Source organism: Urocitellus parryii, chromosome 8 (assembly GCF_045843805.1).
Source record: "Urocitellus parryii isolate mUroPar1 chromosome 8, mUroPar1.hap1, whole genome shotgun sequence".
Lineage (NCBI taxonomy): Eukaryota > Metazoa > Chordata > Mammalia > Rodentia > Sciuridae > Urocitellus > Urocitellus parryii.
This window is the reverse complement of record NC_135538.1, coordinates 135917446-136976614: the sequence shown is the minus strand read 5'-3', so window position 1 is coordinate 136976614 and position 1059169 is coordinate 135917446. Positions and strand designations below refer to the sequence as shown.

The following is a 1059169-nucleotide window of genomic DNA, read 5'->3' as shown; positions in this document are numbered from 1 at the left end:
TAGCGCCATGTTGGCAAACCACTTCAGATTTTGGAGCATTTAAGATTTTGAGTTTTGGGGCTTAGAGATGTTTAACCCCAAATTTACAGCCATTTAGAATAAGGAAGGTCAATGAGGGCTTGAAACCAGGAGTTTCATGTAAGGACGACTCAGAAACTGCCCATGGGTGTGGGAAGGGACGCCAGTCACACTTTGCTGCAATGGATGTCAGTGACCCTAGAATTAGCCCTGAACCTAAAAACATGTGATTTCATGCTGTGATTTCAGAAGTAAGTTAAATAAATGATGCTTTGATTGTGTGTGGGTGTGATGGGGGCGGGGGGGGGGATGTCCTCAGCACCCACCAGTGGTGACAATGAGTCAGCCATTCTTCTACCCAACTTCTGTCTACTGGGGACACAGGGCCACTTCAGAGGCCCAACGTATTTGTGCAGGTCTCTTCCATTAGAGCACTGTCCCAGACCCACAGACAGCCCCTGTCTGGTGCTCCTCCCTCCTCCTGAGGTCCCTACAGAAGGCACTGGGAGTTAGTCTCTCTGGCCTGTCCTCCATGTTCTTTCCTGCGTTTCTGACCTGCCCTTCCACACCTCTGTCCTCAAAGGAGAGGGTCTTAAGTTAGATGGAGGCTAACCTTATGTTCTGAACCCCAGGTTTAATGTGGATTTGAATGTTGTCTGTATCACAATGACATCTTTATTCTCTTGCTTTTCCTGATCCTTTATCATTCACTTATCTTTGGCTGTTTCTGGTCTAGTCCCCTTTGGCTAGTATTTACCTGCATTTTACATGTGATAACTATATCTCCCAGGGACATTCAGATGGCAAGTGCACAACCCCACCAGGTATTCTCTACCCAAACCAAACCCACTGAGGCTGAAGTGTCAGAGTGGTGATTTGCTACCACCACACTTGCCTCTTGGTCCATGACTTTTATTGTAGACATGAAGCTGAGCTCATGAATGTTATTATTTTGTCTTGACTATAACCATGAAAACAAAACTTATGGCTCCAATAAAGGATTCTGCCTCTTTATGCTGATCATTACAAAGAAACACTGGGCATCTTCAGTAATACCCCAATTAGCTTTATTGAGTGCATAATGTTAAAAACCCATATAGATCAACAAAATGTTATGATGACATGAAATTAAATAATAGGTATAATACAATAAAACATCCCCTCTATGATGAAAAGCAATAGGCTTCAGTGATATCTTTGCTGGCAACGCTAGCCAGAAAATGAAGGTCATTATGCAGGAAATTTAAGCTTTAAAAAAATCCCATGCTCACTGAAATAACCTCAATTTGGAAACATAATATAAAACCATTAGAATTCAACCATATTTTTCTTTAATCTTGGAATCTAATTTAAGGACACCCTGGTATCCATGCATTCTAACTAGTGCTTAATGTTCCACTCAGTTAGTGCTCAACACGCATAAAATAATAACATTTAATGAAGTACTGACTATATCTTGCTTTTTGAAAATTAATACTTCAGATAACTAGATATCCAAACAATTACCTTATCTTTCTTATTATTAGTAGCATTATTACCCGTAAAGTATGCCACTAAATTACCCCTGGTTACTTGATCCTCTGCAGAACTGAGAAGTAACAAAGAATCCTGCTGAAATAGTGACAGAAAAGATTAGCCCTGGGCACTGCTGGTAAAGTGGAAATTGGCACAACCCTTTTGAAAAAACTCTTTGGCATTATCTATTAAATCTAAACATGCACAGTGAGCCAGTAATCACAATCCTAGCTATATTATTAAAAATATGCTATAACAGAACTAACAAATAAGCTGACACATTTGTACAATTAAATCATAGGTAGCAGTGATAATAAATATATAATAAATATCTCCAAAAAATGCAATATGATATAAAATATTAAAATACAAAAGAAAGAAGTGCCGCCTAAATATAGAGAAAAAGAAGCCAAACAACTAAAAAGTGTACACTGTAACATGATTCTATTCTTTTAAAGATCAAAAATAGGCAAAACTAATCTATAGGGTCAGAAGTCAGGATGGTGGTTACCCAGAGGAGGGATAATGACTAAACAGGGACACAAGGGCTCCTAGAATACTGGCATTATTCTGTTTCTTAATCAGGGTATTGTAAAACTTCATTGAAATATACATTTGTGGTCGTTTTCATTATTCATTGCTGTTTTCATTATTCATTGGTGAAAAATTACTCCCAAAACTTAGATGCTGAAAACAAGAACCAACCCTATCTCACAACTTTTGCTTTCAGAAATCCAGTGATGGCTGAGCTGAGTCCCGTGGCACAAGGTTTCTCACAAGACTGCCATCGGAGTGAGCCAGGGCTGTGGCCTCATCCGAAGACTGGACTGGGAGATGATCTGCTCTCAAGCTAATTCACGGGTTCCTCACCGACTGGTGGACCCAGGTCTTCAGTTCCTTGCTGGCTATTTCTTGGAGGCCTCTCTCAGTTCCTTGTCATGCAGGTGTCTCTATAGGTCGGCTCACAATTTGACAGCTGGCTTCCATCGTAGGGAGAGAGCGAGAGAGCAAGATAAGTCTAGCAAAACAGAAGCCAAACATCTTTTTGTGACCTAATCTCAAAAGTGATATTCCATTACTTTTGTCATGTTCAAACTCTTAAAAGTGAGTCACATGGTCTATCTCAAAGTCAAAGGGAGGGGATTATATAGGAGAAGGAGAATTAAAAGACAGGGATTATTGGGGAGTATCTTGGTTATACTTTAATTAAATACTCACCAGGCATGGTGGCACATGCCTATAATCCCAGCAGCACAGGAGATTGAGGCAGAAAGATCACCAGCTCAGTGGGGACTCACATCATTGTACATAAAAGCAAGTAAAGACACAGAAATTGTGGAGTGGACCCTGTGTTAACACACAGGAACAGAATGCCCTGTCTGCTTGAGGGTCATCATCTCTTCCATCTCCGTTGCGCCTTGGCTTCCCTGATTTCTACCAAATGTGGAAAGAACTTGTGGTTTCTGACTGACCCATCATAATGATTTCCTTTGCCAAAAATGACTAGCAGCCCCAGATGCTTGACTAAATAAAACCCATTTAGTCAAGCATCTACTTTCCAACATGTAAGAGAAGCACTGTGTTTGGAGTCCATATTGCTATGTACCTGGTGCATTTGATGAATTAATGAACTGTTCTCACACCCACCCAATGCAGTGGAAAAGAAATGTTATTCTCCCTGGTATTCCTTAATTCAAGCCGTCATCTTAGTTACTCTCATTCAATCACTTTCCATGTCACCCAAATACCAAGGTTCTTTGTCTCCAGACAGTTTTCTTTTGGCCATTCTACCTTCCAAAGTTGACTAAGCATCAAATCCCAAATACTATCAAAAGGAATCAGGATCAAGATAAGGTGAGAATAAGAACTTCACTGCTAACATAACCTGTTCAAACATATCCCATTTTCTATCTGCTCCCCATGGAGCAAATATCCTGAATCATTCTAACCTGAGTTATCCCAACCAAGTTTTCCCAACATCTTACCTATTTTCCCATGCATGAGACAATCATCAGAAAATCAGAAATGATACTTTTCTCTTGTAAGTGTTAAAGTAGCCTTAAACAACTCTACAGAAAATATGCAGTGACTCTGTGCTCCTTCCTGGCTTTTGGTATTGAGGTTCAGGTTAGATTATTTCAGGGAATTTAGAGATAAAGATATAAAGAAGGGAGAAGCTGGACTCTCACCTCAAAACCAGGCACCATGCACTAAACTTGCCATGAATGCAATTTCCAGCCTTAGACCAAGTTACCAAAGTAGTGAGTTTTCCAACTCTGGACATGCCAGAGCAGAGCCTGGGTACCCAGCCCGCCCATCTGTTGGGAATGGCTTCACGGGATTCCTAAACTAGGTGAAGGAATAGAAGATGTGATTTCTGAAGTCACTTCCAAATCTATGAACCTATTATTATAAATTTCTGTATTCAATATGACACCTAATACTTCCCCATCCACACTTTGAACTGAAACATCCTCTGTGCCGTTCAGTCTTTCCTATGACCAAGTTGACTATTATGGATTGTGTTTGCCGTGCCTGCCCATAAATAATAATTTTCCTACCTTACCCAGGTGAGAACTTCATTCATAACTTGAGCCTCATCCATGCAGCCTTTTAGATCCTACTGTTTTTTATCAGATAAAGACAATATGTCTTGGAGTGCCAACCCGTGAAGGATAGAAGGCATAGCAAAAAAGAGACAGAGTTCCCAATTTACTGGCTGGATTCTCAGACTTTTCCCATAGCACCTGGGGCCTAATTTTTAATGACAATCACTTTCCAATTAACCACCCACCACGGGATGTTGGGAAAATAAAGATCTGGAAGCAAAGAGATATTGAAGAGTAGACAACTAATAAGAATTCAGTCTCCAAAAATGACGGTTAATTATATCAGTTGGAAGACATTGAGTTTTCAAGAAACACTGCTGATGTTGAGAGGCATCAATCCATGGGCGGACATGTGACACTCTGCCAGAGACCCACCCCTGGCTCACTACCACCCAGAATGCAGACAAGCTTTGAGGTAGCTATGAAAGATGGCAGGGCTGAGGGGAACTGCTACCAGGGAAGACAGCTGACCAGCGTCCAAGGAGATGGACACTCCTCCTACACCAGAGCTGAGCGAAGATCTCCTTCTTCAAATAGGACATGATGAGAAGCCCTGGGTACAAAGGATGGGCCAGCATGGGACAGCAATGAAGTACCTAGGTCTAACCAGAGACGCTGTAAAGGGAGAGAGCATCTGAAGAAGGGAGGTACCCAATGGTCCTCTACAGCTCAACACCCACTTCCCATGACTCCACATTTTTCTCCCGTCCAGAAGAATTACTGAACCCTTGCACATGCACAGTGTTCTTGGTCTTTGTGGAACATGTTTCTCACACTTCATCCACCAGGGGGAGGTGGAGAGTCTTCTGTGGTGCAGAACCGAGCTGGTTCCGTACAGTCTACAACCCTATTGAAGGTCATAGAAAAATCGAGATTGTTGTCCTGTAAAGAGTAAGGCATGAAGGGCTGATGATATAATTACCACTGTCCGTGAGTGTCCTTCATCTTCACAGAGCCCAGGAAATACCAGCCCTGCACTGAATAAAGTGCAAGTTCAAATTTCATTCTTGCATCTGTCCCTTTGCTCCTCCTGAAGTAGCTTTCTGGGAAAGAGAAAGCCTTTAATTCCAGATAAACACATGCCTCGTTTCGAATGAAATATTGATGCCTATGATTTCCAAATTCAGGGGGCCATAAACTATGGTATCCGAGAAATCTGAATGAAAAGACACGATGCTCTCTGATAAAAAGAAAGTCTGTAGGTCCCAAAGGATGAGAACTGACATGGCATCTCTTGCTACTCAATGCACTGGCGCTGTGTGTTGAGGGCGGGAGAACAGCCTGGAACTGAAGAGATGGCCCTGACATGCCCTGCGGGTGCTGTTTCTTTTCCTAGAATCCATCTCCCTCCCCGGCCTTCGCCTGCTTGGAGGAGTGCTCAGCATCTTGCCTCCCCTGAACATCTCCTCTCTACTTGGCTTATTTGTATGTTCACTTCAAAAAAAAAAAAAAAACTGTTAGGTTTTGGAATTCAAGGAAAGCGCGATGAAAACACATGTGCATCTGGCTATGGCTGATCCTTAAATGGACCCAAATTAAAATCTGGGCAGTTCTCAGCACAAAAGCAATAGCAACTATGAAGGTCATCAAAAGAATCCTAGATTTGGCTACATTTTAATATTGAGTGTGTAACAACAAATCCCATCATTATGTACAACTATAAGGCACCCATAAAAATGTGGAGAAAAAGAATTCTAGATTTGGATGTGAAGAAAATCCAAGATGAAGACAAGAGTCTTTCCACTGAAGATGTAGTCATTTTTAGCAAGAGTTCACTTTACTGATTTTCATAATGATTCCCTTTTAATTATTTTTTTGTTTTGTTTTGTTTTGGTTGGTTGGTTGTTTTTGTTTTGTTTTGTTTCTTTGTTTGTTTTGGGGGGTGTTAGTGCTGGGGATTGAACCCAGGGGTACTTAACCACTGAGCCACACCCACAGCTCTTTCTTTCATTTTTTTTTTTTAATGTTGAGACAGGTTCTCACTAAATTGCTTAGGACCTTACTAAGTTGCTGAGGCTGGCTTCGAACTTGCCATCCTCCTGCCTCAGCCTCCTGAGCTGCTGTTGGGATTACAGGCGCATGCCACCGCACCTCCCTTTTAATTCTATTACATTTAATTCTGTTTATTTTATATAAAGAGAATTGAAAGAGAAAAGGTGAATGAAAAGCTATTTCTAAGTTCAATGAAAATAATATGCAAACTATATTCTGCTTTTTGATAATCCCTGATCTTTTGATGATCTCCATAGTCTATAACCCCACAATTATCTATTCATTCCCTTCCCCATTCTTGTTGTGTGTTAGCATCCACATATCAGAAAGAACATTCAACCTTAGTTCTGTGGGATAGGCCTTATTGAATTTAATATGATAGTCTCCAGATCCATCCATTTAGTGGCAAATGTCATAAAGTCATTTTTATGGCTGAGTAATATTCCATTGTGTATGTATGTGTGTGTGTGTATATATATATATATATATCACAGTGTCAAACCATACTCTATTGTCATGTAAATCTAAAAAGAACAAAATAAACAAACAAACAAATAAATAAATAAATAATTGGTCTGCAGTCTTAAAAATTGTTTCGAGTTATTGAAGTAATTTTTCTTACAGAAATTTTAATACTAAAAATTGAAAATATAAACTAAAAAATAAGAATTATGAGTTTATCACTTGTTAGTTGTGGAAATGCAGTATCATTTCATCTTAAATGCCAATTTACAATCTACTTTTTGGTTAGTATTCATCTCCAGAAGATAGACAGTCAGCAGATACTAAGGCTTACAAATTCAAAGTTATACTTCCCAATTGGTAAGATAATTATTTTTCTTCTTGAATAACCAAAATGAGGGCTCAGTTAACTATTTTGTAAGTGATCTGGGTAAGATCAGTGAATCCATGTGATCTAAAATCAGCATTTTTTTTCACATCACCTATATAATGCTTTCTATATAGTGAGTTCTCAATTAAAACTAGGTTGAATTGAGTGACACTTCATTTATGAGACAGACCCACAATCCAGAGGAAACGTCTGCTGGAACTCTTGCTCTTTACACTAAACTGAGAGCATGCCTTTTTAGTTCTATTTCTTTGCCCTCTGCCCAAAGGCCATCTTATGGTCCTCGAACTCTGCATTGTGCCCAGGGGATTTATTGACAATTAAAACTTATTTCAGGTCAGATCTCATGGGGCCACAAAGGGACAGAGCCAAGGAAACAGACGCTGCATGTCAAAGGCACTCAAAGGTCCCATGGTGTGGGCAGCCACAGAGACCCCGCTCAGACGCCTTCTGGGAAGGTGAACCCTGCAGCTGCCAAGTTCATGCTCCGGGACCCTCACTACACAGTCCCCCTGAAAACCCTGGGTGGGGGGCTGGCATTGTGGCACCTGGTCCTAAGGGCTCATAAAATTTTCAAAAAGAAGATATTTTCACCACAGTCAGTGATCAGTTCCCCTCCCCACTTGCCCGCCTGTAAGATGGCATTAGAAGCTCCACCGGCATTTTAGGGATGCACAAGGGACAGATGAATTGAAAATGGATTTGCTTTGCATTGAGAGGAGTCTATGGATGTGGTTCATTGTTCTTTGTGTGTATAAAGAAGCCGAGGAATGACTTCCAAGAAAACCACCATCTCTGCTTGCAAGGGTGCAGGGTCAAAGGTCTACCGCAGGATGACTGACCGAAGGAGCCCTGCACTGGAACCACACGGGAGAGCAAGTCTTAAACCAGAGAGCGAGCATGGGAAGCTGGCCAGTGTGAACCTGTAAACTAAGGACTCAGTTCTAACCAATACCAAGTCAAAATGAAAGAACTTTTTCTGTCAGATGCTTCCTAAGATACCACGTATACTATAAAACACATCATGAGGCTGTTTTAATGAGAATACTGTAAAACACAGTTATGAAAATTCTTGAGTCATCATTTCAGCATTTGAACTCACGTGTTTTATGCATCCATCCCAAAGCACTGGATGGCAGATTAGCAGTTTGATGCACCTCATCATAATAGAGTCTAGTGGTTCCAGATGAAATGTCATGAAAATTTCCATTGATGCAGTGAAATGGACTAAAACAACAAGTACATCAACAATAAATTCCTGTATGTATTTATCAGTAAGTACAATGTACCCAGGAATAGCCATTTGGTTGCACAATTATACAATTAAGTAATATAGTAGGAGCCCTGCACTGGAAGCACATGGGAGAGGCTGAGGCAGGAGGATCATGAGTTCAAAGCCAGCCTCAGCAACAGCAAGGCACTAAGCATCTCCGTGAGACCCTGACTCTAAATAAAATACAAAATAGGGCTGGGGGTGTGGCTCAGTGGGCCAGTGTCCCTGAGTTCCATCCCTGGTACCAAAACAAAACAAAAAAAGAGTTATACATGAATCTCAATTCAAAATGCATGTGAATTGCTCTTGACCCTGCCCCCCAATACAAGATAAAGCCTGCCATATTTTCAAAATTCTAGATCATACTAAAATTTAAATGTAACCAAAAGAAAGAATCTTAGTAGGAGCCAAAAATGGAATCTGAAAGACTGAATTACCAAAGTCTCAAAATGTAAAACCTGTAAGTACTTCATCCTGCCTTGCTATTTACCTTTTAATTCAAATTGTCTTTTCTTCCTGCACAATTCAGGGAAGATACTATTAAGAGGGGTAGAGAGGTGGAGGGAGTTGGGGACAGCTGCATGGGGCATTGAGCCCAGGAGGGATGAAGGGACGGAGGTAGCAGAATGGGGGCTGTCAGAGCCTGAACAGGATGATGGCGGGCTGGGATAATTGTAGCAGCTCTGGAAAAGAGTATCTGAGCCCAAGCAGGATGAAGAAGAGTCTTTCCATGGGGGCAGCAATGGCCCAGAACAGATGGTTGGAGTCAGAACAAGATGTCAGTGGAATGAAGACAGTGATATCAACAGGATGGGCACAGACCAGTGGAGCTCATGCCAGGAGAGAAGGGACATCATGTGGCTTTGAAAGCAGCCATAGGACAGGTAAAAAAGGGGTCCCCATGGCACAGTGGTGGTGAAAACCCAGGGCAAGGTACTAGAACCAAAGACAAATAAGAAAGGGACATTGGGAACCAGTGCTGGTGATGAGAGACAGGTGAAGAAATAGTAACTTAAAATAATAAAGGGGAACATGACTTCTGTGATATTGAATTGGAATTGGAAGTATTAGTGAGAACTCATAGCTTTGCATATGGAGATAAATGCAGAAGTAAACATAAATACATGCATCTATGTACTGTATACACACACCTATATCCACTCCCTGTGTCCACTGTTATGGAAACCCAGTAGCCATGAGCACAACCTACACTCACATTGTAGTTTCTAAACACCAAGAAAGAAACCAGGGTCCTTGGAGAAGAGGCTAATTCCAAGGCTGGGGCAGGTAAAATACAAGATGAGCCAAGATTGTTTTATGGCAGAAAGTGAGGAAGTGCTCAAAGAATGATAAGGATATGTCCAAAGGACCCAAAGTCTACTTGAAGGTATAACTCCCAACTAAACCTAGCAAGTTTCAGCATTTTTATCAAAATAAACAATGATAATATATCATAATCCATTGCTACATCTAATAAGCTCTAATTTGGTAAAGCCCTCATTTGAAACGTGGAGAATGAATTATGACAGGCTAGTCACATATCCAACAAAATAAAAATAAAAATGGATTAAACTCTCCAGTTACGAGGCATTCTCAGGATGAATTAAAAAAGAAGTCCCAATTACATGCCATTTACAAGAGATATACTTCAATATAAAGATAGATACAATTAAAGTAAAAAAATATATAAATATAATATAAATATAATTCAAAAATATAAATATAAATCAAAAATATAAATATAATTCAAAAATATAAATCACAGAAACCATACTCATCAGAAAGCTCAAGTAACTATTCGAATATAAGACAAAGCAAAAAGAAGACAAACAGTGTTATCAGAGATTAAAAGATCAATAAGTTAAAATGATAAAATAGTCAATCCTTCGAGGAAGCAATAATCTCGACTACGTGTACATTTAATTTCTTGATTGAAAAATATGAAGCAAAAGTGAAAAGAACTTGAAAGGAGAAATAGACAAATCCTCAATTATGTTTGGAGATTTTAATACAAATCCTACATAAGCTTTTTAGAAAATATAAGGGAAAGCTTGTCCACTTATTTTATGAGGCCAGCAATATGCTGCTACCCAAACCAGACAAAGACATTTTAGGGAAGTAAAATTGTAAATTAATCTCTCTCATAAATACAGATGCAAAACCTTTTAAGGAAATATTAGTAAATCAAATCCAGGAATATACAAAAAGAATGATGTATCATAATTAAGTGGGGATTATCCAAGGCATGAGAAGTTGGTTTAATATCTGAAAACCAATCAAAGTGGAAACCTAATACACAACCAAATTAAGAAAAAAAAAAACACTATAATCTCAATAGAGGCAGAAAAGGAAATTGAGAAAAGTAAACACCTATTAATGATTTAAAAAAAATAGAAGGAACTTCTTCAACCTTATAAAGCACACATTGAATGAAGCATCTATGGAGAATGATTGGAACTCTTTCCTATTAGAATTGGAACAGGGTGTGTGTTCTCTCACTGCTTCTATTCAATATTATAAACAGAGATTTTAATAAGTAATGATCATAATAAAGGCATATATGTTAGAAAAGAAGTAAAAATGTCTTCATTGAGAGATGACATGGCTTCTGCTTACAAAATCCCAAGGAATCTAAAAAAATAAATAAATAACTAGATCTAATGAGCAAATTTAATAAGATTATAGGCTACAAGATAATTATATGAAAATCAAACATATTTCTATATACTAACCAAATTTGAAAAATAAAATCTCTTAAAATCCTACTTACAATCATTTCTAAAGCATAAGCTAGTTGAAGATAAATGTAGTGGGGCATCGTGGTGCACACCTATAATCCTAGTGATTCCTGAGCCTGAGGCAGGAGGATTGCAAATTGGAGGCCAGCCTCAGCAACTTGGCAAAGCCCTAATCAACTTAGTGAAACCCTATCTCAAGACAAAAAACAGAACAGGCTGGGCATGTAGTTCAGTGGTAAGTTATCTCTAGATTATATTACTAGTATCAAAAAGTTTAACAAAATATTTTAAAAACCTCCATGCTGAAAACTATAAAACATTACTGAGTAAAAATAAATAAGCAAATAAATGATGGAGAGATATACAATGTTCATTGTTTAGAAGTCTCAGTATTGTTAAATATCACTTCTTCTCAAAATGATCCAGATGTGCCATCCAATTCCAATAAAAATTCCAGAAGGAATCATTGTAAAAGTTAAAAAGCTGACTCCAAAGTTTTGTGGCAGTAAAAAGAACTCAAAATAATGTTGAAAAGAATGAACAAAGTTGGAATATATGTCCATGTAACTTGATTTTAAGACTTACTACATAGATACAGTTGATAAGATATTGGTGTAAGGATAATCCTATAGATCCAAGGAATGCAATCACAGCCGAGATAGAGACCCACACTTACAGGGTTAAATTGAATTTCTGCAAAGATACCAAAGGAATTCAATGGAGAAAGCATTTTCAACAAATGGCGGTGGAACCATTAGACATCAAAGAGGAGACTAAGATAAGCTTGCCTAATAACTCAGATTTAAATGTAAAACGGAGCTGGGAATATGACTCAGTGGCAGAGTGTTTGTCTAGCAAAGGAAGACCTGTCTTCAATCTTCATCACTGCTTCCCCAAAACAGATTTAAATGTAAAGCCTAAAAGTGTAAAGCTTCTAGGGAAAACAAACAAATTAAAAAAAAACAGTATTTAGAAGTTTCTCTTCATATTTGGCATGCATATATCTTATGAACAAGTGATCTGACTTCTGGATATTTACACAAGAGAAATGAAAAATAAATGTACACTAAAAAGTTACACATGGCCAGGTGCAGTGATGCACACCTGTAATTCCAGCGGCTCAGGAGGCTGAGGCAAAGAGGATTGCAAGTTCAAAGCCAGCCTTAGCAACATCAAGGCACTAAGCAACTCAGTGAGACCCTGTCTCTAAATAAAATACAAAATAGGGCTGGGGGTGTGGCTCAGTGGGCCAGTGTCCTTGAGTTCAAACCCTGGTACCAAAACAAAACAAAAAAAGTTATACCTGAATCTCAATAGCAACTTTCCTCATAAGAGGAGAGAGAGAGAGAGAGAGAGAGAGAGAGAGAGAAAATGTTCCCAACAAGAAAAATGATAAACAAATTGTGGTTACATTTGTGTAAAGAATATTTCAGACTCTCAGGTCAAAAGGGTAACTGGACACCTCATGCCTCTCTCTAATGTACTTAAAGCTACTCTTTATTTCTGGCCAAACCCTATAATCCATTTACGATAGAGTTTCTGCCATTGGTGCAAATTCCCTAACTCAAGCACCAGTCCAGATAGGTATGTATTCTACGGATGATAAAAGCAAACAGGGTCTCAGGACCGCGTTACTAGATCCTTAAGGAGCAGTCACCATGCCAGTTGTAGGGAATTTCATGATGGCTTCTTGGCTGTAAAGACACCATCCTCTCTATAGGTATTTATTGCCTGCAATAAATGGACTTTTTCTCCTCGTTGTGTAGAATCATAGTGATGAAGCTAGGAGGGTGTCCTCTTGGACTCTAGTCTTCCTCCTTCAAGACCCAATCATGAAGGGACCCTCACAGTAACGATGCTGCGTCACATCTTTCAAGCATTTTTATGTCTTTCCATGCTTGTAGCTCATCTTTCAAGGTCAGCTTCTTGTGAGATCAAGTCATGGGGTCTCCATCTAACTTCTGCCTCCCTCGAGGACTGTCTCTCTCACCTTATAACTCACCTTTCCCAATTTCCTTTGGTCCTTCTTAGGAAATTCTTCTTTTACATCCATCTACCCATAGAAGGCCAGCAGGAATCCCACCAAGTCCCCCAAAACATTTCCTCACCTCAAACATCAAGGATGCCTGAAGACAGAGAAAGAATGGCTAAAGAAAATGATTCCTGATACGTTCTTTCTCTAAATTTTATCCTCAAGATTTTCTATGGCTTGTTTATCAAGAAGAGAGAGACATTTGTTTTGGTAGTCACATGGGTTGGATTGAGGTGGTTAGAGAGGAGAGAGGGAGGGAGACTCACTCACCCTTTCCTCCATGCCTCCCAGATACTATACGCACCTGCCATGTACTTTAAGGTCATCTCTAGATGATTTACAGTACCTAACATTATGCAAATACTAGGTCAATTGATATACTCTTTTGTGTAGAGAATAAGGTTCCTTGGTTGGTTTAATCCATGGATACGAAACCTGTGGGTACAAGGGCCAGATTGATAAGACTACATTTCAAGATCTCTATTATATAACAATGTGACTAAAGTTAATAATTAAAACATTGTAGTCTTGGAAAATGTAAAGAGAGTGGATATTATGTGCCCTCACCACATAAAAGAATAAATACTGGTGGATGAGATTGGCCAAGTTATATTGTTATATTGTATGCACATACAAATATGTATCAAGGAATCCCACTGCTCCATAGAACTGTAATGCACCAATAAAAATATGGAAAAAAATAATAAAAGAAACTGTAGGTAACACATTTGTCAATTAACCAGATTTAATCATTCCATAATGTATATAAACTTTAGAACATTGTGCTGTATGTGATTTAAAAAAAAAAACATGCATCATTTGTCAATTGAAAGATGAGGTAGACTCATTTTGAGTTGCTTTACTCTTTCCTTCCCCCTGACAACACCGTATCTTGCAAACTTCATTGCATTTAATGTGGACTTCACGCTCTCCCTCCCTCTGCCCCTTCTTCTTCAGTCTTTGTCAATAAAGCCATGTGACTCCTCTACTTAAAAGCTCTCCTGTGGCTTCCTGCTTCAGTGCAAAATCAAGACCTTGGCATGGCTCGAAGGACACCGTGTGGTCAGGTGTCCAGTTACCTTTCTGACCTCAGCTTCCAGACTTGTTACTCGACCTCAGTCACCTGGCTGGAGTGTGCTGGACCCTCACCTGCCTAGAGGCTTGCTCTTGCTGTTCCCTCAGTGTGGAAAGAGTTTACCTGGGAGATGCCCATGGTTCACGTACTGTCCCTCTTCAGGTCACCTCTTCATGGAAGCCTTCCTGGTCTTGTCCACCTCAACTGCAGAAACCACCTGTCCCACTCAGCTTTTTCACTGCTGTGACTGAAAGATCTGACCAGAACAATAAAGAAAAGTTGATTTGAAGGCTCACAGTTTCAGAGGGCTTAGTCTTTAGAAGGCCGTCTCTATTCCTCAGGGTTTGAGGTGAGGCTGGACATCAGGGTGGAAAATTGTGGCACTGGGAAGCAGCTCACATGATGGTCAGGGAGCAGAGAGAGAGAGAGAGAGGTCTCCACTTGCCAGGTACAAATATATACCCCAAAGCCACACACCCCTAATTTCCACCTCCTCCAGCCACAACTTACCACCTCCTACCAGTTAATCCCTATCAGGAGATTAATTCACTGATAGGGTTAAGACTCTCACAACCCCCAATGATTTCTCCTCTGAACCTTCTTACATAGTCTCACACGTGAGCTTTTGGGGGACACATCACATCTAAACCACACCACCACCCCACTATGGCCTCCCAACTCCATTCTCCTGCTTCTTTGGTAAACTTTCTCCTTAGCACTCAGCTCTAAGCATACGGAGTATTTTATTTAACTAAATTACAGTTAGTTTTCATGGGGGATTGGTTTCAGGATACCTCAGAGATATCAAAATTCACAAACGCTCAAGTTCGTATCATAAAATGAAAATAGTATTTGCATAGGACCTACATCAATCCTCCGATAGACTAAATCATCTCTAGATCACATATAATACCTAAGATAGTATAAATGCTTTGTTAATTGTTGTTACATTTTGTGGTTTAGGGAATAGAACAAGAAAAAATGGTGTATATATTCAGATGAAAAAAGTTTTCCTGTTTTTGTTTTGTTTTGTTTTTTGTTTGTTTGTTTTTTTGGTACCGGGGATTGAACTCAGGGGCACTCAACCACTGAGCCACATTCCCAACCCAATTTGTATTTTATTTAGAGACCCCTATCTCTAAACAAAAAAACTCTCCCTGAGTTGCTTAGTACCTCCTTGCTTTTGCTGAAGCTGACTTTGAACTTGAACTCCTCTCGCCTCAGCCTCCCGATCCCCTGGTTTTACAGGTGTGCACCACCATACCCAGCTTCCCCAGTATTTTTGATCCTTGGTTGGTTTAATCCCAGGATGCAGAACTCGTGTGTCTGAGGACCCACTGTGTTTATTACCCATCTCCCTCAATTAGAATATATGCTTCATGAGGGCAGAAATTTTGTGTGATTTGACTGCTGCCCTGTGCCCAGCACTCTGGCACATAGAAGGTGCTGATGCCACGTGCTGAGTGAGTGGGTGAATCACATCCGCCCACTGAAGGGGGCAAGTCAAGCCAAACATGGGGATACAGGAACTGCTCCCTCAACGGTGCTCTGCTTTGACATAGGCTCTGTGGCTATGACGATGATATTGGTGAAAGTTGACCTCGGTGGCTTGTGCATAAAACTTTTTGTCACTAAAGGGACCGAAAGTCCTGGATGGGCAATAAAATGGTACAGAGGAGAGAACGGCGACCAAAGCACCTTGAGAACTGTCACTAAGCAGGAGTACTGTGGAAGTAACTCCTTGGCTCATAGGAAATAAAAGTATAGGATCGTGAGCCTGAACACCCTGCGTTAAATTCTCCGTCATTGAGAAGTTGTCTTTCTGGGTGTATTTTAAATATCCCCACCTGGTACATAATTGATTCTGATTATAGATTCTTTTACCTGATTAGGGAGAAATACTGAATTAAGAGCAGACTTGTCTATTTTTAAAAAAAAAAAATTTATTTCTTTTACTTGTACACCTTTGTTTTTATGTATTTACTTTTACGTGGTGCTGAGGTTTGAACCCAGGGCCTCGCACGTGCTAGGTGAGCACTCTACCACTGAGCCACAACCCCAGGCCAGACTTGTCTATTCTTACAGAGCATCATTCTCTCCTTTCAGCAAGTATGGAATAAATAAACAGTATAATCCAAGAGGCTTGTTTGTTGGATTTTTTGATAGGGCAGCTCATGGAATGGTCAAATCAGCCATGCAAACTTGTCTTATTCTTAGGCCCTTGGCAGAGAACTGGCTTGTGCCTGCTGCCGGAGACAGAGCCACTTGGGTCTGCCTGACCCAGGTCCCTCCCAAGATATAGAACAATGTCCCTGAAAACTCTGCTGTCCCCTTTGAAGTCAACCCTTGCCCATATCTGCACCCACAGGAGGAATCACATTTCATTATTTATATCAGCACAGATTCATTTTGCCTATTCTCGAATTTAATTTAAATGGAACCCTACAGTGTTCCTGGCTTCTTTGTTTCAGCAAAATGATTGTGGGATTCTTCCATGTTACCGCTCACATGTGTGGAGTTTGTTCCTTTTCATTACAGGTATTTTTGTCTTGCTTCATCGTTTCACCCAGGATAATGGGGACTTCAGGGGGAAATGCTCAAACTGGAAGTAAACAGGTATTTCTTTTCCTGGACTCCATTCAACGGGAGGGGTGCAGCAGTCATTTTAAGTGCCCCCCTCAACAGTTCAACCTGGCAATGTTGAAGCCCCCTTCTGAGTATCTCCATCACAGTCCTTTGGTGCCATGAACATTACACGTTGTTGGGAATTGTTTTGCAGAGCCAAAGTCCTTTGACTCACAAAACATCTCCAAATGCTGCTCTGGGGCTCTCCAAATATTCCCAGCACTTCAAATCCAGAGTCATTAATATTAATTTTCAAAGTTAGATGCTTACTACAGTGATTGCAGGGCCTTTGCAACCCTTGAGGTCTGTTTCTTTGGAAGAACATTATTTCATGGCAAAGAAGAAAGACAGTTGCGTTTTGAGAGCTCTCCCTCTGTCTGTTAACTTCTCCCATTTCTCTTTAAAGTATTCATTGATGTGTTTGAGGGTAACGAATGGCCTGTACATTCTAACGTAGAAAAGACCGGCAGCTTCTATCTTTCATGGTCTCATCTGTTTTGCTCCTCAAGAACAGGCTAACTCCTCCTCTCCCCACCTGCACACTCACACACTATAGTGAATTCCTATGATTTTATGCTGCCCCAACATCCATTCTGAGTAGGGGGCTAACTTTCACACTAGGAACAGGGCTCACAGCCTGGACCTTCCCAGGTCTCCACCTCCTCCCAGTTCCTCGAGATGTTTGATTCAGATGGCTGCTGCCTTGATCAACCACCTCCTGGTGAATACCTCCTATGACACAACCTACTTGACTTACCCCACGTGGACTGCTCAGATACGCCACAGCGACCACCTCTCAGTCACAGTGTGACTTGGTGGACCTTGTGCCTATCTGCTCAATAATACCGTGGACTAGACCCCAATAAAGCCTTTGGCCATGGGTCTTTCTCCTTCTCTCTCTTTCTTCCTATCCCCACCTGCTGGTTAAGCAGACATGTTCTGGATGGCTCCCCTTTCCCCTCAGCCTCGCGAGGCACCTGCCCTCTTCTGTGGGATCTGTGAGTAATAAACTCCTTCTGGTATTTCCCATGTTCTGCTATGCTTCCTCCTTCGTGTCTGACCCCAGCAGCACACCTGCACCTGACTTTTTCCTTGGTTAGTACTTAGTACTAACTACTCCCTAGGCAGGGAGTAGCTATCTTGGTAGGAACAGACACAAGTCAAAAACAGCCACCAGGATATCTCCGAGCATAAACAGATTTCCTGTGACAAGGACACCTGGTCATGGCCGGAGAGTTAGGAATTAGGTTGTCTGTCAGCATAAACAAGCACTCCAACCCCCTTGATTAAACCCATCAGGACAAAGAAGAAAGACCTTAAGACCTTAAGACCATATACACCCCTCCTTACCTCTCTCTTTCCAAGAAAGGGTACCAAGGTGTTAAGTCTCTCTGATGGATGGCCATGGTCATCAACAATGATGGTCATAGTCGCACTGCTGTTGAAGGGACTCGGAGAATTGTACTCCATTAGTGAATAGATGTGCTACTCCATGATCACTTCTCTCAGAAACTGTAAAAATTGATTTGATTGAGCTATTTTCATAGTTTCTAAAACTTGCAAAGCTGTCACTCAACACAATCTCCGGCCATTGATTCAATGAACCGTCAGACATGAGATACAATTTCTCCCTTGATATCAGCAAGTGATAAGGGGCTGAGAATGTAAACTCTTTTCAGGTAGCCCAGAAATTTCATAAAGGCTGTTGTCTTGCCCACTTGGACAAGGGTCAGAAGAATGCACTAGAGGTAGTAATTCAAGTAACCATATGACCTAGAGTAGCCCTGACCAAGAGAAAGATAATTCAAGTTATATGGATGATTTGGAATGTCCTAGTAATCATATTATAAAAAAAGAAGTGAAAAGAAATCAGTAGAGATCATTTCACTAAATTATCTTATTTAACCTTTATCCAAATATTACTATTTTAATAGGTAAATCAACATTTAGGGGTTTTTTTTATGTCTGCTATAAGAAATTATCAAATTCTGGAGACTAGAAGATGGACTTATGGGGGGAGCATTATTCAGTCAATGTGAGTATTATCGATGAGATGTTCAATTTTTTTTTTCATACTGACTTCAACATTTTCAAAATTCATTGTGTGGTTTGCACTTAGAGCACATCTTAGTTCTGACTGGCCACCTTTCAACTGCTCAGTAACCCCATTGCAGCTAGTGGCTACCAAACTGGAAGAGAAGTCTAAAGCAAGGGTTTGCCACTTGGATGCACTTTGGAATCTTCTGGAGAGAATTTTCAAATCCTGATTTTTAGCCTACATGGCATTCTGAAGAACTCAGAGCCTAGGCATCGGGATTTCTTTAAAACTCCTCAGATGCTTCAAATGTGTAGTCTCAAGACGGAGAACTCTGATGTAGGGCAAGAATAAATCTTATTCCTCTATCCTATTGAAAAATTACCCCCTTAAGAACCAGAGCTATTTCCCTGATGTCAAAGATTTAGAATTAGTGGTTGTGCTAACTTAAGCATTTAAATACCAAGTGTGTATGTGTGTGTGTGTGTGTGTGCATACAAATGTGCAAGCACTTAGCTTTCAGCATCTGAAATCCTAGCACTCAATTTGACTTATGAAACCTCTGATTGGCTCTGAGACCATTCCCACGTGTTCATTTGTTCACCAGATATTCACTGAAAGCCACTGTGTACCAGGAAGTATGTCATTTCATCCAGGCACCTTCTACATAGAGTTGGTGAGAGAAGCTGCTATGAAAGAATTATAAGGTCAAATTTTTCAGTGGGGTGCCTCCTGACTCTTCTGGGAACCCAGACTGCACACACATGCACACACATACACACACACACACACACACAAACACACACACACGAGTTTGACAACACAGCAGAAGTATTCCTGGAGTTAGATCCAGGCAAATCCACTGTATTCCTGGAAAAACAACTCAGGATGGGCTCAAAGAGAAACTATGAAACCTTAACAGGGACTCTGCAGCTACATCCAAATGGCAAAATGGCCCCTGACCCCAAACATCACACTCCCTTGAAGCTGCCTGGAAACTTTCTCTTATCTCTGTTTGCTTTCTTTTCTGCCTCTCCTGTGCTCTCCTCTGTATTTCGGGGTCTCCCCTCTTTCTTAGGAGATGGTGTTCTATGGCCTGCAAGGCTGCCTTCTGCTCTCCGGCTTTCTTAGGTAACTATGACGATTGTTTCCCACGCTCTCTGACTCGCTGTCAATTGTCTTCTCTTCCCATTCAGTACAAATTTCAACAGATGCTACCAGGATGCTCTTTCCAGATAGAAAATTCCTCCCCCATTGATTACATGTTCCTGATGTCCCAGTTTGTACCTTCCTTTCCTATCTTCTTGCCTTCCCCAACCATGGCTATGTCCTGTCCTTTGGACAACGAGGCTACTATTTCCTGATGTGACTCTGTGCCCTGCTCAGCTTGAATTCCTCCCCTTCACACCAGAAGTAGATATTCTACCCACACTTCATGGTTTTTCTCAAAAGTGTTCCATAATCCTCCCTGTCTTCCCTGTGGACAGGATAGGTGTGGTGTCTTTGTCTGTGTGCTGATCTCAGTATTAGTCAGGTTTCTCAAAAAAAAAAAAAAAAGCAACCAATCACCTTGCTATTAGGGGACTTGCTTTAGGACCCCCTACAATTCCCCAAATCTGAGAATTCTCAAGTGTCTTATGTAAAACAGCATTGTATTTACATATAACCCTCATATGCACATACCCCTGATAAACTTTAAATCATCTCTGTATTACTTATCTAATACAAAGTAATAGCTATGTAAATAGTTCTTATACTGCATTGTTTAGGGGGAAATACCAAAGGGAAAAAGTCTCTTATGTTCATTACAAGTGCAATATTTTTCTAATATTTTCCATTGAAGGTTGGTTACATTTTTCCATGTAGGACTCACAGCTATGAAAGGCCAGTTGTCTATAGAAAGGGATTTATTTCAAGGAATTGGCTCACAGAATTACAGAGGTTGGCAAGTCAAAAAATCTACAGAATAGACAAGAAGCTGGAAACTCAGCAAAGAGCCACTGTTGGAGTTCAAGCCTGGAGTCTGTCTGCTGGCAGAATCTGCATTTCTTCCCGAGAAGCCAGTCTTTTGTCCTCTGGAGACCTTCAGCTGATTGGAGGAGATTTACAGCATGGAGGGCAATCGGCTTTGCTCAAAGTCTACTGATTCTAGAGTGAGTCTCATCCACGGGGTAGGGAGAGACGTCTTCACAGAACGTTCTTAACGTTTGAGCACACATCTGGGAACCAGGGCCCAGTCAGGATGACACATAATAAAGACTGTGACCCATCATCACTCCAGGCCCCTCCCGCGTCCTACACATGCGGTGCCATGATGGCTTGTCCAAGGAAGACCTCAGTGAATGGGGACTGAGTCCTGTCCAAACGAAGTATTCACAGAGGCCAGGACTGGCAAAGCCATAGAGCAATACTGTCCCAGGCTAGATTCCTGCTGCGGTGTCCTACAGAGCTTCTCTTGTCTTTGAGGTCTCCCCGGGTCCTCACTATGTTTCCCTATAAGTAGTATTAAAAAAAAAAAAGAAAAAACTTCAAATAAGGGCTGAGGTTGTGGCTCAGCGGTAGAGTGCTTGCCTAGCACATGCGAGGCCCTGGGTTTGATCCTCAGCACCACATAAAAATAAAGATATTGAGTCCAATTACAACTAAAAAAATAAATATTAAAAAACAAAACTTCAAATAAAAGTAATCATCTCTATTCCAGATGGGGGCAGTGGGGGCATGCCTGTAATACCAGTCGCTTAGGAGGCTGAGGCAGGAGGATTGAGAGTTCAAAGCCAGCCTCAGCAACTTAGGGAGAGCCTAAGCAACTCAGGGAGACCCTCTCTCTAAATAAAATAAATAAAAAGGGCTGGGGATGTGGCTCGGTGGTTAAGTGCCCCTGGGTTCAATCCCCAGTACCAATAATAATAATAATAATTATTATTATTATTATTATTATTATTATTATTATTATTATCTCTACTCCAAATCTTCTTAAAATTAGGGAAAATCTCAAATCACAACTTACAGGCATCAGAATGGGCAAATATGCTCTTGCTCATGCAAGACCATGAAGACTAACAGGGAACCACAAATCTGCAGCTGGTTTCCCACCCTGGGAACTTCTCTTGACTTCCCATGGAGCAGACCTAAGGCCAGGGCAGTACCTATGAGCAGACTCAAGGATGCAGGGCTCACGAGGAGAAGGGAACAAGGAGCGAAGGGAGCCCACCCCCACCATATTCCGATACTTCTGATCTGCTGGGCAGAGCTAAATAGGCAGTTGGCCTGCTGTCTAGAAAGCTCTAGGGGACTGTGTGAAGGACAGGCAGAACGGCAAGCCCTGCCAGACCTCCCCATGGCTGAATGCCTCCTTACTGGAACACGCAGGAGTTCAGAGAGGTCCATTTCCTCTTTTCTTTTCCACTAAGACCCGTATGGTTTCATAATGGCATTTTAAGCTAGCTGTTAATGTGGGTAATGTAGTTTGGGAAAAAGCAAAAAGGTCCAATTATAAGAATCAATATATTGTGTGAAGGGAGAAACAAAGCCTCTATTAAATATGAAGCAGGGCTTCCATTCCAACCCAGCAAGGCCAAACGAGGAAACCGAAATCATGGCGTGAGACGGATGCGGGTGGAAGAGAGGTGAGTGTTCTCTGAGTTCATTCATCCCTCCTTCCTGTTGAAACTGTTGCCTGGCCTCTGGGAAAATGATATTCGCTGAGCAATCCCAAGCCCAGCCGGCACAGAGCATAGGATGGGTCCTTAGTAATTATTTATTGAGTTATTGAATAAATGAATGATTTGTTGAGGCCGTTTTTTTGAACCAAGACTTTCAAAGTATAGCCCCTGACCAGCAGCATCAACAACACCTAGAAACTTCTTCATAGGGAAAATTTCCCCAAACCTCTCAGGGTAGGACCCAGAAATCTCTGTTCTGATTCTGACTTATGACAAATTTTGAGAACCTCTGCGTCAGGCCAGGCCTAGATTTTAGCAGGCAGCCTACCACCCAACTACAGAGATAAAAATGTGATATGACACATGCTCTGCTCTCAGCCTTTTGTGAACACATCTCTGAACTAGTGGCCCCTACAGGGTACAATCAGAAAACTTCATTCTACCCTACACAGTCCCTTTAATGATAGACCCAGCTGTGGGATAAGGTCTCCCTAGCTCCTGGATGAAATCCCCTCAAGACTCATCACTGACTCAGGCCCTCCATGGTAATGAAAATATTTTGATCTATTTCCGTTATAGGGACAGTTGCCATCCAGGAATTCAAAGAGCTAGCTGTGTATCAAAATGACTTACCACTGGCTCTGCCTTGCTTCAAACAAGTCAATGAGGAAGGGTGGGCATAATCCCCTTGTTCTTGGTCGCCAGCCAAGCTCCTCTGTTCCCCTCCATCTCATCCCCGCCATCTTGTTTATCCAAGGTAAGAAGGTGGGCAGGAAAGAGGGAGTGAGAAGGAAAGAGTATGAGAAGAGTTAGAGAGGTCTTACTTGACTAGGGTACATATGAGGGGCACCCCCATGGGATCCTCCAAGTTCAGCCTCTTTTGTATGGGTTATGCTTGACCATTCATTATGTTTTCCCCAGCACCTAGTAACTGTTATCACTTTGGGTCTTTTTTCCTTCCTTTTGGTCAATCACCCCTGAAGGTCATTCTCTTGACTCTACTCAAAGAATCACCCTTAGACTAGTACCATGCACTCTGAGTCCCTGGGGAAAGCATGCACTTTGGGCCACCATCACAAACTAGCCACCTTCCCTTATTCTAAAGCCTGGCAGGTGGCACTCAGCACAGTCTTTCACCATCTGGAAGTGGAAATATATACCAACCTCTGTCTGGGTCCCATGTACCTCAGGAGACAAACGTCAGCTCCCCTGTTTTCTTCAACAACTTTCTCTGAAGGAATCCTCTTGCTAGTTTCTAACCTCCTTCCCTAAATTCCTAGATTTCATCTGTTCAGCCTGGAAGGTGAGTGGTGGATGAATACTGACAAAACTTACTTTCAGAATCTGGGGTTGCTATAACGAAACACCATCACCAGGGTGGCTTAAACAACACAAATTTATTTCTCAGAGTCCGGAGATCAGAAAATCCAAGATCCAGGTGGTAGCATATTCAGAGTTTGAAGGACTCACTTCCTGGTTCAGATACAGTTGTCTTCTTGGTGCCTCCTCCCTTGGCTGAGATAAGAAGCAAGCTCTCTAAGGACTCTTATCAGGCCCCTAATCACACTCCTGAGGAATCCACCTTCATGACCTTATCTCATTCTAATCACTTCCTGTGATGGTTAATCTCAAGTGTCAACTTGAATAGATGGAGTTGTTTAGAAAATTGGTGAAGCATTTATTCTGGGTGTTATCTATCAGGGTTGTTTTCACAAAAGAGAAATGTGGCAAACTAAGTGGGCAGGCTCTGTCTAATCAGCTGGTGGCTGAATGGAACCAGAAAACAGAAGGGGAATGAATGCTGTCTCTTTTCTGTGGCTCTTCCTTCTTAAGCAGGTAAGAAGCTTCCCTTGGACTTTAGCCTCCAGATTCTGGACTCACATCAACAACCCACTTACAGATCTCAGACCTCTGACCTCAAGCTGGAGGCTACACCATTGACCTCTGGCTTCTTGGATGGAGCCACACTACTGACAATTCTGACTCTCCCGCTTGCAGAAAACCACCATAGACTGTCCAGCCTCTGTGGTCATGTTAGTCAGCTCTCTGTTACTATAACAAAATACTTGAGATACTCAACTTGAAAGGGGAAAAGGGTTATTTTGGCTTATAGTCTCAGAAATTTTAGTCCATGGTTGAGTGGTCCTGTGATAAGTAGGACTGTGGTAAAGTGATACATTATGGTGGAAATATAGAGTAATGCTGCTTACCTCGTGGAAGCCTGGAAGAGAGAGGAAGAGGGGGTGATCCCAAAATCCCCTTCAAGGGCACACCCCCAATGACCTAAATTCCTCCCACTAGGTCCCACCTCTTAAAGGCTCCACCACCTGCCAATAGCACCACAAGCTGGTGACCAAGTCTTTAACAGAGAATTTTGGAAGATACTTACTCAAATCATAGCAGTGATCATTGAAGCCAAATATACTCATTCATATATATTTTCTATTTATTTTGTTTCTCTGGAGAATCCTACTATATTTCCCAAAGTGTCTACCTTCCAGTGCCATCACATTAAGGAAATTCAACATGGGGATTTTGCGGGAATGCAAGCATTCATTCCACTACAGACATTCTCATGCCTCACTTTGAAATGTGCAGTTGGTTGGCATCCAGGCCTGTGGGATCTCAGAAATTGAGACCGTTCTATTTTAGCATCCTTGTATATTATACACATAAATAACTAATATTTATTTGGTGCTTCCCAGTTTAATAAAGTAGCCCCTGAAGTGATAAGATATGTAATGGCTTTAGAGGAAATCGATAAGATCCATAGGAAACAAAGAGAAATGTTTCAAGTTTAGAATTTTAAAGAGAGAAGGATCGCTTTCATCTGGGGGGATCGGGTTGCCACTAATAGCTATTTGTAGCACTACAGGATTTTATTCAAACTCACCAGGAAACACCCTCTCCCCAAAACTTCAACAAATGATCTTCCAGGACAGCTCAGCTACTCTGACCACTGCTCCTCCTCCTCCTCCTCCAGCCTCTCTCTCTCTCCCATATTCCTGCCTCCTCCTTCCATCTTGCCTTTAATAGGTCCCCAAATTTGGAACTTACCCAAGGTCCTATTTGAAACCCTCTTAAAACACCTGCTACCAAACCATAGCTTTGGGGAATCCATACTGAGTTAAATAGGGGTCTCTCTGTACTGTCTTGAGTTCCTGCTTCAGAAAATAGAGAGATACAGAAGCAATGAAGCCATATCACGGTCCCCAACTGGGAACTGACCACACATGGCCAGTGGGCACACCATTACCTCTGGCCTCCATGGCCCTGAACAAACCTCAGACCCAGTAAGGTCCAGACTCCAGCGGAACAGAAAATACTAGTGCTAAGGTTTGAATCCGTGTGTCTTCTCCAAACTTCATGTTGAAATGTAATGGCCAGTGTAACAGCATTAAGATGGGACCTTCAGGAAATAGTTAAGTCATGATGTGATGTCCTTGTGAATGGAATGAGATGCTCTTATTCAAGGCTTGATGAAGGGACTTTGTCCCTTTGCCCTTCCACCTTCCGCCATGTGAGGACACAGTGCTCAAGGCACTATCTTGAGACCAGAATAGACAACAAACTTCCTGGTGCCTTAATCTTGAACTTCCCATCTTCCAGAATTGTGAGAAATAAGGTCCAGTTCTTTATAAATTTCCCAGTCTGTGGTCTTTTGTTACAGCAGCACTAATAAACTAAGATACCTGGGGATGTAAAATCTGTTCCCAAGACCTCACCTCTTCTCTGTCCCATCCAGAGAGCACTGCTAATTGCTTCATTAATTACGTTCAGATAAAATTTACGACTCCGCCAGAATTCAGAAGACCCTGGTGATGTGGACCCTGAAGAAATTGATCTGCCCTTCTGCACTGCAGGTGTCTCGGTGGCAAACCCATCTCCAACGTGCCAGGATTCTGTGATCTACCATTCAGCATACCTCTGCAGAAACGAATGCCGAACTTCTGTACTTAACCAGAGATTTCAAATATTGATAAAGGTTGCCCCTTGCTGCCCAGACCCTGGCAAGAAAACATTAAGCATTCAGGAAAATGCATAAAGCTAATTGCTAAACAGCACTCCAGAGCTGGACTCTCCTTAAGGGGCCAGTAAATGGAGCATGTGAATAATTTTACAGCACAAATAAAATCGCCTCCAATTGTAGAGCATATATTCTCTGTCATGCTTATAAAGGGGTTGACGGTACCTCCTGCAGCTCCTCCTTCAACGCCCCCTCACTCCCTGCCTGTAACTCTTTGAATGTTCACCTTGACCTCTTAATGCCAAAGAGTTGGATGTTTTCCCAGGTTTCCAGGCTCCCCCGAATTCCTTGCCTCACTCCTCTTCATGGAAGCCCACTCTTCTCTTGACACCTTGTCTGATGCTCCTTCATTGAGTCCTTCAGCCACATGAGCATTGTTTTCCACAACTTTCCATTCTCAGCCCCTCTTCTCCCTCCCTAGCCCTCTCCTTAGGGAACATCCCTTTCCAGGACATCTCCCCACCCCCCACCCCTCGCCTGAGCTCCCATCCAACCCTGCTCAAACCCTGGTAGACACCTGGGTGCTCTTCTGGGTGCCTGGCATTGGACTCCTTTCCTATTGGGGGAGAATTCCAAGATCTAATGAGTCTTGGTGGGAGACAGAGTCAGCACACTAGTAAATGTCAGCTTAAAAAGCCGGATACAGCTGCCACCGCATCCTCCAGGAATATATTCCAACTCCCCAGGGGATGCCTGAAGCCACTGATAGTAATAAACCCTGTGGACACTGTTTTTTTCTATACATTCACTTCTATGATAAGGTTCATTTATTAATTCAGTACAATAAGAGATAAAGAGGCATAATAATAGAACAATTATAATGATTAAAACAAAATTCATTCCCTTTCTGTCACTTTATTATATACATTATATATATATTAAAGTGTTAGGCATATATATGTATATATACATATTTATACTTTATTATTAGAAAGTATTAACTGAGTATACCAATGGGGTTTATAATATTCCTACATGTGCATATAGCATTCATCAATCAAGTCCAAACACCCTTTTCCCATCATCCTCACCCCCTGAACCCTTGCCAATTCCTAGCAATCATTGTTCTACTTTGGGATTCCGGGTGGGCTGTGTCTTGTGTGTGTGTGTGTGTGTGTGTGTGTGTGTGTGTATTTAGCTTCCACATATGAGAAAACACTCCATACTGTCTTTCTGTGTCTGATATTTCACTTAACATAATGTCCTTGAGTTCCATTCATTTTGCTGCTAATGACAAGGATTTCATTCATTATGGCTGAATAATACTCCACTGGGTGTATACCCAGTTGTCTTTATCCATTCTTCTGTTGATGGGTGCTCAGGCTGATTCCATATCTTAGCTATTATGAATAGTGCTGCAGTAAACATAAAGTCCTTTGGATGTATACCCAGCAGTGGGATAACTGGATCCCAAGGTAGACCTATTTTTAGTTTGTTGAGGAATCTGCATCTGCTCTCCATAATTCACCTTTCATTTTAAGTGCACATGCCTTGAAATGCCATAGCACTATTTTTTGTTGTATTAACTCCTGCTCAAAAATCTTAACCAGGGCTCCTTAATTATACAGAGTAAATTCCAAGTACTTTAGGATCACCCAGAGGTCAACCAACCCTCTCTCCTGGATATTCCCTTCCTCAGGCTGTCTCTGTTTGCCCAGTATCAGTACACATAAAGAGCTTGATATCTCCTTGTTTTCCCCCAAAACACCAAACATTACCATGCGTTAAACAACTCAGACCTTGAGAACGCCGTGGGAGATGTGGACCAGGGGTTCACTTTGCACCTGTTGGAAGTCGATACCAGATGGCTGGCTCCTGAGTCCTTTTAGCCATGGATCCATCAACGTTTGGGTTTCTCCCCCTGCTACCTGTCCCTTTCCTCACCCAACCCTCAATCCACCAGGCCTGTGTCCCCTCCCTGATGCGTCATACTCTGTAGAAGCAGCGAGTAGTTATGAACGTGAACTCATGAGCCCACTAGAAAGGACTTAAATTCCAGTTCAGCCACTTGCTGTCCAGGTTTACTTATTGTTGCTTATTTATTTATTGTTGCTATTGCTACTTGGTTTATGTCTGTGTGTGTGTGATACCTCTCTGATCAGCAAGATGAGAATAACAAAATCCACTTCCGTCGGCTCATTGTGAGAAATCAATGGATAAATGGATGGACATGAAGAACTTGAGGTGCCTGGTGCTGTGAACACTGTTATTACCATGGTCTGCTCCTGTACCTTCCAGGCCCATCAATAAATTTGCTTAAGCAAATTGGAACTGGGCTCCTGTCTCCTTACCATAAAAGGCCTGAGCACTGAAAGCATGAAGTTGGTAAGAGACACAAAGACCAGACAAAACCATATGGAGTAGCTTTCATTTTCCTCCTTTGGAACAAGTGAGTGAAGCTTAGTAAGAGTCTTTAGTGATCAGTTACTTTTTTGGCCTTCGGTGTCATCTTTAGCATGGGAAGTTGAAAAATATCAATTTCATGATTCCCTAAAATATTTCATTGCTTAGATTTTTTTTCTGAAACTGCTCCCCCAAAATAATATGATGCCCCAAAGCATCTGGTTCACTGACTTTTTTAAAAAAATAATTTTTAACTATGAAATATTTTTAAATATAGAAAAGTACTGAAACATAAGCAGACAACCTGGGTTTATGTCTAAAATGCTTATAGTTTGTCATTTGGGACAGGTTTTTAACCCACTGGGAATTGTTTTTGTGGGTAATAAGAGGTTGGAATCTAAATGCACATTTTTCCATATACAATGCCAATTGTGCCTACATCATTTGTTAAATAATCCCGCTTTCCCTCAGTAATTTGCAATGCCTTCGTTGCTCTTAAATTCCCAGATATTTGGGGATTTCCCAGATATTTGGGCCAGTTTATAAATTCTTTATTCTCCCACATGATTTGCCTAAGTCTGTGTCATTTTTACCAGATGGCTCATTTTCATCATTAGAAGCATACATTCACCCATTGCTTAGTGATCACTGATATCTATTCTCAGAAATGTGTTGTTGGCCAGTTTTATCTTTGCATGAACACCTTAGAATGTACTGACACAAAGGTAGATGGTATGTTCTACTACACACTGAGGCCATGTGTATACGATATGACCTCAGTATATATATATGGATGTGGTCAGTCTATGGCTTCTAAGACCTCGGTGAACAAACAGCACAAGATTAAATCAAGCACAAGAGAAAAGGATTCCATCAAGAGACGCAGTAAACACAAGACCAAGTACAAAGTGTAAATGCTAAACTTTTAAATGGCAGGCAGCATAGTTGACACCCGCATCATCACAAATTATGAGTTATTTGTTGTATTCCTGGCAATAGATGTATGATCCGTTGCATCTCTATGATCTTAGCATAGGATGATGGGAATTTTCAGCTAACTCATAATTTTAGGGGACAACCATAGTATGCATGGTCTGTCACTGATCCAATCGCTGTCGTGAAGCATCTTCATCTCTCAAACTTCCCTTCTTCAGTTTCTGCTGCTTCTGCTTTTGCTTTAACTGCTACACTACCATTTCCTTTTTTTAATTGTTTTTGGTCCTTTACTGTTTTCTATAAATTTTTTTATAAGTATATAGAGTTCCATGAAAATTTTTATTAGAATATTTTTGATGATAAGTATGATTCTTATTGGAATTATTGATTTTTATAAGTTGGAAGACAGTTGGGTATGGTGGCCCACAGCTGTAATCCCAGTGGCTGGGGATGCTGAGGCAGGAGGGTTGCCACTTCAAAGTCAGCCTCAGCAACTTAGCTAGACCCTAAGCAACTTGGCAAAACCCTGTCTCAAAGGAAACAGGGTTGGGGATGTGGCTCAGTGGTTAAGTGCCCCTGTGTTTGATCCTTGGTACAAAAAAAAAAAAAACAAACTATAAATTGGAGGAAAATTAGAATCATGGCAATCTCTTCTCATCTTGGGAATATGGTATGATTCAACATTTATTTGCATCATCCTTACAGGTCTTACAGTAAAGAGATTTGATTTTCTCTATAATGGTGTCACTTTTGTAGTTGTATTCCTGATATACTTACAGTTTGGGATAATATCAGTACATATTATCCTTTTTAGTATAATATAGTCAACCATTGTGGTATTACTATTTAAGAATATTCTCAATTTATGTATGTTGATCTGTATCCAACAATTGTTCAATATAATCAGTTCCAATGGATCACATATAGAACTTCTTGAATTTTCTACATGGACGTTCATATCATCTAAAAATAATAATAATAATTCTCTTCTCCCTTTCCATCACTTCTCTGCTGATATGCTGTGTCTGTCTCATTGCTTTGTCAAAGGCCTTCAGTATGATGTCCAGTAGAAGCAGTGACCACAGATACCTGCATTTTTTTTTTAATGGAGTCCAACAGCTGAATTTTAGTCAATGATTTTCCTACCCCTTTAAAGATGATCAGATCATTTCATCTCTAAGCTGGTCATAAGGTTGATTGCATTAGTAGATGTGTTATATTAGACCACTAATGTTAGCTCATTGGTCTATCCTTGATTTGGAGTGCTATTATTTTATGTAGAATTTTTCCCCTCTACATTGATCAGTAAGAACTGCATATAATTTTCCTTGTTCATAGTGCTCTTGACCAATTTTTGTGACAATATTATATCAGCCTCATAAAAGGAATTGGAGAGATTGCCTTCTATTTTATGCCCTGAAACACATTATATAAGACAAGAATTATTAGTTCTTTAGCATTTTATGGGAATATCTAATGAAATAATTTAGGTCAGAGTTTTTAAGGGATAATCTTTTTATTATCCATTCAACTTTTTTCATGTAATAGACTGATAAGATTTAAGATTTTCTATATCTCTTTGAGTAGGTTTGGAGATTTCTATTTTCTAGAAAACCATCTATTCCACCAAGTTTTCAAATTTATTGGATAGATTATCTTGTGATTTTTTTTTAAAATCTTTGTAGTTAGAGCTTTTTAGTTTTAGCCACTTTTGGTGACTGAACTAATTTTACAGCTGAACTTCTTATATTAAGATTTTTTTTCTTCAAATAAATAATTTTGGGGAGAGTTGGTCTTCTTTGGGGTTAATTTTCTGTTTCTTTAATTTCTGCTCTCTTTGTTATTTTATTCTTTGAACTTACACTGTTCTTATTTTTCTAACTCCTTGAATTGTATGTTTAACTTGTAGTGTTTTGGCCCTTTTTTTAACTATATGCGTTTTAGGATATGATTTTTCTCTACATATAATTTATAACCTCAAAGTTTTGATATATAGGGATTGTATTGTCATTAATTTCTAAACATTTTCTGGTTTCCATGGTGACTTCTATTGACTCGAATCATTTAAGGGTGTGTTTTTTATTGTCTATATGTAAATTTCTAGTTCTATTGCATTCAGATGACAGAATGTTGATATCAACAGAGAATCTGCACATCAATTTCTTAGAATTTTTGAAACTTGCTTTATGGCTTATTAAATACCCAGATTTATTGTAAATATTTTATGTAAATGCTTAAAAGAATGTGAATTTTCTAAATGTTGGATATATGATTCTGTGTATGTAATTCAAATCTTTCATGCATTTATCATTTATAAACATGACCTGACAGTTTCTAAAGAAAGGCATTGGAATTTTCCACAAATATGTGGATTTGTATAGATATTCCTATAACTATATCAATGTTTCCTTTATACATTTTAGTGGTATTTGTTAATTGCATACAAGTTCAGGATTAGCCTGTTCTCCGGTGAATTATTCCTTTTGGCTTTGAATAATGGTTTTGTCTTATATAATGCTTTTTTCTTTAAAATCCACTTTGTCTGAGATAATATTTCTGAACCAACTTTCTTTGAGTTAACATTTGTCTGAGATAGTTTCCACACTTTATTTTTCAATATTTCTCTCATATGGTTTTATGTACATGTATCTTATGAACAACACGTAATTGGATATAGTAGGATTTACTTAATCTATTCTAAGAGTATTTCATTGAAATAGATTTTATTTAGTTCTACATTTTTGTAGTTCTTACTTAATTTTACCTACTCCTATTATTTTATTTTGTGTTTTTCTACTTAACCATGTTTTTAAAATTTTTTGCTCATTATTCTCTTCTACTCTTCCTTTTCTTTATACCTTACCTATTTTCCCTCTGCTAAGTTAGAAGTTATGTCTTCTGTTTTATTATTTTAGTGTTTTCATATTAAATATGTAATTGTTTTAAAACAGGGGGCTGGAGTTACTATTTCCACCTTCTTCCTGAACAATCCAAGGAACCTAGAACATTTTAAATCTGGTTGTGGTTAAGCCCTCCTTTCCATCTTTCCTATTATTGTTTTCATTTTTAGTTTCATGTTCTTTTTATTCTCCTACATACTCATCTTACTATTATGACTACCTTTATTGCCAGTGTGGTGGAGATAGTCTTTATCTAACCTTACGCACTCCAATTTCTCAACTCACCATTGATTTTACATGCCACTCCTTACTATTGAATTCAGTTTTGTTCCTCTGAATCAGTTCATTTTGTGGAGATCCATGTTTGTAAATATCTCATTTTGAGTCTGAAAATGTCTTTTTTTTAATCCACACACTTCAGTGGTTGTTTTTCTTGTAGACAGAACTCTGAGTTGATCTTTATTTCCCTTTGGCCTTTATAACATACTATTCCATTAGCTTGAAACTTCTATTTTCCTGTTGAAAAGTCTGTTGAAAGTCTCCTATTTTTCTCTTGTAGTTAACTTTCTCTGGTGTTTTAAGATTTTTCTCCTTGATCTTAATACTACGACAAAATTTCACTACAGTGTTCCTATGATGGACTCATTTTTATTTAGCCTACATGTGATTCTGAATTTCTTCAATGTGAGGTTCATCATTCTTGAATTCTGATAAAATCTTCTACCTAATTACAATGTATGCCTTATTCTATTTATTCTTCTAGAATCCCAACCAGATACACTGTATCTTTTCTTTTATTCTTCATACTATTAATTTTGTCTTCATGTCTTCCAGCTTTTCATTTTTTTGCTTCATCCTGGGTAATTTTTAGCAATATCACCCATGTTATTATAACTATATCTTTTCAATCTTATGTCTTGAATAAGTACCTTTTCAAATATTTTTGTTCTTTTCTTAGGACATCAATTGCTTTTCAGGTCTTTTATTACTTAACACACATTTAATTTTTATTCTTTTCAGGTGATCTATTATCTTAAATTCTTGGGGAATCTAACCCTTCTCTCATTGTCTTCTGATTATGGCTTGTTACTTCCTCGTCAATTGTGTGTTTTTATGTGGGTAAATTTTAATTAAAGCTTCTATTGTTTGTTCATTTGTTTTCTGTGAGAATGTTCTGTGACCTGGGTTATGGCTGCACCTATCCAAAGTGAACATGGGTTTGGTCACATTACTCTAGGCATATCAGCATCCCAGGATGAATGTTATATTAATATTTCTTGATTTGTCTTGAGGTTCTGACTGCAGTTGTGATGAAATTGGAACCCCAAACTTCTGTGATGTTCAAGTTTGGGTTTTGGACACCTCAGAAGAGACCTGTCTTTTCTATTCAAAACCTAGAGATAAGGACCAACTTTATTTTCCCATTCTGATTCACTTTTTCACTGAGTTTTCAGCCCTTCAAAAGTTCTACCATTATCTCAGGGCTATGCAGTTGCAAACGTCTATTGCATACAGAATCCAGGCTTCAAGCTCTGTTCCTATATGGACAATAACACTCAAACTTCTAAATTAACAAAACCAACATAGGATCCCCCTCCCCAGGACATCACAGAACCTGTTCACATCCATATCACTCTGAGCTTTCAATATCTTCTCTATTCTGTCACTGAAGATTTCTTTATCCTTTTGGAGATATTCTCTCTAATTTATAAGGTCATTTATTTGTTACTTTTTCATCTACTTATCACCACTTGTATCAGAAAGGCTTCAGACTGCCTTGGCTCATCAGAGCACCAAATACAGATTTTGTTCAATGGTGCCTTCTTAGGCTTAACCATCTGTAAAAACTGTATCATGGTAAAATTAAGAATTACACAGAGATCCATGATTATCATGTATTTAAAAATAAGTTTTAAAAAAAGAATTACACAGAGAAACTTTTTCACTCATAGTTTCTTACCAATCATTGATTGTTTTCAATAAAACCACACAGACTTGTGGGGAAGCAACAGGTACATCTCTCATTTGACAATTGATTCCAAATTAGTATCCTTTAGGACTAATATCAGGAGTGATCATTTGAGTCAAACTTCTTATATAAAGTTCCTAAGGAGGTGGTAACATAATAAAAACATTTGGAGGAAAATGATGTCCTTGATATCAGATGTGAATTAGCAGTAAACATTTAGAAGTATGTTGTTATAATTTTGGTAATTGAAAGTTAGAAAAGAAAAAGTAGAAAAGTCACTATGACAGGGAGGTATAAGAGATGATGCCGAGGGATTTGGAAAGATGCATGTTTACATTTCCATGTTAAAATGTGGCAGATGGGACCACATCTTTCTTTGAAACTCCCTTACCATATTCAGTCATGCACTGCATAAGGATATTTGGGTCCACAATGAGCCACATACATTGTGGTGGTACCATATGTTTATAATGGAGCTGAAAATTTCTTATAGTCATCATTTTACAGTAAAAAAAAAAGTTTACTGTGTCATACTGACAGTTCATACATCTCCTGTTCATTGTATCTCCTATTTGCTTTAAGAGGTCATGTCAAGTAATTGCCCTAGACCACCTAGGTCTGTGTAATTATGTAATGTTCACATAACAACTAATTTATCTGTGTCACTTTTCACAGAACACTGTCCTATCAAGTAATTCACGACTGTACTAGGTATTAGGTACTGTACATAGTTGTCCTCCATGACAATCACATTCTTGTCTGCATACATTTTCAAACCTAATTAAAATAAATCCCAGGTACCATTAAAACAACAGCTTTAAACACCATATGTAGACACATATTTTTACAAGTATGTTTTTGTCCAATTTTTGGTTATTTGATTAGAAAAGACTCCTAGAAGTACAATTTTTGGATAAGGTACAAACATACAACTAACACATTTTATTTCATTGCCTAGTTGCCCTATGGAAATTTGTGTTACGTTAAACTTTCACAGTAATGACGCATGGTGTCATTCCTCCATGATCATGCCCTTTCACTGAGAGACAAGAACATATGCAACTGAGGTTCCATGAGAAAACAGAGTTTGATAGCCAGTACGCATTACTTATGTTTAAAAAATATGTTTTCCCTACATAAAAATCAATGCATTCAGAATGCATTGAAAATATTGAAAGATGAAATCATTTATAATTTAACAACCCAGGTATACCTGCTGTTAATGTTTGGGTTTCTGTCTTTCAGATGAATGTTTTATCCCTTGCTTATATTTATACAAAAATGCTGACATTCTATTAAAAAACACAAATGCACAAAATTATAAATAAGTAAATGTAAAGCCCAGGTATGGAGGACATTAAAAATTATGATAGAGCAAATGTATAATATCATGTTTAATACATTAAATTCACAACAAGATTGCCCCGTCTATGCAAAAATAAAAGCTTCCAAAGTCGCTCATGAGATTGCAGCTGGCATAGATTAATAAATTTAGGAAAATATGAGAAAAAGAAGTATCTCCCCCAAAGGACTCTGGGTTTAGAATGTTTTACAAGTAAGCTCCTCAAACCTTTAGGAAATAGAATTCCCAACCTATACAAATAGTCTCAGAAGCCAGCAAAGGAAGGAGGAGAAAAGACAAATGGTTTCAGAAGCAGAAGACTCAGAAGCAACAGAGTGAAGTTGGAATGTGGACTGTCCCACTATTACCCTCCTGTGTGATGTCACTATTATTCTGTATAGTAAAGATGCCATAGATTTGTTCTCTCAAAACTCTATTCTATTTAGTTAGGAGGTTTTTTTTTTTTTTAAAAAAAAAAAAAAAAAAAACCTTTTTAATAGCCTGACCCTCAGTCTTGAGGTGTGACTAGTAGTCGGATATAAACTTGCCCTAGGACTGAGCATGTGTAGCTTAGTGTAGTAGGTGCTTAGTGTTCAACTCTCTGCACCCGCCCAACAAAATATCTTTGTCTTTCAAACAATGATGTCATTGGTCCAACACACTGAGAAAGTATTGTTACCAATGTGGCTTTCATTGAAAGATAATTTGTTACAAATTTACATTTATGCCCCAAATTTTCTATGACCTCTCTCCCATGATTATAGAAATCCAGTGACTTTTTCTTTTCCTTCTTATTTTTGAGAAGTTCTGGATATCAAGTTAAAATAGTTTATTCTATTCAAGGATGATTAATCATGATTATGGAGATTTTTTATTACTCTTTTAAAAATCAAATTGTTTTATAAAATTTCTGCAGCATTATGTTGAGTTAAATGACAGTTGCTTGAGAACAGATTGTTTGTCTCCTCCTCTGATGTCATTTATCTAACTCAAATGTCATTTCCCCCCAGTAGGTGAAACATGGCTTCAGAGCTTCACTGTACTAATAACCTTAAAATGTCTATCATAAGTAATAACTCCAGTCTACTGCCTTAAAAGTCATGCACAATGCTAGGCAGCATTAAAGTCTTTTCTAAAAAGTACTTTTTCTCTGAGTTTTGGAAGAGAAAATATCACAATGGATAAAATTATCTGCCCCTCAAAAAGCCCTAAAAGACTAAATTGCTTTTACTTCAAAAGCTCTTTATGAAATTAATGTCTTACCTTGAAATTCTAAAATAATCTTATCTTTTATACATATAATAAATGCTTAGTCTATTAATGCTTCAGTGTTATGATAATATATGCTCTTTGAAATCTAGAGATGAAAGGCATTCAACAGAGTAAAATTTCATTATTATATCTTATTACTTTTTTGCATATAATGCTGCCATTACCACTTCTGCCAGAATGTTTTGAGACACCAAAAATAAAATTTAAAAATAAGAAGGTACACTGAAAAACGAAGAAGTCCTTTCTTCTTTGCTTCTTTCCACCGACCTATAAATCTTGGTGCTCACCCTAATGCCAGTACGTGTAGCTACACTCATTCTTTTTAATGACTGCTCAGCATTACTCCATAGCATGGAGTGGTAATTAATGAACAGTCTTAATTTTTCACTGTGACAAATAACTCTGCAGTGAACAAAAAGATACACATACATTTTTGCACATATGGAAGTACTGTTTACCAAAGAAGATTCTAGAAGTAGACTTGCCAATTCAAAGTGAATTTTTGTTTGGCTAGATACTGACAAATGATTTAGAATAAGACCACTTACAGGTAAATAATATGAAAATTCAGTAGCATACAAGAAACATCATATTAAATTCATTGCTAAGCCAGATCCCTCCAAATAAGGAATTTTCGGAGGGGAAGAAAAGTAAAAGTGAGAACTTTAAAACAACATCTGAACTGGTTTTTGCTCTAACAATGACCTCCCAGGCTCTTGTAACTTAACCCCTGTTTTTAAAGCTTCACAGATCATGGAAAACAGGCAGTAAAATCCAAAGTCACACCAAAGTAGGATTAAAATAGAAAATACCTACATAATGCTGGGACTTCAAAGGCCTTCGGGTTCCTGGAAATATGAACAAGAGCTAAAACCTTCAGCTGGAAACTTTCTCCCCATGATTCTTATACTTGATATAGAGTGGAGAAAATCACATTTCAGGCATGTATGATTATGTCAAAATGAACTCCTATATTAAGTATAATTGTGTTGCATTACATTAAGTATTTTTTTAAAAAAGAAAGCAAAATAAATTACCCTGAGAATTTATAACAACAAACTGGATTTCACATAGTTTTGGAGCCCAAGTTCACATTACCTCTGTAATAAAAAAAAAAATCTCAAATGCATAATCTAATTTATTATATTCTAGGTTAATGAGCATCCTCAGGGAACTAAAAGGAATAAATGCAAATCCTGTATAAAGGAATGTAACTTCAATGCAAGCCTCCAAACACTTCCAAATATAGAATTCCAAGGAAATAGCTTCAAAGTCACTCATCAAAAACATACATGGAGAATAAACACTATGAGTGAAAGCCAGTGAGGAAAATACTTGGAACCACAAATGGATCTTTATACAAAATTCTTAGGCTTGAGCGGGGCGTGGTGGCACATGCCTGTAATCCCAGCAGCTCAGAAGGCTGAGGCAGGAGCATCGCAAGTTCAAAGCCAGCCTCAGCAAAAGCAAGGTGCTAAGCAACTCAGTGAGATCCTGTCTCTAAATAAAATACAAAATAGGGCTGGGGATGTGGTTCAGTGACCCTTGAATTCAATCTCTGATAACAACAACAGCAAAAAATTCTTATGCTTAACACATGGTAATAAATGAAACTGATGCTTCAAAAAGAATGCAATAGAAACCATTATAAATATAAAACTCAAGGATGACTTAAACAGAAAAATTAAAATTGAATTATTGAATGGGCAATGGAATTAGACTATACTTTAGAGTAACTATGAGATGAAAAATATAATATAGAGATAAATAGATGTGGAGAATAAAAATAAGACCTATCTTACACTCAGTTGAAATTCCAGAAGAGATAACAAATTGATATTACTTAGAAAACCGGTTTCCACAGAGATTATGACAGAATTTCCCAGAATTGTTGAAAGACTGTCAGTCTCATTAACAGAAGGATGAAAGAATCTTAAGCAGGATAAATAAAAAGGAATGGACAGCTAAGTACATTATTGTGAAACTATAGAACATCAAAGACAAAAATAAGATCTTAGAAGCAACCAGAGAGAAAAGACATGTACCTAAAAAGAAAGTCAGGTTTAGAGTAATGGGTAACAGAATACAGTGAAATAATCTCTCTTCGGAGTCAACCTGAAATTCAGTATGAATCCTTAGATTTATATACCAGGTCAAACTCTCTTTTGAGAATAAGAGTTATATAAAGACATATTTCTAAAATAAAGTTGGGCATAGTGGCAGGTACCTGTATAGTCCTGGGTACCAGGGAGACAGAGGTAGGAGGATTACTTGAGACCAGTTTGAGACCAGCTTGAGCAACACAGTGAGACCCCATATAAAAAGAAAAAAAAATTGAAATAGTTTACCACCAACAAATCTTCACCAAGGGAAAGCCTATTATTTGTGAGGAAAACTCCATATTTTTAAAAATAACATCATATTGTCTTAAAAAAACTACATACAATAAATTATTTTAGGTCTAGCACGGATAATTTGAAAACCCTAAGATTTCAACCCCAAAACAAAAATATTTCAGAAATGTTTACTATACTTTGGCTTTTGGTTCTTTTGAAGCTATAAATTCAAATTTATAGTTGGATTATTCAAAACCTCATTAATTTAGAAGTATTTTCAATGTGTATGATTCCCATTAAGTTAGTGCATAACTTTCAATATTTCACAAATATTGTTTGTCCCATGTAGTAAAAATTCTAAGGTTTTTTAAAGATGCAATATGACTAAGATGGTTTTATTTGCTATCCCCAAAACTATGTTTTCGTTCTGATAGTTTCACCTCATAAACTTGTGCTACGATTTGGATTCGTATCCCTGAAAGGCCCAGGGGTTACAAGGTTGGTCCCAGCCCAGCCAGCCCATGGTGCTACTGGTAGATAGTGGAACCTTTAAAAGATGAGACCTATTGGTTGGTCTTAGGTCACACTGGGAATGTACCATCAAAGGGGGACAGTGGGACCCCAGTCTCTTCCTCTTTCTCTTTTGTCTCTCACTCCTAAAGTGAATGATTTGGGCTGCTGCTATGATGTGCTGTCCCACCACAAGTCCAGAGTCAACACAGCCAACCAATCATGGACTGAAACCTTCAAAACTGTGAGCCAAAATAAATCTTTTCCTTTTATAACCTGATTATCTCAGGTATCTCTTACAGTAATGGGAAGCTGACTAAGACAACTTGGTATTAAAACTTCTATCATCAAGGAAACTTGTGAAATCTAAATTCTTTGTAAGACTCTCTACAGCATTAGACACATGGACACAGACAATCAGATACATAAATATATCTTTCTTTTGTTATTTTCTTTCAATGCATTGTCTCCTCACCCAGACAAGGATCATCCTTGGTTGCCTTTCATATCCTCACTTAGTATTTAATGAATGTTTGTTGCAATGGGGATCATGAAGATAATGATAATTTTTAACTCTTCCTGTCCAAACCTGCTCAAAACCCAAAATAATTCCCTCCTCATTCACTGGTAATTTATAAAAATATTGCATATCCTTTTTTCCTTGATCCCTTCTGGACCAAACTCTGTCAAATCAAATCCACTCGTCTCACCAGTCCAATATATAAAGAGCCTGGATATCACTTCTACCCTCACAACAAGGGGAAAAAAAAACTGAACAAACTGAAGAATCAAGAACTCTTCTTAGATCCACCAGAGAATGGAGGTCCCAGAGCAAACTGCTGTCATGAAAACTGGAAAAAAAATCACAGCTTATGGATAAGGGAAAGAATTATATCAGACTTCTTTTCAGAAACCAAAAGCAAGAGTGGAGTGTTGAAAGAAAGACCAACAACGCATAGTTCTCTCTCTAGTGAAATTATCCTTCAAAAGTGAAAGAGAAATAAAGACTTTCTCAGACCAGCAAACCCAGTGGCCTCCCCAGCATCCCAGACTTGGCATCGCTGCTCCCTGGACTGCCCCATGGGAATCTGGGCCATGCTTCCAACACTGACATCCAGGTCTTCTAGGTGCTAGAACCGTGCAGCCTCCAGCTGAACAAGCCAGAAGACAGACTCTCCTGTGCTTAATTGAGCACAGAGTGGGAGAGAGAAACAGGGCATCCCACACTGGGTCTGAAAGTCCCTAAGAACCTAATGTAATGGATGGACCTTGTTCAAATCCTGACTACCTGTCCCCCAATTAAACTTTTAATTAAAAAAATGGACATAAATAATGCCAAGAAAATATAATTCTGTTAGGTGTGAATAACGGCATTGTGGACATAGAAATCTTTAAGAGATTCACATCAATGTTAAGGATCAGGTGGATGATACATGAGATGGAAGCAAAATATTTCAGCAAAGCAAATGAAGGAACGGAAGCAAATGTTGGAAAATTCTGATGTAAGTTAAGCCTGTATAACAGGTATACAAAGGCTTATTCTATTACTCTATTTTTGTGTGTATGAAACTTTTCATAGTAATTTTCTTTGCTTCCAGGCCCACTGATCCTTCAGGAAGTATTTCAGTTTCCATTTTATCACAGTCAAACAGGTGCTGGGATGGGATGTGGCTGGCTTACCTGGTCTAAGTTCCATTCATTTCTAACCTAGATCTAGCCCAGTCAACCCCATTACAAAAATAGGACTTTGATAAGCACACTGCTACCTAAACACTGTCTTGCTTTCTTACCATAAACGTTTACTGAAGACTAATTCCTGAGTTGTACAGATTGCTTTTCAGAAAGGTAAAACCAGGTCTATTCTAACCAGTGCAAGTTGTCCTTCCAGTACACGGGGCGGCCATTTGTTTAAAAACTTGTATAAGTACAAAGCAAGAAAGATAGAACATAACTTGATCAGGTCGTGGGAAAACCAGGTCGAAGGCAGTAGAAATAGCCTTACCAGAGGTGCAGAGGTGGGAAAAACAGCGAGTTTCTTTACTTCCATTATCAGAATTCTTCACTTAGCAAATATGTATTTGCCCAGCCTCTATCTTTAAATGGATGTCAATGGTGTTAATAGCTACGGATATTACTAGCAAATTTAGCCTTTCTTTCTTTCTTTTTTTTTTCTTATTGTTGGTAGTTCAAAACATTACATCTATTTTGATAAATTTCACAGTTTGATTCAAAAGGGTTATGAACTCCCATTTTTACCCAGTATACAGATAGCCTTTCTTTCTTATAAAGTAAGAAGAAACGAAGTGGAGCCACTTTAAAAAAAAATAAAAACAAAAAGGACTTTCAGTAGTGTGAAAATTATCCTTCTGTGAACCTTCCGGAATCTCTTAGAGGTCAGTCTTCATTTTTCCCTCCTCCTATAGACTTTCCCACTACACTCTGACCAATGAAATTTTAACGATATCAAGAGCAATGACCTCCAACATTTTCCTTTATCCCGTTACGCTTTCAGAAAGTGTCACCGTTTAAATCCCTCTTTTCCAGCAGTATCCTCTAATGGGACTTAATAAGCCCTTCCAGAAGAATTTTTTTTTTAAAGCAAGCTCCCCTTTAATAAAGACAGAGCAAGCCACATTCACTTGAAGGTGGGCTGAAATTCCAAAGATTTCAATGGTTACAATTCCATGCTCCTTAAGTCCCAGGGTTTACCAGGAGGGCGACGCCTGTTCCAGGTTAATTGGAGAGAGAGGCGGTTCCCCCTCCACACTCGCTGCAGCTCAATTACCCCTGCACTGCAAAGCCTCCTTGCTCCGCGTTAGGTAGAAGAGGTGCATTTATCAGCTCTAACGAACTGCTTTGCTGTGTTTAATATTAGGTTGTTCCACCTTGCTTGGTGCACTTGGACGTGAAGGATTGGAAAGGAGGTACATGGAGCAACAGTCTGCAAGACGCGAGCAAAGAGCGCGAGCAAAGGCAGGAAGGGTTCTTCCCTTTGCTTAGTCTTAGGAGGATGTTTTCCAGGGGGCCCCTTGAAATGAACGCCATGCGTGGGGAAGCTCTGCAGAACCTGGGCGAGCAGGGCAGGTTTTCAGCACTGAGCACCGGCAGGCGCCTGGGGAGGCGAACGCTCAGCTTGGAACACAGAGAACTTCCCGCCCAGGCGCCGCCTGCTCTCCTTCCCAGGCTACTCCAGCTGGGGGCTTTGAGGGCAGGCACAGCAGAAAAGCAGCCTAAAATCAGAATTCTTTTTTCTGGTGTTTGAGCTATCAAAGTCATTCCCAAGAAATTTTATACTCTCCCGGGGTGGGGGGGGGGGTGCATAAATGAAGTAATCCATATCCTTAAAAGCCAGAATTAGGAAAAAGAATGTTGCTTTTAAAAAACAAATTCCTCCGGTTCTTACTTGACACGTGTTTTTATATGGGTGGGCAAATATTCAACAGTGTGCCATTGTTTCACATGCAAATACTCTACCACGTGTGTTGCCTAGGCAAGCCATGTTTTCACACATCAACTTATCTCTCATCCTTTGGGAAGAAGAAAAGGTAAACTTTCAGAGGATTATTAAATATGCAAATCACTATATTTCCTTATAGTAATAGTGTTGTTATATAGGACATATTTAATAATATATAATATACTGATAAATATATGCATAAGGACAGAGATACAGTGCCCTCTACTGGATCAAATTGAATGTAATTAACCTCTTCCTTGAAATAGTTAATTTAACTTTCTTTCAAAGTGGCTAACAAGGCTAGAATACAAGCCTTAATGTCGGTGATTCTTCACATTGGGTGATTCTTCTCTGGCTTATACTAGCAGCAAGCAAAACATCCTTTCACACATAATTTGTCTTCATGCTGCCTGTTCACTGGACTTGTTTTCTGATCATTCATGTTCCAAGAGATTATTAAAATACAATTTCCTTTATTGTGTGCTGTTTGGACTAATCAGATGTAATTTTTAAAAACAGACAATATCCATGTTCAAAAAGTTGGACGATTCAACACATTATGAAAGTTGCAAAGCATTGGTTCAAAGGCAACAATATAGAGATGAAATCATCTCTATACACAATGCATAAGTCATCACCCTGAATAATTTGTTCTAAGTACTGCAACAACTCCATAGAAATACACATTTACTTCCAAATGAGCTAGCAATAAAAGTTCTTATGTAGGTTCTTACTATTTTGGAATAGAAATGAACTCAAATGTCCTGTGATATAGAAAATTATTTACAATGATCGAAAAGTCAAATTTTTACATAAGAATAGTTTCCCAGACTCCACACACTACAATATAATGTGTGTCTGACATTGAAGGAGAGCTGGACTCCTGGAAAATATTGGGTCTTCCATTACATGGTAAGCGCCTTTTCTGCAGTGGCCCTGGAAATGTCAGCATTTCCTGTACCTGAAGAGACTCTGTCTTTCCTTTGTCCTGACTTGCATTTCATCTTCAGGCCACTGAGTGCAAAGACCTGCTAAGTTAACCTTCCACAAATTTTCAAAAGCTGGGCAGAACTTGCTATGGAAGTTCACAGCGCAGCCAAAATAAAGCCAACGAGGAAATTGATGCTTGTCTCCTTGATGCTTTCATGCATCTTTGAATTTCATTTCAAAGAGAAAGTGTCGGGCTGATTGCAATCCCATCCCAACCTCTGCTGCAAAGAAACTCTAAAGAGATGAACTTATTAGAGTCTGTCAACCTTTCTTGTCGGTAACAAGAAGCCTCCCGGTCCATTCCTGACAGAAGAATCAAGGCTGGAAAGGAGGCTCACTTTCCTGCCCAGGTTTCCTCCAGAGGCTCAGGCCGCAGCCTGGGATATTTGGGCTTTACAAAGCTCACTCCTGTGCAAGGTAGAAGACAGTAGGGAAAGGTGAGGTGCTGCCTAACCAATCGCTCTCACACTGAGTGAAAACAGAAAACCCCTGTGGCTGTGCAGAATCCAGAGTTCAGTGGGTCTGGGGAAAGGCCCAAGAATCTGTTAAAAAAAAAAAAAAGCCAACCAGGTGACTTGGGTCCAGGTGGTCTCTGGACCATTCATCAGAAAAACTGCCTGAGTAAGTGAAGATCCATCTATTTAGCCAAATTCCCTGACATCTTAAAAACCTTCTCTTTAGGAGCATCCATGTTTTAATGAGATCCTCATGGAATAAAAACTCCTTTGTACTGATTTCTGTCCTCACGTAAATCGTATTATAATAAATGTAGCTATGTCTTTGAAATTCAACCAGATGGTGGGATGCAGGACTTCCTGCCAGGATAGACACTCCCAGGTCATCTTATGGTCCCAGGCAGGCCCCCTGCCATATTTTTTTAAAATTTTATTTATCAGCTCCAGGAACAGGATTTTCTGTTTCTTTCTTAAAATGGTCTTCACCTCTTCTTTCTGACCAGTCTTCTCCCTGCAGCACTGCAGAATAAACAATCTCATTACTCTTGCCCACCTCTTCTGTCTCCCAAAGTGCACAAGACATTTTAGGTTTTTCCTTGAGGCTTTATTGCAAGCAATGAAGAAAAGACAAGAGGAAAACAAATATGGACACAGAACTAAAAAGAAATCTCATCGTCTCATATAAAAGTTACTCCCCAAATCCAGTTTTCCTCTTAGTAGCTATTGACCCTGCCACAACAAGATCTATTTTATTTCTTCCCTCCTTATTTCTTTCCTCCCTTCTCTTCCCCCTTTCTTTTTTCTTCCTTCCTCTGTGACTCTAAATTGGTTTTGATTCTAGGTTATGGTCTCAGGCTTGACAGTGGAAGCCATACACACTCAAAAGTACCTCCATGAGCTATGAAGCACCAAAGAACAGAGGTTGTTACCTGGAACTTCACTCAGGGAGAAGAGCTGACTGGGCAGGTTATGGAGGAAATGAGTTTTCTTCCGTATGTCAGTGATGACATGAAGTTTCAGCTACTCAGGAGGCTGAGGTGGGAGGACCACTTGAGCCCAGGAGTTGGAGGCCAGCCTGAGTAACCCAGAAAGACCCATGTTATGGCTTAGATACATGATATCCTCCAGAAGCTCATGTGTGAGACAATGCAAGAAGGTTCAGAGGTGAAATGATCAGGTTGTGAGAGCCTTAACCTAACCAGTGTATTAACTCACTTGAATGGATGGATTAGCTTGGTGGTAACTGAGAGCAGGTAGGGTGTGGCTGGAGGAGGGGGGTCACAGTAGGTGTGCTTTGGAGTTCATCTTTTGCAGCTGGTGAGCAGAGCTTGCTCTCTGCTTCCTGATGGTCATGTCCCCAACTGTTTTCCTCGAGGGAGCCCTTCTGCCTTGAGATCTGCCTCACCTCATGCACAGAGCAATGGAGTCGCCATCTGTGGTCTGACACCTCTGAAACCATGAGATCCAGATAAACTTTTTCTCCTCTAAAATTGTTCTTGTCAGGTCTTTTGGTCACAGCAGTGAAAAAAACTGACTAGAACAAACTGTCTCAAAAATAAATATATTAACAGCCCCCATCCAAAGCCACAGAGAAGTCAAACAATATCTCATAATCTGGGAACCCTGTAGTTCAGTAGAGTTGGAACCCAGAAGACACTGGAGAATGTTGGAAATTAGATTGGAATGGTAGACAGGCTCAACTCATTAAGGGCCTCATGGACCACAGTAGTAGTGGCATACAATGATTTAAAATTTCTTCTATTTTTATTTTTGTTTTTATTTAATTTTTTATTTTTTAAAATTTTTTAAAGATTTATTCTGCTCTGTTATACATGACAGCAGAATGAATTTCAATTCATATTACACATATAGAGCACAATTTTTTATATCTCTGTATACAATGTAGAGTCACACCATTTGTATCTTCATACATGTACTTAGAATAATGATGTCCATCTCATTCCACTACCTTTCCTAGCCCCATGCCCCTTCCCTTCCCCACCCTCCCCTTTGCCCTTTCTAAAGTTCATCTATTCCTCCCATGCTCCCCCTCCCATCCCCATTATGAATCAGCCTCCTTCTATCAGAGAAAACATTCGGCATTTGGTTTGGGGATTGGCTAACTTCACTTAACATTATATTCTCTAACTCCATCCATTTACCTGCAAATGCCATAATTCTATTATCTTTTAATGCTGAGTAACATTCCATTGTGTATATATGCCACATTTTTTAATCCATTCATCTACGAAGGACATCTAAGTTGCGTCCAGTTTAGCTATTGTGAATTATGCTGCTATAAACATTGATGTGGCCGTGTCCCTGTAGTATGCTGTTTATAAGTCCTTTGGGTATAGACTGAGGAGAATAGCTGGGTCAAACGGTGGTTCCATTCCCAGTTTTCCAAGGAATCTCCTTGCTGCTTTCCATATTGGTTGCACCAATTTGCAGTCCCCCCAGCAGTGTGTGAATGTGCCTTTTCCCCCACATCCTCACCAACACTTATTGTTGTTTGTCTTCATAATAGCTGCCATTCTGACTGGATTGAGATTTTTTTTTTAATTTTTGCAGTACTGGAGATGGAACTCAGGGTCTCTCACATGCTAGGCGAGCACTGTACCACCGAGCCACACCCCAGCCCCTGTAATGGCATTTTATAAACTACAAAGTTGGCAGTTTTGTAAACTTAATAATTTAAGTGGGGAGAGGCAGTGAGAGAAAGAGCTAACAATAATTGTACCAGGATAGGAGCTGGCTGGAGCCACCCAATGACCACTCTACCGTAGGGTGTACAGACTGAGGTGACGAAGTCCCTGGCCCAAGTTGTCTTCCTCTTGATGAGATAGTCTTCATCTCCCCCCCCCACCTACTTTAATGACTCAACGCTGTTTATAGACATACTTCAGGACAAAACTCAGATACTGTACCGTCTTTAGGTTCTTTTCTCCCTCTCAAAGAAAAACTTGATACCGAGGAAGGACTCCCTGCCCAAGCATATAGAAATGAAAATGATGGCACCAACTTTTACAGAAGAAGAAAAAAGAGCTTTATTGTAGGTTTAACAAGTAGAAGACAGGAGGCACCTTCAAATCTGTGTTCCCTTCTGCTGGGTATCCAAGAATGTAGGCAGCCAGGGTAAGGAAAAATGGAGGGGTGGCAGTTATAACCAGGAGTCTTGTGCAATCGTGTGTACCGGACACTCCCATCTAGGTGGAACTTGTGGCTACTTTATTGGGGTGTTTCCAGACACTCATTCATTCTGGTCTGTCCTGCAGCTACTGATGGCATCTGTCTTCTCATCTAAATCTGCAAGTCCCTGTTCTAATTCCCCAGGTTCAACTGATTCATCAAAAACTTTTGTTTCCACCAGGCTCTCAAGGTCAATTTAGATCATGTACTAGGGTTCTGCACCTGAACCCTGAAAAACAACGAGACCATTTTTTAAGCACAGGAAAGTTGCTGTTTTATGGTTTGGTTTCAAGCTTTAAGCATTTCTTTGATTTAAAAAAAAAATAGTACTTTGTAAAAGGAAGGACAGCATCTTGCAAATATGCAATGATAACTGACCTCAAGGCCACTGATTTAATTCATCCTATTCTTTTTAATTCTTCAATGATAAACAATAAGGAGGATCGAGCTCCTTTCTGATCTTATAGACACAAGGTAGGTGGCTTCCTAATTACAAAGAATGTCTTGAATATTTTTGTACATTATCTACCAAAGCTTAGCAATATATATGATCTTGGATATCTGATTATTTTTAGGAGCCCGAGACAGGAATGGGTCAATCCCTAGATCTGTTTCCCTTGGCTGGTGAGGCTGAGGAGCTGAGTACATCATTTTGGGACTGGAAAGAGTGCATATGACCTTCCAGCTGCCACATGGGCTCAATTACTTTTCTGCTCATGAAAAAAAAAAAAAAGAAATCACAAATTAAACAAGTGTTCGGTATGGCTCCAGGGTTTAGAATAAAATATCTTTATCCAAGGACTAAAGAGCCTCAGTAGCACACATATTGTGATGTTGTTTCTCTTTGAAAGCTCTTAATCCTTTCTACCAGTGAGGCCAGATGTACACTAAATGAACATTAGCCGGATCCCACTCAGGGCCACGTCAAGGAAGAGTTCAGCTCCAGTGATGAGAAAATGCAGCCCTCCTCAGGATTTCTCTACAAAGGTCACTTTGTCCTGCTCTGACACATCATTTTTATACAGCCAATTATAAGAGGTAGTCTAGAACTGTAATTCACAAACGGGAGACCTTGTTCATTTGCATCTATCAGGTCTTGGGTGGGACCTGAAATTCTCTATTTCTGACACGTTTCCAGGTGATGCTAATGCTGCAAAATTACAGACCACATTTGGAGTCTCAAAGGTCTAGAATATATTCCAAAAGTAAAACATCTGTGTTTCTGAGATATTTCAATGTTACAGAGACCTCAAGCCAGAAAACTTAAGATGGTGAATCAGTTCGGAATATCTGAGACGTGTGGTTCTCGCTCTTTGTACTCAGTGTCTTTTAGGACCACATGAAGTTTACAAGACACCACAATTTCTCATAGGATCATTTAGGTGCACTTTATTTTGGCTCCTCACCAGGGCTACTCATAAGCCCCCTGGTAAAAAAGGTGGTTGGTCTCTAGTGATGTCCTTGCTCATAGTCTGTACATTTTCTCCAAAGCAGGGTGCTCTTCCTCCTTTCTCCCTGCCATCCCATCTACTCAACCCCATGTCCTATTTCCATCCAAATCAAGTGCTTCTTAGTTCCCCAATCTCCCTACACATAGACGCATCCTTTCAGAAGGATTTTTCTCTCCTGAATAGCCATGGCCCAGTGAAGTGTCAGCTTACACTAGTGGGATGACTGTCCCCAACACCAGCCAGGGCAAGAAAACAACATTTGGGAATTCGAAGATCTTTCCAGAAATGTTCTGGATATATCCCAGAGTGCTTGAGTCTACTTCTAGAGCCTCCTGTGGCCTTGGAAATCTCAGATCTACCCTAGAAGAAGCATCTATAGCCAGACTGGTCCTAGAACCTGATCTAAAGCCACCAGACCCCAAACAGGCCCCCAGCCAATACCTCAGACTTGGTCTTATGAAGACATCTGAAATCCTGTTGGGTGTTATAGTCCTGTTTTTTTAACTCAAATTATCTAAATTGGAATTTCTAATCTCAAATGTATTTATTTACATGTACATAGGTAAGGGTTGGTGCTAGAGAGATCCCCTAAGTGAAATCTTCTAACCAATCCAGAGCATCAGATTTTGCTATTGCCAAGGGCTGGAATAAACCCTGTTTATTCCTCATCTGTGGGTGCATTAATTCTGCCCAATATCAGTGAGTTGGCAGAAGCAGGAACAAATGGGACACCCCCGTCTCACCCTCCGCTCCCCTCTCTGTGTCCCTAAGAGTCTTTGTATGTCTTCAGTCAATGGAAAAATACAATGATTTTTGCATTTTGTGGACTAGATTTCTGGGGTTAAGCCACTGGGGCTGAGCCACAGGGTCCACACTAAAAAGCACTTGCATCCATAGGTGACGCAATCTGTCCATCATGTCATTTATGCTGTAAAGAAAATGTTGAATTAGGATACAAGAGGCCGAAGAATCCAGATGCCCAGCCGTTAGAAAGACTGGTAATGAGAAAACAGAGCTGACCTCTTCCAGCAAAGCTAGGAAATGGCAGGGGACCCTGTGAAGCAGCTGCTCACTTTTGGCAGCTGCCGTGAAGGCGGTGTTATGGAATGTCAAAAAAACGGCATATTTCTTCGCAGCTCCTCACTGGCCTTTAATGATTCAGGAGCAGGGCCATCTTCAGCGACACTTGGCGTGCTGTCTGGCTTAAAAGCAAATAAAATGTCCTTTCCAGACAAGGAGAATTTTTTTGAAAACTGGAAAGAAAAGATAATGGTCAAAATATGTCCTTTTTAGGCACCACTGGAGTATCCGCCTGTCACCTGGGAGTTCCACAAGCACACTGCTCTCTTCCATCTCTGCTTAGGAAATAATTTCCCACTTTGCTTTGAGAACATCTACCGAGATATTTTTAGCTATCTCATTCCTGCCGTGGTATCTAAATATGCAAAATAATATGGATCATAATTTGAGGCTATCACACTAAGTCCAAACTAAAAGAAAATTTCTATTCAAGAGCTTTTATCTGGGACCTTCCTAATTCAACAGTGGCCAAATTTGATTATCGTCAAGTGTGACAACATAAATGAGCTCTTCCTGGAAAGTGTCCTCAACAGAAAGGTCAAGGAATGAGGTGTGTGAAAATGTTTCCTTATAGCTCAGCTTCATGTGCATCGTACAAATGTAGAGAATATGATGATATGCTCAAAGTAAATCAACTAATTGCTGAAGTTATTGCTTTGTTAAATAAGCCAACGAACACATCCCAACTCGTAACTTTTACTTAATGTTCACTAGACCCAGTTCCAACAGAAGAATCTCAAAAAGTGTTTTAGTTGATAGCATTTCTGTCACCATGATGCACTTTAAAAAAATTTTTTTTAGTTGTAGATGGACACAGTATCTTTATTTATTTTTATTTATCTTTATTTATCTATATTTATTTTTTTATGTGATGTTGAGGATCAAACCCAGTGCCTCGTACTTGCAAGGCAAGCACGCTAACACTGAGCTACAGCCCCAGCCCACCATGATGCTTAATATAAAATATATAATGTGCAATATGAAATTATTGATTTTCAACCAAGGTGATGCAATTTCTGAGATACCTGGTTTGTCAATACCAATTCTGAGGGGCATCACCAACAATTTGTCACATCTAATTTTTAAAGTACTTGAGTTATAAATAATTTGTTTTTAACATACTGGTCACATAAATTGCCATGTATGGGGAGCAGGTTTGAGATGATTGAAGATTATCCTTAATATACCATTACTCTCACATTTTGAATTGCTTTCTTTTTTTTTTTGGTTTGAAAATTTTTTTATTGTTGGTTGTTCAAAACATTACATAGTTCTTGATATATCATATTTCACACTTTGATTCAAGTGGGTTATGAACTCCCGTTTTTACCCCATATACAGATTGCAGATTCACATCAGTTACACTTCCATTGATTTACATATTGACATACTCAAGTCTGTTGTATTCTGCTGCCTTTCCTATCCTCTACTATCCCCCCTCCCCTCCCCTCCCATCTTCTCTCTCTACCCCCTCTACTGTAATTCATTCCTCCCCCTTGTATTATTTTTCCCTTTCCCCTCACTTTCTCTTGTATGTAATTTTGTATAACCCTGTGGGTCTCCTTCCATTTCCATGCAATTTTCCTTCTCTCTCCCTTTCCCTCCCACCTCTCATCCTTGTTCAATGTTAGTCTTCTTCTCGTGCTCTTCTTCCCTAGTCTCTTCTTAGTTACTCTCCTTATATCAAAGAAGACATTTGGCATTTGTTTTTTAGGGCTTGGCTAGCTTCACTTAGCATAATCTGCTCTAATGCCATCCATTTCCCTCCAAATTCTATGATTTTGTCATTTTTTACTGCAGAGTAATACTCCATTGTGTATAAATGCCACATTTTTTTATCCATTCGTCTATTGAAGGGCATCTAGGTTGCTTCCACAGTCTTGCTATTGTGAATTGTGCTGCTATGAACATCGATGTAGCAGTGTCCCTGTAGCATGCTCTTTTTATGTCTTTAGGGAATAGACCGAGAAGGGGAATAGCTGGGTCAAATGGTGGTTCCATTCCCAGCTTTCCAAGAAATCTCCATACCGCTTTCCAAATTGGCTGCACCAATTTGCAGTCCCACCAACAATGTGCAAGTGTACCCTTTTCCCCGAATCCTCTCCAGCACTTGTTGTTTGACTTCATAATGGCTGCCAATCTTAATGGGGTGAGATGGTATCTTAGGGTGGTTTTGATTTGCATTTCTCTGACTGCTAGAGATGGTGAGCATTTTTCCATGTACTTGTTGATTGATTGTATGTCCTCCTCTGAGAAGTGTCTGTTCAGGTCCTTGGCCCATTGAATTGCTTTCTTGAGAGAGAAAGAGAGAAGTGAGAGGTGATAGTGGAGAAATAACTATTGAGTCAAACATAAGCAATGATTAATAATTATTGTAAATGCCTCAATAATTGTAATTCAATGAAATCTTTTGATTTCCCATTCCATTCCCCAGGGGGTCTCCACGGTGTTCCCAGCTGGTTTTCCTCTAAGGAAAGCCAGCTGCAGAGCTGTTCTTACAGCCCACTACATCTCAGAGAAGGACAGACCATGGCGTTGGGAACCTATGTCACAGCTGAGCAGATGGAAGGGTGAGAAGCCCACCAGGAAGCCAGACAGCAGTCCATGAAATTATTGTCAGACTATGCTGTCTTCCAAAAACCAAACAACCTACAATTTAATTTTATGAATATGAACACAAAATAAAATATCTGAGTAATCTAAATAATTGGCTTCCAGCAAAACTGAATTAAAACATAAAAGGACAGAGCTTCTAAAATATATTCCAGTTGGAATCCTCAATGAGGTTGGAGAATGAACAAGACCAGCAAAGGAACACTATGAGAACAGGAGAGAATGCTTGGGAATAAAAAATAAAATAAGAGACAGATGATATAATCTTTCCACTTAGAAAACTCCAAAAGGATTAGCTGAAATTTTTTTAAACATTTGGTAAGTTGCTATACAACTTTACACATTTTATACATTTTGGTAAATTGTTAAAAGAGACAATTTTTTAAATTTAAGAGTGTTTTTAATTTAAGAGTTTTTTAATCTTTATGAATTCTCCTGAAAAGATAGAAAGTGGAATCTATAAAAAAAAAAAAGATAACATCATCTACAACAAAATGAGATGAGATGATATGTCTAAGGTCATCAAACAGGAAAAGGTGAGTATAAATACAAACATCACAAGATCCATTGAATTAGGAACCTGCAGGTGGAAATAAAGGAAGAGAGTAGGGCCATAGTTGTTGGCCTTGAAACTAGAACAGCCCCATAATCACCAAGGTCTCCACCTTCAGCCAAACTGACCTGTAAACGTATCCTCTGCAGAGATGCCATCATCGACATGCAAGAACTCAGGGAATATGGCATAGGTCCTTCCTGGAAATCCACAGGAGCATGAACTACCGTCACCCAAGCTGACGAGAGAGGACTTGGAAAGATTGGAAGGCAAACAGGCAACAGAGGAATGTGTTAAATGACACCATGGGGCTTCAAGCAGGAAAAAAAAATCAGAAGGTAGGGAACAATAGAGTGAAAGAACTGAATTCTTCAACAACAACAAGTAAAAATCAGGGAAGGAAGGAATCTATAGAAGATATTTATAAGGCATCAAATAATTACCATGTATGGAATTTTTTTATATTGAGATTCAAAAGAACTTTTTTAAATGCTTTAAACTATGAACCCAGGATGTATTTAGTGTCATTAGAGATTGTTTTTACTGTTAGACATGATAATGGCATGGTAGTTACGCTTTTTTGAGAAAGAGTCCATTGGATCTTTTAGAAATGCATAACAAAATATGATATCTGGAAATGGTTTCAAAATAACACAGGGTTGGCAGAGAATATGCACAGGGTATGGAAGTGTGGGATTGGATATGAGGTGATGTCTGTTTGGCTGATCAAGAGAATAGAGAATTATATTTGTTTTAGTTCTGTTGACATTTGGAAATTTCTACAATAAAAGCTAAAGCAAACAAAAGCAGGTGAATTTATAAAAACTACTTATAATAAACTATTCCACAAATAACCAGAAAGAAAGATACATCATTAATGAAAACAAAAATGCATAAGATATAACTAGAAATTAACTTAATCAATGCAAAAGCCTATGGGAGGAAAATGAAATTACAAAATTTGACTGGAAGACATAGAAGAACTTAATCAACAAAGAGACAGTTTATGCTCCAAATGGAAAGCCAACATTAGACTAAGTCATCTCTCCTCAAGTTTAATCCACGAATTTAAGGCAACTCCCACATCTTCATGAAAGATTTCTGAACTTGACTAATGAATTATAAAGTTCACTCATAAAATAATAGATAATAGTGATGAAATTTTGAAAATAATAAAGAAGAAAGGGTATTTTTCTTACCCACTAGGAAAACACAACACTGGAGAAATTAAGCTATTACAGTGCTCTTCTGGCCAGACGAATCAATCAGTGAAATAGGATGGAGATTTTCTCTTTGAAATAGACACGGATGTTTATAAGAATTTATTATTGGGTAACATGGCATTTCAAATAAATGAGAAAAAGATGGATTATTCTATAAACACTGTTGGGACAACTGGCTCTCCACTTAAATATTTTTAAAAAGTTAGAGTCAAGTCTCAGGAAAATACTTCACAGACTGATTAAATTTATCAGCGTAAAACTTAAAACTATCAAAATATAAGAAATATGAGAAATAATTTTTGTGATTTTGAAAGGCGAAAAGCTTTCTTATCAAGACCTTCCAGAGCTCTAAGGAGAATACTAAAGCCCAACAAGCTCTGGTATAGAAAATCACCACAATATACCATTAAATAAAGAAGAAGGTGCGGAAATAGAGCATATATATATAATTTCCTATGTTTATGTATATAAAAGGGGGAAAGAAACATCATATTTGCTTGTATACACACAAATAAAATACACTAGGCACTAAAAAATTAGTTGTATCTGTCATGGCTGGTTGGGAGTTAGAGCAATTAAAATTTTTCACTCTACAACTTTGTTTCATCTTTTTGTTTTTTGATTATGTGACTGTATTGGGCATCTTTAAACTTAGAGAAATTTTATTTGACAATGAAAATATTTTTATTGTAACATATGCAAACAGATTGAACTGAACAGACAAATGAGAGTAGAAGGAAACTGCATGACTATAATGTACACAAAGCTCGAAACTAAAGAAAGGACAAAATAAATAACTGAGTAGAAAAATATATAAACAAACAATTCACAACCACTGCTCTAGTTTGAATGTGGGCCCCAGAGATCCATGTGTCGAAGGCTTAGTTCCCAGCTTGACACTCTTAGGAGAGGGTGAAACCTTTAAGTGGGAAATTGTTAAGTCATTGGGGATGTGCCCTTAAAGGGAACTGTGGGACTCCATCCTCTTTCTCTTCCTCTCTTTTTCCCATGAGGGGAGCAGCTTTGCTTCATCACATACACCTTGCCATGATTGACTGCCTCACCTCAGGCCCAAAAGCAATGAGGCCAGTTGACCATTGACTGAAATCTCCAAAACTGTGAGCTCAAATAAATCTTCCCACTTTATAAGTTGATATCTCAGGTATTTTGTTACAGGAATGGAAAACTGACTAATACAGCCCCCCGAAAAATACTCAAAGACTTAGATAAATTCAAATATTAGATCTTTGTGCCTTTTAAATCTGGGAGATCGACAGTACCTAATGTTGGTGAGTGAAACAGTACTTAACACTGTTGTTGGTCATGGTATAAATTGGTACAATCCACTCCAACTTACTTTGAACCTCACCTTTTGGACTAAGCTGCTCCTGCTAAAATTACTACATGACTAAATCCAGGACCATTTTTCAGTATGGGTCCTTGTCACAGCTTTCTCGCTTTGGCTTACTTGATTCCATAGTTCCATTCATTTAGTCATTAAAAATATTTATGTCTTCTAATCTGGGTATGGTGGCATGCCACTATAGTCACATAGTCATGTAGAGGCTGAGGCAGGGGGATTGCTTGAGCCCAGGAGTTGGAAGCCAGCCTGTGCAACATAGTGAGACCTGGTCTCAAAAACAGGTAAAAAAGGGAGGAAGGAAGAGTAGAAGGAAGAAAGGAGAGAAGGAAGGAGGGAGGAAAGTCACGTATTCCAAGAATCATGTTGAGTCTTAGAGATGAAACAGTGAAACAAACCTGGGCACTTGCAGCCTACAGACTCTGCCTCTCTGGCGTCTGCTCCAGCCTTGAAGTCCTGGGGTCCCTCCAGACTCAAGACTCCTCCTCTCTCGTGCAGTGTCTCTGCTAGAGGACATGGAATGCACCACTCATCTGTGCTCCAGGGAGCTGGTGATCACTTGGGTGTTCCACAGCTGCTGCAAATCCAGCTCAGTCAAGATGAACCATGATGTTACCACCTCCTTCAGTCTTCCCCACTGGGCAGCAGCCCCGCCCCCACCCTCAGCCAACCTTGATGCCAGAGACCCCTGACCAGTGAGCCACACCTTTCTTTTCCTCAAGCTTCCTGTGCGCACGACCCGTCAGCAGACAGGTCGTCTCTGCTCTGCCTTTGGACCACAGCCTGACGTCACCACTTCTCTCCCCCTGGACCACCACACCCTGGTCTGGGTCACCATCATGTCTGTGATGGCAATGACCACAGGCCCATGTTGTTCCCCCAATTTGTTCTCACCCTCTTCCCATCCATTCTTCACCCTGGAGCCACACAGGGGCCTTTTCCAATGACAATTTGACCATGTCACTCCTCTGGTGAAAGTCCTCCAGGGGCTTCCCAGTGGCTCTTAGGATGAAGTCCAGGCCCATTAGCAGGCCCCACACGAGTTGGCTCCTGCCTGCCCTGGTGGCCTCCTTACTGTCGCTGACAGTGCTGAAAGGGGGCGGTGACCCACGGCAGGTCTGCGTGTACTGACATGAGAGGGATCCACGCTGTATTCGCACGTTTTAAAGTAGGTTGCAGGATGTTCCCGTTTTCTAAACAGTAAATAAATAAAAAATAAATGTCCGCAACTGTGGTTTGATTTACATGTTTTTAAACTCTGTCGTGTTGTGAAAATGCTATGCATTGAGTAGAATTGTGTGCTTTTGTTCTTTTCCTGGGCTAGTGACATGGGGTTCCACCCTCCCAGAGACTGGACAAAGGCAGTGAGCTATGTCTCCCAGAGAGCCATCTGATTACCAGGGAAAACACAGATACTCTGGTGTGCTGTGCTGCCAAGCTAGGATGTGCAATAGATATGTGGATGAAATGCATTTTTGACTTACAATATTTTTAACTGATGATGGGTTTATTAGTACATAACTCCATTGCAAACTGAGGAGCATCTATTTAAATGTATACATATATAAAATTTTACATGTAAATATAAAATTTGTATACAAATTTTTATATGTTTCTATACATAGGTATGGAATAGATTTGGAATGAGCACCTCCAAAATGTTAATTATGTTTTATATGTAGGGTGTGATTCTGTAGGGGGAAACCAACTTTCTATATAGAATCCTTCTGCTTTAGATTATATGATATGTATGTACTATTTTTTATAATAAAAACAACAAAAACATTTAATTCCATTTAAAGTTTTTCTTTGAAAATTGTGTATGTTTGTTTCTGAGTTATGGTTTTATGGTTAATTCCATTTAATCTTTTGGTTCACCAATAAGTCAGTAAACATGGCTGATAGGTGCATTCATATCTTCAGGGATCACAAGAAGAGTACTACAAATGTACTGGTTGGTCACATCTCAACTTCCATTTCAAAATCAAAGCTAGATAAAATGATGTGCACATGAAATCAACAATATTACTCATATTAATGAGTATGTTGAAAATCAATAAATCTGCATATTATAATTTTGACAGGAAGTAATTCTTATTTGTGCTTATTCCTTAATGGCACATGCTTTAAAACATATTAATATGACTTATGGGGTGACAGTCTAGAAGCATCAAGTCTATTTTTATGCATTCAATCATTTTTCCAAAATTGGATAGGCCATATTTTCTTTGTTAAAGGACAAGTTTTGAGATCTCTAAAAAGCTGATTCATTATTCACATGCTTATAAAATATATGTATGAATGGCATAAAGATTGCAATGTTATTTGCTTTACTTCCCTGCAAGATTTTGTGGAGATTCATAAAAATTCAGAAATAGACCTGGTAATGCATAAATATTACCATGAGTATCAACCATCATGTGTACAGAAACAGAAGGGAGGGGAGGGGTGAAAACAGCTGGTGCTCTAACACAAAGAGGCCAGAGCCATAAGATTGACATCGAAACCTCAGTACCCATTCTATGGCTGAGATCTGTAACACTGAAATTCTCCAGGTCCTTTCTGTCCATCAGAATCTAATGTCAACATTGCAAGATCAAAGATGGTACTTCAAAGTCTTCAAACAGAAGATGACACAATTTGTCACTCCATAGATAGGAGGGTCTAGCTTTGGACCTAACTTAGTCAGGAATCTGGTGATGGAGAGCTCCCTACCTGTCTTCTGCAAAAGGCACCACAGATATTTCAAGGTCCAAATTAATACCAGCTGTCACCTGTCTGGATGCCTACAGTGATGTTGTGATCCGGGTTCATAATAACTACAAATAATCAGCAACGCAACTCCAGCGTTTAGGAGGAACACAGAGACATTTTTTTTAAATTGCTGGCTGCTAAAATTAAAAGTAAGTTTATAAGGTAAATGTGAAGTGTTGGGCGTTGTGTTTTCTCACAGCTCTGTCATTGTTCAGCCAATATTCCATTCCTTCTGGAAATATCATGGACAATCATTTTGTTACCAACACAATCTCTTTTCCATCTCCCCCAGCTGCTTATAACTCAGAGGAAATGGCATAGGGAGACCATATTTTTGTCTTGTTTTTATTTCTGTTTATGAATTTTTTTAAATGAGGCCATTTGAGTAGGGCATGGGTGCATGCCCCCCAGAGATCTAGAGGCTGAGGCAGGAGGGTCACTGATTCAAGGTCAGACTCAGCAACTCAGTGAGGCCCTAAGCAAGTTAGCAAAAACTTTTATCAAAAAATAAAAAGGGTTAGGGATGTGGCTCAATGGTAGAGCACCCAAGTTTAATACCCAGTACCACTAAAAAAAATGGGGGCCATTTCAAGTGATGACGGTGGGGGAATTGGGGGAATTTGAACACATCTATTTATAGGTTCCTTTGACCCCTTCTCTAGGATCCCTTTCCTCGCACAAGTTTTGCTGGTTCTGAACAGCTCACCTCTGTGGTTAGCTCAGCTCTACTGCTCTCTGGGCTTGGTCAGTAGAACCCTCACCACAAGTACAAACAGGAGACCTCCAGATTTAGGAGTCTGCCTACGCGCTGACCCCCTCCGAACTCATTCTCCTCGCCCTTACACCACTCTCCTGCCTGGCTCTGCCTACTCTCTTTTAATGGTCTCTAAACACTCCAAAATATCTTAGTCATAGATATGGATTGAGAGTAAACAGGCCCCAGGTGGCACTTAGTAGCCACAGAATGAGCCATGCTGCGTGCTCCAGCCTCCTGCGTGCTCTGGACCCACCCAGGTCATATGAATCCCAGCCAACTCCAGTCCCCATGTCCTACAGCCAGTCTGTCTGGGCATCCACCCAGAGTCACTTTAAGATATCCGTTCTTGTGGATGGACCCATCACAAGCCAGACTCTGAAGTGCTTTCATGAGCCCTTATGTCTAAAATACATCAGGCTCCAGGATTGGAAAGGAGAAAAATCTAACAGCAACACAGCACCCCCCCAACCACCACCTCACGGGTGTTGGTGGCAGATCCCGAAACGTGCACCACTTTCCAACTATGTTTAGTGTTGATCGGCCACATGGACTCCTCTCAGCACCAGGGTTGGTGTAGATGATCCTAGGATTTCTAGAACCAGCCCAAGGTATAGCAGATCAAGTCACCAGGTGCTTCCGGCTCCTCCCTGGGGCCATGACATTACAGAACAATTGCTCCCTTCAACTATGGAGAGCAGAGAACACGCATCCTTCCCACACCTCCCACCTGGGCTATGACACTGGCTTATTCCTGCCCTGACCAAAGCAGGAGGACCTGACAAGAGCCAGTGCAAGCCTCTCCATCTCAAGGCCACAGTGAAAGGAGCTATTACACATTTTTTCAAAATTATAGCTTGATTCACTCTCTCTCCCAGTCCTCAGTTTCCCCACCTGGGAATTCAAACAGAGGAAGTAGAGAAAATGGTCTCTATTTTCATTTCCATCACGGGCCACACAGATGGGACCTGGGTGATGGATCTGGGTGTGATGTTCTGGGCGGTGACAGGATCCACTTCTGGAAACCCACCAGCCGTTGTGCAAATTGACCTGCTCAACTGAATTCATGCACTAACTTCCACTGTCTTTGTTACAACTCTCTGTCACAAGTGAACAACCTCTAATATTAGAAAAATCTTTGCTACATAGCTCTCATGTTTACAGATGTTCGTTATTTCCTACTTAAAGCCCTGCAAAATGTCGATATGATGGGAGCAAAAAAACACATTCAGTTTAGTTTTGACAGACTTTAATGGAGTCTTTGGAAGATCGGTTATGTTATCTCTCTCTTCTTATATTCTAACCATTCTGAAGAACAGTTTACCACAAATAAGTTAACCTGGGCTCTGTCCTTGACACAATTAGAACATTCTGGCACTCTGGCCTTATGGTTTTTAAGACTACATTTTGTTAATATTCTTTTCCTCAGTTAAATGTCAAGAATTATCAAATATTCATAAGAAACTGATTTTGATCCTTTGCTATAAAGTGTTAAGTCTACATAAGTCCAATAACCTTCAAATCTGAAATACTAAAATATGACCTGTTCTTTCCAAATGTGAACAAAGTACAAAAAAGGGAGGGAAACTGCCAAATTTACAATGGGTTTGAAGACTCAGGTCAAATGAAGCCTTCATATGGCCGATAGAAAAGCCTCAATTTTGTGCCCTATGTGTATGGTGACTAGAGACTGAGCCACATAGTCCCATTGCTGACACCTCTTGATGAACCAGGTCCACAATACTATCAGTCCGATCTGCTTTTAGTGTTAGTATGGGCCCAGGATAGCTGGGCTTTCGTACTCTTGTATCAGTCAGCAATTGGCCGCCTGTCACTGGGGGGTTCCCTGGCAGAGAGGGTGGGTATAATCTCCCAACGCCTGTGGACAAGAGGCTCCTGTTAGCAGAGGGGACATTTCCAAAACTCAGCAGCAATGACCTTCTAGCTAATCAACACCCAGCAGGACGTACCACCCAGGAAAGGTGAAGTGGGCCAGGAGCCAACAGCCTCTCCTCCACAGCTATGGACCAACTCTGGTGCCAGGGTAGAGAGACAGCTGTCCCCAAATCCAAATCAAGCATTATTACTCAGGTCCACGGGAGACCCTGAACATTTCGTAATCTAGAATTTTTAGAGAGTACTTTTTGAGTGTAGGAAGAGAAAATAACTATAAATCATCACCCTTGGAAACTGCCAAATTTACCTATTGATTTATTGATTCAGAAAATAGGAATTGGGTGCCTCATCTTTGCTAAGTTCAGCTTTGGAGCTAAGGGAGATAAACCTTGACCCTGCCTTTAAGTTGCTCATCTAGAGATGAGGAAAGGCACTTGAACAGGTGAAGATGGCTGCACTGTGGGTTGTCTGATGGTAGAAATATGGAAATATCTACAAAGGAGAATTGCTGCCTTAATTTGAGTTACTCTACTCTGGGTGCCAGATAGATAAATAGATTGATAGACAGACAAGTAAATGTGGAGGATAAACAAAATCTCATTTTAGTGCCACAAAGACTTATTCGGGCAAGGTCTATTATCCCTACAAAGTATAGTAGGCAAATGAGGCCCAGAAAGACTAGGTAACTTGTCTGAGGTCACAGAGATGGTAAGGGACAGGTCCTATTTTCCTCCTCATGACTGACTCCCAAGCAGATGTTTTTGACTACCCCTGCTATTGCATAGTAAGCTGATTAGTGGAAAAAAGAATAGAAAAAGAACGTGTTAATTATTGAACCTGTAAATCCCAAGTGTGGGGTTAACTGGAAAAAGAAAATAGGATTGTTACGGGGATTCAGGGCAGCAAACATTACATTTTGTCTGTGTCTGTGTGTGTGTGCATGCACCCCAAACAACCAGCAGATTTGGTGAGTGGTCTTATGAACTGCTATACTGTAGTTTTTTAAAAAAGGAAGAAAAATAAGGTCATGTGCCAAACTGCTATGTGTTATCTGTTAATGCAAGGTAAAGCTCTTATATACAGATTTTTTTCTCTAAAATAAGGACTATATTTTATCAATGTGGGTATCAATGTGTCCGTGAGTGCAGAATGGTTCGTTATTTATACAGGAACATAAATGCACTTGGCAATTTACCCTGTGGAGCAAACAACTCCCCCAAAGATCTGAGAAGAACAGAATATAGAACAATATAATACAGGGGGGAAAAACATAATTTAGGCAAATAGAAGGTAGTTTGTGGTCTTTATGGCTGGAAAGTTTCATACTATAGATATCATTCTCTCTTTAAAGTATTCAAAGCTGAGACTTTATACACTGTATTCAAAAAATACAGACTTGTCTAATCTGATCTATCATTTTTATGTCTTCAGGAAACCAATGAAATGGTGTTTCAAAATTATCTCTTTGGAATCCAAGTTGAAGAAAGGGCAGCAGTTTAGAAAATGTACTGAGAAGTGTATAGAAAAGACAAAATGGGACACAGAAATGAATATAGATCTGGTCATGGTTTCAAAAGATTTTTGCATGAAAAGTTTTAATCTTTAGGGATTCTAATCTTAAAGAGCTGTTTACCTTAGAGAAATCTTAATAGTCAATACAGTGGACCTGAGATGGTCAACAAGATCTTTACTCTTAACAGTAGCCATAGATTCCATCTCCGTGGCCTACATAAGCAAGTCAGAAATGTTGCTTGTGGATCACAAGATGTGGCCCAACATGCAGCTTGAATGAAAGAAATTATCTCTGTTTGGGACAAGTTATGCAAATGTGCTTTTGTGATGATGGTCAAGTGGCTACCACTGGAGAGGTAAGTGCTTTGTTTTTTGTTTTAGTTTGGGTTTTTGTGGTGCTAGAGATCGAACCCAGGGCCTTGCACATTGGAATGAGCTACATTCCCATCCCTGAGAAGCTGTTTTTAGCTGGTATCACTTACATTACAGATATTCTTTAAACCTGTGTAAATGTATCATCAATACACCTCTGGGCTGACCAACAGTAGGGTAGCCATATAATCTGTCTATACAAGGACACTTTTAGTGGTAAAAGGAGGCACTACTATTAGTCATCCCAACACAATATGGGCCAACCATGACAGTTTCAGGCAACGATGGACATGTGGATACCCTAATTATTCATGTGTTGCAAACAAAATGAGGAAGTCAGCCAGGTTACGGGGAGAACAATGTGTGAAACCTGAATCCTCTTGATGCATCCTCAGCCTTCAAGGAAGTCAGTTACCCTCCAGGGAGTAGAATGAGTACAAGACTGCACTCCACAGAGGCTCCTGGCTAGCAGCCAGAATGAGGTTTCAAACCTCATGGAGAGGGTGAGTGTGTCTGGATTGCCTACTGCATTTCTTCACCAGTTTTACTAACTTCAAAGAAGCTTTGAAGAAAAAAGAAGGATCTTTAAGGTGTGTGAAAACCACAATGTAAAGGCAGATTCGGCAGAATTTCTGGCTTTTAGCTTAGGAAAACACTACGAGGTGAACATGAGTCGACATTTATCCATCCAGTGGCTCTTTTCACTCTCCCATAGAAGACGACAATGGACTTAAGAATAGACCAGCATTTCTTAACCTCGCCACTATCAATGGATGGGGCTGGCTAACCCTTTGCTGGGGGCGGGGGTGGGGCTGTCCTTGCAGTGTAGGACACTTAGCAGATCCTTGACTTCTACTCACCAGATGCTAACAGCACTTTCTCCCAAGTTGTAACAACCAAAAAATGTCCCCAGACATTGTCAAGTATTCCCTGAGGAGCAAAAATACCCTCAGTTGAGACTCTGGAATATACCATGATTCTCTTTTGACATTCCAATCACTACCCACTACCCAAACACATGGCCTGAAGTTTTCCAAGTCCTGCCGTCTTTCAATTAGAAGGTTATCTCAAAAAAATGAATTCTGTCTTCCATGTATTTATTAAAGCGTAATCTGTAACATCCCTAGCAGGTGATCATCCAGATTCTGCTGGGTTCTCCCAACACAAGGGAGCTCATTTTCATGAGATTCTCATATGAGAAGGTTTGTTAATGTTGAGCTGCAGTCAGCTTCCCTGTGATCCCCTCTCTCATCCTAACTTCCCAGGGGAGCTTTTAGTAGGTGTCTCCTCCCTCTCCGACCATACATCCCTTCTAACATTTGCAGTCTCCTTTCTTCCCAACAGAGCTTCTCTATGTCTTTCCATAATACTTTCCTTAAATAAGCTACCAGTTTATCTATTTGTCTCAGGACTTCCCCAAGATGAAAATGATACTGGTGATGGTGGATGGTGGTGATAGTGGTGCTGATGGTGGTGCTGATGATGGTGATGGTGATGGTGATGGTGATGGTGGAGGGTGGTGATGGTGGTGCTGATGATGCTGCTACTAATGGTGATGGTCATGGTGGAGGGTGGTGATGGTGGTGCTGGTGGTGCTGCTGATGATGGTGATGGTGATAGAGATGGTGATGGTGGAGGTGGTGATGGTGGTGCTGATGGTAGTGCTGCTGATGGTGATGGTGATGGTGATGGTGGAGGGTGGTGATGGTGGTGCAGATGGTGGTACTGCTGATGGTGATGGTAGAGGGTGGTAATGGTGGTGCTGATGATGGTGCTGATGATGGTGCTGATGATGGTGATGGTGGACGGTGATGATGGTGGTGCTAATAAAGGTGATGGTGGTGGTGATGGTGATGATGGTGCTGATGATGGTAATGGTGGAAGGTGGTGATGTGGTGCTGATGGTGATGATCATGGTGGTGCTGATGATGGGGATGGTGATAGTGGAGGGTGGTGATGGTGGTGCTGATGATGGTGATGGTGATGGTGGAGGATGGTGATGGTGGTGCTGATGATGGTGATGGTGATGGTGATGATGGAGGGTGGTGATTGTGGTGCTGATGATGGCGATGGTGATGGTGGAGGGTGGTGATGGTGGTAATGATGGTGATGACAATGGTGGTAGTGGTGGTGGTAGCAGAGGTGGTAGTGGCAGTGATGTTAGCCACCATTTATGGAGTTGTGATAGGTTCTCATCCATCACAAGGTTATTCAATGTATCAATTAACTGTCCCAAAGTTGGCCAATTAATCTATCTAAAAATACTCTTCTGCCACTTCATGAGGCTACCCTGAATCTCTACTAGACTCCCTCTTTTAGGCTTTCAGAGCCCTTCTGGAGTGGACTCCACTTTCAGAAGCCAACAAATGACCTCTACCCTTAGGCCACTATTAAGCAGAGAATATATTCTCCACATTTCCCCACAAAGAGTCTTCAGTTGCCATGTCCCTAGTCCCTTTCCATCCTCCACCCTCATCCCCCTTCTACTTGTAATGGTTTGGATTCATATCCAAACCATGGTGTCCCCCAAAAGTACATGTAAGACAATGCAAGAAAGTTTAGAGGTGAAATGATTGGGTTATGAGAGTCTTGACCTAATCTATGCATTAATTCCCTCATAGGGATACCTGTGTGGTAATGGTAGACAGGGAGGGTGTGGCTGGAGGACATGGGTCACTGGGGGCATGCCTTTGAGGTTTATACTTTGTCCCTGGTGAATGGTGCTCTTTCTGCTTCCTGATGGCCATGTCCAGCTGCTCTCCTCGACCATGCCCTCATGCCTTGATGTTCTGCCTCATCTTGGGGCCAGGGCTATGGAGTGGGCTCTCTCTGAAACCATGAGCCAAAATAAACTTTTCCTCCTCTAACTGTTCTTGTGAGGTCTTTTGGTCACAGCAAAGAAAAGCTGACTCAAACACCATCACAGACAAACAAGCCTTCAACTACACACACCTGATCCATCTTTCCCAGGAGTGCCCTCCGACCACCCCTACACATTCACATATTGCTCCTCCTTGAAAGCCAGGTCAAAGTCCTCCTTACTTCACTTCCATTCATTCACCTTTTCTAGTCTCTGCCAAGCACCATGCTGCACACTGAGATACAGACACTCAGCTGAGTCCCCAGGTGACAGAGAGTTCCCCAGCCACTTGGAACCATTTTATCTGGCCAATTAAGATGATTTTCTTCCCTCACCCTCTCGATCCAGGCTGGTTTGTAAAGCAGAGTTAAGAGAATGTCTAGAGGAAAGAGGAGTCACATAGACACAGAGGACTTAAGAGAAGCAAATGAGACAAAAGATGTGGGTTGGGTGTCAGGAAAGAGGGGTGTCATGTTTGAAAGTCTTTCCAACAGCCATAGTTCTCAGAGACACTTGGGGAAAAAAGAAGAATAGACTTCAGAAAAGCATCATTGTAGATTATACATTAGATCACCTTTAATGTTCTTGCTGAGCCTTGAAAATCACTCCTAATTACTTTTGGTCACTAGATTGCACTTATTTATGTGCAACAGCATAGGAAACCTGGGCTCTCTGGTCCTCAGTTTATGCTTGTTTTATATTTATCATCTATGCTGGGACACTTTTGAGAGTCAAGGGGGAAGCCATTCATAATGATCCTGGTATAACAATTTTAAACCAGACCTGTGATGCCAGACCAAGATGCCTGGTCACCTGAGTTATAATCACAATAAAATGCAGCAAGTAAAGAAATGAGCTGTGCCCAGAATATCACTACAGCCCAGAGAATAAGCAGGTGGAAAAAGAGAGAGGGGGAAAAAAATTTCTTTCCAACCACATGGGCCTACAGTGAACTTTCTCTTTTCCAGATTAAACAAAGTATATCCCCTGTTTTAAAAAAATAAATTACCGGGAGGCTGAGGTAGGAGGATTGCAAGTTCAAGGCCAGCCTGGGCAATGTAGTAAGACCCTGTTTCAGAATAAAAAATAAAAATAAAAAGTGTTGGGGATGTAGGTCAGTGGTTGAACACCATGGGTTCATTCCTTGTTATATCAAGATGTAACCTAGATCCTCTCCCATTTATTTGCTAATTTTTTTCAGAGTGTTGACAAAAATCAAAACAGTGGAAAATATCAATATTTTATATCATCAAAGGAAAAGAGCATCAGTCTTTTATAGTCTCTCAATACTGGACTGTGTGGGAGATACAAAAAAAAAGAAAAAGAAGAAAAAAAACACAATAGATACACATTGTTTGAGCAATCTGGTTCCCTAGACCAGGAGCACCTATTTTCCAATTATTTCATAATGGCCTTTGAGCCATGCTCAATAGTGGGGCAATGGTACGATGTGAATACTTTCGGGGAAGCAGGCAAAGCATTTCTATTTTTGATTAATGGAGAGGAAAATGAACTAGAGACTCATTTGCCAGGCTTTCCCAACATCCCCAAACATCAGTTAACAATCCAACACATTCACACACCTACGTTGCCAAGTGGAGGTAAATGCTATTTGTCTTCAGCTGTGAAAAAGAAAAATGCTCATTTCACTCTCCATCACTTTCCTCCCTCCTCCCCAATCCGCTGTTACCTAGTCGGCGTGAGTAAAGAATTTCCAACTCTATTCTCTAACCAGCGGGGAGGGTCCCAGAGAAAATCAATGATATTTCTTGTTCAGTTAAGTTCATGGTGATGCAGAATCCCAGACAGAAGGAAATCTATCCTTTTATCCAGGACTCAGCAGCTCACTTGGGCAGAGATGTTTTTGGTGGGGAGGAGAATTTTGCTGCAAATCAGTTCCTTGGGCCCTGGGGGGCGAGCACAGAGGAAGTGGTGCAAATTGGGAAATACCAACAAAAATGTGCTGAGAAAAAGTCTAAACTTCAGACAGGAATACCACCGGCAGGGAAGTGAACCTGCCATGATGATCCCAAGGGGGTCTCTTGATTTAGATGTCAGGTTGACCCTGGCTCCTTGCCGATGAAGATGTCCTTGCACCCTGACAAATCTGAGGTGCAACCTTCCCTGATTAGTTGCCCCATGATACAATCGATCCTGGAGCACTCAATGTTATGACAGATGAATGACTCCACACAAACTCCTGTTGACATTTTATCCCCATGGAGAAGTCTAGAGAAGTAGGATCGGATGGGAGCTTCCTGGGACATTTGGGTTATGAGGGCTCTGCCTTATGAATGGAGAGATCCACTCATGGATTAATGGATTATCTTGAGAGTGGGTTTGTTGCAAAAGCCAGTCTGGCTCTGTCTCCAGTATGCACCTCTTTAGCCAAGTGGTGTCCTGGGCTGCCTCAGGACTGTGCAGAGTCTCCACCAGCAATAATGTCCCTCCCCAGATGTGGCTCTTTGACCTTGGACTTCCCAGCCTCCAAAACCTTGAGCTAAATAAACCTTTATCCTGGATAAATCACCTAGTCTGTGGTGTTCAGTTATAGCCACAGAAAGCGGAATAAGACATTGTTCAAGACATATTTCTGGGTTGTAACCAGTTTTCCTGATGGCTGATATGTTTATTTATTTATGTATATATATTTACTTAGTATAATTAAGATTTTTTTTTTTTTGGTGGTGCTGGGGACTGAACCTAGGGCCTTGTACACGTGAGGCAAGCACTCTACCAACTGAGCTATATCCCCAGCCCATTATATTTACTTAGTATAAAAAGACTTGAGCATTACATTAAAGGAAGGAAGAAAGGAAAGCTGTTTCATTGTGACCAAGGTCAGGCTGAAAGACCGTTGGCAACAATTTATTGGATTCCACAGAATGACAGAAGCTTGGATAAACCAGCAGTCAAATCATATCATCTCCACATTCTCTCCAGCACCAAGAGTATTGAGTTCTACTTCAAAAGAAAAGTGAATCTTATATACAAATAAAGCTACCTTCCTGCTTTTCCATCCGAGTGCCATTGTCACCACCATAGAAGGGAACCATAAATGTCACCCCAACGTTGGGCTTAATTTGAGGACACAAATTACAACCAGGAACTACCTGCCACAAGTTTGTGGTACATTTTATCCTGTTTTGTGGCTTAACACCAAATGATTAGGTTCAAGGGTACAGGGAGTAAACCCAATGAGGTTCTGGGAGTCCAGAAGTAATCTGTCCTTTTATTTTGCTCCACTAAATATTTTATTTTTGTTTAGAAGATGCATAAGTGAAAATAGCAATTTCCTTCCTCTGACTAGCCTGAGTACTTTTCCAGGAGCAAAAACAGAGTTTTCTTTTAGCTGCAGGTCAGTAAATAAAAACTTGCTTAGATATGCAACAGTGTGGTTGTATAAAGCCAGGTTGGAGATTATTTCACTTTGTTATTTCACTTTGTCATTATCTAAAGAAATAAGGATTAGACTTCAGACAGTCTTTACCTAGGAGACTTTTATTCCCATAGCTGAGCAGATTTTTTGTTTTTGTTTTTGTTTTTTTTTTGTTTTGGGGTTAGTTTTTGGGAAGAGGTTGGTTTTGCAATTTGCGTTGTTCATGGTTTCCTAATTTAGGGATCAGTTCATAGAGAAAAGATCCAAATCAATTTTTAAGGCACTAACAATTACTGAAAGGCCTTTCCATAATACTAGGAAATACCTAGTTTTTTACAAAGATTCAAACGCCCTGAACACTGGAGTTTAATACAACTTTATTTGGGGGGAATGTCATCATGTTTTTGAGAATCCCCCAGAAATGCATTCTACATTTGCCTACTTTCTTAAACAGACTAGAGGTGCACATAATACTATCCTCAGTTATTAGAAAGGTGGCCTGTAGAAGTTTGAGGGGGAAGGACTGAAAAGAAGCAAGAGACGTATTGAATTCAATATTTGACCTCTTCCATGGGGATCACGTAGACTACCTTTGGGACATGCTGTTGTATTCCTTCCAATTCCAGTTTAGAAAGCCTCTGGAGAGAAAGACATTGGCTCTGAGTCTCAAATACTCAAGGATCCATCCACAGCCACAAGGGCTCACAAAGGAATGAGCAGAGGATCCACACAAAAGGAAACCAACTCAGGTCATCATAATAGGCAGAGGAGCAAACCCAAGGAGCCAAGATAAAATAAATCAGGTAAGCTCTTGAGTGCAGGGCAAGAGGGAGGGGTGCAGACTGCTACCAACAGGGGAGTGTGTTCTATATAGAAGGGAGGAAAGTGCCACTTGACTACCGCTAATTGGAGCCAAGCAAGATTGCAGTCCTTGCTATTGCCAGCTTCTCCAACTTTGTAAAAGTGGCTAGGAAACTTGGGGTTTTGTTGTTGTTGTTGTTGTTGTTGTTTATGTGACCTGTCCCTGTTATTAAAATACAGCACAGAATGAACTAAAGCTGTCTCCTTTGAGTCAAAGGTCAACTGAGGGCAATCTTTGGTCCATATCTAGTCAAAGACTTTGGACTCCAACACTGATATAGCTATTACTGATTCGTGTAGGTGAAACTATTCAGTGGACTCAAACCACATGTGAGCTCTAGAACTTCCATTTGGGCTTCTAGAACTGTATTAGAAATAAATCAGCTCAAAGCAGTCCTGTTGATTGAGTCTCCTAATATCTCAGAAATCATCCATTTCTCTCCATATCCGTGGCCACCAATATTATATATAGGTACCTGCCATCTCAATAGCTTCCTGCAGGGACATCCTGCTTCTCATCCCCAGTCCCATGACCCCACCCAGTCTTTGCTCCAAAGAGCTTTTAATTTCTCCATCTCTGCTCTCAGGTGACCCTGCCTTCTTTTTGAATCCCTCCAATGGTTTTTTCTTCCTCTTAGAATAAACTCCAAACTCTTTAGGTGGTGTGCAAGACCCTGCCCCAGCCCCACTCTCTCCCTTACTTCCCTCCACCTTCGCTGGCTGGGCTCTTTCAGAGCTCACACAAGCAGAGCTCCTTTCGACCATCATCTCTGCTACACATTTTATTTATTTCTGGAATCTTCTTCCCCTGGGTCTTCAGCCAGTTGTCCCTATTCTCCTAACAGATCTCAAACTAAATTTCACTTCCTCAAGGAAAACATTCCTGACCTCTCTAGTGGGTTGAGTTGTGTCTCCCAAAGGACATGTGAAAGTCCTAACCCCAGATACCTGGGAATGTCACTTTATTGGGAAATAGAGTTCAGGGGTCTTCTCAGGTTGAGAAGTCATGTTGGAACAGGGTATGGCCTAACCCCAGTGACTCATGTCCTTAAAGGAAAGGAAGATCTGGAGACCCATAGACACCTACAGACGACCACATAAAAACAGAGGTAGAAACTAGAGGGACACAGGATTGTCAGCAACCACCCACACCTAGGAGATAGACAAGGAAGGGTTATCCTCAAGACCTTCAGAGGGAGCAAGTTCCTGCCACCGCATTAATTTCAGGCTTCTGGACTCCAGAAATTGAGAAGTAATACATTTCCACTGTTCTGAGCCACACCGTTGTTGATAATTTGTTAGGGCAAGCCTTAGAATCAGACACAATCACCCAAGCAAAAGTAGGTTCCTCCTGCTGACTTGCTTTGATAGAGTGTGAGCACCTTCCACAGTGTGTAGTTATTCATTGGTGAGTTTACCAGGGTCGATATGTCTCTCCTACTAGACCATTAGAGACATTAGACCAGAAACCCTATCCATTCTCTTCACCTCCATATGCCTAGGAAGCACCTGTCTTACAGAGGATGCTCAGAAAAGGCGGGTTCCATTCTATGAATTGTGCCTTAATTTGGGATCTTGAGATGTGTTGAGTGGTGGATCCTAAAGCTAAATAGTCTCAGGTTGCTGGCCTGATACTTAACCAGTACTTTTGCCTTCCCAGAGTCATGGAATTACAGTGCTGGAGAGAATCTTAGAAATCTCCCAGTTCCCTACGACTAGCTCCCAGTGGCTTTTCAGATGAGAAAATTGTGCCTTCTCCATATGCTACCCGCTGTCACTTCTTACAGCTGTCAGTATTGCTTCCTTCTGAACAGCCCTGTGTCGGTATGGTTGCCTAGCCTGAGGGTCCAGAGTCGGCTTTCCTTCCCCTGCAGATGAAAGCGCATGACTTTGACAGTTATTCACGGCTCAGTGTCATTCTTATTAATTGTAGTGATAGAATTTTAACCCTGCAAATGTCCTCAGACATCATCTGAGCAATCCCATCTCTTCATTTAATTGAGTTAGAAGTCACGAGTCACATACAAGATGAATTGTTGGGAATCACCCAATTAACCACTTCCAAGGAATTCTTCAAATATATTTCCGAGCATGTCCCTAAGGTCCACCTCCAGAGATCCAGAATCTGACCCTAGACTCTTCTGTTCACAGTGTGTGTGTGTGTGTGTGTGTGTGTGCGCACGCACATGCAAAACATGCAATCCTGGGTAAATCTGAACCCTGTGGGTCTGGCTGAGCTTGTGATGGCCCTAGTACAGCCCTGCCCTTATGCCCCTTCTGGTGCCTTCTATTGACTTCTCATCTACTTCAACCCAGAGGAAGAGCATCATTCCTCACAATACAGCAGATGCAGAGATACAAACTTTTATTGAGACCTTCTTGAAGGTTCAGGAAGGGAGACACAGCACAGAAAAGAATACAGATGGTCTTCCACTTACAATGGTTCAACCTAGAATTTTTTAGCTTTTCCATGGTGCATAAGTAATATGCATTCAGCAGAAACAATACTTAGAATTTTAAATTTTGATCTTTTCCCAGACTAGCAATATATGGATTTTATACTCTCTCCCAAAGCTCAGGAGTAGGCTAATGCCAGTCTTCTGAGCACGTATAATACAGGCTAGGCTAAGCTGGGATGTTCAGGAGGTTAGGTGTGTTAAACACATTCTTGACTTAAGGATGTTTTCAACTTGAGATGAGTTTACTAGATGTAACCCCATCATAAGTCAAAGTGGGTCTCTAAATGACTATTGCCCTCACCCACAAAATACCCAAGGCTCTGCCTAGCCTTCCTGTGGTTGCAGAATTTTGCAGGGCAACACCCCAAGTAGGAGCACTTCAGGTTTCCCTGGGCCACAGAGAAGGCAGGAACCTTCTTATAGCTCAGTCTAAAGCTCACCTCACTTTCTGGTCCAAGACTAAAGTTCCCTAGGAATTCCATTCCTTTTAAGGAAGTCCCACACCCTCCGCCATCACTATCCTCTGTAATCATCTGTGAGGGCTGCCATAATAAAGTGACAAGAAACGTGTGGTTTAAAAAACAGAATTGTGTTGCCTCGTGTACAAGGCTAAAAGTACAAGACCGAGGTACTTACTTGTAAGGTCGGGTCTTTCTGAGAGCCGTGAGAGATAGCCAATGTCCTGGCCAATGTCCTAGATGTTGGTGGGTACCAGCAATCTTTGGTGTTCCTTGACTTGTGAATGCATTACACCAAATTTTACTCCATTGACACACAGATGTCTTTAATCATACTTATTTTGTACATGTCTGTCTCCATTTCCAAATTTCCTCTTCTTATAAGGAAACCAATGAGTCAGACTGTATCAGGGTCCACTGTGATGTCTTCATTTTAACTTGGCCACCTCTGTAAAAACACTATTTCTAAACAAGGTCACACTGTGAAGTCCTGGAGGTTAGGACTTCAACCTATCTTTTCAATGGAGATATGACTGAACACCTACTACCTCTAATCCCAGCAAAACAAAACAATCAGACCACAGTCTAGCATCAATCTATTTCTCAAAGTTTGAGTTATTCATTTTGAAATAGTGTCTCATCAATAACTGAATCCTAGCTCATTATTTCAAACTCATTCAAATTCCTCATTCAATTCTCCCTCAATAAGCCTTGGGGTTTGGATTCACCCAGGATTACATGTTTTACACACACACACACACACACACACACACACACACACACATATTATTTCAGCAGTATGTTTTATGTATTAGGAGCTTTGAGGTGCTCTCATACCTTTCATTATCCAAGGTCTGAACATCAGAGCATATGCTGAAGCATAAAACTGAATGGGAAACAAAGAAGAATTTCATTAATCAAGGAAAAACACTCTCACCTCACAGAAAACCACTTAATAAAGACCGGAGAGAGAGAAGGCATAAGCTTCAGGCCTAAGGGAGTGCTTTGTCCATTTTGAGTTGCTATAACCAAATACTTGAGGCTGAGTTCTTTACAAGAGAAGAGGTTTAAAAGTATGGGATCAGCACTGGTTTCTGGTGAGAACCTCGTGGCAGATGGCACCATGTGGCAACAGTGCATGCAAAGAGAAAGGTCACGTGGGAAGGCAAGAAGCAAGAGAGTAGGGAGGGGTCACTCTCCTGTGACAATCCATTCTTACATGAATCAATCTACTTCTATGAGATCAAACCCGATTGATGAGATGAGCATTAATCCATTCACGAAGGTGAAGCCCCCTACAGAAATCACCTCCCTTTCACCAGGCCCACCTCTTAAAGGTTCCAACCACGTCATCACTGCCACACTGGTGACCAAGCTTCCAGCAGGTGACCCTTTGGGAGCAAACCACATCAAAGCCATAGGAGTGGGTCTTTCACTTCTCATTCCAAATTTAAATCTTGGGGTTAACCTAGATACTCCCTATCTCTAGAAAGAGAGAGGGAAGCCAACTGTAGGGTAGACTCCACGTTCAGGTGCACAGCAAGCCATCCACAGACGGACACAGGCCCACCTCAGGAGCTTCCCAGAAACACAAAAGGACCATTTGCCATCATGAGAGTTGACTGACAGCACAGAGACCTGGCTCACTTGGGAGAAAGTACCAGGATCTCGGGAAGCAGCAGGGAGTCGAGTGGCAGAGAGACCACAGTGTTGCCCCGTGGCTCCCCTGAGGGAGGAGAAGTCATGGTGGTCGGAAAACAGACGCCTGAGCAGGCCAAGGGGGGTCCCTCTCTCCTGGGTTCCACCCCCTCCAGTGACCTCTTCTGATCCACTCTCACACCTCCCTTCTCCACAGCCCCCCATAGTGAGGAGACTGAAGCCCAGGGCCGTGAATGATGAGAGCCTGTGTTTCTGAAAACATGGAGGGAGGAAGCCAGAGCTCCATCCCACGTCGGTTGGCCTGACTCCAGGCTGTGACCTGTGAGGTGCTGCCTTCCATTTGGTATTGATCAATGATTCATGATGATCAGGAAGGTCCTGGTGGTGACGGGTGGGGTTCGATGGAGTGTCTCCGCAGGGTTAGACAGGTTGACTTCCAAAAGTTCATGACCAGGAGCTTCTTCCTACCCACAGACAGAGAGGGAGCTTGTCCAAAAATGTTTCCATCAGGGTTGTGCTGGAGCCCAGCCTCACATCGGGGACAGAGGAGGAAGCCAGCACGCCCCTGTGGTGGCTGCGTGGCTGCCAGCTGGGCTCTCTTCGCTCTTCTTCACAGAATAATCGTTGGCATTTGTGAACGTCCTTGTCTTGCTGTCTGAGCAGCACAGGTTCTAGAAGATAGAATCACATTTCTTAGAATTACAGTTCCTGGAAATAATCATATGATAAAAGCACACTTCAGACAAATGGATCTGTTGAATTTAATTTTAAAAAATCATGGAATTCTTGAAGAGCAGGAAAGACATCTGATGCCAAGCCGGCTCTGTTAGGAGCACTTGCTCTTTCCTTTGGGTGATCTGGATGAGCAGGTGATGCTTACAGTGCGTGGTGACAAACAGCCACACGACCCGTGACATTCTTCAACCTTCCTCTAGTTGGATTTCATCTTTCCAGGAACTACGACTTTGCTACTTTTAATAAATTCCCTGGAAACAGCTAATAAGGTCATTCAGCAGGTAAAATAACAAAGAAAGAGGAACGTTGAGACCTCCGGGCTCTCATCTCTACAAATGAGAGGGCCTCCTGCAAGCTGTGGGCTCAGCCACCTGCAACGAGACTGTGGGAAACCATTGAGCTGAGTGAGCCACAGTGATCCAAATCTGAGAATGAAAACAGTCTCACAATACACCTGTGCTGGGTGAGGTCTTTGGAGGGATTCCAAAATTTTTGAAGGTTTTTTCCTCCCTGCATGGAGATGCTTCAGTAGGCCTGGAGAGTTCCGTCCTCTCAAGCAAATATTATCCGGCTCATCCACCCCAGTGTCTCCATCCCGACATGAGAAAATTACTCTTTCCTTAACAAAGCCCTAACCTGAAACTGAGCAAGCCAATAAATTCATTCTGTTAGCTCTGTTACCTTAAAATTAAATCCCGGTTCTCATTTTCATCATAGTATAAAATAAGACTCCTGAACATAAGGGTCTCTTTAAGTCTTTAAAACTAACTGTCCCAATAAGGTGGCCCCCAGCCAATGTGTCTGTCTAAGGAGAACTTGAATTGTGGCTATCCTGAGCTGAGCTTTGTTAGAAGTGTGCAATACAAACTGATTTTGAAAACTGATTACAAATAAAGTAACTAGCTTACTAATCAGTTTTTATACATTAAGTATATTAAATAATACTTTTCTATATTGGGTTAAATAAAATATATTATTGACACTAATTTCACCTGTATCTTTTTTTACATTTTAATCTACATTTTAATTTGTATAGAACATAAAAAATTACATACATGCTTTGCAGTATTTTTGCATGAAACAACACCGTTTTTATTGCTTGCATAAAGGATTTCTGGTTTTCACCGTGGGCCTCAAGTTGAGAGTTGTCTGAGGTGGTTGTTCTCTTTTCTCAAGGATTCTGAAGCTGTACAGAAGTCAGTCAATTCCAGTCTGTGTTTTTCTAAATGCACGGATTCTACAACACAAAGAATGAACTTTAATGTGTACAAAAATTGTTTTAAATCATTACGGAGGTCAAGGAAACCCAGGGTGGAAAGAAGAATAGGTCAGAAGAGCTTAATTATATGACTGATGTATGAAACAATATCATCAAAAGGGGTGACGGTAAAAGAGGCTGTCCCAAGTAACTTTGACCTGAGTGGAATCTCTAAGATGAACAGCAAGAAGAACTGTACATAAGCACTATCCTCTGGTCGAAAGTTGTTTCTCAGGGAGGTTCAAGTCAACCATTCTCAAACCACTCCATATGCTCACTAGAACTGGACAATTAGGTAAATGGGTGACAGGCAGTTGGGGTCAAATGTCTCACTGTTGGAATAGGAGGTGATAGAAATGCAAGGGGAGGAGGCTAGAAAAATCTATATGGTGGTAGTTTAGAGTTGGAGACAGCATGCAAACTCATGTTTAACTTAACATAGATATACATGGTCACCCAGCAAAATATATATGAACAGGTATAGACACACATTTTAAAATACATTTCTCAGTCATCTGAGAGTGCTAGAGGCAATGACACACCTCAGTAGCAACATGCACACCTACTGCCAAGAGTTTGGTTTCTAATAACATTGTCTAGTAACAGGAACCATAGATCCTTGGAGAAATTGCTGGTTCTAGAACTTGGGTGGAGGTACTGTGAATCTCATTTACCTTTGTGCATCTGGTTTCTATTTATCACTGCAAAGTGACAGTTGGCAAGCTGTGGAGGAATCAGAAGACTGTAAAGTTTTATTAAAGTTTCAAAATATGAGGAAAAAAAAGATGAACCTGGAAAAATTCATAGGCATTGAGGCAAGGAAATATTCCAATAAAAAGAAAATAAAGGTCCACAATTATGGAGTATGTCCGTGGGAGGGACAGTCAGATGAAAACTCTCCCAGTGGTCAAAGCTGGAGCAATTTGAGCAATAAAGTAGAGTAGTGTTGGGTTATAACCCAAACCATAAAGTAAATGCCAGTAAGTCCATATTGATGTAAATAAATGACTGAATAAATAAATAAATGAGGGAGAAGAGACAAACATCCTGCATAAAAGAAATTCTCCCCAAGTTACTTTCAAGGATGGGAAGCCTAACCCCCCACTCCATGTGTGGGCCATGCATAGCATCTTCTCTCCAAAGAATACAGGATGGAAGGAGAGACCAAAATATGTAACTGTGCAGTGCAGAAATGGAATGAACACTTACCTGTCCAGGCAATCAAAGTTAACACAAGCAGTGATAACTCATTTCTTAGCTCAGGCTGCAATAACAAAACACCACATAGACTGGGTGGTTGGAACAATATTCTCACAGTCTTCCAGGTGGTAAGCTCAAGATCAAGGTGCCTGCAGGGTAGGATTCATTCTGGGGCTTCTCCTCTTGTCTTACTGGCCCCTTCCTTTCCCCTTTCTTTGTGTGTGCACAGGAAGAGAGAGCAGGAGAACTCACAGAAGTCCATCAATTCCAATCTGCGTTTGTCTAAATGCATGGATGCTATAGCACAAAGAATGAACTTTAATGTTTACAAATTAGGGAGGGACCTCCTTCATGACCACATCTAATTTGAATGGTTAGATGAGTGTCAAGTGCCAGGTCACAAAGGCACCATCTCCAAATATGACCACGTTGGGGTTTAGGCTCAAAATATGAATTTCAGGAGGTCACAAATATTTGGTACATTATGGTCACTATTGATAGTATTCCCTTGGTGTGATGTGATGAGAATAGCCCTTTGCCTCCACAATCTACTTCCCCAAACTCAGAGCATCAGTCTAGTCATGAGAATAACATATGATGAATCTCAACTGAAAGGCCCCAACGGAGAGAGCTGAGCAGTGCTCCTCAAAACTCCAAGATGATGATAAACAATGAAAACCTGAGACTTATCCAGAGCCAAGAGGACCTAAGGGGACATGACTACAAAATGTTATGTGCTATCCTGGATGATCCTACACAGAAAAAGGACATGAGGTCAAAGCAAAGGAAATCCAGATAAAGAACGAACTTTAGTAATTATAACAAATACACCATATGAATATGATGTATTAACTAAAGGATAAACTGAGTGAGGAGTATCTGTTGATTCTTTGCACTCAATTCACAAATTTCCTATAAACTTTTCCAAAACTGAAACTGTTCTAAAATAAAAGGTTTATTTTTTTTTTAAGAGATAAACAGAAATTCTTACAAAATTATCATCCAGAATAATGGGTGAAATAAAAACTTAGTAGATTCATTGAACAACAATGAAGGCACAGATAAAGAGAATTTATAAAATGGAAAACTGATCAAAAATACACAGAATAAGACATAGTAAAACAGAAGGATGGGAAATATGAAAGTGGGGGGATATATAGAATATACACTGAGCAGGAATCACAAAATGCCCAGAATAGCCAAAGCAAACTTGAACAAGAAGAGAAGAACTGGACCTATCACATGATCTGATTAAAAAACATACCACAAACAGAGCAATACTGCATAAAAAGATACATAACCAAACACTGCCCAAAATAAGTCCGTGGATTTACTGTCAACTGATCTTTGACCAAGGTGCCATGAAGGAGGAAAAAATTAGTCTCTTTTATAAACAATATTAGGAAAATTGCATATACACATGCAGAAGAATAAAATTAGAACTTTATTTCACACCATCCATAAAAATCATCATAAAATGAACTAAAGATGTAAATATAAAACCTGAAACTGGAAATCTAGCAAAATAAATAAAGAAAAAGCTTTTAGGTTGGTTGTTTTGTTTCGTTTTGTTTTGTTTTGTTTTGTTTTTGTACCAGGGTTTAAACTCGGAGGCACTTAATCATTGAACAAAGCCCTTTTTTTGTATTTTATTTAGAGAGAGGGTCTCACTGAGTTGCTTAGGGCCTCACTAAGTTGCTGAAACTGCCTTTGAGCTTGTAATCCTCCTGTTTCAGCCTCCTAAGATGCTGGAATGACAGGCATGCACCTGGTCAGACATAGCTTTTTGATATTTTAGATATGACCTTAAAAACACACAAAAAAATAAAAGCAAAAATGAGACAAAGAGTGTTGCGTAAAGTTAACAAGCTGAGTATTGAAATGGCCTACAGAATGGGAGAAAAATATGTACAAGCCATACATCTGATAAGGGGTTAATATAAAAAATAAGTAACACAAAAACTCAACAGCAAGAAAAGAAACAATCCAATTAAAAAATGGTCACAGTTCTGTTGGGCTTGGGGGCGCACACCTGTAATCCCAGAGGCTCAGGAGGCTGAGGCAGGACTATCACAAGTTCAAAGCCAGAATCAGTAATTGAAAAAGATGAGATGCTGTCTCAAAATTTAAAAAATAAAATAAAATAAACTAGGCTGGGTAAGTGGCTCAGTGGAAAAGTGCCCCTGGGTTCAACAGTACCAAAAACAAAACATGAAACCCTAAGTAGATATGTATCAAAAGAAGATATATGACTGCCATAAGTATATGCAAAATATGTTCAATATCAGTAGCCACCAGGAAAATGCAATCAAAACCATAACGAGGAGCCTCACACCTCACACATAAGAATTAATAATATAGTCTCATTCAAAGTAAAAGATGACAAAAATAATAGGAAAAGATAGAGAAAACCAAAAAACAAAGTCATCATAATATATTAACAACAAATCTCTCAGTAACTGGTCAAATTAACATACAAAATGTTACAGTTTAAAGAGGGAATATTTGATCAACACAATCAGAAAAATTTACCTTGTAGATGGATATTCATAAAACACTAAAAACAGAAATTATAAAATACACATTCTTTTAAAGCACACACAGAAAATTTTGCAAAAAAAAAAAAAGTCGAAAGCTTGCAACATATGGTCTCTAAATATATTTCAGTTCTGCTGTAAATAAATACCAAAAAGACAACCAAAATATGCTGATCCCAAATAAGCAAAGCTTCTGGCTCCCAAACCCAAGGCCAACCCTGAAGAAATTAGAGAGAAAACTATGCAAATTCTTGAGATTAGAAGAGTTGTTTAGATGTGTGACAATTGGGTGGTGTTTTGGGCCAGTGAACAAGAAACCCTGAAAAGTCTGGTACAATGAAACCGAAAAGTTTTGCTCTTGCTTCTCTCTTGCCCTTTCCTTGTACAAACATAGCTTCCCCCTCACCTGCTGTGATTCGGAATTCTGGTTCAAGTGTCCACTGGAGTAAAATAAGGGCATCACTGAAAATGATGCTAGTCAGGAACTGAGAAAAACAGGTGGGGACTAATTTGCCTAGGATATTCATTTTCCCATCCCCTGCCTACAAATCTCCAAAGGTGGTCAACTAAAACTCTAAAAATAATCTCCTCCACGTCCAGTTAATAGGAGTTCTAAACGAAAGAGCTATTTTAATGGAGAGAAGAAAATGGAGATAAATTTCCCAGAAATAAAAGTCCCCAAAATAAAGACTCGGATTGAAAATTCCAAGGATTCCAACAAGAAACATTAAAACAGTCGCCAACTAAACTCATTTTAGTGAAATTTAAGAAAGATAAAGAAAAGTATTTCAAGAATGCATGCAGATTACAGAAGGCTATCTACAAAGGAACAGAAGGTGGATGGACACCAGATTTTCCAACAGTAACACTAAACACAAGAAGACAATGGGCTCACATTTTCCAAGTGTGGAAGGAAAGGCCAAGCTATCATTTTAATACAATAAAAAATACACTGAGAAAGCGTCACAAGCTTTTGACATTAAAACACATAATGGAAATAGTCTTAGATGAATAATTTGGAGGAAGTATCATCGTGATTCTGGTTCTTGATACAGAGCACTGAGACCCTTGGACTCTCCAGAAAGATGAGACTGTCTCTTGCATGCCAATGAGCTGACCGGTGGCTGGAAGACTCTAGATGGCTTCAGGACAGAGGTCAGCCACCCAAAAGATCCAGGAATAATGAAAGGCTTGACACTTTCGATTGCTCAACCCATGGAGGTGACTGGAGGGTGGCAGATAGAAAGCACAGAAGCTTCTCATCCCTTCCCATACAACAAGCTCTATGCATCTCTTTCCTATATCATTTATAACAGATAAACACAAGTAAGTGTTCCCCCGAGTTCTATGAGCCATTCTTGCAAATTAACAAATCCCAGAAGGTGTCTCATTAATTTATAGCAAGTTGGTCGGGCATATAGGTGACAGCATACCTCTTACTACTCATATTTGAAGTGGGGGCAGTCTTGTGGAACTGAGCCCTTAACTTATGGATTTGATATTATCTCTGGCAGATAGTGTCAGAACCGAATTAAATTATAGGACATTGAGTTGGGGTCCAGGGGAGAATTGCTTGATGGGTTGGGGTGAGGGGAGACCTTATATATCTGCTCCCAGAAGTGTTACACTGAGTAACTCTGTCAGAGACTAGGAACAACAATTTGGTTTTTCTTATCTCTAATAATCATTCAAGAAATGCTGAAAACATAGAAAAATTAAAGGTAATTAAATACCTTACTGAAGTGTTTTATTTTAAAATAGATTAATAAAAATAGAGCTAAGATCAAAGTAAGAGAACAATAACATCCATGATAGCCAAAATTAAAATTCTAAATCTTAAAAGGTTATGTAATATGTGAATGGAGTACTATAAAATTTTTAGAAGAGAATGTAGGAGAAATTCTTTGTGTCCCAGGATGAGGTGAAGACTTCTTAGACATAATATCAAAAGCATGAGACATAAAAGGAGAAAACAGACAAATTGCCTCTCATGAAAATTAAAACTTTTGTTCTACAAAAGACTCTATGCAGAGAAAAAAAAAAGAAAAAAAGAAGTCACCAATTAAAAGAAAATATTTGCCAATCATATATTCAACAAGGAATTCACAGCTGAAATCTACAAACAACTTTCTAAACTCAGTAGTAAGAAAACAATTAAATCAGAAAGTGTTATGGGACAGGCTACATGGAGTCCATCTTGCCCTGAGACTCCACATCATGTAAGAAATGCTTCTCCCAGGGAAAGCCTGGCCTCTGTACCCATCTACAATTACTTAGCAGAGCATGCCTGGCAACACAAAATGGCAATTCTTATACAATGTAAAAGTGTTCTCTCTTTGGTTCCCATTTTTCTTGGACAATGAACCCTGTCAGAGATTGATTGTCTAGATGTTGTAACCATTCTTTAACTTATACACAACAAGGGATGTTTTGGCCCACTCTCTTTTCTGCTTTTGATTTTAGATCTCATCACGTTTGTTTATGGTTTTGAACCATAGCAACAGCCATTTATGCTTTGTTATGGTTTGGGACTATAAAAGGTGAGCTCAAACCCTGGAGGGAGGTCAAAGGGTGTAGGCTTGCAGCCTGCCCCTTGGCCCGCCAGCTGGTGGATCCAGATGCCCAACTGGTGAATAAAGTTCCCTGCTTTAAGATCGACTCGGTGATTTATTGCAATCTCACCTTAACAAAAATAGGAAAAATTTTAAGCAGATATTTCACTAAAGAAGATAGAAGAATAGCCAATAAGTACACAAAAACATGTTCAACATTACTAGACATTAGGAAAAAGCAAATGGAAACCTGGTGAGATACCACTACATATCTGTTAGAACAACTAAAATGTAAAAGTGGTGATAATACCAAATGCAAAGGAACTGGCTCTCTTGTATATGGTATATAACCCAGCAATCATATACCTGGTATTTTTCTAGGTCTAGAGAAATGAAAATTGTGTTTACCTGAAAACCTATATAGACAGGGCTCATAACAGATTTATTTACAAAAGCCAAAACTGGGAACACCCCCCATCTCCTTCAATAAATACTTAAACTAATTTTGGTACATCCATACCACGAAATACTAGGCAACAGTAAAACAATGAACTATTGATGCTTTCAACAACGTGGATGGCAGAATGGAAAAGTCAATCTTAAAGGTGATACTCTGTGTGATTGCATCAACATAACATTCTCAAAATGAGAAAACTATATTTATTTATGGAAAATAAATGTGTGATTGCCAAAGGTTAGGTAAAGAGAGGTGGAGTGAGGCAGAGTGTGACTATAAAAGGGGAATACCTTCAGGGTGACAGAAAATTGTGTACCTGGATTGGATGTGGTTATTTAATTGATACATGTGATCAAATGTTATACAATTAAATGCACATATACATCCAAATTTCATGTGTGGAAAAAATTTTAAAAAAAGGCTGGTGAAATCTCAGTGAGTTCTGTCATCTAGTTAATTATATCACATTTTCTGATTTTGATAATGTGCTATGATTATGTAAGATATCACCACTAGGTACACGTGACTTCTTTGTATTAATTTTTGCCACTTCTTGTGAGCCTGAAATTACTTCAAAAATAAAACATTTTTAAAAACCTACATAAGATAAATATGGCAATATTGGCAGTAGAAACCCAGGGAGGGAAGAATGTACTAGATGTCGTGTTTCATTGGTGGAATATGTCTGTATCTATTCAAAATATTTTTAAATATTTGAAAATGTATAACTTAAAAGTATGATAAGCCAAAATATAAATAAGTCAGTAGAACCAAGTCTATCAATAATTACAACAAATGTAAATGGATTAAACACACCAATTGAAATACAAATCTTGTTAAATTGAGCTTTTAAAAATCTTTATATGTTACTTACAAGAGATGCATCTAAAGTATAAAGATAAGGCCAAGATTAAAACCATAAAGAAAAAAAAAGACATATTAGGTATATAAACATCAGGGAAAACCCCAAAATATCTGGCCTAATTAATTTAATATTACATAAAATATACTTTAGCAAAAGCATTATTAGATATGAAAAATATTGTTATCTAATGATTAAAAACATTCATTCCACTGAAAAGGACACAGAAATCAGCTTGAAGGGACTTCCCTCACTGAATAGAGGAACATGAGCATCCAAATAAAGATAAAAATGGATTACAGCACATTAATACAATAGGAAGACATGAGTCCAGGCAAATGAACGAAGGAATAAGAAAGGAAGCCTATTTCCTGTAGTAGAATGCCAAGTAATAAGTTTAGAAGAAATAATAAAAATAGAAAATCCCCTTTTATTAACCACTCCAGATGTGGTGATTTCAGACAGGAGCAGTGAATAGAGGTGAAAATGCTGTTGGGAGGAAGACAGAATCCTTCCCCACAAAGGACTCATCAGTTACAAAGGGGGAAACAGTGAATTTAAGAGAAACCTGGCAGACATCACGACAAGTTAACATCACCAGTGGGTGACATTATTCATCCCAATGAGATGGGCAGAGAACACAGCTTCCTCTCAGAGGTGATCCCACCACACATGAGTGGTCAATGCCTAAAACTTAAAACTTCAGACAGACCACAGGGAGGTCATCCTATATAAGTCCAGTCATTGTGAAAACCATCCAGGACCTGGGGTTGGGGTTGTGGCTCAGCAGTAGAGCGCTCTCCTAGCATATGTGAGGCTCGGGGTTCAATCCTCAGCACCACATAAAAATAAAAAAATAAAATAAAGGTATTGTGTCCAACTAAAACTAAAAAATAAATATTAAAAAAAAACATTCAGGACCTAAAGGACACAGAAATTAAGATTTTTTTTAATGTTAAAACATTTTAACTGCATCCCTAAATAAACCACATAGGCTTTCTCTTCTGAGAAATTTATTTGTGTGTGTGTGTGTGTGTATGTGAATGTGCGTATGTGTGTACACATGCTTTTTAAATATTGAATTACAAAGTGCTTAAGTTCTTATACCAATTTTTGTGACAGTTGGTAATTTTCTTTTTTATTTTCTTTAAGATGTAAATTGACGATTTTTTATTCAATATAATAAAGTTTATCAGTCTTTTTCAGTTCACAGTTTTATGCTTGTTTAAGGTTTAAAAATCTTTATATGTTTCACTTTGTATTTGAAAGCTTTGTTTTGATCAGTTAGGTCTTTGTATTAGACTGTTTTGCATTACTATAACAAAATGTCTGAGTATAACTTCATTAGTAAAGGGTTTCTTTTGGATCATGGTTCTTGATGTCCAATGTTGAGGGGCTACATGGGGGAGGGTGGCAGAATCCTGGTGTAGCAAAGGGCATCACACAGAAAGACACAAGGAGTATGTGTCTTCTGGTATAGCCACCAATATTCAGTCACAGAAGCTCCACCCTAATGACCTCATCTAATCCTATCACTTCCCAAGGGCCTCTCATCTGAACATCACAGTCAGAGGGAGCTACCACTTTCTCAATATCTCACAATGGGGATTCAGTTTAGATACATGAACCCATTGGGGGACTCAGCAAACCATATACAAACCATAGCAAAGTCTTAAATCCACCTGGAGTTGATTTGTTTTAAAACAATTAATTATGAAATGACTTGGAACTTAAAAAAATTCCAAAACAATACAAAGAATTCAAGTGCCCCTTCCCTTAGAGATTCCCCAGCTATTAACCTTTGACTGTTTGTTCCATTGTTGTCTATTTATTTATCACCAGTATAACTATTCCTTTTCTGAATCCTTTAAAGCAAGCAACAGATGTTTCATCATCCCTAAATACTCCAATATGTATCACTCCCAAACAAAGACACAGTCCTGTATAATTAGCATGCAGCCCTCCACTCGGATACAGATACTGGTACAAAACTACTGCCTAATTCACAGACCTCATCCAAGGTTTTCCAACTGTCACAACAATCTCTCTGCCCATTCTGCTCCTGGACCTGTGTGGGAATACAGGTCACATATAGTTGCTAAATTCTCTTCCGACTGTTTCAGTGTGAGTAGGGACTACAGAAATGTTCACTTTGTGATAAATCCACAGGCTGTACATCCTAACCTTGTACATTATTCTGTGTGTATGTTACATTAAAAAATGTTTATTTTTAAGAAGAAAGCTAATTCCTCACATACATTTGAAACACAGCATTTGCTTCAAGAATTCAAATTTCTATGTTAAAATCAGGTTTCTTCAATCAACCATAGATATCAAGCCTAGATGTTTCAACTAATTTTGGAGTCTCACAACTAAAGAGTGAAAAATATCACTTTATCAAGTAGCACATGCAAAGGTACACACAGGCCTTCCAAAGTGGATTTTTAATGTGATCCTTACCAACATATTTCCATAAAAATTTCACTCCCTTCTTAATTTAGATGATTGCTAAAATATAATATAGTTTTCTCAACTGGAAAGGCTATACACATTTACATTCATATTTTGATTAAAGATTTTAATTGAAAGTTTAAAAAAATGAGCAACTGAATTTTTGAGGGAGACATATTGCTAGACCCATCTATTCTAATATTGCAGAGGATTTTTTCTGACCCAGAAGACAGAGATGGAATTTCCTAGTGGCCCTGGCAATTGCTCTTGCAAATAAGTTCAGGGTGATATCTTTGAGATGGCAGTTTCTGGGAAGCCTGTTTGTAATGGATTGATGGACCAAGTTGAGGAATCAACCATATACTTACTTCTCAGCCAAAACTGGGGCTGGTAAAAACCCGAACTGGAGAAAGGAAATTTAGTGCCAACCAGGCTTACAATTAAGCATGGTCTCTTCCTAGTAGCTTTAAAGATAAAGAGTTTTGCATATGTATGCCTTAATTATGCAGACCTACTTTAGGGGGTTCCTTTCCCTCACTTCCACATGCAAGACCAAACAGCACCAAAGTTTGCTTTTTCTTTCTTCCTTCCTTTCTTCCTCTTTTTCTTTGTCGAACAATATATCCATCCACAGAGAAAAGCTCTGGTTCGCGAAATTTTGAAGTTGAAAACAGCCTATGAGATTGCATCAATAGTCCTGTCTTCGTTTTTTTTTTTTTTTTCAGATTAGGTTAACTGCAGCCCTGAGAAGTGTGGGAGACACCAAAGGTCAACTGAATCTTGACCACGGCCTGAGTTTCTCTGTCCTTCACTGGTCTCTGAAATGTGTCTCTCACCTCAAATGTGATATGGGATGAGTTTTTCAAATTGATAAGAGTCCATGTTCTCCATGGCCACCTTTAACTAGGGATATTACCCCAATGCTTCCGAATAGCCAGCCCGAGTTGGCAACCAGGGATGGCTTTAAGCTTTAAAGAAGTCGAAAGAACCAAGTCTGCATGGAGCCTCCACTGCTAACAAAAAAAAAAAAAAAAAAAAAAAAAACACCGTTAGCTTCTGCTTTCAACTATGCATCCCCCAAACCGTTGATGGACAGTACTAACTCTGCTGGTCTCTCACTCCTTCACTTTTACCAAGACCCATATCAGCAAGGGGAGGCTAGGATGCAGGGGAGGTAAGTCAGGAGGGAAAAGCCTGCTCAGGATCCAGCGGCGGCGCGGCGCCATGGCCCCAGCTGCACTACAGAGGACCCCCCCACACACACCCCGCCCTAGGTGTGCGGGGACTGTGCGCAAACGCGGGTCACCTCGGGCGGCAGTTCTCCAGCACCCTGCTTCTCTCAGCTTTACTTAGCTTTTCATTGCTGCTTCCTCCCACACCCCTAAAGACTCAAGTTCAGGGTAACAGAGATGGGCCAGGGAGAATCCCGGGGCATCCCTAGAAAACGTTTTGGAAGATCCCCGGTGGAAGACAAGGTCATTGAAGGCAAAAAAAAAAAAAAAAAAGAAGAAGAAGAAGAAGAAAGAAAAAAAAAAGAAATCTTAAGCCGCCCTAAGTCTCAGCTCCGTAAAGGTCTGAGTACGTTGGGGGAGACTCAGCTCCCAACCAGCGAGGGAAGAGCTGAGCGGGCCAGGAGCGCCAGACCCCGAGGGGAGGGGCAGAAGCAGAGGCCGGGCGGGGCTGCAAAACCCCTGGAGGCCCCACCCCCCGGGCCAACCTCCCGCTCTGCCATTGGAGGAAGTCTGGGGCGGGTCCCAGGGACGCCCCCCTCTCGCCACCAGTCCGCGGCCCGCCCCCTACACGCCCATTTTTTTTTTTTTTTCCCAGCTTTTCCCGGAGCCTTGGAGCAAGCAGGGAAAGGAAACACCGGTGCCACCACGGCGCCCCGGGACGCCGGAAAGGCGAGCCCCCCTGCCGCCCCGCCCGCCGGCCGGTGACATCAGCAGGGGCGGGGCAATGTATCTCCGCGGCTCCACCCCCAGGGCCTGGGCTGCTACCTAGGGGTCTGTGGTTTTCCCCGCACGCGGGAAGCCGCCAACCAGAGCAGGCGCTCGGCTGAACGAAGTGCTGCAATCAGAATCCCTGCGGCTCTCGCGTCAGCCCCTCACCCTTCACAGCCTGTCCCACCGCCCCCCTCTCCTTATTTTGCACCTTTCTCTCCCTTTCTCTGTCTGTGCATCTCCAAATGACTGTGTATGGGGAAGCCAAGATGGGCATGCAAGTGGCACACTGACTGGAGAGACAAATTTCATGCCATATCCCCTTAATCCGTTTGCATTTCTACCTTATTTCATAGCTTGACATTCTCATATGCAAAATGTGGGAGAATCGTTTTCTCCCCCCCCCCCCAGGCTTAAGGGAAAAGTTATTCGATGCCTTCTGTAGTATTTCATCAAAGAAATTAGAATTTTAAGCTTCGGTGAAGGAATTGGGAGTGGGAGACAGCGCAGAAAAAGAAGTAAAAAGAAACCCAAAGCTTAACAGCGTTTAGAAAGGAAATAACTATGTTTCATTCTCGACTGAGTGTGTCTTCTGCAGCATTTTGCACAAATGCAACTGCAGAACCATTTCGTTGCAGATTAAGTAGGCTGCGTCTGCACAGGGTCTGTGCGGGATCTTCAAAAGACAGTGCAGGTGTATATGGGTCCGGGTGTGCGTGTGCTTACGTGATGTACGTGTGTGCGTGTGTGTACGTGTGAGTGGGACCCAACCCCAAGAAACGCATCAAGATCAGAAACAGGAATGCACACTGGCGCTTGCCTTGGAAATTTCCTAAAGCGCTTAGAGTTTGTAAATCACTAGTATCCGAAAAATTGTCAGCAGAGGCTCTCTCTCGGTGCCCTGCCCCACTAAATATAGGTGTCCGCGGTGTCTTGTGAAGCAGCCTTTGGCCCAGGCGGGTCTTGTGAGTGGTGAAATCCACAGAGGGCACGCTGTGTATATTTTGGGGGTCCCACGTGTGTGGCCCAAACCCCTGGGGCCTGGGCGTGTGCGCGCGCTCGCGTGTAGTGTGTGGGGGCGTAGGTGTGTGAGTGTATGCTCGTGCCGGGGGGCCGAGCTGTGTGCTCACGCGCTCCAAGCTGCGCCCAGAGCTCAGCTGCAGGGTTGGAGAAAAAAGAGGGTAGGCAAGTGCTGGGGGGGGGGCGCGGGGGGCGGGAGGCCGATTGGGGGCTTTTGAATTGATGGAGTTGGCTTAGCCGCTTTTCCCTCTCCGGCTTGAGCTCCTTTAAACCTCGCTGCTGCTTCGTAGGAAGGGGGCTGGATTCACTGTAGCTGCTGCAGGAGGGGGAGCAGGTTGAAACAATCGAGTGGGCGCGCCAGGACTCCCCGGCTCCAGGCGGGGAGGGGAGAGGGAGCCCCCATTCTGCGCAGGGAGGGGGCGGGGTTGGAGGGGCCCAGCAAACCCGGAGGAGGCGGGGGCGGTCGCTAGGATGGGGGAAGCGGTCACCCCCAGGAGACAAGATTTCGTTCGGATCGCACATTAATTGGAGATATCTGATTAATTTGAGCTTCTGATGACTATAAATGGCGATTCTCTACCAAGGTGTCTATATTAAAAAAAAAAAATCGTTCCGTGTCATCCCCCACGTCAGGCCTGCTCGTGGGCGTGAGGCTGTACTTCCTCCGCCCCCTCCTAATGGAGTGAACCATTCCCAGCTCTTCCTCCCTCTCTCTCTCTCTCTCTCTCTCTCTCTCTCTCTCTCTCTCGCTCTCTCTCTCTCTCTCTCTCTCTTACTCTCTCTCTTTCTCTCTCCCTCTCTCTCTCTCCACCTCTCTCTCTTTCGGTCTCTTCCTCGCTCCCTCTCTTTCTCTCCTCCCTCTGCCTTCCCCGTGCATAAAGTCTCCGTCGGAACTTGTTGGCAATGCCTATTTTCCAGCTTTCCCCCGCGTTCTCTAAACTAACTATTTAAAGGTCTGCGGTCGCAAATGGTTTGACTAAACGTAGGATGGGACTTAAGTTGAACGGCAGATACATTTCACTGATCCTCGCGGTGCAAATAGGTAAGTGGCCGCCCGGACCCGGCTCTCTCGGCGGGCGGCCGGAGACAACCAGTCCCGGCCAGAGGGGCGGACGCGCGGACCGGCTGGGCCTGCAGCCACCCCGGGGTGCAGAGAAACCTGCAGAACCCCGAGGGGGTGGCGTTGGCTCCCGAGGACTTGGGCGTCCCGGGTTGAATTTTTCTAAAGAAAAAGAGACTCCAAACGTTCTCCAGGAAATTTGTGCGGCCGGCCGGCCGGTGGTTTTTCCAGAGGAGGTCCACCGTCCCCCTCGCCGTTTTCCTCCAAAGCGCCCATCCATTTTTGCTTGCCTATCTGGGGTTAGACCCGGTTCGGTGCGCTCTGGGGCAATGCATCGGTCCCCTGCAATACTGCAAGATACTATTTTTGAAGGGTCGAAAGGTGAATTCAGGAAAAAGATGGCTAGCCAGATAGGACTGGAAAGTTTTATGTGCAGAAAGCGAAGATATTCCTGGGCTCCGCTCAAACTGCTGCATTTAGAACTTTGTCATTCTCCCGCCCCCTCCCCCCATATCCTAGCTGCAGCATTTACACCGGGCACCGCAGACTCGGTTCAGAAGCAAATCGAGAACGACCAGGAACTCTAGATCACATATTTTATTATGCTTACCATTGAGGAGGGTAAACTGAGCAAAATATACGTGAATATACTTTTTGAGACACGTTTGCCTGTTACTTTATCCAACACTGTCTGCATTTTGTACATAGGAAATGGTTAAGAAGTGTTTGCAATATGTCATGTCGGGTGTTTGTTATTTTTGTTTGTTTGGGGTTGATTGTGGACAGATTTATTGAGTCACCATTTTATGTTAAGGAATGTTGAGTTGGTAGTTACACTGCCATGGGGCTTTTTAAAGTTTACATTTTTTTTTCCATCCAGAATGCAGAAAACATTATGGGAGCAGGCATTAGAAAAATTCCTTTTTTGATTCTGGTTCAGAACATTAATTAACATGGCCTAAAAGTGAAAGTGAAGCAGGTTATTAATAGAATGGACAAGAGAAAAAATAGAAACTCTTCAAACGGGTTTTTTTTTTTTTTTGAGATGGAGGGAATTGTTATCTCCTATGAATTCAGGCTGTAGCATTCTTCTTTGCAGACAAATCCTTGCAGTATTTTGGTGGGGGCTGCTTTAGGGAATTGGTTTGGGGCAAGAGAAAGAATACAAAACAATTTTTCTGTATGAGAAATGTGGAGGACACAGGATTTGGGGTTCTCTGGACATTAAAATTGATTCTTTGCAATGGGATTTTATGCACTTAACATGATTTTGAGGGATCTGGTTGTTTGTTTTGTTTTTATTCCCCAAGAACATTATAGGATGTTAGTGTATGTGTATGCAGGATGTTGCTGTTTTCCTTTAATTCTAAGGAATGACTTAATGCTTCCAGTCTGGTTGATTTGAATATTTGACATTAGTTCAAAGAGCTGCAATAAATAAAGAACATTTCTAAAGGCAGCAAATCCCTTAAATGTTGCAAATAATTTGCATGTGGCATTTTGCAATTAGCCGGAGAATTTTCAGGGAACAGGAGAGGTAATTGTTTTTGAGACTGGGGTTTTAATCCGAGAAGGTTTGTGCTGTTTTCTCAGTGGGAAATAACCTTACTTTGAGGATTAAAAAAAAAATTAAAAAGCAGTTGTGCATGAGGGATGTGTTTTGAACACATGACCCTCAGACTGAAAATGACCGCTTGTAGGCTATGGAGTTGAAATTGAACGTATTTTTTTTTCCCCTAATGTCTGCCCTTTCCTGCACCAGAGCCTCAGTCTTTATTAATTCATGCCTGGGAGCTGTCCCAAATCACTGACATTTGGCAAGAAAAGTGGGGGTTGGGGAGGGCGGAGAAGAGGAGAGAGTGGTGAACGAATGAAGATGCGGTGGGAGGAAGTTTGGAATGAATGAGAGGTCGAACGAATGAATGAACGAATGGAAACCGCACAAGACAGGGACGCAAAGGAGGACAGAGAAGGAGCCCGAGTTGCCTGCCCAAACTTGCAGAAACCGGGTTCAGAAAGGACTGCAAAAGGGACAGGGCTGCGACCTACTAGGGTCACCTGCACCTGCAAAATCTGTCCCGTGCACAGGCTCTGGCCTCCTGGTGCAGGCTAGAGCCCAAGGAGTCAAAGTTGCAAAACACAGAAAATTTCACGACTTCTTATTTTACACACGCACACACTCACACATGCGCTGTTTGCAGGGTCTTCTCCATAGCAGCGCCTAGAAAGATAACGTGACAGAACGCTTCCCGCCCCCAGCGAGCCCCAATTCCCGTTTTAAAAATTGTCAGTGCGTCTTAGGGGCCTCTTTTTCAACACCGAATTTTTAGGGGTGGAGGTAAGGGGTGAGGAGAGACCTGGGACAGAGCGGGAGAGTGGTCTGTATTTTGTTTCTTCTCTGCCACGCTGTGCGTAACGTAGAAGAGGATGATGCATAGGGTTGATTCCACTTTGAGTTTTATTATCACAAATATTCATTTGTTCATGAGATACTGTCAGTGTTCCATTTGCTATTATTGTAGTCGCAAGGAAGGGCATTTAATTTTTGTGGAGGTTTCTGAAGGTTTACGCATCTGCCCCAGCTGAGGTCGAAGTTAACCCTGGTCCCTTCCCCAGCGTTTCCCGTTCCGGATTATAAAACGCAAGACCCGCCTCTCTCTTCCTGCAGCAATTTGTACACCGTGAGCTCTCGGAGGTTGCTGTGGGTTCCATCACTTTCCCCCTGGTCTGCGTCTGGCCTAGCGCTCGGGGACAAGAGGATGCGTGGGGGAGTGTGTGCGCGCGGGGGGAGAGGTGCACGGTCCTCCCGGGACACATTCACACGCGAGCGAGCGGCAGCGGCCAGGACACTGCGGAGGAGGCTTGCGCACCGAATCCTGGGAGCTAGAGGCCGAGCCACCCTACATTCTCCCCGCCCCAACCGCGCAGATTTGGGCTTCTCTAGCGCTTTCCTGGAGCCCCAAGTGCTCCTGGCCGCTAGGTATCCAGTCTCAGGCTGGTTTCGTTGGCCTTAGGGTGGAAAGAAATGGCCACCGCAGCGCCCACAGGCCTGGAGCCTGTTTCTGGTCCGGAGCCTCGGGGTTGGGTGGACTTGAGTCCAGGAGCAAGGAACTCTGTGCCGCCCGGGTTTTCTCCTCCTTTTCTCCAGCCGCCCCATCTTGCATCCAGTCCCCCTACCCTCTGACGCAACTTGGAGCTAGAGGCCGCGAGTCCCCAGGAGGCCGCGAGCTGGGCATTCAGCAGCCTGTCTGGGACCTGGAGAGCAAAGGTCTAATTCCGCTGCTGTCCCAAGTGGTGTCGGGCCTTTCCCGGGATGTGAAGGGTGTGTGGGGAGGTGAGTGGCGGACAGAAGCGGTGGAAGGAAGCAGGGAACCCGAGATAGTGTAGGTGACCTGGGGCCACCCGCGCAGACACATCCGTTCCCCGGCCTGGCTTGTGGCCCTGACTGCCGGTACAAATCAATCCCATTGGGTCTTGAGAAATGTAAACTGCCTTTTTCTGTGGGGCAAAAGCGAGTGCATCCCAGGGTCTCTCGCGGAACAGATTCCACGGTAGGCATCGGTTTTATAATGAAACAATCCATTTCGGTGACCTCCAGTGGCTTCCAGAGACTTTATTCATCCATTCATTCTGAGCACCCACCGAGGACTGCGCGCCCAAGGGCTATTGGCGGGAGGTGGCCTCGGTTCGGATGCTTGCCCCCAAGTCCGTCAGCCTTCCTAGGCTAGCCTCGCCCCTGCACTCTGTTGTCCAGACCCCCTTCTCTGTCCTCAGAAATGGAGGATTACACTGCTAGAGACGTGACGGGGCTTGCTGGGGGAGTGTTGGGAGACGAAGGAGGGAGTGAGGAGACAGAGAAATAAAAGAGATGAGGGAGGTGAGAAAAGGGGGGCGATAGAAACAGAAAAAGATACAGAGCGCGATTCAGGAGGGAGCTGGAAGGAATGGACTTTCCTCTCTCCCACTCAACCCACATCCGTTCACCGCACAGACGGTGCGCACCAGAGTCGTGTTGGGTGGATATCGGCCATCCCCAGGCCAAGTCTTTCGGTCACCTTTGACATCGGTGCTTCCCGAGGCTGGGCCATGAGAGACACAGCTCCCTGGGGCAAGGCAGCAAGAAGTCGTCGGGGACGCCCGGGCGGGCCTTGGGGCATCAGGGCAGGGTCAAGGCGCTGCTGACCGGTGTACCCTCCTCCCCCGCAGCGTACCTGGTGCAGGCCGTGAGAGCAGCGGGCAAGTGCGATGCGGTCTTTAAGGGCTTTTCGGACTGTTTGCTCAAGCTGGGCGACAGTATGGCCAACTACCCGCAGGGCTTGGACGACAAGACGAACATCAAGACCGTGTGCACGTAAGTGTCCTCTCTGGTCCGCTGGGGTTCTCTTCTGGGGGCGCTGCTGAGGTCAGAGTGCCGCGCCTCCCCGCCTGAGCTCAGCGTACAGTGCCAGAATAAATCTGCGCACTCTCGCCTTCTGACTCTCACCCCCAGGCCCAGGCCTACGGACAAGCCCTCTGGTCCCTAGGCCCAGTCCTCTGGTTTAGGAAACTCCAGAGCCTGGGGTGGACTACAGAGAAAGAACCCCCACAGCGGCCTGATCCCAGCAGCTTCACGGGCTCACAATGAGGTGCATGCACTCAGTCCACCTGAGAGAAGGCCTGGGGCAAGGAACCCTGCTACCAGTTCCTCATTCCGCAGAATCTCTGCTTTGAGGCAAACTTTAATTATTACCTCTCTCAAGGATAAGTGACCTGCTGAATACCCTGAACAGTTGGTTTGGGTTTGAGGACCTTTGGGGGGTAATTCTAGATTTACCTAGAGGCTATAATCACTGGCCTATTATCTCCACTTTCAGTGATATATGGCCCTTTCAAAACACACCAAGAAAATGCAGCACAAGCAAGGAGGCCCTGGCTTCCAGTTTCTGGGAGAAGGGCTGAAATAATATTTTATTGTGTAGCAATGTCTGGTGACTGTGCTAAGTTTGTAGTCCTTTCCTAAGCTAGAGGTAGCCATCCTCCATGCTTTTCCAACCCCTTCCCCTATCTGCACTGTCTCCTCAGATTGCTGAAGGCGCGGGCCCAAAGGAAGGGGAGAGAGACTTCATGGCCAGGCCCAGCGGTGTTTTCTCAGAGATTAGCTAGAAAGTCTGCTCCCACTAGCAAATGAGGTAACCAGCACAGCTCTGTTGCAGCGGACCTGGGACATTAGAAATTTGCTGCAGACCTTAGAAATTTCCCCAACCTCTGCAACAGACACTGCCTTTATTTTTTTCAAAAACAGCTGCTTTCTGCCACCTCTATAATGACCCTTCTGATAAAGTCAAGGCAAGAGGTATCCCTTATTCCCAGACGTTGAAATGACCATTTTCCAGGCTTTTCTTTTTATACTGTGAAGAAGTCTTCTCTCCTTAACTGGGAAGAGTTTATTTCAATTACAACTGAATGAAGGTCAATCATGCTACATACTTCCCTGAATACCCTATTACCCACCTGGAGCCATAGCAGCTAAGTGGCTGGTACCTTCTTATCAGAGTAGGAACAAATACTTAATTCCAAATGTCTGGTTAAAAGTAAGAATGTACCTCCTAAGGCATGCCAAGGTTACATATAAAGGAATTACCAAAGCCTCTGCCATTTTCTGGAACTTTCAAGCTATTTAAATATTTTAGCAGGACTTTGGTCCTGGAAAACCTGGAGTGAGAAGGCCCCTCCCTGAGGTTGCAGGCCATAGTTGGGCCCAGGCCTCATTCACTTGGTGGTGCTAATTGTTCAACAGGATAAAGTGCACCTCTCCCAGCCCCCAAGTGAATATTTTTTTTTTTCTCTAGGAGTGTCCCTCTTCTAGGAAGGCCCTATCCCCATCTTGGGGTACATAAAGAAAGCAGTAATTTAGAAATCCTTTGGGAGGTGCAATTACACAGGAGCTCCGCAGGAGAGCTGTCCCTGGGCTTCTTGGTGTGCCAAAATCTTGCTATGTATTGCAATCCTGAAAGTCCTACACACTGCCCTCCTTAGTCCTCATAAACTAGAGACTCAACAGGGGTCATGAGAAGACAGTCTGAACCAAGGCAACCCAACAAACATTTATAACTTCCCTATTAGCCAGAAGATGGGGTGGGAGTGCAAATAAGGATAAATCAAACACTATGGTTGCCTTCAACATGCTTACCGTCCAGGCGGGCCACAGAAGAGGGAGAGAGGAGTACATATAACCCAACTGCCTGGAGGGCTGCTGCTGTTTTCTCTGACTCCCAGGGCCAGGGTGAAGTGGGAGCCAGCCTGGAGTTACCGAGACACACAGATCGACCCAGCTCCGAAAGGAGACAGCGCCCCAGGAATCGATCACAGCTTGGGATTATATTTAGTTTCGGGATCTATTTTGGGTTTTCAGAAGAAAGGGGGACAATAAAAAAAAGAAAAAAAAAAAAAGAAAAAAAAGACAGGTTGGATGAAGGTTGTGGGGGCGGGGCTAGGAGCCCAGCCCAGCCTGGGAGGAGGAAGTGCTGTTAAAAGCTCGGCTGCCAGAAATGACCGGAAGGGGAGGACGAAGAGCCGGGTCCTAGAAGGCTGGCAACGGTGGGCCTTACACTCCGAAGGCGGTGGGGGCGAGGACCTCTGGGGTCTCAGCCCACCTGAAAGACTGGAAGAGGAAGCATGCAGCGCGCAGGCCTGGGGCGCTGGGGGTTGCCAAAGCGGGAGAAGGCCCTGGAGCGGGCGCCAGGTGCCAGGCACTACCACTCACCGACCTGGGCAGGGCAGAGGCAGGCAGGAGTCTCTGGATGGAATCTGAGCCGCGGGACTGGGGAGGGCCAGGCGGGAGGGCCTCGGAGGACCGAAGCAAGTGGAGAGGCAGAGAAAGAGGAAGTAGGGGGACCGAAGAGAAGAAAAATGGAGGGAAGGGGAAACCGAAGAGAGGGAAAATGAGGAGAAACGGGAAACAAAAGGCGGAGATGGGGGTGGGAGTGGGAGAGATGGAGGGCGAAGGCGAGAGTACCGCAGCGAGGAGGAGGGAGACAGAAGGGGCGAGGGGGAGGAGAATGTGAGAAGCCAAGAGGGGAGGGCCGTACCCGAGCAAGTAACCCATCTTGCAAGCTAAGAGGCATTAATGGGCGGCAGCTTGCAAGGCTTAGCACTGTTTTCCCAGCCTTCCCCAAGGAGGGCGAGCAATCTGTTGGCGAAGGCCGAGGTGTGCCAGCGCAGTTGCAGCGGGTGCAACCCGGCTGCCGAATCCGCCACAGGCGAGCTAGAGGGGGAGCCACCTAGGTGAAGGGGCGCCCGAGCCGCTTTGACAGCGCTTCTGGCATGGGCCGAGGTCCGACGACGAGTCGCGACCTGGCGCAGCCCTAGAGCCAGGGCTGCTGCGGCGAGCAGGTAGGAAGGGGCGCGCACTGGCAGATGGGCGAGGAGGCCGTGAGAGGGGGAGTCTCCGGGGCGCGGGTCCAGGGTCCTCCCCGCACCCCCAAATGATCCTGCTTCTTCTGTTTTGTTCTGTTCCTCGCCAGATACTGGGAGGATTTCCACAGCTGCACGGTCACAGCCCTGACGGATTGCCAGGAAGGGGCGAAAGATATGTGGGATAAACTGAGAAAAGAATCCAAAAACCTCAACATCCAAGGCAGCTTATTCGAACTCTGCGGCAGCGGCAACGGGGCGGCGGGGCCCCTGCTCCCGACGCTCCCAGTTCTCCTGGTGTCTCTCTCGGCAGCTTTAGCGACCTGGCTCTCCTTCTAAGCCAGCTCCCCTCCGCGCCCACCCACACTCACTCCATGCTCCCGGAAATCGAGAGGAAGATCCATTCGTTCTTTGGGGACGTTGTGATTCTCTGTGATGCTGAAAAAAAAACACTCATAATAGGATTGTGGGAAATCCTGATTCTCTTTTTTTGTTTTTTCTAATTTCGTTTGATTTCTTGTGTTTTAATTTGCCAAATGTTACCAATCAGTGAGCGAGCAAGCACAGCCAAAATCGGACCTCAGCTTTAGTCCGTCTTCACACAAAAATATGAAAACGGCAACTCACCCCCATTTTATTTTTAATTTTTAATTTTTCTTTTTTTTGGCAAAAGAATCTCAGGAACGGCCCTGGGCCACCTACTATATTAATCATGTAAATCACATGAAAAATGATGGGCTCCTCCTAATAGGAAAGCGAGGAGAGGAGAAGGCCAGGGGAATGAATTCAAGAGAGATGTCCACGTGGGAAGCATATGGTGAATAATTCACGCTCACGTCTTTCTTCCACAGTATCTTGTTTTGATCATTTCCACTGCACATTTCTCCTCCAGAAAGCAAAATGACAGATTATTGGCTTTAGGTTTTTTATGGGTAGGAGGGAGAGAGGAAGGGGTTGTGGCAACTCTGGCATCATGGTAAAAGGTGTGAGAAGCAATGCTGCTAAGGTCACTGAGGGGTTAGCTTTACCTGCTGTTGTTGATGCATCTTTCAAATCCACTGCCTTTGTTTTCCCTCCTCTCTCGTTTTAGCTGTTACACATACAGTAATACCTGAATATCCAGTGGTATAGATCACAAGGGGGGGATGTTAAATGTTAATCTAAAATATAGTTAAAAAAAAGATTTTGACATAAAAGAGCCTTGATTTTAAAAAAAGAGAGAGATGTAATTTAAAAAGTTTATTATAAATTAAATTCAGCAAAAAAAGATTTGCTACAAAGTATAGAGAAGTATAAAATAAAAGTTATTGTTTGAAATGGGGGTGTCACTTTGTTTCCTCCACCAAGTTCTCTGGGTACCTCAAGGGACATACAAAGCCGGGGTGATCAATTAACTCACGTGTTCACAAAGTCACTGGATAACCTGAAGGCTTCAAGCAGATGCTCCTTAGCTAGGACTCCTTGCCACGACCCCCAAATTTCTCATTCTTGAAAGGGGGGGGGAGGGAAATTGTTTTAAAATGTATTCATTCAAAAGCAGAGGTCCCTTCTAGGTGCGGAGTGCAGAAACTGGGCTTGCGCGTCCGGGGGAAAGGCGCTGGCAATGCCAAGTGGCCAGCCAGCTGCCCCCACCTCAGGTGGGTCTGAGCCCTAACCACGATCCTTCCAGGCCGGTCCCTAACCACGATTCGCCTCTTCCTCTGCGGTGGCCAGAGGCAGCTTGCGAAGGAACCGCCATTAAGGGTTCCAGCCGAGGGGCAGAGACTGTTCCCTGGCAGGGATCAGGTGAATCCTTTCATAATTAATAAGGCAGCTCAGTTGAAATGGCGAGGAGACGGGCCCTATTGATCCGGCAGTCGAGATGCTTCCACTTTTTCCTATTTATAGGCCCCTCATGGCCTTACGAAGAAGTAAACATTCCAGAGTAAACAAGAACCGAGGAGACCCAGGTCTGGGGTCCGCGCGGGCAGAGCGTAGGTTGGGGGAGGGACAACTGCACGCAGGTCTCTGGGTTCATTGAAATCGGAATCTGATTTCTTGATGAAAGTAGAGGGGAGGGGGGGCTGCGTGGGGCGGGGGCGGGGGGCGTGCAGGGAGGATGAAGGGAGAGCTTGGCGGCTCAGCAGGTTCCCGCCCGGCGGAGCCCGCAGCCCGCCGCAGGGAGGGTGAGCCTGGGCTCTGAAATGCAATGTGTAAACAATCGCTAGTGTAACAGTTCATAAATCAACCCCAGTGGGTCGCAGCCCAATCTGCATCCCCCCCACGATTGAATTCCAGCAACACATGCGTCCCTGCGCCCCGAGCCATGCAAGCTGCACGGATTCTTAATGGCAGCATCTATTACGGCCTCCCGTTCACGCACGCGCTGCGCGGGGGCCACTCCCGGGAATAGTTTTACGCGCTACCTCTCTGCCAGCTCCCTCCTGGGTCGATCCCCTGTTCTTAGGCAAAACCAAAGGAGATCCTCTGCGCTGCCGCCTGCGTGGGGCAGTCACTCAACCCCAAAGGCTCCTTGTTTGGAAAACAGTTGGGTTTTGTTCGTTTCGTTTCAATGTATATAAACAGAATCATACTAACCTGAGTTCAACCCCTGGAATTCAAATTAAGTGGTTGGGAGCCTGTTTTAAATATAAATCTATTCAACGAAGGGGAGGGGAAAGGGGGAGAAAGAGGGGAAGTCTTCTCTGATCCTTTTTTTGCCATAATAGTTTTGTTTTCTATTTGCAAATCGTTATCTTTTCCTGGGCAACCTGTGCGCACCACTGAGCCCGTTGCTTGCTGAAATAAACGGTTTTGTGGGGAAGTGAGAGCCGGGTGACTCGAGGAGACGCCCATCCTCTCGCAGAAAGCTTCCCACCTAGAAATCAATTTCCTAGAAGAGCTGGAGAAAGCCAGACTAATGGAGGGACAGAAGGTACCACGGGGCGGGGAGGGGGGATGCGAGCTAGGGCGGCTCCTTTGCTCTCCCAACAGGGGTGTTCTCCAGGTTGGATGCCCTAGAAGAAGAGCGCTCCAATGCCCAGTTCTTCCACGCCCCCAGCCCACCCATCCCAGTCGTCTGAGGAACCTCGAAAGCTTAGTGCCTTGTTTGGGGGCTGCCTTGCTCTGTTCAAGGCCCAGGCTCACGTGAGCGCTTGGAGAGAGCTCCAGGAATGCAGGGAGAGTCTCAAAAGCACCAGCTTCTGTGTCTGGTTCATTAGAGAAAGTTCCTTCTCTGGGTGATTGTTGAGATTATTATCGTGCCGTCTTCGACTATAATTTGCTGTGTAATCATGATGACATCTCCATATGCTAGTTGACGTGATTGTTCTTAGGCAGCAACACGGTGAGCTTTGTTGCCAGTTCTGGGAGGTGATACTAACCAGATATGTCCCATCTTGGAGTTGGGCTGGGAAGTGGGCGTCCAGCCCAGAGGGCCTCCTCACACCAACCTCCGCCTGGCGCCAAGCGTGGGAGCACCCTCTCCAGCCATCTGCACCTCCCATCCTCCCATGGCTCTCCACCTGGCCCGCTCGCTGGCTCTGGCTTCGCGCTCTGGAGGAGCTGTTGGGACTGGGGAAGGACCGCTTTCATTGAAGTTAAGGACCGCTTTCATTGAAGTGTGTGATGATCTCAGTTGTGAAAATACAGAGAGGTCAGTTCCAAGTCCCAGCTTCATCGTAGGAACCCCAAAGACAGTAGGAGCGGGGAGGATGATTAAAGGGAAGGAGACAGCAAGTGAAAGCCAAGGCCAAGGGCACGGGAAACAGGAGACCACGGGAAAGACTGGGGAAACAGACCCCAGAAGTAGAGTTAGCAGAGGAGGGAGCCCAAGGCCATCAAGAGAAACACAGAGATGATACAGAAACTCAAAGTTGGAAAGAATAGAGCCCTGGAGGAGAAATAAGGGACTTATTTTCATTCAGGACTCTTCAGAGGAGCCAGTGACCTCAAGCTCAAGGGCACTTCCCCACGCCCCGCCCCATGCACCCCAACACACACACACACACACACACACACACACACACATTTCCTTTCTGCAGCTAGGAGCCCCCCCCCCCCCCCCCCCCCCCCCCGCAGGCCAAGGCCACATGACCCGTGGTGCCTTTGTCCTGGGTGAGCCAGCACCAGCACTAGCAGGAGCAACAGCAGGAAGCCTGCTGCTCTTGCCCAGAGCCTCAGGACATCCCGTGATCCAGGCAGAAATGGATCCAGGAATTTCCCTTTGGGAATTTTCTCTCAAATCCGAGTAGAGTCCTTTCTGTAAGGGTCTTCCCTGTTCTCTCAGCCCTCCTCCACCAGCTCCTGTCGCCCAGTTTGTCTTTGGTGACTCCCTACTGCCTTAGCCCATGGACCCCCAGGGAAAGACCACTGCCCCACTTTTCCTTCCTCCAGAGCACCTACCAAAGGAAATCCCAGGTGCTGATCTGCATCCCTCCACCTCTTGGCCCTGAAAACAAAGTGGTGGGGGTAGATGGAAGGAAGGGAGAAGTGAGTGGAGGCCAACTTGTAGGGGCTCAGAAGAGACCCTGCATTTACCCCTCTGTCCCCTCCCCCAGTCTCTGCAACTGCTGAGGCCGGGAAGCCCAGGAACTTGGGAATGCTGCAGCTTGTGTCTCACATACCTGCATACCTTCCCCAAAGAGAACAGCACCCAGAAGCCCCACAGGGGCCCTTTCCTAAGGTCAAGGGCTGGGGAGCTTCAGACCCAAATCCATGGCTCAGATGAGGAAATCCCGGCCCAGCTCTGCCCAGCCAGGTCAGACTCCCACACGCTGCACCACCCACCTAAGAGAGGGCTCTTTCTCCCCTCTTACTGCCAACCACCCCAGAGTGGGGGTGGGGAGAATGTAGCATTCAGTTCAGATTTGGACCATGGAAGGATGTCACCTTTAGTGTGGCCTCCCAAAGCCAAAAGGCAGGCTCTGTCCTGTTCTGTGACCTTCCCCCACAGTGCCTTAGACAAGGACTGCCCCCAGACCACTCCATCCCAATGGGCTCCTGGTCTGCAGTCCTCTCATTCACCTCCCCAACCCAAGTCCGTGGGTTCTCCCAGCACTGGATTCCTCCTGTAGTTCTGCTGTGGCTTCTCTCATACTCCTTTAGTACCACTGTTCATATTATATTCATCTTCCCCAGGTTACAAATAAAACATAAGGTTTTATAACCATTGAAGCAATTCAAAGATACATGGGGGGGGGTTGATCCTCCTCCACTAACAGATGTTAATAGGTGGATGTGTATTCTTCTACACCTCCCCCCAGGTGTGTGTAAACATATATTGACATATACCTATGGGAGGTGGCTCTACATATATTTTGTCATAAATATTCCTGTTCAAACACTATTCTGTACCACTCTGTACTCGTTTTTTTTTTTTTTTCTTCAATAGAATAGAGATTCTCAAAGTTGGATTCTTGGACAGAACCTATATGTATGTGTGCTTGAATTTAAAAAGATGTTGAATTACTTTCCCAAAGAATCTAGAGAGTCCATTTCCCTACACCCTCATCAACATTGATAACAATGTTGTTGTTGTTGTTGTTGTTGCTTTTAATCGACCCAGCAGGTAACTTTGTCACTTTCTGGAAGGCCAGCCATTCCTGAGACTCACATTGGATTCTGATGGCCACCAAGGTATCCTCCTGAACATGCAGGAAAGGTCTGGCTAGACTTTGAGTCCTCCTCCCCAGAGCAGTGGCCAGGGCCCCACAATTAGTGACTTTTTTAAAAAATACTTTTCTCTTTTTAGTTGTCAAAGAAACTTTATTTATTTACATGTGTCAAGTGCTCCACCACGGAGCCACAACCCCAGCCCAATCAGTGACTTTTATTCAAAGGCAGAAATAGTTCTCCTGGAACCATCACTAATCTGACATTGCTGACATGGATGTGGGAGCTTAGGGCTTGTGAGTGAAGGCTGGTGAGGTAGGGCTCAGTGAAGCTCGCCAGCATGCCAGCTCCATGGGTCCATGCTGAGGCTGCGATCCCCTGGCCTATCTGCAGAGGAGGGCAAGCGATGGAAGGAGGCATTACAGGAAAAGAAAACAGCAGCCTAGAGCAGTAACTGCTGGATCTTTCTTTTCCTTAATCAATAAGAATAAGAAGCTTCTACAGGCAAGATCCAAGCAAGGGTGAGCAGCCAGGATTGAACCATCTCTGGGGGATTCAGTGAACAGAGATCCAGATCACACTCCCTCTCCGCTCTCTTTCCACCCCAATTACTCTTCCTATCATCAACCACAAAATAATAACAATAAATTTGCTTCCAGTGAGCACTTACAACATGCTAGGTATTTGCTAAAACTCTGCAAATACTATCCCCTTGTGTTGGCAACCTCTATAAGGATTGTATTATTCCCCACTTTGCAGATGAGAAACTGAATTTTAGAGAAAGGATAGTAACTTGCCCAAGATCAGCAGGAGGCAAGAAAGAGAGTTGAAATTGGAGTGCAAATGTGTTTCAAGAATCTGTTCTGAGATGTCACTTCCCTTTGCTTGTTCTGTTACTATTTTGAGCCCAAACAGAGCTGACACAAGTAAAAAGACAACATCCATAAAGAAATTTAAATCCTGTGATAGGCAGAATAAAGACCTTACAAAGATATTTGTGTCCTATTTAATCCCTGGAAACTGTAAACATAAAAATAATTAATTTTTTTTAAATAATGCAGAAGGAATTAGGCTGCTTATCCACTGAGTATAAAATAGGGATATATTCTGGATTGTTCCTGGGGGAAAAGAAGCACAGTGGTTCTTAAAAGTGGAAAATGGAGACAGAGGAGGTCAGAGTCACGTGATGACCACCCAGCATTGTTGACTTTGAGGTTGGAGGAAAGTCGATACCAGTCAAGGAATTTGGGCAGCCTCCAGAGACTGGAAAAGGAGTCTTCAAAAAAGAATATGGCCCAGTGATTTTTTATCCCAGTGAAACCAATGGTTAGATTTCTGACCTACAGAATAGACAGTGAGATAGCCAAAGTATTGTGTAAACCACCATGTTTGTGATTATCTGTTCCGTCTGTGAATAGAAAACTAATACAAGTCCCAACCTGCATTGTAGCAGAGGGAGAGAATACATTATATCCAGAGAAGACATGACATTTAGGAGTGGACGTGCTGGGGGGGGGTTCTCTGTTTGTGTGTGTACTGGGGTAAGGTGGAGGCTTCATTTCAGCTGGGGGGGGGAATAGGGAGGGTGATATGTACAGAGAAAGAGGACATTATGGGATAAATTTCTAAGGAAAAAAAATTGTGTTGTTGTCTCCCAATGTCTTCACATAGGACCTTTTTCATTCCGTGGTCTCCAGTAATTTAATAGACATTCCGGTAAGTTCTTTGGTTCCGTAACAGTTACAGGCCTGCCCAGATATGAAAAGTTCATCACTTCAGTGATCGATGGCTTGATGATACATTCATGAAATCCATCAGCAGGTAGTTATTCTCTGGATAAATCACCGTGACTAATGTTAGCTACCCACCTTATCATCTGGACAAATCCTAGGCCGGATTGATTTCAACGGCAGTGGCATTTCCAACTTTGTACATGACAAAGAGCACAGAAGGAGGTGGGTCCTACCTCCATGGACTATCTGAAATGAATCACTTGCTGTGGCTGCCACAAGAAGGAAGAAGTGCAGCAAAGATCAAATCCAGATAGACCACAGGCGCTACTGCCTTCCACATCAAACTCCTTACAGTCATCCAAACCCAGTAAAGAGGGGAGGGGGTAAGGGCCTCTTTGTCCATCCTGGGTTAACCAGGCCACAGATGGTTGGGGGTACATTACTGTGTCACTGGGGAAGTCTCTCCGTGAACAGGTGCCGGGCCGGGGTGATTGATTCCAGCCAGTCACTGACCCAGACACCTGGGCCTGCTGCCGTCTTTCCCTTTCCTTGGAACCATCCGTAAACCTCGGCGAGTGACTGTGAAAAATGGCTGTGGGACCCTCGCAGTCCTCTGGTCACCCTGTCTGACTGTCGCCTGAAGTGCAGTGAATTGTGATCTCCCTTAAGCAGAGAGAGAGAAATCCCAAGCAAAGTGGTCCATTTAACTCCCGTCAAACACAAATTCTTCAAAATAGGCAACTTGGAAGGGGACCCAGAGCGTCAGAGCCCCTGAGAAGTCCATCTATCAACCCTAGGCTGGAGCTGTGCTGAGGGTGTCTGTGCACCAGCCCCAGCGCCCCGGATGTCAGAGCTGCTAAATGAAGTGTGCACAGCTTCTACCTTTACACAGAAGCCTTTGGGCAGTGTGTGTGTGTGTGTGTGTGTGTGTGTGTGTGTGTGTGTGGTGGTGGTGCTGGGGATTGAACCCCAGGGCCTGGTGCATGCCAGGCAAGCACTCTACCAACTGAGCTAGAGCCCCAGCCCAAGCAGTGTGTTTTCTTGAGAAACCATTCTTAGCCTTTGATTTTTGCACTATTTTCTGCTCTTTTGAACAGAATGGGGGTCAAATTGTATTTCTGCCATTGGTTTCTTTATAGCATTTGCTGATATTTTTTTTTTCCTATTTCTGAGTAGCCCTTGGACACTTTTACAGTTATCAGAGAAACACGGCTTGGTCTTCAAATCTTCTTTCAGGAGTCTCTATAAATTCAAGTCCAAAATGTACTTGTGGATCCCTTCTTACACAGATTTAGCTAACTCTATATTCTCTAACTCATGTACTTCCTAGTACATGTAGAGATGTACACAGAACTATGGGCACATACACATGCACACGTGTGCCCTTACAACTTTGAACTCGTGTCCTCCATTTGGTTTTTGGATCTTGCCTTTTGGATCTTGCTCAATTGTCTTTAGCATTTTTTGTTTTATACCCCACATGTTCCTCCCCTTCAGCTTATAAACATATTGAAATCTCTTCTCTTGCAGCCTGAAAGAAAACTCCCTTCCCTGTCTAGGTTGGCTTTCCAACACTGTGACAAAATACCTGAGACAAACAACCTAAAAAGGGAGAAGATTTATTTTGATTCACAATTTCAGAGGTTTCCGTCCATCGTCACTTAGCCCCATCACTTTGGGCCTGTGGCAGCACAGTATATTATGGCAGGAGCACATGACAGAGGAGGTCTAGTCACCTGACGGTGGCTGGAAAGTGAAAAAGAGATGGAGGGGCAGGTTCCCAATATCCTCTTCCAGGGCACAACCTCAGGAACCTAACTTCCTCCCACGAGGCCCGATCTACTGAAAGTTCCACTAGTTTCCAATAGCAACACAGGCTGACTACTAAGCCTTCGGCATAAGAGCCTTTGGGGACATTTAACATGCAAACCATAATGATGTCCACCCTATTCTGTGCTCATCCATTTTTCTGTCATGATCCCCAAAAGGGTGCCTCACCCAAGGCAGATGCTCTGTAAATATAGGAAGAATAGGAGCTGGGGGGCATACCTCAGTGGGAAGGCATGTGCTTAGCATGTGCAAGGCCCTGGGTTCAATCCACAGCCACAAAATAAAATGTGCATGTGTGTATGTGCATCTGCATTCTTCATTTATATGTGCGTCTATATTTAGATGTGAAGAATACATGAGTGAAAGTATGAGAAAGTGAAAGCACATAGGTAATAGAGATTTGAAATATTCCTTATTCAATAAACATCTTTTATAGAGACATGGTGCTAAGCATTGTGGGAGATCCCAAGACTCGTGAAAGATAGTCTCTGACTTCAATGACCTTATAGTGTGTGTGTGTATATTTCATATATTGAAGAATATATAGGAATATATGAAGAAAAATAGAGATATGAAGAATGCATGAATCCTTGCCTTCTCTCTTAGTTCATTTCTGTTGCTAATAACACAATATCATAGACTGGGTGAACTCTAGAGAAAAGAGGTTTATTGTGGCTCAAGGCTCTTGTCCAAGATTGAGGGGCTGCATCTTGAAATGGTTGTGATGACAGAGTACTAAGGGGGTTCAGATCATCACATAGAAAGAGACAGGGATAATGTGAGACCTAACCAAACCGGCCTTTCTAGAAGACTCACTCTTGAGATAGCCCATTAATATATGAGTCCATTAATCCCATGAATGAATGAATCCGTTCATGAGGGCAGGGCACTAGTCACCCCTTAAAAGTCCCACCTCTTGATGTCATGTCTCAATGTCAGTTTCCGAGGGGACAAACCATGTTCCAACTGTGGCTCTTCTTTACAGGCGTCCCCAGGTGTGCTCCAGGGCCAGGTCCTTCTCTGCCAGCTGCAGACACTCTGCCCTCATTGGCCTCCCCCTTCTTTCTCATTGGTATTTTACCCTTCAAAACTATCTTTGCAGTGTTGCCAAGGGTCCACAAATTAGAAACTGGAGGCAACCCAAGAGGGAAAATTAAAAGGCTCCCCGGGAGCTGGGGATGTGGCTCAAGCGGTAGTGCGCTCGCCTGGCATGCGCAGGGCGCTGGGTTCGATCCTCAGCACCACATACAAATAAAATCAAGATGTTGTGTCCACCGAAAACTGAAAAATAAATATTAAAAAATTCTCTCTCTCTTAAAAAAAAAATTAAAAGGCTCCCTGCCTGATCCTACCTGCCTTCTTCTCTTACCTCACCTGCCAGACCTTTCTCTGCCTTGGATGTCCCAAGATTATTCAGTCTCAATGCCTTTATGTTCTTGATTTCCTCTGCTTCTCCTCAAACATCTTTGCCTGGGAGATTCCTTCTTGTCATTTAGTTTCAACTTCAACATCACCTCTTCAGAGACACCTTCTCTGACCTTTCATTGTAGAGTGACAACTCCCCACCCCTTGAGTGCTCCCCAACGAACAGGTGTTATCACATTACCTGGTTTTGTTTCATTTCCAGCATGTAACATTTACACAATTGAAGAAAGAAAAAAATCACTGGTTAACATTGTTGTGTTCTCTAGGTTTTGGTGCCTTGGGCAAAGCTGTGGCCCAGGCCTTGTAAGAACAGGCACTTTTCATGTGGTTCTTTGGGTCCTGAAAACCCTCATCTCTCTCCGGACCTTTCCCCTGTCTCTTGCCTGAATTTTTACCTAAGCAATCCAGGTTTTCTCTCCACCACTCAGCTCATACCTTGGTCCCTCTTGGATTTAACAGTAAACAGTAATGGAAAATTTGTTCCTGGACCCCCCAGTGAATGTCTGGAACAACAGAAAGTATTCAACTCTATACATACTATATTCCTATACATATAATTCAATGATAAATTCAAGGACCTTTTCACTTAAAGGAGGCACTTTACTGTTTCTTTATTGTATTCAAATTTCCAGTATCATAATTATCGCACTTTGGGGCCATTTATAAGTAAAATCAATGTTACTTGAACACAAGTACCATGATACCATGGCAAGTGACCTAATCAACAAGATGGCTAGTAAGTAACTAATGGGAGGATAGCATATATAGTGTGGATACACTCGTCAGAGGGATGATTATGTCCCAGGAATAATGGAGCAGGATGGCAAGATATTTGATCATGCTACTCAGGATGGCATGCCATTTAAAACTCAAGAATTGCTTATTTCTGGAATTTTCCATTTAATATTTTTGAATTGGGGCATACCCACATGTAACTTAAACCATGGAAAGCAAAACTGAGGATGAGGGGAGACTACCTCCACTAAGTAGCAAATGCTGGGTCCCCTCCAGAGGACTCAGTATCCTACACAGGCAGCCTCTACAGGTGTGGTAATTCTGGGGGAAGCTGGTGGTAGGGCCAAAGGTACCTGTCTGATCACCACAAGGGTCTGCTGACTGCCCCAAGCCACTGTCAACCAGCCTCAGAAACTGATGTCCCATTACAGTAGAATAGTCCAGATAGCATTCAAATCAAATCCCCATGGGCTCAAAGCCCCTGCCTAGCTGTCATCTGTACAAAGACAGACAACTGTCAAGGATAAGGTGATATTTACTACACGTTAATATTCACACGTGGGAAACCCTACCATCTTAGAAAGTACTAAGATGGTTATTTTTAAACAAATTTCATTCCAATGAGTGATCTTATTTTTGCTGTAATATGGCATAATATAGGTATCAAACTGCTACTTTGCTAAGTAAAATCAAATCCTGACTCTTCAGGGTTGGAAATAGAGAATATCCATATGAAGGGGACCCCCATTCCTTTCCCCCCATGATCTGTTGCAGGAGATTCACCATATTTCAAAAGACTATCCTGGCGAGGCTCCTCTCTGGGAATTGTCTCTACCACTGCCAGGAGACCTGGAGGGGGGTGGTACTATCTCCCTGTGATTCCCTGGCCCCCTGGAGCCAACAACCCTGGCTGCACACTTCCCAATCTCTTGGGAGAATATTTTGTTTTTTGTTTTTCAAACACAGGTGAGCCTGGCCGGAGCTCTATTCAATCTACAGAATCCAAAGGTCAAGAGAAGGACTTGAGAAAATGTAGTTTGGAAAATTCCACAGATGATTCTGGGACAGAGACAGGGTTGATCCTCACTAAAATGTGGATGTACAGCCCACGAACGCATCCACTAATCCCTCATTAAACAGCACAGACAAGGCGAGAACATTTTTAGGAGATGTTACTAAAGACCTGGGGTGAGGAAACGGAATACAGAGAGTTAACACCCAAATAGATGAGCCAGATTACAACTTTCTTCACCAAGGTTCCTGACAGCACCAGTTGGAAAGGAACAGTAACCTAGAAAGAAACTCAGTTAATGTGAAAATACAAGAGAAGTTTCCATAGACTAGTAAGTGTGGGACATGCTACCTACTTGCTCCCAGGATTTAAAAAAAATTGTTTATTGGTTCATATTAGATATACATAACCTTATGATTCATTCTGAAATAACTGTAAATTCATAGAATATAATTTGCTCTAATTCAGTCCCCAGTCCCCAGTCCCCAGTACGTTCCTTCCCCCTTCCTCTACCTTCCCCCATTCCCCTTCTACTCTACTGATCTTTCTACTATTTATTTAGCTTTTTTTTTTTTTTAAAAAACTGTTGTCTTGTGGATATATATAATGGTGAGATTCAGTGTAGTGCAGTCATGTGTGCACAGAGGAAAGTTAGTTCAGATTCATTCCACTGTCTTTCCCTTATCCCGTCTCTCCTCCCTCCCCCTCAATTCCTTTCTTCTACTTCACTGATCTGTTTATTTAATGGAATTTCACCACCTCCCTGTTTCTCCTCCCCACCCTGCCTTATTTTGGATTTTGCTCCCAGTCTTGGAAGACACCATTACATTGCATTTTGAAAACTTCTACAGGAAAAACCTCATTGAGATCCGTTTAACCCATAGTTTTCTGCATATATATCACTGCAGAAAACCTATAATCAAAGACATCCTAAAGCAGGTCTAGATTTTTTCAAAGCCCCCTGTCTAGGCTGTGGCACTGGCTGGGATCTCTCTCCCTATCCACGTGATCCTGATAGCATTCCTGTTAGCTAAGGAGACCCCTCCTCTTTGGGCTGATTATTCTCCTCTGATCAAAGCTCACCCCTAGGCTGGGGGTGTAGCTCAGTGGTACAGTGCTAGCCTAGCACACATTAGACCCTGGTTCCATTTCCAGTCCTACAAAAAAGAAATGTACCCCTAAACACAGAGCTGCTTCCCAGGTAATGTATCAGAATCCAATGCATTTGGTCCTCTGTATCTGTAGGCTTTATGTCCTTAGATTCAACCAACCAAACATGAAAATATTCGGAAGAAAAAAGAATCACATCTCTACTGAACATATATAGACTTCTTTTTCTTATCGTTTTCCTCTGAACAATATAGTATAACAACTATAGAGATAGCATTTGTGCTGTCTTAGGTATTACATCATCAAGAGATGGTTTAAATTCTACAGGAAGAAGTACATAGGTTCTAAGCAAATGCGACATCATTTTATAGAAGCCATACAAGCATCCGAGGGTTTTGGTATCCACGGGGCGCTGAACCAATCCCTGAAGATATTGAAGGGCAACTGTTCAATAAAACTTAGGTCTCTTCAAGAGATGTACACAACCTAATAGAAAAGGGGTCCTTATCTTAAGACATGAAATCTTGCCGCTAATTGTCCATCCAGAAGAGGAGAAAGTAAGCTGATACAAATCCAAGCCACCTTCCTCATGGCCCGCAGCGGGGCTCACGAATTTGTGGTTGCCCCAGTAAATACAGCTGCAGGCTCTGTTTGGAACGTGGCTGGGCCTAGGCTGGAATTTTTAAAAATTGAAGTAAATGGCAAACTTTGTCTACAACAGTACCTCCAGATTCTCACATCTAAGGGATCTACTAGCCTTGGTAAGGATATAGCTCCCTTGAATTCTCTTCCTGCCCCCTCCTTCTAGAGAGCTGTGGAGAGTAGAAAGTAAAGTCCTGGATGCAGGGCTGAGATCAGAAAAGGACAAAGTAAAAACAGGGAGGAGAAAGAAGTTCTCCAAGACTAGTGGGTAAGGACGACGAAGAGAGAGGGGACGTGTGCTTCCTGGGCCCTGTTTGGATTTGGAGCATTTTTTCCCATAAACCAGTGTTTCTCAACCAGGGGTAATTTTTCCCCCAGGAGATATTTGCTGGTGTCTGGAGATGTTTTTGATTGCTACCCCTGGGAAAGAGACACTGCTAACATCCGCAGTGGCACCGGATGGCCCCAAACAATTATCTGTCCTAAAATGTCAGTAGTGACAAGGTTGAGAAACTTTGCCATAGACACAATGTGTTTGGTAATTAGCTTAACAACTCAGCTATGGTGACCGAAATAGATTCTGAAAGTTGACTTTAAAATCTTGCTATCTGTGTTCATGAGATCATATGTTATAAGCTTTATTTGATCAAATGTCAGCCATTCCATGATTCCCACATAGTAGGTCTGCACAACACCTAGCTCAGTTTCTTCATGGCACTAATCATAAGTGGAGCAGCCTTTTTAGCTTGTCTTTAGTTAATAACTGGGTGCCCCAATTAGGTTGTAAGCTCCTAGAACATGTAGAGCAGACTCTCAATAAATATGGGTGAGTGGATCCCCGTCATTGGCTTGTGTTTGTTGTTTTAATCAGCTTTTTCGTTGCTGTGACTAAAAGACCTGACCAAAAGAACATTTTCTGGGGAGGAAAAGTTTATTTAGGGGCTCAGGGTTTCAGAGGTCTCTGTCCAGAGACAGTCAGCTGGAGTTTGGGGGGAGGCTGAACATCATGGCAGAAGAGTGTGACCGAAGAAAGTAGCTTACAGGATGATTAGGTAGCAGAGAGGCTAAGCTCAGCTCACCAAATATATACCCCAAAGGCAAGTCCCCAGAGACCCACCTCCTCCAGCCACACACTACCGCCTTCATTCACCACCCACTTACTCCCATCAAGGAATTAATTCACGGATTGGGCTAAGGTTCTCATAACCCGATCATTTCTCTTCTAAACCTTGCAGTGTCTCACGTGTGAACTTTTGGGGGACAACTCACATCCACGCCACAACATTGTTCTTATACTCAGAGGCCGTCTCGGGCCTGGGTTTCCACATCTACAACACGGTGCCCAGATCTCTGCATATAGAGAAGACAGTCACTGACTGACTGATCACCAAACATATCCATCCACGAAAGCGAATGAACGAAGGGGCAAGCAATTAACTTTGTGTTCTGTTGTGAACAGGGAATAGACATGCTTTCTACCTGTGGAGGATATCTTAAAAGGAGGTGAAGGTGAAGGCTATTTTTTTTTCTCTGTACTTCAGGTTTTTCTCTCTAACACTTTGTCCCATGGAATGGGGAGAAGAGTACCCAGTCAGCCCTCCGTCCATCTCTGTGGGTTTGACATCTGCAGTTTAAATCGATCTCAGAAAATATTTTAAAAATCGAAAACTTTGCATCTGTATTGAACATGTACAGACTTTTCTTTCTGTCATTCTTCCCTTAATGGACACTAAATGCTCTGAACCCAAACCAAGGCAGTGACACCACATGTCCTCCCATGTCGCTTTCTAAGAATGCTTTGGCTCTCTGCCATCCAAGGAGGACTGCCTCAGGATGTCAGTTGGTAATATGGGGACTCTGATGATTCAAACGGCTTAGAGGAGGGGATAAGGGGGGCGTCTTTGCACAGATCTCTCTTTCCTATTCTTTTCTATGCATTATGTGTTGATTTTTAGGAGCTATTAGACTTTATAATCTTCCTTTCTAGAGTGATTTATCAGTGTCAACCATTACTATCATCCCAGATTCCTCTCCTGTGGGCAGTAATTTAGCCTTTTTTTTTTCTCTGTGATAAACCTTTGCATGATTAGCAAGTCTCTAATGAGGAATTAGAGTCACCTTGGAGGTCCCAGCAAAGAAGAAGCCAACAACTTCGGGTTAGGAGACTAAACACAAGAGAGAAACCACTTTTGCAAATCGTCCCCATCCATTCCTTTCCCCTGAGCCAGGATCCAATGTGGAATTCTGCATTGCACATGATTGTCACTTCTCCTTCCCCCTCCCCCCCCACCACTGAGCTATACCTCCAACCCCACTGCCATGCCCTTTAGTCCCCTTTAATCTCAAATAGTTGATAGGAGGATCTTTGAAGCAGTTATGAGTGAAGCAATACTTGCTGTCTCTAGGCACATTGATTTGGTTAATTGGAAAGCCTTTAAAAAATGTTTTAGTATATAAAATTAAGTTTCCATAAGAATCATTACTAATACATTATTTTACTTTACACATCAACTGACAGTAGAACTTCAATATGTAAAATACATAAGGAGATTTTTTCACTCTAAGTTACCTTTACAATGCTAACCTGTACTTGAAAGAGATTATTCAGATTTGACTACGTGACTAGATGCTGGCGTATCCGTATCATTTGTGCTGTTATGCTGATTACATGTGATAACATAGATACTCACATGATTATTGATCATACATAAGGACAGGGATGTTAGAAATGACCCCAACATAGGCATTTAATTACTTTATATCTTTTAAAGGCTGAGACTAAAACCAAACAGCCGATATTGGGTAAGACTGAGATTGTAACTCGTTTTTTCACTTCCATCATGTGTCAATCACATGTAGGTTTACTGTGAAACTCGGGAAATTTAAACTCAATGCTGGCTTGGAGGGACCCTGGAAATGTGTTTGTGTGGTGTGAACACACCTCCCATCCCCTGCTCCGTGGTTTAGCCCACCTTTGTTCAAGCAATGCTGCAATGGCCACCTTTATGCAGTTAGAATGAGCAGCCCCTGCCTCCATCCCACCAAAAAATAAAAATAAAAAATCTCTTTCTACTTCAGGGATTCCCTAAGAAATGAGTGATGCTTTAGAGGAACTGAGATCAGGGCTCACCCATGTACATCCTGGAAGTGCCAGAATCTTAACTCTACGACCAACAGAAGGTGACACAGTGACAGTAAATGCTCTCCTCTTCCCTGGGTGGACAATCCTGAGTCACATTCTATACACTTTTTTTTTTTCCCAAAAGGTCCAGAAATCATTGAGATGTCAGAAATAACACTGATCAGAAATTTATTTCTTTTAGTTTTGGAAACTGGAAATCCCAGATCAGGCTGCCCCAGCATGGTTGAGCTCTGGTGAGGGCCCCTTCCTGTTGTGGACAGCCATCTTCTCACTGTGTCCTCACATGGCAGAAGAAGGGGGAGGTACTGTTTTTTCCTCTAGTACCAGGGATTGAACCCAGGGGTGCTTAACCTCTTAGCCACATCCCAGCTCCCCCTTTTTAAAACTTCTTAACTAAGTTGCTTAAGGCCTCACTAAGTTGCTGAGGCTGACCTTAAACTTGCAATCCTCCTGCCTCAGTCTCCCAGAGCCCCCTTTTATAAGGGCACGAGTCCCACTCAGGAGGGCTCCACTTTCATGGCCTGATCACTTCCCAGAAGGTGCACACTGCCTAAGACCATCACCTTGGGAGCTAGTTCAACATATGAATCTTGAAACACAAGCATCCCGTCCATAAAAAAGACCAAATGAAGAGCTCACCCTTGCAAGGATCCAGAAAAGACGAGCAAATACCTAGTAAAATGAAAAATCTGATTGAAAAGTTAATAAACATAGAGACTTCATCAAGGAGCTCACATATTCATACTGTGGAAGCTCCAGAAGGAGAGAACACAGAGAAGAGGAGAAATAATGGAGGAAATGAAAGAAAAATTTCCCAGCGGAAGAAAAGCCCCAGTTGTCAGATTGAAAGAACCCTCCAATGACTTCTCTGGAGAAAATAATTCCACAATTTAAAAACATACATTTATTTATTTATTTATTTATTTAATTATTTATTTATTTATTTATTTATGGTGCTGAGGATGAACCTAGGGCCTCACCCATGCTAGGCAAGCACTCTAACACTAAGCGACAACAGTCTTTGAAAGGTGAAACTGCTTTCGTTAGAAGGTCACACAGAAAATCATTTGATATTTAGGCTCTATTATTTGTATTTTTCTAGCCTCAATTTTCCATCTAGGATCTGAAATATTATTGCCAAAAATTACACAGTGACTTGAACTATCTAAAAACCACACAAAGTTCTACTGTATTCTTCACCAACCAGGCCCCAGAATTAAATGTACACAGACATGCTTTGAAATGTGTTTTGTTGCTTTATTTTGTTTTTGTGATACTGGGATGGATCCCAGGGGTGTTTTACCACTGAGCAAAACCCCCAGCCCTTTTATTTTTTATTTTTTTATTTTGAAACAGGGTCTCCCTAAGTTGCTGAAGCTGGCCTAAAACTTGGATCCTTCCGAATGGCTGGGTTTAGAGGCATGGGCCACCACACCCAGCTTGAAATTGTGTGTGTGTGTGTGTGTGTGTGTTTATGTTGATTTATTTTTGATTATCTTAAAATAAATTATACTGCAATGTATAAAAAGAAAAAGAAAGGGAGAAAGGGAGAGAAAAAGAAAGAAACCAAGCCAGTTACCTACACGGAAGAGAAACTAATAGGCCTCACACTCTACATGGTAACACAGATGCTTCAAGACTATGCAGCACTGAAACAAGACCAGGTTTCAGTCATCAGTGTTGAAGCCCCTTGTATAGTACCCTCCCGGATAGGGCTGTCTTTCCCAAGATCCCTCCCTGATTGCCATGAGGGTCTGGTTCTCTCAAGCTCTGCTCTCCTATCCTCCCAGGCCCCTAACCAGGACGTCTCGCTAGGAAAAGAAGTTTTCTTGCGACAAGGTGTAGTTCTCAGATTTTAACCAGAATTCAACATGGGTGTGGGCTGAATGAACAGGGAGACCAGGGAGATAATCACAGGATTATTCTCTTATCCTAATGCAGTTTGTTACTAGTCACCAGGATGACGGCCCCATGTCCCCCCCCTTTCTCCTCCCATGGTCCCTCCCAGCTTGCTGCCCCTCTGGGTTGTCACTCCTGTTGAGGATGTCTGGGGCTGTAGTTTTCTGTTCTTGCCTATTATCAATCTCTTTTCTTTTCTTTTTTTAATCTTCTTTCTAGGAATGCTTCTACGTTTCTGGCCTTTTGATGATGGCTTTGTTTCATATTTTCCTTGGTTGTTTAAATTTATTTTTTTAAATATAGTTTTTCTATGTTAATAGATTCAGAATCAGAGGGAAGGTGGCAGATTGTGTTCAGTCTGACATCTCGATCCAGTATCATTCATATATGCAAACTATATAAGCATATATATGTATATACACGTTTTATATTTTACACTTGGCGTATACTATAAAAATGATATTGTGGGATATATATATATACACACACATACATAATTATATTGTATGGATTATTTTGTAGACTGCATTTCACTAGAAATTATACTCAAAAGACTTTTCTAAAGAAAGACTATTGAATTTTTAAAATGTAAAGTACATTTATATGGATAAATTGAGCACATGATCAGAAATAGGTTTGTTAATTGTCTAAATTAATACATTTATCATATTTTTTTAATGCCAGATCCTAAAACATGGATCTTACCCAACCAAAAAATGTATCAGATTATTGTTATGTTTGTTAATGAAGTCGTTTTGAAGTCCTGTGGCTTCAGTTTTTTGAGTGATCAAGTTGTTTCAACTGTGCAAGAATCCAGCAGTAGAAAGGCAAACATTTATTCTAGGTCAGTATTTTCTAAATTGATGGCTATACTTACAATACAACATAAAAGAAATTGCAAGGACTATATACAAACAGAATGAAATAGAAAGCAGGTGAAATGGAAGGCAGGTGTGGACAGCAGGCTGCGCCCTGCTCTGAGCCTCTCCCGGTTATAAAGCAGGAGTTTCCCATGAGCAGTGCCATTTTGAGGACAAGTGCTAAGGTGGAATGACTTAGTGACTTCTCTGGGCAAATAGATAACCATCAAATGTTGGACATACAGAACTTACTGAAAAAAAAAATAAATAAAAACCATCCAAAAGAACATTCAGGGCTGGGGGCAGTGGTGCATGCCTGTCATCCCAGAGGCTCCGGAGGCTGAGGTAGGAGGATCACAGATTCAAAACCAGCCTCAGCAACAGTAAGATGCTAAGCAACTTGGTGAGACCCTGTCCCTAAATAAAATACAAAATGGGGCTGGCGATGCAGCTCAGTGGTTGAGAGCCCCTGAGTTCAATCCCCAGTACCCGCCCTCACCCCTCAAAAAAAGAACTTTCAGATGCACAACAAAATCACTAGGCACATAATAAATGAACTGTGCTAATAAAAATGACCACCTTTAAACTCGTCAAATTAATCAGATGCACATGAACGTATGGGTATATTAAATCCATATCAGGGAAAGTAGGCCCGTGAGGTTATCAGACACATCAGACCACCAAAATGATGTCCCCCCATCAAACCTGAAACACACAAAGGTACCTGGGAGGGCGATACGGCACCACATGCTGACCTGTCATCTTCTCAGATCACCTGGTGCAGGACTCATGAGGTCCATGGGCAATGACAGGCACTGACTCCCCCCGCCACTTTGTCCCCAGAGTTTCAGCTCAACATGATCTCCCTGCTTGACTGGCCAAGTTGGAAACTGGCCAGGTCAGCAATCTAGACCCTTAAACAGCTCCATCCCTGAACAGTTCCAGGCCCCCAGCAAGCCCTGTGGTTGGTTAGCAAATCTAATCTGACCACCAGTGGTGACTCTTCAGCCTCTGGATCAACTCTCTGCTTTCAATTTGGCTTTTTTAAACCTCATGGTCATTGTTAACCCTTTCTTAGACATTCCATAACCTATAAATCATGGCCTAGAGTCATGTGTGTGACTTGACATGATGTGTGACTTGAGTGTTATGTATATTAATAATTAAGATTGGAATAATTTTTTTTTTTTTAAAAACGCCAACTTGTGTTGCCCTGTTCACAGCTTTCAAGTAATCTACAAGCACTTGGTCAATCAAAGTTGATGAAAGTGATGAAACTTGTGAATTTACTTTTGTTCAGTAAATTTGGACATTATGGACACACACAAGCATGTCCAGGGACAGTGAGGGTGAAAACTACACTGTAATTGACTCTAAGGACAAAAAGAAAGAGAGAGCGCAAAGAATACACCTTCAGATACCACTCAGTTATTGCCATCTATGGACTAATTCACTGAGCTGCATGAAGCTCAATGGGGAATGGTCATAATGTTCTCTGAGAGTTGACTAAAACCTACAGGAGTTCTCCGAGAAATGCCAGTCGCTGAAGCTCTGACATACCAGAAGTCGGCAGAGCCAGAGACTTATTTTATAGAGTGCATCTTTTTGGTTCACAGAGGAGCTTATTCAACATTCTAAAGAAAATCTTTTCAGCACTCACCCCACCTAAACCAAATAGAAATTTTTAGGGTAGGCAGATTAATGGCACCCCAAAGGTGCTATTTTAGTCAGCTTTTTCACTGCTGTGACTAACAGACCTGATCAGAACCAATTGTCGAGGAGGAAAAACTGATTTGGAGGCTCACGAAATTTCAGAGGTCTCAGTCCGTAGGCAGCTGGCTTCATTCCTCAGGGCTGGAGGGGAGGCAGAACATCATGGCGGAAGAGTGTGGCGGTGTAGGAAGGCACCTCACATGATGATCATGCAGCAGGGAGAGAGACTCCACTTGCCACAGGCATGTCCCCAATGACCCACCTCCTCCGGCCACACCTTCAGATACCACTCAGTTATTGCCATCAGTGGATTAATTCACTGATTGGGCTAAGGCTCTCCTAACCCAATCATTTCACCTCTGAATGCTCTTGCATTGTCTCACATATGAGTGTTTGGGGACAGCTAATATCTAAACCATAACAGGTGGCTACCTCTAACCAACCCCTGGACTATGATATCTTATATGACAAAAGGGACCTTGCTGATGGTTTAAGGACCTCGAGACAGGGAGATTATTCAGGCAGACCGATCTAATCACACCTGTCGGTGAATGGTAGAAAATCTTTCTCAGCTGCTGCTAGAAAGATGTGAGAGAAGACAGGAGGTTCAGAACTTGAGAGGGACTCCACCCACCATTGTAGGCTTTGGTGATGGAAAGGTCCACCAGCCACGGGATGAAATGGCCACTCAAAGCTGGGAAGGGCCCTCAGCTGACGAGTACCAGGCACGTGGATGCTGCCAGCAACCTGAATTATCAGTAAATGGAACTTCCCCTAGAGCCGCCAGGAGGGACCCACCAGCTGACACCTTGGTTTCCAGCCAGGGAGACCCGTGTTGTTGGTCTTCTGACTTACGGGGCCTTGGAGAATACACCGATGTTGCCAAAGCCACTGAGTTTTGTAATAATTTGTTATGACAGCAATAGAAAGCAAACACAACTTTTGCCAGCTATCCTCTACCAAGTAGACCCAGATAAAATTAAACATTTGAAACTTGGAGTTTCCACATACAAAGAGGAATGTTTCACAGTCAAATGCATTATTGAAAATAGCAACAACTGAACTGTGAGCCTGTTGGCGCCGTTGCCTCTTTGAACCTTTAAGAGGGTCAAGATTCGAAGGTGGGAGTGGAGGGTGATGGTTGGCCTGCTTCTGCCCCCACTGGGTCACAAACAAGGACATTCTTCTGTTTGTGGGTCCTTGCAGCAATCTCCTCTGAATGTTCCTCCACCAGATGTTCCTGCATCTCGCCTCCTGCCCACACAGAGATTATATTCTACTTCTTTTGGGTGGGGAGACTACATTTTTAAATTTTTAAATGGAAGCTCTCCCGAAAATAGAATCCCATTTGGTCTGCAGCGTGGACGTCACGGCTCTACCTGTGTACTCCCCAGCCGCCTCCTGATCAACGTGTGTAACCATTTCCTTTTGCGGGATGAAAGGAAAAACACAAATTCTGGAAAGCTCAGTTTTTGTCTTTCTTGACTGCTGATCTTTTCTTGCATTCTTGAGTGTTCCGCTTAGGATGGATTAAATTATCTAAATTCAGCAATCGGTAGCTGCATCTGTTAATATTTTGATTTGCACATTTGTTACACATTGGAGGATAGGATAGACTTAACTTCTAAATAGGATGTTACAGTTTCTCAAGCAAATCCATGCCTAAATCATTCCCATGCTGTGTGTGCACATCCCATTCTACAGCTGCTGGTCAGTCCTGCACTCCTACAACTTACATTTAGTATGATAATCAAGTGCCCAAGATTTGATGTAAGGAAATACTGCCGTGCCTCTCCTGACTCACCGCAGTAACTGGTTGAGATTATCAGCTCTTTCTTTCTTTCTTTCTTTCTTTCTTTCTTTCTTTCTTTCTTTCTTTCTTTCTTTCTTTCTTTCTTTCTTTCTTTCTTTCCTTCTTTCTTTCTTTCTTTTACTGGGGATTGAACTCAGGGGCGCTCAACCCCTGATCCACATCCCCAGCCCTGTTATGTATTTTATTTAGAGATAGAGTCTCACTGAGTTGCTTAGTGCCTCTCTTTTGCCGAGGTTGGCTTTGCATTCTCGATCCTCCTGCCTCAGCCTCCTGAGCCTCTGGGATCACAGCATGTGCCAGGGCGCCTGGCCCTCCAGCTGCTTTTCTTATTCCCTTTTTCTTTATTTATTTTAGAGATATTTATTCATCCCCACATGGTCATGTACTAGGTTAGTGCCAGCAATGCAATGAATTGGGCAGGTAGACCTGAGAGGTGGGAACATGAGGTTAAGGGGATAATTCTATAAACGGGGCCCCTGTGCTGACCACCACGTGCTTTCACTTTGTAAAAGCAATTTACCTGCAGTCCTGTGGGACTCTCTGGAAGCTTCCCTGGCACCCCCCCCCCATCCTAGTAAAACTGGAGGGCAGGAGTGTTCTCTCTAAAAGAACCCTTTTTCCCCTTTCCTATCCCTTCTAATAAACTCATGCCGATTCTTCTGAGCGACATGTCTGGAATCTTCCTGACACAATTGCAAAGATCACAAAGACCAAAGAAGATCGTTGGTCTTCTGACTTAAGGGACCAGGGAGAATAAATTGATGTTGATTGCAAAGATCAGAGTTTGAAGGGGAAGGTCTTTTCACTGCCTCAGTTTCCCAGAAAGCCCCAGCCCTATAACACAGTGGTCAGCAAAACATGTACGGCTCATGTCCGAAGGGGGCTTAGAAGCCAAAAAGTCAAGCAGGACATTAATAACAGCCCCAATGTGTCTAAGTACACCCAGACGTAAGTGTGTGTTAGGGCATACAGCAGGGGTGTGGAACACCTCTTCCTGGCCAAAAAACCTCCCTGAAGCTACTCTGTGAAGGAGGCAGGAACAGCTGGTGCACAGTCCTGAGGAGGCAGGGAGCACAGAATACCAGGAGCTCTCCGAGAGTCCTGGCGGGCAGGGAGTGAGAGAGGCGGCCGGTGTGAGGGTGGGGATGTGAGTCGCTAGGACCCAAGTCCACAGGCCTTACAGGCCCAATCAGGGATCTCGATCTCAATCCAAAAACCAAAGGGGAGACCTTGAAGACTTTTAAATCAAAAAGATAGGGTCAGATGTTGAAGTGTTTTTTTTTTGTTTTGTTTTATTTTTGTTTTTAAATCTTATGGATGCAGAAATTAGAACGGGGAGGCAATTCTGTGTTGAGTGAGGAACAGGGGCCTGTTGGGGTAGGAATGGAGATGAGGGAGTAGTGTGTGTGTGTCACACTCCCTCCTTGGTCTCAGAGCATGGGCCAGACGGTGGGACACTCACACTGGAGGACCCTGACTCAAAATTAAAAATAAAATAGGCTGGGAATGTGGCTCAGTGGTTAACCACCCCTGGGTTCAATCCCTGGTACCTCCCATGTATTTATAAACAATATGCCTAATTAGGATGATAACTTTAAGATGCTTATTAAATTTAGCAATCCGAAGGTCACTGGTGACCTTGATAGTTCAGTTCATGATGGGGAAGGAATCAGATTGGAGTGGGTCAGAGCATTTATTGGAAGTGAGAAAACAGATAGTTTTATTGTTGTTGTTGTTGTTTTATTGGAAAGAGCTCTTTTCATTGTTTCCCCATGATACCAAACATACAAAGTAACTTGAAAAATAAGTCTATAAAGGATATATATAATATTATCATTATAAATTACCCTATTCAATAATGAGATCAATCAGTTTAGTTTTAAAATATTCATTAAAACACCTACTATGTGCCACGTGTTCTTCTAAGTGCTTGGGATACATCACAATAAAACAATAAAAGACACAGATTTTCTGATCTCTCTGAATCTCCATTCTAGGACTATGAGAGCAACAGCCGAGGAAGACAATAAGCTGAATGAACTTTAGATGGAATAAAAGGTGGTGAACTCTGAGACAGGAAAGGAAAACTAGAGCCGAAATAAGAAAATTGGGAGAGCTGGGGTCAGGGGTTGGGATTTCTAATGGGATAATCAAAGTAGACCTCATGGCAAAGATGATATCTGAGCAAAGATTTGAAGGTGGTAAGGGAACTCGTTGCAAGGAATTTCAGGCAGGGGAAACAAGTGGATAAAGGGGAAGATGTGAGAGCACCCAGTGTGTTGGCAACAGGGCCAGAGCGACCACTGTGAGACAGTGAGGAGAGACCGAGTGGTCAGAGCTGCCAATCACAGCAGCCCTGTGGTCATTGGCAAGACTCTGGCTTCTACTGGTGGGAAACGGGAGGCTTGGGCAGTGTTTAGGAGTGATGTGATCTGACATGTGCTTTGAAAGGGTCAGAGTGCACAGCAGGAGAACCCACGTTAATACTATTGTATTGCACTGTACACTGGAAATCCGCTAGGAGAGTAGATTGATTTTAAGTGCACTTTCCATATGAAAGACCCTATGGAAGATGCCGTCATGTTCAATTGCTATGTGTAGTGACAATTCCACCATGGATCTGTATAGCAGAATATCATCCTGCTCACCTTGAACTTTTATGCATATATACAACGACCACTTTTTCTGCTATGTGAAGAGTAGGGCAGAAGTAGTAGACTCGAGTGCATTGAGCTGGTGGGAGGTGGTTTGGCCAGGTCTGGAGGGACACACCTCACCTGTTATTTCAATAACGATTCAAATTGGTGATTCTAACATGCCTCCTCCATGAATTATTGATTGTGATTTTTCTATAAAGAAGAACTTTTTCTCATCAGCTATTTTTAATCCTGAAAAAGTTAGTACAGGCAAAACAGAACAGTCTGTATTCTTTTCCTTTATTGGTTAATTCTCCAGAATAATACATTAATACCTAAGTAACTATCAAAGGTATTTAACCAATGAGTTATGTAGGGTTCGTTTTTTTGTATTATTTTGTTTTACTGGGGGGACATATTATTATAAACTAATGGATTTTTATATACTTGATATATTTCAATCAATTTTAGGCATTTTAAAAAAATTCAAGTTGTCTCATCTTTTTCCAGTGGGTGGATCCTTTTTAAGTTGATGTCTGTCTTTGTATTTTGTTTCTTGTTTTTTTGTTTTGGTACTGGGGATTGAACCCAGGGGGTGCTTAGACACTGAGTTCCATCCCCAGCCCATTTTTTCTTTTTATTTTGAGAGAGGGTCTCACTGAGTTACCCAGGGCCTTGCTAATTTGTTGAGGCTGGCTTTGAACTTGCAATCCTTCTCTCTCAGCCTCCCCAGCTGCTAGGATGACAATGGTGTGCCCCTGCACCCTGCGATGCCCATGTCGTTTGGACATAATCCCAGTAGTATGATCTTTGGTTGTTTCTTTTCTTTCTGCCTCCATTTGTATATGTCTTCCCACTTTTCTAAGGAGGCTTGCCAGGGGCAGTGGCACATGCCTGTAATCCCAGCGACTGGGGAGGCTGAGACAGGAGGATGGCAGCCTCAGCAATTTAGAGAGGTCCTAAACAACTTCGTGAGACCTTGTCTCAAAATAAGAAATAAAAGGAGCTGGGGGTGGAGCTCAGTGGTAAAGTGAGTTCAACCCCCAGTGTACGTATGTGTGTGTGTATATATAGATGATTTCTAAGGAGGTCTGATTCCTTTTGGTGGCAAAAGATGGAGACTACAATTCACAGATGGTGAGTATTGTGGTTAGAGATTGTGGAGCTTTCCAACTTGTTTTCTAGACTGCACCTGCCCCTCATGGATCATCCGAGGTAGCCTTGCCAGGTGAATCTTCCCAAAGTGCAGGTGGTAAGTGCTGGACCACGATTAAGAAACTTCCAGTGAACTTTTGCTGTCAGCAGGATACGAGCCTGTCCTGTCAGCCTGGAAGCGAAGGCATCCCATGCCTGGTCCTGTTCTCGGCTCTCTCTGCAGCTTCACGGAAACACTCGGACACAACCCCGCAGACCTGGCTCCAGGAGAAGTTCATGTCCACCCACCTCCGTGTCATTGTTGGGGTGGATCCAGGGGCTCAGGCCAGAGCGTGAGCAGTGGGTCACGCAGGCACCAGGGTTGGTCCCGTGTGTGCCCTTTGCTTGACGGATGACTCAAGCACCTCATGTCCCCAATGGCTGCAGGCTCCCAGGGTAGAAAAAGGAGATGATGACGCCAACCTCACGGGGTCCTTGGGAGAATTAAGGGAGAAGACCAGAACACTGAAAGACAGTAAATAATGCTTCCTGGCCCTTCCCCGGATCACTTACCCCCAGTTATATCATCAGATGGTTCAGAATCTAAAAATGCCAAGTTCTTCCTAAAGGACTGGGGCTATTTTTACCTGTCCTTTCACAAAAGGTTACAGCCCTGTCCTGTTGTTGGGGAGAGGGCAGCCCTGAGTCACATCCTCCCTCCCTGGGCTTGTCCTTCTGTGCTGAGCTGGACGGGGGCCAGGCTGCTCCCTGAGAGCTGTCCACGCCACTGGGGCTTGTGTTCATTGACATTCACGAGGGTTTTCGTGAAACCACCGGCTTTGCAGGAGACTGGGCTGACCTCCCACTTCCTGAATTGATCGTGCGTCTGACTTCCCTGACATCCATCCTCTTCCTGAAATTGATCATCGTCCCTCTGAAGCCAGCGACTATTAGCAGGTGGTTGATGTTAGAACTCGGGGCCGATGTCTTTGGGCTTCAAGTGAGAGTCTTTTCTTTTCCTTCTTGAAAAGACACGAAGGAGGAGGGTATGGCTGGGATCCAGAACCCTGAGTGTATCTCATCATGACCACAAGAGCTTCAAAATATGGGGGCCAGTGACAATACTGGTGGTCTGGGGTGGGGTTGGGGTGGGTTTTTATAAATCCCCTGGGTTGTTCCAATGTGCAATGAAAGGTGAGGACTGATCTGAGATAAAGGCTCGGGTAATTGTACTTCCTCTGTTCCCAAGCAGGGAAATAAAAGTAAAGCTGGCCATTCTTTGTCTTCTAGGACAAAGAATGGGTGTGGGTAAGCTGAGAGACGGGAGCACTTGCCAATCCCAGAAGGCACATGGGCCATGCCAAGGGGGTCCAGGCCTAGAGCTCGCTGTGTCTCCATGAATACACCACAGTGAAGCTCACCACTGGGTACATCCACGAGAAATTAATTTAAATAAATAAATAAAATAAACTATGGGCAAATGGCAGGAAGATCAATAGAGAGAAGGGAACAGGGAATGGGAAGGAGAGACACTGGGGTCTTAATTAGAATAAGATATCTTCCATGCTTCTATGATCATATCAAAATGGATTCAACTGTCATGCAGAACTGAAAAGAACCAGCAAAATTAAAATTAAAATTAAAAAAAGGAAAGGAAAACCTTATTGAAGGGTTTTTCAGCAAATTGGCAACTTGGTCAGGTTTGCATGGTAGGAAATACCTCCTGGGAGTGTGGGAACAGAGCAGGATGAGTGTGGAAGGCCAGCAAACTGTGGAGATCCCGGCGTGAATGATGAGACCTTGAAATCAGGCAGGAGTCACTGTGAATGGCTGGGACTTGGGGACCAAGAAAGTGGGAACCCTGGGTGCTGGTTCAGGACTCAGGGCCTGTCTGTGCCAAGCCCAGTCGATCCGAGGACCCTTGGTTTGTTGGAGCTTTCCTCTGCAGGCCTCACCATGTTACCTCTTAATCATAAAAATGATTTATATTTGTTACGCTCTTGCTGTGGGCCAGGCCTGTGGCTAAGAAAGTCACATTTTATCACCAAGAAAACTGAAACTCGGAGGAGTTGAGTGACTTGCCCAAGGCCACACAGCTAGCAGGTAGTGGAGCTGGAAACGTGTTCCGCTTCCTTCCCATTATGTTCCAGAGCCCCACCCCTGGCTAAGGCCATCTCCTCTCTGAGCCTCAGAACCTGCCGCACCCATGGGTTACCCCTGATTTCCATCCTGGCCAGTCCTGGCTAAGGCCATCTCCTCTCTGAGCCTCAGAACCCGCTGCACCCATGGGTTACCCCTGATTTCCATCCTGGCCAGTCCTGGACAACCTGACTTTGGAATCTCGGTGTCCATATACTAGGAGGGCCCAACTTTTGGTTACATTGGCTAGACTGACCAACCTGTTGAAAGAGTTCTGATTTCTATCCTCAGAACTAAAAACATCCTCTAGCCCCTTAAGTTTTCCACGTGCCAAAAATGTGAAGTTTCATTATTTCACCACCTTTTTTTTTTCCCCCAGAAAAATTTAGATAACAGCATTGGTAATGAGCCTAAACTTCACAGGAGTCAGCAGTCCGTACGTTAGACTCTGAGTTCAAGTTCCCAGTACACAGAGAAATCGAGAAGGCGGGGAGCTCACACTTCAAGAACTTCTGTGTCGACATTGTTGGAAATACTGCCTGGAATGAAGCCCACACTAATCAGAAGTAACTTCTTAAGTGGGATCTGTCAGTTTCCAACAGCCACCATTTATTTACTTCATGAACATTACATATTTTGTGGGCATGACTGACAGCGATTAGGCATTGGATGGCAAGCTATGTTGAGCGATTTACATAGATTACATTCACTCATGGTGAGATCCCCTTATCCAGAAGAGGAAACCGAGGCTCACAGAGGTTAGGAAATATGCCCAGCATCCCAAGTTGACATGCCATAGAAACTGAACTTGAAACTAGACCTGTCTCACCCCAAATTATCATGCTCATAATTATTATCTATATGGTTAGGACTTTGAGTAGAAAAAAAAATTATAGACCAATTTGTATATTGTGTGAGGCAATGCAAGAATTTTCAGAGGTGAAATAAATAGATTTGAGCCATATAACCTAATTGGTGGATTAATCCACTGATGTGGATTAACCGGGTGGAAACTGTAGGCAGGTAAGGTGTGGCCAGAGGAAGCAGGTAACTGTGGGCATGCTTTGGGGTTTATATTTTGTCCCTGGTGAGTGAAGCTCACTCTCTGCTTCCTAGTTGCCCAGTCCTGAGCTGCTTTCCTCCACCCCACCCTGCTGCCCTGATGTTCTGCCTCACCTGGTTCCAAGAACTGTGGAGTTGACCGACCGTGGACTGAACCTCAGAAACCACAAGCCAAAATAAACTTTTCCTCCTCTAAATTGTTCTTCACGGTGATAAAAAACTGACTACTGTATATATTAACGTTCACCGTTTTACACATCGCATTTCCTACAGAGAGTATTGTAGTAGTTGTATCTAATTCTATCCTTTCTAAAACGACAGTGCTGGAGTATTTCAAGTAGATTTGCAGTTGGCGATGGTTTCTAAGCAAAGGGGCCATGGTTAGAGGGTTGCTTCTTCTAAGATCTCGGAGCACTGGCCATGCCTCTAATTGCCGTGTGGTGCAAAGGGACACAACTCTCCAGGAACCTTGTGATCTACCAAGGGTTCACTCAGCCTTCCATCTGCGTGGGACCTGGGTAGATGTCCTCACCCAATCTTGGTTCCCTGCTCTGAAAAACGAGGGTGTCTTACAGCTCTGAGCTTCTGTGGTTCGCCCTGGCCAGTTGCTGGTGACGTTTTAGTGATTTTCTAAAGGACCTCTGGCTCCATGATTTTATAGATTTATTAGTGTATATATATTATCTTTTTTTTAAAATATGGAATCCCACCCATGCTTTCAAGAACTTATGTTTTCCGACCTAGGCCATTAATTAGCATCAAGCTCTTATTAATAAAAGTGAAGGAATTGTCAATTCCATCAGAAGTTTCTTAAAAAAAAATAGATGCGAGAATCAGAACTCAGGCATTTATGACCGACCTCTGGAGAGTAGGAAATCTGGACCCTGGGCTCGTCTGGTGACCTTGAAAAGCCAGATGACTTGCATTCCCATTCCCTACTGGACTGCCACCACCTGACTCCCATTCACCAGATGGCTCTTCCAGGGCCACCTGCTGCCAACTGTGGTCCCCTGATGTGGTTGACTATATCTTTAATTTGGGGAGTTCCAATGTCATTGACCGTTTGAAAGATTTTTTTTTTTGGTGATTCTTTTAGGAAAACGAAGAATTATTTGGTGATATGGATAAACTCCTCCACCCATCATGGGGAAGAGAATTCTCAAAAATTATTTGAATACAGCAGCTCCAAGATCTTGGTAAAGGAAATGGAATCGCCTCACTAGACTGAGTGCCCTTTGTGGAGTACCAGTCACTGGTACCTACAGCTCAGTGAATGAAAGAGTAAAGGAAGCAATGATTAAATTCCAGGATCCAAAAGGGCCTGAAAGCAAATTTCTTAGCTCTTACTTTATAAGAACCACTGAAGAGTCTTGGGTGCTCTCCATATGTCACGATCTCATTTATGTTACAAACATATTCTATACATTTTTCTCCTGCGGAAGAGGGTGGGATGAGAATCATTGCTTATGGCTATTGATGTTTTCCAGTAGGAGTTATGATCAGAGAATTTGGTTTTCTTTGGTGTGAAATGGTATGTAAACAAAGGCAGGAAACCGCAAAGGGGTAAAATAAGCCAAAACATTTTCCCTCTGTCATTTACATGAAAATAAAATAAGAGATTTTTTCCAGGTTTTAGCAGAAAGAACAGACTTGTAAAAACTTCAATGTGATATTCTGTTGGGTTTCACTGAAATAATAGTAGATATTTTTAAAATATATACTATTCAAGTAAAATAATCTCTTAATTATGAATACGACTCTTCATTTAGATCAATGAATAAATTCACGTGCCTCTTAGTTAATAAGGGCATGTTCTGAGAAATGACAACTTTCTTGTTGTATGAGCATCGTGAATGCACTGTCAAACATAGATGGTCTCGCTCAGTCCCCCAACATGGCCTCTTGATGCAATCAAGAGATACAGTAACCATCACGTGAATGAGTCTGCTGTCAGGATCACATGTGTACTGTTTTATAGTAAACATTCTTTGCAAGTAGAAGACATGTACTCTACCATAATGATTTAAATGTATAGTGCAGCAAGTATATAAACCAGTAACATAGTCATTTATTGTCATCATCAAGTATTATGGACGGCATGAAATAAGAGGCCCAGAATAGCCAAAGCAGCCTCAGCAAGAAAAGTCAAGCAGGAGGCATCACAATACCAGACCTTAAATCATACTACAGAGCTATAGTAACAAGGATGGTGTGGTACTGGCACCACAACAGACATGAAGACCAATGACACAGAGTAGAAGACACAGAGGCAAACCCACATAAATACAAAGGCTCCATAAAGATATATCGGAATAAAAAAAGCCTCTTCAACAAAGAGTGCTAGGAAAACTGGAAATCCACATGCAGCCAAATGAAGTTAAAGCCCTATCTCTCACCATGCACAAAACTCAACTCAAAAGGGATCAAGGGTCTAGGCATTAGACCAGAGACCTCGTGCTTACTGGAAGAAAAGGTAAGCCCAACTCTCTATCATGTCGGCTTAGGAATAGAATTCCTCAACCAGGCTCCTTAAATGCAAGAAGGAAAATTAAAATATCAATAAATGGGATGGCATCAAACCAAAGCTTCTTCACAGCAAAGGAAACAGAATATGAAAAGAGAGAGACGACAGAAAGGGAGGTTCTCTTTGCCACCTCCACCTCAGCTAGATCATTAATCTCCAGGATATATAAAAGAACTCAAAAAACTTGGACTCAATCAATAAATGGGCAAAAGAACTGAACAGAAGAAGAAATATGAGTGGTCAACAAATATACGAAAAAATGTTCAACATCTCTAGTGATTAAAACTACACCGAGATTCCTTCTCACTCTAGTTCAGAATGGCAATTATCAAGAATACAAGGAACAATAAATGTTGGCAAGGATGTGGGGGGAAAGGTACACTTATACATTGCTGGTGGGACTGCAAATTGGTGCAGCCAGTCTGGAAAGCAGTATGGAGATTCCTTAGAAAATGGAACCACCATTTGACCCAGTTATCCTATTCCTTGGTATATATTGGACCTACAATCAGCATTCCATAATGATGTGGCCACATCAATGTTCATAGCAGCTCAATTTACAGTAGCTAAGCTATGGAACCAACTTGGGTTCCCTTCAATAGCTGAATGATTCGTTTATAGCAGCATCAACACAAACACATTGCTATGTGTTTTGCTATGACCTTGTGAAGGACACAGTAGCTCTAGGGGATAGGGATTTTTCAGCTCCATTATAAGCTTATGAAAGCCGCCATTATATATCTGGTCCATCATTGATGGAGATGTCATTAGGTGTCCTGTGACTACATAAAAATGGATCTGGTAAATCTAAGCAAATTCTAGAGTTAACATAATTATCTGGATTTTTAAAAACAGTCATTCTCTGTCTTACAGTACTTCGTGTCTCTCTCTGGGGTGGACAGGATGAGTACATTTTCATGAGCATTGATGTCAGGCCGAGATGGTATGGTAATGGTGGTGGCTGGAAGTTTAAGTGTGAGAAGAAGGTGTGATGGATTCTCTGCACTGTGTCAACCCAGCATGCCTCCTGACCCCTTCTCCATTCTATTCTGCATTGCTGGGGAAAAGTCTCCAGTTTTTACCCACGTAGGAAGTGGCGTCAGGGTTTCCCCAGTGAAAGTCAGAAGAAAAGGACCCTGTCAAACAGCGGAGATAATGTGCCATGGCTTTCAGGGGTCCTCCCCCCACCAAAAAATACTGTGCATTGTGAGCAGCAACTGGGTTTGTTGGTAGCAGAGGCCCTTGGCCTTGCGATGCCCACCTGAGGGTCTCCTGCTTTGGTGCTCCAAGGCTGGGCTCTGGGTGGTGGTTTCTTTTTGATTCCTGATCTTCTAGATGTTATGAAAACAGACTTCCTGACCTTGATTTCACCAGTCCTGCTCAACCACTGTGTCCTTCCTTGGGTCAAATCTGTTTCTGCTGAGCATCCTCAGGGTCTCCTTTTCCCTCTCAGCGAAACTTGAGCGTTAGAGCCCCTTCACCCACCTCACTTCCACATCACCTGGGCCCCGGGGTGCTTGCCATCTTGGAATGGAGAGGTGGAGAGTAGTCCAGCTTCTGAGAGTAAACCCATCTCCCCCTGGGCAGCCCCAAACTATGGCACCCAAAGGAATGTGGAGGAGAGCCAAAATGGGGCTGTGGTGGAGCTAGCACAGCTCATCATGGTACGAGAAATGTACTTCCTTGGCCTTTGAATTGGAGGTCAGGTATGTAACCTGATTTGTCCAAAGGAATGTCAGCAAATGTTGATGCAAGAATAGGCTTAAAATGTGCTTCCATGGTTGGGATCCTTCTCTGTGTGTCTCTTATCACCCTGGGAAGAAAAGCCCATTTCTCTCCATTCTGGGCCTTAGAATGAGGCACATGGAACAGTGATCCATAGGCATCTGGTCACCATTTTCCACTGAGATTTGGGGGGTTGTTTGTTACACAGTGAATCATGACAATAACTACCTGATACAGTTGGCATATATCGTATAATAGATATGGTTCTTTGTGAAATAAAGACTTTTCAAGCGTAGCTTTAACCATGTTTTCTTCCCCTCAATCAATGCATGTATTTTAACCTCAGATTGATCTGTAGGATGAGATTGCGGCCTGCCTTCAACGACACTTTGTTCAGTCTTGTTTCATAAATAGAAGCTTGTACCAATTCATCAAAATTGGCTATCATCCTAGCTGATTTCTATATCATTTAGGGAATTAATGATAGGTCTAGAATTTATTTGGACCAAAAAAATCTACAGTTACAAGAAGAGCATAGAAATTCTTTCTTCTTCTTCTTCACAGCATCTGAAACCTGCAATTTTAGATAATTTCATAATTGTTTTCGTTTTCCATTTTGCATCCCAGCAAAATTTACACATCCGAGACATGTCCTCAAGAACGAACATACTGAAAATAAAGTCACGAGCAAACTGAGAAATACACACCCATCATTCATTTGGCACCATCTCCTAAGATTTCACACTTCAGCACTAAGCAAAATTAGTATAATTTGCTGCTTAAATTGCTTATGAACATGGTAAGACAGTACAAGAGAAAGGGAATCCTCGCTTCCTACAGGATAGCTTGTCATAACAAGGCAAGTCTCCTGAGGTTTGGCGGATGGGGTGGTACTGACAGGTGTCAAACCTACTGGCCTAGCACCATGGGGTCTTCGCAGGAAGGCTGACCTTTCTGACCCCTGCAACTCTTTTTGCCCACAAGTGCCCAGACTCTAGAAGGGGCAGTTATATATATACTTTTTTTTTTAGACAGGGGTACCAGGGATTGAATTCAGGGGCACTCGACCCCTGAGTCACATCCCCAGCCCTATTTTGTATTTCATTTAGAAACAGGGTCTCACTGAGTTGCTTAGCCCCTCACTGTTGCTGAGGCTGACTTTGAACTCAGGATGTTCCTGCCTCATTCAGCCTCCTGAGCCCCTGGGATTACAGGTGTGCACCACCTCACCCAGCGAGGGGCAGTAATAATTCAGTAATCAAATTTCTTCACTGGCTTTTTGCTATCAAGTTGAATGTCAATGGTCAGTTATCCCAGAAGTTGATTTTTTTTTTGAGATAAAACTCTCTTCTTTCCATGGGCATAGAAATTAGGGTAGATCATGGTTGCCATGGTTACATACTCCTTCCTTGATCTTAGATGGTGCCTCCTGGTGCTCCAAACCCATAAACTGAGTGAGTGGGTTGAATTTTCCCAGCCAATTTCTCAGTGACTGGGTCCAGGGAGGAACAAAAGTCACCTCTAACATGGCTCCCACACGTGGTGTTATGTCACCTGGCCTCACTTGGCCCACCTTGTCACTATCCCCCATTTTTTCTTCTGGTCTTACATGGGTGCAATATAAGATGGCAAAATACACAAGACAACCTGGGTCTGAGTTCCTGCCTCAACTTTTATTCCATCTTGGGTTACTCTAACAAAATGCCTGAGACTAAATACTTAATGGAAAAAAAAATTAAAGAGGTTTATTTAGCTCTCAGTTCTGCAAGTCCCCAAACATGGTTCTGGCATTGGCTTCTAGTGAAGGGCTCATGGCAGAAGCATCATGTAGCAGGAACCCTGGAAGAAGGGGTCATGTGGTGAGAAAGAAAACAAGAGGACAGGTCAAGACAGAAGAATTCAATTTGTAACCACCTGCTCCCCTGATAAACCATTCAGTCCCTGAAGAGTGAGCACTCACCTCCTGGGGGAAAAGCATTAATCCACTTAAAGGCTCATCTCCTAACCACAGCTACACTGGCAACCAAATTTCCAGCCCATGAACCTGTGGGAGACAAATCACATTCATACTGCAGCATGAACAGGTTACTTAACTAATTTAGGCTTAATGATCTCATATATAAAAATGGAGACAACAATAGCACCTGCTCTATAATGTTATTGTGAAAATTAAGTCAGAGCATCCAACAGGGGCCCTAGCACAGCTCCTGGTTCATGCTCTGTCCCCCAGCCTCTGCCAGCCACTATAACATAAATGGTAAGTGCTCTTGTGAAGGGAAGATACCATGGTCACTCTCGTCCTAGGTACGGGAGGCAGAGTGACCACAAAGCAGATCTACTTGCCCACGGTCTCACCCTTCTATCAACCCTCAGAAGCTCCAGAAGGGCAGCGGGTGTTGGAGTCCGCGGTGCCCAGCATCCCGACGGTCCTCCCCCGGGTTCTGGGTCCTTCCGTCAGGTCTGTCAGATCCCTCTGTGGGTGGACGGAGTGCAGTCGCATGACACCTGCTGGAAGGTGACTCTGGAGGAAGGGACGGTGAGGCAGCACGCCCAGCTCACAGGGGGGTGAGGGCTGCTGCTGACATCTTATCTCAGATCTGCTAAAGCTGCCCCGGGGTTCCCCCAGGCTGCTGTGTTTTGTAGCTTGACACACACATCTGTCATCGGGTACATGCCATTTGGGGCCACAGTGACAGGCAGGGCCGTGTCACTCACGAGTCAAGTAGTGACACTGCCTCTGGAAAGGCCCCACGTGGTGAAGCATGAGCATGCCAGGCCACTCATTTCTGTGGTGTGCCCTGTGCCCGCCCTGCTCCTGTCAGTGGGCTCTGGAGGAGGCACAGGTAATCTATCACTCTCCAGAGTGCACTGTTAGGAGAACCCACAGTTCCTTTGACTGTGCGCTGAAAGGACTCCAGGTGCTGGGGTGCACAGACTCCCTGACTCCGGGAGACTGGCTCCTGGCTTCCTCACCCTGATCTTCACTTTGTCAAACACCTGTCAGTAGTGTTCACTGATTCCTTCCTCCGGCACAGCAGGGCTAGGTATGGTCATCCCTTGGCATCTGCAAGGGATTGGTTCTGGGACCCCCACCCACAGGTGCCCAAATCCGAAGATGCTCAAGCCCCTCATACACGAAGGCATAGTATATGCACATGACCTACATGCATGCCCCCACGTACTTTGAACCACCTCTAGACGGCTTATGATACCTAACGCATTGTAATGCGATGCCCATAGTTGTGTTTTGAGGGAATAATGTCAAGGAAAAAATGTCTAATGCAGAATTTTTTTCCCCAGTATTTCCCACCTGTGGTTGGTCGACTTCAGTGATACAAAACCCACAGAAACAAAGGACTGGAGACATTGTGATGAAAGCAAAGGCTCACAGCCCTGCCCTGTAGGAGCCGAGAGATCTGTCCTGTCCTGGGAACCACCAGGGGGGACTGGCCACAGTGGTGGATGGGAAGCCTCATGGAGCCACAGTGGGGGGGAGCAAGGAAGCGCCCGACTGGGGTGGGGGTCAGGGAAGAGTGTCCAGGAACTGACGCAGGGGGCCGTCTGAGGGAAAATTCCCCAGGAAGAGAAAATAATGAGCAGGTAACAGAGGATGTTTCTCTCTTTTATTTTTTTAAACATTTATTTTTTAGTTGTAGTTGGACACAATACCTTTATTTTTATTTTTATGTTATGCTGAGGATTGAACCCAGAGCCTTGCATGGGCTAGTCGAGCGCTGTACCACTGAGCCACAACCCCAGCCCCTAGAAGGATGTTTCGACCTCAGAGAACAAAGAAAGGCAGGGTTGGGAGAAGCCAGAGAGAGTCCAGGACCCAGTAGATTCTCCAGCGAGCCTGGAATAGAGGGTGTGAAAAGGATATTGAAAAGGCTTCAAGGACCTGCACAGTGAAGGACTTTAGATTCTTGGAATCATGCATTTAGGGAAACTTGTGGAATTACTCCCTTATGTAGCATCCTGAAGGTGTACTTGTAAAATTAGTTGCCCCAACGTCACGTGGTATCAGGAGAAAAGGACAAGGAAAAAATGGGGGGGGGGAGGGAGGTATCCCTGCATTTAAGATCAACGTTTTTGATGCCTTAGAAGAAGGTCAAAGGTCAATTCGCCTAGAAATGGTCTTATTCTGATTAAAAGTTCAACTGCTTACTTTTGTGGAAGGAAAAATTGAAGTCAGAGAGGGAGGAAGCGTCTTGCCCAAGTTGACAGAGAAGCTCAGACCTGAACCCTAGTTAACTTCATTTTCAATGGAATCCAACGCGCTCATTTGTAAAATGTTAGATACAATCGTACACCAGTTCAGGGAGTCGGAATCTGAGATTCCTCAAGAAGTTAGGTGAGGGCATGAAGTTGTCAAGTGGCCAACGACAAGGTCACGACCTGAACTGAGAACCTCACACCTTTAGCCCAGGTCCCATCCCATCAATGACACAAGCTCTTACTCCCTATCACAGCAGCTCCCCTGCCCCTTGGGAGTGGTGGGTTGGTAGCACCATCTTGGTTTACCACGGAGCCCAGTTGTGCCAGAGGAGTGGGACAGGTTTCCAAGAAACCAAAGAAAGGGATGGGATGTGAGAGATGTGGTTGATTGAGAAGAGTCCACAGGGAAATTCCAGTAATGACCAGCTGGACAGGTGCCTCACCAGAAAGTCCAGCGGCCATGGTGGACAGGTGTACCTCTCATCTACACACGGCCTCCAGCGCTTTGCCATAACATGACACTCTCATTCCCCTAGGACTCTGTGGTGGCCGGCTGGACAAGCACTTCCCTCTCCACTGTCCTCTGTTCCATCCCAGTGATGGCAGGGAGGGAGGTTTATAGTTCTGTGACAGAAGCAGCATCAATTTAGCTCACTTGGTCCCAGGGTGTGACCAGCACCCCAGGGAACTTGGTGCACATACAAGAAAGCAGCTTTCTACACATAACACTAACTTGCTTTAATTCCCAGCATACGTGAAAGAAAGCCAGTGTCCGTGATAATATTCACCTAGACGCCCTCTCCTTGTCCCCTCAGCTTGGCTAGGTCCTTGAGAATAGAGAGGGACACTTCCGGAACCTGTGTTTTACTGCCCTCCTTTCTGCCAGGGTGACACACGTCATTATCTAGACATTTGGGAGCTTGTTTGGAGGTTCTAGCAGGGGAGCGCAGCTACTCGTATACCCTTGACCGAAGACCGGTCCTCCTCTATCGGGGAAGGTCGTCCTCTTCGACCGAGCGCGCAGCTTCGGGAGGGACGCACATGGAGCGGTGAGGGAGGAAGGGGACACCCGCCTAGCCAGCCAGATCAGCCGAATCAACCCTGGCGATCAATGGGGTGACAGATGTCGCAGCCAGATCGCCCTCACATCCTATCTAGACATTTGGGCCGGGAAGATGGTCCTTCCAGACTTGCTGTCTCAGGCTAAGAGGACACTTCCTGAAGCATTCGCTAGGGATATGGGCCTGAGAATTATGATTACAAAGGACTCTTCCCGGCCTTCTCCCCAGAGGTCAGTGCTTTCCCATTCACCAAGCATCTTCTGTGCTGGCCCATGGGCAGGGACCCCCTGGGAGCAGACCTCCTCCTCTAAATAGTCAGACTGACTTGGAGCCACCTTCTGCACCCCAAGCTCCCCACCTGGGGCCCGTGCTAAGACATCTTGTCCTGGGCGGGGTTGGCTGTCCGCTTGGGTCACTAGGCCTTCTCACCATGTGCCCTCAGTTACACACGGGAGCATCTGCTTTACGGTGTCCCTAAGTGTCGTGGGAAGACCTCGTGGCCAGTGCTGCAGGCGTCTCTCTTGGGCCATCTCCACAGACCAGTCAGGTGAAGGTCACCAGAAACCAGTGCTGACCAAACCCAAAGGCCAAGAAATCACAGGAAGAGAGGACAGGCAAGATGAAGGCAAGCAAGGGTGAGGGAGGTGAGAGAGGTGGGAGGGTGAGAGGGGTGAGAGAGGAGTGTGCCCAGGGCGCCAAGTAGCAGCCTCCACAGCAGGAGAAAAGGGTCAGCTCAGGGATCTCCCAGCCTGTCTTCGGCCGACACCTACCTGCAGTCTATCATGCCACAGCAGTGTGTCCCCCGACAGGCTAACTGACCTGGGAGTGCTGTCCCTGCCACAATCTCACAGACATAAGTCCTGTCATGGAGGGGAAAGAGGATCTCAAAAGCCAAACCTCCTAAATGGTAAACCTGAGTGAATCGGACGGGTGGTCCACACCCATCAACTGCTCCACGCAGTGAGTGTCCCGTGGGTCTTTCCTTTCCTATGGGTGCCTCTGGACGCCTTGCCCCCATCTCTACAAAATGTGTGACTTATCTCACTGGATCCCTCCAAAGGGGAAGCAACTTCCAGAATTGTTCATCATCATCATCTTCATCATCATCATCATTATTATTATTATTAATCATTATTATTTGGTACTGGGGATTGAACTCAGGGGCTCACTATCAGCCCTTTTTGAAAAATTTCATTTGGAGACAGGGTCTTACTGACTTGCTTAGGGGCTCGTGAAGTTGCTGAGGCTGACTTTGAACTCTCCATCCTCCTGTCTCAGCCTTCCAAACTCTGGGATTACAGGCATGTGCCACTGAGTCCGGCTATGTTCTTTAATATTAGCCTTAAATTTAGAAAACAATATTTTGCAACAGGGTCTAGTTATGTCTTCCAGGCTGGTCCTGCCCATTTTTTCCTGATGTTAACATCTTATTGCCATGGCACATTGATAACTGACTATTAACTAAACTCAAGCTCTATTGCAATCCTCTAGCTCTTTTTCTTAAACAGAAGTCTTTGTTTTCTGTTCCAGGGTCTTAACCAGGATCCAACATGGCATTAGGCAGAACGGGGCCCATGTGCTCATAGAGAAAACAACAGGAAGTAAACAAGGCCATTTCTAAGTGTTTAGAATTCAGAATAATAATTCCAAAGGACCAGACCACATCTCCCCTCTGTTTTGCATCTATATACATGGCTTAAATGATTAATTTAGCAAACAAAAATTTCTTAAAGAAGATTTGAAGTTTTTTTTTCAAAGAATTTGCAATATATATATTTTTTACTCCTGGTCCCCCTTCACCCAGAAATAGCAGTAATTAAACTAGAGGATGCAAAAAGGTTTGCCCTCAGGGCCGGAATTCCTAGTGTTTGGAGTTCCATAGAACCCCAGGGAAGATGAGAGCAGGCTTCATGAGCACATGGTGGAACATCCTGTCATTGAACCAATATGAGAAACGTGGGCTCCTTGAAACGGACACTGACATTGTGGGACTGAAGATAAACGATTTCTAGTTAAGAACTGAAATCTGTACTTCTGCAAAGTGTTGCCCAGTGGTTTTGTGACACCTCGTCTTTGTCTATTTTCTGTTGCTATAACAAAATATGTGAGGCTGTGTTCATTATAAAGAAAATAGGTTTATTCAGCTCACTGTTCTGGAGGTAGGAAATTCAAGATGGGCTAACTGCATCCAGCCTGGATCTCATGCTATGTCATACATGGTAAGGGGCTCACGTGGCAGGAGCACATGTGAGACAGGAGAACAGGCATGTGTGGGAGAGGCCAAAACACCAGGGACAGATTTGCTCTATAACAATCCACCTTCATGGTACCTCACTCCCAAGAGATTTATTCTAGTCTCTGGAGAAAGACATTAATCCATTCCATTCGGGGGCAGTGGAGGCCCCTGATACCCAACCTCTTATCAGGGTACCAGCACCTGTCAAACCATTATATAGCCAAAGCAGCCCACCTATTCAGGAAGAGGTTCTAGAAAGGCGTGGCCTTCGGGGAAGGTCCACAGTCCACAGTGTGACAGAGGGGCAGGGCACCTGCCTGACTACTGTCTTGCAGTTGGCAGAGTCGAGAACACACATTTCACTTCCATGAACTCTGCATAGCTGCTAACCCATCCCGGGTTTGCTGTGAAGATACTGGCTTCTTCATGCCTCCACAGAGGACAGGTTTTTAAGGGTGATGATAGTGACCGTTCTCATCCTGCTCCTCAAGTATCGAGCATTTGGACACATAGCTTAAAATATTAATAAGTGGCCAGGATGAATAAAAACTTAGAAGTGCATGAAATTTAAAATAACTACTTTGGGGAGCACTTTGTTTTGCTGGCTGTGAGAAGGGTAAGAGAGATTCAGGCAGACCAGAGAAGGGCTCCCACGGATGTCCTTAGACGCCCCCGATCTGGATTTGTCTCTGTGTGTTCCTTGGGGAGGCCCCTCTCTCTGTTTTGTTTCTGATTTCTGTTTCTGATTCACAGATTATTTTTCAGAGGAAAAAAGAAAAAATCAAGAAGACATCCTTAAGGAATTTTAACACCATTTGATCTTTTGGTTTTTCATAAGAAAATATGTGAAATGATTTCAAGCTAAAAAGTATCTTTGTAAAGAGAGAGCACGTTGTGATTTTTAGCTACCATCTTTAGAACATTGTCTTTCTTCACTTGATAAGTAAACTTCTCTCCTTCCCTCTTGAATTGAGTTGCACAATTATTTCGTAAATAAACTACAAAACGATGTGCATGATGTTTGTTTTTAGACTGAGAGTGTACTCACATACTGTGGAGTTTATGCATTAAGGGATTAAGGTAGGCAAAATGGGTTTATTTATATGATTTTATTGTTTGTTTCCAAATGAGAAGGAAAGAGAAAGGGTTTCAGATTATCACTTATAAGTTCTTACAAATAATTTGTTGCAGGACACAAAATAGACATCTCTATAGATAAAGATGGTGTTTACAGGCTTATCTGCTAATACATTGTACAAAAACAACTGGTTTTCACCAAGAATGGAGGGTATGATAGGGGAAATGTGACTTAAAACATTGGCTGCATGGCATAGACAAAATTCCATTTAGACACTTAAGAAGCAGTGACAGACACAGATATACTCCTTAAACAGGTCAAGTTCAAAGCAGTCATGGCCACCCATCAGAAGTGACATGGCATATGTATCAGGATGGACTGAACAGGAAAAATAGAAAAGCAGGGGTCTTATAGATAAACCACCAAATTAAAAATCAATAGGATAGATGCGCCCAGTTGGCAACGTTAATCTGCAGTGGGGCGCCTTCTCACCTGGGGGACTCAGGGACCCCCTTGGTAACCAGCAGCAGGGGTTTATTGATTTTATAATTAGCAATTCTCTCCTATTCAGCAGTTCTCCCCGTCAGAACCCAGGAAGTGAAAATCCACACTGGAAGAGAACATCCCTGCATGTTTCCTGCTTCCTACATGTGCTTCTCAATGTGTTCTGAAGGATTTTGATCAGGTTGAGTTCAGTGTTAGACCCTGTGTAGATTCTCCTGAAGCCACTCTGCGGATGGAAGATCATTTTTTGTTCTGCATCAGTTTGTTGTGTTTCTTCTTTACTTTCTTTTGTTGTTGTTGTTGTTTTCATTTTTATTGGTTGTTTTCAGATATACAGGACAGTACAGTGTGTTTGGACATATTATACATACATAACGTATAACTTATTCTAATTAGGATTTCATTCTTGTAGTTGTACATCATGTGGAGTTTCTCATGTTTTCTTTTTTTCTCATTTACTTACTAGTTCATTTTAATTATAGAGAATAATGGTTTTCATTGTGGAATATCCATATATGCAAATAATATATATTGATTTTTTTAGCTCCCACATAACCTCCTTTCTTATGCTTTCTGAATAATCAGTTGTATGAATCCCTGAAAAATATTTTATGAAGATTATAAACAAGTGAAATTGTACTACGATGAAAATTTAAGGGAAACTTGTGGATTATCCCAACTGTAAACTCAGAACTGGAGTCTCGCGTAGGCTCCTCTGGATCTTGATCCATCGGACAGGTTCACTTTAGGTGGATCCAAGTTCTTGAAGGGCTCTATCAACTATTTATTTATGGAATGAAGAACACATTTCACAAACTCAGACACTGAGACGCTGAAGGCAAACTACAGAAGGCCACGTGCTTAGCACACACAAGGCCCTGGTTCAATCACATCTCACATACACATACACACACACTCACACATTGTAAAAACTTTTCTTCTCACACTATTTCCCAGTTCCTTTCCCCACAGATAACTGTTACAATTGACTGGTGTTGTGCCAGAGAGAAATTAGTATATTATGAACATGTTAACATATATAATGTAAATTTTATTAATTATTTCATTTGATACATTTTGAAGAGTAAGACACATTAGTACAAAAAGAGATGCTTCATTTTCCTTGATGTCTAAAATTTAATTTGTTTGGATAGATGTACCTTTATTTATATAAGTTCTTCCTCTAGATAGACATTTAGGTTGTTTCCAATCTTTTATTATTACAAGCAATGATTTAATGATGAATGACTCTGTACATTGGTCATTTAATCACTTTTTCAAGTATATACATTAGATAAATTCCTGGTATTGACAATAAAAATTATATGATCATCTCAACAGATGCAGAAAAAGCATTTGACAAAATTCAACATCTTTTCATAATAAAAACAACAAACTACCTTAGAAGAAAACTATCTTAATATTTTAAAAGCCATATATAAAACCCTCACAGCATTTTTAATAACTAGATAAGTACATTTTAAATAACTAGATAAGTACCTACATAATATTCTCAATGTTATACTTTTTTTTTTTTTTTTTGGTGCTGCGGATTGAACCCAGGGCCTTATGCATGCAAGGCAAGCACTCTACCAACTGAGCTATATCTCCAGCCCTCACAATTTTTATTCAGAGTACTGAAAATACTGGAAGCCCTAGCCAGAACTAGGAGACAAGAAAAATAAATAAAGGCACTTAGGGCACTTGAATCAGAAAGTAAGAAGTGAAATGTTCTCAGTTTGTAGAAGACATTTCTTTCTTTCTCTCTCTCTCTCTCTCTCTCTCTCTCTCTCTCTCTCTCTCTCTCTCTCTCTCTCCCCTCCCTCCTTTCATTCAAACATTATAGTTGTACATAATAGTTGAGTTCATATTGACATAATCATACATACATGGGATTTAATTTACCCCTTTCCATCCCTAGTACCCCCCTTTTCCCTACACTCCTTCCTCCCCACAACATTATCTTATACATAGAAAATCCTAAGGACTCCATAAAACATTAAAACTAATAAATGAATTTGCACAGTTGTAGGATAGAAAATCAACATGCAAATATCAGTTGCACTTCTATATACTGACCCAAACTATCTGAAAATAAATTAAAAAGATGATCACTTTTACAATAAATAATAAATAAAATACTTAGGATTAAACTTAACCCAGGAGGTGACAGGTCTATACATTGAAAGTCATAAAACACAGATGAAATAAATTATAGAAAACACATATAAATGGAAAGACATCCTAAGTTCATGAACTAGAAACAGTAATGTTAAAATGATCATGCTACTCAAAATATTTTACAGATTTCAAACAATCCCTACAAAATCCCAAAGGCATTTTTCCTAGAGATAGGACAAAAATTCTAAAATTTTTTTTTGAAAACAAAAACCCTAATAGCCCAAGAAGTTTAGGAAAAGAACAGGGTTGAAGGCATCATACTCTTGATTTCAAACTATATTACAAAGCTTAGTAATCAAAATAGCATGGCATCTCATAAAAAACAGACACATAGACCAATGAAACAGAATAGAGAGACCAGAAATGGTCCCACGTGTCTGAGGTTAGCGAATATTTAACAAAGATGCTAAGAATATACAATGGAGGAAGCCAAGGCTCTTCAATAAATGGTATTGAGAAAGCTGGACATCCATACGTAAAGGAGTATATATAGTACCAATAGACACTTGTCTTGTACTATATAAAAAATATCCTGAGAAAAAGGCTAATAAGATCTGAGACCATGAAACTCCCAGAAAACAGAGGGAACACTTCAAGACTTTGGTGTGGACAATGTTTTCTGGGATATAATATCAAAAGTACAGGCAAAAATAAACAAATGGGATTCCATCAAGCTAAACAGATCATGCACAGTGAAGGAAACAACCAACAACATGAAAAGACAAACTCACGAACCATAATACCTGACAAGGGGCTGATATAAAAAAATATATATAGGGAAGTCACGCAACTGAATGGCAAAGCGCACGCACACACACACACACACACACACAAACAAACAAACGAAAACAACCTGATTAAGAAGGGACAAAGGACCTGAATAGGTCATTTCCCCAAGGAAGACATACGAGTGTCCACCAGGTGTATGAAAAGGTATTCAGCATTATTTATCAAAACCACAATGAGATGCCACCTCACATCTGTTATGTTGGCTGATATTAAAAAGACAAGAGGTAACCAACACTAATGAGGGTGTGGATAAAAGAAAGCCCGTGTTCACCATTGGTAAGAATGTACACGGTACCACCATGACAAAGAACAGTGTGGAAGTCCATCAGAAAATTGAAAGTGCAACTACTATGGCTCCAGCAATCCCAATTCTGTGGATACACCCAGAGGAAATGAAATCAGAATGTTGAAGAGATGACTTCTGTGTCCCTTTTCTCACTAAGGATTTCTTTGGCTATTCTGGGTCTCTTATTTTTCCAAATAAATTTCATAACTGCTTTTTCTATTCCTATGAAGATCATCATCAGAACCTTAACAGGAATTGCACTAAATCTGTATAATGCTTATGATAATATGGCCTTTTTGACAATATTAATTCTGCCTATCCAAGAGCATGGGAGACCTTTCCATCTTTTAGAGTCTCCTTCAATTTCTTTCTTTAGTCTTCTCTAGTTTTCATTGTAGAGGTCTTTCATCTCTTTTGGTAGATTGATTCCCAAGTTTTTGTGTTTTTTTTTTTTTTGAAGCTACTGTGAATGGGATAGTTTTCCTAATTTCTCTTTCAGCTGATTCATCATTGGTGTATAGAAATACATTGATTTATGGGTGTTAATTTTATATCCTGCTACTTTGCTGAGTTCATTTATGAGTTCTAGAAGATGTCTGGGGTAATTTTTTTGAGGCATCCCAATGCCAAACCTTAAGCTATACTACAGAGTTATAGTTAAAAAAACAGCACAGGCACGGTATTGGCACCAAAACAGAAATGAAGACCAATGGCACAGAGCAGAAGACACAGAGACAGACCCACACAAATACAGTTATCTCCTGCTAGACAAAGGTGACATCAGTACACACTGGAGAAAAGATAGCCTTCAACAAATGGTGCTAGGAAAACAGGAAATGAAATATGCAGAAAAATGAAATTAAACCCCTATCTCACACCCTGCACAAAGCTCAAAGTGGACCAAGGACTCAGGCACTAGAACAGAGACCCTGTGCCTACTAGAAGAAAATGTAGGCCCAAATCTCCATCAGGTGGTCTTAGGAACCGACTTCCTCAACAAGACCCCAAAAGTGCAAGAAGAAAAATCAAGAATCAATAAATGGGGGCTGGGGTTGAGGTTCGGTGTTGGAGTGCTTGCTTCACACAGATGAGGCCCTGGGTTCCATCCTCAGCACCACATAAAAATAAGTAAATAAAATAAAGCTATTGTGTCCATCTTAAAAAAAAATCAGCAAATGGAATGGTATCCAACTAAAAAGTTCTTCACAGCAAAGGAAACAATCAAGAATGTGACAGAGAGCTATAGAAAGGAAGAAAACCTTTGCCATCTTCACTTCAGAGAGAGCATTGATCTCCAGGATATATAAAGAACTCAAAAAACTTAGCACACACACAAAAACAAATAGCCCAATGAATAAATGGGCAAAGGAACTGAACAGACACTTCACAGAAGAAGAAATGGGAATGGTCAACAAATATATGAAAAAAATGTTCAGCATCACTAGAGATTAGAGAAATGCAAATTAAAACTACACTGAGATTCCATCTCACTCCAGTCAGAATGACAATTATCAAGAATACAAGTAATAATAAAAGTTGGCAAGGAGGTTGCCAATATTCTACATTCCTAATGGGACTGAAAAATGGTGCAACCACCCTGGAAAACAGCATGGAGATTCCTCAGAAAACTTGGAATATAACCACCATTTGACCCAGTTATCTCACTTTTCAGCATATACTCAAAGGACTTAAAAATCAGTGGGCTATAGAGATGGGGCCACATCCATGTTCATAGCAGGTTATTTCACAATAGCTAAGCTATGGAACCACCTAGGTGCCCTTCAATAGATGAATGGATAAAGAAAATGTGGTGTATATATATATACACAATGGAATATTACTCAGCCATAAAGAGAAATGAAATTACGGCATTTGCCAGTAAATGGATGGAACTGGAAAATGTCATGCTAAGTGAAATAAGGCAATCTCAAAAAAAAAAAAAAAAACCCAAAGGCCAAACATTTCTCTTTGATGTGAAGATGTTAATACAATAAGGTGGGGGTGCAGAGAATAGAAGTTCATTGGATTAGACAAAGGGGATGAAGGGAAGGGGAAGGGAATGGGACTAGGAAAGATGGTAGAATGAATCAGACATAACTTCCCTATGTTCATACCTGAATGCACAACCAGTGAAACTCCACATCCTGGACAACCACAAGATGGGATCCTAATTAGAATTAGTTATATTCCATGTATGTATCCTATGTCAAAATACACTCTATTGTCATGTATATCTAAAAAGGACAACAGTAAATTTGAGCTCCAAATTCACTGTAGCATTATTCCCAATAGCAAAGATAGGGAACAACTTAAGTGTCCATGGGCAGATGAATGGATAAACACACACACACACACACATTTATACGCATACAGTGGAATATTAATTACCATTCACCCACAAAAAAAGAAGAAGATTCTGCCATTAGTTGTGTATGTGTGTGTTTAAATTTTTTTAACTTCAAATTCTGCCATTTATACCTGGAATGGACCCAGAGGACATTGTGCTAAGTGAAATAAGCCAGAAACAAGAAGACCAAAGATTGCCTGAGCTCCCTTCTACCCGAGATCTTAAAAATAGAACTCACAAAAACAGAGGGTGGAGGGAATAGAAAGATAAAGGTCAAGTGGCACACATTTTAAGTTTTAAGATTAACAAGTTCTGGGGATCCAATGTAAGAACCTGGGTGGTAAAGGGAGTATTATTTGATGGTGGTAATCATTACCTAATACATACATAGATCAAATTATCTTATTATAGGTCTTGAATATATAACATCTATGTCAATTAAATGTTTTAAATTTTTCTTTGATTTTAAAAAGAGTTCAGGAAGAGCTGAAATCAAATTCCATGTGTATATGGATTTGTCACGATGAATCCAATTACTATGTATAGTAATAATGCCCCAATTAAAAAAAATTCATGCATTTGGCTTTGATAAACATTCCTAAATTGCCCTCATTGAGAGAATGTATAAATCTAGACTCCAACCCACAAGGCACGGTTCAATTTCAAAAGAAAGTTGTATTTAAATAATTTCATTTGTTTTATTCTCTAACAAAGAAAAGGAAACAGATGCCATCTCTCCTTTGGGTTTTTAAACCCCACTGAGAGGGCTCGGCTGACTGTGCAGCACAGGTCAGCCCAAGCCATCCCCAGGGCTGCCACTTACTAGAGGTGAGACCTTGGGCACACTGCTTAATCTTTCTGTGCCTCCGTTTCATCTGGGAATCAATGTTAGGAGGTTCTTGTTTTAGTCAGATTTTTTTTGTTGCTGCTGTGACTGAAAGGACCCAACCAGCACCATTGTAGAGGAGGAAAGGTTTATTTAGTGGCTCACAGTTTCAGAGGTCTCGATCCATAGACATCAGGCTCCATTCCTTCAGGATGGAGGAGAGGCAGGACATCCTGGCAGAGAGTGTGGCACAGGGAAGCAGCTCACATGATGATCAGGAAGCAGAGAGAGACTCCACTCTCCCAAAGCCACACCCTAATTCCCACCTCCTCCGGCCACACCCCACCACTTCAGTTACTAGTCAGTTAATCCCCATCAGGGAATTAATTCACTGATGGGGTTCAGACTCTCACAACCCAATCATTTCTCCTCTGAACCTTCCTGCATTGCCTCACACATGAGTTTTTTGGGGACATCTCACATCTCAACCGTAACAGTTCTCATTCCCCTTGGCTTCAGTAGACTTCAGTCCGTGGGAGCTTATGTGACACTCAGGTGTCAGACCTAGGCTGGCAGCCAGGAGCCAAGGTCACACAAGTAGGGGCCAAGCATGGAAGATGACCAAGTTCAGGGGAACCAAGAATAACAAATAACTGCAGTTAATATGCATGATGCATCCTCTGAGCCAGGCACAGTGATCCAAGTTCTTCTTATGGGTTAATTCATTTAATCCTCCCAACAACCATAAGTGGTGGTCACAATGATTCTTTACCCAGATGAGAAAACTGAGGCTTAAAAAGGATGCTCAAATGGTGAGTGGCAGATCTGACCACAGAGTCTGCCACTCTGAGAAAACCAAAGGGAACAAAAGATAAAGACCAAATGTTCTGTGTCTGGGAAACCTCTTGGGCATCTGTGTCTTGGAAACCCATCTCAGGCTGTCGGCAGCTAGAAGGTGGGTATCCTTGGAAGAACAAAGAAACAAGTGGGTTGGCAGATAGCTGGGTCTGGATCTACTGTACCTTCCAGGTGTGCACAAACCTGATCGTCAGCCTGCAGGTGAGGGCAGAACCCGGCTGCCTGGTCGGACAACCTGGTCGGACAGAATTCTAATCATGCATGGAACAAACCTCCAGAAAATCGCGGTATCTCATTTCACCCGCCAGTACTTGGCGACAGAGAGCCAGGCATTATTCTTTCTGCCTGGAATCTTGTTACTTAGGTGACAATTCTTTGTTGGGCTGCTTGGACACTCTGTCCAGTGCTCACCGGTGCCCTACAGACTAGAGAGACTGTTAGAACCAGGACCACTCTACTCCAGACCTTGGGAAAGAATGCTTGATAATGGACAAACAACCCCAAATTCTCATTCTTGGTAATTTAAACCAGGAAGGCCTTAAAAAATGTGGGCTGGAAAGAAATGAGTAACTAAATTATTCTAGAATTTTTTTCTAAGACAACCAGAATAAGTGTTTACTAATGACTGAATGGTTGTTATAATAGTCCAGTTTAGGCAGGAAACAAAATTTACCAGCAAACATCTTTTTAGCACAACTTACTCCTCTACCTCCCTCTTTAAAAAAATATATATATATGTAAATATCTATATAAATATAAGTGTACACACACACATATGTATATATGGTTTTATTTTAATCCACAGCTCCAGCAGAGTTTTTAAAATATTTGACTAAAATCATAGATGTCCCCAGCCGGGAGGGCAGCCCACTGTTGGAAAGACCCTGTCGTCTGCCCTCCTAGGGTTTGGATCTGAAATGCTCCTCCCAAAGGCCGACCTATAAAAGGATTGGTGCCCAGCCTATGGTGCTGTTTAAAGGTGGTCGAACATTTAAGAGGTGGAATAGGAGGAAGTTAGGTACCTGGGGATCCCTTGAAGGGGACATTGGGCCACAGCCATTTCTTTTCCACTGTCTTTGCTTCATGCTGCCATGAAGTAAACAGCTCCCACCATCATGCCCTCCCTGCTGTGATGTGCTGCTCATAACAGGCCCCACAGCGCAGGACCAACCAACTGTTGACAGAAAACTCCAAATCTGGGAACCAAAATGAACCTTTTCCTCTTGTTATGTTGATTATCTCAGGCTAATTTGTCATAATAATAGAAAGTGAATAACAAAGGTTCTCTGATGGGGGGAAGCCAGCGAAATCAAGGGAGCTATAAGGGAGACAGCCAGGGATGGACTCTACCAAGGAAATGCAAGGTCGATGTTTCCCCTACAGGAAACTCCCACAAATCCACACCGTATGCCACACGCACCCATCAGCACTGGATATGCTAAAGCATCTCTGTCGTTGAGAAAAGGGAACTAGAATGAGATTCCAGGTTGGAATTTAATGTGGATGAAGTTCTGGTAACAAAATTTGGTTAGGTAGTTGTGGAACGGACCCACTTCGCCCATATGGAGTAGGAAAGCAAAACGTAAGATGATCCCTTCTTGTTTTCACTTTTCCAGATTGAGACTGCTTCCTAAACCCATCATGGGTGTGAGAACCACAACCACAGAATGAGAAATGGGTGTGTCGTGAGAGTGGCGACCAACCTAGGAAACAGTGGGACGGCCTTGAGAAAGTGTGGCACTTTTGTAGGTCAGAAAGTAGCTCCCCAGGGGATGAAGCATAGAGGGCGTTGTTAGGGGAGAGGTGATGAGAGATGTGGTCAAGGCCAGCAGGGTCCTTAAGGGACCTTGCAAACCATGATGAGGAAGCTGGATATTACCCTAGAAAATGGGAATCATGGAAGTGCTTTAAAGCTGGGTCGCGGGAAAGCATGAGACTTGGAATTGGAAGGAGGCAGAATAGAAGCCATTGCACTAATCTAATCAAGAGCTGATAATGAACTGTCCCAGCATGACTCACAATGAAAGTGACGAGCAATAGAAAAATGTTGGACATACATAAGAAGTAGAAAGAATAGGATATGTAGTGAATGGTTGGTAGGCAGAGGTACAGATGAAGATAAAGAATTAAGGAAAGAAGGCTAGTCAGATTCTACTTTATCTCACCTTTTATTGATGTTGCAGGTAGACATTCAGTAGCCTAATTGAAAACAGACCAATTGTTTAATTTAGACCTGCTGAATATTATTTGTTTCTCCCAAGTCTTTAAAATATCTGCCCATAGCCCTGAGTGGAATACTCAAGTGGAATGCCCACCCAAGCAAACCAGTTGTAGGGTCCCATTCAAGGGCCAAAACCCTATTTCACAACGAGAAGAGTTGAATCAATGAGCTGTTACTAGAAAAAGCTTTCTGTATTAGTCAGCTTGGCATTACTATAATTAAATACTGGAGGCAGCTAACTTATAAATAGAAAAGATTTACTCACACTTTTGGAAGTTCGAAGCCCAAAGTCAGGTGACTCCATTGGTTTGGGCTCTGGTAAAGGCAGTGGATGGTGGCCCATCATGGCAGGAACACATGTAGGAACAAAATGCTCACATCTTGAACTGGAGCAAAATAACCGGGGGGGGGGGGGGGGGTGACGAGCAACTTGTGTAGATTGATACAGCAGGAGTGGGAGCCGTTTATTGTAGGACAGGAGGGGTGTATATACATTCCACACAGCTTATCTTAATTAACATAAGCTAGATACAGCAGTCAACCAATGAGGAATCTCCACACTAATGGCTCCCTGGCTCCACCTCACAAACCACTCCCTCTGGCAAAATGCCAGGCGCCATCCTGACTTGTTTATAGACTCTAACAATTAGAGCAGAGAGTGAGAGAAGCTGTGGCCTCATAATCCCCTTCAAGAGCATGTTTCCAATGACCTAAGGACCTCCCACTCAGTCTTATGTCTTAAAGGTCCAGAGTGCCTCCCACTACTGCCACTTTGGGGACAAGGCTTACACATGAACCTTAGGAGGAGTCAACACACAAATCATACCGCTCCCCAAACTCAGTTTCTTAAAAAAACATTCATTTATTCTCCATGACCTATGAGCTGTTGGGGAAGGTCATGAGTTGCTGGAATCCACCAGGCTTGGATTATGGATCTGCCTCGGTTTGGCTGGGTGGCTCTACCCCAGGTGTGTTCATTCAGGGCGGACGAGGTAGTAGTTACTTACAGTAAGTACACCTCATAGAAATGATAGAACCAGGGAACAAGCCCAGCCATACAAGGGATCCTCAAGCCTTTGATCACATTACATCATTACCATTATACTGGCTAAAGCAAATCCCAGGACCAAGCCTAAAGTCAAGGGGCAGGGGAGTGAATTCTGTCTGTGAAGGTGCATACGTGAATATCCATGGACAATTATCTTATCCATGATGACCAAGTGTTTTCTTCCCCCAGGTAATTCTACCAGGTATGTTACTATGGATTGTGGAGCTAGAGAGAGGGAATAAATGGAATTTCCAAAGCATGATTGCTGTGAAATGAAGCAATATTCAAACTCAATAGGGTGTGCAGAGAAATGCCCATCCCACTAAAATTCCCCATCGCTGTATGAGTTAAAGGTTGCAAGGCTTTCCCTAAAAGAGCTCATTATTTCCGTCTAGATGTTATATCCAAAGTTTCCATAGCTGTTACCAGGTGAGCAATGGTACCTGATTTATGATCATGTGAACCAATGGTTAAGCATGCAAATCACAGAAAGATCAGACATAAAACATATACTTCAGTCATTCATGAATTTTCTACCACAGTCTAACTTCTGATTCAGATAACAGCATAAATATTTAAATTCTTGCTATGTAGAAGTGATTCTGTATTCAGCTTCAACTGTTATTAATCACTGTTTAATGTAACTCTGGCTTTAACTTCCAGACTCGAGGTTGGAAACCTTCCAGGAAGTATTCATGAGTCTCAGTGTTTGGACCCAACACCAAGGCTCTCGATAAATTTTCTTACCAATGCCCTTGCCGGTGACTTGCATTTACAATTTGATTTTGTCTTCGGTACTAATGATACCATTCCCTTCTTCTATCACCTCTGCAAAAGCTTCTGCTTGAGTGCAGCGTGCCAATCTGAGAATCACCCTCAGGTCGTTCTTAAAAGATTTCAGATGTGTTGTCAACCTTTCAAAGGAGGTGAGATTTTAAATCAAAATCTGACTTTCTGGCTTTTCTTGAAATATCAGATCTTACTGTTCCAGATCTGCGTTTGTAGACTGGGACACCTGGTTGGAGCCCAGTAGTGCTGCCCCCTGCAGGCAGGGCACAGACTCGCCAGTGTAGGCCTGGGTCTTCATTTACTCAGCTGGCTTGGCTTGGGAGGCCCCGGAGCATTCCGTCTTGTACCACCTTTGCATGAGGGATGGCCTCTCTGTAACCCAGGTCGTTTTTTCTTTGCACGACAGCTTCCTCTCTGCAAAGAGAAGTGGAATTGATCTGTCTCTCCCCTCCACATCTCCTGAGGCTCATCCCATCTATCCTCACAGGTGGGAACACTGCTCTCTGTGTCAGCATAAAACTCCGTGCTGGCTGCTTATCAGCCGGGAAAAAAAATTAAAAAATGAAAAACCACCTCCCTGGTCATTATCCCACCATCTAGCCACTTACCCTTCTCTGTGGCTTCTAGATCTCAGTTCGTTTCAAGTTAGACACTCAAGTCTCTGAAGAATATTCTCTATCCTCACGTCCCCAATTTATATTAAACGATTTCTTCAAGTGGCCTGTTTTGTATAGGAGACATTTGAAAATCCACAATTTAAAAAAAAATTACGATTTTTTAAAATTACACAATTATCTTCATGCCCACTTCACAAGTCGTCCCCCCCCCCACCCCTCTGAAGAAATCTTAGGGTTCCAAAGGAAGTCCGATCCTCCTCTTGCGACCCTTTTGAGGTTTCTTCCATCTGTAACCACTTTTAAGTCTTTGGTTAATTAATTTCCTCAAATGTTCCAACTCTCTTCCTAAGGATTTCAAGGTGGATTCAAGAACAATGATAAATAGAGGAACAGCACAACCCAGCCGCTAACTAAGTTCTCTCTTCATCACACAAAGTGAAAGACCAAATCAATATGATTTTAAGAAAAAAATAAAACAGAGAGCAAAAAAAAGGTTAGTACTTTGTCTTGATTGGAGTGGAGGCAGTCATTTTTATTCTGTGAAAGAATGTCTGTGCGTCAGCGGCCTCCGCTTGTCCATCCCCACATCATGTAAGGCAGCGCCCTGAGCACACCGCAGGCAGCTCTGCCAACCCATGAATCACACTGCACGGAAGCCCCCAGACTCCTCCGAGGCAGGGGCACCCGTTCAGGGGAGTAGACTTCATCTAGCTGTTTAGACACATCCCGTGCTCCTCGAGAACCTATTTTTGGCTCTCGGCTTCATTATGAATGTCAGGACATGATACAGTTATGGTTAAAAAGGCACCTTCATTATAAGTCCCTCTTCCTAGACACTTGCAGTTTTTTTGAATAAATTACCCTTTGGGGATGAAATTTCTCTTCCGCATGAAATGAAGGTAAATTAATATGGAAAGCTTGACAAAATCCAGGTTGTCTTTTCTCTGGGCTGCAATGCCAACCGGAAGGCCCTGAGTGATGGCTGACGTCAGACTCTCAGAGGCTCTCATCGACCAAGTCGAGATGGGACCCCCGGGTCGGGTGGTCTCAGTCTTTGTCAGTGGGAAGGGCTCTGAAGGAGGAGAGAGTGTCTCTCTCTGCTGTTGTGGCATACAGAGTCCCTGTCCTCTGCTGATGACAGCCAGAGTCCTAAGGTGGTTGTCTACAGCGCCAGGGCAAGAGCGGGGAATGCTGTATTTTCACAGACAACAAGGGACACCCAGGGGTGTAGGGTTAGTGGAGTGATGGTACAGGGGGAGAAAATCTGGGTTCAAGCCCCAAGTCCTCCAGGAGGACAGAGAAACCTGTCAGAGTTGAATTCATAGAGAACGAAACCCAGACAGGTGAGGTACTGACCAGTGGGAGGGTCAGCTGGGGTGTCTTTGGGCCACTGCCTCAGCTTGTGCGTGGGTGTAAAGTTAGAGGAGCTTTCCAAAAGGATCCCCTGCAATGGGGACAGTGTAAAAACACGGGAGCAACGATTTCAGAGACCAGTTTCCTTTGTTAACTGGAAATGTGAATGCCTGGACATTAAGGTCATTGGCAGGACCGGTGCGTCTTGTTCTGTCTGTCCCAAGAGTCCAAACTCTCAGAGTGACCTTCTCTGTCATTGCCTAGTTGTGCAACTGCCCCTTCTTTTCTTGGTTGTGGATGGCAATTTCTGAATTCTCTACCGAACAGGATTCCAACAATTAGTAGCTGCTGCACATAAACCATGCTGAGTTCTGTGAATTAAGTAAGATTTTTTTTTTGGTGCAGACTTGAATGTCTGCAAATCCTGGGCTGTGTTGAGTCCTCCCCGCTGAGTGGGTGTAGAGAGAGTTTGCCGTGGCTTTCCCATCACGTCACCCCAGCAGCTCCTTACTGCCAAAAGAGAGAAATCCCTCCCTTCCCCTGGAGGCTCTTATCTCTTCTACATTCCGTCTCCTGCCTTCCTTGCGCTGTGTGGGTGAACAGTAAATGCCTTTGACACATTTGAACAGACCTGTGTTACGAAGGAATCTCCAAGGCTTTAAAATACTACCCAGTGAACAAGTTGAAGTTGTCTTTCTCACCCTAATAGAGATTTTCCAACTTTTTAATGAGGTATCAAGGTAGAAAATGGGGCATAGCTGGGGTCACTCCACTGGTAATAAACTTATTGCTGAGCCTGTACATGTCAGCATGCCGCAGTCCTGCTGCAGCAAAATAACGGGGGGTGGGGGGGGGTGACGAGCAACTTGTGTAGATTGATACAGCAGCAGTGGGAGCCGTTTATTGTAGGACAACAGAGGTATTTATACATTCCACACAGCTTATCTTAATTAACATAAACTAGATACAGCAGTCAACCAATAAGGAATCTCCACACTTAATGGCTCGCTGGCATTACTTCACAAACCACTCCCTCTGGCAAAATGCCAGGCGCCATCCAGACTTGTTTACAGACCTTACCATTTCCCCCTTTTGTTTAATTTAAATAAGACCATAGTGGTTTTTACACAAACACCATAAACAATCTCCTACAAGCAGAAGGGGAGGATACAAAATGACACAATACCAAGCCAATTGATGGCTCCATGCAAGAAGCCCTGAAGTCTTGTCCGGTTTTTAGCAACACTGGAAATTCTTCCACCCTCGTCCTCACCAGCACTGGGACAAAGGCAGGAACTCTGGCAATGATGCTAAAGAAAATCCTGTAGTATTCCAGCAGGCCTAAGAAAACAACCTTCTGAACAATTTAGTACATTATCTGAAGGTATTTTACATTTGAAATAGGCCTTAATAGTGCTTATTACTCATCAGCCTCCAGGTGTGGGAGAACCATTGTAGTTACTGGCCTTGGAAATGATCAAACTTCAGGGATGCGAGCAGTCTTCTGCCTGCAGCGTCCTGTCCCAGGCACCCCAGATGGCCCTGGGGAGAGTCCAGGGATTGTTCCGGACTCAAACTGCCACTGGGCACAGGGAGCCTGCAAGACTGTGCCTACGGGTCAGGTTTGGATTTGGCTCTCGAAGTGGTGTCATGCTTCTAGGCAGGGGGCGGGGAAGAGCAGGCTGCCACTGCTTGGAAAGTCCTTGCCGCGCCATGACTGGCTCGAGTACGTGGCAGCCGCCGCACCAATTCATGCACCCTCAGGTAATGAGAAGTGTTTAGTAATAGCCTTTTGCTGCAACTTTTTTCCTGATAATCCTTCCTCCTCTGAACTTTCTTTCTGACTAGAGTTCCTGGGCTTCCATCAGCACATGCCCTATCTATTCTTGGTTCCACTGGGGTGCCTTCTTCCCTTAGTAATTTACTTCTCACCCCTTCCATATTTTCATCCCAAAGACAATACAATACACTGAGACAAAACAAGACACAAACATACTGTATCAGTCTTCTCCATTTTCTTGAAAAGGCCATATTTCCTCTCATCCTATCTAGGGACGGGCAGCTTTTTTTTTTTCCGTTACGTACCCCCGAGTGTCCCGGAGCTCCCAGTATGGGCCACCATCTGCGCAGTCCGGCTGCAGCAAAATAACCGGGGGTGATGAGCAACTTGTGTACATTGATACAGCAGGAGTGGGAGCCGTTTATTGTAGGACAGGAGGGGTATATATACATTCCACACAGCTTATCTTAATTAACATAAACTAGATACAGCAGTCAACCAATAAGGAATCTCCACACTTAATGGCTCGCTGGCCTTACTTCACAAACCACTCCCTCTGGCAAAATGCCAGGCGCCATCCTGATTTGTTTACAGACCTTAACATCAGCATCCATCAGTCATTTCTATCAACCAATCCATGGTGGTGGGTAGGACATGGACAGGAAGAGGAAGGGTTCAAACAGGACTAGATCATGGTGTTGGCCTGGAGCTCACACTGGGCTTGAGAAAAGCACATAAACAGCTAAGTGCAACCAAAGCTGGATTATTATAATATTGCCATGGGTCATAGGACGGGGAGCAATCTACCCTAATTGGGAAGACTACCTGGAGGAGATGATATCTTAATTAGATGTTGAAAGATGAAGAAATTATCAGAAGAAGGAAGTGAAGGGAATCAGGGGAGTATAATGTAGGGTCAAGAAAGGGGAGAACATGGGCTGGGCTGGGGCTTAGCGATAGCGCACTTGCCTGGCATGTGTAAGGCACTGGGTTCGATTCTCAGCACCACATATAAATAAATAGACCACTAAAAAAAAGTTTTAAAAATTTTAAAAAGAAAGAGGAGGACATGTAGGCATTAACAAGAAGGCTGTTATGGTTTAGATATTAGGTATCCTCCAAAAGCTTATGGGTGGGACAAAGCAAGAAGGCTTAAAGGTGAAACAGTTGGGTTACACCAGCCTTAACCCTGTCAGTGAATTAATCCCCTACTAGGGATAACTGAAGGCAGGTGGGGTGTGGATGGAGGAGGTTGGTCATTGGGGGACATGCTTTTGGAGGTATACATTTGTCTTTAGCAAATACAGTCAGTCTGTCTCTCTGTCTCTCTGTCTCTGTCTCTGAATCTCTCTCCCTGTCCTGGGTGGCACTTCCCTCCACATACCATTCTGCATGATGTTCTGCCCCACCTCACACCCCAAGGAATGCAGCCGGCCATCTATGTACTGAGACTTCTGAAACCAAGAGTCCCCAGATAAACTTTTCCCGCTTCTCTAAATTCGTTCTCATCAGGTCTTTTGGTCACAGCAGTGAAAAAGCTGACTAAAACACTGTCCTTGTGTCTCAAATCTTGGGCTGATAAAGGAACAGAAGCCGTGAGAAACAGGCTGGGAAGAAAGACTGGAAGTGGAGACTCTCGGGGAGCACAGGGCCCTTTGGCCATGAACCAGCCTGCCTGTCCTCACACGAATGCCCTTGGCCTAGGAGCACTCAGCTCCCTGCGTTATCTGAGGCTTAAGTCCGGACCTTGGAACTGTCTGAGTTTCCACTTATCTTTCTGATCCATCCTTAATCTCCCTGTCACTGCATCTCCTGCCTTATCCCAAGAATACAGTCTTTCCCTACACCTCCAGCAACACTGTTAGACAGCTCTGTTTCAAAGCAATTAACAATAATTAAAAAATTGATTTATTCCATCTACAGCACTACTTCTTCATGTCGGCTCAAGTTTCTGTCTGGTCTCATATTCCTAAGAGCTTCCTTTCACATTTTCTATAGAGCAGGTCTTCTGGCAATGATTTCTCTTGGTTTGGGTCTGCTTGAGAAAACCTTTTTTTTTCCTCCTTGATTTTTAGAAGATATATTCACTGGGTATAGAATTTGGGGGTTATTCCACTGCCTCTGGTTGACCATATCACTAATCTAATATTTGTTATTCTATAGGAAATGCATCTTTTTTCCCCCTCTCTGCCCCCAAGACTTCTTCTCCTTATTTTGTTTTCGATGAGTTCAATCTGCATGAAGCTGCAATTTGTTGTTTCTTATCGATGCTGGGAAATTCCTGGTAATTATTCCCAATACCTTTAATGTTTGACATAAAGAGAAAAAAAATGAGACCCTCCTTTATTATATTGGACTATCTTTGGCTCCAGCTCAGCTAGGTAACTTGCAGCCTCATCCTTCCTCAGGACTTGGCAAATGAGGGCAGTGTTCAGTCTGCATTGACTCGAGCCTTCCAAAGAAAAGCAGATGTGTTTTATTTTGCTGGCAATATAGGAGCCAGGTAAGATTTTTGAATAGGGGAAAAACTTAGTCATAATGGTACTTGGAGAGGATAAAATTCCGAATGCAGAGAAGTAAATGAGCTAAAATTGGTAGATACGAAAGCTGGGACAATAATTAAGATAGTGGTTTTAACAGTCTAGGTAAAAGTGAAATCATAGAATAAATGGACAGTAGGTACATCTCGAAGACAACTTAGCAGAAGTACACTCCTAACAGAATTTTCCAAATTAGTTAGTAATGAACCAGTAATATGCAGAATACATAGAATGCTGAGAAATGTCATATGGTTAGAAAAATGTGGAAAACTCTGCCTTTGGAGAAGTTCCCAGAATCTTTAATGCGCTATTGTACTCTGAAAAACCTTTACAACAGGAATAACTCTATCTAGTGTTCCCCAAACTTATTTACCAAAGATTAATGTTCTTATAATGGGCCCCAATAACTTCTTCAATGTTTTGGGAAGCATCAATTCGAGAAATAGAAAACACAACTACAAACCCCTGAATACAGTATTAGAGAGATAAGAAGGGGTGGGGAGAAGAAAAGAAGGTGTTGACCACCTTCTGAGATTTTTATCCTGCATAATGAAGTGGATGGCAATGTCAAAACTGAGATAGGAACATAACACAAGGAGCAGGCTTGGGGGTATAAATGAGAAATTCACTTTCGGGCACAAAAATACAGACACTAAAAAGAATGGTTCTTTGATATTTCCTACAAGTGAAATTCATTTCTGCATAGGAAATTTCCTGCTTATTTAATAAAAAGTGAACCTTGCATCTTCCAAGACCATTAACTAGATTGAAAAATCCATCCACAAAGCAAAAGCTGGATTCCCAAGGTTTGGTCTCAATCGCCTAAAATCCCTTTGTTCTTGGTGTTCTCCATAATCATGATGTCACCACCGAGATGTCCTTGGAGCAGATTCTGTTCACCCTTGACTTACATCTCTGACCCAGATAGGAAGCAGGACCTTCCCAAGCTTCTCCAATAGTACGGCTGAGATAGAGCCGGAATTCCATGGAGACTTTGCCTTAACACAATGAAAGGAGTCACAAGAAAAGGATAATCTCCCCTGAAAATTATTGCTTCCTTTTCTTCCCTCTGGGGCCTCATCAGTTTTCCCTCCTTCTGTCTTTAGGAAGGACTTCATTTCCTCTTTTACTTAAGAGTAAGCTGGCAGACAAGTCTACATCCAAGTCGAAATTCAAGCACGTGCTGGTTAATGTATGACAGAGTAAATGCTCAACACTACTGATATTGTTGGATTCAACCCAATTTTGCTTAGAGAGAAGCAGAGCTCCTTTCCTACTACCCTGGGCTTGTCTCTTATTTTCATGTGACTCACAGTAGAAATGAATACTGCCCCCCGCTCAGAAGACAAGACTTACCTGATGAACCCTGGCAGGACAACCACATTAAGATACAAAACACAAGGCAAATTACAAAATATAAATTCTGCTCACCCTTGACTTACATCTCAACTTACCCTTGACTTCACCTCAGCCTTTGGTGGATACCCCCAGTGCTCCTGTGTAAGGAACCGGTGCTCCCCCAGGTCACGCCTAACTGCCATGAGAGAGTGAACTGAACTTCAGAAACAACGTGGTTTAAGCACCTGAAGTGTGAGGGAGAAGTTAGCAGCCTTCTCCAGCAATTGGTGCCAAGTGGGATGGAGCCTGGGAACATGGAGACTTGCCACTTTTCTTCTCCGTGGGTATGTCTGATCAGGTTTTGGTGCATATTCCTATCAGATGCAGGTGGCAAACGGCATCCTTGTTTAGACTGAGGGTCAGGGGAATGAGGCCTAAACAGTGTGTTCTACTCAGCTTGTCATCACTGTGATCAAAATACCCACCAAGAACCACCTGGGGGGGAAGTTTATTTGGGTTCAGGATCTCACTTGGCCAACTCCATTGCTCTGGGCCCCGGGTAAGAGCATGGCAGAGGGAAGAGCATTACCCTCTCATGGCATCCAGGAGCACCAAGAAAGAGGGAGAGCGGGGAGTGGCCAGAGGAGAACAGCCCTTCCAGAGCATTCCCCCAGTGACCCCCCCCCCAGCCGCACCCCACTGGCCTACAGTTACCACCCAGCCAGCCCTTCCAAACTAGGATGGACTGTTTGGTTACAGATCTCAGGATCTCCGAATATTTCTGCATTCAGAGCTTTTGGGGGATACCATCACACAATGGGTTCTCATACGACCATGTGCGACTCTGAAATTCTGGGTGAGAAAACTTTCTGAAGCAAGATCCTAATTTATCTGGGCCTCTTTTAAGTAGTTCAGTTAGAGGCTGCCAGCTGAATCTTGTCCTCCGAGAGCTCTTATCTGGTTGGAAGGGTGTTTTTGCTTTTACTTAAATTAGTGGCAAACTTTAATATGCCAAAGAACTCATAAAAATTTAGATTTCTAATGAAAACTCAGAAGGTATGGCAACATTGGACTTGCAGTTCATTACGGGGTTATCTAAGTGCTGGCTGCCCTTAATTGACAGGCTTGACCCTGAGTTCACCACAGCCCAACCTGGGCCCACAGTACTTGCATTCTCCTCAACCACTTCCTCCTCTTTCCTTTCATCTTCTTCCTTCTCTTTTTATTAATCCTTCTTCCTCCCTCTCTTCTCTCCCTCTCTCCTCCTCCCTCTCCTCCTCTCTCCTCTTCCTTCCTCTCTTCTCCTCCTTCTCCTCCTCCTCCTTCTCCTCTCTTCTCCTCCTCTCTCCTCCTCCTCCTTCTCCTCCTCTCTCCTCCTCCTCCTTCTCCTCCTCTCTCCTCCTTCTTCTTCTCCTCCTCCCTCTCCTCCTCTTCCTCCTCCCTCTCCTCTTCCTCCTTCTTCTTGTCCTCCTCTCTCCTCCTCCTCCCTCTCTTCTTCTTTCTCATCCCTCTCCTCCTCCTCCCTCTCCTCTTCCTCCTCCCTCTCCTCCTCCCTCCTCTTCCTTCCTCTCTTCTCCTCCTTCTCCTCCTCTTCCTTCTCCTCTCTTCTCCTCCTCTCTCCTCCTCCTCCTTCTCCTCCTCTCTCCTCCTTCTTCTTCTCCTCCTCCCTCTCCTCCTCTTCCTCCTCCCTCTCCTCCTCCTCTCTCCTCCTCCTCTCTCCTCCTCCTCCCTCTCTTCTTCTTTCTCATCCCTCTCCTCCTCCTCCCTCTCCTCCTCCCTCTCCTCCTCCCTCTCCTCCTCCTCTCTCTGCTCCTCCCTCTCCTCCTCCTACTCCCCTCTTTCCTCCTCCTCCCTCTCCTCCTCCTCTCTCCTCTTCCTCCTCCCTCTCTTCTTCTTTCTCCTCCCTCTCCTCCTCCTCTTCCCCACTTTCCTCCTCCTCCTCCTACTCCTCCCTCTCCTCCTCCTCCACCTCCCTCTACTCCTCCCTCTCCTCCTCCTTCCCTCTCTCCTCCTCCTCTCTCTGCTCCTTCCTCTCCTCCTCCTACTCCCCTCTTTCCTCCTCCCTCTCCTCCTCCTCCTCCTCCTCCCCACTTTCCTCCTCCCTCTCCTCCTCCTCCTCCTCCACCTCCTCCTCCTCCTAGGTACTAGGAATTGAACCCAGCAGCTCTCTACCATTGAGATATGCCCCCAATTCTTTTTATTTATTTACCTATTCTTTTTATTTATTTATCTATTTACCTATTCTGTTTTGAAATAGGATCTTGCCAAGTTGCCCAGGCTGATCCTGAACTTGCAATCCTCCTGCCTCAGCCTCCTGAGTGGCTAGGATTACAGGCATGCACCAGCACACCCCGCTCAACAAGATTCATTTACAGCAGAAGCTGTAAATGCATGGACAAAGAAAATATCGTACCTATACACAATGAAATGCCATTCAGTCATTCAAAGTATGAAATCCTGTCATTTGCAGGGACATGGAGGTCATAATGCTAAATGATACAGGCCAGGGAGAGAACCACAAGTTCTCACTCACATAGAATTCAACAAAAGCCAATCTAATAGAAGTAGAGAATAGAATCAGAGGCTGGGAGGGCAGGGGAGAGAGGGAGTCAGGAAAGTTTGGTTAAGCAGTTCAGAGACGGCTGGATAGGAGGAGTAAGTCCTGGTGTGCACAGAAGATGGTTATAGTCAACAATATTATGTAAATCAAAATAGCTTACATTTTAGTTAGCTTTTGGCTGCTATGACTAAAGGATCTGACCAGAACACTTTAAAGAAGCAAAAGTTTATTTGAGGGCTCACAGTGTCAGAGGTCTTAGTCCATGGAAGGCCAGCTCCATTCCCCGGGGCTGCAGGTATGCAGAACATCATTGTAGAAGAGTGTGGCAGAGGGAAGCAGCTCACATCATGGTGACCAGGAAGCAGAGACAGAGACGCCAACTCCAGATACAAAATATATACCCCAGAGCCATGACCCTAATTAACCACTTCCTCCATGACCCCAATTAACCACACTCCACCTGCCTGCAGTCACCATTCAGTTAATCCAATCAGGGAATAATCCACTCATTGTTGGGTTAAGACCCCCACAACACAATCATTTCTCCTCTGAACCTTCTTGCATTGTCTCACATGTGAGCTTTTGGGGGACACTTCACATCCAAACCATAGCAGCTTAGAAGAGAGAATTTTGGATGTTCTCAAAGAAAGGATGAATGTTTGAGAGGATGAATCACCTAAGTATACCTAGTTGGTTAATACACAATGCACATATGAAATATCAGACGGGCCCCCATAAACTTTTATAATTGTTATTTGGCAATAAAGTAATAATAGTAATAATAATAACAACAACAACAACAACAACAATAATAATAATATATTTTTTAAAGTTCCAAACCAGCCATCTCAGGATTGAACTTGGCCCAAAGATGCGTCTTAGTTGGCCTGCATAGTGTTTGTTTTACATTTCACTTAATAAAAAGATTGAGTAATTTTTAAAAATCTAAATTTCTAGTTTTTCATGGAAAAAAATAGAAGTTGTAACACCAAGCAGGCATCCCCACACCCACACCTTGTGCGGGGTCTCTGGCTTCAACAGCCTCACTATGTGTAGGGTGTAGGTGGATGTGCTCACACCTGGCCCTGAGGTCATTGGCACCACCTGCCTGCTCCAATATAATGCTGTTGGAGGGTACTGCGGCCTCTTGAGAGACTGGTGAGGGAGGGGGAAGGGCAAGTACTAAGGTGTTGGACCCCCTGGCTGTGTGAAGAGAGGCTCAGAGCCCAGCTCAGGTGTGGAGATCAAAGAGGGGTGAGCTTTTTTTCATATACATTTCTTTTTAAACTGGGAGAATTTGAATTTGCAGAACTGGTTGAGTATTTCAACAACAACAAAAAAGAGTGCCCAGCATTGAATTCTCAGTTGTTTGTGTGTAAGGAATAGGTTCTCTCCAGCTCCTGGTCAGTGTCCCAGCTCTCGTGGCCTGGGCCCTGTCATGAAGCATGGGACATTCAGACACAGAATGTTTCTGGATCTTCCAAAAGGTATGAGGACAGTCTTGATCATACTCATTTATTCACCCAAACAAATAGATCTCCCTTCTCTCCCCCAGGGCCTTGTACATGCCAGGCAAATGCTCTAACACTGAGCTACCTTCCCAGCCCAAATATCGCTTGAGTGATCTTTATAGTCGAGCCTCTGGGATAAGATGGAGAACATGAGAGATACAGTCCCTTTTCATATTGAACTTAAAATCTTGCAGACATTAAATGGCTAATTAGACAATTCATTATTTATTAGAGCCATTACTAGTGATATAAGCAGCTACTGAGATATCAGAGAGCCCATAAAACAATGGCCCGTCCTCATTTGGAGTGTCAGCAAAGGCTGCTCCTAGGAAGGACTAAGTTTCATTAAGCCTAAGATGTCACCAGTTGCAACACACACCGCTCTTGTGTGTACCATGATGTGCTTCCAATTAACGTGACACAAGACTTTCTCAGGACTCGGGGTTCTCAGTTCATTTTTAATTGGACGTAGACTTTTTATTAAATAGAATTTTGTGCCTAACAAAGAGAGAAAGTATAAACACAATAGATAGGTTCTTAAGGAATCCCGAGACTTTCTTTATATTGAGTCATCTGCTAATCGCTTTAAACACAGGCTGATGGTTATGCTTCTCGGCACAATAGCATCCTCCGTGCCATTAAGAGTGTGGGTGATATATTTCTTAACGGACTCCATAAAGGAACTGAAAGCTCTTGCTACTATGCTCTTAAGCCAAATGTGCAATTATGCAGAGCTAATCTCTTTTTGACTCCTGAGGGGGAATGTTGCTCAGAGATCTGCTCCCCCCACCTCCCGCACTCCCACACCGCAACTATTTGCCGCCTAGGGATTACAAGAGTGCATCTCGATGTTCCAGGACTAGCTGCCAAACCACGAACCCCATCTTCAAGTTTTGACACTGGTGTTGTCAATGTGTGTGCAGACACAGATGAACAGCTGGCGGCCAAGAGCCCGTGTCAACAGGTTCATCTCGACTTGAGGCACTCCAACCTCAGAGATGTTAAAATGAAGAAGGTGTGTTTGAAAACAATAGAACATTGACATTTCTGAGATGAGAACTTATGAAGAAGCAAGAACTAGATTTTTTTTTTAAAAAAAATGTGTTTTAAAGAGAAGGAAATCCTCCCAAAGATTCAGAGGAGGAGAGATGCATGTGGTCTCCCGGGAGATGAAAAATATTAGTACTAGAAGAGAGGATTTTGAATGTTTTCAACAAAAAGAAATGATAAACGTTTGGGTTGACCGCTGTGATAAATGCCTTGATTTGATCATTATGTGACATATGCATGTATGTAAACATCACACACAAGTATTATGCATCAATGAACAACCACAGCAACAGAATCAACAGATGTCAGTGTGTCTGTCACCGAGGAACAGAGGAGGAGCAACAGGGGATGAAGTTAGCTGATCAGGAGGGCTCAGCTCCTGCAAGTCCTTGTAAGTCATGTCATGAGTGTGGGATTTCATTCCGAAAGCAATGGGAAGCCTTTGAAAGTTTTCAGCAGGAAGTGACGAGAGGTGAAAGTTAAATGCATTTGATGAAAGAGTATGGAGAACGGACTGGACGTGGCTCAAGTGAGTGATGGAAGCTCAGGTGTAGGCCATGGCAGTCGGGTGAGTGAGCCTGGTGTCTCTGCAATGGGAATTTGTGGCTGGATTCATGATTGCTGGATGGAGGGTTGTGAGAGGGGAGTCAAGGACAAGTCCAAGGCAAGGTCTTGCATGCAAGCGCCAGGCACCGAGTCAGCAAACGTGGCAGAAACCAGGTTGGGAGGCTCATTTCAGCCAAGTTATATATAGGGTACTCCTGAGACGTCCAAAGGGAGATGTCATGTGAAAGGAAGGAAGCGTGAGTCTAGGGCTCAGAGCAGAAGCGAATTTAAAACCGTCTGAGCATCGCTGGTAACTAACGTGATGAGCCTAGACGCTGTTGCTCAGGGAGAGAATCCAGAGTGAGACTTGCAGAGGCCCCAAGGCTGCATCTTGAAAAACTGCAGCATTTGAAGCTGGAGGGAGGTCAGTAAGCTGACCAAGGAGCTGAAAGAAGAAAGCAGGGGCAGTAAGAAGAAAAACCAGGAGCCTGAGGAGGGTGAGTGGCTGAGAGACCTTGTTCCCCCAGAGGGTGGCTTCTTTCATATTTCCACGGTACCTTTTTCCTTCTCTTTCAGATATTTTGCTTCTAACATGATACATTTAATTTTCTTTTGCATAGTCCACACACCTACCCGTAACCTCTGGAGCATTGGCTCTAAAACATTTCTCATGTTTGTCTATACCATGAAATATGGTGCCAGGGGGGTTACCGTCCCCGGGTTCATAGACATTAAGTAATTTGGGCAAAGTCACACAGACAGTTTACCCTGCACACAGTAATGCCTCCAATTATATCTATCTACTTGGAAAATGCTGTCTCTTACAGGAAGCTCACATGGGCCTGTGAAATGCAAGCACATTATCAATGAGGCAAAGTGGCTCTACCAGGGGAAGATCCTGGGGTAACAAGAAGCAGTAACGGTTGACAACAGAAGTCTAAACATGACCCTGACTCATGACCCCCTCGAATAAATTTTTCCTTTTTCCTTCATTGTTTATACGGTTGGGCTGGACTTCAGTGGAAATATCTGTGATGGGATAGATGTGCTATTGGAAATTGCAAGTCAGAAGTCCCCTCTGATGGACGGGAGCTGGAACCCTTCATCTCTGCTGCCTGGAGCCTTGCTGGTTTGCACTGAAAAGTCTAGAAATTTAATGAATAGCAACTGTTTCTAAAAGTAGGGTGGCGATTCCAGTCTATCGGGCTCACTGGGCAGTATGGCGAAGAGTAGAGAGAGTGGCTGTGATCCGTGAGGCTGCTTCTAACATGGGGCAAGCCATGGCTGTGGCCACTTGTGCAGGGCAGAGGGGAATGGCAGGTGGTAGTTCCTTTTCCAGGTTGCTTTTGCATTAAGATAGTCATTGATTGAGAGAGTCACCTTGACTCTCAAAGATATAACATTGGTGGGGTGTGGAAGTTCCGTTCTGTAGGAACACAGTGGGCAAGCGTGCTGTCAACCTGTTAACATCCAGAACGTGGTTTTGGATGGTGGCACTTTGTCGCCACATAATGAAAGGGGGGTGTTCATCATCTTGTTGTCACTGTGACAACATACCCGAGAAAAGCCACTTAAAGGAGGAAAGGTTTATTTTCACTCATGGTCTCAGTTCATCGTTGGCTGGCTCCGTGGCTTTTAGGTCTGTGGCAAGGCTGAGCATCACGGTGGAGAGAACACGGGAGAGCAGAGCTGCTCACCTCCTGGCATCCAGGAAACAGAAAGGGTCTAGGACAAAATATACCCTTCAAAGGTCCCAGTGACTCTGGTTAGGCCTCATCTCCTGAAATTTTCCACCACCTCCCAAGAGTGCCACCAGCTGGGGGCCAAGTCTTCAACACATGAGCTTTGGGGGGCATTTCAAATCCAAACTCTAACGGAGTAACATGACAAACTGTGACATATTCAGAATTTTTTTGTTCATGTTCAATACAGGCCCCTTTGGGTGAAACTCTCCATGGAGGAGTGAGGGTGTAGAATAATCCCAAGTTAGGTATCCCCTGGAATGCATCTGATACCGGCCTGGGGGACTCCACGGGGACTCTCCTCTTCTTTTCTAAATAGTCTAGGAATTACTGAAAGTAGCCTACGGTGCCGATTCCAGTCTCTCTGGCTCACCCGGCAGTGTGGCAAGCAAGAGTGAGTAGAGAAAGTGGCTGTGGTCTATGAGGGTTTAGGAAGCACAACAAATAGGAGAAGCTGCTGTCCCAGTGGCCAGAGTTGCAGTCCAAAGATCATGATTGTGTTTCCTATTTGCCACTTTGCTCATCTAGGGAGGGTGCTAAATTGCGACTGAGTCGATGGTTACTAAACTGGTTTCTCTTCCTGAGTGCACAATGACATTACATGTCCCACCCGGCTAAGAGTTAGGTGGAATGATTTGATGTATTCTTACCAGTGGAAAGCAAGCAGATGTGTGTCTCTGCCAGTCTAAGACAGTTAGGAGTGGTGGTGCCAGCTCAGTCTCTCTTAGCCCCGACCTTGTCTGTTGTCCAGTCAAGGTCATGGTTTCTACAAGGCCAAGCTTTGGAAATGGCCATGTCTCCTTGTGGAGGAAGCTTGGGTCTCTGAATGACTATGTGGAACTGAGACCACTGACCACATCATACTGAGACAAAATCAAGTAAGTCACTTATATTATGCCATTTCTGTTTCTGCCGTCAGCATTAATTCCCCTAACCAATACGGATGCACAGACAACATCACGGTCTTTGCAGTTAGTCTCTTTTTTTTTTCTCATGCCCTAAAGTCTTTAATCACTCTATAAAGATCAGGGTTGGTATGTTGTTGTTGTTGTTCCTCTTCTTCTTTCATTTTTTATTTTTAATGAATTCATTGGGAACAAAGCACTTGTCAAAATATTTATTAATGATTGTGTTGGCTTTCTGTTGCTCTGACAGAATACCTGCAGAAAATCAACTTAAAAGAGTTGAGAGGTTCCAGTCCATGACTGGCTGACTCCACTGTTTTGGGCCTGTGGTGAGGAAGAATATTGTGGTGAGGAGCAAGAGATAGAGCAGAGCTGCTCACATCACGATGGCCCAGAAGCAGAGAAAGAAAGAGAGAGAGAGAGAGAGAGAGAGAGAGAGAGAGAGAGAGAGCCCCTCCCAGCCATCCATGGATGAATCCATAGAAGAGCTCTGAGCCCTTATAATCCAATCACCTCTTAAAAACCCCACCTCTGAACACTGTTGCTTTGGGGATTGGGCCTTCAATACATGAGCTTTGCGGGGACATTTCAGATCTAAACCATAACAATGGTCAATCATTTTTTTTTAAAAAAGCTAAACTTGGTAATTAATCATTCAAAATAAAAAATCAGAAATTCCAGACCTGATGTGCAATCCAGTAAAACCACAGAGATTTGTTTCAAAATACCATCTATAATTATAATTTTTAAAAAAGAAAAAGTAAGATGCAGAAAGAAAGAAAGAAAGAAAGAAAGAAAGAAAGAAAGAAAGAAAGAAAGAAAGAAAGAAAAAAGAAAAAACAGCATCTAACATTTTAGAATCATGAAAACTGTCCCTTGTTCTCTGGTGGTTCCTGTTTTCACTCTGGAGCTGCCCAACATTCTGTATCAACTCTTTGGAATGTGTGTCCTCGTGTGTCCCCACTTGTTTCTGATGAAATGTCACCAGCTGCCCTTGACATTCAGCGTTTCCCGAACTTGGCACCGTGGCCTTGCCTTTGCTCAGGGTAGCACGGGCATCCTCTTCATAAAGCCAGATTTCTGCTTCTTTTCCCCTGGGCCCAGAAAATACGTTCCCTCTTCACTTTCACCTTGGCTTTGAGTTTGTGAGCTTGAAAACCGTCTCGGGAACCAACAAAAGAACCAGAAATCAGAAGAGGTGAAAATACAGAAACGAGTCTCCAACCCATTCCTGCCTCCGTGCAGGTTATTTCGCTTTTCCTCCTGTTCCTGAAATATCCTCTTTCTTCTTCTCAACTTTCTAAAGCCTCCTCCTCCTCCAAGGATGGGTTCACTAATTTGCTCACAAGACTTTATCACATAGACCCTCCTTCAGTGGGTTCAAATTTCCAAGAACACAAGGAACACACTGGGTTTGTTCTCTCTGTTTTTCCCAGCCTCTAGCATAGTGTCTGACATTTTTCAGACACTTAAAAATAATTGCTGGGCTGGGTGTGGTGGAGCACACCTGTAATCCCAGCAACTGGGGAGGCTGAGGCAGGAGGACTGCCAGTTAGAGAGCAGCCTCAGTGATTTAGCAAGGCCCTAAGCAAATAATGAGACTCTGTCTCAAAATAAAAATAAACCAAGGGCTAGGGATGTGGCTCAGTGGTAAAAGCACCTCTGGGTTCGTTTTCTGGTACCAAAACCAAAATTATATATCTCTATCTATCTATATGGATTGATTACTGAAAGAATAGATGCCTTTTGGGTCCTTGGCCCATCTCGGGTAAATGTGAGTTGCTAAGGGCCATTGCCAAGTAGGAATGACGCATCGATATTTCCTTGCCAGTGTACCCCATGTTAAATGGACTTGCCTTGGAAATTTGCTGTGACCCTGCATGTGTATTTGAGAAAGGTGACCCTGCTCAATGACTAGGGTGGATCCAGGTTTTAGGAAGTATCCGGGTTTAAGATAATTTGGTTTTAAGGCGTTCCCGGTTTAAGACAATAGGGGTTTTAGGGAAGTTGGAGGTTGAAGATTATTGCTGCTGGGATTAGGGTGTTCCTGCTGCTTGTTCCCGTTGAGTTCTCGTGAGATTCAAATGGGATTTGGAAAAAAGCCTCGTGGAGTAGGTGAATTGTGCGGGCAGATTTGGGATTGCCCCTGTACCTGTGTGGAGGCTGGTGTGAGTTCAGGAATAAAGAATTGCTGTTTGAATCTACAAGGTGTGTGGTGGCTCGTGATTCTGTGCCAAGCCGAGACTTTGGCAGTGAGTCATCAGAAAGAGTAGAAAGGAAGAGAAATTCATTTGTTTTCTTCTCAAAACACACATCATCTATAACATGCAATGTATAATTTAGCAATTAATTACATTTGATGCTCATTTTGACAGTATAAAGAATCTGCTCCATTTATTTCTGTGTCACTGGGATAACATTTCTGACTCCACTGACTTATTTAGGGGGATCATAATTACAAATGACAGTGCCCAGGACAGTCACCCTTTTAAAAAAGAAAGTAGATAATCGGCTTCTGCATTAGTGAACATGGAGATGTGCTAAGGTTTGCATTTTCTTTCTCTTGTCTTATTTTTTAAAATAGCAAAATCCACTGGACCATAGGACATTTGTTCTACATGCTAGTCTGTGAAAAGTAACCATGCTAAGTATGATGGGTAGAATAATGTCCTCCCTGAGTCACCAAAGGTGTACCATGTCCTACTGCCCAGAACCTGTGAATAGGCTCTGTACATGGTCAAGGGGAATTAAGGTTGCAGATGGAGGGCTGGGGATGTGGCTCAAGTGGTAGCGCGCTCGCCTGGCATGCGTGCGGCCCGGGTTCGATCCTCAGCACCACATACAAACAAAGATGTTGTGTCCGCCGAAAACTAAAATAAATAAATAAATATTTATAAAAAAAAAAGGTTGCAGATGGAATTAATGCTGCTCATAAGCTGACCTCAGGTAAGGAGATGATCCTGGATGATCTGGGTGGCCCTGATGTCATCACAAGCGTCCTTAAGTCTGGAAGAGGAGGCAGCGTCCCATGATGTTCTATGAGACACTCCATGGCCTGCTGGCTTTGAGGGTAGAAGAAGGACCACAAGTCAAAAATGTGGGCAGCCTGTGGGGGCTGGAAAAGGTATGAAATAGATTCTTCCCTTGAATCTCCAGAGGAAATGCAGCCCTGCTGACACCTGGATTTGCACCCACTGAGACTCCCTTTGGACTTTTGACCTCTGAAACTTCAAGGTTATAAATCCATGCTTATAATCTACCTATACAGTCTTCAGTTGAACAATAAATACACCACTTATGGTAGCTTTGAAATACTATTGGAGGATTTATTATGTTTGCAGAATTGGGAACTTGGGACTTAATGGGTTAAGGCACTAAGTTTATGGTAATTTGTTATAGCAGCTCTAGGAAACCCATACACTAGGGATCTAAATAAAACAGAGAACAAGGGGGTGCAGATGCATTTTACAGCTTAGCCCCAAAATAGAGAATAAAAGCATTTATTGGTAATTGTCCAGTTGTCTTTTTCTGTTTTTCTTTTCTGTCCACAAGTCCTCCCTGGCAGAGATTGGGACTTAGGCTTTTTCAGTATTTAACACACAACCATACCACACAATAGCCAGTGGCCAGTAAATAATGATAGGTTAAAAATACATAATGGATGGCAACGAATATGCCCTATTACTCAAACGACACTAAATTGGTGCTTTTCCAGGAACTTCGTGGTGATAAATTGAAGGAAAAGCTCACAATTGGAAATAAAATGATCGTATAAACAATGCTCTCTTGTAGCCCAGTGATCTGGGGTTCTCTGTATCTCAAAGGCAGCATCCAGGCCTCCTTGGCAAGAGGGACAAGACAGGTACAGAAAATGTTCTCGACAAGACTTCCCATCCGTTCCCAGCCCTTCGCCCACCTGGTCCGCAGCAGAGCTGGTGATTGATGGGTGACCATGTCTGACAGATTTCAGTTTCTGCTCGTCTCCTCCTCTGTTTGCAAGGGGAACTGTCGGTGAACAGAGGAACACCAGAGGGTGAGCAGGAGAGGGGGCAGAGAGACAATGAACCTGAGCTATTTTAAACCACTGGTAATTGGTCCTGGAATGGTCAAGAGCAGGCACACAGTTAATAAAATACCCAAGTCTAAAAGAGATCATTTTTCCACAAGGAAAAAGAATGATTAGCAAATGCAAAGTGTCACAGATAACTCAAGAAAGAACCTGGTGAGACTGCAAATTGGTGCAGCCAATATAGAAAGCAGTATGGAGATTCCTTGGAAATCTGGGAATGGAACCACCATTTGACCCAGCTATCCCACTCCTCCGTCTATACCCAAAGGACTTAAAAACAGCATACTACAGGGACACAGCCACATCAATGTTTATAGCAGCACAATTCACAATAGCTAAACTGTGGAAAAAACCTAGATGCCCTTCAGTAGATGAATAGATGAAAAAAAAATGTGGCATTCATACACAATGGAATTTTACTCAGCAATAAAAGAGAATAAAATCATGGCATTTGCGGGTAAATGGATGGCGTTGGAGAAGATAACGCTAAGTGAAGTTAGCCAGTCCCAAAAAAACAAATGCAGAATGTTTTCTCTGATATAAGGAGGCTGATTCATAGTGGGGTAGGGAGGGGGAGAATGGGGGGAATAGAGGAACTCTAGATAGGGAAGAGGGGTGGGAGGGAAAGGGAGGGGGCAGGGGGTTAGCAAGGATGGTGGAATGTGATGGTCATCATTATCCAAAGTACATGTGTGAAGACACGAATTGGTGTCAACATACTTTATATACAGCCAGAGATATGAAAAAATTGTGCTGTATATGTGAATAAGAATTGTAATGCATTCCGCTGTCATTTATTTTTTTAAATCATTTTTTAAAAGGATAACAGAAAAAAACAATTATAATATAAAAAAAAAAAGAACCACTTGTCTTTTCCAAGCATAAGTCCACAAGCCCTGGCCCTTTTGGTGACAGGCTGTAGACACTTGTGAGTGAGCATTCATCTTTGGTGACTGTAACACTGGCAATCAAATAGGATCTTTGTAAGGGCTCAGTAAGGATTAACTGAACTAGAGTTTGTAAAGTGTCCAGACTGGTGCCAGGGCCAGAGAAAGCAGTGTGAAGGTGGCACCGCCATCATGGTGACTCCAAGTAAGCCATCTTCCTTGGAACTCTGACAACAGTTCTATCTTTCCATCTATGCAATGACGCACCAAAGCTCAAGGAAGGATTTGGTGGGTCCAAGGTGGGTTTCTGCCGTGTCCCCACTGAGAGGAGCTAAGTGTGCCTCCCACTGAAGCCACCGGTGATGTCACATCTGTGGGTGATCCTCTATGCATCTGTCAGCACATTTTATAAAGAGGATGGATCCAGTCCTAATAAATACCTGTTGACTGAATGAGTAAATTAGCTGGGCGAATCACACACACACACACACACACACACACACACACACACACACACACACCACTCCATTTCCCATTCTGTAAAATAAAAGGAATGAAACTTGATCATCTCTAGAGCTATCTCAGTGCCTTTTTGCTAATTTTTTAAAAGGCGCCTCAGGAAGTTTATTGGAAAACAGCAGGGGAATCTTTTTGTATAAAGCAAATAAAAATCTGCATTTATGAAGCAAACGACAACAAGGCCGTGGCCTCCCTTTCTCAGTGGCCTTTGCATTTAGACTTTCAGATTCAGGGGACCCCACATGACAGTAAGTGATGTAGTACAGAAAACAGTTACGACCGCTCTAGGTCAGTTTCCCTGGGAACAGATCCGATGCAGAGACTGGCCCGGAGGTGTCAGGGTGTGGATCGGTGTCAGGATGAACACGCGAAGGGAAGAGGAAAGCAGGGTTCGGAGAGGAGCAGCATCTGGGCTGCCTGCCAGTCACAAAAAGTCACAGCCATCCCACAGAGAGGTCTCCTGTGGCCTCCAGGGTTCCTGCAAGCAGGGCGTGCCTGCCCATCCCACCTGCCCACTGACCACCGCTGACCAGTCATTGACCAGTCATGGGCTCTGACTGCCCCTGATAATGAGGGAGGATGGCCTTAGGGGAGGTGGCTATATTTGTTTTTATTTTTGATTCTTCTTGAACATTAATAAATAAGTAAATGAATTTATTTATTTATTTTAATTAGGTATACACGACAGCAGAATGCATTTTGACTCATTGCACACAACTGTAGCACAACTTTACATTTCTATGGTTGTACACCATGTAGTGCTGCACCACATGTGCAGCAGTACATGTACCCAGGATAATGATGTCCCTCTCATTCTGCCATCTTTTCTGCCCCCATGCCCCCTCCCTCCCCTTTGCCCAAAGTTCCTCCATTTTTCCCATGTTTCCCCCTCCCGCCATTATGGATCAGCATTCACTTATCAAAGAGTACATTCACCCTTTGGTTTTTTGAGTTTGGCTTACCTCGCTTAGAATAATATTCTCCAACTCCATCCATTTATCTGAAAATGCCATAATTTTATTCTCTTTTAATGCTGAGTAATATTCTATTGTGTATATATACTGTAGTATATATACCACAGTTTCTTTATCCATTCGTCTATTGAAGGACATCTAGGTTTCTTCCACAGTTTAGCTATTATGAATTGAGCTGGTGTAGACATGGATGTGGCTGTGTTATTATAGTATACTTATTTTTAAGCTCTTTGGGTATAGATGGACCAGGGGATAGCTGGGTCAAATGGTGGTTTCATTCCAAGTTTTCCAAGGAATCTCCATACTGCTCTTCAGATTGGTTGCAACAATTTGCAGTCCCACCAGCAATGTATGAGTGTGACTCCCCCTCCCACATCCTTGCCAACATTTATTATTGTCTGCATTCTTTTTTTTTAAGTATTTATTTTTTAGTTTTTTCAGGTGGACACACAATATCTTTATTTTTATGTGGTGCTGAGGATCGAACCCAGTGCCTCACGCACGTCAGGCAAGCATGCTACCACTTGAGCCACATCCCCAACCATGTCTGCATTCTTGATAGCTGCCATCCTGACTGGTGTGAGATGAAATCTTATTTTTGGTTTGCATTTCTCTAATTACTAGAGATGTAGAACATTTTTTTTTCATATATTTGTTGGTCGAATGTATACCTTCTTCTGAGAAGTTTCTGTTCAGCTCCTTAGCCCATTTATTGATTGGGTTGTTTGCTTGTTTTGGTGTTAAGTTTTTTGAGTTCTTTATATAGCCTGGAGATTAGTGCTCTATCTTTTGGGTGTGGCAAAAAATTGGCTCCCCAAATCTAGGCTCTCTGTTCAGTGGATGAAGGACCTAGGAATTAGTCCAGAGACCCTGCACCTAATAGAGGTGGCTATATTTGATTGAAGAGAGGTTCCAAAGAGGGACCCAGTCACCTACACCACAGGAGTTGGGGAATGACAGTGATAGTCCTTGTGAGAGCTATCCCTTGCTGAGTGGCAAATTACCACAATTTTGGTAGCTTTACAAGACACACATTTATCATCTCCTGGAGTCTGGGTTAGCAGTCTAGACCTAGCCCATGTGGTTTCTCTGCTCAGTGTCCTGTGGGGCTGCCATTAAATGTCAGTGAATAGCGTGTAAACCAGGAGCTAACTGGTGAAGAATCCACTTCCAAACCATTCTGGTTGGTGGCCAGGACTCAGTCCCTTATGTCTGCATGATCAAAAGCCAGGATTCTTGCTGACTTTCACCTGGAGGCCATACTCAGTTCCAATGGGCTACCCAGGGTCCCCCGAGGACAGCCAAGGTTCCTTGTCACTTGGGCTTCTCAACACAGCCCTTTAATTCATAAGCCAGCAAGGAGAGCCTCTCATGTCAACAGGACTGGATGTCTTCCAAGGGAGGTTGCCTGATTAATTCAGTCTCACCCTTTTGATGGACCCCAAATCAAAGAATTTGGAGACTAAACAACATCTACAAAACCCCTTTACCTTTGCCATATTCTACTTGACTTGCTGGCATTTTCAAAGCCCGTAGAGGTAAAACCGGGGGCCTCCAAGGCAGTAGAGGCCAATACTATCTAAATCTGTGCTAGTAACAAGAAAGAACAACCAGGTGGGAGTTAGTACAGACACTGAAATATGGGAGTCATAAACACCTGCTGAATAAAATAGGTTGAGACCAAGAGCTGCATGGGAGACATTGGTGTCTCCAATCAGAATCTTCAGCTGAGTGTCAAACTACTCTTAGGCAACTGGACTGTCATGGCCAAGTTCAACTACCTGTTAAACTCAGCAGGAAAGCACTCCCATTCTCAAGTAAAAGTTGCAAGAGAATCCAGAATAAAAAAAAAATCTCTTCCCTAGACGATATTAATTCACTTTTATATTTAAAAAGTTTGCATTTGTTACAAGCTTTTATTTTTAAACAGAAATCGAGTAGAAGGAAATATCAAAATGGATCAGAAGATGCAGGACTGAACCCACAGGAACCCCGAACTTTTAGTGAGAGTTATTGTCCCTGGCATTTCAGTGTGGGGGCTGATCCCACGGGACTCACTGATAGACCAAAATAGAGAAAATTGTTTCCAGGCATGAAGGGAGCGATCGGCTTATTTCTTTACATATTTCATGGAAGTCAGTGAATGCTTCACTGTAGACCTGATACTTACACACCCATCTCCAGTTCATAAAAGAGGGTACAGTCTTTGCCTTCACAAGGCTCAGAGTCTAAAAACGGGAGACAGTCAAAGAGAAACTATGGCCATGTCACTGTTTAGGTCCCTCCTGTTTATCTGTATTTGAATTGAATGAGCTCAAAGGTCACCCTCTTTCACACAAGACAGCACTTTTCAGCTCAAAGGCTCTCAGGCTCTAGGACAAGCCTCCCAAGTAAGATGCTCCATGTCCCCTTCTGTTTCCTCTTCTATCCCACATGACTCTCATTCTCCTGTGCCCCATGATGGCCCAAACAGGGTGTCAGCTCAGAAGATTCTACTGTTGGGGAGCCTTCCCCTCAGCCTGGGCTAGATGCCCTCCTCCCTGCACCCACAGAACCTGCCCATTTTCCCTTGGAGCAACAGCGCATGGCACGGCCATAGCTTCTCTTTGACTGTCTCCCGTTTTTAGACTCTGCACCTTATGAAGGCAAAGACTGTACCCTCTTTTATGAAATGGAGATGGGTATGTAAGACTCAAAGTAGGTAACTTTTGTGATTGACATTTTTTTCCCCACCCAGCATAATTCTCTAGAGCTTCATGCAAGTTGTTGTGTGTACCAGTTGTTTTGCAGTAGTCCACGGAATGGATGCACCAACCACATTTTATTTAACTATGTATCTCTGTTTCCAGTTTGGGCTCTCTACAACAAAACTGCCAAAGCATTTGTGTAGAGGTTTCTATGTAGATATGTCTTCATTTTTGAACAATCAATACTCAGGAGTACAATTGCTGGGTGATGTAGCAGTGGCATGTTTAATTTTAAAGGTAATTTCCAAACTGCTTTCCAGAATAATCTCTACTTACTTATTACCAAAATCTATTGTCAAGCCTGGTGGGGTTTGCTCTGAAATCGTAAAGTATTTTGTGTGCTCTTGTGGGCTTATACTTATGCATCTTGGGATTTGGACCCCAATGCAACATACAATATTTAACCCCCCTAAGAACTATTTTGTGAATTTCATTCAATATTCAAAGTTGTAAGATCTTTAATATCTAATTTCTCTCATCCAACATACTATGTTCCTTGACTTCATTTTATCTGTATGGTTTGCAAACCTGTTAAGTAAAGCTTCCCTCATTCAAAGCCTGAGGAAAAAAATTTGAACAGGAAAAAAATCCAAAGCATATCATTTGGAGACAAGCTCAGCAGCTATAATAGCTGACATATATTTTCCTTCCTGTCCATAAGGATAGTGTCAGCAACATTTCCAAGAGATTTGTGAAATTCAGTTTCTCATTTACATAAAATTGCCATTCTTATCAATCGAAGCAGAGAAATTTAAGTCTTGAAGTCATTCTATTTCACTGTGAGCACACTTTAGTTCTTAATGATAGACATTTTGTTTTCTCAATTAATAGAGATTGAACACATTCCTAACTTCAACATGGTAACTTGTAACACTTAATTTATGACACCAAGATTTGGAAACATGGTGGTAGTGGTGGTGGTGGCTATAGTGATGGTCTTGATGGTGATGGTGATGATGGTAGTGAAGATGGTGGTGGTGGTAACAATGATGATGGTGATGATGGTGGTGGTGTTAATAGTGGCAATGATGGCATTGGTGGTATGATAATGGTGATGGTGATAATGGTGGGTGATGGTGATGGTGGTAATTACAGTTAACACTGGTAGCTTGCTTACTGTGTGTCAAATATTGCTATGAGATTCTGCTCCATTTTTATAACAGTATCTGTTTTTTTCCAATATTCACATCACTCAAAGGTATTGGTAATATGAGTCTTATTTTTAGACTCATTGAATAGCTATCAGAGACTTTAATTTCAATCTGTATTTGGCATAGTATCTGAACTCTTAGTAGGAAGGAAAATCCAGTACTACAAAATCAAAGCCAAATAAAATTTTGTTTAATCATGTAAATTCTATTAGGCTTCAGAAGTCTGATTATTTCTATCACTATGTATTATGTCCTTACATCACTTTCTGTCTTTTTTTTTTGTATTTTTTTAGCTTACAAAATATCACGATTTTAAACAATTATAATTAAAATCCAGAGCTAAATCAACATAATACATTTTATTTCATGGAGTTATTAGTTTTATTCTGATTCTCAAGAAAAATATGGGTTGGTGCCTTGTGTGGTATAAGAAATAAATATGCAATTTATTCTTTCTTTAAAAATTGTAGAATGCCAAGAAAAAAATAGGACATAATTTTATTTATAATTTTAAGAAGACAGGGAAAAACACGGGCTATATCATACTTCATAGTAATAATTGTCCTAATTGAATCGTTCTATTGGTAATCCCCCCAAAAAAGTAATAAAAGCTTTACAGATGTTGAAAATTAGCCTGACTTAATAGTCTTCTGGTACCAATTTGAGCATCCAGGGAAGGTAAAAGCCTGCACTGTATTAGAAGAAAGGCAATACAAAGCAAGGACACGTAACCTTAGTTCCAAGAAAGAGCTCATTCCGCCTCACACTATAATGATATTCCAAAAGCAGATCAAGGTGTCAGTCCCCAAATGGGATTTCTGAAACAGCAAATCAGATCTTGAAGAAAGTCTTGGCTGAAACATCCATGTACTTCATTCAATCCAAAGCCTCTTTGGTTGCAGCTCTAAAGTCTACACCCGGTGTTACCCGGAAGCACTGAGCTAGTTTTTGATACCTGACTTCAAAATGATTGAAGCCAGGAGGTCCGTCGGAGCATAAAACGGTGAGCTCCGGAGAAGTAAGGGGTACTAGTGGTGGAGAGTGTAAGGGCTGGTAAGAGGACAAGGCTCTCCTCGTTGATTTATTATCACCCTGAAGAGCAGTTATTGTCGTGTGACCTTGGATGAGTTTCACTTAGCCTCTTTGAGACTGAGTTACCTGGAAAAATTGCTGTAAAAAAAAGCTGCCGTGGAGGTGGTGAATAGATCTCCTATTCCAGTTCAGCAGGCAGAGCGCAAATGGTGGGGTGTTTTTTTTGCTTTTTTGTTTTTTTGGGTTTTTTTTTTTGGTCACTTATATCATTATCATTATAATGATGACTATTATTTTACTGAGCATTTACCATATGCTAAAGATAACTGTTATCTTATTATTCTATCAGTATTGGTCAGCTTTCTGTTGCTATGACAAAATACCCAAGAGAATAAAGGCAAGAGGAAGAAAGGCTATTTTGGCTGATGGTTCAGAGGTTTCAGTCCATGGTGACTGGCCTGTGGAGACAGGAAGAAAGGCATTTTCACCTCATGATGCCCAGGAAGCAAAGAGAGAGGAAGATGAGAGACCAGGGTCCCCTTAGCCCCTTCAGGGACACACCCCCCATCCATGACCTAACATTCTTCTCCCAGGTCCCACCTGCTAAAGGTTCCATCACCTCCCAACAGTGCCACCCAGAGGACCAAGCCTTTAGCACATGGGCCCTGGGGGAACATTCCAGAACCCAACTATAGCTCTGTCAAACCCTCACAATCTCACAGCCTTATGAGGATATACACTGTTCTCGTTTTTGCATTTTTCCAAAAAGAAAACTGAGGCACGGAGGTGAGTGGGGACTGGCCCCCAATTTGAAGTTGACAGTGAGAAGGTAGAAATCAAGGACTTGACCGTCACACCACGTTGTTAGTATAACCATCCTGAGTAGAAAACTAGGGCCTGCCTGACTCAGGCACCAGATTCTCCAGTTTCATTCTAAATGATCTTGGGCTCTCCTAAAGTCATATTCTTTTTCTTGGTTTGAGTAAGAAATATTTATTGATATCTATTTTATAAACCCATAGTAGATGTTTGAGGAAACATAATTAAAAGCATTTGATGTCGTGTCTGTTCTAAACACATCATTCCACCCAGCCCCACACTCTGCTGGGCACTGTTCCGAGCTCTGAGGAGACATCAGACAAAATCTCTGCTCTCGTGGAACTTCCTTTTAGAAAATAAAACAAGCTGGGCTTTTACAGAGGTGCACACCCATAATCCAAACTCAGGAGGCTGAGGCAGGAGGATCCCAAGTCAGAGGCTAGCCTGAGCAACTTAGAAAGACCTTGAATAGACACTTCTCAGAAGATTTCATCTCACTCCAGTCAGATGGCAGCTATTATGAAGACAAACAACAATAAGTGTTGGCAAGGATGTGGGGAAAAGGCACACTCATACACTGCTGGTGGGACTGCAAGTTGGTGCAGCCAATATGGAAAACCTGGAATGGAACCACCATTTGACCCAGCTGTCCCTCTCCTTGATTTATACCCAAAGGACTTAACAACAGCATACTACAGGGACACAGCCACATCAATGTTTATTGCTGCACAATTCACAATAGCTAAACTGTGGAACCAACCTAGATGCCCTTCAGTAGATGAATGGATAAAGAAACTGTGGCCTATATACACAATGGAATATTACTCAGCAATAAAAGAGAATAAAATCATGACATTTGCAGGTAAATGGATGGAGTTAGAGAAGATAATGCTAAGTGAAGTTAGCCAATCCCAAAAAACCAAATGCTGAATGTTTTCTCTGATAATAAGGAGGCTGATTCATAGTGGGGTAAGGAAGGAGAGCATGGGAGGATTAGACAAACTTTAGATAGGACAAGGGGAGGGAAGGGAATTGGTGGGGTAAAGGATATAAAAATTATGGTGGAATGAGATGGACATCATTTCCCTAAGTCCATGTATGAAGACACGAATGGTGTGAATATACTTTGTAAACCACCAGAGATATGAAAAAATATGCTCTATACATATAATATGAATTGTGATGAATTCTGCTGTCATATATAACAAATTAGAAGGAAAAATAAAATTAAAAAGGGGGGTCTACACCTGGGTGCAGTGGCACACACCTGTAATCCCAGAGGCTTGGGAGGCTGAGGCAAGAGGATCATGAGTTCAGAGCCAGCCTCAGCAACAGCGAGGCACTAAGCAACTCAGTGAGACCCTGTCTCTAAATAAAATACAAAATAGGGCTGGGGATGTGGCTCAGTGGTTTAGTGCCCCCGACAACCCCCCTCAAAAGGTGGGGGTGCCCTAGGGATTTAGTTCAGGGGTAGAGTTCCTGCCTAGCAAAGGCAAAGCCCTGGGTTCAATTACCATATTGAAAAAGAAAAGCAGAGAAGCAAAACAGAAACCCCAGCTTTGTCCAGATACAATCTACATATCCTAAACACATGTTTCAATACATTTAAATCATGTTGATGGGCCGGGGTTGAGGCTCAGTGGCAGATCGCTCACCTAGCACGTGCGAGGCCCTGGGTTCGATCCTCAGCACCACATAAAAATAAATAAATAAAGATTTATTCAAAAATAAATAAATATTTTTTTAAAAAAATAAATCATGTTGACATCACCATAACCTATGTTTAAAACATTCCCCTCTCCACACACAGTAACCTCGTATTCTTTAACAGCGACTCCTCATTTACTCCCCCCATCCCTGTACAACCACTGGTCTTTCTGCCTCTGTGCCTTTGCTACTATGAAAACTCCATAGAGTGGAATCATACAATAGGTGGTCTCTTGTGCCTGGCTCCTTTCCCAGGGCAGGAAGTTTTCCAGGCTCATCCATGTGGTCGCGTGTGTCAACAATTCGTCAGTCGATGGATATTCAGGTTCCGGCAATCTGGGGCTCTCATGTATACTGCAGGTGTACACTTATACACATGCCAAGGAAGAAAATAAAAATGGAGTAGCCTTGGCTCATGGCACTGAAAAGAGAGACACAGTGAAATCTGTCCACTGTGGAACTTTTAAGCACTTTTAACTTGAAGAACACCCAATCCCAGATGCAAGATGACCTTCATACTAGGCCAGACCACAGATTCCTGAAATACTCTTAACACAGACTGAGATCCCCCCAATCCTTTTCCTACAGGACACCTTAACTTTTTCCAACTGCAATCAGGCAATTGACTAACCAGTGACATCATCTCCAACGCCACTGGTGGTTTAAAGTGATAAATACAGTTGCCATTTTGCAAAGCCTCGGAGCACTTGTTCTGGATTCATGTCTCTTGGATAGCCATCCTCACATCATCTCAAATCATCCCTTTGTTCTCACGTTCGGTGTGTGGCTGACATGCATTTGTGTACAAGTCTCTTGTGGTCGCACGTCTTCCTATTTTTGGAATGGAATTTCTAAAAGTGGAATTACTGAGTCATATGGCAACTCTCTGTTTAACATTTTGAGGAGCTGCCAAAATGGTTTCCAAAGTGGCTGCTCCATTTTACAATTCCACTAGCAAATTTCTCTACATCCTCACCAATCCCTGTTATTGTCTGTCTTTTTAAAATTACAGCCACCCTAGTGATGAAACACAGTGTTCACCGTGGTTTTGATTTGCACATACCTGATGACTGTGGATGTTGGGCAACATTTTCATGCACCTATTTGCCATTGGTTTATCTTCTTTGGGGAAGTATCTACTCAAATCACATTTTCTGTCTTTTTTAACATTGGATCTTCTTCTTATTGAATTGTAAATACTCTTTATGTATTTTGGATTTGAGGCCTTTGTCAGATAAATGATTTACAAATGTTTTCTCTGGTTCTGGGGGTGGATATCTTTTTCATTTTCTTGAGTTTTTGATTTTTTTAAAAGCGTTTTACTCATTTATTTATTTACTTATAAACTATGGTAAAAACAATATGCAATATATTACTTTAACCATTTAAAATGTGTAGCTGAGTGACATTAGTACATTCACTTGGTTGGGCAACTATCCATCATCCCATCTCCAAAGCATTTTCACATTCCAAAAATGAAACTATGAATAAGCACTAAATAATAAACTCCCCCATCTCCCCTCGCCCCAGTCCTTGAATATCACCATTCTGCTTTCTGTTCCTATGGGTTTAATTTCTGTAAGTACTTAGTACGATCACAACTATACATAACTATGTCTTTTTGTGACTGGCTTACTTTTCTCCTTTTCACCAGGTGTGGCAGCACAGGTCTATAAATCCAGTGACTCAGGAGGCTGAGGCAGGAGGACTGCAAGTTTGAGGCCAGCCTCCACAACCGAGTGAGGCCCTAAGCAACTTAGGGAGACCTGAGTGAGGGTCTCAAAATACAAAAATAAAAAATAAAAATATCTGGAATGATAAAGTGTCCCTGGGTTCAATCCCTAATACCAAAAAGAAAAAAAAATAGACTTTTCTTCCTTTTTTAATACTGAGCAATGTTTCATCAAATGGATACACCAAGCTTTGTTTACCGGTTCAACCAGTAATGGAACAATGTTTAATTTTGAATAAAGACCAGTTTATCTTTTATTCTTATATCATCAATGCTTTCAGTATTATATTTAATAAATCATTGTCTAATTCAAAGTCATGAGGATTTATGCCAAACCTTTTCCCAAGAGTTTTATAATTAATTAATTAATTGGTGCTAGGGATTAATTCCAGGGCCTCTCAAACAGTTTTACAGTTTTAACTCTTATATTTAAGTCTAGGATCCATTTCAAATTAACATTTTATATATAGTGGCTCTCCTGTTATCCCTGCACCATTTGTTGAAAAGCATGGATCTTTCCCCCACTGAATCGTCTTGGCCTCTTTGTTGAAAATCAGTTAACCATGAATACAGGGTTTCATTTCTACGACTCTCAATTTTATTTCCTTATCTGCTTTTAAACAGAAGGCTGACTTTATTTTGTCTAACACAAAATACCTAAAATTCTATTATTTCAACATGTAATAAATATAAAAAACATTATTAATGAAATGATTTTCCATTCTGTTTTTTCTCTTATGCGGCCTTCAAAATCTGTGTATTTTAGATTTGAAGCAAATCTCAACTCGGATTCTATTTTTTAATTTTTGAAATTTTTGATTGACACGATCTGCGTACGTATTTACCAGGTACAATGGGGTCTTCCCGTTCATTCATCCATTCCTCACCTTAAATTTCTATCGCTTCTTGATGGTGAGTACATTCAAATTCCTATCTTCTAATTACTTTGAGATGCCTAATGTCTTATTGCTCATCAGATTCACCTGCCGTACCTTGAAAACACAGAACTTATTTTTAAATGAACAAATGGACCCAGATCACAGTCACTTCAATTTTCCTGATCAGAATCATGTTTGGTGCTTTTATAAAAAAAACACAGAATCCCAGTTATCTGTCCTGGTGATTCTGATCCGGTAGGTCTGGGGCCAGGCTGGAGTCTTCCTCCAATGCTCTCCAACCCTGTGGACAGACACACATTTCTCCCAGTTGCTCAGGCCCCATAGGAGGAGCAGCAGGGCCAGCTCAGAGTTCCCTCCCACCCCTAGTCCTCCCTCCACTCTGCTACGTTTGGGGTTGGGCCTCTGCCAACCATACTTCTCCTGTCCCGGCTGCTTGGCCTCAGGTTCTTCCCATAGAAGGAGTGAGAAAAAGGCTGAAAACCAGGGGAAGAAGGACCTCCCTCTTGTCCCTGGTCTCCTGTGCACTCCGGACTTGATGCCATAGGGCACCGGCTCGCTGTACTTCTTCACCCTGGCGCCAGAACTTCCTTACCGTTACCAGCATCCAAATCCAGTTTTCAGTTTTAAAAATATCATCAACCACAGGTTCATTAAATTCCCAAGGTAGACAGGCACCTCAACAGCCAGACCCTCTCCTCATCCACCCAGGTTCCAAACACCAGGGGACCCCTCCAAGGTCAGAGAGGTCAGCACCAAAACCCAGCTGGAGCCAAGTTCTTAGAAGTCCGAGTATGGGCTCCAGGGAGATCCTCCCTGAATTTTCTGAATTTTAATAATCCCAGTCTCTTCCCTTTGTTCTTTCAGCCCTTAGGATTGGTAGCTGCTTCCTGTAATTGCTTCTTTTATCATACTTAAGAATTTTATTTTTATCCTTCTGGTTTTATATATAATATTGCATATTAAATTCTCTTTTATTACATTCACTATGTGATAGAAGGGCTTGTTTGGGAATTGCTCATTGGACAAGAAGCAACCACAGGAATGTGCTTCCTGAATGAAGAAAACCAATGTGGAGGGCTCTATAATTGTCACAGATTTCAGTCTACAGGGGATTTCTACTCCATGGCACAGAGGACTCAAGAAGAATCCAGTGGTCTAGCTGAGTTCAGACTCTGAGATCCTAATGCAACTAGAATTGGCCAAGAACACAAAATAGGAGATAGCTGCATAGAGAAAGAATCTGTAAATACATAATAATCCCCTTTAGTCCATATTCTATTCCAAGCCTGCATACGTGAAATTCCTCATGAATCCAGGAATGAATCCAGGAAAAGGACATGTGATGGGAGGCTATAAAATAGACAGCTCTCAGGGGAGGCAGATGTTGAATTCTAATCAGTTTACAGAGATTGGAGAGAAATAATTGGGTACCTGGGGCATTTAGTAAAGACCCCAGAAGGGTCAAATTTTAATAGTAGGGTTAAACTATCCTTCGAATAAAGACTCCTCCAGATCCACCCTCACAAAGTTTGAAAACAAAACGTGGAAGACTCAGACTGGCCAGCGAGTAACTAACCTGCTTGCTTAAAAAACAGTTTAGTAATCTTAAAAGACTACACTATCAGGAGAAAATTAGTCAATAGAAACAACATGAATCCAGATTCTCCAAGAAGCTGACACCAAAATAAGATCAAGTGTGGAATGTTAAGCATGCAAGTGTTTTATTCGTACAAATACTTGAATGCAAGGAAATGGGGAAAGAGCTAAATAAGTCTGTGAGAGTGATCAGCCCACCATGTAAGCCCAATGTGGAGAAGACAGGAGAGGAGGAGAGGAGAGGGGAAGGGAGGGGAGATGGGGGGAGAGGGCGCCTCAGCTACCTGTGAAGCAGCATCAGTGGTCTAACACATGTATAATTGGACTCCCAGAAGGAGAAGTCCACAAGAAGAGCCAGAACAGGTATCTGAAGACTTAATGGTTAAATGTTCTCTAAATTTAATGCAAGTTGTTAACTTACAGATCCAAGAAGTTCAACTCCAGTCAGAACCATTAAAAAAAAAAAAAAACCTACATCCAAAACATGAGAACAGAGTGAAAAAGAGACAAGTTTAAAAGCAACCAAAGGGAAAGGGTGTAAGAAAACAAAGATAAGGATTCCAACAGGCTTTTTGTTAGAGACCACACAAACTGGAAGTCAAGGGGGGTGGCATGTTGAATTCTGAAAGAAGAATCTACCCCACTAGAACTCTGTATCTCATGAAAGTATTTTTCAAAAATAAAACAATAAAGGTTTTTTCCAGAAAAACAAAAAAATTTTAAAAAAAATATCCTGAGAGACTGTCCCCAGAAGACCTCTGCCATAGTCTGACAAGTGGACAGAAAATATTCAAGGATGTTTCACTCCAAGAAAAGGAAGCTTCCAAGGTGAAGAAAAACGATACCAGATAAGCACTTGGAGCTACACAAAGCAAAGAATGACCAAAATGAGGGTAAACTAGAAAAACTGTTTAACTTGTTCTTAAGTTTTTTTAAACCCTCTCTGTTGGACTAATTGGTTTCTGTCTCCTAAATGAAGTCGGACAAAGCACTCTTCTTTTTCTTCTGTCATTTACCCCATCAGCCCAGTGGGCCTTGGGAACCACATCATACCACTCCCTCGGGATGTATTCTTTTTAAACACTTTTTAAACCACATCATCCCACTCCCTGGATTCTTTTTAAACGCTACAGAACGAAAATAAACCACTTTTCACCAACGGTCTACTATAACCAAGGTACTGCTCTTCTCTGAGAATCATCCTTCAAATCCAGCCTCCTTACCTTCTCTGATCTGACCCCTGCAAGCTCCTCCGGCCTCAGCTACTAGTACTACTACTGTCTGGTACATCGTGTCATCCTTTTGGGTTCATCCAAGGCCTCCAGTCTGTTTCCACCTTGGGATCCTTTAACCCTCACCAGCCTTTTCAGGGTCTTCTCCCAGATATGGGTCTCGCTCACTTTTTTTTTTTTTTTTATAAATGGGACCTCTGCTTGGATATCACTCTTGGGAGAGATGCTCTCGACTTTCCTACTGAAATCAGCCGCCTCCTTGTTTCTCTTCCTCCCCACTCCTAACACCACCACTGTTCACCTTCGGTTCTGATGACCCACCCGCTTCCTTGTCTTCAGAGCGTCACCGTCGGACATTAGAATGTTCATCTGTTTTCCCGTTGGTCCTTTGGTTTTTTCTGGCAGGCGGAAGAGTGGTTCCTCCAAGATGTCCGCACCTTGATTCTTACCTCATGTGGCAAAAGGACTTTGCAGATTCAATTCAGGATCTTGATATGAAGCAAGGATCACGGATTATTTAAAGGGCCTGATGTGATCACCAGTTCCTTATGAGAGGGATCATGTGACCATGGAACAGAGGGACACAAACGAGGTGTCAAGCTGAAAGTGGGGGTTGGAGTGATGCACCTTGAAGACAAGGCAAGGTGCCATGAGCCAAGGAGTACAGGTGGCTTCTGGAAGCTGGGAATATCAGGGAAACGATGGTCTCCTGGAACCTTCAAAAGAAATCAGCATAGCTGTAACTTGGCTTTAGACAGTGACACTCGTTTGGGACTTCTGAACTCCAGCACTCTAAATACTACCAAACAGAACTATAAGATAGCAATGACGTGTTGTGTAAAACCTTTATGTTTGGGATAATTTGTCATAGCAGCAACACGAATGGGTTTCCTACCCTAGAGCATAAGCTTCATGGTGGGTGTCACATCGTCTTTCTTGATCTCATACAGTACATCTAATACCATCAAATCAATCACATCAGTGCTTCCTTTGTAATATATGCCAAATTCAACCACTTCTCAAGGCCTCTGGCGCTAAGAACAAAGTCCAAGTTACCATTTTGTTTTACTGGGAGTATTGCAAGTCTTCCTGATTCATCTCCTTGGATCTACTCTTGACTCCTAAAGTCTGTAGTCCACATAGCCACCAGAGGAATCATCTTCAAATGCAAGTCACATCATTGGAATTCCAGTGACTTTTCTTATCATTCCAAGGAGAATATGAAGTCTTTAGTGGACCCCAAGGCCATATGCCACCTGGTCCCAGGACACCTCTCTGACCTCCCTGTTCATTCAATCTCTTGCTCTCCTAGTAAGGATTTTCAGGAATGTTTGATGGATACCTGAGAGAATGGATTCAGAGGTGAGGGAGATCAATGACCAATGAGGATTGAAAGAAGCCGGGGAAGAATTCATGGAGGACGTGGGATCAGAAGAGTGTCATGAGCCTATGGAAAGAAAAAAGGAAAGAGATGTCTCCATACAGGCAGAGAGTGTACACTGATCAGATTCACCCTACCCCCACCACACACACTTCCCAATCTCTAGTAATCGCCATAATACTTTCATATTAACTTCAATATATGAGAGAACATGTGATATTTGTCTATGTCTGTTTTATATTAGTTACAAAATCTCCTCCAGTTCCATCCATGTGCCTGCAAATAACAGGATATTTTCTTCTTTATGGCTAAATAATACTACCTTATGCATAGATATATCACATTTTCTTTATCCATTCGTCAGTCGATGTCCATCTAGGCCAATTCCATATCTTAGCTGTTGGGAATAGGGCTGCAATAAACATGGACATGCAGGTATCTCTTTGGTATTCAAATAGTAAACCTTTATTAATAGTATATTTCATATGTTAATAAGTGTCAAATTTTTTCACTAAAACCAGGCTTAATTATTCTTTCTTGCCCAGTAATATTAAAGTTGGTTGCATAGATGTGCTTCCTCTTCTAGATGCCAAGATCACTGTACAATATTCATCTAGATATATTCACAATATAGCAGAATGTAATCTACAGAGCTGAACAATTTGGGGTTTAAAGAATGAATGCCCAGCTTTTGGGTTTTTTTGGAATCTCTCCATATTTTCAGTCATGTCATAAAAAACACAGAAGGCATAAAGTGTCACACTAAAGTTTGTGTTGTGACAAAGTATTAATAGGACAAAAAATATGGACTAGCTGTATCAGGAATCATGGCAGTTCTTTTAAAACAAAAGATCTGCAACAACAATATTGTAGTGCATGCTAAATGCTTTAGATATCTCTTACCATTTAATCCACAATAACTTTATCATAAGGATAGTATTGTTAATTTCATTCTATATATAAGAAAAGATTTGAACCTAGGATTATTGCGTTCTAACGTGACCTCTGCTGGTTCAGGTATGATCAGGCATCTAACCAGGTGCCTGTGAGGGTCTCTCTGACCCAGCATTCCACTGGGCTATAAGGATTCATGCTCATTAAAATGCAGACCACTGGGCCACTCACCCAGAGCCACTGATTCAACAGTGCTGACCAGGACCCAGGAATCTGCCTTGAAGATTCAGATACATATCATAGTCTGGGATCCATACATGGTGTAATGAATAAAGTGGGGATTTCTTCTTTTTTTAATTCAACTGCACAGGTAGAAGCAGCATGTTCTAAGTGGGCATGAATGAGCTTGATTTGGAAAAACCTAAGACCAGATAGATTAATTAGTACCTCCCTCTTCAGTCTTAGCTGAGTGGCTCTGTGGGTAGCTGGCTTCATTATTATAGGAAAAGTCCAATAGTCAGAGAAAAATATCATGATATCCTGCTTACTAGAAAGGCACTACAGGACTTCTTGGTTTTCCTAACCCCCTCAAAGTGGAGGCTGGGTCTGGGGCTAATGACAAACACACGAATCAGTTAAAGTCAGGATATGCAACAGGGATGATCAATGGGTGTGAACGATTTTCTTGGATGACCTCAGCCAATCTGCCAGGACAGGTGTCTTTTGGTGTCCATGGGGGATTGGTTCCAGGTCACCCCTCAAACACCAGAACTTATGGGTGCTCCGTTTCCTGACCTAAAATGGCATAATATTTGCAGATAACCTGCACACATCTCCCCAGACACTTTAAAACTCTACATGACTTACAATACCAAAAACAATGTCAACGCCACGTCAATCCTTGCACTGTATTGTTTAGGGAGAGCACATGCAGAGATGCATATTCAGTAGAGATGTGATTTCTTTAAATATTTTCCATCTTTGGTTGAACCCCTGGGTATTGAACCCACAGATGCAGAAAGCTGATGGTATGTGGGGGTCCATTGGCTGTGGAGTCTGACTCACCCTCTGGCTTCATGGTGGACCAGTGGTTATCCTCTCAGCCTCTGTTTCCCCATTTATAGGATGAGGATGCTAACAGGGCCTGATTGGGGCTGTGGTTAGGAGAAGTCAACCTGAGAATGTCTGCAAGCATTGGCTCCTAGTACGTAGGAAACACTCCACAGTCAGTTTGGGCACCATAGTTATCATCTTGATTTTCTTTTGGCCTTAATGACCTACTCTTCTTGTGTAAAGTCAGCATTAGAACTGTTTTTTTTTTTCCCCCGTTGGGGTTTCTCATAACCCACACAGGATTTTCCCCAGAGTACACACTGTGTTCCACTGTGTTGCATTCCTGAGAGGTAACGTCCAAACCTGAGCCAGGAAGCTGACATTTCAACCCTCCACACCCCTGAGTGCCTACCCAGCACCGAGGGCCATGGGCTGCTGGCATCACCAGAGACCCCCCCACTCCATTGTTTGTTACGCTGAGTGTGCAGAGCAGAGTATATGCTCAAGGAAACCTTGTTGAATGAATTCACAGGTAGAACCCTGAACTTCTGCAATGGTGTGATCCTGTGTGCCGGCTAGGATTCCAACAGAGGCCTGTCAGCCTCAGTAACTGAAGCTACATAAACAAGCAGGTTTCATGGGGACTTTACTGTCATCACTCTATAATGAGGACAGTAATTTTTTGGTATAAAATAGGAGTCAGTTTTGTCAATGCAAAGCCTGATAGAAATTAGGTCTTGGGTACAAATTTTTCAACAAATATTAAAAACATATTTCCTGAATGTTAGGTCGCTGACTCAGGCATCAATAGGAGAAATGAGAGGATGGTTTTGTTGGTCTGGCTCTTACACTGGTGCTGTACTATGCCTGGAGCTTAAGACTCTGGACAGTGAATTATTAGCTGCCAAGTGTCTCATAAAAATTGAAAACGAGGCTATGAAGAAACCCAAGATCTCATCAGCCTTTAAGCCAAAGCCATCGTTATAAGGGAGAACCCCACAAGATGTGACCTTCTGGGTAGTCCCAGTGTATGGGGGAAGGAGGGCAGAGAAAGGCTGGTTGGTGGGTACAGGGGTGCACTTGGATAGAAGGAATAACTTCTAACATTCTGTAGCACAGTAGAAAAACTGTGTTGGAAAATAATTAATTGAACATTGCAAAATAGCCAGTAGAGAGCATTTTTGGATGTTCTCAGCACAAGAAAATGATAGATTTCTGAGTCAATGGATATGGTGATTACCCTGATCTGGTCATTACACATTATACACATGTATTTAAATGCCACACCATACTTCATAAATATGTACAATTACTATGTATTAATAAAAATAAAAATATTAATAAAATGAAATAAAATAATCTAGGGCCAGACACAGTGGCACACACCTGTATTCCCAGTGGCTCTGGAGATGGAGACAGGAGGATTTCAGGTTCAAAGCCAGCCTCAGCAAAAGCGAGACGATAAGCAACTCAGTGAGACCCTATGTCTAAATAAAATACAAAATTGGGCTGGGGATGTGGCTCAGGGGTCAAAGTGCCCCTGAGTTCAGGCCCCAGTATCCCCCAGCAAATAAGTAAATAAAATAAAATAATCTAAATGAGGCCCAAGAAATCTCTATTTCCATGGGAGGACACAGCTATGGGCCACCTGTGAGCCAGGCTTTCACGGGACACCAAACTTGCCAGCCCTTGATCCTGAATTTTTCATCTCTAGAATTCTGAGAAATAAATTTCTGTTGTCTGTAAGTTAAAAAAAAAAAAAAGAGTATGGGCCCTGAAATCTAGCTCTGCTTTCCATCACCTGTGTGAATTCACAGCCATGGAATTCTCAAGTGTAGTCATGCACTTAATTTCTCAGCATCACAGTTTCCTCACCTGGAGAATTAGATCAATGAACACGACGTGCGTAAGTGCGACTCACTAATGTTTGCTGTTATTGCCAGCAGGGGTGATACCTGTCTACATCAGTCCCAGTCTAGTTCCAGGATCAGTTTGAGGAAATTACTGTTGATATTTTTAAGGGAAGGGAGTGGAATACACTCACTCCTCAGTCTCCATCAGGAATTGGTTCTAGAACCCCTCTTGATGTCCAAACCCAGGGATGTGCAAGTCCTTCGTGTAAATTACACAGGGTTTGCCATATAACCCACACACATCCTCCCATGTGCTTTAAGTCTCTCTAGATTACTTATATCATTTAATGTCATGCAAATAATATGCAAATCGTTACCCTGCTTAGGGAATCACGGCGAGAAAAGATGCTGTGCATGTTCAGTACAGATGAAAAGTTTTAAAAATTCATTTTTCATGGACTTGGTTGAATCCACATACACAGAACCAATGGAAGGAGAGCCAAAGGTACAGTCCTTAGTGCCTCTCCAGGAAACGGCGGCGTCTGGAATTGCTGAGTCCAAGAGCACACAGGCTGAGCTGAGAGGTAGAGATCAGGGAGCGCTGTCACCAACAGGAAGCTGGGGACTGGAACAATGCTGACATGCCCTTCACAGCCTCTAGAATGCCTCTTGACATCCACGGAGATAGGCCAGCCGTGCTGCATGCAGCCAACCCCTCCTATCCCAGCTTATTAGCCAAAGAGATGACCCCAAAGAGATGCCTCCTGGTACCCGCGGCACCAGCGATGGCCTGTGGGAGCAACAGAATACAAAACTCTGAGTCGCCTGGAAGACTGGGTTCTAGAAGACCCTATCACTTCTACCTCAGTCCTGCACTTTCCTCTCTCTCTGGGAGAAGGGAAATCTAAGGCAAAGAAGACCTTGCCTTGGGGACATTCAGGTGGCCCTGTGGAGAAGCCTCCATGGTGGGCTTCCTGTTGACAGGCCTCCTGCTAACAACACCCGAGTGAGGCTGACTGCTGAGTTCCTCCAACTAGCAGCTGGTGGCAGCCTCTAGAGAGACCCCGAGCCAGACCCACCAGCCAAGTGGACCCTCAGAACCGGGAGGGAGAATCAATGTTAGCTGGACTAAGCTGCCCGGTGTGGAGGGCTTTGTAACTCAGCAACAGAGAAACAATCCAGCATCTAACTGGAAGCTTCATTCGTCCTCCAGCCCCTAGCAGCAGGCACGGCCTTCAGTCCCCCAGGCTCTGCGGTGCAGAGGACGTGGGAGGAGCAGCTGGGTGTTGAGTGGCCCCCACAGAATGTTGAGTGGCACCGTTTACACCAGGAGGCCAAGGCCATGGTGCTTTTAAGGGACACAGGATCTGATAATTAACACATTCCAGAGAGCTCCATCTTTCCAGAATCTTGCTCACCTTCATTCACCATCACAAATCAAAACTTTTTATTGTGATCATCGTCATCCACCAATAGTGATTCTTTCTCCTTTGATAGAGAACAAAATTCTTCTGACATCCCATGGAGCTTTTACCAACAGTGGTTCAGGACTCTCCTCAAAGCAGAACCCATTCCCCTAGGGGCTCACAAAGAAGTACCATGGTGACGTAAATAACCCGTGGATAACACCAGGGGAGAAGCCCTGGGTGGAGAAGTGCAACAGTGTCTGAGCCCACCCACCTAGCCCGTTGCTCATGAGCAGATGGGCAGTGTGAGCCACCCTCTGCCAACACTGGCTGTCTTCTGCCTGGTGTGAGATGGAAGTTTGAGGAGATCCAGATTGTTTGCTTTGGTGGTTCTTAACAACGTGTGAAAGAGGAAATTTGATGCTTTCTAAAAGTTACTGTATTGTCCTTGAAGGGTTCTGCACTGAGAAGGCACGCAGGAGCTACTTGTAGCAAAAGAGACATTGGTGTCTTTGTTTTCCAGAAGCCATAGAGAAATGGCGCATAAGAACCAGATCTTTTGTTTGAAAGGCCAAAGAAGGATTCTGTACACATATATACCACATAGATGACTTATAACATAATACAATGAAAATGCTCTGTCAACACTTGTTATACTATATTGTTTTTAAAAAATGACCAGGAAAAAAATCTGTACATGTTCAGTACAAAGGCAAAATTTCCCCCAATATTTTTTTTAAAGTCTTTATATTTATATTTTATTTTTATGTGGTGTGAGGGTCCAACCCAGTGCCTCATGAATGCTAGGTGAGCGCACTACCACTTGAGCCACGTCTCTCTAATCATGGTTTGGTCAAATATGTGAATGTGGAGAGGAGAGAGAGAGAGAGAGAGAGAGAGAGAGAGAGAGAGAGAGAGAGAGAGAGAGAGGGAGAGAGAGAGCCACTGTAATAGCTTTCTTCTGAGATGTCTTAAAGAGGTTTGAACAGATGAGGAAGAGACTATGAAAATGTCCCCAAGTAGATGCTGATCACGAGTGAGACTCTTGAACAACAAATAATTTACTAAGCGGTCTTTGTAAGAGTCCAACAAGCACTTAATTTATAGTTAGGACTTGCATTTTTTTTTTAAACATGGAGTGTAGTGAGAGGAATTTATTATTATTTTTTTAATACAAAGAACTGTTGGTCAGCTTTGCCTTGCTGTGATCAAGATACCTGACAAGAACAACTTAGAGGAGAGAAAGGTTATTTGGGCTCACCATTTCAGAGAGTTCAGTCCATGGTCAGCTGATTCCATTGCTCTGGCCCCAAATTAGGCAGAATATCATGGCAGAAGGGTACAGAGAGGAACGGCTCTGCTCTTGGCAGTCAGAAAGTGCAGAGAGAGAGAAAGGGGCAGCAGGGATGTGAAGTCCTTCCAGGGCACACCCTAGTGACCAGCCTCCTCCAGCCACACCCCACCTGCCTACAGTTACCATCTGGATAGCCCATTCAAACTAGGATGGACTAATTAGGTCACAGCCCTCATAATTGAATCATTTCCCCTCTGAATGGTCCTGTGTTAACACAGGAGCTTTTAGGAGATACCCCCTATCCAAAACATAAATAGAACCACATATCTTTTGGAAAGCAAAAGTAAACTTTTATTAATAGAATTATTCTGCTAAGTTTCTGTGCCTCTTAGTTTTTTTATTACCTTACCAAAAACTCATGTTATGAGGAGCCGCTTCAGAAAACAGTCTTAAGTCCAAATTCAAATCAAAGAGAGCTTTTTTTACCTGGCCAGGGACTGTCACCCACCAGTAGGGACTGAAGCTCTGTGGGAGAATAGCAATTTCTGGGCGGGTGTCTTGGGAATTTAAGGATGAAAACCATAGCTCAGGGACTTTCCTTAGTGTCGTGCAAGCAAGCCAGTCACAGAAGCTAAGGCAGCAGTTAGCAGGGCAACTCAGCAATCGCATCTTGGGTTTGAGCAGGTGTTAGACAACTGTATCCCGAGTTCAAGCAGGTGGTCAGCAGGGGCAAGCATCTACTTCAAAGTCTTGGGTCACCTAGACTACCATATCCTGGGTTGAGTACATTTTGTGGGGTACAAAGTACAGAAAACAATATATTATAAGAAAACAGCTTTCATTTCTGTTTCTCAGAAACAGCTCTTGTAATAGTTGGGTTTTGTTTTTGTTTTTGTTTTTAAGAAGGCAGCAAAACGGAGTCTTGGGCCTGCCTAGGACAGTTCTTGCTTTATAATTGTCTTATCTCACTTACCAAAATCTTATATCTATGATCTATATTTTTTACTAATCTATAACCTATAACTTACACTCTTATTGATTGTATTTATCCGTTCACACCACAACACTAACTAAACACAGGCATCCATTTATCAAATAGCCATTGCTGTCTTCCCTAAGCGTGTGTTCTAATTTCATGTAGTACACACACACACACACACACACACACACACACAAATCAACATACTGACTAGATCATGGAACTCAGAGTTTTGAATTTTGTGCATCAGTTAACAAAAAAATTCATGGACCTTCTATGCTGTGCTCTCTCTGCTGTTTCCATTCAGATAGTCTTCCCAGCTTTGGGTAGTGGTGACCTTTATTGTGTTTGGACCCTATTATGTTCTAAACCTGGTGAATCACAGAAAAATTATAATAGTGAGCATCATAACCTTAATATATTTAAGGCAAAGGCAAAATTGTTGCATGACACAATATAGTAGTAGATCCTAATCTTCAATCAGATACTTACTGGACTTAAGTCTGATTAATTCAATTCTCTGCTCAATTGGAAGTCAAAGAATAGTTCTGGAAAATATTAAAAGACTGTGTGTACAAAGCAAGTGTGGCTGGAGAATTTGTAATATTTTGATTTCTGGGAAAGGAACATAATTTACAAAGTGTAGCATTGTTAGACTGTCAGAGAACAATAGGATTGTGCTGAATACAAATACCACAGACTGACATGCACTTGACTCCCCTAGGGCAGCTTGTTCATGACCATGGCACAAATCTCACTGCCCTGATCCTTTCCAGAGATGTGAAATTTCACTGAGATTAATAATAATAAGTTACAAGAATTCCCAATAGACCCCAGTCCCCCCACACCCCCATTACCTTTTAAAAATATGAAACTTCCATTTATTTAATAGCATTCATACTTGCAGATATAATGTCCAGGTATACATGGACATTTTCTTAGTCTGCTTTCTGTAGCTATAACAAAATACCTGAGGCTGGATACTTTATAAAGAAAGGTATTTATTTGGCCCATGATTTGAGCAGCTAGAGAGTCCAGGCAGCATGGTTCTGGCATCCTGGTGAGGGTCCCTGGCAGAATCACAACATGGCCAAGAAGCAGAAGTAGGACTGATTATGTGCAGAAGGGACAACGTATGTGGGACAGACTTGCTTTATAGCAAACCATTCTCACAGTACTAATCTAGTTCCATGAGAGCTAAACTTCCCTCAAGGCAACTTTAATCCATTCATGAGATGGGGTGCCTCCATGGCCAAGTTACTTCCCACCATCTCTTAAAGATCCACAACCATTCTGCATTGCCACACTGGAAACTAAACTTCCAGAACATGAACATTTTGGGGACAAACTGCATCCAAACCATAGCAAACATAGACATAGACACACAAACACACACACACACACACGCACACATGCACACACATGCACATGCACATGCATGTACACACATACACATATAGTAAAGTCTCTTCCATTCTAGGCAGGGAACTTGTTTAATTGTTAAAATTTTACAAATTGTTGAGAATAAGAAACTGAAGCTTCTGAATTTGGATAGGAAAATCATATATTGCAAGCCCAGTCCAGAACAATGCTTGTGTCTAAGATGGGATTCCTTCTTTTTGTTACTGTGACAAAATACCTGAGAAAATCAAGGAAAAATGAGGAAAGGCATTTATCTATTGGGTCTGTTGGCCCTATTGCTTTTGGGCTTGTGGTGGCATAAAATATCCAGGCAGGAGCTTGTGGCTGAAGAAGCAATTCACCTCATGGCTACAAGAAGACAAAGAGAGAAACAGGAAGGCGCTAGAATCCCAGTGTGCCTCTCAAGGGCACCCCCCACCCCCGTGACCTCACTTCCTTCCACTGGGCCCCACCTCCTAAACGTTCCACCACCTCCCAGTGGCACCAAAGGCTTAGGACAAAGCCTTCAGCACATGGACTTTGGGGAAACATTTAAGATCCCAACTTTAGTATTCATCCTGCTCCCAAAGCTGATGTCCATCTCACAGTGCAAAATTTAGTCTATCTCCAAGGGTCCTGCAAATCTTAACAGTTTCAGCATTTCCCAAAAGTCCAAGTCCAAAGTCTGCTCTGAGACTCAAAGCAATCTCTTAACTGAGAGCCTCTGTAAAAATCAACAGAACAAGTTACATGCTTCCAAGATGCCATGGCACAAGGAAAACACCTCCTTTCTTGGCCCAGTAGGGGTAGAATTGGCAAGTGTGAGATCTGTGAATTATATGGGGGAGAACTACAGAAAACAGATCTCTGGGAATTCAGGAGGCCTTAGAGACTTACATGGTCGGCCTTCTCCCAATCTCCTATTGGTTCTTGTATTAATGATAGAAGAAATTCAGTGTTTTTGCCCTTGATTGCAGAATTCTGTCCACTGCTAATCTTGATTAAAAGAAGGATGTTACACACACACACACACATGATCTAATGCACAAAGATGTTCCTCTTGGCCTCATTTACAATGGTCAACAATGATAACAGTAAATAAAATAAATCATCTTCAATAAATGATGTTTGTGACTCATTCATGTTCTTTTACATCCTTTAAGATCTGAGATAAGCTCAAGTTGGAGGGATACAAAAGCTATATTAAAATGTCTTTGGATAACATCAGTGAAGTGACAGTAGAAGAACAGGACCTGAGTTTTGAACAGTCCCCAAAATAACAGGTACTGTGTCCAAGGCAGTCCTGGGAAATTGGGGGATATGAGGTCAAGAATCTTCACTGTACTCTTTCGCCATTAACGAGTTTCCATGATTCCCCGCTGCTTCCATTCCATTGCCAACTTGCTGAGCAAGACCAATAACCTCATCTCCCAATGGAATCCCTTCTCTCTACCTAACACTTCAGCTTTTTCTCACAGTTTTAACCAATTTGTGTTAAGCACAGTTTTCATCTCCTTAGGACTTTCATTTACTGTGACCCATCACTTAAACTTTGACTTTCATGGGTAAATGACAGCGTTTAGGTTTCCAGTTAATATCCAAGAAAGGGAAATTGACCAGGCCAGCAAATAGTAGTCACGGCAGTTAGGGCTGACCCTCCGGGGGCCAGGCCTCCGTATCATAGGATGTGCTGAGCCTGGGCATTGCTTGCCCTTGTTGAGAATCCCCAGGGAAGGATGGGCTATTGTGTCACATAAACATAGCCACAAGTGTAGCCTCTTCAAGGTGAACTGCAAGTGAGCAGTTTCCCTTATAAGGGAATGTAGGCATGGACAGGCACCAGTGTTGACATCTCTAGTGCAAACTTGATACAGTCGCCTCTCAGTATCCATGGAGTATTGGTTCCAGGATCCCCACCTCAGATACCAAGATCTTTGGATGCTCAAGTCCCTTACATGAAGTGGTACAGTATTTGCATATTACCTACACACATCCTCCGTGTACCCTATGTGCCTTAGGATGCCTAATACAATGTGAATGCTATGTTAATTGCTGTTATACTCTATCGTTTGGGAAATAACAAGGAAAAACTTCATACGTGTTCATTACAGACACAATTCTGTGATATGTTTTCAATTCGAGACCAACGGAATCTGCAGATGTGGAACCCACAGATGAGGAGCATCAACTGTGTGGTACTAGGACAGTGTGTGACAATTGCCCACGTTGTGTCTGCCTGTATACCGTTCTGAATTCGTACAACTTATTAGAAGGGTTATTTAGCAACATGTATCAAATAACTTGAATGTCCATAGACTTTGCCCAATAACTCTATTTCTAAGAATGTATTCCCCCAAAAAACGACCATAGATGAACATACACACACACACACACACACACACAATGAAAGAAACTTCATCAGAGAATTATGTATATTAGAAAATATATGCAAAAAGGAGACTGAGGTATGATATATATGCAATAGAATATTATGTAGGTATTAAAATGATGGCATATAATATAAAATACATAATATCTCAAAGGGATAGTCAGGATGAGATGTGAGAAGATCAAACCAAAATCATAACATATAGAAAACGTCCTTGAATTTTTTTTTATTTCTTTTATTTTTTTATTTTTATTTATTTTTTATTTTTTTATTTTTCCCTTTCTATTTATTTATTTATTTTGCATTACAATTCTTAATATACCATTTAATTTATAAACACACACATGCATATAAACATAGAAACTGGAGGGCTAGGCAACAAAATTTTAGTTGTGGTTATTTCTAAACAAAGAGGTGATGGGTGATTTGTCTTACATAATCTCTTGTGTCTAGCTATTAATTTTATAATAAAAAACAAGCTACCTTTAAAATTAATGCTTACAAAGAGTTTTTGATAATGCTCATTTCACAATGTTAAGTAAAAATGAGAACACAACAAATGAATATTGTTCATGGTTACAATATTATTAAAATGCAACAAAAATACAGGAAAATTTCAGAGCAGAGATGCCTGTCTCTGGGTGGTGAGCCTGCAGGTGACTTTCTGATTTCCAGTTTACTGTAGGTTCCATAACTTGCTAAAATGGACATAAACCTTGTTTTCCTTGACTTATGAAAAATTGAAGACAAGGAAGATTAGGAGATTTGTCCAAGGTCACAATTTGTAGATGGACTGACATTGGAAGACAGGTAACCTGATCTGGGTATAGTGGGTACTGCAGGGTGTTGCCCAAAACCCATTCAGGAATGAAAGACTCAGTCCCCAAGACGCTAGAAGGGCTGCCAGGAACCAGCCTTCTAAGGTCAAAGTGCTTAGGTTGAAAAGAATCCCTTTGCCCAAGACCAGACACCATTTCCCAATGGCTCATTTATAATGATGGAAGATCACAAAGGACTGCAGTTGGGACTGCTCTAAAGGCCCTTCCCAGCCTTATTGCTCTCTAAGAGATCACCTAAGACCTTGGTTAAAGCTATATCGCAGCTTGAGCTTTTCCTTTTCCCAGCCTGGTTCCTTCCTCTCCTTTGCATGGGTGTCGTTTCCCAGAGCTGTCCCCCATCAACACCCTGCACAGTCATAGCCATCTCAGAGTCTGCTTCCCAAGGAACCCAACATGTGGCCGTTGGTGCCGGGCATGGTATAGGAAAGCAAGCACTAAGCTGTGACACTGGATCCAGATCCCCTGCCACCATACCGATGATAAGAACCCCACTGCTGGTGGGAAATGAGGTCCCTGCAACAAGGCAGGAGTACAATTGTTAGGACTTTCAGTGGTAGTAGGGTAAGATGACGTATCATCGGTAGAGGGTGCATTAGCTGGTGCGATGCATCAGGCATCTGAGAAGAGAAATCGTTACTACGAGGACAACAGAATTGAGTGACTACTGTAAACTTCTGAAGAAAAGAGAATGAAGAGCTAAATGTGATGAACCAGCAATTAAAATCTAGGCCCAAAAGCCAGGAAGCCTTCTTGGAAGTCAATAAGAGGCTCATAATCCTTCAATGGAAAGCCAGAATAGGCTGAAGACCCAGCATGGAACTTTACTTCTGCAGCTGCCAATTTTCAGAGATGGTTACACTTTTAGCCCATCAGACCTGCTGCACCAAAAGCAAGACCCCGCCTGGGGAAGTGTAGGACTGGGACACATGTAATGGCACCATCTGGGTGGACACTGCTAAAAATCTCAAGCCCAGAGTCTTCCGGCCTCTCTAAGCCTATGGAAGTGGACCCTTGCCTGATCCCTTCTTGAAGAGGTACAGAGGCCTCTCCTCCACAAAGCATGTGCCCACCTCCCCTTCTGACCCTAAGTCATATAACCAGGGTTAGTCACAACATACACCATCCTGGGACATGCTGGGACTGACCAGGAGGAAAAGGGCTGAATCCTAATGGGGATTATGGAATCCAACCAAGTGGAGCCTTAGATGGAAAGAGAATGCAGGGGACTGGACCCCATTGCTATATTGGAGAAAAGACTGTGATTATTTTTTAAATATTTTCAGTTGTAGATTGACATAATACCTTTATTTTGTTGTTTTATTTATTTATTTTTAATGTGGTGCTGGGGATCAAACCCAGTGCCTCATGCATGCTAAGCAAGCAGTCCACCACTGAGCCACAACCCCAGCCCAAGACTGTGAGATTTGATAAAGGAAATATTATCCATGTGGGTGCACTGTCCCTAGTCCAGGATGGAACACCCAGGTAAGGGCTCCAGGAGATGGAGACAAGCTATTGTCCTCAAATAACATGGGGAAACTGGTAGCTGCACTGAGTGGTGTACAGATGCCAGAATTTTATTGATGTCTGGTGGGATAAGGGATGGAAATTTTGGAGGGGTGTGCATGCTCAAGTAGGTATGCTCTAGGAGGCTGGAAACCCCAGCAGAGGAATGTGGTCCCCAGGAAGGTTCAAGTGTTAAAGAGTGTTTTGGTGAGAGGGCCTCCAACACCACTTAGGACTTCAGTGGCACCACTGCAGGGGATGCTCCCAAAGTGCTAGGCTTACCAGGACAAGAGGACCCCATAGTGACAGAGCTTCCAGAAATCCCCAGAAGCTTGGTGAAGGCAATTATCACACTGAGAATCAAGGTCAGTGGGGCAGCCAGGGAGCCTGAACCACAGGAATGCAGGAAAGAATTCATCAAACATGATGCCTGTGGGGGGAATAGACGGTCAGCCAATAAGGATATCATCCCGTCTGGGTCAGAAATCAAGTATGGGGGATCTGGATCCCAGTCAACAGAACTTAGCTTGGTTTCCAGAGCTGGTACATAGTTTGGAGGGAGGAGAAGTGAGAAAAGAGGGCAGGGGGTCCTACAGCACCAAGGCAGGTTTATAAAGTAATGACCCCCACCCCACCCCCGATCTTCCCCTAAGGGAGATTTCCTTGGATAACTAAACAGTGAGGGAAAACAAACAGCCTAACTTCTTGAGGACTATTGGACACAGGGTTCAATTTGATATTTGGAGCTACAAAGCAATGTCATGTTCCTGCCTTACAATAGGAACACACACGGGTGCCGGATACTGCGTTGGGTTTCTGCCTAGGCCCAGCTCACAGTGAATGCACTGACCCCCTGGTTATTTTCTTGGTCCTTAAATACAGACTTGGGATAGACATTCTTGGCAGCTGGTACACACTGGGTCCTTTCCCCATGAGATAGGGGTTATCACAGTGAAAAAGCCAAGAGGGAACCCCTAGAATCATCACCCCACTCCCAGCCACATGAGTACAAGAAGGCTGCCAAACGTCTTCTGAACAAGGCCAGAGAGCCTTTCTGCCAAGGAGCGATGTCCTCATCTCCTTGAGCAACCATTGCCCAGAAAAGCTAACCATATTTTTTTACACTTAAAAATGTAGAAGTCATTCTTAGTTCATAGGCTATGCAAAATCAGGCAGCCGTGTACAGACACAATCGTGTGGTCTCTGTCAAGTTCACTGTCTTTGGAGCTGGACTGAAATGCCCACGGGGACCGTGAGGAGCTCTCAGAGGCACTAGTGAAAATATCATTTTCCCTTGGTCCTTTGGCTCAGGCAGACCCCAGGACAGAGGATTGTTAAATCTTAGACACATCTGAAGTTTCATTACCATTTTTTTTCTCAAAACCAAGAAACTTGTTCCAAGCAGAATTAACATAGATCAAAGGTATTTAGGCTGGAAGTCTAGTTCACCAATTAAGTAGCATACCACATTCTGCATGTGTGCATGGTTTTCTATGGGAGGGCCCGTGTGTAGCTTTCTTTACTTGTTCAAAGACCTGTAAGAATCACCAGCATGGGGAGCCATGTCTGGACACAGCCCTGGCCCCAGGCCCTGCTGGATGGAGAATTAATGCTGCCTGGCTGCCCCAGTGAGCACTCACGATCAACAAAGGACCTTCTGGGCTGCCACCGGCTCCACAGGGGCTTCAAGCGTCCGAGAGATGGAGGGGGAAAAGCTGCCCCAATCGATAGACTGAATGGTTCAATAACTCATTCTGCTGCTGAGGCAGTGAAATAAATAAATAAGTACCTGGCTGGAAGTTGAAACTGTCCATGTTCAGTGCTTCTCGGAGGCCAAGTTGATGGGCTTTAATAGCTTCGGTCTGCACAGAACACAGGCTGACTGTCCCAGCAGTGTGCCCTCTGTTTCCTAGGTAACCAAACTTGAAACCCGATGATGGCTGGAACTAGGTACCAGATCTGTGTGTTGGAAGTACAAATGCAGGCAAGGCCAACTTCACATAAAACCACAGACCGCAGCACCCACCTTTGCTATCATTCTGGCTCATGTGTGTCTACTGCTCATTTACCTCCTACCCCCCCCACCCCGGGACCACCAGCCCCTTCTTCTTGACCCCAGAGCCCAAAAGAAATTCATGAGTTTCAATTGTGCTGTCAGGATCAATAGGAGGCTTCTTACCAGGCTGCCTGTCCCAGGAGGATCAGATGACAAGAACCTGAGGAAGATGTGCCTTGGCAAAGCTCTTTTGTGTGTTCCAAGTCTAAGCAACAAGGCTCTGCCTAAAGCAAAGATACAGGACCTGCTGTGGGAAGAGAATGTTCCAGGACTCTCTCCTTAGGGATGGAACTTCCCAATCACTCCAGCAGGTCAGTCAGGAATTCTCAGCTTGTACCTGGCTTCAAGGTCAGAGAATGACACTAGTTAGCACCTTGACTCCATCAAGGGTAGGGGAGGCATAGGAAAGAATTTTCCCTGGTATCTTGCACCACTCCAGTCCTAATCATTATCATGCTACAGTGGCCTGATCATTTTTCTGGGTTATCTGGCTTACGGACATAATGAACGGCTGCAACTCACCACATGAATGAATTTTCCTGGAGACAGTTGCAGGAAACCCCTTAGCGCCTGCAGAATGCTCCTTCAGAGCCTCCTCCCCACATTGAATCTTGACTTCCAAACTTACAAAGAACAGGAGCAGCTGCTTCATCCTGAACTCCAAAGGCCCCAAGGCAAAAAGGCATCCCTAAGTCTGACACATAACTGGCCCTCGGTCAATGCTTACCAATTAAGCGGCACTGATTACCATGCAAAATGACTTCTTGTTGTTTTAGAATCAGCTTCGGGTTTTCACCTTCTATATTGTCCAGTTAGGAATTCAAAACCCTTCCGCTGAGTGTACCAGTCAGGTTAGGCAGACACCGGCACAACTTCCCGCTACAGGGCCAAATGATAATGTTCTGCTTTCCAGGCTGTGTGGTGCCTGTCACACCATTTGTTGCTGTCCCTGAAGTGTGAAAGCAGCTGTAGACGATATGTCAGTGATTGGACATGGATGTGTTCCAGGAAAAACTTTATTCACAAAGACAAGTGGAGGGCCATATCTGGCTCATGGGCCAGCGCTGGCCACCCTATAAGTTAGATGAAGCAATAGTATAAAGTGTCAACCACCTCAGAGTCTCAACCCATCGGAAGGTCATGTCTCCCTTACTCTACATGCCCAACATGCATCAGTGGTGGGGAGGGTGTCTTTGCTCCAAAAAGTTACTTGACCTCATCTTATGACCGTACCATTTCTACATGAGGCTCTGGTGTGTCTATGGTGGGGGAGAAGAGGACCCACGAGTCCAGCCCTTAACCTTGAAGGGACACACCTCACTTCTACTCTCATGTCATGTCTGGAACTCAACAGCCGGCCACACCTAAATTCAAGGCTATGAAGAATTATAAGCTGAAATAGGAAGACAACTAATTATGGGTGAGTCATAGTGATCTCACCACAGTAAGCATTAGTCAAAGCCAAGAAGATGGTTAAAAGGAGGCCCCTTCCCCAATCTACTGGATGAGACAGATGCCCTCAGAAGAAGCTCGTGGAAAGCAACTGGGATAAGGGTTGAGGCTAGACATTCCTCTTGGCTCTAAACCAAGCATGATAATAAAGACAGGAACACAACACAAGACAGCGATGGTGGATGTGTTCATTCTGCACAGTGACAACATACCTTTAGGAAAATCAACTTAAAGGTGAAAAGATTTATTGAGCCTCACTGTTTCAGAAGTCTTAGTTTATGGCCATGGCTTTGGGCTCATGACAAGACTCACCATCATGGCAGAGAGTCCGCTATGGAGTAAAGCTGCTCACGTCACAATGGCTAGGAAGCAGAGAGAGAGAAAGAAAGGATCCAAGGAAAACCACATCCTCCAAAGGCAGACTCCCAATGACCTACTTCCTCCAACTAGGCCCCAATCTGGGAGACATCAGATCTAAACCATAATGGAGGTCAAGAAATTCTGTTCTTCCCACGGTCGATGAGCAGTGCCAATTCAGATGGCTCGTGCTGGGGCAAAGGATTCTCTGCACCCCATCTGCTTCTCCAGGCTTGTTCTAGTTAGATCAGTGTGGGGCCTCTTGTGGGAAGGATGGGCAGGAGCAGAGAGGAGAAAGCTAAGACCGAATTCCAGCGGGGAGAAGTAATCATGCAACAATTTTTAAAAATAATCAAATAATTCCCTGGAAAAGGTCAAGGTTATCCAGGACACACACACATTCAACTCAAGCAAATCCTATAGGACATCAGCAACAGAGTTCCTCATTTCGAATAGCCCCATGTAACTTTGAGAGGAAACGTCTAGAGAGATTCATTTGATGAGTCGGGCAAAACCTGGAATTTGAGAAGCCTGGAGTGAAGCCCACAAGAACAATTTTAAAAAGACAAACGTGCGAGGTATACTGAGCCCTCATCAAGCCGGGTGTGGCGGGAGGGACCGAGGCCAGCCCTGGGCCAAAAGAACCCCTGGGGCTGAAGCGGTCCCAGGCTTAGGGGAATGGTGACCTGATTAATGAGACAATCCATTTTGTCAGTTCCCAAGAACACTTACCTTCTCCCCATGGAGGTCTAAGAATTAATTAATACTAAATGCTGGTTAGGCCCTTTGCCAATGTTAAGGATTTGTTTATTCCGAAAGGCCCGAGTAAGCACAAATACAAACCTTTGACTTTAGTTTATAAATACCCCACTTGACAACAAGCGGAATGACCTGCCCTGTGGCGTGGAAATGACACGGAATGCAGGTTTCACCCTCGCACACACAGGTCCAGAGATGTCCTGTGTCTGTCATCGACGTTATGATATTGTGTGAACTATTAGGTGTTCAGTTGAAGATAAGAAATCTTCCTTCCTCCAAGAAACATCTTTCATATCTGCAGCAAACCATGACATCATGTAGCTATTTCTTGGGATGACCGTGGAATATGTGAAATGAAGAACTTCGCTGTCCAGGGGAGGCACAGAGGCAGAGGGGGCTCCAAATGGAGTTAGTCAATTTCAAGGTTGAGGAAACAGACCCAAGGCTTCCCTTGCTTCTGATACTACCTTCAGGTTGGGGGGGGTGTTTCCAAAACCACCTCCAGTTGTGGCAATTCACTGGAAAGACTCATAGAATTCACAGGGAGCTGCTATGCTCACAGCCATCATTTATTACTTGGAAGGGAACGAACACAGCCAAAGGAAGACAGACATCGGGCAGGCTTTAGGAAGACTCTGTGCATGAAGCTTCTGTTACCTTTAGGAGATATCACCCTCCCAGCATCCATGTTTGGCAGTACACACAGAATATTGTCAACCATGCAAGCTCAATAAAACTTCAGCGTCCAGAGTTTTTCCTGGGGCCTCATTATACGAACATGGATTAGCCAAGTGGATGAACTTCACCTCCAGCACTGACCCTCTCCTGGAGCCCACCAGGGGTGTCCCAATCAGCATAAACTGCCAAGTGTGGTCCAAGGCACTCATCCAAGTAAAGAAGACACAGCTAACACTCAGAAAATCCCAAAGAAATAGAAATTACCTCCAGGTGCAAGACAAAGATCACACCTCTCTTTGGATGAGGCCAAATTCCTAACTACATAGGTCCCAAAGAAGAAGAAAGAAACCCCAAAAGTTGTTCTTGGGAAGTAGGATCTGAGCCGTGGTCAAGAGGCTCCGAGCCGTGGTGCCTGAGCAGCCTGATGATGTCCCCAGAAGGCAAGTCGGTGGATTATCTCTTTACCACTCCTCATGCCTAAGTCCTTTGTGGACTGCACAGTTTCTCAGAATGATTCCAGACCTAGAATCCCTTCTCCCTTCTCCCTTTTTCTTTCTACTTATGAACTCACTTATCTATTGTCTAAGAACACTTTGAGCATCACATTCTTTGTGAAATACGGCAGTTTTTTAAAATAATACAAGCAAGCAGAGTTTTCTTTCAATGCTGGTGGGAAAGCAAAACAGTATGAACACTTTGGAAGAGAGTTTGGCAGCTTTTTTTTTTTAATTTAACACTCTCTTATCATACAATCCATCAATCATGTTCCTTATTATTTACCCAAAGGAGTTGAAAACTCATGTCTACACACAAAAAAGAAATCTACCCATGGATGCTTACATCAGTTTTATTGACAATTGCCAAAACTTTGAAATAAATGTAAGTTAGCAGTAAGTTAGTAGTTCAAAAAACTTTCAGTAAGTTAGCAGTTAAAAAACTCTTCCTTCTGAATAATGGGTTATTATATGGTACGAAGGAAAAATGGGCTTTTAAGTTTTGAAAAGATAGGAAGGAAACTTACATGCAGATTATTCAATAAAAGAAGCCAATATGAAAAAAGGCTGTGGGATAAACAAAATGATATTATGGAAAAGAAAAAAACGATGGAGACTGTGGTTCCAAGAGGCTCACAGAAGGGGGGTTGAATAGGTGCAGAATAGAGGCTTTAGGGCAGTGAAACCAGTCTGTATGATACTGTAATGGTGAATATGTGTCATTCCACATTTGTACAAACCCACAGAATGCACAACACCATGAGTGACCCCAAGTGCAAACCATGGAATTTGGGTGACAAAAATGTATCAGCGGCTGTGTGTCAGGTAGCAATGGACCACTGTGGTGTAGGAGTTGATAATGAGGGAGGCTGTGCATGTGTAGGGTCAGGGGGTACGTGGGAAATTTCTATTCCTTCTGTTTGATTTTGCTATGAACCTAAAACTGCTCTAAAAAATAAAGTCTGTTATGAAAAAAAAATGGCTGTGAATTCTTTGGCATTCTTACCATTAAGATGTGAGGCTGACTCTCTCCCCTCCTGAGAAATCTGGGTGAGCTCCAGACTGCACAACTTCCAGGGCTAGGTCAGGAAGGAGACCCTGCAGCTGCCTTCTTTGGTGGGAAGCTTGATGCTTGCCTCTGAAGACCAAAGCCACCAAGTTAAGAAATCCCCCTGGCTCTTATTGAGAGGGAGAGAAGATGATGGATTAGAAGAGGGGAGCTCGTCAAAGCAGTTTCTTAGCTCAAGATTCACAAAGCAGGAAGTCTGCTCCTCAGCAAGGTGGATAACTCAGGGAACTCACGGAAATTCAACACTGGACAGTAAAAGAAACCACAGAGACACAGAAAAAAAAATGGCGTGGGAGATCCTATGGAATAGAGAGAGAGGCGGATCTTCAAGGACCCAGAGATGGCGGGGGAAGAAGTTGTTGGTTGAAAAGCAACCGAAATCTCTGCAGAGAGTCCAGCAGGAACCGGGGTCACCAGCAGTAAAAACCATTTGTAAATGGCCATGAGCCGTGGCAGAAGACGAGGAACTCATAAAGGAAGTTGCCAACCTGGGCCAGCAGCCAGTCACCTGTCCTGGAGCCCAGAGTGTGCCTGGACCCATGTGGCTGAAACAGGTACAGGGAGAATTGTGCCCAGGGCCATCCAGGCTCAGATACTCAGGAGAGGGAGCCCCCTGTATTGCTGGCTTTCCATACAAGCTGCTGGGAAGACAGGAGCATCTGTACTCCCCATCTGATCCTGAAGAATTCACATCCACAGCCATGAATGTGAGCCCTATGGAGATTTAGACTCCTCCCCCTAAAAATACCATTTACAGAAGCCCCCCTCCCCCCCCGCCGGGGACCCAAACATCCAGCAAAGATCTGCACCTCCCCAGCAACAGGGAGTGTGGATCAAATCTCAGATATTCACTGACAGAGCTCCAAGCTCACTCAAGACCAAATTCCAATTATTGGAAATTACAATTTAGAATTCTGCACCAGCCTTTCATGGAAATACACCACGTGTCAGCCTCTCCTCCCCCAGGCTATCTCATCCTGTCCTGGGAGATAGGAAGCTGAGAGCTACTACCACCAGCTTAAGTTCCTGGCCACAATGTCTGGGCTGAGTGAGGAACACAAAGACATTGTACCACCTAACAACCCCCAGTCCTTGACCCAGGGTTAGAGAGCCTCCAAAACTAAAGAGTGGCACAACAGCATAAGCAGTGAGCATCTATTTTTGCCAAAAGTTTTGACCAAATCAAAGGAAAAAGACTTTTTTAAATAAAAATTCTCCCCTCATTTTTTTACATTTTTAATATTTGTTTTTATTTATTTTGTTTTTTCTTATTTTTTATTTGTGATTTAGAGGGGTTCTCACTGCACAGATAGGTTTAGAAATAGATACATACATATTTATATTTATATAATTTCATTTTAATTACTTTCTTTTTCACATGTTTATTATTTAGCTTTAGTTCAACATAGGTAGGGTAAAACAACTCACATGTGAGTTGTTTTGTTTGTTTGTTCATACCTTGGTATTTGTTTGACATTACCCTTTCTTCTCTTCTCCTCCCTCAGTAAAAGCCAAATTTTCCAGTTCCCTCTTCCTCTATTTTGTTATTTTCTTATGTATAGTTATTTCTCACTTCTCCTTCATGAGAGCCATCATCTACTACCTATCACCTTCTTCTCCTCTGTTCACTTGTTAAATATTTCAAGCTTTCTCTTGCCTTCCCAACCTATTTTATCTTCACTTAAGAAACTGTAAGCCCACTATCTGATAAAGTTATATAGTTTACGCCATTTCCACCCCATTCGTATTGTTATAATTATCAATACAGTAGACAACAAAGTAGACACCTGCTGTCCAATGCCGGATCTAGTTTATGGTGTCCTATCATTGGTGCTGATGTTAAAGGTTGACCCCACCATTTATATACAGGTAGTAAATTAGTGTTATACTTGTCAAAATGGACACCAGACATTTATTTTAAGACTGTACATATATTGGTAACAGTATTGCTATAGTTGCCTCCCTGCCTCCTCTAAGAGGAGCTAGAAAGTGATTGGGATACTTCAAGTTCACAGAAGGGAAATCCTGCTGCTGAGAAATACTCACAATTCAGCCAAGTAACAGCAAACCTCTCTGCAAACACAAACTAGCCCCACTCAAACCCCACAAATACTTCAACACATAGAACAGGGGAGAGAAAAACCCCAAACCAAAAAAAAAGAGGCCCCAAGTAGGAACAACTAGAGGGGGACCCCAGAACCCACTCCTGGACATTCATCAAAAATGGAGAAAAGTCCCAGAACAAAAAAGGCAACTACAAATAACAGGACATGTGTATAAAAGAGAAAGGAAACTTCATCATATCTGATGTACAAGTCCAAAACCTCTGAATACATGAGGAAGGACGCTAACAAATGTCCCCTCAAATTCATGATCATCCCACAAAGGAACCCACAGATATGGAAGTAGATGGAATTTCAGAGAAAGACTATTAAAAACTGTTTATTAAAATGTTAAATGAACTAAAAAAAGATCTAAGAAATGAATCAAGAGAACAAATACAGAAGATGAAAGACCATTTCAAAAAAGAGAGATATTGAAAAGAAACCAAGCAGAACTCCCGAAAATGAAAGACACAGTGAATCAAATTAAAAATTCACTTGAAGCATTACCAAGAGTTTTTGCTAAGAATAAAATATAACTTAAGGCCTTGAAGACAGAACTTCAGGTCTTGAAGACAGGTTATATGAATTTGAATACTCAGTATGCATTAAAAAATGAAAAATCATTATCAGAATATACAGGAACTGTGAGACAACATCAGAAGACCAACCTGAGAGTTAAGACAGAAGATAACATGGAGGAACAGGCTAAAGGCATTAAGAATATCTTCAGTGAGATAATGGCAGAAAAGTTTTCTCACCTTAGAAAATACATAGATTTCCAATTATAGGAGGCCTGTAACTCCACATAGACAAGGTCAAAAAAGAACCTCTTCAAAACACATCAGAATCAATGTTTAACTGATTAGAATCACTTAATTAATTAATTAAAAAACATATTCAAAATGCCTAACATGGAAAATAAAGAAAGAGTATTAAAAGCTGTAAGAGAAAAATATCATGTCACCTTTTAAGGCAAACCAATAAGGCTCACTTCTTACTTCTTAAATCAGACCCTAAAATCAAAGATATTCCAACCTCTAAAAGAAAATTGTCAGCCAAGACTGCTATATCCAGCAAAGCTATCTTTCAGAGTCAACTGGAAAATAAAAACTTTCCATGACAAGAATAAACTAAAGGAATTTATGACCAATAAGCCAGCTCTGTAAAGAATAATAAAAAATACACTGCACACAGAGGAACCCAGAAAACAAACCCAAAGTTCCCAAATAGATGATCACTAGAGGAGCAACTAACTAAATGAAAATCAAGACCAAAATGAGTATAGCAAACAAACAAAAATGGCAGGAAACTATAAACACATATTCATAATAACACTGGATATAAATGGTCTCAATACCCCCAATTAAAAGACATAAATTGGAAGAACAGGTTCAAAAAGAAGGTCCAATTTTATGCTGCTTGCAGAAGACTCATCTCATAGGCAAAGATACCCATAGTCTGAAATTAAAGGATTGGGGGGGGGGGAGTATTTCATGTAAATGGAGTCCTGAAACAAGCAGGAGTAGCTATTCTCATATCTGACAAAGCAAATTTCAAGCAAAACTTAATCAGAAGAGACAAAGAAAGCTACTACATATGGGTAAATGGAACAATACAACAAGAAGATGCAAAGATATAAATATACATCACCAAATGTCAGTGTACCTAGTTACCTAAAAAAAATACTTCTTGACATTAAATCCCAAATAAACCTCAATAAAATAATACTGGGTGATTTTAGCACACTGTAATCACTAATAGACAGGTCATCCAAACATAAAAGCAATGTATTTCTGATCTAAATAATTCCCTAAATCAAATGGACCTAACAGACATCTACAGAATATTTCAACTTAAAACAGTTGAGTTCACTTTCTTCTCAGAAGCTCATGGAACGTTTCTAAAATAGATCATATTCTAGGTCACAATGTAAATCTTAATAAATGAAAAATGATATAATCTCAGGTGTACTATCATATTAGAATGGAATGAAACTAGAAATCAATAGCAAGAAAAATATTAGAAATCACACTAAGCACATGGAGATTGAACAATACCCTCTTAACGAGAAATGGATCATAGAAGAAATGAAGAAATTCTTAGAAACAAATGAGAACAGAGATCCGACCTATTAAAAACTCTGGAACAGTATAAAGGCAATTATAAGAGGAAATTTTTTATCATTGAGTGCCTACAGAAAAAAACCAAAGATTCCAAATAAATATTTTAATGCTCCACCTGAAGATGTTACAAAAGGAAGAACAAACCAATTTCAAAATCAGTAGAAGACAGGAAATAATTAAATTCAGTGCCTAAGTTAATGAAATTGAGAATAAAAAATACAAAGAATCAGTCCAACAAAGAATTGATTCTTCAGAAAGATAAATAAGATTGATAAAACTTTAGCCAAACTAATCAAAATACAGAGAAGGCCAACATAAACAAAATTAGACATGAAAAAAAGGAGATATCATCAGAGATACTTCTGAAAAAAAAACGGGATCTTTATAAACTATTTTGAAAATTTATACTCCCATAAACTGGAAGATTTGGAAGACTGAAAAATCTCTAGACACATGACCTGCCCAAGCTGAATCAGGAAGATACAGAAACCCTAAATAGACCAATATCAAGCAATGAAATTGACACAGTAATTAAAAGCCTCCAATGAAGATAAACCCAGGACCAGGTGGATAATCAACTCAGGTCTACTGGTCCTTTAAAGAAGAACACTCACCAGTCTTTCTCAAATTGTTCCATGCAATTGAAAGGGAAGGAACACTCTCAAATACATTTTATAAAACCAGTATAATCCTGATACAAAACACAGACAAAGACATACAAGGAGAGAAAAGTATAGAGTGATATCCCTGAGAAACATTCATGCAAAAATTCGTAATAAATTATTAGCAAACCACATTCAAAAATACAACATGATACAGTGGGTTACATTCCAGGGATGCAAGGTTGGTTCAACATATGCAAATCAATAAATGTACTTCTTCACATAAATAGAATTAAGGACAAGAACTAGATGATCATTTCAATAGATTCAGAAAATGTGTTTGACAAAATTCAGCACCCACCTTCATGTTAAAAATGCTAGAGAGCCAGGCATGGTAGTTCATGCCTGTAATCCCAGTGACTTGGAGGCTAAGACAGGAGAATTGCAAGTTCAAGGCCAGCCTTAGCAACTTAGCAAAACCCTAAGCAACTTAGCAAGACTCTGTCTCAAAATAGAAAATAAAAAGGGCTGGGAATATAGCTCAATATAAAGTGCCTGGGCTTCAATCCCTGATACAAAAAAAAAATCTGGAAGTATTTCTCTAAGATCACAAACAAAACAATTCTCAACAGCCAAAGCAATTGGGCAAGATACGAAAATTAAAGAGATACAAATAGAAAAAGAAGAAACTGAAAAAAAACTCTACCAAGAAGTCTTCTAAAGCTGACAAATGAATTCAGCAAAGTGTCAGGATACATGATCAACATTCGTAAATCAATTGCTTTCCTATACTCCAACAGGGATTCTGCTGAGAAAAAAAAAAAAAACAAGATAATTATCCCATTCACAATAACCTCAAAAAATTAATTAACCAATTAATTAAAATACTTAGAAACTAATCTAACTAAGGAGGTAAGACAGCTCCACATAATTTTATAATGAAAATTATAAAACACACACACAAAAAAAAGAAAAAAAATTGAAGAAGGTCTTAGAAGATGGAAAGGTCCTACGTTCTTGAATAGGCAGAACTAATATTTCATGTCAATTTTACAAAAGCACTGTATAGATTCATTGCAATTCCCCAAAAATATCAATGACATTCTTCACAGAACTACAAAAAATGTTCTCAAATTCACTTGGAAGAATAAGAGACCCAGAAGAGCCAAAGCAATCCTGGGTGAGAAGAGCAATGAAGGAGGCATCTGAATAACCAATCTCAAATCATACTACAAAGTTACAGTAACAAAAACAGCATGCTATTGGCATGAAAATAGATATGAAGACCAGTAGAACAGAAGAGAAAAACTCACATGCTTTCAGTCATCTGATACATGACAAAGATGCCAAAAATATATGTTGGAAAAAAGAGAGTCTGTTCAACAAATGGTGGTAGGGAAAACTGGATATTCATATACCTAGCTCTCAACCTGCACAAAAGTTGGCTCCAAGTGTTGGATCAAGGACCTTAGAATTAGACCAGAAACTTTGCAACTGCAAAGAAAACATATTGGCACAGGCAACAACTTCCTTAACAAGACCCCTAAAGCTCAAGAAATAAAACCGAGAATCAATAAGAGGAAGCACATGAAATTTAAAAACTTTTGCACAGCAAAGTTAACAACTAAAAGTATGAAAAGAGAGTGTAGAGAATGGGAGAAAATCTCTAACCAGAGCAATTAGACAGAAGAAAGAAATTAAAGGGATAGAACTAGGAAAAGAAGAACTCAAATTATCCCTATTTGCTGATTACATTATTCTATATTCAGAAGATCCAAAAATTCCACCAGAAAACTTCTAGAACTCATAAACAAATTCATAAATTTGCAGGATATAAAATTAATAACCATAAATCAATTGCAGTCCTATACATCAGTGATGGATCAACTGAAAGAGAAATTGGGAAAACTATCCCATTCACAATAGTTTTCAAAGAGAATAAAATATTTGGTCGTCAACCTAACAAAAGAGGTGAAAGTCCTCTGCAATGAAGACTACAGAACATTAAAGAAAGAAATTAAAGATTTTAGAAGATGAAAGATCTCCCGATTTCTTGGATAGGAAGAATTAATATTGTCAAAATGGCTGTACTATCAAAAGCAAATTTAAATCAATGCTCCAATGATGTTCTTCATAGAAAAATCAGTATTTTACATTGGCTTAAAATAGGCATACTTTGATTCAAAAATTCATTCTAGAGAACAAGTATATAAAAGCAAATTTTTAACAATATTTGTGAAAAAATATAAGGGATTTTACATTATTATAAATAATGTGATATGAAAGCTGGAAGATTCAAGACAATCACTGGCTGATTAATGAATGTGTAGTTTTCAGATCATGAGATTGTTAGTAATTGTGCCATTACTGCTATTTGGATTACTTATATTTCAGTTACTAAATCCTTTATGTATGTAATCTGCTTTTCGCCTGATGATAATGATCATTCCTTTAATTCCCAGTTTTCTCTTCCCCTTTAGAAAACAAATAGTGCTTTTGTATGACTTTCTTGGTACTTGCCACTTTGTACCTTCAATGACAGTTTATTGAGTGGCAATATTATTCATCTTTGTAACTCATGATACTTGTTGAATAAATAAATGACTTATAAAAAAGAAATAGAAAAATTAGTCATGAAATTCATTTGGAATAATGAGAGGCCCAGAATAGCCAAAGCAATCCTCAGCAAGAAAAGTGAAGCAGGAGGCATCACAATATCAGAGCTTAAATTATACTACAGAGCTATAGTAACAAAAATGGCATGGTATTGGCACCAAAACAGACATGAAGACCAATGGTACAGAATAGAAGACACAGAGATAAACCCATATAAATGCAATTATCTCATACAAAGGTGCCAAAAACACATTGGAGGAAAAGATAGCCTCTTCAACAAATGGTGCTGGGAAAACTAGAAATCCATATGTAGCAAAATGAAATTAAACCCTTATCTCTCATCCTACACAAAACTCAGCTCAAAGTGGATCAAGGACTTAGGCACTAGAACAGACACCCTGCACCTAATAGAAGAAAAAGTAGGCCCAAGTCTCCAGCATGTCAGCTTGGAACCAACTTCCTTAACAAGACTCCTAAAGCTCAAGAAGTAAAATCAAGAATCAATAGATGTGATGGAATCAAACTAAAAAGGCTTCTTCACAGCAAAGGAAACTATCAAGAACATGAAGAGAGAGGCTGGGGTTGTGGCTCAGTGATAGAGCCCTTGGCTAGCATGTGCGAGGCCCTGGGTTCAATCCTCAGTATCACATAAAAAACAAACATAAAATAAAAGTTTGTGTCCAACTACAACTAAAAAACAAATATTAAAAAAAGAACATAAAGAGAGAGCCTACAGAATGGGAGAAGATCTTTATCACCTGCACCTCGGGTAGAGCATTAATCTCCAGGATATATAAAGAAATCAAAAATTTAACACCAAAAAAACAGTTAATCCAATCAAAAATGGGCAAAGGAACTGAACAGACACTTCACAGAAGAAGAAATATGAATAGTCAACAAATAAATGAAAAAATATTCAACATCACTAGCAATTAGAAAAATGCAAATCAAAACTACACTGAGATTCCATCTCACTCCAGTCAGAATGGCAATCATCAAGACAACAAATAAAAATAAATGTTGGTGAGGATGTGGGGAAAAAGGCACACTCATACTTTGCTGGTGGGACTGCAAATTTGTGCAACCACTCTGGAAAGTAGTATGGAGATTTCTCAGAAAACTTGGACAGGAGCCACCATTTAACCCAGTTATCCCACTCCGTGCCATATACCCAAAGAACTTAAAATCAGGATACTATAGTGGTGCAGCCACATCAATATTCATAACAGTTCAATTCACAATAGCTAAATTATCAACCTAGGTGCCCTTCGACAGATGAATGGATAAAGAAAATGTTTGTGTGTGTGTGTGTGTGTGTGTGTGTATACACACACACACACACCCACACACACACAATGGAATATTACTCAGCCATAAAGAAGAATTAAATGATGGCATTTGCTCGCAAATGAATGGAACTGGAGGCTATCCTGCTAAGTGAAATAAGCCAATCTCCAAAACATCAAAGACCAAATGTTCTAATATATGGATGCTAACACAGTGGTGGGGCAGGGGCGAGGGAGGAGTGGATGTTCGCAGGATTGAACAAGGGAAATGTGGGGAAGGGAGGGAGATGGGAATGGAAAAGATAGAATGAATGGGACATAACTTTCCTGTGTTCACATATTGATTATGATTACACGACCAGTGTAACTCCACATCACGTACAGCCACAACAATGGGAAGTTATACTCCATGTATGACATGTCAAAATATATTCTACTGTCATGTGTAACTAAAAAGAACAAATAAAAAAGAATGAGAGAAAACCATTGTTAGCTACTCCTCTGACATGGGATCGATAATCCAGAATTTATGAAGAACTCTAATTATTTAACACCAAAAAAGTAAATAAATAACCCAGTCAACAAATGGGCAAAAGAACTAAAGAGACACTTATCAAAAGAAGAAACACAAATACCAAAAAATCTATGATAAATGTTCCACATCTTTAGCAGTTATGGAAACACAATCAAAACTCCACTAGGATTTCATCTTACTCTAGTCAGAATGGCAATTATCAAGAATACCAAAAACAACACATGTTGGTGAGGGTATGGGGCAAAGCGTACACTCATACCTTGCGAGTGGGACTGCAAGTTAGTCCAACCACTCTGAAAAGCAGTATAGACACTCCTAAGAACACGAGGAATGGAACCATCATATGATCCAGCTCTCACACTCCTCCCTATTTATCCAAAAGAACTAAAATCAACATATTATAGTGATATAGTCACATCAATATTTATACAGAACAATTCACACTAGCCAAATTGTGAAACCAGCCCAGATGCACATTAATTGATGAATAAGTTAAGAAAATGTGGTATATATATGCACAATGGAGTTTTACTCAGCCATGAAGAATGAAATTATGGCATCTGCTAGTAAATGGATAGAAATGAAGAACATCATGCTAAGTGAAATAATCCAGACTCAGGAAGTCAAGGACCAGATTTTTTCTTTCATATGCAGAAACTAAAACAAAATAAGGGGGGAAAGGTGGGGGGTCAAATGTCATAAAGATATAGGGGAGATCCATGAAGTAGAAGAAGATTAAGAGAGAGGGAAGAGAGATGGGATAAGGGAAGAATTGCGAATGTATTTCACAAAATTATGCAATGTGAATGTATAAACATACTATGGTGAAGTCCACCTTTATGCATATCTAGAAAGCACCCATCAAAAATAAAGACATAAAAGGAAGACCAGTCATAGAGGAAGGAGACTAGGAGAGATGGAGGAGGGGAGGGAAGGGGAGGGTACCAGGGACTGAAATGGAGTCAATCAAATTCCATGTACAAATGATTTTGTCAAAATGAACCCAACTATTAGGTATAACTACAATGTACTAATAAAATAAACATTAAAAGAAAGAAATCTCCCTGCTCTGGGAGCACCAGGCTACTCAGAAGCCCAGGCCACACCGACAGGAGAAATGTGGTTATGGCAGCCTCAGCCCCAGCTGATGTCCCAGATGGCAGCCAGCACCACCCACTGGACATGGGACCAGAGATGCCTCCAGATAACCCCAGTCATCTCCAGTCAAACCGTGGTGCAGCAGAGGCAGACTGTCCCTGCCGTGTCCACTGCAAACTCCTGAGCCACAGAATTCACAGGCATGATATATAGCTGGCCACTCATTACACCATGAAGATACCTTACACATGAAGGTTACACAGAGGGGTAATTAATAGGATGTTCCAGAACCCATTTCCCAACCCCACCCCACTTATAACCTCTGTGACCTTGTGCAAGCTGCTTCATCTCCTTGTGCCTCATTTTGCATATTTGTAAAGTGTAGCTATCAACATCTTCCTCGTTAGAGCATCAAGGGGCTCAGAAAGCACATAGAGCACTCCCTGGTACCCAGTAAACCCCCTGTACAGGCTGGCTGTTTCCACTCTGAAGACTTCCCTGAACACATCAGTCTCTCCTCTGATTTGATCCCTCGTCCACCTTTACTTCTTTCTCCCTAGAGATGATTCCTGAGATGATTCCTAGAGATGATTCCTGAGTTGTTGAAGCATGACTTCTCACCTTGACTGGGTCTCTGGTGTCTTCAGGACAGAGTACAGCCTGCATCTAGGGTCCTAGTAGCACTGAACATAAAACCTTGCACTAAAGAGGCGACCTGATTGTCTATTGAATAAAAAAAAAAAAAAGACAAGTATTTGAATGACTCTTTGGCTCAGTTCCCAAGGATGAATGGGGAGGGATGGCCATGCTTTATCCTTAGTGGGGTCTGCCCAAGACCCATCCCTCTCCTTCATCTTCTCTTCTGATGCTCCTCATTTACTCTGTGCCATTTCAGTCTCCTTGGAAGAGTTGGGCTCCATGGGTTCCTTTCAGTGTCAAGAGTATTTAAATCTCTTATTGTATTTCCTGATGAACAGCTGTTCAGACAGGGTATCCACACATGCAGAAATTCTCGGTATTACTCAGAGTTGTCACAGGTGTGGGGAAATCTTCCAGGCTGCATACTGCTGCTGTGAGACTATCTAGAAATGAGAATTTGGGGAAAAAAACAAGAACTGTGTATTCAAAGCCTTAAAAACTGTATGCACTAACTTTCCTATGTTCACATATGTATACACCACCCGTGAAACTCCTCATCATGTACAACCACAAAAATGGCATGCTAATTAGGATAAATTATACCCCATGTATGTCTAATCTGTCAGAATGTACTCTATGTCATCTATATCTAAAGAGAACAAGTAAAAAAAAAAACTGTGTGCACTATCTTAAAATTACATTGTATGAGCAAAGGTAGAGATTAGATGGGAGTTACTACAGTATGATCTAGAATAGTAAAGTAAAAGTTAGATACAACTAGATGTCCTATAATAGAGGCTAGTTAAATATACCATAGTCTATGCAGATGAAGCATACTATTCATTCAGCCAATGTTCACCAAGGGCCAGCTCTGTGCACATCTGTGTGAAAGCTAAAAGCAATACATGGACCAGATAGAAATCCTACTCTTGTGGAAGCCCATCTTCGTGGAGGGTAACAACGCCAAATGCAACACATTTTTTTATAAAAGTACACTATTGGAGGATGATATTGGCCTGTGGAGAAAAATTAAGCAGAAAAGGAGGATGGAGAATGTGGGGGTGGGATTAGAAGAGGAGCAGAAAAAAATATTAAGTAGGGTAGTTGGAGAAGATCTCATAAAGAAGTGTCCAATCAAAATAAGTTTGTCCTAAACCTGTCTTTGAATGTGGGCGACAGTTTGTCACAAAGCAGCCCCCCTATACAGTACCTGTACCCTACCTTGATGGGTGAACAAATTGTAACCCAACCTAACCAGCAACAGAGTCTCAGCCAATCACAGTAGTCTAGCTTCAGCCAATTCACAGTTTGCCTGTTGATCAGACCTTATCCATATAAGGCCAACGTGGACTGCAGCCCATCCACTTGTTTCTCTAGGTTGCCTCCTTTGGCCTCCTTTTTGTCTCCCTAGCAATATCGCCTGAAGGAGGTGGGCCATTGTAAACCACCTTACCTCTGAAGTGCTGCCCAGTTCTAAAACCTTTTTCTTTCTCAAGTAAACTTTGTCCGATTTAACTGGTCTCAGTTTAATAGAAGGTGAAATTTTAAATAAAATCCTGAAGGAAGCTGGGAGCCGTGGCGCGTGCCTGCAATCCCCTCGGCTCAGGAGGCTGAGGCAGGAGGATCGCGAGTGCAAAGCCAGTCTCAGCAAAAGTGAGGTGCTAAGCAACTCGGTGAGATCCCGTCTCTAAATAAAATACAAAATAGGGCTGGGGATGTGGCTCAGTGGTCGAATGTCCCTGAGTTCAATCCCTGGTACCAAAAAAAAAAAAAAAAAACCTATCTTTGAATGTGGGCAACCAGACCCCAAGGGCCTTGTGGGCCACAGTGGAGACCCAGAGTGTATTTTGAGCGAGAAGAAACTGGTGCAGTCATGAGAGGCGAAGGATTGACATGATCTGCCTCAGGTCCCCAAAGCTCACTGGCTACCAGGCTGGGGACAGACTTAAAGGAACTAGGGCAGAAAAAAAGAAGTGCTCACAATAGCCTAAGCAGGTGAGCAGGGTGAACTGCCGGCTGCACTGTGAGAGCAGGTGGAACAGGACTTGCTGCCACATTGGGTACAAGGTGCGCTGAAAAGGGAAGTCCAGAAGGATCTGCCTGTGAGCGACCTGCAAGAGAAAAGGCAATTCCTGAGAACATGTTCCGAGTATGTCTCTAAGTGTGTGTGGGGGGCATTGTAAAACATTCTAATTTGGGAAAGGAAAATACATCATGTCAATATACAAAACACCCTGAAAGACAGCAATGAACTGTGAATAGTGGTCACTTCTGAAATAAACCTACTAGTGGTTTTTATTTTCTTCTTTTGCCTCTATAGTCATGCCCTGCAGAATGACGTTTTGGTTGACAACAGACCACATACATGACAGTGACCCCAGAAGATTATACTACCTAGTGATGTGGTAGCTCTCTTTGTGGAAGTATATTCTGTAGTATTTGCACAACAATGAAATTGCCTAACGAGGCACTTCTCAGAAGGTAGCCTTGTCTTTGGCAATGCTTGACTGTATTTAATTTCTGTTTTCCCAACACGTATGTGCATTGCTCTCCTTTGTGGGGAGAGGTGGGATCTCAACTATGCTGCCCAACTTCACCTTGAGCTTCTGGGCTCAAATGAACCTCCCACATTTCTAGGACTCCAGGAAGATGCCACTGTTCCCAGCTGCAGTGCGATTTTTCAAAATTAGCATAATTATACATAATAGATGGAATCATTATGCTGCACTTTGCTTTTTAACTAAGAAAAAATAATTTGTTTTTAAACATTTAAGCTTGATTCTCCTTCCCATCTTCCTGACCCTGGATCTGTTAATATGGGACCTTCTTCTAGGTTTTCCTTCTTCATGATTTTCTCTGTTTTCCTGATGTTAATTATAGCTACTTAACACCTTGTATCTCCAGAAGGAAGACAGTAAACATTTAGAAATCCTCATTTTATTTCCCAGAGGCAATTTGAGGTGAAGGGGGGTGGGCTGTGCCTTACAAACTCAAGGTGAGTTGCATGTGATAGTCTTGGTGGAAAAAAACAGTGTAGGGTCATACTCGAGTTTTTGATGCACGTAAATTATTAAACATAAAATGCAAGACGTAGCCTGGAATCCAGAATGGTTGTGGAGACTAACTGGAAGCACAACTCTATCTTGCTGCTGAGAACCTGTTTTTTGCCTTGTTCCAAGAGGCAAGACACTCCTATGTGGGAAAATGAGGATGTCTACAATCAGTCTAATAGGTGGGTGGAGAAAAATGGAAGAGTAGGTTGGAATAATTCAGGGACGGCCATCTGTATACTGTGACAGCTGACAATAACCCTAAAGAAAGAGAAAGAAGAGATGAGGATCCCCATAGGGAAATGAGGCCATTTCAGTTCTACATAATGACAACTTGTTCTCTGAAGAAATCCTCTTAGGAACATTCAAACTTTCTTTTTTTGTGTTAGGCTCCAGTAGTTCTGTTACATAGATGTTATTCACCCTGTTCTCTTTGTCCTTGGAAATTCTCCTGGTCTATCCAAAATGCAAGTTAGGATTAACTAATCCTTCTGCTTTTAAATGAAAAATTTAAAAATGAAACCTGGAAATGATGTGCATGTTGATATTCATGTGTTTAAGAAATGAATTTCTTTGGCGCAATAATTCTAGCATCGCCACTCTCACAGTTAATGACTAAATAAATGACTCCTACTTTTTGGTTTCGTAAACATTTCTCTCTCCGTTATCATTTATTTTCTTATGGGAGCCATATAGACTGCATCATAAACTCAACCCAGAGAATTGTTTTAAGTTTATTTTATGCAATATTTAGTAGAAACTTCCTATAACATCCATTAGGGGAGATAATGGATTTCTTTCTTTTTCTAGAAAGTCTGTACTCCTACAACAGACATAAAATGAACATTTTATACACTCTGGACCTAGGCCTACCCAAGTTCTCAAATTGTGCAGATTTAGAAATAAGCACAAGGACAATTTCCTGCTGTTCTGTAAATGTGCGGCCTGCCAGTAGGAGAAAAATATCTGCTATGAAGACTGTACACCTGGTACCTCTGCACATGCATGGATGCTCATGTTTGGAAGTCGGTCCCATAAACTGGATATGTGACCAGTGACCTGGCAGGTGTCAGACAGGCTCAGAGGGGCACTGAGTCCAGATGCTTCTTCCTCAGTGACAACAGCATCAACAGCAGTATTCACAATCCATGGAGTGCCAAGCAGTGCCTGCTGCATACAGGAGAAGCAGATTGAATTGCATGTTCCCTGAGGGTACAAAGTGACTTGGTCGCCAACGTTGAGATGCATAGGGTGGTAAGGTGGAGACCCCTCTCTCTCCTGCCACACACATACACTTTTTCCAGCCTCTTCCCTCTCCTGAATTTTCTCTAAAGCACATCCCACCCTCTGTATTGATCTGGGTTCTCCAGGGAAATAGAACCAATACAATATAGAGAGACATACAGAGGAAAGAGAGAAATTATTATGGGAATTGGTTCTCGCAATTATAGAGACCAAGAAGTTCCATGATGTGCCACCTGCAAGCCAGGGACACAGAAAACTTCATCTTGAGAGCTGAGCACCAGGCAAGTCAATGGGGTTAGTCCCCATCTGAGGCCAAAGGCCCAGCAGTGGGGAGGGACTCTGATATAGGTCCCAGGTTTGAAAACCTAAAAACCAGAAACTCCACTGTCCAAGGCTAGGAGAAGATGATCCCAATTCAAAAACAGGAAGAATTCACCATTCTCCAACTTCTTTTTCTACTCAGCTCTTCAGTGGATTGGGTGATATCCATCTGCCGCAGTCTGGCTGGGCACAATTCAGGAGCCACTTGTCAAAAGAAACTAACTTTATTTTTAGAACCACACAGGCCAAACAAAACAGCTCCTCAGGAAAAAAACCCTCAGAGCTCAACTGCCACCACAGGCTTCCCACAAGCCTCTCACCCCAACACCAGCCTCTCCACCTCCCACAATCCTCCTGCTCTTGAGGCCGATTGGCTGGGTCACGTGGGTGGAGCCAAAGAAGTCCCCCAATGAGCAGCTCCGTGGTCTGAAAGGGCAGGGAAACAGCCCAATGAGCATCACCGCAGAGGAGCCAATCAGCTAGATGTTGCTAGGGCCGCTGTGAGCCAATCATCAGCTGGAAGTCTGAAGGGGTGGGGAAACAGCCCAATGAACATCACCGAAGAGGAGCCAATCAGCTAGATGTTGCTGGGGCTGCTGTGAGCCAATCATCAGCCGGCAGCTGGAAGTTTGCTGGGGCCCCTTTGGCTGTGGCTCTCAACATCCATCCACAGACCTTCTTAACTCAGTTAACCAGTTGAGTACTTATGCTAATCCCTTCCTGAAACATCCCACGACACAAACAGAAATGATGTTTTATCACTGGGAGTTCCTTCACCCAGTCAGGTCGACACATAAAATCTCTCCACACCTCTTCATTTTCTTAATATTTACTTTTTTTAATCTTGCTTAATGTCTGTCTCCCTCCTCTAACATGCAAGTTCTGTAGGGGAAGGGGTTTTGGTTATTTTATGAAGTCCTCTCCATCACCAGCACTCTATCACTCAATAAATAGTTAAGAAGAAATGAAGTTTTCCCCAGGGCCTAAGACAGCACCTACAACACTGTGGAACTCAATAAGTCATCGCTGAATGAATTAGGGTGTGCACATTTATCTCATTTAATCCTTTCTAATCCTCATACCTAAAATAGGTATTATTGCCCCAAATTTATAGGCCAGGAAACAAAGACTCAAAGGGGTTCAGTAGCTTGTTCAGGGTCATGTGAACACATAACAGCAGAGAGAAGAGGCAAAGCTAGTTCTGTCTGATATCAAAGCTCTTGTAATTAGGCTAAATTGAACCAGAATGGTTTAACATGGAACTTGGAGAGAGATCCACTGGGAATGCATAGATTTATTGATATCTACATGTACATTTAATTACCATTTTTAAACACTAATGACCTGGAGAACAAAAGTCTGGTTCAGGTTCTCTTTTATAGTTACCTGCTTATCCTCGGATTGATTCTGCATCATGAAAATGTATTAAGTATTTATTGAGCATCTATTATGGGTCAAGCTCCATACATCAGGGAATCTGAGTTAACAAGAGCTATTCTCTCATGGAGTTTGCAATTTTGCACAGGAGAGAGATAACAAGCAATAAATATATCAAGCACATTGTATATTGTGTTAGAAATTGCCAACTACTATGGGAGTTGAGGGGAGCTGAGCAAGGTGAGGGGAATCCAGAGTGCCAGGAAGAGTAACTGTAGATTCCAGATCAAGGCTTGAAGGAGGAAGAAGAGTGAATTATACAGGATGAGAGTTCAAGGTGGAAGGAAAGCCCAGAGCAAAACGTCTAATGCAGAAGTGTCCCTAGCATGTTCAAGAATGGCAAGAGACCAGTATGGCTGCAATGGGGTGCCTGAGGGGGACAGAAGTACGAGACAGGATCTAATACTGGTTTGGGTAAGGGTCTTCCAAAAGCCCATGTAGTAAAGGCTTGATCTCCAGCCTGTGGTGTTGGGAGGTGGTAAACCTTTAAGAGGTTCACCCAGTTGGAAGGAGTCAGGTCACTAGACAATATCAAGGGGATATTGAGATTCCAGCCCTTTCCTCCTTCTCTTTCATTTCCCAGGTTCTGTAGGTTTGATCAGCCTCCTCTCCTGTGTGAACCTGCCATCACATACTGCCCAGCCACATGCCTAAAAGTAATGGAGACAACCAACCACAGACTGGAATCTCCAAAACCGTGAGCAAAAATAGACCTTTCCTCCTGGTAACGTTGATTTTCTCCTGCATCTTGTCACAGTGACACAAAGCTGACTAATATAATCAGGAAGTTAAGAGGGCCAATCCTGCAAGGCAGTTTTAACCGTGTAAGGACTTTGGCTTTTATCCTGGGACCAAAGGAAAGCCACTGGAGGGTGTGAAGCAGAGCGGTGTCATAATCAATCTTAAAAGTTGGAAATAGACTTCACAGAACAAAGATGGGAGCAGGGAGACCAGGTAGGAGGCTCTGCAGAAACCTAGACAAAAAAAAAAAAAAAAAAAAAAGATGGTGGTGACCCAAACTAGCAGGGTAACAATAAAGGTGGTAAAAAGACATCCAGGTTCTATTTTCTGACATACCCATTAATTCTACCCTCAATATTGCTGCCACTACAGCTACTTCTGTCCCTCTTGCTGTTTAACTTTCATTTAAAAGAACATACATCCTAAGGGCACAGCCTGAAGAATGTTCATAAAGTGAACACACTTAACCATCCAGGTAGGAACTTAGAAGGCTCATTTGTGCCTCCACCTAGTAGTCACCATCCCCATTGTCCCCAAAGGTAACTGGTCTCTAACATAGGTGATTTTTTTGAAACTAATGTAAAATGGGACTCTACATGCTCTTTTGTGTGTGGCTCTTTCCTTTTCACAATGACATCACAGCGTATAGCCCTGGTTTATTCATTTCTTCATATTTTATCCACCATTTATTTTCTTTATAGTCAATTTTTCTAAAAATCCGTATGGGACAAACTCCAATATCTATCGACTATGGGTCTTTTTCTATTGTCTGTTTTTCCTCTTTGAGTTGAATGCTAGCATTGTGTATGCAAATGCGTGAAGGCTCCGATAATGTTTCTTCCTCCTGAAAGGATTTATTTGTCCTCACTAGGGGACAGAATTGGACAGAGCACCCTAATCTGATCTGCACCTGGTTGCTTGGAGTGAATATGGTTTCAGCCTCAGAGAGCTGGTCTCTTAGCGTTTCCACCACTTCCTGGAAGCATCCAGCTGCAGACCAAGTCTTTAACGTATGGGCCTTTGGGTAATACTCCAGATCCAAACTCGGCCACTGTCCATGGTGGGGGACACTGTGGAAGAAAGTTATGACCTATGTGTAGCCACTGTGGACACCAAACACTCCAGTGGTGGTTAAGTATCTTCACTTCTGCTGAGTCTGAACCCTCAGATCTTGATCCCTCTGTGGCAACAGGAGCAGACCCTTCCTCAAAGCCGCCTTCCCTCACCTGGACACCACAGAAAGTCTGAGGGAGGCACTTACAAGACCCTTGTCCTTCACAAGATCCACCCACCCCTCCCCTCATTGTCTCCAGACCACTAACCAGGGTGAATTCCCAATGCAGTCCCAGGGAGGGAAACGCAATCCAATTGCAAATGAGGTTGGTTGGCAAAAGCATTCACCAAAACTGTTGAGGAAATTTATATGCATTTGAAGAAACACATAGGGAACTCTGTTGGACCAGCAAGTACCTCCTAAAAGCAAATAAGGGAATGTTTATTGATACCCACCAATAATTCGGTATCCTCAAAAGGATAATTGTGTCTGCCCTAATATGCTGGTCAGAGGGTCCTTGAAGCTTGGATACATCAATAGCACAGAGTAAAATGTGAGAAAGATATCAAATCTGCCTTGGCATGGTACTGAGGGCAGAGCCAGAAGGTCCAGAGAGAATTTATTATGCAGCACCAGAGACCCTGAGCTTGTTCCCTGGAGGCCTAGAGAACATGCCCTTTATACAGAAGAAACTCACTGGTGAGATACGTAACCACAAATCCCACTATTATGTATAGTTACAATGCACCAGTAAAATATTAAAATAAAGTAAAATACAAAAAAAAAATCCCTCACTGTTTGAGGGGTCCCTGGTGTTATGGGGAATTGCATGGTGTTCATGGTCCATGGTTCATCCTAGGAAATGCTGTCATGAAAGGGAGCTTCCTAATATTAGTGAAGATGAAAATATTTTGGAGTAACAAAGGCCAGACTGAGCATTCAGCCATCAGAAGTAAGGTGAGTAATATCACTCCCATGGGCAGCAAGGCCAGGGTCACCACAGGGAACCTGGCACAGGCAGTAATAAACCACAGTGTTCCTAGAGAGAAAATAGATGAGAAACTAATGAAGATACTTCTTTTACTTGTATAAGCAAAAATAAATAAATAAGAAGGGACAGTAAGCAGAAATCTGTTGTCAAGTGACCAAAAGAAAAATGCTCATTCCTGACCTTGTTCCCAGACTGGAGCCAGTTCTCAGACCCTAGGGTTCAATGATCAGAGGAGAAACTGCGTTCCCTTGAGAACAGACCCTACCATTCTGAGGTGAACCTTCCAAAGAAGGTATGTAACGTCACACTAGGAAAAGGGAAATGAGGAGAATCTTGAGGTTTGCAAGTCTAAACACCGATGCCAGTCAAATGTGAAATTGTGTGATGGCTGTGTTTAGGATGGGGGCTTAAGAGGTCAGGTAATAGATGGAGTCCTTGTCAAGGCAAGCTGGACAGTGGTTCTAAGGGTCACTTATGTGGGTAAAGATGCATAATTGGAGTGGATAGCCTCAGCAGGTGGTAGAACCTTCCCAATGTTTCATTGACATGTGGAGTAAGAACCTAGAGGGCAGGAAGGAGAAAATGGGTAATCCAGAGAGTTCCTCTCCCCAGCTAAGATAGCAAATCGAGGCCATGCTCCATTCCAGGTGGAGTGGCTGAGATTGGCTCTACTCCCAGGAACTTAACAAAAGCAGGGGGTGGATATCCATTGACCTATATGTCCTCTGCAAAAATAATAATAATACAATGGAGTTTCATAAGTAATGGTAGACTATCAAGACCTTATTGAAGCTGAAGTCCCAGTTGAATATGGCCCCTGAGTTGGATGTGGTAGCTTAGTGGGACAGATCAGCACAGCCTTTGGTACCTGGGTTGTGGCTATCCGTTTGGCAAACCAGTCATCTGCCCAGGAAAGATGATCAAAAGCAATTCTATTTAACAGAGGAGGCATATAAGTACATATCCACTGTCTTTCCCATGGACTGTATTCATTTATTCTCTTCCTGTCACTTTGGCTGTTCCCAGAACATCATGCTGGTCTACTATATTATTGACATTATGCTGCTCAGACATGGTAAATAAGAAGTGGCCAGTACTCTGTTGCCAAATTAGCACACGTATGCCAGAGGGTGGAACATAAACCCTGGAAAGTATCAAAGTCCTGCCACATCAAGACTTTGATTTTCAGAGTTCCATGATTCAGAATATGTTCTCTATGGTTAAAACAAAATACTCCTTCAAAAAAGTCCATTGTTGGGTGAAACACTCTGGATATTTGGGGGCAGCCTATACTGAACTTGAGATTGCTTCGCCAACCTATTTCATGGGTGATTCGCAGTATGTGACTTTTGATTGAGGCCCAGGGAATAAAGAGGGTACTACAGAAATTCTAGATTTCAGTACAGCCTACTCCACTACTGAGGTTATACAGTTCATCAGATCCAATATCATCAGGGGTATTCGTGTCAGAAAAGGAAGCTGTGGGGATTTTTTGACAAGACCCAATAGTAGATTTGCAGGCAGAATGCATAGGGTTCGGGAGCAAGGTCTTGTTCACTCCATTCAAGTATTTTTAAGTACAAGGGATGATTGTCCAATTGCTCACCACTCAGAAGTCCCTTTCTGATGTGATAATGGGTCAATAGAGACCAATAACCTGGAAATGGGACATTGACGGATGAGGGGAGCTAGCCACCATGAGCTAGACATGGTCAGCCCCACCACGTTGGTCAGGTGTGATTACGGCACATTTAGGATGAGGTCAGAGCAAGTCCAGAGACAGTAAGGTGTCCCAGGTCTCCATGCCACCTGCCTCTGTTGGCCTGACACCTCTCTCAGTTGATGTACGTAACCATGGGAGCCTCTGCGACTCACTGGTGAAGAAGGACCACAGCTCATTGTCAGTTCATGGTTGGATTGTTTTAAGTCATTGGTGCTGGACAGCAGTGGACGGTTGTCAACCACACAGCTCCACTCGAGGGTGTCACTCCCAGAAGGTGGGCCTGGGTGTGCTTGCTTGTCCACTCTGTATGGCAGGAGCAGGGGCGTGCCCTCCTGGCAGGGAGAACAGCGTGGCCGCAGGGCAGGGGCTTAAGGACAAGTCTGAAAGATGGGAGACAAAGGGTCCTGGGAAGAATGATGTGGAAGGACCCCTGGAAGTAGCCATAACACGTGCAGACTTGTGTGCCTCACAGCAGGGTCACCAGGGAAGATTCAGGACAGAGGGAGCACCTACTAAGCAGGTAGACAGGAGGAATTGACTGGCAGGTGTCCGTCATGCCTGGTCCTCAGCCACCTCAGAGCTTGTACAATAGCCCAGAATGGATGGCCATGGTGGCAGGGGTGGTGGCTCTGCGAGGGCTCATTACTGCAAACTCTTCACCAAGACAGACTTGTCTGCCTATTGCTGCTGCTGAATGTCCTACTGATTAGCAGCAAATTCTGGTGCAGAACACTCGATATGGTTTCATCCCTCAAGACCAATTAGTGGCTCGGAGATGAATTTATCCCATCAGGCCCCTTCCACCTAGAGGGGGCACAGATTCAACTTGACCAGAATGGAACTATTCTGAATGTCATTTGCCTTCCCTTTTGTGGTGGAGAGACTCTAAGAGCACCACTCTCCACGGAAGTACAGAGCACCCAAGGAACTGACGTGGGGACCTATGGGATGTCACCCATCAGCGGAACTGGAAGGAGGCAGAACAGCGAATGCAGAACCATGGGATCCTCTGACCTAGCACACTGCACACCACCTGGAAGAGGCTGCCTCACGGAGGCAAGGCTGATCTCCGCCAGGCTCAGCTGGGCTGAGACAACGCCCTGTGGGGTCAGGGTCCTGGCCTCTGCCATGCAGGATGCTGAGAGCCACAGCCGAGTCTGTATGGCCCCTGGCATTTTGCCAACAGTATTGATTGACAGGCAAGGCGTTAATATCCGCCTCTACTTTTGAGTTCTAGCGCTATTTTTGAGTTCTCGTGCTATTTTTAGTTCTCACGGGGATTCCCCGGGAGTTCCCATTGGTTGGCGAAGTGCAGGAGGAGGGATTTCCCGGGGAGATTTTCCGGCGGGGAGTTCCTGCAGGAGCCTCCTGGCTTTCGGGAGGATTCCCCAGGAGCGTGTGTGAGGTTTTTTTCTTGCAGTAAAAAAATAAAGTCTGTTCTTGCTTCAGTGGCTCGTGATTTATGCCCAGCCAGACTGCGGCATTTGGCGGCCCGTACAGGGAACGTCTGAAGCTTCGGGGTAAGTGAAATTGCTTACCCCTAAGGGAAGGCAAGAGAATGGGTGACCATTTTAAAAAACAATATGTTCTTGCTTTGATTTGTTTTGGTTTTGTTTCAAGCTGCCTATCCCTAGAATTTTCTCAGGCAGACTGGGAAAAATGGTTGGCTCAAGGTTTGAAGTTGTTTGCCCCTGAGGAAGAGATAGAAATAGACCACAAATGTACATGTCCAGAAAATAGGAAAATTGATACAACGATTTTTTGTTCCATTTTTGTTTCATTCTGTTTCGGTTTTGTTTTGTGTTATCTTTTTGGGTTGCGTTATCTTTGTAACAGATTAGAAATTAGTAAAAAACAAACTGAAAGAATGTTAAATAAATTGTTAGAGGTTCAAACCATGGATAAAGACAATTTAGATCAAGCAAAAGAGAAGGTCTCTCAAGCTAGTCAGACAGAGGAAGAAAATTTAAAGGAAGAAAGCTTAGAGGAGAAACAGTTATCAGGGGGGAAGCAACAACAGGAGGCTGCTACTAACACCGATCTATCACCAGAGGGTGTAATTCAGCCAACAGCTCCACCTATGGAGATAGCTGAGTGGCCCTCAACCCCCTCAACCCCCGTAGTTGATAGATGGGATCCTGAGACAGGACCTCAAAGATTAGCATGCCCTGTACTTGAGCAGGCAGGAGGGCAGCGAATTCACCGTGCGTTAGAGTTCAAAACAGTGAAGCAATTAAAGGAGGCTGTAACAACCTATGGTCCTCATGCACCCTTCACTGTAAGCATGGTCGAATCCATTACTAACTTGGACATGACTCCAGCAGATTGGGCTAGCATGTGTAGATCTGTGCTAAATGGAGGACAATATTTGTTATGGAAGGTTGCCAATGAGGAATTTTGCAGGGAGACAGCTAGGCGAAATGCAGCAGCTGGTTACCCTCAAAGAAATCTAGATATGTTGTTAGGAAAAGGAACTTATGAGGGTCAACAACAACAAATTGAACATGATCCTGGCGTATACGCACAAATTGCTGTAGATGCAGTTAGGGCATGGAAAACTTTACAGGGGCATGGAGATTTACAAGGTCAATTATCTAAGGTAATACAAGGAACTAATGAACCTTATGCTGAATTTGTAGATAGGCTTATTCAAGCAGCTTCCAGAATTTTTGGGGATACAGAACAAGCAATGCCATTTATAAAACAACTGGCTTATGACCAAGCAAATCGTTGCTGCAGAGAGGTCATTAGACCATGGAGACATGAAGATTTAAACACATAAATTATGTAGAGACATTAATGAACAAGGACAAGTCTTGGCAGCAGTACAACAGGCTTTAGATGCCAGGCCAAAAACATGCTACAATTGTGAACAAACAGGACATTTTAAAAGGAGTTGCCCCATAGGAGGAAGGTTTAACAAAGTTAGGTATCAAAGGAATAGAACACCGGATATTTGCCCACGATGCCGTAGAGGGAGACACTGGGCTAATGAATGCCGTTCTCAAACCACCATAGAGGGTACTCCATTATCAAAAAATGGACAAGGACCAGGTGGTTACCCACGATATCGTGGAGAAAGGCATCAGGCTCCATTGCCAAAAAACGGACAGGGGGGCTCAATGCTCCGGGGCCCACGACCACAAATGTACGGGGCACTGGAGGAACCCAGAAAAACCATGGAGGAACCCAGCAACCCCATCAGGGTAGTACCCAGGACACATTATCCATCAGATCTCTCATCAGACGAACCAGAGGGAGCGCAGGGTTGGACATCTGCGCCTCCGCCAGAGCAGTACTAACTCCAGAGATGGGAGTTCAAATCATTCCCACAGGAGTAAGAGGACCTCTTCCCCAAGGAACAGTAGGCTTATTGTTAGGACGCAGTTCTTCTACTCTAAAAGGACTTATGATAAGTCCTGGGGTAATTGATCCCGATTATGAAGGTGAAATAAAAATTATAGCTAGTTCTCCAAAGGGTATATCAGTAATTTCACCAGGAGATAGAATAGCACAGTTATTAATAATATCCAGCCTACATGATAAATTTTCCAGTAGTACTATGGAAAGAGGTTCCAGGGGTTTAGGCTCCACAGGTGTAGATTGGGCTATGCTGTCTTTGAATTTAGATTCTCGCCCAATGCTAAAACTAAATATTCAAGGACATGAATTTAATGGGCTACTGGATACAGGTGCAGACCTTAGCATCATATCTCATCAAGAATGGCCAAAACATTGGCCATTACAACAAGCCACTCAAACGCTTCGAGGCCTAGGCGTGGCAACTAATCCCCATAGAAGTGCAATGGTCTTAGATTGGAAGGATCCTGAAGGATGTGAAGGAACTATACAGCCATATGTATTGGATCATCTTCCCGTAAATTTATGGGGACGAGATGTCTTAGATCAATTAGGTTTGACATTAACAAATAATATCAATCAAAATGCACCCACTATTATGGCTAGACAAGGTTTTAGGAAGGGAAAAAGATTAGAAAAACAAGAACAAGGTATAGCAGCACCAATACAAATAGATCAAAGAATAAATAGACATGGACTGGGTTTCCAGAAGGGGTCACTGAGGCAATAAAAATCACTTGGAAATCAGATAGACCGGTATGGGTTTCTCAGTGGCCCCTGACTAAAGAAAAGATACAAGCAGCCCATGACCTGGTCAAACAACAATTAGCGGAGGGACATATACAACCTTCTGTATCTCCCTATAATACTCCCATTTTTGTCATTAAAAAGAAATCTGGTAAATGGAGATTATTACAAGATTTAAGAGCCATTAATAATGAGATGGTTATTATGGGACCTGCTCAATCAGGGATTCCCCAATTGTCTGCTTTACCAAAAACCTGGTATGTTTTAGCTATAGATATTAAAGATTGTTTCTTTTCAATTCCAATTCATCCTGAGGATAGTCCACATTTTGCATTTACTATCCCTGCACTGAATCATGAAGGTCCTGATCAGAGATATGAATGGAAAGTGCTCCCTCAAGGGATGGCTAACAGCCCAACTATGTGTCAAATTTATGTTAATAAAGCAATCCAGCCACTTAGAAATCAAAATCCTGAACTACAAATATTTCACTATATGGATGATGTATTGTTAGCACACAAAGATAAAAACACATTGCTGGAATGTTATGCCACACTTACAAATTTGTTAAAAAATTATAATCTAGAGATAGCAATAGATAAGGTACAATTAAATTTTCCAATTAATTATTTAGGAGTTCTATTATCCTCAACCATGGTCCGTCCACCAAAAATTCAAATACGAGTAGATCAACTCAGATCACTTAACGACTTTCAAAAGTTATTAGGAGACATAAATTGGATAAGGCCTTATCTAGGCATACCAACAGGAGAGTTGGGACCTTTATTTGATATCCTAAAAGGTCCATCAGATCCAAATTCACCCCGCATATTAACTCCTGAAGCAAGAAAGGCATTAAAAATTATTGAAACATATATGGAAAATATGCATTTGGATAGAATTGATATAAGTTTGCCTTTATTATTTATTGTAATACCAACAAAAAATATTCCTACAGGAGTATTTTGGCAAGATGGTCCGTTATTGTGGATACATTTATCTTATTCTCCTAACACTATTCTTACTAGGTATCCTGAGGCTGTAGGACAATTAATACTCAAAGGAATAAAAGCAGCAAAGGGAGTGTTTGGAATTTCTCCCAATAAAATTATTACTCCATATACTATGGATCAAATTGATGAGTTAGCTAATGAGTTAAATACTTGGGCAATAATCATGTGTAAATCTAATGTTTCATTTGATAATCACTTACCATCTAATCCTTTGTTGTCTTTTTGGTCTAAGCATCCTGTAGTTTTTCCAAAAATGACAAGAAAAACCCCTATCGTGAATGCTCCAAATATATTCACTGATGGGTCAAATAATGGTACAGCAGCAGTAGTTACCCCTGATCAAACTTTTACATTTTTAGTACCCAAACAATCAGCTCAAAAGGTAGAGCTTAATGCAGTTTTACAAGCTTTTGTGATGTTTAAAGATTCTGTATTTAATTTATTTTCTGATAGTCAGTATATAGTTAATGCTATAATATCCCTTGAAGATGCTGGTAGGATTTCCCCTTCCTCTACTGTTTTCTCTTTGTTTTCCACTATACAAAGTCTAATCTGGGATAGAAAAGATCCATTCTTTATAGGACATATCAGGGCACATACAGGATTGCCTGGAGCCCTTAGTTTGGGCAATGATTTAGCAGATAAAACTACACATGATATACATATTTTTTCTACTGTAGAAGAAGCTACAAATTTTCATAAAAGGTTTCATGTTAATGCTAATACTTTACAAAAGCGTTTTAAAATAACTAAGGAACAAGCCAGGCATATAATAAAACAATGTCAAAATTGTGTGACCTTTTTACCACAAGTTAATCTTGGAGTCAATCCTAGAGGACTGATACCTAACCATATTTGGCAGATGGATGTCACACACTTGCCAGAATTTGGAAAATTAAAATATTTACATGTTACAGTTGATACTTCTTCCGGATTCTTGATGGGCTCTCTTCATGCCGGAGAAAAAACTAAAGATGTTATAGCTCATTGCTTACAAAATTTTGCCACTGTGGGTGTTCCTAAACAGTTAAAAACTGATAATGGTCCTGGTTACACTTCTAACTCTTTTAAACAATTTTGCTCATCTTTTGGTATTACTCATATAACAGGAATCCCATACAATCCACAGGGACAAGGCATAGTTGAAAGAGCTCATCAAACTATTAAAACGTACTTATTAAAGCAAAAAGAGGGAATTGGAAAGGGGTATATATCCCCCAAAGATAAACTTAAAATAACCCTTTTTACTCTAAACTTTCTAAATTTGGATTCATCAGGACTTAGTGCTGCGGAAAGACATATGTATCTGAAAAATGTACATAAGCCTAAGGTACTTTGGAAAGATATTCTAACAGGACAATGGAAAGGTCCCGACCCAGTTATTGTCTGGAGTCGGGGTTCCGTTTGTGTGTTCCCACAGGGAGAACAGCAGCCGATTTGGATTCCAGAGAGGTTAACCAAAACAATTTCTACAGAAAAAGAAGATGATTTGACTGAAATCCATAACAGCTGATATCCAGAGCTCCAGCTTGGCTATTCTTACATCTGCGACAGTGATTAACCACGGTGCCTTTTTTCAATATCTATTTTATTATTGCATTTTTCCCACTTCATAAAGTTCTGTTTTATTTTTTGAGCTCTTACAAACCTAGGTTAATGTTTTTCTGATCAGTTTTATTTTTTGACTGTTGAGTTTTTAAACATTGCAATGGAGATTTCACCTAGGTAAAGCTACAAGGCCTTTACTATTGTCTTATATGTTGTATGTTATGTGCGCACACTTCTGTTTTGTGTTGTATGTCTGTATGTGTGTATGTCCATATATCTTATATGAGGAGCGCTCATGAATAAATGGATCCGAATTTTTTTTTTATTCACGTGATTTTAATGGTTTAATTTAGATTGGGTAAACAGCTGTTGAAAATTGTTTTAATATGTAAACAAATAAGGAGATTAACAGATCTGTTTGTTTGCTTTCACCTTTCCTTCTCATTATATTTAATAATTCTGTTCAGGATAATGTAAATTGTTCAAAAAATTGTTTTCTTAATGCCTGTTGGAATGTTACATAATTTTTTTCCTAGCATCATTGCCAGAATTCCTATCTTCATCCCAGTGCCGGTGAAGACAAAGATAAAACCAAACTACAGCTTCTTCGGTAGCTATCACAACAAACTGTATAAACTGATGCATCAGTGAATAATAACTCAACAAGTAATGCTCAATCAAGGAATAGATTTACTTTGGGAGGAAATGGACATATTGACAGATTCCTCTACTTTGAACTGCTTGCAGAACTTGCCTGGACTATGTATCACTTGTATGCATTATGAACTATCTGTTGGTGCAGCGAATTGTGGTAATGCTGGCATCTTTGCTGATGGTGTCACCGGTGGTACAATTTTTCAAAGGAGCCCTCAATTGGCTTGGTGTCATGGCATTTTTCATCCTCCTCCCTTCTACTAGTGATGGCCTAAAATTTGGGGGCCAACAGAGGTGAGGCAAAGAACCTCACCCCCCCACTGGCACCAAGGACAAATTTGGGGGCCAACAGAGGTGAGGCAAAGAACCTCACCCCCCCACTGGTGCAAAGGCCTATCCACAAGTATGGCTGTATGCTGGGCCGGTAGTCAGTGACAGGTATGATCCGATTGCAGTGGTACCAACCTAAGACAGGAGGCTGACGCCTAGAGGTCAGTTCATCCGATGACGGGTAAGGACCATATGTTGAATTGGACTACCTAACAGGCACGGTCCCTAAGCCACATTACTTGTTGTTTAATTAAACAGAAGGGGGGAGATGCTGAGAGCCACAGCCGAGTCTGTATGGCCCCTGGCATTTTGCCAACAGTATTGATTGACAGGCAAGGCGTTAATACCCGCCTCTGCCGCTACTTTTGAGTTCTAGCGCTATTTTTGAGTTCTCGCGCTATTTTTAGTTCTCACGGGGATTCCCTGGGAATTCCCATCGGTTGGCGAAGTGCAGGAGGAGGGATTTCCCGGGGAGATATTTCCGGCGGGGAGTTCCTGCAGGAGCCTCGTGGCTTTCGGGAGGATTCACCAGGAGCGTGTGTGAGGTTTTTTTTCTTGCAGTAAAAAAATAAAGTCTGTTCTTGCTTCAGTGGCTGATGATTTATGCCCAGCCAGACTGCGGCAGCAGGATATGTGTTGAGCTGCTGATCATGGCTTGAAACCCTGTCCTCAGTGATACAGTGAACCAAGGGGCACAACCCAAGGGCCGAAGTAGGATTAACTGCTGTCAACAGGAGTTACCCACTTTGGGAATTGGAACTTCTCTTCCTTGCAGCTTCTGACTCCACGAGATTAGAAGTCTCCCCATGAGGACAAGGTCAGAGCAGCACTCTCACTAGCGAACAGTCCAGGTTTAGAACAGATTTAGGTCTCACTAAACCTAAAGCTACAACTGCCACCAGGTCACTCTGGACTCACTTTCACAGACCAGCAGGCAAAGGAGGGAATTATGACACCGGCAAGGATCATCACCCTTGATGGACATGAGGAGTCAGAGCTGCTGCCACATCATGGGGGGAGGGGGCGTGTGTGGGAACACAGGGCATCCACAGGAGCCTCTCTTGATCTCTTGAGGCCCATAATCATGGTAAAAATGCACCATGATGGACCAAAAATGGCATCACATCAAAGGATGCAAACCTGCATCACTTTAGGTGCCACTAAGAATAGGGAAAATCTAGAGTGGGTAATGGAGAGAGGAGCTGTGGGAGAGTAATTACCACCTCAGAACCAGTGGCATCCAATGGTACTTCAGTGTAGGACATGTGCTCAGAGGTGTCTAACCTGGCTTGACCTTGAAGACTTGCTGACAGAGTGGGCTTAATGTAGGGCCTAGCCATATCTGAGCAGCTCAGGATGCAGAAGATGCCCCAGATCACATCTGCTACCCATCGTGGACCTCAGCCATAACTGCCATGGGTGGTTCCAAGCAAACTCCCATCCAAGCTGACCCTGCTTTCTGGTTCAGGGGCTTTGCAGTGATCTATGAATCCATTTGGCCCATGCCCCACACAGCCCAGAGGTTCCGGGTCATCCCCACACCAGAGGCAACAGGAGATAAGAGACTGTGGATAAATGTTCCCACTTCCCATCCCTCAGATGAACAGAACCAGGAAGCACCCTTTATACTTCTCAGAGGTCCCAGCAGGACCAGACCGCTCTGCTCACAAGAGCAATCTCGGTAACGGAGCATTCCATCAGCACCTCTCCTGTCTCTCTCACTCATGCCCTCTGCATTTAACTCCCAAATAAGGCAAGGGTGCCCAAGCCCGCATCTCAGGCTCTGCTTCCGGGGTTCCAAAACTAAGGCAATTGCTCTACCTGCAGAAGGGACTGTTTGTTAATACTTGAAATCTTCCAGAGAAGCAAGATTCCATCCAAAGTCAGAGAATAATTAGAAGAATAAGGTGAGATGGGTTTATGTATAAGACAGAGGGCTATTTCATAAGTTCAACCCTACCAGGTGGAGATCACTTAATAAATTAGTAATATAGGCTTTTAGAGCTGAAATAATGTGATCCATATTATATAAAAGCTTAGAGAGGCAGAGGAAAGCATGTAACCCATGACTCCCTTTTGCTTTGAAAACCTGTACTTGCATTGCCTGGGCATAAACACACACACACACACACACATACACACACACACACACACACATATTGAAAACATTCTCAGGGCATCACTAGTGGGTGATATATTGTTTACAAGTCAAAGACTCAAGAGGAGAAAGCCTCCTGGTGAATAAATAGCCTGATACACCTACATGTAAGCGGTAACTGCAGAAATAAACAGAATTAGTCCTGCTTCGTTTTTAGAGGAAGGTAATTTACACATTAATCATGTTTTCCACTAGCTACGCTTTCAAGAACCACATATTGTAGTTCCCCTTGCTCTGCAGTTTCAATTTCTACAGCTTTTGTTAACCCATGGTCAACTGTGGTCAAAAATATGAAATGAAAAGTTCCAGAAATAAACAACTCAAAAGTTTTAAATTACATGTTGGTCTGAGTAGCATGACGAATCTGGTGCTAGAGAGATGACTCATTCATTCCTTGGTCCAGTGTATCCAAGTTGTATATGCTACCTGCCTGTGAGTTACTTAGTACTTGTCTTGTTATTAGACTGACATGGTGTTGCAGCACTTGTGTTCAAGAACCGTTATGTAACAAGTCTAATGTTCTGTCACAATGCCTTCATCCTTCATCTCACTTCATCTCATCATATGGACATTTTGTCATCTGACTTCATCACAAGAAGAAGGGCAAATACAAGATGGTATGATACTTTGAAAGAGAGAAACTATATTCATATAACTTTGATTACAGTATTTTGTTATAACTATTCTATGTTATCTTTAGCTATTATTGTTAATCTCTTTTTGTGCCTAATTAAGTTTTATCATAGGTATGTATGCATTGGGAAAAAACATAGTGCACATAGGGTTCAGTACTGTTCTTGGTTTCAAGCATTCATGGGGAGTCATGGAACATAACCACCATGACAAAGGGGTGCCACTATACAGACTTCAAGGGTTCTTTGGACCACAGTTCAAATACCTGAAGCAACCCATATATTTTCTTCTGGAAATTTCTGCACCCAGTGGTCTATAGCATTCAGGACTCCTCTACTTTGCTAAATGAACCTATAGACAACAGAACAGCAGATCCTGTTAGGATATTGCAATGTTGTTCCACGTTGACCCAAATAAGTACAGCCTTCACACTTCTCAAATACAGCTCAACCTGCATCCTTCTTTTCCTAATTTCATTGGAAACAGGAAGAAGTTGCCATCGTTTTGCGTCATCCTTTGACTTAGCTGAAGGTAGTTAGTAGTTTTTATATTGGGCCAGGTCCATGATTTCTAGGAATGGAAGGAAGCTGAGAATATATAAAGATTTGCAGGGAATTGTGTGATAACTAGTGTTTGCCTCCTGAGTAATTGTGCCGTGAAGATTTTTCCTTAGCATTAGGGGCTGAACTCTGTCTATCCTTCCTTCCTGCAAAAAGACATGGAAGTCTTAACCCCTGGTAACTCATAATTTAACTCATTTTTTGAAATAGAATTGATGCAAATGTCTAGTTACATTAAGAAGAGGTCCTGCCGGAGCAGGGTGGGCCCGAATCCAATATGACAGCTGTCCTTAGAAGAAGACAACTGTGTGAAGACAGAGACACACATAGGGATGACATTAAGTGACCACAAAGGTGGAGGTTGGCAGCAGAAGTTGGGAGACTCAAGGAAGGAGCCCTGCAGCTTTCAGAGGATGCATGACCCTGCCGATGCCTTGTTCTTGGACTTTCAGCCTCCAGAGCTATGAGACAATGGATTTCTCACAGTACCTAGCTTGTGGTACACTTGTTACAGCAGCCTAAGAAACTAATACATTTACATAAATGGTTTACCTTTGACCAAGTGCCTAAGATATATTGACAAGGGGGAAAGTGTGTTCCATTTTGCACCCATTTCTTCTTGTTTAAAAGGACTTCAGAAGTTTCTGAAGTAAGAGGTTATTTGCAGGAATAATAATGCAAATTTCCATTTTGGATGCATTTAGTTGTAATTTTGGATGTATTTAATTGTAATGTATAACCGAGAAGCACTTCTTACAAAATGATCCATACCAAATCCACCTGGGATTTGAAGCAGTACCGAACTCAACTCACTACCTCTGCAGGCCTTAAGAGATACACAAGTCTAAGAATAGCAGAGTATTATTCTAAAATTAAAATAATCACTACAGCACTGTGACAAAATGCCTTTATGTGGGGCCTCCACAGGCCTGGCTGTGCCCGATTTAATTAAGGAGTTTTATCTGCATCAATAAATTATTATCCAAGGCAAAATAAAAGTTATTCGATTTGTTCACACTCAATTTCATTTAGGTGTACAATTAGGGGTTTAAGTCTACCGCAAAAATAATTCAGCCAAGAAATCAATTTTAGCACCTACAAAAAAAAAGCCCAACCAGGCTATAATTATAATCTTCCAAATGCTAATTGCATACAGTTTTGGATGGGAGATGTATGTATGTATACATATGCAATCTCAGTGTTTACCACCAAAAAAGATTCTACTTGTGTAAAACGCAGGGAAGTTATTTATATTATTTATGACTCTCAGCAAATCAGGATGCTCCTTTCAGAATCCCTTTTGAATTAGCCTGTGTTCGTCATTAATTGTCTTTCTTGCCTCTATTCGTATCTTTCGTTTTTCTTGTGCAGTCAGAAGATAATAGGTTGAAGCCGAGAACTCCATCATAGAAGGGAGCAGAGACAGGAGATCAAACGAGGCTCAGAGCTGAGTTTCAGGGGACGTCTGCTGTCTTTAGTGTGAGCTTTCTCGTCTGAGCAGACATTTCTCAGTGTTCTCACACAGGGGACGCGAGGGTGGAACTATGGATTGTCTCCCTCAGAACTGAATTTGGAGGCTGAGGATGCAGTCCAGTGGTGCAGTGCTTGCCTAGCGTGCATCTGGCCCTAGGTTCAATACCCAGTAGGAACTGCACAGAAAGAAAGAATCGAAGGAAGGAAGGAAGGAAGGAAAACATAACAAAACTCATGTTGAAATTTGATTGCTATTGCCCAGGTATTGGGGAGACTTTTAAGAAATGATTAGGATAAGAGGAAGTATTGTGGGTTTGTGTGTGTGTGTGTGTGTGTGTGTGTGTGAAACTGGGTTAAATCAATAGCAAGTGAATTCTCTCTTATATAGTACTGATCTGGTTATCACAGAGTAGTTGCTATAAAGTGAGGCAGCCCTCTATCATTGCCTTTTCCACCTGCACCCACTTGCCCTTCTACTTTTCTGCAATGTTGTGATGCATTTTGAGGCTCTCACCAGAAGCCAGGCAGATGTGGCAGTCAGTATTTGGACTTACAGCCTCTGGAACCGTGAATTAAATAAAACTTCCTTCTTTATAAACGACCCAGTCTCTGGTATTCTGTTATAGCAACAGAAGACAAACTAAGATGGGGGTTGAGTGAGTAATGGAGTAATTTGTAAAAACAATGTTTGTTTCCAAAGAGGTAATGACATATATGCTTCAGTCAGACCATAGTGTGACTATATCTGATGAAGAAGAGTGAGAAGTCAGATCACATTCAACAGGTTGTTCTGAGAGTCTATGGTTTCTAGAGCACTCTGGTCTAAAAATTCCAGGTCAATCATTTGGAGCAATTTCAGAATCCAAATTAAGTACACATTGATTTGGATTTTGTTATTTTGACCGTGTTTGTTTGCTCTGCTAAAACCACATTCACTGTGACAATGATGCCCTGCGTGGGTATAAGAGGTCACAGTTTACAACAGTCTAATATGCTTATTTCTTCCTAGGAGACAGATTTGCAAGTGATTGTATCTGTCTTGCCCTTTTCAGCACTGAAGAGGACACTGGGTGAATTGAGGAAAAAACTAAGAGTTGGAGAAGTTAAGTAATTCACCCAAGTTCCCACATTATGACCTTATGCATATTTGAATTTGCATTTCACAAGCAACAGTGAATGTTGCCACAAATAGAAAGGAGTTATTTTGACTGTAAAGAGTTACTTTGTATTCTGTGTCTTCTTTCCTGGACTATGGTGAGAACCTCTTAATGTCTGAGCTCCAAGTAGAACTGCCATCCCTAGCATAGATTGGGGTGGTTGCCTATCCTCACAGCCCTTTATCCTGCTAGGGAAACAGATGTGCATCTTCCAGCCTACCTTTTCTATAATGACAGCTACGTGTCTCTCCAAGGGGCCCAGGTTTTAAAAATTATTTTATTTTATTTATTCTAATTAGTTATATATGAAAGCAGAATGCATCACAATTCATATTACACAAATAGAGCACAATTTTTCATGTCTCTGGTTGAACACAAAGTAGAGTCACACCCTTCGTGTTTTCATACCTGTACTTTGGGTAACGATGTCCATCTCATTGCACTGTCTTTCCTACTCCCATTCCCCCTTCCCCTCCTTCCCATTTGCCCTATCTAAAGTTCGTCTATTCCTCCCATTCTCCTCCCCCATCCTCATTATGAATCAGCCTCCATATATCAGAGAAGAAATTCAGCATTTGGTTTTTGGGGACTGGCTAACTTCACTTAGCATTATATTCTCCAATCCATTTACCTGCAAATGCCATAATTTTATTCTCTTTTAATGCTGAGTAATATTCCATTGTATGTATGAATATATATATATATATATATATATATATATATATATATATATATATATTTCTTTATCCATTCATCTACTAAAGGGCATCTAGGTTGGATGTAGTAGCTGATTTTAAGTCCTTTAGGTATAATCCAAGGAGTAGAATAGCTGGGACAAATGGTGGTTCCATTCCCAGTTTTCCAAGGAATCTCCATACTGCTTTCCATATTGGTTGCACCAATTTGCAGTCCCACTAGCAGTGTATGAGTGTGCCTTTTCTCCCGCATCCTCACCACTTATTGTTGTTTGTATTCATAATAGCTGCCATTCTGACTGGAGTAAGATGAAATCTTAGAGTAGTTTTGATTTACATTTCTCTAATTGCTAGAGATGATGAACATTTTTTCATATATTTGTTGATTGATGTATATCATCTTCTGAGAAGTGTCTGTTCAGGTCCTTGCCCATTTATTGATTGGATCATTTGTTTATTTGGTGTTAAGATTTTTGAGTTCTTCATTTATCCTAGAGATAAGTGCTCTATCTGATGTGCATGTGGTAACAATGTGTTCCCATCCCATAGGCTCTCTATTCACCTCACTGATTGTTGCTTTTGCTGAGAAAAAAGCTTCTCAGTTTGAATCCATCCCATTTATTGATTCTTGATTTTAATTCTTGTGCCACAGGAGTCTTATTAAGGAAGTCGGGGCCTAATCCAACATGCTGGAGATTAGAGCCTACTTTTTCTTCTATTAGGTGCAGGGTCTCTGGTTTAATTCCTAGGTCCTTGATCCACTTTGAGTTGGAGTTTTGTGCCTGATGAGAGACAGGGGTCTAATTTCATTTTGTTGCATATGGATTTCCAGTTTTCCCAGCACCATTTGTTGAAGAGGCTATCTTTTCTCCAGTGCATGTTTCTTTTTTTTGGGGGGGGGTGCCCAGGTTTTAAAAGAGGAAAATGAGTAGAGCTTCCAACAATATTGGGAAAAGTTAGGGAGACTGGGAGACAGTGAGGACAGGCAGATGCCGGCTTCCCTGGACACTGACCACTGACGGATTCACTCATGGAAATCCCATGACTCCAGCACTAACTTGGGAAGGGAAGGAGATGAGTGCAGTGTGCCCAGAAGAAAGATAGTGAGCAATTGAGAAAGAATTCCCAGGAAGGGCCGTTGAAGGAACTGGGGATGCTCAGTCTGGATGGGAGCCGTCTCAGGAGGACGCATCCTTGCATCCTCTAACGTGGACAGCAGCTCTACCGAGGCAGGAGACGTTCTCCAGTGAGTGCACAGGGCATCGTGAGATCACAGGGGAAAGACCCTTAGGGGGAAAATTCACCTCCATTTCAGAAAAAGCATTCTAATGATCAGAGCAAAGAGAGGCCCAGGTGCTCTGGGAACTTTCCATTCTTGGTGGAAGTAGGTAATCGACAGCTGTATGTCTGTCCAAAGGTCGCCATCTAAGTTTCAACTCAATGGGCTGATCTCTTGTGGTGGATTCTAAATTCTGCTTGGCTCCCTGGATTCATTAGTCCTTGGTATTTTCTAGAGACCTCCATGTAGGACGGTGATCCTTTCCACCTCCCGTGATCTCGGGGTCATTTGACGGTTTCATGGCTTTGGCTGGTTCCTTCTGCGCTGGCTTCTTCCTCTGAAGACACCCAACCCTGCAGGAATCATGAAATGCTGTTGGGAAATCTCAGTTATCGGCTGAGGTTTTACTTATATCAGTAGACCTTTGTGTTCTCTGAGCACCTGGCAGTGTGCAGGCATTTAATGAAGTTCTGATGAGTGAATGGGTAAGTGACTGTAGGCATGAATGTGAATATCAGCTTAAGCGTTAATCACGAAAACAACATTCCAGGCTTCAGAGAGGGGAAAAAGAAGAAAAATAATCCAGAATTTTTTTGTGATTCTTCAAGGTAGATGTTAAGGTAGAAATTAATTAGCAAAGAATTGTTCATGATTCTTAAACAAATATTCATAGCATGATAAAAATAAAAAATTTCTTATACTTATTTTTAAATATATAAAATCTATAGCATAAATCATTAAATGATGACACTAAAAACTATTCCTTCAAAATAAAATTAAAAAAAGATATTTGCCACCACTTCCAGTAACATTTTACTGAAGTTTGAACATTACGCAATAAGACAATAAAAGAAATCAAAGGCTGAAGGACTATACATTTTAAAAAGCTGGCACTATTTCCAGATAATACACTTGTCTGCCCCTAGAAAATCCAAATGAGTCTTATTTTAATAAGATTCCTAGATTTTTAAAAAGTCAATATGCAAAATTAGATTGTCCATCCATACACTGGAAATTAAAAATGCATAATCCAAAATTATAATATTTAAAAACAATGCAAATGTAAAGTACTGAAAAATAAATATGACAGAAGATTAAAAGACATTCAGGTAAACATTTTTAAACTTTCTAAGTAACTTCTGGGGGTTGTGTAAATTGTTTTAAAAAAACACTAAGGGAACATAATATTTACTTAATAAGATTAAACATATGCTCAATGTGTAGCCTAGCAGTTCCATTCTCAGGAATATGGTATATTCCTGAGAATAGTGTGTACACCAAATTCTGGGACTGACGAGAGGCATATATATAACACACACATAACATTCAGATTGGCATTGGAATGTCAAAACTTAAAATCAATCTTCATCAACAACAAATGTTCACCAATATAAAATGCCCATCTATAAAAAAATGGACAAGTATATTGTGACATATGATAATAGTAGTAATAATAAAACAGGAGGTTAAAGGGAAACTTTGGGACATGGTGGCTTTGATGGTGGGGATGGTTTCAGAGCTATACACTTATCCTCAAATCATCAAGGTGTGTACATGAAATGTGTACAACTTTTTAATGTGTTAATCATATCTTAACAAAGTGGTTAAAATAGATATACCTTGGTCACATTTATTTCATGAAATACTCTATAGCCATGAAAATATATGAGACACAGTCACACATACTAGAATGGATTCATCTTAAAAGTAAACCATGAAATAAAAGAGACTAAAGAATATATACAATGTGCAATGAAAGCAAAGCTACAAAATTTGCTATTCGAAGAGACATATGTATGTGATAAAAACTATAATTAAAAGCATAAAATGCTTGTAATAAGCTTTGAGATCCTGAGAATTTTTGTGAGGAGAGAACACAGGGAAGGAACACCTAGGGAGCTGGGTTTGAAAACTAGACACGATTGATGGAAGCTCCTCTCAGCCGTCAGCCAGCTTGGATTTGTCCTCTGTGGCCACTTCTGTCACTGCAGCAGTAAACCCTGAGCCACACCCCTGACTGCCAAGTCCTCATCCTGGTGTCCAGATACCAGGTCTTTGGTTCAAGCATCCAGTGACCACATTTAGGTCACGTAGCTGCTAGGATTCAGGACAGGCAAATACCCCATGTATCTGACTTCTGGATTCCATAAATGTTGGAACAGAATTCAAGGAATAGACACTGCAGATGGGTGGGTAGATGGATACCGGCATGGATGATGGACAGGTGGGTGGGCAAAGGAATGGATAAAAAATTATATATATCTGTAATGATCATGAAGAATTCTGGCTTCTGTACCTTCAAACTTACTCCAAAGCTGTAGAAATGTAGCCTGGGGTTGTCATTAAAACAGACACAGAGACCATAGAGCAGAACCAAAAGCCTGGAAGCCAACCCACGTGTCCAGAGACAACTGATCTTTAACAAAGTTGCTGAGAGCCTCCATTGGAAGGAGGAATACCTGTGCAATAAACAGAGCTGGGGAAACTGGGTACCATCTACAGAATAAGCAAACTCGACCCCGTCTCTCATCAGTCCCAGAATTAGCTCAAGTGGATCAGAGATTGAAATGCAGTACCTGGAACTATGAACCCACTAGAAGACAACCCCAGGGAAATACGCCAGGACACGGAAATCGACCAGGACTCGTTGGACAAGGCCCCAAAAGTATAGAAAAGAAAAGAAAAACTGTTCAAATTGGATTTCATCAAACTAAAACTCTTCTTCACAGCATGGCAGACAACAACATGAAAGACAACCTACAGAGGAGGAAAATATTTGTAAACTATACACTGGACACGGGGCTCGTAGTTAGAGCATATAAGGAACTCAAACAACTCAGTAGTAAAATGTCCATAAATAATACAATTTTAACATGCTCCTGTTTTAGTTGGTCAAAACTTGTTAATAGATCTAAACAGACGTTCTTCCAAGGAAGAAAAACAATGACCAAAAAGCAAAAAGGAAAATGTCCAACCCCATTAATCATCAAGGAAACGCAAATCAGACGAAATGAGATATCATCTCAAGTAGCAAGAATGACTAGGATCAAAAAGACAAACAAAAAGCTCTGACAAGGATATGGGAGAAGAAGGAACCATGCACGGTCTGGGGAAAAGTATAGAGCTTCTTCAAAAAGAAAGACCTACTACATGATCCACCTATACCAGTCCTGGGAAAAAATCCTAAAGAAGTGGAGTCAGCATGTCCAAGAGCATATGCACTCACATATTCATTCCCACACGGCTAACGATAGTCATGGAAACAACTGAAGTTTCCATCAACTAATGAACAGATAAAGAAAATGTGGTGCATATACACAGTGGAATACTATGCAACCATAAAAAGGAAAAAAATCTTGTATCTGAAGTGAAATAAACCAGGTACACAGAGACAAATACCACATGTTTTCACTCATATATAGAATCTTTCTTAAAAAGATGAATCTCATGGAAGGTGAGAGTAGAATGGTGGTTATCAGAGTCTAGGAAGACGAGAAGGGAGGAAGAAATATGTAAAGGTTGGCTGAGGGGTGATAGGTAAGAAGTTCTGTCATTCTATTGTGTAGCGGGGTGACCACAGACTGCATATGTTCTTAAAGGCTAGAAGATAGAATTCTGAATGTTTTTATCATAAAGAAATGATAAATGTTTGAGGAGGTAGGTAAATGTATCCTGATTTGAACGTCATCATGTATACATGTATAAAACATTCTATGGTACCTTACAAATAGGTATAATTTTTATGCATCAGTTAAAAGTTAAAAAAAAATGTCTGGCTTCTGAACTCCTCTTGACTCCTGAATCTAAATCTCTGAAGTTTGTGGGGAGGGGAAGAAGAAGAGAAATCTTTCATTTATTTAACTTGTACCCGTGATGGTTTGAAACTGGGAATTAGCCAGGAAGGGTGGTACAGGTCAGTAATCCCAGGGACTTGGGAGGCTGAGGCAGGAGGATCACAAGTTCAAGGCTAGCCTCAGCAACTTAGTGAGGTCCTATACAACTTAGCAAGACTCTGGTCTCTAAACAAACAAAAAAAATTAAAAAGGGCTAGGGATGTGGCTCAGTGGTTAAATGCCCCCCTGGGTTCAATCCCTGGTATCAAAATAAAATTGGGAATTTCTGGTATAAATAATGAAGATCCCCAAATCAGAAAGTGTCATTCTTTCTGTGACCCTCAGTGAAAAATTGTTTACCTTTGCTATTTGAATGTTTGGGAAACATCCCCAAAGATTCCAAATTTTCTTCTAAATGGACATTTTGTTTGTTTGGTTGGTTGTTGTTTTACTGTTGTGGGTTAATTTGTCTCTGTCTTTTTCTTTTTTCTTTCTAAATTGTCTTATTGTGGTTCTTTTTTTTTTATTGGTCGTTCATAACATTACATAGTTCTTAATACATCATATTACACGGTTTGATTCAAGTGGATTATGAACTCCCGCTTTTACCCCGTATACAAATTGCTGTATCCCATCAGTTACCCTTCCATTGATTGACATATTGCCTTTCTAGTGTCTGATGTATTCTGCTGTCTGTCCTATTCTCTACTATCCCCCCTCCCCTCCCCTCCCCTCCCCTCCCCTCCCCTCCCCTTTTCTCTCTCTACCCCTTCTACTGTAAATCATTTCTTCCATTTGTATTCTCTTGTCTTACCCCTCCTTTCCTCTTATATGACATTTTGTATAACCCTGAGGATCGCCTTCCATTTCCATGCAATTTCCCTTCTCACTCCCTTTCCCTCCCACCTCTCATCCCTGTTTACTGTAAATATTCTTCTCAAGCTCTTTGTCCCTACCCTGTCCTTGTTTACACCCCTTATATCAAAGGAGTCATTTGGTATCTTAACACATATGACTGGTACAAATTAATGGGACTCACTGGGATACTCTCACTCCTATATTATGCGTGGGTCACGTCCACCCACCCCTTCCTTCTCTCTCCTCTGCTTACCGCCCTCTCTCCAGTCCCCTGTGCTGTTCCTAAGAGTCTCTCTTCTATTTTCAGGTCATCTTTTGCTTCTTTTTTTAGTTTTAGTTTCCACATAGGAAAAAAAGAATCATGTCTCTGCTTGTCTCTCTGCTTTCCCACGGTGTATCCTCCAGTGCCACCCATTTGTCTGCAAGTGACAGGATTCCGTTCTTCTTTATGGCTGAAGAATATTCCATTCTGTGCACCTGCCATATTCTCCTTATCCCTGCACCTGGTGCAGGCACCTAGGCTGATTCCACACCTCAGCTCTTGTGGACAGTGCTCTAAGAAACACGGGTGCAGGGGTGTCTTCTGTATGCTGACTTCATTTCCTCTGGATATATATCCAAGAGTGGGGCAGTTGGATCATGGGTGGTTCCATTTTTAAAACACCCTTGTTTTGTACCTGATCTTAGAGGAAATGCTTTCAGTTTTTCCTCATTCAGCATGAGGTCGACTGGGGGTCTGCCATATCGAGCCTTTATCATGTTGAGGTATGATCCTTCTATACCTAATTTATTCAGGGTTTCCATCATGAAGGAATGTTGGATCTCACCAAATGCTTTCTCTGGATTCATAGAGATGATGACGTGATTTTTATCCTGGATTCTACGTTATGGGCAGATTTTCTTAAAGTTACCTAGCAGCCATTTCAATTTAAAAATGAACAAGTTCAGGATCTGTATACTTAGAGGCCCCCCCAAAAAATATTACCTGAGGATTTAAACTCAACCTCAGTTGTTACTTAACTAGCAATGCTTTCTGCAAGTCTCCTCTGATTTAACCCTTCCAACCAACCCACAAAACCTCCACATGGTAGAGGATGAAACTACGGCATCGAGATGTTCAGTGAATGCCCGAGCTGGTGAACGGAGGAGTGGGGATCTGAATGTCGGTATCCTGGTCCAGAATCCCAGGTACTATTTAATACTGCCTCAGTCAGGATCGATTTGATCACACAAAACATAAATTTAAAAATTCACTTAACGGATCATAAATAAGTCAAGCAATACACACACATCAAAATAAACAAGATTTATAACCACTAAAGTGATCTTGTCTTTAATTCAGCCCTCATAAATCTACTTTGTCCCCGCTCTCAGGGGCTAAAAAAAAACACTTAACAAAAGTTTGCTACCAAGTTCCTGTGAACTCGCCAAGTCCACCTGTCCGATTGCTCCTTTTTCCTTTTTAAAAACAGCTTCATGGGGGAACGGTGGTTATGCCATACACTGCATGTTTGGTGTGTACGTCTGATGAGTTTGGAATACGCACACACCCACAAGACATCACCACCGAAAGACAACAGAGGTATCCATCACGTGCAAAAGTGTCCTGTGCCCCTGATTCGCTTTGTTTTTGTTTTCTTTGGTTGTGTTTGTGGCAAGAACATCTAGAATGAGATTTATTTTCTTAAAATTTTAAGTGCATCAATACAACTAGCTGTTCACTGCAGGCTCCGGCAGGTCCCTAAAACTCGTCCTTACATTTCTCAAACTTCAGACCAGTTGAACAGCATCTCCCCATCTTCACCTGTCACCAGCCCCCAGCAGCCAGGTTCTGGTCTCTGCTTCTCTGACTTTGCCTGTCTGTTCTAGGCAAAGTGGAACCACACAGGATTTGCTTTTCTGTGTCCGGCTTATCTCACACAGCACAGTGAAATAAGCCGGATTCTTCCAACATGTCTCAAGAGCAAAATCTCCTTCTTTTTTAAGGCTGAATAATACTCCATTTTATTGATGGAGTATCCGTGGAAAAAGTGTTGCGTTTCCTTCGTCCACTCCCCTGGTGGACACTCATGTTGTTTCCAGGTCTGGGCTGTCATGACCAGTGCTGCAGTGAGCAGGACAGGGCAGATGTCTCTTCAGTACCGTCATTTCTGTTCTTTGGGATATATCCCCAGGAGTGGTCTTCTGGATCCTCTGGAATTTTCTAATTTTCTGAGGAACCTGTATAACTATTCTCCAGACTGGCTGCACCACTCCACAGCCCACCACTGGTGTCGAACGATTTCAGTTCTTCCACACCCGGACCCCCTGATCTTTTTCTTATTTCTCAGCACAGCCTGCTTCCCTTCAGCACCAGTCCATCCTCAGTGAGCAAGTTCACTTTCTGAAGCTGCATCTCATCACCCATCTGCACAGCACCCCTCCCTTTTGAGGGAGCCTAAGGGGAACCTTTTCTACCCACCCCTCCCTACCTTGCATAATTTTCTATAATCCAACTATTAAGGGTACAACCTGGGTTGAACATAATTGATTCACTTAAAACAGGAATGTAAATAATTTAAATCAAATCCACTTCCCCACATACTCTACATGTTAGATAAGTGTGCACAACAACATGGTATAGGGTCGGAGCAGGGATAAGTAAGAAGGCAGGTGTGTTGATTGAGTGGTGTGGCTGACAGAAGTCACCCAGAAGTTCAGGGAGATCCTCCCACGCTTTCAACCTAAAGGTCAACTACAGAAAACCAGGGTGGCCTCTGCCCACAGTGTACCTCACACCAAGGCAGCAACCAAGACCAGTGATTGCAACAGAGCCATATGTTAAGGGAATATTCCCACAAACAGATGGAAAAAAAATGTGAGCTGGGTGCTGGGTGATTCCCCCGTAACTGGCTGAACTGACATACCCAGCATGGCCTATTAGGGAACAAATGTAACGTACATTGAGACCTCTATTGGCTCTAACCTCGCTGTGGTCCTCAGTATTTTGATAAATTATTTAGATAAGAATAGGGGCAGTAAATTGATGAAATCTGGGATATCATGAAACTGGGAATGATAGTACATCGTTGAATAATGGGATCTGAATCCTAGAAGCCTGCAGTGTGGGCCCTGTTGGCCAGGGTGGTCCGTGGAATGGAGAAAGGGAGGAGATAAGATCGACTTGCCCAGTGCTGTGCTTACCACACCTGTGGTGAGGGAATCTTGTTCAACCTAGCCCAGGGAAGGTAGTCTCTGCACTCGTGATAGTCACTTCCATACATTTAAAGGAGAGATATTCAATGGGACTTCAGTTTATCTCATGCCACTCCACAAGGCTGAGCTAAGACAAGGCACAGATCTTTGACTGGATAGTATAAGTCATCCAAAGGGAAATGAAAGGAATACTGAATGCCAGAAGCTGGGCTTAGCATTTCATGTCATCCTCCCAAATGTCAAATGAGATATGAAGCAGTATTCCACTTTACCTACTGTTTCATTTGTCTGTTGCTGAATAACATATTCCTACAAAACTTAGTAGCTTAAAACAACTTATTATTCGTATATCTCATCATTTTGTGGGCTGGCCATATGAACCAGGCAGAGGAGAAAACAGCTTGTTCTGATGTACAGCTAGAATGTCTCAAATGTCTGGAAGATTTTCAGACAACTCTCGTTTTCCCCATCCTCCACTCACACAAGTGGGCTTCCTCACAATATGGCGGCTTCAGGAGAAAACTTCTTAGGCAGTGATTCACAGCTCCAAGAGAGGGAGGTAGAAGCTGCCATTCCTCTTAGCTTAAGGCCTGGAACCAGCAGAGCATCACTTCCTCTGAACTCCTTTGCTTGAGGTGTTCACAGGACGGGCGCACATTCAGGCTGAATGAATGGGAAGATCTCACAGGACCATCTTCCATCCATTACCCAGGTGAGGAAGTTCAGGAAGGTAGGAAGTGTCAGGACTCAGACTTGATCAAAATCATCATTCCCTTCCATCTTTCATTATTCTCAGGGTAACATCTAAGATGACATTTAACTCTGTGTTTTTAGCCCCAGCTTTGCTTGTAAGATCTAGAACTCTATTTCCAAATGTGGATTGCACATCTCCATTCCACAGGGTGATCTCCCTCAGAGCCTGCAGGGCTGCCCGAGGATCTGGTCTGCCTGCCTCTCCAGCCCTCCTCAGCCACCTGCTCACCTGCCCCAGCCACACTTCCTCAGCTCCTCCTCCAAAGTCTCCGCACAGATCTCACCTTCTCAGACACCATCCTATCAATTACTGTGTGATATTTTGCCATATCTGTCTATTTGCTTATTAACTTTTGTCGACATCTCCCACTAGAACAGTGCTATTCAATAGAAACAAAATTGGAGCCATGTTAAGTAATTTTACATTTTATAGTAGCCACATTTGAAAAGGCCAAAAGAAACAGGTCAAATCAATTTCAAGAACTTATTTTATTTAGCCCAAAGTACCCCAAATACTATCATTTTAATATGCATCAATATTAAAAAAAATCATTCATGAAATGCTCTATATTTTTTATGTTATTATCAGTACATTATGGTTATACATGATACTGGAGTTCATTTTGGATGTAGTCATACAAGCACAGAATATAATTTGCTGCACTTCGGACCCCATTACTTTACAATTTTGCTCTCAGTTCTGAAACCAGTTGTGCCTTTTGCATTTAAGGCACTTCTCAGCCAGACATGGGCTGGCACCTACCATCTAGGACAGTGTGACTCTAAAGCACAAGTTCATGGGGGCATGGACGTTGTCTTCCTATTCACCTTTCTCTAAATGGTGCCCTGAACAAAGCCGAGCTCTTGAAAGACACCTGCTGATGGCGTGCACACACCCACACAATGAGGTAAGGCAGCCCTGGCTTTAGCTTCTCCCCCACCCGCACCTGCCCCATTCTGCACACCTCACATACAGCAGGAGCCTCCTACCTGTCAAGTGTCTACAGGTGTGGCAAGGAGCCACCCCTCTATGCCTGGGACTCTCTTCGCTCGTCACCAGTTCCTGCTGCAGCAGGACGAGGCTCCGAGGGAGCAGCGCTGGGTACTTCCCCTGCCCACTCTCCTGGGTCTGCAGGGTGAGGCTGCAGGAGGGTTAGAGGAGGCCTCTCCGGAGGCCCCATCCAGTGGGCACCTGCTCTTCCCTCCTCAGCAAGAGTGTCTGTGACTCTGGTCTCCCCCGCTTCCCCCCTCCCTGCTCCCCAACCTTAACCCTGAGGTCCAGGGTGGAGTCTCCTACAGCTCAGTCTTTGGTGTGACTTGGGTGGGGGGACGCTGATCCCTGACCTCATGCTTTGTGAATGAGGAATGAGGATCAACGTCCTGCCTGGCTTGAACCTGTGCCTGGCCGACTGTGAGGCTGGCTCTGGGGTCTGTCCTCTCTACGGCGGCCTGGTGCCAGCCGGCTTCCCTGGCCCCTGATCCTCTCCTCCCTGGATGTCACATTTTGGGGTAACACAAAGAAGTCTGTTGGCTTGAAGCATCTACCTGACTTTTTTTTTTTTTGACAACTTCATTAAGACATGATTCAATGACCACACTATTCACCCTTTGATGGGTACAACTAAATGGATGTTACTCTATTTACAGATAGGAGCAACCGTCTTCACTGTCAATTTGAGAACAGCTTCTCACCACCTCAAGCTGTCACTCTTCCAAGCCCCTCCCTCAGCCCCTAGCAAACCCCGATCCACTTCCCACTCCTGTGCATCTGCCTATCCCAGGTATTTTATGTGAATGAAATCACACGGTACGCGTTCTTTTGCGACTAGCTCATTTCACTCAGCACCCTGTCCTCGGGGTTCTGTGTTGTAGTGTGGGTCAGAACTTCGCTCATTTTCTGGGTAACAGTGCATGATGTGATGGTTGAAATCTAATGTCCCTTGAAGTCTTGGTCCCCAGTGCAGCAGTGTTCAGAAGTGGGCCTTTGAGTAGTGATTGAACCAAGAGGGCTCAACCCTCACAAATGGTTTAATCCACTGATGGAGTCAGACCTCAGTGAGCCAATAGGACTGTTGGGAGGTGCAGGAAATCGTCTGAGGGGAGCTAGTTAGAGGGTCCGTGGGGGCGTGCACTTGGGAACTGTGTCTTGTTTCAAGCTCCTTCCTCCTCCCTGCTTCCAGCCAGCACGAGAGGAGCATCTCTGCCTGGCCTCGTGCTCCCCACCATAACGCCAACCAAAGGGGCTAGGCCACCCTGGACGGAAGTTCCTGAAACCATGAGCCAAATCTCTGCTGAGACTTGCTGCCAGGAGGATCTTCAGCAAACACGGGAAGAAAGGTCCGTTCATTGTTCCAAAATGTCTGATGTTTTGGTCTTGGCACTGAAAAGCTCCACTCCTGGGACTTCCTCTACTCTACCAGCCTGGCTACGGAGAAGCAGGGGAGGGCTGGGAGCAGGTGAGGGCTTTGGAAGCAGAAGCCACACTTCCCAGTTGTGGGTGAGCCCAGCCAGACACAAAGCCAACCCGGGGTCAAGATCTAGGGACAGTGATAGTGTCTCTTTCACTCTGGTTTATACCAACGCAGCAAGGACATGGGGAGGTATGGCCCAGAACTGCCCTCAGCTTCTTGTGGAGACAGAGCCTGGGCTCAGCAGGGCAGCTGCTGAGCGACCTGCGGAGCACACCCCTGCTGCTCCTGTACTCTGGACTGCTCTCTGCTCTGCACGTCACACACCCTGTTCTCCATCCTTCCTACCTCGCCAGGTACCACTGTCATGACTTTGGACAACTTATTGCATCCCAGTCTTTTCACCTGTAGATGGGGATAATAAGAGTCCCAATTCAGAGGATTTTGGAAAAGTCATGCCTAAGTGCTTAAATTAGGCCAGAACAAGGAGAGCCCTCAACCTGTGTTGGTGATTGTTTCTCCCCAAAGCAAGTTCTTTCTTCTAGGGAGATGTATCTCTTAGGTGTGTGCGTCCCTGCTCACTTTGGATCATGATTTTCCAATAATCCAATTTCTAACTGATGGTGTTAGTTTCCTATTGCTGCTCTAACAAATTACACAGACTTGAACGTAGGTGGCTTAAAACAACACAGATTCCTTATCTTACAGTTGTAGAAGTCGTAAGTCCAAAACGGGTCTCCTTGGGCAAAGTCAAGGTGTTAGGAGAGCCATGTTCCCTTCTTGAGACTCTAGAAGACAGTCTAGTTTCTTGTCTTTTGTAGCTTCCAGAAGCTGCTTGTGTCTGTAACTCAAAGATTCCCTCTAGCAAGGGCTCTCTGAAGCCTCTTCTGGACTAGTCCTTAGCCTTGGTCTAGAAAGACTGGAACAAACACTAACATAGTTGCTAACAGCTCAAAGCCACATTTCTAAGATGACCCAGACCCACTTTCAGTGCCTGGTGTGCATAAGACCTCTATAAAACTCAAACAAAAGTTACTGCTTGTTCTAGCCAACACCTGAGGTCAGGGCCTGTGACTCCTCATCTCCGTGGGAGGGTAGAACCCTAACTGCAGTAACCACCAGCTCACAGACACAGCCGGCTCTTACACAAACCAACCCTCTGACCTTCTTCCCTTCCCTGGTTCTGCTGAGCTCCCCCATTTTCCTTCACTCTACCCTCCAGGGCCCAATCCCCTCCAACAAATCAAAGTTCAGTCCAGTTCACCATAGACTCTTTTTCCCTCTCGCAACAGCTGCTACTGATTTAAGTACCTCCGACTCCTTTGATTCACGTCCAGCTTTATCTTTTATCTTCCTCCACATTCTGAGGCTCAGTGACCACTCAGGTCTTTCTATATCTGATCAGTCTGACTCTCTGAGCCCGTGGTCACTTTTCTGACTCTTCTACCTGCCTCTTCCACTTCCTAGAATTCTAGGGGTCGGGTGGGGTGGTACACACCTATAATCCCAGCAGCTCGGGAGGCTGAGGCAGGAGAATCACGAGTTCAAAGCCAGACTCAGAAATTTAGCGAGGCCCTGAACAACTCAGCAAGACCCTGTCTCTAAATAAAATACAAGAAAGGTCTGGGAATGTGGCTCAATAGTTGAGGACCCCTGGGTTCAATCCCCAGAACCCCCCCCCCCCAAAAAAAAAGAATTATTGGGGACTTCACTGGGCCCCCTACATAATCCAGGACTATCTCTCCATCTCTGAGCCAGCTGATTAACAACCTAAATCCATATGCAACCTAATTCCCCCCTGCTGAGTATAAGCTATTCACAGATCCAGGGATTAGAATGTGCACCTCTTTGAGGACTGTCTTTCTTCCTATCATATTATCCTTTCTTCTTTTAATTTTATTGAGGTGTAGTTGACAGTGATAATTGTATTTGTTCAAAATATACAACCAGGTGATTTGATGAATGTATACATTGTGAAATGTTCATACTGCAGCCAATGCACATATCAGTCATACATTTTAGTTACCATATTGTACCGTGTTTTATGGTGTATGAAGAACCCTTAAAATGTTCCTTTTCAGCAAGTTTCAAGTCTACAATACGATATTATCAGAGAGCCACAGAACTGAAACTTTGTACTCCTTGCTCAAAATCTCCCTAGACCCTCTCCCAACAACCTCTGGTAACCAGCCTTCTACTCTCTTTTTCTGAGTGTGACACTTTAAAATTCTACAAATAAGTGAGGTCACGCCATGTTTGTCTTTCTGTGTCTGGCCTAATTCACTTCACATAGGTCCCTCGGTGTCTGCTGTTGCAACTGGCAGGATTTCCTTCTTTTGAAAGGCTATGCAATACTCCCTTGTCCATTCGACTGTCAATGGACACAGGTTGGTTTTATGTCTCAGCTACTATCAATAAGGCTGTCATGAACATGGGAGGACACATATACCTCCAAGGTACTGATCTCATTTCTTTTAGATACATACCCAGCCATGAGATTGCCAGATGAAGGAGTTGAATTTTTAATTTTTTTAAGGAATCTCCACCCTGCTTTCCATAATGGCTGCACCAATTTACATTCTTACATGTTTAAGGGTCCCTTTTCTCCACTGTTTTAGTCAGATTTTTCACTGCTGTGACTAAAAGACCTGACCAGAACAACTCTAGAGCAGATAAAGGTTACTTGAGAGCTCATGGTTCAGAGCCTCACAGCTCCAGGTGAGGCTGAACGTCATGGGGAAAGAGTGTGGCAGAGGAAGCAGCTCACGTGGTGATCGGGGGGAGAGAGGGTCTCCAGTCTCCAGATACAAAATGCATACCCCGAAGCCACGCCCTCAATGGACCCCTTTCTCCAGCCACACCCCACCTGCCTCAGCCACCACTCAGTTAATCCCATCAGGGGTTCACTAATTAGGCTAAGGTTAGGGCCCAATATTTCTCCCCCAAACTTCTTGCTTTGTCTCACATGGGAACTGTTTGGGGACACCCCATGTAAACCATAACATTCACATCCTTGTCTTTCTTATAATAGCCATGGTAACAGGTGTGAGGTGACGCACCTTGTTGGTTTGGATTCCTAGTTCCCTCAACCTTAGTAACTTTGGATACCTTTTCATATGCCTGTTGTCCATTTGTATGAATTCTTTGAAAAAAAAAACTTATTCAGGCCCTCTGTCTTTTTTTCCTTTTTAATCAGATTTTTTATTGTGTTGCATGAGTTCTTATATATTTTGGATATTAAGCTCTTACTATATATATATGGGTTTGCAGATATTTTCTCCAAAATATTGACGTTTTTTCTTTTCTGTTTTTTTCTTTTTTCTTTTCTTTTTTTGATTGTCTCCTTTGCTGCACAAGAAGTTCTTAGTTGGAAATCACCCCACTCTTGTTTCTTTTGGCTTTTTTTTTGCCTGTGATTTTTGAGGGCGTATCAAAAATATCATCCCCAAGACCAATGTCATGGAGATTTCCCTGTTTTGTTCTACAAGTTAGTTATATGGTTTCAGGTCTCATGCTTAAGTCTTTAGTCTATTTTTAGTTGATCTGTGTGTGTGGTGTAAGATAAGAGTCCACTTGCACTTTTTTTTCTGCCTGTGAATATCCAGTGTTTTTTTTTAATACCATTTATTTAAGAGAATGTCCTTCCTTTCCATGTGTGTTCTTAGCATCTTTGTTGAAGGTTAGTTGTTGTATGTGTATGAACTTATCTGGGGGCTCTGTACCCTGTTCTATTGCTCTGTGTGTCTGCTTTTACACCCATACCACCCTGTTTAGATTATATCTTTGTAAATTTTTAATATCAAAATCTTGAATATTAATAAATTTGAAATCAAGGAATGTGATGCTTAGAGCTCCGTTCTTCTTACTCAAGATTGCTCTCACTATTTGGATTCTTTTGTGGTTCTATCTGAATTTTAGGATTTATTATTTTCTATTTCTTCAAAGAATGATATTGCAAGTCTAACAGGGATTGAAACCTGTAGACCACTCAGAGTAGTCCAGACATTATAATGACATTAATTCTTCCAGTTAATGTGGATATCTTTCTATTTGTCTTATTTAGCATCAATGCTTTGTAATTTTCAGTATTGAAGGCCTTCCTCTCTTTGGTTAAATTTATTGCAAAGTAATTTATTCTTTCTTGTTGCAATTGTGCATGAAATTATTTTCTTAATGTCCTTTTCATAATAGTTCACTATGTACAGAAATGTAATTGATTTGCATATGTTTATTTTCTATCCTATAACTTCATTGAATTTATTAGCTCCAGTAGTATTTTTTTTACATTAATTCTAGGATTTTCTATGTATATGATCTTCAAAGAAAGAAAGTTTCACTTCTTTCTTTTTCCTTTGGATGTCTTTTATTTCTTTTTCTTGTCTAATTGCTCTATCCACAGCTTCAAGTACCACATTGAAGTAGTGGGAGTGGGCACCCTTGCCTGGAACCAGTTCCTAGAAGAACAGCTTTCAGTTTCTCTCCACTGAGTATGAGGTTAGCTGTGATCACTGTATTCTTTACCATTCAGCTCGAATTCTCCCTGTGCTACTGAGTCTTCCACAGAGGACCCAGTCTTCAGCCCCCTTCTCTGAATGTCAATAGAATGTGTCATCTGCTGCCTTCGTTTTACCTGTCCTTGACACCATCATGCATGGTCCCCTAAGTGAAGTGTGAAGTTTGTGAGAGGGTAGACCACATCCTACCCTCTCAGGGGTAGACAGCATGGAAGAGTGGAAAGGCAGGAAATTGGGAGCCCAGAGCTGTGGTTCTGCTCCAGCCACCAACTGGGTAACTGGATTAAATTAAAATTCAAAACATTTTAATGGATGGATAACTGGAAGCAAGTTCCCAAACATCTCTGACCCTCATTTCCTCTCTATAATATGGGGTAAATCCACAAACTCTAGCCCCATCCTTTGTAAAAATCAAAATAAAGCAACATACAATCAAAACTCAAACAGCTTAGTTATAAATGGGCTATTTTTCCAAGGAAGATATACAAGCGACCAATAGTCCATGAAAAGGTGTTCCACCTCACTTATCACTAGGGAAATGGAAACCAAACTACAATAGAATATCACTTCACACCCATTAGGATGGCTACAAAGTTAAAACAAAACAGAATATACATACACAGGGGAGGATATGGAAAAATCAAACACCTGCACATTACTAGTGGGAATGTAAAACGGTAAGATGGTGTAACTGCTGTGGGAAGAGGGAAGGTAATTTCTCACAAAAATCAAGCATAGAATTCCCATGTGGTCCAGCCATCCCACTTCTGGCTATACACTCAAAATAACTGAAAGCAGAGTCTCCAACAGATATTTGTACACCCATGTTCATCTTAGAATTAGTCACAATTACAAAAAGACAGAAAAATCCAGTGTCCATTGATAGATGATGGGGGAAATGTGATCTATAATTTATGCCATGTACATATATGAATACAGCACAGTGAATTTCACCTTATGTGTGTCTATAAAGCACCAATTAAAAATTAGAAATAGAAAGAAGACCATTGGGTTGGAGAAGTGGGGTCAGAAGGCAGAGGTAGGGAAAGAGAAAGGAGTAGGGACTGAAATAGAGCAAACTGTATCTCATGCACATACGATTACATCAAAAGGAACCCCACTATTCCACATTAGCAAAAGGCACTAATAAAAACACTTTAATACAGTCTTATGCACAAGGGAATGTTACTCAGCCTTTAAAGGGAAGGAAATCCTGACACATGCTACATTCTGGGTGAATTTTGAGGACATGATGCTAAATGAAGTAAGCCAGTCACCAAAAAAAAAAAAACAAAATAAAAAAGGTATAATTCCACTCACTTGAGGTACCTGGAATAGTCAAATGTATAGACATAGAAAGTAGCCTGGTGTTTGCCAGGGGACTAGAAGCAGGGGAAATGGGAACTTTGTGGTTAATGGGTGCAGAGTTTTAGCTAGGGAAGATGAAAAGTTGTAGAGATGGATGTCGGTAACAGTTGCACAATGTGTCCTTAATGTCCCTGAGCTAGGGTTAAAAATGGTCACGAGCACATGTTTTACGTCACATGTGTTTTACCACAACAAAAAATAACATTTGAACAAATATAAGGTTACAGAACATTATTCCTGATGTTCTGTCAAACACCCGCCCCTACTCCCATGCATATTCCAGATTCCAATAAATAACTACAAAATTAAAGAACCTCAGCAGAACACAATTCCCTCACCCCTCTTTCCCTGCCCGTGTGCATAGCTGGTCATCTTACCTGAATGTATCTTTTAAACCTTGCCAGTCAGAGCATCTTTAATGTGACAAAGCATTTCAATGGATGGAAAAAAGCAAGAGAGAGGAGAGATGTGTGTGTGCCTGGTGCATTCGTGGATTTGCATTTATACCCCAATGATGTTGTTATTTTAAAAGTCTGCTAAAACTGGTTCCACCTGCTGGTTTCTTTTGGTGACCCAAATCTGTGTCTGCATTCGCCATATGCTTTAGAGTCAGCATACATGAGCTGTGTTGGTCCCCGGCTGGCTTTCCGCAGTGAAAGATGCACAAACAGAATCCACAGCACGTAGGACTGGGAGCCCGAAATCCCACACCGTGCAGCCTGCAGCGCACGCAGGAGCGGAGGGAAGCAATAAGACCTAATAACCTCACCCCTTCTCCTAATTGCTTTCTTCTCCTCACAAAAGAACCACACCAGCAGCTCTGGTGGCCCTCGGGGAAATCTCTGCTTGTTATGAGGCCGGTGGGCAATCCTTTCATCACTGTGAAATGCTGGCAGTTTGTGTCAACAAATCCAATTTCAGTCAATCAATAGGCAACCAGCCTCCCAGCTCTGTCCTGGCCTCCCCTCCCTTCCACCTGCAGCCCATGCACAAGAGCCCTGAGAGGAAGAGCTGCTGGCTGGGAGAGGTCCAGGCAGCCCTGCTCAGACAGGATGAGGCACAGAGCAACCGACAAAGCTGGCCCCACCAGCAGAGGGTCACAGTCCACGAGAAGATGTCACCATGTGCATGTTCAAGGTCCACCTTTGTATAGATAGGACTGCATACAAGGTCTGGTTCTGCAGGCTATACGGTCTTGGCGAGTTCTTAGCATCTTTGAACTCTACCTTCCTATTTATAGCCTGGATGATAATAGTGCCAGTCTATGGGACTTTGGGGAAAAGTACAGGTGATAATATATGCCAAGCACTTTGCCCAGTCCCTGGCACACAATAATAAGAATGATGGTGATCTGCCAATTCTTACAAGCCAAATAGGGCCATAAATGGGAGTTACTGTGGATTTTACAATCATTAGCATCATTATCGTTACCATTGTCATGTTGGGGTTTGCCCAGAAAAAAAGCTCAGGACTCTGCTGGTGGAGTGGGAGCCAGTCCATGTGGTTCTCCCAGCCCAGGATGAGAACCTGCAGCCTGGAGTACGTGAAGGTTCATGAAGCAGAGCCGCTCCCTGGTTCAATGTTCACAAAAGAAAGATTCAAAGGGTGCCATCCTCATTAGAGGGTTAGTACGTGGCCCCTGGATGGAGGGCCGTTCCCAGGTAGCAGTACCTAAAGAGAAATGTCTGCATTTCCCTGGGAAACCAGAAAAGGCAAAGACCTTCCTAGAAAGGAGCTCTCTTGCTTGATAGATGGAGAGCAGCTCTCCTCTGGGTGCAGGAGACTCCTGCATGACAAGTAACAAAGAGTTAAGCACAACTCTGTTTCTTGTCTGGCTGTCACACCAGATAGGTGGGGGTGAGACACTGCTGCATTCCTCCGTGACTTCCTGAGATGAAGACAGAGGAAAAGCCCTTCAGAACAAGACCCAGAGGGACGGGGGGGGGGGGGGACAGAAACAAACTCATCAAGGTGTGCACCGCTTCACCTAGGGCCTTCTGACATGGGAGGAGTGTGACATTTTTAACTAACGGAGGAGGCCAACTTCTCTCCAGCAAGAAATGGTTAAAAGTACCCTGGAGTGCATTTTCTCGTTGGTGGTTACTACTGCTGCTGTTTTATTTAATTGGGAAGGGACAGAGAGTAATTAGAGGCGAAGTTTTCAGATGCAGAATGCCTTAATATTTATTGGCTTTCCACTCTGAGGCAGGCACTGTGGGAGGCCCTTCCACATTTATTATTTCACTTTATTCATCATAACAGCTCCACCTGGTAGGTATAGGTACTACTTTTGTGAAACGAGGACACTGAGGCTCAGATAGAACAGGAAGGCTCAAGGACCAGCCTTGAGATTGACAGAGACTTGTCCAGGGTCACAAGTCAAGAAATGAGATTGACATGGATCCTAAAGATCTAGACCATTCTTGAGCCCCTCTGCTATCTCTCTACCTGTGTGTTCAACACAGGAAACTGGGCCCCTTGTGATTGGGAATGCATTTTGTCTTATGGAATAAAGTTCCACACTGGGGTGCAGAGCAGGGCATGGGTTCCAGGCAAGTTTGTCCTTGGAGTGACAGCCAGACTTCTTCATATAGTTCAAAGGCAGATCCCTCTAAACATTCAAGCTAGTCTCAGATACTGGGGGAGAAATTCAAAGATTTAGAATAAAAAATAATAATAAAAGCAATACCCCAGGCCATTGGAATATGAGCGGAGTCTGTTATGAATTACAATTGGGCCTTCCTTGTGTGGCAGAGAATCCTCAACAGTGTCCACATCCTCTCTGAAATTTATTTTGTTATAATAACAATGATAAAAAGAAAGAAAGGGAATAAAAGAAATGGTAGCCAGACCGTTTGGGAAGTCTGGTACTGAGACATACCAGTACGGTGCAGAGATGCTCTCCTCCTAGGAATTAGATTGCTGGACAGATGTGGACATGGAAATCTGGGTTTCCAATCAGATGTGAGCCCCACATGAGTATATCATTCTGCTCCCTGAAATCCCTGTGGGGATGAACCACAGGCAGATAGATTCAACATGCACAAAAAAATCAAATGCTTTCGTTGATGCTACACCTGCACCCACCACCAGAAAAGAAGAACTCACCTGTATTCTCTACTTTGGTGGGAGGCATCAACATGCAATCAGTCCCTCAAAGTAGACATTTGGGATTTGTCCAAGACTGTCCCTCTTCAGTCCACATTACTGCTAAATTATTCTCTTAAAACCTTCAAATATTTGTTTTGTTTTCATGCATGAGTCCCTTCATTTGTCTCCCTGATTGTACTCACTCTCCTTTACTGATCACTGTTTCCAGAGAAATCTTTCTAAAATCCAAATTGGACCTTGACACTCCCCTACGACCTTCAATCACCAGCCAGTAAAAATGATTCCAAATCCCAAGCTCCTTAGCATAATATAGAGACCCCCATGATCCCCACAGATGACTGAATCGTGCCTGCCTGTGAAGTATGTGCTGCCTGGTCAACAAGCATCACCACGATGGTTACTTTTACATGTCAACTTGGTTAGATCACGTGCATTCGTTTTCCAAAGTTGCCAAACCAATTACCATAGGCTGGGTGGCATTAGCAACCAAAATCTATTTCCTCGAAATTCTGGAGGTGGGAAGCCTGAGATCGAGGTACGGCAGGCTTGGCTTCTCCTGAGGCCTCTCTCTCTGCTCTCTGTCCACAGGGCCCTCCATCTGTGGACACACACCCTTGGTGTCTCTGTGCGTGTCCTATCTCCTCTCCTTAAAGAACATCAGTCAGATTGTACTAGGGCCTCCACAAACATCCTCATTCTAACTCAACCACATCTTTAAGACCTCATCTCCAAATACAGTCACATCCAGAGACATCAGGGCTTAGGGCTTCCATGAACTATCAGTGGGGAAGGGGGAGGGATGACGAAACTCAGTCGGCAACAGCCGTAGTACCCAGTTTTGTTTTATTTTGCCAAAACACCAGACTAGATATTGTTAGGAAAGCATTTTTTGGATAAGATTAACATTAGAATCAGTAGATTTTGAGTAAAACAGATGACCCTCCATAACAGGAATGGGCCTCACCACTCAGTTGAAGGCCTTTTGAGACACCAGAGGAGGAGAGAATTCTACTTCCAGACTTGAGCTACAACACCATCACTTCCTTGAACACTGCCTTGAGCATGCAGATCCTGGACTTGCCAGCCTCACAATTACATAAGCTAATTCCTTAAAACAAGTCTCTCTCTGTCTACACACACACACACACACACACACACACACACACACACACACACTAGTTGTGAGGGAACTGGGGAGTACAGTCTTTATTCCAGAAACAAGGTGCCCAGAAAAAAAAAAAATCCAGTCGTTTTTATCTGAGGGCAGAAAGGGGGACTGCAGACGGCACTGCACCACAGTACAGTATTTGCTACAAGTACGGACGCAGACGCGGAGAAGTTTAGAAGTCAAGGGGAGATTAACGCGGGCTGGGGACCCCAGAGGGCTCCACAGAGCACCGAGGCCCCGACTGACTTTGAAAGCAGCCTAATCCCTTCCGCAGCCTCGCCCCAGGGTGAGCATGGATACCGCTGTGAGAACACCGAGGCTTCAGGGATCGCACCGCAACAGGCTGCGGACAGCAGCTGCAAAGCCAACGCTGGCCTGGCCCACGGGCGACCCGGGCCCAGGGCCAAGGGCATCCGCCCGCTGCACGTCCCCGAGCTCAACGAGGCCGGGAGGGGGCGGGGCTCCACCGGGCGAGGGGGCGGGGCGGCCGGCTCCGCTGCTGTCTCCTCAGGGCCAAGCAGCCAATGGGCGGCCTCGCTGATGCCGTAATGCTCCAGCTCGGCGTCTCATTGGCTAGCTCTCGCTCGAGGCTGCGATTGTTTATTGGGGGGTTGGTTTGTTTGTTTTGTTTGTTGTTTTGGTTTCTTTCTTTCTTTTTTAAAAATCTCAACTAGGCAGGAGCCAAATCCAGAGGAGAAGGAAGGAAGGAAGGCTGGGCTCGGGGGCGGGGAGGGCGGGGATGCGCCTCGCAAGTGCCGCGGTGGCGCGAGAAAGCTGAGGACCGCAGAGGTGACAGCTCCGGAGCCCGGGGCAGAGGCGCGGAGGCCAGCCCCTCCCGCCCAGGCACCTGCTGCAAACTTTGAGGTCACAAACGAAGAAGTTCCTGTCCTCCTATTTTTTGCTGCTTTACAATTCACATCTCAGTATTGTAGGGTCCTTCTGAACCTTTAACAAGCCAAAGAGTCCTGGGAAGTGACAAGAGGGATAGATAGATATATGCAGGAGCTAGCGTTTCCCAAATTAGGCTGACCTCGGAACCTTTTGTTCTCAGAGCATATCATGGGTCCAGCCTTCCACAGAACACGCTCTAGAAAAGGCCCCTGAACGGGATAGATCACCCTGGAGTCCCGGCTCGTCCCCAGCGCTCCAAAGGCCTCCTTACCCTGACTGGTCCCTTTCTCAAACACCCTCCTGGGGGTCCGCCCTTGCCGGGTTCTGTTTAGTTGAGTGGCACATCAAGCTGCCCCTTGTCACCCTCAACCCAGTTTCAGAGGAGAGGATCAAGGAGCCTAGCTGGTGCATGCCCTGGCCAAACCCATTTTCTGTCTTCATACTGCAGCTCCCTAGTCCTGCTTGATGACCACAAGTAGGGTTGCTGAGTTGCCTGGTGGAGCAGGGCTGGTGGTGCAGCAGGTATCCTTGCAGTGTGGCACCAGGCTGAAATGGTAAAAGCCTGGGGGACAAAATGGAGCCAAGACAAGGTAAAAAGGGATGAGAGTAAGAGAAAGAATGTGCAAGCAGTTTGGTGCAGTCCCAGATGCCCTGGGAATCAGGAGCTTTGCATTCTGGCCCCAGTTCCCCTTACTTGCCTAGGTGACCTTGGGCCAATAGTCTAGCTCTGGCCCAGTTTTCTTACCTATAAAACAAGGGGTAGCTGTGCTCTCTGAAGCTCCCTCCTCCTCAAGTGTCACAGCATATTCTTTTCTGCAGCTGCACCACCGTGAAGAGGAATGGGCAGATGGGTGCACATGGCACGGTCATGCTGATAGGCGGGGTGAGTATGCTGGCACCTGGGGATGACTCAAAAGTGACACAGCATGAAGCCTTTCCTTCCACCTCCAGCCTGCTGAGCCCCCTTCCCCCAGAACCCAGCTACTAATGTGAGACTCTCTCCAATGCCTCCTAATAGTCCTGCAGCTGCTTCTGCAGGCTCCGCCTTTCTCTTCTGGCTGCAGAGTTCACTGGAAAGGAGCTCCCTCCTCTCAGGAAGGTGAAGTCAGGCTCCAGAGTGAGCCCGGGAGACTACAGAGCTGCCACTGCCCCGGGAACAGGGGCCTTGCACAGGAAATCCTTTGGATTCATTCACCCCACAGAATCCACATGGAGGCACAGGGTGCTTTGCTTCTCATTCCATAGTGTGCCTTCTCTTGCAGCTGTTTTCCAAATGTGTTTAGCTAAGACTCCTTTCTTTAAATGCAATCTGGTGTGGAAGCAAAAGCAATACATTATTCAATATTTCTTGAAATAAACCTGTGTCAAAGTGCAATATTCAGATCTAGGTATTTTGGTGGTCCAGACAGACCTGACCTCTGCTTCATAGATCTTGGTTTAGTAGGCAAGGCTGACCACAAACAAATAAATATTTAATGAACTCTTGTGATCAGAGCGATGAAGGAGAAAAACACGAGGATGGTCTTTAGTTTGCATTGTCAGGAAGGATTTCCCAGGCAGAAGAGACTGCTTCTGCCCCTAAATGGGAACTGTCAGTGTGAAATCTGGGAACAGGGTCGAGTCAGAGCCCTGGACAGCTGATAACACCCGAGATGAACAGGCATCCTTCACAGGCAGATGGGACCAGGAGCATCCTAGGTGGTGGCATACACTGACATTCCCCATGGTGTTAAGTTGAAGCAACAGCTTCTGCCCAGGCCCCAAGAGACTTGCTGAAATCCACAACAGAGAAAAAGAGATTGACACACAATCGAAATCCACCAAACATTTGAAGAAGAGGCTCAGCCCTGAAAAACAGGCATCAACACACTCAAAAAGAACTTGTGACTTGAGAAATCTGAACTAATAGTCTAATCAGAACACAAATTTTAAATCCATATATTTAATATCTTGTAGGGGCAAGGAACCATATGCATATATCAAATGTTCAAAGATGGTTATGAATCAAAAGTAATTATGAGAGATCTTCGAGGATGAATTATGAAGAGGTAAGGTACATAGAATCCAGGAAGGAGATGACTGTGGCACTGGCTAGGGTAGAAACAGAGGAAAGGAAAGGGAGTAGAACATATTTGGAATGCAAAGTCTGCAGGACCGGCTAGCTTGCTAAGGTCAGGATGTGAGGCTCAGGGAGAGGGAGGATTCAGGGATAACTGGATAAAGAGGAGCTGGTCTTAGGTGGTGATGCCCTGACCCCAGCACAGAGCATTAAGGCCTCACCACCCCTCCGTGTGCAGCAAAATGAGGTGGTCCTGGCCATCAGACTGCACTTGGAGGCTTCTCCTCTCCTGCCCTGCCAGACAATTCCCCAGAAGGATCCAAAGCACCGGAGGCTCTAAAGCCAAGTCTAGCATTGACTGTGGCCACTGTGCATGTGTCACCCCTGAAGTCCTGGCTGTTGAGAGAATGTGATGATTGCAGGTTGGATGCTCTTGAAAGCAGACTCTGACCTGGGACTGTGAGCATGTGCACACACACATGCTTTTTGGTTAAAAAGTAAACACCTGTGTCAGGGGGAAAAGATTCAAAGAAGTTCAATTCAGCCCAGGACACTCTTGGTCAGCCCCTTGGGGTTGGGGCTGAGGAGGCCAGATGGCTCTTTAGAGCTGTTCCAGGTTGGGCTGGGGTGACCTCACCCTCTTGAGTATGCATTGAATCCGTCATTAGATTTGAGCCCCTGGGAAGGGGCCCTCTCTGAAGCTCACACAATCTTTGTGGGCTGGTAGCACTTTCCACTGCTGGGACAGTAAGTCCTTATTGACAGAGGAACTGGGTGGCCCTTTACAGGGTATACCACAGTGGCTAAGGCCACATAATCCCCCCCTACCTAGTGGCTTGTGGCTCAGTCTGGTACATATTCTGTTCTTCCTAGTATGGACCTACTCTGACATCATTACTGGACTTATCTCCAATCTTTGGGAGAAATTAGAAGTTCCCCAACCAGACAAGCCCGACCCAAACCAAAGAGATCACATATTGGAACAGTTAAGAAAGGAATGGCTTTTTACATGGTCAACGCGCAGCTAAGAGGACCTTACATGTGGCAGACTGTGTAATCCCAGCAAGAATCTTTGGAAATTCATATTCTGCAATCCAAATTCAATGAGTTCACAGTATAAATATCCTGTTGAGAAAAGCAAGTCTAACTCAGTGGATAGAGATGACCCTCTCTGCTGATTTAAATTCAGTCTTCAGATGACCTGGCTGGCCGTGGGCTGAGCTCAGTTTCTTGGAACTCTTTGAAGCCCAGTTGTGGGCTGATGAGTTGCTAGGGCACATCTGAGTCCCCCTACCACTCAGGGACTCCCTATCACACCAAAGCTTGCCTTTGTGATCTTTTAGTTTACACATGTAAGCGCTGAGGTGGGAGGCAGATGATGATACACCCAAAGACCCCTCTCAGCTATTTGGTTCAACAGGAACTGGAATCTGCAAAATTCTGATTCTTCAGTTTACATCCTGTCTTATGTTGGTACCCCAGAAGCTGACCCTGAGATAAGAAATTGATTTATTAGGCGATGTCCCCTGAAGGGAAGTAAGGAAGTGGGACTTAATGGAAACAGAAGCCAAACAGGGATGTGGAGTCAAGCAAGGCTCCAAGGGCAACTGGCTCAGCCCCTGGGGACGTCTAGAGACCCACAAACCTTTCACCTATTAGCTAAGGGCTGCTATGGCTTGACTATGTTCCTTTGTCCCCCAAGGGATTGCGCATTGAGGGTTTGGTTCTCAGTGTGGCGATGTTGGGAGGTGAGACCTTGGAGAGGTAGGAACTAGAAGATGAAAACAGGAAAGGAGCCCGAGGAGACTGAAGCATCTGCTCTAATTTCCACACTTTCTGAACCAGCATCGACAGTTGACAGAGATTGTGAAGAGTCAGAAGTCATCAGACTTCCCCCCTCTCCTTAGAAATGGACAGCTATCTATTCTCTCAGCACCTCAAACCAGCATGTAAGTTTCATTATCTCCTGGAAATGGCTTCCTGGGATTAAGGCAGCGAACGCCAATGAACCATGGGCGGCTCTCCATGCATCTGGAGAGTGACTGCCCTTTCAACATGCATATTAATAATGATAATGGTGACGAAAATGATGACAATAATGAGGCAGAGGCTAGCCTGAAGCTTGTTACGTATCTACCTGGGCACACGTCAAAGTCGTGTATTCTGGCCCCTGATATCTTGATGGGTCCTAGTTCTCACTAGCGAAGTGGTCCCAAGCCAAGTTAAGGCAGCCATGACTTTTCCTACAGAAACCTCAGAGACCCCATGTTGAAGACAACAGAACCACAAGGTGGAAGGATGGGATCCTGAGTCCTTTGGTCACAGGGGGAGAGTCACCTGATGATCAGAATCCTCTACACCGAACTGTTAGTGAGAAACAGCCTTTTTCTAAGCCACTGAGGTTTTAAAGTTGTTAACAGGTCACTTGCTCCAGTGCAATGAGTAATAACAACCACAGCAGCAACAGCTTGTTGCATATTCTCACTCTGTAAGAGGAGACGGATGCTCAAAATGGTTGCAAAGCTGGATAAGGGAGCAGATCTGGGTTGAACATCTGCTTTTTAATCCCTACGCTGTGCTTCTTGGTCATGTAAACCTGGTGTGAGTGCATTTGATGCTTTGACCCAGCAGAGAGGAGAATATGCAAATGATGGGTCTCTTGGGTGGGGCATCAAGTGGGAAGGGCACAGAAAGGAAAGGCCCCACACAGCAGAAGCCAAGCTGTGGCCGTCCATGATTTCTCTAAGGGCTCCCCCACCTGCTCATACATGTTCTGCTCCCCAGTATTCTCACTATAATCAAACAGATTCTTATTATATTTTGCTCATTTGTCTGATTTAATTCTTATTTCTTCTTCTTGCTAACAAGGAGAAGAAATGAGATGACCAAAGGGGCAATCTTCAAGTCCCCAAGTCCCACAAATCCAAGGAGAGAAAGTAAAGAATTCTTGTTTAGCCTGGATAGTTGCCTTCCAAGATCATCCACCCATTTTCTTGTAAATACAACTTCGATTTTATTCATCCTTGTCCAAGTTACCAAGCCCTTCAGGGAAGGCTAGGCTGATCTCCTACCCAGGGATGGAAATTCATGTTCTAAGCCAAAAGTGATGGAATGGTTTCCCCTGACAGATGATTGGTTTTAGGCTTGGGTGTGGAATGCAATTCAGGTTAATGAAACTAAAAGCAATCTGCAGATGGGGCTTCGGGAAATATTTTCCTTGTTGAAAACAATAACAACGACAAAAAAAAAATAAGATGAAGAACACTTGCTTTTCTGCCTTTGTCGTTGGGGGCCTGTGTCATTCCTAAAACCAGAGCAGTCACCTTGAGGCTATCGGGAGAGCAGCCCATGAGGATAAGCCAAAACATTTAGGATGGTCGAGTAGAAAGACCGAAGTAACCTGGATCTTTGAGACTCTGGGCAGGTAGTGAATTAATCAACTCTGGAATGAATCAGTCCAAGAACTTTCTGGATTTTTTATTATGTGAAACAATGAACCACCTAACTGTTCCAATCATGATGAATTAATGTTTCTATTACTTGCAGCCAAATGCAAACCCAACTGCTATTTTGTCACATGCTATTTGAAAAGAGCCGAGAAAAGCTTTCTAATCCCCCAAACCCTTCTATTGTGGCTCACAATTTTCTACATAGACTTTTAACTCACACCGTCGGACACACAGTCTTTCCCACTTTCTTACCCGAGCCTCCACTCATCTTAGCTCTTCCATCTGTTAGGGAGAGTCTCCACTGAACGACAGCAAAGTAGACCCTCAGTTTACCCCACCCCTGGTGGCCCAGCCGTCCATTCTTATGGTCTCCAGTAGGAGCAAGATGCTGAAATCCATGAGCCCCCACAGAGCTTTGTAAAGCCACGGCAAATGTTTCCTTGGGATTCCATGAGTGAGGAACAGAAGAGAAAAGCTTGTTTCTATTAACAGTAATTAGTTCACACAGGGTCACATTGTACATTGTTTTAATTAACTTTTATTGAGTCCATGTTCTCAATGAGAAACAAAAAATGTTGGTTAAGCCATGAGCCCCCTAGGTATAACAGCACGGGTTCTAACAGATAGAAAATTGGAAATCTTTCCCTTCTGCCCTGATGCATGATGCGGTTGTGTAATTCCAAACTTTTCTCAAGCATATCTCCTTTGCAGATGAGAGGAGGAAATAGACTTGAAGGCATTAACTGCTTCAGGAAGTTTCTCAAGACTCCCACCCCTGTCTGTGCCTTCCTCAGCCCCCCCCCCCATTATATTATCTTGAAATTAACTGCTTTACCATTTCTACCACAATATTGTAATTTCTTGAGTGAAAACCCACGTTATTTATCTCTTCTGGCATTTGACCTAGCCTATAGTAAATACTCAGTGTAGATTTATAGAATTAATGGAAGTCAAGGAACTTTTTTCCTGCGTTTCATTTTAAGTTCACTTAGGATAAATGCCTACATTGCCACCTTCCACGGTGTAAAATGAAAATAAGAGGGAAGTGCCCTTTTATAGTAGGACTGAAGGAAACCAGGGTCTGCCTCTGTGCTGTGTGGGAGGGTAGCTGGAGAAACACAGAGGGTGGCTGGACCAATCTGTGACATGTGGACTTAGGATGTGACCTTGAGCTTCATGCCTAGGACAGCTGATGAGCAGGTTTCAGAATCCTGAAACATGCCCAGTGGCACATCTGTATATATCTGGGTAGCTGCCAGAGATACTTTTGTTCCATGTTTTGGCTTTTCAGATGGTCTCCTAATTAAGCACAATCCTTTTTCTCTTGGCTGGGCAGACACTGTTGTGCAGATACTTGCCCGTCTTCCTCATAAGTAAGTCCCCCACCACTCATTGATCACTCCTTGACCAGCCCCTTGCAGATGAAGGTCCATCCCATCTGTCCTTGTTGAGCTCATCCACGGGCCCAAGTGCAGCACCGGAGCTTCCACCACTGCCCCATCTAGGACTTCCTCGAAGCCCATCAGCCACTTTATTCCCTGAGCTTGTTCCAGCCCCCCCTTGCTCATCCCCACTTGCTAGCCTGAATTGAGAGGAAGCCCTATTTGTGGGAAAGCTGGTGACTGAAATGCTCCATGCACAGTCCATGACACTGTGGAACTTTGTAAGTACTCAGTGGCCTCCTTCTAAGAAAGGAGGAGGGTTCCATCTCAGATTTCTCAATGTAGACTTAAGTGTTATCCGTGCCACAAAGGGTCTCCCATTTTCAAAGCAATTGTCCTTCCAGAACTCCTACATATCTACAAAACAGATGACCACACGGGAAAATGGACAAAATCTTTGAACAGGCATGTCCTTTAAAGGGTATCTAAATGTCGCAGTCTGGCTGGGCACAATTCAGGAGCCACTTGTCAAAAGAAACTAACTTTATTTTTAGAACTACAAACGCCAAACAAAACAGCTCCTCAGGAAAAAACCCTCAGAGCCCAACTGCCACCACCAGCTTCCACAAGCCTCTCTCCCACACAAGCCTCCTCACCTCCCACAATCCTCCTGCTCTTGAGGCCGATTGGCTGGGTCGTGTGGGCGGAGCCAAAGAAGTCCCCCAATGAGCAGTTCCGTAGTCTGAAGGGCAGGGAAACAGCCCAATGAACATCACCGCAGAGGAGCCACTCAGCTAGATGTTGCTGGGGCCACTGTGAGCCATCAGCCGGCAGCTGGAAGTTTGCTGGCAGCTGGAAGTTTGCTGGGGCCCCTTTGGCTGTGGCTCTCAACATCTAAACAGCTGGGAGACGTAGACACATGTGCTTAATTTCATCAGAAACCAAGCAAGTGCAAGTTCGACTGCAATCTAACACCAATACATTCTGAGCAGAGCGGTGAAAATGGAAAACACAGAAAATAATGTTGATGAGGACGTGGAGCAACTGGAACCCTCCAACACTGCTGGGAAGAGGCAGAATTGGTGCAAGCACCACATAAATCTGTGTGATGGCAACTATAAAACCCAATGTGCCCATAGCCTCTGCCTCAAGGATTTCACCCTTAGGTCTTTGCCACACCATCACCCCGACTCATGTACCAGGATATACAGAGCAGCAATGTTGTAGATTAAAACTGGTAATTGTACAAATACAAATCAATGGTGGGATGGATACAAGTAAATTATAATATATTCAGTTGATGATATACAGTCATAGATATGAATCTACAACTACTCATAACATGAAATTTATAAACACAATGTTAAGCAAATGAAGGTAGACACAGAGAAGAAACTATGAAAATTCCTTTAAACAAATAAACTCTGGCAAAATCAGTCTGTGTTCACAGAAGCCAGGAGAAGAGCTATCCTAAGGGAATAGCTACCTAGGGGTTTTAGAGTTTTGAAAATGCTCCTTTTTTAAAAATCTGGATGCCAGTTACACATGTATGTTCAGTTTGTGACATGTGTACTTTTCAGTATGAGTATTACATTTCTTTTTCAATATAAATTAGTCACTTTATTTTTATTTTTTATTAAGACATGTTAATTGTACATATTAATAGGATTCAATGTGATATTTCTGTGCATACGTACAGCACACACCCATCATATCCAACCACCCTTCTTCCACCCTCACCCCCCCTACTCCCAGCCCCCCGCACCACCACACCCCTCCCAGCTCCTCATTTCAGGTTGACTTTTCTTAGTTTCCACGTAGGAGAGTGCAGTACTTATCTGTCTGTGTCTAGCTTATTTCACTTAGCACAATGTTCTCCAGTTCCATCTGCTTGGCTGCAAATCACAGGATTCCATTCTTCTTTGCAGCTAGAAGATCTTCCCTTGTGTGTGTAGACCACATTTTCTTTATCCACCCATTTGGCACCTAGGCCCTCTCCATGTTTCAGCTATTATGAATAGTGCAGCAGTGAACAGGGGTTTGCAGGTATCTCCTTGATAGGCTGGTTGTGTTTTCTTTGGAATCAGTAGCTTTTCTATGTACCAATAACAAATTTCCTCAGAAAAATCATGAAAGCAATCCCATTCTCAATAGCTATAAAAAAGTAAATACAATAAAACACCTAAAAATAAACTTAACCTAAGGAAGTGTTCTCACCTCTACAACAAAAAGTACAATACACTGATGAAAGAATTTGAAGAAGACCTTAAAAGATGAAAAGGCCTCTTATGTTTATGGAGAGAGAATTAATATGGTTCAAATAACCACAGTACCAATGTGATCTACAGAGCCAGTGCAATACCCATCAAAAAAAAAAAAAAAAGACATTCTCCATAGAACTAGAGAAAATTTTCAAAATTCAAGTGTATATTTCAATAAAAAGTTTTTTAAGAGTATGATTTAATTTTCAAAACTTCTTGTGTGGGCTGGGGATATAGCTTAGTTGGTAGAGTGCCTGCCTCACATGCACAAGGCCCTGGGTTCAATCCCCAGCACCACACACACACACACACACACACAAAAAAATTCTTATGCCACATGGAACTTTCTAGAAATGTTTTTTCTGTCTCTAGTGAAGTACATCACCTATGTTCAAGTGGATAGAGTATTTTCACTCACCGTTTCTTCACTAGTTTACAAATTCTGCAAGGAGAGACTTGAGTTGGGATTCAAGGAGCAACTTCTACGTGCATGTCATTAGACCCTTCATTTTTGAGTATTATTTCTAATTGTCCCATGTCTGTGCCATCAAATCAATGCCTGGAAGACAGGACCCATTTCACCTTCTCCTACCTCTGACCCCACTCCTTCCTCAGTACACCCATGACTAGAGTGTTCTTCCGAGTGCTAAGCTGGGAAGCATTTCTTCCTTTTCTCAGCGAGTCCTGGCAAAAGTTCCAAGAGGAGATTCCAGTCCTTTATAAAGAGAGCGTGAGTCATGTGCCAGGGAATCATCTCCCTTCACCCCCACGTGGGTGCCCACTCTGCAGAGGAGCAGAGGCATCACCCCAAAGTCCACAGCCTGGGAAGAGAGAAGCTGGCCCGGGATCCAGCCCTCCCCACCAGCAGGCCACACTGCCCCGGGTTCTCTAGAGAAGCCCCATCAGTGACTTTTATTTTCCTGGGTGGCCGCCTCCCTTCTGCAGGTGATTGTCTGGATTGCTCCTGCACTTGGCCAGCCACCCCTGGGAGCTCTGGGGTCCCCTCCTCCACCCCAGTGCTGGGGACAATCAATGAGGACTCATTCTAGTGGTGCCGCCTCTCCCCAGACCCCATCACAGATCTGGGGCCCAAGACCTCCTCCCCCGACTTTGCACCTGACTGCATGCTCCCTGTGAGCAGAGACAGGGGGCCTTAGAGACTGGTTGGGAACCTTAGAGACTGGTTGGCTTTTCTGTTCAGGTAAAGCCCCGGAAGCTGGCCTGCTCAGTGCCTGGGACATCTGCTTGGGGTGCACTGACCTTGCAGACACTGTCAGAGTTTCCCTGGTTAAAGATGGTGGCCAGCTTCCAGAATCCCCTCAGGCAGCCTTGACTGTGGGCTTCCCATCACAGCCCAGCTGCCCCCACATCGATGGCAGCAGCTTAGCACTGCAGATGCGCAGCTGCTCCGCATTATTCTGGGGAAGCAACAGTGGTTCCAGGGGATGGGATCACAGCTGCTGGACCCCAGCCCAGCCAGGTCTGCTCATCCCCAGAGCCAGGGGTACAAAACTCCACCTGTCTTCAGTGTCCTGTGTTGTCCGAGAGATCAGGGAACATGACCTCACAGGAAGTCTGTAAACTGGCACATCATGAGTGACAGTGTGAGCCTATGAGTCACTGTGCCTGGGGTCCCCAAGTCCCAATCTTTGGCTAACTTTTAGTGATGGCTGTCTACACTGCATGCTCCTGTGGCCCTGCCCCTGACCTGCATGGTCCCAGCAAGAGCCAGTTTCAGTTTGGCCAGGGCCTTCCAGGTCATCCAGCACTCATTTACCATTGAGGACATGAGCCCTGAGACGTGGAATAGGTATGAACACACACACACACACACACACACACACACACACACACACACACACTCCAGGGCTGCAACTTTAGAACCAAGGGATTCTAAGCCATGGAGGGTTTCCAGTTACAGTTTCCGAAGCAGACTCTAGGTATTGCTTTCAGTGGGCGTGGGGGCTAGAGGGATCTGTGGAAGGGCCCACCAAGGACAGTCACCTCTTTAAGATAGCATGACCTGGTGCCCAGGTTGCTTGCAGAAAAGTAGAGCAGAAAAATCAGCTTCCATGTGGGTCCCAGTACGGTGGAGGTGAGGGGCCGCTTCACAGCAGGGTCCTGAAGATCTCCACCCTCAGCTGTGGGGTGCCAAGGCCCTTCCTGGGAGCAGCAGGAACCGCTGGCCTCCCCAGCACCTCTGCCGGCAGCAGTGATGCTCTGATCATTGGCTCAGCGTGTCGTTGGAGCCTGAGAAACCCCAGTGTCTGTCCTGATCCACAGGTGGAAGAAAGAGGCGGTAAATGTGTGTGTCTGCCCTGTGGGGACCAGAGCGCAGCAGCTGTGTCACGTCTAGTCAGTGCTCAAAGCAGCCCTAGCAGGGCCACCTGCAGGCTTGGGTGCCATAGCCGCTGGCCCCCTGCAGACCGTCTCTCCTCCCCAGCCCAGGCAGGCCACACTCTCCTTGCCCTCAGCTTCACCTCGGCTGCTTTTCTGAGTTTCTCAGGACGGATCCCGGGCTCCTCTTTACCACGGTGCCCGGCTGGGCCTGGTGCAAAGAGCAAGGGCCGGGTGGGGGTGTTTAGGGAGCTGTGGAGGGAACAAGGAGACCCAAAGGGATCCCAGGGGAACGTCTAAGGCTGAAGATGCTCAGGTATGTCTCCTCCACTTGTCCTTCAGTGTCCTCGTCACCTTCCTGCATCTCCCAGCAGGGCTGGGGCCCTCTCCTGCCAGGGGACTCCTTGTCGGTATCCAGTACCCAAAGGCAGGACCCTGCCATAGGCCTCAGCTTCCCCCCCACCCCGTGCCCATCCCGGGTGTGTCCCCTCTCAGGGACATGTGAGGTAACTGGCTGGATGTTGGACCAACATGTCCACGTGACCACAGCAGGTGGTGGTCTCCACAGGGGGCCCACTCCCCGATCAGGATCAGAGGCCTCCCCCAGTGTCCCCACCCTGACCAGGCTCCCAGCCTGCGGGACTGTCTCCGAAGCTCTAGATGTTTTTAAACAAGAAGGATAGTGTCCCCCACCCACAAGGACAGCGTGTGGCTTTTACAAGGAAATGCTCTTACTGTTTGTGATGAAGAGTCCCAGGCCACCAATTCAGAGGACCCAGAGCTGGGTCCCTGCTGTGCCCCACACTCATGGCCACCTCCTTCTCCTCAGCTTTCTCCTTTGCATTATGGGGACAGTCATGATGCCAGTGTCACAGCTTACCTGGAGGTCTGAGTGACCACACACGGGAAGCACTTGGTGGAGGCCCGACACCTAGGACGTGCTCATAAATAGAGCTGTTATTCCCACGTTACCGTTTGGATAGGAGGCGACCCCAAACAGCTCCTGTGTGAGACAATGCCAGAAAGTTGAGCGGTGAAGCGTTTGGGTTCTGAGAGCCTCAGCCAGAGCAGTGCCTCCGTCCTCTGACAGGGTCAGCTGGGTGCTGAGTAGGCAGGCAGGGGTGGCTGCAGGAGGGGGCCTGGGCCAGCCCTGGGGGTACGTACTTTGTCTGGGCGAGAGGCCTGCCTTCTCTCTCTCCTCCTGGTGCCCTGTCCTGAGCTGCTCCTCTGCTTGCCACACTCTGGCTATGATGTCCTGCCTCCCCTCCAGCCCTGAGCCATGGAGTGGCCCCTCTGTGGACTGAGACCTCCACAATCCTGAGCCCCAAGTGAGCTTTTCCTTCTCCAAAATCGTTCTGGACAGGTTCTTCGCTCACAGCAGTGAGAAATCTGACTAGAACGCATCACTGTAAGAGCTGCCGATGTTCCAGGGGACCCAGGTGGCAGGGAAACAGGAACTGAGAACATGGGTACGAACCACCGGGGGGCCACTTCAGCCTGAGCCTCCTGAGCTGGCCTCGGGGGGTGGAGATCAGATAGGCCTGGGCGGGAGCATCTCAGGCCCCATTCTGCGTGGGTCTGCGCTCTGTCCCTCAGCAATCTCGGCTGGGATCCAGGGGGTGCAGAGGAGGATGGCCCTGCATGTCACCTGAGAGCCACTTCACCCCGAGGCATCCTGAAGGGCCTCAAGCCACTGTCCTCCTCCCTTTCTGCCACTGTGCTTGCTGATCTCAGGGTAGCTTTGGATTCTTTTACTCTCTCTCTCTCTCTCTCTCTCTCTCTCTCTCTCTCTCTCTCTCTCTGTCTCTCATGAGGATGTACTGCTGGACGGATGCATTAGTTTCAATAGTCAATGGCCTGGGAAATATCCCGTTTTCCCATTCAACATCACAGAGGCGAGACCCCGGGGGTTCTCCTCCCTCCTCTCTCCCTCCTGGCTCCCTCCCTCCTTCTGGTCTCTCTGCCTGCCTCTCCCCACCGCTCCCTGTAACATGGACAGGATTTTTTGCTTGCTACCCTAACAAGATTCTGTTCAGCCTCTGGACAACCAACAGACTCGGAAGAAATCAGACTGGGACAGATGGGGTGTCATCCTGGGAGCCCAGGGCAGGTGGCTGATGGCTCTGGCAGCTTTATGGACATGTCATTCTCCATGCTGGGGACTCCTGCAGGCAGGAGGGGCAGGCTGTCCTGCAAAGCCCCTTAATGACGGGACACAGGCAATGTCAAAAGAAATAAGAAAGAATGAAACCTGTCGCTGGTGACCACCGGGGTGGACCTGCAAGTGGGTTAAGTAAAGCAGGCAGGACAGAAAGAGGACGTGGTCCCACTTGGTGGTGGAACAGGAAAAAGTGGATCTCATAGAAGTTGAGAGTAGGAGGGTGGTGATCAGGGACTGGGGCGGGCAGGGACAGGGACGGGGACATGTCCACTGGTAGGTGCTGTGTTAGGTAGCAGAGATGAGTCTGTGGGTGCTATTGCACAGTAGGGTGACTCCAGGGAATGACACCATCCATTTCAAAAAGGCTACAGAAAGGATTTCGAATGTTTTCCCCACAGAGAGATGGTGCTTAGCAGACAGAGGTGTTCACCCTGCTTTGAGCCTTACAGTGTGTGCATGCATGGAAACATTAACCAATAACTATGGACAGTTTTTATGTATCAAATTAGAAACAAGACCCATATGTCCCCAGGTCCTCCCCAGCCCTGCACACACACCCCAACAAAGCTGCAGCCCCAGGGTCAGAGCCGAGCAGATATGCAAAGGTCACCTTGGAAAATGGATTGTGTGTCTTGCATTGAAAATCATGGAAGAATTCCTGGCTGCTGAGGCCCCTACGGCCAGAGAAGGGGGGTCTCGGGCCTCCCCTGCCCCTCAGTGACTCTGTTTGCTACACCCCGACCCCCACCCATCCAGAGTCTCCAGTCCCACACTCTGCCCCTGTGTTCTGCTACTGCGGGGCCTGAGGCTGCCACCTGATCTCCCTTCAGCCAATATGCCCGACACCCTCCTCCCGGGCTGTTTACACAGAGCTGATTCCAATTATGATTATTAAAAATAAGAGCTGATGGCTCCGGAGCCCTTTGGTGACAGCACAAGCAGCCTCGGTTTCATCAACTCTGGGCCACCCCTGGAGATGCAGGGACCTGTTGGTCACCAGGAGCAGTTATTTTACAGAGGAGGAACAGAGATTCCGAGAGGTTTAGTAACATCCCCTAAGGTCACACAGCTGAGCCCCGAGTTGGATCCAGATTCTCTTGACTCTGGGGCCTGGATGTTTGTGAGACTCAAAAACCTCTCTAAAGAGGGAACTCCCAGCCAAGAGACCCACCTCCATATCTATATCATTCCACAGCTGCCGGCTCCTGTAGTCGATTCTAAGCTCAATCTTCATTGGTAAGAGACTAAGGTCACTTTTAATTTTTCCAGGTGTCACTGACGAGTCTCAGAACAAACCTGCACACTGATCTCATTCTTAACCTTACAGATGAGAAGTTGAGGCCCAGAGAGGGTAAATTAAATGACAAAGCCACACGCTTCTAAGGTAGCTGTTCTTGCCACTAGACGACCTGATTTTGATCAGATTGTTCTCTTCCTCCCGGTTCTTTTGAGGGCTTCTGAGTTTCCCACTCGGGTTGAGACTCAGCCAAACTCTTGGGTCCACTTTATACAGGTGTGAACTCAGAGAAGTGTGAACTCAGAGAAGTGTGAGCTCAGAGAAATGTGAGCTCGTGATTCCTTTGCTCACACACAGCCCAGGTAGCCCAAGCTGCTGATGTGGGAGGAAGGCCTGGTGCCCAGCTGAGCCCCATAATGCCATGCGTGAGTGGGACCCTGCCCGGGCTGGGCCACAGGTGCTCTGTGGCTCTTGGCCAGCCAGTCCGGCACCCAAAGCCCAGCATGGCCAGAAAGACACCTCCCTACTCCAGGAACAGCGCTGCACCCCCAAGGGCCCACCCAGCTGCTCAGGGCTGCTCGGGGGCCCTGGTCACCTCTTTCCTTCAGAGCAGAAAATCAAAGCACAGCTGAGGAACCCCAAGAAGCCAGCCTTTCCCCCTCAGGCTCCCAGGGTTCACTCCTGACGAGGCTTTTGGAGAATTTTTATAGCAAAACGGAGTTTGGCAAGAAGTTGAGGTTCCCTGTCCTCTGGTTGCTCCTGCCCCCGCCACCATGAGGCCAGCCTCACTAGCAGTGGTGGCCAAGAGGAGCAGCTGATCCCTGCAATCCAAGGAATCCCAGAGAACCACACCCATAGGAGAACCCAGTTTTATCCACCTCATGGTCTCCTGTTACGCCACGCTTGTGTGGTGGAGGTGGGTAACACGGCAGCAGCCTCCTGAATCCATCCCAGGGCCAGGCAGAGTGGGCCCAGGTAGTTAATACAGGAGAGCGAGCATAGGGTGGGCTCCATGGCTATGCCCTGTGTGACCTTGGAAAAGTTGCCCAGCCTCTCTGAGCATCCATTTCTTCCCCTGTACAAAGGAGGCCATAGTGTCACCTTCCCAGGACTAGTGTGACAATTCAGAGAGAACCCCAGGATCCTGGAAGTTTCTGCATCATATGAAGGGGGTTCAGCTGTTCTCTGTGACTTTTTTTTTGGTACCCAGGATGAATCCAGGGGCTCTTAGCCACGGAGCCACACCCCCAGCCCTTTTTTATTCTTTATTTTGATCCAGGGTCTCACTAAGGTGCTTAGAACTTCACTAAGTTGTGGAGGCAGACTTTGAACTCACAATCCTCTTGCCTCAGCCTCCAAGCCACTGGGATTCAGGCATGTGCCACGGCTCCTGGCGCCAGCTGACTTCTATTGAGCACCAACTGTAGACGCAGCTCTGGGCTGAGCATTTCATGTTGCTGTTCCATTTTCGTTTCCCTGAAACTCATTTAACGAGATGCAAGGACTATCACTACCCCATCCTACCAAAGGCAGAGTCAATGGCCCGAGGGACTGCTGCGGGGTGTGCCCTGGGAGAGCCACGGTCCCCTCCCACCCTTTAAAAGAGTGGCTCTGTGCTTATTCTCTGATTTGCTGCTGCCGTCTTGAAGTCTAGGACAGCAGCGTCTTTCAAACTGAAGAAACTGAGGAAACCGGAGAGAAAGTAACACATAGCTGATGAATGGCAGAGAGCGGAAGAAAGCCAGCATTTATGAGCACCTACTGTATGCAAACGCGGGTTTTATTTCGAGATCGTGTGGTTGCTGGGCAGTTTCGGGGGATAGTAGAATCTCGGTGACTTCCCACATCCACCCTGCACAGACGGGGACCTGATCCTCGGAGCATGAAGCTGTTGATGGGGACGGAGGGTCCCTCCTGAGGAGGACGTGGAGGGGACTCTGTGTCCATCCCACCCATGGGGCCTCAGGTTCAGTCAGGGGAGGCTCCTGAGGCTCTGGCCGCCCTGCAGGAAGAGCCGTCCCCTCAGAACTAGTAGACTCCATTAGGTTCAAAGTGTGTGCCCCTCCCACCCCGTCCACTCCCCCTCCCCCTCCCTGTGCCCCCAGAAACGCCCCTGGCTGCCTGGAGCCCTGGGGAGAGCCAACAGTGGACAGCACATCCATCTCCCTCCAGTGCAGAGGGGCCCCCAGGTCCAGTAAAAGCACATTTTCCAGACAGACACAGGGCTGTGGAGAAGAACAGAGTTGAATGGTACCTTGAAGAATCCCAGGAACAAATCCTAGGCCCCTGAGGAGCCCTGGGGAGGACCCTGGCCATGATCTCCACCAGGAGACTCTAGTCTTTTTGCTCACTTCCAATATCAATAAAATAAATTTGAGCATGTACTCCAAAATGTGAGTATGTAGTGATCTATAAATTCTACAGATGTGCTGCGGAGCTTGTCAAAGTATCCACAAAGCAGACACAAAAGTTGGTATTTTAAGGAGATAAAAGGAAACCCTGTCTTGGTCCATTTTCTGTTGCTACAATAAAATACCAGAGACCAGGAAATTTAGAAGGAATAGAAGTTCCTTTGGCTCATGGTTCCGGAGGCTTGGCAGCCCAAGAACATGGCGCCAGCATTAGTTCAGTGAGGGCCCACTTGCTGCACCACGACGTGGCGGAGGGCATCACCTGGTGAGACAGAGCCAGCGAGCTAGTTCAGGTCCCTCTTCCTCTCCTTACAAAGCCACCAATGTCCCTGTGGAAGCTCCACCCCCATGGCTTCATCTAACCCCAAATGCCTTCCTAAAGCCCCGACTCCAAATCCCTTTAGGGTGTGAATTTGGAGCTGAACCCTACCTAGACCTTCTGATGCTCTTTTCTGCACACGCAGCAGGTCACAGCCTACCTCCTTGGGACATTTGACCACGGATAGGACGTCCCCTGGGGCCTGGCACTGTATTCGGGTCTGGCTGTACCCGGACACTGGCTTTCCCCACCAGAGGTCATCAAGCAGGGGTGGGCCCAGGATCTGGGTGCAGTACAAGAGGATTCCGATCTCAGCTCTGCCCCGAGGAGCGATGTGGCCTGGGAAGTGACATCCTCTCCTAGAGCCTCCGCTCCCTCATCATAGAGTGAGGGAGCTCGTCCCCCTGGGAGGGCTGACGAGGTGACAGCCACAAAGGCCTCACACCGTGCGAGACAGGACAAAGGAGTCCAGTCCGTGGTCCTGCCCGTCAACAGGTCTTCTGTCCCCACCCAGGCCAGGCTGGTCCGTGAGTGGCCTGGCGTCAGAGGGTCATCCTGCAGCAGGACAGAAGAGGCTGGACACCTGGGGAACTTTCAGGAAGCAGGTCTATTGACTTGAGGGGTCAGAGGTGGCTTTTGCCTAAGAGTTCTTCCTCTGAACCACGAGACAGAAACTCTCTGAACTGAACACACCGTGGCGGGAGGGGCTGGGGGTTCATAGGAGGAGCGCGTTTCCTTCCGTCCTCTAGACAGTCAGGGGTTTCACGAGTGTTTTCCTGCAAACCTGGCATTTATGAACAAGGAGGAAGCCAGACCACAAGGCCTTCTGCAGGTTCTCGCTGAGAGCTGACGCCCTGCGCAAATTGCTCTCTGGTAAGAAGAGGAGCTCACAGCCACACCTATGGTGGGGGTTTCTGCTTCATGATGGTCAAGGTCTTCTGGGTGGGGGTCTCTGGCCTGCTTCAATCCCTGAGCATGGAGCCTAAATGGGGAGCTTGGATGAAGAGGGAGAAAGAAATGTCCCCAAGGCCCCTGGCTTGGGGCACACCCTGTCCCCGAGTTGGGGGGGCTCACCTAGAAGCCGCGCTCTGCTCTGGCCTTCCAGGTGCGACTCCACACACACACACACACACACACACGCACACGCACACGCACACGCACACGCACACGCACACGCACACGGGATCTGATTTAATCCCTCCCTGGCGTCCTCCCAGTTCTGCTCACAAATGCTGCTTGTAAGTCACCTTGGCACTTGGAAAGCTCAGCAGGGCCCAAGGAGTCCTCTGAGCAGTGGAAACCCACTTCCAGCTGGAATAGCCACATAGAGATGTCCACTGTCCGCCTGGCCTGTGCCATTTAGCAGGACACCTCATGAGGCCACCAAGGACATCCCCCTCCACACACACACACACACACAAGCCACAAGCTGCAGCCCTGAGAGCGAAGGCACAGGGTTTCCCTCCCCTGTGTGAGCCGCAGACGACTTGGCCAGGAGTTATCAGCCAGGCAGAGGGAGCCATGGTGACTTCTCTTACCACACCCAGAGTGGCTCCAAGTCGCTCCCCGGCCTGGGACAGAATGTCTCTGGAGTAGCAGTCCACACGGCCAGGCAATCATGGACATCTGAGCTGGACAAACTGCTTCCAAGGGCCAGCCAATAAAACCCGGTCTCAGGCCAGGAGGGAAGTGATGTAAGGGTGGAGCCGGGAGAATCTTCTCTGGGAGGTGCAGGGACTCCCCTGGAGGCCAAGCCCCTGTGTATTCCAACACCCGTACCCCACGGGGCTCAGAGTCGAGCCTTCTGTGCAAGGTACCTGCAGCTTCAGCAGGACTGAGAGCCGGGCTGGGTCCCAGGGCCCTTCCCTGGTGCAAGCTGGGATTGCAAAGGCCCTGGGGCCGGGAGCTGGCCGGCCTTCCAGTCACTCCCTTGAGCCCTCCTGCACTGCCCTGCCTGCCTTTTACCCCCCATCCCCAGAAGTGGAGACCCTCGCAGCTGTCACCCAGGCCCTTACCGAGCCCCTCAGCTCAAAGTTGCATGATCTGTAACTTTCCCCAGGCCTCCACACAGCCGCAGCCGCTGTGAGGACAGGGTGGACGCATTTGCAAGGGACAGGCACCAGACCTCCAGTGGAAAACAAATGCGATGCACCACGGTAAATGGGAGCAGCTAAAAAAAAAAATAAAAAAGCACAGAATCCATCGGGGACCCCGTTGCCATAGGAACCTGCGTTACAGCTTGCTTCCGATAATTAATGGAGGGTTCGCTGTTACAGGATTCTTGAACCTTCCCTTTCCCCCGCTGCACTGCAGCAGGCGCCTCTCGCTCCCCATTCATAAATATTTCATGACACCGGCGGCTGCGTCTCATCCCCTCGGACAAAGCTGGGCCTGACCACCCCCTGCCAGATGCATGTGGTCCTGTCCCATGGCCGTCCCCCTCCTCCCTCTTTCCTCTGGTCTTCATTGATCTGGTCTGAAGTTCTTACCGTCCCAAACTCGGAAGGGTGGCTTTCATGGTGGCTTTGTTCCCAGGTCCCAGTGTCTCTTTCCTGTCCCTGTCTGGTTTTCCTAAAGGTCCAGTGGCCTTCTCCCGAGGTGTCGGCCATGCTCAGGTCCTGCTGCCCCCTGCTGCATCCCCTTTGATGGAGCCTGAGGGGACACTGGTTCTGCCAGGTGCTGGTGGAGCCTTGCTCCCTTCTCCTTAGATGCAGATGCTGCAAAGATGTCTGCGGGGGGGAGGGGGATGAGGGGCAGTGGAGGAAGGGGGAGGGGAGGGGGTCAGGGAGTGGGGAACACCTAATGCCATCTTCAGAGCAGCTGGCACAGCGCCCCCCGGAGCAGACACCCCTATCAGGTCAGACGCCCCAGCTCCTCTGTGCAAAACAGGAGCTCAGCCTGCAGAACCGCCAAGCTCCTCAGAGGTGCCTGAGTGGCCAGGTTGTCAAATGGGGAGGCCGTGTGGCAGGGCAGGGGGTGCTGTCGGGGACAGTCCCTCGGCCTTTATCTGTGGTGCGTGTATTTTCTGGAAGGTGTTGTCTGGGTCTGTTTGGCTGGCTGTAATGCACTGGACAGTTTACAGTGAACAGGATTCACTGCTGACGGTTCTGGATGCTGGGAAGTTCAACGTCAAGAGGCTGGCACCTGGTCGGGTCCCCTTCCCAATTATGACTGGCTTCTCCTTATTCTCTGCTCCTTTTTTTCTTTTCTCTAATTAGTCAGACACGAGAATGGAATGCATCTTGACACCGCGTTACATCAATGGAGTATGACTGCTCATTCCTCTGGTTGTACATGATGGAGAGTTGCACAGGTCGTGTAGTCATATAGGCACATAGGGCAATAATGTCTGATTCATTCTACTGTCCTTCCTATCCCCCATACCCCCTCCCCTCCCTTTGCTCCCCTCTGTCTAATTCAAAATACCTCTATTCTTCCCTAGCTCCTGCCTTAGTGTGAATTAGCGTCTGCATATCAGAGAAAATATTGGGCCTTTGGTTCTTGGGGATTGTCTTATTTTGCTTAGCATAATATTCTCCAGCTCCATCCATTTACCAGCAAACACCATAGTTTTATTTCTCTTTATGGCTGAGTAATATTCCACTGTGTATAAATACCGCATTTTCTTTACCCACTCATCTGTTGAAGGGCGCCGAGTTTGATTCCCCAGTTTGGCTATTGTGAATTGAGTTGCTATGGTAGCATACAGAGGGTGGCTGCGTCACTGTAGTCTGCTGGTTGAAAGTCCTCTGTGTATAAACCGAGGAGTGGGATCAGGGGGTCAAATGTGGTTCCATTCCAAGTTTCCCGAGGAGTCTGCATACTGCTTTCCAGAGGCTGCACCAACCTGCCTTCTTGCTGGTTGATCCCTTGGTGGGAGAGCAGGAGGGCAGGAGAGGGTGAGGCAGAGAGCCAAGGGGGCTGGACTCATCCTCCTAAGGAACCCACTCCTGCAGTGACAGGTCATTCCTCTGGTAATGGCACTGATCCATTCATGAGGACAGAGACCTCATGGCCCGCTCACCCCCATCAGACCCCACAATGTGGCCACGTGGTGAACCTGGTTTCCAACATATGGATTTTAGGGAAGAACACAAGCAAACTGTGGCAAGCCTTCTATGGCCTAACCTAAGTGTGTGAACTACTGTCCTGGAGCCCCCAGACCTCCCCACCTCAGACACCATGCAATCTCCCCCTGCCCCAGGGAGAGTGGCGGAGCCTCCATCTCTGTTAGCTGTAAGGACCTGGCCAAGGTCGAGGGCGCACAGCAAAGGAGGGGGTTCACCACTTCTGCTTCCGGGACTGAGCCAGTCGGTGGTCTTCGCACCAAGAATGTTGCCCTGGGAGAAGGTGGGGGAGGCTGCAAATGGCCAAAACCTCCACGGTAGCCTGGGTGGGCCCAGGGAGGCTAGGATTCAGTAAAAGAAGACCTCCTGGCGCCCAGTGTTCACCAAAGGGAGGCAAAGGGGGCACCGTTAACTTCACAGGAGAGACTTTCTACGAAAATGAGATGGACTTTTGGTCAAGTGAAGACCACTAATAGAAATGGATCACAAAACACAGCCAATGGTGGTCCTTTGACCATTTCCCTGTGGCTCTGGAGTCCAAATGTCTTCTCTGGGTAGAGGGGCTGCCCAGAAACCTATAGAAACTCAGGGATCTGGTGTCAGCCCCAAGTGGGTGATTCGTTTGCAGCGCCAGGTGGCCCTCAGGACCACCTCAGGGACCCCCCGGGGGGCATTCAACACGGATGCTTCAGTCCCACGAAGTCTGCATTAAATGGCAGTTAATGGGTGGGGGTGGGCATCGGTATTTTTAAAATGCTCCCTAGATGGTGAGGACGGGCTGCCAGGCTGGAGAACCACGCACTAATCAAAACAAAACCTGCATCAAGTTCCAATGTCACACTCATTATTTATCCAAAGGAGTTGAAAATGGTCCTTGTAACAAGCGACCCACGGTGTTTTTTTTTTGTGGTAGCTTTGTTCATACTTGACAAAACATGGAAACAACCAAGAGTCTTTTACCAGGTGCATTGATCAATACACTGTGGTCCGTCCAGACAGACGAACACTACTCAGCACCGAGAAGAAGTGACTATCAGGCTGTGTGTGTTACTAAGGAAAAGAAACCGACTCCAAAAGGCTGGATACTATGTAACTCCAACTATTTGACACTCCATAAAAGGTAAAAGTATGGGGACAAGAAAAAAAACAGTGATCACCGAGGGGTAGAGGGGAGGTAGTGCACAATTGTTTTAGGGTTCTGAAAGTACTCTGACAACATAAGTTTATAGACACCATCAGAGTATATATCATTACACATCTGTCCAGTAGCATGGGCCACATCTGGAGTAAACCCTGACGTGCACTGTGGACTTTGGATGATACTGTGCCCGTGTAGGCTCCTCAGTTGTAACCAACGTGTCACTCCTGTGGGGGATGTTGGTGGTGGGGGAAGCCATGCATGTGTGAGAATGGGGTCTACTGGGACAAACAGCCACATCTTCAGCATCTTCTCATGCAGGGTCACCTGCCTCCCCAAGGTATGATGGTGAAAGTCAGAGTAAATAGATTTGGCCCGTGGTCACCGGGGCTGCTGTGATGGTTTAGAGACGAGGTGCCCCCCAAAAGTTCATGTGAGGCAATGCCAGAAAGTTCAGAGGTGAAATGATTGGGTCCTGAGAACCTTAACCTGATCAGCGCATTAGTACCCTGATAGGGGTTAACTAGGTGGTGACGAAGGCAGGAAGGATGTAGCTGAAGGAGGTGGGTCCCTAGGAGTGTGTCCCTGGTGAACAGAGCTCTCTCTGCTTCTTGTTGTCACATCCTGAGCTGCTTTCCTCGGCCATGACCTTCCACCATGATGGTCTGCCTCACCTTGGGTCCAGAGCCATGAAGTCATCCAGCTATGGATGGATGAGGTCTCATCCATCACCGAGACTCTGAAACTGTGCAGAAATAAAACTTTCTTCCTTTACATTTTTCTTGTCAGGTCTTTTTAACTCCACAAACGTTCACTGAGCCACACTCCCTGGTCTACATATTCCAGTATGACTCCACGGGGGGCAAGTCCAATGCACAGTCAAGGCTGAGAACAGGAAGCTTGTCATCAACGAGGACTGAGGTCCCTCCAGTGACAAACGGGGTGAGGCTGGTGCTAAGTAAGCTCTGGAGTTCATTGGTGTCTTCAGCACCTTGGGGGAGGCTGGGGCTCACGAAAAGGTGAGAGCCCAAAAGGCATCGTTGCTGCCCTCCTGCTGCTGCCCCACGTGAAGCATGAGCCACAAGGAGTATTTCCACTCCTCCCGGATGGTACCAGTGCCTCCTGCCCACCAACTGCCTGGAGCCCTTGACCAAGGTCATCGTCGCTGACCACAGTCCATAACATCCCACCATGACCCCCTGCCGGGTCCCTCTGGGAATCTGGCGTGAGGACTGCAGGGCTGCCCAGGACGTCCTACCTTGGCACAGCTAGAGCTGTGGCGAGTCACTGCTGAGCTGAGTGGACACCTAGGGCCTGGCCTTTCACAGCCCCATCCCCAAGCGGCCAAATATGGCGGCAAGGACAAGCAAGCATTGGAGGGCCCCCAAAAGGCTTCCGGGGCTACACTGAGGACCAGGCTTGTCTCCTGCCAACTGAACCCCACCTTCCATCCTGGGGTTGACATCACCCCCAATGGCCACTTTGCCAAGATTCCTTCCTGGTAGGACAACAGATTTAGGCAGTGGATCACTAGAGTCTACCCAGCCTCTGGATAACCAGCCCCAGGAAAACAGGAGAAGGGAAGAGTCAGCTCCCCGTGGGCAGGAGTCCTTGTCACCATTCACTGTATGGAACTGTCAGTGAGTCAACCTGCAGAGGGACGCACCTGCTGAAGACTGGTCACAGGGACGGGTGAAGATGGAGGCCCATCCCAGGTTGACTCGGTGGCACCTCCGACTTCCCTAGGAGGCGCATGACAACAAGGCCCTTTATAAATAGGCTCCTCCGGCTCAGGCAGTTGACAGTTTCAAGAAATCCGCTAAAAGAAACAGCCAGTGTGGCGACGCTGGCAAAGTTCTAGGCTTTCTTTTTTCTTCTTCTTCTTTATTTTTTTTTCTTCCTTCCCAGTTTTAACGGTTAAAACTCCTCTCCGACATTGCAAACGCAAGAAACCAACAGCCTCTTACCAGATCCCAGATCTGTCAGCCGATGTCTACCAGCCGCCTGGAGCCAACAGCCTCTTAGCACATGTGTGACTTGAGCTGAACAGGGACCGGGACAACCGGAGCTGGCAGTTCTTTTCTGGCACCTTCGCTCCCAAACATTTGCTCATTTAGGGCCCGGGAGGCAGCAAAGCCTCGCTGCCTTCCATCTCCCACCCATGGGCTTCCCGACACAGTCCACGAGCCTCCCCGACGGGGTGTATGCAGTCTCCCCCTTCCGCCAACCCCGGCCACCTGTCTGCAACCGCAGGGCCGTGCTAGACCCCCTCATCTTCTTCTCCCTGATCATGCACACCCAGGTCTCCCGGGGGTGGACAGAGCTGGGGGGACAGGGAGAAGCCACAAGTACCCAGATGGGTGGGACTGAGCCAGGGGAGGGAGAAGCCCAGCCGTCCATGGGCAGGGACATCATAGCTGCCAGCTTGAGTGGAGAACTTTCAGGTCTTGGACACATTGGAGAGAGAGCCAGGCCTTGGGTACAGCTCTTGGTTAGGTCAGCCCCAGGAGCTCCTGACCCTGGACAAATCCCATTGTGCATCTCTCCAAGAGTTTCTGTGTCCACACTATTTGGCAGAAAGAGACATAAACCTGCCAGAATGTGAGTCTCCCTAGAGCAGGTTTGGGCTGATCATCTGTGTGTTCCTGGGTTGTTACCAATATCGATAAGTGTCCTTCTTTATGGGGCGTTTACCATCTGCTGAGCCCTTTGTCCACATCATCTGGTGGGGATGTAGGTCTATCTTAATCAAGTGAGAGGAAAGAGCTGGAAAGTTCAAGAAATTTCTTGAAGTAGCCAAAGTGGTGAAGGCCCCATGCATTTCCTCTTGATCCTGCTATTAAAGTGATAGATAAATACTGAAAGGGAGACTGGACAAACCAACAAAGGAACGAATGGATGAATCGCTGTTTTCCCGTCTATTAGTTGATCTCCGACAGAAGACAGGAAGAGAACATGATTGAAAGCAGGAATCTGGATCCATCAAGATAAGGAGCCCAAGACCTCTGCTCAGGTGAGATGTTGGGCCTCAGGAGGAGAGATACGAGCTCACGGGTCCCAAGAAGCAGGGTCACCTCCAACCTCTCCTGTGGCCTCTGTGGCCCCACCCTGCACTATTAGGGTTTTGAGCCAGAGCAGAAGCACTTTAAATGCTATGGCATCCCACTGGAGTCAAGAAAGTGACTTCAGCTCATTTTCTGCTTCTATAACAAAACACCAGAGGCAGGGTAATTTATAAACACGTCTGTCCGACTCAGTTCTGGAGGCTGGGGATTGCAAGAGCATGGTGCCGGCATTCGGTGGGGGAGGGTTATGCTGTGTCACAATGTGATGGAAAAACAAGTCAGAACATAAGAAAATCGGGCTGGACTGGTCCTTTCATCAGGGCCCACTCCTATGAAGACTTGCCTGTCCCACTAGGTGGCGTGAAGGCATTTGTGAGGGCAGAGCCCTTGGCCTCAGCACCCCTTAGGGTCCTGCTTCTTAAGGGGAGTTGGGGTAGCAGGGTATGGGCTACCGGGGATTGAACTCAGGGGCACTTGACCACTGAGCCTCATCCCCAGCCCTATTTTCAATTTTATTTAGAGACAGGGACTCACTGAGTTGCTTAGCGCCTCACCATTGCTGAGTCTGGCTTTGAACATCGATCCTCCTGCCTCAGCCTCCCCAGCCGCTGGGATTACAGGTGTGAGCCACCACGCCCAGCAAGGTCCAGCCCCTTAACACTGCTATGATGGAATCATACCTCAACACGTGTTTTGAGGGGACGTACAAACTATAGCAGAAGGGATCTTTGTCAGCCAGAAAAAAAATCAGGGGTGGGGGGCAGGCATTAAGATGCATTTGGCCACCCAGTGGGACAAGCAAAAGAGATGACTTTTCTGGCTCTAGCAGCGTCTTGGCCCAACACAATCACTCCTTGAGGCCGTGCAGGGAGAGGGGGAGAGGCAAAGGCCGCTGTGGTTGGTGGCCAGCCCCTGGGGCAGGACCCCCTGATTCTGCTTCTCCTACTACTGCCACAGCGGATCCGAAGGCCGGTCACCAACCACTGGGCTCCACCTCAGGAAGGTCCTCCACCTTGGGAAGGTCCTCCACCATTCCACCCTGATTCACTGGGGACCAAACACCCAGGCCAGGCCTCGTTTTCTCAAGAAAACCCTCAGGGAGCTGACGGGGGACATCTTCAGGTGACAGAGCCACCGCTCAGCCATGTTGGGGAGAAACTTACCCAATTAGTCTTGATAGGTCAAAAATAAATCCAGATGTGAGTTCCCTTGTTACATCCTCTTTTGCTAATCAGATGTTTATTTGGGAGTGTTGTGAAATAGTTAAGATGTATATAGAATAAATGAGAATAACTCAATGAACAGCCGTGCATCCACCATGCAATTGAAGAAAAAAAAATGTCACCATTACACTTGAAGCTCTCTGCACCATCCCGGACTGCGGAGCGGACTTCCCGGCACGCACGTGGGCACAACAAGAAGCTAGCTCCGGTCATCGTCATGTACATAGGCTTCTGTCTCCACATAGAAGGAAATACTGTTTTTTGTGTTTTAAACTTGCTGTAAATGAATCTCGATCCGTGTACTCTTCTGCATCACACCTGTGTTCACGTATGTAACTCTGGGTCACGCGTGGTCTCTGCTGCCTCGTAGTTCCGTAGGGGACTGTATCACCACTGTGTCCACCATTCTACTCGTGAGCATTTAAACGTTGGTGGGTTTTTCTTTTTATTCAATCAGTGTTGTTGTGGACCGCTCAGGACCTGTCTTCTCTCACACTTGGATGTGGTGCACTCCCTGGGTGGATTTTCTTCTGTCAAAGCATCTTTGCTTGCCTCCGATAAGCTCAACCGGGTCATGATATATTTTTATTCTTATAAATTATTGGATTTGGTTGAAACTTTAATCCAGAGACCCGCAGTCACAGTGGCAGGTAGAGACTGTTTTTCCAGGCTCATAACAATCCTTGAAGGGCTTCGTGTAATGTAGCAGCAGCAGCATCGCAGCCCAAACCTGCTGTTCCAGGCCCCCACCCAAGCCTCTGGGGTGCTCCCCTCCTCTTCAGAGACACCCTGACCCCAGTCCCAGGTTCCCGCCTAAGTCCGTTCACTATGGGACAGAGTAAGAGGGAGCCTCTGCACAAGAGGACAGCCCCTCACCTCCCCTCTCTTGCCCAGATAGACGGTCACTGTTGGTCACTGCCTCCCCTCCTGTCCCTCACCTGACTCTTGGTCAGCTACCATGAAACCCAACTCCACCCAGTGTGCCCCTTCAGCTCTCCACCCCTCCAGCTGCTGGAGAAAATGCACCCACGCAGCCAGGAGCTGCTCTGCAGGCAGAGACCATTGGTGTAGGGCAATTTGATTTGGAAAGACACAGGTCCTGAGAGATGAGCACCCGGATGAGAAGCACCTTTGCTTTAGGAGGACACACAGATTGGCAAGGGGACAGTTCGGCAGAGTGCTATTTTAAGATATTAATGAGAAGGAGGTAGGAAAAGACAGAGAGACCGAGCAGCTGTGTGTCAAGTGCCATAAGCAGGATCTACCACCTCAGTACCCAAGAAACTCATCTCTGACTTCCTCATTTTGCAGGAAGCCCGAAACATTGGAAAAGGAGAATTTATCCAGCACATTGAAGGAACAAGAAAGAGAACACTGCACAGGGGCTACGAATTGGGTGAGTGTCCCCCAAGCCGCATGTGCTACAGGGTTGGTCCCCAGCCCCCGGTGCTATTGGGAGGCTTTAGTGGGAGGGGGTTAGGTCATTGGGGGTGTGTCCTTGAAGGGGGACTGGACCTTTTACTCCCTGGCCACCAAGCGGGGAATCTTCTGCCACAGGCTCCTACCATGTTGTGCTCCCTTTCCCCAGACCCCAAAGCAGCAAGCCAGCGGGCCGTGGACAGAAACCTCCAGAACTCTGGGCCCAATGAAACTTTCTCTCTTTAAATGATTATGTGCATATTTGTTGTGGAAACCAGAAGCTTGCTAATACAACAGGCTTAAATGTAAGGCGCCTGCCCTTTCTGCTATTCTCCAAACCCAGGCAAGCCTCTCTAACAGGTAGACTTCAGAAAGCCACATGAAGCTCAGGTGAAGGATGATAGGTCCACAGGCAGAACCCAGGACTTCCTAGTCCGGGTGTGGCATGGGTGTGGCAGCAGCCAGACACCCTCCAGGGGACTCTCAGCCACATCTGGGTGTGCTTATGACCAAAGAACAGCTGGACAGCCCTCTGGCCAAGAGTACCCCACAATTAACCACAAAACTCTAGCTCAACTCAGGAGAAAGGGAGAATCCCCAAGAACACCCACCACCGTGTTTTTAATCTGCCTAAAATGGAAGTTTGGAGTTAGAAAATACCTTCTAGAAAAGGTACAGAGGTATATGTTTGTGCACACCCGGTTTTTGGGCTACGAGTCACACTTGCACATATCATTAATTTGTAAATTCTGTTGTTCAGTCTCATTGCCCCAAAGCCACAGAGAAGGCTCTATTTGTTTTTGGCTGCAAACTTCAGACAACATACTTAGTAGAAAGGAGAAGCATCCAGAATTCTGATCTTGCAAAGTCATACCCAGAAGACAGAAGCGACCCTCCTAGGACTCAGCTCCCAAGCACTGTGAGGCTGGCTTTCAAGGCTAAGAAGGGTGGTGGTGGGGGGTGCGGAAATCCAAGAAGAAGAAGGTGGTGGAGGCATCTGAGCTTTTGGTGCACAGCTAGGAGCAGTGGGTCCCTAGGTCCACAGAGTCCCACTGGGAGTGACAGAGTCACACCAGGGATTGCATGTGAGTAAGACCCCTTCGCCCCTACTTTCTACATGATCACAATGATCACCCTATTATGCGTCAGCCGTTTCCTGTTGAGGACCCCGTGAGGTTGTGTGCAGGGACCTTTGACGCTCCACAGGCTGTATGTGATGAGACACCATGGAACATGCAGGCGGTTCTCTTTTATTAAAGTAAATGGAAATAAATTCACCCCAGAGAAGAGATCAAACCCTGAAGTCATACAGAACAAGGAACGGACCAGAATGTTCTCTGTGCTGGGCTTGGCTCTGATTCCTGAGGTTAACAGTCAAATCATCTTTTAAAGCCATTGCCTTTTTTTTTCCTCTCCCTATTTTGAACTCCTTCTATATCCAACCGTCCGGCTCAGAATCAGGACTGTTAACCTGGAAAAGGGGGAAAGTCGGAGGTCTCCTTGGTAACTCTCCTCTGTGCCGGGGCTGTGCTGCTGCCTCGGGTGAATCTGTGCTGAGCTTCTGAATTTCTCTTGTTGCTCTTCTCTCTGCCGCTATGCCTGAGGCATCAGGAAAGGTTTACCAGGATGAGCACCCACCAGCCCTGTAGTTCAGAAGGCCATCTAGGCCAGGAGAGGCAGTCCCTGCTCCTCCCTCAGGATTTAGAAATTGACCATTTATAGATGCTTGTTAGTATCTTTTGCCAAAAACAAAACAAAACAAAACAAAAACGACTTATTTCATATCCTTATTTTATCCTCAAGTCTCTGTTTTGATCCTCAGGAATATCTTTAAAAATAAAATAAAATAATGTCCTTTGACAGAAATTTCCAAGTGAGAATCTAGCCTAAACCAACTAACCAATAAGAAAAGCTACATGCACGGAGATGTTCGCTGCAGCATTTTTTATACTGGTGACAGAGCACAACGTACATATAAAATAATAAAAGGATGGTTATGTAAATTGTGGCACATCCAGGCCATATCTTATCCAGGCCATATCTTATGCAATCAACAAAATTGTAACTAACACTGAATGGCAAAAAAAAAAAAAATCCCACCTTACAATCTTAAGTTTTAGAAGAATATAAAATTATACACATGGTGCTACCATTTAAATATGTATTTCCCCAAAGGCCCGTGGGTTAAAAGATTGGTCTCTAACTTATAGTGCCATTGGGAGGTGGTAGGATCTTTCTATCTCTCTCTGCCTCCTTCCTAGCCACCATGAGGTTCATGGGTTCGCCCACCACGCACTCACACCATGATGTCTTACCTCACCACACAGGCCCGCAAACAATGTGCCAACTGACCATGCACTGATAGCTCCCAAATTATGAGCCAAAAGCAAACCTTATCTCTTATTAAGTTAACTAATCTCAAGTATTTGTCACAGTAACGGAAAGCTGACTAACACATATTGCAAGTAAAATATATGTGTATAGGAGTCAAAGGGCTAAAAAGGAATGCATAACATAATACTAGCTATTTTGATAGTGAGTAGCTTGAAGCGTGGTTGCTTTTCTACCTTGATATTGATAAAATGACTAACATCCTTAGTTTCTCCAAATATCATAACAGTCACTGGTCTCCTAAGTGATACTTTCCAAAATTTATGTTGTTTGGCAATTTTGTGTTGTGTGAACACCACAGAGTATCAAGAATATGCCTACAAAAACCTAGAAGGTCTAGCCTACACACCTAGGCTTTGTGGTATAGCCTGTTGTTCCTAGGCTACAAACTGTACAACATGTTACAGTTCTGAATAATGCAGGCAATTGTAACACAGTGGTATTTATGTATCTAATTATATCTGAACACAGGAAAACCAGGTATGGTGTTGCACATCTGTGATCCCAGTGATTCTGGAGGCTGAGGCAGGAGGATCTCAAGGTCAAGTGCAGCCTCAGTAACTTAGCAAGGCTCTAAGCAATTTAGCAAGGCCCCATCTCAAAATAAAAACAAAAAAAAAAGGGGGGCTGGGGATGTGGCTTAGTGATTAAGCACCCCTGGGTTAAATCCCTGGTACTAAACAAACAAACAAAAAAGAGATGCAGGAAAACTGCTAGATGAAAAAAAATGTTCAGCTGCATTAGAATCTTAGGGGACCATTATTATATATGCCAAGCTGAAATATCATTGTACTACTCATAACACAATCAGGGCTTGGGTTGATTGGGGGTTAATGTGGCTGGATGCAGGGATAGTCCCGTAGCTGGGAAGGCATCCTCTACTCTTGGTGCTTGGCAGGTGCTCTTCTCCTGAAAGGGAACCCCGGGTGGTTTTGCTTTGATTAGAAAGGTTTGGCTGCCCCAGGGTATTTCCAGAGGGTATTTCCAGAGGAAAAGGCACGTGAGTCAGCGGACAATTGGGGAAGATCCACCCTCAGTGCAGACCGGCACCGTCCAAGTGGGGCCCTGCAGGGACCCCTTCTCCCGTGACTGGGCATCAGAGCTTCAGGTCCTCTGGCCTTTTGTCACAGGCCTGACGCCAACACCCAGTACCACCAGAGAGAACCAAAGGCACCCCCTGTGACCCCTGAGGCTGCGTGTGGACTGAGCCAGCAAGGCCACCACCGAGGAGGTGGGGCAGCCTGGGGCGGTGTGGGCCCGGCCCCCATGCCACCGGGTCTGCACAGCAGGACATGGAGTCAAAGGAGATTATTCTGGAGCTTCAAGATTTAATGCTGTGGGGCTGGGCTTGTGGCTCAGTGGTGGAGCACGGGCCTGGCATGTGCAGGGCACTGGGTCCGGTTCTCAGCACTATAAATAAATAAATAAATAAATAAATAAATAAATGTTCATCCACAACTAATAACATAAAATTTAAAAAGAGAATCAATGTTGTGTGTCCGAATGGATTTTAGACTTGGGGCCGGCTGGGACCCTCTTCTTCTTCCTGCTTTCTCTGTTTGGAATGGAAATGTCTGTCCGGTGCCTGTTTCACCATTTTATTTTGGAAGCATGTGACCTGTGTGATTTCAAAGCCCTCCAGCTGGCAGGAAGTCCCACACCTGATGCATTTAGATGAGACACTCTCGACGACTTCGGATTTTTAAGTTAATGCCGAAATGAGTTACAACCTTGAGGGCTATTGGGCTGGAGCGAATAGGAAATGAATGGTGAGGGGGGGCAGTGGTTTGAATGGACCCTTCCAAAACCCAAGTATTGCCAATGTGATAGTAGTACGAAGGGGGTCCTCCCTTCCCTCTCCTCCCCAAGCCCCTCCTCCACTCCCCTGATCTCCCTTCTATTTTCATGTCCCCCCCCCACTTGTTTCCTTAACTCACTCTAACTTCTGCATAGAAGAGAGAACTTTCAGCCCTTGAATTTCTGAATCTGGCTGATTTCACCTGGTATGATAGGCGCCAGTTGCGTCCATTCACCCGTCTATTCTGAATCCGGCTTTTATGTGCATCTATAGAGCACCAATTTAAAAAGCAACCACAAACAAATAGAAGGAAGACCAGTCAAGCAGGGAAGGGAGGCAGGGAAAGGGGACGTACTGGGGACTGAAATGGAGCAAATGGTATTCCGTGAATGTAAGGAAATGTGAAAATAAACCCCACTATTATGTATAACTATATGCACTAACAAAAGCATTTTGAAAACATTTTTTTTCTAGTAAAAAGGAAAAAAAATGAAGTGGGTCCTTTAAGAGGTGATTAGGCCACCACGTGTGAATGGAATTAGGAGCCCGTGTAAAAGGGTTTGAAGGGAGCTCACCTCTGGGCCCCTCTGCCCTGTGCCCTGGGGGAACACAGCTCTCCTCTCCTCTGGGAGGGCGCAGCAGTAAGGCACCACCTGGCAGCAGAGGCCAGGCTCTCACCAGACACTGGCCTGTCATCACCTGGCTCTTAGACCTCCCAGCTCCAGAAGGTGAGGAGACAATTCCCTGCTCTGTGTGAATTGCCCCCATCAAGTGTTCTGTTGTCGCAGCACAAAGGGACTCAGTGCACAGGAGGAGAGACCCCAGACTGACGATGGCTCTCCGCCACGGGAGACTCTGCGCAAAGACGGCCATCTGCAACCAGGAGGTGGGCCCCCACCAGAGCCCAGCCATGCCGCCACCTAGAACTGCGGCCAACACTCCTGTGGCTTATACGCTTCTGGCCACCTGCTCAGGGCAACTTGTTGTAGCAGTTTAAACTCAGCATTTATACTTAGGTTTTAAAAAGTTTTTATTTGTTTTAATTAGTTCTACATGACAGTAGAGTGCATTTATGCTCTTTGATCTATCATACATAGATGGGATCTAATTTCATTTTTTCTGAGCGCACATGTGGCAGGATCCTATTGGTCCTGCAGTCACATAGATACATACAGTAATCATGTCTGTTTCATTCTACTGTCTTTCCTATCCCCACATCCCTTCCCTCCCCTCCCATCACTTCCCTCTACCTAATCTAAGGTAAAGCTTTTCTTCCCTAGTGCCCCCCGCCTTATTGTGAATTAGCATCTGCATATTAGAGAAATCATTCAGCCTTGGGTGTTGCACTTAGGTGGCTTACTGCACTTACCATGATATTCTCCAACTCCAAACTCCAACCATTTACTGGCAAATGCCAAAATTTCACTATTTTAAAGCTGAGTAGTATTCCATGGAGTATATATACCACATTTTCTTTATCCATTCATCTATTAAGATACACTTAGGTTGGTTCCATAGTCTAGCTACTGTGAATTGAGCTGCTATAAACACTGATGTGGCTGCATCACTGTAGTATGCTGATTTTAACTCCTTTGAGTATAAACCAAGGAGTGGGATAGCTGGGTCAAATGGTGGTTCCATTCCCAGTTGTCTGAGGAATCTCCATACTGCTTTCCATAGGGGCTGCACCAATTTGCAGTTCCACCAGCAATGTACGAGTGTGTCTTTTTTACCACATCTCCCCAGCATTTATTGTTGCCTGAATTCTTGATGATTGCCATTCTGATAGGGGTTAGATGAAGTCTTAGAGTAGTTTTGATTTTCATTTTTCTAACTGCTAGAGATGTTGAACACTTTTTCATACATTTGTTGTTCAAGTGTATTTCTTCTTCTGTGAAGTGTCTGTTCAGTTTCTTAGCCCATTTATGGATTGGGTTTGGGTTAATTATTTATTTATTTGGTGTTAAGTTTTTTCAGTTCTTTATATATCCTAGGGATTAATGCTTTATCAAAGGTGCATGTGGTAAAGATTTTCTCCCAATCTGTAGGATCTCTCCTCATATTATTAATTGTTTCCTTTGCTGAGAAGAAGCTTTTTAATTTGAATCCATCCCATTTATTGATTATTGATTTTACTTCTTGAGCTTTAGGAGTTTTGTTAAGGAAGTCAGATCCTAGGCTGATGTGGTGAACATTTGGGCCTATTTTTTCCTCTCTTAAGTATAGGGTCTCTGTTCTAGTGCCTAAGTCTTTGATCCATTTTGAGTTGATTTTTGTGCAAGGTGAGAGGGGTTTAATTTCATTTTGCTACATATGGATTTCCAGTTTTGTCAGCACCATTTGTTGAATAGGCTCTTTTCTTCAGTGAATGTTTTTGGCACCCTTATCTAGTATGAGTTAACTGTATTTATATGGGTTTATCTCTGGGTTCTCCATTCTGTACCATTGGTCTACAAGTCAATTTTGGTGCCAATACCATGCTGTTTTTGTTACTATATCTCTTTAGTATAGATTAAGGTCTGGTATATGTATGCCTCCTGCTTCATTTTTCTTGCTAAGGATTGCTTTAGCTATTCTGGGTCTCTTATTTTTCCAAATAAATTTCATGATTGCTTTTTCTATTTCTATGAAGAACGTTATGGGGATTTTTAATAGGAATTGTACTAAATCTGTATAATGCTTTTGGTATTATGGCCATTTTGACAATATTAATTCTGCCTATCCAGGAGCATGGGAGATCTTTCTATCTTCTAAAGTTTTCTTCAATTTCTTTCTTTAGTGTTCTGTAGTTTTCATTGTAGAGGTCTTTCACCTCTTTTGTTAGATTGAGTCCCAGGTATTTTTTTAAGACTATTGTAAGTTTTCCTAATTTCTCTTTCAGTGGATCCATCACTGTTGTACAGGAATGCATTTGATTTATGGGTGTTGATTTTATATGCTGCTACTTTGCTGAATTCATTTATTAGTTCTAGCAGTTTTCTGGTGAAATTTTTTGGATCCTTTAGATATATATAATCATGTCATCAGCAAATAGTGATAGTTTCAGTTCTTCTTTACCTATTTGCATCCCTTTAGTTTCTTTCTTTTGTTTAATTGCTCTGGCTAGAGTTTCAAGGATGATGTTGAATAGAAATGGTGAAAGAAGACATCCTTATCTTGTTCCAGGTTTTAGCTGGAATACTTTCAATTTTTCTCCATTTAGAATGATGCTCGCCTTGGGTTTAGCATAGATAGCGTTTACAATGTTGAGATATGTTCCTACTATTCCTAGTTTTTCTAGTGTTTTGAACATGAAGGTGTGCTGTATTTTGTTAAATGCTTTTTTTGCATCTGTTGAGGTGATCATATGATTCTTGTTTTTAAGTCTATTAAGGTGGTGAATTATGCTTATTCATTTCTGTATGTTGAACCCACCCTGCATCCCTGGGAATGAATCCCAATTGATCATGGTGCACTATCTTTTTGATACGTTGTTGTATGTGATTTGCCAGAATTTTATTGAGAATTTCGCATCTATATTCATCAGGGATATTGGTCTGAAGTTTTCTTTCCTTGGGATGAAAAGGTCTGGTTTTGGTATCAGGGTGATATTAGCCTCATAGAATGAGTTTGGAAGGGTTTCCTCCTTTTCTATTTCATGGAATTCTTTGAAGAGTATTGGTGTTAATTCTTTTTTTAAAGTCTTATTGAACTCAGCTGAGAATCCATCTGGTCCTGGGCTTTTCTTAGTTGGTGGGTTTTTTGATGGTGTTTTCTATTTCATTACTTGAAATTGATCTAGTTAAATCATGTATGACCTCCTCATTTAGTTTGAGTAGGTCATATGTCTCTAGAAACTTGTCGATGTCCTTGATATTTTCTATTTTATTAGAGTATAAATTTTCAAAATAGTTTCTAATTATCTTTTGTATTTCAGATGTGTCTGTTGTGATATTTCCTTCTTCATCTTGTATTTTAGTAATTTGAGTTTTCTCTCTTTATCTCTTTGTTAGCACAGCCAAGAGTTTATCTATTTTATTTATTTTTTCAAAGATCCAACTTTTTGTTTTGTCAATTTTTTCAATTGTTTCTTTTGTTTTGATTTTATTAATTTCAACTCTGATTCTAATTATTTCCTGTCTTCTGCTTTTGGTGTTGATTTGTTCTTCTTTTTCTAGGGCTTTGAGATGTAGTGTTAGGTCATTTATTTGTTGGCTTTTTATTATTTTTAATGAATGAACTCAGTGCCATAAACTTTCCTCTGAGTACTGCCTTCATAGTGTCCCAGAGATTTTGATATAGTGTGTCAGTGTTTTCATTTACCTCTAAGAATTTTTTTACTTCATCCTTGATTTCTTCTATTATCCATTCATCGTTCAATTGTGTATCATTTAGCCTCCATGTGTTACAGTAGCTTCTATTTTTTTATTTTATTATTGATTTCTAATTTCATTCCATTGTGGTCTGATAGAATGCAGGGTATTCTCTCTCTCTCTCTCTCTCTCTCTCTCTCTCTCTCTCGTATTGACTAAGAGTTACTTTGTGGCATAAGATATGGTCTATTTTAGAGAAGGAGCCATGTGCTGCTGAAAAGAAAATATATTTCCTCGTTGATGGATGAAATATTCTATATGTTTCTTAAGTCTAAATTATTTAGTTCTATAGTTTCCTTATTTAGTTTTTGTTTGGAAGATCTGTCCAGTAGTGAGAGATGTGTTAAAGTCACCCAGTATTATTGTATCATGGTCTATTTGACTCTTGAAATTGAGAAGGGTTTGTTTGATGTATATAGATGCTCCATTGTTTGGGGCATGAATATTTATAATTATTATGTCCTGCATATATATACTTCCCTTGAGAAATATGAAATGTCCTTCTTTGTCTCTTATGATTAACTTTGGTTTGAAGACTACCTTATCTGGAATGAGGATGGAAACCCTGCTTGTTTACACAATCCATATGAGTGATAACTTTTTCCATCCTTTCACCTTCAGACTGTGGATGGCTTTGCCCATGGGGGGAGTCTCTTGAAGACAACATATTGTTGGGTCTTGCTTTTTAATACAATCTGCCAGTCCGTGTCATTTGATTTGATAAGTTTAGGCCTTTAACATTCAAGGTTATTATGAGATATGATTTGTATTCCCTGTCATTTTGATTTATTTCTGGTTTTTGACTTGTCTTAGTTTCTCATTTGGTTGAATGTCCCTTTAGTGTAGATCCTCCCTTTGCTGATTTTCACATTCTTTTCCACTTCATCATCATGGAATATTTTGTTGAGAATGTTCTGCAGTGTAGGCTTTCTCATTGTGAATTCTTTTAGTTTCTGTTTATCATGGAATGTTTTAATTTCATCTTCAAATCTGAAACTTAATTTTGTTGGATATAAAATTCTTGGTTGGCATCCATTTTCTTTCAGAGCTTTAAATATATTATTCTAGGACCTCCTAGCTTTGAGGGTCTGGGCTGAGAATCAGTTGAGATCTGAGTTGTTTTCCCTCTATACGTAATTTGATTTTTTTCTCTCACAGCCTTTAAGATTTTATCTTTATTCTCTGTGTTAGTTATTCTCATTATAATGTGTCTTGGTGTGGATCTGCTGTAAGTTTGTACATTTGGGGTGATGTAAGCCTCTTGTATTTGTTTTTCTATTCCATTCTTCAGGTTTGGGAAATTTCCTGCTATTATATCATTGAAAAGATTTTGCATTCCTTTGGTTTGTATCTCTGATCCTTCATCTATTCTGATTAACTCTTAAATTTGGTCTTTTCATGTTATCCCATAATTCTTGGATGTTCTGTTCATGGTTTCTTACCATCTTCTCCACATGTTCAACTCTGCTTTCAAGGTTATATATTTTGTCTTCATTGTCTGCGGTTCTGTCTTCTAAGTGGTCTAGTCTGTTGGTGATGCTTGCTATTGAATTTATAATTTGACTTACTGAAACCTTCATTTCATGGATTTAAGCTAGGTTTTCTTTCAAGATCTCTAACTCTTTATTGAAGTGTCCTTTCACTTCCTGTGATTTTTTTTTTATTTCACTCCTTCTACTATCCTTAACCTCACATATCAACTTAACTATGTATAATCTGAACTCCTTCTTGGACATTTCTTCTACTGTGTTATCAGTGGCTTCTGTTGTTGAAGCATCTTGGTTTGTTTGGGATGATTTATTCCCTTGCTTTTTCTTGTTGGTGGTTTTCCCATCTAGAAGTATGGATACAAGGCAGCATAAATTCTACCCTGTGGACTTATAGTGTCCCTGAAGGTTTACAGCATCTCATCTTTAATGGTGAGACCAATATCATCAGCACCCAGTGTACACAATATAGAGCCTTAAACCTAATAGCTCCCTCTAAGGCGTCTACTGCTTTCTCGCATTAAACCAAAATGACGACTTCATAACTATCTATAGTACTAACATAATATTTGTTAAAATGATTTACAATTTCAAATGGTGGATGAGAGAACACAAGTAGTGTGGTAGGTGATATTCTCAAGGGAGGAATAGAGAAGCTAGAAGTAAAAATTCACAGGAAGAGTGGAAGCGGAGCCAACAGAGATCGGCTGTTTGTTGGAGAAAAGTTGGAAAGAAATTCCAAGAAAACAGACAAGAGAGAGGAAGAATATGAACAAAGAGAAAAATTTAAATACATAAGAATACAACAAAAATGCAGAACACCATTGATACATCATTGTCCTCCACACACTGATGCATAAAAAACATCCTGTTCCGAATGTGGCAGAGTGATTAGTGAATTAAAAAAATAAAATAAATCTTGCTGGAAAGTCGAACTGTCTCTGTCAGCGTTCAACAGTTTCTCAGTCCTGTCTCTGACGTCTCTGAGGATCACCAAACTCAGATCAGCCCTTGCAAACCCAGTCACTCTCCCACAGATCTGGGCTTCAGATACCTCAGGATCGGCCACCTGCAGTCCCAAGATCTCAGTGCTGCTCCTACTTGCAGAGAGAACACCAGGGATATCCTCATGCAAAGGAGCAACCCTGAGACGCAGCAGCAAGACAAGGGCCACCAGCACTCTCAGCAGGAAGACCCCAGGCTCCTCCAAACCTGCAGGCACCCCCACACTGGATCTGCAGGTCCCAGCTGGAGCCCTCAGACAGAGGCTCTTGTGGTGGTAAACCTGCTGACACCCAGCCCCTGGCCCTGGCTGGTTTCCCAAAATGGGTGCAGTCACGTGCAACCAAACCTGGAGTCTCCCCAAAGCAGTCCTCTAGGCCGTGGTAGCATCGGTAGTGGCCGTGGTTGTTGGCAGCAGGCAGCAGGTTGGCAGTAGTGGTGGCTGCAGTGGCACCCAGGACAGCAGTGTCTTCTGTGGCAGCAGCACCCAAAAATAATACCTCCAGGCGACCTCAGGCTGGCAACAGCGGAACCAGAGGCAGCAGCGATGGTAGTAGTGGTGCAGGCAGCGGTTGATTGACAGAAGACCTTCAGTTCAGCAGCGGCGACCACAGAGGTAGCGTCAGAATTCACCTCCAATGTCACCGAGGTCATGCCCAGAGGAGAGACCTCCAGGCATGGCAGCAACTTCTGGGGCAGCCCAGAAAGGAGACCTGCAGGTGACCCCAGGCTGGTAGCAGCAAAATATATACTTAATTTTTCATTTTTTTTTCTGGCGCTGGGGATTGAACCCAGGGCCTCACACATGCTAAGCACATAGTCTACCACCAAACTATAACCAAACTCTGATAAGTTTTATCGTCATGCCTATTTAAGTGTCATCACAATAGAAATATTTTCAGTCAACCCTAAGGGAACAGGAGAATTTTCTGATTACAGCTCCATCTGTCTCCATGTGATAAGGACTCCAGGTCCCAGGCAGGAGTAGGAATGGGCCCTGCACGAGGATGGTTGTTGTGGCTTCTCTAAACCATTTTTATACCAATGATCCAATTTTTATACCCAGCCCAGACCTCCCCTCTGGGTTCCAGATTCACACCTTGGTTGTGCAGTTCACACCTCCCCTGGGCATCTCAAACATGATAAAGCAAGCAGAACCGGGGCCCTCCCTCCCCACAGACAAGCCTGACAGCCTGTAGTCAGACCCTTCTGAGCCCTCTTCTGGATGAGGTCACATCTATGGCCTGCTGATCCTTGGTTGGAAAGAATCCTACTAAGCCATTTTAGCAAGACTACTCCAACCTTGACTTAACCAAGTCCTTCTTAGTAATTTTCCACCCATTGACCCCCTCACCCTGCCCATTGGCTATAAATCCCCAGCTGTTCCTGCTGTATTTGGAGTTGGTTTTGATTACCTCTCTCTTGTTGAATAAAGTCTTCCCTGCCTGCTTAACTCTTTCTGGTATAGTTTTTCTTTGAAGTCACCCATATCCCTCCACCCCAAACTTGGGCACCAGCTGTCCAGCTGCTCAAGCCACAAAATCCAGGTGCCATTTGCAAAGCCACACTGGTCTTTGTCTTTGGCTTTGCTCACTTCTCCTCCCTCTGTCCCTCCCCGAATCCTGGTGACCATGTGCTCTAGTGTCCATGACGGTGGCCTCCTCCAGCTGGTCTGCCACACTCCCTTTTGTCCCCACACCCAGCCCCTTCTGCACAAGACAGCCTGAATGAATTTCTCAGAGGAGAAATCAGACCATGCTTTCTCTTGCTTAAACCTTTCAAAGACACATCATTTCTCTGAGGTTGGAATCCAGACTCCTCACCTAGGCACAAAGTCTCAGATGATCCAGGCTAAGCCCTTGTCCTTAGCCTCACTGCAACGTTACTCCCTGTCCCCTCTGCCCCAGGGCCACCCTGATTGAGTTTTCAGTTCCTCTGTCACCCAGTCTCCTCCTCCTCTCGATGCCTCTGCCTGGACTCTGTCCTTGGCCAAACTGATGTCTTCCACTCATCTGGCATCTTCTCATCCTTCGGGTCTCGGTTTCAATACCAACCTTCAGAGACACTCCTGACCAATATACGTACAGTGGGCTCCCTGCCAAGAGACAATCTACAGAATGGGAGAAAGGACCTGCAAACCACCTATCCAACAAGGGGATAGCCTCCAAAACATGGAGCAAGCTCAACCACTCCATAGCAAACAAACACAAATGACCTGATCAAACATAGATGAAGTGCTTGAATGAACATTCTCAAAAGCAGACATGCATATGGCCAACGGGTACATGGACAAAAAGCTCAGCATCACTAGTCATCAGGGAAATGCAAATGAAAGCTACAGTGAAGTATCGTTTTTGCATCTTCAGGAGGCTGTTCTAAAACAGAGGAGAGGCAAGTGCAGGTAAGGATGTGGAGAAAGTGAGCCCTGGTCCACCATTGATGGGGATGCAAATCAGTATAGCTGCTGTGGAAAAGAGCAGGAAGCTGCCTCAAAAAGTTAAAACAGGATACCACATGACCCAGCAGTTCTACTTCCCAGTGTTTATAGAAAGAAAATGAGATCAGTGTTTGGAAGGGAAACCTGCATTCTAGTGCCCTTCACAGCAAGGAACAAATTTAGTTGTTCACTCTCTCTCTCTCTCTCTCTCTCTCTCTCTCTCTCTCTCTCTCTCACACACACACACACACACACACACACACACGGGGGAATACCACTCAACCTTCAAAAAGAAGAAAATTCTGCCATTTGTGAGAATATGGATAAACCTGGAGGACATCATGTTAAGTGAAATAAGCCAGGTCCAAGAGACAAATATCACAAAATTCCACTTTTATGTGGAATAAAAAAATCAGTTTGTGGAACTAGAAGGTAGAATGGTGGTTGTCAGAGGCTGGGGAGCAGGTGGGGAAATGGAAGATGTTAGTTAAAGATTTTCAGTTAGATGGGAGTCATAAGTTAAAGAGATTTGTTGCACATCATAGTGATGATAGGTAAAAATGCACACTTGAAAATTGCTAAGGGAATAGATGTTAATTGTTCTCAACACACACAAATAAAATGATAAGTTTGTTAATTAGCTTGACTATGGTAATAATTTCACAATGCACACATACATCAAAATATCATATCATTCACTGTGATAAACAATTTGTATTTATCAATTACACATGAAGTAAGTTGGTGGGGAAAGAGTTCATTCAAATGCCACCCACTGTAGACTCGAGATTTTATATATATATATATATATATTGTTTTTTTTTGAGAGAAAATTTTTAATAGATTTTTTAGTTTTCAGTGGACACAACATCTTTATTTTATTTTTATGTGGTGCTGAGGATCAAACCCAGTGCCCTTCGCATGCCAGGCGAGCACGCTACCGCTTGAGCCACATCCCCAGCCCTCGATATATTTTTTTAATGATGAATAGAGTCTTTTTATCATGAAGTACTTTTGTGCCATTTGATGGGTTACTATGTTGGAAAATGCTAATGCTTTTAACTAGGAAAAACGCATAAATCAGATGAGGATCTGATAAAGAATGAGCAAGTGCAGTTTATCCTCCACGCCTATGGGGGCTGCTCTACCCACACAAGGGCTCCAGGGCACAGGAAGAAGGAGTACCCCCTGGGGTCTCTAGCACTTCTCAATAGGGTCTTCTCACCAGTTTGTCCTGCTCTCTGGGGCCTAACTCCCACTCTCAAGGTGGAGGTCACACCAGCCACTCTTTGTTAGGTAAAATATGCCTTGGCATACCAAAGTCAGGAGGGCTGAAGAGAGGGCCCCTCTGTTATGGGCTGAATTGTGTCCCCCTCAAATGCATAGACCATCCCCTAACCCTCTTGGAATGTAATGATATTTGGAGACTTGTTTTTAAGGAGGTGATTAAGATTAAATTAGATCACTAGTGTGACCCTAATACTACATGACTTGTGTCCACATAAGAGGAGAAGATTAAGACAGTAATTAGGAGGGAATCCACGAGAAGACAGAGGAAGAAGATGGCCATCTGCAAGACATGGAGAAAGGTTCAGAAGAAACCAAACCTCTGGACACCTTACCTTGGACTTGCAGCCTCCAGAACTGTGAGGAAACATGTGTTGTTTAAGTCACTCAGTCTCTGGGACTCCCATACAGTAGCCCTAGCAAACGAACACATCATTCAAACTAGGTAGAGTGTTTTCACAGAGGATTACTAAACTATGTCAAATATTTAAGCACTGTTGTATAAAATACAAGCTGAAGTGTTTCAACAAAGTTTCCTCATTTGTACATTTATGTGCCAGTTGAGTCGCTGGTTGAGGTATTCATAGGTTTAAGCATATGGTATTTGGTTCATTTCATATATGTGCTTAGTCATCTCTCTGAATTCTTTTATTATTTATATTAAGTCCCCAAAAGACCTCTTCACATAAAGAAGACATAGTGAAATAATTAAATTGGATAAATAAATAATTGAATCGGATGAATGCGGCTGGAATGGAAGGTCATCAGATTGGGGTCAGGTTTGTTCTATTCACAGTGCTGTAGGAATCACGGAATGAGGCATACACAAGCTACACTCCTAATTATGTATGTATGCGTGTGTGAGTGGCATCTGTTGTGTGTCTGTGTGCACACTGATGTGTAAACTCTGCACAATGTTCTTTATTAAAAGAAGCACCATTTGAGGGCCCTGGAGAGGAGACAAGAACAGTTAGGAGCCGGGGGATCGCTGACTCCAAGTGGAATGGCATTTGTCCAGCCGTCCATGCGGCTGATGTAGACAGCAGAGTCCCAATGCCATGAGGACTAGGGGGATGGGGGAGGGGGGGAGTGTCCAAAATGACCTGCCAACGAGGGAGGAAATACCAGACCAGAGGAAGCCAGGAGGGAGAGAACTCAGACCCATGTGGAATTCCCCCCAGGTCCTTGGCTGACCTCTGAGCTGGGAGAGAGTCCAGGGAACTTTCGAGAAAGAGCCAGTGGACTTTAGAGGGAAGGAAGGGAGCAGAAAATAAGATCCAGTAAATTTCAAAATGTTGACACCTTGGGGAGCCTGTTCTCTGACCACAGTGGAATTAAACTAGAAATCAACATTTGGAAAGATCCACAAATACCTATAATGGATATTAATTGGAACCATGGATGAACTTTGAGTATGAACTGAGGGTTATATAATAATATTGAACTGACATTAAATCTCCAGATTTTTATAATTATACTGAGGTTATGTACATGGTTGCCCCTGTTCCTAGGAAGTACACACAGGAGTATTTAGGTATAAAATGGCACAGTAAGAAAAAGAGAGACCGAAAGAGGGAGAAAGAGAGAGGGAGAGAGGTAAAAAGGATTGGGAAGAGAATAACCAACCGAATGGGATAAAATGTCAAACAATTGGTGAATTGGGGTAAAATGGAACATTCTTGAGCTATTTTTTTTCAATTTTTATGAATATTTAAAATTGCATCAGAATAAAACTTTAAAAAAAGCCCTATGATCTTTTTCACTATCCATCATTTTTTTCCATTCCATTTCTTTTTAGAGTTTTCTGTGTTGGAGAGCAGAGGCAAGACTACCCATAGCGTGTGATGTTTCTCATCCCCACCCCAAGGTGCAGGGAATGGTGAGTTTGGGACAGGGGCTCTGCCACCCAGCATGGAGGGTCCACGCAGATCACACGCCCACAGCTCCCACCCACTCCTGAGCACCATCTCACTGTATTGGGCTTCTAAGTGGATGACCACCAGGCAAAGCAAATCCCAGAGCGCCAAAGGCAAGGATCAGTGTCCACTAGAGGAACTGGCAGCTATTATTGTCATCTTGTCCAAAGTTTAGAAGGCTTTGGACTGGGAAAGTGAGAGAGCAATTGTCTTTAAATAATGGGTTTGCAGGGGGTGGGGGGTGGGGTGTTAGAGGAGGACAGAGCAGTGAGAGAAACAGGTGGCCTTACTCCAAGAACCCTTTAAGAGCAGTATTTACTTTGTGGTCCTTTTCTCTCAAGATTATATTTCACAGGAGGGGAGCATGAGTGCCAGCTTTTCTTCAACATCTGTCAAGTGACAGGTACTTCAGATGTGATCTCTCTGTTTTCAAAGGAGGCACTGACTCTGAGCACTCTGGTCATCCTGTGCCACCTCTCCACCGCCTTCCAGGGTGTGGGAGAGATCCCATCTCCCATTTCACAGAGCAGAGCCTGCTTCCCATAGTAGCAGACAAAAGTGATGGAGATTTGCCGCTCAGCCTTCCTGCCTCCTCCAACCAGGTGCATGACCATGGGTCCTCCAATCAGATGCATGATCCCGCCTCCTCCCACAAGATGCATGACTCCATCTCCTCCAATCAGATGCATGACTCCATCTCTTCCAATCAGATGCATGACTCCATCTCTTCCAATCAGATGCATGACTCCATCTCCTCCAATCAGATGCATCTTCCCAGAATTCTGGTGACCTCAAACCCCTTCTAGGGCAGCTGGAGTCTTCTGGCTGCAGAGCGCATGAGTAGCAGCCCAGGTGCTACATTCATTGACCTGCAGCAGGGTCCTGGAGGACAAGTTGTGGGTGTGAGTCTAGGTCCTCCCAACCACTCTCCCAGCATCCTTTTTATTTATTTATTTTTAAATTTTTATTTTGAGTATCTCTTTGTGTGACCACTTTTTAAATAATCATGGTAGAATTCACATGACATGAAATTTTTCATTTTAACCAGTTCAAGTTTACAGTCTGGTGAAGTATTTTCTCAGTGTTATGCAGCCATCACCACTATCTGGTTCTAGAACTTCTTCATCACCACAGATAGAATCCCTGTGCCCATCAAACTGTCACTTCCCATTCCTCCCTTCCCTCCACAGTCCCTGCATACAGAAATCTGCACTGTGTCTGTGGATTTGCCTGTTCTGGATATCTCACATGAATAGAATCATCTGTGGTCTGGCGGATTTCGCTAGCATCATGTTCTCCCATGTTGTAACTTCTGTGAGCACTTTATTCCTTTTATGGCTGAATAATATTCCATTGTATGTTGTTACAGTTTGGATCTGGAATGTTCCCCCAAAGGTTCATGAGCTGAAGGCTTGGTTTCCAATTTAGCAGCATTCAGAGGCCAGCGTTGGGGAAGTGATTGGAACACAAGGGCTCTGACCTCACCAGTGGATTAATCCATTGGTGGATTCATAGCTACAGCATTATTGGGAAATGATGGAAATGTTAGGAGGTAAGGTCTTCTTTGCTTCTCTGTTTCCCAGCCCCATGAGAAGAGCAGTTGCAAGATATTCTGCCTCACCACAAGCCCACAGCAAGTGACCAAGCACCTAAGAACTAAAACCTCTGAAACTGTGGGTGAAAATAAATCTTTTCTTCTTTAAGCTGATTTTCTCAGGTATTTTGTCACCATGACAAAAAGTTGACTAACATATGTCTGTACCACATTTGGTTAACCTATTTGTCTCTTGATGGAAGTTGGGATGTTTTTAGCTTTTGGAAATTGCTGTGCAGAGAGTTTCTATGAAGACTTATGTGCAAGTTATTGTTTGAATTTCTATTTTTAATGCATAGGAGCAGGATTGCAGGGTCATATAATTTTGTGATTAATTTATTGAGGAAACATCAAACTATTTTCCCCAGTACCTTTTAATACATATTTTTTCTGCTTAATGTGGGCCGACTTTGTTTCTGTTGCTTGTGATGAAGAACCCTGACTTTTATCTTAGTCCTGTTTTACTGAGGCACAGGGAGATTGAGTGGATTGCATAGAGCTCCTGGCTGGGAGGGGCTTAATCCCAGTTAGCAATCTGTTAGCTTTTTACTGGTAAGTCTCAATGAAACAGAGCTCCCTTTAATATTAAAAGCAACTGCTTTTCTGCATCTGGAAACTGGAAGATACCCAGCCCCCAACACTGGCCTAGGCAGGTGCCAAGGGAATTGATTGTAACATTTCTCTGATTAATACAGCCTAAATGAATATATATATATATATATATATATATATATATATATATATATATATATATATATTCCTGCCTATTATCCCACTGAACCTTCTCCCCTGTAATCAAAGCTGTTCAAGCCCCTGAGCCCCCCAAAGATGGAGAAAAGTTCTGTCTCCTGCAAGGCCGGCTTTGAGCTGAGTGGTAGAGCCTTAATTCCCAGCAACATCCAGGGCAGAGAGCGAGTCCCTTTGCATTGCATTTCCTGTGAGACACGATGTGGGGGTTCCCAACAGGGGTCCCTGGAGGTGGAGGGCCCCATGAATTAGTGATGGGTCTGGGAGCTATTTTGATTATTTCACAAAGTGTAATGGAAAACCTCCACCTTCCCATAAGAAAGCTGCTCAGGCTACCTAAAATGTCAAGTTTCTTTGCTTTGAGCAGGAATTAAATCACCCCAGGGTGGTAATAAGGGTTATTGCCTACTGGTCAGAGATACTGGCTGGCAGTTATGTTTACCTTTGAATAATTTTAAAAATGGGAAAATGAATAAATTATTACTTGACAAATGCAGTTGTTTGGTAGATGAAAATGTTCTCAAAGGCAGGGTCCTTGGGGAGGGAAGTCGCACGATTTTTCGGTGGTAAGAAACTCACGGAGTTGGGAGGGTGTCCTGGCGGGGGCCTAGGGCTATGCGTCTGGCCTTGGTCCTGCCCAGACAGCTCGGATCCAGGAGCGACCTGGCATCCAAAGCAGCCGTGACTCCCTCTGCCCTCTCCAGCACACCTCTCACGATCTGGCCTCCTAAATCCCCCGAAGCTCGGGCCCCCACCCTAAGGAGTCACGTTGCAGCCTGGCTGTTCCATGCCTCCAAGCCTTTGGGTCACCCATAATTGCTTTCTTGACATTTAGCTTGAAAAAGTGACAAAGGGCTTAGCATTTTGATTTCTGGTGCTACATCCCCTTCCTGACAACAAGTAAGCCCCGTGGGCTTCCCAGGGCATTGGAACCGGTTCCTCCACCTCTCTGGTCACTAAAGACTCTCAACGCTGGAAAGAATATTTGCTGTCTACCTAACCATGAGTTATGGACATAAATAAATTAACATTTATAAAGAGGTTTAAAAAAAAACAATCAAAGGCAAGGCACCCGGCAGTCAGTGAACAACGTACAGACCTCTAAAGTGCCCGCTCAGTGCAGTCTTCCATGCTGTGCCTACCAAAGTCTTGGACCCTTTAATCCATAAACACAGGTCGGTGGACCCCACCTCCACCCGGAGGGGAGAAAGGCCTTAAGGGAGGGGAAGCTCACTGGGGCTCTCTGTGAGTTGCCTCCCTGCACCCCCCCACTAGCTCCACCCCCTCCTCCATCTGGGGGCTCCCAGAGACAGAATCGAAAGGAAGCCAGTGCTGGGTGGTCAGTTTACACTCTAAGCCTTGGCTGAACTAGCTGTCTGGCCAGGGCTAAGTCCCTCTTTCCCTGCCCTTCATCAAGCTCAGTTTTAAGGCTCTCCCTTGACAAGGAGGTAGCACACAGTAGGGGTTGTCAGCCAAGGGGACTTGAGGGGAAGGATAAGAAATGTTTTTCCTGTGATAAAAAGAAATTTGGGAAGAGAAACTCAGTCCCCTTGCTCTCTCCCTTCCAGCTTCTGGAGGTTGTTAGATGGGGCTGTGCTGCCTGATGCTCCTGCAGCCCTGTTGCAAACACGAAGGCAGACATGGCCAACACACTGCAGGTGGCAGAGCAGGAAGATGGGACAATACTGGGGTCTCAGTGACAGTGTGGGGACACGGAGCCAGTCCTGGCTCCTCTAGACGTCTCGTTTGATGAGACAGTTTTGAAGTCAGTCTAGGTTGGGCATTTGGTATCTATGGTTGAAATCATCCAAATAATATAGCAAGTCATTTACTCCAAGGGGCCTCAGCGGTTCATCTCTAAAATGGGGCTGTTGGACAAAATGAGCTCCAAAGTCCCCTTCGGGTTGGACTTTCTGGGATCCTGCACATACTACATTTTCCTAGAAGCTTCCTCAGACTTCACTGTTGCTTCAGTGGTGATTGCAATCCTCAGGGAACCCACAAGACTTCATTTCTCCCATCCACTGTGCACTTGCCAGGACCAAGGCTGTCAGCTTTTGGACACACCGTCATTTGACATTTCTGGGTCCCATCCTATAGATGTGTCTCCCTGAGTGTAAGGGCTGTGCTCAAACACAGCGCTTTGGAACTGACAACGGCCGACCTCCAAAGCCCCAACCCTTCGCCACTTTGTAGACTGCTGTGTTGACCTGATAAACAGCAGCCCAAGCCCCAGGCCCCGCACTGGCACGGGCTGCAAGAGATGGCCGGAAGGGCCAGCCAGAAGGAAGCCTGGGAGGGCTGGCACTGCACAGCGCGACCTTGTCAGAGCCCATCAGCCCAGGAGTGGGGAGGGAAGCTGGCCATGTTCCCCTCAGGGTACCCTGGTGCCCTGTCTGTAGGGGACAGGGAAGCTCCGTGAGCTGGTTCCCCCACACCCCATGCTGCTCAGAGGCCCTGTGGCCTGTGCCCTCTGGGTCAAGGAGGTGATTGATGAGCAGCGACAGGAGCGTTGGCCTGCCGCCCCAGCCAGGGAGCGTGGTTTGCTAGCGTCGTTCCCCTCATCAAAGGAGGTGAGCAGGTGAGCAGGACCCAGTGTTCCCCTCTGGCAGTGGCTGTGGCTTCATTCTGTTACCTAGACCTGAATCAGTCGCAGCCAGGACAGTCTTCTCCAGGGGCTGGGCAGGAGGCAGGAGGCAGGGGGTAGGCAGAGAAGAGAAGGCGGGGAGCAAAGAGATGGTAGAAAGGAGGGGAGAGTTCTGTGCAGCTGCAGGATTGCTAGAGGATGGGCTACAGATGTTAACTTGGATTATCTCGAATTTCCTGTGACAATCAAGACTTCCTTTCCCTGGGCCCATCTGGGGACATGATGACCTGTGACAGACACAGTGACACACCCTCACAGAACAGCATTCAACTTTCCACCAACAGAAGGTGGAGTGTTCCTACTCCTCTGTCCCACGGAGCAGCAGGTTCTTGGGGAATCCAGAAACCTGCCATCTGAGGGTACGGACACTCATGTAAGCATTTCAGAGCTGCTATTCCTCTTGTCACAGGTGCCACAGGAAGTCCATGGCCCTTGTCTCTTGTGCCTTTGGGTACTGAGGTCACCTGCTGGAAGGACATGGGGTCAGTGCCCTCTGCACACAGACAGCCCTTCTTAGCTGAGGTCTCAGTCGGAAGCTCACCCCCTGGGAGACCCCTGCACTCTCAGCCGTGTGTTCTGGACCCCAGACCAGCCCCTGACTCTCCACTCCACTGCTGCCCACAGACCCCTCAAAGGGCTGCCGGAATGTTCAAGTTCATCTGGGCCACGTGAGGACTGAGCATCTCCTGGGGCTGGGTGACTTGCAGGCCTCCCCTGACCGCAGCATACCCCCACTGACCAGCTGTGGCTACTCGTAGGTAGGTGGGGGCATCCATGGTGGGACCTCCTTTCAGTGGTCCCTCTGCCGTGGGTGTTGTACAAGGCTCCTGGGGCTGCCATAGCATAGTACCCCAAACCAGGCAGCTTTTAACAACCGAAATGGTGGGTTTGGGTTTAGATGCCTGTTAAAGGAACTGCTGAGCTACAGTCAGTCCAGAAATGGAAGGTTTGGGAGCCAAAAATCTGAAATCAGTGGTGAGCAGGGCCATGTTTCCCTCTGAAATCCTGGGACAGTTCTTCCTTGCGTCTTCTAGGTGGTTGGCAATCTTTGAAATCCCTTGGCTTACTGACATCACGTGGTGTTCTCCCAGCGCCTCTGTCTTCATACGGCTGTCTGTAAGGACATCAGGCATATTGCAGTAGGTCCCTCCCTACTCCAGTGTGACCTCACATTAACTAAACACATCTGCAGCAACTCTGTTCCCATGCAACCCTGTTCCCATGCTCTGAGGTTCTGGGGCTTAGGGCTTCAACATCTCTCTTTTGAGGGGACATGATTCAGTCCATACTAGCAACCCTCAAGGATAAGGAGACTGAGATTTTCTTCTCATTCCCTGAGTGGTCTCATGGTTAAGCTTAGCAGCGGGCAGTCCCACCTTGCATGCTCTGAAAAGAACACATTGCCCGGGAGGAAGTCTCTCTAGCTCCAAGGTGCACGTGGATGACCTGGGGTCTCACTAGTGCATGATCAGATTCACCAGGCCTGGGGAGGGAACCAGGATTCTCCCAAGTGAGGCCCATACTGCTGGACAGGGAGCCACCCAGTCAATAGCACAGGGCTAGTCCATGAGGCCTTGCGAAGGAGGCCAGACCCCTCCTGCCCCAGGGAGAGGTGGGAGGCTGCAAGGTTAATGTGCCTCTAGGCAGAAATTAGAATGCTGCAGCCTAATAGCCACTGAAAAACAGTCTCCCTGCTACAAATGGATGGTTGAACCTGCTCCAAGGTTTATACTGGCAGCTGCTGGCCAGATTCTGAGTGGCCACATCCCTGGGGAGAGAGGAAGGATGCATGGAGCTGCCCGCCAGCTCAGGGGCCCCTCATCATTCCTGCTATGTTAGCCCTGATTCCATCCAATCCCAGGCTTTCATTTCTTCTGGGAAATACCTGAGAAATGGGAGTTTGCTGGGTCAAATGGTGAAATGTATGCTTACCTAATTTTAAATACAGTATTTATTGACATTCAATCCACATGTCATAAAATTTTCTTTCAAAGTGTGAAATTTGGTGGGTTTTAGTAGATTGACAGAGTTGGGCAATCATCACTGTCAAATTGCAGGATATTTACCCAGCATGAGCTGTTCAACAAAATACGAATTCACCTATGACAGCCCCTTGACGAGAACGAGGAGCTCTGTGCTCATTTAAGCCTCAAGGCATGAGTCTGATTAAATCCTCATTTTGCATATGGGGAAACTGAGTCACAGAAGTTCAGAGTTCCTCAGGGTCACCCCGCTAGTCTGTGGCAGATATCTACTTCACACTGACGCCCAAAGTGTCTTTGACCTTCAGGTGGCCATCAGCTCTGCCCAGGTGTGGGTGACTGGCTCTGGGCAGCTGAGGGGGTGAGAGGTGCTGCCGGGAGTCAGGCCACAGTTCCCAGGTGGGAGTTGGTGTCCCACCTCCTCCCAGTGGAACAAGGGCTGAGGGCCAGGAAGCAGCAAGGAGAGTCCCGTGGAATCTCTCTCCAGGTGGGTGAGGGTTCTCTGGTGTCGGGAAGCCCCAGGCAGCAGCCGGGGCCTCACTGCTTGGTCACTGGGTGTCGGAGGAGGGACGCAGGATGTGGTTGGTTATAAACTCAATGCCCCAGCTGGAGCTGGGGGGCACTGTGGACTCTTGTCATTCTCCTGCTCCAGCTCAAAAGGACTTTGGGACATTGGGAAGGAGCCACACACTAAGCCAGAGGCCCCTTGGGCAGTGCTCAGCCCCACCCTTCCTTCCCTCTTCTCTCTGTGCCCTGGAGCCCCCCCCACCAGCCCTCCCCAGGGGGCTGCCCTGCTGGCCCTGTGAGCAACACACAGAAGATGGGACCAGAGGGCCCCATTATCTCTCCACCTTTGTTTTCTGCGTGCCTGGGCTTGTCCCCAGACACCTCTAGCTCCACTCTGTGGCTCTGCTCTGGTGCCTGTCACCTCCTGAAGACAGTGCCACACGCTCCACCACTCATTAACTGCAGGAGGAGCGTGTCCTCAGTCCTTTCAGAACCACTTCTCTGCCGTCTCTTCTGGAAGCCCTGCTCCCTGGGCACGAGCTGTGGAGCCGTAGGGTTCATTTGGTTGTGAGATGTTGCATGAGTAATTTTTTCTTTTTGAACATTGTAGTATGATTTACATACAACGGAAGGCACAGATCTTTAAACCTATAGCTTGATGAATTTTGACAAATGCATTCATCCATGTAACCTGCACTCCTCTCACGATATGGAACCTTCCCATCACCTAACCCCCGCCCCCAGCCCCTTTGCAGCCAATCCTTGCTCAGCCCATCAGCTTTTCTGCTGTACATTAGTTCTGTCTCTTCCCTAACTTCATAAATGCATTTACTTAATGACTAATAGCTTTGAGTTTTTTTAAAAAAATCTTATTGGTTATTTAAAATTAGTGTGTGTGTGTGTGTGTGTGTGTGTGTGTGTGAGTGAGAGAGAGAGAGAGAGAGAGAGAGAGAGAGAGAGAGAGAGAGTGTTTGAAGGGTTTGGTTCAAGTCTGCCCATTTCTTTTTTTTTTTAATTTTAAATTTATTTATTTATTCTAATTTGTTATACATCACAGCAAAATGCATTTCAATCCATAGTACACACATAGAGCACAATTTTCATGTCTCTGGTTGTTCACAAAATAAAATTACGCCATTCATGTCTTCATACATGTACTTAGGATAATAATGTCCATCTCATTCCACTGTCTTTCCTACCTCTGAGCCTCCTCCCTTCCCCTTCCACCCATTTGCCCTATCTTAAGTTCCTCCATTCCTCCCATGCACACCACCATCCCCATTATGGATTGCCATCCATATACCAGAGAAAACATTTGGCCTGTGGTTTTTTGGGGATTGGCGTATTTCACTTGGCATTATATTCTCCAACTCCATCCATTTACCTGAAAATGCCATGATTTTATTCTCTTTTAATGCTGAGTAATATTCCATTGTGTATGTATACCACATTTTCTTTATCCATTCATCTACTGAAGGGCATCTAATTGGCTCCATAATTAGCTATTGCAAATTGTGCTGCTATGTTTATTGATGTGGCTGCATCCCCCTAGTATGCTTTTTTTAAGACCTTGGGGTACAGACCGAGGAGTAGGACAGCTGGGTCAAATGGTGGTTCCATTCCAAGTTTTTCAAGGAATCTCCATACTGTTTTCCATAGTGGTTGCATCAATTTGTAGTCCCATCAGCAATGTATGAGTGTGCCTTTCCCCCCACATCCTCACCAATCTATGATTTGTCTATTCACTTTTTTTGTATTCTTAATAGCTGTCATTCTGACTGAAATGAAATGAAAGAGTAGTTTTGATTTGCATTTCTGTAATTACTAGAGATGTTAAGCATTTTTTCACATATTTGTTGATTGATGTCTTATCCTGAGAAGTGCCTGTTCAGTTCCTTTGCCCATTTACTGACTGGGTTATTTGTTTTTTGGGGTGTTAAGTTTTTTGAATTCTTTATATATCCTAGAGATTAGTGCTCCCTCTCATGTGTATGTGGTAAACATTTACTCCCATTCTGTAGGCTCACCTCACAGATTGTTGTTTTTCCTGAGAAGAAGCTTTTCAATTTAAATCCATCCCATTTATTAATTCTTGCACTATAGGAGTCTTATTATGAAGAGCCTACTTTTTCTTCTATTAGATGCAGGGTTTCTGGTTTAATTCCTAAGTCCTTGATCCACTTTGAGTTGAGTTTTGTGTAGGATGAGAGATGGGGGCTTAATTTCATTTTACTGCATATGGATTTCCAGTTTTCCCAGCACCATTTGTTGAAGAGGCTATCTTTTCTCCAATATATGTCATTATATGTTTTTGGTGCCTTTGTCTAGTATGAGATAGTGTGAAGGGTTTGGTTCAAGTCTGCCTATTTATTAAAAAAAAAAGTCTGTGTGTATACAGACACACTCACACACACACGTATATGTATGTATGTATGTATGTAAATATATATATATATATATATATTTTGGGCACTGGATACTGAATCCAGAAATGCTTAACACTGAGTAATTTTTATTTTTTAAATTTTGAGACAGGGTCTTGCTAAGTTGCTTAGGGCCTTGCTAAGATGCTGAGGCTGGCTTTGATCCTCCTGCCTTGACCTTCTGAGTCTCTGGGGTTACAGGCTTGCATCACAGTGCCTAGCTTTAAAATATTGTTTTAAAATGAACTGTAGGAATTCTGTGTGTATTCTGGATATTAGTCCTTTGCAACTCTGTTATGAATATTTGACTCCCAATCTATGGTTCGTCTATTCATTTTTGGTTTTTTTGGTGGTACTGGGGGTTGAACCTAGGGACTTGTGCATGTAAGGCAAGCACTCTACCAACTGAGCTGTATCCCCATCCCTGTCTATTCATTTTCTTTTTGTGTTTCAAAAAGCAGGAGTTTTAAGTCTTGAAAAGATCCAATTTATCTTTTTCTCTGTATTGATGCTATTTATGTCCTTCCTAGGAAATCGTTGCCTACAAGAGGTTGCAAAGGCAGTCCCTTATAGTTTCTTCTTTAAAGTTTGTCATAACTTTAGGCTTTGACATTAGGTGCATATAACAACTTGAATTAGTTTTGTGTGAAGTAGGGACCGAGGTTCTTTCCTTTCCTTCTTTTATTGTACAGATAATCAGTACTTTTTGCTGGAAAGACTTTTCTTTCTCCATTGAATCACTTTGCCACCCTAGTTATTTCTTACTAATGATACAGTACAGTCAGCCTTCAGTGTAGGCAAGGGATTGCTTCTAGGACCCACCCTGGATATCCAAATCCCCGAGGCTCAAGTTCCTTAGATAAAATGGCACGATGTTTATGAAACGTACACACATCCTCCTGGATGCTCTCAATCATCTCAATTTAGATCACTGATAACATCTAATGCAACATAAAAGCTATGTAAATAGGTAGTCCCCCAATGGTTCAGGGAATGAGAAGAATAAGGAATCTAAACACTCAGTACAGATATCATTTCTTGTTTAGAATATTTTCAGTTCTCTGATGGAGGAATCCCTGGATCTGGAGGGCCGACTGTATGGATACAGATGATTTAAGTGATATGCTCTTGATAGATTAGAGCCTGTGTAAGAAAAGACTTCAGAGAGTCCCTCCTGATGAAGCCAGGCTCCCATGTGTGCATTTTGAAATCCTTTTTTGACTGGGAGAGAAGGACGCTGCGACCAGCAAGCCACAGCCTGCACACAGCCCTGGCACACCTGGGTCCTGGCCACGGACTCCTCATAGCAAAGCTGCAGCAGAGACTAGGAGGGGCCGGGGGGAGGGGTCAGTGCTGCCTGGAGAGGGTGACACGTGGATGTTCTTCTCTGATCAGGGCCTGCCTTGATTTCCCCTGTTGACCCCAGCGTTCTCGCCATCATTTTGATGTGTGAGAGCGTCAGACCCTCTCTGAGGCTAGACATTTGGGGAGAAGGCTGTGGACGGTGCCCACCATTGTCTGCCTGAGGCTGCAGAGGACACTGTGCTGGTCGGTATCTTCTCAGGTGTCTTCCGTTCTTGGCAGACTCATGGCATCGTGGGAAGCCCTGGGGCGTTTGTCTCACCGAGGGGGCCTTCAATTCCAGCTCTTCCACCCACTAATGGGAGAATCCTTGGCCTGGGCAGGGTGAGATTCATGTTCCCAATTTCCAAGCAGAAACAGTGTGCCTACCTTCCCCAGAGATGTTGCGACAGGTGTGTCCGAGTATTCTGTACGTGATTCTCTTAGTCTTGCTGGCCACCGCACTCCAGCCAGAGTAGGAAGGCCAGAGGTTATGACCTCCATTTTAGCTTTGAGAAGATTACAGTGCAGGGGTGTTAATGATTCGTTTACAGCAGAGCTGGGTGCAGACCCCAGTTTGGCCTCAGGCTTGGTCCGGGCTCCTTCTGGCAACCCTGCTCTTGCTCCTCCCTAGCAAAGCCCCTGAGCTCAGAAAAGGGCAGGAGGAAGGAGCTGAGCAGGGCAGCCTCATCTGCGTGGCTGGAAATCTGTCTATGGGCCCTGACTGTAGCAGGGCCCAGAATGAATCCCTAGTTCTGAACACAGGGGTGCCCGGGCCGTGTGTGGGGAGGAGGAGCAGAAGGCCAGACTGACAGTGCGGACTTGAACTTCCCAGGTCTCCTTCAGGTCTGTCTTTATGACCACTCCTTGACCATATTCACTTCCTACCTGGACGATGGGGACGGGGAGGGGGAGGGGGCAGGCCCTGGAGTTGTGAGGATAGGATGAGGTGACACAGGTGAACAGCACTGACCTGGCCAGGGCTCCTCTGCCTTGTTCCTGGCTCCTCCTCTCAGAAGCAGAACAGCAGCCCGCTCTCTAGAGGCTGAGCAAATGCAGAGAGCCACACCTGGACATTGTGAACATCAGCCAGTGTCACGTCATGAGCACTGGGATCAGGGACAGCAGTGCCTCCCAGCACTAGGAAAGCAATTACAGTCATCCCCCACATCTGACGGGGACTGCTCCCAGGATACCCCACGGACGAGCAAGTCCCTATGTGAAATGGCGCAGTAGTTGCATAGGACCTACACACATCCCTCTGTCCTTTAAATCATCTCTAGGTGACTTGTAATACCTAAAATAATGCAAATTCTGTGCAAACCATTGTTAGACTGTACTGTATCAAGAATAATGACAAGAAAAAAAAAAGTCTGTGCATGTTCAGTGCAGATGCAATTTTTTTCCCTTGAATCTTTTTCACCCACAGTTGGTTGAGTCCATGGATTCTAAGCCCAAAGGTACAGAGAGTTGATGATGTGACCTGAAGATGGACAGGGGGCAGAGGGCCCTGGGGAGTAGCTCCCAGGTGCAATTTGAGTGGTGATGGTCAGTGGGCCATGGGAAACCCGTGGTTTGAGAACCGAGCGCACACAAGTGCCTGCCTTCCCTGTGGCTGCCGTGAGCGGAACCAGCTCTGGGGCATTTGGAATCTGCTGTGCACACACTGAGTCACTTAGGAGGGAGGGAAGGAAAGGCAGGCTGGTCCCATGTGGAAGGGCTTCCTTCTTGTTTCTAGCCTGCGTGGGCCAGCCCCCTTGAGGAGTGTCGGCCATCTCCACTCCCCTGATGGTTCCAGGACCAGCAGCTCCAAGGTACAGTATAGGCGCCAGTCCCCCAGGGCCTCTCTCAGCGTGGACAGAGAAAGGCACCAGCTGGGGCCTTTGTGGCTGTTGGCCCTCAGGCCCTCTGTTCCCCCTGAGCTCTAGCTGGTCACAGAATTTATCACCATGGCTTTTGAGTCTCTGGCACCTGCTGATGACGAGTGGCTGCCATCTTCAGACACCTGTCACAGGATCAGGCCAGGCATGCACCAGGACACTGGAACCTCAGCCCTGGGATGTGGGCTTTCAGAACATCATTAAAGGAGGGAAACCCTTCACACACCACCGTACCTCAAAGGGACAGGCGACAAGGATGCCGGAGGCACTTCTTCACAGGACCACCAAGTGACAACAGTCACACTCACAGGCTCTTTGAACAGGCCTCTCCAGCTTCCCCTGAGGTGCAGCTACCCAGCTGGAGCCCTGACCCCTGACGCTTTAGAGGGACGAGGCTCCAAAGATGCTGTCCACTTAGACGGGTCCAGGCTGCTGATGCAGTGTGGCAAAAGGCCCGGGAAGCCCAGCTCTGGCCCTGCTCTCCCATGCTTAGCTGTTCCTGTGTGCTAAGTGCGTCATTCGGTTCTTCTGAACTTCAGGGTCCTCACGTATAGATTAGGGGGAGACTTGAATGTCGTCGGGACCTGTTCCAGTTCTAAGGGGTCAAGGTTTCCTCCTTCTCCCCTGAATACTCATCAGAGTGGGGGCTTCTTATCAATGGCTCATGAGGAGCTGGGTTCTGTCCCACTCAGCCCTTGCTGCAAGCCTCTGAAGCAGGCACTGTCATGGTGCCATCTGACAAAGGAGGAATTGAGCCTCCCACATGGTCACAGCGATGGCACTGACACCAGTCACTGTGTTTTATACCATGAGTTTCTTGAACTGCAATGTTGTTGTAGGGACAAACGAGGCAAGGCCGGGGGACTCGGAACTGTCTCGAGTGCTGTATGTCTGAAGTGGCACCCCCTTTCTCCACTGAAAGGGCCTCTCCAGAAATCTTCACCCAGACTGATTTTAGAACTGTCAGCAAAAGAGTCTCTGCAAAAGAGTTCAATGTAGATAAACTTCCTATTTTCATGTCACCCTGTTTACTTGGCCACTGGCCGAGAAGATACCAGCACTCCAGGTGCTGGACACCCCTTACTAGTTTTTCACAAACGTATCCAGTATAGTACTTTGTAGAAATGTGCAAACAAGGCCTCTGGCCTTGAGTTGGGCTTCACAGAGATGTGTACATTTTTAAGATAAGTTACAAATGGGCCCATGGTAACAGCTGGCAGGGGGAGGAAAGAAAGGGGAGAAGAAGCTCTCCCCTTCTCAGGTGTTGTCCTTGAAGAGTTAACTTGCCCAGACAGTGAAAGAAAAGCTGCTTTTTTGTTAACTTCTGCAGACTGTGAACTTCTGAGCCCCTCCCCTTACATGCTGGGTGTAAAATTCTGGAACTCCCTGAACTCGTGGTTCAGGGGATTGATTGAATATAGCAAAAACTGTGCCCTCTGAACCTGGCTGCAGCCAAATAAAACTGTTTCCTGCTATTTTCGATGCCTTGCCTTGTTTGTCCTTACAACATGTCCAACATGTTTTCCTGCGAAGCTGTCTGATAAAGGCTGGGGCTAGAATCTCCGGGATGGCTCTGCTGGCCATTAGAAAATCTCCACCATCCACCTGGGAGAAAATTTTCTTTTTCAGTCTTAAATCACTTACTTTCATGTTGGGAATATGTTGGCTCCCATTCTGTTAGCTAGTCGGCCAGGCAGAAGGGCAGCATTTAAACCTGGGACTGGATTTTCTTCCCATTTCTTGCAGACAGCTAACCTGGCCTCTCTGTCAGCTCTCCGGCTGCTCTGAGAAACCACCGTGTTTCCCTTTCGATGACCTTGGCAATATATAATCACAACCTTCCTGGGAGCCCACAGTGTATCCAAAAGTTTAAGAATTTCTTGCCCATCCATCATCCCCCTTTTCCTTACATAAGGCCCTATGAACATGAAGGGTAGCAAACGCATATTTTGAGTCTATGTAAATATCCACACAGACTCCTGGTGTCAACTGAGGTGCTTGAGTCAAAGCAATAAGTTTTACTTTTTGTGCTGAAGTTCCCTGAGGCGGAGGTTCTGCCTACAGTGGAGTCCAGAGTGACCATTGCATATCCAGCAAAACATACTCTATCTTTTATAAAACTGCTTCCATCTGTGAAGTTCTCCACATCAGGGTCCCTGAGGGCTGGTCTGCCAGGTCTGGTCTCCTGGAGAACACTTCATCCATGACTTCAAGACAGTGTGATCAGGTTTTCCAGGTCCAATGGGCAGCAAAGTTGCTGGGTTTAGAGTTCTGACGACCTCATCGCAGACACCTGGGTTTTCACATAACGTGCCCTGATATTTGGCCATTCTTTCATTAGTCAACCAATAGTGTCCTTTATATTCTAACAATGTCAAAATTGAATGAGGAACCCTGAAACCAATTTTTGTCCCATGGCCAGTTTATCAGCTTCCAACACCAGAAGATCTATGGCTGAAAGAGACCATAAACAAGGTGGCCAGTCTTGGGCTAGAAAATTCAGCTATTTGAATAAATGTCCATGACCCCAGGACCTGAGTCAAGACACCTACAACCACCCCAGACTGTTCATGGACATACAGAAAGAAAAGATTCTGTGAAGTCAGAGAGCCCTAATCCAAATGTACTGGAAGTGTTTGTTTAATATCCTTAAAACCTTTTGTTGTGTTGGCCCCCACATCAGAGGATCTCGTTTTCCCCCCTTTGTGGCTTTATAGAGGGGTTTTGCCATGACTGAAAAGTTAGGGATCCATATATGGCTGAACCCAGTAGCCCCCAAGAATTCTCTACTCTGATGAAGGGGCTGGAATTGAGCAGATCTCCTGTTTTGAGGCTCAGTGGTTGTTCTGTTCTGTTGCTAAGTCAGATGGTAACCAAGGTATTTGACTTTTTCTTGATATATGTGGACTTTTAAGTTAGAGTCCAGTGCTGTCGCAAAGATGGTGTATTCAAGCCCCTGGGAGGAACTGTCATTTAGGGAAGGGAGGCGTACATAGAGCCTCTGGTGCTTTAAGATGCAGGAATTTTTTTTTTTTTTTGTTATCTCCTAGTGCAGGATCTTGGCTGCTAGGATTCTCCAACTCTTAAATCTAATGTAAATCTTAGCAGAGACTGATGACCTGGGACATCATTTGTATAAAAGGCACCTATGTCAATCTTGCCGTGGGCCGTCTGCCAAGGTTGGAGGGCAGCGGTGTGGTCCTGTGCAGGTCCCAGTGTGGCAGCCACATTGTGCCCACCTCAGTGTTGCTCTTTGACTGTGTGGCTTTCTCCTCCTGCCAGCTGGGAGCCTGCTCTAATTGTATATTGTAGCTGCCCCACTTGTGTTTTTGTTCAGTATGCCTGGGTACATGGGGCTCTGTGGCCCTTCCTGCTGGTGGCTCACAGTGTGTGGCTTGGAGCCAGGGTGGCACGTCCTTTTGGAGTGAGCACCCTATGGCCCACTACTGGCTGTTAACATGAACATGTTCCTGGTTCATTTGGGGGCCTGCAGCAGCTGAGCCCTCCTGAGGCCCTCCTGGGTCCCATGCATCAGATGCAGTTCTGTGTGTCTATGGGACCCTGCCGTATTCGTCAACCATCGACTTCTGAGCAAGTGGGAAGAAACTGAAAGGAGGGGCTAGGGCCAAAGGCGGGGGGAAAGCATTTGCTCCTTCTCTGTTCAAGTCTCAGTTTCTGAGCAGGCTTCCCCTTTTGTCTGGCCACACTTTTTTTTTCCTTATAAACATTTGGACCATTGGCTTAGTTCTAGTGAGACCCCCCTTTGAGTGACCTCTGGGTTTGTGGTGAGGACAGCTCTAAGGAGATCCATCCTCCTCTTTATCCTTTTGGTCTGCCTGTCTTTGAGCCTCTGGGTCTCAATTGATGAAAACTGTGGTGGTCACCTTAATCAGCTCACTGGCACACTGCTCAGTAAAGCCCTCTAGGATTGTAATTTTTGGCAAATGGCTCTCTGAGCCTGTCCCACAAAGGGTGCACTGATCACCTGTTGCTTGTGCCTGTGCATTTCTTCACTGACAAACTTGCACTGCGGCTGCAATGTTTGTTTGGTGCCCCTCCTCCCCCCGGCACCTCTGGGCAGGGAGAGGGGCGGCAGCGGTGGTGGCCTGGACACTCAGCTCTGAGTCAGTTGGGCCCACCTCTTTTGATCATTGCTGCCAGTTTCATAGGGCAGAGGGGCCTTAGGCAGATGTGGGGCCCAGAGAAATGTTCAGGGCTATCGAGGGTGCAAGAGGGAGATGCTGGAGCAGCAGGAGGCTCTGTTTGTCTGCAGATGCGCTTAGCTTAGGCTGGGGCTCAGGGCGGGCTCCAATTACTTCTAACTCTTGGGCACAGACAGTGTGTTTTATTCTCTTTTTTTCCCCCTTTCTTTTAGACTCTCTCTGAGGGCCTCTTGACATCTATCTTTAGACTTCTTCTTTGTTGGGGCCCTGTCCTAGGTCTGGATAATGGGCTGCATCAGATCAGGCATGGCCCAGGGTTTCTCCGTGTAGGAGGGAGTATGGTTTTTCCAGCTTATGAGCTCAATGGTGGAGAAAGGCTGGCACACAAAACTGCCTTGTCTCCCTGAGGTGTCTCCTTCAGGTCAACATGGGAATGTCCTTTAGTCCCTTGCAGGGGCATCTGGAGAGTTCTCATCTGAGTTGTGGCTCTGGTCTTGGGACATATCTCCCACCTTCATCTTGGGAGGTGAAAGCGTCTTTGGTCCTAGGAAGCCTTTGGCTCTGAGGCCATCACAGAGGAAGGAGTAGCCAGTATTGGGGGCCATCATTTGTTGCCTCTGAGGACAAGGGGGCTGAGGGGACAGTCTGTTGTCCCAGTGGTCTTTGCAGAGTTGGGTAGAGTGGCACATAAAGTCCTGGGTCCTCTTCTGGCTCATGGGGAAAACCGTTCCCCTTCCTGTGTTTCCTAGTCAGGTTCTCTGTTTATCTGCTTTCCGCTGGGTCTTAGAGACCACTGTGCTCCTGGCTAACATCTGCTTGGACTGTCCATCTAGACAGGCTCTCAACCAAGGGGGCTGTTTCTGCACTATCTCTTGCCAGGGGTTCCAACAACAGTCAAAGGACCTCAGCAATGACTCTCTCATCCAAAGACCCTTCTGGTGGCCTGCCCACATCTGGGGTGGGCCACTCTAATTCACAGAGTATGCAACCTTTGTGGAGTGAGTCTCACCCCAGTTACCAGGAAAACCTTCCTAAAGGTTTCTAACACACATGTCAGAAGGCTCGGTTTCCCTAGTGTGCCTCCCATGGTCCACCCTGCATCGGTGTCGCACACTGAGAACAAAACACACTTAGGACAAGACTCGCTTCGTCCTTCTCCGGCCGGTCCCCTCGCGGGGACTTGGGGCCCTCTTAGCCTTGCTGGTCGTATCAACCCCCGAACTGGAGCTTTCACCTGGACGTTGGTTGGTGAAATTCCACCATAGACTGTATGAGGTGCCACGGAACCGCGGAGCAGGACTCTGCACTTGCTTCGGCCCTCGGGTTGGGTTGGAACCCTTCCCTTTGTCCGTCTCATTCACACACTTTCCCACAGACATGGCCAGGACAGGATTTCTATACCGCCCAAATTCCAACAATTCCAACCAAACAGAAGGGGAGTCACGGTTTCCCCTCTGCTCGCGGACCCCGAACAGAGACTACTCGGGCGACTCCCCAGATCCGTTTCAGCTCCAACCACTTTGGAGGGTACTAGGGACCCAACAGAGGGTGATCAAGCCTCTCCTCCACCCGCTTAGGCCTCGAAGGGGAAGTCAGGTGGCTGCAAAACCAAATGGACCCGGGTCCTACCTGTTCAGGTGGGCGGTGCTCCAAAACCCTAATTCTGGTTCCTGCTGCCTGTGGGTTCAGGTTGTGCTCCAGGGTGGCAGCCCCAGGGCACTGGGTGAGTGGATCCTCCTTCAGGCCAAGAGTGGCCTGCACATGCCAAGGGGACCGCTGTCCCCCATCGCCCCAGGGAAGCCGGTCCCTGGAGACAAGAGAGGCAGAATAGCCTTCCTTACTTTCTCGGTCCCATCTGGGTCGCTAAAAATGTTGCAGGGACAAACGAGGCAAGGCACCGAAGATAGCAGGAAACAGTTTTATTTGGCTGCAGCTAGGTTCAGAGGGCACAGCTTTTGCTGAAATCAATTAATCCTCTGAACCCTGAGTTCAAGTAGTTTCAGAGTTTTATACCCAGCATGTAAGGGGAGGGGGTCAGAAGTTCACATAAAAGCAGTTTTTTCTTTCACTAAATTTTGGGCAAGTTAACCCTTTAAGGACAACACCTGAGAAGGGGAGAGCTTCTTCTCCCCTTTCTTTCCTCCCCCTGCCAGCTGTTACCATGGGCCCATTTGTAACTTATCTTAAAAATGTAGACATCTCTGTGAAGCCCAGCTCAAGGCCAGAGGCCTTGTTTGCACATTTCTTCAAAGTACTATACTTGGTACGTTTGTGAAAAACTAGTAAGGGTGTCCAGCACCTGGAGTGCTGGTATCTTCTCGGCCAGTGGCCAAGTAAAACAAGGCAACACGAAAATAGGAAGTTTATCTATAGTGGACTCTTTTGCAGAGACTCTTTTGCTGACAGTTCTAAAATCTGGGTGAAGATTTCTGGAGAAGCCCAGTTAAGTCTTTTCTGTGGAGAAAGGGGGTGCCACTGCAATGTGACTGCTCGTGTTATGAATTAACTCAGCTTTCTCCCTGGGGTTCATCACTTTTCTGTGCAAAACACATGGAAATGTCAAGAGCTGGATGTTCCCCAGGCTCCGTGGCGTAGGGCAGGCCCACTCTGGCATGAGTGGGCCCTGAGGGGGGTTTCCCATGAGTCCTGGAGGCTGCAGTTCTCACAGAAACAGAATAAAGGCCTAGGGAGCACCTCGGGGTCCCCTTCTGGTTACGTGCTTGGCCAAGTCCTGCAACTTCTTTAGGCCTCTGTTCCCTTATCTGCACATTTACATCATGGCCGAATGAACCTCATAGAGTGTCGAGAGGAATGTTCAAGAACCGCCCCTGTGAGCCCTCTTGAATGTCAGCCCCACTCCAGTTCCCAGTGCAGGGCTTGGCACGAGTACTATGTGACAGAGATTTGCTCGGCCGTGGGCCATGGGCCAGGCTGTTTTCCTGGTACCCACGTAGCTTGTTTGGTTAGGGATTATCCATGAATGCCGACCTGGTCCTGAGGAGGAAGGGGTGGTCTGGAGGTGCAGCCCAGGGCTGGGTCAGCATGGCCCGTGGTAAATGCTGATCACCTGTGTGTTCCCACGCAGATCCACCCACTGGAGGAATCTCACCCAGTGGGACTCACGATCCTGGGCAGGCTTTGGTTCCAAATTTGGGGTCTGGCTTCCCTAACTAGCTGCCCTGAAAACCCAAGGGCAAACTCCGAGTTAATAAGACGCCAGCCGAGGCCCTCCTTCGCTTTGGAAAGCGGCTGTCACCCCCACGTGCTCGTCGGTAATGGCCACCCCTCATCAAATATTTATCCCAGCACTCACGGTCCTCATCAGGGACAGAATCTGATTATTAAACTGGTCATGAGTGAAGAGGCAGACTACAAAGTGCCTGGGACGGAGGGGCGCATCAAAGTCCCACATCCTTCCTTAAAGGTCGCCTTCCAGAAGCTGAGGCCTCCTGCTGGGGACAGAACTGCAAGGAGCTGGCGGGCTGGCCTGCGTGTGCCTCCCAGACCCCAGCAGCTCTCTCTCCTTTTCCCCTCTCCGGTGGGGCAGAAGGTCGCTAGGCCCAAGCCCCGGGGCCAAGGGCCTGACTCCAAGCCTCGGGTTTATGGAAAGCAAATGGATGCCTTGCCCAGCTCAGAGACGACTCCTTTCACTTTGAAGGGCAGCCCTGGCATTTCACCAGTGCCCTCTTTGAAGCTTGACCTTTGCAAAACAGAAAGGAAAAGGAGGAAGGAACGGAAGTTGATTCAGAAGCCTTCCTGCGCAGACATCCTTTGCAGATACCCCGGGTTTGGTTCCAGGACACTGTAGCACAGTGGATTCTGCCATCACCTGAGTTATATGGATTTTTGGGTTTCCCAGTGCATATAAAATTCATGTTTACATTACTTTATTGTCTACTAGGCATTAGGTTTTAAAACTATGTACCTGCCTTAATTAAAAATACTTTATTGCTAAAAAAAAATGCTAATGATCATTTGAACCCTTGGAAAAATGGCGCTGACAGACTTGCTCAGCACAGGGTTGTCACCAACCTTCAATGTGTAAAAATGCAGCACTAGAAGTTTCAATAAAACAAAGCACAATAAAACGAGGTATGCCTGTACTATGCCCAGAGCTTCTGAAGTCCCGCTGCGTGGCTTCACTCATTACGTGGGTGAAGCGCCTGTCAGGAAAGAAATCATGCCTGGTGCTTAATGGAACCCAGGGACCAATTAACCACACGGAGAGCCAGTGGGCTAAGCATTTCTCAAGGAAACAGGAGGGAACTTTTTAGTGCTGCCGTTTCCCCTTCCCCCAAATAAAAGACAAATGCTATGCCAACGCCTTCAAGAGCGATCCTTTATTTCCTCGAAGTCCTCAAACTGACCATTTACCAACAGATGATTGATGTTCCAGGTCACAAACAATAGGTTTTCTTCTTTCAGCAAATCCTGGAGCCCTGAGAGGGCCACAGGCGGGGAGAAGAGGTGACATCAAAACCGACCCTCCACGCCCAGAAGCTGCACTGCGGCCTCCTGCACAGCCTGATGGACGTGTGTGACCTCTCTCTGGGACAGTGTCCGTTCCATGTGGCGATAGGTGATGCGGTAACAGTGGCTGGTCCTGTTGGTCCTACAGAGGGAAGAGAATGCAGGCGGGTGAGTGACACGTGTCTGTGACTGCAGGAGCTGGGTTGCCTGCTAGGACCAGACCTCCCCAAACGCAGTGGGGACCTGAGCCCAGGCTCCAGGTACCACCCACATCTCATTGGGGAAATATCACTTCTCACTAATGACCTGCATCTTTTAAATGCTTTGGGATGAAGCTGATGGTTAGGGAGATATTAGCTAGAATAATCAAGACTGCTGGTTCCTGTTGGACCAGATGCATAAGAGTCCCCTGGGAAGGAAGCTTTTGACAGATTTGATTTCCCGAGCTAAGCCCTAGAGAGTCTGATTCGGCAGCCAGGAGGGGGGACCTGCGTTTCTGGGCTTTTCCCAGGCTCCCCAGGTAATTCTGACAAGCAGCCAGGATTAGAAGTCAGAGCCAGCATGCCCCCACCTTTCCACAGCATAGGGGATAGCCATGTTTGCAAGGCACACTGCAATAATGGTGAGGCCGGAGACAGGCTGAGGGGTGTCTCAGCACCCCCCTAGGCCAAAGACGATCATTCTAGATGGACCATGCATGTCATGTATGTGCCGGGTAGACAATGACCTTGGCTTCCTGCTTCAGCATGGTGAGCTGACTTGACCTTCATGGGCGACTGGGTGGTTCTGGAATGCGTGAAAGCCACATCAGTGGGGCCTGCTATTTGCACGACAGTTGTGGAGACACACCATGGTTCATCTCATCAGAAAGACCATGAGGCCAAGGCTGGCTGGCCTGATTTCTCCCTGAGCTGCCTCTCACTGGCTGTGGGCCAGGGGTCTGCAACCTTCCCTCTCTGGGCATCTACATTTCTCTCCTGTACATTGTGACTTCAGAGTCACAGGAATCCCTCTTTTCTAGTCCCTGCTATAGCACGGTCCACGGCAGGCCTTCTGCCTCTCAGGTAATGAGACTGAAGTCAACCAAGTGGACCCCAGGCAGACGCCCTGGGGTGACACCGTCCAGTTCTGAGCCTGACCAGGAAGGGGCCACGTGCTCTCTGGGTGGCTTTCACTCATGCCAGAGCCTTGAGCAGCAGGCCTCTGTGGGCTGGCCACCCTCCACCCCCACAGGAAGACCTGGCAGTCTCCATCTTGGCCACCTGAGCACAGAGCCTTTGCCTCTGAGGGCCTCGTGACGCTTCCAGACTGTTCTCACTCCCGTTCACATCCCTCCCCTGTGTTAACACCAGACTCCTGGCTGCCCTGGTCCTGACCCCTCCCCCTCCCCCTCCCCTCCTCTTGCAGCATCTCCTGCCTCTGTCCCCTACCTGCGCTTGGTCATCTTGCTCTTTCTTCCTCCCACATACAGCCCCTTTCAGGAAGGACGACCTCCCAAGATGTAGGGGCCGGGTCTTTCTGAGATCCCTGCATTTCAGCCAGACACAGAGCCCCTGTTTGCAAGGAGCCACAGGAAGAAGTCACTGAGATGCTGTGAGAACCCAGCTGCAGGGCAGGCCAGAGAGCACAGGCCACCGTCAGCCGGCTCAGCCGCCCGCTCCCAGGAAGGAGAAAGGGACCTCATCCCACTTGCCTCTCTGTTCCTGCACAGCTCAGCCATGAGCAGGAGACTCAGGTGGACCATGAAAACCACGGACTCGCCTGCAGCTCAGGCAAGTAGAAGGAGGGGTGCCCTCAGCGCCCAGCCGCCAGTGCCTGAGCAGGATCTTTTGGTTCTTCCAGACCCACAAGGCAGCATTTTTGAGCCTGAATGCTTCTCACTCTTTCACCCGCCCTGACTCCGACTCTCCCGCAACAACAGTGACCACAGCAGAAAAAACTGCTTACTTACCGGGCATTACCATAAGCCCTTCGCCCCTGACCCTTCAGTTAAACACCACCACCCTCCAGATAAACAGCATTATCCTCTGGGGTACAGCTGAGGCACAGAGATGAAAGTAACTGGTCCCAGCACACACAGCTAGTAAGTGGCAGGGCTGGGTGCCATGCCAGGCAATCTGGTGGCATGTAAAACAGCACAAACTGCTGTGGGAAACTGTTTGGTGGGTCATCAAAAAGAATTATCACGTGGAATTATCATGTGGCCCAGTAACACCCAGGAATTATACCCTAAGGAATTGAAAGCCGTTGTCTTAAACAAAAATTTGTGGAAGAATTTTCATAGCAGCTCTGTCTACAGTCACCCAAAGGTGGAAGTGTTCATTAAGAGATGAATATGGGCTGGGGTTGTGGCTCAGTGGAAGAGCACTTGCCTAGCATGTGTGAGACCCTAGGTTCGATCTTCAGCACCAAATAATAATAAGTAAAGGTACTGTGTTCATCTACAAGTAAAGAATATTTAAAAAAGAGATGACTATATATAAACAAAATATGGTATGTCCATACAAAGCAATATTATTTGGCCATAAAAAGGAATAAAATACTGATATATAGGGAAGGAAACTAGATATGTGGGTGAAGTTCAAAAACATGTCAAGACATAATATACCTCATATTGCATGATTCCATTTATATGACGTGTCTAGACTAGGGAAAGCTACAGAGACAGAAAGCAGATTGGTGGCTGACAGGACCTGGGAGGAGGGGAAAATCGGGAGCAGCTGCTTAATGGGTACAAGGCTTTTTTTTGGAGTGATGAAACTGTTTTGGAACTGAGAGATGTAATGGTCATGCAATTTGTAAATGTGCTAAATGGCATTGAATTATACTCTTTCAAAATGGCTAATTTTATGTTATGTGAATTTTGTCTCAATATCATAAAAGCAGAAACCAAAATTGATTTCAGAGCCCGGCTATTAACCATCACAGCTACAAACACCTCTCTTTTCTTTCACACCTTGGATCTCTTCCTTATAGCTCAATGCTCTAGTTTGGATCCTAAATGCTCCCCAAAGACTCAGGTGTTAAAGCTCTGTCCTCCTCCCCTGGTGCTCGTGGGAGGTGGTCTAGCAGGAGGTCTTAGGTCACTGTGGGCATGACATTGAAGGGGATAATAGGAACCAGCCCCTTCTTCTTTCTCTCTTTTACATGCAGCCATCAGGTAAATGAACCCCCTCTGCCTTCATGCCCCCCATGATGTGCTGCCACAGGCCCAAAGCAACCAAAGCAAATTGGTTACAGAGTAAAACCTCCAAAACTATAATAAACCTTTCAACTTTTTATGATGATTTACCTCAGACATTTCTTACAGTAATGAAAAGCTGACTAACACACCAAGTTGTTCTAAGTAGTAATGAGGTTTGCAAACTGCTGGAAAGCCTAACTTTTTGGAATCACTCATGAAAGAGATGGATGAACTCCATGTTCTTTTTGGCTCAGCCTTTCAACTAACAGCAAGGACATTGGTGGAGATGAAGACGATTGGGATGTGCTTGGAGTGGGACCCACAGGGAGCAGGGATGCTTTAATAAAGGTCTTTCCTGCCTATAGGGTCATTGAAAGGTGTGCTGGGAAACCTGGATGTTGACTGGGAAAATAAGAGGGCTGAGAGGGTAAGAAAACAAGGCTATAGCCCTGGAGACTGGGGTAGTGCAGTGCAGTCCCTGCACCTCAGGGCTGGGAAGCACGCAGCTGCTGTAGTCTACCTGCCAGACTCCAAGGGGCCCAAAGCTCCAAGATGAGAAACTCCCTGGAGGAGAATATCTGGAGTTTTACAGGCAAATAAATATTCTCTTTTATGTGCATCACTGCTTCTACTCTTGGGAAAAATTAGTAAGATTTCCCATTACTAAGTTTGGGAGGTCAAATTCCATTATAATAAGATTGATGAGAGATTCTTAATTTTTTTTTTTGTGCTAGAATTTCATTGCATTGGGATATTGGCTAAAATAAGTTGGTTGCTGGCTAGAGCTTGAATTTTTTATAGCGATTTTGGTGTAGAGTCTTAGGAGTGTCTGAGCTTCAAAGGGCTTTGACTATTACTAGTTCATTCAGGGATTCCTTTAGCCATTCAACAAACAAGAGGTTCCAGGCACTGAGCTGGAAAGAGGTAAGCACGTGAGAAGAATCCAGTATCTCTCTGGACCAACTCATGTCTGGAGGCCCAGAGGCCCAGAGGCCAGGGGAGGAGGGACAGTGAGAGGGGCCTTCCAGGTGCTTGGCTGTGCAGTCAGCCATGCCCTCCTCCACATACAGCCTCAAGCACTCTGAGATTCACTCTTCAGATGAGTTTTCCTCTGGCACTTCCCATGGGCATTGGAATGCCGCTGTTTGTTTAGTACAGTGGGGAGCATTCAGGACCTACAAGGAGAGTTTTGACCTCCCTGTGTGTTCAGGGATTTGTGCTAGTGAGGAGAACACAGCACACAGAGCCAAGTGTACCCTCCCTTGGGGGCTTCTCGGTGAGCCCTGGTGCACTGCTGGGCCATGCCCTCACCTCTTCCACCTCCTCTGGCCTCCCATCAGCTCCCACTTCTGAGAGGCACAGCCTGGCTCATGAGACAGAAACATGATTCAAACCTTTTCTGGAACTTTCTCTTGGATCCTGTTTCCTACTCTAAGGTGACTGCCAAGGTCCACCCAGCTCCACCACTCTGTGCAAGTCCAGCTTCTCAAGCAGAAACTTTAGGAGTCAGGGCTGCCGGGAGCCTCAAGTGGGCAACTGAGGAGCTGTCGGAGGGTGGCATAAACCAGCAGGGGAGGATTCTGTGTTTGGCCATCTTCTCCTCCCTGGCACTAACTTTAGACTAAAGACAAGGATGTGTAGGTGCTGAGAACAGTCAAGTCTGGATCAGTAAAAAGGTCTGTCAATATTATCAATGTCAAAGAGTCCAGTCATCCTACTACTGGGTATATATCCAAAGGAAATGAAATCAGTATGTAGAATAGACCAGCACGCCCACGTGCATGCAGCCAAGGCAGGGGGAATCAATTTAAGGGCCCATCAATGGAAGAATGGTTAAAAAAAAATTAGGTGTTTATACATGTGTTCAAACACATACACATACATACATACATACATACACACAGGAATACTATTTGGTCTTAAAAAAGATGAAATCCTGTCATTTGTGGTAACATGGATGAACCTAGAAGACAACAGATTAAGTGAAATGGGCCAGGCACAGAAAGACAAATACATGTTCTCTCTCATTCGAGATCTAGAAGAGTAGGGGAGTAGCTAGCAAAGTCTGGGGAGGGGGTGACAGGCAGAGACTGGCCAATGGGTACGAAGTCGCATTTGGATAGGAGGAATAAGTTCTAATCTTCTATTTCACAGCCGGGCAACTTTGGTTAACCATATTGTATTGAATATTTCAAAGGTAGCCAGAAAAGAGAATTTTGAATGTTCTCACTACAAAGAAATGATAAATGTTTGAGGTAATGGATATGCAAAATACCCTGATTTGATTATTACACAATGTATACATGGAATCAAACATTATACTGCATGCCAAAAATATGCACATTTATATGTCAATTAAAATGTTTTAATTTTAAAAAGCTAAGAAATAAACATTTTAAAATGCAACAAAAATAAAAGGGAGTCCATTCCCAGATATTTCTCGTTTTTCTTCTTAAGGGATAAATCTAACAATGACCAAATTACTGCAAAGAGCATCATGGATCCCTGGTTCCAAGTGCACCATCCAAGGGATGCTGTAAGAGGACTCGGGGCCATGGAGGCTCCCTGAAAAGAAGGAACAAGGGGTCAGAGTTCCAGCGAGGGAGGAAATGCTTCTATTACACAACCATTTGGTTTATCCTGGCAACCAACCAAGATCTGCACTTGAAATAAAACCTTTCAGTGGGATCCAGCCCAAACCCAGCTCCTACAACATCCACAATAGTCTGCTTTTCCATCTGTGGCAGAGCAGCTACTGCATGTTCTTGGATGGCGTGCCCAACACCTCCCAGAATAGACTACGCATGACCAGTAGTCACTGCAGACACCACCTATTCATGCAGGGATTACTCAGAGAGAGAAGAGGCTGTCAAGGGGGAGGTGCCATTTGCAGAGTAACAAGACTGGGCTTCCCTGGCTCCCTCTTCCTCTGACTGCAGCTTGTGGGAGACAGAAGCTCGGTCTGTAGCCCCCATATCAGACATGCTGTGCCTGGGGGGGTCAATCTGTACAACGTTTCATGAGTGGGGTTGGACTTGGGTAGGAGAGGACAGGGACTAGGTCCATGGCCACACCTGAAAATGGAGAGCCGAATGGGGTGCAGGGTGGAGAAGAAGTTGACTTTGTAGTTAAGAGACACCTGGTTTCAATTCCTATTCTGTGTTTTGCTACCTGTGAGATGTGGGCCAGTTTATATAACCCCTTGGCCTCAGTGATCTCATCTGGATCATGAGGCTAACACTTGCTTCCTAGGTCTTGTGAGCACTGAATGAGGGTGGTAGGTGGCATGCTAACACAGAGCCAGGCCTCCATGAAGGTAGGTAGGTGGCATGCTAACACAGAGCCAGGCCTCCATGAAGGCAGGTAGGTGGCATGCTAACACAGAGCCAGGCCTCCATGAAGGCAGGTAGGTGGCATGCTAACACAGAGCCAGGCCTCCATGAAGGTAGGTAGGTGGCATGCTAACACAGAGCCAGGCCTCCATGAAGGTACGTAGGTGGCATGCTAACACAGAGCCAGGCCTCCATGAAGGCCTCCACAGGCTCAACACAGTCATCGCCCTTATTGGTGGGGAGTGCATTCCAAGACTCTAGTGGGTACTTGAAACCACAGATAGTACCATACTTTATACATACCATATTTTTTCTTATGCATACATATACATGATGAAATTTGATTTAAAAATTAGATACATTAAGAGATTAACAATAAAAACAACAAAATAGAACAATTTTTGCAGGTCAATTAAAAACTTGACAGTATTGTTATTTTACTTATTAAGTAAAATAAATATTACTGAACATGAAGCACCATGACACTGCACTGTTGATCTGATAACTGAGGAGACTACTAAGTGACTAAAGGGTGGGTAGTCTATACAGCATGGATACACTGGAGAAAGGATGATTCACATCCTGGATGGGGCAGAGTGAGATGGCATATTTTATCACACTACTCAGAACAATGTACAATTTAAAACTTTATGAGTTGTTCACTTTTAGAATTTTCTACTTAATATTTATGGACTGTGGTTGACCTTGGAAAACTGAAACTGCTGAAAGCAAAGCTGCAGATTAAGTGGGGACTCGAGTGTGTACTTGTTTGTCTCCTCTTCTTCCTTTACTTGTATGGCTTATTAGAGAGAGGAAGGGAACTTTGGGGAATGAAGCATTGTATTATTTTTATGTGTTTCTTTTTAACTTCTATTCATGGTCTTGGAATCTGACCCTGATCTGAGGATAGCAAGAGCTTCCTTCCAATAGAGCATAAATGAATGTTTAGCTTTAGCTGCAAAAGATAAATGAAAGGTAGAAGTCAGGGACAGCAATGAATTATTGCACAGAATTGGGAAAATTTAAAGTAACAATCTAGAAACTAAATAAATTCCTCCCTCCCTCCCTCCTTTCCTTCCTTCCTTCCTATTGAACCCAAGGCCTCATGCATCCCAGGCAAGTTACTTTACCACTGGGCTATACCCCAAGCCTTTCTTTTCTTTTCTTTACCTTCCTTATTTTAAAAAAAAATCCAAAGGAAAGAGGAGAAAATTAAATTCTGATAATAAGACTTAGGGTCTAATTACTCATTTTTTTCCTAGTGAACTGCTCTGGGATTTATTTTTAAATAATCATTTTATTTCTGATTAACAGGACAAAGCACTAATATTCAGCATACATAAGAAATTCAAAACAGTTAACAACAAAGAAATAAGCAATGGAATTAAAAATGATCAAATGATTTGAATAGAAATTTCTCAAAAGAAGAAATATGAATAGCCAAAAAATTCAAAAAAGGATGCTTGATATCATCATTAGCCATCAAACAAATCCAAATCAAAATGACAATAACTAAATGGGCTCTGGGGCTCTTTCTGGGCTCCAGCTCAGACAAGATTCTGAAGGAAATGCCCTCACGCAGGAAATGAGCCAGCCATTTGGCCAGCATTCCCAGAGCCTGCCTGGATGAAGGGAAGGGCTGAGGCAGAGGCCCAAGCTGCATCCAGGATAGAAGTGACACAGTGAGACAGATGCAAGTTGGTCCAGTGAGGGGAGATGACAGCTTGGCAGGGCCCGCCCTGAGAGCCACCCTGTAACCGATGGAGCTTGCAAGAACAGACATACTGGACCACACTTGTGCTCTCTCTCCATCAGCTCCCTTCCTCCTCCCCCCACCCCACAGACTCTCACAAGTAAGAGGTTCAAGGTCTTATTCTCAGAATGCTCTGTCTTCAGCCTGTCCTCCTGGGGCCTGTTCTGAGCACATCTCTCCCTTTCATTCACAGCTAGCAAGTTTCAGAGTTGCTTTTCCTCGCTGCTGCTACAGAGCTTGCAATGTCCTCCCTGAGGGATTTCTGTTCCTTGGAGTCAGTCACAAGAAACCAGACCAGATGGTTCCTCTGACAGTTGCTGCCTTGGGAAAGACGACTCTAATCCAGGCCTTGATGGAGGCAGGGCCAGAGACGGGGAGAGGGAAACCAGCTAGGCCACCCCCATCCCAGCCCAGCTCCCAGTCAACCTCACGTCGGCAACTGAGAGTTCCTTAGAGACATAGATTTTGCAGGCAAGAAGTGCCTTTTAATATCAAACACTTGCCAAGTCTTTGGGGAGGTTTCAAAGCGCCCCCAGGTTTTGATTTCTGCTCCTTTGTGAGCAGCTCCTGACAAGCAACAGTGGGGGAGGGGGTCCCTATTCTTGCATCCTACAGGCTGGACGGAAGTTCTGGGTCTTTATACGCATGAAAACAACTGCTTTGAGGGAAATCTTCTAATGGAATCTCTTAGGAAGAGGCACAGGATGTAGGTGAACCTACTACTTCTACTTCTCAACTTCAGGGTCTTGGGCCGGTTCTGAATCTCTGACTCAGGCTATCATTTGAGGATACAGATAACAAAATCATAAGGTGATTGAAAGGACCAAATGAAAAATATATGGGTAAAGTGTTGAGCATAGTTCAGGCTTACCGTTAACAGCTGGTATGATTATTTATGTAGTTAAAGGTAACAGAGCCTCTACTTTGGCCCACACAGAAAGACTTGAGTGACATGTGATCTGAACTTCAACTTCCTCATCTATAAAAACAGATCAAGGATACAACACATGCAACAAGGTGGCTGAACCTCGAGGATGTGCTCAGTGAAATAAGCCAGACACAAAAACACAAAAATCCCGTTTGATTCCACTTAGGTGAGGCACCTGGGGATTGCCAGGAGTTGGGGGGTGAGGAATGGGGAGCTATTTGGTGCAGCAGTCACATGCTGCATGATGACATTTTGGTCAATGACAGAATCCCAGAATTTCAGTTTGGGAAGACAGGAAAATTCTGGAGATGGTTGGTGGCGACATCATGTGAATGTGCTTAATGCATTGCTCTGTACACTTAAAAAGTGGTCAATTGCAAATTTTATGTTACATGCATTTTATCACAATAAAAAATAAATTCAAAGAGGAGTTTTGGCCCAAATTACCTAGTTGATTATTATTAGAAGTGGGTATTAGAAATCTCACATCATAATGAAAAAACAAAAACAAAACAGACAAACGGCTATGGTTACACTGTGACTTTTTCTGTCCTCCCCAGATGAAACAGCTCATGATCTCTTTATCTCAGCAACTAAGATGCCCTTAATTTTATACAAATGAATGTTTTTAGATTCCCCCCTCATAATGCTATGGGGTCTGACCATATTTGACAAATTCTTTTCAATTGTTCTATGGTGTTCCACACCATTCTTTTACATTTTTAACAAACTTGAAGCAATGCCTCATTTTGCACAGATTTCCAAAGCTCTGTGCTTTTCAGTTGTGCGGAAAATTTGGAAGAGATTTTATTTTTCTCTCTGGCTTAGATCTGCCGAGCTAAAGTCAACAGAGCTAACTTTAACTAGGTACTGTTCCAGGCAGCTTCCCAATCATGTTGACACTTTGGAGGATGAGTTAGGTTACAAAAACGGAAGATTGGTGGCAGGTAAAGTGCTACATTTCCAACTCAGCCAATTGATCAGCAATTATTCCATGCAGTCAATTGATGGGAAATTATTTATTCTGTGCTGAGGTAGGCCACAAATACAAACAGGTACATGATTCCCTGGATCAATACGTGAATATTCATGCAGTGGCTGCTCTGTGGGAGACACAGTGGCAGTTTGAGGGGAAAGGGCATCCCAGGGTTACAGGAAGGAACAGGCTAAACAGTCACATGCTCTGTGATGACATTTTAGTCAATGACAGAATTCCAGAATTTCAGTTTGGGAACTTAAGAAAATTCTGGAGATAGATGGTGGCGACATAATGTGAATGTGCTTAATGCCACTGCTCTGTACACTTAAAAATTGGTTAATTGCAAATGTTAATTGCAACAGTGATCCCAGAAGTTTGTATCACATAGTGGCCTGACAGTCATCTCCATTTGTGTAAGTATCCTATACAATGTTTGTACTACTGCTTGTAGTTTTGTTGTAGCCCCATTGTAGGTGATGTGTGGACTTCAATTTCTTCATCTGTAAAATGGACCACTGATACAATACATGCAACACGGTGGCTGAACCTCAGGGACGTTGTGCTCAGTGAAATCATATTCCACATGAGTGTTCAGACATCCATACATGAAAAGATGCCAAAGGATGAAGTTATTCAAGCCAAATGTTAAATAAATGGCTCCAACTGTAAACAACTCAGAGGTCAGAAAAGACTGGCAGAGGAGATGAGATTAAATCTAAATCTTCAAGTACAAGTAGGATTTTGACAGTTGAAGGGCAAGGAGCACAATCCAGATGGCAGAACTCTACATGTGGTGCGCCAGCAATAGAGGCAGTCATTGTATTCCAACCAAGAGTTGCTGAGCGTAAGTTCCAGTTAGAAGTGGCCCAGTGAGGATGTGTTCAGAGGGTGCGGGATCTACCAGGAGAGGACACGTTACACACAAGCACAGGGTGAGGCTGGTTTCGGTTATGACATATACAAAGGGTGGTTTCCCCTGCCTAGGAGAGACTGGGACAGTTTCACAAACTGATGCCAATTGAAGTGGTACTGGAAGAATGAGAAGTGAGTTTGTGACATGGATAAGTGGTAAAAGAACAAGGGTCATTTCTGCCAAGGGCTCAGACAGAATGGTGAGCATTCATGGATAAGTTTAAGGAGAAGCAAGTCGTTCACAGCGGCCAATCTGGATGGACAGAGGGTAGAGTACAGAAATGGTAGGGTGGGAGGCTGGAGGCTGGAGGCTGTGTTGGGGCCTGATGTTTTTAGTTAAGAAGTTTTAGCTAAAGATTCATCTTTAAGCAATCAGTCAAAACAAGTGTGTCCAGGATCAGGTCCGTACAGAAATCTTCTGGAAGGTGGAAGGACCTTGCTTCACTGCATAAAAAGGCTGGCCTTCAGTTAACTTCAGATATCATTCTCTGCAAACAACAGAGGACTGTTAAGCTGTTATGGTCTACCACACCATCCACTGCCTGCTAATAACTTCCCATCCAAGGACTACACTACAATCCATCCTTCACCCCCACGATTCAGGAACAGAATTACCCACGACTGTGTTATGTTGTAACTTTTATTCCTTCAATGATTAGTGGATGAAACAAGATGAATATTTTAAGACTCAGCTTCAGTTAATATTGAAATAATTACACACCAGTAAAAGGAAATTTACATACATTCCCAACAATGCTGTTACTTTGCAAATACCTCTAAGGAGCAACTGAGTCTCATTAATAGTAGTGTCATCTTTTGATAAATAGTGAGTGACAATGTGAGGGGGGAGGGACAAAATCGGAATTTGGCTCACAAGAAGAGCTTCCTCTATCCATGGTATTTTAGACTGGAATACAGCAGTGATATCTTGATTAAATATCATAGAGGTAACATGTTTTGTGAAACCACAGAATCCAAGACAAGGGACCCTAGAGATCTTCAGGTCCATGCATGAGTTCTTTCTGGCAAGTCTTATGTAGGATGACTTCAGAGGCAGCACATTCCAGGCGTCCACAGTGTGGGCTGGGAGGGAGCTCCCCTTTACACTGAGCTGACAAATGTGTCGTGTGTTTCTCTTCCTTAGCCCTCCAATCCTTCTCCCATGATGGCCTTTCAAATTCCTCAACTTACTACCAGCAAACAAAAAGCATCATGGCCCTGGGGAGTGACTGTCAGGGACTGCAGTGGTCAGAATAGAAAGGGACTTCAGAGGCAGCACATGCCACATTTAAAATCACTGTGTCCAGAGTCAGACATCTGCTCTCCATCCATCCATCCATCCATCCATCCATCCATCCATCCATCCATCTATCCATCCAATTCACTAATTAATTCATTCAGCAAATAAATAGTAAACACTCACTCTATGTCATGAATTCTATAAGTACTGAGGACCTAAAGGTGAAACACAAAACAAAAACTAGATACAATCTAGCCCTTGTGGAACTCAGTCTAGCACACGAGATAGGTATTAATCAAAGAATTAGAAAGAAATGTAAATGACAACTGTGCTAAAGTGTATGGAGAAAAGATACATGTTGCCATGAAGCTACATTATATCCATTAAGTTAAAGGCTACAGAAGGTTCCCTGTGGAAGCATCATTGAGCTCAGACCCAAGAGATTGGGAACCAATGAGGTCACAGAAGGTGGGGGTGGTGGGTAGCCTCCCTGGCAGAGGGCATGGCATATATAAAAGTCCGGATATCTAAGTTTAAATCTTGAGGTTTTCTCCTCTGAACTATAGGGTCTTGGTCAGATCCCTTGCAGTCTCTGGGTCTTGGATTCATCATCCAATATTATGCCTGGAGGAAGCTCTTCTTGTGAATGGAGGAAATCATTCTCCATGTCACACAGGGGACCATGGTGTGAAGCTCACTTCAAATTGACTACTTTGAGCACCATTGACTGAGGGTCTCCTAGTGTAGGTATTTTTTTTAAGTAGCAGAACCCTAATTTCTCTGTCACTTGACATCCTTCCAATCTGTACCCCCTGAACTACGCGGTGTAGTTTGGCAGAGCTAAAGCAAAGCGGCTCTAATTGAAGTGGGCATCATATCCCACACACTGACCTCTGCTTCCTGCCTCTGGCAGCCCTCTCTTCTAGCAGCCCCTCGGAATCCCTGAAGTTCTGAGGGGGGCAATTTGAACACCATTCTGACTTCTACCAGAGGAGAAAGCCAAGCTTATAGAAGCAATGATGTGCCTGAATACATTTGTGCATTTATAAATTTATAAATCCAAGTGAACTTGCTTACGATATGGCTGAAGCTCATTTGAGGGCAGGGCACATTCTTCTACAGAAAAAGAAATCCTTGCTCCCGCAGGGCTTCAGGGAGCAAGATACAGCAGAAAGTTGCCAGGCCCAGGCACCGACACCTGCCTCCTTCCCCAGAGCTCCTCTTTACAAGACTAGTGACTCAGCCCGAGTCCCTTCACTGCTCTAAGCCTCAGTTTCCCTGATTTGCAGTGGGGATTACAACTGCCTCCCAGTTTTGCTGTGAGTTAACAGGTTTTTAAAGCACTTTGTAATATAAATGACTATTTGCTGTTATCATAATAAAAGAGAGACTTTTGTTTTCACAAATGACCAAGCAACATGTAGGGCTAAAATTGATAAGGAGAAGTAATCTAATCAAATAATGTTCCATATGTGTTAAAAGAAAACAGAACCATAAGTAATGATACATTTCCTAATGCAACTTATTATTGGTCCTATCAAAATTCTTAAAATAAATAAAAAAGGCATTCCAAATAGCCTTAGAGAATTGGACACATGTAAGTGGCCTTCAACATGGACCGCTTGGATTCAGATGTTGCTGGAATGTTTGGTGCTCTTTACTTCACAGCTCTCACACAGTTAGGGCACTTTCCTGATGGATTCATTTTGACATTTCTCAGACCAACTATTCACCTGAAGAGCCAATGAGAGGAAACCACAGCATGGAAATTTGCCTCAGAACCTTGTACATTTAATATAAGAAAACCACTCTGAAGTTCCAAATATGCATAAAATTAAAGAAAGTTCTGGGTCTTCCATCACTCCTACAGGGTTTGTAAAATTGAAGCTACTTTGTTAATAATGCCTGAAGCAACAATAAGGAAATTAACAACATTAAGTCACACAGCTTTCGGATCCCAAGTGCCCACATGATCTCACTGGTTATGACCTGCACAGAAATCCTGAGACTGTCTGCCACCAGCTTTTGCAGATCAGGGAGAGGAAGTGACTTAGCAAAGGCCACAGCCAGAATTTGGCCTGGCCAGAACTTTACTCACTACCTTGTCAGGAAATTCTGCTCAACTTTTGTGTCCAACTTTTGTGTACCTTGTGTCCAAGGTACCTTCTGTCCAGCTTATTAATGTCCACTGCAGTCACCATCAACTACCTATAAACAGGGCTATCACAGTAACAGTTATTTAACAATAAATTCCAGGATGCTTCTAGAAGTATGCTTATGACTTTATCATGAAAAGGAAAAAAATTTAATAGTAAATATTACTTTGCAGAGAAAATATAGTGAGTAAAAAGGAAGAAAGGGGGAAAGAGAAAAACATGTTAAAGGAAGAACAATCTATTGAGAATTAAGTGCTAGGCACTTTAATGTGCCTCATTTTATCTTCGTATTTAATACAAAATATAGATAAGATGAAAAGCCAGATTAAGAGAAAATATACAGCTGATGAATCCAGAGGGTCAGGCCTGAAAAACAGAAACCAGATCTACACAGGTCTGAAGCCCTGCAGGAGCAAGGATTTCTACAGATCTACAGATGGTGGCTTGAATGAGTGAAGATGCCAATTGGTTTAGAACTGGCACCTGGGGCAGAAGGAAAGTCCTACCAATCACCTGAGAGGAGGGTGCACCACAGTACTTTAAGGAAGTAAAAACTTTCCCCAGTGTAATATTCTTACAGAATTCCTTAGGTTGGGCTTCACAGAGGGTACTTCATGAGTAATAATGGCTATGGTTTATGGATTGCTTACCATATTATCCAGACACTAAGCTAAATCTATATCCATTATCTCATTTAATAAGAATTATTTAATGTAGATTCTATCGAAACAAGAATTATTTCCCCTATTTTGCAGGTGAGAAAACAATGGCTCACAGAGGTTAAAAGTGATGGGGCCAAGGTCACCCAAGTGTTGGGAAATAGAGGTAGGATTCTGACTTAGGTGAGCTGCCTCCAAGGGTGTGCTCATAGTCCTGGTGGGGTACAATGTGTGATGTCAGTGGCCGATGTCACAGCTATCCCTATTTCAAAGATGGGTAGGTTTCACAGGCCTCCCGGATAAAACTTGAGGGAATAGCTCTAAAATGTGACTCCACAAAAAAGCAATTTGCATAGGGAAGGGGACTGAGTAAGATTTTTTTTTTTTAATGGTCTGGTTGTCCTTGGATACTACTTAAATCTAAGCCCTTTCAAGATCTCAATAAAATAGAAGTGATGCTACTTGTTTCTAAAGACTCCCTCACTTAGGAAAAACTGAAGTCATGTGGGAAGCAATGTCAGCAACTTGGAACCAAGTATTAATAAAGTAAAAGATTCAATAAAGTGGTTTCAAATATCATTGAGTCACAGTTGTCCATTTTCAATCTCAGGAAAAAGAAGCATTCTTTTTGGTATTTTCTTACTTCAAGGGATTTTTTTTTTTTTTTTCATTTCTGGTGTACTGGAGAGAAGCTTTTCAAGTTGAATTTTGTCCATTCTGAATGTTTTAGGGAAATTCAGTAAGACTGCCAAGGCAAAATGTCCAGATACCTCCATCAAAGCTCAAGGGGCACTGTGACACATCGTCAAGGTGTGAAGAAACTACTGGTGTGGCCCACATCTTTAGGTTTCCTCACTTCATGCTGAATTTTCCCTGGGCAAAGGAATGAACGCAGGCTGGGAGCGGGGTGTTTGGGCAGATTGCTAGACAGGTGATTGGAGAGCAAGTCTGTCTCCTTCCCCACCACAATCTGCCCATACATGGCAATTAGCTCAAAATAAGATAGCATGACTTAGGAAGTTTCTAGAATGAAGGAAGGAAGGATCAGATAAACTAAAGGACCTACTGCTACACATACCTAGATGTGCTGAACAACATACAAGAATGTTGACTGTTCAAAGAAGTAGAGGAGATGGCTAGATAGCTTGGGAAACACCTACAGGTACCAAAGTGAAGAGCTCCCACTGCTTCAGAAAGTGCTCAAAGCCTAGCTGTTTGGAGCACAGAGCAGTCTCACTTACTGGAACCTGGAGTTTAGATATTAATGTCCACATGAGAAAAGAAGATGAGGGCTCTGGCCCACAAGAAGCAAGAAGCTGAAATGAAGATTTCTGTTCCAAGTGGATATCCTAAAAGGTCACCTACTTGGCCTAACAGTGGACTAGGGGGAAATGTGCCCATGGCACAAGTTAGAGGAAAAGCTCCTTGTCTCTGTCTGGATTCTGAGAACACTGAGAAGGATTCTACCCTAAAAATCAAACTTCCAAGTGTGTCTCAGGTGGAATTTTGGGTAAAAAATGTACAATCCCTCAGAATCTCAAGCTGAGAAATTAACATAAAGCTGGTCCTAGGGAATCACTAACCCAAAGATAGCTGGCAGAAGAAAATGCAGATATAGCCCAAAGGATAGGGCTGGCCATATGGGTCAGGAAATGGTCCAAAGTACATATTCTCACAGCCCCAAATTACAGAACTGAGAGGAAACAACACGTCTTTTATATGCTAGAGTCACTTCAAGGATTTCAGATCAAGAACCATCTAAAAATTTATGTTTAAAATGATTAAAAGTTAAATAACCAAAAATGTTTAAAATGTTCAAAGACACAAAATAACCATATGAAAAAATACCATGAGAAAAGAAAGAAGGTAGAAAAAGGCCTATATAAAGATTTATAAAAATAAAAAATATAGTTGTAATTTGAGTGGAAGGCTTAAACAACAGATTAGACACAGTTGAATGGAAGATCAGAGGACTGGAAGACAGATCAGAGGGACTCTTTGGAACACTGTAGGGAGAAGTATAGAAATGAAAAATATGAGCAAGTTTAAAAAACCCATAACATACAATATGAGTACTAGAAGAATAGAGAGAAAACAAAGAGGCAATATATGGAGAGATATTGGCTAAGAAATTTCTAGAATTAATAAGATCCTCAGAGTCTGGAGGCATAATAAGCCCTGAATGAGGGTGAAGAAAAAGAAAAAGTGCATTGTACACATTGTAATGAAACTGCAGTACACCCAAGAGAAAGAGATGACCTTGAAAATAACTAAAGAAAAATTGGAACTTACAAAGGAATAACAAGGAAACAGACTTCAATAGTCCCCAAAAGGTCAGATGGTAATGGCATAATACCAACAAAAATGTCACCATATATTACATCCAGCTAAGCTGTCAATCTAGAATAATGGTAAAATTAAAATATTTTCAGACAAACTGAGATAGAATGAGAAAAGTCATGATTCCATATCCTCAAGAAAGACCTATGAAAAGTATATTTCAGGAAGAAGAAAACTAAATTCAAACAAGGAACAGAATAAGAAGCCAGTAACAATCATATGATGGTCGGATCACAACTCAGTGAAAACTTGGCTTACTTTCCACTGAGACTGTTCTAAAGCTGTGGTTACAGATGTCCCAGTTTCTAGGGAATCTCCATCTTTGATGGTATTCCCAGAATTTCCCTAAGTTGCTATGAGTAGCTCAGGAAAGGTGATCTCCTATACTAGTCATTACTATCAGTTCTAGCCTCCCAAAGCACCTGCCAATAGAACACTCTGTGAAATGACACAGCCAAGGGGCTAAGAGCCCTGCTCTGGGGCCACATAGACCCGGTCTCAGAACATACTAGGTCATTTCAATTTGGCAAGGCACTGAATCTCAGTTTTGACACCTTTAAATGGGACCAATGAAGCATAATTGATAGATATAAGTTTTACATCACTTAATGACTGAGAAATGCATCCCTAGGTGATTTCATCACTCTTTGAGCATCAGAATGTCTTTACACAAATTAAGATAGCTATGATGTCATTAGGCTACATAATCTTACAGAATGGCCTTTCTGTATTGGTCCATCATTATCTGACACATCATTCTGCAGCAATGTATGACCATATGTGTACAAGATCCTAATGTGGTACCCTGCCTAAAATTAATACTCAATAAAAGAAAGCAGTTACTATAATAATTATTAGTATTTAAGTTCTGTGAATTAATTCATTTATTGAGTATTACATACATTTACCTTAATAACAAACTTCTTCATCCCTGGGCTTACTTAAAAATCAAAGAATAAACAAGAGCACTGATGTTAACTAAAATTTGGGCACTACATGCTAAACATTGAACAGGCATCTCATACCATCCCTGGCCTGTGAGCATCTCCAATGCAGGATGTGTAAGTAGGTCCTCTGTCAGTGCCACTTTGGAGCTGGTTCAAGCTGATGGCATTCTTCAGTAAAACTACAGGAAAGTGCCTGGTGAGTCTCTCTGAAAGATTGTCTTAAGCATGCTTGATTTGGAAGATACATCCTGGTTGGTTTTGCTTTTGTAAATCACTCTCTGCAGTAATGTCTGGTTATAAGAAAAACCAAAACAGAGCAGAGAGAGATGACAGATATGATGTCCCCTTTTTCAACAAACAGGACACAGCCATGAAATGCAGATGCGTTACAGGAGCAGGTGATGGGTGGCAAAAGAAAGGCTAGATTACTGATGGCTCCAAGCCACAGCTGATCATTTCTCCAATTCAGTAAAAGACATCATTCGCCTTCGCCTCCAGGTATAGACAGAGGTCTACTTCAATGACAAAAACAGCAACTTGCAGAACACAGGCAAGTGTCCAAGGAGAAAGTTGCTACAGAGGGATCTAAAATCTTATTGGCAGACACCAAGCAGAGCTTTACAGCTGGAATAGTGGTTTAAAAATAAATTCCGGGTCCTTAAGCAAAAATGTCAAAGAGGGCACCACTTCACTTTATCTTCCAATAAGATGGTGTCCAAAGCAGAGTCACTTTGGCCACCACTTGTTTTCAACATTTTGATCCATTTTTCACACAACACAGATGTCTTCTCTTTCTCTCCTTCTCCCTCCTTCAGTCTCAGTGTCCTGAAATGAAGACTGAAGGTGTTCTCCAGTACCTAAAACAGGAGTCCCCACTTTGTTAGGGGCACTTTCATACAGCTCCCTATATCAGTCTCAAACTCTCTTACATGGTATTATGCTCATGGCCACAATCAGGAAACAGAGCCAGAAGGGCTGTATGGCTTGCCCACCTTGCCCTGATATATGAGGGAAAGTCTCAGGGGCCTTCCCAGGATGTGACACTCCCCTTTCCTACGATGGCTCTTGGTGACAGACATGGCAGCATAGGGGAAAAGCTTCACCTGGGTGTCAGGAGGTTTGGGTTCCTGTGACTGGAGCTTTCCGATAACCACCTATGTCACCCTGAGCAGGTCCCTAACATCTCTAGGCCTCATTCCCTCAATGGGACTAGTTGGGCCCCAAGATCCCTGGCTCCTCAGTTCTAGGAGTCTCCAAGCACTTCTGTGTCGATTTCCAGTAAGAACAGACAAAAAGCAGGCCTCCAGGGGACAGCACCTTTCTCACTCACTGTAGACCCTCACATCTGTTCCAGTCTGCCCCTCCTTGGCCACGACCATTGCAGATAACAGACAAGGGGACGGCGGCCTGGGAGACCTGGCTGTCCAAGGCGTCTGAAGTCAGCCTTTGCGGTAGCCCGTTCTGAACAAGCAGCCAGAAAGCTGCTAATTGGATTCGGCAAGCTGCTGAGTCACTGTCGTGTAAGATCAAGTTGCTCTGCACTGATGATGAGGCCATCCTGTCAGTGGCTGAGAACATGTCTTTGTGATTAAGAAGAACAGGAGTGTGTGAATGCACACCGCGGATCATCTTTCACAATTTATGACGAGTAATTAAAATCTAACAGACCACAATTAGAAAGTACTCACCACAACCTTATTTTGCCATTTGTCTTTTAATTAAATACAACCCAAGATTTAGCTCTAACTCTACACAGACTGATGGGGCGGGGGAGAAACGCAGAGTGCCGGCACCCTGATGTGTTGGTTCTGAACCTTCCTGGAGGAGGAGGGCAGAGAGAAGCAGCTTATGTGTTTCCTGTATGTCATGGATCTTTCCCTTTTAGGGATCTCTGCTTATCACCAGGGAGAGATATTAAGTGACACTGGCACTGGGTACCAGATACATGCAGGGGAGTCTGAAAGGAGGGAGCTGGGACAGTTGATTAGAGGACAGCTTTTAATCTTCCAGCACTGACAAGGTGATAAGTGGGAGAAATGTACCATTATGTCACAAAAAAGAAACATTTAGTAGGGCACTCCGGCACAAACTGGGATGGAGGAAATAATTTTTAAATGGAAGAAATTTAGAGTCCATTTCCGTGTTATCAATGGCTTATGAATGAGCAATGACTTGGTGCCTGGCAATGTCCAAGGTGATTGTGTGGAATCAAAGCCATGGCAGTGAGGGTCCTTGGCCAGGATCTGTCTTCCTGGCACAGACAGGGGATGCCCTAGGCTAGCAGAAGCTCCCACCAGGCCCACCTATGCAGCCAGAGTTAGACAGAGGACAGTATGTATTCATCTGCCTCAATATTTGGAGTTGGGCATTGGGAGAGATATTCTACTCTATAGGCTTGGGAAGGATACATGGTTGGAATTGGATTTACTGACTATCTTTTAAGGATTTTTCACCAGAAGCTTATATATAGCTCCCTATATATAAGTCTCAAACTCTTTTACATGGAATTATGCTCATGTCCACAATCAGGAAACAGCCAGAAGGGCTGTATGACTTGCCCACCTTGCCCTGGTACATAGGGGAGAGTCTCAGGGGCTGTGAGCACAGACTGGAAGGCAGTTGGCATAACAGCTCCTTCTTGCTTTTTCCTCAATAAGAAAAAGCTATCACTTGCTGGGAATTGCTTTTTATTATGTCATCAATCCTCAAGTACCCAGGACAGCAATACCTGACCTCAAGCTGGAAAATGTCATTTGCATAATAAACTAAAAGTAGAGACAAAAAGTCCAAGTCTACTGGTTTGAGTCAATTTATCAGTCACTATTGGCTTTCCTTCCTATATTGACACACCAACGAGGTTTGACTTCTATGATTTCCCCCAAATAGCTGAAATCACTGATGGATGGTTTCTTATGTAGTTATGTTTCAAAACAGTTCATAAGACTCAGTTTGGTCATACTGTGCTTGCTGCAACCCAGAAGCAAAGTGGTATATGGTGTTAGGGTCCCACTCCAGCCCCTCAAAACCCACCTCAAGTCTTATGTTTATGAAGTTCACCTTAACATGGGGGAAATGAAGCACAACATTCTTGGTTGAGTTAATTGGGAGTCTAGAAAAACAAATTTCAAAATGGTGGTAAGGAAGGACTTATAAATCCTGAAGAAATGGGTTAACTAAGAGAAACACTTTGCGATGAGTTGGAAGGTTGAAAGAGCCTATTAAGAGTCATTTTCTATTCCTTTCCCAGGCAGAAATAAAAAGTCACCAACAAACTTGCTCAATTTCCTGCCACCAAACTCAGAACCTGACCCACATTTATATCAATTGTTTTTTTTTTCCCTCTCTTGTTCCCACTCTGGTCTTAGGCTAATAACCCCATCATGAAGATCCACAATCCACTGCCTTCAAATTTTGGGGGACCTTGGCTACCAGGGATCCCTTCCCTCTCTGCATCTGCAGCCCTCCTCTCTCTTGGACCCTACTGTAACTTGCCCTACCCTAACCTCCCCAACTCTCTCATCCGAGCTCAGACAGCCTGAGCCAGTCCATCTTGAAGCATCTTGCTGGCCACTGAGCCTCATCTCTGGGGATCATTTCAAGCTTCCTGAAAATGTCCATCTCACTATCTCTAACACCTCCCACTCTCTGGCTCCCTGTAATCCTGTCCGGCCCAGGGGGTGAGCAGGGGCTGCAATCCACTTGGTGCTGTGCTTACCAGGTGGCACGTCTGGGGCAGGCCTGGGTCTGTGTCCCTAGAGAAGTGCTCCGGGTCGTCATTTCTTTCAGGGCAAGTTCAGGGATGCTGAGAAGGCCATTCTCCCCTCTGTATGCCCTGACACTTTCCATTTCACTCATGACTGCTCATTCCTCAGGTCCCTGCATGAGAAGACCAATCTCCCCCCCCTCTATGTGCTTCCTTGTGTCATAATGCCACTGCGCTGTGATACTCTGACCCTTGTTTGTGCCCTGACCCCCAGCCTTCATTCACCCTGAGAAGGCAGAGACTATGGCTCCCTTGCTCACTGTTGTGTCCCCGGGACTCTGCACAATGCTCAGTCCCTAGGCTGGCTCAGGAGAAGCCTGCTGAATGGCAGGTGAACAGACCTTACCTGATGGAACACCCCCAAGGATGAACCCCCCAAGGCCCACCCCTGCAGCCTCCCGAGAGCTCTGCTGCCTGGCCAGCTCAATCCCGCTTACTGTGCTCCTGGGTGGGGCCAGCAGACAAATGTGGGCCCTGAGTGTTCCATGTTCATTAATAATCACATCTTTCCCAGCACAGGGGAGCGAGGCAGCCTGCAGCCTGCCAACAGGTGCACCTAGGTTCTGGCTTTGGGACGGAGAGAAATCTCTTTATGGCCTTTTTGCTTCACAAACTGTAAAAATGCCAGAAGGAAGAAGTTTTCATGCTATGAACAAACCTCTAACAACAACAAACCAAAACGCCTTTCGCAGACGCCTGCAGCTCAGAGGTGTAGGCCAGGTCTGAGGCCTAGGCCCAGCTCCTCCTTTTGCTCATCTACAGTGGTACCCCCCACCCCCGGGCCCCAGAAGTCAGAGGCTGACAGCAGGAGGCAATGGCAGAGGCCCCCCTTGAGTCTCCGCCATCTCCAGCACTTTCCGTCTAGGCTGGCACGAGGGTCTCCGGGTTCCTGGTCTTCCCCACACTCACTTTGGACCTCCTCCAACCCTTCCCCCATAGCTGTCATGATCTTTTAAAAATACAAATCTCACAGTGTCCCTCCTCTGCTTAAAAAGCATGATCAGGCTGCCACCCTGTTGTTGTAGGGAAACCCTGCAGGCCGGGCCTGGCCCGCTGTCTGTCCTCCTGTCCCCTCCTCTCGCTGCTGCACTTGGAGCCAACAGCCTTCTCCTCGGATCTCCAAGGCCTGGGCTGCCCCCTGCTTGGGATGCTTCCTCAGAGGAGGGTCAGTCTCAAGTAGAGGTGAGCAGGAACTGGGGGTGCATGGCTCAGCCCTCCCCATCTCTCCCTGTGGACTGACCACCTTCTGGATGCACACTCTTCCCTAGAGACAGGAGGGGAGCAGGTTCCAGGGAAAGCTAATTAGGGAGCCTGACTGTGGCTAAAACTGAGCCGAATCTTTTCATTTTGCCATGTCGGTAATAAAGCTGTATTTTGGTCTTCACCTGTCGGGTTCCTAGGTCTACTTCTCAATTATATCTGAACTTGGCGGAGGAAGAGAAATGCCATTTATTGATGCCTCAAAACATCAACAAATGCAATCTGTCACTGTTTCAGGCTGATTATATGTAAATTAGAAAGCAGAGTGTTGAAGACCCAGTGTTTGCCCACAGACTGCACTTCATTTGTGTTTGCAGAATGCATGAATAAAAAGTATTTGGGACTGGCTGGTGATAGCTGAACTAACTTATTTTTGGTTCTCTCTGAGTCTGTGAATGACTAGCAGTGTGTCTCTGAATGAGTAACTCAACTCTCTGAGCCTCAGTTACATTACTAGGACAAAACGATCTGGTAGGTGCCACACACTTAGCAGATTATCTGGCATCCATTGAGAATCGTCAGGGTTGGACTTTTTATGAACAGTTTTAATTGTTGTCCCTGATTCTGGCCTGCAAGTATGACGTCTGGCTGAACTTGAGCCTGGCCTTCACCACCCTTGGGAAATGGCCAAGGTCGTCCAGCACATCAGCTGTGCAGTCAGCTCCCCAAACTTTCAAGATTTTTTTCTCCATGTTTTGGCTGTGTCCGGTTACTTATGAGTTCCTGAGACACACTTATTTCTACCTTTTGTTCAAAACAGGAGAAATCATTTTATATTTTAGGCAACTATGAAAAATGGGGTTCCCAATGCCAATGGGAAAAGGTCATGGAGTGGAGGGAGAAGGCAGAGCTTTGGGAGGCACAGGCTTTGGCTCTCCTAGCAGGGACACAGACAGGAAGATGTGGGAAGGGGTGAGTGGAGTAGAAGGGCTCATTCTGGAGGTAGGGACAGAATTCTAGCAAAGGGAGCTCTCCGCAGATGGTGGCTGAAGTGGCCTGCAGGCAGATTTTGAACAACATTATTTGTTACAGTCATTTCTTAAGATAAATTTGTCATCTTAAGAAATGGTCCAGGAGGAAGCACAGACTAAGAAAGGAATGAGCTCAGACTTAGGGAGAGTGGAGGCTTTAGATGTAGGATTTAAAAATCAACTGACCTCTCAATTCAATAATTGAAAAGGAGAGGCATCTTGGGAATCAGAAAACTGGGTTGATCACTCTATATTGGTGATCCATGAGGAACGATTATCCAGCACAGAGAGAAGGCACAGAGATGGTGACCATCTGCCCACTTTGTCCTCTGACTCTCGAGAACATTTCTGTGGTTCCAGGGTGACTGACTCCTCTGCTGTTCAGGGCAGAGGACATGGAAGTTGCCTCTGAGGTATCCATTCTACCTTCTCCCAGGGTGGGACCCTAAGACGTGGTCTCTAAGGTGGTCCTCCATGATCCCTGCCTCCTGGTGGGCATGCCCCATGCTCTTCCCTCCCATACTGCACCAGGGTTGGCACCATTCTCTGAAGCCACCGGCCTGGGGAGGTGCTATTTGCAAAGAACTTTGGTTGGGAGAACTAAGCTCTCTGCTACCTTCCTTGGCTGGGTCTCTGAGTGGCAGGACCTGAATGACAAGAGAAAGGGACAGAAAGCCACTGTTTGGATTACACTCAAAGTGCACGTGAACATATGGCAGGCAGATAAGAACCTGCCAATGTCACACAGATAGATGGAATGCCATCAGTACTGAAGACCAGTGTGTGCACCCACCCACACACCCTTTTAAATTTCCTCTTCTATCCACCATCTAAGGACTACTTAGCTATCATGCCACTGTCCTTGTTCACAAGGGCAGGCTCCAGCTGCTCCTAGCAGAAAGCCTGCCTGGCTTTGGGCTGGTCTCAGCAGTGGAAAAAGATAATTATGTGCTGGCTGCCTGGGAATGGAAGGTATCAAATAGATTACTTAGGTAATTAAAATAATGAAAGCAGTCATCCAGACTGGAAGATACTTTTTGTCTTTTAAATTGAAGACCCTAAAGAAGGGGTAAGGTTACCCTGAGACTGAGAGGCATCCTGCCTGACTGGTCCCTCTCAGAGCTCTAGCGGGGTGGGGGGGGAGGCTTGTTCCACATCACAGGCATTGAGGTTTCTTTCACTGGTGACCTTCCCCAGGGTTCTCTGACTGTCCCCTACAGGGTCACAGAGGACTGGCTTCGGTAAGAAATGTGTCTCTAAAGGAGCACTGATTTATTTATCCTCTTTTCTGCAACGAATGGACATTCTTTGCCTTCTTCAAAAGACCTTTTGATTCTGCTGTTTTTGAAACGAGCTAATAAAGAATCAATTACAAGAGATATACACAAACAGACGTTGGTATTTACGTATGTGGGATATCTATAAAAACCAAAAAAGGTCATTTAAGCACAGGCACACCTAATGAAGTGTAGCTGCTTAGATGGCCCACCGCAAATGTGGTGTGCCCAGGTTCATGGCCCATGCAGTACGGGGACCAAGGAGGGGGTCATGGAGTGGGGGGAGGGGCACTTATCCCCTCTGCCTAAAGGCTCTGGAAACTATTCTGAAGCTTTGGATTTCCAGGAATCTCTTTAGAGGCCATTTTCCCAGAGAATTTAGGATCATAGGAGCCAGAAAGTAGAACAGGGTTAATAACAGCTTCATTACTGCCATGGTCCTAAGTCAGAAAGCCAGTTTCATGCTTTCAAGGGCTTTGTTCTAGGATAGCATTTTGTGGTGGATGTTCTTTATGGCGTAAGAGGTGGAGACCATGGCATAAACACTATCCCCTTCCCTAAAGAGTGCACATGCTACCCGTACACGACCAGTACGGGGAGCATGACTGGGGTGATCATCACAGTTTCCTTGGCTACGGACATGTCATTGATGAATCCAAATGGACCTGACTGGGACATTAGCTCTACAATTTTTCATTATACCAGATATTTATGTTTTATACGCTTTTCTGCATTATGTCTTATGTACTTTTATTTGGCAGTAAAAAGATTCAAGATGCTGCTTGCCATGTGGTTTCCATGGTTGTGTCCGGACACAGGCCTGCCCTGGAGCCGTGAGGCACACTGCAGGAGCCCCTGGGGCTTGCTCTGGCCTCCCTGCACTTGGATTCAAAGGCACTTCCTCCTGTCTCCCAGAACAGCGATGACAGCCTGGTCAGGGGATGTCCCACTGGTCAGGATTTGGACAGGAAGCAGGGGCAGGAATCAGAAACGTGTTTGCACCCCAGCTCTGCTGCTTACCAAGTCCTGTGTGACCTGGAGAAGTGCCTCAATCCTGTGAAGCCTGGGTTTCCTTGTCTATAAACAGGGGCTACGGCAGTACCAACCTCAGGGAATCACTGTAATGGGTAATTTGTTAAAGATTGATCTGCATCCTTGCTAACGTACTGTTGGCTGTGGTAAGAGAATCCCCAAATTCTGTCAGCCTCAAAGAATGCAGGACTGTGTTAGATCCAAATTTTTTTTGGTAAGAGTGGGGTGGGTTAAAGGGTTTCCCCCCAGCAGTGGATCCTGCTCAGATTCTCTGCCTCTTTTTCAGCCCTGTTCTCCTGCACATGGTGGCTTCATCCCCAGACCTGGATCAACATGTCTACCTGCTATCCACACAGGAAAACACCCACCCCGAGCTTCTCTTAACAGCAAGGAAGCACTCCTATAAGGCCTGGTATATCACACAAATCTCTGGACTTATGTTATCATCTGTTCCAAAACCAACCCCTGTCAGGTGGGAAGTACTGTGCACTGATTGGCACAACTCTGGTAGAGAGTGGGGGCCAGTGCCCTAAAATGTAGGTTGCTACCCAAAGGTCATTGTGGCAGGGTGCTGAGAGCGAATGCACAGTAAACATTACACACACATGAAAGGTTCTTGGTAGTAGCTGGCACTCAATGAATGGAAATTATTTCTGTATAATGGTGTAAATAACCTTTTATAAAATACCTTTGTTTTTCATGTCTTCCAAGGAGAGTCACTATAGTTCAGATCTTAAATGCTCCAAAGACTCATGTGTTGAAGATTTGGTCCCCAACCCATGGCACTATTGGGAGATTGTAGGAACTTAAAGAACTGGGGTCTATCGGGAGATGTTCTGATAAGGAGGGGAGGGTGCCCTCAAAAGGAATTGTGGGGTACTGGTATCTTTTCTTTTGGTTCCAGCCATGAGTTGAAGAGCTTTGATCCACCATGTGCTCCCTGCCATAAAGTGCTGCCTTGTCATAGTGCTAAAAGCAACAGAGTCAAACTGACCATGGACAAAGGTTCTAAAGCTTCAAGCCAAAATAAAATTTCACTTTGTGAGTGGATTACCTTGGGTCTTCTGTTATAATACTGGAGAGCTGACTTAAGACAAGAGCGAAACAGCTAACTTTAAATTCAGTATGTTTTCAATGAATATTCTCTCCAAGCCTCTGTGGCATCTACCAATAATGGTCTCTCTTATGAAGCCACCTTAACACAAAAATATTTTTAGTACAAGTGTGAGCCTTCAACAACTGAATTAGAAGGAACATGGTTTTGTTCCAAGCCAGGCATGTTACAGATCAAATGCCAGCATGAAACTTTCATAAGTTTATTATAAAGCATGGCTTTCACTTTCTAATAGTCGAGTGGTTTTGTACAGTTGCAAACAGCAACAAAACTAGGAGCATTGATAAGAGCTTCTTAAATCAATACAGACACTGTGGCCTTTCAGCCACTGTAAGAAAAGGATGTGAATTCTTGACCTCATCTGTTGTACTCCTGTGCTTGAGGCTGATGTGCCCCAATAGGGTGGACTGTGGGGGATCCCAGTGGAAGAGAGATGGGGCCCAAATGGAAGAGAGAAGGTCTCCTTGGTTTCCAGTGTGGCAGTGTAAAGGATGAAAGTCACCAACTTAAAGCTGCCCCATTCTGGGAATTTTAGAGATGAGAAAAGTAGAAAGCTCAAAAAGGGGCCAAACCTGCTACTTAATAAGATATGGGAATCCCTGAAGGACTTGCCTCAAGGTATTCAAGAGGGCTTGAGATTACAGCTGGGAGAAATTTTCAAAACTCAAATTACTAGTTTTAGCCTATAAGGCAGTGAAAACTGATATTGTTATTGATCTGTTAGACCCATATGTCCTGCCCAGTCCTTATTCAGTAGTCCCCCCTATGTACTTTCCTAAGTTTCATTTAACCATGGTCAACTGAATTCTGAAACTATCAAATGGAAAATTCCAGAAACAATTCATAAATTTTAAATAACTTTTATTACAGTATACTGTTGTAACTGCTCTAGTTTACCATTTTGTTGTTAATCTCTTATTATGCCTGATTTATAAATTGAACATCATTGATATGAGTGCTAGGAACACACACAGTAGGTATATATAAGGGTTGTATACTGTTTGTGGTTTCAGGAATCTGTAGAACCTCACAGAACATGAACTCCATGCATAGAGGGGGTGTAAATATCACTCCCTACCCCACCCAAACACATATACACCTGGAGGTAACTCACTGGACATCAGGCCAAAGTATAATTCTCCCAGAAGTACTGTAACTCTGTTTCTCAGTAGGAGTGTATATTTTCTTCTATACCTGAGAATTTCTTCAAAGATTATGACTTTTTTTTCCTATTTAAAGTAACTCATATGGGATAGAAAGTTTACCTGATCAGAACAATGTTACCTGATTCCTCTTCCTTAATTGCAATGCCCTCAAACACAGTCGTAGCAAGAAAAAGCTTGGAGCAAAAGGGAAGTGGTGGTGGGGTCAGGTAAAGATAAGCAAAAGCAAGAAGGTAACCAAACCAAAAAAATAAAAATTTCTGCTAGAGGAGGAAAAACTGGAGGAAACTTTGTATGGGAGGGAAAAATTCCACCAGCAAAATTTTCACAGAGATCAGTACTTAGAAGGTACCATATATAATGGGGAAAAATAAAAGATACTTAATAAAAGCAATCTATTGGAATTCTCAAGAGTTGTCACCCCTCTTCCTCCACTCATCCCTGAGATTAACTTTGTTCTTTTGTACAAACTATGTATAGAATCAAAGGGATACGAAATCTGGGAAGAGAAGCAACACAGGAAGAAAGTGACAAAATAAGAGACGGGAGGAAAATGCGATGATTAAACACGAAGTTGTGGGAGGGTGAAAACCTGCACCCCAAAGTGGATCTGTGGGAAACGAGGCACAGCAAGCCCCCATGAGCCCACTGCATGTGAGCATCCTGGTAAACAAGTACCAGGAAAGGAAATGGGAACGAGCAGACTGGGTAGAAGTTTCAAGGAAACTTAGGCGGAAATGCTGGCTGCCAGGTACCCAGGAACCTTTGAGTTCAGACTCGGGGTCTGTCTTTCCCAAAGACACATCTACATAGAAACTTTCTGTCTCAGATGGCATGAACAGATGTCGATCAAGCCTGAGTTCAGAATCAGAGACTAGGAAATAGCTCGGAAGCCTCTTGAACATGGAGACACTAGTAATGAGAGAAGCTGCTTCAGCAGAGCCAGGCTGGGGGGCTGTCTTATTGCCCCAGGTGTTAGTATGCAGCCTCAGAGGTCCCAGACCCCAGGCACCCATGGGAGGGAGGTACAGGGCAAGTGCTCATGATGGTGTGAGCCGAGTCGGCTCCTGGAGGGATGTCCCCAGCTGTCTGGCATCCTAATTCTGTATATACTGAGGAAGGACCAACATGAGACCAGCAACACAATCAGAGCATGCAGAGGAGGCCAGGGACGCAACGCCACAGCCGCAGTTGTGATGCGGTGAGTTTCCGCTGTCACCTGAGCATCACTGTGCAGTCAGCACAGGGTAACGCCATACAACTGTGGGTCTGGCGCACACTTAGGTGGAACAACAAAAATAGAAAATGAGATTCTGGTCTTATTAGCTAATGGTTTAAACTTGTCCTCCTCAAACTTACAGTGGACCTTGATCAAAACAGAGTGAGAAATTAGTGTGCCCTTTCTCTCTGAGCACTTTGAAGATCTGTACTGAAGCTGGCAGGGAGGAGCCACTTTCTGAGTGACCATGGAGGATCCTCCTGTGGCCTGTGACATGGTCAGAGCTAGTTGGTTGTCCTCCTATTCAATCTCGGAGGTGCTTGTGCATCTTCTGCCTCAATGAAGCTCCTGGTGAGGAGAGTACACCATGAGGGACCAAGTGTGCCAACTTATCCTCTCCAAATCACTGAGTAGAAAAGACAAAAGGCCAGGGTGGGGGTGGGGAATGCAACATGATCCTGGAGGGCCACTCCCCCAAGACCAGCAAGTTCTGTTCTTGACTCTGAATTCTTAGACAATGCACTGTTTGCTTACTGGGATAAGAGGCATATCTCCAAGAGAGGTTTTGTCTTTTTCCAGGTGCAGCACAGCAATGTCACAGGGAAGAGTGAGAACCCAGGAGACGGCTCCTAAAAGTAGAGGCCTTCTTGCAGGGGCAGACCATCCTGGGTGGGAGGTTTGCAAATATCTTCGTGGGGCTGTTTGATCTAAGCAGAAGCTTTTGGCTTTTTCAAAAAAAAAAAAAAAAGCAATGGGTAAAGAGTAGGGGAGAAGGATTTTTAAAAATAATAAGAATGATTTGCTTCATCCTATGGCCACTAATTTTAAAATTCATACACAAACTCACTTGGTCCTTTACTTTGATTAAAAATGCTAGCAGTCTTCTGTTTCACAGTCTTAAAAAAAAAATCTACCATTTGCCTTATGGGAAAAAACTTAAATGACCTTAAGGGTCCAAAAAACTAAAAGGGTAGGATCCTTTAGCATGAGAGCTCCTCCAAAAGTTAGTCCTAACAGTTTCCTTACTTTTATTTTATTTTATTTTTTTTGTGGTGCTGAAGATGAAATCCAGGACCTTGCACATGCTAGGAAAAATACTCTACCGGTGAGTTACAAGCCCAGCCCCAGTTTCCTTACTTTTAGGTAACAACTCAAACTTTCACATGTATATTTTATCCTGCTTTAGAGCAGTCTTGAAGGGCCCTAATCCATGACTGAGAGGACTCTCTGGACTTCTATTGCCCTGGGACATGTTCTGTACCAGTACCCTGGGGACAGAGGCCTGTGGATTCATGGGCTTTGGATGTGGATCCACTTCGGAGTAAAATAAAATGATGCTTAAGAGCGTGCACTCTAGGGGCCTTAAAATCTTGGATTAAGTCCTGGCTTTGTTATCTGACCTTGGGGGAGTTAATTTTTCTAAGTCTTAATTGCTTCACCTTTAAATAATAGTAACAGTATCTATCTTGCAGAATTGTTAAAAGGATTAAATAAAATAATGCAAGTTACGAAGTCAGCACAGGACTGGACACAGGCCCCAAGGATTCGATGATTAAACATGAAGGAGAGAGAGAGAAGAGGAGGAAGAGAAAGGCCTAGCTTAACTTCCCTGTCACTGCTTGGAAATGCTGTGTGAACAGGTAGTATCACTGGGAACCTCCTGCCTTGACTCACTCACTGCCCTCCTATAGCCAAAGCAAGGACTACAGCAGATCTAGAAGGGACATTCTTTTTGATGAATGTTCTAGAATTCTGCTGGAGAATAACAAGATGTTATTCTGTATAACATCTGCCTGTCCAGAAGATGTTTTCACTAAGCTGGTCCCAGGTACAAGCCTGTAGGACCCCAAGGGCCCAAGGCCACAATTCCTCCTCCTAAGCAATATTTTATTTAAAATGTAAAAAGCCTACTACTTTGGTTTTGATCATAGCCTCCCCTGGGAGAAACTGGTTTAACAACAGGACAGCGTTCCCACTTTGTCAAAGTTGGAAGAGGCTGAGATAGAAGTTATGATGATTTTTTTTATACACGCAAAAAAAAAAAAACCCAAACAAACAAAAAAACATCTTGAGTAGACCTCAAGGGTATTTTGCTGAATGCAAAAACCATCTCTAAAGGCCACAGACAGCATGATTCCAAGCATATAAAATGACTAAATTAGAAAGACGGAAGACGATAAAGTGGTGCCAGAGGCTAGGGACAGTGGGAGAAGGCGGGAGGCTGTGACTACAAAGTGGTGGCCCGGGGAGCCCTTTCCCATGCTGGCTACTGTGACGGGTGACATCTGTTCTGAAGAGTCAGTGCCCTGACCCTACTGGTTGTTAAATATTTTGAAAATAACTCCTAGTCTTACAAGATTTTGTATTTCAGAAAATGAAAACAACAACAATGAAGACAAATGTACAACTCTGATGGAAGTTTTCTTTCAGGAGTCTTGAAACTTGCATTATTTTTTTCCTAAATGTAGGGTTTGTGATAAGTATTTTGAATTTAACTGTTGGAAAGAAATCTGTGACTAGCTTCGTGACTTGTAACCAACTCTTCTTGCTGTCACCATATGGTGTTTCCTTTAATAAAAACATTTTGCAGAAATAATGATAAAAAATTACTTTAAGCTTTTATAAAAGTTAGAGGTTTCTGGCAATAAAAACATCCCTTGTAATCACGCAGCTAACTTTGTGTCTGGTAAACAGGAAAAATTCTGGTCTCCTTGCCCCTGTAGTGCTAAGAAATCATGATGCACTCTGTCATTCATTCTTGGACATATTCTGATTCTCTTATTCATGGGCCTCACTTTGGACTGTAATCATGTACATTCAGAGATCTTGTTCTATTCACAGACGTTGAGGATCTCACTTCCTGTTACAATCTGCAAGAGAACAACATATTCTGTCTCTTCAGAGCTCTGGCTCCCTGTATCACTTCTGATGAGCTCAGCTGCTTTCAACAATAACAAAAAGACTGACCTGGCTGAAACACATTGGAGCATTCTTAAACACAGTGGAGGTAAAAGCAGCTGTTACCAGGGCCACAAGGGATCTCGCTCTTCCTTCTATCTGTTCCACCATCCTTAGCAAGCTTGCATGTTCCCTAGTGGTTGCAAGATGGCTACTGAAGCCCCATCAGCACTGCACAGAAAAGACAGAAGGGCTATAGCAGAAAAGGTCAAAGAGTTATGTCAGGCAAAATGTACCCCAAGGAAACCTTATCCAGAAACTTCTGTTTCTTCTTGTCAGCCCAAACTGGGTCTCATGGCCACCTCTAGTACAAGGGGAAGGAAGTTATGGGTGGGCATTAGGTCAGCCACCCAATACCATCTTCCATGTTCAGTATTCCAGAAAGGGAAGGGGCGCTCGCTTGGTTACAATAGGATCTTAATGATGAAGGATTTCTAGGTTCCTTCACTGCCTCTGAGGGTCTCTTCAAGTGTTTTGAGTATGTGTGTAAATTTGGGCTGCTCAGTTTTACTTTTGGGTGAAGCCTCTGCGTGGGCTTCCCTCATGGAACCTCAAGGGGGTTGTTGACGTCTGCTACCTATGTCATTTGGTTTCAATTCTCACTCAGATTCACAGGGCAAAGTGAAAGTGGAATAAGTCTAAAAATCAATGTCTTTGTCCCCAAATCTGACGCAGTATGGACAGGGGAGGAGGGCAGGGCATCCTGGACTGATGGGAGTGGTCAGGGCAGGAAAGGAATGAGGGAGATGGCTTGCAATTTTTTCTGTATTATAGCAGCTGAAGCAGTAAATTGGTTTGCTAGGTATTTAACCATCACTCTTAGATAACTCGCCCTTTTGGATCAAAAAAAAGAAGTGTTCTAGCACTTACGATGGTTTAAATTCATAAAAGTTGAATTCATGCTGGTCTATTTAAAGATCTGTAGCCATTTCTATGATAAATAACTGGGATACATATAACTAAAAAATTTTTAAAAATCCCTTGAGGTTAAACTGGGGATAGAAGTTTCCAGCTTTTGTTTTAAAACTAATATTATCGGCTGGGTTTTGCACTTTAATTCACAAAATAACCAGGTGGATGATTTAGTAAATGCAGACTGAATCTTCTAAATGCCACTGGTCCTGTTGGGTTGGTCTTTTCAGAGGCAACAAGTTATAAGAAGGCAGAAAAGGAGAGGAGGAGGGAGAAAGACGAGAGGGAGGACAACGTCAGTTACAAAGATGAGAATGTCCTGCCTACCTGGTAACCAGGTGACCCCCATGTCCCCAGCCCCTAGAATCCCTGCCTTGCATGGCCCCTCCCACACTGCGCCAGGGCTGGTGGATGTGGGCAACAGAGTACAACAGAAGTGATGGGCTGTGGAAAACCTTGTGGCCTCTGCCTTGCCCTGTCTTAGCTCACTCACTTGTGGAAGCCACTGCCATCCTGCCTGGTGGGGAGGACGCAAGTGAGGAGCTAAGTTCTCCTGGCACAGCCAAGTGAGTGAGCTGAGAAGTGAGGTCTCCAGAACCAGTGGAGCATCCAGATGCCTGCAGCCCCAGGGGACAATGTGACTTTAATCTTACTAGAGACCCAGAGCCAGGGTCCACCTGCCAGGATGCTTACCTGTCAGGAGAGGGTACGAGTCAAGTGTCTGCTGTAGGGAGTCACTCTGGGGGCAATTCTTCATGCAGTCATGGATAACTATTATACTTTGGGTCTGGAAAGTCCCTGAAGGCTCATGGGTTGACGTCTTGGTCTCCAGGTGGTGGTGCAATTGGAAGTGGTGGAAACTTTAGAAGGTAGGGCCTAGTTAGAAGAAGCTGGGCCCTGGAGATGGTTCCTGAAGGGTATACCTTGTCTCCAGCCCCTTTCTCTTCCTCTCGCTCTCTGTTTCCTGGCCACCATGAGGTGAGCAGCTTTGTTCCACCACATCCGTCTGCCATGATGTCTTACCACAGGCCCAGAACAACAGAGCCAGCCAACCATGGACGGAAACCTATGAACCAAAATAAATCTTTCCTCCTTCAAGTTGCTTTTCTCAGGGACTTTAATAGTGAAAGAAAACTAACACAACAACTAATCTACCATTTGCCCCCCACTTCCTAAATGGTTAAAGCCAGCTTTCCAATCTTCTTGGGAATAGCTTCTTATAAGAACATCAATGACTGTCAGGATACCCAATCTCCCTTGTGATTTTTAGAAATTACTATGTATACAGCCAGAGGTATAAAAAATTGTGCTCTATATGTGTAATGAGAATTGTAATGCATTCCACTGTGAATATAAATATGTTAAAATAAAAGGTTTATTAAAAAAAAAAAGAAAAAAAGTCAACTGAGACCACACAGAGCATGGTGCCACACCCAGGGGCAAGCCCACAGGACATGCCTGACAGGCTGCGGGTGCAGGCAACTTGCCAAACAGTGTATTTGAAGGTTTAGGACATCATAGCCATTGATGACAATCATTAACAGTAATAATGGAGCTGGACAATGGCATTTCTGACATCACACTGTTCCACTATAGGTTGAGCACCTCCGATCCAAGAAGCTAAAATCCGATATGTTCCATAATCTGAAACAATGCCTTGAGCCCCATGGCTCAAAGTACACAAACTTTGTTTCATGCACAAAATTATTAAGATTATTGTGTACAAAAAAGAATATTGTGTAAAATTACCTTTAGGCGATGTGTATAAAGTATATATGAAAATAAATGAGTTTTGTGTTTGGACTTGAATTGTATCTGCAAGATATCTCGTTATGTATATGCAAATAGTCCCAAATCATAATCTTCAACAGCTCTGAGAGAAATGAGGCCCTGTGAGGTCAAGTAACTAGAGAGCAAGAAATGATGGGGCCAGTGGAGTCAGGTGTGGGACCTGTCCTAACCCAAAGCCAGTAGCCTTCATCATTGAACTTCCCATATATTCTTTGGTCCAGTCCACTGACTGATCTGGGCAGCTACCCATGCCTGAGGGAGAAACATGGGAGAAACATAAGGAAATGGCAGTTCTCCTACTAACTAGTTCTGTGACCGTAAGCAAGTTACTTAATCTTTTTGAGTCATTCATAAATAGATAATAATTCTATAATAAAGAGTCAGGGAGAATAGAGCAAAAAATTCCTTGAGGCTAACCTGAAAATTTATATTTCTCAGTTTTGTTTTTAATACTAATAATAATGCTTTTTGAATTTTAATACAAACTGCAAAACAGCCAGGTGCTATGTCTTAGAATAATGTGCACTGAATCTTCCAGAAGCCTGATTAGTTTATCGAGTCAGTCTTTTTATAGGCAACAATTGTGAGAAGGAGAATATCTATCATTAGATACAATATGCTGTAGGTAGACACAGCTCCTTTCCACCCGTCTGTCTATCTATCAATCAATCTGTCTATCATCTTCTCTCTTTTCCACTTATTATAGAAGGACACTCCAGGTTCTGATGACCTATTCTCTTCTGGTGTCAGTTTCTCTATATAGAAGATGAGTATAATATAATACCAAAATTAAAGGATTATAAAGAATATTTTAAAAGACGCTTTCCACATGGTAATTACAATATTCTCTGATCATATTAACTACTATGTTTTGGCTTCTGGTGCTGGGGCTGAACCAGGCCCTCATGCATGCTAAGCACCTTCTCTACCACTCACTACTAAGTGTCCTGGCATCATCATCACCACCATCTCCTCTCTCTCCCTTTAGGGAGAGGAATTGCGACCTGGTGGGTCAAGACGTGGGCCACAGCCTGTGCTGATTGGCTTCTGTGTGTGAAAGTGGCTCCTCTGAAGTCCTCCTTGCTGTATCTCAGAGTGCCAAAGAGACCAAGGGCCCAAGGCCTGCTTCCTTCTGGCCTGTACCTGAGTACTGAAGAAGGTCAGCTCTTTTCCCTGCAGGAGTCGGGCTGGCCAGAGCTTTCTTAGAATAGGTATTCCAGGCCTACTGGGACTGTGTTTCCCACTGCTTGTTATGTATAAATATGCCACTAGAAGTTTCTAGGAAGAGATGGCCATCGTTCACAGTAGGTTTGGGTAATCCCAGATCCCTTAGCTATCATACCAGCTTAGCTCTTGAATCCCACAATTTCTTCTGTGACAGCAATGGAGATCATAATAGCCGGTACATCTTGTGGACTTAGGCACTAGACACTCATATGTCAATTCATTTAATTTTTCTAATAACCTAATGATGGGGCCACCCCAATCCTTATTCAACACAGCCAGGAAACAAAGCTGAGAAGTTAGCTGATTTCACAGGGCACAGAGCAAGAATGAGGCTGGAGCAGAACCCAGGATTCCCTGGTTTCACGGGCAGCATCTCTATGCTGCACAGCAGTGAAACGCTCTCGGGCCTGGTTTCCTAACTGAAGTGAAACCAGATGGGACACTCTGTCTGGACATGGTCATGACAACAAGCCCTGCTCTGGGCTATTTACTCACCTTTATACGTTCTTGGGTCAATGAAACATTTTTGGTATTTTGAAAGAGTGGGTAGTTAGAGTAGAGGGAAAAAAACCTCATCTTTTTAGAATAAAAACTTCCTTTCTCAGGCTGGGGTGCTGCACAGGTTAAGGAAAACGTGCCATGTGGGTGTGGATCCCCTGCTGAAATCTGAAATGATTCAGGACCTGCTCTATGCGTGACTCCCAGAACTCCAATTTCCTCTGCTGCAAACCAAATCCCATTTTCACTTGTGAGTATTTCATTCATCTTTGCTTTTTTGGTTTTTTAATTACATAGCAGAAAGTGCGACTGTAATTTCCTCCCCATGTCATGAAGGCAGCATTCATCAAGAAGCTTTTAATTCTACACAGCGATCGCTTCTCTTCAAAAATCTGATTTCAATCTCCACAGAGGCAGAAGGGCAGAATTTCTTGACCTGAGGGTTAATTACCTGCAAATAAGTTAAACTCACACAAAACCTCATCTTGGGAAAAGAGAGTCCCAGTCCACCCTTCAGTGACCTGTCTATTGCTGGTGGTGACCTGGAAGGTGAGGTGGGGCTGGGCACCCAACCTGTGAATTCTTCGTCCTTCCTGTAGGACAGGGCTCTGGAGAAGCAGGACTGTCCTGCTTGTGGCTACCCTTTCCAGAGCCTCGCCCAGTACTAGGCACATGGGAAGAACTTGGCAACTGACTGTAGAATTGATTTAAACCGAAGGGAGAATGAATACGCTTTAAATGTTCTTGATGTAAAAAAATGTTAGATGTATGAAATGGTCCAATTTCTGGAGAAAGAAGGGAGGAAGCAATGGGGAGACTCACTAGGGGCTGTCAAGAGACAAGTGAGAGGGGCTGAGGGAGCGGCTGACTGTGGCGGGGGAGCCTGGTGTGCAGGCAGTGCTCCCCACTTTCCCCTCCTCCTTACCAAGGATGTCAGTTCTTCTCCCTAACTCCGAGACTGTGCTCTTGATGAGCCCCACAGTCACTGATCACTTGGATTTAATTGTGAAGCATTTGCGGCCTGATACTGGAAGGCTGGAGGAAGAGGCTTTAATACTGACAATAGTCGCACACCACTAGGGGCCAGGCAGGACTGCAAGCACCTCCAAGCCTTCACCCAGGCAACCCGCACTGCCTCTCCAGGAGCTCAACCATGAGGGGGCACAGTGCTCTCCCTGGGGCCGGTGTGCACCATCTTTACACTTGGCATGCACTCCTCATGACACGTGGCACTTGCTACTAGAGCTACTGTGGATATAACTTTCATTTGCAAGAATTCACTCTTGTGTTCCTGGCACCTCGCATGCAGACTGGCATATGACAGGTGCAGGACAATGTTTGCTGTGCTGTTTCAGTGACTTTAAATTCAATGAGGAAGGATGTGCCAATAAGAAGCATACAAATTTGGGCTCAAAGGCACCAGAGGGTAGAATTTGGGGTGGGGATAGAATTTAGGAGACACAGTGGAACCCTGTGGGAAGAGGGCAACTCGGGAGTCCTGTCTCAGCATGGGTGGACACAGGAGGAGAGCAGGAGTGGGCAGCTGAGTGTGGGTGGCCAGGCCTGGACTCCACCCGGAGGTGCTCCAGATGGACCACCTGAGCGTATTATATGGCCGGGCACGTGCAGTCCAGAAGGGACATGATGACATAAAATCACATTAGGACGTTGACAAGGGAAAGTGTCCCAGCCCTGGCTAACAAATGTCAAGGTACAGAGGGTGACCAAGAGGCCCTACTTTTGTGTTCTTAAAGTTTGCAGGAAAGGATGTTGGAGAAGACAGGTTGGCTTAGGGTCCCCGGCCTGAAAGCTCCACGGGCTGAGGATGGAATGTCACTGCAAAGTGCCACTGAGCTCCAAGTACATTGTAGACCCTGCTTCAGTCCCCATGACATCATGACACCCCTCCTCAAGGGGTGCTTGGGAGGTGAAAGGGTAAGACAGCAAAGCTGTTCCTTAAAACTCTCCTCCTGTGAGTGAAGAGGCTCATGCATGGGACCTCTGGCTCCCAATCCAGAGACCAGAGGCATCGGGAGGGTGAGGGAGCAAGAGCATTAAGGGTCCAGGTCACACTTCCTATGGGGCAAGCAGAGCCCCGCAGAGAAGTCCTGAGGGCTGTATGGACAGAAAGAGGAGCTGATAGAAGGGAAAGAAAAGGAGGGGGAAGAGAAGGGAAGGAAAAGAGAGGGGAGTTTTTCTTCCCCTAGATGGTAGTCCCCAGGGGTCTAGTCAATAAAACAGTCTCATTTTCCAATTTTCTTCATGCCTCTTTAAAAAATCCAATCAACTCTCAGATGCTCTTAAATGCCCAAGATTTATCACGTTCTCAGACCCTCCCTCCCTCAGATGAGCTAAGTTACTGCGGGCGATAAATCCACTGTGTGGTATGGTGGTCACAGGCACACATGCGGGTTCCCAGTGTTTCTTCTGACACATGAGTGTGTACTCCTTAAGGCTGAAGACTTAGGAGACAAGTGGTGCAAGTTTGTACTCCAGCTGTGTCTCATAGTAGCTGTGTGATTCTGGCTGAGTTACTTAAACTTGCTGTGCTTCTGTGTCCTTATCTTAAATGACCACATAGAGCTGAGGGGATTAACAGAGCTAATCCATGTAAAGCTCTTAGAACAGTGCTTGATACATAATAAGCACACGATAAAACTGGCAATTATCATTACAGACTCACGATGATTGGAGGGGGTAAGATTACTGCTAATAAGAGCGAATAAGTGAAGAATTAGCTCATGTCCTCTAAAAGACTGCCAGCTCCCATGTAACCTGTCCTTTGTGATGAGTATTTTTGTAACTTGGAATAGAAGCTCTTAGAAGGAGGCTAAATTCCTCCCCTGGCCCTGTGCTCAGACATATTCACTTACGGTAACAAATCACTATTCTCTGAGTTGGCTTTGGAAAACAAATCCCCAACACTCTCCCAGCTCTAGTTGGATAAAGATTTCCTTGTCGTCTAGAGAATCCTCCTTTCTATACAGACCTAGGACTGGGGTTAAGTGACCATCTTTCTTCCCATCGAAATAGTCCCCTCTCTTCTCCATCCTTCCTTCTCAATGGCCACAACAACAACAACAACAACAACAACCCTCCTCCAAACATTTAATGTCTTGGATCTCATCCTGCTTCCTTGGTAATGAACTCTTCTCTCTCTCTCTCTCTCTCCCTCCACCCCAATCTCTCAGGGGAAAAAATAAAGCTCACTTTTCCTTTTAAAATATGTATTTATACACACATAAGGCTAGTGTCCTATGTCACTCATCTTTGCTGAGTGGTTTCTTGAAATGGCAAATTACACTTCATGTCTCTACCCTTAATCTTTAAGAAACGGGGCTCTGCCACCCTTGTTTCCTGGAACTGTTTAAAGGCCTTCAGTGACTCATGAGAGAGCAGCGTCTCCATCTCCATCTACCTAGAATCTTACCCGGGGGGTGAAGCTGACCCCAGCTCCCTCTCGACACTGCTTTCTCTCTGCTTTTCATGACACTGAGCTCTACTGGGAATCTCAGACACCCTGGACTGCTGCCTCGTGGGCTTGGGATTGGCTCTACCTTCTGACCTCATCGCCCCCTCTGTTCCTATGCACAGCCTTGCCTTACCTAGATGTGGGTGCTCACAGAGGATCTGGCTTTGGCCCCTTTCTCTCCTGTTATGCCCTTTGCTGTGTCCAAGTGCATGGTCCCAATGACCAACTCTAGAGGGAGATGGCCCACACAGACCTCTCCTCCAAGACTGCATTTCTTATAAGTACTGCGTGCTAACCGATTACGCCACTGGAGCTCCAAGATTGTATTTCTTATTGTCCACTGAGCCCCTCCAAAGACCACATGTCCATGAGGCTTAGACTTAACCTGGCCCAACCTAAGTAAGCTCTCCTCTTCTGCCTCGTCTTTTCCATGGCTCCCCTAGTTTGCCCATAATACATTGTTTACCAAGCCACTTGAACACCCTCAAAGCCTTGGGATCATCTTGGACTCTATATTTAAATCCATAAGTAAGAATGGCCTCCATATTGAAATCTGGTCAACTCTGCCTTCTCAATGCACACCTTGCCCTCTCAGTCCTCAGCAAACACACCTCAATTCAGCCTCTTGTGACGAGCTTCGGGCCTTTGCCTCTATTCAGAATCTCTGCCATCAGTGTTTCCCCTCCTCTAGTCCATCTGCATCTCATGTACCCACAGTCCTGCTCCAGTTCCCTTTAGGTGGGTGCTGTTTTCTCTTCTTCTACAGATGAGTAAAGCAAGATTGGAAGGGGTTAAATGTAATGTTCCCCAAATGCCCACACACGGAAGGCTTGGTCCCCAGCCTGTGGTGCTGCCGGGAGGTGATGGGACCTTTAAGAGGTGGTTCCAATTAGACCTTTATTTCTCTAATTGGAGGCAGCCAGGCCACTGGGGGCATGGCCTAGCCCTTCCTGCCTCGCTTTGCTTCCTGGAACTATGAGGTGACCAGGTTCCTTCCACCACACACTTGCACCAAAATGTACTGCTTCACCACATCCCCAAAAGGAATGGGGTCAAGCAACCAGTGACCATGGCTGAAGCCTCTGAAACCATGGGCCAGGTATTTTGTCACAGTGACAAAAAGCTAACGCAGTCCTAGAGTTAGGTAGAGAGCCAAAATTTAAATTTGAGTATGTCTAGCTCCAAAGATACTAATATTGTACTATGACTGGGTGGTTGGCTGGTTAGCTGCATGGACAGATAGGTGCATCAAGGGTGAACAGTTGAGTAAATGAAAAAATAATACAGACTCTGATAACTAAGAAAGACCCACCCTGCCATGTAGGGTGGCATATGTTTAAAACTGGCAGGCTACCTGGGCACGATTCCTGTAGAACAGTGGTTCTTAACTCAGGGGAATTCTTTTGCTTCCCAAGGGACAGTTAGTCATCTGAGTCATTTTTAGCTGTCACAATTGGAAGAGAGAGGAGGGTGTGGCTCCTGGCCAGGGGATGAAGACCAGAGATGCTGCTATGTATCCCACAATGCACAGGAGAGTCCCACATAAAGAATAATCTAGGGCTTGGGCTGAGGCTCAGTGGCAGAACGCTTGCCTCACACATATGAGGCACTGGGTTTGATCCTCAGCCCTACATAAAAATAAACAAAATAAAGATATTGTGTCCATGTATAACTAAAAAATATTTTTTAAAAAGAGAATAATCTGGTCCAACAAGTTGATTAGGCTGCAGTTGAGGAACCTGCTTTAGAGAGATGTAGGAGTCACCCTTGGGAAGTAGGCGGGTCCTTGGAGGGTAAGTGGAGAAACATGGTGAGTCATTCTATATTTGAAACGCTGTTCCTCAAAAGCAGAAAACAAAACAAAAACAAAGCAGAGAGCCTGTGCTTAAAAAGAAAAGAAAGAAACAAAAACTAAAAAACAGGGTAGGCCTTGTAGATGCCTGCTCCATCCAGCCCTCAAAGGGGAAGGAAGAGAGGCTGAGCAAAGCACCCTGACAATGTAGAGGAGTCCAACAGCCCAAAAATTCCCCAAGAGAAAAGTAAGCAGAGTACAAACTTCACCTCTGAAAAATACATATGGCCAGACGAAGGTTGCCTTTTCTGAACAAGCTCCCAGCTCCTGAGATTGTGTGTGCTCCCTGCTGCCCTGCCCAAGGTATCCAGGAGTCTCTCCAGTGGCCTCCAGGCACACTCTCTGGGAGGTCCCTATCCCAGCCCCTGCAGAAACCAGTTGGACACAAGGCCTAACCAGGGCCGCCAGAGCCTGATGGGCCTCCTTATCAGCACACACCCTTCATCCACTACCTTGAGGGGAAGGAGAGTCAACACACACTCAAAACCAGCTTTAAGCACTGGCTTCCCTGGGGCCTGGCTCCTTCCTACAGCAGGAAGATCAGTCCTTCCTGGGACTAAATGCCTGCTTTGCTTAAGCACTTTTTGCTGTGAAGTTGTGAAAAATAGAAACAGGAGCCATCTGCAGTAGGAGTGACCGCTGTAATGCTAAAAGCCATTGGAACCTCCTGGCAGCTTTCTGGGTAGTGTGGTGGTCTAGCAGCCTGCAGCACAGCCCACTGTCAAAAGTGTGCCAGCCACTGCTGGAGACAGGCGACATTTTCCTTCCTGTCACCTTCCAAAGTCAAATGGAAAGGCTGGTGAGCTTGGGCAGGGTTTGAGGGGCACAGCCTCATCACAGCAGGCCCTGCCATCCCTTCCCTACAATGCAGAGGGCTGGGGCAATGGCACAGAGTGGGGAACTTCACTAATAAAGCAGAGCTCACAGTAGGCAGGCACCTGGCTACTTTCTGGGGAAACCCAACCACAGGAGGCCCCTGCCAGGCCTGCCATTTCTAGTCCTTTGGGCAAAGCCTCCAGTTCCTTCCTCAGCTAGCTTCTCTTACAGGATAGTGAGCTGTGTACACCGAGCCTCTCTTTGTGATTTAAACCAATTTGCTGCCAGTTATAGCTATCCACGGCGCACAACGTGTTTCTCCTGTCACTTACTGTGGGCAGAGAATCATGTGAGTATATTCTCAGCTTTGCCAACAGCAAAAATCATTTTGAAGAAGGCATTCTTTCTAGATGAGTAGAATTATTCCCTCTACCTCCTCGCCCCCCTCTCATCATGAATAAACAGTCATTTCAACTTCAGCAAACCTCACTTCCAAAATGGGCAAAGCAAGAAACAAAACAATAAAACAAAACAAACAAAAACCCAATAAAGCTATAATGCTCCAAAATCCATAATTCCCCTCCAAATGTCACCGAGCGAAAGCGCCCACATCCCTTCTAAGCACATTTGTGAACCATACCAGGCCATTCCCAGCTGTTAGATTATTTTGAAATATACCCAAATTATTGGATGGAATTGCAAGCCAGGCATAATTTCTCCATTAAAGTTCCCATGAAACCGTGACCTGAAATTCCTGCCACCATTTGAAAAGAACCAGAGTGCCACGCGGTTGATGAAACATTAATGACCAATTTGCAAACGTTCCCCGACCCCCTCAGTTCATCACTGGTTCATCAACATGGCGTTCACCCACCTCTTGTTTTACTCTTTCAATTCCTTAGCATCCATCAAGTGTCCACTTCAAGTTAAGCTCTGAGCCACCTTTCGCCCCCGTCGCTGCCCCTCTAACAGCTCCATTCACCTGTGGCCCTCCTCACCGCACAGGCAAACTGACCTTTGCCTTAAGACAGGAAGCTCATTTAGAAATTACTTTTTGGCATCCTTCATGTTACAGTTTCAAGTGCTGAGGACACATGGCAATGGGCAGGATATGACAGTAGCTGGAGGAAGTCTCCTAGGCTGTCCTGATGCATTGGAGAGAAACATACCTGAAAATACAATTCTGTGGTCTCTCAATCTGTGAACTCCTCGGACTCACTAACCTGGACTTAATTAACTGATGGGGACATTTACTAAATACATAATAAGTGCCCATAATATTCCAAGTATTGCCTCCATGGGTGACACACAGAAGAGCAAGGCCACACAGTGCTGAGCGGGGCTGAGGACTCACAGCCAAGTTCTCACCATGCATATAGCAGTGGATGCACTTTCTTCCGAGTTACCTGAGGTCTTTCTAAAACAGGAAGTCCCTGGCCTGGCCTTTCCTAAGCTCTAGTCAGTCAGCATCTCAACACTATCTCTGAAAGTAATAGCAAATAAATATAAATGACACTCCTGCCATGGAGAAAGTAGCAGATGCTACGGAACAGGCGTGTGCACCATGTTCCAGGAGACCAGGAGGAAAAGAAAAGGCACCAGCAGAGGAGTGGGGTCCAACCTCATGAAGGAGGCCAAATGATGATGGCTTCTCTCCAGTAAAAGTGAAGATGATAATAATCCTTCCTGCCCTCACCTCCAAAGAGGCTCCAGTGGCCCTGACTGCTCACTGACCAGTTTCCTGGGCTCTTAGCAACGCACTTCTGCATTTCCTGCTAGAACAGCCCAGAGGAAAGAAGGCATTAGTACTCTTTTACAGATGATAAAAGTGTGGCTCCATGAGACCAAGTATCTTACCCAAGGTTAAACCACTTGCCTTTGATAGAAGCTGTTATGTTGGAATCTGGAATGTTGCCCCAAAGTCTGTGTACTGAAAGCATAGTCCCCCATGCAGCCAGGTTCAGAGGTGGGGCTTTTAGGCAATGATTGGCTCAAGAGGGCTCTGACCTCATCAGTGGATCAATCTATACAGCTGATAGCTGGATGGACAGCTGGGAAGTGGGACCTAGTTGGAGGAAGGAGGTCAGAGGCAGAGGGCTGGAAGGGTTTATCATCTCTCCCTTTCTCTCTCTGCTTCCTGGCTGCCATGAGCTGAGTGCTTTCCTCTGCCATGCTCTTCTGCCATGATGCTTTTGCCTTGGAGCCAGCCAACCGCAGACTTAATCCTGTGAAACTGTAAGCCAAACTAAATATTTCCTCTTGTAAGTTGTTTTTGTCTGGTATTTTGGTCATAGTGACACAAAACCAACTAACGGAGAAGTATAGGTGGAATGTGGATTGGGCCTGCTCTCTCTGAGCCCACAGGGTCGTCCATCTGGGAAGGGCTCACAGTTGCTGACCGCTGATGCAAGAGCCACTGCCCAGGAAGCTCCAATCACACAAAAGATGGTGCATTCTGGGGCTAGAGAGGGCAGAGGGGAATCCCAGCTCTGCAGACCACGCTCGTTCTTAACTACTCATACATCTACCCACATAGCCCCTAATCTCTGCTAAGACCATGGCTGCTCTGCAGTGTGTGTGGGGGTGTCTCCGAGGCTCAGAAGCCTTCTTGGTATATGGTCCCTCCTTTATTTTTTTTTCATTTTTTACATACTCTTTAAATAACTGGGAAAGCATTAATGGAAAAACAACCACAGTGTTCCTACATTCACCACCTTGACACAAGGGTTGTCCTTTGTCTCCATTTCTTTAGGGTCCTTCCTCATATGAACCTATATTTTTATATTGCTATGACTGTCATGTAGGTACGATTTTCAGTTTTATTTCACTTAATATTCTACCCTAAATATTTTCCCAAGCTGCTGCAGTATTCACAGTGATTATCCTGGTGGGGTTCCAGCCATCAGATATGTGACATCTGGGGCCTGCTAGTGCTTGAAATTCCTCCCTGGGGTCCACATGTGGGGAGCACAGTCCTGAAGGTGCACATGTGCATCATACATCTTCAGGAAGGGTTTTGGGAATGTGATTAATACCAAGTGAGGGTTAAAAACAGATTTTAAAATGAAAAAGAGACCTGAGATTTGTGTGAGAGCACACAGAGCAGGTGCATGGTGGTGGTGAGGTGCAGCACACCTTAAGTCAGGACTCAAAATGCCAGTGTGGCCCACTGCTATAGTCACTTACCGACTCCAATTTCCCCATCTTCCTTCCAATTAGTGTTCCTAAAATAATGATGGTGATGATGACAATAAAAATACCACCTAACACTTTTCTAGCATTTTCCCACAGGCTAGGCACAGTTCCAAGGGCTTTAAATGTATCAGCTTGTTTAATCTTTACAAGTACGTACTGTCACTAATCCCATTCTACAGATGTGGAAACCAAGGCACAGAGATACCTGATAAGTCCTCCCAAAGGTAGTGGCCAGGATTTGAACCTAGGGAGTCAGGCTATAGAGGCCATTCTCAGAACCATTTAATAGGAACTACTTTGATTTAGTCAACTTCTCATCACTGTGGCCAAAACACCTAACAATAACAACCCAGAGGAGGAAGAGTTTGTTTTGGCTCACAGTTTCAGAGTTCTCAGTCCATGGCTGGCTGACTCCATTGCTCTGGGCCCAAGATGAGGCAGAATATCATAGCAGACAGATGAGAGAGACGGGTGGCGTGGGAGAACGCGCTCTACTCATCAGGAGCAGAGTGTAAACCTCAGAGTCACCCTCAGTGACCTATTTCCTCTAGTCACATATAATTACCACCAGTTAATCCATATTAGTGGTTTAATCCACTGATACGGTTATACATCTCATAATCTAAGCATTCTTGCATCGTCTCACACATGAGCTTTGGGGGACACCTCATATCTATACCATAACACACCTCAGAATGTTGACTTGAAACTCAGACCTCATTTATTTCTCTGGTCAAAACTTTTCTCACTTCCTGTGGATTATCAGCCTCCATTCCAACTCATAAGTCTGGCATAGGGCCCCAAACAACCTGACTCCAAAGCCCTTTTCTGGCTTCTCCCTACAAATCCCTTTAACCTGCCTCATTCGTCTCAGGTCTAAAGTAAACGGTTCTCAGCTTGTAATCCTTAGTCCCTTTGATTGACCTGGATGTCCTCTATTTCTGCATATCCAGATCTTACCCACTTTTGTGCTCTGGGAGCTTCTTCTCATTCCATCCTTCAAATCTCACTTCTCTGAACCTTGGAAACACCCTCCTATGATACCTGCTTCTACCCTTGGCATTGAAATTTCAGAAAAGAGGATTCTACTAACCAGCTAAACATAATTCTTCTTTTCATTACTGTCTCCTGTTCTTAGTCCCTGAATCTGATATGGGTGAAAATACAATTCAAGGGAGAAAGGAGAGTCTTTTCAATATGGTGCTGGAATCATTGAATATTTTTATGCAAAAGCAAACAGCAAACCAACCAAAACCCTACCTTATTTGTATTTTATATCCTAAGCAAAAAAATTAACTTAAACTGGACTTAACTGTAAAACCTAAAACTATGAAATGTCAAGAAAATCCTTTTAATTTGGGGTTAGGGAATGATTTCTTGAATAATATGACAGAACATTTGATACAAGAAAGAAAAAAAATTGAACTTCATTGAAATTAAGCACTTCTCTTTGAAAAATACTGTTAAGTTAAAAAGAAGATAACTCACATAATAGGTGAAAATACTTTCAAATTGTATATTTCATGATGAAGTTGTATCTAGAATTTTAACAAACCCTCAAAATTCAATACAAAGAAAGCCAACAATCCAGTTTAAAAATGTGCAAAAGAAAACAGATAATCTGCTAAAGATAAACAGATGGCCAAAAAGCGTTTGAAAAGATAATCAACATCACTTGAAATTAGCACAATTCAAATTAAAACTATAATGGTTCATCACTCCACCTATTAGGCTAGCAAAAATAAACAAGCAAGAAAATAAAAAAGTTTTTTGAAAAAAAAAACCAATTTCTGGTAAGGATGCTGAACTGAAATTCTTATACATTGTTGGTGGCAAGAGAAAATGACATAAAAATTCACCCTTACTGAATGTCCTCAGCAAACAAGTATGATGAAAACTCGTGGCCATACAAACACCTACATGCTAATGTTTATGGTAGCTTTACTCATATTTTGTCCCCAACTTCTAACAATCTAGCTGACCCTCAGCTGGAGAATGGAAAAACCAACTGTGATTGGTTTGTACAATGAAATACTATTGAGCCATAAAAAGGAATGAACCACTGATACACACAGTAACAGAGATGACTCCCCAAGGCCTCATGCTAAATGAAAGGAACCACGCTAAAACATGTTAGTACCATAGGATTCCATTTATATGGCATTTTGGCAAAGGTAAAAGTATGAGGTCAGAGAACAGATCATTGGTTGCTACTGGCTGAGAGTGGGGGGCAGAGGTGACTAAAGGGAATTTTAGGGAGGAGGGGTGAGCATCTGATATCATTGTTGGTAATATCATGATATACTAATTACTCAACTATGTGTCTGTCAAAACTCACAGAACTGTCCCTACGAGGATGACTTCTACTCTACTATAACTACTCCTTAATTTAAAAAATGGGTCAAATAATAAGGATGTTAAGGAGAAATTCAAGTTCATCAGAAAGTTGAGAAACAAGAATACTTTCAGCTTGGCCTTGGTCTCTTCTGTCCTTTGAGAATGATGCTTTCTTTCAGTTAGAAGAGCCTTAGTTTGCAGCTATCCACAGAAGTTCCCAGAATTGGAACATTCTCTATGTTGTCCATTCCACACACTGTGAATTTCTCCGTCTCAAATCATCTTTCCCTCTCCAGACCCCTAAACTGCCTGAGATCTCCCCTTTCCTGTCTAGGGCTGCAGCCTGGGAGCCCCCCCCCCAATATGCAAGTCCATGCATCACTGCTGCCTGAGAGGCCACTGCACTGGAGATTCTGCCCGTGGGTACATGCATCTGCTCACAAGTCATCCCAACTCACCTCTCCTGTGTTGATCAGGCCCTTGCTGAATTATATGAATAGCACTAAGCCTTCAGAAGACACAATTTTGAACATCTACTGATATGGTTTCAGTGTGGTCTGAATGTCTCCAAAAGGACCATGTGTTGCTGCCATGGTCTACAGGGTGGAGCTGCTGGAAGCTGGTGGAGCCTTTTGGAGGTGGAGCCTAATGAGAGGGAGTTAGGTCATCAGGGTTGTGCTCCTAGAAGGTAGTTTTGCTATGAATCCTTGAGTTTTCACACAGAGTTGATATGAAAGGAGCCAGTCTGGCCTCACCCAGCCCTCTACTCCTGGATTGAAATGTAATTGCCTTGCTCCTGTTTATGCTCCTGCCATTGCTATCCACGCTGTGAGGCAATGCAGCCCAGGGAGGGGCCCTCACTGTACAGCTTGCAGGTTCTGTTTGGACTTCTGGTCTCAAAAACTGTAAGTTAAATAAGTTCTTTTTGTCTTTATAGGTATTGTGTCTGGTATTTTGTTATAGCGACAAAAAGCTAATACACCAACTGCAGTCCAGGCTTTAAATCCTATATGAGGGGCTCCTCTTAGAAACTGAAGAGACGAGTCGACACTATAAATTCCTATTTTATCAGTGAGGAAGTTCAGGGTCCCAGAATTATCAAATCCAGCTGTCTGCCTGGGTTTTACTTAGTTTTTCTCTCTGCACAGTTGCTAGATCAGAGCCTGCCACACATAGTTCTCAGCAAGTACTTACCAAATCAGTGAAGGTATGAATTTCAAAAAGGGACAGGCCTACTTTCTATTACTATGGAGAACTGAATCTCTGTAGGACCAATCTATGGATTTATGGGGAGACCAACTTCAGCTCAACATAAAAGTGCTCCTCTAATGACGGAGAGTCGTTCTAATCCACAGTGGGTTGCTGTGCTTGAGGCTGAGTGGAAGTTAGTCAAGTACCTGTGGGCGACTCCAGGGATTCTAAGATCTTTCCATCAAGAACAGTCTGAGTCCTGGCTGGTCCTTGGGAGAGCACCCTGTCTACCACCTGCTGCTAGACAGGGTCACTGAGAGACTCTCCATCTTCCCTTCTCACTGAGCTATGGCATCTTTCGGTCTCAAAGAACACCTCTCCTTGGCTTGTGGACCAGCCTAGAGACTCAGAGCACGCCTTCCTGACACCCAGAGGACTCAGATAATCCTGAGATTCACGTCACATTGGCACTACACATTCCCACAGCCACAAAGGGAAGTGATGGCTATTCCAATGGAGTTTCCCTATTGTTTATTTCCTGCACATAGATGTTTTGTTTGCTCCCGTCCCTGCTAGCTCCTCTTCATCACAGGGACCTAGAATCACTCTGCACCTCTTGAATCCGACAAGAAGGACATCAGTGATTTCTACCTCTGGTCTCTGACGGCTGATATCCCTTAGGAAAAGGGTCTAAGTGGTAGAAGTTGACTAATTGGACAGGTTCCAAATCCTGCCAGAGAGAACTGAAACCACGCAGTGCAGGGGAAAGCTTATTGAGGTTTAAAGGCCTTGCCTGGAGCAGCCTCCTGTGGAACCCCCACAGTGGCCCTTCAGTTCCCAGGGCCCACTCTCTCCAACAGATCCCTGAACGGTGGGCAGTCCAGTGTGGCCACCGCTCTGCAGGGTATTTCTGCTGTCCTGGGGGAATGTGCCTGTCACCAGCAGGCCCCTCACAACAGATGCTGCCCACGGTGACTGCTTCTAAAATTTATTTCAAGCTGTATTTTGGCCCAAAGCCCTGAAGCCTCTTTTCAGGAAGAAAGCACAGAGCCTCCCAATTTCATTTTGTTTTCTTACTGCTTGTTCAAAGAAACAATCATCTAAGATAAAAATATCATCCTCAGGCAAAGAGAATTTAATTTAAACATTCTTAAGAACAGATTCAACAACCTTTTCCTCAAAAACAAAACAAAACAAAAAACAAACCTGCTTCATTCTTGGTTTTCCCTAGTTACATTTAAAAAAAAAAAAGGTTAGAAGGAGGAAGTATATTCAGGAAAATGAATTTCCACCTGTTTGCAAGCTACTGAGAGAATTTGGAATACGAAGTTCTCGGGCGTTGTCCCAGTGAGAGATGCTGCCATGTTCCACCTGGCAGATGAAGATGCGGAGGCCTGGAGGAGCTATCGAAGTGACAAGGTGGCGTAGCTGGCCCTGCACAAAGTTTAGGTCTAAGCAGGCTCCCCCAGCCCCAGGTTTTTACCCATGATACCACACTAGACAGCTCCGTGTCGCTACTGTCTGTTTGGAACAGGAACACAACTGTGCACAGTGGCTCCCAACACATCCTTGTGATTCATACCCCCCATGCTTTCATTCACTCCTTCTTCATCAGATGCTGGACACCCACAGAAAGAATATCACTTGACTCCAGACTAGGACTTTCACGAGGACCTCTGTTCTTCTGTGCAATCCTCCCCCTACCCATCCTCTGGGTTCCTCTCTCTCAGGTAAGCATTATTCTGAAGTTTTATTAATTGTTTCTCTTGAGTTTCTTTTTATAAGATACTCCATGTAATCTTTTATATATATTTACCTTAAAGACCAGGGTCAGAGTTCCAAATCTGGCTAAGACCATTGAGAGAAGGAAATAGGTGGAAGGGGAGGGAAGATGCAGCCTCCTGTTGGGAAAGCATACAAGGCGTTCCTCACCTTTGGCTCTGGCTGAAACCCCTCCAAGAGCATCCTCATGACACTTAGAGTAACACCCACCTCTGACATGGACTGTTCCCCCTTATTTTTGCAGTGCTGGGGATCAAGCCCAGGCCTAAGCACATGCTAGTCAAGTGCTCTAGCACTGAACGACATCCCATCCCATGGCCCTGGTTTCTAAGGCCGGGTCTGGCGGAACTTTGACTATCTTCTGATCTTCTCTCCCACCATGCCTCCTCCTCACTGTGCTCAGCCTTGGTGGTTCTCTTTCTGTCCCTTGAACATTCCAAGTGTGCTCTGCCTTGGAGTCTGAGCCATGCTGTCTCACTCTGCCTGCCCTTAAGTTTTAGTTTCAATGTCACCTCCCTTAGTGGGTTGTGGTGGCACATGTCTGTAATTCCAGCCACTCAGGAGGCTGAGGCAGGAGAATCCCAGGTTTGAGACCAGCTTCAGTAAGTTACTGAGGCTCTCAGCAACTTAGTGAGAACCTATCTCTAATAAACAAACAAACAAACAAATAACAGATAGAGCTGGGGATATGACTCAGTGGCAAAGTGCCTCTGGGTTCAATCCCTAGTATTAAAAAAAAAAAGTCACCTCCCTTGAAATGCCTTTCATGACCATCCAATCTCAAATAGCCCCTCTGTCACACTGTCCTGTTTTATTTTGATGATGTCACCCCCAGCATTTTTTTTTTTATTATATGTCTTCTCCCCATAGAAGAAAATCTTGTCAAGGTCAGATGGTATTTCTATTGCAGAGTTCTCCAAAGAATGTTCTGCAGAGATCTCCAAAGAATGTTCTGCAGACCTCTTAGGAGCCCCAAGACCCCTTCAGGCATTCATAAAGGCCAAAATATTTTAATAATAGCAATATTTTATTTATCTATTTCACTGTGTTGACACTTACATTGTTGATCTAAAAATAAGTGGACAAACTCATGGTGCCTTAGCCCAGATCAAGGTCATGGGAACATATATTAGTAGTCATTGATTTTTTTTAATTTTATTTTATTTTTCACCATGTCACACTTGCAAGGGAAAAAGAAACATAATAATTGAAGCTTCACCCAATAAATCTGGGGGAAACAATATTCTTTAAAAGTCCTTTAAAAAGCAATAAAATTACCTTTATCAAATCTCAACAATTGAGTATCTGCATTTTTTTTATATTCTGTATGACTAAAGTGGGAAATACACAGAGTGCTTCTGCACACTAAAATGTGAGTTGTCTCAAGGAAAAACATATTGGTGATTGTTCAAGTCACGGGCTGAGCCTGTAACTGTTTCCACAGAGCACCATCTTTATGTTAAACAAGTACTGACAGACTTAAGATGGCAGAGAATTTTGTAATAATTAATGCAGGAAGTCTGCCATTTCAAGAACTGATCCCATTTCTGGCCAATGATAAAATTCAAACTTTCAAGTAAAAAATCTAAACTTTGTAAAACATGTATCCAACAGTGCTTCCCAAAGCTTAAGGCATTCCTGATGAGACATTAAGGGCGGTGAAGATATTAATGAATGTGATTTTTGATCTAGGACAATGAAATGTGTCAACATTTGGAAGAGATCCATAACTCAGTGACCCAGTATTTCCAACTGACTAATCCGTGATGTCACAGTCATGTACAAATAAGAGATCCATTCAAATTGCAAGACAGATTAATGGATTTTAATGTGACAAGCCAACAAATGTTCATTGATATTGTTTCTGATTTCCCAGTACAACAAATTTTTATAAAAATTACTACTTGTCCAGTTTTGGTTTACTATCAAAGAAGAATATACATAATTTTCTCCAAAATTGTGTCCACTCAAATGCTTCTTCCTTTTTTAAATAATGTATCTGTGCTAGAGACTTCAATCAAAGCAACTTAGAGTACTGAACTGCAGAAACAGTTATGAGACCAGCTTCGTTTTAGGAAGGGACACATTAAAGAGATTTGCAAAACAGTAAAGCAGTACCACTCTTCAGGGAAATTTATGCTGTTCTTTTTAATAACATAGTTATTTATGACAACAAGCAGTGACTTTATTCTCAAATGAGTTAATACAATACTTTAAAAATGTTATTTGTTTAAATTGTCATATGATTACTATCAGTAGATATAAATCCACATAAACTCAGAGCTCTGGAGTCTTTATATGGAGATAATTTTTTTTTTTTTTTAGAAAATTGCCTTACAGATTGTTTTTTTTTTTAATATGGAGATCTTGACACTATTTAGACTTAATAGTCTTGACACTATTAAGAACCGATTCTCCACTGCCTAGCATCTGCAAGGTACTTGATAAATGTTGAATGAACTTAGTAAAGATACAATCTCTTTAATATTTCCTCCTTTTTAACTTCTGTCTTTCAAAACACCCGGAAAGCCTATGTATTTATTATTTGTTATGCATTTCCTTTTCCTTCTCTTTTTTTTTTTTTTTTTTTGGTATTAAGAATTCCACCCAAGGGCAGTTCACCACTGAGCTACATCCCCAGTCCTTTTTATTTTGGGACAGGGTTGCTGAGGATTTTGCCAAGTTGCTGGGCTAGCCTTCAACTTATGATTATCCTGCCTCAGCCTCCAGGGTCCTACCAAGTCTATTTATTGTGTATATTCTTGAGAGACATAAAGCTTTAAAAATGGCTCAGTAAGTATTAGAGTCATGCTAGTGAGAAGATGCAATGGAAGGACTCAGAATTCTCTTGCAGAATCAACATGAATGTCTGCAACTATTTTTTAATCTTTACCTTGCCTACATTAAGATGATTTTGGGGGGCGGGAGAGTACTTTGGGGATGGAACCCAGGAGCACTTATCCATTGAGCCATATCCGCAGCCCTTTACATTTTTTGTTTTTTCAATTTTGAGACAAGGTCTAACTAAGTTGCTTAGGGCCTTGCTAAATGGCTGAGGCTGGCTTTAAACTTTGATCCTCCTGCCTCAGCCTCCCAAGCTACTGGGATTGCAGGCATGTGCCGTATGTCCCACAAGATAATTATAAGGCTAATTTTAACGTAATTGCTTTCATTTACTGGCATTATAATAGTGTTATATTTTGTTTACAGTGTACTTTGTGAATGTAAGGTGATCTAGGAATACTCCATACCAAATAACCTTAACTACTACTATTCAACCATTGTTTTTAGTAGGGAAGCATAGTGATTCTCAAGCTTCTTTCCAGAAGACAAGAAACATTGTGGTTATGACAATTTCTGTGGTATAACAGAGAGTCCACTACAGGTTTATGTCACATTAAAAGGAAGCCACATTTGGAAGCTGTCTTTTCTAAAAGCGAACATAGTGTGTTTTACAAGATTACTTTTCAATGGGCTGTAATATATAAAACCAACTACAAGTTGATTTTTTTGATATGCTAAATAACGCTGCAGAATCTGAACTTGGAATTACCTCTATTTAAAAATATGTACACGTTCTTTGTTAGTATCCTATCAATGACTGACTAATGACAGCAACAGCTTTCAGCTGGCCATGTACTCAGAATTTCTACTAGATTCCACATAAAGCTCATCCTTGGACGAGAGGATGCTGGCACACAAGGGCATTGAGTGTACCCTTATACTGCCTTTTCTGGGTTTTCCCAAAAAGGTTCTTCTCTTTCCCAAATCCCATGGTGGCTTCTAAGTCTTTCAGAGACAGACAGCTTTTTTCCCTCCAGACAAGTATGAAGTAATTAGCAGGTAAGGGGACGAGGCAGGAGACAAACCTCAGACCCAACTACAATGCAAATTCTGACTTCTTCAAGTTGTAAGCAATCAGGAACATTCCTCTGATCTTCCACGGGAAGATGGGTAAGGCATATATTGTTCACAAGAATCAATGGCTCAGTATTAACTGGGAAGATTCTGTATAAAATATCTCTATTTCTGCAACACACCTACCCTGAATTTAATATCAGAATTTAATAAGAACTTTATTTTCAATTCCAAAATAGGAAGCCACACAGCCTTGGGCTGGGAATCAAATTTCACAGGCTTCACGAACTAAGTAGAAAAGATTCACTCATTAGCTACTCAGTCTATAAATTGGAGGGCGGGGGATGGCGGGGAGACTACATATTTCCTGGTTTAATTAGATATAAGAGATTTTTGTTCTAAAAAAAACAACAACCCTAAAGATTGCATTCTGAATTTGATATTTCAAAAACCTCATGTGTATCCATAAGTTATATCCCTTTCCTTGTATTACCACTCAGAGTGGCATCACCTGAAAGTCACTAGAGTTCTCAGTAAAATGCTGCCAACGTGGTGTCACAGGATGTGTGCAGAAGAGAGCAGTAAGAAGTTCCTGATACTCAACCTGTACTTGGTGAGCTCTGCCACGGGCCAGGCTGGGGTGGCAGGTGCTGGGGGAAAGGGGTAAACAAGTCAGAATGAGTGTCTTCCCTTTGAGAGTTTACAGTCCAGCACGGAGGAGCCGAGGAAATTATGACATAATTAGCATAAAAACAAAACGTCCCTTTAATTATTGATACCTCAATCCCTCTTGCATTATGAGGGCAAAGGCTGAATGGCAGAAAGAGCACTGTTGCCTTCTTAGGAGGCATCTGACTGCAGTGATTAGGAAAGCAAGATCTTCTAGAGAAAAATGGGTGGAGCCAATGCTCATGGATGGCCGTAAAAACTAGCAGACAGATGTGTAGAGCTGGGTGTGCTCATCCTCTGAGGATGTTCCCAGAGAAGACTGGATTGTGGGTCAGAGAACCAAGAGGGGAGACCAGAAGTTAATGTGGGTGGCACCCTCCAACAGACGGGGGCCCTGCGGAAAGCCAAAGTGGAAAATGGGGGAAGCCAGCTCTTGCTTGCACTGGCCTCCGCCTCCTCCTCCTCTTTTTTTAAATACTTTTTAGTTGTAGATGGACACAATACCTTATTGTATTTATTTATTGTTTATTACTTTATTTATTTATTTATTTTCCTGTGGTGCTGAGGATCACACCCAGGGCCTCACGTGTGCTCGGTGAGTGCTCTGCCGCTGAGCCACAAGCCCAGCCCTGCCTCTTCTTGAATGGTTGTGCTTTTCTGCTGCTGTCACCTGTGGACCTCAAACCCCAGGCTCTCCAGTCACTGAATGCAGACTTGCCCCAGGGGCCCTGCAGGGGCTTTCAGCAATGGCCTTTTTCTTTCTTTTGAGGCTTCTACCTTCTTTCCTGAGCAGCTATGGTTTCTCTGGCTCTCCAGTCTGAAGATGGCTGCTACAGGATTATCCAGCCTCTGACTGTGTGAGCAAGTCTAGTAAATCTCTTCTCACAAATATATATATTTATTTGGTTCTATTTCTCTGGAGAACCCTGACCAATACAAGTGAATTTTACAATCAATATATTAAGCTGACAATACTTGAATCTAGGGACCAATCTTAATGCACAAAAAGAGAGACATATGAAAGTACCTCCCATGAAGTAGTCTTACCAAAAATGAAAACAAACAAACCTAAATCTGATCAAGCTTCAGGATTCCACCACCAGTTTGTAGGAAATACAGAGGACAGAAGCACATGCTAACTCCCACCGTGGGGGTACAATTGGCAAAATTCAGAACAGGGCTGCCCATGGAAAGCAACCCAGTTTTCTCAAAAAACATAGAGTGATGCAAGAGGAAGTAGGAGGAGGAAAACTCACAGATTAAAAGAGATTCAAGAGCTGGGCATGGTGGCACATGCCTGTAATCCCAGAGGCAGGTGGAGACGGGAGAATTGCAAGTTCAAAGCCAGCCTCAGCAATTTAGGGAGGCGCTAAGCAACTCAGTGAGACCCTGTCTCTAAATAAAATACAAAATAGGGCTGGGGATGTGGCTCAGTGGTCAAGTGCCTCTGAGTTCAATCCCTGGTACCCGCTCCCCCAATAAATAAATAAATAAATAGATAGATAGTTAGATTCAAGAAACATTATCAACCAATGTCATTGTGGGCCTTGCTTAAATCTGAATTCAACCCAATATATTTTAAAAAGTATGAAACAAACAGGGAAAACAAGTAATGACATTTTCAAGGTACTGACAGTAATAGTGTGGCAATTTTTTTTGAAGTACATCCTTCCTACTTTTTGGAGGTATGTGGGTATTACTGGATGATGTAACACCTGGGATTAACTCCAAAAGAATAACAGACATGAAAAATGTTTCGTGGTCTTAGTCATCACAGAAACACAAAACAAAATCAGAATAACACTCATACCCGCTAGGATGGCCACACTAAAAATGATAGCTAACAACAAGTTGAGGACATGGAGAAATTTGAACCCTCACACATTCTAGTGAGAATGTACAGGGGTGAAGTCACTTTGGGAAGCAGTTTGGTAGTTCATCAAATCCTTAAAAACAGAAGCCCTGTGATGACTCAGCAATTCAACTCCTAGGTATATACCCAAGAGAAATGAAAAAAATGTAACTACAGAAAAGCTGATCTACAAGTGTTCATAGTGGCATTATCCATAATAGCTGAAATGTATTAGCAACACATAAAATGACCATAAAATGATGGGCGGATAAATGATGTGATATATGGGACAACAAAATATTATTCAATCATAAAAAGAATAAAGATGGGTACATGACAAAGCATTATGCTAAGTAAAAGAAGCCTGTCAGAAGGGATCACATATTACATGATCTTTGAAAATGAAATATTCAGAATAAGCAAATTTACAGGAACAGAAAGTAGATCAGTGTTTGCCTAGGAATGGGAGTGGTAATGCAAATGTTTTAAAATTTATTATGGTGATGGATGTACAACTCTGTGAATGAACTAGAAACCACTAAATTATATGATTTTTTAAAAATATTTATTTTTTAGTTTTAGGTGGATATAATATATTTATTTTACATTTTATGTGGTGCTAAGGATCGAACCCAGTACCTCAAGCATGGTAGGTGAGCACTTTACCACTGAGCCACAAGCCCCATGTATGATTATTTTTAAAAAAAGAATGTTGGGGGGAAAGTGGGGAAGGATGCAGCTAATATATAATGGATCATAAGTGAAAACTGGTTTAGTGAGTAGGCTTTGACCATTACCAGCTGTGTGATCTTCAGCAAAATACTGAACCAGTCTGAACTTCAATTCCCTCAAATACAAAATTGGGTAAATGATAGAAGTTTGCATGGATTAAGAGAGGTTGATAAATTTAATGCTCTCAGAATAGTATGTGGCATGTACCCTGCTCAGTGAACACTAGGCATTGCTCTTGTCTGCCTTCCCCAGATTGGCTCCGCCAGGAGTGCCCACTTCCTCAGTCTATCCTTCAGAATCCCCAGTCATTATGAACACCGAGTGGAGGCACAAGCCTTCCTAACTTCTCCTGATTTGTTTTATTGGCTTAGTCCTTTTGAATTTTTATGATGCTGCTTACCAAGGCATTATCTTCAACAGGTATCATTTTTTGGTGGGACTTAGTAAGTTAGTTTTCTTTTTGCTTTTAGGCTACAGATACAGAGTTAGGAGGAACGGCTAGAGATGGAAGAGACTATGGGAGTCATGTTAATCAAGTCTGAGCCAGAGGCCTCCAGTGCCACCAATGCAGGCACAGCAAAGGACAAATCCCACAGATGACCCTTCCAGGCCCCTTTCCTTTGGTGGAGGCTTTGGAAGAAGACTGGCTCAACCCAAGGTAGCTGCACGTTCTGCTGCTGTCAACAGACCCACCCACTTTTCCTCTAGATTTTAATATGGTCACCTGCCTTGATCTTCACTCTGGTCCCCCAACAATGGCCTCCTAAATCAGCAAAGTACTTTGGCTCCTTTTCAATAACAAAGGCTCTATATGAACCTAATGAGTGAAACTATGATAAATATTTTATAAATGGCATTCCGAGGCACGGCGCACGCACACACACACAATGGGGTTTATATCCTCACATATGCTCTCAACACAGAACTGCACTATTTTTTCTCATTCAAGTTTGCTTCAAAACAGATTTTTAAAAAATGGTTTTTAATTTTGTTGTACTGTACATATCAACTGCACAAGGCAATCAGCCAAGGAGAGATTTAAACATATGGATAAAATTTCACGGCTTTGGAACACATGGTAGAGCGAGACATCAATATGCAATTCAGTTCTGCTCTCTGGGACTGCCCCTCGGCTGGGCAGGGGTCATGGCTCAGAGCACTACCTACCACCAGGTCTGCCATAGCTTGTGCAAACCTGCAAAGGTTCCTGTTGCCTGGGGATGCAGCTCAGCGGTAGAGTGCCTGCCGGCATCCACGAGGCCTTGGGTTCCATCCCCCCAAAACCAACAAAATCAAAGGTTCCTGTGAAAGCTGTCTTAGAAGGGCTACTAAGTGTTGTTACTGCTCATTCACAAGCAATTCCTCCTCATGGACACAGCAGGACAGTTGAGGCCATTAGTAATGCCACACTTCTGTGGGCATATGCATCTCATCTGTGGCCAAGGTGAGAGATTGTCATTTATAGGGAAAAATAAATTACATTAATCACATTTATTTTCCTAAATGTTAACGACTCTAGACCTTCATTCCATCTGTAAGATAAGCAAGTATGTCCAAAAAATGAGCCAACAATAAAAGTTTATTTCACTGTTACAATATCTAGGATGTGCATGTTTTTATCACTTGCTAAAATTAAAAGCTTTCTTCACTTCACTTGCATTGTCTCCTAGGCTCCCTCTGGTTTGGTAATTGAAATAGAACTGTGTACTCTGTTACTTTGTTCAGATACAACACTGACATTGATATTTTTAACCCAAATGCTGCCGCCTCTGTGTGCACAGTGTTTCTCCAAGTACACTGCTATGTAGCTTGTCTTCTTCCCTGTCCCAGGTAAAGTTAAATAGAATTGAAAACTCACTGAATGGAAGTGACAGTGAAAGTTCTAGAGGTACCTTTTTTGGATGTTCCAGGTTAGGTGATGCTAAAGGTACAAGTATGTGCACCTGGGGAGCTTCAGGACAGAGCACTGTCAGTCACAGATTCCTTTGCGCATGTCTGCCAGGGTGTCTGACCACAGCAGTTCCAGCGAATGGGCAGAGTGAGTGCAGGTGCTCTCCCAGGGCAGCTGAGATGTTCAGGATCACGAAGCAAGGATGCAAGGACTCAGACAGGTGGGCAGGGAGCTGGGGGAGAGGCAGGTGCTACAGCAGTCAGGCAGCCTTCTCGGTCTTTATTGGAACCTTGGCTCTGCCACGTTCTAGCTGTGTGAGTGGAGGAATGAATTCACTTCTTGGAGTCCCAGGTGTCTCAAAGGAAAAGCAGGAATGTTGCATATTTCAGTTTTTGAAGAGATGGAACCTCAGCAGGGCTAACAACAGGTGGGGCAGCCATGGAGGCTGGTGCTGGCTACCCAGTCTCCAGCCTCTCCCTCAGGACACTGCCATCCCACATGCCAGTCACAGGAAAACAGGAGGCTCCCAGAGACAGGATAAGGGATAGCTCAAGCTTAAAGCATGGGTTGGCCTGATTTTTCTGCCCCCACATACAGATTCCCCTATTATTAACATCTCACTTTAGTCTGGTGTATTTCTCACAACTAGTGAAACACTATCAATTATTTTAATTGATACAGATTTTGTTCATTTTCCCTAATGTCCCTTTTGTTCCAGGATCCCATCCAGGACACCACAGGGCCTTTAGTCATCATGTCTCCTAGCTGGGGGGTTTTCAGACTTCCTTTTTTGTGGAAGACACTGACTATTTAAGCAATACTGGTCGGGTATTTTGTTCAATGTCCCTCAATTGGGATTTGTCTGATAATGTTTCCTTGTTAGATTTGGGTTATGGGTTTTTTGGAGGAAGATCACAGAGGGTAAGTTCTATTCTCATCGGATCACGGTAAGGGTATGCACTATCTTTATGGCTTGTGCTGATCTTGACCTTGGTCAGCTGGTGGGCAGTGTCTGTCAGGTGTCTCCACTGTGAAGTATTACCATTCCCCCTCCTTTCCATACAGCAGGGAAGGAAGTTACTATGCATGGCCTAACTAAAGGGGTGGGGAGTTGTACTCCACTTTCTTGAGGGCAGAATATAAATCCTCTGTATGGCAGATTTTTCTGTTCTTCATTTATTCATCAATTGATCATTTATTTGTACCAGTATGGACTCATGGATATTTATTTTGTAAATAGACAATCCACTACATTATTTATATTGTTTCACAAACCAGTTTTGGCTACTGATGCTCTTTTCAATTGGCTCCTGTGCCCCTTTGACTACCCCTCACCCTAGCTCAACACTGTGGCATTTTAGAGCTCCTTCTTGTTTTCTGGTGCTCTGAGATACTCTGGATTCATCCCATACATGTAGGGGCCTATCCTAGAACTGGGAGTTTCTCCAAGACTTGTAGACTTGTCCTCAGGGGCAGCCCTTGGTCTAGGGCTTTCCCCTACTACTGAGGCAATGCCCTTCTGAGTACCTACCTAAGGTCTCCCACTCTGGCTGGTGGGAGCATGAACTACTCCCTGCTCATATGAGCTCGGGTGTTGGCTGCCTGTTCCTTCCTGGTGGTTCTTCTACTGGGTGCTCTGTGAGCACAGGGCCCACACAGATATGCTGGTCATGCCCAGCTGAACACAGGTAGGGGTGATGATGCAGATCTTGCAAGGGCAGGTGCTCTCTCTCTGAGCAGCTCTGCTTCTCCAGTGCTCTGCCAGGTGAATTCCAGCTGCTTTGGTTTCCCACATCCTATCTCCTGGACTTATGGACCGCTGGGCTCCACCCAAGTCCTCTCCCTGTGCTATGTCCTGGAAACCCTCTCCAGACTCCCCTCCATTGTGCCCTCCTGCAGGGACAACTGTCCTGCATGGTTTCATATATTTTGTGTAGTTATCACCATACAAAGACAGAGTCCCATTTAGCAATGCCATTGACTTTCCTGGAATAGCAATCTCATCACAGTCGGTGATCTACACAGTGGATCATCTAACCATGCAAGGAACATGGCTTTGACAACTCTACCACACAGCAATGTTACTCTGTCCATGTCACACCAGGGGTGCTAGTGGTAGACAGTAGGAACGGGGTTAGACTGGGAGGCTCCAAAGGCCCAAATGCCTTCCTGTTTCTGTATAGAACAACCAGAGCCTGCTGGTGACAAGGACCGCCTCATCCGGGGCCAACCGTTCTTCTTAGGAGACCAGGGCTTGGGCTGACCAGCAGCAGCCAGGCATTTTAAGTGAAAACAGCCCACGTGGGTGATGTGTGCCTTTCACACAAGAAGCCTTAAAGGCCCACAGGAAATGACTGATTTTGAGGGATTTTTCTCTCATCCTGGGCAAGCTGAGGGGTGCTGGTTACCATGAGTATTCACTGATGGCTTGAAAATCCACTTGGCTAACAAGGGTTGAAGATGAAACTCATGGCTGAAAATCTCCCCTGGGGCTAGGCCCCGAATCTTCCTTATATCTGAATTACATGCCAATGACCACCCCCCCACACACAAATTCTGGAAAAATTGACAGGGAATCAGGATTTTCTTTTGGTCTCAATTGTTTCTCCCACAATAATGCCGCATCTTTCGAGATTTATTTGCTTTTTTTTAAGTCTAAGAAATTTACACCAAAAAAATACTTTTCAAATACGAGTGTCCAATTGATACAAGTCAGAAATACAGCAAAAACAATTTCTTTAAATAGCTCACTGTGCACATCAGAATTTCCTCATCTGGTTGATGAACCTGAAATTTTCAAAATACAGCTGCCAATATGTCTCTCTAAGGTAGTTAACGCCACCACTTTCTCTGTCCTCCTGTGACCAGGTGTGGGGGTATTTGCAACTGGATGGAAAAGCCCAGGGGCAGCATCGTCTCTGCTTGGGGACTTCCAGGTTGCCCCGGGTCCTGAGTATGGGGTCTGCTTTCAGCATCTCTGGCTTCACCCCCATCTTCTGTTCCATTCTACGCCTCCTACTACCCTCAATTTCCAGCCCAGCCAAAGCAAACGGGTACTTAGAGAAATGAAAATGCTTCTCCTCATAAAAGAGTAGAGGCACCTAACTAATGAAGCAACCATAAATGACCATGGAATTCCTATCTCTGACACAAAGTTTCTTCAAGACTTGTTTGCTATCATGCAGAGCAAGCAAGGCAGTGTCCCCTTAAGGCAGGCAATGACTAATTACCTGGTTTTAGAAATGCTACACACTAGTCTTTAATAAGGAAGGAGTGGAGTGGGTATAGAAGGATTGAGGGGGTGCCCTGAGGTCAGCTTCAGCAGGAAGCCTGCTTGGGTTGCCCAGAGGTTTTGTGTTCAGTTGGTACTTACCGATTTCACTGAAATAAACCAAAGTCCTAAAGACTGGGCCCCCTTTTAGCCCATTCCCTCGCAGGGGGCATGGCTGTGTATTCCCACCTAGCAGACCACAGGACAAGCGTAAGCTGACTGACCATTTAGGACCTATTGATAAATGACCGCAAGCTGGCCAGGGGCAGACCCCTGTGACCTCACATCCTGACAGTGCAATTAGGCCAGAAACAACCACAACACAATAATCCATCCAATGCAAATGTAGGTTCAGGCTCAAACCATAAAGAAATCACATCCTGAGCAAATCTAAGGGATGAGTTCCCCCCAAATTAAGCCATTATTTTCTAGAGTGACTGTTTATTATCCCCAGGACAACGTATGGAGCTCTCCCATGCTGGCATTTTGCCACTATGCCACATCGTCCACTGCTCTATAAACACACCATACCATCCAAGGCCTGCTCATTTTCATTCTCCCTACAACCTCCTTCCCTCGGGTCCACCTGGGAAATTCCTGTTCGTTCTTTCAGGTTCAATCCCAATGTTGCCCTCCCTGTGAGACACATGTTACCATTAACATACCCCATATTTGTTAATGGTAACATGGAGTTGATGGCTGCTACCTTCCTTCTCTGGGCTCCCATAGCTGTGTCCCACCTACGTACCACCGTTTGGTTTGGTTTTGGAATGCGAGGTGCCTGGGCTTCATTCATCTCTGGGCCCTCAAGTCCAACAAAGGATATGGTAGGGGCTCTGTGAGATGTGTGCCAGGGATAGAAAGTGAGCTGTTCTACCTTATTAGGGCAGTGCTTCAGAGTATGTTGGCATATGCTCTCTGCAGGCCATTCCATTTCCTGGGAATCAGGAAAGGAATAATTCGTAGTCCTCACAAGTACCCTAGCATTTGGCAATGTTCAACAAGAGGGAAATTGATGCTACCCAGTCTTGGACTGTACCCATGGAGACCTGGGTACTAGTGTTGGCTTTCCCACCAAGGATTCTGGGTGACTTTGAGCAAGTCTGAGCAGGTGGGCTGGAATAAATCACCTAAATTGCTTCTAATCCAGTTGTACTCATGTATGCCTTCTCTTAGGTCACGTGCTCATGCACGATAAAGTCTGAATTAGTATCAAAGTTTTCTGACGCTTAGCAGCTTGTCAGAGGGCCCTGATGCCACTTTATTCTCAGATGCTGAATTTGCTTTTTAAATCCATGTAATATTGGAATAATGGCTGTTCCCCAACTGGTAATGAGAGGCTGCTTTTATGAGTAAAGCCTGCATCACCAGCATGGCTTGGAGTCGGCCCATGCTGCTAACTCTAGACAGGGACTGACAGGAAACCGCATGGGCACATTCATTTCTTTCAGCAAATATGGCAACAAGGTGATGATATCCAGCAGGTCCCTAATAAAAGAGAGTGGAAAAAGGACACAGAAAAGAATAGGCGTGAGTTAAGAACAAGTAAGCACTTACAGGCACCGGGCTGATCGTGCCTCTGTTAAAATAAAAACAAGACATTTTGGTTCATGAAGGCATGCTGAGGAAAGCTGAGTTGTATCTGCTCTGTCTCGATTATGGTTCTGCTGACTGCCATGGGAACAACAGGAGCTTCATGCATGGATGGGAAGACTGCGACTTCCAATACTGCATCCAAGTCTCATGGAGGCCTCGTCTAAATGCAGTCCTGGTTGTTTCATTCAGTAACATTTGGTACATCTCAGAGCTGAGATGTAGTGACAGAATTAATAGTAGTTGCTGAATGCATTTATCTTCTATCAACAAGAAGGAACAACACAGAAGGTTAAAACGAGGCCCACAGTTAGCAACTGGCTTGTTCTGGCTAGCAGCTCAAGACTCCATTTAGACAGCTAAATAAAGTCTCCCTTGTTGGAAACCCAACAGTTGATGTATCTTGGGTTGATGTTAGGACTCCCCGGCAGGATAAGTAGCCCAGGTTGTGTTTTAGTCATCTTTTTCTCTGCTCTGACTAAAAGACCTGACCAGAATAATTTTGGAGGAGAAGAAGGTTATTTGAGGGCTCATGGTTTCAGAGGTCTCGTCCATAGATAGCCAGCTCCATTCCTCAGGGCTCACAGTGAGGCTGAACGTCATGGTAGAAGAGTGTGGCTGAGGGAAGCAGCTCACATGATGATCAGAAAGCAGAAAGAGGCTCCACTGGCCAGATACAAAATTATACCACCAGGGACCCACCCCTCCATCCACACCCCACCTGCCTTCAGTTACCACTCAGTCAATCCCCACAGTGGAATGGGGAGGAGACCCCAAAATTACTGTGACAGCACTGACCAGGTTTAATTCAAGAGTTATTGACCACTGGCCTAAGAGAGCTGCCATCTCCTGGAAAGAAGAAGACAAGTGTACTACTAACAGTCACAGAAGACTAAGAGAATGACTGTCAGTGTGGGGCGAACTGCAAAGAGTGACTGAAGTCCAGGGGAAGGAGAAGAACGAAAGACTGGGAAATAAAGCGTGGCTTTGGCAGTGGCCCTTGAGATGGGCAATGAAAGTTGGGCAAGAACTCACAAAGCAGAGATGGGGACTCTGGGGGTTAAGTGTGAGTTCAGGTTTGGGGGGCATGGTGGGCATTTACAAAGTGGAAACATTCCAAATGGATTGGGCAGAGGCTGTGAAAGGAGGAAACGGCTTGGAGAATACAGTGGTACCAACAGGGCCTTGAGCATTGGACCGAACCACTAGGGTAAGTAGGGAGAATGAAAAAGCACCATGCATTCTTGCAGAGAGGCATTACGACTGCCCTCTAAGACTAGCTGGACAGCCACATTTAGGATAAATTAAAGGAGACAAGTGCAGAGCGAGCAGAGGAGATTTGGAAAGCAGTGGGTAAAGAGGAGGTAGTAAGGAGTGCCCTAGGCTGACTATCCAGCTAAAGAAGGAAAGAGGCAGATGAAAGTGAGTAGCTGGGAGGGAGCGGGAAGGTGATGCTGAGGTCCCAAGACCAGGTTTAGAAAGAGAAGTCTGATGGTTCACAATGAGCCCCATTTTATCCACAGTTAATGCCAGGTGCAGGCAGATTATCCAGCAGCAGTGGGAGATGTGAGCCCTAGGGTCAGAAGAAATTTGGCTTCAGAATCACAGCCAGGAACTGTCCCTGAACAAGGAAGAAAGGGGAGGGAAGTGAAACCAAGAGCAGCCCCTCAAGGAAGCGACATTTGCCAGGGGAAAGAGAATCAGCCCGGGGAGAGGTGGGGACCCACAGAGTGCCTCTGGGGCGCCAGGCACGCCTGTCCACCAGGGAGCAGAGCATCCACAGCCAGGCTTCTCCACCCAAGTCTCCTGTGGCAGGATAAACACAGAGGGAGCCAGGAAGGGGCACAGAAGGGGTGGGGAGAGAGTCGCCCCAGGGATCCAGAAGGGTGGAGACCCTTGGCACTTTGGTTTTAATAGGAGGAATCTATCTTCGACTCTTGTAACTTGCCAAGCTGGATGAACTCATGACCTCTTAGGCTAGACCAGGGTCTCTTGGCATCTCTCATACACCTGAGCTGAAATTATCTAGTGATTTTTTAAAAAAAATTAATAAAAATGCAGCCATTTGTGAAGTGACTATTTTTTGGTTGTCACCAGCAAAAACCTTGCAGCACAGTGTCTATACTGTCCAGGGACAGTGAGCTTCTCCCCTGGGTCTGCTTTCTGCTTTTTATATTCACACTGGGGTCAGGACACACCCATAGGCCCTAGAATTGCTGGTCTGATGCATGTATGGCTTAGGGCAGGTCCCTGAGCTCCCCTGACTTAATTTCCTCAATATACACTGGGGGACAGCAACGGGACCCACATCACAGGGTTTCAGGAATGTTACAGGAAGGAGTTGGGACACAGTGAATCTTAGAGAAGAGCATGAGGCACGGAGTGAGCCTTATCAATGTTAACTGTGACTGTAACCCCTACTCCATGTCTAGCAGAATAAAAATCCTAAAAAGCAATAACCACCATTGGCCCAAGTTCAGTATCTTGGTTGGATAATACTAGGCGTGGGGACCAAAATGAAGGTCACAGCTAGATTTTCCAGTGGAAACTACCTCTGGAGTCAGTCAGATTTTTAAGCCCATGAGCAGAAAACACCCCACACTCCAGAGAAAGAAGGTGAACTGTGTGTGACTTGGGAGGAAGGCAGCGGTGGGTAGACTGCTAATTGATTCCCTGATCACTTGTTTCCACAACACGATTCTCCATGTTGTCTGAGGCAGTTAGCAACTCTTGACCTTTAATGCTTCCCGATTTACTCTCAAATGAGCAAAGAGAAACAGGGAAAGACGAAAACTTACAGGGATCAAGCAGTGAACTCCGTGGTCTAGTTGCTTTTTTGGGGGGATGAAATTCTGTCATCCTGCTTTCAAAGTTTACAGTGACATTTCAATGACAGATTCGTACTATTCAAAATACTGAATACATCTCTGTATCTTGTTCAGTTCTTCATGGAGAAGCTCACTATTGGCATGGGTCACTGTCACAAAGAAATACTATCTTGACTCTCATTTCAAAATTCATGGGGTGAAAAGGTGAAATTGCTTTGATGAAGCAGAAGAGGTGAAACTACCTGATGGTGTCAGGAGTCAGGAAGTCATCTGTTGTCTCTGCCAGGTGGTGTGAGAAGAGGGACTAGTGGGAAAGGGGCGTGAGGGGACTTCCTGTGGTGACAGAAAGGTCCTATGTCTTGTTTTGGAAAGTGTTATAAATAATTATTACAATTCATCGAACTGAATGAGTAAGATAGGTGCATTTTACATAAGTAATATCTTAATACAAATTAAAAGAAGTAAACGAATTCCATGTGATCACCCAAAGTTGCCTTCCGCAGTCACAAGCACTGGTATAGAACAGGGAAGTGTGTGCCCTGCCCCACTCTGTTCAGGGCATTGGAAAGTCAACTCCAGGTACAATTTCTCATGGGCACCCTAACAGACAGCCTCTAGTCTATCCTCCTGGACTAGATGTATGGCTTGGCGTTCCGGCAGGAGCCCCTTCCTTCTGGCCATGTAGAGAGCTGTTGGCAATGCTCTCGGTGCACTCCTTCCTTCTGTAGCACCCCTGGGAGTATTGATGACTTAGATAGCAGAAGTCACTTCATAGCTTGGGTTAGGGGGATAAATACAACAGAGGTTATGGAGCGCCTCTGCAGACACCCACCTCGTCTGTGTAAAGAGGTGTGCCCTGTGGCTTCTGCAGAATGCCAAGTGACTGCTGACACACTACTGATTACAACTGCTCTGTTTGCAACCTGTGTCATGCGGCCTCTGCGCTGTCACTTTGCAGAGGAATTTTGCCAATAACTCACTCTGCTTTTTCTCTGAGTATAATGTTAAATTGAAACATATGGATTTGCTAATATTAACCATTCTGGATTTTTTAAAGTGGGAGTTTCATGTTTCAAACTATATTTGTTATTCATTTTATAATTTATTTAGCTGGATGGCAACTTGTACCAACTTTTCAAACTAAGATACTGCTACATACAGTTTTTTTCACTTCCTCACCATTAATGACAATATTCATCACTTTTGCACTAAAATACTATTATTTTAATCTGTTCTAGAAATCCCAATAGGTAATAAAGGCATCACTGTACTTTATGTTAATAGATACTATCATAATACTATAATAACATAGCACATAAATGTGTACCTAAGCATTCTGTACACATTTAACTCATTTATTCTTCACAATAACTCTGAGGATGAGTTCAATTATCTCCATTTACAGATGAGAAAACTATTTAACAGAATTCCATACCAGACAATTACCAAGGGCTAGAGTTGAATGGTTCCCCATTGCAAGTCAGTTCAAATTTTCAGATGTTCTTTATCACACTTTCTATTTATATTTTTCTTTTTTGTCTGCTTTTGAAAAATCATCACACTTGCAGACTTACAATTTACAGTCACATTAGAAGCCTGTTAACTACTACCACTTGCATGTTGATTTGAGTTCCAGCATTTGCATATTATTTTCCTTTTCTGGACTTCAATGAATGATTATGAAACACTGATCCAATCACTAATGGAAAAGCAAATTTAGCACATGTGAATATTAACATGTAAATAAGACAAAATACATCTGAAGATAATTACATCCTTCTAACTAAATGTTCCCCAAATAGTGACCAAGACATTCCTCACTGAAAATGTGCAACACCTAATCCCCTTTGCAATGGACTGAATACTTTTGTTCCTCCCCCACCCCTAATTCATGTGTTGAAATCCTAGCCCCAAGGTGATGGTGTTAGGGGGTGGAGCCCCTGGGAGGTGATTAGATCATGAGGGCGGAGTCTTCATGAAAGGGATAGTGCCCTTATAAAAGATCCCCACTCCTTCTGTCATGTTAGGACAGTGAAGACATCCATCTATGAACCAGGAAACCTATTATGATGTGGATATGAGATGTATCCCCTAAAACCCATGTGCTGGGCCATGCAGGGTGTTCAGAGGTAAATGATTAGATTACCAGAGCTGTGACTCCATAAGGAGAGCCATCTATTTGACAGATTAATAATTTGAATGGGCTACTGAGTGTTAACTATAGGCAGGAGGGCATGGTTGGAGGAAGTGGGTCAGTGGGGTATGAGCTTGGGGATTATATGTTGTCCCTGTCCCCTTTCTCTTTCTCTTGTTCTCTCTCTGCTCCCTGGCTACCATGAACTAGCAGCTCTTCTATGCTACACCCTTCAGCCTTGATGTTCTGCCTTAGCTCAGGTCCAGAGCAACGAAGTTGGCTGACCATGAAATGAACCTCTGAAGCCATGAGCCAAAATAGACACTTTCTAGGTACTTTGGTCACAGTGACAAAAAATTGACTAACACAGGGCCCCTTCAGCAGACACTAAATCTCCTAGCACCTCGATCTTGAATTTCTCAGCTTGCAGAATCATCAGAAATAAATTTTTGTTATTTATAAGCTATACAGGCAATGACACTTCATTATACCAGCCCGAATGGACTAAGTCATTCATCATAAGAACGATTTGACCAGGGTAGTGTATCACTCTGTCTGCATCACCCACAGGAAGAAGAATACTGCATCACCCAAGGGAGGAGTGCCCGGGGAAGAAGGGGGATGGGGGGACAGGGTCAGAGAGGAGGAGAAGAAGCTGAGTAGAGGCAGAGTAGGAGGCGCAAGCCAGAAGGCTACAGAGGTTTGGAGGATCCTCAGATGGGAAAATCAGGAGCCCGAATCTGCACAGCATCTCCTGGGGGTGGCAGGATCTCTATTCGAGAACCCTGGGATAGAGGGTGGCAGAACATTAGGACCTGCACCTTCAGAAGCCCTGGTGACAGGCCCTTGTGGCCACCTTTGCATAGAAGCAGAGGAGCTGTCTACTTTAAGGGACTCTCAGGATTGGATCTGAACATTTATGACTAAGGTGATATGACCAGGTGATGAGGTTGAGAGTGTCTTCTCCAAATATCCTGAAGCCCTTCACCAACCTGGTGGTGTATGTGGTGAAAGGAGGGGAGGCCATGAGTAGGGATGAAATCAAATTTAGCCAGAAGAAATTTAGAAAATGTAGACAAATAGAATTGTGGCAGAAAACAAATACCAACTATAAATTTATGACTAAGAATACAATGGGGTTTCTGCAAAAATCACAATTAATCTTTTATTTCACATTCCCACTAAAATTATCAAACTGCAAACAATCACCCACCACTAGTCAGCCTCCAGAGACCACTGGGGGTCCACAAACTTTATTTTACAAAACAACACATTGAATCTTAAGCAACATAAGGGCAGGGACATTAGCTCCTAACTGAAAGTAAGCACACAATAAAAACCTGTCTAATGGATCTGATGTTTAACTCCAGTTATGTTTATGGCTTCAGAATCAAAGCATAGTATGCAAATCTCCCATCTTGGGGGCTACCGGAGATTCATGTCCCAACCTCATTCTTTGGAACCAACACAGAATCCATAACATTGCATGGTTATGTAAGCTTTGAAAACTATCTGAATTTTACTTAATGAGAATTATAAGAAAAATAATTTGTTTCCATTCAAAAATTTTGCCTGTGAATGTTTTCAGGCTTGAGAAGATACCTTCATAAACACCAAAGAGCTGATATCTACAAAACTGAACCGCTGTGTGTGGGAGTCCGAATCTGAACAGCATCTTCTGGGAGTGGCAGAGTCTCTATAGGATACAGGATGTCCTGGGATACAGGATGACAGGACATTAGGACCTGTGCCTTCTGAAGTCCTGGTGACAGGCCTTTTTGGCCACCTTTGCATAGAAGCAGAGGAGCTGTCTGACTTTAAGGGACTCTTAGGCTCACCAAAGGCCCCTCATGTGAATTTTATGGTATCCCCAGTGACTGTGAGGACAGAGACATCCCAGAGGGTTAGGACAGGTAGGTCAAGATGTTCTATCTGAACTGCTGGTCCATCTCCAGGCCTCCTGGCCTGGGATAATCACTCCTCCTTCTCCCAGCCTAAAATGTTTGGGGACATGGCAGTGCATGGAAGCGAAAGGAAACCTAAAATAAATTCATGACAAATCGTAATTAACTATACAACCTCAGTAACCAAGATCTTGGGACAACTTTAAGCTGCCTTGTATCATCTTTAGTAAATGTCAGATTGAGCATTTTTAAATAAATAAGATAACAACTTCCTAATAAGTCTTAAGGACAGTCTAACAGTGGCCCAGATCTCCTATACCTTCTATAGTTTTAAAAACTGACCTTCACCAATGTATTAGTGAATTGCCTTTCTGCCAAATTCTAGAAACACTCATAATTTTAGCTTAATAGATATACATTTCTATCAAAGAAAGATTAAAGCTACATTTCATCTTCTCTATTTACTAAGGCAAAAAGCACACAATACTATAGAAAGATAAACAATATAAAGTTTCCTGTATTAATTCTCAAATAAAAATACTGAAGCAATCAGAGCTTGTATCTCATAGAATAATTAACGGATCATGATTAAAATAGATGTCATTACTTTTGCACCCACTGGCCCCCACCCAAAGTATTATTTTTTAACATTGTGGGAAAATGCTAGTAGTAATCTGTTTGAGAATATATTTTGCCAACAGAATACTTGGAAATACTTTACTTTCTGGCATTCTAGTATACAATAATTTCTAGCAGAGAAAAAGAGGCTAAACTGTTTTTTACTTTGTTGTTTGGGTGATAAACCCTTAACAAAACATTTGAAGATGATATGCACCTTTGGTTTTCAAAGGACTAACCTTTTGGATATTTTTTAGAAGTTACCCCCATAGCACCGGGTGAGGTGGTGCACACACCCGTAATCCCAGTAGCTTGGGAGGCTGAGGCAGGAGGACCACTAGTTCAAAGCCAGCTTTAGCAGTGAGACATTGAGCAACTTAGTGAGACCCCCATCTCTAAAGAAAATATAAAAAAGGGCTGGCAATGTGGCTCAGTGGTTAAAGTACCCCTGGGATCAATCTCCGTTCCAAAATAAAAAAGTTAGCCCAGGAGATGTCGAGAACAACAGTACAACAAAACAGAAGTTTGAGAAAGGATAGACCAGGTAAAAAAAAGACAAAAGAAGTTTGAAAATAGAGTAAAGACACACATATATGCAGAGTGCTATATTTTGTATCTGATAAGCCACCATCTATATTCCATCTACATTACTGCTCCCAAGATCTATTTTAATATTTACTATATGTTATAAAAGTGAATAACAAAAGGCTCCACAGCTCAGCCACACGCCACGAGCAGCCCATCAGAGAACAATGTATTAAAGTATTAAAGTTATCAGAACAGAGACATTTCCATTGGCCCTTTTGCTCACATTATCTTAGAGCTGACCGAGTTTACCACTCCCTGCTTTTATTCCATTTTAATGACTAATTTTCCATCATCTTTACTGTTCTTTTAAGGAAGAAGTGAGAGATGGTGAAAGCAAAGGGACTGCTAGCAATGAAACTATGGGTCCTTGATCTCAGCACTTGGAACAACTGATTGTGGGACAGAAGCTGTCACCCGGCTTCTGACACTCATTAGTAGCCTCGACTGTGCACCTGTCCCAAGATGATGTGACGTCCTGGGGCGCCAGTGCGTGCTTTATTCATATTCATATCGACGTGACATGACTCTTGAGTGCATGCTTCCCAAGACGTGTCCTGCGTCTCTAGGCTGTGCAGAGGCCATGTGCAGTGGCAGCCCCGAGGGAGTGGTGACTTATGATGGCTCAGGCGAAGGCCACTAATACCAGGTTTCCGTGTGTTTGACCAACAGCCTTTGCAGATGGAGGTGCACTCGGGGCTCTAACTCTCCAGGGGCTGCTCGGGGCAGAGCCCAGGTAATCCCAAAGACTTAGTGCATCTGTGCCTCCCAGGCTGGTGCCCATGGTGACTGCATGCTTGTCGCAGCCTGGCAGGCCATTTGTCTGCTCCAGCCCACCAAATCCTGTGGATCCTTCTGGGCCCTAGGCGCTAAGCTCTTCATACCTCAAATCTTATTTAATGTTCATGTGGAAAAGCAACTGCTATTTGCTGTGCTCATAAAAGTCTTGTTGAAAATTAACAGCTTGCTTGAATGAAAACATGGAGGAAAGTATTTATGCTCTTCTGGGGTCATCTGGGAAAGAAATACCCCTGGCAAGGAAAGCACTGGGACAGTGGGAGCAGTGGGGACAGGGGAGTCCTCTCCAAAAAGGTGGGGCTTTTTGTGAACTGCCAGCCTGGCCCACGTCCCAACCTCATTTTAGCAGGAAAGATATTTAAAAGGTCAAGAGTCTTTATGTCTGTCCCTAGTTTTGAGCATCTCTCAAATATGTGTCACTAATCGCGAGTTGACACAATGATTAAAATTGACAAATAATTAAAAGCAGATGACCATTGGGCACACTTTCTATTTTTGTGTTTACAAGACCCCTCAAAATTAATTAAACAAAACCAAGCACGCTCTCCCAAATATCTACATTTTATTTTTAATGTTCAATAAAGAATAAAACAAAACAGAACTAGGTGATGCAGAGAGGCCTCCTTAGGCTATCGTCGGGGGAAATCAAGATCTAAATATTACTAATCAGAAAAATACTGGGGCTGGGGATGTGGCTCAAGCGGTAGCGCGCTCACCTGGCATGCGTGCGGCCCGGGTTCGATCCTCAGCACCACATACCAACAAAGATGTTGTGTCAGCCGAGAACTAAAAAATAAATATTAAAAATTCTCTCTCTCTCTCTTTAAAAAAAAAAAAGAAAAGAAAAATACTAATGTACAGTTTAGCAAATGAATGTACTTGTAGCTCCAGACTTGAACTAAGACATTTTCAAAGTAAACTTTAAATGTGTTTGTTCTAAGCCCTCTCCAGTCATTAGAAGAGGCATATGGGGACTGTGGGTACAGTACATGCTCGGCATACATTAGACCCTGAGTTGGAGCCCCACCACCACACACAAAAGGTGTATATGATGCCTTGGGACTTCTAATAAGGCTAAAATGCTTCCTAATGCTTCCCACAAAAAAGTACAGAGTGTACTTGGGTACCAGAGGGCAGTCCAACATAGTTAGGTTCAAAGATGGCAAAGGGGAAGGTTCTGGGGGACAAAGTAAGGCTGGCCATGAATGTCACTTGAGTTTCTGAACAGCAGAGTTGTTCTCAAACTCTGATAGTCACCTAGGAGCTTTCAAATCTTGGTGCAAAGCCCCAGTCCAGACCTGAGAAATGGGTATTAGCAATTTTTACAGCTTTCTGGGTAATTCAGAGTGCTACTAAATTGAGAACCAGTGTTCTGGGTATGTACTTTTTCAGACTTTAATGTAATACACATCTCCTGGGACCTTGTGAAGTTGAAGACTGATTCAATAGGTCTGGGGTGGGGCTTGAAATCCTATATTTAACAAGACCCCGCAGGATGCTGAGGCTGTTGGTCTACATTCCAGTTTGAGTGGCAAAGTGCAGACAATGAACCACTTCCAAAAATTTCCATAAGGGTGTAATGTAACCAAAGCTGAGCTTTCCAAAGACCAACCATGCATCCCTTTTAGCATAAGGGGAGAGCATGAAGAGGGACCAGTAAGGAAACAAAAAAGAAAGGTGGGGTTAGAGAGGTCTGAATTCCTGTTAGGAGGCTCTCTGAAAAGTAACCCTATCATACTCAATGCTACCCACAGGGGCTATTGCCATGGGGTGGGCATGTAAGATGCCATATTAGGATCCAAAATATCCTATGAGATTATATTCTACTTCACTAGTCTGAATTACCACCCAGCAGAGTGCAGGGCCTTTGACTTTTAGACTTGCGAAAAGATTCATCACTCCTCATATCACTTCCTCTCTCCTTCCAGAGGCACTGCCCATGCTTCTACCCGCTTGTAGCTAGAGGGCCTCATAACTGCTTCTGTGCAGGTGGGATGCTTTCTTCTTTGCAACCTGGGCTGTTCCAGGAACAACTGAGAGTAGAGCCTCTGCAGCCTCACTTGGTGTGTTATCATGACATGGAGATGCCCCATCCACAAGTGATCATAGTGAGAAATACACTTTTGTTGGCTTAAAATCACAGAGATTGTCAGGTTATTTGCCATTGCAACACAAGCCTGGATGATTCTATCTGATACACCAAATGGGAAATCCACAGCCTAAGAGCAGTTACCAGGAACCCAGCAAATGTGACCTGAGGGTCCTAGTGCCCAAATCCCATTTGTAAGTAGGATGCTGCTTGAAGATTCTAATGATTCCCCTAACCCCCAGGAATCCAGGGGAAAACTTGGTAAGGGCCACATTTCAGAAGGGTTTCCTAAGCTCCTGAAATTTTTACCGTCAATGAGAAATTTCCAAAATGAGTAGTCTCCGCTGTGTTGTGTTCTCCGCCCCACTCCCACCCACCTGGCTACTATTACTTAACTACTTGGCTTTTATTTCTGCTCTCTACTTCAATCCAGACTCCATTTTCTATATCCAGAGTTCTAACTAAGTAGCATGATACAAATCTGTTAAGATTCAAATAATACTAGATGATTTTTTTAATTACAAAAATAAGTGTTGCTTTTAAGTTGAAGACTTAGTTTGATATTCTTTTTAGACCTCTCACTGCACCGAACCAAAGACAGTTCAGAGGGCTCTAATGTTACTCTGCTAAACTTCACCCTGAAATTAGATATCTGAAGTCTGCAAATGAATGTAAAACAGGTTCTGCATGAACACAGTATTAAAATAATGACCTGAAACCACTTCAAAGGTGACTCTTCAATTCTAGTTTTATCTCATGACTTGTCTTTGTTTGTTGAAAGCAATACTTATTTCTTCAGTGAGTAATGAGCAGTATCTAGTATTCTTCTTGCACTGTACAGTATCAAGAAATGGAATAAGTACTGCATTAAGAAATCTGCATTTCTAAAGTGAATTGATGAATAAATTGAACCCAGATTTCTCAATGGTAAAATGAAGGAGTTAGAAGTCTTTTCTATTCCAAAGTTTAAAGCAATGCTGGGTTAGGATTCCCTTCAGTAGGGGATGTGACTATCCTGGCTAGAAGTTAGAGTTCTTTTCAAGAATGGCTTGATTTGTTCTCCTTGACTTTTCCCAGACTCTTACAAACCCTCCAATCCTCCATCCATCAGTTTACCTTTCATATAGTTCAGTTAAAAAAATAATTTCCAAATTCATTCTAATCAATGATCAGTTTGGCCACCAATTTTCTCTCAGATATAATCTCACAACTGTTATCTGTGTCTGAATTTGCAGTCTTTAGAAAAAGTCCATGTGAGCTTATTGGTATTTTCCAAATTTTGACAATGATGTATCACTTTGGTAAATAGAAAAAAAGAGGATTTACATGCATGGAATTGGACAAGGTCTTAGAAAATGTCTTTGCAAAAACTCCATTTTTTCCCTATTTCTGCTAAGCTGAAATAGTCATCTACCTAGATGTTAGTCTTGACTCCCAAGAGATTCTAATTGGTTTTGCTAAAATTTTTATTATTTTTTTATTTATTGATATCTGTTTTTCATGGTGGGATAAGTTCTATCTGTCAGCAGAAGATGATCTATTTGATCTACTTACATAGGCTGTTTCCTGCAAATAGGGCCCTAATAAATAATGGCTTTCACATTGCATTTTCAAAAATTAAATCATTAATAAATTCCTTTGTATTTTTTAGATATTTTCTATGCACAAAAATTTTAAGTTTCTACAAACACAAAATGGGATAACAGTCTGCAGAATGTTGCATAACTTGATTCTTTCAGAATATCTTTGCCTTCTTTACTTATTGGTGTATAGAACTGTTCATCATAACTGCTAGTATTCCATAGTATAAATGTTCTATAATTTATTTAATCATCCCTCTATTGATGAACAGTTCTGGAATTATATGCAACATTATAATAAATATACCACGCCTCTTTGAATACTTGCATTAAGATATTTATGGGAAAAATAAGTTCTGGGTCAAAGAGTATGTGTATTTTCCCAGATTCACTGCAACCCCCCATCAAAATACTGATGACATTCTTCACAGAACTAGAAAAACAGTCCTAAATTCATTTGTATTAATACAAGACCCAGAATAGCCAAAGCAATATTAAGCACCCCCGACACACACAAAAAAAAAAAAAAAAAGAAAAGAAAAAAAAAAAAAGAAAAAGCAACGCTGGAGGCTGGAGGCATCACAATAGCTGACTTCAAGTCTATAGTAACCACAGAGCTGAAGTAATAAGAACTATAGTACTGGCATAAAAACAAACACCTAGACCAATGGAACCAAATAGAAGACACAGAGACAAATCAACACAGATACAGTCATCTGATCCTTGACAAAGGTGCTAAAAACATACATTGGAGAAAAGAGAGCTTTTAAACAAATGGTGCTGAGAAAACTGGTTATCCACATCTAGAAGAATAACGTAGACCCTTATCATTTACTCTGCACAAAAATCAACTTGAAATGTGTCAAAGACCTTGGAATTAGACCATAAACCATGCAACTCCTAGAAGAAAACATAGGATCAATGCTCCAGCTTTTAGGTATAGTCAGTGACTTTCTCAATGGAACCCTGAAAGCTCAGGAAATAATGCCAAGAATTAATAAATGGGACAGCATCAAATTTAAAAGCTTCTGCACAGCAAAGGGAACACTCAGGAATGTGAAGAAAAAACTCACAGAATGGAAGAAAATCTTTGCTAGCTACTCTCTGACAGGATTAATATTTAGAATATATATAAAGAGCTCAAAAAACTCGAGACCAAAAAAATCAAATAACCCAATTAATAAATGGGCAAATGGACTAAACAGATTTCTCAATAAAAATAGAAATACAAATGGTCAACAAAATACATGAAAAAAATGTTCAACATCATTAGCAATTAGAGAAATGGAAATCAAAAGTACACTGTGATTTCATTTCATACCAGTAAGAATGATCATTATCAAGAATATAAATAATAAATGCCAAAGAGGATGTGAAGAAAAAGAAACAATTTTCCACTGTTGGTAGGACTATAAATACAACTGCTCTGGAAATCAGCATGGAGGCTGTTCAAAAGACTAGGCGTGGAACCACCATATGAAGAAGCTATAGCACTTCTTTCTTTACCCTGAAGAATTAAAGGCATTTTACTACAGTAAATGTACCCATGTTATAGCAGCAGAATTCAGAATAGCTAAACTATGGAACCAGCCTAGGTGCCCAGCAACGGATGTATAAAAAAAGCAAATGGGATGGATATATATCCATCCTCTCCCTACTCCTCTCATATATGAGTTTTATAAATATATATATAAAATGGAGTTTTATTCTGCCATAAAGAAAAATGAAATTCTGACATTTATAGAAAAATGGATGGAACTAAAGACCTTCATGTTAAGCAAAATAAATCAAGTAGAAGGTAGAAGGTTAAGGGTCATATGTTTTCTCTCATATGTAGAAGCTAGAGAGGAAAAAGGAAAACAAAAGTAGGAGTTGATCTCCTCAAAATCTAAGGGAGATCAGTAGAGGAAAGGGTCAAGAAGTGGGAAGTCTGGAGGGAGGGGAAAGTGCTGGGGGTAATATTAGCTAAATTATATTGTTACACTGTGTGCATGTACAAATATGTAACAACAGATTCCACCAACATATACAAACACAATGCACCAATAAAAATGAGGAAAAAATAGAGTATGTGTAATTTCTATCTTGATAAAAAAACGTAAAACTGCTTTCTAGAAGAAGCATGATTTGTCTTTCTACAAATATTGTACATGAACAAGGCATGCATTTGACAGAAGTGAATAGCATCCCAGTTGGTTTCAGAATCCACCCTTAGACACCAAAATTGAAGAAGGCGCAAAAGTCCCTTAGTGAAAATGGTGTAATATTTGCAGAGAACCTACATACAGCCTTCCATATGCTTTAAGTCATTTCTAAATGATTTATGATACCTAATACAATGCAAATGCTATGTAAATTGTTGTTACTATTTGTTTAGGGAATAATGACAAGAAAAGAAAATCTGAACATATTTGGTACAGATGTAATTTTCTCCCTTAGATATTCCAATCTGTGCTTGGTTGAATTCTCACTTGTGGAACCCACAGGTAAGAGTATCAACTGCATTACCAAACTTTTATACCATTGCCACTCTGACAGATGAAAAATTGTGACTTGTGTTTGGTTATTAATTTGTATTTCATTAATCATGACTGAGACAATATACCCTTTTCATATGTTTACTACATTTCTCACTGTCACCAATTTGTATGAGTTCTTTGTTTTATTAAGAAAATTAGAGGAGATCCAAGATGGTGGGGCAGAGGGAAGCAGCATTCTGTGTTGCTCCATGACCTGGGGCTCAAGTAGTGAGAATATTGCTTCTCTTTGAGCAATATTCCTGTTCCTGCCCAGGAATCACGGTCACTGTGTCAGTGGCTCCAGGCCTCAGTGTCAGAGTAGGTCTCCCAACTACTTGCCCACGTAGAACTATGGGGTACCCCAGCAGGACCATTGGCATCAGTACCGGCACCGAACTTTTGGCCATCCACCCAAGCAGAAATCATGGACACCACTCCCTTGCAGGACACCCAACAGCTTCCCATGCACAGGAACTCTGGCCATCACTCCTGTGTGGACCCCCATCTACCAATGTGGGGCTCCCCCATCACTGCCATCTTGGGACTCTATAGTACTAGAGACAGTCCCCTATGCAGCAAAAGATCATTTTGACAAAGAGCTACATAACAAATACAGGAAGCAAAAAGAAAAAAAAACAGAAATCCTTGAAATGAAAGAAATAATAAACCAGATTAAATTCAATTCAAAGCATCACCAATGGATTACACCACTTGGAAGACAGGACCTCAGACAATGAAGACAAAATATATAATCTTGAAAAGAATGTAGACCACACAGTGAAAATGGTAAGAAACTATGAGTAGACCATTCAAGAAATATGGGATAGCATAAAAAGGCCAAATTTAAGAGTTATTGGGATAGAGGAAGACATAGAGTTCCAAACCAAAGGAATGAGCAATCTATTCAATGAAATAATATCAGAAAATTTTCCAACATAAAGAATGAATTGGAAAACCAAATTAAGGAGGCTTACAGAATGCCAAATGTCCAAAATCACATGAGATCTACACCAAGGCACATTATAATGAAAATGCCTACCATACAGAATAAGGAGAGACTATTAAAAACCATGAGAGAAAAAAATCAGATTGGAAACCAATTAGATTATGTGCAGATTTTTCAACCCAGACCCTGAAAGTTAGAAGATCCTGGAGCAACAAGTATCAAGCTCTGAAAGAAAATGGATGCCAACCAAAAATCTTATATCCAGCAAAATTAAGCTTAAGATTTAATAATGAAATAAAAACCTCCCATGATAAACAAAAGTTAAAAGAATTTACAACTAGAAAGCCGGCACTACAGAAAATCCTTAGCAAAACGTTCCATGAAGAGGAATTGAAAAACAACAATGAAAACAGGCAAAAGGAGGTTTTACACTAATGGAAAAACTAATCAAAGGAGAAACCAAGTCACGTTAAATACCAAAAATAAACAAAAATGGCTGGGAATACAAGTAATGTCTCAATAATAACCCTGAATGTTAATGGTCTAAACTCACCAATCAGAATACACAGGCTAGCAGACTGGACTAAAAAGACCTAACAATATGCTGCCTCCAAGAGACTCATCTCTTGGAAAAGACATCCACCGACTGAAGGTGAAATCTTGGGAAAAATTATACCACTCACATGGAATGTGGAAGCAAACATGTTTTCTATCCTTATATCAAATAAAGTAGACTTCAAGCCAAAGTTAATCAAAAGGGATAAAGGATATTTTTATACTGCTTAAGGGAACCATTCATCAACAAGACATAACAAAAATAAATTAATATGCTCCAAACAATGAAGTGTCTACGTTTATTAGACAAACTCTTCTCAAGTTCAAGAGTCAAATAAATCACAACACAATAATTCTGGTTGACTTTAACACACCTCTTTCATGACTGGATAGATCTTCCAAATGAAAGCTGAACAAAGAAACCATAGAACTCAATAATACAATCAATAACTAGACTTAACTGACATATATAGAACATTTCATCCTTCAATGAATGAAAATACTTTCTTCTCAGTAGCAAACGGATCCTTCTCAAAAAAGCAACTCTTAGCAAATATAAAAAAACAGAGATACTACCCTGTATTCTATCAGATCATAATGTAATGAAATTAGAAATCAATGATAAAATAAAAAATAAAAGCTACTCCAAAACCTGGAGAATAAATAATATGCTACTTAATGAACAATGGATTGCAAAAGACATCAAGGAGGGGATTAAAAAATTCTTAGAGGTGAACGTGAACACAGATATAATGTATCAAAATTTCTGGGACACTATGAAGGAAGTACCAAGACGAAAGTTCATGGCATGGAGTTCATTCCTTAAAGAAGAAAAAGTCAACAGATAAATGTCTTGACATTACATCTCAAAGCCCTGGAAAAATAAGAACAAATCTACACCAAGAGAGCAGCAGAAGACAGGATATAATTAAAATCAGAGCTGAAATCAATGAAATAGAAACAAAAGAAACAATTGAAAAAATTGACAGAACAAAAAGTTGGTTCTCTGAAAAAAAAATTGGCAAACCCTTAGCCATGCTAACAAAGAGGAGAGAGAAAACTCAAATTACTAACATATATGATGAAAAAGGAAATATCACAACAGACATTACAGAAATACAGAAGATAATCAGAAATTATCTTGTACTCCAATAAAATAGAAAATCTTGAAGGCCTTGACAAATTTCTAATGTCATATCATTTGCCCAAATTGAATCAAGATGATATACACAATTTAACAGATCAATTTCAAGCAATGAAATAGAAGACACCATCAGAAGCCTACCAACCAAGAAAAGCCCAGGACTGCATGTATACACAGCTGAGTTCTATAAGACCTTTAAAGAAGAACTAATACCAATACTCTTCAATTTATTTCAGGAAATAGAAAAAGAGGCAGTACTTCCAAACTCATTCTATGAGGCCAATATCACCCTCATTCCAAAACCAGGCAAAAACACACTAAAGAAAGAAAACTTCAGATCAATATCTCTAATGAACATAGATGCAAAAATTCTCAATAAAATTCTGGCAAAATTTTATACAAAAATGTATCAAAAAGATAGTGTACCACAATCAAGTGGGGTTCATCCCAGGGATGCAAGGTTGATTTAATATATGGAAATCAATAAATGTAATTAATCACATCAATAACTTAAAGATAAGAACCATATGATCATCTCAATAGACGCAGAAAAAGCATTCAACAAAATAAAGCATCCCTTCATTTTCAAAACATTGGAAAAAACAGGGATAATAAGAACATATCTCAAAACTGTAAAAGTTATCTATGCTAAGCCCCAGGCCAAAGTCATTCTAAATGGAGAAGAATTTAAAGCATTCCCTGTAAAAACTGGAACAAGACAGGGATGTCCTCTTTCACCACTTCTATTTAATATAGTTCTTGAAAAACTGACCAGAGTAATTAGACGAAATAAATTAAAGAGATACAGATAGGAAAAGAAGAATTCAAATTAAAAAGAATTCAAATTCACTATTTGCTGACGATATGATTCCAAACCTAGAAGACCCAAAAAATTCCACCAGAAAACTTCTCAAACTAGTCCAATGAATTCAGCAAAGTAGCAGGATACAAAATCAACACCCATAAATCAAACACATTTCTGTTTGACAAATCCTCTGAAAGGGAAACAAGGAAAACTATCCCATTTACAATAGCATCAAAAAATAAAATACTTGGGAAAAAACCTAACAAAAGAGGGGAAAGGCCTCTACAATTAAAAACTACAGAACACTGAAGAAAGAAATTAAAGAAGACCTTAGAAAACGGAAAGATCTCCCTTGTTCTCAGATAGGCAGAATTGTCAAAAATGACCATACTACCAAAAACATTATACAGATTTAATGTAGTTCTATTCAAAATCCCAATGACATTCCTCATAGAAATAGAAAAAGTAGTCATGAAATTCATCTGGAAAAATAAGAGACCCAGAATAGCTAAAGCAATCCTTAGCAAGAAGAGTGAAGCAGGTGGCATCACTATACCAGACCTTAAACTATATTACAGAGCAATAGTAACAAAACAGCATGGTATTGGCACCAAAATAGACTTGTAGACCAATGGTACCGAATACAGGACACAAAGATTAAACCACAAAATTTCAATTATTTTATATTAGACAAAGGTGCCAAGAACATACATTGAAGAAAAGATAGTCTCTTCAACAAATGTTCTGGGAAAACTGGAAATCCATAGGCAACAAAATGAAATTAAACCCCTATCTCTCATCATGCACAAAACTCAACTCAAAGTGGATCAAGGATCTAGGAATTAAACCAGAGACCCCACGTCTAAAAGAAGAAAAAGTAGGCCCTAATCTCCATCATGTCAGATTAGGCCTTAACTTCCTTAATAAGACCCCTATACTGCAAGAATTAAAATCAAGAATTAATAAATGAGATGGATTCAAACTAAAAAGCTTCTTCTCAACAAAAGAAACAATCAGTGAGGTGAATGGAGGGCTTGGTAGCAAATTTTTATCCCTCATACATCAGATAGAGCACTAATCTAGGGTATATAAAGAACTAAAAAAGCTAAATAACAACAACAATGACAAAAAACAAATAAACAAATCAATCTAATCAATAAATGGGCAAAGGAACTGAACAGATACTTCTCAGAAGAAGATATACAATCAATCAACAAATATATGAAAAAGATGTTCATCATCTCTAGCAATTAAAGAAATGCAAATCAAAACTACTCTAAGATTTCATCTCACTCCAGTCAGAATGACAGCTATTAAGAGTACAAACTACAATAAGAGTTGGCGAGGATGCGGGGGAAAAGGTACACTCATACATTGCTGGTGGGACTGCAAATTGGTGCAGCCAACCTGGAAAGCAGTATGGAGATTCCTTGGAAAACTTGGAATGGAACCACCTTTTGACCCAGCTATCCTGCTCCTCAATCTATACCCAAAGGACTTAAAAACAACATACTACAAAGTACACAGCCACATTATTGTTTATTGCAGAACAATTCACAATAACTAAACTGTGGAACCAACCTCGATGCCCTTCATTAGATGAATGGATAAAGAAAATGTGGCATATATACACAATGGAATAGTACTCAGCAATAAAAGAGAATAAAATCATGGCATTTGCAGGTAAATGGATGGAATTGGAGAATATAATGCTAAGTGAAGTTAGCTAATCCCAAAAACCCAAATGCTGAATGTTTTCTCTGATATAAGGAGGCTGATTCATAGGGGAAGCATGGGAGGATTAGACAAACTCTAGGTGGGGCAAAGGGGTAGGAAGGGAAGGGAGAAAGCATGAGGGTAGGAAAGACAGTGGAATGAGATGGACATCATTACCTTAAGTACATGTATGATGACATGAATGGTGTGAATATGTGTTGTATACAACTAGAGGTGAAAAAATGTGTTCTGTATGTGTAATATGAATTGTAATACATTCTGCTGTCATATATAACATATTAGAATAAAACATTAAAAAATTTATCCTTCTGATAATTCTCCCTCCTCACCCCACTAGTTTCTTATACATCCTTGATCTACTTTTTGATACTTTTGTTCAGCAGAAGTCTTAAATTTTCATGTGGATAAACTCATCACTTTATAGGTTTATTTTCCCAAGAATGGAAGAATCGCTTCTAAATTAATCTCTATAAATAGCTGAGAGTAGTTGGAGAGGTTGGCCCTATTACTTATGTACAGGTGACCTTCTATAAGTTACTCATCCTCCCAGAACTTCAATTTCCTCATCTGGAAAACTGGGATAATAAAAGCTTCCTTAAAAGATTGTCAGGGCTGGGGATGTGGCTCAAGCGTTAGTGCGCTCGCCTGGCATGTGTTCGATCCTCAGCACCACATACAAAGATGTTGTGTCTGCCAAAAACTAAAAAATAAATATTAAAAAAAAGGATTATTGTCAAAGCCAAATAAAGTACCGTTGTTACGACTCGACATGCAGCACATAGGAAACCTTCAATGAATGGTAAACGGTATCTTTGCTTCACCTGGATTCTAAGACCATCATGGCTTACCAGTTCCAATGAATGAGCAATGGAGACATGGTGAGCTCCTGGTTTTCTGGAAGGCAAAGATGAGATGGGCATGACAGCTCATGCCTGGCTCACTGCAGTCTGCCTCCTACGAAGCAGGAACAATTCTTAGCACAGTTCTTAGGTCACTTGGGGATCTGAGCCCAGTGATAAGGCTCAGGCAAATGCTGGTAAAGTCTACAGTGGTCACACAGCTTTTGGGTAAGTGCAGATTCTTCACCTTAAGTTTTGTGAGAATGAAAAGAAGAAATTGTTGAAGAGCAAAAAAGAGAAGTTGTAACAAAATATAAAGGTATAAAACTCAATGGCATTTCCTCCTCTGTTAACGAGAACTCATAAATCCTACACACTGGGAACTCCTTTAGACAGGGAGAAAAAGGGACACATATACCTACTTGCAGGCACAGGCTGGATATTTACATTGGGCCTCATCTGATTTTATTTATCATGGCTAAATAGATGAAGAAAGTGAAAAATAAAAATTCCTTCACAACTCAGTAATTTTAAAAACCTTCTTACTTTAAGAGAGTATGGAGTCAAATTTTAAGCAATTTTTATATAAAATAATCTACTTTCCCCATAATTTCTAGCCATTGTAACATCCCTATTACTCAAGAGAAAATTAGGCCTAGATCTAAGGTGGCATGATAGAATTGACTTAGAGTAGCAATAGCTTTTTTAGTCAAATTTCAATTTTCAAGTAGCTAGAAAATTCTGGTATTGGTTACCAATTGTTTTCTTAGTATTTACGTCTATGGTTCAATTACTCTTCTTAGCAAGTGTTGGACCTTAGCTACTGGAAGGACCACAGGAGCTGTACACCTGTAAACACATTTTCAGATGTGCTTTTAGCCAGAGTCCTCACCATGTTAATTTCCTACAGAATATTCATGGAGCATGGCACAATCTCTTTCTGAAATATAGTGGCCCCATTATCCTCCATTGTACCTGGCCTCCTTCCAATGGGACTTTGACAGTCCTCCCTTTGAGAGGTGCAGGTTACGTTCTCTCTCCTGGAAGTGGGTGGGCTTTGATGAGCAGTGGGAGTGCTGCTGTGTGACTTCTGAGCCTAGTGACAAAAATAGTACAGGTTCCAAATGCTCACTGGAGGATTTGCTCTTGAAATCACTGGCCATGATACAAGGGGTCTAACAACCCAGGGACCACTGTAGAGAGGAACCCCGGCCACCTGGAGAGGTTATGGGTTCTCAAGTCCCAATCCCAGCGGGTCCCAGTCATTGCTAGCATCCACTCCCAGCTGGGTGAGTGAAGCTCCTCACTCAGCCCTGTCATCTAGTCACTCCCAGCCCGGACCCCAACATCACAGGGCAGAGACAAGGATGCATAAGAACAATGAAATCAGGGCTTAACATCAAAAAGTTTTGGGGTGGTTTGTTACAAAGCAACAGATAGCCGAATTTTTACTCTAAGCTTATTTGAAAAGAGGCTACTTTGCAACTGCTGAGGATAAATGATTCCCCAAAGCACTGCAAAACTTCTGCAGGAACAACATGAACACATTAGCCACCTTGTCCATTAATATCCGGCTCAATGGCCATATTGTGGGAAGTAGTCATTCATCTCTCTCTTCCACTATGTGAAACCTAAGTGATGGATTCCCCATAAATCAACAGGTCACTCCAGGATTAGCAGCCAAAGAGCAGTTCTGGTGAGAGTATTTTGAATAAAGAAAATATTTAGATCTTCTCGTGAGTGGCTTTTTAAATACCACATTTGTCTCTTTTGTATGTTCCGGCTGAAAACATTTGACAGTTGTCTCTGACGCTGTTTTAAGTTTAAAACCATTTTTCATGAGATCATTAAAGATTTTTTTTGAGGGCCTGGCAGGGATTGCTATGCATAAAAGTAAAGTAAGAGGATCTTACTGTGTCAAAAGAGCACAATGATAATTTGTTAGTATTTTGCAAAACAATTTAAATACAAATTCCCTGATAAAGGGTTTAACATGAAACAATGGGATGAGGGAAAGGGACATAGGTATTGATTAATCAGAATCTATAATTTCTGATGGCAAAAAAAAAGCGGGGGAGATAATAGGCTAGGGAATTACCCAATGAGGTTTGGGAGGGCTGGCATTAATGTTGTGGGCCTGGTGACAGTTATACTGACTTGGCCCTTTTGAAGGTTTTAAACATCTAGACCAGTATACAAAGACACAAATATAAAATAAATATCATACTCTGTATATTCACATGACATAAATTCAATAATATATTAGTGTACACAGTATATTATGAATATATTCAATGTTAGCATCTATTATAGATGTTTTTGTATATTATAAAACAATTTACCGTTCCTCTGCTAATGTTGGTTTGGAATAAACAGATTAAAATTAGGCAGTGCATTTTTGAAGTCCATTAGCTTCTGCCTCTATAGTTTACATTGATCTAAAGTTTGCAAGACTCCCATCATCAAAGTCATTTCCAAACCTGACTTTATAGGGCCTAGCCTAGAGCATGGTTTAGGGTATTTTACCAATAATTTCTGATGGACAGAAAAGAAAACCTGAGGCCCAGGAAGTGTATTTGGGCTTGGTTTACCAAAGCACACTCCAAGGGCTGGTTCCTACTTTGAAAGCTCAAGTCGAGGCCAAGTTTAAACAGTTTATAAAGTTCACAGAGACAGAGATTGTTGCTATCAACAAAATCAGACCTGCGTGGCTTCTGCAGACATCTTCTGGGAACCCACCAAGGCCTCACAGACACTAGCAGACACTGTGAGGAAATGCAGGGAAATCAGATCAATCTCAACCCCCTTCACTGGCTCCACTGTGTCACCCAGGAGTCCCGAGGCACAGAAGGGACCTGAACATTCTCCCACAGCACTGTGGTGACCTGAGTAACCAAAAGTTCTGCCATCTAAATGAAAGCCTCTAAACACAATAGTCATGGTGCCATACACCTGTAGTCCCAGCAACTCAGGAGCCTGAGGCTCAAGGATCACAGGTTCAAGGCCTGTGTGGGCAACTTGATAAGACCCTGTCTCAAGACAAATATAAAAGGGGCTGGAGATAAGCTCAGTGGTAGAACACCCTGGGTTCAATTCCCAGTACTGTTAAAAAAAAAAAACCAAAACCCAAAATAAAAAACCCACCACCACCAACACAAAACAAACAAACAAACAAAAAACCCAGTACAAATAGCAAGAAAAAGTGTCCATTCTTCTTCCAAGGTGATGAGAGTTTGCTCACTTTAAAGTAGAGGGAAATACTGTCAGGTAGCTAGAGTTAAATAGGAAGACACTGGATATGATTCCTGTCCAGAAAGCCTTTGACCGTGGCTTCCACTTTGGTCCTGGGTGAGGCCAGGGAGGCCAACCCAGGAGAGCGTGTGCCTGCTCCTCTTACCCTTGGCACAGCCCCAACTCCTACAGCCAGAGCTTACCATGAACAGGTTCCAAAACGCCCTCTCCCGCCCACAGTCAGCCAGCTTAAGTGGCGCCCAGATCAACCCACCCTGCTCTACGGCGGAGTGGGCCAGGCTCCCAGGAATGTCACTTGTCATAGGGCAGCCACACCACAAGGCCTCTGGAGCAAAGCTGTCCCACCGCAACAGTGACCTAGAAGGTGTGGCGCGGAGGCCCAACTGCTCACCTCACGTGTCCACTGGAGGTGCGCCGCGCCGACTGGACAGGGCAGTGTGAAGCCACTCACTGGATGGCTAAACCCAAAGAGGTTCAACACTTCCGTCTGAGAGAAAGAGAAGAGAAGCTCCCAGGAAACCAGGGGTCATCTCTGCCTGCACTTGGCTACCAGTGATGACACTTTATGCAAAAACAATCATACACATAAAGGGGGAAATTCTTCTGTGAAATGGCACAGGTGAAGAAACCACCGGCTGGTTTGTCTCCAGATAAGAGGACCTGTGTCCTTTGGCGGTCAGCCTGCATTAACTGTCTAGCCGCCTCCTTTCTGGGCTGGCTGTGCAGCACCTCCTGCTGGCTGGCTTGGAGGCCTGCAGTCTCCCTGTGACCACCCCACAGTGACATTTATGTGAGCTGCTGCTCCTCAGGCGCCTCCATGAATCCCATGGTGTTTGGGGTCAAGGGTTCACGACAAGAAGAGAAATGATAAGAGGAAATTCTTATCTGGCTCCACTTAATTAAAAACAATTGCTTAGAGAAAGACTCGCATTTCCCCTTGCTGGTGAACTGGCACCTTGAATGACTTCAGGAGTTTAACGAAGTAGTGGGAGTCTTCAGAGCCCTTTGCAGAGAGAATTAGGCTCCTGTTACCAAGAAAACCTCTGATGGCTCAGAATGGCTTCTGAAATTGACCTTTAAATCTACTCCACCTCTCCACTTAAAGCACAAGATGCCTCCTTCAGTGGATAGGGACGGGGACTTCTGAGATGGAAAAAAGAAAGAAGTTTGCTGCCAAGTCCTGTGCAGTGCTCAGAGGGGTGAGGCGAGTTTCCGGTGGCTTCTTATTGATATGGCTGGTGTGATCTGGGTAGCTGTGAAGGTGAGGAAAGGGTCGCTTGGGGACGAAGCATGGCACTTGCTTACACAGGAGAGCAGTGATAAATGGAAACAGACGAACCTCTTTGGTTGGTGAGAAGCTTCAGAGAGACAGGCAAATTTAATTCTCTGGCTCCTTGGGGATTCATCAGAACACACCCTGGCTCCCTCTTGGAGGAAATCTTCCTGGGCTGCCTTGCTTGCTAGTTTACAGTGCCTGATGGTGACAGGTGTGCAGTCAGCACTGCGCCAGGGGTGGAGTGAGCTGGTGGGTTTCACTGACAGAGCTGGCACATCAGGGAGGATGCTTTGAGGACCTGGGTCACAATTCTAAACCCAGCCCTGACTATACAGGAAAGCAGGCCCATGGATGACACCATCATGTATCCACATCCAACTTTAAATGACTCACAAAGCTCTGAAGGCAAGTCAGGCAGATGTGCGGGAAGCTGCATGAGGACGTGCGCTCACAGACTTGAGGAACAGCTCCTAAGCTGAGGCTCTCCACTATCTCAAGAAGCCCCTTTCCTGCCCTTAAGAACATGGGTATTGGATTCCCGAAGTTACCAGCAGCTTCCAGGCTGAATTAGCACAGAGGGGTCAGAGATAGGCAATTGTCTATTAAGATGTAATAAAGCCTACTCCTTCTCCATCCCAGAAAATGACATTGCCTTTCCTTTGGTGACTCTGTCCCAAACCGGAGACTCGTCTCCTGGCTTTTTCTCACCCGCAGCCCAGCACGTGGCAAGGTGCTCTGCCCTCAGAGCAGGCCCTTCTCCTTCCTCTGCACCCTCCCAGTCCAACTCACCTTCACCTGCTTTGCTGAAAAGCTGGCCCTCTGCTTCCCCTGGTCTCTGACAGCCCCTTCTCTCATTAGACCACTTTCTATATAAATAAAACTGCTCACGCGGCTTCAAATGTGCCCTTGCACACTTCCCTTATTGTAGTCCATGTGTTCCTTTATTTCCCTCTCTAATTTCCTTTTGCACATGTGCCACACTGCCTCAGTGCCCTTGCACATGCTACTCCCATTGAGTTGCCAGGCTTCACATGGTCTGCTCTGCTTCTTAAAATAAACTACTGCTTTTCCCTTCCCTCTCCCTCCCTGTACTCCCTTCTTCACTGCAGGTGTTACTACTTGAAAGCCCACTGCAAATGAACTTGTCTGCTGAGTGCCTCTTTCCTAAGCACTGGATGCTCCTTGAGGACAGAGCCTTATTGTCCTGCTCCCTGCTGCACTGTGAGCCCTGAGCAGAACAGGCACACAGCAGGGCTCAGCTTCTGCTGAGCACATGGATGACAGCATGGTATGCAAATCAAGGAGGCAAAAAGCCACATCTGGTTCACTGAGAGCTGCAGGGAGAGCGGAGTGCAGCTCTGCATGGCGACACACTCAACAGCCCCTTCCAGCCAGTGCTGTCCCCAGGAGTGGATTCCACCACCCCTACCTCACCCCCCCCCCCCCCCCCCCGTCAACACATTACAAAACTATGTTGAAAAATTAGCCAGGTGCAGTGCCACACCCTGTAATCCCAGTGGCTCCTGAGGCTGAGGCAGGAGGATGGTGAGTTCAAAGCCAGCCTCAGCAAAAGTGAGGCGCTAAGCAACTCAGTGAGACCATGTCTCTAAATCAAATACAAAATAGGGCTGGGGATGTGGCTCAGTGGTTGAGTGCCCCTGAGTTCAATCTCTAGTACCCCCATGCAAAACAACAACAACAACAACCAGATCTACATGGTGTCTGGCAGAGGGTAAGAGCTCAATATTTATGGTTGAATTTTTTTAAGTTTTCATATGCCGTCAAATTCATTATTTTTATTTTCCATGCTTCCTCTATCTTTTTAATACAAATATTTATTTTCACACTACTGTAACCATATCTCTGTATTAATTTGCTTCCCATTTTTCTTTTGTCAAGCTATCTAATAAGTGCAACCTAGCTGGCATAATTTTAATGGCTACATAATATTCCACCGAAGTGATGTACTTATACATTCTTCACCTGGGTATTTGTCTATTAAAAGTTCACTGAAAGGACTGGGGATATAGATCAGTTAGCAGAGTGCTTCCCTTGCAGGCACAAGGCCCTGGGTTCAATCCCCAGCACCACACACACACACACAAAAAAAAAAAATCAAAAAGTGTGGTATGAATCAAGGTAGTATCAGATGCATCCTTTTAGCAGAACCAAATCCACATTCTGGCCAAGGCAGAGTAGAACATGTTCTGTCAATGAGCAGCCGTAATTATGACTCTTTATTGTATTACTTCATTAGAGTAAACTGTAAGTTGTTGTCAGACATCTTTAAGTCACTTCACAATTTATGAGACAATAGATTCAACCACTGACCAAATGTAGCCATCAGCCTCAGGAAAAGGCACCAGGGCAGGAGGGAGTCTGAGGAGGTGGGGGAAGAGGCCACAGCTATAAGGAGCTCAGAAGGCCAATCAAAGCCACGGTCAGGACCTGCTTTGTTTCTCTGATCTCCTGAGAATAGTCAGCAGTTTGTTAGCAGATGGATCAACCAAAGTCGGAGGGAAAAAAAGGGCTCCTGCGTCCTGGGGATTTTCCCACCTTATTCTGTGCAAATGCTTTATAAGCTGCTGCAAGAATGTGCAGTTTGCCTCTCTTTCCTTTATAAAATAACTTTCCCCTGTAAACACATGAAATGCTCACCACTGAAAATAACTTGGAAAATGTGGGAAAGTACAAAGAAAGCAAAAGTCACCCATAGTCCTGGGGCCACTGTGAAAACCAGATTTGCTGTCCCAATCTCCCTCATGGAAACACATGGAAATATTTAATATAATGAGAATGAGGAGACATATTCTTTTCTTTCCCCTTCAAACCTAGTGTATTGTGAACCTTTTATTTAATGTGCATAAGCATTCTTTAAAATGTTTTCAATATCTGCAAAGTAGTTCACTGTTCACATGAATAAATCATAATTTATTTGTTTCTCCACAAGTAATGTCAAGATTGTTTCCAAATTTTCACTCTAATAAATAATGATGCAGAGTTCTATCTTTGCATATTTTTTCTCGGGAAAATCCTTTAGCACAGATTTTTAGAAGCAGGATTCCCGAATCAAGAATGTGAGCACTTTTAGGCTGATTCATATTGCCCAAATATACTCCTGGAGACTCACACTTGACCTTGTCTTACCTGTGAGCCATTATGTCCCTACTTCCTCATTGGAAGGACATATTATTGCTTTGATATTTTGAACTTTAGCATAAAAATAAAATCATTACATTAAATTACATTTCTTTTATTATTAGTGCACTTGAACTCTTAAAATTTGTTTTCTATCTATAGTGAACTGTTTGTACTTTACTGCTGCTTTTTCTTTTAGTACAAGAATTTTTTTTTTTTTTGCAGTGATTGAGCTACTATAACATTACTTTGTAGAAACCAACTCCCTCCCAAACATATACCTTTTAAATGTAACTTTGCAAGAGAAAAAAAAAAGAGGCACATGGAAACAATATTAGAAAGAAATATAATGAAATGTTAACCAGGTGTTATGGATTAGATGATGAGAGGATGGATACTTGCTGAATTTTTCAGAAGTGTAATAAAAAAGTTAACAATAAATAAAAGGTATGTGATCTCCCATGTAAACTCCATGTGTAATGATGGATGAGGGGAGAAACAGAAGCTACGTGGAGAATACTCGGAAGACTAATTTTTTTTTATTCCAATTTACCATTGTTCTCACTTGACACTTTCCCTATTATTTCCCTCTCTTATTGACAGAGGTGACTCCCAGAGATCCTGTTCCATCTGCCTCTGTGGATAAACTATGGTGTGTGACACCTGCCAGGTTGGTGGTATGGATGGCTGGGTAACCTGTGGCTACTCTTACCATCAGTTAGAATCTCATTTCCCTGGTTACGTGGCTTGGTGCTAGAAGTAAAGCGTACCTTTACTTCTGGCTGTAGACTGAAACACTACTTTCCACACTTACACAACATCCATGCACTCATAGGCGCTCTGAGCACAACCGAGGCCTTAAGAGCATCAAAGCTACATCAATGTGCTGAAATCAAACTGCTGGTACGCAGAAGGAAGGAAAAACTGCCATTAAAATACACCTGACTGTAGCCATTTCCATACTGGATTGAAGAATGAAATTCAGCTTTGGAGAACTCTTTAGTTTGGAAAAATGCTTTAATGAAGTTTGTATTATGAAAAGTAGGACTTGGGATCTGGGCAGTTGGAACTGAAGAAGCTAAACTACTCTATGCAATTAAGTAAAAGATACCATTGGAAAGGACTGTTGTAAAGGAGATGAATTCGTGTGGATTTCCTCTGAGTCAGGCCAAATATACAGGAGTTGGCGGGGACCAGACACTTGGAGAGTCAGGAAATGCAAGAATCCTTCCTCTAAAGAGACAGCTGCTCTTCAGTGCTACCCTAGCTACAAGGCCAGTAAGAAATTCCCTATGGTGATAAATCATAGTCAACTTTCACAACAGCAAAGTAGAAATTCGAGTGAAGTTAGCCAATCCCCAAAAAACAAATGCTGAAATGTTTTCTCTGATATAACGGGGGTGACTCAAAGTGGGGCAGGGAGGGAGAGCATGGGAGGAAAATTACCTCTAGATAGGGAATAGGGGTGGGAGGGAAAGGGAAGGAGAAGAGGAATAGCATGGATGGTGGAAGGAGACGGTCATCATTATACAAAATGCATGTATGAAGATGTGAATTTGGTGTCAACATATCTTATATACAGAGATATAATAAATTGTGGTATAAAGGTGTATTAAGAATTGTATGCAAAAAAATGAGAGAGCTCATGCATAATGGCATAATTTGGAGTGAACATACTTTATATCCAGAGTTATGAAAAATTGTGTTGTGAATGGATAATTATGAATGTAATGCACTCCACTATTGTTATGTATGTAAAAATAAGTAAATACAATGAAAAAAAAGAAATTCAACTAAAATAGATTCCTCTCCATTATTTCCAATCTCCTGAAAGCCACTCACTGTTGAGGGTATCCTGGAAAGAGAGAGGCGAAGTGATCAATGTTGTGGAGAAATGAACCACCTGGGAAGGGCTGGCAAGTCTGGCGACAAACGAGGGTGCAGATCAAGTATGAAGGCCTGGGGAGAAAGAGGATAAAAGCAGCCCAGGCCACATGTGGGTAGCGGGTGGTGAGTGGGAAAACCAAACATGCAACAGGGCGTGCTGATCCAGGGGGCCTTCCAGGTTTTGTCTGGATTTTAAAGGAAACAGGGAGAGGAAGCTGGTGACTCCAGGATGCATTTTGGTCAGGATCACATCCCAGTGGCCTATTTCAGTCAACTGAGCACCTACTTTTAACATCTTACAAGACACAGCCTGTCCAAGGAGACCAAGGATGTCACCCCTAAGAAGCATAGCCTCAAGGAAACGCAAGAAAAGAGGAGGCTTGCTTTGTCACCTATTTTTTGGCCTTCAGCAGAAGGTCAGCTGCAGCATGTCATCTCTCCACTGGCAAAACATTCTGTGAGGCCATTTCCTAAGGACAGGCCTCTGGCAGGATGTTCCTAGAGCTTAGCTTACTATTCTGACCACAAATCAATGTTTCAGACATTCCTTCTGATTCAAGGGGCGCCACTTCAGGATCCAGACAAGACTACCGCCTAACTCATCGGGTTATCAAACAGACAGTGGGCAGAAATTCCAGGAAGTATTCCATCACCTGGTAGAATTTTTGGAGAAGTCCTTGGAAAAGAGAGCTCATTCTGAAACCTTGGAGAACTAGGAGTTCAAAACATAATTATTTACCAGACTTTAAGGAGCACATACCAGGATCTTTTCAGGCTAGCCCACATACCACTCAGCTAACTGGCTCCCTCTTTGGTACTTCTGAAGAATGTAGGAATGGGAGGTGTTCAGAGCCCCAAGATGATGAGACTGAAAGGAAATGGTACCCAAGCAGCCCTCGGGTGGCAAAGAGTGGTTGTGTATAAAGTGGAGTGAGGCTTCTCTCTTGGATATTATTAGACACTACACAGAAGTGGCTAAGGGTGCACATGTGACAACAGATGGTAAAAGTGTCCTTTCTCTAATGTCAACCTGGTGCCTCTGAAAGATGCCAAAGCTGACCTTTGCCTGCAGGTCCCTCCTACAGGACAAGAGAGCAGTTCCTCAAGGCAGCAGTCTTAGACGTCCCATCTCCCTGCCATCCTTCTCTCTAGTCTACAAATGATGCTGATCTTTAGGGATCAATGGAGATGTTCTTTAGAAAACACACTTGTTAAGTCTACAAAATATTTTTTTTTTTCTGCTCAAAAGTGATTTTATCTGGAATCAGATCTTCAGGAAATTGAGTGAAGGACAGTAAGGGGAGGGGAATGGGAGAGGTCCCTTTCTTTGAGAAAAAAAAAATTTGACAAACTATTCCCAAACTTTCATTCAACTCATCTAAAAGCACATCTGTCAACTTCCCTCTGAAATTCCCTTTGTGGATTTCGTGGTTTCTTCCAGTGCTGCCTGGGTTTCTCCTTCTGCTCAACTCGACACCTCAGAGGCTTCAACTCCTTGCTCCCCACTCAACATTTTTCTCTTATGTTTTACCTTCCTGTTTCCTAAGTCCATCTGTTCCTTGCAACTTTCAATATCACCATTTGAATCTGTAGTCTCCTGGTGGCCACCTGGATTAACTGATTGCCTGACAGATTGACTGAGACCCTCTTTCCTTCCACGCTCACTTACTGTGGGCCTCCTTTTGCCAGGCACAAGACACAATTCTTACCTTCAAAAAATTTTCAATCAAGAGGGTAAAACAGACATTTCAAGTGAGTGCAAGGCAAAACTAGAAGTGATAGAGATGCACACCCTTCTTTGCATCCAAATTCACAGGGGAAGAACAGTGGTGCTAGACTTTGGGAACAGCCCCTCGCTGACTCTCCCTAAATTGGGGGCTCAATCTTCTTTGTCCTACTCATGGAAGAGCCAGGATACTTTCTCAAAGCAGCGTTGTGGCCACTGTTGTTAATGGGGTTCTATCTAGCACCTGCAGGAGTTGCTCCCACACAGGGGATCTTGGGCTATGGCTCTAATAAAAGTATCTAAAGAAAAGCAACTCCATGTCCTACTATCAAAGAAGACTAGCTAGCAGAACAGGATTATGTTGGCTCACTGCCAAGTTTTAAGCAGATATTATGGTGCAAGGGGGCAGGGCAGGGGCATTTTTACCTTGCAGGGGAGAAAGTGGGATAGGGGCTAGGAGAATATGAAAGAAAGCATTTGAACAAAAATGTTTATTATTTTACAGTTCCCTTAAGGTCCAGTCCTTTTTAACCACAGCTGTTTTGATTCTCAGTATATATGGCATGCCCATATACAGGGAAAGTGAGACACCTCATTTGATAAAGAATTTGTTTTGATTCACGGTTCATACAAAAGTTAAACATCTTCAGTTTATTTAAAATTTGGAATCTTTAAAATGCTTTTAATGAAAATAAGATTTTGTGAAATTAATCAAGAATGATCTTAGATGTGTGAGTACTTTAAAATAAATATGCCTCTGAATTTGAGATAGATCTTTAAAATAATTCTTTCCAGGAGTAATAAACATCTCTTGGTTTTTCCAGGAATAACTATATTCTGGTTTTCTCAAATGGATTTTTTTTTTGTACTAGGTACATATTGAGACAGCATTTAAGTTGGATCAAGTCTGTCTATATTGACTGTAGGCAGCAGCAAATATTGGGGACAATTCACGAATGAGGGAGAGAATTTTGCAGTTATAAGATGGCATATACAGTTAAGTTGACTACTAAGATCTTCTCCAACTAATATAGAATAAAAGCACAGCTGAGCCCTAGTGAGTTTGGGAGCATTTAATAGATAACTGAACAAAATAAAACTTTCACATTCAGACACATGACTCCATATGCTTTAAGATTTTCTGCATACAATCTTATTTGCAATCACTTAATACATTATCACAAGGCAAGTGGCATGCAGTCCACTTTAATGTGACGTTGTAAATGTCCTCATGGCTAGCTCTGCTCTCTGGGATAGTCTGATTAGAATATTATTGAGAATTAAAGCAGATTCCAAACTAGGACACCATAGGCATGTGCAATAAAATATGTTGTTAGCCTCGTGATTTAAAAATGGAAGATTATATGAATCTGAATTTGTATCCAGCCTAATATGTACATTATTGGTGTTTAGCAAATACGATAAGCAACTGAAGGTAAGGGCCTAATCTGAGAACACAGGAGAGAAAAATAAGAATCAGATAAATAAAACCACCAATAAAAGACAAAAAAAGAAGCCCTTCATTCATCTAACACTCAGATCAAGGGAGTTTCCTTAATAACTAAAGTCGACATTTTTAAGTGCCATTAAGACAAGCTTCTTGCACACTTGGATGGACCGTATTAAATTAAGCTGGTCACAAACTTGAGTTAGGATATGTTGACTGCTATCTTATTATTTTTTTTGTATGAGCCTAGCCAAATTGAATATTAGTTATCTTTAATTTATACTTTAAATGCTTCCTTCATTCAATTAAAAAAAATCTAATTTTCCTTAAGTAAATGAATGATTCTCACCACAGGTTCAGAGCAGCATATGCCATGATTACGACCACGATGTTCAATATGAGGAAAAAGAGCAGGAAGACATTGAAATTTAACTTCCTACCGGATGCTAGCTAACAGAAACCGTGATAAAAGCAGTGTGCCTTCTGGAGGCTATTTATGAATTAGTCCAGGTTTGTTTTGTTTATCTCTCAACATACTACTTCATTTTGGTAAAGATCAGCTCTCTGAGGCACCTACACTGTACTTCATGTTTTCTAAGTCATTCTTTCAAAATGAAATATGAGAGCCACGAAACATGAACCTAAAACAAAAATGTGCTATGTAGCTACTAGGTGATATTCTTACTGCTCTTGTTCTATGACTTACCCAAATTTAGTAGGATTTTTTTAAAAAACCATATTTGGCACACATGGAATAACAAGTACATATTTCATCACTAAACAGTTACTGTAGATAATACTTCGTCAATATCAAAACACATCAATAGCTGGTGCACACCTGTAATCCTAGGGACTAAGGAGGCTGAGGCAGGAGGCTCACCAAGTTCAAAGCCAGCTTCAGCAACTTAGCCAGGGACTAAGCAACTTAGTGAGACCCTGTCTCAAAATAAAAAATAAAAAGGGCTGGAGGTGTGGTGTGGTTATATGCCCTTGGGTTCAATCCCCAGTACCACCCCCACTCTCTACCACCCCCCAAATCCCCACTCTCATGTATATAGACGTGTATTGCGTTCTCATCATGATGATTCTGGGAGATTTTTCATTGAGAAGGAACATGTTTTCTCTGTCTCCTAAAATTCCCTGTCATTCCTCTTTAGGTCATCTTTTGAACAGAGTCACAGAGACTTGAGACACATGATAATCAGGTCCTTGGGCCAACAGTGCACATGCTATTGCTACCCAGTATGTATGTGTGTACGTATTTTTTATTAAGTGGATAGGTAATAAATACGCAAGTTTACCTTCTTCACCAAATATTTTCTGACCCCCTATGTTGTGGTGGGCACTGTATTTTTTATTTGTTTTCACCCAAACATGCAGGATAGGAATTTATTTTTAATCGTTTGGCAGTGCTGAAGGATCAAAGCCAGGGCCTGTGCACGCTAATCAAAACAGCTTACCACTGAAGCTACCCTGGAAGACTTTAGTTAAAAAAAAAAAAAGAAAAGAAATCCCCATAATGACTGGAGAATTTTAGGTAAAAACTAAAGAGCATTAGAAGTCAGAAAGAGAAGGGGTTCTGGTGCAGCTCCTCACTAACCACTTCTTGTGACTTTGGGCCTTTCTTCCACCTGTGTTGGTCTCAAGATTTCCACTTGCATAATGAAGGAACTAGACCAGACAAGTTCTTTTAAAAAATCCATCTGAGTACAAAATGCCACAGTTCCAAATATGGAAGTGTTTTATAATGTTGGGAACTGGCAAAAATAGTACTTCTCCCAGAAGAACTAAACAATATCGATCTCATTTAGGCTATAGCAGTTCCTACGTGAGAAGGCAAACATCACCTCCTGCCCACACTCACCCCATAAGAATCTGAGCCTAGGCCAAAAAAAAAAAAAAAAAAAAAGGCATTCATAGAACTGTTGTGGAAAAAAAAAATCTGAATGACCACAAACATTTTGTAAGCTTAAAAGAAAACTATCAAATTATCATTCCTTATCTATAGTTGCTGGGAGACAAGAATTCCCACAGCTTCAGTGTGGGTCCCCACCCTCTAGGGATCTAACCACCAGCATCCTCTACAATTGGCCAATCAGATGGAACACTTGACTAGTAGGTTTTCCTCCTGATGGCTCCATCAGGAAATGAACTGTAGGAGAATATCTAGAAATGAAGAAAGCTGGCTACTTGGGCTGTTACCAATATTAGGTTTTTAGAGGCAAAGAAAATAAATGCTGTGAATATATCAAGATGTAATAATTTCTCTGATTTGTGACATCTGCTTTCCTATTTCTTTGCTTTTTTTTTCTGGACAAGAATGCACTGACTGAAAATAGTCATTTTTAAACTTGAAAAAAAAAAGAGGACATATCTCCAGGGCAAATGGTTTCTAGGTCAGTGTTTGTGTGTGTGTGTGCGCGCGCGCGCGCGCGCGCGCGCGCGCGTGTGTGTGTGTGTGTGTGTGTGTATAAATAAAATCGATATACAATGTATCTATATTTATCTATCTATCTAATCTTTGGCTGGATCATTAAACCTTGGTCTCATTTCAACATTCTGGTTAGTATTTGGTTGAACTGAAAATTAAATGATTGCCAGGCACGGTGGCACACGCCTGTAATCCCAGCAACTTGAGATACTAAGGTAGGAGGATAGCAAGTTTGACCAGCAACTTAGCAAGGCCCTAAGCAACTTAGTGAGACCCTGTATCAAAATAAAAAATAAAAAGGGCTGGGGATGGTGCTCCATGGTTATGCACCCCTGAGTTCACCTCCCAGTACTGAAAGAAGAAGAGAATTTGTGATTAATTTATATGCATGATACAAAATTTAAAATAAGCAAAGTAATTAAGAGAGACCATAACCCTGCCATCCAGAGATGAACACAGTTAGCATCACATTGTATAAAATTCCTGTTTCCCAGGATGTATAAAATATATACACATGTATATATCTGTAGGTAGAATTCATCCCTACTCTACATACCTAGGTGTTCAAAGAGAGCTGGGGAGATGGTGCTCCTGTGGGTGCCATGTGAGTACTAAGGCACCCTATTTGGGAAGCTCTGCTCTACACTGCCTATCAAGCTGAGTTGATCAGCAATAAGGATAATCAGCTTCGTTTCTTGGAAAGTCTCCATGTTTCTTTTGCCTGCCCCTCACTTCCACAGAGCTGGCACAAGTTCAACTAGCATAAGTTTACATGAATTCTGCACAAATGTCAGGGAGCAGAGAATTCTTGGCTGTCCAAGTTCCATTTTAAAAAGTAAAGGCACTGTGATGGTATCCTTGCTAACATGTATCTCCTCTTACTTTCCTTGGACACAGGAACCACAGTGAATAGGTCCAGTCTTATGGCCTTGTCACTGTGGTGTCCTAGGAAGGAGACAAAAGAGTGTTGTCCTGACAGAGTCCTTCTCATGGCAGAGGCAGGGGTTGGAGAAATAGAATCTTGGAGAAGCAGTTTAGTTTGGATCCATACATCACAACTGATCTCCCAAACATGTACCAGGCACGACGTGTGCCCAGCAAAATGAGATGTGGCTTCTGCCCTACAGTGCAGGAAGACTTGAAACTAACACAGGATTATAATCAACAAGGGAGGTACTTCTTGAATTGTTCGTGTTTACCCCAAGTTCTTTTAGAATCCATTCAGTCATTTGATTTGCCTTCACAGGAAGCACCGTTCGGAGGTATGTGGCAGGGGCCAGCAAAAAGGCAGATGAGAGACATTTCCTTCATAGTTACAGCCTCCACAGGTCTTCGGTTATGTTAATTACTCACACCTTTCTCTAATAAATGTTTAGGAATTCTGTGTCACAGTGGGAGAGCCCAGAGGGCCATACTGATTGCAGTGGCCCATCTCATTACAGTCACTATGCAAAGGCGATTCTGTTCTAAAAGCAAAATATGATGTCTCCACACTCTAGGGCAGGAACTGAGAGCAACACATGCCATCAGTGGTGACCAAACTTAGCTTCCTCATGGATCACAGTGGCCTCATTCTGACAGGTCCACTTGCAGCCTAGCCCGGGATCATATCAAGCAGTGACTGAGCTGTAGCGACGCTTCAGGACGGCAGAGGGGACTCAGAAGAGAGAAGTGTAGAAAAGCTTTATTATTTTTTGTCCTTAATTTTCTTTCGCAGCCTTAACTAAAATCTTTCCTTTGAGACCAGAATTCTAGAAGTTTACCTATCTCAAATTAGGTAACCCATACAGCTTAGCTTTTATATTACAGCATACTCACTAAAATCACAAACTCTTTCTATGGCCAAAATTTGTTTGTGCAGAATGGAAAAGGAGAGTTTTCAGAAGAGTCTTGGTCCAAGGGAAGTAGGTGTGGTTTGGTCAGAAAGCTCTGTCATTTGCAAGCTGGGTCACCTCAGGACCCAATGGCCAGAAGTGGGCGGGGATGTCAAGGGGGAGCTCTGGCTCTCCTGGATGGAGTCTCAGGGTAGACTCTTGGAGCAGGTGGGCACGTCTACCTGCTGACTCTGCACCTTGGATTTAGTGAAGGAAACCAGTGAAACTGCTCTAGGGTCCACAGGCTTCAATGCCGTCTTCTTTCCACTCCTGTCTTCCCCCCATGGGGCCTTGCTGGTTCCCAACTTTATTTTCACACAGCTACCTACTGACTCCTGAGTCCATTTCCTCATCCTCTTTGCAGTTTCTTTCCAACTGCCACCTAGTCTTGAGCAATCAAAACAGAACACACATTTCCAGAGTAGAAACATGATATGTTTATGGAAAAGTAGGACAAAGCTTTTCCTCCAGTCAATCTCCTCGTGATGATCAGGATTTTGTTTCCTCTCCTGGCCTAGTCCCTGCCTTCTGAGGAACAGCCCATCTGCAGTGATTCATGGCTTTTGTTCCTCGACAAAAGCTGACAGCTGAGAAGTCACCACCTCTCAGTGGACTGTGATTTCTCCCAGGAGTGTCCCTGCCATGTCATGGGTAAAGTAAGTCATTTTACTGTGAAGAGCTCTTGTGAGGCCTAAGTTTACTCTCAAAAGTCTTCATTCCATGGAATCATGTTTGAAAATTAAGCAAGTGTTTGGTTCTCTGAAGAAGTCCCTCTTTCACATTTTCTTTTCCCCAGAGCAAACTCTTTTCCAAGCCTACGAAGAACTAGCACCCAAGTCCTCCCTGGGAGGTAGAGAGGAAGGGAACATGAAAGGAGGGAGCCTCACAGTCTGTTGAGAAATCTCTCCTATCTCCATGACCTTAGCTAGAACTGTTCATTCTGAGGCTCCGGAAAGTTCCAACAGGGGCAGAGGAAGGAACCAAGCAGAATCCCAGTTTAATGCAGATATTTCCTCTTGCTACACCACATCCATCCAATACCTTGGTCTCCCATTAGCCAAACACTCTCAGCAACAAAGCCATCCAACTCTGGGGACAGGAAGGATGGAGACAGAGTGGGAGTAACTCTTGCGTCATGTTATGAAAGCTCGGCTCTGGAGCCTCGTTTTTCTTTCTGAGGAGCTCGTGGACGCTGAAACATCCTCCTCCTCAGCTGTTGGCCAGCAACAGGCCCTAAATTAGTTAAATTCAACTATAATAAACATGCTGCAAATGAATTATATTTAACTCTAACAGCCACCTCAGGGTTTGTCTTGAGATGGAATAATTTTAGCTTCTGCTACCATAAGTCCCCTAACTAAGGCAGAGAGTAATTACCTAAGGAGTTACCATAATGAGTTCACTGACACTCATTATTTATGATACTGTGTGAACACGCCAGTCTTTACATAGTCAGGCATAGACTGCAGACTTCTGAATATATAGTCTTGGGTGGGCATCATAAAGTCACTAAAAATAAAAATCTTCCAAGTACCTATGACTTCAGTAAAGCCACCTGATTTCAATCTTCATTAACAATTAGAGTCCCAGCTGAAGCCTTATACCTTGGGAGGAGCAGGGTCTACCAAGAAAACGAGCAATGTAAATCAGATGATAACCTCCTAAGAGAATAAACCAAATGGAGACACTTTTAAAGTGTGGTTATTTAAAACAAGTCAGGCTTGAGTGCTGTGCAAGCTAGGGAGGAATCGTGCTTATCTATCCATGGAAGCAGGATCTCAGTAGCAACTGGTCAGGGGAACAATTTCTGAAAGTACCCAAGTAATGACAACTTGTCTGAAATGCCATTTCCTTATAAAATATTATATTCCAACATTGCATTTATTGTGAACAATTTCCGCATTATAGCATCCTCACTCCTCCAGTCATCCCTGACACCTCTGCTACAGATCAGTTTTGGGCCATTTACTATAATGTCAAGAACTACAAGACCTGGTCTCTGCTCTCCGGAGGTTAAAGTTTAGAAGGGGACACTGCCTGTTACATATCAGTTAACTGGTTAGGGCTGATTTATGTGGAGTGGAAAAACCACAAATGACTTGGACTGTGACCAAACCATCCCTGGCCAGCCCCAAGCACTGAATGCCCTTCAAATGTGCATTATGGGCATAATCTCCTGTGCTTTGGTGCATATATAATTAACATGCTGTATTTAACTTGTACATAGGTATTTATATCTTATTTTACAAAGGATTTAAAGAGGCTTCCAAAAGAAAATATTCAACAAAATAATCCTTGAATATGAATAAACATAAAGAGTCAATGCAAGGAGTGGAACGTTACTCACCCTCTTCTTACTTCTCTTTGTTCCCTACTCTCCTTCCAAAGTCATGAGTCATGCCAGCTTGGAAAGAGATCCGAACACGTGGGTTTAGAATGAGGTAGAAGGTGTGCTCGAGCCAACTCAGCCTCCTTCCCCAACTCCTCCACTAGCCCAGGGTCCAGCTCTGGCTGGAAGGAGGTGGCACCCTGGCAGCCACTGTTTCACCCTAGGCTTGAGTCTCAGGAGCTTATAAGGAGCCAGGATTTGGGGACTCCGGAGTTGTGTCTGTAAAACCATGTAGCAGCCTCTGAATCTCTCTCCTAGTGTAATATGGCGAGGGTCAGCATCAGTTAGTGTAGCACCACGGAGACCATGGTCAGCTGCAGAATTGTCCAGGTTAAACTCACCTGCACATTGAGGTAAGTTAAATTTCTCTTGACATTGAACTCTTCAAACATTTTCAGAGGGAGTTTTGAGCAATATAAGGTATGAGATCCTCAGCAAACTTACTAATGTACACACAAGGACCATTTCCTATATTGATTCCTACAGGAGGTACTGATGGAAGTGGGTACCTCCCAGCACGGGCAACACTATGGGAGGCCACAGCAACTTGGAAAGACCCTATTTATCCATCCCAGGATTATTCTTTCTTAGAGGAAGGTTACTATTTGTTTTTTCAGGCACTGTGCCAGTGCCTTATATTGTTTATTAAAATGTTAACTTTCTTGAGACACTATTGAGTATTACCACACAACCAGTAAAACCACTTGAGGCCCAGAGAAGTTAAGGCAAAACCAGGACTCAGACTTGAATCTGCTGGGGCTGCAGGTGTGGTTCAGTGACAGAGTGTTTGACTAGCATGCCTGAGGCCCTGGGTTCCATTCTTAGCACCACAAAAAGAAGAAAAAAAAAAAAAAAACAACAAAACAGCTTGGATCTGCTTTCAAAGCCATCCATTTATGCTTTGGTTTTTGCTACATAAAGAAAAAGAGATTGTTTTGTCTGAATCAAGCAGTGAAAAACATCTAAAAGTCAATTCATTTACTTAAGCAAATTTTAGAGATCCCTTTCCCTCTGGGCTGTCTGACTAAAATGAACCAGGCCCTCCAGGGTCACGGGGACACCTGGGTACCTGAGCAGTGTGCTGGGTGCCCACCACGCTTCCTCAGAAGCAGTTACTCCCAAGTGGGAACTGGCAGTGTCATCATGTTACCTGGTGTGTCCGACAGTATGAGACTACAAATAAATTAAATATTTGCTTATGCGGCTGCTGATCAAATGCATATAAAAGAGAAAACGAATCTCACATTATAAATGAGTGTTACCATTTAGAAGTAAAATTCAACAGAACTGAAGCTATGAAACCCCACGTCATCCCTTGAGGGAAAAAGGCAAATTTACAAACCTCTCATCTGTTTTCAGACCTACTATTTATTGTCGGCGTAGAGACTTCTGAAGGAGCCAGGCAGAGGAAGAGCAAGGGGAACGGCTCTGATGATGGGCATTAAAGGAGCGAGGGCCAGGAATAATCATGCAGAAGACTGTGGAAACGCTCCACGGCTCGGGAAACCCACACACACAGACAGTTCCACATCAACACTAGAAAGTGTTTCTCTAGCTCTGAGAGTCAGTCAGCAGCCGCCAAAATATTTGTAGAGAAAATATCATCTGTCTTTTCCAACCCACTCAAGTTAAGGTGCATTTGCCCACTCTGCCAAAGAGAAATGCTAGCTAAATGTTGCTGGCATCTTTACCTCCTCGGGTCTCTGTTTCCCCACCTGTGAAGCAACAGATTTGGAAAGACCACTCGAAGGACTTGTCTAGCTTGTCATTCTGTGGTTCCATGGATTTAGCCGGCTAGCTCTACCTTTGGTATTTGATAGTTGGCTTTTTTGTTTTTTAAAGAGGGGCTCCCCCTCCCCCCTTATTTTCCTTTTTGAAGCACTGGGGATTGATCCTAGGAGCACTCTACCACTGATACATCCCAAGCCCTTTTTATTATATTTTGAAACTGGGTCTTGCTAAGCTGCCAGGTCTAGTCTCCAAACCTGCGATCTTCCTGCCTCAGCCTCCCAAGTAGTTAGGATTTAATTAAAGGAGGCTATTTTTAAGGTTGAATGGTACTTCTTTTTCTTGTCCAAATCCTGTTTTTGTTATGATCTTAATCACATTTTAATTATTTTAGTTTTTTATCTATCTCTGTTATCTCCAGTGTCTAACATTCTATATGCCTGGTATCTAGCAAACTTATCATGTACCAAATGTTTCTTAAACTACTCTCTCTCCTTGCAATTGACAAGATCCCTGGAACTCTTAGTGCTGTATAGGAAAGGACTCATTACTATTCTTGTACAATCAGGCTGGCTGCTCTCCTGATATGAACTCATGGGGTTACCTAGGGTGGTACTTCTTCTGACTGGCACTGGTCATTAACAGGCAAGTGTTCACTGTACATAATTATGTGTCTTGCTGTGTCTAAATAGCAAAGCAAGCAAGCAAACGAAGAGGTAAGTGTTCTATGTTTTAAGGGAGTTACTGGATTCTTCTTTGTATAACCCACCATTACTAGTATAGGGCACTGCATGTAGGTGGCACCCCGTATTTCTTGGTTAGTTGAATGTAATCAATCAGTTAACGCCACAGCCTTTTCAAGTACAGCACCCTAGACCTTCTGTGGCCATGAAGTCTCCTTGTCTTCTTCCATGTTTATCAAGGGGCATGATCCACCTCTCGTATCTGGGCTTTTGCAATGCCAGTGCCTCCATGATGACAGTTACCTTCTTCCAAACCCCTCATGACACTCAGCTGCATCACCTGCCTTCCAAGGAAAGCAAGGGAAGCTCTTTCACCTGCTGCTATACTATGCCTCGACATCTGGCTAGTGACTGGCTTTTCACCTACACATCAGAGTTCTGCCAGCGCGTCATTTTGTGATAGAATTAAAAAGGTAACAACACTATATAGTTAAGTCTGAAAGGAAATGGTTAAAGGAGAGACAATTTCCATTATCTCTCAAATGACTAAATGCATTTCAGCTCCTTGGGTTTCCTGAAACTGTTTATCATGTACTTTTCTCTCTTCCAGGTTACCTTAGGTCCAGCTCTACATCCCAAGAGGAACAAATAAATGCAATGGAATCGCAGAGCCTACTGTGCCTTCTTACCAAGCAGAGAGAAAACCCGTGCACATAACCACACTTCTGAACCTCCTCAACAGTCCTGGGAACCAGGTCCCTAAGAAAGCCTTTCTGTTTTCAAGATGAGCTGCCTCTGGCCCAGCATGCCTGCCCTGCCAGCATTTTTGCAGGTGGGCTGACAGCCCCAGTTGAAGGCCTCTGAGACAGCCCACAGAGCCATGGCTGCACCTGCCCATGTGGATACTCATCAAGCTATACACCCACAGCCATCTGTCAGCTGAGGTTCCAGATGTTGGGCCTGGTAAGCGGGGTCTCCACAGCAAGCGGTCAGCATCCTGGGACCTGAGTCCTGGCTGGGCATCCTCAGGACCGTGGTCTTGTGTAATCACCTAATACTGCTCAAACACATGCAAGTGATGGGGACTCACTCCTTCACAAAGGGCCCCTTCCATGAGCTGAAAACTCTCTAATTTTTCTCCCACGGGTCCTAGTTCTGGCCCTGAAGGTATAAGTAGACTCCCTTTCTGTAAATAATTGTTTACTTAAACCAAAAACAAACAAAAAAGGGCATCATGAGGCATGAAAGGAGACAGGAAACTACTGTTGGCAGGACTAGATTAATGAAGTGCCCCCGAGAGCTGGTGAGATCCAATCTCTTCTCCATCCATGGGCTGCGGGAGCTGCTGGATGGCAGGCCCCCCATAACCCCAGAGGCCATGATTGTAAAAGTCCACAGATATGTGCCAAGGGCCTATTGTGAGGAAGCTGCTCCAGGTTCAAAGATGACTAAGATGGGGTTTTCATCCTCAATTCCCACATTCTACCAAAAGAAACAGGCAATTCTAGAACCACATGTAACCAGGCCTGGAGTGGCTGGGGGGGCGGTGCGAGGGCCTTGGCTTCCCATGGCAAGCCTCAGCGTGGGGCTGGCTGGATGAGGGGTCTCAGTGGGCCCAAGTTGAGTGACTCCCTGCCACTCAGATAGTCTTTGAGTTGGAGACCCTTCTCTTCCTCTTCTGGCACTGGGGAGTTCCTGTTTTCAGCATAAAATTAGCATAGAGAAGAAACCATTTCAGGGAACTTAGAGTGAACTGACACAGGAGACATTAAGTTTTCTGTTTCTAAAATGGAAAAGTTTTACTTTTTCTTTAAAACCCCAAAGCTGCCACTTAATTTGTGTTTAGATTATGCTTCCATGGCTGAGCTACAATAGTGGAGCTGTGCTCGGGGACTGAGGGGGTCCATAAAGGACTGAGGGGGGCTGAGGGGGGGGCTGAAGGGCTGAGGAGGAGAGCAATATGTGCTGAGTGGAGCATGCGCGGTGATACATCACGGTGCCCACCGACACTCACAGGCAGGGTGTGGACAGCCCTTCCTCGGCGACTCCACCAAGCAAAGCCAGCACGGTCTGGGTGCGAACGCTGGTGCTGAAGAAATGTTCCTGGAGATTTACTGGCAGGACCTGGTCCAACCCAAGCCCATGGCTGCTTCTGGCTCCCCTTGCATTACTTCACAGACATGCTCATTGTTCTTTGCCAGGATCTCTCTTCATCCTTGTTCGGGAAGAGATCCTAGTAGCGGGCTGGTAGCAATAAGTTGGCCTCGGCACCCATGCTACCCCCTCTCCCACACCAGAGTTTGTATTTTTGCTTTTTTAGGTTTTCTCACATCCCTCCTCTCTGCACTTGCAAGCTCTTTAGTTCTCTCCCTTTTTGCTTTAGTGGATTTGCTCCTGATCTCATCAGAAAACCATTCCCTCAGCCATCAGTGACAGTGGACACTAAAGACGGCTGCCTGCTGGTGGCCCCCAAAGCAAGCCCTCCCCAGTGCAATGTCGGGGCTTGCAATTAAGAGAGCACTGGGCAGCTTCGAGTCACGCCGGATTTTACAGCAAATGATTCCAGTGGAACAGACTTTTGGAAGAATGTTTTTGAAAGTTCAGTCACCTGATTCCACTGCTAAATGGATTAAAACAACTTAAAATGCAAGTGTTTTCATGGATGCCAAGCTGGCTAAGATACTCTCTACATCAAAGGGCTGTTCAGGGCCTGGGGGACTTGTTTTTAATGCAAGGGGACTAGACACTGGTTATTAAATATGTGGCAGATAATACCTAAACTTACATATACTATAAAACTTATTATGGTAGACTTTATTAATTTAGACTTTGGGAAAAACTAAATCTAAAATAACCTACTTTTAAGAGTATATGACCAAAACAAAGAGTTTCCTAAATGAAACAGCCACCAAGGGCAGGCAGCAGAACACAACAGATATGCAAAGCATCAGCACCAGATCTAAGCTGATATAATAGTTTATTAAGTGCTTATTATGTGACAGGTGCCATTCTAAGAGCTTTTATCCTTCAATCAACATATGAAGTAGGAATAGCATGTTCATATTTTAGTAAACTGGGGCAGAAAGAAGTCACCAACAGCCCAAGAAAGGGCCAGTCAGGGCCAAGCCCAGTGGTTGAACCCAGACAATGTGATCAGAGAACTTTTTCTCTTGACCATGACCTATGCCAATTATATACATTGCTAGCTTCTCACAGAAGGACCTAAAAAAATGACTATCTAGCATCACTTTCTTAGATAATTATAGCTTTGACAAAGAACTGAAATAGATTTATGCACGATGGAATGGATCTGGAGACACCTAATCTTAATCACATGGTGAAAGCCAGCAAGGGGAGCCCTGTGCGTTAAGCAATGCCTCCCCCTCCAGTGCCAGGCAGAGAAGGATGGGGAAGTTTCTTTGAAATACTAAGGCAGCATGAAGCTCTGGAAGCTGGCAGTGTGGGGACTCTTTCTACATTGCTGTTTGAATGAGTTTAATGTAGCACAGGGTATTATGAGAATGATTGTCAGATTTCATAAACCACATTTTGCTATTCACAGGGAAGTCCCAGCAAAGCTAAAGTAATAACATGTATACAGAATAGCAATAATAATATCTTTTGCAATGCACTGCAAGGATGGGAAAATATAACAAATGAAAATTATGGTGTGTAATAAAAGAGCTGACAGAGATGAAAAGAAGATTGAAAAAAATACAGATTTGTTAGGCAGATCACCCATGGTATGAAGTCAATAAAAATTACAGTGGCCTAAATCCATGTCAAAGACAAGAAGTCAATAAAAATTACAGTGGCCTAGATCCATGTGAGTGACAAGCCTGAGAAGAAAATCTAAGCAAAACAACAAAAAATATGTTTTTCTTTTTTCCTTCAATGTAAAATATCTTTTTGTCCATTGAACATGCTGACTCTTCAAGAGTTTAGTTCAATAAAAGTCTTCCCAGTAAAGGAAGGATTCTGGGATGAGTCAGTACCATGACACGTTCTGGAAGACTCTGTTCCAGGAGAGGTAGAAGGTTCCACGCTGGTCTCCAGAACCCACCTTCCAACGGACCTTGAACTGCCTTGCTTCTCACAGTTGCTTCAAACGATAATCCTCCCCCTTCACTGAGACCCGGCCACCCTTCATTCATATTTGGGAAGAGTCCTTGCACTTACTTCACAGAGAAAATAGAAGCTACCAGATGGGAACTCCGTCAAGTTCCATTTGCCAAACTGAGAAGCCTACAGCACCTACACCCACCCCATTCTCTGAGTCTTACTCTTTCTGGGTGAGTCCCACCCTGCTCAGCCTCCTTTAAATTTAGATTGGGAGACATCCCGCCCTCTCAGGAACGGGGAACCATAGAGTACCCCTCCTTTCTGTCTCATATAGTCAAACCTCTTGTACTTCTCAGGATCCTTCTGCTTCTAAACACGGAAGTATGTCATATTCTTTTTTTTTATCTTTTTTTTTTTTTTTGAGAGAGAGAGAGAGAGAGAGAGAGAGAGAGAGAGAGAGAGAGAGAGAATTTTAATATTTATTTTTTAGTTTTCGGTGGACACAACATCTTTGTTGGTATGTGGTGCTGAGGATCAAACCTGGGCTGCACAGCATGCCAGGCGAGCGCGCTACCGCTTGAGCCACATCCCCAGCCTGTATGTCATATTCTTATGACTTCTCTTGACCTACGGTCCTCTCCAACAATGACCTCACCCCTCCTTCTCCTTGGGAGTTGACTTTACTTACTACCTCTATTTCTTTTCCTCCTCATTTTTCCTCGGCCCACTCTAACCTTGCTTCTGTTCCTCAAGAATGATCATTTCTCATCGTAGGCACCAATGACCCACGTTGCTAGAGACGGTGTTGGGTATGTTGCCTACTCATGTTCTACGAGTTTTCTGTCTCTGTGATAAAAAATATCTGATAAAAAACAACTCAGGGGAGGAAAGATTGCCTTTGGCTCCTGGTTTCAGAGGTTTCAGTCCCTGGTCGCTGGGCTCCACTGTCTCTGGCCTGGCACATCATGGTAGGCGGGCATGTCGGAGCATGAAAAGCCACTGATTCATGGTGGCCAGGAAGCAGGGAGGGAGAGAGGTGGGCTGGGAGGAGCTGGGGACAAGATACATTCCTCAAAGGAAGGCTTCCAAGGACGTACCTCTTCCAACTAGGCCCCACCTCCTGGTGTCTGCACCACCTCCCAGTAGCACCACCCAAACTGGGACCAAGACTCCAAAGGATTGAGCCTTTGAGGGGCACTCCACAGCATGCACCATCGTTCTGAAGCCCACTGTCATCCTGGCTTCTGTAACTCACATGTCTTGACACCGTCTCGCCTCCCTGGCTCCCCCACGTTCCCTTCAGGCCTATCGTCCTCTACCTGCCACTACACACTCAGGTTTGTCAAGACCCCCGAGGCCCTTTGCTCTTTCCTCTCCATGCTTTCCAGTCCGTCTTCTCCACATGCTCAGGTATAGACAAATTTATATGCCAGTCTCCATGCCTCCCGCAAGCTCCAAATGATTCCATCCTGTCTGTGCAACATGTTGACTTCAGGATTCTATTAAGCCTCAAGGTCAATGTGTTCAAACCCGTCTCAGCCAGTCGTGTCCTTTTATCAATGAATGGCCGCAACATCCATTCAGTCCCACTGATAGACACTTCGCCATCTCTCAGGTTCAACCCAGGAGCAAGTCTGGAAAAGCTTGCTTGGGTTTACCTTAGGATCTGTTGACTTAGCTTCATCCTCTCACTACCTCACTTCCTCTGAGTTGCTACCATCTCTTGCATCTCTGCAGTGGCCTCCTGCTGGTCCCGCAGCCCTTGAATCTCTTCTCCACGGAGCAGCCAGAGCCATTGTTTTGAAAGCCACATTTGATCATGTTACATCCTGCTATAGTTTGGATAAATGTCCACTTAAAGCACAAGGATTAAAGGCCTGGTCCCTAGTCTGTGATGCTGCTGTTTGGGAGGTGGAGGAACTATTAAGAGTTGGGGCCTAGTGGGAATTTAGGTCACTGGGCTATGCCCTTGCAGGGGAGATGAGGACCCTGGCCCCTTCTTGTCTCTCTCTTTGCTTCCCTGTAGGTAAGCAGCTTCCTCTACCACTGTGATGCTCTGCCTCTCCACAGGCCCAAATGCCTGAAGCCACAATAGATAAAGCCTCTGAAGTTAAGAGCCAAAATAAACCTTTCCTCCTTGTAAGTTAATTATCTCAGATATTTTGTTATAGCAATGGAAAGCTGACTAACACATATTCCTTGCCTCAAACATTTCAGGGGCTTTTTATTGACTGGATAAAAAGAAAGATATTCAGGTAGTCTGCAAGACCAATCTTCAGCCTCAGTGCCATGTTCTCTCTTCTTCCTGCTACACTGTCCTTCTTTGAAGGCCTCTGATGCATCAAGCTTCTTCCTGCTAGAGAGCCTTCTTCAGACTGCTCCTCAGCTCTGAAGGCTCTCGTCTCCCCCACCTCACATTTCAACCTCAACTCCACTGCTGCCTGTTCATAAAGCATCACGGTGATGACACTTTCCCAGGCGTCATGCCACATTTCTATGTGTTATTTCATTGAAGTTAGTATCTCCCTTAGTCCAGACCATAAGCTCTTTGAGAACATGAACCATGCATGTCTTGGCCTTCCATTGTATCTACAGAGCCCACACTCAGCATTCAGAGGACTCGACAGATGAACACATGCATGAATGAAGGAATGGTAAAAGACTGTGCCCTCGGGAGTGCGGGCTTGCGGAGTGGTATTCCCTCTGTGCTCCATCCTGGGGCACAAAAACTGGGTCTGCCAGCAGGACTGCTTTCAGAAATGACACATTTGGGACACATTCTCCAACCTAAGAGGAAGGAAAGAGAAAGCGGGAGGAGACAGGAAGGAGGTAAAACTGGATTTATAACTTGCTTTAAAATGTAAATGCCCCTGGGAAAGGGAAAGGGAAAGTTCATTCCATGAACTAACACATGAAAGATCCATGAAAACTCTGAGAGGATTTAGCAGGAAAAAAAACTGTGCCTTGTCATATTTATATCACAGTTCCTTTATGGCATCTTTATACCTTGTTCTTTACATGTCCATCTCCTTCAGCTAGACCATAAATTACTTGAAAGGAAGAACCATGATTCTCACCCCCACCTCGAGTGTGTAGCATCAAAGTGACCCTGGTGTCCAGCATGGCTCAGGCAATCCTAAGTGTTTTCTGATGAACGGCTCATAGATAGAAACAGATAAGTGAACAGACAGGCATCAAAACCAAAAGTGGTTCACTTTACAACTGTGTGAATGCACAAGAATCTGAAATAATATCTACCAAATATTTATTCCCCCTTCACTCCAGTGTAGGGATACAAGTAATGGGATGGGGAATGGAAGACAGGTCTGTAATTCTCGGCTCACCTGACAGTCATCTCACTGAACTGTGAGTTCCAGAGGGAGAGTAGTGCCTTATTTGTCCAGTGCAAAGAAAATGTGAGTTCTCTTCCTTCTCCGTTACCAGTGAATCAAAGTCTATTCCCAGCTTTTACACTAACCAGCTGGGTTAATTGTGGCTGGAAAAGTCTCATCTCTCTGGACTTGAAATGAGACAATAGGACTAAATGACCTCCTAGATCTTTCAATACTAACACTTGATGCATCCATTCTTAACAACTTGCATGAGCAGAGATATCAGTGCAGTTGCTTAGGGCAGCCAGGGCCTAAGCAACTGCACTGATCTCTCTCTCTCTCTCTCTCTCTCACACACACACACACATACAGATACACACACACACACACACACACAGTCTCAACCATTTCATGCATTGTTGAGAAGGATTCTGGTAAAGAAGCAACTACTCTAACATGGAGTTTTGCACAGAATTCCCCAATACATGACAAAGCACTGTGGACATCAGCTGGTGAAACACAGGGGCAAAGGAGCATCAGTGATAAGTAGCCTGGCAGCTATGGAGAAAGGAATTCCAACAAAATAGAGCCAAAATCTGAAATTGGATATGGACATATATCATGGGAGTTTATGGAAAGAATGATGAAACAATTGGTTATGAACTTATAATTTTCTAATAACTTGGTTTTTACTTGGAGGAAAATGCTCGATTTCTCCTAAAATTTGTCTCCTTGAAAATTTCTTTTTTATTTATTTATTTTTAAAAAAATTTTAAAAAATTTTAAAATTTCTTACATACATGACAATAGTGGGATGCATTACATTCATAATTATCCATTCACAGCACAATTTTTCATTAACTTTCTATGGCAGAAATTCAGTCATATATTTTGCTAACAATCAATTGTACTCTTGAAAACATCAGTCTTTGAATGGAAAATTCTTGGTGGCTTCCCATCATTGATCCAGTACAATTGTCCTTATGGCTATGATGGTACAATACTGTGAAATATGACCTGTTAGAGAAGCAAGTTTATGAGTAGATCCTGGAGTTGAGGCATAGGAATGTATAACAGAGTGTGCACTAGTGTCTGCTCATGACCGAGAACCCAGAAAAACACAATGAGTAACTCAAAGTCATATACTTATTTTTTTGGTCTTAACTACTGGGGATGAAAACTTTTGAAAGGTATCATGAAACTCCCAATCTCTGCCAAGAAATGACAATAATGCTATGGTTTGGAAGTGTTCCCCACAGGCCTGTGTGTTGAAGACTTAATTCCTAGATCTGGGGCTATTGGGGAGGTGGTGGAACCTTTAGGAAGGGGGGCCTCATGGGAGGAAGTCAGGTCACTGGGAGTGTCCCCTTGAAGAGGATATTGGAACCACAGCCCCTTCCTGTCTCTTTCTTTGCTTCTTGAACACTATGAGGTGAACAGGTCTATTCTGCCATGTGCCCCTGGTTATGATACATTGTATGGCTACAGGCCCAAAGTAACAGGGCCAAGAGACCATGGAACAAGATCTCTGAAAACATGAACCTAATGAACCTTTCCTCTTTTACGTAGATTATCTCAGGTGTTTTGTCACAGTAGTGGAAAGGCGATGAGCACAATAACAGGAACAACCACCAACATATATTGAGCCTGGCACAAAGTGCTTCTGATGTGCAATTTTATGTATTCCTCACAGTAACTATGAGGAAGGCATTGTCTCTTATTACTCCCCACTCACAGAGGTGAAAGCTGATGTTCAGTAACCTGTCTACAGCAACATGGCAAGAAAATGGTAGAACCAAGACTTGAGCCTATGCAGTCTAACTTGGAGTCCACACACGCAACCACAATTCAATACTGCTCTTTCATGAACTACTGACCACAGCAGAAGCTGTTGTTGGAAACCAAGAGGTACAAAACTGAATACCAATTTTTTAAAATGGTTCTGTTTTTCCTTTCAGTACTGTCTTCTTTTAAGACCAAGAATGCAATACAAGTTTTAAAGATTCCAGGGGAGCACTGACAAGTCAAGGCCTTTAAAGTCAGGGCCCCACTTAGCAAGGGAAAAGGGTGCTAGAATCACAGACTTCAGGGACCAGTTTCAGAACCACCCCCTTCCCATCCCCTAATGGTGAAAGCCCCTGGGTCCCAGATTACGTGAATGTCAGTGATCTTGGAAAAGGAGGGCAAATATTTAAATGATTCCCCACATTTGATCTTCCATGCCATTTCGTATTCTAAGCCTGATCAAGCAACCTGATCAGTGCAGCAAAGTGGAAGAGATGCCTTCATTGCACCCAGTGATTCTTAATCTGTGTTCATGCAGAGGGATTTAAGACCATAGCCCTCACTAGATAAAGACTTCCATCTTAAAAGATAAAGGAATCAGGATTCTAAGCTGTGAGGGAGTATAGTGCAAGAGTATTAAATGGCATTCACCCCTCATAAAGGGGACAAAGGGATAACATCTGAAAAGAATTCTCAAGGTTTTTATGTACAATTATACATGCAATGTATAGACACATCATTCATTCATATATATATATATATATATATATATATATATATATATATATATGTGTGTGTGTGTTTTTGTCAGCTTTTTTTGCTGCTATGAACAAAAGACCTGACAAGATCGATTTTAGAGGAGGAATATTTATTTGGGCCGACTCTACTGCTCTGTGCTCAAGGTAAGGCAGAACATCATGGAGGAGGAGTGTGGTAGAGGAAAGTGACTCAGGACATGGCCACCAGGAAGCAGAGTGACAGAGAGACTTCTCTTCTCGCCAAGGACAAAATATATTCCCCAAAGGCACTCTCTGATGACCCACCTCCTCCAGCTATACCCTATCTGTTTATGGTTACTGCCCAGTTAATCAGGGGATTGGGTTAATTCACCGATTGGGTTAAGGCTCTCATAACCCAATCATTACACCTCTAAAACTTTCTTGCATTGTCTCGCACATGAGCTTTTGGAGGATACCTGATATCTAAGCCATAATAATATGTAATATTTAATATCTGCAAGGTATCTATGTAATATTAAAGTACCTGTGAAAAACCAATCATGTGACAGTCACCGGACCACCGGGACATGTACAATATGATCTGCCATTCACAGGTCTTTCATTCTCACTGGTAGAGTTTCCAACAGTTATCTCAGAGAACAAGGTTAAAGAGCAACTTGCTACTGGTCTAGGATTTGTTTAAAAATGTCATTGCTCTGGGGAGTGGGCAAGTATCGGAATGTGAAAACGGAGACTGAACACTAAAGCTAAAGCACGTTATTCACCCAGTTTTCTTCCTCATATCTACAAACACCTCCAACAAGCGAGTTCACCTGATGGTTCAGCAGATGAGAGACTGGAGCCAGCTACAGAGGCTACATGTGAGAGAGGTATCATGGTGCTTACAGGAAGGTTCAGTGATGTTGCTGGCACAAATGGGAGCTCCAGGGCTGGGGACCTGGGAGGCAAGAATACAAAACTGCAACCACACGGGGACCACCCTCCTTGTGGTGGTCCATGTTATGTAGAATCATAAGGAGACTTCCCAGGAGAAAGAGAGATACTGATTTTTCTAGAATGTTAAGGACTCCCTAGGATTATATCCAATAATACCTGGAGTCAAGTCCAGTTTTCATGGATAACACACAATGATGGCAAAGATGATTTAGTCACTCCTTAACTATTTTAAAGAACTGACAGAAATTTTCTAGAAGTTTTACATTTTGAAAATTTGGTTCATAATACTTAGGGAGAGAGAAAGGGAAAAGAAATAGCCGGCTGATTTAAAAATGTTTAATCAGCTCCTGCGGTAGGCAAAAGAACGGTCCCCTAAAGACACCTACATCCAAATCCATGAAACCTGTGAACATATTTACTGACATGGCAAAAGGGACTCTGAGGCTGTGTTGAGAAGGAGAGATGAGGATTATCTGTGAGGACACAACATGATCAGGAGAACCCCTGTAAGAGGGAGGTAGGAGGGTCACTGTCTGAGGAGGCATATGATGCCAACAGAAGTCACATCAAGGAAGGGGCCATAAGCCAAGGAAGGCAGGTGACTTCTAGATGTGGGAAAAGGCTGGTGCATGGATTCCCTCCTACAGTCTCCAGAAGGAAGGAGGCCCTGATGACCTGATGACTTTAGCCCGGTGAAAAAGGATTTCAGACTTCCATAGAGTTAAGATGGCAAATGTATGCTGTTTTCAGCACTAAGTTTGAGGTAATTTGTGACATCAGTGACAAGAAACTAATACTACCCACTGTAGTGAGAGGTGGGCATAAAAACAAATGGAAAAAAAAAAGGATCAGGTTGAAAAGGGTGATTATTCAAACACGAAAGAAAGAGAGCTTTCTCGAATTGTATTCTGGGAACTCAAGTTCTACTGGGTTTACAGAAGACACACTTTGGCTACAAACACACCGAGAAAGGCATAATTACAACAGCACCACTTCCCCAAAGGACAGAAGCTGAGACGTACCCAACCGACTGGTCTCAGGGGCAAGGAAGTAGGGGGCTTCTGACATGCTGCACAGGGAATGTGTAAATACCTTCTGCACAGTTTTATGAGGTCTAGAATTCTACTCTTGCAGAGGTTCAGGTCTTTAAATATCCTAAAAGTTTCTTGGTGTTATGATGATTCTTACCAAACATTCAGTCAATCCTAAGAGGGAAGGCTTAGTCCCCTCACCCTCTGTTAACTAATACAGTCTGAACTGTTATTCACAAAGGATGCATCAGCCTGACAACATCTTTCTATTTAGAATAAATCTTTTAAATATCAACCCCAAGAAAATTCTGATTTAATCTCTCTGAAACTCCTGCCAGCTAACCCTGTAACAGAGGACTGGGGAAGGGTTGGCTGAGAAGCCAGGAGCAGGGTGGGGTGTGGAGGGTAGCATGGTCCAGGCAAGGATGTCATGATCTGTCCAGGAGGACCCACCCCTGCCCCTGAGCTGGACGGACTGGGCAGCCTCGGCTTTCTTAGTAGGTCTGCACCTTTTGTTCATCTAAGGCCTGAGGCCCTGCACTGGACTCAGAGGACCAGGGTGGGAAGTGCCACCATCTGAGGGTGCTGCTCACCCTTCTGTGATCTTGTGGACGCTGCTGCAGAACCCAGGGCACTACCAATCCTGTACTCTCACATGGCACTCGTGTCACTCAAACACCGAGACTGCCAGGAACTGCCCAGCCTTTCAAAGGCTAACGTCACACACGCAGGACAGGAAATGTCTGAATGGTCACAGAAAAGTAAAACAGAATCGGAGCAAAGGAGATGCAGTGCATCCTTCTCCCACATCCTTTTGGAACCTTCCACAAGGGCAGGTTGGGTTTTATCACTGATGGATGCATGAGTGTCCAGAGGACCCCTGACCCAGCCCAGGCACTCCAGTTACCAAATGAGTAAATGAGGTTGGAGACGTGTTGACTTTACAGTTACAACAATGTGACCCCCAGGACGAAACTCATTTATCTCTGTTCTTGATCCTTGAAATGACCTCTTTGCACTGAGACCCAGGAGGGGCCTGCATGTTTCTCTCGTGTGTGGTTCTTATCAGACTTGTGTTGCTGTCACTTAGTTCTTGTGATTTCCTTCCAAAATAAGTTGTAAAATAGCTCAGGGTTGAGCCTCCCTAATTCATCACTGAATCCACTCTGATGAGCCCAAAGCCTTCCTTATAGTAGGTGCTCAATAAATACTGGTGAATTTGAATCTGTATATTTTCCCCAATTTTTTTCTTTTGGAGCTGTAGGGTTTACAAAAAAAAAAAGATCAAATGTATAATTGAGCAGATTATAATATATTAACATACTGAAACCAAACTCATATAATTACCACATAATAGAAAGAACTACATTTAAAATATCTTTAATTTAAAACCTCAAGTGCTCCAAAATCCAAAACTTTTTGACCACCAACATAATGCCACAAGTGGAAAATCCCACACCCAACCTCAAATGATGAGTCATAGTCAAAATACAGGTAAATTAAATATACTATGTAAAATTACCTTCAATCCTTGTGCATGAGGTATAAATGAAACAAATTTTACGTTTAGGCTTGGGTTCTACCACCAAGGTTCCTCATTAAGTATATGCGAATATTCCAAAGTCCCCAAAATCCCAAATCTAAAACACTTTTGGTTCCAAATATTTTACTTAAATGACACTCAACTCATATTTTAAAATAATAAGAGATGTTTCATTAATGTCTGAGGTTCTGCCAGAAATGAAAAGCATTTTAAAATCAATTTATCAACACATAAACACTTGAGGTTAATGCATAAGTATATATAACTATATACACATGTGAATAGGTGACTAGATTTACTAATTAATAGGGTTTCTCTGTCTTTGAAGAAGAGATAAAAATAAAATGGCATATTGCATTGAACAAGTGGCATATGGCATACTTTATAAATATGCACACTTTCTCTCTCTCTCTCTCTCACACACACACACACACACACACACACACACACACACACACACACCCCAAACTCTGCCTTTCAAGATACTGGCCTCTTGCCCTAGTTGGAGGTGCTAAACAGACACCTTTCAGATCCAGATGCCTTTATTTCCTTACAGACTATCTGGGGGCAGCTCACCCGTCACTCAGGAGGAACTGCATGCTCGACCCTCAGAAAGTGGTCAGACATTTACTGCCTGTCCCATCACCAAGGAAGGTGCTTCTGACCACATTAGCAACACCCTGAGTCTGGCCACTGGCTGTGTCTCAATCAGACGCCAGAAGGCCCACAGATGCTAACAAGCACTCGTCAAAAGTCTCTGCCAACTGATCTCCCAACTTCTCTCTCTTTGGGTGGATGTTAGCAACCAAGAAATGGACGGGCTAATGGGCAGTTGGGCAATTCTAAGAGGCAATGTAATTTCTGCTTAGGATGCAAACTTGTCCTTGAACAGAAAAGGAAGGAGGAAAACCAACATTTACTGAGTTCCTGAGCAGATAAAACAAATTTATCTTACAACAGTGCTCCAAGGTATTTATTCCTTTCTCAAATTTAGTTTGGGGGTTTATCAGAGCTATATTTGCACATATTTAAAGGGTCAAATAATTCTGTTTATTCTGAAAGACAGCAGTCCTCTTCTCTCTCCTGCCACAGCCACTCCCTAGAGGCAATCTGTTTTCAAGTCCTCCACTTGACTCTTCGGGTAGGTATCATTGTGTTTTTATATAGATATTTTTATTGCTGCTTCTTGGTTTGTTTTCATTTCACACATTATAGTCATGTGATGTTTAATGACTGGGATACATTCTGAGAAGCATATCATTATGTGGTTTTGTCACTTATAACTCAGAGTGTATTATACAAACTAACATGGCCATGACATCTAGGTGACATAATTTATGGGATCATTGGCTTACATGTGCAGTGGCACTTGTTGATAATATGTCATCATGTAGCACCTGACTGCATATATTACCTCCTCACTATGGAAGACAAGCATCTGACTCCTTCCCACCTCTCTCCCCCACCCCTCACCTTTCCATGTACAAGTTCCATCTTCTGCAGGTAGCTACCATGTTGGATTTCTGTCAGATGCTATTGGCATTGCTATGAGCTCAGCTCCCTGTTGAGCCACACAGCAGACTAGGATCACTTTTCCTTTTCAACACAACCTGTTGGTTCCTCTAGCTTTATTCACAGGTTGATTTGTTATCTGCTTCATTTCTCCCATTGGAAGGAAGGTGGATGGCATGAGGTAGGGGTTATTACTGTGGTCTGCCTGGGTTTAGATCTGTTTTGGCATTTACTAGCTATACAATTTTGAGCAAATTATTAAGCATGAAGTACCTTAATCATCTTCTTTTTTTTTTAAGATAATGATCATCTTCCTTACAGGGCACTAACAGGATTGTAACCTTAACGTGAAATGTTGTAATTGTGCCTGACACGTTCTGAATACTTAATAAACACTAAGTGTTGAGGACTGTAACTTGGTATTGAATTATTTTCTCCTCCTGGAGTCTCTGCTGATGCCTTCTGATGTGCTCCAACCTGCATGGATCACCCTGAGATGACTATGTGCAACAGGTGCTTTGGGATGGCCTGGGCCTTTCTCTTGTTCTAGACCTTCTATTTCATGAATCAGCTCTTGCTAACTTCTCATTAAACATCCTGCTTTATAATAAATCTCCAGACTTCTAGATAAAGACATCTTGGTCCATTAGCTACCTACAACTGCGGAGAAAATCTGGGCTTCTGCTTCTCAAACACAATTTAATTGGCAGCCCTGTGCTAGCCGTATCTTTACTCTTCCTTTCAGAGGAAAGTACTCATTCCTGAATCTTTTAGTGGGTTCTGTAGGTTAGGTTGAGTTGCTTCTTGGCTTGCTCTACTGCCAACTTGGATTTGAGCTTCTGGGGTCTGTTTCAGGTAGTTACCATTTCTCCATTCACTTTTCACCTTCCAAAATTATGTTGCAGATGTCTCCCCTCACTTTCACTTAGTCTGTAATTAATTTGTGTCTGAAAGGAAAAAAGTCTTTACTGCTACCCTAATGCATCTTGAAAGTAACTGAGGCTAATGCTTATGTTTCATCTGCCACCTTTAATCAAGTCTATCAATCTTACTTCTCACTGGTAAGGAAACTGAGGACCAGGAGTGGAAGCTTGTAAAGCCTAACCCTAAAGCTCAATCCTTTCCCTCAGCGTGTGCTCTCTCTCCAGGGACACAGGGGGCCTCTGAAAGACAGCAGTCCCCTTCTCTCTCCTGTCACAGTCACTCTCTAGAGGCAATCTGTTTTCAAGTCATCTCTTTTAGTGAGATATTGCATGATCTTGCCAGTGAGCAAGAGCAGTGACTGAGGACTCCTCTGAAGACATGGATTCTGTCTCTCAAGTTTGAAGGGACATTGATATCTGCAAGTTGCCCGAGGCAGTCAAATAGTAGAGATGTGCCCCGTTGGAAATTAGTACTAGGACAAAGACACAGGTGGCAGCTCACAGACCACTGTTGCTACCTTTCCCCACTCCATGCCTTCTCCTGAGCAGCCCCCCACCCACACACACCAGTCAACTTTTGCTCCATGAATCCTACCAAAAAGTCAGGCTCAGTCTCTGACCTCAGTTTGAAAGAGTCCCTAACATAAAAAGAAATGGGTCTAACAGTGAGGCCCTTTTCCTTTCTTGCCCAATGATGTATCTGTTAATTGTAATTATTCCTAGTGATCAAAATACTGGTGGCAAATCTAAGAAACTCCTTTGTCAAAAAAGTCTGCCATCTTTTTACCAAAAAGGCCAGGAAAGGGATGCTTTCAGGCCTTACTTACCCATGGGCATTGCTTTCATCCCATGGGCAACCTGGACTGCACCTGCTCTATTAGTCCTGAGGATCCCCACCCAAGATTGATGGCCCTCAGAGCCCAGTGGAGAGGATCACAGGCTCTAGAATCACAGGGGCTGAAGCTCAAATCCAAACTTTGTTGGTAACTACTTGTGTGGACCTTGTCCAATTACTTAAGTTCTCTAAGCCTTTACTTTCTTATCTCTAAGACAGTAATAGTTGTGACACTTTGGTATAGAGTTTTCATCTCTCTAGTGAGATATTGCATGTTCAACATTAAACATAATATCTGGCTTGGTGCCAGGAAGTGCAAACAGCACAGATGTCCTGTGTGGTGTAACTGGGACTGGAGCTCCAGCAGTTAGCACACTCAGTTCCTGGCCCTGAACACAGGCCTCTGGGGTCACTAGCAGCTGGCCTCAGGGTTGTTCCCAACCACTGAACTCCCAAATGATGCGTACTGGGGACACAAACTTGAGTTATATAAAAGTTTAAAAGAACGAAATGATGCAAGCTACTTTCAGGATACCGGAGATAAATGATCTATTTATATTTTCATGGCAAAGACATAAATAGAGAAAAACACAGCACCCAAAGAAATGTTCCTTAAAATATATGTACAGCATGGACAAGAAAGATATGCACAGAGCAAACAGATGCTAACTTTATACCTTTCCACATCAGCCATAACTCTTGCAAGACTCATTAATTCAAGGAGATTTATCAGGCACCATGATAATTAGAAAAATTAACCCTTTGGAAACCCCAAAGGCATACTCTGTGAATTTTAAAAAATATTTTGTACTAATCTGTGAAAACAGAATAATGAGAAGCTCCTAAATCCCAGTCTTAACTACTGACCTACAGATGACGTAAATATATAGGGCAATGCTGCATTATGTGCATCTCTGCATTCAACAACTATTTGCTAAGTGCCTTTGAGGTGCCAGGCATCAGGTATGCTCTGGCCATACAGCATGAGCAGAGAGACAAAATTCTTATTTTGTGGAGTGTGCTCACTAGTGAAAGGAGACATAGATGATATTTTTATATGACTAGAAATTTCTATATAGAAAACTAAAAAAAGAGTAGTGAACTTGAATGATACAGTACTTCAAATGAAGCGAGCTGGATAAAAAAAAAAAATCTAGCCCTTGGATTTGAATTCTTTGAAAGATACAGAGTAAGAGGGGGTGGGAAAGAAGAGGTCAAAAGAAAAAAAAGAAAGAATCAGAGAGAAGGTGAAGGAGCTCTGATGCTCATTAAAAGGGAGCCACAGAGGGACGCACACCTAGATGCCCTGGGTCCAGGACCCCTTCACCCCAGAGTGAATGGATCGGAGCCACAGGGGAGAGGAAGGCCACCCCTGGGTCCCACTCAGGACACAAAGAGTCCCACCTAGAGCTCTCTGGGTAGGGAAAGGAGCCAGGTGCCCAAAGGCAGCTGAAATGGGGGACTGGAAATTGGAGCTGGGACACAGATGACACAGACTGGGGGTGGGGAGCCTGATGATCTTGGGCTCCAATGAAGACATGGATTCTGCCTCTCAAATTTGAAGGGACACTGATATCTGCAAGTTGGCCTTAAGAGGGATGGCAGGTTATAGCGATCAACTGGGGAGAATTCACTCACGTTGAGAGTATCTGACTTTCTCAGAGGGAACTTCTTTGATCTGTACAGACAGATCAAACAACAATATATTGGTTTACAACGAGAAATGTAACTGCTGTTGAGACCAGAAGGCGGAGTGGAATGCCCATATATAGGTTAATTCATTTAATTTCCCAAACAATCTGCATGCAGAAAATATTATCACCTCCATTTTGCAAAATAGGAAACTGAGGCACAGTGAATGCAGGAGCTGGGCTTCAAGCCTGGACTCTGAGGCTTGACCTTTACATCACACACAGCCTGAGGGAGTCAGAAGAGGGGAAGAATCCAGGAGGTTGTCTGGATCAATGGGTGTGTGGACTCATTCATTGATTATTTGGGGGAAGGTGGAGCATGTATTTGCATTTAATCCTATTCTTTCCCATGTGACCCTTCTGCAGGCAAACATCATGCTTTTTTTAAACCTATTCTGTTCTGCTGAATTCAAGGGGCGCTGCTTGAAGTATAAAGGACAAGCTTCTCTCACTTTCTGGATGAAGGAAGCAGTGATTTGGGAGAGTTACACAGAATAAGCTCCACATTTCCATGACAACACAGAAATCACAGGTGATAATTCACCCACATTTGGATAAGGCTAGCCCACATGTGTGCAGGAACCATATTTTCTGGGTGCAGGCTGTGTGTGCACTCCGTCTTCCCTAGCTTACAATGTTGATTCAAACTTCATTTTGAGAACATAGTTGATTATGTTAAGTACCAGTTTTAATTCCATGTCTTCCTTCTCATCTTCTTGGCCTAATTTTTGGACCAATGCAATTGTCAAACATATTCTGATTATCTACAATGTGCCAAATGTTATCTATATTAAAGGGATAGATATGAATAAGACCTGGTCCCCACCAGGAAGAGAGGGAAGAAGGGAGGAGGCACTAAAAGGCCCAATGTCAGTCTCACTACCTGAAATGGGAAGAAGGTAAAGAACCTCTCTAGCAAAACAGCAGCCAGCAACACCGAACAACTCTACCTCACTAACCAGAGGTGAAGAATACAGCACATGGATGAATCCAAAGATGCAGTCGGGCAGGTGTTTTCATTTTTCTGCTTCTAGAAATCTCAAAAGTAGTTGGGGCTAATACAAGCAAAATGAGTTATGTGGGGATCTGTCTCTCCTCCCCAGGTTTGCTCTGATGAAAATATGTACAAGGAGCTCAGGAAAATCTGTCATAGTAAACAGTTCACACTTCAAAAACCACCAGGCATTCTCTTTAAAATCCCTTCCTTTTCTGGAACGGAGGGGCTGCTGACTTAAGTCCAAGACCATGGAGCAGAGACCAGACTGGTCATGCTGGAGTGGACCACGATACCATATGATCTCAGCCCCCTCACCGAGCAGAGGGGAAGGAGGTTCGCAGAGATTAAATGTCTTGTCCAAGGTCACTTAGCTGGTTAGTGGTGGAGCCAACTGCCACCTGGACATGTTCCTCTCTAACCTAATTTTAGTTGCAATCTTGTATCCTGGATACAGGGGCAGCGGCATAACAGTGAGAGGCCATGGGATCAAGAATGTCACTCAAAAGCCAAAGTGAAGGACTCAGGAACCCCAAGAAAACCTTACCATCTTTACCCTGTGTCTCCCTGCTGCTCCCTCTCTGTCCCCTAAATTCTGGCTGCTTATGCTACCAGAACACTCATCATCATCTTAACCATGACAGACTTACACTGGACTGTGCCAGTTCAATCCTGAGAACAGGATGGTCTTTGGCATTAGGCTCATCCCTTAAGCTATGAGTTAGAAACCTGTAAAAATGCCTCATCCTTTGAATGGAGTGTGAGACATCCAATTGCCACGTGGCGTTAAAATGGCAAAGCTGAGAAGGTTCTTTGTTTAAGTGCATGGTTTATTTATCCTACAGACTCTGGAAACATATGAGGCCTTTGCAATTATTGGCAATATTTCATCTGTCCCAATTTTGTGCATCACCAGATCAATTGCATGCAGCCGACTGTGCCAGACCACACATTTACCAAGACAAAGGTAGGATTCAAACAGACCAACCCCCCCCCCCCCCCAGATCTCAGACAGGCCTCCCTTCTGTAGTCTAACAGCCTCCACACACACTGGCTTTATTTTGCTGCAGTACACGTACACACACACACACACACACACATGAAATTTCAGACCATGGTGAAGCAAGAAAATGGCTATGTGGCATTGAACAAAAGGTATATCTGCTCTTGGGCTTTTATTCTCGTCATTCCTAAATGAATCTGTAAAACCCAGCCTGAGTGTGGGGACAGGAGAGGAGCCTGGCACTTGTCCCTGGTCCTTTAGGATTTGTTAATCTCTTTACACTCTCTTCCAAGGTAATATTCAAATCAACCACACAGCTCAATTCACTTTGCTTGTGACTCTAATTGAATAAATTTAAAGTAACAACAGACGCACTGGCCCAGAGCCTGGGCCAAATTCCTCCTTGGGCACTAGGAGCAAGGTCTGGCTGCTTTAATTCTGCCTGCATGCAGGTAAATGCTCCCTGTCCAGTCCCTAATTTTACCCCAGAGGCAGACTGTCTGTCATTTGTTGTTTCTGAGGTAGCTAATATTTACTGATGGGTGAAAACCACCTCGAGGCAGGGAGGGACTCAACCCTGTGGTGCTACTCAGCTTTCAAAGCACAGATGTTCAATAAGGTGCAGTTCTGTGCCTAAATATCGCTTCTTCAGAATCATCTGACCTGGGTCCACTATGGAGTTGTCTATTTTCTAGGCCACATTTAGGTGGGCTCTCAGTGGGTAGCTATTCACATCTGTAAACATATTCGGGAAGGACCACTGTAATAAGCTACCACTCATTTTAGCTTCACTCAATCTTTCTGCAGAGGATAAGGATGTTAAAAACTGTTACCTTTACCTACTGGGAGTAGGAATAAAGGCAAAGCTTTAGGAACATGGTAAGAAAAGCAAGCAGCCGGTGATACTGAATTTAGAACAGGCAGATCAAGCGTTAGAGCCTCCGAGTTTGTCTCTGGGGGAGCATCACCAAGCACGGATACTTTCAAGGGAATCACATGACTAAAGGTGCTCACAGGGAGCCTTTAGGATCACATGAACAGAATTCGCTGGCGTTCTTTCAGCTGTCTGAAGACAGGGTTAAAGGGAACCAATAGGGCTGGGAGTATAAACTCAGTGACAGAATGCTTGCCTAGCATGTGTGAGGCCTTGGGTTCAAGACCCAGCACCAGAAAAAAACCAAACCAACCAACCAAACTCACATACAACCAAATAAACCAAAAAATACACAGGAAAGATAGCTCTCAAGGGACAGAAGGGACATGTTCCAGGGCTCCTTCCATAAGGAGGGAGCTTTGTCTTACAGTGAAATGAAGACAAGGGCCTCTCTCTGGTGTGGCCTCACGGAAGGATAATGAACATCTCTTGCCTCTCGGTGTGCGGGAGTTCCCAGTACACTTTCACTCTGTATTCTCAGGAGTCTTGCAACTCTTTGTCCTGGGTACAGTAAATGCCCAGCAAACCTGCCTCCATCCTCGAGAGACCCAATGGTCTTCATGGCCACACACCTGACCTAGCTTCCCCTCAAACATTTTTCTGTTATTGATAGAATTATCCTATCTTTCATTCGCTTTTCCAACATCCTGGTATCTTATCAGGACCAGAGAAGTCCAGGTTCAACTACTGCTCATGTTGGCTGACTTCTGCAAGCAGCCCATGCTTGAAAATTAGCTCTCAACCACTAGGGAAAAGCAACTTTTGGTGAGAAGGTTCAGCTTCCCAAACCTACCTTTGGTTCAGAACACCTCCCAGTTCTTGCCCATGCCCTGTCTTTGGATCCAGAGCAGCATCTGATAAACTACCTTAACATCCCCGCTAATCCCATCAGTGATGCCCGAAGCAGGGAGGAAATGTTTACCGAGAGTGGAGACAGGAACCTCACCACCTGGAGCAAGTCTCTGTGCTTATTAAATATCCCGCAGCCCACACATCTCAGCTCCTCTTCGAGATTTTTTTTTCTTTCTTATTTTCGTTTTATGCCCCTCTGATCTCACATCTTGTTTCTAATCACAGCTTAGAGGGAGACACGTGTAAGGTAATTATCCCTGGTGCACTGTGGCAGTGCTCATTGATTAGAAGTCATTTTCAGAAGGAACGCCATAACAGGGCGTTTTGATCAAAGCTGGATATTATCTCAGTCCTTTGTCTTGCCCATATATATTTGCTCCTTCCTCTGGGAAGAAAATTTGTGTGTATGTGAAGATAGATCCTAGGGGAATTAAGAGGGGTTTTTGGTTGTTGTTGTTTTTTAATAGTATGGAGCCATTTACTTCCTTAATTAATCTCAAGTAAATATTTCTGGAAGAAAATTTCCTAATCAAGCAGCTTCCTGAAGCGCATGCTCTGAACCCTAGCTATTATTTCCTTCAGTCTCATTCCTCTCTGTGGATGGTGTGAGGCTGTGTTCATCATGGTATGAGGCCAGGTGCCTGTGCTCTGGGGACAGACCCAACCACTGTCAGCATAAATACGTCTCATAGAAGCTGCCAGATGCTGGGGCATCAGGACAAGTTGGTAGAGGAGAGCTTGAGGGCTCCAGTGAGTTGACTCAACAGGTACCATGTTTCCATGGCTGCCCGTGAGGGTGCTGGACTCTTAGCATCATGAACATCTATACAGCACAAAGTATTTCAGATGTGTCCTTTTCTCCCAGGGTTTATGGCTGCACACATTTTTCTCTTATTTAATGCTGGAGAGCAGGCAACCAAGGTCTGCAGCAGAAGCTGGGTGAGATGCACAGGAAGAAGCTCCATTTTCCTTCTTCTTCTTCTTTTATTTTTGACATTTCAAAAAAAAAAAAATCTTCCATTCTTCCTGAGGTGCTGGGGTAGATTCCACATGCAGGGGGAAAGACAGGATGTGTTATAATATCTACTGCTTCAAGATGAGGAGAGAATAACATAAGACATTCCGAAAGGCTTTAAAGTAGAGATTTTTTTATTTCAGAGTAAAGTTTTGCCTTGGAGGAAGCTACCATTAGTTCTTAATTCATGCAATCAGAAAGCTTAAGCAATGGAAAAGTAACTTTAAAAAAAAATGTCATATCAGGGATTTACAGTATTCAGAAGAGTACTTCTCATGGATTGTCCTGGATCAATGGAGCTCAAGCTTAAGTCTCTGCCATTTTACATTTATAGTGCTTATTTTAGTCAGCATTTTTGGTGCTGTGACTAAAACACCTGACAAGAACAATTTCAGAGGAGAAAAAGATTATTTGGGGGCTCCTGGTTTCAGAGGTCTCAGTTCATAGATAGCAGGCTCCATTCCTCAGGGTTTGAGGTGAGACATAACATTGTGGTGGAAGAGTGTGGTGGCAGGAAGTGGCTCAAGACATCACACCAGCAAGTAGAGAGAGACTTCGTTCAGCTCACCAAATATATACCCCAAAGACGTCCCTCCAGTGACCCACCTTCTCCAGCCACACCCTACCAGCCTACAGTTACCACTCAGTTAATCCCTGTCAGGGGGTTAATTCACTGATTGGGTTTAGGCTCTCATAACCCAATCATTTTACCTCTAAACCTTCTTGCACTGTCTCACACATAATCTTTCGGGGAATAGTTCACATCTAAACCATAACAGTAATAATAAACATATTCTCTTCCAAATGATAAACTGCATGTCTAAAATGACCAGTAAGAACTGTGTGTGTTACAACGTGTGAACACATAGGCACACATGCCCACATACAGGAACACACAGCACATACACATATACATATTAGTGAAAGGCCAGGGGATTTTATTCATCAGAGAATATTTACTAATTGTCCAATTATTATGGTAAACACCAAAGATAATATAGCAACAGATTTCCTGTCCACAGGGGGTTTATAGTCTGGTGAGGGAGACATGAAAACAGCAAGTAGTAGTCCTACCAATCAGTGGCTTTCTGATGGACCTATATGTAAGTACAGGGAACAACAAGGACAAATCACTCTCCCTGGAAGACAGGGGTATCATGGAAGATTTAAGCTACATCTTGAATCTTAAAGAAAGTAGCTTTAAGCTACATCTTAAAGTTATGTGTCCAGTAGCCTCTTTGATACCCCATTCATGGTATGTGTGGTAAATCACAGATACCCATTTTGGGTAGATACTCATCTTTTATTTATTTTCCCTTATTATATTTTTACATGACAGTAGAATATATTTTGAAATATTATACATACATAGAATAAGTATAACTTGTTCCAATTAAGATCCTATTATTGTGGTTGTACATGATATAGATTTGCATTAGTCATGTATTTATATATGAGGATGGAAAAGTCATGTCAGTTCCTTCCACTGCCTTTCCTATTACCATCCCCTCCCTTCTCTTCATTTGTCTAGTCCAGTGAACTTCTCATCTTCTCCTTCCTTGTTGTGGGTCAGCATCCACATATCAGAGAGAACATTCTGCCTCTGGTTTTTTGACTTTGGCTTGTTTCATTTAGCATGATATTCTCCAGTTCCATCCATTTACCAGCAAATGCCATAATTTCATTCTTATTTATGGCTGATTTCTCATCTTTCATATTAGTTCACTGAGACAACATCAATCCTGAATTTCATTACCACATTTGGCATCAAGGGGATGCATGTGGGAAGGGGCTTCAGTTTGAACCACCAATGTCCAAAATACAATCGAAGCTCCATGAACCCAGAGGACCCACAGGAGAGACACCTGCTGCACTGAACTGGGTGCTGCACCTTCTTCTCTGGGATTCCATGACGACACACCACTGTGAGTGAGAGGTGCACCAAAAGAAATCAGTGGGTTTTGAAAATCAGGACACTCTCCTGAAATACTTGTTTACTGTTCTCACAGTATAAGGAGAAGGTGGCGTCGTCCCCACCTGTACTGGGAGCAAGGTGAGGTGGGTGGGTGGGTGGGGGCTTTGGCATGAAAGCTCTGCTGTCAGCACAGCAGCCATGTGAGCAGCCCAGCCTTAGGTCTCTTACACCGACCTGGGTAAGATCCAGGTGCTTCACTGGGGTTGAGTGTGGGGGGCAAGATTTAATTTGGTTGTTCTGTAGGATGTGAAGAAAAGACAGATCTGCTTTTAGGTCCTGCCATGACTATTTAATAGCTGAGTGACCTCAGGCCTGTAAGTTAGACTTGCTGAGCCAGGGTCTCCCACCGTGCCAGTTCATAAGAGTACTTCACACAGAACAGGCAATCAATAGCGTGTGTGCGTGCACGAGTGCCGACGTGCATGTGCATGAACACACCTGAGAAAAGTGCCCTCAAATGACATTGCAAAAAGGAAACTGAAAGATGCCTATGAAAAAGTTTAACCTTATCTTGGACATATAATCTTTAAAACCTTAACAGGGTGTGACATTTGCACCTGTAGTCCCAGCTACTTGGGAAGCTGAGACAGAGGATCACAGGAACCCTGGAGTTCAAGACCAGCCTGGGCAACAGTGAGACCCTGTCTTAAACTAAACCAAACCACAAAACTTAGTTCAATAATGGAGCATGCATAGCAAAATGGAGCCTAGTTAAAATAATTTATTCAGACACTTACCATACAAGTTAATAATTTATTAAAGAGACAATTTATATTAGGGGAAGTACAGGACTCACTTAGGGCACTAATGTTCTGAAGCCAGGGGAAGAAAGGTGATTTCTCAAAGAGCTCCAGCTTCCAAGCTGGAGGACCTGAAGGGCTAGATGGGCAGCTACATGCACCCAAACACAGGGCATTGGCCCCATCTTCAATGGGTTCTGAAAGAGGACCTTGTGAGTTAGTCAAAGAGCACAATGTAACGTCTTTCCCATAACTACACGTCAAGAGCCCTGTTCTTATCTGACCCACTTGTACATAAAAAAAAACAAACATATGGCTTAAAGAAGAGAGGAAGGTAGGTTGGGTTCTCCAATTTACAACAGAATGTGGTCTTTCCCAGCACCAGAGAATTTCTACAGAGCGTTCATGCAAATGGGCAAAGGCAAATGTTCTTCTTCTATTGAGGCAAGAGGAATCTACTTCTCATTTCTGAAAATTTCCAAAGGTGTTCTGAATATGTCTGACATGATTCCCAGATGAGCGCATATCTTTAGAAGTTCTTTTAAGTGTAGGGTGTAAACATTATAATACTTCATGTGCAAATTTGAATAATCACTGAGAACAACATATTTTTCTGGTTAAATGTAATTCCCTTGACAGGACATGAAATATGAAGAGCAAGGGGCACTGGGAATGCACTGACTGACAAAAGAAGGTTAAAGTGAAGACTCCGGGGCTAGGGTGTAGCTAGTGGTAGGACACACACCTAGCAATCATCAAGCCTTAGATTTAATCCCCAGCACCACAAAAACAAAACAAAACAAAACCTAGTCACCTTGCTTTAAACTATTTGGATGTTCACATAAGCACTTCTTCACTCCAGGCATACACCACTGCCTGTAAGGTAGGGTTATCATACTGGAGAGGTGATGTGACTTGCCCAGGAGAGAGAAGGGGTTAGAAGGCAGGTCTCTTTCGACTCCAGCAACCACCTGCAGGCATTTTAGAGGCATCTCTCCAAGACGTAGATTTTATTTTTCAGTGGATAGGCTGAACAAGCTGCCCGCTAATTATGAATACCATTAATGGGAAGCCTAGGAGTGCCTGCCACCCCTGCTGACCTGGTATAAGCCACTGGGCTTGGGTACATGATCCCATCACCAAGCCTCAGTTAAAATGGGAATCTGGGGATACAGGGAAAATAAATACTGGTCTCAAAAGATAAGCATCATGAAACACTGGAATGCAAAATAAACAATTCATGAGCAATCCAGTCAGCGCCCTGGAGCCATGTCCTGTTCCTTTGCCCACAGAAAGTAGCATGATGCAGAGTAAGACACAAATCCAAGGAAAACTGGTCTGAAACTGCATGACCTGCCCTCCCCCCACCCCCACTCCACCTCTAATCCAGCTCCTTAAAACTGTCCCTCTACAAATAGTAACAGCCCAGACCAAGGGGTTGCTTCTCACTGTCAGGACAGTCCACATTCCCACCTGAACACACAATCCTCTGTGCCTCAATGTCTGACATGTGCTGAAATCTTTTTCTGTCAAATACGTCAAGGACCCATTGTCTTGAGTGGGGTCCTGCTCTCTGGAACTCCTCAGACTCTTCTCTGCAGGTACAATGACTGCACCAAGTACAGGCGCTGGCCATTCAGCCATGAGCTTAGCCCGACAGAGGCCCTAGCCTAATGGTGACTCTATGGGCCAACTGAATTCTCTTCCCTGATGAGGCTTGGCATGCCACAAACAGAAAAAGAGTTGTCAGAAGCAGCAGGGGCAATGGAAGGAAGAACCCTTGCCCAGGGACCATCACAGTTAAGCTGAGAGTGGAAGGCAAAGGAAAGAACTTCCCGAGGTAGTAGAGAGGCACCCTCTCCTGGAGGAGGTCAGCTCCTGAGGCCTCAGAGGCCCACTCTGAAGACTGGGCTGGTTATGTTTTCCCGAGCAGCTTGTGCATCCTCTCTGCAAGCCTCCAATACCTGCAGTAGCTCTTTTCATTGTCCTTGAGAAGAGCAAAGTATAGTACCATTTCAAAGTCCTGTCTTGGAATACGGGATTGGAGAGTGGCCACAGAGCATGGTCTTTTGGAATAAGCTACAGCCTCCAGGAAGAAGACAGTGTTCCACCAGGGCTCTCTTTGCTTTGACTGTCCTGGGACATAAGACTGAGACTGAAATCCAAAGCTATCCATAAACATTCCCGGAGGGAGCAACTGTGGGCGGCTGAATGTGCTCCCTTAACTTATATGCTGAATTGTTAATCTCCAATACCTCAGATGGGAATATTCTGGGGGACATGGATTCTAAAGAGATAATTGAATTAAACTGAGATCATTAAGGTGAACTGTAATCCAATCTGATGTCCTTATAAGAAGAGGCAATGAGGACACACGGATGATCATATGAAGACACAGGGAGAAGACGGCTGTCCACAGCCAAGGAGAAAGGCCTCAGGGGAAACTAGCTGACACCTTGACCTTAAACTTCCAGCCTACAGAACTGTGAGGAAATGCTCCTTGGCCTAAGCTAAACAATCTTCGGTGTTTGTCACGAAGCCCCAGCTGAGGGATATAGTGTGTGCATCTATTAGTCTCCAGATCCTCATCTCTCCCCATACATCTGTCTGAAGCTCCTTAAACTGTGTTTATGGGGGACTTTGACAAAGAGGCTCTGCGTGCTCTTGGCATGTTCTTTGTACTTCTTACCATATCATGTTTGAAATGGCTTCTCTCCGTTAGTGAGACCACGGGGTGCTCTGTGCTCACTGCACCTCTTTCCTGTGTGTGGGCTGCTTTATCTAGCCCAGTGGTTCAGCAAAAACAAGAGGTGCTCAGAGCAAACACAGGACACCAATGTACCTCCAGGTGCCTGGGCTGGACTTCTGGGAAAGTAAAGGAAACATACTCCTGGTGGCCTGATGGCAAGGGGAACTTGCTCAGGAACAAGGGGACCCAGGCGACACAGTCTTCTAGCTCTATGAAGGCAAAGGAATAGGACTTTAATGCTCTCTGGACTCTCTCCTGGTCCCCTTGCTCTCTTCCCTCTGCTTGGGCCCTCTGGGTAGACTGCCCTTCTTTGCCTTCCTGCTTCTCAAGGCAAACAGATGATGTCTGTTTGAAGTAACAAACTGTCTCTGTCAAAAGAATGATGAAATGACTGCCATCCCCATGGTACATTCACTTCAAGAGTCAAAGGTCTTTGTCCAATTAGCAGAGAGTGAGGAGGTCAGAAGATACCTCACAGCATAAGATGGCTGCCAGGGTCCACCACTACGGACTGGTAAGGAGATGCAGTTCCTAAAGAAGGGGAGGTTGCTGAGAGCTAGGTAAATACCTTGCACGACGACTACACTGTCAGGCCTCAGCCTCCAAGGCTCAAGGCTCTGATTCCAAGAATTATCTCAATCCCAAGATCATATGGATGGCACTTCTTCCCAGAGATTTTCACTTTTAGTCTTCCTTTTAAATGCTGCCATGTTCTTAGCTATGTCCACTATTATAAGTCCATTCATAACCTTAACATTTGGAATGCTCACTGGATATCTCCAAGCAGAAATGCTCATTCAAAACAACAAACAACTCCCTCCAAAACACCTTGTCACACTTCTTTAAAACCCCACCCCAAAAGGAACACAGCTATTTTTTGTAGATCAGTGTAGCAATGCTATTTTAAAACAGATGTCTTGTAGTTGATGTGTTTTGGAAATCATTTTACCATGAAATAGATTTTTAAAGCACCAACAGATGATGGCAAAATAGTGTCATCTCCTAAAAATGATCGATTTCCCTTACTTTAGGAACACTGACAGCAACTACTTGGTATTTGCTTACATCATCAAACAAACTGCTCATTAAATCGAAATAAGAGGAGAGTCCAGAAGATGGCGGCGGGGAATGAGTGAGCCGCTCTGTGCTCCGCGCTACCGCCGCCGCAGCGTATGTTGCTGCTTCTTAAAAGAAGAAGTAAAGATCATCAAAGGACATCTGTCGACAAGGATTCAGCACCGTGTCAAGAAAAGGGCCTAGATGGAGTGAATCCGCCATGACTTCAGCAGGAGCAGTAAGGCTGCAGCCCCCGAGCTGCCGGGCTCCCTGGGCCCCTTCTCACTCCCCTCTCCGCCTCTCCGCTTCGCTTCTCCCCCGCCATCTCTCCTCCCACGCTCACTCCCTAAATCTAGATCTCAATCTCTTTCCCCCACCCCACCCGCTCTCTCGCGTGCCCAGTACCCGGCCCGCGCGGGCCCCGAGGCGCTGCCTCCCCTCCCCCAGCCCGCACCCCCTCCACGGGGGTCCCGAAGGCCACAGCTTTGCCGCCACCGCCGCCGCCGCTGCAGCCACCGCCGCTGCCGACACCGCTTTCCGCGGAGCACCTTAGAACAGACTCTTAACCGAGTAAAATGGAACAGCTGATAAGATGAGTGACAATTTAAAATCTAAATGATCCAACATGGCAGCAGACGCAGAGAGATCAAGTCTCTAACCCCTTCAGGACGCGGAGAGATCAAGTCTCTAACCCCTTCAGCTGCACGGGCATAGGGAGAAGGAAACTGTCAAAATACTGTTCGCTCAGGACCACTAGGCACGGTTGAGCTGAAGTGGACCCCGGGCGAACGGTCTAGCCTTCTCAGAACACACCGAGCCCGAATTGGCTGCATTCTAGCTCAGGTTCGCCTGCTTCATGGACTCAACACTAATGATCCCGCTGAAATAACTAGTCGGCCCGCCTGAACTCAAAGAGGTAAAAGCCAACTGAGCACCACAGCCAGACCCAGGGAATCAGGAGTGACGCAGGACTAGCGGCGCAGGACTCCCAGCTATTGCTATCACCAGTGCTGACAACAGGTTCCTTGCACCAGCTATCAGGGGAGTTGCTGCTACCTGAGGGCAAACAAATTCGCTGGGGGCCCTCAGCCCCAAGCCCTACAAACTTAGGGTCTGAGGGAGGCAAACAGAAAGGGTGTGCCCAGGCACCCATGAAAACAGGGCTCCAGGAGCAGCAGACCTGGCGTGTAGTCAGTATTGTGGTGAGTGTCACAGGTGAGCGGGGCCTGGCTTGAGGAACCACAAGAGAAGGCCCTAGGCACTCAGGATTAGAGACCCACACAGTCTGGGAAGAAGAGCTGAGGCACAGTGATTGGCTCCCACCTATCAAGAAGAGAAGCCTGGCCCAGTGGGCATAGCTCCACCAACTGGATGAGAAGTTAATCGAGCTATATGACTGCATTTATTATTATTATTATTTTTTTTAATGATTATTATTAGTATTTTTTTTTATTTTATTTTCACTTTTTGTTGTTGATGTAGTTGTTGTTCTTTAACGTTCCTATTAATGGTTTCAATTTTTTAAAATTCTTTTTATTTTATTAGTATTACTATTATTTTTTAAACTTTAATTTCCATTTTTTTACTATCATTATAAAATTTTTTCTTTTTTTCTTTTTTTTTTGTTGGTTTTAAATTTTTATTTTTTTTCGTTTCTTCTTTCTTTCTTTTCACTTTTTTTTCTTTTGTCTTCTCACTTCTTTCAATTTTCCTATTCCACCTTCCTTGAATTCTACCTGCCTACACTCATTCTCTTTAGTGACTTCTTCCCTCCCCTGCTAATATCTCTCCTCCCCAGTATCACACTAATTGGAGGAGGATCACAGCCACTACCTGCCCTGAAAGGGTGACTTTTCAACTATACAAGAGCAATATAATTAAATAGAGGGGGAAAATATCAAAGACACAACAATTTCACCAAGCAGAAAGAAACGCCAGCAGTATGAAACGACAAGGAAAGAAAGGACCACAGGCAATGCAGGTCAACTCAACTTTAGAAGAGGTAATAGCTGCAACAGATGGAATGTCAGATAGAGAGCTCAGGACATACATGCTTCAGATGATCTGGAGTCTCAAGGAAGACATGAGACAGCAAAATCAGACAATGAAAGATCATATTGACAAACAAATCCAGGAAATAAAAGATCAATTTCACAGGGAGATAGAGGTAATAAAAAACAAACAAATAGAAATACTAGAGATGCAGGAATCAATAAACCAACTTAAAAACTCAATTGAGAATACTACCAGCAGAGTTGATCACTTAGAAGATAGAACATCAGACAATGAAGACAGAATATTTCAACTTGAAAAGAACATAGATAGCTCAGCAAGTCTACTAAGAAACCATGAGCAGAACATTCAAGAACTATGGGATAATATCAAAAGACCAAACTTAAGAGTCATTGGGATACAGGAAGGCACAGAGCTCCAAACCAAAGGATTAAGCAATCTATTCAGTGAAATAATACAAGAAAACTTCCCAGACTTGAAGAATGAGACAGAATCCCAAATCCTAGAAGCCTACAGGACGCCGAATGTGCAAAATCATAAGAGATCCACACCTAGACACATTATAATGAAGATGTCCAACATACAGAATAAGGAGAGAATTTTAAAAGCTACAAGGGAAAGGAAGCAGATTACATTTAGGGGTAAACCAATCAGGATAACAGCTGATCTCTCAACACAGACTCTAAAAGCTAGAAGATCCTGGAATAACATATTTCAAACGCTTAAAGAAAATGGATTCCAACCAAGAATCGTGTATCCGGCGAAATTAAGCTTCAGATTAGAAGATGAAATGAAAACCTTCCACGATAAACAAAAGTTAAAAGAATTCGCAGCTAGAAAACCATCTCTTCAAAAAATCCTTGGCAAAACATTACAGGAAGAGGAAATGGAAAATAACATTGATAACCAACAATGGGAGGTAGGACAGTAAAGGGGGGAAAGTAGTCAAAGAGGATAACAAATCAGGTATAGTAACATCAATAAACAAATATGGATAGAAGAACAAACCATATCTCAATAATAACCCTAAATGTTAATGGCTTAAACTCACCAATTAAGAGACACAGGCTAGTAGAATGGATCACAAAACAAGACCCAACAATATGCTGTCTACAGGAGACGCATTTGATAGGAAAAGATGTACATAGACTGAAGGTGAAAGGTTGGGAAAAATCATATCACTCATATGGACCACGGAAACAAGCAGGAGTGTCCATACTCATATCTAATAAAATAGATTTCAAGCCAAAGCTAATCAAAAGGGATAAAGAAGGACACTTCATACTGCTCAAGGGAACCATACACCAACAAGACATAACAATCATAAATATATATGCCCCAAATAATGGTGCAGCCGTGTTTATCAAGCAAACTCTTCTCAAGTTCAAGAGTCTAATAGACCAACATACAATAATCATGGGAGACTTCAACACACCTCTCTCACCACTGGACAGATCTTCCAAACAAAAGTTAAATAAGGAAACTATAGAACTCAATAACACAATTAACAACCTAGACTTAATTGACATATATAGACTATACCACCCAACATCAAGTTGCTACACTTTTTTCTCAGCAGCACATGGAACCTTCTCAAAAATAGACCATATACTATGTCACAGGGCAACTCTTAGACAATACAAAGAGGTAGAGATAATACCATGCATCTTGTCTGATCATAATGGAATGAAACTGAAAATCAATGATAAAAGAAGAAAGGAAAAATCAAGCATCACCTGGAGAATGAACAATAGGTTGCTGAGTGATCAATGGGTTTTAGAAGACATCAAGGAGGAAATTAAAAAATTCCTAGAGTTAAATGAAAACACAGACACAACATATCGGAATCTATGGGACACATTGAAAGCAGTTCTAAGAGGAAAATTCATTGCTTGGAGTTCATTCCTCAAAAAAAGAAAAAACCAACAAATAAATGATCTCATACTTCATCTCAAAATCCTAGAAAAAGAAGAGCAAAACAACAGCAAAAGAAGTAGAAGGCAAGAAATAATTAAAATCAGAGCTGAAATTAATGAAATTGAAACAAAAGAAACAATTGAAAAAATTGACAAAACTAAAAGCTGGTTCTTTGAAAAAATAAATAAAATTGACAGACCCTTAGCCATGCTAACGAAGAGAAGAAGAGAGAGAACCCAAATTACTAGCATACGGGATGAAAAAGGCAATATCACAACAGACACTTCAGAAATACAGAAGATAATAAGAAAGTACTTTGAATCCTTATACTCCAATAAAATAGAAGATAGTGAAGGCATAGATAAATTCCTTGAGTCTTATGATCTGCCCAGATTGAGCCAGGAGGATATAGACAACCTAAACAGACCAATAACAATAGAGGAAATAGAAGAAACCATCAAAAGACTACCAACTAAGAAAAGCCCAGGACCGGATGGGTATACAGCAGAGTTTTACAAAACCTTTAAAGAGGAACTAACACCAATACTTTTCAAGCTATTTCAGGAAATAGAAAAAGAGGGAGAACTTCCAAATTCATTCTACGAGGCCAACATCACCCTGATTCCGAAACCAGACAAAGACACTTCAAAGAAAGAAAACTACAGACCAATATCTCTAATGAACCTTGATGCAAAAATCCTCAATAAAATTCTGGCGAATCGGATTCAAATACATATCAAAAAAATTATACACCATGATCAAGTAGGATTCATCCCTGGTATGCAAGGTTGGTTCAATATACGGAAATCAATAAATGTTATCCACCACATCAATAGACTTAAAAACAAGAACCATATGATCATCTCGATAGATGCAGAAAAAGCTTTCGACAAAGTACAGCATCCCTTTATGTTCAAAACTCTAGAAAAATTAGGGATAACTGGATCATACCTCAACATTGTAAAAGCAATCTATGATAAGCCACAGGCCAGCATCATTCTGAATGGAGAAAAATTGAAAGCATTCCCTCTAAGATCTGGTACAAGACAGGGATGCCCTCTCTCACCACTTCTGTTCAACATAGTCCTCGAAACACTGGCCAGAGCAATTAGGCAGACGAAAGAAATTAAAGGCATAAAAATAGGAAAAGAAGAACTTAAATTATCACTATTTGCAGATGATATGATTCTATACCTAGCAGACCCAAAAGGGTCCACAAAGAAGCTATTAGAGCTAATAAATGAATTCAGCAAAGTGGCAGGATATAAGATCAACACGCATAAATCAAAGGCATTCCTGTATATGAGCGACAAATCCTCTGAAACGGAAATGAGGACAACTACTCCATTCACAATATCCCCCCAAAAAATAAAATACTTGGGAATCGACCTAACAAAAGAGGTGAAAGATTTATACAATGAAAATTACAGAACCCTAAAGAAAGACATAGAAGAAGACCTTAGAAGATGGAAAAATATACCCTGCTCATGGATAGGCAGAACTAACATCATCAAAATGGCGATATTACCAAAAGTCCTATATAAGTTCAATGCAATGCCAATCAAAATCCCAACAGCATATCTTATAGAAATCGATAAAAGAATCATGAAATTCATATGGAATAATAAAAGACCCAGAATAGCAAAAACAATACTAAGCAGGAAGTGTGAATCAGGCGGTATAGCGATACCAGACTTCAAACTATACTACAGAGCAATAGTAACAAAAACAGCATGGTACTGGTACCAAAACAGGCGGGTGGACCAATGGTACAGAATAGAGAACACAGTAACCAATCCACAAAACTACAACTATCTTATTTTTGATAAAGGGGCTAAAAGCATGCAATGGAGGAAGGATAGCATCTTCAACAAATGGTGCTGGGAAAACTGGAAATCCATTTGCACCAAAATGAATCTGAATCCCTATCTCTCGCCGTGCACAAAAGTTAACTCAAAATGGATCAAGGAGCTTGATATTAAATCAGAGACATGGCATCTGATAGAAGAAAAAGTTGGTTATGATCTACACGCTGTGGGATCGGGCTCCAAATTCCTCAATAGGACACCCATAGCGCTAGAGTTAACAAATAGAATCAACAAATGGGACTTACTCAAACTAAAAAGTTTTTTCTCAGCAAAAGAAACAATAAGAGAGATAAACAGGGAGCCTACATCCTGGGAACAAATCTTTACTCCACACACTTCAGATAGAGCCCTAATAACCAGAATATACAAAGAACTCAAAAAATTAGACAATAAGATAACAAATAACCCAATCAATAAATGGGCCAAGGACCTGAACAGACACTTCTCAGAGGAGGACATACAATCAATCAACACGTACATGAAAAAATGCTCACCATCGCTAGCAGTCAGAGAAATGCAAATCAAAACTACCCTAAGATACCATCTCACTCCGGTAAGACTGGCAGCCATTAGGAAGTCAAACAACAATAAGTACTGGAGAGGATGCGGGGAAAAGGGCACTCTTGTTCATTGCTGGTGGGACTGCAAATTGGTGCAGCCAATCTGGAAAGCAGTATGGAGATTTCTCAGAAAGCTGGGAATGGAACCACCATTCGACCCAGCTATTCCCCTTCTCGGTCTATTCCCTAAAGCCCTAACAAGAGCATGCTACAGGGACACTGCTACATCGATGTTCATAGCAGCTCAATTCACGATAGCAAGACTGTGGAACCAGCCTAGATGCCCTTCAATAGATGAATGGATAAAAAAAAATGTGGCATTTATATACTATGGAGTATTATTCTGCATTTAAAAATGACAAAATCATAGAATTTGGAGGGAAATGGATGGCATTAGAGCAGATTATGCTAAGTGAAGCTAGTCAATCTTTAAAAAACAAATACCAAATGACTCCTTTGATATAAGGGGAGTAAACAAGGACAGGGTAGGGACGAAGACCTTGAGAAGAAGATTTACATTAAACAGGGATGAGAGGTGGGAGGGAAAGGGAGTGAGAAGGGAAATTGCATGGAAATGGAAGGCGATCCTCAGGGATATACAAAATGTCATACAAGAGGAAAGGAGGGGTAAGACAAGATAATACAAATGGAAGAAATGATTTATAGTAGAAGGGGTAGAGAGAGAAAAGGGGAGGGGAGGGGAGGGGAGGGGAGGGGGGATAGTAGAGAATAGGACAGACATCAGAATACATCAGACACTAGAAAGGCAATATGTCAATCAATGGAAGGGAAACTGATGTGATACAGCAATTTGTATACGGGGTAAAAGGGGGAGTTCATAATCCACGTGAATCAAACCGTGTAATATGATGTATTAAGAACTATGTAATGTTATGAACGACCAATTAAAATAAATAAATAAATAAATAAATAAATAAATCCAGAAATACTTCTCAAGAAGAGGGCAAAAAAAAAAAAAAAATCGAAATAAGAATACAAAGTATCCTGGGTCTTAGGCAGGATCCCACTGCTATTTTAGACTCTCGGCTTCACTTTGGGCCTGAGTTGAACCTTGAGAATCCAAGGTGCAGGACCTCAAGTCTCATCAAGTACTGCCCTGCACACAGAGGTGATGGCTGCAAATTCCACTTGTGCCATTTCTTACTACTGCATCCTTTGTCACTATTCTACTGTAGCTTTTCATCAGTAGCATAGTTACCTATGTCAGACAGCATGTACTGTGCTTCAGAAAAGAAACAAATCGATGCTTCCTTACAGTGTTAGAAACACTGGGTTTTTCCACTTTCATTCCCTCATCACACCATTACCTGCTTTATTCTTGCTTTCCTCTTTGTATCCCAATAATTAAACTTTGGAAAAGTGACTTTAGCATTTGCAATAAATAGTCATCAAGTAACAGGATGTCTGTTGTGACTATAAGCTTTATTATATGCACCAAAATACACAAAGCTTTCTGGCAAAAACTTTGCAGTTCTTGATGCATATTTAAATGCTGGCCCTTAATGACGCCTACTTTCTCCGGAGAAAACTCAGCACTAGGACATTATACACATATTATGCACCAGGCACTGGAAAATAACCCTTTAAGGAGGGTCCCTGTTAAACCCATTTTAAAGATAAGAAAACTGAATCCTAGAGAGCAACTTGCTGAAAGTCCCACAGCCAGAAAGTGACAAAGCCAAAACCAGAACTCAGGTGGGTTCCAAAGTCCACACATAGCCACTCAGGCTTCAGAGCCCTGAGAATGACAAATTCGGTCCTTCTAGGACACATTAAGAATATGACCAACAAATCCCCTATATTGTATAGTAACTGTGAGCCACCAGGGAAACAATCTCAGGAATTGGCCAATCTGACTACAAAGGACTCACGTGGCTCAAGGTAACCACGAGAAGATTCACTTAGCTCAGGGGCACTTCGAGGCGTTACTTTTCAACTACTTCTGGTTGCACTTCCAGCTCTCCAAAGTGGACTGGGGACCATCACATGTCCATTCTGGTCTGAAATGACAGTGAGGCTGTATTCTGGAAAGAACAGGGACACAAGCAAAACAAACCACAGATAACCTGCTGTGTAAACAAGCAGATGTTTATAGTATCCCTAAAAGAAAACAGCAAAATGATCAGCTTCATGTCTTTTGTAAGAGATTTGTTTGGTGTAAATGATTCATCTTATAAATGGTATCACAAAAGTTAGCTAACTTGAGAAAAATAAAAAGTGTGATCCTCTCATCTTATAATACCTTTTATCTTATAATAAATCCCAGATAGAACTATGTAGGAATTTCAATAATAAATAACTTAAGATAAAATGTGAGTAGACATTTTATGGTATTTTGGTAATTAAAAACTTTTTACATTTAAAAGCAGTGAAAGAGTTCATAATCCACTTGAATCAAACCGTGTAATATGATGTATTAAGAACTATGTAATGTTATGAACGACCAATAAAAAAAAAAAATAAATAAATAAAAGCAGTGAAAGAATTCTTCGAAAAAAATGTTCGACAACACACACACACACACACACACACCATAAAACATCTCTATGCCACAAACCCTGTGAAGGATAATTAAAAAGTAGATAATCTAAAAAAAAATGATGTGCTAACAAGTATGAGAGAAAATGGACTAGTGTTTTATTTATAAAAACCCAACAGAAAAAGTAGACCAAAAAGACTTGAATAATTAAGAGAGGAATAAAAATGATAAACAAATATATAGAAAGGTTCTACTTCACTTGCTATAAAAGTGCTGTGATAAATATATACAAATTAATACAACTTTCCATGTCAGAAAAACCATTAATACATATTACAATAGTACATGGCAGCAACAGGAGGGTTTAATATCTGTGCATGCATGCTCTTCACAACCTGAAATGGACTAAAAGTCAGACGTGGTGGAACCTGAAATTCCAGCGGTTGTTTCCCTTTTCCTCTCCCCACCCAGGCCCCGGTGACCACCCATCTCTGTTCCAAGTCTCAGGAGCTATTTATTCTGAATATTTTATAGAAAACAGAATCATATGCTATGTGATATCTTGTATCTGGCTTCCTTCATTTGGCATCATCTTCTCAAGGTTCATCAACTGCAATCCCAGTGACTCTAGAGGCTAAGGCAAAAGGATCAAGTTTGAGGCCAGCTTCAGCAACTTAGTGAGGCTCCACGCATCTTAGCAATACCCTGTCTCAAAATTAAAAATTAAAAAAAAGGCTATCTCAGTGATAATGCATTCCTCACTATGGGGAGGGGACACAGACTAGAAAAAGGATATAAAAACATGAACGGTGCTTATCTCAGGGTAGAGAATTATGGAGAATTTAAATTGTATTCTTTATACTTCTCTTTTCTAGAAAAGAAATAATAATAATTTTAATAATAAAATCTAAGGTTTCCAGTATGTAGGAAAGAAAAGGAGGAAGGAAAGAAGACAAAATTTGTCACCTTCAAGAGGTTAGGTGGCAATAAAAACTTGGAATAAAAGGGGCTAGTGTCCAAAATATAAAAAGAACTTTTATAGTTCAACAATTAAAGGCACCCCATTGAAAAATGAGTGAAGGACGCGAACAGCTTTTTCCTCCATAGAAGATACACAAATAGCCTCCAAGAACATGAAAAGAGGGTCCACATTCTTTAGTCTCTAGAGTAATACAAATGGGGACCACAAAGACCCCACCCCGAAGATTGGGAAGCAGGGGGGGAAGATAAGGAAGGTACAGAAGGAAGGCAGGCAGGAGTGGATGAGTAGATAGGAAGCAGGAAGAAAGGCAAGAAAGGCAGAAGGAGGGAGAGAGAGGGACACAGAGAAACAGAAACAAGACTGGTGAAGAGGTAGAAAACGGGCACAGTCTTACATTACTCGAAATGTGAAATGATTCAGTTACTGTGCAAAACAGTTTCACTCTGTGAATTACCAAATGGTTTTGTAATTTCACTCTTAGGTATACACACAAAAGAATCAAGAACAGGCACTCAAACACATGCATCTGTACACGTTCACAGTAGCATTACGCAAGAGGCCCAAAGGTAATATATCAGTGCCATGGAAAATTATTCTGTCATAAAAAAGAAGGCTTCAGTACCATGATGCCAATGAACCTTGAGAAGACCATGCTAAATGAAAGAAGCCAGATACAAGATATCACATAGCATATGATTCTATTTTCTATAAATATTCAGAAAAAGTAGCTACATAGACTTAGTACACAGATTGGTGGCCACCAGGGCCTGAGTGGGGAGCAGGAAATAGGGAACAACTGCTTAATATGCATAGCACTTCCTTGGGGTGATGCAAGTGTTTCCAACCCACTAGACAGAGAGCATGGTGGTGCAACACTGTGAATGTACTAAATACCACTGACACGCTCACTCAAAAATGGTTATATGTTTGCTATATAAATTTCACCTAAAAACCAAAAAAGAACTCAGGAGTGTATCTTCTACAGAGACAGCATCTGAATAAAGAACAATTTGAGTTGATTTGCAATACATCCCTGAATAGGACTTTGTATGCAGGGCTCTTGCAGCAATATCCTCTCTCAAAATTAAAAATTAAAAAAAAGGGCTATCTAGGAAGAGACTCCTCCTGTCATCTGCTAGGGATTGGATTTCTTTGCCCACAGAACACACGCAGGTGATATTTTGACTCTTCATTTTCTTATTGGGAGGTGGGGTGGAAAACTGATTTTTAAATGCAAAGGACCAAGGACCAACTGATAGATGAAGTTTTGAAAAATTAGGGGAGATGTAAGTTAGAAGATTCAAAGTAATAAATATGTAGGCTGAACAAATGGAAAGAGCTAAGACACACAGCATGAGGACCAGAGTTAATTACAGTGTATTGTATTCAGAATTTTTGCTAAATTGAGTAGATTATAATAGTTTTTGCCACATGGAGAAAATGGGTTACTATGTAAGGTAACACATATGTTAATTTGTTTCATTATAGTAACAATTTTATATGTAGTCTACATGTTGTATACCTTAAATATATAGGATAAAATTTATTTTGGGGGCTGGGGTTGTGGCTCAGTGGTGGTGTGCTCGCCTAGCAGGCATGAGGCACTGGGTTACAGTCTCAGCACCACATAAAAATAAAGACAATAAAGTCCATCAACTAAAAAAATATTTTTTAAAAAATTTATTTTTAATGGGCTGGGGTTGTGGCTCAGGTGGTAGAGTGTTAGCCTAGCATGCATGAGGCACAGGGTTTGATCCTCAGCACCACATAAAAATAAAATATACTGTGTCCACCTAAAACAACAACAAAAAATTATTTTAAAAAGTCTCAGAACAGTTGAATGTAACCTTAATTAAACAAATTTGCAATCATGAGTACAACAGCTATCTTTTAATTATATTTTAAATTAAAATTTAAAATTATGGCATAAACTAGAAGATTAAAAAAATCTTCCTTTTATTGCAATAAGCATGAAAATTAAGTAAAAGCATTATTAAAGTGTGATTACATTTTATAAATGCATAAATTTGGTTGGGTGTTATAGAGTCTAATTTCTGACCTCCTGTGGAATAGCTGCTGGCCACGTGAAGCACCTGTAGGACACAGATAATTTCCAGATGTGGAGGAAGGTTCTTGCCTTGAAAGGTGTGTCCTTAGAGGGCTCTGGCCAAGAATCCCTGAGAAAGGTTTGTTTCCTGAGAAGCACGTGAATCAACTCTGCTTTGAAGGTTAGAGGGACCTTGAATTTTGGTTTTCCATTAACCATCATGATTTTCCCATCTTGAATATCCATGCTGATCTCTTTTAGTTCAACTATGCTAAAAATAGCTTCTATTCAGACTAGTCTTCTCAAAAATTTGATCTGTTTAATATTGCCAGATAAATTCCTGCATCAGACATGGTATGACATTATTTGGGATTCATATTTAAATAGGTGCTCTAAGCAGTAGGAATTCTAGAATGAGATATTCAATGGATAACTATTCACTGATTCAATTGAGTTAAAAAATTCTAAACATAATCAATTCTTCTGTTTTCCCTGTAATATGTTCCTCACACCTTCCTTTTCCTGGCCTGTTTTTTTTCTTTTCATTTTCCAGTACTGGGGATTGAACTCGGGAACACCCTAACACTGAGCCATACACAGTCCTTTTTATTAATTTTGAGACAGGGTCTCACAAATTGACGAGAATGAGGTCAGCCTTGATTTGATGATCCTCTTGCCTCAGCCTCCTGAGTTGCTGGATTATTACAGGCGTGGACCACTGTTCGTGCTTTATCTACTGGCCTGCTTTATCTTATCTTGGGAAGGCTGTTTTTGGCTTGAGAGGTGAATGGCAGGCAGGTCTAATTTTGGGAACTGTGTGTACTTTGTTTTGTATTGTATGGTTCCCAGGGAGTGGAGTCATCCTTTGGATGTGACAATTCCATAAAGCAGATGAATAGATTTCTCTGCTGTAAAAAACAGAAGGGAAGTATATGCAACTTTAAGGAGTTTGGGTTTTTTTTTAATCCTCCCATGTGCAATTTTAGAAATGCTGATCAAAGTGTGGTTTAAATTCCATTCATATTTTCAGGTCTTAATTTGCATGTCATATCTTTCTTAAGTTAGTTTGCTGGCTATGCCTTATGAAGTGAATGTAATAAGACTTGTCTTAAGTGGGCCACCCCTGTGCTGTGGGGCTCTGATCTCTAATCCTGTAGCTCAATAATTCCTCCTGGAGTGGGCTCCAGGAGATATCAGCTGGCCCATTCCACCCTTTAAATGAGCTCCACAAGGAGGGAAAATAAACATTGGTAAACAACAAAGTGAAAGTTCTCTACAGCATTATTCCAAATGATAATCTGTGAATATAGGAAGAGGCAGGTCTAGTTTCCAGAAACTTTGCTTGTTCCACAAGACATGCCCTTCATATGCCCATGAAATCTAGTATCCTCTGATGATTGACATTTGAGGAACACAGAAGGCACAGCAGTGAGGAATGAAGAAATGACTGTCCACATCTTCCTGTCACTGCCCCTCCCACTGCCTGAGCCCTGCAGTCTGGGCCTGGCTCCTGCCAGGGCCTGGGCTTCCCGGCTGCTGCCCACAGCCTCTGTTCCTCCCCCTCCCCCTCTCAGGCACCCTCAGCAGTTTCTCCATTGCTCTTCTTCTCTACCACCCTTTAAGCCTTGGTGTTCTCTGGGTTCTTTCCTCATTTTCCTCTGTCACTGGGCCTCTGGGTCATCTTTGGATTCAACTGCCAAGTACACTTTCCAACCCTGGCCTGGCCTGTCTCTCATGGCTCTGAGGGCAACATTCCCACATGTCCCACCACGAACTCAGGAATCCAAAAGTTACCAAAATATCTCCACCAGAGCACTGTTGCCCTACGTCCTCGCTACCTCAATTCCAACCATTCCTCCTGCTCACACAATCATACTTAGATCCTCATCTCCATGATCTCTCTCTCCAATGAGCCACCTTTCCATTAATGTTGGAGCATCATTTTCTTCAGGGAGCATCTCCCCACAAGACCCTGCACTCTCTGGGCTCGGACTCTCCTCTCTTCTCACTCAGGCCATCAAGAAACACTCTGACTTGTTTCCAAGTCGCCAGCCTCACCCCTGGCTGACAGGGTCTCCACAGGGCAGACAGGTAATCATTTAAAAACTGAAAGTGGTGGCACACCACTGCAACCCCAGCAGCTCAGGAGGCTGAGGCAGGAGAATCACAAGTTCATGGGCAGCCTGGGCAACTTAGCAAGACCCTGTCTCAAAATAAAAAATAAAAAGGGCTGGGAGGTAGCTCAGTGGTAGAGTGCCCCTAGGTTGAATCCCCAATACCATGAAAAAACAAAAAAAGTTAAAAAACAAAGACTTTAAACAGTTGAATTAGTTCAGTGAGTCTCCACATTTTCTACCAGACAAGTTCACATTTTATAAGGGAAGAAAGATTTGAATGTGTCCCCCAAAATTCCAGGTGCTGGAATCTTAATTCCCAAATTCATATGTTGATAGAATTTGGAGGTAGGGCTTTTGGGAGGAAATTAGGATTAGATGATGTCACGAAGGTGGGACCCCACCATGGTATTGTAGCTTTTTGGGAAGAGGAAGAGAGCCCAACTCCTACTTCCTCGCCATCCAAGATCATGATGCAGGAAGAAGGGCCTGCTGGATAAATTTCCGTTTGCTGTAAATTACCCAGTCTCAGGTATTTGTTATAGCAGCAGAACATGAACAAAGACAGCCTCCATCCCCTTCTGAAAACCCAGCTTCATTTCCCTTTTCTCTTCCATGCTTGCTGCATGCTGGTTCATACTCTCACATCTCTTGTATTTCTGTCTTATGCATGCTGCTCAATCTGTCTGGGGTTCCTATTTGTCTTTCAAGATTTAGCTGAACCATGATATATAAGAGTTACTTGAGTGTTTAAAGTAAAGGAGGCATGCACTACTCTTGCTTGGGGCAGCAGGATATCTCATGGTGATATATCTCTCATTTAAGGCACTCAATACATCGTATTGCAAATATTTGTACCTCCTATCAGACTGTGAGCTCCTTGAGAACAAGTGCTCAATTTTAAAACCTCATTTTTATATATCCTGACCATAAACACCACAGATAGCATGGTGTCTCACCCATGACACGTGGTCAGCACATGCTTACTGGAAGGGATGAGCCACAATATCATGTGGATTTGTAGCTATTCCCAGCTGAAAGGAAAAGACCCATTTTTAACTTATCTTGAGCAACATTCAGCACCCAGGGCACCTGAGCCTCAGCCCTCTGCTGCTCTGAGTTCCCTGATGTGGTAGTTGAGCACTGCAGTCTACTATCTTCTTTCCTGCTTCCATACCAAGAGCCTGCAACTGCATGCATCTCAGAACCCATATGGTCACAAGTGATGGAGACCCACGTGAAACCAGCTTCAATAATAGGGCTTATGGATGAATGATAAAGAGAAATTGGCTTACAGAATCTGAGGAAGGACTGGATGACCAGGTTGTGGGAAGAGCCAGGTGCAGCTCAGCCCCAGAATGTGATGGAACAAGAGCCTCCGCACACCGGCACTTTCTCTCCCGCTCTGCTCCCCTGCTTCCTCCTCTCCTCCTGATCACCATTTCTCTCCTATGGCAAACATGGCCAGGGATGGTTTCTACATTCTCACAACTTTGCCCACCACAGGACTAACCCAAGCTCTTTTTGGTTTTCCATCCAAACATTGTAGGGAGGAGGCCTCATTTGCCCATCTTGACTAGGTGCCCACCACTGGGCCAATCAAGTGGACCAAAATGAGGCTTCCCTAATAACAGTATATTTGGGGAAGGAGTCACTTCTAGAAGAGGATGCTGGCAGTCTCTGCCAGGGTTCCATTACTATTACTCCAAACAGGATGGCCTGGGTAGGTAGTTTTGAAATTCCATGTTCAAGAGACCCAATGTTTCTCTGTCTTTTCTGGACAAACCTTTTTTCTTCCTCTCATGTCTCCTTCTTTCAAAAAAATTTCCTTGTTCCTTATCTGCAACACACACACACCATAATTTGACTCCTTGAATTTCTATCCAATCCTGTGATATTCCCCCCTTGCAATCAGAATAGGGTTTCCCAGGTAACCATGAATAATTTCATACTTTCTACAGTTTTCTGAACTCAGAAACTAGTAGCTTTAAGCTGTGTTGTGTGTGTGTGTGTGTGTGTGTGTGTGTGTGTGTGTGTGGTGAGGAGTGGGGGTGGTGGTGCCAGGGATGGAACCCAGGGCCTCACAGAGGCTAGGCAAGTGCTCTATCATGAACTACACCCTGAGCCCTAAATTGTATTTTGTATTACATATGATCATCCTTCTTAAAAATCACTTTTTTGTTTTTCTTATTTCCTTCTTCCTCTCTGAACATTTGGCTTGAACCAAATTATTTTTAAACCAGCAGTTTACTTGGAACCCAACTTATCACATATCTGCGTCCTGTTTTTAATGAATACTGCCCACTCCACTCTGTCTTTCCTGTGTAAGTAATCATAATCCATGGTAAACAGTTCTGGCCACCCAACCAGAAAATCTTGTCAACGGAGGTAAATTCTAGCCTGTAGAGTAATTAAGTCACTTCCATCCTGAGAAAACATGATACAACATATGTTGTTGCTGGAATTTTTCTTTATCATTCATTCATCAAAGCTGTGTATTGATTACTTACTCTATTATATCTCCCAACCCTAGTACAAAGCTAAGCTCCTAGGGCTGATGGGAATGCACATGCAATGGTGGGAAGAGGTGCAAATACAACGCAAGGTGGCAACTGCTATGAACAGAGGAATGTGTTAGGAATGCTTGTCCCACCATCATGGCAGAATGTCAAAAATTCACACGGTATTTCTGGTCAGACAACCTGCTAGGAGGCATGACCATATTTAATGAGTGCTGAGTTAGGAAATTATCCCAGTAAATTCTGTGTAAATGTCTAGACCATAGCTATCCCTCTTGTACCAACATTTCACCTGCTTAATTCTCACTACTAGTTTCCTTTTTCCTTATCTTAATTCTTAGTTTCCTTCAGGAGGAAGTACTGGTAAAAAAAAAATTGGTCTTATCTACCAAACATAGAATCCAAATACTATTGTGGGGTTATTTTTCGTCCCAGAGAAATAATATACATAATATTGCAATGCTCATCTTCAGAAAGCTGAACTTGTAAAATATCCAATATTCACAAAAGATTATAAGGTAGCTGGCATTTTGTTGACTTTCTGAATTATACTCTTGTGGAAAAGATTTTGCCTAAACTGAGAAAGAGTTAAGTATGAAGTGAAATCTCCAGGCTTTAATTTGCATTCCTTTATCTGGTGGATGAAACCTAAGGATTAGGGTTGAGGGAGGGGCTTTGCCAGGCAGGTAGGAAGATGGGAACCAAAGCCCAGATGCTGGAGAACCAGGTGATGAGTTGACACCAGCGGGGGAAGGCACAGGTCCAGGCAAACCTGGCATGCCCAACGATACCAGGAGGTCCCCAAAGCCTCTGCAGTGGGCCCCGGGGATCCAGTGGGAAGCAACGTGCAGGGCAGAGGAAATAAGCCTGGGTGTGGAACCCTCTGGGACTTCCATAAATCCTTAAGAGGGACTCTGCAGAAAAGTGGGATCCTTGAGAGCAGATGAATGGTAACACACTGGGGACATGGAAGCATGCACACAGGTGTCCTCATTGAATCCACAGGCTGGTGTTGTTTCCATCTGTAAACTCTTTTCCTCAGTATCTGAGCACTACCTCTTGCTTGTTTCAGGGAACTCCCAAAGAGCAGGAACCCCCTTATTTGTACCAGTTGCCTTGAAGTGTCCTCTGCTTCCTGTAAATCTCATGGAACATTCTACCTTTATTTTTCCCATTAGACACCTAATTAAATTCTAATCATGACAACAAGATTCCTGGCTCCAAATTATATCTGAGTAATTGGATCACTGTGAAAAAACAAAACACAAATGGAAACCCCTGAAAAGACACGCGTGTCCCTGGATTTTTTAACGTAACCACCCTCATATCACTTCTCCTAGGTTCAGCCTCGTTCTGGACCCAATGCCCGATCTCAGCTCTCGGGAAGATGATCAGAGCCCTGGCCAGCCGCTCACCAGCAAGCACTACTGCCAAGGATCCTGCTGTAACCTGGGGTTTCACACCCCAGGGGACTGGCCCACACGTTTCCCAGTAGCCAAGATGTCTCTAGGAACTGGGCTGCTGTCCCCTCAGCCTGGTTTCCCTGTGACCCCTTGTCTGCCCCCACCACACCTCCACCTCCACTGACCACTTGGTCCTCCACCAAACACCCCCCAAGAAGACACTAACACTGGAATGTGGGTGGAGTCTGGACCCTCAGTAACATCTGTGCACACCACTGGTCCCCGCCCTGAAAGTGACCGCCCATCACCCTTCACACTTGGCACTCACCCCTGGCTGCCTCCTCAGCCTCAGCTCTGTGCAAGCTCAGGAAAAGAAGACTAAGACACAGGTGACTCCCCTGCCTGCGCTAGCCAGTAAGTCGTGGCCTTGGTGTTGCTTGATGCTGGAGCCCAGCACGTTTGCTACTCAGGAGAGGCCCAGCAAGGTCTGCCATGCCCATTTTTGCTTTTCAGAAATCGGAACTTTTAAAGAGTGATTTTAACAAGTCTCACCTGCATATTCTTGAGACTGCTTTACAAATTCCAGGCCCATCTTTAAAGACTTAAGTCCAAAACCTGTTATCAGATAACTGGTCTTCTCAGGTTGCTCAGAGTCAGGCTGCATCTGAATTCATAAATCTCTTGGGTCTTAAGACAATATCATTACTGTCTGTGATGTTTGGCCATTCAAGGCTGAGCCATCCCTGAGATATAATGGAGTGGCATGTGAGTCCACTTTGTGAAACTGTGACCGACATGCCTGAAAAGATCAACTTAGAGGAAGAAACGTTTATTTTGCCTCACAGGTTTACAGGTTCTGTCCATGACTCCACTGATTCCACTGACTCCACTGTTCTGGGCCCAAAATAAGGCAGGACATCATGAGAGAAGGGAGTGGAAACTGAGGAAAGATGCTTATTCATGGCAGCCAGGAAGCAGAGAGAGGTTGAGTGCAAGAACCTGCCCATGGTTACCACCCTTTAATCCATTCAAATCATTAATCCATCAAAGAGATTAATTTGTTGATTAGGTTATGGTTTTAATGATCTGATCATTTTGCCTCTGACTATTCTTGCATTGTCTCACACAAAAGCTCCTGTGGACACCTCAGATCCAGACCATAACAACCAGGTCACTGACACAGGTAGACGAGATGGGTAGGGAACATGAGGAAGATTCCCACTGTTCTGGGACATAAAATGTAGTTGGTAGCCAGAGGAAGTGAGTGACTTTGTGAACTGGGTAACAAATTTAAAGACCCAAAAACATTTCATTCATAATTGTCCAACATGATGAGTTCCTTCCCTTTCATTTCTGTCAATGATCCTCTGACTTATTTTCCCTTCACAAGTGATCTTTGTGTGCATTTCAGCTTGCTTAGATCACCCGTCACGTGGAGGGTCAGAGAAACACCAAAGAAGTCAAGTTACTCATTTTGGGACTTAATCATTTTCTGTTGCTACAACAGGATATCTGACTGTGTGACTTACTTAAGAAAGAAAAGAGGTTTCTTTTGGCTCATGGTTCTGCAGGCTGGGAAGTTCAAGATAGGGCAGGCTCTGGTGAGGGCCACGTGCTGCTCTACCCATGGCAGAAAATGGAAGGGGAAGGAGGCTCATGTGGAAGAGATCCCATGGCCAGAAAGGAAGCAGGAGCTGAGGAAGCTGGACTTGCTTTCTAACAAACTACTCTAAGCACCAGAGTGTGAACTCAGTGCCATGATGGCACTCATCCCTCCCCAGGGTACGCTGCCCCCAAATGCTTCCACTAGGCCCCACTTTTCAACACTGGTGCTATGGAGACTTGAGCCTCACCAGTGTCTTCCTGGGGGCAAACCATAACAAACCACAGCATCATGCATCTTTGAATGAGTGTTTGACGCTCACGCTACAGAACACTGAACAGGATGCCAAGTGGACACAATGTCCAAGCACTCCCGGAAACTGCCAACTGAACGTCAAAGAGGAAAGGGTACCTTCACTGATAATTTCCACAAAGGTTTGTACCAGAGCAGCTCCACAGAGGCAGCTGACAAAGTGCCTGGCCTCTGTCCTTGCCTGGCTGTCAGACAGCAGTCTCTCTGTCCCTTCCCTGCTCTCAGCAGAGATGCTTCCCTTGGGGCCCAACCAGAGCAGCACTAAAGGCAACCAAAGAGTCCTTCCACGAACAGTGAGGTGCTGGGGAACAAAGTGGAACCCGGTGTTCAGGGACCAAACCAACTGTGTTTTAATTTGTCTGACATTGATAGCAAACGGGGCTGCTGTGTGACAGTAATGACATGCACTCCTCACGGGAGGCTGTGAAAAGTAGGTCTAGAGAAAAAGGGAAGGAAAGGAAGGAAGGAGAAACAAACACCCAGGCTAAAAATAGTTCTTTGGAATTGCTGTCTCTGCGGCCTGAACCCCATAACAAAGCCTTTCTACCCAGGCCACGAGTGATGCAAAGAAAACTGGAGAGGGAAGGGAAGGAGCCAGAGCCTTCTAAAGCTGGCCCTGCCCGCTCTGGCCATCTCTTTGATACTGCATGCTGTCCATTCAAGAGGACACAACTTCTGACCAGCTCCCCACATCTGGGGCTCTCCCCAAATTACCTGTCATTGCCTTTTCAATGCTGGGCAATCTGTAAGTTCAGATAACTGCCTTTATTTGGCTCTGTCAAAAGAAACAAGACCGGGGTTGATTTGCAAACAGAGATGTCACCCCACCTGCCATTCTCCACTGCATCTCCCCAACCCAGGACCCATAGAACAGCCAGACCTACTGTGCAGCTCTGCTGATCAGCATCTAGGCCATTTTACAAAGTATTTGTATTTTTTTCTGTTTAAAAATTTACTCCTTAAGTTGCAGGAAGAACATGCATCATTTTAGAATGATGGTTTTATCTGCAGTCTCATTCTGCTTCCCTTAATCACCACGACTTCCCAGTCATATGCAGCTGGCTGCCAAAGCCAAGACTCCTATCTCTACTGAGGTTATTCTTTATTTAAAGGAATAAGTTAGATTGATTGTGGAAATTACTTTTTACTCTAATAGTGACCATATTTTTAGAATTCTGTGCAATCTTCAAAGCATTTCACATATGCAACTTCATCTAATTTTCATAGCTATAACTTAAGGCAAATATTATTTCTAGTGGCAGATAAGGAAACTGAAGCTCAGAGAATTCACAATGACACCTACAAAAGGGTAGGATTCAATCCATGGCTCCCAACTATACATTCTAAGCTCTTCCCACTGAATGACACTGCCTCTACTTACTATGTCCTCAACTATTTTCAGTCATTTAATAAAAGCTTCTCTAAGGAATGAAGGGTTAGTCCCCCACACACTCTTATAAGCATGGAGGGAAGATGGACGTGAACTACTGTCTGCATCCGTTCTGCCACCATAACAAAATGCCTTAGACTGGGGAATTCATAAATAATGGAAATTAAATCCTCACAGCCTCCCGTTCTGGAGGCCAGGAAGTTCAAGATCGAGGTGCCAGGAGTCAGTGTCTGGTGAGGCTGCTCTCGGCTTCACAGATGGTTCCTCTCAGGCATCATCACATGATGGAGATGATGAAAGGGAAGAGGAACAAACGCTGTAGCCTCACATGGAGGAAAAGATGGAGGCAGGCAGCTAGCTCTCTGAAGCCTCTGTCAACAAGGGCATTGACTTCATTCCTGAGGGCAGAGCCTCAGGACTTAATCACTGCCCCAAGGCCCTACCTCTTAATACCATCTCGATGAGAAAGTTTCAACAAGAATTGTGCAGGGGCCACACGGGTTCAAACCATAATGGCTACTATGCCACGGGCCCCTATTCACTTCCCATCAAGTGGAATTACCTAGGAGAGTTAATGCACATAACGAACAAAAGACATGACTAAGCCAACAATAAAGAGCAGTCACAGAGTTCTACACATGGAGCAGACCTGTGCCAGATGGGGGAATGAAGAGACAGAGCATTTTGTTTGGAAAAAAAAAAAAATGTCCAGTCAGCCCATGAGGTAGAAATTGCTCTAGCAACTGGGGCTGGGCTGTTTTATTAGTGGTTCCTGACAAGACCAATGATGGATCCTTGACCCAACAGAGGTCCACCCACAGACTGCCCAGAAGCCCAGAGCGGGCAGACTGGTACAAAGGACTCTTCCCAAAGAGGGGATGGTAGGTAGCTCCATCAGTGTGGCTAGTGCCTTCTAGAACCTGGTGGCACTTTACCACTGAGTCACATTCCCAGTCCTTCTTATTTATCTATTTTTTAAAATTTTGAGACAGGGTCTCACTAAGTTGCTTAGAGCCTCACTAAATTGCTAAGGCTGACCTTGAACTTGTGATGCTCCTGCCTCAGCCTCCCAAACTGCTGGGATTACAGGAGTACACCACCACATCTGGCTCTTTCTAGAATTTGTCCTGGGATAATGTTGAGGATTGGCTGGGAAAGACTGCAGGCCATGCAGGAAGAGGCAGAGAGGTTAACATACATGGATGGAGTGGATGAGCAGAGGATAAAGGATGGCCAGGAGAAGCAAGGAATGGGACAGAGCCAGAAGGACCTTAGACCTGCCTCAGTCCTCAAGAGCCTAGGGTGTATCCTCGCTAAGAAGTGCTTCTCCTGGCAAAGAGCCTTTTCAGAATTTGGTGACAAATGGTGCCCACTGTTTGAGTATATACACTTACATCAAATGTTTTAAAATCCCAAGTGATGGGTCACAACAGGGAAAGTAACTGGCAGGAAGATCGAGTAGGAAAGAAGACAGTTGACACTCACCTTCAGTGACAATGTAGGGTGCTCAGCTTCAGCATCCTGGCCCTGACCGATAGCTGCCAGATTCAGGAAACCCTGTCTATGACTGTGTCCACAGTCATACAACAGCTCCAGGAAGGAGACATGAGTCTACAAGCAGAAGTGGCTTGGGGACATTGAGCTGGGACCCTGTTGCAGCTGCAGATGCATGGGACATTTCTCACTACTACCTCCCTTCTTGGAATCAAATCAAATACTTAAATTAAAAAAAATCCAATCTGTATTCTCTAAAAGTCTGCCTTAAACTCTAACCCCCTCTGTCCTACTTAAGGCCACTTTGCAGTCTGTCTCCACAATTCAAAAATAACTGGCTGGTGTCTCCAAATGAAGTGTTAGTAGTTAGAGACAATGGTTAGGCCTCCCTGTGTTCCTCTTTACTCTTTCTCATGCCCCAGGCTAAGGAATATTTTGATGAATTGTGTTATAGAAGAAAATAAACACTCTACACTATAATTCCTTAAGTTGCATGAACTTAGAAAGTAAAGATGATCTATGCATTCATAAAAGTGCAGAAGGGTTGCAGGTGTATCGGTTGACTCTTGTGATTTACCTTCCAAAGTTTTCTCATTAGTCAGTACATGCATCTCGTACAATAACCCAAGGCCTAAAAGCACAGACAGTGACCTGCTTCCCTCCCCAGAGGTGAGCACCGTTCTGTTATGACATTAAATTTTTGAACTATGAGAACTCTTCTGCACATTAAGTGGCCCATAGATTAAATGGCAAAGATCCTCTGGGAGAAGGTTCTGAATGAGTAGCTAGAACAAAATGCCATTTTCTTCTAACCTGAATATCCATCTTCCTTCAGGGCACAAACTGTTATTTGTAATCAAGATAAAATTTCTCCATTTGTCCAACATTATGAAATTAGGCTCATATTCAGCAGTATATGATTCCCTGAAACATCATGAGGTCTTTTCCTGTTCAAAATAATAACAAATCTATTCTACAACCTGTTTGTTTCAAAGAGCGTCCTTTGGGTTTCGTTTGGTCCTCGCATGTGTAAAGGGACAGAGTCCTTTTGGACTATCTGGCAACATTTCTTTTTTCTGTTTACAGAATAAAATAAACCCTGGGGTCAAAGTATGCACTGGTGAGAACAAGCTCAGGTGACCATTTGCTGGCCATCTCCTAGGCAAGGGAATCTTAAACTTGGGAACAAGGGAAGGTGCCCAAGGAAGAACAATTTCCCAGGGGAGAATTTTAGAATCAGTGAGTAGGAGGGTCTTTGAAAAATTCCACGTGTCTCCTTATGCTAAATCAGGGGTCAGCAAACTGCTGTTCATGGGTCAAATTCCAGCATCCAAGATTTCCTGGAAGGCATCCAGGCTCCTTTACCTCACTGTGTCTGAGGCTGCTTCTGCAATGGCAGAGCTGAGTAGTTATGAGAGAGATCATGGCCCACCAAGTAGAAACTGTTAACAATCTAGCTCTTAACAGAAAGAATTTGTCAATCCCTGCCCTAGATACTTCTTGGGAATCATGAGTTGTCATTACTAAGAAATGCATCCTTTTCCTTAGATATATTTCTCAGGGCTGTAACAGCTAAGTTTAGCTTTGCATGGCAGTAACAAAGATCTGAAAAATAGTGGCTTAAACCAGCTGGTTCTATTTTGCTTAAAATTCTAGGGGTGACTGATACTTCCCAGAGTCAGGGATTAAGGTTACTTCTATGTTTTTGCTCCTCTTCATTGCCAAGGTCACATGATAGTCCAAAATGGCTGCAAGGAAGCCAGGCATAACAGTCACATCCAGGCAGCAAGAAGGGAAAGTAAAAAGGACAGCCTCAACTCAACTTTTAAGGAAAGCTCTAGAAATACTACTAAACACTTAAGGTTATTAATCCTTGTCTAAACTTGGCCCCCTTGTTGTAGTGGAGGATCAGAGGTACAGATTTTTAGTTGGTAGAAAGTTGCTCTGCTAACAAATCGGGGTTGTATGATGGGGTTTGTTGTCTCCCCCAGAGCAACCTTACTCCAATCACCAAGCCCCTCATGACGTTGGGCTCATGCCCTGCGCAGGACAGTCATTTGTCCTATCTTCAAAATAATAAACTTTAAATATTTTTATAATAATTATTTAAGACATGGTGAGATCAGTACCAGTGAGCAGTAACTTTGGTTGACTGTCTTCAAATCTCCATTCAGAAGTCCTGTCTCCTGAAGGAACTGGAGAAACGTGCCTTTCCTCAGTCACAGAGGAGTTGTGTGGGTAGACCGGCATGAGCAGAGTGCCTCTAACACAGTCCAGTGGAATTTCACCAGGGTCTTTTGATGGACTGCTGGCCTGTCTGGTGTGTCTGTGCCTGCAGGTCCCTGATGCTACTCCATCCCCACCACAATCTCCTTCATCACCACACATTCCATTTACCTTCCACACTACAGAACCCACAAGTCAGAGAGACCGGATGTTCACCCACCCCCAACGCCACATCTACTCCAACATGCAACACAAGAGGAACTTCTCTCTGCTTTCTAGTACACCCCCCACCCCGCCAAATATATATAATTCTTGGGTACCAGAGATTTGAACTCAGGGGCACTCGGCCACTGAACACATCCCCAGCCCTGTTTTGTATTTTATTTAGAGACAGGGTCTCACTGAGTTGCTTAGGGTCTCACTAAGTTACTGAGGCTGACTTTGAACTAGCAATTCTCCTGTCTCAGCCTCCCAAGCAGCTGGGATTTACAGGCTCTTCCTAGGCTTTTAACATCTCTCTGCAACTTGCAACTTGGTAGGTCCTGATAATTTTCAACCAAAAAGGGCTACTCATCTCGCTTTGAACACAGGTGGCAGGAGAGGCAGGGGTGGATCTAAGGATATATCAGGAAGGAAGATATTGCAAAGTCAAAAGTTAAGAACAAATCCTGAATCCTTGACTCCAGAGAGTTTCCTGCATACTAAGAAGAACAGAAAAGAAAAATTAAAAGTCCCATACCTTTGGCATAGTGGTTAGTACTTAGCAACTAGTCTTGAGCCAACATTTTTCTTATTCTACAAAAGTAAAAACGAGACTTTCAGTATCAACATGGAAACTCCGGGGAATTTTTGTCTCACATAACAGTGCAGCCCCAATTGGCATAGTGTCTGAGACCTAGACCACCCCATAGGTTTCATTTTCTATAAAGTTAGGAGACAGGTATCATCTGCAAAGTTCCAAGATATATTTAAAGGCTGTCCCAAACAGCTGAAGTCAAATAGAAGCCAAAGGGGAAAAAGTGAAGAGGAGAAACCAATGAGGTGGCCTACACCAGGAAAAATACAACCCCCCCCCCACGCACACACACTGAAGTTCAAAGAAATCTCTGACCCCAGGTCTTGATACTGGGATAAGCAAGGGTCAATGTTCTGTTTGTAACAACTGTAGATTTGAGGTAGGAAGCAGACCTACCTCAAAAGAACCAAAGAGATGAGCCATGTTTACAGAGTTGGTTTCTTGAAAGCTGAGAGAAAGAAATCTGTAAGACTATAAAATCGAGCTAGCCTAGACCATAACCCCAGCCCGTCCTGGCCACACCTACCCCAGCCTTACTTCCTAGTCTCCCTACATGGAGCTGGTATGGGAAAGCCAATGCCTTCAAATATGAGCAACAAGAAGAAATCACATGTATACCACTTCAACATTAATTTAAAAAGGGTTAAGGAAAATGCAAGGAAAGTGGTAGAAAAGCTTATCAATGGGAAAGTAATAGAAAAATGCTGCCACTGAAGCATATGAGATTTCTGGCTAAATATTTTGCAATGAATTTTTAAGACTAAGGAAAGCAATTTCTGTAAGAAGGAAGATCACAAAACAGAAATAACTCAGAGGAAAGATGGCAAGAAACAAGGAGCAGTGGGAATGTGAGCTTGCAGAACTCAGAAAAGGGGGGAGGGCGGTAACCAAAGATAGAAATGAGTGTGCACAAGGGAGAAGAGGCAGCAGGAAACACAGTAAGGGACAGCAGACCACAGTGAGGAAGCACCAAATGGAGTGGAAATAGAGATTAAAACTGCTAGGGAGAAGAGGAAAAGAGTCAGACAAGGGATACGCCTGAAGAATGAACTGGATCAGAACAAATCCTTTAAAGATATAATCCAAGAAAACTTTTCTTATTAAAAAAAAAAAGCAGGGTCAAATATGACTTGTGAGAGACAACAGATCAGGGAGAACAGGTCAATGCTAAGGAGCATCTTGACAGAATTCAACATTTAAGACAAAAAAAGAATCTTTTAGGATGAAAAGTAAAGAGATAAATGTTGGCCCCAGATTTTCCTAATCAAGTTAAACCCAAGAAGATAACTAAGCAACACTTAGAAGATCCTCAAAACACACACACACACACACACACACCAGCCCAGGTTTTTATGTCTAACCAAACTGTTGTTAAAATATAAACATCCAGGGGCTGGGGTTGTAGCTAGTGGTACAGTGCTGGCCTGCCACATGTGAGGAATTAGGTGTGATCCTTAGCACCACATAAAAAATAAATAAATAAAATAAAGGTATCGTGTCCATCTATAACTAAAACTATTTAAAACAAACAAACAAACAAGGAAACGAAAATAACAAAAACAGTTGGCTCTGAACATGTAGGAAGTGCAGAGATATTGTTTTCACAAGACCTTGAGCAAACTCACAGATAATGAACTGTGGTCATCTAAATAAGAGGGGAAACTAAGGCAAAGGAAATAGCAGTAAGAAATGAACATTTTTTACCTAGGGAAAGACTTGAAAAAACAAAGAAAGAAGCGAGAAGCTGGGGGTTTGCATGACAGGATGGAAAGTGGACACCCCATGCCCTGACATCGTAGCTATAATACAGCTGTCAAACCAGGACAAGAGGGAAGGACAGAGACGAAGAGCTCGACAGGAGGGGGTGGCTGACCCTTCGCTCACAGGTGGGAGTCAAAGGGGCTCGTTTACAGAGGACAGGGCAGAAAGGTGATGAGAGCATTTCACTGACTGTCCTGCTCCTGTCCCTCTGGAGTTTCCAATGGCAGTTTGGGTAAAATCCCAGCCTCAGACTTTGCACGTGCTGGCTCTGCTGGGCACGTCTCTACCAACATCCATCTCTTTCATGCCTTGCCACCTAATTCCTGGAGCTGTATGTCCTTTGCTGCCACCCACATTCTGCACATGCCATCATCCCCACAGGATGCCCATCTGTCTCCTGGAATGTCCCTTCCCCATTCCCTCATTGCCCCTCCAACTTCTACGGTCAGCCTCAGTGTCTCAAAAAGGCCTACCCTAATTTCCCCAACTGAAATGAGTTCTTTGGTTATATACAATGCATTTTTTCCCTACTAATACTCCAAACTGGTGGGATTATTTATTTATTATCTGCTTTTCCCACAAGATCGTAAAGTCCAAGAAGACAGACCTAAATCTGCTTGGAACCCATTTAAATTCTGGGTCCTAAGAATGATCTTTATATGTGGGAAATGCTTAATAAATGAATATTCACTGAGGTGAACAAAACAGCCTTTACCCATCAACTATACTTTTTCTGCCTCCTCTCCTCTGTATCTAAACAGTGATAATGGTAAGAAATTACTTCTAAAAACAAGACCAAAAACTGCAAGACCTTTAAAACATTCTGTTTTATATACTTTCTTTACTAAGCCAGGAAAGAATAAAAATGCATTTTCGAAAGATTTCCCGAGAGGACTGATATAAAAGAGCTTTCTCCTAAGCTGTATGATCACCATGAATGCAGAAGACATTCTGTCTCAGGCACTTTGGGGTCTGGTGAAATTCTATTGTATGTTTCCACATGCCATTTGTCACACGCAGACAGGAAAGTATAAAAGCAGAAAGCTTTCCACTTACTTTGGATGTTCAAACTTGTCTATAAGATCAACCTTTTCCACCAGGTCTCCTCCAATTGTTCGGACTAAGTCATAGAAATCATTCTCTGTGTAATTCTCAGAGGGCAACCAGAATGAGATGTCATTTATCACGGCAGGGTATTTGCTGAGAGGCTAACAAAACAAGAGAAGAAAAGATAGATGGACTTGTTAGTTGTATGAAAATAAATTTTTCATGGAAAGTTTCACTTAGTTAATTAGGAAATGCTAGTAAAACGTTATTTTAGCATTTGAATTTTCAGGAACAAAATGAACTGATAAGATAAATCAATATTCAAAATTAGCAAATTCTATTATGAATGCTACAGATTCTTATCACATTCATGTGTAACGTTATCATATATTATATTTATATTGCAATTAATGTCCAATTTAGTATAAAGCAATTTGAATATATCATATTTCAGATTTTCCCATTTGAATTCTGGAGGAGAAAAGTTCAAATTTAATTAACATGCAATTCATCAACTTTTGATGATACTTTCAGGAAGCCATCTTAATAGAGAAATAAGTAAAGGCTTGTCAAAATGGATATTTCAATTGGTAATGTCATTATTTGTTGCTATTCCTAATTATTAAAACAAGGGACTGGGTTAGAAAGTAGTCATCTAGGGGGTTGTTTTTCAAATTTTGCCTCTATGGATATAACAAACACAAACAGTCATTTCCCCCATTTTATTCCATTTTTCCATGGTTTCTTATTAGTTCAGTATTCATCACTATATTGGAGAGACACTGAAATTAGATACACTTAGAAGTTCCTGCACTTGTGAACATGCTTAGGCACATCATAACCTCAGATATACATGTAAGTTCTAGACCACATGTTAGTAGAGACTAAAAGACAAAATGTTCCATTATATAACTATGAACTCCTAGAGGAATATTCTAAGGAAATAAGCTATACATTTTCTAGAAGGACAAATTTGCAAATTGATCTATGCCAAATCTGATACCAGTAACACCCCCTCTCCCCACTCCCTGTGAATCACTGATCAGAAAAAGTATAAACTTTTAAATAGCAAAATCTCTAAAGAACTAAATATACATAAATGATTGTTCAACTTAAAATATCAATAAGGTTGTCAAACCAATGAATCAGTTTAGAGTACAAACTTCAAACAGCATAATACAGCTACCATTTTCCTGTCTTTGACAAAATACTTCAGCTCCCGAGAAACATCCTATGTTTTCTCCCCTAAAATAAAATCAGGATGCTGTGATAAATAATCCATGGGTCACATAAGAGATGGAAGTTGGGTGGCTATGCAAGTTGTTTTTCCTTTTGAAAACACTCTTGTGGCCCTTAAGGAACATGTAAATTTAGGAAGATCAGTAGGAAACTAACTGATGAAATCTCTTCTCCAAAATCTAAGCTGAGGTAGCACACTTTCCGAGCTCTTGATGTGAGGCAAAGTCACAAGGAAATGGGAGAAGTCCCCCAACCAAGCACTTCTGTCAGTATTCCATGGGTAACAGTTAATAAGGCAGTCAGCCAGAAAACATCCCCCCCCAAGATACTAAAAAATAACATACATTATTGTAAATACAGTTTCAAAAATCATGGAATTAGAAAGAAAAGCCCACACTTTATTGTATTGCAAACTATTTCAAGCTAAGAAAGGTACCAAGTTTTAAGTTTTGGCTTTAGAAAGAAAGCATACATTCCACTAATTGGTAGGTAGCAGACATGGGATAGCTACTAGTGGCCCTTGTTTTTTTAAGTAAGAGAAATTCATATATTTTTTTAAATAAGAGAACACCAGCAGATCTATGGGTACTGAGATCTAGGCTTTCAGGTGTTTAACCACTGGGGTTGGGGTGCAGCTCAGAGGTAGAGCACTTGCCCAGCATGCTTGAGGCCCTGGGTTCCATCCCCAGCACTGCGGGGTTTGGGGGGAGATTTAAAGGACTGGCCAGGTTAAAAACCACCCAATGGCTTCATACTGTTTGTGGAATTGATTCCTGAAAGTTTCTACCTCTTTCAAAGGTTCTCCAGGCCCAGGCCAGTCTGGCTGACTAGGTTTCTAGAACACACTAAGTGACTACCTGTCAGTTCATCTCCTGCCCTCCCTACCCAACTTCTGGCCTTTAGCCACCAGCCTCATGTCCGATCCTCCCAGACCCCATCAGCCCCTCGACATGGCCCCCATCCTCCTCCTGCACAGTTCTCTCTATCATCCTCTTACTGACTCGATATCTTTCCTGGACGTAACAGTCCTTGCGGGTGGGGTGTGCACTGCCTCTTTTTCCTCCTCTAGATCTCTGTTCTCTGGCACAGTTCCTATTGCCCTGGGGGACGTCAACAGGAGCACAGCACAGCACTGGCTGTGTGGCCGTGACTTCAGTCATCCCGCTCACTCAGCCTTCCCTAACCACACCAGGGGCACAGATCTTCTATGTCCTTTCTGATATTTATTTGCTTGATCTTCTTGATCTATCAGTTTCCAATAAAAGATAATAAAATCTCCTACTTTCATCAACTTTATAAGTTTTCCCAGTAATTTTATCAGCTTTGTTTCACCTATTTTGAAGCCGTATTATTAGGAATGTAAAAGTTTATTGTGTCTTTTTGGTGGATTTTACCTTCTAGCAGTATTTATGTACTTACTAATCTCTATTATTGCCTTTTGCCCAAAGTTAGAACTTCTTACACTACCTTTATTTTTGTTAGCATTTGCTTGGTAAATACTTTTTCAGTCACTTTGATACAAAGTTTTCTGTTTTTTAAAAGATGTTTATATTTACATATAATATTGGGGCTCACTTTGATATAACTATACATGTATAGAATACAATTTGCTCCAATTCAGTCCCCAGTACTTCCCCTTTCCCTCCCCTCTCCCTCCCTCCCCGTCTCCGTTCCCTTTCTTCTCCTGTGGTATATTCAGGTATGTACACAGGATGATTTGGTCAGTTTCATTCCACCATGGCTCCCGTTCTCTGTCTCTCTCCTCCCCACCAATCCCCGTTCTCTACTCCACTGATCTCTCTTCTATTGCATGGGACTCCCACACACTTCTTTTTCCTTATTTTGTTCTAGCTCCCACTTACCATAGACAACATTCGACCCTTTCTGAATCTGGCTTATTTCACTTAGCAGGATGTTCTTAAGTTCTATCCATTTACCAGAAAAATGCTATAATTTCATTCTTCTTCATGGCTGAGTAGAACTCCATTGTGTGTCTATAGCACAGTTTTTAATCCTTTAGTTATTGGTGGTTTTCATAAACAAGCTAAATTTCATTTAGAATCCAATGACTTTGTCTGTTTGATAATGGGGACTGAACCCGGGAATGTTCTACATCTATGCTACATCACCAGATCTTATTTTAGATAAATTCTCCTTAAGTTGCCGATGCTGGCTTTGAACTTATGATCTTTTTGCCTCAGCCTCTCGAGTAGCTAGCATTTCAGGTGTATACCAACACACCCAGTTGTTGTTTTTTAAATTTTTTATTATTATTTGTTGGTATTTCACAGTGCAACAAATGTCACAATTACTTAGTGACATATTAATTTTCCTTCAGTGGTGCTAGGAATCAAAACTAGGGCCTTGGAGCTACCACTACAGGTAGGCCCCTGAACTACAGCTTAAACAGATTCCCTTTTCTAAAAAAAAAAAAAAAAAAAAGAAAAGAAAAAAATTCAATTATATATTTGAAAACCTTTGTTAAAAAAGCCCAATATTTTTAATAGTATATTTATTTCTTGCATTCCACCTCTTTTTTGTCAGACAATTCTCCACGGACTTTCCATACAACTTGTGACAGCTTGTACAGCAAATAGCTTTGGAAGGCACAGGTAGTCTCTCCCTGGGGAGGGGCAGAGAGCAGAGCTGTTTCCTCACCAGAATGATAATGTTTTCCTCAGGAACAAAGATTGGGTGGGTTTACTAACAACTCCTTTAATTGACTAGGAGGAAAATAAGCAAATGTAGTGAATAAACAAAACAGTGGGAGGTTCCTAAGCAAGAGGGTTCTCATCTGTGCTAACAAAGTAGCAACCAGCAGCCAGTGTGTCGCCCCCCCCCCCGAAATCAGGGGTTAGGAGAACCAATGCAAACAGGCAACCACTGCTGCTTCTGTGCTGCGGTACCAGTCCTCTGTCTCTGGGGTAGGAGTCTTGTCATTCTGCCCACACCAGTAAAGTGGACAGAACGTGGCCGGCTACAAGAGGGGTAAATTCTTAAGTCTTTTCCAGCCCCAACACTCTGTCCTCCTGTGTTAGCTTGTTGTTACTGGGGAAAAAAAAACAAAACCCTGATATAATCTGGGTGGTGTGTGCAGACTCCTCTTGAATGGGAGATTTAGCAGATTTGTTGCACTACATAGTCAACTTAAAAGGAGGAATGCTTTTCTTTTTGGCTCACTGTTTCAGAGTTTCAGCCCATGATCACTTGGTCTGCCTTTGGGCGTGTGGCGAGGCAGAACCTCATGGCAGGAGCACAGAAAGGAGGAGGCTGTTCACTCATGGTAGCCAGGAACAAGAAACAGGAAGGGGCTGAGTTCCCAAAATCCCCTTCAAGAGCACACCTCCCAGTGACCTAACTTGCTCCCACTAGGTCCCTCTTCCTCAAGATCCTATCACTTCCCAGTTGTGCCACAGGTTGGCGACCAAGCCTTTAACCCATGGACCTAGGGAGACATTCCTGATCCAAACTGTAGTACTTGCCTTCCACTTTTGCTTTCTGATGAATATTCTTCAATGGCTTTTTTTTCCCCCCCTCAATGAAAATCTGTGGGAGGCAGACGTTCCAAGTATCCCCATGTCTAAAAGCCCTCACACTTAAGTAGTTTGGCAGTGCGCGATTGTGGGTTTGTCGCTGTTTCACCTCAGTACTTTGAAAACATTTTCCTGGTACCTATTAGTAATGATGACAAGTCTGCTGTCAGTCAGTGCTATTCCTCTGTCGGTAATCTTTCTTTTCTTCCTGGCAGTTTGGAAGCCTTGTATCTTTACCCCTGAGGCCGTGCAGTTTGACTCTGATGAGGCTGGGTATGCATTTATCTTTATTTATTCTGCTCAGTACACAGAGTGTGCTTTCAATCAGAGGGTTCAGGTCTTATTCCAATTCTGAAAAATTCTAGTCATTCTTTTCATTCTTTTTTGTATGTAGAGCAACAAATTTGTGGAACTTTTGAATCTCTCTTCCATTTCTGCTAACTGACATACTTTAAAGGTTTTTGTTTTTGTTCCTGCTATATTCTGGGTGAGTCTTCGATAATAGTTGCTTATCTATTAATTCTCCCTCAATTAATACCAATAAATTGCTTAATTTTTTCTTTTTTTTTATTTCAATGAATCTATTACTCATTTCTGAGATTCCAATAGTTTTTTTTTTTCCTTTCCGTATCTACTTACACCTCATTTCTGCCTGTTTTGGCCCTTTACTCAGAATTTCCTGCTGGTTTCTTTTACAGTTATTCTTCCATTGATCTCTTTGAGGACATCAGGTAGTTTTTGAGATCTTTTTTTATTCTACTTTAATCTGCAGTGCATTCAGACTCTGTGGATCTGGAAGGCTGACACTCAAAGATCAGTGCTCTGGTGGTGTGTGCAGGCTCCTTTGGATGGGAGATAACTGAGAATATTCTCTCACTCTTCCTTGCCTAGAGGTTCTTGTGGCTTCTCCATTGAACCCTTAGCCATAAATGGAAGTGACAGTGGTGAGAATCTAAAAAGAGAAAATAAAAATGCCATAATCATGCTCCCTTCCTCCCTAAAGAAGGCACGTCACTGTGAGCTTGCCCAGTGGCTGTTGGGGATGAGGCCGGGGTGGCTCAGCTCCTTCTGCTAAGGAGGCCTGTGTGTGTAGCTCTCTTCCTCGGGTGGAAGTTCATAAGCTACAGAGGTCACAGAGGCAGTGGTTCTGGCTCTGGCACTTGACGCTGGGCTCTTTCAGTGCTGGTGATCCTCAGGAGTCCTCCCCTCCCGTTACCATCCTGAGCCCACGGTCCACATTCTGCTTTGTGTGTTTCTTGCTCAGAGTGACATGCCTTCTTTAGGGAGGAAGGGAGCATGATTATGACATTTTTATTTTCTCTTTTTAGATTTTTATCTATTATTCTTTTGTATTTGGAGAAGGCAAAGTGCAGCCTACAAAGTGACATCACTTGACTCTACATGATGGCTTTTACCTCTGAGGGAGGAAGATACAGACCTCTCTGAGAATATGATGAAAAATTCAAATCCTTGTTCCAGAGAAACATATATTTTCACAAATACGGATTTTTGCATAGAATTTCTAGGATTCACAAACTTAGTAAAAGCAGTTTCAATGAATTAGAATAAGTACTCTACGAGCCATATTCAAAACTGTGTCATGCAGTTCGAATACAGACAGTTGAAAAGACTGTACTAAGAGTTAAAAACAGCAAACTGATATTTTCTAACAAATCACATATGTACATATACTTTGCATACATCTACATTGTAGAGCATATGCCTTATGACGAGAAAGGCATTGTCATTTGTCTTGTGGTAGCTCCTTGCAGAGCAGTCATATTTACTTAAATACAAGTTTTAAAAGTCTGCCTTTTATAGGTGGTCTTGGAAACCTCTTCCTGAGCTTGATCATGCTACTCCCAGACCTGCTGGCAGAGGAGAGCTTTGGCTTTTGTCATTCGTCACAGTCCAGCTCCTTCCTCTGCACAGTTCCCAGCTGCCCCTCCTGCTCACAGATATGGATGCTGAGAGCACCTGGTACAAGCTTCCAGCAGCTAACCGCCACTGGGTCTGCTTTCTGGGGGAAACTGACCTGAGACCCCAGACAACAACCAAATGTCAACACTATGGTGACAGAAGAATTGGGTGTGTTGAGGGAGGTGGTGAGCCAGAAGAGCATGAGCTAGAGCGAGGCAGGCTTCTGTCCCACCCGCTCTATGTTGTGTAGTTCTCTATAGATCTCTTAGGTGGCTCTGCCAAAGATGTCCCGGCAACCTTATACAGACCCTCACTGGCCACGGGTGAAGTCTTGAGCCACAGCTCATCTGCACTGACAGGATGCTTGTGATCCTCTCATGTTCTAGGCTGGAAGAACAGTTCTGGCCAACTTCTACTTGCCTCCCTGTTTCCCTATCATGAGGCAGTTTCTCATCTTCTCTCGGGTCTGAGGAGGTCTGCGGCTTCCTGCCTCTGTCCCCTCTGAACAGTGATGGGGAATATAAAACCTCTGTGCAACGGGTATTTCACAACTTGGGTTGTCATCACTTGTTCTGCTGGAGACCAGACTGTGTACCCACAAAAAAAGGTATGTTGGAGACCTGTCCCTAATACCTCATAATGTGACCTTATTTGAAGGAGATATATGGGGGGGTAGAGGGGGAGAGATAGTCAAATCAAAATGAAGTAACTGGGGCGAGCCCTCATCCAATATCAGAAGGGGAAATTTGGACAGAGACCTGCACACAGGGAGGATGCCAGGGACAATGGGAACATGAAGCTGGAGACTGGGGTTACGTGTCTACAAGTGAAGAAATGCCAAGGTGACCAACAGATCACAAGGAGAGGTGTGGGAGAGATTTGCAGGAGTTACCAACCCTACTTACTAACACCTTGAATCCAGGTAGGTGACCTCCAGAACTGTGAGACAATACATTTCTGATATTTGAGTCATGCTGTCTGTGGTGCCTGGGTACAGCAGCCCTAAGAAGCAAATACACCCTTCTTTGGTTTCAGCGCTGTCCTTCTCCTGTGTGTGCGAGTGCACGTCTTGGCTTCTCTTCCCGGTGTCCATGTAAGTAATGAACGGTCTAAATCTAAACGTGTCTCACTGGATCTGGACCAGCCAAGGCAGCTAGGTCTGGACCTTGCCTGTGGTGCTGTGGGCCTGACACGTGACTGAGGCCAAATCACTTTAGTCTCTTCATCTGCAAAATGGAGGTGGCACCCACTTCAGCACACAGTGGGGCAGATGACAGGGAGTGAGTTCATAAGCATACACAGGCAGTAGCTTTCTGGCCAAAACAGACAGAATTTCTGGCCCAGTTCAACTGACACATGAGTTTGATGGTAATCCATGACCTAAGATGAATTATAATAAGCTTTCAAAGGGACTTCAGAGGAGAGGTCTAAAAAGTGAGGTTCTGGTTTAGTGACACTATTCATCCTAACGGGCCCCTGCTCCAGGTTTACTCCCCTCACCTCCATATCTGAAATACAAATGTTGCCATGGACCTTCTGGGTTCAAGTCTACAAAGGATCTCTTCTTATAATTTCATGATAAAACAAAAATTCTCCAGCCCCCATGCATCTGTCATAAACTCAAAGAGATCATCCTACAAGGTCAGTTGGATAAGAAAACCCAGCACAGCATACTTTTATTCAAAAAGTTTGCTTCTACATTAAAGCCTTCCCCTAGATTTAAACTCCATTCTCCCTTTTAATGTTACTGACATAGGATAACAGATTATTATTCTTCAGGAAGCAAATTTTCTGTACTAGTCAATCATTAAGTCAATCTCTGGTTTTCTTTCCTTTAGGCTAAGTTATTATGTTTGCTATTGGTTTTGGGCACACAAATTATTTTTACAGGCAAACAGTGGAAGGTCTCTGTTTCTTCCACATGTTCTTCACAGAGTTCTGCAATTTTCAAGCTGACTTACAGTTGGCTTTTAACCTTGGCCAAGTTTTGTCACAGAATGTTTTTTCAACTTCTATGGGCAATGCTTCTCTTCCTGGATCAAAATAAATGTCCACTTGAGTTTACTGTGATTATATTACTAACAATGGTTACCATTTGTGGGGAGCTGTGTGCCAGAGACTTTATATATATCATCTCATTAATGCATAGCACAATCCTATAAGACAACCACTACTGCCATTCCCACCATGTCCCTGAGAAAGTTGAAGTTTAGAGCCCTTAACTAATCTGTCTAAGGTCAAAAAGCCTATAAACAGCAAAGCAAGAACAAATGCAGTTCTATTAAGACCAGGCTGGGGTATTAACTCTTCTTTTATAAGGCCTCTCATTAAACCCAAGGGCTCTACCTTAGTTCAGGGTGCTTTAACACAAATACCATAGACTAAGCTGTCTAAACAACAATAATTTCATCTAGTTCTGGAGACCACAGTTCAGGTCCAAGCACCATCTGGGGCTGGAAGGTTCTCTTCCTGGTTTAGAGACAATTGTTTTCTTGCTACTTCCTTGGCAAGGTAGGGGGTGGGGAAAGAGAAAGGGAGAGAGGGAAAAGGAGAAGAAAATGGAGGGGGGAGAGGGAGGGGGAGAGGGAGAAGGAGAGGGAGAGAGAGAGAAGGTACATTTCTGTGCATAGCCCAGAACACAGGTGCAGGTGCTGTCTCTTCTTAGGAGCACCCTACTCCCTTCCTGAGGTCTCCACTTCCCATGACCTAATTACCTCCCAAAGACCCTACTTAATATTGGGGGTTAGGATTTCAACATATAAGTTTAGGGGACACATACACATTTGGTCCACAACAAGTTCACAGGAAATTCCTTGCTTTCTACTGCTCTTTCCAGAAGTAGTCTATTCGCCTAATTAACAATTACGGAAGTAAGACCAAAACTAACATTATCCCTATGGTGCCTTCTATGACATTTCCTTTTCAAATGATTCATTTAGCTTTTAGACTAATTATCTTGATATACAAGTACTTCCAGTCTGTTTATAGTACATGTGATTGTGTTCTTTATCTAAATTAACTTAAAAATCACTTGTACCTATAAAAACAGTGTGCACTATCAATTATTTGGCTTTATATCCAAATGTTTGACAGCTCTTACTTAAATTCCATCTATTCATTTGATAATAAAAAACTACTTATCAAATTAGGCTGACAAGTTTGGTACATTATGAATTCAGATTGTTTTAAATCAGGATTCCACGTTGTCTTGATCTTTACAGATTTTGTCGCTTTGTTCCAATATTTTGTTTTTATTATTACCGACTCTTGCTGAGTGCCAGGTGCACACTGTGTTGGGCAGAGGTGGGCACAGTTCCTACCCAGGCAACTTAGCATTAGTAGGAACTTAGCATTGATAGGAAGTTGCTCATATTTACTCATAACTTTTGACAGAATTTTGGTTCCTTTTGGAGATTTGCAGAACATGGTGTTTCCATATTGGAGCCATGCAGAACCATCATTTGGAACCTTATATTCTATTAATTGTGAATGGTTTTTATATCATGGCCCTCAGGTGGCCAGTGAACTCCTTTAAGTCCTCTCAGGCTTACTTTAAAGCTTTAGAATGCTTTAAAACAAGTAGATAGTACAACACATTTGAAAAATGATATGTTGTGCTACTCTCATGGAACAGGATATGAGCGGAGAGCCTGGCCATCACGGATGGGCACATATTGTCCAAGGGACATCAAGGATTTAGAGTAAGCTTTCACATTCCTGGCCTAAATATAATGCTTTTTAACGAAAAGACAAAGAAAAGACATCATTGTTAAGATAAAGAATCACATGGACCTCTAAATAAAGAAGAAATTGCAGAGGAATGGGGGCCTGGAGCCCAGAGTTCTGTGGTTGTGCTTCACTACCTTAAAGCATCTGGTCAAGTATTCATATAGGCTAAAAATGCCAAAAATAATAATGTTTTGAACTTATGTTTTTTCCCAATTAATCATACTTACTACGAGAGAGATATGTCCCTTCCATTTGCCTCATTTAAAGTGAATGGAGGCCCATGTTTGAAAAAAATAAAAAATAAAAGGAATCTCGCTCTAGGTCTGTGAACACCTGCTAAAGTTTGAATGTATTCTATCCTCACCAAAACTCACATCCAGGTTTAATTCTGTAACGCCACGGTATTGAGAGGTGGGGTCGATAGGGAGGTGACTGGGTCATAGGACACAACCTGAAAAGGGATCAAGAGCTGTTTCCCTGATACTGGATTAGGGATTATGGTACTAGATTAGTCCTCAAGAGAGCAAATTATCATAACAAGGCCACCAGGGCTGGGGATGTAGCTTAGCACTGGCCTAGTATGTCTGAGGCCTGGGGTTGATTCCTAGTAACAGAAAAAAGAAAGAAAAGGGGAAGGGAAGAAAGAAGATGATGGACAGAAAGAAGCAGGAAGAGAAAGAGCGGAAAGGGAGGAAGGGAAGCCAGGCTGTGTGTTTGGTCTCTTCTGCACATGTCTATTGTTTTGTTATGCACACTCTTGTCATGTAGTACCCTCCACCATGTGGTGACACAGCCAAAGGTTCCTCACCAGACATAGGCATCATTCTGCGAGGACTTTCCAGCTACGAGAATCATGAACCAAATAAGCCTCTTTTCCTTATAAAGTATGCAGTCTCAGGTATTCAGTTATAATAACATGAAATAGACTAAGAAACCTCCTAACTATAAAATTTAACCTCAAAATGATATATACTTAAGAGCATAAACTCTAAAAGCAGGCTTGCAACTTCTTTCTCATTTTAAATCATCTCAGTTTCTTAAAGTCCCCCATTCTAATAAGGAATGTTTATTCGATGTGGCAAGACTGAGGGTCAGCCAGGGAAAGTAACTTTCACTTGCCTGAATTCATACTGATAGTCTTCTGACTGTCCCAGTTTTGGGAGGAAAGAGAACAAATCTAAATGGAATCTGAGGAATTTAAGATAATTTCCAAAGGCTTGTTCAAGATAGAATAAAGATCAAACTTCTTTCATAGAATGGATTCCCTTGGATCCCACCTGCTGCTTCCTTCACTCCCGGTAACCCAGTCTAGTTTAGGTCCTCGAGGGCCAGATCCCTTGACACAACTACCTCTTAATACTTCTTCCTGACCTCCGTCATGCCAAGGAATTAAAAATATTTCAGCTGCTTCTCGACAAGGACCCTCTCCTCCCAGGGGACAGATGTCCACCCTGTGTCTATGTGGGAGCTCTATCTACTTGGTGTCAGAAATACCAGGAGAAGTGGGTTAGGCTGAATTAATTACTTTTGAAAAAACTGAATGATTTAATATTTCTAGAAAATAGTCTAAAATAAGCTCTCAATCATAGAGTAGAAATGGAGAGAAAACAAAAAAGCTACATTTCAAAAGAGAAAACAGTTTAGTTGCTCTGAGCAAATAAAGGGAGTGAGAGGGAGGAGGAAGGATGAGGAGGGGAAGAAAGGACTGGTGATAACACTGCAGGTGGCTGGGGGCTTCATGGGTACCCACTGCACTATTATGCTGTTAAATCTGAACACTGTATAAGTTCTAAATAACAAATATTATATAAAAAAGAAAATTAAAGGAAAACGGATATCGTGCTTAGTTACACCTAGAGAAAGAACATAATAGAAGGAAATATTAAACACAGTTGCATTGACTGCAGCTTTCTTTAAATTACTTTTTCTGGATTTAAAATAAAATACCAGCTGTTAATATTAGGGTCTACTTCAACAAAGAAGACAGTGAGCTTGAAGCGTCATTTTCCTTTGCACCAAATTCAAACAAGTCCAATAAATCCTACGAGAAAGTTCAGGAGGGTGAGGTGATGCCTTAGTTCAGGAAGTTGAACTTGGGGTTCTGATGGAGAAACACCTGTTCCTGAGCTCAGGTGCTAGCCTGCAGAAGAACCTGCACATCGCAAGCGTCTGAAAACACTATGACTAGCACCCACCAGGCACCTAATACGTGCCTTGCCTGGGCTGTCTGTATTGGCACTCAGAAGTTACTGTGCTTCCCATAGAGCCCACAGACCAGAGCAAAGGAGACCATAAGAAATGGTTAGTGCAAAATGTAATATGTGCAAAAGGGACATATGCACCAGGACAAGGGCAGGTTCAGCAAATGAATCTGTGCAAATGTGGCTTAAAGCCTGTGTTTGGCCATCACAGAAGTAACGACACCTTCTATTCAGGAAGTAAAGTCTCAGTAAGGTTAAGTTTATTCAAATTTTAATAACCAAACATGGGTACGTATTCAGGAGTTTCTGGCCATCTGTCAGATTGAAAGCCAACAGGGAAAGGAAAAAAGTCAACATGTGTTTTCCTGAGAGTCCTCATCCCCAGGGATAGCAGCTCCAGGACAGCCACGCCACCTCTGGCCAGCCACACGTACCGCCAGCTCTCTGCACCCAGGTTTTCTCATCTGCCAAAGCAGGTGCTTAACACCTCACAAGCTGCTGTCCAATCAAAACTGTCCCACAGTGTGTGGTAAGGGGTTCCTTGAAAGACCTGAATCATCATGAAGTGCTGGCCTTAATCATATTAGCGAGGGAAAACCTGGTAAAGGTTACTAGTGGGGTTTGTCCTTCCTAAAGTTTAAATTTTGGATTCTCTTGGTTAACTGAGTCCCATCCTCCATCCCCTGGAGGTCAGAAGGGAACCCAGCAGAGGCATTCAGACAATGCACCTCTTCCAGGGTGCCCTGTTATCAGCTCCACTCTTACCACAATTCTTTCCTCTCCAAATATGACCCTGCGCTTGTTAGTTGAAGAATCTGAACTATTTAGAATCAGAAAAATCCGTTTTTTTTTGTTTTTTTAGAGTTCTACCAAATAAACCCTATAAAATATCACTAAGGCTGTGAGCAAGCCAAATCACCAATCAAGAGGTAACATTCCAAGTCCAATAATAATGGCTATCCTTTCTGAAAAATGAATAATAATGTTTCTACATAAAGGATCAATCATGTAGCCAAATTTTCAGATTTATTTTTTCCAAAGTCTGCCATGTCTTGGTTACCTGAGTGTGCTAAAGGTTTTGCAACTTTCACTTCCCATCCGCACATGCAGCAGGCAGATGGTGCAATCCAGATTTTGCGGATGGGGAAAGGGAAGTGCGGAAGCTACAGTGCTCAGGGTGTGGGGAAGAGTGAGAGCAGAGAGGGATCTGAGAACAGAAGCTCGGGATTCCCAGGTCTCTTTAGAATCCATAAATCACAGCACACCTACCAAAGCACCCCCTCTTCCTGGAGGCGTCCTTGCATATGCTGAACCCCAGTAGTGTGTCCCCTCTCATGTTTCCTAGGATCCCTCTATTCCTACAGACTCAGTGAACTCCTCCATAAAATAGGAATGAAATCCTATTATAAAGGTTAAAAGGGTTAACATAAAGATGCTCCTCTACTTGCAACGAGATATGGCCTGATGAACCCACTGGAAGCTCAAAATACTTAGGTGGAAAATGAGTAAGACCTAACTGACCGACTCCTCCAGCTCAGCAGCACAGCACACGAGAGAGCACTGGGGGTTTGCCTTCGTGATCACAGGGTTGACTGGGTGCTGTGGCTTGTGACTGTTGCTCAGGATTGCCACAGAGGAATCAGACCATGTACTGCTGGCCTGGAGTCAAGGTAAAAATAGTATGGTTTCTACTGAATGCCCATCACTTTCACAGCACTGTAAAGTTAAAAATAAAAAATCAAAACCAAAGATGGTAAGTCAAACCATCATAAGTCGGGGACAGTCTGTATAAAAACTCTCAAAAGTTAAAAAACTTATAATTTTTTTTAACTTATAAGGTAAGTTCTTTCTCTTTATTTTGTAAGACTGTAAAACTCATCGGATCATAACATCTTACTAGTTGCCACTCAGTACTTCCATATGCCATAGCTCATTTCATCTTCACATGAGATCTGCAAAGGACGTCCCTGAGCTGCTGCAACTTGTTAGTTTTTGTGACCTCAGGGAGCTCACTAATTGATCAGTACCCCATCTCCTAAAGAGCGATCATCCTAGTCACCATGGAAGCCGTGTAGTAAACACATGTGCTGGTGATCTTGGTGATCTTACTCATGCATGGCTGAACCATGATTGGACTCAGATCCAACTGCTTCTCCAGCCTCATGTTATGCCACTTATCATTATGGTCTGTAATCTACACTCGAGTACACACACCTGTTCATGTCACTTGATTATATGAGTTTCAAGGCGGGGATCACATTTTATCCCTCTATTAAGCAAGGTGATGAGCATCCAGTGGAAAAAACTAACATCTCTTGAACTGAATGGAGAAGAAAATTTGTGGCTCTCTTCATTACTCCTGGGTTCACCAACCTTGATTTCACTGAGGTACCAGGGAAGCTGGTTCTTGGGGCATGGAAGTAGGAAACCAGAAGGGCCAATGGAGAAATGCTGACAGAAGAAAAAATCTCCTGAAAAGAGAAAATGATTGGAGGTGGAGCCCAGACATATTTCCCCCTTAGTTATATCCATCAAAGGATTAAGGGATAGATCTCTTCTGGCAGAAAGGATGGAAGGATTAGAAAATGAACTTGGAAATGCTGAAGGCCTTTTAGACTTGATTGAGCTGGAGAGAACAGAACAGAAAGCTCCAGGAAGGGCCCTGGACTTAGAAGGAATAAGTTCACCTTGTATACTGAGCTGCTGCCACTCAGCTCCAAACCCACCGACCTGTGCTCTGCTGCCTGAGCTGGGCTGGGCTCTGCAAATGGCACTTCTACTTTGTCAGTGGCTCTCTGTCAGGCTCTACCAACTAGGCCTAGATGGGAGATTGCAGGCTGGAAGAGGGAGAAAATCTGGCTTTTCTTGCTGCCTGTCCATTCCTGTTAGGATCCCCAGCAGCACTTCTGTACAGTGCAGCATCAGTTGGACCATGAGCAGCAGCTGAATCTAGATTACAATTTTACCAGTGTCTGCAGGACCAGCTCCATTGTATTCTCCAGAGGTGCCAGCACAGCTGCTGATGGCTGTCTTCTGAGGTTGGATCTTAGTGCCTGGGCTCAGAAGATGCCTCCTCTTCCAAGGTGTGGGCCTCAGCTCCAAGAGACCCTGCTACAAAGCTAATGTTAAGGGGCACTAATTCCAACTCCTTCTTTTGTTCCCTCAGTTCTACAATGGAAGCTGCTTTCTGAAGTTGCTGCCTCCATAATTCCTTCTTAGAAATTATGACTTTTTGGTTACTTCTTTTAATCTTTAAAGAGTTGATTCTTTGTATTAGAAACACAAATGCTGATAGGATCTCTTGCCTGGACCCTGGCTGACACACCTAGAATGAAAGAGAAAAAGACTGACCTGAAAGAGTCTGTGGTCTCTATCCCTGTTATCATGACAGATTCTAATGAACTATAGAAATAACATCCAGAAAAAACAATTTGCAATGTCAATCTAAACAAACAAATGAAAAAAATGTGTTGAGAAAGTTGCTCAGGAAATAACCGAGTTGCTTCTGGCACAAATTCTCTAGTCTTTTAGGGAACTTCAAAGGTACTAACACTGCCTCCTCCTTTCATATACTCAACAAACACTCTCCAAGAACTAAATCCTGCACGAAAGTGCCCCAATCCCTGCAAAGGCAAAGAAACCAGACCTCTGAGCCTTCGGGTGTCTTTCCATCTCTTTCTCAGATACTCTGGTATCAGAAGAAATTCCACCTATGTGAGCCTAACCTGGAGGGTTAGGGTTTGCAGGCTGCTGGAACAGAGCTGGCGGGGCATGTCACATACACCTGTCACACAGCAATGACTCTTTTCATGCTGCTGCAAGTCCAGCTACCTGCTGCCCTACGAGGCCATCATTAATTGTGTGTGGTCGATAGCACTGTGAAAGAACCCTGTGGTCTCATCAGCACGGGATGCCCCCACTGGCCTCCTGTCCCCACTGCCTCTCTGCTGCCCGCAATGTCATGAGAAATTTAGCCTGAGCCTGAGTAAAATGGAATCAAACATTTTCCTATGGGCTATTTTTCAATAACTTCTTCCGCAAATAACCTGAGGATTCAAAATGGTTTGCAATGCTTCACTGTTATCCTCCTTTGACAGGTAATATGTAGACAGCCTTTGTTCCTATGAAAAGTGTGACAAACCTGAATTTGACAAGCCAGATAGGACGTAATTTCTTTTTGGCAGACTTGTCCAAGGTTCTGAATATCTTTTATTTCTTTCTTGATTTCCTTCTTTCTCTCCCCCCATAACCCCTGAAGGGGAGATTGAAAGGGTGGGGAGAAGGGAAGGAAACTGACTCATTTCATTTGCAGGGTTATGCAATATTTTCTCAAGCTTTTTCTTTGCTACATCTATACTCTTACTGATCACCACTTGGCCCCTGAATTAAACAGATAATTCTGTCTCTGGGTAGAGGCTGGAAGGGCAGAAGGTGTACCTCCTGCAAGGACAGGCTAGAGTGGTAAGCCCTCCAAGAGAAACGGCAGAAGAGTGAGCTCCAGGGCCCTGAACCTGCCTGTAGCTGATAAACCTGTTACTCGCTCACGGTCAGGTAGCAGCCTGCCTGCGCTGTCCATCCCGGCCTGCTTGCTCTGTGTGCTGCTAATGAACCAGAACCCTGTCAGTGCTTAGGAAGCCTTTGGTTGGCTCCCCCTTTCTTGGATCGTGACAAGGAGATGAGGCAGAAAGCAGAGACGGGAGGAGGTGAGGGCCAGAGGGAGACATGAGAACTGAGGAGAGGGTAAGGCAGAGAGCTGCTGAGGGCATAAAGGAGCTGGGCTGTGAGCAGGGCTGGAGCAGGAGCCACGTGGGCCAGTGTGATGGGTGGTCCTTTGAGCATCGTCATTACCTTCCAGAGGCCCATGTACCTGCCATGTCCTCCTTTCTGGGCTTCTCCCACTTGGGCCTGCTGTGGCAGCCAGGAGTGCTGGCTGTGCTGTGGGCATGCAGCGTTTCCCTGCTAAGTGGAAGTAGGGAAGGCCCTTGCAGGACACATCACCATGAGAGACAGTGTCTGCTCCGCTCTCACATTCTAACTGGCTCCTGAACATGAGTGGGTGAATATGGGATCCCCCTAGGGACTGTCAGATGTCCACTCAGCTCTAAAGCAAAGACACCAGGTAAATCCCAAATGAAGAGTCTGGTATGGAGGCACAGTCTATTTTCAGGCTGGCACATTGGTAATCCTCCACTGCTAGGGCTCACTACTATTTCCAACAGATTTTAAACATCACAAGTGATACTAGAGGGTGGATGTCTTAAAGGTCTGAGCCAACTGAAGCAAAACAGGGATATAAAAATATGAACATCTTTGAAAGGCATTGTCTGCAAACTAACTTTTAGTATCCATCAGCCCATGATAGGTGGTCTCTTTTTTTTTCTTCATTGATTCAACAAATATTTAAGGAACACTACGTGCAAAGAAATGTGAAAGGCACATGAAAGATACTAAAGATTAGCAAATATCCCTGTTTTACAAGAAATTTACAAACTAATAGGGAAGGCCATTATGGGCAAAATTAATTTAAATATTAGTTTAAACATCAAACTAATTTCAGGAATGAATTGCAAACACAGTATCATGGGAATTCAAAGAACAAAGGAGTCATTGGGATATTTGTGGAGGAAGGGGCAACTGTATAATGCCCCAAGTGAGAAAAGGGAAATATGGATCCAGCAAAGATAAACTATCAGCACAACTCTGAAGTTCCTTCTAGCTCCATGTGCTAAGGCACAGGTGAGCTCTCTGGTATGTTGAATTTAAAATACAACCAGGACATCCAAGTGGACACAATTAGTAGGCACCTGGCTGACTACCACGAGGAGAAGCTGGGGCCAGAAACCAACCTAGTGAGAGCAGAAGCTGCTTGTTGTGTTTCTGTGGTCTTTCAACAAAGTCAATGTAATAGATACGAGATTTCTTGTCATATTCAATCAATGCGCAAATAGAAAAAGTGACCATTTAGTCTAGGACCACTAAGTTCCTGAGTTTTCCCTCCATCCTGCTGCTGCTTGGCCTTAGGTCTCTCAGTATGACTTTTAGACATCTGATTCAATTGAAGTATGTTTGGTTTTCTTTCCCCCAAGTTCTAGGAAATTAAGTTATAATTTTGTCAAAAAAAGATGAAAGGGTGGGGTTTACCTATCCAAGGCTAAATGGCATTGACATCAAAGAGTTCCCCCACCCATTCCCAAAGGTTCATGAACAGAAGTCTGAATTTATTGTGAAAGTGTCATGCTGCATTTGCACTTGTTCTCTTAGGTCTATTTTACTAATATGTGGTTGATATGGATAACTTAATGACATCCGGTTAAATCCTCACAGTTGTCTTTTTTTTTTTTAAAGAGTGAGAGAGGGGAGAGAGAGAGAGAGAGAGAGAGAGAGAGAGAGAGAGAGAGAGAGAGAGAGAGAGAGAGAGAGAATTTTTTAATATTTATTTTTTAGTTTTCGGCAGACACAACATCTTTGTTTGTATGTGGTGCTGAGGATCGAACCCGGGCTGCACGCATGCCAGGCGAGCGTGCTACCACTTGAGCCACATCCCCAACCCCTTCACAGTTGTCTTGATGACTGGTGAGTAATTTCTCATGGTTAATCCAATTCCAGAGAAATTTCACTGTGTGCTTATAATGTGCAAAGCAATGAGTTTGCTTTTAAGAATTAAAAAAGAATACAATTGAGTTTAAAATTCAGCGAAAGAGAAAAGTCATCTAGAAATGCTTATAACATAAATCATTGGAGGCTTTATGCAAAAGTAAAATCTTTTTTTCCATTTCAAAAAATCAAAAAGTCAACCAGGTCAGTACAATTTACATAGCTCTACTGGTGCTGATATAAAATTTAATGGGACAAATACTGCATTCACAGGGCTTAGGGATAAAAAGTGGATGTGACCTTGTATCAGACCCCTCTCCTTTGAGCAGATAATATTCTGGAAACAGATAGGAGTATATCCATACTTCCAGCCTGACCCTCCTCAACATATTTCTGGGGTGATGACACCGAGGTACAGACTATAGATATAACCACATAAACTGTGGAGCATGTGCTGGGGCTGAGGATTTCTAAACTGGGCTGTATGGAGGCCTGTGCCTCTAACCAGCTGAATCTGTATCTCTGGGAGCAATACTTGATATCAGTGTCATCAGAAAGCTCCTTGGGGAACAATGATGCATTGGGAACTGCTGGTCATGTCTAATGCCATAGTTCATCTCTCTCCGTAAAAGGCTACTGGTCATGCACACATCAGTATTCACAACTGCGTTTGTATGCACTGAGAGCTGTTCAGTAGCAATGTCAAATAAATACGCTATCTAGCGATTACGGTGCTCTGGCAATGAAGCAGGTACTGAGCTGAGGAACTTACATACATTCTGACATATAATCTTCAAAAACAATCTTGGAAGATAAGTACTACTGTTTTCCCAGTCTTCAGAGGGGAAACTGTAGCTCAGAAGTTAAGTGACTTGCTCGGAGTCACACAGTTACTTAGGGTGGAGCTGGCAATGAACCCTGTCTGCTTGGCATGAGTGTTTGTACTTCTCATCACTAAGATTCACCAGCTCATTTATATGTACAGAATATTCAATTTTTCAAATGTGTTCTGCAACTATGCATGAAAAGCTATTTCATTCATATTTATCCATAAAATGGAGAAAAATAAAAATCTCCTTGAAAGTGATTTGCCAAAAGTGTATATATTCAGCATCTATTTTCATACAACATGTTTCTGATTATGTATGTCCAATCTCAGCATCCAGACTCTAAGAGGATCCTGCCAGCATTCCTAGATACAGTGTGGTCTAGCGTGCTTCATCGAACACTTCAGGAGCCACTGCAGGATGACTGCTGCAGTCCAGCACATCTGCAGAGGTGACCGCAGTCTGCCTACAAATTGAACAGGCTCTGCAAAACACGACACTGCTGAGCAAAGCTATAGGGATTTTTCTGTTTTCAGAATAAAATACAATTCTTCTATTGTAGAGACAAAGACAAACTAGTTTTCTGAGCTCAGTCTTCTGCTAAGCACAGATAGTGCTCCTGCCATGTAAATACTAATCCTACGACTAATAATAGCTAAAATTTATTGAGCTCCTACTATGTGCCAAATGCCATCTAGTGCTTTCCACTAATCCGCACACCAACCCACCACTACAGAGGCAGACCCAGAGGCACAGAGAGATTGAGAAATTTGCCTCGGATTCAGTAAGGTGGTACCAGAACTTGGGTGGGACTTGAACAAGCTGGCTCTTTACTATACACAGAAGCTCCTCAACTTACAATGGAGTTACTTTGAAAAACCCTACCAGTTGAGGGTACAGTAAATGGAAAATGCATTTAATACACCTAATCTATGGAGCATCATCTTAGCTTAGCCTACATTAAACATGTATAAAACATTCATTAGCCTACAGCGGGGCAAAACTGTGTAACACAGAGCCTGTTTTATAACAAAGTGCTAAAAAGCTCTTATGCAGACACAGAAGGGCATTTTGCAGACATGATAGGATGCAAACCCACAAAACACAATGTCCCAAAATGCTGGCAACTCATCCACTGCAGAGTGCTAGCTGTCCCCCCTTGTGATCAAGGGGCTGACTAGGAGCTAAGGCTCACGGCTGCTGCCAAGGATCCAGAGAGAGGATGGGACTGCATATTGCCTGCCTAGGAAGAGATCCAGGTTAAAAATTCCAGGGCTGGAGTGCGGACTAATGGTAGCACACTTGCCTAGCAAGTGGGAGGCCCTGGGTTCCATCTCCAGCACTGCAAAAGGAAAATAAATATGTAAAAATCCCAAATGTGATTTCTACTAAATATGTGTCACTTCTGCACCATCGTAAAATCCAAAAACACAGGTCACAGCATCTATTGGAACCATCTCTTGGGAACCATCTATTTCAGGTTCTGTGACAGGCACAGCGATTGCAAGGACAAACCAGATAAAGCTCCTCAAGGGGCTGAGAAACACCTGACAGAGGGTGGCAAGCAAGGGTCTGTTTTCTGTGTAAGTCTCAAGGAGCAGCACAGTAAAGACTGACCTAAAACTGTCACGAGATGCTATCAAGAAAGGTTTGGTTTGATAGAGTATTCATTCCAATTCATTCCAGAAAGCAGATCTTGGGGTGATCCCTGTGCCCATGGTATGGATATAAAGGTGTAGAGAAAGAGGCTGGAGTGGCCTTAGGACACAGATGGGCCTCAGTCTCGGATTTAACTCTTAAGGCCTTGAAGGCCACCCAGGGATTACAGTGTTAACACAGAGTTAAGAAAAAAAAAAAAAAAGACAACCATAAAGTCTAGCATCTAGTGGGCAATGCAATAAATGGAGATTACTGGGCAGGGAGTACTCAGAGGAAAGGGAGAAGATCCAGTAGGCAGAACCAGTGGCACCCCCAAGTTTAAGATAGCAAAGGGAAAGGGAAGATGTTAGAGAAAAGCCAAAAAGTGGGCAAGACAACTGGGGAAGGAGAAGATAGTCGCCTGGTTTCTTTGGCAGAGGTGCCTAAGGCTTTGCTTTTAGTGCAAATCAACAGTTCAGGGGCGTTTGTGTTGCTTTGTGCTTTAATATGAATGATTTGTTTATATTTGAAAATCAGGAAATTTAACATTATCTGGGTTTCTAACTTATCTTCAGAAGTACATGGGGTAGCCCTGGACTTGGACTTCCTATGTTAGCAAATCAAAAGGGACTGGCGATGCCCTGTTGCCCACAACCCTACCTCTTCCCCATGGCTCCTAACTTCCTCCCATTCACTGCCTGGCCCATGCATACATTTCAAATGGTGGTTCTCAGCTCTAAATCAGATACTAAGAACAGAAAGGAAGAGATTGCTCTGGGGAGGACTTCAGGGACCACTCTTTACAGCGGGGGAGTGGGCACCCATCCTCAAGAGGCCTGGCTGTTGCTTTCCTTGGAGAATAAATGTCCAGTCGTGACTTTTGGCCCCAAGTGCCTTACCTTACAGGATCAAAATCAGAGTTTTACGTGTGTTTAAACATATTTTCTTGTAATTTGCATATATGATTTAACATGTATTAAATACATATATTATCCCATTTAACAACTCTATGAATATGAATATCCTCTTCTTAGAGAGTTTAGTATAATTAGCCCAAGATCACACCAGGGAGATCTGAATGGGCAGTACACCTTCAGAACTCAATGTCCCCACTTGAGGCAGCATGGGACACTGGATAGAAAGAAGGTTTACAGATGCTCTCTGTAAAGAGGTTTCCAAGTCTTGAAAATGCTAGTTTCAGGTTTCTTATTGTTAGGCTTCTCAAAAATCTTCATAAAAACTAATGGGCTTTATAAATCTTTAAGCGAGGGAGGCCATGATACCAAATTTAGTGGTGAAATCATTCACATAGAAATATATAGTAGTGTAAAGAATGGGTTTTGGAACAAGAAAAATTAAAACTTCTAATTATGGTTGAGAAATATAGAGTTTTAAAAATATATATTTGCAAATCTTATGTTTCATTTACTGAAATCTGCTAGCTTATGATCCAACTATTTTCTCACCAACCTGAAATATTGTTGATTAAAGTAAATCCTGTATTATGAATCTACTAATTTGAAATTTTTGTTAACTCAACAACTTCTAAAATACTAATATAATAAAAAACAATCTTACACATGTATGATATTTTTATGGTCACCAATTCACATATTATTCAGCATGAGCTTTTAACAACAGCAATTGCTGTGTTCCCATTTTATGAAGAAAATTAAGTCCGAAAAAGTGTAAATAAATGGACCACATTCAAAAAGATACCAAGTAAACGACAGTACATTAACCCATTCTTTTCACCAAAATATATCCTTAAGGACTGCCAGATACTAATGAAAAGAGTAAACACTAATTTAGTACATTTTAAATATTAAAAGTATTTTTCCCATTTATTAATCATTTGAAGATTATTCATGTGGTTATATCATATAATCATCAATTGGCCATACGTTTTGAGTAATCTTATTCCTTAATCAACAGTGGTTTAAAGCCAGTATATTACAAGTCATCTGTTCAATATGGCTTAACCATATTAGAACTACTAGAATTCTAGTATACCAAGGAGCCAATCCTAATTAATAACAGTCTTTAATACCGGAACATAGTTACCAACCACTTAAAGAATCAATGCCATTCAAATTCTTCCAAAATAATTAAAGAGGAAGGAATATTCCAAATTAATTTTACAAGGCCAACATTAACCTCATACCAAGGCAGATAAAAAAGAAAAGAAGAAAAAATTAAAGATCAATATTCTTTTTTTTTTTTGGGGGGGGGTGGTACTGGGCATTGAACTCAGGGGCAGTCAACCACTGAGCCACATCCCCAGCCCTATTTTACATTTTATTTGGAGGCAGGGTCTCACTGAGTTGCTTAGGGCCTCACTAAACTGCTGAGGCTGGCTTTAAACTCACAATCTTCCTATCTCAGCCTCCTGAGTCTGTGTTTTATCCTGAAAAGCTAGAAGCTTTTCCTCTAAGATCAGAATAAGACAAGAATACCCACTCTGACCACTTTTATTCAAAGAAGTAGTAGAAGGTCCAGGCAAAGCAAAATAAGAAAAATAAATAAAAGGCTTCCAAATTGGAAAGCCTTTGCTTTTGCAAGTTACATGACCTTATATACAGAAAACCCTAAAATATCCATCCCTAAACTGTTATATAACCAATAAATGAATTCAGTGAATTTGTAGGATATAAAATCAACACACAAAACGAGTGACACTAACAACAAACTATCCATAAAAGAAATCAAAAAATAATCCCATCTATAATAGTATCAAAAGGAATAAAATACTTAGGAATTAATTAAACCAAGAAGCTGAAAGATGAGTACACTGAACATTATAAAATAATGATGAAACAAACTGAAGAAGATACAAATAAGTGGAAAATTATCCTGTGCTCCTGGACTGGAATAATGAGTATGTTATGAGTCCCTTATAACCAAAGTGGTTCATAGATTCAATGCAAACTCCATCAAAATTCTAATAAAATTTTTCACAAAAATATACCTCACTATAATTCATATGTAAACACAAAAGACCACAAATAGCCAAGGAATTCTTGAATAAAAAGAACAAAGTTAAAGGCATCATACTATCTGATTTCAAACTACATTACAACGCTATGATAATCTAAAAAGAATGGTGCTGGCCTAGAAACAGATATACAGCCCAAAGGAACAGAACAGAGAGCTCAGGAATAAACCCAAATATATATGGTCAATTAATCTCTTTTGGTGGGGAGGGGGCAAGGATATACAAGAGAGAAAGAACAGTCTCTTCAAAAAATGGTTTCTGGGCAACTGGATATCCACATGCAAAAAAAGTGAACTTGAATACTTATACCATACACAAAAATCATCTCAAAACGGATTAAAGACATAATTTAAGATCTGAAATCATAAGCCTCCCATAAGAAAACCTAGGAATAAAATTCTCTGACACTGATCTTGGCCATGATGTTTTGGCTATAACACCAAAAGCAAAGGCAACAAAACCAAAACAGGTGTGACTACATCTGAACAGCAAGAAAAAGTCAACTAAATGGAAAAACAACCCACATAAAGGGGAAAATATTTGCAAGCTGTTGTTAAATCAAAACTCAACAGACCAAGTATCTTAGAAATAAAAAGGTTTATGTTGAGCCATTATAGGTATTAGAAAAAAATAAAATAAAAAGGAACAGGTCCTGAGACAACTTCCTACAGGGCTGTGTAACAGTTGGAAAATGTCCACTGGACCAAAGTTCGGAGCATTTTTATAAACTTTGGGGGTCTGCCTGGAGTTAGCAGTCTGAAAAGTTCGTACTTCAACAGGACACAGGGGCTCTTGGAGTTATGATTGGATTGAAATCAAGTTTTCAACATACACAATTTATTTGGCAGATGTGATTGATTAACTTCCCTTATCTGTTCATTATCTGGCCTTTGTAATGAAATTTAGGAATATCAGAATTTTTCTTTTTCCTCTCTCTCTCTCTCTCTCATTATATATATATATATATATATATATATATATATATATATATATATATATATATATAAATAAGTGGTTACTATGCAAAATATACAAAGACCTCATATAACTCAATATGGAAAAAAAAACCAAATAACCAAATTTTAAAACATAGGCAAAGGACCTGAATAGATATTTTTCCAAAGAAGGCACAGAAAACGGCCAACATGTGCATGAAGAGGTGCTCAGCACCACTAATCATTAGAGGAATGAAAATCAAAACCACAGTGAGGTAGCACCACATAACTGTCAGCATGGTTATTATCAAGGAGAAAGAAGATTAGTGTGGGGAGAGGGCACAGTGAAAAAGAAAACCTTATTCACTGTTCATAGGACTATAAATTGGTACAGGCCTTATGGAAAATACCATGGAGGTCCCTAAAAAATTAAAAGGAGAACTACAGTATGATCCAGCAATCCTACTTGTGAGTACATACCAAATCAGGAATTGGAAGGGATAATGTGCGGCCCCCCACTCATTTCAGCATCATTCACAGAAGCCAAGCTATGGAAACAATCGGAGTGTCATCAACGGGTGAGCGGATAAAACGCAGTATATAAATATGCCATGGAATAATGCTTAGCCACCAAAGGAGGACCTCCTGCTGTTTGTGATTAACATGGGTGAACTTGAAAGACATTTATGCCAAGCGAAATAAGCTAGACACAGAAAGACAAATGCTGCAGAAGGCTCACATGTGGAATCTAAAGACAGCTGAACTCACGGAAGCAGGAAGTAGGAAGGTGGCTGCTGGGGCATGAATGGGGAGGGGAGATGCCGGCCAGAGGGTGCAAACTTTCAGGTATAAGACGAATAAGTTTTGGGGATCTTTATGCAGCGTGGTGACTACAGTTAATACCACTGTACTGTTTACTTGTAATTTGATAAAAAGCAGTTTTGAGTGTCCTTGTCACATAAACACAGAGACAAAAATGTAACTCTGAGTGGTAAAAAACATATCCAGCTGATTGTGGTAATGACTACCCAGTGTATATGTCTATCAAATCATCACATTCTATACCTTGAATACATACATTTTTATTTCAAAGATATATATATATATGTATATAATATTTTTAATTATCAATGGACCTTTATTTTATTTATTTATACGTGGTGCTGAGAATCAAACCGATGCCTCACACATGCTAGGCAAGCTCTCTGCCACTGAGCCTCAACCCAGCCCTCAATTACACATTTAAAGAAAAATCAAAATAAAACAGAAATGTGGACGTTTTTATTTTTAGTCTGAAGAAGAGTAAATATTTACTTGCCTTGCACAATTCTGCTTTCTTTTTATATAGAGTTATTCCTAAAGATCCCCAGCACTCTTTCTTAGTATGAAAAAGAATATTGGAAGAAGGATATTACAGTAATAAAAATAAAGCATTTTTCTTTCCTGTGCTGCTCTTGTCATTTAGTTTCCGCATAACCTAATTCTTATTCTGATCAGAGAAGAAGGAACTGAAAATCAGAATTTTATTAACACCATCGCTATCTCCCCACTCTCGGGCACATGCACAAACACAGCCCTCTGGTTCCTATTTCTGCATTTCACAGATGAGCTTTCCTGGCCGCTTTCTGTGCACATGATATATAAAGTAGCTTTTGTTTCCAGAGATTTATGTCAAAGACTTCTTCATTAAATGCTATTTGAGGGCAGATGCATATGCATGGAAGGTTAAAACAAAAACAAAAACATGCTGATAAAATAGCCATCAAGGAAATATGCCTGTGATAGGCCATAACGTGGTCTTTTCCCAAAGGATGCATTCAAAATACACACGCCAGAGATGGAGGTTTCATGAAAATCAAAGGGAGGTCACTAAAAACTGGGGGAGGGAGGAGGGAAGGGAAAGGAGAAATAACAGGAGAATTGTCTGGCCAAATAACTACATTGTGTTTACACACAAATATGTAACATGAATCCACTGTTATGTACAATTATAATACACCAATGAATACATGGAAAAATAAACACTAAGAACATTGTGTGTACAGGCACACAAACATGCACATGCACACACCTAAGGAGGAGGGAGGTAGAAGAGAAGGGGGGAGAGAAGGAACAGAAGGAAATAGAAGGGAAGGGAGGAGGGAGACAGGAAAGGAGGGAAGGAAAAATCGGAGGGTAGGAGGGAGTGTTAACTTCAAAAGGCCTTTAAAATCATTTTAAAAATATATGAAATTTCCATGTAGAGGAGTCATCACTTGCAAGTGGACTGGCAGAGGTTTGTTGAAAAGTCGAATCTAGACATTTGCTTGTTTGTTTTGATGGTGGGGGGGCACGGGGGATGCTGCTGCTACAAACATTACCCAATTCCTTTTGGGATCTTGGTGAATTCTGCCGTATCTCACATGAGGGGTGAATGGATTTATGAAAATAAAGGGAGAGAGAAAGTAGGGTATTGATCAGAGTAGTATCAACAGCTGCGTCCAACTTCTCACCCTGTCAAGAGGAACTCAGGGTCAGCAGAACCTTCATGTGCCTACTCAAGGCCAGTGTGAGTGTGTGGGAGTGTGTGGGTGTGTGCAGTGTGTGTGGATATGTGCACAATTGCATGTGCATGCCACGGGAGGGGGGAGGGATGGGGGAAACCTAGAGCTGTTGGTGGTTCCACAGAGATATCCCCTGAAAAAAATCCCACTTTTGCCTTTGAATACCACTACCAATTGATGAAAAGGCCACTTAGCTCTAAGACAGTATCGATAATTTCCTCAGAAGTATAAAATGTCTCAGGGTTAGGAAGACAAAAAGATATCCTTTCAACACAGGGGACCCCATACCCCTTGCCTGGAACAAAACAGACTACAAGGTCATCAAGTGCACACAGTATGAGCCAGACCAGCTGAGCTCAACCCTGGCTCCACCACACACTGTGGCCCTTTATGTAACCTTTTTAGGTCTCAGTTTTTTATCTGTAAAGTGGGGTCAATTATAGTACTGCACCTATGTAAAAGGCTTTTTATATAAGGGGTATAAAACAGTGCCTGAAAGCAAGATAAAAAGATCTGTTAAAAGAACAAATAATCCTAACTGTAAATATAAAAAGGGTGAATTAATTTCTGATACGGAACAGATTGATTTATTAATAATGTGAATGGCATCCATGTTTCCCTGGGATATTTTAAGCTGCCATAGAAATGAAATTGTCTGGAAGTAGAGCCACATTTATCATTTTATAAATGGGGAAACTGAGGCAGCAGGTGGGTCTACTTAAGCATGTAGGATTCTTCTGACTTCCTACAAAATGCTGCTCACTTGGTTGCACCTACAGCAGGTATTCAATAAACATTGGGACCCTGAGATCTGTGAATGTAATCCAGATAGAAATATTCTTCTTTATTCTTATTTCTCTTATTTCACAGATGCTAAGGAAGAAGTGATACATTTGACAAACTGAACCATTTTGTTTTTACAATTACTTTTGTTTTTCAAACATGAGAACACCCATCCATTGGTGAGATGCTTGTTTAAAGAGTGTCACAAGATCTCCTAATGAATGAAGGAGGGTTGGAGATCATCAGACGCTGCAGTACAATTATTTCTTAAATCCCCTTGGGCTTGGCTAAGCACTCATTTAATACACCTCAAATAGCTCTATGTGAGCTGTATTGCTTATACTGCTTTGAAAATACTCAAGCTGTCAAAAATAAGCCAATACAGTACATCATGGAATCTGCAAGTTGAACACTGTTTTGTCTGCAAGGCCAGTAGAAACTTCATTATTCTGTGTCTCATACTTTTAACTAATGTACAGGACTATCCCAGTTTGCTGAAAGATAGTACCATTTTTTTTTTAAACTTTGAAAAAGGTCATTTAAAAAAAAAAGTCTTGTGAGATCTGATTAAAAGTTAGTCTAGTAGTAAAGAGTTTTACAACAGCATACACACAAAAAATTCATTATTCTGTAGCAAAGGCTCTGCCACAAATTGTCAGCTTGGACCATATGAAATTATTAATAAGTGAATGTTTTTCAGTGCCCCCAAAGCTACTTTATATGGTTACATCTGATAGTTGTATAACCCAGGAAAAACTTCTAAATTCTCTAAATCTCAATTTCTCATGTGCAAAACAGGAATACTCTAAGTACTTTCTTTATGGTGTTATTGTAAAGATTATAGAAAGGACATGAATAGTACTTTGCACAGTCACTGTGGGTACACAATGCTAATTAAAAGTTAACACTATTCGTAGTTATAATATGAACATCTGGTTCTGAGGCTGATTTGTTGAAGGAAATGTGAGCTGGAAATATCTTGCTGCGATCATTTTTAAAAGCTCCTTCAGGGCAAAACACTCCAGGGCTCAGTGTACACCACCTAACCCTGTCCTTCATTTGTGGGATTAACAACAGTCTCAACAAAGCAGCTGTTGGCTGGAGGAGGGTCCCAGAGCTCAGAACGATTAATGAGCACATGCAGCACTTCTCACATATCTGCCTAGAAACTGAAAGACTTGAGGAGTGATGGCGCCCCAAGGGACCATGTTCAGCAACACACTGGTGTCATCCTCAGCAGCAGCCCTTACAGGTTAGATACATGACTGCTTCTGGTTTTTAACAAAAAGCAAAACATAATTAATTGAAATGCTTTCTAAAATCTACTTTCTGCTGGTCATGGGATTCCTTTATTTCTCCATATTTGTGTATTTTGATTTTAGTTTCCATTTGTATTTCTACTCAAAAGAGCACTAAATGTCCTGAAACTGCTTTTTGTGCAGTGGTTTTCTCTCCCCAGCAGCACAGGTATTCTCTGAGGCAGGGGCCATCTCCAGTGCTGGGCACACACCAGGCTCCCCGTAAATAGATGGTGAAGAGTGGATACTGCAAATCCAGTTGTGAAATGGGTCCCTGACTGCAATCATTCTGCTCACCTTTAAGGTTGTAAACCTCTAAAATGACTACTGTGGCCCTTTTTAGCTTCCTGTAAACTCTTCTGCTATGCTGCTGTAAATCCTTGACTTAATTTTATGCATACAGAAGGATAACTTTCCAGAGCCAACAAATAGACAAGTTCCCCAATGGTTCTGTTTATCCTTCATACTAAACAAATGCAGTTTCTGGCAACCTACGCTTTCCGCTAATTACACATATTGACAGATATTTATAAGTACAGCTGGTAATAGAGCTAGACAGCAGTATCCCATGGAAGTAAGAAGACTACCTAGAACAGGAAGAGTGACGCCTCTTCTTAAGAATGGTTTTCCCAACCTTCTTGTCATGAAAGACAGTTTCTAGGAATACAAGGATAACTCGCATGGAGATAGCATATTCAACTGCGCCTGTACACAAAGTGACTTTAAAGGCAAGATCTCAGTTATTCCCATGATACAAATAGGGGATGTTTTATGTCCATTTAACAGAGACACTCAGTCTGCAGTGGCTGCAGAGCCATGTGGTGGACAGTGTTGCTGGACACTGGACACCTGGGCTTTAGAAGGTGAAATTGACAGGACAGGGGTACTTTGTTTTTGTGTGGTAGCCTTTTGAGTTGAGTTACAGTATATTCATTCACCTTGAAGCTTCAGTTTCTTCAAATGAAAAATGGAGGTTAACACAATCCAGAAAAACAAATCATCTTGAGCTCCACACTTTCTTTCTATTGATCTTATGTTCTGACATAAAAAAAAAAAGTAGAAGAAACTAATGGCAGAAAAAATAACAACAACAAAGCAAGAGAGGATAAGTTCTTGATTCCAAATGGGAGGACAGTATTATTTTTTAAAAAATTAAATTGGGTACAATGATGCTTGCCTATAATCCCAGCAACTGGGGAGGCTGAGGCAGGAAGATCACAAGTTCAAGGTTAGTTTCAGAAACACAATGGGTCCCTCAGCAACTTAGTGAGACTTTTTCTCAAAATATAAAATAAAAAAGATTGGGATGTGGCTCAAAGGTAAAGCACTTCTGGGTTCAATCAAGAGTACAAAAACAAACAAAAGAAGCCATTTTATTTTAAGTAGATTTGCAGGCATGTGTAAGTTTTATTTTCTTCATCAGTCAATGAGTGACAATGTTGCCATTGTGATTACTTTTGTATTTAAGGAAAGAAATAATAATAGGAAATGAACAGTGACTCAACTGGATAGAAGGTGGTAGCCACAGACTGTCAGGTGCCCACATTCCACATATAATGCACAGTATCTTCTAATGGACAAAAGAAAAATATTGGTTTGGGGACAAAACAACGTGGTGCTTCTGCTAAACCTGGAAAATAGACATTAAAATCTTATCTTGTGGGTAAAGTCATTCTATTGAAGAGAGGTATCAAAAGTGTTTTGATATAGTTACCTGTAAATTTATGTAATAACTTTTATGATAGCACAGGAAGCGATTTTCTGCTTAATATTCTCACTTAATATGTGCAAAGTATTTAATATACAAACATGAACATTTATGGCTATATTGGTTAAGATTTATTTAACATTTTCCATGTCAGGCACTGTGTTAAGGATTTCAATTGTATTTAGACTCTTTTTAACGCTCACAACAATTTTATCCTACAGGTAGGAATTAATATTATTCCCATTAAACAGATGGGACTATAGCGGCCAAGAAATCTTAAAACTAGTAAGTTGGTAGAGCTGGGACTTGAATTCGGGCTTTCTGCTTTGGAGCTCATGTCTTACCATCCTTTTGTTCTTGCTTACTTATGTTTATATTTCTCTTGTAAATTACTGTTTTCTTTTAATTGAAAAAGTACTCAAAGCCTGTCCCCCCACCCAGACTTCTTATAGCTATTTTCAGAGTGACACACGGGTTGGTCCCTGTGAAGACAAGTCTGGCTGAGCAAAACCTCACCGCAGTCCAGAATTCCCTCCCTAGGGTAGTAGTTCCTGCCCAGCAACAATGGGCCAATCCGAGCTGCTGTGGGTGGGTTAGGAGCTGAGGTCTGGGGCCCTGGCTGAGAACTTGCTACTGGGCACTAGCACCAAACACATGCTGAGGAAGAAACTGCTGGGGGAGACACCAGAGGATGTAAGTGCTATTCATTTTTAACCAGATGGAATGAAAACATTATCAAATTTCAAGAAACATCAACTAAGATTCATGTTGCAAATGGACACTATGAAAGATACAAATGACAAGTTATTTTTTGATCCAAGCTAGTACTAGATATCCATTCATCCGACTTCCTGGATCCATGCTCACTGGAGACACCATGGTTTTGCTCCTTATAGTTTTGTGAACAGTTTAAAGAAAAAATTGAATGTAATTAAAAATGAATGTAATTAAAAATTGAATGTAATTAAAACACACACACACATTCTCTCTCTCTGTCTCTGTCTCTCCCTCTTACATTTTCTATATAAAGGGGGAAATAGAAAAAGATCATAAATCATATTGAGTTCAAAAAGATATTTCAGGCTTGTGTCATCTTCAATTTTTCCTGCCCTGGCCATGTTTTCGGTCTTTTCTATAAGGAGCCACATCTTCTCTTAACGGAAAGTGTTATTTAGAAACCATGATATGGGTACCAGGGTTGCTCACTGCTGCAGCTGTTTCTAGGTGTATCAATGGGCAGAACTAGGGGCGGGAAACACACACACACACACATACACACATTCTCTCTCTCTGTCTCTGTCTCTCCCTCTTACATTTTCTATATAAAAACTCATGAGTTTATACCAATACTTCTGATTCTAATCTAACAATCAGAGTTTATTCTTGCCTTTCTTTTTTCCATATCTATAATTCCCTTCTCAAATATTGAGAAAACTTACTCCGTTATGCTCAATATATTTATGCCTTTGCTCAAGTTAGAATAAATAAAAGGTAGTTTCAGGAGTGCCAACCCACACCATTGTTAAAAAAAAAAAAAGACCCTCACGATTAAGAAATCAATAAATTTTTTGTGACAATCCTGTTTTTTATTTTTGGTGGGGGGAGGACAAAAATCTACATATAGTGAAATGCATAAGCCTTAAGTGTACACTTCCATGGTTTTTATACGTGTATATGCTCTTATAACCCAGCCCTCTGTCTAGATGCAGAGCATTTGTGATGAACCCACAAAACACAAAATTTGTCTAACAATCATGAAGGCACATTAAAATACCTAAGAGACAGCTGAGCACAGACTGGGAATCACAATAGACACTCTAAATAGATGTTGAATCAATGCACCAATAAATAATTCAGGTCAGAGAACAGAAGATCCATGTGACTGTCAAAAACTGGGCATAATGGAAGTCGGGGCAAAAGAGACTGGAGAAGAAGTAATATTTAATGAACAAACGGTTTGGATAAAATGCAAAGGGGTTCAAGATCCATTCTGTATGCAATGCAACAGGGATCTATTGAAAAGGTTAAAACAAGATAGTATAATCATGATATGGGGGTTGATGGCTGGAAATGGGGAGAACCAGGTATGGTTCTTTGGCTTTGGGGAAGCCAGTTACGTGGTTATTCCAAGAGTGTGGCTAGGGGTTCTCAAACTTTAAGGCACAAAAGAATCATTGGGAGTATGGTAAAATGCAGATTTCTGGTCTCATCCCCAAAGATACAGATTGGGTATGTCTAAGACAAGGAGAGGCATACAGAAAAAGAAAAGAAGAGAAATGAAGAAGGGGAAAGAGGAGGGATCCATGCCAGAAGGCCTTAGGGTAGAAGAGGAGGTAGGATGAGGAGCTGCCTCACAAACCTACAACTCACAAGCCCACAATGGGAAATCCATGTTTGAAAAGGGATTAATCAGCTGTCTTTTTTTTTTTTTAAGGTGTGTTCTGCATGTCCAAACTGGAAAACGGTTAATTTGGGGGTTGCCATAGGACAGAGGCCTGACCAGGCTGGCAGAAATGAGAGGGTGAGGGGGCTGAGGGAGCTGGTGGAGAGAAACACAGAAGTAGTGACATGTTTCAGGCTGGTGCGGGGAATGCAGGCAGACCTGGCAAGAGGCGGAGAGCAAGAGGATGCCAAAGACAGCGGAAAGGGACTGGAGAGACCCAGAAGATGGAGGACTGTGGTGTGAGAGATCTGCAGCCAAAGAACGGCGACCAGGTGTGGCTGTAAAGCCGGCATGTTCAGTCAGGTGGAAATGCTCTTCATAGGTCAAGTAACTGTGGCACCTGAGCAATGTCCCAGGCTGCTGAGGAGAAGGACCCCTTCAGGGGTGAGACCCACTAGGCCATGAAGGAGGGTGATCAGATGAGACCGTGGGGAGCAGGCAAGAGTTTTTCAGGAAGAAAGCTCCAGAGAAAGAGTCCGACCTTGGAGAATCCTAACAAAGGTCTCCTGGGGTCTTTTTCTTTGACTTTTTTTTTAAAATTTTCTTTTTATTAATTACTTTTTTTTTTTTTTAAGTACTGGGGATGGGACTTAGGGCTTCCAGCATACTAATCAAAAGCAGACTGCCACTGAGCTATATACCCCCAGCCTTTTTCTGTTGATTTGAGGGGTAAGACACTTTGGGGTTTTTTTGGTAACTCTTTTTTCATTAAGCTTAATCAATTCATTTTTGGATGCTAGGGATTGAACTCAGTGCCTTGCTCATGCTAAGCAGTATCTGCCACTCAGTTACACCCCCAGTCCCTTTATTCTTTATTTTTTTGGTACCCAGGATTGAACTCAGGGGCACTCGACCCCCGAGCCTCATCCCTGGCCCTATTTTATATTTTATTTAGAGACAGGGTCTCACTGAGTTGCTTAGCGCCTCGCTTTTGCTGAGGCTGGCTTTGAACTCGTGATCTTCCTGCCTCAGCCTCCTGAGCTGCTGGGATTACAGACCTGTGCCACCACACCCAGCTAGTCCCTTTATTTTTTAATACACAAAATATAAAAATTATACATATTAATGAGGTACATGGTGATATTTTGATATACGTATAACACTGTGGAATGTTTAAATTGGTTAAAATGGGTAAGATTCTCAGTGTGCTTTGTGATTTTGTTTTTTAAATGATTCACCAATCTTTTCCATTAAATTATCTATTATTACTTAATAGCAATGTAAGCATCTAAATCATTTTGAAATGAAGGTATTACAACCATAAGTCACAAAGGAGGAATGAATTAAGTCAGACCAAAATGAAATTGACATCTGCTGCTATCCAAGCAGGCCCGCTGTGCATGGTCTTACACATTTCTATAGGTTGTCCTCTGATTACAATAAACCTAATTAGTCAATAAATAACGGTGGAGGCTCTACCTAATTTGTTCAGCGTGCAAGTTCAATTTACATACTAATGTTGCATATTTGCCTTTAATAGATGCAGCATGTGAAAGTAAGTATAACAAATGAATAACCATTTGAGTATAAAGTTACCACGTCTTCATGAAAAATTTGAAAATGGAACAGCCAGTGAATCTATTTATTTCTCCTGTACTAGGAAATAAAGCTAATGTCAGGATGAGAAGATAAATGAAATTTGTTTCAGAGTGGCAAAGCTGTGGAAGCAGCTTAGGGCAACTTCCACAAAGAAATAGGTAACAACTGATGGAGAAAAAAGTTCACCCAACAGGCGTGGCTTCTGCTTCTGGAAGGGCCTGAACAGCTGTAGGTCAGTACAGATGTGGCCCCTGCCTCAAGGAGCCTGCCAAGGATTCCTCTCCTTTTAGCTCTTCTTAAAATGTGCTAAACAACCAAGTTCTGCCATGAGGGTGAGGCTCCATGCCCAGAGGCACTACTTCCTGAGCCTGAATTAATCTGTAAGCAGGAATGTGTTTTCCTTTCTCCCTTTTTTCTTTCCTTGAAGAAGGTTAAATGGCACAATGCAATTTCTGTGAGGCAGGTGTGTAGTTAACAAGGTGCTAATTAGGAAACTGGGTGAGAAGAAGTAAAAAATCCCACACAAAACTAGATATCTGAATGGTGAAAAGAGGGCAACTAAATTACCTTTAGAAGATGCAAAAATTATGGTAATACAATGTTAAAGATGTAAATTTAAGGCTGGGGTTGTGGCTCAGTGGTAGGCACTGGGTTTGATCCTCAGCATCACATAAAAATAAATAAAAAATTAAAGATATTTAAAAAATACATATCTTTTTTAAAAGATGCAAATTTAAGTCCAGAAGAGTGAAATAAAGAGAAGAAGTTATGGTTGTTATCACTGCATCAGAATGCAATGGGCATACCATAATACTCAAGATTGTCAAAACCTTAAAAAATGTGTCAGTTCTCAGTATCATCTTTTCTTCCATTTCCTCACCTTTCCACCAAAATAACTCCGTTAGAAAGATGTTCTAGACATACAGTGAGGGCAGCATTACTGGAATATTATTCTAATTTCTTTTCTTTCATTTTTAAGTCCTTGGTCAAAGAAAAAATATTTTCTGTTTAACATACAGAAACATTTGAAGAAAGAGATCATCAAAAGCTTAGATCTTTTTTTTGTTTTTTGGTTTTTTTTAAAGATTGTGAGGTCAGCCTTCCATGATGATTAGCATTTATGTAACTGTCCTTAGTCAGTTCAAGAGTCTGAAGCCTCTTTAGGGAGTAATAGTGACAGTCTAGGGAGCTGAACAGGCCCCGAGGTGAAGAAATAGATATCTGGCCCTGCAATCCCTCTTCTACCCACCCTACCTTTGTTCTTTTAAGTCCTCATTTCTGGAGGATACTTTTATTTGTTGGCCTTTGCACTCTGACCCCTGAGTAGCATTTTTTCAGCACCAACCCATGTTAGCATCTGCTCATCAAGTACATAACCCTGGGCAATGAATGATATTACCTCCCCAAACATGAACTGCCCCATATCACTCTCTTAACAGGTTCAGCTCTGACTCACCCCCACCTTCCACAAGAAACACCAATATTCCAACTTCTCATTTCTGCTTTGGCCTGATTTATCACCTGAGCGCAGCCTCATTTGGAATCACATGCTCAATTAAAGACAGAGCTGCTTGAAACAAAGATGATGATGAGAACAAAGTATAAATTTTTATACTCATGTACTCAGTGGATCAAAACTGGATTCATCATTCCCTTCTCCAACTCTGGCTTTTCTCCTATTTCTCATATTTGAGAATCACTTTTCTTCCCAATTCTTACTTGCAGTAAGGACACACCCAGTATGTCCAGGCCAGACCCAGTTTGCACCTATAAATGCACCTAGTAATTAACAGTGCCCTTCAACTCTGAAAGGCAGATTTCCATTTAGAAGATAAACGAGATGGTCACTGTACTTCTGTCTCTCAAAGGACTCCAAGGCCTTTCAGTACTGTCTCCTACAAGCTCTTGAGCCCCAATCTTATCTTCTGATCTCTATTACTTATTCAGTCTCTTTTCTTCTGTGCTAGGCCCCCGAATGAACCTCTAGCCTCAAGGCTCCAATCCATCCTCCATATTATCAGCACTGGGTTATAACATGGAAATCTGATTATGAAATCAGATGTATTGCAAATTGCCTTCCAGAGTAAATTCAAAACCTAAGCTTCAAGTCTCAAGTCACCCTTGCCCCATTTCCCAGCCTACTGCAGCTCATGCCCTGTAAACACCCTCAAATGAACCGGAGACCATGGATTTTCATGCCAACTGGCTTTTGGCATGCTTCCCTTTCTTTGGTCTGACTCAGTGCAGACTCCCGAGGAAGGCTGCCTTCTTCATCAAACCTCTTACACATCTCACTGACCCTCTATCCACCATGTGCATGAGCCATCCAAGGGCAGAGAATTGAACTCTCTGTAGCCTCAGTGTCGAGTACAATGTCTGGAAAAAGAGGAGGTGCTCATAAATGTTTTCCAAATGAATAAACTGATAATGTTCTTGTGTTTGAGATAAATCCTACCAAATTTCACACATTTCAACTATGGTTCCAATGAACAGCAGGGAAATAACTCCTTTGTAATTTCCATGCAGCTTGGGAGGATTTCTTCCTTGCTTTGCTGACAATGTAACTTGAATCAGAACCACATAGTAAATGAGTGACAGAGACAGTGAGAGAAAATGTCACATAGAAAAAGACACAAAGAAGGACAGAGATGATAATATGGAAGGATAGAGGCAGTAAGATGGGAGGCAGAAAAGGAGAGGCCAACAGATGCTTCAATAGCCACTGTCTATGAACACATGGCCACACCACTGCAGGATGGCAGTACTGCAAAACCCCGGGTGAAAACCATGATCCATTTACTACATCTGCAGAGGGACCTGCAAGGAGGGAGGGCCACACCGAGGGGGTGCTGCTCTTGAGGCTTCTTAATAAATAGCAGCCCTGGAGGAAGTGCTTTTAAAAGTTAAAGATTTCTTCCTCCTTCTCAGATACCACATTTATCATTGCCTTTTTGCTCTTCTGGATTTTAAATCTAAAATCTGTTTTGAGGTATTTCTACCATCTGGCAGGACTTTTCTTGAAGGATAAGGTCCCAAGAACAACCATAAAATTTTTCCCCCCTAACACATATAGACACACACATGCGCGCGCGCGCACACACACACACACAAATTTAAACTGGCAAGATTAAGTCAAAATGAATGTCATGAGGAACAGTAAAATCTGACGTGGACAGTAGAGGAGACAAGAAACTCCTACTCATTTACACAGTATCATAGAATATAAAATGGCCTTTGAAAGTATATGACCAAAGCCAGGCATGGTGGTGCACGGCCATAAGGCCAGTGATCTGGGAGGCTGAGGAAGGAAAAATGATATTTCAAGACCAGCCTGTGCAACTTAGTGAGATTCTATCTCAAAACAAAAAAACAGGCTGGAGATACAACTAAGTGGTAGAGTGCTCCTGGGTTCAGTTCCTGGAATGAGAGAGAGAGAGAGAGAGAGAGAGAGAGAGAGAGAGAGAGAGAGAGAGAGAGAGAGAGAGAAATATCAGAGTATCTGACTGAACTTACTTTATCAGTGGAAAGAGTGTTTAGGTGAGTGAACCAGGACAAAATAGGTAGTAGCTAGCTAAAGAGTTCCACAAATTAATGCTTCTAAATCCCAGATTACTTTTCTCCTACCACACACTCAAAGATGATGTGTAGGATGAATCTGGTTAGAGTGTCACATGTGCGATTAAACATATGCCTAATTTTTTTTTTTTAAGGGTGGTGCTGGGGATCAAACCCATGGCTTTGTGCATGCTAGGCAAGTACTCCACTACTGGTCTACATCTCCAGCACAAATATATGCATAATTTTTAAAAAAATGCTAAAATCAACTCTTTCCTATTCCATCAGAACCTCAAGAATCTTAACATATAGGATGTGGGGTGATGATACTAAAAATAGATATTTATTTAGAAAATGGATAATAAAAAATGGACCACAAAAATCACATACAAATAACAGCAATCACCTTTTAGCCAGTAATATTCTAAATGTGCTACATGAAGAGTTTCTAAACAGATGACCACGTTTTCAGTATTGCCAGTAATTTACTTCTAGCAATACAATGGCAAAATCTGCAAATGACTTCCTTATAAATATATAAAAACAATGAAAAACAAACAACTCTATTAAAACAATAGGCAAAGGCCCTGAATAGACATTTCTCCAACAAAGATAGACAAACGGCTAACAAGGACATGAAAACATTTCCAACATCACTAATCATTAGAGAAATACAAATCTAAACCACAAGGAGATCTTATTTCACACCTACTAGGATAGCTATTATAAAAAAGAAACAGAAAATAAGTTTTGAAGAGGATGTGGGGGAAAGTAAAATCCTTGTGCTCTTGGCAAGAATGTAAAATGGTATAAAAATAGAATTATCACAGGCTTTACTTCTAAGTATACCAAAAGAATGAAAAGCATAGATTCAAAGAGATATCTGCATTTCACCACAATAAAATAAATGTTTGGAGAGATACTTACCCGATTTGAACATTACACATGCATATAGGTATATTCATGACATAGTACCCATAAATATGTATAATTTTTGTGTTAAAAAATAAAAAGGTGATATTTGTATATCCATGCTAATAGCAGCATTCCAGAGTATCAGTGACAGACAAGTCAATAAACAAAACGTGGTAAACAATGGAAAATTATTCAGCCTTAAATAGGAAAGAAATTCTGATACCATTGCAACACAGACGAATTTCGAGGACATTATGTTAAGTCAAATCAGTTGCACTGAGTCAAATACTGTCTGAGTTTCCTATATGAGGCATCAAGAGGAGTCAAATTCATAGACAGAAAGTAGAAGGTTGGTTTACAGGGGCTGGGGATATAATGGATACAAGTTCCAATTCTACAGGATGAAAAGAGCCTGTGTTAATGAGGTACTATTCAGAGGTGAACTGATTGGACTGTGAGAGTTGTAGCCTAACCTAATTCAAACTGGAATGGACTGACTGTGGTCATTGTAGGTAGGAGGGGTATGGCTAGAGGAGACAGGTCACTGGGGGTGTGCTCTGGAAAGGTTCATCTTCCCCCTTTCTTCCCTCTGCTTTCCAACCCCACCATGAGCTGATCAGCTTTCTTCCACTGGACCCTTCTGCCGTGATGTCCTGCCTTACATTGGGCCCAGGACAAGGGACTCAGCTCACCATGGACTGAACCTCTGATACCATGGGCCAAAATAAACTCTTCCTTCTTTAAGTTGTTCTTGTTGGGTATTTTGGTCACAGTGATCAAAGACTGACTAAAACAGAAATGAGCCTGGGCCCCCAGAGCAACAGAGTTGGTCATCTCTGGACTGAGACAACTGATACCTTGAGCCCCAAACAAATATTCCCTCCTCTAAGTTGTTCTTGTTGGGTATTTTGTTCACAGCAATGAAAAAGTTGACTAAAGCATAAATGTTAAGGAAACTTCCTCCTCAGGGTCTCATTCCAACTTCCTGTGATGATGCTCCTGTGAGTTCATGCTCTGAATCACCTTCTTCTTTGTGGGATGCTGTGGGACTACGGAAAAAGAAACACGATATACTCTTGATCAAGTACTGAGCCAAACCCGTATTGACTTGGTAACCACATAATGAAGAGGCAGGCTCTCTAGCATGTATCTAAACGACTAGTTCTCAATGGGGCACATGAAGGGCAAGTAGAGGCCATACAAAGCTGGTAGAAAAGATGACCCACTGAATGAGCAAAAATGGGAGAGGGGTATGAACATGAGCTCAAACAATCTTGAAAACACAGATTTTAAACACAAAAAATCATAATATGAAAAAACAAACCAATTAAGTCCATAATCAGAGTATGAACTCATTTTGCTCAAAAAACTCCAGTATACAACTATAGGAGAAACAGAAAAGGATAATGGTGGGAATAGAGGAAAAGCACTAATCAAGGAGCACTAATAACTCAGATTTCTCTATGATTTAGCAAATATACAAATCTCTGGAACAAAAGTATTTTTCAAATACTCAGCAGGATAAAGATGAACCTATACCAAGATGCATCAAATTAAAATTGGAGGACGTCAAATGTGAAGAGAAAGCTTTAAACTTTACCTAAGGCAAAAGGCATTATTATCTACAAAGAAACAACCATTGATGAAGATCAGACTTTTCTAGAACAAAGGCCTGAAGTCGTATCTTCAAAGCTAAGAAAAAATGACTGTGTCAAGAATTTTATACCATGCGAAATTATCATTCAACAGGAGTAACAGGGCTTGGAGTGTAGCTCAGTGCTCAGCATAAATGAGATCCTAAGACAAATCCCAAGCACCAACAAAACAAAACATAAAATAAAATAAAATTTTTAAAAAAGGAAAAATAATGAGGGCAAAACAAAGATATTTTCAAATATACAAAGAACAAAAAGGGTTTACCACTTATAATCCCTCAAGAGAAAAAAATGTTCAAATGGTATATTTTATTATGAAGAAATGTAAACTGTAAGAGAAGGTTTGATAATTCAAAATTTGATAAGTGTTATAAAGTTTACTGTTAACTAATTAAAAATAAATTATGGCCAGGTATGGTGGCACATACCTGTAATTCCAGTGACTTTAGAGGCTGAGGCAGGAGGGTCACAAATTCAGGCCCAGCCAGCAACTTAGCAAGACCCTGTCTCAAAATAAAAAAATAAAAAGAACTAGGGATGTAGCTCAGTGGTAAAGCATCCCTGTGTTCAATCCCTAGCACTAAATAAATAAATAACATTTTCAAGGGCAGGAGAATAAAAGATTGTTTAAAAAAACTTTATGCCAATACATCTGAAAATTTAGATAAAATAGATTCCTAGAAAAAAAAATTGTCAAAACTGCCATACAATGAAAATTCTGAATGGGGCAAAACCTATTAAGAAATTTAACTTATGATTTCAAACTTCCCCAAGTCCCAGATGATTTGACTGATAATTTGATCAGACACTTGAGAGAAATAACATCAGTCTTTGAAATATTCTTCCAGAGATTACAAAAAGGAAATAGTTCCAAATCTAGTTTTTATGAGGATAGCATAATCTTAACACTAAAACCTGAGAAGAATATAACAGAAAATTACAGTCCTATCTCATCCCTGAACACAAATTTAGAAATCCTAAGCAAATATTAGTATATTGAATCCACAACTATATAAAAAAGATAATATATTATAACCAAGTTATATATACTTCAGGAATAGAAGATTGATTTAACATTCAAAACACAATCACTAAATGTCACTGCAGTAACAGAATAAAGCAAAAAAATTCACAAGATCACCTCAAAATACATGAAAAGGTTTGATAAATTTTAATATCCATTAATGATAAAAAAAAACTCTTAGCAAACTAGAAATAGAAGGAAGCACCCCTAATTTGATAAAATGCTTTACAAAAAACTTATAGCAACCACTTTAAATAAATACTCATTTCAAAACTTTCAAGATCAGACATTTAATTAGGTTTTAATTTTACATTACCATAGTTCATTTAGTTCAATCTCCTCAATTCAATTTACTCCAATAAGAATCAAAGAATCACTCATGGTGAAATGAGTTTTTCAAAGGCAGCAAGCTAATAAATTCCCTTTTGCATTTACATCTACAAACCCCCTGGAATTCATTTCTGAATAATTAGAAATATGGGGTCAAGTTTCAGTTTTACTGTATAGATACCCAATTATCCCTGCTCCATGTGTGCAGAGACTTTCCCTCTTGTCACTTTCTGCAGGGCTAATGTTGTCAACAATCTAGCACATTGAGTACAGGTCTGTTTTTCAGCTCCTCACTGAACTTCTCAGGCCTATGTGTTCATTCTGGCCTGAGTTCCATCTTCTCACAATTATTGTAGATTTTTAAATCAGATTAAGGGAATTGGTTATTTGGCTATTATTGGTGCTCTACATTTCTCGCAAAATCTCTCCAAATATCTGTTTTTTAATTACTTTGGCCATGTGATATAAATTTTGAAGCAATCCTCCAAATTGTTTTTGCACACATACAAAATGCAGCAATAATAGAGAATGGTGTACATCCAACTGAAGGATATGGTGACCTCTGGGGAAGATATCAGGGAAGGGGAATGTCACCAGGGAGGCAGATGTGTTTCAACTGAATTTTTTTTACTCATTTTTTTTTAAAAAAAAGTATTGGTGGCACAAATCCCAGGAATTGATAAAGGTGGAGAATGGGGGAATGGGCTCACAGGTGTGCACCATTGTTAGCAAATCTAATCCAGAAACACATTTAGGATATGTAATTATTTTACATATTTTAAGATACGTAAAACATATTTTTATTTAATATTCAAACGTATTTTAGGATATGTAAACATGAATAAAAAGAAATATATAATTGCTTCTCAAATAGTAGTTAACCTAGAGTTCAAACTCTGCCAAATGATCTCTTAAAAGGGTCACCTATTTATAGTTCACTGTGCTTAGTAGTGAATTATATCTTACAATGATAATTTATGCATCTCACAGGGAGGTTCTTTAGAAAATAAATTCTCCCTCACATTGAAAGAAAATATTTGATGTATTACTTAGGTAAGTGATAGAAAGAATAATTAAGCTATCCACTATATAAATTACTGCTCTTTTAAAACCACATTCTTCATTTCCAAGATCACAAGATTACACATAAAAAAAGCCAACATAAATGTATAGCTTGAAAAGCTGTACCACAGTGTAATCATGAAATAATTCCCACTGCAGATGAACCCCAAAGCTCCTTTCATCTTCTGAGTTAAAGGGGCAGGCTACCCCTCTAATTGAAACAATGAAAAGACTTGTCTGTTCTTTTGCCCAGATAAAGATGCTTAATGATCCCACTTACCTTTCTGGGTTAATTTTTCTTAGTAAGGTAAATTACTTTGATTTAATTTGGTCCCAGAACATTAATATGAACATTGAATTTCCCACTTAATTGACTCGGATCAACATTTGTCAGTTCTTTGATAACTCTGAGGATCTCATTCCTAGGTTGAGTGACCTTGAAGTTAATATTTCAGCCCTTTTCCCTTTTGGCCAATATAGTTAACTTAGTTGAATGCTCCATGATGACCCTGACTTCTACACTGTATTTTAAACAGGAAAAAGTGCTCCAAGCCACATACTGCCCATTACTCTTGTTCGGCTGACCTCTGAAAGTAGCCATAGCCCATTCTAGGCAAAAGGAACATTTTCAGTTTGACTAGGGATCAGAGCATTAAACTAAAGGGAGATTTTAAGCTATTGTCAGCAGAAGGGAATGATTTTAGGCTGGAAGAGTTTTTCTACTCGCCTCTATCATTCCACTTCATAAGTGACAATCTATTCCAAAAAATGGCTGCAATAATAAGAACCATCTTCTTTGGCAGGGCCTACTTGGATGCAACTGTCATTACTGGTTACAAAATAATGCAAAAGCATGAGCCTTATTGACAAGAGCTCAGTCTAAACAGCAGAAAATAACAGGCTAACTTCACAGATTACTCCAACTACCTTGAGGATGAGATGTGAGGAAAGCCTGCCGAAGACTTTTAGAAAACTTTCTTTCACATAAATAAAAAATAAAAAATAAAGGAAGAAGAGTGTTCACTTTCTGCCTCTACAACTTACTGCATGAAGTAATGCTTGCTGAGCCTGCTGCCAACTTTCCATTCTGAGGAAAAAATGCTCAGGGTTCTAGAGCCCTGGCAACACTGAGGGTTTGCTGCTAGTGTTCTTATTTATGCCGTTTTCAACTGGGTCTTCTCTTGGTTGAAGCCAAAAACATCCCCACCACTATTCTGTAACAATTCCTTTCCATATTCCATAGGAAAGATAAATGTTTATCCACCTGTCATCACTTAACTGACATGTTCTTTCTAGGTCAGTTTCTTCATACTTGTATTTATTTGCCCCTGGTATCTATTCTGATGATGTTTTTCTAAAATTCCTTTAACTTTATGACCCATCAATTATTAGCATCCAGTTTAGATGATTCTTTACAGCACAGAAATATCACAGGGATAGAAACATCAACACTTCTAGTCATATAAATGATTCCTGAAATATATTGCCCATACTTTGTCAAATTTTATAGATGTTGGGAAGATTTAAGGTTCAACATGTTGTCTATCAACAGGAAGTGTTATTAGGTTAACAGTCAAGAAAATACAAGTAAGATATTGAATGTGTGTATATGTTAAGTTACAAAAAATAAATCACTGCAATCCACACTATAAGCAGACTACACAAAAAGCTGGACTTATTCTTATTTTTTTAAGTGCTTAATAAATAAAAAAGAAATTATGGTAGCAATTCTCTAAATATGATAGATTTCCCAGTTTCACCAAAATAAAAAAGAGTCTTAACTTGACAGCTTAACCCAAAAGCTCCTCCGAAGACAGAAGTTGCAACATAAAATAAACACAGAGCTTCAATCCATAGGACAAAATGGACTTTGGGCCAATGAAGTGTCTTAGTGTTGTGAGGCTGGGGTAATACAACTCCAGTGACAAAGCAAGCTGAAGACAGAACCTGAGAACACGAAGGACCAAGGATTATGAGGACAGTGGCCGCCACCAGCAGAACAGTACCTATTTTGTAGCAGTCATGGTGGTATAATACTGGTGCTGGTGAAAATACGAGTAAGAGTTAATAGGCATTAATCAAGATGTGCTAGGCTCTGTTATAAATGCCTACATACCCACACTATGAGGATTTCCGATACAAACCCATCTGTTCTCCTATCACTGTGTCTCTCCTCGTTTACGAAGAAAATAATGCTCACTGAACATATAAAAGGTCCTATGGTTGGTCATCTTCTCATTTCTTTCCCTGTCCCTTCCTATTAGTTTCTTCTGGGGTAAACATATTTTTTTCAGCAAAAGATAATACTTAATGTACATGTATATATAAAACTTGGTGAGGTGGGAAAAGTGCATGTGGAAATAATTTCAAAGTTTGAGATCTATTAATTTCAATGTGATACAATGAAACTAATGGGATTCTCACAGCTGGATTTTTATGGGAACATAATGAGGAAACACTGTAAAATCCTGCACTAAGTCTCTAGCTAGCACCATTTATGATAATGACAGCAAAACCAGATCCAGGAGCTATTCCAAGCCAGAGAGATTAGGAAGTAATCACAGGCTCAAGTTCTAATACAATTCTGGAGGGACAGAGAAGGATTTCAAGAATTAACTAGCAAAACAGGATTAAAATAAAGAGGAAGACATTTTTGACCTCCACATTCATTGGTCAGTATCAGTGAAATTCTACATTCACCTATATATAGCACCATCATTTTTTTAATATTATAAGTGTCTCTTAATAAAGTTTCCTCCTCTAGATTACAAACAACTTCAAGTCAGGAACTGCCCATTTCACTTTACTGACTCAAGCATCTAGCATACTTGGTATAGGCAATAACAGAGTTTACTAGTTCAACATTGGGAGCTCTCTGGAGTTAGCTTGCATAAAAATCATTGCCCTGTCACTTACTAGTATTGTTTTGTCGAATTACTTGTTGTTGCCCAGACTCAGTTTCATCATCCACAAAATGGGCTTATCATATCTACTCTATCAATTGCAGTCCATAAAAGCTTTAGCACAAGCAACAAATTTAGCTTAATGAATTACACATAGGATTCAACAAGTGGCAAATATCATAAAGTCTCAATAAATTACTGTATAGATGAATGCCTTATTGAATTGTAATTGCCAGAAGGAATAAGTAAAAGGAAAAGATTTAGCCTTGGCCTTAACAAGCTCCCAGTTCTCACAATGCTTGCTGCCATAGAAAGAGCACTGGTCAGCTTTTACAGTTCCCCTGGACATCTAGGCATGGCTGACCTCAGAGACCATTGAGTTGATACCAGAACCTTTCATAGGCACTGTCCTATGGATGCCGACTGAATTCTTTGCCCTTTCAATTTCTTGTGAAATCACCCCTGGTTCTAATTCTAAAGGGCACAAGCAAATCTCTGACTTCAGCATTTTTTTTTTTAAATGTGCATTTAAACTAAATTTACTCACATAGTTCCCTCACCTGGGCAAACACAAAAAGGAAAGAAAGGAGGAAAGGTTAAGGAGGGAATCTTAAATGTAGAATCTCTGGCTCCACTCAAAATATACTGACTTAGAATCTGCATTTTTATAAAATCCATAGGTGATCCATCAGCATATTAAAGTTTGAGAGACATTAATATATGTAGCTGCTAATAAATTCATAAAGTAGGCCATTTAAACTCAATGCTTAATTTTTCTCTAAGTTCTACACCAATTATTGAATTTGTTGGAAAATAAATCCTTTGGCTCTGAATAACCTACCTATGATTTAAAAAAAAAAACAAAAAAACAGGGTTTGAACACAGGTGTGCTTGATCACTGAGCCAGCTCCCCCAACCTCCCACCTTTTTATTTATTTTTTATTTTTTTGAGAAAGGTCTCCATAAGTTGCTTAGGGCCTCACAAAATTGCTGAGGCTGACTTTGAACATATGATCCTCCTGCCTCAGGCTCCTGAGCAGCTGGATTTTCAGGCATGCCAGGTCAACCTATGAATGTTAAGTCAGGTTAAACTTCAGGAAATGCCTCCTTGAAGCTCTGAGTGAACAATATACCATGCTAATGCTGCTAGTGAGATGACTACCCTGCAAGGTTTCTCACCTGTAAAATGGAAAGAAGAATAGCAGCTAAACTCAGAGGATTGCTGAGAAGATCTTGTAACAGAGTGATCATGAAGGCCAAAATGAGTGCTAAAGACCAAGCGTGATTACATGTGGGATGAGAGTTTGCACTCACTCACTTGTTCTCCACCACTGCAGTTGCAGTAACAAGTGTTTGAGACAGCATCCAGGTTAGGAATAAGATGGCCTGTAGCCAGAGAAGAAAGCCAGGATAAAGCTCCCGACTGGGAGAGAAGATTATAGGCAATATTACTGAATTATTTGTAAGCCACTATGGACAGGTAATTAATGATTTTAAGTAAACTATGTAAGTAAAATGTACAATGTTGAGCAATTTTCAACAACAACATTACTCTGTGTGGGGCAAAATATTAAATTTATAATTCTGGACTGTTTAAGGAACATTTAAACAATTAACAAAAGTTGCACTAATTGAATACTAAGTTCAGTGCATTGAAATTGCAAATGTGGCTTTAGAGGAATTGGCTGGAGTACATGAATGAAGGCACACACACATCAATGAGCACAGTATGGGAACTGAAGTGGTGGACAATGATCTCTTCTATGGAGCAAGATGACACTTGTAGGAAAAAAAAAACCAAACTGTTCATCCACTTATCTCAAGCACTGATCCAGGTGGGCCAGAGAGGGCCAGAATTGGCAAAGCCCTTAACTCAAAATATGTAAAATAAGAAGCGAAAATTAAAATCACATAACAACTTGAGGATCCTACTTACTAGATCTGGTTTTCAGGCATTCATAAAAAAAAAAAAAAAAAAATCACAGAAATAAGGCCTCAGGGTACTCCACTGAGAAACTGCTCCTAGCACCCAAAAGAGTGCACTCACAGCTGGATGAGCTTGGAGACCTCAGAAGAAGACACCACAGAGACCAAGAGAGTCTGCAGCATAATTTAGGAGGGCCCAAGGGGGAGATGAACAAAGAGAAACTTCTGCCTCCTACACAACAGGGGCTTCCAGAGTTTCTTGGCCAGAGAAACCACAGCTCACAGTTGCTAAGAGGCCTTTCCCCCAGGTTTCCTCTCCTGTCCTCTGTGAAGAGTACTGCCTAAGGTCAAGTGCATTAAGTGACAGAATGAGTCTGAATCTATATATAGATAATCACTCTTTGAAACAGTTAAAAATTGCTAACATATTATTACTGACTGTATTACTTATCCCAAACAAGAAAACCACTGTGTTAGGTCTAAAGGTGAGCAGCTGGCTATGTGCTTCTGAATATAAAAAGGAAAAAGGGACAGGCTAAATAATGCCTCCTCCAAGATGTCCGAATCCCTGGAATCTGTGAACATTTTACCTTACATTAAAAAAGGTCTCCACAGAAGTGATTTAGAAAGATCTTAGGATGGAGAGATTATCCTGAATGATCTTGCTGGGCTTCATGTAATCACAAGACTCCTTATAAAAAAGAGGCAAAAATTAAAAAAAAAAAAAAAAAAGGTGATAACATCCCAAGAGGGAAATGGAAGGGTAACAATGCAATGTGATGTGTGGCCATGGGTCAAGGATGAGGATAGCCTCTAGAGCCTGAGGAGGCAAGGAAGCAGGCCTCCCCCAGAGCTTCCCCCAGCTCTGCTGACACCTTCCCTTTAGGCCAGTTGGACTGACTTTGGTTTTCTTCCTCTACAACTATAAGATAATAAATCCATGTTGTTTTAAGCCACTGAGTTTGTAGTGATTTGTCATAGCAGCAACAGGAAACCAATACATATTTTGGTATCTGGAAGTAAGGTACGACTTGTTACAAATACTTAAAAAACATGAACGTGGTCTTGGAACCAGTTAATGGACAGAGCATTTTGAGCACTATGATATAAAAAGGTTAGTTTGTACTGAACATACTGTTGTAGAAATGAATGGTAAAGACTCTGACCAGGTAAGGAGGAAGTGAGAAGCAGGGTAGAGAAAACTTACATGTCTGAGAAAGACAGATCTAACTCATCATAAAAAACTGACAGCGAAATACAGAGGTCAAAGCCCTGCTCCTGACGGCTGTGAAGGAAATGAGGTCCCTGTTAATGGACACCGGAGGAAAGAGGGCCCTTGTTACAGGGAGTAGCATTGTTAGAAGAGAAGATATATGAGAAGTTTCCAAAATAGTTGAAGACAGAAACCCAACACAATGAACCCCCAAGCAGGATAACAGAAAATCAGACACAGTTCAAACTGCTCAAAACAAGAGTCAAAAAAGAAAGGCAAGAAAATCACATGTCCAACAGAATTGAAGGGAGGGGGGATTTGACCATGTAGACACCTTTACTCATAAAAATACTTCTAAAAAAATGAAGGTGAAACAAAATCATTTCTAGTTGTTTCCAGACTAACAAAAGCTGCTAAGGGAAATGATCACAGAAAATAACCAAGATCTACAGAAAGTAATCGACAAGGGAAATGTGAAACAATATAGTTTTAATTTATTCAAAAGAAAACTGACTATTTGAAACAACTATAACAATGCATTATGGGATTATGAGTTGTGGGAAAATAAAGTATGACAATAATATAAAAAAGAGGTAAATAAAATTACATTATAAGAAGGTTGTTAAATATTTCATCAGGTTGTGTAATATTTATCTAAGGTAAAGTGTGACAAATTAATTATGCATACTATAATCTAGAGTAACCACTTAAAAATCATTCGAAGTGGCAAAACTAAATAGCAACAGAGGAAATAAAACAGAAGACGAAAACAAAAAAAAAAAAAATAAAGCTCAATTTCCAAACATAGGAGTAAACAAAGAATAAATGGGGAAATTGAGAAAGAAATAAAAAGATGATAGAATTAATCCCAATTATATAAACAATTAGAGTAAATCTAAGTGTATTTATCATTCTAATTACAAGATAAGAGACTTTAAACTTGGGTTTAAAAAAATGGACCCAATTCTATGCTGCTAATAAGAAACACACTTTTTATTTACATTTCAATTAGAAGATAGAGACTTTAAATCTGGGTTTAAAAAATGGACCCAATTCTATGCTATTCATAAGAAACATAATTTTAATATAAAGACAAAGGATGAAAGTTATATGAAAAAAAAAGATGTCATTTTAAACACTAATCATAAGCCAGTGTGTCTACTTTAGTCTCAGGAAAGGTAAACTTTAAGAGAAAAATATCATCATTGATAAAGATGGGTACTTCACAATGACAAAATGGTCAGGAACAAAGCCCAAAATTGTTTTTCTCTGTTTAGACTAATAAGATTGATAAATCTCTCTTTTCCTGCATATAATTTCGGAAGGTTTATGAACCTCATGAGTATTTATGGACCTCTATTTAACCTATTTTTAAATTCACATTATTTTAAAGTTCAGCAGTTTTCAAGTAGCAGATCCTCTCAATCCTTGACAACCATTTTTATTATCATTGACTTAATTCTTGCAAGTCATCTCACCTGGAACTTCACCTTCTGATTAATGTCCGAGATGCGGAACTGCTTCAGGAAGCGCTCGTCCTCACTCCAGAAGAGGCGGATATCAGGGATGTCATAGAGGATCATGGCCAGTCTTTCTAACCCGAGGCCAAAAGCCCAGCCGATTCGATCTTGAGCACCAGCTATAATTAGGAAAGAAAATAAAAGGGCTGTTTAGGGAAGTATGAAGATTGGGCAGGTAAACACTCCTCCCCATAATTACCAGGAACCCTGCCTGAGGCCTATAGGCAGCAGCGCCCTGCAGAGCCGCAATGGAAGGCACCCCATCTTACTTTTCCTTCCTGTCTGTCCTTATGATCCTTACTGTCCTCATGAAAGCACTATGGAGCCACATTGACAATAATATTTTCTTTCATTTCTGAAGAAAGTTCAGGCTCTTTGAAACCTGCATTCTCACCTATGAATTATGCTTTTTCTGTAGTCTTTATCTGCACTGATTGAAACATGTAGCCTTCTAGGTGTCAGTTACATAAGAGAAGGAAAAGATAGGCTCCTCCCGAACTGGCTACAGATAGGGCCATGTGTGCAAAACAGGCCTCACTGGACTGTGAACATTCAGAAAGTGTGTGTCAGGCCATCAAAATCTTCAACTTTATTAAAAACACCATGTGTCCTGGTAGTAAGAGCTCCTCCAACCATGTGCAGAGGGCAAGGAAGCCATGGCGAAATGCCTATCTAGTGCCAATTACCCCAAATGGAAGCAAGCGGGTCAGATTCTGTCAGTACCATGAATTCTAACAGTGCATTTCACATGTATGAATCAGAGTATAAGACAAAAGACAGGGCGGTCGAGTGTAAGAAAGGAGACAGGAGCAGTTCATACTTCTAAAAGAGCTTGGAAAATGAGCTCATGAAATGAAAAAATTCCAAACAGACATAAAGCAGGCTCCTGAGGCAGACTGAAGTGGCTCCCGAGATTCCTACCTCTCATGCACAGCCCCGTGGAAACCTCTTCCTTTGATTGTAACTGACCCATGAGAAGGACAGGGTCCCACCCCAGTCATTAGTTTGTCTTATGTGACTTGTATGACTCTCTCCACCTTGGCAGATTGCTGCCTATGAGGAGGTGAGTGGCCATGCTCTGAGGAAACACGTGCCCAGGACCTCGGGGGGTCCCTAAGGAGCTGAGAGGCACACCAAAGCCAGTGAGACACGTGGGAACCGCACTCCCATAATCATGAAGAACACATCCTCCTCAGTCTGCTAGGCTGACAAGACCCAAAGCTTGAGAATAGAGCCCTAACATTCTGATCTCAACCTGGGGAGACCACACACTGGGGGACCACACCAGCCCACATCCAGAGTCCTGAAGCAAGGAAAGGGATAGTACATTTGTGTTGTTATAAGCCATTTATGAGATAATTTGTTCTTGAGGCAGGGGGGGAATGAAGAAAAAACAATTCAGATAGGAAACGTGGAGAAAGGTGACAGAAAATGGCAGAGTTCCAACAGTAAAGGGACAGGTGCAGCCCAGGAAGGCTGGGGGGTGAAGAGACAGCGAGGGCAAGGCTGGCTGGCTGACACTCTGAGGAGGGGACAGAGAGGAGCTGATGTGCTCTGGTTATTGCTGCCACCACCATCACTCACAGATGACAAGGATAAGAGAAATCAGAAAGAAATGTGAGCCTTTAAACAGAGGATTTGTTTCAAGGATCAATGAATAAAAAGTATTCAAAATGCCACAAGAAAATGATACAGAGAGAGTAGGGCTCAGTCAGAGGGAGAGTTATGTATGAAGAAAACTGCGTGGCTGGCTACCTGTGTTCCCAGGACAAACGATCATCCAGAAGGGGGACAGGGAAGGGGCTGTTGAACCAGAGAATGCTGCAGCCAGAGTTCCTGACCAAGTGACCCCTGCCTAGAAAGGAGCTGATGGTGGAGGGAAGATAGAGTAATTCATAGTGATGCCTAAAAACCTTAGAGAGGCGGACGACCAACTGAAGATACGAAAATTAACACAACACCAACATTTTATACCACTGGAAGGATTTTTTCGAGAAATGATATTCCTGAACCTGGTGAGGGACTTGGTTCCAGTATTCTCACTTGTTTCTGGTTATGCACTCTATTCTTTATAACCATTTAGAGAACAATGTACAACAGACCAAAGATCCACAAAAATGCTCACATACTTTATTCTAAGATTTTTAGGGGGAGATTTATCCCAAGGAATTAACAAAAGCAGAAAGATAAGTAAAGATATTTGGAGCAGTATTACTTAGAAGAATAAAAACAATCTAAGTGTCCAAAATTAGAAAACTGTTTAAATATTATAGTACATCAAAATATTGTTATATTAAAATACATAAAATATATAGATGTTTATTAAATCACAGAGTATAAGGGAATATGAACACTTCTATGATAAAATAAATATTTACTATGATATTACTACTTAATACAGGTACAAATGAAAGTCATAAGATGAAAATTTAAAAATGTGATGCTCATGGGGTCACTATGAGTAGTAGTTCAAAAACAACTGCTTATTTTTAAAATTCACAAATAAAAACTATTATGAGATATTTATTTGTGATGTAGAACATGATGTTTTGATATAAGTATATACTGTGGAATTACTAAAATGAATCAACAATCATTGATTGCTTCATAAACTTTTTTTGTGATGAAAACATTTAAAATCTAGTCTTGGCAATTTTCAAGTAGCCAATACATAGTTATTAGCTAGAATTATCATGTTGTACAATAGATCTCAAGTTTATTCCTTTTTCCTAACTGAAATTTTGTATCCTTCAACCAACAATTTCTAAAACATTTTTCTGTACTAGTTAAGTCTTTTCAAGTAAAAAATAAACAACAATAACAAAAAGAGGTGGGAGTATTTATCGAAGCGTGCTTTATTAAATCATTTACACTTCATCTTCAAATGTTAGACAAAACCAACCATCTAGAGACCACTATCTATAGCTGAATGAGCAGCAGATCTAGGGGATTTAGTTTTATTTCATATCCAGTAATTTGTTATCTGCTCTTTTCATGCAGCACCCTCATTTCTTTCCCCATTCCTCAAAACAAAAATAAAAGTAGTGGAGATCTGTTAAAAGTAGGTTAAAAAAAAGAACAATAAATTTAAAAATGGGAAAAGAATATGAAGATATTCACAGGCAAGGAAAGAAAAAATGATTCTTAAACAAATGAATACTTCACTTAAGATAAATGCAAGATACAATTGAATCAAGTTATCAGTTTTTACTTACCAGGGGGGGAAAAATAAAAAGAAAATGATCACACACTTGGTAGCAAAGCACTCTTACACATTGCTGGTAGGATACATGTGGGTTTTTAATATTTTGACCCAAGGAATATAACATAGCACTAGTTATCAAAATTCAAAATGTATACTATCACCTATTACTTGAACTTCTAGAACATATACTATTCATGAAAAATTGTGAATTTACAATGTGATTTATTGAAATACTGTTTATAATAGCAAAAGAGTGCACACAACCCAAATGTTTATTCATAGGAAATTGGTCAAATGAATAATGGAATGTTATTGTAACACCTTCTGAAGGATTTCAAATACTAAAAGCAGCATCTGTTTTTTATTTGGGGGTGGGTGGGAGAGAACAGGGCACATGAAGACAAAAGGTGAAAGGCTTTACAATATGTGGTTTTATATATAAAAAGTGATGAGAAATTTTTCAGGTATAGGTTTATTTTTCCTTATCAGAAATGCTCTGGAACAAAAAGTATTTTGAATTTTGGAGTGTTCTGGATTTCTGATTAGGGATTCTAACCCTGTAATAGAAATCTTAATGACTAGATAAAATGTGGTGATTTCTTTTCTGTTTATTCTTTTTCCTAATAGGTTTTAAAACAACAAATAATCCCTTTCATTGGTGTCAGGCTTCCAGGAAAGACTATGATTAATAAAAATGGATTCTGATGTTCCACTTATAGCCTGTTTTGGTATTTCTCCATACAGAGGAGCCAATACATTCTAATCATGGAAAATTAATGCTGCTATTTACGGGGATTTCCAAAAACTCAAGCAAGTTCCCCAATACCCCTCATCTTCAATCCTAGTGGGCTGAGATACTTCAATCAAGAGATAAGGAGGAAGAGATGAGATGTAACTTCTGAGATTACACGAGAAAAGTCATGCAATTACCTCCTGCTTTTTTTTTTTTTTTTTAATGATCGTGCTGTGACATTTCCTCTCAGTCAGGATTTCTCCCTCCAAAGATTCTCTTGGAACTCCACCACTAGTCTCTGAGAAAGCTCAGCAACATGAAGAGGACTTGTGTAGGAGCTCACAAGGGGGAACCTAGCCTTCAAGTTGCCTCAGCACCATTAGCAGACACGTAAGAGAAGACTTAGGAGGATTCCAGCCCCAGATGGGAATCACCCCGATTGTGTAAATCTCCCCAGATGAGGCTCTGGGCACTGTGGAGGAGAGACATGTCATCGATATTGTGTGCTGTCTGAATTTGTGACCAAGGAATAACTTCCCATTATGGTAAAGCTGAAACTACACTGTAGCCACAGGTTCTACTTTTCTTGGTCTGAAAATATTGCAAATAAAAAATTAGGTAAGGTTTCAAACAGGAGAGAGATCAGGAGTTTCAAGCTTAAAATAAGATGAATACACCATATTATACCACCTCATTTGTGCCACAATATCCTTTCGTCTCTCCAAAGGCCAGGTCACCCACTATTATTCACAACATTGCTCATCCTAGAAATCAAACCATCTTAAGTCAAGGCTACCTAATCCCCTGTCACCACATGAACCACTGCCCTTCATTTTATTTCTCCAGCTTGGTGAATGGATCATCACCCACCTAGTCACCCAAGGCAGCAGGCTGGGAGTGAAGTTTTACTTCACATACCACCTCATAGCAGGCGCAGACCTTTAAATGATATCTCAGAAGTCTCTCCAAGGCCTCCCTTAATTTGAGTCCTACTGTCACTGTGGACGTGTCTTTAAAAAAAGTCTTTCGCTCCATCCAAGGAGTTCACCCTGTCTCCTCATCCAGCCCATCTCTGAGAGTGCCACCAATTTGCTCCCTAAAGCATGAATCTCCACACTGCTTCAAGCAGATGTGTGTGGACTGTGGGTCAGAGAATGATCTCTCAGCAAGCCACATTTAGCATTTTATTCTTGTTTTTACTTTGTATTTGGCATTTTTCTAAAGGATAATTTTTTCACAGATCCCTATTCACTCAAGGAGCCACAAGATTAAATTACACAGGGTGGGGAAAGCCTGAATAGTAAATTATAGACTACTACCTGTAGCTATCAGTTGGCATCCAGGCAATCCTAAAGATAAATGGAAACACAGGCATTCAGCTCCAAGTTACAGAGAGAGGGGAAAAGTGTATCGTTAGCAAGGAACATTTCAAAACACTTCCAACACATCCCAGGCTTATAATTTTGTCACAGGTAAAATCATGCACATGATGTGCCAGTCAACAACAGAATTCACGTTATTTTCAACTACACATGATTATTTTCTGACCACAGACCATATTCTGGGCAATACAACAAATTTCAAATGTTAAAAAAATATAGAAATTCTATAAAGAATGTTCTGTGTTCAAAATGGAAAAATATCAGAAATCAATGGTAGAAAATATTTGAAAAATATTTAAAATACTGGGAAATTAAAAAAATATATCTCTTAATAACCATAAGTAAAAGGAGTAATCACAAAGGAGATTAAAAAACACTGAAATGAATAAAAATTAAGATATAACACATCAAAATTTGAATTCATAAATTACTGGGTGAGAATGCAAAATGATAAGCCAAAACTTTGGAAAATGGTTTTTAACTAGGGGAAATTTTAGCAGCCAGGGGACATTTAACAGTCTAGAGACACTTTTGATTGTTAAAACTGGGTAAGAGGATTAATTTTGTTCTATAGGTGACAGAGGCCAGAGGTACTACTAAACATCCCATAATGCACAGGATAGTCCCTCACAACAAAGATCATCCATCCCCAGAAGTCACCTCTGAGTTAAATATATGCTTAGCATATAACAAAGGAATTCCATTCCTAGGTTGTTACCTAAAATATGGAAACACAAGGGCACCTAAAGATCAATACAGAGATGCTCTTCACAGCTTTATTCATAATAGCCCCGTGCTCATCAACCAGTGAAGAGAGAAACTGTGGTATGTCCATCTAGTGGAATACTACCCAGCAATGAAACTAAATATATTTTTCACACATACAATAACATTATAATGTCAAAAGCATTACACTTAGTGAAAGGACGCAGTCTGGTACCAAACATTAAGTATACTAGAATTCCATTTACATGACATTCTGGAAAAGGCAAAACTAGAGACAGCAGAACAGTGGCTGGCAAGGGCTGGAGATGAAGAAACTTTGGAGAATAATGAGAATCGTCTATATCTTGATTTAAATTTTGTGTGAATTTTTCTGTGTGTATAACCTAACCCAATCAATTAACTTATCAAAGATCCTTTGCTTGGATGACATGGCAATATCAAATAAAATTGCTCTTTGGTCCTAAATGCTTACTCTCAACTTCTCTGGTCTTCCCATCATTAACTAGAAACAAATAGCTTGTGCACCAGCACTATTCTGAGGACCACATTTTGAGTAGCAATGATCCAAATGATGGAAATGCTTACATTTCTTTTTTTTTTTTGAAGACAAAATTAAGAAGTTCCTTTACTCTTATACATTCACTAGGAAAGTTCACATGGCAGGTTGAGAACTATGAGACTGGGGAACAAAATATAAACCCCATGTATAGCATCGAAGGCTCCTGTTCCATCACCTCAGGTTACACACAATCCTCTGAACATCCTCATATAACATGTTTTGTCTTTCTTATCTTGTCCTTCTTCCTAACACTTTACATCTGTTTCTTTTCCCATTATCCCATAAAGCTAGACTGACATTGCCCTCCTGTGAGATTCTTCCTGTGACCCTCAAGGATGGATTAAGTTTATCTTCAACTCTACTCACAAGCACAGTGTACACACTTGTTTTACCACCTCCCAGCCTGATCAGTCTCTCTCCCCATTTAAACCTAAGAGTTCTAGAAAACAGTCCCAACACAATATCACATGCATCACTAGCCACACAATATGTGATTTTTAGACACATATTATACTAAGAAGAATAAGCACTTTCCATATGGTAGAGTGTGCCATTCTCACAGCACAAAGCTGCAAATCATGACAATGAGAATGAATGATGTCTCCGGGGTGGGAGTGGGTAGTCTGAAAAGTCAAGTTTGCACAATGTTCATAATGACGGGTTAGAAGGATAAAAGGGTAGAGAAGAAGGACGAGGGAGATGAAAGCTAAATTCATTGCTTGGTGGATATCTCTTACCAATTTCACAGATGGAAATTGCAGGTGATCACAAAATGCTTAGCATTAACAGCTGAAAGACTGCTGCTTTATCACCAGATGTGGCTCAGCTTCTGAACAGGGCAGAGTCAGCAGAGGGAGCATCACCTGTTAAAAACCACATCTGCCAGAAGAGTTGGGGCTGGCCCCTGTGAGATGCATGTGGGCAACCATGCTGGATAGTCAATTTTAGTTTCTTGCATCTGAAATGGTCACAATAGATAGTTGATTCTGCCATTTAACTGTTACCACAATGAATGGCTTAATACCAATTAGCCTAAAATTAAAGACATTTTTCAGATTGGCTAACAATCAACAATTCCATCCAAAAAACAGTCAGTTACCTGCACAAACAATTTCCAATTACTTTTCTCAGAAGGCTCCCTAGGAAACAATTCTGTTCAAAGTGAGATGTTCCAGAGCTGTTTTTATTTTAATAGCCCAGGTGAATGATAGGCAGTACCACTCTGAAATGTGTCAGGAAAATGCATGACTCTGGGGCCTCAGTCCCACCTGGGTGTCAGGAGAGAGAGGATGAAACGCTCTTCTAAAGACAGGAGATTGGCTCCTACTCAGAGGACCCGATGCTGAGGTGAGCGGGTAAATTCATCAGGCACTTAAATCCCAACCAACTTGTGTGTCAAAGTTTGGGAAACAGACTTTCATTGGAAAAGGGAATATCTGGAGTCCATCTTCCTGCTACTGGCTACAACCTTTATTCTCACAATGAATCTGATCAAAACACTTGCTTGTGACAATCACTATGGGAGGCTACAAGAAAGGACATGATATCCATTTGCTAAGCAGTACCAAGTTTTACCTTTAAAATACTTTGTTTTGATCCCATCTTAACTTGCTTTTTCTGTGCCATTGGCCTATTATGTTATTAAGACAAACCCAGAAACTCCCGAGGTAAGGCTGTAGGTTATTAAATCATATGGCCTTGGTAAAAGGCTCTGGGAAATAAATTTATTTCAGATCTAACAAAATGACTTTGGGTTGTGGGTACAGAAAAGGTTCCTTTTTTTTCCTGAACAAGATTGTTTTTAGTATTAAGAATGCCAAGCATTACATGAATGATCCTAATAATTCACTTTTTATCTCGGACCCATGGAGGCATAGAGCCAAACTTGCAGATCAACTCTAGAACTGCAAAAGGGTTCAGGGTAAAATTCTCTCTGTGACTCTGTCCCAGTTTTATTTTCTAATTCTCTTATTTCCTCTTTGCCTTGATTATGTCAACTATTTACTTTATCCTCTCATATGTACTTTTATAAGGTCCTTCAAATTCTTTATGGGAGAAAGTGAGCCATAAATAAACAGACATTTAAAGATATTGTTGGCCAAGGCAAATATAATTTTCAGGTCTCTGGCACTCATTAGCTGTAATTTGTTGGTGGTCTGACAAGGTTTTAAGTTAATATCTTTTCCCTCATTCTGAAATTAGAGGAGCCTCATAAACTAGAGCCGTCAGACTGAGTAGAGTGGCAACTGTAGGTGACCACTCATACAGAAAAGCCAGGATGGGAAGCAGCTGGGGACTTCTGTACTGGGTGGAGCATCCCATGAAAGAATTTTTGTTGTTGTTGTTGCCAAAAATCCTTCTCAGAAGGCCAGCCTACGTGGAGAAGGAAAAGAATGTGGGAAAAGAATTCAGAGATGGGAAAGTTTAAATAAAGGAGAGGAGGAGGAGACTGGAAATAGAAATGAGCACAGTAAGAAGTCACTGGTGTGAAAGTAGAGAAGCGAAATTGGTCCCAGAAACTAAATGGGTATCTCTTTGTAGCAGCCGATTCTCCAGGCCCTGCCTCCACAACTGCAGAGAGAGCCACCAGCAAAGGACAGCCCAAGGTACAGAGGCTCTGCATATAGCCTCTTTTTTTGTTCCTCCATCCAAAACAGGGATCCTGTGAGCAGGGATCATCTCCAGAAGAAGCATGGCTGTGCTGGGTATGGAGTTAGGTGAAGAGCAAAGGGCACCATGCATGCCACCGCTCAGCGCCACACCCTGAAGGTACAGGGAAGCTAGCCCTGCAGTCAGTGGAAGACACTGGGTCAGGGCGGAAATACTTATTAAACCTCCTCCTCCTAAGTCCTTAGTCTTCAATTTCATGAGGATAAATGATACACAATCAACTGGAGAAAGGGCTGAGAATGGCCAGGTGATGAACAGAAAAGAGGTATGTGCACAAGCAGCGGAGAACTGGAGCCCTGCAAGGTCGGTACGGTCCCTGTGCCTCCATTGAAGGTCTGTGATGAACCAGAGGATCGTCACATGATACAGTTGCCAGTCAGTGCCAGGAAGTGAGTAATTGAGGCAAAAGAGTTAAACTTCAAATACCGTCTTATGATTAAGTGATTATTCTCTATGAAAATACAGTTTTTCACACTAACCTTTCTAATGTTTAGAATAACTAAGTTGGAAAGTGAGTCATGTTTAAATGAAATGAGATGTAATGTCTAGTGCCTACTCAGAGAGGCTACTGAAGTGAGAAGATCACCCCTGTTCTCCCCTGAAAAGCTGAGCAGGACGTTTACTTTTTTACCTGTAGTTCTTGATCAATGACCTATTTAACCTTTTGAAGACTTGTGTAAAATCTTTGCTTGGCACATAACATAAACTAGACTATACCTAGAAGCTCAAACACATCACTTTTCCAGAGATGAAATAGGTTTCATTTGATTTTTGCATGCTTGGTGCTGTGGCTGAGAATGTAAAGGTATTAAAACACCAACATATTGAAGCGCTGCTTTCTCAGTTTCCTTAAAATCAGCACACTGCAGTTCTTCTGCCTTCTGAATTCTCAACCATACTAATAAATGGCAGAGTGTATTCCTGATTCGCTTACTAAAAAGAAGACAATTCCCAGTAGAGACTTCAATTTTTTCAGAGATAGAAGCATGACAATGAAGGAAGATGAATTAAAACTAAAGATAATAGAGTAAAATATAATTTGAGAGGCACTCACTAGAAGAAACCACAGGCCAATATCCCTCATGAACACAGATGCAAAAATGCTCATTAGATTACTAGGAAACCAAATTTAGCAGCATATTGAAAAGATTATACACAATGACCAAATGGGATTTACTCTAGGAATGCAAGTAAGGGTGGTTCAAAATATGAGAATCAATCAATGTAATATACACATTAATAGAATAAAGGGAAGAAAAACCCCATATGATCAATTTCAATTGATGCAGTAAAAACATCTGAAAAAAGGTAACATGCTTTCATGATAAAATAAAAAAACAAGAGGACTTTCTCAACATGATAAAGGTCATGTATGAAAAACCACCACCAACATAATTCTCAATGGTGGAAAGTCTAAGACCAGGAACAAGACAAGGATGCTCACTGTCATCACTCTCAACATAGCACTGAAAGTTTTAAACAGAAAAAATAGGAAAGAAGAAAATGAACTGAAAAGAAAAAAGTAAAATTTTCTCTATTTGCAGATGACATGATCTTATATGTAGAAAACCTTAGGAAATCCATGGAAAAACTGAAATTACAAATTCAGTAAAGCTACAGGATACGAAACAAACCTACAAAAATCAGTTGCATTTTTACACACCAACAATGAACAATCTGAACAGGACATTAAGAAAATAATTCCATTTACAAGAGTATAACACAGAATAAAGTACTTAGAAATAAATATAACCAAGAAGACTTACATGTTGAAAACTATTATTTACTGTTCTTTTTACATGCACTTGACAGTAGGGTATATTTTGACGTATTATTCCTACTTGGAGTATAACTTATTCTAATTAGGATGGGACCACCATTTGACCCAGTTTTCCCAATCTTCGGCATATAACCAAAGGACTTAAAATCAGCACACTGCAGTGACGCAGCCACATCAATGTTCATAGCAGCTCAATTCACAATAGCTAAGCTATGGAGCCAACCTACATGCCATTCAACAATAAAAACTTTGTGGCATATATACACAATAGAATATTACTCAGCCATAAAAAGAATGACACTTTATGGCTTGAGCAGATAAATGGATGGATCTGTAGAATATCGTGCTAAGTGTAATAAGCCAATCCCCAAAAAACAAAGATTGAGTGTTTTCTCTGACACGCAGATGCTAACATACAACAAGAGATGGGGAGAATAGAAGTTCAATGAATTATACAAAAGAGAATGAAGGGAAGAGAGAAGAAATGGGATTAGGAAAGACAGAATGAATCGGACATAACTTTCCTATGTTCATATATAAATACATCACCAGTGAAACTCCATGTCATGTACAACCACAAGAATGGGATTTAAATTAGAAAACTATAACATGCTACTGAACAAAACTGAAGACAACAATACTAAGTAGACAGACATTCTGTATTCAAGGGCTGGAAGATTTAAGATGGCAATGTTATTCGAAGAAATATACCAATTCAATGTAATTCCTATCAAAATACCAATGGCATCTTTGCTGAAATGAAAAAACTCATCGTAAAATTCACATGGGATTTCAAGAGACTCTGAATTGCCAAAATGATATTGAAAATGAAGAACAAAGATGGAAGGTGCACTCTTCCCAATATGGAAACTTACCACAAAGCCACAGTTCTGAAAGCAGTGTGGTATTAGCTTAAGCAAAGACACAAAGAACAATGGAACAATGGAATAAAACGGTGGATCCAGAAATAAATCGTCACATCAAGAGTCAGTTGATTTTTGACAAAAGTACTAGGACCATTAAATGGACAAAGAATAATCTCTTCAATAAATGGTGCTAACAATAATGTTATTATACAAAAATTAATTCAAACTGGATAAAACTGCTAAATCTAAGACTCAATACCATAAAACTCTTTCAAAGAAAACAGAGAAAAATCTCCATATGACACCAAAAGTACAGGCGACTGACTAAAGAAAAAATTACTTTAGCAGTCAGGGAAATGCAAATCAAAACTAGAAATATATATCTCTCTACAGTTAAAATGGCAGACATCAACAATAAAAAATAATACTGGATAGGATATGAGGGAAAAGAAACACTTTTTATACTGTTTATGGGATTATAAATTTGTAAAGCCACTATGGAAATCAGTATGGAGGTTCCTCAAATGACTCAGAATGAAACCACCATGGTCTAGCTATACCACACTTGGTATTTATCCTGAATAATTAATATCATCATACAAAAGTGATAATGCAGCACAGTTCACAAGGTCTAAATTATGGAACCATCCTAGGTGTCTGTCAGTAGATGAATGGGTAAAGAAAATATGGTATATATACAAAATTAAGTTTTATTCAGCCATGAAGAAGAATAGGTCATGTACAGGGAAACAGATAGAACAAAAGAAGCCAAACTCAGAAAGTCCAAGCGTTGTACGTTTTCTCTCAAATGTGAAAGTTTGAGAGGAAAAAGGGAAAGAAAGGAGAGCAGGGCAGGGATCTCATGAAAATAGAAGGGAGATCAGCAGAGAAAAGGAAAGGGAACAGGGGAGGGAGGAGTGGAGAGAAAGGGAAAATACTGGAGAACAATACTAACAAAAGTATGTTGTTTTATTATGTGCACGTACAAATATGTAACAAAGGATCCAACAATTACAGCCAATGATAATGCACCAATAAAGAACTGAATGAGGAAAAAAAACAGGTACATTGAACTTCATCATAATTAAAATTTTTTTTGTATGTCAAAAGACACTACTGAGAGAGTTAAAGCATAATACACAGAAATGGGAGAAAAGATTTGAAATTCACACATCTGATCAAGGGGTACTACTCATTCTTTATAAAGAATCACTACTGTAATTCATTTCCCTCCATGTTTTACAGTAGTGATTCTTTATAAAGCATGAGTAACCGATGTGATTCTGCAATCTGTATTTGGGGTAAAAATGGGAGTTCATAACCCACTTGATTCTAATGTATGAAATATGAGATGTCAAGAGCTTTGTAATGTTGTGAACAACCAATTTAAAAAAAAAAGAATCACTACAACTCAACAATAGACAAAAAAATCCCAAATTTAAAAAGGGGAATAATTTGAACAGACATTTCTCCATAGAAGATATACAAATGACCAACAGGCACATGATAAGATGTTAATAATTATTAGGAAAATGCAAATCAAAATCATAATGAGATAGCACTTCGAATATACAAAGCAATAATGATAATAATAATAATAATAATGGTGATTAAAACAAGTATTGGGAGGAATAAAAGGAAGTTTTCAGTTGCCATTTGGAATGTAAAATGATGTAGCTGCTCAGGAAACAAAAATTATAGATATACCATATGACCCAGCAACTCTTTTCCTCCCCTCCCTGTGTACATGCACACACACGGCACATAGTCATATAGTAGAAATAATTCAAGTGGACGTCAACAGAGGAATGGTTTTGAAAGATGTGTTACTTATATACAACAGATTATTCAGTCCGAAAAAGGAATGGAACTCTGATACGTGCTATAGCATGAATGAACCTTGAAAACAATATGCCAAGTAAAAGAAGCCAGGCACAACATATGTGGCGTCACTTTTATGAGACATCTGGTAAAGGCAAATTCATCAAGAGAGCAAGTAGATTAGAGATTACCAGGGCTGGATGGGCAAGAAAAATGAGGAATTACTATTTCACTGGTACAGAGTTCATTTGGGGTGATGAAAATATTTTGGAAACAGAGGTGATAGCTACACAACAATGTGAATGAAATTAACACGGCTGAATTGTACCCTAAAAATAGGTATAATGACAAGTTTTACATGATATGACATTTTGCTATGAAATGTATATTTAATTAAACATAAATTTAGTAAAACTTTATCATTTTAAATAATTTAAATATAAATTTAATTATTTATATAGTTAAATAAAAATTTAAATATTCATTAACATTTATATAACACACTACCATATAAAAAGTTCAGGCGGACTAAACATTTACAAAGTTTGAAGAAATTTTCCAAGTGTTCTTCCTTTCTGAAGGAAACAATGCACTTAGTTCCTCCATATTACATCCATCTTTGAAAATACTACTATTTGGGCCTTTATGCTACCAAATGCTTCAGTAGACCTCAGCTTCCTCTTCCACAAAACGAAACAGCAGCAATAATAGAGCTTCTTAAGTCCTTCCAGCTCTCAATAGCTCATGGTTCAACTCAGCTTAGGAGTAACTGGCAGGGGATGTAGCTCAGTGGTAGACCACTTTTCTAGCATGCATGAAGCCCCACATTCAGTCCCCAATACCTAAAAAAAGAAAAGGCAAGGCCAATGTGGATATAGTACTTAACTAAGGGTCTAAATAAACGGTAATGAAATACAAACTACTGCAAAATAACTGTTTAATGTTTAACAGCGTAAGAAAAGACCTTTATCAAATGCCCTCTCTAGTTGGCCCCCTGGTCTCTACAGGCCCATGAAATACACAGTTGCATTTAATTCGGCACCCTTGTTGGGATAGTGAAACACAGTGAGGACAGGCTTTCCTCCCTGTGTCAGGTCTCTGAATGTCCCCTTCTCACTGAGGCCTTCCTGACCACCTGCCTGGTAACCGTTAACCTCCCCGTCAGTCAATATTCCAAATCTCCCTTCTCTGCCTTCTTTTGAAAATGTCACCTTATACAACTGTTCAGATTTCTTTTATTTATTGTTTATCATCAGACTTCCTACTAGCCTGGGAAGTCACAAGGGGAGTGTCTCTGCTTGTTTTAATCACTGTGGCATCCTGAGTAGCTAGACCAGAACTGGCACATAAACAGTGGTCAGTAAATATTTACAAAGAAATGACAAAATGACATGGAAGGTTTCAAGACTTTACTATTTTTAGTTCACCTGCTTTGTTTAAATGAATTATATTATGAAGATTTCATATTTAAAATGAAGTTCTCAATATAAACAGTGATTTTTAAAAAATTCATCCTACTGTTACCAAAGATAGGTACTTAATCATTTTGTGTGGTCTTTTGGGGGTGGCTCTGCTAAGATAAGCATTAGGTTAAATTTGTGATTTGTACTTTTGTTTATTCAGTTTTTTTTATGTGGTGTTGGGGATCCAACCCAGTGTCTCATGCATGTTAAGCAAGTACTCTACCACTGAGCCACAACCCCATCCCAATTTGGATACTGTATCTGTGAGAGATTTTTATCTGTCTACTATATGGTGATATTTTAATGGAAGTGAGTCAATTATACACACACACACACACACACACACACACACATTTGAGGTGGGGTTCTCACTACATTGCTTAGGGTGGCATCAAAATTCTGGGCTCAAGTCTCCCAAGTAGCTGGGACTATACGCACATGCCACATGCCTGACTAGAAATTTTAGAGATGCCATTTCTGAAAACACACCTCAGAAAGGAGAAAAGTGAAACACAAAAAAAGAAACAAGAGAAAAAATTGAATACCCTCCTCATCCGCCCCTTCCTTCTGGCTCTCCGCTCGGCTGGGCTGCACTGTACAGAATGCACCAATGGGCACAGGTCAAAGCTTCCTGAGGACTGGGACCCATCACCCATCTGCTTTAATATTTCACCTTTATATTTTATTTTCTTTCTCAGTGGCTGGATTATGGAAAGGTAAACAGACCCTGCATCCTGCGGGGTTTCCTCATAAATTGCTTTCTTACAATACCAAGGGTCAAGTGAAAAGTTTATTACATATTGAAAAAAAAGCTTTCATATTATATTAAGTATATTTTTCTTCCTCATCAAAAGGGTCTGATTTCTAGGAATTATTCAACTTAGTAAACTGACGTGTTCCCCAAATAATTGTTATATGTAACCCTGAAACAACCTATTAGCATTCACATAATTTATGGAACTCCATCAATTAATTACAGGGCATTTCACCTAGATGATTTTGATTTCCAGCCTCATGATGATCTTGTGGGACTGTTAGGCTAACATTCATCTATATTTAATAGACACTGAGATTGGAATTTCTGTGTTTTGACTTCCAGTACACACATCCTGTGACTGTTTCCTCAGATTCATGCTTAAACATTAACTTAGTCTATGTCTGGGTTATTTCAAAACACCAGAAAGCTCCATTTATTTTTTTAATATGCCAGTCCCCCAAAACACAAGCAGAACATCCTTGCTGATGTGTGGATGCTAACCAACAACAAAGGAGGGGGAGATAGAGTTTACTGGATTAGACAAAGGGGAATGAAGGGAAGGGAGAGGGGATAGGATAAGAATAGGAAAGGCAGTAGAATGAATCAGAAAACAACTTTCTTATTCTCATATATAAATATATGACCAATATAAAACCACATCACCTACAACCATAACAATGGGATCCTAACTGGGACAAGTTACACTTATTCTATGTATATATTTCAAAATATACTCTATTATGTGTAAAAATATAATATTTTTTTATTTTTCCTTTTTATTAGTGCATTATAATTTTGCATAAAGGTGAGATTCATTATGCCATATTTGTATATGCACATAATTTGATTAATGTCATTCCCCAGCATCTTCTCTAATCCTCATCTCTTCCTTCCCCTGATCTGCTTGTTCTATTCTACCGACCTCCTTCTATTATAATTATTATCATCATTTTAATTAGTGCACAATTTTATATATATGTGTGTATGTGTATATGTGTGTGTGTGTGTGTGTGTGTGTGTGTGTGTTTATTGTGGTATATTTGTACACAGACATAACGTAATTTGGTGGATTTTGCTCCTCAGTACCCCTGTACCCAACCTTCTCTCTCTTTTTCTATACCTTTCCTCTACTCCATTGGTCCCCTGTCTATTTTCATGCAATCTCCCCTGTTTTAAGAGAATCTCTCTCTAGTTTCCACAAATGAGAGAAAACCTTCCACTCTTCACTTTGAGCTTATTTCATTTAGCATGATATTCTCCAGTTCCATCCATTTAGCAGCAAATGACATAATTTCATTCTTCTTTATGGCTGAATAAAACTCAATTGTATATGTGTACAACATTTTCTTTATCCATTCATCTATTGACAAGCAACTAGGCTGGTTCCATAACTTGGCTATTGTGAATTGAGCTTCTATAAACACCAGTATGCATGTTAACACTACAGTACACTGATTTTATTTCTTTTGAATAAATACCAAGGAGTGAGAGGACTGGGTCACATAGTGGTCCATTCCTAGTCTTTTGAGGAATCTTGTCAATACTGCTTTTCAAAGTGGTTGTACTAATTTGTAATCCCACCAATAATGATATAAGTATACATTTCCCCCTAACCCAAAAGCTCTATTTATATCTGCACATTTTCTAATTATTTAATTTCCAGTTGACTTTATCATATTTCATGAAAGTTAGCAAAATGACTTGCATAAGGAGGGGCTGAAATGTGTCCACAGACTTCTCTTCTGAATGCTGGGCTTAGTCACTCCAGAAACATCTTTCTCACTTGGTTTTACCATAAAATACACAGACTTACTGAGTGAACAGATAGACTAGCATGAAACACTAGCACTGGGCAAAAGCTTCCACTTCCCTTGATCATTAATTATGATAATCACACAGTAATAAGAGTACCACAGTACCCCAGTGAAAGGCTGCACATCTGAAGGAGGCCTAGAAAAGTCCAGAAAAGCTACATAAATTCTGATTTCTTCTCTTCTTGCCATGGACTAGAGTTCAAACTCCTACTTTCCAGCTGCAATTCTTTTTCATGTTTTCACTAGTGTGTTACAGTGACACATAATACCTGGGTTAATTTTGACATAATCATACATAAATGGAATATAATTTGCTCCATTTTAATCCCCAATACTTCTTTCCCTCCCCTCTTCCCACCCCAATTCCCCTTCCTCTATTCTACGGGTCTTCTTTCTACTCACTATTATCTTTTAACTGGTGATTTTATAGATACACATAATGGTAGAATTCACTGTGGTATATTCATATATGTACCAGTAGCAATTTCTGAACTGTTTCCTTAGAGACTTGCCACTGGATGATTGACTTTTCAAGCTGAGCGCAAAGATCGATCTCCTGCCTAAAAAATTTCTCTAGTTGTATATATCCTTGGACCCACACACTTCTGTCAATAAGTCCTTCACACGATACAAAGGCAGACCTTTCTTTTAAAAGAAGTTTTCCATGGTATGGAGCAGACTGTGGATTAGATTCTATAGGCTGTGACAACTGTGATCCTTAATACAATCTGAGCTAGAATGCATTCTAATCAACTTGTAGAAAAGAAACTTTGAACATTCACTTAAAAAGCTCTCTTTGAGGACTGGGGTCATGGTTGAGTGGTAGAATGCTTGCCTACCATGTGTGAGGCACTGGGTTTGATCCTCAGCACCACATATAAATAAGTAAATAAATAAATAAAATAAAGATCCATCAACAACTAATAAAAATATTTTTTTTTTTTTTAAAAAGCTCTCTTTAAACCATCCCCTTCCTTCCTGGATCCTAGAGTTTAGGTTTCTGCAGTTTAAGAAAACAACATTTTTGGAAGCTTATGCTCATCAACAGTAGCCTGGAATAATGATATTCATGTATATATTCACAGCACATTACCAAATTCAGAATTTCACACAATTGCAATAAATCACACCTAATCTAGAATCCATATTTAAGTTTTGTCAGTTGTCTCCAGACCCGACTTTATAGCTTTTATGGGACGCAAAGGCTTCCCTGAAGGTCCACACACATCTTACACTTCATTGCGCAGACTGGATTGTTTGGGCACCCAGATTTAAAGAATGTGAGGAACATGATAGGATGGCTCCTCTAACACTGAATTAGAAACACACTCATGGACAAATGGGGCTGGGCATGGCTCTGGGGCCAGCCAACCAACAGCTGCCAAGTGCTAGGTCAGGATGTGCAGCTCCCAGAGCCGAGGCCCTGAGGGATGCAGACTTGCACAGCAGAGAGAGACCTGCAAGCCCTGGAGAGCATATGTGGTAAGTGCCATGTGACAGAAAGGAGGCTTTGTGGGGCTCCAGAGGAAGAAGGGCCACTTAAGAGTGCCTCAAGAAGGAATTGAAGATGAGTCAGGAATGGTGTTAAGTGATGAAAAGTTTTAAAATACAAAGGTCTTCCAACAAGACCAGAAGAGTCAAAGTAAACACGTGGAGGTAGAAACAAAAAAAGAAGGTGAGCTGATGAAACAGGCTAGATACAGGGTAATTCGGATCCTTCAGAAAATATGAAGGAAATAGTGATGCCCTGCTTAGTGCTTAGCACTTATTAAGAATTAAAGGCTAAATATATTCACATGCATATAATTAACCAAAGACTCACACCCTACTTCTTATACATGGATATAACCTCCAAATAGAATATTTATCTTTCTCCTTTTTCTCTCAAATTTCAATCTAAGATCCTAGACAAAATAATTAAGTAATGTTAAGTAAAACCTTGCAAATAACATTTTTATTTCAGTTTATTTAACAGTTTAATACGTTTGGACATTCTCTATTTTTTTAGATACAAGCTATTTTTGTTTGATTTTTAATTGGTTGTATTTTATTTGTAATGCATTGAATTATATGTGGTGCTTCATAATTATATGTGATGCTCCCCCAAATTTGCAGGTGAGATTTTTAAAAAATGGAATAATATTTTAAGTACTCTAAGATAATCACCAATTAAATAATCACTTCCAACTAAATGTGAGCTCTTCACATGCCCATTTTCATAAGGAAGTGACATCCATGAGGAAACAGTGTCCGGCACTAAAAAGCCATCAGTGCTGAGAAATGTCTTCATGTATTTCAGAGGTATCATTGGGTTTCCTTAGTAACAACGGGCCACAGTCGGAAAGGTGACTAGAATCAAGCCAGTTCACTCTGGGAAAAAGAAGTGTTCCAGGACGCAGAGACTAGAGATGCAAGAGATTCAGTTAATCCCCGAGCTCAAGATATTGGGTCACCTAGACCCCTAGAGGCATGCCTGTGGGTGGCAGGTCAGATACCACAGCCTCTGCTTACTCTGATTTCATTTCCACAAAACAGATTTATAGAATCAGCTCCAACTTGAATCATCTGGCCCAGACTTTTGCTGACCAATGAAAATAAAATGTAAGATAATAAATAAAATGAAATGTGCCAGAGGAAAACACAGTGGCTGATGTACTTGAATAAGATTATCCATCCATCCATCTATCCATCCATCTCCCCCCTTCCCTCCCTCTCCCTCTCCTTCTCTCTCTCTCTCTCTCTCTCTCTGAAGGAGGGGTAGAAGAAGGAAGAGGAGGAGGGAGGGAGAAGAAAAGAGAAAGGGTGTGTGCATGTGTGTGTGTGTGTGTGTTAGGAGAATCTTTATTCCTTTCTCAGTGTGGAAAACATGAAAACCCACTAATGTACTTTTTAACATTTTAACCCATTGCTAAAATTTCTGAAGTACTGTTATATGTATGTATGTCCTTGTGTTAAAACCCAGCAATAATTGTTTCTTTTATATGTCAATTAGAAAAACTGCCTTCTAAAATAAGTTAATTGTGCTCTATTTTTTGTCACACCCTTATAATTTTTTTTAACCAGAGAAGGAACTTAATTTAGAGTAAGTAATGCCACTGTCATTTAAATATATGAATGATAAAAGGAATGTCAGCTGTTCTAATTCTATAATTCCCAAGTAATGACAATTAATGAAACACATTTTACTAGTGGGAGTTGTTTTAAGCAGTAGATAAAGGAGTCACTGAGCCTTTTAAGATTTATTCCCATAACCAAATTGCACCTCTCTTCATCATTATCCAAAACATAATTAAAAGATGACATTTAAAAACAAACCTTAAAAATATTAAACTACATCCTACTCCCCAAGGAAAACTAACTGAGAAACAACACTTGCCTTCCACTTGAAGCTGAGAGGAGTTTCAGAGACAGCCTCACCTCTGCCTCTGCCTCAAGTGCTGCTGCAGCCTCCCCAGAGCATCAAAATGGCTTGTCAATATGAGAAACGCTGGATAAAATTATCAATGAATGTTATTGGACAGATATTCATTGTGTTGTTTCACTGCTGTAGAAATATTCTTTGACCTTTCCAAAAGAAAATGAATCAATAGGAGTATTTTGTAAAGACTTCTGTTTCCTCCCATGGTCCACTCCAGCATTCTAAAATGTGTTTTATATATTGGTGCTCCTCCTGTGAGACCATCTGCTTCAGCACTCTCTATACAGGAGAAAAGGCATCCTGCAGGGTCAGCCCAAACACCAAATTCAGTGGCCTCCACAACTCCTTGGCTAAGGCCAAGTTAATGAACAATAAGCAAAATTTCTGAGTAAAAGCCAAACAGCTTGATCCAATCTATTCCCAAATATCTTAACACCAAGTAACAAGAAATTTCTTGGCAAACTCTGTGAACCTCTTTTCCCTCCTTATTTTTAAAACATAATGCACTGATTTCTGTTCCTTTCATCAACACTCACCTTTTTTGTTGTTGTTGTTTTTTGGTTCTTTTTAAAGAACTTAACTCTCTAACAGAGTGTTTGTTACCAGAGGGAGCATTCCTTACAAAGCCAAAGTAATCAGGAGTTGATAGGAACAACGTGGACAATATGATCCTTGAATTAATTCTTCAGGGCCTGAGTCACTTAGTTGTATGCAACTATTCACAATAAAACCTGAAAATACAAGGAATGTCCACACGCAGTCTTAAAGATGCATTTCACATTCACTCTGTAATTAAATGTGTAGGTGTAAAGCCAGCAATGTTACAAAATATTAGCTAGTATTCTGGCTTCCCAATATAAGAAAGCCAAGGATATAATAGGAATTTAACTGTAATAATAACTAATGTATTAATAATAACTAATGTTTTAAAATACACCAAATGAATTTTTTTCTATCAATATTTTTGTCTACATCAACTCAGTTTTATGGGTGGAATTATGCTGAGTGAAAAAAGTCCATCCTAAAGGCTACATATTGTGTAGTTTCATTTCTATAACATCTTGAAACAGCAGTTTTAGAAATGAAGAACAGATTAGTAACTGTTAGGTAGAGCTGATAGGGGGAGGGGTGGCCATGCTCATAAAGAGAAGGATCCTGTGGTGAAGGAACTGATGTGCATCCTGACATTAGAGGAGAATGCATAAGCCTGCATGTGATAAAACACTAGAGAACTAAACACACACACACACACACACACACACACACACACACACACACACACACAGAATTCCAGCAAAACTGGGTAAAGTCTTAAGATCTTTTAAGTCATAAGATCAATGAATTAGATCAATGTGTGACATGGTCCTCTATTTTTGGGAGTTATTACCACTGCAAAACTACCCCATCCCATCATGGTGTCTGGTAAGTCTCCTAACAAGGAGAATTGAGAAATTCATTCTCCAGGGCCTGAGGCTTGCAACCCTTCTGGCAAAGAGCTGTTAGAGCACTGTGCATGCTTCTTTCCTTCCTCCTCTTCATTAGTTTCCCCTTCCTATTAAACACAACTCAGATCTTGACCAACTGTTCTTTCTACATCCATGAATTACTAATGTATTATAAATGAGCAGTTTTTTGGGCTGGAGATGTGGCTCAAGCGGCTCGTCTGGCATGCGTGCGGCCCGGGTTCGATCCTCAGCACCACATACCAACAAAGATGTTGTGTCTGCCGAGAACTAAAAAATAAATATTAAAAATTCTCTCTCTCTCTCTCTCTCTCTCTCTCTCTCTCTCTCTCTCTCTCCCCTTTTCACTTTCTCTTAAAAAAAATAAATAAATGAGCAGTTTTGAATTTGATAAATGGTATTGATTAGATTCCTGAATGAAAGAGATTTTTCTGTCTTTTTCCCAATATATAAATGAGCTCCCCTCCTTTCTGGACATTTCTGGACTCTCAGAACTGAACTCAGAAGAGAGGAGGGGCAGGGAGAACCTCCATTTTTCAAATCAGAGTAGCATCTCTCTAACGGGCAAGAGAACTCTCTTATAGAAGGCTCTGTGTCCTGGGAAGAACATGGAGGCTGAGCAGAGACACAGTTCTGGGTAAGCAGAGGGCAGGTATTAAAGCCATTCCTTTTCTAGAAATTTCCCAAGCAAAGGAGGAGCAATCCAAAAGGATTGTTTGGTGACTGTTCCTTCTTCTCAGAAGTGCATGGAAACCTCAGGCCAGCAAAAGAAAGTTACTGTCCACTGACCAGGGCTCGTTTTCTTACTGAAAGAAAAACTAGGCTTTAAGCAAGCTAACAAGTTTTCTATCCTATAAGCACAAGTATACAGTTAGATTAATCATAAACTATTAGCCTATCTAAAGAGTAGACAGGCCAACAAAACTAACTAGTTGCTAAAAACATTTACTAGCTGGTAACCTAGGAGAGTTATTTAATCTCTGATTCAACCTCCCCATCTCAAAGTGAAGATGAGTAACACTACCTACTTGGTAAAGCTATTGTGAACCCTAAATGAGTAATTAATTACAAGGAAATGGTGTAAGAGAAGGTCTGGGACAAAGGAAGGATTATAATGGTGCCTATAATATAATTAAATAGTTCTGGGTAGCCAGGTATGTCATAATCCCAGCGACTCAGGAGGCTGACAGGAGAATCAAAAGTTCAAGGTCAACACGGGCATTTTAGTAAGACCCTGTCTCAAAATAAAATTTAAAAAGGGCTGCAGATAGAACTCAGAGGAAGAATGCTCCTAGATTCAATCCCCTCCACCATGAAACAAAGATACAAAAACACCAGTTTGGGATAGATAGAAACTGACAGAGTAGGCCTGAATAAGCTGTACTGAATTTGTCTCTGACCTCTCACTGTAAACAAAGAGTTCACCTCATACAATAATAAGCCCTCTCATGCTCACACAGCTCCTTCTCTTCAGTGTGAGGGTTTCGAGGATTCTCGGTGGCTTCCTCTCCTCATGAAACCAAGGGCTCCTCACTGCCTCCTAGCAGTGGTCTGCGCTCATTTGTCCTCCCCATGGTCTCTCCTGCATGTGCCCTTCTGTCCTTGAAACGCACGCACACCCTCTTCCCCCATCCTCCTCTCCTGGTCTCCCTGCTCCAATGTCACAGTTGTGGGGTGCTCTGAAGTCTTTTCTTTCTGTGGGTATCACTGACCTTTCAAAAGACATGAATATGAAGTAGAGTGTTAAATGGAATTTTTCCTATTGTCAGGGGAGGTCCAAACAGCTAAGAAAAACAATTGTGAGATTATGTACACTAGTCAGTTTTTTACCACAGTAAAAAAAAAGGCTGTCAGGCACAGTGGTGTGATCCTGTGATGCCAGCTACTCAGAAGGCTGAGGCAGGAGGACCAGCAAGTGCAAGGCCAGCCTCAGCAACTTAGTAAGACTCTGCCCCAAAATAAAATAAAAAGTACTAAGGATGTAACTTGCTACTTGTGTAGCAAGTGCAAGGGCTTAGGTTCCATTTGCAGCATCACAAAAATAGAGAGGGTGGTAGGAAGAGGACAAGGAGGTGGGGAAGGAGAAGGAGAAGGAGAAAATACATATTTAAAGGCTTATTTTCCTTAAGGTTTTAGAGGTTTCAGTCCATGAATGATTGGCCCAATGCTTGGGCCAATGGAAAGACAACATATGATGGTGGGATGCATGGTGGAGAAAAACCACTCACCTCATGGTTATGAAGCAAAACACAGAGGGAGGAAGGGGCTGGAGCCCCACAACCCTTAAAGGGCATACCCCCACATACCCTCCCATAAGCCCCCACCTCTTCAAGGTCTCACCACCTCCCTAGGGCATCACGCTGGAATCAAACCTATTAACACACGGGCCTCGGGGGCAAGGCAAACCTAACAACAAGCTGAGACAGTGGGCCCAGGGGGCACCCACCTTCATGCTGGATGAGTAAAAGCTGAAACTTCACTGGGTTCTTGAAATGGCCCCACTGAGGAGTCATTATTAGATAACTATCTTTCCCTCCCTCCTGGCTGCCCCATCAAACAAATGGGTGTCTATGGAGCCATCTAGAGAACTTGGCATGGGTCTCCGTGGATTGTAGAGACTGCTCCTTATCCACACTTAAAAAATTCTAACGGCCCACAATGCAATGGAAAAGCCAATCACAGCAGGGCTGAAAAAGAGTTTACACTGCCTAACAGGAGTCTTGTTCATTTGTTGTAGCCCAGATGGGCACCTGCATAGAAAGTAGCTGTGTGAGTTGACACCAAAAATGTCCTATCCAAGAGGTGTCCTGCAGTGGATGAGCTGAGCCCAGCCCAAAGAGCCTACAGGAAGACCTCTGTACAGAGACCCCGTGTGGGACAAACCACCAGCCATACTGGACACCACATTCCTGGGCCTTGAAAAGTTACCACTGGGCAATCTCCAAGGAATCCACAAAACCACCCCCAGAGGAAAAAAATGACAAAAGAAAGCAATGGTATCTGGATATCAGTCATACCTAGAAGTCACTATGCCAGATTCCAACTTTACTTTGTGCCCCTTGCCTCACTTCTCTTCTACCCAATGAACCCTCTTAAACCCTGGCTCCCTGCTCCACCTGACTGCACTTCCAGCGTCCACACCTGGGCCCAGTTCTGAGTCAAGGGAGGCAAAGAAGCTTTAAATCGAATGGAAGAGGGAGGCTTTGCCATTACACTGGACTGAATCTGAAAATGGCCAGGGAAGCCCCAGGATCCCTTGAGTTGTGGACCAGGAAGACTTTGACAGAACTTGCTGAAGACAATGGTATGAAAAATAAAATTATTCTACCTCCACTGGGTCCAGTTCACTGAGTGCAATGGTTATCAATGTGCTTCACTTTAACCTTCCCTTCCCCGGGCCTCATCCCAAATGGCAGCAATCAGTTCTTTCTTCTGTTCTGCCTCCTCTGCCCCCCACTCTTGCCTCTAGGCCCACTCCATGCCACTTGGCAACAAATAAAGGCTTGGAATATTTAAGTGTTTTGCTGCTGGCCCAAATTAGAAGCACATGGTAAACTGAGTAGAAATGATGAGGGGAGGAAAAGGAAATGAAGAGTGGGGGTTAAATGGGTCCCATTTCTCTGTTCTTACTCCTTTTTTTCTAATGTTAAATCTTGCCAAAAATTCATCCATTTACTCAAGAAAATAGTTCACTCTTTCCAAGCAAGTCCATGGATATGGAATATAAGAGGGAAAGCAGATGGAGGGGGGATTTAAAAGGACATTGGAATGGAGTTAGATAAAAATAAGTTATCAGTTGGCAAAGCCAAAAACACATTTCCGCCAGTCTGAATACATGAAACTTCTGAAACAAAATGTGTTAATCAGGCCAACCAAATTGGTGGAGTTTAATCTGTGGAACAATGATGCATATCATTCCTTTTCATCAACAAACTTTGTCAAATCATACTTATGCCAGTAATAAAATCTACTATGTGAAAACCAGACCCTGCTTCATTCTCCCCCTCCTGAGACAAAGGCAGCTGTATGTCCCAACTGCTCTTGCAAGCAGCCTCAGGCCATGTCACTGTTGTCTTATTATCAGGATCTAAGCATACAGGATGTGAGCCTCTCTCAGACCTGTCCCTTGGAGACCCTCTTTATCTCCTTTCTCTTACTTTGGGGACCTGGAGGCCAAATGCTCCAGATGTTGTGAGCATGGGTGGAGAATACCACACAGGTCACCCCCTTTCAAAGAATTAAGTCACTTCAATTTCAAGGTGAGTCTCAAGGTGAGTATCTGCTAGCACAGGAACAGCCTAACCTATCCTGACTATTAATCAGCCATTTCATTGTGGTACATTAGAACCTTGGATCATGAAGAATTGCACAAGCTCTGAATGGTACCAAGCTCTTAAGATCAATGCCACTTTATCTTGTCTTATGCAAATAATTTTTGCTAACTTACTGTAAACTGTTTAAACTGTTGTGGAGATTTGAGAGACTCAACCACTTATAAATAGTTATTAAAAAGATGTCTCTCAACTGTGAAATGGTTCAATAAGCAAGAATTAGGACAAAACAAAAGAAATCCTTCAATGACTAAAACTGTACACTGAAACAGATTATCCAGGGAGGTTGTGCAATCATGAGTTTGGAAAGGATCTATAATCAAGGCTGATAATCACCCACCCTTGTCTGGATCACAATTTTAGTTGTGATCAAGTGACAGGTCACTTAGTTCTTTGCCTAATCAGGGCTCTTGGGTCTTGGTCAGAATACCCAAAGAGCTTTACTAGCTTTACAAGTCTTTGTTAAAGCTGTGGTTTTCTGTTACAGGAAGAAAATAAAGGGGATTCTGGTATGCATTCATCTGTGACAGCTACTTAGTGTACTATGTATGGTAACATTGCCCAAGACATAAGGGTACAACAGAGAATAAAGAGACCTCACCTTTCCATTCATAAATTCATGGTCAAGTAGCTTCAGCATTATCCCCACATTTACTTTTTCTGGTAGGCAAGGCCAATATCATATATTGAACATTGCTTCTCAACTTCATGTCAACTGCCAACTGTTACTCTGAATACCAAATGTTACCAAATGTCAATGCACAGACAACTTCCCACTGCCTGTTAGCACAAAACCCAAGTCTTACACAACAGCCCCAAAGAAATCATCTGGATCTTCTTCAAGCCTCTAGGTCTCAGTCGTTTCAGAAATTAGTATCTTAAAAGTTAAAAAAGAGAAAAAAGCAAATAAAAAACCAAAACTAATTTAAAAGGGAAAGTAAGGATATCTGAAAATGCCTACAAATATGTGAGCAAGCTTCTAAGATCCAGAGCTTATTTTTAGCAAGGTTTTATCAGAAAAGAGACAGGTACAGGATCATTACTCTTATTGTTAAATAACACCTGTCAAAAGAAGCCTACCCTGGTTCCTGTGGAGGTAGCAGCCAAATCCATCATTGGGTGACCAATCAAATACCAACAGGATGTTCAAACTATTCTGACTCACTAACATACATTCAGACATGTTGATATTCTCTTATCTTCAATTTTAATAAATTTATCGTGAACCTGAATCAACCTTATTTCCTTTGGGGGCTCTATTTCTTAACCTCCACATGATATCTATTCTTAAAAACTCCAAGGGCAATTTGAAAAGTATGGCTCCATCATTTTTCACTCATCCGATTAGCAAATGTTTCAGTTTGACAGTGAAAAATATTGGCAAGAAGGTAGCCTTTCATAAATTGCCACCAGGGGCAAGAACGGATGCATGGCAGGCGGCAGCAGTATTGGCACCTTCTTTTGGAAAGCTGTGAACTAGGTGTCTATTATAATATGCTCTAAACTTTTGTGGAATGCCTTGACATTTTTTTTAAAACGAGCCCTACAAAGGCAGGGGTGACAGGTCACTTACTTCACATGCTGCCAAATACAAATAACTAACTATGTAAGTTCAGTCTAAGAAAGCAAGACCTGTTAGCACTTTGCCAGGGCTAATGCCCAGTCACTGGCAGCTTTGAACAGCATGTGACTATTTCCAGCCAGAGTCAAAATCAAAACAGCAAGAATGACACCAGCTATAACTAATCTCTTTTAAAACCTACAAGTAATAACATTAACATACATATATATTTTTCTTCTTTTATTTTTTTTTTGGGGGGGAGGGTACAGGGATTGAATCCCCCTAGGGCTCTCTACCACTGAGCTAAACACCCAGCTACCCCTCATTTCACTTCCCTTCTAAACAATCTTCTTGAAAGAGCAGCCTATGCGCAGTGTTGCACATTCTCAGCTTCTATTCACTCCTCAGTACAAATAAATTTAATTACAATCTGGCTTCTACCATACCATTCTATTGAAATATTGTTAAAATCCTCTAGCCAAAACAAAGTTGCCTCTAAGAGCCCATCTCATAGGTAGTTTGTTGCTTCTGATATCTGACAGCTCTACTCCTTTGGTTTGGCATAGACAAGCTATAGCTCATGTAGAAATGCTAACTAATTTCTTTTGTTTATTCAAGGATAGAACCAACTAACTATCTATTCATAGCTTTGGAAAAATTGTCCCTTCACGATTTTTGGATACGGAATTCTGGTTATTAATGCACCATATCAAATATTATATTTTAGACATAAAATTTGATGTTTCTCAGGCAATCATTTTAATTTTATGTTTCTTACACAATGTTCTGAGTAATCATGTAGAATCCCATTGTTCTCACCACTACCTGACCACTTCCAAATATATTTATCTAGCTCTGACCTCTTTCCAGAGATTCAGATTCATCTCCCCTAATTCTCTTGAATGTGCCATACCAACATTCCCAAAGGGGAGCTCAGTTTTATTCCCCAGTGCATAACCTGCTTCTCCAGAACTCACATCTGTATACCAGCCACCAAATGGTCACCTTTGACTCTTTTTTCTCCAGAGTCCAACTCCACATCACCATGGTGCCACTGCTGTTCTGCAACCCTTCATATTCGTTCCCTGGATACTGTATTAGCTTTCAGACCAATATATCTCAGCCTCCATTCCAGGACCTCAAACACCATCATCCATACAGCCCAGAGCTAACTAAAATGCAAATCTGACCCCACCACTCTGAGACCAACCTGCTTGGAGGACAACCCCCCAAATTGTCCTGATTTCTGCCACCCTCTGTACCATCAGCTCCTACGATATCTTCCCTTACAAGTTACATTCTGGCATGGCCCAGTCAAGCAAAAATAGAATGCGAGTCATACATATATTTTAAATTTCTACTAAAAATGGGTGAAATTGAATTTTTTTCTTTCTTTGCCATTTATATTACTCATTTTATTTAAGTACATACTTTGTGCATATTGAAATTAATTCTTAATAAATTTTATTAGCCCTAATCTAAAATACTCATTTCACTATGAAATCAATATGAAAATTACAAATGAGATAGCTTACATTCCTTTTTTAAACTAATTTGAAATACATTGTGTATTTTTATTTTAAAAGTGCCAATTTAAACAAGCCCTATTTCAAGTGCTCAACAGGCACTGTGGCTGGGGGCTTCCAGGCTGGACAGTAAGCTCTAACAACAGTGCTAGATGCATCTCCCTGTATACTGTGCTCTTTTATGCCTTTGTTCTTTTTTTCAAACTTGCTCAATTTCATCCTTGGAGATTCAGATTCAGCTTAGTCAGTCCTTCTGACCTCCAAGATGTGTCAAGTCCAGAGACTCAATATTCCAACCATGCTTGTGCATACCGCCACCATCGTACCTCCCAGAGCACAAAGAATTTGTCCATCTAGATATATCTCCAATGCTAGAATTCTAGTTTATCCAGAACAAAATCAAATCAGAATTACTCATATTTGTACCACAAGCATCTTGCAAACTCCTGTGCACAGCAGCAAATAAACCTTTGCTCAAAAGGATCAGGGTAGCACATGCACCACTGAAATCAGAGTTCTATGTTTAATTTTCGAATTCCTAGGTGAAATTTGATATCCTTGGTTAATCAAAGAATGTAAAGTTCTATATAAACATACACGGTCCTTTTATAGGTTCTGTTTCAAGGCAGAGCCTACATACAGATACATTTTATACCTATAGTTACAGCCTGAGTAAAATAAAGAGATGCAAATTTTGGAGTTATAAGGCATCTAAGACATGATCTAGTTATACACATGAGGAGAAAACATGGGAAACAGTTTAAGTGATGAATAACTGATTTACAAAATTAGTGAACATGGAATAGCATCATAACGAGGTGCCCAAGTTCCCACAGCTTTCATCACACTGTTCTGTTTCGATGGTTGTGTCAACTACATATGTTAATTAAATAACAAAATGAATCCATTTTAAAATTAGAGAAAACATTTTTTCTTGTTATTTTTGCTGTCAACCCCTTCCAAAATAGCATGGCAGAGAAAGTATTGCCCACAAATATTCCCAGAGCTACACTCTGTGATCCTCCTAGAGTTACATGGGGCCAAATGACTAGTTCTAGCCAATGAAATATATGTGAAAGTGACATGTGTCACTTCTGGGATGAGGCACAAAGCTGATGTGACACTTCCATGCTTCTCCTCTTTGGTCCCAGTACCAGGACTCTGATGTCACTGTCACAGACTACAAGAGACCTACTAAGCTGACTTGCCAAATGGAGGTCTTGTCCCTTGCTTACTTATCTACCATTTACAAGAATAAGACAAACTTTTGTTGTGCTACATATCTGAGATCTTGAAGGTGTTATTTTTTTCCTATTGAAGCAGCTCATGCTTAATTACCCATACTAACATAGACAGCAAACTAAATTATATACATAAGGCTGTGCATCTCCAAATGGAGTACTGTGCCAAATGTAATTATTATGACTCAAGTTATAAAATACAAACCCTCTTTAAAATATTGTCTACACTACTTTTAAGTTAAAATTGCATGCTGACCTATACATTAAATTTAAGCTGTCCCAGGTGAAAAATCTGGTTAAAGACTTAAACTTTAAATGAAGAAAACACGGATAAAATCATATGCTGAGTCATGTTTTGAAAATTGGTAATACCCCCAGGACATGGATATACCTTGCCACTGTCTCAATGTAGGACTTCAGAGTTTCTTTCCACATGAAGGTTTCACTCTATGAGAAATTCCTATTGACAAGAGCATCAAGGAATTTTAAATAGGCTCCATTTATCATCTATAAGTAGCACTGCTATAGTACACTATTTCTGAAACTACAAAAGTTTCTGTTCTTGTTGTCAGATGTGCCTCTCTAAGTTTTGCTAATTGCAAATTATTTCCCTACCTATACATACGTCACAATACATGTAATATATTAACTAAAAACCACAGATGCCATTTTGGGGAGGATCAAGGATGTACACTTTTAATCCCATGACCAAAGAAACAGAGATGTCATTATAAAATGGCATTGGAACATTTGGAAAGAGTTAGAATTGGTGTCAATTTTAGTGAAAATATTCTTCACCAGATAGAGCTGCTCACAGCAACAGGGATTTTGCAAACTGACTGCATGATTACTTTGTGTTTCAGTAAGAATACTTTTAGGCAACTATGGGTTGAATTCTCTGAGCCCAAAATGTCCAAAATTAAAATGCACATTGAAAAACTTTCAGCCATTTAGAATAGATTTTTTAATAGATATTTAGACTTTTAAGTGTGGCCAACCCTCCCTAAATAATGGAATAAACTATGCAATTCCTGATTACTATTACAGAATGTGCAAGACAAGGCTCCTCACATTGCTGAGACAATCAAGAATTTTGTTTTTCTAATGTTCCTCTAAAGTACATCTCCTTCCATTAAAAATGTGTACTTGGTTGGAAAGAACTTCACTATAACTTATACAACTCATTTTAACTAGATGACTGGCAGACAACTTGTGCTTCCTTTAAGGGTTCAAATAATTGTGAATTTGCCGCACACAGAATTGTTTTAAAAAGCACAACATACCTGGGACATCCCATGATTTACTTTATCTTATATTTTTTTCCTGTCCTGATTTTTAAATTAATTTTTTACTTTCTTTATTGTACATTCCTGCAAGTACTCTCATATTCTGTGTACCACAGAAAAACACTAACAATCAATGAAGGGGATAAAACAACACTTTAAACAAAGTCTAAATATTTTTTTTTTCCAAAAAATCTAAAAGGTGTCCCATAAATGATTTTTTTTTTCAGTATCTCTTAGAATTTGCAATGTGTATAAGCCTTCTGTATGCTGGAAACCTGATAAGACCCTTACCGGAGGCTAAGTTCTGCCTTAGACAGCAGCAAACCCCAAGGACCTAGTGTTCATTTTTTAAGGCTGGAGGCTGCTAAAGAGACCAGCAAGCAAAACTGCTTAATAAACAGTAGTTACTATAACGATCTCAACCCACTGCCTCCCTAGATACACAGAAGAGATTCTGGAACAGAAGGCCAAGAGGCAAAGCCAGAGTGGAGAGGAGGCGGATGTAGCTAGCACCCACAGTGGAAAAACAGGGCCCCTGGCTGGGGATGTGGCTCAAGCGGTAGCGCGCTCGCCTGGCATGCGTGCGGCCCGGGTTCGATCCTCAGCACCACATACCAACAAAGATGTTGTGTCCGCCTAGAACTAAAAAATAAATATTAAAAATTCTCTCTCTCTCTCTCTCTCTCTCTCTCTCTCTCTCTCTCTCTCTCTCTCTCTCCCCCCCCCTTCTCTCACTCTCTCTTTAAAAAAAAAAAAAAAAAAAAACAGGGCCCCTGGGTAGAATTTCAGTTGTATACGAACATACTGCAAGCTTCTACTCCATCTTGCCTGGCTAACTTCAACCTTGGCTGAAGATCACCTCCTGGGGGAGGCCCTCCATGACCTTCTGGATTAGAAGGAATTCCCTCACCAGTGCTTCCTCGAACTTTGTACCACTCTTTTTGTAAAATTCAAGTACTTACTCAACAACATCTCCTCTGTGTCAGGCGCTGTTCCAGGGAAGTAATGTGAACACAACACAAACAAAGTCTACTCCTTTCCTCAGAGGTCTCCAGTCTAAGCTGAGGATCTCACTGTTCACCCAGATGCCCGGAATCTCTCACCCCTCACTTTAAATGAGAATTAAGTCTTACTCATTTTGAACTCAGAATTCCCTAACCAATGCTTAGTACTGTCTCCCTCCCCATCCAGGAAAATTCCCAAATACCTCTGATATTCTCCAGTCTCCACCCAGCCTACATACCTACAACTAGACCTCCAGGAATGAAAATGGTATCATGGTGGCTACTTGCATAAAACCGGCCTATGATCCCTTACCAGCATGTCTAATGATGGCACATGGGCCTATGTTTTCTACCTGGTGCCCATATGTACCCTACACTTCTGTCATACTGAATTATTTGCAGTTCCTCACATAATTCTACTTTTTATGCCCACCACTGATACCTACCATGGTTCCTAACACCTACTATGTGCCTAATACATATGTGTTGCTTTAAAAAATGAACAAATGAAGGTATTTCTTTTTCTATTTTCTATTCCTTCTACTTCAATTTATCGTTATCTACAATTGTCAATGTCCTCATCACATTTGCATCCCAAATGCCTGCCTGCCACATTATATGTAACCCAGGAAACACCAAATAATGTTTCAGAATAAATGGATGGACAAATAACTGAAAAACAAATTATCTACCTTAGCTGAGGACACAAAAATATAATATAAGTAGGTAGAAAGCAACCATTTGCTTCTTCATGAAGAAGCCCAAAAGCATTTTTTTTAGTTTTCTTAAGAATATAAACTGCACAGGTACTAAGGGGTAAAAATCAGAATAAATTACCACAGTGAACCATGGAGGGGACATGCCCTTCTTGTTTCATTTTGCTTTTTAATTTGGCTGGTATTGATTGAGGTAGCATAAAGCTAGCACCACGTAATAGAAAAAGAATTGCCCTGGGAGTCAGAAGACCCAGAGTACATTCTAGTACTAGTTTTTGCCCTAATTAGCTGTGTGACCCGGATCCAACTGTATCAGAAACCAACAATCTTCATGGACCTCCTCCTACTTACATGAGCAATTCAGGACCACCCCTGCCCCTGCCTTCACCTTGGAATTTTTTTTTTTTCCACTTTAGTTGGGCTTCACCTCTTAAAACTCAAAAGAATCCTGACTTCCATCCCATTCTTTTGGTCTCAGAGTGCTGACTAACATTCTTATGGTCTCCTATGTGTGCATGATGTGTGGAGAAACCTCAAATGCCATAGATGTGTATATTTTGATTATAGCAAAGAACTTGGCTGAAGTCTCTATAATACACTCACAAAAGGAGAAGAGCACTGAGTTTTTCACTAAGATGGATCTGAAACCTGTGGAAACTTGATGGAGCTAAAACTCATGTCATCCTATAGGCACCCACCTAAACCTGCCCCTATTCTATTCAGGTCTCAGCTAGCACTTGGAGAAATAAAGATGTGCTTATCAGACTTCTAGATCTCTAAAAAAAAGATAGGAAAATAGTTAATAGATGCATGAGTGAAGACTTAATGCCCTGACCAAAGAGGATGAGTTTAATAACAAAGACAGACAAAAGGTCCATTTAGAGGCACAGGCTTCAGAAATGATCCTTACCCTATTTCCCCCGAAATACACTTAAGAAAATTAGGTAGCTGGAGAAATGACAATCTTTCTGTTTTTATTTTTGGTTTTTATGGCTTATAATGAAGTTTCTTGTCTATGTGTGTATTTTTATTCTGCTTTGTGGGTAGGGTATTATTTCTGAATTGTAACTGTTCCTACAGTTCTTTGGGAAAGTTGCCCATTTGTGATTAATTAGCTTTTTGATTATTTTGTGTTTAAGAGCCTTGAGGCCTTTAGGCGTGTACACCTGAAAATTAAAATTTATTAACATTACCATAATGAAATCAAAATGATTTTATGTAACTATGATTTATATTTATTTGGGAAGTTATTTAAAAATAGTACAGTTTATAGGTAATTTCTCATCAGCACACCCTGCTCTCTGCTCATTTTCACCTACAGGGAAATTTCAATATTTCTCAAATCCCTTCTCATGTACAAAATCTTCATCTTGGTGTCTATTATTCCTTCTGCTTATTGCTTCTGTCTCTCTACCTTCCTTCTTATTTGCTGGTTAGACTGAAAGTCTGGTCAATTTGGGACAGGACTACATGTCACTTGCACTGCCTGGCTTCTCATTTTCCTGCTGTGTCCTCAGTGATGGGACCCTCAGTCCTCTCAGTGCCCAGGGAGCAGCTGTGGCTCTGACTCTCGTGCCCTCTGTAGCCCTGATGAGCCAGAGGTAGGAGGAGAGCTCATCTTGGATTCTAGCCCCAATGGCGAGCTCCAGCTCTGCGTATCACAAAGCCCTGCAGACACAGGGGTCACTGGACACAGGCCCAGCCAAATGAAAAGCAGCTCATCTCTCATCTGCCTTTTGTGAGTTGTGCTCCCCAGCAGTGAATCCCCCAAAGGAAAAGAGGGTTGTGGTGGAGCTTAGGGACAATACCTGGAACCCATTCTTCTGTGCTGTGAAACTACACGCTTTGTTTCCTCATTCACACGTTCCTTTGCTCAGTCGGGAAACACTGATTAGTGTGCTAGGCCCTCTACTTGGCACAGGGATTATGAAGACACAGGTTCTGTATGAAGCCCAATGTCCCTCTAGGCATGTAAGAGCATATATGTGTCCATGACGTGCAAGGCCCCTGGACACACTGCATGGGGTCTTTGGGAGCATAAAGACTAAGAGGAAAGGTAGGTCATACTTGGCAAAACGAAGGGGGAGAAATTGCTGCATTCTACAGCTGGGACAGGATTTGCTGGAAGGAAGCTGGACAAGATGATGTCCTGCAGCGAGAAGGTAAAGAAACCTAGTGGAGGTCACTCAGTGACCACCTAACTTATCTGCCATCAGCAAAGCCAGAATGATAATATTTTACTCTATAGAAAGTCACTAGATCACCAAAAAAAAAAAAGTATGATTATCACCAGAAAATATGTGGGATATGAGGCCAAATCTTTCCAAAAGAAAAGGGAGCAGTAGGCACTGCAGCAGTCAAAGATATGACCTTATCCAGCTGGCCTGGTAGCTTGGCTGCCGCCCGGCCACCTCTCTTCCATGTCATTCATTAAGGAAGGAAGATGAGTTCCTCTCAAGGAGGAAAGTCCAAACCCATCAAACAATCCTTTAAGCCAACGTTACCCGAAAGTCACCTTAATACACCAAAGGATTTCCATTCAGACAAAGACCCACTGAGGAAATTTCCAGATGCTGTTAGTTCTTTTACCAAAGATAAAGAAACCATCTGATATGGAGAGTGGGAAGCAAAAGATCTCTGTACTGATGTTAAAGTCACACGTTCTTTAACTTCAGTATCATTTCTGCATGCGTACATCTGAATTACTTATTTCTAATCATCTTCTTTATCTCTGCTAATTAATCAGATTTCTATAACATGATATAGCTTTGCAAGGAGAAAACACAGAAAACAACAAACCAAACCAAAGAAAGAAAACCCCAATGCTAGTCTTTTTTCATAAAAATCTTGATTATTGCCCCCTCTTCTTGTCATGTGTCTGGATGAAGATCTCTTTAATCTCCAGGCCAACACTAACAGGCCTCACCAAATATAAAGCTGAAATTACACTTACCAACACAGCACAGGGCTCCACATTAAATTAGAAAACATAATGTATTCTGAGTAAAAGAAAAACAAACCAGAAACCATGTGTATATATTAAAGCATAAAGGGATATACATATGTTAAGTATTGGGACATACAGATGCTGTGTAAGTGGGAGAGCTCCCCAGTAACCTGTTTTTTAAAACGGTTAACACACTCCAGCAGTTACTCACAGAAAGAAACTGCCCACGTTCTGAGCAGACCACAGTCCTGATGTTCTATCTGGCCTCCCACGGCTCTCCCATCCACCCTCAAGCTTGACTTATCCTGACATCCTTTTCTCACTCACTATTTACACCCTGAAAAAGTAATTCGCTCAGAAGAGACTGGGACTTCACGCCTTCCCTAGTAAGGTCCCATTTCCCCTGCACCAGCATCCTCCGAGTCTGTCCCTCATTCTCTGAGCTGCAGGGAGATTGTAAAACCCTGGGCCCATTCTGTTCTACCATGATCAGCTCATTTCCCCATTGTGCTTGTGGGGGTTTCTGGGTGACATTTCGTCAGCTGCATAATATAAGTGAGGAACCATTTATCAGACAGAGGCCCAGCTGAAGGCCCCAGTGGGGCACTGTGGAGTCCCACACTGGTGACGGCTCAAGCAGCTGGAACTGATAATGCCTGATGCTTACCAGCTCCAGAAGAAAGTGGGCATGGTGATTTGAGTTGGGGATAAAATAAAAGTTTGGTTATGCAATTACCAGTCTCTACCTAATGTCCAATTCTATTCCTCAGGGTCAAAGTATTTTTCCATCCCTGCGATCGGGGTTGGCACACCATGCCCATTCCTGTATGTGTCGTCCACAGCTTTCACACACACTGCCATGGCAGAGCTGAGTAGCAACAAGGACCAGCTGAAGACTGTCCCACAAAGCTGAAAATATTTATTGTCTGTTCCTTTACAGAAACTGTTAGCTGGCCCCGGCCTTACATTTATCACTGAACACTGTCATTTCTTTTCCCGCAAAGTCGCAGATTCTCAATGCCCCTCGTTTCCAATGTCAGTACTACTGTGGAAAGTTCTCCACCGTGCTGCAGGGGCACACATCCTGCTCAATCCACCCTGTGTCTGCCTGCCTTCACTTAGAGTCTTCTCAAACCTATGAGTGAGAATTTACATGCTCTCACTAGCAACCAAAGCCAATTTCTTAATTCTAGGGTGCTTCATTCCGACTCTGTCTCTCTCTGCCCTTGGCCCCATCTGGCTGGTGCCCTCACCTCTGCTCACACCTTAAGTTCCCTCTGCTGCTGCCCTGCCTTTCCGGCTCCCCTGCCCTGCCCCAGCCCAGCCGGGCTCCACATCCACAGATCCCCTCCATTACTCTCCACATTCTGCCAAGCACTCATCCTTCATCAACCATTTCTTACTAGATTATCTGTTCACCTTACAGATTCCAATGGTGACAAAAATAATTTAGGAAGACCACAAGAGCGATTCTGCTGAGGGGAATTCATTTTCAAGCTGATCCCTTCTTAGATGCAGTATCCAAAACTATATTAGATCTCCACACGTGGACCACCTTCTCTCCAGGCAAAGGCTCTGTCACGGTACACACTGTGTTTGTGCTTTATATCACAGACTCAACAGTGTTCAAGATACTTCACATTTCAAAGAGTTAATTAGTCTCTACTGGAACATGTGATGTATATTACAGTGCCAGGTAATTAGAGAAACTACAAAAGTAACTAATTGTGGGGTATAAACACATACAGTACTTTAGAAAAACCTAATAACTTGTTTAATTTCCAAATCTGTGTATGGAAATCCAGAGATCCTAATCACTTTGGTAGCCAAACTCACTGCACTGGGGAAGAAAAAATAATTATTCTTTACAGTGGGGCATACGCTCTGGACCCAGACACCCATCTGGATGGTGAGGTCTTAACAAACTGCACATTTGTAGATGAACTTCTGTACATGGAACAAAATAACAAAACCTTGCTGTAAAATGCCTAAGAAACTAGGGGTTGGAGAGGAATTCTGCCCCCCTACTTTCCACTTTGCCTTTGCTGACTCTTTGGTCTTCTCACAAGGTGCCATCATGGTCTGCCAGCCTCCCCCTGCAGTCTGACCTGTCACCCAGGAGGCACTGGCTGCTGTACTGGACCACTGAAAATGAGCCTCATAAGCGCGTGTTACAATCTCTACCTCTCCTGAAAGCTTTTATCATTGACAATTAATACCTCTGCCCTCCCCTTTTCTATTAAACCACTGTGAGTCCCAGCCTGTCAATTACTCACATCTGGAAACTTTCACTTTTAAAGCTTTTGCAAGCATGAAGGACTAAAAATTAATAGGTGAAAGGAGATGGAAAAATAAGCTACCAACTCATTCTCAACCATTATAAGTCAAAAGGTGCTAAATGTCAGACTTTGGAAGAAAAAAAAAAGAGCTTTCACTTTAGGGACAGGCACAACCTATATAGGAATGATTCCTCAAACCCCAAATGGTTTGTGAGCATAAAAAATTAAGTTGTGTATCCAAGTCCTGGTAAATGTTAGCCAACAGGAACACATGGAACAATGGGGAAGCTAGTCAGACAAGGCAGAGTTAAGTAACTGCAATTGTCCACCGAGGTGTTAATGTGTTAGGAGCCATCTATTTTATGCTGCCAAATTCTGAAACCTCTGTCTTTGAAAGGCTGTGAGCACTGTATTCACAGAGAAGGCAGGTGGCAGGAAGGGGTTGGAGAGGTTAGGTGTTCCTGTGAATCAGTTTTTAGAAAGATCTGAAACCCCAGACAGCAGTATGTATGCACTCAAATGTGCAAGACTGGAAAAAAGTCATCCTGTGTTGGAAAATCAAAGCCCTTTACAGTACACACACATCTAAGAAAGGGGACAGTCTTTAAATATATAGTTAGCCTTTTAGCCTCTCTCTGTGGAAAACTCTGGATCGCCAAGAACAACATTGAAGATTTATTGTCATAGTCAGATGTCCCCTGTAATCTTATTGTTCATGAACTTTCAGAGTGACTTTCCATCTAGCTGTTTTCAGAAATGCCTAAATGATCAACCACTGTAGCACAAGACTTTTCTTGACAATAACCATGTCTGTTAGCTAAATCTGCTTCGTTCTCCCAAAGCATATCCTTATCAGGCCCAAAGCATCATAAATATTGGTGTAAACATTTTAAACACTAGTCTTGAGGAGGGTAATAAACACTGGGAATCCCAGGCAGTGGAGGGAGATGCTAGCAATCAACCAGGGAAGCTTATTTGCTGATCCCAACAAAAACATAAAGATAGAAGTAGCAGAACAGAAAACAGCAGTTGTTAAGATTGTTCCCACGCCAGGGCTTGGCTGGACTGGTCACCCCCAGACCCCCACATGCTAGCTGTCCATCTGAATTGCATGGATTGGACCAACAGCAGGACATTTTCCAAGTTTGAGGGTCTAAAATCAGGTGAGTTTAAGGTTGGACTTGTGGTGGGGTGAACTGCTTTGTGCTGGCCTGTGTTTCCATTTGTAGAAAAAGGTCAAGGAGAGTGACTTGTTTCATCTTTTACCTTGCCCCACTGGGAGGAGTCAGTTACTGGATGGGTCCATATTTCTGCATGAGGTGGAAGATGCCCTATTAAAAAAAAAAAAAACTCAAACAACAGAAAGCCTGTTTTTATCCCCATGCTGTCTACCTTGGACAAATGAGGGACTATGTCTTTTATGCAGAACCATCTTTCCCTTAGGTGGTCAGAAGAGGAGGGGACAGGGTTATGGAAAGTGACAGCAGACCCCTTGGTTGGAGATGTAAATCCACAAGGTCCAATCAGTTTAGGAGAAATAAAATACACATTCTCTTTCCTTCACTTACTTCCATGAGTCTGTCTTAATTTCCTTTAATACAAATAACTCCTCTGGTTGTAAAGGACAGCAAGTAGAATCAAATTTTCAATAGAAAAATGTTAAATTATTATACAGCTGTTTAGGTGACTGGTGGAACCGAAGGGAAACTTCATGAAAAATTCCATCCAGGAAATCAAACACATGCTGCCTCTCACTCCAGAATCCTTTTCTTCTCCCTGCCTGCAGACTGGCTATTTCTGCTTCCAAGTCCAAAGATGAGATACAAATGACAACAACTGCTCTCAGTTATATCTAATCCCTTTAGACACTGAAGAAAAACAGCACTATTTCATGACTTAAATCCAAAACTCCTGGGCAAAAATTATGATTGCCCCAGCCTGGATCAGGGTCCCAATCCTAGAGAGTCAGTCAATGGTCTAGGATGGAGTGGAGATAATCAATTAAGGAATGGGGGTCATGATGCAGAGAAATAGTGAAGGTACGAACAGACTTTGAATACAAGTCTGGGATGATGGGAGAGTGAACCCCCAGGGAATGAGTTTCCAAGCTACCAAACTCTCTATGGTCTGATCTCAATGCTTTTAATTGTGACTTATTATGACGCTAAAGACTCACCAAAACTATCAATGAATAAAATACCCACATAATTTATTGTTCAAATTCAGACAATTTTGAGTGTGAATGTGCTACAAATAACTAAAATTATATTACTTTTTAAAATATTTTCTTACCAACTAGCAAACTGGTTCTCCTATCTTGACTCTGAAGAATCATTTTATTCAGAAACTATTTTTTAAAACCCATGCTAAAAAAAGAGTACATAAATTAAAGCAAAATAGTTTCTTTGACTACATTAATTTTATAAACATTTAAAAGTAATGTAGAAAATAATTGGTCTTGGCATATACTTATTTATATTGATCAGCTTTATAACTCTGTCTTTAATTTAGTACCTAGTATTTTGCTAAAAGTATATGTTTATAAAATAATCTTGTTGGTTTTAACTTTTGTCATGACACTGCTTATAATCTTTGTTAAAATTGCATTTGGAGCAATTTGAAATTATTGATACTTTTGAAAGGACTTTCTGTTAAGACCACATTATTTTCATTTTTTGAAAACACCTGAGAGTTTGATATGCTGAAAAACAGTCCTGCCATATGGAAAAAATTCATGATTCTATTTTTTACTGGAATGCATAAGTATTTCAGCCCCTATATTTTTAAAGAAACATCTTTTTTTTGCTTCCAATCAGAATACAAGTCTTAAACAAATGCTTTAACAAGAATAAGCTCTTCATATAAATTGTCTCTATGATTCTTCTCAATGTCTTACCAAATTTGGATGGTGTAATATATAACTTTCTCAATTTTAATCCACTGTGCTTCAGAATAAAATCTATCCAATTAAATAGAGAAGTTACAATAAAAAATATCTTTCTATACCGTGGCTATTCTAAAGCAGAATTATGGAATTTTGGAATTAAACTTGGTACACCTATCACTGGATCCTTGTCATGTTATTGGCTGCTTCTGTGATGATATATCACCATTCATTCAGGTTTGCAGCTTTTGTTTTTAATCATTGCAATGCTCTAAAAAGCTATCTTTGCTAAAGTTTTGGGTACTTCAGTAATGGTATATGCTGGCTTAAGATCTCCAACTGATTTTTTTTTGGGGGGAAAAAAAAGCCAAAATTTACTCATACACTCGATAACATTGCAGGAGAACTAGAGTGAGATGCAAAGGAGTTTTTCAGTTTGACACATTTCTGAACTTCACTGATGTCAGGCAGCAGGGAAAGCAAGCATGTTCTTGCATACTGAGGCACTTCTCTGTATTCAGCTTCAGCCCTGTCACAACAATTGTGTAATTAAATTACTCTATGTAGATATGTAAATATTTTTCAGTTCTTACAACTAATGATCCTAATTCTAGTGGTACAACATTATAGCTTATTTGATGTAATTATGAGTTATATATATAGTACATGTTGAAGTTTGTCTTCAATAAAACACTTGCGTCCACAAAAAAATTTGTATATTGTTGAAAAATAGTTCAATCATAAATGTTTACCTTTTTTTACTATTTTTACAATCATGGGTACAATAATGTTGATTGTGTTATGTCTGACAGAATGAACTTCCAAAAGTTTTCCTTTGATCCTATGAATTAAATGGAAAAAATGAAAAAAATATTAAAATTAATTTAAATAATTTTCTAATTGAAAGCAACTAAGATGATCAGGATAGAAAATTTGTAATATTGCTTAACTGTGTGCATAGTTCTTTTGCTTATGGAGCTGAAATAGGGATTTAGGACAAAGAGAGAGAAATACTGTATCTGAAAGGAAATGCCCACAAGTCACTGAGATGCAGAAAGCACAGCTGTAAATCTTGAGCAACATGCCCTTGGCCAGTGCCCTTGTAAAATGAGGGTAATATGCAAATGCATGGAAAACTGACACAAAATTGTGCAACACCACCCTGGCTCCACCTCTAGTCCAGTCCATAACACAACCCTTCTGTAAATATTGGACCCTTAGCCCAAGTCAAGTGGGCTTCTTACTCTTGAGATGGCCTACAATTTCCCTTAAATGTGCATCTACCTTCCTAAATAAAGATCAGTGTATGCCTATATCTGGCTCCTGCCGAAATTCTTTTCCATCATGATGCCAAGAACCCCACTGGTCCTAAGCTGAGCTCCCCCTCTCCAAAAAGAAAAAGTAAACTTGGAATGCAATTATTTCATCTATATGAAAAGCAATTATTAAAAAACAATACTTAGTTTATAGCACCACAATTCACAATAGCCAAATTATGGAACCAGTACAGATGCTTGTCAATAGTTGAATGGACAGAGAAAACAAGTATATATATCTGGTATGTGGAAGTTACAGCAAAATTAGGGGAAAAGTGGGAAGGAGTGAATCTCATAAAGATATAGGGAAGATCAGTATAGTAGGAGACTGAGCAGGAAGGAGGGAGGATGTGACAGGCGAGAAAACGTGGAATAAACTTAACAAAATCATGCTGTGTGTGCATAAAAATATACCAAAGCAAATTCCACCTTTATGTATACCTATAAAGCAACAATCATAAAGAAATAAGTGGATAAATAGATAAATAAATAAATGAAAGGATACCAATGGAGGAAGGAGAATGGAAGAAGAGAGAAGGGGAGAAAACTGGGGCCACTGGGTGTGAAATGGAGTAAATAAAATTCGGTGCATAAATGATTTTGTGAAAACAAACCCCACATACTGTACTAACAAAAGACAAAAATAAAGAGTATTTTATGGGGGAAAACAACACTTAGAAATGTTGCAATATGAAAAAAAAAACCTTTATATTTGGGAATGTTGAGATAGGTGCTAATTAATCTTCAACAGATTTATTTTCTTGGGAAACATGGTCAGTGGTACTACTCTGGCGGTTGTGTGAACAGGACATGTTGAAAGGTTACATATTTAATATCAACTTTCTTAAGATAAACAATAATTCATTTTTCTTTAGAAAGGTACTCTTGGGGAAGGATAATTGATACCAAGAGGGTTTATTAAAAATAAAAAAAATTACTAAAAAATAAAACAAATGAATAGCTTTAGATGTATACCCTACAAAATGTGACAAACCCCCATAGCAGGAGCAGGTCGACTGTGTGTGGAATCTACAGCCTCTCCTGCAGAGCTGCTTGCCCTTTCTCATACGTGTTTCAACCTGTGATTGGTTATAATTCTCAGGTTCACAGCCTCTTGAAGGCCAGTGGCTAGGATACCCTGGAAGGTCAGGAAGGGCTCATGGCACAGCTGGCGGATGGCTGGAAGGGGTGGCTATATCAAACACTTCTCCCACACCGACTGGATGAAGGATGTTAACTGCCCCAGCTCTGGTGTTTCACCATACTCTGCTTTATTTGGGGCACCTGCATGCTACCACTCAAGGAGGCAGTGGTTCAACAGCACCCCGAAAGCTTTGGGGAAAGAGGAAAGCTATTGCTGTGCAGATTTAGATTTCACTGCACATACATCTGTAGTGAAGGTCTATCAAGCCCACTTATTTATAATAATGAAATTAGTAACAATGATACTTTACTTTATGGGAGGGGAGGGGAGGGGATATGGGGATAGGAAAGACAGTAGAATGAAACAGACATTTTTACTGTATGTATATATGTGACTGTATGAGCAATATGACTCCGCAACATGTACACTTAGAAAAATGAGAAATTATATTCCATCTATGTATGATATTTCAAAGTGCATAAATGCATTCTACTGCATTAAAACAAATTATAAATAAATAAATATATATGAGAAATCCAAGAATCCAAGGCAGTGCTAACTTTGAAGGAATAAAGTCATTAACTGGGATTTGGCAGTGTGGTCACTCACCCTATCAGTTAATAACACTGCTAGGAGAACATACTGAACATAGTTAAAGATCACCCTGGGCTCACCAGCTACTAGGCATATGCCAAGAGCTTTACAGGCTCTATCTTTTTCAATGCCTCCAGTGAGCACATCTATAAAATAGGTAGGTATTATTTCCTCAGTAGACTTACTTAGTCCTTTGGTGTTCTCCAGTACAAAGGTGAGATTCTGAATGCTAGTACTCAAACTCCTTAAGGTTTAGCTGGGTGTGGTGGTGCACACCTGTAATTCCAGTGACTCAGAAGGCTGAGGGAGGAGGACCTTGGGTACAATGCCAGCCTCGGCAATTTAGTGAGGACCTAAGGAAGTTAACAAGATCCTGTCTCAAATTAAAAAATTTAAAAGGGCTGGTGGGAATGTAGTTCACTGGTAAAGTGTCTCTGGGTTCAGTCCCTTTACCAAGGGGAAAGACGTCCTTGAGGTTTAAATATTAAAATGCCAAGTACCATATTCATGGGTGTCATACTCAGCCATTGTTCTGGTCTTCCCAGACATCCCAACCCCTTCTTTTCATAAGGGCAGCCCAGTTTCTTTGAGCAATCTAACTTTATGTTTGTTAAAAAGCAGGTTCCCTGCTTCCTATTCCCTACTTTCCTCCAAAAGAACAAGGCCAAACCAATCATTTCTCTCTCAGGGATCTGGATCTGGAATGAAATGTCACAAAGACAGAAAACATTCAGTTTCAAGTCATTCCTATGGCACCACCTTGAAGTGACTGTCCCAGAAAAACAGAACTATCCTGGTTCTCATTTTTTCTGAGGCCAAATGATTCAACTCCTTCACCAGTTCTCTGAATTACTCAGTATGCTTTTAATCCACTTCCTCCCTTTTTAAGTTTTCCACAGCTGGGTTTCCAAGGCTTACAACCAAAGCACCCCGACTCCTTCATAACCCAGGTCTGTCTGCCTCCAGAGTCCGTGCCCTTAAACATGGCAATCAGGCATCTTCCTTAGCCATGCTCTGGGTCCAGACAGGCCTCTACCTCACCTAACTCTAATGGAAAAAACACTGGAGGACCAGTGTAGACCACAGGGCAGACCTCTCCTCCACAAACCTCCATCAGAAGCCCCAGTCTTTGTCCCATCCTCCCCTGGTTCATCTGCCTTGACTTCCTTTAGGTTATGCAGGAGAGACACCTTCCTCCTCTTAGTTAGACTACACTTTGCCTCAACAGACTCTCAGGCAGCTATTAGCAGCCTTGAGAAAAGCAGCATTTCTGTGAATATTTTCCCTGTCTCCATGTCAGCCCTTTTCTCAAGATGCTGAAGAAAACGTGGTACCCAAGTTACCAGAATTTCTCACTCTACCACACACACTTTTCCAAGCTAGAGAAAATAAAGTTTCCTGGGGAGAGAAAGAGGGAGAGAACACAAGTGAATAACAGAGAACTGGATCAGATACTATACAAGCTTCTTAAACAATGTCAATGGGGCAAAACTGCTGATGCAAAGAACCAGGTAAAAATTATATCTTCATAAAACAACACATTTGCAAGGATGCTGGCCCTAGAACTGCTACATCAGCTTGGTACAACTGGCATTTGCTTCTGCCAACATTCTGGATGCCCCTTTTGTTAATTTATGCATAAGGAAGAGAGAAGTTACTGAAAAGGAAGCAATCACACAGGGAAAGTTGAATACTAACACCAAAGGAGCAGGAAATGTAGGCCATTGCTATACCCAAAGTTTAAGTAGTTAGTGGCTACTATTTGAGTCAGATTTAGTTTTAAAAAGTAAAAGAGCAACATATGATCTCATCAAAGATATTCTGGCACACAGCACTGGATAAGTGGCTTTGTACCAGTTTTCTATTTCTGCATGCAATGACATTAACAAGGCAAAGGGAAGCAAACTGGGAAAAAATGATCCCACAGCTTAAACTACAGCACACAGTGAGAACTCTGTGGGCAACTTCAGTGAACTCTGAATTTTGCAAATGAATACAAAGAAAAGCAGCAATCATCAGCCATCAAACTATTAACTGACTCATTTCATGGATGAACCTGGTGAGGCCCAGAGAGAATAAATAACTTGTACCAAGGTCACAGACCCACTTAGCAGTAGATGCAGGATTAGAAATCTGACTCATCCTCACCATTCTTCTTTTTTACCATGCAGCAAGAATTGATGCATGTTCTTGGGCTGAAGGACACTGAAGTGCAGTCTTCATCCCATGAAGTAAAGACGTGATGGGATTCCCTATAAAACCACCAAGGACATACCACACTGCTGACTTGCTTCCCTTCTTGCCACTCCCCAAACACTTCACTCTGACAAAAGGTGTTTGTTCAAAGCTCCTGGGTTCCTTGAGGTACACTTTGGCAGACTGAGGCTAGAGAACTGCCAATGAAAAGTGGGATGCAGCCTTCATGGATGTAAGAGTCCTTCAGTGAGAAACAGGCCCTATTTGTTCAATGGAAAGGCAATGGCCACGTTTTGATTCCCAGCACCTGGTTCATGTAGGTTGCAGGTTCTCTCAATTCCATCTAGAGATGCCTCTTCTTACCTCAGCAACCTTGACCTTCTCTTCATGCTGTTATCCTACTGTGAAGAGAGAGGGATTCAATCTGAAAAGTGACTAAATGCTGGTGGTAAAGTGATAGCTGCTTTTTGGAAGTTTGGAGGAGTTAGTCACAGGCAAGATAAAGCCAACTCTACTCTTTGTGAAAACTAAAAATAAAAAATAGATGGTTCTTAAATCTATTTCAACGTCTCAGCCAACATCTACTGAGTGCATGGTGCATGTCGTCACTCTGATGGTGTTAGGGACACAGCAAGGAAAAGATTTTCTCCCTCAAGCAGTGCAAAATCTAGAGGGAAACCATAAAAGAAAGAAGAGCTACATGCTTTGAGCTTTGTGATAAGTAAAATAAGCTACACCAGACTTCTCACTGCCAATCAGGTGACATGGCTGATCTCATTCACCTTGGCATTTCTTTTCTCTCCTGAAGCCCTAGAACAAAGGCTCTAAAAAAATTAAAAGTAGCCAAAGACCTGGTGACAAGGACAAGAGGAAAAAAATAAAAAAGCTTGAAAATTCCATCCCCTAAATAAACATATTTTCTAAGATAATCTAGAATTGACTATTTTATCATCAGAGGAAGTAGTGTTTCCAATTTAGAACTCTGAAATATCAAAAAATTAATCATTTTCTATTTTTTTAAAGATTTGTCCTAGATTCCACTTAGTGAACCTATAAGTAGCATCAAATAGCCTAACTCAACAAATATGTAATTCCTAAATACCCCCAGAGAGACCTCTGGTCCTCCAGAGTACCCAGCCCCAGCAACTAAAGCAGAGCTGTTTGGGCGTTAATATTTATCCTTCTCGAAACTCGCTCTAGAGCTGTATAATTAGCAACAATCACTAAATTATAGTAGTCTGGGAAAAGAGGGCTGAAAATTATTTGTTTATTCACAATGGACGATAATGTAACATTTAATTGCGTTCTGATTCTCCAGCTAATGTTACAATGAAAGGTTAATGAATGACTAATTTAGGTTAGAAGATAATAAATTCAGGGATTATATTTTTAAAATAGACATTGGTGAAAACTCTACCTAATATGAATCTGTGAATGATAAAATGACCCACATTTCTAGCTCTCAACCAGAACAACATTGAGGAAAATATTTAAAATTTTTTAGGGAACTATAAGAAGTCTGAATGATAATACCGGGGCATTCATTTTCCAAGTAATTCCTTTTTTTCTTTTTGCCACAATAATAGCTAATACAGGCTTTTAACTGAAGGCATGAAATGATGTTTGGTGAAACATTTTGATTTCTATTATTAATAAAATAAACACACAATGTTCCTTTTACTTGTTTTCCTGACATTTTAACCCATGAGTGGCAGCCATTTCAGACACTGTTCAGCATGTCATCTGTCCCACATTAAACGCTCATGCTCAACAGGTCTGGCTGAAAGAGCCATTCTTAAAATTGCTCTATCCTCAGTGTGCCAGCTGCTTGCCCAGTACCAAGGCAGGTGTCCTTCTCTAGATGGACCAATTTCTCGGGACTCTGGGAACAAACATAAAATTCAAACACTTTCTTTCCTTACGTGGGCCCATTCATTTCAAATGACACTATTACTTTTAGATTATACTAATCATTATATTTACTATTTATGTATTACATAATGATGCCACCATTCTCATACACAGGGATCTTCACAGACAGAATTTCATTTAAGTCTCACTGCCATCTTATAAAGAGGTTATTCTTAGTCTTATTTTCCCATTGAATGTTGTTCAGTCACATGATTAGAGCTTATTCACCCCTTGTTATTGGCTAAATTGTGCCCCCTTAAAACTCACATATATTGAAGTTGTAACCCACAATGCTTGAGAATATAACTGTATTTGGAGGCAGGGTCTTAAAGAAGTAATTCTTGAAGTGAGGTCTCTAAGCTGGGCTTGTTAGGATATAGACACACACATGGGGAAAGGCCATGTGAGGCCACGTGGAGAAGATGAACATCCAGGGGCCCAGGACAGAGGCATCAGAATAAATCAGCCCTACCGACTCTTTGATCTTAGACTTCTAATGTCCAACACTATAAGAAAATAACATTCTGCCACTTAAGGCCCCTCAGTCTGTATATTTGTTATAGCAGCCTGAGCAGATTAACACATACATACACCCAATTTCCTGCATGCTCTACCCAGATGCCCAGCTGTTCAGCAGAGCAAATTTCCTCCCTATCTTGCTAACAGATATTCTAAAAGCTGAACATCTCCTAAGGTCTCACTTTAAATAATCCTGTGCTCACTTCTCTGATAACATCACTCGAGTTATCACTTAAAACAACAAAGGGAGAATGACCCACTTGAGCAACATGCTCTGCTGCAGAGCATCTAGAGAAACATGTGATACATTCAAAAACCGAATACTCAACCTTTCGCACACACACCCCCGCCCAAAGAAAAGGGATGAAGGAAAGAAAATATATGGTCTTATGTAGCCAAAGTAATTGGGAAGAAAGTTAGCAGAAGAATTAGCTGGGGAGGGGGAAACAGGAAACTAGTGGAAAAGCAGGTCATAGAAATTTGGTCTGATTTTAATGAGGCAGGTTTTCTGCCCTGTGCTGACAGTGAAGGGCTGGTTGGTACTCAGGCAGGGCCTCACAATGCTCCAATATTTTAATAGGATTGCCAGTCTAGTCCTATTTCTCAGCCCTGCACTCCGGGCAACCAGTCAATTAGGGCTGATCCAGGAGTTGTAATCTATTTACTATTCCTGCTTAGAGCATGAGAATTTAAATAAAAATCTCTCTCAGATTCCAAATTGTTCTATTATGGTCTCTGCTCTTGATTACTTCAACTTGGAAGATAATTAGTGTGGATCAAGTCAGTCACCAGCTGCCTGAACTACCACCCCAGTATTATTGGTTTAATTTTGGATAAAACATAACTGATGATCTTCTGATCCAAATAAAAGAGCAAATTTGGAGGAGACAACCCGAAGGCTTAAGATTTTATGTTCCATTAGGAACCCTTTGCCCCAAATAACAGGCTTCCTTCCTCTCTGCTTACCTCCCAATTCTATCTTTGCACCTTTTCCTGTTTCTATTAGACTACACCCCAGAAGCATCAGCAGAACAGAGGCAGCATTCCCATTTCCAATTCACTTTTAATTATAGAAAACAGTTGGCAAAATACCAAAGCCCCATGTACAATTTCTTCTGGTTCCACTGGGAGGACAGGGGCTTACCAAGGGGAGAGAATAACAGAAAAACAATAAACTTTGAGATTATGACAAAGCAGGAAGGGAAAGAAAAGATGAAACAAAGGCAGAAAATAATGACAAATTTACATCTTCTAGCTGGCACAGAACCTAGGTTCAAAAGCCAAAAAAAAAAAAAAAATGTGTATTCTAATTTAAGGCAGCTATGAATTTTCACGGGGTTTAACCCAAGTCACACTATTGACCTCTCTAGTTTCTGTAACAGGAAATGGAATTTATTATTTGAGCCAGTAAGAAAAGCAAGTGAGGAGAGGCAGGGGAAATAACAGAGCTCCCGCTCGGACTGGCCTGCACCACCCAGAAAGCACAACCTTGCCCAGCTGGGCATTTTGGGAGCATGTTCTCAAGAGAAGAGCAATTACCCTCCTAGATGGGCCAACGTGTGCACTGGTCTGAAAGGGGTCAAAAAGAGATTGATCGGAACTGTAAGGAAAGGTGTAATGGAGTTATTTTCCATTGCTTTTTCCTCATCTAGTTTTAACTGTTTAGACTCTCAGGACAACTTGAACTAGCTCTGGGGTAAGACAGGAGGAAAAAAGGAAAATATCGAAGCCTCTCAGTGTATGCTGTTTGAAATTCACTCACCAAACACGTGAGCCCATGCAGGTGATATGGAAAGGGAGACAGAGGAAAGAAAAAAGAAGGATAAAATGTCAAAGACAAAACAGAAGGCCTGAGGTAGGAAGGATGGGGGCCGGTGGAGAGCAGAGGATCAGCAGGCGCAGGGCTAAGGATGGAGGTCCCCAACCACCAGGGGACCACCTTCCCCCAAATACAAAGGAAGTCTCCACAGTATACACTAAAGTACTTCACTCGCGTCAGTACAGGCAAGGCACAAAGGGCATGGAACATGCCAAGGACACCTAACTGGTTTGTGAGGCCGCTGAGAAGTGAAGCAGCTGGAACACGGGTCAACACTGACCAGGATGCCAAATGGGCCACTGGACAACCTCCGCAAGCTTCTTGAACTTTCTGAGTGTCATTTGTCAAATTCAGAATGGCTGAGCTGTATGGCCAAGAATTCTTCTTTCCTCTGGTACCCAAATCAAGGATTTTACTTTGTAAAGCCAAACCCACCTCAATAAGTAATCACTAATTACCTGAGTATGTATCCTAAACTAAACCATCCTCACAAAGCCTACCTGAGACCTCAGAAAAAGAAAAAAGAGAAACAGAAAACAGGAACTAGGAATAAAGAAGCAGAGCAAGGAGTTATTAAAATGACCCCAACAGTGGCTCAAGATAAATCTGTTGACAAGAATTCCAATAATACCACCCCTGCCAGGCGATCTGGCCAGTCTCGCAGCCATCGAATCAGAACACCAGCCACTCCTGTATTCAAACTGAAATATATGTCACTAACACAAGAGACAAAATAATAGTAAATGACAGTAAAATATTTGTGCAACACTTTGTACTTTAGGAAGTAATTTAACTGTCATTATTTCATCCTTATTACTTCATAAAAATGTTGGAAATGACTTTAAATGTTGTGAGCACCTATTATATGAGAGTACTTATTCTATGTGCTTTCTACGAATTACTTCTTTTAAGTCTCAAAATAACCGTATAGATAACTAATATTTTCATCACTCTATAGATGAGGGCAGAGGTTAGGAGACATCAAATGGCCTTTTAAAATCAGGTCCCAACCAGGTTGGTGGGAACATAAGGTCCTCTAGGGAAATCTGGCCTTGACCCTCATGCCCCTCAAAGGTCAATCTTTCACAAACTTTGATCTAGTCACACAACAAAAGAAATGTGCTCTTTCAACATCTGGTCAGACCCTTTTTTCACTTAAGATAGTATTTTTAAAATGTTCTCTACAAACACTGTGCTAAGAGACATGTGACATCCTTTCAAAAATATAAAATTCTAACTGTAGTGAGGAGAAACAAATGAGAATTAAAAGGAACATCCAAAGCTAAATAACCAGAGAGCAACAGACAGCAGTCACCACTTATCCATGGCAGATACCTTCCAAGACCCCCACTGGATGTGTGAACCTCAGGGAGTACCAAACTCCAGTACATGGTGCAGTTTAATGTATAGATGAAGCACAGTAAGAGATTCTCAACAATAATAATACAATAGAACGATCACGACAATGCACTATAATAGAGATTTCATCACATCACTCCGAAAAGGCACAGTTTAAAACTCAAGAACTATTTGGACGTCAATTGACTGAAGGTAACTGGAAGTGCAAAGCAGAACCACAGAATATGGGGGAAAGGACCGTAGTAAAAGAGGTGGCTCATTTTTAAACAAGAATCACACAGAATCCAGGCCCACAGAAGAAAAGTCCAAAAAGAAATTTGAACACGCCTTTGAGAACCACTGAGTCCATATTACAGGAAGATGAGAAGCAGGCATTGGCGAGACACCATGGAGGCACACTTTTAAAGCTGAAACCCTTAAAACATGAGCAGTTCGACAGGAGCAGGATCTACTAAGTCCAGTGCAGTACCACCTGGCTGTAGTCACTAAGGAAATGACATAAGCAAAAGGTTGCAGGGGAAAAGAACAAATTGGTTGAGCACTACTGAATTCATCAAGTTAAAGTATCTTTTTAGGCAACATTAATATGAACACCAGTTACATAACAAAGATATTGACATAATCAAATTATATAGTGACAAATGCATTTCATAATCACCACAAAAGAAGCAAATGCACCAATAAAGTTAACACAAATAGCTTGGGAAAATGTTGAGCTGCAGAGAGCAGTCATAAAAATAAAATAGGACAATATTAGATATAGTTCTGTCTCTCCACAATCTGTGAGATTTTGACTCCAGCAGCACCCTGTCTTCCACAAAATGGATGAAAAAACATACAAAAACTTGCTGTACTTTATAGTCTAAACGATTCCTCTGTGTCCTGCCTCATCCTACACTCTCTGAATCATCCTTTCCTTGTCCTGATCATCTGATAAACATCTACGAGATCTTCGAAATGCTGCCAGTGCTACTCTTCCAGGAAGCCTCTACTAGCACTCCCAGGGAGGACCCAACCTGGTGCCCCAGAAGCCAGCTCTGTGCCTTGCAGGAACAGTTCCTGCTGTGTCCAGCACAGCCACATGGGCATCACCAGCTCTGTGGCTGATGGTCTAACTGGGACCTCCTAGTCCGTAAGGTCCTTGGTATACTCATTCTCCACATCCCCTGCATAATACTATAGCCAGAACATGGTTATAGATGTATACTGGTTGAGTACAAAATACACTAAAATTCATAGAAAACATGCAAACTACCACCAACATTTGCAAGTCTACATCAATGCTTAACACAAAACAGATACTCAATTTTTGCTAGTATGATTACAAATTCATAGTCTATAAAAGTAAGCTGTAAGGAAATAGCTATTTTAACAAAACCAGCAGTAAAGAGTAACATATACTTTTTTTGGAGTCTTTTAAAACTCATCACTGGAGTCAGGACAGTGAAGATATACACTATCATACTAAAATTTTTTAAAAATCCTGAGAGGATAAATATTCTGCTAATCTGAGTATCACTTGTGATTTGCACTTATTTGTGTAACGTCGTAAGAATAATATTAGCCTTGTGGCATCTGGTAAGTAAAAAGGCAGTGACTGTTAAAGAGACTGGTAAAAAAGACAATACGATTATGATAGAGACAAAAATTAGGAATGACTGTAAAATATGGAACAGGTTTGAAACAGATGTTGCATATGTGTATAGAATGAAGCAGATGCTAGGAGGAAAAGTTCTAAGGGTAGAGAAGGACTCAGGCAACAAGGAAAGTACTGTAAGCACACAACTCTCAGTAATTGGCAAGAGACAAGGAGTCATGACTAATGAATGATATGGAAAAGCTTTGAGAAATGGCTAGAAAACTAACATCAATGGTGCATAATTATTAACTCTATTATTATATTATTATATTATTAACTTCTTAAGGAAAAGGTAGAGAGATTGAGCACTTAGGTCTAAGGACAATCAAAACTGCTAAAAAATATCATTGTCAAGCTTATTTAATTCTGCACAGCAACAACTATGGAGGCCATGTCTGGTAAGGATGGGCTCCTATGAATGATGCAACATATTTTCAGTGAAAATAAAGTAAAAAAACATTACCCAATGGTTTTAATGAGCAAAAGACTTTAACAGAGACTTGCCAAAAGAAAATATACAAATGGTCATTAAAAGCATGAACAGATTCAATATCTTTAGCCATCAGAGAAATACAAACTTAAAATACAGTGAGATACTATTACACCCCTTTAGAATCACTAAACTTAAAAGAACTAATAATATCAAATGTTGTCAAGAATGACAAAAAAAGTGGAACTCACTGTATAACTTGTTGATTGATGTTAAATAAATTATCCCCCGAACTTAGAAAAAAATCCCAGAAAACAGGGATTACTTGAGAATATCTTTATAGGCTGGTTACTACCTCCATTTTAATCATCGGTGAAAATAAAAAATTAAGCAATCATTTTGAAAAATAATATAACATTCAATAAAATTAAACACACAGTCCCATGTTAGTTCAATTCTTTTGCTAATAATATTGTTTATTTGTAAAGAAAGGAGATTCATTTTGGCCTACAGTTCTGGTTCAAAGCCGAGGGCCATAGCTGGTAATGGCCTTCTTCCTGGCAGAACACTAAGATGGCACTAGGCACTGTATGGTGAGAAGCTGAGTGTGTGCGTGTGTGTGTGTGTACCTGCATGAGTGTACTCCTCTGGCTTCCCTCTCCCTCTTCTCACATAATCACCAGCATTCAATCCTCCCAAAGGCACCACATGTTAACACCATTATCTGATTAGGTTTCTACCCTATCAATAGCTTACAATGGGACTTAAATTTCAATACAAGTTTTGAAGGGGACAAACCAGAGCAAGCCCTAAATGATCCTTCACTCCCACTCCTAAGTAATTATACCAGAGGAAAAAAAATATCCTCACAAAGATGTGTGTGAATATTCATAGCAGCATTATACATAAAAGCCCCAAAGGGGAGTAATCCAAATGTCCACCAGCAGAGGAATGAGTAAACAAATTATGATACATTCATACTACCATACTATAATGTCACTATAGCATACTATAATACTCAGCTATTATAAAAATATTAATATGCATTAAATTGGTGAATCTCACAAATATTTTGTAAGTGAAAGAAAGGAAACAAGTCTTTATACTTCATGAGTCCATTTACATAAAATTCTAGAAAAAGTAAATTGTAATGATAGGAAACAACAGGATGACTGAGGCTGAGGTGGGGAAGGGAGACGGTTCAAGGGCTACCAGGAAGCTTCTTAGGGTGAGAGAACTTTCTATATCTTGACTGTTGTGGCTATGTGACTATAGTGTATGCTAGCAAAATTCATCATACTTCACATTTGCAGTGGAATTTTATTTTACATAAATAATACTTTAATAAAAAGTTACATTATGTGCATAACATTACTGTATGCTTCTCAACTCCAAGTATGATGAAAATCTATTAAAAATGTATAAAACTTTTATAATCTATTTACTCAAATATAAGCTCACTGATAGATAAAACGCAAAAGATTTCTGTATAACAGCAGTGAATAATCAAGACAATCAAATGTCAAAGAGACTAATGACCAGAAGATCCATCTAGAGACTAATACACCTGCACAGGAAGAACAATAAAACCCTGAACTAGAAGTAATGGCTCTGTGAATGGAGAAAAGGGAGTAGATGAAGCCAATTTATACTGGTTGAACTGATTAGATTTGTCAACTGATTGGAGATGAATGAGAATCAAAGGAGAAATTCAAATATCATGATACCATTGAAACATCAAATGTCACCTTCCCAGTGAGGCATCTGCTGATTGCTGAATTTAAAACTGAAACATCCTCAGTCACTCCTTCCACACTCAGAACTTCCTATCCTCTTTCCCTGCTTCATTTTTCACTATATCATTTATGATCTTATGACACTAGATAATATAACTTAATCATTTACTTTGTTAATTGTTTGACCCCACAAGACTATGAGTTCCAGAAAGATATAGTTTGTTCTCTTTTACTCATTACTGAATTCCCAGTGCCTCAAGAAGTTCCAGGCACATAAGAAGAGCTCAATAAATATTTACTAAGTAAATCAAATGATAAGTTTTTTAAGATCAGGAAAAACTATGTGTGCATATGTGTGTGCATGTGAAAGAGAGAGAGAGAGAGAGAGAGAGAGAGAGAGAGAGAGAGACAGAGAGAGAGACAGAGACAGATAGTTAGTTTAAGAAGAAATGCTAGGTTCAGATTCAGATATACATACTGTGAAGTATTTAGCAGCTAAAGAAGGGCCAGAGGCTACAATAGAAGAAACGCAAATAAAAACTACTCTAAGATTTCATCTCACTCCTGTCAGAATGGCAGCTATCAAGAACACAAACAACAATAAGTGTTGGTGAGGATGTGGGGGAAATGGCACACTCATACTGCAAATTGGTGTAACTAATATGGAAAGCAGTATGAAGAATCCTTGGAAAACTGGGAATGGGAACCACCATTTGACTCAGCTATCCCACTCCTTTGGTCTATATCCAAAGGACTTAAAAACAGCATACTACAGGGACACAGCCACATCAATGTTTATAGCAGCACAATTCACAATAGCTAAACTATAAAACCAATCTAGATGCCCTTCAGTAGATTAATAGTTAAAGAAAATGTGGTATATATACACAATGGAATATTATTCAGCATTAAAAGAGAATGAAATCATGGCATTTGCAGGTAAATCAATGAAGATGGAGAATATAATGCTAAGTGAAATTAGCTAATGCCCCCAAAACCAAATGCTGAATGATTTCTCTGATTTAAGAATGCTGATCCATAATATGCTGTGGTGTGGGGGAGGGGGGTGATGGGAAAATTAAATGAATTCTAGATAGGGCAAAGGGGAAAAGGGGAGGGAGGGAAAGGAAGGGGACATGGGGGTAGGAAACATGGTGGAATGCGATGGTCATCATTACCCTAAGTACTCGTAAGACACGAAGGATGTGACTCTACTTTGTGTATAACCAGAGCTATGAAAAATTGTGCTCTTTATGTGTAACATGAATTGTAATGCATTCTGTTGTCATACATAACAAATCAAAATTTTCAAAAAAAGAAGGAGGCGTTGGTGATGTTCCTAAGGATAATGACTGAAATTCTGCAAAGACACGAGATCTCCAAGAGGTACCTCAAATTCAACAAATCCACAACTAAATTCTTATGCTCTATTAAACATGTTCTTTTAACAAAGGGATCTGTGGCAAATGAACAAAACTCTCCACTTTCTCAGTGCTGTACTTCACTCAATAGGCCATTAAGAACATGTTAGGATGATGACTTTGTGTACTGTCAAATATCATTACAGAGCAAATAATTCTGTCCACACAATCCAATGTAAGTCCCCAAGGTTAGGAACACGCAGGCAGTTCCACAGCACACACCAACCCTACTAAATAAACCCTCAAGCCTGAGAGTAATCACAGAAATACCTACGGGAGCAATGACAAAGTTCTGCAAAAGAACAGAACAGAATGGCAGGCTGACCAAAGACAGCCTTCAGGACATTCTCACAAATGCACGTCTGCACTTTCTTCCTTGAAGGTTGAGTATTTTGATCACTGTTGTTCAAGGGACGGCTGGAAAAAGACTTAGAGGGACAGAGGTCAAAAAAGGGTCAGGGTATAATGCACAAGTAAAAGATTTAGCTCTAGGAAAATACATTTGACTGAGGCATAGCTGACTACAACCCACACTTTGTGCTAAAGAATAAAATCCCTAAAGAAATCACCCCTAAATGAAGGGTACTTCTTCAAGGAGAGAATGGTCCCCAGAACAGGCGCTGCCCCGGAGGCGAGCTCCCATGCCCCTGAGAGTGTGGAACAACATGGAGTTCAGATTGCTCATTTGATATTTATGGAGTCTGACCACACTGCATGTTCCCTGAGGAAACTCAACCACTGTAAACAGGTAATGGTGCTGAGGGGAGGTGGATGATTCCGGGATTTAAAAAAAAACATCATGGCATGTCAATAACTGAGGGGACTTTGGAGATTTCTAGTCAAAGCCCTTGTTTCCCAGCAGAGACTCAGAGAGCGCACGCTCTGTCAGCAGTGAGTGAGTGGCAGAGACAGGAAAAGCGCCCCACATACATGGGCAAGACCACAGGATCTGCCATCAGACCCTCTGAGTGGAATCCTGCTCTGCCACTGACTGAGTCAAACATGTGACTTTGGGCAAGTTACCTTCCAAGACTCTGCTACCTCATCAGTAAAATGGGAACAGCAGCAATGGTACCAATGTACATATAAGGCTGTGCTAAGTTTTAAGGGAGATCATGGAAGTGTGTTTTTCACCTTGGTTCCTGGGTCATGGTTGCTCAGGAATTACAGTTCAGTTGTTACTACCACTCTGGTTCTGTTTTTGCCATGGTTACTTGAGATTGGTTCTTACCAATATTGTTCCAGAAGGAGGAGTCACTAAATTCCTGGGCTGAACTCACCTTATGAGCCTGCCAATCTAGAAAGCTTGTTCCAAAAGTTTCAGTCACTACAGAGGTGCCCATGTACCAGAGGCCTTTCGTCACCTCTCAGCTGTTGACACTTGGTACTCCATGGATGCTCACAAGGCACCAGGTACCACCTCCTGACTCAGAGGCTGGCAAGGCTCCAGTGGGGGCCCCTTGGTCACTGCCAGCTCACAACAAGAAGAATCCAGCTGTGTGATGAACCCACAGGCCCAGGAACCTCTCAGAGGGGAAATAACAAAACACCTGTATGTGCAAACTAAAAAACAAACAAAAGGCGTTTTCTGTAGATGCAGTGTTATTTCTGCTGAGTTCTGTCTTCATAAATACACCTCGCATTGTACTTTCCTTGAAATAACTTCCAATACTCTGGAACACAAGAAGCCTAATCACATTCATTTTCATCAACAACAGGGTCCTTCGAGAATTCTAAAGGTATGATGTATACACCATGAAAAAAAAAAAAAAAACCTGACTTGAGAGTAAAAATCATGAAATTCAATGGTAAAAGTTGATGATGACAATATTCCTAATAATATTGTCATCATCAACTGTTATCATTAGCATTTAAAAAACATGATCTGTTTCTAACAAGGGTGGAGGTAGATCACTTGCCTAGAAAGCTCCTGGTGGCCTGCTCATACATTCACATGATGCAAACAGAGTTGACAGCTAGCCACAGAGGAATGGGGGAAAGCAATACCAAGCTTAAGAGGCCACGACCCCACACGTTAGCCAACTGACATCACATTTGCCTCATTACATATAAAAAAAGTCTGGCTGCTCAGCATCAAAGAAGAAACCAATCAATACAATGCTGGCTGTGAATCCTTCGTAAGCAAAAGTAAAACAATAGTTGACTCTAAAATTCTGATTGCAGTGTGTTCTCCCTTGTGGGATAACCTTTATCTCTAGTCTACCACTAAGCTGAACTAATATTTATCATGGATTTTATATGGAATTACCATGGGGTGAGAACTCACCTGAATAGAAGGTTAAAATGAAAACAAGTTGTAGCAATGACAGACAACAACAATGTTCCCATTCCGAGTCAGATGAAAGGTCAGGGCTTATAGGAATACTTCTCTTTCACTGGTTAGTGACTAAAAACCAAAGCCAGGATGTAATCTCTTACTTCACAAATGTCCAATTGAAAAGCATGATGATCTCTTTATCCAAATGTAACATTTTAAGTTAAGCTTTACTAGAATTAACGGTAACAGAAATCCATCTGCTTCTATAATATTAATAGCTAACATTTACTGCGTGTAAACGGCTCTATATTAAGTAATTTATACTCATTAAATCCTGACCACATCCTTGAGAGAGGTAATGCAATAATTTCCATTTTACAGTTCAGGGAACAAAGCCTCAGAAAAAATAAATAATCAGTCTAAGTTCACCATGTTACTTAGTGGGAGAAAGTAAAGATTCCACCCAACTCCAGAGCAGGGCTTTCCAGTAGAACTTTGTGTTCTGGAAAGGCTCTGTATCTGTGCTATCCAATTCAGTGTCTGTCAGCCATATATGGCCACTGGGCATTCAAAGTGTGGCTAATATGACTATGGAACTGAATTTCATGTCTATTTAATTCTAATTAAAATGTACACAGCCACGTATGGGTAATGGCCATGATGCTGGACCTGGACAGAGCACTGCAGAGCAGCTGTTGGCAAACTATGGTCTCAAGGTCAAAATACTTCTTTTGCATGATTGTAAGCTGAAAATGTGTGCATATACTTACACACACACACGCACATATGCATACACATGTACACATACATACATGTATGTATATTATCCACATATTTTTATATACTTTATTTTTATTTATTATCCAGTAGTGAATTGAACCTGCAGCTTCACACACGCAAGGCAAGTCCACTACCACCAAGCTGCAACTCCAGCTTCTAATTTCTGTATTTTTTTAAAAGAGAGGAAGAAGAAAAAAAAAAAGCAGATGCTCCAGCAGCACCACAGCAGAAAGTAGAGAGCCTACAAAGATAAACATGTTTACTATTAGGCCCTGCTGAGCCTCACCCAAGAGCTATGGTATAATCACTGCTTCCAGGAAAAGAAATTCAAATTCTGTCCCCTTTTCAATCTTAACAATATGAGTATGACAAGAATGTGGTAACATGAGCCTTTCCCTAGTTTCTATTAAAATATTTAAGTGATTTAAGCCTAAGCAAAGGCAAAAAAATGCTGACCAAGATATGCCCTAATTAAGTTCTGTACGGTCAGCACTGAAATAACACTTCACATTTATGAATTGCTTTTGCATTCATTATCTCATGTTTTATTTCAAACAACTTCATGTGCTGTATACTCATTTCACAGAGAAAAAACATGAGACACAGTGCTCAAGGCTATATTGACAGATTGGCACCTCCAACTTCACTGATGCACTCATGAAATGAGATTTCTGCAGAAACTGAAGGACATGGTGCAAACCGCAGGGTCACATGAGGACCCAGTAAGTTCAAATGACTTAAGCACAAACAGCAAAGGCCACGGGTTTTCTCCCTGTCTCCATCAAGTAAGCATGCAGAGGGAGAGGTGGGCAGAGCTCCTCCAGGGCTACTTCCAGTTTCAGAACACTGGTCAACTCTCAGGCTAAGGTGACTATTCACAGGGGTTCTTCAAAATCAAAAGGAACACAGTTCCCAGGAGTCCATACCCCTCATTATGTGAGCAACTGAGATCCTTTGGAAACTCACTGTAGCCTTCAAAACAGCTGGCAAGTCTTCTAACACCCTCCATGGCACTCCTGTCATTTCCAGGATGTGAGGACCTGCTGGGACTTAAGCTGTAAAGTGAACTATCCTTTATTGTCCTGGGACCCTTGACTGTTCCTCAAAGTTACACCAGCCCTTAGTATTTTGTATCCTTTTCTTATGCTCTAAACCACACAGTCTAAGAAAGTGGCAAGTAGCTGTATGTAGCTATTTAAATTTAATCTAAATAAGCAATATTAAAAATCTAGTTCTGCTATTGCACCCACATGCAACTCATGCTCACTGGCCACAAGTGGTCAGCAGCTGCCATATGAACAGCATGGATACAGAGCATTTCTATCATCACTGCAAGTTCTCCTGGACTGTGTTGCAACCAGTACAGTATGGATCTTAGATGTCCTCCAAAAGCTCATATATTGAAAGCTTCTTCCGTGGTGCAGCCCTGTCCAGGAGTGGGTGGGGCCTCTGGAAGGTGAGTGCATCATGAGGGCTCTAACCTCATCAGTGGGCTAACCCACTGATGAATTCATAGCATGATGGGCTAGTGAGGGTAGTAGAAATTACAGGTGGGGCCTACTGGGAGAAAGTAGGTTGTTGGCAGCATACTCTTGAAATGAAGATTTTTGTCCCCAGTCCCTTACTCTTAATTTGCTTGCAAGCTGCCAGGTGGGTAAACAACTGTGCCCCATATCACATGTTAACTGCCACAATGTTCTGCCTCACCACAATGTTTGCCTTATCATAGACCTAAAAGCAATGGAGCCAGGCAACCATAGACTGAAACCATGAGCCAAAATAAAACTCTTCTCCTTATAAGGCATTTTGTCACAGCAATGGAAAGCTGTTGAGAGCCACAGCCAAAGGGGCCCCAGCAAAATTCCAGCTGCCAGCAAACTTCTAGCTGCCAACTGATTGGCTCCTCTGCGGTGATGCTAATTGGGCTGTTTCCCCACCCTTTCAGACCATGGAGCTGCTCATTGGGGGACTTTTTTTGGCTCCGCCCACATGACCCAGCCAATCGGCCTCAAGAGCAGGAGGAGTAGGGGAGGTTGAGAGGCTTGGGGGAAGCCTGTGTTGGCAGTTGGGCTCTGAAGGTTTTTCCTGAGGAGCTGTGTGGTTTGGTGTGTGTGTTCTAAATATAAAGTTTGTTTCTTTTGACAAGTGGCTCCTGAATTGTGCCCAGCCAGACTGCGGCAGAAAGCTGGTCCACAATCAGAAGTTTAATCCTGTTCAGATATAAATATATAATGTCAGAGATCATGCTTTCCTTTTAACTTCTTAAGGGGAATACACCAATGCCACCTAATCATTACCAAATTACAATTTATTATGAATTAATTCACAGTATAAATTCAACTGTCATGATTAGTATTTGAACACTGTTTTCTCTACATTCCCCTTTGCCTGTAACTTTTACTTGGAATTTTAAAGTTTCAAATCCTACTTCTTATCTGGAATATTCTGGCCTTGGTGAACTGCATTGAATCAGTTCCAATTGTACATTACTATATAAACCATGCCAGCTTAGACATGTTTGTGTAGAACTACCTTCTATCTAGTCAGCTCCTGGTTGTCTTTCTCTTAATGCTTTCCTGGGCTGACCATCCCCTTTCTCCATCTCCATCTCCTAGGCCCACTTTCTCGAGCCAATTTTATAGCATGTTCTAAATCTCCCCAGTACAAGCTCTAAGGACTTAATATTTTTAAAAATCAGTAGTGAATTAGTTTGAGTTGCTCTAAAAGCAGAGCTTGAAACAAGGACTGTCGCAGATGGGTCTTTTGGGGAGTTGACCCCAGGAGAAGGGAGTAAAGGGGCAGGGAGAGTGACAGAATAAGGCAGCAGCAAAGGTGCGCCTGTGCGACTCCTTCTACCACAGCTGTGGCCGAAAATAGAGCAGAGTGGAGAGGCGGAAACCCAGGTGTCCAAGGCAAATTTCTCTACGAATGAGAATACCATGCATGATTTTCATGACCAATTTCTTCAAAGTGCCATCTTTGGACTTCCCTAGCTAACCTGAGGACTCTGCCTGAATGACCCCTTCTTGAAGCTTTTCCCATTGTACAACCCCATGGAGCTGGGCGTTCTCTCTCCTTTCCTCTGCACCTTGGAATTCATCAATTCATCAGACACATTTGTGTACTATTCTGTCTCCACTGGACACTAAACCCTCTGGGGGTAAGGACTGTCACTCCAGAACCCCCACCCCCACCACACACACACACTCACACCAGGCACACACACACACTCACACCAGACACACACACACACACACACACACACACACACACACACACACCAGGCACACTGCCTGGCACAGCCAAAGTTCAATGTTTGTTCATCAGTGAAGGCAGAAAAGAAGAACCTGAGCATCCCTAGACATGGACTAAGCGAGGATTCCTATCTCTGTCCTTATTTATGTAAGATGGATCATAGGCTAAGGGGCCCAGACCCAACGACATGAAATAGGCATTAGCAGAATTCTGCCTGCCTCATCTTACTACAGTCAATCCAGCAAGGATCCTGGTCAATACAGTCATATTCCATCAAATCTGAAATGTCACTGATTATAAGATGTTGCACTATTTTAATTATCTTTAGAAAAAAAAAACAATTCTATCCCAAATCCTGGAAGATGATATAATTGTTAAGACAAATATTGATATCAGAAATAAAAAAATGGGGGGGGGAGGCTACCTGTACTTCCTAGAATTTTTGAAATGTAATATTTCCCACTTGCTTTTACAAAAAGACTTAGGGTAGTAATCCAATGAGGCAAGCATTATGACTCACTTTCCCAACAAGAAACTGAGGTTCAGAAGGAAGCTAGTCTGTGTGTCCCTGGCTTTCCTCCCTCCCACTTCATGAGGCTCAGTCACCACTGTCAAGACCTCCACTCAAGAATGCATCTGTAATCCCAGCAGCTCGGGAGACTGAGACAGGAGGATGGTGAGTTCAAAGCCAGCCTCAGCAATAGCAAGGGGCTAAGCAACTCAGTGAGACCCTGTCTCTAAATAAAATACAAGAGCTAGAGATGTGGCTCAGTGGTTGAGTGCCCCTGAGTTCAATTTCTGGTACATCCCACCCCACCCCCCCAAAAAAACAACAAAGAAAGCATCTGATGAACTCTTCCATGGTGTAAAGGACCTTCCAAAGGCAGTCTTCCAGGGATACCCACTGACGGTCACAGAGGCATGAAGGCCATCACCAGGGCTAGAACTCCAAGGAGGCAAACAAAGGAACCATGGAGCAGACCAGGAGTGTGCATTTGGAAGCACGGGAGTCTTTCTAACCCATCCTACAATTTCAGCCCTGCCTAAACTTCCCTGTCAGAATGTGGACTGACAGACACCCCAAAGTCCCCAGGAAAAATGCTTTGATAAGCTCAAATGACCATGAGAAATTTAAAAGGAAGTTCTTATGATGAGACCATGAGTGGCAAAAACAAACAACCAACAAGACTGGTTCTGGAAGATGGGGTCTGGTGATACGAAATCACATCGTATTTATTTGTTTGTGTGACTTTATTCTTGAAGAGTCAACTAAAGGAGTTCAAATTGTGGACTGTGGTAACGAATGGCTGGAGATAGCTTCCCCACTTCCCAAAACAGGAACACTGGATTCAGGGGCACCCAAAGCAGAGGAAAAAGAAACTATAAGGTAGCACAACTTGTTCTGTGTCCAACTGACAGCTTGCAATATGGCCCAGGCCTTTCAGTCCCCTCTCACACCAGCAGGGCAGCCTTGACTAGCTCACAGGGACTGCAGTCGCTAAAAGCTTCACAGGACTCCAGCACCCCCCCCCTCCCCTCCCGCCCTGCCTCTTTGCACATCGGTCTGGCACCGTGTCCAAGCTTCCATGTGGTGTGCCTGGGAGGAACATACAGAGGGCTCCCCTGGGCTCTGGAGGCAGGTGGTACCCGTTCTGAACCGAGACGAAAAGATGCTGGTGCCAGAATATTTCTCTTTCCAGGGGGAAGAGATGGGGAATTGAAAAGGAGGTGTAAGACGCACAAAAAGGACTGGCTGCCTTTTCCTGCTGCCAGTAAACTCCGTCCTGCAGGCTAACTGCAGAGAGATTTTTTAAAGAGTGTTCTCATTTTTCATTTTGCAAAAAGGATTCGACTAGCACACACACACACACACACACACACACACACACACACACACACACAAATGTATGCTTGTACACACAGAGCCAGACAGGACCATTCTCATTTCCAGAGTCTTCCATTGATCCTATAGAATCCATTTTACAGAAAGAAGCATTATACACTTTAAAGTCACCATGCATTTAACACAGGATGAGGGATAAAGATTTTAGTCAACTCAGAAAGAAGATGCTCATTTGCGAGCTTTAAGTAGTAGAGATAACAGAAGTGGGGCCTGGAGTGACAGAGGGAGGAGGGAGATAACAAAAAGCAGGACTTGCTCCAGATCTTTAACAATTTCTAAAAATGTTTTTTAAAATGGAATTTCCATTTCAAAGAATTTATCCATAAATGAGATATCTCAACTTGCAAATTAGAATATTTTCACTTAACTCATTAAAATAGGTGTGCCATTTGGTAATCTCTGGATTTTAGTATGTCTCAGGTAAGGAACTGAAAAAGCAACATTCAAGACAATGATCCAAATGCGGTCTGCTTTGTGTTATTACTTTTCTTGAACTGCATATGTAATTCTAATAATATTACCTACATTTTTCAATGGCCTCATCATAAGTTAACTCAAATTGAATTTGTGATAAATTACATCCTCCATTTCTCCCCACCCAGGAGTTGTGCAATTAATTTTTTAAACCTAATTTGAAGATTTTATATTTAACTTTACTATTCTTCACTGAGTTATTTCTGGTGCATCATTCTTGACTATCAAGATTTTCTTGACATAGATCAAGACACTAATCATATTAGCTATCCCTCCCAGGCTAGGATCAACTGTCAATTTGATAAACATATCTTCATCAAAGTCATTGATAAAAATCATGAACAAGACAAGTCTGAGGACAGGGCTCTGTATCATTCTGCTAGAAATACTCCTTCAGGTTAATATTAAGTCAACAATCTGCACTTTGGGAAGATCTGTTGAAATGAAGACAAATGTAACTAAATGTCTTACTCTTCTACGCAGCCCATGTTTCTCCATGTTGCTTGCAAAGGCCTCTGGGGAGATTTTATCAGATGCCTTGTGAATGTCCGCACGTACAATGTACTATCTTTTGTTAGATAAATTAAGGCACTGAGCTGAGCTCACCTGTAGAGGGGAGACGGTAGTTTTCAGCCACGTCTTGAGAACACTATGGCTATGACAAGCCATATGCTCCACCAGCATGTCCCAGTCCCAAGAAATACAGACAACCCCCACCAATGGGGACATGTTCCAGGACCCCCATGGATGCCTCTAACTGTGGACAGTACAGAATCCTATGCTGTTTTTTTCCTGTACATACACACCTATGATAAAGTCTAATTCTAAAATTAGGCACAGTAAGAGATGAACAATAATAGTTAAAAAGAACAATTATAACAATATACTGTAATAAAGTTATGTGAATGTGACTTCTTTCTCTCGTATTGTACTCTCACTGTCCTGATGACTGATCTAAAGTGACAATGCCTATTTGGCAAGATCACTACTAAGTGACTTAACAGGCTAGTAGCATACACACTGAGGACAAGCTGAGCAAAGGGATGATTCACATCTCAGGTGGGACAAGGCGGGACTTCTAGAGATCTCATCATGCTACTGAGGGTGGCATACAACTTAAATTCATAATGTGTTTATACTGGAATTTTCAATTAAATATTTTCACAACACATTGACCATAAGTAGCTGAAAGTGTGGAAAACAAAACTGAAGCAAAGGAAGACTACAGCAGTTCACACCCACCTTTCCTTCTTACCAGAAATTCATGTTCTCTACATCAGGGAATGAGAATCACATGGCTCATATGATCTGTGTACCAGAGGTTTACATGTTAGTGAGTTAGAATCCTGAGATTTTATCTTTAGAAATAAACCAAATATAAAACCTGCAATTAAAGAATCTTCCTCAAGCAGTGAAGCCTAATATCTGAGCCCTTGCCAATGTCTTCTTCCCTGTGGGCTTAAGACACTTTGCTGGAAAGAAGGGGCACTGGACTGACGCTCAGAGGCAGGTACCTAGAGTTTTCGGGAAGTGCTCTGTGTCCCCATGAACATCATGTGTCTTCAGGCATGTCAATCAACTTATCTGTAAAAGGAGGAAGTTGTCATGGGAGGGCCAGGTGATAGGCCCTCATGAAGTCTACACAAACCACTACTTGTCCTTCCTCAGCGCAGTCCCTTCTTTAGGTTTTAGGTGAAACCTAACCTGCAAGAACAAGGAAATTTCAATGAAGTATGAGAACATGCATGTGTGTGTGTGCTCACATCAGTGTATGTCCTATGTCAGTGTCTGTGTACCTACTACGTGGGGAGGTGGAAGATCCAGACACAGATGTGAGAGAATGACTTTTTTTTTTTTTTTTTTTTTTTTGGTACCAGGGATTGAACTCATGGGCATTCAGCCACTGAGCCACATCCCCAGCCCTGTTTTGTATTTTATCTGGAGATAGGTTCTCACTGGGTTGCTTAGTACCTCACTTTTGATGAGGCTGGCTTTGAACTCACAATCCTTCTACCTCAGCTTCTGAGCCTCTGGGATTACAGGCGTGTGCCACTGTGCCTGGCTGGGTGAATGTGACTTTTGATCCCTGACTCTTCCAACTGCCCTGCCCTTTGCAGGCTCATAAGGAGGAGAGCACTTCACGAGAATGAGATGCTTCAATATGGCTAGCTGATGTTGTCTCCCTGTGACTGGTAAATGCAGATGTGGCTGTACAGGTTTTTGTTTAACTGCCTTAAAGTTGTAACTTAACCTTAAAAATTAAGGTGAAATGTATCCAATAGTATGGTTCAGAACACAGTGATTCTTAAAAACCATTCTGCAATTTTAAGTATATAATACTACCTGAACTGGGTCATGGGTCACTGCACAGGGGTTTGGCAATTGTTTTTATATGCATAGATTTGAGCAATGAGTAGAACATAACTACACCAACAAGAAAGAGCAAATAAATCCAACACATTTTGTAGACAACAGGCTGAATGGTGTAGCCCCAGCAAGGAATGCCAAACAAAGGGACCACAAATAAAGACCTGCATCCAGAGGACCAAACATGCCCCAGATGAGCAGACCCTAAACCTGGGTATGATCAACTCGGGACTGAGTACACAGTGCCGCACATCCAGGAAGCAGATGCACAGTTTCAGAATAATGGAGTTCACATGACAAATAATTTAAGTGCTTTTATATATTAAAATAAACATGAACATATGATGGAGTCAACAATTTGCATATTTTATAGTCCAGAAAAAATAGAAAGCTTCTAAAAATACTTGCAATTGCACCAAGAATTTAGGGCTCTGTGTTACTCACCCTTGAGGCTCAACACCCTCTCCTTACCTCAGAGGGAGAAGAGGGACAAATCTGAGAAGCAAATCATATCTTCCAAAAGGAGCAAGCCACCATTGGGTCACTGTACATGAGATGGCCCAAGCTAGCTCCAATTTGGAGGAAGCTAGAGAAACTACTCTGGGTGAACTACTTTGCCACCAAATCCAACCATTTTAATGAAGGTGTTGCAACTTGCAAGTTGAGGGTGTTCAGCCCACTTAAAGGAGCCACTGTGGTTTAAACACTCTTATCTTGCCATGGGTCATTTATCCTACTTTCACTGGTAGCACAAACTGGGATGAACAGATAGGTAGCTCGAGCCAGAGGTTGGGAAACAGGAGGCTCATATTCTACTCATGTTTCTGCCATTAGTTATTCAGGATATTTAACTTTTGTGCCTAAGCTGCTTCTTTCATGAAATGGAAATGATATTTGCTGTTTGTTCCCAAAGTTGGCTATTGGACTGGGATCATCTCATGAGAAAATAATCTATAAAACACCACATAAGAGATGTTATCATCATCTAGAGAATCATCATCTAGAGATTCACTACTACCAATGAACACACAGGTCAGTAACTGGTCCCAGATCAGGCTAAGGAGATTATCTGAAGCCACCATTGCAGCCACATCAATCTGTGTGCTTTCAATTGGGTTCCATGCATATTTACTGAGTGCCTTCATATACCAGCTCAATACTGACACTGCACTTTATATATAACAAGCGCTGCCAGAGTATTTTCTAGAGGCTTTATTCACTTAATCCTCAAAAGATACTAGTTAATTATGCATGTGCACACAACATTAATTAATTACGGTATCTAGGAAATTGAGGCTCAGAGAGGTTAGACAATTTGCCCAAGGTCAACCAGCTAGTGAGATAAGATTCAAACTCAGGCAGTCTCACTCCATAGCCCATGTTCTGAATCACTATATTACATGTTCTGTAGACACTAAAGCAAGACAAGCCAGGGGGCCTGTTTTCATGGATACAAGATAAAAGGGATATTTCAGGAAAGTGATAAATGTCAGGAAGAAAATAAGATAGGTAATGAGATAGGGAGCATCTGTAGGAGGTCTGTTCTGGACTGTCACTGTGCAGAAACTAGTTCCTGCAGCTCTTTAGACATTAAGTCTGTTTAGCCCTGTAAGAATCAAGGACAGTCTAGGTCTTCATTTTTTGTTTTGCCTTAATTATGAAACTATATAAAGTGTTAGGATAGGCACATGCAATAGGAGCTCAGTATATATTTAAAGTTGAATTGGATACAGACCCTGCTTTCAAGTCATGTGTAATAACCAGGAAAGAAAAGCATCCATTGCCAGGCCTAATTATCTCTACAAAGAAAGACAGGGATATTTCCTTCTGACTGTAAAAGTGGTCTATCTTCATTCCTGCATTTTCGACTAGCAACCAGAGCTCTCTGCTGATGTGTAACCAGCAACTGATGTTCTACATTTCAAAAATTCTCTTCTCTTCAAGAAATCGCAACTGCTCTTCCTCCCACATCCCCCATTCTTCTCCATAACCATGGGTACCAGCCTCGGTGGTAAATCCCAGCTCTCCTCCCGGCTCCCCTCTGCTGCAGCTCCCTCAGTTGTCATGACCTCTCCCCATTCCACTGGCCCCCACCATTTTTACTGCCTCTTTATGAACTTCTCTGCAGTAGCAACGACCTTCCACCCGCTCTCTCCAGCCTCCCCTGTGATATTTCATACAAGGCCACATTAACCTCCCTCAGTCACTCCATTCGTTCACTCAACTACATGTTTACTGATCACCGACTCACACCTTCACACTATGCCAGAAGTTGTGGATTCAAGAGTCAACAGATGGATAAGTGCTTGCCCAACTGAAGCTTAAATTCTAGTAAAGAAGACAGACAATAAATAGAAATTTTTTAAAAAATAGGATAATTCACAGATTGATAATTAACAAAGGAAACAGAGCAGGGCAATATTTTCTTAAAAATCAATTCAAATGCTTTTGATTTAGGCAGAAAAATTCAGATTATGAAAACAAACAGACTGGGAGAGGGTTCTGGGCGGGCTCCATGAGGAGCCTGGCTCTTTGCAGTCCTCCCGGGGCTGCCTTCCTCAGGCACTGGCTTTATCCTTAGGCTGCAAATCCGAATATCTCCTGATTTTCAACTTCTAGGGAATGAAGAAGAGGTCACCTTTCCCTGTGGCACTTTCTCAGAAGTGAGTCTACCTTTCCAGAAGCCCCAGGATGACTGCCTCTTGTGTCCTATTGGCCCAGTGTTGGGTCAGGGGCCCATGACCAAATCAACCACTGATAAGGAGAGAATTACTGTGCTTAGATTAATCATGATCTGCTCCTGAACAAAGAATAAGAGACCTTCCCTTGAGTTTCCAGGATCAGAGCGGCCACTTGAGGAAAATGAGACGAGAAACAAAACCAAAGGAGCAACCACCAATGTCCATGGCAGCACACCACCTTGTCCAGGACGGAGAGAGGAAAACTGGAGGTCGGGAGAGAAGCCACCTGTGGAAGAGGGACTCTCTGCATTGCACCTGAGTAATGAGAAGTGGTGTTCATGCAAATACGTAGGGAAGGAGGGCCTCAGCTATAGAGGCCAGATAGAAACAGAGACTCTGGCCCAAAGAAGGTCAGCCTGCTCAAGAAACAGAAAACAGTGTGACTATTGGGAATCATGGAAGGCGTGGGTGGCCGATGCTCTCAGAGCAGGAGCCAGAGGCCACTGTATAGAGCCTTGAAGGCCGTGGGCTGGAGGTGGGATTCTACCTAAAGCTTCACTTCAGAGGAATGAAATTAAGTCCAATCTCTTCAGTTAAGCATTTCAAGTCCTTTGAGACCTGACTCCATGGCTGTCTCCACATCATACATTCCAATTAATTTTTTTTCGGTCATGTCCACAGCAGTGCCGAGGCCACATTCTTGCACGTGCAGCATCCATTTTGTGCCACCTATGCAGTGGAATCTTTGCTGGTGCTCATTATATACTTCTTTTCAAGAATAAGAAATTTAGTCTCTGGCCATTGGCTATGAGTAAATCAGGACCCTCTTCAAAGACTTAAGTCAAATATCACAAAATCTTCCCCCAAATTGGTCAAGATGCCATTTCTCCTATCTACTAACAATCTTATCCTTTCATATCGTTTTCTCCTTATGGCACCTGCCAATTTCCACCTTGAACACAGCTCTTTTTGTCTGTCTGATTTCTGCAATATTCCTTCAGCATATTCCTTCAGCATGAAATACAAGTGTCCATCTTCTGTCTTCTTCTCCACTCCAAGTACCAAGCTTACTGCCCCGTATATGTTACTTATTCAGTAAATAAAAATTAAATAATGCATTAGCAAACAAGCAAATGAACAAAGTGTTGAGTGGTCCTGATCATTAAAGTCTGGCAGATACTAACACAGGCAGACAGTGGCATGTGCCATCAGGAAATAGAGAAATGTAATGGTAGCTCAAAGGTATGCAGTTACTTGAGTTTGGAGGTAATGAAGAATATTTCACAAATGAAATGTTTTCCACTCTTCATCTTAATCCCAGGCAGAACTGAAGGGTTGGTTATTGGGAGGCATATAGAAGAACATTTGGTAACAAGGTCAGTGGGAGTGATACTGAAGTTCCCAAATCATCTGCAGCTAGACTGGGTTTCTTATTCAGTACTGTAAAAAGTGGTGATATCAGCAGTTAGGGAGGCAAGTCTCCAGAGAAATCTCACCGAGCAGCATCCATTTTGTGCCACCTATGCAGTGAAATCTTTGCTGGCACTCATTATTTTCTTGTCTTTTCTTGTACTATGCCAACATCAGAAACAAATCCTCTACCTTCATATGTAGATCAAGCTGGAATGGAAGTTAACAAAGATAATCCAAATTAATCTGCAAATAAAAAAACTGATTCTTATATCAAATTCAGTTTCAACAAGAGCAACAGGATAGCTTAAGGAATTCTGAAAGAAGATTAATCATATATGCATATATATTTCAATATTGTTCCCACTTATGAACCCAGGTATACTCTGCCACTGAGCTATATCCCCAGACCTTCTTATTTATTTATTTATTTATTCATTCATTCATTCATTCATTCATTCATTCATTCATTCAAACAGGGTCTTGCTTGCTGGGGCTGATCTCAGACTTAAAATCCTCCTGCCTCAACCTCCTCAGTAGCTGGGATTACAGGTGTGCACATTAATCAATGTTTTATAAAGCTTTGGTCACCCTCTCATAAATTAGGAATGGGGAATTCTTCACCCACACAGTGCATCCAAAGTGCGTGGGATACAAAGCATGAGTCTTTGCTTGTGCTAGTTTGTGTCACAAACTCCCTGGCGTTATTTGAATGCAATGTTTTGTATGCAAATATGGAGAACACCAAAAATAACACCTAAAACAAAAATAAGAGCAGTATGCACTAGTTAAAAACAATTCTATAGATGAACATTATCTATGGGCTGTAAACAGAATCCTTTTATGTTATGGATATATATTTTCAGGCTGTTCATCCAAATGATAATATTATTTTTCCTTGTGCACCAAGTTTTCTGCGACACAAATTGAATTTGTGTCCCTCCTACTTAACAAAGTTGGGTGTGTATGTATTCTTATTTTTTCCACCCAAGTAAACAAGCAGATTGAGATCACAAGGCTTCTTTTTGCTTCAGCAGAATATTGAACAAACAAATATTTATTCTGGATTACTCAGCTGTAATACATAAGGGGATTCATGACATGCTATGTCTGGTGCCTGCTTAGCATTTACGAGATAATTGCACTTTGGACCACCTAGAACATCACATTAAATGGAGAGACCTGATTTCAAAATTTAAAAAACATGAAATGGGCAGAATTTAATCAGTCATGCCTCCATAAAATTAAGGAAGATATAAATAAATGGGCAATATAAAGGTGTGATAAAACAAGGATTAATCAAACTGTGATTAATTCAGGATCAGATTAAAGCCAACAGTGCCAGCTGTATCAGACCCATTCTGCAGCATTATTCTCTCCTGTTCCTTTTTGTTCTCCTGATTTTCCTTCTTCTCATTCCCCTTTGCTCTCACCCCGAGGGCACTCTCCTTGGTGGATAAACCTGCAGGAGAGTTAATTGTCACATACATGGATTTAATCACATTGTCCATCACATTTGGGGGCTCTGCCTTCAGCGATCCATGACTAATTGTTGTGGTAATTTTTCAATCATTAACAGCAGCGCATATGCTGCAGACAAATCCCAAGGTACCTACTAAACCCCAGTGGCAAGCAGCCCACAGTCTCCAGAAGGGCCAACACAGGCCTCACCCCAGCCCCCAACCCCAATCCTATTAGTCATGCATTGTCATTAATATACAGCTATCCCAGGGATATGTCAGTCTGCAGTGAGGTCGGAGGGGTCTGAGCATGCTTTATAACATTGCCTTGTTTTCAATCTAATCTTTGAAAAAGGAAGAGGGAAGGAAAGGAAAGAGAAATTAAAACTCCATGTGGGACAAGTAGCTGAGGGCCTATTCTGAATTCTGCTTGTTTCTCATTCATTTTCAGGCAGGCTCCTGAGCTGCGGCAAGTGCCCTTTCTTTGAGTTTCAGCAGTATTAGCAATCTCCATGGCAACCACCAGTGCGCATCTGCTGCACCACACTGCAGTTTCTCTGGCTCAATTCTCAAGTTGCCCTGGTGTCAGACGGGGCGTGCCACATGCACTGGTGGGATGAGACCCTGCCTTGGGGAATCCTCCAGCTGATTGAAGCCCTACTCTAATCACCACATAATATGAGGGAACAAGATCACACAGAATATGATCTGCCTGCACCAGGCTGTAGGATTCCAGGAATGCTATTTATTTTTCATTTTCCTTTTCTTAAGGGTCTTTGTTGGTTAAAAGCAAAGAGCAATAGAACAGCTGTCTAATAAAAAGGATTAATTTTAAAGTAGGTGGTAGTGTTGTGAGTAACCAATTTATTTAAGCATACATCTCATATTCCTTTCATTAAAGGAACTATTCGAGAGGAAATTAAAACTCCTGGGGTTTCCTTCCAGCTCTTCCTAAATGAAGGGACATTTGGGATATCAGCCAGAATATGGAAAGGTAAGAGAAGAATCTGTGGGATTTTACTGAAATTCTGACACTTCCTATGGAGTCTCAGGAAATTCCCTAATACCCAGTTTCCCCAAGATTAAAATAAGATATACTTATTTCAGGCACTTAGCACTGGATCACTAAACAAGGCCTCAGCAAGACTTAATTAATATGGGGAATTCGTTTTTAGCTGCTCAAATGAAAGATGTTTGGTGCAAGCTCAATTCCTATGAAATGAAGGCCACAGCGCCCTCTACTGCTGCTTCTCGTTCAGTCCCTCAGTGCCTGGAAACCCATGCTGGGGTTCACTTCTGGCCACCAAGGACACTCAAACTCTCACATAGGAGTCATTTACTGATCTGTAAGAGCAGGAAGAAAGGAGCAAGGGCCGTGAAGACAAGCAGAAAACAGTAGAGTATATGTTATAAATAGAATACTCCTGTACCAAGACTACTCAAATTACCTGAGGTTGTTTACAGCAAAGTGGAGAGGTCAGGCAAAATTAGTGTGTACAATTTGAATCATGAATGTAGAGTAAATAATTTTTTTTAAAAATAGACTCTTATTTTCCATTCACAATCTTCCAGGATACTTACAGGACTGGGGAAAAATTTTTTTTCTTAGCATTTTTAACAATCACAGCCTAGTTCTCAACTTTGTTTTTGAGTTTAGTTTGAGCAAATCCTGATCCATAATACACAGAATTACACAAAACAAACTACACAGGAAAAAAAACCTAACTTTTGTGTCTACAGATACTTATGAGGTATCATAAAAAATTATACAAAGGAGGAAATAAAGCAACCAGAACATTTATCTTTTTCTGCATTACATATGTGGTAACAAACAGCATTTTAAAAACTGTAAGTACAAATTCGGTTTACAGGTGGAATTAAACAAGTATGTTTAAAAAAATTCTGCTTCTTTACTAAAAATTAATTTCTTTTGTAAAGGTGTTGATAATGGTAATAATAACATTCTAAACAATTTATGAAGTTCTGACACATGTTGAAGGCTTAGTCTGTGTCAGAAATTGTTCTAAGTGCTACAGGCATCATTCTTTAATTTTTGTAACTCTTGGAGGTTAGTACCAATATCAGTCTCCATTTTGGAGATAAGAAGAATGAGACTCTGGCACATTTCTGGTATAAGATCACATAACTGACAACTGTCAAAACCAGAATCCAAATGCAGGCCATCTAAATTCCTACTCCACACAGTGAGCCTCTCAGATATGTTGAAGAGCACAGTAAGAGTCCATTTCCGAGAAGATCAGAGTCAAGGAACACTGATCATGGAACCTAGTTCCTTTAAAATAAAAACAAAAACTGAAAGTTCTGTTTATCTTATATACTTCCTCCTCCAAACCCAAATCTTATCTGTTTAGAGGCAAACACCACGCCTTTTTATATCACCTTTAATTTTTTCAAGGGGTACTATCACTTTATCCTTGAATTAATGTCTCTGAATCAATGTCACTAACAGAAATCCTACTCCATAAAGGGATGCCATGGTCAGTGTACAGAATATTCTACATGACTGAATTCCAGAGCCTGGCAGATGGTCTGTGAGTGGCTGGAGCGGCAATTAGCAGCTAGCTGCTGGATTCTGACATGCTGGGGTGAGAAGGGGTTTTCTCAGATCTGAGCAGTTGTCTAGGGAGAAGGCCAAGAAAGCACTCAGTGGACGGATTAGCTACTGTCACCTGCTACCCTAGAGTCTCTTCGGCTGTTACCAGGAGGGAGGCAAAGCAGGAGCTAAAGTGTGCGTGGGGCTTCATGAGGAGGAGGAGTGGTCCTACCATGAGCCAGGGGGCAGAGAGTGGGCTCAGGACTGCACAGTTAGGGACAAGAGGAGCCCTGGTGGGAACACGAAAGAGATACTGGCTGGCTTTGAGCCTGCCACTGAGAGACTCCAAGAAATGGTCACAGTGAGAATAGCGAAGGCTGAAGACCGTTGGGACAATGTGTGAGGGGCCCATGTTGGTCCTGAAATGACTCAAATCAGGCTTAAAATGACTTGAATACAAAAAACTGATGTGGCAGGAAGACAGATTTTCCAATATTTTCTGTCCCACAAGAGCTGGAAAAGGGTGTTATGGGATGCCAAACCAGGCACACATCTATATTTTACAGGTACACATTCCAGACATAGAAATCCTGAACTCTAATTATTCTGATAGGTACATCTCCTATACATTACCCTAGAAGGACAAAGAAAATTATCTTTTCACACTTATCTTACTCTCATTTTCCTTTATAAGACCTAGATCTGACTGCAGATCCTAGGTATCCAATTCTTGTGAAAAGTGTGAATAGTTGACTAATCATTTGGAAATGAAATGGACTGCCAATTACGCAGGGACTCTGTAACATAGTCCACAGATACAAGGAAAAGATGACAGGTCAAACACTGAAATTCAGAATGGTCTCATTATGTTTTATGAGTAAATGGTCCTCTCTGGTCAAGCTATATTTTAGAAAATAAGCATTTTTTCTACAATATTATTGATTCTCCTTAATAGTTCTCTCTTTAAAGAGGAAGCACTGGAAGAGAATATGAAAGGGAACTCAATTATTCTAATAAGGTAATAACATCATTTCACCATCACACAAATCCTCCTTTGATCTCATTGTATAGCTATTTTTTGTTTCTTCTTCTTTCTCCAGTCAAGGGGAAAAGGATCCACTTGGCATCTCTGCAATCTTAAACTAACCCTGGGACTCAGACGTGCATTTTTTTCCCCTTAGGAATATTATTTTGCAGGACACTGCAGGATAAGGAACGCCATTTAGAAACTCCTGAGCCCCCTCCCCAATGGAGGACGGAATCCAGGGGCACTCTCATACTGAACTACATCCCCAGTCCTTTTTATTTTTGTTCCGAGACATGGCCTCTCTAATTTAGTGAGAGGGGTGGGGGTGGGGGTGTGCACATGCACACATGCATCTGTCTGTCTCTCTGTATCTCCCCCGACCTCCCTCAGGTTCCTTCCAGCTGTGATATTTGGTGGCTACAGGGACAGTCTGAAATTCACGGTATGATTAATATAATGAACATTTTGAAATGTGACTCATTGTTCCCTTCTGATGATTTTAAGACAATAAATGCCTAAAGACATCAAAGTATATATAGACAATCAGAATCATGAAATGTCAAGATCCTAGATTTCCTAGAAATAAATCTTTAGTCTAACCATGTATTTCACTAATGAGGAAACAAAGGATCAGAGAAATATAATAATGATAACAAAAATGACATTCATATTATAAATATTAAACTAATATTTACCAAAAGGTGATTATGTGCCCCAAACTATTTTGAGTGTTTTATAAGAACTAAGAGAGAAATGCTGTATTACTATCACCATGTGACCACATAAGAAAATCAAGGCAACTAAAAAGGTTAAATAATTTGTGCAGCTGTTTCAGTCAGCTTTTCATCACTGGGACCAAAATATCCAATAAGAACAACATAGAGGAGGAAAATTTTATTTTGGCTCATAGTTTCAGAGGTTCAGTCCATGGTCAGCTGGTTCCATGTCCCTGGACATAAGGTGAGGCAGAACATCATGGCAGAAGGGATTGACGGCAGAAAGCTATTCACCTCCTGTCAGCCAGGAAGCAGTAAATGAGAAGGAGGAGCCAGGGGGACAAGACATAATCCCCAAGGGCATGCCCTCAAGTGACTTACCTCCTCAAGCCATCCCCCACCTAATGTAATTACCACCTAGTACAGTAGTCCTTGCAAAATTATTAATCCATCAAATGGATTCAACCACTGATTAGGTTACCACTCTCATAATCTGATCATTTCACCTACTGCATTAATAGGAATGGGGGGGGGCACCTTATATCCAAATCATAATGCCAACTTTACTCAGATGCCAAGTGACAAAGCAAATATTAGAATCTAGCAGTCTGACTTCACAGATCCACCTGAAACCATGAAAAATCGTCTTTCCAAATAAGTTGATGTAGATACAGTTAAATGTGTATTACTAACTAACACAAAAGTACATATTTCAGAGTTACCATGTCTTATTCTCAGCATCTTCTCTGTACCTGGTATTAGAGGAACAAAGAGATTTAAGACAGGAACAATGCCCTTCAGAAAACTGTCCCCAGCATAAGGAGCTAAGATGAAACCCATCCAGGGATGCTGAAAGTCTAGAGAAAGATTAGACAGTAAGTTCTACAAACATGGACACTAACCTCACATTGGAAGCATTCTCTAAAATTACGGGGAATCTGGGCCTCAATGGCCACCAGAGTTATAAAGTGACTCATCCACAGGTCTGGGCTTAGAAGGCATAAAGGGAGAAAGGGGAAACTCTTGTCTGAAAACTACTATTTTACATACAATGAAGATACCTTTCTCTTCTTCTGTTCTATCTTACTGAGCCAAACATACCCTAAGAATATTCACAGTCTCCAAAATAAAAATAGATGGTAGTTTTTACTCTCATTATCTTTTGATGAGAAAACTTGACCCCTGGATAGTAAAATGATTTGCTAGGTACCTCCACAAGGGAAAGGGAAAGCCACTGGAAAAATTAAATTTTTTAGCATCAGTATATAACATGGGAGGGGCCATCAGAATCAAAAACCCCACATTTTGAGGAGTTGGCACAGAAAGAATATCCAGTAAAGACAATTGAGGTAGATTGCTGAGAAATATTTTATTAACATCTCAGAACTATTGTCTTACCTCAGCATCTAAGACTTCTTTGTGGGCAAATACTATTAGCACACAAGTGTGTAAAACTTGCCCATATTACAATAAAAAACTACTTGGGCTACAGCTTCTCAGAAATGGAATAGCCTGAATTAGGACTTCTGAGAGTATAAAAGCAATTCTTCAACTGTGGTAAAATATTGTTACTTAAAGCTTAAAATAACAATTTAAAGATTGATTGATAATGGGTGACTGTCAGTGCAAAAGAATCCTTATTAAAGTCATACATTCAAAAAAACATACACCACGTGCAAAGCATTTAATTTAAACTGGTTCTTTAAAATGTTGGCCTTATAAACAATAAACTGGGAATTAACAATTCAACTTATAAATGAACTCATTACTCGTGTCCCACTGTCCCTTTATAAAACTTTCATTCGTATTCAACTTTTCAAGAAGACATCTGTTGCAAGAACTGAACAACATGTGCCTCTCACCATTCCTGCCAAGAAGGTCACAGGCTGTGCTGGTAAGAAAGAGGTCGCTGTAGCATATGGCTGCGGTGTCTACGCGTTTATGGGCTCCAAGAACCCAGAGAGGAGCCAGCAGCTTGTGCTGGCTCCAAGTGGCTCCATTCCCAAATGCAGTGCTTCTGGGAGAGTGGTTAACAACTCCCTTGCACTAGAATCACCAGGGACAGGCACTGCTTAGGACTGTGGATCCCAGAAACTCCACATGTAGGAATCTCTGCAGGGATCTGCATTTTCATCAAGCCCCCCAGGTTTGAGAATGACCATGCTAATGGTTGAGTCACTTCACCAGCAGGCTTGAGAATGAGCTCTCCTGTATGGGTGGGTGCCATCAGGACCATTAGGAAGTCACAAGTCCTCTGGGTTGATGTGAAGATGAGAAGAGCAAACAAAACCTCCCAGGAGGTTTCCACCAAGCATTTCCTGATCTGGTTTCCAGAGCTAAGCCTGGGGGCACAGAGCTGACTAAGATACGGAGCTCAAAATCCTGGACTGGGGAGGCAGGGGGAGAAACTCAGTTACCATTCAGGTGGCCTTGGAGAAATTCCTAGGAAATACAAAGAAAGGCCTCATCTTAGCCTGAAGTGGGGACAGAAATAAAAATGAAGGAAGACTTAGCAGGTTAAATCCTAAATTATGAATAGAAATTAAGGAGGAAGGGAAACAGGACGGCAGGCTGACAGATTGGACTGTGTGTTACAGAGGCAAAGAACGAAAAGCAGGGAGCTGCCTATTATCCGTCACCCTTGAAAGGACAGAACTACATGGTCCAGGAGGCGAAAGGCTGAAGCACAGTGGCATGCACCTGCAGTTCCAGCTGCTCTGGAGGCTAGGCAACTGGATCTCCCGAGCCCAGGATTGCTGGCCAGCCTGGGCACAATATTGAGACCCTATCTCTTTAAGAAAACAAAAGGCATAAGTATGTAGGGTTTGGAAAAACAGGCAGGTGTATCCCATTAAGGGTAACTTCCCGCAGATATGGTAAATAAGAATAAAATTGATGCCTATATAATGGAAGAATTTTAGGTAAGGGGAGAATTGAGACAAGGACTTAATATTCTTTTTTAACAACAACAAAAAATATAGCTATGAAAAGGTCCTTAAGAAAAATAAGTTAAAAGTGAAAAAGAAAAAAGCCATTAAAAACCACTCAGTAAGTGGACTTGTTCAACTAATGAGAGAAAAAAGAAGACATCTCCTCATGCTTCTGAAATGATTTCTGACAAATACAAAAGGCTAAAGGGCTGGTTTTCCAAAGCACTTATGCTGAGAGGGCTGCAGAAGGGAATGCGGGTTGAGAAGTAGACGGGTGTCCATCTGTGCAGCTGATGGGGATGGAACACATCAATGGAAAGATGCACAAGGGCTCTTTAAAAAGTCATAAATAAGAACAGAAAAATCAACTGGGGATGTAGTCTGAGCCTTATCGGGGTTCTGCTATAGCAACAAGGTGTGGACTAGTTTTAGTTGGAAACCAATAAACAAAATCACGAATAAAGCGGAATCAGTGGTGTCCAGACCAAGTTAACCTTAACCAAATATCAGTTAACATAAAACACAGAAGCAAACAAAGCACATATGTATGCCAATCACTAGCTCTGTTCCCTCAGAATTCTTTCCATTGCTTCTACATTTTCAAATGACAGAGGTTTAATTGAAACTGTCAGTGCATATGAAAATGACACATTCAGTGTGTATCCTAACACAAAATATTCTCTACTTAACATCTCCCTTGCCTCGCATTTTACATCTAAATAAATAGATCTGAATGATACTTAGGTAAGAATGGACCTGTCCAAGGATGTTCCACCTATCTGCTCCTTTTGAGAGGACTAGATTTAAAATTACTACCAAGAGATGAAAACCTACTCACTAAAATTATAAGGTTGGATCTACTCTTCCTAGTACCTCAATTCAATCTTCCCAAACCTCCAAAGGCTGGAGAGTCTTCCTGCATGATTCTTCTAGTTATAGCTTCAAGGACACTCAAAAAGAGACATCCTCTTTAAAGGAAGATGGTCATTTTGTTGTTTTCAGTGTGTTCAGGCTAAACCATGTAAACGCATGGTTAAGTCATTGATCTCTCCGAAACAAAGTGGCTTTTCCTTTCTTTTAGTCTGTAGAAGTACTTTTCTCTGGGTTCGGGTCAGAGTGTATTTTGAAACTTTTCAAGTATCTTAAAGAGGTAAGGGATGCTGGTCCTGATGCTGAGCTCACAGTTACATGAAAAGTTCACACAGTTCATACAGTCCTAGAATTATAAGAGCTTATAAATGAAAGAGGGGGAAAAGGTTGAGCACTATTAAGGAATGTTCTTATCAATGGCAATAAAATAAAGTTCAAAGGGTTCCAAAAAGAGAAAGTACAAAGTGACAAAGCAATCTTTCTTTGGCAAAGCCTGATTCTGGAAAGGCTCTCCCCTGCCCCCATCATAGTCCCCAAAATGAGGAGGACCCAAGGATATGTTATAAGACAGTTCAGGTCTCCCAGTGACTCCACCCAGACTGCCCTACTGGACACGAAGACATCAGCCTGACAGCCAGTCAAGGTCGTGACTGTCCATCCAGGGGCAAGTGAAACCTGCACATATGGTGGAACCAGCTGCTGGCCTTGCCAGCTGCTCAGCTGAGTCACAGTCTGTTCCTCCAGATCCATAGTGTAGCAGCATAAGAAACTATTTTTGTCTATCCCAAATGGAAACCTGGCCCCTAAATAGGGCTAACTTTCCTTTGCATTTCTAGGGAAAAGCATGCATGGGGTGCTTAATAAACATTGCTGAATAGATGACTAAATTGGTTATCTAGTTAATGAGTGAACAGATGAACAACAATCACTCAGTAATCTTCTAAAAAATCTATTTATGCTGATTTACTATCACACTCTTCTATGGGAAGATGGAAAACAGCAACCAGATGTGCATGCTCACAGTCAGATGCTGAATCTTGGCCCCCTCCACAGAGCTGGGCAGAAATTCCCTGTACTAGAAAAACCCCTTATGAAACCCTTGTACCTGAAGGTACTGGCATGTCTGCAATATCTTAGAAAAAACTTTTTATTCCTTCTCTTTAATAAGGTCTTACACAATTGGCTTTACTAGGAGGAAATGAGTTATACAAACCCAAGGAAGACTTAAAAACATGTAGGGTTGAAACATGCTATTAAGGGACTTAATCATGCAGAATCACTAACACAGTTTTTGAGCACAGCAGCAAAATGACATGTGGTGTGCCTTAATTCAGCATGTTTTAGAAAACAAATTTGCTTATGAATAGCACATACCTAAGCAACCTCTGCAAACAATGTTTATGTATTTATGCCACAGGCACCAAGAAATGAAATCTACAGATAATCTGTATTATTAAAGTTTTATTACACCTATGATTGTTTGTAAATTTTTCCTTTAATATTTTTGGTAAAGCTGTAACAACACAACAGTGCTCTTTTCTTTTTCTTACAAACATATAACAAGGAAACAAACCCCCTAACTCAAGAAAAGAATTCCTTTGTCAGTTTTCTTATGGAAGATTGAAAAAAGAAGTCAGCCCAACACAATGGATAAAGTGGACCCATGCCAAGGCATATGATATGCGGTTTTCAGAAGTAGGGGAAAAAACAAGGTTCCTAAAATTTCCCAGGAATTCACAAAACCTTCTAGAACTAATAAACAAGTCTGGCAAGGTCATGGTATCAATACAAAATCAATATGTTAAAAAAATCAATCATATTTATATGAACAACCCCAAAATAAATTTTAAAAAGAATTCTACTCACAATACTACTAAAAAGAATAAAATACTTGGAAGTAAATTTCATAAGATAGGTAGGTGTAAGACCTATATTCTGAAAACTACAAAACGAATGACAGAAATGAAAGATGATGTTATGGTCTGGATATGAGGTATCCCTCCAAAGCTTCTATGTTAACGCAGGAATATAGAGAGGTGAAGTCAATAAGTTATGAGAGCTAAAACCTAATCAGTGGATCAATCCATCGATGGTTTAATAATCTGAATGGACTAACTAGGTGGTAACTGTACACAGCTGGGGTGTGGCAGGAGGAAGAAGGTGACTGGAGGCATGCCCTTGGCTTTTATATCTCATCCCCCTGGCTCATCCCTCTCTCTGCTTCTTGGCTACCATGAGGTGAGTAGCTTTCCTCCCCTGTCCCCTTCATCCATGATGCTCTGGCTCACCTCATGCCCAGAGCAATGAAGTTGGCCCACCCCGGACTGAACCTCTGAAACTATAAGCTCAAAATAAACTTTTTCTCCTCTTAAATTATTCTGGTCAGGTATTTTTGTAACCGTTACAAAAAGCTGAATGATACAAATGATCAAGTCAGAAGTTCAATGGTCCAGCCTCCAGTTTCTGCAAATAAAGCTGTCACTGGAGCACAGTAACAACTCACTCATCAGCCATGTTATACCACACAGAGCTAAACTGTTGTGATACACTGTCAGTATGACTTACAAGGATGAAATATTCAATACCCTAGTCCTTTAAGAACGTTTCGCAACATCTGATGTTAATAATGTAGAGACAATCTGTGTTAACTCAAGGCTATTAAGGTGGCAATTCTCCCCAAAATGATCTTCAGATTCAAGGCATTTCATACAGAAATCCCAAACAATTTTCCCCCCGTTAAAATAGGCAAGCTGATTACAAAATTTGGAGGGCAAAGCCAAAGTAATGTTGAAAAAAAATAAGTTTGTGAACTTATACTACTCAATTTAAAACCTGCTAAAAGGCTATAACCAAGAGTTCATGGTGCACAGTACACAGATTTTTAACAAAGACACCAAGACAATTCAATGGGGAAGAAATAGTGTCCCCAGTAAGTGGCTACGGAACAAGTAGATGCACACATTCAAAAAGATGAATTAGAACCTTTTCTTTAACCAGACAAAATTTAAATCAAAATGAATCATACAGCCAAACACAATAAATGTTTAGAAGAAAATACAGCAGAAAATCTTTGTGACTTGGGTTAGTCAAAGATTCTTAGTACAACTAAAACATGATCTGCAAAGGAAAAAATTGATAAGCTGAATTTTATCAAATTTAAAAACTATTATACTCTGATACATAAACACAAGCCACAAATTAGGAGAATAAATGTGCAAATCTTATATACAATGAAGGCTGTATACTCAGATTCTAAATAATAAAACAAACAACCCAATTAAAAATGGCAAGCCAGGCATGGTGGTACACACCTATAACCAAAGAGATTAAGGAGGATGAGGCAAGATGAATTCAAGTTCAAGTCCAGTCTAGGCAATTTAGCTGGCTTAAAATAAAAACTAAAAAACTAGTTTTTAAAATTAGGTTTTAAAATAAAAAAATGGTAGGGGAGGGCTGGGGATGTATCTTAATAGTAGAGCACCCCAGGTTCAATCCCAAATACCACAAAAAGAAAATTTAAAAAATATAAATAGACATTTTATCAGGGAATATATACAAAAAGTTAATCAGCATGTGGAAAAAAATGATTAACATCTTTCATTTTTAAATTTTTTACAACATTTTTACTGATGCATTATCATTACACATAATAGTGGGGTTTTATTATTACATATTTATACATGCACATTATAGAACAATACAATTTGGTAATTTTCATTCTTCAGTATCTCCTCCTTTCCTTCCTTCCTCCTTCCCCTGGATCTTCTTCCTCTACTCTCTGGTCTTCCACTTATTTTCAAGAAGACCCCCCCACACACACTTTTTTCCATTTCTCTCTCTAGCTTCTACCTATCAAAGAAAAGGTATGGCCCTTGACTTTCTAGGTTGGCTTATTTCACTTAATGCTGTCAATTTTCATTCATTTTCCTGCAAATGCCATAACTTTATTTTTCTTTACAGCTGAATAAAACTGCACTGTGTTGATATACCACATTTTCTTGATGAACACCTAGGCTGGTTCCATAACTTGGCTATTATAAGTTTTTTTGCTATAAAAATGAGAATGCATGTACTACTCTATTATGCTGACTATAATTCTTTTGGATAAATATCAAGGAATAGCCAGGCACCATGGCATATGCCTATACTCTCAGCAATTCAGGAGGCTGAGGCAAGAGAATCACAAGTTTGAGGAGAGACTAGGCAACTCAAGAAGATGCTGTCTCAAAATAAAGTAAAATAAAAATAAAAAGTGTTGGATGGGGTGCAGCTCAGTGGCAGAGTGACCTTGAGTTCAATCCCCAGTATCCCACACCCCCCCCACACACACAAAGTCCCAAGGAGTGATATAGCTGGATCACACAATGGTTCCTTTTGAGATTTCCATAGCAGTGGTATTAATTTAGAATACCAGCAACAGTGAACAAGTGTTCTCTTTTACCTGTATCCTCTTCAACATTTATTATTATTTGTATTCTTGATGCCATTCAAATTGGAGCAAGATGAAATCTCAGTGTGGTTTTGATTTGCATTCCCCTGACTGCTAAAGATGTTCAATATTTCTTCATTTATTTGTTGGCCATTTGTATATCTTTTTTCCAGAAATGTCTCTTTAGTTCGTTTGTCCATTTATCTACTTTTTGGTACTGGGAATTGAATTCAGGGGCACGTAACCACTGAACCACATTGCCAGCCTTTTTTTTTTTTATATATTTTATTCAAAGATAAGGTCTTACTGAGTGCTGAGGCTGGCTTTCAACTCGCCATCCTCCTGCCTCAGCTTTGGAACAATTGGGATTACAGGGGTGTGCCACTGCACCTGGTTCACTTGCCCATTTATTGATAGGGATATACAGTTACCCAAGAGAACTGAAATCACATTTCCACACAAAGACAAATGTTCACAACAGCATTATTCATAACAGATCATACTAAATGCCCATCAAGGGGTAAGCAAAATATGTAGGCTAGTATGCATCAATAGTAACAAACCAGCTCCTGAGACATGCTAATAGGAAGAGCTACAAAATATCATGCTCTGTGAATAAAGTCATGTGCGGGTGATTGCATGAAGTATGATGTCTGGAAAAGACAAACCTATGAAGACAGAAAGTAGAGTGTGCTTGCCTGGGGCTGGAGACATGGGGGTCAGAATAATGACTGGCTGCAGATGGTCACGAGAAAACTTTCTTGGATAACAAGAATGTTCTAAAAGTGAACTGTATCGATGGTTGCAAAACTACAAATTTACTAAATAAGCCACGAAGTGTATACTTAGAATAGATAAATTTTATGCTATGAAAATTACTCCTTGATATAGCTGTCAAAAAAATTAAGTCTCAAGGAGACAAAACAAACAAATGATCAGAAATTAAAATCTCTTCAGAATTCTAAAGAAGGAAACGGGAATCTATATGGTGATGTTCAACATTTTAAAAGAAAAAGATTTTCACACACAAAAAGGTTATATGCAGACAAGTTATTGTGCAGATGTCAGGATGGAGTAAATTACTTTCACACATGCAAGGACTCAAGGAAATGTGTATCCTTTCCCAGAAAGACACTGGAGGATAAGGCTCATCAAAACAAGAGAAAACACACACACACACTCTCACACATGCACAAAGGCCTGGTGGAGCGTGCAGGGTGGAATGGCACTCAAAATTCATTTCAATCTTCTCTGCTTTTCCACAAGACAGAGCCTGGAAAGCACTTCCTGGCCTTCCTGATGACCGTATTCTTTAGGAAATAGCTTCCTCCAGTTGGATGGACCGAATGAATGAGAGACTTGGAACGTGGAAGCGGAGCCATCCTTCTGCAGCTTTGCCTCTCTGCTGGTCAGCATGGCATAGGGTAAGGATTCCCCCGATTATCTGGAAGGCACCTGATCTCTGTTTTAAGTCCCTTCCTATTTAAAATAGCTAGTATGATTTCTGTCCCTTCAACTGAACTGCCGAATAACATACTACATATCCCACATAAAAGACTAGTAAAGGACATTTCTAAGAGTATGGCTAAGAGAGACACCAAGATAGTAGCTGAGCGCCCAATGAAGAGATGAACCTGCCCAGACAGGAGCAGGTCAGATGGGAGACAGCCATGTAAGATCCACTGGATAGACTGATGCGTGTGAATGGACTGAGAGGAGGTTCAGACAATTTGAAGGGTATGGTTTTGAATCAGAGGGAATCATACAGAATAGATATGCAGGAGCAAGACATTTTATTAAATATTTTACCTGTGGACAGCATTTGGTCAAAATAATATCCCAAGTTATCCGATTACTAAAGGGAAGTTAGGAAGATGAAAAGGGGGCCTTTGGTGTGTTCTAATCCTAGAGTAAAGAAGAAATGGCTAAATCCTCATATTTCATATTTCCTACTCAAAGCAGAATATGTAAAATGGAAAGAAACCAAGAAGTATGAATATGAGCTCATTAGCATATTACTTAGAAAACAGAGAGTGGGGTCAGAGTCTGCTATAGGTGTTGAAACTTGTTGCGCCCAGAAAGCTGGAGACAGTAAGGCAGGGAGTGGAGGGGTAGGAGGGATATAAAGAAGAATGTTGGGGTTTAATATTAAACTCACAGAACTGTTTGGCTCTTTAAACTATACTGTGAATAAACTTTAACAAAAAGACAAAAATTCTTTGGAAAAAAATAAGGGAGCCAGGTGTGGTGGCACATACCTATAATCCACTACTTAGGAGGATGAGATGGAAGAATCTCAAGTTCAAGGCCAGTCTGGGCTTTCATTTTTATTTATTTATTTTTTTGAAGGAATACCAGTCTGGGTAACTTAATGAGACCCTGTCTCAAAACATAAATAAATAAACAAACAAACAAACAAACAAAACAAGGGCTGGGGATATGGTTCAGTGGTAGTGTTTGCCTTGCATGTGCCAATTTGCCAGGCCCTGGGTTTGATCCCCAGAACTAGGAGTGAGTGGGGTTTAAAGAAAACAAGGCAGTGACAAGAATCCTCAGAATCATCCTGAGGCCAAAGTTCTCTGGGCAGAGTCACCCCTGCCCTTAAGCTCCAGAGGAGACATAATTGGGTTGTGAGAGTCTTAGCCTAATCAATAAATTAATCCCCTAATAGGCATTAACTGAGTGGTAACTGAAGAGGTAGGGTGTAACTGGAGGAGGTGGGAACTGGGGTGTGGCTTTTGGGTATACATTTGTATCTGGCAAATGGAGATATCCATCCTCCCTCCCCCCACCCTCTCCTTCCTGATCATAATGTGAGCTGCTTCCCTCCACCACAGTGTTCCGCCATGATGTTCAGCCTCACCTTGAGCCCTGTGAAACTATGAGCCCTTAAATTAACTTTCCTTCCTCTAAAATTGTTCCAGTCAGATAGATCTTTTAGTCACAGCGACAAAAAAGCTGACTAAAACAGCACCCCAATACAGGCAGAACACAGCAGGCGCTTCCTAATCTCTGTAATGGTGGCTGTGTCGATGTGCACCAAGGCCACAACAGAAAAAAGAAGCTTCAAAACACTATTTCTAAAATGATCCAAGATCAGAAAGTAGCATTCTAATAGAGTGGAGCAGGAATGTGTCATGCAAGAAAAAAATCACAGATTGGTTTTCTGAGATAAGGTCTGAAATAAGTTTGCAGTCACCACTATCAACTGTCTATATTTAAATCAGTAGTGAAAACACCAATATTTAGGGCCAAAGGCTAATTAGATTGCCTGAATTTAAATTTGTTTCCAAAGTATCCCAGAGTCACCATTTTCAGAAATATATGAACCTGTTTGTCTTAAAGGCAGTGTAGGCCTAAAAATCAAATCCATCAGCCCATCTTAATCAATCCCATTTTCCTCCATGCTGTCCACAAAGACCAGTGTCAACAGTTCTGCTAAACATCACGGGTGATGAGTTTCAAAGTTAAAATTTTATAAAACAACACATCACATGGAAACTCCATGTGGTCAAATTAATATATTCCATGCTTTAATTTTTAATCAAGGAGAAAAAAAACTCCTACTACCATTCCTGTTAAAATTTATCTTTAGGGTAGAATCACACCATTTATACAGGCCTGGCTTTTCTCACCATAACAGATAAATTTGCACTTGCCTGAGCAAAATTTCATTCTTCCTGCAATCAAATTGCTACCAGCATGTTTTGTGAACACTATCAATCTGCCCATGTTGATTCCTGAAATGAAAAATATCAAGGGAAATAAATAATCCTTTACTCCCTGCCATTTTCAGGAATAAGAAACAACAGACACTTTGACGAGATAGAAGAAAACAATAAAAATGTTCTCACTTAGCAGGTTTCTGGTTGAAATGCCAGCCTCAATAGTATCCATATGTCCTAGGTGGGTTATGTAACTATGCAGGCCTTATGGGTTTGATCTCTACATGGAAAACAAGGTCCTGATTTAATGCTCTTAATGATTTAACTTTAGCGGATATTGTGGGGGCAGATCACCTTCTGTCTTTCCATTTGTGAATTAATGTGCAGTTTTAGGCTTCAGAGGTGATAGCTGGCTGGCCAAGGGACTGGAGAACATTCCCTTTTGGGCTGCAGCATTCCTTGGCCCTGGGGCAGGAAGGCCAGCTTGCCCACCCAGACTCCTGGCAATCCTAGCCATGATAGGGCCTCAGGTGTTCTAGACATGGTACAGTTGTTGCCCAAAGCCCTTTCCCACCAAGCCAGGGCTACATTTTCAGCCATGGTCAGGCCTGGCTCTAAATGACTACAAAAGACCAAACCTAGACAGACTCTAGGAGCAGAAGGCAGAGTCAAGCCAATAGGAGCCAAGGGGAAGGCAGCCAAAGGGACTTGGCCACAGGAACAGACTCACAAGCTGTGCCCTGGAGCTGACTGCCTGCACAGGACAGGGATGGGCAGAGGAACCTCAGCAGCCAGGTGTCCCATATCTATGGCCAGTCATGGCCTCTGCTGATACCCAAGCAAACCCATCTAGCTTGGGGAGGCTTTCTAGCACACAAAGCACAGTTAGCATGACAGATCTGTATGTGAAAGGTAGGACATGCTCTGAAGAAAGGGAAAGATCTGGTAGCTTTTCAAAATTAACAATGCTCATTTCCTACTTCAGTCTGTTGTCTACATCCCTCAATTTTTAGCCTTGAGTAAGACAACAGCTCTTTTGACTCAGTTTCCCCCTCCCATAAAAAGCAAGGAATGAAAACCATATACTTATTTCCATCTCACAAATTCAACTATCCAAGATTCATTTTATTTCAATGCATTAAACATTCATGGAGTCCAGAATCAGGTGCTTCAGGGGATTAACAAATAAATTAATAATACACAGGACTGCTGTCAAGGAGCTCTGATCAAGAGAGTTAGAAAATAATCCTCAAATATCAAACCCCAATGTAAAATACAGTCAATATTGCAGACGATTATGGCAACAGCCCACTCAGCTATTTCAGTGTATCTGGTAATATGCGGGGCGTTGTGTTCAGCATGAACTATTAGGTCAATAAAAGCTAGTCATCCCTTTCTCTCCAGGAGTGGACAAGACAGTAGGGATTGGGGAGGTTCATGGAGAAAAATGAAATTTCTAGATTCTAGTAGTCAAGTGTACGGCAAAGTGTGCAGCCATCTCTGATGACGCTGGCATTTAATGTGCACATCCCCTGATGGGGAGGGGGATCATCACAATGAGCTGTCATCCAGCCCGCTGGGGTTAGCACATATAGGGGAAAGAGAGAAAGATTCCGTCTTGGTGGAAGAGCAGGAGTTTGAACTTTTGTCTGGGAGACAGGGAGGCATATGAACATTTAGAATGTTACAACTAGAAGCTAAACCCAATAGCAAGGAGGACTCTGACCAAAGCCAAGCAGGCAGGTCACCCTCAGGCTTCCTTTCTCAGCTTTTGTGCTGGTAGTACACACACCAGGAATTGGGGACAGACAGGGATAGGGATAGGGATAGGGATAGGAATAGGGATAGGGATAGGGATAGGGATAGGGATAGGGATAGGGATTAGAAACATCCTATCCTCTCTCAGGGCCATGAAAAAGGCCCTAGAGGGAGCCATTCCCAATTGCCACATTTCAGTAGGTCCTACTAATATTCCTGCCATCTCTTCACTCATCGTCTTCTCCAGCAACACCATTTTAAATTTGTTCTTTTTAGACATACATTACAGTGGAGTGTAATTTGACATATTGCATAATACATGGAGTCTAACTTTCCATTTTTGTGGTTGAACATGATGAGTTACATTGGTCATGTACTCATATACAACCATAGGATAGTAATGCCCAATTCATTCTGTCTTCCCTATTCCCATCCTCCCTCCCTTCCTTCATTCCCATTTGTCTAATCCAGTGAACTTCTATTCTTACCTCTAACCCTGCCTTATTGTGTGTTAGTATCTGCACATCAGAGACAATATTCAGCCTTCAGTTTAGAAGGACTGGCTTATTTCACTTAGCACGATAGTCTCCAGTTCCATCCATTTACTGGCAAATGCCATAATTACATTCTTGTTTATGGCTGAGTAGTAGTTCATTGTGTGTGTGTGTGTGTGTGTGTATACACCACATTATCTTTATCCATTCATCTGTTCTAGCCACACCATTTTAATCACAGAACTTTAAATAAAACTGGTATGATTAAATACTATTAAACCTTTCAAATCTCCCAAGAAGTAGTAGGGCAAGAATATACATTTGTTCACACTCTGCTGTATCTCAAGGATGTAGGATAGAACCAGGCACACAGAAGGCATGCAATAAACACTTGTTAAACCAATGAAGCTAGATGTATGGAGGTGAGCATAAACTGAGACTATAAGCAATCTGACATGCCATCACTACTTGCTTCCTTGTATAGATGAGAGATTGAGCATCAAAGATGTCACAAGATTACACTAGGGTCACAATGACAGCCAGACAGTTTATCAGTGCGTTGAAAATTTGTTGTCCAGGTAGGTTTCCTAATGCTGCATTTAAAGCTCTTTTTACTATTCCACATTCTCTCTGAATTTTGTATTTTCAGGATCTATAATTAATAGCAATAAAATTAGAAGGCAGAAGTTTATAGATCAACAAAGAATGTTATTCTAAAAATGTTTAAAACCTCTCTAAAAATGTTTAAAACCTCCACAACATATAGTATTGAGGTAATAAAAACAAATTGGGAGGAGGATAAGAGAACCAACCTGATTTCAGGTCAATGAAATGAAAGCCACACTCTGTACTTTTACAACGCTGCTGCTTAGAATTTCTGAGATTACCTCCATTACTCTGCTTTGAAATTGCTCAGTAAACTACATCAGACATTACTAGACTAACACTCTCACAGTCTGGCCTTCCCTGCTGGCTCCCTGGAGACTAACGCATACCCAAGCTTCAAAAATCTTCCCTTGGCACTAAAAGTGTATATATTTTGAAAGGCAATAAATAGAGGCTCGTGTCATCTTTGGAATAGCTTTTTGGAATATTCTGCAAAGATGTAAAAATCAAAAAGCTGCTTGGTAACCATCTGCAGGGTAAGAAACAAACAACAAATAAGCAATAACCAAGACAGTTTTGAATGAAGAACGGCAAAGTGAACCTCCTCTGGATGATGCCCTTGTTCAAAAACAAGTGTTTCTGACTGCCAGGTCAATGGTGAAGTCCCAACAAGGGCCTTGTCTTCATAACACTTCCAGTCTTGGGAAAGGGAGGCTAGAATGAGAGACAGTAAATAAAGTGGTAACCTCAGTAAGTTGTTACCTGGTGATGCAAACCAAGGTGGGGAGGGGTAAGAGGTGCTATGGAGTGGCGTCACCTGACCCACCCAGGCAATCCCAGCAGAAGGAAGGGAATACTGAAAGGCCTGCACAGTGGGAGCACCGGAGCTAGGAAGATGGCAGGCATGTGTGGCTTCAGAGATCAGGACCAAGGCAGAACTGGCACAACTCCAAGGGCATATTAAGGATCTTGAACTTCATTCTCAGAACAATGAGAATTCAAAGATTATATAGAACTGATCACGACAAGTGACTGGTGAAAGACCATTCCCTGAAAAGTAAGTATTTTATGCTTTTAGAACACTACAAATAGCTTGAAACAAAAGAAAGTAAATTAGGATATAAGGATTATTTGATAGTTTGGCATTCAAGAGTAACAGCAGGAAACACATCCATGGGTCCAAGGAACGGAGGGCATAATTGTACCAATAAAATTAATAGGTACCAAATTGTACCAATAAAATTAATAGGTACCATTCTTTGCAAATAGTAATCTTAATAATTATGCTAAAATTTAAGCTTTGTTAAAAGAATAACCCGTATAACAAAAATATTGATGCTGCCATTAAAAATATACACATATGTGTGTGTGTGTGTATGTGTGAGTGTGAGTGTGTGTGTACATATACACATACAAAACAAATCCTAAAGCATTTCTCCTCTCAAACATCTCTGGGCCATGCAGCCCACACTGGTCTGATCATCTAATGTCTAGGTTCATACAAAGCAGTGAACCAGGCTCTCCACCAGCATCCCTGTATGGTTATCTAATTATCTTGCATATAACTTCCTTCCATTTCTTTATGCCTAGACTGCCCAGTGAGGCTGGAGACTCCTTTGAAAATTCTTACACAGTTTGGTGGTACCTGGAGCACCTGGCAATCTGTCATAGACATAAGACTACTCAAGTACTCACTCACCAAGGGAGCAAGAGGTAAGAGACAGTGGTGTTTGGAAATAATTTGCAGAGTTGGCTTATTGAGATGTTTTACAATTAACTTCATCATGTGCTAACTAAGGCAAATCAAATTCTGTTACACTAGTAAAAAGAGGCTAAGGACTGTCAGAAGGAGTATTTTCAAATTCAACCTTATTTTTTATTTTTAAGACGCTCTGCCTCAGAGATGAGAGGGAATTTCCTCTTAGCTTTCTGTGTCAATATACTGCATTTATGCCAGGCATGCTAGTGCATACCTATAATCCTGTGACTTAGGAGGCTGAGGCAGCAGGATCTCAAGTTCAAGGCCAATCTCAACAATTTAGCAAGGCCGTAAGCAACTTAGGTAGACCCTGTCTCAAAACAAACAAAAAAAAATTTAAAAGGGCTGGGGATATAGCTTAGTGGTAAATCACCCCAGGTTTGATCCCTAGTACTGGCGTGGGGGGGGGGGGTTGACAAGCATATTTAGTAATCCCCGAAAGAAATAAATTAGCATGTTTTATCATTCAGACATTGTAGATATTCATACATGATTATGTCTCTCTCTCTCTCCATTAGGGAGCTGATAATCAAATCTACATCTCTTTGGAGCAACTGTGAGAAATGTATCTTTATTTGTTACAACCTTAGCCTAGCTTTTATTATTTTGCTATTCTTATTTTGCCTTTACCTTCTGCCTCTCAATTTGCCCAGATGTATCTGTATCAACAGATACCACTAGCTTGCAGCCTTTGTTGAAGAGTGTCCTAAAATAAATCTGTAAATAAATAGGCATACAATGTTTCCCTATTTAGTTTATTGTAAACTCTGCTATAAACCAAGGCCTCAGTTCTATGCCTCAAATTTTCAATTCTGTAAACATAATAAATATTAAAATATTATTTGAAAGTTACCTTAAGTGGTATTTTTATGTCTCAATTAACATTTTTGTAGGTATGCTACATTAGGGATGATAGGAAAAAATGGGTTAATCTGATTTTCATTCATACATACAGGGACTGGCTTCACTATGCCCCAACAAAATTTCTAGACAGTGACAGACCAGGTGACTTCAGGAGCCTATTCTTCAACTTTTCTGTTTCCCTCTGCCCTTCACAACATGCACTTTATCTGCTGATCGCTGGGTCCTGTCAGTTCCATTTCTCCAGGTCTCCAGAACCTATTTCCTCTTTTAAATTTCTCCTGCCATAGCCATAATTCAAGTTCTCATCATTTCTTTCCTAAGCTTTTGGAGGATGCTCCTTGCCAATCTCTCCACATCCCAACTCTGTTTCATCCAATCTATCTTTCAGTACAGAAGTGGAGTTTTTGTGCCAAAATGCATCCATCCATCCATGTATTGAATAAATATCAACTGAGTACCTACTATAAGTTAGGTGTGTGTGAAGCCCTGGCAACAACAAAAAAAAGAAACAAAGAAACCCATCTCCTCCCTAACATAGCTCCTAAATAGTACAAAAGCAAAATAAGAAATTAATTATTACTGCACAGTTTGAAAAACAATGCTAGGAATGCCTAGGTTCCAGTCAGGAAACACTGAACAGTGTGCAAGGTACATTCAAGAGTTCCTTGGCCAGGCTGGTGGTGCACACCTATAATACCGGTGACCCAGGAGGCTGAGTCAGGAAGATTGCCAGTCTATCAACTTCAGGAGACCCTATCTCAAAAGAAAAAAAAATTAAAAAAAGAGAGAGGGAAAAAAAGAAAGAAGGGAGGGAAGAGAGAGAGGATGTAGCTCCATGGTAGAGGTTTCTGGGGTTTAATCCCCAGTACAAAAAATAAAACCTCCTGGGAGCATGGATTAACTACGGCAAGTGTGAGAAAGAGAGTGCAAGAGGTGGAGGTCTGGGCAGGAAGGACCTGACAGGTCACACTGATCTCACCACATGATTTCTATTTAGAAACCTTCACTTGTGTCCCAATCCAAATCCTTATGTATGGCCTCAGTGCCTCCTGATCCAGCTCCCCGTGTAGCTTTCCAATCCATTCTCAATTCCTAGAACAGTGCCACACTTCACTGCACCACACTTCTCAAAGATTACAAGCAGTTCATGTCCTCAACCTGACTCAAATTGTCCTCCTTGATCACTGGGTGCCCAGTCTCATTCACATCACTGAATCTTAAACTCCAAATCCAGCTTTCTTCCTTATATTTTAATACCACAATCAATAAGTATGAAGTATGTTTCCTACCCTCAAGGAGTTTAGAGCCTTGAAGAAGAAAAAGGTTGAGCTGAATAACATTTAACTCTAAAAGATATGGTAGTAATATGTGATAGGCACTTCTATAAAATAATTACTTAATTGCAATAAAAATATATGATGGGAGGTCAGTTGTTGGAGTAGTATACAGAATGAGATTATGTTTCAAAAGAAAGGTAACATTTAAACTAATCCTTGCTGGTTATCAAGGGTCCAACCAATCAGAACAGATAACAAATACCAACTGTATTGCAATCATTTCTGTCTTTTAAGTACTTTATAGTAGAAACTCAAAAAATGCCTGCTGAACAAATAAACCATATACAAGCAAAGTAAATTCCAAAATAAAATATTAATCATGCAGAATGTGACCTTAACATTATGTCTCTTAATTCCAAGAAAAATCTAGAGAGAACTTTAAATCAGTACGTTCTGAGGCCAATGTCTCCCATAACCTCAAATACAGGGTCAGGGCCACCATGATGAAAAGTCTCACTGGCCATTTCTCCATTAATTATAAAAGTATGCAGTACACTCGAAATCCCTAATTCGTATGACAGTTCAAGAACCATCATACTGACTTACTTGAGAATTAAATACTAAGCAGAACATGTTTCCTGGAGACAGGAATAATTGAATTTTCAGGAACTGCAATGCAATGTTTGTTCATTCTACGTAAACATATACAGATTGCAAGCAAGGCTAGATTAATTCCTTCAAAGCACACTAGATTTCCACAAACATAATGAAGCTGTCTGAGGTAATAAAGCCTTGGAAGTCAACATTTGATGACTTTTTCATTTACTTCCCTATACCTGAAATGGCAGGATAAAAATGAGATTAAAATATAGGACTTTAATATGTAAATTAATCCAAAAGTAACTCTTCCAGGAAATGTACAAAAAGCTCAGAATGAAAGCAAACTAAATATGCATACACAGAAATGAGCAGTGACCTAGAAAGCCCTGAAATGTTTATACCACCTCCAATCATATCTAAACACTATGTTCCCAGCAGTTGGGCAAATTCTTCCCCAAATCCTTCCAAAAGGGAAACTGAGGCAAAAATTAAAAAGAAAGAAAGAAAAACACAGACAATGTAGGAGACCTTGAATACCTTCAATCACCAAAGGTCTTTCAGAAAAGTTGGAAGAGGTGGCCTAAGAACATAGATGGAATGACTGATCATAGGAGAGATGGAAGTAGTAAGTCCTAGAGGCAAGGAGATCATTAAGAAAAGGTTATTACAGAAGCCAAATGTGCTTAATCTCACTTCTCTATCATGACTCCCTGTTCCTCTTGCCTAGAACAGGAATCAGCAAATTATAACCCACAAGCCAGTCTGGGTCCCTGGCCTCTCTGTTTGTGTACAGCGTGTAAGCTAGGAATAAATCTTACATTTTTAAATAGTTGAAAAATATCAAAAGAAGAATAGTAGTTCATGAAACATTAAAATTATATGATATTTTCTGAGTCTATAAATAGTTACTGGAGCCCAGTCACACTCCTGTGGTCACCTGTGTCTATGGCTACTCTGCAGAGTCATTGCTACAGAGATCAGAGGGCTGGCCCTGCTTCAAGTGCTTATAAGCCAGCTCCTTGCCAAACAAGTTTGCCTACAGCTGGCCCAGAACACACTTCCCCTTCTCCATTCCCTTCACCAATCTTCACTCATTCTTCAACTCTGAGATTAGGAGGCCTCTCTGCAAACCCCCCCAAGTTACCAGATGCCACCTCCTACTGTTTGCACAGCATCTGTACTGCCCTCCTGACAGCAGGCCTGCACCACACTGCCCCTGCACCTCAGCCTGTCCATGACTGTGAGGTCCAGGTGCCCAGGGACCATCTCTCTAGCCTTCTATCACTACTTAGCAGTACCATGTATCTAGTAAGTGCTGATGAGTGAATGAGGTAAAGACCAGAACCATACAGAACTTTCTCCTTACACCAATGAATTTCAACACATTCAATAGATAAAGGAAGCTTAAAAAAACTTTATACTCCTTGGCCCTCCTCTTCCTTCTCTGATGATTTTTCCTACATTATTTTAATTTCATGACTTTTAAGTATACAGATGACTCGAAAAATCTTTGGTAGAGCTCTCTTACACTCTCGGACTTTTCATGCCCTACTATCTTCTAGAAATTCCTACCTAGGATGTCCTATGAATACTCAGATTTAAGAAGCCCAAAGCTTGGGTGCAACCTACATACCCTTCTGTCTCCATCTTGTCCAAAGGCAGCCTGACTCCCCAAGGCTACACTTGGCGCTGTCCTCAACACCTGCCTTTTGTTCACGCATAACCTCCTTTCAACCCACAAAACAAATATGGCTGCTTCACCTCAGGTCTACTAGTTAGGCAAGATGTCCATATACTTTGTAAATACATGTGCTCTATGACCTATAGTAATTCCACTGTAAGAAATGAATGCCATGGATACACATGCATTTGAAAATGTGACATATGTAAATAGCTACTCAAACCCTCTTTTCAAGAAGAAAAGACTGAAATCAACATAACAGGCTTATCAACTGGGCACTAGTTAAATATTTAAACAAGGAAGCACCATGTACCTGTGAATAACAATAAATATGTTAGGCCTTCTAACATTCAAACATCTCTAAAATACACCAAAAGTCAGGTAAAAAAGACTTAAAGAACATACTAAGTTTGTCTTTGTTTTTTAGAAAGAGACATACTATACTTGCATTTAAAAAACTTGAAGTATACAAAAATACTGTAAATCTCCAACAGAAGCAGCAAAGGCAGAGGAAGGAAGAATATGATATACACAGTCACATACACACATAGCCAGAAGAACACGTTACCTAGAAAATAAATTTATACAATACAAACAGGGGATGTCTTCCTCCTACTCTATCATCCTCTTATCTGCCCAAGGAGATCCCTACTGGCTGCAGTAACCATAGCACTGAGTCCACACTCTCAAGCTCTGCCTACAAAGCCATTCACACTCCAGGTTTCTCAAGATCTCTCTCTCCCCCACCACTGCTCTCTAACTGCCCCCACACTACCCTAACTATATTGAAGTTCTCTGTCCTCAAACACTCCAGATCTTTTGGAATTCCATATTTTTCAAGGTGCTATATCTTCTGCCTAGAAGTCCTATCCCTTCTGCCCTGGCAAATTCCTATGCATTCTTCAAGATCAAGGTAAAATAACATCTCTTCATGTTGCAATGTCCCTGGCTCCCATGAACTCACTTGTCACCTGATATGATAACTTATCTGCTAATGCTGCATTTGTGTGACTGTCTCTCTCATTAGTTCCTTGAGGGCAGGAGCCCAGCCTTATTTATCTTTACTTGCAGCTCTACTCCCCTATGTGGTGATATTGCAGTGCTGAAACCTTTAAGAGGTGGGACCAAGTGGAAAGAAGGTAATTAGGTCATAGCAGATCACCCTCATGAATGGATTGATGCTGTCTTGCAGGAGGTGGGTCATGTCTTGTGACAGGAAAAAACAAAGCAAAGCAAAAACAAAAAACAAACAAAAGAAAGAAAGAAAAACTCAGACAATGTAGAAGACCTTGAATACCTTCAAGTTTCTGAAGGGTTTGTAATGCAAAATAAAAGACCTTCATCTCAGTCTGGCCCTCTTAAACTCTCTTGTTTCTTTGTTACCCCACATGCCCCTTCTACACAGAGCCAGTTCTTCCCAATTCTCTGCCATGTTGTGACACAGCCAGACAGTGACATCATGTTGGCCCTTTCCAGTCACTGGAATGGGAGCCAAATAAACTTCATTTCTTTATACATTACCCAGTGTCTGGTATTCTATTACTACAACCCCAAACAGCTAAGGCATTTGCAAAGCATCCACCTTGCCAACAAATGCTATCTGACCTGCCCAACCCTTTACTGAAAAACATTAGATATATTTTGTCTTTTCATGTATTACAAAGTGCATTCACCTACAGAGTGCACTTTCTGAATAAAGTCCTTAAAGTAGATATTCTCATTAGTCAGAAAATTATTCAGTGATATTCTCATCATATCCTTCATTTGGTTATCTCAGAGATAGTTCTAAAATTCTAATTTCTCATTAGCTGACTAAACATAATAGACTAGTTTGGTGGTTCCTGACATTTTTTAAAACATAAGATCCTTAGAGAATCTAATAGAAACTATGATTACTCTATTCTCTGCTCCCCTGCTAAAAAATGTCCCTACACAATATATGCAAAAGGTATATGACATAATTTCAGGAAGTTTACAAAGTTGATGAAATGTGAAGTAAATTCCAAGAGCTTGTGTACATTGGGAAACCTGCAAGCAGACTAAATGATCCCTCAATTGACATCATCTTCCTTTTGCCAAGATGTGCCCACCTTACAAAGTCTGGTGATCATGGCCCAAAGTCACTACCATCTGGTCCTTCTTTCTCCCCACCCCCACAGCTCCAGCTCCTGGTATCATCATGTAGAGTGCTCACATGGTCTCCTAGCCTCTGAACTGCAATTATTCCATAAGTCCACAAATGCCAGTTTCCCATAGGTCAATCTAATCACATCATTCTCCTACTTAAAATCTTTCAATGGCTCAGTACTCCTGGAATACTGAGATTGAAGGTCTTTTATTTTGCATTACAAACCCTTCAGAAATTATCTATCAATCTGTGGTAGTGGGAAGTGAACCTAGGAATACTTTTACCACTTAACTACATTCTTAGGCCTTTATTTTTAATTTTCAGACAGTCTCACTAAGTTGCCCAAGCTGGCCTCAAACTCATCAATCTCCCATTTCAATCTCCAGAGTTGCTGGGATTACAGGTGTGCTCCATCATATCCAGCTAGACCTCCTTGACATGATTCCCAAGACTCCTGGCGTGTTCTAGCAGTCCACACAAATCAATCTTCCCAGAATACATTGAGAACCCTCCACTCCATGCATCCTTATGTACAAGTAAAACATCTTCCCTTTCCTCTGTCATCTGACTTACTCAACCTTTATTATTAAGTTCAAGTATGACATTCAAGTGAAGCCTTAGATTCTTGAGAACTGATTCCTCCTTCAACTGTTACTACAGAATCTCGGACATAGCAGCTGACCTGTCAGTCTCCACCACTGGACTGAGAGTCCCTCAAGGCAAAAATCACTCCCATATACACAGCACCTAGCACAGAGCCTGCCACACAGACATTTAATAAAGGATTGATGAAGGAATCAAAGGTAAGAGGAAAGGCTGACATTTGTAATAAGTTTGAAATATGCATAATTAATTTTGAGGACTTTTCTTTCCTAAGCCTTCAAACCCCATAAATCTGCAATTGCCAGAATTCCAAAGACAGTCTAAAATGGAAAATAGGTGTTGGGGTTTTGTTTGTTTGTTTATTTGTTTCTTAATAAGAACTTTAACTTTATTTATTTATTTATTCCTTTATTTTGGTACCTGAGACTGATCTCAAGGGTGTTTAACCACTGAGTCATGTCCCCATCTGATTTTTTGACAAAGGATCTCACTAAGTTGTTTAGGACCTTGCTAAGTTGCTGAGACTGGCCTTGAACTTCCCATTCTCTGCTTCAGACTCTCAAGCCACTCAGATTACAGGCATGTGCCACCATGCCTGAGCAAAATAGATGTTCTTTTCATGTGTTGATATCAGCAGCTTGCCTTACACTGAAGACGCCTCTCAGGTAAAATTTTAAAATTTCTCTTTATAGGTAGTCACTACTTTCCCAAATTACACTTCTTTTAACCTCTTACTTTATTGTCAACCCCTGCAACCAAAAGATGAGCACTTTACTAAGTCTCCATCCTGGGACATGCTCAACAAAAGAGTTTATTTTGTGAAAGAGTTCTATGGTCAAATACATTTGAGAATGGCTCTGTACTCTCACTTGGATCTACCTCTTCCTAACTCAGACACTTTCTAGCAAAGAAAGCATCCAACTTTTTCACTCTACCATTTTCCACACCTGGTTGACTATGGAATATTGGGTGTGCATGTGTGTATGCACACACAGAACCTAATAGTATTCAATTCCTGAATTATGCCAATTGAAAGTCACAATCTGGCATAAATTATGTCTAATGACATTACTTCATTTTTTTTCCATGGACATAAAAATGTGGTCATTGCAGAAAGACATTGCTTCCAGCCTAAAAAACAGAAATGAACCTTGAAAAAAATGACACAAGAAAAATAACTTAGCAGATTGTGTTTATCCCCACAGTACCATAAATAATTCCTAAACTTCTAAATTGCCTTTTTGCAGGGGAGAAAATAAAATTGAGCTACTGGGAACACATCTCTACCTACAGTGATCCCATAAAGCAAAAGTTCCATAAATAGTTTAAATAAAATTCAATTACATGAACATCACTTTTTCTTTCTTTTTTTAGGGGCGGGGGAAGTGGGAGTGACTCTGAGAATTTCTTTAAGGGGGACAAAAAACCTGATTAACCAACTACACATACCAAAATCCTGCTGGCATGCAATTTTCCATGTGGTGCTATAAAACAAAACACAGTCCCCTATGGGTTTGATTAATATTAAAAAAAAAAAATCTCTGGGATGTTTAAGAGAATAAAGCTTAGGATTTGAGAGTTAAAAATAAATCTGAAAATAATCTTTCAGGCCACTCATTTTATAGATGAATAAATTGAGACCCACAGGACTTGACCAAAATCTCCAGCCCAGCTAATGGCCAGGCCTATGAGCTACATCTTAACTTCAAGGCTCAGGTGTTTCCCACCACACCAGCTTTGTTAACTGGGAACTGCAGAGCTGCTGAGGGCAGAAAGAGCCAAGAGCCAGCAGAGAAAACTAGGTCAGTTTTCCTCAACACTGTACAGTTTCTATGATCCTGCGGAAAGAAGAATAAACACTGGAGGGGCGGGGGGGGGGGGGGGTATATGCAGCCACCTATTTAGTTTGTGTATGTGTGCGGACTACCTATATATGCTAGGCAGGCACTGTTCAAAGAAATGGAGAGAAAAGAATGATCAAACCCCCCAAAATCCCCATCCCAATAAGGTTACATTCTAGTGAGTCAGAATCTTCTACCTGAGACGAGTTAAATTTAGACACCTGGCACTAAAACTTTAAAAAGGCTATATTTGAAATACAATATGTTAGTTGGTGTTCCATTACCAAAACAAATACCTGCAATAAAAACTTTAAAAGAGGAAAGGTTTATTCTGACCCCCAATAAGCAGGTTTCGCCCATGATTAGTTGGCCCCATTGCTTTAGGGCCATGTGGCACCATGATGCAGAGCACAAAGCAAAGGAAGCTCCTCACCTCCTGTCAGCCAGGAAGTGAAAATAAAGACCAGCGGGGAGGGGTCGCAATATCCCCTTCAAGAGCTTGCCCCCAGTGGCCAGAAAACTTCCCCAAAAGCTCTACCTTGTGAAGGTTCCTCCACCTCCCAATAGCACCATGGGCTGGGAACAAAGCCTTGAAACACACTGGTCTTTGGGACACACTTATCCAAACCCTAGCACACACAAGTATCCATCCACATAGACACACACACAGGTACACACATGAACTTCGGGAACTTTCCAGATAAACCCTATCCCTAAAATTCCTGACTGGTTTAGGAGACTATCACATACCATTCTGAAATACTCTGAGAACTATACAATGGCCTCTATCCAGAGAAAGAGAAGTAGAAAAGGTCAAGATTTTTCAACCGCACTCCTCGGGGAAGTAGACAGGAAATACCTGAAATAAGTGAATGAATTCAACAGAATTTTCTGTGAAACAATATTAAACAAGAGAATCTCAAGCAGACTATAAGCCCTTGGTAAAAGTGAGGAAGTAGACATATGACAACCACAGCACACATTTTATCAGTCAACTATAGCTGATCAGCAACCACTACCAAACCTCATTGGCTGGGGCTGGAACCCAGCTGTTCCAGCCTGGCTGGGCTCAGGTTAGGGCTCAGGTTAGGGGTTGGGTCAGGAGCAGTCCATATGCTTCTCAGCGCTGAAACCACCAGGCGACACAGGGCTTGCTCACCTCATGAAGAAGTGAAAAAAGGCAAAAATCACTGCCAACTACATTTCAAGCCTCACTACAGATCACATCTGCTAATACCCTATTAGCCAAAGAAGTCACAGGACCAAACCCCACATCAACCTGGCAGAGGAGTAAAATTCTCCCACAACAGAAAGCACTTCAAAGTCATGGAAAGGGAGAAGGGAAAAATAATGGAGCCTAATGAAAGAAATGACCATTTTCAGCAATACAAACGGGCCAAATGTGCATACCTCTTACTTAGACACTCACAATCTACCTTACCAGCTGCAGAATATCAAAAGCCAATGGTTGAACTGTGTCACAGGGGGTCACACTTTCAGGTACGCTGGGGATAAAAGGAAAAAGAACAGCTTCCTCCTGGATGGAGTCAGACTGGAAGATTAAATGGCAAAGACTTTACACAGTGCCAAATATACAAAACTTTAGACTTTGAAAAGAACATTCTTCTCAAAGGGTAGAATCTCTCTGCTTTCCAAAAATTATGCTGCCAACAGTATGCGACACATATCCTAACAGCTGTAAAACATCAGAAGAGTAGACACACACCGCAACTTCAATCTAGTTGCGAAAACCATTTATTACAGGAATAGAAATATTTGAGGGGTGACATAGATTAGAAGGAGGATTAGGGAGAACTAGAAAATATTCCAGGAAATAAATCCAACTCTGTGAAAATAGTATAATTGGGGTCCCGAGGCAAGCTCGGAGCTACATTTCCTAGTCAAACAAGGGCATCCTAGAATACGTTTCCCAGCCAAGAGAAACTGTCACATAGGGTGGGGACCAAATCTGACAGAATACTGGGAGAGAGAAGGTGAATGCCTAAAAGACATTAAATATTTAGAATCCCGATGCTGGAAATATGAATGATATAGCAATACCATCAGAGACTTAAACTACCAGAATCAAGCATGACAAGTGGGGGGTTATCTTCATGGAACTTGTCAACTTACACCCACTCATATTTCCTGACAAAGTACCTTTTTGGGAGAATGATATGATATAAAGAAATCTACAGCTAGCCAAGAGAAAAATACATTTTTTTTCTTTTTTGAAAAAGTGACAAGAAAAGCCACACAACTGGAGCATATAATTGTAATACATAGAAATGACAATTAACATCCAATGTAAATGTAGATTCCTACCAATTAGTTAAAAAAAAAAAACAGAAAAATGAGCCCTAATAGAAAATGAACTAATGTCAAATAAATGAAATGTAAAATAAATGTCAAATGTGTTTGACCTCAAGAGAAATCAGGCAAAAACAAATGAAAACTGCAGTAAGTTACACCAGACTGGCAAAAATAAGTTGAACAAGGTCAAGTGTTCAAAACAACATAGACAATGAGAACTTTCACAGAGAGGTTCACGGCTGGGTCAATAAGGAATGGAACTTCAGGAAACAATTTGGTGATATCCAATAAAGCCAGAGATGCTCAGAGGTACTGATTTAGCAATTCTACTGCTAGATAAAATATACCTCAGAGAAACTCTTATACCTATTGTCTAGATGTACAAAAATGTTCAAAAGGAGCAGATAAATTGGAAACAATTAAATATAAAAAAATAAAAAGAATGAATGAATAAACTATGACATATTCATTCATCCAAAAGAACTTAAGTACTGAAAAACAAATGAACTGAATGATTTCATAATGTCACATGGAAAATAAGCTGCAAATTACTGACAGTGTGATTCCATTTGTTAAACAATAGACACGCAGATAAGTTAACTTGTTATATAATACAGCCAGTAAAACTATAATGAAAGTCAAGATAATGACACAAAATTCAGAACCGAAACTGTTCGCCGCAGGTGAGTGGTGAAAAGAAAAGAGTGAAGATATTGCCAGAGGAGATACACGGGGACTTCAACAGAGATGACAATAAGGTTAGTGTTTGGAGAGGAAGACTACAAAGAAAACATGCAGAATATAGTTTAGCACACTTTCAAGTGCCATTAGAAAGCAGACAGAGCAAAAACTTCTGGAAACATGTCCAATTACACTAGTGACCAGAAAAAAATAAATTGAAACAACACTAGTACAAAATGTCTTTCCTGTTAAATGTAAAGATGGAAGGCGTTCGGTGTTGCTCGTGAGATTGTGGATAAAGAAGTACTTTCAAACAAGGCAGGCAATTTTTCCCAGAGCACATCATATTTCCATAATGCATGTGGCCATAATTCCACTTTCATAATCTTATACCAGGAAAATACTAAGGCATGTGCTCCTCTTTCTAGACGTACCATCAACAATATACCAACATGGGAGGGGTTGGCAAGATGGCTGCGTGGCCATTAGCCACGATAAAGCAGGGCTGGGGCTGGGGCTCAGTGGTAGAGCGCTTGCCTAGCACATGTGAGGCACTGGGTTTGATCCTCAGGATCACATTAAAAAAATGAATAAGTAAAATAAAGTTATTATGTCCACCTACAACTAAAATTTTTTTTTAAATGACAATGCAGATGGATTTCTGGTAATATCAAAGCACAATCATGTTACAGTCACTGTAAAACATAATAAAACAGTTAAAAGTGCGATTCTGTTTTTATAAATATATATGGTTTCTCCACATAGTTATATGTAATCATTATATATAGTCTTACGATTTGTAAAGTGTGATAAGTGATCATGAAATTATTTCTCCTTAATTTTTTAAATTAATGCAGACTAATTTCACATCAGAAGACATTCTCACAAACTTATTATCAATTGGAAAGAGGAAAAAGGACAAACTTACAATATCTGAAAAGACATCTCTATTCTGACAGCTTGAAAATACGTCACAAGGAAGAACTCCAAGACAGAACCTATACACGAGGCTGACACATGTGTTTCCTTTTTTAAAAGGGCAATAGAAGGGTCCAGACTGATTGAGAGGAAGGAAGGCAAGTGAGGAAGGTGAGAGAAAAGGAGATGGGAGGAGCAAAGGAGGGAGCCAAGTCTGACGGATCTTAGCCTCCATTTGCTTTGCCTCAAAACTGCACTAGGATTAATTCTGATTGATAAGGTTGAGGGGTGAAATAGACCAGTGGCACCAGTACAGCAGAGTTTCCATGACACATGGTTGTGTCACGCAAGTCCTCTCACCCTGGGTGTCTGCACAATGCACCCTGTAGTTTGGTCCACAGTAATGGGGGTGAAAGTCTCCCTATGGTTAGAACTAAAAGCTCTGGGCAAGCCCACAAACAGAAGTAGAGAACTCTAGAAAGTAAACAATAGGAAAATGATGAAGGAGAGGCAAAACTGGGAGAGGGAACACCACAGCGTGAATCTTCTATTTCATTTTCTGGGTGGGTTTTTTTTGTGGGGGCGGGGGGGGGGGGAGCTAACATGATTTTGCCCCAAAGGTGGGTCACAGTTGTGGAGCTGCTTCACACCCCAGGCAACTAAACCTCAGAGAGAAGCTTATTTCTCTACATACAGGGTAAAGTGCTTCTCGAGCTGGAAATGAAGGGGGAAATCTGGGAATAGACAGAGACCAGAAGGAGAGGCCATAGTTCGATCCCCACCTTCGACACAGCGCACAAACTCAAACCACAGCCACAAGTTTCAAACCAATCCCCAAAGCAACCACATACAGGATGGACACAAATCAGAGCAGCACAATTCTACCAGTGCAATCTGAATCACCGTCTATAGAAAGCAAGGCCTGAGCCTCACCAGGTTGCTCATTAACAGTGACCACAGAATCATAGCAGGGCCCAGTGTGTCCCCCAACTCACCATCTGCAAGATCCAGCACACAATACAACATTATTTGACAAAGAATCAAGAAGATGTGATCAGCTTTCCATAGAAGTCAATCTTAAAACGACCACATGTTGAAATTATCGGATTCTTTAAAGCAACTATTTAACTTTGCTCTGAGTGAAGAAAAATAGGCTTGATAGCAATGAGAAACAGAAACTGTGAAACAAAACCAAATGCCATTAAAAAAAAAAAAAAGATCTGAAATAAGAAACTTATTTCAGAGAAGTCATCAATGGTACATTTATCTCTAACACTGTTGACTTTTTAGGCTAAATTTTGCAATTGACTGTAATTACATACCGGTAGATTTAAATATTTTAAAAAAGGAAAAGAAGAAACTTACAAGGCAGCAGAACGGAGACAAAAGAGGACACTAGGGACAACATGAACATGGATCCACAGAAACTACCTGGTCTGAAAAACAGAGAGTAAAAGAAGTGGGAGCAGGAAAAGTGAATAGAATCTCAGGATATCCTAGAGCAAAATCAAAGATTTAACATGAGTATTAAAGAATCTCAAAGAAAACAATACCTCAAAATATCAAAATCACACTGCTGAAACCACAGACAGAGAAGAAACTCCCGAAAGTAACTACAAAAAGATAACAGAGTATACACAGGTGAATAATGATAAAAATAAATGTTTTTTCCTTTAGAAATCATAGAAGACAGTGAAGAAAATCATTAAATAATGAAGAGGAAAAAAAATCCATCAATCCAGTATTCTAAATTCCATAAAAATATCCTTCAAGATAAAGAGGAAATAGATTCATGCTCAGGCAAAGGATCACCAGTGAATTCATCACCAGCACAGAGTCTATAAGAAATGCCAACCAGAATTTTTCATACCAAAGGGAAAAACTATTAGAAGAAAATAAGAATCTTTGAAAGTGAAGGAAGAGCAAGAAAAATGGTAAACAGCCAGAAAAAAACAAAAGAATACTATTTTGGTATTAAGTACTTTAAAATGCATATGACTATTTAAAGAAAACCATGTTCAGCCTAGATGAGGTTTTCAACATATGCTGATATAACATATGTAACTATACCTAGGGAGGGGGGAAAATAAGGCTGGGATTGATATTTTAATGTAAATAAAACAGACATCAAGTAAAAGAGAATCAAATATAAAGATAGATTTCATAAAGATAAAAGGAGTAATTCCTCAAAAAAAAACATAACAGCTATAAAAAAGGCATGCACCTAATAATATAGCTTCAAAAAAACACGAAGAAAAATGACAGAATAAAAGGGCAAAATAGACAACTCCATAATCATAGTAGAAAATACTTTCCTGAGCAACTGACAGAATACTGAAAGCAAAAAAAAAAAAAAAAAAAAAAAAAAATCAGTAGGCACAGAAGAGCTGAGCAACACTAGGCAATTACTTTGATGTAAATGACATTTACAGAACTTTCGACTCATAAGTTTCTTCTCAAGAGAAATGCAAACATGCCCTCGCAAAGGCTTTTATACAAATATTTATATCACTTTCACACTGAAATGCCCCAAACTGGAAACAACCCAAATGTCCACCAACAAATGAAAGGATAAACAAATTGGAGTTGTCTATACAATGAAACAGTACTCAAAAAGTAGTGAACTGATACATACAACAATTCTATTTGTATAATATACAAGAAAAAGCAAACTAATCTGAAATGACAGCAGTTATACCCGCCTGAAGACAGGGCTCGGAGGGAGTGGCAGATTGCAAAAGAGCACAAGGATACATTCGTCCGTGATAAAAATGTTCATTATTTTGATTGTGGTGATGGCTTCACAGGTATATAAAATTCAGTCAAAAACGGAAAAAATTGTATACCTTTAAAATGTGTAATTCATTATACTGTATACCACAATAAAATTGGGGAAAATATTCAACATATCCTAAAGACAAGGGGGGTACAAAGTTTTGAGTGTGGGTCCTTCACAAGAATTACCTGGGATAGTTTAAACCATTCATCCCAATCCCCATGCAAAATCTACAGACTCTGATATCCTATGAGCAGACAAGGTATATAAGCTCACCAACTGATTACTAATCACATGTCTGAAAAACCACTATTTACGGCCCATTTCAAAGGCCATCTCCCCTCTGAAGCCTCCAGTAATTCAACTAACATAATTGCCTCTTTTCATCTCACAAAGCTTGCTCTCAAAACTGGAACTTACATAAAATTGATATAATCTTATCTGCCTGTGTTTGTCAGCTTTCCATTACTGCCACAAAATACCTGAGATAATCAACTTCTAAAGTAAAAGGTTTATTCTGGCTCCCAGTTTACAGGTTTGAGTCTATACGGGATTGATTCATTGTCTTTGGGCCTACGGTAAGGCAGTTTTGATGGGAGCATGTGATAGAGGAAGCTGCTCACAATAATGGTGGCCAGGAAGCAGAGAGAGAAAAACAAGAAGGGGCCAGGGTCCCAATGTTCCCTTCAAGGACATGCCCCCAATGATCTAACTTACTTCCACCTCTTAATGGTTCTACCACCTCCCAACAGCACCAAGCTAAGGACCAATCTTTAATAAGTGGAATTTGAGGGGATTCCAAATCTAAACTATAGTAGCACCCTACCACCTTTGTAAGTTTTCACAGGCAAAAAGACATCCATTTTTTTGTAGCTTCCTCTATGTATAGCATACTGCCTTCCAAAAAGAGATGCTAAATATATTAAGAGTATGTCTGCTTGTATGTAGCCATGCCTTGTTTAGCCTTGGCCCTCGCCATTTGAAAGTCTGCCATCTTAGACTAATAATACTAAACCATAAATGTGCATGTTGAGTTTGGAGAGAGCAGATATCAAGGAGAGGACTAAACTGGAAATAGATTCATGCTCAGAAAAGGAAATGCAGTGTTGTACATGCCAACTGTGCAACCAAGGAAAGACAAAGTAAAGAACTCCCTGGGAAGAGGAAACTAACGTGTTCGGAAATGCCTGTTACAGAGACCTGGACTGTCTCTACCCAGACTGCATGTCACCTGCACAAAGTTCTGGCACAGTCTTCTCTAATCCCTGCCCCTCTCTGTCACTCTGCCCAATGTACATCTACTACAAATAAGTGTATTTTACGTCTGTGTGATGTTCTCAAAGGTAAAGACAGTACTTATTCTATTTTCCACAGCCTTAGAAGGACTTCAGGAAATATGTGATGAATGAATGAACAAATAATGACTGTTTAAGGCTGGAAACTTTTCATGCATGTTTCCCCAAAATGTCAAGTTTGAAATTTTAATGAGGAGGTAGGGAACTGGACTCATTTTGTAAGTTATGTTCTACTGCACAGCTTTTTCTCCCCCCTTGGCCTACTTAAAATCTTCTAAACTTTACAGGGGCTCAGTAAGTGGTAAATTCCTTCCTGGCACGAGCACGGCCCATAGTCCTCACTAGGATGGCTTTAGATATTTGTGCTCCACATACCACATGAAAGGGCAGAACCAGCCTCAGTCAGTCCAGTGAGAAGAAAGGGTTAATATGTGGGGACTTGGCTCAGTACTGTCCTCATAACACATCCCTGAGGAAAAACACAAGAAAAGGGTCACTATTCATCACAAATACTAACTCTAAGGAATCTGAAAGTAATGGGGAAGATTCTGCAATTTAAGGAAGAAGAAATAAAGTAAGATTCCACAAGCCCTTAGGAGGAGCCTCATTCCATGCACAAAAACATACATAGGCCACCATCAACTTCAACATGTGAGAAAATGTTGACGCTGTTTAAGTGAGCAATCTAACTTCATGCTCTAAATAAATCACTTTATCACAGAAGGTGACCCAAGCGGCAGAGCCCTTCAGAGGTAACAAATTACAAAACAAGTGAAGTTTTATTTGCAGTCTGCCTCATTGTTTCAGTTTTTCAATCAATACTACTTCAAACAACTTATCTGAAATCAATTTTATCATTCCCAATAATGCAATCCACAATTTGGGTAGCATCATATCATGGTTCACTGTTATCAAAAGGACGTGGCCAGCAGGGATGGTGGCACACACCTGTCATCCCAGCAACTTAGGAGGCTTAGGATGGCAAGTTCAAAGTCAATCTCAGCAATGGTGAGGTGCTAAGCAATTCAGTAAGACCCTCTCTCTAATACTATTTAAAAAAAAAAAGGCAGGGGAAGGGGGGGCCTGGTGATGTGGCTCAGTGGTTGAGTGCCTCTGAGTTCAATCCTCAGTACTAGCACTCACCCACCCACAAATAAAAAAAATGACTTGGCCAAGCCTCACTAGCAATCTAGCCATTTGATCCAGATCATCTTTCTCAGGCTTTATAAAATGCAGGTAATAATAGCACCTACCACAGAACCCTTTCATTAAGGTGAAATGGAAGAAAGCATAAAAAGCATATACTTTTTGGTAAATCCAGCAGCTCAGGAGGATGAGGCAGGAGGATAGTGAGTTCAACCTCAGCAAAAGTGAGGCAATAAGTAACTCAGTGAGACCCTGACTCTAAATAAAATACAAAATATTGGGCTGGGGATGTGGCTCAGTGTTCAAGTACCCCCAAGTTCAATCCCCAGTACCCTCCCCCTCCCCCCAAAAAGCATTCTTTCTAAGATGCTAGCCAACAGGAAGGGCTCAAATGAAGTCTGCTGCTACCATTGCTCCAACATCGTTGGTTTCTGACTTGTAGTACTTAACCTAATAGAGTTAAGAACCTTAAAGAAGGAGAATTTAGAACCATCAATTTGTCTCTTAGAAGTTCTCTTTGAAAAAGAGAAGGAAATGGGGAGGAGAAAGGTAAGTTGAAAGAAGGGAGAAGGGAGAAAAGGAGAGGAAAGAAAATGCAGAAGAAAAGACTAAAATAGAGGAATGATGTACAGGTAGCCTGTCTTTCTTCAGGCTCTAGGAACTTTGAAAACAGAAAACCAACTGTACTTGCAAATAATGTCTGTAGTTAGAAACTGCCAGGCAAATCATTTAAAATCTTCAACTAGAGAAGTCAAAACACATTCATGTCTAAAAACAGAGCAGAACTTTGTCACAATAACTTCAAGTTCAAATAGCAAAACCTATACAGTTTCTTTTATAAAAGTCACCTCTTCTATTTCTTTATTCTCCCTCCCTAGCAGGATATTTAAATTTTATGCATACAATTTCCCAATGACTTGAAGCACATCCTACCAATACTGTGAATCTCCAAAACATATTTGCATGTTGGGTGTCTTTTTTTTTTTTTTTACTTTGCCATTCCCTTCAAGAATACCTAACATGGCTGATTTAATTGTAGAACAACAGTTTCATTAATGATCAATAATAAATTGGAAACTTGTTTCAGATAACTATATTCATCCAGTTATTTTGTGAATAAACCTCATAAAAACCATGAAGGAAATATAAGAAGGCACAAATCCAAGTGACAACTGATATGTAAGTTGATCTCCCTTCCTAGCTTTATTAGCTCTGGCCTTCTGACAATAGGCACTTCTAGAAGGAAGCCTAGAAGTCCTTCAATTCTTTTGTCTAAAAAACAAAAGACCACAGGGATATTTGAAGTCAGCTCCTACTCAAGGACAGACTAAATGTTACTCCCAGTATTCTGTGTCTTCTACTGAAATGCATACACATCTACAGGCTGATTTTCCCTTTCTTTCAGTTTTTTATTACTTTCTTTTCCCTCTAAAACCAAAAACTCAAATTTAGAATCACAGATAGAGATGGGTATAGATCAAAGAGATAACTAGTTCCACTTAGTTAGAAATTGATCTACAAGATAGCCTTTTTAAAGTATTTCCTGTTGGTAAAGAGCTCTAACCATGAGAAAAATCTTTAAATATTAATTTCAACTGAATGTATGCTGTGTGCTGGATCCTTTGCTAATAAGAACATTATAGGGGCTGGGGATGTGGCTCAAGTGGTAGCGCGCTCGCCTGGCATGCATGCGGCCCGGGTTCGATTCTCAGCACCACATACCAACAAAGATGTTGTGTCCGCCAAGAACTAAAAAATAAATATTAAAAAAAATTCTCTCTCTCTCTCTCTCTCTCTCTCTCCTCTCTCCTCTCTCCTCTCTCACTCTCTCTTTAAAAAAAACAAAGAACATTATAAATATCATCTCAATTAATCTTCATAACAAAACTTTGAAGATGGGGTCACTGTGTCCACTGTAACTTTGGAAAAACCAAAGATCGTAGGTAATAAGTAACTTGCCTGAAGAGACACAGTTATTAATTGAGAGAGCTGTAAGAAAACCCCAGGGTTTACCCAAGTGTTGGCCTCACAATTGTTACAGGCCTTAATTTTGATTTCTGTCACCACTATGCTCTAGGATGGCCCTTCAAATATTCAAAAACTGCCTGGGAAGCATTTGGCCTCCACTGGGCTTTCCACCACCTTCCTCAGTAGAATGGAGAAGAATCTGTGAGCTGATTAAGTCCACATCCCTACCTAGAGGAGACCTAAGAGTAAAACCAAGGGGAAATCTGAATGAATCCACCTGTTCCATGTGCTTTTAGCTACTTGCTTTGATGACCAATTTTACAGGTCACATAGCTAAGCAGTATAACCCCATCAGCTTTGCTATCAGAAGCTCCTCTGATGGATGGTCACTATGGTAACAATTGTTTAAGCAGTTTTTACGTGGAGGCTACTTTAATCTTTCTTAAACCAGTTGAAATTGCCAACCATTTACTGGGGCCTACAACAGTTGTCTGATGGGTGAGAACCTTTTGACTTCAGAGGGCCAAAAACCCCACGCACAGATCATGCTAACTCTGCCATTTTCTGAATGTGCTTCTAAGGAGCCACAAAGTTTTAACAATACACAAGCAGCTGACCAATGAATCTTTCCTTGCCTCCAGTCACCTTCTCTGACACCTCAAACCATCCTGCTTCTTTATCCCATAAATACCCCTGAGCCCTATCCAAGGGAGGTAGATTTGAGATTTGGGGCTCCTACTTCCTCAGCATAGGCACCATGTGAATAAACTCTCTTTTGCCAAACTTGTCATTTCAGTGATTGGCATCCTGTGCAGTGGGCAAAATGGGGCTCACTTGGTAACATGTTCTAGTCAACTTTTTTGCTGCTACAACTAAAAGATCCAGAACAATTTTAGGAGAGAAAACATTTATTTAGGGGCTCACAGTTACAGAGGTATCAATCCCTAGACAGCAGACTCCATTCCTCAGGGCTCAAGGTAAGGCTGAACATCATGGAGGAAAAATGTGACAGAGGGAAGCAGCTCACATGATGATTAGTTAAAAAAAAAAAAAAAAAAAACACAGAAAGAGCTTCACTTGCCAGATACAAAATATATACCCCAAAGCCAAGCCCCCAATTTCCACCTCTCTAGCCATGCCCTTCCTGCCTTTAGCCACACTCAATTAATCCCATCAGGTGACTAATTCACTGATTGGGTTAAGGCTCTCATAGCCCAATTATTTCTTCTCTGAACCTTCTCACACATGAGCTTCTAAGGGACAGCTCACATCTAAACCATAATATAACAAGGGTAAGAGGGAGAGCCAGACATCCAGTTTCCCAGCAAATACTTCATGCACCCTATCTCTTCAGAATCACCTCATCTTCTAACTCCTTGACCACATTATCCCATCTTTACCCACATTTCTTAGTCACCCAGGAAGATTGCTCTTCTCCATTCTGCTGAAGGCCCCATGACCAACCTAGAGAAGAATTTGTGAGCCCTTTAAGTCCACACCTTTACAAGGAAGGGGACCTAAGAGTGAAACCAAGGGAAAATCTGACCAACCTGGAGCCACAATTGCCCTCCAAGGCACACAGCAAATGCCCTTCTATAGGAGCCGGGAAAAGGAACCCAGGACAATCTCCATTTAGAGCTTACTGCTTACACATGGGCTTGGAAGGAAGTCAGTTTACAAGACAAACTGCTCGAGTATGACATGCATTTAATTGCCTCTGGGGCAATCAGAAAGCAACATATCAACAAACACAAAAACAAGGTACAAACCAGCAGCCAAGTTCTGACAAGAAAGATCTCCAAAGAAGCTTCTGCAAAATGAGATGTGAGAAAGTTGGTGTCAGATATGTCTAGTGGGCACCACGGAGAGAAAGATACCAATGGAGGAATACGGAAATGACTGCAAATGACTAGGAGGTTACTTGAGGAGAGAAGGTTCCTTTAGAGAGCCTTTCCGTAACATGTGAGATTCTTTTCTACCTGAATTGACCAGTTGCTGTTCCATCACCCCACAGCCAAGAACTTCTAGCCATTCTCCATGGAAGTTGATCTCCATCTCAAAGGAAGGATGAGTAAAAGGAAAGTAGCAGTCCACCCATCTTATCTCCAACCCTGCAGAGATGACAAAGAAAAAAGAAAGAGCATCATGAGGCAGTCTACCCTTTCTTGGGATCAAATCTGCCCTTCAGCAAATGACATCAATTACTACATTCTGAGTAAAATAAATAGTAAACAAACTAATTTGCAACATGTTAGGGTAAGGCAATAAATCTTATAACTTGTGAATAACTAGGCATGTCTTTCCAGATATGAAAAGCACTCTGTGAAGTTCTGGGACCCTCTAAAACCAAATCAATCACTTGTCAATTTCGGCAACCATTTGGCAAAGGAAAAAATTAAGTCCAGATCATGAGAAAGCACACAATTCTCTCTAATTTCTAGAAATGAAAGTGACACCATTTCAGAGTTTTTAAAACAACTATATTTTTGCTATACTATCCTCCAAACATGCATACCCACTGATGTAAGAAAAATTATGAGATATCCTATACTTACTTACAAGGGCCAACAGATGGAGTATGGGTAGAGATAAGAGAAGTTAATCCGTTAACATTTGCAGGTGAAAGCAAAACAGACTGTTCCATTTGCCTGAATGTACACTAAAGTCTTGACTTAAATCCCATCCTGGCCAACCACCAGGGCTCCTGGTCCCCTGCACTCTGTTTTAGTATAAACTTTCTGGACTCTCAACCCCCACTCATGCAGAAGCAATGGTTACTTCTCCTATGGACTGCCCTATCATCCCAAACCTTTCTCAGTTCAATGTAAATGACAAATATCTTCCTTACTCAAATCCGCATGATTTAAAAAAACAAAAGAACACTTATAGCTCTGGTCCACAGGACCTATTTCCAGCTGCCATCTAGCCCTATTTTTGGTAGTTTTAGGAAATTATTCCAGGATCTGGTCCTTTTTTCTGGTTAGCATCTGCAATGGTATTATTATTATTATTATTAGCAAAAAAAATTTATTTAATAAAAGAAAGACTAGTTCACTTAAAACAGTGAAAGCCTGCAAAGATCAGATGTCACTTAAATGCCGAAAAACCATGTGAGAGGTCACCTGGCAGCTCCATGCCCATGTTCCAGAACACAGAAAGTGAGCATTTGCAAATCATTGTGCTCCTTGCCCTTAGTGGCAGGGCTTTCTTTTTTTAGGCAATTCTAAGGCCTTGATAAAGGATCCAGTTTTCAAGGATAACATATCCTCCCATAGGAATCTAAAATACCACATTCTCAGTCAAGACTATCCTATGGAAATTAGAATGTGAAATGAATAAAAACAATAATAAAATTGCTTCTATCTATTGAGCCTTTACCATCCCATTTCACAAATGGGGGGGGGGGTAATTAGAGAGGTCAAGTATCTCACTCAAAGTCACAAAACTAGCAGACAACTGGCTAAGTCTAGGTCTGTCCACTTCCAAAATCCAGATGCTGACAATTAAAAAGTAACTCTCTGTATCTATGAATCAAAATTCAGATGACAGTAGAATTATGAGACACAGGTCTTTTCCTGTGCCCCAAATTCCAAAGAAGAAGGTTGATTTTTTTTTCTTTTCAGTTGCACTTATTTAGTTTTAGTTGCATTTATTTTCCTAGCTACCTGCTATCTATGGCAAGCATTTTAGTTTATAATAGTAAAATATTTTCTTTTTATTATATATGAGTATAATAAACATTAAAGTGCACATGTGAAAAGTACAGAATTTGATAAATGTCGATAAACATATACATCCATAAAACTGTCACCATAATCAGGATAATGCCCATATCCATCACCCTCAAAAGTTTCCTGTGCCCCTCTGTAATCCTCAGCACCCAACTGCAGTCCCCACTTATTCTCCAGGCCTCCCAAACTCCCAAGAAACCACAGATCTCTTCTGTTGCTATAGTCAAGCTCGCATTCCCTAGAATTTTATTAAAAAGGGAATCACACAGAACGTAATGGTCTTTTGTCCATCTTCTTTCACTCTGTATATTTTAAGATTCACCCATGTTGCATAAAACTATGATTCATTGCTTGTTATTTATTGCTGAGTACACTTTGCAAATACTTTTTTCATCTGGGAAAAAAAGATGACCCAGTTGCTGGACACTTAGGCAAAGTCCACAAGTTACCCAGGCAGTCCAGACTTTTCTGTGTGAAGCTCATACATGAAGAGCAGTTGTTTATTTGCAGCTATATTTGAGAAGGTATTTGTACACCTGTGTGTCTGCCCTTCTTTGGGACCAACAGTCCCCTATCAATATTTTCATAAAAGCACCAGAGACAATCCTGCTAGCAAACAGAAATGTGTGAAGCTTTAGGACATAAAACTGAGAGCAAAAGGACCAGGAGACGAAACAATTTTGAACATTCTTTTTTGTAACTCCTGGCAAGTATCAAATTATTTTATGAAAAGAGTTCAGAAAAACAAATTCTATCATGTAGCCTTTTATACTGGTTTGACTTTTGCCAAAAATAGCAACAGCACTAAGGAATAACATCATAATTTCTTCATCATATCATTAAATATCTAAGGGCTCAGAACAGAGTAAGTGCATTCTGCACCAGTTAATTTCCCTGTATCAAATTTTTAAAATTCCTTCAAATAGGCTAAATAGAGTTTAGTTTATATAACTTTACATCTCACACTAATAACATCTTAGATTCCCCCAAGTGTGAAAGAAAAATTTTCAAGACATTAGTAAGCACTCAAAATAGTCATTTATTGAAGCTGGGAGCAGTGATAGTGATGCACGCCTGTAATCGCTACAGCAGCTGGGGAGGCTGAGGCAGGAGGATCACAAGTTCAAAGCTAGTCTAAGCAACTTAGCAAGGCCCCAAGCAACTTAGCGAGACCTTGTCTCAAAAAATAAGAAGGGCTAGGGATATGGCTCAGTAGTTAAGCACCCCTGGATTCAATTCCTGGTACCCAAATCATCATCATCATCATCATCATCATCATCATCATTATTTCATGTACTGATTAAAGTCATTCCATGATCAATCATTTTAAGTGCTGAATACCTGCTGAATACTGTCTCATGGGAAGTGAGGTCTCCATAGAGACAGGACCCTATTTACACAACATCTGTGCTGGTGCTGATGGGACAGAACAGCTTACGGATGAACTGGAAAGTGATGTGAGGCCTCTTCCCCTCTCCAGAAACTTTTCTTAATGTCTTTTACTGAGGGCATTTGCTTTATTGCTTCTATGATTAGGAAACAAACTGTAATTTGGGGCTGAAATTATCTGCAATGTTGAACAAATTCTAATGACAAAATGTCCATGTTGCATCGACCATTACACTTCTGGTTTAAGACCTTGGCCACCACAGCCCTCGGTTTCGTTGGGCTCAGTCATCCTACAGGTGTCTCTTCATAGCAATGAAAATAATTGCTCCACAGTGAAAACTACACACAGCAAAGCATGATAAGGCAGGGAAGCGAGCCAAGTATTTCAGGACCAAGGAAGATGATAAATATTAATGATAATATGGAACAGAACCCATTGATAATAAAATAAAAATAAAAAAGGAAAACACAGATTGTCCAAAGTTGTGTATTATGAGACTGGGTGGTTTTTAATTAATTTCACCCCCTCAGATCCTTTGTTAAATTTCCTTTTTAAAGTCCATATGACCCTACAAAGAATGCCAAATCCATACACTATTCGTTTCTTTTGATCTACTACGTTAAGAACTTCTTCAGTTTTATTTCCTTTATATAAACAGGCAAAAGTCTAAACTGCCAAACACCATTTTTGAGCAGTCTAATGGCTCTACTTCAAACAAACAGTAATCATTTGAAAGCAAATTATATCAGTTAATGTGTAATTTTGGCAAAATACTATATTCTTTTATGTATTCTATTTAAATTTCCATGATATTGACACATTAATGGTGGTCATTTTTTAAATTACTACAGTATAATCATTCATTGAATAGCCCCCAAATACCTTTTCCTTTTTTTTTTTTTGCGGCAGGACCTCAAAATTAATGTCTTACTATATCTGCTTAAAATGGCATCTTAACATGCTTTTGGCATTAAACTATACCATACTAAGTAAATATCTCAAAATTGTGACTTATTTCCCATGTCAAGTATCAGGAGTCGGTAAAATGTCCATAAAATTATGTATTTTGTGTTTCATATTAATAAAGGGGAAATTTTAGTAAGCATGTCCACATCATATGAATTCATTATTCATTAGGCTAATCTGTTTTTGGGATTACAGAGGAAAATTAAACACATGTATTATATATCTAGTGAAAAATAAGGCTGAAGTTTTTTCTTTTTACTTCTTTTTGGGGGGAGGAGGAGAAACACACTTTAACAAATGAGCAAATCACATTTACAAATGAGCTTAAGGCTTTCTATTTCAATTTTCAGCCTAGGGTCAGGGAGAAGAAAATCCAACTATAAATTCAAGTCTCAGATTTCCACCATTTTTCCTGTGAAATTATGAAGACCCCAGCTGCCTGACCCCTACACTGTATATAATGACAGCTACTTCACACAGTGATTTCAGAAAGGACCCTGCAGGAAGGCAGGTTTACCTAAGAGGCAGAGACCTTGGAGAGACCTGGTTTCACTTCTAAATGGAGATGCTGAGTTTGTTCAAGGATGAGTAGGCCCCAGTGTCTAAATGCAACCCCTAAAGCAGGACCTCTAAGGTGGCAAGTAGACATTTCTTCACGACAGTGAAGATGTGTAGCAAGAACTCTGATTCCTTCTCAACTCTGGCAGCCACACCATGAGGACAAAGGGCACAGGGAAGGCTGCAGAGCATCTTGCCCACCCACACAGTGTACCCGCTTCCCAACTTCTGCATCCTTGGCAAGACCATCAGGGGACAAAATTCGGAGGGGGGGGCAGTGATCATTTCTCATCAATCTTTTACCTCCTGTGCAATGCCTCCTGAACAGTCTGCCTGAAGTACTATAAATATTAAATAGACATCATCTCCTACCACCTCCAACCCACCTTCGTAAGAGATCTCATACTTAGTAAACACTTCCCTGATTTAAAGCTAATTAAAAGGATTCTTGACCTGTTTCTTCAAACTCCTTATAGAGATGAGACTGTCATCAAAACTACCTTCCACAGGAAGTACAATCTAAATCTTGAAAGGTGGATGGTCCAAACTAGAGCACACACCAGTGATTTTCTACATCCTACCAATGCTACCCTCCATTGATGCAAATAATTTTTAAAATTGACTACACAAATATGCAATTAATCACTGCTGTTTGGCATTAATTTTTCAATAGATTTCTTTTCCCTTAGTTGGTACCAGAGGGAGAGCAGAATGCAGCAACACCAGGGTTGCTCCTCCCACTTTCTGAACAGGATACAGTTTGTATCCAACAAAGGAAAGAAAGGTGGAGAGAAAAATGAAAGAAGGTACGCTCTGGCTGGGAAAAAAAAATCTTGAAAAACTGACACACATGAATCTAACAGGACCATTACCCAGCTGACACTGTCAAAGGCACCTCACAATTCCATCTCATTGGCTTCTGTTTAGGACCATGAGCCCTTAAAACTGAAAATGTGCTTATTTTCTGATTTCATTTATTTTCTAATTTATCAATGTTGCTCTACTCTTAAAAGGATTTGTTTTACAAAAAAAAAAAAAAATCAATAGGTAAAAAGTTCACAGAAACCAAAGTCAAAATACTCTTAAAAAAAAAAAAAATCTCACTATATAGCAGGTCATCAGTGAGCAGTGTCACTTGTAACCCTGTCCTTGTCTCTCCCCACTCTCCTGAATCCTTGTAGTAAACTTATAAGTTTACACTTTATCATTGTACATAAGCATAAACCAATATCCATTTCTATTTTTCCTCTTATATGAAAAACAGAATACTATGCACATAATTTCACATCATGCTTTTTCACTTAATGATATGTCTGGAGGCCTCTCTATGCAAACACAGAGCATTTCCTTTTTCTTTTTCTGACTCCTGAAAAGTGTTCCACTGTGTGGCTCGCCCACATTTACAGATGTCCCTGATGGATAGATACTTGGAGCATATCCAGTTCTTTGTTATTGAAAGCAATGCTGCAACAAAATACCCTGTTGGGCCAAAGAGAAAATGCTTTTATAATTGCAATAAGTACTGCCAAATTGTCCACTCTAGGTGTTATGTCACATCCTGCACTAACATTAGCTCAATACTTTCCACTGAGGCCAAGGTAATAATTAGTGAAAGAGTCATATTAGAGCTCAGGTCCCAGATGAAATTAAGGGCTCTGCTGATAAAAGACCACCAGCTTGATCCCCTTAGGCAGCTGCCACTTAGCTAATGTAACAGCTGAGTGCCCTGGACAAGATTCTCAGGTTCCTGCTCCCTGCCTTGTCCCTTGTTAACTCTCTGCATCTCTTGTCTCTCCCTTCACAAAGGAAAACAGTATCTTCTGGACCAAGCAACCATGTGACTGGCAGTTATGAGGAAGAGGAGGCACATTTGAGGCCTGAAGCATCCATGTGGGAATATGAACATTGATTCCACTTCCAAAGCCCACCTCACAAGCAGCATGAAGTCATTCATGGCTTACACTTCATCTCCATCTAGGGCCTTACAAACACAGCAATGCCAACACTGTGACTCTTTAGTGTACCATATATATCCTACATGTCCACACAGCCATGTACCCTGGAGTCCAGTGCTACACTCTGCTAAATGGAGTAAAATCATTCCAACTACAAAGTTAACAGTAAACACCACCTTCTCCTTGTCACAGAGGGTAATAAAATCCTCTGGTGTGGGACCTCCCAAACACACACTAGAAGATGTTAGTAGTCTTTCAGCCACAATGACTCACTGTGCTAAGACATATACAAAGTAATAAGGGAAAAACAAAAGGTAGCAATTTCTCCCACCACTGGCAATGGTGTAACTGATCCCACAGCTATAAGTTTCCTACTTAGTAGAAAGATCAGTGTATGTTAAAGTGTCTCAAGCTATTTATTGCCCTTGGACCCCTCTTGTTTAGGGCTTGGATTTTAAGACGTTGGTATCATTTCTGCACCTTATAATGAGGTTAGAAATGGAGTACAATTCAATTTAATAGGGCCCCTCATTCTAAAATCTAGGTATGGGGTAAAGGCACTAGGACAAGTGACAGGCCCTGTTCTTTAACAAGCAGCAGTCTAATAGCATCACATTTTTGGAGTGAGCCAGAGCATAGGCCTTTTGGTTCCCAATCCTTCTCCCTAAGACAGGCCCTAAGGAAATGATATTCTGAGCAGACGACATAGAGACGCCTTATAGACTCACACCACAGCCTTCAGGGAGCTGGTCTTAGAGACTTGGATGGGGGGGACATCATGGATCCAAAAAACTGTCACAGAACTAGGATCAAATCCCAACTCTACCACTTTTACTCAAGTGATCTTGGGCAAGTTAATGTCTCAGGGGCTCAATTTTGTTTAAGAATAATACTTACCTCACAGAACTTTAGTAAAAATTTATCTTGCAGAATTATGCAAACAATGTAGCAAAGTACCTGGCATGTAATAAATACTCAATGGGTGATTTTTAAATTGAATGACATAGAAATTAGAATAATCTTAAAAAGAAAAAAACCTCATCCTTTTATAAAATGTGAAAAAAAAAAACCCAAACATTTCTAAATTGTGTTCCTAAGGTAACTGACATTTGGGGTTCATTTACGATGTACTAGGTACTATGTGAAGTATGTCAATGCCTTCTCTCACTGAACACTTACACGGATGTAAGGCTGGCAGATTCACTGCACCATAATTATTATTTCCACTTTACAGATGAAGGAAATGTGGCTCAGACCGCTTACATATCTAATCTAAATTTCAAGTCAAGTCAGTATTTGCTAAGATCAGAGCCAGGTGTGTCCAAAAGCAGAGTCCCAGGCTGCCCTCCACTGGCAGAGATGGTGAATGTGACATTTTCTTGGCTCCCATGCAAAGTGCACTCAGAAGACCAATATGGCATGGCCAGACTCCTAGTTTAACACACACACACAGGGGAAAAAGAAAGAAAAACAAGGTACAGTGAAGTTCACAGATAAGAGGAACACCTCCATGAGCCAGAAACAGAACATGAATGCAGTGCAGTGAGAAAATAAAACAGGTTTGCTGGACTCTGGGCCCATAACCAAAGCAGAAGACAGGAGCCATCAGCTGCAGGGCAACACACTCTGGATGAGGGCCTACGGAGGCTGGAAGCCCAAGACCAGAGGCTGGGATGGGATAAACTCCAAGCTGGTGCAAGACGAAATGACAAAACGTATCCTCCAAATGCAACCTGGGGCTGTACCCATAAAAAGCTGAAGACTTAGGGAGTCTGGCCGTTCGCACTGGATCAGCTATATCCCCTGGCATATGTAACAGTGCTGGTAGGGACACTCAATAAAGCCTCACGAAGCTTTCTATAAAATAGCACAATACTGGCATAAAACTAGCACATATTGTCTTGGATACATTAAATCCGATCCCAATTACTTACAATATACCTTTCAAGAGCTGTTAGATTGTATTGATTAGGGAATAGTAACAAGAGAACTCTTTAAGTATTCAGAACGGACTCCTTGTTTTAAATATTTTTGATTCAAGGCTGGTTGAATTTGCAGAAGTAGAGCCCATGAATTTAAAGGGCCAGAAGATATGAAATGATGCCACTGAAGACATAGGACTCGAGGTCACCAAGGACACTTAACACTAAGGGAAGAAAACTAATATCGCTTCAGGAAGAAAGGAGAAAACAGAAGAACCCAGCTATCTCCCAAACCTGAAGAGGAAGAGCTAGGAGTCTGGACAAATCAGGGTGACTGGAGTGTAACAAATAGAATAAGGAAAAAAGGTCGATACACAGAGCTCAGGAGATCTGCAGAAAAGCCCCTGCAGTACTCAAAGGAATACGAACCTATGCCTGAGTGTTCTAGAAACCAACTGTGGCCAGGAAACAAGCCATAAGAAAGGGGGGAAGAGTATCATGCTCACACAGGATCAGGAATAGTGCTGGTTCCCAAAAGCCAAGCGGAAAACATCATAATTCTTAAGTTATCAACTACAGTACTAAGAAACGTATTGCTCCTTTAGTACTAGCTCCTCACTAAACACTACATTGGTCCTAGCTGAGAAGGCTTAAAAAGAAGACATAAAAGGATCAAAGTTCTTGTAAATATTTCCAGAACAAAGTTCCTAAATGTTATCAGGAAAACAAAACCATTCAAATGCATCACAAGGTAAAATTTACAATGTTATAGATCCTATAGATCCAGACATGCAAAATAGAAGAGAAATATTAAGTAAAGGAAAATCAATAGCAATTTATCAAGAGATAACAGAGAATATTTAGGAAAAAAGATATTAAAATACAGATTATAATGATACTCACTATGTTCAAAAAGCTAAAAGAATGTTATGTATAGATAGGGACAATACAAAAGACTAATTGAAGCACATGCATGAGATAAATAAATAGCATTGGGTTAACAGCAATGAGACATTGCAGAAAAAGACTGTAACGGGAACTATCAAAATGATCAGAGGTTAAAATCTGAACCTAAAATGAGAATAAAAAGGAAGAGCATCTGAGAAATAAAAAGGAAAAGTTTCAAGTGGCCAAATACACATGTAATTGGAGTCCCCAAAGAAGGGGAGTTTTAGAACGTATCTGATTCTCTGTCCAACTGATTCCTAAGGGGAAGCCCTGTTTCCACTGAGCACCTCTACTGGCACAAAGCAAGACACTTCACATCCCCATTTCATAAAGTTCCAAGGATCAGGCTGAAGAGTGAAGCTGGGTACCACAAGCCAAAACAACAGAGGAAAGAAAGCAGGGGTCAGAAGGCAGTTCCTAGAGAAAGGCCTGATTCTCAACAGGCAACTCGGTACTACTTGAATGAAATGACTGCTTTGTTACATCATTGTCTAGGAGCACTAGAGAGAAAGATAACACTCTCTAAATCAGGCGGCACCAGCCAGCCAAGAGAGCTCATGTAAAAACTATTAAAAGTGATAATCTTAGAAGTATTTTAACTTTAGGAGCAAAGTAGAGCTAACATTTATAATGGTAAACGTTAATCCCAACTGATTTCATTCAGTTACACTAACAAAAATTCAGGAATAGAAAAAATACAAAATGATATGAAATGCATAAGATCCTCATTACCATGGCCACAGGACCTCCCTCCTGAGCAGGACATCATTCACAAGGCAGGGGCCTAGAATGTTTTGGTTGAGTGCCACCAGATGTGGGTCCCTATAAAGTTGGGTTGGCAAGCAGGGTTGGGTGAAATCAACACCTGTGAAAGGAAGGTGGTGGCATCAGGTTGGGCAGAGGGATAAGTCAACCACAGCAATCAGGCCCAACAAAGCCTGATCCTTGCCAGAGGTCTGAGATAGACAGCCCATCGGAATTGGCCCTTGAAAGGCCTTTATGCTCCTGCCACCTTCAATCTTTGGATGTGGGCAGTCCTGGAATGGGCACATCCTAGGGCAAGGAGACTCTAGGCAGCTGAGGCTGTCCCCCTAAGAAGAAGATGGCTAGAAGCTTCCTGAATTCCCATCAGCAGAGATTCCTTAGCAGGGTGATAGGAAGTGCATCTCAATGACCGCCATGGGCCTTTTTGATTTTACACAGGTAAAGACACAATGGCCCCATGGCAACATATCTAATCAGCAGCACAGTAGCACAATCCATCTCTCCTTTAGACCTGCTGATCTAAACTGGACTGTGAGGTCAATGCATTATAAAGGGAAACTCCAATGTTTAGCAAAGAGACTGTACAAAAGAAGGGCTGTAAACCCAAAGGACAGAAAGAGAAATTAAATAAAATGTTAAGAATCCTAAACCCCCGTTGCAGTTGCTCTGAAAGAAATGATTGCCAAACATGGTACAAAATGAAAACAATTGAGAAATATGAAAAACAACAATGAATTACACAAGCATAAAGACAGTCTAAACGGTTCTTTTATTTCCTTCTAATTCTGAAATGATAACCTCTCTTATAATTGCCTTAGGATGCTGGTACAATTGAAATGTTAGCAGAAAATAATAAAACACATTTGCAGAAAGAAAAAAAAAAAAAAACCTGAAACTAAAGCAACTGTAATAACAACAAATTGCCACAAGGAAATAGTGTGTTCTAATTTTTAATTTTGCTTTTTCAAGAACAAAGGAATCCAATAATATAATAAAAGGTGAAAAACCTAGACCATAAAAACAAATATAAAAAGAGTTGCTGGGTATTTCCAAGGCTTGCAAAGCAGTTCCCATTGATTAAATAACTATAGAAAGAGTGAAGTTTTTAAGCAATCCTTGGTATCCAAAATGTAATTGGATATGATGCAGCAAACACAGGCTTTACCACAAGCTGGGTACCACAAGCCAAAACAACAGAGGAAAGAAAGCAGGGGTCAGAAGGCAGTTCCTAGAGAGAGGCCCGATTCTCACCAGGTTGTTTTAACATCATGGTTTTCATAGGCTCAGAAATATTATTCAGTGATTGCTTTCTGTCCTTTCATAAATGCAAAAATCAACGATGGGCTCAGAAATAAAACTGCATGGGCTAAAACTGCCCACAACACTTAGCAGCAGGTGATCCTCATGTGGAATTCTCTGTGTCAGTTCCCCTCAGGTGAAAAATGGGGATCACAGATGCAGACCAAAGAAAAACATCTTTGTAAAAGTGCTCAGCACAGGATTTAAAAGTGCTAACTATCATCGCTATTGTTGTTATTATCATCATTATTATTTCTTTTTTTAATATTTATTTTTCTTCTATTGTTGATCAAATAACATTCACATTCATGGGGCCAAAAATATTCTTCAGAAGATTGCAAAACACATACACAGACACATGTACACAAACACAGACCAAAGAAGTAACAACAAAAGTCCACAATTAAGTGATGCCTCTGAAATCCCTAAAACAGGAACAATCACATTTCTTTAGGGTCAAGAGAAACAGCCAAGAATCTTGAGGAGATTATTACTATTCAGTATGAACACTAAGAAAACACACAGCACTATTTGTTTTCTGTGACACAGACCCTCTCACTCTTGTAGTTCATGAACTGGGTCTGGGTTCAGGTCACCTTCTCACCCTGCTCAGCATGTCCCTGAAGAAGCAGCACAGCAGACGTGACAAGCCTGGCAAACCCAGGGACAAGCTCTTCCAACCAAGGCTCTCAGCATGAGGCAAAGCTGTGTGGGCAGAGTCTCTCAGCACTTTCAGGGCATTCAGTTATTGTGTGATTGGAGGTAAAACTGATCATGGCTGCAAGAAAACAAAAGACTACAAGGCTTTTTTCACTGACAGACTTTAGGACACATGAACACCACATGTTGTCCAAGGTGGATTTTTTTACTTGAATTCCATTCCGCGATTCTGCTAATACAAACAAAGACTGAATCTGAAGATTTTATAATAGCAACACCTATCTGTAATGAAATCTGATGCTGAAAAGTGTGGGTTAACAACATTTTTAAAAGAATAAGGTAAATATATGCCTGAAAAAGAGAAGCTACCACTTCATTGTTGTTTCAAAATGTAAGATTCCTAATTCTTTGCCATGAGCCTGCCTACCATGTCAAGACAGCCATCAGAGTCAGAAAAATCACATATTGCAGAAATATTTTTTATACAAAAATCTGCTCTCTGGAAAATTTCACCTCAGTGCACAGTTTTGAAAGCTATACAAATCCAAATGTTAAAAATAATAACACGAAGAAGAGTAAAGAATCACATTTGGAGAAATGTATATCCTCAATCTGCACAGGGTCTACCACAGTGTTTCTTTTTAAAATATTTGCTAGTACTCAGTAAGGATGTTAAAGCCAACCTCCACATCATGACAGCTGGGCCACAGGGCTGTTTCCATTTCCATGAGCAGCAATGGAGATAAAGCAACCACAACTATCCCTCTTTGATTACATTTCTCCTTGCTCACAGTTCCTGCTTTTATTGCCTTAATTTTCCTTTACTTTTGTCATTTTTACATATTTTCAAATTGATTTAAAATCTTTAATTTATAAAGCACCTTTCACATGTTTATCTCATTTTATTCTCACATGAAATAAGTATTGCCTCAACTTTGAAGTTAGAGAACTGAGGGCTAAAGCAGTAAATGACCTGTTCAATATTTCAGAATAAGTGGATAGTAGAGAACTTCATTTTCACCTGATTCCACACTACCATCTGTCAGTGGGCATAAGACTTGCTGTCAATCATCTTCCTCTCTGTCTCCTCTTCTTTTTTTCTTTCCTAAATGCTATTCTGTTTTATGTGTGTTTTCAAGGACTACCATTTGTATCTCACCTACTTTGTTATATTGTCTTCTTTTCTTCCTCCACCTCTTCTTGTTTAGTGACCAACCCCTTCACTGGCTAATTCTTACTTATCCTCAAAGTGTCAGTGGGGCTGTCCTCCACCAGGAACCCTTCTGAGAGCATACTCTGCCCTGGAGGAGACCTCTCTCCCCTGTGTCCACAGAACACTTAATGTTTCTTAGCAGAGGATTTAAGATCTATGGCTTCTTGAAGACAAGGATTATATCTAGCTTATTATATACCATGATGCCTGCAACTCCTTGAAAATCCAGTTTGTTAATCTCACAAATACTAAATTGTGAGATTAACAAAATGTGATTGCAGAAATGTGTAGGAATGCATAAAAAAGGAGGATTCTAAAAATCTCTTTCCATAGTTTGACAAGGGAAAAATTCAGATGAGCCTGACTCTGTATAGCTACTTGAGACAGAATAGTATCTCCTAAAAGTACTAGAATCCCTCCTATCCCAACCTTCCTCTAAAATGGTGTGAACACTATAATCCATTTCTCTGTATTTCAGTGTTAGATGATATTACTGTTAAAAATATAACAATTCCTTTCTTTTGTCATGAAAGTAAAGAGAAGTTGGCTATAATAGAATTTTCACATCAAAACTCTCTACCTGAAACCCTTTTTACTGTTGCATTATACTACTTTAATATGAAATATTTCACAACTAGAGGCAGGGGTAGAAAATAGCAACCATCCACACACCCATATTCAGTTTATCAAATCATAACATTTTGTCATATTTAACTTCATATTTTTTTAAAAAAATACAACAATTATTAACACACTTAAAGACTGGTTTCTACCCCCTAATACAATTCCCCATCTCCTTGAAAGGATATTATCCTAAAATTGATTTGCTATTTTTAACATTGTGTGTATATAAAGAATTTATATGATTCTTTAGTGGTTTCTTAAATATTACATGAATTATGCATTTGACAATAAGCATAATGATGACTAAAGTGAGAGTCCAGATGTTAACAATATTGGTCCACCAACAGGAAATTCACCATTAATATTTTTGTTGTTGATAGTAGTAATCACATACTACCATATAAAATTTTCCATTGGGCTCAGTCACATTTAAAGTCTGATCTAATAATAATATACTAATAACACTAATTAGCTAGTATACTCTCCCTCCACTGATTACACTGATCCTAAGTCATCATCTTTCTTTTTTTTTTATTGGTTGTTCACAACATTACAAAGCTCTTGACATATCATATTTCATACATTAGATTCAAGTGGGTTATGAACTCCCAATTTTACCCCAAATGCAGATTGCAGAATCATGTCGGTTACACATCCACAATTTTACATAATGCCCTATTAGTAACTGTTGTATTCTGAAACCTTTCCTATCCTCTACTATCCCCCCTCCCCTTCCCTCACATCTTCTCATCATCTTTCTTATTGAAGGTTATAAACATTTTTCTTCTCTACTTAATTCTACTTTCATATCCTCTTGAGTTTAAATGGGATAAACCAAGAAATTCATGGGTTGTATCCCAGTAGAACTGAAACCATTATGCCACCACTTAAACAAAATATCTAGATTCAACCTTTTTAACTTCAAAGATGGTAATTACTGGACATCTAAGCCTAACACAAAGACATTTGAGTACCTACCATCTCCAAACAGGTATGTCACAAGCCTGCTGAGAGTTTGCTTAAGGTCAAACTCTACAAGCTTCAAGGCCTCCATGGTATGTGTCTCTTGCTTATGAGCAGAGCGAGAACTTTGTTCAAAGAGCTTCAGGCAGTCTCCATCCTTTATATCAGCAAATAACTGTAAACCAAAAGGAAAAGAATAAATACACAAAGCCAGTTGAAATAATATAGAAATCCAGCTAAAACACAAAATTTAATCTGTTTTAATATGCAATAAAAACTATATCTCATACTTAACAAAAACACCCAAATTAACATCCACTTAGAAGCAACTTTGAGTAAAGCTCTATGCTACATGGTGCAGAGAGTCTAGGGAATTAAGAGACTGTTTTCATCTTTGCTGATATCTCTCTGTTTTACATTTGTGTAAAGTTATAGTCATTTCCAAGTTAGAGACAGTATCCTCAATTCTAGTGAAAACACAAATGAATCAGGCTTTCAGACTCAAAAATGATATCCCCAACTATCCCACAATGTCCATGTAGTGTGACCTGGGACTAGGTAAGAAAGTATTGTCTGGGAATCAAATCCTGTGAATTCCACAAAGGCAGGAATCATGCTGGAATTTGCTACTCTTTTATTTCCAAAGCCCAGGACAGGAATTGCCCCACATTTCTGCCACTTAGGATCCATGTGAACACATGCAAGAAATCTGGTAGATACGCCTCTGGTAATGATCTATAAAATGAGATAACATTCAACACACTTTATGATAAATAAAATAATACATGAAAATACAGAGTACTTGGCATAGTGCAATGGCAAAATAAATTTTCCTCATTATCATCATTATCATCATCACTATCAATCATAGCTACTAGTAGTCAAAAGTTGCTTTACCAATAAAAGTAGGTAAAGACCTACTTTTTTGTCCATCTGTGGTAAAAAAGTAGGTCTCTACCTGAGCTAGGAGTTTGAGTAACAAAGAGAATTGTGTATATGAATCTATCATCCTTCCCACCAGAAGTCCCATGAAATAAAAAAAATAACAAACATTTTTATTTAAAGAATTAATCAACTGACATTTCTAATAATGCTGAGTTCGATTATTAGAATGAATTCTCCTGATAAATGCTACTAAACAATTGGCAAGAGCATTGAAAAAGTAATAAAATAGAAATTACTAAACAAAACTCTGTGAGAAAGTATAAAACCAGGAAAAAAGGCCTAGCACAAAGCCACTGGGAATATCTTGCCTACCGGTACAACATATCAACTGAAAAATTGAACATTGGTTGTGACAACTTAAAATAGCAAGTGAGACAAAAGTGAAACCCAGCGTCTGACCAAGTCAGAGTGTCTGAAACAAACAGCCCTAAAGGAATCATCCTCATCATAAGGAAGAACACAACCTAGTCCTTGTGTATACCTGCAGTTAGGTGTCATTCCCTGGGCAACAGGGAGAGCCTCAGGCTGTGAAAATGGATTAAGCCAAACCAAGACTGGCAGTTCCTTTAAATGCCCAGAAAAAATTATTTACAAAATAGGGTTGGGGAAAATTGGCTCAGTGTTTAAGTGCCCCTGAGTTCAGTCCCCGCTACCAAAAAAAAAAAAAAAAAAAAAAAAAATTCAGAAAAAGATCCTGTCACAGGCATCAAATACAATGACAAGTGCCAAAGTCTTGTCACAACAAAAGAACAAATGAAACAATTAAATACCATTCCCTCAGCATAATGTGAAAAACGGAATTCCTGAGCATCAAAATAACTGTATAAAAAGGTACCCAGGGAGGGAACAATGCTATTCTTAATCCACTAGGAGCCTTTGAGGAAATCAAGTGCAAGCCGAGGAAAACCTAAGGAAAGAAAGAAGAGAGAAAAGAGTGAGGTGGTAGGCTGATCTAACATCACCAGTCATCACAGTGAGTCACTCGAGTCCAATCTCAAAAATTAACAACAAATATATGAGTGAAAAAAAAATTGCAAGGACAATTGATCAGACTCAGGAATAAAACAGAAGAAATTAAATCTTCTCAAAACTCAATTTCAAATTGTAAAGTACAAAAGAGACAATGGAGTCAATGGATATTTAATAAGGAACACTGAAGAAAAGCAGAAAAGCAATGAAGGGAAGAGACAATTCAAAATTTTAAAATGAACAACAGGCAGAGAGAATAAGTGACAGAAATGGAAGAGAAGCAAAGAAGGGACAGTGTTTATATAACTGAAGTCCCCAGAAGAGAAAAGTCACATGATGGAATGCCAATGATGGGAAAATAAAGACAGTGAGAACTTGAGAAAATAAATTAAGGAGGACTAAATGGTTAACCCATTAAACTGAAAAGATAACAATGGAAAAGCCCTCACGGCCTCTAGAAAAACAAAACTAAAATAAAATAAATGAGTAAGAATCAAAGGGGCAAGGGAAATTCTTCAAAAGTAAAAACAAAACAAGGCAATAAGGGCTGGAGCTGGGGCTCAGCGGTAAGCGCTCCTCTAGCACATGCAAGGCGCTGGGTTGGATCCTCAGCACCATAAATAGATAGATAGATAGATAGATAGATAGATAGATAGATAGATAGATAGATAGATAAATAAAGGTATTGCATCCAACTACAACTAAAAATAAATTAAAACAAAAACAACAAGGCAACAGTAGAGCCACATTATCAAACAACTCAATTTAAAACTGTATGGACCAAGAATTTTATATCCATCAATGTTGTCCTTAAAGGATCAAGGGTATAGAAAATGCCTAAAGACACAGGGATGCTACATTATCAGGGAGATCTTTCTGAAAATTTACCAATGCAAGAACTTCATGTAAGCAAAAAATAAATGGGAATCTTTCAGCAAAAGGAAAAAAGAAAGAAAGAGAGAGAGAGGGGCTGGGACTGTAGCTCAGTAGTAGAGCACTTGCCTTGCATGTGTGAGGTCCTGGGTTCAATCCTCAGCACCACATAAAAATAAATAAGTACAACTAAAAAAAAAATTTAAAAAAGAGAGAAATAAAAGCTAATCTGGAGAATATTAATAAAATAAAATTGCAGATTTGACTATAACAAAGTTGGAGATTAAGTTGGATAACTAATATACAATTTTTACATGTGACATGATCCAACAAAGTAGAAATAATATAACTAAAAATCAGAATATAGAATACAATCATTGATTATCATGTAGTCAATAGTTAGACAATATCTTAAAAACAAACTAGACTATAAAAAGTTAAGAAAGCAGTACAGTAAGGTGTTTAAAAGAAGTAAATATAAAAGCAATCATTAAAAAAATATAAAACCTTTCTGAATAGCAATAAAAAGTTTAATTCAAGAGCAAAATAACCTACATCTTATAAAAAAACCAACCAATATAAAATAATGCACAGCCACAAAATATTATGACAAGTTGAGATCAAACAGCCATTGTATCAATAAATGCAAATAAACTTAATTTGGAATAACACATAAAGGGGAAAAACAATGTTAAATTTGGACACAAAGCATGACCCAGCTACCTACTAGATTCAAGAAAAATACCTAAAACAATGTTAAATACAAAGGAATAAACAGATAAAAATAGGAAAATAAAAATATTTTTAAAAACCCATGGCAAACCTGATATAAAACTAGAATATAAAACCTGATATAAAAGCAGAAAAAAATTAAAGAAGCAACATACACCATAAAGAGATACAATCTCTAACATAAAGGACTTTTAAAAACTGAAGAAAAGGCAGAACCTCAATTTTAAAAAGAGAAAAATACATGAACTATTTATCCTCAAGCAATAAGTGAAAATGACCCTTAAATATACAAAAAATCAGACAGTGAATGCAAATTAACCACTGACATATTATTCCTAACCTATGATAATGGCACAAATTAAAAAGCTAGACAACATATTCTTTGGGGGAGACTTCAGAAAACATGGGCTTTTTTATACATGGTAGTGGTAATGGAGCCTGGAAAAACTCTTGTTGAGTTCAATTTGGCAACATCCTACAAAACTACACTTACTGTTCATCTCCTGACCCACTACTCCAGTTTCTAGCTATTTATCCCAAAGGTATACTTCCCAAAGTAATGCACTTTTCCAAGGTTTTCATAGCATTTTTTTGAAACCGCAAAATATTAGAAATAAGAATCTTGCACTATTAGAGACATGGTGAATAAACTATGAACTACCTATATAATAGAGCACCAGTGGTAGGTGTAATAAACAAGAGCTCTCCGAAGGAATACTGAATGATTTCCAAGATAAACTGGGAAGTGAAAAAGGCAAAGTTCGAAATAGATATTATTATATGCCATGTTTTGTATAGGGAATAAAATGATAAAATACATGTATATTTTTTCATTCATGCAAAACAAAAACAAAAAACTAAAGCATAAAGCAAAAATTGAACAAATAAATTACCTGCAAGAAAATGGGTAGAAACAGGATGAATAAAAAATGGGTGAATGGGAATGGAGTAAAAAGATCAGGGTAGGGTAGTGACATTCTCTGTGTAAACTTTTTTATACTTCTGACTTACAGAATCGTGTTACTCTAGTAACTCAAAACACTAAAAAATAAAATCCATCCAGAGGTGGCTAGAACCCAAAATGAAATACAAAGGATAACAGGGTGTAGACCATTATTCTAAATAAATGACAAAGCCACACTGAAGAAAACAAAGAATTAAATTTGAAAAACAGAATTTTAATGAGTTTTTCTACAGTTAAAATCACAATAGCAAATAACTGCATAAAAATTAGTAATTATTTTTCCCATAGAGATACATACTAATAATTCTGAAACTACCTTATATGGTTACTATATAGCTGATCAAACCAGCAAATAAATTTTGGGTAAGAACCAAGTTTCTATTTTTTGTTGTTGTTGTTGTTGTTGTTTTGTTTGTGGAACTGTGGGTTAAACCCAGGGGTGTTTTCTCACCAATCTACATCCCAAGTCCTTTTTCGTTTTGAGATAGGTTCCCAATATGTAACCCTGGCTGGCATCAAAATTTGCCTCAGCCCCTTAAGTTGCTGGTTTGCAAGTGTGTGCCACCGAACCCAGCAAAGAACCAGGTTTCTCACTGTCATTGTCAAGGGCAATGGGGACTCCTAGACCAAGCCACTTATTTGGTGCTAGCTTGGAACTGGACACACTCATATGAATTCATATTTTTAACACATGTGTATAAATAAATATGTCAATACATAAATGGAAACAAATATACACTGATTCCCTTCCTCTGTTCATTTGGTAGCGGGGCTGGTCCTTAAAGTAATGACATTCCCTATAACAATAAGTTTGGGTTTCTAAATACCATGCTTTCATAAAAGGAGAATTCCTTTGAGAAATAACTGATTAAAGGAATGCAAAAAGGAAAGTGAAAGATAAATCTGGATATTCAGCCGAGCCAAAAAAGACATCAAAAGGCACAAGAGTCAAGTAATAGAGCTTCTCCCGGCCAAATATGGATCCAAAATATATGTTTACCAATGAATTATAACCCACATAAATAAATATCCAAGATGCCATATAGATAGAAATAACTGAATAAATATGTGGGAGAGAAGATAAAGGTCATTCTTAATTATAATATTCTAATTACTTTAGACAAAATGATGGATACAGAGAATAAGCATTGGGAAAACACCACAGTAATAAATGAATGGATTATAAAGTTAGTAGACAAAATATGTTAAGAAACAGAATATTCACATAGCCTCAACACAGCTTCCCACAAGAAACCTAATACTTGAAAAGGGAAAAATAATAACTTTATGGCAGAGAAACATAATAAATACTGTGTTTGACTATCAAGGAACTCAACAAAACCAAAAATGACACAAATCAACACCATGTTGCCTTGTGAAATAACATACTAATAAGGACACAGCATTCATTTCCATCATACTTTGGCCAAAAATGTATAACCTGAATCTGATCATGAGAAAACATCAGAAAATGTGAAATTCAGGAGCATCCTACAAAACCTCTGACCAGTAATCTCTAAAAGTGTTGAAGGTTGTGATGGGCAAAAGAAGACTCAGAAACTGTCCTGGTTTAATAAAGGAAGTAGAGTCATGACAATTAAACCTATTTGTGATAATGGACTAAATTCTGATCCAGGAAAAAAAAAAATTTAAATTTCAGTCAAAACATTTTTTTCCGACATGTCCTTTTTAGTTACATCTTAAATGTGCATTTTTTTTTAAATAAAAGCTCATTTTCATAGCAGTTTTATGTTCTGAGAAAAATTGAGAAGGGACAAAGATATCAACACCCACAGCCCCGGCCCAACACAGCTTTCCCTATCAACTGCACTCCCCACCAGAGTGGCACATTTATACAATTAATATCCCTACATTGACACATTACAATCAAAGTCCATAGTTTACATTAGGCTTCACTCTTGGAGTTGTACATTCTGAGCTTTTGACAGATATATAGTGACATGTATCCACATCATAATGTCATACAGAGTAGTTTCACTGCCCTACAAATCATCTGTGCTCTGCCTAGTCAACCCTCTCTCCTTCATAACCTCTGCCAATCACTAATCTTTTCCCTGTCTCCACAGGTTTGCATTCTCCAGAATGCCATACAGTTAAAATCATGAGTACATTTCCAGCTGGCCTCTTCCACTTGGTAATCCACATTTAAGTTTCCTCCATGCCTTTTCATGGATTCATGGCTCATGTGCAGTCTTTTTTGAATAAAATATTTTTTACTGTTTATACATTTTTGAGATTTCATCCTTTCCTTCTTTAAACATTTCACCCAGTTATTTTATTCTTTATGGCCAGGAATTTCAATAGCTGAAGCAACCGAGTGTCATTTCTGCTGAAATTCGCACACAATATTCTGCTTCCTCGTGTCTGGTGTTCTTAGATTGGTTTCTACATCTCGCTGGGAAATGTCAGGATCCAGACTGAGGGTGCATTCCTTCAAAGACTGTGTGTAGCCAGAGCCCAGACAGCCCTAGAACCAACTTGGTTCTCTTCCACAGTGTAAGATGAGTCACAGGTTTGGCTTCCCCAACTTGTCACTTCCACAAAGCCTGGTGTCCAGGTTGCCCTGCTGATGAGGGCACATGCCTGCAGACACTCCCCACAATTCATGTGTGCTTCCTGTTCCAGGCACTCAATTCAGTTCACTTACTCCTTTTCTTGAGGAGTTCTCCCATTTTCTCTAAGCCTAAAAAGAGTTAGCAAAATTATTATATTTAGTTGTCCCCCTCTCCCCAGGCAGCATACCTAGTCTGCTAAAGTAATAGAAGTTTGGGGAACTTAACTTTACAAACTCCTTCCAGAATCATATTATAAATCCATAAGGAGATGAAAATCCTTTATACTTTTATACCTTGTGGGGTTTTAAGGTGTGTGTGTGTTTATGTACATGTATGTGTGGTGTTGGAGACTGAACTCAAAACTCTGCACATGCTATATCTGGGTACTAATTAAAAAATGTTATTCACTGCTTGATCACTCAAAATTCTAAAAATGACACTAAAAATATTTTGAACAATTTTATCATGGGTAGAATTAATGTGTCTTGAGGAAATTAACTGAAACATAATAATAGTTTTAATTAAAAAGACTACTTTTTAAAAAGGATTCTCAATATCTTTCTTTTAAACATAATGAACATGTAATATTTAAGTTCGTGGGAAAGAGCCTATATAAATCCAAGTTTCATGAACATTCTTCTTCTTAAATGGCAATGAAATTAGTAACTATGTAACGATTAAATTTGCAAATGATACACATTTTTCTTTATAAAAACAGTTATATGTACTATTTCATTATTAGAAAGGTATTGGGTCATAGCATTAACATTAAAATGTTAAGATTCAAAACAGAACAATAACACTGGAAGACTTTATCATCTCTAGAAATACTCATGATTTTTCTTTTCTTGTGGTTTATACATTATCCCAATAAGCAGGATTCTATCTAAAGTTATAGGAAAAAAAAAAAACACTGAACGTTTGAAGGACAAAAGGGGGAATAGAAAATAATTCACATGTCTGTATCTCCTAATACAAAAAACTACAGTGGCCAACTTCAAGTTGTTATAGCATATGGGGTTTTAATTTGGGTAGATAAAGAAGGGGAGTTACCAGGGATTGAAGCCAGGGCACTTAACCAATGAGACACATCCCCAGGTCTTTTTTTATATTTTTTAAATTTAGATACAGAGTCTCACTGAGTTGCTTAGGGCCTGGCTAAGTTGTTGAGGCTGGCTTTGAACTCAATCCTCCTGTCTTGCCTCCAAGCCACTAGGATTACAGGTATGTGCCACATGGCTATGTTTTGTTATTCTTAAAGACATAAGTGATTTCTCCTGGAATGGGAATCACTTCCAGGACATGTTAATTAGTGGGAAATAAGGGGAGGTAAACTAGTAGGATGGAATAGAAGGGAACATTTCCTTAGTAGTAGTACAAGGAAGAATGATGTACTCTTAGTCAAAATGTGGCTCCAGATAGAAAGTGCCATCCCTAACAATGTAATAACTGTTCAGAACCATAACGGCCCAAGAGTCCTAGAGCATCCTTTGTAATGAAGAAAAAGTTGAAGTCCTACTACATGATCTAGCTTGATAATAAAAAAGAATCAAAGTCTCATCATTATACATTAAAAGTTCAATCAGCAAAATATTAAAGATCAACAACTAGAAACAGGGTCTTGAAAAATAATCCTGGTTTTAACCAAAAGAGATAACAAGAAAACCTGCAGAGTGACATCCCACTCTACTTCATGTGAAAAGTAAAAACACACACACACACACACACACACACACACACACACACACACACAGGAATCCTTCTACATGGTTAGTATGTAAAGACATTGAGTGTTAAAAAATAAAAGCTGCCACTTATTAACAACATGGATATTTCAAAGAGACACTCAATAGTGTAAATAAACAGCCCCTATTCCATGTAATGTACACAAAGCACAAGAAAAAACATCAGATTTCCCATCAGATGTTACCCAATTAGACATTTCCTAATTGGACACTGAGAATCGAACATCCTATAAAAACAATGAAATCTTCATGAGTCTACTGCAATCTCTGTGTATGCATACAAATATACACATACACACATGCACACACACACACATATGTAAATTACTAAATCAGCATTATGTTCCTCTGCATTCTGACACTTCCCTGGCACCAATGTCATTATTTTGTTAGCAGAGAGAAATGCTCAGATCTCTCAAATTTCCACTCAAGAAAAAAAAAAAAATCTGATCATTTAAAAAGTTGGAGCCTTAGCAGGACCCAGTGACAAACACCTATAATCCCAGTGGATCAGGAGGCTGAGGCAGGAGGATCAGGAGTTCAAAGCCAGCCTCAGCAACTTAGTGAGGCCCTAAGCAACTTAGGGAGACCCTGTCTCTAAAACAAAATATTATAAAGGGGGCTGGGGATGTGCCACAGTAGTTAAGCATCCCTGGGTTCAATCCCTGGTACCAAAACAAAACAAAACCAAAAAAAAAAAAAAAACTCAAGTCAGAGCTTAAGCTGCACTCCAACTAGTACTTTGCTGAGTCAAAATTGAGGGCCACAATACTCTTTCAGACTAAAAGCCTAACAATGCTGGAAAAAGCCTCATTCATTTTGCCCTTTCCTAAACCAATACAGAAGGGCTGGGGGTTTTGCGCAAATGATAGAGCATGTACACAGCCCTGAGTTCAATCCCCAATACCAAAAAAACAAAAAACAAAAAAACTAAAAATCAACACAGAAGCCAGGAGGTGAGAAGTAACCATCAAGGCATTTCTCAGTTTATACACAAGGCAAACTGTTCTCATACCCTTGGTCATCCAAGGTGCCTTTCTTTAAACATGACAGGCTTCACCTCTAATTAATAATACCTCTAATTAATAATAAAGCTTATCATTAATTCAAAAGTACTTTCCTCCCCACTGTCAACCCAGAGCCTCTCACTGCTGCTACAGATACCACCACTTTCATAAATGTGTGTGTCTTCCAGGATCCCAGGAGTCCAATTGTGTACTATAGGACTCAATTTTAGACTGTGACCAAACGAGGTTTAAAAAAAAAAAAAAAATCCAAAGCACTATCTGTTAGATATCTGAAACATGCCAAAAATATTAGGAGGTATAGGAATGGTTGAAGCAACAAATCCAAAACTCATCAATGATTCTCAAATTCTGGCACACACTCCAATAAGATGATTTAGGGTATTTTAATAACTATATGTTAACTTTAATGTGTACTAGGAAAGTATATAACTCCCATAACAAACCCACAGATACAATAGCTTACAACAATAATAAGTCATTCTAAGGCTATTTTTAAGACACTGCTATGATTTAGTGATAACATGCAACATGGATATGACCAAAACCTGTGTACATGCACTAAAGTCTGGAAAACTATGAAATAACATGTAAAACCATCTGCATAACACAACAAAGAGAAATAAGTCCATCTATTCAAAGACAGCTGTTCTTTCTAACGAAAATATAATATTAAAGAAAGGTACTTTAAAGATATACTAAGCCAATTCCAAATAAGGAAATAAAATCTAGAGAGGCGAATATCCAAAGAGGATAAGATCACTTAGGCAACTAGACGTCAATCAAGGACCAAAACAATGACATCACCTTGGTACTAGGGACTTTTAAATGATTGTCTCTCGGTTTTATGTTTGAGAGACACAGCAGTGTTGATTAAATTAAATTAGATTTCCATTAACTGCCCACAATAGGCTGTGTCATTTGTTTTTCCACTAGAACTTCTTCTATTTCTGACATTTTCTTAAGTGCCCTATACAAACTCAAATGACCCAGAACACAAATTCTACCCTGACTACAGAAACCATGAATAGTAGTTCAGAAATGAGAAAAGAGGCTGCAGGAAATTAATTCTAATTGAGCTTAAAAATAAAAGTGGATTGTGAAAGTCAATTAAATTTAAAAGTTAGAAAGTCAAAAGAATTCTTCAAAAAGGCCTAGATTTTAAACACACATCTCAAAAGCAAATGAAAAAGCAAACCGTCACAAAAATAATATAAATAAATACTGCAGATGTATATGAGTTGGCACGGGAAAATGGGGCTTGCACAACAGCAGAATTTCAAGATATTACTTAGGACTACTCTATGGTTCCAAAGTAGTCATTTTTCTTTCCATTTATCACTGGTTTCATCTACACAGTGTGCCTTACACAGCAATGCTACTTACCCATCCTGCCTCTCTGAGTATCTGTGAGGGAAGAAATGACCCTATAATAAACATTGTTACTGCTTATACTACTACTGGCTAGGAGTAACAGATCTTTGCTATCTAATCTGTGCTTATCTTATCTGTTCTTATCTTACCTACTACATGGTTTCATCTAATCCTCACAATCCTTAGTACTGCCCCATAGCTCAAATAGGAAGCAGGAAGGTTAAACAGTTGAAGCTGCATGAACCATTACATTGTAAGTGGTAGAGCCTGAATTCAACCCCAAAATCTTTGACTTGCCAGCCCAACCTTCTAGACTCCATGAATACTCCCATGGTGGCATATATAGTACCACTCCCTTCAGCTTCAATGTAGAAAGGATTAGATGGATGGAATTAAAAACTAGACATAAAATACAACCTGATTTGAGCTGTAGTGGCACCACACACTTGCATTGCTTTAGGCACCTTGCATAAACTAGTGAAAGTTTGCCCTGATTAAATCATGTTTATTGGACAAGGACCACTAAATTCCTCAAAAGATGACAGATTTGCCTCCTGAGTGCACTCAGCACATGTGTACCTGCATTGGTGTGAAAAGCCTCTTGGATCACTCAAGGAGGAGTGTTTCACAGGCAAATGTTAGGTACAATAATGCTCCTGGTATCCATTATTTCCATGAAGGCACTGTGTGTTTACAGGCCACATGAACATCCAAGCAGGGTGGAATATGGGGAGGCACCTATTCTGACTCCAGCACTTGACACCAATTAATAATAGCCCTTTCCTCCTAAATAAAAGAGAATCAAGAACATGAGAAATGGAGGAAAGAAATGTGTGTGAGTTGAGAAAATAAATGACACTAACACAGATGATAAAGGAAGCAGCAGAGTTAAAACAGTTCAGGGGAGGAAAATAACAAACAGATGTAACACTTGATGCTGCTAATGGTTGGGTGACACAATCAAACAAAATAGTGTGAGTAGACCAACTGAGTAGATGAAAGAAATGAGGCCATAGGATGCATCCTGGTTATACAAAGCAGCATTGTACTAATGGGGTGAGGGGAAGAGAGCCAAGCAGAGGAGGAAGAGAAGGAGGAGGAGCCACTGTAAAAATTCCACTACAGTACTCAAGTGATATTTTCATTTTGGTCAGATAACACGCTTTGTCCATGTCTTAAGACACTTCTGCAAGCCGCTTTGTTTAAACACTTAACTTAGCTATATGATCCTGTTAGAAAGAATGTGACTGAAAAGATCAACATCATAATGGGGCAGGGTGGGTATTCCTCTGATTAACAAGTAGGGTGAGCTCCTTGGCAACAAGAAACACAAAGAAGCTTTTGGGGAAAATAATGAATTGGTGTGTTGGCAGTAAAAGCCCAAAGATGCCCAGGAATATGAGAGAGTTGATAAATAGTTAGGAATGATAAAGAGGTTTTTTATAAGGATTTTGAAATTGCCTAGGCCTGGGAAATGAGTGCCAGAGAACTAAGTTCTATCTAGAAAAACGGCTTGGAACACTATCCACTGACAAAACAGAACTTGGGAGACAACAGAGAGTCATTACACATTTTCCAGAATGCTCTCGTTGTAGGTTACATGACTTCAATGGTTCATTCATCTTACAAAATCATCAGCCAGTTCTCCACCACTCATTCATGATTTCCTAATGACTGGAAATTCAACAAGGTTTGAGAGGGAAGTGAAAACAGAGTGCACAAGTTAACAGACAAAATGTCAACCCGAAAAGATCTTTCATTTCCAAATTATATTGCTTAAAATTCACAGGCCAGTATAAAATCAGTGCCATCTAGAGGCAGAGAAGACAAGGACTATTTTATAGCTGGCCATGGTGCAAGACACGCTGCCAAAAAAAACCAACTCATTATTTATACTCCATGAATCCCATTTTTAATTTTTTTTTGTTTTAGTTATACATAATAGTAGAATGCATTTATGCACTTTGATATATCATACACAGATGGGATATAATTTCATTTTTCTGAGTGTGCACTGCAGAATCATTTTGGTCATGTAGTCACATATATACATACAGTAATAATGTCTGTTTCATTCTACTATCTTTCCTATCCCCACAGCCCCTCCCCTCCCATCACTTCTCTCTACCTAATCTAAGGTAAAGCTATTCTTCCCTATTGCCCCCTGCCTTACTGTGAATTAGCATCTGCATATTAGAGAAAACCTTCAGCCTTTGGCTTTGTGGGATTGGCTAATTTTGCTTAACGACATATTTTCCAACTCCAACCATTGACTAGCAAATGCCATAATTTCACACTTCTTTAAAGCAGAGTAATATTCCATTAAATACATGTATATCACATTTTCTTTATCCATTCATTTATTGAGGGACACCTAGATTGGTTCCATAGTTTAGCTATTGTGAACTGAGCTGCTATAAACATTGATGTGGCTTTGTCACTATAGTATACTGACTTTAAGTCTTTTGGGTATAAACCAAGGAGTGGGATAGCTGGATCAAATGGTGGTTCCATTCCCAGCTTTTTGAGGAATCTCCATACTGCTTTCCAGATTGGTTGCACCAATTTGCAGTCCAACCAGTAATGTATGAATGTACCTTTTTCACCACATCCTTGCCAACATTTATTGTAAAATGCCTATATTCTTGATGATTGCCATTCTGACAGGAATGAGATAAAAATCTTAGTTTTGATTTGCATTCTCTAATTGCTAATTCTCTAACTGCTAGATGTTGAACACTTTTTCATATATTTGTTGATAAGCTGTATTTCTTCTTCTGTGAAGTATCTGTTCAGTTCCCTAGCCTATTTACCAATTATTTGGTTTTTTGGTGTTAAGTTTTTTGAGTTCTTTATATATCCAAGAGATTAATGCTTTATCAGAGTTGCATGTGATAAAGATTTTCTCACAATCTGTAGGCTCTCTATTCATGCTATACATTGTTTCATTTGCTAAGAAGAAGCTTTTTAATTTGAATCCATCCCATTTATTGATTCTTGATTTTACTTCTTGTGCTTTAGGAATCTTGTTAAGAAAGTCAGATCCTGAGCCAACATGGTAAAGATTTGGGCCTATTTTTTCTTTGATTAGGAGCAGGGTAAACTGGAAATCCATATGTAGCAAAATGAAATTAAACCTCTATCTCTCACCCTGCACAAAAATCAACTCAAAGTGGATCAAAGATTTAGGCACATAAATCCCATAAAAAAAAAAAAAAGATTTATGTTTAACAAACCGCACTTCCTAGATAACAATTTTTCTTTTAAATTAAAGACCACATAAAACTGATACCAGGATTATATTAACTTGATCAAATTCCAACTAATATGGTTTTTTTTTCTTTCTTGGGCTAGGGATCAAACCCAGAGTCTTAGACATGGTAGGCTACCACTGAGCTACATCCCTAGTCCTTGCACTTATTCCCCCCTCAACTGTATGATTTCTAAAAGGGCAAGACTTCATATTAGAGAACACCAAAGACAATCCAAATTATTGGTTTAAATATAGTTAATGAAATGAACAGCTACTTACATAGGCGAAAATCACTGAAAAGGCAAAAGTAACATTTGAAATAAGAATCTGCTGATCTTGAACTCTTGTATGTACCAAGCTGGGTTCAAGTCAGAAATAATGTATGTACCAGAGTTCAAGACCAGCATGGGCAAGACTCCATCTCAAAAAAGAAAGAGGGGTTGAAAAAAAAGGAAGTGGGGAAATCTGGTTTACCACTCTGATTCAGATCTTCAATGTCCACCAAGGCTCATGTGTTAAAGGCTTGGTAAAGCCTAGTGCAAGGAAATTAGGTCCTCCCTGGGGAACATGTCCTTGAAATGTTTTTAGAGGATAGTGGGACATCATCTCTCTTCTCTCTTCTTTCTCTCCCTCCCCTCACCCTCTCTGCTTCTTGCTGTCATGAGGTGAGAAACTCCTGAAATACATGCCCTCCCCTCTTCCCCCAACTGCTCCCCACCCCAGACTTCTCCACAGGCCCAAAGGTAGGGGCCAAGCAACCATGGACTAAAACCTCTTAAACTACAAGAAGAAATAAACCTTTCCCTGAAAGTTGATTTATTTCTGGGATTTGTTACAGTTAAGGAAAGCTGACTGCCACATTAACAAATTGTGACAAATGTGACATGTAGCGTAAGATGTTAATAATAGGGGAAACTGGGTGTGGTTACTTAAGAAACTTGTCTGCAATTTTTCTATAAATCTAAAACTATTCTAAAATAGATGGGTGTTACAAAATTGAATATGGGGACTATGTACTCTTCTGAGACTGGCTACAGGAAGACTAAGTCCTAAGAGCAACAACAAACCCTTATGGTGAGAGAAGACATATGATCACGATTTTAAACTAACTTAAGAGCATGAGGAAAGGGCTCTGGGTACCAGACGACCTCCAGAGTCGAAACCATCACAGAGCGCCTTGAACACTGCAGACACTTCATGCTCTCTTTCCTAATTACTTGATTAATTTACAACTGCCTCAATAAGCACATGCTGAGTTGAGAACCAAATTTTGGAGTAGGAAGTATTAACTGTTCCCTCCAATTAACTTCAGATACAACACTAATCATGTATCTTGCTCCTTAAAATATCTATTCCCACACACATTGCATTCACTTGAGAAAAATATTGGCTTTGCTTTCTTCCTTACTGAGAACAGAAAAGCCATTCAATAAAAAGCCTCCCAAATTCTAGTCTGTTCCTTTCATAAACATATTTATCTTTGCTGTAGCCAAGTTTCAATTATTCACACCCACCTTGGTCTAAATAAAGAGGAAGAAAAGAAAGAGAAGGAAGATGACCCCAGAGACAACACACCTTGCTCTGCTCGGGCTCTAGACGTTACTAGCCCCTCCTTTGATACCTACCTCCATGAATGATATCCCCAGAGAGTAACCAAGGCCTAGGGCTGTGACTTAGTGGACAGTGCTGGCCTAGCATGTGAAAGGCCCTGGGTTCAATCCCAGCACCACACAAACAAAGTAACTTAGAGTTAGTGCTAACTGCTTTTCCCTTGTCTCACATTCTCCTATGCGGCGATGAGATCAAGAAAGTGCTACCTCCTTCCTGTGCTGTTTGATCTGTCATTCTGCCACCTCTGTGGTTTGGCCCACACTGTTCCCTCTTGGACGATCATAGTCATTCTGACTTGTCCTGCAGCTCCAATCTCACATGGCACTGCTATTCCACATGCTACTTTATGGAATTATTATTCTAAAATGCCATTTGATTACACCATTCCTATTCTTATTAAAGACTCCTCATTCTTTTTCAACTAAAGTTGAAAAGCCAAAATAAATTACCCAGGTAGCCCTTCATGAGCAGTTTGTGCCTCCCTCTCAACAGTCACCTCCCATCACCTTCCCATATGCCACTGACTTCACAATACATGTTCTAGGAACTTGTCACACTCTTTTGCACCTTGGTGCCCTCAGAATCTGCTACACGCACTTCCTGAAACATAGTCCCCCTTCTCCCTGTATAACCACATTTTGTTCAAGACTCTGTGAGACACCTTCTATTACTAACTACGAACATGATTTCTCCTTCTGGGTGTTGGTCAGCTCCCTCTCACTATGCTAACCTGGCTGAGCAGAGTTTCCAGTTTATTTATCTATCTCTCTCAGTAGGCTATAAATAAAAGGAACAACATTTAGTCAGGATAAACTAGCCTGTTTAGGATGAGGTTCCCAAGAACACACAGCATCCAGTCATGATCTATATTCACCGCAGCTCAACCAAACCTAAATATGTGATCTCTGAGCCCTAGGGACAGACCAGTCATCTGGAGAGTGGTAAATACAGCCTGCAACTCTGATGAACACTGGTTTATATATGTGGCAGACCCTTTGCTTATTAATACTTGGTTCACAAACAGAGAAATATAAATCTCTTGGAAACATAAGCACATTCATATAGCTTACCAGATGAACTCCCAAGCTTTCATTTCCCATGAACATAGCAAGCAAATTCAATTATACTATTCAAATCCAACTAAGGCATTTCAACAAATATTAAGTATTCAAATCACTTTGGAGGAAGGATTGTGATGTCTTAGTGAGATGAATAGACAGACATATTAAAGGGATAGGAGATTCATCCAAGTGGATTTCAGCTGCTAATTTCCACAGTTTTTAATTTCTTTAAACAACTGGGCCCTAAGTGGGATTTTCTACTGCACATCATTGGGGAAGGCTTGTGCTTGAAAGGGCCCAGTTAAATACAACTCTGTCCTAGGGTCTCTGTGGGAAGTCCATTCCTGTTTTAGCTAATTGATATTGAACTAGCTTTGTCATTCCCTAGATTTTCTGTAACGCACCACATGCCAATTAATCAAGTTACAGAGATTAGCAGAGGGGAGGGAATGCATTAAAGCTGTGTTCTGCAGGAAGCAGACTTTATTTTCTCCCTGCTGCTTGTCTCATTTCCTCTCCTTGCAATGAGACTTTGTGCCAGTGGAGTAATGGGAAGAAATCTGAAATATTCTGTGGGGAAAGATGCTACAAAATACATTGGTGACGGAGAAGCAACTTCTGCCAGGCAGCTGAACAAAATATTGGTAGTCAGGGTGCAGTACTAGATGAGATGCCCAAGCTTCCAATGAACATGTTTTGATCTAAACTTTGTCAGGGAACCCATCTTCACTTGAAATGACCTTCATTTTCTTCTATTTTTTTTAATTTTTTTTAATAGTTGTATATGGACATGATACCTTATTTATTCATTTTTATGTGGTGCTGAGGATCAAACCCAATGCCTCACAGGTGCTAGGCAAGCACTCTACCACTGAGCTACAACCCCAGCCCCAGGACCTTCATTTTCAAATTCAAACAGAACCTCGCTGGATCACAGTGTCTGTCCAAGTCTCCTAGCCTTGTAGGAAAAAAATTCAAGTTGAAGATATTACAACTCAGGTTGAATGTATTACAGGGGCTACTGAGACTCTTGCTTTGTGACCCAAACACATTGCTAAGAAATCAGGGTCAACAGAAGCCTCAGGGAGGCAAGTCCCATCCAAACGCCCCCATGCTGCTGTCCTCTTGGCATAAGCTGTGCTGCCCTCCACTGCACTGTCAGTGGACAGCTCCTGGCAGCCACCTGAACCCCTGGGCTCCCTAAAGATACAACCAAGCACATCTGGGTTCTTCGGAAATCAGGTGAGTTGTTCTGTCTGCTTTTATTAACCCTGACATATCAGGACAAGTATACTTTTCAGCATTTCTCTGAAGGGTTCTCTGGGGGATACCAACAGGAGAAGAGATTGGGTTATTATTCTACCAAGCTCTCGCCTAACAGAGAAAACACCAGAAACTTCAATCCATCAAAGCAAGAAAACTGCATGGAACTGTACACAAAATACACAAGAGATTAAATGGCTGGTCATGTCCAGGAAAAGAGCAACAATGGCAAAAACAAAAAGCACCCTGTCCTGGTGTGAATTGTTTCTCATGACAATCACCATTTATAGGAGGAGAAAACTTCATCCATTCTACTGTCTGTTCAAAATTATGATCTCTCGTCATCATCTTCCCAGCCATGATGACAGATAAAACAGAGAGAGACTGCATTTTCTTCTTCAGGTGGCTAAATAGCTCATTCATGATGCCAGTGGATGACATATAACAGGACCAGGGCCCCATCTAAATTCTATCACCTACTCTAAAAGAAGCCAAGAGAAAAGATAATAATCTGTCAACATGGGAAGGAATAGGAAAAATAGCAATGGCTTCAAAACAATAAAAGTAGATCAGAACTAAAAAAGGCCAGACTAGCAATATTCAAGTAGAGTAGATGTGCACTTTTTTTTTTTTTTTTTTAACTGGGAATTGAACTCAGAGACACTTTACCACTGAGCTATATTGCCAGACCCCCACCTTTTCTTTGAGACACGGTCTGGCTAAGTTGATGAAGTTACCCTCAAACTTATTATCCTCCTGCCTCTGTCTGTGATTATAGGTGTGTGCCATCACACCACACTAGATGTACCTTAATTGACACAGAAAAAGGAGACATCTGTTTTTAAGAAAAACACATAGGGATGGGTAGGTACCATTTGCTGAACACCTCCAATTCATCAGGCAGCACGCTACAGGTTTCAGTATCAGTCAGGAATTGTCCTCATCTTAGTTAAGGAAACTAAGAACCAACCAGGTGAATTAACCTAAGGTCACCTGAGTGAGTTGGAGAGCCAGGACTTGCCAGCCCTCTCACCAGCTCAAAAGCTGGTGTTTTTCCCTGCATAACACTGCCACTCGTAGAAACAAGCACTTTCAAGAGATAATGTTGGATCCCACAGACACACACCAAGAGCCAACAACCAAAAGTTCAACTTTATTCGGTCTTAAAGGCCAAAAATGGCATAATTCCATATTTCTACACCTTCATGTACAGATAAGGACTCTTTACTAAGTAACTGACTAAGTGATGTGCCAGGAATTACTAAAAAGAGGCATTTATAGAACAGAATTTAGTAGTTCGTACAACTGACTGGGGCTGCTCCATATTCCACCATGGTGACAGATGTCCAAGAACAGTGTGACGATTCATGCCATGTGTCATCTGGGCCTCAGAATGCTGAAATTAGGTGAAACATTACTCTAGGGTCTGTTGAGGGTGTTTCTGGATGAGAATAAGGCTTGATTTGGCAGAATGAGTGAAGCACACTGCCTCAATGTGGTAGCTTTGCCTAATCCATTGAACACCTGAATACAATTAAAGGAAGAGGAAGAAAGAATTTTATCTCTACATCTTTCCAAATTGACACAGAGGTCTTCTCTTGGTCCCAGACTTGGATTTGGGCTGGAATTGACAAAGAGTCTCCAGGTTCTCAGACTCAAACTGGAACTCGCACCATTGTCTCCGCTGGTTGTCGGACCTTCGGGCTCAAGATGGAACTATAGATTCCAAAACCATGTGAGCCATTCCTTATAATAGATCTTTTGTATGTCTTAATTGGTTCTGTTCCTCTGAAGAACCCTAATAAAAAACAGATAACATCAAAAAGCTCCAAAAACCTGAAACACATTTGAAAAGCTGGGATAACCACAGTACTGCCTAAGGAAACTATCAAATCTTCAATGATATCCTGGATTGGTTGTAGATCAAATGCTGGTACAGTTAAGGGGTTTTTGTTTGTTGTTTGCTTACAATATGGGACTGAACTCAAGGGCATTCTACCACTGAACTTTATTGGGGATGAATGAGGTTCTTTTTATTTTTTATATTGAGGCAGGGTTTTATGAATTTCCCAGGCTGGCCTCATACTTGTGATCCTCCTGCCTCAACTTCCCTTGTCACTGGGATTACAGGCAGGCATCATCATGCTCAGCCTGATAGTCTCTTATATTAAATCATTGTTGTTAAAGATGCCTCATTATGGATGAATTTATTATCTAATCCATTGGGATATATGATAAACCCAACAGCATATATTAATGTATAATGAAATCAATATATTAACTAGATTTTAAAATTATAGTTGAAATAAGAATTATAATGCCAAAGCAGATGAATACATATACCACATAGTCCTACCACAAAATTCCCCAACAAGTGATATATCATTGTTGTCACTGAGTTTCTTTTGCCTGAAAGTAGAAAAAAAAATCAGGGCACCTTGTATAGAAGTCTGTGACCTAAGAAAAAATTAAAAACTGAGAACCATCAATCTGAAGACAGTAAACCCAAGTTCCCTTAAAATTTGTTCTCTCTCTCAGAATCCTTATGGTTAGAAAGTTATTATTTCCATTTGGCTAACATAAAACCTTCTCTGTTTTCACGTAAGCTTAACTCAAACTACACAAAATACAACAAATTATTTAAACTCCAATACCTAACAGAACTCCAAGGGTCAACTTTTACTGGATGTGTAGTAGGACCTATTCCCCACAGGATTCATGCTATCCAACTCTGTATCTGAGTCTGATTTCCAGGTAGCTCTGTCTTCACTGGCCAACTATTTCTATTTCTTCATTGTGAAATGGCTATTACTTAGGAAAGATCCTTGCTATAGGGAAGAAATGATATGGGATATATGATAAACCCAATATCATATATTAATGTATAATGCCTTTCAGAAACTATTTTCTTGGCTTTCCCAAACACACTCAACTCCTCCTCTGTTCCTACACACCACTGAGTCTTAACTACTGTTTTGGAACCCGATTCTCAAATCATCTCAGCAGGTCACATCTGGTCATTCTCAAGTTTAGCAGCATTCTCTGACATCCTGTAAGTAGGGAGAGAAAGAATTGTTTTTCCAGTTCACAAACAGATTTAGCATGGGAATTATTCACTTAGAGGTTGAAACTATCTCTTTGACATTGACACTGACTTCAAATTACATAATGTAATCCAGAAGCCTGGAAAAATCCTTAAACTACACACAAAACCCTCCATGTATATATTCATGTAGGTATATATGTGGGGACTGCCCATAGCTCTAACTGGATTCTAAAATGATAAGAGGTGGTTAGAAATCATAGCAATAATTTGAAATCATAGAAATCATTGCTATGATGGAATGCTCTCAATCCCATTCAAAATTACAAGGTCTCATTACTGAAAAAATAGCTGAAAATAACATTGTGTTAAAAAGGTATATCTAATTTAAGAAGTTTTTTTAAAAATCTCTGAAATCTGTTGGATTAATAAAGAGTTTATGATTTCAGAGTGATCCACTCTGGGATAAGTCAAGACAAGAGAATGGCATTAGAAAGTCCAGGACAAGAATTCAGAAGAGTCAGGTGAATGGTACATGCCTATAATCCCAGAGGATAAGGAGACTGAGGCAGGAGGATTGCAAGTTCAAAGTCAGCCTCAGTAACTTAGCAAGACTCTAAGCAACTCAGCAAGACCTTTTCCCTAAATAAAATATAAAAAAGTGATGTGGATGTGGCTCAGTGGGTAAGCACCCCTATGTTCAATCCCTGGTACAAGAGAGAGAGAGAGAGAGAGAGAGAGAGAGAGAGAGAGAGAGAGAAGAACTCTAAGAAAACACCAAAAGAGAGAGAGAGAGAGAGAGAACTCAAAGAAAACACCAAAAGGACCTGGTAAAGGGTACATTATAAGTCAATCAGCCGGAAAACCATTTTTTACATCTAGGAATAGATTTGGTGATCTGAACATACAATTCAAAGGGCTGCATCATGGGTGGTTCTGAGGTTGGCTGATAATGCCTCTCACCTACTACCCACCTGCACCTACCAGGCTGAAAATGTGAAATTATGCCACTCCATCCAGAGAAGAAGCACCAGGCAAAGAAATGCTGTCCCTGGCAAGGTGCGAAGTCTGTGAAAGAGCATAATATTGTTGTGAAAATATTTCTGCTACTTTCACATATCACTTAGGCTAGTAAAAAAGACATTGTTACTGTAATTATGTGAATTCAGTAAAACCTAATGAGGCCCTCTTAGCTTTCAACAGCAAATGTAGAATGTAAATAGCAGGAATTTTCTTGAGATCCTGGAGGAAAGGAATATAAAAGATATTCATGTGTTTCTCTTCCGATGCTATAGCTGGTTCAGGAATATAGGATTTTACCCTTCAGAACATCCTCTCTCCTTTAGTTGTTCTATAAAATAAGAATTAATAACTAGAAAGCTTCTCCACTACCAAATTATATTCAGAAATATCAAATCAGAATTAAGAACAATTATCTTTCCCTCCTTCATTGTGACTTCCCCTGGCAACCCATTGATTGGATAAATAACAGCCTGTCTCCCTAAAGGCTTCTAGACATTCAGAAGAGGTTGAAAGCTGACTCTACCACTTTTTAATTTGTTGCTTCTAAGCCACAAATCAAGGCCTACTTTGTGGAAACTGATTTGGCCCCTGAAAAATTTTTCCTTTGCCAGCTGACACAATGTTAGGCTCTGTCAATAGAGGTCACTGCAGAGATGTTGCAAAGGAAGGAGTTTGTGCTGAGTCCTCTGGGCTCCAGGGTCCAGCCCTGCAGTGCAGGCTGCAGTACTCAGCTCCCCAAGGAGTTCCCAGAAAGGTCAGCTCTTCCTTTGGGTTACGTTCATACCACTGTGCTTCCTACAAGACACTTCTCACCAAACATCCTTTGCCAGCACCTAGAAGGCATATTATCATAAAATTTCAGGGTGTTGTTTCAGCAGTTCCACCAGCCTACCACGGCTACTTTTAAGCTATTTTAATAATTTTTTTTGGTAAAAGAAATTGAACCCAGGAGACCTGAACCACCTCCCCAGCCCATTTTTTATTTCAGTACAAAGTCTTGCTAAGTTGCTTGGGACCTCCCTATATTGCTAAGGCTGGCTTTTAACTTCCGATCCTCCTGCTTCAGCCTCTGAAGTTGCTGCAATTACAGGCATGTGCAACCACACCTGGAAAATAAATCTTACTATTTTACTTTCCCTGATCCAGCTACAGTGTGATTTCTGCCTGGTGATTGGGCCCTTACCTATACACCTGTACCTCTAGAAGGCTGAAGCAAGAAAACTAGATCTAGGAATGCTGAGAAGTTCAGACCACAAAAGCAGAGAGGTAAATTACTATGCAGTTACATGTCTCAGTTGCCATCTTTTGCAGAGCTTGAGCTGGCAGTCCAAAATGGAGAAGACATCCTAGTGCCTCTACTAACTACCACTCTGTGCAGGGTCTTGGGTCATATACAGGAAGCACAAAGAAGATAGCATGGCACCCTAAAGGAACCACTAACCAGATGGAGACACTGGAGATATATAAACTTCAAAGCAGTGAGCTGCAAAAGCAACAGTGATAGTTACAGGAAATAATGTATAGGGTAATAATGGATCTCAGGCTGAGATGTATAGTGTCTTTCTTATCCTAAGCAAGAATTAATTATCTGCAAAAGCCCTGTGCGACAGAGAAGAGGACTACTCTTCAAATGGTCATCCAAATCTCCATTTGTCCTGCAATAATGAGGTATTACTCAAATACTCAAATCCAATGGACCCTGGACTCCTGCTGTGACCAGTTACCTTTTACTTCACTGTTCAGGTAGAACTAAGTAAACATTTGGACAGAGGGAGAAAAAAATAAAGGAAATCTCTTTCAATTCAAGTGTGTCTGACAGGGGGAGTTCTGCCTAAAAGATTTTTAAAGAAGAGATTAGAGAAACATGGTGACTATAATCTATCAAGGCCAAATTAAAATGCCCTCAATAAAGCCCCTCCACATGAGGCTATTAAGGAAACCCAATAACCACATGGTGAAGAATAAAACCCTGTCATTCACGGAAAGACAGAAAAAGTGATTCAGGGCCGAAGGCAGGAATAAAGAGACTACCTTTGGCTCACCACAAGAGTAACAGTGGGGAAGCTCGGAAGGAGAAGCCCAGGAGCAGGAGGGTTCTAATGAGCCATCTGGAAAGTGGGAGAGAACATCAAAGGGAGCAAAAGTGAAATTTTCTAATGATAAATAAGAGCAGTTTCTGACAAGGAAACCACAAAGAATGCCAAAGGGCTTGTTCAAAATGAAGGATGCCCACTCTCCTAGCAATCACTACAGGCAAGGGGCACAGCCAAGATGAGAAGCCCTTCCCCCACTCCTACAGACAAAGAGTGATCATGACAATTTTTTAAAAGAGGGCAGTGGTTAAACACAAGTGTCTGAAGTACCATTTCAGTAATGCAGTGTAATCAAAATTATATTAAAAGCTTATTTCTCCATTCTCTTATCACTCTTCTGTAAAACCACTTGTCTTTGTTTCTGTGTAAATATTCATGAATTATATATTTACCATGTAATATTTAAAATGTCTTCCTAACTATGTGTTCATTTATAAGAATCTAAAGTTCTGTATTTCATAGACTAGTAAAAATTTCAATAAAGGTCTAGGGACTAGATTAAGCAAATCTGTGTTAATGAATAAGCAATGATTTAATTTGCCAAATGCAGTCATGTGTTTAAAATCTCTATCACTCCATGAAAGAAAGAGTATTTTAACACCCAAGAAAGTGCAAGGAAAGCATCTCAAGACAAAGGAGACTCCTTTAAAATGAAGAAAGACATTTATAAAACTTGCTACATTGCTTTTGTATTTTCAGTTTTCCTAGAAACTAAAAAAAAAAAAAAAAAAAAAGGTGGTCATGGACCAGGACCCAAGTTTGAAAACCACTACCCAGGAAGCAAGAAACTAAACAGACACACACATTCTTACATAAAAATTTTAAAATGAAGAGGCATTTAGAAAATGAATTTTTTAAATAATAATGAAGACAGAAACAGGAAGGAAGGCCGATTATGAATCACCTTAGCTTCAAGACAAAGTGCTGGTGCATGAATGTACAGGACACAAAGAGTCCAGAGAGAGGTGACCCACAGGATGTAACCAAAGGAGACCGAGGACAAACTAGGGAAACAAGGACTCTGAAGTCAGGACTGACAAGAAACTGCACAACTTCCAATTGTGACACATCTCCTCACTTCACCCACAGGGACCTCCGGTGAGCGCAACTGCTGAAACAGGACCTCTAGGCGCAACAGGAAAACAGCTTCTCTGAGCACTGGTCCAGGTGTGCACATTTTAATTACAAATTTTAATCACATTAAATAGACACAGGATTTGTGTGGGCTCCCTCTGCTGGGTCTGCCAAATACACGTTAGCTGCCATTCTTTGAAAAATAAATGTCTCAATAAATGTTTTCTAAACATTTAGTACTGAAGCTGTAGAACAGTGGGTTTCAAGTCTCAAAATTCTTCTATACACCAAACAATCATAACATTTTGTATAATTTGCAAAGAATATGACTCCACTCACCCTCCTTACACCTCAAGGGTAAACATTATTGTGACTTTGTTGTTTGGTAGTCCCATGAATTTTTTTCATACCTACTTACATATTTCTCTAATTGAAAAACTGGATACCTGTGCACACAAACAGGGGGACAGAAAGCACAATGAAGTACATAAGAACACGCATGGCTAGGTTTACTTTGTTGTTGAGCACATTTTTAATATTGATTTAGAAAGATAATTTAGCTCCCTGAATACAACATTAAAACCTAATCCTTGTTGACATTTGTACCTCGAGTTTACGTTTGTTAACTATTATAAAATATTCAATATACAGAGTTCATTTTACTTACCCTGGCTCCTATCGATGGACATTAGTTTCTTTTTTTTTTTTTTTCTCTTTTCAAGTTTTAAATACAACATCCCAGAGTACACAATTTTGTTTTCATTAGAAACTGCCAAATTACACTGCAAAGTCGTGGTAATAATGGATATTCCCAACAGAAGGGTATAAAATTTGGGGGTCCTCTAGACATTTCAGTTTTCCAGCTTATTAAATTTGCTACTCTGATAGGTTTGAAATAACATTTGGTTGTTTTAATTTGCACTGCCTTGTTTACTGAGCAGCTGATCCTTGTTTACCTGCCAATCATGTATTACCTTCTTCTATCAACAGGTCACTTACAATGTTTGACCACATTTCCCTCATTAAACAAAACAAAATAAAAACGTGATGTTTAAACAAAAATAAAAACACCTACATGGGTGGTTAACACCCACATCCATTTCCAGCAGGAACAGTACTGAAAACTAGAAAGTCCTTTCATGCACATACCAGATCACACCAGGTCACTCTTCACAAGGTAACAACTAAATTTGTTACTCACTGTTCCCTTGCTTTCCATTACAACTGTTCCACATATGCATGCACTCCTACTACATTAGCCATTTTGGCCCACATTTTCATCTCTTTATAAATGTAATTATACAATGTCAAGAATCTGTAGCTTTCTTTCATTGCTCAGTGCTGCTTTTTATATTCACTCATGTTGAACCATGTAGTTGTGATTTCCTTCCACAGATATGTAACACTACATACCACCATATGAAGTTGTTCCAGTTTGAGACTAACATTAACAGTGATAAGAAACATTCTCATTTATTTCCTGATAGATGAGACAAACTCAAGAATGTCTCCAAAGTCTAAAAATGAGAACAGGATTTCAGGTGTGGTTTTCTTCTTTTTATTTACTTTTGAAAAAGATTTCATTTTAAATGACACATAATGTATATATTTCATTTTAATTGACACATAATGTATATATATTTCAATGTGATGTTTTAATTACATATACACCTATATAATGATTAAATGATTAAATCAAGCTAATTAGCATATTAAAAAAATAACCACCTTATGTGCTTATTTTTTTAATCACAACATATACACAGTATTTGAGTTCATTCTGGAAAAATCATACATGCAAGGAATTTGACTTCAATCCCCTTCCCTCCCTCGCTTTTCCTCCCCTCCTCCTTCCCCCACTCTAACAAACTTCATTTCTTCTACAAATAATAAAGGTGAAAACCTTGATATATGAGTATAACATGGTTTTGTTTAATTCATTCCATATTTCTTCACATTTCCCATCCTTCCTATCTTTCTTCTAGCCACCAATCTTCCCTGCATCTTCATGATACCTGATCCCCTCCAAAACCACCTTCTTTCCTTTATTTTACTTTAGCTTCCACATGAGAGAAATCATTCAACCCTGATTTTTCTGGTCTGGCTTGTTTCACTTGGCATAATTTTCTCCACTTCCATTTACCAGCAGATGCCATTATTTCATTCTTTTCATGGTCTTGTGCCATAGAATGAAACAATAAACATTCCAATGTGTATATATAACACATTTTCTTGATCCATTTACCTACTTACAGGCATCTGGGTTGATTAGGCTATTGTGAATTGTGCTGCCATAAACATTGGAGTGGCTGTTATCCCTGTAATAGGCCGATTTTAGTTCTTCTACATAAATATCTAGGAATGCGAAGTAGAATCACATGGTGGCTCCATTCCTAATTTTTTGAAGAATTTTGCAATCCCACCAACAATGTATGAGCGTACCTTTCTCCCCATATCCTCACAAGTATTTATTATTCTTCATGCTCTTGATAATTGCCATTCTAATTGAAGTGAGATGAAACCTTAGTGTACGTTTGATTTGCATTTCCCTGACTGCTAGAGATGTTGAACATTTTTTCCACATATTTCTTGGCCATCTGAGGTGGCGGTTTTTGTACATCCCAGAGCATTCCATGGTTCCATATATTCACTCATCCTTAGTATTTTCAGACATTTAGCTACTGGATTCTATTTTAAAGACCAGGACTTTTTGAATATTCAACACAGGTCTTTTGTCAATTATACAAAAAGCAAATTTTCATTCAACATGTAGCTTGTCCATATTTTTATTTACGTATTTACTTCAGCCTGTCTCAACTTCACTTATGGAGCCTGTCATTAGGCAAGTTTACATTAACGTAGTCAACTTTAACACTTTTCCCCTCAAGGATTTTTGTACTTATACATTCTAACATTTCAGATATTATATTCTATCAAGGTGATAATGAAAATCTCCTATGTTATCTTCCAGAATTTTAGGGTCTTCCTTTCAAGAAATGGATTAATTTATTCAAAAATAAATTTTGCATTTGGTATGAGATAGACAATGAATTTTCCCTAGATGATTGTTTGAGAACAAATGATACAGAACCCATCATCCCCCACTTACTTAACATCACTTCTATTTTATAATAAGTTCCCAACTCTAAGAAGTGTTTCAATGTTCTCTATTTGATTAACCTTTTGCCACTGCTAAAGTATCTTAATAACTACAAAACTATAAATCCTAATACCTGAATAAGGCATATCTCCTTATACTTATGCTCTGCCTTTGAGTTTTAAAATTGATCCTTCAATTTTTCTAACTTACCCATTGGGCAGTTTGATCAGACTTACATAAAATGAACAGATTAACTTTACGAAATTACAATCTTTATTATATTATTTCCTACCCATTAAACTAAAAGCCTGGTATGTACCTCTTTATTCTCTGTATTTTAATAACATTTATTGATTTTTAATTTATTTATTTTGTAGTACTAAGAATCAAACCAAGTGCCTCATTAATGGTAGAGTAAGCACTCCACCATTAAGTTACATCTCCAGTAATATTTGATAATTTTATCCACAAGTACCTTCAGCATATTATATAATTCACACTGGGCACTTCAAAATTTTAGTAACAACTATAAATGAAATCTTTATTCTATTCTATTTTCTAAATGGTTATTACCAACAGAAAAGAAACACTAACTTTTTCCATATTCTTACATCTAATAACTCTGAGCTATCATTTAATTATGATGATTGATCTGGATATTCTATTAATTTTCTGGGTAAACCATCAAAACTTATGCAAATAATGCAGTCTTCACTGATGTTTTTCAATGCTTATAAACTGAATTTCTCTATTTTACCACACAAACTAAAATTTCCCACACAATTTTTCCCACACAAAGGAGCAATGACAGCACGTGATTCTAACTGGTAGTTAATTTTGATAGAAATGTTTATAATGATTCACTATTAATTAGGATGTTTGCTGTCAGTGTTTGACAGATATCATTTAGAAAGTTCAACAAGTTCCTTTCTATTCCTAGTTGGCAAAAGTTTTTATTCTGAGGCATTAATGTCGTGCAATGCTTTTTTAATGTCATAGGATAATTAAATGTCAAAAAATTCTTTTTTCAATATCTACTGAAGTAATAAAATGCTTTTTCTCTTGTATCATTAATATAGCAGAATGTAATATATGCATAATAATGAGTAGGGTACAATTTGCAGATATTTCATCTAATTCTTTACATGTTCATTAAAAAAGAGAAGGATTGATAGTTGATAAGATCAACCCTCTAACACCTTCTTAAACTGCTTTGGACATTAATGCATCTAACCTCATAAAATGAATTTAAATAGATGTCCATTTCTATTTTATGATACAGACTATACAAGTCTTTCACAATTTTGGTAAAAACTAGTGTAAAAATATCTGAAACTGATGGAGAAGATGCTACTAATTCTAGATTTAATTGTTTTTAGTTTTCTGTTGTGTGCAATTTGTGCTCTTCTCTTTATATGCCCTACGTTTTTAGGAATTCCTGATATTTGTCTGCCCTATGAAAGCAGGGGTGGTACATGCTCAAGTCAGGTTTTTTGACAGACAGGCCCAAGTGCTTTCCTTCTTCAATCTTGTTTTGTTCCTAAACTTACATTAGGAAAATTTCAAACACATGCAAACATAAAAAGTATAATGAATCCTTATGTATAAAACTCCCAGCTGATTTACAATTCACAACATTTCATCCATCCTCAAATGGCAAATCCCCCATCCCACGATATTGTGAAAAAAAGGAGACATTGCAGCACTTTGCCCACAGATATTTCAATACACTTCCCTAAAAGATAGAACTTTATAGAAATGTAATATTATCATCACAGCTGAAAAAAGTGAAAAAAAAAAAAAAAGAAAGAAAAAGAAAAACACTCCTTAGCCAGGTACAATGGCACATGCCTGTAATCCCAGCATCTCCAGAGGCTGAGGCAGGAGGGTTTCAAGTTCAAAACCAGCTTCAGTAGAATGGAGGGTCTAAGCAACTCAGCGAGACCTTGTCTCTAAATAAAATACAAAAAAGGGCTGGAGATGGGGCTCAGCGGCCCAGTGCTCTGAGTTTAATCCCCAGGACGAAAACAAAAAAAGCATATTTTAAAACATTCAGTTAGTGTTTGAATTCCTAATGGCCTCAAATGTTTTCTTTTTCATTAAAAATGTTTTATGTTAATAAGATCTACACATTGTGATTACCTGATCTTTCTTTTAATTTCTAGATGTCATTTCTTCTTGTTTTTGTGAATTTACTTAAAGATATTGGGTCACTAATGCAGAACACAGCTTCTCGAACTGACAAAGGAACATTTTTATATTTCCAATTGGTCATGAACTGAGATGGGAGCCTACTACACACAACAAGTACACAAACTACACTCGTGCAACTCAGAAAGAGCATTTAAGAACATCTGAAACCATCTACATGCTAACACAAAAAGTACACGGACATGCTGGAGGAGGACAACTTGCACATTTGTAAACACTCTGCAGTGCTTAAACATTTCTACTATTTACTTTCTTTTTAAAATTTTTTTATAGATTTTTTTTAAGATTTTTGTTCTTTTTAGTTAAACATGACAGTAGAATGTATTTTGATATATTTATACACCCCCAAGACTAGGATCCTAATTAGAGTAAGATATACAACTATTTACTTTTCGTTCCTATTATATTCTGCATATCTCATCTTGAGCAACACTGATATAAATTTCCCATAGTCTAGATTTAGATTTTTACATCTCTATGTGATTTCAGCTATCTATCTGTCCTCTATATGTCCTATAAATGTGGGAGTTGAATCTATAACTTCATCAACGCCAACTTTTCAGGCAAGTCTTTACTGTTGGTATCATATTGTTCCATCAGAGACACAGAAGTGAGACTGACCCCATTTTTGAGATATTAGTACTCATTAATGAACATAAAATTAACACATTTTGTCAAAATGTCACTAGTAAATTTGGTGCCCAATGCTTATTATTTGAAAATATCCCTTAGGAAGATGTCCTTCTCTCAGGTACCACTGTGTCCCTCTATGACCTCAATTACTAACAGTACAGAACTTCTAGCTATAAGTTTTAACTTCCCATCCTTTTGTGAATATCTTGTCACCTAGTTGTGTTGTAGATGTTATTTGCACTTTTTTGTTTCACTGTTTCAGCTGATGTATCACTTGGAAACACTAGGGATATTATTAATAGGCATACCAACCTGTCTCCTAGGATTAAAAAAAAAAATTCCTTGTAGCATCTTAAAGTAAATATTGAATTCATTGATTTTGAGAGGTTCCAATGTTTTTAAATAAACACATTTAAAACTAAATATGCCAAAAATACCCTGTTATCAACATCTCATTACTTTTGCCTTTTTAATGCTATGACTGTATGGTTTAAGTAGAATCTAGCAATACTCTCCATCATAAAGTGACAATCTCTCCCAACAAATGAGCAATATGAAATGAGTATTTTCACTGTTGGTGAGTGGTAAGTAATACACAATTTAATATAATATTTCTCTACTCATGAATCTAGAGTTGTGAATTTCTTAAATTTATGAGGCCATGAAAATTTTCATCATTCTTTAAAATTGCTTTCTAACTACAAACTACAATATAGTCAAGCAGGCATAGATCCATGTTATAGATTCTTTCACATTTGTTTAGACTTCACCTATCAACTAATAATGGGCAATTTATTTTAAATATTCCAAAAAACTATATAGATTTGACCCCTGGGTACAGAATATAAATGGACATCCATATGTAGACACAAAACATTTATAAAAATGACAGAATTCATATGCACTCACATATAAATACAGTTTCCTATTTTAAAAATAAAATGAATCGAGCTTTTTAATCATGGTTTTCAGATAGCCTTTATCATTACTCATGTTTTCTGCTTAATCCACAGTGGTGGTGGGTTTTTTTGTTGTTGTTGTTTTGCTTTTTTTTTTTTAACAAAAATAAAATCTTCTACCATAATCAAGAACTTGGCAAATTCAACTTTTAATTCTTCAGTCTCACTTTATGTATTAAGGTTAAAATACTGCATACATAAAAGTTCATAATTTATTAGGGTTGTTGCTTGATATATTATACCGTATTTATCATCATTTCTATACATTCTATATTACCTAAGAACAGTACTGCTATACCCATCTTCTTTTGGTAATCGTTTGCTGCATATATCACTTTCCCATCCTTTATTTTCAACATTAGGTGTCCTTTGTTTCAGATTTCTCTAAATATTTAATCTAGTAATGAGTTTCTTTAATTGCTAAGTTTAACCCATTTTAATTTGTAAATACTGATATATTTGAATTTATGCCTATATTTTTCATTCCTACTTACCATCTTCCTTTTATTTCCTTTCTGCTGACTTCTTTTAAACTGACAAAGCTTTCTAAACTATTATTTTTTCACTGTATCAGTATGGAAGGCATGGAGTCAACTCAGTATCCTTTCCCTAAATGTGAAAACTTTAGCAGACTTTACTTATTCATTGCCCCTTCCAATTTGTTAGAGTCATTTGTAGTTTTCATTTTATCTTTTTTTCAAAACACAAAAGGGTTTTTCCCCCATGTTCAGATAAAACAATGTTTTGTCATAGTTCATTTCCTTTCTATGCGCATCATTGTTTCTTTGGCCCTGTAATTCTACAATTTTCTTCTTGCTGAATTACATATTATACTTAAATGATTACAAAGATTATTTAATAACAGGAAAGCTTTATAACAAGAAATAGACAGGTATGGTGGCAGACATTTGTAGGAGGCTGAGGGAGGAGGACTGCAAGTCCGAGGCCAGCCTGGGCAACTTAATGAGACTCTGCCTCAGAATAAAAAGTACAAGGGCTGGGGATGCAGTTCAATCGCAGAGCACTGGCAAGTTCAATCCCCAGTATGTATGTACATGTGTATGTATGTATATGTGTGTGTGCATCTATATATGTATTCATATATGTATATAAAATTCTATATATGTATCTGTACATGTATGTACATATATAAAATTCCTATCCACAGAAAAATGAAAAGAAAAAAAGAATTTCTTGAGGGTTAAGATTAGATCATACTTAGAACCAATACTTTGAGAACAGAAATTCTGAAACCACTACGTCTCTCTCCTCCCCACTCCCACTGATGAAAGACAAGCTCCCCTTGGGTCTTAAGCAGGTGCCCCTTACAAAGCAGTTCTGTGGAAATCAAGAAAATACAGTAAATTAGGCAATGAATTCAGAAGACTCATGTTCCAGGTTTCGCTCTGCTGCTGACTGGCTGCACATCCTTTTGCAAGTCATTAAACCTTTTGAGACCTCAGATTCCTTATATTGAAGTGGAAATAATCTACCTCACACAATTTTTATTAAGAGCAGTAAATGAAACTATGAACTGAAAGCACCTTATCAAATTATAAGGAAATCAGACTCACATGCTCCTGTGTGCAGTAATTTTTAAACTATAAATCAGAACACGCAGTAACTTTATCTGACTAGATTAGCCATGCATGTTCCCTGCTAAATTGGACTGAACCCAAACAAACATGAACCAAGGAAAGGGCTATTTCACCACCACCCTCCTATTTTCCATCTTCTGTGGTAGCCTGGATTTTCCCTCCATTAAAATGCTAGTGTGCATCTCATAGACTTCATAGCCTTCATTGCCTCTCCCACGGCAGGCAGGCTTATAAACATCAGTGTGCACGTTCCTGTTTTATTTCTCTAATGAGGTAAGCTGGACTGCACACCTGTCCAGTGCTGTGACCTGTACATCACATTACCGGCATCACAGCCCCTCTTGCAGATTAATTGTAAGTGACATTCTATCACTTGGTCATATTTCCGAGACTCTGACCTGTCTTTGTTCATTTCTTTTAGTTTCCTAATACATCCACATTCTTTGTAATAGTTATTATTCCTAATTTAGAAAACAGTCAATTATTCCAAGAAGTAAGACCACTCTAAGCTCCCCAGAGACGGCTCTGATGGCCTTTTGGGAAGGCTAACCCATTATTGAATTATCATAGATTCACAGGATATCATAGATTCACCTGCGGAATCAAGCAGAAAGAAAAGAGAATGAGGAGACAGTCTCATCCAGTCCTTCCCAGCTAATGACTTATTTAATACAATACAACAATGGTTATTTATTAGCCTAAGGTTCCTATACTATTTATTTTCATATTAACAGCCAATTTAGCTTGTGTTTGCAGAAGGGAGTTTTGTGACCATAATAATTCCTCCTGTTCCAATGAGCAATATTTGGAAGGAGATTGCTACAAGAGTAAATGAAATACTTCCTGAGCCTACTTTAATTCTACTTCTTTCTCACAATGAAAATGGAGCCATACGAATTAACATACGAATTAAGGATAAATGATAGAATTCTTTAGGAAATGGACTCAAGCTATTTAGGAATTTTTGTAATTTGCAAAAATGCATCTAATATATTACACTAACAATATAACAGAAGCAAGGAGTTGAGTGTTTCTGAGAATGGCCAGAGTATTTGACTTCTTGACTAAAAAAGTTTTATGCACTCAAACACACACTTCAAAAACAACAGCAATTAAGACATTCCAAATCATCATTTGAATGAGAGTAAAGAAAGAGCTTAGGAATGAGAACACAGTTTAGAGTTGAAGCCAATACATCTCCAATCCCCTAAGGTATATAAGAAGTTCATTATCTCTAACAGCATGAAAACATAATTAACTTCTACTAACTGAGAACTGAAATAACCTGACCACAGGTTTCAGGGTTGTATCTTTAGTCAATCTGGATAAGAGTGAATTTGAGCCACAGACAATCCATTCACAAGCCGTAACTTGGAGAAAAGCAGGTGAGTATTGAGAGAAAGGATAAGGTCAGACAAGAGAAAACAATATCTGATTTCTGAAGTTATATTAATAACAAATCTGCCATGTACAATAGAGGGTGAGAAACCATGTACAAAAGACATCATGAAAAACGGATGCTTCAGGCTAGGGTTGTAGCTCAGTAATAGAGCACTTGCCTAGCACATGTGAATCACTGAGCTCAATCCTCAGTATCACGTAAAAATTAATAAATGAAATAAAGGTATAAAAAAATGGATGCTTCACTATAGCAAAATAAAAATCAAGACTGATTCTACCAACTTTACTGAGATAACCTTTGTTGACATTAGCACAAAATGTAAATGATGTCCTTCAGAGATGAGAAACATCTCAAGACTCACCTCATGCTGGGAGAAGAGCCGAACACCCTCCAACTGGTGGAAAACTGGGTAGTGCTGGGAGTCAATCTGGTCACGCCGGTACACATCACCCACCACCAGGAAGGCATCCAGTCCTGCATGCACCAAGTCCCACTGGTGTGCAGAAGTGTGTGCTCTCAACATGTGAGTTCGATTCAGGTAGTAATTGTCCCCCTTCTTCCTGCTGGGGTGGTGAGCTGGGATGAGCAGGCTATCAAAGTTCTGCCAGGTGGTGACCACTGGACAAAGGTCGTCATAGACTGAGAATAGTGGTGTCCCAGAGCGGCCCACATACTGCTTGTAGAAGTGCTCCTTCACTCTCTCCTTGATCAGCCACAGAGGGTGGTGCTGCTGGTTGTGCAGGTTCCTGCCAACCCTGGACAGGACCTTCTGGGTGAGGTTGGTATGGTCATCCTGAGGGTAGGACTTGCCCAGCAACTCTGTGACACTGCCTGGAGCTCCTTGGGCAACAAACTCTGATGCAGCCGGCCTGGAGCCCCACACTTGATGCTGATGGTTTCTGCTGACAGGACTGATCTTCCTCACCAGGCAGACGTGTGCATGGGCAGCCCTCCTGAGAGCTGAACAAACCATCATAGACACTCCTCACAGATTCTGAAAGAGCACACATGCACAGCCCAAGTCAGATTTCACTCTCTGGAGAGTAAAGTGTGTCCTTTGTGTCTCCCACCAGTTCCCCACTTTCCTAAAGACATATACCCTTCCCCACTGTCCCCTCTACACATCAGGAAGATCAATTAAGAAATTATGATGGCAGAGGCTGATATGTTTAGAAAAATCCCCCCAAGAAACTCCTGTTGAAATTTAATTGCCGTTGTAACAGTATTAAGATGGGACCTTTAATAGATGAATAGGTTGTAAAAGCTCTGCCTTGTGAATGGGATAATTCTACTATAACAAGAGTGGGTTCCTTATGGAGGAAATGGGATCCAAATAGAAAGATAACCGCAGACTCTATCCTCTATCCTCCACCCCAGATCATTACCCAAGGAAGCCCTCACCTCATGCCAGCACCTTGATTTTGGACTGCCCAGACTTTACAACTGTAAGCAATAAATTTCTTTTCATCATAAATAAATAACCCTGTATGGTATTCTGATATGGCAGAAAACAGACTAACTCAGAGACTTAATGACTAAGAGGAGGTGGCAAATACCCAGATGTAGACGACCAAGCCCTGCACTGGTAACAAGGAAGTTAAGACCCACAGCAAAGGATTCTGGACCACTAATACAATGTTCTTTCCCCACAGAAGCCAGTTTTCAGTTCCCTCAGGGATCTCAGTAATGAGAATCATTATATGTCATATTCCAATATTCATAAATAATTTAAGTTCATAAACCTAAATCACTCAAATGTATCTTCTAAAATTTGGAATTTTATCTACTGAGCTACTTTAAAATATACAACCATGTGGTTATTTTACTACAAGGGCGATGCAATCATAATAAAAAAAACACTTCATGGTATTAAGATGTATTAGGGGAGCACTACTTTGCTCCAAGTGACCACCAAAAGCTCACCTAGCGTGTACCTGAGCAGCATTATTCACCGGATTCAAATTGAAACTGAGAATACTTAGCTCCAAGTTAAATTGCTGTGCTTGTGTGTGAGTGCTTATTTGAAGCCTGTACATAGCACTTTTGTCTAAGAGTATCATCATATGAGAAGTTTCCAAAGATACCCCAAAACTCTGGATTTTTATTCATCTGGAGCCATTATTCTATTCTGTCCAAGTTGCTTCAAACAGGGTTAGGCATCAACTGAAGTCTGTCTTCCCATCTCCACTGCTCAGTGGCTTATCACTGCAGTGGACGTGAATTTTAAATATGCATATTACAGCTGTATGCACCTTAGCACACACTGTATATTGTTGGGTACCCAACTCAGCACCCTAACTGACACAAGAAAGAACTTTGTTCCAAAGACAGATGCTGTTATACAAAGTTCAGAATTGTTCTAGAAAAGGTGTTTTAGAGATACTCCTCGTCGCTGTCTATGCTTTTCCTTCTCAGTTTCTAGCTCCCCATACACCCAGACCTACTTCTAGGATATCAAACATGTGACCCTCCTTCAGGCCACTTCACTGATCTCCTCACATCATCTCTGGTGTGCCCACTAAAGTTTAATTTTCTTGTCCTCATTCTCAGTCATGCTTACATCTCCCACAGTCCATTCTCCTCACCCCAAAAATTACATGTTCTTTTCAGTTATCATCTTTCACAGAGAATGATTAATGGAAAGGATAGCTTTCCCACTCATTTGTGAGAAGACAAGTTCTGTCTGTTACAGAGCAAGGCCATCTGTGGAGCCACAGCAACTGCGGAGGTCCAGTCACGGTTTCTCGTGTGATGCTGGATGGATTGCAGAGGAGTTGCGCACAGAGGCAGGCAAGCTTATTAGAAGAGACTGGAAAAAGGAAAAAGGGAGAGGAAGTTGGTCCCTCTGAAAGGATGAGGACAGTATACCTCTCCTGCCTTCCAGTTTTATCACGGATCCCAGGGAAGTTTCCAGAGTCCTGCCAAGGTCCACCTCTTGAACTCTGATAGACAGTAAGATTGCATCAGACATTCAAGTTCCCACCATACAAGTCTTAACAAAAGGAGGGAAGATTTTTCTATTGAAATGATATGCCAAAGATCCAAGGCAATCCTGAGTCATCTTGGCCTATGGTGACTGGTCCTAATTGGAACTTGTTATTAAAAGATTTTATGGTTATGGGGTTTTGCTTCTGATTATCCTGTCTCCTTGAGTACTGCAATCTGTGTAAAGGTCACAAAAGTCTCAGTCCTTCAGGGAACCTTGTTTTCTTTTAAGCAAGAAAGAGCCTTTGGGGCCTGTGTCTGTTTTACAGGTAACAGGCTGCATCCTAAGGAATGTAACATATCCTGTTGACTAATGCCAGGATAAGGCTGCAGGCAAACTGCATTTGGTGGGGGGTTGGGAGTGGAGATGCTGGGGATAAAACCCAGGGCCTCCAATATGCCTGTGAGACAAGTATTCTACCACTGAGCTACATCCCCAATCCAGTGAAGCGCTTTTTAAAAGAAAGCATGTGGGGGAAAGCATGTAGGTCCAGTTTATAGAATGAACCTCTTAACCTCAGTTCTTAAAGCTCACATCTGTCTGTTACCTATCACTTAGGAAACATGGGGGAGGGGCTGGGGCTCAGCAGTAGAGCTATCACCTAGCACATGTGTTTGATCCTCAGCACCAAGTAAAAAATAAATAAATAAAATGAAGGTAAAAAAGAAACCTGTCAGGGACAAAGAAAGATGGCAGAGCAGATCTAGGCAGCCACCCTCAATCAAAGTAGTTAAAGAAATGTCCACAATCAAGTAGTGAAAGAACAGCTGAGCAAGGAAGTGGGTGTCAAAGAAAAGATTTGAAAGTTGGAAGGAATTGGAATTTGATTACTAAGCATAAAATAAGAAAGAATTCTCCATCCTGAACCCTGACCAGAGTGAGGCCAACAGGAAGAGTGAAAAAGACAAAAAGAGGGAAACAGGCAGATGAGTACCAATCACTGCATACTGGCTGCTCCCTGCTTGAATCAGATCAACGGGTGTCTGCTGGGAGAGGAGATGATACCAACTCAGAGAAGCACAGGAACAGCTGTTTGGTGGTTATTTATTTTCAGAAAATAAAGAGTTTGGGGGGTGGAGACAATAGTGTCAGGTTGGTAGCAGTGACTTAGGACAAAGCAGCCAGTGCGGGAAAGAAATATCAATCAGGCACTGACAGAAAAACCTGTCAATCAGCAGGATCACCTGACTACTGCCTGTCAATCATCAGGACCCCCTGGCCAATCCAGGAGTTCAGCCAGCCAGCAGCCCCCGCCACCCACCCCCCACCAACTCCAGCAGGACAGGGGACTCTAAAACACCTTTTCCTGTCCCAAGCCCTTCCCTTCCTGCCTAAGCCCCATAAAATCCCAGTCCACTCGAGCTCTCACGGGAGTTTCTCCTCAGGCCCTTCTCCTGTCCACTCTGTAGGTCTGAAGGAGTTCCGCCCAGGAGTGATATCTCAAAGAAAGCCTATTCGCTGGCCTTTTTAAATCTGCCTCCTTTAGTTGCTGCCCACGTTGCCTGATCTAACAAATAGTATTCTAGAACACTGGTTACACAAAGCTCATCCATAAGGGGAGAAAAAAGAGGAATCATAAAGATCTCAAGAACTTCTGATATTACCATTAGATAAACAGTCTAAGCAAAAGAAACTTAAATACAGTGCAACAAACCAGTGTAACTCAGGGCCAGAACTGTATTTCCTACAGAAGACATAAGAGTAGGACAAGGATTCCTCTTAAGAGGGGCACCTTTGTGTACCTGAAAGAGCTGGGATCTCCATGCTTTGGTATTAATATTATTTAATATCCTATTTTCAACATTCACAAGATCCAACAAGTTTCCATCTTTTCTTTTTCTCTCCCCCCCCCCTTTCACTGGAATCACAGGTGCCTAGCCTAAAAACCAGTCTGCACAAGGCTGTCTGTGGCACAGCCCCACTAGCAACTCTGGATTGCAAGAGGCAAAAAAGCTGATGACAGGATCATAGAAATGGGTGCTTTAGCAATCATAAGTTAGCAGTTTGAAAGGTCCAGAATTTGAGTGGGAGAAATTCTTCCAGGACTCTCAGACCCATATTTACTACTTGGGAGACAGACAGAGGCAGTGAGAACTGTTATTAAGTCACTGTTGTCAGAGCTATTCAGAATTTGGGATTTTCATGGCCGGCCTACCCTGGGACATCTACCACAGAAGCAGAGTTCATTATATAACAGTCGGTCCCATAGCAAGGCACCAGCGACCACGGCTGGAGATTAAGCACTGGAGTCTTTCAAACCCACTCTAATGCCCAGAGCAGGACAGCAAGGCAAGGCCCAGTGGTAAGGAATTGTGACCTGGGGCTAACAGGGTCATATCAGCAGGCTGTTTGTACTGGGAGCTACTGAGCACATTCTCAGAACCTGAGGGATATACTAGGTTTTCCCAACAAGCCCAACCCAAGCCCTATTTTCAGAAGTGCTGGGCATCATCCACAATTGAGGAGAGTCAACCAGGTGGGTCTCTCACATGCAGCAGAACACCCACAAGTAGAAAATGAGAAGTTATTTACTGTTAGCCCTGGGACAAGCTATTTCACTGGGAACAACAAGTTGCTTTTCCAGCCTGGGAAAGAACATGGAACAAGGAAAAGACACTCAGGAGCTTCCATCAAACCATACTAAGAGCTTTCAGCTGGCCAGAACAACATAAAAATTCTGCAGCCCCATAAGCATATACCAGAGGCAGACAGACAGAAGCCATCTTGGAGAAGTGCAAGAACTTGAGTGTGGAGACACCTTTGAAGCAAAAGTTTGATCTAGAAATGTCTCATAATAAACATACAATGGACTGGTCCTGTGAAATTTGCTACCAAATTCAGAGGCACTATGAGGTTACACTGTGGAGCCTAAAATGTCAACTCTGCCTCCCATTTTAGACATAATCCAAAATAAGAACTCTAATAGCTCCTTCCATCTCAAAAACATCAGAAAGAATAAAATTTTCACACTTTAATGTCAGCCTTTGTTATTCCACTGATAAAATTTTATGTATTCATTTGATGGATCTCCCCCACTTGACTGGAAATTGTATTCTCCAGTGTACTTTTCTGCATTGTTTTTATCAAATATATTATAATGTCTCAACCTGAACTATCCATGCTACCATTCTGTATTTTGATTGTAGTCTTTTCCATTTTTTCTCCCCTTCTATTCTTAATATTATCTCTCCTTTATACCTTCACTCCCAACTCCACCCACTTTTTTTTTTTTAATATATTTTCCTCTGTAGTTGCTTCATAAGAATTGTGTTTTGTTTCATTTTGGTTGCTGTGGAGCTGAGAATTGAACATAGGGGCGCAGTCACTGAGTCACATCACCATCCCCTTCTGCTTTTAGTGCTGAAAGAGGCTCAACCCAGGTACCCAAAACATTCCTCCTCCTGTGCTGAATGCCTAAGCCCTCCAAAATCTGAAGTTCCAATAACAGGTGTGTTATGCCTGGCTTTTTTCTTTTTAATGTAGTAAAATTTTGTAGTGATTGGACCTATCCATTGTGTTTGCTTCTTTCTCTCTTCAACATTATTTTATACTTTCATCCTCTCCCATCATATTCATTGATTCTCCATATTTTTTTTGCCTTTAACCCTGCCCTCCTATGACCCTGAATTATTTTTGGTTTTTTCTGGGATTGTTTTTCATGTGTGTATACATGACTTTATGTGATTTTTATTTCTTGCAGGTATGTGTAAGTGCATTCTGTTTTTTAATTTGGTTTTTCTTTTGCTGGTTTGTTTAGGTTTCTATATTTTTTAATTTATGCTTTCCTTAAGATTTATTCATTTTTCCTATTATTTTGTGTGCTGCTTAGCTCTTTATGTTCTACTTTGCTTTTTTACTTAGACTAGCTAGAATAATTTTGGGGTTTTTTTTATTTTTAATGGGGAGTTCATTGGTATCTTCTTTAGGATACTGTATTAATCAGATTTACACATTATATCTTTTCTTCTATTCTCTTTTACCTCACACACTCTTTTTTTCAACAACCCACAATTTTTTCATCTTGACTCTCTTCCTTATGTCTGTATTTTCTTTCTGTTTTCACACACCTCTTCTTTCTCTTTGATTTGCATGCTCCATGTAGAATACAATAAAAATTCACTTTTTAAATATCAATCTATCACCCTGCTTTAGTATATTATCCCCTTATTCCACATTGGATGAACCAGAGTTGTAGAAAAAGTTTTAACAGGTGTTAGAACTTACTGGTATAGGGTTTGCTCTTAAGTGTTTACAAGTGATAATCAGCTCCCCTTAAAAGGTAGTTAAGTGACTGATCAAAACATGGAGAACCCAGACCCTCTGACAGATATTGGAACACATAGACAAGTGAAAGCAGTTTACTCAAAAGTCTTCTAGTCAATAGGGGGAGGAAGATACAATGCAGCAGACTGGCAAATATCAACACAGAAACAGAGGAAACATGAGAAAGCAAGGAAATTAAATGCATCTAAAAGTCACTGAATCCTCAGAAATCAAAGTGGACAAAATGGAAAAGAATTCAAAAAGTTAATAGTTAAAATCATCAAGGAGCTAAAAGAAGCTATAAGAAACAAACTAAGAAAGTACAGGAAGTAAAAGATCAATCACCTCAATAAAGACAGAGAAATTCATAAAAAGAACCAAACAGATATTTGGAAGATAACAATCAATAAATTAAGTTAAAAATTCAATTCAAAGTATGAACAACATATTAGACCATGCAGAAGACACATGGTCTAATATGGGGTGGGGGTGGGGGGCTGAAAATGGATCAAAGACCTAGGAACTACCAAAAACACTGCGACGATTAAAAAAAAATGGGTCAACATGTTTTCAACATACTGGCACAAGCAATAACTTCCTTAATAAGACTCCTAAATATCAGGAAATAAAACCAATAATCAATAAGTGGATGTCTTCAAATGAAAAGAGCTTCTACACAACAAAGACATGATTAAAGAGTGTGAGGAGAGGCCTAGAGAATGGGAGAAAATGTTTGCCAGCTATTCTTCCAACAGGAGATTCATATCCAGAATATGTAGAGAACTCAAAAAATTTAATGCCAAAAAAGGCAAATAACCCAATCAACAAACGTGCAAATGAACAAACAGACAATTCTCAAAGAAATGGAAATGGCCAACAAACATATAAAAAGTGTTCAACATCCTTACCAGTCATAGAAATGCAAATCAAAACTACACTGAGATTTCATCTCATTTCAGTTAGAATGCTGACAAGAATATGTATGCACTCATACATTGTTGGTGGGTCAGAAAATTAGAAGGACCACTTTGGAAAGCACTGAGGAGATTCTTCAAAAGACCAAGAATAGACCATCTTAGGTCCCAGCTATCCCACTCAATGATATTAATTCAAAAGAGCTAAAATCCACATACTATATGACACAGGAAGGTCAATGTTTCTAACTACAATTCACAATACCAAGTTATGGAACCAGCTTAGGTGTCCCTCAATAAATAAGTGAACAAAGAAATATGGTATATATACACAATGGCATTTTACTCAACCAGAAAGCAGGATAAAATTATGGCATTTGCTGGTAAATGCATGGAAGTAGAGAATATCATGCATGGAAGTAGAGAATATCATGCTATGTACAAGAAGCCAGATTCAGAAAGTCAAGGGTTGAATATTTTCTCTCAAAACTGGAAATAAGAGAGAAATAAGAAAAAAATTTTTAAAGGGGATCTCATGAAAATAGAAGGGAGAATAGTGGAGTAGAGGAAGGCAATCAAGTGGGAGGGAAGAGGGATAGGAAAGAGGAAGAACTGTGGAATAAAACTGATAAAACTGTTCAAACTGTTCTTTATACAAGTATGAACATATCTGAATGCATTCCACTTTTATATATAATACACCAATTTAAAAAAAATACGAGGAAGACCAATAGAGTAGACGAATAGAGGATTGGGATTTGGGGAGAGGAAAGAGGGCAGTAGTTTAGATTGAAATGGAGCAAATTATGTTATGTATATTTATGAACATGTTGAATTGAATTCCACAATTATGTGCAACTATAATGCACTAATAAAAACATAATGAAAATTAAAAACAATTAGACAGAAAAAAAGAAAAGAAATATGCTATATGAAATACACAGGACACCCTGAGAAGATAAAAATCCCAACCACAGTCACACTTCTGCTGGTATAGTGCTCTTCCATTTCATCCCATCAATAATGCTATGTGGTTAAGTATTATTCTGAACCATGTAACAAAAAAAAAAAAAAAAAAACTAAAGCCCAAACAGCTAATGTAATTTGTGTAAACTCCTAATATGCCTACCCATTACAGGAAAGTCAGAGTTCTGAACAATTAAGTACTTCTCAAAGGCCCTAGAATGTTCAATTCAAATTCTCTTTTCAATTTTCTCCCTGAAGCTTCTATCTTACAAGTCAAACCCACATCGATGCATTTAAAATATAAATATGAATGCTTGAATAAATAAATCCAATAAAACTCATTGGATTTGATGCTAAAAAATGAAATAGTTAACCAAACACACAAAAAAAGTAGAAAAATATTTGACCCAAGAGCCAAATCCATCCATGGCCTATTTTTTTGTTAATATAGGCTACTGGAACTCAGCAAAGACTATTTGGTTAGATATTGGCCAGGGGAGCATTTTAGACACAAAAGCAAGTTGTCAGGGAACATTTGATGCACAAAGCCAAAAACACCTGTGATCTGTTCCTTTATGTAACAATTTTGCTATCCTGTTTTGGCTTAACTCACTGAAAAGTTCTTCTGCCCATTCATAAAGTCTTCCTGTTCACAAACACAGAGTGGACTGTGCGGCCACAGAAAGCAGTCCAAGAACGACAGTAAGTATTTTTGCATCCATATAAAAGAGAAAGTGGGCAACTAACTGAGACAAGGCAATAATGATACAATTTTACAGACACACATTTGGGTTTGATCCCAAGACAAACCTCTTTGGTGCTATGTGGATACGTAATTTGATCTTTTTGTAAAATAAATTCTTTACCTATAAATTAAGAAAATAATACCTAACTAATAGTGAAAGGATTAAAGTAGATCCTATCCATAAGATACTTAATTCATTACCCAGCATATAAAAGATCAGTTGAATTCAAAGTTAAAAGTGACCCAGACATTTCCAGAGATCAGATAACAGAAAAAATTACATTGCTGTTCACTAAGAGTAAACTCAATGTGGATATTTTGTTTGTTCAGATAATTTTCTGTGTTTGCAGGTGCAGATGGATTGGATTTAAGAAAGTTAGTAATAGATGAGACAGCCAGGTTGTCATTTACATGAGATACTCAGAAGTATTGTTTGAGAATGAGGTAAGAAAAGAGTTCCAGAAATGTAAACCTAGGAAGTAATCTGTATATAGAAGAGTTAATGTCATAAGAATGCATAGGAGGGTTAGGAGAAAAACAGAAATGAGCAAAAGGCAGAGCACTTGGAAATCATCATATTTAAGGCGAAAGTATATGAATAGCAAGATGTTGAAGAACAGAAGTCTTACCATTATCACAAAACAGGGAAAGAGAAAGTCTAATAGAAAACCAAGGCTTTTTTATTTTTTATGAAGGTAGATACTCTCTATGTAAAATATTTAACATCTATTATTATTATTATTATTATTATTATTATTATTATTATTATTATTTGCTACCTGTCTTCCTGCTAGATTTTCTGGTTCCAGAGAGTAGAGCATGCAATGCAAATGCATGCACCCTCTGGGTCTTCACATTTTACATCCTTAGCACTACCCAATGAGTAGAAACAGACAAAGAAGAGGAAGAAATGAAGGAAAACTGGTCAGCAAGGTCAAAAGAGACAAAGACCCAAAGTAAAGAGCTATTTAACAATTCACAGAGTAAAAATATAACCTAAGAGTTGGGGGACAAAAAAGGTCATGAAAATACATACATTTTATAGAGGTTAATAGCAAAAATATATACAAAAAAAACCTCCAACAATTCAATAATAAGAAAACAAATACCTCAAGTTAAAGAAATGGGAAAAGGATCTAAATAGCCAATTTTCAGAAGACTTATAGCTACCCAGCAAATGTATGAAAAAATGTTCAAAATCACTAGTCATCAGAGAAATGCAAATCAAAACCACAATGAGATATTATCTCACATCTGTGTTATTATCAAAAAGACAAGATTAGAAACTGTTAGTATATGGAAAAAGGAAACCCTTGTATGCTGTTCATGAGAATATAATTTGTAAAAGAAAAATAGAAAGTCTACATTCAATACAACCAAAAAATGATTCCTGAGACTTTTAATATACAAACTAACTTCTAAAAATCACATATAGAGTGCACCTTTTATATTAATATAAAAGATATTCAGTGTTCGGCAGAATAAAAAATAAGAGAAACCGAAAAATGAAGAATCAGAAGTCATTTAATACAAAGCTAATATTTTGTACATTGAAAAAAAGAAGATGATAGATGGTATTCCCAAGAACATGTAGCCAATTACAGTCAGAGGTGTAGCCTGCTTCCCAGATAAATGTTCTTTCCCTTCCAAGTCACTACTACATACTCTTCCTGACTCCACCACAAACTAGCAGAGTTTTGTCATCTTCAAACTAGTAAAAGGACCCCGTTAGGCCACTGTGGGGATTAAGTGGGTAAACAGATGTAAGCCCCTAGAACAGCGTGGGCACATAATAGACACTCCATAAATGACAGCTACAATCACTACTAAATTCACTCAAGCACACTGGACATCAACTCCCTGAATCACCTTGTAGAATAATGGCTAAGACTAAGAGGTGAGGAGAAAGTCAAGACCACACTGCCTCCAGGAAAGGGTTGCTACATACCTTCTCCACAGTGAAGTGAGCAGTATTTTCTTAACTCCCATGCTTTGACTGGCATCATTAGTACCACCCTTCCAAACTTTAACTATTTTACCACTCTTCACATCCATTAGGCAACGATCTATGATACGAGGGAAATGGCATGGGTGCTAGGAGTCCATCTTGTCAAACCCCATCTTGTCAACTGTAAGCTGTGTTCTTCTGTAAATTGTTTACTTTCTCTGAAACTTGCTTCCTCTCTAATTCTCAAAATGAAAATAACATCTATTTTACATCATTTGAAATGAATGTGAAGGACATTACATGTATCATGAAGGAACATGAGAGGTGATTAAAATGACTCTTCAAAGTCAGCTGTCTAGAATGTCCAAACAGTGGGCTTGTAGCTCAGGTGCACTTGTCTACAAGGCTGTTTTTAAGAAGTATTATTCAAAATGGTATATGATGCATCTGTTATGGTCATGGATGACACTTAGATTCTTTTGGTAGTTTGGGTTTGGGCAAAATTGAGAATGCTGTTAAACTTTATTTACACCTATAAATCTAGAACAGTGACTAGAACTGGTAAAACACAGAAAAAACGTTTGTTGTTAGAATGGATGAATTATATAATGGTTTCAACAGTCCTCTCAACTTCCTTCACTCTTGTGCATAAAGGAAAAACTAAACAATACATGAACTCTACTGGACTGGTAGCTTGTCTGGAGCACAAGTACCTTATTGCAAAGAGTCAATGGTAAGCCATCATGACCCACATTAGGTCACGACATAAAAGTGATCAAGCATGTTCCAAAACCTCAGATGCAGTACTTCATGGTTTCCATTAAGAAAAAAATGAAGCTTCGCTGAGGCAACACACACTAATGCATTTTACTCTACTAAAAGATGGTGGGAAAATGGCCAACTTCATTAAATTTTCCTCAAAAAAAAGGCAAATTGAACATATGTTTCTGTTCCTGCTAACTATCATGAATACAAAGAAAATGTCTATAAACAAACAGCTTCATTGATTATTAGTGATAAAATTTCACTGGCATAACCTTTCTAAGAAGCAATTCAGCACTATCAAGAGACTTGAAGGATAATGACACTTCTAGGAATTTATCACAATGAAATAATTTAAATGAAGTCCAGTTAAACAAAAGGAAGTTTCATTTCAGAATACTTATGATAGAAAAAATTATAAAAAATATAAATGTCCCCAAACAAGAAAATGATTAAGAAAATTATAGCAGTTTTACAAACATAATAAACTAGTACAGCATCATAAAATATGATTCCAAAAAATTTTAATAATAAAATTATAGACTTGTGATAAAAAGGATATATAATTATAATATGACCTTATATATCAGTCTAAGCAAATACATATTCTATATAGAAACTGTGGGAAGAACTATGAAATAATTAATTGATAGCAATTATCTCTTCAAAATAATAGAAATTATCCCTATACCTTTTTTTCCTACTTTTTACTTTTATCTAAATTTTCTGAATAAACACATCTCTTATATTTTAAATTTTTTATTTTAAAAACACTGAATTACCATTTTAAGGAAAAGATATTTCAAAATATCTGCCAGGTTGAGCTCTACACATTCTGAAGCCTATATTAAACCCATTAATATCAAGAAAAATGCCCATATAAATACAACTTTGCTAAAGGGAGTTTAATTAATTGTATTCAACAACCAGCTAAGCAATTATTTTTCACAGGAATGCAGGTGGAATGGTTGGCATACAAAACTTCTTAGCCCTTCCAATTCTCTTTCCCTAATCATAAATCAACTGTCATAAGCACAATGCCAATTAGTCCAATGCTGTGTTTTTGAAGAAATAGGAAATTGATAATACCTTCTTCTATTCCAAATATATGTATCTCAATAATATCCATAGAAGAAATCTTTAATACATGTCAAAACTAAAATGAAATATTATAATTTAGTACAAAGGAACTACCTCTAATGAATGTTATTAAAACTTCGTTCAAATTTTACCTATGCTATACATGTGGTTCATTAGAGAAGTAGAACACTGGTATTGCTATCATAGTGGTACTCATTGGCCTCATTCTGGACTTCTAATGATGGTCAGAGTACATCCTGTTCATATGATGAGCCAGGGCTTTGATAGAGATGGTCTTTTAAAAGGCTTAATCTAGTCTTCTACCTCTTGAACTCAGGTTTCTATCCAAACAGCATCTTCTGAATTGAGTAATCTCTTGCACACTATTACTGCACACTGTTTAATGTCAGTACTTGAATGACAACATATTTCTCTGTATAGCTTGGGGGTATTTTTCACCTGTATTCATGATGTGATGGTCATCATTATCACCACTCTCCTCCTACTTACCTGAACTTCATAACATTTCAGCAATTTCCCTATCATTCAAGGCTCATATAAGAAGTACATTATTATAAATTTCAGCATTTGTCCAACTCATTATTTTGGCTGATAGACATTTAGCATAAGAAGAGAAATGTGACACCTTTTCATTAGTGACATGAAACCATTCAATGTCTTTTTCACAGGTTCACTTTCAAACATCACTGTAACATGAAGTCAGTATGAAATATTAACTAATGTTGATTTATAAGCCTCATTTCAAGCATTAGTAATTGCATAAATAGCATTTTCCCCTGTGTTTTATTTCATTTTTATGTAAATTTTTTATTTATATATAACATCAGAATGCATTACAATTCTTATTACATATATAGAGTACAATTTTTCATATCTCTGATTGTATACATAGTATATGCACACAAATTTGTGTCTTTATACATGGACTTTCGCTAGTAATGATCATCACATTACACCATCATTAATTATCCCATGCCCCCTCCCTTCCCCTCTAACCCCTCTGCCCAATCTAGAGTTCGCATATTCCGCCCATGCTCCCACTCCCTATCCCACTATGAATCAGACTCCTTATATCAAAACATTCAGCATTTGGTGTTTTGGGATTGGCTAACTTCACCTAGCATTATGTTCTCTAATTCCATCCATTTATCTGCAAATGCCATGATTTTATTCTCTTTTATTGCTGAGTAATATTCCATTGTGTATATATGCCACATTTTTTTTATCCATTCATCTATTGAAGGGCATCTAGGTTGGTTCCACAATTTAGCTATTGTGAATTGTGCTGCTATAAACATTGATGTGGCTGTGTCCCTGTAGTATGTTGTTTTTAAGTCTATGGATATAGACCGAGGAGAGGAACAGCTGGGTCAAATGGTGGTTCCATTCCCAATTTTCCAAGTAATCTCCATACTGCTTTCCATACTGCAGAATTTCCATACTGCACCAATTTGCAGTCCCACCAGCAGTGTATCAGTGTACTTTTTTCCCCCACATCCTCACCAACACTTATTGTTGTTTGTATGCATAACGAAACCTAAAGAATTAAATCAAAGAAGACCTTAGAAAATGAAAAAATCTACCTTGCTCTTGGATAGGCAGAATTAATATTATCAAAATGATCATACTTCCAAAAGCACCATACAGATTTAATGCAATTACGACCAAAATTCCAATGACATTCCTCATAGACATAGAAAAAACAATCATGAAATTCATCTGGAAAAATAAGAGACCCAGAATAGCTAAAGCAATCCTTAGCAGGAAGAGTGAAGCAGGTGGCATCACTATACCAGACCTTAAACTACACTACAGAGCAATAGTAACAAAAACAGCATGGTATTGGCACCAAAACAGACTGATAGACCAATGGTACAGAATAAAGGACACAGAGACTAACCCACAAAACTACAATTATCTTATATTAGCAAGGGTGCCAAGAACATACATTGGAGAAAAGATAGCCTCTTCAACAAATGATGCTGGGAAAACTGGAAATCCATATGCAACAAAATGAAATTAAACCCCCGTCTTTCACCATGCACAAAACTCACTCAAAATGGATCAAGAACTTGGGAATACAACCACAGACCCTGCATCTAATAGAAGAAAAAGTAGGCCCTAATCTCCATCATGTCAGATTAGGCCCCAACGTTCTTAATAAGACTCCTGTGGTATAAGAATTAAAATCAAGAATCAATAAATGGGATGAACTTAAAACTAAAAAGTTTCTTCTCAGCAAAAAAAAAAAAAAAACAAAAAAAAACAATCTGTGAGTAGAGAGCCTGTATCTTGGGAGCAAATCTTTACCTGTCACACATCAGATAGAGCACTAATCTCTAGAGTATATAAAGAACTCAAAAACCTAAACACCAAATAAATAAACAGATAGATAGATAGATAGATAATCAATCCAATCAATAAATGGGCCAAGGACCTGAAGAGACACTTCTCAGAAGATGATGCACAATCAATCAACAAACACATGAAAAAATGTTCATCATCACTAACAATCAGAGAAATGCAAATCAAAACCACTCTAAGATTTCATCTCACTCATAAATAGCATTTTTAAGGGTAAATCATTTCAAGTGGTCTTGAAACCAAAGGAATCTATAGAAAAAAACATTTTTTTTGTTATTTGTTTTTTGTTTGTTGAGTTTGTTTTGAGGTGCTAAAGATTCAATCAAAGAATGCACATTCTAGACAAGTCATCTACCACTGACCTACAGCCCAGGTATTTTATTTTATATTTTACTTTATTTGGAGAAGGTCTCACTGAATTGCCCTGACTCATGTCAAACTTGTGATCCTCAGGTCTCAGCCTCCTGAGTAGCTGAGATTACAGGCATGAGCCACCTCATCAAAATTGGTTTTTAAGGTAAGCAGACTTGTTTTTCAGGGAACATAAAATTCCCTGGTCATCAAGCTGAATTATAGAGGTCACGTTTTTATGAAATCTAATACCCAAAAAGTTACTTTTCTCAAAAGTTGAAAAGTAGCTGAGTGGAGCCTAAGAATGACCAATTACACCTGTCTTCCAGTCCAGCTTCTCCTGGTAAGTTTGTGTTTCTGCTACAACACTGGACTGAACTAGTCAGAAAATATTTCGTAAGCCACATATCCTTTCTTATATAAATAATGAAGGCTAAATAAATTGCATGTCTCTTTCAAACATCTTGAAGTAGGTTTTCTGTCCCATTCTCTGGCAACTTCGGTATGCCTGCAACACCAGTATATCCAAGAACATTCAACTGAGGGATAACATGCTTAAAACTAACTGGTACCTTTTCATTGATCATCATTAAGTCTTCTAAAAAATGAGTACCAAAACAAAGCTATTTCATCCGGCAAATTTATTATATTTAAAACTGCAGTTTCCTATAAATATCTTCATCTCATCAATGAGATTTTTGGTTAGATTTTTATAAGCAAAGCTTTTAGCATAGATTTGTTAAAATCTTATACTATGAGCTTGTTAAATTTCTGTGATCTCAGAATATTCTTTATTCATTTTTGACATTCAGTTGTATCTGATATGTTCTCAGTTATACCATAAAGCATACGCCACAAACAGGTACACTTTCAATTCTTCACTAACCAATCCTCTCTATTTGTACACAGTCACCATCTTGACTTTTTCACTATGTGATGTTTTCCTACTTTTTATTAGCTCCTAATCATCAATGTTACTGTAAATATTCCATAACTTGTCTTTCTAATTCCTTAGGTTTATAACAAGTCTGTTCTGTATACTGTTCTATCTTCTACATTTCTGATAATTACAGATTTTTCCAGTCCTCTTTTGACTTTTACCCACAGGCTATAGCTCTTTCTACATTTTCATAATGCAAATAAATTCAAAGTCACACTGCAAATTCAAAGTCATATATATATATATATATATATATATATATATATATATATATATATATATATATATCTCAAAAAACCAAGGGCTGGGGTTGTGACTCAATGGTAGAGAGCTTGCCTCGCACATGTGAGGCACTGGTTTGATCCTCAACACCACATAAAAATAAACAAAATAAAGATATTGTGTCCATGTGTAACTTAAAAAATTTTTAAAAAATAAAAAAACCAGTAGAAATCAGCATGACCATTACCAGCAGGGATACAATTCACAAGTCAAATCAGTTCAGATCTTACACCAAAATAAGTTTTGGCACTCATATTTATTTTTGAAAATTTTGTTTTCAGCACTTTTTCAGATTTTAAAATTGCAAATAAGAAATAATGGGTCCAGATTTCCCTTGGTTCTAGTTGTACTATGTCATGCCAACTGGCCCCTAATCTGGCCCTGTCCCTTGCTTGGCTTTTCCACCTTCACCACCATCCCATATTAGGCACTCCAAGAGGCCCTTCAAAAACACACATGTGACCATATAACTTCTCTGCTAGGGAATCCCTGGAAGTCCCCAGTTTAAATATGGATTTTTAATGGCTCAATTCAAACTTCCTTTCCTGCCTCCTCCTCTTGGATACTTTCTCAAAACACATACATTTCACTCTTCAGCACCTACGTGTTAAGGGAAAGATGTCAAAATTTTGAGTTCCTCCATAAGTAATATTTTCTTTAATTCTATATATCAACATGAATATATTAACAGCTATATTAGAATTTGAATTATGTGAAACTAGGTCTCAATGAAAGTGATTTCACCTCACCTGTTAGTCGACATTAATTAAAAGGGAAATGTAATTTAATAGACGCATACAATAAAATACAATGCCAGTAATCAAATGATATTTAGAGAAAGTGACAAGATCAGGCCACAGAATCACTAAATTACCTCAACCAAAAAAGACAGAGAAGCCAGGTGCACAGATGAAACTTGGTCATAGAGGAGAAAGACTTTAAAGATCAAACATCAAAACCCCAGTTCCTTGTGCTGGTCACATGGCCAGAGCTTGTTTTTGAGAGGGAGGCTGTACAGAAAAAAAGTCCACATGCAAATGAAGTCAATCATTAGAGATAACGCCATACATTAAGATATAGACATCTCCCTTGGAGAATAATGGGGTTTATTCTGGGAGGGGAGTTTTGAGAGGCACAAAAAATAAGATGACCAAGATGCATAATAACACAGTATGCCGGGTGTAAACTTCTAGAACTAACTGGGCACCAGGGAAACTCACCTCCTGCTGCCTTGGTTGAAATCAATATAAATATAGGTTTATATTTCTATATCTCCATGTTTAATATAGAAATATTCATACTTTTCATGTCAAATGACTCAAGTAGCAATTACTTGTGGGAATGAACCTCTCTCCATTAGAAAATAAGCTTTTGCAGCCAGGATTCATTTCTTTCATCATTTCTAGACATAGTCAGACACACAAAGGACCTGCACAAAGTGCTTATTCCACAAAGGAAGTTCTTGTTCTAGGAATGAACACACCACAGGCTCACACAATTGCTTTCAGTGAGTTCAAGATAAAACAAGCTGCACGATAGGAACACTCAGCCACACAGAGTCAAATGGACAACACATTTTAAAATTATTGAATTGCAGTAACATGAAATCCCTGGAAGGGCATTTTCACATATACTTGTAATGACAGCAACCCATAACCTTCCCTAGAATTTTATCCACTTAGGATCAATTAATCTTTTTCACAGACTCATGTACCTAATTCCTGGAAATGACTGCAGGTTCTGATTAACAATGACGTTGCTTGTACCCTGGGCACTATAATAGTCTTCACAAACATGAAGTAAATACACTCTTTTTGAAACAATTCATCACCATATGCTTTTCTGATTGATTCCGGAGCATGCAGGTGACAAAAGAGGACCCTCCAAGGCAGGAGAGTACAGCTCTAAGACATATGAGGGTCTAAAGTTCAGGAATATCAGCAGTCCCTTGATATTCCCAAGTGCATGAAGAAATGTAAGTAATTTTTAGCACAAATGGTTATATCTTTACCCATAATTGGTCTTAACAATGTATTTAAGGCATGGTATAACTATCAGCAAGAAATTGGCACTGGACTTTGCTGCCTGGGGCACATGGCTTACACTGGTTGGCAAAAGTGCATTACAATATTAATGAGCATGCCATTTGTCAGGACAATTATGCATGAATTTGGCAGTTGGACAAAGCAGACAAGCCCTATGAGAGAGAGAGTACCAGGGCATATGGATCAGAGAGATCAACAAACCCCTTGATGCTTCAGTTTTTAGCAATATTGCCTTTTTGTGTAGATAACGTCTTTTTAAAAAAATAAATAAATCAGCCTAAGGAATAAAAAAGTCATGGGAAAAGCAATTATCAAAAAATTATTATCTGAATATACAATGCCATTTGTGCATTCAGAAGACATTTCTCTTCATCACTGTAAATCAGTAGAGAAATGACTGTCGACATCATTCTTTGTTAATAAATGCCATATTTTCAATAAGGAGAGTTTTGAAGCTGTCCTGTCACACTGGAAACTTCTTAATTATTTAAGAATAGAGAAGTACTCCTAAGAAAAAGTATCTTAAGCTACATGAAGAAACAAATGGAAGATACAACTTTTGAAAGGCTGATTTTTTTTCCTCAAACACAAATCACAGTACGCAGTTTCAAGATAAATCAGTTTTGCTATCATAAGTCAAAAGGTTAAAATGTGGATTTAAATGAAAGCATAAGGGAATGACTGCAGACCAAAGACCCTACAAAACTAATCTGAATACTTATTAATAAATGTCTAAAGATTTTTTCCACATATGGTATTGAAGAGATATCACTTTCACTATTTTTCACTTTAAAAAGTATCATCACTTATTAAGGTCATGTTATCAATATCCATTAGTTTGGGTGCTTTAATAAATATGCCAGGGGAAAAGTTCCTCTCACTGCATAAGAAAAGAAATAATATATACACACTGCAAAACAAAAATACTTAGCTGGGGGCTGGGGCTGTCGCTCAGTGGAGAGCACCTACCTTGCATGTGTAAAGCACTGGGTTCCAGTCTCAGCACCACATAAAAATAAATAAAGATATTTAAAGAAAAGGAAAAACTTTAATTGAGAAACATGGTATTAAAAATAAATAAATACTTAGCTAGGTGTGGTGGCACACAGCTGTAATCCCTTCGGGGTGCAGAAGGGTGAGGCAGGAGGATCGCAAGTTTAAAACCAGAATCAGAAACTTAGCAAGGTCCTAAGCAACTTAGTGAGACCCTGTCTCAAAATAAAAAATAAAAAGGGCCAGGGATGTGGATCAGTGGTTACGCATAGTTGGGTTCAATTCCCTGTACAAAATTTAAAAAAAAAATTAAAATTATCCTCATGTTCTTTAGCATCAGCATCTCAAGAAAGTCAATATGAAACATCAAAAAAGTTAGTTGACCTCAACTTAAATAAACCTATTACTCATTATTTTTGTTTTTAGCAATAGGTATTAACTGAACTGTACTGGTATGTATTCCAAATTTGGGGAATAAAAATGTAATTATTTATCCACAGAATTCAGCACTCAGAAAAAGTTTAAAGTAATCTTGCTAGTGTATGTATCTTGCTACATACTAGCAAGATATATATATATATATATATATATATGTATATATATTATTAACTTATTAAAAATAAATATTTAGCTGATGAAAAATAAGGTTTTCATTCAGAAAAAAACTTAGCAAGCATAACAACAAATACAATTAAAAATTATTTTAAATCAACTAATTGTATATGAAAATTATTTTAAGGAATTATAAATGTAACTGCTACACAGGGGAAAAAAATAGCCTCCTGGTTAAAAATTCTCTTCTCCTAAGTATTCTAAATAAATAATTTTATCTAAGAGTCTCCAAATAAAAGCATTGCATTTAAAATCCTGGAGCCTTGACTATAATGAAGAAAAGAGGAAACTACAGTAGAAACAGGCTCTGCCAGCTTTTCAGCCCACAATATCAAGAGGAGCCTAACATCCTGGCCTGGCTTCCTACCCACAAATGGTGATGTAATATCATCTTCCCTATGAAGCCTTTTCTTCTTCTTTACTTAATTTTTTCTTTCATTTAATACTCATAACAACACAATGAAAGACACTGAATAATTTGCAATCGAGTCTGATGGTGACTGCTGGAAGAGCAAGCTTCAGGTCTTGGCTCTTCCTAGGTCCCGTCCACCTGCAATCTCTGTTGCATGCCCTCTCCAGGAGCGTCAGTCTACCTTGCTTTTACCAACAGACACAGTTTCTAACAAGTACTCTATGAAATTTCTTTTCACATTGAAACACGTCTTCCCATTGCTATGATTCATAATCCCAGAGATGTTTCATCTCTATACGCTTCATCAGTAGCCTTCACTCTCTCCTCAGGGAGAACTGGACCGGCTCCTCCTCCTTCACACCAGTTTCCCAATCACACTTCACTCTAGGCGCATAAAACAGTCATTGAAGTTCTATGTAAGGCTCTGGTTTATCTATTAGATTTTAATCTACTTGAGGACAAGGACCATGTTTTGTTCTTTAGAAGGAATTTCTTTCCATGTCAAACAGAGTAAACCCAATTAAGAACATCTAATTCTATATACTTCCAAATAACAATTTATCTGAGAAAAGATATCACCATTTCATTCACAGTGACACTTTCAAAGTTCCATCCATTCTCCACAGCAGATCCAATGATACAACAGAAAACAAAAAAAAAAAAAAATAGTTTATTTAACAAGCCACAGAAAAAGATGGAAATCAAACAACTTTTTAAATTCATAAATCAGAAAAGGTTGTTATATACATGGTAAATTATATTCTGAATATAGCAGCAAGCTGGCACAAGGGTAGAATTTCTGCCCACATATCAGGACTCCATCACCCCAATTAGCTAATACATGAAAGTATTTAATTGAAACTGTGAAGTACATAAACAGGATACATATTTTCATTATTTGTAGTATTTATGTTGTAGTATTATGTTCTATAACGTTGCTGTGGTCACTAAATTAGCAAATACTATAGCAATGCTCTTATAAGAAATATAGTGTTACTTTCCTGAGAGAGAATAATTGAACTATAATCCTACATATCCCATACTTGGGGAATAACAACATAATAAATTATCCCCCACATCGTTTTTTGTCAACTGATCAATACATAACCTTGCATGAGTACTTCTATTGAAACAGACTTTATTCAATATACACTACAAATACATTAACACTGAACTCACAGCCGAAAGCAGTATTTCTCGGGTTTGAATGGAGCTTCCAACACAGGTGTTTTCTCTGTTGCACCTCACAACCTCCCTGCCCTTCAGGTCTAGAGAAAGCACTTCAGCACTAAGCTTGGGGGCCATTTTAAATAGCAAAATCACCAACAAAAAAAAGGTAAAACTTTGTGAAACACGACACTAAATAGTCCACAACCAGGGCACTTGCTCAGTGTGAAGGATGAGACATGAAGGCAGAATGTCACCTAATTCAACCTCAACTGGCTGGGAATGTGCACGTCAGGCAGGTCAAAGGTTTTCCCCTGTTCTGAACATTTAAACAGGAATAGAAGCAACTCCAGTATTGATTTTAGTACAAATAAGTGCTGATAAGTAAGCATTTCAAAAATACAGAATACATGAATAATTATGATTGAATGTATATCAAAAAATTAATCCAAGTACGGTGGCACACACCTGTAATTCCAGCAGCTTTGGAGGCAGAGGGGGAGGATCCCAAGTTCATAGCCAGCCTCAACAAAAGCAAGGTGCTAAGCAACTCAGTGAGACCCTGTCTCTAAATGAAATACAAAATAGGGGTGGGGATATGGCTCAGTGGTTGAGTGCCCCTGAGTTCAATCCCCAGTACCAAAAAGGAAAAAAAAAAAAGAAATTAATAATAGCAGATACCTCCAGAGAAGGGAGATAGAGGAGAAAAAGAAATTTATGTTTTATGATACAACTTTTATCCTTTGAATTTTGTAGTATGCATATGAATTTTATGATCCTATGCTCTGAGAAAACAGCAATAAACATATTAGTAATCTAAAAAACTAAATATTGAACTTTGGATTCAAATACAAAAAGGCAACAAAATTAAGTAGAAAAAAATTAATTATTCAAAGTAGAAAAATCACTGATATTTGGAACCTCCACACTGAGGAAACTGTGAGCATACTCTCACGGGAGGGAATAGCACAGAAAATGACCTAAAAGCAAAGAATCCAACTATCATGAGCTCTCAGTTCCCACCAAAGGACAGAGCCACAGCAAGTAGGATACAAAATGAAATTGCTTTTAAAAATAACTATCATAAAAACAGCTTTATATGACATTTTATGAAAAAATAAATGCCAATGAGGCAAAGTAGCACAAACACACATGGTGACACATTTTACACAATACTTAAAATGATTTTGTATAGAATAATGATTCTCAAAGTATAATCTCAAGACCATCGAAACATCAGCAGAAGCTGCTACCTGAGCTTCACCCCAGACCCATGAAACAGGAACTCCAGGGCAGGCAGTCTGACCCCAGGAACCAACCAGGCGAATTCAGCTGCCAACTAAACTTTTGGAACCTCTAGCACAAAAATGTCACTACATGTAGAAATGTTACTACACTAATCAGAAAATGTAAACACAATTTAAACTTTTCTCATTAAAAATAATTGTCTTTTGGGCAAATCCAATGCTATTCTGTGCAATAATACAGTCACTAAAGATTAGATGCTGTATGATTCTCTTTAAGTAAAGCAAAATGAAAAGATAAAAACTAATTGTGGGTGAAAAACATCGGAGCAATATATTCTTCTGACAGGTACTGGTGAAGACTGACTGGAGAGTATCACAGGGAGGACTTCTTGGGGAGACAATGTTTAGAACCCTGACAGGTTTGAATTACATGGATGGATACAATTGTCAGAATTAAATGAATGATATTTAATATCGACATATTCATTGTATGTACATTTTACCTGAAGAAAACAATAGTTGTATACTAATACTAAGCTCTAGTATTATACTAATACTAAGTGCTAGTGATCCACATTTGGGAAAAAAACTGCAATTTAAACCTCTCCCCAAAATGGATGGATTTGTAGACAAACAGAGGGTAAGAGAAGTGTGAGTACGTAATAAGTCAAGTGTAATATAGCACATTTATTGTAGAGTCTCCATGGTGGCTATGTGGAGGTTTACCATAACATGTTTTTCAACTTGCTCTGAAGGTTTAAAAACTTTAATTAAAAAATTTTGGTGGGAAAAGAAGGTACAGAATTAGATCGAGAATACAACAGTACACTCAAAGAGTATGGAGCCTGGTCTGTATATGTAGATTTCAAATTGTAGGGATTTACAGAAGTGGCTCAGGGTGAAAAACCACAGGAAAATGGGGCACAGACCCTGATGGAAACGAAAGCAGCTCTATTTGATATACTTCACAAGGTGGTATCATGAAAAATTCTTATAGACTCCAATAATGCAAAGCAACACACACACACACACACACAGAAAAATCACTGCTGAAGGTAATGATAATCTTATCCACATAAATCCCATGGGCCTCATAACAAAAGATGCATGTCTTTTTTAGAAATAGTTGAGTAACATACAGAGTGGTGCCTCATACATACACTCATAGAGTTAGCAAAGAAAGGACATTAAAGATCAACTGGTTTAAAATCTTGACTTTGCAGATGAGAAAGTTGTGTTCAGCAAGGGAAGAGACTGTTTGTCCCAGGGATCAGAAGGAGGCAGACAGGGTGCCCAGGCTCCAGAGGCGCAGCAGGCCCTGGGCTAGACTGCATACCAACATGGCCTACCGCCATCTCCAGCACCCCTGAGGAGTCGTTTAATGAGATTTTTCTCCTTATTTTGGTGACAAGGTATTTGAACAATGAAGGTCTGTGCTTCCTATGACAAAATGTTTCAAAAACAGAAAGTCCATTTTATTCATAACTGCCTATGAAAGACTACAGACCTATTTTCGGATTTTGGCATTTATTTGAAATTCAGATTCTTTAGTATAACCTAATGTGAGTTATAGAGATAATTAATGTAAATGTGAAAATCTCAAGGTGAAGTGAGAGAACAAAGGAAAAGGAATGTTTTTAAAGTTCAAGCCACTTTCCTATGCTATTTACGGCATTTAGCTGTCTTCAGTTCTCAAACACAAAATTCAAACACTAAGCTGAAATCCTTCTACTATAGGTCTATTACCAGTTCTAAAAAAGAGCACATGAACCTTATTTTATACATGTGTCTGAGAAACTGTGGGGTAAATTGCTACTCAAAGGAACCCTAGACTTAATCTTTCCCTGTAACCAAGATAGCTCTCTTAATTTACCTTGGAATGAGGTGACATCCCGTCAACCATACTCCCATAATCTTTTTTCCTCCATTCTGCATTACCATAAAAAAATACTTCAGGCTCCCTAACAATAAAGAAAGGAGGCTCACAGTTCTGGAGGCCCAAAGGCCCATATCTGGTGATGGTCTTCTTGTTGGCAAAATCTCAAAACAGCACTGAGCACCACAGGACAAGAGACAGGGAGCACGAGTAGCTCTTCTGGTATGTCTGTGTGTCTCATAAAGGCCACCAGTAGTCATTCGTGAGGGTTCCACCCTGCTGACCTTGTCTAATCCTCATCACTACCAAAGTCTCCACCTTTAAACACACCATATTCAGATTAAGTTTCCACCCTTTTAATACCTCATAATAGGGGTTAATCCCAACAGGAACCCTCAGGGACCTTCAAACCACATCCAAACCATAGCGGCTATCAGTCTCACCATCTATGCATTTCTGGATCTCTCTGATGTCTTTCAACATCAAAATAGTTGCTTTCTGTAACATTTTTCACCTCTACAACAGATCAAAGAACATCTCTAAAAGGCTGTCACCTTGTTAATTATCACCTGCAGCAAAAGGTCTGGTAGAAGAACAGATGAATAATAAAAACAGTAATAATGGCATGATTTTAATTTTTTATGATCAAATCATCATCGCTTGTGTCACTAAGCATTTCACATATATTATTTCATTTACTCAGCACCAAAATTCAAGACTAATACTATTTTATAGAAAAAGAAAACAAGGCTCTATAAATCACATAGTAAAAAAATGTGGGACTGGCAAGAATTTTAAGCCCAAATCTAACTGCAAAACCCAACCTTTCTGCACAGATTTTGGGTGATGGATAAATATCTGTTATTCAGGCCAAGTCTGCTCACTCGCATTTCCCTGCCGCTGGCTGCTCCAGCAGAGCTTATTGACTGGGGCAATGTGTTCTCTAGTACAGACGGAGGCAGCCAAGAGACACAGTTGCTCACTCTAATAATACATGGCCTCCTCTCTGCACCACCTGCTCAACAGCCTACCCTTGGCCTTTCAGTCCCACAGATCAGGGAGGAACAGTGAATCCAAGAGAAATTACAGGTTGCCCATGGCATAAAAAGGACCACCTGCCACCCCGAATATTTGAAAATGAGACTGGTTATGGCTCTAAGGGCCTTCCTTCCCGTCAGTTTGGTCTGTCACACATCCCTTACTGCCCCCACCTGCATGAACCAGCTCCTGTGCAGCAAATGTGGTCACCAGCAAATGGCTTCAAAGGAAACAAGGTACTGGCTCACAACAGCAGACAGCCTATCCACAGCAAGCAGCGGCAGTGGCCTTTCAGGATCAAGACTTGAGACAGATAAACTGGACCCACAGGCTACTTGCTTTGAAGTGGCTTCTGTGACATCTGGTGAGGTGAAAAGACACATTAATTTAGGTGACCACACACCTCAAAACAAGCAGCATGGTGATCTCTGAAAAGAAGGCATGGAAGACACACCTGTCACCTGGCTCACAGCACAGAATAAGAGGGCACTTAGAGCAATGGTCGCTCTTAGCCATCACCACGAGGACCAGTTGTGAATGTGTTCAGTATTTGAGCCCAATAAATGGCTTTTTTTTTTTTGGGGGGGGGGGGGTACCAGGGATAGAACTCAGGGGCACTCAACCACTGGGCCACATCCCCAGCCCGTTTTTATATTTTATTTAGAGACAGGGTCTCACTGAGTTTCTTAGCACCTCGATAAATTGGTGAGGCTGGCTTTGAACTCCCTTTCCTCCTGCCTCAGCCTCTCAAGCCACTGGGATTATAAGCATGTGTCACCACACCTGGCATAATAAGTGGATTTTTATTCTTTTAACAGAATTGAGGAGGCAATCTTCATTTTTGAAATTTTTAAGGGGGACAACTCAGGCATCAAAAGTAAGCAGTGAAGTTGGACACAATAGGAATGCCTGTAATCCCAGAGGCTCCGGAGGCTGAGGCAAGAGGATTGTGGGTTCAAAGCCAGCCTCAGCAACTTAGTGAAGCACTAAACAACTCAGTGAGATCCTGTCTCTAAATAAAATACAAAAAAAAAAAGGGGGGGGCTAGGGATGTGGCTCAGTGGTTGAGTGCCCCTGGGTTCAGTCCCCAGTACCAAAAAAAAAGCAAGCAGTGAGGCATGAGGATGTGCAGGGTAAAAAGGCCCTCCCCCTCCCACAGGAAACAGCCCCCATAACACTAGCTCCCACCACGATGCACTCCTTCCTTCACTTAGAGTCCCTGTCTTATGTCCTTATGTCCTTCATCATCTTGGGAATGCTTTCATTTAATTTCTATTTCCCTACTTGGATTACTTTTATCATAATTTTATGTTCTGGACTCAAGTTGCCTACAATTATTTAGGTTAAGAGGAAAGTTAAAAAATAAACAATAATACTAGCTTCGTATCTTATGAGGCTGGAAAAATTAGATAAATAAAATAAACCTGCTCAAATTATGTGAAAAGAAAAATACTCAGTTTTGGCATAAGGATCAGAATAGCCCAACTGGAATCACATGGTCATAATGCAAAGAAAGCATCTTAAAGGAACTAAAGACAACTTGGTCATCTTGCAAAAGATGAAAGCAAGATCTTGAAAGATTCAACTTACAGTTTATAATGCTAGCTATTTACGGCACTCCACAGCTTTACAGCATAACTTTCATGTAATTGCCACTTTCAAAGATAAAAAGGGGATATCCTCCCCAGGTACACTGGCATATGCATATAATTCCCAGTAACTCAGGAGGCTGAGGCAGAAGGATCTCAAGTTTAAGGCTACCATGGGCAACAAGATCCTATCTCAAAAAAAAAAAAAAAAAAAAAACAGGGCTCAATCCCCAGTACCACAAAAAACACAACAACCAAAGGGGACATCCTTAAACAACCTTCCTAGGCTTCCCTGGGACTTCCATCCATCATCAGCTGATGAACAAACACTTCCAGTGAAGCACAAAAACCAACAGTTCTACTTTGCTAAGAAATGTTTATTTGCACAATAATGTGAATAATGCAGTCCATTTATTTATATTAGTTTCTAAAAATGAGTGGAAATGGAAAAATATAAGTGTTGATAGTAACAACACAACCTGAGACAAAAATGGACATAACTAAGTACACAAAAGTGTGAGACTAAGGGTCAACAGAACAATTATAGGACATCAGGTCAGTGCGTCTAGTTAACCTTCTCAACACTATAACCAAAAGACCTGACAAGAACAATTTTAAAGGAGCAAAAGTTTATTTGGGGCTCATGGCTTCAGAGGTGTCAGTCCATAGATGGCCAGCTCCACTACTTAACACCAGGAGCAAGGCAGAGCCTCATGGGAAAGACAGAAACTTCACACATCAAGGACAAAATATACACCCCAAAGACACACCTCCAAGAACCCACCTCTGCCAGCCACACCCTACATGCATACAGTTACCACCCAGTTAATCTCTATTAGTGGATTAATGCATTGATTAGGTTAATGCTCTCATGATCCAATCATTTCACCTCTAAATTTTCTTGTATTCTCTCACACAAATAGCTTTTGGGAGACAACTAATGTCTAAACCATAACAGTAGGCAAAGTTGAGAAAAAATAAGAATTAAACATATTCCAAATACCAAGACTACAATGCCTAAATATCTTCCATTCAATAAGGGAAGTGAGAGAAAATTTAGAAAAAAGTCACATTCAAGAAATGAAAACTAATCATAACATTACACTCACTCAAATACAGAAAAGGAGTTTATGGGTCTATTCCCTAGGCATATGGCACACTCAGAAGACAGTAGCTACTGCCTTACAAGACAAAAAGGGGAAGAAAAAAAAAAGATAGCATCAAAATCTACCTTACACATTCCTGCTTCAGCTCTTATAAAATCTTGCAAAAGACTTTTGACAAAAAAACTATACATTTATATTTAGAAATTTTACACATTTTTAGTTCTGCAGGAACAAATAAACCAAATGTTTAGTTTCCATACATTAAATTGTCATCAACTTTTCCAGGAATGCATTTGAACTGAACGTGGAGGACAGTATTTGGTGACAGAGAAAGGACTAGAAGCTTATACTCCAGGACTGGACATCACTCATGTTTCTTCTGCAAGGTCAACTCCTAGGAGAGGACTGCATGGACTTTCTGATGCCTGCACTGACTACCCAGAAGCTATTTTTGTTCGCTCAGTTATTGGCACAGAGTTCTGGGTCGCTAAGAATATAAAAATGTGGTGTCCTGATAGGCTAGGCTTCTTCCACTCACTCCATCCCTACCATGAGGAAAAATGGCTGAAGGCCACTCCGCTTTCAATTACTTTTTTAATTAAAGTACAACCACGAAAATTAGTTTTGAATCATAAACAAAAATTCATGAGGCGGAGAAGGAAATAAATCAACAACAAATAATCACAGCCACTGTCAGCCTTACTTGTAAGCGCCTAACTGCAAGAAAAGAGGAAAACAGGAGAAAGGTGATGGAATTTTCCTTCAAGACAATTGTTGGAACTGTATAGATGCCAAAAAAATAAATAAGACTGTTTTAGTTAAATAAATAAGTTGAAGTCAGTAATATCAACAATACGGCTAACAAGTAGAAGGTAAAAATGTAAATTTTCATCACCATCTTTCTCTTTTGGTTGACTGGGGAACTAGACTTGCACTTTTCTGCTATCTTAAGCACTGAGCTACTTAAGCTAAAGGTTCACACAGTCACACAGATTGCTATAATACTTTCTATCTCTAAAAAAATAATACTTCTCTTGATTTACCTGTACCTTTCACTACAAATCTCCAAAGTAGTCTATATTGATGCCTCTGATCCTTCTCTGTTCTATCCCAGGCTCATTCCAATGAGAAATTTCTTCTCAGCGCACCAAGAAAATTTGTCTAGGTCAGCAACAACATCCACATTAGTATCCTCATGGTAGATATCAGTGTTCTTCTTTTTTGAACTATTAACAGCATTTTTCCTTGGATATTCAGTAAGCATTTCAAACCTAACACACTCAACACTGAGCTCTTGTTTTACACAGCCTCTCCCAATTTGCTCTTCCCCCATCTTACTCTTCCGATGGGTAAAGTCAGAAACCATGGAGTCATCTTTGGTTCCTTGTTTGCTCATACTCCATATTTAACCCATGAGCAGATACCTTGACTCCTACTTCTTCCCTTATTTCTACTGCTACCACTCTGATCTAAAACACAATAACTTCTCACCCAAATTTTTACAATTGCCACCTAACTCATCTCCCTGTTTGTATCCTTATTCAACTATATTATAATTTGTGAACAGTTACAAGAGTGGTCCTCTTAAGACCTATTAAATATATTCAGTTTCCAAATCTCTTCCAACACCCTGAAGAGGCAGAATTCTAAAAGGATTCCTAGTGATCCTTGTACAATTCCCACCCTCTGACTGAGAATATGATGGCTATTACTGCTGTGACTGGCAGAGGTGAAAGAGTTCTGCAGATGCACTCAAGGACCTGAATCAATTGACTACGAACAAATCAAAAAGGAGATGATTCTGTGTGGGTATGGCTCAATCGCGTTTCCCTGGTCTCAGAGACAGGACTTCAGAGAATCTCCACCTGGCCCTGAAAAAACAAAGAGCTATAATGTGAACCACCTATGGAATGGCCTCTTTGCAAGGGACTGAGGGAAGCCTCTAGGAGCTGAGGAACTTCATTCTATAGTCCAAAGAACTGAATTGTGCCAGCCACCATGTTGAGATTAAACCAGGATCCTGAGTTATAGTCAAGGCTTCAGCCCAGTCAACACCTTGATTTCAGCCTTGTTAAGACCCACAAGAGAAAACTTGACTGAGCTGAGACTGAACACCTATAGAAGCTGTGAGACAGAAACACAGTTGTGTTCAGCTGTCAAGTTTGTATTATTACTACCTAGCAGCAGGGTGTATGGTCTAGAAATACTGTTGAACAAATGGTTTGCCATTCACATTAGGTGCTTTGAATACTAAAAGCTACATGTATCAAAGTTCCCAACACAACTGAAATTTCAGATTATCCAACTAAAAGGTTATCATTTCTCCCATTCATATATATAGTATTCTAAAACATAAAGCAATGGAAAAGGGACATTGCAATTGTTTTAATCACATAGCACATGGTAATGAAAACCAAATTTCAAATGAAAAAGAGAATTAGAGGGCTCCTTATTTCTTATTTATGTAGCACTCTCAGAATATTCTAAATGAGTATATAGAAATAATTGTATTATAATGCCATATTTTTAAAGGAAAAATTTTATCAGTCTAAAGAGTTGATGTGACACTAAATAAGGGAAGAAAACTTCCCTGATGCATTTTTAGAGTTTTTAAAATAATCTGCCTTGTTCAAATGACTTATTCCTGTTAAAGTACCTAATATGTCATGCTCAGTAGAGGTTATACATACAAAGAAGATAATAAAGTCCACAGAATAAAACAAATGAATTTTGAGATATCAGTGTACAAGACAACCATGACAGGAAAATGAGAATTACAAGTAACAGCATCAGAGTCTCTTTAGGCTTTGGGAACCACTCTAGCAGAGAGCCAAACTGTCTCCCAGGCAAAGCTTCTCACTACTCTTCTCTGGGCACAGAAAATCTCTCCTCATGGCCACATAGCAAACAAATGGAAGTGAAGCAATGTGCACATATGAAATTGAATCTCTCTCCATTTCGTGTAGTCTCTTCCCACAAGCTCCCAAGCAGCCCTCCCTCCCCAGGGTCCCATTACTTTACCACCAAGGCAACACCAGACAGGAAGAATGCACAGTGGCTAGCTTGACTTGAAATAACAGGGAGCTCACAGGGAATGACCCTAATGCCCAAGACATCATCCCAGGTATGAAAGAACAGAAGAGGCTGGACATAGCCATTTCCCCAAGACCCACTTCCACCTTTCTTATAAGGACATGGCACTGTTGGTTCCCTAATGGTCTCTTATGTTAGCCACAAATGATAAACAGAAAATTCTGACTTTACTTTTAGAGTATCAAATGAAATAGGCCCATTTATTTTCATGAAAATCACAGGGATAAAGAAAAAAATGAGAATACCTATAAAGCATTCTAAGATCTTAGAAATAAACACACAGTAGAATGAATCTTCCACCAAGAAGAGACATCAGTCTGGATTTTCTACCTGACTTAGTGAAAAGTAATCAATGAGCCTGGGGTACTTCTAAACTATAACACTCAACCCCCTGCGATCCACACTGACAGCCCATGCCTGCTGCCTGGAAGCCTGGGGTGTTTATTTGACAAGGCCACGTGCAAAAACATCTCATATGCGACTACCAGAACAAAATATCTCATCAAAAAGTGTTGCCTGGCCATCAAACAGCAAAGAGACTCAAGAGTTGTGATGAATAAAAAGTTATTAGCTATTAATAATATATTATTAATATTATTAATATTGTTACTAGAGGAAAATCAATGGGAGGGAACAATGGAAATATTCCCTTAGGCCAACCACCCATAGTGATATAACCTAAACTTAAGTATCCCTATATTCCTTAATACTATTTCTGGCCATCAAAGAAACTTAAGCTTTTCTTCTTTGTTGGGATCATAAAACTGGACCTTACAGGCAAATAAGCATAGATAATTCTCTTTATCCTTAAAAGAACTTTCCTTGAGATCAATATACTTCCCTCACTCAGCTTTTATAATCTGCTGAGAGTCGAGCTATCAGTCTGAAGTCTCCCAGTTCATTAATTTTTTTATATGCACAAAAACTTTAAATTTTTTCTAACTTGAGCCAGGTACAGTAGCACTCACTGTAATCCCAGCAGGTTGGGAGGCTAAGGCAAGAGGATCTCAAGTTCAAAGTCAGCGGTCAACAATTTAGCAAGGCACTAAGAAACTGGGCGAGACCTTGTCTCAAAAAAATAAAGGATTGGGGATGTATGTAGCTTAAAGGTTGATTCCCCTGGTTCAATCCCTGGAAACAAACAAACAAACAAATAAAATTCTACCTTGATCTTATTTCACTTTTTATCATCACCATTATTACTCAAGATTAATATACTATTATTATTATGATTGAGCTGACTAGGAATATATGCCAGGAATAATTCAGTGACTTTTTCCTGAGATGATAATTTCTCACTTACTAGATAGTTCCTTTAAAAAATAGTTACAAAATGACACTAGTATAATATTTTTCATTAGAAAATGTAAAATATTGAGGAGTAGTCACGCTACTCAACACAAAGGCCCGGCTTTGGCCACAAATGTTTTCTTATCCTCTTCCCCCACCATCCCCTTTGTTATACTTTTAGAGTGATTTAAAACTTTTTAGAGTTATTTAAAATTTCTTAATATAAAAGCCATTTTGAAAAAAATCAACTTTCATTCAAAGTCATTTTTACAACAGCAACCTCCAGACCTAATTGGAAAGAACAATATAGGTACATATATCAAGATCACTGCTTAGATAATATTTTTGAAAGTAACAGCATATTTAGGGAAGCTTGAGAAGTTGGGAACCACTTGGGAAATTGCATGTTCCAGGGAACTGAGCATCAAAGTCCAGGTAGCTCTGCACTCCTTTCTCAATAAATAAGAGCAGTGCTGAGTCCTGGGGATTTGTGGGAAACCTGATCTACCCAAGAAAAAACAACACCAACAATTACCAAAGTAAATGTGTGTTTAAAATACAAAGAATGCAAGCTACAGAGTGCCAAATACCATAAACAATACCACAAACTGCCTTGCAGATCAGAAATTGGTGGCCCGAGATGATCACAGAAAGCATCATCAAAAAAGCAACCTTCTGAGCAAGTGGGATAGGGAGGTGGGATGGAGGGGGACATTTTAGAGCAAAGGACAGAGCATGAGAAAAGAGTCTGCTGCAGGAGCCTGGTGGGCAAAGCTCCTACCCATTCCACTTGGGTTCTGTTTAGGACCGGAGAACATTTGAAAGGTTCTGCAGAAGATTTCTGAGGAGAAAATAAAGGAGACAAATATATACATCCATGTGAACATACAGAACACTTGGAGCATTTGGAGGATGTCTGTGCTTTCTTTTATTACAGGAACCAAAGAACAATATGCCATTTGTGGGATAGAAAACTGCACAGCAGAAAGAAAGTCAATTAGTAAGAAAGTTTCAGAAATAATCTAAAAAGAATTTCTTCCTGAATCTAATAAGAAAATTCAAGCTATTTTATTCTACATAACAATGTCTGTTAAAACAATAATCCATAAGACGAACTTGACTTTAGAAGCACTAAGTTCATCTTTAAACTATTCTCTTTCTCAATGTCATCAAATTTCCATGCAGAAATATTAAAAGGACAAAAATAGCCAATAACCTATTTTAAAATAAGCTTTAAGTAAGTCTTTTATTCAAGACTACTATCAAGAGTTTTCCTTAAAATCCTAATTGTCCTACCAAAAATATGTAGAGATATGACTGACATTTAACAAATAGAAGTGATGATTTTCCAGAAGCCTCTCTTCACAGGAACCTGCAATCTCTGGGTGAGTTTACACATCCTACCTACAGAAGCAGATACTTTTATGACCAACTACTAAGTTTTTAGTACTTTAGCCAAGTTAAGAAGGTAAGCCCAGAAGTAATGGAACATATCTACTGGAAAGAAGAAACCAAAATATTGTTATTAACTACCCCACAAGTATGTACCTAGAAAGCTCAAATGAATCAACTGATAAACTATTAGAATAAATAGCATCTTGGAAAAAGGAATGAATTCAAAGTTTTGAAAAAACTCAATAGCATTTTTAAATCCCAGCAATAACCAATAGGAAATAAACATGAAACAAAAGGCATATTTTATAATAATAGATATATAGTGAGCCAATGCAAAGCAAGTCACAAAATTTACTAAAAAGCCAAGAAGTAAGTAAGATCTGAATAAATATTAAAAAAAATTTCCTTGTAGGGGAAAACTGAATAGTACAAAATGCTAGCTCTACCCAAACTAATTTCATGTAATTTCTACTGGAAATTTTTACACAGGGAAAAAGAAGGTAAAGGGGAGTACTCTGTAAAAATGATCTCCAAGTTCATTTGAAAGATTAAACAAGTGACAAGAGCTAAGAATTGTTTTTAAATACAAGAAAATAATAATGAAAATTGGCACAAAAACTAACACAACAAAGAGACTCAGAAATATATTTAAAAATGTATATGCTGGCACAGTTGCAAAGACCTATAATCCCAGAGTCTCAGAAGGTGAGGCCAGGGATTGAAACTTCAAGGCCAGCCTTAGCAATTTAACAAGACACTATCTCAAACCAAAATATTTTTAAAAGGACTGGAGAAGTCAATTCCCAGCACCAAAAATAAAAATGTGCACACACACCCACATTAAATGTGTAAATATATAGATGGACAGATAAAATCTCATAAACCAAAGTAAAATAACATATAATATAGAGAAATTGACTTAAGTATTTGGGTAGCAGAGCACAGTGGTACACACCTGTAATCCCAGCAATTTAGGAGGCTGAGTCAAGGTCAGCCTCAGGAATTTAGCAAGGCCTAAGCAACTTAGCAAGACCCTGTCTCAAAATAAAATATAAAAAGGGCTGGGGAGGTGGGTCAGTGCTCCTGGGTAAAATCCACAGTACTTAAAACAAAAATGTATTTGGGGGGAAAATGAGGTTAATCTTCACTTCATGTCATGTGTCAAATAGACTGCAGAAAATTCTAAATTCAAAACAAAAGACGGAAAAGAGAGAAAACTTAGGGGTAATTCTTTAACTGATTTTGGGTTAGGAACGCCTATTCTAACCTATTCTCTATTTTGTATTTCCAAATAAATACAAAAGAAATAAACGAAGTCAAAAAATGTATAGATTTTACCTCATCAAAGTTTAAAATTTTGCTGCTCATAAACATCAAAACACTGAAAGGGTATAAAAGAAAGAAGGACAATATATGTAGTGAATAACAGATTTAAGCTCTGATACAAAAATCTCATGAAATGCTGGCGGCCTCTTCAATGTACTATACCATATAAACAGTTCTCTGCATCATTTTCAATTAAGATCTGGGAAACACACACATAAAATTTATTTCAAAAACAAATCTAGACTTTTGAAAACAGTTTTATTTGGCCAAAGTCTCATGAGATCCCATATATGCAAATAAATATTTTCAGTTTTAATAACTCTTTGAAAAGACTCAGCTTTCAGTTACGAGGGCTTGAAAAACGCCCTGAGGTGTTTAGCGCGAGATGCCATGTCTTTGTTCCTCTGGAGAAACAGCCTGTCTTTATTTTATAATTCCAAACTGGTATTTTCGAACCTTAGCATTCTTACTTAAAAACAATCTTACCTCTTGGTTTGTTTTAACGCCAATGTATAATATTAATAAAAATAAAACACAAAAAAGATAAAAAGCTGAAAATTAATGGGAGAATCACATGCACACTGTGCAACTCTGCTTAAGTCTTACAAGAACGTGGTGTTCAAGGACAGGTGCTCCTCTTAGTCTGCCCTAAGACAATATCAGGCAATTGGGGCAACACCTCTGAGATGACCTCTGAGGTCACATAGGTCTCCCAAATAAAATCTGCTCCTGTCCCTTTCTTATCCTATAGAAAAGGTAAAATATATGCCCCATAAGTACAATAGGAATAGAGTAAAAAGCATAGATATCTGCTATCCATCTAAATAATTGTGCAAATAACTACTAGCACTAGTATTCAACAATATGACTAAATTAAATGAGGTCTTTGTATAGCAAATGCTAACAATGCTCCCTTTCTACTTTACTAAGTTTCATATGCCCTTTGATTACTGGTCACACTACTTCTCCAAAAAAGTAAGTATTCATAAATAATAGCAAAAAAACTTGTTCATGATATTTTACATACCTGAAATAATTTGATTTCACATAACCGCAATGAAAATATTACAGAAAAATGAATGGTTTGTTACAACCAATTACTAGTTGCTCAATAACAAATTTTCACTTAAGAATATTTGTTGAAAGTATCTGAAACAGTTTCTATCTGAATGACATCTGTGCATTTAATTAAATCAATTCTAGATTTCAACACTATTCAAAAAATAACATCAATACGTAAGTGCAAGACACAAAGAATAAAAACACATCTATTAATAGCTTCATAGATATAGTCCATCCATCCAGAAAGCTTTTAGCACTGAAGAGGAACATCAACATAAAGCACTAGTATAGTTCCCTTTTACCTTTTCCCCAGTTCTCCAGGAGAGTGCCTATGTCTCCATCAGGCCGAAGCTAATAGATCACAAGTATCAAAGGGAGAGAAACTAAAATGCACAAGGACCTTGCAAATACATGCCATTTAAAGCAATAAAAATCACTGAAGCAAGGACACTAGCTTGATAGTAGGAACTCAGGACTGTTACACCTTACTGGAATGTGGGCATACATGTCAGGGAACCAATGCTTTCACAAGTCAAATGTCAACAGGTGTTCACATGCCTGAAAAGCAAATTCAGTTCATCACCTTCACAGAAATCATCAAAAGACATAATCAGATCCTAACTTTAATTTACAGGGGGGAGAAAAAAAAAAAAAAGAGCCTAGCTTCTCCAAACAAGACTTGCATTCCCTTAGAACCAGGAAGCAGTAGATGGGGATTCCACATCACCAAGAGGCAAACATGGCTCATCTGCCAAGAGGACCAATTTGGACTGGGTTTTTTTTTTTTTTTTTCATTCTCTATTGAGAAAATGTTGGGGTTTTTTTTAATGACTTTATTTATTTATTTTTATATGGTGCTGAGGATCGAACCCAGGTCCTTGGACATGGCAAAGCAAGCGCTCTACTGCTGAGTCACAACCCCAGTCCCAAGAAAATGTTTTTTAATTGTTTACCTGATAAGTGAGTTATTAAAATTTTATTTTATTTTAAAAACAAATAGGAATATATTACAGAGCAAAACAAAGACAGAATTGTAATTTTTAGTCCAAAAGCAAAAGAACTATTAAACATTTTACACTTTAGACCATCATCTTTAAGATTACTCAGATACCCAGGATGGGGTGGATGTGGGTTGGAACAGTCACTATTCTCTGCTATTTGGGGTTCTTCAGGGTGAAGTCCTGACATGATCATTCACTGATCCACCACTGTTAACCACCATGACCATCACTCATAGCATTTACTGAATACTCACTGAAAATCTAGGACTATGCTAAGCTCTTTACATTTATTATCTCATCTACCCATTGCAAAGTCTACAGACTTGGAAAATTTAACTCACTGCTTATAAAGACTTTAAAACATTAATCTCATACCTTTCAAAGATAAATTATATGCATGGCTATAAATCTTAAATGAAAACATAAATAAAAAAATTAAATCACTGCCTCCTTCACCTCTTTACAGACATATTTCCATGCCTTGTAATTGCACATGTGTCACATACTCACTCACATATCTAATTTTAAAGTATGTTAGCATACTGCTCTGAATCTCCTCTTCTCTGTTAAGAATTTATGTTGGGGGGCTGGGGATGTGGCTCAAGTGGTAGCATGCTCACCTAGCATGAGTGAGGCACTGGTTTCAATTCTCAGCACCACATAAAAATAAAATAAAGACATTGTGTCCATCTAAAAAACTAAAAAAAAATATATAAAAAAAAAGGATTTATGTTGGGCCAGGCATGGTAGAGCATGGCTGTAAACTCAGCGGATGGGGAGGCTGAGGCAGGAGGATCCTGAGTTCAAAGCCAGCCTCAGCAACTTAGTGAGGCCCTAAGTAACTCAATGAGACCCTGTCTTCAAATAAAATACAAAAAGAGCTAGGGATGTGGCTCAGTGGTTAAGCACCCCTGGATTCACTCCCCAGTGCCAAAAAAAAAAAAAAAAATTATGTTGGCTGCTTTCTATGGTAATATAACAAAGCATACAGATCTACCTCACACTATTAAATAGTCCAAAGTATCTCATCACATAAAACCCCCACAAACTTATTGTCATTTCCCTATTGAAGAAACAAGTTGTTTCCACTATTTTGTTAAAATGATTAAAATATACCTTTTATAAAGGCATATTTACACATCTCTCTTTGCAGACATACACCCTCCTCAAAGCTGAATTGGTAGTCAGATGGTTTACATTTTAAATTTTAACAAATAGAGCTGAATGTATGGCCCAAGAGGAATTTCAATGGTTAGGTCCCCCACCAACTCTATACAAGCCCCACACTCCCTATGTACTTTGAAACACCACAGATGACCAACTTATTTTACCTCTACACTGCCAGGTAGTTTTATAAAAAAGAGAATTACATGAAATAATGTGTAAGACAACTTTAAAAATAAAAGTCCCATTGTGTGCAAAATATTATCACCATCCCTGAATACAAAGAGTGTAAAATGTTTGAGGTGGAAGAGACTTGAATTTCCTGGGGAAACATATAAATACATTTCTAAAAGAGCATGTGATTAACGAGAGGATAGTCATCAAGTTTCTTAGAGGGTCAGCAAAGGCAGAGAATACCAGCCAGCACATTCCTGGAGAGGTGAAACTCCAACTAGATATTCAATGATGAGTCCAGTCTGGAGAGCCCAAAATAAAGAGAAACATATAGTAGGTGGTGTACAAACAAGATAAGCAATGACAGAGCTCAAAGTCAGGACAGACATCACATAGCACACACCTAATCTGACCTGGCTAGGGACTGCTCAAAATACCCACAGGCTAATCAGACAAGACACACCAATCAAGGACCAAAAAACACAGCTTCACAGTAACATTAGCAAAAAAGAATGTCTAGAAAACCAAGAATACTCAGAGGCAATCAATTAACAGACACATACCTCTGCCCTAGGTAAATAAATCCAACAGAATGGTCATTCTCCAGAGGCAAGACCTTCCTCATGTAAGCATCTACTTAAAATGATCAAGTTGCTTAAAATAAGTAAAGCAAAAGCAAATTATACCTTTTCCACTTACTTTTTTATACACATTGATTATTACTGCAGTTAAATCATTTCAAACCAGAGACAGCAGCACACTCCAACAAACGCAAGTCTGAAACAAAAAGTCCTACCTTCAAAATCTGGCCCATTTTAACCTGGAAAGTCAAGTAAGCTATTGAAACCACAATTTCCTTATTTCAAAACAGTGATAAATGCTATTTGGGTGAAATGAGATCACATGTGTAAACATGCAGGAGCATAACTGACACATGATGTCTATACACAAGTCCCTTCCTGTCCCATCTGTTTCAAGTAAGACCCAAATACTTAGCATTACTTAATTCTCTAATTTCTCTGACATAACCCCACCGAAACAGTTAAAAAGTATTTGGTGATCAAACTGCAAAGACAATTCAGAAAGAACGATACACTTCAGAGGGTATCAATCCAAGAAAAAGAATTTGGATTAAATTCAAAAGATCATTTAAAAAGTAAATATTAGTATAAACACTCATGACTTGACCTATAAACCTAAGAGCTGAGTCAGCTAATAATAATTCATTTTGCTGAATGAAAACAAATTCCTGGGACATGCACTTCTCTACTCCTTAATATTGAACCACTATGTTTTTAATATAGCTCATACCTTGTGCTGATTCTAATCCCCCTTCCACATGAGCAGACTTTCTGATCAGGCACGGTATCGTAGGTGATAAATTAACAACTGGTATTGAAACCACATAATATTGCCCTTGTTTTGTTCCTTCTCTGATTCTATAAAGCCTTATACCTGATATAATATAGGTGGATACCTTTAGGTGCATTAAAAGTAAGATTCTCTTAGTGAGCATGGTTTCAAATAAAACAACTGATGTTAATATGAGTAGCTCAGGTACTTGAGTTATATCATCAATCATCAAAATCAGCCCCAAACTGCTAGAGTAGCATCTTCCAAACAGCACATAAATAAATCTGCTAGTTTCTTAACACTCTTTGCTTTCAATTAGCCTTTCTATGGCTCTGCTCATTTCTTTTTTATAACCATATACTTCTTCCTATTGATTCTTAGCACTTCATATATTGGCAGGAAACCAGTGCCAGCCTAATATCATGCATTTATGCAGTGCTTTCAATTGAGTCATTCTGGAACCTCCTTAGCATTCTGATGAAGAGGATGAGTGATGCTTCAGAAGTGTGGGTGGCTTCATCCTTCTTTGTATCTCCAGCACCCCACTCAACGCTTGCTGCATATGAGGTGCTCAGTGTCAGTCAAGGAGTGAGAGGAGAGCAAGTTTCCAAAGTCACATAGTCTTGCATTTGAATCTAAGCTCGTGTATTTTCCAAATCTAATTGGAGGCTGAGCCAATCATAGATGTAGTTTCTAATCTAAAAAAGAGGGATAAAGAATATCTGTTTGAAGAGTAGAAGTTCAGTGGAACAGACAAAGGGGAATGAAGAGAAGGGAGAGGGGAGAGCAAAAGGAAAGACAGTGGAATGAATCTGACCTAACTTTCCTAACATATGAATATACCACAGTGAATCTCACCATTGTGTACATCCACAAGAAATTAATGAAAAAAAATAACTATGGGTAAATGGCAGAAAGATCAGTAGAGGAAAGGGAACAAGGAGTCAGGGAAAGGAAGGGAAGGAGAAGTACTGGGGACTGAATTAGAACAAGACATATTCCACGCATTTATAATTATGTCAAAATGGATTCTACTGCCATATGTAACTAAAAAGAATAAATTTTTAAAATAATATCAATTTAGCTGTCTCTTCCTCTGGAGATGACCTACATTCTCCCCTGAATGTATTCCCAGCTTTACCACAAAAGCTTCTCACTTCCAAGATGGACTGTATTCTCCCTTGAATGTGTATGAATGTGTATTTCTCTTTTTTTAATACTTTTACTTTATTTTTTATGTTCTGAAGATCAAACCCAGTACCTCACATATGCCAGAAAGCACTCTACCACTGAGTCACAACCCTCCCCTGTATTTCTTACTTTACCTCAAAAGATCTCTCTCCCTTGAAAAATCATGCATTCTCTCTTAAATGTGTATCTGCTTTCCTAAATCTGTATCTCTGCAGCCAGGGGGTGGGGGTGGGGTGGGGGGGAGCAGTGTAACTACTTCAGAGTTTCAGGCCAATCTAAACAACACAACAAGATGCTATCTTTTTAAAAAGTCAGGTAATGTGTTAAAAGCAATGCCATGTTAAGACTTATACTTGTATAAGGGTGGCCCTAGGCCCTACAGAATAATAGACACACTCTGGAAATTGCTATGACCACACTGGGTATTTCCCACACTGCCGGGCACAATGGCGCAAGCCTGCTATTACAACACTTGGGAAGCTGTTCTCTCTGATAATGTGGATACTAACAACAAGGGAAGATAGGGAGGGAAAAATTAGAAGTTCACTGTATTAGACAGAAGGGAATGAAGGAAAAAGAGGAATGGGAATAGGAAAGACAGTAGAAGGAATCAGACATAACCTTCCTATTTATACTTATATATGAATACATGACCAGTATAACTCCATATCATGTATAACCAAAAGAATGAGATCCTAATTAGCATAATTCTATTCCATGTATGTACAGTATGTCAAAATATGCTCTACTGTCAAGTATATCTAAAAAGAACAATAAAAATTTAATTATAGAAGAAGAAAAAAACATATATACTTTAATTACTAAAATGTGCATTGATCTATAAAAGGGAGAGATGAAAATGAAGAAAGTCACAATGAAGACATCCAAGCAAAATTAAAAACTGAACTTTTTAATCAAAGCTCATATAACCATAAATCTAAAAACATCAATATCCACAAAAATAAGATTTTTTTAAATGCAGAAGATTATTAATCAAGAATTATGGACTTAATATCTACTACAGTAACATGCAGTCCTTTAGAGACTACAAAATACACTTAAATACATGCATAATGTGCTAACCACCCAATCAGAGTAGAGTGAGTGAATATATTTCTGGAGAAACCTGGAATCCTAGTTCAAAAGTAACTATGAATAAACATGAAATTTCATTACTATTTTCCACTTCATAATATTCCTATTTTTTGTTTTAATATAAACAATTTCCTCCAAAGATGTGAGTGGAATTAAAATTCAAGCTGAGCACAGTGGCTCATGCCTATAATCCCAGTAACTTGGCAGGCTGAGGCAGGAGAATCACAAGTTCAAGTCCAACCTGGAAACTTAGCAAGACCCTGTCTCAACTTTAAAAAAAAAAGGTGAGGTGGGGGCAGTTTGGGGTACTGCTTAGTAGTAGAGCACCCCTGGGTTCATCTCCAGAATTGATAAGATAAAATAAAAATTTCAATGAACATGTATTATAGCTATCCAACCATGCTGCACTATGCTGTAAGGGAGGTTATACACCACACCCTGATCTGAATGCCCCCCCTGGAGGGGGTGTACCTGGGATCCAGCTTAAGAAACACAGCTTCCTGTGTGAGTAACACTGAGCCAATCAGAGCTACCAGTGCAAGAGGGGCATAAGATATATCTCCTTCCTCATGGAATGTAAAACCCACTTTAAGATACAACAAACTCTACATGACTAAGCAGTACCTACTTGAGTAGGTCCAAAAATGTTGAAATAGGTAAAATCACGAAAGAAAAACCATGAGGATGGATAAGATTTAGAAAAGGTGAAACGGGTAAATAAGATTTGTTGAGAGATGAATGGATAAAAAAAATGTGGCATTTATACACAATGGAGTATTACTCTGCATTAAGAAACGACAAAATCATAGAATTTGGAGGGAAATGGATGGCAGTAGAGCAGATTATGCTAAGTGAAGCTAGCCAATCCTTAAAAAATAAATGCCAAATGACTTCTTTGATATAAGGGGAGTAACTAAGGACAGAGTAGGGAAGAAGAGCAGGAGAAGAAGATTAACATCAAATAGGGATGAGAAGGGGGAGGGAAAGGGAGAGAGAAGGGAAATTGCAGGGAAAGAGAAGGTGATCCTCAGGATTATATAAAATTACATACAAGAGGAAGTGAGGGGTAAGGGAAGAAGAATACAAGTGGAATAAATGTTTTACAGTAGAGGTGGCAGAGAGAGAAGAGGGGAGGGGAGGGGAGGGGAGGGGGGATAGTAGAGGATAGGATAGAGAGCAGAATTCATCAGACACTAGAATGGCAATGTGTAAATCAATGGAAATGTAACTGATGTAACCGATGTGATTCAGCAATCTGTATACGGGGTAAAAATGGAAGTTCATAACCCTTCTGAATCAAATTGTGAAACATGATATATCAAGAAAGATGTAATGTTTTGAATGACCAACAATAAAAAAAGGAAAAAAAATAATAAAGTATTATTTTTTATTGGTTGTTCAAAACATTACAAAGCTCTTGACATATCATATTTCATACATTAGATTCAAGTGGGTTATGAACTCCCATTTTTACCCCGTATACAGATTGCAGAATCACATCGGTTACACATCCACATCCATCAACAGTGTTTTCATAGCTAATGCCTATGAAATGGAATACCAAATACCAGAACAGTGCATTTTGAGTGTGCAGTTTTTTAGTGATTTAAATATTTCATAAAAAATTAAGATATACTTCTCAAATTGCATGCAGAATGGACCCAAAGATATGTGGAAATGAGTGAGAGAATCAAAGTCACAATTTACTCAATGGTGAATTCCTTTTAAGCACTAATTTTTATTGAAAGAAATAAGGCTTTCACAATCAAACATAATCTACCTAGAACAAAAAAAAAAAGGAGAGGGGTGGCAATGGTGGGCAAAATCATGAGACTTCAAAGAAATTGTACTTCATGGCCAAGAATTTGGTTTTATTCTAGGCACACAAGTACCACCCATGAAAGTGACTTCAGGGAAAGTGTTTGATATTATTGTAGAAGAAGTTCATGAATTTATATGTAGTTGATGTTTGCAATGTTTTTGATGTGCTTCATGGGGCTACACACTTCAGCCTGGTCACATGCCCCATTTTTCTTCTTGGAATTCGTCATTTCCCTATAGCAGCCTGATTACCTTTAGAGCTACTGACGAAAAAACTAGAGATCCGTAGAATATATACAGAATAGAAACTTCAAAAAAGTAGTACATGTAGTAGGTTAGAAATATGATATTCAAAACCAGATCATAAAAGGCAAGAGGACTGTATCTTAACATTCTTCTTTGTAAATGTGAATAACAATAATATCTTCTCCTTAAATTGTACTAAGGTCTAGATGGTGCAACATTGCACTGTCTGACCTGCTAGCCAATAGACACTTGTGGTTTTTGAATATTTGAAACATGGTCTGAATTCAAATGATCTATAATTACAAAACACACCCTGGATTTTGAAGATGTAGTGTGAAAAATAAAAAATTTAAAATATTAAAAAAAAAAAGATTTGTTGAGAACACAAACCACTGTGATATAATGAAAAATACAAACAAATAGTCCTGAGTTCCTGACAAGGAGCTCCTAAAACCCTGTATTACCTTCAGTGACAGGGTTGACCAGAGTATCTTTTTCTTGGCCTTTGTCCCCTGTTCCTGATATAGAGTTCCTAATTCTTGGGAATTTCAGAGAAATAAGAGTGTGCTTTATTCTAATGAGGCCACTTATGATAGCCTCTACAAAGCTAGGGGCCGGGCCAGGGCCTATCTCTAGGAAGATGAAGGCACTATGGGAAGCTGGAATCTTTAACTCTATCCCCTGACTTCCAGAAAGGGAAAAAACGCTGGAGATTAAATCACTGGCTGTTGGTGATTGCCTTAATCAACCATGTCTACATACACATGCTTTGATAAAAATTCCTAAACCACAGGATTCGGAGAGCTTCCCAGCTGAGAGGGCGGTATGCCCAGAGAGGGCGGTATGCCCAGAGAGGGCATGGAGTAGTGAGGAATGACACCCTCACACCAGTGCCTTGCCTTATGCATCAATTCCATTAAGCTTTTCCTGAGCTCTATGTAGCCTTTATAATAAACCAGTAATAGCAGGTAAAGTGCTTTTCTGACTCATGGGATCTATTCTAGCAAATTATTGAATCAGAGAAGGAGTCAAGGACATCCCAATTTACAGCTGGATGGCCAGAAGTACAGATGGCACCATGGGACATGCTGCTGAAGGCAGAAGTAAGAGCAGTTTTAAAGGACGGACCCTTTAACCTTTGGGGTCTTTGTGAACTTAGGATATATAGTTGATATCTAGAGAGCTGGATAATTGGTTGGCATGGGACAAAAACCTGCACATGAGGTATTACAAGTGTTATGAAAAAGACAGCTTGAAGGCACATCAGTCATAGCAAGGCAATAAGAATAGTCAATTCAGAAACACATGACAATCACCCTGGATTTCAAGTACATTCATAATTTTGAACCATCACCAAACGTTGGGAGAAACTGAATAAAGCACATAACTGACTTTAAAATAATGCATCATGTGCAGCTACCTCAAATTACAAAAGAATTATCCTCTACAAACTTGTTTATAAGATGGCAGGTAGCCATATATATTTTCATAGGAAGAATGATTAGCAGAAAGTTTAGAAATACATCAGGCCACAGTGTCACTGAAACATCATTCTCTTACCCAGAATTTACCCACCACATAGGAGAGTCCCGTTCTGGAAAGGGATACAAACAAAACACAAGTCCTCCCTCAAACTTCTCAGCCAGGCCCCCTTTCCAAAAATGATGACTTTCACCAGCACTGCCCTCAACAGCAAAGGTTGGCTGGTGGAGGTGTATACAATCATGTCTGGAAGCAGGAGTGGGGAAAAAAGAGCACTTAATCACAGAACTGGACACGTCTAAGTAAAAGTCTCCACTACAGCTAAGAAAGTTCATATCATAATTTTCTAGACTTTCAGGATGCAATGGAAAAGGTATGCACCAAGAGAATGGTCTACAATATTTCCTAACTGGGAAGATTCCTCTCTCAATATGCCATCATATCTTGCAATACAACAGAGATAAAACAGGAAACATCAAGACCCAGAAATACACTCAATCATGAAGAAAATGTAGACTTAATGTATTTCGTAGGTGTGACAGCCACGGGGGTCATCTGAGGAAATGGAGGAAAAGATAATTTCTTGTCATTTAAGAGGTCTGGGGAACAGCTTAGCCAGAACCTGGAATTCCTGAATCTCAAGCTATTTATCTGGCCTGCTTGACACTGTGAACAAAGAGGCTAATTCAAGGCTCCAATGTTTTTCAAGGATAAGGAAAAAAGGCAGGGGAGAGCTCATATCTTTAAATAATTCATGCTCAAAATTCATAGAGAAATAGGATTGCTCCAAAAGACCATACTACAATTCCTTAAAGCTTCAACCAACACCATGGTCCATAGTAGACTGGGGGAAGAGGAGGACAGGAGTCTCTGGCTAAAACTAAAATATTCTCCTGTCATGTCCTTAGAAATGAAAATAGCTAATATATAGAATTTTCTCAATATATTTTTGTAGAATTTAATGGAAAAGGTGGGCACTTATTAATGCTAAACTCTATTGGAATCTAGAATAGCTGGTTTTAAAACAACAAAAATAAAAGGTATACAGTCATTTTAAGATCTAGTATGGGCTGAGGTCCAGGCTTGGTAGTAGAGTTTTTGCCTAGCACACATGAGGCAATGGTTTCGATCCCTAGCACCACATAATAAATAAATAAAGATATCGTGTCCATCTACAACTAAAAAAAATATTAAAGAAAAAAAAAGATCTAGAAAAGGCATTGTGCTAAGGGGATTACAGAGAACAGCAAAAACTGCAAGCACTTTTTACTATTTAGACCAGATCCTCCTATCCTATCCCTGAAACCAATTCCCTGAAGCATGTAAAATGTCCCCAAAGGCTACTGAAAGCTATACAACCAGTGGTCAGTACTTTATTTCAGTAAAGCCCAGGACAATATAATTGCCCAGTGGAAGCCATTAAGTGGGAAACATCACAAAGTGGGTGGCAGTGAGCGTTTAGCTGCCAGCTCCCCATACTATCTATTCTCCAGCAAGGCAGATCACACACTGTGGTCCCTCCAGGACCAGGGACAAGGAGGGAGAGGAGGACAAAGTAAAATCTGAGTAGCAGTCTATATTACACAGGTGCTACACTGCAAAGTCTAACAACAATCGTCACTTAATCTACAATGTAAAGCTTTCTATATGTTTTTGTTCTTTATGAACAAAACTGACAGACAACACAGATTTCTTATTAATAAGAGTGTAAGTGTGGAATAATAACAATGCCAACATTAGCACAGTGCTTATAAAATGAATGGGTGTAAATAAATATCAGTTTCTTCTTTTTCAGGGGACAGGGGTGGGTAACTCAGCATTACAAAGGCACACTTTCTCTGGAATTTGGTCACTGGGACACCATTCCACATGAGGAATCAGGGCCAAGGAGCAGCTACTGCCAGCTGCATGTGTGAGCAGCCTAAGCTGATACACCAGTATCAGGATATTTTTACCAGTCTATTCAATAATTAATGCATGCAATGTCCTTCAGAGTGGGTTGGGCTACAATAGTGGTTAACTGCATTAATTAGTTAAATTCATAGAAGAATATTTGAAAGCAGCCACCACAAAACTGTATGTCAACTGTATGTAAACAGGTTTCTAATTCTAAATGTTGCCTCCAGGAAAAAACAAATACACAACTATGTGCTCCACACATGACCATCCAATGCCTCCTGCACAAGGAGATGGTGTGAATCAAGAGAAAACCTACTCTGCTGCAGACAGAACACCCTCGGGGTCTCCATGAAGACAACAGGCTCTAAAGGAAGGCACGGACAAGGCTGTTGTGGAAACTTCAACAATAGTAAGAAAGCCCCAAGCCCACTCAACCTCTATCCCTGCTGGTGCCGGTTAGGGTGAGTGAGCCCCCACCTACCCTACATAAGGACCTACAAATGGGTCACACAGCAGCCACTTGAGGGAAAGCTGCTACAATGGCCTCAGCACAAAGTTAACCACTTGCTTCAGGAAAATGGAAAGTGGTTCCTCCTGAGCAAGTGTCAGGGACCAGATCCAGAACACACATCACCCTATTCAGACCCAAAGAAATGTCCCTTCAGTCACTGCAGGTACCTTGGGCTCCCTTTAGAGCAAAGCTTAAGCCCTGACTACAGCGAGCCACGCAGCAGGAAGGGGAGGCCAAGTGCACTCTCCAGATGGACAACACAAAAAATAATACTGCACTGAGTGACCTGGGCCAACCCCCTATGGGTTAGTCCTACTATGTGAGGAAGAGACAGGAAGTAGGGTATGTCCTATTGGAAAAGGTGTATATATGCATATTTTAAATTATCATTATATAATGCCAAGCCTCACATAGTAAACACTGTCCCTATGAATGTGTCTGTCAATAACATATGAGAAGGCACATTTTGAATCCCTTACTGACATGATATAGCTAGCATGAGATTTTTCCTTCTCTGCCAATCTGATGCTTAAAAATGAATACTTTCATAATATTAGTGATGCTTTAAATACTTACATTTTGTTAAGCTTTGATTCTTCCTTCTTACTGAATGATGATTCTTAACATTTAGTACTAGGATATTGATTATTTTCTTGCTAATTTATCTGTCATATGTACTGTAAACATTGCAAACATGGGTGATTTGCATTTCAGTCTTCCCATGACATTCCTTATAGTACCTAATAATTAAGAAAAGTAATCACTTAAAATTTTCATCAAAGAGCATAAAAAAATGGCTCTTTCATAAATAAGTAAATCATTTATTTTCACAGCTAGCTTCATAATGTACACAAGTAGCACTGACTAATACTATTCAGAAACTGGTGACTGCACCCTTCAATAAACTACCAGACATGCTCAGAACGCCTGCTCTTCAGAAACAATCTTTTTTTTTTTTTTCTTTTTCTGGCACTCTTGAAGCTCAGAGGCTACACACAGCTAAAATGGGTCCCTACACAGATAGGCAACTCAGGCAGGCTCAGCAGCAGGAACCAGCCCTGTCCTTTCCCACCCATGCATGTCAGAGAGGGTAGGATGCAACATACACACTAAGTACATGTGGCATTAGGGAGCAAAATTAATAATGCATCTCTCTGGCAATTTCCTTGGCTGTGCTGTTTAAGATGGAAATAGATTTGCTTCAGGGGTTCTGACGCACAATTCCCCTCCATTTTGACTGAAGAAAAGGAAAGAGATTTGAAAAGCAACCACCAGAGATGCCAGTTTGGAAGAGGATGAAGTATCCAAAAAGAACTACTATGCTACATCTCTGTAGAGCAGCCAAGCAATGTGCAAACATTTTTAACGAAAAAGATTCAACTGGACGAAAAAGACACATTTTCAACAGTGAAAGACACTTTTGATAAATGATTAGGTTTTTCAAAATCTACAACTGTGAGGTACAGAGGAAGTAAGAGAAAACAGATGTTTGCAAGCACTTGCTAACAAACTGTTTCCTGCAGCAAGAAGAAATGTCTCTCAATGTGACAATCTCGGGAGGCTGGGAGGTGACAAAGGAGATATTATGATCTGTTCTCAGTAGGGAGTCACCTGACTCTCCTCAACTGCCAAAAAGAACTTCAATGTGCATCTTCTGAGAAGGTCACGGCTGGAGGTTCAAAGATCCAGCCAGAGTTTACTTAAGAGACAACATAAACTTCCCCAAATTAAGCAACGTAACAGATTTCTGGATGGACACAAAAATGACTCAAACACAGAAGAGATGTACCAAATGGGGATGAAGTCAATACCACAAAACTTAATACAAGATTTTGCTCCCTATACATTCCCCATCTGAACACTCTCATCTCTTCACTCCCCCAAAGCCTTAACCTTGTCTAGTACCCCAGAGTCCATAAGCATTCTAAAAAGGAAAGATAACACAAGAACTTCCCACCTCAACAAGGCCTACATTCCAGCGCCCTCTCTTGACCCTGTTTCCTGCTCTCTTCTCATATTCAAGATTAATCCATCCTAGACACACCATAAACCCTACTTCTACAACAACCAATAAAAAATGGAATTAACACATGAAATCCAAAACAATGACAGAGTCTGTAAAAAATGTTTTTACTTACATAATTTTAAAAGTCTATGAGCATCATGAAAATGCTGATCAATTATTTTATTTAAATTAACACTTGGGAGATGCATAATGACATTAGGAGGGCTGGGGTTGTGGCTCAGTGGTAGAGTGCTTGCCTAGCATGTGTGAGGCACTGGGTTCTATTCTCAGTACCACATATAAATAAAATAGAATAAAGGTCCATCAACAATTAAAAAAAAAACATTAGGAGAGAAGAGCAGAAACTGTGAAATTAGAAGAAATTCACAGCTTTTAGATTCCTTTGATGTCCAAGATAAGGTCACATCTTTTCTGAATAACTGGCTCTCCCTGGTAAATTCTCACTAGAATTTTCAGTTTGGATGGCAGAGGACTTATGTAGGCTTCACTGAAAAACGTGGCTTGTACGTGTCTATGTCCCCCCAAACTTTCCCATGTTGAGATCTAAACACCTAAGCTGATAATGTTAGGAAGTGGACCTTCTTCGGGGTGACAGGTTATGAGGGCAGAGACTTCACAAATTGGATTAGTGCTCTTATAAAAGATGACCCTGAAATCTATCTTGTCCCCTCCACCATGTGAGGACACAATTATAAGATATTATCAATGAGAAATGGACCTTTACCAGAAACCTAATCTAATGAAATCTCATTCTTGAATGTCCCAACCTCACAATTATAAATAAATTCATAAACAAATTTCTGTTGTTTATAAGCCACCCAGTTTATGGTATTATTATTATAGCATCTCAAGTAAACTAAGACACTTCACTGCCACAGGCCAGGTTAAGTGCCCTGCCAACATACTTATCTCTACCAAGAAATCAAAGTAAAGAGGAACTTTTTATTACTTACTTGGTCCTGGGTATATAAAATCTTTCATAAATACTTGTGAATTAATCTCCAACTGGTATGTTTGATCCTCCAGGACCAATACTGTATTTTACTCAATCTTTCAATTCTAACACTATAGAAGAATATGTAGTAGCATCAAAATAAACACATTTCTTTAGAAAATACTTCTAATACATATTATAGCCACATAAAATTTCTAACACCTTCTCAAGAGTCAAAATATTATTCAAGTTATAATTGGATAAATTAGTTTTTAGATTCATAAGAAAGCATAGGGATAGAAAAGGGGTTCCAATAGCACAGCAGGTGAATTTTAAATACAAAAAAGATGCTCCTCTGGAAGGTATCACTCCACATTTGCTCTCCAGTTCACAGACTTAGAAGCAGAGGATGACAGAGATAACACTTTGCCAGCTACCACCCTGCAGTTTCCATCCAGATCAAGCTCCTCCTAAAACTGTAACAACAGGGGGTCAAACCAGGTCTGAAAGGCACTGTCCCTAGAATTCCATATATCCATAGGTATTTCCTTTCCAGCATTCTGAACAACTTCATTTTTCTTTCATGTTTCCAAGGTAGAATTTGTAGTTGAGGACCGTGTCCTGTTCAAGCAGTGAAGAACTTAAGGAAACGTAGGAAAAATTAATTCACCTCAAGAACCAAAAACTTACACCAAAAAAAAAAGTGAATTCTGTGTCATTTCTCATTTGACTGAGTTATCTGATTTAAGAAATGGTACAGAAGCTTTTCAATATCCATGGAGGATTAGTTCCAAGACCCTTGGATGACAAAAACCTTGGATTGCAAAGACTGTATGAATTCATACGGTATCTTCACACACGCTGCACACCTCCTCCCATAAACAGTGATGCAGCACAAGATTCAAGAATGGACCAAACATTCAGTGATGATCCCACAAAATGTTACCACCTAATGACATCACAGCCATCTTAATTTGAGTAACCATGTTTTACAATGGTCCCACAGCAATAAAATTGCCTGAGGAAGCATTTCTCAGACCATATTAGTGAACCACCTGCCCTCCTCAGAAACACAAAAGTGGGGAAAGAGCCCCAGGAAGAATAGCACAGTGTCTGAAGTTTCCCGGGATGAGGATGGTAAGACCCACCTATGTAGAGGACCTGCAATGCCCCATCTAAAGTCCCAGGTGGCTCCTCCCAGTGGTTTACATTCAAGGTCAGCTGTTTTGGGCCACTGTTAGAGTCTGTAAACAAGTCAAGATGGCGCCTGGCATTTTGCCAGAGGGAGTGGTTTGTGAAGTAACACCAATGAGCCATTAAGTGTGGAGATTCCTTATTGGTTGACTGCTGTATGGAGTTTATGTTAATTAAGATAAGCTATTTGTAATGTATATATACCCCTCCTGTCCCACCCCTGCTGTATCAATGTACACAAGTTGCTCGTCACCCCCCGGTTATTTTGCTGCAGCCGGACTTCGGCAGGCCACGTTGGTTTTTAATGTCACAGAGGAGCCAGATAGCCTATTAAATTGTACCCATGGAGAGAACACAGGCCAGGCACAGCACACATATCTATAATCCCAGTAACAAGAGAACCTGAGACAGGAGGATCACACATTTGAGTCCAGCCTGGGCAACTTAATGGGACCCTGTCTCAAAATAAAAACAAAAAAGGGCAGTGGGGTAAGGACAATGCAGCTCAGTGGTAGGGTGGACTTGGGGTGGATCCTAAGTACCACAAACACAAACAAACAACAAAAAAAAAAAACACAAACACAAACAAGGGGAAAAGAAAAAAAAGCCATCCTCTGGGCGAACCCGCACACTTACACAGCATGGATCTCATGCAGGGCTCTACCCCTCCCACCTGACTCCTGCACCTGGCCACTCTTCTGTACCATGCCCTTGTGCTTCGTGAGCTCAAGATCTCCCTGATCCACTTAAAGTGCAGGGAGCAGTAGCCTCGCCTCCCCACATTTACTCTTGCCTTAGAGGCCCATCAAAAGACACTGTTCGGCTCCACTCTGGAACTACATGCTGAATCTTACCCAGCTCACTTGAAGCACAGGTGTATGCAGAGGAAGATAAGGAACTTCCCCATGGCTGACCCTGGCTATTAGGGTCATACCTGCCAACACATTATTTTGGTCCCAACACAGAGGGACCATCCCTTTGAAAGCAGTTGGTTCTGTTTGTGCTCCCCAGTGTTGCTGGTGCTGGGGGGGGAGGAGGCGGTCACAAAGTCTCCCTGGGGGTCTAAGCTGAAGGAAAGTGATACTAGTCTCCAGGCCAGGAGGGGGAATAACAGGCACTTTGTTCAGTTGCCTTTCTGTTCCAACTCCTGCTCCTCCCCACAATGCCGATCTCCTATTAAAAAACAAAGTGAGACGGGAAGGGCGGTCTTGAGGTCATTGCTTGGGGCTGGCAGTGAACCTAGGTTCCACCTGAAAAATAAGGAAGGACTGTAGCAAGTGGGTAAGCTGAAAGCTGGGGCTCCACGGTGAAGGTGTGGCCCTCTACCTGGGGTGTCACAGTCCAAGACTTGACAGCTGGATTCACTGCTTCATCTTACTTCTGGCCTACCAGTAAGTCCTGAATCGCATTCCTTTCATAGCCAATGAACGGCACCAACTCATTCTCATTTGGCTAGGAGTCAGAGAAGTCAGAAAGTAGCTAAAATATAAGATATCACATGACTCATGTTTATCCTCAGGGTCCCTCAGGATTTCCTTGAAAGTAACTCTCTCACTGGGGTTGAAAGTCAGGAATTTCTTCCATGAGTTTTTGGACCCTACAGACATAGAAAAAGAAATGTGGTATATTTCGCATAATACCTACCCCCACTTGCTCCCAGAAGTTTTGTCCAACAAAAGGCAAAGAACCAGTGACCATGACATACAGAATGACACTCAGGCTACCCATCTCCTCCACAAGGCAGTCATGAGTTTTAAGGCAAAAATAAGGGGAACTGTACGAGAAGGTAACCAGCTTGTTTGCCAGACAGAAACTCACTGCTGAAGCCAAAGTCTATAACCTTAAAGACAGATATTCAGGTCAGCATCAAAAAAAAGTTCTTGGTTTTGGATCTTTATAAACAACCTCCCTTCTTATAGTAGTCCTGAGCAGCAGCACTCTCTAGCAGAATGTGTCTCCAGTCTTCTCTCTTACAGCCTCAGGAGGTAATGGAACATCTCCACTAGCACAGTTCATGACCAGGTGCAGGGTTTCCTAGGCCTCTATTATCTCATTTGCAGAATGGCAGAGTGGTCTGAACCCTGGGGATGGTCTCTGGAGGCTAGAGTTCTGACTGTATGGCCCTCACAGCCATCCCAGTCCCACCTGACTTCAGGAGGTTGCCCTGTCCAGTGAAGTGGTCTTGAAGAGCCAGAAGCTGTTGATATGAGTCTGCTCCCCCGTAGGGATGGTTATGAGGCCAGCTGCAAGTGACCTGCTAACTACAATAATGTGAAAATTCATTATACAAAATGGAGGTATTTCTTTCACGCCCCAATCAATTGGAAAAGAGAGGCCACGGAAAAGAATCGGCAATAGTTAAGAACACCTGCTCAAGGAACTAACATACAAAACAATCCAATGAAACAGACTGCCCTATCCTTGAGACTGTTTTCACCTATAGACTGAGGATGGAACAGCCACCTTTGACCTTAAGATTAGCTTCCAGTAGTAACTGCCACCTTACCAATCAGATATCACCAGCTCCCTCAAGTATCAAAAACACCAACCAAATGTAAAATAATTTGCACAGACTCCTCTGTCCTAAGAAAAACTCCTAGCCTCTCCTTTTTTTTTTTTTTTTTTTTGTGCAGATATACCAGATATCACCCCAGCCTCAAGTGTCCTGGATTATAATTCTTTATTCCGCCCAAAAGTTCCTTTATTGGAGACTTGTCTTTATATTTTGATTTCACTTTAACCCTAACAAATTAAATATGAAGAGAAATGAGTCACAGCAGCACACACCTTTAATCCTAGCTACTCAGGAGGATGAGGCAGAAGGATCACAAGTTTGAGGCCAGCCTCAGTAACTTTGTCTCAAAAGATGAAAAAGGGTTGGGGAGGTAGCTAAGTGGTAGAGTGCCCCTGGGCTCCATCCTCAATATCATAAATAATAACAACAAATAAAAAGAAAAATATGAAGCTGAGCATGGTGACACGCACAACTATAATTCCAAGTAACTAGGGAGGCTGAGATAAGAGAATCACAAGTTCAAGGCCAGCCTCAACAATTTAACAAGGCCCTAAACAACTCAGCAAGACCCTGTCTCAAAATAAAAAATTAAAAATGTTGAGGACATAACTCAAGGGTAAAGCACACCGTGGGGTTAAATTCCCCAGTACCCCCCCCCAAAAAAAGAGTGCGATAGAAATACATAGGGGGCAAAAAAAAAAAGATAAAAAATAAAAATGAAAAACAGCTGAAATAAGAGTTGAGAACAATAAAAAAATAAAAAGAGTAAAAAACTAAAAAGAAATATGAGCAAATAAAAATTGGGAGAAAAATAATAGAAAAAGAAAAAAAATTAAAGGAAAAAAAAATAGAGAAACCAAAATCAAAATAGACAAAAAGCCAAAGAGGAAAAAAAAGCTAATCATGATCAATGTTCTGGGTTGCAAAGATCAAACATGAAGGCCCACTCAAGGACTTATAAGGCACTGGGAACTTCTAAACAATGGTTTTATGAGGTCTTAGCAAAAAGTATGTCTATGAGGACCAATCAAGGCCTGGGATAATAATTCATAGTCGTTTCTTCATTTTCAGTCTCAAAGATCTCTTTTCTCAGTCAACTATTGGGGTCAGAAACCAAAAAGTACTTTTTATATGGGTTAAAACAATTAATATTTACCCTCTTAGAAAATAAAACCTGTAGAATGCTTCAGAGATCTTTTTGCTTCTAGTTAGAAAAACTGTGAAAATGTTTTAAGACTTTTAATATCTACACTTAATCTCTTGAATTAGTCTCCAAATGATGCCAGAACCTAACTGACATTATGATACTACAGTGGAAATGTTTCGTCAGCCTACAGATAGTAAAGTACACATTATCTCTGTAACTGAGGGGAAGGTAGCTTTCATCATATTCTCATTGATTGTGCCCAGCTGCTCTGGAGTGAATTTTTTCCTCCCATAGGCCAGAGAACTTACTATGACAATTTCAATTATCCTTAAATATAGAGGTTTCAGCCTTGCCCCATTCATAATGGCACGGCACCAGTACCTCAGGGGAAGGAACCAAGAATCCCCTTCACTCACTCCTTCTTTAACATGTTTCCTTCCCCTATGTAGATCTGAGCATCTGACCTCCATCTTTTCCTTCACTCTGAAGAATCTCTCTAAACATTTCTTGACAGGCAACTCTATTGGTGACAAATTCCTTCAATTCTGCCCTTTTAAAAGACGACTTCTCTAGATACAGGATTGTGGGCTGGTGGCTGTGTTTGTTGTTGTTTGTATAGTTTCTGAAGAGAAGCCTGATGTCATTCTTATCCTTGTGCCTACAGTAGGTAAGATGTCCTTTCCTTTTGACTTTTGAATTTCTCTCTGATTTTCCTGCAGTTTTAACGTGACGTGCCTAACCATAGGTATTTTGGGCATTTGCCTGTATGATGTTCTTTGGGCTTCTTAGATCTATGGTTTGGTGTCTATCATTAGTTCTGAGTGAATATCAGTCATTACTACTTCAAGTATTTTTTTCTGTTCCCTTCTTTTTCTTAATGTAGTACTTCCGTTAGGCGCTTATCATACCTTTTGTAAGTGCCCCATAGTTCTTGAATACTGCTTGCTCTTTTCATTCACTTTTCCCTTTACTTTCCAGTTTGGGAGATTACCAACAATGTATCTTCAAACTCACTGATTCTTTCCTTGGTTGTGTCCAGTCTTCTGATAAAACCAAGGGCATTATTTCAGTGTTTTTGTTGGCAATCGTTAGCTTCTGATTCTATCTAGAGTCTCCATCTCTTACATTTGCTAGTATGCTTTACACTTATCCATTAGCTTTGGGAGGGTAGGTAGTGATCAAATCCATATGCCACGCAAGCAGTCTTTAGCACATTATCCTAGTTATTTTAAATTCCTCATCTGATAATTAAAAAAAAAAAAAAAAAAAACCTCTGCCCTATCTGTGTCTGGGCTCAGTGCTTGATCTTTCTCTTCAGACTATGCATTGAAGCTTACCTTATAAACTTTTGCTGAAAGCAGTACATGCTGTATTATGTAAAAGGAACTGAGGTAAATAGGCTTTTAGTGTGAGGCTTTGTGTCTATCTACTTAGGATTTGGGGTGTTATTTGCTGCAGGTGTCAGAGGTTAACATTCCCTCTGGTGTCCTTCTTTTTGCCTCCTGATGCTTTTGAGTTCCCCTGACAGTCTCCTTGTTACTATACAGGAGCCTGACTGATAGGAAGCCAGGGTATGGGGGCAGGAAGTGCTCTTACAAGTCTATTAGTAAGTCTCAGTCTTTTTGCAAGCCTGTACCCATGGGATATGACCTTCACAAATGGTTCTCTGCTTTCTTTTCCCACTTAGGCAAGACAGGAAAGCTAGAGGAGGCTGGAGTTGGATATTTCCCATCTCCCAGGTCAGTTGGGCTCAGGTAAAACTCAAGTCTGTCAGACTTTGGTAAAACAGTTTCAACAGGAGGCTTTTGTTAAGGAGAACAGAATGCTGTGGGGCTTTTATTTCACAGTGGTTACTTTTCCCTCCCACTGTGAGAAACCCCCACCACCACCACCAAGACCCAGGTGGGGCTTCTAGCAGTAAAATCAAAGTAGAGACTCTGAGAATGTGAAACTCAAAGCTAGTGCACACTGAACCTAGCAAGTCATCAATTACAGTTAAACTGTTCCGACCAGTGCTGGGGTGGGAGCAGGGGCTTTGGGGAGTGTTCTATAAACTATTATTCTAGGTATCCCCTCTTTCTCCATTACTCAGGGTAGAGGTTTTATTCAGTGACCTTGGCTCTCTGATGGGTAAAGAAAAGTCACTGATTTTCAATTTGCTCACCGTTTTTTTGCTTTTTGAGCTTTTTTTTTTTTTTCCTATTGTGAGGGCAGGGATATGAACTTCCAAGCTGTTAACATATTATCTGCTTAAATTTTTTGATTACTTCGTTTTGGTAATTTTATAGTCCTCTATATTTACAATGCTCATAATGTTCAAAAATGCAGGTTTGCCTCAAGTGATTTGCTTATAACATGCTATTTGAAAGTAGTATTTATGTTCAACATACAAAATGTTTAGGGAAGTTGCTAATCTTCAGGACCAGTCACCCAGGGTGAATCTTTCCCAGTGCACCTGACATTTAAAATCTCTCCAGCCGTTTTGATTACAACGATCCTTCCTTTATAAATAACTTCTAAAACCAGATGTCAGCCAACATGAATATGGCTCCATTAGTCAGCTAAGGCTGCCAGTTAAGCGTCTGGATAGCCATCGGCATCCCTCTTCATAATGAAGCCCTTGCGAGATGACAGAGTGAAAACCAGCAATATATGTCTATGTCTTCAAACCTACCTCTCTCTCTCTCTCTCTCTCTCTCTCTCTCTCTCTCTCTCTCTCATGCAGGACTCATTTGCTGATGCCCTATAAGGTAGCAGGAGGAAAATTACTTCATTTAAATAAAATGGTTTCCTAGATGGTAGTCTCTCATGGTCATTTGCCTCTGCACATGTATTTATAATCAGCCCATAGCAAATGTGTTAGGTACTGCGCTGCCCTCTGTTCCTCTCTTCTCAAAAAAAAAAAAAAAAAGAAAGAAAAAAAAACATCAAGTGACCCTTTAGAAATAATACAAAGTGAAAAATTCTTCTCAAAATATTATGTTACCAAAAAAAGATTCTTGGTGCTTTTGAAATTACATGTCTTATTTTTGATATCTATCCCATTATTCTTTTTTGAAAGGTGGGGAGTAATACTATTTCATTTCAAATATTTAATATAAAGACCAATGGGTGGAAATTTTTTTTCAGATTGTGTTTTGATCATTTCTCTTTGCTCCTTTCTCTCATCAAATGAATTTCCCACTTATCCCTACGATTTTTATCTTCAAAACTTACTCTTTCACCTCAGTAAATCTATACTGAATTTCATTAACTATGTCTTTAAAATCATAGCAACAACCACACTCTAAAAGTGAATTAAAATGTATATCTTTAAAAAAAAAGGAATCATAGCAACAAACAAAATATCCTACACAGTTTTGATTGCACTACAGGGTTTCTACAGGTGCTGCAGGCAAAGGAAAAACCTGAAAAAAAACCTTACACCAAAGTCACAGTAATGAAGAAATTGCACATAATACACACGGGAAGGAAGATTCTCTGTCTGACACAATCCAGCATTTATGGGGACATAAAGGTTTTCATCCTGACTAATACTTGTCAAGGATCCTCATACCAATACACAGAAGATTATACAACCTGGAAAGATTGTTACTTATTCAAAAAGATTATTCCTGAAATCCAAGTCATTTAAAGAACACAGACATTTAATGAAACCTTACTCTACAAAATGATTCCCTCAGGACATCTTTGCACAAAGCCAAGACTCCATTAGCAAAATCATAGAGGACCAATTATGTCCATCCAGGATGGTCCTGCTTTAGGTTTTTATATATTGGACTTTTAAGAAACAGAACACAACTGAACTTTTGTCATATAGGTTGTATTTCTTTCTCAAAGGACTCCAGATTGCTATGTAAAATTCCCTATTTCTCCAAAAACTTTTCAAATAAAAGTGATATGAAATTTCACATTAATTATATGCAAGAAAAATAAAATCTGTATCTCCTCAATAATTTCTCATTATTTTGGAAAAGGGAACTGAAGCTCTCTAGGTGCCATCGAGCCAGTGGTAACCCCCTGTTCACCACACCTTCCAGGATCACAAGTATGAGGAGAATCTCCCTAAAAGAGGGTCATAGATCAGTTGTGCAAATGAGACACACAAGATGACTGAGCATTCGAGGAAAAAATACCCAATCAAACTGAGAAGGGACAAGATATCAGCTCTGCCCTAAGGAGAAAACTAGGCCTTAGACAGTTTATCATAGAAGATAAAGTAAGTGCTTAGCAAAGAGTTGATGGATTTCCTCAGGTATATTGCAAGAAGAAACTAGCTCAGCTGGTCCTCAGGGTTCAGCAGGCCTGGTGGGCCACCCCTACCAAAACAAGGAAGGGATCCTGCCTGCTCCCAGCCCCCAGGCTCAACTCAGTCCTCCTCTCCTTGGTGCCCATCCACTCATCCTTATTGAATCCTTCTCTTCCACATCTCAGGGGTGCAGCTACCTCTTTCCACCTCTCTTGCCACTCTCTTCATTAGCCACCTTTATCTCCAGGCACCCTTGACTGGTTACAACCTTAGCCTCCCCAATGCGCTTTCCCCAACACAATCAGAATGATCTTTCTACTTTATGAGGAGGCTAGCTAAAACCATTCAGTGGTTCCTCAATGCCATAAATCTCTCTATAGATAAAATCCAAATTTTATCTATAGTGAGATTTATATAATTTATAAGGTCCTTTACAACAGGCTCAGAGGTTTCCAAGCTGAAGCCTGGGGAGCATACAATTCCCTATGCCATGGATCATACCCCACTCCAAGTCAAAATGTCTTGGGGTGGGACACAAGCATTAGTATTTTCAATTCTTTACTTTTTTATTCCAGCTGATCCTAATATGCAGCAAAGTCTGGGAATCATTGAACCAACTACTATTTATCTCTCTGGACTCACCAATTACACTCCTTCACCATATTATCTAACCCATCAGAATGATTGTTCCTGTTTTCAATAAGTACACATGCTTTCTTGAATGCCACACTTTGCCGAGGCTGTCCCCTCTCTCTGGAATGCTTCTCCACCATCGAGGCAAGTGCACATCTACCTCCCACAACAATTCAACTCCACGGACAGTAGAGTTCTAAAAAAAAGCTTCCTAGCAGAGACTGCCAGCTGGAGGAAATTAAATCAAGTTACCAACAAGGAAAACACATACTAAATGGCAATACATGCAGATCTGCGACATAAATGCTGCGATAGGCAACTTGTGAATCCAGCTGGGAATCAGGTGAAATGATAAAGTGTTGCCCTGCACCAACCAGCCTTTATTAAGGAAGCGTTCATGGATGAGTTAAAGAGGGGAGTAAAAAAACAGTGGTAATTTAGCAAGTATCCAGAAAACCAGATCTAGCTGAGAACAGCCTTTCTGGATGTGTGTGGCTAGCAGTGGACAAGCAGACCTTTGTGAAGAACTGTGGCATATCCCAGCCAGATGATGAGGGGCAGGTGAATTTCTAACCTCACACCCAGATGATGCTTAACTAAACCATTATCTGGATGAACACTGAAGTTTATTTCAAGAGGAATGGTTCTTTGTACTTTTTTCATCACCTGGCTTTGCATTCCTACCACCTTTCAAACACACTCACACACACTCACCCATCCCAGAATCCTCAAGTCTGTCAGGGGCCACATCAATCTGCTTTCTTGGCAACTTGAACTTTACCTGTTAAAGCACTGAACACAAGTTGATAGGACTACCTACTGGCTTGATGGTACTCCAGGAAGCAAGGCTGCCTGAGAGCAGAGATATGTCCACCTTGGTGCTCACAAATCCCAGATTTAATCCAGAAGGAAGCTCCTCAGAAAAGGAACTGTGTCTTTGTTTCAACACCAGATGTCCAGAACTTACTTCAGTATTTCTGGCACATAGTAGGCACTTAAATTTGTCATTGAGCCCAAGCTGAACTTGCAATTGAGCGTTTGACATTTATATTTAGAACCATGATCTTCAAAATCTGAGAAGTCATTCTTTAGGGAAAAACAGCGCAGAACAGGGGGCAAGAATGGAGTGCCCTAGATTTTCTAGCACATCCTGAGAATAACCCTATTTTTCAAAACTGCGCTGGATGAGCAAACTCCCAGTGGCTACAGAGCCAAGTTAATCTTTGAAGCTTTGATATTCCCTCGTTTTTCCTGCTAGCTTACTCTAATATTCTACACCACTGTTAATGTCTTTTCTAGGTTGGCAATATTGTCTTCAAATATCAAACAATAAGCCCTCAGATAATAAAGACAATTCCCAGTCTACTTCTCAGGGTTGTCATAAAACTTAATGAGAGTATATGGAAAAAGCATTCTTAAACACACACACACAAAATGCTACACAAACGTAAGTTAGGAGACTTATTAGAGATTAATAGTAAGCAAAGCCCAGAAGGAATTTTTACTGAAATTCTTATATTTTAATTTCTGAGGATAAATGAATGCTCTGAATGAGATCGACATCCTTTTGAATTAAAGGAGCATTCAGAAAGATTGTAGCCTCATTCATAATCTGAATTGCTTCCAGAAGATGGTCCCAAGTTATGCGCTTGTTCAACATTATCTACAAGTTTCAGACATTGTACACATCTAAAAAGTTCATTAGAAGTCAAGGAGCTTTATATACATAAATTTAGTTTGTGGATGAATGTTTGTATTATATAAAATCCATGAACATTTAGAAGATTCTATGATGCATGGAAAGCTATAAAAACTTATACCCCCAAAATAAATCCAAATGGGTAAAGTCACATGGGACTACAATGGATATATCAATCTGAATCAGAAATACATTATAGTTATAGAACAAAGCAATCTGTGGGTGGTTTTTGTCTCTCATTTTTTGACAGCTAGATCCCACGGCTAGTTCCCACGGCTTACAAACTATAATGTTCTTACCTACCCCTTATGCCCTTGGTTAAAAAGAAGGGCAAAGCCTTTTTCAGTTTGTTATTGTTGTGTTTTGCAGTACTGGAGACTGAGCCCAGGGCCTCTAACATGCTGGCAAGCACTCTAGCCCTGAGCTACATCCCTACCCCTCAAAGCCTTCTCAACTCAAAATTCAAACACCAAGGTCAAAAACTGAGTTTATAAATCTAAAGGCCGGGCACGGTTGTGCATCCCTGTAATCCCAGTGGCTGGGGCAGAGGGCAAGCGGGGATCAGCAAATTATCAAGATGCTAAGCAACTCAGTGAGACCCTGTCTCTAATAAAATACAAAATAGGGTTAGGGATGTGGCTCAGTGATTGAGTGCCCCCCTAAACTCAATTGGCACTTCAGTTCAATCCCTGGTAACCAACCCCCCCAAAAAAGGGTTAATATCACAACTGATAGAAAGTTTTGTAGTAATTTCTTGCCAAGTAATAATTATTAGGCTTCTTTAGTTGTGTATATGTTTTAACACAAAGGGGGAAAAAAGGAAAGAACAAGTCCTGTAATCTTACACTCAGATAAGCCCAATAGGGTTAAGACAAAATAAAACTGTTTCCATTAATTATTTTTTTAACCTCTGTTTATTTATTTCCTATGTGGTGCTAAGGATTGAACTCAGTGCCTCAAAAGCACTCTACAACGGAGCCACAACCTCACCCATCAAGTGATCCTTCTGGACAAGGTAAAGGGAATCCCTGGCAACATCTATTAAATCTATCAATTAAAAAAAAAATCAAGCTGGAGATGTTTTAACTTTTTTGTAGATATAGATGTACAGCATGACTTTTTTTTTTTTAATGTGGTGCTAAGGATCAAACCTAGTGCGCCTCACACGTGCTAGGCACAAGCTCTGCCATGGAGCCATAGCCACAGCCCCTCCGGTTTGATTCTTGACACACAAAGGGTTATGAACCACACTTGGGTTTTCACTTAATAACAACATGCCTTAAAATCCATTCTCTGAGTGGCTGGGGTTGTAGCTCAGTGGTAGAGGGCTTGCCTAGCATGTGTGAGGCACTGGTTTTAATTCTCAGTATCACATATAAATAAAATACAATAAAGGTCCATCAACAACTTAAACAAAATATTTTTTTAAAGAGAGAGAGAGAGAGAGAGAGAGAGAGAGAATTTTTAATATTTATTTTTTAGTTCTCAGCGAACACAACATCTTTGTTGGTATGTGGTGCTGAGGATCGAACCCGGGCCGCACACATGCCAGGCGAGCGCACTACCGCTTGAGCCACATCCCCAGCCCAACAAAATATTTTTTTAAAAATCCATTCTCTGGCTGGGTGTGGTAGCACAAGCCTATAATTATAATCCCAGCTATGTAGAGGCTGAAGCTGAAGGATCACAAGTTGGAGGCTAGCCACAGCAACATAGTGAGGCATTGAACATGCCATGACTTATTTGCCTAATGTCTTGATGACGTGCTTTGGCTGTTACCAGAATTCTACTATGACAAACAGTGATGAAATGAGCATCACTGTTCACATACTTTAACAACCTTGTAAGTACAGACAAAGGGGAACTTTTTAATGATTGTATTGCAGGAGAAGAGGCCATATGCATTTGGATACTGTCAGATTCCACAAAAGAGTGGTTGATGAACTTGCTCTACCAAGGACATTATTTTCATTCACTCATTCAACATGTTTATTGAGTCTTAACATTTCTTCAAGATATGGTAGTGGCTTAAAAATAAAAAGCAAAACCGTCTGTGGACGTCACTGTTTTAGTGTTGAGCTTCTTTGCCCAAACCCTTGTGGGCACTTAGAAAATTGCCACTGCACTCCCCCATGAAGCTACATCCCTACACTTTTTTTTTTTTTTTTTTTTTTTAAGACAAGGCCTTTCTACTTTGCCAAGCCTGGCCTCAAACTTGTGATCTTCCTGCCTCAGTCTCCCAATTACAGGCCTAAGATTACAAGCCTGAGCCACCACATGAGACTAACTTTCACATTTTTTATGTCAAGTTTATCCATATGTTTTCTATTATCTTGACTGTCACAAGAAAACTATTTTAAAACTCCTTTTCTTGAATAGATAAAATAGAGGCACAACACAAAATTCAGAATTCCCTTTCAATGGGAATGGGGTTAGTTCAGGTACCTGTCACCTCAAGTCAGGATCAAGCCTGCAGGGTAGCTTTGCATCCTAACCACACACTCCCCAGAGATTCTGACAGGTGCCACACCTTCACACCTACAGCAATTCTAAGGCCAAGATGAGATAAGTCATAAGTCAGGAAATTAGGTAGTTGATAAATATGTGCTGAAATGCACAAGCTCACTCCTAAGAAATTTTAAAACTTAATGCCACTGTTTACTCTCAAGATAACAAAGTTAAACGGCAGTACTACTCAACATTACATGTTGTATATGGTTATGTTCATGGATGTTACTTGTATCAACTTGTACAAAGTAAGTCTGTGTATATGTGTCTGTACACATGCTTACACCAATAAGTAAAGTATCAAAATGTTTATCCTTTTATTTGCTGGTAACTATATTGAAAATACCCAAAAGAGGGTTGTGGCCAGTGGTAGAGCACTTGCTTCCCATGTGTGGGGCACTGGGTTCGTTCCCCCGCACCACATGAAAAATAAAATAAAATAAAATGAAGGTATGTGTCCATCTACAAATAAATAGATAAATAAATAGATAAATAGAAAGAAAGAAAGAAAGAAAGAAAGAAAGAAAGAAAGAAAGAAAGAAAGAAAGAAAGAAAGAAAGAAAGAAAATACCCAAAAGAACTAATCTTAAATACACACAGAGCTTTATGCAGGACAGGCTCACTAGAGGATCATTTACCATCAGATCAATGGCTCTCAAATGAAACAGGGAGTCTGGCCACTATGGACTGAGGAGACTGACTGCCCCCATCAGTCTAGGTGAATGACAGAATGCACCACAGCCCACTGATAGCCCACTGAGGTGAAAGAACTAAGCCACTGGTCCAAATAAAATAAATAAATATATATATATTTGGAGCTGGGGGGCAGAGGGTAAGGGTATTTACTGGGGATTGCTTTACCACTGAGCTATATATCCATTCCCAGCCCCTTTTTATTTTTTAGTGTGAGACAGGGCTTCATTAAGTTGCTTAGGGCCTTGCTAAGTTGCTGAGCCTCACTTTGAATTTGCAATCTTCCTGTCTCAGTCTCCCAAGTCACTGGGATAACAGGCATACGCCTCCATGCCTAACTAACTAAATATTTTAATAAATGTCCCTCAATAAACATTGAAGCTTCTATAAAAAACATTATATATAACAAAGACAAGCATATATGTGTTTTAAAAATGTAAATGTTTAAATTATACATAGGCAGAAAATATGTTATAAGTGGCTTATATTCAAATAGAACTTAGGTAAGTTTTCTTTCAATTTTTCCACATTTTCTAAATGTTTTAAACTAAGTTTATCTTTCTCTTAACATGAAAGAAAATGATATTTCCTTCAAGACCAAGCAAAGTCAAAAGGTGTGTACCCAGCATGCTAAAGCAGAGTACATATCAACAGCATGGCAGTAAAGCTGTTTACCTTTTTACTGAATAACCACATTACCTGTTACTACACAAGATAGTGCAGAACTAGATTTTTAGGCAAGCATAGAAAAATCATCACGTTTGCTGTACTACAAGTAGGATGAACTACATCATCTATGTGCTTTCCCATAAAGACAGTGCTTACATAACAGGTCACCCTGGGTGTGTTTCATGGCTTACACACTCTAGCACCATGTATTAAAAAAAAAAAAAAAAAAAAAAAAAAAGGAAGTCAGTCAAACCAAGGACAAAGGACTCTAACCCTAAGTTGCAGAAACATAGGAAAAGCCCCCTGAAATGTAAATATCCATAAATTCCAAACCTGATTACCCAGTAGCTCTAACTACTGACAGCTTAAGAGGTTAACATCAATTTCAAGGGGCCTCAAACCACAATGAAATGAGCAGGTTCCAGACATCTACAAATCATTCAAATCCCAGGGCAGACATCACATGGGCTGTTAAAAGACTGTTAATTCTCTTTGTTGCTTTGTCTCCTCAATTGTTTCACTTGACATTCACCATGAAAACTTCCCTCATCATTAATGTGTTTAGCTTTAGAATTTCAACTACAAAACCAAACGTGCACATCATAATGGGGGTAAGGGGTTGAAAGGAAGAAAAACCACCACATAGTAGATGCAATATTGAAGTTTAGATTTCAGTCACACAAGAGAAATCAAGAAGCTCAAAGTTACTGCTCCCTTGACAACCTTAAATCTCCACTCTGGGCATATGGATTATAATGAGAGTTTTATTAGGATCACAATTGTGGCAAATACACACTCAAATCATGTACCATATCTAACACTGCAACATTCTCCCTTTAAAAACAAAAGAATACGTTGGCATTCAAACCCAGAAATAATCCAAAGCTGTAATTTTGTATGGAATTACTTTTTGATTCCACACAGTCTCTTGGCACTCAATACAAACCTCCAGGCCTGTACCACTCTGGGCCCTATCTGATTAGGACACTAAAACCACAATCTCTGAACTCATTTGCTGTGGTCACACAGCAAAGTAAATTCCAAAAACATACATCTGTAGAGGGCATGGTAGGTGTGGTGTAAGCTCAACTACCATCACAAGTTCTCCCAAAAATGCATAGTGAAAAGGATGCCAAACTAGAGATCAAGACATCCTTCTGGGTCACCTGCCATCTATGTGACCTTAAGGAAGATACTTCATCTTTATGGACTCAACTTCCTCATCTTCAAAACAAGGCAGTCTTGTCAAATGGCTTGGGAGGTTGCGTACATGAGTCAGAGGTCTTTTCACAAGACCTTCTCTAAATTCCCCTGCTGAAATTTCTTTTTCCTTTACCCCATGAAGTCTGCTTGAGGTTTTGCATGTGAGCAAAAGGGCTGCAGGATCCTGTTACTAACTATAGAGCTTTGGCAGAATGTTCAGGACCATGAGGATGAAATGATAATTTCCCCATTCATTCATGGCGAGACATAAAATGACCACAGGTGTACATCATAAACAAAATAATGCACTAGACATTTTATAGGTAATGCATAAAAAATTAGTAATTTTAGAAGGTATAAACCCTACTTTAAGGCACTTAATGTTTATAATCGAATTGGAAGAATAACAAATAGGAAAAAACTGCAATGACAAAAGTCAAAACAAACTGCTAATTAATCATACTACCTTTTCCATTGAACATAGGTATGACCTCAAAATCCTTGTAGACATAAGCATTCCATTCAGCAATGAAAACACTATCCTTACCATGTAAGGTTAGGTGAGGTACTCTCCTGAACAGTGGTGAGGTACTTCCAATGCCCTCCCCTGCTGGTCCTACCAAATTCCTCTGACTTCCGCTTCTACTTCTAAATCATTAGGTACCCCCCCAAAGTAAAGAGGCACTAAGAACCTAGTCACAATGTCTATGTCATTTCATAGTTGTTGACTTTCAAAAGTACAAATCCCAGGGAAACAGGAAACAGAGAACTTGTTTTACCCCATGTCTAGCACACCACTCTACTAAACAGAATTGGGTAACTATGATATTGACATTTGACACCTAGTATACTGTCATTAGTAAGCCCAATGCATGGCGCCACAGAGGTTTAGTTCTAAACACACACACAATTCCTCCTCTTCTGCTGTGAGCGGCTTCAGTCCTAACCCTGGCTGGCCATCTGGGAAACAAATGCCTTTGTGATGCTCTTGTAAATTGGCTCCACCCTTCTGGAAAGAATCTGGCAATACATTTTAGAAGCCATAAAAATGTTCATACCCTTGACCCATTAATGCCACACCTGGGACTCTAACACAGGAAACATTTTAGAACTCAAAATATGGAAATACTACATATATAAAGATATAACTCACAATAGTATTAACAATTTAAAAATGTTGGAAGCAACATACTAGTCAATAATGAGTTAAATAATTAATGGTGTAGCATCACAACAGAATATTATGCAATCATTAAGATGGTAACTATGGAGATTATGCAGCGATAGGGAAAATATACAAAACAATTGATACAACTATGAGAAATCATTGGAAGAAATTTTTAAAATGGATAATGATTGTTTTTAGATAGTGAATGTAAGTTTTTCCCTATTTCTAAGCTTCTTGTAATACTGTTTTGATGCTTTTTTAATTAAAAAATAATCTTCTATAATTAATGTGTACCTCTGATATCAAGAATAAAGAGCCCAGGAACCACCTTACCTAGAGAGCGAAAATGACCATCAGCATTCCACCAAAGCGCAGGGCATGGGGGGCTATAACACGCAGAGCAGTTTCAGGGAACGCCACCTGGAGGTGTTGCGTGCCTGTCAATGATTGCCAAAAAATGAACAGTGTCCATCTGCTCACCCCAGTCAATTCCCTTTGTTATGAGCATCCCAAGACAGAGATTTCCCCAGGTGCACCTCACGTGCTGTCAGCTTAACTATCCATTTAAAAAATTTATGTGGAGTCACACAGGGCTACACAATCATTTGGTTAAAGAAACGGGTCCAGATTTTCACATTGAGAGCAATGAGGAATGTCCACAGTTAGGAAAGCAGAAACTGCAATTTCCTTCCAGTGAAGCAGAGGCGTTGGCACATGATGCGAATGTGTAAAACAAGAGTCACGGCAGTGCCGGACTGGCCTCTCCTAGGCTGACACAGGGAAGAACACCTGGCAGCTAAGGACATGTCTTCAATCCTAATAAACATTACTCATCAGATGGATATGGACTTCACCATGGGGCTGCTAATCCCCACATGGAGACTCAGCCCTGTGCCCACCCCTAAGGACCAGCCCCACCCAGGGAGACCTTAAGAGCTCCAGTCCAGCCTTGGGTGCTGCTCATGCATTCTCACCTTCATCCCTGTGCACTTCTGTACCCCAGTGTCCATGACTAAGGTCTTGTCTCTCCTCTGTATCTTAACATCTCTGTGTGTGAGCCCAGAGAAGAAGCAAAGCAAAAAGGTTCAGATACATGTTTTGAAGTCACAGAGAACTGACTTAAAATTCAAGTTATGTTACTCTGCTCTGCAGCCATAGGAAAATTACCTAAACTCACTAAACCTCTGTTTTCTCCTCTGCAAAATTTGTACCTATGCCAAAGTATCATTACAAGGTTTAAATGAAATAAATGTAAACCCTTATTAATGCTGAGTAAAAGTTTGCTATTCTGTGTCCTCTCTTCCTTAGAAGCGGGCATCTTGGGTGTCCTCTTCCTCCACCACCCCATCTCTCGAACATGAATAGCACTGTCCACTCTGTCACGAAGCCCCCCTCATACTTACCACAGCCCTACACTCAGCTTGCACTCAGGAAGCACTCCACTGTCCGAACCAAGGCATTCTTGTTTCTGAACTATGATGAGGCTCCACTTGCCCACCAAACTGAGGATACACACAGCAAGCATTTCAAAGCCTGGATACCAGGGCCACACTGCTGGGCTCAGGGCCCTGTTCTTTCACTCACTGTTCATGTGACTTAGGACAAACGGTTCAATCTCTGTGCCTCAGCTCCACATTTGTACTAGAGATACTATCAATGTCTGCCTCCCGAGATTGGCTCAGGAGTAAGTGTGTTGGTGAAGCTCTGAAAACTGTGCTCACACAAAGGACACTGGCTGTTTTTTTTTTTTTTTTTTTTTTTTTGACTCAACTCCATTCATGAGTATTTAGACCAGAGGAACTTAGAAGGCCTATGCCCGCCCACATCACAAGATAACCAAACAGCTTTGGTATTATCATGAAGGTGACACAGGCTCTCTAGAGCAGTCCACAGACCAGCATCAACAGTATCTGGAGGCTCATTAGAAATGCAGAGTCTCATCCCTGTCCGGCCACAGCACAAAAGTCTCCACCTTAACACTCTGCGGACACAGTAACCTGGGGTTCCTGTTGAACAACACAGGTCTGGGGTGGGGCCTGCGGCTCCCAGACCACACTTGGAGGAGCCAAGCAGAGAGTTCCAAAGAGGAAGTGTGCCAAATGTGATAGGAGTGTCAACTGGAGTCTGTAAATGACAAGAAGGGTAGATGGGGCATGACTGATAACCGTGGAAAAATGCATAGCTAAGAAATAAACGGCAGGCAGTATAAGGAGCTCCTTGGTAAACTCTCAAAAGTGGGGATGTGCCGTATTCAGCTTTGTTTTCTCAGTTGAATGCTTAACACGAAGGAAATGTTCACTGAGATCATCTGACACCAACTTTTATTTTTGTGGGGTTCACCAATTTAACCCCAATTTGAAGAAACTGGAATAACTTTTTTGTTTTAAAAGATCAAAATTATTTCCTATTTGTTGCCCCTTCCGCCTTACCTTAGCATAGGTTGAGCATCCCTAAATCTGAAAACCCAAAACTTTTCAAAGTCTAAAAATTTTCAAGTGTCAATGTGACAGCCCAGGTGGAAAGTTCCACACCTGACCTCATGTAACAGGTGGCAAACTAAAAGTGCACTAAAATTGTTGTATAAAATTACCTTCAGCTTATGTGTACACAAAACATAAATTAGTCTCATGTTTAGACTTGGGTCCCATCCCCAAGATCTCTCATTATGCATATGTAAATATTCTAAAATCTGGGGGAAAAAAATCAGAAACCTAAAACACCACGGGTCCCAAGCATTTCAAATAAGGGACACTCAACCTGCATAACATGTGACTCTATACTTCCTACATGAAGATGATACAAACTATTCTGAATTTTTTCCCTTAGAAATGATGCTGTTTTTTCTGGGCAGTGGTGCATCTGTAATCCCAGCAGTCAGGAGGCTGAGGCAGGAGGATACCAACTTCAAAGCCAGCCTCAGCAACTTAAAAAGTGCCTGTCTCAAAAAATAAAAAGGGCTGGAGATGGGGCTCAGTGGTTAAGCAACCCTGGTACCAAAACAAACAAACAAACAAAAAAAAAAAAACAACGAAAAAAAGAGATGATGCTGGCTTTGAGACAGGTATGGTGGTATACACTGATAACCCTAATCCCAGCAACCCAGGAGGCTGAGGCAGGAGGATCCCAAATTCTAGTCCAGCCTTAGTAACTTAGTAAGACCATATCTCAAAATAAAAAATAAAAGGAACTGAGAATGTAGTTCAGTGGCAAAGTACCCCTGGGTTAAATTCTCATTATCCAAAAAAAAAATGTGTGTGTGTGTGTGTGTGTGTGTTCACACACACACACATATACATACATACACACAGATATACATACACACACACACATTCACACACACACACACAAACATACATACATACATTTGCAAGGCCCTGGGTTCAACTCCAGTGCATTCACACATAAATGAGTGATTCTAACTTCGAAAGACTCAGGAGGTAGGATGGACTAGTAGAACATCTTCAAAAAAGCAATGGGCTGGGTTTTTAGAGAGAACTTGCTGTTACCTTGCTGCCATTTTCCTTTCAAATTCCTAAAATATTAAAACCTAAATTAAGAAATCAGAAAAAAAGGGCCTCATTTCTATAATCTTCAAGCATTTCTTAGTGACATACATAACTAACCACCCCCTGGAAGTCAAGAACTGGGAATAAATACAGAGAAGGAGGTAGGGGAAATAAATGAGCAAAGATTAGAAAACTCATGCCAACTGATCCAAGAACCCCTGGAAGTTTTCCTCAGGGAGCAGAGTCTTCATTTTCTGAGACTTCAAAACGACCAGATGCCCTGCCTGTTACCTAAGCAATCTGTCTCTCTCATTCAACAGTGCCCCCTACCCAACCCCCCACCTGCACACACACCTGTCACCTCGGTAATTAACTAAGAGAAGAAATCTGCACAAGGATAAGAGGAGAGTTATCTTCCCAGTGCCCACAACTGTTAGAAATCATCTAAATGGGAATGTCATGCCCAAGCCAGTGTGCTTCTCTTTGAAAAGAGTAATGAGGAGGATCAGCAGCAAATGTCCCTTCTAAGACTTCCTTATAAATCAGAGAGAGAATTTCGATCATGTCACTCTGAATCAGCAGCCAAATGTGCCTAAAAATAGATACAACATTTAGAGTTGCTTATAATATATGTACTTGTACATGCATACATAAGCACACACACATACAGTCCAGTCCCCCTCCATATCTGTGGGTGTTCCATCCATGGATTCAACAAACTGTGAGTCAAAAGTACTTAGGGAAAAAAGTTACATCTGCACTAAACATGTAAAGGCTTATGTATCTTGTCATTATTCCCTAAACAATACAGTGTAACAGCTATTTACACAACATTTACATTGAGCTAATTATTATAAGTCACATAGAACTGATTTAAAGTATGCAACAGGATGTGCGCAGATTATAAACAACTACTACATCACTTTACATAAGGAACTTGACCATCTGTGGATTTTGGTATTTGCAGTGGTCCTGGAATCAGCTTCCAAACATATGGTAAGGGATGACTATGACTATCTCTCTCTCTCTCTCTCTGTCTCTCTCTCTCTCTCTCTCTCTCTCTCTCTCTCTCTCTCTCTCTCTCTCTCTCTCTCTCTCTCTCTCTCTGCCCTAGCTATATCAAAAATGATTTTAGAGTGGGCAGAGTCCTAGTCCTCAGATACTAAAGTAACCCAGTCATTTTCTACAACTCAGGGAGGTCTCTAACACATACAGAACGTACATATATACATCTTCCCTCCTCCAACTACTGACAGGGCTCTCATATACAAACTGAGAACAAAATAAGGACTTTTTTTTAAATTTCACAGCAAATCACTCATTATTAAAACAAAATCAAAGCGAGGAGGACAATTGTTTCTACCAAGCTCTAAATCTCATCTCCAAACTCTGATATACTATCAAACAAATAACCTTAAAGCACAGTCCAACATACCAGGGACCTTAGGGAAGCAGCATAATGCCAGATACATCACACTCCCAGGGCCCTAACAGTTTGTTTAGACAAAGCATTCCTCCACACTGAAGAACCCTCAGATTCAGGTAGGTAGAAGAAATGAGATATGTAGAAAGGACAAAAAAGACAAGGAAACTAACTTTCACGTAAAAGCCTTATGATCAAATGCCTTCACCCCAAAAGCCAATATTCCTCCCAGGCCTGTCACTCCCAAATTCCTGGGAAATCTGTAAATCTTAGACTTACTATCCATTTACTCACTTATAAAAAATACCTTTGCACTGTTAATTAGCCTATGTAACAAAGTAAAGAGGGAGATGATATTTTAAGAAACATATGACCTAGGGTCCGATCCAACATTATCTACTGATCAGATAATGGGAACTATACCATTCTTTAAAGATACTAACACTGACCAGACAACCATATATGGCCTTCAGATAACCAGACTGATATCATCCTCACATACCTTCTCATGCCCAGCCCTCATCAAGTTTCCTTTAAAACAAAGAGTCTGAGAACCCCAAAAGCATCTCATTGTCAAATGGCCCACATTCTCCCCTGAATGTGTCTCTGTTGTCATAAATACATCTTTGGGCCTCTAAAATGATGTGTCTTTTAGTTCAGTTCTGCAACATATGTCAAGCACTCCACTCAATCTGAGTTGAAGCCTCTCTTTCTAGGAATATCTTGACTTTCTCCTGTGATAAGACTGACTATGTGGTTCACTCAAACATGCACCAAGATTTTCTAAATTATGATACGGCCAATTGTTCACATTACAGGAAAGTAGAATGCACTATACCTATTTTCACCAGAGGAGGTCAGGTTTATGTGAGCAGCCTTCAGGAACTATCAGAACTATCACCACAAATGTCATCAAAGTCTACAGATTACAAAATGAAACTATTGTCAAAATCCAGAAAATGATCTAGAGCTTCCATGGAAATCTAGGAGAACGAATTATTGTCCTTCTTCTATATACCTGAAAGTAAACAGGCCTATCTTCCACAGTAGCAAGCACTAAAGTGTTTAAATACAAAGACAAACTCCAGGAAGACAGGAAAATAACTTTCCACTACAAATAAAAAAAGAGAAGGAGGAGGAAAAAGAGGTGGAGAAGAAGTTCCCTTCTAATGGGAGGAACTCATTCTAACAATATCAACTACCAAGGCTACTCTGAGAACACAACATTTTCGCATGTTTGTCACGGTAAAACTCTTACAACCTAAAACAAGGTATTAAAGCAAAATGGTCCTACATCACGCCATATACCAGAATCATCTCAGAATCTTCAAAAATTTCAGCAGTGGCACATACATCAGATCAATCATACCTGAGATGGCACTCTGCATTTTTTTTTCTTCCACCCTCCAGGGCTGGGGATTGAACCCAGGGCCTTATGCATGCTGGACAAGTGTTCTACCAATGAGCTACATCCTAAGTCAGTTGGCATTATCATTTTTAAAAGTCCCTTCCCAGATAGACTGTCATGTGTCATCATAGCTAGGAACCACAGAATTAAAGATTATTTTGAAGGTATCTTCCAGATCAGAGAATTTGTCTTAGCATGACTATAGGCCTTTGGCATGCTAGGACAAGAGGTCTTTGTCTTCCCTCAACCCCGGAAGAGATGTTGAGAACCAAGCACACCCAGGATCCCCAGCTCAATGATGAGGCAGGGTCCAGGAGGCCTTCCATCTCTATTTTCAGGAGGCACCTCCTTGACAGCAATGTGAGAGGCATTAGAGACAGGCTGTGACATGAACTGGCACTGGCCTAGCTGAGCCAACATCCCCTAGGGATGGCGTTCCTTTCAGAATAGCCCTCTATGCTGCTTTGAGGGAGAACAAACAATCTATTAAAACATTAAGTAGAGCAATGCGTAAGTTTCAGAGTGTTGCTCCTTTATTAATAAAAGCTGGAAAATTCACTTTATCTACATAAAAACAAGTCCTCAATGTTTACCACTGCTACCACCAGACTTCCCCAACTTAAATCCAGTTTTAGATACCTTCCCCTTGGTTTTATTGAAAAGCAAACTTCTGACAGGGATGGATAGAGCAGAGCTATATTTTAAAACTCCACTAGAATCAATACTTATTCTAATATTTTAAGCCAAGAAAACATCACCCAAGAAAGATAAAAAGAAAATCAAACATGTTGCAGACATTTTTTTAAGATGATATTATATATAATAAGATTTTAAAGCATGAATTTGGAAAAGCAGAGAAAGGCTATATAGAGACATTTAAAGATTAATACTTTTTAAAAGGACTTTCATTAAAAAAAGATGACTTTTTGGTTAATTTTAAAAATGCTTCCCAACATGAACTCTGAAAGCAGGCTTTGAATCCAGGCTTGGACACTATCAGACAGGAGGCCCTTAACCACGTCCCTTACCCTCTTTGGGCTTCATCTTACCTGTATGTCACAGGAATTAAGTTTCAGGAGTTGAGCTGATGAGTTCAAATTCCAAACTGGACATGTGACCTCCGTTAACCTCTGTGAAGCTCACTCCCTTCCCTCTGTGCCTCCCTTCTGCCTCTGTAACATTAAAAGGTGAATACTACCCACCTTCTGCATAGAGAAACTGGAACTCTGTGCACTGCTGGTAAGAAAGCAAAATGATGAAGCAGCTGTAGAGAACAGTACCCAGGTCCCTAAAAAATAAAATTAAAAAAAATTAAATATAAAATTACCATATGATCCAGAAGTTCCACATCTGACTATATAAAGACTGAAAGCAAGGACTAGAATAGGTAACGGCACACCCTTGTTCACTGAAGCATTATCCACAATAGCCAAAAGGTGGAAGCAACCCAAGAGTCCACAGAGACACGAAGACACAATATGTAGTCTCTAATGCAGTGGAATATTTTTCAGTTGAAGAAAACTTCAACACAGGCTACAACAATGGATGAACTTAGAGCACACTATGTCAAGTGAAATAAACCAGTCACAGAAAGACAAATACTGTATGATTCCACTCACAAAAGCACTTAAGAGTTGTTAAATTCATGAAGATAGAAAGCAGAATGGTGGTTGCCAGGGTTTGAAGGTAGGGAGAAACAAACAAGAGTTAGGGTGCAATGGGTACAGAGTTTGGGTTTGAAAAAACCCATTCTAGAGGCTGGGGTGGTGGCTCAGTGGTAGAGTGCTCGCCTAGCATGCATGAGGTACTGGGTTCAATCTCAGCACCACATAAAAACAAACCAATTTATCCACCTAAAACTAAAGATACATAAATAAATAAATATTTTTTAAAATAGAAAAAGAAAAAAACCCATTCTGGTGGTGACAGTTGCACTACAATGGGATACATTTACTATATACTTACAAATGGTAAGAATTTTTATGTCATGTATATTTTACCAAAATAAAAACACAAAAATGCATTATTTATTCATTTATTCAGATTGAACCCAGAGGCACTTAACCACTGAATACATCTCCAGTCCTTTTATTTTGAGACAGCATCTAAGTTACTAAGGGTTTTGCTAAATTGCTAAGGCTGGCCACAAATTTGCAATCCTCTTGTCTCAGCCTTCCAGAGTTGCTGGGATTACAGGTACGTACTACTACCATACCTGGCCAAAACACTAAAATTTACATTCATGAAAAAATAAGAAAGAATAGTACCTAACTCCACATCTGAAGATATATATATATATATATTTTAAAACTCCACTGGAATCAACACTTTTTATATACATATATATATAAAACCTTAGAGTCATAAGTATTAGATATATATAATCCTTAGAGTCATAAGGATTAACCACCCATAAACTGAGCAGTACATAGCACATGCCTAGCACATGAAAGTCTTTCATAAATATCAGCTCGTGTCTTGCTTTCCTGCCTCTGTGGTTCACTACATTCCACACTGCAGTGTCTTCACCTCTTCGAGGGAGCTCTATGCCTTCTACAAAGAGATTCTCCACACCTGGGCTTCTTTATAGCAGAAATTCTCCTTCATTGCAACAAAACATCCACTCACATCAGATGAAGAGGACATTTACTTTCTCAGCTGAATCTTCACACATTACATAAAGCTGAGATGACCACATGAAAACCAACTGGGTTCACTGTATTTCCTAAATGTTTGCTATTAGTCAAAAAACAAAAAATTCATAGGTTAAAGCTATCATATAGATGTGAGAGGAGAAAACAAAGTCTTGCTATTCATTAATCCTGTTTCACTTTTTATCACAAGCAAGACCATTTTACCACTCTTGACCTTTCTCAAAAATTTTTTTGTCCCTTCCTCCCTTTCTACACACTTGTCCTGGCTTCTTCCTTGCCCTTTCTACCTCCTCCTAAGTCAGGGATCCCAAATTCAAATGCCTAATCACAAATTTAATCACCCAGCCACACAGAAGAACTAAATATAAATGTAAAAATAAGACATGGCTAAACTGAACTACTTAGGGTATTACAGTATCTAATTAAAAATTTAAAAAAACATACCTCATCTAGGGCCTGTGCATTATATTTATAAATGTACAAAAATAATTACTCTAGACACTAGGTGATAAAATACACAAGTCATTCCTTTGCACACACACGTGTGTCATTTAAACTTTTTTTTAATGATCCAAGAAGTTTCATACACTAATGAGATTCATTTCCTTGTAGTACGTCTCACCTGTGGCAAACCTGCCACCTCTAATTTGTTTTAAAAGGAATTTTAATCACCTAATCAATCAAACTCCTGACCTTCAGCCTTCCTAGACACCTCACTGTGGTCAAAATTGGCACTAAAAATTCATGTTGTAGCTGCTCTGTTGTTCGCAAGCTCCAAAATGCCAATGATGTGGATATAATTTGAACAAACCCTCTAAGAGACTGAAAAACTGGTAAATGAAGTCTCTAATTTTTCTTCTACCAAGATTCTTTAAATAAATGTGAATATTATTAAGTAATAATTTTGTATCCATTGGGGTTTAAAGACATAAATAATCTAAGTTTTTACATTGTCCATGCAGTCTTTTTATCACAAAAATCACATGGCCTAGTAAACTGGGCTTCAGTAGTTATCATTCTCTATGCACATATACAGAATGGCTGAGTGTCGTTCCTTCCAACCCCACCTCCTCCCTTCTAGCACACACAGTGCTAGCTACATAGGCTTCCCTTTCTCCAGCTCCATCCCTCACCCAGGGAAGAGGAAGTATTCTTCTTGCTGAAGCCCAAACCTCAAGACTCAGTCACTAGGGCACATAAACATGCCCAAATTCTCCCACTAAAGTAAAAAGCATTCCCTCTCTTGCCAGCCCCACCCAGTCACAGCTCCCTTTCCTGGCCTCAGGTCTCTTTCCCAGGAACACTGAGACTTAAACATGGCACAGCTCTTGTCTTCACTTTCTCATCCATCTATGGCTTAACCCAGTGAATGCTAGGGCCTACTCCACTCCCCACAGGAGCCATTTCCAAGTCTTGCCAATGACCTATTAGGACAATCAACAGCCTCTTTTCAGAGTTTATGTTATTTGAACTCTCTGCAGCATTTGATGCTATTGGTTACGCCCTCTTCAAAACTGCCTTCCCTCAGTTTTTAAGGCCTCTCTTCCTGCTGTCCTTGCACCTCTCTGAACATTCTCAATTTCCATTAAGAATCCATGTCTTCCCAACATCACCACCAGTCAGTGAGCTCACAGTTCCATCCCTGGGTCTGTTACTACATACCCTGTTCTGGTTCCACCTACCTTTAAATATAATCAGCATTAACTACCAATCATATATAAAGTTCCCTCAATTCCAGTCTCTCTCAGGCAATCCCACCCATACATGCCCCTGACTGGGCAGGACTTCACAACTTGGGTATCCTTGGGCATCTTACACCCAATGGATCCAAAATCTGCTACCATCTCATGCATTTACATAGATGACGGCTCCAAACCACCACCTGATTACCCACCCTCCCAAAAAGTGGGAGGCATCTTCTAGTCTTCCTTCTCCTTTATTCCTCAGATCCAGACAGTTGTCAGGACTTATTGCTTCTAATTCCACATCTCTCTGGAATTTGTCCATCTTTCTGTCTCCTCCCATGCCACTAGCTCAGATCTTCACCATAGATCACACATACAGTTCTCCACTGAAAATCAATATGTGTGCCTCTGGTCAGCAATCCAGGTTGCTGGTAAAATGATCAAGCCTTAGGTGGGCATGGTTGTTAGAACAAAAAGACAAGGCTGGATGCAAACTTCACAGATCATTTCAGCCTTTATTCAGGAATAGGACTATACCTACAGGAAAGTACCCACTTTCCTGGTGGAAAATGAGCCACTGAACAAAGGAAGGCACTGGGCTTATGTAGGTTATACTGACTTAATTAATGAGGATGTCAACTTAGGCACTCAGGAATTTGGGGTCTATTTTACTGGGCAAAATGGGAGGGAGTCTAGGGTCAGCAGTCAGTCACTGGGACTTATCTTACTAGACTTGATGGAAAGCCTGGGGTCAGTGGTTGGTATCTGGAAAGGACTTGTTTAGGGAAGGATTAATGCTTTGGCCTCTTCCCAGAGAGTGTCTTTCTAGATTTGATGGCGACCCTCCTCCCCAGGGTTTGTTTTATCACCAGGAAAAAATGTATTGAAAAAGGATCAATGCTCTCAATATATGGCTTTCCTTCTCACTCCCCTTTTTCCAGGTCTCACTATTGGAGGGGTTTGTCATTTTCCATAACTAATTATGGTGGCAATCATATGGTGGTGTGGTAATGGCCTGTAATCCCAGTGGCCCAGAAGACTAAGTCCCTAGATTCAAACACTGGTGCAAAAAAAAAAAAAAAAAAAAAAATTATCTAAGTCTTATAAGGTCACTTTTCTGCTTAATACTCTCAGAAAAATCTAAATTCTTTACCTTCATTCCTGAATATCTAAAAAAGCTCATGTCTTTTTGGTCACCTCTCACCAAATGTCAGACATACAGACACATAGGCAAATACAACTTCCTCAGCCAAGGAAAGCCCTCCCACCCTTTTTGTCCAGTTGCTCATCCTGACAACTACCATGAGAAAACCTTTGATGTTCCCGAGTCAGGAAACTGTCTCACAGCACATACGTATCTGCCTATCTAGCAGTGATCCTCCACATAACAGATTTTGTTGTAGTTGTTGATATATTAATCTCTCCCATGAGATGATGAACTTGTTGAATGGAGGAAATATGTCATCAGACTTCATATATGAAAAAGTAGCACATATTTGTGAAATTAATAAATGAATATTCATAATGAAACCTTATTATACAAACTTATTGAATACCTAGAATTCAAGGGGGGAGTAGTTAAATCTCTAACTCATTAGCAGTACTAGTAGGAATAATTGGTTATTTTTCAAAAGACAGATCTTAAGCTTCTTTTTCCTAGAAATTATAATTCAGTGGAGATTTTCTTTTACTCTCAAATTGAGTATTTTAGGGATTTGGGTCACCCAGCCTCTCAGGCCTCTTCATCTGCCTCCTGCCCAACCCTCTGGCACTCAACCTTCAGAGCGTGGCTTGAAGCAGTACTGAATTTTGAAACAAAGATTAGAAAAACTCATTCAAAAGTAGTATTCTATTAAAATCTTACCAAATGAAAGAACTAAGAATGAGAGTGAAGATTCCTAGGCCGGATAAAACCAAGTTTCCTATATTAGACCATAATAGCAAGAATGAACTAATCAAAATAAATAGGCACAGGGGCAGGTGACGTCTAACAAAGCCTTCTCCTAAGGCTGAATACACATCACACCATATGAATCATGCCTATTTCTGATAGTGAAAAGAATATGAAATGGTTATTTATATATAGTACGTGGGTTTACTTGGGGTCTTTTTTTTGAGGTACCGAGGAAAAAACCTTAAACATGCTAGGTAATTACTCTGCATCTGAGCTACACCCCCCAGGCCTGGCACATGCTTCTAACAACATATCTGCAAAGAAATTTTCCACGTAAGAAGAGCACAGGGCTGGGGCTGGGGCTCAGTGATGGTGCCTTGCCTAGGATGTGTGAGGCACTGGGTTCAATTCTCAGCACCACATAAATATTAAAAAAAAAAAAAAGGTCTATCAACAATTAAAAAATAAAAATAAATTAAAAAAAAAAAAGCAAAACAACACAGCCTCCATTCTGCAACTGTTTAAACCCACACCCAGAGAGATAAAAAGGGGGACTTAACCAATCACAAGGCATCAAAACAGGCATGTCAACCTTGAGTTTCTGTAATTCAAATAGAAAAACTGAGCCACATTCACCATGAGCACATTCTGCTTGAAACACTCTTATGTTACTTTTTTCCTTTTATTTATTTATTTTTATGTGGGGCTGAGGATCAAACCCAGTGCCTCGCATGTGCTAGGAGAGCACTCTACTACTGAGCCACACCCCAGACCTAAAACTCTTAAGTTATTTTGTTTAGGCTGTCTTAAACGTTAAAAATTTAAAAATAAATATATTATGTATCTTAAATTGTCAAAAAATAGACATGTGAATTACTTTGATGATCTTTTGTCCCACTGAATTCGAAATTCCAGTGGTAAAAAGGCGATGAGTAAGGAATCATGAGTTAGGTGCACAGAACCTGTCAGTTTTGTGCAGAATGTGAGAGAAACCTTTGCATGAGAAAACATAAGCCTGTAAGTATAACTAATCCCTCCCCAACACATCCAGTCATCTGCCATGAGTCAGCAGAAAACAGGTATGGAGGTTAAAAAATATCAGGTCCTAAGACTTCTTTTTTTTTCCATTTTTTTTATTCTTTTTTGATATACATTAGAATGTATTTTGACATCTCATACATGTAGTATAACTTATTCTAATTAATATCACATTCTTGTGGTTGTACATGATATAAGCCCTAAGACCTCTGTTGAAGGTTCCAGACTCCTAAGTATAAAAAAAGATAAATTTTGGCTTAAATTTGGAAGTTGATTCACATTATACACTAAAAGTGCCATTAAGCTATTTGATCAACATTTCTTACATTTTTTAGGATGGTAGTTATTGCTGTTAAATTGAATCAACCATCATAATTCTTCCATTCCAAGGGAATATCAATTCCAAAGAAAATGTAGCACATGGGAGAAACATACTCTTTACAATATTAATGTCAAGAGTTAAACATCTTAAAAGTTCAACTTAGAATAAATGAGTTGATGCTTTTGCTTAATACATGGGATTTAAGAAAATAATTTTCATGTGTCAGGCCTGTCTTTTCAGGCTATTATGGGGAAGCTGTCAAAATTTGTTCTTATAAATAAAATACCTATTGCCATTCACACCATTCATAAAAGCTACTTACTATAATGTAGGGGAAATACAAAATTATTATATGGGGTAACACATAAATTAAAGTATACAACTTTAAATATGTCAAAATGAACCCCAAGATTATGTAAAATTATACTGAACTAAGTAAAACATTTTTAAAAGTATACAACTTTTAAAACATTAAACAGTTTGTTACTCTAGAAGAGAACAAATGCAAAGGCTCATTTAAATCTATAAAAGCAGTACCTTGAATTAATCTGGAACTCTTGTAATTAGCTTAAAGAAATGTGTATGTGTGATGTATGTGTGTGTGTGTGTGTGTGTGTGTGTGTGTGTGTGTATGCATGCACATGCACACTTCTCACAACTGCCTTAAAATTACCACCACTTTGTTTTGAGGTGCTGGGGATCAAACCAGTACATGCTAGGCAAGTACTCTACCATGGAGCCAAACACCTAAATCCCAACTTTTTTCCCAATGATGGAAATGGAACCCAGGGCCTTATGCATGGCACACAAGCACTGTACCACTGAGCTACATCCCCTGTCCTAGCATCATTTTGATGATGAAATTAAAAAAGACTCCATAACTATATTGCCTAAAATCAGAGTGTGAAATAATGACAGACTGACCAGTAATTGATTTCTCCCACCTATGTATTAAAAAGTCAATGGAGGGCAAGGGTTGTAGCTCAGTGGCATAGCACTTGCCTACAATATGTGAGGCACTGGGTTAAAAATAAACTAATAAAATAAAGGCATATAGTCCATCTACAACTACAAAAAAATTTTTTTAAGTCAATGGAGAAGGATTTTTTCTTTATCTTTTAAGAGCATGTTCTTTAGTAAGGTACAGTGGCACATACACTGTGATCCCAGAGAATCTAGAGGCTAAAGCAGGAGGATCCCAAGTTCAAAGCCAGCCTCAGCAAAAGTGAGGCACTAAGCAATTCAGTGAGACCACATCTCCAAAAAATAAAAACAAAAAGGTTTGTTTTTTAATTCTGTGAAAAAGACTGCAAGCTCCCTAAGAGGAGGGACTTGTGTCTACACCAACCCTCACCTCCTACTGTCACCAGCACCTAGAACAGTGCCTGCCACAGCATTTTTTAAATATTTTTTTAGTTGTTAATGCACCTTTATTTTATTATTGATATGTGGTGCTGAGAATCAAACCCAGTGCCTCACACAGGCTAGGCAAGCACTCTACCACTGAGCTAGAAACCCCATCTGATAGCACATGTTTCTGTTAAGAAAATTTGGGAGAATGCAGCCACATATATTCAAAACCACAGGTCATGGCTATGTCCTAGAACACTTGTCGTCAAATGTCACAGTATTAGGAAACATTTGGTGAGAAGATTAAGAGTATAAAAGGGGAAGATAACCCTGACCTCACAAAAAGACATCAAAAGCTGCTGCTCCAAACTACTAACTGGAAATATCAAAAACAACAACAGCAAAAACTCAGGACAGATGGTTGGACAAGATGCAGCAGATAAGCACTTGGCTCAGCACAGATGGAAAACAAGACCTAGAGAAGAAAATCTTGTTACCCAGTCATAACTGTGACATCGCTAATGAGTGATGGGAAAGAACTTCTTGGAAGCAGTGATCTCCTGAGAGATAAAAGGAATGCTCTGAGACCAGGCAGGGTGGGAGTCAGAAAGAAGACAAAAACGAAAATGAGAGAAAGAAGATGTTATAGGAGAAGCTGTCAGACATCTACACTTGGTAAGCTGGAAATTCTAATGAGTAGAGGGCTCTGTGGTCTCTTGTCAGTCATCCCTATTCACTGACTTTTATAGGGTGAACATCTTTAAATTTCCCAAAGATGAGTTATCTCTTGGGAGAAAAAAGAAAAAGAAAAAAAAAAAAAAAAGCCTAGAGCTAACATGAACTGAAGTTAGCTTCAAGGGTCTTAAACATTTCTCCACTGATGCTAATAATTTTCTTTTTTTTCTTTTTTTATTAGTTGCTCAAGACAATACATGTTCTTTCTGGAAGAGATTTACATGATCGAACCATTCATACACACAGAGCTATAGCTGATTCACAATTTGTGGCATACTTCCAGGTCCTCCAAGCAACATCACAGCCTCAATGCAAGCCAAGTCCATTCTGGAAGACTCTTTGTCTAGGAGGGGAGGATGGATGAGATGCGGAAGGAAAGTATAGAAGAACTGAAAACTAAAAATTCTCTTTGGTGGGCTTCTACCAGGCCAGGAGGCAAGCTAATTGTAGATTCAGGAGTAAGAAGTAGCAGCCAACGGAAAACTGGCCATTCTAGTGCCAAGAAGGGAATGAGGGCAAGAGAAGGAAATACTACAACTAGGAAGGAACTGTCTTGGGAGGATTTAGGACCCTTACACAAGCAGTTCTGAGGATCAGAGAAGTGCAATCATTAGTGCGACTCCACCATTTCTTTTCTTCTCTCTTCACTTACCGATATCATCACTACCTAACACAAGGTACACAGCAAATGACGATGACCCAGCCTGACAAACTGAGCTGTTGGAGAAGCCAAGTTTGGCAAAGGAATGTCATGAGCTCAATATACAAAATAAGCCACAACATACACTAAAGGACTTTATCAAATGCAGGAAATGTTCTCCTTTCCTTTGGAAAAAAACTCAACATAAAAAATAATCAATATTCCCAAGTAATAAAAGACATTGTCAGGCTCTTCATTTGTGGATACCTCCTTGCTAGAGCTTAATGGAAGCCAACACAGGAACAGGTCATGGGTGACAACTGTGCTCCACAGACAAGGTCAGATCCAGGACCACAACCTCAGCCTTGCTCTGAGTTAGGTCTCAACAGGCCAGGCTTTCTGTATCAGGATTCAGAGAGACATGTGCCTGGCACAGTGGCAAGAGGATCACAAGTTCAAGGCCAGCTTGGGCAACTTAGTGAGACGCTGTCTCAAAATTTTAATCCCTACCATCACCAAAACAAACAAACAAACAAAAAAGCCAGAAAATCTCTGAAAGATTCTGAAATTATACTAAAATTAGTTTTAAAAATGAGATGTGGAAAATATTCCTTCACACACACACACACACACACACACACATATAATTACAAAAAACATATAAGTATATATAATTATGTAGGTTACATATTATTCATATAATTACATATGCTATCTTATGTGCTGTACATATCTTATGCATATATACATAATTATGTATATTATATATGCTACACATATGCATTTTTATATGCAGAGTGACAAAGCAGGGGCACAGGGTTGGAAAAGCACATTACATTCTGAACAAAAGCATACAATTGTTAATGCCTTTATGATAAGCATTATGAATTACTGTAAATAAAGACGATTAATCAGATTATAGTTTTTTTCTTGGAGGGGCCGGTGGTTACTAGGAATTGAATCCAGAGGTATTCTACCACTGAGCTACATCCCAAGCCCTTTTTATTTATTTATTTATTTATTTATTTATTTAAATTTGAGGCATGGGCTCATTAAATTGTGGAGGCCAGCATTGAACTTGGCGATCCTCCTGCCTCAGCCTCCCAAATAGCTGGAATTATGTGTGCTACTGTACCCACTAGTCAGATTATTACTCTATTTATGAACAATGGGAGAGGTAGTGATGTGATCTCCTGAGAGATAATCATTCCAATGTCCCCTATCAAATGTACTAAATGCAAGCCTACAGAAATTAAAGCATACCTAGAAAAGTGTACATGTCCAGAAATTAAGCATTTAGAAAAGGAAAAGCAAAAATCAGAAGGTTTAGGCTGGAGACAGAGAGACATCAAACGAGCAGAGCTTCCATGTTTGAAATGCTATCATGCAAGAGGAGGGATAAATGTGTTCTGGGTAGGCAGATGAAACCACAGGCAGGAAGGAGAGAGAAAAACAAACTACACTCCCCATATTTATGAACTTCTTAACAATCAGGGCCCAATTGGGGTGAAGGAGCCCCATGAAAATGGGCAGCATCTGAATAATATCAGGAACCCAAGGGAAGGAGGAAGAGCCAGCCTCTCTTAGAAGGGACTAGGGCACTGCTCACTGGGTGTGTGGCTTGCTGCTATCTAGTAGTCATCACTAAAGAAAGATACTCCAACGTGGCCTAAGTGGTCTGACCTGCATTCAGAGACATTAATTCCTTATCCACCTGGCTTCTAATATCAAACCCCTAAAGGAGATATCACTAAAAGCAGTATTCCCTGGAGAAAGAATGTACCTGTTGATGTGGCCTTGTGTTCAAGAAATAACTGTAGGCACCAACCACGTGCAGAGAGAGCCCTTGATGGCTCCAGGTCCTCCTGCAGACTTGAAAAGTCTCTCGAAAGCAGTTCACCTAATACAGAGAGAACACTCATCAAAGACAGTGTTGATAGGACTTACAGCATCCACTCTCCTCAAGAATCAAGTCACACCCATCCATTAGCACAAGCCTGCGTTCCTGAACTTGGATCTTGCCTTCCATCTTTGCTCCCTCTGAACATACCCATGTTAATCCAAGAGAGGGACTAAGCTAGCGCAACGAGAGAGAACACACGCCACACTAGTGATAATATAATCCTAGAAGCAGGCAGGCCAAAGAGGGAGGCTACCGGAAGACACTCAGAGGCAGAAGACAAAGAGTCCACCAAGGAGCTGGAAGCATGGCTCCTAGCCTCATAGGCGTTGAGGAAGGAGAACACACTGGGAAAATGGAGTAACAACACTGGTCAGGGGGTGAAATACCACAGATAAAATGAATAGAATGAAACACTATAAATTGTGTACGGGGGGTGTTAATCACTAGGAGATTATCAATGATCTCTGAAAAGTTGTTTTCAGTTAAGTGTAGGATATAAACCACAAATTCACGCTTATTCACTATGCATTCTTACTCTATACAAAATCCCATGTAAAATATTCACAGACAAACTCAGAAACCACTAGAATACTACTCCTGGGCCAGAGCAGGCAGTGGGTGGCAGTCACACTAGTATACAGGGAAAATTACAGACAAAAAATCTGCTCCTCTAATTATCCTATGAGCAAAACAGAAAAATCATATAATCAGCTCCCCAAACACTCTAACGGCATCTGAAAAAGCGGACATTCACTTTTATATTCTTCTATACTGGGGACTAAACCACAGAGCCACATCCCAGCTCATTTCAGTATTAGAAACTGGGTCTTGCTAAATTGCTAAGGCTTGCAATCCATCAGCTGGTCTTGCTAAATTTCAACTTGCAATCCTCCTGCCTCAATTGCTTGAGTAGCTTAGGTTGCAGGTATACGCCACTACACCCAGAGTCATTCACCCTTGATTAAAACAAACTTTAAATAAAACAGGAATAGTTGACTGTTGTCTTAATATTATTCCAATATTAATTATACCAACATTACAGAATCATGATTTAGGAGAAAGCACTAGAAGTATTCCATATAAGTCCAAAATCTAAATTCAGCAATGGAAATCAGCAGGGCTGAGGAAATAACTTAGTTGGTAGAGTGCTTGCCTCGAATGCCATGGCTCCATCCCTCAGCACACACAAAAAAAGGAAAGCATCTAGTATCAGGAAATTTCCCCCCAAAAAAAATTACAAAGTCCTCTAAAAGTTATGAAAAGATGCTCAATCTCACTCATCAGAAAAATGCTAATTAAAAATGACAATGAGGGGCTAGGTCGTGGCTTAGCTGTAGAGCACTCACCTAGCATGGGCAAGGCACTGGGTTCGATCCTCAGCCCACATAAATAAATAGATAGATAGATAGATAAAAGTGTTGTGTCCAACTACACTAAATATATATATATATATAACATATAAAAACACACAAACATATATATGACAATGAGATTTTTTTAAAACTATAGACCAGCAAAGTTCAAATCAGTAATAGGCTGTTGATGAAGGTCTAAGAAATAGGCAATTCTGGCAAAACCTTATGGGAAGACAATCGGGCAACATTTTAAATGCATGTACCTTTAATTCAGCACTACCATTTGCAGTAATGTGAACCTACATATATAAACACCTCTCAGTATGTGAGCAAAAGAATATATGAACAAGGATATTCACTATATGACTTGTAACAACCAAAGAATTACATTTTTATTAACTGGGAACTGACTAAGTAAACTAATAGAGTGCTTCATGTATTAATACAGGCTATCTCCAAAATACATTGCTAGATTATTAAAATAAACAAGGTATTGATCAGTGAACATGAAGGATGGATGACCTTTTTGAATAAAAATGTAGTTTATGCATAAACATAAGAGAATGTGTAAATATTGGTAGGGTGAAACTAAAGGGCAAAGACAGAAGAGAGGCTGTTAGTCAGCTTTGTGTTACTGTAACTAATATCTGAGATAATCAACTTATCAAGAGAAAAGGTTTATTTTTAGCTCAAAATTTGAGAAGTTTCAATCCAGTTGGGCCCACTGCTTTTATACTTCTGGAAGGGAGGCTAAGCACATCTTGTCAGAAGCATGTGCTGGAGCAAAGCCATTTACCTCACCAAAGGCTGAGCCCCATAATCCCCTGAGGGTGAGCTCCCAATGACCTAAAGATTTCCAACTAGGCCCAACCTCCTAAAGTTTCCACCTCCTCCTCGTTCTGGGGACTAGGCCCTTTACATACAGGTCTCCGGGGGACATCCTAGATCCTAACTACAGCACTCACTTTTCATCATCTACACATTTGTACATATTAGAATTTATGCTATATAAATCATGACCTAATCACTATAGTCACTACTGACGTCGTTCTCATCCCATTTGGGTCAGCCTCTGTATTTACAACTTCTTTGTCACTTTGGCCACTCAAACTGCAACTGAGTAAATGTAGACACCCTCGGCATCTCAACATTAAATAATTAAATTATTTTAACCACTCTTAAATAATTTACCTTCTCTGATTCACCTATGCACCATTCCCAGACAAGTTTTAAAAGTACAAGTTCATCAAGCTTCCAAAAGGCCAGGGTTCCACTAGGTTGATCCAAGTGCTGCACAAGGGCCCAAGCCCTCTTCTCCTCCACAGACTATACCACATTCTGCAGCTGAATGGAAAAGCCCTAAGCTCTTCCCCAGATCTAAGGGCAACTCTAGTGGCCTCCTCCACCAAGGCAACTCCATTTCACAGCAACTTCCTTCTCCATGTGCACTACCTAAATGGCTCGTGGCCTTCAGCAACCACTGCAGCCACCACGGATCTCAAGAAGCTTTCTCCACTTAGTGTCCATTGAGGATTCACAGATCGCTCCTCTACATGCCATGGACTGTACTCGTCTTGGGCCCTTAGAACAGGCTGCCCTATGTGCCACTCACTGCTGCTTTCTTCCAGACAGGTCATGGGCTGTGTCTCCTGCTGCTGCTTAGTTTCCTAAACAAAGTTTACAATCCAGACAAGCCACCTGGTGAAGGTAACATTTTCTTTCAAATTTCCAAAATTCCTATTGCTCTTTAAATGACCAAAAGCCATCTTCAATTTATCAGTTTGAAAGGTCTTGTTCTTCATTGTTGCCCAGTGTCCACAATGACATTACATTAATAAGCTAAGACATAAAAAATATTAAAAAACTAAGCCTTTTTATCTTTCTCCAGGGAGGCTGATAAAAAGTCTGGAATACCAAGAACATATGCAAAAAAGTCCATCTGACCTGTCACTTAAAAGTAATTTTCTAGAATTATTGTTTTCTTAAATGAGAGAAATGATCAGACTCCGGTGAGCATGTAAGGTTAGTGATGGCTAGGAGCAGTGACTAAATTTGATTAGTTTCAGGTCCTTAACAAAAAGCACCCACCATTTCCCAATATAAGGCAATTATGCATTTAGTTATGTTACAGTCATTTTAAAAGAGATAACACATCCATAACAGCACTATTTATTGGTTTGGACAATGATTAAGGACAGGAATCTTTAAATCCATAATCAAATCCACAAAAAGTAGAATAGTGGTTCCAAGGCTGGGGATGGGGAAATGAAGAGTCATTTAACATGGCTTCAGTTTGAGATAATGAAAATGTTCTGGAGACAGATGGGGTGATGGTAACAAAACAGCATAAATGTACTTAATGTCATTGAACTGTACACATTAAGAAGCTAAAATGTAAATTTCATGTTATATTTCACAAAAAATCATACAACAGGTCTTTTAAACATTTTATTTTTAATAAAAAATATAACTATTTTCCCAATTTCAATCCCAATTTTGAGTAGAATACTACAAACAAAATAGAAGTTTAAGTCCGACAGCTCTCATATATTAAAAGTTTATTTTGTTAAAGGTAAATAAATTTACCTTTAACAAAACCCTTATTTCCTAGTGAATTGTCCCTCAAACATAAGTCCAGGATGTCTACACCCAATCTGATATATTAAATAATAAAAATTTAGAGCTGGGCATGGTGATGCACACCTGTAATCCCAGCTATTCAGGAGGCTGAGACAGAAGGATCATAAGTTCAAAGCAAGTCTCAAAACTTAGCAAGATACTGCCTCAAAAAAAAAAAAAAAATTCTTTTTAGGGCTGGGGTTGTGGCCCAGTGACAGAGCACTTGCCTTGCATGTGTGAGGCACTGGGTTCAATCCTCAGCACCACATAAAAATAAACAAACAAAATAAAGATTTTGTTGTCCATGTATAACTAAAAAAAAATGTAAAAAAAATTTTTTTTAAATAGGCTGGTATGTATGTAACAGTGGTAGGGCATTTGCCTAGCATGTGAGAAGTCCTGATTTCAATCTCTAGTACTGCCGAAAACGAATTAAATTTTAAAACAACAGGAAGAAAAAGGACCCAAGATCTTCTCACCCCTACATATTTCTCAACTAAACAACAGAACATACCTACTATGTATTGTAGACTGCATTATACACATAATACTACTTTTAGACGATATTTTCAGCTTCAGAAATTGCCTATATAATGGCATAGTAGTCCAATATTTTTAATTGTCAAAAATTAATAAAGTCCCATACTCAAAATCCATTCAATCCAGTAGGGTAGCCACTAGCCACATGTAAGTTAAATTTAATTAAAATTTTTAAAACTGGGGCTGGGGTTGTAGCTCAATGATAGAGCACTTGCTTAGCCATGTGAGGCACTGGGTTCGATGCCCAGCACCACATACAACCAAATAAACAAAATAAAGGTATTGTGTCCATCTACAACTAAAAACACTTTTTAAACCTTTAAATATAATTAAGAATTCTGGGCTGGGGTTGTAGGTCAGTGGTTGAGCGCTTACCTCAAATGTGTGAGGCACTGGGTTCCATCCTACACCACATAAAAAATAAATGAATAAACAAAATGAAGATATTGTGTCCATCTACAACTAAAAAAAATTTTTAAAAAAAAAGAATTCTATTCCTCAATTACACTAGCCACATTTTAAGTATCCAAGAAGGACACACAGATAGTGGCTGCCATATTGGACAGTGTGGATCTGAAATACTTCCAACGCCACAGATGGTCTACAGAGCTACTCAAGATATTTTCTTTTTCTGAAGCAACCATAGCACTTAATGTTCATTCAAAAAATATTTGCTAATCTCCTAACCTGTGACTGGCACTAAACTATTTGCAGGTCACAGGCCAGCAAATGAAACTAGTAATACAAGTAAGAGATAATTAGAAAACTAAAAAATAGAAACAGGGGTCTTATTTCTAGATTTACCAAAAAAAAAAAAAAAGAATAGCCAGAGGCGGCTTGTCTGAGGAACTAAGGTTTAAGCCAAGATTCCAAAGATAAGGTAGTCATTCAAAAGCAGAGTTTTGAGATGAAGGGAACTGAAGTCATTCAGATGGGAAGGCTGAGGCATGTTCTAAAACTGATTTTAGTGCATTCTGCAGCTGTCTCATTAAACTTGAAACACCAGGCAGAGCACGGAGCTGACATCCAAATCTATTCCAATGGGAAACTTAGACAACACTCCATATATTACCCAAGGCAGTTCTCCTTCTGCCTCTAAATCACCTGCCTTTTTTGTCATTTCATTTCTTGAAGCACCAACTTCTGAGTGGGCCGATACAGAAAGAGCTATTAATTTTGTTACTTCTTAGCAGAGGAAAGATAGGCTTAAATGAGTTTCTGAATTACTGTGAATTTTAACTAGCTGTTGTTCTATGCCACTATTAACATGGATAATCGAGATATTTTCATCACAGGTTGAGCAGTTTTCATTTACAGAAATTATCATTATTCACATCAGAGGCAAGCAACCCACAGGAAGTCGAGCAGCAACATCCAGCTGCTAGAACTGATGACGAACTGGGTGAGTGATCCTTTCCCTAAAAAGGTTGTTGGTTACCATGGACAGACTCCAGGGTGTGGTCACTGCCCCACAGACAACTCAGGTGAAGGACTGAAAATAGCACCAGCCTTCAAAAGACAGGACTGAGGGGAAACTCAAAACAGCATGAACTTGCTCCATGCCTCTGTGTGAACTCAAGCACCTGAATCTTTGCCCAGTGTTCTGGTTAATTTTACATAACAACTTGACTAGGCCTTTGGGTGGCCAGATATGTGATAAAACATTATTCTGGGGGTAACTGTGAAGGTGTTCCTGGATGAGACTAGCATTTGAATCAGTAGACTGAGTAAAGAAGAATGCCCTTCCCAATAATGTGTTCTTCATCCAAGTCATTAAGGCCTGAAAAGAATAAACAATTCCATCTCTGCTTGACAATCTTCCCCTGCCTTTGGACTTGAACTAGAACTTACACACCAACTCTCCTGGTTCTCAGGTCTTCAGACTTTAACTAAAATCTACATCACTGCTGGCTCTGCTGGTTCTCAGGCCTTTGGACTTAACCCAGAACCTAGACTATCAGCTCTCCCAGATCTCCAGTTTGCCAAATGCAGACCTTGGGAGTTTTCCATAATGTGTGGGTTAAGAATAGAACCAGGTAACATATCCAGCAACTCACCCGACTGTGTTTACATATACCTTGTCTTTTAATCTTGTTTCTTTTTCAATACAAATTGTTTTCTAATACCAGATCTCTGGCTTTGTTCATTATAGCACAACACCTTCAGCCCAAGTTTCCATTCAAAGGCATCTGTAGCACACATCCCAAAGCCTCTGAACACACAGAGGCAGGAGGGTCAGGAAGGAAAGTGGAAGCCATTTGTCCTCTTGTGCATGCAAGTACTCTTAAGGATGAACAGAAGACATCATCTATCTTCCTCTCTCCTCTGAGGGAAGCAAACCATCTTGGCATTTCCCTTCCAGCTGCAGTTTTTTCAGAGAGAAAAATAGAACCTCTTTTGCTAGAAAGAGCTGAAGTGTTTAGTACTTATTAAAAAATGCTACATCTCTTGTAAATTAATTGTCAAATGTGAAAATTATGCTACTCATGCCAGGTTCTGAATTTTTTTTTTAGCCTTGATGAAGAAAAAACAACCAATGCCAACTAAACAACAACAACAACAACAAAAAAAAAAAAAAACAAGATTAAACAGCTTTGGAAGATAATGTTAAGGCATGTATTTTATATCTACACATCAGAATATCCATTGGGTAGAGACATTTCTGCACAAATTTCTGTTTTTAATCTTTACAGTGTCCCTAGAAATAAGGAAAGAAATATTATTTCAGTTCCATTTCAGACTGATGAAAGCAGGAGTACATAATTTAGTCAGAGATTAGAAAAGCTCTGAATTCTTACCTTTCAGGGCTACATTCATGACTCCTGCACTTCAGGCCCATATGGTAATAAGTGAAAATACCAAGAGTCTACTGCTTTCAGGTTATAACATAATACAGATGAAGCAATATTTGGAGAAAACATTTTCAAATATTGATATTATACTCCAAACAGAGTAGGAAAGATGTCAGATACCAGCTAAAAAGTACTCATTCTGATCAACACATACTGCACTTACTAGGTGGGGATATCCAAAGTGGGTCAGGCACCATGAAATTCCTTAAAACAAAGGTTGAGAAAATTGACAACATGATGTTAGGAATTCATTGGGAAAAGGGGACACTAAGTAACAAAAAAGTTAATGTGCTTCCATATTAACTGTTCTGAAGCTCAGTGGCAGAGCACTTGCCACTGAGGCACTGGGTTTGATCCTTAGCACCACATAAAAATAAACAAACTAAAGGCATTCTGTCTATCTACAACTACAAAAAAATTTTTTAAAAAAATATTTAATTAAAAAACTCCCATAGTCTTTAAAATTTAACTGTATTCATGCCAAACCTGATACTTCTGGTATCTTATTACATAAAAACAAATTTCAGGTTCAATATTTCCAGTATCTCCTATATCCTATAGAGATTACTCAGAAAATAAATATCTTAAAGACATGTATAAAGCATTTGGAAGTGGGCATTCTTTTTTATTGTATTTTCTTTACATTGGAACTTGTGCCTTTGTAATAAATATATTTGTTATTTAACTTAAGAAAAAGGACAAACACCCATCTGGAATTGGTATCCGTTTTGTTTCCTTGAAAATATAATTTGAAAAAACAGTCATTCCCCAAAACCTCATGGGTCAATTTAGTTTGTTTTAAAAGCAAATCATTTTGCAATTCTAAGCTGCCACTTTATTTAATGTTTTGGTTTAAGTCTTTCAAAAAGCCAAATATCTACCCATGACAAGGACCAATTAATCTGGAGAAAATACAGTAAAGCAGCCTGTCTACAAATGCAAAAGCTTGGAGTAATACTAAATTGCACTTAATACCTGTGCCTTATTCCTAAGCTCTTCAGTCACCATTAGATAAATGAATGACAGAAAGGTGAACTACAGAGCAGCTGTTGAATTATGCTTAACTACCACAAGGAGGAATCCATTTCTCCTTGCACCACAGTATTCTTTGGTTTGCTCAGAAGCATACTGTATCCACACTGAGGAGGCACAGGTGAATTTTATTTCCAGGTATGACAATCACATATACTTACCCCTGTGTTGCCTGCTTTAAGGAGATGGGAACTAAAAGCACACAGAACCCCTTCCAGGTTCTTCCCCAGACTCGGAGTATCAGGACAGTGCTCCATCACCTCCTGAACCTCTGATGCTCTCTGACTTGCCACTGCCATCACCAGTCTTTTTGTCCTGCTCTGCACCCCTAAAAACAATATTTATATAAACTGTCCTATGCTCATATGGGGAAATAAAATTAGTCTGAAGCAACTTCAATTCTTGAATTCTATTCCTGGACTCATGATGGCATCCTGATAAACCCATCAAAACTGAAAACATCATAATTTGAAAATGCATTTAATCTTACCCCACAGAACATCACAGCTTAGCAATGGTACACTGTGGAGCATAGGATGTTTCTCCCTGTGATCTGTGATGGTGAGGCTCACTGAAACCTGCAACTCACTGCCAACTGCCCAGCATCGCTAGAGAAGATCAGACAGCATATCACTAGTCCAGGAAGATACCTAAATTCAAAACTGCTAGTACAGTTTCTGCTGAATAGGTATCACTTTTGCATCATGACAAAGTCAATTTCATAATTTCACCCATTCTAAGTCAAGGACTGTCTGCAATTTAAAACCAAGTAAAGTTATTTGCAAATATTTTACTGAGCACTCAAAGGAAGTGTTGAGCTATCATCTATTGGGGGGAAAAAACAGAAGAGTAAGAAGAAGTCCTTGTCCACAAAGATTCAACAGGCTCAGCCTTGCAAGACTGCAAAACTATGAATGGACAAATACTGTGATTTTTGTCAGGGTCACGGATCCTGCAGGCTCTCAATCCTGGGTGAACAGAATTACCTTGGAAGCCATTTAAAAAAATCTGTCAAGGCACCACCTCCAGGGATTTTAACTGGGTAGGTGGGTCCCAGATGTTGGTAATTTCATTAGCTCCCAATGATTCCACTGGGCAGCCAGAATCAAGAACCACTGCACTACACTGCAACTCACAAATTCCCAAAATGATTAAGGCCAAAAAGCCCTCAAACTGGTCTCAAACTGTCCATAATTATTCAATTCAACCTTGAACTTCATGAAATACAAATCGTCCTACCCACAAATTTCTTTTTCTGCTCTATGTTCCCAAAAAATCCATTTCTATAATTTGAACTTCAACTAGCTATAACCATAATTTAAGAGGCTACAAGCACCTTCAGAAAATCACTTTAAATTATCTAGACTTTCCAATATCGCTTTTATTATAAATACTACTTCATATAAAAATTTCATTTTGAATTAATTACTGAGGTGAGTTAAAATTATATTTAAAAATGAGAATATTTTGCAAAGAAGTGAGAAATAATAAATACTGGGCATTTCCCAAAAATACTCCTTCAATTATCTGCATATTTTCTACAGAAAGTTTTGTTGAAGACCAGCTCAATAGCAAGCTAAGATATAAACTCAGGCTGCTGTATATGCAACATTAGATTTGGCTTTATAGATTTGCTGTTAGACAGTTTGAAAGAATGAGGCACATACATTATGAGAAGACTGGTTAAATGGGGTAGCAAGGAGTCTTGGTGTGATGTTAACTGTCACATATTTCAAGATTATAGACAGGATCAATTCTGAATACTGCCCAAGAGAGGGAAAGTTCAAGTAAAGGACTTATTTTACCTTACAAGTAACTTCTCTCTGGTGTCAAAGGGGCTTACCAAGGGAAGCTCTGAACTCACCTAGCCTCAGTCAAGTGAGTTGTTCCTGGAGCACTTTCATGAGAAGATGGACGTGACAGTTATTCTTTCTCATGATATTTACATACTGAATACAGGGATTCAGTGAAGCAGTGCTGATAAGAAATGTCAAGGGCACACCTGCACAGGGACAATGAACACAGATGTGAGCCTTGAGCCGTTTCAGTCAGCTATCTAAGGGGCCTGCTGACAGTGGTCCTCCATCCTGGTGGCACCAAGTTCCTTAAGCCTTTTAAAGACATTATTGTTGATCTCAATCCCCAGAATCTGATGACTTTGTTTGATGATTTGATGAAAAAACTGGTATGTTTTTTCCAAAGGTTCCTGGCTATATTTTTAGTATTTTTTTTAGTCATGTGTTGGAAACAATACCCGTTTTTATTTTTATGCAGTGCTGAGGATCAAACCCAGCACCTTGCACATGCTAGAAGAGTGCTCTACTGCTGAGCCACAATCACAACCCCACTTCCTGGCTATTTAATATGAGATCAGGGTAGAGAACTTGTGCAAAAATGAAACCAAAATGCTATACACGGCCTTGGCTGGGAGTAACTCAAGGGACATATTATCACAGGAAGCAGCGTCTGCCCTCCAAGCTTGGTAAATGACTCAAATCCTCTGTCGTAGACAGAAATATAAGAAGAAGAGATTTTCAGAGAAGGAAGAACTTGACCTTACAGCCAGGCAGACAAGACCTCAAACCCCAACTTCCCCACTGACTAGCTGTGTAATGTTGGCCCATTTGTGAACAACCTTTGGCCTCAATTTCCCAGATGTAAAATGGGATTCACTATATTTCATCAGGATCTTACCAAGATCTCAATGAATAAGATGTAACCTGCATAGCAGGTATTAAAAATGAGAGCTGGGTCAACCCATGGACAATCCAAGGGAGCTGCTGGTAGTAATAAAGAGAGGCATGTGTTCGCTCATTTCTCTACAAACAAGAAGTATCCAATCAACCAATTTCTCAAAATGTCAAAACTACAGTACAATCTCCATATTTTCTGAAACAGACATGTGGAAAGATCATAACTTATGTGTTACACACTATTGCCAGTAATCCAAACTGTCACCAAAGGGTTGAATCTGAATGCCAGAGCAAAGGAGGAAAGTTGGAGAACCTGAGTCACCTGTATGTAGAGGAGAAAGAGATTCTTAGCTGGGGCAAAAGCAATCCAAATCTCAGAACACACTCATTCCTGAGGCTGAGTCCTGTGACCTCAGGTTTAAAGTCCAGTTTCAACACCTCAGTAAATCATGCACCTTGTAAGCTTTAACTTAGTTATTAGAAACAGGGCCCCTTCCTCAGATTTCCCATTAAAAACTGAAAGTGGGAATGTAGGTAAGGTGTAGAGTACAAGATGGATACAAAGCAAAGCAAGTTTCATTTCCCCTGCCCAGTCTACATTTTGATCTCTTGTCTCCTCTTCATGAATCAAATAATTTTCAAACCCAGAGTAAAAGTTCACAGATGACCCAATTAAAAGATACTAGAAGGAGATCGTTTGGGGGGTAGTTTCTCTTTTGGAAATGGAAAACTAGAAAGAGAAGAAGATATAAATTGAGACATAAATTCTGACTTCAAGGCCTACAATAAAATTCTCTGTGTCTGAACTTCAAAATTACTGCAACAATTGAGGAAAACAGAATGCTAACATCACAGTTTTATTCCATGTTCTTTAATATATAATGAACTGAAATATCCCTCCAAGTCCTCAGATTGCTATAATTTGACTAGGTCTAAAAGGGGAAATACAGATTAATTACTGAAGAGCAAACATATCATGTTAAATTATAATGAGATCCATAAAGGAAATCTGTATGAAGCACTTTTGCAACTAAATAATATGAAGGGCCAGATATGTGATCAACTGGCAAATATTGTCCCAAGCTTGGGATGAATAAACTACAGAACAAAAGAGGGAGAGGAAAAGAATAAATAAGAAAGGCAAGGGATTGAGAGGCTGAGGCAGGAGGATCCTGAGTTCAAAGCCAGCCTCAGCAAAAGCAAGGCGCTAAGCAACTCAGTAAGACTCTGTCTCTAAATAAAATACAAAAAAGAGCTGGTGATGTAGCTCAGTGATCTAGTGCCCCTGAGTTTAATCCCTGGTACCCACCAAAAAGGAAAAAAAGGCAAGGGAGGCTGGGGCCACATCTTGAAAAGTAAGGGCCGTATTTTTCTATCCTATAGAAAAAGTTAAGATCCATATATAATTAGGGGAATATAATCACACACATATGCATAATAAACCTCACCCTGGAATTCATAGGGGAGGTAGAACTGAAGATGGAGGAACATCAAAGGCACGCTGTCTTTAATATCCAGAACCTATCCTGAGTCATTGCCACAGTGAGACAGGGTTGGGGCATGGAGGCAGAAAGAAAGAGCAGTAGTCACTACGTCACAAGATAGAACTTTCAACATAAGTCACATCCATCTTAACACAAACTGAGGTGCTCCCAGACTGAAGGAAATAACCAACCAGAATGGAAGATGCACAGTTACTATTCTTCAACAGAAACCAATTCAGAAATGGGTAATTACCCAAAAAGGGCTAAATCCAACACCATCACAGACACAGGTGGATAAACATTTAACACATGGGCAAAAGAAAAGAAAAATGCTCATCAAAAAAAAAAAAGTACCCTAGAAATCAAAGTGTTTGCACAAATTGTTCTATATAATCTAAGGAATCAAAAATCAAGTTTAAAGAAAAAGATAAAGTAGTCATATGGAGGAGAAAGCCAAACAAGACATATAAGACCAAAAAGAGATTGCAGGGCTTGGGGTATAGGTTAGTGGCAGAAAGCTTGTTTAGCATGTGTTAAGTCCTGGATTCCAGCCCCCCAGCACAAGGAAAAATAATTAAAATCAAAGAGAAGAGAGAAAGATTATAAGATATATATATAATATGTAAGATGTACATATTATATATTATATACATAAGATATATGTATTATAGTATATATTATATAAGGTATATATAAAAATATATATTATATAAAATATATATCTTATACATAAGATATATACAAAATATATATTACATATATAAGATATATATAGAAAAAAATATATATAAGGTAAACATATTCCATATTATTGGGCAGAAAAAAGCAAATAACAGAAAAGCCCTGCTCAAGTCAGTTTCAAGACTGGGCAATGTTTCAGGATAAAACATGGGAGAATTCAATGACCCTATAATGATAAAATGTTTCTTGAAAAAAAAATGGTTAAAATACACATCCAAAAATGGAAAACCCCTATAAAAGGAATTTGATGAGCACGGAAACCATTTAAAAGGGAATAGTTAAACACTGGAGTTACTGGCAACAGAAAGTTCAAGATAAAGATCTTAACATAAACACAAAACCCAAAAAAATCAAAGGGTAGAGAAGGAAGTTGGGAAGAAATGAAACTGCACTCTTTTTGTCTTTCAAATCAACCATACAGGTCAGCAAAAACTGAAACTTTCCATCAAAAAAATCCTAATGAGGGCTGGGGATGTGGCTCAAGTGGTAGCTTGCTCGCCTGACATGCTTGCAGCCCGGGTTCGATCCTCAGCACCACATACAAACAAAGATGTTGTGTCCGTCGAAAACTAAAAAATAAATATTAAATATCAAAAAAATTCTCTCTGTGTGTCTCTCTCTCAAAAAAAAAAAATCCTAATGACACAAATATTTCCATGACTGGTCTCAAGTACAGTGACCTTTTCGGTTTTATACTAGTTCAAGGAACTGTAATTTTAACCAACGCCTCTGAAAGAGGGATGATGAGTGTCCTGCAGAAAGACAGACCATGAATGTGCACCTACCTGGCAACGGAAACCACTGGTAACCTGCAGCAGAGCTGAGAAAAAGAGCAGAGGGCTTCCTTGGGGAAGCCTGAGCAATACCTCTGAGCAGTGGGTGTGTCTCTGGGGCCAGAGGAAGGCAGTATAGGATGGGGCCTACAGGGAACCATTTAAGTCTTCCCAGCAAAGCATCTAGGAGGGTGAAAGGGCATCAATAGTAACATTTCTTTTATGGCAGAATCTCAGAAGAGCCAAGTGCAAAGGGTTGGGTAGCAAGCAAGTCCAAGAATACCCTAATTCAAGGAATATATATATATATATATATATATATATATATATATCTCATATATGTATATCATATATGATATATATGTAATGTATGTATACCATATATGAAATATGTGAAATATTATATATTATATAGGATATATAAAATATGTATGATGTATATTATATAAGATATAATATATGTATTATATTACATAAGATCTATATAGAAATATATATATATATATATATATAAGGTAAACATATTCCATATTATGCAATGGGGATCTTCTTTCTAAACATTGCAGAAAAATGCCCACAGACACCTAGAGAACCAATCCATCCAGCTAACATGGAACTGTGTGTCCCTTCTCTCTCCTTTGCCCAGTATTCTACTCTAGCAGAGGCCTAGGTGGTAGACAGTTGTTCAAGAGAAAAGAATAAGCAGAGAAAAAGAAAAAATAGCCCTCTATCACCACCCTTTACCATCATTGGGTCTTTTAAAGAGGGCGTAAGTAAAGGAAGAAGTAAGTTTTCAACCACAGGCAAGAGAAGGTTATCCCCACTGAATACAATTTTAAAGGGACACAGAGAAAAAACTGTATTTGATATGCATTCCATCCACCATGCCAACATCTCAGTTACATACACATTTTTACCAAGTCAAGTGTAGAAATGTGCAGGGAGTAGCCAGTACATATCAACAAGGTTTCTTCCTTACACCGTAAATCAATTCTACTATTAAATGCACATTAAGAAAACAATTAGAACTGAGAACTGTATAGTCTAAAACAGACCTTTAGGATAATATTAAAAAGTACCAGATTTATAATCTAAGCTAGGCAAGGAGGGAAGTAAAAATATGAACAGGAAAAGACAATGCGGAAGGGCTAAGGCCAGTGGACGACTGGGTCCTAGTGAAATACTGTAACAAGAGGAGTCAGCCAAGTCAGGAAAGAAGGAAGAGAACTATTCAAATTTGAGAACTTCTAGAAAATTCATGTAATAACACTTTTGACTCCAAATCCTAGTCAGGCTACTTACCATTTGTTTCCTCATTCTACAAGATTACTATGAGTATTAAATAATCTAACACCAAAGCTACCCAACTCCTAGCACTTAATAAGCAAACAGTCGCAATATCACTGAAGGAAGCTGATGAGGGCTTGAACCTGGAATGCCAAAGAGGTGAAGCAGAAGCACAGCTGAACAACCAGAATCACACATATTTTCAATTTATTTATATACTTCTTATTGGTATATTAGGATTATACAGAATAGTGGAATTAAATGCTATATATTCATACATGCACACAGTATACACCTTTCAAAGTCTACATTACTCAACTTCTAATACAAGAACTCTGCAGGATGAAAGAAATCCAATCTTGAGGGGAAGAAAAATAACAAAAATAAGGAGTATGAGTAAATCATGAAACTACAGCACTAGTGGGATATTTCATTAAATTATTGATCAGTCAGTAAGCAAATATTTATTGAAACTAAGTAAATAATTATTGAATCTTATGCAAAGACTAGTCAATGTAATAATTTATTTCAGTATCTGTCAGCTAACAATATATTCCTCAGCAAATAAAACTGGAGCAACATTAAAAGTAAAATAGATGAACATTATCAACTGCTTATGTCTGCAAAAAGGAGTGGGTGCCAAGGATGACACCTAGGCCATGTGAACAGGAGGGGTCTGAGAAAAATTTTAACTTAGAAAAATTATACAACCCTTCCCCCAAGATCAGCTACACACTTTCAATATCCACTGTGTAAATGAAAGTTACTTATCCTGGTTTGCATTTGGAGAATATCATGCCAAGCAAAGTAAGCCAATCCCAAAAAATCAAAGGCCAAATGTTCTCTCTGGTAAGTGGATGCTGATCCATAAGGGAGGTGGGGGTAATGGGAAAAATGAAGGAACTTTGATTGGGCAAGGGGGAGGGAGAAATGGGAAGAGGACATGGGAGCAGGAAAGATGGTGGAATGAGATGGACATCATTACTCTAGCTACATGTATGACTGCACTTATGGTGCAACGTTACATCGTGTACAACCAGAGAAATGAAAAAAAGTGCTACAATTGTGCACAATGAATCAAAATGCATTCTTCTGTCATATATACCTAATTAAAATTAATTAATTTTAAAAAGAAAGTTACTTAAAGATAAATTAATGAGTTACAATAGCTTCTAATCCTTGACTATTTTTACAATCACTACACTACCTGTGTTTGAAAAATGGGAAGACAGACTGTCAGAAATTTGTTTAATGTCCAGATGATGTTGGGAACACAAAGGGATTCATTAGCTATTCCTTCCCGGCATACAGGTATGAAAACCACAGTTATAACTGGTTCAGCTGTCAGGCTGTGAATTGTTTAAAATCCATATTCTCCACCTAAAATTGCAGAGCATACATTACAGCAAGAACAAAAACTGATACTCTGAAATTGAAAAAAGCTTGAGAGGGATTCTAACAAAACTATGAAACCAAAGCTCAGATCTCATCAAATTCATTGATCGCATACTGTATGCTCAGTCAAAACCATTCACTATAAGCATATTTAAGCACCCACATACCAACTGAGTTTTCTCAAGTAGAGAGCCAAAGAGAAAGCAGAATAACCCAAGTCATGGACAATTAAGGATTTAAAAATAAATGTTTACCCAGAAGGAAATGCTTACCCAGTGTATAAGGATGCTAAGTACAGAAAATAAGAATCAAATATAAATTTTTAGTTTTTCAAGGATGATTTCTGAGTTTAATACTACCAAATCAAATTTGGCACAACAAAAAACACAAACATTTTAAAATCAAACAGTTCAAGCATCAAATCCATCATGTTTAATGGGGCCAGGATTCAAACTCTCTAAAGCTTTGGGGGAGAAGGTTCTGTTTCTGTTTTTGGCAAAATATAGATAACAACTGGTATTAGAATCAAGTAAAATATGTCAGATATTCTTTGCAACGCCTGGCAATCAATTAAAATCTGGGAAAATAAGGGAGCTTCTAAATATTGTCTGTAGAACAAGGAAATTCTTACCTGAGGCTTAATAGCACATCACGCTGATATATAACCATTTTTTTTTTCTTGTGAGAGGCAGACCAAATTAACAGACAATGACTCCCTTAATCCAGGAAAGGCAGAACTACAGGCCCCTTCCAAAGCACATGTTACAAAAACTGTAAGGGGAAAAAGACCTGAAAAGTCGGTAAATCCCTGCTCATTGTGCCAGTGTTGCACCACTACTGAAATGCCTGATTGCTTTTTTATGTTTTAATATTCAGAAGTTTTCTTTTAGAATCTCAAACAAAACAAAATAGTAATTGATACAACAATGCAGCCACAATTTCCACATTAAGTGAAATGATAAAAGAATATTTCCCTTCCTCCCACACCTTAGTACAGCCAACTAATCCTACACAAAGAAATCCAACACTAAATCGAGGAACTCCCTTTTTTTGTGCCCCTCAACCCTTATCTCCTACCACCTTTGGAGCCAAGGCAGTTTGGGGATCCAAAACAATCCAGACAATTGAAGAATGGCACCAGTGAACAGAGTGTGCAAGGATGCAGCCCATTCTAGGAGGAATAAAAGGGAAGTAAAGCCATTTATGAACTTCGGGTTTTTGATTCTTGCAATTCCTCTTTGTAAACAAACCTAACCATGATAGTGGATGTCTCCCTAAATTTTGGAAGGTCCCCAAGATACAAGGGTATTATGTAGATTAACAGTCATTATAAATTAGTGTATCAAATAGGGTGACCATTTCATAGTGTTCCCAAGACTGTTCAGGTTTATGCCTGTTGTCTCAGCATAATTATTAAAAGTACTCACTTTCACTGAACTCAAAAATGCCCTGATTGAGAAAATAAATTATATGATCACATAAGTTGTATGATAAAGTGACATACAAGTTGTAAAAGTATGAAAATGTGATATAGCTGTGAAATGCAACTAAATCAACAAAAATCCTAGTCTAGTTTTCTACCTATCACATATATACAATGTCTACCTTCATTTCAAAAATGCACAGTAAATCTCCCCACAGTAAAACTAATACCAACAATCTAAGATTGTAGCATACTCAAACTAAAATTTATTTTAAAATATCTCCATTGTAAGTCAATAACTTGTGTCAATAATTCATAGAACCCCTTCTGAGGCTACCCTTTGAAAAGAGATTGCAAATGCAATTCTAAATAATGTGCCGAGTAGGCAAGCACAATAATCTGCTAAAATGATGATCTTTTCCATGCTTCCAGAGTTATCCAAAAAAATATAAAATAAAAACTTTATTCACTGTCAGAGGCTCTTCACTCCAAATTATAAAAACAGAGCCAATAAAGCAGTTTTAAGATAACATAATTCTAGGAAAATAAATCACAACATAAGAGGAAAAAGTATTTAAAATACCTATCACTCTTATATGGTTATTGCCATGATGCTTGTTCTGTTAATATCCAAAGCAACAGTGCTACTCCCATTATATTTTCTACTGAGGCAAAGAGAATTAAAGTGCAAAGGTATAAAATCTAAACCCAAACCCTGACCAACGGGGAGCAGTATAATTGGAACAAGTTCAACAGAATTTCCTCCGTGGCAAAACATCTCATATTGCTTAAAAATCACCAGTGAGGATGGCACAAGAGGGTAGAAAATGCATCTAAGGATTTCAGCTTCTTTTCTTTCATTCACCACTCATGAAATACATACCCAGTACCTACTAAGCACTATGCCTACAATGGAATTTATAGGGGCATGGAATTCTACCCCTCATGGAATTAACACACTATTGGGAGAAATCAATATTAAACTGATGTGAAAGCTGAAGAGGATCAAAACAAAGCTGCTTGTGCCAAGCCCTAACCAAAAATAAAGAAGCCAGGAGGTTACACAGGGGAGAATGTCATGCATTGATGTCTGATGAGAACTAGCACAAGAAACTCTTGCCAGAATTAGAACCTTACACAAAGAATATTCCTACAAGGATTCTGTCCAGTGACTGACTGCTCAACCTTGGATGGGCGCCATCCTTGTTATCAATCCTGGAATATTCTTGTTATTAATCCTTGTGGTCAAGGATTGCTGTTCAAAAGTTACTTATGCAATCCTCATTTATCTTTAAAATGTTCCCTTTACTCCATCCCTTTCAAGTGTGCTCCTGGTTTCTAGGGCAGTGAACTCTACACCACAATGCTTCTTGCTTACTCCCAAATAAATATTATTCTTTGTGAATCTCTCTCTGTTAATGGATGACACCAATAACCCACTGTTATACAGATATGTAATTTTAAATTACAAAAAAAAATAAAAAATAAGATATTATAAGAAATAATAAGATCAGAAGGGAACACTTCACAGACATGACATTTACCTGAGTACTCATGAATCAGCTGAAGAGTATGACAGAATATTGATGATTCTTGAGAGGGGTCTTCATGTACAAACATCCTTCAGTGAAAAAGGATTGGTGTATGTATACATCTAAGATTTTTATTTTTAAAAACAATACATAAAACTATCCCAAAACTGCATAAGTAGGAAAGATGGCCTAAAATTTAAAATGTTGGCAAGGCTGAAGCAGGGAATCTCTATTTTATTTTGGCATTATATTAAGGCAAGTTGAGTTGCAAGTTAATAGAAATAACCAAATACAGCTTCAAATGGCAAAACATTTTTTAACAAGAAGTCTAGAAAAATCCAGTTCCCGGGGTTCATTCAGCAAGGCACAAAAGCCAGTAGTTACGGGGGATTCCCTCGTATTCTCTTGGTCTTTCCAACATGCTTTTCTCAAAGTGATTCTAAGATGGCTATTTGCAAGAGAGCTGTTTTGAGCATTCGTCATGCCAGTGTGTCAGGCAGGAGGGAAGAGATGGCATAAGCACACCCTCTTTTGTGAATAGTCAACCTTTAACAGAAACGAAAATCTTTCCCAGAAACCTAGTAAACTCTCCTTCATCTCATTAACCAGAGCTGTGTTTTGTGGCTATCCCTGGCTATCAGAACCAAGTATCTGGTAAAAAACTGAATCAACATGACTGCCTAAGGACATAATCAAACAATTTGTTGAGCCAAACACAAAATCAAAGTCCTGATGGCCAGGAAGAAGTTTGGTTCATGGATAGCCAATTAACAATGCCTGATAATTTTCACAAATGAGTGACAGCTTATGTGATTGATTCACTGAACCACTGATACTCATTTATTACCTACAATATACAAAGCTAGAAGCAAAGTGTTGGCGAGACAATGATAACCAAAAACAGACACAGTCCCTATTTTCATGCAATACACAGGCTGATACCAAGTCATCACACCAAGAAATGCTTCCCTAGCCAGAATTCTCTACTGAGCTGTTACCTTTTACAACAAATCCCTTCCCTTTTTCTTGGTAACTACCTCAGATTCATTGTGTGCACCCCCATGTTTATGTGCTCATCCCCTAACTTTCACAGCCTATAAATGGATAGCCAATTAACAGTACCTGATAATTTTCACAAATGAGTTACAGCTTATGTGATTGATTCACTGAACCCTAGAGATCAAATACCCCACCCTGACCTCTAGGGGTTAAGCAAGTGATTAGGCCTAAAACAATAGTGATTCTCTCCATGGTCAATTATTGATTCAGAGATGGGAGACCATAGAATTCAATGGGGGCCAACGTGGTGAATGGAAGTAATGCTGAAGACTCCTGGTCCAGAAGATCTCTTCCTCTTCTGAGGTTCCGGAAACCTCCTGAAGTTTAGAGCTGCTGGGGACTTACACCAACAAGAGAAGATGCCAGCCTAAGGATGAAGTTGACAATGCAAAAGACATGGTAGAGAATCGAACCAAGCCAGGCCTTGGCAACTTCACTCAAACAACCAACTGTAAGACCCCTGTGGCTTCTGAACTCCTGTGGCACAGCAGACAAAGTCACCATAGTGGCCCAAACCCATTCAACTTGGGGTTCCTGTTACTTACAACTAATTCACTGTCAGTTGAAAGGCAGTTCACCAAGGAGCATAAAAGAGGAAAAATTGATCATTAAAGAGGGTACCTTCAAGTAAGCACTGAGATCTGAAGTATAATTAGGAAGGGAAACAAGAGCTACCCAAGCAGCTGGGTAGGATTCACGGAGGTCCCCAGAGGAGAGTAAAAGGAAGTAGTAAAGAGCTGAAAAGCCACAGGTGAAAAAGAACAAGGCATGAGAGGCGGCTCCAGAAGAAGACAGGGCCACTCTCAGGTCTTACAAGGTGTGCTGCAGAGCTTAGACTTTATCCAAAAAGTGCTACAGGTTTTCAGAGAAAAAAAGTAGCATAGAAATTACTGTCTGATAATTCACACACTTTTAAAGAACACATCACAGACCAGGACGCCAATAAACTTTTTATTTTCAAATAGCTTTCAAGAGCACAAAAAGGGACATTAAGGAAACACCACAACTGGGCTTTCTCTGCAAGGTTCTTAGTAGGGGCATCAAGGTTCTCCTTGGGTAGGTCTGGTAAACCCCGTGAACGTCCTGAAATATATCAATCTGGGACAGTTGCTGTGGAGACTTTCAAAAGTAGGGACTATCGGAGACTGAAGACTGAGGCTCTGCAAAGGAAGGCTCTACCATAATTACCACCACAGAGCTAGCTTGCACAGCACCCAGTGGTGACAGCCACAGCCGAAGGGGCCCCAGCAAACTTTCAGACTGCCAGCTGATGATTAGCTCACAGTGGCCCCAGCAACTTCTAGCTGATTGGCTCCTCTGCGGAGCTGCTCATTGGGGGACTTTTTTTGGCTCCGCCCACATGACCCAGCCAATCGGCCTCAAGAGCAGGAGGAGTGGGGGAGGTGGAGAGGCTTGGGGGAAGCTGGTGGTGGCAGTTGGACTCTGAAGGTTTTTCCTGAGGAGCTGTTTTGTTTGGTGTGTGTGGTTCTAAAAATAAAGTTCGTTTCTTTTGACAAGTGGCTCCTGAATTGTGCCCAGCCAGACTGCGGCAACCCAGGACACAAATGGCATTCCTCTTGAACCTAAACTTACAAATGCTCAGGCATAGGCACTTATTTCAAAGTGCTTAAGATCTGAAATAGATAACCACTTTGTTACAGTTTGCAACTACAATGTCAACCAAAGGCCTGTGTGATAAAAGGCTTAGTCCCTTGCTTGGTGCTACTTGGTCATGGTAAAACCTTGAAGTAGGCCTAATGGGAGGCCTGCCTTTCTTCCTTTCTCATGTCCCAGCCATGAGATCAGTGGCTTTGCTCCACCACATACTCTGGCCATGATGTGCTGCCCCAAGCCCAAAACAACTGGGCCAATCAGTCATGGACCAAAACCTCCATAACCATGTGCCAAAATAAACCTTTCCAGCTTATAAGTGGACTGCCCCAAGTATTTTGTTAACAATAACAAAATGCTGGGCTGGAGATGTGGCTCAAGCGGTAGCGCGCTCGCCTGGCATGTGTGCAGCCCGAGTTTAATCCTTAGCACCACATACAGACAAAGATGTTGTGTCCGCCAAATACTAAAAAACAAATATTAAAATTCTCTCTCTCCCTCTCTCTTTAAAAAAAAAAAAATGCTAATGTCCTTACCTAAAAATGGTCAAGGAAAGAGAATATACTACCTGTTAGCCTCCTCCTATCTCACAACTTCTCCATTTTACTTTCCTCTGCACTCAAGAATTCCAGGAATTTCCATGAAGATATTTCTTCCAATAAATGTATCCTAATTAACTAAAGCTAATTCTGTTTTACTGTCTGCCAACATTACTTTAATCCATCTCACATGAGTCATGCTCATCTTACTCTTTAATGTTATTAGTTAACTCAAGCTCATAATTACACATACAGATGACAGGCTTGCCAAACTGATCTGCTTCCACTGTGCACAAGAAATAAATTTTTAGATTTAAAAGTTATAAAATATTAAGTCATATAAAGTAAAGGATTTACTGTAATGGCAAAGATATCATGAATTCTATGTATAGCTTCCTTGTTAATAACAGTTTCCAGTATAATTTCAAAGATATATTGTCCTTCCAAGAAATCAGTTAGAACTATGTATTGCATATCTTAAGACAATGACCTAATATTTTCCATTGATTGGAAAAACAGCATTCCCCCCAAAGTATAAACACTGCAAATACTAAGTGTTTTCTGTAAACAACCAACTTACCTGAACAAACAAGAGATGGCAGCTACTAATCCCCATTCAGAAAGGACAATCAGAACTTCAAATTTGTCTTTAGAAAAAAACAGTAAAATAAGGTGGGGAAGGTTATGAGGGTAGAAAAGATGGTGGAATGAGATGGACATCACTACCCTTGGTATATGTATGATTACAAGAATGGTGCGTCTCTACACTGTGTACACCAGAGAATTGAAATGTTGCGCTCCATTTGTGTATGATGAATTGAAATGCATTCTGCTGTCATGTACAACTAAGTAACATGAAAAAATAAATAAATAAATAAATACTAAAATGAGATGTTGATAAAAGTACCTGGTAAACTCCTAGAAGAGAAAATAGACCTTAAATGAATAAGTTATCAGAATCACCACAATTAGTTTCACTAACAAATCATTCTAAAATGTATGGACAACATAAAATCACACTAGTTCTCCCTCCTAAGTAGTTAGAAATAAAAAGAAGGTAACCTAACAGGATATTACCAGACAGTGTGGAAAAATTTTGCTGATAGAGGCTTGTGGCAAGAAAAGATGGTTTCTTCCTTTTAAAAGTAAAAGAATTTTTTAAATAAATAAATAAATAAAAGATTCTCTAGAACTAAGTATCAATTGATATACTTTCCCCAAATCGAGTGTCACTTTCACGGTTGCTACCAGAAATTAGGGAACCCAATCAATGAAGCTAGAATATCTAAGCACAACACACCATGGCTCTCCAAAATTATTTAAAATAGATTTTCTAAGTCTATCTGAAAAGAGTATCTACAGATATGTTAGTCTTAGAAAATCCCAAAAGGAATTGTCAATTCTCTCTCTCTCTCTCTCTCTCTCTCTCTCTCTCTCTCTCTCTCTCTCTCATACACACACATACACACACAAACACAGATAACCTAAAAAGGGCATCAAGACATGTTAATAGAAAAATAGAAAAAAGTGTAAATGTATGTCAAAATACTAAAAAGCTAGGATAAAAAAGAAAACATTTGAGAGTCTCTGAATATTTATAATATTTCTTATACAAAACAGCTTTACAAATACGTGAAAATCCCAATAAATTAAAATTCAAATGAGTAAAATTTACCGACATTCTACAAGAAAAATTAAAGAATTATATAATTCCCGAAGCTAGCGCTGAAGACCATCTGTGAGGCAGTATAGCAGCACAGCCAGACACACAACATTCTGGGCCAACTCCAACCCCAGCTGTTTCCTAGTTCCTGGCTAAGCAACCTAACTTCTTGGCTTTCCTTTAACAGAGGTAACCATTCTCCCACCTGGCCAGAAAGGGTTAACTGAACATAAAAGGACTTGCTTGCACCTAACATCTATGAGAGCTGATACACCAGAGCCCTTTCCCTCTGGACAGAGCCCCCTCCAGTTGGTCACTGCACCATTATCTGTCCCCCAGCCCGCACTCAGGGTATCTCTTCTACCCTGCCCAAGGTAAAGGGTAAGTGTTCCTCCAGCAGTAGCCATCTTACCACCACAACCACACCCCTAACTGCTCTCAAGGCCCAGATCAAACCTAAATCCTCCAGACCAATACAAATACTACTTCCTCTTTAAAGCCTCTCAATGTCCATAGATTAATGTTTACCAACTCTAGCTATGATCATCCAGGGAATTTAAAACAGCCATGCTATTTGTCTGAGTGTTGCCTAAACATCAGGGTCAGACATGGCCTCTCCTCACCTTGAGACCCCTCTGCTTTGCAGCACTTCCCATGCAATATGTTTTAGTCAGCTTTTTCGCTGCTGCAACTAAACGGTCTCAGTAGAACAACTGTAGCAGAGGAAAAGTTTATTTGAGGGCTCGGTTTCAAAGTGTTAGTCCATAGAAGGCCAGCTCCATTCCTCAGGGCTTGAGGTGAGGCTGAACATCATGACGAGAAAGGGTAGCAGAGAAAAGCAACTCCCATCATGGTGACCAGATGATGAGAAAATGATAATGATAATGATGACCGGAGAGAAAAACTCCACTCTCCAGATACAAATATATACCCAGAGCCAAACCCAATGCCTCCTCCAGCCACACCCTACCCTTCAGTTAATCCCATCAACTCGTTGACTAGGCTAAGATTATAACCCAATCATTTCTCCTACAAACCTTCTTGCATCGTCTCACCTATGAGCTTTCAGAGGACAAATGCATAAACATACTACCTATAAACTCCTGGAATCAGTATTTGATTTTTGGCCCTCAAGTTACAAGTACCAGCCTGCTCAGCTTTCTAGTGAGTATACAGATAAAAGAAATGTCAGTGCTCTTCCAACATAGGATTCAAAATCAGGGTTTGAAACAAAAGCCTGGATAACAAATCTGCATCTCAAAAGCTCAACTGTTAAGTTCTACTTCTGTCTTAGCCAATGCATAGGAGGAAAATGACTAACTCCAAAAAAAAAAAAAAAAAGAGTAAGCATCACTAAAAGAAAGCTGGTAGGGAGCACTTCTGTGGTCCACTAGATGTTCCTCCCTTCTCACCTCCTACCACTCCAAACCACTTAAGAGTTACCTAAATATGACAGGCACAGTGGTGCACACATGTAATTCCAGGAGCTTGGGAGGATGAGGCAGAAGGATCTCAAGTTCAAAGCCTGCCTCAACAACAGTGAGGCACTAAGCAACTCAGTGAGACCCATCTCTAAATAAAATATAAAATAAGGCTGGGAATGTGGCTCAGTCACTGACTGCCCCCAAGTTCAATCCCTGGTATCCAAAACAAACAAACAAAAATTTACCTAAATAGATGGTGTTCACTTTCATGCTTCTATGTCTTATATACACTGCAACCTCTAAACACATTCATCATCTGACTTTCGCTACTCTTTCTGCAAGTATCATCTGCTATATTCCGTCTTTCCTTAGGTCACAGTCCCTAGTTAAATATCCCACTTCTGTACTACTCTAGCATTTGGTATTACTATGCCTATCACAGCACCTTTCAAACACATTATAGTAAAAATATTACTGTTTTGTCTATTCCTCTATAGGTTTCTAGGAGGAGGGGGCTCTCATCACTTTAACTGCACTACCTTTTATAATGTATGGCACACACACAAAACACTCATGCTAAAGAAAAAAAGAAGGGTTTCAGTTTGATCTTCTGTACAATCACTGATCTGATGTTTATGGTCTCTCCCAGTTTCGCTTTCTCTTAGAATGAAGGATCAAGTAATACCAAATGATGGGCTGGGGTTCTAGCTCAGGGATAGATAGAGCGCTTGCCTAGTATGTGTAAGGTACTGAATTCGATCCTAAGCACCATATTAAAAGAAAATAAATTTATTGTGTCCATCTAAAACTAAAAAAATTTTTAAAAAGAAATTCTAAATGAAATACTATTAAAAAAAGATAAAGACAGAAATGTATAATGAAGATCTGTGTCTACATATGGAGTACAATAATTTCTAAATATTGCGTGGCTTCTATATAAAATTTTCTTTACACATCAATTTGATAATTAAGCATAAAGATAGTAAACTACTGTTTATTATGTTAAGAGAAATGTCTCTTTATGAAACATTAAATACTCATTGATAACTCTAATTTTAATAAAAGGCAATACATGATTTTATATAGGCAAAAAACTATGCAAACTTTTGTGAAGTTATATTTATAATTATGTATACATGAATGTTAAGGAAATTTTTACATTTGGGGGCTTGATGGTAGGTACCTTCTAGTTTACAGTTATTACCTAAGAAAAAATACAATACAGAATAGAATGCATACTGAAGGACATCAGTAAGATTCATTTTCAGTTTCTAGTCCAATTCTACTCGAAATCTCAAATAGTTAATATTTTAAAAATATATAGTCATCTCTGCAGTGAAAGTGTAATTTTTTTGTTAGTCTTTAAAGGCAATGATGTTCGGCACAATAGTAAATTGCTTCAAATAAGGGGTTTTGTAAAAAGTTAACATTAAATAGTATTGAAAGGGAAACTCCTTAAACCAATTAAATTTAGTAGTGTCTTTGGGCAAAGAAAACAAAAGTAGTCTGAGAATTTGGAAACCCCAGAACCCAAGCAGGTTCTGAGAACTCCAACCAACAGTATTATTTGACTATATTTATTATGCTATTGTCTATATTTATAGAAAAACTGAAGCATAGAAATGTTAATTGGCCACAGCTTAGTCAATCAAATGATTAAAATTTAATTGGTTAGTTGGCTATAGGGCCTCCAGCAACCAACCAGTGGTAAGTTACTATAATTAAACTTTTTGCTGGTTTGGTCTGTTGGATCCACTTGTGGGTGCCCAGCCCAAATCCATTGACTCTGTTTTAGTCAGCTTTTTTGCTGCTGTGACTAAAAGATCTGACCAGAACAATTGTATAGGAGGAAAAAATTATTTAAGAGCTCACAGTTTCAGAGGTCTTAGTCCACAGAAGGTCGGCTCCCTTCCTTGGGGCTGGAGGTGAGCCTGAACATCATGGCAGGAAAGTTTGGCAGAAGGAAGTAGCTCACATCATGGTGATCAGAAGGCAGAGAGAGAAAGTCTCTACTCTGCAGATACAAAATATATACCCCATAGCCATGTCCCTAGTGAACCACTTCCAATAGCCACACCCTACCAGCCTCCAGTCACCACTCAGTTAATCACATCAGGGATTGATTCACTAATTAGGTTAAGGCTATACCCAATTATTTCCCTCTAAACTTTCTTGCATTGTCTCAGACATGAGATGTTGGGAGATATCTCATATCCGAACCATAACAGCCTCCCACAAATTTTACTTCCAACACTGGGACGCTGTCATTTTAAGCTCAACCATTTATTGTAATAACAGATGAATAGGCTACCCAAACAACTTTAGCTTTACATAGATGTTTAGAAAGTTGAGACACATTATAATCAATGTATATAGATTCCTTGATAATTAGGCCTAAGAAAAAAACCAGTCAGTAATTATTATAATTTCTTGGGCATAATGTATACAGTAACTATTCACTTTCAAGCTGAAAGCAAAATACAATAAAAATGTAATCCCCACTTTTGGGGGGAGGGTTTACTAGGAATTGAACTCAGAAGTACTTTACCACTGAATTACACCCCCAGGCCCTTTTTATTTATTTGCTTTATTTGGGTGGATGCAAAAACCTGAGAAAAAAAATTTAATTTTTATTTTGAGACAGGGTCTCTGAATTGCTGAGGCTGGTCCTGAATTTGTGACCCTCCTGCCTCAGTCTCCCTACAGAGTCATTGGGATGACAGGCCTTCCCAACAGTGCCTGGCTAATTCTCATTATTTTAAAACAAACCAAAACAATTTTCCTGTTCATCCTTTTCATTCTGATAGCTTTGTCTATCTGTAACTTGTGTTGATGTTGCTTTTCCAAGTGCCACATATTCTATATCATCAGCACTTAACAGTGTATCATCTTAAAACAGCTCCGAATCTTGCTCTATAACAATGTGTAATTCCCTTGATCTTGGAGCCTACGAAATCCCAAAGGAAAAAGTATTGCAAGTACTTTCACCAAACTCGAAACAATAACTAGACCCATCAACAAGAGTAACAGAAGTTCTGCTACCCTGTTTAAAAAAAAAAAAAAATCTATTTTGAGATTCATAGACGTAGAAATCCTTAAGAAATCAGACAGGTGGTTTAAAGGGGCTTTTATTAAAGCATTTGCTCAACATCTTTTCTAAAAGGCCATTTCACCACGACTACAGTATTTGGATGCAAGGACATCAGGTTCTACTTACACTACAAAGCCTGGTAAGGTCGGAGAAGCGATTTCTGTGCTTAGAGTTATTGAAAATACTAAGTTGTTTCAATATAGAGGAAAGGCCGTCTCTAAACCAGATAAAACAACAGAACACATGTTAATGCAAACTTGGTTTTTATATACACAATTAAACTTCGCTATGTTTTGGGACAGAAAACTATGGCTCTTCCAAAGTCGGTCACATAAACAGTCCAAAAACAAAAGTGCTTTACAAGCACAGTATGAAGAACTGGATGAGGCTTCCTGGAGCCCAGTCCCACGGTCAACGAGCAAAACGCGAAACTTTATCCACCACTTTAAGAAGGTAATTCAGAAAATTCGAAGTCTTCTGAGAAAAGGCATGGAAAATAACTTACTTAGCTTCTTGCTTTGGCTGTCAAATAATACTGAGAGTCACTAAAGCCCTAAAGATTCTCTAATTGATCAGGAACATCTATAACCCAGAATTCTCGCCATTTTGAATATTAGATCACAAAATTCTGAGGACTCTTGACTCGTGGAGCGGGGGGGGGGGGGGAACACCTCAAGAGCCTCAAAGAATATCCCGGAAATGGGAAAAATCCACAGCGAAGTGCAAACTCCCTACCATATTAACCACCTACGTCACACCCCAAGCTGCAGCAAGGCCACCACACACCCACCGTCCTCCAGGGAGCTCAGACCCGGAATGTTTCAAAATCAGAAACGCGGCAAGCTTACACGCTCTCACCCACAGCTCAATCTCCCACTTCATGGACACCAGTACACGATGGGCGCTGCCATTTTGACAAAAAGCGGGTCCTACACGAAAGGCCCCTGAGAGAAGTCGTCCTGAGCGAGGCCGGAGCACCAGGAAGCCGCTGGCCGGTCACCACGGCGCCTATTACACGGCAACCCCAGCCAAGAGAACACACCCAGACTGCAATCCGCGACGGGGCTCAGCCAAAGTAAAATCACCCTCGAAATGGCAATTAGTCTGTCAGGCACTGCCAAGGGCAGCCACAGTCGTCGAGGGCGGGGCTTCGGCGCGGGGCGCGCTCGGTAACCCGGGCAACGCGGCCTCCGACAGGTGCAAAGAAGAACCAAGCTTCTGAGACACCGATGTCTCCGCCACGCCCCTGGGCGGTTCGCTAAGGCGGTTGGCGACCAGGCTGCGCGCTTTCAGTGCTCAAGCCTCCGACCTTCATCCACCAAGGAGCGTGGCAAGTGGTCACAGGCCGCCCCAGGTTTCCAGCCTCATTGCCCAGTTCGGCCGCAGGAGCGGCGCTTTTCGTAACCCCGGGAGCCTCCCCGGAGGAGGCGGGAGCGCGAGCACCTCCCCTCCGCGCCGCCCCCTTAGCTGCCCGTAGCCCTGCCTGCGCCCGCCTCCAAGAGGCGCGGGACGCCGGTCGCCGGCCGCAACGGTACTCACCTAGGCCGAGGGCCGCCCGCGGGCAAAGACTGTTGCTGCGGGTTATTTCGTTCGTGGCTTTTGTATAGGCTGAAATTTGGGTTGAGTTAAACTCAGGACTTCCGCAAACGGGACCTGTTTGGGGTTTGTTTGGGGTTTTTGGTTTGGGGTTCCCTCCCCCCCACTTTTTTTTTTCTTGGTTCTTTTTCCAAAATGGCAGCCTCCAGCCGCGCACAAGTGTTAGATCTGTACCGAGCGATGCTGAGAGAGAGCAAGCATTTCAACGCCTATAATTACAGGTGACCCGGCGGGCGGCGGGGCCGGGAGGGTTCGGGGCGCGGGCGCCCCAGAATGTTCCCAGGGGCAGGGAACCTCTGAGGGGCGCCGGCTGCCTCGAGACGGTGATGAGGGTCCGCCACCAAAAAACGTGTCCCTGCTAATTGGTGTGGTCCTCCGAAACCTCGGGCGGGGAGGAGCAGAGGGCTTGCCCTTCGTTGTGCCAGGGAAGACATTCAGAATCTCGTGACATTTCCCCCCCAAGTTGGATACCTTGGTTTCGTGCCCTGGGAGCATTGATTAACGTCTTGTTTCTGAAGGAAATAAGGATGGACATGGAAGCTGCGAGTGGTAAAGTTAGGACCAGTTTGTTGCATATGCAAAACTTCCCTTGAGAATGGACATGGCCATTCAGTCGCACATGGCCCTAGAACTGAAAGCTCACTTTAGTGCTCCCGATTGTTTCCCAGATGTCTTAGTCTTTTGGGTTGCAAGAAGCAAATCTGTTGTACTAAGAATGGATTAGCAGATGTGGGACCGAGCTTGCATCCACAGGTGTTGATAAAGGGAAAAATGTTTCATTTACAGGTGCTGAAATGTTAGTTTATGCTTGATAACCAACAGGGATTGCCCCTGTAGGACCTTTAACAACAGGAGAATGGAGTGTGCACTCCTTTTTACATTTTTTAATTAGTTTTTCACTTATACATAAGAGCAAATTATAGATATCAGTGGGGTACCACGTGAGATTTTGGCACATTTACTAGTGTAACTTCTTCATGCAATAAACACTTATATTTTTATACAGCCCACTCTTTCCATCCCTGTCTGGTCCCCTGTTTAAGTCCCTTATTCTTGCTTTTTATCTATCTCAGAGCCTCTGCTTTCACATAGTTTCTCTTATAACTTCTGATCCCTTATACCTGTGTGTTTTATGGATTACCTTTCTGCATTCTTTCAGACTTTGTCTTTACTATATGAATCCTGAGTTTGAGCCATAGTCCCAAGAGCAAGAATCTGATTGAATCAGCTCATCTCTTTTTTTTTTTTAATATTTATTTTAGTTTTTTAGGTGGACATAATATCTTTATTTTATTTTTATGTGGTGCTGAGAATCCAACCCAAGGCCTCGCTCATACCAGGTGAGCACGCTACCATTGAGCCACATCCCTAGGCCCCTCAGCTCATGTCTTTACACCAGACTTCACTTTAAGTGACTGGCCAGGCTCCAGAGTGTATCAGAGAAACAGAGCCCACCTCTGGAGCAGAACTGGTTAGGTAGGAGTGTGAGCTGGTAGGCCTTGTGCCCATTAAGCCGAATACAACGTCAGTAAACAGGAACACTGAACCTGTCAAGCACTGACTGTCAAAAATTTTCTTAGAAGCCTGCCTAGGAGATGTAACCATTTTACAAATTTTAGAACAACATCTAAGCCATACCAGTGAGATCACAATCCACCCAGTCAAATGGTTAAATAAAAGAAACATTTCTTGGGAGAGAATGATTTTATAGACACTGGGCATACTAGTAGATTTTTAGCAGAAATTAGGAAAACACCATGCATGAGGTATTTATCATTAGGGAACACAAAATATGAGTAAATAAGAGGAAAACAATCATGTTTCCCAAGGTCCAGAAGAAGATATGTTGTCATTTTAAGTTCACTCAGAATAAACAAGGATTGGGAATTAGCACACAGTTCCCATATTGAAAACACTGTGTTTAATAGAGGGTATATCCAACAGCACATTTTAGGAAAGAGTAACAGTTCTCAGAGAAGATAAACAACTTTGGATAAGTCAGTCAACCTCTGTTTCAGTTTTCTTGTTTGTAAAATTAGAATTTTGGACTACACAATTTCTAAGAACCCTTCTCTTAAAATTCTAGCTGGAAGTGACTTGGGAGTCAATAAGGAAAAAAGTTTGCAAGTGAATAAATGCCATTCAATGGAAGTAAATTTCAGAAAATCAGTCAAGGCTGCACTCAGTAGGTAGAAAATTGGAAATGACCTTCAGTATAAGCAACTGTAACATAATAAACCTTTAAAAGTAATTGGTCACATTATACTTTGAGTATATGCTTTCTAGCTAAACTTATTACCCAAATATAAAATATCCAGAGGAATCTGGTGGTTATTTTTCAGTATTGCCTGAAATCGTGAACATAAAACTGAGATTCCTGCTAGTTTTATTTCCCAAGATGAAAACTGAAATTGTTACGTCCAGTGAGTTTCAAGGATAGCCCTTCTGTCCTCTCAAATCTCATCAGTTGTCAGTATAGGAAGATCAATAAAAATACCCATTGATCTTTTTGTGTGCCACTATTTTATGTTATTTATTGACACATTAGTTTTTGAGACAGCTTTTGAGGTAGGTACTATTTTTATAAGAGTAAGGCAAACAAGACAGAAAGGTAACATCTCAAAAGTAACACAACTAATGCCAGATAAGCAATCAAAAGTAGATTAGGATGCATGAAGATTGTCGTACCTGAAGTAATGGCAGTAATGAAGTAAATATTTGTTTAATTCTCTTGCAAGATCTAGATGTAGGCCACATTTTAATAGCATGGGCCCTGTCTGTTTTTCCAATCTCCAGCCCAGCAACCCTCACACATGGATCCTGCCCTCTGTCATATTCATTTCTAAATTTTTACCTTTTTTTTTGGCAGTGCTGGGGATTGAACCCAGGGTTACTTTACCACTGAACTGCATTCCCAGCCCTCTTTTATTTTTGCTGATGCTGACATCAAATTTGTGATCCTCCTGCCTCAGCCTCCTGAGTCACTGGGATTGAAGTCATGTGTCATTGCTTCAGGCTTGGTTACGGTTTCTTTTTTTTTTTTTTTTTTTTTTAGTTGTACACAGACACAGTACCTTTATTTTGTTTATTTGTTTTTATGTGGTGCTGAGGATTGAACCCAGTGCCTCACACATGCAAGGCAAACACTCTACCACTGGGCTACAACTTCAACCCCTCATTTGCAGTTTCTTAAATGTGCCAGATTCTCCTGGGCGTTCAGACCTTTGCAAATACTGTTCTATCTGGTGTGTCTTTTATCACCCTTGTTTCCCCACTTTCTTTGAGATTCAGCTTAATCAACACCTTCTCTGGACAAAGTTTTTTTTATTCTCTTTTCACAGCTCCTATCCCTATCTGTGCCCCTACCCAACAGACCCCATTCCTAGATGTTCATTTAACATAATGCTACCCCAAAACTTCTGAAATCTACTTTGCCCACTGTTGTACCAGGCCCTGGAGATAGGAAGGTGAGAGCCTTGGGCTCAGCAGGGGACTGCCATGAATGGTTTTAGACACTTCTGTGGACATAGAGACAGTTTTTTGCAGATTAAGTGCTGTGTTAAAAATATGAGCAGTTGAATCAAGGAGGCCTCCAAGAAGATGACACTGGATCAGAAGCGTAAAGCAGCATCAGATGCTCAGATAACAGGAGACAGTAGAATATTACTGAAGAGCTGAATGTGCTTAGTTTAGATACTTTTGTTTTGAGATACATTCTCACTAATTTCCCCAGGCTGGCTTTAAACTCAGTCCTCCTGCCTCAGCCTCCAGAGTTGCTGGATTATAGGCACATGCCACTGTACCAGCTGAGGTTGGAAAGGTCCACATATTTTGAGGACTATGGTCCCTGCTAAGGAGCTTGGATTTTTTTCTTAGATAACATGCAGCCACTAAAGAGCCTGAAGCTGTAAAATGACATGCCAGGTTTGCATTTTATATAAGATCACACTATCAGCAACATAGAAGATAATATTGAGGGACTATAAATAGACACTAAATAGAGATTGTGACAGTGCAGAGGAGAAACTAAAATCTAAGGACAGGAGACATGAAAGATTCATGTGATAAATAATTAGAAGATAAAATGGTTAGAACACTAATGGTTGATAGCAGAATAAGGAAGAAGAAATCAAAGCAATCTAGAATACTGTCCAGGTTACCTTAAAGCACAGAGGGCAGATAGAGAAGGTGTACCATTAACTGAATTAGAGGATGCAGAAATAAATGGTTGTATAGAGAGAAGATTTTGAACTTATTTTTAGGGTATGTATAAATGGCCCTTAAGACACCAAACAGAAGTAGTTTATCTTAGATCTGAAGCTTGAGGAATGACAGTACTGAAGTAGGCAGCTCCACTAACTCTGTGGGACCCTGGCCAATTCCACTTCACTCTCCATTCTACAATTTCTTAATTTGTAAAATGAGAAGAACTTACTAACTCTTCTACCCATCTGCCACTGATTGAGAATGATAATGTTAATTATACCATTCCTAATGTGAGTAATATTAACAGCAAGCACCTTTCTCTTTCTGAAAAGAGAAGGAAGGCATTAATGGAAGGCATTAATGTGAAATGTTTTTCCCCCTTGAACATATCGACTTATTCCTAATATTTTTTGAAAACCCACAGTGTATTTGGAGGGATGGGGGTGGGGTGGGGACTGTACTAGGACCTATAAGTAAGTGGAATGCAAACACAAGATGGCCCTGCTGTTCAAAGATTGTGGTATGGTTGGGCTTAAGGATAGCTAAAGATACTTAAGAGAAAACAAGCAAACTGATATATGTTCCCAAATGGTAGAGTTTTGTAAATGTAGTGGGTTTCAGGATACACATAGGAAATGTGTTAATCTTACCAGCCCTAATGTGCAAAGTATTAACAGCAAGGAATACACATAGGAAATGTGTATCCTGTAACCCACTACTTGTTATTAATAGAGCACAATCATCTAGGTCTTCATTTCAGTTTTAGTATTACATATCTTTTCTCACTTAGAAACTTTTAAAGACATCCTTCATTCCCTTTCCCTGAAAAATCTTTGCTGTTAAACTAAATCCTGCTATTAATCTGAAATTGCTGTTGTGTAGGAAATTCCATCCACCTGTTATTTTTTGCTTTTTGTCCCTCAGCTCAGTTTAGAACTACCCCGACACATCATCTGGGACAGCCATCAGATTGTTACATGTTTCATTTTGCTTGATAGTATATTCTTGTGTGTGTGCATGCATGTACATGCACATGTTCAGGATCAAACTTAGGGAACTATGTATTTGATAAGTACACACTCTACCACTGACCTGTAGCCCCAGCTCACTGGTATATTTTTTAGAGTAGTACCCCCCTCCAGTTTTTAAAAAAAAGAATCACTTTTTTTATATTTTAAAATAATGCTTTTAATGTATGTGTATATTTTGAGGCATTGAAGAAATCACGGAATTCTATTTAAAACAGCCAAATAAGTTTACATATGTGAAATATTGAAGAGATCAGATGTCTCTATGAAAACTGCTCTTTTTTTTTTTATATTGCAGGATATGTAAGAACACAGTAAATGATAGGAAAAATAAGAGAGCAGAAGACCTGTTTGTTAAATTTTCTAAATTCCTCCCAAATTAAGTCTGAATTCATTTGTTCTGAAGTTATACTGCTGGGCTCATATATAGCCTCTGGCACTTTGTTAGAAAGAACCATTGTATCTGACCTCCTCTTCAGGGCCCTATAGGCAAGTAAAGGCACTTCCTGTAGGCCTAAAAGTACTTTCTGACACTTTTGAAAGCTTGATTGTTCATTACCACTAAATTCAAAAAATTAGAATTTCAAAAAAATGCTTAGAATTTCAAAAAAATATATATATTTTTTTCTATGATAGTTGCTAAAGTTCTGCCATGTTGAATAATGATTTTGAAAAATAAATATTGTTACAACTACCTTCTAGAAGAAAATGATATTCAGATTGAGAAAATTACATTCAACAGCCTAAATTTGGGGGTGAAAAGTAACATTCTTTTTACTATAGGTAATAGAAGTAAGTATTAAAAGTTATTAGATCTATGTTTCATTGATGATTTTTTTTTTTTAATTTCAGTTTACAAAAGATTCTAGATTGCACTTTTTCCATCTCTTTTACCTTGGCCCATCAAGCACTTTTAAAATGTACTAACATGCATGCAATTAATTAAAAAATAGTAAATGAAAATATCAAGATTAAGAGAAAATAAAGGTAGATACAAAAATAAAGAGTAAAGTTAAGCCACAAAATGCAATTCTAATATGATATTCCTTAATCTAAAGTATCTTTAAATTATTCTGTGTTGCAGTACTTTTATGCAAAGTATAATGACAATACATTCTGCTTGAAAATGACTGTGAAAAGCATGATAGAAAACTGATTGCCTCTTAATGATTCTCATCAATAGCCATAGGCACTTTGTTAAGGGTGAAAGGCATTTTGTATCATTTCTTCTTTTCTGACTTTGATTCCCACTTCATCAAGTAATAGATTTTTACATTTGTCTTAGCATTTATTTTTTTAATTAACTGGTACCTGGCTAATTTAGGAAAAATCAAAGCGTTAGAGCCCAAATTAAATGCTAAAACTAGATAAGCTACATAAACCAAGCTGTGAGCTTCTTGATATAGCAAGGTTCAGCTAAGCTAAGCTGAGTCCTCCTGGCTGTTGTCTGGATTATTGATAGGGATGCCTGGAATAAGGTTCTCCCGCTGATCTCTGTTCTCCTTTTAAGAATTACACTAAAACTTGCCAAGCTTATGACATGATGCTACCATCATGGTATCTTGATCATTATTGCTTCATAGACCCTCCCCATTAGCATTCTCCTTGACAGTATGGTAGTTCCTTGAATTCAGATATTTTAAGGTTAAGGAAAGAAAAATAACTTTTTTAAGAATGAACTTTTGTGACAAAAGAAAAATGAAAGCCTCAGTGACTTTACAGAATTCCCCCCTTGCCTTTCTTTCTCCATGTTATGGTTTGGATATGGTTTGAATGTGTCCCCCAAAGGTCTATTGTGGAAGGTTGATCCCCAGTGTGGCAATGGTGGAAAGTTGGTGGATTCTTCCAGAGGTGAAGCCTAATGGAAGCAATTAGGTCACATGGCATCAACCTGGGAAGGGATTAATCCTGGTCTCTTGGAGTTAATTCTTTGTTGAGGGTGAAGTATTATAAAAGGAAATCATTCCCATACTTGACCCCCTTCTAAATGTAACTGGTTCCCACTCTGTTTCTCTGCTATTTGCAACACAACCAAGGGGCCCCTCACTACAGGTTTAAATGGATAAAGCCACTGTATCTTGAACTTACAGCCTTGAAAATTGTGAGCTATATAAGCCTATTTCCTTTACAAAATTCCCAGCCTATTTTATATCGCAGCATAAAACTGTGAAAGATACACTTAAGATTTTGACTCCTGGATTTTATGGTTGATTTTCAGATTATTATGAATGAATCATGAGTGAGGTAATTGTCTTTATTTTTTTTTTATTTTTTTCAATTCTGAGAATCAAACCCAGGGACTTGTACATGCTAGACAAGTGCCCTACCACTGAGCTACACGAGCCCGCAAGAAGCAATCTTGATTTAGAAAGATTCCTGCCTTTAATTAAGAAACCTTGGTTTGGATTTTAGGTCAACTAATTTTTTTACTTTGTGACTGGTATAAATCATTTAATTTCCTGTTTGTCATCTATATATTAAGGCTATTACAATTTCAAAACTTTTTTGCAGAATATTTGGTATTCTAATAGGTGCTTCAGAATTACTTCCAGGGTGGGGATGTAGCTCAGTAATAGAGGGCTTGTCTAGTATTCAGAAGGCCCTAGGCTCAATCCCTAATATTGCCAGAAAAAAGAAAAAAAAAATTATTCTGCATTCAGCAGATAGCTCTCCCAGTCCACCAAACCCACATCTGCAAATTCAAACAATTGGGAACGGCAATATTTGGAAAGCAAATTACTTTGCTGCTGATGTGTACTATGTAGTTAAACCTACAGTAGTTACCTCTTTTAGTGAATTCATACAAACTGCGTTTCTTGTCATTAACTTCTAAATAATGCACTCTAATAATTATTTGCATTGCATTTACATTATATTCAATATTATAAGTAGTCTAGAGATGATGTAAAGTATGTGGAAGACTGTACATAGGTTTCATTTAAATCCTCTTTTTATTTAAGAGGCTTATACATTTGTGGATATTGATATCCCAGAAGGCAGGAGGGTATCAAACTCCCAAAGATCCTGATCTTACAGATTAGTTTCTACAGAGTTATCTCTTATAGTGTTAGTCCGACTCCCGAACCGTTGAAATTTGTCATAGTTAACAGTCATTTCATTAGCTCATTTAAAATTGTTGAACCATTTTTTGCAACAGTCCAAAGAACTTGAATTTGTTGGGAGAATACAACTAGAGGTAAAGTGATTCCAAACAAAGCATCAGGCATAAGAACAGTACCTTCTTGATTGAAGAACATGTTCTGAGGTCCTGTGTCCAGTAATATTATTTGTGAGAACATTGAGACATATCCAGCTGATCTTAAACCATCTGCAGCCATATTTCACCTAACCAGAGGATATGTTCTGAGAAATGTGTTAGGTGAGTTTCGTTGTATAGATTCCATGGAGTGCATTTAGGCAAGCCTAGAAGCCTAGGTTAATCATTTGGTGCAAGCTCTTGATGCAAACAAAAGAATATAGACATGAGATGAATGAGGCAACTGTCAGTGTCACACAGCATATCGTCTTACAGTGAACTTTTTTTTTAATTTCTAGAAGGAAACCAAAAAAGAATGACAGTTAATACATAAACCACCAACATAGTCTTTACTGTCATTGTCAAATATTATCTACTATACATAATTGTGTGTGCCATGCTTTCTTATGACTGGCAGCACAGTCGGTTTGCGTACACCAGCGTCAGCACAAACACATGAATAATAGATGTTGTACTACATTATCACAACTGCACTGTCCCCAGACACTATGAATTTTGGGCTCTGTTTTAATCTTATGGTACCACCATCATATATATGGCCTGTCACTGACCCAAATATCATTATATAGCACATATAATATTTGGATCTGTAGTTCATCTGCAGCCCTCTATATCTGCTCTCACTTCTCCTTCTCTAGTTATTATGTATTTTTATATGCTGATTTTATCAATTGGCCTGTTAATGTTTACAAATACTTGATCAGTTGATGGCATCTGTTTTCAGAGTAGTTATTTGTTTTATTTGATAAATGGCTGCTACCCTCATTGATATTATTTATGTATTGACTCTATGTTTGTTCTTTTGTTCCGGTGGACACCCCTCAAACCTGTCCATTCCTTTTCATCCTCACTCCCTCAGCTCAGCCCGTCATGACTTAGATAGCTGCAGCCACATACTAGAGTTGATCCCTTCTGCACCCTGCCCTCCTCACCAGGTGGATTCTCAACTGCAAGGGCAACTTATTGAACTGTGTGACTACAGGCTAAGTGTGGTAATGGGTAATATTTTGTGAAGAGGAATTTTAGTAATTTCTCCAATTTAAAAACCTTGCAAGGAGCATAACACAGATTTGAACCTGAACCAAAACTTTTGACTTTTACTTCAAAACCTCTTCTCTCTCCACTTTCTTAAAATGTGCTACTGGTTCCATATGACTTGGAATAAAATTCATTGTTAGCTTCACATACAAGTCTTGTTCTGTCCCCCTCTTTCTATCTACTTTTCACACCAACCAAGACAAACTCCTTCTCTTGTTCTAGTGGTGCCCCTTGACTTTTTTATGTAAACCTAGGTGATCATATATTGATCTCTGAGTTTGGAATGCATGTTCCTCCCTTCTTAAAGCAATTTTGTGCTCATCTTTCAAAATCCAGCTAATAGGTCAGTCCTGGGCAGGCTGTCTGCAGCCTCCTAACCCCACATTGTTCCCTTATTTTAAAATTTTTCAAAGAAGAAAAAGGGGGAAATTAGAGTTGCTTCTCACTGCTTTTGGTATCAAGTTCCAAATCCTCACCTATAGTAGGCCTACATTTTCCTTCCTCTTTAGCCTTATGTCATGTGACCTTCCCATTTGGGGGAAGATCTTGTCACCCTGGACTTTCCCTGGTCTCATTCCCAGGCTTTTCCTCTGTCCTGGTCTTCCTTCCCTGCTCACTCACGGGGGGCCCTGGTGAAGGCGCTCCCCAATCCTGGGTGCTCTCAGCCCTGTGCACTTCTCCATAATGACACATCAATTGTAGTTTGACATTTATTTATGACTTTCTGAGTAATGTCCCCACTTTCCTCCAGAAGGTCAAGGTTTGTTTGTTTGTTTGTTTGTTTGTTTGTTTGTTTGTTTTTCACCAACATCAATGCCAGATGGCTGGGGGTAGGAGGGATAAGTATGTGGCAATCTTATAAACTGAATTCATGGTATTCCTTTCTCATCTGCCAGACACCTTGTGCAAAGTTCCACCATAGCATTTCCCACTCACACCACCACTTTTTCACTAAAATGTCATCTGTCGGGGTACAGGAACCATGTCTGAGTCAACTTTCTTTCTGCAGTGATAGCACACTGTAACAAAAATATTGCGGGAGTGAACATCAAGTATGTGGGTAACGGCTTATTAACAATAGGAGTGAAGTATTTTCGATAAACTGTGGGGACGGCCATGTTTTCAGCCCAGTCACATCATCATTTTGTTTTCCTTCTTATTGCTTATCTGAATACAGAAGGATCTTGCAATATTTTAACATAGGATTCGGTTTTCTCAAATCAGATTTATATACATTTTTTCTTCTTTCCCGTAAATTCATGTATTATATTAAAAAGCAGTTTCTACAAGTGAAGTCAGCATGATTCTTTGTCACAGGGTCAGTGTAGCATGTAGGCTAACAAAGAGCTAACACATAATCGTGCAGTAATAGGATGGTTTTACAGGGCACCTCATTGACCTTGGCAGCAGGGCTTTAGCAGGAAAATCCAAGAGAATGACCCTCTTGGCCAGGACCACCCACCCCACCTCACCCTACTCTCTTCTCTCAGAACTCTAGGCTCAGCTGCTATGCTCAGTCAGTGAAGGATCCATCTGGACCCATTCTGGTACCTTGTGTTCTTCAGCCCAAGGTCACTGCAGACAGCTTCTTTGAGCCTCAGGTTTTGAATGTCCACATATGCATACTGCAGCTTTTGACCTGCCCATCCACATTGCCCTTGTTGCTATAGCCCTCCAGGTGCCTCAAACACAGGTAATAAGACCCAGCCCTCCATCCCAAGCTAGGGCAGGGCTGCCTTTTACCCAAAGGAGGATCTCGGGTTTGGGATTGTTTCTTCCTGTGTTCCCAGACAGGGGTCTCTCTTCTTTTCAACACCCCTGTTCTCATACCTGTAGTTCTTCATCCCCTGAAGGCTTCATATTTGGTTTGTCCCTTAAAGGATGAGGAGCTCATTTATAGAGATGTCATGCCAGTAGCGTTTCTCTTAAAGAAGTAGACCATATTCAAGAAATAAAATGTGTTAGGAATAATTTCCTGGAGCTGGAGTTTGTAATTCAGTGGTAGAGTGTATGCTAGACCCTAGGCTCAACCCCCAGCACCAAAATTTAAAAGAAAAAAAATCCTGTCCCTTTTAAAAAGTAAAAACACAAGGAAAAAGGATACAAAGAAACCCCAAATATTGAGACATCTTAGATGATGAGCAAAATCTGGTGTGGGAAGAGGAAATGTCTTTGTCCTTGAAAATGCCTGTTACTGTAGTGATTGTGGACAAGTTTTATTAAGATGCCACCATCTGTTTCACTGACAATTTTCTAGGGTCAGGAGAACCAATTTGTAAGGTAATGTATGGGCAAACATGCATTATCTCTTTGTTGTTATTCATTAAAAATAACTAAAATTCAAAAACTACTTCTTGTTTCATAATCTCTACTACTATCATATATAGTCATCTGGCAATAGTATTGTTTCCATAGTAATGAGCTGTAATCCACAGTCTCTTGAAAAGGTTCCTATATTTCAAGAATGTAATTATTAACACAGGGACACGTTTTCCTGCATCCTCCTAACCCTAGGGAATAAAAAAGAATACAGTGTTTATTTTAGCCATGTCCTCTCATTTTTCTTCAAGAATGGAGGAAAGAATTATTGTCATGCGTGCAGCCTGTTTCATTTTGCACTTCCTTTATATTTTCATTTATCAGCAAGGAGAAAATGTGTTCAGAATATTGGAATCTGAAAAAAAAAAAGAGAATCTGATGTATTTTCTGTTCTCAGACACTCTTAATGTGCAAGACAGAGGGAAACATGAATGGCAAGATTGGAAGGCAGCATGCTGTGTACCAGGTCATGAGCATCTCTGGAGTCATGACTGTCTGGCTTGGTGACTGAGTGGTGTGAATAAAAGGAAGTGTGGGGTGGTGAAAGAACATCTGGGTCAAGTGTGAGTAAAGCTAGCAGGCAGGCAGACTGAGCAGAATTTGCTCTCACAGTAGCTGATGGTCCCTGCTATATTTTGAATTCTTTAAGAGTTGAAATCCTGTCATGGTATTTTTGAATCTTCCACTGGATTTGCATACAGTAGGAGCACTAATAAGAAGTCTAAGCCAGCAAATTATAAGTGAAAGATTTTGTGAAGTCTTGTACTCTAAAGCAAGACTCTGAATTAAGGTAGCAATAATGTGGATGGGAGCACTTGGGAGTTTTCTTATTTAGGTTTAAATAATCTGATTTTATGGCTGTACTAAAGACAATAAAGGTCCCTATCAGAATCCTCAGTACTCCTAAAACACACCAATGTCATGTGTAATTCTTAAGGCATGTCAGTTGTCTGTCACCAACACAGTATCTTCTGATGATCCTCTAGTACCTATTGTCTAATTCATGTGAGCAATAATATGCCTGCAAGCCATATTCATTCAGTTAATAAATATTTACTGAGTTTCCACTGATGTATGCACTGAAGATACAGCAGGTCATAAAATTTACCCTATTTCTTCTTTTGTGGAGCTTGCATTCTAGTAAGGTTGTGTTCTAACAGGACTCTAATGCTTTGGATTAATAAATCCACTGGCAGGAATAGTCTCATAAATACCTCTGCTGTACAGAATTCTGTTACTGTATTGAAGCTACATTACAGTTTGATTCCAGTGATCAAAAATATTGAAAGAGTTGGTTTCGTTCAAATTCTGAAGTCTGTCGTAGTAACTGTACTTGCAGTGGTGCTATTTTCTGCCCTAGGGATCTCTTCCATACTCACACAAATCCCCTACTGTCTGGAGGAGAGAAAGGAGGAGAGGATAGCTCCAGATCAAATCAACATTGGTTGAGCACAGTAATATAGTATAATCAAGCACACTATCTTACGCATACACATTTACTTCTTTAAGAATCATTTAAAAGCAGGTATTAGTCCATTTTATAAATATTATAACAAGAACTCTTTTTTTAGCATTTTCTGTGCTTAGCATTTCACATACCAACCCCTTCCTTGAATTATCTCATTTAATGGGCACTATTAATTTCCTTCGTTTTACAAATGAAGAAGCTACAACTCATACAACGGAAGTAGCAAACCAAAAAATCATGTAGCTGGTATGGAACTGGCTTTACACCTGAGTCCTTGGACACCAGTGTGCTCCACCTTATTCAGGCAAAGAGCCTACTTTAATTCCACCACCCTCTGCATCTTTGGATATGCTTCTTTTTTCGGGGGTGCGGGGGGGGGGGAGTACCAGGGATTGAACTTGCAGGCATTCATCCACTGAACCACATTCCCAGCCCTATTTTGTTTTTGTTTTTGTTGTTGTTGTTGTTTAAGAGTCAGGGTCTCATTGAGTTACTTAGCGCCTTGCTTTTGCTAAGGCTGGCTTTGAACTCACAATCCTCCTGCCTCAGCCTCCTGAGCCACTGGAATTACAGGGATGCGCCATCATGCCCAACTGAGTGTGCTTCTTTAAATAAGAGACGGGAATTCTGGAATCTCACTGAATGGTCAATGAAGACTATTTGTGAAAACCCCTATTTTTTATTCACTATTAGCATCACAGTGAATCTTTTCCTGTATCTCTGCATAATTGATTCCAAGACCTGTCTTGGATATCAGAAATCCCTGAATATCCTTTATATAAAATGGCACGGTATTTGCACAGAACCTACATACATCCTCTTGTATACTTTAAACCATTTCTAGATGACTTGTAATAGCTAATACACTAACTGCTATGTAAGAAGCTGTCACACTGTATTGTTTAGGGGAATAACAGGAAAAAGTCTGCACGTGGTCAGAATAGATAGAATATTTTTAATCCATAGCTGATTTCATCTACAGATGATGAACCTGCAGATGTGATCACAGGCTCTACTTTCTACTCCTTGACTGAAAGTTCAAGTCAGAATTTGGACTTTTTTCGTTGTTATTTCCTAAGTAATTCTTTTCTTTTCCTTGACAGTTGTTCTTTCCCCTGGTGTAGCTCACAAAGAAAGGTAAAACCCATAGTGAAAACAGTCCTGTGGGGGGGTGAGGCAGGCCAAGTGCTGGGCCAGAGATAGCTTGTCTTGGAACTTCTGTCCCCCAGGTTGGTGTAGCCCTTCCTTGTATTCACCTTTTTAAGACAGAGGGTAAAACAGATAATTAAAAACTGTCATTTCACAGTTGATATTTTAATAGATATTGCTCCCAGCTGCTAGTCTGTTTTAGAATTCCTAAGTAAATGTTTGGTGTTGTTTATGTATACCCTAAGGCAATATTAGCACAAAGTGTGCAGTATTATAAATTGAAAATAAATTAACTTGGGTACATGCCATATACCAAAATACTAGCAAAAGGGTGGGAGCAGTTTCAGTGAAAAATAATGTTTCTATAAGGTGATAGTAATGGGGAACCAAAAAAATGAAGAAAAAGGAAAGATAGGAAGGAAGATTTTGTCTGCTAGAAGGAGAGAGTATGTGTTTGTGTGTGCATGTATGAGTACACCTGTCTATGATCAAAACTAGCAAACTGAAGACCGGGAGAGGGCAAGGTATCTTAAGAGGGAGTGCTCTGCAGCAGGACAGTACAGGGCCTACTGTGTTTTGACTGTCACTGTGCCCTGTTTACCTTAAGAGAAGGAAGCAGTGCTGGACCACAGGCCCCTCAGGGAGCATCATCCCTGCTGAGAGGATCCTCTTCCCTGCAGGCCTTCTGTCTGCTCACACGCCTGTTCTGTCCCATATCTGGGTTCTGGTCCTTATGGGGATAGTGAGGATGTTTCAAGAGGACCTACAATCAAAGAACCTCATAGAATAGAAAAACAGGTTCTGAAAGAACCTGGAACCCTCTAGAAAAAAGAGCAGTGTAGGCTATTCTGTTTGGAAAGCTGATGACACCAACACACTGCTCAAAGTGGGAGTGGTCCACACACTCCCTGCTGCCAGCACCTACTTCCTCCTCACCCACCGCAGTCTCCCTTAACACGTTCCTCCTGTTACTTTTTATTTTTGACCCATTGGTCTGCTTGAGCTTTTGGCACAGTTTTCCTTACCTGGTGCAAAGGACACCAGGAGATGGGGTATCCTGTGCACCAGGTAAGGAAAACTGGTGCACCGACACTCCTCCCCTGCCCATCGTCCTTGGATATTGCAGTCCACTTATATTCCATCCTGACCTTCCTCCTGCCCTCCCCAGATGCTCTTCCTAATGAGGCCTTTGCTCCTATGTGCTCTGATGACTCCCCTCTCAGCTTATCCTTGTCCCCTATGCACAATCCCGTCTCTTCAGGGGCCTCCTGGACATATTCTGGGTGTGCTACTAACACCTCTAGTTGAGCAGATCCAAACTCTGCCTCCATACCCCTCCCAAACCCATTCCAGCCTTCCCTCTCTCCCCAGACGCAGTTGCCTCAATCAGAACTGGCCTTACTTTCTCCTGTGCTTTGTGTTTCTTTGTGTCCCACATATTCCTCATGCAGCGCCTTCTTTGTGTCCTCACAGTGCTTGCCTTCTTGACTGCTCAGCTTCCTACTTGTCTCTCTGTCCCCACTTCTTTGTTGTACCTTCCTACCCTGCCACCGGAAGATCTTTTTCCATCCCAAACCTGATTGTACCACTCCCTGTACTCAAAGAGTTAACAGAAGCATATTCTTCCTTCAGAAGCTAAAACTTGACTAGGTGGAATTCAAATGCGTAAATGTTGAAGGTAAACAACTTAGGACTATGAATAACTGTGGCCAAGACATTGTTATATTCATGTGTGAAATGTGTTGAATACACCTGTAAACTTTAGGGTTTTTGTTTTTGTGCCAGGGATTCAACCTAGGGGCGCTAAGTACTGAACCACATCCCAGCCCTTTTTTGCATAATGTTTAGAGACAGAGTCTCACGGAGTTGCTAAGTGCTTGACTAATTTGCTGAGGCTGGCTTTGAACTTATGATCCTCCTGCCTCAGCCTCCCAAGTCACTGGTATTATAGCCATGCCCCACTGCACCCAGCCTTACTTCAGGTATTCTAATGGATTCGTTTTTCTGCTGCTGGGAATATTAAGGGTTGACCCTGGGTCAAAATTTGAATTTCTTTCCTATGATGAGGAAACTATAGCAAAACAAATAGGGCCATAAAATTAACATTCTATTGTTCTTCAAAAATCTATATTCACTTCCTTACTCTCACTGAATTAAATTACTTAAGTTGCTTGTTTTTATAAGGAAAAAGGGCAAGTCCACTTGACTGAATAAAATATGGATTATTTACAAGGCCCTTGAACTTTCCTTTATTTAAATGTTATGAATTTGTTAGTTGACTTATGTATCTTATATATGAGTTTGTGTAATAGATGATGTCTCTTTAAACAAAAATACTCTAATAAGAAAATTTCTTTTTAAAAAACAAATATAAAATTACCTTGCAAAACATATCTTGAACGACATTGGCTTCTCTTAACACTATCTTATTACTGTATTGTGGTAAAAGTAAATTTCCTTGAACTTATTTAGGAGCCTTGGTGGTGTACCAACTTTTCAACTAACAAGTAAGAAATTTGGGAGCTGGCAGGTATAACTCAGTAGTAGAGCATTTACCTAGCATGCCTGAGGTCCTAGGTTCGAATCCCAGCAACAACAACAAAAAAAAGCAGAAAAAGAATATAAATAAATGTTGAAGCCCATCTTTTCTCATATAAACTGAAATAAAGCCACATTTAACTTTATTCTCAATTTAATTTGTTTTCTCTTTAACCAATAAATCAGGCTTATATGTTGGTGTTTTAAGCAGGAAAATAAGACTAGAAAAACCCAAATAAGGCCTATGAGAGGTTTGTAAGCAAATTGGATGCTTAGAAGGCAGCCAGGATCGCAGCTTCCATTGGGGCCCAGAGCTCTCCAGTAGCCTGTGCAGGACCATGATTGATTATTCAAGTCAGAGCAGCCATGGTGATGTGGAAGCAGGCAAACACTTAGAAGAATTACAAATCTTTCTGGTTTAAAAAAAAAAAAAAAATCTCTTAGTTCTTTCTTTAAAGGTCAACATCTTCAGCATAAAATATGCTCATACATTGCTTAACATAAGGGACAGTTTCTGAGAAATGGATCATTAGGCAATTTTGTCATTGTGTGAACATCATAAAGTACACTTTGATAGATGCTTTGATTACTAGGCAGTGTGATCTTATGGGACTTTTATTAGATGTATGGTCCATCTTGAAATATGTTATTCAGCATGTGACTGTACTACTGTTTCAAAAGACAGCTTCTTCTGGCGTCTTGTAATGTTGGCTGGTGGCATGAAATGACAGTAGCAAGGGACTAAGATTCATGACCCTGGAGTACTTTGTAGTTAGTACTTAATAAATCACATTTCCTTCTTGAGTTTTGATTCATTTTAAACAACAGTGAATATGAAGTAAACTCCCAGACAAGATCTAGATTGAATGAAAAGCAGTCTTTTTCCTTATACTGGAAAATATGCTGTGGACAGAGCCAAAGAGACCCCTAGGAAATTTAGATCCCTCCAGTTCTGTACTTGAGAGACTTTTCTTTTGGTGTTGGTGATAGTGGTGGTGGTGACCAGCCAATCTAAGGCTTCCTGCACACTAGGCAGGTGCTCTACCATTGTGCCCTCCCCATCCCCCACTTCAGAGACTTTTGTAAAAAGAATTTTTAGGGCAGCTTGTCTGTTTTTTTAAAAACTAACTTTCTGTTGAGACTTTCTAATAAATAATAAAATAAACCCCTATGTAACCCAAATAGGCCTGTAGGATTAGATTGAACTGGGTGTACTTAACAAAAACCAAAAAAAAAAAAAAAGAAAGAAACATTTTTGAGCTCAAAGCCATTATACATTGAGACCACTGTCTTTGTTAAAACCACAGTATTTGCATAATGAAGTGATTTTCCTTCTGTGCTCAAGAAGAGAAATACTTGACTGTATTTTGTTCTCCTCAAGTAGTAATGGTTGGGTTGACGTACAGCCCTCTGTCAAATAGTGTTGGAAAAATGAAGGTTAGCATTTCAGATGGGGGTAACAGATTTTTTTTCCCCCTTAATCCTAGACTATGTGTGTATAAGTAATCTCAGAACTAATGAGAACGTTTTATATTTTCATATTTTTTCATTGACAGTCAAAACACAGTATATATATTTTCTGATGAAGCCTCTATAATTAAGTAAAGCTTGGACAAAGTTAAAAGAACAGGCTTTGAAATGAAGACTAATACCTTCAGATTATTTTCCTGTTCAGAGATTTTGAGAGTAACTTACATGCTGTTGTTGCCTTAATATTGCTGGAGTAAAATTGCAAAGAGTTCATGAACTATACCTTATAGCTAGCTTAACAATGTTAAAATAGAGTGAGTTAAATTGGAGATATATGTAAAATTTCCCAGAATTGTCTAATATTAACAATTTGCAATTATATTTGCTAAATGAATAGTGCAGAAAAGATATAAACATGAAATTAGTAGACAAAATATAAGAATATTAAAAATCGTTAGGTGAAAAGATGGATGGCTTTTAGTTTACTCTATTGAAATACATGGATCTAGCTAAATGTAACTGAAATTTTATTCTTGAAATCTCGTGTTCACCATAAGATCACAGGTTTTTTTGTTGTTTTGGTTTTGGTTTTTTTATTATTGGGGATTGAACCAGCAGCACTTAGCCACCAAGCCACATCCCCAGCCCATGTTTTTTCTTTTTTGAGACAGGGCTTTCTAAGTTGCTGAGGCTAGCTTTGGACTTGCAGTTCTCCTGCCTCAGCCTCCCAAATGGTTAGGATTATAGGCATGTACCACCACACCCAGCAAGTCACAGGTTTTTTTATTATTTAATTAGATAAAATTTTAATTCAGCAAAAGTTATAAAGTACCTACTGTGTGTACAGCATACTGTGTCATGTGGGGGTAGTAATGAGTAATGAGACTGGATTCTGTTTATGAGAAGTGCAAAACCTAGTGGAGAAGACACACCTGTAGGAGATCACAGAGACCAAGGAACACAGCAGGGTGAATGGGCTGAACAGTGATGCCAGAAACAAAGTTCTGCAAGAGCCCAGGACTCCAGTGGGGCCTGGGAGTGGGCCTGGGCTGACCCTGAGTGGGGCCCAGAAGTTGAACATGCTCACAGAAACTGAATTTTGCTTGCAAAGTAAAAATAAAAACTACAGCTTGACTGGTGCTTTCCTTCTCCCTCATCTAACAATTTTAGAAAAAATTCTGTCCCGTGGTCAGCTTTACATGTTAAGAAAAAAGGCAGGGGGTGTTTGTATTTTTCCTTTGTCCAGAACTTCCCCTTTTTTACTTTTCATGCATTCTTCCATTTATTTAGAAATTGAGCTTTTGAATTATAAATTTTTTATTGGCTTCACTTTGCAGAATGGCTTCTTCTGTCCGTTGAAATTCTCTTCATCTTTCAAAAATATCAGCCTCTCCAGAAAGACCCAAACTCTCATGCTTGCTCCCTGTTCTCCAAGAGCCACCTCTGTATACACTGCCATTAGACCAAGTGATATATGTTCCCAGTACTGGGGCCTTGTCCATCGTTCATTTGACCTTTTAATACCTTTCGACAACTGATGTCTCAGTGGCTCAGTGTGTGAGTGGACAGATGAGTGGGCCAGTAGCATGCCTTTAGGTGATGAACTTACTAGTGCTGTCTCCCAAAGGTTCATTGTTTTCTGTATATCTCAGGGATACTGGTTACAAAGAGAATATTTTTAAATACAATTCTCCTAAAGTGAATTCTTCCTGAAGAAAATGCTACATTGAATAAAGCAGCAGAGATTTTATTTCATTCTTTTGTTGTAACATCATGATTAAAAAAAATACATAGTATAGACTACTTGAAGAAATATAACTTGCTGTTAGAGTCATTTTCGAACTTCCTTCTTAAAAAAAGTGAAATGCTGGGTTCCAGTAGAGGAGTGAAGGGCCAAGCTGCAGGGAGAGGTTTGGCACAAGTAGCATAAAGGGACTTGGGCAAGAGCAAACCCCACCTCCTGGAGTCAGCATCTTCTTAAAGCAGGAGCACCATGACCCAACTTTGAAATCTGTTTGGGAAAGGACATTTTGGGACAAAGGACAAGGAATAAATTGAGCTCTGCTGTCATCAATGAAGTATTACATCTTAGGCCAGAAGGTTCAGTGAGGAGATACAAGGCAAAATAGTTGAAGATGTGCCTGGTGCCCAGTAAACCTGTTGGATCAGAACCTGTTGTGGAGAGGTTTGAGGTTGGTTATGATGCTTTGTAAATAGCCTTGTATGAATGTGCAGGGCTTGCCCATAGGAACTGTTGCTCCAGGCCCTTGGGCAAGCTCATCAGCTCTAACCTCTGACCCTTGAAGGCACTGCCTGAATAGAAGTTTCATCTAGGTCGGCATTTCCCAAAATGGGTGTATGGCAGGTAGGGAGAGGCTCTGTGAGTGAGTCCAGGTGCCTTATTTTGTCTTCTGCTCCCAGACTTCTTCACTGCTTTAATATGCAAATATTTTTGTGACTCTTTGTTCTGCCTCCCATATAACACCCGCTGGGAAATGCTGGTCCATGTGTCATGTCTGATTTTCATCTGCTTTGACTAGTCTGATGATCATACTTACATAGCTATTCATGTTAAGAATGACAATTTAAAATTTTTGGTAGTTAAGAAGGAGTTCAGTTAAATTAGTCTGCCTTTATTAAAATGATTGCTGGACACCCGCTATAAATCTGCTATTTGTTGATTCTGGACAGGGCTTATTGGTTCTCAGAATTACAGACAATATGGAGACCAAATACCTTCCCTTTCTGAGCATTTGTGTATAATGAGAAGTTGATCTTGGATTTAAGCCAGGAAATAAAAGTTCCATGCTACTCAGAATGAAAGTATGTTGCAGATTTCTGATCCCTGATGTTTTTAATGCTGAATTAAATAGAAGTGGGGAACAAGGAGTAAATCCATTCATACTTTACCACTTACAGTCTGGTACATAGTTATGGTCAACTTGCAAAGATAGTAGTTGCTGGGTTCATGGACCTACAAATTTAAATATATATGTGTGGGGGGATTTATTTGCAATGAAGTGAATTCCTCCTCTGTACTTCTTTACAAACACACACACACACACACACAAATTCAGTGAGATATGTAAAGACTTTTATTTGCAATTAAATGAATTTCTTCCCTGTATTTCTATACACTATATCAAGTGTTCCTTTCAATGTAATGACACCCAGTTACCTATCTTGTCCAGACCTTCTGTTTAACAAGGTATGCTCTTAAATGTCAAGAAAGTGGCACCATATTTGAAAAGTATCTGTATTGCAAGAGAGTTTCCAAAGAACTGGGCTTACTGACTAAGCAGGAAGTTGGGGCTTGGGAGCTCTCTGTAGTGACTTAGACTTAGAGAAGGTTGCAGGGTCTGCCTGTGGCCAGGTTCCCCCAAGCAGGATATACTCTGAAGGGAGAGCTGTCAGACTCCCACAGGTAAAGACTTTTGCTAATCCTGTGGCAGAATGGGGAGAGTTAGCTCTGTTTTAATCAAAGTTTGAGACAGCATTTTTGACCTACCATGTACTTTGTAGTGTTTTAGCTTATAAATATCCAATGTTATTCATTCTTATGTAGGTGGTGTTACTATGAAGTGGTATAAGAAACAGTAATAGAATTTTTTTAATGCAAATAGTTCCTCAGGTTTCTCAAAGTCTTCAAGTCTTCATACCTACTAGATGGTTCACAGGAATGCTAAAAAAATAAATTACATAATGCCTGAAATATTTTAGCTTACTTGCAAAAAAAGACAAAATAACAAGTTATTGTATTATAGCCAAGTAAGTAAACTGAAGGAAATATGGCACAGGTGAAAATAACCATCCTTTTGTTATAGTGCTTTGGCATGGTATTCCACAGCTCCCACTGCTGTGGCATCCCAAGAGATGAAGAAGCCAACTGTATTTTTGAATTTGTGGAATTTTAGCCTGGACAGGACTTTAGAGATACCTCTTTATGAAAGGTGAAAGTAAAGCTCTTCAAAGGGAGAAAGGGCTACCAGATTTTCTCAGTAACTCCAGGAATAGAATATTAACATATTTGCATAAATCTGCATATAGAGTTCAGCTCCCAATTAGGCAAAACAATCCTGAGGATTGAACCCAGGACCTTGAGCATGAAGCTATACCTTAACCCCTAGGATTCAAGGATTAAGAAAATACACTTTGCTGTCCTTTAAAAATCAAGACAGTGGGCTGTGGCTGGAGCTCAATGGCAGAGCACTCGCCTAGCCTGTGCGAGGCTCTAGGTTCAATCCTCATCACCACATATAAATAAGTAAATAAAATAAAGGTATTGTGTCCATCTATAACAAAAATATTTTTTTAAAAAATCAAGATAGGTGAAGAAGCTGAACTAGATTTTGACTGTACTCCTCTGAATCCCCAGACCCTTTTTTATTTACTCCCTGATTTCTAGCTTTCTTACAAATGGATGAGATTACTATATACTATAAATAAATGTTTTTATATAGTTGTTTTTTTTTCTTGAATAGCCCAGCACTATTCACACACTCTAGGAAGGGAAAGGGAGAGTTGTTCTGCATTTTCTTCCCATGTGAATAATTTTGATAATCTATTAAGCACAAGGTAGATGATTTACACACATCTCCTTGCTCATTTATGTTTGCAAATGACTAATAACAAGAGAAAAGACATTTTATTTGATGTTTTTATAAGCATTGATAGGAAATGTTTCTTAATGAAGAAATTTTAAGTTCATTGATCTGGAGGAATTTCCATTGTTCATGCTATATTTTCCTATTAAGTGGAAAATATAGATTTCACTGAATAGCCTATTATAAGTAGGTAGTCTCTATAAATTTCTAAATGATGTAAAGGTCATGTCGTACATTGACTAGTTCACATTATAATTTTAAAATAAAATTGAGAAAATCATATTCTGTAACCTAATGTTTAATCCCTATACCTAATGAAAGCTTGAGCCTGCTTTTCTAGTACTAGGTCAAGCTCATGTCTGGTAGATGAGAGCAAAAAAGAAACCAGAAAGTGGAGCCATTGTATCACAGCACTTTTATTTTCTTTTAACATTTTAATTAATCAACAGAATTTTATCAATTCATTTAATTAATTAAACAAGTTTAAAAACAAACTGTCAGAGTAGATCAAAGAACAAGACCCAATTTTATCATGTCCACATGAAATCCACTTGTCACACAGCACCTTTCAAAGAAATATGCCCAGTTCCATGAGAAAAAGATATGTAGCTATAAGGAAAGTTAATAGGAAAATGTTATCTGGTTTTCCCCTCACAAAGACAGTTTATAGGACTGCAGGAATGAAGCACATCTTCACCCTTTCATCAGGGAACTGTGGATCTTAGCTATAGCCACCACTTCTAGGATTTCACCTTTCAGGTATTAGGCTTTCTAAATAGCCTCCTCTAAAATCAAGAGCCAGGGCCTTCACCACTGCTTGATCTGTATGCGTTATTGCATACAAGCTAAGCACATTTTATTGGTGGCCTTTACATTGATCAATTGGTTTATATTTTGGAAAATGTTGTTGGCAACAAAATGTCACTGGCTATAATGATAGATCCAAGTGATAATGAGAAATTTAATTTTGATGAATTATAGGTTAAAGATCTTAAATGTTTTTAAACACAACAAATGATTCCTAGTAGACAGAAGTGCTTCTAAACTGTTGTCCTAGGGACAAAGAGAAGCATCTGTTACAGGATGGTGTACTTTCTTTCCACTATTTGATTAATTTTAAGAGTGTTATTTTAAATGATTCTCATAGAAACTTACACAAAATCTGCAGTTATATAAAGTTGTTTTTATGTCATTGTTTTGAATATACTTTTTCTTATCCAGTCCTAATTTACTATAATTTCTTTGAATTTATTTTATCACATTAGGGCTTGAATTCTACACAGGGGACTGAAAAATAGCCTGTACACAAGAATGGGGGTTTGAGAAGTTTGTGATCATGGAGGAAAAAATTCCTAGCACTGTTCCAAAATCCTAGAAAGAATTCTCTTCCTCTTTGCCCTTCCGTTGCACCCGTCTATCAAAACTGCATCTATAGATTTATTCACACATCTGTCTTTTCCTTAAGTATACCTAGGCAGCTGAACACAGCCATAAAAGCAATTGGTAAATTGGTTCTTCCATATTTGATGCTACCAACCTAATTGGCCTATTCTCATTCTTGGCAATTTCTGGAATCTGATCATGCTAGTTGTAAAATGATTGTTTTAAACTCTTCAAACTTGCAAATCTCCTCACTCTTTTTTCCTTGTAATTTCATTTCCTGATGTGTAAGCTGAGCCATCATCATAACATTAAAAAAAAGAAGAACTCAGTTGTTTTAGTTAATTCCACTACTTTTCATTTGTAATTTGTTCACCAAATATTTTAAATACTTGGTTCCCTATTTTCTCATGGGAACTGTACTGTTTGTTTTTGAGACTGTAAGGAAATACTCTTAATCTATTAAATCTACCTAGTATTTTATGACTGAAAAAGATATTTGAGCCTTGAATTTTCATCTAAGTATGACTTTGACTACATTCCAAAGATTTTACGTATTGTATTTGCCATTATTTTAAAAGCATTTCTTACTGTGCTTAGTACATTGTGAATTTTCTTCTAGGCCAAATTACTCTGTGGTCACCAAGTACATGCTGATGTTGTTCTTGTTGGAAGTCACTCATGACATCCTAAAGATTCTTTGCGGGGCTGGGGTGGGGTGGGGAGTGGGCAGGGAGGGGGAGTGCGGCAATGCTGCGGATTAAACCCAGGGCTCACACTAGGCGAGTGCTTTCCCCCTGAGTTGCATCCTCGGCCCCATCCTGACAATCTTGTCCACTCCCTGCAGAGCTTGCCTCTGCTTTCCTGCTTTCACTCTCACCCTTTCCCCCTTTCCTTCCATAGGTCCTTCTCACCCTTTCCCCCTTTCCTTCCATAGGTCCTTCTCTGTGTGCTCTTCTCTGTGTTCTCTTAAATGCTGGTACAATTTATCCAGAGCTAGCTTCTCTTCCACATACTGCTTTCCTCAGAACAAACTTCTGTCCCCTCTGGGTCTCCTCCCACTTCCTTGTCAGTGATTTTCAGATGAATTGTCAACCTGAATCTTATCACCTCAGCTCCACAGCGACCTTTCTGGTAGCCTACCATACATGTCTGCCTATAGTCCCATTGTTGCTCTGAAATAAACTATCTAAAAATAAACTCGTAGAGCCTCTTACTTTTATCTACTAAATACTTAATTCATCTCCTATTCCCTGTGGCACTTCTGTAGCTTGATGCGCTGTCAAGTCTCCCCTGATTCTGTCTTGATCTAATCATATACCCTTCCCCGGACTCTTGCACAAACTGAGCCCTCTTTAATAACTGATTTTTCTTTATTACTGTATATTACTGATGATATGTCACTAGGAACTTGACAATCATTAAGAAATAATGGTTATTATAACAATTGGGAAAGGATAGACTTCAGTAACCATGAGTAATTCTTGTTAATATGCTTTCATATTTTCTTCTAATTTTTCCTTTGCCTACTATTTTCCATAATTGAGGTCATCCTGAATATAAAATTGTTTCCTTCACTTTAAGAAGTTAACATTGGAAAGTAAGGTGAAATTTGTACTCAACCCTTTTCACCAAAGTAAATCCCAGGAATATCAATGAATTCAACATGAACAGTTAAGCCATAGATGTTCTCAAGAACATGTGGGTAAGTGGGTTTTTTTCATTGCCCAGTAGTGGCTTTTGTTGTAAGAAAAAAATGATACCTTTTACTACATAAAAATACAACATTTATACATGACAAGCACACACAAAAATTCATAAACAACAAAGTAGGAAGACTATTACAACTTCCTAGAGTCAAATAGCTAGCTTCCTAGAAACCTTAGATAGGTCTTACAGACCAATCAGAAAAACCTGTCAGTCAACTAAAAAAAAAAAAAAAATATATAAAGAAAAAAGCAATTTCTAAGAACTTGTAAAAATTAGTTTCATTCATAATAAGAAAATGTAATTATAAGTAAAATGAGATATCATTTTCATGTATTGATTGGCAAAGATGTAAAACTTTGATGTTGCGTTTTATTGGCAAATGTATTGTGGGAACAGGGACATTTATACATTGCTGCTAGAAGAATGAAGTGATGACAGAATTAGAAAGAAAATTGATAAATTTTTTATTTTTTAAAGCTATAGATATATTCTTTGACCTACTGACTGCATTTTTAAGAATTGATCCCACAAATACATATGAGTATGATTCTATGGTAAATAAGAATGTTGATTACAGCATAATTTGAAGAGCAAGATCAAAAACAACCTAAATATTAGTAAGGTACTAGCTAAATGAATTTTTCTTGGTGGGGGGAGCCACTGGGTATTGGACCCAGAAGCACTTTACCACTGAGCTACATCCCCAGCCCCCGAACTTGCCATCCTCCTGCCTCAACCTCCTAAGTGACTGGAATTATAGTGACTGCATCACTGTGCCAGGCCTAGCTAAATGAATTCTAATATACCTTTGCAATGAAATTCTGTACAACCATTTTTTAAAGTATTTCAGTTCTATTTGATATTCAATGAGCAGTAAGATTTTTTAATTTAAAAAGGTGAACACTACCATTTGTGAAGAACAGGTACACATAGAGGTTTTAATATGAATCCAAAAATCTCTTGGAAGCTGCACAAGAAATTTTTGATTGCTTTTGGTCAGAAGTGTTGTCTAAGAGACAAGAGTAAGAAGAGCAGGAGGGAGGCATTTTTCACCTTACACCTTTTTATACTTGGACTTTTGAACCTGTCACCAAACTTTTTGGAAACACTGATCTTAAAATTGCAATAACATCATAGTTTAGATAGCCGTTTCTTCAGTGTTAAACATTTAGACAGTTTCTGTTTTTAATTCTTAGAAATAATTCTGAAATGAACATCTCTCTGCATATAACATTATAGACATTTCACATTATTTTTGTAGGGTAGATTACTAAAAGTAGAGTTAGTAGATTAAAGATTATGGACTTTATTACCAGGTAGTATTACCAGTTAGTTGTCCACAGGAAGTACCAGTTGTCCATGATACCTGTTGCTTTGCCTTTTCAAAAAATTCCGTTAACTATGTTAGAAATATCAGCAGTGCTGCAAGAAATCAGGCACAAGCTCAAAAGTTACTAAGCAAGGCAAACTTTACTTCTGCAGAAGGGTGTGCTATGGTACAAAGTTTGGCAAGCAAATACACTTGAGAAAGCAGTCCACCTGTTTTTATCCCTAATGCAGAACTGCCCCTTGTTCTGATAGGAGGAATCTCAGAGTTTCAATCTGTGTGATTGGCTAATTTTTAAATTGGGAGGGAAAAGGAAGGGCTAGAATTAAAATAGCTAGTATTGGATAGAGGTTGGAAAGTTCAAAATGGCTTCATTTGTATCTTACATCCCATTTTATATTTAAGGCTAAATACCATATTCTGAAAATGGACCACTGGACTTTCTTGTTTCTCAAAACTGCATGTATGGAATATGCTACCTAGTTTAAATTTGCATTTTCTTTGATGATGACTGACACTAAATATTCATATCTGTATCTGTCTTTCTAAATGTACTCACTTTTGGTACTCTCTTATGAATTATTGTTTCATGCATCTTGCTCATTCATTTACTGTGGCCTTAATGTCTCTCTACTTGATTTATATGTAGTATTTATATGCTAAGGATATTAATCTTTTTGTCATACGTGTTCTGAGTTAGGACTTTAAGAATGAGTAGGAGTTAGCCAAGAAATCCAGCTGGAGAAGGATGCTGCACATATGGAGAAACAGCAGACCTAAAAGAGGGAATCAAGGAAATTGAAAGCCTTCCTGTGTGGCTGCTGCATGTCAGAATACATGCTAGATGCAGCAGAAGAGATGAACAAGGGTCCTGTCCTCTATCCCTGCAATCATTCAACCCTTATCTTAAGACAGTGGAAAGCCACTGAGGAGTTTTAAGCAGGGAAGTACATAATAGGTTTAAGACTGCCCCAAAACTCAGTGGCTTTGTTTTTCCCCCACCCCCAGAGGGTTTTCTCTCAATAATTTTCCCTCCTTACTCCACCAACTTCTTCCTCATTATCTTCCATTTTAAAACAATTAAACTCAATTATCTCACTCTTAGTACTTGTATCAATAGCTCTTTCCCTACTAAGGCTCTCAGCCACTTATATTTCTTAACTTGAACTATTTGTAGGAACACTTGAAACATTGTTGAGAGATGAGATGACCTTTTTAAGCTTTGCTGGTGCCAGACACAATTTTTTAATGCCTTTTCAAATGAATAACAGCTTGGCTTAGACCAAGTACTTATCAGAGATTGAAAAGAGTTTATCAACCTTTGGGAGAAGAAGAGCTCCGGATTCAAAAGTTACAGTCTCTGGAGTCAGCTGAGTTCAGAACCCAACTCCACCACATTTTAGACATGCGATCTTGGCCTAAATTTTTTTAGCCTGAGCCATAGGTGTGAGGATTAAATGAGATAATACATTTCATGTATTTAGCACAGTATTATGTGTATATAATCTGTACCATAAATTATTGATATTGTTTTGTTATCCTTTTGGACTCTCCAAACAGCACTTCAAATGACTGTGAAAAGTAGTCCTTTACTTTGGTGAGAGTTTTGGAAGATACAAATCTTAAAATATTGTTTTCCATTCTATATTACCTTTTTAAAGTTCTTTCTTTGTCCTTCTTTAAACTCTTTTCTCTGACCTTGGAGTTCAGGGTTTTACAAATATCTTGGCATTGTCCTCTGCTTGTTAAATCTCAATGAGTCTTCTCAATTTTTTATAATCACTTCTGGGACATTTTCTTTCATTATAACTTTAATTACCTAGGCCATTCAGTTTGTTCACACTTATTATTCATAGGCTTTATATCTTTGCCTTATTCTGAAAGTTAATTTTTTTCTTGCCCATTATTGCCAGCTTATTTCATTTTTCTGTTTTAATGTGAATTTTGAGTTTCTCTTCTACTTTCTATAATTTAGTGCTAATTTTTTCTTCTTTCAGCTATGTACCTATTCTCTAACATTGCAATCTTTGTTTTGTGTTTTATTTCAGTTGCTTTTCTTAAAAGTTTCTGTATTATTTACTATATTTTTTACCTTTTTAAAAGTCAACTTCATTAGGAATAATTTGTATACAATAAAATGTGTCCATTTTAAGTACGCAGTTCAATGTTTTGACATACAGGCCTATGGAAACACTACCCTAATCAAGAGAAGGACTGCTTCATTTCCCCAAGACTCCTTAATCCTTTGTGTTTACTTTGAACGGCTTCTGGGCCTATTTCACCTCCTTATATTAGATCTCATCCCCACAGGACCCTGAGGCCGGTGCCCTTGTTATTCTCCACTGTGTCTCTAGCTCCTGGCATAGTGCTGACATAATAGACATAAAGTATGTGTTTACTGAATGAATCCTAATGGTGGATTCTATGATCATGGTCTCTCAGAGCTTATTTCAATCTATAGGCTGCATTTCCCACCCCCCCCTTTTTTTTTTAATTCTGGTCCTTTTGGCTGTTTGTTATTTTATTCTTCCACATTGATTATTGTTATTTTTCTCATTAGAGGAAATTTTGTTATTGCCCATGATGATTTGAAGTTCATTTATTCAGTAAATATTTATTGAGTCCTTTCTCTGTGCCAGGCACTTACATATAATGATAAACAAGAACGTTTAAAGACTGCAAGCAGCCTTGCATTCTGGTTGTCCCTCACACTTATAAAGAAGGAAGCTTTGTGTTCTGTCCTTCTCTCTGTTATCTATCCAGAGTGCTTACTACCTTCATGTGGTCCTTGAACCTTCTCTCTGTAGGTGCTGTGAGCCATCTCATTGTACTGCACATACATACACACCATAATCCCAAAACTGTTGCATCAGTCTGTGAGAGAGAGCCTGAGTTCTAGCCGAGGGGTTAGAGAAAGTGGAAGATAATTCGGAAGGGATGTGGATGATTGAATAAGTAAGATCTTATGCCTGACTGAATTTTAGGGAGTTATGGGAAAGGAAGGAACTTAGGGCAAATCTCAGGTGTCTGACTTGGGCAGTTGGCTGCATGTTAATGTCCTACCTTTGGAAGGAGATACTGGCCTTCAGGGACAAGAAGAAGGAAGGTGGTAACTTCAGCTTTGAATGTGTTCACTGGAAAACTGTATTTTTATTGAAAGTCCAAAAGGCAAATTGGATGATAATGCATTTATACTTCAGAAGGAAGGTCTGGGCTAGCAGAGTATTGAAAGCTAGTGTCATATATAAGGTAGTTGATATCTTGAACATAGACATAATTATTGGCAGAGATTTGAATAAAAAGAAGTCCACATGTAGGCCTTTAAGAACACAGTGTGTAAGGAGCAGAGTATGCCCACAACACAGTCCAAGAGGGAGTAGCTAGTGGATCCAGAAACCAAGAGGAGAAACAATGGTGATCCCCTGTCTAGCAAATATAGATACCTCAGAAGATTGTGAATGATGAGGCTGAGTATATCCCAGAGGTAGATTAACGCACAAGGCATTCCATCCCCAGAACTAAAACAAATGCAAATCATTTAAGTCATTGTAAAAAATGTTGAGGTTTAAAGCTCTTCTTTTTATTAAAAATGGTAATTTGAGGGGTTACTTTTAGTTGGTGGTCTTTGTATGCAATGAGTGTCCTTTATATAAGCCTTGATGCATCTTTGAGACTTGGCCTCCGGAAGTAAACAGATCAGATTCATAGAAGCATGGGATAAGATGTAGTCAGATGGTATGAAGCATAATCCAAGAAAACATACCAGCCCTCCCTTTGCTGCCCAGGGAGCATGCTAGAATTAAGCAGTTTCCTTCTAGTGACTGCAAAGAAGCACAAGTCCTTCCAAACAGCAGACAGTAAATAACATTGTGCCCCTAGGAGGCCAGAATTAAAGGGTGAGCTAGTTGGTTACTGGAATATTTGACTTTCACTTGGGGCTGCAGAGGAGCAAGAAGAGGGACCATGTGTTTATGTGTTGGGTAAGCAGAGGAGTCACCACCTTTTGGGATGCTGATGAAGAATGACAGAAACAAGAAGCATTGCATTAGCTAGTCATATCACACTTTGGATGCTAAAGCAGATGTGAGTGTCCAAGTGCTAGAGGCTGTGATTATGGCCTGCATTTGGTCCCCAGTAATTCTGGGAGGGGAAAGTGAAGCAAGACCTCAAGTACAAAGAACTGTTTGGTTACTGCCTGCTGTGTTGCCTCACCCACTAGGAAATTCTGAGTGGAAGAATCTCAGAAAGGTTTTTTGTTCTTGCAATGGCAAAAGGACAGCCAGTTAGGAAAACCTGTGGACATTTGAGATTTGCTGACCAAGTGAGGGGTTAAGGCTGGGGTGGAAAAGTAAAGCCCAGTGGGAATCTCCAGCTCACAGCACCAAGAGGGCAGGTGGTAGCTGTGTTGGTGTAGGCAGCTCCGCCCTTCTCCTGTGGAAGTGTCTGCTTCCTTCTGTTTGGTTCCCTTGCCCTTTCTCTGTTCATTTTTTGTGTCTTTGTTTGTTTGTTTGTTCTGTTCTGTTTTTGTTTTTGCAATGCTAGTGATTTCAGTCAGGACAGACTAAAATGAACTATGAATGACCTTTCACACATGGGTGGACTATACCACATGCATGTATTTAATATGTTATATTTCATAACTTATTTCAAGCAGCGTCTACCTTGTATCAGGATCATCCACTGCAGGGCATTACATAGCACCTAACCCTTTTCATTAGAGCATCTGCACATTTTTCTTTTAAATGTTCTTGCTCAGTGATATAGTCAAGAGGCTTATAGCCAGAATGCATTTGAGAATAAATGGTTTATCTTGATAGCTGGCAAAAATAGGGCAAATAATACAAACCAGGGCAGGATCGGGATTGAACTAGCTGGTGGCTAGCCCTCTCCCAAAAAAGGGTTTACCCAGATTCACTTTTACAAAATTATTATCCTTTGAAATATAATTGAAACTGAGAAATTAACTGTTTGAGCAGTATTGGCTATTTGGTTCTGAGCCAGTGTCTTAGGGCAAAGAATAATATCCTGCATGTTAAATGATGCAGGAGGAAGCAGAGCAAAAAAGAGAGGAGGGACCTTTGCCTCATTCATTTCAAAGGTATATCCAGAGTTTGAAGCACTTGAGTGCTTTAGAAATGTCTAATTCTAGGATCTAGAGCTGCATTTCTATATGTAACGACTTTGGAGAATTGAAGAAACAAATAAGAACATTTAGCAGGATATTGTGAACTGTGGAAAGCAGTAACAGGGAGAGCAGTGTCTAAAATGGGGTCCTTGATGACTTTATGGCTGTGCATACTTTGCCTGGGAAGGTTTCTGTGTAAAGGTACAGGATGCCTAGCTGCTGTGATAATGCCCTCCATGAGGAGGCTCTCTGCTAGAGTCTTATCAGCCTCAACCTTTAATCTCAGGCACACAGCTCCTGAGAATAAAGGAACTCTTTTGCTAGACAATCACAATGTTTCACCAGCTCTGCAACTCCTGAACCTGCCTGCTTCTTTAAACAGTGGACTTTCTTGAGAGCTACACAAAGCTTCTAACATTGCACATTGCCACTGCAATGTGTAACTGAGGAATAAGCTACATAATGTTCATGAATGCAAAGATTAATACTTACATAGTCTTTAATCTTGATTAAAGACATGTAAATAATTTAGATTGCTGGTGTAAGTCTTCAGACCTGCTTCTCCAACAGAGAGCAGTGCTCCACCCAATCCCAGCTGTTTATCTTCAAGATCTGTGTACATAAGACTATTCTTTCAATCTCCCATCACCCCCTCATCAGAACCTGATAGTTCAGCCGTGCTGGTCACAGCACTAAATTCTGAACCCTGACATCATTTGGTTTAAATTATGAGAGTCTTAAGCTATTTTCCGATTTTCTTGGCCTTTGGAGAGCTTGTTTTTCTATTCCTTGGGATGCTTCTTTTCTTTTTACCTATTCTGAACTAATCACTAGCTTCTTGAAAAATGAGTGTAGTGATGACTGCCATTACCCATATTTTACCAAAAACCCGTGCAGCATCCAGAATAAATAATTAAAACAAGGGAAAAGGGGCTGGGGTGTGTACTTGGTATGTACGAGGCCCTGGGTTCCCTAAGGGGAATAAAAGGATGACTCCCAGAGGTGAACTTATGTTATAAAAACAATGTTCCATGTGAATCACAATGTTAGGATTGAATTATTTTGTCCCTTTTTCCACTTCCATCATCATAAAAAAGAAATTTCTTTTGAAGAGTGTAGGTGTGAGGAAGAAGAGATACTGTGTTAAATTACGCTATGCAAGAAAGGGCTTCAGAAATTGGCCGTTAACCTCCTTATTAGACCAAACTAGAATGTTGTTAGATTAGAAGCTCCACATGACAGGACTCTCTTACTTAATAATATTCAACTAGTAAGGTTTTCCATTGTTGTTTAGCAGCCAGTATTATGTGGATTCCCTTTCCAATCACAGTAGCCCCTGAGATCAATACTGAACATTTAGGAGCTTCTTTACAAATTCTCTAGCTGGTTATCAAGGGGTTAAGATCAGAGTTTCAATGGTATCTTCCATTTTGAAAGTGCAAGTTCCTAAACTGCCTTTCTTCTTTGTGGTTCCTAATGTTACAAGGTTTAGCTTTACTCTCACTTTTAAATGGGTTTAAAAAAAAAAAAAAAACTGCCATTTGCGTCTTGGTTTTTTGTTTGTTTGTTTTTGGTACTGGGAATTGAATCCAGGGACACTGTACCACTGAGCCACAGCCCCAGTCCTTTTTATTATTATTTTTAGTTTATTTTTATGTGTTGCTGAGGATGGAACCCAGTGCTTCACATGTGGTTGGCAAGCGCTCTACCACTGAGCCATAGCCCCAGCCCCTTATTTTTTATTTTGAGACAGGTTCTCAGCAAGTGCTTAGGGACTAGCTAAGTTGCGGAAGCTAGCTTTGAACTTGTGATCTTGCCTCAGTCTCCCAAGCTGCTGGGATTACAAGTCCATGCCATGTGCACAGCTCATTTACATTGTTAGTATAAAATTTATTTTTTAGAAAAATGTGTCTAGGCCTGGGGTTGTAGCTCAGCAGTAGAGCGCTCATCTCATATATGTGAGGCACTGGGTTCAGTCCTCATGTAAAAATATATAAATAAAAATAAAAGGCATTGTGCGCTTCTACATCTAAAAATATTATAGAGATATTAAAAAAATAAAAAGAAAAATGTGTCTAAACAAACTTTGTATTCTCTAAAATAAGATTTCCCAGTGTATATGTATCTCCTAGACCTCACCTTCAATCCCCCAGAGACTTTGATATTTACTTTTTCGCCTTTCTTTGCATCTATTTACATTCTTTTATTGCTGAATATTACCAGTGGTAACGCACATATTCTTTTCCTGGTTCTTAAAGCTAAAAATCAAGAGTGGTTTGAGATGGAAACAATGTCTGGTGTGTGCAACTCAGGCTGCTTTTCCTTAGTCCCTTGTCTTCCAATTCAAAGTAGATACGGAGTGCATAGGGGTTAAGGCTGTGGTTCTCTGAGGGTCTGATTAAGACCGTTGATTCTTCTCTGGCTAACTATCAAGAGCACTCTACTTTCTGAACACACACTCTGGTGTGCCCCTAAAGATACGAGACAAAGGTGAGGCCATACATGAGGAGAAGGAAATACTAATTGCATTAAGGTATAACTAAAATAGTAATCAGAATGGCTTTCAGTTATTGAGTCTTTCTAGGTTCCAGGCTTTTTGCCAAAATCCAGTCTCACATAATAATGCTTAATCCTCCTAGCTGTACTGAGCAGTATTATGTGTCTCTGGCAGATGAGGAAACATGGCCTTATGTTAAGAAGCTTTCCCAAGCTGATGTGAGTAGCAGGAGCTGGACTAAACATACAAACTCAAGTCTGTCTAGGTTTATCTGGCTGGGGGTGGGAGATATGTTTGTGCAGATAGAGGACCTCTCGTGAAGAAAGGCCTTTTTGGCATAATCCTTCACTTTCAGCTGGGGTAGGATCCTGATATGGATTGCAGCCTTACATTTTAGGTTACAAAAAGAAAAGTAGAAGCCAAAAAAGGGATCAGGGATTGGGAAAGCTGATCACTAGCTCAGCATACTCAGCATACAAACACACACAGTGCATCATTTAACCTCTGAATTCTTGGTTTGTCTCTGTACAATAAAGGTTCAATTATCCTTGTTAATGGAGGGAAGCCAATCGTGAATAACTCTAAAGAGCCAGTAATCTAAAGAGCATTTATGTAGCAGTTTGCCATTTGTATGTGACTTCTTTAGGGTAGATTTATTTTCCAAAATTCATTTGCTTATAATCATCCCGAATAGTAATACATTGACCTGTCCCATGAACAAAAATCAAAGTGAATTATCTATAGGGGAATATTAGACACTTAATTCTAGAGGAAAGCTTTTAAATTTAAACATCCTCAGACATACTGACAACTTTTCTTCTGGTTTTTTTTTTTTTTTTTCTCTTTCTCAATTCATTTAGAATGTATGCTGTCAGGAGGATAAGAGATGCCTTCAGAGAAAATAAAAATGTAAAGGATCCTGTAGAAATTCAAAACCTAGTGAATAAAGCCAAAAGAGACCTTGAAATAATTCGTCGACAGGTAAGATGGTTCAGTATACTGTTTTCATTAAAAGCCTTCAGCTCTGACATTTCCCCCTTGATTGGACATCACTACTTTCAGGTTTATGATTTATACTGCAGGATCATGAAACTCTGTCTCTTTTTTTCTGTCCTCTTTTTTCCTAATACAGGCACAGAAAAACGAGCTATCCATATTATCGAATTCAAGGACAAAATAAAAGCATTATCTTTTCAAAATTTTCAGGGACTGCGTCCTTCTGGAAAACTAAACTCTCATAAACTAAACGTTGGAAGTGTGATAAATTTCAATATAATAACTTTTTTAAAATTAAAAGTCTTTGTAAGATATATTATAGATATATATGTGAACTTATGTCAGGGTATAAACATCTCCTTTTCTAGTATTTATCATTATAATTCATGATGAATAGAATGGATGATGAACCTGAATTACGTTGCTAGATGGAAGGTGCACAAGGTATGGAGCACAGCTGGTGGGGGTGCAGACCCCATAAAAGACCCTGGAAGGTGTTTTTGTTTTCATTTTGTACAAGATCCAGGGATCAACTTGCAGGGATTGCTTTTTTAGAAAAGTTAATGAGGTGGGTGGAGCACTTATGGTAGCCTGTCTTCTCAAGAACTATTAGAGTGTCAAAGGTTAAAGTAGCCTTCTATTGATTGGTTTTCTCAACCTGTAATAAAATTGCCCTTTTCACTGTTTTTCTTTAATTTAGCAATAGTCACACCATAAATCTCTTCGTTTTCACCCCTACTTCTCTCTTACTTGTGGTAAATGTGTTTATACAGTGTACGGGGGAATACGTTACCATTTTCTTAAGTTCTGCTAGTGTTTTAGAAAGTGTTTGGCTGACGTTTCATCAGACTCTTCCCTTTCCTTGACCTTTCTTCATGCATAACTCAAAATAGAATTCAAATAAGCAAGAGTTAAAAACTATAGTTTTCATTTTATGACAAGATTAAGTCTGGTTCTGTTGGCTTCATAATGGATCAATCCCTTCTGGAATAACATTTCAGATTCTGGTAGTCCTCCTTGATGTCTGCAGTTATCTAGCATTGGAATAACTTTGCCACATTCAAACAAGTATGGGAAATGATCATTAGCTAAAAGCATGATAAGATAATAGGGTAGTTAGAAAAAGACTGATCTGCACATTTTTGCGTACTTTGAGAATGGCAGATAAGTGAGACGCCAATGGAAAACTCTAGAACGATGGTATTTTCCAGTCACCAGCAGTTCAATTTCATGGGATCCTTTAGCAGTAAAATTTAGGAAAACAAGCAGCCTGGGTCTCTATTTTACATAAACTCAGAAAGATTCAGTTCTTTGGCACTTTCTCTGTGTAGAAATTGGCAAGCATTTCCAAAACAGACTGGTTTTATCTTTAGTCTAAAATTACTTAGAATATAAACTGCTTAGAAAAGGGGGCCTGTAAATAATCTGTGCCACCATTTCTTGTGTTATGTCTAATTGTCTGTGTCATTTTTTGGTTTGAAAAGCTTTCTTTTTCTTTCAAAACAAACAAACAAAAAAAAAAAGGAGTTATAGCCCAGTGGTAGCATTTGCCTCAGCATGCAGGAAACCCTGGTTCTCTCCCCAGCATTGGGGTGGGGGGAAAAAAGACTGTGGCCATCATCCAACATCCCCAGTGAATCCACACTGAAAACAGATGGAAACATTGTTGCAGCAGCTAGAGAGTGAGTAGAGTGAGGGTGCCCTCCCCAGGACATCGGGGCGACTGCACCTTCCTGATAGAGGAATGTACACTGCCCAGCTTGCAGGCCCAGGGTTTCCAGAGTGACCTTCTAGGAGCGAGGTACCACTTTCTCATGGAAGCCCTCATTCTATGGGAGAACTACTTAGCCAGTTAGACTTCAGCTGGTGGGTAGTTTTCTACTCACTTCCCATTCACGTCAAGTCCTGTAATGCAAATTTTACCACAGTTAGTGTATGGGATATGGTAGATTTCCTGAGACACCTCACTGCGAGCTGGACCAAAGGCAAAGGTATGTTGTTTAACGTCCTTGCTGCTGACTTCTGTCGTTATCTTCTAACTTGCTTCACTGTTTCCCCTGCTGTGTTCAGTTCATAAATAGCGAGAATGATCTTTAAAAAAAAAAAATAATAGAATCCGATCACTTCATTCTCCTGCTCGGCCCCTTTAGGGGCTTCATAGCACCTTGACAAGAAAAACTGACTCTTTGTGAAATCTTCTGAGGCCCTGCATTACTCTGGTCTCTCTCCCTCCCTCACACAGTGTCCATTAACTTCTTGTTGGCCCTGGTGCACACCCAGCTCATCCCTTCTCAACCTCCTTCAGAGGTTCTTCACCTGAAGGAGACGCTCCCGAGACTCTTGCCTGGCTCTCTCTGACCACACTATCTCAATTAAACAGCTGCCCTCTCGTGCCCTGCATCACTTTTCCTAACAGCACTTATCTGTACCTAAAACACTACTGCTCGTTGCCTTATCCATTTTCTCCCTTCCCCATGAGACAGTAGCAGGTACAAGGAAGGGATCTAAGGATCTGGTGAGCAAAAACATGTGCTGTGAGGCTTGTATTCCAGTCCTGACTCAGCTATTTGACCTTGAGAAAAATATTTGATTTCTTATTGCCTAATAGAAAATACAAATAAAGATAGGGAATTGTGGTAAGGATCAAATAGGTTAATGTATGAAAAGCCCTAAAATGATATTGGTGGCACCTAGTACACTTTGCAAGTATTTGCTATGATTACTCTACAATCTCTAGAACTGCAGAGTGCTGGATGCTCAAGAGAGTACAGGCAGGGTTGTCCTGAGGTCAGAGGGCTGGGCCACCAAAGTCCTGGTGTCTTTTTGGCCACTTAGTCCCTCCTGGAGGAATAAACTGACAGGGAAACGGAAATTTCTTGAGGATCCTGACCTATCACCTTCAGGAGCTGTGATTTTCTTCCTTTCAAGACCCTCCTCTGCTGGAGCATTTAGACCAATCCCAGCTTTACATTTCTGTAAATAGGAAACCAGCAGCCACTGTCCAGCTACCACACTCCTACATCATCAAAGCAGTAGTCGGAAATCCTCCATCTTCTATACTGAAACCGCCCTCTTTGCTTTCTCCTTGTGCTTTGAAGTACAGCTTCTTCAGTCCCTTGACTCATCTCTGGTGTGTGAAACCACCATAACCTGGCACAGTGTTGTAGTTTTTGTTTTGTTTTGGGTTTGTTGTTTTTGTTTTTTATGGTACTGGAGCTTGAACCCAGGGGCACTATACTGCCACTGAGCTACATCCACATTTCTTTTGAATCAGGGTCTCTGTACATTGTACAGGCTGTCCTTGAATTTGCAATTCTCTTGCCTCAGCCCCCCAAATAATGGGGTTATAGATATATACCACCATGCCTGGTAATTTTTGCTGTTTTTAAAGAAGTCTGAACAAAAACATTCTTCTGGTTTTCTGGGTAGAGAAGTTCAGGTTCAGGAAAAATGGATGCCACAAGAGCTCAAATCTTCTAATTCCTTGGAGCAGATTCAGAAGTTCAAGGTCACAAGTTCCTAAGTTAGTAAAAGTTGAAGGATAAAGTTAGTCTTAAGCCATCCTCCCATTTTTTTTCCCCCCAAGATATTTAAGAACCTCATCAATGGAGCTTAATCTCTCCTCAAAGGTCATTCATGCTTCCTTCATATCCCCAGTGTGCAAGATGGTAAGTCTGCATCGGCTGCCCCGAGGAGTTCTAGATAGCATCAGTATTTCTTGTGAGCCTTTGCACAGCTCCTAAAAATTACTCTCATTTCACGATATGGCTAGCTGGTTTTCTTTCCTAGTGAGCAAGTCGGCCTTCTTTTGCTTTTCTCCATACTTAGGACCAAACATGTACTTGTTCTTTCCTTGATGTTCTTGGACATCACAGTCTGATATGTCAGTAGCAAATCTCTTCCAGTTACATGCATCATATCCCATTAGACCAGTGGAGACATTCTTCTACCTTTCCATAAGCTGCTACTATTTCCACAAAAAAAAAAAAAAAAATGGTTCTGGAAAAACAGGCTGACCTGTCAGCATTTATGGGTTTTCCCCTGTGCTGAAAGCAAATTCTGGACTAGCCCCTGCTAACCCTAGATTCCTTATCTGTTCTCCAGCTGTGATCAGAAAGGTTGGGAGCCCTTTTGTATATGGGCCAAATGAGGACAGACAGTAGCTTGGCTGTGTGTGGTTGAGCAAATAGATCTCAGCAGTCTAGGCAGTCTAGTTTGGTGTCTCCCTGAGACAGGAAGCAAGGCTTTGTAGGTCTTCCACATCAGACAGAGAAGCAGGGAAGCCAGCCAGATCTTGTCTTTATCCTTTGTTCAGCTTCATTGTCTAGAAGTATTCCTTCTGTTTACAGGCATTAGTTAGAATTGCTGTGAGTTGAGTTAACCACCCCAATTCATTACAGCCCTGCAGTTTGCCACTTCTCTTTGGGTTTTTTGCGTGTTTGTTTTGTTTTTGTTTTTGTTTTTGTTTTTAACACTTCTTGGTTTTTTAACCACCATAGTGTACCTTGTTTTCTGTCACTACTTCCCTTGTGCTAGTACCTTGCTCCTCTAAGTGCCTTCAGAACAACTGCAGCATGTAACATAACTGTGCAAAGTTTAAGTGCATTTATAGTTATCTGATGCCACTAGGGGTCATAAAAGTGAAATGACCCTTCAGTTCTTCCAGGTTCTCATATAGAAGCAAACCTAGGGTAACCGAAGTTGTTTTGTGTGCCAGAGGTGGACAGAGTGTACTTCATTTACCATTTTCATATTTTGGTCAGCCAGGTGAATCCATAAACTTTAGAAAAGAAAAAATCTTCTGTATGAAAAGGTTCCTGGCCATTATGTAGGCTAGTGAATTTAGCACTGTTTATATCCAAATAATATTTGATTACACTACCAAGGACAAGAGGCTACTAAGATATGTGTTTGATAGAAAATAGAAAGGACTGTATCCTGCAAAACAAGTTTCTCTCTTACCCAAGTATTTAGATGAAGACATATATTGTATTGTTGCAATTTTGTGATTATACAGTGGGAAGAGAAACTGGTTATGTTCTGATTCTGTGCCAGGGTTTTGGCATGATAACAATCGTCACTAGTTTTCCAGTGGTCACTATTTTCTACTGCAGTAGTTATTCTGAAGCTAGTGCTTTCTGTAATTAAGCAACTCAAGGAGGTATTAGGTTCAGAATTATGAACCTGTAGTTGTAAGCGATCAAAAGCAGTACAGCCATTAAAAATACGGGGGATGGGGTGGATATTATTACATGTATCATGGATTTTTGTTTTGTTTTGTTTTCGTTTTTGTACTGTGGATTGAACCTAGGGGTGCTGTACCACTGAGTTTGTCCCTAGTCCTTTGTTAAACTTGGAAACCTCCTGCCTTCACATGGCTGGGATTTCATGTGTGCGCCACTGCACCCCGCATGACAAAGATTTTTGTTAAAATGAGTTTGCATATGTGTGAGCTGAACCATTTCAGTGTTTCTCAGCTTATGCTTAATTATTTTTGTAGTTAGCTAAAAGCAAAATCATTTGTCCAGTTTATTGGTATTTTCAGTGGTGATAGGTGAGAGTCTCTGAAACCATATGTGTTTTTACTTTTATTTGGTGTTTTATAGTTAGTCTTTAAAAGACCATTCAAGAGAAGGGTCCACCAGTAGTTCTCTGAATATGCTGCTGTGAAATGAGAAGCTGGTGAATAGTGACCTCCTTCTAGCCCTGTCAGTCACTGTAGTACCCACTTCAGTACCTTAGATGGTGGTTAAAGCCTGTCAAAAGTGCTGTGTTCCCCATTGTTCTTATCCTTTTCAAACAACCTGGGAAAATGTATGTTTATTTTAGGTCCTGTAGGGAAAATAGAGAGTGCACTCTCTCTTCACATGCATACATTTAACGTAAGTACTATTTTGATAGTTTGGGGACATTTCCAAAATATATTTGGCCATTGTTTTGATGGAATATAAAGGAAAGTTAATTTCTATGTTACGGCACCTAAAACACATGAAAATAGTTATATGCTATTCACAAAAGGTAGAAGCACCCCACATGTCTTTTAAACAAGATGTGTTCCATACTTAAAGTGAAATATCACTCAACTTAAAAACGAAAGAGATCTTATTACATGCCAACCACAGATGAACCTTGAGGGCATTATGCTAAGTGAAATAAGCCAAATACAAAAGGACGAATCCTGTATGGTTCCACTTAGATGAGGTATCCAAAGTTGTCAGATTCATACAAGCAGAAAGGAGAAGGATGGGTACCAGGGACTGGAGGGAAAGGGGAAGTTACTCAGTGGATACAGAATTTCAGTTTCAGAAGATGGAAAAGTTCTAGAGATTTGTTTCACAAAAATGTGAATATATATAACAGTATTAAAAATGGTTAAGATTAGAAAGAAAGAAAAAAAATAGAAGGGAGATCAGCAGAGTAGAAGAAGGGAGAGAAGGCAAGGGCCTGGGCACGTACTGGGGAACACATTAGCTTGTCTGTGTACAGACTGCACAACGTCTCCCACCTTTTTATACCACATTTCATAACACAATCATCACAGATTTTATGCCAAACTATATTACGAAAAAGTGGGATGAGACCATTATGTGAAGCTTCAGAACAAAAAAAGAACTGTGCCAATATTATTTAAAAATTATTCATTGCTAAACTGGCATAATATCAGAATATGCAGAATATGCCTGAATATACATTCAGATTGAATAGTCTAAATATGAACATCATTTCCTTGTGGTGGTTAAAACAACATTTTCCCAGTCTGGGGGAAAAAAAAAAGAGTTAACACATTAGTTGTTACTGGTTTGTGCATTATAAATGAAATATTACATTTGATAAAATTTACTAGAGTGTTGCAAATTATGGACGTAACAAAATTTAATCTTCTGTGTTGATTTTGCACTACTATTGTTATTTTCTTTATCTGATGTGCCAGCTTCAGCACCATTCATAAGAGATATGTTCTAAGAAAAAAGAGAGAGAGAGAGAGATGTTACTGTTAGTACTGCAGTGATGCAATAAAACCTCACCAGTCAGCTTTCAGAAATATACACACAGTGCACATGCCTTGAGAATTCTAGGCTGTAGTTCACAGTGCCCTAGAAGACAAATGCACATCCACATGCCACTGATGAATACATTCATATTCTGGTTACCTTTTAAGCAACATGAGGAACAGAATTATATCATGTGACAAATTATGCAATAAAGGTTATAAACCAATTTTTGGACTGAGCAAACAGGATGCAACAATTATGCCATGGTGACTATTATGTGGTGAAATACAGTATAATTATAGTGCACTAATTAATTGTGATATAATGCAGATCAGAAGAATGGAATAAGCACATGGGGGAGGAAGGAGAAGAAGGAAAAGGAAAGTGATGGCAAATCATATTGATTAAATTACATGTGCGTATAAATATGGCATGATGTATCCCAGGATTGTGTATAATTATAATGTATCAATAAAAAAAGAAAAGACCAATGACTGAGATGATGAAATCTGTATGATTTTTTTCCACAGCTAAAAGTATCCCTAGCTAGATGTGGTACATGCCTGTAATTCCAGCAACTCAGTAGGTTGAGGCAAGAGGATGAAAAATTCAAGCCTAGCTTCAGAAACTTAGTTGAGACTCTGTCTCAAAATAAAAGGACTAGGGAGCATGCTCAGTGAAATAATCCAGACTTAAAGTCAAGGGTTGAATTTCTTTCTCTCAAATGTGGAAGCTAGAAACAGAATGAAATTAAGGGGATCTTGCAAAAATAAAAGGGAGATCAGTAGAGTAAAAAAGGGGCCAAAGGGGAGGGAAAGGGGAAGAACTGGGGAATGAAGTTAACCAAATTATACTAGATGCATGATCAACACACCCAATGCATTCCAATTTTATATATAACTATAATGCAATAAGCAAGTAGAAGGAGGATCAATAGAGTAGAGGAAGGGGACCAGGGCAAGGGAAGAGGGCAGTATTGGGGATTGAAATGGTGAAAACTCTTGATAAATGCATTTATGAGTATGTCAAAAGGAACCCTTCTATTACATATAACTATAATGCACACACACAAAAAAAAATGTTAAACAAAGCAGGTTAGCCACTTGATTATTCAGCACTGGGAGCTGAAATTACAGTGAATTCAGTCCAATGAGGATAAGCCAAATTTTAAAAGTGGGGGTAACTTAGTAGTAAAAGCATCTGCAGTTTCAATCCCCAGTACCAAGAGGGGGAAAAAAAAAAGATGCCTTTTTCCAAAATGAATTATGACTTGTCACTTTTTTTTTTTAATTGGGAAGAGTAAAATTAGATGCTTCGTGTACTAGTATTTGAGGATAGGAGACTTGAACTAGTGAATTTTTATGTGTGAGTCTTCAGTTTTCTTGTTGGGAAAAGTCAAAGGGTTATACTCTAATTTTTAAAGCTACTTCCAGTTCTAAAATCTGGGGTTCTACATTCTTATAAATATTTGTCCCCTTTTTCTTCTCTTTTCAGAAACTACTGATGCTTTTCAAATAAATTACTCTGTGCCCAGTTTTTCTTGACCATATTTTACCAAGAACTTAACTATATAGGGTTTTGGCAATTATAGATGAGCAAAGTTGTACGCCAGCATTTATACTATCATAGATTCCAAAGATTTGTCTTAGTACAACACTTCAACTACCAGGAAATTCAAGAAATTGCATTATTTCTCTCGTGTTCCTGGCACTTCCTCTGTTAGCCTTCTTCATTCCTGGTAGACAATATGTTACCAGTACTAGAGCAGATCTCTGATCAGAGCATTTTCTTCTCAAAATGAATAGTAGTTGAAGAACAGTAATGTGATAACTTACAGGTAAGAGAAAGATTAAACTGCTTTCCTGGGCCCCATGTGAACGCTAGTACTCATTTCTTCTTAGTTGAACTTCTCCCTGTTCCCTGGCTGACTTCTGAGCAACCTTCAACACACTTCACTAAATCAGTCAAAGACATTGTGTGTCTTCTAGTTTCATACCCGAGATACCTTTCCCTTGAGATTTTTTGAATACCTACTCTGTGCCATGTAATTATGAATTGACTTGATAAGCTCTTGGGAGGCAGGATTGGGATGGAATTGAGAGTTCTACAAGAACCTTGTAGAAGTTTTTTTCTCATTTTGGCTTTTCTAGGTTCTAGATCCCTTTTACTGTCTCATCTAATAGAGCAGAAACAGAGTTTAGAAGCCAGTCTTAGTGCCTGCATAGATCAACTAAGATTAAACCAAAGGACCAGTCTACAAATTTAAGAGGTAATAGTAAACAATTAGAGGCAGAAGAGATGTAAATCTGTCTTGGACTTCAATAAAAATCCTCAAGGCCTGAGTTGCCCCATAATTGAGTCTATGTCTTTTCTATATATGGAGTTTTTCAATAATAATAAAAAAATCTCCTACCCCTCTCTCAAAATTTTTAAGGAAGCAGAGCATAGAGAATGGTTGTTTAGTTGGCATAGCTTGGCCTGTGTGTGACCTTTGGGTTTTTTGTGTTTTTTTGTTTTTTTTTTTTTGAGGGGGGTATTGTTTTTTATATTTAAAAATTATTATTATTATTGTTATTGTTATTGTTGTTGTTATTATTATTATTATTATACTGGGGGCTGAACCCAGGGGTGCTCTACTGCTGAGCTACATTCTCACCCCTTTTGTTTTGTTTTGAGACAAAATCTCACTAAGTTGCTGAGGCTAGCCTTGAATTTTCAGTCTTCATGCCTTAGCCTCCTGAGTCACTTGAATTGCAGGTATGTGCCACCGCACCCAGGCTGACATTCATTTTTTTAGTCTGTTCAATATGTAGTTCCACTGCAGCTTTGAAAAGACCTCTTCATACTAGAATTTAATTCCCTTCCTCTCAATACTGAAATGTAGGGTAACAGCATTTCTACAGTTGGTAATTCTATAGAAAGGATACTTCTCATTTGATTGGAAATCGTCTATTAAATTTGTTTATTTCCTCCAAGATTGTGCATAAAACAAGTTTCTATTTCTTTTCTAGAAGGTACCAATCTTTACATCTATATATTTCATATACAAAATACTCTTGTTTTTTGGTACTAGAGATTGAACCCACCATGGGTGCGTTTCCACTGAGTTACACACCCAGCCCCCCCCTTTTTTTCTTTTAATAATTTTTTTAATTGTAAATGGGACACAATACCTTTGTTTTTATTAATTTATTTATTTTGTATGTGGTGCTGAAGATCAACCCCAGTGCCTCATGTGTGGAACTCGAGCACTCTACCACTGAGCTGTAACCCCAGCCCCAACCCCCCACCCTGTTTATATTTTGAGACAAGATCTTGCTGACTTGTTGAGGATCTCACTAAGCTGCTGAGGCTAGCCTCAAACTTGCTATCCTCCTGCCTTGGCCTGGATTACTGGGATTATAGATATGCACTACTGCATCTGGCTACAAAACTTTTTTACTGTATTTCCATGTACAGCAGAGATCATGAAGAAAGTTACAGTGATACTCTGTATAGAACATTTTTGCAAGGGTTTCATTGGGAAATTTTTATTATGAAATCTATCAGTCTGCCATTTCATCATGACAGACATTTTTTCTGGAAAGCTGTAAAGAACTGGTTTGTTCTGAAGCACACTAGAAACAGATATTACTGCATTTACTTATTTATTTTTATTTTGGGGGGTGCTCAGAATTGAACCCAGGGCCTTGCTCATGCTAGGCAAGCCCTCTGTCTTTGAGCTATACCTTCAACACCTAGATATTATCACCTCTGGCACCAAAAGCTCATTGGTTTCCTAGGAAAGAATCTGCAGAAGTATTGATCTCAGCTTTTCCTCATGAGCCAAGTGATTTGCTTATATGCCTAATTCACATATCCATGAGGCATAGTTTTATTGTTGAGGAGGAGGATGGTGATGGCAGTGGTGGCAATGATAGATGTCAGTGTTTCTTCCTTGTACCCTGTCTATGCACAGACGCTGTACTGCACACTCAGTTTCTCTAACAGCAGCCTTATGAGAAAGACACTATTATCCTCATTTTCTAAGTGAGGAATCAGATGAGGCATGTTTGAGGAATTCTCCAAGGATGCACAATTAGGAGAATGGTGGGCCCACATCTATTCTCACTTGTGAGCCGCTCTCAGAAGCAGGTTCACACTCTGGGTGGCCTCATCTTGACAGAGGCAAACAGGAGGCTGAAGATGAGAGCAGGCGGCAAGATGAGCGTTTCTTTTTTCTGAGTGTTCATTTAGAACTCTTATTAGAGGTAGCAGCTTACCCTCTGCAGGCTCATGAATAGTGTGATTTCTAGAGGCCATGCTCCTTTATCCTTTCTCAAAAAACTCTTGCCATCAAGAGAAAATAAAACCACGCTTGGAAAATCTTAAAGTTCAGCCACCTTGTTTAAGAAGTCTTTGCTCAGAATCTCCCCATAGATCTGAAGGCTGCAGCTCCAATTGTGCTTTTCCTGACAGGCTGTCACCGAGTACCTTTCAGTGGAAACCTTTTGATGCCCCATTGCTTGGCTTGTCCTTTCAAGTAATCGGAGTTGACTCCAGTCACGCTTATGCAGAGACAAAGGAGCAGTGTCACATATTTAGGAAGGCAGTAAAAGGGGCTCCCCTTGTTTACCTTAATTTGTGCTTCAGCCCTGGGTCCTTAGAGATGGTGTGGAGGCAGTGACCTCCATTGCCAGAGTGTACATGAGGAGGTGGACTAATTTCCTGAGCACTTGGTGTCTACAGTTGAATTTTCTGTTCGGACTGGATAGATTTTCACCTGTATACCTGCGCAGCAGAGTTTCCTTCATGATATTTGGGAAGATTTTTCTTCTTTATACATCTCTCAGTGTAAAAAGCTGTGTGTGTTTTTTATTCTTTTTTTGCCTTGTTTGTTTGCATTTTGCCCCTCAGATGTAATAGGAATGGTAGGTAAAAAAAGAAAAAAGATTTTGAGCAAGATGTACCTCAATTTAAACACTTTTCAGGAGTTCTCTGTGCTTGGTCCTGATATATGATCTTTCTAAAATCATCGTCACTGAGGTCTACTACTAAAGGCAAAGGAATACCATCCCTCCACCCCAACCTGCAGGGCTGGGAATCAAACCTGGGGTTTCGTGCATGCTATACAAGCACCATGCCACTGAGCTGCACCCCCGGCCCTACCATTCCTAAGTTAATTTTGTACTTGGTATGTTATTGAAATACCAGTGGCAAGTGAAGCTTCAAAATTTTTTTGTCTTCCCCAGTCTGATAATTAAGGCTGTCATTTCCTAGATTGGTCAGTTATGAATAATGAAAGAACTCTAAAAATTCTATTGTGATCTTAGTTTTATCAAATAATGCCAGCATAGAATTAAATCACTATTTTAAGTATTTTCCATTTCTCAGCATTTTCACTTCACAAAGCCCAAGAAATACTTCTCTCCCTCCACTCCCACCCATCTCACCTCTTCAGTGGAGTGAAAATAGCAGCAACCCACAGGTCATAAGGATTTTCCTTCAAAACCCACCACAGATTAGCAGCAGCCAGGAACTCCATGGCCCTCTAGGCCTCACCTGTAAAAAGTAAGGAATTGGGCACATCAATTCTAGTAGGATCCTAATAGACAGGAATTGTTTCTTGAATGCACTGTATCCACTGCCTTCTGAGATTGGACTTGGGTGTCTGTCAGCAGGTTATTCTATTTTGCACATAAGTCAAGGCTTTCCAGAACTGCCTACACGGACGTGGGCATGCCAGACAGGCTCAAAAAGTACTCATTCACTGGCTGCCAGCCAACATGGCAGCTTCTTCCTATGGGTCAGGAGAAGTTTGCTCCATGGACCTCAAAGGTCCTTTTCAGGCCTGATGTTCTCCAATTCTGAAAGTGAATAATAATGCTTCTTAAATATGCCTGGCAGTGTTGGTGAAGGGTGAGCTCTGTCACTGGCCACTTCTATCGCTGACTGCTCAGGTTCACAGGCAATTTGTTGTGTTGCACTTGGGGGAGTAGCTGGGTTACGTAATGCCGAGTTATATAATGTGGGTTTTTCACAGTCAGCCTCAGCAGCAAGGCCTAGTCGAAAAAAGCCTTTGGCTACACTTTGTGAATGCTTTTAACACAGTGAGGGCAAGAATGTTTCAAGGATCATGGTGACTTCAGGGAGTCTGGGGGCTGTGAAGCAAGGGCTGCCCTCTCCTTCAGGTGACAGGGCGTAGATTGCTCATTTACTAATGAGCTTTCCTTCCCCAAGATCCAGCGGAGCCTCTGAGAAAGAATGGGGCTTTGAATCAGCTTCTATTAGCAGAGCCAAACTCGTATTTTGCTTTTTAAATAACTCTTAGCTGTTATTTAAAGTATATGGCTGCTCATGTTTTTCACAATGTTATTTTTCCTACCGGATATAATTTTTGAAACTCAGTCCATTTGTTTTCCTCCAAAACAATGGCCACACTTCCCTCCTGGGCAGTTTAGGAAACCATTAAGGAAGTGGCTTGTACCCATCAGTTTCTGGACCATGTGCAGCCTGTTCCATGGCACTCATACTTTATGCCCAGCCTTTGCCAGTTGCTTAATGACTATGAGCCTTTCTTCAACTGACTACAGGACCCTTGCAGGCTGGACCTTCCATACCCATTTGACCTAGCACTCTGTGAGGGACACTGCACACCAGTGAACCCGTTTCTCTATTCACCAACTCCTTAGAAAAAAGGCCTTCAGTTCCTTTCCTCCCCCTTTCTTGCCTGGGGAAATTTTTTCATTTTCTGGGTCACCAAAGCAATCAAATGTGACTTCACTGTATAGCATTTATCATGTTTTCTAACTCATCCTTGCCCTTATTGTATCAGCTTCTGGAAAGACAAGGCTGTTTTCTCATTTGCCATGGCTTCCCAGTGCCTCAGTTGAAGTAAGCACTCTATTACTGCTAGGTGGGAAGACACAGAAAACAGAGGGTCGAACTAGAGCTCAGGGCTGGTTCTAGTTGAGGCTGTGGCTTGCCCTGTGAGCAGAACCCTCATCCCTCTGTTCACAGTATTCTAAGGTATGAAAGTTCCTGTGCTGTGGACCACTACTCTTTTTTATTTGTCCCTTTTAGTTATTCAGGATAGTAGAATGCATTTTGACATATCATACATGGGGTATAACTTCCCATTCTTGTGGTGGTACATGATGTAGAGTTACACTGTCATGTATTCATACATGAACATAGGAAAGTTATGTTTGAATCATTCTACTGTCCCAGTACCATGCCCTCTTTCTTCCCCCTAGTCCCCCCTGTCCAATCTGGTGAACCTCCACTTCTCTCTCCCTCCAGCCTATTGTGAGTCACCATCCACATATCAGAACATTTGGCCTTTGGTTTTTTTGGTATTGGCTTATTTCACTTAGCATGATAATCTCCAGTTCTATCCATTTAATAGCAAATGCCATAATTTCATTCTTCTTTATAGCTGAGTAATATTCCATTTCGTATATGTACCACATTTTCTTTATCCATTCATCTGTTGAAGGGCACCTAGGTTGGTTCCATAGCTTAGCTATTATAAACTGAGCTGCCATGAACATTGATGTAGCCACACGTCACTATAGTATGCTTATTTTAAGTCCTTTGGGTATATGCTGAGGACTGGGATAACTGGGTCAAAAGGTGGTTCCATTCCAAGTTTTCTGAGGAATCTCCATACTGCTTTCCAGATTGGTTGCACCAATTTTCAGTCCCACCAGCAGTGTATGAGTACAGAATAGAAGACACAGAGACAAACCCACATTAATGCAATTATCTCATTTTAGACAAAGGTCGAAAACATACCTTGGAGAAAAGATAGCCTCTTCAACAAATGGTGATGAGAAAACTGGAAATCCATATGCAGCAAAATGAACATAAACCCCTATCTCTCACCATGCACAAAACTCAACTCAAAAGTGGATTAAGGACCTAGAAATTAGACCAGAAATCCTGTGCCTAATACAGGAAAAAGTAAGCCCAAATCTTTTTTACATTGGATTAGGCCCCAAATTCCTCAACAAGACTCCCAAAGCACAATAAATAAAATCAAGAATCTAGAAATGGGATGGATTTCAGACTAAAAAGCTTCTTCTCAGCAAAAGAAACAATCAATGAGGTGAATAGAGAGTCTACAGTATAGGAACAAAGTTTTACCACATGCACATCAGCTAGAGCACTAATCTCTAGAATATATAAAGAACTCGAAAAACTGAACTCAAAAAAAAAAAAACAAATAACCCAACCAATAAATGGGCCAAGGACTGAGCAGACACTTCTCAGAAGATGATATACAATTAATAAATATAGGAAACAATGTTCAACATCTCTAGCAATTAGAGAAATGCAAATCAAAACTACTCTGAGATTTCATCTCACTCCAGTCAGATTGGCAGCTATTATGAAGACAAACAACAATAAGTGTTAGTGAGGATGTGGGGTAAGGGCACACTCACACATTGCTGGTGGGACTGCAAATTGGTGCAGCCAATCTGGAAAGCAGTATGGAGATTCCTTAGAAAACTTAGAATGGAACCATCATTCAATACATCTATCCCACTTCTCAGTTTATCCCAAAGGACTTAAAAACAGCATTCTACAGTGATGCAGCCACATCAATGTTTATAGCAGCACAATTCACAATCACTAGATTGTGGAACCAGCTTAGATGCCCTTCAATAGATATAATATGGATAAAGAAAATATGGTATGTATACACAATGGAATATTACTCAGCATTAAAAGAGAATAAAATCATGGCATTTTCAGGTAAATGGATGGAGTTGGAGAATACAATGCTAAGTAAAGCGAGCCAACTACAAAAAACAAATGCTGAATGTGTTCTGTGATATGTGGATGCTAGTCCATAATGGGGACACAGGGGAGCATGGGAGGAATAGAGGAACTTTGGATAGGGCAAAGGTGGGGGAGGGGAGGGGAGAAGGCTGCCATTTGAAACCCCTGTGGATTTAGGATTAGCTGTAAAGGTGCTTTGGGAAGTTTGGGTGGCCGTGCAACTTCACAGAAGAAATACAAATGGTCAATAAACATGAAAAAATGTTCAACATCACTAGCAATTAGAGAAATGCAAATTAAAACTACACTAAGAGTTCATCTCACTCCAGTCAGAATGGCAATTATCAAGAATACAGATGACAAAAAAAAAAAAGAATACAGATGACAATAAATGTTGGCAAGAATGTGGGGGGAAAAGGTCCACTTAGTATTTTTGTGAACACCAAGTAAGATTGTGTCTATCAGCACCCTCTAAAAACAGCAAAGCTGTAGTGTTATCCTCAAGAAGTAGCCATTTCAGGTACCAGAAAGGAAGCTGTGGACATCTCCTAGAATTAATGTATTGACCCCCCACACACACAACCCGAATAAACTAAAAGGCAGACGTGGTGTGAGGTGAATTCCAACCAGATGCAATGAGCCTGTGGAACTCTTTTTTTGTATTTTGTCATATCCCACTGGGAAGCAGGAAAGATAGGACTAGGGTCAAACTGTAGTTTCTAGTCCTTCATGATTTTAGTCAAATAACCGTGTGGAACTCACTTTCCTATTCTGTAAATTGGGCATAATTGTGCACTGTGTAGGGATGAGAGGGAGAATGGATGGCTGTGGTTGTGACGCACCCTGGTAAGTTTTCTGTAAGTGAAAGACAGTCACAGCTTTGTCCGTGCTGCAAACTGTTGTTTCAGTACATCTTTCTAAAACTCAAGTGCTAAAGTCAATCTTATGGAGGTGTTCCCAGTTTGGTCTCAGACCTCTACATGTGCAGGTTGGGAGCCGCTGCCAGTGTGTTTTTTGGTGATTCTTCTCTGTACTGCATAGTTGTCCTGCTGAGCTGCAGGCTTTCCACATAGGACACTTGATGTGATATAGGTCCAACTTTCCCAAGTGCTCTTTGGTACTTAAAGAGGATCTATGAAGATTAAATTCCAGGTAACAGTTTCACTATGAAATATTTATCACATGCTGATAAAAGTGTATCCATCAAGTACAATTGGGAGGGCCAAGCAGAAATTCAGTCCACATAATCTTTCTTATTTTAAATATTCTCATTAGATTGCAGACAGCTAGGCAATAAAATGAAGGAAAGGCTATAGGAAAATAATCTCAGCAGGTAGAGAAACTGGTGGTTGGAAGTAAAAACTAGGGATGCCTTCATCAAGTTCATCAAGGCATCCTCAAGTTCAGGTGATGAGGAGGCAAGACAAGAAGCCATTAATGGTCCTCATAAGCAGCTATTCAAAACAGCAGACAGTACAGGTGGACAGACCTGATTCCACAGTTGTCTTTTCACCTCCTCATGTCTATAGACTAATCTGATCAACAGTGTGTGTCTTATCAGAGCTTGGATGAAATTCTGCTTGTGTCTGCATTCCTAGACAATACAGAATGTCCCCAGGAACATGTTAACAGTGGTCCCTTGGTATTGCCAGGGATGGTTCTGTGACATGGCCACCTGCCAAGGATACCAAACACTGGATGCTCAAGTCCCTTATCTGAAATGGTGTATTATTTGCATATGACTCTACACTTTCTCTTGTACACTTTAAATCATCTCTATATCATACCTAATACAATGAAAATGCTATTTCTGTAGTTGTCAGATATATTGTTTAGGGAATAACAACAAGAAATTCTGACCTTTTCAGAACAAATCTCCTTTTTTTCTTTTTCTTTTAATGTTTTTGATCCATAGTTGGTTGAATCCACAGATGGGGGAATCCATGGATACGGAGAGCAGACTGTACCAGGCGGTGTGGGAAGAAGCTAATAGTCTGTGTTTGAGGAACTTGTTTTCAACTGGTAGATGAAGGACAGGTTTCATGTGCATATGTTTAAACATGTGCCTCCACAGAGGTAGACAAATAATGAGAGTTTCTTGTCTGACTTGTTGGTTTATTAGGGTTGTATGTCCTTGTCTCCTTGGACAAGGGACTGTCCTATCTGTCCCCACACTTATCACAGTGCCCTCTATACTGATAGTACTTAGAAAACTTTTCCAGGTAAATTGCATGCTGTAATTTCAAAAGACTGAATTATACATACTTGAATTTCTTTGTAGTAGCTCATTGTCATTTAGTGTATCTAAGAATAACCTTTATCAGCAAAATGAAAAGTCTTAAGCTAACAACATTCTATTCATACCATAGAACAACAATTAGAACCGTAACTAATTATAATAATGCTCTCTTTGGAGACAATTGGCAGCTATGACATGCATACAAATTTATGTCAATCTGCTTTATTTTGGGTCTTGATTGTCCCCCACAGGCCCACGTGTTCAAGGCTCAATCCTCAGTTTGGTGCTGTTGGGAGGTTGCGAGACCTTTAAGAGGCAAGGCCTAATGGGAAGAAGTTAATTCACCAAGGGAATGTCCCCAAAGTGGATTGTGGGACCCTGTCTCCTTCTCTTTTTCTTTTTTCCTTCTTGGTTGAGTGAGCAGTTTTTCCTCTAATACAGGCCCAAAAGCAACAAGTCAACAACCTTAGAACAAGACTTCCAAAATTGAGAACTAGAATAAACCTTTTTTCTTTTTAAGTTGAATATCTGACCTAGGAGTAACAGAAAGCTGACTAACACATAATCTGCTCATATTTTCTTGGGAAAACTGGGGAGAAATAGGAGGATGAGGTGGCCAAGGCCACTTTGGAAAGACCTGTTTTGGCAAGTAATTGTTGCCCAAAGATCTGAATGAAATATACAGTTTGCTGAGTCAGACTATGTGGCCCTTCTTTCAGTGCCCAAATCATCTTTCAGCAGCCTGTTTGGATGGCATACAAAGTTCATATTCCTCCTAGATGTTGCCACAGGGAGTTTGGAAGTTAAGTTATATCAGCCTGCCCACGATGAGTAGAGCATCAGAGGCAAGTTGAAAAACCATGTACTGAGTATTCAACCAGACTCCCCTTGCCACTCAGTTCATCCCTGGAGCTTCACGGAATATAAGTGGAATAAACACACCTCAACACAACGTAATTTACTCACCTTTACCTATAGAAGAACCCTATTTGTGTGACTTCAGAAATGTCAGAAATTGATTATAAAAATTCAGGTTTAAATAGAAAATTAAATTAGAAGTTGATTAAGAGCCTACAAAAATGAATTCTGCCTATGGCTACTACCTGACTATGGACACAGAGGGATTAACTTTTCATTAATCACCTGCTCTACATCAGGTTCAGCAGGCCTGGATCATTTCATGTATGATAATTTTGCAGGCCCTTCTCATTTTACAGATAGGGAAACTGAGGCTCAGGAAAGCTTAGAAATCAGCTCAGAGGGGTTAAGCTAGAGACTCAACAGGAACTAAAGATCAATGCCAAAATTTGAGCTGTGGACACCATCACCATGCCATGTTGCCTCATAATAAGATGCTTTAATTGTACTTTAATAGAAAGAATTTCATATAAACTTGAATTAGGTATACTTTCTAACCTTGGCTAATCACTTTCAACCGAGAGCCAGTGACTTCCTCAGTCAAAGAATAGATTTCCGAGGAAGGTGCCCACAGCTCCATGACTCCTGACTGCCCGGTCTCCATTTCTTGGGTCCTTAGGAACACACAAAGAAATGAGGTACAGTGACTCCCAGAGCTTCAGAGGGTTGCTACTAGTGGGATGGGAAAGACAGAATGTTCTTTCTAGAGCAGCACAGAGTAAGAAGTAAGCTGGAAGGTCAGCCCCAGAGCTGAGCAGAGACTGCAAAGAGGATTATGTCCACAGCAAATGACCAACTCGGAAGAAAGTTTGTGGCATGAGCAATTCAACTCACAGTTGATGTCAGTTAGAGGCTTTAGTTCATTTCCAGGCCATGGTCAGGGATCTAAAGTTTGGGCCTGCACAGGAAAGAGGCCCACCCATACACCTACACTACTGGACCCTTCAGCATGCAGGACCAGGGCTTGCCTGATTGCTGTCCGCTTTCCTTGGAAGCAAGAATAAACTAAGTGAGGACCAGTGCATGCCATATCAAAAATCTGTGTTGAACTCATTTACTCTCAGATACTTCAGGTCCTATACAACTGGACTTTTTCACTGTCTTAGTGGGAGGACCAAAGCCTATCTGAACTTTAGTTAAGATTTTCAAAAGACAAAACATTTCACCTTATGCTGGTAATTCTCAACCTTGACTCTACTTTAGCACCACCTGGGATGCTTTTACAAATCCCAGTAACCAGGCTACTCCAGACCAATTGAATTTTAATCTCTGGGAGTGGGACTCAGGCATCAGTATTTCTGAAGCTCCCCAGGTGATTACAGGAAGCAGCCACAGTTGAGAACTTGTAATTTACATAAGCTGGGAAGGACCCCTACTGGGTACACTGAGCCCATCAGCTCTGCACAACAAAGTACATGCCTTCCAGAGCCATTCTGTGGGCTGGTTGTCTTTGATTCTTGTAATGACCATTCCTGATCTCTGAATCTCTCTAAACTAAACTTTTGTTCCAGTGATTCTTTTTACTCTGTTGTACTTTTACAGAGATCAGTGTATAAATTCTTATAAATTAATTAAATTTTGATAACCATGTGCTTGCCCTCATCAGGATAGAGTGCAGACTCCCAGTGACCCTCTTTGGGATTCAGGATGATATTGCAAAACAGCATTCTTAATAGCCAGGTAGAATTTACATTTAGTGTGGAAAGAATAGCAGAGAGGGGCTAGGGTTATGGCTCATGGGTATTGTATCCACCTACGACTACAAAAAAATTTTTTTAAAAAAGAATGGCAGAGACATGTCCTCAAGAATGGAGTTTTCTTCCCAAGGAGAAATTATTTAAAGCCCTTTGGGAGGTATTTCTTAGTGCAACAGTGGGTTGCCCTGTGCAACGTGTAGCTTGTTCATCCTGTATTTCTGAGCACAGGCTTGTCACGGAAGAACTGGCAACAAGAACATCCACAGTATTCTGTCTCTTGCTAGCAAGAATTTTCCCAAGCCAGATTCCAAGTGCAGGTGAAATTATCAAGGGAGTCACATACTTTTCTCTCTTTTCCAGGGGAATGTATGGGGAGAAAAGAAGATTGATTTTTAGTTATACACCAGGAAAGATACTTGTAAAATCTGTTCAAGACTGTTATAAGTATGCTCCACACTGGTCTGTTCTGGAACTGTCAGCAGACTTGAGCAGCACAGCCTGTCCTTAGCATCAAGCCTCAGATTGTCTTGGGAGCAGGAGCCCTGTAGAAGCAGAACAGAGTGACGGTTGGCGGGAGTCACCCCTATGACAAATACTAGTGTACCCAGCCAAATGTCCTAGCCCTCAAAGGAACTCTCTGTCTGGAGCTTAATTGGATGGGTTGGCCAGACCAGTGCAACAACCTTTTCTTTAGAAAATAGTCTAGTAATTACCTTCTCTGATTTTCCCCAAGTCCAGAACAACTCAATGTCTAGCACTTTGAAGAAAATCTCTGTGACAATTCCAGGCTGGGGATAGAAGAACAATACTGTGTGAATTTCACAGGAACATGTATTTCAGAATTTTAATAATGGTTTTATTGAGACATAATTTATATATTATAAAAATTTCCAATTTAAAGTACACAGTTCAATGATTTTTATAGTTATGCATCCATCATTACAATCAATTTTAGAGCATTTTCATTACCCCAGAAGGAAACATCATACCCATAGCAGGGACTCCCCATTTCTCCCCAGTCTGCTCTTCACTCTCTCTCGCCAACCATCAGCGACTTTCTCTCTATATGGATTTACCTTTTCTGGACATTGCATATAAATGGAATTTGTTTGTAACTGGCTTCTTTAACTTAGTGCAGTGTTTTCAAGTTTCATCTGTGTTCTAATATGTGTCAGTACTTGATTCCTTTTTAATGCCAAGTAATATTCCACAGTGTGTATATACTGAATTTCATTTGCCTGTCATCACATGATAAACTTTTGGGGTGTTTCTTCTTGTTTGCTCTAATGAATGCTGTTGCCATGAAACGCCTATGTAGAAGTTTCTGGAGTATAATTGTCAGGTCATGTGATGACTACCTTTTTACTTTTTGAGGAGCCATCAGATTATTTTTCAAAACGGATGCAACATTTTATGTTATCACCAGCAGAGCATAAGAGTTCTAATTTTGGCACATTCTTGTAAAACACTGCTAGTATCTATAGTTTTAATTATTATAATATGTGTCTTTAGAATGTCAGAATAATCCGTATGACATTAGAAGGTTGACTTTGACCTAACTACTCTTGGAACATTCTAAGGAAGATTAAGATTTGGCAGGGGAATGGAGAGGGAGGGAATCAGAGGCACATGAACCTTAGGACAGTCCTTTATACCCAAACTCCGCTCCAAATTGAGAACCAGTTTAACTCTTTGCTGAACTTTACACTGCTTGTGCGAGAGAGAGGAATGTGATTTGTGTAGACAGGGGTTGATTCCATCTGAAGCTCTGAATGAGAATCCTGTTTCTTACTATTCTGTGTGGCCCTCCCCAGGTTTTAATGGAAGAGACTGACCCTCTCAGATGGACAAGGGCAAGCTGCCTTGCTTTTTATGGTGCCTCATAGAATTCTCGCACACAGTAGATATCGGTTAATTTTTTTCAAAGCTAGCTTGTTCCCTACACAAGTGCAACTGCTATATAAAAGGAAAGACCTCCTCATCACTAAGCCAGTCAGTCATTTTTAATTCTGATTCTTCTTTACAACTCTTTTACCATATCTCCTCTTTGAAACTTCATCTTTGGTCCGTTTCATGCAAAATGCTGGCCTTTATGTCTAGTAAACATTTGCATATGGTGTTTTACCAGCACTGGAAACCCATCATGACCAAAACTGAATTGTTATGTTCCCTGGTTAACAAATTTCCCTTCCAAGTTCCTAATATATCCATTTTCTCAGTAACCCAGGCCCAAGTCCTCCCTCTTCACTACCCAGAGAGAATGGAACCTTGATCATATTATCCGTGTAAAATAAGTCGGTAAGACTTTGTTCAGGTCCTACAAATATTCAAGTATATTCTAAGATGCTACCCTAAATATTACCTTTTTTTTAGGTTCTGGTGTGGCATATGCTTTTTACTTATATGATCAGACAACACCTGATCAATGCAGTTCCTTGACCCACACTTTAGCCAAGATTGTCAAATTCTTAGATTCCACCTCTTTGCCAACCTTGCCATGAATCACCAAAGAGGACTCTGTGTTTTTTCTGTGGGACTTTGAGTTTCTGTTAGATATTCCTGTTGACTACCTGTGTTTAAATAATCTAACTTAACATTAAAGCATCCTTTGTCTCCTAGCAGCCTGATTTCTCTGCATTTATAGTGGTTAGATGTGTATTAATGGGCATTACTCTCTAACTGCTTGTGTCAAAGCATCTGGGAAGGCTCATCAATCTTGTGCTTTTTTAATTGACATCAATAATACGTTTGCATTTATCAATATTTCCTAATTGCCAAGTTATAACGGTGGAAGGCATATAATAAATCATGCCCACAGATAACTTTAGACATTAGGGCCTGTCAATATTTTGATATATTACAAATTATTTTATGAGGATTTTTTTTACTGTTTCTTAGAAACTGTACAGCAAGGGGCAGAGAATTGAGTCAGCATCACTATATAAAATTAAGAGCCAAATTATTCCAATAGAAATAGAAGAAAGCTATTTCCAAAGCCAGTACAATTCGTCCCCATAAAGTTCAGTGTCACCATCCACATTAATGCAAATGTATCTTCCCTGAGAGATGCACTGTGCCGAGGCTTCTACTGAGGGAAGAAATTAATACTGAAGCACAGTGAATATTCTCAGGAGGATTGGACTGTACCAAAATGTTTTTTAAAAGAGGAAACTTGGTGAGGAGGCTTTATAAGCTGAATGACTTGCTCAGAAACACAGTGACTTTCAGGGCTGGGACTCAAATTCAAGACTGAGTCCGTGTTTGGACCCTTGACATTTTAGGAACAAACTTAACCAAACCCAAAGGACAGGGGAACCCCAGTGTCAGAGGATTGAATTTACATCATCGATTAAGCAAACTAAGATCATAGGTTTTTTAGCTTGGTTCTATTATTTATTCATTTTTTCTAATTAAGAATTCATGTAAGAATTAAGGATTAATTTTATAGTCATGTTCCTTTAGTCTTCTTTAAGCATAGAAGTGTTCTCCTGCAGTTTTTTTAACTTTCATGACATTGGTATATTTAGTCCATAATGTTCCACAATCCAAATTTATTAGATTGTTTCTGTTGTTATACTGAGAATAAGCACATGGCAAGGAACCTGCTTAGGTAATAAGATGTTCTTCCCATCGCATTTTATCAGGAGACCCATAATGTCTGTTGTACCATTATTGGTAGGTGCTAAGTTTGGTCATTTGTTAAGAGTGAAATTGACTGGATATTTCCACTCTAAATGTCCTTTTTCTCTGTGTAATTAATAAATCTGTTCCCCAACAGCCTTTCACCAAATGGTTTTCAGAGCCATTAATGTAACTTTGCCTGAATCAATTCTTAAATTAATGGTTGCAAAATGATGATTTTCTCTTTCTCTGATTATGTATTGTTAGTGGGGCCCACCGTTAATGAGAATAGATCCTAAATTACAATCAGGAACATTTCTCTCTAGACTATCTCACTTCTCATTTCCAGTTCAACAAATACATGTTTTTGAGAAAATGTTACGCTGTAACCCATTCTCAAGACTTCCAGAGTTATAGCCTTCCAGAGGTAGCTGTGGCTCCATTGTTTCCTTGCAGAGGCTTGGGTTCATGCTGGCATCAGAATAATTTCAGATCACACATTCAACCTGCTTGCATCACTGACAAGAACAAAAATAGAGACCTTCTCTTTTCTGGTCTCTTTGGGATCCTAACCAGCACATTGGGTTTATAACTTTATAAATGCATGCCAAACATTTCTCATATGACTCAGTTCTCTTTGATTCATGGGGTTTTTTTTTTAATGATTTCTGGTATTTCATTATACAGCTTACCATGATGTGTTTATTCTGTTCCCCAGCTATTGGATATATACTTGATCTTCTATTAAAATGTTGTCATAGATATCTTCATATACTCCCCTGATACTTTTCATAGGGCAATTTTCTATCATTAAAATGAATAGATGAAATAATATATGTGTTCTTAAGGAGAATGAGGCATGCTTTTAACATAGTGCTTTATATCTGATAAAAATTCTTCATTCTTTCTTCAGAGATAGGTACACCTGCAGATAGAGACAAAGTTTTAAATAACAAATCTGGAGGTTCCTGGACTCAGATTCAGAAACTTGATTTGCAAGATTGAAATCTGAAATTATCCAAGACCAAATTCCTAGAAAACACTCTCAGCCTTACTCTGATCATACTACTGTATAGTTCTGGGCACTAGGTTGAAATCTAAAAGAAACGGGAACTATTCTCTTAGGTGTCAATAAGAAATATTTATTATTACCATGTGTCAGATTTTTACTTCTCCATAGTAGAGTTGGAAGATTTTATATTCATAATTGGCTTCTGCAGCTTCTCTTCTAATCATGACTACATGGTGAATGCCTAACCCCTCATAATCAAAAGATTACATACTTGCTCTAGTAACTATAGGCTTATGGCAGTTTTCAAAATCACACTTAGGTTGGAATTTCCCTTATCAACATTATATCAAATCACATGTTTTAATTTAATTTGTATATTTTGAAAACTAATTGTAAAACCTTAGATTGGCCAATCCAAGGCACTTCATACTTAAGATCTCAGAGTGTACCATGATAGGAAACCATGTTAGGACTCTTAGCACTCTAACCTGGGAACACAGTAGGAACTGGAACTGGACATTCTTAATCTTTTTTCAGCTGTTGATGGAAAATATTGCCAGAAAATTCTCAGCAGCCTTAATTGAGGAAAAGATCAGGATTTTGAGGTCACTCAAATCAATAGCTATCTTTTCACCTTTCCAGTAAAACAGCATTTTACTTTAAATGGTCTGTTTCTCTCTTTCCAAGCATTTATTTTGGGGGCAGTTAAGGTGTCACATAGACAATTCTAGCTGCGCTGGATCCCAGGAAATAGTTTGTGACCCAAGATACATCCTAGGACATCAGAGGAAGGTGACCTGTTTAAAGTAATGGTTTCTGAATTAAAATGTTTTGAGTCACATGAAAGACAGTCATGTTATTCTGTGCATGTGTGTGTGTGTGTGTATATATATATATATATATATATATATATATATATATATATATGAATGATTGGTTTTAGTTAAATATTTAATTAAATATTCAGTGTCGGAGCCTCTTATAGCCATGATATTCAATTGATTTCTCATTAAGATAGTTCAGAACAGATATAGTGCCTCTATAGAATACCAAGTGAACTTTCTTCTCAGTCATCTTTTCCCTCAAGCAGAGAGTTACATTGGGCTAAGATATATCTCTATAATACAGAAAGCATTTAGGAGTCACAGCTATTAAAAAATGTTGAGCATTCTCCCTTTCAGCCAAATTGGTTTTTTAAAAAATAAATAAATAAACCTTAAGGAAATCAATTGCTTTGAGTCTATTAAGGAATTTACTGAGACTCCAATACTGTCTGCTCTGTGTGCTTAGTGTAATACTTTATTAGTCCAAAGTAAACTCAGAACTGATTCCAGGAAAATCCTATGAAAAAATTAAAGCAAGGTAGAGATAATCCCCTTGTGCATTATATGAGGCAAATTAGAAAGTCTGAGGCTGTGAACTCAAATCTTGTTCCATCATTAAATCACTGAAGAAGTTTAGAAAAAATACATAAATTATTTTTGCTCTTGTCTTTTAAGTGAAGACACCAGTATCAATCTACTTTGCTAGACCAGTAAAGAAATTCTTTGGGCCAGGGCAACCTTTGTTATATAAAGATTTATTGGACACCATAGTACTCTAATAAAAGTGTCTATATTGGGGGTTAACAGATTGATTCATAGACTAGATGAAGCATATGTTGATTTGATGATTTAGCCACTTTTTTGTGCTTTTGCTTTTCTGCTGTTTGAAATATTTGTATCGCCATTACAGAATTTAAAGTGTTTTAAAGGAAAGTCATTATCATCAACAAAATTGAGTTATAAGTAGCATTTTACTCAGTCCCTGTAGAGTTAATGTAGAACTTTATGGTTCCTTATATCTAGGATTCTGGAATCAGCCCAAGTGTGTTCCACAATAAGGGGAGTAGTATGCTTGTTGGTATCAGATGGGCATACTGGAGAGGGAGAACCTCCCGAATTCACAAGACCTACTTTCAAATTCTGAGACTATGACCTTAGGCTAACCACACAGTTTCTTTTAGCATCATAAGAATGAGGTTTTTGAGAAACTGAGATAGGATAATAGTGCCTTATAATCTAAAAACAATAATTTATTATAGATTGTAGTATCTTCAGAATACATTTTTTTATTTCACCTCAGTTTATTTTTTTATTTGTCCTAGTTAGTTATACATGACAGCAGAATGCATTTCAATTCATTGTACACAAGTGGAGCACAACTTTTCATTTCTCTGGTTGTATACAATGTAGAGTCGTACCACATGTGCAGTCATATATGTACCTAGGGTAATGATCATCTCATTCCATCATCTTTCTTACCCCATGTCCCCTTCGCCCAATCAAAGTTCCTCCATTCTCACCATGCCTCCCCCGACCATTATGGGTCAGCATCCTCTTATCAGAGAGAATATTCAATTTTGGTTTAGGGGGATTGGCTTACTTTGCTTTGCATGATATTCTCCAACTCTTTCCATATACCTGCAAATGCCATAATTTTATTGTCTTTTAATGCTGAGTAATATTCCATTGTGTATACATACCACAGTTTCTATATCCATTCATCTATTGAAGGGCATCTCAGTTGCTTCCATAGTTTAGCAATTGGGAGTTGTGCTGCTATAAACATTGAAGTGGCTGCATTACTGTAGTATGCTGTTTTTAAGTCTTTAGGGTATAGACCGAGGAGTGGGATAACGGAGTCAAATGGTGGTTCCATTCTAAGGAATCTATATACTGCTTTCTAGATTGGTTGTACCAATTCACAGTCCCACTAGCAATGTATGAGTGTACCTTTGTCCCCACATCCTCACCAACACTTATTGTTACTTGTATTCTTGATAACTGCCATTCTGACTGGAGTGAGATGAAATCTTAGAGTAGTTTTGATTTTCATTTCTCTAATTACTAGAGATGTTGAACAGTTTTTTCATATTTCTGTTAATCGATTTTATTTCTTCTTCTGAGAAGTGTCTGTTCAACTCCTTAGCTCATTTATTGATTGGGTTGTTTGTTTTTCTGGTGTTAAGTTTTTTTTATTCTTTATATATCCTGGAAATTAGTGCTCTGGCGTGCTTGTCGCAAAAATTTGCTCCCATACTGTAGGCTCTCTATTCACCTCATTGATTGTTTCTTTTGCTGAGAAGAAGCTTTTTAGTTTGAATCCATCCCATTTATTGATTCTTGATTTTATTTCTTGCGCTTTAGGAGTATTGTTAAAGAAATCAGGGCATAATCGGACATAAAGGTTTGAGCCTACCTTTTCATCTGTTAGGTATAGGGTCGCTGGTCTAATTCCTAGGTCCTTCATCCACTTTGGAGTTGAGTTTTGTGCATGGTGAAAGTTAGGGGTTTGGTTTCATTTTGCTGCACATGGATTCCCAGGCTATCTTTTCTCCAATGTGTGTTTTTGGTGCCTTTGTCTAGGATGAGGTAACTGCATTTATGTGAGTTTGTCTCTGTGTTTTCTATTCTGTAATACATTGTTTTTTAAATAAGTTGGTAACTTTCACCTTTTCAATTAAAGGAAGCACTTTACATGTTACTGCTCTAGCACTTTAGAGACATTCTTAACTAAAATAAGGACAACTTGAACATAAGTAATGTGTTGTGACAGTCAATCTGATAATGGAGATAGCTAGCAAGTGACTAAGATATAGGTGGTGTATAACAACATGCACACACTGAATAAAGGAACAGTTCACATCCAGGGCTAGTGGGAACAGGATAGTTAAAACATTGTGCAATTTGAAACTTAAGAATTGTTTATTTCTGGAATTTTCTGTGTAGTACTTTTATTTTTTTATTTTTATTTTTTAATTTTTTTTATTATTAGTTGTTCAAAACATTACAAAGCTCTTGACATACCATACTTCATACATTTGATTCAAGTGGGTTATGAACTCCCATTTTTACCCTTATACAGATTGCAGAATCACATCAGTTACACATACACGTTTTTACATACTGCCATATTAGTGACTGTTGTATTCTGCTGCCCTTCCTATCCTTTACTATCCCCCTCCCCTCCCCTCTCTCTACCCCATCTATCATAACTCATTTCTCTCTCTTGTTTTTTTTCCGTTTCCCCTCACTTCCTCTTGTATAAAATTTTGTAATACAAAGAGGGTCTCCTTCCATTTCCATGCAATTTCCTTTCTCTTTCCCTTTCCCTCCCACCTCTCGTCCCTGTTTAATGGTATTCTTCTTCTCATGCTCTTCCTCCCTGCTCTGTTCTTAGTTCCCCTCCTTATATCAACGAAGACATATGGCATTTGTTTTTTAGGGATTGGCTAGCTTCACTTAGCATAATCAGCTCTAATGCCATCCATTTCCCTTCAAACGCCATGATTTTGTCATTTTTTAGTGCTGAGTAATACTCCATTGTGTATAAACTGTGTAGTATTTTTAGACTTCAGTGAACAACAGGTAATATCATATAAAGGAGAACTTTGGCCAGGCATGGTGGCACACGCCTATAATTCCAGCAGCTCGGGAGGCTGAGGCAGGAGGATCACAAGTTCAAAGCCAGCCTCAGCAAAAGCAAGGGCTAAGCAACTCAGTGAGACCCTGTCTCTAAATAAAATACAAAATAGGGCTGGGGATGTGGCTCGGTGGCCAAGTGCCCCTAAATTCAGTCCCCGGTAACCAAAAAAAAAGAAAGAAGGAATGAACTTTGGATACGGTGTAACCACTGTTCTTTTTACAGTCTCTTCCTCCCTCCCCCACTAACACAATATATTGTGCTTTATTCCATATCATAACATAAATTTTTATTTTTCTTTTTAATGGCCACATAGTAGTCCACAGTGTGGATATTCTGTAACTTATTTTTATGAACAATACTGTAGTAAATATCATGGTACCTGTGTCTTCTTAAAGGATAAGGGCTTGGAGGTAGGAAACTGAGTCACAGGCTAGAAGCAGTGTGTTAGTCAGCTTTCTGTCACTGTGACAAAATACCTGAAATAATCAACTTGTAAGAGAAAAGGATTTAATTTGGTTAATGGTTTGAGAGGTCCGTGGTCAGTCCATGGTCACGTGGCCCTGCTCTTATGGCTGCACAAGTACATCATGGTAGGAATCTGTGACAGAGGAGCTGCTCATCTCATCTCTTGGTGGCCAGAAAGCAAAGAGAAAGGAGGAAGGGGCTAGAGTCCCAATATCCTCTTCAAGGGTATGCCCCCAGTTATCTAAGCCTCCTAAAGGTCCTACCACTTTCAATTAGGCTTAAGCTAGAGACCAAGCCTTTAACACATGGAACTTTGGAGAACATTCCAGATCCACCCTATAGCAAATTTTAAGAATGTAGACTGAGCAATTTACTGTCCTGGCTACCCTGTCTTCAGCCCTGAGAAGAACACACTTTTATCTGCATCAGTCTGGTATGAGTGTGTGCAAGATGGTATCTCTGTTATATTCATCATGTTTTTTTCTATAGTTTTTGTTTATTTCTCATATTTGTTACAATATATTTTCCTGTTTCTCTCTTTTTTTTTTTTGGCCTCGTGTATGTTTTTATATAAGACTTTAATTTTTATGTAGTTATATTTTGCCTTAGAATAGTATCTTTCTAAATTTTCATCCAAGATTATCTTGTATCATTCTAAATCTTTATTCAAGATTATAAAAGTTTTCTTAAACTTTTTCTTATGCTTTTGTATTTTTTTTTAATGTTTTGGTACATTTAGAATCTGTTTTGGTATAAGTAGGGAGGTAAGTTTTCAGCTTAGCAGACTTCAAGATGATAACCTCTGGTTCCAATACCATTCATTGAATGAGTACACATTTTTATCTTAGTCAGACATGCCAAGACCCTCAATTCCCACAATACCAGTACTGGGGATTAAACCCAGGACCTCACACTGCTAGACCACTGCCCTCCACTGAACTACATCCTCAACCTTTTTATTTTGAGACAGTGTTCAGCTGAGTTGCCTAGGCTGCACTCACACTTGGGATCCTCCTTCCTCAGCCCTTAGAGGAGCTGGAATTAGGTTTGTTTCATCAGACCCAGCCAATGCTCTGCATCTTACTTTAAAGAGAAGCATCTGCCCTCCTGGACTTAGCAGTTCTGCCTTACTCTCAGACACCCTTCATTTCTCTGTCTGCTGTCCTAAACTTTCCCTTCTCCTTCTCTTCAGTCCCATCTAGAAACAGACCTTTGGCTTCTTTGCTTCCATGTCCAGTCCCTGCCCAGCCCTTTGGACCTTCACCTCTTTCTGCAGAACTGTTGGCACTCACAAGCTCCACTTACTCGTCTTTCATACTCCAGCCCACGGTCATCTAGACTACCCCAGCTGCTGTGCTTAACCAGCCTTTAACAGGTACCCAGAGTTCTGTTTGCTAAGGACAGCGTGCCTACTCTGGTGCAGCTCCACCTGTCATCAGGTCTGACCATTATGACCAGCCACTCCTAGAGACCCTCCCAACTCCTGCCTCCTTCTGCCACTTCTGTCCTAGTGACCTTTGCTGACCCTTCTCCTCTCTTCCTCTCAAATCTAGCCATATCCCCAGCTTCCATCATAAGACCATCTCCATGATCACATCCACCACCATGGCACATCTATGCCCTGCAAGGTGACACTCAGGACCGTCTCCAGTGGTGACATCTCACCTGAGTGTGGTCGTTCAGGGCACAGATGAGAAAATCGGAAACTTGGGTTCAGATCTCCGCTATGGCACTAACCAGCTGTCTGACTCCTAGCCTCCATGTAGTTCTTTCTCTCCTGCTGGACTATAGTTTCCCAAGGGCAGAGACTAGATAGTGTTTTCCATTAGACTAGATTTTACTACCATATCAAGTGCCTGCCTTGTGTCAGATATTATCTGATACATTTTATGTCACATATGTCTGATGAAGTAGGTATATATTTGACTTCCATTTTCATTTCAGCAATATGAATCCAAAGCCCATCACTTCCCAGTGTGTCTCCCAGAAGCTATATGCTATCAGAAAGACAAATTGTTCTCTTAGAAATTTTTTCTTTGTAACCATTTAAAATACCTGTGTTCTCTCCCTCCACCATGCAGGTGAGCTGTCACTCAATTGGTCGGTGTTCTATCTTTCCTTATCCCTGAACACAGCTTTTCTCATTCATTCATCAAACCAAGATTTATTCTTGACCCTGTGCCAGACTTCAACTCAGGCATTAGGAATGCAGTGGTGATGAGACAATATGGAACTAGGTAGTAGATTATTGTAAAGAAGTAGTGTTAAGTACGGGGCCCAGACAACACACTGGATAAGGGAGGAAAACCTTCAGAAACACAAGCTCAGGAGCAAGTAGGAATTTGCCAGCCAAAGTCAGGGGTATGACTGACAAGAGGCAGGGCTTGTTAGAGGAGCCCCAGGGAAGCCTCTAGCAAAAGCTAGAGAGCCCATGGAATGCTTGGGCTTGCTCCAGAGGAGGGCATTCAGGGTTTAATTGGAAATGTGGAGATTTGTTCTTTCATACCTGCATAGCCCCCTGTTTTTCTGTACTGACATCTGTATGAATTATTTATTCATTTACCACCTTCTGGAAGTGCCTTGAGATTGAGGACTGTTTCTTCAGCACCAGCACCTAAAACCATGCCTGATCCACAGTCGGCCTCAGCATTTGCTGGGTGAATGAGGCAGAGTGCAGAGTCTACAAGCAAAAAGATCTTGTCCTCAACTCAGAAGCATGAACTCAGGGGCTATTTATATCTTGTGTGTTATTGTCTTTGGAGAAAAAGATCCATTTTTTAAGCACCATGGCTTAAATTAGTTTATTGAAATGTGAATAAGGTTGATGTATATAAAATAGGAGCAAGCACTTCTTGTTTTTATATGGTTTTAATAGCATCTTCATAGAGCAAAATCAAAATCTTACATACATAAGTCTTTTGTCATAGGTTTCATTTGAATACCAGGTCAGAAGCACCAGGAAAAAGAAAATATCACTTTGTTTTCTTTTAAAGGAACGACTCTTTCAAGAAAGGAAGGAAAACTGTCCGGTTATTATTTTGAACCCCTTTATTGTGAAATTCCATACCACTCTAAATTTGTTCCTTGCTTTAAATTTCTTGGGTTTATTTATTAAAATACATAGCACTACAATGTGGACATTTGGTATCATTATCTTCAAGAGTATATATGAAGGGTATGTAACTCAGGTATAGCACTTTTCTAGCATGTCTAGGGCTCTGGGTTTGATCCCAGCAAGAAAAATCATGTTTCTTCAGGGAAGCAAGTCTGAAGATACAAAAATGGATGTTATAACCCCCTTGGTCCCTTACATAAAAATTTTTAGGCATAAGAAAAAAAATATGACTTCTGTTTCTTTTTTAAATTGACAAATGTTAATTGGTTATACTTACAGTGTGTAGTGTGGTGCTTTGATATACATATGTACTGTGAAATGATGTAATCAATGTAGTTACCATATCCATCACTCACGTTCTGTGTGTGTGTGTGTGTGTGTGTGTGTGTTAAGAACATTTGCTGTATACTTTTTCCGGCACTTTCAAGTGTATATAGTACATTATTATTACGTGTTGTGCACTAGATCTCCAGTGGTTCTTATTCCTAACAACTCAGTCAGAGCTTTAAGATCCAAGGTTTCTTATTTAGTTATTGTGCTCTTCCCCCCGCTCCCATTTTGTTTATATCTACTCGCACAGCCAAAAAATGAGTAATGGCTACCTCTGTACCAATCCTTGATTCCTTGGATGTGAATAGAAGACAGGTGGGGGAGTAGAGAGAAATAAGGTCTGTTGTTAAACTCCAAATAGGATATTGTATGTATAGGCACAGCAGAATTACTTAGTAGTAAGTTAAATTCATTCTCTCAAAACTACCAACTGGGGTCTTAGAACTAACCTTGGTGTATGCTGGTGCCATTTGGAAGGGGAACCTTTACTGCATCATATAGTGTCTGTGGTGATAATAACAGTTGCCATTTGTTGTGTCACCAGACAGTGTACAGCCCGTTTTCTAAGTTGAAAACGAACAGTGCATGCCTCTCCAGGCTGCAGAATCGCACATTTAAGGATTTAAGATTGTTTTCCCAACAGCAGATGGAAATTGCTGCACAGAGGTAAAAAGAACAGGGAACCTTTCACTTTTACATGATAGGAAGGGCAGAAATTACAGCTCAGCATGTTTTATTTTCTTTCTCTCTCTCTCTCTCTCTCTTTTTTTCCCTGCAACCACTTGCCCATGAGCTCTGGCTTAGCCAGCTAGAGCCCCCATCCTTGAATTCCTAATGTCCACAGCCTTCTCCACCTAGACTCGGCCCTGGGAGGAAGCAGGGAGAGCAGTCAACTTTAGTAATAAAATGATACAGGTGTGCCAGGTACTCTCACTTACAATCTAAGATGTTTGCTCTCATTATAGTTTCTGCCACAGTTTGTGGTAAATTTTAGATTAGTAAAATAAAGCATCTGTGCAGATTTAATCTTTTTTACAATAAACATCTCCCTATAGCATAAAATATTCCTCACTCTTGGATTATAGTCTCCTTGAAAATTGATGCATTCAACTAAAGAACATAAAGATCCACCAATATCAAGCAAAATGAGATGTTTGACAAACAATATAAATGTTTACATAGCCACACTGGTTATTATACTGTACACACTGATCAAAAGATGAACCTTAACAGTGATTCTTAAAAAGGGTCATACACCTTTTTGTAAATAAATGTGCTCAAGCTCAGAATTCTAAGCTCCTGGACACTTTAAAGCCACAGCTCTTAACCATTATTAAGACAAAAAGAGATATATGTATTATATACATCTAACATATTGATTGGCTTTTAATATCCAGAGGACTTATGACCATGCACAAGTCAATTCTCAATGGTCTATTTATTCATCTTGATAATGAGAGAAACTTTAAAATGAATCTCTGAAAAACATTTAAGCATTGATTATAAGCTCATTTATGTTTTCTTAAGCAATTTCCAAAGCAGTTATGAATCTAATATAGCTGTTTCTTTAAAACTCTTTAAACACCTAAATGAATAGCTAAAACAATACAAAAATAGTCATTACAAACCCAATTACCACATTTATACTTTAGCTTATTCTAAAATGTTAACACCATTTATTTAATTTTAGTCTTCATTGTAGGATTTCAGAAATGTCACACTATTAATACCTATCTGGGTTTAATTGTCCATAATAATAGGACCAGGAGAAAATACCACCTGATTTCTGGGCAGAGGGCTGGTCAAGTCTGAGCTACCTTGTTATACGCAGAGTACATTTATTCTTTTTCTACCAATGCAAAAATTGTGGGTGTGTCTCACCTGGTTCAGGGAATGATGTTAACAGCAATAGGGAACAAGGAAGATCCATGTGAAGGAAGGGCAAGTTCTCTTAGAGGCAGTTGGAGTGTATGATGCCAGTACTGTGCCTTTTTTTTTTTTTTAAGACAGGGTCTTGCTAAATTGCTGAGGCTGTTCTTAAACTCACGATCCTCCTGCCTCAGCCTCCCAGACACAGGAATTGCAGGTGTGTACTACCACACCCAGCTAGTGCTACATCTTCTAGGTATATCTAACAGCAGTTGAAAATGAAAACTTAAAACCAGGGGGTCTTCACCTTAAAAGAAGTGGAACCGGCTCTGTTGCCTAGAGAGAGTCAGCAGCAGGAAGGGGAGAGTGGCACAGCACGGTATTTGGCCATGTCCTTTGCTTAGAGAGAGCAATGGAAGGATGCCTGGGAGGCCATTTGTAGCATTCACCTGGCAGAGGGTAGGTGTGTGGTCAGGAGGCAGAGGAACCAGTTTGTTAGGAAAGAGCTGGAGGGACAGTGTGAGTTTTGAGAACCTAGGAAATAGATGGGTCCATCTGGAAGGTTTTTATTTTTTAAGGTTGTAAATGTAATCATATTGATGAAGAGGAAGGAGACAATACCTAAGAAATCATTGAAAACACAATAAAGAATAAAAAAATAATTCACAGAGCCTGGTTCTAGAGCAACCAGAAAAGTATGATTTCCTAAATTAGTCTAAAAGTCTGTCAGAGAAAAGAGGGGAGAGAATAGATTAAAAGACATACAGAACAAATTTGAGACAAAAAGTCGAAAACATTTTCTTTTCTTGCCTTTTCGACATAGTTTGGTTTTAGCTGTTAAAAAAAAGATTTAAGACTTCTAATATGTAATCAAATATATCAGTGTTTTTATTTTATGCTTTGATTCTCTTGAAGTAAAAATTCATCTTCAATAGTCCAAATCCTTTCAAAAAATTAGAAAGCAAAACTGTGCCTAAAGTCTGGGTCATAGGCCTGGGATGTATTGCTTGAAAGTAGTAGATGCCAGGAGGATGAGAAACTCTCCATTAAGAATGGTACTCAGGGGCCTGGGGTGTAGCTCAGCCATTGAGTACTTGCTTAGCATGCAGTTGGGTGCTTTAATCCCCAGCACCAAAAGAAAAAGGGGGAAAAATGGGTAGAAGATAGCTGTATAGCAGGGATAACAAAGTTAGAGTTGAATGATAGACTTCAGTACTACCATAAGTCAGTCCTGTTTTACATCATTCAAGAGCAGCTTAGAACTAAGATTTGCACCATCTTTCCTGGACCAGAAGTGTGAAGACAATGCGGCAGCAGGGGTCAGGTGAAGCAAGGCCACCCTGAGCATCAGCTGTTCCAGAACCAAGTTGGTGGAGTAGCTGGGAAGCTGGCAGGGGCTGTAGGCTGGGAAAATGGGAATGAGTGATGAGCCAGAAGTCACACTGAGGAGGAAGAACAAAACCATGGGTAACAGATTGAGAAAAACAGAAGGATGAGTCAAGATCCTGGGCTTGGACATGTTCTAAATTGTAGTGAGATCCAACCTGCAACATACTTATGGGTAGGTGACATTAGGGAAGCTTTATGAGTCATTAGATTCGAGTATGTTAGATTCTGTGTATAAGCCAGGGTACTGGGAAGATCATTAGCATAAGAGCCTAAAATGCAGGTGGAAGAATGAGTCAAGAAACAGCAAAGTACTGAAATCATCATGAGAAGGAAGTCAGTAGATAACACCTACACATTTAGTTCCCCAAATGGGAAGTGCTCCAGTGTATACATATGGCTACTCTACAAGGCAGCCCCAGAAGAAAGGACTAGAGCACGTGGAGTAGCAAGTGGCATAAACTTCAGAAGAATCCAGAGGTTCTATAGAGGCCTCTAGGATTGGCAGCTCTTCAGATTTCATGGGTAACCAGCTCCTATGAGATGCTAGCATTCTCAGGTTAGCCCAGTAAGCAAATTTGCTTATTCAACTAAGTCATAATTTATGGTCACATGTTGAGATTTAGCTTATTTTTTCCCCTACCTGAGAAATTGTGGTGTGTGGCTGGAAATAAAAGAAATTGATTAGCCTGTGTGGCCAACCTAATAAGACTCCATCTGCCATAGTCACATCTCCTATGATTAAGCACAGTAAGAAATTACTGGTAAGCAGAGCCATAGCCTGAAGTGTATTACAAGTGTATTGGACCATAGTATTATAAAAACCAACCTTGGGCTATTGCTCAAAAAATTAAACATAGAATTCCTATATGGTCCAGCAGGTCCACCTCAGAATATAGACCCATAAGAATTAAAAGCAGGATCATGTTCAGCATGTTTTTGCAGTAGCCAGATACATGGGTAAAAATATGATACTGTGTACTTCCGCTTTAAAAAGGAAGGAAATTCAGGCACTTGCTACAGTGTTGATGAACCTCTAAGACATTACGCCAAATGAAATAAGCCAATCATAAAAGGACAAATACTGCTCTGTTCCTTTTATATAAGGTACCTAGCGTCGTCAAATTCTTACAGATAGAAAGTAGAAGAGTGGTGGTTGCTGGGGGAGAAGATGGTGAGGAGCCTGTATGAGTACAGAGTTTCAGTTTTGGATGATGGAAAAAGTTCTGGAGCAATGTGGAAAGTTCGGGAACTTAATGCCATTGAACTGTGCAGTGGATAGTTTAAACAGTAAATTCTGTGATTTGTAATTAATCACAATGTAAAAAATACATGAATAAGTTATTCTTAAAGAGCTTAAATGGTAAATTTTATGTTATATAAATTTTATCACAATAAAGAAAAAAACAACTTGGTCCTAACTTTGATTTATTGAGGAGCGTTTTATCCTTTTTCTTTTTGGTCTAATTTTTTTTCAATCATGCATTTACTTTTCAGTCAGAAAAACATGTTTATCAATAAAGGCATGGTATCCACATAATTTTCTATTCTCTTAAGAACTTGCACCCACGTGCACGTGTTTGTATATACATACAAATGTGTGTTGTTTTTAGCTTTGAGATAACAAGTTTTTAAACTGCCAGTAAACCTCCTTCCTCAAAAAAAAGAACCCAACGTGATGAGGCTTGCCTGTAATTCCAGCAGCTCAGGAGGCTGAGGCAGGAGGATTGCAATTTAGCTAAGCCCTAAGCAGCTTAGCAAGACCCTGTTTCAAAATAAAAAAATTTAAAATGGGGGCTGTGACTGTGGTTCAGTGGTTAAGCAATCCCTGGTTTCTCCAGCCCTCCCCCCCCAAAAAAAAAAAAACTCACTTTATTTTACTCTTTTGTCAGAGGGATGTATAACCAGAGAAAACTTTGAACCCACCCATTTTATTCATTTTATCTCTTATGTCTGTCTGAGTCCAAAAAGGCAATGTATGTAAAGTCTTTTGACTATGAAGCTCTCTGTAAATGTAAGGCATCTGGACAGTGGTTGGTAACATGTTTTCCAGCCTTTTGCCAGTGGGCTTGTGCTGTCAAAGCCTAACTTTCCTCTAGACCAGCATTCCTCTGGGGTCAGACAGGCCCTGTTCTTTCTCCCATTTAGCAGAAAACATTGAAAAGGAAATGTTTGTTTGACACACCACTGTGATGATTGGAATTGTCTTCCCCAAGGCCCACGTGTTAGGGCACTATTGGGAGGAGGAAGAATGAGACGGGGACTAGTGGGAAGTCTTTGGGTGATTGCAGGTGTGCCCTGGAAGACGATTGGGGCCCTGGTCTTTCCCTTCCTTTCAATTCCCTGCCACCTTGAGGTGAGCGGTTTTGCTCCACTACACACTCCAACCATGATGTGCCCCAGGCCCAAGCAGCAGAGTCAACCAGTCATGAAATGAAGCCTTTTCTCTTTATAAGTTGAAAGAGAACAGTTATCTTTTTGTTACTATGAATTTGTTTCTCTTTCCTACAGTGTGTCTTAGACTCCCCTTCGCTTGGGTCAGTACCACTTCCTAAGATGGCGTACCTGTGAGCAGAAGCCAGCACAGGCCAGCCCCAGAAGTGAGACGTCTGGGAGACCACACTGCAGAAAGACTGCAGCGTTCCTCCCTAGTTTCTCCTAACTTTGCCATAGGCTCACTATACTGTTTGGGGAGTGCCATTTTCCTCTTTGGGCTATAAAATAAGCATAATGAGCTAGCCAATACAGTCCTCCTTTCTATTGCCAAAACTATCTCATCTCCCAACCCTGTCTAGGCTTTTATTTTATTCCTTAACCTGCCTTGCTTCTCTATTGGACTTTTAGCCACAATGCCTAAGTGATAGCAATCAGTGTCCTTAAGAAAGATGGGGGATGGGGCTGGGGATGTGGCTCAAGCGGTAGCGCGCTCGCCTGGCATGCGTGCGGCCCGGGTTCGATCCTCAGCACCACATACCAACAAAGATGTTGTGTCCACCGAGAACTAAAAAATAAAAATATTAAAAATTCAAAAAAAAAAAAAAAAAAGAAAGATGGGGGATGAAGAGAGGAGTTGTTCTGAACGGCAGCTAAATTCTCACTATGTTGAAATGTTAGTAAGCCATTACTCAGAAACCAGGATCTGTGGGATCTATAGGGGTTGCCAGCAGATCTCGTAAGATTCTTAGTTTTTATTTGGGAATTTTTTTCCCTTAGTTGTAGATGGTCACAATACCTTTATTATTTATTTGTGGTGCTGAGGATTGGACCCAGTGCCTCACACATGCAAGGCAAGTGTTCTACCACTGAGCCACAACCCTAGCCCCAGGAAAGTTTTAAATAAGTGTTAGATAGTATGCATAATAATCCCTGCTTCCAGAAGTGTCATGTCCATGTGAACACAGTCTTGTCCTGGCCAAGGCCTCGTGTATAAAAGTCCTAACTGAGCATGTTTGATTCCTCTGGGTTCTCAAGGGCATTATAGCAGTATCATCAGCAGAAATTTCCATGGCAGGATAGAGAAATACAGTCATTTATTAGACAGCATCTGATGGGTAAATCCATGAAAACCAAAACAGTGAAAAGTGACTGGCAGGAAGCTTGCATTGACTTAGCTGAGCATACATAAGAATGTCTATATCAGTTTCAGTGCTTCTAGAAACTGGAGTGGATTATTGATTGGCTGTCTTTAGGGTTAAAAAAAATGTTTTTGTGTTAGTCAGCTTTCCATTACTGTGATAAAATACCTGAGATCAAGTAGAAAGGTGTATTTGACTCGCAGTTTGAGAGGTTTTAAGTTCATGGTCACTTGGTCCTGTTGCTTCTGGACCCAATGCCATGCATTACATCATGGTAGGAGCGCATTGCAAAGGAGGCTGCTCAGCACATGTCACCCAGGAAGCCAAGAAACAGAAAGGGGCTGGGGTCCCAATATCCCCTTTAGTGGAACATCCCCAGTGACCTGACTTCCTTCCTGTGGGCCTCACCTCCAGAGTCCCAACTCCTCCCAGGAGTGCCACGGGCTGGCAACCAAGCCTTTACATGGGCCTTGAGGACATCCAGAGCCAAACTGTGACAAGTTCCATGGCAGTTAAGAAGCAGAGACAGACAATTGGCCGAATAGTCTTTGAAGTCTACTCTCAAGACCTTTTTTATTAAATATAGAATAGAACTCTCTTTCAGGTGTTCAGTATTGATTCTTGGTGTCCTTGCCATTCACATGAACTACATAAAATCAACCTTACTTTTTATACATGATCTTTTTAAAACACTATTTTTATTTTTAACTTCTTTGGACATTACTGAAAATCATTTTGGGGATTACATTTGTTTAGATTTTTCTTACTCTTGTTATGATTGATATTAATCCTGAAAATGACATCATTTGCTTTTTCCTTTTGGAAGTTTTAGGAGAAGGAAATTAATTTGCTTTGAGCCTTTAAAAAGTATTTTGATCCACTGGTGATGTCTGTATTTTTTAAGTCCAAAAAAAAGGAGAGGGGAGCTGGGAATGTAGCTCAGTAGTAGAGCACTTGCTCACTTGCTTAGGGTACATAAGAGGACTGGGTTTGATTCCCAGCATGAAAGGAGGGAGAAAGGGTAGGAACTCTAGATAGATGAGCTCCGCACACATATTTATTTGGATTAAAAGTTGACATTTAAATATATTAAATATAGTATATTCAGTAACAAATGCTGGATGTAGAGGGTCAACCTTCAACCCTGAGTTGGGTCACCAGGAGCACATGGCACACGGGGCCTAGGCCACCTGCTTCTGGTTTAATTCACAAGGATGCTTATCCTTAGCATATCTTCCAACCTGGTGTTAGCATTACTCTTTTCTTTACTGATCCAGGTTATCTTTTGAAACTATCCCCATTATTGCATTTCTCCACAGCTCTGCATTCTGTACATGTTGGGAAAAGATCATTTACAGCAGTAATTACAATACCTGTAACTACTACCACAGCAAAAATGTGAACCAGAGAAAAAACGAGGCTGGGTTTGGTTTGTTGTTTGGTTTGGTTTGGTTCCCCAGTACTGGGGCTGAACCAGGAGCATTCCTCCACTGAGCTACACCCCACCCAGCCTTTTTCATTTTTATTCTCACTAAGTTGTCCAGGCTAGCCTCAAACTTGCTGTCCTCCTGACTTATCCCCCCAAGTACCTAGGATTACAGGCTTATGTTCCCGCCCCCAGCTGAGGCTCTTTTTCATTTTGCCTAGACTAGTAATTTGCTTCAGGCTAAAAGGTAGAGAAATGGAAAGGTATGGAGCAGAAAGCCAAGTAGAAAAGCTAAATGTTTTTTGGCCCTTTTATGCTATTACGTAATTGCCAGAATATAAAGTCCGTGTATACTTAAATGTCCATTTTTAAAACAATCTATAGAAATGATTTTCGTGCTTTTCTTTCCTTCATATACACTAATGCAGAAAATGGCTTACTTTTAGATTTGTTTTTTTTCATGAAGTGTTATTATGAATCCCTGACTGTTTTAAGGAACATGTGAGAATTCCTATATTTGCCCATTACCCTTTAAATTATTTGCCTTAAGGGACCTGCTTGTTTATTCTATAAACTTCCTTTTCAGAATGGCCTTCAACACATACATTGAGTAGTTTTAAGGCCTCTTTATTCATACTTGACTCCCATGACTTCTGTTTCCAAAAAGTAAATTGACCCTCAAAGAATGAAACTCCAGCCACAGAGACAGCATGCAAAAGAATGTCTGAGTTATTCATTCCATCAATATTGCAAATTTGCCAGGTGTTCAGCTAGACACCAGGGATGTGATGAGATGAAAAGACAATTTCAGTTGCTACTCTTAAGCTGCTGACAATCTTGGAGGAAGACAGAGGTTTTCACAAACAATTAGCTACATAGTAAAAAGCAGTGGCTTGTGTGGGTATAGTGGGAGCCCAGGATGAGGAGCAGCTTTCAGGAATGTTTGAAACAAAGATCATCCCTGGAATGCATTAACATCTCCCCAAGTGACAGCCTTGAGGAATGTGTGAGCTCTAGTACATTTCTCGAAAAAACTCTTGTATTTCCTAATAATGATTTCTCATCTCTCTCTAAATGCATCTGACCTCACTTGTTTGTAGGGGTATGAAATAGACACTGGTACAGTGTAATAACCTGTCCTTTAGCCCCTCTAACTATTCAGAGAAAGTAATAAAGCTGACCATCTTGTAATTTTGTTGGATTTTATATTTTTGTTATTTATTGAAATAATCTGCTGTCAGGACATATTTGATATCTGTGGCTAAAAAGATTAAAGAAAGGACTTAAAAGATTCCTCAAACCACAGCAGCAGGACAGAAGAGTGAGTTCAAGCCAGAAAACCTGGGAGAGCAGGTCTAGAAGTCAGTTAGACAAGTGTCCTTCCCTCAGGTGATCATTGTGTTGGCACCTGGAGCTTGTGCACCTCTGAGTTTTGCTGTTACAGGGGCAGTGGGTGCTGGGGATGGATCATTCTGGAGAGCCAGGGTAGGACTTCTACTCAGGTGATTCAAGACCATACAACTAAAAGGTTTAGATGAAGGACTCCTTTTCCAAGGATGTGGTAATCACTGCATTCCTAGGAAAGCATCTTTCTTTCATCCTTAAGAGCACATGAACTTTGTCATTTGAGAAAAGCCTTGAGAAGATACTCAATAGCAAAGAAATGCTAGATTGGAAAATGCCTAAACTCATCTGTGATTTCAGCAGTGGTCACACTTAGTAAGATCAGAGTTCAGACAGGAAGAAGTCAAGAGGTCTTGGAAGCAATTTGTGGAGTGAATAAATTAGCACTTCTCTATATTATCCCTTCCTGCTGTCATCCTCAAATTTTATTTATATTTACAAAGTAGGACATCTGTGGAGATATTTTCAAAGAGCCAAGGACCTTTAAAAAATGAGTGCTCCTCACATGTTTTTTAGAGTATTGAAAGTATATTCCTGTGTGCAACTGCTCCTATATAATTATGTGTTGGGCAACTTGGGGAAACATACAGGAACCTTCATTCCATGTAGGCAGTTATATTCTCCCACTTTTGGAATTATAAAGGTTCACAATCACCAAAACTCTTAACCACTGTGAAAGAAATCAGTAATCTGCTGTCAACAGCCTTGTTTCCCTGATGAAGACAGAAACTGCATTTTCAAAGGCAGATCTGTCAGGCCATAACATAAACCCAATTCCTTTGGCACCTTAGCCCTAAAGCAAATAACAGCCAAGATTTATTTCTAAACCACGTTGCTCATTAGGGTACAGGCTCTGAGCACTGACTCAGTAACCTCCTTCCCATTGGTTCCTGAGAAGAGGGACAGACTGCAGACTGGTAGTACTCGGTGTGAATACCTTGGGCAAAGCTTACCTGGCAGAGGCAGATAATGGTGGCCTTGGTCACAGAAAGAAGTTACCTCAGTTGTTTTCATAGTATTCCACAGTCTAGTAGGTCAAAAATCTTCATAGTGTAAGATCACCATTTTTATTACACTCCTGATTCTGTGCATCAGGAGTTCTCAATATGCATTGGGGTGACTTATCTCTGATCCAGGATGTCAGCTAGAAGACCTTTTGTAACATAGCCTTCGAAGTGACATAGTATGATTCCTGGTATTCCACTGCTCCAAGCAATAACAAGCAGAGATCCAGAGTATCAGCACATACACCACCCTACCTTTCATGGGGGAAGTATCATGAAATTTGTGGCCTTTTCTGTTTGTTTGTTTTTGTTTGTTCATTTTTGTGCTGCTGCGGATCAAACCCAGGCACACCAGGCAGGCACTCTACCACTGAACTACGTCCCCAACCCTTGTGGCTAACATTTAAAACCATCACAAGCCCTTGATCTTTAGTGTTCCACTGGCTCATAGTCCTGGCATCCTCAGAAAATGGTTTATTTTTTTACTTGTTCCCCTGCCATCCAGTTCAAGGATAAGAGCCTCTGTGCTCCACCTGTATCCCATCACCTCTTAAATCCATGGATCAGGCAGTCAAGAGAAGGGAGAGGTTAGCATGAGTAGAAAATGCAAGCAGAGGGAACGGTGGCTGACTGGAATGCTTCCGCACATTTTAAGGTGACAACTGTTAGTTGGACTGAAGGACTCCCCTAAAAAACTGTTTCCAGATCTTCCCATTGAAGCTGAAACTGGGTCATTAAAAGTTGGCTCAATTTTTTATTATTGTTTCTTTTGTTTTCTTCCTTGTTTTTAAAAGCAAACCATGGGCCGAAGACATTTGACCTTTGGGACCCTCCTGTCTATGCACAAACTCTGAGCATCTCCTGTTAAGGGCCAGAACTCATAAAACAAAACAATATTTAAGATCACGTATTTATGTTTATCCACAGAAATCTCTACACTGAGGTCTGGGTTGTCCCTCCTCCATTAAATACTCCTTACTTCAAATAATATTTGCAAAAAATCTCTGAGAATCTAGGTTCTTATAAGCAGAAGCCATCCTTTCTTCATCTGTGCATGAATGACTGCCTTGTATTGCATTAATTATGTGTATGATGTCTCCGAGCTTAATTGGCTAAGGAGCAGACCTTTAATGATTAGCTGCATAAAATTGAAGAAGAACTTCAATTTCGAAGCTAGTGCTGCCTTGTTTTATATTTCCGATTCTTCCCAACATTTGTGAGAACTCAAATTTGTCTTGAGCATGACAACATCTGTTTTAAAAAGAAGGGGGATAATAAATATTTTATTTACTCCTTAATTTAGTTTTGGGGACCTTCCTATTGCCAATTATAACTATAAAAACAATAAAATTACAGAGAAGTAGACAGAATTAATAGAAACCAAGATAAGACTTAAGAAATCTTTTAAGATTTTTCTTCCTGCCCTTCTCAAACTGATCATTGAGTTATAAATAACCCCCTCCCTCTGAGAACAAATGTCTTAGTGACACCAAATAGGATAAAAGAAACACTGAGTGATTTTCATTTTCGAAACTTTGAGCCTTTGTGAAACGTCCCTGTCATCGTACATCCCTCCAGTTCTATTCATTATCACCTCAGGGTGAAGCCAGGAGTGGAGAAAGATGGATAGAGTCCTCATTTTAGCCACAATAATTGATTTTAAAGGTGACACTATCCTTAGTAAAATGGCTGGTGCCCTGTAGGGGTAAAATTAGTTGGTTTTCTTTGTGGCAGTGAAATTGTAATGGCTGTTCGATATTCGGTGGCACCGTCAGTGCAAAATGCATTGTTAGATCTAAACACAGACAGCTGCTTGTGGGTGACTCTTTAGTCCTCCCTTACCCTAGCTTGGGAAAAAGGGAAACAGGAAAGCTTCCAGTGAAAACATCAGGTTCAGGGACCACAGAGAACTGAGAGAGCTGTGGAGGTGGGGACTATCTGCAGTTTGCATCCTAGGCCACAGTTCCCTTCTTTCAGAATCCTGGGGCTCAGGACCAGAAGGGACGTTAATGGTTACAAGGACCACCTCCCTTGCTCCTCGTCTACCCCAGCTTTAAAACAACCCCCTAATCTACAGCTTCCAGCGAAACTTCTCGTGTTTAAATGTTGCAAGGCAGCCAGTCCTGCCAGAAGTCTGCTGTTGTCTCTGGGATAGCTTCTGTCTAACCTCCCTTAAAGCACATTACAGCTATATTTTGAAAGCTGGTGACTTACTCTAAGAAAATGTCTTGTTGTCAAATGGAGTCATTTTTTGCTTTCATATTAAAACATAAGTCCTATACTTCTGTGAAAAGATTGACCATGAAAGGTGATTAACTCATAATAGGCTCTCAGTAAGTGAATTTATTTATATATGGAAAAAGCTGAAATATGAAGTGATATATTATTGATTACTATTGTACTCATTAATCATTCTTTTCAATCGAATAATTTAGTTGAATTTCAAATGTGTTAATATAGGTTATTCTTTTTAAAATTTTTTTTTTATTTTCTTTAAAAGCATGACATCTGTAAGCCAGGTGTGGTGGCACACACCTGTAATCCCAGCAGCTCGGGAGGCTGAGACAGGAGGATCGCAAGTTCAAAGCCAGTTTCAGCAAAAGCAAAAAAAAAAAAAAAGCAAGGCACTAAGTAACTCATTGAGACCCTGTCCTAAAAATAATACAAAATCCAGCTGGGGATATGGCTCAGTGCAAAGTGCCCCTGAGTTCAATCCCCAGTACCTAAAAAAAAGAAAGCATGACATCTCTAAATAGCTACTTTCTGTTATTCTACAAAGTGGTTCAAACCTCACTGTTCATTAGCCTTGCACATCTTGGGAACGTTCCTGAATGTACTGCTGCACAGGATAGAACCTTGGGTTGAGCCAAAGGGAGCCTGAGAGAATCTTGCAAACAGAAGGTTCTCATTCCTTGAGCAATGCCCAGAGCTCGCTCAGCTCCATATACAGCATGTATGTCAGTGTTGAGATGTCTAATTGGCGTGTTGGAATTAGCAAACATGTAATGGCACAAAGCACAGGAAATTTCATTATATCTCCTGCAAATTCATATTGGAAAAAAAAAAGCACAGATGGTTGAAAGCAGCCGTAAAATATTCTATTACATGTCTGCAAAAATCATTAGACAGCAGTTAAAGAGATGTTATTAATGGATCAGCTTCACTTGGGGAGTCATGTATCCATAATGCACATTAAAGCAATGATACTTCTGGTATTTTAATGTAATCAGGGCCAAAGACAAACATGTCTTTCTGCGTAATTAGAAAATGGATTTATTGACAGTAAAGAAACTCCTATCCAGCTTGACTCCAAATCATTTGTGGAAGTTGTTTTTAATCATGTAACCCCAAAGTGTTAAGACGTATTTGAGTGTTAGCCCTCTGGGTCGCTGAAATGATGCCATGTGGCTTTACTGATATATTTTGTGGACATGGAGAAGGGGCAAAATTATTATCTCTGAAAAGCATCAAAAGTCCATTTTAAACAGCTAGGCATAGACCTTTGAACTATGCAGGAATGACTTTAATCTCCCAAGTGCTCACGTGTCTCTTTAGTTTTTGCCCCCCACACTAGATGCCGATCATGATGCGATGAGTTTTGCAAAAGAGTTTTTTCACAAGGCAGCCAAACAAGAAGAGATGTCTCAAAGCTCAACTCTGCTCCCCTGGGGATAGAGTTCAGGGATATTTATGAGATGAAGAAACAGGATGGTTGAGGCATAGGGAAAGGTTTGGCAGTAAGGGAAAGTGGAATAATTGACAGACCGAGCAAGCATAATCAAGCTTCATGGTTCTTTGTAGGATGCGTGTCCAGAAAATGGCAACATCCATAGGCTCAGAGGAGTCCTCTGACATCAAAAGATCACCCATCAGACATCACATGCACAAGCCCAAGTCAGTTAGTTTCAACTTATGAGGCAAGGCTACTTCAAATGCTGAAAAACAACTTGAATAGTTATTGTACAGTGGTGTTATCTGTAGTAGGGTTTATTACTTAATGATTTAGCTAAGCAGCATTTGGGGCTTTTTTGTTGTTGTTGATTTTACTTACGCAGGGGCACCGAGCCACATCCCCAGCCCCTTTTTTTATATTTCATTTAGAGACTTAATGAGACTTAGGGCCTCACTAAGTTGCTGAGGCTGACTTTGAACTTGCAATGTTCCTGCCTCAGGCTCCCAGGCCATTAGGATCACAGGCATGGGCCACTGTGCCTGGCCTTAGTGGGTTTTTGAGTCAGTGATTACAGCAAGTAACTAGAATCAGGTGAAACCAGAGGGTTTATTCAGGTTTTTTTCTAGGCTTGATGCCTATGTGATGAACAGCATAGCTTGTGTGAGGTGTTGGAGATCCCTTTAGGCCAGGTGCACTGGGCCTCTCTGGCAGAGCGGACCTTTCAGCCCTGCAGGTCCAGGGTGTCAGATCACAAGCTACCTAGTCCTTAGGAAGAGAGGCTTTCCTTAGGATGTCTCTCTTGGACCCTCCATGCCTTTGAAATGCAAAGTCGAATCCTCTGCACTCAGCTTTTCCTTTTTCTGGGCTTTCTGGAAATTGTTGCTTTTCAGGTAACACTCTTCCACACAGGAGCAGACCACATATCAGCATGCTGTCCCAACATGTTCAAGGCATAAGCACAGAGCACATTTCACTTGTTGCCTTTCAGATCACCTGTCAGCCTACTGTGGGCCTGTGATCAGGTGGTCTGTGTGTCTCCAGAGCACCTCCCGAGGGTGGGAATGGTTCCTGTACCCAGCCTGTGGTGCCCATGGTGTGTGTGTTGTGCTTTCTGTAACCAGGAATGCTTTCCTACTGAATGTGGCTAGAGCCACAGACACTGACAGCAGACCTGTCCACATCCCTGCATGGCTGTGTGGATATCACTGTCAGGTTTATGGACTCTATTCCATGGCAGTGGTGATTTACAGTGTTCTGTACTAAAAACTGATGAACTCTGAGAAGGTTTCCCACCATTCATAATTCTCCCCTTATCCTTTCAACCTAAAAATAATAATAAAAAAATTTTAAAGATGCTGTATAAATCTGCCACATTTGATCTAAGCACCTACAATGACAGTGACATAAAAAGCCCCTCAGTTTGCTCCACGAGAGTTTCCTCCACAGAAAGACATGCTTTGTCATCACTTTAGACTCTTAAAAAATGTTCATACTGTTGGTTAACAAGCATCAGCAAAACGATAACAATTGCTTATTGATTCTCATATCAAGACTATGGAAAATTTAAACTTTTTGATTTACTTCTCATTATAAAAACATTTCCTGTCTCGCAGCCTTCATTGCCCCCCACACACACACACATCATTCATGTTTTGTTTGTTGTGGTGTGTTCACAGACAGGCGGTATAAACAGTGAACTAGAATAGATCTTCCAAATACTAGATGCCAAATGACTGTAGTGATTCATACTGGTAAAGAATTGAAGGGATGGAGGACTCTCATGAAATAGTGTTTTAGTGTTTTTCCTGACAGGAAAGGCAGGAGCTAGAGATGGATCTGATCTTGATGGATGGTGAGAGATTTTGTTGGCATTGGGAGGCCTAGTTTAAGGAAAGTGCTAGTTTTTTATTATATAAATTAAGTCATGATTCTTGTAATATTTGATGGCAAAAAAAATTATTCCTAATATTTTGATTATGAAATAATAATTATTTTCATCTGTGTCCTTCCAGAATGTTACTTCTGCAGCTAGACACGTGTGAATCTGTTTTTTAATTGAATGGAATCCTACCAATCATTGCTGTTTTACCTTGTGACTTCTTAGTTTAAAAATAACATCTTTCAAGTCAGTAAAAAATATGCCTCAAGGCTGGGATCGTGGCTCAGTGATAGAGCACTTGCCTTGCATGTGTGAGGCTCTGGATTCGATTCTCAGAACCACATAAAATAAATTAATAAAATAAAGATCTGTCAACAACTAAAAAAAAATAGAAAGAAATGCCTATATCATCATTTTAAAGGGATCCCATAGGATTCCTCTTCTTACACTAACCATTATTTATTTAATCAGTTCCCGCATATTGGACCATTAGGTCATTTCTTGGTTTTATTGTTCTAAACAACACTGTATGAACATTTTTGTAAATTGTATGTCTTTGGTACCTTCTCTGACTGTTTAGAGTAGATTGCTAAAAACAGAACTTACAAGTAAAAATTCATACCCAAATTACAAAGAGATTTCATTAAATGCCCAATTTTGAGTCACAGACATTTGTGAATCTGACTGAGCTTTGGACACTGCCCTTGAAAAAATGCACATAGGCCTATATACAGTTTCAAGAGGTCTGTTAACTGTTAAACCTAATCCATGGACTGCAGTTAAGTCTTTGAGTTACAACTACTTACTAATTTTTGGTTTCTGTTTTTAATTATTATCTTCCTACCAGAAGTCAATTTAGTGGAACTAGGGTTGTGGCTCAGTGGTACAGTGCTTGCCTCACAAGTGTGAGGCACTAGTTTCAATCCTCAGCACCACATAAAAATAAATAACAAAATAAAGGTATTGTGTCCATTTACAACTAAAAAAAAAAATGAAGTCAATTTATTGTTTATGTCCCGGTCCAGTAGATATTTTATACTCCCTTATTTATAGTCTACATTAGACTTATAAGATAGTGTTGATACTGAGAATGAAATTATTCTGTACAGAGAGAGTACTTCTACTACTCTAAGCTAAAAATTGGCAGCAAGGAGCTGGGAGTGCAGCTCAGCATCAGCATGCACGAGACCCTGGGTTCACTGCCCAGCCCGAAAAAAAGAAGAAGAAGTAAAAAACAGTTGACAGTGATTTAACAAACATTTATTTGAGCCACACCATGGTGACAGACACCATGTAATCCTAGCAACTTTGGAGTTTAAGATAAAAGTTCAAGGCCAGCCTGGGCAATTTAGCAAGATCCTATCTCAAAAGGTGTTTGGGGGTATAGCTCAGTGGTAAAATGCCCAAGTGCAATCTCCAGTATGAGAAAAAATATATTTTAAAGATTTAGTTGAAGTATTTGTGAGAGACTGTTGCAGATATTTAGGATGTGATATTTTGTACTTCACTTACCCCATCTGTTCAGGCATTTCCTCTGTTTTGGAGACATGACCCAGTCAAGTTGGCAAATAAAATTAACCATCACACCCAACCTTTTCACTCAGTTGACCCCCAAATCCTGTTTACTTTTCCTGTCTGGTGTCTCTCTCTTATTCTTTCCATCTTCAACTCTGCCTGCTTAGTTCAGAATTTTGTCTTAACTAGGACTATTATATCAAATATTTCCAGTGAGGATACATGGGTGGCATATTCTTCCCATTAAAGATAAACCCCTAGCCCCAGAGAGTCCATCTCAAAGCTGCATTAGGTTTTCTTAGTATTGGAGCATTCTCTCCCGCACTTACCATCTCTCCCTCCTCCAAACCTGGTAGAAGTCATTCAATAGATGCAGTGTACATGGTGGTGGGATAACACAGAACTGGTCCTTTTCAGTGGGGCTTACAGAATATTGAAATAAACCGTTAGTAAAATAGGCAAACAAATAAATCAGCATATGATTTCAAATTGTGAATTGTACTTAAAAAGCACTTTGGTGGTTTTAGTTAACAGGGAAAACAGAAATAGTGTTAAGTATGAAAATAGGCATATATTTGATACACAGGTGATCATCATTATTTGCATATGTACTTGAGCACACCTACTCACTCAAATACTTACAATCTCAAAGTCAGTACTCATGGAACTTTCATCTTACATAGTTGTTTCCTCAGTTCCGCTTTCTTATTTGTACTTACAGCTGAGTCAATGAGGTTTCCTGCTCTTGTTTGCCCAGAGGAGTTTTGCTTGTGCTTTTTGTTGTCTATGTCAGCTACCTCCTTCTACTTTATTCTCACCCATTGATATCCAAAATGGCCAGATCCCACTGCTGTCCTGTAAGCGCTGTTCTATAAGGTTTGATATTCAAGCAAGAGAAAACCAAAAGCACATTGATCTGTTTTTTTTTCCTTAATTTTTTGTTGAGAAATTTCAAGAATACCGAGAGAAAGAATAGTAAGAACCCCTGTCCCCTTCCCCTGCTCATAGCAGCTGGCATTTACCACATTTGCCCTCTCTGCTCGCATGCCCTCTGGCTTTCTTCTCTCTCTCTGTTCCACCATCACTACCTCACTTTGCTTTTCCCTGAACTATTTGAAAATAAGTTTCACACATAATGACACTCCACTTCAAATTCTTCAGCACATACCTCCTAAGAACAAGCACATTCTTCTGCATAACCACAATACCAACATCACACGCAAGACACTTGTCAGTGATGCAAAAATGCTACCCATTGCCATAAAATACAATCCAGTACCGATTTCTCCATATTCCTCACTAGGATCTAATATAGGGTCAGCCCATTGGCTGTTCCTGACTTTCATTCACTATTCCTTTTGTCTCAGTGTAGACTCGGTTTTTGTTTGTTTTGTTTGTTTGTTTGCCTTTTTTGGTATTTTGAGGAGTCCAGGCCATTTGTCTTAGATAATGCACTGCAGGGGGACCTGTCTCATTGTCCTCAGGCTCAGATTCCAATCCATTTCCGGTGAGTATACCGTATGTACTTCCCATTGTGTCACATTTGGAGGTACAGACTGAACTTTGTCTCATTTTTGGTGATGCTGAGTTTGAGTAGTGCGCATTTGCTGGAGGGTCCCCCTTTCTTTTTGTAATTAGTAACTTCTGGAACCTGGTGAACACCCTGCTCTGTACCAGTCTTTTGCCCAGGTTGAAGCATCCATTAATGGTAACGCTTATGTCATTCAAGTATTCCATGAGTGATTACAGAAGGTGGGTTGTTTTTTAGTTTTTTCCCAAGTATTGCAATCCATCACTATCATTATTCATTCTAGTGTTCACATTGTTCAGATTTGCCCACGGAGGTCCTTTCAGTCCAGTTCCTGTATCGCTTTGGGGACCTTCTTTGTTTATGACACAGGGGATTTTTTTGTCAGTGAGAGTACTGGGGGTTTAACCCAGGGTAATTTACCACTGAGCTACATCCATAGACCTTTTATTTTTCTTTTGAGTTAGGATCTCACTAAGTTGCTGAGGGTCTCACCAGGTTGCTGGGTCTGGCCTTGAACTTGTGATCCTCCTGCCTCAGCCTTCCACGTACCTGGGATTACAAGCATGCGCCACTGGGCCCAGCATGACACAGTTTTTATTTGTAGCTTTTTGTTGTTGTTGTCATTACTGTTGTTTTGCTTTTTCTGTTTTGTTGTGTTGGGTTTTGGGGGGGAATGCTGGGAATCAAACCCATGACCTCACATGCTAGGTACGTGCTCTGTCACTAAACTATACCAAGCCCTACAAAGTTTTATTCCCCCCCTCATCTCTTCCCAATAAAATGATAAGAGGATGCAGTTACCTGGTAGTGTCCTGTTCATGGCTATATGTTTTAGAAGAGCCACGTATTTTAAATAGGCAGACAAGAATGGTTGGACTCCATTCATAGCTAAAAATAAAATGCCATGTATTTCTACAGAAATGGATTTCTGGATCAGAGCCCAACTGCTGATAACCCAAATAAGCAGGCACTTACTTCCTCTTGCTGAAGAGAAGACCATTAAGAAATATCCAAATCGACATTGTTTGTGTGTGAAATGCCTCTTCCATGATTGCAAAAAAAGAGAATGTGAATTGTACTTTTAATTCAGAATGTAAAATCATTATCAGACAGATATTTTTATAATTTACATTGTACACCAACTGCTTTTATAGACAGAAAAAGAGATGCTATTAAAAAGACAAAAGGACATGAAACTAGTTGGAAAACAGGAAAAAAATATAAAAAGCAAATACATGATGGTATAACTATTAGTGGTATAGGAGTAAATAGAGAAGAGATAGGGCAGAGCAGAATTGAGGAATTAGTCCTGATCACTGTGTTTCTGTGTGTTTGTACAGGAACAAAACTGGATATTGTCAAAGTAAGAGGGTGTTAATACTGATTATTTTTTTTGGAAGAGGACCAAAGGGATGAGAGAAAGGAAAGTCAAACTTTTTATTTTATGCTCTTCTGAGCTTTTAAATATTTTACTTCATGTTTATATTCTGACCAAAAATGATTAATAAAGATTTTTCTTGTTAGAAACATTAGGACCAATTGTGTATCTATGCCAACTGAATAAAAGACCTCAAGGCCCAGAATAAGTTGGGTACTGAGAGTGAATTAGAATTGATCTTCTGATAACAGGAACTTCTGTAAGCTCCTGATAAAAGCAGGCAGGCCTGCTTTAGGAAGATGAACTTGGCAGAAAAATTATCTCTACGTACACCAAAAGGTTGCTTTGCCATTATTTAAGAGAGTCATAAAAAATTTTAACATCAAGTTTAGTTACTTGTAGTTTATTTTAAAAAGCCTGATTGTTTTTTAAAGCAATCAATAGGACATGTCTTTTGAGTAAGTTATGGCATATGTAGGAGTATTTATGAACTCTTTTTAGATCAATTTCTTTTGATCCACCATTTCTGAAGTTACACTCCTCAAAAATTGGTATCTGATTTTACCATTGTCATTTTCAAGTTACCACAAAAGTTTAAATGATCATGTATTATTTAAACACATATCATCATGGCACCATCTTGGAATTATCACTTCCTTGGGTTCAATTCTAATTGTATATCATTTGGAGACATGATGTCCCCGCTCCCCCCCCAAAAAATACTTATTTATTTATTTGTTTGTTTATATTTTGTAGTTGTATATGGACAGAATGCTTTATTTTATTTGTTTATTTTTATGTGGTGCTGAGGATTGAATCTAGTGCCTCATACATGCTAGGCAAGCACCCTGCCGCTGAGCTACAGTCCTTTCCCGCGCCCCCCCCCCCCGCAAAATTTTTGTGATTAGATTTGTGCTTAAATACTTGGTGCTTTCAGCTGTAGATTCCCTTTATTCCTTAGACCAAACTGTCATCACAGTGGAGAATGGAAAAGGACCTACCTGTGTGCAAATGTGACCTTGTCCTTTCTCCCCTAGAGTGCCAACTGTTTCCATCTGTAGGGTAGTTTGGTTAGGATGCATTTTTGTTTTTCAGGGAGGGTGGTTTTGTTATATATCATCCTTTCTTGAATATAGTAGTATATTGAAGGAAAAATTATCAAACTCAGAATAATTCAACTTCCGTTCACTCGAGAATACATGATCCCTATTTTCAGTAACTCATTCATCCACATGAGCTTTTGTGAAAGAATATTTCATTCCCCCTTATTTTAAGCAACTTAAATATCACTTCCTTGCTGTCTTCAAAAATAAGTATGTTTGCTTTACCTATGCTTGTGTCTTTGTCTGGTGGTGGTGATAGCAGTACACATAACCCTATGGTAAAATGACTTGATTTTTGAAGTTTCTAACAGATACCCTGAAACAAATAGGGCCAAGTGGGGAAAAGCTTAGCTCCAACAGCATTCTCTATTCTACTTCTTACCCCACCCCCAAGATTAACAGTTATTAACATATTTTGAAAAAAATCAAGAAAAACTATATGATATACTCAGCTTAAAAAGTAAGCCAAAATATCCTGATACAGCTTTTTAAAAGAACTATCAAACATTCTTTTCAGCTATGCACTATTTAGATCATGATATATTAGGTGACTTATATGCTTTCTTAAGTGCAACCTCTAAATATTTAATGTGGTTTTAAAAAGTTTTTCCATGAATGACTTTCAGCAGTACCACAAATCTCTTTCTAATGTATTCCTTTAAAATTCTTTTCCCCCTCTTTTTCAGTGCATTATCAAAAACCCAGGTTAACACAAACACAGAACAAAATATTCCAAAAATAGCACTTATCACTTTAGTATATGAGAATTTATTTCCAGTATAAGGATTCTTTGTTATTTTATTGAAACTTGAATCACAATTATAATTTTATAATTTTTAAAAATCACTAACATCCATCTAGCCATCCAGTATATTGCTTCTGCCAAACAGTCTCAGCTTTTTTCATAATTTAGTTTTATTTCATATTTTAATCTAGTGCATTGAAGACATGTGAAGCTCAATCGCAGTAGCATATTTCCTAGAAAGAGACCAAAAGAATATAAAGTTATTATATGTTAAAAGTTTATTAGGAAAATGGGTGGTGTCATATCTAAAAATGAATCTCCTGGAATTCTATATTTGTAGCACAAAACTGTAGAGAAAAATAATACAGGACAAAGGATGTTAGCATCACTAATCTGCAAAACACAGGACTGAAAGGACCCTTAAAAATGCCACGTCTTTCCCTTAACATTGCCTGTCTTGCAAAACAAACACAGATATACTGTGTCCCTGTTAAAGCTATTGATAAATCACCACAGCAGGAATACTAAGTGATAATTTGAGTGGGAAATTAAGACAGATTCATCACAGTTAGGAATGTCTCATAACTTTTATTTCTCCATTTTTCTCTTCTAAATAAAAGGTAAATAAAATATTTCTAATTAGATGCTTTTGAAGAGTCTGACATGCTAGACCAATTTCCTATTTGAAAAGCTTCTGTGGACCTTTTTAGATGAAAGTAATGTATCCTTTCTCTTTAGATAATTGAACATACAGATGCTCTAGAGGAGGGAAGTGCCAGGGGAGAGGGATGATCCCAAAGAAAATCAGTTTTTAAATGAGAAACCAAATTATATTTTTCTTAACAAACACTTTTTGTTAAAAACATACACATACAAAACTGCAATATCATAAGAGCACAATTCAGTATATTTTTAATATACTGAAGACATCAGCACCCAAGAAACACCTCATATTTCTTTGCAGTCACTGTACTCTAAGAATAACCACTTTCCTGACGTAAGACATAGGTTGTCTTTCTATTTTAGCTCTTTCTATAAATGGAATCTCATGCAATACAAACTCTTTTTACCTTATGTAAATAGATCCAGTCTACTCTTGCTCAGTAGTTGGTGAGAGTCTGCCATGCTTTTGCATGTCGATGTGGATGGGTCATCCTCAGAGCTGTCTGCTTTCTCATTGTGTGAATAAGCCACACTCTACTCAGCCTTTCTAGTCTCAATAGGCATTTGGTCACTTCTAGTTTAGGCCCATTTTTAATACTTATCTTTTAGTGAATTGTCATTCCAGGAATAGAACTGCTAGGTCACCTGTTTTGCATTTTCCGCTTTAGAAGATACTACCAGTTTTCCAGAGTTTGCATTTCTGCCAGCAATGTATATTCCAGTTTTTCTATGTCCTTTCAATCCTTGATATTTCTTTTTTTTTTTAACCATTCTAATGGATGTGGTGGTTTTAATTGTAATTTCCCTAAGGACTCATGAAGATGAGCACCTTTTCACATATTTATAGATAGAGGGATGTTCTATATTTCTGGATTGGAATACTCAGTATTATAAAGTTGTTAATGTTCTTCAAATTGTATAGATTTAATGCAGTCCCTGTCTATTAGTAGCAAATTTTTTTTGCAGAAACCTGAGACAGTCATTAAAACAAAAATCATATGAAAATGTAAAGGGCCATGAATATTCAATGCATTCTTAAAGGAAAAGAGGAAAGCTATGGTACTCTCACTACCAGTTGTCAAAACTATTCTAAATCTCTGGTAATTAAGGTAGTGTGGCATTGGTGCAAGATGAAGAGTGGGACAGAAGAGAATACAAGAAGAGACACACATATATACAGTCACCTGGTTTGTGGCAGAAGTGCTGTGCTGTACAGCTGGAAAGGCATGTCTTTTTATTAAACAGTCTCGACCAGTTGCATAGGTATTTGGAGGAGAAAGTGTCTTGACCCCCTCTTCCTACCACACATGAAATAGATTGTACACTTAAATGGAAACAAAGTCATAGAGGAAAACAAAGAACAATATAATTACCTTGGAGCAGGCAAAATTTCCTCAAACGGGACACACACAAAAAAATAATATATTGAACCATATTAAAATTATGGTGTCAAGAGCACCATTATTAAGAAAGTTAAAAGCAGAATACAAGAAAATACATTAAAGAGATTACATCCATAATATATAAAGACCTTCTACATATCAATTTTTTTTAAAAAATTTCAAAAAGTCAAACTTTATAAATGGGTAAAAAGACTTAAATTCACTTTATAAAAGGCAGTATCCAGATGGCCAAGTAGCACAGGAGGAGTCTTTTCTCCTTACTTGTCTTTCCTTACTTGTTATAAAAGGATACGTATGTGATTCAAATACTTAATTACGACTGACATTCTAAAATAGTATGTTTATGAAGCATCAGTATTATGTACAATTCCATTAAAATGCAATGTCCTTTAAATATTGCTGTTTTAGGCTCATGATGTTTTGGTGCCATATGACATATAAACATGCAGAATCTAAAGAATACGACAGCGGGACACACCAGATGGTTTTGCACATACTTATAACCCTGAAAAAAAAATTAGCTTTTCCATTACCATAAAATGTGAGCAAACAGATCTCCCCTACCACCTGCACCTCTCCTCCCCTCCCCTCCCCTCCCCTCCCCTCTCTCCTCTCGCTCCTCCTTTCTCCCACCAGTATCTGAGATATAGATTTCTCATTCCTGACTCTAAGCCACACCAGGATCACTATTGCAGGTCACATAAGTGACAAGGATAGATGAAATAAGGAGGACTCTCATGTAATCTGATTAGAAATTTCACAAAGCAGGAAGATTTAGTGGTTTGGTATTTTTTTAAAGATATATAGGTATAAAAATGACATGAAGACCAAGTTAAAGCATTCTGCTCCAGTATGTACTGATTCACTGGAATCATCCGGAGAGCTTTAGAAACTGCTGCACTAGTGCCTGGGTTTGGGGGCAGCCTGGGTGATTTTGATGTGCAAGCAAGTTTTCCACCCAGGCTGGCAGTTGAGTCCCCTTAAATACAAGGATCACCCCACAGAGCATGACTGTTCAGCTGCTTAATTTATGTTTGGGACTGATTGGGGAATAAGGGCTCTGTTCCTTTTATAGGGCCTCTCCAGAGATTATAAATCCTGGGAATGACTAACAGGAAGTGGTAAAACTGTCTTTTCAGGAATAGGCTCACAGATTCTCTAAAAGGAAAGGTTTTCCTGCTTTCCTAATTTAACCCCATGAGCACCTCACTCAAGATGAGTGCTGTCTCCTCAAAGAGCTCTTCAAACTGGAAGGGCCTAGAGTCTTCCAGCAGTCCCCACTCCCACCCCCACCCTACACACAACTTTTCCTACCCTTCTTCTCAGTCCTACCACACCGATTAAGAATCCGTGGCTATATAACTCCAGTATGTCAAATTGTGAAAGCACAAAGCTCTGATACCTTCCATGACCTCTCTCGGTTTTTGACACTGTGTTGACCTGTCTTGAAAACCTTCTTGCCTGGATTTTGAAACTGCCTACTCTCAGCTTCCCTCTCACGATTGCCCAGTCCCCTTCCCTTACACATCCCCTTTTCCTAGCTTTACCAAGGTATGGGCCTGTCCCCTCCACTCACCTTCTTCTTCAGGTCTACCCAAGTGGCCATGACACCCAAATATGTGTCTTAGGCTCAGATCTGTGCTGACCTTCCTTCCTACCTGCTAGATGTTTCCTATGGAAGGCTGCAGTAGCTGCTCTCAGCTGCCCCTCACTAGCCTGGCTCTAGCCCAGATGCAGAACTGGTGGTGCCCCTCCATGCCTTCCCAGTGGAATGACATTTCTGCTCCCACCTGTGGCCCAGCTGAGGTCTAGGTTCTTTGCCCCTGCACCATGAAGTTGCCTAGGTCTTCCCACCCGCATGGTGGTAAAGTTAGAAACCTGTGAATATTCCCACCCAAACTGATGACCAGGATGTCTTTAGGAATCTTTATTTCTTCTAAATTTGTCCCTCTTCTAACCTGGCAAGGGCATGATGATCACTTTTTAGACTTCTGCCTGAAAGGCATAACCTCAAGAACTATGGGCCAGAGGGATTAACCTGCCCTGTAGCCAGTTTATCTCACTCTGTGGCAAGTGCTTTAGAAAATATGGTTGTCATGCTGGCTTCTGACAGTACATTCAGAGTCATTTTCATTGCTAGGAGATTTGCCCATGGTTTTTTGTTCATATTTGCTTATACATCTTGAAATATTTGGGACACTATTACTCTTAGATCTGTGTGCACATGTATGCACATGCATGTGTACATAAACCTCTACTTGCACGTGTATACATGAATGTGTAATGTGCATACTGATGTACTCATTTGTACATAAATACATACATATTATAACTTCTTTTTTTTTCCTTCTGTCTGATTCTGTCCCAGTAGCAAACAGATCCAGTTGTGCTCTTTTTGGTCTCCTTGGAGTTTAGTGCTGACCCTCTTTTCATGAGCCCTCCTGGATGGCAGCAGAACCTGTCTGCTGACAGTGCCCTCAGTGCTGAGCGGTGGGCGGCAGGCTGGGGTGTTTTCACTGCAGTCTTTGCCTACAGGCTTCATTTAAATCTAACTTGTGTTATCCCGCTGTGGCTCAGGCACTGTTAAAATTGAGAGATACATTCAATTTTAAGCAAGAACAAATGAAATCTATCTTCTAAAGAAAAGTAGGAACAGCCTCCTGTGGTATTTCTTTAAATGGACTAATATGTTGATCTTGGAGAAATTGGAAGCCATCTTTCATGTTTTCATTATTAAGCCAGGTGAAATGAAAACCAAATCTCACTTCTAAATGCCACCCCTGGGAATTTCGCTGTGTTGTTCTATTTTAAAGTAACCTACATGATTTCTTCTGTAGTTAAGGCACAGTGTTGAAAATATAAAATTTCAGTGGCATGTGTGTTTTCTAAGCTTTACACACCATTCCTTTTGCAAAGCTCATACAAAGACCATTTTATAATATTAACTGAATGCTAACATCTAATTGTTTGAGAAATAGATGCTATAGATCTACTTTCACAAATAAAAGAAACCGTAATCTGAACCTGGCAATAAAGCACTGATCATCAGAGAACTGTACCAGAGCCCATTGCAGATACCTAAGTCCTTATTCATTTAAATGTGTATTTTTACAGGAAATTATTAGTCATAGAACAAATGTAGGCATTAAATGGTAATTTTTGCCATACTAGCTCATTCTTGATGATCTAAGGAAAACATTTTTCTGTGTCGATGGCTTTTGCTAAAAATTTATATATAAATGAACAAATATCCACATAATTTTTAAAGAACAGAAAAATGCTGTCCTCTTTCTTTCGTAAAAGACATAAACTCGCTGACCTTATCTTATTGCTTGTCTGAGTTTAAGGGGGAAATTCTTGGAGGTGAGCTGAGACATGCTTTACTCTTATTCATCAGGCAGAATTCAATTCTGGGATGGGGGAGGGGTTATTATTTTTCTTTCAAAAGTATGGAATTGGCTATTGTGAATTGTGCTGCTATAAACATTGATGTGGCTGCATCACTATAATATGCTGTTTATAAGTCCTTTGGGTATAAACCAAGGAGTGGGATAGCTGGGTTAAATGGTGGTTCCATTCCAAGTTCCGAGGAATCTCCATACTGCTTTCCAGATTGGTTGCACCAATTTTCAGTCCCACCAGCAATACATGAGTGTGCCTTTTCCCCCACATCCTCACCAACACTTATTGTTGTTTGTATTCTTAATAGCTGCCATTCTGACTGGAGTGAGATGAAATCCTAGTTTTGATTTGCATTTCTGTAACTGCTAGAGATGTTGAATATTTTTTCATATATTTTTTTATTGTATATCATCTTCCAAAAAGTGTCTGTTCAGTTCTTTGGCCCACTTATTGACTGGGTTATTTGTTTTTTGGGGTGTTAAGTTTTTTTGAGTTCTTTATGTACCCTAGAGAATAGTGCTCTATCTGATGTGCATGTGGTACAAATTTGCTCTCATTCTATAGGCTCTTTTCACCTCACTGATTGTTTCTTTTGCTGAGAAGAAGCTTTTCAATTTGAATCCATCCCATTTATTGATTCTTGATTTTATTTCTTGCACTATAGGAAACTGCTATATATACACAATGGAATATTACTCAACAATAAAAGAGAATAAAATCATGGTATTTGCAGGTAAATGGATGGAGTTAGAGAATATCATCTAAGTGAAGTAAGCCAATCCCAAAAGACCAAAGGCCAAACGTTTTCTCTGATAAGTGGATGCTGATCCATAATGGGAAGGGGGTGTGGGAGGAATAGAGGAACTTTGGATAGAGCAAAGGGAAGGGAGGGGACTTGGGGGTAGGAAAGATGGTGGAATGAGATGGACATTATTACCCTAAGTATATGTATGAAGACACTAATGGTGTGACTGTACTTTGTGTATAACCAGAAACATGAAAAATTGTGCTCTGTATGTGTACTATGAATTGAAATGCTTTCTGCTGTCATGTATAACAAATTAGAATACATAAGTACATTTAAGAAAAAAAAGATGGAATTGGGCTGAAGTGAGAGGTTCAGTGGAGTGGGTTGCCATTTGAAACCCCTGTGGATTTAGGAACAGCTGCGAAGCTGCTTTGGGAAGTTTGGTGGCCATGTTATTCTTTCTTTCTTTCTTTCTTTCTTTCTTTCTTTCTTTCTTTCTTTCTTTCTTTCCTTCCTTCCTTCTTTCTTTCTTTCTTTCTTTCTTTCTTTTTATTGGCACGTAATAATTGTACATAGTTATGGGATAGGGTTTTGTCCTAGATACCTAGAGCACAAGGCAGCTTAGCAAGAAGACTCACTCTGCTTCACCTTAGCAGATCACTCACCCTGCATGGAAATCCTTCATGACATTGCAGCAACACTGGCACATGGCTTTCCATCAAGTTGTACCTGCACCTTGCCTTCTGTCCCCTGCTTACTCTTTCTGCTACCAGTGAACTGACTGCCTCTCTGTTTCAAAGAACTGTTTCATTGAGTTCAGTATGAGGAGTACATACACACGCATGCACGCACACACTTGGCTCGCATGCGCACACACAATTTCAATCTTTACCTTTGTCTCCTACTGCAGCAAGTGCTCTAGAAGATGGATGACACCATCGCATTGAAAAGTTCATTATTGAATAACCACAATTATACATCTGCATAGTGACCTCTGGGGACCCAAGCATGAAAAAATGAACTGTTTTTCTCCCTGCCCTTTTTTCTTAGTGGTAGAAATCAACTGATGTGTTCACAGGAATTGGATTGTATATGATACTTGGGAATGACACAATTCTGAGAGCTTATAAAATACCAGTTAAACATTTGCTTTGCTTAATGCTTTAAACCTTTCCAAGAGTGCTCCCATGCATTATCATTTTAACCTTCAAAATAGCAAGGAGAAGCAGATATTACCTTTTGCTGCTGAGAAAACAGGTCAGCACTAGGAAACAAGGTAATGCAGAACCAGTATTAGAATTCCAGTCCTAGGCTGCAAATATAGCTTAGTGTTAGAGTGGCTGCCTAGCATGCACAAGGCCCTAGGTTTGATCCCCAGCATTGCAAAAGGAAAAAGAATACCCATTTTCTGGTACATCCCTCAGCACCCTGATTCAAAGCTGTGGCCATTAGAAAGTATTTAAATATTTGCATGATTACCTGCTCCCCACTTCCCCATGCACAGGCCATTGAAACCTAGTTAATGAAAAAATGACAGAATTTACCAGCATCAGTAATTTCCATGCTGTATGTATGATACTGATAAGTGAGAAATTAACTAATAATCCAGTACAGCATGAACATCTATCCAATGTCCTGTGTGTTATTTATTAGTAATTAATCGAGCAATAGATACAGCAGGGAATTTGGTGATTCTACACAGAAATGAAGCAAGGTTTCTCTATCATTCTTCTCTCTGCCTAGTCATTGGCCATCCTGTTAGAATGGCATTGTTTATGAAAAGTCACACAGGACTTCTAAGATAAGGAGACATGAATTCTGATACCCCCTCTGACACAATGTAATTTAGGCTGTTACTACACCTTTATGAATTTGACCTTTTTTTTTTTATAAAAATGAGGTGTCAAGTTTTATTTTGTGCTTTCATCTTTGCCCTGTGTGATCTGAGTCCCTACTTGCTGTTCTTTATCATGTTATCCTCCTTTATAACATCCTTTCCACCCACCCTGGGCTGAGGGACTGCAGTGAGGGTATCAGCAATATATTAAAAATCAATATTATATATCGGGTTGGGGTGGCGGCTCAGTGATAGAGTGCTCGCCTCACATGTGTGAAGCCCTCTGTTCAGTCCTCAGCACCATATAAAAATAAATAAATAAAGGTATCATGTCCATCTACAATTAAAAAATATTTTAAAAAATCAACATTATATAGACCAATTTGTAGATCTTATATGATATTCCCTCTGCTGTTTAATTCCACTAAATTACATTTTTATGTTAACTTAATAGGCTAATATTTTATGAACTTGTAAGATTGAATGTACAGAATGAAATCAATATTTCTGATAATTACTTGATGGGGGTGGGGAGGTTCACTAGAAAGTCATTTAAAACTTGTAGACTGATATTGATTAAAATTAGTGTCCTAAAGAGTTAGAATATCTAATTTTCAGGGTTCCCACCCCCCACCTTGGTTTATTCTATAGCTTAGGTAAAAATTGTTGCCCTAGTAGTTACACTAACATTTATCAGGTAATTTTCTTTACTAGATTTAGGGAAGAACCATTAGTTTAGAATCAGAGAAATCTCTGTATCCCTGTATTGGGTATTTGAGGCTTTATTGCTGCAATTTAATATTTTTATCTGGGGTGTTCTAAAGAATAAGCTCACAGTTTTCTCTTTTGGAATTATCAGAATCTGCCTTTGTATCTTTCCATATTCATCTCATTCAAGCATTTATGGATGGCCCTAAAAATATCAGTAAGTCCTTATAATTGTTGAATATAATACAACAGTGTCCCTCAATTCTAGCCACGCATCAGAATGCATTCTTTAAGAGTTCAGAGATGTTGGGGAGATAAAAAGGATAGTAGAATGAAGCAGACAAAAAAAAAGACTTCGGAGATGATTTTGATCACCTCTCCCCTGTTGAAAACCATAGCTCTCAACAAGAGTGTTAGGTTTCATTTCAGGAGAAAGATACTACATTTGTTATTGATGAGCTCATCTTTTACAGAGAAGGAAACTGAGGCTGTGGAAGGTTAGATCCCAGACCACACCCCAAAGAGGTTAGCTTCCAACTGTCTGGTATCTCCACTAAGATGGGCAGTCACAAGGCTCGTGCTGTTTTATAACCTGGTGTCTTTGTTACGTTTAAGACTATCATCAAAAATAAAATTGAAAACATAGTGTATTGTGCCAATTGTGGGACCATGACGAGTCAGAGTTAGGTGAATACTCCCTTCATTTTAGAAACCTGAAGGCCCAGAAGTATTAAATATCCTATTAAGGACATACCAGTAGTTGTCACATAGTCTGGAGATAAATAAAAATCTAAATTCTTTCACTGTGTAACTCTTAGCACCTTTCTCCACGTGCCATCAAGTTCATCATCATGGGCCAGGGGATAGCGTTGCCCTCTGACACATGATTACATGAACCTTCTGACCTGCCTAAGAAGCCAACTCGGCCATCAGCAGAGTTGGCCCAAAGAAGAGGGTTCAGGAAGATAGTCTCACCGCCGAGAATGGGTCCCCTTGGCACGGTAGCTTGAGCTAGGTGATGAGATTAGCAAGTTGTCAACTCAGTGAGGAAGCAGGAATTTGTTGTGGGACAAAGGGTACAGATAGAGCAGGAACTAGCAGCCTGACAGTGCCAGCCAGAGGAGAGTGGCCAGATGCTACCTCCACGTCTTCATTGACCTCTGCCAGCCATGCCTTCTATTTGGACATTTTTACCAAGGCAGATACAATGGGATATACTTTTTTTTTTCTTTTTAGAAGGATGACAGATTATTAAAAGCCACCTTTCATTCTTCATTTTATCTAGCATGTCATGCCATAATCTGGATGTACTACAGATGTATTATATGATTACAAGTTCTTGATGCCTGTGGATACCCCCGCCATGGCATAAGCATTTGTGGGAGGTAACATTTTCCTAAGAAATGTTTTTGGTATCATTTCTGTCAGCCTTGTCCCACTAATGAGGAAGACGGCATGGTAGGACAGGAAAAGCACAGAGCTGGAGGTCTGCCACTCTTTACTTTCACACTGGCCATAAGCCACCTAACCCTGGCTTGCTTTGCTTCCTCATTACTATAGTTGGGATCTTAAATGTCCTCCCAAGCTCATGTGTTAAAGACTTATTCACCAGTCTGTGGCACTATTATAAGGTGATAGAACCCTTAGGAGATGGGGCCTAGTGGGAGGGAGTAGGATTATTGAGGATAGTGAGACCTCAACCCCCATCCTCCTCCCCTCCCCCACCCTTTTGCTTCCCAGCCACCACAGGAGAATAGCCTCTTCTCCTGTGTATTCCCACCATAATGTATGGTGCTGCCACAGGCCCAAGGCAACAGGGCCAAGTGACCATGGCCTAAAACCTCTGAAACCATGAACTAAAGTAACTTCTCCTTTTAAGTGATTCTCCCGGTTACTTTGTCCTAGTGATGGAAATCGGACTTAACACCTCACTCATGTCTAAAATGAATCTGGGTTAGTGATTTGTCTCTGAGATTCTTATACTTTGTGGATACCATCGTTCATGGTGACAATAATATGATAATGATACTTTCATTTATCCTTTAGATATGAGTATATAGCCTTCTACATCCACAAGGCCGTGCTAGATGCTGTGGGCAGTGCAGCAGTGAATCCCACAAAGATCCTCCCCGCCTAGAGCTTTCCGTCCAGCCTGGGAGATAAATCAGAGCTCAGATAATTCTCCCAAAATACCAGTTTGGGAAGCACATGGAAAAATAAGCTTGTATTTATGAAGTGCCTCTGTCCTAGGGATTCTATTTGATACTTTGTGTACATTTAATTTTAATTTTCACAATAATTGAGCTGAGTAGGTATTACTGTCCCATTTTATAAATAAGGAATCATTTATTCAGAGAATAAATAATCTGCACCTAGTCATTGAACTAGCAAGTTGAGCCAGGATTTAGAAAAACAAATCTTTCTAATTCCAAAGCTTGTGTTTTTCTATAGAACAGTAGAACAATGCTGCCTTCTGATAAGATGTATAGTGACTTGATAACAGAAGATAATATGTGCCATCTAGGACAAAGAAAGCACATTTTGGTAGAGGAGCCATTTGCACATGGACCTAAAAATGGTGGAGTTGGTATGTGTGAACTGCAGGGAATGTTTCCAGCAGGGCATTAGAGAGGGAAGGTAGTGGGCAGCTAGAAGCCCGTATGTATGTCCTCAACTCAAGGTGTGAGCAATACCGTAGGAGTTGGGGTAGGTCAGTGGGTAGGTGGAGGTTTCAGAAGTTATTTAAAAGGCAAATTTGGAGCCATTGAAGATTTGGAGTAAGAGGTTGAATAAGTTGAGGTCACATCTAGCCACTGCCTTGGAATACTAGTGAGGACAAGGATTGAGTGGGCTGCTAGGGGCTGCCATTTGAAATGGGAGATCAGAAAGGAGAGGAGTCATGGAAAAGAAAACCATATGTTTCTCATACAGTGGTGTCATCAGAAAAATCACACCTAAGCACAGGAACAGACCTGAGAGACACAATGAGAACTCTGGTTTTAGTGACTCTGAAAGCAAGAGGTTGCTTCAACTGTAATTCTAGAACTCTGGAAGGTGCCAGGCCCTGAGCATGTAGGGTCATGCACTTTCAGGGAGCTGAAACGATGAAATAAATTTCTTGCATTCTGCTCTCCCCAGAGTACCCCTCACATTTGTTACCACGTGTGTTTCCTGTGGTGGCCAAAGGAGAAACACAAATAATAATCATGCTAATAGATAGTGAGTACCTATTGTACTGTGCCTCAGACCTCACGTCCCTAGGAGATATGTGTTGCTATTCCCTCTATTTTACATAGGAGGGAGCCGGCTTAAAGTTAAATAAATTAACCAAGGTCACACAACTAGAAAAGGGAGAGCCCAGGTCTGATCACCTTCAGGTCCTCAGGCTTGGTTAAACCAAGAAGGAAATGAGATCCTGCCGTAGGGGGAAAATCAGACTCAAAAAGAAAAACAGAATTGCAAAGAGTGCAGATATGGTCAGTCTGTCTGTTTCCTAGTGTACCGTTCAAAACTGAATATAAGGATTGAGTGTGGAGTTGCTTTGAATGATGTGTGCTTATTAGCTCACTGCCATTAGCAATCACCACCTTCCCCAAAGCTTACATAGTGAGCTTTATGGAACAGATGGCTGCCATGCATTACTGCCTCTTAATACCCCATATTTCTTTGCCTGAAACACGAGTGAACACCTGAATGTCAGCGAGGACTCAGGCACACCGAGGCATGATGCGTCTGTTCAGCTGCTTCCGTGAATGAAGAATTAACATTTAACATTTGCCCTTTTTACATTTATCCTAGAATTTCTTGACATTTTTTTTAAATTAATGTTTTACTTATGGAGAATCTTTCATAGGAGTGAGAAAGTTAGTACAGTGATGAGGTAGTAGGATACCATGTCCTTGGAATGGCTTCTGCTTGCTCATTGTGCTTGCGTGCACATGCACACATTGCACACACATATGCACTTGTATGATTTAAGAGGAACTGCATACCTGATTTTCCAGATCTAAATAATCTGTATCTTCCACATTTAAATTGCTTCAAATTCAAATGATCCTCCTGCCTCTGCCTCCCAGTCATAGTTCAGGGGAAAGGTATACTGGAAGCACCGGCCACTTATCCCAGATACTTTTAAAAACCCCGTATGATGTCCTGATCTCCACAGCTGTTAAGGACTTTAGGGATACCTTTTTTTCCAGAAGGCATGCCAAGGTCTTTAGATTAAGTTGTCCCCCAACTGTAGTGTTTGGAGAATGTCTCTCTGGACAAGTTCTAAGGACCAGTAGTTTGAGCTGTGACTTTGAAAACAGACATCTGAGGTTTACAGTATGCTGCTATCTGACCTTGGCTAACCACTGAAAGTCTCCCTGGAGTCAGTTTCAGCGTCTGAGATAATGAGCCAGACGCCATCCTTGATAACTGTGTCCTCAGGACCTATAAGAATTAATGAGCTGAGGCTATAGAGCACCATGAGAGTCTGCAGTTGAAGGGCCTCTCATAGGAAGTCACCATTGCAGGACTTCTTCGTTAGCATGTTTTCCCCACATAGCGTGGTTTCTAGCAGGTCCTCATTTTATGATCCTCACCACATTAGTACCCATTTCATGTGTAATTTTGAAAAACAAAGTATCACACATACTAATGGAAGCTTCTCGAATTATTAATGAGCACTCAGAACAGAAAAGTAAATTCGCTAAATATTACTCATTTATCTGAAATATGGTGTCATATAAAAATACAATAATTAATGGGAAATTTCAGGCTTAAAGTACAGTTTAGAAATATCAAACAAGCGTTATATTAAAAATAAAATTTTGTTAAAGGAGCTATTATAAAGTGTTCAAGAAATGAAAACTTGAGTTCTGAAAAAAAGAATCCAAAACTCCACATTGAAATTCATTATAAATGGCAAAGCAGTTAATATATACTTTTATCTATTTATCTGTCCATATAGATCAATACATTCATAGGTTTAATTTGCATTTTTTTAATTATGTTTCTTATATAAATGGAAAATTATTTCAAATAAGAGGCTATCATCTTTAAGAATTACAGTTGAAATAGTTTGAAAAGAACTGATTTTCTTTTTGGTGTCGTTTGGTTTGGTTCTTGAGATGCAGAATTGTTTTGATGCCCAGGCTGGGTTTCAAACTCCTGGACTTAAGTAATCCTCCTGCCTCTGTAACCAAGTAGCTAAGGCCACAGGCATGTGCCACTGCACCCAGCTGTGAGAGAGGTGATTCCTTAGCTGCTACAAAGCATTATGTGTATGTGTATGATGTCTACATGTATATAAGTATGTCTCCTCCCTGGGTAAATATTACTACCCATCATCTAATCTGAAAACTTTCCTTATATTAAAATCTTTTTCATTATTTTTCTTACTTTTTTATCCTTATTTTGCTCTTAACATTTAGCTTCTTGTCACTCAGCTCTTGGTCTCTGTCTCTTCTGCTTTGGGAGGCCCACTTGGCTTTGTTGCAGTCTGTCACTCTTTGACCATAGGTAGGATGCTAGGGACACCCCAGAAGCTGAGAATGATCAGCTGAGAGGAAATATACCTTGCTCCAGCCATGACCTAGTCCCATTCAAACCTTGGCAAATACTTCAGCTTAATTCAGTGGCTCGGGAGGCTGAGGCAGGAGGATCGTTAGTTCAAAGCCAGCCTCAATCACTCAATGAAGCTCTAAGCAACTCAGCAAGACCCTGTTCCTAAATAAAATATATATATATATATATATATATATATATATATATATATATATATGGCCTGGGGATGCAGCTTAGTGGTTAAGTGCCCCTGGGTTAAATCTCAGATACCAAAAAGAACAAAATTGGGGACAAAAGCCCCCAGCCTATGACTGTTCCCAAGAGGGCATGGATCTAGGGTGTTAGACCATCTGCCCTTGGTCACTCATCCCCACAGAAAGAGCAGAGACAAAAAACTGTTGTAGACACCACACCTAAACATGTGTTCAACATCAGTCACGCCTACTCTTGATGAAAAGCTTTAGACTCTTCATCACAGTTGTTAACAACTCCTACAAGAATAGGATTCCAGTAGCTCAGGAAACAGAAGCAAGAATTGACAGGTGGGATTACACTGCAAAGCTTCTGCACAGCAAAGAAAACAATGAACGGACTGAAGAGACAACATACAGAAAGGGAGAAACTCTTCGCCAGCTATTTATCTAACAGAATATTCATCAACATGATATATAAAGAACTCAAAAACATCACCAATGCAGGGCATGGTGGCACACACCTGTAATCCCAGCAGCTCTGGAGGCTGAGGCAGGAGGATCGAAAGTTCAAAGTCAGCCTCAGGAGCATGGTGAGGCTCTAAGCAACTAAGCAACACCCTGTCTCTAAATAAAATATAAAAAAGGGCTGGGGATGTGGCTCACCGGTTGAGCACCCCTAGGTTCAGTCCCTAGTACCAAAAAATTGTTTTTAAAAAAATCATCAAAAGAATAAGTATTCTAATCAAAAATGGGTATATGATCTGGTCAGACACTTCTCAAAAGAAAAAAAAATACCAATGGTTGTCTTCATTCCAAGGTTACAAGAATGGTTCAATATATAAAAATGGCCAGGGGCTAGGGCTGTAGTTCAGTGGCAGAGTGCTTGCCTAGCATGTGTGAGGTTCGATCCTCAGCGCCACATAAAATAAATAAACAAAATAAAGGCATGCTCTCCATACACAATTAAAAATAAATAAAATGGCCAGTAAATGTATGAATATATGATCAGTATTCTTAGCCATCAGAATTCTCAGCTCTTGGTCTCTGTCTCTTCTGCTTTGGGAGAAGCAGTGAAATACAGTGAAATACAAATCACAACAACATTGAGATTCCTTAGTCAGAATGAGTTTCATTAAAAAAAAAAACTAATACTGGTAAGAATGTACAGAAAAAGAAGCCCTTATGCATTCTTGGTGGGAATATACAACAGTATGGTAAATGGTATGGAGGGTCCTGAAAAAAACAAAGCTAGAGAACTAGCATGTGTTCCAGCTAATTCACTTCTGGGTATTTATCCAAAGAGAATAAAGTCAGCATACAGAAGAGAGCTCTGCATACCCATGTTTATTGATGCACATAATAGACAAGATATTGAATCAGTTTACAGGTGAGTATTTAAGAAAATATTGAATATGTCACAATGGAGTATTATTCAGCCATAAAGAATGAAATCATATTATTTGCAAGAAAATGGATAGGATTGAAGAACATAAGGTTAAGCAAAACAAGCAAGACACAGAAAAGTACAGCAAGTTTTCTTTTATATGTGGAAACAAAGAAAAGATGACTTACTTTCAGGTTATCAGGGAATGAAGAGGAGACCAAGGCAGGCAGTTAAAAGAAGGTAGAAGTGAGGGTAAGCATGATCAATACATGATACATGCACACTTGGAAACGTCACAGTGAAATCCATTTATCTGTACAATTAATAAGCGTAAATAAAAATAAGTAAATCCTTTCTAGGAAGAAAATAAAAGCATATTTGGTTGCTCAGAGTCCTAGCTCCCCCACAGCACAAGGCTATCATACTACAGACATCTGATCATCTTGGGTCTTGTAAAGGCATTTGTGTCTCTGTTTTCATGCTTTCGGTAAATGTTGAGGCATTGAGTGGTCAGTAATGGAGATAGGTCCCCGCTCCCATGAGCTTATGGTCTACACTGTCAGGCATTAACATAAGCACACAGTGAGAATGTCGCAACCAGCAACCAGCCATTTGTAATAAGTGCTACAGGGAGGGCTGCCTGGGAGATGGCAGTGGACACCAGGAGAGGATGTCTTCTGAGCAAGGGACAGTTAGTCGGGGACCTGGCAACAAGTAGAGGTAAGTGGAGGGGAGCCTGGGAAAGGGCAGGCAGCCTGAGGAGAGACAGTCTGTATAGCAACCCAGAGTGCTATGCCACTTGGTCCATTCCAGGAACCAAAAGAAGAGAGGAATTGTTTTCCTGGTCCACATGGGAGGGAGTCTCTTTATCCTCAGCTGCCAACTGATTTACAAAAGAAAAGTTGAACAATAATCTCTCATCAGTGCAGCTGTTAATGAGACCTGGTGCTTCTAGAAAAATTAGGCCTAACAAAGTACCATGCTGTTATTTCCCTGGGAAAATAAGAGAGAGAGAAGTGAGACAGAGGGCACAGCACCTGACTTGGCTCGCAAACACAGGGAAGCTAGCAGTGGGGAGAAGGAAACTGAAAGGTCTTGTGACTGGTAATCTTTATTTCTGTCTCCCGTCTTCCTTTAACCAAAGATTAAAAGGAATACATTAATGAAACAATCATGTGAACATAAATAAAATTTGGTTAATCACAGGCTATTTTTTATTAATATGGGGCCTTATATTTTTCTGGACATTGTGGGGTAACCCACAGTTTCAAATCTGAACTCACATTGATTCTGAGCAAAAGGGACACTCATTCACTTCACGGACACAGCATTTTAGATGAAGACCTAAATGATTGCTTGTTGTGAATGTAATCAGGTACTTCTGTACCAAAACCCAAAGTTAAAATGTTAGAACATCAGTGAATTCAACTACCCATTTGTTTCCTAGAGTAGTTAACCTGATTAAAGGAAATCCCAACAAATGCCTGTGTTGTTAAGGTGATAAAATGAGCACATGTAAAACATAAATGTATGTTGAAATTACAAAAAAGAAAAAAGAAAGAAAAAAACTTTTAGCTCAGATGCAAATATCTCAGCAAAATTTAACCTGTCACCCAATTAACATCATTAAAATATAAAATCCCAAATTTACCAGTAGTCTCCAAACTGATAAACAAATTCAGTAAAGTAGCAGTACCAGCAGTCATGGCCTCCTGCAGCCATTTAGGTTTTTCTTCGAGTAGGAAAAGTCCTGCCTCGGAGAGGACAAGTATTGGCCAAACATTCTGTCTATCCATCCCACCTGCTATATTCTCACATGCTCTTACGCTTCTCTATATATTGATTCAAAATGACCCTTTTAAGTACTCCCCTCCTTCCCTTCCCACCCCCTCAGAATCTAACTAGTCTGGGTTGGTTAATTCAGTAGCCCAGAGACTTCCTGGCTTCACTTTGACAATGTCCTTCAAAGTATGAAAGTACCTTACCTGGCTCTTCCTCATCTACCCCTCCCTGTACTGGAGACTGAACTCAGGGCATTGTCACTGCCTCTGAGCTACATCCTCAGCCCTCTTGTTTTATTATTTTTTGAGACCTCAAACTTGAGATTCTCCTGCCTCAGCCTCCCAAGTTAAAGGTGTGCATCATTACCTAAGGTTAAATCTTCTTAACAGAGAAGAAACCGTTTCCAGATGTCCCCCATCCATCCTCCCCATTAGTCACTTGGCCAGAGTTGTGTTATATGATGCTGCCCAGGCTTTGTTGGGTGTGAGGAGACCGGGCAGCTTTGGGATGGGCTATTGATAATCTCAGCCACACTGAGTCCACTACAGAGAGCCTGGGAATGTGCACTCCACAAGTACTGCAGGTGTTACCTAGTGATACTGGTGAAACAAACACTTGTGAATCCTGGCTCTCCATTACCAGCTCTGTGACCTGGACAAGTTCCTATATTTAATTTCTCTGCATCGAAGTTTTCTCATTGCTAAAAAATGAAGACAATAATATCTCCCCCAGAAGATGACGTGAAATGTAATCTGAATGCAATTGCCAGACACAGGCCTGTTATTTGTTACCAGTAAGGTCTAATCTTAAGTCTAATCAACAGCAGACCCCTCAGCACTTTGCACAGCGTATTCTATTCACAGGCATGAAGGTACTAGGACTGGGTAGGGGAAGAATACTGCTAAAGTGCTTCCAAACGTCCAGGCTTCCAATATGTGGCGTCAGTCTGTGGTTCAGTACCCACAGCCTAATAGCTTAGGAAGTTCTAAGGAACAGCATTATAACCACCATATGCATTACGAGGAGATTAGAATATTTTAAGCAATTAGACGATAATGTAAGTATTATTAAAGGAATTACAATAATAAGAAGTAATTGTAGAGAGTTGATAATGGAGACATAGTGTCCAGGTAAAAGATTTAATTCAAACACAACCCTCTGACAGAAGGGAATGCCAATGGGAGTGGAAAGTATACAAGAACCTGAAAGATTGTTTAATGGCTGGCTAAATTTGCTGGTTTAGGTTCTAGAGAGAATTGTGATCTAGCAATATGGATTTAACAGTCAATATTATAGCATAGGTTATGAAACCATGGGTGTAAGTGAGACCACGGGCAGTGGATGTCAAAGACATATTGGTGACTTTCCTAATGTTTCATACCATTGCACAACAATATGTGTGCAGAATAGTCATGAGGAAAGTGTCAGATGCTGGATCTTAGTTCTTGCTCCATTTCAGTCCTGACTCCATGTGAAATTAAGCCCGTCTCTTAATCTTTAAAAAACTCAGTTTTCTCTCTTGCAAAAATGAGAATAATCGTACTTACTTTATAGAACCATTGTACATTGTGCATGAGATAATACGATTAAACTAGTTGGCATTCCACCTGGCCCAGAAGAACTAGTCAGTAGATGTGATTATCTTACCATAACCATATTTTCTTTTCTTTGTTAAAAGAGAGAAACAAAAACAAAAGATATCTGAGAAGGAGCAGGAAAGGCTTGCCTCAGACTTCAGATAATCTGACAGAATATCAGCACGCTGGTTGTGTTTGAAATGATGGGTTGGTATTTACCCCAGGCTGTGCCTGTCTTCCCTGCTCTCTCTAGAAACTACCTTACGGCTGCAGACAAGATGATGGGGCCTGCCCTTCCATGTTCTCCAGTGGGGGCATTTCCTTCTCTGGGGACCACCCCATTAAGCAAGCCACACTTTGGGCTTATACTAGAAATTCTGTGGCCTGCATCTCCTTACTGTCAAACTTCAAAACATCCCAGGAGGTCAGACCTAAAAGAAACTGAAGACACTCAGTGTGGCCTTGCTGTGAAGACACTCACAGCCAGAAAGGGACCACAAAGAGCCTTGAAGTGCCACAAACACATCTGTTCCTGCTCCTGCTTCCAGACAGTTCTAGATACGTATTCTTTGAATTGGTGAAGGGTTCCCCTAGCCCCCAACGTCATGGCTAGCTAGGATTTTCTGGAAAAGAGGGGAAGAAAAGCACTGTGATTTCATATCCCACAGGAGAATTTCACTTTATTCCTCACAAATAAGCCGTTCCTTTTCCTTGGGCAAGCTGAGGCAAGCCCTCTCTCTTGCCCAAAACTCGCCTGCATGTCGGAGCAGTGATTCTGAGCTAGACATAGCCATAAGGAAGAAATCCAGGGAACAGCAGTCAGAGCTGGGGAAGCCCCAGATGACTTGGCCTTGAAGAACCATCTGACAGGCATTTGCTTTTCCTCACACATACTCCGTAAGCCATTCTGACGATGTGGTCACATCAAATCTCTCATCTTCTCTAAGCATTTCTTTTTCTGGGTATGAAGCAGCTCTTTGGGGAAGAAAGCAATTTGATGTTAGGGGTTCCTTTGAGCCTTGGGAATTAGGCTTCAGAATCTTGGAATGTGAGCTCAGCTGCTGGTGGAAAATACACTGTGAATGTTTTATTCAGTAATGCATATATAACATTGAGCAGGATCCAAATACATAAATCACTTATACAATAGCTGTTGAGAAGTACCTTCCAGCAGCATTTCAGAACCTAGCTGCCAGAATCACTCACAAAGTCCTCTAGTGCCATCTGCTGGCCAAATTTTATATTCTGGTAAGTTCTAGGTAGTTCCTATTTTTGGTCGTTTTTCCCAACCCACACCCCAACCTCTTCATAGTTCTTTAACATTTTGGGGGGATAAAATTTGCCCCACCAACACTGAATTGCCCTGTATTTTTGAAGATTGCAGAGGAGACCCTTCACACCGTAAAATGCTAGCAGATGGCACGGTGGCACACACCTGTAATCCCAGCAAGTCAGCAAGACCCTATCTCAAAATAAAAAAGGGTCTCAGGCTATAGCTCAGTGGTAGGTGCCCCCACTCTCTGGGTTTAATCCCAGTGCGGGGGGGAATGCAGGACAGAAAATACAGGGCAGAGAGATGACAAAGCAAATTTTACCCCTTGGACTCTGTACGTGGGCTCCGTGCCAGCCTGCATCTCAAAGCTCAGGACTTGGTACTCAGTCTGTCTTTATAATGGGTCCTGTCATTGCAATTATCAGCCTTTCAGTGTCTTTGTATTATAATCACCAATATATCACATCAAAGAAATAGAGACTTTTTACATTACCAGCAAAACCTGCCCACAAATAAGCCTGGGCTTACCCACTTACAGGCCTAAAGATTGACTCCAGCAACAATTTTCCCCAGAAGTTTCTGTGAATCATTAGAGTCAGCAGACAAATTTGGTCACCTACTTAAGAATGGCCACCATACCAAGAGTGATAGTGGAATGCTGACCGGGCATCAGACTCTTGTAAACTGAAGGTCTACTTGCACTGCAGTTCTTGACTTCTGTCGTATGGCTACAGGCCATATGTTGGAGTGCCAACAGCTGTCACCTGAGCCTTCTAAATTGAATTATCAGCATCGCCCTGAGCCATTCTGAACTTGAGGTGGCATCAAGGTCTCACCACCTCTGAAACAAAACACATGGCATCCCAGCCCCTGGAAGCTTTATGAAAGGCCGGCAGGATATCCAAAATGCAGCCAGGTAGTGAGTCAGGGTAGGGCCATAACTCAGGAATGCTGACCAAAAAATAGGAGACCACCCTTGGATGTGGCCTCTATGAGACACTTGCAAGGCAGGCAGACTTCAGGGCCACGACTAGAGATGTTCAAGTCTTCATGGGCAGAGGCAGAGGCATTCCAAAAACTGAAGTTATGTGGCAGAGTTGTTAAAGCATACTGGGCTCTTCCAATCTAGTCAAGGCTGTAAGCACCAAAGAGATGTTGTCAGTTAACATTACCTCCAAATATAAATGCTCAGCATGGGGGGAGGGGATAATCACCATTTCGAATTTAAAGGGAAAATCTAAATTTTATTTAATTTTATTCAAAATTTAAATTTAAATCAGGTGGCCTTGTCACTTTGATTAAACTATGGAAGTGTATTCTTCTGTAAACTTCTAAGGTTTCTCTAAAAACTTAAGAGCGTTAAAAACAACAATCCTCACTTATAGAACCAGGTCAGGAATTCAGACCGTGCTTGTCAAGGATGACCCGTGTTGCTCCACAGTGACTAAATCTTAGCTAGAAGACCTGAATGCTAGGGGCTGGAATCATCTCATTCATTACTTGCCTGGCGACTGATGCTGGCCTTTCCAGGACTGTCAGCCAGAACATGCTCACACAGCCTCTCCCTGAAGCCTGGACTCCCTCCCAATATGGTAGCTGGGTTCCTGGAGCCAGAATCCCAACAAAGAGCCAGGCAGAAGCCATATTGCCTTCAGGACATAACCTTAGAAGTTGTACAGGATCACTTCTGGTCAAGGTCATAGAACCTGTCCAGGCTTAAGGAGAATGAACTGAAACCCTGTCTATGGAGCAGGGTCAAGCCACATTGTGGGATGGGCATGTGGGGTGCAGGGCTGTTTTGAAAGACAGTGTCAGCCACACTTGTTTAATTTATTACTCTGGATCACATCGCTACACTCATACAGCCTCAGGGAGCATGTCATAGACCCTCAGTGGCCACCAGACGGGTTTGTGTCAGATGACTGGATGGGGCAGCTTTAGTTCTGGTTTTCTCTCCCAATTTCAGTTTGACCAGTTCTTAGCTTCATTGGGTTTGTTTCTTCTTCCTGAAAACAATGAGTCTGAGCTCCGACTAGGGGTATAGCTCAGTGGTAGAGCCTGTGCCTAAAATATGTAGGGCTCTGGGCTCCATCTCCAACATCAGAAAAAGAAAAAGGAAGACAGAGATGTAAACCAGTGATCATTAGCCCTTTTTTAATATTTATTTTTTAGTTGTAGGTGAACACAATGTCTTCATTTTACTTTATATGGTGCTGAGGATGGAACCCAGTGCCTCATGCATGCCATGTGAGCGCTCTGCCTCTGAGCTACAACCCAGCCCAGCCTTTTTTTTTTTTTTTTTTTTTTTTAAACATCCATGTTTTTCATAGTTCTGGGACAGTAAAAGTTTGAGAAAGCCTCCCTCAGATTCTTTTTTGTTTATTATTCTAATTTGTTACATATGACGACAAAATGTCATATGTATTCGTATTACACATGTAGAGCACAATTTTTCATATCTCAGGTTGTATCAAAAGTATATTCACACCATTCATGACATCATACATGTACTTAGGGTAATGATATCCATCTCCCTTGTATTCTCTTTTTCCCTTGAGAATTCTGAGTTCGATGATCTTTAAAATTCCTCTCTACTCCCCAATTCCTGTCGGAAGCTGCCACACAGGAGCTGAGCCCTCCCTGGCTTTGAGTGATGAAAATGTGGAGACTGGCTTCCCTGACCCAGAGGCAGGTAGATCCCCATCTCCTCTCAGCAGAGGAGCAAAGCTTTGGGAGGGGCCATTACCCAATGGAATGGGCTGCCCTCTTGTTCCTTTGTAATACTACCCGTGACCTTTTGTGGAAAGAACATTCCATGGAACCTCCCTTTATGTGTCCCCCCATATAAGAATAAAGAATTCAGATGGTGCTCTCTATTTGCAATGGACCCCTAAGATCAAGAGCCATCACAGAACCCAAAGAAAAAGGTATTTTCTGTCTGTGTGTAATTATTTTGTGCCAACCCAATTTCACCTGGAGTAACCCTGACAGATTTAGTCGCATGTTGCAGCAATTTCCCATGAGCATTGAGACCTTGAATGTAATCCTTGGTCTTTGGGGTTTCCATTTCTTACTCTGTAAAATGATGGCCTAGTAAATTACCAGTGAAACTTTTTCCAGGCCTCAAATGGTAGTAATTATTTTGACTTAATAATCTTCTTTTATCCATTTCAAAACTGTTTTGCTACTGTGGATATGTGAGAATGTCAAAGAAATCCTGTGGTTACAAGTTCCTACCCCAACTCTTCTCAAAGAGAAGAGTCTTTTCCTTTCTGTGAAACATCAGAAACACAGAATGGCTTTTGTGGCAAGAAGAATCTTGGAAGTCATCGTACTCCATTTTCTCTAATTGAGAAAACAGGGCCAGAGACTAGTGACTTTCCCAAGGTCAGAGGATGAGTTAGAAGCAAATCAGTCTAAAGTCCCATTATCCAGGGCAACATGCTTCACTGTGCAATATCATCCTTTTAATAGAAGAAAAAAGAAGGTTTTGTAAAAGTATAGATTTTCAGACATGAAAACTCTAGATTAAAAAGCTGAAAGTCCAACATACTTATAAGCAAAGGTAATTATGATCACCCACAGAGGTTTTTAGTGTTATTTCTTTGGAGAAGAACAATGTTTGAATACTTCCAGAACTGTTATTTAAAAAAAAAAAAAAAAAAAAAAACACTGGCAGGCTTTTTTATCAATGAGGTTGATTATGAAGGTGGAGGGAGGTGGCATGAGGGAGGCAATTTTGCTAAATTATAAGGCAGGAAAAAGGTTCCACATTTTGGTGTCAATCCATTGTCTTTTTTATTTTTATTGTGATAAAATACACATAAAATTTACCATCTTAACCATCTTTATAAGTGTCTGTGTTATACTGTTAGATCTAGGAAGTGATCAATAAAGAAAATGCTAGACCTCGTTGGTACAGAATGGCTTTTCTGAGCCCAATTCCATACTTCAGATACTGGGTCTAGAACTACACAGTATAAATACCCTTGAAACACAGTGAGATACTTTTGATTTGTAAACTACTTAGACCACATCCTACTTTGTCTAAACCTGTATTTTGGTCTCCTCTAATGCTAATACCTGTGTAGTATGAATATATTCATTAAATACAAATGAATTCCTCTTCCTCAAAATGTTTTATGAGTCCTGCCAAATTTTGATCGAGCTTTACTAAAAATCTTATGCAATATTAGACACAATTATAGTAAAAGTGTCATTCAAGGCTAAAGTTTTAAACCATTTAGTAATACCCTTCAGTTTACTACTCCAGTTCGTGTTTTTTGTAAATAAAGTACAAACTACGTCATGAGTGGAACTTGATATTTTCTTTTGTCGGTCAGTCAGCATTTTAGGTGTGATATGTTCTCCATGTTTCTGGAACCGCTGGTAATGAGATAATTTGAACTTTGACTCTATTAAATGAGGTGAAAGTGCAGTGGTTGCCTGGAGAGGTCATGGGTGTTGGGCTAGCAGTTCTTCCTGAGCCAGGTCACCAACTGTTGTCATTTAGAATGGCTATTTTCCCTCTATAAGCTTTGCCTTCTTGTCCCTGCAACAGAGTGGTATTTTTTCTCATAATTGTGCATGTTTCTGAGGTATAATGTGATGTTTGATACTTGTCTTCATTTTAAAATGAACAAATCAGGATAATTAACATTTCTTTATTTTGAGGACCTTCAAACTCCTTTTCTCTAGTTATTTTGAGATTTCATGATAAATTATAATCACCCTGCTATGCTGGAGAACACTAAAATATATTGCTCCTCACTATTTTGGTGTTGATTATCCAGCCCCTCTCTCTGTCCCATCTCCCTGCTGTTTCCAGTCAGTGACCACTGACTCTCCACCTCTGTGAGCTCAATTTTCTAGTTTCCACATATGAGTGGGAATATATGGTGTTTGTCTTTCCGTGCCTGATTTATTTCATCCAACATAGTGTCCTCTGGTTCCATCCGTGTTGCATAAATGACAGGATTTCATTCTTTTATGGCTGAACAGTACTCCATCGTGGATATGCAAATGTCCAACAAGTATATGAAAAATTGCTCAACATTACCAGTCACTGGAGAAAAGCAAATCAGAACCACAAGGAGATACCATCTTCCCCCAGTCAGAATGGCTTTTATCAGAAAAAACAAAAAGTAACAAATGCTAACAAGCTTGCAGAGAAAGGGGAACACTTACACGTATAAAGACAATTATGACAGGAAACAATGCAGAAGCTCCTCAGAAAACTAGCAGTAGACCTACCGTATGATCCAGTGTTCCAGTACTGGGCACATACCCAAAAACAGTGAATCAGTATTTCTTAGAGATAACTGCATTCCCATGTTTATTGCAGTGCTATTCACAATAACCAAGATAATAATGTGCCTGTCAACAGCTGGATGGATAAAGATGTAGTATACATACACCAGAGATTTTAATACCTATTTACTGAGAATATTAACAAGGACAGAATTCAATTATAGATCTGAAGTGTCTCACATGAATTCCTGCAAACATAGTAGGTATTGAATTGAATTGTATTATTCTGAAATAAAACTCTCCCTTACTTTATATGTAGCAACCACTTTGAAGTCCTACTCTGATTGTTCGAAAGACCATTTCTTTAAGACTTTAAAGTTCTAACATGATTGTAGGGAACAAAATTTCTGTTAAAGGTTTTAACTCATTTCCAGCTTTTAAAACTATTCTTTTAACATCTCTAGTACTTGCTTCTATTTGAATTTCCAAAGAACTGTTCCTTTCTGCGAATCTCCTTTGCTCTTCCTTCCCTGGGCCATAGAGTAAATGTCATGTCTGGTACCAGGTTTATTTTCTGTTGCAGCTAGGTGTTTCTTCGAATTTCAGTGGGGAACGAGTTAGCGCTCTTTGTATAATACACAGCTGTCACAGTATGCTGTATTAGGTTTCTTGTGACAGTCTGGAAATCATACATGTAAAACATAATTCTTAATGGCTACTAATTTTTAAACTCTTTCAGGAATTAGTATCATTTTCTCTTTATACAAATGTATGTAATGAAACATTATTTGCTGATTAAACAGTAATAAAGGGATGTCACATGCTGCAGCTCAGTGTAGAAGTCTCCTGGAAACATGATGCCACATGAAAGAAGCCAGGCCTATGGACGGAAGAGGCAGATTCATAGATTAGGAAAGAGATGAGTGGTTGCCGGTGGCTGGGGTCGTTAGGAGGCCTGAGGAGTGATGGGTGACTCGGATTTTTGTTATTATGACCAAATACCTGAGGCAGGCTACCTTATTTAAAAATAATGCAGGTTTATTTTGGCTCAGGTTCTTAAGGTACAAACAGCATGACACAAGCTCTGCTGGAGTCCCCACCGCCAGCCAGGCTGCAGCACGTCCTGACAGGCTCATGTGTACATCTCCATCTATTTGGTTTCTCTCCCTACAAAATAGCTAGGACTCAATCATGAGGTCTCCACCCTAATGATCTAATTTAACCACTTTGCAAAAGACCAGCCTCTAAACTTAGTCTGTTAGGTTTCCACATCCTTAATCCAATTAACCCAAAACTTTGGGAATTAAACTCCTGCATGAGTTTGGAGGGACAAACCCCATTCAAACCATGGGAGGTGACATCAGTGTAATGATTCATTGGAGGTAATAAAAAGCCTCTAAAATTGATTGTGGTCATTCATACACAACTGTGAATATGACAGAAACCATTGAGTTGTACCCTCAAAATAGAAGAGACACCAGGAAGAAGCAACAGTTCTTTCTGGGCAGAGTCCTCTACAACAAGAAAGGGACAAAGTCCACCTAGTCTTCCCACAGGCACTGTTCTTGGGACAGTGCATCCTGCTGTTAAGAGATGCTATGGGACTTACCTGTGAGTGCCACTTTTCTAGCCAACATCTGGACAGTCGAAATGGCAGTAATCTATTAAAATAGAAGACATTCATTGAATCTCATTGTACCGAGACATTATATAAACGCCATATAATTTATATATAAAATCTCTGTTGTCCCAGTCTATAGGTGAGTAAACGGAAGATTCCTGGTTAGGTGATTATACCCTAGGTTTCAGAGCCAGTGACTGATAAAGAATTGAAATTAGTTTTGTCTTTAGATGAAACTCAGGGTCTTAACTACTAGGTTATCCTCCCTTTCACCTTTCACCACCATAACCCAGCATCATTCTGGAAGTCAGCAGAAAACAGGGCAAGTTATGTTTCAGAAGAATATTGACTTTAAGAATGTATCATGTTTGTAAGAAATAAAAAAAAACAGAATGTAGAATACAATTACCATATTATCCAGCAGTTCCATATCTGGGTATATCCCCAGAAAATTGAAAGCAGAAACACAAACGTATTTACTCATCAACAATCATAGCAGCATTAGTAGCCAAAAGATGTCTGTCACCAGATGCATGGGTTAACAAAGTGTATTTAGACTCAACGGAATATTAATCAGCCTTTAAAAGGAAGGACATTCTGGCACCTCCCCAACAGATGAACCTACACCCTATCCAAAGTAAGTAAGCCAGTCAGTCACAAAAGGATAAATGCTGTGCGATGCCACTTGTGATGTATCTAGAGTAGTCCAGGTCATGGAGGAAGAACACGGTGGCTGCCAGGGACTGAGAGAGAGAACGGGGAAGTAGTACTTAAGGGGACCGTTTCAGGTGGGGAGGATGAAAACACCGTAATGATGGCTGCACATCAATAGGAACATACTTAATGACACTTGAGTGCACACTTACAAGTGGTTGCGATGCTCGATTTCAGGTTGTATTTACACACACATGAATAGTATTAGGTTTCTTTCAAATTCTTGAGTTAGAAAACTTTTGAGTGGATTAAACAGGAAAAAGTAAAAGAAAATTCTTATCTTTGAAGGAGACAAGGCCAAAGACACTCAGATGAACCCCACCTCAGGAGCCAACTCTGTTACCGTAAAAAACATCCCTGCATTGACCCTGCGCCCTGTTCACAGTGAGGGAAGGAAGGAGCGCCAGCAGCAATGAGTTCTCTTAAATAGACTTTTGGTTGCGGTTTCCCCCATTGGTTTACAATGAGTGAAACTCTTTTGAAACTATATTATGAAAAACTTTGAACATATATACACTGAAGTAGATAGAATAGTATAAACCTGGGGTTTCCATTTCCCACATTTAACAATTATGTACTCATGGCCACAATTTGTAAACTTATCCTATATAAGTGTATGTGTAGATATATATTGTGTATGTGTGTGAATATATACATACGTATATACACATACATACATACACATACCCTCCCATGTTATTCTGAGAAAATTTCTATCATTTTAAATAATACTATTTTACTACAAATCTGGGAAGATGACGATTGTTTTTTAAATCCTAAATATAAAACCATTATCATAACTAAACAGGTATTTCCCTAATATCATCAAATCATCAACTACACAGTCTTTACATTTTGAATTGTCTCACAAATGTAATTTTTCCAACACTGTGTATGTGAGTGTTTGAACTAGGATTCAAATAAGCTTCTGGATGACATGTCTCTAAAATGTTTTTAAAAGAAATCCACAGGTTCCATTCATGTTTTTTTTTTATATTCCTTGCTTATTATTTGTAATTTATTTGCTAAAGAAATCAGTTCTTCAGGCTTTTGCTGGTTTCATCTTTGTTTTGTCACTTCTGCTACATAAAACTTGAGTTGGATCTTAACCAACCTGGTTCCTAACCTTGGTGAGACGATACACTCACCTGGGGAGCTTTTAAAATTCTGATGTATGGAAAAACAGCATGTTGCTTCTTAAGTAAGTGAAACATAGGATCAATATATGACCCAGCAGTCCCACTGCAGAAGAACTGAAAACAGGTGTTCACTCCAAAAAAAAGTATGCAACTGTTCATAGCTTCTCTATTTACAATGACCCAAGCTCATAAACAACCCAGGTGCCTTCAGCTGAAGAAAGAATAAATAAAATGTGGTGTATCCATATCATAGAATATTCTTAAAAGTAGTCTTAAAAGTAGTGAAGTACAGATGCAGGCTACAACCTGGATGAATCTGGAAATGTTATGCCACACGAAAGAGGTCTGAGACAAAGGCCACGTATTGGATGATTCCTTTTATATGAAATGCCCAAGATAGGAACCTCCATAGAGACAGGAGGTAGATTTGTGGTTATTATGTGTAGTTTACTGTAATTATTTAAAATTTATTTCCCAGGTCTGATAAACTGTCATCTCTTAAGTGTGACCCGAGCATGAGAATATTCTACAAGGTTGGAATCCCTAGTAGAGGATGAATTAATCAAGACCACTTCCAGGATTCCTTACCAGGAGGTCCAAGGAGAGGAAAGGGTCCTCCTGATTCTGAACTACCAGCTGTGTGTAACACTGTGTAACTACCAGTGTCGGTGCAGAGCATCGCCCTGAAATGACAGCACCAGACAAGTGGCCCTCAGGCTCTCCACACATACCCATGGGCACAATCCCACCAAATGCAGGCACCAGCTCTGTCCTAACCTGGCCACATCACATTAAAACCAAGAAGCAGAAGGTAAAGGAACCACTTCTGACTCCTCGGGGACTTTGTCTAGTCCTCTTTCTAATCCAGAAGGGTTGGTGCTGCCAGCACTCCTGCAGAATCTCAGCAGAGCAGGCTCCACTGCCCTGGGAAGAGAGTGCCATTTCCTTAGCAGGACTCTCTTCCCATGAGCATGGGTCAGGCCGCAGCTGCTGCCAGCTTTGCAGCTTTGGCAGAGTTGCAAATAGGTTAAATGTGGATGGGAGTTCTCCCACCAACTTTCTTTTTATGGCCAAATTCAAATAAACTCAGTCTGGGCAAGTGGCTTGCCACTCCCAATGGAGCTTCACAAAGAAGAACTCTCCTTATGTGATTCAGAAGATGGATGGCTTGTAATTTCATTTGCTCAGCATTACTTGTTTAATATCCCAGACTCCCAAATCGGAAAGCAGCGGAAACTGAGATGTGCTCCTTCCAGTTAAACTTGGAAATCAAATTGCTTCCTTTCACTCCCAACCTTTGTAGCCCAACCTAAGGAACCAGAGGACTCTTCTCTTTGAATAACACGAGCTTTCCATTTAGGCTGTTTTCTGAAAGAGTGTCTGCAAGTGTGTTGTAGTGAAAACAAGTCAAGTCATAGATTCGGACGTCACAAGGCCTGGAAAAGAATAATCTCAGCTCCATAATTAATTTGAAAACCTAATTAAAAATTAATCTAGGAAGAGGAAAGATCAGTTATCACAGAAGAGATCGAACTATCTCCTGTTACCTTGGTTTTTGTTTTTTCCAGGACTGAGGACCAAACTCGGGGCCTTTAGCGTGCTAGGCTTTGCCACTGAGCTAAATCCTGAACCCCTGAACTGTCTCCTGGTTCAAACTTTTTAGTGCTTTCATTTGGCCAAGTGTTTGATTAATTTCCAGAAATGGCTATTTGTTGTAAATATTTTATAGACCAATCTGTAAAAGATATATTCATAAGATGTGTATTTGAGTTTAGTTTATTCGCTTATATTCAAATCCTCTGTTATTCCCTTGTTTCATGTACTAGCTTTGTCAGTTCTTGAAAGATTAATATCAGAGTTCTTCACTAGAATCCCACCTTCATCAATTTCTTCTTTTATTTCCAGTAGTTTAGGCATTTAGGTACAGTTGTATTACTTAATGACAAGGATATATTCTGCGACCTGTGTCACTGGGTGATTTTTGTCACGGTGTGAACATCAGAGTGCATTTACACAAACCCCAATGGCACAGCCTGATACTCACCTTGGCTGTACAGAGCACCCTCAGACGTGTGATCTCTCATTGACCAAAACGTTACACAATCATGGCTGTCCTAAGCTAAGGACTTAAGTAGTGTAAATCTAGATACATATGTGAATGTGACACCTTTTTTGTAAATGTCACTCATTATTCATGTTGGTGCTTTTCAAATCTGCCTTATCCAGTGTAAATATAAGCTAGGATTCCTCCTCCACCCCTCACCCCAGTGTACCTGGTGTATTCTAGCTCGCCCCCTGATGTTCAGTCTTTATCACTTTTGTTTGAAGGGTTTGGTATTATTTTGTTACCTGGCCTAGTTAGTTCATTCACATTTCATAAAGTGGCTGATGGAGTTGATTTTACTCCTTCCATCTTGTTCTGTTTATTTTAGTTTGTTTTCTCGTTCCCTTTCTTACCTTCACTGGCTTTAACAATTAACTCTTCCCCACACACAAACTCCACTCCCTCTCTCATACTAGATTGGAAATTCTATTCTACTTTTCGTGCCCTTAATGATTGTCTTCTGTAGCCTGGTGCTCATAATTAAAAGCATGCATTTTTATTTTTGTTTGTAAAAGGATATCTATTTTTCCCATCAAGACTTCCTGTTATATATATTTCATGAGTAAGTTTATCATGTTTCTTTCTGATTCTAAATGCTTTTATTGCATCACCTGCCTCTCAGCAGTTTTGGTTTATAAACAGCTGGTTGGTTGTTTCTTCTCCTGGGCTCCTAGATTTCCTTAGATATATTGATATTTTTCTTTGTCATTGCGCTGTACTCAGATCTGGTTGTTTGAGGACCCTTTGTAGCTGCAGTTCTGAGACTGATCAAAGGAAGCACTAAGCACTCCCTTCTCCCTCCCAAGGACCAGTGACAGAGCAGTGGCAGCAGTGCTAGTCTCCCTGTTCCCAGGTCCCCTTGAACAATCCCAGCCTTGGGAGCAGGAAGTGGTGGCCTTCTTCTCCGGTCCATTCTCGGTTGGTAGAGCTCACTTGGAGAAGCCAGTGTTGGCTGGATCTCCAGGCTCCATAGATCCCTTCCAACCACACTCGTCCCAGACTCCCCTTGCTGAGCCTCAAGGAAGACGGCTCTGTGAACCCTCCCTGCAGCACCCTCTCCAAGCCCAAGACCTTGCCCACACCAGCTGCTCCACTTACCTCAGAGAAGCAGAGATGAGATTTGGAAATGTGAAGGGAAGCACATTCCCAGAATCCTTCATTTCAGTAGTTCTTAATAGATTTTAAATTAGTTTTTGTAGTCTGAGCTAGGAACCTAATCCACATTTGTATCATAATCTGTAAGAAAAGCATATTCCAAATACTCAACCAACTTAGAACTAAAGGCCTTTTCATAGGACAGCTGCCCTCCCGCCCCATCTCTTCCCCATTTTCTCCGTGGTGCTTGATCTCTGTGACCTGGCTTGTGGGGGCGTCACCGGCATAAGATTTGACTACAGAGGAGAAGGCCATGTGTCGACAGAAGCACAGAATGGAGTGAGGTGCTTGGAACGTGGAGGAAGGGGCCACAAACCAGGGATACACATCTCCATTAGAACCTCGAAAAGACAAGGAAACAGATTCTCCCCTAGAGCCTCCTAAAGGAGCCGTCCTGCCCGTCAATACCTGGGCTTTTCTCCAGTGACACAGATCTTTGACGACTGGCCTCCAGGACGATAAGGAACAAATTTCCATTGTGATAAGCCACCCATGTTGAGGAAATTTGTTAGAGCAACAACAGGAAATAATTCAAAGGATAATCCTTTGATGCAACTGGGTTGTCTCAGGGAAGCCTGTGACTCAGATGCCATTATCACCTGTGTCCCCAGGCCCCAACAAGGAATGTGGTAGACAGTCTGAGACCACACCACATATGTAAGCAGTGACCCTTGATGACCTGGCAGCGTGCCCCAGGAGTGGGCAGGGTTGTGGCTGTTTGCTGCCCTGGTCTCTCAGAGATGGCGCTCACATGGAAGGCATCTCTGTAAGTGAGGGAGGCAGGTCCTTTTTGGGGATTGAGGGGGTTTTGAGCAAGCGCATATGTGAGCAGCCCCTCAGAGGTTCTGGGCAAGCAAAACCAAACCTTCCTTGAAGGGCATGGGCCCCAGCGTGCTCTGCACAAGAGCATCCCCAGGCCCTTGGCTGGGAGGATGTCCTCCTACGGTGATGCTGGCAGCTTCACCTTATCACGCAGGTGGGTCCTCCCTCAAAGTGTGTAAGGAAAGGAGTGTTGACGAACGTGGCCATTTCCCACGTAGTACTTCCTACCCAAGGTTATCTGAGACCATGAAAAGGGTGAACAAAGAAGGAAACCCAGAGAGGTCAGTAAGAGGGCTCAGAAGACAAGTTTTCAGATGGTTGCCAAGAAGGAAGAGGGGAGGGCGGCATGAGCTCCGCATCCACTTACCTGTGACTGTCTGTCTGTCACAGTGGCCCTTGAAATCGACAGATTACACATTCTCTCCCTGACAAAAATTAAAGGTGACTCCTCTTTCTCTGCTGTCCAATAGCCAGGTGACCTTGTCACTTTGACTTTCCTCATGGGAAGTGTGCTCAGCCACTCTCAAGCCTGATGGCTTCATTTAGCGATAGTGATTACTGTACTAGAAAAGTGACTTGCATCTATGAGACCGTGGGGTGTCCTTATTTGCAAGTCCATGATGCGCCCCCACTTTCAGTTATAGGCAGGGAACCCACAGTGATTGAAGTCCTGCTTTCAGGCTATAAATGTAATCACTGCAGTTCTCTGTGCATTGACAGGTTCTATAAAATATTTCTTTGTAGGCAGCAAGAAACCTACATTTGGATTTCTACTTAACTTTTGTTATTCCAAGAGGAACAATTTTATTTTACAGAGGATCAACTACTTTTAAGATACCATTGCATCCCCAGATTCTTCTCACCAGGAGTTAATAGTGTTCCACCAAGAAATGTAAAGGCTGTTTTAAATATCGGTTTTCTAGTTTTAATATTGTACTATCTTTCTGCAGAATGTAACCATTGGAGGAAATTGGGTGATGGGTACATAGGCCCTCCTATTACTTTTCGCAACCTCATGTGAATGTATATTTATTTCAAAAGCAAAGGTTACAAAATAATGTGTATTTTGCTACATGCTTTAAAACCTAAAAGTAAATGAAATTTTAAAAAGTTTAACAAGATGGTATACATTAGCACTATTTATTAGGAATATAAAACAGGCTATAAAAACAAGTCAGTTGTGTGATCTTAAATGGTGTAATATCCATATTTTTAAAAGAAGCAGGCAAATTTAATTCTAATAATGTATTTTCTTTAACCCAGTATGTCAAAAATATTATTTCAATATGTGATCAGTACAAAAAATATTAGTAAGATATTTTATACTCTTCTACTAAGTCTTTGAAACCCCCTGTGTATTTTATACTAACAGAGCATTTCAGTTTGGATTAATCACATTGCAAGTGCTAAATCACCACATGTCCCATAGAGCAGTGCAAGTATAGGCCTAGGCCCTATAATTGCAAAATCTTTTAACATCCTTTTTAACATCTTTATTGAGATTTCCATATCATAAAATGCACCCACTTGAGGTGTATTACTCAGTTCTTTTTACTATATTCAGAGTTGTTCAAACTTGCCAGAATCAAAATCTTTTTTCTTTTTCTTTTTCTTTTTTTTTTTTTTGTTTGTTTGTTTGTTTTTGTTTTTTGGTACCAGGATTGAACCCAAGGGCACTTAAGTACTGGGCCACATCCCCAGCCCTTTTTATTTTTTATTTTGAGACAGGGTCTCACTAGGTTGCTTACAGCCTTGCTAAGTTGCTAAGGCTGACTTCAAACCTGTGAGCCTCCTTCCTCAGCCTCCAGAGCCCCTGGGATTACAGGTATGCACCACCAAGCCCAGCTCAACCTTAAAACATTGCCAGCACCTCAGAAGGAATCCCTGCACCAATCCACAGACACCCCTCATGGTCTCCCACTTGCCCAACCACTAATCTACCTTCTGGGCCTATGGATTTGCCCTTTTTGAAGGGTGAAACCTCTAGAGGAAATAGAGTGAAGGGTATATGGGCACATTTTAATATTTTATCTAAACAAACTCACAGTATGTGGCCCTCATGCTGAGCTTCTTTCATTTAGCATAATGTCATCAAAGTCCATCCTTGTGGCATATATACAGATTTCATTTCTTTGTATGGCTGAATAACATGGCATTGTGTGGATATATCACCTCTACCGTGTACTACCATGAAGACCATGTAGAAATGTGGGGAAATGTAATACTCAGGTTGTGCATTAGTAATACCAGAGAGCATACGGCCATAGTGGTCAGCAGAAGTGGTTTCAGGTGATGAAAACTGAAGTCGACTTGAGGTGATTGGATCATTGCTGGTTTTTGTTTTTTGTTTGTTTGTTTGTTTGTTTGTTTTTTTACCTAGCACAACTTTTTTAAAACTATACCACATTCCAAATTAACCAAATTTAGTATAAAGACTAAAGGATTTAAATGAAGTCAGAGATTTGCTTCAAATCAAAGAAATAAAATATTAACCCTTTGAAGTTGGAGAAATAAATTTACCTCTTAAACCCTTGATCTCTAACTATAAAGTAGAGATGATGATGACGATGATGATACCTGTTGTACATACCTTACAAGTATCAGATGAGCCAGAAAGTGTATAAATATTACATAAACTACCAAACTACTGGACAAATGTTAGTTATTACTATGATTATTAAAGTATGAAGTATGTGAAGTTGTAATCTTAATAAAATGACTAGACTATGATTTCATAGAAGCAAATAGCATTGAACAAAAGGTCTACTCACAGGCCCTTTTCAAGATCAGCAGTGGCAAAAGATTGTGTGGGATGGTAAATCAACTTGCTCTCACTTTCCCCTTGACAATTAAAATTGAGTATATTTAAAGAAACAGTCTATATACGTCAGAAAAAAAAAAAACGGATATTTGCAAATTGGCTCTTCCACTGTGGCCTCAACGCAGGTGGGTAGAGGAAGATGGCTGGGGCGCAGGGCAGGTGGAAGGTGGACCCAGACCACCTGCTCTAGCTCTCTGGTACTCAGCAAGGCTGGCCTAGGCATCATGTCTGCAGCCTATCCTTCCCTGGGCAAGTGAAAGTAGGACCTGTCAGGAGAGTCACATGTCCCTCACTGCTGCAGAACACTGGCAGAGGGTCGACCATGGCTTGTGATTCTGAGGCCTGGTTCTTTCCTTCATCAGGGAGCCAGGCTGGCAGTTGGCTCCTTGAATGACAGTTCCCTCACAGGTTGTGTGTCATTTCATGCACCGAAGGCAGCACCCACCCTGTGGCAGGTCCCAGCAATCTGTGCTTCTGCTACATTGTGGAGCACAGTCGAGGGCACAGCAGCAGGCTAGGAAGACACACGTGTTGACGCTTCAGTGTAGGAGTCTGTTCTTCCTGAGATATTGATTCTTCTCCCCAGATGCTTCATTGGAAGGCAGGATCAGTGGGAGCTTCTGGGAAGCAGTAGGCCAGCTCCGGGAACCCAGCGTGAGCTCTGCATGAGAGAAGGCCTCCCTGTACTCTCCTCGCCCGAGAGCTGAGGACTGCCCAGAGCTCCATAGAGGCTGACACCAGAAAAGAGAAGCCCCCCTCCTTTTGTCTCAGACATCTCTACTTGTCATCTGGGGCTCCTACTCCTCCCTCATGTAGAATAACCTCCCAGAGCATGTTTTGGCTGTTTTGCATGTTCCAACATTATTTCTCCTACAAAGAAATAATAAGAAAATGAGTGTAGTGATCAGCACACTGTCACTGCAAACCATGGATGCCTTTTCAGAGATAACCCAAACTCCTTCTCTAAAGTACGGGCCCAATGGGTGATGTGCAAAATAGTGAGTCACCTGTAGGACAGAGGCACGACCCAAAGCTGGCCAAGCTAGAACAGGACCTGTCAGGGGAGTCACATGTCCCTCACTGCAGCAGAACCTGGCAGAGGGCAGTGAGCTAGATGAGTACCAGCTAGATGAGAATTCTTTGGGACAGGGCCATCTGGAAGGAGGCAGAGGGTGGTAAGGGAAGGGATTCTGGGGAGTAGCTGTTTAGGAACAGTATGGAAGTAGTTGAGTGTTTTAACAAATCTGATATACACAGCCTTGTCCTGGTCCTCTTCCCCCAAACATCTCTGAGAATCCCTAAGAGTACTTACACACGTACCTCATCATCTTCTGGTTCCTGTGTGTTGGGTCCTATGGAAGCACTTGGGGAGGTTGTGCAAGAGGTAACATTGACAAAGGGCCATCCATTGAAGGCCCACTGCATGCTGCCCCTGATGGCATCCAGTATCCCAACTCTGCACTTTGCACAACCAGCTCTATGGGATGCCAGGAGCAGAGGTGTTGTCTTCCATGGCTGGGCTGGGAAGGGACATGTGTGCTGGACTGGAGGCCACACAAGCCTGCTTCTTAGTGCTTCAAGATGGCGTTTTTCTCTCAGTGACCATTTTCGTGCAGTCTTCAGCCTGCCTGCTGGAGGAGAAGTCAGAAGGGAGCCTGGTTATTCAGGTGTGTTGGTGTATGTGTGACCTCATTATCGTTTAAGGTGTGATATCTTTCCCACAAGTCTCCTAAGCACTGGAAAAGTGAGAGGGTGCTGCTGAGCGCCTGTTTTAGAGTCCCTGTGGGACTGTGAGCTAAAGAATACTGTGTGGTTGTTGGAAAGAAAAGAAGGGGACCTGTGTGTGCCACATGGAAGGCTGCTCAGGGTGCTGGGCAGAGAACGAGCAAGTCGTGGAAGACTATGTGGACGGTCGTTTCTTGTTTGTTTTGTTGGTTTTCACCATTTCTTGCCTGTGCCTACTGACGTCAGCCCATGAGGGTTGAGGCAGGTCAGCCACCACCAGCCATGGCATCTTGTCAGGAACAGTCATGTGGGATTCTCCAAGAGAAACTTCTGGAGAATGCTGGGTCTTCAAGAGGAACTGAAGCCAGGGAGCGGGTATCATTGACTTTCATGAGGACTTTTTCATTCCTGGCAACTTAACTACAGAGGGCACCAAACTTACCTGGGCAGTTTTTGTTTTTGTTTTTGTTTTTTTAAGAGAGAGAGAGAGAGAATTTTTAATATTTATTTTTTAGTTCTCGGAGGACACAACATCTTTGTTGGTATGTGGTGCTGAGGATCGAACCCGGGCCGCACGCATGCCAGGCGAGCGCGCTACCGCCTGAGCCACATCCCCAGCCCTTACCTTGGCAGTTTTTAAAAGAAGTCGGTAAATCAGCACTTTTCACAAACCTAAATTTAAAAATATGTAAGTGTGATTTCTGGATCTTCCTCTGGAAGCTTTTTTTCAGCACTGAATGTCACTTCTTTGGAGCAATAAACTGAACTAGGGTTCTGCTGTGTTTGGAGCTCTTTTACAGTGATGATGCCTTGAGTAATCCTGTCCCCGCATCTGGAAGACCACAAAGTCAAGAGTCTGTAGAATCACACAGAGCATTGTGTTTGATGAGGCTGTGTACTCTGTAACCAAGCAGATGCTGCCAGTCCTCACCTCACTGGTGACAAAGCAAAACCAGCTGGATCACAGACCACCCCCCAGGTCTCCAGAAATGAACTAGCTAGCTCCGCGTCTTTTTGTGAAAAGGTTTTACTGAGCTTGCTTTTGGTTATATTTGTCCAAAGCAGCTGTTAAAAATCACAGCTGGTTCATCTTGAAAAAAGGTGTCCCTTGAAGGAATAAAATAGGAAGCCCAGTTGTTCCAGATTGTTTGTCAAAGATATTTCCCAGAGCAGAGAACAAACATAATACCAGGAACTGGCTCACTTGGGCACAAATCCCAGCCCAAGCATTTGCATCACCTTGTCACTAATTATAGCGGGGTCAGAACTCTGTTGCTGCTGTGCCGTTGGTGGCCTGAGCACTGAGTCCAGGGGCTGACGTGCTGCTGAGTGCAGGAGCGTGACCTCTGCTGGGATGTTAGCTCTGGCGCTTGGCCTGGTCTCTGTTGAGATCATCCTGGGGAAGTGCTCGGCTTTACTGTAACATCATGCTCAAGTCCTGAGTTCTGCCCAGTGCCCCCAAGGGCCAGGTGACTGGCCACAGTGCTGCCAATAGGCAACATGGGTCACCTGCTGTTTGGATGCTTTCATCTCACAGAGTCTTAGTTACATGTGTTTCTGCATGGTTCCAGGGGACTCGTAGCTGACATTGTCTGTATCCATTGTCCCCATGAGGCCAGCTGTGCCCTACCCCAGCAGAGGTGGGGGAGTATGCTGGGTGACCAAGTACCTGCCCTTGTTTTATCACAGTCTCCCACCCTGAGCAGGGTTCTAGACCTGATGGAAACATCCACAAGCACTAGTTCTCTGAAGAGCATGTGTATGTACAGAAGACAGGGAGATGTTATTTCCTTCTCCTGCTAACAGTGAGCTAGGCGATAGCATCTTCTAGCAGCACCATGAGGAAGGAAGGCGGTGCCCTTCTCCAGCTCCTTTAGTCATCCAAGGCCCCTCCTAAGTGTTTGGCCTGATCCCCTTAGATGAGCATGTCTTATCATTTCATCATCCAGGGATGTCAATCAGGAGAAGAGAGTAATGATTTGCCTGGGCCTCCTGCCCAGGGGATTACCCCCATGCCCTCCCTAAACAAAAAACTTCGCAGTGGGGCCTTGGCCAGACATGTCCTGAAAAGCTGACCCTGTGGTTCTGCTATTGGGCATCTCTGCCTTTGCATATGTGTGCATTCAAAATGGACTCATTGCGAGGGAAGGATCAGTAGACTTACTGGGATGGGAACCCCCACCAGCTGCCCTTGATCATGGTTAGATTAGGCTCAATTTTTTGTTTTTTCTTGAATTCTTTTCCTCCCTCCCCAGCAGGTTCTTTGTCTAATGAATCTCGGGGCCCAGGCACCTTAGAGGCCACAGGCACCTCTGAGATTTATTAAAATGGCTTGATTTTATTTACTGTAATAGCCTAGAATGCAAAAGAGACATCACCACATGCATGGGGGGCTTCTTTTTTTAACTGAAGTTCAGTGATGCAGAAAAACAACGTGGCCCAGAAAGCTGCCAACAGTGGGTAAGGGGCAACTGAGGGATTCCTCAGCCAGCCTGGAACACTGCGTGAAAGCTGTCTACTAACAGTCGTGGTGGGGCAGTTGGCATAATCAGGACAGGTGTATGGTCATGCTAACGGGGGTATGTACTCTTGCATCTGTTTTTTCTCTTGTCCCTAACAAATAAGGATGGAACATTAACTATGACATTGAGATGTGGGGGTGGGGGGATGAATTTGTTCATCGCTCTGTCAGTAATCACACAGAAAATAAGAAGTGCATTCTCTACCACCTCTCTCCACATAAAGAATATTCAGAGTCTTGGGTGCAGTGGCACCCACTGGTAATCCCAGCAGCTCTAGAGACTGAGGCAAGAGGATAGCAAATTTGAGGCCAACCGGGGCAACTTGGACCCTCTCTAAGAGATAATAATGTGTTTCATCCGTGCTGGTAGGGACAGGATAGAAACCAGATGCGAGACTGCATCCCCTCCTTAGCATGACCATTTGCCCTGCTTACACCAGCTGCCCCAGAGTGATTATTAATAGAGATCTCTTTCACTCTCAAGTGTTCCGGTTTGACTGAGGAAATTCTGGTTTTTGTTTTTGTTTAAGGGAGCTGGGGATGTAGCCAATGACAGAACACTTGCCTAGTGTATGAGGGCCTACATTGGATTCCTAGTAGTAAAAGAAGAGAATATCCAGAATCTCAAATATATATATCTCAAATTCAAGACTTATAGGTAAAATGGAGATGGAATATGTTCAGGGAGAGGGGAATCAAGAGATACACACATGCTCCCTGGGTTCTTTGAAATGGACTTTAATGGGTGGTTGAAGGATGGTTCATGGATCCACTTTGATCACGCATTCTTTTGTTGCATACAGTGACAGAATTAAAACTCATAACATTATAGGTCAACGTTTTGAAAAACAAGGCTGTTGGATTCTAGGAGGAAAAAAGCTCATGTGGCCTGAGAGCTGTTTTTAAAGGACCAAGATGTGATCTATGTTCATCTTTGTGTTTCAGAACACCTCCTTGTTGCTAGACAGAAAAGGCGGAGAAAATTGTGTATAATTCCATTTATCCCTCTTTCAGTTTGCTGCTTTAGAAAATTAGTGGAAAGTATAAAGTGTGATTAAAAATGATAATGTGAAAACAAGCTAAACAAGTCTTGTAGCTGGTGACTTGACAACACTGTGATGGTGACTCCACAGTGGGACCCCACCAGAGGGAATTGCTGCATGAATTGCAGACAGCTTGAGAAGCTGATATTATTATCAGCCAGAGAGGGACACAGATGTTGTGCTCGCCTTCCACGGTGCAGGCAAATGGGAGCAGGTGTCTCAGCACGTGCCATCTGACAGGAGGCCACAAACTAGAATTCCACTATAAAAGATTCATATTTTTTAAAAGTCATCTTGATGACTCAGAGGTTTTGTTTTGCATTGTTTTTTCTTTGTCTTTTTCTTTCTTCTTCTTTTTTTTTTTTCCTGCCAAAGTCCCTATCAAGTGTAGCTGTCCCAGGGAAGTGAGATAATTAAAGAATGCTTCTGAAACTTCATATATCAAAAGGCACTCAGGAGCACAGGACAAATGCAGTGCATCTTCTTGGAGAATCAGGGTTATGTACTGACTTGGGAAACATTTTTCTATTAAATAAGCACATATAGAGAGAGCAGAACACACTGTGTGAGAATCAATAGGAGACTTCAAAGAAATGTTCTAGATATCAGTCTCTTTAAGCTTAATTCCCAGAAGTATGGTTTTGTGTATTAACTACTTCTGCACAGCAAGGTGCAGTTTGAAATCCTTTCCTCATCTTGATTTCTCTTGCCTTGGACCAAGGCCATAGTGTTTTAATTGTACCTCAAAAATGCTTTAAGAGAGGGCTGGGGATGTGGCTCAAGCAGTAGCGAGCTCACCTGGCATGCGTGCGGCCCAGGTTCGATCCTCAGCACCACATACAAACAATGATGTTGTGTCTGCCGAGAACTAAAAAATAAATATTAAAAAAAAATTCTCTCTCTCTCTCTCTCTCTCTCTCTCTCTCTCTCTCTCTCCTCTCTCACTCTGTCTTTAAAAAAATGCTTTAAGAGTTTCCTTTTCAAATTTTTCTTTCTTATTCTTGACTTTTTATTCATTCAAATAAGCTTTAAAGTCATTTGTCAACTATTTCAAAAAATCCTGTTGCGATTTTTTTTTTTTTTAAATCATTGTGTTAGAGATACCTTAAAGGCTGGGGAGATAGCTCAGTGGTAGAGTACTTGTCCAGCATGCACATGACCAGGTTCCATCCCCAACACTGGGCGGGGGGAGTTATTATTTTGCAAAACATTGACCTTTATTTCATGTAATTCAGTCTTTTCCTGAACATGGTCTGTCTCTCATTTCATTAAACTTTTCAATTTCAAAGTATTCTAGTTTCTTCCTGAAGATCACAGATATTTCTGATTAAGATTCTCTCCAGGTATATTTTTTTGTTGCTGTGAGATTTGCTGCTGTCTTTTCATTATATGTCCAGAGTGATTCACTAAGATGCTGGCTCTTGATGGGTGACATGGAAAAGTATGCCCATCAGAACAAGTATGTGCTTTGAAAAAATGAAAATTAAAGCAGAGTAAGGCAGTTACAATTTGCCTGTATAACACTATAAATTAATGATAATAATTTAATGTGTATCTTCTTTACAAAGTTATTGAGGGGCTAAAAGAAATATTTAAATTAGTTAAGCACTTAGAAATGTGCCTGGTAAACAGTAAATGCTCATTAAATGTCACTTGCATCATCATTAATAGTCATGATGCCAGAAGCAACACTTGGCACTGTCCCCAAGTGGCCAGGAAGCATCCCCGCCTGCTTGATTTCACCAGCCTCCAAGAGGGAAGAGAGCAGTGACAGTTCACCCTGTGCCTCTGCCAGCAAAGCCCGAAGCCCTCTCTTGTAACTTTCCAGTGTCAGTGCACCTCCACCTCACTATGGGCTGCTCGGACCAGCTGGGAGCATCATGGCCCCTCCTGACTGGAAGCAGTGCCCCCCCCCCTCCCCGAGAAGAGATAAGGAAAGAATCCACTCAGCAGTCTTCCCTCAAGTCCAGCCCAGAAAGCTCATGTTCAAAACCAGGGGGTGGTGTCTGTCGTGGCTGACACTCTCTGTCCACAGCGGGGGTTTCATTGGGTCAGACTTTTAGACTCTTAACAGCTACAGGGTGATGAGCCTTTGAGATGCCTAAGGTCTGGTCTGGAACCCATGATACACGTCTTGACAAAAACAGGCCGTGCACAATGCTGTGTAAGTACATGACATTTAACGAGCCTCTGCTGTATGCCTGGCACTGTTCTCATTTAATCCTCCCAGCAGCATTTAGACCTTTCACATATTTGGGCCCCTGTAGCTGGAGAAGTTGGTAAATTTTCTTCATGTCTAGTACCTCATTTGATTTTCGTAGCCACCCTGTGAAATGAGCAGAAAGCAGCAGAGGCCAGATTAAGATCCCAGCCCAGAGCGGGTCTATTCCCCTCGTAGGCCTCCTCACCACCCACTCCCCTGCTGATTAGCCCAGCTTCTGTGACTCTCAGGTCCTGGGATGTGTTAGAACAGGTAACTAACTCCATGTTGCTACAGAAGAGTTGGCAATGAAGACCTGAAACATTAGGCTCAACTTTCTATTTTTTCTTGAATTCTTTTCCTTCCTCCCCAGCAGGTTTTTTGTCTAATGAGTCTCGGGGCTCATAATGTTTGGGGGCCATCAAGGCCTCCCATCTACTTACAATTGAATAATCTGTGTACTTTTCTAATGGACTCTAATGCCAGCTCCTAAATTTTATAGAATAAAAGTGTGATCAGCTTTAATGACCAATTTATGCACAGTAACAGTCTGATGTGGCCGTATAAGTCAATTTGGGGTTCTGGAGGGACTGTAAACTGAAGCTGTTAATTGCTCTTCCTCACTTCCATTGACCAGACCTCTCACCTGCAGCTCCGAAGCAGTGTGCTCTGTCATTAGCACAGCAGCATTGATCCCAGCTGGCCTCCTGATGTGTGCTGACACATTTTACAGGCCAAATAAATGCAACAGAACTGTTACACAAACATTTACGGCCTCAACTCTTGCAGCATTCATTGAGATAACTTCCTACTTTTTCTTCCCTGTGAGAACTGAATGTTTCCCTTACCTCTCTGTAACTGCTCTTGGTTAATCCCATAAAGCCCTGGATTATGGCCTTAAACTCTCTGCTCAGCCAATTTTAGATCATTTGGTTCTGTTTATCAGTCAGTGAGCATTCTTGCAGTAAATGATCCTATTGCTATTTTTATTGACTTACATTCTTCAGTTTCCTCCAGGCACTGATCACCAAAGCACTCTGCAATCACTTATAGGTCTAGGTTTTTAAATTAGTGGGCAGACAGCCTTACACCCATGGCATTTATGACACTGATATTATTAGTTATTGAGCATAATCAGACATTACTTAACCATAAAGGTATATATGTCCCTGAAATGCATCATTAGCCCAATATTGTCATGGGAACATCCTAGGATATTTACACAAACTAAGACAGCTACAGTGTTGCTAGGTGATAAAATCTGTTGGACCCCCCATCTTACCTGCAGTCCATTGTTGACTAAGCATCATTATGTAACACATGACCCTATTTATTGTGCACCTTCTGTGTGCAAAGCACCATCCTAAACTATGCTGTGAAGGCAGCCAAGGCCATCGATGCGTCCCCTCACCTCCTCCTCTCCTCAGTCACTGATTTTTAATGCAGGGAATGAGGCAGGCTCAGTTTGAGGCAGTACAGGGCCATGGGAGCACCATGGGAGTGGTCCCTTGTGTGCAGAAAGTATTTCAGGGAGGAAAGAGCCCTTCTGCAGAGGGGACGAGGAAGCTTCAGTCACTGGCCCAGAGGGCGGGTGAATTTTTTTGGTTTTGTTTTTTGTTGTTGTTGTTTGTTTGTTTGTTTTTTTATTTTATTTTATTATATTTTTCTGCAAAGACCATAAAACTCCTGTTTCTGAGTGGATATTTCAAGAGCAGGTGCATAAATTAGTGGTAGAAACTTGCCTAGCATTGCAAGGCCCTAGATTCTGTCCCCAACATCAAATAAATAAGAATGGATTTTTAAAAATCAAATTCATAAATATACTCAGGGTGGACTTTAAATGTGGTTTGTTGTGATCTCAAGTTTCCTACAGCTTGACTCTTTGGGTTGTCCTGCAGTCCTTTGTTCTGCAGGATTTTCTTTGGAGGCGGATGGACCCTAGGTCACCCACACACACAGCTGTGTCTTGCAGGAATGCATCTCCTCCAGAGGCCCTGTCCTCTAGGAGGGTGGACGTTAAGAAGTAAATGTCAGGTTCGCTATCATAGTGGGAGCACACAGTGGGAGAATCCTGTGTTCCTGCTCCAGCCAATGCACTGAGGGTTGCTGTTCGTACACCCAGGCCACCCACCATATTGTGTGGGGACAGACACATTTGTTTTGTCACAGGACACTTGTGCTGCTGAAGCCTTCAGATGGGCCACCAGAGGGAGCATCCGTTGGACAAACAAGCAAACCTCTTTGAAAGCAATTTTGCAAGGTCCTTTAGGAACCCTAAAGATCTTCAAACCTATTTACCCAGTAATTCCACTTCTAGAAGCCTTTTCTATAAAATATATATAAGTGCACTAAAATATATGTGAGTGGTTATCGTAGCATTAAATGGAAGCAATGTAAGTGTTGATCATGTGAGAATGATAAATAAATTATGCATCTTTACAACAAAATATACAATCATTGAAAATATCCTTTTCAGAGAAGTTAATGGCATAAGGATTATAATATGAGGTTCAATAGAAAAAGCAAGTGATGATATAATTGCAAATTAAATATTTTTATTTTGCATGCACACACACACACACACACACAACCTTTTAAACTTATATATGAATTAACAGTCTAGGCAGAAGAATACCAAAGTATTCATAGCCACATCCCATAAAGCAATTAAATGTTTAAGGAGAAAAAGAATAAGATCCTCATAAAGTTCTTATGTAGTTTTTTTTAAAGCTTTTGAAATTTCAATGCTATCTACTAATGGCACCTCCCAGGTGATAAGGACATTGTTTCCATTTATCACAGGAAAGAGCAAACCTCCTTCTTGGCACTGACCTTTATCTTCATTAGTTATATGCTCCAAAATTAAAATTCACAGTGCGCATTCAAATCAATCAAGAGTCGGTTTTGTTGTGTTTAACAAGAAACCCAAATAATAGTGGCTTTAAAAGATACGGTTTATTTTTCTCTCATATTTAAGCAAGCTGGCAGTTAGGTGTCCAGAGCTAGCATGGTGGCTTCATGGTCATCAAGAATCCAGGCACCTCCTTTCTGTCCCCCATTCTCATTGTGTGACTCTCATATCAAACACAGTGCTATATGGCTGCTGGTATCTCAGCCATCTGCTTCAGATTCCAAGGAGAAGTGGCGGGCAGTGTTTTGATATGTGGGTTTACCATATCTTCCATTCATGATGTAATCTGACATCTCATTGTCCCCTCTTGATACAAGAAGAGCTAGACACTGTAGAATTCTAAATTCACACATTGACCCCAATAAGGAGAAGGAGAGATGGGTACAAGGGAGTCCACAGTTATCTATTGTGGTTATCTCCAGTTTTAATCATATAGGGTTATAGGTCTTGCCATGACTGCCACCGTGTTACAGTGATGTGTACTTTTTTGGTGGAATACCAGGGATTGAACTCAGGGGCACTTGACCTCTGAGCCACATCCTCAGCCCTATTTTGTATTTTATTTATAGACAGGGTCTCGCCGAGTACTTATTAGCACTTTGCTTTTGCTGAGGCTGGCTTTGAACTTGTGATCCTCCTGCCTCAGTCTCCAGAGCTACTAGGATTGTAGGCATGTGCCACTGCACCCAGCGGCTGGTGATGTGTACTTTATGTGATGAAGAAGTCAGCATTATTTAGGGAACTGGCAGAGGAGTGCCGTTTTGGAAAAAGCACTGGTTAGAGATGGGAAGATATGGAGTTCAAGTCTTTGTTCCTCAGGCTCTGACTTCACTTGGCCTCCATTCCTCACCAAAAATGAGGACACTAATACGTGGAGCATTTGCACCTGTGGGTCTTGCCCTTGCTGTGGTTGATTCCCCGTTTTGCACTTCACATTTCTCTGGCTCCCCCTACACAGCTGCCCTTCCTCAGTTCAGGCTGCAGTCCTCTCTCACCTTCCTCCTTGCTGGGCTCTGAACTGGGCCCCTGGCTCTGGCCTCTGCTGCTCTTGTTCCTGGACACCGAGATAAAGTGGTCTTTGGAGTCAGTTGTTCCTCTCATGCCCCACCCACTGCTCCCAGTACCGGGGATTGAACTCAGGGGCACTCAACCACTGAGCCACATTTTGTATTCCAGCTCTCAGCTCAGCTGGTTCACACCTGTCTGGCATATAAATTCCTTCTCGATCCTTGCTTGATGCTTCTCACAAGGACAGAATTTACTGCTTCTTGAGGCAGCCCTTTCCTTTTTATTATTATTATTATTTTTTTTTAACCCAGCAGAGGATTGAGCACAGGGCTTTGTGCATGCTAGGGAGGCGCTCTACAACTGAGCTGCATGCCCAGTCTTCTTGTTCCATCCTGTTTTGGAACAACTCTGTTAAAGGGTTCTTCCACATGCCATCTCATAGACTGTGTCTGCTGCTAGCCACTTCAAAACTTGGTGGTAAACTCAGCCAAGCACCTCTGATAGTCCCCTTCTGTGGGGAATAGCACAGAGGATTCTTGATTCTGACCCCCGGCCACTCTGGGTGGCAGCTCTGGCCTTTGGGAGTTTTCTCTCACTTGTATTTTTTTATTCTAATTTGTTATATATGATAGCAGAATGATTACAATTCATATTACACATATAGAGCGCTCTCACCTGTATTTTTAAAAAGCAGTTGTTATGTGCCCCGGATTGTCCATAGAGAGGTCCCCTACTCTGAATTCCAGACAGATTTCTTAATGCTCCCTTTCTTCGCCAGTTCTACTTATTCCTTTAAAAAAAAAAAAAGAAGAAGAAGAAGAAGAAGAAGAAGCATCTCTCAGGAGCTGCCTTTAAAGAAAAATTGTGACAAAGACCCTTTGTTCTGGGGGAAGGAAAGGCCATAACCCTGGGTTATGGCTGGGCATCCATCTGAGACAGTGGGAGCACTTATCTAACAGAGACACTTAATTGAAAAGGACCCTTAAAATAGAAGGCAAGAAAGACGGGCGGCAGGAGATGTGTGAACACAGACTGCCCTCTGCCCACCAGGGTCAGCAGCTAAGTGTTTGCATTTCCCAGAATGCAACACCTTTTCCACCCCAGCATGGAAAAGGCGCACCTCAGCTTTATGCTGAAAGCCTTTCTGGGTGGAAGAGGTAGTCTTGAAGGAAGTCCCATCAGGTGGGGAACCTGTGCGCACATGTGGAGGGCTCAGCCTCCAGACAGCAACCAGGGAGCCTGGTGGACAGACCCAGGCTGGCCCTGGGGCCCTTTCAGGAAAGCAGGAATGCCCGTGTGGGTCTCTGAGTTCTCACAGGGAGGGGGTGTGGGAAGTGGATGGTGCAAGGAGACACTTCTGGAGGTCCGCTTCGCCCCACAGTACACTTTTCAGGAGGGAATACCCTGCCATTTAATGCAGAGGCTAATGTATTTGCACTTAAATGTTACAAATGGCTTTTGCTGATGGTTCACACCTGGGAGAGTCCTGTGGTTCTTGACCTGTGCTTTTTCTTTGCCTTCAGGTTCAGATTGGCCAACTCTATTCAACTGACAAGCTTGTCATTGAGAATCAAGAGAAGCCAAGGACCTAGGGAGCTGGGAACCAGCCACCGACGGGGCCATGGACCACCTTCAGCATCCATTCTGTGTGCAGGCTGAAAATAGCCTCTCACTTTGCCTACCCTATGGGAGCTGAAAAACTGAGTCACGTTTCCATTCTGTTACAGCCTTGGTGAGAAAGGATGGCTGTGCCTTCTCAGTTCAAGTGTTAGCATGAAGGGCTAGAGGTCACTCCGAATAATGCTATGTATTATGGTGTCTCCTCTCCCTCCCATCCCATCTTGTAGCTTGTCACCATTTGTAGAGAACATATACAGACTTTGTTTTTCTTGGTCCTTGACAATAAACCAAAGTGTCTCCCTTTTTCTTTTGTGCCAAATAAACCCATTAAGATAATGCACATTCACTTCCTGCTGAGGCAAGGCCTGAAGAAGTGGAGACCCCTGAGCAGGTCCCACCTTGAGCTGAAAACTCCCGTTGTATGGGGAGTAGAAAGCAGGTCAGGGTGATGAGGAACAGGATATGCCCAGAGATGAGTACTTTACAGCCAGCCAGAGTGGGTGTGGGGATTGGCAGCGAACCCCTCCCCACCCCTTGTGGATCAGAATCTTACCTCTGACAGGCCCCAGTGTGGTGCCTGGACCCTGAGGAGAGTCTGAGAACCACTGCTAATAGCACTGGGCCCAGCTCCGGCTGACCGTCGGAAACAAACAGACAGATCTCTCACCACTTCCCTTCCTGTAGATTCTAACTTGGTAACTGAGAGGTGAGACCGAGTTAATATATATTCTTGAAGATCTGATGTTTTCAGTGTTTAATCAGTTTGAGGAACCCCTGCTCCTTGAGTATGTTACAGATAATAAAGATTATGATTTGAACACTTTTATCGTGGAAAATACATTCTTTCCACACATCTAGAAGAAGCATATTAAATAACTTCCTTGACTTCTGGGGAGCTTAGGCAGGGCCCAGACCCTGTTAGAGTGATTTCTCATTCTCCTTTGTGTACAGTGTTAAGTGGATTCAAGATTCATGTGTTACGGTTTGAACAGGTTCATATAGGTATTACAGTTCCTGCCATAGCTGTGATGGTGTCACCCTTTTATTAATTCTCAGTCTTGAGTCAAGCATGAACAGTTCTGGGCCTATACCCTTGTCACCCTCGTCACCTTGTAAGTTACGTGTCCGTGGCATCCATACAGTGCAGATTATATTTATGATGATGCATTCAAAATAGCTGAAGCATTTAGCCCTCCTATTTGGCAACACAACTTTTTCAGGATACAGTCTCGTGCACCCGTGAGACTAACAAAGCTCACTGTAGGTCCCGAATCTGTTACTCTGAACAGTTCCCTCCTGGGAGCTGCAGCAGAGTGGACCTGCAACAGAATAGCTGTGGGTGATCACAGACAACGAGGGAAATGTGATCTCCCCTTCAGCTGAACGTCATGAGCCACAGTCCCTAGCCATGGTAGATGTGGCCCTGGTGCCCTTCTTCCACTCTGCATCAATGTCATTCACCAACGACCTCATCCAGCAGTGTTGTTAGTGGATGGCACCTCTGATTTATACTTCCTTGAACAGCTGCTACTTGGAAACCTAACTCCAGACTCCAACCTTCTCCTCTAAAAGTATCACATTGCAAGCAGGAGAACAACTCGAGGAGACTTACCCTCCAGGTTTGGTTCCAAAGGCAGCCAGAGCAAACTTAACATTTTTCTGCAGTCCTTTAACAGCAGGTTGCTTTTGTGTGAATGAAACCACATGAATGGGTTTGAACCTTGCCCAAAGCCTTGATAATACCGAGCAAGTCTGTAACTTAGGTAAAATTACACATTTGGAATCTGCAAAAAAGATAGGAAGGAGAATTCTATGGCAGAAAAAGTCCAAACAGGGCTTGATCCTTCACTACAGGTGTAAGTCTGCAGGCAGAGCCTCAAACTGGGAACTCCCCAAATTCAGAGGATCGAGCTTGAGTCTAGAGCATTGGATAAAGTGCCATGTCCATGGAGACTGGGCCCCAGCTGCAGGGTTTGGAGCAGAGTGGGGGTTGCACCATCCATCACCATCAGCCTCAGAACTCTACAGTTTGAATGACTGTTCTAAAGAAGGGGTTCAGGCTGCGGTAGAGATCAATTTCAGTGTCAGATATTAGCAACTGAGAAATACCACCAGAAGTTCACCTCTCCTGAGGTAAAAACCATTGGCCGAGCAGAACCGCTTCTAGAACTTCAAAGATGGCATTGGATTAGACAAGCCATGATGCATTAGGACTCGGGAAGCCTCATATAGCCAAGCCCATGGCTATGTTGCTTTGATGCTCTTGTTCTCTGGATTGTGGAACTGAAAGGATAACGTGGGTTGGCATAGACTGTTTTATGTACACTCTCCTGCCACCCAGTAGCAGTCACACAACCCCCTCCCTCCTCAGCCTCACCCAGCATCTCAAGCCCTTTGATTTTATTTCCAAAGGTTGAGAATATTTCTCTTGATTGTTTTTGTTTTTCCAGTGCTGGTGATTGAACCCAAGGCCTTGGGCATGCTAGCCAAGTACTCGATCACAGAGCTACGCTCCAACATCTTACCACTTAAAGTACCAACAAAAATAACTTCTCAAGACCATTATGAAGAAATGTTTACCTGTAGTTCTCAGTAGGAAAAAAAAAAAAAAAAACATTTTCCTATAGGAAAAGTCTTTTATATGTAACAAGTTTGACTGGGGGCTCGATGTAGGGAGAAATTTTTCTATATTTAGCAAAAGGAGTCATAGGATTTTTTTAAGAGGCTGAGGAAAGTTGGTCTACATGTTGGCCTCATAGTTCTAAAAATGAAAATAAAATACACAGTAAAGGTTGAGTTGGTAGAAAGTGCAAGGATATAATAAAATAAGCCACTTTTTTTGTTGTTAGGTATAGTTTCTTCTTTATAGAGTAAGCCCTCCATCTCTGTAGGTGTCATATCCATGGATTTTAGCAACCAAAAAATAATTGGGGAAAATTGTGTTTATACTAAACGTACTTGTGGTATGCATTATTAGTCATTGTAAGTCATATAAGATGGCTGAATTCTACAGAAAGATGTGTGTAGGTTCTATGCAAACATTCTGCCATTTTACATAATGAATTTGAGCATCACTGATTTTGTCATCCACAGGGCTTCCTGGAACAAATCCCCTGAGGATACCAAGGGACAGCTGACTAAACACTGCTGCTTGCTTTCTAGATAAAGGAGCATCTTAGATACTGAGTCTAGGTTATAAACAGCAGTGGATCATGGAGTAGGCACATTTGCTGAGACCACATAGATGAAGCTGGCAAAACTCATGCAGATATTTATTATCACACATAAAAGGAACAGCCCCCAGGAAATGCTCCATACATCTCGAGTGGGCAACTGCCTCACAGCTAATCTGGTGTTTACCAGTAGTTCCAAAAGGATCTAGAAAAACCGGGTAGAGAAAGCAATGATTGATGATATAGCAGTCTTTTTTGTTTGGGTTTGTGTTGTTTTATGAGCATTTTCCCAGAATCTATATGGACAGTGGCTTCCCTCCTCTCTTGAAAACAATAAGACTTTCACTTTTCAATCTTTCCATAGCCCTTATTTAGTGCTTCAGGGAGCCATTTGTGAAAATTGCTTCTTGTGTTGATATCCATGTGGGGAGTGGGATGGATGTTGTTGCTTTTGCTCTAAGGTACAGTTTCAAGTCAAAGACCCTGAGGAGAGAAACAGGAGAACTCTTGGTGATGAATCTATCCTTTTACCTGGGGACCACCGCCACCATAGTGGTGACAGCAAAATTGGGGTCTTGCTATCTTGAAATTAGATCACAAGAATTGTCAACACCAATAAAACTGGAATTGCAGGTATTGGGGTCAGACTAATGGTGTCTGTGCTGACCACAGCGTGACCCACAAGAACCATGGGACATTGGGCTACGTCTCCCTGAGGCAGCAGGACTTGGGTCAGAAGCTGGATCCACAGGAACACCACTTCCTGGAAACAATCTTTATTCTCTTCCTTACCAGCATGACGGGCTTTCCCAGAAACATCAGTAGTACTGAATACAAACCTCCCATCAGACAAAACTTACTTTATTTCCTTTGTTTAGAGGTATGTCTCAAATGTGTGCTCATTATATATTCTTAAAGCATTTTGCTAGAGCTTCCTGCTAATTACCTACTGAATTCATGTGACTTCGCCTCTCTTAAACAGTTTAGTGACAGTGTACTTGGTTTGGTTTGTTTGTTTGCCTCCCTATGTTGCTTAGGCTGGTCTCTAATTCCTGGGCTCCAGTGGTCCTCCCACCTCAGCCTCCCAAGTGCTAGGACTACAGGTGTGGGCCGGCCAGCCAGCATGTTTCTTTATTGTTTAAATGAGCATTTCATTCATGTGCAAACATGTGATAGATACAGCACATACAGGATCTATGACCAGGTTTTAAATACGTCTTGGGAGGAGTGAGCAGCTTGAAGGAGAGGCATGTTGTGGGCCAGCCTGAGCCAGAGTCCCTGCCTGGGAGAGAGTCTTGTTGGTCTTCTCTGTTCAGGAGACCAGCCTGTAGAACACCTGCAGAACTAAGTGCTAGACTGGCTACGAGAGCAAGAGAATGGCAGGGTTCAAGAGAACTCAAGAGGGCTTTGGGTTGGAATGAACTAAGAGGGAAGTTTAGTGTTAGAACAGGGAAGATGGAGATACCCGTCCGTGGGAGGACCATGGGCCTGGTACATGGGCAAGTGTGCCCCAAATCCTGGTTCACGGCAGCTTCCCATAAATGAGGGCAGGTTGCCAAAGTAGCCCCCAGTTACGGATGACCAAGAAAATCATTCATTCCTTTGTCTTCCAGGCCCACCTCTTCTGGTGGTGAGACCCAAGTCAGCAGCATCTCCACACTTTAGTTTCATCATCCACAAAGTAGAGCTAAATGTGTGTCCACCCTAGGGCTGCCCCGAGGATTTGAAAAGCCGTGTTCTTCCAACACTTTTGAAAGAGAGCGAGTAAATAATAACTACTGACTGCTTTATGTCAATCATTCTAGAAACTGATGGATACCTCACAGGTGCAGAAAGCGCCAGACCTGGATTCTTAATTGCAGTGTATTCAGCACTGGGCTTAAGGCATAAGTGCAAGGAGCTCTTCTGAGTCTGAGTTCATAAATTACCAAGGAGATGAAGTAGGACTGCAAGGGGAAGAGGAGGAGATTCAGAAGGAGGCATCGTCTCAGCCGGAGGACGGAAGCCAGGAGGCTGTGCAGCGGAGCTTCCTGTGGGGGGACAGGGAGCTGCTGAGCAGAGAACTGAGCGTGTGAACTGCAGAGCAACTGGTGGACACAGGACGGCTTCAAGAGCAGAGCAGTTACTTAGAAGAGGGGACCAGGGACTGATGGGACAGTGGCAGTAGGAACTGGATATAGAGGACAGAAGGATCCAAAAGCCATTTCCAAATGACAGACCTGGTAACACAGAATAAAGAATGAGAGGGAAGCAAAAATCACTCCAGCGTTCTGATCCTGAAAGACACAGCGTGAGGTTCTCGCACTGAAATGAGGTGTGGGGCGACAACACACCCTCTTCATGAAATGCACACACTGCAGTGCAGTATCCATGCCTGCCTTTGGCAATGTCTTCTTAGCAGGAGGCACTCTGGGGTGTCAGCCTATCTCATGGGAGCACCCACTTCTGTCTCCCAACAGGAGTCAGTGCTCCTAACAACACACACACACACACACACACACACACACACACACACACTTCTAACCAGAGATGGGAACAGAATGGACAACAGACACAAAGTGGGTCAAATATCTTCTCTTAGAAACTCAGAATTAGCTGTGAGAGGTGTTATTTCTGTCTGGGCTGCCTGCAGAAACTTGACATGAACTTGGGAGATGCAGAGCAGCCACCTCTCACCATGTGGACAGGGAGAGGACAGCAGAGATGAGGCAGAGAGAGCCCTGCTGATTCCCTGGAGCTTCACACCTCTTGGCTTCACACACACACACACACACACACACACACACACTGGTGCAGAGCCCCTGCAGCCCTTAGACTCCACAGGATAGGCGACTGCCCTTCAAACCCCACCCACCATTCGCTGAGGCTCCTTGAGTTGGTTTTGTAACTTACAGTTTGGAATACTCACTGGTGCGTGCTGCGTTTCACTGAAATACAAGACCTGCAAGAAATAAGCTTACATTTTTAGTAGGTAAGTTCCCCTTGGAGAATGGGACTTGATCCTGGTGTCAGTCCCCCAGAAGAGGTGGGTAACCATGACTTAGATGACAGGCCCCAGTGGGACAGACAGGCAGGTTGGCCTCCCGTGCGCATATTAAGAGGCTAAATGTCTTAGGGACGCACCCTCTGGGGAGACCTCGGAGATGTGGAGTCCAGTGGATGGACTCTAGACGTGTAGTCATCTCTGTGATTGTACTCGATGTGGCACTACAGGATCAGGAGCAAGAGGCCTGGGTCAGACTGATCTGGGTCAGATCCAGCCCCAGTCTCCTATTGGAGGGGCAAATTACTTAATCTCTCTGAGACTCAGCTTCTTCAGCTATAGATTTGGAGTCACACTTGTGTCATAGAGTTCCTCTTGAGTCTCCAAAGGGTGGGCAATAAATATTACCCCTCTTCCTCACCCAACTTTTATACCCTTTAGGAAATAAAAACCCATGACAAAATGCAATGTCATTTTGGCAACTGGCACAGGCCACAGGGAACAAAATTGCTAAGTGCAAGAGTCAAAATAGGCTCCCAGTTAAAATTGCCAACCACTCACAATACCACAGACTGGGTAGGTTATAAAGAAAGATTTATTATGGCTCATGGTTCTGATCCAAAGTCCACATGCTGCACCCTGTGACGGCTTTCTTACTGGCAGAGTCTCAAGGCAGAACAGGGAATGGCAGGCTGATGGAGGAAGGAACAAGAGAACTACCAAACTGGCTTTCCTAACAGACCCACTGCCCAGATAACCCACGAGCTTATTAACACATTAATGCATGAATGCATTAATCCAGTCAGGATGGCAGAAGCCTTGTCTCCTTTTAAACGCCTCACCTGGTTCCCACCTCTTAAAGTCTTATAAGAGGGATTAGCTTTCAACATGAGTTTCAGAGGGCAAAAGCCATACTCAAACCGTATCAGCATCCACAGGAAAATGAGTCCAGGAGGCAGGTACCGTGCCCAGGGTGTGACCTCCCACTGGGCCAAAACCAGAGGGAAGAAAGCCATGACGCTTAGAACCCACGACAGATGAGCTCATGCCACCAGTCACTGTGGACATTGCCACCCACCCCGTCACTGGGCCGCAGGGAGGAGTGGGACAAGGACAGGTATGCCAAACCCTCTCAGAAACCACGAATGGAGAAGACGTGTTTCCCTGGCCCACCAACGACCAGGAGTTAGGAAGGAGTGAAGTCACCCGGGTAAGGGGCATCACACCCGAGGGGGCCTAACTCTGTTAAACCTCATTCCCTTCAGCAGGAGGGACGGGACTGACACATTAGGACACGGGGGCTTCCGCCTGCTGTGGCTCTGCTGGCTGCACATCTCAGGGGGCTGCGACACAGGATGCATGGATCTGTACCTCCCTCACGCTGTTCCATCTGAGGATGTTTCTCACAGTGTCAACCCTGGGGCACTGAGTGACAGTTTTGTTTATTTTATTTTATTTTTGTAGTTGTAGATGGACAGCATGCCTTTATTTTGTTTATTCTTATGTGGTGCTGAGGATCAAACCCAGTGCCTCACACATGCTAGGCAAGTGCTCTGCCACTGAGCTGCAGCCCCAGCCCTGAGTGTCCGTTTTATCGAGGAATTTGGCATTTCCTCAGTGTGTGGAGCTGAACATGGAAGCAGAAATGGAGATGGAGTTATCCACAGAATGGTCCCACTTTCCCACATGCCGGCTCCCCTCCATCTTAATCATCCCAGTGCCCCCCTGGGCCTGCCCGTGTTGAGGACCCCCTCTACACTGAGGAAAGAGTGACGAGATTTCCAACAGGTGAACCGAGGCATCGATGGCCCCTGGGAAGCACCCCAAAAATCACAGCCTTCCTCTCATGGAATTTGCAGCATCTATGAGAACAGAGAATTAGAAAAGGATTTCTGGAAGATGACATGCAGAGAGCTGGAGAATCCACCCCAAAAGCCACAGAATGCAGCTTGCACGGGAGAGGGGGGACCAAGAGAGGGCAGCCACAGGCACTAAAACAGGGTCTCCAAGAGTGGAGGTTCAGAATGATGTGAAAGAGCACTTAACAAGCAGGAAACCCCAGAGTGGCTGCTTAAGAAAGGGCAGGAATTTAAAAAAAAAATTTTTTTTTTTGAGACAACAACTATGTTACCCAGGCTGACCTTGAACTCGTGATCCTCCTGCCTCAGCCTCCTGAGTAGCTGGGATTTTCTGCCAGCTAAGGCAGAAAAGTCTTGGAAGAAGCCGTTTTGAAGAAACACGATGACTAGGAGGCACGTGTGCACTATATGTGTATCTATATGTCATCTGTCAGAGCAACTCACGCCCAGTATGCCTCCCACCCTGTGAACAAGGAAGAGCAAACAGCCTCCTTTCTGTCTGGGTAACCAAAACGGTTTGCCTGGTTAGCACAGCGGGGCTACTGTCATTTGTTCTCCAAGTTGAAAGATGCGTTTATGCTTCCTACGTTCAGATGAAGTCAGAGAATGTGTTTATTCTCAGGAAAAAGCAACATGCAAAGCCAGAGGGGAAGAGAAAGGCGCGGAGACCAGCTGTGAACTTGGCACTTCACAGCTCCTTTCCCTCATGGCTCACAACAATCCAAGTTAGGCAGGAATTACAGTCCCCATTTTGCAAGCGTGAAAACTCATGCTCACTAGGTTCAAGGGATTTGCTCAAAAGCACGCAGCCAGACGGGTAGAGCTGGCGTCAACTGCAGGCCGGGCTGCCCTGGAACCCACACATCGTCCCCACACAGGCCACCTCCCCAGCCATGTTTGTTCACCAGTGTAATGACAGGCAAGGCCTTAGACACTTCTCCACTGTCCAGTGGCAGGGTGTGTTGCTTTGTTTATTTTTAAGGTTTAATTTCATTTTTGTCGTTATTATAACTGTTTTGGGGTTTTTTGTTTTGTTTTGGTTTTTGGTACCAGGGATTGAACCCAGGGGCACTCAACCACTGAGCCACATCCCTGGCCATTTTTTGTTTTTGTTTTTTGCATGTTTACTTTTAATTTATTTTTAATCAGCTTCATTTGAATTGGAAAATTATATCTAGAAAAAAAACTCATTGAATGATATCTAGAAAAAATGACACAAACATTTAATATTATGTTGACATTTTTAAATGTAACATTTCAGCATGGATTTATGCTAGACCATATAGACCACAATTTTTCATGTCTCTGGTTGTACACAAAGTAGAGTCACACTATTTGTGTCTTTATACATGTATTTAGGGTAATGATGCCCAACTCATTCCTCCATCTTTCCTACCCCCATACCCTCACATCTCTTTGCCCTATCTAAAGTTCCTCTATTCCTCCCATGCACCCTCCCCCAATCCCCATTATGGATCAACATTCTCATATCAGAGATATGAAACTTTTGTATCTCCTGTGCATTGCAAGATGGTTAACAGCACTCATGAGCTCTGCCCACTAAATGCATGGGTTGACTATCCCTTATCCAAAATGCTTGGAACTTCTGTATTTCAGATTTTGGAATATTTGCATATAAGTAATGAGACATTTTGGGAATGGGACTCAACTCTAATTCAATCCAAATTCACTGATGTTTCATAAACAGCTTATACAACAGAACCTAAGTCCTGCTCCCAGGACTGGGGATTGAACCCAGGGTCTCACACATACTAGGCAGGCCCTCTGCCACTTAGTTACATCCCCAGCCCCATTTTATTTTATTTTGATAAAAAGTCTTGCTAAGTTGCTTAGGCTGGGTTTGAATTTACAATTCTCCTGCCTCTGACTTCCCAGGAGCTGGGATTCACTGAACCCAGCTTTTGAAGATCATTTCATACAGTATCTTAGTGCACCTGAATATTGACAGTGGCCCATCATCGGAAGGTCAGGGTGGAATTTCCCACTTGCAGCATCCCATCGATGCTCAAATGTTTCAGATTTTGGAGCATTTCAGATTTTCAGATTTGCAATGCTCAACTTGTATATCACACCCTCTCCCCAGTCATGACCACTAAAACTATTTCCAGACTCCATTGCTTTTAACGTACCACAATGCTTTACATTCTTTGTCAAATCAGGACTTTGGTGCAACAGTTTTTAGGTCTGACGACACATACAAAAAAAAACAGCCATAGAGAAATAGAAAGCACAAATTTTTAAAAATCTCAGAATTGAAAAGACACTTTCAAACCCCAAGGGTATTAACCACTCTGTTGAAAATCAAGGAGAAACACGAGGGCTGGGTTTTGACGACAGCAGTTCTCAGTTTAAATAAACACTGTCAAAACCACGCTCCCAGAAATCTGTTACTCATGCCTGGTGTTCCACTGGGCACATTTCTCAAGCAAATCCTAAAAGGGAGGTTCATGAGGTTTTTCTTCTCTCACCTTATTAGAAGGCAGTGTATGATATTTCCATGTAATAATAAAAATATCAAGGGCTGGGGTTGTGGCTCAGTGGTAGAGCACTTGCCTGGCATGTGTGAGGCTCTGGGTTTGATTCTCAGCATCACATAAAAATAAATGAATAAAATAAAGGTCCATCAACATCTAAAAAAACATTTTTCAAAATAGATCACTCAAAATAGCCACCCGCTCTTGCCTCACTGCCGAATAGCTGCCAAAGGAGCCCCCAGCCCCCCTGAGGGCAGATGCAGACACAACAGAAGGGATGGTCACCTTTGCCCTGGTTCTGGGGCCACCCCTCATCCCTGACCCCTGGATGGGGCTTCCAACCTCACCAAGTCCTTTGACAAGTCCGAGCCCTCGCTCCATAGGCAGAATCCCCAGAAAGCTCAGGAGTTCTAGCCACACACCTGAAGCAATGACCTGAACATGTTAGTGGTGTTACAGTGGTGGTCAGCTTTAATGACGTCAGCTTAGTTTCAAGTTAACATTTCAAAATTAAAATTTGTCATCAAAATCTAAAAAGAAAATAAAATTAAAAAAAAAAAGACTTCAGAGTGGCCATCGAGATACTCTGACCCAAGCCAGAGCCTCTGGGACAGAGAGGCCAGGCCACAGCCCACCTCACGGCTCTAGATAATGGGGGACTGTGCCAGGCAAGGGCACGGGGTCCTCGGAGCTCAATGCCTTTACAATCCGTCTTGAATGTCTTGTTTCCTCTGCCACAGAAACGGGCCTTTCAGGGCACATAGCACCAATATGTAAATTCACCTCCAGTGACTCTCTGTAAACAGCAAAGTGCAAATTAACTCAGTATTCTGGAAACAGAGGCAATGTCTCATTCAGATTTTGTTGTTGTGGATGAGGTGAGGGAGACTCACAGACCTCTCTGTGTGCTCTTGTTGGCCCCCCCCCAAAGAACATTCTGTGTATTTCATTGTTAAACGTTTACCTGAAATTTAAGATCCAAATATATTCATAGATCTGCCAGGAGAATCTTCAAACGCAGTTGGACCTACACATTTACATTGCTAATACAGCAAATACAAACTCACTAACTTTGGATTCTGCACCCAATCGTGACCTACACATCATACAGACGTCCAGATTTGCTGGCTGAGAGATGCAACAGCAAACAGGAAAATCTGAAATTGGAGTACATAAACACAACTGCTCCTTACCCAAACGGAAAGGAAAACAAATGGAATGTTCTGGACTATTTAAAGGGGTTCTTAAAGTCACTACATTTATTTTTAAATAATGTAAAACTCAGAGAAAAGTTAACTCTCATATTATCTTTCTCTGGGAAATAATGGCCTCTTACCTACTAAGAGCATGAAAATATACCAACTGTACTGGGTCAGCCTCCTGATAGAAGTCACTGCTCTAATTTGGATCTGAAATGTCCCCAAAGACCCATGCATTACGGCCTCCCCCAGCATGGCACTGTTGGAAAGTTCTGGAAACGTTACAAGGTGGGGCCTAGTGGGAGGTCTTTGGTCATTTGCAGTGTGTCACCAAAGAGGATTCTGGGACACTGGCCCTCTTCCTTTCTTGCTCCACCACGTAACCCTCGCCATGATGTGTTATCTCACCATAATCCCCAAAGCAATAGGATCAAATGACCATGGACTGACACCTCCAAAACTATGAGCCAAAAGAAACCTTTTGTCTTCATAAGTTGATTATCTTGGGTATTTGTTACAGTGATGGGTAGCTGACTAACAGTCAGCAAGGAGGAGGTGAAATCACATATCCTCAGAGAGCACAGCATGGTGGCCCTTGGAGATACTGCTTCCCATGAACACACAATCCTTATCTGGTTTTAGTGGATGCTTCTGTTACTAGTTCTGTGGGTTCTTGTGCTTTCCATCAGAACAATCAGATAAAGGCATCACTGTGACTAAATAAGTGACTAAGTATTGGGACTTCTTGCTCCAGCAGAAGGAAGACGCAGCACTGACCCAGAGAGTGTCACACTAGTTCCCCAAAGAAGGAAGCTAGTTTTATTCATGTGTAAGGGCAGTAGGGGTGGATGAGAATTTAAGAATTTTAATTGGCTTTAACTGCATTTCAAAAGTGTTTTTCCTTTTCTGGGTGAGCTGGTCACCCAGCAGTAGTCAGCTGGTCACCCTAGCACCAAATGTCTTGCTGTTAAGAGACACAGGTGGCAGTGGAAGGAAGCACACCATTCAAGGAACAAGTTAAGGGTCCTGGGTGACCCCTCAACAGTTTTATCCTTGATGTAGACCTTGGACAGTCACGGTGAGGGCATCCTGGCTTTAGAGATGCACCTGGCTTCTGATAATGTCGGGTAGGTTATTTAGGTGGGGAAAGGTCGGTGAAGGACAGGTGTATGCAGGTAGGCATATGCATTAAGAAAAGTCCATGAGTCATAAAACCAAAGCAGCAGGGAGCCTCAGCAGGACAGGAAGCCTGTGAGCTGAGTGCCAATGCCCAGCCTTCCCACGCTGTAGGGAATATAGTCCCTTGAGGGAACCATCATTTAAAATCCGGGGGAAACTTCCTGACACAGGCAGGCTTCAGGAGAGTGGGGCCTGGTCTGTCAGAACCTCCCCCAGCAATGGTGGGTTACAGCCCCAAAGGGAGACTGTTTCCAAACCCTGCCACCACCCTCGCTGGGAACGAGGTCACCAGGATGCTCCCTCCCTCGTCACTGAAAGGATGTCACAGCTGTCCTCCCACTGAGGGGCGATTCATGCAGGTCCTGTGCAGGACGTCACCCTCTTTTCTCACTTTTGCTCACTGTGCTGTGTCCCGCTCAAAGTCCTTCCATGGTGTCACAGGATCAGGGAACTGAGGTTACAAGTTCCTGCATGCCAATGCCTATTAGGGTAAAAGGACTTCTTTCTTTCCTTCTGACCCTCTCATTTTGATCTCTAGACCAGCAGAACATCATGCGGCTTCGCTCAAGGTTCAAATGGGTGAGAACTCTAATTCACATCTAGGGGCAAGAGCGCTCCCCATCCATCGGTTTGGGTCGAGGTGCCCCATGTAAACTTTGCCTCATGCTCTGATTCAGCCTTCTTTGCTTCTCTGTTATTTTTAGTCTGGCCCCGATGGGTTCCTCTCTCCCTGGGCATGTTCCTTCCACGGTCCCTGAACTGTACTAGGACTGTGCTCTAGAGCGGGGAGGGGAGACAGCAGGACAGGGACCTGGACAGGCCAGCTACACCAGGTCTCAGGTCTCCCCTTTATATTCTGCTCCAGAGACCACACAATGGAGCCCCCCTACCACAGGGACTCAGCTTCATAAGAGAAAGTTGCCATGACAAGTCCCAGATCATCAGGGGACACCCACGTCTCATGGATTTTCTCTTCTCTCCACTAATGGGAAATCAGAAGTTGATTCTAGCGAACGCTTCTCCTTGATGCATTTTTGGAAACCTGGGACAAATTCATTCTGAGGCTTTTAAAATGCAGAATGCTGGTTTTGCTATGTAATGGTGCCTGGCCTAATATAGACCAAGTGATAAAGAAGTTGTCCACCAGATGGCAGTCTAAACTACAATACTCTTTGGTCTACAGGAGCGAAGGGAAATGGGGAGAACTTCCAAGTATACAGCTTTCTTTCTCCTGAAGGACCACTCAGACCTTCATAAATGAGGCTGGGTGGAATCCTTCCATGGTTCCCAAGCTTTAAAAAACCCCTCACCCAAAGGGTTAGAGGAGTTAGGAGAGGACTCTTGCTCAACTCCCCCAGAGTCAAAATTATAAAAACCCAATAGCTTCTCTGTACACAGCCCTTCCTAACATAGAGCCTAGCCCACCATACCCTGGTCCCACACCTATGCCCCTTACAAAAGGCAGCTGGGGAATTTACATGGATACATGTCCCATTTTCAATTAAGGATTTAACACAGATCAGGCAAGATCTAGGCAAATTTGCAGGAGACCCAGGACAACATACTGAAAGCTTGTGATACTTAAGCTTTTGAATTAACTTGGAAAGACCTATTGTGATGTTTGGGCAAACTTTAGCCACTACAGAAAGAGAAAGTGATTTAAAAAAAAAAAACAGTTCAAACATTCAGAGATCAGATCCATCTTGTGTATTAGAAATATCCTGTAGGAATTACCGCAGTCCCTCCTGTACCCCCTGACTGGAATTAGGGAGAGGAAGAAGATAGACAAAGGCTGATCTGCTTAAGTGGAGGACTAAGAGAGAGCTGAACGAAGCCTTTAAACTATGCCAAACTGGCAAGATAGAATAGAGAGATAGAGTCCAATTTCCTTTCTTGAGCATACAAGGAGCCACTCATAAAATATACTTCTACAAGTCCAGACTCTTCAGAAGGACAATTGATTTTAAAAGATAAATTTAGCATTTTGTCAGCCCCAGACCTCAGGAAAAAAAAAAAAAACTGCAGCAATTAGCTTTAGGTCCCAGGATTCCCACTAATGAACTTGTAAAAATAGCGACCTCCACGTATTTTAACCAAGGACAGGAGAAGGAATTAGAAGCCTAGAGAAGAAGAGCCCAAGAAAGAGAGGGGCAAGCCCCCCCCCCACACATTATAAGGCAAATCCAGTTCTGTTGCCCTCAAAAAACCTCCCACCCCAGATGTGCCACCTCTGCCAACACCCAGCCCCTGGAAACACAAAGACGTTCCTTCAAGCCCTGTTGGTGACAGGGACACCGGAAACCTGATTGTCCTGAGGGCTGAAGGGGCTTCAGGACAACTGATTCTGCCTGTACCTTTCCTGGTTACAGAACGAGGAGCCCTCCAAACCCCAGGAGCCCAGGGCCACCCCATGGCCATTCACGGGGGGAAGCCAGGGTAATGCTGGATAGTGCGGGTAACTGCTGTCGTTCCCACTTGACCCAGAAGCCCCTCGCTGTGTTCTCTTTTCCTTTTATTTTTTAAGAAGTGCTAAATATTCTTTATTTAATATAACACTTAAAGCCCACTGAAATGCCTTTCCATAAGGAAAACATAGCATTCTAAATACAAGGAATTTTAATTAAATTGACCTGGTCAACGAAACTATCAGTATCTCCAGCTATTGCCTTTCACAGGCTGATGAACACAAATTGAAACACCTGTGAACCTTGCTTGGTTCTGAGACAGTGGAGGGAGTTCCCTCATAGTTAATCATGTTCAGAGGATCAGTTCTAGAAACCTAAAAATAAAGCCAGTTTTGAGATAGCATTCACCATTTTTGTGAAACATTGAACATTACCAATTAGTTCTAGCCATCACTTTAAAAAGGACAAACGGGGGTAGAATTTGCTGGACTGGGATTGTAATCAAAATAGTAATGTAACTACAAGTCAATTTTACTTCAATCAGAAATGTCCAGCAAAAATACTCTGTCAGGCATTCATGATCAGAATTCTGGTGCCATCACATCAAGTCAATGCTGGTGCGCCTACGAAAGCCACGAGATATTTCTGTTTGCTAATAAATAAGTCAATGTCTATTATTCATTAGTAGCCTTTTTAAAAACCACTTATTTTTCAGGTGTAGATGGACACAACACAATGCCTTTATTTTTATGTGGTGCTGAGGATCGAACCCGGGTCCCACCTGTGCTAGGTGAGTGCTCTACCTCTGAGCCACGATCCCAGCCCACATTAGTAGCTTTTTTTGAGATAACCTATTAAGTCTGCCTTCTCTCCCTTCTCCTTTTTTTTTTGAATTTTTTTTCAATTTTCAGTGGATCTTTTATTTTATTTACTTATTTATTTACATGTGGTGCTGAGGATCAAACCCAGGGCCTCACACAGGCCAGGCAAGCGCTCTACCGCTGAACCACAACCCCAGCCCCTTCTCCCTTCTTCTTAACGCCAGTGAAGATCATTTCTGTCCAGGATGTACTTTCTGGGATTCTCCAAATGCTCCATCAGTGCATCCTCTCCCCAGGGGCCACCTTGTTCTTGCTGGTGAGAGAAGCCAGCAGCCGGACCTGCCTTCTGCCCAAACCGTCGGTGGAGATTCCGCCTCGTCCTGTGCTTCTCTCCCCTTTCCACGATGTGGCACTGGGCACACTTGGGAGCACGTATCTTCTTGCCTTTCTCAACATCACCCATTTTGAATTTATTCTTTCATCCCTAGCACGGTGAAGGGTCCTGTTCAGATGCCGATGTCCCGCCCTCCTCTGTTCTCATTTCTTTATCTGATAAAATAAGTATCTGTTGACCCTTGGCAGGTAGCAGGAACTGATGGACAGGCCCGGACCCGCTGCTCCACTGAACTGGTGTTGGCACATAGGGCAGCTGGACATTCCTTCCTAGTAATGCCCAACAGCCCGGCCCCTCTGTTAAGATGACATCAATTTCAAAAGAAGGGAGTCCAAATTGTTTTTGAACCACCAATTGTATTTCAGGCTTTTGTACCAACTCCACAGAGGTTATCTTTGCAATGCCAATAGAAGTAAAAGCAGACCCTGAGGTATGGGACATTAGGAGACCAGGGAGAGCCAAACCGGCCTCACAGGTCAAGATTAAACTTAAAGACCCTACTAATTGCCCTCACAAGAGACAACATCCTCTAAAACCCAAGGCTCTTGCCAGTATTCAGCCTTTGATTACTAAGATTTAAAACACAGATTCCTGGTGCCTTGTAACTCTGATTGCAACCCCCCAATTCTAGCAGTTAAAGAGTAATGGGGGCTGGGGATATAGCTCAATTAGTAGACTGCTTGCCTCACATGTCAAGGCCCTGGGTTCAATCCCCAGCACACACACACACGCACACACACACACACACACACACACACACACACACAACGTGCACGTACACGAAGACTAATGGAGATTTTGTCTAGATCAAGATCTAAGAATGATTACTGAGGCAGGAGGCAGTCATTCCCATCCACCCAACTGTATACATTTAAATAGGATCCCTCCAAATGCAAATTGGTTCTCAGTACTACATTTAAAAGATATAGCAAAACCCTTTTAGGAGCCATTAAAAAGGAGAGAAAAAGACTAAATGATGAGCAGCAACTCAGACAGCTACCTTTTTAAAAAAATTTTTTTAAAGTTGTTGATGAACCTTTATTTTATTTATATGTGGTGCTGAGAATTGAACCCAGTGCCTCACACATGCTAGGCAAGTGCTCTACCACGGAACCACAACCTCAGCCCAGACAAAAACTTTTAAACAACTCAAAAGGGCCCTCTTCTCTGTCCCTGCTCCAGGGCTGCCCAGGGCAGACAAACCTTTTCAACTCTATGTAACTAAAAGCAGGCCTTACACGTTATCACCTGAAAGATAAGGCCTGTTTCTCAGCCTGTGGGTTATCTATCCAAAAATCTAGATCCTGCTGCTTTAAGATGCCCAATCTGCCTACACACAGTCGCAACAACCTTCCTGCAAGTAGAGGAGGCCTCCAAAATAACCCTGCCCCCCACAACTGTTTACACCCGGCAAATAGCTCTCTTCCTAGAGACCAAAGAAGCTCTTTGGTTCACCGATAGCTGATTGCTCAAATATCAACTGCTATTTTTTAAAAACAGGAATTTTTTTCAAAGATTTGTAATGCTATTCCCCAAGTACATGTATAAGACACAAATGGTGTGAAAATACTCTGTGTACAATCAGTGTCTTGAAAAATTGTGCTCTATATGTGTAATATGAAATGATTTCATTCTGCCATTGTATATGACAAATTAGAATTTAAAAATTTTAAAAACTAAAAAAAAAAATGTAATGCTCTTAACTTAAGGCCCCAAAACATCTTCAGATTCATCCCCACATGATTGCAGAGGTGTTATAAATCTCTTTTATGCTAGAAGAACAGTTTTAGAGGATACCCCTGTCTCTAATGCAGATCACATCTGGTTCACAGATGGAAGTTCCTGTGTTCCGCAGGAAATCCGCAAAGAAAGCTACTACATAGTATGCTTAATGGAGGTCATGGAGACAAATATCTTTGCCAGCAGGAATGTCAGATCAATTGACAGCTAATAGCGCTGACACAACCACAAATTCTTAGCTAAAAGACAAGCTACAAATATATATTGACTCCAAATATACACTCTTAGGTCTATACACACACGCCACTATTTAGAGAGAAAGGGGAAATCTAAATCCTAAAAAACAATACTGGCAAGATATGGACCACAGATTTTGGAACAATTGGAAGCATCCACTTTCCCAAAGAGGTAGCTGTTTTTCATGGTAAGGGACATCAGAAAGGAGATACCTAGGTTGCCCAAGGCAATAACCTAGGTGATAAAGCAGCTAAAACAGCTGCTTCAAACTCAGAGACAGTAGCTTCTCCAATTTCTACCTCACCAATAGGATCTGATATTCCCATTTATACCCCAGAAGAGAAAGAATTGTCTGTGAGTAACCGCTACACTCACGACTCAGTTGGACCGCTATATATGAATAAGATAATACAACTACCCCAAAATATTCAATGGAAAGTTCTTCAAAGATTGCATGAGTCTTGCAAGTCATTTTGGCAGAGACAAGATGATGATTCTGAACAATTATTTACTGGACAGGGACTATCCAAGGCCACAGGACAGATGATTCGGGCCTGTTCTAATGAAGTGCTACAGAGATCACCAACCCAAGTCCTAACTCTGCCCCATCTGGACGGGGTCTCTCCCTGTGGTGTTATCTACCCTTATAGCTGTCAGGATTCCAGCTGGACCCACCATTCTTTAGTCAATCTACTAATTAAAAAGAATGATCCCAATAAGACACCTGAGGAGTTCCCTACCTACTACACCTGCACCCCCATAGAAGATCTGTAGAACCTCCACACTGAGTTCCACCCAGGACTCACAAACTACCTTCTACCCCCTTCCTCAATATCTGTGGTTGAGCTGTTATAACTCCTAGAATATAAATATAATTTATAAATACAATATCCTCCTTCCTCGACATCTCCTGTTCTTGGAATTTTGCTCTTATTAGGATTTACAGTAGGCATTATCCTGCAGCTCACGGAGCTAAAACACGACTAACTTGGCCTTTTTCCTCCTTCTGTTAAGCTTTGGTTGTACTAAAGGTGCTAACTGTTTTGTGAGTTGGCAGTATGCCCAAGAAATAAATAAGACTGATGGCTAGGTCTGTGGCTTCATGCCTCTTTCTAGCACCTCAGGATTGCCCTGGTGGGTTTCCCCTTTACAAAATTGACTAGCCCTGCAAAGATATATCCTGGAGGGGTGCTGGGCTACAGATGGGCACTATAAATTCCGACTCAGTGGGATACATCACAATGGCCTCCAGAAGACATTTCCTCTCCAGGCCATGGCCAGAGCCTCACTGCGGTCACCACTCTCAAACAGACACGGGGGATACTTACAGGAGCCGGAATATCTCTAGACCTGGAGTACATTCCACAAATGTGTCCCACGAATCTTAGGTACACTAATGGGTATTGTCTACTACGTGGCTCACTCCTCCAACTGGGCAGTTACTCCAAAAGGCTCCCCCATGTTGGGAGCAAGGAATTATAGGTTAGATGATTGGGCAAATTCCACTCATCATAACTCCCCTATCTCGACTGTCATCACACCGCAATTTTAAACACTACTAATAGATATTCTCCTGAATAGACTCTTCCAGAGAGATATTCTCCATGGTCTGACCCAAAAGGAAACTATTGGCTTTGTGGTCATGATAATTGTTGGTTATGGCTGTTTCCTGATTGGTTGGGATCTTGCACAACCCTGGATTCCCTTGGATACAGGGACAATGGACAACCTCTCTAATCGATTCCACTTACATGGCAAATTTGAAACACTGGTGAACTAAAACAGTACTTCACTGGTATGATGACCTAGGCTTTTACTTATTTATTCCATCATGAGGGGATGTAATTTGACACGTAGAGCCCTTAATGAAATACACAAAAGGATCTCCATGACATGGCCCAAGGAATAGACCGATTAAACTCAGAATTCTGTCACAATGATCTGACAGGTTGTATTTCAAAATCATATGACTCTTGATGTTTTAAACACAGCACAAGCATTTAAACATGTGCTCTTATTAAAACTGAATTTTGAATATACATTTCTGACAACTCTGCCACTATTTCTGACATTGTCCAGGATAATAAAACTCAAGATGGAGCACTGAACCCCATCTTTGTGAAACTGGGGGAGTTTTCTCTGTTTAGCATCTTCGCCTTTCGTTGGTGGAAGGGTTTCCTTGTGACTCTATCTTTAATCACCCTATGTGGTATTTTCATGTATTGCCTTGCCTGTTTCCCTCCAATCCTAACCAATCCTAATTGGTAACTGGTATTCCCGAGCTCCTGCAAGACAAATGGCATTTTGGTCAACAGACCACGACTCCTTCTACCATGAACCCGTGGACTGACCGCACCCACCTAGCAGAGAGAAAAGGCTTCCGTCCCCTAAATATGGCCCCATCTCAGCAGAAGTAGCCAGAATGAATCAGCTCCCACTTATCCTTAAATAAGTTAGGAACCTGGTCTTGAGGGAGAAATGTCAGGTAGGTTATTTAGGCACAAAGAGTAGGTAGGGGAAAGGTCGGTGAAGGACGGGCATATACAGGTAGGCATATGCATTAGGAAAAGTCCATGAGTCATAAAACCAAAGCAGCAGGGAGCCTTAGCAGGACAGGAAGCCTGTGAGCAGGAGAGCCGAATGCCCAGCCTTCCCACGCTGTAGGGAATATAGTCCCTTGAGGGAACCATCATTTAAAATCTGGGGGAAACTTCCTGATGCAGGTGAGCTTCAGGAGAGTGGGGCCTGGTCTGTCAGAACCTCCCCCAGCAATGGTGAGTTGAAACTCCAAAAGGAGACTATTTCCAACACCTCCCTAAAAAGAAACTAACTTTATTTTTAGAACCACACACGCCAAACAAAACAGCTCCTCAGGAAAAACCCTCAGAGCCCAACTGCCACCACCGGCTTCCACAAGCCTCTCACACAAACACACAAGCCTCTCCCACTCCCACAATCCTCCTGCTCTTGAGGCCTATTGGCTGGGTCGCGTGGGTGGAGCCAAAGAAGTCCCCCAATGAGCAGCTCCCGTGGTCTGAAAGGGCGGGGGAAACAGCCCAATGAGCATCACCGCAGAGGAGCCAATCAGCTAGATGTTGCTGGGCTGCTCTGAGCCAATCATCAGCTGGCAGCTGGAAGTTTGCTGGGGCCCCTTAGGCTGTGGCTCTCAACATCTTACCACTGAGATACCCCCAATCCTCTAATTTAATTTTAAGTAATAAAACAATTTAAATAGTGTGTTATGAACATATAAGTCAGCATTTTCAAACTGTTATAGACTATATGTGCTATCAATACTTTCCACCTAAAATGTACTTACAAATGCATAAAAATATATTTAGGCATTGTTGCTAATATAATAATGCACTTTTAAGAAATTTTGTGTCAGACCTGAGACTATCTGGACATTGCATGAAAGATGTTGATTGCTGTTGCATTTGATAACCGAAAAATGGTATCACTGTAATCACTTGGTTATTTTTATTATTATACAATATTCTCAAAGTATACATGGATTTAGCATTCACTATTTCATTAATGTGACCGTTTTTAAAAGTGTACTTCAACTATAAATTATAACTCATTAACAACTCCTGGTGGCTTTCTGTCAATAAATTATTTAAAAATTCCCCCCTGATTACTTAATCTTGGGAAACACTGCCATAGTCAAAGGAATTCTCCAATCCAAAGTTCAAACTAAATATTTTTATTCCTGTAGACATTCCACTTAAAGGCAAAGAAGGCTAGGTGTGTAGCTCTGTGGTAGAGCATGTGCTTACCATGTGCCAGACTCTGGGTTTAAAGCACCAAAAATAAAATAGATAATAAAGGCAAAGAATATCTGGCAGATTTTGTAGTTTGGTGCTAATTCAGATTGTTATTGTATTTCAGTGATCATTTTTTAGGTGACAGAATGCAGCAGGTAGATTTCCTCCCTTCAGTAAGTAATTGTGCTTCCTTGTGTCTTAATGTTTATTTTAACCAAGATTACTGAAAGTAACGGTCTTACCTTTGCCCAAAGGAAGTTTGTTTCAAGTCAGCAAAATTTAATAAAAGGTTAACTGCCTTATTAACCATAATTCTCTGCATATGTTGTTTAAAAATACGGAACAAGGATTGAAAAGCATTCTATAAAGGGCCAGGTGGTAAATATTTTACACTTTGCATATGGTCTTTGTTGCACCCACCCAACTGTGCTGTGCTACCATGAGAGAAACTATAGAGAATACATAAATAAATACATGGGGCTGTGTTCCAATAAAACTTTATTTCTGGATGTGCACATTTAAATTTCATATGATCCTCATGGCAAAATAGTATTCGTCTCTTGAATTTTTCAACTATTTAAAAATGTAAAGAGGAAACAGACTTTGGGCCAAATTTGGTCAATGACCCTCTTCTAAATGAAAACATCCCTTTTTAAACATTACCATTCCAAAACTAATTGGTAAAGCTAGCTTTGTGCTGGAAAAACCTTTTTAAAGTCTAAATTACCAAAGAAGGATTACCAAGGTATGGTGGAATTAGGTCCTCACCCAGGATGCCCACCTGCTGCCTCATTCAGGGCCAAATCAGCCTGGCATCCACAGCCACACTGAAGCCAGTGACCCTGTGCCTGTGGTGGCAGTACAGAATGCCATCTGGGTCTCAGCAGCATTTATGTGCTGGGCATGTTTCCTCTCAGTGGCTCTGAAAGGGACTCATCCCCCACCCTCTGCACTTGGAGTCCAGCCCCTAAGAGCCCAGCTTCTCTGACTGCTAATGGCCTAGTGGGAGTCTCCCGCTGTTCTGTCCCTACAAAGAAGGTTGGGACAAGTGTGACAGGTCCTTGAAGCTCACAGCTGAGGCCTACTTTAAGGCTTACTCTAGCATTTTAATTCACCAAACATCTTACTATGGCAGGGGGACAGAAGGCTACCCCCAAATCATTGCAGAAAGCATTTTTTTCACAATTCAGGAATCTGGGCCCTTCTACACCGGAGAGGGCAATGTGTGAATACTGTTTAACAATTGTTAAAGTGCGCTTGCCATCCGCTGAGTAAAGTCTCCTGACTGTCAAGGCCTCCTAAAACACTCCGGAGCTAAAATGTAAAATACAGCCTATTACTTCTGAAAAAGACATTTGTGCACAATCAGAGAAGTAAATAATGTCAAGTCTGGGCAGTCATTTTCCAGATTCCATTTAAAAGAAAAGGACAGTCTGACCCAGCCACCACCCAGTTTTCTCTGAGAAACAGACTGGGGTATTTAGGTTCCACGCGTGCACAGTCCCGTGGTGCGCGGTGGTCGGGCGATTTATTCTTTTCCCACTGGTCTCCATCGAAAGACGAAAATATGACATCTCTTTGTTGAAAACAAGTCCTAGAGCCACAGGTACAGTCGCGATCAGGAGTTGAGAGCCCCTTTCTTGGAGTTTCTGCTTCAGGACTTGGGGATTTCTTCCCATTCTGACGCAGGCTAGGAATTCTAAAAGCCATATAGGAAGGTGGAAGCAACAAGAAAACTGAGACCAGAGAAGTTGGGGGCATTGCCCAGTTTCACAGTGCTAGCTCCTGTATCTGCCAGGGATTCCAGATTCAGGTTTAGCGATTCCCTCCTTTGGCTTCACACTCATTCCAGACCGACGACGCTCATCAAAGCATCGCAGCCACTGCCTCGGGAGCAGCCGCCTGAGCTCGGTTGTGCTGGTCAGCCCCTTCCCTTCCCTCGTTCCCCCAAAGCGCTTTGGGCTCAGAGCAGATTCGTGGGGCGCGCATAGCGCAGTGTGTAATTAGTTCCCGCGTTGTTGTCCCAATACTCGCCCTGCTCACAGCGGTAGCAGACTGCAAAGTGAACGGAAATATCCTCCCCTTCCTTGGGCTGCAGGCCCGGGGGTAGGTACAGCGAGAAGCGGAAGCGTTCTGCGCCGGGCTCCTCCTCAGCATCCCCAGACCCTGGTTCAGAGGCCCCCGACGGCGCTTCTGTTGGCTGCAGCTCGGCTGGCACGTCCAGGAATGTGCGCCACTCGGTAAAGGTGTAGCGCACTGTCACAGCCCTGGGCCCCGGGCAGCCCAGCACCCTACCAGAGCCCGTCACCTCCGTGCCCGAGGGTGCCGAGCACTGCACGCGCTCCAGGCACACGCGCTGCTGTCGCAGGCGCTCCGCTGCAACGCTGTGTCCCGGGAGCTGGAAGAGAGGCCGGAGTCGGGGAGGCGGCGCCGGGAGGGACGAGGGCGCCTGTGCCAACAGGTCCCCGAGCTGTTCCAGATGCTCCACACGCATGGGGAAGCTGCGGAGGCGCGAAAACACGGCGGGAGGCACCTGTGGTTCCTCAGCCTCGCTGAAGTGCTTCACGCTGGCCAGGCTCAGCCCCAAAGAGTCGGCGAACTGCACCCGCTTCTTGCAGCAGTCGCCGGGGCTAAGCAGGGCGTCCTCAACTGGCTCACCGCTCTCCGCGCCCAGGGCCTGCTGCTGCTGCTGGCGCCGCTGCAGGAGCTTGGCCGCCTCTAGAAGGGGGTCTGCCGGCAGGGAGAAGGAGCGCGCGCGAGGCCGGCGGCATTCCAGGGGCTCCGGCTCCGGAAGAGGCGCCTCTTCCTTCGGTGACAAGGGCCTGTCTTCGAACTGAACTTCAGGGCTCCAGGCTTCCGAAGTGCCACTCTCCACGCAGACGACCTCCGGGGTTGGCCGCCCCTCCGCGGGTGGAGGTTCTGCGAAGGGCACAGGTCTTGGCGCCTCGGAACTTTGCAGCGGCGTCTCGGGAGACTCCATGACACCATCCGGACCCGGGACTTGTCCCTCCGAGGACACCCGGCTCAAGAATTCTCTGGAAACATCTCCTTGTGCAATTGAAGGAGTGAGCAGCGCCGCCCGCCGGGGCTCGCTGACCGGTCGCCAGTCGGCCCCGGAAGAGAAGAGAAGAGGTCCACTCCGAAACCACCAGCTTTTAGCTGGTGCGGCTCAGGACGCAGTGGGAGGAGGACGAGGGCCTCGGGCCAGCTCGGGAGTTGAACCTGCCCGCCGCGGGGGAGGGGCGGGGGCGGGGAGGGGCTGCCGCCTGAACACCTGGAAGCCTGCTTCGGAACGCACGGGTAGAAAGTGACAGAAAGATTTCTGAAGGGCGCGGTCCGGGTTCCCCTCTTTCTCCACTCACTCCCAGCGGGACTCGGTCTGTTCCACCTCTGGAGCGTCCGGATGGAGGACTTGCGCTCAACTTTGAGAGACCGGAGCGTGGCCCAAGTTTTCTTGCCTCTGAAGTTGACCTGACAGCTCTGTCGTCTGGAGGAAGACCGTCCCCCTGGCTGTCATCGGTCTAGGGAGTCCCCGTCGCAGGCAAACTTGCCTATAGGGAACTTGGAAAGCTGCAGGTCCTGCGCGGCCCCAAAGTGAGGGGTGCATCTCTGCCCCCAAATTTAAAGGCGCCCCCGGATCCAATCTGCGCGCTTGCCTCTGGACCCGTAGCCCCCACCTACCTGCCCAATGGTGGCACCGGTGGGCTCGGGTCTCGTCTGAGTCGGGGATCTTGCCGCGGCGAGCGGGAAGTGGACGCAGCCGCCAGCGCAGAGCTGCGGGAGGCCATTCGCTCCAGGCCAGCGAGCACGTCCCCGCCCCTCCCCTGGTCCCGCCCGCGAGTCGGCTGTCGCGGCTGGCTGGGGAAGCAGCGGAGGGGGGCCCTGCGGGTGCTGGCACCCACGTGGCGCACACCGCCTCCCACCGCCGCCGGGCGCTTTTGCCACAGTCCGCAACTTAAACACCTCGCCCGCCGGAGTGGGCGCCGGACTCGGCCGCCCTGGCCATCCCAGGCCGCGACAGTCCCTTGAAAGGGGCCAAAGCCAAGCCTGGGACGTGGAGGGGTGGATGAGCGCCTCATAGTATCTGGGGATTTCGAGAGTTTCCAAAGTAGTATTTTTGGTTTTGTTTTGCTTTAAGGCCAGGTTTTCCTTAAACTTGAGCGCGCGTCAGCATCACGGGGCGGGCCAGTCGGAGCAGATCTCTGAGCCTTATCCCCGGAGTCAATAGGTCTGGGGTGGAGCCTGGAAGTGTTTCAGCCAAGGAGATGCTTATGCGGGGCTCTGGGGAGTACCCTGTGGGAACTGTTAGTTAACCTATATGGATATGTGTACAGTTACTTAAATAAAAGTTGAGATTCTATGTGATTCTGCAACCTGTACACTCAGAAAAATGAGAGATTATATCCCATCTGATTCAAATGTATGATATGTCAAGGTCATTGTACTGTCGTGTATAACTAATTAAAATGAATTAAAAACTTTTTAAAAAGTTGAGATTCTAGAAACATTGATCCGCTAATCAACTAAGCAAGAAACATAAAAAAGCAAATATAACTTACCCTGGTTATTTAACCTAGGCTTAGTTAAATAAGTTATGTGTTGGCAGATTTAAAGGGGCGGGGTTTTAAGTGCGTTGATAGGAGAGGGAACAGATAAAAGAGATGGTGAGTGGAAGGTTATGATAAGATCATTTTAATGGCTAATATTTATTGAGCACCTACTGAATACCCCATCAGTGCTGAGGGCTCTTCCTGAGCTATCTGACTTGCAGAACAACCTTGTGAGGTGGAAATCATATGATCCTAATGTACATATGGGATATAAAGACCTAGAAAGATTTTTCATTGGCTCATGAGCCACAGTTTGGTTGTGGTGGGATTTGAATCCATAAATTAAAGATTTCTACCATTATTAGAGAGGCTGATCTGGGGGTGGTTTCATGGTTCCCTTGCTGGGATATTGCTGGTCATTTTGTGCCCTTATATGGAGCTCCATAATTTTATCTCAACTGTGTGTGGGGCTTAAAAAAAGTTCAAGATACATGTTGCATATCTTCCTGGAATAACTGCATGATTTGTGGAAGAAGACAATCTCTTGATGTATCTCATTGATGTATTAGCGAATTTAATATAAAAATCACAAAATAGTTTAAAATATAGAACTTCAAAGAGATTTTGAGGTTGTGGTGACTCTCTGGTCCACCACCATCATTGGAGACATGTCCATTCCACTCTGGGGCCAGGACTAGAGGATGAAAATGAAGGGCTTAGAACACAGAATTTAAGTAGTCATCACTCCCAGGGGTGTGCCAGTGCCCTGGTCCTAGCTCCAGTCCACATTCCTCTCTTTGATGGAGGTCCCCAGCCTCATGGAGCTTTCAATATATTGGAGGAGACCAGCATTAACACAAACTCAGCCCTTGGGCACAGAATGGAATCTTGGAAGTTACAGGACTGGAGGGGAGAAATTCAAAGGCTCTGTGCAGAAGCAGCATGGAGGGGAAGAACTGAAAGAAGGTCCTTGTGGCCTCCGACAGACAGCAAGGTAATCCAGCTGAAGAATACAAAGGTAGAGAGGGGTTAGCTACTTGACCTTGAAGCCACTGGAGAGTTTTGAACACTGAAGAGTTCCTCCATATTTAGTAGGTTTGAAAAAAAACAGAAATAAATTTTGAAAAGGCCATTCTGGGTACAGAATGAAGAGTAGATCGCTGGGGGCAGGACAATGGGGTGAACCTGATAAGAGGCTATTGCAATCATTGTAAATTGAACTGTGATTACACCCAGATTGAGAGATGATGGTGGTATGGATAGATCTGAGAGCTATCTAGAAGTGAAAAACACAATAGACACTATGGATTCACACAGGGAGGGAGCAGGGGGAGGGAGGATCCTCCTAGGATTTGGACTTAAAGTATTTGGACTCAAAGCAGTAGCAGTCCTTGGGGTGGGAACTACTAAAAGAGGAATAGAGGGAGGGCATGATCAGAATTCCATTTTAGGACACGTTGACCTTAAGTTCTGGGGTTCTTTCTGGCACCAAATGGTGCCTTGTGTTACACCAATTTTCTGATTCTCCAACTGGGTGTCCAACAATTCAATTCTAAGACGCTCTTCCTGGAATGAATGTCAGATTCCGCAAGTTAAAGGCCCACAAGACGACCTCAACTTCAGATGCCAGGTGCAAATGAGGGGCCCAAGTGACCCACATTCCGGCCTGGCCAGCTGGTAATTCAGGAGTTCCCGTTATGTTCTCTTTCAGTTTTGACAGTTCAGTAGTAGAACAGTTCACAGAGTGTGCGAAAACACTTGAGTTTGCCAGGAAACAGCCAAATAGAAGGGACCCAAGGCAGGGATGGGTGTGGAGCTTCCCTGGCTCCTCCAGGCCCAGCACCATCCCAGTCCCTCCACGTGGCCTCCAACCTGAAAGCTCCACACACTTTACTGTTCATGAGTTTAGGAGCTCAATCTCCAGTCCCTTCGCTTCCTGGAGGTCAGGGCTGGGACTGGAAGTTCCAGTCTTCTAATCACTTCTTTCTGGTTACCAGTCCATCCTGAGGCTCTTTAGGGTCCCCAGTCTATGTCACCTCATTAGCATAAACTCAGGTGTGATAAAAAAGGGTCTCTTTATAAACAACAAAAGATTTGGTGGTAAAAAGAATAACAATAACCACATAAGAAGTGACACTTCTCCTAACACTCAGAGACTCCTAAAGTTTTAGGAAGACTTTATCAGGAACCAGGGGCAGAGAACCAAATGTATGTCACTGAGCCAGACTCTTCTGTCCTGTGTCCATCACTGAAATGATGAGTTTTGCAAAAGAGAGTTTACTCATGAAGTTAAACATGAACAGGGAATTCCAAGTCTCAATTCTGCCACTCCAAGGACAGGGGTTGGAGGGTATTTGTGGGGAAAAGAGGCAGAGTGATCTAGGGCCTGGGGACAGTTGACTGGAGGTAAAATCATGGGTGGTCCTCGCGTAACACGTGTTCAGAGAATGCAGCGTTTGCATGATCTGAGGGCAGAGTTTTCAGCCCTCTGACATCAAAAGGTCACCCTCCATGCACCTGTGCAGGTTCAATGAAGAGTCAGTGGTGTCAACAACAGTGGCCTTCAAGTCCTTGAAAAGTAACCTAGGTACCCGTTATCGCCATGACCCCCACGTTACAGACATATCAGCAACAAAGGTAATGGTGAGTGGATTGATGTTACTCAGCTCCGTGGCCTCCGAAATCGGTGCTTTATAAGTCAACTCAAACCAGTAACTAAAAGCAAGTGAAACCAGATAGGAATTGTCCCTCCGTTTTAAGGTTTAAAGCTCAGGAAAAGAGGAGAGGAAGCACACCTGAGCTTTGAGCCACTCTGGCATGTCAAGGTCAGGGGAGAAGAATGAGCAGCCTGGGGGTGGGAGGGAACAGGAGAGAGTTGGTCCCCAGAGGCCAGGGGAAGGCTTCAAAAGTAACAGTGGGGAGCACTTCACTCAGGGCCCCTGGGGACTTTGGGATCCTTTCCCCGTTTTTTTTGGTTGATACCAGGTATTGAACCCAGAGGTGCTGAACCCCTGAGCCACATTCCCAGCCATTTTTATTTTTCATTTTTAGTCAGGGTTTCTCTAAGTTGTGTAGGGCTGTGCTAAGTTGCTGAGGCTGGTTTTGAACTCTCCATCTGCCTCCACCTCCTAAACCACCTCTTTTGCCTCTTAAAAGGTGTAAAAGCCATCGTGGTCTCTGGCTCCCATCCCACATATCTGCTCTGGCCCACCTGGTGAGGCACACGGCTTCTCTCCCAGGTTTCAACCCCAAGACAGAAGACAGGAGTTCTCTACCGTAAGGGTCTGGATCCCTGAAGTTAATACAGATGGTCCCTGACGTAGGCTTGCTTCAGCTTTGAATTTTTTAACTTCATGATGGTGCAAAAGCTACACGTGTTCAGCAGAAATTGCGTATCAAATTTTGAATTTGGTCTTTCCGAAGAAAGAGGGGAAATGTTCGATGCCCTCCAAGGTGCTGTGTTGCTAAGCTAGGATGTGTATTAAATAAACTTTCCACATGATATTTTCAAATGGTGATAGGTTTATCAGTATCTAACCCCACTGTAAGCTGAGGAGCATCTATAGTCAAATGGCACAATCTGCATGCTAACTTTTTTTTTTCAAAATAACTTTTTGAAATTTAGATCAGGAAGTCTACACCCCAGAAATGTGTTTAATCCTATTTCAAACATCACTGTGCCTCAGGGCTAAAGTATTTACTCCAGGCAGAGGTTTCAAGCTTTCCCATTGGTACTAGTTACCTATTGCTATCTCACAAACCAGCCCAGACACAATTGCTTGTTAAGATAACAATGGCATGAATGTGCACATTGAGAAGGACCCCTCTGGGACAGCTTCTTTCTTTTCTATTTGCATCAGATTAAAGACTGGAACTGGGATTGTCTGACCAGGTCTGAGGCCTAGTCTGGGAAATTTCCAACAGTGCAAGTTAAGTCATTGGAAAGGTACTTTTCCCTTTGTATTAAAAACAGAAATGGCACTGGATCCTTCCTTGGTGACCTACCAATGTAATAGTATCAAATCAATGCTGTGGTCTGATTTCATAGGTGGCATCCTCAAGCACTCCCCCACACCCAGGGAAGTCATAGCCATTCCTGCACAAACATTTGCCCATCACCAAATGTTTCAACTGGGTCACAGGCCACCCTCATATAAGCTGGGAAAGTTCAATTGCTCCCCTGATAAGTCTCCTTAGCATGAAAAATTATACATGAGAAGACCAAAAATCTGGACTAGTTGGTCAGGGGACAAATCAATGCCACGCTAGACCACGGGCCTATTATATCAGATATTTTACAAGCTATTCTGCTTTGCAAACTGACAGGGAGCATGGAGGATATAGGAGTACAGATAGATAGATGTCAGTACCATCAATAACGAAGGTCTTGAAACATCTGACCTGGAAAATTGCAGGTTTCACTCTGACCTTGTCTGTAAGTGGCACTGAGCTTTTAATTTTATGTAGCAACAAGGTCTGTAGGAGTTTGACCTAAGTGGTCAGGATGATGTGGACTCATTATAATATTACCTTCTTTATTAAAAAGGCATATAAACAGATTAAATTATATATATATAAACAGATTAGGGATATACCTCCGTGGTAGAGAGCACGCCTGGTATGCGTGAGGCCCTGAGCTTAATTCCTAGTATTAATCTGCCCCCCACCCCCGCAAAAAAAAAAAAAAAGATATGTAGGTTCTCAGATCTGTTCACATCTCTGGGTTTTCATTTCTTATGTTTTAGAAATAATGTGTCCCCCAAAGCTCCTGTTAATACAGGAATATTCCGAGGTGAAATGATTAGATTATGAGAATCCATCCTAGTTTGAATGGACTGACTGGGTGGTTAACGTAGGCAGGTGGGATGAGGCTGGAGGAGGTACATCTTCCCTAAGATCCCTGGCTCCTCTCTTAGGGGTTCCCCCCGCCCAGTCTTTCCTAATACTGCCAAGAGCTGGGTCTTTCCTCCGTGCTGTGCTGCCTCACCTTGGGCCCAGAGCAATGGAACTGGCCATCTATGGACTGAGACCTCTAATACTATGAGCCCCAAATAAACTTTTCCTCCTCTAAGTGGGTATTTTGGTCACAGTGACATAAAAGCTGACGAAAACATATGTAAAGGCCTCTGAGTATTTTTCACGTAAAAATATTCACATTAAATAAAATTTATATATTGTACTTTTCTTCTGCTAATCTGCTTTTTATAAGTTTAAATCTCAGACCCAGACACAGAACCCAAGAGACTAGAGGAAAAAAAATCTCTCCTTTATTATCTATGTCAAAATATTTTTAAAATATTAAAAATATTTAAGTTTTTTTAAAAAGCAGAAGCATTTTAGAAACATTCCTCTAACACTTTGTTAGCTTTCTGAAGCAGATTAACTTGCTTAAAATTAAAGTCACGGTGATTTTTCAGGGGCTTAAACAAAGCAATGGAAACTTTCAAGAAAAATGCCTTATAACTTGAGAGGATCAAATTCTATAGCTCCTTAGGCCCCATTTATCAGCACAACTGAAGCAGGATGAAAGAATAAACTTGCAATGAATTTGAAAAAAACATGACCCTGCTTGCCTGGATCATTTTTCTCTCAGATATATGTGCTTTCTAATAGAATCAAGGGAGTTTAAGAGCTCAGAAAATAAAGACCAGAGGAGATTTAAATGATTTGTTTAACCAAAGGCATTCAGCTATCCCAGGAGAGACGGGACTGGAATGGCAGCTAGTGTGGCTCGTGCTACTGCTCTCCAGGCACCCCTTATGACATTGCTTATCATGCTCACAGGGTCCTGTGGGACGATACCAGTCTTGGAGGCTTAGAGAGAGGAAATGAATTGCTCTCGATACCCAGTGCTATGGTTTGAATGTGCCCCCCAAAGTTCATATGTTGGAAGGTGAATCCCCAAATCCACATGTTAAATGGTTTTTGGAGGTATACTTGGGGGAGCTAATTAGGATTAGATGAGGATGAGGCTCATGAGGATGCCCCCCCACCCCACCCCCACCCCGCATGATGGCATTAGTGGAATTATTAGAAGAGGAAGGGAGACCTGAGTTTTTGCTCTGACTCACCAGGCAATGCCCTCTGCCATGTTGTGATGCGGCAAAACAGCCCTCACCAGATGCTAAGCAGATGCCTCAGCCACGCTCCTGTCCTTCCCAGCCTCCAGAACCATGAGCCTAATCAACTTCTATTCTTTATATGTTATCCAGCCTCAGGTATATCGTTATATTTGCTCAGACACTCAACTAGTAAACGAATGAGCCAGGATTTGAACAGAAGCATGTCTGGCATTGTCTAGTCCACAGACTGATCATCACTGCAGCCCTCTCTTGGATCCCACTAAAGACAAGTCATGTTTTTTATTTTGTTTATATTTATTTATTTAACAGTGCTGGGGATTAAGCCCAGATTATGGTGCACACTAGGCAAGTGCTCTATCACTGATCTCTGTAAATCCAGCCCTTTCTAACATTTTTTTAATTTTGAGGCGGGGTCTTGCTAAGTTGTCCAGGCTGGCCACAAAACTTCAATCCTCCTGTCTCAGCCTCCTGAATAACCGAGACTGCAGGCATAGGCCCTGTGTCCAGCTGAGATTGGCCATGTTGCCTTTGGTTTTTTGAAACAATCCACCCCGTCAGAAGGAGTGTTCCTGCTTCTGTATAATGAACAGTGAAGAAGAAAGATTTTAGACTTAAATTTTTTTTTGTTATTAATTTCTTTAGTTTCTCCCTTTCTTTGTGCTTATTTTTCTGATCAAGATTTTAAACATGATTTGCACAATCTTTTCACCAGGTAACTTATATTATTTCTCAGAGCTGATTGGCCCAAGGATCAAAAACAAAAACAAAAACAAAAAAAAACTTTTGTCTGAAATTAATGGTTATCTAGACTTTAAATTTAAAAGGGAATACTAGAATTTGAGGTAGGATGGAATAAATAAAAGGTAAAAAGGAGACAAAAGGAAAGACAAAGAAATTAACAGTAGCCTGAGAGCCATTGCAGAAGTTCCACATACCCTTCCCCCCAAGTCGGTTCTTCTCCTAGGCCTGTAACTCCCAAATTTCTGGGAAATCTGTAGATCTTCACTCACAATCTTAGAGTTACCACAAATTCACTCACTTATGAAAATTACCTTTGCATGGTAATATATTGATTAAGCAAAGAGAGAGAGGATATTTTAAGAAACCTACAATCTAGGCACTTTCCAATGTTGTCTACTGATCAGATAATGGAGATCATGTCATCGTTAGGATCCTGAAAAATCGCCAGACTGCAATGAACCATCTTGTGGTCACCACACCGATGGCTTCCCCAGGTCCCTTCCCATGCCCACCCCTCGCCAAGTTCCCAAAGCATCTTTAACTCTCAAGATGGCCCACATTCTTCCTTCAACGTGTATCTGCTTTCCTAAATTAATCTCTGTGCCTCTAACTGAACATGTCCTTAAATTAATTTCTGTGACACTTGTCAAGAACCCCACTTGTCCCGAGTTGAGCTTCCTTTCTCTGGGAACTCCTCAGACTTCCTCCAAGGACAACTCTAAGGACTTCCTAATCTATTAACACTTCAAGTTTTAATACATTAAAAATGTCTATTCTCCTATAGGTTTTATGCTGCATTTAAGTCATTTCAGTTATATTTCAACAATTTTTTTCTGATTTGACTTTGGATGACTGTAAATACCAACTATGGTAACAAATATGAAAAATGTGTCAAAACTATGCTGTTGATGTATGTGAAATGGTTTATTTAATTTTATGTATGTATGTATGTGTTTTAGGTACTAAGAATTGAACACAAGGAACTTTATCGCTGAGTTACATCCCCAGACCTTTAATTTTTTTTTCTTAATTTTGAGACAGGGTCTAGCTAATTTGCTGAGGCTGGCCTCAAACTTGTGATCCTCCTGCCTCAGCTTCTGGAGTCACTGGGGATGACAGGCATGAGCCACCATGCCTGGTTTTAATTGGTGAATAGTAAGAAACTTTAGAAATCCAGGCCTGTTGGTGATCTACTGCTTCCACCCTACCACCGGAGAGCAGTTCCTGTCCCTAGCCTCCTCAGCTTCTGGGAGAAAGGGCTTAGCCTCCTTGTCTATGATGCCAGACCACCCCCCCCTCCCCAGGGAAACAGAATTAAAAGATTAGAGAAATGGTCAAGTTTGTTACCTCTCCTTAAAGGGAGGAAGGCAGGGAACTCTAGACTCTTATATTGTCACTACATGACAGAGACTTTCTCTGCTAACCCTTAAAAGCATTGTCCAGTTAAGTTTGGCCTAGATGGCTCTCCGTACATGGGGAACTGCAACCTAACCTGATGTGCAAACAGACTGTCATGTCTGAACCGCTGCCAACCACAGCGGCCAACCATTCAAACCTTGCTCAATCGGTAGGCCCGCTTCCGCCTCTCCCCTGTTTTCGGTCACTTCCTATTCACGGGTGATATATCTATCCTGCCCATGTGGCGAGGTGAAGTCATCCTAAACCAAGTCTGGTTCTGGAGGCTGCCAGATTCATACATTTTACCTTGTTTAATAAAACTCTGTTGCATTTAATATGCCCAAGTGTTTCATCCCACGGAAGCCTGGGAGGTAGTGGGAGGGGCAGGTGGCCCTCCCCTTCTTCCTCTTTGACAGGTGTCCCACCTGTCCTTTCACAACTCTTGTCCCAGGAAAAGTCCACCCTGCTCTGCTGCAGAAGAGCATCTGTAGATCTAGAAGGAACGCCCCTGCTCGTGACTGGTGCAGGAACCAGCTAGTGACCCGGCTAGGAGGACGGGAGGGGAGCTTTGCCAGGCAGCTCCTGAGCAAAATCTTCTCCTTCCCCAGGAGAGAGCAAGAGAAGAAGTGGTTGGGCTTGTTCCCCTGACTTTACTGGAGTACCCAGAAAGCGGCAGCCACCTTGTTACTGCCAGAGGTGAGGCAATCACTGAGCCAGGGAAACGGAAGATAAAAACAAGGGTCACAGACTGGCATCCTACTTAGGACAAGATATGTTATATGTTATATATATATGTCCAAATTGACAAATTGACTCTACTGTCCTGCATAACTAAAGAGAAAAGAAAGAGAGGGAGAGAAAGAGAGAGAGAGAAAGAGAGAGAGAGAGAGAGAGAGAGAGAGAGAGGAAGGAAGGAAGGAAGGAAGGAAGGAAGGAAGGAAGGAAGGAAGGAAGGAAGGAAGGAAGGAAAAGAAACAGGTTTCCTTGATGTGATCATGTGATGGAGCTGCTAAATGGGCAGCCTGCGGCATTTTGAGCAGAATAATTCTTTGATGTGAAGGACTGATGTGAACGTTTTAAGACCTTTAATATCCATCAGCTCTACTTTCAAAATGCTGCTGGCAGCCCCGGGAAAATCTAAAATGCAATCACGGGTAAATTTTATCATCATCTAAAGAAAAAATTAAAAGCCATGATAGCAGTCAGCATTATTTTAATTGGATTCATTACGATGCTTGAGTTCCTCTCTTGGGTTGCCGTTAGCCACCTGATCTTATTTTGGTGCCCATTCTTGCTTTGGGCATAGTGTCTTTCATATCCATCCTTTCCTTTTCCAACTCACTGTTGCCAACCTAGAGTGACCGTCCTCCAGTTCTTTGGCACAGCCCTGATGGAGGACTCTTACCCAATCCCTACTTTGATGCCAACCGTACGCACCTACCAAGTGCCGTCCAAGCTCCTACCCCCACGTAACCTGATGCCTCCCATTTCCATGCTCTGTCTGTCTTAGGAGGTCATTTTCTGCAAAGCTCCCCCAGGAGTCCCTGAGCTGATGTGATCTGAGTCATCCAGGGACCTAAGTCCTCTGTTCCAATCTATTTGAGAAGCTGAAATTTTACCTGTTTTATGCTTTGTGATTCCTGAGATTTTGTTGGAGTGAAGATACTGCAAAGAGTATCAACATCGTTGCCATTGTCATCTTCAACGTCACAACCACCACCACCACCATCATCACCACCACCATCATCATCACCACCACCATCACCATCACCACCAGCATCATCACCACCACTATCACCACCACCCCTACATCAACAGCCTGGAGCCTGCTACTGTGGGAACCTTTTGCTGTGTTTACCTTTCTCTGCTCTTTGGTGACGAGGTTTTTATCACATTTCAAAACAGACTGGAGCCTCAACTTTGACCTCCTATGGAGTGTGAGTGACCAGACCACAGGATTGTAAGGCAAACATCTGTTTGTAAAGAAGCAGAAACTCAAAGGCTTTGAGTCAAAACATGTGAACCCAAGCCTCAAAGAGATCAGAGCGTGGACTGGCGGGGTATGTTTTCAAGGGAAAAAAAAAAAGTTAAAGCCATTTCCCCATAAGCCTGTGTTTTCCCTCACATATCACCACCATCACCACCACCATCGTTATCACCAATATTATCAACATTGCCTAAACTGATCTTTCCCAGAGGATGATATTGGAGGCTTGGTCTGAACTGGAAGATAGAGCCACTGACTCTGTACTTGAGTGCTGCCGTCTCTGCAAATTACAAGACCTCTTTGACCTGCAGTTTCCTCATCTGTGAAGTGGGATGGTGTTAGTGCCTACTTTTCTGGGGTTGCTGTGAACATTGAAACAAGAAGATCTGTGCAGATGGCTTTTCACAGAGTCCAGCATGGGTTGCTGCACAGAAATTGTTTGCTGTCTCTGCCTGTTAGCACCGTGCCTTTAATTCATTAACTCCACACATATTTATTTCATGCCTACCAAGTGCCAGACACTGTTTTAGGTGCCGAGGACAGAGTGGTCAATAAGATAGGCACAGATCCCTTCCTTCGGGGAGCTCATCTCTTAGTATCTGAGGAATGAAAGACAAACTATAAAAATAAAGGCATTAACTACACAGTTGACATACTCGTTACGGGAGATATAAAGGTTTGCACATAGTAGATACTTAGGAGATGAGTGCTCATGGCCATTTCCCGCCGTGTCCCCTCCCCACCTTCTCCCTGCCTCAAGGTCCCCTTTCCAAGGTGATTCAATATTGTCCACTCAGTCTAAACTCTGGAGATCAGCAGTATAAGTGTCCCCTGGATGATCTCAGATGTATGGCCAGATGGAGCGCAGGGCAGAAGAACGAAGCTCACAAGTCACAAAACGTCTGAACCCGTGACGTCAGGGGACACCCACAGGCGTTTTGACGTGAGTCTTCTTCCCGAGGATCATGCTGCTGAACTCTAAAGTTTGCGCTCACCCGTGATCGATAGTTGTGGCACTGTGAATTCGGGACAGTCAACAGTGACCCTGGCCCTGTGAGGGTGCCGAGAAGCCGCCCGGGGCCGGGGTCAGTGTTGTTTGTGATCCCAAGAGTGTCTCCTGGGCCGGATATTTCTGGCACAAGTGCTGCTGTGGGAACCTTTCTGCTGTGTTTACCTTCCTCTGCTCTTTGGTGACGGTGTTTTCCTCACATTTCAAAACAGACTGGAGCCTCAACTTTGACCTCTTATGCTGAGTGACCAGACCACAGGATGGTAAGGCCAACATCTGTTTGTAAAGAAGCAGAGACTCAAAAGTTCCAGAATCAAAAGGTGTGAACCCAAGCCTCAAAGAGATCAGAGCGTGGGCTAGCGGGGTATGTTTTCAAAGGAAAAAATAAAGGTTCAAGCTACTTTTCTATGAGCCTCTGTTTTCCCTTACAAGTCCAGCACTGTCCCAATGGAGGGGGTTCTTGTGAGACCACTTTAAATAAGTGAAAGTTAATTGATTCCTGTGACCCTCCCATATCCAAGCATGAACAGATCAGTCCTCACACTGTGTAATATTATTTGATAACTCCATTTTTCCACTGTTATAGTTAAAATTACTCAGCACGGACTGATACAAACCAGCATAGGATTTATCTTAATACTGCTTGCTTGTGTGTATTAGTAAAGTGTAAAATGATTAAGATTTGTGATTATTCCTTTTTTCCACATATAAAGTTTTCCACAAAAGTCACAAAACAAATCCATGAACTTCTCTAAATGGTAGTCTGCCTCCAAGACAGCCCCCCTTCATTCTTACCTCCTGGTGCTCATACCTGTCCATGACCTGTGTAACCAAGAGGAGATAGTAGAAGTGACAGTGTGTGACTTCCAAGGCTGTCATAAAAGACTGAGGATTCAGGCTGGGGCTGCAGCTCAGTGGCAGAATGCTTGCCTAGCATGCATGAGGCACTGGGTGCGATCCTCAGCACCACAAAAAAATAAAAAACAAATAAAATAAAGGCATTCTGTCCATCTACAACTACACACACACACACACAAAAAAAAAAAAAAAAGACTGAGAATTTGCTCACCCAGCCTTCTTCTGCTTTGCTGGCAGCCATGTTGGGAGAGCACTCAAGCAACCAGCGTCAATATGCCGATCATTTGAAGTAGCAGCAGAAATGGTACTAGGAAGTGGATTTAAGCCTTCAAATGATGGTAACTCTGGCCATCACTTTTGCTGCCAACTCACTAGAAACTGAGCCAGAACCACCCCCAAATTTCCAGCCTCCAGACTCTGTAAAACAGTAATGTTTATTGTTTTTAAATTACTCAGTTTAAGATTATGCAGCAATAGATAGTTAATGTATTCTGAACTTTCTATAAATACTTAGGAAAGGCCTAGAAAGATGCACATGGGAAATGTAGTGAAATTGGAGAAGCTGAGGAGCAACAAGGAAATTAACAAATTAATCCAATTGCTTACTATTTCTTTCCGATGCATATGTGTATATTTCAGTGACATACAAATTAACTTAAAGTCAGGCTCGGTGGCACATGCTTATAATCCTAGTGGCTCAGGAGACTGAGGCAGGAAGATTGCAGTTTCAAAGCCAGCTTCAGCAACTTAGCGAGGCCTTAAGCAACTTGGTAAGACACAATCTCTAAATAAAATATTTTAAAAAAGGGTTGGAGATGTGACTCAGTCCTTGAGTGCCTCTGGATTCAATCTGTGGTACAAAAAAAAAAAAATTAACTTAGAACCTAAGCTTGGAATGAACCAAGATGCCTTCCAATGGGTAAGTGAATAAATAAGTTACATCCTGACAATGGAATATTATTCAGCAATGAAAAGAAACAAGCTATCAAGCCCTGATTAAAAAAAAAAACACAGAGGAAACCTCAAAGTATATTACTAAGCAAAAGAAGCCAATCTAAAAAGCCTGCATACTATATCGTTTCAATTCTATGACACTCTGGAAAATGCAAAACTAGGGCAGCAATAAAAAGGTCAGTTGCTAAGGGGTTGAAGAGAGGGAGGGATGAATGGGCAAAGCACAGAGGAATTTTAAGGAAGGGAAACTGTTGTGGGATAGTATAATGGTGGATTCATGTCGTGGACACTTGTCCAAACCCACAGAAGATACAACACCAGGAGCGAATCCTAATGTAAACTGTGGACTTTGAATGATAATGAGTCTGTGTGTGTTCATCAATGGAAACAATCATACCAGACCACATTAACCCAAGAAGTCAATAGAGGAAGCAGTGCGAGGAGGCCGGGGGTGGGGTGGGGAGTGTCCTTTCCACTGGATTCTTCTGTCGACCTAAAATTCCTCTAAAAAATAAATTCTATTAATTATTTTTAAAACACAATAAATTTTAAAAGATGCATAAAGATAAATTTCCAAGCACAGATAGCACATCTAATTTTTCAGAGAAACAAACCGGAGCCAGGTGAAGATGGAAAGATGGATTGATTTGTCACCATTATTTCTGACCATTCTCCTCACCCCCCCCACCCGGAACATATGGGATCAAAGTTTAAAAATCTTGACTCCTGAAGGAGGAAGATCCTAAAACCTGAGACCCTTCAGGTCCGTATTATTAAAACGTGTCCCCAAAGCCAGCCACGGGTTGAGAATGGACTCCCAGGGTTCCAGGAGGCTCCAGGCAGAGGAGATTTCCGCGGGTTGGGACAATGCAACCACGGACCTCACCACGGATGACCAGAGGGGCACATCCCACTGGAGCTACTGCCCCTGGCTCGGCAAATCAAATTCTTTGATTCAGAGGCAGTGAGTGCAGGAGCCCTGGGACTGGGCGCTGGCTACTTTCTGGGTCAGATTACAAACATCCTGTGAAGAGAGAGATGAAGAGGCTTGCTCAGGGCCTGGGAAGGTGAGCGACCTGAGGGTGCAGCCCTGCCCTCCCCAGAAGAGGACCAGAGGAGCAGCCACTTAGAGGGGCTGGGTAAGGCCAAAGGTTCTCTTGGACACACAGGTGCTGACTCGCAATAGGTGGGGACAGGTGAGCAGGGAGAGGGGAAGTTCACTGGATAGGACAGGGCAGAGGGGAGGAAGGGAGGGGAGTTGGGAATGGGAAAGACAGTGGAATGAATGGGACATAATTTTCCTGTGATCATATATGAATACACGACTAGTGTAGCTCCACATCATGTACAACCACAAGAATGGAAAGCTACACTCCATGCATGTATATACACCAAAATACATTCCACAGTCATGTGCAACCAAAAAGAACAACAACAACAACGACGACAAAATCAGGAGAGGCAGGAATACAGGTGGAGTATCCCTTATCTCAGGACCTGAAGGGTTTCATATCTCAGATTTTTTTTTCAGATTTTGGAATATTTTCATACACATAATGAAAGATCTTGGTGATTGGACCCAAGTCTAAACACAAGATTCACTTATGTTTCATAGGCACATTATATATATATATATATATATATATATATATATATATATATATATATATATATATCACCTGAAAGTCACTCTGTACAATATTTTTAAAATATTAAAATTTGTTATATTTGTGCATGAAACAAAGTCTTATGTGGTGGAATTTTCCTTTGGCATCATGATAGTGCGAAAGAAGTTTGGGTTTTAGAGCATTTGGGATTGTTAGATTGGGATGCTCCACCTGTAAAGGGACTTGTCTCCTCAGAGAGGTGGCTCCCCCATCCGGGTGCACAGTGGAGCTCAACATGAGAGCCATCTGCGGAGGGAACTGCACACAATCAGGAATTGTCACTCACTCCTTAAGCAGGTTTTCCTTGGGCCAGGCTTGGTGGTGGCCCTGGGGAGACTGAAGGGGACAACCCAGAGTCCAGTGACTGTGGATTTATCTTCTAGTGCTGCTCAGGTAGTGTCCAAACAAACAGTCACACAAATAGCATCTGACAGTGGCAATTTCTATGAAGACAATAAAATAAGTGGAAGGAATAGGGAGCATGGGCCGAGGGAGGTGCCGCGTTGGACAGGGCAGTCGGAGAAGGCTGTATGCTGGATGCAGAAGGGTGACTATGGTGCCTTCGAAGGCTCCAGACCCCCTAGAATGCACCTGGTTCTTCTTGTGGACATCCCACAAGCAATTCCTTCTGTATATGTTGAGAAGGGAGGGGAGAAAGCAAACTGAGGGAGACTGGGTTGTAAACAGGCAGGTCCAGAGGCCTAGTGGTGGCCCAACCCATGCCCAGCTCCTCCGCAGTCCCCTTTATCTGGGGACAGCCCTACCTGGGTCCTACCATGGGCCCTCCCCAGTGGAGCCTCCTCCATATTGTTCACTCCTGGTTTGTGACAGGCTTTGGTTTGCCCTAAATCCAGCAGTTGCATGTAATTAGATGTCACTGATTCTCCAACACGCAGCATCTCCCTCAGGATATGAATTCAGAATCTACTCACAGTGCTGGGGACTCATGTGCCGTTTGCACTTAGGAATTGATTTTGTCCTGAGAGTTGCCTGGGTCCTAGGGAGTTGGACAACTGTTCTTAGGAAGGATGAGCTTTCAGTAGAGAGGCCAGTTGGGCAACTCAGGGGCAGCTTAGAGTTCACAGATCCTTTCTGCTGTGGCGCATCTGGGATGCTGTCCCACTGGCCATATTTGTCTCACGCCTTCATGAAAGAGAGATGGTGCACAACTCAGCAACTCAGGAGGCTGAGGCAGGAGACTCCCAAGTTCAAGGCCAGCTGCGTTACTTAACGAGACCCTGTCTCAAAATAAAAAAGGGCTGCAATGTAGTTCAGCGGTAGGGTGCCCCTGGGAACATGCCCCAGTACCAGGTGAATTAAATAAAACAGTAATGTAGAAGAAAAAGCACAGAAAGTACACGAAATGAAGTAGAAATGATGATTATCAAGAAGTGAAAGCCGTGTTTTAAACCAGGAGAATATAGAGGGAAGAAAAAAAGCAAAGGATCAAATTAAACATCAGAGTTGATTACATAAAAGTTGAGAAATACACACGTATAGAAGACCTCCATTTCTAGAGAATTCCAAAGACTATATCTCCCTCAATTATGGCTCAGTCTCAGTCTCCTGGTGGTCAGTGCTTTGTAATTCTTTGTGTGTGAACCCATTTTTGTAAGATTTCTCTGGGGGACAAAAAAACATGTTGCTACAGAGCAGAACAGGGCGAGAAATGGTTCCGGTTCTGTTTTTGTGCTCCTTTTCAGATTTTAGTTCTTGGACCTTACAGGTGGTTAGACTCACAGCCCCAGGCCCTTTGGCTTTTGTCACTGAACACCCATGGGACTTAAGTCTTGAAAGGGAAACATTTGGGAGACAGCGAATCTTTCTACTTTTGTCTCATTTGTGTTATCAGTAAAATTAACCCTTCTTATTCTGGAGCATTTCGCTATTTTACATAAAATAGGGTGAAATGTAATAAAGTGTTCTCGTAATTGTGAAAGCACTGCTGGATAGGCAGAGGTGGCAGTTAGTCCCAAACTAAACTGTTGACTGACAGACTGGTTTCCCCAGAGACCAGAAGGCTTGTTCATAGCTGAACATGAAAGGTGGAGGGTGTTAGGGGACAACACAGAAGGTACAGTTTCTGTGGCAATTGGCACATGGAAATTGATGACTGCTTATAAATCACAGTTGGAATAAAGGAGGAAGAAAGCTAAAGCCTGAGAAATAAGTTAAAATCATGAGACTAGAAGAATTGAAGGACTCAGAAAGAATTCAACATTCATGAGTTAAAAGCAAAATAATACCCCCCCACACACACCAAATAAAGATACCTACTTTTGTTTTAAACAATGAAACTAAAAATTTGAGGCAAAAGAGATACAATGATACAATGGCTAGTCAAAGAAACATGACAATTCATAAAAGGCATAAAACATATACTACCCCAAGATACTTACTAAGACATATACAGACTCAAGTCCACACATCTGAGAAATACAAAATTCTACTGAGGAACAAAAAATACATGAAAAGACCTACCTAGTTCACAGATAAAAGGAAACAATAGTCAAGAGATTTATTGTGATCTCTACAAAGCAAAAATATTTGGGGAACTACAGGGTGAAATTCATGTAAAATATAAGAACAGCCAAGAAAATTCTTTGGGGAAAAAAGATGAGTAGGAGATGGATTTCAGTGTACATTGTCACTTAATATAGATGGGTCCTGACACATGAATTAAGCACACAGATCAATGGAATGGAATAGAGAATCCAGAAATAAGTGCAAAGGTCTATGGGTATTGTGTATAAATGTGTACACACACATATACTGGTATGCTAAAATATTTTTTCTGGCTGGTGGGAGACTGCCTATGTTAGTCAGCTCTCTGTTACTATAACAAATATCTAAGATAATTAGTATATAAAGAAGAAAGGTTTATCTGGTTTCATTGCCCCACTGATTAGCCTATTGCTTCGGGGCCTGTGATGAGACAGCACATCATGGTGGTGAGTGCTTGATGAAGCAAGGCTGCAACCAGGAAGCAAAGAGAGGAAGTGTAAGGGGCTAGGGTTCCAATATTCCCTTGAAGCTAAGTCCCAGTGCCTTAATTTCCTCCCATTGCCTCTAAGAGGTTCCACTACTTCCCAGCAGCTCCACGGGTTAGAGACCAAACTTTTAACCCATGACCTGTGGGGAATACTTACTTATTCAAAGCTTGGCACTGCCCTTCTTGGGTCTGCAGGCTCATAGATAGCAAGGGCTCAGCGGGAAGCATGCCCTTGATATGAAACTAACCAGTCCAAAGCCATTCTCCTCTGTCTGGTCCAGGTACCAGGAGGCCATGTCTGTCTGCCTTGATCATCCCAGGGCCAGGTGCCAGCCTCAGATACCACCCTGCTGGCCGTGGTCCACCACAGATATTCCCACCAGCCAGTTCTACGCCATTCACCTCACCCTGCCTTGTCCTTCTTGGAAACCATAGTTATAAGTGCTAGCCCTGGGCTCTATATTCACTGATGTCCCTCCTGCCTCTGACCACCCTGTGGCCTCCCTTTGTGGCCCTGCATAGGATACCAAGCTTCCCATCCCCTAGAATCACTTAAAAATACTTCTGATAGCTGGGCCTGGTGGTGCACGGCTGTCATCCCAGCAGATTATGAGGCTGAGGCAGGAGGATTGCAAGTTCAAAGCCAGCCTCAGCAATTTAGCAAGGCCCTATCTCAGAATAAAAAACAAAAAGGGCTGGGGATGATGTGGCTTAGTGGTGAAGTGTCTTTGGATTCAATCCCTGGTACCAAAAAATAAAAATAAAAAATAAAAACAAAAACCCACCCACCCCCAAAATGACCATATGATATAATTAGTTGTCTATTAGTAGTGCCCTCTCCCTCAATTTTAAACTCAGAATAAATTCCTAGTAGATTAAAATGTTTAATGCAAACAATGACGCCCAAAGGAACAAATAGAAAACGTAGGGAAGAAAAACAATCTTTGACTGGAGAAGGCCTGACTTAAGCAAGAAACAAAAGCCAAAAGCCATATGTGAATTTACTTGCAAAGCCTAACAGTGAATTTCACTGAATAAAAATTTAAAATGTCCTCAGGGCAAAAAATTATAATAAACAAAATCAAAAGACAACCCACACTCAGGGAACAATATTTCCAGCAACTATTAAAAAGGGGTGCCCTGTCTGGAGGGTAATATGACAATATTTAGCGCTGTTTTCTTTTTCAGAGCTGGGATGGAACCCAGCTCCTCACTGTACTGCTAAGCTACACCCCCAGGCAGGTCAGCATTTTGAAAGCAAATAGTTTTGACCTAACAACTCCACTTTTACAACTTCACGTGTACATACTATTTCACCAAAGCACTCTTTAATAGGAAAAAGGAATTAGAAACAATTCCATGTTCTATAAAAAGAGGACAGGTTCCATATGCTATGGTATGTTCTTAATTGATGTTACAGCTCAGCCCTTGCAATTATTGGAGTAGCTTTTTATGTGCTCATATGGAACCATCCCCAAGATACAGAAAAGAGAAAGGTCAGAACTGTGTGAACGACGTTTCTATTGGTGCAATACAGGACGAGGGGTGGCTTGTTCCTGCACAGAGAAGTTCTGGAAGGAAACTTAAGAAGCCACTATCTCAGTTGCCTCTGGAGACAGAGACTAGGAGATCAGAGGTCTTGCTTGCTTTTCACAGCACATGCTTTTTATCATTTTCAATTTTCATCATGCATCTTTTATTACTTTTTCAATTAAAAGAGTTAATTAAAAAAAATCCGGGAAAACAACTTGGAAGCAAGAGAGTGTTACCTTAAAGGAATATAAAAGAAATTGAAGCAGATAGAAAAAAATGGAAAACAAATAGCAAGCATTAAAGCAATCTGATATAATTGAATGGAATGGAGGTCAAGGCTATAAAAAGAAATAAAGCATTGATAAAAACAGGAATAAGAATAAGAAAGGCTGAATCGAAAAGATTCAGCTGAATCTCCCGGGAGGCAGATAAAGCAGAATCCTCTGTGGAGTCCATAGGTTGGACCCCTGGTATCCACTGAGTCCCCCTGGAGGTTCCTGAGGCTGAGCCACACTGAGCCCAAGGTCAGAGGTGAAAATGGACATCAGAGACAGAGGGGTCCAGGCTGGTGGGCCAGGTGAGGACTCGTCCAGGCCAACACTCTGGAATGTGGCTGTGTCCAGAGGGTGATGGCTGAGCATGGAAGTGTACGTGGGTGTGACCTTGGTGTTCCTGATCCATGGCCATGAGACAGTGGGCTTGGCCAGGGTGTTGAGGGAGCAGGTGTCTGGGCAGAGAGCTGGCCCATCCAGGGAGGTCTCCCAGTGCTGGCCCAGTGTCCACGTTGTGCTATGCAGGACCCATGTTCAATAGTGACCCCAAGTGGCAAAGAGAAGCAGTGGGCAGTGGTCTCATGGGACTCAAGCTGTCTCTTCATTCCACAGAGAGCCCCATGTGGATGCTTCAGATGGCTGAATCCTAAAAAGGAGACCCTTGGCCTTGGGTAAACAAACAGTAAAGGAGAGGCTGTTAAGCAAAAGTGAACATGCCATGGGGCGCAAGGGAGGTTTGACCTTCAAAGCTCTAAGGTCTTCCATGCTGGTCTCTTTTGGCCCCATTTGGAGTAAGAGAGGGCAGGGAGGATGAGAGGAGAGAGAGAGAGAGAGAGAGAGAGAGAGAGAGAGAGAGAGAGAGAGAGAGAGAGAGAGAGAGAGAAATCCTGGAGCGCCCCCTTCAGGTTGAATTGTGCCACTTCAACAGTTATTACAGGCTAGGACAGCAGTTCTCAATGTGAGGTCCTCTGAACCCCCACAGACCCTCAAAACCCTTGGAAGAAGGAGGGGCTGCTGGTGAGGTTGGCACTGTTTTCCTTACAGTAACAATTCATGATTTGCCTTTCTCATTGTGGACATTTGTTCTGATGTGGAAAAAGCAACGTGGGGGAGGCAGGTTACAAGTGTGCCAACGTTATTTAAAATTATCCTAGATAAACAACAACAATTATTAAATCTCCACCCCTGAGGACAAGCTTTTAACATTCTGGGTGACAAAATAGGAAGCACATAGAAGGCACTTTTGCCGCTGAGTCTGATGGTTGCCTTGGGGAAAGAGGTTGGGTGACGGAGCTGCGAGTTGAGCTTTTTCATGAACCACTTTTTCACTTGAGAGAATGACAGCCGAGCTCCGATCCTTCCAAGTTGGGTGACTGGTTGACATTTTCTTGAAAATAATCCAAGTGAGCCTCTGACTTCAATGAAAACAACTGAAAGGATGTGTTGCCGATGTTGAGATCTGAACTTTGAAGGAAGCTTGTAATGTACCCTCCGGCGGGGCAGCTTCACCGTATCCAAAGACTTTCCTAATAACATCAACAGTGAGGCAAGTGTGATATGTAAATCAAATAATGAAAGGTGTGAAAGGGGTCCACGTTTTGAAGAACTCCATTTTTCAATGAATCATATTTTCCGAATGATCAGCACATGATGTTATGAAATCACGCGTGAATAAGAGATCTCTACCAAGTACAAGGTAAACCCACTGCCATAGAACAAGTCTGAAAAGTCTGCCGCTAAGATTTCAACTCCTCTGTAAAGCAACTGCATCCAGGCCTGGGGCTGTGGATCAGTGGCAGAGCACTTGCCTGACATGTGTGAGGCACTGGGTTCGATCCTCAGCACCACATAAAAACAAATGAAATAAAGGCATGCTGTCCATCTACAACTTACAAAAGAAATCTAAAAAGAAAGAAGAAACTGCATCCAGTGGAGTTTCGATGGCATATTCAAGAACAAGGTCTGCAGTCATCTGAAAAGTTTACTAAAATACTCCTTCTTCTAATTTTCTTCATGAGCCTGTATTTTCTTCATATCATTTAAGCAGAACACATATCACAACCGACTAAATGCAGAGGAGATATGAGAATCCAGCTGACTTTTTAAAAGCCAGTCATTAGACGGATTTGCAAAAAAAAATGTGAAGCATTGCTATCCTTCTTTTTGTTTTAGTGCAGTTTTTCATTGAAGTGATTCAGTGTAACATGGTTGCCACTATTTTAACTTGAAAAAAAATATATATATATAATGAATAGTGGTGCTGGAGATTGAACCTAGGGCTTCATGCATGTTAAGCAAGTGCTATACCACTGAGCTGCATTCCCAGCCAAATAAATACATATTTAAAATATTTCTCAGTTTTGTTTCTTTTTCTTTCTCTTTCTTTCTTTCTTTCTTTCTTTTTTTTTTTTTTGTCTTTTCTTTTTTGGAACTGGGGATTGAACCCAGGATTTTGTAAATATGAGGCAGTGCTTTGCCACTGAGCTATGTCCCAGCCCCTCAGTTTCTAATACGATACATGAAAATAGACGTAACCCACATAACCAAAGTTTCTTGAGGTGTTCAATAGCAAACACAATGACAAAAATAGTAAAGGACTGTTAAGACCAAAAATGTCATGAACCACTAAAAGGAGCACTGGTAGGTGTGTCTGACAGGATGCACATGGCTTTTAGCTGTTCCAAAGCTACCTTTGACCCTGTTCAAGTGCTCTGAAGTGTAGTCACAAGATGACCCTCTGAATAGACACTGGCATGGTGTCTAGAAGGCTCCTTAGCTCAGGATCTACCTGCTTAGAAACTATTTCTGGACCTGGCAGGGTTGGAATGGGAATGTGTTCAGTATTTAAATGGTAGTCAAGAACATGAAATGATTTTCAGTGAGCCAAGGGATTCAAGGGTGGTATCCCTGTTACTGTAACAGAATACCTGAGATTGGGTATTTTAGAAAGAAAAAATAATTTAGGGATTCTGGTTTCAATATCCAGTGTCTTAATGAATGCTGCTTTATTGTATCAGGGCACCTATTACTATTTCCTGAAAGCTCTTTTCTCTGCATGTATGACTGCTCCAAATCCAAGAAGAATCCTCACCTATTGTGTTCTAGAGAAATCTGTCCCTGATATTTTTGCCAAAGGTCTGTTGCTGTTTACTTCACAGAGAACGGCTTCTCTCTTCTTTGGTTTTGGTCTGTTTGGGATGCTGTAGCGAAATACCATAGACCAGTGGCTAAAGAGAACAGAAATCTATTGCTCAAAGATCTGGTGGCTGGAAAGTCTAAAATCAAGAGATGTGGGATCTAGCGAGATCCTGATTCCTATTTCATGGACGGCGCCTCCTCACGGCATCCTCACATGGCAGAAGGAATGGGACACCTTTGGGGGTCTCTTCTGTGGGGCATTAATCTTATTCTAAGAGCTCCATCCTCATGACCTGAGCCCCCACCTCTAAACACCATCACACTGGGAGTTAGGTCTCCACATGCGAGTTTTGGGAGCCACGAGAACACTCACTGGGTGTCGCCTCCTCTATGTCTTTTCTCCCTCCTCGTTCGCCTCCCTGCCTCCCCTCTGTCCCTTCATCCCTCCCTCCTCTCCTTGCTGCTTGCCCTGTTTGCATGGCCCCTAGGCTGAGTCGAGACTTCCCCTGGTAGCCAGGCATCCCCGTTTTCTGGATTCTGTTAATGGACTTGGGTGGAGGAGAGGGTTTGTTTGGCTCAGTATCTAAGCACAAAAAAAGAACTTCCTAATTTGGGGTAGGAGCTGATCATGGGAAACCACACTGTCATGACGTTTCCTGTTTAACGTCATCTTAAAAATCCTCCCATCCCCACCATCTGCAGAAGATCCACCAGGATGCCTGCTTAACCACTTCCTCTCCAAAGCGCTGAGTACTTCATTAGCACCAAGGTAAGTAGGACCAATGTGCCCGTCTTTCTGTTATACATAATCATGATATGACTTTCATTTTCCATGCCTCCATAAGATGAAGAGGCAGCAGCTGATAGTGTATTTCTTTTCTTTCTTTCTTTCTTTCTTTCTTTCTTTCTTTCTTTCTTTTTTTTTTTTTTTTTTTTTTTTGGTATCAGCAATTGAACTCAGGGGCACTTAACCTCTGAGCCACATCCCCAGCCCTTTTTACATTTTTATTTAGAAACAGGATCTCACTGAGTTGCTGATGCTGGCTTTCAACTTGTGATCCTCCTGCCTCAGCCTCCTGAGCCTCTGGGATTACAGGCATGGGCCACCACAGCCATCTAGCAGATAGTGTATGTGTTTCTATGGGGGTAAGGGGTGGGGGAGAGAGACTACTCTTTAGTAAAAGGGAGAAACCCATGGATCAAGTCCAAAAATGCATGTACTCACTCCTTGTAAGTAAATTATGAAGGAATGAAGCACAGAGAGAGTGGGTAGGAAAAGAGGCTTCTTGGAGAGTATGGTATTTTTTTTCAAAAAAGTCATTTTTTTCCAAATTGTGGCTAAATGTACATCATGTACAATGAACTATTCTAACCCTTGTTATTCTAACCCTTGTGAGTGGCGTTGAGCACATTCACACTATTGTGCAACCGTCACCTCCATCTGTCTCCGGGACTTTATCTCCTAAACCTGAATATCCTAAGTGGACCCTGTAGTTTGAATCTATATCAGCTTAACTTCAATAGCAGGCAGATACCCTGCTTCTGTACAGCTCTGTCCCAAATACCTTTCAGCCACTGGTGTCACAAAACTAGATCTTTATTCATTATGTCTCCAGAAACATTGTTTCTTAACACATTGGTCTCTTAAGTCATGTAGAAAACAAAGATTGTGGGAAAAGTTTGGATGATACGATTTTATGATTGTCTATGCATTTGCCTTTGCCACAAATCTTACTTTTCATAAAGCTTTGAGTTACTGTATAATGTCTTTTCATTTCCACCTAAAGGACATCCCTTCTTTCAGAGCAGGCCTTGTAGCCTGGTGGTAACAGATTTCCTTTACTTCTGTTTATCTAGGAATGTGATAATTCCTCCTTTTTTTTCCCAGTACTATGAATTGAACCTAGAGCCTCACACATGCTTGGTAGCACTCCACCACTGAGCTACATCCCGGGTCCCCTCTCTCACTTTTTTCTTTCTTTTTGGACCAGAGATTGAATCCAAGGGTGCTTAACCACTGGCCCCACCTCCAAACACCATCACACTGGGAGTTAGGTTTCAACATGCAAGTTTTTTTTTTATTTTCTAATTTTTTATGTTGAAACAAGGTCTTGCTAGGTTGCTTAGGGCCTCATTAAGTTGCTGAGGCTGGATTTGAACCTGTGAACCTCTTGCTTCAGCCTCCCAAGTCACTGGAATCACAGGCATGTGCCGCATGCCCGGCTCCTCCCTCTTTTGAAAGACAATTTTGTTCAGATACAGGAATCTTGTTGACAGTTTTTTCCTTCAGCATTCTGAAACTATCAGCCCACTGCCTTCTGCCCCTGATGGTTTCTGATAAGAAATCTGCTTATAATCTTATTGAGGGCCTCTTGTATGCAATGGGCTATTTCTTGTTGCTTTCCATATTCTCCACTGACAGCATGATTATAACATGTCTTGGTTGGTGTGGGTGTTTGAGTTTGTCTTATTGGGGGTTTATTGAGTTTCTTGGATGTTTGTGTTCATCTTTTTTAAGAAAATCAAATCTGGGAAGATGTTAACCATTATTTCTTCAAGTCATTTCTTTGTCCCATTCTTTTTATGTCTCTCCCTTTCTCTCTCTTCTCTGAAATTTCCACAGTGTGTATGTTGGTTCACTTGATAATGTTCCATAAGATCGATGACTTGGTTAACTGTTCTTCAATCTTTTTTTACTTTTTGTTTCTCATGCTCAAAATTTTCAATCATCCTACCAAATTCACTCTTTCCTCTCTCTGCCTCCTCAAATCTGCTTTTGAATCTCTCTAGTGAAATTTTCATTTTATGGTAATTTTTAGCTCCAGAATTTCCTTTTGATCCTTTTTTGTGTTTTCTAATTTTTTTTATATTCCATTTTTGCTAAATGTCTTCACTTTATCTACATTTTCTTTTAGATTTTTTAAATCTCTTTTAAGACAGCTGATTTTCCTCTTTCTTTTTGGATACTTGGGATTGAATACAGGGGTGCTTAACCACTGAGGCACATCCCCACTGCTTTTTATTTTTAATTTTGAGATAGGGTCTTGCTAAGTTGCTTAGGGCCTGGTTGAGTGGGCTGAGGCTGGCCTTGAACTTGCAATCCTGCCTCAGCCTCCTGGACTGCTGGGATTATAGGCATGCACCACCAAGCCCGGCAAGACAGTTATTTTAAGATCTTTATCTAGTAAGTCCAACTTCTGGTCTTTTTTAGAGATGATTTGTTTTGTTTGTTCTTTTTCTTTTGAATGTTCCATACTTTCTTGTTTGTAAGCCTTGTGATTTTTTTTATGGAAAATAAGATATTTAAACCTTATAGCGTATGATGTAGAACTCAGATTCTTTCCCTGCCCCCACATTGTTGTTGTTGTTGTTGTTGTTGGTTGTCGCTATGCCAGAAACAAGATTACATACTCTTACATGGAAACTCGGGGGGTGATGATAGAGGAGGCATTTAGAAAGTAGGGTGTAATTTTCCCTAAATAATGTTAAAACATTGCTTTATGAGAGTAAAAGGGAGGAAGACAAGTAGACATGTGAGAAGACTTAGTCAAAGGCCAGCCCACAGCTAAGTTTCCCATTTATGTGGCATGAGCCAGAAAAATGGATCTGAAATTTGAGATCTCTAACAATATCTTGGTGGGGTAGTAAAATGTGTTAAAAAGATATCTATCTATTTCATATATGTGCAGATGTGTCTCTGTATGTATTTCTTGGATTTAGTTGGCAGGTATGACAGATATGCTGTTGTAGGGTATGAATTGATAAGTTAGTAAAGTACATGTAAAAATTGGTGGTATTTATGTATCAACAAGGAATTGGGGCAGTTGTGATGGTCATTCGTTGGGGACACAAGGTGGGAGATTGTGGTGGAAAGCAGAAGGATGGACTAGGAGGCATTGGGGAGTGGGTGGTCCTCTCCCTGAGGTTCAAGGGGTTCACTGACATGAGGCAGATGTCCCCTGGGGAAAGCACCCATATCCATTAATTTTAGAATGGCACCGATAGCAGAGATCTCTGCTAGATGTCTCTAGGTGGGGGAGCAAGGAGTACACGGAGACCATGGGCCAAACAGACCCAATCTTGGGAAACACAAAAGAATCCCTGATCTCAAAGGAAGAAAAATAATGAACGTCTCTGAAAAGATGGTATGAAATGGGCAAACTGTTGGGGTACTTGTGGGTAGTCTAGAAAAGTGTATTGTGTCCATTTGAAGATAAAAGGCAAATTATGATTGAGAATGTGTTGAAGTGGGCACTGAAGGAAACACAGTCACCAAAGATATTTATCAGGCACTGATTGAGCAAAATCAATAATTTGAATAATAAGGTTTATGAGCCTTAATGGATAGGCCCATGGCATTAAGGTGATAGTATTGCACCATGAGTTACCATTTGTCAGTTTTTTTAGGTTTCCAGGTTTAAAAAGCGACAAAATTGGACTGTCAAATGGAGAATCGATAGGGATAATTCTTTTACGAATTAGGTTTTACATATGTTTTAATTTTTGAAAACCCTGCTTTAATTTACATAGGACCATATTAACTAATGTAATGGGGATTTGTGGAATCCCATTTTATCAAGCCAGTTTGTTAGTACCAAAGATTTGATGTAATTTTAATTATTCATCATCTCAGTGTGTCTATTCCTAATATGAGATATTTTAAAGCAATGGGTACTATAACAAAAAAAATTTAAACAAAGCTGTAGTTAAAGTGAGGCAAACCTGGTTTTCTTCAGTTTTACATTTAGTTACTTTCCTAAGGTTTTAATACTGTACAATGTTTAAATTTACTAAGATTCAGGATCAGAGGTGTAGCTTAGGTGAAGCCCTGGGTTCCATCCCCTGTGTGTGTGTGAGTGTGTGTGTGTGTGTGTGTGTGTGTGTGTGTCTAAGAGAGAGAGAGAGGGGTGGTAAGAGGGAGCCTACCCTGGCTCCTTTAGTGAGATTACAAAGTGTAATTCAAGCCATAGCATTGATGAACTCCATGAAATTTTGTCAATTGGTGCATTTCATCAGAAGTTAAAGTTAATTTAGAATTGTGTGTTATAAAGGCACAAAGGCAACCAGTGGCCTTTTTATCTTTTTGTTATATGAATCTTTGGATTTTCAATTTGGTTCAGCTATTGGTCTTTGGAGATATATATAAATATATAAATGTACAACTAATAACATATTAAATATCATTTATATATATATATATGATTGGCTAACACCTTCTGGGAAGTTGCAGGGGAAGGGGGTCCGGCATGGTGGGCAGTCCTTCCTCTTTCCAGCGTGCCTCCTGTGGACCTGGGTTGGCACTGAGGCCTGTGGCATCCTCCACCTCGTTAGTCCTCTTGTCTGAAGCATCGCCCCCCTCCCTTCATTGTCTTTTGGGACAAAACTTTTTGGAGTGGTTTCTATCACTAGGAAGGTAAAAAATAATAATTATCACCATTTTTGTTTCTGTCTGTCCCTGACCCTTTTTACCCTTTGGATGTTTACTGGGAAATTCCTAATGTTCCCAAGTGGCCTGTCTGTAGGTGGTGGCCTTCCTGTCTAGGGTGTCCCAAGTGTCCTCGCTGGGATCAATGTCAGCATCTAGAACCAGTGTGGCCTGGTGAGAATTTCTGGGCTCTGGTCTTCAGCAGGATGTCCCTGTTGAGTTCACAGGTAGCCGTACTCAGAAGGGCCCATGCACAGCTTCCAGGAGCTGGGCCCTCCGAAATTAATTGTATGACGCCCCCCCCCCCCCCGGGGTTTTAGAAAGTCTGAAATAAAATGTTCATTTCCATTTTATTACTTCATTAACCATCATGCCACGGTGTCCAAGGATGGTCCCCATCACAGCCATGGATAGATCAGGCAAGGGCAAAACAGTCGTGTGAGGCTCCAGACATGCGAGTGGCCCTGAAGCCCCTTGGCCTCTGCTCGCGAGGGCAGGCTGAAACGTCTAGGAAAACAGCAAACCCGTTCCCCGGCTCCTGTCAGTGCGGCTGGGTCAGCTGATCAGGCCTGGCCCAGGGCGTTTGAAGGAAGTCACGCCTTGGCCTTTTTGCAGAAAACTTGCAAACTTAGAAGGTCAACATAAAAAAAAGGAATGTCTCCAAGAGTGTCATCTGGAACCCAGACAAATAACTCAGACTGGAATTCAGGGAGAACTTGGTGCTGTGAGTTCCACCATTTAAGGTGGGAATTCATGGAAATGCCCAGCAAATGCAGCAAGCCACAGTAGTGGCCCCAGCTTAAATGCTCACCAGCAGGTGGCGCTGCCTTCCCAGGTTGTCTCTGTCACCTAGTGGGACCAGCCAAGAGACCAGTGGTGTGTCATTCTAGCCAGAGAACAAAACATTAAATATAAAATATAATGCACTGATAGATTATTTGACATTCATGGAGGACAACAGATGAGGGGACAATGACTGTCAAATGTTTATTACAGTTTTTGAGAGGTGGGGCCACGTCGTGGGAGGGGCCTCTCCTGGAAGCCTAGGGTCATAGGGGAGGGGGTGGACTGTAGACCAGAGTCTTCATTGTGGTTTCTGATGGAAGGAACAGATGAGGCAGGTTGAGCAGGCTGAGGATTGGCCAGTTTGAATTATTTCAGCAGGCACTGGGTTTAGGCTATCCCTAGTTGGTTCTCAAAGCCAGTGGTGAGGGTAAGTGAATAGTGAGCCGGACCAGGAGCCCAATGAAGGAGGAGCTGGGTTGGTTTGTATTTGAAAAGCAAACACCAAGATGGGGCACTCCTCTGCAAGAGGAGACTGGTCAAGGAGACCCAGGCTGGGTGAATGGGAATAGTACCAGGATGCCCAAACCAAGCCGTGTCCAGCATGTCTTACAGTTTTAGATGTAGAAGCACCAGGTTTATAGAAACGAATCAGTGCCCCAGCCCAAGGTAGTTCCCCTCTGCACCTGGGCCACCCTGGGGTGCAGACCGCAGACTCCGCATCTTAGTTGCAGTGCGGATGGATGGGTGAGAAATTGGGATGGTTTCAATCCCTTAGGGATTTCTCCTTGACTTCTCACAGTCCCCAGTATGGGTCACACCAATCCAGTGGCGCCCCAGCCTTCTCAGACTGTCATGGCTTGAATTGTCCCTGTGCTGGCTCTGGTGGCATGGGGCTGGTGAGGGCCTTAGGCCCCTGTGAAGTGAAAAGCCCAGTGAGTGCACATTCCCTCAGCTTACCGCACAGAGGTTCTGCAGGTGGGCTGGAGGGAGAAGCCCTTGGGCAGAATCTTTGCTACCAGGTTTGCAGAGAAATGTAGTTGGCCCTTGAGGACCCAGACCAACCTGAAGGAGAAAGAGCAGAGGTGGGCATGGGGCTGATGCAGAGCCCCACCGGGAGGTTGGGAGCTACCGTAAATATGCTTCCCTTCCCGGCAGGAAAAAAGTTCACAAAGATCAAACAAGGAGTGAACACAAAATTTTATATGTGTGTGTGTGTGTGTGTATAATCCATAATACACACATGATACATACACACACATAGCTACATACATATGTTTGAGCAGTTTTCCTTCTCCTTCTCCTGCTATCTCTCACATTTTTTTTTCTAGATCAATTCCTAGTCCCTGGAATCTACATTTATGCAGAATCCAGTGCTAGGGAAATAAAAGAAGACAACTCTAGCATCCAGAAAGGTTGGATGCTGGTTAGAATAGAGACAAGGAGAGAAAGAAGGAGACGGGACCTGGTTGGCTGGGTTTCAGATGGCCAAGGGTGTCAGAGGCTGGGTCTTTGGGAAGCTGCAGTGAGGGAGAGGTTAAGACATACTTTTCAAACTAGACGCTTTTGGTTTTGCAGTGCTGGGGATCAAATCTAGGGCTTGTGCCTAGGCAAGCACTCTGCCACCAAGCTACAGACCTTGCCAGGTTTTACTTTATTTTGAGATGGGATCTCACTAATTACTCAGGCTAGCCTCCAACGTGCGATCCTCGTGCCTCAGCCTCCTGAGTAGCTGGAGTTACGGGTGTGTACCACCATGCCTGGCTCACTGCATCTTAAGAACAAATGCTCTTTAGATTTCCCTCAAGAGACTAAGTACAGATTTGGGCTGCTTTCAATTCTACTTTGTGTCAGGCTATATTTCTGGAGAGGTGACACCAAGGGGTGACTGGACTATCTTGGGGTCCCTGTTTATGTGTTACATTGTATTGAACCTAGTGCTTTTTATAAGTATGTTACTAATGCTTTTGTTGCTACCCAATTCTTATAGAAAAGCAGGGAAATTGCTCCTGGTTTCATGTTTCATGTTGGCTACTAAGGGCAGTCCTCCATCCCCCAGCACAGCCAGAAGCCCAGATCAGATCTTTCTGTTTTGATCCCAAGCTCAGAGATAAATCCAGGGTGTGTGTGTGTGTGTGTGTGTGTGTGTGTGTGTGTGTGTGTGTGTGTTTCTGAGAAAACATCTTCAGAAAGCCAAACAAATTTGGGGGCAGTAAATGACAACCAGCAATTCCATCTCTGTGCTGCAGAATGACCGAAAATCCTGGCTGGACTCTGGTTCTCTTTGACGGCTTCCTTTCCACAAGATTGTGTTGGAGGTGAAGGCAGGGACAGAGTCTTATCCGAGAGATCCAGACCTCTTTGTTCTAGCCATAGCTGGCTTGCTCCGAGGAGGAGCGCTAATTGACTGTGGTGGGAGGAGGCTCTGCGGGCAGCTGCGGGCAGCGGTGCGGGTGGAGAGGAGCCAGGGCCACCTACCAATGGCAGGAAGGAAAACCTCTGCGCCCAGCGACAAGCCCCTTTAGCAGCTTAAAGTCAAAAGAGGAGCAGCTTGCTACTCTTGATTTCTCTTTCTTTCTTTTTTTTTTTTCTCGTAAGAGACCAATTAGAGCCCTCAGTCCTGGTCGGTGCGTGCCAACTCAGGAGTCCGGCGACACTCTCTCGGGGGACGCTTCACTTCTCCTTAATTGGGTTTGAAAAATTGCAGCTGGATCCCAACAGCTGCTGCTCGCGGGCTGGGGCAGGAGCGGGAGAGACAAGGGACAGGGGACAGAGATGACAGGTCCTCCCGCTGGCCTTCCAAGCTTCTCCCTGGCTTTCATCCTTGGCCTTTCTCTTCCAGCCTCCTTGTTTGTTTCTGGGTCCCCTCCCCCAAACTCCCTTCAAAGCCTGGCCACAGGCCACTGTTGCCTCTTCTGGGGTCTCTGTTCTTCCTGCATCTGGGGTGACAGCTCTGGAGGCCGCCTTCCTGCCTCCTTCTCCTGGCCTTCCCCCGCGGGCCTGCGCAGTGGCCCTCTGCTGCCTTCACCTGTCTCTCTCTGGCGCTCTCCCCTGGGTGCCCTCTGTGCCCCTTTGGCGTGCAGAACCTCCAGTGCCTGACTCCACAGACATCTTGGAAGAAAAGGCCCGAGAAGGCCTGACTTCCTGCTTGAAGGCAGAGCTGGGCCTGCTCTAGCCTCGGCTTCCTCCTTTCCAAGGGAAGGCTGGGTTAAAGCACGCTGTTTTCAGAGGTCTCTTCTCTTTCCTCTGAGAAAAAAAATCCTGTCCCAACAGAGCTGCGTGGTAACACAGGCAACCCCTGCCCCCGGCTCCCTTCCCTCCCTCTGGTCCCAGCTCTGGGCGTGGGTCAGCCTGGGCCTCCCCAGAGTGCAAAGGAATGCCATCGGTTCTCTTCTTGAGTGCAAAGCAAACAAGCACAACTGGAAGATGACAGAAGGAAGGAAGATTTATCACCCACCGTGGAGTTATCTGCAAAGCCACGCTCAAAGAAGCAGCAAGAACAGGGATTTCATTCTGGGAGCCTGTACCTATTCCCTTTAGGGGCGAGGACATTCCTGAGTGTGCTGTTTAGGATGTGCATTTTTGAGCCTCTCTTGGCGGGCTCGGCTCAGGGTCATGGAGTGCATGGTAAAAGGTTAAGTGGCAGACCCGCCAGCTTCTGAGCTTGCTCAGTTCAAGGTCACAATGATGATGGACACTTCTGGGCATGCTCAGTTCAATACTGTCATGAGTCAAGTTGATTCTAGGAGACTAAAAGAAAAAGGTGGAGTATCTCTGTAATCTTGGAGCTTCTGAAAGGTTCTTCACAAGTTGCTCCAAAAAAAATTTAGCTGAAAGGAAATTTTGAAGGTGCGCTGGTGTAGGCGTTTGCTCCTAAAGGTGCCCCTTCCGCTAATGAGCGCAGGTGGAAAATCACCAGGCCAGGGCTCCTTAACTCTGACATCCTGGAATCTGTGACTTGGAGTTTTTAGGAAGGATCCTCAGAGAGAAAGAATCTGCAGTCTGGCTGCTTTGTCCCTTCAGATTAAAGTGGCCTTGGGCAGGCAGAGGACTAGGCAACAGGAGAGAAGCAAATGTCACCTCCTTCAGCGGCAGGGACCCAAGCTGCACTTTACCTAAAAGGAAATTGGGGGACACAGAGGGAGTTTTCTACCCCCCTCCCCAGCCTACCTGGGGACATGAGGTTTAAGAGATAGGCAGGGCCTGAGGCCACAGAAAAGTCTCTTCATTTTTTCCCCTCAGTGCAATGGAAAGCTATTGAAAGACTTTAAATGCAGGCACAGCATGATGCGATCTACACACTGAAGCTATTTACATACTTGGAGACTAGAGATACAGCTCAGTGGTCATGGGCTTACCTAGCGTGTGAGAGGCCCAGCATACCAAAAAAAAAAAAAAAAAAAAAAAGATTTACATGTTTAAATGAATCCTACTGATAAGTTGAAAAGTGGATCAGGGGTAAAGGGGATAAGCCTGGCCAGGTACAGTGGCACACATTTGTAATCCCAGTGGTTCAGGAGGCTGAGGCAGGAGGACCATGAGTTCAAAGCCAGCCTCAACTAAAGCGAGGCACTAAGCAACTCAGTGAGACCCTGTCTCTAAATAAAATACAAAATAGGGATGAGCGTGTGGCTTAGTGGTCAAGTGCCCCTGAGTTCCATCCCTGGTACCAAAAAAAAAAAAAAAAAACAAAAACAAAGGATAAGCCTGGAGGCAGGGGACATTGAGGAGTTTACTCTCCAATCTCATTAAGAGATGATGGGGTACCCAAGAACATTGAAACTGTACCTCCATGTGAACCAGGAAATGGGCCCTCATGGGACACCAAATCTGCTGGTGGCTTGATCTCTGACTTCCAGTCTCCAGACAAGTGAATTTCCATTGTTTACAGGGTATTTAAGACAGGAATGTTCATAATTGCACTATTTATATTAACCAAAAAGTAGAAACAACCTTTTTATTTTTTTATTGACTTTATTCTTTTAAATACACGACAGCGGAATGCATTACAATTCTTATTACACATATAGAGAACAATTTTCATATCTTTGTATATAAAGTATGTTCACGCCAATTCATGTCTTTATATATGTACTTTGTTTAGAAACAACCTTAATGTCCATTAGTGGATAAATGGATAGGTAAAGTGGTGCACCCATGTGATAGAATGCTATTCATCTATAAAAAGAGGAAATAAAAAAGAGCTGATAGGTGGTACAGCATGGAGGAAACTTGAAAAGATTATGCAAAATGAAAGAGGCTCGTTCCAATAGAGCACACCTTATAGGATTCCAGTTACAGGAAATGCTCAGAACAGACAAACCTATAGACAGGAAGCAGATTAGTATTTGCCAGAGAGAGGGGAAGAAGGAGATGGAAGGTTTCTGCTAATGGAAATAGGGTTTCCTTTTGGGGTAACGGAAAGGTTCTGGAATAAGATAGTGGTGATATTTGCATGAGTTTATTAATAACAACCACGGAATCATACACTTTCAAAAGATGCGAATTGCATTTCAGCTAAAACGATGCAAAATAAGAGAGAAAGACAGAGATGAGGGGAACCAGAAAGGAAGACGGTAATGGGGGTGGAGCAAGTTCTAGAATTATTAGAGAAAAGGGATAGCATTTGGTGGCCGGTTGGATATAGAATGTGAAAGAAAGAGTAGTCCAGGCTGGAGCTCGGGCTGCAGACGTGGAATTCTGTATGGAGGTAAGAATAAATTTAAGAGGCTTCAGCTGGACCATACAACATCTTAGTGCTGGAAAGGTTAATAATTCTAACCCATCAATAAAATCTCACTAATTTCGTCAAATTGAGAGAAAGTCCAGTGTGACTGTGTAGGGATGAATTTGAGTTTTATAATATTTGTTAAAGAAATAGAACTTTATTACTCATCAGGAACTAGGGCATTACACATTGACTTCAAGCAACTTATGTAAACTTGTTGAATCTCTGTCTCTTTATCAGGATAGATGAGGGGATTGGACACACAGATCTCTTGGGTCCCTCACAGCTTGTGTTCTCTGTCAGTTTGTGCTTCCAGAGCACTAACCCCTGCCTCTCCTGCCTTTTGTCCCCCCCCTCCTCCTCCTCCTCTCCTCTTCCTCCTCCTGTTGTCTTTCTTGATTTCCTTCCTGGTGTATTAAATGTTGGCATTTCCCAAGTGTTACCCTTGGCTCTCTGATTCTGATTCTGGAACTACCCATCTTCATTACTGTGGTAGCAACTGCCTGCCCCTAACTTCCAAGTCCTTGTGTCTCTACCTCAAGCTTTCTGCTCCTGGCCTCCTGGGAGCTTAGTAGCCCCACTACAGGATATTTGCATATGGGTGTCCACAGGCATGTCCAATGTACCATGTCCAAATGGACTCTTCTCCTTCCCTCTCCCACCCCAATACTGCTTCTTTTCCTGTTTTCTTAATTTAGGTAAAAAATAGCAACACTCATTAAATGACTCTTAGGGGCCTGTTATTCCTGTTCTAAAGACTCAACATGTTAGTGTTATGATTCAAGTCTGAAATGCCCCCTAAAGGCTCACGTGTCAAAAAGACTTGGTCCCCAATGCAACGATGTTCAGAGGTGGGGTGTTTGGGAAGTGATTGGATCATGAGGGCGCGAATCTCAACAGTGGAGTGATCCATTGATGAGTTCATGTTAATTCACTAATCTATTGACAAGTTAATGGAGACTGAAGGGGGGGGTCCTAGTTGAAGGGAGTGAGTCTCTGGCCTCTGTCCCTCTCTCTCCCTCTCTTGCCTTTCTCATTCTTTCTGCTCCCTGGCCACCTCAGGAGTGAACAGCTGGACTCCACCACACCCTCCCTGCCACGGGGTTCTGCTCACCCCAGTCTCAGAATCCATGGAGCCAGCCAACCATGGGCTGAAACCATGAGTCAAAATAAATCTTTCTTCCTCTAAATAGATTCTGTCACCGTGATGAACAGCTGACTAACACAGTTAGAGATGAAAGCGTGAAAGAGAAGATAACGAACGTGTCCAAGATCACACAGCTAGTCCGTGTGGATCTGGACCCACCAAGTCCCGGACTCTCAGGTAGGGCATTTCTCCAGGGCCCTGGACACACCCCTGTGCACAAGCCAGGACCTAGAGGTTGATTGTTCTCCATGGCTCCCTCTCATCACCGGTGACTGTCCCATTGCCAGGACCTGGTGCCTCCAGCACCTCCTCAGACCTCCCGCTTAGCTCATTCACACTCATCCTCTTGCTGTGGTTTAGATGCAGTATCTCCCAAAAGGTTACAAGTGAGACAATGCAGGAAGGTTTGGAGAGAAATGATTGGATCACAGCCTTAATCTAATCAGAGAATTGATTCCTGATGGGATTAACTGGGTGGTGGATGAAGGGGGCAGGGGGAGGGTGTGGCTGGAGGAGGTGGGGCATTGGGGTGTGGCTATGGGGTATGTTTTGTATCTGGAAAGTGGAGTCTTTCCCTCTCCCTCTCCCTCTCCCTCTCCCTCTCCCTCTCCTTCTGATCATCATGTGAGCTGCTTCCTTCTTCCACACTCTTCTGCCATAATGTCCTTATCTTTAGCCCCTTGGAATGGAGCTGGCCTTCTCTAGAACCTCTGACATCCTGAGCCCTCAAATAAACTCTTCCTCCTCTACAAGTTGTCCTGGTCAGATCGTTTAGTCACAGCAGCAGAAAAGCTGACTAGAACACCTCTCCTGAACACAGCCACTTTCTAAATGAGGTAGGAGAGGCAAAAAGGAGACTAACAAACAAGGAAAGGAGAAGAGACTGGATCTAAGAAGCTCCAGGGACACTCTCATCTTCATTCCTCAGCTCTGTTTTTCCTCCAGGCCTGAATTTGTAAAAAAAGCCCTTGATTATTGTGAGTCCAGATGATTAATACCTATGTACCTTACTAGCTTATACAACGTATTTTCTTTAGACTAAATAAAGCAAAAGGGAAATGTTATTAGGCACTTATGATATGAGTCCATTCCAAACTAGATATATTGGCTGGATGACATTGACCTGTAGATCCTGAAAGAACCAGGCCACCATGACCTACCTTGTGCTCCACGGTTAAGAGCATTGAGCTCCCCAGGCTGATGTCACCCACCCCTGTGCACTTTATTCCCCCCACCCCCGTGCCCCATGCATTTTATATGTTCACTATTTGCAAAATTTTCTTTAAAAAGAAGAGGCCAAGCCCCCCAAAGTGTGGCTTCCTCTGGAGCACCCGTGTTCCTCCCTTTGAGTGTCTAGCCTGCTCCATTGCTTGCTTTCCTGAGTAGGTACCTTTTCTGTCTTAAAGAAACCTTGTGCTTCTTCTAACATATGTGGAAGTTTCTTTCTGTGGTGTAAGTTAGAACCTGCCAGGACTGAGATGAGGTTCCCTTTGCCCTTCAGATCCTGATCTGGTGACATAACTAGTCCCCTATCTTTCTCTCTTCAAGTCACATTTTACACCAAAAACAGGTGCTTTTCTTACAACACAAGCCACGCCGCTCCCTTGCTTGGAAAATGTCAGTGACCATCTGCTCTCAGGACAAAAACAAGCCTTTCCCCTTGGCTCTGGCCTCGTGTCACAGCCTCATTATTCACAGATAATGTGTTTGTGTGAATTGCCACTGAACTTACTCCCAGGGCCTTCGTGAGTCCTCTGACATGGTGTTCCCAGCCAGGGTTGACCTGGACCACACTCTACCTTCTCGTTCAGGTCTCATCCTCTAGAAAAGGGTCCTTTCATGGTCTATTCAGGGCCACATTTTTTCACATCCTTTATTTTGCCATTTGGGATGGCCTGCAGGTACAGTGCTGAAGTCCTATCTGGTGTCCCAAGGTGCAAGGGGCTGTCATGTGTCTAAGGAGGACACAGGTGTCAGACAAGTTTCCTCCAGATGTGAGAAACAGAGGTGCTGGTGAGTTTGATACTAAATAGTACATCCAGATAAAGAAAGAGGGAGTTAGCCTGTCTACACCAGGCTCCTCCAGAAAGTGCTACTGTAACATCTACAGCTACGGTGCATCCTCAAACTATGGAAAAGATGGAAAGGAGGCTGAATTTGTGAATTTGTGAGAGGATGTCCAATAATGATACTTTCTGTTTAAAATAGGTAGTGGGCAGCATTGTGTGAGATTGAAGGTCAAAGAAATCTGTGGTCAGGAAGCCCTTCTCTGCTGATGCTGGTTGGCTCACCTGTGTGAAAAGGTGATATGACATGAAAAAACATTAAACTCCTAGGAAGACCCTGCAGATCAGGAGTTTGTGGAGGTGTTTTTAAAATGCCTGTTAGATGTTCTTCAAGAAAAAAAGATTATGTGGAAGAGTAAATTTTGACTTTGAGATTGGTGGGATTTGCAAACAAACCTATAACATAAGTGCTATTCTGGCTGACCTCTAGAGGTTCAAATGAACTTAACCGTATATTTTCCCTGGGAGAAATAGTTCTATATTTACTAGTTCAGGGCTTGAACCAAATTTATAGAACACCCCTACTTAAACTACAAGAAATAGCTGGGCGTGGCGGCACACACTTGTAATCCCAGCTGCCGCAGTCCGGCTGCAGCAGAATAGCCGGGGGGTGACGAATAACTTGTGTACGTTGATGCAGCAGGAATGGGAGCCGTTTATTGTAGGGCAACAGAGCTATTTATACATTTTGCACAGCTTATCTTAATTAGCATAAACTAGATACATCAGTCAACCAATAAGGAATCTCCACACTTAATGGCTCACTTTTGTTACTTTTCAAACCACTCCCTCTGGCATTTTGCCAGGCACCATCCAGACTTGTTTACGAACTCTAACATTTCTCTGGCAAAATACCAGGTGTTATTTTGACTTATTTACAGACCTTAACACCCAGCAGCTCAGGAGGCTGAGGCAGGAGGCTCAGGAGCTCAAAGCCAGCTTCAGCAAAAGTGAGGTGCTAAGCAACTCAGTGAGAGCCTGTCTCTAAATAAAATACAAAATAGAGCTGGGGATGTGACTCAGTGGCCGAGTGCCCCTGAAGGCAATCCCAGGTACCAAAAAAATAAATAAAATTTTAAAAAATTACAAGAAATGATGGTTCTTCCCACTATCACTGATATATAGGTTCCAGTCCCACGAAACTCTCTATATAGTTTCCTGAAGACGCTTTTCCTGGGATGCTGTCTCTTTTCCATTTAGTCAACTAGATTCATCCTTTGAACCTCAGTCTGTCATGCCCAGAGACACCCCTCTGGGTCCCACCCCTAGGGCAACTGAGATGGCATCTTCTGTGCTTGTTAACACAACGTGCCCACACCTGTAGCTCAGCATGGATCACATCAGTGTAGTTGTTCATATATTTGACTGCTTCCCCCACAAGCTTCTGAGCTGCTCGAGGACAGGGCTCCCCCCCCCCCCTGCTTCCTTCTTCTACCTCTCCTCTGTGCACACATGAGTATATGTGTCTGTGTATGTATATACATTTAGACATATAGACATGTATACATATAGACATGTATGGGGGTGGCAAAAAAAGCAAACCAACACTCCAAGATATTTCTTCTGTTGCACTTTGATTTTTTCTTAAATTAACATACATATGAGGCCTACTTGACTGATCCTCTGTAGTTATGGTCTGGTACTTAACACAGAGCCTGGGCCATAGAAAGGATCAATAAACATTTGATGAGAGCAAGAAAGTTGGCTGCTGCTGATTCATTTTGCCCAATCAAAGTTCTTTGGGTCATCAACTTTTAAACAAATACATAAAATAATTTCAAATTACCAAGGTCGACATTTTGTTCCCTTAAATATTTCAAATACTTCTTCTGTCTCCTCTCTTTGTATTTATTTAATGTTTGTAAAACTCCCCCCCCCCACTCCCTTCCATTTGAACCATGGAGAACACACTTTTCCTAAGCAAAATAAACTTCAGCTTAGTCCAAATGGAATAATTAGAAATTTGGAGGGAGTGGGATTGGGGCTGTGGCTCAACGGTAAAGTGCTTGTCTAGCGTGTGCGAGGCCCTGGGTTCGATCCTCAGCACCACATATAAAATAAATAAAATAAAGGTATTGTGTCCAACTGCAACTAAAAACAAATGGATATTAAAAAACGAAAAGAAATTTGGAGGAAGTGGTCTGAATTAATCATTCTACAGTGCCCAGAATATGTATAGAATGTTAGAGCCAGAGACATCTTAATTTACACATGTGTTAATTGAGCTCTTCCAGGTCAGCAAAGGAAAGAACAGAAAGAGCCTCAAGCCTCAAGGCAGACAGCCCAGGAGCGGCTTTCCGACAGCAGCCTTGGCTTTCAACAAGCAACCTCTGAACCAGCGTTTGCTTCCCGCAGAGCTGGGACTGCTACTCTGGAGACCAGCTACTCCTGCCCCTGCGTGAACCCGGCTTGCCTGATCCACTATTCCACAGCTGCTCTCTCTGCCTAGGACTCCTGCCCAGTCTAGCGAGTGCTGTTGGTCTCTGGAGGCCTCAGATGCACATCCCTGCAAGGAAGGGATCTTCTGTCTCCAGATTGCTACTCTTCTTCCTGCTGGGGAGCGCTCAACTGCCAGTCCTCTCCTGAGAGGGAGGCCCACTATGAACGCCAGTACCTCCTCACTGGGCCAGGATGAGGAGAAGTCTCTGTCGTCATTGGAGAGAACCTGGGGGTGTAGATCAGGATGGAGTGGCCTCCTCTGAGGCAACGTAGCAAAATCGGATGCCCAGGAAGCTAGGTGGAGCTTGCCTCAGAGGCTGCCTCTCAAAGCCCACTGTGATCTGGGCCTCAGAGGCACAGCGTCTCCCCAGGATTGAGAAGCCTTGTTTCTTTTGACCTGCTCCAAATACTGCATTAGAATCACAAAGCTGGATTCACAGGCTTGTGAAACACAAGACTAACATCAACAAACAACACACAGAAATAGCATTCTGCCTCTGGGTCCTTTTTCTTTTGGCCGTGCTGGAGATCAGATCACTCACTGGTTTTGTGGTGCTAGCAACCCACACCTGCTAGGCAAGGCTCCACCACAGAGCTACACCCCCTGCCTGCCTCTGTGTCTTCTATCACAATTATTCACTGTTAAAATGTAAGGTTGTCATCACCACTGACTCTAAACAAATGAGATGGTGCTTTAAAAATAAATCCGTAACACTGAAAGGGGAACTGGTATGAAGCTGACCAGAAGTTGAGGGTACTTAGCTCTGTTAGAAGCTCTTAGTATTGTTTAAGAAGTTTTAGGTGTGGTTGCAGATGGATGGTCATTGAGAACCACCTATGTGTCATACGTTGTGTTAAACCTGGGTGAGACAGCATCGAAGAGGGCTGTGTCCCTGTTCTCTTGGGACTTTAATAGTTTCTATTCATTCAACCCCTTTCCCCACTTTTCAGGACAAGGAGTAGGGCAAGGTGGGAAAGGAGAGTTAAAAGTTAAGTTTTCCAAAGTCTAGCACCAAAGTCTTCTAATTAAAGTGTGAATGAGAGAACTTATGAGGTCAAATGAGCAATTTGAATATTAAAAATGGCAATTTACTTCCCACATTAAGCCAGTAGTGACTCTGAGTTGCTTGAGGAAGTTGCTGTTGTTTTCTCTGAACTAGGGATTGAATCCAGGGCTGCTCTACACTGACTTACATCCCCTGTCCTTTAAAAAAAATTTTTTTAAATTTCTTTTTGGTGGATGATAGACACAATGCCTTTATTATTTACTCCTTTTTTATGTGGTGCTGAGGATCAAACTCAGTGCCTCTCATGTGCTAGCAAATGCTCTACCACTGAGCAACCCCCTCAACCCTCCTTTTAAATTTTGAGACAATGTCTTGATATGTTGCTGAGGCTGGCCTCGAACTTTCCATCCCTCCGCCTCCGCCTCCTGAGGGCTAGATCCTGGGCAGGCGCCACTGTGCCTGGCAGCAGGACGCCCTCATTATTAAACTCTGTTCAGAAGCTCAGTGATGTGTGGTGAAACCTCAGGCCCTGATCCCTGAGCAGTCCAGGCTCCATCCCAGAAGTGTCCCTCCCATCATTCAGGCCCAGGACAGCATGGAGGACCCTGCCTGCTCCTTCCCACTCTGATTTTTCCCATAGCAGATGTGTCAGTGCTCACAGAATAGTGCTTTTGAAACAGCTTTTTAAAAACCCCACAGCCCAGGCCTGTGAATGGGAGTCCTGGTGGATACAGTTGTACATCTATGGAGGCACAACCCTTAGAACACACTGGCCTGGGGTCCTGGGAGGAGACCCTGCCACCCAGAGCATGGAATCTCAGGTCAAGGCCAACAGATAAAAATCACATCCCCCACCAAACCAAAAAGATACTGAGCCCAGAAGTCGAACCATGGCCTGCACCTGATCAATTTTATATTATCACCGCTTTATTTAAAGTGGGAGAGAGGCCAGGCACAGTCACACACAATTGTAATCCCAGCAGCGCAGGAGGCAAAGACAGGAGGATTTTGAGTTCAAAGCCAGCCTCAGCAATTTCATGAGACCATAAGCAACTCAATGAGACCCTGTCTCTAAATAAAATACAAAAAAAGGGCTGGGGATGTGGCTCAGTAGTTAGTGCCCCTGAGTTCCATCTCTGATACCAATAAATAAAGTGGGATGTAGATTTCCATCTTTGAGGTTCACCTAGTTCTGCAGAACAGTTTTTAATATGACCTTCCTCAGCCAGGTCTCTCCCCTTCTTTGACCCCCAAGCACTCCTCTGTGTAATTAGAAGACCCCCACACACTGTATCATAATCTGTACAATTATGACAGTATAATGATTTCAATGTGAGCACCTTGTTATATTTGGACAGTACAATTTCACTAGGAGAAAGATGCTTCTGAGCCTCTGTCCCCTTAGAAAATGAGCCAGAAGCCAGATTCCCCTAGAAGCCTCCCCTTGTGCTCCGTGCTGTGATGGACAGTTCCACCTTGGACATCAGCCACCTCTCGGGCATGGTGAAGTATGGGGGTAGCCTCCTCCCTAAGTTGGTGGAATGGTTGTTGGATTCAGTCTCAAGTAACACATTTACCGTGAGATGAAATTATGTGTCATCCTAGTGAGTTTCTAAGATTGGAAGAGGGGGCTGGGGTTGTGGCTCAGCGGTAGAGGGCTCACCAGGCACATGCGAGGCCCTGGGTTTGATCCTCAGCACCACATAAAATAAAGGTATTGTGTCCAGCTACAACTAAAAAATAAATATGAAAAAAATGATTGGGATAGACTTTTATAAAGGCATATTTTTTTTGGTCTAATTTTTTAAAATTTTTAGTTGTAGATGGACACACATACCTCTATTTATTTTATGTGGTGCTGAGGATCGAACACAGTGCCTCACGCATGCAAGGTAAGCACTCCACCACTGGGCTGTACCCCAGGCCTGGCATTTTTACTTTTATCTTCATATTTTTGAAAAATAATAATGTTCATTATTATAAAAGCTTACTAATATAGAAAACACTAGGCAACAAAGCCTTTCTCTGGTTGTCATTTCACCTGACCAGGTGAAGTGAGGCCTACAGGTTTCTGAGGGATCTGTGACATCTGATATGGGAACATGAAGACACTTACATATCACTCTGTCCTTACTGTGATTTGGGGCATAGAAACTGCATGACTTGGTTATTTATTTATTTATTTATTTATTTATTTATGGTTCTGGGGATTGAACCTAGGGGCAGCACTTAGTTATTGAGCCACATCCTCAGCCCATTTTGTTTTTTGAGACAGGGTCTTGCTACATTGCTACATTATCTCACTAGATTATCATCTAGCCAACATGGTGGCACATACCTGCAATCCCAGAGATTTGGGAGGCTGAGGCAGGAAGTTGCAAGGGAGAGAGGTCAGCCCTGGCAACTTAGTGACACCTAGGTGTCTCAAAATAGGAAATAAAAAAGACAGTGGAATGAATCTGACATAACTTTCCTATGTGTGTGTGTGTGTGTGTGTGTGTATACACACCACAGTGAATCTCACCATCGTGAACATCCACAAGACTGAGGTCCTAATTAGAATAAGATATATTCCATGCTAGCATAATTATATCAAGATGGACTCTATTGTCATGTAATCCTAAAAAGAACCAATTTAAAAAAAAGGACTGGGGATGTAGCTTGGTGGTAAAGCACCCTTAGTTCAATCCCCAGTGCTAAAAAAAAAAAAAAAAAATTATCATTTAAAATACAACATTTAAAAATATTTTTGAGAAATCTGGGCTCATTAAGAATATGTCTACAGACCCCTGGGAGTTTTGAGAACCCTGCCACAGTTTGTTTCTGTGGAAACAATCAAGAGCTCCATCTGTTCCTCCCAGCACTTGGAGATTCCCATAAAGTGCCAGATTGATCCACCAATCTTGATGGCACGGTTATACTAACAAATCTGTTGTTATTACTAGTTATAAACCTTAACTGAAGGAGCCTTCTTTTACAGGGTATGTTGAACACTATAAAATACTGTCGCTGCTTTCTGATAGTTAGCAATCCTGTCACTGTCATATAGCAAAGTTTTAAAAAGAGAAATTGACAATCATCTGATTTTAAAATTTACCTAAGATGCAAAGGGTCAAGAAAATCCAAGATACTACTAAAGGAGAATTTAAATAAGAGAAACTACTATACAGATTCAGACTTATTACAAAGCTATAAGAATTAAGAGAGTGATGTTGAAGTAAGAATTTAGACTAATGGAAAAGATCAGAGGCCATAAACGGACCCACACATATGAGGGATGAATGACCTATATCAATGAAAGTGTGGAGCCCCGCAAGGTGTGCATACCTATAATCCGAGCGACTCAGGAGTCTGAGGTAGGAGGATCACAAGTTCAAGGCGAGCCTCAGCAACTTAGTGAAGCCCAAAGCAACTTAGTGAGACCCTCTTTCAAAATAAAAAATAAAAGTCTGGGGATGTAGCTCAGTGGTGAAATGCCCCTGGGTTCAATCCCCAGGATAGAACTAAAACTTAAAAAAAAAAAAAAGAATGAATTATTGTAATTTACTGATAAAAAACACATTTAAAAGTTAATGGCACTAGTTCATGTGGATAGCCCTGTGGAAAAAATGTAAATTGGCAACTTAGTCTTCATTTGAAGATATTTTTCTTTTCTAAGTTTCTATTTTATTTTCAGTGTGTTAATTGTACACATTACTGGAGTTCATTGTTATGTTTCAATGTATCTTGAAACATACTGTGAATATGTACACAAAAATCAATGTAAGAAAGAAGGTAGCTTTGTTATTATTCCTTTTTTTCCAATTCTGGGGATTGAATCCAGAGCTTTCATGCATGACAGGCAACGGCTGTTAAAAATATTAAAAATAAATTTTCTTAAGACTGATTATATTTATGACCTTGAGTAGGGGAAGATTTCTTAAGCAGAGGACAAAAAGCAGTCACTATGAAGAAAGAAACTGACAAATTGGATTACATTCAAATTGAGAATTTCTGTTTATCAAGATACCATTAAGGAGGGGAAGTGGAGAGTCGGGTGAGAGTGGATATACACAAAACGTGGAACAGACAAGGGCGCTCACCTCCAGAATATGTATAGTCCTATAAGTCAATAAGAAAGAGACAGGAAATCTTGTGTTTTTTTTAAATCTATTTTTAGTTGTAGATGGACAAAATACCTTCGTTTTACTTATAGTGGTGCTGAGGATCGAACCCAGTGCTTTGCACATGCTAGGCAAGCGCTCTACCACTGAGCTACAATCCCAGCCCGAGACAGGAAGGCTAACAGAAAAGTGGGTATAAGACCTGAAGTTTGGCTGGGTGTGATAGGATACACCTGTAGTAATCCCAGCTATCCAAGAGGCTGAGGAGGAAGATCATAGGTTCAAGGTCAGCCTGGGCAACAGAGTGAGACCCTGTTTCAAAATAAAATTTAAAAAAAGTGGGGCTGGGGATGTAGATGATAATAGAGCATTTGCCTTGCATGCACAAGGCTCTGGGTTCAACCCATAGTACTGCAACCAAAAAGAAAGAAAATAAACCACCCCCGGAACATTTGATCTACAGAAGAAGATAACCAATTGGTGTCCAGGTTTGTGTGTGTGTGTGTGTGTATATGTGTGTGATGTGGTATAGGGGACTGAACCCAGAGGTACTCTACCACTGAGCTACATCCTTGGCCCTTTTGTTCTTAACTTTGAGACCGACCCTTACTAAATTGCCCAG

General features: G+C 41.5%; 4 protein-coding genes across 13 annotated transcripts; 2 read left to right on the top strand and 2 right to left on the bottom strand.

The window, feature by feature from the left end:
- Positions 1-91159: 91159 nt before the first annotated feature.
- Positions 91160-100130, top strand: Nrn1 (neuritin 1). The gene is made up of 3 exons (XM_077801963.1): positions 91160-91448; positions 95673-95817; positions 98969-100130. Exons 1-3 carry the CDS (start codon positions 91394-91396, stop codon positions 99195-99197), a joined length of 429 nt encoding a protein of 142 aa, XP_077658089.1. The 5' UTR covers positions 91160-91393; the 3' UTR covers positions 99198-100130.
- Positions 100131-337270: 237140 nt separating this feature from the next.
- On the bottom strand, positions 337271-844342 carry Fars2 (phenylalanyl-tRNA synthetase 2, mitochondrial). Of its 9 annotated transcripts, none has more exons than XM_077801819.1 (9): positions 844261-844342; positions 814170-814286; positions 803271-803356; positions 725645-726277; positions 689772-689931; positions 674742-674873; positions 556698-556858; positions 504721-504872; positions 337271-337555 (listed from the first exon to the last, which is right to left on the bottom strand). In XM_077801819.1, the coding sequence occupies exons 4-9, from the start codon at positions 726257-726259 to the stop codon at positions 337417-337419; spliced, it is 1359 nt and encodes a 452-aa protein (XP_077657945.1). In that variant the 5' UTR covers positions 726260-726277; positions 803271-803356; positions 814170-814286; positions 844261-844342; the 3' UTR covers positions 337271-337416. The 9 variants fall into 9 exon arrangements, with proteins under 9 accessions (XP_077657945.1, XP_077657944.1, XP_077657946.1 ...); XM_077801818.1 differs by having other exon boundaries at positions 844251-844335; XM_077801820.1 differs by lacking the exon at positions 844261-844342 and adding an exon at positions 844193-844256.
- Positions 844343-844534: 192 nt separating this feature from the next.
- Lyrm4 (LYR motif containing 4) lies at positions 844535-986720 on the top strand. 2 transcript variants are annotated; one of them, XM_026380660.2, is made up of 4 exons: positions 844535-844933; positions 845141-845219; positions 880995-881115; positions 986319-986720. In XM_026380660.2, exons 2-4 carry the CDS (start codon positions 845179-845181, stop codon positions 986385-986387), a joined length of 231 nt encoding a protein of 76 aa, XP_026236445.1. In that variant the 5' UTR covers positions 844535-844933; positions 845141-845178; the 3' UTR covers positions 986388-986720. The 2 variants fall into 2 exon arrangements, with proteins under 2 accessions (XP_026236445.1, XP_026236444.1); XM_026380659.2 differs by having other exon boundaries at positions 844535-845219.
- A 21932-nt stretch (positions 986721-1008652) lies between these two features.
- Ppp1r3g (protein phosphatase 1 regulatory subunit 3G) lies at positions 1008653-1012866 on the bottom strand. Its single transcript, XM_026407118.2, has one exon. It carries the CDS (start codon positions 1011645-1011647, stop codon positions 1010631-1010633), a length of 1017 nt encoding a protein of 338 aa, XP_026262903.2. The 5' UTR covers positions 1011648-1012866; the 3' UTR covers positions 1008653-1010630.
- Between the last annotated feature and the right edge of the window lie 46303 nt (positions 1012867-1059169).

Coding starts and splice junctions, on each gene's coding strand:
- Nrn1 (XM_077801963.1), top strand. CDS start 91,394: ATGGGACTTAAGTTGAACGGCAGATACATTTCACTGATCCTCGCGGTG. Junction 91,449..95,672: donor GATCCTCGCGGTGCAAATAG/GTAAGTGGCCGC, acceptor CCTCCCCCGCAG/CGTACCTGGTGCAGGCCGTG. Junction 95,818..98,968: donor AACATCAAGACCGTGTGCAC/GTAAGTGTCCTC, acceptor GTTCCTCGCCAG/ATACTGGGAGGATTTCCACA.
- Fars2 (XM_077801819.1), bottom strand. CDS start 726,259: ATGATGGTTTGTTCAGCTCTCAGGAGGGCTGCCCATGCACACGTCTGC. Junction 556,859..674,741: donor ACAGCAACTGGTCAATTCAG/GTAGAAAAGAAT, acceptor TCCTAATTATAG/CTGGTGCTCAAGATCGAATC. Junction 504,873..556,697: donor ATCAGAAGGTGAAGTTCCAG/GTGAGATGACTT, acceptor TTGTTTTGTTAG/CCTCTCAGCAAATACCCTGC.
- Lyrm4 (XM_026380659.2), top strand. CDS start 845,134: ATGGCAGCCTCCAGCCGCGCACAAGTGTTAGATCTGTACCGAGCGATG. Junction 845,220..880,994: donor TTCAACGCCTATAATTACAG/GTGACCCGGCGG, acceptor CAATTCATTTAG/AATGTATGCTGTCAGGAGGA. Junction 881,116..986,318: donor TTGAAATAATTCGTCGACAG/GTAAGATGGTTC, acceptor CTTTGCCTTCAG/GTTCAGATTGGCCAACTCTA.
- Ppp1r3g (XM_026407118.2), bottom strand. CDS start 1,011,647: ATGGAGTCTCCCGAGACGCCGCTGCAAAGTTCCGAGGCGCCAAGACCT.